The 1,153,433-nt window shown below is 43.3% G+C and overlaps 1 protein-coding gene across 1 annotated transcript; it reads left to right on the plus strand.

Moving 5' to 3' along the window:
- The first annotated feature begins 23,379 nt into the window (after nucleotides 1-23,379).
- On the plus strand, nucleotides 23,380-956,873 carry LOC143982287 (cyclic AMP receptor-like protein A). The gene is made up of 13 exons (XM_077480869.1): nucleotides 23,380-23,563; nucleotides 137,318-137,370; nucleotides 163,683-163,737; nucleotides 235,958-236,014; nucleotides 267,958-268,018; nucleotides 410,553-410,640; nucleotides 656,799-656,888; nucleotides 658,792-658,830; nucleotides 763,873-763,951; nucleotides 842,192-842,239; nucleotides 857,834-857,916; nucleotides 888,148-888,295; nucleotides 956,094-956,873. The coding sequence occupies exons 1-13, from the start codon at nucleotides 23,510-23,512 to the stop codon at nucleotides 956,256-956,258; spliced, it is 1,020 nt and encodes a 339-aa protein (XP_077336995.1). The 5' UTR covers nucleotides 23,380-23,509; the 3' UTR covers nucleotides 956,259-956,873.
- Nucleotides 956,874-1,153,433: the final 196,560 nt, after the last annotated feature.

The following is a 1,153,433-nucleotide window of genomic DNA, read 5'->3' on the forward strand; positions in this document are numbered from 1 at the left end:
CGAAGCATCTTGAATCCCACGCAGAGGATGCCGAAAATTGCAAGAGATGTAACAACCTGCACATCAAAGGCTTATCAAAGGGATCGGAGGGTGCAAGCTCAATTTCCCTCCCACTTTGCTGTAGAGCAAGCTCATTGCATCCCACCCAACAGGAGACCCCTGGGTCATCTCCTCATACTTTTATTTTTAAGTTGCTGAACTTTTGCGATCAAGATCTGGTACTTAGGGAAGCCTGGACCTCCGGGGAGCTGCGGTACGAGAATGCTAAACTTATGGCGTTTCCAGACTACTCTGTGAAGACCCAGCGCCCCAGGAAGACCTTTGATATTGTTCGCTCCCGGCTACAAGACAAAAACATTAAAGAGGAAGTAAACCCTGATGGGTTTACTTCCTCTTTTTTTCCCTGCAAAGGTAAAGCATAATGGACTACTATGCATCGCATAGTAGCTCATTATGTGTCACTTACCTGACACAGGAGCCAGCGAAGTCGCCGCTGATCCCTGTAGTCCGCCGCGTCCATCTTGCTGGTGGCGTCTCGCAGCTCCGACCAATGACAGCGGCGAAGCCGCGATGACGTCACTCCCGCGCATGCGCACGGGAGTCGCGCCTCGCAGCTCCACCGCTGTCATACGGCGAGGCCGCGATGACGTCACTCCCGCGCATGCGCACGGGAGTCGACAAATTTGGCAAATCCATTCTTGGACTTGCCGCATTTAGTGCGCATGCGCATGCGCGCCGCTGTCGTGCCCATTTTCGGGCAAATATCTCCTAAACCATATAGGTTTAGGAGATATTACTTGGACCTACAGGTAAGCCTTAATCTAGGCTTACCTGTAGGTCAAAGTTGTTTGGAAGGGTTTACTTCCATTTTAAGTACAGTATGCTATTTCCAGCAAGGCTCAGAGTCCAAGATGGCGGGCTTGACCAATTCCAGTCATTTTTCTGTAACTTTGTGTTGATCAACACCCGGATGTCTTCTGTCTGTCTCTCTGCCAGCCGAGGGATCTCTTTTTGACAATGGGTTAAAAACATTATGCCTTTTGTTATCAGAGGTTCTTGCATCTGAGAGCTGGACCCTCCCTTCCCTCCCCCACCCTTTCTTGACAGACCTTTGAGAGACCAGAAACACTTGGATACACTGATAACTTCTTTGTTTGTAACGTTACTTGTTCCTTCAAACTTTGTATCCCCAGTAATGCTGAGATACCTGCACCTTGTTTGGATTATTGGATGTGCCTTTTTGAAGACTCATTACTCTTTTTGTTTTGTTTTAACTTTGTCTTTTCTCATTTTGGCAACCAGCCCTTTGCCTATTGAGCACACTGCCTCGAGGGGTGAAGTTTCACCATCAACAGTTTGGGGATTTAGACCTCCCTCAGTTTTAAAGGGGTTGGCGGGGAGGGGGGAGTGGGGAAATGTTTCTGGGATTTTAGACTTTTGTTACTTGTTTTTCTTGAAAATGCACATTTCAGCTGACTCTTTGATGCACAATTTATTATTGGTTCTCCTGTTAAGTGGTCCTTGAAAGATCATAATCTTCATTTATGTATCCTTCAGGAATCCCATTCTCCCGCATAGACCTAGCCTATGTGGGGGGGTCCTCTCTAGGATTCAACAGGCTAAGATCTTGTCTAGAGGGATCTCTGATCATGCACCAGTATTGGTGCAGATCTCATTATCCCAAAATATGAATGACAAGCTGTGGAGACTTTCCAAATATTGGATTGCAGACCCGAAGGGTAGATAGTGCATTCTGGTTGCAGTTGCTCACATATTGGGGTCTTAACCCTGACACTGCTGCAGAGGCGGTTGTTTGGGATGCCTCTAAGGCTTTCAGTAGAGGACAGTACCACTTTTGATAAGTCAAATGCGAATAAGAGTAAGAGCAAAATTAGGTGAAGCTGAGGTGAGGGCTTCTAGCTTAGATCAGCAATATGTTCTGACTAAAGACCTGCAGTACTACAATAGACTACTGGAGACTGTCATGGTTATGCAGTGATCTTCCTGTTTGCTTACCTCCCCTCATGTGTTCAGACTAAGAGGCCAGCCACTTCCACCTGGTGGTTTTTATAACCTCTCCTCTAAGCATGGTTCCACCCCAGGCCCTATCAGGGAACCTTATATTAATCTGTGCACTGCAAGCCAACAGTGCTGATCTACCATTGTGTATTCCTTCGTGTGTTAGCTTCCTGTTACCTGCCGTGTGCTCTTCTGTTATTCCGTTACCGACTTTGGCGTGTCCTTGACTATCCCTGTTAGCCTGTGATCCTGACCTTTTGGCGTGTCCCTGACTATTCCTGTCTGCTTGTGGCCCCGACCTTGGCTTTGTCCCTCACTATCCCTATCCTCCTGTTGCCTACTGTGGGTGTGAGCTGGGGGATCCTGGGGGTCACGACCTGGAGCCAGTTGCAGCCAAGTCCATCCTCACCACTAGAGGTGCTGGTGAACACCTGCTGGCTCTTAGACTCCGCGCCCCAGGGAATCTTACGCTCTAACCCCAGTGGGATCTGTCTCCCGTCTATAGCAGTCAGCCGTAGGGTCCACAACCTTGCAGTGCACTCCTGATCCCTACGGTGTGCATCTGTCACCTCGCGTCAAGGTGACCTGACAGAGACAATGGCTCAAGTTCTCCTCTTGCATACCTCCGTGAACAGGGAAAAATTGCTCCAACAATTGCAGAGAATTTTTGAACAAGGTGAACGCACGGTCAAGCTTTTGGCATGGCTTGCTCGTGAGCAGTCCCCAGTCATGTGTGTTCCTCATATAAAGACCCTCGCCAGCAAGGTACTTACAGACTCTGGCCCATTATAGACTGCTTTGCGGCCTACTATGCAGGGCTGTATACCTCAAAGGTTAACTATACCAAGGATGACCTAGATACGTACTTAACCTCTGCTGACTTCCCGGTCTTGACTGACGAATATAGAGCCAAATTAGATTCCCCTATTACCTTCAAAGAAGTTTGAATGGCTATTTCTTCTCTTCAGTCTGGGAAAACTCTGGGCCGGACATTTTTCCAGTGAAATTGTAAAAGGCTTATATGTAGGAGTTAGCTCCTAGGTTCCACTCCATGTTTGCACATTTGTTGTGGGAGGAATGTCTACCTCTGACTATGTCAGAGGCGGTGAGTGGTAGTGCCTAAACCGGGGAAAGATTTGGAACATTGAGCCTCATATAGTCCTATTTCATTATTGAATGTGGATGCAAAATTACTTACAAAAATTCTGGCCTGACGTTTGAACTTGGTCACCACCGCCCTGGTACATTTCGATCAATCTGGCTTTATGCCTGGCAGAGGGACCGACATAAACATCAGATGGCTATTCGTTCATATTGATATGGTGACGGAGCATTCCCTGGGAGTGGTGGCCTCTCTCGATGCTGAAAAAGCATTTCACTGTCGAATGGGAATACCTCTAGAAAGGGTTGAAGTGTTTTGGGTTTGGGCCCAAGTTTATTGGTTGGGTAAAGCAGTTGTAATGCAGTCCAATTGCTAAAGTGATGGTTAATGGGGTGCTATTGTATCCCTTCTCCCTCTCTAGAGGAACAAGACAGGGGTGCCCACTTTCCCCGGGGTTATTTGCTCTCGCCATTGAACCCTTGCCGATGCTCCTGCAGTGTGACCCTGGGGTGAAGGGAATACCGGTAGGCCCCCTGCATGAAAAGCTATCATTTATGCAGATGATGCGCCATTCTATCTACAGGATGCAGATTCATCCCTATGAGCTGCACTGCATATTATAGACCGGTTGGGTCATTACTTGGGGGTCCATATCAATTGGGGAAGTCAGTCCTTTTTTCCCTTCATCCCTCGGTTTCGAGTGGAGGTACACATACGCCACTGCAGTGGGTAGAGGAATTCACACACTTGGGGATGGGATAAGAGTGGGAAATAAGTTGTATGCCTACCTAGAGGATAATTTAGTACCCCATATTTCACAATTTGCATGTAAGTGTCAGACCTGGTGCATTCTGCCGTTGTCACCTGTGGGTTGGGAGAATTTGGTTAAACTACTTTATGTACCGGAATTTCTATATTTTTTAGGAACACTCCGTGTCTAATGCCACATACACACGATCGGAATTTGGGTCGGAAAAAGCTCTGATGGTTTTCCCAACGGAATTCCGACGGGATTTCGCTCAAGCTGTCTTGCATACACACGGTCACACTAAATCCGACTGTCAAGAACGCGGTGACGTACAACACGTAAGGCGTGACTAGAAAAAGGAAGCTCAATAGCCAGTAGCCAATAGCTTCCGTGTTGTAGTTGAATCTGAGCATGTGTGAGTTTTTTGCGCGTCGGAATTGCATATACACGCATTTTCGGATAGGAACTTTTGAGAACATGCTCTAAACCGAAATTTGGCCAGCAAAAGTCAGATGGAGCATACACACAATCGCATTTTCGCCCTCCCAACCCTGCAATTATTCTACTGGGTGGCAGTGCTGGTTACAGTTCGCTGGTGGTTCAGTCAGTCTACTCAAAACCCAGCAGTCACACTTGAGGCGGCCTTGCTAGGCTCCTACACAGCATTGACTAATCTAGTCTACCGTGGACCAAAGGCACACCGGCGGGTTGCCGGACCTTTGCGCACTACACTTCGAGTGTGGGTCCAAGCTAGGGGAATTTATAGGTGAGAGGGCACTTTCTCACCTCACACCCCTCTATGGGGTAATCCTCATTTGCAACACCTCACTCAGATGCCGGAGCCTCAACTATAGATGGCTAAGGGCATTGTGACCTTAAAACATGTTATATAAGAGGGGAGAATCTCCTCCTTTCCTCAGCTAAAGGATACATTTGCTCTGCCTCTAGCTGTCCTTCCGATATTTTCAGTTACGTTACACTCTTCGGGCTCAGTTCCAGGAACCTATTACTCTGGAGCCTGACTGAATTGAGAGGCTGCTAATATCAAGATTGTTGGACAAACTTCTAGCCTTCTTATGTCTTAATTTGTCAGACTCATATGCTCACACCTCTAGTAGGACTTTTGATAGGTGGAAAACCGATATACCGGAGCTTACTACTGATGATATGTTGTAGCCTCTATATAGAAGAAATATCTATTCTTTTCTTTACACTCTACTATGCACGTAGGGGGATGGATGGATGGAAGCAGCCCAATCTGCCAACACTCACTAGCTGGGTGTCTGCAGATAATGCAGTTCTACCACTGTACAAATTAACGTATGAGAGCAGAAATTGTTCCAATGAGGAATTTGAGATGGCCTCTCCAAACAAAAAATAAGTAAATGAAAAACTAGAGGCTGGTCCGAGCTTTAAATAAGGCTCCAGGTCAGGAAGTGACTCCAAAGTATCCTTTGCCCTATGAGTGTATCTCCCCGTGTAGGTGTAAAAAAGTCCAAAAGTTGGCATCTCCTCGCTCTGACCAGCCTCCCATCCTATATAGATCTATGGACATTGTCCAGTCAAATTGCCATAATTGATCCTTTGCTGCTCATCAAGCAAACATTAATATCAGGAAAATTTTGTTCCCAGACCTCACCGCTTTTTGGTTGGCGCCCATCCACACCCAGGCACAGTTGCTTCACCCACTTTCCTTTTTATTAATCATTTTGCATGTAAAAACAAATTATGACCACAAATACTCCTATCCTATACCCCGACGAAGGTGTTTAACCAGAAATGCGTTGGGTACCGGGGATTACTATATACCGGAGAGTACAATTTTGTGGTCATATTTTTCATGTGAATTGTTCTTTTTTTCATGTGTGTACATTTTTTGTATAATATATGTGTGTTGCCTTAAAAGTCCTGAAGAAAAGGGGATTTCTCTTTTTCTCAGTTATATAACAGGGATGTGACAACTACACTTTTTTGATCTGATATGGTGAAACCCTCTTTTCCATTCTATTTATTATTGATATCCTGTCATGTATTGTGTATTAATAAACTTTTGTATATCTTTTTATATGATTGTCTTCATACTTTAGTTTACCTTTAGTGTACTGTACCAAGATAGTCCATTTGCCCCCTAGCCCCTTTGGTGGGCACCTGGTTGGGGACCACGCTCCCATCTCCCTTATCTTTAAGACATTTTTCCAAGAAGTTTGACAAGGACTGGTCCACCTGGATTGACGCTCATGGTCCAGCTGAATCTCTGAATGGATAAATGCTTTTCTCCTCCTTGAAACTGAACCTAAAGATGAGGTTGTGGTACTCTCCTCTCGCCCTTCCCCCGCCACGCCCCCTCTCCCTTGTCTTTGTCCACCACCGTAATCCCTCCCCCCCTCTCCCTCGCCTGTCCCCCCCCACCTTAATCCCTCCTTCCCATCCCCCTCCCCCTTGCCTGCCCTCCAACGTAATCCTTCCTTCCCGCCCCTCTCCCTCTTTTTCTTCCCTTGTGTTTTTTTTTATCAGAGAAGTTGGGGAGTGTACAAATAGTTTGTATTCTAATGCTGTGAAGAAGGACTTTTCTGATTAGGAAACTCGATTGTCTCATTTAAATGCCTTCTGGGATTGTTTCTATGATGTTTTGTATATCTTACTGTTAACCCTTATATATCAAATCTGAATTGTGCAGACTTTTGTCTACCTGTATTACGTATGTGTATTATCTCAATAAATATTAACTATTAAAAAAAAAAAAAAAAAAATCAGAGAAGTAGCCAAGAGGCCTATGGTAACTCTGGAGTAACTGCAGAGATCCACAGTTGGGAGAATCTGTCCATCTGTCCATTAGCCGTGCACTCCACAAATCTGGCCTTTACAGAAGAGTGGCAAGAAGAAAGCCATAAGAAGTTCCATTTGCAGTTTGTGAGAATCCATGTTGGGGACACAGCAAACATGTAGAAGAAGGTGCTCTAGTAAGACGAGACCAAAATGTAACTTTTTGGCCTAAAAGCAAAATGCCATGTATGGTGGAAAACTAACACTGCACATCACCCTGAACACACCATCCCACCGTGAAATATGGGGGTGGCAGCATCATGTTGTGGGGATGCTTTTCTGCAGCAGGGACAGTGAAGCTGCAGAAAAGAGTTGATGGGAAGATGGATGGAGCCAAATATAGGGCAATCTTAGAAGAAAACCTGTTAGAGTCTGCAAAAAGACTTGGAACTGGGACGGAGGTTCACATTCTAGCAGAACAACAACCCTAAACATACAGCCAAAGCTACAATGGAATAATTTAGATCAAAGCATATTTGTGTGTTAGAATGGCCCAGTCAGAGTCCAGACCTAAATCCATTTGAGAATCTGTGGCAAGACTTGAAAATTGCTGTTCACAGGCACTCTCCATCCAATCTGACAGAGCTTGAGCTATTTTGCAAAGAATGGGCACAAAAATGTCACTCTCTAGATGTGTAAAGCTGGTAGACACATCCCCAAAATGACTTGCAGCTGTAATTGCAGTGAAAGGCGGTTCTACAGAATATTGACACAAGGGGGCTGAATACAAATAGCGCTACACTTTTCAGATATTCATTTGTAAAAAATTTGAAAAGCATTTATCATTTTCCTTCCAATTCACAATTATGTGCCACTTTGTGTTGGTCTATCACATAAAATCCTAATAAAATACATTTCGCTCTTGATTTTAACAAAATGTGGAAAATTTCAAGGGGTATGAATACATTTTCAAAGCACTGTATATGACGTCTTGGGCTTTCAGTGGAGATATCTGAATGATGCCTCCAGCGGCAGGCATCATTCAGATATCATTCTTTTCTGCCACAGATTCCCTGCAGAGAAATCACAATCATAGCGGCTGTTCAGGCCAAACAAATTTGGGCTAATTTTACTGTATTATTACAGTAGAGTCAACAAGGGAATTTCCCTGATGTTCTCAAACGGCGGTTTCTGAAGCGCCGATAACACCAGGTTCAGATCCCACGGGGGTAAGGGTGGACGCACCGGAGGAACTACATGTCGGACCCCCTGAACAAAAGTGCTCACTAGAGAGTGAGATGCCAGGGGTCGCTGAAAAAATAAAGCCAAGGCTGATATTTGTCCTTTAATGGTGCTTAAGGCCAATTTCTAGTCTACTCCTCGCTGCAGAAACAGCAGGATCCTGGAAACGGAATAGGTGCGTGGACGCCATCCTTTCTCCTCACACATAGAGATGTATGCCTTCCAGGTACGATGATATATCTTCCAAGAAGAAGTTTTCCATGCTCTCAGTATAGTTGAAATCAGGGGCGGACTGACAACTCATGGGGCCCCCAGGCAATAGGAGATTATGGGGCCCCCAGGCAATCAAACATTATGAGGCCACACAGTATACACAAACACACTCACACAGTATACAATCACACAGTATACACACACGTTTCTATTGGCTGAGAAGGTACTGGAGAGGTGGGGCAGCTATAATCTCAGGATTTTTAGACCAAAAGGATGTCAGTAAGGGACATTTCAGAGACAGATGTAAAAAAAACACCCATTTTTCATACTGTCCCTGGTTTTACTGAGGCTGGCAACCCTCATGGGGCCCCCTAGTGGCATGGGGCCCTCGGGCAGTGCCCCTGGTTGAAATCACTGTGTCTGATAGGCCCCGGTTCCATAGCACCTGACTCTCAACAGCTATGCCGTTAAAACCAGCGATGGTAAAGCAGGATGGAGAATCGGACCTTGAAACAGAAGGTCTTCTCACATCGGTAGTCGCCAGGGAGCATCCGCAACCAGGCGTAACAGGTCCGTGTACCAGGGGCACCAAGGCAAATCTGGGGCGATCAGAATTACTGGAATCCCCTCGGTCTCCACTCTGCGGAGCAGACGTGGTAGTAGCTTTAACGGAGGAAGCGTGTAGATCAGCCGATACTGACCCCACGGAGCCACTAGCGCATCTGACCAAGGAACTCTTGCCCTGGATACAAATCTCGGCACCTTCCGATTGAGACGGGAGGCCAGGAGATCCACGTCTGGCGTGCCCCACCACAGGCACAGTAGCCTGAATACCTCCGGATGCAGCGCCCATTCTCCTGGGTCCATCATCTGGTGACTTAGGTAGTCCACCTGCCAGTTTTCCACTCCCGAGATGTAAATGGCTGATAGGGCCGGTACATGTCGCTCTGCCCACTGCAGTATGTGAGCGACGTCCCGTGCTGCAGCCAAGCTTCTTGTTCCTCCTTGGTGATTGACATATGCCACTGCCGTGGTGTTGTCTGACTGGATCCTGATCGGACGCCCATGTAGTCTCATTGACCATGTGGAGAGGCATAGCCTGATTGCTCGTAGCTCAAGCACATTGATCGGCAACTTGGATTCCTCCCCGACCAAAGGCCCTGGGTCTACTGTACTCCCAGTACTCCACCCCAGCCGGTCAGGTTGGTGTCCGTTGTGATCACCGTCCAATGTAGAGGTAGGAACGACTTCCCAGAGCGAAGTGACGGGGACCAGAGCAGGGAGTCCCTGACTGACTGGCTCACCCGAATCTGCCGATCCAGGGATAACGAAGATTTGTCCCATTTCATCAAGATCTCCTTCTGCAAGACTCTGGTATGAAACTGGGCGTATGGTACTGCCTCGAAGGAGGCCACCATGAGTCCCAGGACTTGCATGCAGAAATGTAGCGACAACCACCTGCCATTCATCAATAGTTTTACCGCGGCTCTGAGAGTCTGCAGTTTGTCTGAAGGGAGAAACACTCTCGCTTCCATGGAGTCCAGCAGTAAGCCCAAATACTCCAAATGCTGAGTCGGTATAAGCACCGACTTTTTTAGGTTCAACAGGCACCCAAAATCTTGCAGGGTTTGCACGGTGATCCCCACATCCTCCTTTAATTCTGAGGCGGAAGATGCTCTCAGGAGGAGATAGTCTAGGTAACCTACTAACGCGATCCCGTGTTGTCGCAACAATGCCAAAATTGGAGCCAGTACCTTGGTAAAGACTCGGGGTGCTGATGCCAAGCCAAAGGGGAGAGCCACAAACTGGTAGTGGGTGTCCCCAACTGCGAATCGCAGAAACCTTGCAGAAACCGGAGGCATATGGGTATGTGCAGGTATGCATCCTGGATGTCCAAAGACGCCGGGAAGTCCCCTTGATGGAGTGCAGCGACTACTGAGCGAACTGATTCCATTCTGAACCTCTGTACTTTTACAAAGCAGTTGAGGGCTTTTAGGTCCAAGACTGGACATACCCCTTCCTTTTTGGGGACCACAAACAGATTGGAGTAGAACCCCTGGAACCTTTCTGACTCTGGAACAGGTACTATCAGCCCGCGACTTAGCAGGTCCCTTACCGCCCACATGAGGGCCTCCCGGCGAGCCGGGAATAAGGGTATGTTGGAAGGAAAGAATATTTCCGGTGGCCAAGAGAGGAACTCTGTCTTGTAGCCAGAGGAAATCAGTTCACAGACCCATTGGTCGGACAGCCGAGAGGCCCACAGAGCTGCAAACTCCCGAAGGCGACCCCCCACCCGTCAAACCTTCATGCGGTAGCACTTTTGCTCGCAGGCTTGCGGTTCCAGGGATGCTTTTGTAACTCAGAGGACGTCCTTCCGGGCTGGGGACCTTTAGCCAAAGCGGACGAAAAAGCCGTTTATGAGTGGAAAATGAGGGCCCTTGCCTACGGCGTGGCTCCTTAGTCTTCCTGGTCTGTGGGAGTAAGGTACTCTTCCCACCTGTGGCATTCTTATTGACGTCATCCAACGAGGCTCCAAAGAGCCGCTCACCAAGGAAGGGTAGATCCGTCAGGGCTTTTTTAGATGCCTGGTCTGCAGACCAGCATTTTAGCCAAATCAGGCGCCTCAGCACCACTGCTGACACTGAAGCCCTGGATAACAGAGGGAGGGTATCCAGGGCCGCGTCACAAACGTACTTAATGCTTTGCACTAATTTGTCTGCTAGTTTCACGCAGACAGGAGAAGCCTATTGCTCCCCCAATTCACGTTGCAAAAGTTTTGCCCATTCAGTAAGTGTCTGCAACACAAGTGCAGAGGCCAGTACTGGTCGCACTGCTGACCCCACAACCGTAAACAAGGAACGGGCCATTGCCTCGGCCTTCCTGTCCATAGGGTCCTTAAATGCAGGAGTCCCCTCTACTGGGATCCTGGTTACTTTATTTAACCTGGGTACTGGGGGGTCCACGACCAGAGGAGCCGACCATTTTTTAAGAAGACTCTCCTCGAAGGGTTAATGTACGCCATACTTTTTGGGACCGAAAAGGTCCATTGCAGTCTTCCCCATTCCTTGTATATGAACTTATCTAAATAAGTCAGATACGGAAACACCTTAGGTGTACGGGCTGGCTTACGGGACCCAAAAGGGACCTCTACAACGGCAGAGGGATCTGCTGTATCCTGAATCTTTGGGGTATTACGCACCGCTGTGATAAATGCTCCAACTAGCGCTTTGTCGCGCACGGACCCAGACGGGTAGTCACCCTCACTGTCCGATCGGTCCTGGTCAGCGTCATCTGAAATGACAGAGCAGGGGCCAAAAGTCTCAGCGGGGCCCGAGTCTGCGTCAGAGCTCTCGCCTGGGGACGGGGGGGCAGGGGCCGCTTTTTACCACCTTTGCGCCCACACCGTCTCCATCCTGGCCAACGAACGTCTCAAGGACCGCCGACAAAGCATTCAAAGGCACTGCACTGTTTGCAGACGAGCTGGTTGCAATTGCTGGGAGTTCGGGGGAAGAAACACCAGTTTCTGAAGCCATGCCGACCCACCCTGTCTGCCACCTGTTGGGGTGAATAGTCCCACCCTTCTAGCTGCTGCAAGCTGAGTGGCCCCCACCGCAGGACTCAGCACCCTGACTGAGTTCTGCGCCGTTCAGCTAGTAGTGCCTGTGTCCTGTGTCAGCTCTCAGGTGTCTGAGTGAAAAAAAAAAAACGCGCTGTTCTGAGCCTCAGGGACCAGCGCTGGGTATAAAAAAACACGCTGGGCTACAATAAAATGGCTGTCGGGTGTCCAGTATAAAGGACATAATCACAGGGGAAATGGCCATCAAACTGCAGTAAAATGGTTCCTGACCATGCTTCTCACTGAGTCACACCAAACATGGCCGCCAAACAACTGTACACAGAGAGGGACAGTGAAAAAAGAAAGAGAAAATGGCAGCAGAACAGCGCTATGGCGATCAGCATGTACAGACCTCCAGACACCCAGGGACACAGCCACCCAGCGCAGCCCCCCAGCCAAGGTGAGAGCCCCCTAGGGGAGCCCTATCATATGGCACACACTGACTCCGCTCAACAGACCATGCAGCATCCCCCACGGGGGGGGGGATAGGGAGAGAAGAGAGGGACCCCCGAATCGACCTCCCAGGGAATGCCCAGCTGCTCAGCCCTGCTGAGGCAGGGCAAGCTGTATTTACCATCCAGACGAGCTGGGAACATTCCATCACAGACTCACTCCCGAAGAGTACGGGGTGGCTGCTGGCCACAGCATACTATGACTCAGACATCAGTAGCCTGGTCATATGTGTGTCCCGGAGTGTTGCGCTCACCAGCCACCCCTGGAGCCTGAAGGGCATGTCGTGGCCCAGCGCGTAGCTATTGTCTGCACACGCTCCTTTCCAGCCCAATTTTCAGCTTTCAGCGCTCTTGCACTTTCAATGACAATTGCGCGGTCATGCTACACTGTACCCAAATGAAATTTTTATCATTTTGTTTACAGAAATGGAGCTTCTGACTGGACGTTCCTGAACATCCAGTCAGAAGGAGAGAGCACCCACCCGGCCGTATATATACAATGGCCAGGTGGGAAGTAGTTAAATACCACCCAAAGACAGCTCTCTTTGTGTGAAGAAAATGATTAACAAAATTTGTTTGGGTACAGTGTAGCACGACCGCGCAATTGTGTGACAGTGCTGAAAGCTGAAAAATAGCTTGGGCAGGAAGGGGGTATAAGTGCCCGGTAGGCAAATGGTTAAAGTCCTCTCGTGATTGCACTTCCCACACCCCCCTTTAGTGTACTTCGGCAGAGATCTTTGATTGCTCTTTACCATGTGACCAGGTGTGTCGAGTTGCCAAGCGACAATCAAGAAACCTTAAAGTGATTGTAAAGCTTCATTTTTTTTTTAAATAACAAACATATCATACTTTCCTCCACTGTGCAGCTAGTTTTGCACAGAGTGGCCCCAATCCTCGACTTCTGAGGTCCCTTGACGGCTCCTCCTCTTATCAGATAACTCCCTAGGAGAAGTGCTCTCCCGGGGGATTACATTGCAGGCACGCCCCTAGTCCAGCATTTGCATAGACACGAATGCCGGACTAATTGGATTTGATTGAAAGCAGTGGGAGCCAATGGCTGTGCTGCTATCAGCCTATCCAATCCAGAGATGGGACCTCATGCAGAGAGGGAGATTGTGTCTCCGCCGAGTGAATGAAGGGGCTCAGGTAAGTAAAATGGGGGGGGGGGGGCGCTCACTGCCAGTAGTTTTTTCACCTTAATGCATAGGATGCATTAAGGTGTAAAAACATGAGGGTTTACAACCCCTTTAACCTCCTGAGATGTGTGCAAACCTGGTAACAAACTACAAGAAACGTCTTACCTCTGTGCTTTCCAACAAGGGTTTCTCCAAAAAGTATCAAGTCATATTCTTCTTAGGGATCAAATAGGATTTTTTGTACTCACCGTGAAATCCTTTTCTCTGTAATTCACCGACCGACACAGCTCCTCTCTTAGCCGTTGGGTTGTTATTCCCACCTTTAGGAGAATACTAGGCATTACTTGTTATGTAACACTCAGAACTTTCCAGTTCCATCCAGGGGGCGGTCCCTTGGGTAACAACCCTCCAGCCTGCCATGCAGTCATCAGTATGTCAACAGGCAGTATAACGTAAAGAGAAAAAGGAGGGGCGGGTGCTGTGTTTGTTGGTGAATTACAGAGAAAAGGATTTTACGGTGAGTACAAAAAATCCTATTTTCTCTTATATTCACAGACCGACACAGCTCCTCTCTTAGCCATTGGGACATCCCCAAGCAGTACCAAACGAGGGGTGGGAAAACCAGCATAAAACTTCAACCACCATGGCAAGTGGGAACTAGTGAAAACTTTACCCACAAAACAAAAGTGCGTGGAAAAAAAAACACCACAAAAACCAGGGTACACCTCAACAGGATGAACTACCCTCAACCGCCCAAAAACTGCGGTAACTAATGCAACAGTGCATTAACTTAAAGGAAAAAAATAAATATATTGCATATTGAATTGCAACTATACGGCCGCCTGCAAAAGTTTGCGGCCAAAACATGCATCAGCCGATGCACTGACCTTGTGGAACTTGGTAAACATGTGGACAGACGACCAGGTCGCCGCTTTACACACTTGGGGCGACAGACGCTTGGTGTCGGAAGGCCCAAGACGCTCCGATTGCCCTTGTGGAGTGGGCCGTGACCGGAAAAGGGGGCACCTGTCCCTCCTTGGGGCAGGCTTGTACTACAATCTGTCTGATCCACCTGGAAATGGTAGCCGACGATACAGCCATGCCTTTCTGGATCAGCCACCGAAACAAACAGTGAGTCTGACTTCCGAAAGGAAGCAGTGGCAGACCAATACACCTTTAGAGCCCAAACCACATCCAGAGTGTGAAGGGCCACTTCCTTAGGGTGTTTTGGCTTAGGACACAGAGATGGTAACACAATGTCCTCATTGATATGAAAAGCCGAGACCACTTTCGTCAGAAAAGACGGTTGCATACGCAACACCACTTTATCCTTGTGGATAACCAGATAAGGCGACTTGCATGACAAGGCTGCCAGTTCCGAAACCCTCCTGGCCGATGTGGTGGCCACTAGAAAGACCACTTTCTGGGAAAGAGTCAGCAGGGGAACCTCCCTGATATTTTCAAATGGCAGTTTTTGAAGCGCCGATAACAGAAGGTTCAGATCCCACGGGGGTAATGGTGGACGCACCAGAAGGACTACATGTCGTACCCCCTGAACAAAGGTACTCACTAATGAGTGAGACGCCAGGGGTCGGTGAAAAAAGACAGGCAAGGCCGATATTTGCCCTTTAATGGTGCTTAACGCCAATTTCTGGCCTACTCCTTGCTGAAGAAACAGCAGGATCATGGATATAGCAAAGAAGCGCGGATGCCATCCTTTCTCCTCACACATGGAGATGTAAGCTTTCAAGGTACGATGATAGATCTTCCTAGAAGATTTCTGTGCCCTCAGCATAGTTGGGATCACCGAGTCCGACAGACCCCCGGTTCCTCAACACCTGACTCTCAATAGCTATGCCGTTAAAGCCAGCGATGGTAAAGCAGAATGGAAATTCGGACCTTGAGACAGAAGGTCCTCTCGTAATGGCAGTCGCCAGGGGGTGTTGCCACCAGGCATACTAGGTCTGCGTACTGAGGTTGCTGAGGCCAATCTGGGGCAACCAGAATCACTGGGATCCCCTCGACTTTCACTCTGCGGAGCAGACGTGGTAACAGTTTCAGTGGAGGAAAGGCGTAGATCAGCTGGTACTGATCCCATAGAGCCGCGTCTGACACATCTGCCCAAGGATCTCTTGTCCTGGACATGAATCTTGCCACCTTCCGATTGAGACAGGAGGCCAGAAGATCCACGTCTGGTGTGCTCCACCGCAGGCACAGTAGCCTGAATACCTCCGGATGCAACGCCCATTCTTCTGGGTCCAGCATCTGATGACTCAGATAGTCCGCCTGCCAGTTCTCCACTCCCAGGATGTTAATGGCCGACAGGGCCGGTACGTGTCGCTCTGCCCACCGAAGTATGTGAGCGACCTCCTGTGCAGCAGCTGAGCTTCTTGTTCTTCCTTGGTGATTGACGTATGCCACAGCTGTGGCGTTGTCTGACTGGATCCTGATTGGACGCCCCTGTAGTCTCATCGACCATGTGGAGAGGCACAGCCCGATCGCTCTTAGCTCGAGCGGATTGATCAGCAACTTGGATTCTTCCGTTGACCAGAGGCCCTGAGCCGACTGAACCCCCATCCCTCCACCCCAGCCGGATAAGCTGGCGTCCGTTGTAATCATTGTCCACTTCAGAGGTAGGAATGACTTCCCAGACTGAATCACCGGGGACCTCAGCCACCAGGTCAGGGAATCTCTGACTGACTGGCTCACCTGGATCTGTCGATCAAGGGACAACTGAGATTTGTCCCACTTTGTCAAAATCTCCTTCTGCAGGACTCTGGTGTGGAATTGGGCATATGGTACTGCCTCGAAGGAGGCTATCATGAGTCCCAGGACTCACATGCAGAAGTGAAGCGACGACCACTTGTGGTTCATCAGCAGTTTTACTGTGGATCTGAGAGTCTGCAGCTTGTCTGAAGGGAGAAAAACTCTCGCTTCCCTGGAGTCCAGCAGCAAGCCCAGGTACTCCAGATGCTGGGTTGGTACAATCACCGATTTCTTTAGGTTCAACAGCCACCCAAATTCTTGCAGGGTTTGCATGGTGCTCGCCACATGCTCCTTTAATTCTGAGGCGGAAGACGCCCTCAGGAGGAGATCGTGTAGGTATCCCACGATCGTGATCCCATATTGCAGCAACAATGCCAAAACTGGAGCCAATACCTTGGTAAAGACTCGGGGGGCCGATGCCAGACCAAAAGGAAGAGCCACAAACTGATAGTGGGCTTCCCCAACTGCAAACCGCAGAAACTTTTGATGCCGAAGGCATATGGGTATGTGCTGGTACATATCTTGGATGTCCAAGGACGCCAGGGAGTCCCCTTAATGGAGTGCAGCGACTACTGAGCGAACTGATTCCATTCTGAACCTCTGCACTTTCACGAAGTGATTGAGGGCTTTTAGGTCCAAGATTGGACGTACCCCTTCCTTCTTGGGAACTACAAACAGATTTGAGTAGAATCCCTGGAAACGTTCCGATTCCAAAACCGGTACAACCACCCCGTGACTCAGCAGGTCCCTTACTGCCCCCAAGAGGGCCTCCCGGCGAGCCGGGGATACAGGTATGCTGGAGAGGAAAAATCTGTTTGGAGGCCAAGAGAAAAACTCTATCTTGTAGCCTGAGGAAATAAGATCGCAGACCCATTGGTCAGATAGTCGAGATGACCACCAGGCTGCAAACTCCCGAAGGCGACCCTTCATGCGGTAGCACTTTTGTTCGCTGGCTTGTTAGGCTTGTGGTTCCAGGGACGTTTCTGTCCTTCCGTGGTCGTCCTGACGAGCTGGGGACGTTTGGCTGAAGCTCCCGGCAGACGAAAAAGCCATTTGTGAGTGGAAAAAGAGGGCCCCTGCCTGCGGCGTGGCTCCTTAGCCTTCCTGGCTTGTGGGAGTAGGGTACTCTTACCACCGGTGGCATTTTTAATGTCATCCAGCGAGGCTCCGAAAAGCCGGTCGCCAAGGAAGGGAGGATCCGTCAGGGCTTTCTTAGATGCCTGGTCAGCAGACCAGCATTTTAACCAAATCAGGCTCCTCAGCACCACTGCTGACACTAAAGCCCTGGATAACAGAAGAAGAGTATCCAGGGCCCCGTCACAAACGTACTTAAGGCCTTGCACTAGTTGGTCTGTTAGTTCCACGCAGACAGGAGAAGCCTGTTGCTCTCCTAATTCGCGGTGCAACAGTTTTGCCCACTCAGTTAGTGTCTGCGACATAAGTGCGGATGGAAGTACTGGTCGCACGGCGGACCCCACCACCATAAACAAGGAACGAGCCACTGCCTCGGCCTTCCTGTCTGTGGGATCCTTAAATGCAGGAGTCCCCTCTACCGGGATCATAGTTACTTTATTTAACCTGGATACGGGGGGGTCCACGACCGGAGGGGCCGACCACTTCTTGAGAAGGCTCTCCTCAAAAGGTGTAACGCACCGCCATGTATTTGGGGACCGAAAAGGTCCGTTGCGGGCGACCCCATTCCTTGTAAATTAACTTGTCAAAATAAGTCAGATACGGGAACACCTTAGGTGAACGTGCTGGCTTATGGGACTGCTACCTCAGCAGAGGAATCTGCTGGCTCCTGAATCTTCAGGGTATCACGCACAGCTGTGATAAGTGCTCCAACAATCGCTTTGTTGGGCATGGACCCGGACTGGGACTCATCCTCACTGGTCCTAGTCAGCGTCGCCTGACAAGACAGAACAGGGGTCCCCAGCCTCAGCAGGGCCCGAGTCTGCGTCAGAGCTCTCCCCAGAGGACGGGAGGGCAGGGACCGCTTTTTTGCACCTTTTCGCCCCTGCACCGCCTCCATCTTGGCAACGAACGAATTGAGGACCACCGACAGGGTGTCCAAGGGCACTGCGCAGTCCGCAGGCGACCCGGATGCAATTGCCTGGATTTTGGGGGAAGAAACACCAGTTTCTGAAGCCATGCTGACCCTACCCTGTCTGCCACCCGAAGGGGACTTAGGACAGACACAGTCTCACCCTCCTTCAAGAAAATGGCCACCGGTGTCCTGTATAGGGACAATCACAAGGAAAATGGCCGCCGAAGCACAGGAGAGCAGCTTTCCCTTGCCCACACCTAAGAAGTCCACCGAATGCAAGAATTATGAGGGACAGGGGAAAACAATGGCGGTGAGTACAGCGCTGCACAGGACACCAGCACAGCCTCACAGACACCTTCCAGGGGCATAAAAAACAGGACCCAGGACTCAGCCAGACAGCGCCACCCCCCCCAGATGAGAGCCCCTGCACAGACACACACACACACCGCTCGCTCAGCAGCACCCCCCCAGGGAGAGGGGAAAAGGGACAGGGAGAGAAGAGAGGGAGGTGAGGGATCCCCGAATCGACCTCCCAGGGAATGCCCAGCTGCTCAGCCCCACAGAGGCAGGGAGAGCTGTACTTACCAGTCCTGCAGAGCTGGGAGACATTCCATTACAGACCCACTCACTGATCAGTACAGGGTGGCTGCTGGCCCGGCACACTGTGATGCAGACATCAGTAGCCCGGTCATATGTGTGCCCCGGAGCATAAAAGCTCACCGACCACCTCTGGAGCGGAGGTTTCATCGTGGCCGGCCTAGTGTGGAGCTACGGCCTGCACACGCTTGATGGCTAGACTCGGGAGAATACAAGGATAAGGGTATCCAGCCTGTCACCCAGTCGGCTGTTGATAGCAGATCACAGGATCAATCATCTTGCGCAAAAAGTCAAGCTTCTGCAGAAAAAAAACAAGGACCGATGGGCCCGCAGGGTTCCTAGGTCCTTCTCCTTCACTAGGCAAAATAAAACTGATGACTGCCTGGCAGGCTGGAGGGTTGTTACCCAAGGGACCACCCCCTGGGCAGAACTGGAAAGTTCTGAGTGTTAAATAACAAGTAATGCCTAGTATTCTCCTAAAGGTGGGCATAACAACCCAATGGCTAAGAGAGGAGCTGTGTCGGTCGGTGAACATAAGAGAAACTTATTTTACTCACTGAACTGCAAATTAATTTATAACATTTGTATAATTTATTTTTTTCTGATTTTTGATGGATATTCTGTCTCTATTATTTAAAATACACCTATAATAAAAATGATAGACCCTTCATTTTATTGTAAGTGGGCAAACTTACAAGAAGAAAGCTCTAAAAATTATATAAATTTCATTTGAGTACAGTGTTGCATGACCATGCAATTACCAGTAGCGCAGTGCCGAATAGGAAAAAATGGTCTAGGCATGAAGAGGATGAAATCTTCTGAAGTTCAAGCGGTTAAAGAGCTATTATATTAAACTCTCCAATGACCCATGTCTCTTATACCATTCAAGCTTCCCTGCCTAAAACAAACTCAGCACTCTAATGTGTTCAGTGTGAGGGGCCTGTAGTTTCTTCCTTTCAAACTCCCTATCAATAAAGGACACATTAGTGACATAAAGCTGAACATGTATTATACAATTTATACTAAACAGTGGCAGCTGGTGGGTTGTTTTTTTTTTGGGGGGGGGCGTCAAACAACCACCCTCCTGGGTCGACCGGCGGCACCCCCATTCACTATTGTCAAACAACAAGAAAAATTAAGAAGAAAGGATTGAAGAGAGGAGGATTTTTGTCAAACAACCTGGTGGGCTCCAAGCCCACCCTTTTTTGAAGTCGATTAGAGCCTCTTGCTCTAATCACATGCTTCAAACACCCCCCCCCCCCCCATTGCAATCCATGCATCCCACACCCTGCACGTACATTAGGAGGCTGGACGCATTGGTTGGGGGGTTCGGGCCCATGCACCCCTAATGGACAGGCCACCACTGATTCTATATATAACAATCTAATGTATGGGCTTGTGTGAGTGGATAGAAATGTATTGGAGTGTATGGGTTCAGCAGATGGAACCACAGCTTATAGAGGAACTTCACCCATGCCCCTTAAAAAGTCATTCCCAATTACCACTTACCTTTGATGCAGGAAAACATACCTCCTGAAACCTGACTGGAATACTCCCAGGGCGTTGTTAGGATGTTTCTAAGTGAGGTCTAGTCATAACTGATCACCTCCACCATTACAGAAGTGAAGAGCTCAAACACTGAGCTCAGAGATTCTACATCAGGGAAGAGAAAAAGCATGTGAGGGGGTTTGAATCAGAGAAAAAGCGCACTCCTGTGATGGTGGAGGTGAGCTGTAATGACTAGGCCTCACTCTGCAACGTACTGGGAATATTCCACTAGGGCTTCAGAAGGTATATAAATGGCCTATACTTACAGCAAGGGCATTATTCAACTTTAGTCAGAGCTGCACAGCTTGTTTTTATCTACAGGCACTCCTTACCTGCATAGGCAATTTTTTTGGAAAGGTGAACTATCCCTTTAAATCAGTAGTAAACTCTTTTTTTCAAAATTGTACCCAATAAGGCTTAACTGTAGGTACAGTAATTATCTCCTAAACTTCCGGTATTCACACTGTATGCAGCCGGTGATGTCACTGGCGCATATGATCTGAAGTCCCGGCATACCATGTCGGATCTTCAGGGCTCCGTACCAGCGTCTGTGGACATCCTCCCGTGAGAGCGTTTCCTTTCGCGTCCCCTTTGAGCTGATCACGGATATGGGTAAAGAGCCAATCACAGCAGCTCTTCATCATATGACCAGCTGTGTCCAATCACAGCTGATCACAGTATAAACAGTATTTTACGATTATCAGCAGTCCTCTCCTCATGCTGACAGCACGTGGGAAGAGGAAAGCCGATAAATAACAAATACACACAGGGGACATCTACACTGATAATCAGGGCACTGATCATCAGTTTCCTTAACATCAGTGTCCATAAGTCGTGCCAATCTGTGATGCCCATCAGTGATGCCTATCAGTGAAAGAGAAAAATTACTTATTTCCAAAATTTTATAACAGAAATTAACCTCTTGCCGACCGCCCCACGTACATGTACTGTGTGGGGCCGGCTCCTCTCCGCAAAATTACGTACAGGTACATAGTTTTGCGATTCCAGGTCTGCAATGCGCTGCTGGCAACCCATTCCTGCTGTAATTGGACACAACGGGAGCCAATCAGCGGGTCTGGTGAACCCGCTGACTGTTTACAACAGAGGCAGAACGTCAGTCTGCCTATGTAAACAAGGTAGATCGCTGTTCTGTGAAAAGGGAAGATAGAGATCTTGTGTTTCTGCTAAGCAGGAACACGGATCTCTGTCTTCCCACAGTGTAAAAGCACCCCCCCCCCCCACAGTTACAAAGCACCCCCTAGGGACACATTTAACCCTTCTGATCGCCGTCATTATTAGTAAAAAATAAAATAAAAGAAATCTGTAAAAATATCCTAGTTTGGTTTGAGCAAAAGTTATAGCGTCTACAATCAATATACACTTATTGGGATTTTTTAGACCAAAAAGATGTATCAGAATACATAATGCCCTTAGTTAACCACTTAAGCTCCAAGCCTCTTTCTGAGATTTGTTGTTTACAAGTTAAAAACAGGTTTTTATTGCTAGAAAATTACCTAGAACCCCCAAACATTATAAAAAAAAATTCTAACACCCTAGAAAATAAAATGGCGGTCGTTGCAATACTTTCTGTCACACTTTATTTGCGCAGAGGTCTTACAGGCGCCCTTTTTTGGGAAAAAAATACACTTTTTTGAATTAAATAAATAAGACAACGGTAAATTTAGGCCAATTTTTTTTATATTGTGAAAGATAATGTTATGCTGAGTAAATTGATACCCAACATGTCACACTTTAAAATTGCGCCCGCTCGTGGAATGGCGACAAATTTTTACCCTTAAAAATCTCCATAGGAGACATTTTAAAAATTCTACAGGTTGCATGTTTTGAGTTACAGAGGAGGTCTAGGGCTAGAATTATTGACTCGCTCTACCGATCGCGGCAATACTTCAAATGTGTGGTTTGAACACCGTTTTTATATGCGGGTGCTACTAACGTATGCTTTTGCTTCTGCAGGCGAGCTTGTCGGGATGGGGCGTGTTTAAAAATGTTTTTTTTTTCTTATTTATTTTACCAAGAACAGTGTAAAAATAAAAGTGTCAATAAAAAAATAAAAGTGAATGTAAACATCCCTTGTAATAGAAAAAAAGCATGACAGGACCACCTCTTAAATATGAGATCCGGGGGGTCAAAAAGACCTCAGACCTCATATTTATTATTATTATATTAAAAAATTTGGTCATTTAAAAAATAAAAAAATAAAAGTCCCTTTAAAGAGGAAGTAAACCCTGATGAGTTTACTTCCTCTTTGATTCCCTGCAAAGGTAAAGCATAATGGGCTACTATGCATCGCAGAGTAGTCCATTATGTGTCACTTACCTGGCACAGGAGCCAGCGAAGTCACCGCTGTCCCCTGTAGTCCGGAGCATCCATCTTCTCGGTGGGGTCTCGCTGCTCCGCCGCTGTCATTTGGCGAAGCCGCGATGATGTCACTCCCGCGCATGCACACAGGAGCCGCCACTCACGGCATATCGCCGTTGACAGCGGCGCGCTCGGTGCGCCTGCACGCTGCTGTCTACGGCGCATGCGTTTATTTATTGGATGCGTTTTATAGCAGAAAGTAAAAAATATTGTTTTGTTTTTTTCAAAAGTGTCAGTTTTTTGTTTGGTTACGGCACAAAAAATAAAAACCGCAGAGGTGATCAAATACCACCAATCTATTTGTTGGAAAAAAATATATATTTTATTTGGGTATCGCACGACCACGCAATTTTCAGTTAAAATAACGCAGTGCCGTACAACAAAATGGCCTGGTCAGGAGGGGGGGGGGGGGTCAATCTTCTGAAGCTTTTTGTTTTTGGCTTATTTTGTTTGTTTAGCATATATCATCAAACTAAAGCTCTGTCCCAAACAAACATACATTTGATATGGATAATGTGGCATGACTGTGCAATTGTAATTCAAAGCGCAACAGCTTTGAAAATTGGCCTGGGCAGGAAAGAGATGAAAGTCCCCAGTAGGCAAGTGGGTAATTGAATTCTTTGACTTTAGCAAATAAATGAGTTACACCTGATCACCAGGCCGCCTACAGCACCAATGCATACCAGTACACCGGATTTTATTTCGCACTTAGGAAAACACGCGTCACAGATCCTGCCACATGGGCTCATGCTGGTTCTGCGCGTGCGCACCGGGACTTCCTCGGTCACCCGCCTGTTAGTAAAAAGCCGTGTCGGTATCGTAAGAGAGTGGGAGTTATCTGATAGGAGGGCAGTGCCGTGTGATGACGAGACCGGAGCACTATGGCGGAAAACTGCACCTGGTTTAGCTCCCAACCCTCCAGCAGTTCGCAATGCGTGAGTACAGCGTGCGCGTTCCCGCCCAACACAGGGAGAGAGCTTCCTGCGTGTTTAACCTGCTGTGTGCTGGAGGCCTACAAGTCATGTGATCACCATGCCAATACTTCTCACCGTGACTAGATAATGACAGTATTGTGACTGACTGACATGACCTGTGCTCATACTCATTGAATGACACTTCAGTAGCTTCTATTGTATACAACTGAGTGCCTACCAGGCCATGGACCATTATGGACTCTTTTTCCCCTCACTGTGTGTGTATATATATATATATATATATATATGTGTGTGTGTGTGTATATATATATATATATATATATATATATATATATATATATACATTTTATTTTTTTTATGCCACATTTGGCGTTATTAAACCCCTCATGCTTAAGCCTATTTCTGATATTTTTTTGCTTACAAGTTAAAATCTGTTTTTTTTTTTTTTTGCTAGAAAATTACTTACAACCCCTAAACAGTGTGTGTGTAATATATATATATATATATATATATATATATATTTTTTTTTTTATTATTTAGCAGACACCCTAGAAAATTAAATGTTGATTATTGCAATATAATGTGAAAGATAATGTTACGCCGAGTAAATAGATACCTAACATGTCACGCTTTGAAATTGCGCCCACTGATGGAATGGCGACAAGCTATGGTACCATGTTAAAAAAAATTAATAGTTACCAGGTTAGAGTTATAGAGGAGCTCTTTTGCTAGAATTATTGCTCTCACTCTGACAATCGCATGGGGTTGCCACCTCAACCCTTTAAAACCAAACACATATTAATTACACAGGTTCCGTGGCTTATTAAGGTGGTAATTAAACCCACTTGCTGCCTTATGTGCATAAAATTTAGTCTCAGAACCTGTGTAATTCATATGTGTTCGGGTTTAAAGGAATGAGGTGGCAACCCTACGATCGCAGCGATACCTCACATGTGTGATTTGAACACCGTTTTCATTTGCAGGCATGACTTGTGTATGTGCTTTAAATTTTTTATTGTTTCTTATTTATTTTACTACATTGTCCCTTTTACAGGTACTAAGACCCCAAATCCCTCCTTTGCACTGAAAAGTATTCAGATCGCCAAAATTGACAATTCTGCATACTGTAATTTAAAAAAAAAAAATTGGCGCCATTGGCAGCCAAGTAAACCGGAAGTGACGTTGTGACGCGGCTTCTGGGATTTTACATCGGAGACCTGATCGAAGCCAAATCCGGCTTTGTACGGGATCGCCACCTAGGCAGGCGGACGCAATGGCTGGTGTTTCGTGCAATCTCCCGGTGGGAGGGAGGCCTTTGAAGAGCGACGGGGGGATGTCCCCTCCCACTCCTTTAGGATAACAGCCGAGTGGATTTTAGCCGCATTGGTTGTTATTACTAAAAAGTCAACTGCTGGCTCTAAAAAAAACAGCGGCAGCAGGCATCACCCCGGTATAACCCCTTCAATCTGAGAAGGCAAATTTGCATACAGTCTGCGCAAAGGGGCTAAAGGATAACTGTCTTTTCCTGCATGGTGCATTCAAACCACACATGATGTTTGGTAACGCATGATAATGCACTGCAAGGTTTATACCAGTAGCAGCATTATGGTGGATGTATGCACTTTAACCACTTAAAGGGGTTGTTAAGGTTCGTGTTTTTTTACCTTAATGCATCCTATGCATTAAGGTGAAAAAATACCTGGCAGTGACTGGCCCCCCAGCACCCCCTTTTATTTACCTAAATCCTGGAACTTGATCCGGCGGGGACCTGCTGTCTTTCTGCCCGGGTTTCACTCTTGATTGGATAGATTGGTAGCAGCGCAGCCACTGGCTCCCTCTGCTGTCAATCAATTCCAATGATGCGGGTGCCAGGGGGCAAGGCCGAGTCCTGCATTTGGCCTCTATGGATGCCGAATGCTGGACTCGGGAGCGCACCTGTAAGTTAATCCCCTGGGAGATCGCTTCTCCCAGGCGGTAATCTGATGCGGGGAAGAGCCGCAAGAGTTGCCGGGGGACCCCAGAAGAGCAGGTTCGAGGCCACTCTGTGCAAAACTAGCTGCACAGTGGAGGTAAGTATGATATGTTTGTTATTTAAAAAGAAAAAAAAAATTGCCCTTACAATCACTTTAAGACTTAGGCCGCGTACACACGGGTGGATTGTCTGGCCAACTAAGTTCGTCAGACAATCCGACAGACAGTCCGTCCTACTTTTGAATGAACAGACTTGACCACACACGACGAACAGACAGTCCGCTGAAAGCTTGCGCGATGACGTGTACGGCACGTGCGACGGGACTAGAAATTCGACGTCCAATACACTGCAATGCAACCTTCGGCGTGTAAATCCTTTCTGAGCATGCGCCATACTTAGTCCGTCGAACTAGCCTACTCACGAGCGGACTGTCCGCTGAAACCAAGTTTGGACGGACAATATTACGGAAATTCCGAAAGACTTAGTCCGCCAGACTGTCCGCTGAAAAAGTCCGCTGAAGCCCACACACGAGCGGATTGTCCGCTGAAACACGTTTCAGCGGACTAAGTTGGACGGACAATCCTCTCGTGTGTACGCGGCCTTAGCCTATTTCTGACATTTGTTGTTTACAAGGTAAAATACATATTTTTTTGCTAGAAAGTTACTTAGAACCCCCACCCATAAAAGTGATCTTGTGGCGAATCTTCTGCTGGGACCACTTTTATGTGAAAGAGGATCGCCCGCTATGGAAAAATATACTGGGGTTATGGCAGCAAGCTGCTGCGATAACAATAGTATATAACTTCACAGAAGTGACGTGTATGCACCATGGGTGGCCGTAAGGGGTTAAAGCCCAGTGCAGTCATGCAGTCAGGCTGTGCCTGCAGTGCACAGGTTAGCTGTTTTGTTCAGGGTACAGGAGAAAGCTGTATACTCGCCTAATCCTCTGGTTCAGCTGTAAACAGTACTCTCCCCTGATCCAGCGGTGGACTATTCCTGACAGTCTCATGTCCAGAGCAGGTCTATTGATGTGATGATGTCTGGAACAGTCCACTGCACAAGACCATGGGGAAGCAGGAGACACAGAGAACTTGCGCGGGGAGAATCAGCTATGTTCAGTATATCTACGTTCTCCAGTCCCCTAGACAAAAAACGAGCAGTTGACCCTACTACAATGGAAAACAAAAATGAGTACCCCCTCACATTTTTGTAAATATTTTATTATATCTTTTCATGTGACAACACTGAAGAAATTAGACTTTGCTACAATGTAAAGTAGTGAGTGTACAGCTTGTATAACAGTGTCAATTTGCTGCCCCCTCAAAATAACTCAACACACAGACATAATGTCTAAAGCACTGGCAACAAAAGTGAGTACACCCCTAAGTGAAAATGTCCAAATTGGGCCCAAAGTGTCAATATTTTGTGTGGTCACCATTATTTTCCAGCACTGCCTAAACCATCTTGAGCAAGGAGTTCACCAGAGCTTCACAAGTTACCACTGAAATCCTCTTCCTCTCGTCCATGATGACCTCACCGAGCTGGTGGATGTTAGAGACCTTGCCCTCCTCCACCTTCCTTTTGAGGATCCCCACAGATGCTCAATAGGTTTTAGTTCTGGAGACATGCTTGGCCAGTTCATCACATTTACCCTCAGCTTCTTTAGCAATGCAGTGGTCGCCTTGGAGGTGTGTTTGGGGTCGTTATCATGTTGGAATACTGCCCTGCAGTCCAGTCTCCGAAAAGAGGGGATCAAGCTCTGCTTGAGTATGTCACAGTACATGTTGGTATTCATGGTTCCCTCAATGAACTGTAATTCCCCAGTGCTGGCAGCACTAATGCAGCCCCAGACCATGCCACTCCCACCACCATGTTTGACTGTAGGCAAGACACACTTGTCTTTGTACTCCTCACCTGGTTGCCGCCACACACGCTTGACACCATCTGAACCAAATAAGTTTATGTTGGTCTTATATATCCAATAATGATATATAAAAAAAATAAATAAAAAATAAATAAATAAATATATATATATATATATATATATATATATAATATAATATAATATAATATATCTTGTATAAACTTTTCCAAGTGACTTGTCACATGGAATTTTATCCAAGTTTATATTTTTATATATATAATTATTTGCACAGTCAAATTTCCCCCCCTTTTTTAACATGGCACTATTAGGATATATGTATGCATGCATGCATGCATGCATGTATGTATTTATACAGCTTTGCATGAATACATTCCTTTCACATAGAATGCACACTTATGTAGGTATATATTTGGTTTGCTTCTTCACTATTGGCTTCTTTTTGTTTAATTTGACTGCTTGGTAACACATGCTGGGATCCAATTACAATTGTGTTCCAGCTGTCTGCAATTACCTTCATCAATTTTTCAATCATGTGATATGCACTTTTTTGAGCAATATATTTGATGTTTGTCTAAGAGGTAGCCAGCTATGAGTAAGCACTGATTCCAGTGTGAAACGCGTCAGTATTTTTGTCCCCTTTTCCCTTGCTGTGGACTATTTGATGTGATGTGACCTATGATTTTCAATAAAACACAGTATTTTAAGTCTTTTTTTTCCGGTGTGCGGCTATCCAGAGTTCTTGTCTTGCCTACCTACCTCTAAGCCCACATACACACGGTTGGAGATTTTGCCAACCAAATCCGTCGGATTTTGTCCGACGGATTGTGTCCGAAACTGTTGCATACACACGGTTGGGCCAAGTTGGCGAAAAATCGGATCCTTCAGAACATGATGACGTAATTTCGTTACGATGGGACTACATTCAGGCTAGTAGCCAATAGCTTTGATGTAGGAATTTGATCTGAGCATGCGTGGCACTTGGTCCGATCAAACTGCTCTACACATGATCGGATTAGGTCCGTCCGGCCCAGTTGGTCGGGAAATATTTCCAACATCTTGGAAAATTGGGTCGGATGGAGATTCGGACGGAATCAGTCCGATGAATACCACACACAGTCGGATTATCTGACGACACGGTCCGATAAGACTCATTCCGACAGATTCTCCAACCGTGTGTACAAGGGCTAAGATAGAATCATAGATACAATCATAATTTAGGGTGGTTTACACAGCCTCGTTTTAGCTAAACCGTAGCTTGACAGTGTGAACCTGCCCTAAGTTATCCATTGCAGTGTACCAGCAGTTTCCTACAGACATATATATTTGGTGCATTTTCTGAAAGTACACCAAAAGTTCCTACATCTTTGGTAATTGTGGTCAAACCGCAGCGAGGCAGTGTGAAACCACCGTTACTATCGGAAGTTATCATGCTACAATGTAATCCCATAATCTGATTGAAAGATTATTGTATTCATGAACAATCTATCAGTACTGTGGAATAATGCAAAATGATCAATACATTTTCCCCTTGGCTCATCGGCTCAGTTTGATCAAATCCAATCTAAATACTGTAGAGTCCAAATCAATTGGAACAAAAGTTATGGCTAATTGATTGATCACACGACAATGGAAATCGCATTGTTTTCAATGGTGCCTGTATACATCAACTCAGCATGGCAGGATTTTGGAAAAGGATCTTGTATTACTTTGGTGCGATTGCAGCATATTCTACACTTACAGTCATTGTCTAAATGGAGACACAGGGCATCAGTTCGGGAGCAAGCCTGCTCAGGTGCCCTCATAGAAAGAGGCGGAGCCCGGGTGGCAATGAAGCTGCTCCATTTCTATTGGCAGCTGCTTTCATTGCCACACAGGCTCCGCATCTTTTTGTCTTCCCTTAGGCTTCCACGAGAGCTGACCAAATATGTGAATAGGTAGTCTTGATGTGTAATGGGAGGCACACCTGAAATATAATGTGGACCCTAATGTATAATGGAAGGCTCTGATGTGTAAGGAGGTATTCCTGATGTGTAATGGAAGGCTTTTATGTCTAATAGGGGGCACTTCTGATGTGTAAGGGTGCGAGGAGGCACTGATTTGTAATGAGGCACTCCCGATGTGTAAGGGAGGGACAAGCTGTATCTGTGGTGACAAGTGTACTGCATCTGTGGTGACAAGTGACACAAACTGCATATAGTGACAAGTGAGCCAAGCTGCATCTGGAGGCAGGCAATGTGGCAAATTACATGCTGCATCTGGTGGCAAGCAACGGTGGTAATTGACACACTCCTGGCCCCCCACTGATTCTGCATTATGGTGAGTTGAACTATTTCATTTTAATAATGCACATCCTGACACCATAACAACATCCATGGTGCCATGATGATTGAAGTGTCAACACCAGGTGTTTGCAGTATCTTTATCTGCTGATTGTTAAACTTTCTGGAATACACATTTCTATTGTGGTGTAGGATCTGGGCCTGCTGTCCCTCCATCCCTTTCCTTCTTTCCTTCTTTCCTTCCTTCCTTCCTTCCTTCCCCCCCCCCCCCCCCCACCCCTCTTTGGGTACATCTTCTTCATGCTGCCATGATCCACTCTTGAACTGGCTATTAGCCAGCTGTCGGACAGGATGAACCATGAATTGGCTACTTCTCATATGCCAACTGGATCCCTGCCCAGTGACGGTCTGCCAACCTCAGTGCTGTTTTGGATCCATCTATAAGCCATTGATAGCTGATTTTAATGCACATACTGTATTATTCGGCTTTTATTTTGTACCATATGTTGCTTCTTCTACCTCTGAGGTGAAGGGAATTAACAATCTATGTTACACGCTGCTTCCGTAAGGGCATGAAGACTGTGAAACTCCTACATGTGTACTTGGCTGAGCCTTACTTTTGTACGTTCTGTAAGTACACCCCTTACATTTTTGTAAATATTTTATTATATCTTTTTATGTGACAACACTGAAGAAATTACACTTGGCTACAATGTAAAGTAGTGAATGTACAGCTTGTATAACAATGTAAATTTGCTGTCCCCTCAAAATAACTCCACACACATCCATTAATGTCTAAACTGTTGGCAAGAAAGGTGAGTACACCCCTAAGGCCTCATGTACACTGCTGCTGGTAAACAGATGTTTAGGAGCAGTTGAGCATTTTTTTTTCAACTGCTCCTGAACTCTCCTCTGTTATCTTATCAGTGCATGTACACAGGGTTGTTTATGGTCGTTTCTAGGCAGTTTCGTTTAGAGGCTTTTTTTGGAACCCCAAAAAAAAAAAAGCGTTCAAAAGCTGTGTTTAGAGGCATTTCAAACACAGCTAAACACAGTAACTCGCGTTTAGCCGCATTTTCCTTTTACAGGCATTTTTCATTTTGGCAATTTTGAAAAACGCTTCTAAACGCAAACGTGGCAAAACACTGCTAAACGTGCCAAAATGGACATTTTTCTTTTCAAATATTTTATTGAAGAGTCAGACAGGGTACAATAAAATAGAGAGAACAATTTACAACAGAAACAGCGACAAAAGATAATCAGATACGCTGTTACCTAAGCATTGTAAGAGTGAATAAATCGGTACATACTCAAGATTGTCCCCTGGTTCCTACACGCATAGGGTAAGAAAGAGTCAAAACAATGGATGGGGGGGGGGGGGGGGGGGGGCAGGCAAGAATAGGCCAACTAATGTCGATAGGGAAAAAACCCGTAGACATTCATTTTCATATCAACAATCCCTGCTCAGGGCAATAGCGAAGAGAAACAGTGTTGTTTGAGGTATTTTACCCAACATAGAAAAGAAAGTAAGGAAAAGAAGATATGGAGAGAGAAGGAGGGGATAGAGTCATAACAAAATGGACATTTTTAAACGTGGGTTACTATCTGTGATGTTAAATTGTTCAGAAGAGGTTGTAAAAATGTCCCGTATACATAAAGCCTAAGGCTGGATTCACACCTAGGCAGTTTTAGTGCTTTTTGCATTTTGCTGACTTGCCCTACAGAATGTGTTCCATAGGAAACCATGTTAAATGGACTGTAGTGCAAATTTGCAAAAAGCACTAAAACTGCATAGGTGTGAATCCAGCCAAGTGTCAATATTTTGTGTACCCACCATTATTTTCGAGCACTGCCTTAACCCTCTTGGGCATGGCGTTCACCAGAGCTTCACGGGTTGCCACTCGAGTCCTCTTCCACTCCTCCATGACAACATCACAGAGCTGGCGGATGTTAGAGACCTTGAGCTCCTCCACCTTCCATTTGAGGATGCCCCACAGATGCTCAGTAGGGTTTAGGTCTGGAGACATGCTTGGCCAGTCCATTACCTTTACCCTCAGCTGCTTTAGCAAGGCAGTGGTCATCTTGGAGGCATGTTTGGGGTTGTTATGTTGGAATACTGCCCTGCGGCCCAGTCTCTAAAGGGAGGGGATCATGCTCTGCTTCAGTATGTGACAGTACATGTTGACTTTCATGGTTCCCTCAATGAACTGCAGCTCCCCAGTGGTGGCAGCACTCATGCAGCCCCAGACCATGACTCTCCTACCACCATGCTTGACTGTAGGCCAGGCACACTTGTCTTTGTACTCCTCACCTGGTTGCCACTGCACACGCTTGACACCATCTGTACCAAATAAATATATCTTGGTCTCAGACCGCAGGACATGGTTCCAGTAGTCCATGTGCTTAGTCTGTTTGTCTTCAGCAAACTGTTTGCAGGCTTTCTTGTGCATTATCTTTAGAAGCGATTTCCTTCTGGGACGACAGCCATGCAGACCAATTTGATGCAGTGTGCAGCAAATGGTTTGAACACTGACAGGCTGTCCCCCCACCCCTTAAACCTCTGCAGCAATGCTGGCAACACTTATACGTCTATTTCCCAAAGACAACCTCCTGGATATGACGCTGAGCATGTGCACTGGACTTCTTTGGTCAACAATGGCGAGGCATGTTCTGAGTGGAACCTGTCCTGTCAAACTGCTGTATGGTCTTGGCCACTGTGCTGCAGCTGAGTTTCAGGGTCTTGGCAATCTTCTTATAGCCTAGGTCATCTTATGTAGAGCAAAAATTTCTTTTTTTTTTTTTTAAGATCCTCAGAAAGTTCTGTACCATGAGGTGCCATGTTGAACTTCCAGTGGCCAGTATGTGAGAGCAATAACCCCAAATTTAACACACCTGCTCCCCATTCACACCTGAGACCTTGTAACAAGACATATGACACCGGGGAGGGAAAATGACTTATTGGACCCAATTTGGACCTTTTCACTTAACTTCTGTAACTTGTGAAGCTCTGGTGAACTCCATGCTCAAGATGGTTAAGGCAGTGCTGGAAAATAATGGGGACCACACAAAATATTGACACTTTGGGCCCAATTTGGACATTTTCACTTAGGGGTGTACTCACTTTTGTTGCCAGCGGTTTAGACATTAATGGCTGTATGTTGAGTTAATTTGAAGGGGCAGCAAATTTACACTGTTATACAAGCTGTACTCTCACTACTTTAAATCAATATTTTTTTTTTTATTGAATATTTCACAGAACATAAGTGAAAAACGTGTAGAAAAATAGTCACTCAGACATGCACTTCTTCAGTTTATTACACAGTCTTGAGGATTATTCTAGAACAAAGTCTGTATACAATAGACAAGTAAACCAAGGTTAAAAAATGTGATATATAAAGTATATCTTGTTAGATCAAGAATGAGGAACACCACTCCCCCCCGCCAAGGCACCCCAACTGGGAACACACTGCACTCACACTCGCTACTTTACATTTTAGCAAAGTGTCACTTCTTCAATGAAAAGATATAATAAAATATTTACAAAAATGTGAGGGGCATACTCGCTTTTGTGAGTTATGGTGTGTGTGTGTGTGTGTGTGTGTGTGTGTGTGTGTGTGTATATATATATATATATATATATATATATATATATATATATATATATATATATATATATATATATATATATATATATATATATATATATATATATATATATATATATATATATATATATATATATATAATTATGGATGTTTATTAGTGGGTGTAGAAAAGAATCACCACCCTTTTTAAAATAATCACATATTTGTTGCTTTGCAGCCTGAAGTGAAGACAGACACAGTTTTTGTATTATCCAGCTGTTTTTACTCAGTGCAACTTATAACATCCAAATGGAAATATATAATATCAACTTTCAAAACAGAATCCCTGAGTTGGAAAAAGGATCACCACCTTGAGTCAGTATTTTGTTGAACCACCTTTTAATTACAGTCTTAAGGCTGGATTCACACCTAGGCATTTTTAGTGCTTTTTGCATTTTGCAGATTTGCTCTACAGAATGTGTTCCATAGGAAACCATGTTAAATGGACTGTAGTGCAAATCTGCAAAATGTAAAAAGCACTAAAAATGCATAGGTGTGAATCCAGCCTAAGTCTGTTGGGTTATGCCAACCCATGAGGCATGTCAAATAAAAAGACAATGCACATTTAAATGAGACCATGACCTACACTTGTTAGCATTCCTGAGAAGGATTGAAATGTTTCAAGACATAGTTGCTATTCTGATGTTTCAAAATATCTGTAAATACTTACACTAATTTGCGCACCTAAAGTGATTAAAGTAGCTTTGCACGTGTCTAATGCATGTTGCAATGCTCGGTCATGAGTAATGGACACAAGTGCTGTGCTTGTGTTTTGGGGATGCTCCCTCTTCATTTTTAATGTTCCCTCCCTATGCACATTTACACAGTAAACAGGTTACGTGACCCCTAAAGTGGTTGTAAACCTTTACCTATACCCAGTGAAGTGACTGGCCTCAGGTGATACTCCAAGATGAAATAAATCTCCCTACATCAGTTGTACCTGTGTCACTACAGCCATCTTTCCCCTACATCCATTCGAAGTGCAAAATTTACACACGATCTCTCAGCTCTGAAAAGCAGGGGAGGGAGAGCTGAATCAGTGAGCCATGCTTTGAGAGCTGATTGGAGGGAAGGAACACACTCCTCTTCACACAGAACACAGGTACAGAGTTGAGGCTGCCAATCACAGGTTGTGCCCTCCCACCATGTCAGGAAAACTTGTCAGAAGCAAATGCTGATAGCAGAGGAACAAAGCAGTGGACAGAAATGACAGAAGGGCTCAGGATTCAGACAGCAATACACAATACAGGGATATATTTTGTCCGTAATTCATGTCTAAGGTTTACAACCACTTTAACCACCACATTTGAAAGTACAAAAAATGGGTCAGGTAATTTTTTTTTATTTTTTTTTGGTGTATGGACTATTTTGTTAAATAACCATAGAAAATGATAAGACCTTTTAAAGGGACACACAATGTCTTTTAGGTATTGAGAATTGTACATTAATCTCCCAAATTCCTATTATTAAAATGTAATCTGTTTCCTTTGGGACACAATTGTGTATGTGACATTCAACACTGACTGTCGGATGATTCACACACAGTGTCACTTGGTTGGGCTTGCACTGATAAGTAATCCTTATCACAGGTTATCAGCACTAGTTTATAACTTGAAAATTGTATTTTTCCTGAACTTGCTTGCGTGTTGGGTGAGGCATAAGACAAAAAGATAGCCGTTATACAGCACTACTATACAGTCTGTATAGTATATATTCCCCTGTAGCTGACACTTTTTCTCATTCAATTTCATTTCTATTGCACATAAATATGATTGATTTTAAGGTGTTTCTAAAAGTTACAACTTTTTTACTTTAATGCATTCTTTGCTTTAAGGTAAAAAAAGGTTTTACCATTTGTTTCCCCCACCTCCCTAAACACTTGCCTCACTCCTGGATCGATCCAACACTATGTCCAGCTGAGCCATGCTGTGTATCAGTGGACACACACTACAGTATGTGGGTGCACCAAGAAGAGGCAGAGTGGCAAACACTGGCGGAGTACCCCACTAGAGGAAGTTTAACAAACCTTTCTTTGACTAAAAAGTAGGGATATCCCAAACACTCCATGCATCCCACAGTAATCTTTAAAGAGGGTGAGCATATACAGCTAATTATTTAAGAAGATCCTGTGGCCTACTGGATTTCCTCCCACCCTTTTAAGTGCAGAACTTTATTTCCTGTAAAGCTAGCCATACATACCGTATAAAGATTTGGGCTGAACAAGAGAAATTCATAGATTTCCCCATCCATGTAGACATGTGCGTGATGAAAAAAGGAGTTTTGTTTTGATTCGTTAACCGCTTTCCAACTAGCTGCCACAGTTTTGCTGTGGCAAATTGGCATGACTGGGCGAAACAACGGCATGTTACATCGCTTCGCCTTTGGCCACTAGGGGCGCGTGTGCAGCTGCAGCATGTGCCCAACCCGATGCGAGTGCCTGTTGAGCACAATGACTGCCGGACTCCCGCGATCGCTCGTGATAGGGAAAGAACCAGGATCTGTGTGTGTAAACACACAGATCCTGGTTCTTTCAGAGGAGAGAAGACAGATTGTGTGTTCATACTATGTATGACCACCGATATCTGTTTCCTCCTAGTCAATCCCACCCCACCCACCCCCCCCCCCTACAGTTAGAACACACCTAGTGAACACCATTAACCCCTTGATTGCCCCCTAGTGTTCACCCGTTCCCTGCCAGTGACATTTACACCATAATCGGCTAATTTTTATAGCACTGATCACTATATAATTGTCAATGGCATCAAAAATGTGTCAAAAGTGTCTGATGTGTCCTCCATAATGTCGCAGTCCCGATAAAAAATCGCAGATTGCCGCCATTACTGGTAAAAAAAATAATATTCAAAATGCCATAAATCTATCCCCTATTTTGTAGACGCTATAACTTTTGCGCAAACCAATCAAAATACACTTATTGCAATTTTTTTTTTTTGTTTACCCAAAGTATGTAGAATACGTATCGGCCTAAACTAAGGAAAAAAAATAGTTTATTTTGATAATAAATGTGGGATATTATAGCAAAAAGTAAAAGATATTGTGCTTTTTTTCAAAATTGCCATTCTTGTTTATAGTGCAAAAAATAAAAACTGCAGAGGCAATCAAATGCCACCAAAAGAAAGCTCTATTTGTGGGAAAAAAAAGGACGTCAATTTTGTTTGGGTAAAGCACAACCTCGCAATTGTCTGTTAAAGCGACACAGTGTCGTATAGCAAAAAATGGCCTGGTCATTAAAGTGGTTGTAAACCCTTACAAACCACTTTGACCTACAGGTAAACCTAGATTAAGGCTTACCTGTAGGTCCAAGAAATATCTCCCGAACCTATACGGTTTAGGAGATATTTGCCCGAAGACGGGCACCGCTATCTACGGCGCATGCGCCGTAGACAGCGGCGCGCAGGCGCACTGATCGGGGCATCGTCGATGACGGCAATGCCGCGAGTCTCGGCTCCCGTGCGCATGCGTGGGAGTGACATCATCGCTGCTCCGGCGAATCGCAGCGCCGGAGCAGCGAGACCCACGGAGACCCACCAAGAAGGACGCTCGGAACTACAGGGGACAGCGGTGACTTCGCTGGCTCCTGTGTCAGGTAAGTGACACATAATGGACTACTATGCGATGCATAGTAGTCCATTATGCTTTGCCTTTACAGGGAATGAAAGAGGAAGTAAACTCATCAGGGTTTACTTCCTCTTTAAGCAGCCAAATGTTCTGGGGCTGAAGTGGTTAATGAATGCCAATATTCTGTTTACTTTGTTAGCACCAGCTTGGCGTTGCATGCCATTGCCGAGCCTATCATCTACTAGGACCTCCAGGTCCTTTTTCATCCTAGATTCCCCCAGGAGGTCCCCCCCCGTGTATAGATTGCATTCATATTTTTGCCACCCAAATGCATTATTTTACATTTTTCTACTTTAACCCTCATTTGCCATGTAGTTGCCCACCCCATTTATTAGTTCAGATCTTCTTGCAAGGCTTCCACAACCTGTGGACAAGTTATTGCCCTGCTTAGCTTAATCTTGTCTGCAAATACAGCGATTGAACTGTTTACCCCATCCCCCAGGTCGTTTGTGAACAAATCAAATTAAGTAGGATTGGTCCCAGCACAGAACCCTGTGGGACCCCACTACCCACCCCTAACCATAGTATTCTGAGTATTCCCAATTTATCACCACCCTCTGAACTTGCTCTTGTAGCCAGTTTTCAATCCATGTACTCACCCTATGATCCATGCCAATGGACCTTATTTTGTACAGTACACATTGGTGGGAAACTGTGTCAAATGCTTTTGCAAAATCCCAGATACCCCAGGTCTACGGGCCTTCCTTTATCTACATGGCAACTCACCATGGTTAATAGATTGGTTTGGAAAGAACGATTCTTCATGAATTCATGCCGATTACTGCTAATGATACAGTTTTCATTACTAAAATCTTGTATATAGTCCCTTATTATCCCCTCCAAGAGCTTGCATACTGTCGATGTTAGGCTAACTGGTCTGTAATTCACAGGGATGTATTTTGGGCCCTTTTTAAATATTGGTGCTACATTGGCTTTTCTCCAATCCGCTGGTACAATTCCCGGCAGTAGACTGTCAGTAAAAATTAGGAACAATAGTCTGGCAATTACTTGACTGAGTTTCACAAGTACAAGTGCAAGCCATCTGGTCCCGGTGATTTATTAATGTTAAGTTTCCCAAGTCTAATTCTGATTCTGTCCTCTGTTAGCCAGAAGGGTGCTTCCTGTGATGTGTCACGAGGATAAACACTGCAGTTTTGGTTACTGAAGCCCCCAATTCCCTTGTGAAGACTGAGGAGAAGAATAAATTCAATACCTTGTCCATCTCCCCATCCTTTGTAACCAGATGTCCTTTCTCATTCTTTATGGGGCAAATATGGTCTGTCCTCCCTTTTTTACTGTTTACATACTTAAAGAATCTCTTGGGATTTTTTTGCTCTCCTCTGCTATGTGTCTTTCGTGTTCTATCCTAATTGCACCCTTACATTTCTTGTTGCATTTTTTATAACGTTTGAATGCTGATGATGATTCCATCAACCTTGCATTTTTTGAAGGCCTTCTCTTTTGCTTTTATATCCATTTTTACATTGGCGTTAAGCCATCCAGGACTTTTGTTTGCTCTTTTAAATGTATTACCCAATGGGATGCACTGGCTAATGCCTTATTTAATATGCTCTTAAAGATAACCCATCTCTCCTCGTGTTCTTTGTTCCTAAGATTTTATCCTAATTAATATCTTCTAGCAAGGTTCGTAGTTTAGGGAAGTTGGCTCTTTTGATATTGTCTTTGTATTTCCCTTATGTTTCCTATTTGTGTGATTTATACTGAAGCCAATTGATGCTGTTTCCTAAATTTCCCTGTGTTTCCACATCCGTGATCAGGTCTGTATTGTTGGTAATCAGTAGGTCTAGTAACGCTTTATTTCTAGTTGGCGTGTCTACCATCTGACCCATGAAATTGTCCTGCAACACATTTAGGAACTGGGGAGCCTTAGACGAATGCGTGGTTCCCTCCGCCAAAAAGTCCAGTCTATGTCTGGATAATTAAAATCCCCCATTATGATAACACTTCCCATCCTTGCTCCTAATCCAAATTGGGATAGGAGGTCTGCCTCCCCCTCCTTCCTCCGGTTTGGGGGCCTATAGTATACTCCCAGTATTATTTTCCCCTTAGCTTCATCCTTTTTGGAGCTCTACCCATAAGGATTCCACTTCCTCCCTAGCTCCCTTGGTAATGTAATCTCTCACATTCACTTGTACATTATTCTTGATATACAGGCATACCCCTCCCTTTTTTTTACCCTCTCTATCCCTGTGATAAAGGGTATACCCTTGAATGCTTGCCAGCCAATCAAGAGAGCTGTTGAACCAAGTCTCTGAAATTCCCACAAAATCCAAATCCTCCTTGTACAACAGTATCTCTAGTTCACCCATCTTATCCGCCAGGCTCCTGGCATTGGTGAACATGCCACGTAGTTTAGACCGGTTGCATACTATCCTCTTATTGGGTGTTCTGAGATTGTAACTATACTTGCCTTGCGTTTATGTGCTTTAGTCAACCTACCACCAATGCCCGGACCATGAGAAGAGAGGAAGAGGTGGGTGGATATCCATGGGGGAGGCAGAGCCAGCCCGTGGAGAGAACTAGACGCGAAGGAGGAGAAAGTTAACGCCTCCTCCGCTTTGAATGTTGGACAGGGAGTCGTGGCCGTGACATCACTGGTAGCTAGATGCCATGCGGCTCTAGCAACCAGTGGCCTGGTGTCAGAAACCATTAAATCAGACCGTGGCAGAAGTACAGTTAAATCACGCTTGTTTAATAATAAACAAAAAAAGTTAAAAGAACAAACATAGTCAAAACATAGCCAAAGTTCGGTAACCGGAATGGATAGTCAGCCAAGCAGAAGTCAGGGATCAAAGTAGTGGAACAGCAAAAAGGATTTGGAGCTAGAAGGGATGTCAGCAAAGCCAACCTTTAAACAGGAACGCAGGAGATGTTTCTTGTGATGTGACCAAGGCGAAGACAGAGCTCCTCTGGACTGGACGGCTTAAGTAGGCAGGACTGACGAGCAGGATCATCAACAGCTGGGTAACTGTGGAGAGAGATGTAAGCTGGCAATTAGCCGACAGCTGAGCGGCCAGCTCAGAGAAGGAAGGGCTGAGCCCAGCCCTGACATTACCGCCTCCTCAACAACCCCCCCCCGGAGGACCCCCCAGGCTTGAGGGGAAAAGTCTATAGAAATCACGGAGGAGGACAGGGGCATGTACATCCGAGGAACCCACGAGTGTTCCTCCAGACCATACCCTTTCCAAAGCACCAGGTACTGTATGGGCCCACGGAGCCTACTTGAATCAACAATGGACTGTATATATAACCAGCTATGTATAAATCTCAAGCAGGAAATTGATCACCTGAACCAAAAGAGGAGGTGGGAAGAGGATATGGGGGAAATATCAGATGAGCAATGGAGGAGAATAATGGAACTAGGGCCAATGACATCAGTTTCTCCTTCACAAAAAATCTTGCATCTGATGCTAGTACACAGGGCTTATTATACACCTAAGAGATTATACTTGTTTGGTAGGAGAAACGATGACAGATGCCCTAGATGCCGGAGACAGGGAGACCTCATGCATATGGTGTGGCAATGTCCGAAGCTGTTTCGTTATTGGAGGGGAGTGGTGGAAACTATAAATACAATTTTTGAGGTAGAATTGGAAATGGACCCGATATTCTGCGTGTTGGGTTATAGGAATGTGCCGGGAGAACAAAAATGTACTACGGTGGCAGTTGTACGCTGCCTATTCCAAGCGCGTAGAATAATTGCACAAAGATGGCAGGTGGAGAGCGCCCCACTGATGAGTGAATGGATTCAAGTCATCAGTGAATTAATATGGAAGGAGAAGACAGTATATGTAAAAGTAGTATATGTAGAGAGTTTCGAAAAAATATGGAGGCCATGGGCAGATGAGATGGGGTATCCTATAGATTAGAAATGAGTAGGAGAGAGATAAGATTAAAACTAAGAAAGGTAAGGTAGACTTTAATTTACGCCATGAGTAAATCTCCTAAAAATATATTAGAAAAATTAGGTAATAAAGGAGAAAGGAAAGGAGGAAAGGGTAAGGAGAAGGGAAGGAAAAGAAGGAAGAAAAAAAAGAGAGAGAGAAAAGAGAAAGCTGCAGTAGAATAGTAATGTTAGTGAGGGAGGGGGGTTTCTTGAGAAGGGAGGGGGAGGAGGGAGGGGATAACGATAAAAGGATGATAACTAAGGAAACACGGAATATAGAAGAAAAGAATTATTGTAAATAGTATGAGAAATGATTCTTGTAATAGTGATATATTATTGTTTTTTAAAATGTTGACGTGCATTATGATGTTTTGTAAATGTGGAGCAAAATGGAATAAAGAGTATTAAATGCGAACAATGGACTGTACTTTATACTCCTCATGGTTCTCAACCTGTACAGGGTGAGGATGTGGTACCAAGGTGGTAAAGCGGTTGCAGACTAAAGGTTTTAATAAGGAGACATGAAATACATTAGAAAAAAAAGCATATTAGAAAGAAGGTCTAATGCGTAAGCCACTGGGTTAATCCTGTTAAGAATACGGAAAGGCCCAATAAACCGAGGTGCGAACTTCAGTGAGGGAACATGAAGTCGGAGGTTGCGAGATGACAGCCAAACCCTATCCCTAACCTGGTAGGAAGGTGCAGACGGGTCTGCGGTCAGTATGGAGTCTGTACCTATCATTAGCATGACGCAAAGCCTCCTGGACTTGTGCCCAAGTGGAACAAAGACCACGGAGATGCTCCTCTAACGCAGGAATACTCTGTGGGACAAACAAGTTGGGCAACATGGAAGGTTGGAAACCATAAACCGAGACAATAGGGAAGCAGAATTCAAGGCACTTTTGTGAGCAAACTTTGCCCACGGTAATAGGTCTGACCAGTTGTTATGGTCAGAAATATAGCAACGTAGGAATTGTTTGGCTCGTTCTGCAGCCCCATTAGACTGCGGGTGATACGGAGAGGAGAAAGCGAGCTGAATTCCCAACTGTGCACAAAAGGCTTACCAGAACCGGGACAGAAACTGACTACCCATGTCCGATCACCTTGGGTAGCCCATGTAAATGAAAGATCTCTCGAGCAAAAATGGAAGCCGGTTCCTTAGAAGTGGGCAACTTCTTAAGCAGAATACAGTGACACATCTTTGAAAACCGGTCAACCACCATAAGGATAACAGTGTTGCCTTGGGAGATGGGTAACTCCACAATGAAATCCATAGATGGGTGGGTCCAGGGCCTCTCTCCATTGGGTATGGGTTGTAGGAGGCAGCTAGGAAGACAGTTACATCAGCACATAGACTAGGCCACCAGAATTGTTGGGAAATGGCCCAAATAAGTCGATTCTTCCCAGGGTGGCCAGCTGCCTTGGGAGAATGGTAAGTCTGGAGCACGGCAGTACAGAGACTCTGGGACAAAGCAGCAGTCACAAGGTTTCTCAGGAGGAGCATGGACCTGAGCAGCAAGAACTTTGTCACCTAAAGGAGAAGTGAGACTGGTGCGAACCGTAGCCACGATCAGGAAGAATCACAGGAACCGGAACAGTCTCCAATATGGAAGTGGAGGGAAATTGTTGTGACAATGCATCAGCCCTTACATTCTTAGTACCGGGTAGGAATGATACAATGTAATTGAAACTTGACAAAAAAAAGAGCCCATCATGCCCTTCTGGGAGAGAGGCTTTTAGCCTCAGACAAGAATGTGAGATTCTTATGGTCAGTAAGAAAGGGAACTGGCACAGTGGTACCTTCGAAGAGATGTCTCCATTCTTTCAGGGCTAAAATGATCGACAACAGCTTTGTCACCAATCTCGTAATTGCACACCACAGTTGACAATTTCTTGGAAAAGTAGCCACAAGGATGCATAGCTCTCAGAGGTAGGACGTTAAGACAGAAAGGTGCCAACACCAATCTCAGAAGCATCAACCTCAAGGATAAAAGGTAATGTAAGATCAGGATATGCCAACACAGGAGCAAAAACAAAGGCAGCCTTGAGACTTTCAAAGGCCTTAATGGACTCTGGTGACCAACTCTGTCTGGTCATATCAGTCAGGGGCTTGATCAGAGACGAGAAGTTACGAATAAACTTCCGATAATAGTTGACAAAGCCCAGGGAATGCTAAAGAGGACGTAAACCCAGGGGTCGGGGCCACTGTAGGACTGCTGAAAGCAGCAGTGGAAATGACATAGCCCAGGAATTTAACCTGTTCACGATGGAACTTACACTTCTCCAGTTTATAATAGAGATTGTTCTCTCTTAGTTTCAGAAGCACACAAGAGACATCTGTGTGGTGGCTCTCCAGGGCTTGGAAAATATGAGGATATCATTGAGATAAACCACCACACATAACTGCAACAAATCTCGGAGGACATCGTTAATAAATTCCTGGAAAACCGGTGGGGCGTTACAAAAGCTAAAAAGCATTATGAGGTACTCATAATGGCCTGTTCTGGTATTAAATGCAGTTTTGCACTCGTCGCCCCCCCCTTAATCCTCACAAGATTGTAATCCCCTCTCAAATCAAGCTTCCTTGAGGCGGTCAAATAATTCTATAATCAATGGAATCGGATAGGCACAAAGAAGAAACCAGCACCAGCAGGAGACGAGGATTTGTGAATGAAACCTTGAGAAAGTGCGTCTGCAACATCCTCCTCCCATGGCTTTAACCTCCAAGACCGACAAAAGATAAACCGGGCCATGAGGGGGTATGGCCCCAGGTTGAAGGTCAATTGAGCAATCATACGGCCGGTGTGGTCGCAAACTACTGGCTTGACCTTTGTCAAAGACATCACTAAAATTGCGGTACTCCTCCGGCAGGGAGGACCATGGCTACCTTCTGGAAGCATGTCTCGCTGCATTGTGGTGACCAGGAGAAAACCTCAGCACGGAGCCAATCAAGAGGGGTTGTGCCTCTGTAACCAAGAATAACCAATAACCAGTGGAAACTTAGGTGAGGAAATAACTTGGAACTGGATTATCTCATGGGGAAGAGCCCCTACAGCCATGGGCAATGGAACCGTCTCATGAGTCACATGGGCAGGCTGTAGAGGTCTCCTGTCAAGAGCCTCAATGGCAAGTGGGATGTCATGCAGCTGCAGCAGAATTGAGTGCTTCGATACAAAGGCAGCATCAATGAACAGGCCTGCAGCCCCAGAGTCGATTAGAGCCTGCATCTCAATGGATGACTCAGCCCAAGTAAGGGTGACCGAAACCAGGGGCATATCCTTCTGGATAACTGGGGACGAAACAATGCCACCTAAAGTCTGTCCGTGACAGGACCTCGAGGTTTGGGCGTTCCCTGGACGGATAGGACAAGACTTCAAAAAGTGACCTGCCTGGCCACAATAAAGGCACAGTCTCTCCCTCCTCCTAAAGGTTCTCTCATCTTCAGAGAAACGCATGAAGCCCAAGTACATGGGTTCATCTTCACTGACCGACTCGGTACCAGGAGGCATGGGAGGTGAGGGAGGCATGGGTGTGGGACTGCAAAGCTTGGAGGCAAATGTACAGGAGGCTTCCGCAAGTGCTCCTTAAGGGGCAGGTCTACCAAAAAAAAAAAAATATTAAAAGCCAGCAGCTACAAATACTGCAGCTGCTGACTTTTTTAATAAATGAACACTTACCTGTCTCAGGGTCCAGTGATGTCGGCAGCCGATCATGCTCTCGGCAGCTGCCACCGCCATCCTCAATGAGAGAATCAGGAAGTGAAACACCACATACATAACACCACCACATTTCTTTAAAAAACTGGCATGGGTTCCCCCTCCAAGAGCATACCAGGCCCCTTCGGTCTAGTATGGATTTTAAGGGGAACCCCCATGCTGAAAATGGCATGGGGGGTCCCCCCAAAATCCATACCAGACCCTTATCCAAGCACATAGCCTAGCAGGTCAGTAAAGGGGGTGGGGACGAGTGAGCAGCCCCCTCCTCAACTGTACCAAGCTGCATACCCTCCACATGGGGGGGGGGGTGGTTACTTTGGGGTGAGGGGGGCACCTTGTGCCACTTTGTATTGGTCTATCACATAAAATCCCAATGAAATACATACTATGTTTTTGGTTATAACATGACAAAATGTGGGAAAATTCAATGGGGTATAAATACTTTTTCAGGGCACTGTATGTGGTGTTTTAATGCCATTTCATACTTGGGTGTTGTCTCCTGTACTGTTCTAATGTAAAAATGATTTAAAACCGAAAATATGGAACTGCCGCTTTAAGTACTTGTGACCCCCTGACATGCCACATTTGGCATGTCATATTTTTTTTTTGGGGGGGGGGGGGGCAGCGGGTACCTCGTTTTCACAGTAAATAAAATAACATAATTTGTTAGGTAGTGAAGCCGTGTTCTCTTTTTTTGTCTTTGTCTTTTTATTAAAACATTCATTGGAAAAAGTATGTATTCTTGATAACCCATGACTTTAATAATTACAGTGATAGTTTGAGGAAATTATGTTTCAAGCTGGTCACGTATGAAATGATTTGTGCTTGTTAAACCACATACCAAATACACCATCAATTTATCTCTGTCATACATTACATTTATTAGTTTTATTGAAGGAAACGCCTAATCTGTCTAGATAAAAGTTGAGTTTATTGATTTATATTGTTTTACAGCATTGTTATTAGTATGGTAAAAATATTAAACCTTGGGTCCCAGATAAACATGGTTAACAAAGGTGATATTGATTGAATGCCATGTGCAGGGTAAAGTATATGGCTACTAAGGAGATTTGTTTAAACATCTTTTAACTCCCTTTTTACTTATATAAATCATTACTTATTATGACAGCCTATTCTATATTGCCAGAGAGATGTAAGAAACCGTTTCAATATTTAATTTCAAGACCGACTCCATACCCACATACCAATACCAGATTTTCTCAGCTTTCAACGTTACCTATGCTGCATCTAAATCCAGAGGGGTCTCAATTCTAATCTCAAAGCAAACGTCATTTGTTCTATCTGATCAGGTAGTGGACGCAGAGGGAAGTTTTATTTTCCTTAAGGCTACACTACGTTAGTGGTGTAACTAGAACCTTCAGGGCCCCAATGCCAGAAACCATGAAGGGCCCCCTGACCCCCGGACAGAGCCCTTTCCTCTGAATCCGGTGCCAGGGCCCAGTTACAAGTGGGTGTCTGCATATAAAGGAACAGATTTCTCAATTCCCCCCCCCCCCCCCCCCCGGAGGAACATGGTCGGGAGGCATCATATTACCTCTTTACCGGCTGTCAAATGCCCATGAAAAGCAATCTGTCCATGGATCTCTTTTCAAAGGAACAGCATCTTTCTACTAATTGTACACATATAGGGGGTCAGGATTAAAAGTGCATACATAAAATGTGCACACATACATGTAAACACACATGTACGTGTGTGTGTATGTATATGTATATGTGCATACAGGGGAACACTGGTGACTGGTTCTGGAATCGATAATTCGGTGAAGTACACGATTTTAACGCTGATGTTACTCTTTGTTAATGTACGCATATATTGAAGTGGGTGACTTTGCTGATATGTGTCAAACTTTTTAAAAAATAAAACAGTATTATGCTATGTATACATTCTGTTTCATTTCTATGATATACTTGGAGGACTACTTGTGACTGCAACGCTAAAGGGGGATATATATGAATATTACTATATCCATTGAAGTGATCACTCCTTAAGGCTTATCTTATCAGCAGTGTCTGGTGAGTTTAACCCCCGAGGGGGGCACGCATCGCATGTGGTGAAGCACTCCCGGTTTATGGTGGAAGAAAGTTTGGCAGCACCTTTGATCACCTTATAACATTGATTAAATCACTATAGGCACTTTATCTGCACATTTTGGAACTGTCTAGTGATTTTTTTTTGTTTATTACGACTTCTACAAAGGACTTTTTGTTATAAAAATAAGCGCTGTTTTTATACTGATATTCTCGTATATATTGATGAATTGTTCGTATAACTTTTTTTTATATATTTTTATTATAACATTTTTAATGGCTGCTACTATTGTCCGCTCTGTGTGTGTGTGTGTGTATATGTATATATATATATATATATATATATATATATATATATGTGTGTGTGTGTATATGTATGTATATATATATATATATATATATATATATATATATATATATATACTCTTTTATTTACGTGTGTGCGTTCACTGTTTAAGGGGGCTCATATACGTGAGTATATATATATATATATATATATATATATATATATATATATATATATATATATATATATATATATATATATATATATATATATATATATATATATATAAAATTTTGGGAGGTGTATGAAGGTCTTAGTTTGGCGCAGAGAGGTATATGATAGGCCGTTTTAAAGTATACCTGCTGTTGTTTGTTTATTCACATTGATTTTTCTTTGCTGCCATGGACGCACTGCACTTTCTGAAAAATAGGACCATAGACATTAACAATATTTTTGCAATTAACGAGCACACTTCTACCCAAACTAACTATAATGGGTTAATGTTGGCTCTAGGAAACACCCTAGAGAAGCAAGTTAGAACATGGTGGGATATTTGTACCCTGGAGCAGTACATGAAAGAAAAAATTATAGTTAGAAGTTTACGGTGGGAGGTAACTCCCCAAGATGGGTTAGATGATCCAGATTCCATGAAGGAATGGCTGGAATTTTTTAATGGGGCGGGTTTTAAACTACAGGATTTAGTTTTAAAAAGGAAACATAGGAAGATGATGAAATTAGAGGCAAGAATTAATGAGTTAAAAACACAATTGGACCCTATTAAAGGGGAGGGCCACCCTGAAAAACCAAAAAATGTTAAAAATTACAAAAAATCTAAAAAAAAAAAAATGAAGAAAATTTTTTTTTTTTTTACTTACCAGAAATGCCTGTTGCTAGGCACTTTATCCTAATCTTCCTCTTCCTCCTCCGCGGAGATCTTCTGTCTTCTCTCTTCGTCGCGGCGTCTTCTGGGTAATGAGTCGCGCTGTGTTCTGGGAACTGTGTGTTCCAGAACACAGCGCGTCCCATTCAGAAAGCGCCGCGGGACTCGCGCATGCGCAGTAGCTGCGGGACTCGCGCATGCGCAGTAGGAAACGGGCAGTGAAGCCATAAGGCTCCGCTGCCTGTTTCCCTTACAAGGGATGGCGGCGCCGGGACCCGAGAGCCGAGGGACGGGTCGGCCTCGGGCGGCCGACATCGCGGGCGCCCTGGACAGGTGAGTGTGTTTATTAAGTCAGCAGCTGCAGTGTTTGCAGCTGCTGACTTTTTTTTTTTTTTTTTTTATAACCGGCCCTCCGCTTTAAAGACTCACAACAATTGGTAGATTTTAATACACATATAAAAAAGAAATTGGAGAAAGTGGATAAGGATACACAAAGAAAGAAAAGAAAGAAATTTCATAGAGATTTGGGAGATTTCCACACCAATTCCATCTATGCTTGGCAGCAGACTAATGGATGCCCACTAGAGGAAAATAAAGAAATAATTAGACAGGATGAGGATCCACAGATGGAATTGCAACACGTGGATAGTTATAACTATACAATTAGGACTCGTCCTACCAATGATGGACCTGTGCACCAACCGGTATATCAATCTACACCAGTTAGGAAGGTGAATAACAATGGGAGAGGTCAGAATGTAAGAGGAAAATCCCTGAATTCTCAAAGACCATCAACACAGAATAATTATTATTATGTCCCTGTTCAGAATAGATATAATCCATTACAATATGAAAAAGATGAATATCAACAGTCACCACATCCTTTTTTAGGGAGAGGGAGGGGCTGGCAGAAGCGAGGACGGGGTCGTGGGCACCCCAGGAGGGGGAGACCCCCGATGCAAACCTATCCACTACAAGACCCCCATTGGAGGGAACAGGCACAATGGGAAAGGAATCAAACATATTCCCCAGACCACAGGAGAAACGAACGAGAGGCAGCAGAGCAGGACGAAGGGTCCAGGAAAAGAAGAAGAGAAAAAGATTAGGAGGGATTTTTAATCTAGCTGGAGCCTCTTTGACACATAAAGAAATTAATATACTGAATTTGGGATTAAAATGTGGCCTGAAGAAGCCATTAAATAAATTTAATGTATTTATAGATGTACATAAGTTTATGAGGAAAATTAATATGAAAAAATATTTTTTGAATAAAAATTCCCATCCCGCTACTGCGACCTCATCAGTGCAGACTGATAGTGGTCTACGGAATAAGTCACTATTTAACCCAGCTAATAGTGCCAATCAGCAAATAGATGTTTTTAAAAATTTGGTGCTACGTGATTTGGAAACTCTAATACCCCAAAAAAATGCTAATCCTCGATATATTCATGAAGGCATTAAGAGCTTGGAAAAGAGAAAGGAGCTGATCATAAGACCCGCGGATAAAGGGGGCGGTGTGGTTCTACTGACTAAAGAATTTTATCATAACCAACTATCAGAAATGTTGATGGAAGAGGATACGTACAAGAAATTGGACAAGGACCCTACTAAACAATATGAGGCAGAGCTGAAGGCATTAGTGGATTTTGGTGTTTCAACTGGGGTTTTAACTAATAAAGAGATGAAATATTTGACCCCTAGTAGTAGTAGGATTCCTACTATCTATACTCTGCCAAAAATCCACAAGAGTATACAATGTCCACCTGGCAGACCAATTGTTAATGGGATAGGGTCCATCACATCTAGAATGGGACAATATCTTGACTTATATCTGCAAAAAAGTGTGATACAAACAAAAGCATATTTGCAGGATACAAAAAACCTATTACTTAGTCACGGCTGATGTTGCGTCCCTATATACCATCATCCAGCACGATGATGCGATTTTGGCTCTGAATTGGGCACTCAGTCAGAGAGATGAAATCAAAAAGTCTTCTTAAGAAATGCTCTTGATTTTTGCCTAGGACACAACTATTTTTGGTATGGAGGAAAATTCTACTCCCAAAAACGTGGCGTCGCAATGGGAGCCAAGTTTGCACCTAGCATAGCGAACCTTTTTATGGGTGAGTGGGAAGACAAGAAGATCTTCTCTGTCAAAAGACAAGAATTACTGATATACAGACGGTATATAGATGACCTGATTTTCATCTGGGCTGGAACAAGATCTTCCCTCACAGATTTCCTTGCAGAATTGAACAACAATACTAGCCACATTAATCTGACGAGTGAAATAAGTGCTGAAAACATCAACTTTCTAGATGTTAATATCTACAGACATGGAGAGAGACTTGAGACCAAGGCTTATTTTAAACCTACAGATGCAAATAGTTATCTTCCAATGCAGAGTGGGCATCACCCGATTTGGCTAAAGAACATTCCAAAGGGCCAAGTGACCAGGATTAGAAGAAACTGCTCCAATGACAATGACTTCTATTCCCAGGCAAATATAATTAAAGAAAAATTCTTGGAAAAAGTTTATTGTGATAAACAATTGGATAAAGTGATTGAAGGAGTAGCATCTACATCAAGAGGTATCCTCTTGAATAACAATAAGGCTAATCGCACTTCCAATAGTCATGAATGGAATTTCATCTCAGGATATCATTCTCAATATAGGGAGGTGGAGAATATATTTCTTACACACTGGCATATCCTTTTGATGGATAAAACACTACAACCAGTGTTACCTATAAAACCTGGGTTTATCTATAGGAGGGCTCCCAACTATGCTGACAAGATAGTAAAAAAAGTGATAGACCCTCCCACCCACCCACCTTCTTTTTGGGAGAAAGAAGGGTTTTTTGCCTGTAGACGTTGTAGGGCGTGTAAAGAAGTTAATGCACCAATAAGAGCATTGGAACGGTTCACAACAATTGGTAACAATAAAGAATTCACAATCAAAGGGTTTATTACCTGCAATACATTGTATGTTGTGTACGCTTTACAATGCCCATGCGGTTTGATATATATAGGCCGCACTAAAAGACTCTTAAGGATAAGAATAGCGGAACATGTGGCTAACATTAAATTGGGTTTTAAGGACCATAATGTGTCCCTACATTTTAAGATTTACCATAATCAAGATCCATCGGGACTCAAATTTTGGGGAGTAGAGCATATGAAACCCTCCTGGAGAGGGTCTAACCTTGTACGAGAGTTATCCAAACGCGAAACAGAATGGATATATTTGGTTGACACTCTAACACCAAAGGGGTTAAATGTTGACCTAGATATTAATTGTTTTATCAGTGACTTAAATCTTTGATTGAGCCTGCTTTTTTAATGTTATAATATTTTAATGTAATTTTTTTAATATTATGTAGTGGGCTGGGAGGGTATTTGATACAACGAATTGAATAATAAAGACATCCATGATATGAAGGGTATTGCATGTACTGCGACATTACCTCCATAAAGTGTCTTGATTTACCCACACCCACTCTTATAGACTATTATGATATACATAGAGAGGTTTTCTGACATCGACTGGTGTCTTGCCACTGTATTTACCCCATGACTGACACATTATGCAACATTCAATTTTTGGATAAGGGCTGGTGATTATGGGGATTGGGAGTGGCATAGAACGATCACCTCTGTTAGAAGGAAATGTGTAATATTCATAGTAGTTTTTAATATATTTGGAATACTCTCAACAGTTTTAATATGTTGATGATTACTTTAAATATTTTCAGTTTTTATGTTTCCTTTTCCGTTTACGATTTTGTCTGCGATTTTTTTCTTTGGTGTTGAAAGGAGTTTAATTAGTATGAAGCCCCTTAAGATGGCACCCCATAGTGATAATAAAGACCCTGGGGATGACGGCTCCTTATAATGCAATTAGGATTCAATTTTTTACTGGGACGTTGGTCTCAGGATGATATGTGATGCAGTTTTGTTACATATGCAGTAATGGTTGTATATACATATACATATATTTTTGATGATACATAAAACATATATATTATTCTGGCTCTGAGAGAGCCGTTTTTTTAGAGAGATAATCTAGAAACCTTTATGTGTATAGAAAGTTCCTGTCTGTAAACTATATACACATATAGGGACTAATTGATGACTTTATGTCCTTTTTTATCCTCTTCCTATGTTATCCTTGTTTACTGTGAGTTTTATAGTTGTTTATAAATTGAGGATATTTTTTAATTGTAATTTTATATTTTCAGAGATATTTGTGTTATGTGCTGCTCAGGTTATAATGTTCGTATTGTTTGACTTGCCTCTGCAATTAACAGATCGCGACGTATGCGGCGATCGTTTTTGCTTATGGCTATAGTTCCTTCCCGCATTTCATTATCAGGCTGCTTACGTCCGGTCTCCATGACGATGTGCAGCGTCATGTGGGCTGGACATTGCGGGGTTGTCTGATTGGCTTGCGGAGAGAGGGAGGGCTGTACATATATTGGCCAGTTGCGTCGTGTAGCCACGCCCTCGGTTGTAGTCGGAAGTGACGAAACGCGTCAGGGCGTGGCCTACACGACGCTACCGGAAGTGAGGTGTGCGCTCCACCGCTAACCACGGACCAAGAAGTGATACCCAGTGCATACAGGGGAACACTGGTGAATGGTTCTGGAATCGATAATTCGGTGAAGTACACGATTTTAACGCTGATGTTACTCTTTGTTAATGTACGCATATATTGAAGTGGGTGACTTTGCTGATATGTGTCAAACTTTTTAAAAAATAAAACAGTATTATGCTATGTATACATTCTGTTTCATTTCTATGATATACTTGGAGGACTACTTGTGACTGCAACGCTAAAGGGGGATATATATGAATATTACTATATCCATTGAAGTGATCACTCCTTAAGGCTTATCTTATCAGCAGTGTCTGGTGAGTTTAACCCCCGAGGGGGGCACGCATCGCATGTGGTGAAGCACTCCCGGTTTATGGTGGAAGAAAGTTTGGCAGCACCTTTGATCACCTTATAACGTTGATTAAATCACTATAGGCACTTTATCTGCACATTTTTGAACTGTCTAGTGATTTTTTTTTTTGTTTATTACGACTTCTACAAAGGACTTTTTGTTATAAAAATAAGCGCTGTTTTTATACTGATATTCTCGTATATATTGATGAATTGTTCGTATAACTTTTTTTATATATTTTTATTATAAAATTTTTAATGGCTGCTACTATTGTCCGCTCTGCTGAGTTTAATATACTCAGCAGTTACTATCAAGTATAGTGTGGTTCTAGCATTTATTACATATGCAGGTATCCGCTTGAAAGGAAGTGTATATGTATGTATGTATGTATGTGTATGTGTGTATATATATATATATATATATATATATATATATATATATATATATATATATATATATATATATATATATATATATATATATATATATATATATATATATACTCTTTTATTTACGTGTGTGCGTTCACTGTTTAAGGGGGCTCATATACGTGAGTGTATATATATATATATATATATATATATATATATATATATATATATATATATAATTTTGGGAGGTGTATGAAGGTCTTAGTTTGGCGCAGAGAGGTATATGATAGGCCGTTTTAAAGTATACCTGCTGTTGTTTATAAATATATATTGTGAGGGGGTTCGCTCGGTAGCGGGTGTGTGTGACCCCCTGGATGGGTTCACAACACAAAGTCAGGCACAGTAGACAGCGGTGTAGGTGCAAAAAACAAAAGATCCGGTTTATTTAGGCTACATGCAGTGATACATATAACAGCCAAACAAAATAAAACAAGAAAATAAATCCCGGTCAGCTTGACCTCTAACTACACACGTAGACTCCCTGTCTAACAACTGGGTGCAGCCTTGTGCTGCCCCAGTCCCTGTCTCTATTGTAGGGGTTTGCCACACAGGCGTTAACTCACCGCACAGAACAGATCTCAGACTCCCCAGTCTATACACACAAAACTGGTTCCAGGATGGAGCATCTCCCTATGCATGCTGGGGTTTTTGTAGAGGCCTTAATGAGCCCACTTACTACAGCTGGGCTCATTAACTCTTCCCCTCTAATTGTAAAAGTCTGCATAAAGCCTGAATCTAGGACACACATATTTCCCATCCTGAATACAACCAGGTGATTTTACCTGCGTGCTGCCACATACCCCCCCCTCTTGTTTCAACCTTGGGGTTGTAACACAAGCAGCCAGACACGCATGTATCCGAGACAAAGCATCCACATTCCCCATTTTAACACCAGGGCGATGCTTAACTGTAAAGTTAAATTCCTGTAGGGCTAGGAACCACCTATTTACCCTTCTATTGGTCTCCTTGTTTTGAGCCATCCACTTTAAAGGAGCGTGATCAGTCACCAGGTCAAAGTGCCTACCTAGCAGATAGTACCGAAGGGAATCTAGAGCCCACTTCACTGCTAAACATTCCTTCTCAATCGTGGAGTAATTTACCTCATGGGACTTCAACTTCCTGCTGAGGTAAATGACTGGGTGCTCTTCCCCGTTCCAGACCTGGGATAACACTGCTCCTAACCCAACGTCTGATGCATCAGTTTGTACAACAAAGTCCTTAGAGAAGTCTGGTGAGTACAACACTGGCTGGCTACATAAGGCTGTTTTTAAGGACTGAAATGCTTCCTCAGCCTCTGGGGACCATTTAACCATAACCGACTCTTTCCCTTTTGTCAGGTTGGTGAGGGGCACAGCCTGAGAAGCAAAATGGGGAATGAATCGTCGATAATAGCCAGCGATTCCCAGAAAGGCTCGTACCTGTTTCTTGCTGTTGGGACGTGGCCAACTCTGTATGGCCTCGACTTTATTGACTTGGGGTTTTATCACCCCCCTCCCAATAGTGTACCCAAGATATTTGGCCTCCTCCTGTCCAATGGTACACTTCTTTGGATTGGCCGTAAACCCAGCTTCCCGGATAGAGTCTAGGACTGCTTGTACTTTTGGCAAATGTGAGACCCAGTCTGTGCTATGGATAATCACATCATCCAGGTAAGCTGCAGCATATTTATGATGGGGCCTCAGAATCTTATCCATTTTCCGCTGGAATGTTGCCGGTGCATTCTGTAACCCAAACGGCATTCTCTTATATTGGAATGCCCCATCTGGGGTTACAAACGCAGTTTTCTCCTTGGCCGACTCGGCCAGGGGAAATTGCCAATACCCTTTGGTGAGATCAAGAGTTGTCATATATCGGGCTGTTCCCAGCCGGTCAACCAACTCATCTAAACGTGGCATGGGGTAGGTGTCAAATTTTGTAACTTTATTTAATTGTCTAAAATCGTTACAAAACCGCCAGCTCCCATCAGGTTTGGGCACTAGTACAATAGGACTGGACCAGTCACTCTGGGACTCCTCTATCACACCCAATTCCAGCATCCTTTGAACCTCCCCACGTATTGCCTCCCGTCGGGCCTCTGGTATTCTATAAGGTTTTAGTTTTACCCTTTCTCCTGGCGGGGTGATAATGTCATGCTTTACGCCAGATGTTTGTCCCGGAAGCTCAGAGAAAATCTCTTTGTTACGAAGTACAAACTCTTTAACCTCCTGTTGTTGGGGTTTCGATAAGGTGTCTGCTATTCCAACCTCAGGAACTAAGCAATCAGGCTGTACTTGTGACAAAGTCTCTGCGACTAGGGATTCCCTATCCCTCCAGGCTTTCAGCAGATTGACGTGATAGATCTGCTCCGGCTTTCGCCTTCCTGGCTGTCTAACCCTGTAGTTCACCTCACTAATTTTTTCAATTACTTCATATGGACCTTGCCATTTGGCCAGAAATTTGCTTTCAACCGTAGGGACTAGCACCCTATCCCCCGGGGGAAAAGTACGTGTCTTGGCCCCACGGTTGTACACTCTCTGCTGTGCTAACTGCGCTTGGGTTAAATGTTCCTTTACAATTGGCATTACCTGTGCAATTCTATCTTGCATCAGGGCGACATGCTCAATCACACTCCTGTGAGGAGAACTCTCATTTTCCCAAGTTTCCTTGGCGATATCCAGCAGCCCTCTTGGGTGTCTCCCATAGAGCAACTCGAAGGGTGAGAAACCCGTAGAGGATTGGGGTACCTCCCTAATGGCAAACATCAGATAGGGTATTAGACAATCCCAATTCTTTCCATCTCTATCCACCACCTTCTTTAACATTTGTTTTAGGGTTTTGTTGAATCTTTCAACCAACCCATCTGTTTGGGGGTGATACACAGATGTACGCAATTGCTTCACTTTGTACAACTTGCATAATTCTTTCATAACCCGGGACATAAAGGGTGTACCTTGGTCCGTAAGCAGTTCCTTACAAATACCCACGTGGCTAAAAACAAGGGATAGCTCTTTGGCTATGGTTTTGGCCGAGGTATTTCGGAGAGGAATTGCTTCCGGATAACGGGTGGCATAGTCCAATATAACCAAAATGTACTGATGCCCCCTAGCAGACTTCATTATCGGACCTACCAAATCCATTGCGATCCTCTCAAAGGGGACCTCAATGATAGGAAGAGGTACCAGTGGGTTACGGAAATGTGGCATAGGTGCCGACTTCTGACACACAGGGCAGGAGGAACAATACTTTTCTATTTCCTTCATGACCCCAGGCCAATAGAATCTCTGCAATACCCTCTCTCTGGTTTTCTCTGTCCCCAGATGACCTCCCAGAATGTGTCCATGAGCCAATTCTAACACCAACTTCCTGTAAGGTTTGGGCACTACAAGTTGCTCAATGGTTTCTTCTGCCCTTTGAGCCACTCGATATAGCAGGTCCCTTTCCATAGTGAAGTAAGGATAAGGGCAAGTCTTATCTGGGTTCACTAACTCGCCATCTATTTTCACCACATTTTCCCGTGCCTTTATTAGGGTGGGGTCTTTTAACTGTTCCTCTGGCAAAATTTTCCCTGTGAACCTCAAGATCCGAAAACTTCACAGACGGCATGTTTTCATCTGAGGATGTTGGCTCCTCCCCAGTTTCTCGAGTTTCCCCCGCCAATACCGACAAGGGAAATTCAGGAGAGTCCTCACCACTCCCAGAGGAATTCTGGTCATCTTCCTGGTTTATAGGGGCACCAATGGGGGCCTCAGGACAATCCCAGAATTTTGGAAAATCCCTTCCCACAATAGCATCATGTGGTAACTGAGACACTAACCCCACCTGATGAGAGAGGTTACCTTTGGGGGTTTTAAAAAACACTGAAGTTACAGGATACTCTCGGGTGTCCCCATGCACACAAATAACAGCCACCCTGTTCTTCCCAGAGACCTCTGTAGTAACTAATTCAGCTTTTATCAATGTTACCAGGCTACCTGAATCTAGCAACACATCAACATGTCTACCATTAATACACATTTTACATAAATGTTTCTCAGGTCCCCGAATGGCAGTGCATGCAACTGTCGCAAACAGCGACTGACGTCTCTCCCTTATAAAGTCACATTGCATAGGCTCATCCACAACTGGGCAATTGGCTGCAATATGTCCCTCTTGCCGGCAGCGGTAGCAAATAATTTTTTTCGCTGCCTCTTGCAGCATGGGCTTCCTGGGCTGCTCCCGCCAGACCTTAGGTAGAACTCCCACCCTCTCACTCTCTCCGCCCTCACCCCTTGGAGTCATCTTACCCGCCACTGGGGATGATCTGGTCTTAGGGGGGAAAGTCCGTGAGTCCCTGGAAGAGGTGGTCAAGTTCTCTGTAGCCAAGTACCTCTCAACCAGATCCACAAGTTTATCTGCATTTTCTTGGTCTCCATGGCTTACCCATTTTTGGATGGCAGTAGGAAGAGCTCTCAGGAAACGATCCATAACAACACGTTCCACAATGTTTGGTGCGGTCAAAATCTCTGGCTGCAGCCACTTCCTGCTCAGGTGAATGAGATCATACATTTGAGACCTGGGAGGTTTTCCAACCTGAAAAGTCCAGTTATGCACACGCTGAGCCCGGACTGCCAGGGTGACACCCAGCCATGCCAATATTTCTGCTTTTAGCACCACATAGTCTTTTGCTTGGTCAGGCTCTAGGTCATAATAAGCTTTCTGCGATTCCCCAGTTAACAGAGGGGCCACCAGTCCAGCCCATTGCTCCTTAGGCCACTTTTCCCTTTCAGCAGTCCTTTCAAATGTGGTCAAAAACACCTCCGGATCATCCTCTCCAGTCATTTTTGTCAGTAAACGGCTCACACCAAAGGATGCGGTATTATTGTACCCACTTGCTTCATTGGTCTGCGGACGTTGCTGTATCAATGTCTCTATTTGCTGTTGAAAATTCTGCTCTTGCTTCTGCAACAGGTCTATGAAGCGGGCTTCAGATCGCTGCTGGGCTTGTTGCTGAGCTTCCAATCTCTGCTGCAAAGTTGCATTTGTCTGCTGCTGATTTGCATTTGCCTGCTGCTGGGCTTGTTGTTGAGCTGCAAGGCTCTTTTGTAAAGCTGCATTTGTTTGCTGCTGGTTTGCATTTGCTAGAGCCAGCTGACTCAGTATCTCCTCCATGCTGGCCTTAACAAAAAAAAAAAAAAAACTGCCCGCATTCTCCACCAACTGTGAGGGGGTTAGCTCGGTAGCGGGTGTGTGTGACCCCCTGGATGGGTTCACAACACAAAGTCAGGCACAGCAGACAGCGGTGTAGGTGCAAAAAACAAAAGATCCGGTTTATTTAGGCTACATGCAGTGATACATATAACAGCCAAACAAAATAAAACAAGAAAATAAATCCTGGTCAGCTTGACCTCTAACTACACACGTAGACTCCCTGTCTAACAACTGGGTGCAGCCTTGTGCTGCCCCAGTCCCTGTCTCTATTGTAGGGGTTTGCCACACAGGCGTTAACTCACCGCACAGAACAGATCTCAGACTCCCCAGTCTATACACACAAAACTGGTTCCAGGATGGAGCATCTCCCTATGCATGCTGGGGTTTTTGTAGAGGCCTTAATGAGCCCACTTACTACAGCTGGGCTCATTAACTCTTCCCCTCTAATTGTAAAAGTCTGCATAAAGCCTGAATCTAGGACACGCATATTTCCCATCCTGAATACAACCAGGTGATTTTACCTGCGTGCTGCCACAATATATATATGTTACACACACACACACACCCCTCACATTTTTTGTAAATATTTATTATATCTTTTCATGTGACGTCACTGAAGAAATGCCACTTTACTACAATGTAAAGTAGTGAGTATACAGCTAGTATAACAGTGTCAATTTGCTGTCCCCTCAAAATAACTCAACACACAGGCATGAAGTTCACCAGAGCATCACAGGTTGCCACTGGAGTCCTCTACCATTCCTCCATGACAACATCACGGAGCTGGTGGATGTTAGAAACTTTGCGCTCCTCCATTTTCCTTTTGAGGATGCCCCACAGATGCTCAATAGGGTTTAGGTCTGGAGACATGCTTGGCCGGTCGATCACCTTTACCTTCAGTTCTTTAGCAAGGCAGTCGTCGTCTTGGAGGTGTGTTTGGGGTCGTTATCATGTTGGAATACTGCCCTGTGGCCTAGTTTCCAAAGGGAGGAGCTCTGCTTCAGTATGTCACAGTGCATGTTGACATTCATGGTTCTTTCAATGAACTGTAGCTCCCCAGTGCTGGCAGCACTCATGCAGTCCTGGACCATGAAACTCCCACCACCATGCTTGACTGTAGGCAAGACACACTTATTTTTGTACTCTGTACCTGGTTGCCACAACACACGCTTGACACCATCTGAACCAAATAAGTTTATCTTGGTCTCATCAGACCACAGGACATGATTCCAGTAATCCATGTCCTTAGTCTGCTTGTATTCAGCAAACTGTTTGCGGGCTTTCTTGTGTATCATCTTTGGAAGATGGTATGACAACCATGCAGACCAGTTTGATGCAGTGTGCAGCGTATGGTCTGAGCACTGACAGGCTTAGCCCCCACCCCTTCAACCTCTGCAGCAATGCTGGCAGCACTCATATGTCTATTTTCCAAAGACAACCTCTGGATATGACACTGAGCACGTGTACTCAACTTCTTTGGCTGACCATGGTGAGGCCTGTTCTGAGTGGAACCTGTCCTGTTAAACCACTGTATGGTCTTGGCCACTGTGCTGCAGCTCCGTTTCAGGGTCTTGGCAATCTTTTTATAGCCTAGACCATCTTTATGTAGAGCAACAATTATTTTTTTCAGATCCTCAGAGTTCTTTGCCATGAAGTGCCATGTTGAGCTTACAGTGACCAGTATGAGAGGGATAACACCAACTTTAACACACCTGCTCCCCATTCACACCTGAGACCTTGTAACACTAACGAATCACATGACACCAGGGAGGCAGAATGGCTAATTGGGCCCAATTTGGACATTTTCACTTAGGGGTGTACTCACTTTTGTTGGCAGCGGTTTAGACATTAATGGCTGTGTGTTGAGTTATTTTGAAGGGACAACAAATTTACACTGTTATACAAGCTGTGCGCTCACTACTTTACATTGTAGCAAAATGTAATTTCTTCAGTGTTGACACATGAAAAGATATAATAAAATATTTACAAAGATGTGAGAGGTGTACTCACTTTTGTGAGATACTGTATGTGGTATCGCCATACTCGGGACGAGTAGCAGAATGTATTTTGGGGTGTAATTTTTGCTATGTACATTCTATGTGTTAGAAATATCTTATGAATTGACAACTTTGTGTAAAAAAATAAAGAAATAAATAAAAAGTTTATTTTTCTTTCCACATTTTCCAAAAATTTGTGGAAAAAAAAAAAGAAATGTTCAAAAGAGTCATTATGCCTCATAGAATATATGTCGGGGTGTTTGCTTTCCAAAATGGGGTGTACTCACTTTTGTGAAATAGTGTGTGAGAGTGTGTGAGACAGCCTTTTAAAAATCAGCAGTCCTTTACCTTAGCTCTTCCTGTTGGGTACTGCATTGTAGGGGGAGACAAAGAGTACAGCACACACTGTGCTTTCACTTTAGGTGTAATCAGTGTGACAAGCTCCCCGCAGTGTCGATTTACAGTTTGGCTGAGGAACGGTCTCAGCCGCTATTGGAACTTGTAGTGCAAGAAAAGCTCAAGAAAAATGCATCCCTTTTTAAATCCTCTGTATATCTTCACACTGGTCCATTGCACATCCATTGTGGAGTTAAAAGTCTTGCTTGCTGTATTTTTGGTCAGTTAAAAAAAACGCACACAAAAACACACCTCCCCGTTGAAATGCATTGAAAACGTAGCAAAAATGCATCAATAATGTACCCCTGTGTTTCATTTTTTGACGTTGTTTTTGAGCCACCTGACCTATGAAAAATACACCATAAGCACAGTAAAATTGTAGTAAAATGACTGCAAAGTCGCGTGCGTTTTTTAGCACCATTATCGCCACGTTTTTCTCTATTGGCAAACTGCAGAAAATAAAATTTTCGCCCGATATGTTTCGGCTGTCTAAATTTCAATACATCTATATTATTTTCAATTCTTTCTTTCCAAATATTGCGGCCCCTGACATTAAGATGCATGAAGGTAAAAAAAAAACTTTACGTCTTTAGAATCACTTTAACTCCCCAGTTTTCCAAAACTTAAAATGTTTGCTTTAGGTGGACTGTCTTTTTTTTATTTTTTTTATTTTTTTTTAACCGCACCTCGCCTAAGGGTAAAACAAATCTTAATGCCTAAGCCCAATTTTGCCACTTTGAAACATATTAGTAAAACTGTACATATCATCACAACTACTTTGTGCATCCAGGTGGACTATTCCTTGTTTGTTTGTTTTTTTTTGTTTTTTCAGTACAAATTAGGCTTTCATTTGGTGGTAAATGGTAATGTATATGTCCCTGATTTTTATTTTTTTTTTTAATATAAAAAAAAATATATATTTTTTTTAAATTTAGCTGTATTTCTTGCTACTTCCACAACCTACCACTAAAGAGCAACCCAAAACAAATTTCTCCCACTCATGATGATCGCAGTTATACCACATATGCATATGTTAGTTGCATGTACCCATAGTACAACCCAGAAACAATAGTGCACATTTTTATTTTTTTTATTTTACCTAAAACACACTAACGCAGACACTAAAAAAAAAAACTGTCCAAAAATAATGACCCTGACATTGACCTTTGACCCTGGCCTTGACCCAAACACAAACCCTGGCATTGACCTAGATCAAACCAATTTTTTTTTCAAATATATATATATATATATATATATATATATATATATATATATTATACATATATACATTTTTTTTATTTTTTTTACACACGCTTTCTTTTTCTCTCTCAGCAAGGACAGATACATTTTGTCTTTATCTGTTTCATCCATTCCCAGAGACAGAAAACACGGGGACAGGCTTCACAGTGACTGATCACTGTGCTAGCCAATCAGAGGCTATCATAGTGATCAGGTGACCCGGAATCAGACGTCCGGGTCTCGTTTGTTAGAATGTGGCCCGGGTCTCTCGTAAGACCCCCGATCACTGTGCTGGGAGCTCGCCAGGGGAGTTGTGCAAATATAATACAGCCCCATGGCAAAAAGCCCAAGAGGCTAAAGAAGCAAACTGAACAGTGGCTTTTCAGACATGTGAGATTTTTAAAGAGAATTGTAAAATCCGCACTTTAATATACATATTTTTTTATTTTAAATTGATTTGTGATTTTTTTTTAAAAATGTGCAGAACAGTTTCAGGCCTTGGTAAGAGTCCAAGCACACTGCTTCTAAAGAAGTTTTTTGTGTTTTTGCCTGTAGAAGCATTTTTTTTATTTTTATTTTTTTTAAGCTCAGTGTGCATGGAGCTTAACCACTTGCCGCCCGTCAACCGTCAAATGACACAGGGACGGTGAGGCGCTCGTTCTGGGTGGGTGTCATGACGGAGCACTCAAGCGGCCACTCCCATGCCGTGTTGGTAGGACACAGCCTGACCCCAGTCTCTGTAAAGAGCCGCTGACGTGGCTCTTTAACCATGTGATCGGCTGTGTCCAATCACAGCCGGTCACATGTAAATACAGGAAGGGCCACTAATCGTCTCTCATCGCCTCATACTGACCTAGCAAGGTGGCATCTCCTCGCAGGGGAGTACAGGACATGTAATCAGGGCACTGATCAACAGTGTCATGATTACGGTAAAGCCCCATGAGTGCCCATCAGTGACACAAATCATTGCCCATTACTGGTGCCAGTCAGTGCTGCTTTTTTTTTTTTTTTTTTTTTTATCATTAAAGAAAAAGTTTATTAGCAAAGTACAAAACACGTTAGAACAGAAAGTGCACAGTACCACATATACATTTCAGAATAGTGAAAATGCTTGAAGAGTATACAAGATGAGAACATTGACTATAAAAGGTAAAACATGTCAAATTGTGGTCATGACAGAAGTTGTACAGACCTAGCCGACACTTTGAAGCTACATCAAGCCATATACATTCACATACCGGCCTAACTGAATTTCCTATTCTTTGCGGTCCAAAGAGAAAGAAACAAGAGCAGTTCGAGGAAAAGTAAGGAATATAGAGAAAAAGGAAAGAGAAAGAAAGAGGAGCAACAGTGTAGGGGGAAGTACCACGGGGGCCTCCCCCAGCGGTAACAGAAGGGATCTAGGTGTGAGATCGGGTAGACCAGCATATATACCAACTAGCGTCCAAGGGCGGTCCGCCCCTTCATGCCTCGTAGTCCCCTCCGGTGACTCTGACAGTTCAAGTTTGTGACTGCAACACAGTATAAGCCTGAGAGAATCTAAATGCAAACCACGGAGACCAGGTGTTGTGATAGCGGGTCACCAATTCGTTGGACTGTGCATTTCACAAATGTAGGACACTTTATTCAGCCAGTCCCTCAAAGTGGGAATAGTTGTAGATTTCCAGAAAAGGGGAATGAGGGAATTGGCTGCGTTTATCATATGTCTTGAGAGCGAATTTTTATACTTCCGGAAAGAAAAGTTTGAAATGTGTAAAAGACAGCATGCAGCGTCCAATCTGAGCCTAGTCTCCGTGATCTGTGCGATCGTCTCGACCACCTTAGACCAAAATGGTACCAGCCTTTCGCACTGCCACCATATATGGAGCAAGGTGCCCTCTTCAGTGCCACACCTCCAGCATCTGTCTGATGTTTGCGGGTACCACTTATGAAGCTTCACTGGCATTGCGTACCAATGAGAAAGTATCTTAAAAGCTGTTTCTTGCATTCGTGTGCTTAGGGAGCATTTGTGAGCCAGGATACATGCCATCTCCCACTGTTTGTCAGTGATCGCAACACCCAGCTCCTCTGACCATCTCTCTCTGAGTCTATTGTCGCCCCGCGGTCTCAAGTTTTGTATCCAAGTGTAGGAGATCGAAGTCGATCTCGGAACAGGTTCACCCTTCCAGCAAACCGATTCTAATTCAGTGAGTTCTCTTGTGAAATGAACCCTGTGATCAGAGGAATTGACAAAGCTACGTATCTGGAAATATGACCAAAGGGGCATGCGTGGAGTCCCGTTGTCCGTTTTGAAGGGCATAAAATCTTTCATTTTCCCGTATGAAAAACAGTGCTTTGCCAGAAGAGGCTTCCCCAAACCCTGTGGGTTCAGGAATTGGTTACTAACCCCAGGCAGAAAGTCAGGATTGTCAAGTAGGGGTGTAAGAGGGCTTAAGGGGGTAGAAAATTTGGAATGTTTGGTAAGCTCGTGAAAAATTTTAAGTGTGGTGCCAATAAGCGGATGTGCCTTCACTGCCGTGGGATATTTAGAAATGGGTATCCAGGGAGAGAAACGAAGGGGGATCACGCTCGCCTCGCTTTCAATGTTGACCCAGTCTTTAAAGCGATGGTGACAGTGCCAGTCTATTATTCGCGCTATATGTGCGGCTTGATAGTAACCTTTGAAATCAGGGATACCCAGACCCCCCCTGGCCTTAGGTCCCATTAAAAGAGTGGATTTCAGCCGAGGGGGCCTGTGTGCCCAGATAAATCTCATCTGTGAAGCATGTAGGGCTTTAAAAAAGCTTTGGGGAATTTTAATGGGTAAAGTGCGGAGTAGGTGCAAAACTTGAGGTAAAACTGTCATCTTGCAGATGGCTGCCCTACCAAACCATGAAAAATATTTGGGGTGCCAGTCCCACAGCCTACCCTCTATAGTTTTAAGGAGAGGAGGGAAGTTACGCTCAAAGATTGAGGATAGGTGAGGTGTCAACCAGATTCCCAGGTATTTTAAGGCAGACTTAACCCACCTAAAGGGGCTGTTACTCTGAGTTTTAGTCAAGCAGTCCGGATTCAGTGTGACGTTCATGGCTTCAGACTTAGAGTAATTTATTTTGAGGTTGGAGAGGGAGCCATAAATGGAGAACTCCCTCACCAGAGACGGGATGGAGACATGCGGATCAGTTAAATAAAACAGCAGATCATCAGCGTATGCTGCTACTTTAAACACCCGTTGGTTGACCTGGAAACCGTGAATAGTGTCATTTGACATGATGTGTCTAATAAATGGCTCTAGCGATAGAATGAAAAGTAAGGGGGACAAGGGACACCCTTGTCTCGTCCCGTTTCTAATATGGACTGTGTCCGAGAGCATGCCATTAATCTTGAGTTTTGCGGAAGGGTTCTGATAGAGGGCCGATATCCAAGCCATCATATTGGGGCCTAGACCCGCATGTCTACACGTCTCCAACATGTAGTCCCATGCTACTCGATCGAAGGCCTTCTCCGCGTCCGTCGATAGGAGAAGACCCTCGATCTTTCGCTGATGAGCCAAGTGAAGTAGGTTCAGTGATTTCGTCACGTTGTCTTTGGCCTCCCTGCCAGCCATAAACCCTGCCTGGTCGGGACCTATCAGGTCAGAGAGCAGAGGCCTCAGCCTGTTAGCCAAGATTTTGGCCATGAGCTTCACGTCGATATTAAGTAGGGAAATCGGCCTATAGCTTGAACAAACCATGGGATCCTTTCCCTCTTTGGGTAGCACCGTAATATACGCCGCCAAGAAATCGTCTGGGACATGATCCCGTCTGGACAGGTCGCCCAAAGCGTTCTGGAGAGGGGAGATTAGCAGGTCCAAAAACATCTTGTAGTAAATGGCCGTAAGGCCGTCTGGGCCAGGGCTCTTACCAGGTTTCAGGTCTCTAATGGCCAGTCGAAGCTCTGCTATGTCTATAGGTCTTTCTAACAGGGCGGCATCGTCGGCACTAAGTGAAGGGAGATTGGCAGACTGCAGATATTCTTTTATAACTTGGCACCTGTCAGACTGCACTTCTGACGATTTATGTCGGGAAGGGAGGTTGTAGAGGTTCGTATAATATTCATGAAAATGTTGTGCTATGTTGGTTACGTCCCTATCAATTCTACCCTCTCTGTTCTTGATGCCCGCGATGTTATTCCGTGTCGGAAGGGTCCTCAAAGCTCTGGCCAGTATCTTGCCCGTCTTGTCACCGTGCTCGTAATTAATCTTTTTTTTTTAAAGAAGAGAAATCTCCTGGTATTGGTGTCAAAAATTTGTTTAAGGGATCGCCTAGCTTCTAATAGGGCAGTTGCGGTGTCTATTGCAAGGGACTGTTTATGAAGGGTTTCCAGAGAGAGAATTCTATCCGTCAGTCTTTTTATCTCTTTATTTCTTTCCTTCTTTTTGTGTGTGCCTATTCGGATCAGTTCACCCCTAATAAAGCACTTGTGAGCCTCCCAAATCACCATGGGGCTAGCATCCGGAGTTGTGTTGCGCCTAAAAAAATCTGATAAGGAAGAGGTGAGATGGGGGAGCACCTCTGGGTCCGTCAGCAGGGAAGAATTCAATCTCCACATATTTGATTTGGGTGGGGGCTTAAATAAGTTCAGCGTAATGGAAACGGGAGAATGGTCCGAAATGGTTTGTAACCCAATATTGGCCCCTGTCAACAGAGGAATATCCCTCTGCGTCACAAAAATGTAATCTAGTCTTGAGTGTCTGCCGTGGGGGATAGAGAAAAAGGAGTAGTCTCTACCTTCAGGATGCAAGTAACGCCAGGTGTCAATCAGGTCCAACGAGTGTAAGAGCTGCTTGAGTCTTTTAAGAACTCTATAGGTAACTATCGACTTCCCATTGGAAGTATCCTCCGTCGGGACCAAGGGAACAATAAAATCCCCCCCTAGAATCAAACAGCCCCTACAGAAACCCGTCAGCTCGTCGATCAATTTGTGGCAAAACGTAAGTTGGGCAGTGTTGGGGAAATAAACGTTCGCCAGCGTCAGGGGAACCCCTCTACAGGACCCCCTGAGGAAAATAAACCTCCCACCAGGGTCCACCAGTTTGTCCGAAATCTCAAAATAGGCCTCCCTGCTCACCAGGACCGAGACCCCCTTTGATTTGGAAGTCTCGTTCGTGGCATGATGTGCTTCCACAAAGAAGGAGTCAGTAAGCCTGGGTACCTTATTTGTCTGGAAGTGCATCTCTTGAAGAAAGACAAAACTTGGCCTACCTTTCCTGAGCTCTCGTAAAAGGGTGGATCGCTTCTCAGGAATGTTGAGACCTTTAACATTATGGGAAATGACCGTGGGCCTGCTGCCGAGATCGGAGTACGCCATTATAGAGACTCAGAGAGAGAGGGTCACCCGCACCTGTAATCAAGCCTTAGAAGAAAACAGTATCAGACAGACCGTAATACAAATTTAAATCTTAACACTCTATTGCCCCAAGTTGTATACAGAGAGAAAAGAGAGAAAATAGGTAAGAGTAGAAAGGCACGATAGAAAAAGAGTGGAGGGTATAAGTCACTCCCTCCGCGGGCGGATAGTTCGTCCTGGAGGGTCAAAGTTAGTGTATACGGGCGGGCCCAACTGGATCCGCCCGAGGCACTATTGTGGGGTCAATGTAGACACCCAACGAGAACAGCAGCAACTACTGTGCGCGACACACACAACAACCTACTTGTGTGTCCGCCCAGCCTGAGGAGGTTAAACAATCTTATGACTAAACAAGTAAAATTGTAACAATCTAAGAACGGAAAGTCGGGCCGTGGCCCAACCAAGCCCATGAATGCTCAAATGTCTAAGTTGCACTGCAGGGGGGGGGGGGGTAATAAAAAAAAAATAAAAAAAAGGGGGGGGGGGGGGACCTTCAGTTGACATGGGGAGAAAAGGTGTTCTGCCATGCAGTTCCGTGTAGCCGTCAGGGACTGTGAGAGAAGACCTTCCACTACCGGGTAATGGGTCCATTACTCTATCAGGTCCGTAAAGCAACCAGCAGTCACATATAATTCCTTATCAGCTGAAGACCCAGTATGAGGTGGTGCTGCGTATAATAACACTGGTGGAGTATGCAAGCTAAACACAGAACCCCCGAAATAAAAAGGGGGAAAAAAAAAATAATAATATAAAGGCTAGAAAATAATAAAATGAAATAAAATAAAATAAAGTAAAATAAAACATGAGGATCGAAAGCAGAGGCTGAAATCAGTCTCAAATTGTGCAGCTCCGGCCAGTCAAATGGGAATCAGAAGGAAAACCTTAAACCGATGAGAACCTGCCACGTTATGTGCTATGCAAGCTTGTCAATCTTCCAGCAGGTTCCTGGAGGAATGAGGACGGCCCCGAGGAGTGCCCGAACCCAGTATCTCATGGCGGCCTTGTCTCAGTTTCTTAGAGTGATGTTTCTCCGGGGAAGCCAGAGGCGAATGAGGCGGACTCCTATCTTTGGGCGGAGGGTAGAATTCCTGGTACCAGTCCGGTAAATCCAGTGGTTCAAGTTGAAGCGCTGTGCAGAACTCTGGGAGATCCTCAGGGGTACGCAGAATGTGTTGTTTGCCCCCATGCGTGACCGATAGGGCAAAGGGAAAGCGCCAAGCATAGTGTAGCTCCTTTTCTCGCAATTTTTCCAGGAGTGGGCGCAAAGCCCTGCGATTTTTCAGGGTGATTTGTGAGAGGTCTTGAAAGAGTTTGATATTTTCCCCGTTGAAAATGATCTGCTCATTTCTGCGTGCTCTGGACATGATATCCTCTTTGAGGGAGAAGCTCTGCAAGCAACATATAATGTCCCGAGGGGGTAGCGTGTCTGGACCCCGAGCTCTGAGGGCTCTGTGAGCCCTGATAAATTCAATACCCGTGTCCTCCGGCCTGTCCAGCACAGTGTTGAAAACTCTCTGCAATGCAGCGGGGATTTGCTTGGCCATGACTGATTCCGGTATGCCACGCACCCTAATGTTATTGCGCCTTCCCCTGTTGTCCAAGTCCTGTAAATGTCTGTTTATCTCAATAAAATGCACAGCATGAACGTTTGTCACCCTGTCCAGTCTAGAAATCTGTTTGTCTCTATGCTTCCCAGCCGTCTCTGAGGCAGCCATCTTTTCCTGAAGAACCAGGAAGCTGGTCTTCAGGTCTGTAATGGCGGCGGAGAACGAGGCTTTAATGTCCGCTGCAAAGCTGGACATGTCCTCATAGGTAAGGGGGTGATTAGTGCGGGTACCTCTCCTACTGGCCTCCTCCGTCGCCGACTGCGAATCCTCGCTGAGGTCATCCTCGGCGTGCATCGGCGCCATCTTGTCTTCCTCCGCGGCGGTCAGGGCGGCCGCTTGATGTTTAAAGAGATCTGAGATGTTTCTCTCCCTGCCTGCGATCCCGGAGCGGCGGGAGCGAGTGTGGTGTGAATTCCGGTGCTGTTTGTTCATCCTCGGATGAAAATCAGTGCAGTTAGACGTGCTAGGGCCACGGATCCGACGGAGCTCCTCAGTTATGCTGCCATCCCCGCCGCGCGCCAAGCCACGCCCCACCCAGTGCTGCTTTTTAGTGCCCATCAGTGCCTGCTCATCTGTACTGCCCATCAATTCCCATCAGTGCTGCCTATCTGTTCTGCCTATCAGTGCTTAGAGCCTCATATTAGTGTCGCCTATCGGTGCCCATCAATGCGGCATAATCGTGCCTCATCAGTACCACCTCATCAGTGCCCATAAGTGCCGCCTTATCAGTGCCTATAATTGCCACCCCATCAGTGCAGCCTATCAGTGCCACCTCCTCAGCGCACATCAATGAAGGAGAAAAATTACTTATTTACAAAAAAAAAGCTCTGTTTGTGTGAAGAAAATTATTAAAAATTCATTTGGGTACAGTGTTGCATGACCAAGCAATTGTCTTTCAAAGTGCGACAGCTCTGAAAGCTGAAAAATGGCCAGGCTAGGAAGGGGATGCCCTGTATTGAGGTGGTTAAAGTGTAGTATCACAGTGGATCTCGTGTCAAAAACTGACTTTAAATCTCCAGTTTCCTCCTGCTGACTCTTACTTCTGTCAATTCACATGTTTGAAGGTCCTTGAACACCAGCCCAGTGGAATCACCCACAAAAAGACCCCATTTTGGAAAGCAACCACCGCAACAGATATTCTATGAGGCATGGGCTGCAAATAGGTACTCTGGTACTCTGATGGCCTGCTGACAGGTACTCTGGTACTCTGATGGCCTGCTGACAGGTACTCTGGTACTCTGATGGGCTACAGATAGGTATTTGGGTACTCTGATGGGCTGATGACTGGTATCCTGAAGGGCGGTGACAGGTACTCAGGTTCCCGGTACTCGTATGGACTGTGACAGGTACTCGGCTACTCGTATGGACTGTGACAGGTACTCGGCTACTCGTATGGACTGTGACAGGTACTCGGCTACTCGTATGGACTGTGAAAGGTACTCGGCTACTCGTATGGACTGTGACAGGTACTCGGCTACTCGTATGGACTGTGACAGGTACTCGGCTACTCGTATGGACTGTGACAGGTACTCGGCTACTCGTATGGACTGTGACAGGTACTCGGCTACTCGTATGGACTGTGACAGGTACTCGGCTACTCGTATGGACTGTGACAGGTACTCGGCTACTCCTATGGACTGTGACAGGTACTCGGCTACTCGTATGGACTGTGACAGGTACTCGGCTACTCGTATGGACTGTGACAGGTACTCGGCTACTCGTATGGACTGTGACAGGTACTCGGCTACTCGTATGGACTGTGACAGGTACTCGGCTACTCGTATGGACTGTGACAGGTACTCGGCTACTCGTATGGACTGTGACAGGTACTCGGCTACTCCTATGGACTGTGACAGGTACTCGGCTACTCCTATGGACTGTGACAGGTACTCGGCTACTCAGATGAACTGTGACAGGTACTCAGATGAACCGTGACAGTTACTTTGATAAGTGATGACAGGTCCTCTTTATTCGGGGGGGGGGGGGGGGCGAAAATCAGTGTGTTTGGTGTGTAATGTAAGCGGTAACAAGATGGTACCGCAATCTCCTTCTCACACACGATTGGTGTGTGAGGAGGAGAACCCGGTTACATCTCGTTACTGCGGTTTGTTGACATTTAGTGATTGGCTGTGAAAGGATCACAGCCGATCACGTGGTAACCAGCCGCTGGCCAATGGCTGTTTGCCAGCATCGGTGACGAGCAGTGTTTCTGGGAACATGCCACCACTGACGTGCACGCGCAGAGCGCTTGAGATTGTGCGCGTGCAAAGTGGGGCAGTACCATCACGTGGTAAACAGCCATGCCCAATGGCTGTTCACCCCCCTCGGTGGCAAGCGGTGTGTCCGTGACGCGCCGCCACCAAAAGAACAGGGAACACGATTGCAAGCATTCCCTGTTTAAGTGGACGTACGTCAGAACGAGAGCCTCGCCGCCTGGCCGCCATATGACAGCCGGCGGGTGGCAAGCGGTTAATTTAGATTTTTCTGCTACACCACCGAGAAGGTTTTCTTTAACCACTTAAGGAACGCCGTATTGCCAATGTACGTCATTACAATGGCACAGGCAGGCACAAGCACGTTCCAAAAAAACGCATTGTTAGCGGGATCAGCCCAGATACCTGCTAGCACCTGCGTTTTGCCCCTCTGCCCAGCCCACCCAAGTGCAGTAACGATCGATCACTGTCACTTACAAAACACTAAACACATAACTGCAGCGATCGCAGAGTCAGGCCTGATCCCTGCGATCGCTAACAGTTTTTTTTGGTAGCATTTTATATTTAAATCCGGAAGGCAGTGCTTGGTTTTCGGGGTCCCGTACGTGGCTAGGCTCCCAAAAAGTCCCCCACATGTGGTATCCCCGTACTCGGGAGAAGCAGCAGAATTTATTTTGGGGTGTAATTTGACTTCTGCCCATAGCATGTGTGAGCAATATATCATTTAGTGACAACTTTGTGCAAAAAAAAAATGGGGTCATTTTGGGGGGTTTTGTGCTATTTTGGCATTTTATGGCCTTCGAAACTGTGATAGGTAGTGAGGAGTTAAATCAAAAATTTGCATCCTTAGAAATCCTGAAGGTGGTGATTGGTTTTCGGGGTGCCGTGCGCGACTAGACTCCCAAAAAGTCCCACACATGTGGTATCCCCATACTCGGGAGAAGTAGCGGAATATATTTTGGGGTGCAATTCCACATATTACCATGGCATGTGTGAGCAATATATCATTTAGTGACAACTTTTTGTAAAAAAATTTTTTTTTTTTTGTCATTATTCAATCCCTTAGGACAAAAAAAATAAATATTCAATGGGCTCAACATACCCGTCAGCAATTTCCTTGGGGTGTCTACTTTCCAAAATGGGGTCATTTGGGGGGGGGTTTGTACTGCCCTGCCATTTTAGCACCTCAAGAAATGAGATAGGCAGTCATAAATTAAAAGCTGTGTAAATTCCAGAAAATGTACTCTAGTTTGTAGACGCTATAACTTTTGCGCAAACCAAAAAATATACGCTTATTGACATTTTTTTTACTAAAGACATGTGGCTGAATAAATTTTGCCCTCAATGTATGACTAAAATTTAGTTTATTCGATTTTTCTTATAACAAAAAGAAGAAAATATATTTTTTTTTTCAAAATTTTCGCTCTTTTTCCATTTATATCGCAAAAAAAAAAAATCGTAGAGGCAATCAAATACCATCAAAAGAAAGCTCTATTTGTGGGAAGAAAAGGACGCAAATTTCGTTTGGGTGCAATATTGCATGACCGCGCAATTACCAGTTAAAGCAGCGCAGTGCGAAATTGGAAAAAGACCTCTGGTCCTTAAGGTGTTTATTGGTCCGGGGCTGAAGTGGTTAAGGCAGGAGTATCCAACTGTTTCACCTTTCTGGGCCACATTGGAATAGGAGAAATTGTCTTGGGCCATACATAAAATATGCTAACAATAAGGATAGATGATCAGCAGAAAATAGTCAGGCAGATCACTGGTCAGTGATCACTGATACAGATAAGATAATGTACCTATCAGAGTATTGAAACGTAAAAAAAAAATTGTAATATAGTTATTGTAAACAGGCAGTGTAAAACAAATGCGATATTGAAGGCTCTCACCGGATATTTTGTTTCTAATTTTGCCCTTTGCGTGCTTTAGGCTGGGTTCACACTAGTGCGAATTGGATGCGGTTTTCCTCTGCATCCAATTCGCATGACTGGAGATTGTTACCGGCTCTCAATGGAGCCAGATCACATATCTATGGGGCAGATGCGAACGGCTTGCACAGGAGTCCTGCGCGTCTTTGGCTCAGTTTCAGGGCCGAATTCAGGCAAAAATTTGGGCCGATTCGTCCCTGTAACAGAGACCCAGGAAGGAGCGGCCACCCTGCTGCAAGCCACATCCAGCAGCAGTGTGAACCCAGTAGGGCTGCAACGATTAATCAATATTATTGATAATGAAAATCGTCAGTGATTTTCATGATCGATTAGTTGGTCTGCACCTTCCTCCCTGTCCGTCTGTTAAATCCTTCTCCTGTCTGTGTACAAGGCGCCGTCATATGTTACGAGGCACGTCCATCCCGCTGCTGCTTCGAGGGAACAGAGAAGCAAGAAGCAGCCGTGAGGGGAGTTAAGCTGACTGACTGTGAAAGGTAGCGGCTAATATAACAGTAAGATAAAACATACACAGTACATTAATTTTTATGACAAGTGCTACATCCTAACACTTCTAAGTATTCCTGGGGGGAGGGGGGGGTGCTCCATCATTGGTGTTCTGAGGGGTGGGTGGAATAGTAGTGCCCCATCATTGGTTTTCCTGGGAGGGGGAGAATAGTGCCCCATTGGTGTTCCCGGGAGGGGAATAGCGCCCCATTGTTGGTGTTCCTGTGAGGAATAGTGCCCCATCATTGGTGTTCCCGGGAGGAAAAAAGGCATATTACGTTTTTTTTTTTTTTTTTAATTCGATTAATTGAAAAAATAATCGGCTGATTAATCGATTATGAAAATAATCGTTAGTTGCAGCCCTAGAACCCAGCCTTATCCTTGAAAATAGTTGCTCACAAATATAGGTGCTGCCAAAAACTGATGACATAAGGTGAGATATTTTTTGGGGAAAGGCAGTAAAAAGACAGTCAAGTTTTTTTCTTTGGCCACATGCGTTCCCGAAGTATAAACGCATTTTTACAAAAAATCTACATTTTTAAATACGCTTATGACTTTGTGTTGGGCTGCAATCTTAGCTGTCTTGAGCCACAGGTTGGACATCCCTGGTTTAAGGCAAAGGCATTGATTATAGTTGCATCTGCTCAAGGAGCTAATTAATGCCTCTACCTCTACCCCACGGAACAAGCTCTTATGCCCAGTTGAGGCATTGAGTCAGCTTCTGGTTGGAATTAAGGGAACCCTGTTCCAGGGGAGAGTGAGTATTTAGGTACTCACTAACTACTTTTTTTTTTTTCTTGCTTTCTTTTTTTTAATTGAACCAGCAATTCTTTTACTTAACCACTTCAGCCCGGAGCATTTGGCTGGCCAAAGACCAGAGCACTTTTTGCGATTTGGCACTGCAACATTTTAACTGACAATTGCGCGGTCATGCGACGTGGCTCCCAAACAAAATTGACAACCTTTTTTCCCCACAAATAGAGCTTTCTTTTGGTGGTATTTGATCACCTCTGTGGTTTTTATTTTTGCGCTATAAACAAAAAACGAGCGTCAATTTTTTGAAAAAAAAACACATTTTTTATTTACTTTTTGCTATACTAAATATCCCCCAAAAAATATATATAAAAACATTTTTTTCCTCAGTTTAGGCCGATATGTATTCTTCTACATATTTTTGGCAAAAAAAATCGCAATAAGCATTTATTCATTGGTTTGCACAAAAGTTATAGTGTCTACAAAATAGGGGATAGTTTTATGGCATTTTTATTTTTACTAGTAATGGCGGCAATCAGCGATTATTTTTTATTTATTTTTTTATTGTGACTGCGACATTATATTGGACACTTTTTTGGAGCTATTTTGGGACCATTCGCATTTATACAGCGATCAGTACTATTAAAAATGCACTGATTACTGTGCAAATATGATTGGCAGTGAAGGGGTTAACCAGGAGGGGTCGCTGCAGGGGTTAAGTATGTCCTAAGGAGTGATTCTTACTGTGGGGGGGGGGGGGTCCTGTGTGTGACACGACACTGATCACGGCTCCCGATTACAGGGAGCTGTGATCAGTGACAGTGTTACTAGGCAGAATGTGGAAATGCCTGTTTACATCAGCATTTCCCCATTCTTCCTCTCTGTGAGATGATCAGGGGTATCCCTGCAGACACAGAGTCCACGGGACCCGTGGTTGGACATGCCTGCCCCTGCTATCCAAGCCTCGCGAGATCTTGTACAATAACATGATTTCCCAAGTGTTCTTCCAGGACAGCCCTTGAGAGATGGAGCTCCTCCCATCGACACAGGAAACACATTGCCACAGTTCAAAAGGCGGTCCCTCAGGTCCCTGGTCAGTCATTTGTGTTTCCTCCGTCGGAGGAACATGTTGCCAGGAACCTGGAGGCCCCTCTCAGGGGCTGCCTGAGAATCTGCAAGCCTAAGGGACCGGGTCCTGGTTTATGGCTGCAGTTTGGGTCCATACCTTTTTTCTTTGGCTCGGGTACCGTCCAGCTGAACCGGAGCAGACCCGTTACCCTCCTCCTTCCAGTGCCGAGGTGGCCAGGGGCAGAATGACGCCGGTTTCCCCCAGGAGTGGTGAGTGGAACCTTCCATCTTCCCTCCTCGTTGCAGGGGGTCGGAGACGCCGAGCGTTCACTTCCGGCGGAACCGCGTCATCACTGCGTGCCGAGACTTCCGGTTCCGGGTCTCTAAGGGTACAAGGAGGAGAGGGAGAGCCAGCGCTGTGCCTGTGAAGCCCGACCAGCGTCCAGCTATACCGGATTAGCGGCGGGATTCGGAGCGTCAGAGGGGGACCATGGAGGCTATTCCCCCAGGATACTCCGGCGGAGACAGGCACCAGCCAAACCCAGGTAGGCTGCTGGGCATGCTATTACTCTGGTGGAGTGGTGGTGTTTGTAGGCTGGGCCCTGTAGTACCCCACGGTGGCGGTTTACTCACAGTGAGGTTGTTTGTTAGTGGTGATTCTAAGAGGGACATGGTGCTGACGCTAAGAAATCCTTTTGTCTTCTTATTTTCAGGCTAAAGAGATGCCAAGGGAAGACAAGACAGGCCGCAAAAAGTGCCCTAATTGTGGGAATAGGTTGTCCTCGGGCTCTAACAAAGCCCTATGCAAGCAATGCATTGCAAGCTTGCTTAAATCTGAGGCAGATTCCCCTTTAGCAAAGTTTTTGGGCTCCTTTAAAGAGGAAATGGCGTCGACCTTTAAGTCCCTCCGGGAGTTAATCACTGACGTGGGATCAGCTGCAGCTGCCTCCACGAGTAAAACAACTATAATCTCATCCTCACCATGCCTTACAACACCCAGCTCAGGGGAGCCCCGTATGGTCAGGGAGCCTAGCCCCACGTTGATTAGTCCCGAATCCTCTGACACTGACTCGGGTCAGGAAGAGGATCAAGCAGCATCTAAAGCCTCAAAATATAGATTATCTCTCGAGGAAGTAGATGAGCTAATGGGGGCTATCTATGATACGCTGGAAATTGAGGAGGAAGAAACTCAGTTATCCAGACATGATCAAATGTATGAGGCTCTGGGGAAAAAGAAAGCAAGGGTTTTCCCTATACATAAGGTGCTTTCTGACCTTGTCCTTAAGGAGTGGTCTGAACCAGACAAGAAGGTTTTCTTTCCTAAGTCCCTTAAGAGAAGGTTCCCTTTTGATGAGAGCCCAGAGGCGGTCTGGAATAAAAATCCAAAACTAGACGCCCCTCTGTCCAAAATCTCAAAGCAGGCTGATCTGGCCTTTGAGGATATGGGCCACCTGAAAGATCCCATGGACAGGAGAACAGACATTGTCTTAAAGAGGGCCTGGGATGCCTCTATGGCAGGCTTAAAACCAGCTCTAGCCACTTCCTGTGTAGCTAGAAACCTGGAGTTCTGGTTATCGCAACTACAAGAACACTTAAAGGCAGGCACTCCTAGGGGGGAGCTTTTGAAATCCTTACCTATGCTTTTTAAGGCCACCAGTTTCATCTCTGACGCCTCCACGGACTCCGTTAAATTTACGGCTAAATCTGCAGCACTTTCAGTGGCAGCAAGGAGGTCAGTATGGATGAAAACCTGGGGGGGAGACACGGCGTCTAAAACCCGCCTGTGCAGCGTCCCTTTTACAGGAGACTTAGTCTTCGGGCCTGAATTAGACTCCGCCTTAGAAAGGACGGCGGACAAAAAGAAAACCTTTCCCGCAAAAAAGAAAAATTTTCAAAGAAAAATTTTTCGTCCCTTTAAGGAACCCTCTAAATCAGAGAAGAGTTCAACCCCCAAAAAGCATTGGTCGGGACATAAAGGGAAAGGAAAAGGGGGCATACTGTTTAGCCGCCCCAATCAGGATCCCAAACCCCAGTGACGTCAGGGTTCCTGTGGGAGGAAGATTAAGCAAATTTCTTCCTCAATGGGAAGAGACAACCTCGAACGAGTTTGTCTTAAATATAATAAAAAGGGGTCATGCGCTGGAATTTCACAGCAACCCTCCTTCCAAGTTTCTGGTGACAAAGCTTCCAAGTCACTCAGAAAAGGCCAGGGCCTTACCTTTACTAATAGGGGAAATGGTAGATCAAGAAGTATTGACACCAGTCCCTATTCAGGAACAAGGGGACGGTTTTTACTCGCACATCTTTGTGGTAAGAAAACCGTCAGGGAGATTCAGACTAATTATGAACCTCCGTCCACTGAATCGCTCCATCCGTTACAAGAGATTTCGGATGGAGTCCATTTATTCCATAAAGAATCTCCTGCAGAAAGAGACATTTATGGCAACCCTGGACCTAAGGGATGCTTATCTGCACATTCCAATAAGGGAGGAATGCCAGAAATTTCTTCGAATGGCAGTGCAGATAGACACAAAGGTTTACCACTTTCAGTGCAGAGCACTTCCCTTCGGTCTATCATCCTCTCCGAGAATCTTTACCAAGGTTCTCGGAGAGGCTTTAGTTCCTCTGAGGCTTCAATCAGTCTCAATTATCCCCTACCTAGACGATCTGCTCCTAACAGCCCACTCAGAGAGTCGTCTTTCTCAGGACTTAGAATTGACTCAACTCAGTCTGAGTCGATTAGGGTGGATTGTCAGTCAGGAGAAATCCAAGACAACCCCAACACAGGAGATCCTGTATCTGGGGTACTGGATCAAGTCTGTAGATCAGAAAATTATACTGCCGGAAGAAAAGATTTTGAATCTGTGGCAGAGAATATCTTTTCTTCAATGCAGCCCCAAGTGTACGGTGAGGGAAGTAATGTCGGTCTTAGGTCTTATGACGGCAGCCATTCCAGCCGTACAATGGGCCAGGTTCCATCAAAGAGAACTTCAGGGTTTTCTGTTAGAACAATTAAAAGGCAGAGATCTGGAGGAGGAGGTATCGATCCCCTCAAGGGTAAAACGCTCCCTCTGGTGGTGGAAGGACAGGGAGAACCTAAACAAAGGGGTTCATTGGGTCCTTCCTATCACTTCAACACTAACAACGGATGCGAGCAGTTGGGGCTGGGGAGCCCACCTAGGCTCAAGCTGGGTCCAGGACAAGTGGACCCCGGAGGAGAAATGTTTCTCTTCCAATTGGAAAGAACTAACAGCAATCCTGAGAGCTGTTCTAGCTTTCCACCCCGCAATACAGGGTCACCATCTACAAGTCCGTTCAGACAATACGACGGCTGTAGCATACATAAACAAACAAGGAGGAACCAGAAGTCCTCGTTTGATGGTGGTAGCCAGACGCATTCTCCAGTGGGCAGAAGCCAATCTGGAATCCATTTCTGCAGTTCACCTGAAAGGGGAGCTGAACAACAAGGCGGACTTCTTGAGTCGACAAAAGATTTCGAACCAAGAATGGTCCTTACACCCAGAGGCATTCAATCTCATAACAGCTCACTGGGGAGAACCAGAGGTAGACCTTTTTGCGAGCAAGAAAAATGCAAAGGTTCCCAATTTTTTCTCGCTAAACCCAGGAGATCAACCCCTGGCGGTAGATGCCTTGCAAACTCCATGGACTTTCAGTCTGGCGTATGCATTTCCCCCTCTTCATCTCATTCCGAGGGTCCTAGCAAGATTCCTCAAGGAGAAAACCTGTTTGATTCTAGTAGCACCTTTTTGGCCCAGGAGACCGTGGTTCACAACGTTGCTACAATTGACAGACTGTCCGCCTCTAAGACTTCCCTACAGACAGGACCTCCTGTCGCAGGGACCTCTTTACCATCCGCAGGTCGCCACACTGAAGCTGTCAGCGTGGTTACTGAGGAGGAAATCTTAAGGAGTAAGGGCCTGTCAGACGAGGTAATTGCGACCTTACTACAGAGTCGCAAACCAGTCACGAGAGCTATTTACAAAAAAGTCTGGAAAAAATTCAATAGCTGGCTGAATAGCCGGGACATAAATACGGCTAATATTCTACAGTTTTTACAGGAAGGTGTAAACAAGGGTTTAACCCTAAGTACTATTAAAGTACAGATAGCTGCCTTAAGTGTATACCTAGATGAACGCTTACAGGAAAATCCTTTTGTCGCTAGATTCTGTAAGGCAGTCGCTAGACGCAAGCCAGTCAGAATCACAAAAGTCCCATCCTGGGATTTAGCAGTTGTGCTAAAGGCTTTCTTGGGGTCACCCTTTGAGCCTATCTCAGAGGCCTCCCTAAGGCTTATTACCTTTAAGACAGTTCTCCTGGTGGCAATCACTTCAGCCCGTAGGGTCAGTGAAATCCAAGCACTTTCCATCAGGGAACCATTCCTACAGATCCTAGAAGACAGAGTCATTCTAAAGACAGACCCTGGGTTCTTACCAAAGGTAGCATCTAGCTTCCATAGGTCCCAAGATATTGTCCTCCCTTCATTTTGTCAAAATGCAGCAAATGAGAAAGAGGAACGTTTTCATTTATTGGATGTGAGGAGGTGTATTCTAGAATATCTTAAAATAACAAATCCATTCAGAATCTCAGACTCCCTTTTTGTCCTTTTTTCCGGACAGCGTAGGGGACAGAAAGCTTCAAAAGTAACCATAGCTAGATGGATTAGGCTAGCTATAGCAGAGGGGTATAAGGCCTTGAATAGAGATCCTCCTGAGGGTGTTAAAGCTCACTCCACAAGAGCGTTGTCTGCATCCTGGGCAGAAAGAGCTGGTGCCACCCCGGAGCAGGTATGTAAAGCAGCCACATGGTCAAGCTTTTCCACCTTTACAAGGCATTACCGACTGGACTTAATGTCTAGTCAGGATCAGGCCTTTGGGAGGAAAGTCCTCCAGGCCGTGGTCCCCCCCTAATCTGGTAAGTACTTGGGGATCCTCTCAAGGGCTGTCCTGGAAGAACACTTGGGAAAACTGGAGTTAGTACTTACCGGTAACTCCTTTTCCGGTGGTCTTCCAGGACAGCACGATCCCACCCTTTATTTGATTATAGTGATGTACTAATGTTATTACCTGTTATGGTTTATATGTTTTTCAGTTCCATCCTTCGGTTCTTGGTGAATGACTGACCAGGGACCTGAGGGACCGCCTTTTGAACTGTGGCAATGTGTTTCCTGTGTCGATGGGAGGAGCTCCATCTCTCAAGGGCTGTCCTGGAAGACCACCGGAAAAGGAGTTACCGGTAAGTACTAACTCCAGTTTTTGTGCAGCGGAGCCAACCTGCCGCAGTAAAACTGCAGCGGCTGGTCCGCAAGCGGTTAAAGCGGATCTTCACTGCATCTGAGCACCACAAACTAAAAACTCTATTTAACACATTTTTAATATTCAAAGCAAACTCCCCTGTCCATCCATGACTCCTTGCTTTATTTTGTTGAAAAATCACTTTAAATGACAACCCCCTAGCATTTCTCTCCATGGCCATCTTGAGTAAGGGCAAATGGTTCATGTAGCATTTAGTTCCTGGAAAAAAAAAACCTTCCCATCTCCTCCCCTTCTGAAGATACCTGGCTTGTATGACATAATTTGCCTAGGCAACAAATGTAAAAGAAATTTAAAATATATATATATATTTTAATGTATATAAAGTAAGTAAATATTATATGCTTTCCTAACTGTTTACTAATGCAAGAAGCATGAGGATTACAAATAATCAACATCAAACTCCTCCAAAGGGTGTTTTTGACTCTAGCTAGACGAGATACTATTTATAGCCGTATAACACGCACCCCAAGTTTAGGGGGGAATTTAAAAGAAAAAAACTTTTAGGAGGGAAGTTTTTAAGGAAAAAAACTTACATTTAAATGCCCATTAATGCAGCCTTGTCAGTGTCATTTGCAGCCTTGTCAGTCATTTGCAGCCTTGCCATTAGTCTCGTCAGTCATTTGCAGTCTTTTCTGTGGCTTTGTAATTTAAAAATCGCGCTGCAGAGATACAGAACAGATGTCCTGTGTATATCGGAAGCGCTCGGTAGTTCTCGGCCTCTCTCGGCGGCTTTCGGCTATTTTCGGCCGTTCTCTACTATTTTCGGGCACAGTCGGCCGTTCTTGGCGGCTTTCAGCTTTCCGAAAGCCGCCGAGAGCGGCCGTAAATAGTCGAGAGCGCCCGAAGATAACTGGGACCAGCCGAGTGCGCCGAAAATACCCCCGAAGCCGCAGAGAGTGGCAGAAAATTTTAAAAATTGTGGGGGATCGGCGTATAACACGCACCCCCCACTTTCCCCCTGATTTTAGGGGGAAAAAAGTGTGTGTTATACACCGATAAATATGGTAAGTCTTTACCTTCTCAAACCTCTACCTGCTGGTGTTACACTTTTTTTGCACGCTGACTTTATACATATGTTTTTGGATTGTGCGGCCATCCAGCAATTTTGGCTGGAAGCCCTACAATGTATTGAGGTGGCCACAGCAATAAATATTCAACCTTCAATTGCAATTTGCCTACTAGGGCTAGTGGATTCCCTAGCTCCTAAGGTGACGCATATTCCTTTCCTTACTGTTATATTATGCCAGCAAAATTATTATTTTATCGTTGAAAAGCCAGTGGCTCTGTCTCTGCCTGGAAAGTGTTCATTAATAAAACTATACCTTTCATATAAAGCTACTTATGCCAGTAGAAGTGTGCCAGATAAATTTGATAAGGTGTGGGGCATTGGGTAAATGATATGCCCATAGTATCTGATTACCTGTTTGTTTTTAACATGCTTTTTGCTCCTGTGCATCTCCTGGTATTGTTGCGACTTGATGTACCTTGAAACCCCTGACATGTTCTCTTGGGGATAATGTCTTTTATGATCATATGCAGTTAAGGCTGTCTTTGTTTTGCAAATTTGAATCGCTCTTGTATGTGGACTGGTTACTACTATAAAAATACATGTCTGAGTTTGTAATGATGATACTCTTCATGATGAAAATGTATATTATAATCTTTGGAGTCATACTGGTTGCTAGTGCTAATGCATTGTACTGTATGATTGTCTTGTGGTTACCGTTGTAACTGTTTTATACTTTTGTTAAAAGCAATAAACAGCATTTTTAAAAATATATATCAGTGTTGTTTAGGAGAGTAAAGCGGCACTTTAAAGTGATTATAAAGTCTCCCTTTTTTATATATATATTAGAATAACAAACCTGTGACACTTACCTGTTCTGTGTAATGAATTTTCCTCGTCTTCTCCTCTTGGGTGCCTGGCTGGAGCTCCTGGCCCCTCCCTCCTGACAAGTGCCCCCACAGCAAGCAGCCTGCTATGTGGGCACCGAGGCGAGCTGCAGCTCCATGAATCCACCACTGTCTGCACCTTTTTGTCAATTGCACACAAATTCATTTGCACTTTAACTCTTTTTACCTATTTGCACAGGATATTATTGCATTTTTGCACAGTACTGTGTTCAACATATATCCCTATAGCAGCCTCATGATTGGTAGCCTCGTATTTCCTTTTTAGATTGTGTAATAGGAAGTTGACCAGAGCGCACCATTATATATAATTAATCTTTATAGTGACAGAACACTGACATGGTTGCAGCTTAGTCATTTAGGTGTTTCCTATACATAAGTGTTATCCCTACATATTTACTATTATCAGCGCTAAGGTTTCCCTTTTACTATATTCACTTCAGGGTGATAAAATACCACCAAAAGAAAGCTCTATTTGTGGGAAAAAAAGGACGTCAATTTTGTTTGGGCACCACATCGCACCACAGCGCAATTGTCATTTAAAGCAACACAGTGCCGAATAGCAAAAAGTGCTATAGTCAGGAAGGGGGTAAATTCTTATGGGGCTCAAGTGGTTAAAGGAAGGATGAACGGAAAAATGAGAAGACATTCTTAATAAAAATCTGCTGCCATCTACCAGGATGAGGGAGATGAAATGAGAGCGGACATTTCAGCAAGACAATGATCCCAAACACAAAACCAAGGAAACGCTCAATCCCTCCCCCCATTAAAAAAAAAAATTAAAATTAAAAAAAATAAATAAAAATATTGGAAAACAAAAAAATAAATTAACTCGCCTCGAAATGCCTGTTGCTAGGGGGTCCCTCATAGTCTGCCTCCTTCAGTGCCCGGGCACCTGACGTCACTTCCCCTCGGCACAATCAGTCATCTGGGACACGTGACAGGTCCCAGACGACTGCGCGGCGTATCACAGCGCGCAGCACCGCTCACGCATGTGCAGTGGGTGCCCGGCTGTGGCTTCACAGTAAGAGGGTGTCCATAGTAAGACTGCCGGTGCCGCCGAGCAGAGCGGGGGAATGAGCAGGGCTTCTTTCCCCCGCATCTCTGGACCCTGGGACAGGTAAGTGTCCGATTATTTAAAGGTCAGCAGCTGCAGTAAGGGGCACCCCACTTTAAGTTCACCCAACACAAACTCATTTATTGATAAAAACAATGGCTTTTTTTCAAGTGGGAAACTAATTAAAGCCTCTGTGTTAAAGTGGTTTAAATTTCAATAAACTGTGGTAGCATGGAAAAGAAGACAAGCTTTAAAAGCTCCCTGACCAGCAAGGTAGCTAATGTTCTGTACAACAAGTTCTGTAATGTAAAGTGACATTTTCATTTGGCCTGAAACACACTGCCACACACTATGTACTGTTTTGTCAGGTACTGATCTGGAGGTTCTCAGACGGTAAGGATTGCTGCCAGTAGGCTATTGACGCCTTTTATGTTAACATTATTTGTATGGTCATTTTGTTGAAACCACTTAGATTTTAAAGTAAAAAGTAAATGTAGAACTCTGCCAGACATCACTAAATCATAATTAACACCATCAAAAGGATAGTATTCTTGTGTTATCTGCTTTTAACACAGAATTATTTACCGCCTATAAATTATAAAAAAAATAAAAATATTTGGCAATCTGGCCAACTGACTGGTCCAATAAGACACAAGGGTGTTGCATCATTCAATCAATGCCTTTTGATGTTTACCAAAATGTGAGTGTTCTAGCCTATATATATATATATATATATATATATATATATATATATATATATATATATATATATATTATTATGGTTTTACACTATGTTGAGTCTTCTCCTTGGCTCTATGTCCTAATGGAGCACTATTGAGAGGATTTCAACTTTGACTCTGAAGTGCCTTACTATGCTGGCTTCAGTGGCTGTTGAGTAACCCTCCCAATTACCATAAGATCTATTGGAGAAGATTACAGCAAGCCATCTTCTACCTAGGCCAGTGATGGCGAACCTTGGCACCCCAGATGTTTTGGAACTACATTTCCCATGATGCTCGTGCACTCTGCAGTGTAGATGAGTATCCTGGGAATTGTAGTTCCAAAACATCTGGAGTGCCAAGGTTCGCCATCACTGATCTAGGCGTTGATACACCATTGCCTGTCTGGCCCATTTAGTATAAACTGAATAAGTTCCATATAGGGATGCACCGAAATTTCGGCCGCCGAAACATATTGGCCGAAAATTGCCTTTTCGGCAATTTGCCGAAAGGAAAAAACGGCCGATAACTGAGCCGAAAATGGGGCGGGGCCTGGGGGCGGAACTCCGCCCCCGCCCCGCCCCTGGTGCCGCCCATGATGGGGGTGAATAGCGCAGGACTGATGCAGCTAGCGATGCCCCTCTGCAGTGAAGAGAGCCGTCTGGTTGAATAGAGCGCCGGGAATATCACAGCTTTAATTTCAATAGCTGTGTGTTCCCCGTCGCGCGCTGTCACACACAGCCCCTCCCCCTTGTCCGGGGGAACTTTGATAGACAGATCACCTGTCTAGATTGGACGGGTGATCTGTCTATCAAAGTGCCTGGACAAGGGGGAGGGGCTGTGTGTGACGGCGCGCGACGGGGAACACACAGCTATTGAAATTAAAGCTGTGATGTTCCCGGCGCTCTATTCAACCAGACGGCTCTCTTCACTGCAGAGGGGCATCAGTGGGGGGCAACGCTGGCGGCATCAGTGGGGGGCAACGCTGGCGGCATCAGTGGGGGGCAACGCTGGCGGCATCAGTGGGGGGCAACGCTGGCGGCATCAGTGGGGGGCAACGCTGGCGGCATCAGTGGGGGCAACACTGGCTGCATCACTGGGGGCAACACTGGCTGCACTTATCTCTTTTATTATGTCGCCAGTCTCTGACCACCTCCTGTACCATGTCGCCAGTCTCTGGCCACCTCCTGTACCATGTCGCCAGTCTCTGGCCACCTCCTGTACCATGTCGCCAGTCTCTGGCCACCTCCTGTACCATGTCCCCAGTCTCTGACCATCTCCTGTATAAAAATATTTTTTAAAAACAGTCATTTTCGGTATCAGTGCTGTTTTGGTATCGGTTTCGGTTTTCGGCCTAGTGTATTTTTTCATTTTCGGTATCGGTTTCGGCACCAAAAAACCCATTCGGTGCATCCCTAGTTCCATATGTTCCGGTAAGCCTCCTTATATCCCATTTGGTGGCAGAAGTTTTTCAGAGGTGATCCTTTTCTCTTATTTTTTAGGTGATAAATCATAATTACTTGGAACCACAAAGTTTATGCACTTATATGAACTATATAGAAGTTCTCTTATTGTGTTTTTTACCTTTTTTTTGTTTTTTTTCACATTTAAAAAAAAAAATTCTATTAACTTTTGGATTTTCTACTATCAATAATCGTGTATGTTCATGTTTAGTGCTGCACTTTTTTATATTTATAGTTTTTGCACAAATTTGTCTCTTGCAGTGCTGGCTGCTTTTGTTATATAACTTGAACACCAAGAGCAGTTTCTTTACTATTAAAAACTCAACACACAGCCATTAATGTCTAAACCGTTGGCAACAAAAGTGAGTACATCCCTAAAGCCCCGTACACACGAGCGGACTTTTCGACATCCAAACTCCGACGGACTGAGTCCGTCAGACTATCCGATCGTGTGTGGGCTGCAACGGACTTTTGATTCGCCAAAGTCTGACGGACTTTAGAAATGAAGCATGCTTCAAATTTTCCAGACGGAACTCCGCCGGACCCGGTCCCCGTCGAAAAATCCGCTCGTGTGTGTGCTACTCCGACGGACTAAAACCGACGCTAGGGCAGCTATTGGCTACTGTCTATGAACTTCCTACGTCGAATCCAGTCGTACGTCATCACGTTCGACTCCGTCGGAGTTTGGTGTGATGGTGTGTGGTCAAGTCCGTTCGGTCGAAAAGTCCGCCAGAACTCCGTCGGAACTCCGTCTGAACTCCGGCGGAACTCCTTTGGAGGTCTGTCAGACTTAATCCCTCTCGTGTGTACGGGGCTTTAGTGAAAATGTCCAAATTGGCCCCAATTAGCCATTTTTTTCCTCCCCCGTGAATGGCACTCATTAGTGTTACAAGGTCTCAGGTGTGACTGGGGAGCAGGTGTGTTAAATTTGGTGTTATCGCTCTCGCATTCGCATACTGGTCACTGGAAATTTAACATGGCACCTCATGGCAAAGAACTCTCTGAGAATCTTAAAAAAAAAAGAATTGTTGCTCTAAATAAAGATGGCCTTGGCTATAAAAAAAATTGCCAGAAACTGAGCTGTAGCACAGTGGCCAAGACCATACAGCGGTTTAACAGGACCGGTTCCAGTCAGAAAAGGCCTCGCCATGGTTGATCAAAGAGGTTGAGTGCACATGCTCAGCGTCATATCAGATCTAGAGGTTGTCTTTGGGAAATAGATGTATGAGTGCTGCCAGCATTGCTGCAGAGGTTGGGGGGGGGGGGGGTCAGCCTGCCAGGGCTCAGCCCACTGCGTTAAAATGGTCTGCATGCTGTCCTCCCAGAAGGAAGCCTCTTCTAAAGATGATTCAGAAGAAAGCCTGCAAACAGTTTACGGAAGACAAGCAGACTAAGGACATGGATTACTGGAACCATGTCCTGTGGTCTGATGAGACCAAGAGAAACTTATTTAGTTCAGATGGTTCAAGTTCCACTTCACAATTGTGTCCCACTTGTTGGTGATTCTTCACAAAAATTTTAATTTTATATCTTTATGTTTGAAGCCTGAAATGTGGCAAAAGGTTGAACAGTTCAAGGGGGCCGAAATACTTTCGCAAGGCACTGTGTGTGTGTGTATATATAATGTATGTGTATCTATCTCTATCATTTTTACACAAAATTGGCAAACACCCGACATATTATGCCTCATAGAATATGAGTCTTTTGAACATTTTTTTTTTTTTATTCCACACATTTTTGGAAAATGTGGAAAGAAAATAAACTTTATTTTTTTACACAAAGTTGTCAATTCATAAGATATTTCTAACACATAGCATGTACATAGCAAAAATTACACCCCAAAATACATTCTGCTACTCGTCCTGAGTATGGCAATACTGTATGTGGTATCCCATAAAAGTGAATACACCCCTCACATTTTTGTAAATATTTTATTATATCTTTTCATGTGACAACAGTGAAGAAATGCCACTTTGCTACAATGTACAGTAGTGAGTGTACAGCTTGTATAACATTGTAAATTTGTTGTCCCCTCAAAATAACTCAACACAGAGCCATTAATGTCTAAACCGCTGGCAACAAAAGTGAGCACACCCCTAAGTAAAAATGTCCAAATTGGGCCCAATTAGCCATTTTCCCTCCCTGATGTCATGTGACTCGTTAATGTTACAAAGTCTCAGGTGTGAATGGGGAGCAGGTGTGTTAAATTTGGTGTTATCGCTCTCACTCTTTCATACTGGTCACTGGAAGTTCAACATGGCACCTAATAGCAAAGAACTCTCTGAGGATCTGAAAAAAGAATTGTTGCTCTACATAAAGATGGCCTATGCTATAAGAAGATTGCCAAGACCCTGAAACTGAGCTGCAGCATGGTGACCAAGACCATACAGTGGTTTAACAGGACAGGTTCCACTCAGAACAGGCCTTGCCATGGTCAACCAAAGAAGTTGAGTGCATGTTCTCAGTATCATATTGTCTGTGGGAAATAGACATATGATTGCTGCAGAGGTTGCAAGGGTGGGGGTCAGCCTGTCAGTGCTTAGACCATACACTGCATCAAATTGGTCTTCATGGCTGTCGTCCCAGAAGGAAGCCTCTTCTAAAGATGATGTATAAGAAAGCCCGCAAACAGTTTGCTGATGGCAAGCAGACTAAGGACATGGATTACTGGAACCATGTCCTGTGGTCTAAAGAGACCAAGATAAACATATTTGGTTCAGATGGTGTCAAGCGTGTGTGTGGTGGCAACCAGGTGAGGAGTACAAAGACAAGTGTGTCTTGCCTGCAGTCAAGCATGGTGAGAGTGTCATGGTCTGGGGCTGCATGACTGCTGGCACTGGGGAGCTACAGTTCATTGAGGGAACTATGAATGCCAACATGTACTGTGACATACTGAAGCAGAGCATGATCCCCTCCCTTTGGAGACTGGGCTGCAGGGCATTATTCCAACATGATAACGACCCCAAACACACCCCCAAGACGACCACTGCCTTGCTAAAGAAGCTGATGGTAAAGGTGATGGACTGGCCAAGCATGTCTGCAGACCTAAACCCTGTTGAGCATCTGTGGGGCATCCTCAAATGGAAGGTGGAGGAGCACAAGGTACAAAACATCCACCAGCTCTGTGGTGTCTTTATGGAGGAGTGGAGGAGGACTCCAGTGGCAACCTGTGAAGCTCTGGTGAACTCCATGCCCAAGAGGGTTAAGGCAGTGCTGGTAAAATTAGTCACACAAAATATTGACACACTGGCCCCAATCTGGACATTTTCACTTAGGGGTGTACTCACTTTTGTTGCCAGTGGTTTATACATTAATGTATATGCCACATGAAAAGATAGAATAACATATTTACAAAAATGTGAGGGGTGTACTCACTTTTGTGAGATGCTGTATGTGAGACTTTTACATAGCTTGGCCACACAGAGAGACCCAACATGCAGGGAGCACCATCGGGCATTCCAGGAGCATAAATTGCACATCTGATTTCATTCCCTGCGGGGCAAGGACACTAACAGTATTGCATGTGTTAGTCGGAGCTTGCAGTCTGTGATGTGACCAAAGGGGAACGACTATCTGAGCTGAGCGTGTTTTTCCCTAGTGCCGGGTAGGAACATGTGAGTGAAATGTTGATAATTTAATTGGCTGTTTTTTAGCAGAGACCCTAGAGAATAAAGTGGAGATCATTGAAATACTTTGTTACGCCGTAGTTGCGCAGCGGTCTTACAAACGCAAATTTTGGGGGAAAAAATACACTTTTTTTAAATTAAAAGACAAGAAAACAGTAATGTTAGCCCAATTAACATATCATGCTTTAAAATGTGTGCACGGTCGTGGAATGGCGACAAACCTCAGTACTTAAAAATCTCCATAGTCAATGCTTTTATTTTTTTACAGGTTACTGGTTTAGAATTACAGAGGAGATCTAGTGCTAGAATTATTGCTCTCACTCTAACAATCGTAGCGATACCTCACATTTGTGGTTTGAACATTGTTTACATATGTGGGCGCGACTTGCGTATGCGTTTGCTTCTGTGCACTAACTCGAAGGGACGGGGTGCATATAATTTTTTTATTTTTTCTTATTTTACTTTTTTTATACTGTCCCTTTAAAAAAAATGTTTTGATCACTTTCATTCCTATTACATGGAATGTAAACATCCTTTGTAATAGAAATAAGCAGGACAGAGCCTCTTTAATCTGAGTTCTTTTTGACCCTGGATCTCACATCTCACATTGACACTTAAAAGCAAGAAAAAAAAAAAAAGAAGAGGGGCCCTTTAAGGCTGGAGGGCAGAAGTGCCGTTTGATGTCGCTCCAGTCCTCCAAGGGCATAGATTTGAGTGGGGGCCATCTTGCCCTCACACAACTTCCTGCCCATCAGGCCACCAGACTGGATCGTTTCCGCCGCTGCTGACCTCTCTGGTAATTGGGAAGTAGGGGGAGGCACCTATAACACTGCCCATAAAAGTGGCAAATCTGCCACTGGGACCAATTTATGTGAGAGTATTGCTTGCCATCTATAATATATCGGGGTTATGGGAGCTATTATATATGTATATGTGTGTGTGTGTGTGTATGTATGTGTCATTATATATATATATATATATATATATATATATATATATATATATATATATATATATATATATAATATATAGAGAGAGAGAGAGAGAGATATATAGATATATATATATATATATATATATATATATATATATATATATATATATATATATATATATATCTCACTCTCTCTATCTACAGTGCCTTGTGAAAGTATTTGGCCCCCTTGAACTTTTCAACCTTTTGCCACATTTCAGGCTTCAAACATAAAGATATAAAATTTTAATTTTTTGTGAAGAATCATCAACAAGGGGGACACAATTGTGAAGTGGAATGAAATCTATTGGATATTTGAAACTTTTTTAACTAATAAAAAAATGAAAAGTGGGGTGTGCAAAATTATTTGGCCCCCTTGCTTTAATACTTTGTAGAGCCACCTTTTGCTGCGATTACAGCTGCAAGTCGCTTGGGGTATGTCTCTATCAGTTTTGCAAATCGAGAGACTGAAATTCTTGCCCATTCTTCTTTGCAAAACAGCTCGAGCTCAGTGAGGTTGGATGGAGAGCGTTTGTGAACAGCAGTTTTCAGCTCTTTCCACAGAATCTCGATTGGATTCAGGTCTGGACTTTGACTTGGCCATTCTTACACCTGGATACGTTTATTTGTGAACCATTCCTTTGTAGATTTTGCGGTATGTTTGGTATCATTGTCTTGTTGGAATATAAATCTCCGTCCCAGTTTCAAGTCTTTTGCAGACTCCAACAGGTTTTCATCCAGAATGGTCCTGTATTTGGCTGCATCCATCTTCCCCTCAATTTTAACCATCTTCCCTGTCCCTGCTGAAGAAAAGCAGGCCCAAACTATGATGCTGCCACCACCATGTTTGACAGTGGGGATGGTGTGTTGAGGGTGATGAGCTGTGTTGCTTTTAAGCCAAACATATCGTTCTGCATTGTGGGCAAAAAGTTTGATTTTGGTTTCATCTGACCAGAGCACTTTCTTCCACATGTTTGGTGTGTCTCCCAGGTGGCTTGTAGCAAACTTTAGACGAGACTTTTTATGGATATCTTTGAGAAATGGCTTTCTTCTTGCCACTCTTCCATAAAGGCCAGATTTGTGCAGTGTACGACTGATTGTTGTCCTATGGACAGACTCTCCCACCTCAGCTGTAGTTCTCTGCAGTTCATCCAGAGTGATCATGGGCCTCTTGGCTGCATCTCTGATCAGTCTTCTCCTTGTCTGAGCTGAAAGTTTAGAGGGACGGCCAGGTCTTGGTAGATTTGCAGTGGTCTGATACTCCTTCCATTTCAAAATGATTGCTTGCACAGTGCTCCTTGGGATGTTTAAAGCTTGGGAAATCTTTTTGTATCCAAATCCAGCTTTAAACTTCTCCACAACAGTATTACGGACCTGCCTGGTGTGTTCCTTGGTCTTCATGATGCTCTCTGCGCTTTCAACAGAACCATGAGACTATCACAGAGCAGGTGCATTTATACAGAGACTTGATTACACACAGGTGGATTCTATTTATCACCATCAGTCATTTAGGACAACATTGGATCATTCAGAGATCCTCGCTGAACTTCTGGAGTGAGTTTGCTGCACTGAAAGTAAAGGGGCCGAATAATTTTGCACGCACCACTTTTCAGTTTTTTTATTTGCTAAAAAAGTTTAAAATATCCAATAGATTTCGTTCCACTTCACAATTGTGTCCCACTTGTTGGTGATTCTTCACAAAAAATTAAAATTTTATATCTTTGTTTGAAGCCTGAAATGTGGCAAAAGGTTGAAAAGTTCAAGGGGGCCGAATACTTTCGCAAGGCACTGTATCGAGAGAGAGAGATACAGTGGGGATCGAAAGTTTGGGCACCCCAGGTAAAAATGTGTATAAATGTGCATAACGAAGCCAAGGAAAGATGGAAAAATCTCCAAATGGCATCAAATTACAGATTAGACATTCTTATAATATGTCAAAAAAGTTAGATTTTATTTCCATCATTTACACTTTCAAAATTACAGAAAACAAAAAATGGCGTCTGCAAAAGTTTGGGCACCCTGCAGAATTTATAGCATGCACTGCCCCCTTTGCAAAGCTGAGACCTGCCAGTGTCATGGATTGACATCACCTGGTCTTCCCAGACGATGATTGAGAACAATCTCAAAGGTTTTAAATGATCAGACTCATCTGACCTTGCCCCAATAATCAGCACCATGGGTTCTTCTAAGCAGTTGTCTAGAAAACTGAAACTGAAAATAGTTAAGCTGGAGAAGACTATAAGAAGATAGCAAAGAGTTTTCAGATGTCAATATCCTCTGTTCGGAATGTAATTAAGAAATGGCAGTCATCAGGAACAGTGGAAGTTAAAGCAATATCTGGAAGACCAAGAAAAATATCAGATAGAACAGCTCGCAGAATTGTGAGAAAAGCAATTCAAAACCCACGTTTGACTGCACGATCCCTCAAGAAAGATCGGCCAAACACTGGAGTTGTGGTACACTATTCCACTATAAAGAGATACTTGTACAAATATGGTCTTCACGGAAGAGTAATCAGAAGAAAACCTCTTCTACGTCTTCACCACAAAAATCAGCGTTTGAACTTTGCAAATGAACATATAGCCAAGCCTGAGGCATTTTGGAAACAAGTTCTGTGGACCGATGAGGTTAAAATAGAACTTTTTGGCCGGAATGAGCAAAGGTACGTTTGGAGAAGAAAGGGCACAGCATTTAATGAAAAGAACCTCTGTCCAACTGTTAGGGTCCGTTCACACGGGGGCAACACGACTTTGAGCGAGACTTTGGGAGGCAACTTGGACAAGACTTGAGTATGAATCACAGTACGACTTGAGGCAACTTACAAGGCAACTTGAAGTTGCTTCCAGGAGAGGAGACTTTACCAGTGGCCAATCACATAATAATCAGCTCTGTGGCAGGGAGGGGTTTGCCTAGAAAACTATTTTTACTTCCTGGAAAGTTGCTTCAGTTAAGACAGGGGATCAGACTTGGAGGCAACTTCTATTGAAATCAATGGGTACAAGTTGCCTAGAAGTCGGATTGAAGTAGTACAGGAACCTTTTCTGAAGTCGGAGCGACTTCAGTAGTGTGCATTAAGACGGCTCTCATTCACTTACATTGATTTTATCATGTTGCGCGACTTGAGGCAACTTGGGACGACTTCAAGTCGGATCCAAAGTTGATCCTGTGTGAATGGACTCTTAAGCATGGGGGTGGATCAATCATGCTTTGAGGTTGTATTGCAGCCAGTGGCACAGGGAACATAGAAGGAAAAATGGATTCAATACAATTTCAGCAAATTTTGGATGGTAACTTGATGCCATCTGTGAAAAAGCTGAAGTTAAAGAGAGGATGGCTTCTACAAATGGATAATGATCCTAAACACACCTCTAAATCCACGGGGGATTACATCAAGAGGTGTAAACTGAAAGTTTTGCCATGGCCTTCACAATCTGGTGACCTCAACATTATTGAAAATCTATGGATAGACCTTAAAAGAGCAGTGCGTGACAGACAGCCCAGAAATCTCAAAGAACTGGAACACTTTTGTAAGGAAGAATGGGCAAAGATACCTCAAACAAGAATTGAAAGACTCTTGGCTGGCTACAAAAAGTGTTTACAAGCTGTGATACTTGCCAAAGGGGGCAATACAGGATATTAACTCTGCAGGGTGCCCAAACTTTTGCAGACGCCATTTTTTTTGTTTTCTATAATTTTGAAAGTGTAAATGATGGAAATAAAATCTAACTTTTTTGACATATTATAAGAATGTCTAATCTGTAATTTGATGCCATTTGGAGCTTTTTCCATCTTTCCTTGGCTTCGTTATGCACATTAATACACATTTTTACCTGGGGTGCCCAAACTTTCGATCTCCACTGTGTGTGTGTGTGTGTGTGTGTGTGTGTGTAAATTTTTTTTTTTTTTTTAAATAACAAACATGTCATACTTGCCTCCTCTGTTCAAGGGTTTTGCACAGAGTGGCCCTGATCCTCCTCTTCTGGGGTCACTCCACGGCGCTCCTAGCCCCTCCTCTTCTCGAGTGCCCCGATGGAGAAGCACTTTCCACGGGGCCACTCGTGCGGGCGTGCGCCTGTGTTCAACTGCAGAATCCATTGACACAGACAGCATAACCTGGCCCCGCCCCGGCTCCTGCATCATTGGATTTGATTAACAGCAGCGGGGGCCAATGGCTCCTGCTGCTATCAATCTATTCAATGAGGACACGAGACACCCGCTGGAATGGGTGTGCTCGTCCCAGTTGCTGGAAAGATTGGGTTCAGGTAAGTAAAAGGGGGGGGGGGCTCTGGGGGGCAGCTGCAGCACAGGAGGTTTTTCACCTTAATGCATAGAGTGTATCAAGGTGAAAAACCCTGAGGGCCGGTTCACACAGGGGGCGACACGAGGCGACACGACTTGCCGTGCCGCGATCTGACAAGTCGCCCCCGTTCTGTACAATGGAACCGTTCTGAGAGGAGCGACTCGAGTCGCTCCGACTCAGAAAAAAGGTTCCTGTACTACTTTTGGGCGACCTCGGGGCGACTTGCATTGACTTCTATACAGAAGTCATTTGCAAGTCGCCGCTGAGGTCGCGGCAGGTCGCGGCGAGGCAAGTCGGTGTCGCCTCGCATCGCCCCCTGTGTGAACCGGCCCTGAGGGTTTACAACCCCTTTAAAGAAGTATACTAAAAAGTAAGATTGATTATTTATTTTTCCTATATTGATGTTTTCTTTCCCATATTGCAGCTATGTATAGTTCCAGAGTGTAGGAATGTTGCATTGTTATGGCTCTCAGACTGGCATAAACAAAGAAATTTAGAGTCGCTGCCAACTTTTTTGTTTTAGTGTTTATAATAGCCAGGCAACAAAATCTTCTATATACTGTACTTCTGAATCTCCTTAATAGAACATACTGTAAACATATAAAAAGTCACATTTATAAAGTAAACATAGGGGACATGGAACGCATCCAACTAGAGCAGCAGCCTTGGTTCAGCTCACGGGCAATGAAGGATAATGACTGGAGGAGGCAGTTTAAAGAACTTGTTATGCTGTATACTTTTATGTACCATCTGTTTTGCAGATTAGGAAGGTTTTTTTTTTTTTTTTTTTTTGTGAATTTTATTAAAGTGACTCTTCGCCCTGTATTTAAAAAAAAAAAAAAACCTGAAAGTGGACATTAAATATTGTAGCTGCTGACTTTTTATAAAGGGACTGACCAAGGGTCCAGGACCGTGCTCACCCAAACTGATCCTTTGCTGGTCCTTGGGTTCTAGTGCTTGCCTGTTTACTGTGGACAGCCAGCTGTGATTTCTTGCAGCTTCACAACTGACTGTGCTGTGCTTTTTGAATGGTCTTGCAGCCTTTTTGGACCTGTGATATGTCCCAGAAGGTTGTGGGGGTGGGGCGTTGGTATGAGAACTTCCAGTGGATTGTCATAGAAGTGGGAGCTGGGACCTGTCCAATCCATGTGCCTGTAAAGTCTTATTTAAAAAATACAACACATTTTTTTTTATACTTGCCTCCTCTGTGCAGTTGGTTTTGCACTGAGCAGCCTGGATCCTCCTCTTCTCGGGTCCCTCTTTGCTGCTCCTGGTTCCTTCCTCCTATTGATGGCCCCCACAGTAAGCAGCTTTCTATGGGGGCAATGGAGAGGAGTCACAGCTCTGTGTGTCTATTCAGACACAGAGCCCCGACCTGGCCCTGCCCCCTCTCTCCCCTGACTGACTGACTGACAGCCGTGGGAGCCAATGGAGCTGCTACTGTGTCTCAGACAATCTGGGGTTGCTGCTACACACAAGGGTTTTTTGTTTTGTTTTTTTAATCTTAATGCATAGAATCTATTAAAATAAAAAAAAACCTTCTGCCTTTACAACTCCTTTCAGACATATTGGCCATTCAACACAACAGTCCAAACACTCTTCAATCAATCAAGATACTCCTAAATGCCCAATGCGTATTGCTCAGTGGATGCAGCTCTCTTCAGATCAGGTCATCTTCAAAAACTACAAAAATACAAAAAATGAAGCATATGCCTGATGCATTACTACCATAAAAATGTACTCAAAAATTGTTAAATATTCACAAACATAAATAAAAGGCAGGCATAGGGAACAGCAACAACTCCGCGTTTCAGGGTACATAACCCCTTCCTCAGACATATCCTTAACTCCTGTGAATGGGGGTTTAAAAGGGATGTGAACATACACCCTGTGAAGTGAATAGCCGCAGGTGATACACTGAGATGAAACAAATCCTCATACATAGGCTTTATTTGTTTATCTGCAGTCTTCTCTTCCCTACATCCCTCTAAATGGGCAGATCATGTTAAAATATTTCTTCATCTGTCAGAAGCACATAGGAGGGGGGCAGAGAGGCTGTATTGCTTAAAAAAGACCCATGGTGGCAACACTGGGTCTAAAATAGGTATTAAAAAAATGATCATGTTGATGAGGGGAGAGGAACCAGGGAAGGCAAATTATAATCAAATTATAATTATAATCAATTTAAACTTAATTTATAATATAAATTTTATATTAATATATACAGCGTATTATATCATTTTGCTGAATGAGTGCAGGATAAACAGGATCAATTACATTTTTATGTGTTCTGTCCCACTTAACAGTAGTTTACACGGGTGACTTTAACAATCAGTATTTTTCTACCACTAGATGTCCCCAGTCTGATGGCCAGCAACATTCCATCTACTTCTTCATGAACCCAGGTCATCTAACGCCGCGTACACACGTAGCCGACTATCCGGCGGACTTAGTCTGGTGGTCTTTCCGAACGAGCTACTTGCCCACACACGGCACTTTTTCAGCGGACTAATACGGCGTACTAAGTCTGCCAGACTATCCGCCGTACTTTTGAAATGAACAGACTAGAGGTCGACCGATATGGGTTTTTCTCTGGCCGATGCCGATGCCGATATTTAGAAATCATGGCGGCCGATAGCCGATATATGATGCCGATTTTTTTTGGGCCGATATGTTAGGCCGATTTTATTTTATTTATTTATTTTTTTCCTTTTTTATTTTATTTTTTAATCCCCCTTGATCTAACACACCTTTCCCACTGGGGCGTTTTTCAGGCGCTTTTGGGCTAAAAATAGCGCCTGTAAAATGGCTCCCCTGCAGTCTGTGTGAAACTTTCACACTGAGGCGATGCGCTGGCAGGATCTTAAAAAAAAAGTCCTGCAAGCAGCACGTTTGGAGTGGTGTATACTGCTCCTCCACCACTCCTGCCCATTGATATGAATGGGCACCACTGCCGAAGCGCATGCAATGCGATTTGGCAGCGGTGCTTCATGGGCGCATTTAACCTCTTCCTTGGCCGCTAGCTGGGTTATATGTGCCCCACTAGCAGCCAAATAGCACCGCTAAAATGATGGTAAAGAGCCGCTAAAACTTGCGTTTTACCATCAACGCCTGCCCGCTCCAGTGTGAAAGCAGCCTTCATAAGTGATACAGAAAATTTCTTACATTTAAACATTTATTAAACAAAACAAACCTCCAATCAGTTTACTTGTATCTATGATTTAGATTAAAAAAAAAAAAAAAACATATATTAAATAAAAACAGGTAGTCAAAACTTTTGTACGAAAAAAAAAAATGGGCTAACTTTACTGTTTTTATTTTATTTTTATTTTTTAAATAGTGTATTTTTTTCCTAAAAAAATGCATTTGAAAGACCTCTGTGCAAATGCCGTGTGACATAAAATATTGCAACAACCGCTATTTTATTCCCTAGGATCTCTGCTAAAAAACTATATATAATTTTTGGGGGGGTCTAAGTGATTTTCTGGCAGAAAATACAGGATTTTTACTTGTAAGCAACAAGTGTAAGAAAAGATTTAGTCTTTAAATGGTTAAACTGAGAACTTCTACACACTGAGATGACTTCATTCATTGAAGTGTAAACATTGTATCATTCTGTTCTTTTCTTGGCAGTCTGCCCAGAGAGGAGGAAAGGGTTTCTATGACGACTCAGGCAACTCACACTGACTGAAATGACTTCTGTAATAGAAAAGTCCCGCTGTAGTTCTAAATCGGCTTTTTATCAGCTCAAATCGGCCGATGCCGATTATTTAAAAAACGGCAAATATCGGCCGATATATCGGCCGGCCGATATATCGGTCGACCTCTAGAACAGACTCATCCACACACGTGGAGGAAAGTCCGTTCATTTTGAGTGTGTCTCCAGGTAGCCGGGGCCAGCGAAGGAAGCGTCGCTGGCCCCGTCACCTGGTATGGACTTAAAGGGGAAACCCTACGCCGAAAAATCAGCGTGGGGATCCCCCCAGGTCCATATCAGACCCTTATCCGAGCACGCTACCCGACCGGCCAGGAAAGGGGGTGGGGACGAGCGAGCGCTCCCCCCTCCTGAGCCTTACCAGGCCGCGTGCCCTCAACATGGGGGTGCCTTGGGGAAAGGGGGGCTGCGCGGCCCCCCCCACCCCAAAGCAACTTGTCCCCATGTTGATGAGGGCAAGGGCCTCTTCCTGACAACCCTGGCTGTTGGTTGTCGGGGTCTGCGGGCGGGGGGCTTATCGGAATCTGGGAGCCCACTTTAATAAGGGGGCCCACAGATACCGGCCCCCCACCCTATGTGAGTAAGTATGGGGTACAATGTACCCCTACCCATTCACCTGTGGTAAAAATAAAACAAAACACGCAAGGGTTAAATTAGTTTATTGCACAGCTCCGAGGGTCTTCTGTCCGTCTTCGGGGGTCTTCTCGCCGGACTCCTCCGCTATCTTCTGCTAGCTCTTTTACTAGCGGAAGAGCCCGGCTTTCTTCTTCGCCGCCCCCCTCTTCTTCCGACTTCGGGGGTCTTGTCCCCCTCTTCGGTTCTTCTTGCCGGGCCACCGCGCCTTCTTCTAGCTCTTTTAGAGGCGGTGGCCCGGTCTTCTGTCGCCGCTGTCGCCATCTTCTCTTCTTCTTTTCAGATGTTGCCTCATCGCTGCCTCCGCTCACAATGTCAGGGACGCGGCACGCAGTGACTTTTATGTAGGGACATCACCGGATGATGTCCCCGCCCATTATAATGTCACAGTCCCAGCATCCTCTGGGAGGAGGATTCCGATAAGCCCCCCACCCGCAGACCCCGACAACCAACGGCCAGGTTTGTCAGGAAGAGGCCATGGTCCTCATCAACATGGGGACAAGCTGCTTTGTGGTGGGGGGGGTCGCGCGGCCCCCCTTCCCCAAGGCACCCCCCCATGTTGAGGGCACGCGGCCTTGCACGGCTCAGGAGGGAGGGCGCTAGCTCGTCCCCACCCCCTTTCCTGGCCGGCCGGGTAGCGTGCTCGGATAAGGGTCTGATGTGGACCTAGGGGGGGACCCCAAAGCCGATTTTTTTCGGGGTAGGGATTCCCCTTTAACTCCATACCAGGTGACGGGGCCAGCGAAGGAGGCTACCTGGAGACGCGCTCAAAAGGAGCGGACTTTTCTCCGCGCGGGAAAAGTCCGCTCATTTCAAAAGTATGGCGGACTAGCACACACACGGCCGCACTATCCGCCGGACTCTGGAGTGCAAAAATACTTTCTTAGTCCGTCTGACTTTTGGGTAAAAGTCCGCCGGAGGCTACACACGGGCGGATTGTCCGCGGATTATTCCACTTTTTCCATCTGACCATAGAAAATCTGCAGATAATCTGTAGGTGTATAGCCAGTCTTGGTATTAGAGATGGCGTTCCAGGGAGGCTTAGTGTTAGGAGGTCCATAGAATAGGGCATAGCTTTCAGTAAGAACTTTAAAAGTCTTGATGTTTAAGTGGTCATAACTTGATATATTAACCACTTGATATCCACGCTATGGCTGAATGACAGCCACAGCGAGGATGTGAATTCCCGGGAGGCTGACATCTGACGGCTTACCCTGTGCACACTCCCTGCGCGCGCTGTGATCAGAGTCACTGAGACTCGGATGATCACCGATCCGAGTAAGGGCCCGGTCCCGGCCCCTTACCATGTTATCAGCTGTCAGCCAATGACAGCTAATGACATGATAAAAACAAAAGCTCGGTGATCGTTTTTTTTTCTCCCCACGCTGACAGCGTAGGAGGGAAAAAAAAAAGCCGGGTACAGTGTTGTATGACCGCACAATTGTCATTCAAAATGCATCAGTGCTGAAAGCTGAAAATTGGTCTGGATAGGAAGGGGGTTTAAGTGCCCAGTAAGCAAGTGGTTAAACATATATATATATATATATATATATATATATATATATATATATATATATATATATATATATATATATATATATATATATATATATATATATATATATATATATATATATATATATATATATATTTAAGCTCTGTGTTAATAAATGTTTTAATGACTAAGCCAGATAACCATTTTTGCAGAATGTTTGCCTATTTAATTAACATCTTAAAATCTACCTGACCTCAGCGACGCCCTAATTACATAGAACGTCATCCACTTGTACTCTAATGCCTGCCAATAAATACTTCCTTAATGTAGAGCATTCATTTATTTCACAGCCTCAAATAAATGTAAAAGTTCACAACTTGTAGGATAAAGTCAGGTAGCTTATTACAGCCCCTGTGACTATGGGGGTTCATCTTAATGTATAAAATGAGCAAGAATCAATTGACCTTTTGTTAGAAAGCTCCACGTGGCCCAGACAGACACTTTGGGCATTATAGTGGTAATTTTCCAAATGTCAATTAGCTTTGAATAGTGTCTTGTCTTCCAGTGAGATTCATTCGCTACTCGAAGTGATAATGCCTGGTACAGCTGGGAACGAAGCTCACACTTAGCGGCATTAAATACATCTTTACTGTTTCCTAGTCTGAACCATTATGCGCTCCTTCTGCATGTTGTGGCATCTCGTTATCAGTGATCTGCATCAGGTAGAAGAAATGTTTCTGACGTCTTAGCTAAACATTACAGCTAAAAGATGTAGGGGAGATGTACTAAAAAATGTAGTAACATTTGCAACATCTGAGTGCAGCTGTTCATGGTAGCCAATCAACTTCTTTTTTTATTTTATTTTTTATTTTTTTTACCAATTCTTTATTTTTAGAAAAACAGTGTTAGTTACATAAGAAAACTGCTCACTGCTATGACATAACCTCAAATGTAGAACTTGCCAATCCCATGGCTAGTAAGGTTTACTATTATAGATACTGCTGGGCTATATTGTCTTTAATCGGTTCCGGACCAGCCGCTGCAGTGATACTGCAGCAGATTGGCTCTCCTGGGCGAGGCGTCGTAGCTGTGCATCGGGGAAAAAAGCCAGAAAAAAAGATTACAGCGCACACATACAAAAATTACATTTAACTCTTGCAAGGCTATTTAAAAACACCTGAGCACATTCAGAAAATATGGGGATTTTAGTTAGCTGTACGTTGGGTGTGCAGCAGCCTAGGGGACGCGCAACCGACGCACCAGTGACAATCGCATTTGCTTCAGTCCCCAGGCCCAGGCCAATGATTTCTGGCCTGGACCCGGTGATTGGTTCTAGCGAATGGGAAACTGTCCCCTGCCTGTAAGTGTAAACACAGGCAGGGGAAGTGATGTTCTCTCCCTCTCTGAAATTCTTTTCCGTTTCGGAGAGAACATCCAAATGTGAATTGCACCAACACTATGCTGACACGGTACACACTTTTCAGCCCCCGATTCCCCCCATTAACCCCTTCACTCCCTGTCACAGTGTCACCAAGTGCAGTTTTCAGATTTTTGTTTAACAAAAAAACACAAATGCTGGCGCTCAGGAATACTGGTGTAGTGATTCACAATTAATATAATTAAAAAGCAATATTAAAAATAAGAAGGCAATAATAAAGGAGAATTCAATGAAAAAGTCCACAAATAATTAAATAATTAAAATCGGAAGCGTCCAATCAATGGTGAAGGAAGCTAAGTAGTGAGTCTGGAGAGATGGATCAGGAATAACTATTAAAAAGGGCTGCTCTTCTCTGGAGTGAAGTCAACTCGAAATCTACATGGGAAAAGCAAAGACAGAAAAGCATCTCTGAGTAAAGTGTTTTAATCGGTAATGCAAAGAAGTTGTAAACACTTACATTACAGTAAGTACAAAGATACTCATCAAGATGGGCGATATCCTAGGGATTTGGCCGGTGTCAGAGGCATATTTCGAGGAGATACCAGGAGAGCGTGCAGGCCACGTGAGCCAGAAGGAGCCCGGGGAGGAAGCCGCTGTGTAATAAGGGAAAGTAGTAACGAACGGCTTGTGGAAACAGCATGTGATGTAAGCACTAGCAAAGGGAACACAATGCGCTTCAGAGCATGGGCATCCGTGAGATGCATGCACACTGCTTTCTCAAGTGTCTCACCATAGAGCTGATCAGAGACCAAAATGGCTCCAGTCATCTCTACGACCTAAGAAACCGGAAGCTACGAGCATTTCATGAGGTTTTCCTGGATATAAACAGTGTCATTGGGAAAGCATTTTAACACACCAATCTTGGTGTGGTCAGATGCTTTGAGGGTAGAGGATCTAGGGTCTAATAGACCCCAATTTTTTTTTTTTTTAAAGAATAACTGTCACTACCTATTGCTATCATAGGGGATATTTGCATTCCCTAAAAAAAACAATAAAAATGATAAAGAAAAAAAAAAAAAAAAAATTTAAAGGAACAGGTTAAAAAAAAAAAAAAAGCAAAATAAAAGGAAAAAAAAAAAAAAGCACCCCTGTGCTCACGTGCAAAGGCGAAAGCAAGCGTTGGTCTTGTGTTGTATGTTAACAGCAATTTTACCATGCATGTGGGCATCACCACGAGCGTTAGATCGAGGGCAGTCATTTTAGCAGTAGACCTCCTCTGTAAATCTAAAGTGGTAACCTGTAAAGGCTTTTAAAAATGTATGTAGTTTGTCGCCGCTGCATTTTTTTGTGCAATTTTAAAGCATGTCGTTTTTGGTATCTGTGTACTCGGCATAAGATAATCTTTTTTTATTTTATTAAACATTTGGGCAATATAGTGTTTTATTGCATTCAAATTAAAAAGTGTTTTTTTTCCCCACAAATACTGTGTGAAAAAAATAAATGTCAGAAACCACCATTTTAATCTGTAGGGCCTGTGCTTTAAAAAGCACAGTGGTCTAGTGGTTAGCACTTTCATTTAGAAGCAATAGGGTCACTGGTTCAAATCCCAACCACGACACCATCTGCCTGGAGTTTGCATGTTCTCCCTGTGCCTTCATGGGTTTCCTCTGGGTACTCCGGTTTCCTCCCACACTCCAAAGACATGCTGGTATGCTAATTAGATCCTGTCCAATATTGCCCCTTGTATGTGTATGTGTACAGTGGTGTGAAAAAGTGTTTGCCCCCTTCCTCATTTCCTGTTCCTTTGCATGTTTGTCACACTTAAGTGTTTCGGAACATCAAACCAATTTAAACAATAGTCAAGGACAACACAAGTAAACACAAAATGCAAATTGTAAATGAAGGTGTTTATTATTAAAGGTGAAAAAAAATCCAAACCATCATGGCCCTGTGTGAAAAAGTGATTGCCCCCTAAACCTAATAACTGGTTGGGCCACCCTTAGCAGCAACAACTGCAACCAAGCGTTTGCGATAACATGCAATGAGGCTTTTACAATGTCCTGGAGGAATTTTGGCCCACTCATCTTTGCAGAATTGTCCTAATTCGGTTACATTAGAGGGTTTTCGAGCATGAACGGCCTTTTTAAGGTCATACCACAACATCTCAATAGGATTCAGGTCAGGACTTTGGCTAGGCCACTCCAAAGTCTTCATTTTGTTTTTCTTCAGCCATTTGGTGGTGGACTTGCTGGTGTGTTTAGGATCATTGTCCTGCTGCAGAACCCAAGTTCGTTTCAGCTTGAGTACACGAACAGATGGTCGGACATTCTCCTTCAGGATCTCTTCGTAGACAGCAGAATTCATAGTTCCTTTTATCACGGCAAGTCTTCCAGGTCCTGAAGCAGCAAAACAGCCCCAGACCATCACACTACCACCACCATATTTTACTGTTGGTATAATGTTCTTTTTATGAAATGCAGTGTTCCTTCTACGCCAGATATACTTGGACACACACCTTCCAAAGAGTTCCACTTTTGTCTCATCGGTCCACAGAATGTTGTCCCAAAAGTCTTGGGGATCATCAAGATGTGTTGTGGAGAAATTGAGACGAGCTTTGATGTTCTTTTTGCTCAGCAGTGGTTTTCTCCTTGGAACTCTACCATGCAGGCCATTTTTGCCCAGTCTTTTCCTGATGGTGGAGGCATGAACGCTGACCTTAACTGAGGCAAGTGAGGCCTGCAGTTCCTTGGACGTTGTTGTGGGGTCTTTTGTGACCTCTTGGATGAGTCGTCGCTGCGCTCTTGGGGTAATTTTGGGCGGCCGGCCACTCCTGGGAAGGTTCACCACTGTTCCATGTCTTCGCCATTTGTGGATAATGGCTCTCACTGTGGTTCGCTGGATTCCCAAAGCTTTGGAAATGGCTTTATAACCCTTTCCAGACTGATAGATCTCAATTACTTTCTTTCTCAATTGTTCCTGAATTTCTTTGGGTCTCGGCATGATGTGTAGCTTTTAAGGATCTTCTGGTGGACCTTACTGTGTCAAGCAGCTCCTATTTAAGTGATGCCTTGATTGTGAACAGGTGTGGCAATAATCAGGCCTGGGTGTGGCTAGAGAAATTGAACTCAGGTGTGGACAACCACAGTTATAGTATGTTTTAACAAGGGGGGCAATCACGTTTTCACACAGGGCCATGATGGTTTGGATTTTTTTTCACCTTTAATAATAAACACCTTCATTTACAAATTGCATTTTGTGTTTACTTGTGTTGTCCTTGACTATTGTTTAAATTGGTTTGATGTTCCGAAACACTTAAGTGTGACAAACATGCAAAGGAACAGGAAATGAGGAAGGGGGCAAACACTTTTTCACACCACTGTATGTGTTTGTAAGCATGTTGGACCCTATGGGGTAAAGGACCTGCTACACCCAGAGGGACACCGGCAGCAAGCACCCTAAGGCGATTTGGTTCACATAGGCAGTGCTATACAAGTCAGTCATTCATTCATATAAAGTAATTTTCTAGGGAAAATTTTTTTTTTTCATGTAAACAAAAGGTTTCAGAAAGGGCTTTGTCTTCAAGTGGCTAGAAGAGTGGGTGATGTGTGACATAAGCTTCTAATGTTGTGCATAAAATGCTAGGACAGCTCAACCCCCCCCCCCCCAAAAAAATTACCCCTTTTTGGAAAGTGGACACCCAAAGCTATTTGCTGATAGGCATGTTGAGTCCATGGAATATTTTATATGTTGCCACAAGTTTTGAGAAAACTTACAAACTTTTTTTTTGCACAAAGTTGTCACTAAATGATATATTGCTCAAACATGCCATGGGCATATGTGAAATTACAACCCAAAATACATTATGCTGCTTCTCCTGAGTATGGGGATACCACACGTATGAGACTTTTTGGGAGCCTAGCCGCATACAGCACCCCAAAAACCAACCGCTGTCTTCAGGCTTTTTAAGGGTGTAAAATGGTGATTTTACTCCTCACTACCTATCACAGTTACAGAGGCCCTGCAATGTTCAGATAGCACAACCCCCCCCCCCCCCCAAATGAACCCATTTTGGAAAATAGACACCCCAGGGTATTTGTTAAGAGGCTTGGTGATTATTTTTCAACTCTTATTTGTTTTTGAAAATGAAGAAAGAAGGGGAATTTTTTTTTTTTTTTCAATTTTCAAAACTGTGACAAAAAGCGAGATCGGCAAAATACTCAACATGCATCTCAGAAAATAGCTTGGGGTGTATACTTTCCAAAATAGGGTAATTTGGGGGGAGGGGGGGTTGTGCTATTTTGGCATTTCATGACCTCTGTGATAGGTAGTGAAGAGTGAAATCAAAAATTTACGCCCTTAGAAAGTCTGAAGGCGGTGATTGGTTTTTGTCTAACTGTACGCAGTTAGACTGCCAAAACGTCCTGCACATGTGGTATCCCCGTACTCAGGAGAAGCAGCATAATGTATTTTGAGGTGCTATAATTCCACATATAACCATGCCATGTTTAACCAATATATTATTTAGTGACAACTTTGTGTAAAAAGAAATATATATAAAATTATTTTTTACTTTTTCCCAAAACTTGTGGCAGAATATAAAATGTTCCATGGACTCAGCATGCCTCTCAGCAAATAGCTTGAAGTGTCTTCTTTCCAAAATGGGGTCATTTGGGGGGGGGTTGTGCTATCTTGACATTTCAGGGCCTCCGAAACCGCGATAGGTAGTGAGGAAGTGAAATCACCATTTTACGCCCTTAGAAATCCTTAAGGTGGTGCTTGGTTTTCGGAGTCCTGTATGCAGCTAGGCTTCCAAAAAGTCTCACACATGTGGTATCCCCATACTTATGAGAAGCAACATAATGTATTTTGGGGTGTAATATATAAAGAAGTTCTTGGCAGAAAAATGTATATAGCTAAGTCCACACTGGTTACTCTTCTATTGTAAATAGGGGTATTCCTGCGCCAACTCAAATGGCTATAGAGCATGTACTGCTGCACACACTGAGGGAAATGTCTAAACCCAATGCGATAGAGATAAAAGAATAGTGGTGCACTATACACATAGAATAAGATAATGGAGGTGTAGGATATCCTAGTGGACCAGTATTGGAATAAAATCAATATCTAAAGGCAGGTGCTGGCAATTACCAGGCTAGTAAATATATGAAAAAAAAAAAAAAAACTACAACAATACTGGCGAATCATGAACAAATAGTATCATCAGAGTGATGTGCAAAGAATAGGTAAGTGTTAGCAGTAGCCAGACTTTCAATCCGTGAAATAGAATAAATATCTAAAGGCAGGTGCTGGCGATTACCTGGCTAGCAAATATATGGAAAAAAAAAACAATACTGGCTAATCATGAACAAATGATATCATCAGAGCGATGTGCAAAAAATACATAGATAAGTGCTAGCAGTAGCCAGACTTGCAATACGTGAAACAAGGTGCATATATCCCAAGTTAAAATATTAATGAAATAAATTATTTAAAAGTAACGGGCCGTGCAAAAAACACAGTTCATGCATACAAAATTAATAAGTCCATAAAAAACATGTATCACAGTGTCCATAGAAATACTTCTTCCTGTAAAAATATATGTAGTGCAAAAATATAGAGGTTCTTGTAAACCCAGTAATAAAGTGCAAGTGCTGGAAATCAAACTTCCGTAAGGTATTGCTAGTGATGGGTGATTTGTGAAATCCTCCGTGCTGATAAAATATATGGGTGTCCCCTTACCTTACTGCTGTAAGGTAACCGCATATAAATGTATAACATTAGGGTCCTTGGTGACCGTCTTAGCGTGGTAGCCCTGGCTCTTGTTGTTATAGGTGTCCTGCCAATAATCAGTGTTAGCGTCTCCCTTTAGTGATAACCTTTGAGCTATCCGGGATGAGAGGGTCTCGGCAATAAACCATATGCAGAGATTAAGCACAGGAGGGATGCCCCATAGTGTAGTATATTTAAAAGGTATTTATTTGTCTTAAAATAAAATAAGACAGGTACTCACATAACAATGAATGAACAACAGGCAATGTAAAAAGGAGCAGCAAGTTTGATAGCGTCACTTCCGGTATCACAGTTCACTCTTCTATTAACGCGGTGACTCCACACATATAGTAAAATGTGCCTGACCACCGAGATAAGAATGCACTTACCAGATGGCAAAGCATAAGGCGCGTTTGGCTATGACCCAGCCGTGGCCTTTAGCCTATACCAGGGACCCTTACGCCGTACAGGAACAAGATCTTTTGACAGGGAAGCCACCTTGATGTTTCACAAGATTGTACCATACTTAAATGGTAATGCACAGGCTCAAAGAAAAGAGAAACTGCCCATAGTTTAATAACGTTCATATGTGTAATATAAATAAAGTAATGCACTTACATATAAATTAGAATCAAATCGTCCCTGTATGGTGTAAGGGTCCCTGGTATAAGCTAAAGGCCATGGCTGGGTTGTAGCCAAACACTCCTTACGCTTTGCCATCTGGTAAGCGCATTCTTATCTCAGTGGTCGGGCACTTTTTACTATATGTGTGGAGTAACCACTGTGCTAATAGAAGAGTAACCAGTGTGGACTTAGCTATATACATTTTTCTGCCAAGGACTTCTTTATATATTATGCAAAATGTCTTTTAATATTGTTTATGTGATATTTGGCGCAGCTTCATGTAGGTTGTTCTTGCCATTGTGTGTGTATCCCACGTTTGAGCTGCAGCCTTGTTTTTTAACTTTTATTTCTATTTTTATTTTATTTATTTTTTGGTCTAGCGCAGTATTTTCCTTTTTGTATATATTTTGGGGTGTAATTCCACATATAATCATGGCATGTGTGAGCAATATATCATTTGGTGACAACTTTGTGTTCATTTTTTTTTTTTTTTCATTTTTTAATCACTTATGACAAAAAAAATATATATTCAATGGGGCTCAACATGCCTCTCAGCAATTTCCTTGGGGTGTCTACTTTCCAATATGGGGTCATTTGGGGTTTGTACTGCCCTGCCATTTTAGCACATCAAGAAATGAGATAGGCAGTCATAAACTAAAAGCTGCGTAAATTCCAGAAAATGTACCCTAGTTTGTAGACGCTATAGCTTTTGTGCAAAGAAATATACACTTATTGACTTTTTTTTTTTTTTTACCAAAGACCTGCGGCTGAATACATTTTGGCCTAAATGTATGACTAAAATTTGAGTTTATTGGATTTTTTTATAACCGAAAGTAGAAAATTATCACTTTCGTTCAAAATTTTTGTTCTTTTTCCATTTATATAGCAAAAAATAAAAATTGAAGGGCAATCAAATACCATAAAAAGAAAGTTCTATTTGTGGGAAAAAAAGGATGCACATTTTGTTTGGGTACAGCATTGCATGACCTCTCAATTATCAGCTTTAACGCTGACTCCCGGGGCGGCTTTGTGTGAAAGGGTTCTAATAGGTAAGGTCTGAAGTAAATACAAAAGTCTTGGCATCATGCCCATCTTTATAATATTGGTTCTACCAAACCATGTTAAAACCTCCCTATCCCACCGTTGAAAGTCAAATCGTGCCATCGGGGCAAAATGAAGTTCAAACACTCTTTAATTTATTCAGTATTTGTCCCTAGATAACATATATGGGAATCTGTCCATTTAAAATCAAATTGGGTTGTTATCTGATGTTGAAGGGGTGCACTCAACTCCACCCCCATTGCCTCAGATTTGCTATAGTTCACCTTAAAATTAGGCAAAAGGGATGGGAGGGATATAACTGGGGAGGTTATAAAAAAAAATATCAGATCATCCACATATGCAGCAATTTTATGTTCCTCTCCCTTCGTTGAGATGCCCCTGTTATCTGGGCTGGCATGAATGATTCTTAAAAAAGGTTCTAACATAAGGATAAAGATGATGGGTGTTAATGAACGGCCCTGGCACATCTCATTGCATATGGGGAAAGGATCTGACATTATGTCATTGATATTGACCCTAGCTGTCGTGGCAGAATTTAAACTTTTAAACCAGCTTTGCATCCCAGCCCCCAAGCCTATATGTTGTAGCATGGCTTTCATAAATGTCCAATCAGCCCTATCAAATGCTTTCTCCAAATCCGCGGATATAAGCACCAAGGGCAGTGGCAGAATTATAGGGGTCGCTGAGATCGCCAAGGCGACCGGGGCCCCATGTTGCAGGAGGCCCTTGAGGGGGCCCCCTGTATATCTCAAGGAGCGGGTGCCTGAGACCGAGCTCCCAGATCTTCAGCCAAACTGTAATTGGCACTGTGCGGGGAGTCGTCACACTGATTATAACTAAAGTGAAAGCACAGTATGTGCTCTCTGTCTCCCCCTACAGTACAGTGCAGTACCCGGCAGGAAGAGGTAAAATAAAGAAAGCATTTGATGGCACACTGGCAGCGTTTGGCACAGTGGCTGCAATTGATGGCACACTGGCAGCGTTTAATGACACAATGGCTGCAACTGATGGCACATTGGCTGCAATTGATGGCACAGTGGCAGTGTTTTGCACAGTAGCTGCATTTGATGGCACAGTGGCTGCAATTGATGATTTTATTTTTTTATTTTTTTGCGCCCCCAATAAATTTTGAGCACCAGCCGCTGCTGTTTAGATGTATGTAAGCACATTTTATGTATACACGTTTAATCCTGCCCCCCCCCCCCCATATTCACAATTCGAATCAAGGTTTTTTTTGTTTTGTTTTTTATGGTCACCGCGGCAGTCCTGAGGAGCTGCGGGCAGGAATTTTTAGGTGAGGCTGCGGCTTCGTCCTAGTCCGCGGGTCCGGCCTCAATTCAAATTGATTTTTTTTTCCCCAGTCCTACCCCATATGTGTACAATTAGAACTGATTTTTTTTCTTGCTTGTTCAAAGTACCAGCAAAAAAAACTGAGCACAGATCGCTTTCAGAGGCATTTAACAGCTGGTAAAGAGGCAATATGTTGCCTCCTGACCACCTGTTTTAACCCCTTAATGTGATTGTAAAGGTTTGCGTTTTTATTTTTTTATTTAATTTTAATAACAAACATGTTATACTTGCCTTCACTGTGCAGCTCGGTTTGCACAGAGTGTCTTCTGGGATCCCTCAGCGGCTCTCGCGGCTCCTCCTCTTATCGGATAACCCTCTAGGAGCGGGAGCCAATGGCTGAGCTACTATCAATCTACCCAATCAGGAGCCGAGAACCCCAGGCAAAGGAAGAGCGCATCTCCACCTGGTGAAGTTCCAGGGCTCAGGTAAGTAAAACGGGGGGGCTAGGGTTCCAGTGATTGCCAGGTGTTTTTTCACCTTAATGCATAGGATGCATTAAGGTGAAAAAACACGAGGGTTTACAACCCCTTTAAATGCATCATCACTATGCTGCAACTGCATGCAATGCACACAGTTGCAGGATGGTTGCAGTGCAGTCCCATTCACCTAGGGAGGTACTTAAAAGGTGCCCTGACTGGAAAAAAGATTGAGAAACACTGGCATAGAGGAACCGATCTTTCAATTTTCCTCTTGCAGCCACTGAATGCCTGCAGGAGGGAGAGGTGGAGAAGCTTGGGGAAATTAGGAAATTGGTTCCTTTACATGCAGCCACCCACTTGCAACCGGGCCCTGTTGTTCCACCACCGCGCTCAGAGTAAAGGGCCCTGTCAGGGGGGCCCTTCATGGTTTCTTGCATCGGGGCCCTGAAGGTTCTAGTTACGCCACTGACCAAGGGTTTATGATGAATTTGAAAAAAATGCATATCGCTCAGGATCTGTTGCTTATTATCTCTGCCTTCTCTATCAGGGTAAGCCCACTTGATCAGGATGTACTAAAGAGGAGATATGGCTCACTAGTCGGGTGGCGAGGATCTTTGTAAATTTTAAGGTTCACATTTAATGCCGCGTACACACGAGAGGACTTATGTCCGACAGACTTCCGAAGGAGTTCCGTCGGAGTTCTGACGGAGTTCCGACGGAGTTCTGACTGACTTTTCGGCGGAGCGGACTTGGCCACACACAATCACACTAAACTCCGACGGATTCGAACGTGATGACGTACGACTGGATTCGAATAAGGAAGTTCATAGCCAGTAGCCAATAGCTGCCCTAGCGTCGGTTTTAGTCCGTCGGAGTAGCATACACACGAGCGGAGTTTTCGAAGGGGACCGGGTCCGGCGGAGTTCCTTCGGGAAAATTTGAAGCATGTTCCATATTCTAAAGTCCGTCAGACTTTGGTGAATCAAAAGTCCGTTGCAGCCCACACATGATCGAATAGTCTGACGGACTCAGTCCGTCGGACTTTGGACGTTGAAAAGTCCGCTCGTGTGTACGCGGCATTATGGGGAGATTGGACGATAACTAGGGATGACTGTTATATGAGCTAATAGTGTCTCTGCTGGTATTGCCTGCCTGTCTCGTAAAGAGTTAAAAGCCACTATAAATCTTTGTGCCAGCTTATCAGAAAAAGTATTCTAATAAGACAGAGTATACCGTCAGGTCCAGGGGCCTTACCAGGTTTCAGTGATTTAAGGGCTCCTCGGAATTTGTCTACTGTAATTGGGGCATCTAAATCTTTGGCTATCTCGTCAGAGAACTTGGGCATTCCGGAAACTTAAAGGTATTCCCTGGCAGCCTCCCATCTACGGTGTGATGTCGGGGAGGGAAATTGACCCTCTAACTGATATATGCTGGCATAGTAGTCCCTAAAGATCTGTGCGATTGTCTGCAAATAACTAAAACATCATTGCCCATTTTAATACAGCGATGTGATTCCATGCCCTGGTCTCTCTAAGAGCGTTGGCTAACATCCTACTGGGCTTGTTTCCAAACTTATAGAATGTGTGCCTACAATGAGTTAATTTAGCTTTTGCTTTGTCCATGAGCAATGAATTTAACTCATCTCGTAAACGCGAGAGTTTCTCCTCTGTCTGTTGTGTTTGAGATTCCTTATGGGTACCTCTAATGACACACTTATGTGTTTCCCACAGGCACAATGGAGTGACCTCCTCTGTCTCATTGATTGCAAAAAAGGAATCTAATTCACAAATTACCTGTTTCTCATATTCTGGATCTTTCAGAAGTGTCTTGTTAATTTTCCAGTACCAATCACAAGCCATTGTTTCTCCCAGTTCTATTCACAATTGGTTGGTGCATGATCCGAAAGGGTAAACGAGCCTATAGAGGCCTTGAGTAAGCATGACAGGGTCTTCTGCGAGACAAAAATATAGTTTTTTTTTTACTTGGAAGTCTAAGAGGCACTATGATAAATGGTTGGAAACCTATGGTTCCCTAATCTTGAGACTCTATAATTTCTGAAATGTGTCTTCTGGAGAAAAATCACATGAGATTTAAGTCTCCCCAGCTCACTAAGGAGTCTAGTGAGTTTCTCCGGCCTATTTAGCCCCCCTAACATTGTAGGAGGTCCTCTTCTGTGCTCCTGGCCCCTCTCTCCTCTTGAGTGCCCCCACAGCAGCTTGCTATGGGGGCATCTGAGCCGAATCACAGCTACCTGTGTCCATTTAGATATGGAGCCACTGCCCAGCCCTGCCCCTTCTTTCTTTCAATTGGCTAGCCAACTTTGACAACAGTGGGGGCCAATAGTGGGGGGAGGGAGGATCTGTGGGGGCTGCTGCACACAGAAGGCTTTTCATCTTAAGGCTCCATGCACACTGAAGCTGATAAACTGCAGTTTATTGGAGTTTGGGCGTTTTTTGTAAAAGCCCATAAACTCCACTCTATGTTAGCCTATGTGTCCAAGCACACATGGACGTTTTTCAGCTTTAATGAGCAGTGGAGTTTATGGGCTTTTTTCTGAACGCCAGAAATTCGCGTTCAAAGTGCCGTTTTTCAGCGGCAAAAAACGACAAACGCTCATTAACGCTCATTAAAACTCATTAACGCTCATTAACGCTCGTTCATTAGTGTTCGGCATTCTATTTTTCAATGCATTGTGGGATTTTTGGAGTGTCCTCTGTGTATTTTTATAAAAAACGCCCATTAACGCTAACGCTGTAAAACGCTCATTAACGCTCATTAACGCTAGTATAAAACGCTGTTAAAAGCAGGTTTTTCAACCAGCGTTTTCTGCCAGCAATCTGGCGTCCAGAAATAGCTTTTTTGAGCTTCAGTGTGCATGGAGCCTAATGCAGATAATCAAATAATAAACCCCCTGACCTCACAACCGTTTTACCACTTGACCTCCAGGAAGTTTTTACCCCCTTCATGACTAGCGCATTGTTTGCTATTCAGCACAATGCTACTTTAGCTGGCAATTGCCCAGTCATGTAACACTGAACCTAAATAAAAGTTATATATTTTTTTTCAACACATATAGAGCTTTCTTTTGGTGGATTTTAATCACCACTGGGTTCTATATTTTTTGCTTTTTTTAGAAAAAACCCTACTTTTTTCTTAGTGTCTGTTATAAAATTTTGCAAACAAATGTGGTCTGCTACATTTCTTTGGTAAACGTAACCCAAATGAGTGTATGCTATTTAGTATCTAGTCTGTGTGGAACTTAAGCCCCAAACACACTATTAGATTTTCTGCAGATTTTTGTCCAGATTTACCAAAACCATATAATATGAGGTCAAACCTTAAAGCCCCATACACACTATTAGTGTACTTTTGATGTTCATCAAAAATGTACTAGTCTGCTCCTCCAGCTTTTGTCTGACGAAAAAGTAAAATCTAGCAGACAGCTCGTCATACGAATTTTCCCATCTGATTTTCGTATCGTGTGTACGGGCCTTAAGTGCAAGGGCCTGCCTGATTGCATACAAATTTAAACTCTTAAGGTTTGACCTCAGAATATATGGCTTTGGTAAATCTGAAGACAAAAATCATCAGAAAATCGAAATGTGTGTATGGTGCACACATTTAGATTTTCTTCAGATTTACCAAAACCATATATTATGAGGTGCCTGTGGGAAACACATAAGTGTGTCATTAGAGGTACCCTTATATCTTTAGGGGCTCATAAGAAATGGTTGTTAACTGCCCTGTTAGATTAGTTACTTAGAGACATACGCATATTGGAATTGACCCATAAGGAATCTCAAACACAACAGACAGAGGAGAAACTCTCGCGTTTACAAGATGAGTTAAACCTTAAGAGTTTAAATTTGTAAGCAATCAGGCAGGCCCTTGCACTACATGGTTTTGATAAATCTGAAGACAAAAATATGCAGCAAATCGAATAGTGTGTGTATGGTGTCTAAAGCCTCGTACACACGCTTTGATTTTCTGATGACAGAATGTCCATTTTTTGTGGCATGCTAGTCCCATGTCGAAAGTGAAGAGGTTACTAACAATACGAAAATTTTCGTTTGACAGAATACAAAGTCATAAGTGGCGTAACCTGTTGAATAGTTTTGTATATATTATTTTGTTTCTGAGCATGCATAGTCTTGCTCTTACATTTTTTTTTTTCGTACGAAAACCATGCTGATGAAACGAAAATCAGACGTTGAGTTCACATCCGACAACAATTTTATGGTCTGCACATCCAGCTTTTGTCTGCTGAAAAAGTGAAATTGGCTTTCGAAAGCTGCTTCCCATGGGTACACTCATGCGTGGGCTCTCCTGAGACCCGCTGCTGTGTCCATTGACACAAAAAACGGGATTCCGCCCCACTGGAGTTGATTGACAGGAGCGGGAGCCAATGGCTCCTACCTCTTTCAGTCTGCCTAATGAGAAGGGAAAGGAAACAGCTCCTGTGCACGTTGCTGGATTGGATTGGGCTCAGGTAAGAGTAAGGGTAGGTTGGGGGGATCATGCAGCAGAGAAGGTTTTTACCTTAAAAGAGAAGTATGGGTTTGTTTGTTTCTCTGAATTTTTACTTACCTAAGTGGATACAGCATCGGTGCAATCTGCATTTGTCCCCCGGCGCTTCTGCACTGAGAACCAAGTGATTGAAGACTGCAGAATGCTTGGTCCTGACAGCTTCCCAAGCAGAGAGCTGATGACTGTCAATCACAGCTCTCTGCTCTGCCCCCTCCTCGCTCACTGGAGCACTGTGTTGTGGAGGGGGCGGCTGGCTCAGGCTCTCAGCAGCTCGCTGAGAGGCTGAGCCGGGTGTCAGGCACCTGGCAGATCCAGACTTTACCTGTCGGGATGACATGGTACCTGGACTGACTTCTGGGACATCAGCAGAGAGCTGACTTTGGCCTGCTCTCTGGTGAAAACGGGTCACAGGAGTGCAAAACGAATTTCACTCCTATGATCCATGGGAGAAGAACAGCCAAGCGAGTTTTGTCTATACTTCTCCTTTAAAGTGATTGTAAAGACAGAAAGGTTTTTTATCTTTATGCATTCTATGCATAAAGATAAAAAGCCGCCTTTGTGCAGCAGCCCCTCCTAAGACTTACCTGAGCCTCATCTCGATCAAGCGATGTTGCACGAGACTCTCAGCTATCTGGGACTCTCCATCCTCATTGGCTCCCACTGCTTTCAATCAAGGTCAGTGAGCCAATGAGGAGAGAGAGGGGGGTGAGGCCAGGCCACAACTCCACGTCTAAATGGACACATGGAGCTTTGGCTAGGCTTGAGTGTCCCATAGCAAGGTTTTTAGCTAGCTCCTAGATTCAAAACAAATTTGTCAAGCCCTGATATCGAGAATTTTTTTAATTTAAATAATGGTGTGAGGGAAGGTAGGATAGGAATCTTGGAATTTGGTTATTTGGATCAGGTGGAAATGGTGATATTACCGCCCTTCCTTCAATTACAAAATGCTTTGCATTCATTTAGGGATGCAAGGCATTCTCTGAATGTTAGTCATGCCAAGTGGTTACAATGCAGAAGGGCAGCTGCTCGGCACAGCCCCTAGAAGATCACAGGCTTTTTCAATGATTTATAGCTTCCCCAGAGGCTAGCCAGGTATCGCATAAGCATTCTTACACTGTGTCAAGCTGGCCCAATGCAAGTATGCAAAATATGATTGCTGTAGCTCATCTTTATTAAAGAACTCAAACTTTTAATGTAGAAATAAAATGATTAAAATAATTCCCATCATTTGCTTTTGACTCTCTATGACCAAAATTGTCTCATTTAGATTTTTCCTCTTGTGGACTTCCACCTATGATTGTTTAGGTTTTTACAATATTTTTTATTTTATTTTTTTTGTCTCTTTGATTCTGAGACCGGGTGTGACATATAGTACAGATGGGACAAATTATTATTGGTACTAAATGGTAATTATGATATTGCTACAATGAACATGTGCTGATCATAAAGGAATAATATTTCTGCCCAGCAGCTAGTCTCGTAATAGCCAATAAACTGTCACACATAACTCTGGAGACATAGATAGACATAAATCACTGTGGTACCTTAATGGTTTATGGACATCTGTGTGTTCCTCCTATCTTTGCACGTCTTCTCACTTCTGTATCCATGGCATTATAACTGTCCCATTGCCTCACAGGTCTAGTACTATAAGCAACTATAGAGGCTTCTTTTACTGGGAATAAGCTGACTCTCTCCCCGCCATGTGCCATCAGGTACAGCCTTCTGTACATCAGGACAATTTCCTACTTGATCTACCCTATAAAATCATGCAGTATGGAATATAATCTTGTTTTTGCCAAGGAACTTTTTCCTTGAAGGGACATTTTTGAGTCATTACAGTCATTAGAGCGGTTGCCCTGGGCACGGTGGGTATTTGTGCTAGAAGTGGTGCTTTGGAGTTGGGATTTGAACTAGGAGGGTATGTTTGTGTTAGGAAGGGGTAGGGGTGATTGGTGTGATTTGTGCTAGTAGGAGAAATTTTTTTTGGGGGGGGGGAATAATGCTGGGGGTGGGATATTTGGTCCTTGGTAGAGGATTTGTGCTAGGAGGTGGGATTTGTGGAGGGAGAGGATTTGAGCTGGGAGGGGGGATTTGTACTGGAAGAGGGGAGATTTTTGTTTGGGGAGAATTTTGGCTTGCAAAGGGAATTTTATGCTTATCAGATAAGTGTAAAGAATAGTTCTCAAATTTTAGGGGGTAACTGAAGAGATTTTTGCTGATACATAATGCTCATACGTTTTGGGGGGTGGAGAGAGGCCCTGGCCTCTAGATGGCCTTGTCCTGGTACTGACTGTACCTGTTTTTGTTCTTGATTTAAAGTTGAACTTGAAGCTCGAATGAAAATGGGTGAACAGGCAGGATTTTTAATGCAAAAGAGACATGCTTTGTCTCCTTTATTAAAGCTACTTTTTCTGCCTGTCCCGTCCCTATACAGTAAGCTGCACAAGCACAGCTCACTGCAAGCATTCAGCAATGCTGAACCTGATGGAACTGCAGGCCACTGTCATTGTACGGCGGTGAGTTCCGAGGATGGTATTGCTAGATTTTAGATGAGTATATTTCCGCTTCAAGGCTTGTGTTTAGCTGAATATTTATGTTTACATTATATTTTACTTTATTAACCACTTCGCACCCGGCCACTGCACATATACAGCTGGGTGGGTGCTTCCTCCTTCTGAGTAGACGTTGGGAAACGTCTCTCGGATGGAGGGGGATTGTGCGCGCATGTGCCCCAGCAGCAAGATCCTGATGCACTCGTGTCACCCTAACACAGCGCATCTCCAATCTACAGGAGGGCTCTGTGATTGGCCCTTCTGATCACATGATGACTGTGTCCAATCAAAGCCGTCGTGATGTAACCAGAGAGCTGGTTGCTAGGCGATCCGCTCTCCTCTCCTCACACGGAAGTTGTCAGTGAGGAGAGGAGAGCAGATCGCTGCAGCCAGCCGGTGATCAGTGAGTATGAGCTGTGTTTACAGCTTTTTACACACATGATCACCGGCACAGTGTCCCCACAGAATGTAAACGCACACAGTGTCCACTAAATAGCATCCCCAAAACACTGTCCCCACACAGTGAGAACACCTGTCCCCACATATGTAACACTAAAATCATATGTCCAAATGATCATCTGCACACATATGTCCGTGATCATTGCGTACATATGTTCGTGATCACACAAACGAATTATTATACACTTAACAGGATTTTTTTTACCAAAGACATGTAGAAGAATACATTTTGGCTTACATTTATGACAAAATTCGATTTTATTGGATTTATTTTAAAACAGAAAGTAGAAAATATTATTTTTATACAACATTTCCGATTTGTGAATAAATACCCCCAAAAGAAAGCTCTATTTGTGTGAACAAAATGCTAAAAATTTAATTTGGGTACAGTGTTGCATGACCGCGCAATTCTTATAGAAAGTGCAAGAGCCCTGAAAGCTGAAAATTGGCCTGGGAAGGAAGGGGGTGAAACTACACAGCCCAGTATTGTAGTAGTTAAAGATGGTGAACTGCTTCTAATATATCTTAACCACTTGAGATCCGCGCTATAGTCAATTGACGGCTACAGCGCGGATCTCCTTTTCCGGGACTACGTCTATTGACGTAGTCCCGTGCACGAGCGGCCTGCGCGCCCCCTGAGGGGCGCGCGCGGCGCGCTCTGTGATCGGCGAGTCTACGAGACTCGCCTGATCACCGATCCGTGCAAGGGGTCGATCCCGACCCCTTATCACGTGATCAGCTGTCAGCCAATGACAGCTGATCATGTGATATAACGGAGCCGGTAATCGGCTATTATTCCTCCTCGCGCTGTCAGCGCGAGGAGAAAAAAAAAAAGCCGATCACCGGCGGCCGTGATCGGGACATCAGTCCCGATCATGGCCAGCACTGCTAGTGCCCACCTGCAACCCTGTCAGTGCCCACCTGCCCCCTGCCAGTGCAACAATAAAAAAAGTAAGTGCCCCCCGTCAGTGCCACCCAGCAGTGCCCACAGTGCCACCCAGCAGTGCCCACAGTGCCACCCAGCAGTGCCCACAATCTGCCTTAACAAAGGTGCTGCACCCGTGTCACATATCCGTGCCCATCAGTGTCATCTACCAGTGCCCAGCAGTGCCGCCCATCAGTGCCCAGCAGTGCCACCTATCAGAGCCACCTATCAGTGCCCATCAGTCCCATCTATCAGTGGTACCTATCAGTGCCCATCCGTGCCACCCATCTGTGCCACCCATCCGTGCCATCTTATGTGCCCATCTATGCCCATCAGTGCCTCCTTATCTGTGCCCATCGGTGCTGCCTTATCTGTGCCTATTTGTGCCGCCTTAACTATGCCTATCAGTGCCCACCAGTGCAGCCTATCAGTGCCCACCAATGCAGCCCATCAGTGCCCACCAGTGCAGCCTATCAGTGCCGCCTCATCAGCGCACTTCAATGAAGGAGAAAAATGACCCGTTTGCAAAATTTTATAACAAACTTTTAAACATGATTTTTTATTTTTTTTTGCATCTTTTTTTGTTTGTTTAGCAAAAAATAAAACTCTGAGCTGTAATTAAATACCACCAAAAGAAAGCTCTATTTGTGGGAAAAAAATGATAAAAATTTCATTTGGGTACAGTGTTGTATGACCGCGCAATTGTCATTCAAAGTGCATCAGCGCTGAAAGCTGAAAATTGCTCTGGGACTGAGGGGGGTTTAAGTGCCTAGTAAGCAAGTGGTTAATGGTAGAAACATATTAAAAACAACCAAACAAAAACATATTCCCTGGAATTCATAAAGACTGGCGAAGACAGATTTTGAGAAAGTGCTTCTCATGAGTTCAAAAAGTGGTTCAAAATGCACCTGTCTAGTACTTGTACATGAATTCTGCACATCCTGTGTCAGGTTTAGAATGCACCTGAAACAATTCCTTAAAATCTTTCTGCACTAAGGTCTCTCTCTGTAAGTAAAAAGAGAGTTGGTCAGATTATGGAGGTCAGAGGTGGACATGGAGGTGCATGCAACAAGAGGCAGTTAGCATGGTCTATAATAATAAAAGATAAATATGAGTAGTCCTCACAGGGTTAATAGGGGTGGGTAGTCAGCCTGTCAGTGCTCACACCATACGCCGCACACTGCATCAAGTTGGTCTGCATGGCTGTCGTCCCAGAAGGAAGCCTGTTCTAAATATGATGTGCAAGAAAGCCTGCAAACAATTTGCTGAAGACAAGCAGACTAAGGACATGGATTACTGGAACCATGTCCTGTGGTCTGATGAGACCAAGATCAACTTATTTGGTTCAGATGGTGTCAAGTGTGTGTGGTGGCAACCAGGTGAGGAGTACAAAGACAAGTATGTCTTGCCTACAGCCAAGCATGGTGGTGGGAGTGTCATGGTCTGGGTCTGCATGAGTGCTGCCACCACTGGGGAGAAACTACAGTTTATTGAGGGAACCATGACTGCCAACATGTACTGTGACATACTGAAGCCCAGCATGATCCCATCCCCTCGGGGACTGGGCTGCAGGGCAGTATTCCAACACGATGACGACTCCAAGATGACCACTGCCTTGCTAAAGAAGCTGATGATAAAGGTTATGGACTGGCCAAGCATGTCTCCAGACCTAAACCCTGTTGCGCATCTGTGGGGCATCCTCAAATGGAAGGTGGAGGAGCACAAGATCCAAAACATCCACCAGCTCTGTGGTGTCGTTATGGAGGAGTGGAAGAGGACTCCAGTGGCAACCTGTGAAGCTCCATGCCCAAGCGGATTAAGGCAGTGCTGGAAAATAATGGTGGCCACACAAAATATTGACACTTTGGGCCCAATTTGGACATTTTGACTTAGGGGTGTACTAACCTTTGTTGCCAGTGGTTTAGACATTAATGGCTGTGTTGAGTTATTTTGAGGGGACAGCAAATTTACACTGTTATACAAGCTGTACACGTACTACTTTACATTGTAGCAAAATGTAATTTCCTCAGTGTTGTCACATGAAAAGATAGAATAAAATATTTACATAAATGTGAGGAGTGTACTCACTTTTGTGAGATACTGTATATAAGAGTTTTGTGCTATAGGGGTGGTTGCACTGCTGGGAGGGTATTGCAGTGGATGCCAGTAGAACAGATAGGCCGATTCCTCATATAATGCAATGCAGCATATCCCTGGGTAAGGGTCCCCTCCTGTGTCTCCCCACCAGTGGATCCATCCAGGTGGTCTGACCTGGTGGTCCCCCCGTTTTGAGTCTCTGTTCTGTCTCTTATCCTACTTTACTGATATATAGCATTTATGATATCTTTACTTATTTAGCTCCAGAAGAAGTGATTCCTAAGCATGAAACTGGCAACTGGCCATCTTGTCAACTGGCCTTATGAACTACTATTGTGGGGTTGTACTCTCCCAGGTTATTGTATATGTGACCTTATTGGGGTATTTGTTTTTTAACCCGGTTTTATTTTGGTCTGTTGGGCCGTTGTGTGGCCACTGAGACACTTCTTAGTCACTTGCACTGATTTATGTTTCTTATAATTGTTTATGTCTTCAATATTGTTCATTACTAAAAAAATGATTAACCCTTTTTAACATATGCTTATAAAGTCCATTCTTTCTAATTTGTTAATAGTTCAGACTCTCTAATAGGAAGTGACATAGTATACTGTCCACAGTGCCACTCTGAGGTGACGTTTTTTTCTGTATATTACAAATGAGTAAAAGGTTTAGGCCCGGTTCACACTGGTGCGACATAATGGCTTATATAGCGTAGAGCCCCCCCTACCCCAAAGCAGCACCCCCCGTGATGAGGGTATGTGTGGACTGGTATGGGTCGAGTGGGCACTCGCTCGTCTTCCCCTTTTTCTGACCTGCCCGGCTGCATGCTCGTATAAAGGTCTGGTATGGATTTTAGGGGACCCCACGCCATTTTTATGTATTTAATTTTGGCATGGGGTTTCCCCCCCACGCCAGATATTTTAAATTTTATCATGGGGTTCCCCCTCAAGATCCATATCAGACTAAAGGGTCTGGTATGGATTTGGACAGGGGACTCCTTCTTTTATTTAGATTTTTTATTTTTTTTTTAATATCAAAAGCGTTTATTGAATAAAAAAAGAAAACATTAACATGAAATGCAATAGCTGAGACCAGCGGTACATGAAAACATATAGAAATTTACATCCTCTACACCACATTATTGCTCCGCACTCGTACTGTAATGAAGTACAGTTTACATCATAGAAGGTGTTAAGTTTGCCTAGGTTTTGGGTATTAGAGTACAGATCCCCCGTAAGCATGCCTTTACTTGACTCTATTAAAGCTTCCTCGACTTATTGAAGGAACACTATTGCACCCTCTTGGGTCCTATGCTTCTGGCTGTTTTTCCTTCATCTATTTGTATAGCCAAAACTTTGTGGTAAGGGATAACCATGGGTTCTTATAAACTACTTGTACCGTGCTGTTATCCTAATAATATTCTTAGGTGAAATCTGAGAATGAACACAGAAGAAAAAATAGGAAAGTTTGATGAGACCTGAAAAATGGTAGGATTGGATCGTCTGCTTGAGCTAATTATATTTCAATTGATTTTATGAATATCTGCATACTTTTTGGAGTATCGGAACACAATCCAGGGTGTCCAAGTAGCATGACATTTTTCCGCAGATTCATGGGCTTGAGCCACTGTTTCTTCTATTGCGTATGTATCTGTTACTTTATTCAACCATTCAATCACTGTAGGGACTCTGGAGGACCGCCAGTACACCGGCACCAGTGCTTTGGCTGCATTAAGGAGATGTTTAAGCAGTGAATGTTTGTATCTCTTCAGGGGTATGTTAGTAATGTGCAGAAGACAACAAGCCGCATCTCTATGTGGTTGAAGTATTTGTTATTTGTGTGATCAATGTTCTCACCTCGTCCCAAAAGTGAGTCAGCTTGGGACAGCTCCACCAAATATGCGTGAGTGTCCCCACATCATCTTGGCATCTCCAACAAATTTCTGGGACCTGCGGGAACCATCTATGTAATTTGTCTGGGGTGTGGTACCACTTTGTCAGCAGCTTGTAGCACATCTCTTGCGCTCTAGTGCTAATTGAGCACTTGTGGGCCAGTGCACAGGCGTCCCTCCGTTGTGAGTCCATAATATTCCTCTGAAGCTCAAGAGACCACTTTCTCTTAAAGCTGTCATCAGCGTGCCTGGTTAAATTTTGTAGCCAACTGTAGGCCACTGAGGTCACCCTGTATAGTCTCTCGCCAGACGCACAGACCAATTCCAAATCAGTTAATTGTCTATTGAAATCTTTTTTGTGTCTTGGGGAGGTAACAAAGCTTCTGATCTGGAAGTATGTCCATAGAGGGATTGTAGGTGCCTCCCAATCCCTCCTAAGAGCCTCCAAGTCTTTCATTTTGCCACGAGAGAAGCAATCTTTCACCAATCTCGTGGTAACAGAGGTTGTATTATGAAAGAGAGCGTTCCCCATCCCCGGGATGAAGTCAGGGTTGTCTTGGAGCGGTGTCAAAGGGCTAAGAGGGGTTGTCACAGCAAATCGCTTTATAGTTGCGTGTAGTACTGTCGGCGTATTCTCTGTCAGAGGATTCAAGCTGTTCATTTCCTTAAGTTTGCTCAAGGCAATCCATGGAGAAAAGCGTAATCTGTTTTCAATGAGTGTATCTTTCAGTCTTACCCAGTCCTTATCCTTCCCATGACAGTGCCAGTCAATTATCCTGGTAATTTGTGCTGCTAACTGATATTTCTCTAGTCGTCTGTCCAGGACAGCACTAGAGAGATAGGCTCCACCTCCAGAGGCAGGAAACACAAACCTGGGCGGTCTCCGTCCCTTCCCCTTCAGTCTTTGTGTTTCCTCCACCGGAGGAGGAGGCTGGATCAGGAGCTCTCCTTCCCCTGACGGTGGGATAGCCCATAAGAGACGGGGAAGGAGTTCTGGGTACCTGTTGGTAACAGACATCTGAAGTCCTCCGGTCGGGTTGACAGCAGCTACGAACTGGCGTTCTCCTTCTGAAGCCCGGGGAGGGCTGTCGTTTCCCCACCTGACAATAGGTTCAAAATTGGGCGCGAAGTCAGGTGGGGGGCGGGCACAGGCATCGAGTTCCGGCCTGTGGAACGCAGGAGGAGGATAGAGGACTTCCGGCAATCCACTACCGGTTCCGGGTCGCGCGGCGAGCGTGGATGTTCGGGACCTTGGCGGCTATTTTAAAAACCCGCAGCCACAAAGCGTTCGTGCTGCATCGCTTACGAAGGGAAAAGCCTCCAGGCGGTTAGGCGAGATTCCGATCGAATATGGATGCAGTGGAGAGTGGCAGTGGAGCTGAACCAGCTCAGGTAGGCAAACACAGAGGTGTCTTGTACCTACAGGGCTGGGAGAGAGGGGGGGGGGAGTAATGGACTAATCAATGCAAAGGCATTCTGAAATGGTCCAGGTGTGTTTTTCCTCCCTCCCTCTCTCAAACAGGATCCGGACTAAAGAGTCTTGCGAATCCTGTTAGCGGTTGGTGGGGTGCACATAGGTGTTTGGTGAAGGCGTCCTATTTTGCTAAGGTTTCGCTGACGTTAGCTTGTCTGTTTTTCCCTTCCTTCTTTTCTCCTTCTCTTGCCTTAGGCTCTGCCCAAAGAACCAGAGAGGTCAGGGGGGAAGAAGAGATGTCCTTCATGTATGAGTAAATTAAAAGAAGGATGGTCTAAGCCCCTTTGCAAACCATGCATAGACAAATTGGTCTATAAGGAAGCTACGGGAGCTTGTAAGGATTTGATTTCTGGAGTACAGAAAGAAATGGAGTCCATCAAAGCAATGTTAGTGAACCTTGAAACCCCAAAACCAGCCGCAGTTCCCTCTGCTTCCACCCCAGTGGAAGGTGACGAATCAGAGGTGGAGGAACTTGATTCTCTGGATGGCCTAAGAGAGGCGGCATCATCCAGAGATGTTCCTGTTCAAGGGTCAAGCTCTCCCAGATACAGGCTCTCACTCGAGGAGGTTGATGCCTTACTGGGGGTGATTTATGAGACGCTCGAAATTAGAGAGGAGCCAGTCTCCCTGTCCTTGCATGACCGGATGTATCAGACCCTAAAGACAGATTCAGTTAGGGTCTTTCCGGTTCATAGCACACTGATAGATTCAATCAAAAAAGAGTGGGAGGAACCAGAGAAAAAGCTATTTTTCCCCAAAAGTATGAAGCGGAGATTCCCCTTCAGCGAGGACCCCTCTTGTGTTTGGAATAAAGTGCCCAAGGTAGACGCAGCTTTTTCCCAGTGTGCAAAGTCAACAGACCTCGCCTTTGAGGACATGGGTGTTCTTAAGGAACCCATGGATAAAAGGATGGAGGTACTGTTGAAGAGGTCATGGGAAGTAACCATGAATAACTTAAAACCTGCAATGGCCACGACAATAGTGGCTCGCAACTTGGAGGTCTGGCTGGAACAATTACAAGGCCATTTGGAAGGGGGTACCTCCAGAAAGGAAATTCTGGATTCCCTTCCTATGCTACATAAAGCAGCAGGTTATATAGGAGATGCCTCTGCGGAGTCTGTTAAATTGTCAGCCAGGACCGCTGCCCTCGTAAATTCATCTCGCAGGGCACTTTGGCTGAAGTCTTGGTCAGGAGACTCGGCCTCAAAAGTGAGGTTATGTGGCATCCCCTTTGAGGGAGACTATTTGTTCGGGCAGGATCTTGAGAAAGTCCTGGACCGTACTGCGGACAAGAAGAAGGCCTTTCCTGTCAAATCTAAAAAGACTACAGGTAAACGCTTTTTTCGTCCTCAAAGGCAGGGACAGTCACAAGGACAGACCTCTAAGGAGTCAACCCCTAAGAAACAGTGGATGGGATGAAAACAGAAGGGCAATCTCTTTTCCTCTTCTAAAAAAAAAAACACTAAATCCCAGTGATGTAGTTCCTGTGGGGGGGAGACTGGGGCAGTTCCTCCCACAGTGGGAAAACGCTACCCCAAATTCTTTTATTCTGAGGATCATCAGGGAGGGTTACAAAATACAGTTCAAGCACATCCCACCTGCAAGGATGTGTCTGACTAAGCCTCCCAAAGATCCCCAGAAAGCGACAGCTTTGCTGTCGCAAATTGGCGATTTAATAGATCAGAGGGTTCTAGTGCCAGTCCCGCCACAGGAAATAAATCACGGTTTCTATTCGCACGTGTTTGTAGTGAGGAAACCGTCAGGCAAATTCCAGTTGATTTTGAATCTGAAGTTACTGAACAAGTGGGTAACTTACAAGAAATTCCGGATGGAAACAATTTTTACATAGATCAGTACTCCCTCCAAATTGTTTCATGGCCTCTCTCGATCTAAGGGACGCGTATCTACACATCCCGATTCGAGAAGACTCTCAAAAGTATTTGAGGATAGCGATTCTTTGGGGAAGTCAGATTCGATACCTCCAATTCAGGGCTCTGCCATTCGGTCTGTCTTCTTCCCCCAGGATATTCACCAAGGTCCTGGCATTGGCTCCCCTAAGGCTGAAAGGGATCGCTGTCATACCGTACTTGGACGACCTTTTATTCTTCGCCCCCTCAAAGCTCCAACTGCAGGGAGATCTGAGGGTAGCTATCTCTTGCCTAAAAAGGCTGGGGTGGTTGGTAAACGAAGAAAAGTCGCACCTGATACCAACACAGGCCATACAGTATCTAGGTTTTCTGGTGGATTCAGTGTCACAGAAAGTCTTCCTCACAGGGGAAAAAGTGGGAAAAGGTGAAAGATATGGTAACCTTCTTGCAGTCCAATCGGACAATTTCCATCCGGTCAGCTATGGCAGGGTTGGGCCTATTAGTGGCAACAATCCCTGCAGTTCCTTGGGCAAGAGCTCATTTCAGGTGTCTCCAGGCCAATATTCTGAGCAGCTGGGACGGGACACAAGAGTCCCTGGACGGGACTATCCATCTATCCTCAAAGACCAAAAGGTCTCTTGGGTGGTGGAAGAGAGAGGAGAACCTAGTACGGGGTCTATGGTGGTCTCCTCCAGTGTCTGTTCGCATCACCACGGATGCCAGTGCTTGGGGCTGGGGGGCCCACTTGGGGTCGAAAGTAGCCCAAGGATGCTGGGGGAAGACACAGTCCCAGAGGTCGGCCAATTGGAGGGAGTTGCAGGCAATCTGGGAAGACTTAAGGGCGTTTGCCAGGGATCTGAAGGACCACCATGTACAGGTCCTCTCGGACAGTATAGTCCTACCTAAACAAGCAGGGAGGAACAAGATGCCCGTCCTTGATCAAGCTAACAAGTACGATCATGCATTGGGCAGAAGAAAACCTAAAATCGGTTTCATCGGTCCATCTAAAGGGGGTGGACAACCACCTGGCAGACTTTCTGAGTCGACACCGGGTGTACGAATCAGAATGGTCACTAAACAGGGAGATTTTCCAGCTGTTAGTGCGCAAATGGGGTCTTCCGGAAGTGGACTTGTTCGCCAGGAAAGCGAACACCCAGGTCCCAGTATACTTCTCCCTAGAGAGGGAGGCAGGGGCAAAAGGGATAGACGCTTTGGCACAAAGCTGGGCATTTCACATTTGCTACGCCTTCCCCCCATTCAAGCTAATTCCTCTAGTCCTGAGGAAATTTTTGCAGGAACGGACCACATTGATACTAGTGGTTCCATATTGGCCGAAGAGACCATGGTTCTCGATGCTGCTGGGGCTGACAGACGAGCCTCCCCTCATACTGCCCGAGAGAGAGGATCTGCTGTCCCAGGGTCCAGTTCTGTTGCCAGAACTGCAGACCCTAAAGTTATCGGCCTGGATAGGGTAATTAAAACACTTCTTTCTAGTAGAAAGAAGGTAACCCAAGCAATTTATGTTAAGTACTGGAAGGTTTTTTGTTCATGGTTGGACACTAAAAAGGTGTCTATAAGTATCCCGACAGTCTTGGAGTTTTTACAAGACGGTGTGGATAAGGGACTGGCCATTAGTACCTTAAAGGTACAAATTGCGGCCCTGTCTGTTTTTTTGGATCAACCTCTGGCGGTAGACCCGCTAGTTAGCAGGTTCTTTAAGGGGTTGACCAGGATTAAACCTGTTCCTTTCAAAATTTTACCCAAATGGGACCTGTCAATTGTGTTACAGGGATGGGTAAAAAAGTCTCTGGAAGAAGAACCTTCCTTGAAATGGATCACGCTTAAAACTGTGTTCCTAGTGGCTATTTCCACAGCCAGACGCATTAGCGAGCTTCAGGCACTTTCGGTGAAAGAGCCGTTTTTACAAATTTTTGAAGATAGGCTGGTGTTGCGCATGGACCCTGGGTTTTTACCCAAAGTAGTGACAAAGTTCCATAGAACACAGGAAATTGTTTTACCTTCGTTCTGTGGGTCTCCCACTAATCCTAAGGAGGTAGAGTTTAACCAACTGGATGTGAGAGCCTGTGTCTTACAATATCTGGAGATGTCAAACATTAGAAAATCAGATGCATTATTTGTTTTACATGCGGGTAAAAAATTGGGGTCACAAGCTTCAAAAAATACAATTGCAAGGTGGATCAAACAAGCTATTGTAGAAGCCTACAAAGGAATGAAAATGGAATGTCCTTTTTCCCCCCATGGCTCACTCCACACGGGCACTATCGACCTCATGGGCAGAGCGAGCTGGAGCAACACCAGAACAAATTTGTCGAGCAGCAACTTGGTCAAGCTACTCAACGTTTATGAAGCATTACAGATTGGACCTTATCTCAGCGCAAGACCAGGCGTTTGGGAGAAAGGCCCTTCAAGCGGTAGTCCCCCCCTAATCTGGTAAGTTCTCGTTGATCCTCTCTAGTGCTGTCCTGGACAGACGACTAGAGAAAAGGAGAGTTAGACTTACCGGTAACTCTGTTTCTAGGAGTCGTCCAGGACAGCATGGATTCCCTCCCTATATGCTGTTATAATGCTGGACAAGTGTTTTTGTCGTTACAGAAGCCGTTTCCGGGGAAGTTCTCGTTTACAAGACTGAAGGGGAAGGGACGGAGACCGCCCTTTAAAGATCTGGTTTGTGTTTCCTGCCTCTGGAGGTGGAGCCTATCTCTCTAGTGCTGTCCTGGACGACTCCTAGAAACAGAGTTACCGGTAAGTCTAACTCTCGTTTTCTTGAAGTCTGGCAACCCCATCCCTCCCAATTCCTTGGGTTTCGTCAGTAAAGCAAATCTAATCCTCGCTCTCCTATTATGCCATAGGAAACGCAGGACCAAGGAGTTTAGTTTATGGAAGAAACTTCTTGGGATATGAACTGGTGACGCTCTAAACAGATAGATCAACCTTGGTAAAATGGACATTTTCAGGATTGCCGCCCGGCCGAACCAGGAGAACAACCCCGAGCCCCAAGACCGTAGATCTCCTTCGATTGTTTTCAACAGCGGGGGAAAGTTGTGTTCGAAAACCTTTTTGGTATCCAGGGCCACCCACACATCCAGGTACTTAAGTGCTACCGCCTCCCATTGGAAAGGACAATTTTCCTCGGTTCTGCTTAACTCCTCCGGAGTTAAATCCACATTTAAAGCCTCGGACTTGGAGTAATAAATTTTTAAATTTGAAATATAGCCAAATTTCGCAAATGCTTCAAGTAAATTGGGTAAATCGTGTGTGGTTCGGTCAAAAAAAAACATCAAGTCATCGGCATAGGCCGCAACTTTGAACTCCCTGTCCCGAATCCTGAATCCTCTAATCTAATCATCTTTATTGATTGCTCTAATGAATGGCTCGAGAGATAAAATAAACAAAAGGGGTGACAAAGGGCATCCTTGTCTAGTCCCGTTCGCAATAATCACTGGTTCCGACAAGGAGCCGTTAGTCCTCACTCTGGCTGTGGGGTTTTGGTATATTGCCGAGATCCGACATCATCCGAGCCTTCAATCCCACTTGTCTACACGTAGCCATCATATAGTCCCATGCCACCCGATCGAAGGCCTTCTCCGCATCCGTGGACAGGAGAAGGCCTCCGATCTTCCCCAAACGAGCCGTCTGCATCAGCAAAAGTGTTTTAATAATGTTATCTTTGGCCTCCCGCCCTGGCATAAAGCCAACCTGTTCTGGACCAATCAACTCCGACAAAAGTGGGCTCAATCTATTAGCCAGGATCTTTGTCAGGATTTTGAGATCCAGATTTAGGAGTGATATTGGCCTATAGTTTACACATGAAGATGGATCCTCATTAGGTTTGGGTAACACCGCTATATGAGCCGACAGAAAGTCGGGAGTGACCCTCTGGGGCGTGGACAGGGAGTTCAAGGCCTTTTTTAGGGGGTTGGAGAGAATATCCAAAAAAGTTTTATAATAGATGGCCGTATAGCCATCCAGCCCCGGGCTTTTCCCTGACTTCAAGTCGGTCATAGCTCGTTTAATTTCCTCGTCTGAGATCTGTACGTCAAGTGAAAGTGAGTCATGTTCCTCAAGGGTAGGGAGTCCATTCTCTTGTAGAAATTCTTTAATAATTTGGGATCTATTTCTGTCCAGGTTCGTGGGTCTATGTTGTGGGGGTAGATTATATAACCCTGTGTAATATTTATGAAAATGGGCCGCAATAGTATCATTATTTACATCAAGGGAACCCTCCGCATTCCGAATGCCGTTGATGACCTGGCTGGAGTTATGCTCTCTTAAGGCCTTAGCCAGCAATCTACCTGCTTTGTTTCCCCCTTCATAGTAGATCTTTTTTTTAAAGAAGAGCAAACGTTTGGATTTAATATGCATCAAGTCCTGTAATTGCTTCCTGGTGTTCAATAAGTCTGTGGCCGTTTGTTCGCACAATGTGCGCTTGTGCAGCGTTTCGAGTCTGGCTATTTTCTCAAGTAGGCCTGACATCTTTTCCTCCTGTTCGCGTTTACGTCTCGCCCCCAGCTTGATTAGTACCCCCCTGATAGTACACTTGTGTGCTTCCCAGAGCACTAAAGGGTCTGTGTCGGGCAGGTCATTAAGTGAGAAAAACTCTTTGAGTGCCGTCACAATCTGAGGTAAAATTATGGGGTCCGTCAGGAGAGAAGAATTTAGTTTCCAAGTGTTGCTTTTCTGTCTCTGCCTACTGAAGTCCATTGATACAGCAATGGGAGCATGATCGGAAATAGCCTGTGTGCCTATTTTGGCTCCTCTAATCGCCGGCAAGTAACGCTGTCACAAACCGATAGTCAATGCGAGAATATTTATTATATGGGATCGAATAGTATGTATAATCCCTGCTCTCTGGGTTTAGAAGGCGCCATGAGTCTACTAATTGCAGGGTCTGTAAAAGTTTTTTGATCCTTTTCAAAATCTGAAATGTGACACAGGACCTACCCGTGGAATTGTCCGCCAGTGGATCTAAGGGGATATTAAAATCCCCTCCTAGGATGATACAGCCCGATGCAAAGCCCTGTAACTCCCTCACCAGGCGTCTGCAAAATTGTAGACGACTTGTGTTGGGGAAATAAACATTGGCCAGGGTAAGAGGTCTACCGCCGTAAGAGCCTTTTAAGAAAATGTATCGTCCCTCTGGGTCTGATAATGTCTCGGACACCTCGAAAGGGGTGTCCTTGCCTAGGAGAATTGAAACTCCCTTCGTCTTAGACAGGCTATTCGTTGCATGGAAGGCTTTCGTAAAAAATTTATTTGTCAGTCTGTGCGCCTGGCGAGAGACAAAATGCGTCTCCTGAAGGAAGACCCATTTTGGCTTACCTCTTTGCAATTCTCTAAGTACCGTAGCTCTCTTTTCCCGGGATGTTCAGTCCCTTCACATTATGCAAGATCACCATAGGCATGTGCCCCAATGTTGCGTAAGCCATTTATTTAGCTATGCGGACCAGTATCACCTGAAAAATTTGTCAAGACAAATCCAACCTACAACGGTATGAAATATGGGATTAGTGGATATCAGAGTATAAACAACCCTCAAAAGGCTATCCCACTCCTTATCGATGTATTTCAATAAAACGTTAATAGTAGAATATAGGTAAGACAAAGAAAGAGAAAAAAAAAAAAGGGAGGCCGCAGGGAGATGAAGGAGGGGGAGAGAAATAAAGAAGGAAATAAAAAAAAAAATTGGGTGAATAGATGGGGGGAGGCGTAAGAGGGGATAGAAAAAAGATAGGAACAGCAGAAAGGAGATAGCTGTCCCCAGGTAGTGAGTATACTGTTTTATATAGATGAGCCCAGCCAACAGGGTGTCAAATTAGCCTCTTCCAAGATCGGAAAAATATTCCGGTCTAGAAAGGCTTGGTAGGAACGTGGGTCAGACCAGATAGCGTAACGTTCTATTCGAGGAGCTGACCAGGTTATGCGACTAATAACACAACTATAAAAAAGAAAAATAGACCCAGCAAACAACAAAACAATTCCAGTACAATAACACTAAAAACACTTGAAAATGTCAACAATAATTACGCTGGGTTAGGGGAGAGAATCAGCAATTATCAACCAATTAAATAGTGAAGAGTTTGTCATCAAATCTCAACCTCTCATAAGGAGAGGGCATGCGATTATATTTGTATAAGCCAACAACTATGAGTTACTGTCCATCTGGGTTTGCGTCCCATGTAACATAGAGTTAAATAACAAGGTATGTCACTCTACAGGCCTTTACTAAGGATTATGGCAACCTAATAGTGATCTCCTTCTTCCTTTGCCATGAGTCCAGCAGTATAGATGGCCTCTTCTCCTGTGCCTGCTGTGGCTTTTGTATTTGCCTGTCCAATACATTATAACCTGCACCCACTATAAGTGGGCAAATATAAAACAGTAAATGAGATGAAGGAACTACTGACATCAAGGAAACTGGAATGTACTAAGGAGGCCCTGTTCACTAGAAGGCTTGTGGCATAGCCTACGAAACTTTAGCATCTTGTGTGGACGTTAAAATAGCTACCCAGGGACAGCGTCCATCAGTGGATCTCTAAGTAAATTAGCCTTGGCCCTCCTCCCTGGCTCTGGATGGTGTAGGTCTGGGGTTTTGGGTCCCCGTGGTGGAATGGCTCCCTTTGTTGTTCCTCATGCGCTTCGTCAGGCGTTTTTCCGGCGTAGAAAGAGGTGAGCTGGGAGGGCTTTTGTTACCCAGCGGCAACGTGAACTCTTGGTACCAATCCGGTAGGGACACCAGGTCTATGTGCAGGGCCTCACAAAAATCCAGAAGTACTTGGGGGGGGGGGGGTACGAAGAGAGATCTGTTTACCTCCCTGCATGACTACCAGCGCAAAGGGAAAGCGCCACGTGTACCGGATCTCTTTTTCCCTGAGGACATTCAGCAGAGGGCGCAGAGCTCTCCTGTTATGCAATGTGATTTGCGATAAATCTTGAAAAAGCATAATGGATTCTCCATTGAAAATTATGCGATCATTCCTCCTGGCTCTTCTCATTATATCCTCCTTGAGGGGGAAGCTCTGGAGGCAACATATAATGTCCCTGGGGGGTGCCGAATCGGGGCCCTTCGCCCTTAGTGCTCTGTGCGCTCGTACAAATTCTATTGCAGTGTCCTCTTGTCTATCTAATAGACTGTTAAAAAGTCTCTGCAAAGCTGGAATAATTTGATCTGATTCCACAGACTCAGGTATCCCCCGTACCCTAATATTGTTCCTCCTCCCCCTGTTGTCCAAATCTTCTAAGTGGTGATTCATCTCAATAAAGTGAGATGAGTGCGCCACAGCTACTGACTCCAGAGCGTGTATATCTTTGTCCCTTCGTTTCCCTGCCGCCTCCACTGCCGTGATCTTTTCTGTGAGGACAAGCAAATTGGATTTTAAATCCGTGATGGCAGCCGAAAATGTGGACTTTGTCAGCTGCGAAGCCCGACATATGTGAGGGGTTTGGAGGGGGTGTGAGAGACTCCTACCTGCGTCTTCAGTTGCTGACTGGGATTCCTCACTGAAATCCTCCTCCTCGCCATGCGCCCGCACCATATTGTCCAGCCCGCTCTGTCTTTTCATGGACTGAGATCGGAAGATTTCGTTGATATTCCGGGCGGTATCGTTGTTCAGGGTCTTCCGGGCACTTGAGTGAGGGGTGAGCTGGGTTTTCCTACCCATAGCAGGCTGCTGTTACTAGACAATATAGGCTCTCTGCCGATTCTCTCCCCGGAGCTCTGTTAGTGCGCCGCCATCCTCGCCGCTGGCCAAGCCACGCCCCCTATTTTGATTTTTTATTATAAATTTGGTGTGAGGTTTCATCTATACCAGAAGCAATTGTTTTGATTGGTCAATTGACAAGTCTTATTCATCTAAAAGTCAGATCAAAATCTGATACCATTCATTAAAAACGCATGGAAGTTGAACCAAAGTTGCGGGGCAAAGTCGTAACACGAAAGCTGTGTGTGTCTCACCAGTGTGAACCAGGCCTTAGGAGTGCACAAAGCAAGCCTTGTCATAGTGTAAAAGGCTTCCCAGTAGAAAATAAATTTGTACAAAAAACTTCCATCTGAGTTGGAGTAGAAATGGAGAAAGGGAGAAGGCAAGAACATCTGGAAAGAAAGCAGGACACCAGAAAGGGGGAGGGAGGGAATGAAAAGTAGCTGCCTGTAGACCAAAATGGCCTGTAGTTGGAGAATAAAAAAGGTGGGGGGAGAGCACACTGCCAAAGGGGAGAAGAGGTGGGAAGGCTTCCTGTGTGATCCAGTCCACCGGACAACCCATCAGACTACCTGAGCAGTCAGATAGCAAGGAATGGTTCAGCCCTAATTGACCATTTAAGGTAATCCACGGGTCTCAAATCTTTAGGAATGTAGTGTGGGTATCTGTTAGGATAGAAGTGAATTTCTTGTTAACCATGGTCCCCATGAACCACTGCTTGACCTCACGAAGTTGAGAAAAAACTGGTGCCAGTCTCTCACCAGTGTCTGTGAAGCTGCTAGGAAGATTTAAATTTTGGTCTCATCTGACCAGACTATTCTCACGGTATTTCACAGGCTTGCTTAAATGTTGTACAGCAAATTTTAACAAGCTTCAACATGCTTTTTCTTCAACAATGGAGTCTTGTGTGGTGAGCGTGCATGCAGGCCATGGCGATTGAGTGCATTAGTTATTGTTTTCTTTGAAACAATTGTACCTGCTAATTCTAGGTCTTTTTGAAGCTCTCCACAAGTGGTCCTTGGCTCTTGGACAACTGTTTTCATAGTTCTGTTTACTCCTCTGTCTTGCAAGGAGCACCTGGTCGTGACTAATTTATGGTGAAATAATGTTCTTTCCACTTCTGTATTATGGCCCCAGCAGTGCTCACTGGAACATTCAGAAGTTTCAAAATCTTTTTCTTTAACCATTCCCAGTAGTATGTGTCATGGTTATGCAGTAATCTTTCTCTGTCAGCTTACCTCTCCTCCTGTGTTCAGACTAAGAGTACAGCCACTTTCACCTGGCTGTTTTTATAACCTCTCCTCTAAGCATGGCTCCACCCCAGGCCCTATCAGGGAACCCTATATTAACCTGTGCACTGCAAGCCAGCGGTGCTGATCAACCATTGTGTATTCACTGTGTGTTTTGCTTCCTGTTTCCTGCTTGCTGTGTGCTCTTCGTTTGTCTCTGTTAATGACCAATTCCTGTCTGCTCGTGACCCTGACCTTTTGGCATGTTCACGACTATCCCTGTTTGCCTGTGACCCTGAACCTTTGGTGTTCCTGTCTGCTAGTCGCCCTGACCTCTGCCTTATCCCTTTACCATCCTTGTTGTTCCAGCAGGCTGCTTCCTTCTCCTGTAGTCTACCGTGAGCATGAGCTGTGAGACCCTAGGGACCGCGACCCAGAGCCAGACTGCAGTGCAGTCCATCCTCACCACTAGAGGCTCTTAATCCCTGCTGGCTCTGATTCTGCACCCTGGGTAATCTATGCTCCGGCTCCCACTGAGATCTGTGTTGGTGATCCAGTAGACCTGCTTCTGGGTACTATCCGCAGCAGTCAGTCCTAGGGTCCACTATCTTAGCGGTGCACTTCCGACTCTTAAAGAGAGCATCTGTCACCTGGTCTCAGGTGACCTGACAGTATGTTTTGCAACAATACGTTTGCAAATGTCTTGAGAGAGCTCTTTGCTTTTACCCATCATGAGGTGTTTCTTGTGTGACACCTTAATAATGAGACACCTTTTTATAGGCCACCTGTTGAGAAAGAACCAGCTAATATTAAAATGCACTGACAAGGGACAGGGTTGCTTTATAATTACTGATAGATTTCAGCTGGTGTCTTGGCTTTCCATGCCTTTTTGCACTTCCCTTTCTTCATGTGTTCAATACTTTTTTCCTTTGTCATTCCATTTTATTACATGTGACTTAATTTCTGAACGTATTTGTTTTTGTTTCTGTATGTATGGATTGCATGGGTTGTTTCCGACATGTGGGGAAAATGTCATATCAATAGCACCTTTAGAAATATATTTAGTTAGAAAAATGGTGACGTGTTCAATACTTATTTTACCCACAGTATACTGTATGTAAATACATTATTTAACTGCTGTATTACTTGCTTATGACATTAATACACTCTGCGCATGTATGCTGCATACATACAGTATAGGAGACAGACTCTTTAATCTCTAATTTGTCATCCGTATTTGCATATTTTCTGTACATAATACATAATTCAGATGTTGAAAATATTGATAATTGCAAGGATTTTTGTTTTGCAGGTGACAATTAACACAGTGAAGAGGATAACAGCAGCATTCTCACTAATTGGATGGTAAGAAATGCTCCTTGTAACTGAGAACCGAGAGAGGGAAGCAGCAGTTTTTGTTTTAAATATTAGGTTTACTATCTTAATGGTACAGAAATTATTATAACTAGGTGACTGATAATGATAATGCTGTACATTATCAATGATGTACATATTGTGTGACCCCCAACTGCCAGCAAGAAGTTACATCGATCTCCCACAGAGATGGCGGGACAATGTTTATCTCAATCTTAGATCTGACACCAGGTCCTTGAATACAACTATCCTGGTCATTCTATTTTGCTTTATGCAGTAATAATTTATATTCATTGGATTGTATAAAAATAATTAAAGGAGAAATATTTTATTTTAATTTGGGGTTTAACATTTTACACTGTTGTTTGTTGTATGCAAGCATTGCTTTGCAAAGGAACATTTAATGACAACTCAAGTTTTGCGTGTCTGGGATTGTAATAACAAGTTGTATTCTTCGGCCCCCTCTGGATCCCCACTGGTGCAAATGGGAGACTTCTTATGGTTCCCTCCTGGGGAATGCATGGCCTTTTTTGGGCCCTGGGCCATGAATGGTAACTCTAGCTGCGGTAGATTCTTGGAGAATAGGCGGCTGCTTCCCCTGGAGACCCTCAGGGATGGGTTTGGTCTTTCCCCCATGGATCGGTGGCACCATAAGTAATTTCCCCATTTTTTTTTTCTACCCATGGATGTTCTATTAGGGAGTTGTCTACCCTTACCCTGTTTTGAGAGGTTGTTCATAGAAAAAAGGAGCTTACATCCCATCTGATTTCGGAGCTCTATAAGCTTCTGGGTTCTGTTCCCACTATGACAAAACCAGTCTTTATTCAGGAGTGGGAGTGGGACCTTGAGCTGGAGTTTTGTGATAAACAAATGGCACATCTGTACAAACTCACACACTCTAGCTCCATAGAATCTAAAACCCAAGAGACCAACTATAAGCTACTAACACACTGGTCCCGTGTACCTGCAGCTCTATCACATATCTACCCTTTAGTCACAGATTGCTGCTGGCCAGAATTTGGCCACAGGGGCACACTCCTGCACCTCTGATGGGAGTGCCCTGGGTTTAGCCCTTTTTGGTTAGATATTAAAACGAAGAGAAAGGATGCTCTTGGGGTGGATAACCCATTGTCCCCAGCCCACTTCCTTCTCCACGTTGCTACTCTTCTGCTTAAACATTATAAGAAAAGTGCCCTACCACACCTAAATGACTTATTCCGTTATATTGGAAACGGGCCCAGTTGCCCATCAAGGAGTAGTGGTACCAGAAAGTTGCTGAGATTAAGGAGACTGAGGTGTGGGTGGCAACATGTAGGGACAGACGTGAGCACTTTTCTAGTATCTGGGCAACTTGGCAGGAGCACACAGCTGATCCTGCTAAGGTTTCATCCAGCCTGGATGTCTACTTGTTGAAGCTAGCAGAGCCCTCGTTGAGAGTACCCGCCTGAATAGTGTTGCCATTACCTGAACCTAGTCCTTACATTTCAGTTTAATGTTTTCCATTCCCTTTCAGATGCACCAATCTGTATGGGCGATTATGGTCATGATAAACTCCATTGGAGTATCTTCTAAGTCTTATATCGTGTTGAAGGTTTTAGTGCTTTTTCATGTTTTACCCCCTGTACTGGATTGCAACTTTGACCTACTGTTCTGCTGTGCCAATGAGGTCTTCGCTCTGTGAAGGCCTGGGTCTGGACCCCGGCGCGACACCCTTTGGTGGAGGTTTTATGGAGGCTTTGAGGACTCCCTTCCCCTGATGGTGGTGCCGACGGGGCCACCCTGCAGCCCTCTTGATGTGAGGCTTCCAAGGACAGCTAATGCCATGTACACGCGACCGGACTTTCCGGCAGACTAGGTCCGACGGAATCAGTCCGTTGGACAATGCGATCGTGTGTGGGCTAATCCAATCGTTTTTCATAAAAAAATAATCAGACAGACCTAGAAATAGAACATGTTTCAAATCCCTATCGGGAAAACCGTTCGTCCGTATGCTGGTCCGACAGACCAAATATGACGCAAGGGAAGCTATTGGCTACTGGCTATTGAACTTCCTTTTTTAGTCCTGTCTTGCATCATCACATTCAAAAGGAATGGACTTTCAAATGGACTTTGTTTGTATGTGGTCAAGTCTGTTAGTTCAGAAGTCCGTCAGAACTCCGCTGAAAAGTCAGTCGGGAAGACCGTCAGACCTAGTCTGCTGGAAACTCCGGTCGTGTGTAGCAAAAGAATGCACTATGTATTATTTTAATAGAAAGAGTACCAGCCTGCCTTGTGGATTGTTTTGTCTGATTGAATCTTTAGACTGAGCCATCTGATAAGGAATGAGTCATTTAGTTCTGTATGTAAAAGCGTGAAAAAAGCAACCAAGGGCACATTCTCTCCACAGTGAGGTGCGCTTAAACTCGCTTGTTGCACTTGGGTAACTAATTAGGGCCCTTTCACATGGGCGGACTGATTGGGTCCACCTGTCAGTTTTTCAGATGGTTGTATCAATCTAGTGGGTCAGGTGTAAACGAACAGGCCGTTCATTTACATCCGACTGCCCATAGAGGAGAGTGGGCTGTGTCTGTGTCCGCTATCGCAGGGCTCAGCAGACAGATTCCCCAATAAGCAGGAGGACTACAATGGAGCCTGCTCCATGTGTAAGGGGCCTAAATTATATATAGTTACTTAGTAGGCAAGGTTGAATAAAGACAATAGCCCATCCAGTTCAACCAGTGTAGATGTAAGTGTGACAGTGTTGATAATTATTTCCCATATTCCTGTATGTTGTGTTCTTTAAGATGCACGTTCCAGGAGTCTTTTAAAAATATAAATACTCACCGCTGACACCACCAATTGTTGAAGAGAGTTCCACATCCTTATCGCCCTGACAGTGAAAAACACCTGCGCAGCTTAAGGTTAAACCGCTTCTCCTCCAGTCTCATTGTGTGGCCCCATGTCCTCTTACACTCCGAGACTAAATCATTTTTTTCCTATGCTTGGATCACCATTGGGATATTTGTAAATTGCTATAATTTTCCCTCTCAAGCGTCTCTTTTCCAGCTAGAATTAATTTAGTGCTTATAGCCGTTCCTTGTAATTGAGGTTCTCCAGTCCCCGTATTAATTTTGTTGGCCTTCTTTGGACTCTCTCCAGCACATCCCTTCTGAGGATTGGTGACCAGAACTGGACAGAATACTCCAGATGTGGCCTAACCAGAGTTTTATAAAGTGTTAGGATTATAGTTTTATATGAACAGCTGTTAACTAATGTATTACTTTATAACTTGAATTTCATAAGATTTTCCTTTTAAATAATATAGACCTGATGCAATGATGCTGATGTTTTACCTAGTGCTAAAGTTTCTAGGTGACAAGGCATTGTAGACATATTTGAGAATCCTTTCTGACATGTACAATGTAGAAAATGCTGCCAGGCTTGTGTAATCTTCAGCTAGTAGTGTTGAATGTCAGGTTATTCTAATTTGTACAACTATGGGCACACCTTCTTAAGCAGTCACTCCTTATGGCAGTTTTAGAATTCTTCCTGGCATGTAAAATATATGTGAACTATGTGTGCAGGTTAATCACCAGCAAGTAACAGTATTTTTTCAGTGTAACGTGGGTAGGTTTGCCAAGTTTATGAAAAAGAAAAAAAAGACTGGCTGAATAACATTTGAAAACAGGCATCTGGCAACAGACATTTCTAGAAGCATCTTGAGCTGCCTACTTTTATGGCTAAAAATGGCTATATTTATTGATTAGTTGTTGAAGTTCACACCTGTGCAGCCATGCAGGCCACGGTCTGTGTGGGCACGAGAGGCCATCCACGCAGGAAGGAAAGAACCTAAATGCCCAGTATTGGTACAATTTCCAGTGTGCGGGCATGCCATTAGGATTAATGGCAACTGCCCGCAGGTCCCACATTCTCTGTGCAGCTGCCATTATTTGTGTGGGTCCCGCAGCAGCACCACCCACATAGATGTGAACCTAGTCTAAATGTACTTCCTGCATACCTTCTGAGGGCATAGCAAAGCACTTCCTACTCAGTGCTTAAAGGAAAAGGTTGGGGTGTATATATAAATTTTTTTTTTTTTTTAATCTATCGTCACCTCTATGCTGATGCAGTAGCTGTCAGCTCTAAGCCTGAGAACTGTACAATCAGATAACTGCAGATTGCTCAGTTCTCGGTCAGCTTGGAGTGATGAGCAGTGTCTGTCAGTCACTGCTGACCACTCTGCTTCTCCAGCGCCGGAATAAAGAGGGGACAGGTGCAGCTGGCTTTGGCTTTCAGATGTGTATTGAGAGGCGGAGCCAGCTGTCAATAGGGCATCTGGGTGGATCCTAACAATATGGTCAGGATCCTTCTTAGAGCATGTATGCCACTCTAGCTGACAGCAGGCAGTAGCCCAGTCTCAGGCTGACTCTGGGTCACAGGAGAGCAAAAGAAAGTGCATTCCTGTGACCCTCAAGAGAAGAATGGCCAAAAAATAGGATTTTTAAAACAGCTTACCTGTAAAATCCTTTTCTTTGATGTACATCAGCCATAGTAATAATTATATGGGTTATATCGGACCATCAGGTGCTGGATACTGGCATGCCCCTTAAGTCGTGTACTTCCCCCATATAACCCCTCCCATTTCTGGGGGTCCTCAGTTTTTTTTAAAGTGTTGGGCACGAGTAAGGATGTGTTGTGCTGAGCTCCACAGGCAGTAATCCTTTGGTGAGAGCCAGCCATCCTGACCGTATCCCTTCTGATATCTTTGTAATGGGCTAAATGATTCGTACCCAGGCCTCGTAATGCGAAGAAACTAGGTTTTGCTTGCGAATGCTTCTCTTTGAGAGCTGGGCCCTGGGATCCAGTACTTTTTGGTAGTGAGGCCAATAAAAGTTTACTGGCAGGGTCCTGTCGCAGGTCCAGGATTTTGGGATAACCTGAGAGTTCCCCGGTTCCTGAAGGTTTTCTTTAAGGTCTCGGAGCCTACCGTGAAGGGCGAAGATTGGGTTTTTATCTCTGATAAAACCCTGCTGCAAGGATAAGGTAGGGGAGATTTTCTCAGGAATTTCTCCTTCTATGTATTGTGTTGTCATGTCTGTGTGTCACCACTGGGGGCTGTATTGAGCACTCGCCATCCTGATGCTGGAAACAGCAGAAGCTTTCACTCTCCTCTCCTTCAGCTGGCTCAGACCCTCTGGATCCCCAGATTGGCGGTTTTTCTTATTTGTATTTCAGACCAGCTGCCTTGTTCTTATGAAAAAAAAGAAAACATTTTTTGAGAAGACCGGGGCTGCTTGAAAGAGCGGAGGGTTTCCCCCCTCCCCCCGCCATGCTGCAGGACGCTCGTGCTGGAAAATCGGCTCCTTTTTGAAAAAGGAAGAGGGGGGGACCGTATTCCACATGTGGGCGTGGCTAATGGCATCAGATGCCGGCCACTCGTGCAGGAATTGTTTCAAGCACTGTGAGAGAAGCTGCTGCCTGGCGGTGGAGGGACAGAGCAGAGAGGTTGGCTGGTCAGGTTTGGTGACACAGGCATTTCCTCTGCTTTGTGTTCTAAGCTATGACTGGCAAAGGGATCAGGAACTCCTCTAAGGGTTCTAAGGGGTTAATGGTATAGAACAAGCTAAAAACTCTTTCAAAAGAATGTCATCCTCCCCTGAGAGGCTAGTCAGATGAGCCATCAAGGGTAGAACACTTCTGTCCCTGTGTATTCCATACAAATGTTTTTTTTCTTCTACCATGTAAAAGATTATTGCTATGATGTCTCTCCATAGTTGGACTAAACATGGCAGATTCCCATCCAGTCCATAGGGCCCTTTTGTTGAGGTGCAGGAGGCTGGGGATCAGGTAGATCTTTCCAAATATTGGAGGAAACTTATCTTTCCTCTTCTGAGGATCCTAACAGGGAGGGAGTAGCCTCACAAGTCAGGTGTTTACTCCCTTACTTAACCCTTTTTTTTGCCTGCAGCACAGGCTCTTGAGGTATTTACCTCTAATAAGATTAATTTGAACCTCCCCCACCTGGAGATGTTTTTTTTTCCTATTCATGCATAGCTTGTGCATTCTGAATGGGAACATTTCTATGAAGAAATGGGGGGTTACAGCAATTGATGCTGTAATCACCTCAGTGAGCAGAGTCTCACATGCCCAGTGGATAATGCACTGATGTTAAAGGATCCAGCATATTAAATTTTCTTTTAACCACCTCAATACAGTGCAGTTACACCCCCTTCCTGACCAGACCAATTTTCAGCTTTCAGCGCTCTCAGGCCGCGTACACACGCGGGGACTGTTCGGCCAACTTTGTCCGCTGAACAGTGTTTCGGCGGACAGTCCGCCCGTGTGTGGGCTTTCAGCGGACAGTTTCAGCGAACAGTCCGCTGAACAAGGTTTTTCGGAAATTCCGAAAAACTGTCCGCTGAAACTTTGTTTCAGCGAACAGTCCCCTCGTGTGTAGGCTTGTTCGTCAAACTAAGTTCCGCGCATGCTCAGAAAGGATTTACACGCCGAAAGTTATAATGCAGTGTATAGGACGTCGTATTTTTCGTCCCGTCGTACGTGCCGTTCACGTCATCGCGCACGGTTTCAGCAAACTGTTCGTTCGTCGTGTGTGGCCATGTCCGTCCATGCTAATTTTGAGCGGACTGTTTGCTGAAACTGTTTGACGGACAAAGTTGGGCGAACAGTCCCCGCGTGTGTACGTGGCCTCACAGTTTGAATGACAATTACTCAGTCATCCTACACTGTATCCATATGAAACTTGCGTCCTTTTTTCCACACAAATAGAGCTTTCTTTTAGTGGTATTTAATCACTAGTGGGTTTTTAATTTTTTGTGCTATAAATAAAATAAAACCTAAATTTTGTGAAAAAAATGCCCTTTTCTTCGTTTCTGTCATAAATTTTTGCTAATTAGTAATTTTTCTTCATAAATTTTGGCCAAAATTTATACTGCTACATATCTTTGGTAAAAATAACCCACATTAGTATATATTATTTGGTCTTTGTGAAAGTTATAGAGTCTACAAACTATGGTGCCAATCACTGAAAATTGATCACTTCTGATCAGGCCTTCAGTACATCAGGTGTACCTCATTTCTTGAGACACTAACAAGTCAGGAAAGTACAAATACCCCCCAAATGACCCCTTTTTACAAAGTAGACATCCCAAGGTATTAAGTAAGTAGCATGGTGAGTTTTTTTTAAGTTGTCATTTTTTCCCACAATTCTTTGCAAAATGAAGATTTTTTATTTTTTTTTATTTTTTTTTACGAAATTGTCATATTATCAGGTTATTTCTCACACACAGCACATGCATACAACAAATTACACCCCAAAATACATTCTGCTACTCTTCCCGAGTACGGCGATACCACATGTGTAGGACTTTTGCACAGCCTGGCCACATACAGAGCACTAACATTGATGTAGTACCTTCAGACGTTCTACGAGCAAAAATTACGCATCTCATTTCTCAACCACCTATTACATTTTTGAAGGCCCTGGAGTACCAGGACAATGGAATTTCCCATAAAATTACCCCATTTTGGAAAGCAAACACCCCAACGTATAATCTGTGAGGCATAATGAGTCTTTTGAACGGTTTATTTTTTTCCAGACGTTTTTGGAATATGTGGAAAAAAATTAAAACGCATTTTTTTTTTTACACAAAATTGTCAATTTATAAGATATTTCTAACACATAGCATGTATATAGCAAAAATTACACCCCAAAATACATTCTGCTACTCCTCCCGAGTATGGCGATACCACATGTGTAGGACTTTTACACAGCCTGGCCACATAGAGAGGCCGAACATTGAAGTAGTACGTTCAGGCGCATAAATGACACATCTCATTTCATTCCTACCCATCACACTTTTGAAGGTCCTGGACCACCAGGACAGTGAAATTACCCACAAAATGACCCCATTTTGGAAAGCAAACACCCCAACGTATATTCTATGAGACATGGGCTGGAGATAGGTACTCGGGTACTCTGATGGCCTAGTGACAGGTACTCGGGTACTCTGATGGTCTGGTGACAGGTACTCGGGTACTCTGATGGTCTGGTGACAGGTACTCGGGTACTCTGATGGCCTGGTGACAGGTACTCGGGTACTCTGATGGCCTGGTGACAGGTACTCGGGTACTCTGATGGCCTGGTGACAGGTACTCGGGTACTCTGATGGCCTGGTGACAGGTACTCGGGTACTTTGATGGCCTGGTGACAGGTACTCGGGTACTCTGATGGCCTGGTGACAGGTACTCGGGTACTCTGATGGCCTGGTGACAGGTACTCTGATGGTTTGGTGACTGGTATTTGGGTACTCTGAAGGGCGGTGACAGGTACTCATATGGACTGTGACAGGTACTCGGGTACTCAGATGGACTGTGACAGGTACTCTGGTACACAGATGGACTGGAACAGGTACTCGGGTACTCAGATGGGCTGTGACAGGTACTCGGGTACCCTGATGGACTGTGACAGGTACTCTGTACTCTAATGGACTGTGACAGGTACTCTGTACTCTAATGGACTGTGACAGGTACTCGGTACTCTAATGGACTGTGACAGGTACTCGGGTACTCTAATGGACTGTGACAGGTACTCGGGTACTCTAATGGACTGTGACAGGTACTCGGTACTCTAATGGACTGTGACAGGTACTCTGGTACCCTGATGGACTGTGACAGGTACTCGGTACTCTAATGGACTGTGACAGGTACTCGGGTACCCTGATGGGCCGCGACAGGTACTCGGGTACCCTGATGGGCCGCGACAGGTACTCGGGTACCCTGATGGGCCGCGACAGGTACTCGGGTACTCTGATGGGCTGTGACAGGTACTCGGGTACCCTGATGGGCCGTGACAGATACTCTGGTACTCTGAGGCCGCGTACACACGGGCGGACTGTCCGCCCAACTAGGTTCGTCAAACAGTTTGACAAACAGTCCATTCAAAATTAGCATGAACGGACTTGACCACACACGACGAACGAACAGTCCGCTGAAAACTTGCGCGATGACGTGAACGGCACGTACGACGGGACGAGAGATTCGAAGCCCTATACACTGCAATGCAACCTTCGGCGTGTAAATCCTTTCTGAGCATGTGCGGAACTTAGTTTGACGAACAAGCCTACACACGAGCGGACTGTCCGCTCAAACCAAGTTTCAGCGGACAGTCTTACGGAAATTCCGAAAAACTTTGTTCGTCAGACTGTCCGCTGAAACTGTCCGCTGAAGCCCACACACGAGCGGACTGTCCGCTGAAACACTGTTCAGCGGACAAAGTTGGGCGAACAGTCCGCCCGTGTGTACGTGGCCTGATGGGCCGTGACAGGTACTCGGGTACCCTGATGGGCCGTGACAGGTACTCGGGTACCCTGATGGGCCGTGACAGGTACTCGGGTACTCTGATGTGCTGTGACAGGTACTCAAATACTCTGATGGACTGTGACAGGTACTCTGATGGACTGTGATTGACAGGTACTATGAGGGGTGGTGACAGGTCCTCTTTATTGGGGGGGGCAATCAGTATGATTGGTGTACACTGTATGCGGTAACGAGATGTTACCGCAATCTCCTCCTCACACACGATCGGTGGGTGAGGAGGAGAACCCGGAAACATCCCGTTACCGCAGTTTGTTTACATTTTTGTGATCGGCTGTGAAAGGATCACAGCCGATCACGTGGGTAAACAGCCGGCCAATGGCTGTTTACCAGCGTCGGTGACGAGCAGTGTTCCCGGGGAACACGCCGCCACCGACGTGCACGCGCAGCGCGCTCGCGATCGCGCGCATGCGCCGTGCACGTTCGGGGTGTGACCATCTGTGATCGGCCATGACTTCATCACGGCCGATCACGTGGTAAACAGCCATAACGAATGGCTGTTCACCCCCTTCGGTGGCGAGCGGTGTCTCCGTGACACGCCGCCACCGAAGAAACAGGGATGCGCGCGCACGATCGCGCGCATCCCTGTTTAAACGGGAGGCCGTCATATGACGGCCTCCCGCCACAATAGGTGCGCCGCCTGGCCGTCATTTGACGGCCGGCGGTCAGCAACTAGTTAAAGAGAAGATGTCTTTTGCAGTTCTTGCTGCAATTGGTGTATCTCAGTCCATTAACCCTTTAACGTCTGCTCCACTATTTTGGTGGAACACATTTTAAGTCATGCTAATTTATTGAAAAATGTGGACTTCTAAGGGTTAAGGGACAGTTTGTGAGATACCTGAAATTCTGCCTGATCAGCAGGCCCAGCAATGGGCTGCTGTATCTAAAGCATTATGTCTCACAGATGCTATGAAAGACTCTATCGTTTAAGGCTTATGGCTTATACTTGGACTAGTACATTCTCGCAGAGTTCCATGGCTGAAATATTGATCAGCCAAAGCACCATGTGAAAACTCTTAGCCAGTTTGTGTCCTTCCTGGGTTACGGCTATTTAGAGTGGATAAGTACATCCAAAAGGGTAAAGCTCTCTTTACCAGTAAAAGGAGGTTCAAACATTTTTCCTTTAATTGTGCTGCCTCTCCTAGGCCTGGGGCATCGTTCTTTAGGCAGTCTCGATGGTCTCAGTCGTCAGGTTCAGGGGAAAGTCCCCAAGGGCAGCACTAGGATCTTGGGGGCAGAAAGCCCATAAAGCAGAATGCTAAAGCCTTCTCATGAAGGAGCACCCCCACTCGTGAGGGGGGAAGGTCCTCCGATTTTCAAAGTCTGGCAGGAACAATGTCAAGAGCAGAGGGATTTCTGCAATTTCTTCTCTAGGTTACGACTAGAGTTCCAGGATGGCTCAGTCAGCTTTGATCTGAGGGTCCGGGGTTCGGGTGCCTGTTTGGGTGCTACCTGTGGGATCTTTGGGCTGCTGATGTGGCAGTCTTTATGTAAGAGTTTCCATCTCCTCAGAGAATGTTCCTAAGGATCCAGAAAAAAATAATAAAAAGTCTCTCTTTCTGGCTCTGGATCAGCTGTTATCCCAGTCGGTGATGTCAAGGGTTCCATTAGTGGAACAGGGGGTTTTGGGCACAAACCTTTTAAGGTTCCAGAACCAGAGAGGTAAGACCCATTCTAGATCTCGAAGATCTGAATTGGCACTTAAACATCCGATCCTTTCATAATTCGATCAGCTGTGTCTATCCTGCAAGGAGGGGAGTTGCATATCTCCATGTGCCAAAGTTTCCTGCTCACCAGAAATTTCTGCGGTTTGAAATATAAAATTATTTTTTCAGTTGTGGCCCTGCCATTCGGCTTAGCCACAGCACCACAAGTGTTCTGAAAGATTCTGACACCTCCTTTAGCCAGGTTAGGGGCTCAAGGGATAGCGGTCCTAGCCTATTAGAAGATCTACTTTTAATAGATCATTCAGTCTCACTTCTGATCTGGCTGGTTATAGATATCATACAGAAGAAGGTTTTCTTACCCCAGATGAGAATCAGTTCCATTCTAGGATTAATTCAGCTTATCAGAACAAAGGAAAATTCCTTCATTTGACTCTGCAGGAGATTTTTAGGGGAAATGGTGGTCCCTTGCGTGCAGTTTTACTCAAAGACTGCTTCAAGACACCATCCTGTTGGTCTGGAATAAAGAAGATTCAAGTCTTGTTTGTTTTCAATACGCTTGGCTCCCGACATAGGTCAGAACCTAAATTGGTGGTTGCTATCCAGCAAAAGGGAAAATCTTTATTCTGGAAGGTGTTAACAACAGATGCCAGCCTTCTAGGCTGGGGAGCAGCCCTGGAAGAAGATTCTGTCCAGGGGAGATAGTCCAGGTTAGAGGACCTTGCCTAGCAACTTTTTGGGAAGTTTCAGGCAGTACATCTGGCCCTAGAATCTTGGCGGTCAGACTACGGGATTCTCCTGACAGGATTCAATCTGACAAGGCCACGGCGGTAGCTTACATGGCTCACCAGGGGGGCACGAGAGGTCATACAGACCAAAAATAGGTGAATAATGTTCTATTGTTCTTTGGCAGAACACAACATTCCTTGCCTATCGGCAATTCTAATTTTTCAGGCGTACTACTTGAGACGCCAACAATTATTTCTGGGAGAATTATCTCTTCACCCCGACATCTTCCTAGCAATATGTCAGAAGATGGGGTATTCCAGACATGGACCTATTCGCGTCCAGATTCGTTAACAAAGTCGACAACTTTATGTCGAGAACAAGGGGTCTGCTAGCAGGCAAACGCATTCATTTTCTCATGGGATCAGTTTTTCACTGATCTATGCATTTATTCCAGTTCTGCTACTTCCACGCCTTCTCCGCAGGATTAAGCAGGAACAAAAGGAGGTGATTCTGGTGGCCCCAGCGGGTTCCAGAAGATTTACTGAGATCATAAAGATGGCAGTAGGAGTCCTTCGGACTCTGCCATTATAGCCAGACCTTCTTGCACAAGGTTCCGGTATTTCATCCTACCTTACGGACGAAAATTTTAACAGGTCTGACTGTTGAATCCCACTCTATAAAAGATCGTGGGTGATCTCCTTTGGTAGTGTCTACTTTGATTAATGGCGGGAAGCCGTCTTCCAGAATCACTTACTATAGCGTCTGGAAGGGATGCGTTTCTTGGTGTAGATCCAGGGGTTGGCACCCCAGGAAGTTTGTCATAGGCAGGATTCCTAATGTCCTGCATATGGGATCTGAAATGAAGCTGGCCTTGACTTCTATCAAGAGCCAGATCCCGGCCTTGTTGTTGTTTTTTTTCCTATGGCCTTTTGCTTCCCACTCTTTTTTTTTTTTTTTTTTTTTTTTACTTAATACTTTTTTATTAAAGCTTTTTCAAATATGAAATAACAATGTTATATGAAATACAAAAAGAGCTTCATTTCATACAAAGTAATACAATGGTGAAGCTGCGCCCAACACACACGTTGCCGCAAACACGCCATGCGCCTTTTCCGCCCCCCCCTCCCCTCCCATCCCTCCTACCCGTCCCCCCTCCCCACTTCAAGCACACACCGCTGGCGCCGGTCACGCCGATCATAGCTGGATAGCAATGGGCACCACTCAATATGGAGGGGGAGAAAAGTAAGGACGAGAAACGGGCAAAGAGGCCCCCCACCCCCCCCTGCGGACTCCCCATATGAAAGTCCACCTGGGGGGGAGGGGGAAAAAAACCCTCGCCTCTCGCCCACCAAGCGGGTGCTAGTCCACCCTCTCGGTAGACTCACTCAGGGGGGTAACCCATTCTGATCAGCCAGGGGTTCCATAATATCCCAAATTTTCTTAAGTTGTTTAGTTTTATAAACATTGCTCTCTCGCACCATACTGTAGAGTTGATTGCGTTAACCCATTGTCCGAATACCGGGGGATTTTTGGCTTGCCAATTTATTGCTATCAGCCGTCTGGCCTGGTACAAACACCTCAGGACAGACGGCTTAATTGGAGGAGAAATTCTAGCCTCCTCAAATATCCCCAATAAGCAAATCCTGGCCTCGGGTTTCAGGGTGGTCTTAAAAACCCTATTTATTTTAAGAACTATTTCTAGCCAGTAATTATACAATTTTGGACATTTCCATACCATATGGAAGAGGTCTCCCGGTGCCCCACATCTGGGGGCATTCGTCTCTAGGTTTCCTACCCATTTTCCACAACTTATAGGGGGTATAATATGCCCTATATATAAGGAACAAATGGGACACTCGCTGAGATGGAGATATAGAGGCCAAGTACCCCTGCTCAAGCGTCTTATCCCATTGTTCTTGGGTTATCGGGCCTACATCCCCTATCCAGCCCTGCCTGCTCTTAGCTGGGCCCTCACCTTTCAAGATCCTTCCTCTGAGCTTTATGTATAACCGAGAAATCTGGCCTTTTGCTTGCCTTCGGTCCATAAGTCCCTGAAGCAGGGGGATTTCAGTTCGCTCAATAGCGAGTGACCCATATTGGGCTTGAATTCCATGTCTCAGCTGTAGATATTTATAAAACGTCCTGTTAGGAATATTGAATTCCTGTCTAATATCTTCGAAGGATTTCATTACATTCCCTTCATATAGGTGCACCAGTCTATTAATCCCCTGTCTGTCCCATTCCAGAGATCTATCTATCTTGTTTAATTCGCTCAAGTGACGGTTATGCCATAGGGGGGTGTAAACAGTTACTCCCACATATCCCATCTTTTGCTTTGCTTTCTGCCATACCTTCCTCATTAAAACATTGGTGGGGCATCTGTAGGCGAATGAATTAGCCTCTAAGACTTCAGGTAATAACTTATGGGGTACCCCTACCAACATCAGTTTATGGTTTGGGGCCCCTGCTAAATGCTGGAGTTGGGCAGCCAAGAAATATGCTCCCAGATGGGGTATGGCCAATCCTCCTTCCGTGACGGGGAGCTGCAACGTATGTAACCCTATCCGGGCATGTCCCTTTTTCCAAATTAAATCCCGGATAAGTGAGTCCATTCTTTGGAACCATTTCTGGTTAATCCAAATTGGGGAATTGTGTAGAATATATAGTATTTGTGGCTGCCAAAGCATTTTTATTAGGTTGCAGCGTCCCGCCACGGAGAGAGGGAGGCCGCACCAACTGTTAAGTTTCAGCTTCATTTTCGCCAATAATGGTGCTAGATTCTCGTTAACATATTGGTTTACTTCCCCAGAGATCCAGATGCCCAAGTACTTGAGCCTAGCCACCGTCTCCAGGCCTGCGATCGTTGGCAGCACCATTTGATCACCAGGTCTGGGCAGTGGCAGGAGGGCTGATTTTACTCCAGTTGATTTCTAGACCAGATTGTTGACCAAACTCCCCCATCAACTGCACAACTCTATTCAAGGTAGAGTCCTTATCTCCAATAAAAAACAGGACATCGTCCGCGAATAGGGCGATTTTATCTTCTACTATTCCACGCCGGAATCCCTGAATGTCCGGGCGGGATCTTGCCAGGACCGCCAGGGGCTCCATAGCTAATACAAATAAGAGGGGGGACAACGGGCACCCCTGTCTTGTTCCCCTCTCCAGCTGGAATGTTTCAGAAAATTCAGTTCCCATCTTGATTTTGGCCCTAGGTTTGTTGTACATCAATTTTGTCCATTGGATAAATAAGGGGCCAAAGCCAAACCTCTCTAACACTCCACAGGTAGCCCCATTCCAGGCTGTCAAAGGCCTTAGTAGCATCCAGGGCTAGAATAGCTCCCAGCCCATCGTTATCCCTGGGTATTTGAGTATTGAGAAACTCTTCTGATGTTAGTGCTGGTTGCCCTACCCGGGATAAAGCCCGACTGGTCTGGATGTATTAGTTTATGAATATATTTATTTAAACGGATTGCTAGGGCCTTGGCTAGTATTTTAATATCCGAACATAGCAGGGATATCGGCCGGTATGATGAGACTTCCTGTTGATCCTTCCCCTCCTTAAGAGTTAAGATAATATTGGCCTCTAGCATCGAGGCGGGAGTTCACCCACCTCTAATGCATGGTTCAATGTCTCCAAGAGTTCCGGCAGTAGCGCTTTCCCATAGCGTTTGTAAATTTCTGATGGTAACCCATCTGGACCTGGGGATTTATCGTTGGGCATTGCAGCTATTGCATTTTTTAACTCCTCCAGCGTGAGTGGTAATTCGAGGGACAGTTTGTCCTGTTCTAATAGTGTTGGAATTGCTGTTTGAAGTAAAAAGTCAGTGACAAGACTGCCTCGACCCTGCGTAACTGATTTATATAGGTTTTTATAATAATCATGAAGTACCCTCATGATCGCAGGGGGACTAGAAACAAGATCGCCTTTTGGCGACTTAATCACCTGAGCTACTGTTGGGGAGCCATTCGTTTGGACCAAAAGGGAGAGGGCTCTACCCACCCTCTCTCCTTCGCCAAAGTAATGCTGGCGTTGAAATATACGCCTGTTCTCTGCCTTTTTTAAAAGAGCCATTTTGTAAACTTGTTGGCTAGCCAGCCATACCTTCTGTCTTTCGAGCGATGGAGCTTCTATGTATGATTTCTCCGCCAGAGTAACTTTATTTCTTGTAGCTAGCTCCTGTTCTCGGGCTTTCCTCTTAATTATTGCAATTTGCTGTATTAATGTGCCTCTGATATAGGCTTTTAGGGAGTCCCAGACTATACCAGGTGGAGCTGTGCCCTTGTTTATTTGAAGAAATTCCCTTATCTTATCCTGAGAGGGGCTTGAGCTGCCCATTAATTCCAACCAGCCAGGGTTTATCCTCCACTCCCTTAAGCCTGTTCTAGCACCCAGAGACACTGTCATGGACAGGGGGGAGTGATCTGAGATCCCCCTTGCCCCATATTCTATATCCTGTACCACCTCCGCCGCCTCTTTAGTACCGAAAACCATATCGATTCTTGATAATGTGTAATAGGTACTGGAAAAACAAGAATACTGCCTTTCTTGAGGATGACGTATTCGCCACAGATCATTTAATCCTATTTCGGATAAAAAACCCTGCAGGCGCCCTATTCTAGCCCCATCTGGTTCAAGAAATCTGTCCAAGCACCTGTCCAGCGTTTCGTTGAAGTCACCTAATACTATCCACGGAACACCTGGTTTGTCCAAGCAAAACGCCAGTAATTTATACATAACCTCCAACTTGAAGGGAGGGGGTATATAAATGTTGGCTAAGATATATTGCTGCCCGCCCAACAGACCATATAAGAAAACAAATCTCCCCTCCTCGTCAATAGAGGACTCCTTACACAGGAAATGCGTGCCCCTCCTAACCAAGACGCTCACTCCCCTAGAATATGATGTATGAAAGGAATGGTAGTATGCCAGAAATTTCCGGTTATTTAACAGTGGGGCTGTGCTAGGGGTTAAATGCGTCTCTTGGAGAAAAAGCAAGCCGGGACCCCCCCTCGCTGTTTCCAACATGACTGCTGCTCTCTTTTTTGGTTCCCCCAACCCCCTCACATTCCATAAAATAATATGTACTCTATCCATAAGTGTTGATAATTGCTAGACCGGGCGGGGGAGGGGGGAGGGGGGAGGGGGGAGGGGACCCGTCCTCCCACGACGGGCCCCCACACCCCAGCCTCTCCACCCCCCCACCCGAACCTGCCATACCAGCAGTGCGCGCTCGAAGTGCCCCCCCAACCCTGCTACCCTCCCACTCACCCCCCGCCCTTCCTCCCACCCCCCCCAACCCTTCCCCCTACCCACCCGAGCCCATCAGGGCATCCCCTTGGGGTCACTATTGTGGCCCAATTTTCCATACACTCAGAACCCAGAGCGCCCAACCCCACTCCCCCTTCTCCCCCGATTTACCTGGAAACTCAAGAACTCCCTAGGCTTCCTCCCCTCATCCTCACTCTCCCCCTCCACTTTAGGTAATATTTAAATAGCATAGACTTAAGCTAGCCTGCCATTACGCCCAACTTTACCAAAAAAAAAAAAAAAGGAGGGAAACCCCAGATAGTGCCTTACCAATGAACTTATATATTGTATTTTGTGTGATTCACCTATTCGCATATTTCATAACCTCCCCCCCCCCCAAAAAAGTGTGCAAATCATGTGCCAATCACATAGAGAGGAAATCCATACGCCTCCCCTCTCAGTAAGTATATGAGCTACTTGACCACTTTCTCAAAAAAAAAAAAGAGAAAAACCCCCCTCCTCACATAGTGCCTTACCAATGAACTTACATATTATAATTTGTGCGATATAGGTACGCATATTTCATCTCCTCCCTCCCCCGATAAATATTCAAGTCTTGTGCCGGTCTCATAAAGAGGAAGTCTATATACCTCCCCTCCCATTAAATATGCTAGCTACTTTAACCATTTTCTCATCTATTTTAATTTCCTCCTTTCTTCTCCCCTTTTCCCCTCCCCCTTCTTCCCCCCTTCCCCTTACCCTCTTCTCTTCCTTCTTTAGAAAAAGGAGAGGAAAGAGAAAAAAAAAAAAAAAAAACCCGAGTGGGGGGGGATGCTCAATGCTACCCCCCTAATACGTACCTATTAAACATTTATAGTGATATTTATACTGTATAATTCTATTCATTCCATAGCCCTTCCACCCCCCTCCTCGCTAATAAGTGACCCTTTAGTGACATAACACTCCTTAAGACTAACTGCCATTTATACATTCAATGTTGCTGATTAATAAAATTTTCCTCATGCAAATATTGTGCAGTACTCATTCTAGAAGACAAAAAAAAATAAATAAATAAAAAATAAAAAACAAGGGGGGGGGGGACAAGGGAGGAGAGGAGAAAGCCTCTCAAAAAGCTAGTTTTCCAATCGTGGTAATTCTAAGGAGAGCTAGAGATCTTTTTTATGTTCCTCCAGCCACTTTTCCACCTCGTATGGAGCGCCAAAAAAAAAGGTTGAGCCCAGAGCAGTTATGCGTAACCGGGCAGGGTACAGCAGTGCATAGCTTATCTTGTATTTTTGGAGAGTTCGCTTGATGGGCATAAACTCTGCTCTCTGCTTCTGTGGGTCTGGTGAGAAATCTGGGTAAAACGATACCCTGGTCCCCTTGTAGAAGATGTCCCTCAGTTCCCTAGTCCTACGCATCAAAATAGTGCGATCATTAAAATTCATGAATTTCAATATCAATGGCCTAGTGCGTTCCTCTGATGGCCGAGATCTTGAGGGGACTCTATGAGCCCTTTCTATGGCAAAAAGTGGAGTAAAAGGGGTGTCACCCAGAAGTTCCCTAAACCAGTTTTCCAGAAAGTTTATAGGATTGGGGCCCTCACTCCCCTCTGGAAGACCAATCAGGCGAACATTATTCCTGCGATTTCTATTTTCCATTTCGTCTAATTTTAATGCCTGCGTAGCTATTTGTTTCTGTAGCCCAGTCATTTTTTGCTGTAATGGGAGGAGCTTGTCCTCAACCGTGCTTAATCTTCCTTCTAGTACCGTGGTTCTTTCCATTGTATTGCTCAGTAATTGGCCCATAGAGTGTAATTCGGTTTTAATACTACTCAGCTGATTATCGAGGCCACAAATAGAAACTTTGCATTCGTTAACTGCTTGCAGTATGTCGCGTAGTGTAGGTTCACCGCTCCCTAACATAGGGAGTTCCTGTAAAACTGTTGTGTTATGTGCTGTCTTGCTTGCTGCCAAAACCGAGTCGTTCACCTTACTTCCACTGGGTGAACGACCTGGGTTTGGTGCTAATTGACTAGTGCTTCTCCTATCCAGAGCGGCCCCCTGTGGCCTTGTTTGCCCTGCTGGCTGGTGGAGTCCCCTTCTGGTAGGAGAGGTTGCATGAGCAAAGCGTTCAAGTTTTGCAGCCACTACAGCAGATGCCTGGCTTGCTTTTTCTTTGGCGGCCCAGGTTTTTTGGTTCCCCTCGCTAAGCGATCCATCCTCGGTGGCCCGTTTACTAAGCATGGTGTAACGACCAGGGGTAATATATACTTAGCTAATAGTATTGCTGGGATATAGCGAAACACCCCTCCAAAAAAAAAAAGGAAGAAAATAAAAAATAAAAAAAAGGGGGGTGGGAGTATAGCCAATGGGGAAAGAAGGGGCCTAACTTGCTTCCAGAAGGAGGGGGGGGGCCCAATGGCAGCACTATTTCCTTGCAATTGACTTTTTAAGTAGTCCGTATAGTTAATTGCAAATCCGTGCAGTGCAGTGCAGTTAATGTAATACAATGTCCTCAGTCCAGGAGCACAACAAACCAGCCATGCAAAAGAAAAAAAGAATTTTCGCAAGAGCTACCCATGAAGGGGAAGGAGGGGATGTTATGTTAGCTGTTAAGGGCGGCCTTGACCATGGACATTTCCCAGCTCGCGCTCCCTGCTCACACTTATCTTCTCCACAGTTGTAATGTAGGACTATACAATTGCTTTGGCTCCCTGCTCACACTTATCTTCTCCACAGTTGTAATGTAGGACTATACAATTGCTTTGCCTCAATTCCTCATTCCAAGGACACAACAAGCTGGTCATATAGGGGGGAGAGAAAGGGAGAGAATTTCCACCAGCTCCACCATGGGGAACAGGACTGCTAATCTGCGCTATGAGCCCCAGCTGCACTTGAGCCTGATACTTCCTCCTGGCAAGTTGGTTTTAATAAATAGCACAGCTGGTACAGTTCATTTGACATTTATGTTTACATTCCCCGGCTCTTGCACCCTCCTCCTTGCTCCTCTCTCCCCCACGTCTCTCTCCCACGTTACTGTTAGCCTAGGCAGTTGCCTTAGGCTACTCCAAAGCTCCTCAGCCAGACCTCCGCTCGCTACGTCCTTCAGTTTTCAAACGGCCCGCCCTGCTGGGTTGCTATGGCAGAACTTGCGATATCCCGCGGCCGCTGTGTAGGTTCCCTCGGGTTCCTTCAGTTCCCTCCTTCTACCGCACCGCTGTCAAGCCGAGTCAGGAGCTCGCGATAGTTCGGGCGCCCGCGAGATCTCCCTCGGCTGTCTCCAACGTCACAAGCAACGCACACTCAGGTCTGGTAGTTTCCACGGGCTCAGTAGGAGGGAGGCTGGGACCGCTGTGTTGGGCTCAGCGCACGGCTAAACGCCGCTTCCGTTTCCAGGCTGATTTCTTCCCATCAGGGGGGAGTGAGGGGAGACAGGGACAGCGCGCCCAGCATTCACACTCACTCTCTCACTCCCACATCCGGCCACGCCCCGCTTCCCACTCTTGATGCATAACTTATTCAGGGGATAACACGGTTTATTCCCCCTATCAAGGCACCTCTAAATCCTTGAGATTTAAAATTGGTCTTATCGGCTTTGCTGAATCCGTTTGAACCTTTACGAGAAATTTCCTTTGGTTCTTTTGACGAGAGTTTTTCTGCTTGCCATTTCTTCTGCTAGAAGAGTATCGGAACCAACGGCTCTGTCTTGTAAGAGCCATATTTCATCATGTTTAAGGATGAGGTGGTCTTATGTCCTCATCCTGAATTCCCACCAAAAGTGGTAACAGGTTTTCCTTTAAACCAAGATATTATTCTTCCTTCTTTCTGCCCTGAGCCTTAATCTGGGGAAAAGAAAGCACTACATTCCCTTGATGTAGTAAGAGCAGTCAGAGTCTATTCAAGGGCGACTACTCAGGTTCGCAAAACAGAGGTTTTGTTTGTACTGCCAGAGGGTCCAAGATGTGGACAAACAGCGTCAAGATCCACTATTTTCCAAATGGATTTGTCAAGTGATTATTCAAGCTTCAGCTTAAAGAAGAAAATTCTTCCTTCTCATATTAATAGCACACTCATCCAGGGCAATTAGTGCCTCTTGGGTGGTGCATCATCAGGCCTCGATGGCTTGGATCTGTAAGGCCGTGACTTGGTCTTCGGTTCATAAGTTTATCCGATTTTATCAAATTGATATTAAAGGTCATGAGGATATTGGTTTTGGGCACAGCTTATACTGCAGGCTGCAGTATGAGTCCTCTGGCCTCCTGAGTTTTGTTCTGTCTCCCCCCCTTCAGTTTCCATTGCTATGGCACATCCCATATAGTTATTACTGTGGCTCTGTGTCCCCTGATGTAAGAAAAATAAAAAAGGATTTTTAAAACAGCTTACCTGTAAAATTATATTCTTTGATGTACATCAGGGGACACAGCGGTCCCTCCCTTCTTCTTATACACTTATATTGCTTGGCCACAAAACTGAGTACTTCCAGCAATGGGAGGGGTTATATGGGGGAAGTACACGCCTTAAGGGGCGTGCCAGTGTCCAGCACCTGATGGTCCAATATAACCTATATAGTTACTACTATGGCTCTGTGTCCCCTGATGAAAGAAAAGAAAAGCCTTTTTTTTACTCTGAGTCTTCAGGGATGCTGTGGCAAAATGTCTAAAAAACACCCCAAATTACCCAAAAATTGTAAACAAACAGGTGGGTGGTTCACACTTTTTTGTTTTTGTTACAAAATACCACAGTTTTGTATTGTGGAGCATTACAAACTTGGGCACCATGCAGGTTATCTGCTGGTATAATAACAACCAATGACATCATAGATTGATAAGGAGCACACCAAATGCCTGCACAGTGTCCTTGTTTGCTGTTCTCTGGCCACACTAGGGTCACATTAGCTGTGTGAGAGTGAGAACATGAGGGGGAAAAGAAATGCAGGAACACTAGTCAATACCAGTATGCAAAGGTATATTTACTTTGTAAAAATAAATCACTTCACGTGCACACGACCGTTTTTCCCATCAAAATAAACTCTGCTGGCTGAAACAGACTTGCCTACACACGATAACACCAAAGTCCGTTCGTTTAGAATGCGATGACGTACAACGGGACTAGAAAAGAAGTTCAATAGCCAGTAGCCAATAGCTGCCCTTGCGTTGTTTTTGGTCTGTCGGAATAGCATACAGGTGAACGGTTTTCCCGAAAGGAATTGATTCAGTCGGAAAGAATTAAAACATGTTCTATTTCTAGATCCATCAGAATTTTTGAAAAAAAAAAGTCAGATGAAGCCCACACACCATCGGAATATCCGATGAAATGATTCGGTCTGACGTTTTCTGCCGGAAAGTCCGACCGTGTGTACATGTATGGACGCTGCTGCAGTGTGTAAAGCTATTAGTTTAGGATTTTTTTCTTCACATTTTAGAGTGGTGTGCCTTTAGGTTGAGCATAATTGTCTGTTAATTGAAAAATAATGAGAAACACTGTTTTAGACCCAACAGAAAGTAAGAAGAAATCTCTCTAAAGTCCATAACAAATGCCCCTATTTGAGAATTTACCCTGGTGAAAGCCTACATTTTTTTTCTGCACTTTTATACCCTTTGATAATGACACAAGGATATAGACCTCATCGGGGGGGGGATTACAGTGCCTTGCGAAAGTATTCGGCCCCCTTGAACTTTTCAACCTTTTGCCACATTTCAGGCTTCAAACATAAAGATATAACATTTTTATTTTTTGTGAAGGATCACCAACAAGTGGGACACAATTGTGAAGTGGAACGATATCTATTGGATTTTTGAAACTTTTTTAACTAATAAAAAAATGAAAAGTGGGGCGTGCAAAATTATTCGGCCCCCTTGCGTTAATACTTTTTAGAGCCACCTTTTGCTGCGATTACAGCTGCAAGTTGCTTGGGGTATGTCTCTATCAGTTTTGCACATCGAGAGACTGAAATTCTTGCCCATTCTTCCTTGCAAAACAGCTCGAGCTCAGTGAGGTTGGATGGAGAGCGTTTGTGAACAGCAGTTTTCAGCTCTTTCCACAGATTCTCGATTGTATTCAGGTCTGGACTTTGACTTGGCCATTCTAACACCTGGATACGTTTATTTGTGAACCATTCCTTTGTAGATTTTGCTGTATGTTTGGGATCATTGTCTTGTTGGAAGATAAATCTCCGTCCCAGTTTCAGGTCTTTTGCAGACTCCAACAGGTTTTCATCCAGAATGGTCCTGTATTTGGCTGCATCCATCTTCCCCTCAATTTTAACCATCTTCCCTGTCCCTGCTGAAGAAAAGCAGGCCCAAACCACGATGCTGCCACCACCATGTTTGACAGTGGGGATGGTGTGTTGAGGGTGATGAGCTGTGTTGCTTTTATGCCAAACATATCGTTTTGCATTGTGGGCAAAAAGTTCGATTTTGGTTTCATCTGACCAGAGCACCTTCTTCCACATGTTTGGTGTGTCTCCCAGGTGGCTTGTGGCAAACTTTAGACAAGACTTTTTATGGATATCTTTGAGAAATGGCTTTCTTCTTGCCACTCTTCCATAAAGGCCAGATTTGTGCAGTGTACGACTGATTGTTGTCCTGTGGACAGACTCTCCCACCTCAGCTGTAGTTCTCTGCAGTTCATCCAGAGTGGTCATGGGCCTCTTGGCTGCATCTCTGATCAGTCTTCTCCTTGTCTGAGCTGAAAGTTTAGAGGGACGGCCAGGTCTTGGTAGATTTGCAGTGGTCTGATACTCCTTCCATTTCAAAATGATTGCGTGCACAGTGCTCCTTGGGATGTTTAAAGCTTGGGAAATCTTTTTATATCCAAATCCGGCTTTAAACTTCTCCACAACAGTATTACGGACCTGCCTGGTGTGTTCCTTGGTCTTCATGATGCTCTCTGCGCTTTCAACAGAACCCTGAGACTATCACAGAGCAGGTGCATTTATACAGAGACTTGATTACACACAGGTGGATTCTATTTATCACCATCAGTCATTTAGGACAACATTGGATCATTCAGAGATCCTCGCTGAACTTCTGGAGTGAGTTTGCTGCACTGAAAGTAAAGGGGCCGAATAATTTTGCACGCACCACTTTTCAGTTTTTTATTTGCTAAAAAAGTTTAAATTATCCAATAGATTTCGTTCCACTTCACAATTGTGTCCCACTTGTTGGTGATTCTTCACAAAAAATTAAAATTTTATATCTTTATGTTTTGAAGCCTGAAATGTGGCAAAAGGTTGAAAAGTTCAAGGGGGCCGAATACTTTTGCAAGGCACTGTATATTTGCTCTTTATATATGCAGGGTTTGCTTCCTGCTTTGTAGTGCTACTTTAAAAGTAATGCCCCGTACACACGATTAGAAAATCGTACGGAAAATACCGCTTTAGAAACAATCGTACGATAATCGGATCGTTAGTGCAGAGCTTTCGAGAGCCGATCATGACAGTTCATCCAATATTATTCTACCAGGCATATTTTTTGTACGATGCCAGATTTCGTACGATTTTCGTTTAATCTGTACATCTATAGTTTGGAATGCAATACAAATGCACTACAACACATGACATCACTTCCAAATTTTTTTTCTGTCGTACGGGAATTTTCGTGACTTTAGTAAACTCATCAGAGTCGATCTGAGATAAAGCATGCAAAAAATTAAAAAACTGACAATCATTCGTCCAATAATCTCATCGTGTGTACGGGGCTTAAATCTTTTATTGAGGAAAAAAAAAAAGCAATCACCTCTGGGAGTTTATAATTTGCAAGGATTTTAACAAACTTAGTTGCAGTTTTGTCTGTTTGTGCCCTGAGGGCCCGTTTACACCAAAATGCAGTGCAAGAAACCCATGTTCCATGCGAGATTCCTCCACCACGTTTATAAAGCACTGCACTTGCAATCTGCAGCTGGTGTCCGTGTTAACAACACCTCAAATTCAGGATGCAAATGCTGTGTGTTTGCCTGTAACTGCATTCCCCCCCCCCCCCTTCATGTTGAGGGCATATAGCCTGGTATTGTTCAGGGTATAGGGGAAGTGCTCATCCCCCACTTTCCTGATTAAGGGTGCCGGCTCTCTAACAAGCAGGAGAAAGCTATCAGATTCCGCTTCACTCTGTAGCTGGAAGTTAGTTCACACAAGATTCTTCTGGACAAATGTTCTTAGCCTATTAACTCTCATGATCAAATGTTCTCAAGCTAATTTTCTCTTAAGATTGAATGTTAGGGGTGGTAACATTTGCCCGGCAAAGGGCTACAAGGAAACTATTACACATATACTGTATTACAAACCATATGGTTGCATGAATTTGGAGACATTTGCCAAGCAACTATTTTTAGCCCCATAGACGCTTTATCTAAAACCAAAAAAATTATAATAAATTGAGTTTTAGGTATACTTTAAAGAGTAACACCTTTTTTTTTGTATAAAAACAATTCCCTCAAGGTGATCAATGTACATTTCAAGGATTTCAACAACCCTTGGTGCCTACCTGTGTCTGTTCTGAAGAAACAGCTGTTTGTTTCATCATGTCCTTTGGTTACTGATTTTGAATGGGGAGGTTTAAGTCATTATAATCACCTGGCTCATGCTCAGTGTTCTGATGAGATACGTTGTAGCACTTGCATTGATTTGGAAGTAATCAAAGGATATGTTCACCTTAAATAATAATAAATGCACATTCTTTTGCAGGTAAAAAAAAAAATGTGCATTTATTTTTTTTCTTACACTGGAGCCTGTAAAGCATTGCACCTGAGATCAGTTTACAGGTGCAGTGCCAGGATCCTGCAGACTCAGTAGACTATCTTCCCATACCTCTGATATGGGCAGGCAAGTAATGAATTGCAAGAAGGATTAATGTATTATGAGGACGCTCACCAGCGGGGCCGTGTTTCACCAGCAACGGTAATGCGTGCATCCCTGTACTGTCAGTCTTATTTATGACTATTGGGACACAGCAGCTGCACACTCAATATATAACATCTGTGGGTGCTGTTCCTGAATTCACCCTGGTTGTGTTTGGAGCCTTGTACCCACATAGATTTTGTCATTTTGGGGGCAGCAGCTGTGTTCATGCAGCCCCTGTGTCCCAATAGACATGAAAGGGACTGTTGGCACGTAATATGGCATTCCTGTGTCAGTAAACCATGCCCTGCTTGGAGCACAAATTTATACACACTGCGTGAACGAGGCCTAAGAATAGTTTACTTGCTCTTATCAAGATGTAGAATTATTTTTATGTGAAGTGTCAGAGTTGTAAAAATTGCATTTTAACTCTATGTAATTGTTTATTACAGTATCTGCATGCTTGTACTGATCTGGCTGTTTAGAAAATACAACTCTCTGGCGCAGGTAAGACTGTAAATACATCTTTTCTTTTAATAGTTATCAACTAAGTGGCCAAATAAAATGTGAGTTCCACACCATATTAACACTCTTTTAGTCTACTAAAATATGACTAAAACAATTCAGATGATTAACCACTTCAGCCCTGGAAGGTTTTACCCCCTTTCTGACCAGAGCACTTTTTTCCAATTTGGCACTGCGTTGTTTTAACTGGTAATTGCACAGTCATGCAATGCTGTACCCAAACAAAATTTGCATCCTTTTTTTCCCCACAAATAGAGCTTTCTTTTGGTGCTATTTGATCACCTTTTTGCGTTTTTTAATTTTTTGCACTATAAACAAAAAAAGAGCGACAATTTCGAAACAAAAACAATATTTTTTTACTTTTTGCTATAATAAATATCCCCCAAAAATGCTTTTAAAAAAACAAATTTATTCATCAGTTTAGATCAATATATATACTTCTAGATATTTTTGATAAAAAATTACAATCAGCGTATATTGATTGATTTGCACAAAAGTTATAGCATCTACAGACTATGGGAAAAATTTATGGCATTTTTATGCCATTTTATTTTATTTTATTTTTTTACTAGTAATGGCGGTGATCTGCAATTTTTAGCGGTATTGCGATGGACAGATCGCACACTTGACACATTTTTTGGGACCATTGACATGTATACAGCGATCAGTGCTATAAAAATGCACTGAATACTGTGTAAATGTCACTGATAGTGAAGGGGTTAACACAGGGGTTGACAAATTTGCTTGGAATCTAGGAGCCAGCTAAAAAAGTTAGGAGCCAGGTCCGTGACGGCGATCTGGACCTGTCCCTGGCCTGACATGGAGACGAGTGAGGGGAAGATAGTGCCCCTCCAGCCCCCCCACCTGTCTCCAAGTCATTGCCCATAGCTCTTAGAGGGACATTTTTAAATTGCATTTTAGTGTAAATATGAGATGTGAGGTCTCTCTGACCCCAGATCTCATATATAAAAGAGGACCTGTCATGCTTTTTTCTATTACAAGGGATTTTTACATTCCTTATAATAGGAATAAAAGTGACACACATTTTTTTTTTTTAAAAGAACAGTGAAAAAAATAAAAATAAAAGTTAAAATAAGAAAAAAAAATGTTTTAAATGCGCCCTGTCTTGCCAAGCTTGCGTGCAGAAGCGAACGCATATATGAAAGCGGTGTTCAAACCACACATGTGAGGTATCGCTGCGATCGGTAGAGTAAGAGCAATAATTCTAGCCCCAGACCTCCTCTGTAACTCAAAACGTGCAACCTGAAGAATTTTTTAAACGTCGCCTATGGAGATTTTAAAGGGTAAAAGTTTGTCGCCATTCCATGAGCGGGCGCAATTTTGAAGCGTGACATGTTGGGTATCGATTTACTCGGCGTAACATTATCTTTCACAATATAAAAAAAAAATAAAAATTGGGCTAACTTTACTGTTGTCTTTTTTTTTTTATTAAATAAAAATTTTTTCCCCAAAAAAAGTGCGCTTGTAAGTCCGCTGTGCAAATATGGTGTGACAGACAGTATTGCAACGACCACCATTTTACTCTCTAGGGTGTTAGAATAAATAATAAAAAAAAAATATATATATATATATATATTTTATATATTTTATATATATATATATATTATAATATAATATATATATATATAATATATATTTTTTGTTTGTTTTGTTTAGGGGTTCTAAGTAAAGGGATGGAGAAAGACTGGCAGGCAATCCCATTAGCATTGTTGGTTGTAATTCCAACGGCCACCACAAGAGGGCGCCAGATTCCAGAAGGAACCATAGGATCACAGAAGGCCTCAAAGCCGGGGGCGCGGGGGGGGTCCACGGAGACGGGATACCCCCAGCTATGCTGCCCCAGGCGCAAGGTCGCTGATTCTAGTCGCCAATGCGACCTGGTTTTGTCGAGCACTGGGTTAACACTAGGGGGGCAATCAAGAGATTAAATGTGTGTTCTAACTGTATGGGGATAGGACTGAGTAGGAGAGGAGACATATCGCTGTTCCTACTTACTAGGAACAAGCCATATGTCTCCTCTCCTCTGACAGCACAGGGATTTGTGTGTTTAAACACACAAATTCCTGTGTTGGCCGTTCAAACATATATGGTGGGATTGCCCAAAAATAAGACCCTTCTGGGATAAGATAATTGAAAATATATACTTGATAACCGGAAAGAGGATTAGGAAATGTCCATGGGCCTGCCTGTTCCACGATACAGACATGGGAGTAAGGCAGTACAAAGCCACCCTTATCCCTTATCTTTTGAATGCAGCCAAAGCCTTAATACCAAACCATTGGGGAGACCCCCAGGGGCTGACAATTCTTGAGTGGGTGAAGAGGGTGGAGCAGAGTAGACTGATTGAAGATTCAATCAATAAAACCCAGGAGCCAGAAAGTGAAATCCAAGGGAAATGGCAAAAATGGCTGACATTCATAGAGAGTGGGAACTGTCATGTCTGATTATTAGGAGCAGGGAACAGGGGAGGAGGACGAAGGACGCGGGCGGAGAATGGGGGGCACAGCTCCGCCTTGTTTTTTTTTTTTTTTTGTGCCCAATGGGGGGGGGGGGGAGGGAGGATTGGGGCTTTTAAATGTACTGTGTAAGATGAGAGGTGTAAGGAGTCTTTGTCTCTGTGATACACTGTATGACTCCACTCTCGAGACTTGTATAAACATGTTTGAATAATATAAGAAAAAGAAAGAATATATAAAAAAAATAATAATTCCTGTGCTGGCGCACGTGCACGCAATCGTGCGTGGTCGGCGGCGATTGCGGCCACGCGCATCGGGTCACCCACCATGCAGCGGCTCTTAAAGGAAACCCTGTTACGGGGTTTTGCGCAGGGGAGCCATTTTCCCCCGTAAATAGACGTGAGCTGGATGGGAACCGGTTAAAAAAAAAACGTAATGGTATTTTAGTAAAGACTATGACTAAAACTAAATTGAAATTTGACATCAAAATTAACACTGCACTACCACATAAGACTGTTTAAAGCTGTTGAAAGGAAAAAAAATAGAAATAGGCTTTTCTTATTTTTTTCTTAATGTTGGCAATATATTAGGGTATTATGTACAATGACATTACAGCCAATAGAGTTTACATTTTTTTTTTTTTTTTTTTTATATTAAAGTTGCACTACTGTTTGTAAAAAAGCAATATTTTTGTTTGTTAAAGAAACTTGGTTTTATTTATAAAGATGTACAGTATATATCACAACAGTTAAATCTGTGTCTGTAGCGCATGTTCAAACCTTAATACCATAAATAATAACAGTACTCCAGGATTATATAATGTGTTTGGCAATTCTAGAGAAATGCTTAAATAATGCATTACAATTTTAACTAAACTCATTTGATTTTAGTTGACTAAAATGAAAACAACTCAGATGCCAAAAATACGACTAAAACTAAAATGGCATTTTAATCAAAAGAATATAACAAACTAAACCAAAGTTTGACGTCAAAATATTATTCTTCCACACTTTAAAGTAGAACCCTACTCCAAAATCAATATTAGAATTTCAAATATGTGTCCCATATTAATATCCTACATACTATTTTTGCTGTAAGAATCATAACTACCGTATTTATTGGCGTATAACATGCACTTTTTTCCCCCTTAAAATCAGGGAAAAATCGCGGGTGTGTGTTATACGCCGATTCTCTGCGATTTTTGAGCCTCTGAGCGGCTTTTGGCTGCCTTCTGCCCTTCTCGGCGGCCGAGAGCAGCCGAAAGCCGCCGAGAAGGGCCGAAGGAGGCCGAGAACTACCGGGGACCGCCGACATACACAGGAAATCTCGGCGGCGCCATTTTTAAAAACAGAACCTGAAAATAACACTGAAAAGGGGACAACGATGGACAAGGCTGCAATGATAGACAGGCTGCAATGATGGACAAGCTGCATGACAAGGCTGCATATGACACTGACAAGGCTGCAGTGATGGACAGGCTGCATATGATACTGACAAGACTGCAATGATGGACAGGCTGCATATGACACTGATAAGGCTGCAATGATGGACAGGCTGCATGACAAGGCTGCAGATGGACACCGACAAGGCTGCAGATGGACACCGACAAGGCTGCAGATGGACACCGACAAGGCTGCAGATGGACACTGACAAGGCTGCCGATGGACACTGACAAGGCTGCATTGATGGGCATTTAAATGTAAGTTTTTTTGCTTAAACTTCCCTCCTAAAAGTTTTTTTCCTTTAAAATTCCCTCCTAAACTTGGTGCGTGTTATACGCCGATAAATACAGTAATATTCACTATTCAACAGACTGAAATTATTGTAATAATACTAACCCAGCAGAGGCACTGCCAGTGTTATTACTGTGTGCAACTAAGCAATTTTGACTAACCAAGTGCAAATGCTCTCCAATACTCAACCATGTTGGCAAAAGACAGCTGTGCCCGAGATTTCAAAGAACAAATATCTCTGTGTACATACATCTGAGAATATATGGAAAGACAGATCTGAGCATCAAGACACAGTGGCACACATTTTTTTCCCCTAATATAATGTACAGGAGCACTAACATTGAGATACATAGCTACATACTGAGACCAAGCTCACGTTGCATTTTGCTGCATCTATATAGAAAATAGTGGGTTAACCTCTAGTTAAGCTTGTTCTTAATTTATTTTGTGCTAAAGGCAGCATAGAATGAGTGCTATTATAAATTTAGAGTAATGACCGCACTAATTCTTGTATTTAATGACAATCTAATAAAGATGATTAAAGGGAGAAATGTAAGTGGGCCTTATGCCACGTACACAGGACCGGACTTTCTGGCAGACTAGGTCTGCCGGAATCAGTCTGTCGGACAAGCCGATCGTGTGTGGGCTAATCCGATCGTTTTTCATAATAAAATCCGAGAGACCTAGAAATAGAATATGTTTCAAATCTGTCCAACGGACTCAATTCCTATTGGGAAAACCGTTCGTCTGTATGCTGGTCCGATGGACCAAATACGACGCAAGGGAAGCTATTGGCTACTGTCTATTGAACTTCCTTTTTTAGTCCAGTCTTACGTCATCACATTCAAAGCGAACTGACTTTCGAACAGACTTAGTCTGTTCGTGTGTCGCCAAGTCTGTTCGTTCAGAAGTCCATCGGAAAGCAGCCGAAAGTCTGTCGGGAAGACCGTCGGACCTAGTCTGCCAGAAAGTCCAGTCGTGTGTATCTCATTAGAGATACTTGAGCTCAAAGTTTGTGGAAAGTACCAAGATTCCGTGAGGTTTCTGGATCAATGTTTCTCAGAACTAATTTTAAGGTTGTATGTGGACTGTACTGCACTATATGTGCGGAGATAGCCTGAAATGTGACCTTCATGCCCTGGCCTCTGCATTGTGGCTTTTCCCATACTTGAGTGTATTATGATAATTAGCTGCAAATCGTTTTCCATGTCCAGGGTCATGGCACATCCCCAGCTGTGGCTCTGTACTGGGATCTACCATTTACTACACATTGCTGAAGTTTAAATTTCCCACAAATGCTGGTTTAGCACAGAAAGAGTTAAGGCTGAAAGACCGATGGAATCTACTTGGTGTAATGATGTGCACACATTCCACCCTTTTTTTTCCCTACATTAAACCTAGAGGAAGCACCATCCCATTGCTGCACCTAAAGCATCAAATGTATGTCCGGTCTCCAGTCTGTTTCCACTGCCTGTCTACATTGATCTGGTCACCTCTATCTACCATTTGCCCTCACAAGCATTAGCTGCCTGGGTGAGTACCAGATCTCAAATTCAGCCTAGTTGCGTTACCTCTACAAACAACATGTCTTCACTAAGCCACAGAGGGGACAGTCACGCCACAGAAACCGATTCCTGTAGTTGTAGGGTTATCATTTGAATCTTCCTTAGGATATAATTTACCTCTTAAGCCCTTGAGTGCAGAGGATATTGTCTTTAGCCCACAGGCCAACTTTTGCTCCTGGCTTCTTTTTCGGTTGCTTCTTGATATTCCTCTGGTGCTCTTGCACAAAACTGTGTATCTCTACCCTTTTCTCTGGTTTCCTCATATTCTGGGGCCCCTTGTCCTTGCCTAAACGGTAGAGTTGTTCCATCTGTATTGGTAGGTTTTTGTTTCCAGCCTGCCACTTGTCAATGCTCAGTGTTCCTTTGGGTGGAATTATTCTCTTCTGGTGATCTCCCTGTTAATTTCTTGAGCATCAATCAATCAATCAATGTAAATGTTCTAATGTCCTGTAGGGCACTTCACTTTACCTAGTTTGGATTTGGGTGTTGGACCCATAAAGTGGCAGTAAACCCAAAAGCTAACATTTATATTGCAGCTTACCATTTCTTAGATGTGATGGCTGCATTAGTTTTCTTTTTAGGTTTTCTTTTTTCTATCTTGATTTGTCAATTCAGCCAGTAAGTCTCATTATTTTCAAAAGATGAAGCTTTTTTTGTCTTCTTTGCTACTTGTCTAGGAGTCAGGGTGACCCTGTGATTTCAATAAACGTTAAATCATCTACTTGGTATGAGATAGGGTGACCGCATTTCCAAACTGCTATTAGGGACACCCCTCCCCCCCCCACCCGCTTCCTCTTCCCAAAAAAAGATGGGGGGAGGGGGGATAGAGTCTCGGGGTCTATGGGGAATTTGCGGGGGTGATTTGTCAGGTGAATGGTTGGTGTTAGCACTTAGATCACCCCAACACCATGCTTGATCTGGTGTCAGGGTGATCAAATCACATTAATTATTTTACTACATTGTAATATATAGTGCCTTGATAAAGTAATCATACCCCTTGAAATTTTCCACATTTTGTCATGTTACAACCAAAAACATAAATGTATTTTATTGAGATTTTATTGATAGACCAACACAAAGTGCCACATAATTGACAAGTGGAAGGAAAATGATGATAAATAGTTTTCAATTTTTTTTTTACAAATAAATATGTGAAAAGTGTGCTGTACATTTGTATTCAGCCCCCTTTACTCTGATTCCCCTAACTAAAATCTAGTGGAAACAATTGCCTTCAGAAATCACCTAATTAGTAAATAGAGTACACCTCTGTGTAATTTAATCTCAGTATAAATACAGCTGTTCTGTGAATCCCTTAGAGGTTTGTTAGAGAACCTTCGTGAACAAACCGCATCATGAAGGCCAAGGAACTCACCAAACAGGTCAGGGATAAGGTTGTGGAGAAGTTTAAAGCAGGGTTAGGCTATGAAAAAACATCCCAAGCTTTGAACATCTCACAGAACACTGTTCAATCCATCATCCGTAAATGGAAAGAGTATGGCACAACTGAAAACCTACCAAGACATAGAATCCACCTAAACTGACAGGCCGAGCAAGGAGAGCATTAATCAGAGAAGCAGCCAAGAGGCCCATGGTAACTCTGGAGGAGCTGCAGAAATGCACAGCTCAGGTGGGAGAATCTGTCCTGATATTAGTCGTAAAATAAATGAGAGAGAGGCACCTCTAAGGCCGCGTACACACGGGCGGAATGTTCGCCCAACTTAGTCCGCTGAACAGTGTTTCAGCGGACAGTCCGCTCGTGTGTGGGCTTCAGCGGACTGTTTCAGCGGACAGTCTGACGAACAAAGTCTTACGGAATTTCCGTAAGACAGTCCGTTCAAACTTGGTTTTGTCCGTCCAAACTTGTTTTCAGCGGACAGCCCGCTCGTGTGTAGGCAAGTTGGACGGACTAAGTATCGCGCATGCTCAGAAAGGGTTTACATGGCCGAAGGTTGCATTGCAGTGTATAGGACGTAGTTTTTCTAGTCCCATCGTACGTGCTGTACACGTCATCACGCACGTTTTCAGCGGACTGTTCGTTCATCGTGTGTGGTCAAGTCCGTTCATGCTAATTTTGAATGGACTGTTTGTCGGATTGTTTGACGAACTTAGTTGGGCGAACAGTCCGCCCGTGTGTACGCGGCCTAAGTGTGGGATTAAAAGCAGTTTAATAAGAACATCCAGTTGACAACTCACATTTGTACTTAGTACAAAAGGCACATCTGTGTATATGGAGGGTCCCAAAGGGTTATCCTCAGTGGAAAATTCACTCCGCTCCTCCGATCCTTCCTTTCTGCAGCACTGTAATCTCTGCTGATCACCGATGTGATGGTAGATTGCCGTGCAGTGATAGGAACCAGAACGAGGCTTGGTGTGCAGATGGCTAGACAGCATGAAAGGATGATATCACCGGAATGCAGTGCTTTTCCTGAGCATGCGCATTACGTGTGTTATGGTAACTGCACTCCTTTTTCAAACATGAAAACAAGGGTAATTCAATGCTATATTTAGTGCTATGTATACATGCAATAAAATTCAAATTCATAAAAAATTCATAATAAATGCCCCATAAATCAATATCAATCTTGATAGTAGTGCTCCAGTGTTATTATCATATCACCATGCTTCTCAATAATTGTTATTGCTTGTGCACACCACCACCAGCTATTTAATCTGCTCACCACAAGGATGATTCAGGAAGACTCAAATGAACGCTTTATTTTCACTCCCCAAATGTCAAAATTTGCTTGTTACATGTATTGAGAGTATCCGCTCACTCACCAAACTGGGGATGCGCAACGTCACAGGCTCGGACCGTCTCCTCCTGCACATGTATCAACCTCTGAATGGTCTTCCTCAGCAGATCCACGGTGGTGAGCGAGTGGACGCTCTCAATACATGTAACAAGCATATTTTGTTTTTATATCTAGTAACTGTCCTTTTTTAGCTGGGTTTTTAATACAAGTTTTAGAGCAGAGAGCACTATGTCAGCTGTGTTTTTACATGATTACAGGTCATAATATAATATTGTGACAGGTATTAAGCAATGGGAATGTGTCTCATTCCGGTGATGTCATTCCTTCACACTGCCTAGCTATCTGCGCACCACGCTTCATTCTGGTTCTTATCACCGCATGGCCGTCTACCATCACAGCGGTGATCAGCGGAGATTACAGTGCTGCAGAGAGGAAGGGTCAGAGGAGTGGAGCTGACTTTCCACCGAGCATACCCTTTGGGATCCTCCATATACACAGATGTGCCTTTTGTATTATGTACACATGCAAGTTGCCAATTGGATGTTCTTATTAAACTGCTTTTAATCCTACACTTAGAGGCGCCTCTCCCTTGTTTATTTTTCAGCCTTGCTGGAATCTGACTTCTATTCCTAAGTAGTGGCAGCCCTTAGTGTTTCAACTTTTAATGGGCTTTAATTCATGTTTCATGAATTTTACATGGACCTTTTTTTACTTGTGGGGTTACAGTAGTACTTTAAGTGCTTGCGCCTTTTAATTGTCTGCCACTATTAGTTGTGCACTCCACAAATCTGGCCTTTATGGAAGAGTGGTAAGAAGAAAGCCATTGTTGAAAGAAAGCCATAAGAATTGCCATTTGCAGTTTACAAGAAGCCATTTGGGGGACACAGTAAACATGTGGAAGGTGCTCTTTTCAGATGAGACCAAAAGTGAACTTTTTGGCCTACAAGCAAAACTCTATGTGTGGCAGAAAACTGACACTGTACATCACCCTGATCACACCATCCCCACTGTGAAACATGATGGTGGAAGCATCATTTTGTAGGGATGCTTTTATGCAGCAGGGACAGGGAAGCTGGTCAGAGTTGATGGGAAGATAGATGGAGCCAAATACAGGGCATTCTTAGGAGAAAACCTGCTGGAGTCTGCAAAGGACTTGAGACTGGGGCGGAGGTTCATTCTCCAGCAGGACAATGACCCTAAACATACAGCCAGAGCTACAATGGAATGGTTTAGAGCAAAGCATATTCATATGTTAGAATGGCCCAGTCAAAATCCAGACCTAAATCCATTTGTGAATCTGTGGCAAGACTTGAAAATTGCTGTTCTTTTACGTTCTCCATCCAATCTAACAGAGCTTGAGCTATTTTGAAAAGAAGAATGGGCAAAAATGTCACTCTCTAGATGTGCAAAGCTGGTAGAGACATCCCCAAAAAGACTTGCAGCTGTAATTGCACCAAAAAGGAGTTCTAAAAAAGTATTGACTAATGCACACCACACCTTTCAGATATTTATTTGTAAATAAAAATTGAAAACCATTTATCATTTTCCTTGCATTTCAGAATTATGTGCCACTTTGTGTTTGGTCTATTATATAAAATCCCAATAAATACATTAACATTTTTGGTTGTATCATGACAAAATGTGGAAAATTTCAAGGGGTATGAATAATTTTGCAAGGCACTGTATAATGAAATAGTTCAACTCCAGCATAATGCAGAATAAGTGGGATCCCAGAGCTTGTCACCTGCTACCAGATGCAGCATGCCACCATCGCCTGCCGCCAGATGCAGGTTGCCACTTGCCACTGGCACCTGCCACTAGATGCAGCGTGGCACTGTCGCCAGCCACCAGATGAAGTGTGCGACTTGCCACCCATAGCCTGCCACCAGATGAAGTGCGCCACTTGCCACCCATAGCCTGCCACCAGATGAAGTGTGCCACTTGCCACCCATAGCCTGCCACCAGATGCAGTGTCATTTGCCAGCCATAGCTTGCCACCGGGTGTAGTGTCACTTGCCACCCATAGCTTGCCAGCGGGTGCAGTGTCACTTGCCACCCATAGCTTGCCACCGGGTGCAGTGTCACTTGCCACCCATAGCCTGTCACCAGATGCAGTGTGCCACTTGCCACCCATAGCCTGCCACCAAATGCAGTGTGCCACTTGCCACCCAGAGCCTACCACCAGATGCAGTGCCACATGCCACCCATAGCCTGCCAACAGATGCAGTGTGCCACATGCCACCCATAGCCTGCCAACAGATGCAGTGTGCCACTTGCCACCCATAGCCTGCCACCAGATGCAGTGTGCCACTTGCCAATCATAGCCTGCCACTAAATGCAGTGTGCCACATGCCACCCATAGCTTGCCATCAAATGCAGTGTGTCACTTGCCACCTATAGCCTGCCACCAGATGCAGTGCCACTTGCCACCCACAGCCTGACACCAGATGCAGTGTGCCACTTGTCACCCATAGCCTGCCACCAGATGCAGTGTGCCACTTGCCACCCATAGCCTGCCACCAAATGCAGTACCACTTGCCACCCAGAGCCTGCCACCAAATGCAGTGTGCCACTTACCATCTGCAGAGGTTCATGCTGGGACCTGTAGTCCTTCACTTTTGGGGGTCACATCCTACAAGTCCCAGCATGAACCCCTGATATCATTAAGGACGTGTCCTCCTCCCATGCCTCCGAGGGTGTCCTTTCATCTGTCACGGTTTAATGTCAGTGTCCTCTCCGCTGCTGTCGGCTTACACATCTGTGGCCCTCTGCACAGTGCACTGCAATCATTCATCTGATTAACATCGGAGACAATTGAAGAGGATGTGGGCACAGCAATGCACTAAGCAAGGAGGAAGTGAAATCCTCCTCCGCTCTGAATGCTGGGGCCTCACTCTGTGGTGACATCTCTGGTTGCTAGATGTTCTAGCAACCAGTTGGGGCAGTGAACTAGCAGCTGGTGGATTTGGATAAAGCAGTTCTCGTCTGGCCCAGGAGTCCACCAGAACAAGTAACAGCGGCGATGCAGCGGCCTATTTAGGGGGCGTCATATTGGTCCAGAGGGCAATTCCAGGACACTGCATGGTCCCGGAATGAAGGTGCCGGGGACCCAGGACAGGCCTGCCAAATCTGGGACACGTGGTCACCCTAGTATCAGAATGTAGCCAGTGAAGTCAGAACTTCTGATCTGCTCATTTGTCCAAAGTCATTGACTCAGAAAGAACTGAATTAGCCTGACAGCCAAAGAAATAGTATATACGGAAAGTGATATCAGCAATAACACCTTTCATATTTTTCTCAGTACACGTTTTCTCCTGCTGTCCACCCAGCTAATATAGCAGCTTTGTTGGGAAGTGACATCATACTTCAAAAAAATGTATGAAGCCATTACATGTATTTCTAATACCACATCTGCCTCTTATATTTTAAACCTAAATATAAATCTTTTTAAATCTGTTGTTTTTTTTAACTGATATATTAATATTTGCTATATGTCAGGCATGCTAAAAATAAAATGTGATAGTGTTTCTTCAAATGAATAAGTGATATGTGGAAAAACTGTCCAATGCTGGCAAATATGTGTAAGATAACTTTTCTAAAATAAGGAATCTTATTTATATTCTTTTTTTTTTTGGATTTGTGTAATCAGCATTTTGCCAGAAACTTTTGTAATGAAGGGTAGATGTCTCCAGTCAGCATTGTCTGAGTATGTCTCTTACATTTAGAAACTCAAGTGATGTGCCAAAGAACAAAGCTCTGTATTTTTATTATCTGTACTAAGGTTCACCGGGTCTGAACCAGACATTTGCACCTGACCTGTCTGTGAAACTGCTGTTTCTTCATCAAGGCTAAACGATAAGGGTCATCTAATCTGAATTACCATTTCATACAAGCACAATAATGACAGTGCAGTAAAAAAATCAAGATAGAAGAAATGAATGCTGACATGTCTGCAAGATTCTTAGGTGATTGAACATAAATTTCCATAATCCGAGCAGCTAGATAGCCAGTGCACCTTATAATCATACAACCAGCTCCTACCATAAAAATGTAATGTTAAGATGAGAGCTCCCATCACTGAGACCTAAGCCTCATACACATGATAAGAATATCGGATGAATGATCATCCATTTTTTTTTTTTTTTGCATGCTAGTCTCATGTTGAAAATTAAGACATTACTAAAGTTAAAGCGGGAGTCCGCCGGGAGTTGAGCCGTTTTTTTTTGTTTTGTTTTTATAAAAGCCAGCAGCTACAAATACTGCAGCTGCTGACTTTTTAAATAAGGACACTTACCCGCCCAGCGCGCCCGCGATGTCGGCACCCGAAGCCGATATCTCGATCGTCTCTCGGGTGCTGCCGCCGCCATCTTGGGTATGGGAATCAGGAAGTGGAGCCTTTCGGCTTCATTTCCCGGTTCCCTACTGCGCATGCGCGAGTCGCGCTGCGCAATAAGGATGGACCCGCTGCCTCTGGGATCTGTGTGTTTCCCAGCAGGCAGCGGGGGACTTTCGGAAAGGGGCGTAATCTACGCCCCTTTCCGCAGAGAGCTATCCCGGAAGTGGGTGCAGATACCTGTACTGTACAGGTACCTGCACCCCCCTCCCCCCTGAAAGGTGCCAATTGTGGCGCCGGAGGGGGGGAGGATTCCAATGAGCGGAAGGTCCACTTTAGGGTGGACCTCCGCTTTAAGAAAATTCTCGTACGACAGAATACAACTTTGGAAGTGATGTAATGTGTTGCATTGTAATGTATTCTTTCATTTCTGAGCATGCGTGGTCTTGGTCTTCTGATTTTTTTCGGACAAATGCTGTACTGATTAGATAAAAATAGTTTGTTCTGTTCTCATATGAGATAATTCCATGCTTGTCCCTTTGGATAATTTAGCATGAGCTGTTGTGATCAGCTCTTGAAAGCGGTGTGCTAATGATCAGATTATTGTACCATTGCTTCAAAAGTGGTATTTTTCATCCGATTTTCTCATCGTGTGTAGAAGGCATTAGTACTTGGTCTGGCATACGCTATTGTTCCTTTCATCGTTATGTTCTTGATATTCTTTATGCTATGATGTTTACAGCCTTTCGTAATTTTTTTCTTTAACATGGGGGTTACATCATGGACGTTCCATAGCTATATAAGCGGTTGTAAAAGTGGGCAATAGTGTGAGCTTCTGTCCCCTCTCTGTGTCTGCTTGTAAATCTATCTTCATAATAGCCACTTCCTGTTTGTTGACAAAAAAGTGTGGCACAATGTCATTTATTGAAACACACTACTAAATACCTAGCTGTAGTTCTAACCTTTTCCGACTGTAAAAAGTAAAGTTTATAATGGAGTTTTCCAGACAGATACAAAATAGAAACTAATGCAGCTCTGTTCTCAATAATAGATAATTAAATATATTTTATGAAAGCAGTGCCTTCTCACATTGACTTGATATCAGCCTCTTGCATTTCCAGTACAGCACCCAGCTGGGAGAGGGAGAAGCAAGAAAATAAATCAATCAGTGATAGCCGGAGGGAGCAGAGTTAAGCCTAGTACATACTAATAGTTTTTTTTTGTTCAACCCAGAGGGTTGAAAATGAAAAAAAAAACCCTGAAAGCTCTGGTTAGAGCCACTGTACTAACAGTCCGACGGTAGTACAGCGATCTCTCCCATTGAGCTGTTGTGTTCTGGCAGGGGGACGGCCCCCCACCAGAACACTCTGGTTAGTGCTCTCAGCCATTGGCTGACCGTTCGCTTGCTGGTTTTCCAGCATGCTCGTCCTACAGAAGCAGGCCAAACAGCTGGCTTTTGTCAGACTAGCTGGTATACACACGGCCTGAATGTCGGCTGGTTTTTATTGAACTGGCCGATGTCAGTTTGCTGCTTTTACTTTTACTTTCCAGGCACAAGCTGGTGTAATAGGTCAAAGAGAGCACCAAATGAAAAATTCTTAGGAGTCTAAAATCTTTATTGTTTAACTACTTACAATAAGCAGGGCACAGGACATCCAACACATTTTGGGAGCCTCACAATCTCCTTTCGTCAAGGCTGGGTGAAATGGCAGAAAGACTCATACACTGCTACTTCTTCTGTGAACATCAGCACTGACTGTTTAGAGCAGGGATATGCAATTAGCGGACTTCCAGCTGTTGCAGAACTACAAGTCCCATGAGGCAAAGCAAGACTCTAACAGTCACAAGCATGACACCCAGAGGCAGAGGCATGATGGGACTTGTAGTTTGGCAACAGCTGGAGGTCCGCTAATTGCATATCCCTGGTTTAGAACATCCTCTGCCTGCAGATGAGTTTTCTTAGGAGTGATTTTTAACATGCTTCCGTTTCACCCAGACCTGATAAAGGGGGATTGTACAGACCGCGAAAGGTGTTGAATGCCCCTTAGCCTGCTTGTAATGAGCTGAACAATAAAGAATTTGGACTTTTTAATTTGGTGTTCTCTTTGACCTATCACACTTAGATTGTTCAATTTGACTAAATGTCCTCTCTAGGGGTATCCCAGTCATTGTGGTCAGTTGCTGAATATAGGCCAAATGGGCTCAAGTAATGATCTTATCCATGGTTTGATAACTTGTGAAAATCCATGTCCATCACCCCTCTACCACAACCAGTAAGATTATAAGAGGACATAGCTGCAGGTACCCTGGAAATGATCATAAAACAGTGCTCTTTAGGAGACAGTGATGTTGGCTCTGGTTGAGGACATCACTTACATAGTTGCATAGTTATTCAGGTTGAAAAAAGACACACATCCATCTATTTCAACCAATGAAAGAGAAAAAAAAATATACAATCCCATATGCCCAATTCTATACCCACAGTTGATTCAGAAGAAGGCAAAAAACCCCAGCAAAGCATGATCTAATTTGCTACAGCAAGGGAAAAAAAATACCTTCCTGATCCCCTGAGAGGCCATCAAATATTCCCTGTATCAACCTTACCTATAAATGTTAGTACCCAGTTATATTATGTACATTTTGGAAAGAATGCCGATATTTTTTTTAAATCAATCTAATGAGCTGGCCAGAACCAGCTCTTGAGGGAGTCTATTCCACATTTTCACAGCTCATACAGTGAAGAAACCTTTCTGTACTTTTCCTCTAGATTTAAAGAGTGTCCCCTTGTCCTTTGTATTGACCTTTAAAGTGAATAACTTAACACCAGGTTCACTATATGGACTCCTTATTTATTTGTACATGATGATCATATCCCCCCTTAATCGCCTCTTCTCAAGAGAGAATAAATTCAGATCCTCTAATCTATCCTCATAGCTGAGGTCCTCCACGACTCTTATCAGTTTGGTTGCCCTTCACTGCACTTTCTCCAGTTCCCTGATATCCTTTTTGAGAACTGGTGCCCAAAACTGAACTGCATATTCAGATAAGATCTTACTAATGATTTGTACAGGGGCAAAATTAGATATCTCTCTCTGGAGTCCATACCTCTCAATACAAGAAAGGACTTTGCTTGCTTTGGAAACCGCAGCTTGGCATTGCATGCTATTATTAAGCTTATGATCTACCAAAACCCTGATCCTTCTCAACCATTGATTCCCCCAGTTGTACTCCCCCTAGTATGTATGATGAATGCATATTCTTAGCCCCCAAGTGCATAACTTTACATTTATCAACATTAAACCTCATTTAACACCTAGCCGTCCAATTAAACAGTGCATTGAGGTCAGTTTGTAAGTTGGATACATCCTGTAAGGATGAGGACATGAGCAGTTACCTCTGGATTTAGGGCACACTGCCTGAGCTGTGAATGCAGATAGCACCACAAGGCGATGGTAACTCCTGTGCGAATGCATGATAGTGATGTCGTCATGGACCAGCCATTCAATCAGGCAGAGAGCACGGACCTGGAGGGAAGAACGGACAAGGATAGAAGTGCCAACAAAGTTGACAGCTCAGCTCTGGAGGGCTTTGTTTGTCAGATCAATCTGTCACAATGAATGTGCTAATATGTGGTGCATTCTTGCACATGAGAGCATCAACCAAATGGGACCTGTTTTTAAAAATAAAAAATAAAGCATGGTTTACTATGGCTTTAAGACTGAATATTTAGATTCTTGCATAAGCCAGTCATACTTTTTTTTTTTTTTTTTTTAATCTGCATATATTAAATCAGTCATTCCCTGAAAAGGATCATGGCCCATTCATTCGGTTCTTTACGAATCTGTGCTTAGAATTAAAATGCACAAAAAAATTTACACATCTGGTAAGACACGATCTGTCGTGATCTAGTCCATACAAAGAAGAGCAAGTTGTTCCATATTCCATTATATCAGTTAAACTGATGGAAATTCAGTCTGTAAATTGATCTGTAGTCACTAACAAAAGCAATTGTGAATTTGAACAACTGAAGTCTATCTGTGCTTAAAATGTAAAATTATATATTAATTTCCAGATTGTACTTCAATTATTTCTGACTTACTCCTATTAATCTGAGCGATTTTAGGTCTCTAAACTTCTTAGTAAAGTTCCCCACACAATTACTTCCTTGTGTTCTGTGACCCATATTCACTGTGCCCTGTGAGTAGGCAGTACTGTGTCACACATTTCACATTTCATTGACTTCTGAACTACAGAGGAGCTAAGAGGAGGAGTTGTTTCAGGAGGCAGAGCAGGATTACAGGAATCAGAGTTTTCATGCAGTAACATACCATGGGATATGTAGTCCTTAAAAATGCCAATGTAAACAACAGAAGAGAAGCTGCAAAGCATGCAGGGAATCCAGAAAGTTGTGGTAAGAGATGGGCAGCCACAGGCAGCACTAATGACAGGAGCTTTTTCAAGTAAGCTTATATGGGATTGTCAAAAATACCTTTTCAATGTATTACTATTACAGTGCTGATGTTATTTAATTGAAAGTATATGCTGTGATTAAAGATCTCCTTTAAATTGTTATCTGCTGAATATTCTGTCAGTAATGTAGCCTGCCATTGGGAATGTGCCATATCATATATGCATAGAAGATGTGTTGCATATATAGCAATCAGCTAGATGTTTTTGGCTGCATTGAGTATGTTCAAGGGTAGTGCTGATCTGAGCTGGCTGTCTGATTTCTGTATTCGTTTTTTGGTCATTGTTCAAGTGTTACACAAGTTACATAATTCATCTTCAAATTTTGATTCTGAGCCAACCAGACAGCTTAATAATTAATTGAACTTTCGCTCTGTCACTGTTCCAGGGAATTAACAGGTCAACATAACCTTTTCCAGTATCACTGAAATGGATGCTTAGCCATCTATTATCCAATACTTTGTAATTATCTATATGATGAATTCACTTTATGATGATGTTATTAGCATGACATTTTGCTAAGATGGATTAAAGCTTCTGATGGTTCTTGATGGTTCAGTACATATAACATTAGCCTTGTAGCACTGGGGTATGGGTTTTGTCTCATGGGTTACTATATGCATGTGTCCTCTCTGTGTTTTGTATTTGTTTCCAGTTCACCACAATCTAAAAACATACCATCAAGTTATTTGGCTTTTACTTAGGCTAAGTTCACACCATTGCATGCCGGGAATGCATGCATTCCTGGCATGAGAGAAACGTACTGCTGTTAATTTTATACTGGCACCCCTTACGCATCAGCAAACCGTCTGCATTTTCACACACACACATGGTGCCGCAGAACCATTCGATTTCGTGAGGTGCAATTTTCAAAAAGGGTCTGAGACTTATTTCCTTGCGTTTCTGCAGGTAGAGCAGCCCATTGAAATTCATGGGCTACCCTACCCACAGCCCGTACAAGTGTGAACCAGGCCTTAGAGTCAAACCATTCATACATGATCCCCATTTCTTGTAAAGTCTGAATGCTTTTTGGTATCTATGGTCGTATTTAAAATAGACCCGGCCAATAGAAATGGGTGAACTGTTCGGGCTCAGCATTGGTTTGGTCCCAAACAGCACTCATTCGCAGCAGGATGTTTAGTGCATTCTAGGGCCCTGACTGGCCGAAGCAATGCAAATGGTCACAAACGCAAATTCTCATGCGCTTGGGAGTGGACTTACTTAATATGAATAAGCTATATCTCCATCTTGGCTTGTATGGATAAGTCTCCTCTTGCTGCCCTCATACTACCGGGGGAGTCTAAAACAACTGGAACCACAAAAAAAGAGGGAGCACTGACCTAGTGCATTATCCTAAAACCATAGCTTTGTTGATATAAAAGGTGGTGAGTATTATACTCACAAAATAACAATTCCATGAAAGCTCATCACATAGCACAGCATCATCCAGTCCACAATACAACATACCATGTGGCAGAAGGAGTTGAAGATCCAATTACTAATACATTTCAAGGACTAGCCTCTTCCTCAGAGCCAATAAGACTGTTACCTGCACTCCTCCCAAAGTTTAGTCTTGTTCCGGTCCCATAGACTTTATTAGGGTTCTTGACTCCGGCCACAATTTGAGAATTCTGGTGTTGAACCAAAGTGAGGGGTTATTTGGCCCATCCCTACTGGCCAACAGTCTCTAGTGAATTCTGTACAAGGATTTTGTTTAAGAAAAGGTCTTGTAGTCAGTAGTTAAAATTTGTATTGATGTTATAAGGTAGTTTAGATCACATTTTTCAGTAGCATTCACATGCCACTTTTCCATTATTTGTTAAGCTGTTGTCTGTACTATATACATTCTGTGTATTTTTTTCTTGTTTTGCTGTAAGTGGGAATGGATGGCTAGTGGAAAGCATGCATTTGCTATTAATTGTATCTGCTTCAACTAAAATGACCTTATATGAAATTCAAGCAGGGAAATTTTTCAGGGGCAACACAACTTTATCTCAGAAATATTTTTCTTAAATGTACAGCCATATTTTCAATCTTGCACACTTGTACGGGCTCATCACCTGTGCTGAAATTGCTTACTTTGCTGTGGGTTTCTCACAGTGCGCAATAGAAGCTGCACCAAGTCAGACTGCCTTTATCTTCTGGCTGGGGGATGTTTAGCATCATCTGGTCCTCTCCTCCTGAACCTGATTGTCCCTGGCCTGCCCCTTTCATTCATTGGATTTCAGCTCTTTTAATCCTAGAGGCTTAGTAAAACATGTGGGCATTAACTAGGGTAGTCTGCATGTAAATTCAGATTGCCTAGGAATGTCACTCATACAGACTCACGCCAGCCCCCCCCCCCCCCCCACATACATGAAGGCATTTTGTTATATGCCTACTTCTCCCAAGAGGCACCCCGCTGCTCCCATCATGGCTGAGGATTCCTGAGAAGAGTGCAGAGGCAGGGTGCTGTGATGTTTTAAGAAAGCTATATACAGAGCCCTGCCATCACCTTCCACCACCTACAATCTGCCTGCATTGGATGGAGAAACACAGAGACTCAGTGATAATAGAGTACATATTGAAAAAAAGGTTTTATTTAAAATATTTCATTAGTATGTCAATGAAGATGAAAAGTAAGGGAGCCAGGGCAGACAAAGTAGCTTAAACTAGCTTTTGAAGGATGCTTCCAGAAGGAGATATTTTCTCACTTCAGACACCCATTCACACGAGCCCTAAAATTGAAAAAAGTGGATCTGAAGTCCAGCAACAGTAAGCATGCAATTGCATGTATAATTTATGTGTAACTGCTGTAAAATGCCATGTAAACAATTAAACCAACCAAACACAGATTGAAACTTGTCTGGTTCAGCAGGAACCAGTGAAATTTTGATCCATGTATTGGCAGGCTGGTTGTACTAAAGTCAATCAATCGACTTCAGTACATCCAGCCTGTCTGTTTTTTTTACTCCTTCGCTGCTGGTACAATAAGTATGCAGATCTCATACCTGTTGGGCTACTGGGGAAGCTGAAAATAACTGTAGTTGTTAACACTACTATCTTCTGGGCCTTGCTCAGCTTCCCCAGCACAGGGGTCCACTTGCTTGGTACCACTTCCATTCATAGAACATCTTGTATTTATTTTTCAATTATTATAAGGCGTGGTCTGATTGGGCAAGGTGGAGACCATAATATCATTGTCCAGTTGGAGAACCTTTGTATTTTTTGAAAAAGATATAAGGCAGCAATGTAGTAAGAGTGAACTTCTGTGGTCAGTGTGCAGAGGGGAAGCTGCTTGCACAGAACCTGAGCAAGGCCCAGAAAATCACTGAAGAAGATTTTTAGCTTCCCCAGCAACCCATCAGGTATGAGATAAGCGTATTTACATTGTGTCAAGCTGAATTTTATTTAAATCTTTTTTATTAAATTTTAATTGACATACAAAAATTGCCCATGCAGGGGCTAAACATTACCCACACAGGGGCAAATCCTCTGATGCGGCAAACGACCACAACAGGGCACATCTTATAACCTAAACAGCCTGCCCCTGAAGCAGCAACAGTCCGCAACAGGGCAGAACACTAATAACACAACCTTACTTATCTATACCCCAATGTGGGGAGAGGTTTAGGTTAGGAGAGTCTGTGCTCAATACTATAATGACAGGATAACGTGAAATGAGAGTACCTGGGTCAATCCGCTATCATACTATAACCGTAAAGCTAATCTAGGGGTTAGTTACTGCATCAGTTGCCGTAGTATGATCATCTAACCAACAGGTCCACACCCTTTCAAATTTTGTGGGCAACCCCTGCCCGAATAGGTGGCTTTATACAGGTGCAGACTGGCATTCACTAGATTCTTCCAGAACCTGACAGAAGGGGGAGATGACTGCTTCCAGTTCATTGTGATGGCCTTGCGTGCATAGTACAACAAGAGGGATATGAGTGTTTTCCTAGCCCTGATGATTGACATTTGCTCCACCAGCCCCAGCAGACAATATTTAGGATCATAGGGAACACTAATCTTAGTAATCCTATCACATGGAGAACCTCCCTCCAATAATGTGCAATTTCTGGGCAAGCCCAGAAAATATGAAAGAAGTCCCCTGGTTGATAGGAGCACCGCCAGCACGTCGGGGAATGCACTGGCGACATCTGGTGTAGTCTGTGGGGTGTGTCGTGAGCTCTGTGTATAATTTTATATTGGACTAGTCTGTCCCTGGCTGATACCAGAGGGGAGAATGGAGAATCCCAGTGTCAAGCTGAATTTAATAATTGTAAGTCTTCCTGGTCTTCAGCTTTAGGCAGTTAAAACCATTTGCCAACTCCCAGGAAATAGTAGGTATGTATTTGAACTATGTGCTTGAATTATGTATGAAGCATGCACACAGACTAGGTTGACCGTGGAAAAACGCAGCTAAATTATGCCCCAATTTTACAGTGTTATTTGCGGTTGGTGGTCAAAACGTTCCTATCCTGAGCACGATTTTTCTGCATTCAGGAGAGGGAGGTTAAGAGAGGTTGAACCTCCCCTAACTAGAGCAGCTTCTAAACCCTTGTAAAAGCCTATGTGTGCATGTACACATTGGCTTTTATGGATTTGCGTTTAGGAGCTTTGACAAAAAACGGCAAAAGCTCCTAAACGCAAGTTTAGAAGCTGAAGTGTACATGAGCCCTAAGAATGTTGTTTGTAAATGTTCTTTTTAAGAATATTCTATTTTCTAATTGTTGCTGGGTGCAAATCATTGTCCATTTTTGACCGCAATGATAAGAAAATTCAAAGAAGCAGGATGGATCCAAATTTCTAACGGTGAATGGGGTTTTCATTTGCAAAATTACATTTATTCCAAAACCGAATGTTAAAAGCAGACAGATTTTTTAAGTACTTTCATATTACATTTGTCAAGTTATCAAAAGTACTTTGGTACAAATATTCTTTAAAAAATCTAGCAGTGTATGGCCAGCTTTAGTTATTATCTTAGTAACATCTGCTATTACTACACATACCCTAGAACTCTGGTGGCCCAGCAGATGGTGGCAACTATATGGCCTATTTAGAGAGCATAGATACCACAACTATAATATTGTGGGACATTATTGTGTGTTCTATGTAAATATGTTTTCAGCAAACCCTTTTGCATTAGAGTATCTTGGCTGTTTGCTCCAGTAGTTTTTGTGTTTTTTTTTTTTTTTTTTTTCATTGACAGAAGCTTTAATTAAATATCAGCACAAAGAGCGAAGACAAGAAAAACCTGTGTCAAGATATGTTGAATTTGTGTTGTGGTTTGTATTGTAAAGTGTTTGCTGTTAATGGATATGCTTTAGCATAAGGGAATATCCTTTTGTTGGGATTTTCCACAGTAATAATAAACAGCAGCAGGAAGTAAAGAAAAGCAGAAAAACAAGTAATCTCCAGAGCGCAGTTTTTTCCTATGCCTTCTCTGATCAGTAGGGTCTGGTAAAGTAATCAGGGCTAATAATCAGTCTCAGTGAATGCCATTATCTCGTAGTTGTGCTATCCACAGCTATGCCGAGGTGCTTAATGAGCATGGCAGGCTTAGGGAGATCCATCAACAGTTTTTTTTTTCTTCCTTATGATTTGCACGGTTTAGTAGGAGAAAATAATCTCTCTAAATGGTGCTGCACTTTACATCTTTAAATGTACAGCGGTTCAGCAGCCTCGAAATGGAACATAATTAAGCTGCCTAGTTCAGGCAACTTATTCCAAAGGGTTTTTTCCTCTTCGCTCAGATCATCTGTTTGCTTAAACATATTATGAGATTGGCGTTTTGCATACCCCTGCACTGCAATGTATGTTTTTTTGCATAATGAACAAGAACTGAAATCCCATGGAGAGACTTGTGCCAGAGATTCGTATTTCTAGAAGAAGAGTGACTGACGTGAATTTATGAATGTAGACTGTGGGACCACAATAATATAATACACAGGGGACAACTTGGATCTTCGATCTCTCTTAAAGCTGCAGTGCTATAATGAATATATCACTGCTACAAAAAAATAACTGTTTTTCAAAGTGTTTGTGATCTGTAGATAAGTAATGATACCATTATATCAAAGGAAAACGTAACCCAAGATCAAAGATATAATATAATGCAGCTTACCAGTCCTTTGGCGTGGTGGCTGCATTTGTTTTTATTTTGCAGGCTAAAAACTTTTATAGCAAGTGCAGAAAGGACCTGTTAATCTTGGCAGAAGTCCTAATGCAGAAATTCTAAATGACCAGTCTCCCCAACCTCCTTGTAATGGAGATGACCAATGGCAGCCATGTTTGATGTGTAGCCTACATGTCAGCCATGGCTCTTTCCATAGATACATTCGAAAATGAGTGTAGTCACTAATTTCTCCACTGAAAGGAAGTGCCATTTGCAGTAGACCAGGGAAAAATAAAGTAAAAAAAGCCTGGAAAATAATGGGCTTTAGGTAGTTTATGTACTTTTTCTTAATGAATTTTTCTACCTTTGATGTTACCCTTCGGGTATCTCATATGTTTGTGGTTATAGTCCTACCATACATCAGGTCTGCCTTATCTATAGGGCCAATATGGGTGGCTACAAACCCAGAAGGTCTAGTCAATGCCAGAAAAGGTGTTTTCTATATGATGACACACACACACACACACACACACACCAGGCCATGCCTGAGCCAATGTGTTATGCTTCCTATTAATGCTTGAAATTGTGTAATGCACTTTGCATTTGATGATCCATATTGAAGTGCTGTAAATTCAAATAGTTTCTAGTTTTGCAAAATGCCAGTAAGCTACACAGTTGTTCTTACCCTCAATGTGCTCCCAATCCCTGAGATTGCTTTTGGAGTAGTCATGTTATTAGATGGCATATTCAATAAATGGCTGAGTTCTTAACTTCTCAGTATAGATTTACTTTGAAGTAAACGTAAAAATGAGAATACTTCAAGGCTAAGTTCATATTTTTTTAAATCTAAATTCCCACTTGAGCGACTTGGTAATGGGTGGTTGACAGGTCCATGTCCACTATGCAGAGCGAACAGGGACACAGCCCACTCTACTCTATGGGCCCTGCGTTCCAATCCGCCCAGTTGGAAGGGGACAGATCCCCTTCTGTTATTTTAACGGATTGAATTGGAGGTAGGCGGTTGTAAACTGTTTGTTTACATCTGCCATTCCATAGAGGTGAATGGAGGGTCCAATTGGATTGGTCTAAGCGTGGGAAAGGGGCCTAAAGCTGCTTTCACACTGATGTGCTGCAGTTTACCCACACCGCGGGTGCAGCTCAGTGCACCTGTGGCTTTCCTGCGGGTTAGCTGCTCTTTGCCATAGACTTCTATTATATCCTGCAGGCGTGGTGCACTTTCTGAAAGTGCATCAAACCCACAGGTAATAACAGAAGTCTATGGCTCAGTGCTGATAACCCGCAGGTGCACTGCGCTGCACCTGTATATCAGTTTGAAAGCAGCCCAGTAACCACTGCAGAATAGATATGTCCATATATACCCTGTGATTTTAGTAGTAAACATGCCTTTAATACCAGTCTCTATTCAGGTATTGCCAGCTGTTGCTGTCCCAAGCAGAGTGCATTTGGTATCACTCTGTCTGTGACAGGAGCTGGCACTATACAGGAAGCAATGGCTCCGCTTCACAGCAGCTTGCTTTCTCTTTCGTCGGCTTCATTCACAACACTGATGCTCTGAGATGGAGGGCCTGCAACCCGCAGTCGGGGCTTGCCAACCCACCATCCCAGAGCAGGAGGTTGCAGGCCACATCGGATGGCTCTGCAGGCCACATGTAGCCCCCTGGGCCACTGGTTGGGCACTCCTGACCTAAAGTCTGTTCAGAAAGTAAGGCAGAAGTAATGGAGCAGGGTTTTTAAACATCCATGAAGAGAGTGAGGCGTTGGTAGAATAAATGGAAAGCTGTTTTATTTTTGCTAAATAAGTACATTAATGCTATATTGGTACGTAGGGGAGCTGGAATTTAGAAAAAAAAAGGTGAACTTAGCCTTTAAAGTGTTACTAAACCCAGAACCTGCATTCACTATGTCTTGTCTCCCACAGTACACAGAACATGGAAATGCAATTATTTTAGTGACTATAATCTGCTAAATACTTTCTTTTCATCAGCAGTATATAGCAGTCATGTGACTTCTATCAGTTCCTAGTAAAGCTTGTAGGAGGAATTTTCATTTCTCCCACAATTGTCATATCAGGATCCAGGAGACCCCTGACCCTGTGTCTGGACAGTGCTGATCACATGCATCCTCCCCCAAAAAAAAAAAAAAAAAAAAAAAAACCTCTTACAATACACACCAAACTGAGCATGTACAGCCTGACTTTATAGACTCTGTAAATATCAGGTTATTTTTTGGAGTCAGTGGAAGAAGAGGAGGATCTGTGTATACAGGATCAAACAGCCTTTTTACACAATGCAGAGGATTAACCCCTTAGGTTCCACACTAAGGAATATATCAAGCATGCTTTACTGCATATACAGACTGATTTTACTGTTGTTGGTTTAGTAACATTTTAATCAATCACCTGGGTTTGCATCATTTGTTAATGTAGTATTCCATATTTCAATAAGCCCCCATCCACAGACCACGTTACCCACCATGAGACATTTGTGGGAAAGATACCCTTGTCCTCTCAACATTGGAATAAGCTGCTTTTGTCAATACAGTTATTGGAAGCTGGCAGTGGGTTATAGGGGGATGAGGATGGCGGGATAGGGTGTTAGCAAGGCGGCAGTGGGGTGCCACATGTGATAAAGATGAGGATGACAGGAGGTAGGTTGTTAACAAGGTGGCAGTGAGGTACCAGGTGTGATGAGGATGACAGGGTAGGGTGTTAGCAAGGTGGCAGTGGGGTGCCAGGTTTGATGAGGATGACAGGAGGTAGGGTGTTTCCAAGGTGGCAGTGGGATGCCAGGTGTAATGAGGAAGACAGGGGGTAAGGTATTAACAAGGTGGCAGTGGGGTGCCAGGTGTGATGAGGATGACCGAAGGTAGGGTGTTGGCAAGATGGCAGAGGAGTTCCAGGTGTGATGAGGATGACAGGAGGCAGGGTGGTAGCAAAGCAGCGGTGAGGTGCCAGGTGTGATGAAGATGACAGGAGGTAGGGTGTTGGCAATGTGGCAGTGGTGTGGCAAGTGTGATGGACATCATAGCTGATTGCTGAATGTGTTATATGGAACAGTGGCAGTGGTATGTGCAGTGTTATCTCATTTATGGGAATTGCTGACTCTTGAAATCCATTATAGCCTGTGTCCTCTTGCTTTTATGGTAGGCAGAGCTTTCATCATTCAGGATGTAACATCCTACCCACTGTGTTCTTTTTTAGTTAATGGGCCTGGAGGAGGAGGGAGGGACTGGGCTGTCATTTAGGATCTGTATACACACCCAAATGTATAATCTCAAAACAATGTGACCTGACTAGCTACGATCAAACAGGAAATGTTCTCTCCAGCAATAGATACCAAAAAGCATGTGCAACCAGACACCACTCACTGTGTCTTATTCAGATTTGTCCAGGGGGACAGAGCAGGAGGGGAGGATCTGTGCATACAGGATAAAACAGCTTTTTTACACAATGCAGAGGATTAACCCCTTAGGTTCCACAGTGAGTATAACAAGCATGCTATTCTGCATATACAGACTGATTTTACTGTTGTGGGTTTAGCAACACTAACATTTCCCTCACCGTCTTTCAGGACAGCCACAATGAGAGACATGGGCTTCTCCTCTCTTTGAGAAATACAGCATCAGCCAATAAAAAGATAGCTCCCCCCTGCCGGTCCTCACTTATTGGTGTTTCCTACGGTAGGGAGACACTGCCAGGAACTATGGCCAGATATTCAGAGGGCTGAGGCCAAAGTTTGTCCTACAGGGGAGGCCGGGAGGCACTCCTAGGATGTCGGTGGGTCACCTACCTGCTTCAAGATCGCCCCCCCCCCATCTTCTCCATGTATGGGCGGAAGATCCGGATGTCCTCTATCGTATCCACAGGGATATAGCAGGGAGGCAGCTCCGTTCTCCTCGCGTGCTGGTGCGGCTGCAGTTGGAAGCCAGCCGGCAGAGTGGTGGGTGACTTCATTTCCGGTGGTGGGCAGATGCTTCCCTTTGACCTGCGGCTTCCAGTTTTGGGTCACGGACACTGATAGAGGCCAGGCACGGGCGAGGAGCTGGGAATGTCGCACAGGCAGCGTGAGGCTCCACGGGTGACCACCAATGTGGCAATGTCAGAAGCAGTGCCTGCCCAGGCAGCGCACAGTGACACCAGCTTCAGCCATCCGAAGGTAAGGGAATCCGGGGAAGTTTCCCCTTTACCATGGTTTCCCCCCTCCACTGTATGGTTCCTAGAGGTTGGGGGAGTCCCTCTGGATGGTTAGAAGTAAGGGAAGCTTAGGTCCTTATCTTAAAAGGCCTCAGCATTTCCCTGGGTGTGTTACCTATGTGCAGGCTGGGGAGGGGGAGGGGGGGGTGCGTGTATAGATTGTTAATGTACCCATGCCCCTTTGTGTATTGCAGAAAGCTATGGACAGGTCAAGATCTTCCCATAGCTCTAAAAAAAGTGCTCCTCTTGCAGGGACACGTTAGATTCCTGGACAAACGTTTTGTGCAAGGACTGTATTAATGCACTAGTCGGAGAAAGTACATCAGAGCAGGAGGCAGGTTTAGTGGCTTCAGTGTAGGAGCTTTCTTCCACGTTTCAGTCATTTAAGACCTCAAGTTCAAGTTCCCACAACAGGCCCATCTCTTGCACCTCAAAACACAACCCCTCCACAAACACAGCAGGTTTCAGCATCTATACTGCCAGCCACCCTTGCCAGTGGGGAAGGAACTCCTGGCGTCTCCAGGCAGGAGACTGTAGAAGAGCCAGACAGTGCAACCTCGGGTTCCCAGGAGGAATCAGAGGGGAAAGGCCGGGATGGGGGGGTTCAGCAGGCCTTCATGGTATAAACTTTCTTTGGAATAGATAGAGGATCCTCTTAGGGGCAATTTACACCACAACAGACAAGAAACCCCTGACACTCTACAATCAGATGTACAGGGGCATGGGAGAACAGAAAAAGAGAGTTTTCCTGGTCCAAGATGTTCTGGTGGAAACTGTCAAGAAAGAGTGGATCCCGAGCGGAAACCTTTTTTTCTCTAGAGCTTTGAAAAAAAGGTTTCCATTTTCAGAAGATCCCATGTCCGTCTGGCATAAAACCCCAAACTGGACACAGCTTTTTCCCTCCAGACATACAAATCTGGCCTTTGAAGATATGGGAGCTCTAGCAGATGCTATGGACAAGAGGATGTACTCCCTTTTTAAAGAAAACATGGGAATCACATCCATAGGAAATCTGAAACTAGAAATGGCTGTCACGGTAGTGGCCCATAATTTAGAGCATTGGCTTTCCCAGATTCAGGCGCATATTGAAGCTAGAACTGCTAAAGAGACAATTTTGTCATCTTTTCCTACAATACTGAGAGGAGTGGTATATATAGTCGATGGTTCGGCAGAGTCTGTCCGCATCCCACCAGATCCACTGTCCTAGCCAACTCGGCCAGAAGACCCTTGTGGCTGAAAACCGGGCATGGAGATAGTGCCTCTAAGGTCAAGTTATGCGGTATCCCTTTGACAGGAGATCTGGTTTTCAGGCCCGGACTGGAAGCAGTATTAGACCACACTGTGGATAAAAAGAAGCCCTTTCCGGTCAAGCGCAAGCCCCCTGTCCAAAGCAAAGAAGGGGTTTCGTGCTCAGAAATGCAAGGGAGCCCCCAAAACACAGGGGGAAGATACATTTTGGGGGCAGAGGGGGTGCAATTTTTCACCCTCAACAGCCCAGTAAAACCCAATGAGACTCTAGCCACGGTGGGGGGGGGGGGAGACTGGGGGTTTTCCTCCCACAGTGGGAGCAGGTCTTCTCCAGTCAATTTATCGGGGGGGGGGGCAGATACCTGTCTAATCCAGGTATTTGCTCCCACTTCCAGGCATAGATCAAGGCAGGTTCTGTGGTGATCTCTGTCCCCTCCCGCTGTCTTCTGGAAGACACACAGGTCCCAGAAGACAGCAGGGACCAGTGAAGACACATAGCGTGACTCTCTTATGCACATAGGGAACCAGGCTGTGAAACTGCAAGGCTTCACTTCCCTTCCCTTCAGCCAAGGGACAGATCGGTGTCAGGTCGGGACATCGTGGGCGCCCTGGACACGTAAGTGTGCATATTTTAAGTCAGCAGTTGCAGAATTTGTAGCTGCTGACTTTAAAAAAACTAATTGGTGGAACTCTGCTTTAAATGAAAAAAAATCCAATCTTTGCTTTTCCAAAATGGAATTAAAATGTTGATAAACCTAAAAGTAATGTCTTTTTTGTAAGCCCCCGTTTACACTGGTGCGATTTGTCATGCAATTTGACAGTTCCAAATCGCATGAAAAATCACTCCCTATTGTTGGCAATGGAACTGTTCAAATTACCGTGACTCATGTTGCAGTGTCTTTAAAAAAAGTTCCTGCACTATTCTTTGCTGATTTAATTGCGACTTGCACAGACTTTGGCATGTGCGGCGATGTGTGGCGATGTGCGGCTTTGAAATCGCACTGAAGTAGTGTGATTTCAAAGCTGCAACAGTGTTAATGGGGGCTAAATGCTTCCTATGAATGTAGCCATTTTATGTGTGCTGTTTTGCTTTATTTCAAATTGTTCCAGCCAAAAAAATAAAAATACCTGGTAATTCTGCCAGTTAGTTTCATTTTCTTATTCATGACGGTAACTAGGGATGGGCCGAACAGACCCCTATTCGGTTTGACCCAGAACTTCTGAATACCGAGAAAGTTCGGATCCAAATAACGAACCCCATTAACGTCAATGGGACCCGAACGTCAAAAATCAAAAGTGCCCATTTTGAAGGCTTACATGCAAGTAATTGGGCATACAATGGCTATAGGGGTCCGTGTCCTGCCCCGGGGGACATGTATCAATGTGAGAAAAAGTTTGTGAAAAACATAATTTTTAAATGAGCACTGAGTTTTTTTGATTTTTAAAGTGAAAGCCTAAAAATGAAAAATTCCTTCCAATATAGTGCCTGGGGGGTGCCCTTAGTCTACTTGTAAAGTGGCAGATCTGTACCATTTCTAGAATCTGCTGCAGAAATATTTGCATTTATAAAGTAAAAAAAAATACATTTTCCCTGCAAGCTGCCTTTATTTTGCTCAGCAGCAGCTGGGAAGCCAGTGTGTATGATGAGGCCACAATGTAGTGCATTGGGAACAAGATTAGAGATTTTTTGGATACATTCTGGTGTCACTTTAACTTTGGGTGCGTAAAAGTTGGTCTTTCGGTGTTGGTGGCGCCTTCACACCGTAACCCTATAGAGCAGGGGTGCCCAACCTTTTGAAGAGGGAGGGCCACTTAAGCGAATTTGGTAATGCCGCGTACACACGATCTAACAATCGGGTGGAAAAGTCCGCTGGACAATCCCCCCGTGTGTAGCCTCCGGCACACTTTTTTGACCCGAAAGTACAGCGGACTTAGAAAGTAGTTTTGCACTCCAATCTTCCCGCCGGACTCTCATTTCGGCGGACAATCCGGCCGTGTGTATGCCAGTCCGCCGTACTTTTGAAATGAACGGACTTTTCCTGCCCGGAGAAAAGTCTGCTCATTTCGAGCGGGTCTCCAGGTAGGCGGGGCCCGTGAAGGAGACGTCGCTGGCCCCGCCACCTGGTATGGACTTAAAGGGGAACCCCAACGCCGAAAAAAAATCGGCGTGGGGGTCCCCCCAGGTCCACATCAGACCCTTGTCCGAGCACGCTACCCGGCCATGTGACATCAACCGATGACCCCACCCCTTGTCCCTATATAAGTCGCCGCGCAGCGCATCCCTGGCATTGCAGCCGGAGAGAGCGTTGAGTCAACATCTCCAGGAGAAGAAGGAGAAGGAGAAGAAGAAGAAGAAGAACGGAAGGCGGCGGCGACAGAAGACCGGGCCACCGCCTGTAAAAGAGCTATAAGAAGGCGCGGTGGCCCGGCAGAAGAACCGAAGAGGGGGACAAGACCCCCGAAGTCGGAAGAAGAGGGCGGCGGCGAGGAAGAAAGCCGGGCTCCTCTGCTAGTAAAAGAGCTACAATAAGATAGCGGAGGAGTCCGGTGAGAAGACCCCTGAAGACGGAAGTCCCCCGGAGCTGTGCAATAAACTATTTTATTTTGTGTGTTGTGTTTTTTTTTGTACTTTATTTTACAGGTGAATGGGTAGGGGTACATTGTACCCCATACTCATTCACATAGGGTGGGGGGCCGGTATCCGGGGGCCCCCTTATTAAAGGGGGCTCCCGGATTCCGATAAGCCCCCCGCCTGCAGACCCCGACAACCAACGGCCAGGGTTGTTGGGAAGAGGCCCTTGTCCTCATCAACATAGGGACAAGGTGCTTTGTTGAGGGCACGTGGCCTGGTACGGCTCGGAGGGGGGCGCTCGCTCGCCCCCCCCCCTTTCCTGGCCGGCCGGGTAGCGTGCTCGGACAAGGGTCTGATGTGGACCTGGGAGGACCCCCACGACGATTTTTTTCGCCGTTGGGGTTCCCCTTTAAGTCCATACCAGGTGGCGGGGCCAGCGACGTCTCCTTCGCGGGCCCCGCCTACCTGGACGCGCTCGAAATGAGCAGACTTTTCTCCGCGTGTGTGGGCGAGTCCTTTCATTTCAAAAGTAGCGCGGATAGTACGGCGGACTTAGTCGCCGTTTTAGTCCGCTGAAAGAGTGCCATGTGTGGGCAAGTAGCCCGTTCGGAAAGTCCGACGGACAGTTTGGCGGGAAATCCGCCAGACTAAGTCCGTCGGATAGTCGACTACGTGTGTACGCGGCATACCTGATCGTGGGCCACAATGAGCAGAGCGGGAGGATGATTGGTCCGTGTCCACAGACACAGCCCACTCTACTGTATGGGCCCTCTGATCCAATCTGATTTGCTCAAACAGAAGGGGCAGATCCATTTCTAGGTTTTTTTTATTTTTTTTTATTTTTTTTTTAAGGTAGGCGGGTGTAAACAGACACAAGTCCGTTTACATCTGCTGCTTCATAGAGGTGAATAGTAAGTCTGATTGGGTCGGACCAATCATGTGAAAGGGGCCTAAGGCTGCTTTCACACTGATGTGCTGCGATTTACCCAAACTGCGGGTGCAGCGCAGTGAACCTGTGGATTTTCTAGCTGCACTTTGCTGTAAACTTCTATTATATACTGCAGGTTTGGTGCACTTTCTGAAGGCGCAACAAGCCCACAGGTAATAACAGAAGTCTATGGCTCAATGCAGGTAACCCGCAGCTGCACTGCACCTGCAGATCAGTTTGAAAGCAGCCCAGTAACCACTGCAAAACAAATATATCCATTTACACTGTGAATTTAGTAGTAAACTTACCTTTAATAACCATCTTCCATTCAGGTAAGCTGGCTGTTGCTGTCCCAGGCGGAGTGGATTTGGGATCACTCCGCCTGTGACAGGAGCGGGCACTATACAGGAAGCATTGGCATATGTGGCTCTGCTCCACAGCCACTTGCTTCCACTACCAGTGGCTTCATTCACAAAACTGCTGCTCTGGGATTGCGGGTTGGCATCCTGTGATCTGGGCTTGCCAACCTGCCATCTTAGAGCAAGGAGGATGAGGGCCACATCAGAGGGCTCCGCGGACCACATGTGGCCCCCGGGCCACTGGTTGGGCACCCCTGCTATAGAGGTACCCTTGGTGAAAGTAAGAATTGGCCTTGCTGTAAAAATTGCAATGATATGCACCTGTCAAACAAGTGCAGAAAAAATACTCTTTGGGTGTCGGGGGCGCCTTCCCACTGTAACCCTATAGAGGTGCTCTTGATGAAGGCAAACAAAAATTGCAATGATATGCATATGGTTGGTGTTTTTGCCACGTTTGATGTGCCTGAAACACAGTTTGCAGATAGCAACAGTGCGATCTGCTGCAGATGTGCTGCAAAAGGCCCAGATAGCTGAGCTTTGGGGAGTGGGCCTGGAGATAACAGCTGCAGAATGTGATGGAATAGGATGGCCGCTCTCTACTCTTTCTTGATGTCTGCCTCCTTGGGATTGTGCCACCTCACCTTCAGTTTCCTTCTCTGCTCTATCTGGCACCCAAGTCGCATCAGTGACCTCATCATCATCATCTCCATCTCCTCTATCTTCATCATTGCCACTGGAGACAACTTGGCAATGTGTTGGGGCTTGGGGAACATAAATGTCAATTTGTCTACCGGTGTTCCCCCCTCTCTCTAGGCCCATGTACCTGTCATCCTTAACCTCAGAAGCAACATCTGAATCCAGTAATGGCTGGGCATCATCAAGGCGCAAGTGGCTGACTCTGTGGTCAAATAACTCAGCTGACTCCTCAATGGCTGATGTTGGGGCTATGGCAGGAATAGATGTGGACAAGGGAGTAGGTTTATCCACTCTGGCAACTGCAGGGGATTGCACACTTGTCTCTGCTTGCATGACAGAGGATGAGGAAGGTTTAGTAAACCAGTCCACCACCTCCTCTGCATGCTGTTGCTGGATAGCATGGGAAAACTCAGAGAAAATGATGCCCTGCCTGAGGACTGACCACCACGTCCACCTTTGCCTGTGGACACATTTGTTGCTGGCCCCCTTACCGTGCCATGGGAACGTCTGCCTCTCCTTGTCCTCCCAGATATTATTGGGAGGGGGTGGTGCTTATAAGCAAATGTAAAGAATAAGTTGAAATCTGTACGTGGATGTGCTTTAATCAGTGTAAAAAGGTGTTTGGTGCACTTTAATTTGAGTACTCACACTACACAGACACACTCCACGGATACACTATAATATACTGCATTATAATGCGCCAAACATCCAGTGGCGCACAGAACTATATGGCGTTAAACTGGCAGTAACACACACAAAACCATCACTACAGTGACACTATCTAAACTGTCCCTACTCTAGATATACACTAATGTAAAGATTACTGACACAGTCTCACTACACTACACTGAAACTATCTGAGCTTTCCCTACTCTACACTAATGTATGTATGAATGACATGGTCTCACTACACTACAATGAAACTATCTGAGCTGTCCCTACTCTAGCTGCACGCTATGCAAATCTGAATGATGGTCCTCTTCACTACACTCAGTCTATACCTAGAAAGACACTAAACTAATATTCTACACTGACAATTGAAGCAAAATAGCACAGTATGACACACTAACTAATAGCACTGAATGGAGCCCTGTTCTATCTCTCTCCACACCAAAATCACACTGAAAATGGCTGCCATTGAAAGAATACTTTTATACTGTGGGGCGGGAATGAGCCATGATTGGATAAAGTCATGATGACAGTGCCCAATCATGACTCTGACAGTGCTCTGTGTCCTGATTGGCTGAAGCTTTCACTGCTTCAGCCAATCAGGGCTTGCTATGCACTGTTCAGTGCCGCAATGCATTGTGGTCGGTTCAGGGGGGCGAACAAACGGCCAAACGACCTGTTTGTTCGGCTGTTCGTTGAAAGTCCAAACAGCTTAAGTTCAGCCTGAACCGTTCGCCCATCCATAATGCTAACCTCCCACAGGCTGATCTAGCCTCTGCAGCACTGCCACCAGTACAATGCTTTCTCTCATTCTCTCCCAAAGAGTATGGTGCCTTGCAACTGAAATCACATCATAGGCAGGAACGCCTCCAGCTTGGTGATTGACTTTGGGTACTCCAAGGAGACTCTCTCTCATCATAGGGCAAAGCAAATCAGCAGTGTGCTTAATGGGACAGGTGATGTGCTGTAGATTAGCACCACCTACAGACCGGGTCTATACAGTCGGAAGAAGGACGCAAATGGGTAAAATGGATCAAGAGGTTTTACAAAAGGTATTTCTGCTGCAGAGATTTGTGCAATGTATGGTAGACACGTGCATTCTTTTTCGTCCGAATGCATTTTCATCCGAATTTCAGGTATTTTTGTTATCGTTTTAACAAACGATAACGAACGTGCAGAATCTGAAAACTGAAAAATCTGACATAAAACAAATGCTTTATTTTCATTTTCGTTGTGACAACAGTTCGATATAGATAGGCGATTTGACATGATGCTGACAATAGCGATCTGTGTCCATCGAACCTGTGGTCGGTTGTGCCTAACCTTAGCTCTATTAGTCCAAGATTATTCGACAGAGAGAAAAGATTCGACTTTATAGAGACAATAGCAAAAAAGGTTGAATGTGCCTAACCAACTCTAATTAGTCCAAGATTTTTTGACATGAAGATTCAACGAAGCAGTCACCACGAGTGGACATTTATGGTCAAATGCTCCGTCCATAGGCTATAGAAGAATTCCAATGTTGGTTGACTAGTAATAATAATTTAAATATAATTATTACTAGTGTCATACATTATAATTCTACTATAGCCTGTAGGTGGAACATTCGACTGGAAATGTATGATTGCGGTGTCATACAGTTTAACTGCTCCGTCAAATCTTCTTAGAACATTCGACAGACACCATAAGCCTTCAATGACAGATTCAACCTTAATTATTTTGGATTTTCGGAAGAATGCATTTTATAACTAAACAAAATAAAAACGAAATTTCGGGAGTAACTAAATAAATGTATTTTTCGGACGAAAACAAAATTCAGAAACAAAATATTTCAGTGGGCACATGTCTAATGTATGGATGGCTTATTTACCATTAGTGTCCCCAACCTACATACCAAGAGGCATATAGAAAAGTTTAGTAACACTTTAAACTCTTTTCTTTCATTGTTAGCATACTTGCTAAATGCATACCATAGATACTGGAGGAAGGTCAAATAATTAGGCATGTTCAAGTTGCTCATTTGCCATCTGTGCCAGTGCATGCCTAAACAATGTACAGTACATGAGTAGCCACTGTCCTTTAGCTTATCATACATAGAAGTGTGACCTGGATAATAATCATAGGCATGCGCAGCCTATTGCATTAGGATGTGCACCCCGAAGCTCAAACATACGTGTGTGTGTGTGTGTGTGTGTGTGTATATATATATATATATATGTATATATATATTATTTACACTAAATTACTAAAAGTATTGTGACATCTGCCTTTATACACACATGAACTTTAATGGCATCCCAATCTTAGTCCGTAGGGTTCAATATTGAGTTGGCCCACCCTTTGCAGCTATAACAGCCTTAACTCTTCTGGGAAGGCTGGCTACAAGTTTTAGGAGTGTGTCTATGGGAATGTTTGACCATTCTTCCACAAACGCATTTGTGAGGTCAGACACTGATTTTGGACGAGAAGGCCTGGCGAGCAGCCTCCACTCTAATATGAAGGCCAGTCAAGTTCCTCCACCCCGAACTCGCTCACCCATGTCTTTATGGCCCTTGCTTTGTGCACTAGTCCAAATCATTTGGTGGAGGGGGGATTATTGTGTGGGGTTGGTTTTCAGTGGTTGGGCTTGGACCCCTAGTTCCAGTGAAGGGAACTCTTAAGTCGTCAGCATACCAAGATATTTTGGACAATTTCATGCTTCCAACTTTGTGGGAACAGTTTGGGGATGGCCCCTGCCTGTTCTAACATGACTGCGCACCAGTGCACAAACAAGGTCCATAAGGACATGGACTTAGCAAAGCTGGTTGAAAATTATATATAACAATCTAATAAATAAAAATTCCAAAGTGCTATAATGGTGTGAACCTCCCATTAATAGGTAATTACCACACTATTATTTACAATAAAATAGCAGAGGTAAAATAAAAAAGTGTTAACTCTAGGTGATCTGGCGGTATCCTATATAATTTATGTTGAAGTGTCATGTTATGAATATTTGTCATATTGACAATTGTGGATCTTGACTGAACATTGTTTTTAGAGCATTCAATAAATGACTATTGTTTTGAACATTATCCTATCTACAGGTTTTCTTAGAGCGCTGCTTTTTTTCTTTTTGTACCACCTGCGCTGCACATGGTTGCAGTGCAATTTTTGGCAAAAAAAAAAGGGAGTTAGGCTCGATTCACACTAGCGCGTTTTTTGATGCATTTTGCAGAAATGCAAGGACATTTTTTAACATGGGTTCCTATGGAACATGCTCACATCAATGCATTTTTGTGCCTCTGCGTTTTTGGAAAGGGTCGGGGACTTTTTTTCATGCAAAATGCAGCGTTTTGCATGTAATAGAAGTCAATGGACCTGCATCAAAAACGCAAGTTTTTGCCGCGATTTGTATATTTTTTTTTCTTTTTTTTTTCACTGTATATATCTGGTTGCTAAGCAACCACAGTGTAAAAAATAAAAACGCGTAAAAACACGTGTCCAAAAACGCGGCAAGCACTGCAAAAACGCTCAAAAGCAACATGCATAGATGTGAATAGAGCCTTAAACCAGCAGCAAGGAGAAGTCACGTTGCCTCTTCACTGCCTGTCAATTGAGCGTTGGATTTAGACACACATCTACATCTACCCTAAAAAAAATCTGATTCAGTTATTTATTTGCATTTGTATTTTACATACACCTAACATAAATACCAGAACCTGTCTAAACATTCAATTATAATGTATCAAATTGTAATCCCCTTCTCAACAGCACTCAGACTAGAAAAAGGAGATCTCACAGTCCTAGCTAATCAGGGATGTATGCACAGAGGGCTGCAATGAAGTAATAAAAGTATTGCTGCTCTTCATTATTTAGTTCTAGGCTGGTGTAGGTCCTTAACCAACAGCCTAAAATACATGGAGCAAGGCTTGGCAATGTGACGTCAGGCACAGTGAATTGTCTCTGCTTTTAAATGAAGATTTAATTTTTTTGGTACTGTTGTTTTTATACTTTTTTTTTGTGTGTGTTTAATTAAATTCATTGAATGATCTGCACTATATTGCACTTTTTTTCTGCCAAAGAATCCTGCCTGGATTATGTGTTTTAACCCATGAGGGTAATTGGCATATAGATACAGTGGTGATGCATTGGTATTGATATATGTGATCGACGACTGTGGCAGAGGGTATCTCTGCCTGCTTAAGGCCTGATTCGCACCTATGCACTTTTAGTGCTTTTTGCATCTTGCAGATTTGCACTACAGTCCATTTAACACGGTTTCCTATGGAACACGTTCTGTAGTGCAAATATGCAAAGAGCAACTCTGCAAAAAGCAATAAAAATGCATATGTGTGAATCAGGCCTAAAACAAGTTCTTTACAACCTCTGAAAATCATGCGGTCTGAAGTTCCGGTGAGTTCATCTAGTTACCCTGGGTGGCAGTAACACATTATGCCTAAGGCCCCTTTCACACTGAGGCATTTTTCAGGTGGAGGGCTTTCACACTGGAGCTGTGCGCTGGCAGGACGGTAAAAATAGGCCTGCTAGCCGCATCTTTGGAGCGGTGTATTCAAATCAATGGGGAAGCGCGGCTATACCGCCGGCAAAGCAGCTCTTTGCGAGCGGTTTTAACCCTTTTTCAGCCACTAGCGGAGGTAAAACAGTTGCTAAAACGACGGTAAATCGCCCGCTAAAAAAAGCGGCGCTTTACCCCCCATGCCTGCACCGCCCCAGTGTGAAAGGGGCCTTAAGGCTCGATTCACATCTATGCATGTTGCTTTTGAGCGTTTCTGCAGTGCTTGCCACGTTTTTGGACACATGTTTTTGCGGCATTTTGCGTATTTTTTTTTTTTTACAGTGTAGTTGCTTAGCAAGCAACTATATACAGTGTAAAAAAAAAAAGCACATCGCAGTAAAAACACAGTACTTGTGTTTTGGATGCGGGTCCATTGATTTCTATTACATGCAAAACGCTGCATTTTGCATGAAAAAAAGTCCCAGACCCTTTCCAAAAAACGCAGAGGCACAAAAATGCATTGATGTGAACATGTTCCATAGGAACCCATGTTAAAAAATTTCCCTGCATTTATGCAAAATGCATCAAAAAACGCATTAGTGTGAATCAAGCCTAAGGCACAGTGTGCTTCATATTATAAAGCACATATTTAACTCCTTTTTAATTAAAATTAGGTCTGTTTTGGTGCATTTGTGCATAACCCTGAGAATAGATACAAGAAGGGGGAATATTACATGCATTTGGAAGATCAGCAGCGTGCGCAACCAATTGTGCATTTACTTTAGGCAGTACACACACATAAACATACAAAGTAGATTTTTGCCAAAAGTTTCTTACATCAAAACACTTCATCCCCGCCATTTTTTTCCTCTTCATTGGCTGTCCACTACAAATAAAGTTTCGTTGTGTTCAGACAGCCTTTATAAAAAAACGAATTCTTTGATAACACAAGAAAAAAATGGCTCCATTGACCCTTTCATTTTGTGATTTGAAGCCTCAAAATGTATCCTTTTTCTCTTTATAGCCCTTGTCATAATCCCTGAGCACAGTGAAGCCCTTCAGAATCATATAAAGGAGCCTGCTGGCAATGCCTAATTGCACGCAGCTGGTGAGAAACTCTGCATCTCTTTAATGGAATTATCACTTAAGAAATGTCTGCTAATGCCTTGTGCCAAATAGGCAGCATCAGTTGAAAGACACAAGCGGCAATTTGTCTTTTGTCATCTGATGTTCACTCTGTCTCACTTTAATGTTGTCTCCTTCCGCCCCTGAGGTCAGTAGAATGAAACATCAAAGTTTTATTACATTTTCTCCTACTGTTTGGCATCTTGTCTGTAGACACATCTATGTAGTTGAACTGCTGAAATTGCTAAATATAATCGGTTTAAACATTTGCCTGATTCAAGAGTGCAGTCAAAAAGAAAATTTGGAGTTATACCTGTACCTGTACCAAAATAAATACAAGGTCTGCCATTGCTTACCTTCTTAATGAAATAGTGGGTAGCTGGCATTTATACTGATCTTCTGAATTGGGAACTTTTTTAGTTACTAAAATGCAACATGCCTGCAGACATTGAAGTCAGAATTCATTACAATTATTTATTATTACAGAATTAATATTTGGTTACGTGCAAAATTAATTTAAACGAGGTGGAGTGCAGTATGCAAAGTGCAGTTGTAGAATCCAATCAAATATAATTTTCTTGATATTGTATGCGGCTTGTAGTATGGGATTGGTATGGAAGGTGATTTAATACTATGGGTTTAGTATATTTTTTATGTCATTATTGGCCTAGTTAACAATCAAGTAGATGTGCAAATTTCCTTCAGGCCTTATGCAATGGTACTCTATATTACCAAATGTATTGTGAAGCTTGCCTTTACACACACATGAATTTTAATGGCATCCCAGTTTTATTCCGTAGGGTTCAATATTGAGTTGGCCCACCGTTTGTAGCTATAACAGTGTCAACCCTTCCGGTAAGGCTGTCCACAAGGTTTAGGAGTGTGTCTATGGGAATTTTGACCATTCTTCCAGAAGTGCATCTGTGAGGTTAGGCACTGATGGGGACAAGAAGGTCTGGTTCACAGTCTCTGCTCTAATACATCCCAACAGTGTTCTGTCAGGTTGAGGTCTGGACTCTGTGCAGGCCAGACAAGTTCCTCCACCCCAAATCCACTCATCTATGTCTTTATGGATCTTGTCCAAAATGTCTTGGTATGCTGATGCCTTAAGAGTTCCCTTCACTGGAACAAAGAGGCTAAGCCAAACCCCTAACAAAACAACCCCAAGTAGGTCAGAGAAGGATTAGTACCTCTGTCAGGATTTTATTGCTGTTTGTTCCCATAAGAAAGGGAAAGGAAGAAAGATACAGCTGCAAACCACCATCAATCCAACAATGATTTATTGTGTCAACATGGACTGCCACCACGACATAGGACATGAAAAAGAGGTGACGTGTTTCACACTTAACTCGTGATTCTTCAAAATCTGAGGTAAAATAATGGATTGATGGTGGTGTGCAGCCCTATCTTTCTTCCTTTCCCTCATATCACGGTGGCAAGCTAGGGCCAGCACCCAGCCCATCTAATCCAGTTGGATTATCATCACCTGGAGCAGTATTTTCTTTTCTGGAATTGTTCCCATAAGAAAGGGGCTGATGAATTGAGCAGTAATAATAATATGTCTACTATGGTTGAAGTGTAAGCTAGCATGACGCGCAGCCACAGAAGTATCCAAACTGACATGGGAATATCCTCACCAGCTCACTAAGAAAACAGTTGGCAGTACTGCTTAATCCTTGCAAGCTCCGTGAAAGATTCAAAGCAATATTAATGCAAATTAAAACTTAAGAAAACAAAAATAGCAAAGGTGATGTTCTGTGAAATCTTGTGTACTTAGCCTGACATGGGAGTTCTGGCCAAGATGGCAACAGGGGCATTACAATATGTTAGCAAGATGGATAAACTACAAAGAAAACCTCCTATTCATTCCTATCATCTTCTTAACAACTCTACTTATGATATTCTCCCCTCTCCTTTCTCTCCTTCTGACACTGGTCTCCATCTCTATGCATGTATCTAGGTTTGCTGTTGATGAGTATGAATGATGCTTTAACCTAAGAGATAACCAGTTCCATTTTTGACACTCACTTCAAATAAGATCATAACAACTACCTACTCAGGCGGTATCTCCTTGCCATGTAGGTGAGTGTGGTAGATTTTGTTGGCTGAAGTCCCTGTCACTATATTTCATTGTTAGCATTATGATGTGCCCTGTGCCGAAGCAGAAAAACGTATCTCAAAGTTCAAAAAAAGGCTATCGGAATCACCCTACCTCTTTATGATGTACAAACAGTAATATGCTTTCTGTATATTCATCCAGTATCACTGCAAAGGAAACAATCATATCCTTTTGCCATCAACGCTCACCCAACATCTATTTGATTGTGTCCCTCATCTTCACATTCTACAATTATTTTTTTCTTTTTTTTCTACTATTAAGCAGAACATGTTCTTTCCATTTTCAGACATTCAGCAACAGTGTCTCTCATCTCCTCTGTAATTTAGCCACACTAAAAAACTCTGACTCTGTCCCCCCAGCTACCCAGTCTCCTCCATTCAGCAGCACTGTGGGCCTTCCTCTAACATTCACTGCCTCTCCCTTCCATCGTTTTCTATGGCCATATACTTGAACGAGTATATGCATACATAATACATAATAAAAACCTTCATGATTTTATTTTGGGGTAACAAAAATATTTTAATTTAAATTTATTTAAAAAAATTTATTTTTATTTAAAGAGAACCAGTCATGACTGCCATGAACAAATATGAATATTCAATCAAAAATTCTAACCATTCCGACTTTTTTTCTATAAGAATTATGTATGTCACTTTATTTAACTTGAATTATTTTGACCCTTGAGACATCGATAAGAGGACACACAAGATTAGGCATGTGATTGAGACTTAAATGTCAGCCTTTAGGTGAACTTTCAATTCTGACTCTCAGGCTGATCTCAGTTAGGGTAAATAAACCAAAAATTGCATAATATTTGATTATTTTAAAATAAATTTTTCATAAGTAAAAAAAAAAGTGGACTAATATTTTATATTTTACATTTGCCCAGGTAAGTATGTATGGCCTTATTTAAGATACAATGGTCACTATAGCTAAGGAAAGCTAATATCAGTAATTTGAACCATTTTCAGCCAAATAGCTGGAAAATATTGTCATTTTCCATCTGTTTAAACAGAATGAACAGTGGCACCATGATTTATCTGTGCAGCAGAAGGTAAAATTAGAGTTTGATTTTGCAATAATAAATAGAAAATACCTGACACAGCAGTCTCAGCAGGGTCCTGCACACATCTACAGTCTGCTGAGCTAGCAGAAACGTGAAAGTTCAACACAGATGTAAAAACAGCGCCTGGAGTTGCAGGTAAACAGAGTGATTAAACCGGAGCTGTGATAAGGCAAAGGGCAGATTACAGCATTGTGTCTCAGCTTATTTTATGCTGCATCATAGATAATTGTACTGTACTGTGAGTTCTTGGACTTGGTGATTGTAACGTGCTTGTCAAAAAGAGATTTCTGCAAGTCGTGCAATATTGATCAAGTGGTATTTATTATTTTCCTTCTTACCAGATTGTGTGCTTATGGGTATACATATAATCAGAGATGGACAAATCTCAAGAGCCAGTTTGCATGTACAAAATTGCAGTTAATATCTTCTGGAAATTTTACTTTTGAAATTCCAAGTCACTATGCTGTTTAAAAGGACCTGATGGTTCCATTACTAGGCTTACTCTCTCCAGTACTGTGCAAAACTGTTTCTGCCTCTGCATATAATTAATTTGTTTTTGTTGTCGTATTGTTTGAATAGTTTAATTTCACCAATTTGTTGTTTCAGCTGCTTTGGTATAAACCATTAAAGGCACACTCAATCAAGACATGTTTTTCCACTTACTGATATCCTCAACATTCATTTTTTGGCTGCCCCGCTCTATAAAAGCCTTTAGTCAAATGTGTCCTATGAGGTTACAGTTCAAGGGGACACGAGTTTTGAGAGTGGAGCTACAACATACATATTTTTGTGCATACCCATTCTAGTTATCCAGACCTGTGGTCTGACAGAAATGAATTATTCTTTACCTTTCTGACGCCAACTTCAGTGTGTTTCATACATTTTGCTTAGGCAGTCTGCTGTTCTAGGGTTGCATAGCATAGATAAGCCATAACTTTACAACCACCCACCTAATATTGAGTAGGTCCCTGTTTTGCTGCCAAACTGCCCTGACTCATTGAGGCATGGATGCAACTAGACCTCTGAAGGTATGTTGTGGTATCTGACACCAAGCCGTCTGTTGCAGATCCTTTAAGTCCTGTAAGCTGCAAGGTAAGGCCTCCATGGATTGGACTAATTTCTCCAGCATATTCCACAGATGCTCGATTTTGATTTAGATTTGGAGAATTTGAAGGCCACTGCCATCAGGGAATACTGTTTCCATGAAGGGGTGTACTTCAGCAGCAATATTTAGGTAGATGGTACATGCCAAAGTCACATCCACATGAATGGTAGAACCAAGGTTTACTAGTAGAACATTTCCCAAAGCATCACACTGCTTTTGTCTACTTGCTTTTTCTCATACTGCATCGTAATGCCATCTCTTACCCTAAGTACACGATACGCATACACACCCAGCTACCCACATGATGCAAAAGAAAATTAGATTCATCTGACTAAGCCACCTTCTGCTATTGCTCCATGGTGCAGTTCTGGTGCTCACATGCCCATTGTAGGCGTTTTTGGCTGTGGTCAGTATCACCCTGAGCAGTCTGCGGCTGTGCAGCCGCAATAAACTGCTGCTTTAAACACATCGACTTAACGGACAATATGTTTACTTGCTGCCTAATATATTGCACAGACTTGCCGTTGCCATTGTAACTAGATAACCAATGTTATTCACTTAAAGTAGTTCTAAAGGCTTTAGATTTTTTACATCAATGCATACTCTGCATTAACCACTTGCCGACTAGCCACCGTCGTTATACGGTGGCAGGACAGCTCTCCTGCGCGAATCACCGTAGCTTTACGTTGCAGAAGCGTGCCCATGGTTTGGGCGGACTCGATGTCTGCCGACGACCTGCAATCACCTAATACAGAGGCAGAACTGGGATCTGCCTATTTAAACAAACAGATCCCCGTTCTGACAGGGGACATGACAGAGATCTACTGTACCCAGTCATCAGGAACAGTGATCTCTGTCATGTCCCTGGCAGCCTATTCCCGCTACAGTTGGAACACACCTAGAGAACACACTTAACCCTTGATCACCCCCTAGCATTAACCCCTTCCCTGCCAGTGTTATTTTTATATTGATCAGTGCATTTTCTTTATCTTACATCACGGGACACAGAGCCATAGTAGTTACTATGTGGGTTATAGGCCACCTTCAGGTGATGGACACTGGCACACCCTAAGACAAAAAGTCCACTCCCTATATAACCCCTCCCACTACTGGGAGCACCTCAGTTTTTTCACCAGTGTCTTAGGTGTTGGTCACGAGTAAATATGTGCTGTGCTACCCTTAACTGAGTCGGTTGATAAGCCCACTTCTTGTTTGGGTTCACTAAAGCCTCCTCAAGCTGTGCATGCCTTTCCTGTCCATTAATTGATGGAAAAGCTTATGTATTCTGAGTGGGATCACCCAGATAAGCATTTTTTCCCTCCTATAACGTTTTCATCACTTTATCCTATGGAGGAGAAAATTCACTAAAAAGTGGGAGATGCCAGCAATTGATGCTGCTATATCCTCTGTAAATACACGTTTGACTTGTCTGGTAGACAATGCTCAAATACTTAGGAAACCAATGGACAAAAAGTTGGAATTCCTATTAAAAAACACCTTTTCTCTGGCAGGTTCAGTGACTCAGCCTGTGCTGGCAGCAATTGTTGTATCTCAATCCTTGAGAGACCAGCTTAATCGGGTGCTCAAGGTTATTCCTGATCAGCAGGCCCAGGATTTAGCCGAACTACCAGCCGCATTATGTTTTGAAATAGATGCCATGAGAGATTCTATTCTTCAGGAATTTCTGGTGGGAAAATTACCCTTTTACCAGTTAGGAAGAGGAGTAAACATGTTTCATTTAAACAAGCTCCTTCTCCAGTGCCAGGGGCATCAGCCTCCAGGCAGTCACAAAGGCCTTCGCCATCAGGTTCAAGAGATAAACCTCAGGGACAAAAGAAGTCCTGGGGGAGGAAACCTACAAAACAAAATACTAAAGCCTCCTTATGAAGGGTCTCTCCCGCTCGCTCGAGTGTGGGAAGATTTCTGCAGTTCTCAAGGGTCTGGCAGGAAGAGTGTCAAGACAAATGGGTGATTTCTTCAATAGCTCTAGGGTACAAGCTAGAGTTCCGAGAGTCCCCGTCTCCTCGTTTTTTTCAGATCAAATGTTCCCAAGGATCCAGAGAAAAAGAAGTCTCTCTTTCAAGCATTTTACCGTCTTTTGTCTCAAAAAGTGATCTCGGTGGTCCCCATGTAAGAGCAGGGATTTGCGTTTTATTCAAACATTTTCACGGTGCCAAAACCAAATGGAGGTGTCAGACCCATTCTGTATCTCAAAGATCTAAACCGGTTCCTAAATATCTGCTCTTTCTGCATGGAGTCAATCCGATTAGTAGTCTCCATCTTACAAGGAAGAGAACTTCTGGCGTCAATCGACATCAAGGATGTATACCTCCATGTGCTGATTTTCCCCCGCTCACCAGAAATATCTACGCTTTGAGGTAGAAAATCTTTATTTTCAGTTTGTAGCGCTGCCTTTCGATCTAACTACTGCACCTCAAGTGTTTACAAAGGTCCTGGTCCCTCCTCTAGCCAGATTAAGGGCCCAAGGTATAGCGATTATAGCGTACCTAGACAATCTACTCTTGATAGACCAGTCGGTAGCCTGCTTAGATGAAAGAATGATCACCACAGTCAACTACCTGGAATACCTAGGTTGGATACTCAACCTAGAGAAATCCTCCTTAAAACCATCAAGGAGATTAGAATACTTGGGTCTGATTAAAGATACAGCCCAGAAAGGGTATTCTTGCCCCAGGCAAAGATCAGTGCCATAAAGGACCTTATTCAGTTGGTCAAGGCAAAGAAGAACCCTTCCATTCGATTTTGCATGAGGTTGTTGGTTAAGCTGGTGGCTTTGTTCGAAGCCATTCCTTATGCTCAGTTTCATTCGAGGCTACTGCAAAATAGTATTCTATTGGCTTGGAACAAGAAGGTCCAAGCTCTAGATTTCCCAATGCGTCTGCCTCCAAAGGGTTACCTGGAAGGTGGTAACAACAGATGCCAGCCTTTCAGGTTGGAGAGCAGTCCTGGAAGAGGTGACTGTCCAAGGGAAATGGTCCAAATCAGAAATGACCTTGCCCATCAACATTCTAGAGATTCGAGCAGCACGTTTGGCCCCTGAGGGTTACGGAATTGTCCTGTCAGGATCCAATCCGACAATGCCACAGTAGTGGCCTATATCAATCACCAAGGGGGCACGAGAAGTCGTATGGCTCAGAGAGAGGTGAATCATATCTTAACTTGGGTAGAAAACAATGTACCTTGCCTATTGGCAGTCTTCATTCCAAGAATAGAAAATTGTCTGGTGGACTACTTGAGTCACCAGCAGTTGTTCCCGGGAGAATGGGCCCTTCACCTTGATATCATCTTGTCAATATGCCGGAGATGGGGGATGCTGGACTTAGATCATCCAGGTTAAACAAAAAGATCCACAACTTTGTGTCAAGAACAAGGGATCCACTAGCATGTGGAACAGATGCCTTGGTGTTCCCGTGAAATCAGTTCTCACTGATTTATGCATTCCCTCCTATTCTGCTGCTTCTACAATTTCTTCTCAGGGTCAAGCAAAAAGTGAAGTTGGCGATTCTTGTGGCCCCAGCGTGACCCAGAAGATCCTGGTATGCAGAGATCATAAGAATGGTGGTAGGGGAACCCTGGACCCTACCACCACGTCTAGACCTTCTCTTGCAAGGTCCGGTATTCCATCCTACCTTACAAACGCTAAATTTAACGGTTTGGCTATTGACCCACATTCTGAAGAAGCATGGGCTATCAGGTTCTATGGTATCAACCTTGATTAATGCAAGGAATCTGGCCTCCAGAATCATATATTATAGAGTTTGGAAGGCATATATCTCCTGGTGTGAATCCAGGGGTTAGCACCCCAGGAAATATGTCATAGGTAGAATGCTTGTCTTTCTGCAGATGGGGTTAGAGATGAAGCTGGCCTTGAGTACTATCAAAGGCCAGGTCTTGGCATTATCAGTATTGTTTCAATGACCACTTTTTTTGCATTCTTTTGGTTCGTAGTTTTATTCAGGGGGTAACAAGGCTTAATCATCCAGTTAGGTCACCCCTGAACCCTTAAATTTGGTTATGTTGGCGTTGCAGAATCAGCCTTTTGAGCCGATACGGCATATTCCCTTGGTCCTTTTGACAAGAAAACACATTTTCTGGTAGCCATATCTTCTGCAAGAAGGATATCGGGCTCGGGTTAACACACTGCTGCGCTGTGAATTTGTTCTGTTTTTTTTTCCTGTGTGTGTGAGAGGAGGGGGGGGGGGGGGATTGGGGGTATAACCCCCAGTCATTTTTTTTTTTTTTTTTGCCATCTGTGTACCATAGCCAAAACAGGAAGTGAGAGAAAAATCCCCATTGGAAGATTTCCACTCTATTACTGTTCCAATGTCAACCCACATTCTTTTTTTTTTTTTTTTTTACTTTCATTTTAAATAATAATGGTAAGTGGGACAAATATAGAAGGTGGACAGCAATAAAAACTGACAGGTGTTCTAATCCCTCTCCACTCAAAATGAAAAAAAAAAGTGTTCCCTTTAGTTACACACTAAACAATAGGACACATTTATCTAGACAATCTAATGCATTCTTTACAATGCAGATTTGATGTAATATGGTATTACATTACATGATCAATAAATGTATATATTCTTGTATTCTTTGCATTCTGTTGTAGCTTTTTTTTTTTTATTTCTGTAAAATGCAGTTTCATTTAGTAGACATTTCTAAATCTAAAAAAAAAAGATCATTCTCAAGGAGGGTTTTACAGCCATACTAAAAGCAAAGAGAGAGTCTTTTGTTGGTAGTCTACAGCAGTGGCGATCAACCCTGTCCTCAGGACCCACTCAAAGGCCAGGTTTGCAAGATAACTGAAATACATCACAGGTGATATAATTTGCTGCTCAGTGATATTCTAGTCTGCATCTCTCCAAGGTAATACATAAAACCTGGCCTGTTAGTAGGCACTGAGGACAGGGTTGATGACCACTGGTCTACAGCGCAGTCCCCCCAATGTGCCATGAGTCATGTGTGTATTCTGAATACAACCTCTGAACTTCAAAACTTGTGAGGTAGTTACATCCAACTGTGACTCCACACAGTCAACAATAACTAATTTCCGTGCAAATCGTGCCTTTTTTTTTTTTTTGCAATAATGTAACGGTTGCTTCTGCTGTTTTATACTATGTTAGAATTCCATATTATAAACAACCTTTTGAATATCATGGAAATGGCTGATAACATTCCCTTGCTATATAAATGCAAAAAATTAAAAGAAAACCAAATTTGACAAAAGCAATATTTTTTTATATTTTTTTTATATTTTGGGGGTTAGCTGTAAAGCTGTACTGGAAGTTGGTGCAATTAATAATTCCAGCTAGATATTCCTCTGGTCAGATCCCAGTCCATCAATTTATGAAAGGTAATACACAATTGTTTAGCAGGACACTGAAAGATGTGTAGCACTTTGTGTTACCTAGGGAAATCCTAATCCAAATGAGAACTCTTTTCATAGAATTCCCATTTTATTTGGAACTAGCATATGGAATATAAGGAAATAGCAGAAGGAAACACTTTTCAACAAAATAAACAATTTTCTTTGTGTTATTTCCCATTTCGATTTTGCAGCTCTCATGCTGGGCTGTGGTTAATATGTGGTGTAGCCCATTGGCTGTCCTACCGCTATCTTAAAGCAATAAGCTAACCTAAATACTAGAGTCTATACCTTAGTGCAAGAGTTTTCTTTTTTTAAGTACCATTGTAAACTAAGATATACCATTTAAGAAACAATGTGATTATATCTATATCTGCTTTGGTTTATTATATGCTTTAGCCCATTACAGAGCAACACAACAGACTCTCTTTAATTCCTCCCTGTCCCAGCAGGACATAGTCACCCTTTTCAATCTCCTGATGCTCTAGTCAGCTGCTAGAGGTGACGAAAATACACAATATGTTAGGGGCATGGAAGAGCATGTTACAGAGTTGGTGCTTGGTGATTGGGCAAGTGCTGTCACATAAGAGCAGATAGAGAGTACTCAGCCCTCTGTAAGGTTTAAATTGCAATAGTTTACAAAGGAATTCTCTGTCTTTTGCTGAATATAATGGTGAGGGAGAGAAGGAGAGAAGGAAAAGTGAGCATATGCCCTGTAAGACGGGGCGTGAGAAAAGGAATGCCGATAACTGGCAAGTGTGTTTACATTGTGATCAGCTGTGATTAGACACAGCTGATCACATGGTAAAAAATATAAAAAATATATAAAAGTGAAAAAAATGTCCACTTGTACCTCAAAGTCCTTGTGATGATCCCATTCTTCACTGAGAAATTAAATAAATCAGTGCATTCTCCACCAGTGTAATTTAACTGTAAAAAAATAAATAAAATGAATGTATGGAGGCTTACCAGAGTTCCATGACCTCCTAAATTAATGGAAAGGTCATAACTTGCATGGATAGAAGCTCCCTGGCTTACTGTAGGGTGCACAGCTTAAACATAGATCAGATGCAAAACCACCCAAAGATGTCGGATTGTGCTCACATTGATGGTAAAGAGGACCCCCGGGGCCAGTTGGCAGGACTTCTTCTAATGCCAAACTCCATGCACTTGTCACTCAAAGCATAAAAGGAGACCCATGCTCCACATAGTGTGAACCAGATACCACAATTTTATTAAAAACTAGAAACTGCACTTACACAGAAAAAAAGGCAGATACAGATACTGTATAATCACATTAAAATGAAGGATACATCCTGATTGTGATGTTACGTGAATGGCGCCGTCCTGACCGATTTTGTCAAATTTTATATTCTTAAAGACTGGTTGATTTGTATGACGCTACCTACCTGCCTGTCTGGCCCTGTACAGTAAGCTGCACAAGCGCAGCTCAGTGTACATATTTGGTCACGCTGATCCTGTTAGAACTCCTATGAATGCACAGGAGTGAGCTCATCTCGACCCGGACAATGACAGCAGCCGGTGATCGAGATCCAGAAGCCGACTGCCCGAAGACATTAGTGGTCGACAGTGATTTCCGGGGTTTGGCTCCTCGCTGGATTCAAGGTGAGTATAGTTCCGCTTTAAGACCCCTTTCACACCACGCCGCCCATAGCGTAGGCGGTAAAACACCGCTATTTTAGCGGCGTTTTACTGCCGTATTTGCGGCGCATTTCGGCTGCTAGCGGGTCGCTTTTACCCCCGCTAGCGGCCGAGAAAGGGTTAAAACTGCAGGTAATACCCCGCAATAGCGGCATTTTGCCGGCGGTATTACAGCGCTGCCCCATTGATTTCAATGGGGAGCAGCGGTGGAGGAGCGGTAAACACCCCGCTCCTTCACCGCTCCAAAGAAGCTGCTGGCAGGACTTTTCCCGACGTCCTGCCAGCACACCGCTGCAGTGTGAAAGCCCTCGGGGCTTTCACACTACAGACAATGGTGCAGCAGTTTTAGGGTGGATTGCAGGCGCTATTTCTAACGCTATAGCGCCTGCAAAACGCCCTTGGTGTGAAAGGGGTCTAACTGTGTGAAAAGTCAAGCCTCCTGCCTTATCAGACAGGGTTGTACTGTGTGACAGAGATGTGTCTTAGGAGTGGATAGGCAGAAATACAAATCTTTGGCAGATAAAACATCTCCTATATATGTATTTCATTTGTGCATTTAGCTGTTTGAGTGGAGTTCATTTTAATACCAATAGAAAATATTAATACATACAAATTTCATCAGTCTTTTGTTGTGTAATGTGGTATGATGACCTTGTGCATGTCGGGTAGGAGTATCAGAACAATGCTAAACTGTAATGTATGGTGCCCACTGCCCAACACATGAATTGCACCCAAAAGGCTTCTTTTGCTAACATTCACAGTGCTATTTTATCTATCTGAAAATGTGCCCCCAGATGTAAATTGGCAGGGAAACTGCCAGCCGTATTGCTTTATTAGCATTTATTTATTGTAAAAAAAACATTTTTTCCTAGGGTCTAATTCGTAACTGCCAGCCACCTGTCAGGTCAATTAGGTGGTTGCTAGCCATCTGGAAACAGTAACTTGGACAAAGGGAGTGGGACACTTTAACAGCAAACCATGAACCACCTGAGCATCTTAAGTAAATCAGATTGGCCCCAAGCTTGTTGCTAGGAAACAAATCTTCCAGTAGCAGTAGACTGAAGTATCTGCATTTTGACATATATTTGCAATATCTTTACTAAACTGGAAGCATGGTAAAAGATTGCAACTTTAATACTGCTGTTATTTTGAGTTATTGTCACATTTTATTATTTTTCTATTTTCTGTGTCTCGTAAAATACAAAGGTTCAAATTTAAGAAAAGGCCACCTAAGACGTGAATTGTATTGGCAGAATTATAGAGAAGGCTGTCTGCTAGCAGTTTATAACATTTTATTCTTTCTTATATATTTGTAGATGTTTTGCTATTCAGTTTTTACATTCTTGTACGAATTCTTGCGTAAAATCCATGAATTTTCCCAGCTCCACTCAAATCTATTGTCCTCTATAAAGAATAAGACAGCCCATTTTAAAGGAAGCCCTCCTTGGCTACCTAGAAACATTTATTTTAATTACCCTCCATTTTTGCCCTAAGCACAAATAATGTTTTCACCAAAAGTTCTATTTCAGCTTTGAACATCTTGGACTCTGAATTATGTACATTAGGTTTATCAGGTATTAAACTCACATTTGAATTTGAGTACAGGTTTGTTATATAATTTAGCTTTATAATGAGTAAAAAAAAAGAACTTTTTAAAATATTTTTATTTAAATTGTTATAGAGTATAGAGTTAAATGCCAACAATACAGATCATGTGGAAAAATGATGCAAACATGAGGAATGAAATGCGTAAAGGATAGGCATTGCCATATTACATGTTGGTCTGAGATTAAACAAAAACCTCAGTTAGCTCATGATGCAGTAGTGAGCAGTTATGGCTAGCCATGCCAGAGCCATGAGGTTCTCCACATTAATGGAGCTACTGGAGCTGAATGTCCTCTTAAAAAATGAAGAAGTGAAGGAAGAGTGAGAGTAGGGGATACGATTAGAGGGGAGTGCATAAGGGATGCTGAGGTGCCTGCTCTTTGTAGCCAAAAAGGCACAGCCAGGGGTCTCAGAAGAGTTAAATAGAGGTAATCCTGAAGATGTAGTTGGCCACCTGATGCCAATATGCAACAATCTTACTGCACATCCAAAAGCGATGGAACAATGTTGGGCGATGAAAACCACACCAGGGACAGGTTGAGTTAGAAGGATCTGGCGCATTAACCGAGAATGGAAGGTAAGCTCTATGGAGAATTTTAAACTGCTTTTCCCTCCATACTTCATTAACAATTAACTTGCGAGTCCTTCTATATCCCATAAGGAATTTATCTGTAACTTAAATGTCTGGAATGTATTTGGTCCAGGCTCTCAGCAACACCATGGAGTGGACCTTTAATAATTGAAGAATTAGTTGAGTATAGATGTCTGAGATGGAATAGGCACCTTGGTGTATCATCGAATTGATGGAGGGCTGCTTGTCCATAACAAGATTTTACATAGCTCACAACTTGATGATAAGTATGACGTGCTGTGAGAGTAGTGTAAAGGTTTTGGCTAGTTCGCTGTAGGGCTATACCATTCAAGGCCAAGAGGTAAAGACAGATGACACCATTGTTGGGCCTTGTAATTTCCAATAATCAAATGCTTTATGTTCACCCAGAGGTAGGAACATGGGGTTGCCCTATATGGGTGGTAGATAACAAGAAATTGCAGTCTTTGGGAGAGCCTGAAACTTGGACTGGAGAACAGTGTAAAGATCATAGGGTGACATTAAAGCCTAGTACACAGGGAATGAATGTCCGGTGGTATCGGCCGGTTCAACCAAAACGGACCGGTTTCTATCGAAGGGGCATGACCGAAAAAGTTCTGCTGACCGGCTCCCAGAAGAAGAACCAACATTGCATAGTTAAGATCAGCAGCTCCGACTTTTTTTTTTTTTCGCTCATCCTGCTGGTTTGAAGGAAAAAAAAGCTAGTAGCGTATATGAGGCTTAATGCAGATTCTAAAGCAGTGTTCATATGCAATGATTTACATACAATCCAGTCTATGCCTTGTCTAAGCAAACAAGATAAGTTGTACAGTCTGATATCTGGTAAACCAGCCCCCCCCCGCACTTAGGGAGTTTACGTTTTGTAAGTGCTATGCCAGGTCTTTTGGTACGCCACAGAGAAGCCACTAGAGCTTTAGTCTCACATTTTATATCAGAATGCTTCGTCAGAAGCAGTATGGTTTGTGAAGGGTACCATAATCGGGTAAATTACACCACTTTGAATAAGTGGCATGTCCCAAAGAGCGAGATGGGTATTCCACACTTCTGGTTCCAGAACAACACTAGAAATTAGTGGGGGATAATTAAGATGGTAAAGCGAGTAGTTTTCTCGGCCAATATGAATGCCTGCATAGGTTATCTGTCATTTAGCTACACTAAAAGGTGAGGAACCCACCCATTTTATCTAGAGCCAGATGGATTCAAAACGAATACCTCACTTTTATCAAAGTTGATATGCAGTCCAGAACATCCCTGGAATGAAGTAAAAAAATCTCCATTAGGAGAGGCATATCAGATGGAGGATTAGAAGAGAAAACCACAATATCTGCGGCAAAGTAGGCTACAGGGAGCGCTTGATTGCCAATTGTGATACCGCACAGTAAGGTATGGGAGTTAAGGAGCATAGAAAGGGGTTCTATGGCTAAGTTAAACAAAAGAGGCTATAAGGGACAACCCTACCCCTTAGCAAGGTGGATGGTATCAGTGATAAATCCGGACATTACTAACCAAGATGTAGGCGAAGGGTAAATTGGCTGCAGAAAAGCCAATACAGGTCTGGAAAATCACAACATACTCATCACTAAAAACAGCCAGTAGAAACTAATGTTATGAAAAGCATTTTCTGTACCTAGAGTGATGATGGTGGTATCTGCTTCTGGGTGTAACTTATACCTTTGTGCACATTTAAAATGGCAGATCTGCCTGTGACAAAACCATTATGTACAATAGGAGGCAGCAAGGTGACAATCCAAGAAGCTACAATCTTGGAAAGAATTTTAGCATCAAGATTAATCAAAAATATGGGTCTATACAAACCCGACAGGGTGGGGCCCTTGCCTTTTTAATCGATTTAGCTTACTATAAGCCCGTCAGGGCTAGGCTCAGCCCTTCCTTCTCTGAGCTGGCTGCTCAGCTGTCGGCTAATTGCCAGCTCCTATTTCTCCACAGTTACTCAGATGTTGATGATATCCTTCTGTCAGTCCTGCCTACTTAAGCCGTCCAGCCCAGAGGATCTCTGCCTTCACCTTAGTCAACATCACAGAGACTATCGCCTGCATTCCTGTTAAAAGACTTGCTTGGCTGACATCCCTCCTGGCTCCAGATCCTGCTTGCTGTTTTACTATGCTTGTCTCCGGCTTCCTGATGTTTGGCTTGTCTGACTATCCATTCTGGTTCCTGAACTCTGGCTATGTTTTGACTACGTTTAATTTATTTACATTTATTATTAAACAAGTGTGATTTCAGGGTCTCTGGCAGTAGGTGAAGGCCATGAATTCAGAAGATACAATCAATCCACTTGTTGGTAATATTTTTTCCAGATTGGATGAGCAAGATCACCGCAGGGATCAGTTTACCATGGCGTTACAAATATGCACCAGCCGTATGATTGCGCAATTGACCTTTGACCTGGTGCCATATCCCCTCGTGGCTGGGTTTACCCTTTGTCGGTCTTGGAGGATAAGGCCATGGAGGAGTATGTTGCAGATGCACTTTCTCGAGGTTTCATCCGCAAATCCTCGTCTCCTGCTGTTGCTGGTTTCTTCTTCGTGAAGAAGAGTGGTGAACTGAGACCTTGTGTTGATTTATAGGGGTCTCAATCATTTCACGATTAAGAATGCTTATCCGATTCTGTTGATTACGGAGTTATTTGACCACTGAGGGAGCAACAGTTTTCACATAGTTTGATTTGAGAGGGGCATACAATCGTGAGTAATAAGGAGGGCAACGAGTGGAAAATTGCGTTTAATTCCAGAACAGGCCATTATGGGTACCTTGTAATGCCTTTTGGCCTTTGTAACACCTCAACAGTTTTCCAGGAATTTATTAACAATGTCCTCCAAGATTTGTTGCAGTTATGTGTGGTGGTTTATCTCGATGATATCCTCATATTTTGCAAGTCTCTCGAGAGCCACCACCCCGATGTCTGTCATGTGCTTCAGAAACTAAGAGAGAACAATCTCTTGTAAATTGGAGAAGTGCAAGTTCCGTTGTGAACAGGTTAAAATCTTGGGTTATGTTATTTCCACTGCTGGTTTTTCGATGGACCCAGAGAAACTTTCAGCAGTCCCACAGTGGCCCTGACCCGTGGATTTACATCCTCTGCAGTGTTTCCTGGGCTTTGCCAACTATTATCGGATGTTTATTCGTAACTTCTCATCTCTGGTCAAGCCCCTGACTGATATGACCAGAAAGGATGGTAACCCACAGAGTTGGTCTCCGGAATCCGTTAAGGCCTTTGAGAGTCTCAAGGCTGCCTTTGTTTCTGCTCCTGTGTTGGCACATCCTGATCCTACGTTACCTTTTATCCTTGAGGTTGATGCTTCTGAGACTGGTGTTGTCGCCCTTCTGTCTCAACGTCCTTACTCTGAGAGCCCTTTGCATCCTTGTGGCTACTTTTCCACGAAATTGCCACCTGCGGAATGCAATTACGAGATTGGTGACAAAGCTGTTGGTGATCATTTTAGCCCTGAAAGAATGGAGATATCTCCTTGAAGGTACCACTGTGCCGCTTATTATTCTTACTGACCATAAGAATCTTACATTCTTGTCTGAGGCTAAACACCTCTCTCCCAGAAGGGTGCAATGGGCTCTTTTCGTGTCAAGTTTCAATTACATTGTCTCATTCTTACCCGGTATTAATAATGTAAGGGCTGGCGACTTGTCACAACAGTTTTCCTCCACTTCCAAGTTGGAGTCGGTTCCGTTTCCTGTGGCTCCCTTCTGATCGTATTCTGATTACGGTTCGCACCAGTCTCACTTCTCCTTTGGGTGATAAAATTCTTGCTGCTCAGGTCCATGCTCCTTCTGAGAAACCCTGTTACCGCTGCTTTGTCCCAGAGAGTCTCCGTATTGACGTGCTTCAGACTTACCATTCCCCCAAGGCTGCTGGCAACCCTGGGATGAATCGACTGTTTTGGGCCATTTCCCAACAATTTTGGTGGCCTAGTCTATGTGCTGATGTAACTGCCTTCGTAGCTGCCTGTTCCGTGTGTGGTCAGAGTAAGACTCCATGACACCTTCCAGTGGGCCTCTTACAACCCATACCCAGAGGAGAGAGGCCTTGGACCCACCTGTCTATGGATTTCTTTGTGGAGTTACCCGACTCCCAGGGCAACACAGTTATCCTTATGGAGGTTGACCGGTTCTCAAAGATGTGTCATTGTATTCCACTAAAGTTGCCCACTTCTAAGGAACTGGCTTCCATTTTTGCTCAGGAGATCTTTTGCTTACATTGCTACCCAAGGTGATTGTCTTTGACAGGGGTAGTCAGTTGGTGTTCCAGTTCTGGCAAGCCTTTTGTTCTCAGTTGGAAGTTCAGCTTGCTTTCTCCTCTGCATATCCCCTGCAGTCTAATGGGGCTGCAGAACGAGCCAATCAGTCCTTGGAGCAATTCCTATGTTGCTACATTTCTGACCATCATAACAACTGGTCAGAGTTTGCTCACAACAGTGCCTTTTAATTCTGTTTCCCTATTGTCCCCGTCTATGGGGAATTATGGTTTCCAACCTTCCATGTTGCCTGACTCGTTTGTTCCGCAGAGTATTCCTGTCTTAGAGTGGCATCTCTGTGGTCTTCGTTCCACATGGGGACAGGTCCAGGAGGCTTTGCGACATGCTAATGATATGTACAGACTCCATGCTGACCGCAGACGCCTGCCTGCACCTTCCTACCAGGTTGGGGACAGAGTCTGGCTGTCATGTTGCAACCTCCCACTTTGTGTTCCCTCACTGAAGTTCGCACCTTGGTTTATTGGGCCTTTCCATATTTTTCGCAGGATTAACCCAGTGACTTGCACATTAGACCTTCCTTCTAATATGCGTATTTCGAATGTATTTCATGTCTCCTTTATTAAAACCTTTGGTCTGCAACCGCTTTACTACCTCAGTGCCACGTCACCTTGTACAGGTTGTCCAGCCCAGAGGACCTCTGCCTTCACCTTAGTCAACATCACAGAGACTATTGCCTACATTCCTGTTAATAGACTTGCTTGGCTGACATCTTTTCTTGCTCCAGATCTTGCTTGCTGTTTTACTACACTCTTCTCCGGCTTCCTGAAGTTTGGCTTGTCTGACTATCCGTTCCGGTTCCTAAACTCTGGCTATGTTTTGGCAACGTTTGTTCTATTTACTTTTATTATTAAAAAAGTGTGATTTAACTGTACTTCTGTCTCAGTCTGATTTCATGGTTTCTGACAAAGCCTTATAACCAGTAGAGAGATAGGGACCACCCTCCCAGATAGCATTATATACCCATAAGAGAGTGTCTGGAAGGTATTCCTGGGTGGCTTTGAAAAATTCCGCTGTAAACTCGTTGGGTCCCGGAGCTATACGAGGGGAATCGCAAATCGCTAACATCCAAATTACTAATCATAGGGAGCAACAAAAAGGAACAGAAACAGTTGATTTGGGAAAAGGAAACATGGGGAGGAGAGTAGTAAGTATATGCTTCCTTTGTAGGGTGGGTTAAGTGCCACGCATTAAACAAGTGTGAAATTGTGGAAAACTTGGACAATGGGGTAGAAGTAGTTCTATCTGCAGATATGGTTTTAGGCCAGGGGGTTTGCTGAAGGGTTCTATCTTCTACAGGATCCATAATAGAGTTGAAGTCTCCACCCAGAAGGTGTAAGCTTATCTTATGGGAGCTCCCAGCACCCAGTTGGAAAGATCCTGAAAAAATGCTGTCCCCAGGGAGTTAATAACATAGACATTTGTAATAGCGATATCATTAAGGGGATTGGTAAGTGTAGTGTAATTTTTCAAACCATCCAAATACGCCTCTACATAATTAATGTTGTAGGAAAGCCTTTTATGGAGGAGAGTAATTACTCCAGCCCTATGGCCCACCGCTGGGGAACCATAAACTGTCCCTACCCAGAGTTTTTGAAGATGGTGGAAACCTGCAGTGGGAAGATGTGTCTCCTGGAGGAGAGCCATATCTGCCTGCAGGCATTTCAGGTGTTGTAGTACTTTGATGTGCTTATAGAGGGACCATAATCCTTTTACATTACAGGATATAACACACATATTAAAGCGGAACTATGCTGTATCTGAGCACCACAAACCAAAATTTTTATTCATTTTTAATATTAAAAGCAAACTCCTCTGTCCATCCATGCCTCCATGCTTTATTTTTCTGAGAGACCACTTTGAAAAACACCCCCTAGCATTTCTGGTCATAATCATCTTGAGTAGGGTCAGATGATTCATGTAGCATTTACTTGCTAGAATCAATCTGCCCTTAGCTCAGGCATGCAGGCAGGACGAGTATGACCTAGGCTGCAACTCAAAACCTAAATAAAACATTAAACTGAAGAACAAAAACTTAAAAATACTGTGAAGAAATATTATTTTCTTTTTTCCACATGAAAACTACTGGAGAATGCTCCCAACTTGTTCCAATCTCCTTATCACAAGTATTGGATTATGTGCCCCATGCTTGAAACAAAAACAAAAAAAAAGGAAGGGGGGGAAAACTGCCCCCGTTCCAAGGCAGGAGGGGTCAAAACTCATTCACGGATGAGGAGCTGAGAGACAGAGAAAAGCAAACCTTCCCATAGAGATACAGCCTTCTCGATAGATTGCTACATGTCCCGACTGGTTTGCATTGTGAAACCTTTTTAGAACGTGGCTTGTGTGGACCACTCTGGGATTTTGGAGAGCGTGAAGTAGGGGCAACAAGCACTTATGGGGAGGCCTCTGGAAGGTCTGAGGTCTGATCTGAAGTACAGTAGTAGGCAGATCTGACATGGATTGTAGAAATGACTCTACTTCCTGAGGGGTTTTAGGTGAAAGATAATCACCCGTGGAAGAGCGAAGGTGGAGAATTGCCGGATATGCTAGAGTGAACTTGATATGCTGTTGGTATAATGTAGAGCAGACTGGTGCAAAGGCTTTATGCTTCTTAGAAACTTCTGCAGAATAGTCTGCAAACAGTAATAGCTGGTTGCCAGCAGTGGATAGAGTACATGCATTTTTGTAACATTGCAAGATGGACTGTTTGTCAGCATAATTCAAAAAGTGGGCAATGACAGGCCTGGGTCTTGTGCAGGTGTCAGAAGGCAGACCCACACGGTGCACTCTTTCCACAGTGCAGCGCCTATGGAGTCCAAGTGCCTCTGGGACGTGTGAGCTGCAAATATCCATAAGGGAGTTAGCCCTTATAAGACTCTGCAAGGCCAATGATCCTAAGGTTATTTTGTCGAGAGTGGTTTTCCAGATCATCAATTTTATCTAAGGGGGCCTGTTGCACAGTAACATGCGCAGAATAAGCAGCTGAGGCATTATGAAACTCATCCTCTAAAGGGGAGATTCGCTGTTCAGGTCGATGGGTATGTTCCCTGAATTCCAAATTAAATTGCTCCGGTCCCTATTGCACTGCCCTGTCTACAGCCTCTGTGAATTTGAGTGTTAACATTGCAACCACAGATTGTGCAATACAATCATGGGCACTGAAGTCAGCAAAAGGGTCAGAAGCTGGAGGTGAGGGGACACTGGAGCTGTCTTCTATGCTTCGTGTGGGCACCATATTGGATTCAGTGTCAGCTGCAGTAACAGAGAGCTGACAGGGGAGAGAGCTAATATGAACGTGGGATTGGTCAACAGAGTGTTCCAAGAGGAGTTCCAGAGGGACGGGCAGCAGATTGCTCCAGTGGCGAGGTGGCAGCAAGACTTGAAATGCCGGATTTAGATAAGGAATTTGAGAACCAAGGAGGGTTATTGCCACATCATGTGGTGCTGGAACCAGAAGTTGTTTTCTTTTTAATAAGTATGGTATAGTAGAGTCTGGCTGGGTGGGGTAGCGCAACTGAGATCATGGTTGGGGGGTGCAGTTATAGATGTAGGCTCAGAGGTGTAAATACAGCATTGTATAATGAGGAGTAAAAATGGTGGAAGACCATGGCTATTTTTTCAGATGTATGAATGATACTCTGTTTGGGACAGTTTGTTTTAGGACTGCAGGTGCAGGAAAGTTTTTATTTTTGATTGAACATGCTAGTAACCGACTGCTTTTAGTGCCAAATTCATGGATAGCTCTCATAGCAAAGTCCCAATAATGGGTGTAGGATTGTTCTAGGAATGCATGGAGTTCCATGAGTTTAAGTGCTCCTGAGATATGAGATAATCAGGACAAGATTTATGACAACACTAGAATGTGGATGGATTGGAACAGGCCCTTTATCTGGATATCTAATTTTGCCTTCTTCAGTAGAGCACTGTGCTGTATTGGGCTTGGTTACCGCACCACAACAGAATCGCAGGCAGTTCACACTGTGCTCTGTGTACCTCTACGTGTGTCAAATGACATGCGATGCAGCCCACCGCATCAGTGTGAACCCAGCCTTAGAGTGGCATGAAGGACATATATGGTGGTTTCCATGTCAGTAGAGAAGTATGGTCCGGTTCATGGGTTGTGAAAAAGTCTTAAACGAGGGATGTCAGGCCTCCTGCATTGTTAGATTATGGAGAAGAGACCCATTGAGTCCAGTTGGAGGACCCTTTGGAGGTGTCTCGGAATGTCATTCTAAAATTATATGGAAAGGGATTGACCAGGTTTGTGAGCCAATACGTTTTATTGGACGCTAGCTGAGTTAACCACTTCAGCCCCAAAAGATTTGGCTGCTCAATGACCAGGCCATTTTTTGCGATACGGCACTGCATTGCTTTAACTAACAATTGCGGGGTCGTGCGAGACTGTACCCAAACAAAATTGGCATCCTTTTTTTCCAACAAATAGAGCTTTCTTTTGGTGGTATTTGATCACCTCTGCGTTTTATTTTTTTGTGATATAAACAAAGAGCAACAATTTTGAAAAAAAAAAAAATCAATATCTTTTACTTTTTTGCTATAATAAATATCCCAAATGTAAAAAAAATTATATATTTTTTCTCCTCAGTTTAGGCCCCCAGTTTTTCCTTGCATATTTAAAAAAAAAAATTGCAATAAGCGTATATTGATTGGTTTGCGCAAAAGTTATAGTGTTTACAAAATAGGGGATAGATTTATGGCATTTTTTTTTTTTTTTTACTAGTAATGCCGGTGATCTGCAATTTTTATCAGGGCTGTGATATTGCGGCGGACAAATTGGACACCTTTGACACATTTTTGAGACCATTGACAAATATACAGCTATCAGTGCTATAAAAAAATGCACTGATTACTGTACAAATGTCACTGGCAGAGAAGGGGTTAACACTAGGGGGGGATCAAGGGATTAACTGTGTTCCCTAGGTGTGTTCTAACTGTAAGGGGGATGGGACTGACTAGGGGAGGAGAGAGATCGGTGTTCATAGTATGAACACACAATCTTTCTCGTCTCCTCTGAGAGAACCTCACACACAGATTCCAGTTCTCGCTCTGTCATGAGTGATTGCGGTTGCCCGGCGGTCACCGCGCCCGCCGGGGCACTTGTATTGGCTCCTCAAACTTGTTGAGTGTGCATGCCTTCTAAAGCGTCTTAAAGGGCCAATGTAAAACTGTGGCGGCCAGTTGGGAACGAGAGTGAGACACAACAAAAATAGTCTATTCTACAGTAGGTGGAATGTTCTGCTGAATAAAACATAAACTCTGTAGTATACACCATACATCTACAAATTGTGGTTTGTTTACAAATAGGACCAGCTCTTCTATAATCCACTAGCAAGCTTCTGTTGTTCACAAAAATGCAGGACTCTTGTAGTAATTTGATTCTTACTGCAATATCTGAGCCAGCACTAGTAAGGTTCAAATATAGCTCATATGTTCCAAAGCAAATGTATGTGGTGATTTCTATCTTCTCAAGTGTTATCCCTTAACCACTTGCCTACTGGGCACTTAAACACCCTTCCTGCCCAGACCAATTTTCAGCTTTCGGTGCTCTCACACTTTGAATGACAATTACTCAGTCATGCAACACTGTACCCAAATGAATTTTTTGTCCTTTTTTCCCACAAATAGAGCTTTCTTTTGGTGGTATTTGATCACCTCTGGGGTTTTTATTTTTTGCGCTATAAATGAAAAAAGACCGAAAATTTGGAAAAAAACGCATATTTCTTTGTTTCTGTGACAAAATTATGCAAATTATTAATTTTTCTTCATAAATTATGGCCACAATTTATACTGCTACATATCTTTGGTAAAAATAACCCAAATTAGTGGATATTATTTGGTCTTTGTGAAAGTTAGAGAGTCTACAAGCTGTGGTGCGAATCATACAAAATTGATCACATCTGATGTACTGGTGGCCTATCTCATTTCTTGTGACCCGAACAAGCCAGGAAAGTACAAATACCCCCCAAATGACCCCTTTTTGGAAAGTAGACATTCCAAGGTATTTAGTAAGAGGAATGGTGAGCTTTTTAATGTTGTCATTTTTTTCCCACAATTCTTTGCAAAATTAAGATTTTTTTTTTTTCCCACAAAATTGTCATTGTAATAGGTTATGTTTCTCACATGGCATGTGTATACCACAAATGACACCCCCAAAAAAATTCTGCTACTCCTCCTGAGTATTACAATACCACATGTGTGGGACTTTTTCACAGCCTGGCCACATAGAGGCATACAGGTTATCATGACAGTACTTTGTACTTTTTCCACCATGACACCTGCCTATGGGAAAATACAACCCTCCAGGAAATTTATTAAATAGGAACATTTGTGTCTTTGACACGAATGGGGATTACTCATGTGCACTATTTTTCATAATAATTTTCAAAAATCATTTCAAAAATCAATTTTTATCATTACTTATAACGAGATGCCATTCAAGTACAACAGAATCTATGCTCTCAAACTCTCCAAAAGGCTCTACTACTCATGAACTAACTTCACACTAAGACTAAAAAAGTGTAATTTCCCATGTTTTTACCTCTCTGTCATTTGCAAGTGCTTACTGACCAAAATGACCAATATAGGCCAAATAACAGGAACAATGGGATACCATTTTACAAAACATTGCCTATGTTTCCCTCTCAAACACCAATAAAGCATGCATTCTGTATAATTGTAATTATATGTAAATCACCACTTATGGTGCACCCTGTTTTCATGGGGAGACTTCAAAATGATGCATTTTCAGTCCTATTTTACATATCATTAGCCAGAGACTGGTGAAAATAAATGAATATTATGTGTTTATAATTTATGCTTGATTTGTCAAACGATAGTCTGATTATTTTTTCTGCAGCCTCAGTATGGCTGTGTTAGTAGTATGCTGCATAAGAGGCACTGTAAGAAATGAATCTTTGTTTAATAAATCATATTGAAATATTCTAAAATGTTCTACATACTGAACACTGTGTATTTCTGTGTCCTACAAATTGTATTATAAATCTTTGAGGAAGAGTACTTGCTTTGGAAGCAGGAAGAAAGGGGATGATGGTCCTATAACCAAGTGATTTTTTTTGCTGAACTGAGATGTGATAATTACGGTATCTAGAGATCCCGATCACCCATATCTCTCCTGAAGCTCTCTACAAATGGTTCAACTGTAGCTTCAAGTTATCTTTATATAGGCTAGTTTAAATAAAGAACATTTTAGGTGAAAGTTTAGTGATTCACATAATACCTCCTGTTATTTTGTGCAGCCAAGGTTTTAAGTCAACATGTCAGTTCCTAAAATTGGCTAACTAATACTAATGCAAAACAAAAATTGTGGTGCTTTTTAATATTTCTATAAGCAATATGTATGTGTCTATGGCAGGGACGTGCGGTGGGGTCAGTGGCTGGTGTGGCACTGGCTAGTATCAGAGCCAGATACACACAGGTTACATATGCTGCGAACATTAGAGTTAGAGTAATAATTCTAGGACAAGACCTTCTTTTTAACTCTAAACATTTAATCTGTAAAAAAAAATGTTAACGAGTGTGCGCAATTTTAAAGCCTGACATGTTAGGTATCTATTTACTTGGCATAACATTATCTTTTGCATTATAAAAAAAAACTGGTTATCTTTAGGGTTTTTTTTTATATTCATATATTCATGAATGTTTTTTTCCCAAAAAAAACGCGTTTGAAAAATTGCTGCACAAATACTGTGTAACATAAAAAGTTGCAACGACCATCATTTTATTCCCTAGGGTGTCTGCTAAAACAATATATATAATGTTTGGGGTTCTGAGTAATTTTCTAGCAAAAAAATGATGATTAATACATGTAAGAGAGAAGTGCCAGAATTGGCCTGGGTAGCAAGGGGTTAATTACCATAAGTAATATACAAATAATTATTATATATGGTTTTTAAGGTAATTTACTATATTTTCAAAAACTGTACTCAAGCAGGGGGCTTAACGGACAAACTACTGAAATTTGAAGTTATAACTTCTTCAAACCAGTAATTTCACAGTAAATAGATAAATAATAAATTATTATCTTATAACATACCTTTTCAACAACAGCAGATTCTAATTTTCCCTCTTAACTGTGTGAGAAAAATATGGGATTGTGAGTAAATTTTATACCCATAAACCCATGTATTTCCTTGTAGTTAAGAGGGCTGGGCTGAAAGGGCATATTTTGTCTTTTAGACACATGCTCCTTCTATGACACTGCAGTGAGAGGCATGCCTCCACTAAAGCATTTTTATTGAACAGCTGGGCTAATGGTACTTTACCATTGGTCCAAGACTCAAAGCTGTCTATTGAGCTCCTGGCCTCTGACAGTAAGTGAGGAGAGGCACTGTGAGTTCATCCTCTCAGTCTGCTGCAAACAGTGTGCCAGCAATTTTACTGCGACAGGCTGGCTTCCCTACGCAAAATCACGTTACTGTACGTGATCTCGTGGGGTCCGGATAGCAGACCTGCCCGCTGCACAGTGGGGGTGCAGATGCTCGTGGCCGACGGTCTCGATGACCGCTGGTCACGAGCGATCGTGACCAGGAGACACAGAATAGGGACGAGTGTGTGTAAACACACACTTCCCTGTTCTGTTCTGACAGGAATGACAGATCCTATTAGCTAGGAACCACGATCTGCCACTTCCTGTAGTTAGTCCCTCCCCCTTCAGTTAGAATCACCTCCCAGGGAACATTGTTGACCCCTTCACTGTCAGTGGATTTTTTACAGTAATCAGTGCATTTTTAATTGCACTGATCGCTGTATTAATACCAGTGGTTCCAAAAATATGTCAAAATTGTCTGGTGGGTCCGCTATAATGTCGTAGTCGCTGCCATTCCTAGTAAAAAAAATAAAAATGCTATAAATCTATGCTATCTCCTTTTTTGTATATGCTATAACTTTTGCGCAAACCAATCAATATACGCTTATTGCAATTTTTTTTTTCCACCAAAAATATGTAAAAGAATACATATCAGCCTAAACTGAGGAAAAAAAACATTTTTATATATATTTTTGGGGGATATTTATTATGGCAAAAAGTAAAAAAATATGTTTTTTTTCAAAATTGTCGCAGTTTTTTTGTTTATAGCGCAAAAATAAAAACCGCAGAGGTGATGAAATACTACCAAAAGAAAGCTCTATTGTGGGAAAAAAAGGACGTCAATTTTGTTTGGGTGCAATGTCGCACGACCGCGCAATTGTCAGTTAAAACGATGCAGTGCCGAATCGCAAAAAAGTGCTCTGGTCAGGAAGGGGGTCAATTCTTCCGAGGCTGAAGTGGTTAAACTAGCCGCTCTGTATGTAGTTTCTGATAGGCTGTGCAAGGAGCCCCATATCTCTGGAACCATAGGTCGTAGGAGCCCCATTTTTACCATTGGTGGGTTAGGACTTAGGCTCCCTACGTCCCAAATTTGGGGTCTCTGTGACCTCAGGTTGCCGAGCTACGACCCTCAAAGTTCTGCCTCCCCTGACTGCACATCCCTGGTCTATGGCTGTACAACTCTTGCTAGACTAAAGTCGAACTAAAAGCAAAACTTTTTTTTCATTTTGGATAGAGAAAAGGAAGGTTATAACCCATGTCTGTTTATTTTTTGCCATATGTGTCCCATTGGGGAGAGTTCCCTCAACTTCCTAATCCATACCCAAATCAGGTAGCTATGGTCTGAGAGGTGGCTATCTCTGAGAGAAAATAAGTGAGGCAATCCCAGGTTGTCACCAGCGTCACCAGAACTATTGTCTCCATTAGAATTATTCCCCTGTTCTGGTGACTCAAAACGTGCTAACTTCTACTCTTGTTGATAATGGTAAAAAGGACCAACACAGAGGGTGGGACTCCCTAAAGGAGGTAAAGACAGCAGTAATGCCTGACAGGTGTTCAAATCCCAAATTATATGCAACTACGTTCAGGTGAATAGACACTGGCACAAAAAAGGAAGGCTACAAGGACTTCCCCCTATATATCCCTATCGAATGCTAGCTAGCCTCAGGTTTTGATAGTGTTGTTAGGTGATGGACATCTTCTTAGGGAAACCTATCGTCTTTTATGGAGGTTTTTTCTCTATGGCCCCTTTAACACTGGGGTGGTGCGGATGTCGGCGGTAAAGCGCCACTTTTTTTTGCGCCGCTTTACCATCGTCTTAGCGGCGGTGTTAAAACTTCCCCGCTAGCGGGCGAAAAAGGACTAAAACCCCCCTGCAAAGCGCCTCTGCGGCGGAGCTTTGCCGGCGGTATAGCCGCGCTGCCCCATTGATTTCAATGGTTAGGAGCGGTAAATACTACCCTCCTTCACCGCTCCAAAGATGCGACTAGCAGGACTTTTTTTTACCATCCTGCTAGCACACCGCTCCAGTGTGAAAGCCCTCCGTCTTTCACACTGGAGTGAAAGGGGCTGTTTTTTTAAGGCGCTATTTTTAGCGCTGTAGCGCCTGAAAACCGCCCCAGTGTGAAAGGGGCCTATATCTTTAGATGAGTCTATTTCAGAGATAATTCTTCTTTTAATTGGCTGCACCATAGCCACTTCAGATTTTCATACAGCTCCCAGTTCAGTTGACTGCTTGGAGCTTGGGGATAGTGTTCTGAGTCTGTTGTTTTGCAAAGGCTCCTGCTCTGGGGACTCCCCTTGGCACATAGTTCAGCATGTAGAGTTGGCCCCAGGGAGCCTAGTCTCTGAAGACCTCCTTGGGGACATGTCCATCATGGAGGGCTTTGCCAGTAAGGGGTTGACCATACATTACTCTTGTCCTGGGTAGTGAGTACAGGATGGAAGCCCTTTAAGTCTTCAGCGCAGGGTGCCCCTTCCAGTTTCCCCCATTGGGGTAAAGGAACTTGCTATCCACCCTTCTGGTGGTGTGGTGAAGAATCCATTATGACTGTTGTTAACATTTGGAAATTTGCACCATTTCGATACCTGGCACACACCTAGTGTGGTGCTGTTGCATGCACACCCCCTGAATGGCTCATTAGTGTTCCTGCACCTGTGTGGGCTGATGTGCCCTCTGTGCCTCCTCCACCCTGTTCCTGAAGAGGTTACTTTTCTTGCATGCCCTGCCTTTTTCTCTTTGGTCTTGGGACTCTGGACAGTCAACATCTCCTGGTTCCTTATCTGAAGGTATATTAATTGCAATTTACTCCTGGGTTACCTCTTGGGTTACAGTGGCCTACATGTGCTTTCAATAGGGAATCCCCCTTTTCTGTTACATACACCACTATACAGGTTGTGAGTACCTCATTGCGAACAATTTCAAAGGCATTGTTCATCACAAGTGCAAAGATAAAAGGGTCAGATAGGTTCACTAGCTCAGGCTCAGCCTTTAATTCTCTTGGTAGTGCATCTGTGCAGGCCCCCAGTATCCCCTCTTTGACAATTGCCCCATTCTAACTCCCTACCTTCTTCTGGTCATTCAGTCCACCCATCGACTACTCCAGCCTCCTCCTTCCTTTCTACAGAGGAATTTTCTGTCACAATGCCACAATGTGTTTGTGGCCAGAATTATTGGCCTGTGCGAGGCCCAAGATATTTGGGGTCACATGAGGCAAAAAATAAGTTCTGGACAGCTTCACTCCGGAATATAGCCTTTATTTGTAAAAAGTCCAACAGATACAGGCCACAGCAAAAAATGGGACAAACGAGCTCTGGGGTCACAGCCATGACCCTTCAACCTCCTCTACTGAAGCAGTCTTCGATTGTAACCTTAAGACCCCTTTCACACTGCGCCGCCCATAGCGCCAGTGGTAAAAACGCTGCTATTTTTAGCGGTATTTTACCATCAGATTTGTGGTGCATTTCGGCTGCTAGCAGGGCGCTTTTAACCCCGCTAGTGGCCGAGAAAGGGTTAAAACCACCTGCAATGCACTGCAATAGCTGCAGTTTGGCAGTATAGCCGCGCTGCCCCATTGCTTTCAATGGGGAGCAGCGGTGGAGGGAGCAGTAAACCCCCCCCCCCTCTCCAAAGAAGCTGCTGGCAGAACTTTTCCTGACGTCCTGCCAGCACAGCAGGTAGGACGTCAGGGGTTTCACACTGGAGACAATGGTGCAGCTGTTTGAGGACAGATTGCAGGCGCCTGCAAAACTCCCTTGGTGTGAAAGGGGTCTTCGCTTCATTTTCTGAGGTGTCTGATCAGAATGATACACCTGCTACTGACTTTTCAACTAAGCTAAAGGAGACTTAAAGGCATGGGAATCGTTGCCTCTTTCACTGTTGGGACGCATAAATTTGTTTAAAATGAAAAGCTAAAGGAGACTTTGGCTGCACTTAATGAAGCTGGATGTTTAGCATTGAAGTAGCCTGAGTCCACTTGCCAAAAAGTATCCAGTATGGGGTATCTAAATTTCCCTACACCATCTAAGACCTTCCGAACCACGTGCTAGTTAAAGTGTTACTAAACCCAGTAATATGAAAATAGTTCATTAGACCCCCCCCCCCCCCCGTCCCTGTCCCCCCGCAGTGCACACAGCTAATAAATCTTCTACATTACATTACATTAACATACTGCCACTATATATACCTTTTTGGCTTATCTGTATACCATGGTCACGAGATAAACTGCAGGGTCTGCCCTAGTGCTGAGTGTTAAGGTAGAAGGAGATTTACACTACAGCCTGTATCCTCATGCTGTTATGGAAGGCGGATTATCCATCAATCGAGATGTGACATCTCACCCACTGTGTTCTTTTTAAGTTACTGGGCATGGAGGAGGAGGGAGGACTGGCCAGCTGTACAGCTGCCCGATCACTTCCACCTTACAGCTGACAGTTGGCTTGTCAGATTTACAGGCAGCCAGGAGTGTGTTTAAAATGCCCTGCTGCTGCCAATGCTTGACACACATTTTTGGCAGTGAAATGAAGAAATCCATGTCATATAAAGTTTACAATTACATGTAAGGCTTACTTTTCATGGTGCAAGCCAAAGGGATTTCATCCCATAAAATACTCTGTGGGATGAATCCCGACCTTTGTACAATCCAGGCTGGACCAACATCGACATCTCATAATGCTAGATATGGTAGACATGTTTGCGTTAACTGCCTTATCTTTTGATAAAGGCTTATTGGTATCGTGCACCTGTCTCAGATTTTTAAGGCCATCACATGGTTTTCTGTTCTAAATTTTACCAGGTGAATGTTAAGGCATGTTCAGATTCAAGCCGTGATGCAAGGTCATGTAAGCAGCTGTTTAAGCTGCAGGCATGCCCAGTGTTTTGTTTCCCTGTTGTTTTTTTCTGGGTTGTTAATGTTGTGTTTCCCTCCCCTCAGAGCAGTGTTTCTCAAATCCAGTCCTCAGGCCCCCCCAACAGGTCATGTTTTCAGGTTTTCCATTATTTTTCACAGGTGATTTGATCAGTTTCACTGCCTTAGCAATTACCACAGCCGTTTCATCTGAGGGAAATCCTGAAAACATGACCTGTTGGGGGGGCCTGAGGACTGGATTTGAGAAACACTGCCTCAGAGGGACTGTGCTTTGGGACATCCCAATGTTCCTGAATTCTTCAGTTTCTATGTTACCATGTAGGCGATTGTGGAAATATAAGGACACAGGTCTCACCCCGGTGTGTGTATGATCATCCTAAAGCACCATACACATGGACAGAATGTCGGAAGACATTTCCTGATTCAAACCAAAAAGGCCAACATTCTGCCCATGTGTATGTCGGTCTGTAGGACGTGCATGCTGAAAAAAACAGCAGCTGACCGTCTTCTGATCAACCTTTACAACCACATTAAATGTAGTGTAAAACTGGTTGATTCACCAGTACCAGGATTTAATGTAGATTGGGCTGAATTTGATGAGGAAATGATTCCTGTGGGCTCCTAGTCAATAGAGCAAATTGATCTGCATAGCTCCGAATCTGTTGGGGGTGGGGGGCATAGTCTACACTCCACTTCAAAGGATTGCCTGCCGCTCCTCAGATATTCTGTGGTTGGTTTAAAAACTGCATAGTGCAAGACCAACACCATTTTATATTGAGCAAGATATAGTTTGCCTGTAATTACGATTCAGGAACTGTCATTTACTTAATTTTTCTCCTAGCTAAAGGAACTAGCAGAAGTTCCTCCTCTAAAGTCTAGGGATTTAAGATACATCATTTAAAGGAATGAATTTGATTACATGTAATCATTGTTGTAATTGCAGGATGAAATTGCATGTGTGTTCTCCCACCTTTCCATAAATTTGAATATATTGGATTTATAAAGTGAGTCTGCTTTATCCCTTGTTCCTCATTAATCACACATATTGCTGCTCTGATTTTTGACTATGAGCATATTAACTAATTGTCCAATCTCTAATTAGTGAGCTTTCCCTGGCTCTGAAGAGATCTGGAATTGAATGACTAAGGCAAAACCTTCTCTGTGTTGCCTGTGTGAAAAATAAAAAATCTAGTCATACATGTTTATTATAAGCAGCATTATTTAAAAAAAAAAAATGTAATTTTAAGTTCATAATAGGAAATATGGCTTGAAAAAGATAATTCTGTCTGATAACTAGCTTGCTCATGCCTTCTACATTATTTTGCTTTTGATGTCACTGTTGTCTGTGTGCATATTGAAACATCTATAATGTAATGACTGTGCTATATGTAACATTTACTTTTTTTTTTTTATAGAAAATGATACTCAGTCTGGCTGTTGCTGCTTTCTTCGACAGCATTGCTTATGTTATGGTAAGTTTTTTTTTTAATATTTTTTTTTTTTTGAGTGTATGTAAAGTGACACAAAAGATGGATTTTTTTTTTTTTTTTTTTTTTACATACCTGTAAAATCCATTTCTTGGAATACATCGCGGTACACAGTGTGGGCTCTAAATCATGACTACCTGGGTTATATAGCAATAATAATAGTGTGCTATCTCAAAAAAAAAACATTGAGTGAATGTAAAAAAATCACATGATATTCATTGTTATCCTACCATATCAAATATCCACTACCATATCAAAATACAAATTTTCAAAGTGCAAAATTATTATAACAATTTGCATATTAAAGTGCAAGTGATGTGCAAAAAATGTATATATAAATCATTTCTTGTAAAGTGCAGAATGCAAAGAACCACAAAATGAATAACCGTATTAAATGATCAATAATTCATACATCAAAATAAAAAATTAAAGTCCAAACAAAGTCCATCCAGGTGCAAGAAAAGAGCTCTTGTGCTGAAAACAACTTTAAAGTGCTTTTGTGTCAACACCTGTGCTTGTAAGGGCAAACAGGCTGCTTACCAGACCATAAGATCCCACAAAAAAAAAGATCATAAGCGCATAGGAAGAGTCCCCTTTAGAGAACCACAACTTGCTCCTGAACAGTTCCTAGATATCTTGGTTTATTTCACCTTCTGTCTCCCACAAATACATGCATATTACAAATAATGAAGAGAGCTCATAGTGCTATACTGCTTAAAACATTTATAAAAAAAATTAAAACTGATTTAGAGGCAAACACCATTCCGCAGTGGCCACAAATGCCAGACAGATGTAGCATCTCTGATGCACCTGTCACGTTTGGGCTATTGGGCAATGCAAACACAGCAAGACCATGATTAGACTCCTCCAGACCTGATGGCAACACACCTGCTCCCTTCCCAGCTCTGCTTCTCCCTCCCCATTTTCTGAAAGATACCCTTCCCAAGTGCACTGGTAAACCAGCTAAGAAACATGACCAAACATGGTGTACTCACGTGCCCTTCTTTGTTAGCCAGGGAGAGATGGAGAAGTCTGCTCTGTGCCCCATACCGAATCAGAAGCAGCTACAACTTCCAGAAGCTTCTGGAAAAGCAAACACCAGCTCCTTACATACACAGTATGACCACTGGCTCTGCCCGTGACACACCTCTGGTGTGCTGGCCCGCTATAGTATTTGGCGGAAAAGAAAACAAGAGCATGACGCAGAGAGGCACAGTCAGAGGAAGATGAAATGCCTTCTGCAGCCTAGCAATCCATCTCTCTTAACCTATCTGAACTATAGAAACACTTTTCATAATGCTAATACACAGGGAATACCTCACCACTACTCCTCACGGCCAAGAGTGAGAAAGACATTATCAAAGCTATAATCAGTGCTGTTTAAAGTGAACTATCACTTTGGACTTGTTTGGGACAGCCATAAGCAATGACAAGTTTCTGAAGCAATTGAAGCGTTGCAGCTTGATCTGCACATTTGCAAGAATGACCAAGAAAAAGTCCTGAATAACTGTCCACTGCAGTGCAACAATACTTTGGTCCATGGGCAGGGGACCCATGAAGTCAATCTGCCAAATCTCTGCTGGCCTCTCTCCCCTCTTAATACTTTTGCAATGGCCATTGTCGCACTTCTCCACACATTGTACAGTTTTCCATGGATATAGGTATTCCTCTCTGCTGTGCTCATTCATATGTTGCTTTCTGCCACAAATGTCCAGATTGCTTGTCGCCCAATTGTCCAAGTTCATCAAGATAGGATCATTTGCCACAACTGCATTCACCTTGGCAATTTTGTCTGCCACTCTGTTACAGTTCTCGAAGTCTAGGACCATGGGCATATGTTCGTCAACATGCCCCACTTTTATAGTGTAGGAATGAGCTTCCTTCCAGATGTAGTCCCAGGCTCCCCACACCATTTTTCTATGAGTTATCCATTTATTGGACTTCCATGTGGGCATCCAAGTTGTCAGTCGTTTAAAGACCACCCAGCTGTCAGTGTAGATAGTGACATGGGAAGAAGGATCCTCCTGAAGAGTCATCACTACAGCTTTTAACTCTGCATACTGACTGGACCCTCTAATTCCAGTCTCCTGCAGTACCTTGTGTATACTAGGGTTGTAAGCTGCTGCTGTCCATTGGCGCCCAGATGAGGTGACTATGGCTGAACCATCAGTGAACCACGCTGACTCTTTCATGTTTTTCTGGTAAAATTTAGAAGCCCTGCCAACTGTTTTGAAATGTCCCTGACATCCTCAGTTGCAATATCCCCTCTGTCTTGAATGTACTGCTTCCATTTCATCAGTGTGTGGTTCTGAGCTACAGGTGCCCTAGTGGTAAGTCCATTATTTCTCACCCATCCTGCTATTGGCAGTGCAGTATGGATGTTAACTGTGTCCTTTCCTTTAATGGTCTCCACATGTTGATGTGCTGTGTAGGCCCTAAACAGGTACTTCTCTAGGGGTGTGTATCTCTTCTGTGCCCCTGTCAGTTTCTTGGACCAAAATCCAATAGGTATTGCTTTTGTCTTTTCTTTTCATTTGGCTGCCACAGACTCCAAGATACGTTACTATCCTGCTCCACTACATCCATCTGAAATTGTACTTCTTTAGCAGCCAGGAATGTGGTCTGCTGGTCTGAACCCTCATGCAAATTCAGTCTTTTTTTTCCAGTGATATTGTATATAGGCCTCAGTCTAAGATGTGGGATGAACAATCTCCAGAATCCCACAACTCAAATGAACTTCTGTGCCTCCTTTTTTGTAGTAGAGGGCAGCAGTGCCTGGATAGTTTGGACAACTGTTTCTGAAATTTCCTCTGTGGCCCAGTCCTTGGACTTTGTTTCTGTTGATAGCCCACCCTCTGTTCTCCATGTGCTGTATGAGCAGATGTAGTACACCAGTTACATCTCCTTTGGCCCAGAGATCATGATGTTATTTATGTAGTGAAACACATTGACTTTCAAATTCAGGGTACTTAAATCTCGGGCAATCAGTCCATGAAAATTTGTTGGAGAATGAAGATAGCCTTTCGGAAGGGCAATGAAAGTGTACTGGCGGCCATCCCACACAAAGAAATAATAGTCCTGACTCTCTGGGTTTTTTTAAACTCTGAAAGAAAGCATTAACAGGTCTATCACAGTATGGTATTATTTTGCCTCTTTAGCAAATTTCTCAACAATTGAGGTCATATCCGGTACAGCTGACTTCAATAGAGGTGCCACTTTGTTTAGACTTCTGTAATCCACAATTCTATATGTCTCATCAGGTTTCTTTACTGGGAACACCGGAGATGAGAAAGGACTTACAGCAGGTCTAAGGATGCCTACTCTCAACAGTTCTTGAATCGTCTCCCCAATTTCTTTGTGGCTTCCAGAAATTCTGTACTGCTTGAGACAGTCTGGCTTCTCTGGTGGACGAATGAAGACAGGGTTCCATTTCCCATGACCTCTGACCACAGCGTTCACCACAATAACCAGATACGCTTTAGCAGCATACCCAAATGTGAATGTACCCTGTTCAGTCTGAACTGACTGACCTTGAAGTACATCCATTCAAAGAATATTTTTTGGATAACTCTGATACCAAAACATTTGCCCAAAATCCTGGTCACTTGCCAATAGCCAATTTCACCCATGTCCTAACTACTGCTATGGTTTGTTACAATCCCAATCCCCTTTTCTGATTCTAACTCCTCCCCAGGATAAAGGGATTTCGGTTTGGGAATTGTTTTGGGGCTAACAGGAGGGGCCTGTTCTGTTTTCTCTAAATCTAGGCTGATGTTATCTTCACTAGGCGTAGTGTTTCCAACCCTGACAATTTCCCACCTCTATAGCATTTCTGCAGTAGAAATCCCATCTATCTCCTCTTTAGGTACTCCTGCCTTTAAAAGTCCACCCACATTTCTTTCCTAGAAATAACTAACCTAGTTTTTTCTTTACCTCCTGTCTTCTCTCCCACATTCCCTTTTTTTTCTCTTTCTTATTCTGCTTGTTTTCTTCCTGTCTGGCTTTGACCTTATCTACTGCCTTGACCGGTTTTGTTTTAGTTTCCTCTAGCTCCCCCAACTGGTTTAAAGGGTAGTGGCTTCATGAATTTTACTGTTTTTAATCTCTTGGCTCCTGGCACGGACAATAACAGAGCCCTGAGATTAAGTGGTGCAGACTTCATCAGCTCAGCGACCGGACACACGGGGGCTCACGATGGCAGGGCGACATTTAAGATTGGACGTACCTGTACGCCAATATGCCTGCCCGTGCCATTCTGCCGACATACATCAGTGTGCGCTGTTTGGGAAGTGGTTAATCTGGTTATACAACCCATCACACATAACCAGGAAATACCCTCTCCTATTGTTCTCAGCTTCCTTGCCTGACAATACAATACTGTCCACCCCTTCATCCCACAAACGTAGGAGTCAACTCAATAGGGGTTCCCTGGACTTTTTCTTTCCCACTAGCAGATCATCATCTGAAATATTAAACTATATCGCCTCATCCTCACTTTCATTTGTAGAGACCACATCCTCACACCAGTTTTGGGTGTGACTATGGCACATACCCTGACTTTACTAACATGTTTACGGCCCTTCCTTTTCTTTAAACACTTCAACCCCGGAAGATTTTACCCTCTTAATGACCCGAGCATTATTTGTGATATGCCACTGCGTCACTTTAACTGACAATTGCATGGTTGTGCGACGTTGTACCCAAACAAAATCGTCCTTTTTTCCCACAAATAAAGCTTTCTTTTGATGGTATTTGATCACCTCTGCGGTTTTTATTTTTTTGTGCTATAAACAAAGAAAGACTGACAATTTTGAAAAAAAAAGCAATATTTTTAACTTTTTGCTATAATAAATATCCCCAAAATATATATATATAAAAACAAATTTCTTCCTTCGGTTTAGGCTGATATGTATTCTTCTATATATTTTTGGTTAAAAAAAATCGCAATAAGTGTATATTGATTTGTTTGCACAAAAGTTAAAGCATCTACAAAATGGGTGATAGATTTATGGCGGTACTGCGACATTGCGGCGGACAGATCAGACACTTTTGGCGCTATTTTGGGACCATTGACATTTATACAGTGATCAGTGCTAAAAATAGCCACTGATTACTGTGTGAATGTCACTGACAGGGAAGGGGTTAACCACTTCAATACCCGGCCATAGTAAAATGGTGTCCTTGACTTTGGGGGGGGGGGATATCTGAATGATGCCTGCAGCTAGAGGCATCATTCTTTGCAGCCGGCGATTCTGTGCACGATAAGAATGATCATAGCGGCAGTTCCGCCATTTGATCGTGCTTATCCAGGCTCTCCCGTGCCATTGGAGGCCCAGAGAAAGAATCGGCCGGAACTGGATGAGGATGGTCACCAGTCATCTCTATGACCATTGGAGGCCCGGGCGCGATGTTATGAAAAAAAAAAAAAGTGTAAAAATAAAATAAATTAAGTAAGATTAAAAAAAAGCCCCTGTCTCCGTAGCTCGCGCTCAGAAGCCAAAGCACACGTAAGTCCCGCCCACATATGTAAACGCCGCTCAAACCACACATGTGAGGTATTGCCGCGTGAGTTAGAGCATGTGCAACAATTCTAGCCCTAGACATCCTCTGTAACTCTAAACTGGTAACCTGTAAAAAAAATTTAAAGTGTCGCCTATGGAGATTTTTAATTAATAAAGTTTGGCACCATTCCATGATTGTGCGCAATTTTATTTTCATAAAAAGTTGCAATGACCACCATTTTATTCCCTAGGGTGTCTGCTAAAAAAAACATATATAATGTTTGGGAGTTCTGAGTAATTTTCTAGAAAAAAAATGATGATTTCTTACATGAAGGAGAGAAGTGTCAGAATAGGCCCAGTATTGAAGTGGTTAAACAGCAGCGGGCAATCAAGGGGTTAACTGTGTTCCCTCAGCATGTTCTGTCTGTGGGGGGGGGGGATGGACTACCTAGGACATGACAGAGATCACTGCTCCAGATGACAGGGAGCAGTAGACTAATACAATAATAATAATAATAGGGAGCTGCTAGACTAATACACCTCACTAATCATTCCGTGACTGCTGCCCCTCTCTGCCAATCCCTTCACTGGCTTCCCCTACCCCACCGTGTAAAATTCTAAATGCTAACCATAACATACAAAGCCATCCACAACATCACCCCCATCTACATCACCAACCTCATCTGCAGATATTGCCCAAATCGTCCCCTCCGCTCCTCCGAGGACCTCCTGCTTTCTAGCTCCCTTGTTACCTCCTCTCATGCTCGCCTTCAAGACTTCTCCAGAGCCTCTCCCATCCTCTGGAACTCCCTGCCCCAGTCTGTCCAATCAGCCCCTACCCTGTCCACCTTTAGGAGTTCCCTGAAAATTCATTTATTCAGGGAAACCTATCCCACAGCCACTTAACTGTCCCCGAGCCACCCCCATCAAATCATTCTCTGCAGCTATTACCTTATGTACCACCACCCCTTCCCTTTAGAATGTAAGCTCTACGAGCAGGGCCCTCCTGTACCTTTTGTATTGTACTGTAATTGTGTTGTCCCCCCTATACATTGTAAAGCGCTGCGTAAACTGTTGGCGCTATATAAATCGTGAATAATAATAAAATAATAATGTCACTGAGCAGAACAGGGAAAGGCCTTGTTTACATAGGCATTTCCCCATTTTGCCTCTCCTCATCACAATTTCGGGCTACCAGCTACTGAGGCGCATGGTGGGTGCATGCCCGCTAGCACGGGATTATGAAGCGACGGACGGGTACACCTTTTGCGCACCCGGGCAATTCTGCCAACATACAGCGGTCGGGAAGCTGTTAAAGTGGATGTAAATCCACACATATCCCAGTGAATTGAACAGCTTCAGAAGATATACAGAAACAAATCTCCCTACATGAGTTTAACATGTATATCTGCATGTTAAACTCATATACATGTATAACATGTATATCATGTATATCTGCTGTCTTCAGCTTGCTATATTCTTTAGAAAGTGCACATCACGTTAGAAATTCTCTTTTCCTGTTCAGCACTGGGTGTGGATTCTTGGCATACACTGTATGACAGCTGATTGGAGGAAAGGCAGACACCCTCCACTACATAGGCAAAGAAAGGAAGGAATGTGCACAGCTGTAGATAAGCTCTTTGCTAATCTATTTTTAGCACCCACCTCAACACAATTTTCAGGCTGATTTTACCTCGGTTTTCGGTGAACTTGTCAGAATTTATCATGCTGATAACAGAAGAACAGAGCAGCAGAAAGGCACAGGCTTTGGAGAGAGATAAGAAAACACTAACGATATATGTGCTTAGGTCAGGTTTCATTGATCAGGTTTACATCTACTTTAAGGCATTTATTGATTTGGTTGTGAAGGCTGCACACTGCTCTTGCAAATCAGCAGCCTCACTAGCAGTTGAACGTGCATACTCCGAAGCAACTGCTAGCTGGTATTTTAATACCTTAATTTCTGTCTCTCCCTTTTCTGTCATTCAGTATAGATAGCATGAAGAAAGTGCCAACCCACGGTGGATACTTTCCTCTTCTCTGCTTTAATTAAATCCAACCTCTTAAGGCTAAAATCTACAAAATGAACTGAGACTTTTTCACCCTGAGTCTTATTCAAGGGAGAAGCATACTTTGCAAATTATTTAGCAGAAGGCTCCCACTCATTGTTTCTGGCCCAAATAGGCAAGCTGCACACTCTCGTCTGGTCACCAGAAACCTCTGCAGCCTTGCTTTTCCTAAACCGCTTACACAGCATTTTTACCTAATGTAGCACAAGCTACAAAACACACCACAGCAAAACAGGTCTGCTTCAGTTGAACTTTGTACATAGAGCAGTTCGTACAACCAATGTGCACTGCTCCTTTTAAAAAAATTGAAGTATGGGAGAAAAGGAGAGGTTCAGGAGGTCACGGGGGACGTTATAGGAAGGCAGAAAAACACAGTAAGAATTGATTTTATGAAAAATTGATTACAGGGCCAATAAGTAGTGGATGTGTATGGATTTGTTTTGAAAAATAAGGATATCATTTAGTGTCATCTAATAGTTTCTGCACTCACGGGCAAATATATAGTATTATACACATACACAATTGCACCTTATCCTGTACATAACTGCATTTTGCCCTGCACCTGATTGTTTTAATTTTTGCCAGAATGCCATTACTATTTCTTGAACTGTACCTTACATACATTTTATATCATTTTTTTTAACACATAATGTTTTCATTTGGTGGAACAGAAGAGCAAAAATCCAGTGTTTTTTTTTTTATTTTTTTATCTGCCTTTACGAAATTACAGCAGCCTCAGAAATTTACCGCAAAGTAACCAGCTTGTTCTCGTAACTATATAGATAACACTTAATTGTACTTTTTTATGTGGCACAGTGGAGCTGTAGATCCCAGTGAAAAGGTCTCCCTTAAAGATTAATTGTTCTTAAAGTGGAGATTGTGGTGGATGCTAGCCACCTGGAAATAATGTGATAGTGTATTTTCTTGTTTTATTGAAACTTATCTCAATAGAGTTACTGCAGTCAGATTTATATTTAAAAAGGGCGTTATTGCTTTGTGAGAATTCGTTGGGGATCAATAAAAAATTACAGTATTTCTACAAAATATTAGATCTTTGGAACTTTTTTATGGATTGGTTCAGGGGCATCCATTTATCCAGTATACTTTCTGTGCAGCAGGATAACTCTAATAATAATATAGCTGTACTTCTATTGTGAGTAGCCAACTTTTGCACCGAAGCAGATTAGGGTACCCTCTCTATGTAAGCGGGCAATTAATAAATGACACACCTAGAGATTTATTGACTTTAATGGGCTAATTGCACCTGGAGACTACCATAGAATTGTACTGTATAAAGACAATGGTTAACTGCACATCCTATTTATGGGTAATCTTATTACTAACAAAATAAATGTATGCCTAAATTGCTTTCAGGGAAGTTAAACAGAGTCTAGTCAACGTTATTGTGAACTGGGTCTCTGCAATGGAAGAGGAGTGGGGGGTAAATGCAATGGAATGTGTGGCGGTCAAATAATAGCACATTTTATCAGAAGCTTCTGAGACAAATGCTCTTTTTGACAGATTCTCTGTAAAACACTTCTGATTGCTTTTCTCAGGACCAAAGACACCTCTGAAGGAGCATGTACATCTCTCTTAAAGCATAACTAAAACACGTAATATAATACGGCTTTTCAGTTCTTAGATGTGATGGCTGTGTTTTTTTTTTCAAGTGAAGTATATTTTAAGTGGAGAAATTACCTGTTGATATTTTCCTTAACACTTCCTGTGAGCTGACCCGTGACTGTTGTCTTCATTCTGTATCCCTTAAGCCTCCATATACAGCAATGGAGATGAACAAAGGCAAACATGCTTAAAGTTCAGCCATGGCTACCTCCATAGATACAGTGGAGGAGTGAGTGTAGTCACTAGGGATTAGTGTTTGAATCCTAGTCCGAACCCACCTGAGTATTCCGCCAGGAAGTTGTTCATTTACTTACAGTAGCTAATTATAAGCGGCTGTGCATTCGTTGCCCAGCAGCCACATGTATACATAGGTCTTGTACGGTACAATATATGTGCAGCTACTGGGCGAGGAATGTCTCATTTGTTTATGGTTGGAACAGTACAGATGACAGTTGATTGGTGGGATCACTCAGGTGGGTCTGAACATTACTGAGCTCATCCCTAGTTGCCACCCGGGGACAGGAAGTGCATTATTGACATGTAGCAATATGGACTACAATTGCAACAAACAGTTATTCCCTGCCCAGTCTGTGTATCGTGTTATTCCTCTAGTGCCCAGGATTATTAAACTGAAATCATATTTGTGAGCCCAATCAAAATGGATTGTGGGATTGTAGTTGCCACAGTTGGCTGTTCCCTTGCATGACTATACGCCTGGACTATATATCCCAGGGATCTTTTCTACCATCGGGAAGATTACTGAGAAGAGCTATAAAAAAAAACAGAGACCCCCTAGGCTCTCTTCTTCCCAGGCCTTGTGGTGATGGATCTCTCTGTGCAGGGAGAGTGAGGTTGCGGCCTACCACGTGGGTGTACATAATTCCTACCTGACCAAGAAGGGGTCCAGCGCTGCCTGCTGCTCATCGGACATCTGACCAGCATCAACTCGACCGTACAGCAACGCACTCTCTGTTTTGCAGTTGAGGGATCATCACAAGCGGGTCCCCAGCCAGGACATCCATACGGGGGTTGCTATCTGCAAGGCGTTAAATGGCCTGGTCCTTGGTGAGAGGGTAGTTGCCCACCTTTGCAAGTCTTTCCTTGGTTGTTTAACTGGGACACTGCGTACAGACAGATTTTACCTTGGGAACACTTCACTGCATTTCTATTTGAACACTGTTATATAACTATATAACTATAATATACAGGGCTTTTTTTTCTCAGAAAATAAGTGCAAGAGCTCACCATCCCAGCCCAAATCCAGACCCAAACCCTACCCCAAACCACTCCCAAACTCCACCCCCAGACACACCTTCCTTAAAGGAGAGAAGTACAGTGGCGTTAAATAACTGTAAAAAATTAGGCCTTAGAACTGTGTATCACACATGGTTCAGGAATGTGGAACACACAAATTACAGGACTCAGGACTTTATAACACACAGGGCTCAGGAGTGTGTATTGTGCAATTGTGAGCGGTGCATATCACAAAGTGAGCAGAAAAAAAAACAGCAAACAGGATAGTACTTACATTCAATGTGAAGCGTCCCTAATTCTCAGAAATATGGAGCATAAAGCCCTGTGTACAGAGTGCAGGGTTCAAGAATATGTAACATAGAGCCCAGCACACAGAGAACAGTGATAAAGCTATGTAATATGCAGTCCAGCATACAGAGTGCAAGGCTCAGGGGTATGTAATGCAAAACCCATTGTACGGCATTCAGGAGTACCATACTGAGGCCTTTAATTTGCAACATACAGCACGGCACACAGAGTATAGTGGTTCTGAGTATGCAATGTACAAGGTTTTACAAAATTCACACCACTGAACCCTGCATGCTGTGCCATACATTACGTACGCTTGGTCACTAACTGTATATGCTTTAGACTCCTTTCACAATGAGGCGCTTTACAGGCGTTTTTGCACTAAAAATAGTGCCTGTAAACTGCCTCTTCTGCAGCCTCAGTTTGAAAGCTTGAGTGCTTTCACACTGGAGCGGTGTGCTTGCAGGACGGGAAAGAAAAGTCCAGCAAGCAGAATCTTTGGGGCGGTGGGGGAAGCGATGCATACCCCTCTCCTCCACCGCCCCGTCCATTGAAATGAATGGGCACCGATTTCAAATCTCTGTAAAAGCGGTTTGAAAGCAGCGCTAAGTGGTCGCTTTTAACTCCTTTTTAACCCCTTCTTGGATGTTAAAAATGCCCCACTGGTGGTGCCAAAGCACTGCTATAACAGCAGTAAAGCACCGCTAGTTTTAGCACTTTAACACCCCCCCCCCCCCCCCCGATTTTTCATTCAGAACTCCCTCACCTCTTCCAATGTTGACCCAGTGCTCCTGTCCATGTGTAATGCATGAGGTTTTCAGACGATTGAGAACTGTACCTGTGGCAGAGTTTCAGAGCTCCTCTGCTCTCTACTCCCCGCTCTGTGCTACAATGTGAGAAGAGGCGGGAACAGAAGCTGCCACTTGAATCAACACAGGCAGCTGTATGTCGCCGTGCTGAGACCCAAAGATCTCAAAAAGCAGCAGCCCTGTGTGCACAGTGCTAGTGTGAGATACATGACAAGTCAGAGCAGAGAGGGCTGCCTGTCATAGTTCCGGCAGAAAAGTTCCGGCAGAAAAAAAGCTCTGTTTATATATATATATATATATATATATATTTATATATATATATATATATATAATTGATATATAAGGGCCCTCATACCATTGTTGTTTAGCGTTATCCCTCATTAGGATAAAAGGTTAAACAGGCTGGCCTGGGTTCTTATCTTTTTTTTTTTTTTTTTAAACTTCTTTTTTATTAGTAATAATTGGTACAGACAGGTATGGTAAAACAGATATTATACATCTTTGTGTAGTACAAACAAGACATCGTAAATAGTATCAAGTCTTACAGTAATAACTTCCCTGTGCTTCAGTTATACAGAAAGTGTGTACTGGTTTTGCTTTTATTCCCCCCCCCCCCCGCCCCCCAAGCAACAATAAACAACCCCTTAAATAAACAGTTGCACGCATAAGTAAGACAGTCGGGTGGCTGAGGTCAAAGCATCAACCCAATCCTCTGAGATCACAATAATCCCATGGCAACATTCTCATATTATGGTAGGTCACGATTCAGCAGATCCACACGTTTCTATCTTATCTACCCAGTCTCCCCATATTTTGAGAAATTTTCCTGGCCTGCCCCTTGTCTCGTATGTTATTTTATATATTGGTATGTCCTGATTAATCAAAGCTTTCCATCTGTTCAAGGAGATCATTGTGGTTTGCGTCCAATGTAATAGTACAGTCTTCCTAGCATAATATAGTAGAAAACGCAAAAATTGTTTCCGACAGTTACTAAGATCTACCTCCTCAAACACCGAGAGGAGACACCATTTAGGACTACATATATTGGGCAGGTCAAAAGTGATCGCAACAAAGTGGGTCACCTGAGACCAAAATAGTCTTATCTGTTCACAGTCCCATAGCATATGTAACAAGTCACCCTCTTCTTTACCACACTTATGACACATTGGGGTAGGTATTTTCCGCATACGAAACAGACGTAGAGGGGTGTAGTATATCTGAAATATGCGTATCTGGATCATTTTATCTCTAGCGGAGATAGCAGTGCTAAAATAAGTATCCAATAGTTCCTCCCAATTATCTTCCGACAGCCCAGGTATATCCCTCGTCCATTGTCATTTCAGGATTTGTAATCTAGTGGTTTTAGGTTCATTCAGTATCTTGTAATAAGTGGAAACAAGTTTAACATGTTCTGGTCGGGCAAGCGCCCCTTCCAAAGTAGAATTCTGAAAGAAAACATCCCTGAGTCCCAATTGAGACTCGGATGCATGTTTCAATTGTAAGTACCTAAACCTCCAGGACTCAGGTATACCCAGCTCCTGTTTAACGTTGGGAATGTTTTAAATCCCCCCTCCTCGTACAGTTGGTGGACATATTTCAAGCCCCTTTCAGCCCAGCTGCCAGCGGCAGGGAAATCTCTAAAGTGTGAAAATAAAGGATTATTCCATATGGGCTGATTGGGCGATATCGTGGGGTGGGCTTCAGGTACCAGTGTCTGACAAACTTTAAAGATTTTGAGAGAAACTTTGATCATGTCTGCTGGGTTCTTATCTAGTAGTATTGTGCGAGTTCTGCAAGGGGCTAGGACAAATCATTTGGTGGTATTAAAGTTGCTACTAAAGAGTACCAAAGTAGTGCCTACATACCCTGAATTGATAAGAGAAGTATTAGAAGAAGAGGCTCTATTAGAAGGGAAAAGCAAAAGGACAAGAGAAGTGGCCTCTATCGCTAGAAATAGGGAGAAAGTAGTGGCCCGTGCTGTTCATGCAGAGATAGGTTTCTCAGACGGAGACCGTGGAACTGTGTCTGAACCGGTGGGGCTGGCCATTCCTGACACTAATATGCCAGTAAATGAACTGGGGCCAACCAAACTAATGTCTCGGATCGCTCAAGCTCAAACTCAGATGTATCATGCCTTGATGCTGGTGATGGAGACCCGAACTAAGGTCCAAGAACAAGGGACTCGCTAAGGGGAGTCAAAATTCTCCCAAGGTCGAGAGAAGAGATGTTACGAATGTGGGGAGGCTGGACTCTTTCGGGTTCAATGTCCCAAGGCTGGCATCAGCTTCCAATTACTCCCGAACTTTCTGAAGGCCTTATAGAAATTACTCTTCCCAAAACCGGTGGGAAACTTCAGGGGACCGCAGTGAAGGAGCTAGTTGAGAGTCCCAAGGGAAGACTGAGCTCCAAGGCCAGGAAAAGATCTAAGAAAAAGGGATGCAAGCCATCTGCTGTTTTCCCCCTTCTCACCAAAGGAAAGACCTAAGAAGAAAAAAAGACACAAGATATCTGTTACCCTTCCGCTTTACTTGCCAAGGAAAACAACAGAAACTAAACCCTCAAGGAAGGAGAGTCGGAGGCAGGAAATCAATGCACACCCTATGAGCCTGTAGTTAGACCAACTCCATCACCTCCAAAGAGACTGATTAGAGCACAAACTATATAGTCACCCATTGGAAATCTGCCAAGAACTTAGTGGGGCCCTCCCCTATAGTCTTGATACAAGTAGAGGGAATCTATACCCAAGCCCTGTTGGATACTGGAGCCTAAGTGACGTTGCTATGCCGAGATTTCTATCACAAGTATTTGAAACATCCCTTTATGTAAACTTAAGAAATTAGAGATATGGGGCATAGGGGCCCAAAAATACCTATATGATGGATACATACCCATCAAGATAACCTTTGATACCTCCCTGGCTGGGAAACCAGAGACTTTAGACATATTGGCTGTAGTCTACCCCTGACCTCCTGGGGCAGGCCAAAATTATTTGTTTATAGGCACCAACACCAATCTTGTGAGGGGACTGCTCACTCCACTAGCCGTAGAGGGCACCCCAGTAGGGAAGATCCACCCTCAGCTGCAACAGGCTTTTCAGTAAGTGTTACAGGAGAAGAAAGCCCCCGTGGAAGGAGTAGGAAGACTGTGGCGATTGGACACTTACAAAAGGGTCTTGCAGCCAGGTGAGAGTGCATGCTTGAAAGCTATTGTTATGCTATCCTGGGACCAGCCGGACCCTTATGTGTTGGTGGAAGCTGAGTCAGCAGAGGAGGATGTTGGAATAGAATTGGTACTGGAGGTCATACCCACTAGGGCATTATTAAGAAGTGGGGGATGAATCCCTGTCAGTGTGAGGAACGTCACCGGTCACCCAATTTGTCTGAAGCTTCGGATGGTGATTGGGAAAGTGAGTGCTGCCACCCCGTGATGGGGAATGATCTAGAGGTCACTGTCCATTGCACAAATCTACCCTCAAGATGGGAGGAGATTAAAGCCCAATTAGCCTGATTGGAGAACATGTTCTCCATTAATGACTTTGTGTGGTGCTCCAGGAGTGCTCAACATCAAATACGGCTAACTGAAGATAAGCCTTTTTGCGAAAGGGCTAGGTGAATCCCTTTGTGTGATCTGGAAGATCTTAGAGAGCAGCTGGTTGAACTGAAAAAGTCAGGGATGATTAAGGAGTCTAGGAGTCCTTATGCTTCCCCAATTGTGGTAGTTAGAAAGAAGAATGGGTCCCTCCGGATGTGTATTGATTACCGAACCTTGAACTGGAGGACTAGCCCAGATCAATACACAACCCCCCACATAGAACAGGCCCTACAATGCCTGTCCGGGGCCAGGTGGTTTAGTGTGCTGGATCTGATGAGTGGATACTACCAAATACCCATACATCCGGATGACGAGAAAAGACGGCCTTCATCATGCCACAAGGTTTAGCCACATAATGCCACAAGGATTAGCTGGGGCCCCCGCCACTTTACAGTGACTGATGGAGAAAACGGTGGGGGATATGGATTTGGTAGAAGTAATAGTGTACCTTGATGACATCATGTTTGGCAGGATGTTGGAGGAGCATGAAGCTCGGTTGGAGAAAGTTTTCCAACGGCTGCACAGGGAGGGGTTGAAACTGTCGTTACAAAAATGCCAGTACTACCAGACCTTGGTTACGCATATATCAGGCATGTAGTCTCAGCCAAGGGGATAGCTACTGACCCCCAGAAGTTAGAAGCCATCCCTTCCTGGCCCTGCCTGATCATCATCACTGTATTTTTGGGATTCTGCTCCTATTATAGGAGGCTCATGAAGAATCTCTCACAGATTGCTCAACCATCGAATTAACTCTTACAGAAACGGATTGAAGGGGATCTGGAGAAAGCCCAGAAGGGAGGTCCCAGGAGGCCACATGAATCCATTCAGGAGCAATGGTCGGTGAAGTGTGAAAAGGCTTTTGGACGCCTGAAGGGGAGCCTTTGTAGAAGCACCAGTGCTGGCCTATGTGGACTCATCCAAGGCTTATGAGTTGCACGTGGATTCCAGCAGAGATGGCCTTGGAGGGGTGCTGTACCAAGAGTCGGAGGGAAGCCCATGTGAGCTGCAGCTTCATCCCTCCTGAGAAGAACTATCCTGTACACAAATTGGAGTTCTTGGCCCTCAAGTGGGCTGTGGTGGATAATCTGTGTGATTACCTGTACGTGGCCAACTTTGTGATGAAAACAGATAATAACCCTTTAACTTACTGTCGGGGCTGGACTCAGCCCTTCCTTCTCTGAGCTGGCCGCTCAGCTGTCGGCTAATTACCAGCTCCCATTTTTCCACAGTTACCCAGCTGTTAATGATCCTGCTCATCAGGCCTGCCTACTTAAGCCATCCAGTCCAGAGGAGCTTTGCCTTCGCTTTGGTCACATCACAAGAAACATCTCCTGCGTTCCTGTTTAAAGACTGGCTTTGTTGACATCCCTTCTGGCTACAGATCCTGCTTGCTGTTCCACAACTTTGATCCCTGACTCCTGGCTTGGCTGACTATCCGTTCCAGTTACTGAACTTTGGCTATGTTTTGACTAGGTTTGTTCTTTTTACTTTTATTATTAAACAAGTGTGATTTAACTGTACTTCTGTCTCAGCCTCATTCATGGTTTCTGACACTTACCACTGACCACTAGCAAACTGGATTCCACTGGACATTGGTGGTTGACCGCTCTGTCTGAATTTCGGTTCAGTCTGAAATACCACCCAGGAGTGGGAAATCGAGACACCGATGCCCTTTCCCGAAGACCTCATACCTCAAATGTTGGTCAGAAGAGTTGGGTCCATTTGCCCCTGGTAGGAGTTTTATTTTTATGTCAAGAAGTTGAGCAATAAGCACAGAGGGGAAATCAGAGCTGAAGCGGTAGGAGTCACTCCTGGTGTGCCAAAATATTACTGTGATTTGACACAACTGCGCAGCCAAGAATCGCCTTGGTTGACAAGAGAAGATATAAGGCGGGACCAACTGGAAGACATGTTGGGTAATCTTATGAGGAAGTCGCTATCCGTCTGGGATCCTCAGATGCTGCTGAATAGTTCCATTGAGGGAGCCCATCTGAAGAGACAGAGGGCATTAGTCAACTGTTCCTCCCTGAAAAGCACTGACTAAAAGTGTTGACCACCCTTCATGATGATCATGGTTACTTAGGCCCGGACAGAACCTTCAAGTTAGTCAGGGATCAATTATTTTGGCCATCCATGAGAGCTGAGGTGGAAAGCTACTGTCGCTCTTGCATCAGATGCATTCAGAGAAAGACTTTACCAGGCAGGGCAGCCCCAGTGGGCCATCTCCAAAGTCAAGGACCAATGCAGTTGGTGTGCATTGATTTCTTATGTCTGGAACCTGACTTGAGTGGATGGAGTAATGTCCTGGTTGTGACAGATCATTTCATCCACTATGCCCAAGCTTTCTCCACTCAGGACCAGCAAGCCAGTACTGTCGGAAAAACCCTAGTGGAGACTTTTTTCTTTCATTATGGGCTGCCTCACCGCCTACACTCAGACCAAGGTCGGGACTTTGAGAGCAAACTAATCAGAAGATTATGTGAACTTTTAAGTATAAAGAAATCCAGAAATACTCCTTACCACTCTCAAGGAGATTAGCAACCTGAACGTTTCAACCGTAACCTGCTGAATATGTTGGGAACACTTCCCTCTGAAAAAAACAGCATTGGGGAAACCATGTAGCTGCAGTAGTTCATGCTTATAATAGCACCACAAATTATTCTAATGGGTACTCCCCCTACAGACTAATGTTTGGGAGAGAAGCTCGTTTACCAGCGGATTTGGCTTTTGGAACATCGTTCGCTCAAAGAGAAAGGAAAAATAAAAATAAAGCTGGGAACCTGAAGGATAGATGGATGGTGCTGCCCAACATGGGGGCAGGGTGTGTAAGACAACAAATAACCATAGAAACTAAAAAGCTAAAAATTGTGTACACCTAAAAGGCTACCTCCCCACATTTATTAATCGTATGCAAAAATAGTACATATAAAAACTGCATAGACCATGTAGCAAACATTTCCCACTCCTATATAGTGATGGACGAACTTCCGACGGGACGTTTCGCGAAAGCGAAATGCGAACGGACCCAAACGTTCGCGAAACCGAACGTTCGCCGCGGGCCCCATTGACTTCAATGGGAGGCGAACTTTGCAAACCTTCATGTCGAATTTGCGGCCACGTGGTAATTATTAGGGGGTAAAACGTAGTCCCACCATCTGGACAATGACATAATACATGTATGAGGTGAATTTGGGATCGATAACTACAAGCATTTTTATTTTATTTGGGAAATTGTTCTAACAATTCAGGACTATGGAGCTAATGAAGGCAATGGAGGAGAGGGAAGGTCAGGGACCAGGGTAGGCAAAGAAGAGGGTGCAGGAGATGATCACCAGCAGCGTGACATACCGGAATGACACATGCACCGTGATAGAGGCATCTGACAGCAGCACCGTAATACAGAGCACTGACAGCAGCACCGTGACATACAGCGCTGACAGCAGCACCGTGACATACAGCGCTGACAGCAGCACCGTGACATACAGCGCTGACAGCAGCACCGTGACATACAGCGCTGACAGCAGCACCGTGACATACAGCGCTGACAGCAGCACCGTGACATACAGCGCTGACAGCAGCACCGTGACATACAGCGCTGACAGCAGCACCGTGACATACAGCGCTGACAGCAGCACCGTGACATACAGCGCTGACAGCAGCACCGTGACATACAGCGCTGACAGCAGCACCGTGACATACAGCGCTGACAGCAGCACCGTGACATACAGCGCTGACAGCAGCACCGTGACATACAGCACTGACAGCAGCACCGTAAGCAGCCCCAGGAGGAAGTCAGCACAGCACAGGGATGGTGTGATCCCCTCATAATAAGAACCCCCAGGAGGAAGTCAGCACAGCACAGGGATAGTGTGATCCCTTCATAATAAGAACCCCCAGGAGGAAGTCAGCACAGCACAGGGATATCATAAGCAGCCCCAGTAGAAATATGACACCGCTCAACCTCTTCAAAGAGGAGGGTAGGGGCATATAGTACGGTGTGCTTTTTTGGGTCAAGGAAGTGAGCCAAATGAATTAAGAAGGTCTGTGTGCTTGATTAAAAAAATAGTTTATAGACATATACATGGTCTACTGGTCACATGTGTTGAATTCCTCCGAGATCCATGCCTCATTCATTTTTAGAAATGTGAGGTAGTTAACACTGTCGTGAGCTAGGCGAGTACGCTTATCGGTCACAATCCCCCCTGCTGCGCTGAACGTCCTTTCGGACAGGACACTGGATGAGGGGCAAGCCAACAGTTCGATTGCAAATTGGGCAAGCTCTGGCCAGAGGTCAAGCCTGCCCACCCAGTAGTCTAGGGGTTCATCACTCCTCAGAGCGTCCACATCGGCCGTTAACCCAATGTAGTCGGACACCTGACGGTCTAGGCGTTCCCTGATGCTGGATCCGGATGACACCTGTCGATGGGTCGGCTGAAAGAATGACCTCATATCCGAAGTCACCAACACATCTTCAAACCGGCCTCTTCTTGCAGGCGCTGTTGGATTGGTACCCGCAAATCCTTCTCTGGGAGTGGGAATTGCTCCTCTGCCAGCGCACGCAAAAGCAGAATGCAGCATTTCTCGAAGCAAGGCCTGGAAGTGCTGCATTCTGACAGCCCTCTGCGACGGCGGTAACATTTCCGCCATTTTGTGTTTGTACCGGGGGTCTAAGTACGTTGCCACCCAGTACTGGTCCTTGACCCTCATGCTTTTTATACGGGGGTCCCTATTAAAACACTGGAGCATGAAGGCCCCCATTTGCACTAAAGTGGAAGCGGTGTGGTGGCCTGGCTCCTGCTCATCATCCAGGATAATGTCGTCCTCTTCATTCTCCTCTCCCCATCCTCGCACAACAGGGATCCCAGAAAGGTTTAAAGCATGCTCTTCTTGCTCCTGCTCATCCGCCCCGGCACCATCCTCCTCTGACTCCTCATCAGACTCCTGTTGTTGACTTGTCTCAGATAGAGTAGCCCCCCCTGGGAATTCATCCAGCATTGCGACTTCCTCATCTTCCCGCTCCTGCTCCTCCACAGCCTGATCAATGACACGACGCAATGCACGCTCCAGAAAGAAGGCATAAGGTACCATGTCACTGATGGCGCCATGGCTGCGACTGACCAGTTTGGTGATCTCCTCAAATGGCCGCAGAAGTCTGCATGTGTCGCGCATGAGCAGCCACTGGCGCGGTGAAAAAAAACCCAGCTCCCCAGAACCGTTTCTTTCGCAGAGTTCATACAGGTAGACGTTAACTGCACGTTTCTGCTGGAGCAGCCTATCAAGCATATAGAAGGTTGAGTTCCATCGCGTCGGGCAATCGCAAATAAGACGTCTGACCGGCAGATGGTGTCGCCGCTGAATGTCAGCAAGGCGAGCCATGGCCGTGTAAGATCTTCTGAAATGGGCCGAGATTTTCCTTGCCTGCCGCAAGATGTCCTGGACCCCAGGGTATTTGACAAGGAATCGCTGCACGACCAAGTTTAAGACGTGTGCCATGCACGGCACGTGCGTGATTTTGCCCTGTTTCAATGCGCTAAGCAGATTGGCACCGTTGTCACACACCACTTTACCAACTGTCAAATTGAGCGGTGTTAGCCACTCATCTGCCTGTGAACGCAAAGCTGAAAGGAGTGCCGGGCCAGTGTGGCTCTTTGCTTCCAGGCACAACAGACGCAGCACGGCATGGCAACGTCTCACCTGGCATGTGGAATAGGTTCTGGGGAGCTTGGGCGGTGCAGCGGAAGAGACGCTAGCAGCGGAAAAGGAGGAGGCAGCTGAGGAGGAGAGGGAGGAGGATGGAGTAGGAGGAGGAGAAGAAGAGTCAGGCCTGCATGCAATCCGTGGCGGTAAAACCAAATCTACACGGGTGCCACGGGTTACATGCTTGACGGCCGTCAGAAGGTTCACCCAGTGGGCAGTAAAACTGATATACCTTCCCTGCCCGTGTTTGCTAGACCACGTGTCTGTGGTCAGATGTATCTTGGCACCGACACTGTGTGCCAGAGATACATTCACTTGCCGCTGAACATGGCCATATAGCTCTGGGATGCCCTTCTCTGAGAAATACTTCCTTCCTGGGACCTTCCATTGTGGTGTTCCAATGGCCACAAATTTGCGAAAGGCCTCCGAGTCCACCAGTTTATATGGCAGTAGTTGGCGGGCTATGAGTTCTGACAAGCCAGCCGCCAACCGTTGGGCAAGAGGGTTATCCGGCGTCATCATTTTTTTACGCTCAAACATTAGGCCCACGGAAGCCTGCCTTTTTGCAGAAAAATGTGAGCTTGGCGTGATGGAAGGTGGAGTGGAGGACAATTGTGAGGAGAGAGGAGAAGGAGAAGTAGAAGACGAGGCTGGACGGTGAGAGCCTGCAGTGTGGCTTTGTGTGTTCCGTTGCTCCCACTGGGCTCGGTGATGGCTGCTCATGTGCCTTCTTAAGGCGGTCGTCCCTAGGTGAGTATTGGGCTTACCGCGACTAACGCGTTGACTGCAAAGATTGCAGATGGCAACGCTATTGTCAGCAGCGGACACGTTAAAAAAAGCCCACACTGCGGAGCCATGTGCCGGTGTCCTGGGAGCGCCAGATGTGACCGTACATGGTCGATGACTCGCTCCTGATACATTTGCAGTCTGCTTTGTCCCTGCTGTGCAATGTAAGTCATTGCTGCTTCTCCTCCCTATCTGCTGGTCCATATCTCCCTCTGAACTCCCCTCCTCTTCCTCTCTTGTGGGCACCCACGTGACATCACTAGACACGTCATCATCAACGTCACCTTCCCCACCGCTATAAGTAGAGATCTCGGAGTAGGCAGCAACACCGGGGACCAACCTCCTCCTTGGGCTGATCTGGGTACTGTCGTCAGACTGCTGAGTAGCGCTTGTTGCTACCTCCTCTTCCTGATCCAATACCAAGAGTGGCTGCGCATCAGAAATGTCCTCTTGATATGGATCGGAAAATAATTCCAGTGACTCAAGCGGAAGGTATGTGGTGGTGGTGGTGGTGGTCGTGTTGTTGGTGGTAGTGTCTTTGGGGGTGCACATAGCAGAGAGTGAAGAAGAGGGTGCAGATCGAGAGGATGAGGAGGGTGCAGAAGAGTAAGGCTGAGCGAGCCACTCAACCAAGTCTGGTGCATCCTTTAAAGTAATTGAACGCACCTTCTGCAACTTCCCACTTTGGCTCAAGCCTGTTGCTCCTGCCCTACCCCTACCACCCCTGCGGAAGGGCCTGCCTCTTCCTCTGCCTGTCATTTTTTAAATGACCCTGTGACAAAACTCTTAGTCCCTATACCGATGAAGGACTGCTGCAGTATAGGGCAGCAGTCAGCAGTGGTGCACGTCAACCCTATCTATTGTGGACCGATAGCGGTCCTTACAGAACAGCAGACTGTACCGCACTCAAGCCTATGTACCGTAGCACCCTATACCAAGTTACCAGTCCTTATAAGAACTTTTGTGGACCAAGCAGGTTGTGTATTAGTGTTTAGCAGACTGTACGTCAGTCCCTATACCGCTGAAGGACTGCTGCAGTATAGGGCAGCGGTCAGCAGTGGTGCACGTCAACCCTATCTATTGTGGACCGATAGCGGTCCTTACAGAACAGCAGACTGTACCGCACTCAAGCCTATGTACCGTAGCACCCTATACCAAGTTACCAGTCCTTATAAGAACTTTTGTGGAACAAGCAGGTTGTGTGTTAGTGATTAGCAGACTGTACGTCAGTCCCTATACCGCTGAAGGACTGCTGCAGTATAGGTGAGCGGTCAGCAGTGGTGCACGTCAACCCTATCTATTGTGGACCTATAGCGGTCCTTACAGAACAGCAGACTGTACCGCACTCAAGCCTATGTACCGTAGCACCCTATACCAAGTTACCAGTCCTTATAAGAACTTTTGTGGACCAAGCAGGTTGTGTATTAGTGTTTAGCAGACTGTACGTCAGTCCCTATACCGCTGAAGGACTGCTGCAGTATAGGGCAGCGGTCAGCAGTGGTGCACGTCAACCCTATCTATTGTGGACCTATAGCGGTCCTTACAGAACAGCAGACTGTACCGCACTCAAGCCTATGTACCGTAGCACCCTATACCAAGTTACCAGTCCTTATAAGAACTTTTGTGGACCAAGCAGGTTGTGTATTAGTGTTTAGCAGACTGTACGTCAGTCCCTATACCGCTGAAGGACTGCTGCAGTATAGGGCAGCGGTCAGCAGTGGTGCACGTCAACCCTATCTATTGTGGACCGATAGCGGTCCTTACAGAACAGCAGACTGTACCGCACTCAAGCCTATGTACCGTAGCACCCTATACCAAGTTACCAGTCCTTATAAGAACTTTTGTGGACCAAGCAGGTTGTGTATTAGTGTTTAGCAGACTGTACGTCAGTCCCTATACCGCTGAAGGACTGCTGCAGTATAGGGCAGCGGTCAGCAGTGGTGCACGTCAACCCTATCTATTGTGGACCGATAGCGGTCCTTACAGAACAGCAGACTGTACCGCACTCAAGCCTATGTACCGTAGCACCCTATACCAAGTTACCAGTCCTTATAAGAACTTTTGTGGAACAAGCAGGTTGTGTGTTAGTGATTAGCAGACTGTACGTCAGTCCCTATACCGCTGAAGGACTGCTGCAGTATAGGGCAGCGGTCAGCAGTGGTGCACGTCAACCCTATCTATTGTGGACCGATAGCGGTCCTTACAGAACAGCAGACTGTACCGCACTCAAGCCTATGTACCGTAGCACCCTATACCAAGTTACCAGTCCTTATAAGAACTTTTGTGGAACAAGTGAGTTGTGAATGTTTAGCAGACTGCAGCAGAAGGGCAGCAGTCAAGTATAATATCCTTTCTATATTTGGAAGAAAGAATATTATACATGTACAAGCCTATTACTGTACCACTGATACCAGTCCTGAAAAGAACCTTTGTGGAACTAATAATAACAGCAAGTCTTTAAAATTACCCTCACTGCCTGACAACACTGCTTCCTTCCTGTCCCTATACAAATTGGCAAAAAAAGAGAACGATTAGTGGTTACTGGAACAGCTCTTTTGTGGACCTTGATAGTAACAGCTAATGATGATGATGATGATGATGAAAGACTAATCTGGCTGTCCCTGTAGCATACACCGTCCTTTCCCTTTCTCTAAACTAACAAAAGACACTCAGGCTGCTGCAAGAATCAGCAGCACAGCAAACCTATCAACACCTAACACCTATACCAGTCCTGAAAAGAACTTTTGTGTACCAAATAGCTAGTGGTTTATCTCTCCCTACTCCACACAGGAACCTGTCCCTATCGTAACAGAAGAAAGAATGTAAAATGGCCACCGGATCGGGTGTATTTATAGGTTAGGGGGAATGTCCAAGTGTCCATGTGCTGTCATGTCTCAATTGGCTGTCCTGTATCACATGATAAACGTGTCACCAAAGGTTAAAGTTCTTGTATACATTAAACACGTAAGTCCGCCGCGGCGAACGACGGAAAAAGGCGTTCGAACGTGCGGACCGCGAATGTCGGAAATTCGCCGCGAAACGACCGCCGGGCGAAACGTTCGTCCATCACTACTCCTATACTTCCCCCACCTCCCTCCCAGAAAACCCTACAAACCCCACCAATTCCCTCACCCCCTAGACCAGGCATGTCCAAAGTCCGGCCCACGGGCCAATCGCGGCCCGCGGTCCGGTTTTGAACGGCCCGTCTGGTTATATAAACATATATATCTTTTGTGGTCCCCAACGATCTCCTAGCACCGGGGCCACAAAAGATATATAGTCCAGCTGCCTCGGAGATAGGAGGCTGTACGAGTGCCGTGCACACAGGAGTATTTCCCGTTTACACGGCAGCCTCTGTAATAGGAAGTCCCATCTCTGCCATTGGATGACTGTTCTGTCCATCAAAGGAGGCAGGACTTTCTATTAAAGAGGCCCCTGTGTAAACAGGAGATTCTCCTGTTCTTTGGCGCTTGTCCTGCCCCCTCCATGTCCCCTCCAAGGCTGCACTGATGGCAATGGTGAGTACATTCCTGGCAATGGTGGCTGCATTCCTGGCTAATGGTGGCTGCATTCCTGGCTAATGGTGGCTGCATTCCTGGTTAATGGTGGGTGCATTCCTGGCTAATGGTGGGTGCATTCCTGGCTAATGGTGGCTGCATTCCTGGCAATAGTGAGTGAAATCCTGGCAATGGTGGGTGCATTGCTGGCTAATGGTGGGTGCATTCCTGGCAATAGTGAGTGAAATCCTGGAAATGGTGGCTGCATTGCTGGCTAATGGTGGGTGCATTCCTGGCTAATGGTGGCTGCATTCCTGGCAATAGTGGGTGAAATCCTGGCTAATGGTGGCTGCATTCCTGGCTAATGGTGGCTGCATTCCTGGCTAATGGTGGCTGCATTACTGGCTAATGGTGGCTGCATTCCTGGTAATAGTGAGTGAAATCCTGGTAATGGTGGGTGCATTGTTGGCTAATGGTGGGTGCATTCCTGGCAATAGTGAGTGAAATCCTGGCAATGGTGGGTGCATTCCTGGCTAATGGTGGCTGCATTCCTGGCAATAGTGATTGAAATCCTGGCAATGGGGGCTGCATTCCTGGCTAATGGTGGCTGCATTCCTGGCAATGGTGGGTGCTGCATTACTAGCAATGGTGGGCGCGCAAATGGGCACTGACCCTTATTTTGCTTCACAGTTCTTTATTTAAAATTTTAAGTTTTTTTCCTGAAACTTCCCTCTTAAAGTGAAGGTGCGTGCTATTCGCCAATAAATACGGTATATCCAAATAACACACCCGAGTTCATCTCTTCAACACACACAGCCACAAAGGCAAGGGAATTCTTGTTGGGCCGTGTATTAGTGTTTGAACGAACACAATTAGACCGAATTTTAATGGTTCAAAGAATGTCAGGCAAAATGGTCGGCCCTCGCGTATGTTCACTTCATTAAATCTGGCCCTCTTTGAAAAATGTTTGGACACCCCTGCCCTAGACCTATGAACTGCCTCACCAGGATCTCCCCAAGGAACTGAGGATGTGTGGCTATGCTGCTAGCCCCTCAGAAAGATGAAACAAACCCCTGGTGACTACACCTGCAAAGATAGTTACTACAACAATGGGGATTCATACATCCACCCAAGCAGCTGAGAGGAGAGCACTGCACCTCAAAGCCACTATGGGCGAATGCAGTGCAATCTGACAGACAGATGCACCTGGGAGATGGATGTAAAGTCTGATTAATGAAATTGAGCCCCTCTGTTAGTCCTGTAACAATACAAAAAACCACAGTGAGTCCTCATCCAGTCCCAAATCTCAGGTAATAAGTGCCTGTAGGTTATAGACACACAGAGGCAGCAGGTGCTAAGATGATATCCAGCACCCGCAATGAATGTGTGAGCTACAAAGGCACAGGAAATTTGGTCAAAATTGATAGCAAGATGAATGCAGTATGTTATCAAATACTGGAGGAACATTTGCATTCATCAGCCAGGGAGCTGCGCATGGGACGTACTTGGACATTCCAACATGACAATGATCCAAAACACAAGGCGAACTCGACCTGTCATTGGCTACAGCAGAATAAAGTGAAGGTTCTGGTGTGGCCATCTCAGTCTCCTGACCTCAATATATTTGAGGTACTCTGGGGAGATCTCAAACATGCAGTTCATGCAAGACAGCCCAAGAATTTACAGGCACTCGAGGCTTATCTGAGATGATAAAGCACCTCATCCACAAATACCACAAAAGACTTCAAGCCGTCATTGATGTTAAAGGGTGTCAATACACTGTATTACGAACTGGGGTATGTAAACTTTTGATCAGGGTAATTTGGGTAGTTTCTGTTGTCATTATGATTTTAAAAGAGTAAACACAGATGACTGATAATAAATGGCTTCAGCCAAACACTAACCATGAGTGAAATAAATGTTTTTGTGTTATATATATTCTCTGAAAAATGGCCAAGAAATCAACAAAATCTGCCAGGGTATGTAAACTTATGGGAACAACTGTATGTCCTAGTAGTGACTATTTCTATGCCATTCACCTTTCAAATCAAGTGGAGCAAGCAGTGAATATCCCTTTTTTTCTTTATGAGGTGTCCAATAACGATATATACCGTAGCAGATTGCTGGATATCATCTTGGCACCCACTGCCTCTGTGTGTCTAGAACCTACAGGCACTTACCATTACCTGAGATTCGGGACTGGATGAGAACTTACTGTGTTTTTTTGTATTGTTACAGAACTAACAGCGGGGCTCAATTTCATTAATCAGATTTACATCCATCTCCCAGGTGCAGCTGTTTGTTAGATTGCACTGCATTCGCCCATATTGGCTTTAAGGTGCAGTGCTCTCTCAGCTGCTTGGGTGGATGTATGAATCCCCATTGTTGAAGTAACTATCTTTGCAGGTGTAGTCACCAGGGGTTTGTTTCATCTCTGTGAGAGGTTGGTGACACATTCTCAGCTCCTTGGGGAGGCAGCTCATAGATCTAGGGCAGTGATGGCGAACCTTGGCACCCCAGATGTTTTGGAACTACACTTCCCATGATGCTCAAGTGCACTGCAGAGTGCAAGAGCATCATGGGAAATGTAGTTCCAAAACATCTGGGGTGCCGAGGTTCGCCATCACTGATCCAGGGGGTAAGGGAATTGGTGGGGTTTGTAGGGTTTTTTGGGAGGGAGGAGGGGGAGGGATAGGACTTGGAAGTGTTACATGGTCTGTGCTGTTTTTATATGTACTATTTTTTCATATGATTAATAATTGTAAGCAGGTAGCCTTTTGGGTGTACACAATTTTTAGTTTTTTAGTTTCTAACATTGTTAGATCATACCTCTTAGGCCTTCTTCCTGGTGTATGTTGACAGGCTCCGTAAGAATCGGAAGATGGCCTATGAGAAAGCCAAGGAAGCATCCACCACCAGAGAACAGAGGAACAAGAAAAACTTTGATCTCAGAGTGAGGGTGCAGGATCTACAAACCGGAGATCAAGTGTTATGCAACCTAGGGGTGCCTGGGAAGCATATACTGGCTGATTTATAACGCTCTTAACCGCACATTGTAAATGATTATCTGGACTTCCTGTGTACCATATTTGGCCTAAGGGTAAGACTGGGCCCCTGAAGATTTGGCACCGAAACCATCAGCTGCCTATATCCGAGGCTGTCAGATTACCCCCATCTTCATGTCAAGAGACTTATCAGTCCCATACTCTGAGGCCTAGTGCCAGAAAAGCCTGTCAACCCATGCCATCTGAAGAAGAGAGCAATGAAGAGGAATTAGCTCTTGATTGGTTATGGTTTTCCCCTCTGGAAGACAATCCCACCACTCAAGGGATGCCTGCCATGAGGAAGACATGTCCTCCTCTACCAGAAGTTGAAGTGTTAGATTTACACCCATTAAGAGGAAATGAGGACATCAAGATGGAACCCAGTGAGATATCCAATGTGCCAGAGATCCCTGGTTTTCTCATCATTGAAGTAGAACGAGAGACTGTTCCTGAACCGGAGCTCGAACCGGAACATCCCTCTCGTGCCCAGGATTATTAAACTGGCATCATATTTGTGAGCCCAAACAAATGAATTGTGGGATTGTAGTTCCCCCCAGTTGGCTGTTCCCTTGCATGACTATACGCCTGGACTACATATCTCAGGGATCTTTGCTACCATCAGGGAGTTTGCTGGGAAGAGCTATAAAAGAAACCAGAGACCCACCAGGGCTCTCTTCTTCCCGGGCCTCATGGTGAGGGAACTCTTTGTGCAGGGAGAGTGAGGTCGCAGCCTACCACGCGGGTGTACATTATTCCTACTGGACCAAGAAGGGGTCCAGCGCTGCCTGCTGCTCATGGGACATCTAACCAGCACCAACTTGACCATACAGCAACCCATGCTCCATGTTTCGCAATCTGGGGGTTGCAATCTGCAAGTTGTTGATTCGGCCTGGTTGTTGGTGAGAGGGCAATTGCCCACCTTTGCAAGTCTTTCCTTGGTGGTTTTACTGGGACACTCTGTACAGACAGCTTTACCTTGGAAACACTTCACTGCATTTCTATTCAAACACTGTACATAGGCATCTTTAGCTACAGTCATCATAAGCTATACTACACCCTCTGTTACTAAACCTAATTGGACATAGTTAATGAGCTCCAACTGTTGGCGAAGACCATCAGACCTGCAACAGGGACATTCTGTCATTGCTGCATAAAGGGCTCTCATACCATTTTTGTTTAGCGTTATCTCTCATTAGGGTAAAAGATTGAACAGGCCAGCCTGGGTTCTTATCAGTATTGTCAGAATTGATGTTTAACTTGCTTACCCTTGCTTATCCTTTAAATAAGAGTGTTGTCTTATTACTTAACCACTTCACATCCTGCCCATTATCATATGACATCCACAGGAGGGATCTCCCATCTTGGGCGGGCATCATATGATGTCCTGGGCTTCCCGGCCATCTGGGGGGTGTGCCCCCGCCGCATCAAGAGGGAGCTGATGCATGTCCGCTGGGCACCCGCGATTGCCCGATAACAGAGCAGGACTGTGGATTTGTATGTGTAAACACACAGATCCACGTCCTGTCAGGTTAGAGGAGACCGATGTACAGAGGAACACCGATCTGTCTCCTCCCCTTGTGAGTCTCCTCCCCCTACAGTTAAAATCACTCCCTAGGTAAAAGACTTAATCCCTTGATTGCCCCCTAGTATTAACCCCTTCCCTGCCAGTGACATTTATACAGTAATCAGTGCATTTTTATAGCACTGATCACTGTATAAATGTGAATGGTCCCAAAATGGTGTCAAGTGTCTGGTATGTCTGCCGCAATGTCAGTCACAAAAAAAATCACAGATCGCTGCCATTACCAGTAAAAAAAAAAAGTACTAAAAATGCCATAAAACTATCCCCTATTTTGTAGACTCTATAATGCCCCTTTCACACGGGGCGGATCAGTAATGATCCGCTCGCTCAGCGGGGATCGCTCCGTTGTCCCCGCTGAGCCGGCGGCGGACACTGCGGTCTTCGCACACTGTGCAGGGACCGCCCTGTCAGCTCTCCGCTCTCCTCTATGGGGATCGGATATAATGTCCGCATGTGTGAAAGGGGCCTAACTTTTGCGCAAACCAATCAAATATATGCTTATTGCAATTTTTTTTACCAAAAATATGTAGAAGAATACATATGGGCCTAAACTGAGGAAAAAAATCGTGTTTTTTTTTTTAAATTGGGATATTTATTATAGTAAAAAGTAAAAAATATTGTTTTTTTTTTTTCAAACGTGTCGCTCTTCTTTTGTTTATAGCGCAAAAAATAAAAAACGCAGAGATGATCAAATTACACCAAATGAAAGCTCTATTTGTGGGGAAAAATTATAAAAATGTATTTGGCTACAGTGTTGCATGACCACAAAATTGTCATTCAAAGTGCAACAGCACTGAAAACTAAAAATTGGCCTGGGCAGGAAGGGGGTGAAAATGCCCTGTATTGAAGTGGTTAAAGGTGCTGCAATGATGTCTGAACCCACAGTGTCAAGTGAGTTGGAATGTTTGTTTACAGGGTTCTGGTGATGCAGATGGGCAGGTAAATAAAAGCAGTCCCCAAGGGGGCCTTGCTACACACAGGATTACCAAGCAAAAATAAAGGGGAGGAAAAGCCATAAAAAGGACACTAAATGGTTGATTTACTAAAGGCAAATCCACTTTGAAGATCTGACATGATTTTATAATCCAATCATGTACAAGCATAAATTCTGTTTTTTATTTTCCTTGCATGTTCCCCTAAGACAGTGATGGCAAACCTTTGCACCCCAGATGTTTTGGAACTACATTTCCCATGATGCTCATGCACTCTGCAGTGTAGTGGAGCATCATGGGAAATGTAGTTCCAAAACATCTGGAGTGCCAAGGTTCGCCATCACTGCCCTAAGATCTACAGCGACTGCACTTTCAAGTGCACTTGCAGTGCAAAGTGGATTTGCCTTTAGTAAATAAACCCATATGTATGTATGTGTGTGTGTGTGTGTGTATATATGTATATATATATATATATATATATATATATATATATAATATATATATATATATAATAAAGTCTTTTTAAATTATCCCCTACTAATAGTATTTACAAAGGCATTAGTGTCCACCATTTTTAATAAATGGATTATATACTGACAAATTAGTATCCCTTATATGAGGAGTTGTATACACATACTGACAAACTAGTATGCCTCATATGAGGAGTTGTATACAATTCCTTGATAAAAATGCTTTTAAGAGGATTTGAACTGTGAAAGATGTGTTTAATAACAGGCAATCAAAGAGAAATGGACCTCATTCAACACTGTGTCACTATGTGGAGGTGGTCATCTTGATAGTGTAGCTGATCCTCTTGTCAGAGCTACCACTCTGATGTCTGATGGAGGAATAATAAAGCAGCAGCAGCAAATGTGTAGGAATCATCAATCCACATGAAGGAAGATGCACACACTGCAGGTTCTCAGGTACAGCTCTCTCAGAAGAACAGTGAGCAGCACTGTCGTCACATCATCCAATCTTACACCAAATCTCATGAGGATAGCGTTTAGAAGTGCAGTGCCTGAGATCTCACACTGCAGATATACAGCTATGAGGCTGAAGACACAGGATGTGCACTGTTATTTTTCAGAAAGAGATCAAGACAAAAGTTAAAATTTCCAGGTTACTTGTTAGGCATAATTCACATTTTTAAATATTCCCTAAAAAAAAAAAAAGCTTTACTTTTTTGAGTTCAGGTCCACTTTAACTGCATTTAAAAATACAAAAATGATTGTCCATTTGTTTTCTCTTGTAGGATGAGGTTTTACTCGATGGTGCTCTATGCAATTTCCAAGCATGGTGGTTGACATACTTTGGTAAGTTGTTCTTTTTACCCAACTTTGGTATAACTAGCGAGACAACCTTGACAATCATTCAAAGCTAAAGTTTAGTTATATATTTTTTGCTCTACAGCATCAGAAACATAATGACGTGTCCTATATCCAGCTGGCTAATGGCATAATGTAGAAATGTTCTCCCTACTGCTGCCTGGCCCTCTCTACAAAGCTGTTCTTATGGTGCTCTGAGGTTTAACATCAGCCACTGTGAGTGTGAAAGAGTTGCTGGAAAAGGTAGTATGAGTTCTAAGAACACAGGAGGCAGAAGAAAGGGGCATGATCAGGGCAACTCTTTTACACTCACAATGGCTAATGTCAACCCCTGCAGTGCTGGAAGATCAATGCTATGGGCCTGGTGGCAGCTGGGTGATGGATAGCTGAATAGCATAAATTATGCATCTAATTTCTAAACTGTCCTGCCATTCCAGGGCCTCCTTTATGTGGTTATGTTGTGAAATAGTCTCACATATGTGGTATCCCCATACTTAGGAGAAGTAGTAGAATGTGTTTGGTTTTGGAACGCAATTCTAACTATGCCTATGCTGTATGTTATAAATATACTATTAATTGACAACTTAGTGGAAAATAAATACATTTTCATTTTCTTTCCACATTTTCCCCAAATTTGTGTCAAAAAATGATATTTTCAGAAGACTCATTATGCCTCTTAGAAAATACCTTGGGGTGTTTGCTTTCCAAAATGTGGTAATTTTTTCGTTCTTTCTACTGTCCTGATGCTGCAGGACCTCTAAAAATGTGATATGCAATCATGAAATGATATGCCTAATTTATGCCCCTGAAAAGCCCAGAGGTGCTTTTTTTGGATTTTGATCCCCGCTATAGGGTTACGATGTAAAAAAGTCTCACACATATATAGCGCTGGCTGCTGACGAGCAGGCGCTATTGTTTTTGAAAAGTTAAGTTGCCTCAAGCCACAGTTGAGCTTCGGGACTATGTCTCAAAATTTCTGGTTTCAGTACCAGTCCAGCTGGGCTGCACTGGGTTCTCCTTGACCGCAGGTGTTGCTGTCACCGCCAGCAAGAGTAGAAACGCAATCTAGCTAGGTGCATTGAATGCCACTTATCTCTCAGAACCAGCCCAGTGGGAGTGTTTTCCTGCTGTGCATTCTGGGGGGTAGTATTTAAGGTACCAACGCCACGTTGGCGGGGGTTTTAATCTTCTGTCTGTTTGGTTCTGGTGGTCCTCCTGACCCAGCCCCATGGCTCTCCTGGCCTGGGATGCGGAACTATGCATCCTGAGTCTCGGGGCCGGCTGGCCCGAGGCGACGCAACTGCAGGGACAGGCCCGAGCTTATTTTGGGGCCTACTGATTCAAGGATGGTCTGGTTGCGTCTCATCTGTTGGGAGAGGCCCAGCAACTGAAGAACCCCAGAGGAGGACTTTTTCAGGAGAAGACTGTGCGCAAGGCTGGTTTCTCTGAAGGAGCCTGGAGGCTTAGTTGAAGGACGCAAGCTGGATCGGCTGAGAGAAACTGGTACCGTATGTCAGTTCTTTAAATTTATCCACATCCCTCAGTAACGCTCAAGTGTATCTCACAAGCCTCTTGCAGAGACTTTGTCGAGCACCCCACCGGCTGCTAGGCCTAGTGAGAGAGGTCTATCCGGGGGTTGTTAAAGAGGAAGTAAACCCTAATGGGTTTACTTCCTCTTTCATTCCCTGCAAAGGCAAAGCATAATGCACTACTATGCATTGCATAGTAGTCCATTATGTGTCCCTTACCTGACACAGGAGCCAGCGAAGTCACCGCTGTCCCCTGTAGTCCGGCGCATCCATCTTCTCGGTGGGGTCTCGCAGCTCCGCCGCTGTCATTCGGCAAAGCCGCAATGACGTCACTCCCGCGCATGCGCACGGGAGCCGACACGCGCGGCATCTTTGTCGTTGACGATGCCACGCTCAGTGCACCTGCGCACCGCTGTCTACGTCGGCATGGACCGTAGACAGCGGTGCCTGTCTTCGAGCACATATCTCCTAAACCGTATAAGTTTAGGAGATATTTCTTGGACCTACAAGTAAGCCTTAATCTAGGCTTACCTGTAGGTCAAAGTGTTTTGTAAGGGTTTACAACCACTTTAAATCCAGTTGTGAAACAGTTTTTATTCTCTGGATTTTCTCTCAAGACTTTCATCTTGCAATCTAAGTGCCTGAACTCACTCCTAACCATCTACCCCAGCCTTTCTCAACCTTTTCAACACAGAGGAACCCTTGAAATAGTTCTCTGGTCTCGGGGGAACCCCTTCTAAAAATTAGAAATCTACAACTCATGATATATTAGTGTGATGGTCAGTGGGAAGAATGGTCCTTAAACTTGTGGTCATTGGGAAGAATTGCCTCCTTATAGGTAGCTAAAAAGATCAATGGTGTGAGTGGGAACTTATCTGAGAGGCAGAAATTGCCCAATGCTGAAGGAACCCCTAGCAACCTCTGGGGGAACCCTATGGTTCCATGGAACCCTGGTTGAGAATCACTGCTCTACCCTCTATTGAGAAACTTTGTTTTGTTCTAAATTAATTACCAGTTTTCACATTCTTTGGGCCATCTACCACGGGAAACCCAAGATGGAGAAGCAAACAAGTGAGGTAACGGTAAGCCCAAATAAAACCAGCAGCTCCTTCGGGGGTCAATGCTACACATGTATCATTCATATATATTATTTAACCCCTTCCCGACCAGCTGCCGCAGTTGTACTGCGGCAGGTTGGCTCCCCTGGGAAGCCGATGCAAATGCCTGGCGGGCGCAGTGACCACCGGGCACCCATGAACGCTTGTGACAGAGCGAGAACCGGGATCTGTGTGTGTGTTTACTCTCAGGGGAGAGGAGACAGAGATTGTGTGTTCATACTAAGTATGAACATCGATCTCTCTCTCCTTCTAGTCAGTCCCATCCTCCCCACAGTTAGAACACACACTAGGGAACACAGTTAATCCTTTGATCGCCCCCTAGTGTTAACCCCTTCCCTGCCAGTAACATTTATACAGTAATCAGTGCATTTTTATAGCACTGATCACTGTATGCCCCAGGGGACATGTATCAATGCAAAAAAAGTTTCAAAAATGGCAGTTTTTTTCGGGAGCAGTGATTTTAATAATGCTTAAAGTGAAACAATAAAAGTGTAATATTCCTTTACATTTTGTACCTGGGGGTGTCTATAGTATGCCTGTAAACAATTTGAGTGCAAAATTGCATTTCTAAAGGAAAAAAGTCATTTAAAAGTACTATCGCTAGTGCCGGCTATAATGAATTGTCGGTCCAGTCAATACACATAAAAGTTCATTGATAAAATGGCATGGAATTTCCCCACAGGGGAACCCCAAACCAAAATTTATAAAAAAATGTGTGGGGGTCCCCCTAAATTCCATGCCAGGCCCTTCAGGTCTGGTATGGATTTTAAGGGGAATCCCGTGCCAAAAAGTTTTTAAAAAAATGGCGTGGGGGTGCCCCTCAAAATCCATACCAGACCCTTCAGCTTTGGTATTGATTTTAAGGGGAACCCCGTGCCAAAATGTAAAAAAAAAAGTGTGGGATCCCCCCAAAAATCCACACCAGACCCTTATCTGAGCACGCACCCTGGCAGGCCGTTGGAAAAGAGAGGGGGACAAGAGAGCGCCCCCCCTTCTGAACCATACCAGGCCACATGCCCTCAACATTGGGAGGGTGCTTTGTGGTAGGGCCCCCCCCCAAAGCACCTTGTCCCCATGTTGATGGGGAGAAGGGCCTCATCCCCACATCCCTTGCCCAGTGGTTGTGGGCAGGGAAGTTAACGGAATCTGGAAGCCCCCTTTAACAAGGGGACCCCCAGATCCCGGCCCCCCTGTGTGAATTGGTAATGGGATACAAATGTACCCCTACCATTTCACAAAGTTTGAAGTTTTTTTTTGAAGTCCTTAATTTCTTCTTCTTTCCCCGCTTCTTCTTCCATCTTCTTTATTCAGGTCTTCCTTCTGTGTTCTTCATCTTCCTCCATCTTCTTCTTCCCCCACTTCGTCCTCCACTTCTTCCTTTGGTCTTCTCGCCCGGCATTTTTCTCTGGCTTCTTTTCCGCTTTGTCCTCCGCACGATCTGCCTCAGTGGGAGTCTTCCACTGTGTGACGCTTCTGTTGATGTGACAGTTCTTATATAATGGAGGGCGGGGCCACCCGGCGACCCCGCCCCCTCTGATGCATGGGACTTCCCTATGGCGCCCCCTTTTCCCTTGCACACAATTAATATTGGGTTGATAGTTATATAAAAAAACATATTATTTTGTTTCCCCTTTGATGCTTCTTTACTTGGTTTTAGCACCATATCCTGCTGAGCTCCATCTCCTCCTCCTGGCTGGGCGTTTTCTGAGGGTTCGCCCCGGCACACTAATATACACCCGTGGCGGCGTATTAGGAGTCTTTAGCCTATGTCTTTTGTAGTTCCAGATATATTGAAGCAGGTCGGATTGGAGCTTCCTCAAGTGGTTGTAGGGAACAGGTATGGGCAGTGTTTGGAAGAGGTATAAAAGTTTCAGGGAGGATCATCGTCATTGTAACTGAGGCGAGATATGGTGTTTCTTCCACTGCAGTAGCAGGGTTCTGATTAAGCGGAAAATGGGGGGTTCCTGGTATAGGGTGGTAAATTTCGGGTGATGTGTATCCCCAAGTACTTCAAGGCAGTAAGTTTCCAACTGTAGGAGAAGTTGGTCTTCAAGTGGGCAATCTCCACTTCAGGACATTAATTGGAAGGGCCTCTGATTTAGATGCTGTCACTACCGAGGTTAGGAGGCCGAGATGCTGAGAGGGCTCCCCTTGCGGCCGAGTGCAGTGCAACCCTGGAGATGGCACAGGGATGCAGTGCCCACAGTAGCACAGGTTGCCGGGTAGCAGCAGTAGATGGAAATGCTGAGCAGACCAGTCTCAGGAGGCAACTGTGCAAGAAGTCCAAGGCAGGGTCAGGGTCAAGCCGAAGGTCAAACACGGGAGGTCAATCCGGAGGTAAGAAGGATGGATACTGAACTGGAGACCAGGAACGGAGGTGAAGCCAAGCCGAGGTCGGGTGCCGGGAGCAGACAAGGAGTATCAGGGACAAGCCAGAAGTCGGAGCCAGGAGAGTAATCGGAAGCAGGTCAAACAAGCCGGGTCGGTAACAGGAGATCAGGTAGCAGAGATAACAGGCACGGGTACTCAGGAAGAGCTGACGATAAACCAGCAATGTGATGCTGTCAGGTGAACGTTTAAATAGACACGGCGCTTGGATTACGTCGTGAGCGCGCCACCGCGTCCGTACGCCTACGACGTGTAACGTAATGCGTTCGTACTACCCGGCGCACGCGTACTCGATCGGAGGCTCCATCAGGCGTTCGTCTGGGAATCATATTGCGTCTTCGTGGGCGCTGACGCGCGTTAACACGATCGCGTCCCACAAGGTAACTCCTATTTCCCTGACAGTGCCCCCCCCCCAAGGGGCAGCCTCCGGATGCCTAAACGAGCCCATTTTTCAGGATGAAGACATCGAAACCTGTGTATGAGTCTAGGTGCATGTACAAAACTTGCAGGTTCCCAAGAATTTTCCTCAGCCGAATACCCCTTCCATTTAATTAGAAATTGGATTGTCCTACCTCTCCGACGACAATCAAGGATAGATTCGACTTCAAATTCGGTTTCATCACCAACCTGAACCGGAGGCGGGGGCACTTCTTCTCTACCTGAAAAAGGACTGGAGATGACACGTTTGAGAAGGGAGACATGGAAAACAGGATGAATTCTAAGAGAATTAGGCAAAGCAAGTTCGAATGCTACAGGGTTAATTACACGTCTAATCTCAAAAGGGCCCAGGAACTTGGGTCCCAACTTCCGAGAAGGACATGACAGTTTTAAGTTCACAGCAGAGAGCCACACTTTGTCCCCTATCTTAAAGGCAGGGTTAATTCTCTTTTTCTTATCATAATGTCTTTTGTATTCCTCCTGAGCCTTCTTCATGGTATCCTGGAGCAACTGATAGTTCGTTTGGATGAGGTTTACTCTATCCTGAACGGCTGGGACCGTAGATTCAGGAATGGTATTGGGTAAGAACGAAGGGTGGAACCCGTAGTTTGCCCAAAAGGGTGATTGGTTGGTCGAGGCATGCACTGAATTGTTGTACGCGAATTCCGCGCAAGGGAGCAGGGAGGCCCAATCATCCTGGGAAAAAGAACAAAAGCATCGCAGATATTGTTCGAGCGTCTGGTTGGTTCTCTCTGTTTGTCCATTACTCTGTGGGTGGTAGGCTGAGGATAGACATATTCTAATCGATAACAACTTACAGAGCTCTTTCCAGAACCTGGAGGTAAATTGCACCCCTCTATCTGATACGATGCTGTCGGGTACACCATGTAGGCGGACAATTTCCTTAATGAAGATTTTTGCGGTATCCAAGGCGGAGGAGGTCCCTTTCATAGGCAGAAAGTGCGCCATCTTAGATAGGCGATCCACCACTACCAAGATGGTAGTGTGCTCTTCAGAAGGGGGCAACTCCACAATGAAGTCCAAAGAGATTTCCTTCCACGGTTTTTCTGGGACTGGTAGCGGCCTTAACAGGCCCCAGGGTCTAGCGTTAGACCCCTTGTTTCGTTGGCAGGTTGTACAGGAATCAACGTACTCTTTACAGTCGGATCTTAAGGTAGGCCACCATAAGGACCGCTGCACAAGATCAATCGTCTTCCGCACCCCAAAATGGCCGGCCAGTGGGTGGTCGTGGAAGGTCCTTAGTACGAGTAACCTGGCCTGCTGAGGCACAAAAATTTTGTTCTGGTGCCATAGAAGCCCGTCTTGACTTCTCAAGGAAGAAGCTTCTATGTCAGTACATTGGTTAGAGGCCTGTGCTATCGAAGCCCTTAGGTCCGGTTGCATTAGTAGGAAATTCTGGGGAGACAGAATTGTACTAGGTGTAGTCTTCTCTGAGGAGTCTGGGAACATCCGGGACAAGGCATCTGCCTTGCCATTTTTTGATCCTGGACGGTAGGTCACATGAAAATTAAACCTTGAGAAGAATAAAGCCCAGCGGGCTTGTCGGGGTCTCAGACGTTTAGCTGTGCGAAGATATTCTAAATTTTTATGGTCGGTGAAGACCAGGATGGGGTGAGCGGCCCCTTCCAAGAGATACCTCCACTCTTCAAGGGCGGTCTTGATTGCCAAAAGCTCCCGGTCACCTACATCGTAGTTCCTCTCTGGGGGGCTCATCTTCCGTGAAAAGAAGGCTACAGGGTGCAATAATGCCTTGGGACCTTGTCGCTGGGATAGAATTGCTCCTGTGGCCACCTCTGAGGCATCGACCTCCAGAACGTAGGGTAAGGCGGGATCTGGATGCTGCAGGATAGGTGCGGTAGTGAAGAGGGTTTTGAGTTGGTCAAAGGCAGATTGTGCTGCTGGAGTCCAGAGAAACTTGATATGTTGACGAGTGGTCTGCGTGATGGGTGCTACTATGGTGGAGAAGCTCCTTATGAACCTCCGGTAGAAATTAGCAAACCCAATGAACCTTTGAACAGCCTTCTTGTCAGAAGGAGCGGGCCAGTCTAGGATGGATTTCACTTTCTGGGGGTCCATGGCGATTCCACCTGTGGAAATGATGAGTCCCAGGAACTGAATAGATTATTTTTCGAAGTCGCATTTCTCGGCCTTAACGAATAGTCCGGGGGTCCTGAGAATACCTAACACTTTTTTAACATGTATTCTATGGAGTTCTAGAGTGGTCGAGAAGATCAGAATGTCGTCCAGGTAGGCGACGACAAAGTGGTCCAAGTACTCCCGGAGGACGTCATTAATAAAGTGCTGGAAAGTTGCTGGGGCATTGCACAATCCGAAGGGCATGACCAAGTATTCGAAATGCCCAAATCTTGTTCTGAATGCCGTCTTCCACTCGTCCCCCTTCCGGATACGGACGAGGTTGTAGGCTCCACGTAGGTCAAGCTTAGTAAAAATGCGGGAAGTGTGGAACCTTTGGAAAAGTTCTGGGATGAGCGGAAGTGGGTAGCGGTTCTTGAGGGTGATGTTATTTAGTTCCCTGTAGTCCACGCACGGTCTCAGAGTCTTGTCCTTTTTTTCTACGAAAAAGATGCCCGCACCAGCAGGGGATGAGGAAGGACGGATGAACCCCTTTGCCAGATTCTCATCTATATATTGTCTTAAGGCCTCAAGTTCAGTCTCGGAGAGAGGGAAAATCCGGCCGAAGGGAATGGGAGCTCCCGGCAATAATTCGATGGGGCAGTCATAGGGACGGTGCGGAGGTAAGATATCTGCCTTTCTCTTGTCGAATACGTCCCTGAACTCTTGGTACGCTGCTGGTATGTTAGGAGCGGGACTGAGTACGGGTTGGACGGTCAAACAGCTGGGCGAGTTTCTAGATTCGGGGTCCAGACAGTGTTGTTGGCAGTAAGCTGAAGTGAAGGCTATTTCTTTCTTGGACCAATCAATCCGAGGATTGTGTGCCTGAAGCCACGGGATTCCTAGGATGACAGGGAACATGGGAGAACACAGGACGTCAAACTTGATAAACTCCCGATGACCAGAATCTGTGGTCGTTAGGATGGGTCTTGTTTCCCTGGTGACATGGCCAGAGCTAGGTAGGGAGCCGTCGGCCAGACGGACAGTCAGCTTTTGTTTCTTCAAGAGAAGCGGGAGAGCAAGATTTTTAGCCAGGGTTGAGTCCAGAAAGCAGCTGCAGGCCCCAGAGTCCAGTATTGCCTGTAAGTGGATCTCCTGACCTGACATCGTCAATGTGACAGGAAGGGCGATGTGGGTTGAAGCGGGTTTCGTTACCTGGAGATGACATGGAGTGCAGAGGGTGGATTTACTTGGCCTGGTGGGACAGTGGTCAATACGATGTCCTGATTCCCCACAATAGAAGCAGAGATGTGCCTGACGGCGGCGAAGCCTCTCTTCAGTGGTCAAGGGAGAGCGGAACGGGCCATTCAGAACAGAGGATGCCGCTGGGCAGGCCGGAGGTGGAGCCTGGGTAGAGTTAAAGGTCCAAGTGGTTTCAGACCGGCGTTCACGTAGGCGCCTATCAAGCTGTGTGGTGAGTTGGATGAGTTCCTCAAGTGTTGGGGGAACCTCCAATCTGGCTAGCTCGTCCTTGAGGACCTCGGACAGCCCCATCCGGTACTGATATTTTAAAGCTGCCTCATTCCAGCCGATATCTGCAGACCAAGTACGGAACTCTACTGTATAATCTTCTGCAGGCCGCTCGCCCTGGCGGAGGGAGTACAAGGTTGCTTCGGCTGTAGTTGTCCGAAAGGGATCATCGTAAAGGCGGGCCATAGCTTGAAAAAACTGATCCAAGGTACTAATGGAAGAGCTGCGTTGCTCTAGTAAGCCGTGAGCCCAGGTCTGGGGATCGTCTCTTAGTAGTGAGATGGTAAAACCCACTTTGGTCATTTCAGAAGTAAATGTCTGAGGCTGCAGAGAGAAGTACAAATAGCATGAGTTCCTGAAGGTTCTAAATTTTCTTCGGTCCCCATGAAAATATTCTGGTGCAGGGACTCGTGGCTCGGGAGAGGTTGAGACTATAGCGCTAGGATCTTGGCCAAAGAGGACAGATGGCTCAGGAGGGTGCTGCAGACGTTCCTCCAATCGAAGGTACTTCTCTTGGAGACCCTTAATCGCTGGGGTCAGGGCCATGACTTCCCGTAAGATGGCCTCTATCGGGGAGTTGCCTCTGTCGGCCTCTGACATCTGGCTGGTTTATACTGTCACTACCGAGGTTAGGAGGCCGAGATGCTGAGAGGGCTCCCCTTGCGGCCGAGTGCAGTGCAACCCTGGAGATGGCACAGGGATGCAGTGCCCACAGTAGCACAGGTTGCCGGGTAGCAGCAGTAGATGGAAATGCTGAGCAGACCAGTCTCAGGAGGCAACTGTGCAAGAAGTCCAAGGCAGGGTCAGGGTCAAGCCGAAGGTCAAACACGGGAGGTCAATCCGGAGGTAAGAAGGATGGATACTGAACTGGAGACCAGGAACGGAGGTGAAGCCAAGCCGAGGTCGGGTGCCGGGAGCAGACAAGGAGTATCAGGGACAAGCCAGAAGTCGGAGCCAGGAGAGTAATCGGAAGCAGGTCAAACAAGCCGGGTCGGTAACAGGAGATCAGGTAGCAGAGATAACAGGCACGGGTACTCAGGAAGAGCTGACGATAAACCAGCAATGTGATGCTGTCAGGTGAACGTTTAAATAGACACGGCGCTTGGATTACGTCGTGAGCGCGCCACCGCGTCCGTACGCCTACGACGTGTAACGTAATGCGTTCGTACTACCCGGCGCACGCGTACTCGATCGGAGGCTCCATCAGGCGTTCGTCTGGGAATCATATTGCGTCTTCGTGGGCGCTGACGCGCGTTAACACGATCGCGTCCCACAAGGTAACTCCTATTTCCCTGACAGATGCATTCATTTTATACTCCGAGAGGGCTCCATAGTGGTCAAGTTCCGCATGCAGGTTCTGAAGGGAATTTCTAGGTTGAGTCAGCGTGAGGATAATGTTGCCGGCAAATAGAGAAATTTTGAACTTCCTACCCATGACCGATAAGCCCCGAACATCTTAGCGACTTTCCTAATGCCAAGTCACTAAGGGTTGCATGTAGGTTGGTTATCTTATTGAGGAGAGATAAGGTAGGGAAGAGTTGTAGCCGACGCTCTAGGACCTTAAGCTCCCTCTCGGTCTGCAATTTTGTGGCCTGCACGTCTCTTTTCTTGGCGCAGGATAATACCTTGCATCTACCTCGGAGGACTGCCTTATGGGTTTTCCCAAAGTGTGGGGAGGGATATGTCGGGAGTGTTATTTTCTGCAAAGTAAAATTTTAGGGCGTAGTCCAGTTCCAATCTAGAGGGGAGGAGTTGAAGAAGGAATGTGTTTAGCTTCTAGTTTTAGGGCCTATGGTTGGGGAATCTAGCTCTAATGTGAGCAAAATAGGGGCGAGGTCAGACCATGAGATCGGGAGTATCTGTGCTGTTATTCTAAGTGTGGGGTTATTAATAAAGAAATGGTCTATGCGGGAGTGTGTGCGATGGGGGGGGGGGGAACTGATAAAAGGCAAACTGACGGTCACCAGGGAGAAAGAGAGCATAACGTCTGTAAAGTTGTCGAAAGATCTTCGAGTCCCTCTGGTGATGCCCGGGGGTTCGCCACATGACGATCTGCAGTCGCAGATTGGGTCAAGTTGAAGTCGCCCCCCACCACCAAGAACCCGTGATCTGACCGAAAGAATATAACTTGGACAGGAATCCGTGTTTGATATTCGGGGCGTACAGAGCACAGAAAGTGCATGTGTTTGCCACAGGTTTTGGAGGCTAATGAAGTGGCCATGGGGGTTGCTATAGTGTTCAGAGCAGGTAAAAGGAGACAGATTTTTGATAAGTATGGCAACTCCGGCTAGCTTATGGGGTCCCGAGGAGATATAGACCTGGGATAGTGCTTGGAGGCAAATGCGAAGGAACTGAAAGGGGACATAGGTCTCCCCGACTTCAAGTACTACAGGGTGGTCCATCTATCGAGGGTTGTGGATTGGCATTGCAATGGGGACTCCAAACAGTGGGTGGGGATGGAGATTGAGGATGCTTCCATTCCTCTATTAAAGTCACCATGGCTCACTTCTCTGCCTCCAGAAGACATGAGAAGCCATCCCCTGATTGGTGCTACTCTTGCAGTAGTTAGGTCGACCTTTCACAATTCAGGTCTCTCACCGTTACCTTCCCCTATGAACCCTGTTATAGAAAATCATGACTTCATACCCGGACTTACCAGCCGACAGATGAGACAGCTGACTCGATCATGGAAATATTGTTTAGTTGAGGTATGGCCACAGGGGGAGCTCCCCTCGCTGGCAACCATTTCCAGGCTCTCAGACCTGCCACTGGATAGTCTATGTACCAGCAAACTCAGAAGGCGCCATATACCCCACATGATTTCACCCCCTTTGAATCATTATGCAATGCGGGTGAATCTTCCCGACACACGTCTCTGCTATATTACTACTTGACAGCCCAGACTGATGAACTGGCCCTGACATTTGTTCGCCATTGGGAAAAGTACTTAGGGATTTGGTTTACACCATGGCAGGTAGAAAACATCCTAATTCTGGCACAAAAGTCCTCCATTGCGAACTAATACCAGGAGACTGGTTATAAAATTTTATCCCGATGGTATAGAGTCCCTTACATACTTCACAAAATGGGTGAGGCTGCTCCTGTCAAGTGCTGGCGGTGTAACGCGGAAGGTGGTACAATTTCGCACATCTTTTGGTCCTGTCCCAGCCTAGGACCTTTTTGGGAGGAGGTAACAACAACCATTAAAAATTTGACCTCTGTAGAGTTGAAAGGTAACCCGACTGAGAGACCTATTCGGAAATATAAGAAGACACTCGCGATGCAGCTCCTCAAAGCAGCAAGGGCATGTATCCCTGCATTGTGGAGACAACCTTAACCACCAACCATGGTCCTGTGGTACTCAAAGTTCATTATATTCTCCGTATGGAGGAATTGACAGCTACTCTTCATAATACGGAAGAACAATTCCGAGATAAGTGGAGGACCTGGAGATATTTCACATGCTCAGATAGGTACCTACAGGAGTTGGCCCGTTCAAAAGCCCAATTTAACTAATTTACCAAAAGTGCAGAGCAATGTACTGGTGCGTCTGTTAACTTTGTGGGAGTATGATACCCCTTCCCTTTTTTCCCCCTCCCCCCTCTCTTTCTTTTCTTTCTTGTGTCAATGCTATGTCTCGGCACCTCAGCCGTTCTTACAGCTGTTATACAACTGTAGTGATTATAGAAGTTTGTGGTTTTTCAGCCTATGTATGTCACGTGATATTATCAGATTCACTCCCTCAATTGATGAATCTCTAATTAGGCTAGCATGGTGTATGTTCTTATCAGCCCTTCAGGCCTCCTGGTTTTAATGTTTATAAATGCTACCGCATAGGCAAACTCTTGTTTGTTTTCGACTTCTTGGTTTGTGCCGACTGAATGTATACTTGTTTACGAAAATGACGTGACTTGCTGTATTCGTGGAACTTTACCATAAATAATAAAGAAATTTTTAAAAAAATGTGAAGCAACCCCCCTTACCAAAGTGTGTTTTCTGAACCAAAATAACATCAGTGTCCGACTGCTTAAATTCCCTTAGTGCCAGATGCCTCTTTCTATTGGAGTTTAGGCCATTGACATTCAGAGTAGAGCTGAGCGACACCACAGCGGTCCTGAGGAGCTGCGGGCAGGAATTTTTAATACGAGGCCGCGCCTTCTGCCTAGTCCAAGGCGTCCGGCCTCGTGGACTAGGCCAAAGCCACGGCCTCGCCTAAAAACTCCTGCCCGCAGGTCCTGGTGCAAAAAAAAATCAAAAAAATTGATTTGCTAAAAATTTGAATCGATTTGACCTCTCAACTTGATTCCAGATTCAAATAGATTTTTTCCCCAGCCCTAATTCAGAGATAAGATCTTAGCCATGGTGTCGGGTAAAAGCAGGGGAGAGGGTGCTTACCAGATCTGGTTCAGGAGGAGGAGATCCAGGCAGACCTCGCCAGACCCCACAAGCAGCGCGGCGAACCAGACGATGAAGAAAGAGAAGATAGGAGAGGAGGAGGCTGAAAAAGAGAGAGAGGGTTAATACAAAAGAACATCGAGAACATTGAGCAAACATTTTCACAAGACCTTGAGAGGATAACAGGCCTAGGTCAGTATGGTTTCCCAGGAATCATCCTAAAGGGATGGGTCAGGGGGTTACATGGGAGCTCAAAATTTGTCATAAGAAACAAGAAAACTGCAGTCAACTCTAGTCAATTAACCGGGGGGGGGGGGGGGTGATGGGTGAGTAAGAGGAAAAGCCTCACTCTCAGGTCTCATCCGAGACATGCCCATGAAGTAAACTGGGGACTAAAACTGGGGCACAGGGGGGGGGGGGGGACTGAAAGCTGAATAGCGTTCAGGGCAGAGTCATCAGCTGCGATCGGATGGTAAGTCATTTAATGAGCAAGTACCACGAGAAAGTGGGTCAATGTGGTTCAGCCATTTCTGTGTTTGGTGGCTTTGCGGGATGTGTCCATGCTCTGAGGGCGATTAGGTGGGGGGACCTTCTGTCAGACTGCAGGTGGTGGAAGTGGCGTGGCCACAAGATCCCAATCTGGGAATTGGGGGGTAGGAATCCCCAGAACATCACAAAAGGCGACTAGATCTTCTGGATATTTCCGAGGTGGCAAATTTGCCCAGGTGTTTAGCTGTGAGGTTGAAGGGGAACCCCCAGCGGTAGGGAATGTTCTCGTCTTGCAGAGTGTGCAGTAGGGGTTGAAGAAGTCTGCGTTTTTTGTAGGGTGATCCATGAAAAATCTGGGTATAGCTGTCACTTTGCGTGCCAGATGAGCCTGCCGCATAATTTCCTCAGGAGGTAGGAGCTGATCCTATAGATGATATCTCTCGGCTTGGAGGTGGAGCCCTTATGGTGTAGGGCTTGGAGGGCTCTGTCCATTTCAATATGTTTAGCAGGGGGCTCGCCTAGCAGGTTATTGAACATGGTCTGCAATGTAGACTGTAGCCCTCGGACTCCAGAACTCCTCTCACTCAGATGTTGTTTCAGCACCCCCCGTTGTCCAGGTCCTCGACGTGTCGCTGCATGTCTGTAAGCAAGGAGTGGTGGTCTGCACCCTGAAGTTGGGTCCTGTGGACTGCCGGCTTTGTTTCCTGTACTACTTATTCGGCCATTTCCACTCTGTCTGCCAGGTGTTTGAGGCTTGATTGACGTACCTGAATCTCTGAGCGGCAGGTAGATTTCACATCTTCTATCAGCTGCCTTAGTTCGCATCGACTGCAAGTAGGAGTGCCACTGGGGGTCATGAATGGATGCATAAGGCCTGGGAGGGCCAGAAAGTCCTCCGAAAAGTCAGAGGATGCAGGGGGTCCGGGATCCTTCTTGCGGACACAGGGATCCGATGCCATCTTCAGCAATCTCTGGGAAGGTGTCTGTACACTGTGTGTACTTTTGAGGGAGGAGGCCAGACATGGCGGCCTGTGGTCCGTGCAGCGAGGCCTTGGGGAAGGTGGACTGATAGGGGGGACTCACCGCTTCCGAGTGTGAAGACGAATCCCTGGGGCCCATCGCTGCCAGCGGGAGGGACCTGCAGAGGCCCGGTTCCTCATTTGGGCTGAGGAGGAGAGCTGCATGGAGGCCCGGGAGTGGGACGAGAATGCCCACCAGTGGTGCCAATCAGTGCCTCATCGGAGCCACCTAGCAGTGCTGCCTATTGGTGTCACCTACCAGTGCCAGTCAGTGCCCATCACTGCCACCCATCGGTGCCAGCTATCAGTGCCACCTATTAGTGCCACCTATCAATGCCCATCAGTGCCACCTATCAATGCCCTTCAGTGCCACCCATTAGTGCCACCTGTCAATGCCCTTCAGTGCCACCTATCAGTGTCCATCAGTGTCGCCTTATCAATGCCCATCAGTGTAGCCTCATCAACATACATCAATGAAGGAGGCAAATTACCTTTTTGCAAAATGTATTAACAAAATATAAAACAGTTTTGTATTTTTTTTTTTTTTTTTAAATGTGGTATTTATTTATTTATTTTTCAACAAAAAATGAAAAACCCAGAGGTGCTCTATTTGTGGGAAAAAAATGATTGAATATTTAATTTAGGTACAGTGTTGTATGACCGCAAAGAGTGACAGTGCTAAAGCTGAAAATTGGTTTGGGCAGGAGGTGGGTTTAGCTTTTCAAGTGGTTAACCACTTGCCGACCGCCTCACGCCGATGTACGTCGGCAGAATGGCACGGGCAGGCATAAGCACGTACATGTACGTGATTTGCCTCCCGCGGGTCGGGGGCCCGATCGGGCCCCCGCCCGGTGCCTGCGGCGGTCGGTTTTCGTTCGGGAGCGATCCCGGACGAGGGGACGGCCATTCATTCATGGCCACCCCCTCGCGATCGCTCCCGACGAATGGAAATCCCCGGTGACATCACTTCCTCTCCTGTAATGTAAACACAGGAGAGGAAGTGATGTATTCTCTCCTCCGTGTCGGTATTTTTCGTTCCGACACGGAGGAGAGCGGATCAGTGAGTTGCACCAACACATCCCACACACAGTAGAACATGCCAGGCACACTCACACCCCCCCTTTACCCCCCGATCACCCCCCCAATTACCCCTGCCCCCCCAGTCACAGTGACACCAATGTCATTTTTTTTTTTTTTTTTTTTTTTTTTGCATTGGTGTCATTTGTGACTGTAATAACTGTTAGGGCAGTTAGGGTTAGCCCCCTTTAGTTCTAATGTACCCCCCTAACCCCCCCAATAAAGGTTTAACCCCGTGATCACCCCCCGTCGCCAGTGTCACTAAGGCTGGGTTCACATTGCAGCGGTTTATGAGAACGAATGTGATTCGCACCGCACTGCAGTGCAAATCACATCCGATCTCTGTGCGATTCGAGTTCAGCCATTCGCCGCACCCGCCGCACCCGCCACACCCGCCGCACCCGCCGCAAATTCGCACGGGACCCTTTTTTTGGCCCGCAGCAGAATCGGATCGCATGGGTGTTCACACCATGCGATCCGAGTTTGCAGATCGCACTGCGATATGCGAACTGATCTGGGGGTGTCAGTAACATTTCACTGACACTCCCAGCAGTTCGCATAGGGCAGTGTGAACTGCCGCCGGGAGGCATGCGATGCGGGAACCCGCCGCGGATTCGCGGCGTTTCCGCATCGCTCCAGTGTGAACCCAGCCTAATAAGCGATCATTTTTCTGATCGCCGTATTAGTGTCACAGGTGACGCTAGTTAGGCAGGTAGGTATTTAGGTTCGCCGCAGCTTTTTATAGCGCTAGGGACCCCCATATACTACCGCATAAAGCCCCCTGATTGCCCCCTAGTTAACCCTTTCACCAGTGATCACCATATAACTGTTACAGGTGACGCTGGTTGGTTAGTTATTTTTTTATAGTTTCAGGGCACCCGCCATTTATTACCTAATAAAGGTTTAACCCCCTGATCACCCGGCAGGTGTCATTTGTGACTAATAACTGTTAGGGCAGTTAGGGTTAGCCCCCTTTAGTTCTAAGGTACCCCCCTAACCCCCCCAATAAAGGTTTAACCCCGTGATCACCCCCCGTCGCCAGTGTCACTAAGGCTGGGTTCACATTGCAGCGGTTTATGAGAACGGATGTGATTCGCACCGCACTGCAGTGCAAATCGCATCCGATCTCTGTGCGATTCGAGTTCAGCTATACAGATAGTATGGCTGAATTCGTGTCGCACCCGCCGCACCCGCCGCAAACTCGCACGGGACCCTTTTTTTGGTCCGCAGCAGAATCGGATCGCATGGGTGTTCACACCATGCGATCCAAGTTTGCAGATCGCACTGCGATATGCGAACTGATCTGGGGGTGTCATTAACATTTCACTGACACTCCCAGCAGTTCGCATAGGGCAGTGTGAACTGCCGCCGGGAGGCATGCGATGCGGGAACCTGCCGCGCATTCGTGGCGTTCCCGCATCGCTCCAGTGTGAACCCAGCCTAATAAGCGATCGTTTTTCTGATCGCTGTATTAGTGTCACAGGTGACGCTAGTTAGGCAGGTAGGTATTTAGGTTCGCCGCAGCTTTTTATAGCGCCAGGGACCCCCATATACTACCGCATAAAGCCCCCTGATTGCCCCCTAGTTAACCCTTTCACCAGTGATCACCATATAACTGTTACAGGTGACGCTGGTTGGTTAGTTATTTTTTTATAGTTTCAGGGCACCCGCCATTTATTACCTAGTCTCACTAGTGTACCCCTAAATTTAGGGGTGTCTACTTTCTAAAATGGGGTCATTTGGGGGGGGGGGTTTGTGCCATCTTGGCATTTTATGGCCTTCAAAACTGTAACGCCCTTAGAAAGCCTGAAGGCGGTGCTTGGTTTTTGGGGCCCCGTACGCGGCTAGGCTCCCAAAAAGTCCCACATATGTGGTATCCCCGTACTCAGGAGAAGCAGCAGAATTTATTTTGGGGTGTCATTTCACATATGCCCATGGCATGCGTGAGCAATATATCATTTAGTGACAACTTTGTGAAAAAAAAAAAAAGTTTGTAATTTTCCCGCAACTTGTGGCAAAATATAAAATATTCCATGGACTCAACATGCCTCTCAGCAAATAGCTTGGGGTGTCTACTTTCTAAAATGGGGTCATTTGTGGGGGTTTTGTGCCATCTTGGCATTTTATGGCCTTCAAAACTGTAATAGGTAGTGAGAAGTGAACTCAAAAAATTACGCCCTTAGAAAGCCTGAAGGCGGTGCTTGGTTTTCGGGGCCCCGTACGCGGCTAGGCTCCCAAAAAGTCCCACATATGTGGTATCCCCGTACTCAGGAGAAGCAGCAGAATTTATTTTGGGGTGTCATTTCACATATGCCCATGGCATGCATGAGCAATATATCATTTAGTGACAACTTTGTGAAAAAAAAAAAAAAAAAAAAAAGTTTGTAATTTTCCCGCAACTTGTGGCAAAATATAAAATATTCCATGGACTCAACATGCCTCTCAGCAAATAGCTTGGGGTGTCTACTTTCTAAAATGGGGTCATTTGTGGGGGTTTTGTGCCATCTTGGCATTTTATGGCCTTCAAAACTGTAATAGGTAGTGAGGCGTGAAATCAAAAATTTACGCCCTTAGAAAGCCTGAAGGCGGTGCTTGGTTTTCGGGGCCCTGTACGCGGCTAGGCTCCCAAAAAGTCCCACATATGTGGTATCCCCGTACTCAGGAGAAGCAGCAGAATTTATTTTGGGGTGTCATTTCACATACGCCCATAGCATGTGTGAGCAATATATCATTTAGTGACAACTTTGTGTAAAAAAAAAAAAAAAATTTTTTTTTTGTCATTATTCAATCGCTTGAGGCAAAAAAATAAAATATTCAATGGGCTCAACATGCCTCTTATCAATTTCCTTAGGGGGTCTACTTTCCAAAATGGGGTCATTTGGGGGGGTTTTGTACTGCCCTGTCATTTTAGCACCTCAAGAAATGAGATAGGCAGTCGTAAACTAAAAGCTGCGTAAATTCCAGAAAACGTACCTTAGTTTGTAGATGTGACAACTTTTGCGCAAACCAATAAATATACAATTATTGACTTTTTTTTTACCAAAGACATGTGGCTGAATACATTTTGGCCTAAATGTATGACTAAAATTGAGTTTATTGGATTTTTCTAATAACAAAAAGTAGAAAATATCATTTTTTTTCAAAATTTGCGGTCTTTTTACGTTTATATCGCAAAAAATAAAAATCGCAGAGGCAATCAAATACCATCAAAAGAAAGCTCTATTTGTGGGAAGAAAAGGACGCAAATTTTGTTTGGGTACAACATTGCATGACCGCGCAATTACCAGTTAAAGCAGCGCAGTGCCAAAGTGTAAAAAGACCTCTGGTCATTTACCAGCAAAATGGTCCGGTCTGAAAGTGGTTAAAGCTTTTTTAAACTCTAGATACAATTTATTCCATCACAGTTTCTGAAGTCTGCAGGGGTGATAATAACCTGATTAGCTGGGTACATAAACCAGACACCAAAATGAATTTGATCTCTGTACCCTAACTGCTTTAAGACCATTGGTAGCCGACACCTGTATAAATCTTATGTCATTCTGCCTTAAATGTCTTAAGTAGTACTTAAATCTTTGTCCTGGTCATAAACAGTCTTTAGTGGTCAGCTTTAAATATGCAGTTATGCATGACTGAGACCAATCAAAGGTCACTTGTCTCAAGCCGTTTCTGGAGGAGCTAGAAATGTACATAAATTAGCATTCCTAATTTTAGCCCTGCTGCTGAAACAAATTCATAGCTGTGAAATATAGATGTGATGAAGATACAACTGCAAACAGTTTTGAAATACAACATTATTATAGAGGAATACAGCCAACCATCTGTAAATCAGTGGCATCTTTATAAATATAAAATATTTTCCCACATAGATATAAAAGTAAACTCTAGAGCATGATTTCTCAGCAGGGGTTCCACAGTACCCTAGAGTTCTGCAAAAGAGCCTGATGTTGTTTTCAATTCGTGCTGACATTTCGTACCTCCGGAGTACATCAATACTGTACTTGATGCTTCCTGTATAGCTCAAGCTCTTGACATCATTAAGAGCAGCGCAGGATGCATGGAGTAGCAATACTACAGTAGATCCTGAGCACTGCATTCACAAGGTTCTTCCTGTGTTAAAGAGGAAGTAAACTTTCTCTGCTGACATTTACCTACAGATAAACCTATAATAAGACTTACCTATAGGTAGTGGAAATATCTCCTAAACATGTACCGTTTTGGAGATATTTACATTACATGCAGCCAGCGACATCACTAGCGCATTCACTCTGATATACTAGCTTATTATGTCATTGTCTTACAGACCCCCTTCTTGCCTAGGCCAGTTTTTAGCTTTCAGTGCTGTGGCACTTTGAATGAGAATTATGCAGTCCTCCAACACTGTTTCCATATGACATTTTTATCTTTTCTTTTTTTGAGACAGAGCTTTCTTTTGTGGTATTTAGTTACCACTGGGTTTTTATTTTTTGCTAAATAAAAAGTCTGAATTTTTTGGAAAAAGAAACAGTTTTTCTTAGTTTCTGTTACATTTTTGGAAATAAGTAATTTTTCTTCTTCACTGATGTGCACTGATGGGCAGTGATGAGGCTGCACTGATGGGTGCTGTTGAAGCGGCACTAATACGCTGCATTGATTAGGTGGCACTAATGGACACTCATAGGGCATTGATGAGCACTGATAAGCTGCACTGATTGGTATTGTTGGGGCTGCACTGATCATCAGGATACTGATGATCAGTGCCCTCATTATCAATATAAGCAGTGTGCTGACAGGCTTGCCGGTTTTTGTCTCTCATTTCCTCACACAGACACAGCGCGTGAGAAAAGGATTGTTGATAACTGCTAAGTCTGTGTCTGTCTGTGACCGGACACAGCTGATCACATGGTAATGGGCTGCTTTACCCTGACCTGTGATCACAGAGCCCTCCCAATATGCACCACAGGGGGCAGGGTTCTGGGAGGATGTCTATGGATGCCCTCCAGAACTATAGTACCATGCTGTAGCTTTCTTTTAGCTATAGCACTGTACTAAAGTGGTTAATCTATATGTCCACGCACACATATGCATTTAGTGGCTAAGGCATTTAGAGACAAAAAACTAGAACGAGTGGCGGCATGTTCAGGAGCTACAGCATTTTGCCAGAATGCTTGATGCCTGTAAACACATCTAAACACACGTTAAAGTGGAGTTTCACCCAAAAGCAGAACTTCCGCTTGTTTGTCTGCTCCCCCTCTCCAGTGCCATATTTGGCACCTTTCAGGGGGCAAGGGGGAACGGGACCTGTTTTTGACAGATCTTTTATCCCACTTCCAGGAGACGGGGGCGCGGTGCCGTCTCTTGCAATTTTGGCCTCTCTCCTCCTTTCTCTGCCACCAGGCCAATTGGAAAGCACAGAGCGCTTCATGCATTCGCAGTAGGGAACCGGCTGCGAAGCCGAACGACCCCTCTTTGCCATGAGGTGCCATGTTGAACTTACAATGACCAGTATGAGAGAGTGAGAGCGATAACACCAAATTTAACACACTTTCTCCCCATTCACACCTGAGACCTTGTAACACTAACGAGTCACATGACACTGGGGAGGGAAAATGGCTAATTGGGCCCAATTTGGACATTTTAACTTAGGGGTGTACTCACTTTTGTTGCCAGCAGGTTAGACATTAATGGCTGTGTGTTGAGTTATTTTGAAGGGGCAGCAAATTTATACTGTTATACAAGCTATACACTACTACTTTATATTGTAGCAAAGTGTAATTTCTTCAGTGCTGTCACAAGAAAAGATATAATAAAATATTTACAAAAATGTGAGGGGCGTACTCACTTTTGTGAGATACTGTATATACAATAGTTTTTATTTTATTTTTTCAGTTTCAGTATTTTTTCATTAATAATTTCATTTGGGTACAATGCTGCATGACTGAGTAATTGTTATTGAAAGTGTGATAATGCTGAGAAATTAAAAATGGCCTGGACTGGAAGGGGGTGAAAGACTTGAAGTGGTTAATAGTCTGTTATCTTGCTGTAATAATATATTATATATTTTTTATATTATATTTCAAATACATTTTCATTTATCTGAATTCACATTTTAGTATGCACCTTTCTTAAATTCTTCCTTCAGCAACTTGGTGCTCTAAAAATGTATTTTACAGTAATGGTAATTATAAGGCATTCAAGTAGTGTACTCCAGTTTGACCCGTCATTACAAGCTACAGCAAGCACAAGAGAATGCATAATTGCTAAGAAAAACAAATCTAATAAAATGGGAAGTCGAGTCTAAACTAGGAGTAATTCTTTTAAAATTGGGTATTTTGTGGTTTAATTGCAGGACTCAATTCAATAGCTCCGGTAAGATTATTGCATTCCCCTGAAAGCCCCACTGCTCTCAGATGACATACGGAGCTTTTTGTGCAGTGAACGGCTCCAGCAAGAGGTTAGGAGCACAATAACAATGTGGGTGGCTTAGTGCTCATTTAATGCAGGGAAATCCACATTTTCTCCCAGCTGGGTTTAAATAGACAGTGAAAACAATGCATGCATTAGCAAGACAGGCTTTCTTTATTGCATGCTTTTTTGTGGTTTGACAAAAATGATTTTCTCTGTGTTTCATAATCCTTATTTTGATGCAGACTATGCCTACTTTTGTGACGAGCAGTCTCCAATCAATTGAGACCCCGTATGACCTATCACTAATAGCTCCTTAAACGCTTTTTATATGTGCCTGTACAAAATGTTTAGCTGCTAGAAGCATTCACGGACCAAATTTAAGATTTTTACTTTACTTTGTTGTTTTTTTATTTTTGTTTAAACTTAAATCTATTCCCAGCAGATTTTCAATGCTGGTTTCTCTCGGCATAGTAAAACAGCTTTGGAGATAATTATGTCAGTTGGACCTATTATCTGTGTGTCGTATTTGCTCCAAGAACTAACAGGCGGGAAATTGTCACAGGACTTGCACAAAGACATAATGTTCCCCCCAGCCATTGCAGAAAAAAGCCAATAGTACGCTGTACTGCTATCTTACATAATTCATCCTATTCACTTCCTTGTCTGCCCAAGGCTAGCGCAGTGTTTCCAGCTCCCTCACTGTGCAGCTCCATTAGCATCATGTGCATTTGCCAGATGGGGAAGAATGAGTCTGCTCTTAAAAAATAAAGGGTCAGTGTGCTTAGATCCTGTGTTCCGCATAGCACATGTCCACAATGTGGATGGAGCATGAAAGCTAATAAAGATTACATCAGGATTAAATAGCCTCTGGAAGCAAGATGATTATTGTAAAATTATTATTATATGCGATTATATAGCTCTATCAATTTACACAGCTCTTTACAATCAAATAAGTCCCTTCCCTCAAGAAGATCACAATCTAAGGTCCTTATCTTACATGCACACAAAGACTAGGACCAATTTAGACAGGGGCCAATTAATCTATCAATGTGTCATCAGAGTGTGGGAGGAGACCAGAGTACCCAGAAGAAACCCACACAAGCATCAAGAGAACATACAAACTCCATGCAGATCGTGTCCTGACTGATATTTGAACCAAGAACCCCAGTGTTGCAGTGCTGACCACTAATGCCACTGTGCTCCCCTAATGATGATGTTGTTGAAAGGAATCCACTCATAATGAAAATCTGGGAGCTGCCCTTTCATACTTTTTTAAACCATGCCTAGGGCATCTTTCCATGGCTACAGTGTTTCACAAGCCAGTTACGTATAACTAGTAAACAACTAGAGAAGATAGAGCATCAAAATTCATAGTTGTTCAGCAGCTTCTAAATTTTGGAGCAGAGGACAAACTTAGAAAAACCATTCAGCTTCTCAAAAACAATTAGCAGTGGCTGATCACATATATCTGTCAACAAAAAAAGTTCACCTTTAACCTTATCAATACCAGGCCTTGCGCTACACTTTTAAACTCATGTGGCCAGACCATTTTTGCAGTTTTGCTAGTTTTTTTTATTTTTCCCTTTACAGCTTTCAGAGTTTTTGAAAGACCCTCCAACTGCATATAATCATAGAGTGATGTAGCATCACCATATATAATCACTTATACAAAAAAGTCCATTCAAACCAATGTGTCCAATGTGATAGATTTGCATATCATCCAATACATCAAATGCCACTTTTGCTCTGCATGCTTCCACCTCAAGTAGATAGTAAATGCTTACCGTATAAAATTGACCCCAGTAATAAATCAAGGTCAAAATATGCTTTTGTCCCTTCTTGAGCTGTAATCCGTAGCTCCACTAACTTCTTTCCTGCGCTGGAACTGCACTCATGAACATATAACATGCAAAACAGAATGGGACTAATAATGTTCTCAGTATATAAAAATGTTTTATTAAAACTAAAGTATGAACACGCACTCACTGTCAGAAACCATGAATCAGACCGAGACATAAGCACAATTAAATCACACTTGTTTAATAATAAAAGTAAATGGAACAAACGTATTCAAAACATAGCCAAAGTTTGACAACCTGAACAGATAGTCAGACAAGCCAGAAAGTGAGGAAGCCAGGGATCAGTGTAGTGGAACAGCAAGTAGGATCTGGAGCCAGAAGGAATGTCAGCCAAGCAAGTCTTTAACAGGAACGCAGGAGGAGTCTCTGTGATGTTGACCAAGGTGAAGGCAGAGATCATCTGGGCCGGACAGCTTTAGTAGGCAGGACTGACCAGCAGGATATCATCACCAGGTAAGTCAGTGTGGAGAGATAGGAGCTGGCAATTAGCCGGCAGCTGAGTGGCCAGCTTAGAGAAGGAAGGGCTGAGCCCAGCCCTGACAACTCAAAAAGCATGCTAAGTGCTATGATATAGGCATTGATGCATCAAATTAAACCTTCTCCTCCTCACTACTCAGAATCTCCTGACCCAGAGATGTCTACAATAAACCATCATCGGCATGGCTCCGCTCCCCCATACATGTTATGCTTGTGTTCTGGGCTTCCTCAGTAGTCTACATGGCAAAACTTACAACATTCTAAATACTTGTAAATTGTAGTTTTACAAATACTTGTAAATTGTAGTTTTAGTTTTTGTGAAATAATGAAAACTGAAGGTGCACAAAACTTTAAATAAAAACAATTGAATCTAAAATTCTAAAGGTGATCATTTTTTACTTACAGCTTACAGAGTTTGTAAAAGACCCTCCAAATCATACATTTTCTGAAAGCACATGACCTGTAGCGTAAGAAAAAAAGTGCTACTGATTTTTCAAACCCCATAAAAGTTTGTCAATCACTAGTTTCACTAAAATCATTATTAGTGGACAAAAACATAACATAACTTACAAAAATTTCTGCTAAATTCCTACTAAGGTCTCGTTCACATGGGGCATACTAAAATGGTTTACCCACACATGGATGCTTTAGGTGTTCTGAGCGTCTCCCTGCAGGCTTCTAGTGGCTATAGCCACTGGCAGTAATTGTGTATAGAAAAATCTGACAGGCTGGTTGTACCCAAGTCGATTGATGGATTCAATCAGTCTGCCTATACATGGATCGAAATTTGACTGTTCCCTGCTGAACTGGCCGAATTTCGCTCTATGTAGGGCTAGCTTTTGACAATAAAAATGAGACGCATAGAATGAGCACATAGAATAGGGTACAGCATGGCATATAAAATGAGGCAGTGCAGATTAGTGATTGTACAGTATGACATACAGAATGAGCTGGTGCAAAATATGGAGTATAGAACATGGCATATGGAATGAGCTTGTGTGTAATAAATGGTGAATAGGGATGAGCTTCGGGTTCGAGTTGAACTCATGTTCTACTCGAACATTGCCTGTTCGCCTGTTCAGCGAACAGTGAACAATTTGGGCTGTTCGCAGCAAATTCGAAAAGCCGGAACACCCTATACAAGTCTATGGGAGAAATCTAAAGTGCTAATTTTAAAGGGTAATATGCAGGTTACTGTCCTAAAAAGTGTTTGGGGACCCGGGTCCTGCCCCAGGGGACATGGATCAATGCAAAAAAAAGTTTTAAAAACGGCAGTTTTTTCAGGAGCAGTGATTTTAATAATGATTAAAGTGAAACAATAAAAGTGTAATATTCCTTTAAATTTCGTAGCTGGGGGGTATCTATAGTATGCCTGTGAAGGGGCGCATGTTTCTGGTGCTTAGAACTGTCCCTGCACAAAGTGTCATTTGTGCAGGAAAAAAAGTCTTTTAAAATAACTTGCGGCTATTGTCGGGTCCCGTAATACAGAGAACACTCAATGAGTGTTCTCTGCATTAGCCGACAATTCATTCATTCATTGATAAAAAAAAAAAAGCGTGGGGGTTCCCCTAAATTCAATTACCAGGCCCTTCAGGTCTGACATGGATATTAAGGGGAACCCCGTGTCAAATTAAAAAAAAAAAATTGACGTGGGGGTCCCCCTAAATATCCATAACCAGACCCTTCAGGTCTGATATGGATATTAAGGGGAACCCCGCATCAAATTTAAAAAGAAATTGACGTGGGGGTCCCCCTAAAAATCCATATCAGACCCTTTATCCGAGCACGCAACCTGGCAGGCCGCAGGAAAAGAGGGGGGGACGAGAGAGCGGCCCCCCCTCCCTCCTGAACCATACCAGGCCACATACCCTCAACATTGGGAGGATGCTTTGGGGGTCTGTGACCCCTCAAAGCACCTTGTCCCCATGTTGATGAAGACAAGGGCCTCATCCTCACAACCCTGGCCGTTGGTTGTGAGGGTCTGCGGGCGGGGGGCTTATCAGAATCTGGAAGCGCCCTTTAACAAGGGGACCCACAGATCCCGGCCCCCCCTGTTTGAAATGGTAAGGGGGTACAAAAGTACCCCTACCATTTCACAAAAAATAATCAAAATGGTTAAATAAGACAAACACACTTTTGAAAAATTCCTTTATTAAAAATAAAAAAAATAAAAAAAAGATTCCAGCGGTGCTAATCCACTCTTGCTATCCAGCGACGGGTCTCCGGGGTCCAGCGATGGATGATCATATCCAGCGACGGGGATCTCTCAGTCCAGCGCTGTCCATACATCCTTCTTCTGTCTCCACTCCGGAGACACTGCAGAGAGCCCAGCGCTGACGTTTCTTATATTAGGAGGGCGAGGCCACCCGTCACCTGACCCCGCCCCTCTGACGCTGGAGAGGGAAGCCAGGGGTTCCCCAGTGACGTGTGGGTGACCCCGCCCCCTCTGATGTAACGCAGGTTTCCGTTACATCAGAAGGGGCGGGGTCACCCGCACGTCACTGGGGAACCCCTGGCTTCCCTCTCCAGCGTCAGAGGGGCGGGGTCAGGTGACGGGTGGCCCCGCCCTTCTAATATAAGAAACGTCAGCGCTGGGATCTCTGCAGTGTCTCCGGAGTGGAGACAGAAGAAGGATGTATGGACAGCGCTGGACTGAGAGATCCCACGTCGCTGGATATGATCATCCATCGCTGGACCCCGGAGACCCGTCGCTGGATAGCAAGAGTGGATTAGCACCGCTGGAATCTTTTTTTTAATTTTTTTTATTTTTAATAAAGGAATTTTTCAAAAGTGTGTTTGTCTTATTTAACCATTTTGACACTTTCTTTGTGAAATGGTAGGGGTACTTTTGTACCCCCTTACCATTTCAAACAGGGGGGGTCGGGATCTGGGGGTCCCCTTGTTAAAGGGGGCTTCCAGATTCTGATAAGCCCCCCGCCCGCAGACCCTCACAACCAACGGCCAGGGTTGTGAGGATGAGGCCCTTGTCTTCATCAACATGGGGACAAGGTGCTTTGAGGGGTCACAGACCCCCAAAGCATCCTCCCAATGTTGAGGGTATGTGGCCTGGTACGGTTCAGGAGGGAGGGGGGGCCGCTCTCTCGTCCCCCCCTCTTTTCCTGCGGCCTGCCAGGTTGCGTGCTCGGATAAAGGGTCTGATATGGATTTTTAGGGGGACCCCCACGTCAATTTCTTTTTAAATTTGATGCGGGGTTCCCCTTAATATCCATATCAGACCTGAAGGGTCTGGTTTTGGATATTTAGGGGGACCCCCACGTCAATTTTTTTTTTTAATTTGACACGGGGTTCCCCTTAATATCCATGTCAGACCTGAAGGGCCTGGTAATTGAATTTAGGGGAACCCCCACGCTTTTTTTTTTTTTTATCAATGAATGAATGAATTGTCGGCTAATGCAGAGAACACTCATTGAGTGTTCTCTGTATTACGGGACCCGACAATAGCCGCAAGTTATTTTAAAAGACTTTTTTTCCTGCACAAATGACACTTTGTGCAGGGACAGTTCTAAGCACCAGAAACATGCGCCCCTTCACAGGCATACTATAGATACCCCCCAGCTACGAAATTTAAAGGAATATTACACTTTTATTGTTTCACTTTAATCATTATTAAAATCACTGCTCCTGAAAAAACTGCCGTTTTTAAAACTTTTTTTTGCATTGATCCATGTCCCCTGGGGCAGGACCCGGGTCCCCAAACACTTTTTAGGACAGTAACCTGCATATTACCCTTTAAAATGAGCACTTTAGATTGTGAACGTTCGAGTCCCATAGACTTTAATAGGGTTCTAAAGTTCACACGAAGTTTAGGTCTGTTTGCAGGTTCTGATGCGAACCGAACAGGGGGGTGTTCGGCTCATCCCTAATGGTGAACATACAGCATGGCATATGGAGTGAACTGCTGTTGAATAGTGAACATATAGCATGGCATATGAAGTGTACTAGGTGATGTGGGTTTTTTAGCTCAGTATTAGTGCTTCCCGCTGAGTTCAGTCCACTCCAGAAATGCTGTTTAAGGGCTTGCTGGTCCACTTCTAGTAACAAAACCAAAAAGACAGAAAATAACTGGTCCACGCAGGGGTTTGCACCGTCAACACGAACACAAACGAGGTTTAGACACCTGGCTCTCTCTAGCAGTGTGGCTACTCCGTGCTTCTCTTTCAAAGACTGTATCTGCACTGTGTAGGCAAGGACCTTTTGTCTCTCAGGTGAAGCCTAGAACTATTGTCGATCTGTGAACACCTATCCACTCAGCCCACTGGTTTCTGGTAAAAGCCAGATACTATCATGGAGACTCTTTCCCTCCCAAAGCACGTCAAAATCTCTGAGCTCCAAACCGCGATTCGGAAATGGAAAACCACCTTTCTCCATTCAGAACTGACATTCTGTAGCCCCTCAAACTGTATTCTTGGGAACCCTATAGTTATTTGGGTACGTCAATTATCCCTTCATACCATTCCACTGTGATAACTTATGATGAGGGGCTATGTATTCTGAATGGCACACTAACACACATTGCCAACGAACATACTTTACAGCGCGCCACTATGCATGTTACCACAGTACTGTGCATCATAGTATACTGCAGCTTGCAGCTGCTTAAACTGGGGTTTACCCTACTCTGACCATCTCCCCAAATGAATGAGATGCTGCTGCATCCAGTGGGTACCTCTGCAGTTAAATTGCACCCTATTCAGGTCTTTGTTAGCCCAACCCTGCAGATGCAGTGACAGTTCAGCTGATCACTGCCTTCACTTGTAAACAAAGAGCTGAGGGAGGAAGGTTTCCACTACTCGCTTTCTCTGACATCATCTAATGCAGAGTCCAGCAGAGGAAGAGAGTAGTGGAAGCCTTCCACTGCAGGCTCTGTTGTTTACAGCAGGAATGGGCTGGGATGTCACTGCTTCTCTCGGTCCACACAGATGGATGTCTTAATGCGGAATTACTTAACCACTTGCCGACAACCCACAGTACATTCACTGTATATGGCTGGCACAGGCAGGCTTGAACACATACATTTACCGCATCTAACCTGTCCGGGTTAAGAGTGCGCAGAACACCGCTCCTGCAACCGCCGTGTCCTGTTGACACAGCGGATCCCGGTACTTGGCTACCTTTCATTCATAACAGTTGTGTTTTTCTGGAGAGTAATGCCTTGATTGGCTCACAGCTATCACATGGTACCTGGGCCAATCACAGCACCCTGTAGCTATGGTTGCCACCTCATCCCTTTAAACCCAAACACATATTAATTACACAGGTTCTGTGGCTGATTAATGTGGTAATTAAACTCACTTGGTGCCTCATCTGCATTTAATTAGCCTCAGAACCTGTGTAATTCAAAGGTGTTCGGGTTTAAAGGGATGAGGTGGCAACTCTACCTGTAGCCAATAGCAGATCACTAGTAATCCCAGCTGTGATGTAAACCATTCATGAGAGTTGAAAACATTGCCGTTACAATCATCATCGTAACAGCAATCAAAGTGTAAAAAATATCATAAAAAAACCCTGTTTAAACCCCCCCCCACTCCAGAGTAATACAGTGTTACCATGGTGACGCTAAATAACTCTGATGAGAATATGTAAAGCAAAAAAGTTTAAAAATGTTTTTTTTTTAAAGTAAAAAATAAAAAAATTGTTAAAAAGAAAGTTTAAAAAGTTAAATACATTTTTTTCTTTTTTTTTTTTTTCTTAACATACTGTCACCAGTCAGTATCCCTGATCACCACCACACCAGTCACATGAAGATGCTGTACTGCACTGGTTACAAAATGTAAAAAAAAATCATTACATTTTTTATTTTTCCAAAAAACTTGTCATGCCTCTTACTAAATGCTTCAGACTGCTTACTTCCCAAAAAGATGTCATTTGGGGGGAATTTGTACTTTCCTGCATTTTAAGGGCCTCAAGAAATTATATAGGCCGTCTGTACATCAGGATTGATCAGTTTTCAAATATATATACCACAGTTTGCTATAACTTTAATGCAAACCAATTAATATGCACATAGTGGGGGGTTTTTTTTGTTCAAAATTTTATGTCTTTTATTTTGTTTATTTAACAAAAAATGAAGAAACCCAGTGGTGATCAAATACAACCAAAAGAAAGCTCTATTTGTGTGAAAATATATAAATTTAATTTGGGTACAGTATTACAGGGTAAAGTAGCACAGTGCTGAAGAGCAAAAAAATTGCCTGGTCATAAAGTTGGTAAAACCTTCCAGAGCTGAAGTGATTAAACTACAGAGGTGCCCACCACACCTCATCTCTAGGGCCACACCCTCAACTCCCTAGGTCTGTAACCCATTGCATCTGCGTGGGCTGCTATGGCTGTAGTTCAGCCAGTGGTTGGTATTGGCATTTGAAGATATGAATAATGCAGCTCTTTTGTTCTCTAGCTCTGTGTTTTTCAACCTTTTTCTAGTCAAGGCGCTCTCAAAAAATATTTTCAGTCTTGAGGCACTCCAGTCTTGTTTCACATTGCTGCAGACAAATGCGCTGCTCATTACCAGACGCTGCACAGGAACCATCAATTCTTAGACCCCTTTCACACCAGGGCGTTTTGCAGGCGCTATAGCATTAGAAATAGCGCCTGCAATCCACCCTAAAGAAGCTACACGTCACAAAAAAGTCCTGCCAACAGCTTCTTTGGAGCGGTGAAGGAGCGGTGTGTTTACCGCTCCTCCACTGCTGCTCCCCATTGAAATCAATGGGGCAGCGCTGTAACACCGCCGGCAAAACGCCGGCGGTGTTGACCTTTTCGCGGCCGCGAGCGGGGGGTAAAAGCGCCCCGCTAGCGGACGAAATGCGCCGCAAATCTGGCGGTAAAACGCCGCTAAAAATAGTGGCGTTTTACCGCCGACGCAATGGGCGGTGTGGTGTGAAAGGGGTCTTAATGGTACCCCACACATTGGCAAACACAGCGAGTTTTTAGTGTGGCACAATTAAAAAAAAGGGCCTGGGACTTCTTTCCTTTCGTTTTTGAAGGTGAGGCAGCTAGTTGACAGGAATGGGCTGCCCTACACGCAACATGCAGCCTCACAGATGTGAATCAAGGGCTTGTTCACATGTTAGGTTGAGATGTTTTTACCACCCCCCAATTGCTCCCCCTTTTGTTGCAGAACCAGCAGCTGGGGAGGTACACATGCTGTTGGCATGGCAGGAACTATACACCCTAAGTGAATGGGGCTGCACTACAACCACCCCACAATTGTGTGAATTACACAGATGCAGCCTGGTGATTCTTCATTTAGGGGGTTAAACAAGTGGTGAGGGGGTGAAATATTGCCTCTTTACTGCCTATCAAATGCCTCTAAAAAGCAATATGAGCTTTTCAGAGAAGTGGCATACACAAATAAACAGACACACACACAAACACAGCGGCCGGGTACTGTACTGTAGGAGAGAGTCATAGAGCACAGCTCTCGAGAAGACACCTCCCCTGCTTTCACTTTGCTCTGTTATGCACTGTGTGACCGAACTCCCGCAGTGCAGAATTACAGTCAGGCTGAGAATCGGGAATTCAGTCTTATCTGACAGCCTTTCTTTACCAGGATACCGCAGCACCCCTGTTAACATGGGCTTCTTTAGCTAAACTAGTTTTTTATTTTTTGATAGTGTGGAGAATTGGTAGAGCCTCTGTCAGTATTTATTGCTGTGCTCCAGCTGAGTCCAAGGAGGCATATGCCACCTCATAGACTTTTGCTTGCTATTTTCATTTTTACTGAGCACGAGGAGTACAGCTATCTCTAAACTTTCAGTGATACAGCAGCTGCAGGAATGCTGGCAGCCGCTCTCCCTGCCCCTCTTCTACTCTTACCTAGTCACAGAAGGCATTGTATTATGTGAACCCTTTCTATAAATAGACAACTGTGGGGAGGGGTGGACAGAATGGTTGCAGTGTAGTCACAACATCAGGAGTATAGTGATAGCAGTACTCCTGGCATTCAACTTTACTTGGTAAAAATAGAGGTAAGTCCACAAGATGACGTAAACCTCATTTGTCTTCTTAAACCCTTATATACCAGCAAACGCTTTTCAGTTCTTGGAGCTCTACTTTAATTCATGTTTTAGTAAAAACACAGTGTTTTGTTTGTTTAAAAAATAACCAAATCCCTCCTCAATTCTAGAAGATATATTTTGTGGTTTAAAATGCCAGAACAGCTGGTAGTTTAAAGCTTGCAGCAGCAGTTAAGTAATTAATCTACCCCTTTGAAATGCTGAACCACCAACATAAAGCATCCATCACTGTGTGATTTTATGGGAAAAAATAGGCCTTCACATGCTTATTAATTCCTTTTTAGACTTACTATGTGTGTAAATGTAGAAGTTTTTGGAAGTAAAGGTAGAGTTGCAACACCATACACACTATGTTTGTATCTGTGATTCACTTTGCAGACTATGCTGGGTAGGGCAATCAAATGTGGTTCCTTTTTTCACCATTGAGTACTTGCAAAAAAATATATTGGACTAGTCACAAGTTTTAGCAATAATCAAAAAAAAGCTGTGACATATACACCAGCCCAGATACTGTATATGTAGCAGTACCCTCTGTAGGAGCTGCTGAATGTAGTGGTCCGTTTGTCACCCTGCCCCAGCCAGGCACACACTTTTCACTTGTTCAGAGACATGAAAGCAGTCCTTGCATTTGTTTTTTTGTGTTTTATTGAGGGGATTAAACTTGGATAGGGATGGGGACTTATGAGATGCCCAGGTAATCAAACAGTCAACGTTAGGCCGCGTACACACGGGTGGACTATCTGTCCAACTTAGTCCGCTGAAACACATTTCAGTGGACAGTCTGCTCGTGTGTGGGCTTCAGCTGACTTTTTCAGCGGACAGTCTGGCGGACTAAGGCCGCGTACACACGGGCGGACTGTCTGACGGACTTGGTCCGCTGAAACGTGTTTCAGCGGACAATCCGCTCGTGTGTGGGCTTCAGCGGACTTTTTCAGCGGACAGTCTGGCGGACTAAGTCTTTCGGAATTTCCGTAATATTGTCCGTCCAAACTTGGTTTCAGCGGACAGTCCGCTCGTGAGTAGGCAAGTTGGACGGACTAAGTATGGCGCATGCTCAGAAAGGATTTACACGGCCGAAGGTTGCATTGCAGTGTATTGGACGTCGTATTTCTAGTCCCGTCGTACGTGCTGTACACGTCATCGCGCAAGCTTTCAGCGGACTGTCTGTTCGTCGCGTGTGGTCAAGTCCGTTCATTCAAAAGTAGGACGGACTGTCTGTCGGATTGTCTGACGGACTTAGTTGGACGGATAGTCCGCCCGTGTGTACGCGGCCTAAGTATTTCGGAATGTTGGAAATACTGTCCGCTGGACTCGCATTTCGGCGGACAATCCGCCCGTGTGTGTGCCAGTCCGCCCTACTTTTGAAATGAGCGGACTTTTCCCGCCCGGAGAAAAGTCCGCTCATTTCGAGCGGGTATCCAGGTAGGCGGGGCCCGTGACGGAGACGTTGCTGGCCCCGCCGCCTGGTATGGACTTAAAGGGGAACCCCAACGCCGAAAAAAATCGGCGTGGGGGTCCCCCCAAGTCCACAACAGACCCTTGTCCGAGCACGCTACCCGGCCGGCCAGGAAAGGGGGGCGAGCGAGCGCCCCCCCCCCTCCTAAACCGTACCAGGCCACGTGCCCTCAACATGGTAGGGTGCCTTGGGGAAGGGGGGGCCGCGCGGCCCCCCACCCCAAAGCACCTTGTCCCCATGTTGATGAGGACAAGGGCCTCTTCCCGACAACCCTGGCCGTTGGTTGTCGGGGGCTGCGGGCGGGGGGCTTATCGGAATCCGGGAGCCCCCTTTAATAAGGGGACCCCCGGATACCGGCCCCCCACCCTATGTGAATGAGTATGGGGTACAATGTACCCCTACCCATTCACCTGTGAAAAAAAAGTACAAAAAAACACAACACAGGGTTAAAATATTTTATTGCACAGCTCCGGGGGTCTTCCGTCTTCGGGGGTCTTCTCGCCGGACTCCTCCGCTATCTTCTTGTAGCTCTTTTGCTAGCGGAGGAGTCCGGCTTTCTTCCTCGCCGCCGGCCTCTTCTCCCGACTTCGGGGGTCTTGTCCCCCTCTTCGGTTCTTCTGCCGCCGCCGTAGCCGCCGCCTTCCGTTCTTCTTCTTCTTCTTCTTCTTCCTCTTCTTCTTCTCCAGGAGATGTTGCCTCGACGCTCTCTCCGGCCACAATGCCAGGGAAGCGCTCCGCTGCCACTTATATAGGGACAATGGGGCGGTGTCACATGGCTTTATGTCACATGGGTTGGTCACATGGTGACCCCGCCCCCTTACGATGTCATAGTCCCCATGTGACATCAACCCGGAAGGCGGTGGCGACGGCGGCGACAGAAGACCGGACCACCGCCTGTAAAAGAGCTATAAGAAGGCGCGGTGGCCCGGCAGAAGAACCGAAGAGGGGGACAAGACCCCCGAAGTCGGGAGAAGAGGCCGGCGGCGAGGAAGAAAGCCGGACTCCTCCGCTAGCAAAAGAGCTACAAGAAGATAGCGGAGGAGTCCGGCGAGAAGACCCCCGAAGACGGAAGACCCCCGGAGCTGTGCAATAAAATATTTTAACCCTGTGTTGTGTTTTTTTTGTACTTTTTTTCACAGGTGAATGGGTAGGGGTACATTGTACCCCATACTCATTCACATAGGGTGGGGGGCCGGTATCAGGGGGCCCCCTTATTAAAGGGGGCTCCCGGATTCCGATAAACCCCCCGCCCGCAGACCCCGACAACCAACGGCTAGGGTTGTCGGGAAGAGGCCCTTGTCCTCATCAACATGGGGACAAGGTGCTTTGGGGTGGGGGGGCCGTGCGGCCCCCCCTTCCCCAAGGCACCCCCCCCATGTTGAGGGCACGCGGCCTGGTACGGCTCAGGAGGGGGGGGGCGCTCGCTCGCCCCCCTTTCCTGGCCGGCCGGGTAGCGTGCTCGGACAAGGGTCTGTTGTGGACTTTGGGGGGACCCCCACGCCGATTTTTTTCGGCGTTGGGGTTCCCCTTTAAGTCCATACCAGGCGGCGGGGCCAGCGACGTCTCCGTCGCGGGCCCCGCCTACCTGGATACGCACTCCAAATGAGCGGACTTTCCTCCGCGTGTGTGGGCGAGTCCGTTCATTTCAAAATTAGGGCGGATAGTATGGCGGACTTAGTCCGCCGTATTAGTCCGCTCAAAAAGTGCCGTGTGTGGGCAAGTCCGTTCATTCGAAAGTATGACGGACTGTCCGTCGGATTGTCTGACGGACTAAGTTGGCCAGACAGTCCGCCCGTGTGTACGCGGCTTTAGGACAACTATAAACATCACAGTATATACAAATCTCCTCTTCTCCTTACGCACTTCCTTTCTTGCAGAGTATCACTCCTGACTCCTCCAGAACATCACTTACCTTCGTGCACTTTCCAGACTAGCTAGCACTGTAGGCAGGGCTCGAGTCCTGCGGGAACGCGTGGGAACGGCGTCCCTGCACTTTTTTCACAGCAGGAACGCCATTCCCTTTTCAGGACTAGAGCCGCCCGAGGCTCTAGCATAGGCATCAACTTAATGGCGGACCGCAGGCCAAGTCCGGACCTCGTCAATGATCTGTGCGGCCCGGCGCGGTCACGCCATTTAAGCTTTTTTGTCTTCAGCTGCCGCTGCCTGCTAGCTATGTTGTCTTCACAGAGCTGACATCGGAAGAACAGCACAGCGATGCATGGAGGGCAGGAGCTGGCCCACTTAACTGATTGGAAAATAGAACCGCTCTGCATTCTATCAACCAATCAGTTAACTGGGACAGGTCCCGCCCTCTGTAAGGTAAGACAGGGAGGAGGGGCACTGTTATGAAGGATGGAGGGGGAAAGTATCAGAAACTGAAAGGAATGAGGAGGGGTGATATAAAAGGGAGGCAGGGCAGGAATGTGAAAGGGGGTTCTACAAAAGGGGTGAGGACAGGAATGTAAAGGGGGTGCCATAAAGGGGGTGAGGAAAGGAATGTGAAGGGGGTTCTATAAAGGGGTGGGGACAGGAATGTGAAGAAGGGTGCTATAAAGGGGCTGAGGTTTAAATTTTAAAACTGGCTACTTGGTCATCTTATGTCGCATTCACAGTCTGGTCATCTCCTGTAGTCGCATTCGCAGTCTGGTCATCTCCTGTACTATGTCACATTCGCAGTCTGGTCATCTCCTGTACTATGTCACATTCGCAGTCTGGTCATCTCCTGTACTATGTCACATTTGCAGTCTGGTCATCTCCTGTACTATGTAGCATTCGCAGTCTGGTCATCTCCTATAGTATGTCGCATTCGCAGTCTGGTTTCATAGTTTCATAGTTAGTAAGGTTGAATAAAGACACCAGTCCATCCAGTTCAACCTGAGTGAGTGTCTACAATTGTCCCTATCCCTGTACATTGCACACTTAAATCAGTCCCTACCCTCAAGGATCCCATAATCCAAGGTCCCCATTCATATACTAGGGCCAATTTTGGAAAAAACAAGCCAATTAACCTACCTGCATGTCTTTTGGAGTGGTCTTCTCCTGTAGTATGTCGCATTCACAGTCTGGTCATCTCCTGTAGTATGTCGCATTCACAGTCTGGTCATCTCCTGTAGTCAGGGGCGTAACTATAGGGGGTGCAGCAGTCGCGACCGCAACTGGGCCCTGTGCTGCAGGGGGCCCATGCAGCCCCCTCTACATATCGCCGGCAGCAGCATAGGCAGCTAGGGGTACCAGTGCACCATGCACACGGGTGGGTGGAGGGTGACTAGCAGTCCGGTCCACACTGCACTGCATACTTCTCCCGGGTAAGCAAACTTTAAGCACCCAGATGCAGTAAAGCCCTATGAAAGCCCCCCGGAGGACACTGCAGGGATGTCTGCCAGCCCTCCTCCTCCCCCGTCACACACAGATGATGAAAGGTCTTTCTGGGAGATATGCTGATCACCCGTCCAGCACACTGGATGGAGCCCAGGCCAACATGGATGAGTGCGCGGCCTACAGCTTGGTCATGGTGAGTGAGAGGACCCAATCCCCCAAACACCATTACTTACCCCCTCCATCTCCGCCTGGGGACAGGGGCCCCTTCTCACCTGGGGGCAGTAACTTCATCTGCCCTGGAGAAAAGGACTTCATCTCTTCTGGGGACGGGGACCCAATCCTGCTTAGGGACAGTCCCCCAATGGGGCACCTAAAAATAAAAATAAAAATAATAAAAAAAAACTACTGATGCCAGTGGTGGAACTACAGGGCTCACAAAGGTCATACCTGTGACCACGCCCTGGAGTTCCACCACCGGACTCGGAGGAAAGGGCCCTGGCTTGGGTTCAGGGGGGCCCTTCATGGTTTCTTGCATCGGGGCCCGGAAGGTTCTAGTTACGCCACTGCCTGTAGTATGTCGCATTCACAGTCTGGTCATCTCCTGTAGTTTGTCGCATTTGCAGTCTGGTCATCTCCTGTAGTCGCAATCGCAGTCTGGTCATCTCCTGTAGCATGTCGCATTTGCAGTCACTGTATTTTCTGTGAAATATATATATATATGCATATGGGCATATCATTTTTTTTTTTTTTTTTGGTGGAGGAGTGGATCTTGGGTGGGAGTTCCCACACTTTTTTTCCCAGGACTTGACCCCTGACTGTAGACCTTACACTGGCTCAGCCAGGCCCAAAGCAGATGCCCTTTACAGGCAGGGACCGTGGGCCACTATGGTGTAGCAAAAAGAACGTTTCAGTGCTAGCTGTCCCTGTGGCTACTGCTCCCAGTACAAACTCTTCAGGCACTGGCTGCAGCTGCCCCTTTCCACTGCCTCTGCCACCGCAGTCCTCCAGACTGGCTCTGCACCCATCCCAGACTGCTGCATCTCAGTCCTCTCAGGCATGCCTCCCAATCCTCCTGGCTGCGTGAACACTCACCAGCCCTCTTGGCTGCCTCTGTGGAACTCCTGGAGACTTGTCTGGCAGTGTCCTCCTGCTGTCCTCTCTTTCTCCTCCTGTGCCCCCTGATCAGGATACCTCTGTGGGTTGTAAGAGGGTCCCGTCCACACCCGAGCCCAGGCCCAAGGTCACCTGCCCCCCTGACTGGGGAGCTCCCTCAAAGGCCCCGACAGCCTAACACTCCATCTTCCACTCGATAAAACTCCCCAGCTGGGCTGATCCTGGTTATTTCAGGAGGCCTGCCCTCTGCCAATCCAGACTGGAGATTAGTTAGGGGATCCTCAGAACACCCCAGGTAGCTCCACCTCTCTTTCCAGAAAGTACCAGAAGATTCTGGAAAGAAATGGGAGGTCCTAGCGACACCACCTGTGAATCACCCAGCACTACTCTGGGCCACTCCCAACCCAGATCACCAGAACACACATAGGCTTGGCTACTAACTAAGCCTGGAAATGTACCTGTTCTACAAAAAACAACATTACTCTCCTAGCACATAGAGGGTGCTACATATACCTTGCCAGAGTTTGCAGAAAATGTATATTCATATTGTTACCAGAATCCAGTGCTTTGCGGTTGAGACCAGTCTTCTAGCCCCAACTGTTGTTATTTGGAGGGCATGCGTAAGCATATGCAAATATTGACATTCAGAAAGACAGTATTTGCTTGGACTTTTATAAGTGCTGCAAGGACAGTAATGGAGTGGTACCCTAAAGAGCATTCACATGGTGGCTGCTACCAAGCTGTACTGTTAGTTTATTAACTGTATTAACACACAGTTGCTTTAATAAAATACACAATACATGGCAGATTTAGCACATTTGTTTTGATTTATAACAACGTAGTATGACGTGATTTCAAAGTGAATCTTCTTATTTGAGCCAACTGTTTTAGTTACATTTCCAATTTTGTAATCTGATGAATAGACCAATATACATAACTTCAATAGAATGCACTTAGAAAATAGTATTTTGTTACTGCACTTAGTTTGCTGCAGTTTTATGCTATGTAGTATCTAAAGAGATGTGTTTTTTTTTTTTTTTTCATTATCTTGGTATGTTATATGAATTCTGTATAGTGTAGTTCTGGATTGCACCTCTGTTTTACACATCTTTGAGTTATTTTTTCAGTATAATATACTGTAAATAAGCTGCACACGTACATATGTGATTTCTTTGGGTGAGCAGGATGTGTTTTGCATTCTCAATGTTCCTTTCGTCACAGCCATGCAGGCATTGGATATCTCCTGCATGATATTACCTAAGCAATTTATTTTGCTATGTGCCTCGCTAAAATCATTCAATGTCATCCACAGCACCGCCTTATTCATCAAAGCTGTATTTCCAGGAAATGCAAATAATTATGCTCGTGCCTTGCAAATTTCTCACCTGCATCTGCCAGAGGAAAAGGCAAAATCATAAATGAGATACAGCCTTCATTTCCCATATATTTCTTCTAAATTTATTTTTTTATTACTATATTTCTATGTGTCTCAGTAAAATCATTCAATGCCATCCACAGCACCACCTTATTCATCGAAGCTGCATTTCCAGGAAATACAAATAAATATGCTCGTGCCTTGCACATTTCTCACCTGCATCTGCCAGAGGAAAAAGGCAAAACCATAAATGAGATACAGCCTTCATTTCCCATGTATGGCTTCTGAATTTATAAGAAGTGTACTAAAATAGGAATTTTATGGACAAGAGCGAGTGTGTGCATGGGTTTATTCTTTTTCTATTTTAAAATCAGTGATTTTTAGAAAAAATTCTGTACACGCAGTCAAGTGTTTGATTAGCTCATATGTTAGAAGCAAAGCCAGAACAAGCACGTTTCTGTTTATTATAAATGTAATCTAAACCATTGTTTCTATTAGTAAAATGCATTATGAACAAACATTAGTATGGATCCACTAGTACAGGGGTGTCCAAACTTTTTTCAAAGAGGGCCAGATTTGAAGAAGTGAACATGCACAAGGTCATTCTTTGAACCATTCTCTTGCCTTTGTGGCTGTGTGTGGTGAAGAGATGAACTCAGGTGTATTATTTGGATATACCATATTTATTGACATATAGCACGCACCTTCACTTTGAGAGAAGTTTCAGAAAAAAATAAAAATAAATTTTAAATAATGAACTGTAAAGCAAAATAAGCGTCAGTGCCCATCTGCAGACCCACAATTGCCAGGAATGCAGCACCCACCATTGCTAGGAATGCAGCGCCCACCATTGCCAGGAATGCAGTACCCACCATTGCCAGGAATTCACTCACCATTACCAGGAATGCACTCCCCATTACCAGGAATGCACTCACCATTGCCATGAATGCACCCACCATTGCCAGGAATGCACCCACCATTACCTGGAATGCACCCACCATTACCAGGAATGCACCCACCATTGCTAGGAATTCACTCACCATTGCTAGGAATTCACTCACCATTGCTAGGAATTCACTCACCATTGCTAGGAATTCACTTACCATTGCTAGGAATGCACTCACCATTGCCAGGAATGCACTCACCATTGCCAGGAATGCACTCACCATTGCCAGGAATGCAGCCACCATTGCTAGGAATTCACTAACCATTGCCAGGAATTCACTCACCATCGCCAGGAATGCAGTCAACATTGCCAGGAATGCAGCCACCATTGCTAGGAATTCACTCACCATTGCCAGGAATGCACCCACCATTGCCAGGAATGTAGCCCCACAATTGCCAGGGATGCACTCACCATTACTATCAGTGCAGCCTTGGAGGGGACATGGAGGGGACAGGACAAGCACCAAAGACACCCTACAGGAGAATCTCCTGTTAACTCAGTGGCCTCTATAAGAGAAAGTCCCGCCTCCTTTAATGGACAGAACAGTCACCCAATGGCAGCACCGGAGGCGGGACCTTCCTATTACAGAGGCTGCCGTGTAAACAGGAAATATTCCTCCTTTGTGCACGACACTCATCCCGCCTCCTCCCTCTGAGGCAGCCAACCTATATATCTTTTGTGGCCCCGGTGCTGGGAGATGCCTGCACTAGTATGTCCTTTGACATTTGGTCACTAGGAAATTACAATAACTATATACCGTATATACTCGAGTATAAGCCGAGATTTTCAGCCTCTTTTTTGAGGCTGAAAGTGCCCCCCTCGGCTTATACTCGAGTCATCGCTGTCTGCCTGCTCGATCAGCGTGTCGAGCAGACAGACAGCGGACATTCTACCCTTCAAACGCCGCGCCTCCGCCTTCGCCTGTGATAGGCGGAACACTGAATTTCCCAGCAGCCTGTGTTCCGCCTATCACGGACATCGTCTCATCCTCGTACTACGGACGAGGATGAGACGATGTCCGTGATAGGCGGAACACAGGCTGCTGGGAAATTCAGTGTTCCGCCTATCACAGGCGAAGGCGGAGGCGCGGCTTTTGAATTTTAGAATGGCCGCCGAGGCGCCGACGAAGAGCGGCGATCCTGGCAAGGCACGGGACGGAGGCAAGGCAAGGCACGGCACGGGACGGGACGGAGGCAAGGCACGACACGGGACGGAGGCAAGGCACGGCACGGGACGGAGGCAAGGAGGCAAGGCACGGCACGGGACGGAGGCAAGGAGGCAAGGCACGGGACGGAGGCTCGGGACACAGGCTCGGGACACAGGTAGGCTGGACACACACACACACACACACACACACACACACACACACACACACACACACACACACACGGACACACACACACACACAGGGATGGATGGATGGATGGAGACACACACACACAGGGATGGATGGATGGAGACACACACACACAGGGATGGATGGATGGATGGAGACACACACACACAGGGATGGATGGATGGATGGACACACACACACACAGGGATGGATGGATGGATGGACACACACACACACACAGGGATGGATGGATGGATGGACACACACACACACAGGGATGGATGGACGGACACACAGGGATGGACGGACACACAGGGATGGACGGACACACAGGGATGGACGGACACACACACAGGGATGGACAGGCATGTCTCACCCTCGGCTTATACACGAGTCAATAAGTTTGCCAGTTTTTTTGGGGGTAAATTGGGGGCCTCGGCTTATATTCGGGTCGGCCTATACTCGAGTATATACGGTAGTAAGTGTTAGTGTGTGTCAGGAGTATATGTAAAAACTAACTGAATGTGGGCTAAATTAGATTGCCATCCAACCACACAGTCTTCCATTCTGCAACCTTTTTGCATGCAATAGGGCATATCCTGTACATGTGTGTGGCAATAACAAATTTGAAAAGAATTGAAGGATAAAGATAGACAAGGTGAAATAATGAACAATGACAATGTGTGAGGTTACATAACCATCGTTAGCCCCCGTACACACAGTCGGACATTCCGAAGGAAAATGTCAGATCGGCCCGTGTTGTCGGATAATCCGACCATGTGTGGGCTCCATCGGACTTTTTCCATCGGAATGTCTGACCAACAAAGTTTGAGAGCTGGATATAAAATTTTCCGACAACATGATCCGATCGGACTTTGTCTGATCGTTTGTAGAGAATTCCGATCGGACAAAGTGTCACGCATGCTCAGATCAAATTATGAGACCAAAGCTATTGGCTACTAGCCTGAACGTAGTCCCGTCGTAACGAACAAACGTCATCACGTTCAGAACGATCGGATTTTCCGACAACTTTGTCCGACCGTGTATATGCAACACCAGTTTTGGACAAAATCCATTGGAAAAAATCAGACGGATTTTGTGCTCGGAATGTCCGACCGTGTGTACAAGGGCTTATAGAAACATGGTAGTCTTGTATGAGTCGCTGACTTAAAACAAGCAGGCAGATGGGCATTTGTGAGTTAACTGGCTGTATGCATTTCCAGAAATGTGAAGAAAGTCAGCTATGGCACTTTACCCTTCAGTATATTACATAAAAATTAAAAAGAAAAAAACGTAGAAAATATCTGACAGGCAAAAATGTGAGTAAATTAACAAAATGTAGATGGTCCTTTCTGGCAATTAGGTCACCTTTTTGATTCTGTCTTTGATTAATCAGCTGTAAATTTCTTGGCTTAATTGTTATTTGATGAGCCACTGCTAATTCTAATCAATTACCATATACCATAGATTAGTGTAGTCTAAGGTCGTACAATCTCCAATTAACTATTAGCTTTTCAGTGAACCTAGTTCTAATAATAACTGCATTGTTACAGAAAACCTAAATATACAACTCTTTCCCACCATCTTATTTATAATTTTATTTTGGGCTAAAGTATGTCTAAGGTTAAGTTCACATTTATCCATGTTCGGTTGATGGGTTTTTTTTCATGAATTTATCACGTATTTCAATTATGTGTTATTAGCGCTGCATCTATTTTGTCTTTATATTTGTGTAAGCCCCTGTACACACGGTCGGAGATTTCCACAACCAAATCCGTTGGATTTTGCCCGTCGGATTTTGTCCGTCGGATCTTGTCCGAAACTGTTGCATACATACGGTCGGACAAAGTTGGCGAAAAATCCGATCTTTCAGAACGTGATGACGTAATTTCGTTATGATGGGACTACATTCAGGCTAGTAGCCAATAGCTTTGATGTAGGAATTTGATCTGTGCATGCGTGGCACTTGATCCGATCAAAATTCTGTACACATGATCGGAGTATGTCCGATCGGCCCAGTTGGGTCCGACACATATTCCGACGGAATCAGTCCGATGCATACCACACACAGTCGGATTATCCGACGACGCGGTCCGATAGGACACATTCCGACGGATTCTCCGACCGTGTGTACAAGGGCTAAGAAGTACTAGGTACTGGACTTTTTTGGTGCTGGCTGCTTATATTATATATCTCACCTGGGTTATAGCGCAGCGTTTGCTGGAGGGCTTTTTGAAAATAAATAATACATGTCATGGTATTCAAACTATATCACATGAATACCTTACTGAAAGATTTCTGAGACTTTATGTAAAGTCTTACATTTTTGCAAGTTCTGCCAGCTGAATATAAGCAAATCCTGGAATACAGTTCAAGTAACACTGTACTTGTCAATGCAGTTTTCAAATACAATAAATATGCATTTCCGCCACTGGGGGGGGGGGGGTCCTTGGGGGGCGGGCACTGCAGAGGAAAGGCTCCTTTTTAGTTTGCTTGTGGGCTCCATCTTGTATCTCTTACAGTTGGGTGATTGTTCAGATACAGTAGATGATAATTAAAGCAGAGTTCCACCCAAACATGGAACTTCCGCTTTAAGTGCAGGTGACCCCCTGACATGCCACATTTGGCATGTAATTTTTTGAGGTATCCAGTGCCCACTTCCTCCCAGGGCTCCACGGCACCTGAAGGGAGAGCACCTCTCCCTCCTCCCTCCCTGCAATCTTCTGGGACACGTCACAGGTCCCAGAAGATTGCCCGACCATTCACAGCCTGCAGTGCGGCTCACGCATGCACAGTGCATGCCCGGCTGTGAAGCCACAGCGGGGCACCCACAGTAAGAATGCTGGTGCCGTGGAAAGGAGAGGGAGTGGAGCAGGGCTTCATACGCCCGCATGGCTGGACCGTTGGACAGGTGAGTGTCTGATTAACTAATTAATTAACTATTAATTTTTTTTTGGTGGAACTCTGCTTTAACGCCCGAGAGGACAGAAACTGACAGGTAGAGGGTAAATTTGTCTGACAAACTTGTTTATTTTTATAACCTTCAAAGTTATGGTAAATCTTGGATTAATTTTTTTTTTAGTTTTTTGTAACAAACTTACCTTTCCTGTACAATGGAATTGCACAGATTGACCCCGAACCTTCTCTTCTCAGATCCCCTGCTTTCTCTCCTGGCTCCTCATCCTCTTGATGTACCACTTTAGGAAGCCACTTCCTGTTGTGGCACACCCACATGATCGATCTATTGACACAGACAATGAGATTTGACTAACAGTAGCGGGAACCAATTGCTCCCGTTGCTCTCAGCAAAGCCTGTGAAATGGAAAGAGTCACTGCAGGTGGGCACAGCGCTGGATTGAGTGAGCTCTCAGGTAAGTAAACTTACATTTTTTTTTACCTTAATGCAAACAATGCATTAGGAAAAAAAAATGTTTAGGCTTTAGAACCATTTAAATGATTTCTATTATTGTTCTCCACCATCACAGCATAATATTTACCTATGTTTTTTTTTTTAATTATTCAGAATTTTTTTTCTATAGGAAAAAAAACAAAAAGTTTTTTTTTTTTTTCTCATGGCTTCAGAATTTTCAGAAATTTGACATCTCTAGTCAGGACACAGGCAGCTATAAAAAAAACCTACAAAGAAGTATCGCTGGACCCCTGGGTTGAAGTTGTGGTGGGGCTGCATTCTAGTATTCCTTAACCACTTAAGCCCTGGACCAATTTGCAGCCGAAGGACCAAGCCCCTTTTTGCGATTCGGCACTGCATCGCTTTAACTGACAATTGCACCGTTGTGCGACGTGACTCCCAAACAAAATTGGCGTCCTTTTTTCCCCACAAATAGAGCTTTCTTTTGGTGGTATTTGATCACCTCTGCGGTTTTTATTTTTTGGCTATAAACAAAAATAGAGTGACAATTTTGAACAAAATGCTATATTTTTTTACTTTTTGCTATAAAATTAATATCCCCAAAAAATATATAAAAAAACATTTTTATTCCTCAGTTTAGGCCGATACGTATTCTACATATTTTTGGTAAAAAAATTCTCAATTAGCGATTATTGATTGGTTTGCGCAGAAGTTATAGCTTTTACAAAATAGGAGATGGTTTTATAGCATTTTTATTAATATATATATATTTTTTTTACTAGTAATGGCGGCGATCAGCAATTTTTATTGTGACTGCGACATTATGGCGGACACATCGGACATTTTTGACACATTTTTGGGACCATTGTCATTTATACAGCAATCAGTTCTATTTAAATGCAATGACACTGGCAGTGAAGGAGTTGGGACAGTGTAGGAGTTATGTGTGACGTTATGCGTTTTTTTTATTGTAGGGGGTGTGGCCTGGCATGTGACATCACTGATCGTCCTTCCCTATAACAGGGAACAGAAGATCGGTGACAGCCACAGTAGGAAGCATGGGGAAAGGTTTGTTTACGCAGACCTCTCCTTGTTCTTCAGCTCTGTGACCCGATCGCGTGACACCAGACACGGAGCTCAGGACCGGGCGGCGCGCGCTCCTGACCCATGGCTGGGCAGTTAAAGACCCACCTACAGGAACGTGATTGTGCCCAGCCGTGCCATTCTACCAACGTATATCGGCGCGAGGCAGTCCTTTAGCAGTTAAGGGGTTTATGTGTCAGCTTCTCACCCATACAGGGGCCTTACAAAGGATTCTCTGAAGACAAGAAATGACAGAAACATCAACCCAGTGTCTAGAATAGCCTATATTAGACATAGCAGTCAAAGAAAAGCCAACAGGTTTTGAGGGGCTACAAAAGTATTCCTTCATCAAGGTTCTATTCTTCATAAAAGGAAGTAGTTGACTGCTATATCTAATAAAGACCATTGTAGAGACTGATTAGTGTGTGTCATCTGGGACCAGTCACCTCACTGGGTATATGTAAGGGTTTACAACCACTTTACCTTCCTTGGATCTGCCTACTGGAACATGTGACAGCAATTTCCCAGGATGCAGCTGTGAGGTTAAAGTGATTCTAAACACACTTTATTTAATTTATATTATCCCTTCTCTTTATGTATGTATGATGACACTGTATTTATTGTATTTAAAAACAAATATGTATTTCCCTGTGTTATGTCATGTGACCTAGTTCTTGCCCAGCCCATGTGCAGGGAAACATCAATGGGATAAGCTTCTAGTCCTCTGCTGCCGGTCACATGTTAAAAAAAAAAAAAAAAAAAATCCCCACTGGGCACTTTTCAGCTTTCAGTGCTGTCACACTTTGAATGACAATTGCTCAGTCATGCAACACTGTATCTGAATATATATATATATATATATATAATTTTTTTTTTTTTTTTACACAAATAGAGCTTTCTTTTGGTGGTATTTGATCATCACTAGGTTTTTTGTTTGTTGCTAAGACCAAAAAGTTCGAAAAATATATTTTTTTCATAATTTTCATAATTTGTTATAAAGTTTTGCAAACAGGTAATTTTTCTCCTTCACTGATTTGCACTGATGGGCACTGATAGGTTGCACTGATGAGATGGCATTGATGGGCACTGATTGGTGGCATTGATTGGCATTTATAGGTGGCACTGATGAGGTGGCACTGATAGGTGGCACTGATGGCACTAATAGGTGGCACTGATGGGCACTGATAGATAGTGCTGATAGGTGACACTGATGAGGAGGCGCCAATGGGCACTGATTGAGAGCACTGGTGGGCCCTGATTGGCAGGACTGATGGACACTGGCAGCACTGATGGACACTGGGGCTACACTGATAATCGGGACACTGGTAATCAACTTTCTGATTATCAGTGCTGATGTCCCTTTAACACAAGCTGGTAGCTTTCTTCTTCTTGCCTCATGCTGTCAGCCGATAACCAGCTTGTGTTTACATTGGACACAGCTGCTCACATGGTGAAGGGCCGCTGTGATTGACCCAATCTGTGATTAGCTGAGTCCTTCGGACTTGGCGATCACAGAGCGGGCCGCAGGGGGTACAAGGAAAGGTCAGGATGATATCGGGAGGATGTCAGTAGATGCCCTACGGGCAAAGTAAGCCCGCACTGTAGCCATCATTTGGCTATAACACGGACAGCAACAGAAAATGTTTCTCAAGGCAGAAGCTTTTTTTTTTTTTACCTTAATGCATTTTATGCATTAAGGTAAAACTTCAATCCAACGCTGTGCCTAAGAGTATCATTTCTCTCCCTCCTCACAGGGCAGATTGATTGATCACAGTCAAATCCTGTGATGAGGCTGTGGGGCCAAGGCTGGGACATGCTGCCTGTGTTATGGACACAGGCTGCATGACTCAGAGTCCAGCCTGCAGGTGTACCACAAAAGGAAACAGCATCTTATGTTGGCACACCAAGAAGAGGAGGAGCCAAGCGCACCAATGGGAGACCTTAGAAGAAGAGGATCAGAGCTGCTTAGTGCAAAACCATTCCACGGATCAGGTATAACATGTTTATTATTTTGAAAAAATACCCTTCACAATCACTTTAATATTAAATTAATGTTTTAAATCATCATCCAAATATGTATTTGAACTCAAATGTTTATTGTTTTTTGTGCAAAAACAAAATGTTGGCTATCTATGGGGAGGTCCTGTGTCTATTGTTTGTATGTTCTTAGAATTACAGGGAGGTGAAGCCTTCATCAATCAGCATGTAATATCCTGCCCCCTTATGTTTAGCTGTTTAGTGGGCATGGAGAAGGAGGGAGGGAGTGGGCTGTCATTTACCACTGTGTGTACGCCCACATGTGTGACTTATATAGTCACGTGGACTGCACAAATAAGAAAAAGGAGGAAATGAACAGCTTATAAGGAAACTGAAACTGACTACTGTACTATTGTATTGTAGATTTTTTGCACCCTTCTCTCTCTCTGAAGAAGGAACAAACCAATATTTCCAAAACGAGTTGGGTTGTGATCTGAACACCTCTAAGAATCTGGCCACTTACCCCACATTGGCCAGCTTGGTGCTCCAGCATATCTGAGTTTCTAGGTGCCTTTAGTTTATATAATGAGTGCCATCATGCTATGTGTTTTTATGATGTGATTTAACAATGACCCTTTTGGGCCAGGTTTTTTAGATTGTATACTAATAAAATTTTGGTATTTTTATATATTTCTTGTTATACCTCTTTACTACTCCCTCAGTCTGCCTCTAAAGTCCCAATTGGGTTAACTATGTTCTCTATCTGAGTTTTTCTGGCATGTTGGCAGAATTTCCTATTTGGGTAAAGACCAGTACTTAATCTGCCCTTTCTCTCCGCACAATATATACCCACTGTCACATTAGCTGAACACAGCTCATTCAAGTGAAGGGAGGCATGCTGCAGCCACACCACAACCACAAACAACGTGCGTGGTTGCAGTGCACCTGTCTGGTAATTGGGGGGTAAAACAGGTGGTGAGCAGGTAATACAATGCCCTGTCACCATCTATCTGAAGTGTGATCCGAAAGCAGATTGCATTTCATAAAGCAAAGTAAATCTAAATGAGGCTAAAACCAGAGCAACCAGTGAGCAGTTCGTCTCATTAGACTGGCAACTCTAAGCTGGTGGAAGGTGAACTATGAACTCAACTGATTGATTGGTATAGGTTACTATGCATCACATATCATCATTGCTCTTTGCACATTTTAATAAGCCTGACTGGCTTGCACGTAATGAAAGTATTCACATTTTCAAGTTCATTCATTGTGAAGCTGTCTAATTCCTTCCATGGCATGCAATTTCAAAATACTGCTGATCAATGGCTCCCTGAGGTGCTGTTTCTCCAGGCAGATGCTTTTTTCCCCCTTCCCTTTAGTTGAGAATGGCAGTTTTCCTAAAACGACTCTGCTTAAAATGATGCATTATTTAATATGTATGGCGTGTATCCCACACTGCAGTTCACGGAATCTTGTTACTTGTAAATATCTTGTGCTGTAAAACTGCACTGCACGCAAAAAGAAGAGTAAACTCCCCTTCTTTTATATTCTGACACAACAAAAGATTAGTGCACACTCCAGGCATAGACACAATTTTTAAAGTTGTGTGTATATTTACTGCAGATCCTTATTGAAGTGCTCTTTAAAGTGAAAGCACATTTGACGTTATTACAATGTCTACCCCAAGTGATTTTTTTAAGTGCTTTTCACATTTATACATGCTTGCTGTTCCATATTTTTGTTATTGTATTAATATAGAGATTTGTAAATTGACCACCAGAGGGAGCAGTCAGTATCCCAGTGTATTTACATAGACCCTCTCTTTTAACCCCTTGACATCAATGATGTTTCCCATACATCATTGTTTTTAAAGGGCTAAAACAATCTCACGTTGTGGCGTTGTTTTGGTTTATTTTGCAGTCTTTAGGTTTTTGGTAAAAGTGATCTGAGCAGCTGCGTCAACAGCTTTGTTTGGCTTGGGTTTAGAGCCCCCCCCCCCCCCCCCCAATGCCTCCATGAAATGTACCTGTCACTCCACACAGTATATGCTATCAAATAGGGAACTTGTTAGCCCTCTTGTAATAGCAATAAAGTTTGTAGAAAAAATAGAAAATGTTTGAAAAAAAAATAAAAATGCAGTGGTGTAAAGAAACATCCACAAACACACATGTAAATGCAAACTTGCATGTAAGGCATGCATAAGCAACACATACAATACATTCTCCTTACCGTAGCATAGGGAGAATAATTCTAGAGCCATTCGAATTTATTATGCAGTTAACTCTAAATTGATGAGCTTTAAAGGCCTTGAAAGCGATGCGTATCGCCAATTTTGGGTATCGTATTGTTCTACTAATTCATAGTCACATGTGATTTTATGTTTGACATGTTTGGTATCTATCCACTCAACACAATCTCATATTTTACACTTTACAAAAAGTTGCGTTTGTGTGCAGTAACATTGCTTATATAGATACACCCCTCACATTTTTTTAAATATTTTATTATATATTTTCATGTGACAACACTGAGGAAATTACACTTTTCTACAATGTAAAGTAGTGAGTATACAGCTAGTATAACAGTAGAAATTTGCTGTCCCCTCAAACTAACTCAATACACAGCAATTAATGTCTAAACCGCTGGCCCCCTCTTGGGCATGGAGTTCACCAGAGCTTCACAGTTTTCCACTAAAGTCCTCTTCCAGTGCTCCATGACGATATCACAGAGCTGGTGGATGTTAGAAACCTTGTACTCCTCCACCTTTTGGTTTGAGGTTGCCCCACAGATGCTCAATAGGGCTTAGGTCTGGAGACATGTTTGGCCAGTCCATCATCTTTACCCTCAGCTTCTTTAGCAAGGCAGTGGTCATTTTGGAGGTATGTTTGGGGTCGTTATCATGTTGGAATTCTGCCATGCAGCCCAGTCTCCGAAGAGGGGATCATGCTCTGCTTCGGTATCTCACAATACATGTTGGCAGTCATGGTTCCCTCAATGAACTGTAGCTCCTCAGTGCCGACAGCACTCATGCAACCCCAGACCATGACATTCCCACCACCATGCCTGACTGTTGGCAAAACACACTTGTCTTTGTACTCCTCACCTGGTTGCCACTACACATGCTTGGCACCATCTCAACCAAATAAGTTTATCTTGGTCTCATCAGACCACAGGACATGGTTCCATTAATCCATGTCCTTAGGCTGCTTGTCTTCAGCAAACTGTTTGCAGGCTTTCTTGTGCATCATCTTTAAAAGAGGCTTCCTTCTGGGACGACAGCCATGCAGACCAATTTGATGTGTGTCATGTATGGTCTGAGCACTGACAGGCTGACCCCCCACCCCTTCAACCTCTGCAGCAATGCTGGCAGCACTCATATGTCCATTTCCCAACCTTTGGATATGACGCTGAGTGAGTACGTGTACTCAAATTCTTTGGTTGACCATGACAAGGCTTGTTCTGAGTGGAACCTGTCCTGTTAAACGGCTGTATGGTCTTGGCCACCGTGCTGCAGCTCCGTTTCAGGGTCTTGGCAATCTTCTTATATCCTAGGCCATCTGTATGCAGAGTAACAATTCTTTTTTTTCAGATATTCAGAGAGTTCTTTGCCATGAGCTGCCATGTTGAACTTCCAGTGACCAGTATGAGAGAGTGAGAGCGTTAACGCCAAATTTAAACACATCTGCTCCCCATTCGCACCTGAGACCTTGTAACAGTCACGTGACACCGGGGAGGGAAAATGGCTAATTGGGCGCAGTTTGGACATGTTCACTTAGGGGTGTACTCACTTTTGGTGCCAGCGGTTTAGACATTAATGGCTGTGTGTTGCATTATTTTGAGGGGACAGCACATTTACACTTATACAAGCGGTACACACACTCACATTACATTGTAGCAAAATGTAATTTCTTAGGTGTTGTCACATGAAAAGATATATAATAAAATATTTACCAAAATGTGAGGGGTGTACTCACTTTTGTGAGATACTGTAAAAACTTGCAACTACCATATATTTATTCTACAAGTCCTCTGTTTTCAAAAAAGATAAACCCTGAAATTCATAAGGACTAACTCAGACAGATTTTGCGAAAAGTGTGTCTCATGCATTTTAAATGTGGTGCAACATGCGGCAAATGTATTTATCTGTCTAGAACTTGTTCTTATATTTAATACACGCTGTGCCACTATTAGAATGCACGCAAGACACTTCTGCAAAATCTGTCAGTGTCAGTTTCTCTCTGCACGCAAAAAGTTAGCTGGTCTTATTGACTTTACTTTCAAAGGATACAACTTGTCAGTTTTTATTTTGAATTTGGCACATTTAAAAATGACCTTAATTTGGTGCACAATTTACTCTCAGAACCAAAAGTGTCACAAATGCCTAATGAGTTTGGCACAATACATTAGCACAGCCACTGTGTAGCATTGTTAGGCAGCAAACAGCTCATATCAAGTACTCTTACATTGTAGTGTTTGGGTCCCAGGTTTCATTTTTAATATGATCGTTGTTCTATGTTTCTGTGTTTGGTTTGCCAAAGTAATAAGATATCCAGCTAATACATTTTTAGATTACCAAACCTTTCCATCTTAAAAAAATGTGGTGGGTACTCTATCTCCATAAGTAGACATATTTACCACTAAAATTGGGCCTGGTTCACACAGGTGGTATAGGGGCTGAAAAAATAGACTGTTTATCTGTACCTTCCTAACTACCTACAAGTGGACATGGCGGTCAATAAGGTCTGTGCATATTGCCACAATGCTTTGCCTTGCTGAAGCCAACAGGGCTGTTGTGCATCTGCATTCCAAACGATTGGCATATATTTTTGTTATGTTATCTCAATGTAAAATCCCCATTGGTATAGAAAAAATACATTCAGGAGGTTACAGCATTGCCTCCTGAACACCTGAAAACGGTCATTCAGCCGACTCTGAAAAGCGATCCAATACAGATTTCTCTTCATAAGGATAGAAGAGTGAAAGGGGCAATTTTATTTGTAAGTAATCTTATGTTTTCAACTAAAGTCTCAGGAAATATTTTTATTTTTTTGGATAAAGCGGGACATGAGATTTTGTGCCACTTACTTTCCCGGGTACACAACTGTAAATAAACCTCCAAGGGGACTGGGGGGTGGGAACGACAACTTTGTTTCGACTCTGTTAATGGTATTGTTGTCTATGTAACCATTAGAGTCCCTTAAAAGGAGAAGTATAGCTAAAGCTCTTGAAAGTTCCTGACCATTTGGCTGGGATCTACCCAGATCTTCCTGGACCAGCAGCCGCCTAGAGCCTGAGCAAGCAACCCTGCCCCCTCCACAGCCCAGCACTCCAGTGAGCAACCATAGGGAAAGCAGAGATCCACTGACTGACAGTCATGACTCTCTGCTCAGAGCGGAGGGGGAGAACTGAGCAATCAGTGGTGTTTGATTGCTCAGTGAGGGTCAGGTGCAGCATCGGATCGATGCTGCATCCATCTAGAATTGTATAAATGTTTGATTCTTTTTGAAAGTCATACTTTTCTTTGACTTTCCTGGTGTGTTTCCTGGGCCTGGTGTGTAAGGCCCGAGCAGCAGTGCTGCAAGTGAGAGCCAATTAGGCTGAATGTAGATTTGTTGATGAAAAAGAATACTGAAACCCCTGCAAGGGAAACCTATCTTTGTTTGTTGACCTTTCTTTTAATAAAAATGGGCAAAGTCCTTAAAAAGAAGAACCAGCGAGTGGCAGCATCCTTCAAGCTCTACATTTGATGCTAGTCCTCTACTATATATATATATATATATATATATATATATATATATATATATATACATAATGTATGTATGTGAAAAAACTGGACTCTTACTTTAAAGCCTTGGGGTATGGTAAAAGCAGGGCTGAGTCATAGTTTTTCCACTCACCTAAAGGAGAACATACAGCCACTCAGAACTATGCACATGTCGTGGCCATGATCATTTGCTTCACAGTCACAGCTCAGATTATAACCCTGTCACGTTCAGCAGGCATTATCCGGGGGCCCCCTTATTAAAGGGGGCTGCCGGATTCCGATAAGCCCCCCGCCCGCAGACCCCGACAACCAATGGCCAGGGTTGTCGGGAAGAGGCCCTTGTCCTCATCAACATGGGGACAAGGTGCTTTGGGGTGGGGGGGCCGCACGCCCCCCTCCCCCAAGGCACCCCCCCATGTTGAGGGCACGCGGCCTGGTACGGCTCAGGAGGAGGGGGGCCGCCCGCTCGTCCCCACCCCCTTTCCTGGCCGGCCGGGTAGGTGCTCGGATAAGGGTCTGGTGTGGATCTGAGGGGGACCCCCACGCCGTTTTTTCGGCATAGGGGGTTCCCCTTGGAATCCATACCAGACCTAAGGGCCTGGTATGCTCTCGGAGGGGGGAACCCACACCAAAAAATTTTCAGATTACATAAGGGGCGTGTTTTATGAGAAGTGGGAGGGGCCAAAATGATGGGTGGGGTCTGGCGCCCCCCATCCAAAAACTTCACCAGCCGCCACTGGTGTAATGTATGGAGTTGTAGCACAATGGGGATGGATTTTCAGGGTTAAACCAGGCAAAGAGCTGCTAACATAATGCCTCCCAGCCATCTGTCACCTACCCTCTGAAAAGTGATTCACTGTGGATCTCTTTTAGGAGGGACGGCAAGGGCTGCTGCCCGTGTGAGCGAGCCATTAATACAACAAATCAAATAATACGTTTTAGACTTTTTTTTTCTTTTTTACTAGCTTTATGGTAAGCTTCAATCAGCCAGCCTGCCAGACAGTCTGCACATTTCTGGATGGTTGGCAACCCTGAACCATCCAAATATTTGTGTTTGTAAAAGAGCCAGCTGTCATAGTTGTTTGAGGATTGTTCCTGCACAGTTGACATTTTTCCTTTGTCTGTAGGCACCTTTAGGATTATGATTTTATTTATTTTTTGTAGCATGTAATCCTTGTGAAAATTGTCATCATTTGTTTATATGGAAAGAAAATCTGCATATTTTGTGCATTTTTTAAACCATGGCACCCCGACCGTGTTGTACGGGTCTTTAATGTCCACCTGATTCTAATTGTTTAAGAAATTCAAATAAATCAGTTTAAGTACAGTGACAGCCTTTGTAAGGAGGTTAAGTGTTTGATTGATTCCCAGCATCACAAATTACATTGCGGCTAATTGAATCTTGTGTTTTGTACTCGCCTCTGTTCATTAAAGATGCGTGACTGCCTTGTCCTGGTGTTTGACCCATGCTCGTAAAGCTAAGACTTGCAGGGGCAAACTGATTGATTTGCTGTGTCTGCTGGTCCACTGTGTGCTGACATTGAACCGCTGGTGATAGCTTGTAGAAAAGATCTTTCTGTCTACCTTGGCTAATTTAGGATTTGGGTTGGAAACATCCCTACTGTTACTGCAGCTTTCTTTTCTCTACTTTCAATAAATTAGTCCTGATATGACCAAATCTTCATTGTTGCATGCTACCCAATTTAAAGTAGCTTGGTTCAGTTTTTTTTTCTGTGTCCTGTTGGGAAAATTCCTTTTTTACTTTCTTTTGTGTCGCTGGCAGTTGTGCATAGTAACCAATTGGCTTTCTGATTTAATTGTAAACCCTTGCATATACCCAGTGAAATGACTGGCCTCAGGTGATACATAGAGATGAAAATATCTTCTTACATAAGTTGTACCTGCTGCCCTTTCTTCTCTACATCCATTCAAAGTGCTGAATTTTAAAGCTTTTCTGAGAGTTCAGAGGGGTGGAGAGCAGAAATTTCCACACTGCAGAGCTCAGTGAGGAGAATTCTGACAGCTGATTGGAGGGAAGAGACACACGGCAAACAGGAATAGAGCTAATGCTGTCAATCAGGTGAAGGTCCCTCGCCGTCACTATTTTTCTGTTGGTGTCGAAAACTTGTCAAAAGTGATTCATGCTGATAGCAGAGAAATAAGGCAGCATACAAAAGTGATACTTTGTACTCTTAATTGAGACAAGTACACACTATAGGGGTATATGCTTTGTTCATATTTCATGTCTGGGGTTTGCAACCACTTTAATTGAACAAGTTGAACTTAGAAGCTGATTGGCTACTATGCCAGATTTTGCGAGCACCAGTTTTAGAAGAACTCACCCTTTTTAGTAGATTGTGGGTTAGAAGAACCTCTGCTGGTATCTAAGTTCAATTTAATTTACTATTTTAGGCAAAGATAACCATGTTAAGTTTTTTGTGGCTGTTTGTATCTCTGTTGATATCCCCACACTTCAGGTTGTATTACCAGAACAAGAAGTAATTGGAAATCTCCCCAGTGGTGATAGATTGTGTTTCAGTGCATCTCAGAGAATCTTAACTGAATCTGATGTGATCTTTAACCACTTCCATACCGGGCCTATTCTGACACTCCTCACCTACATGTAAAAATCATTATTTTTTTTGCAAGAAAACTACTCAGAACCCCCAAACATTATATATGTTTTTTTAGCAGACACCCTAGGGAATAAAATGGCAGTCATTGCATCTTTTTTATGCCAAACGGTATTTGCGCAAAACAATTATTCAAATGCTTTATTTTTTTTGTGAAAAAAAAATAACAAAATGGTAAAGCTAGCCCAATTTTTTGTATAATGTGAAAGATGTTACGCCGAGTAAATAGATACCCAACATGTCACGCTTTAAAATTGCGCACACTTATGGAATGGTGGCAATTTTGGTACTTAAATATTTCCATAGGCGACACTTTGCAATTTGTTACAGGTTACCAGTTTAGCGTTAAACAGGAGGTCTAGTGCTAAAACTGTTGCTCTCGCTCTAACATTTTTTTTTTATATTAAACAGGTAATGTTTATTGAACATTATTGCAGAGATTACAATCACAGTGGCATACACCGAACATTCAAAAAGGTGTTGCGTCATAACCATAACAATAGATAAGAAACATTTCTCCATTACAGTAGCCATCATGTGTCACTGCCAAGGAAAGTCCTAACATTGACATAGTATTTACTGTAATATTCCATCAAATTCCCTCATCACACGTGGCAGCCTCCTGCAGCCATTTATCCCATATTCTATGATATTTTGCTGGGCAACCTCTGTTTTTATATAAGAATTTTTTGTATGGGAGCGTAAAATTAACTTCCCGTTTCCAGTCCTCAACCCGGGGTGGCAGGGGCCTCATCCACTGTCTAGCTATCACTTTTCGAACAGAAAACAAAGTTTCCTGTAGAAAAGTGTTAGTAATTTTATCTAATACATCAGGAAATATCCCTAGTAGACAGGGTTTGGGGTCGAGAGCCAAGGGCGAGCCCATAACATCATGTAGGAATGACACTACTTGTTTCCAAAGTTCCTGTAGTTTGGGGCAAGACCATATAAGATGGAAGAACGTCCCAGTCTCTAGAGTACACATCGGGCAGAGCACAGATTGATTCGTATTATATTTGGCGGTCCTGAGGGGGGTGAGGTATGCTCTATGCACTATATAAATCTGAGAAAGCCTGTCTTGGAGCCTAGGGGACCTCGCTCTAACATTTAAACAACATTTACATATGTAGGTGTGACTTACGTGTGCGTGAGCAAACGGGACGGGACACTTTCTTTTTTTTTTTTTTTATTGTTTATTTTACTTCCATTTTTTTTTTTTTTACACTTTCTCTTTAAAAAAATAAAATTCTGTTCACTTTTATTCCTATTACACGGAATGTAAACATCCTGTGTAATAGTAATGGTACGTGACGGGTCCTCTTTATGGAGATATGTGGGATGGATAGATTGAGATAAAAAAAAGGGCAATCTCTTCCTTTCAAGCCAAGATCTCTGCTTTTACTTCCACCGGCCAGGTGTGATGTTGTGACAGTCATAGAGATGACGAGGGACCATCTGGTCTCTGGAAATCTCTATGCTCATCGTACGGCAGCGGTGGATTCTTTCTTCGGGTCGCTGATGGCGCGGGCGGGCCCGGAGAAGCATCGGAGGTCGGCGGGAGGGGGAAATGTCGCCTTCCTCCACCTGTAAGAATAAGAATGATCAAGCGGCTGAACTGCCGCTATGATTGTTCTTGAATCGCCAGAATTGCCAGCTCTAAAAGATGATATCTGAATGATGCCTGCAGGCATCATTCAGATATCCCTACTGAAAGTCAAAGACGCCATATGACAATCTTGGTTTGGAAGTGATTAAAGGCATTTTAAATTTTTATGATGAAAGAAAACCTTTGGCACTTCGGGCAAAAGTATAAATTGTTGATGAAAGAGTGCCATGCTCTTATTTATATCGGATGCTTTCTGCATTTCGATCTGTGAATGTTTGCTGGACACTTATCTGTCTGTATTTCATGAAATAAGGCCATAATTTCCAAGAAGTATTCTTCTATAACATTTAACAAGATTTTGCCCATTTGACCATCATATCTAAAAATGAAATTCAAAGAAGATTGGCCCTATGTGTAATGCATCTGTTGATTTCTTTGTTAAGTAGTGTGCAGCTGGATTAAGTAATTGTGATGGGTGAATACTCTTTGAAGTCAATGGGAGAAAAGGGTAAATCAGCTTTGAAAATGATGGGCGAATTCCATAAACCAAAACGTTTCAGGGGATAAAAGAAAAATTGAGCTCATGATAGACTGAGCAACGCATTGAAAGTTAGAAGTTTCACTATTCAATTCAGGAGACGTTATATGAAACGGCTTTGTCTCTCAAACTCCTATCTGCCATTGATGCAGCCAGTGTTACGACGAATCCAGCCAGACGGCTATTGACCATATTCCATCTATTACCATGCAATACATGGACTTACGGGTCCTTGTATTGCCCTCTATGCAGATGATGACTGATAAGTATATTCATTACTACCTGTGACAATTTGAGCATAATAGATGGCTAGATTAAGTTATGCATGTTATTCATTTGAAGCTGCAAAATACTGTTTCACATCTTATGATGGTCCTTACTCTACCTGGAACATTTTTTATTCATGGGTGGAATGTGAATTGCTGATAAGCTGGTTGAGCTATACATACAACAGAGTGACTGCCTTGGCAGAAATTGTGATGCATACAATGGCATGATAGTTCCTTTCTATGAGACCCTCTACAGCATAGCATCTGGTCATCACACCTATGGTTACTATATGGGAGCTTTACAAGACAGACACATTATATGTAGAAGAATAGTGGAATTTTCCATGTTTTGACCACTGGAATAGAGATGGATGCACATGACATACATTAATCTACTGCAGAAAGATGGTCATATGATCTGCATATATCGATCCACTGTATACTGAATATAGTAGTCCATTTTTGCCACTGATGTGGCTTACATGGGACTGGTATATGTCATACTGCCCGTCATCATATGCAACATATTGGAGTGCATATCATAGTATGTGCCTCTATTCTTAGGATCCACAGGGGAAATAATCCACCCTGATAAATGTGGAAAGGTTTATTTGTTATTTTGTGGTTATGAAAATAGGCATTAATTGTTTGAAGGAGGGTGCCGGTCGGTGCATTGTTTTTATTGTCCCTTTGCCAAGCTTTTTTAAATTTCACATATTATGTGCTTTTATAATATGGATATTAAATTAAAATATTTTTAATATTTGTGCTTGGGGGATACATTTCTGGTAGAGTTTATACGTTTTCTGCTTTTTTTTTTTTTAACTCGTTTTACATATTTAGTAAGGTTGAATAAAGACACCAGTCCATCCAGTTCAACCTGAGTGAGTGTCTACAATTGTCCCTATCCTTGTACATTGCACACTCACATCAGTCCCTACCCTCAAGGAGCCCACAATCCAAGGTCCCCAATCATATACTAGGGCCAATTTTGGACAGAAGCCAATTAGTGTGGGAGGAAACCAGGGTACCTGGAGGAAACCCACGCAGGCACAGGGAGAACATGCAAACTCCAGGCTGGTGGTGTCGTGGTTGGGATTTGAACCAGCGACCCTTTTTACTGCTAGGTGAGAGTGCTAACCACTACACCACTGTGCTGCCCAAAGTTTTATTGACGATGATGCAAAACAATGGTACATATAAAACATATCGCTTAACATAGCAGATTTGAAATACAAATTTTGGTTCACAGATATGGAAGCAAGAATATATGTTTACAATATATGCATAATATAGCATCACAATCACAATCAAGGTCAGTGACCAATTACTTTCCTGAAATCAAGTAGCAAACATTGTAAACAAGTAATGAACTATAAGCATGAAAATCAAGACTGCAAATTCCCAGGTCCAAGACCCAATGGTAAAGAATGTGATACTTAAAGCTATTGTTACCCCAAAACTTCATATTGTCCCTGCTATACCAGATACTATTATGAGAAAGTCTCATGTGCTCCTTGTATTGCTTCTTTTGTGGGAAATCCCTGGTGTTCCTGGTAACTCTCCTCCAATGATCAGACTTGTCCTGACATTGCCCTTGTTGTACAGCCTTTCACTGGGAAGCTCTTTGTGCTGCTTATGCATCTGAGAACAGAGGGAATGTGATCACTTAAAAAAGGGGGAAAAAAGGGTATTTATAATGTATTTTTATATTTATACAAACATGTTTTGCTTTTCATTTCTATTTTAAACTGAATGGGTTGTTTTACAAGGTGATCATTTATAAACACTTTAAGTACTGGTTATTGTAAGGAATGAGGAACACCAGGCATTCCATGCTTTATTGTATTTCTTGGGGCAACCCCTATGTTCAAAGGTAAGCTTTTTGTATGGTAATATTTGGTTAACCAGTTGCATCTATTTGCATACAGAAGGGGGAGTATTTACCTCAACATAATTCTGACATATCTCAGCCATTGTTCCTCTTTCAGGATACCCAATAAGCATACCTTTGGGGCACATGGCACAGGGACAGATAGTATAGAGGAAAGAATATTAACCAACTGTTGCCAATAAAAAACAGGACATAACCAGATGATGTGCAAAATCAGCTCACACGCAATCACATCTAGTACAGTTCATAGCAGCTATTCGGTGCATTTAGTGAAGTCTGATCAGGGTTAAGTAGGATTGATGTAACATATAAAGTTGTATACGTTTATTGTTAATAGACAGATACATACATGTGAGAGCACACTTCCTCCCAATCCTTATCTGAGAGATCAGAAATAAGTTGTTGCCATTTTGAATGTATTGCCAATGAGTTTTAAATAACCACTTCCCGACTGGCGCACGCCAATGTACGTCGGCAGATTGGCATGGGCAGGCATATTGGCGTACAGGTACGTCCAGTTTTAAATGCCGCCCTGCCACCGGCGGCATGCTCGTGTGCCAGTCGGAACCCCCATGAGTCTGGTCGCGGGGACTAGATCGCCACGGGCATATCCACAATCGTCTCACGGGGCGGCTGAACGAGGAGATGCCGTTGTAAACTGCATCTCCCCGTTCTGCCTAGCAACAAGTGACGCTGATCTCTGCTCCATGTGATTGGAGCAGAGATCAGTGTTTCACTAAAACAAAGCCCAGCCCCCCACACTTAGTAACACGCCCCTAGGAACACTTAACCCCTACACTGCCACCCACTGGTTAACCCCTTCACTGCCCGTGTCATTTACACAGAATTTACACAGAATCAATGCATTTGTATAGCAGTGATTGCTGTATAAATGACAATGGTCCAAAAATGTGTCAAAAATATCCGATGTGTCCGCCATAATGTCGCAGTCACAATAAAAATCGCTGATCGCCGCCTTTACTAGTAAAAAAAAAATTATTAATAAAAATGGCATAAAACTAACCCCTATTTTGTAAACGCTATAACTTTTGTGCAAACCAATCAATTATCGCTTATTGCGATTTTTTTTTTTACCAAAAATATGTAGAAGAATACATATAGGCCTAAACTGAGGGAAAAAATGTTTTTTTATATATTTTTGGGGGATATTTATTATAACAAAAAGGTAAAAAAGAATGCGTTTTTTTCAAAATTGTCGCTCTATTTTTGTTTATAGTGCAAAAAATAAAAAAACGCAGAGGTCATCAAATACCACCAAAAGAAAACACTATTTGTGGAGAAAAAAGGACATCAATTTTGTTTGGAAGCCACGTCGCACGACCGCACAATTGTCAGTTAAAGCGATGCTGTGCCGAATCACAAAAAGTGGTCTGGTCTTAAGCCAGCAAAATGGTCCGGTCTGAAAGTGGTTAAGCATAGCATTCAGCAAATGGGAGTATACAGACCCCTAGGTCCCTGAGAATGTAATATGCCTATCAGTGGGTAATTTGAAAATCTGGTAGTAATAGCAGCAACAAACTGATTGTACAAAGCATGTCTAAACTGTAAATACTTATAAAAGGCAGTGCGTGGAAGCTCATACTTTCTTTGTAATTCTTCGAAAGAGGACAATACATTATTAGTGTACATCATCTAAAGTAATGAGGCACTTATGTTCCCAGAAGGAACTGTCTGTGGTGGAAGTTCCAAATTGGTATCACTAAACTCATCTATTCTTTTGGTCTCCCTCCTTACCGTAATGGTACTATTAATAGGTGGTCTATCTTGAGAACATGAGCTAAATGTGACTACAGTACACGGCCGGCGTAACAGGTACCAACCAATCAGTCAAATGGCAATGTTGCCCAGTAAAATGATAAAAATACCCATTAGAAAGTGCCAAAGACAGGATATATATATATATATATATATATATATATATATATATATATATATATATATATATATATATATATATATATATATATATATATATATATATAAAATTATTATTATTATTTTTTTAAATCTAGTCATTTTACTATTGATGTTTGTATATCATTAAAGGCTATACATAGGAATGCTGCATGACGTATCTAATAGACTACACTTTCAACAGCAGTGGTAGCATGCTACCAGCTGAATCTATCTAAAGGTTTCAGTCTGTCTCCTGTGAATACGCACTTGCTTAAAATTCTTGCATACCTAATTGTCAAATTGCTGTAAGAAAGAAAATTAGGATACACAAGGGGCAATGTTGTATTTCAAAATAAAAAAAATACATGGAGACCATTCTGATTTATGGTTTATTAGGCCCATTCCTTTTTAGATTACTGACCAAATCCAAGCACACACCAGTCTATATGACTTATTAAAATATATAGCATTTATGCATTCACAAATCGAAATGGTCCAGCACTTGTTATGCACAGTTGTCTTGCGGAGAAATTTATAGAAGCTGGGTAGGTCACATCCCTTCTCCTGGTGCTTTCTACAGTTCCTAAATCACTGTGCGTCTTGTGGGATTATAAATTTTAAACAAATCTGAAATGAAACACTGGATCTATGATGTGAAGCCCAAAATAGAGAAGTGAAGATAAGGGACCCATAGAACAAATACAAAAAAAAATTGTTGAAGCAGTCCAATGTGTTTTTGACAGAAATTTACACAAGTCCTGCTACGATGCTGATGATGAGAATTTTTTTCGGTTCCTGTGAAATGTTGACTGTGCTATCTGATGAGGGATCCAATTTGCATATTCTCAATTTAGACCAAAGTAGGTGCTAATTGATTACTGTTGAATGACTGCACGCTCTGATTATCTGCTTAGGATGCTCAGGGGGAAGCGAGGGAAAAACCTGAGCGGCATGAGGATGTGCTTTTATTCATAGAGAGGAAATTAAAAATAAATGACTGGGGCTGAGGGGCGCTGGAGTGATTACTAGCATAAATCTGATCAGGGAGAATAAATGCAGGTTTCGTCTCATTTTTCTTCTGTACCAGTTAGATGTAAAAGAAAAAAAAAAAAAGCTTGCATAAAGGATGGTGCACGTTAAGCAATGGGAGAATGAAGCACATTTATAAAGGAAAATAACAAAAAGGTATATAAATGTTATGCCTTCTATTGTAAGCCATTCAAAAAAGGGCATTTTGTCTTTGTCTTTAAAGGGGCTTTGATCTCTAAAATGCCAGTAATTGTATTGTTTTTAATTAGGTAGAAATGGCATTCTTGGAGGATATTAATATTTTGTGTACTTTATTTTGTTGGCTATGTGTCATTCACAGAACTCTTATAATAAATCTAGACAATTATGTATAATTACAGGATGAAAAGCAACACAGATGAACTACGAGGAAAATGTATCTTTATCTTAGACAAATGACTGTGCTCTTTACCAGGTGGAAGGCATTTTTATGAGATAGGAAGCGTAAGCTTCTCATAAATAGTAAAGTAACTAACAATGTTGGAAACCAGCTTCAGTTATTTAGGTGAATTCTCAATTCAGCTTTCATACAAAGGCGAAAAAAAAATTAACTCATATATGGGAAACATTTTAATGAGGTTCACCAGCCTGATAACCAAATCATCCTCCGGCTTCTTATAACATTTGGGAACTTCAGTGGAAAGATCTTATCTCGTGATACTGGTTTTCCTGTCTCTTCCAGACAGAGCCTTCTCGTAACAGTCTCAATAATTTCCATTAGCATTCACTATTGCATATATTGCTTGCATGGACTCACTAAGCAATAGTAATGTAGATAATATGTGATCTGCATAACAGACTGCCCCAGGTTTTGGGTCTGTCTGGCACACATCTAACCCTTTAAGGAAAAGTTATCATTGATGTCTAAATGCCTAGACCAAATTTAGCAGTGTCAGTATACGCCCTTAAAAGTGCTCTTGCCATTTATGCAGTGTCCTTGTCACTAGAGCCTTGTACACACAATGAGAATATCAGACGAGTGATCGTCTGTTTTGTTTTGCATGCTAGTCTCATACCGAAAACAAATAGGTTACTAGAGACAGAATACAGCTTCCTGTGATGATGTATTGTATTGTAATGTATTCAAAAATCATATAGGATATCTGCGCTAAAACATAAATTACAAATGAGCAGCCGCTTAAGCAATCTGTGGCACTACATGCAAGAATTGTGATAAATATATGAAGCATCGCAAAAAAAAAATGTAACTCAATATTGTGAAAACACAAAAATAAATCAATATAATGACATCAAACTTATTAGGTGGAAAAAACTTGTATAAAGAAATCACACCAAATATGTAAATACGTGTCCATAAGAGCCCATTCCCAAGGTCTAAAAAGGAAAAATATATGTGAGACAAAGTCCAAAGGAATTCATGATTCACTTTCTCCACCAGTGTCCCTATAATCACAGCCCTGACTGGATCGCGTTTGGCGCTTTTCCTTACTTTCATAAGGAGATGTAACACATGCATTTGACCATGCTATATGATGGTCCACAGGATCTGGTAAGAGGCTTTAATACTTGGTGTCACCTGGTGGTGGAAGCACTACAAATAGTGATTGCAGGGACACTGGTGGAGCAAGTGAATTGTGGATGATTTGTTTTCTTTGGATTTTCTTGTTTCACATATATTTTTCCTTTTTAGCCCTTGTGAATGGGGTCTTATGGACACTCATTTACGTATTTGGTGTGATTTCTTTATACATATAATGCATATAATTCAATTGTAATGTATTCCTTTGTTTGCAAGCATACACGGTCTTGGTCGCTCGATTTTTCACTGATCAAATACTGTATTGATTAAACGGTAATCATATGTTCTGTTGTCATACTAAAAATATTTTTTGTGCTTGTCCTTTTTGGATAATTTCACATAAACTATCATGATCAACGCAGAAAGCTGCACACTAATGATCAGATTATTGGACGATTGCTCCAATAGCCGTATTTTTCATCTGATTTTCTCATCAGGTGTATTTAACCACTTGCCAACCAGCTCACACCGAAATATGTCAGCAGAATGGCTCTCCTGTGCAAACTGACGTACCTGTACATAAGTACAGGTACTCGATGTCCGCTGGCAGCCTGCGATCATGGCGAGCAGAGGCAGAACAGGAAAATGTATATGTAAACAAGGCATTTCCCCATTCTGCCTAGTGACATCACAGAGATCTACTGCTTCCAGTGATGAGTAAAAGTGATCTCTGTCATGTTTCAGAAAGGCCATCCCCCCTACAGTTAGAACACGCTGAGGGAACACGCTTCACCCCTTGATTGCCCCCATAGTGTTAACCCTTTCCCTGCCGGTGTCATTTTTACATTGATCAGTGCATTTTTATTGCACTGATCAATGTAATAATGTCACTGGTGCCCAAAAAGTGTAATTTGGAGTCAGATTTGTCCGCCGCCATGTCGCAGTCCTGCTAAAAATTGCAGATCCCCGCCATTACCAGTAAAAACAATAAAAAAATTCTGCCCTAATTCGGACCTGAAACGGTGAGTGTGAACCAAGCTTAATATTACTTTAAAGAAAGGCACAAAGAACCCTGTCTTTATTGTGTAAGCTACTAGTTCCATTATTACACCATGTATTAGAAAAGAAGAAAGGCAGGCAAATTTGAAACCCAGCCTATATAATGATGACTGCCCCCATAGATACAGTGGAGAAAAAAAAAATCATAGACCTGAAAGGTCAAGCAGTGTGTTAGTCGCAGGATTTCCTGGTTAAAAAAAAAAAAAGTAAATAGCAGCAATCAATCAATTCTGTAACGAGGGAGCAGGGGGCAGGGCCAAGCTGCCCTGTCTGTGTCAATGGATGCAGGCAGGGTGGCTCAGGAGGAAGCCTGCACAAGTGACCCCCATAGAAAGCAGTGAAGGAGAGGAGCCAGGAGTGCCAGTGGGGGACCTGAAAAATGGGGGATTGAGGTTGCTATGTGCAAAACAATTGCATAGACCAGGTAAGAATAACATATTTATTATTTTAAAAACAAAAAAAATCTAAGGTTATTACTTTAGATACTGGTAAGCTGCAGTATATAAAATATATGGTTTATGTTTAAATATGCAATAAAGTATTTACATTTCCTTAACAAGCAGGAAAAGAGTTTCAAAGTAGAACTGTGGGCTTCCAATAAAAATCATATATACTGCAACACTTACTGCAAGTACATACAGTATCTCACAAAAGTGAGTACACCCCTCTCATTTTTGTAAATATTTTATTATATATTTTCATGTGACAACACTAAAGAAATGACACTTTGCTACAATGTAAAGTAGTGAGTGCACAGCTTGTATAACAGTGTACATTTGCTGTCCCTTCAAAATAACTCAACACACAGCCATTAATGTCTAAACCGCTGGCAACAAAAGTGAGTACACCCTTAAGTGAAAATGTCTAAATTGGGCCCAATTAGCCATTTAACCTCCCCGGTGTTATGTGACACGTTAGTGTTACAAGGTCTCAGGTGTGAATGGGGAGCAGGTGTGTTAAATTTGGTGTTATCACTCTCATATTGGTCACTGGAAGTTCAACATGGCACCTAATGGCAAAAAACTCTCTGAGGATCTGAAAAAAGATCTGTGGCTCTACATAAAGATGGCCTAGGCTATAAGAAGATTGCCAAGACCTTGAAACTGAGCTACAGTACAGTGGCCAAGACTATACAGTGATTTAACAGGACAGGTTCCACTCAGAAAAGTCTTGCATTGGTCGACCAAAGAAGTTGAATGCACATGCTCAGCTTCATATCCAGAGGTTGTCTTTGGGAAATAGACGTATGAGTGCTGCCAGCATTGCTGCAGAGGTTGAAGGGGTGGGGGGGTCAGCCTGTCGGTGCTCAGGCTACACTCCGCACACTGAATCAAATTGGTCTGCATGGCTGTCATCCCAGAAGGAAGCCTCTTCCAAAGATGATGCACTGGGCGGCATGACAGCATTCCAACATAACTACCCCAAACACACCTCCAAGACGACCACTGCCTTGATAAAGAAGCTGAGAGTAAAGGTGATGGACTGGCCAAGCATGTCTCCAGACCTAAACCCTATTAAGCATCTGTGGGGCATCCTCAAATGGAAGGTGGAGGAGCACAAGGTCTGTAACATCCACCAGCTCCATGATGTCTTCATTGAGGAGTGGAAGAGGACTCCAGTGGCAACCTGTGAAGCTCTGGTGAACTCCATGCCCAAGAGGGTTAAGACAGTGCTGGAACATAATGGTGGCTACACAAAATATTGACACTTTTGGGCCCATTTTGGATATTTTCACTTAGGGGTGTACTCACTTTTGTTGCCAGCAGTTTAGACATTAATGGATGTGTGTTGAGTTATTTTGAGGGGACAGCAAATTTACACTGTTATACAAGCTGTACACTCACTACTTTACACTGTAGTAAAGTGTCATTACTTCTGTGTTTTCACATGAAAAGATATGATAGAATGTTTACAAAAATGTCCACCTCATGCAGATGTGTTTTATGTTATGGCAAATGTTTTTAAATTCAGAGCAAAAATTGCCACCTCATGTAGGTTGTGCTTGCTTGAATTACAGTGAGATGCAAAAATGCTGTAGGGAGTGAGGCTGTGATGGCTGTCAGTCAGCATCAGCCATACCTAGCCTTGCCCACTTCTTTCTGAATTGCTAGCACTGCCTCTGTTGCTGTAATCCTTTCACTGTGAGCTGCAGTGTGGGGGAGCAGAAGCATGTAAAACATAAATAAAGAAAGATTTGACTTATAGGGATAGGGAATATAGGGAATAGGGATAGGGAATTAAAGGAAGTTCTTGTTTACTTTATTATGCTTGTATATCACATGGTACCTGTTTGGACTGTCATACAAGAGCCCTTGTACTTTAAAATAAACCTTCCCTGACCTCGCTAGCTGCATTTACTGTGAAGTAATTAATCTATAAAGATCTTCAATTCTCAAAGCAAGGACTCTAAAGTGGATTGGTTATAAAGGCTTAGAAAGGCATATACATCCATTGCCCTACCCTAGAAGGCTGGAAGGCTGCCAAGTTTCTGCTTTTATATGAAGAAGTTGATATTTCAGTGCCTCATATGTGAATTTTGAAGATTAGTTTGTTCACAATGCCTATAGCTAATGTGATAACTGAGGGCTTGTTTTAAAGTGCCTTTACTGTATATTTCATATGATGAGAACACCATAATTTGCCTGCTTAAAGCATATACAAACCAGCAAAAATGGAATGCAGGTTACCAGTCAATGGATATAGTGGCTGCATTCATTTTCATTTTACCTTTATTTTCACCTGGTGATCCTGCCAGTAACTTGTTTCCTGTCCTAGAGTGACGCTCACCATACTGTATGGAGGAGCAGGGCTGTCACAGTATAACAGGAAGTTTGTTAGGAACACAAAAAAACCCACAACCTCTCATCTTCTCTATATTATAAGGGGGGCTTTCTGTAGGTCACAGAGAGGCCTGGGTGCAATATAACTGATTAGAATGTAGTACAGCCAAAAGGCACATGATATTATAAGCTCACAAGATTTCTGGCAGAATTAACAGCTTTACTGCTACAGGGAGACTCGACTATGTTGAATCACATAAATATATGTGATATGTATTTCCAGGGAGGGGTTGTATGTATCCCACCGTCCCCTGGCTGTACTGTCATTTGCTGCAGCAAAAGCCGATTAGCAGATCTTGGCGAAAAATTTATCGTCAGAACTCGCTGACTGGCTGAGTGAATGATAGAAGTGATCCCTGTGTTGGTACACACAAACAGTGATGTATGTTTTTTTTTTTTTTTTTGTTATCCCCACAAAGCAAGAAGTAAAAATGCACACACACTAATCATTGTTGGGCACACAGTTGACCCCTTTATTGCCACTAATTGTTAACACCTTCCCAGTCAGTGTCATTAGTACAGTGACAGTGTGTATTATTAGCACTGATCACTGTATTAGTGACACTACTGATACCAATGTCAGTTAGTCAGTTCCCCCTTAGATCCCAACTGTCCCTGATTTTGAGGGACTGTCCCTGATTTGGACCAAAGTCCCCCTTGAAATTTTCCACATTTTGTCATGTTACAATCATTTTTAGTTGTACCATGACAAAATGTGGAAAATTTCAAGAGGTATGAATACTTTTTCAAGGCACTTTACTTTTGCTAATAAGTGCCCCTCCTTTCTATCTCAAAAAGTTTTGATGTATGAGTCCCCCCCGAGCGTCATTCAGCGTCAGATTGCCCGTCACAGTCCCATTTTAAATCACTGATTACTAGTGTATATATATATATATATATATATATATAAGAAAAATAGTAATTCCAGTTTAGATTCCATGTAGACTCCTCTATAACTTTTACGCAAACCAATTAATGTACACTTATTGGGATTTTTTTTATCCAAAGACATGTAACTGAATAAATTTTGGCCTGAATTTATGAAGAAAGTTGAAAATTTTAAAATGGTTTATTGTGGAAAGAAATAATATAGTTTGTTTCAAAATTTTCAGTCTTTTTTTTGCTTATATAATTGTTTATATAATAATTAAAAATAAAAATAAAAAAAAGAAACAGTGGTGATCAAATGCCACCAAAAAAAAGCTCCATTTGTGGGGAAAAAAAAATATATAATTTATTTTTTGAGTACAGCGTTGCATGACCGCACAATTGCCAGGTAAAATAGAACAATGCAGAATAGCAAAAAATGGCGTGGGGTAAACTCTTCCGCAGCTGAAGTAAAGTTTATTTATTAGGCCAAAAGGGAGCAAGTAGGAAATGACTGCAGTGTGTATTAGATCTGAATTATATGAGCACATTAAAAGATGACTAGAAAATGAGAGGCAATTCACTTATATAGAATGAATATGATATGTTTATGTTGAGTGAACAGAAAATGCAACAGCCAGCATGTTGATGAAGTAACTAGCATTCAGCAGGGGCCATAAATGTTTTCATTGCAGAGTTAGGCTACTTTCACACTGAGGCATTTTTGCCGCTTGTGGGCGAAAGGCGCCGTTAAAAGGACGGTAGTGCGCCAGCAGCGCTTTACTGCTAACGCTGGATGTTTTCAGTGTGAAAATAGCCTTTTAGGTCTGAGTCAACAGAGAGCATGTCAGACCTCTGCAGAGAGGCTACCGCTTCCCCAGAGGGAGCAATGATATTTTTTTTTCTACTGAGGCTTTGGCTGCTTTCTAAAGAAAGTTAACTGTAGGATTTTGCGCACATTTGCTTTGATGCACATGCATATATTTAGCTATTCCAAATTGAACGTTTAATTAGGTATGACTGTAGAGCATTTAAAAAATAATAATGCTTTTCAGGCAAAAGCTTGTGACAGCAAAATTTAAAACATCTTCAGATAAATGTCATCAACATTTATGCCAAGCTGTTTTTGCTCAACGTTTTAAGCATATAATGGGTACTACAGTACATTACAGGAGCCACTTTTTTGTAAAACTTATTTTGAAAATTTAAATTGAGAATGGGAAATTAAAGTTGGTTTGGGACTCTTGAAAAAAATATGCAATGTATACAAGCACATTTTGACCTAAATTACCCAGCGCCCATTTTTATTTTTATTTTTTTTCTTGATGCAGTTTACTACCACTTTAACTTGTTTCTGATTATCTGATTTGTGCTTTTATGAAATCACTATAACGAATAGGTATTTTGGTTTATAAGGCTTTTTGCTTTATTGAAGAAACGTTTGCCAAAATCATGTCGTTAGGCTGCTGTCTGTTTAACACAGGGCACGTGGTGGATTGGAGTACACTTCACTTTGTGTTTATAAAAAAAGTAAACATTCTTTAAAATGTTTTATTCAATTTATATTAAATAAGAGGAAGTCCTACTGCCAGGCAGTGTTATCCTTTTTGGGGCTAATGTGTTTAAATGAGAGCCAGTTGGGATCTAAGCATTGTCATCTGTTACTGTATAGACTGGTATTTAAAATTAGCTGTACACTTTTGGTGGTGCTTGCACATACAGTACTTCAAGGTTTTGACTATTCTGCAGCCTGTTGTTAGTATGTAGATTACGACATGAACTAAGAAAGTCCATGCAAAACCTGCCTTGCTCCTTGTTCTGACTCTCTATGGATTAGAATTTAGCTTGTTATTCTTAGAGGACTAATTAGAAGAAAAAAATATAAGTTTTGCACACACAAAAGATTTATCTACAAATGTAAATGAAAATTAATTCGTATTAAACAACCATTTCCTTAGATGTTCTAACACTGACAAACTCTACTTTCTTACTATCAAAATTTTATTAAGAAAAACATCTTACAATTCAACATATTGATGTTGAAGTAAAGCCATACAATACATAGATAGGTGCTACTGATTGTGTCTCTACATGTTTCGTCATAGCGATGGCTTCTTCAGAAGTACTATATCAGGCATTGTATATATGGTCAATATAAAAAATAACATAGTATTGGACTCATAAACACTCATGATAAATCAAAACACATCATAAATATTTAATCAGTCCTGGTTGTGCATAAAAAAAGGCAAAGCATTCCTTATGCCTGCCATACACTCTTTTGAAAATTGTATCTAAGAATTTTCGTATGAATTTCGCACCATTAGTGGGCTGCAGCAACAGCCGATTTTCATGTGGAAATCAAATTTGAGGAATCAGACATGGAAATTTTTTGAAAAACAAGCAATTTTCTAATCAATGATGGGAGAATCGTGTGAGAAGTGTAATAAGAAAAGAAAATTTACGGAGAGAAAAGAAGATTCCCAGCCCCGAAAATTATTTTCTGTAGCAACATGAGGTGAAATTGAAGACTTGGTCGGCCGAATTTTGAAAATCAATGGTGGCATAATCGGATCACAAAATTTTTTTTTTTTCTGATTTTGAAAAGAAAATTTGTTCGAAATCCGAGCATGTATGGCCTGCATTAGTCTCAAATTACCCGTAGGTTGATAAAAGGGTATTAAATCTAAGGCTCCATTTTTCTAATAAAATTTTGATATTTTTATATATCCTTTGTTTGGTTGTGTTGTCAAGCATCTTAAAAATCTAATTTTTCTTGATTTGTGATATGATATTTGAACAAGGGATGCGAGGCTAATTTCCATTCAAATAATTGGTGAACTTTCTTTCCGTTTGCTATCTTACTACTTAAGTTTTTACATGTGGCATAGTTATTATAGTTATTACAGTTGATGATCAGACCAATTCAAATCCCTACTTACATAAATATAACACCAATATACTATGTAATGGATTATGGAATACACAATCATTTGCATGAGCCCATCTTATAGTACAATATCCTAGAGCACTTGTATAAGCAAACACACGTGTTGGAATTAATACTGCCAGCTTGCCTCTCAGTTTGCTCTTAAATTAAGCGATGAAACAAAAACTCATAAAAGAAGTTCAATGCCAACATGGAAAGAACGTACTCTTTCCCTTTCCATACAAATTTATTAGTGAAAAAGCCCTCAAATATTTGTTAGCTGGAGCAGGCCTCCTCCAAGTCTAACCAAACTGGCCCTGTTTTTGACATTTACAGTTCCTTGAAAGGGGGGGGGGGGGTTGTTCTGTGTAATCCACTGACAGATTGACTGCCATTTGATGTCTCTTCTTGAAAAAGAACTTGCCTTGGACATAGATTATAGCTGAATGTGTCAGAAAATCAGGTTGTTTGTACTTTGTGTAAAACTGTTCCAGGGAACAGATTGGTATTTAAGTATTAATAAAGTTATGCTTTTCTAGGAAGCAGTATGGTAGGGCATTTTTCAAGTTAATTTGCTAAAGCCCTGTGTATCATAAACTGCTCACATTTCTAAAGAAAAAAAATGTTTATAAAATACTAGCTTCACCCTTTGTCACCCTTTTTTGCATGCCTACATGCACTTGTTCCAGTGTTGGCTGCACGTCATTGCTTCCTGATATAGATAGCAGCGTACCATGTTCATGCAATGTGTTTCAACACAACCACTTGTATTTTCAACTAGGGACACATATGGCAAGGTGACAGCACAATTGGGATACAGTTGTCACCCCATTGCAGGAAGTGCCAGGACAATGGCTTTCATGGAAGGATCACCAGGTATTATTTTATAGAAAGCCGTAGATTTAAAAAGAGTAATGCCACGTACACACGATCTGAGTTTTCGTCGGAAAAATCTTGTATGGTTTTTCCCACGGAATTTTGCTCAAGCTTGGCTTGCATACACACGGTCACACAAAAGTTCTCTGAACTTTCGATCGTCAGGAGCACAGTGACGTACAACACTACAAGGAGCAGAGAAAATAAAGTTCAATGCTTCCGAGCATGTGTCAAATTGTTTCTGAGCATGCGTAGGAATTTTGCGTGTCGGATTTGCTACAGACGATCGGAATATCCGATCGGAACTTTTTTCGTCGGAAAAATAGAGAACCCATTCTCATTCTTTTGCTGGTGGAAATTCCGCCAGCAAAAGTATTAACATGTTTATGTGAGATTGTGGTGATTGGAATTAGATCTACTTTAAAGTGTAAATTCACTTTTTTTCAGAAAAAAATTAAAAGGTGATCCGACACCCTACACTCTCCGTCCCTGGTGTGTGCTTACCCGCATGGGTCATAAGCTGTCAGTGCCCATGCAGCATGTAAAATTCCTACTCTGCTACCTTATATAATTGCAGTGCTTTCGGTACGGATCAGAGTGAATTTGATTAGTCCAGTGTCAGCACAGCTTTAAGTCAGTATTTTAATCTTACGACTTTCAGTCCATCATATACATATAAACATCCTGGAAGAGAAGTGACTTTTAGGTAAAAGTGATCTGAACATCTCTACAGCCATCCAGTCCTTTTTACAGGACTCGGAAGGGCCCATCTGCTGCCATTGCCAGGTTCTCCCATTCCACCAAGGAGCCCCAGACAGCTGCAAGCAGTTGGTCCGGCTGCCCACATCCCTTTACTCATCTGTTCTGTGACAAATTAAGCCAGAAGCAATGAGGATTTTGCTACTTCCAGTTTTGGTCCGGTACCAGCCTGGGAAGCAGGCCATCAAGCCAATCTGTGTTTAATTGGCTGCCTTGGAGGGCAGAGGAGGGAACAGGGGTCTAATAGACTACAAATCTCTCCATAAAGAGGATTTGTCACTGCCCAATAGAGATGGCCTTGTGGTTCGCCCCGCAGGCGGTTCGCAGCGAACTTTGCGTGTTCGCTATTCGCCAAACCGGCGGACATATGGCGCTGTTCGCGGCTGCCATATTCTTTTACATTATGAAGAACTTTGACCCATGACACATCCATCATGTGGTACAGGACAGCCAATTGAGACATTTCAGCACATGGACATACCCCCTACCTTATAAATAGACCTGATCTGGCTGCTATTTTAAATTTTGTCTTTTGTCAGTGTAGGCAGAGGTTGCTGTGTGGAGCAGGGACAGTCTGTAATTACTAGCTGTCCACAAAAGTCCTTTTATATAGTATGTATGGTATAGGTGTACTATTGCTTGGTGTACAGTATATGGGGGTGTAATACACTTATAATATACTTTCAAATATAGAAAGCATATTATACTGCATTTCTACTGTGCAGCATTGTGACTGCTGAGTGGTTCTGCAGCTCTTTTGTCAGTGTAGGGAGAGGTTGCTGTGTCGCAGGGACAGACTGTAGCTACACAAATCGCTAACAGATATAAATCCACAAAAGTCCTTTTAAGGACTGGTATAGGTGTACTATTTGTGTATGTGTGTGTGTGTGTGTGTGTGTGTGTGTGTGTATATATATATATATATATATATATATATTTGTATATCTGTACTAAAAAAAAAATTATGGCAACTTTTCCAATAGCAGGATCATCTCCTGCACCCCCTTCATAGCCTGGCCTTGCCTCTCCTCCATGGCCTTCATGCGCTCCTGAATTGACAAAATTTCACAGATAAAAAAAAGAATACTTGAAGTGGTTGTAAACCCTTTTGCCATTTGCCCGAAGACAGGCACCGCTGTCTACGGCGCATGCACCATAGACAGCGGCGCGCAGGCCCACTGAGCGTGGCATCTTCAACGACGGAGATGCCGCGCGTGTCGGCTCCCGTGCGCATGCGCGGGAGTGACGTCATCGCGGCTTCGCCGAATGACAGCAGCGGAGCTGCGAGACCCCACCAAGAAGATGGATGCGCCGGACTACAGGGGACAGCGGTGACTTCGCTGGCTCCTGTGTCAGGTAAGTGACACATAATGGACTACTATGCGATGCATAGTAGTCCATTATGCTTTGCCTTTGCAGGGAATGAAAGAGGAAGTAAACCCATCAGAGTGGACCTGGAGGTTTTTAATGTTCGCCTGCCATTAAAATGAATGGCACCTGCCGCGAACTTGCGCATCATTTTTGCGTGTCAGCGCGATCGCAAACCGTCCCATTAGATGTTCGTCCATCACTACTGCCCAAGCACACCCATTCTCCTGTGCTTTCGCCCTAATGCAAAGGCGCATGTAGGTCCCACATGCATATGTAGATGGTGAATGCTCCACACATGTGAGGTATCACAGCGAATGTCAGAGTAAGAGCAACAATTCCAGAGCTTACATTTTTTACTCTAAATGGGTAACCTTTGAAGGCTTTTAAAGCACCGTCTAAGGATAATTTTAGGTGCCATAGTTTGTCATTTTACAGGCATGTTCAATTTTAAATCTTTACATGATTGGTATCTATTTATTTGGTGCAATGTAATTTTTTATGTTTTACGAAGAAAATGGATATTATATTATGCTTGGGTGCATTAAAATGCATTTTAGTGTATTTTTTCCAGACAAATTGTGTTTGATAAATGACTGCTCAAATATCATGCAATATAAAAAATGTCTGCAACCCTCATTTCATTCTTTAGGATCTCTGCTTTCAAAAAATATATAATGTTTTAGGGTTCTAAGAAATTTTAAAAAATTGCTGATTTTAATAGGGCATGCATGTGGAAAATCTAAAAATTTCCCGAATGACAACTGGTTAAAGTGATTCTAAAGCCTCAAAATGTTTGCCTAAATACATTCTATACATTAAGGTAAAAAAAACATCTGTGCTGCAGGATCCCCCCCCCCTTATTCTTACCTGAGCCCAAAGCAATCCAGTGATGTGCCCGAGAGCAGTGGCTTCCTCCACATTCAGCAGATTGATAGCCATTGGCTCCCACTGCTGTCAATCAAATGATGTGATGAGAGAGCAGGGGGCGGGGCCGAGTTGCTTGGTCTATGTCAATAGATGGACTTTGGCCAAAGAGGAGTGATCTGCAGCGCTGTCAGGGAACCCCATAAATGTAGTATTGAGGGTACTGTGTGCAAAACCATTGCACAGATGCACAGAGCAGGTAAGTATACCATGTTGGTTATTTTTTTTTTAACTGAAGGTTTAATGTTACTTTAAAGGCCTACAGTTGTTTTTTGATATTAGATTGTGTGTGTGATAAATGTGCGACAAAATAACACATGTACTATGTGCCCATCAAAATACATATTAATGATAAAAGATGTTCAAGTTATTGGTGATGAACTCTTTTACCAAAACTTGTCTGCTAGTTTTAGGCTGGGTTCACACATGTCAAAATAAAAAAAACAGTGTAGGGTTTCCCCCCAATTCCATACCAGGCTCTTTGAGACCCCACCCCAAAGCACCTTGTCCCCATGTTGATGGGGATAAGGGCTTTTTCCTGATAACCCTGGGCTGTGGTTGTTGGGGTCTGCGGACAGGGGGCTTATCAAAATCGGGAATCCACCTTTAACAAGGGGACTCCCAGATCCCAGTCCACCACTGTATGTGAATGAGTAACAGGTACATAGTACCCCCACCCAATCACCTCAAAAAAGTGTCAAAGAAATAAAATCAGCACACAGGTATTTGACAAAAGTCCTTTATTAAAGCAACTCCAGCATCTCTTTTCCCTCCGGTGATGCCTTCATCCTCCAGTTCTGCTTGCTGCGCTGATGTCTTCTTCCTCTGGGTTAGTGCAGCGAGAAGGATCGGAGGAAGAACCAAAGGAACCCCCCCACCCCAAAGCGCCCCCCATGTTGAGGGCATGTTGCCTGGTATGGTCCAGAAGGGGGAGTGCTCGCTCGTCCCCCCCTTCCTGACTTGCCAGCCTGCGTGATCGGATAAGGGTCTGGTATAGATTTTGGGGGGGACTCCAAGTAAATTTTTTGGGGCGGGAGAGAGGGTCTTGTATGATCTTGGGTGGCGGGGGGGGGGGGGGCCCTACACCATCTTTTTTTTTTTTTGCCAAGGGTTTCCTCTTCAAGATTCATACCAGACTCAGAGGGCCTGGTATTGTCGGGATCAAAGTTGAATCCCATTCATTAAAGTCAGAGATGAAGTCGCAGGGCAACGTCGGATCCACAGCTGCATGAATGTCGTGTTATATCAGTGTGAACCCACGCTTAGGAAGACAGAAACAAAATATCTGCTTTTAATTCCGTTTAGAAGTTCATATAACTAAGCAGTTTTGACAGTACAGTACATGCGATAAACAAGTTGCTTGTTTATTTATGTATTTATACAGTACCTCCTTGAGGCTGAGGCTGAACATTTGAGCCTTGCATACTTAGGATAATGTGTATAACAGAACTTAAAACAAAACAGCCAGGGCAAAAATGTAAAAATGTTGCTGTCTTATCCTGAGAGTATCTAGAACAAGCTACAGGAGAGCAGGCACCCAGCACAGTATTCAGACAGCCTGGGGTAGCACAAACTCGTTATTCAGTGATCAATCTCAGTCACCCAGGCAATAACAGTTTGTGTAAACATTGGGAATGCAGCGCCAGGAGCTTAGGATGTTGTTGACAGAGAAAAGGTGCTTTAGGTGATAACTCCGTTCTTTTCTAAGTGATAAGCTGAGGAAGAAGTGTTCATAAAAATAAAAGGCCTTTAGAGAATATAAATGATAATCATTACTCATTGTGTGCTCAAGACACTAAACACCACAATCTGTCAGCTTTTTTGTAATTCGGCTCCAATGCAAAAAAATCGGGATAGCGTTTTCTGGTGAGGAGCTACCGAAATCATTAAAAGAATCCAACACATTTTATATGCAGGAGCTGACACCTTGAAAACTTTAAGACCACCACACAATAGGACATTTTCTATTACTTCATTAGAGTTGAGGATTTTTACTGACTCAACTCAGTATTCATGCCCAGGCACAGTTTTTAACTTTTATACAAAATCCACACTTACAACCTTAAAACCTCAGATTGCAATAGGGACATATGGTGAGCATATTAAAAGCAAATAACACTGTTAAGTGTTTTAAAAATGTTTAAAAGACTGTTTAAAAAAAAAAAAAAGTATGTGCTGTTTTTCACATATAAGAGGAGCATTAATTTTTAACGATGTTTTGGATTCTGTGCAGTAATGCTCTGTACACACCATCGGACTTTCCGACGGAAAATGTGCGATCGGATCATGTTGTCAGAAAATCCGATCATTTGTCGGCTCCATCTGACTTTTTCCCTCTGAATTTCCGACACACAAAGTTTGAGAGCTGGATCTATAATTTTCCGACAATAAAATCCACTCGTTTAAATTCTGATCATGTGTAGACCATTCCAACGGACAAAGTGCCACACATGCCCAGAATAAATTACGAGACGAAAGCTATTAGCTACTGGCCCATTTATAGTCCCGTCGTACGTGTTCTACGTCACCGCGTTCAGAACGACCAGATTTTCAGACAACTTTGTGCAACCGTGTGTATGCAAGACAAGTTGGGGCCAAAATCCATAGAAAAAATCAGACAGATTTTGACGCCGGAATGTCCAACCATGTGTACAGGGCATTAGGCTTCATGCACAGGGCTCTGCAAGGCATGCAGAACTTGCGCAGTCACTTTCCTGGGACCCGTAGGCTGTTAATTACAGCCATACATTGAGATGAATTGGAGGAGATGCGACTGTATGCTATTATGCACCAGAGGTTGCGTAAAGCACCTGCACATGCATAGATGTGTGCTCCCAATGCAGATACGGTAGTTTTATGTTTGCACATATTTTCTGTATTTATTAATGTCATGACTAAATAAATACATACATTTAAAATTTATTTTTTTCCTTTTTTTAATATTAGAATATTATGGATGATTGCATATAAAAGCTGAACTAAGCAGATATTGTCTAATTACCAAAGGCAAATATATTCTTATCAAATCTTGATGTGTTTGTGTATTTCTTCCAGATCTGTGCAGTAATCAAACATAAACCTTTGCCTCTGTGCAGGAGCCTCCTGTAATAAAGACCAATTACTGTAGCGGTCTTTCCTCGTGCAGAGTGACTTCTGTAGTCCTCTGCAGGCAGTCTTCAGTGAATGGGCCTGTTAGGTCCCTTCTAAAGCTCTGCTCTCCATTTAGTCCATATGCAGTACAGTGATGATATCACTATTACAAGGTTTTTGGCCTTCGAAGACTGTATTTAATTTCCTTTTTTTATTCAGCCAGCAGTCTAAGCTCTAGTCTATTTTCATATATTCAATTTATTTTGCTTTTATCACTATTGAATGAAGATGGTTATTTGAAGAGCTTTGAATGGACAAATGGAACTGCACAGAAAACTTTCTTTGTTTTGAGTTCTAATTAGCTAGCTCATAGTGCTTTGGAAATCCATTTTATTGTATTAAATGCTTATTTGCTCAACACAGATTCATTGTAATCAAAAATATATAAATTATATGTTTTAAAACTTTAAAAATAAATAAATAAAAACTAAAATGAAGTTGACGTCAAAGAATTATAGATTACCCTTGAACAGTGGTGGGCATAAAAGCATTTTAAACATTTTTTTTTAAAGGCTTTTTTAATTTACCACCTATTACATAGTTTTAACATTTTATCAATATATAATTTTTATTGTGTAAAATTTGATATTCTTGTAGATTTAAATCTGTTACAGTGTAACTTCAGCCTGGTCTATTGAGACTGAAGGGCTTGTGTTTTTGTATTATTCAACATACCGAGCACTTAGGAAATATTTGGAATGTAGACTACTGAATTGAAACATTGTTCTCTTTTGTTTATTGCTACATTTGCTTTGCCTTGTTTTACATTTTGATAAATGCAATGTCTCCTATACTGCTGTGTTTGAGCTGCTTACTCCTGTACAAGGCAGTCTGAATGCAAAGGCAACTCAAGAGAAAGTCAAAGGCAACTCAGACACAAGCGTTGCGACCCCCCCCTCCGCAAAGCACCTAAAAAAATTCTGCAGTGACTGGTAAAATAGTCTGATGTCTGTGAACACAAGCCCTAGTTCTAACAGCTTTTTGGTAATGCCAGCACTTCTTAGCAAAGTTGACACTATTGGACTGGTTTATTAAGGAATAATTTTTATCCTAATCTACATTTACTCCAAATGCCCACTTCTGTGCCAGTTCATTTTTTATTGCCCTCAATATGATTGGGTTTTTGAAGTGAACACGGGTTAGGAAGCACATTACTAATTTAGTATACAAACTTTTTAAATGAGAAAATCATAAAGAATAGGAATCCAGCAGGATATATTGTATATTTGGATTTTAGGGTAAACCTTCCATCAACTACTATAACTTCTAACAGTGCTCTATCAAAGCCCTGTTCAGTGTTCACACATTTGTGTTTTATTGCATGCAGTGTAAAGCAAAACAACACATATACCATAAGAAGCACAGGTATTTAATGAAAATGTTCAGATCCCTGCTGTGAGTTGCGCTGCAATTTAGTAAATCAGGTATGTCTGCTTTTCTATGCATTTTTATGTTCTGTGATGCCTAATAGAATTATGAAAGTGCATGTAAATGCTCTACAATGCAGGTCAAAAATGCACTAAAACATAGACAAAAGCAGAAATGCATAGATGTGAACCTGGCCTTTTTTGTTGTGGTGAACAACAAGAGAGACAGCTTATTGATAATGACTGTTACTAAGACATCTGATTCTCTTCATCATCATCATCATCCTGATCATCATCTTGAACAAGCCATCAGTACTTGCATTGATCCTTTCTCCAGGTCAGCCAGATGCTGAATGCAATGCATGTGTGGTTAAATAGGCTTTTAGTTTTCTTTCAGATGGTAAAACATTTCTTTATAGGATGACATGTCTTGGAAAAACATGCTGTCACTTTTTAGGGAATGCCTACACATCTTGATCATTGCCAGATTGTTACAAGTCATGTCCAAATCAGGTACCTTGCTCAGAGAGACTTGGCCATGTATAACACGAGCAAGGACTGAGGAGAATAGGTTTAATTACCGGTAATTACTCCCAAAGTCAGAGGTCCTTGACATATGGCTAATGTCAGCCATCACTAAGCACTTAATTATCCTTGGGCAGGTTTATTAAATGATAATTTGTTAACAGTTTTAACCCAAAGAAATCTGTGTATTTTAATATCGCACTGCAGGTCAGTAATTTTGTCCTATAGATGGAATGTCATGGATAGCACTGGCTTTTTATTATTACTGCAGGGTTTTATCTCTTTTCATGAGCAGTAAAGATTATAACATGCTGTTGGTTTTTTTTTTTACGCAAGAGGTGGTGGAAATAATCAACTAAAACGTACAGTAAGCATTGAATAACTTTGAAAGCACAACTTTTTTAAGTATAGGTGAGTTACACTATGAAGTCATCAAGGGTTTACTATGAAACAAGGGCAGTGTTTTTCATTTCTGTTATGTTATGTACTCTTTTTATAATGGCATATATTTACTAGATATCTGCTGTGCATATCTGTTTTTCTTATATCCCCTTTAAAATGTATACATTTATTGCCAGAGACAAAACTGCTTGCAGAAGTGAGCTCATGGCAGTAATCAATATTGTAGGCCCACTGCGCTTTTTTTCATTTTAATTATTTTAATTTTTATATTGCAAACATATGTAGTGAGGTATTGTAACTTTTTCAGGAAGTGTCACAACTCTATGGGGACTCATAAAATAGCAACACTGGTTTAGGCTCATAAGCAAGACTAGATAGATAGTGTTGAACGCTATGTTAACCACTTCAGCCCCAGAAGGATTTACCCCCTTCCTGATCGGGCCATTGTTTGCGATTCAGCACTGCATCGCTTTAACTGACAATTGCGCAGGCGTTCGTTGTACCCAATGGTTGCCACCCGCAATGGTGCGCACGCGCCTGCTACAGCCCTTATAGGGGCTGCCATATGGGTATGGTGGTTTGCCCAGTGTTGCCATTCTGCCAACGTATAACGGTGTGAGACAGTCAGCAAGTGGTTAAATGTGTTGTTTTAATTCAACATATGATTCTCCAGATTTTAAAGTATACTGTATATTTCTAAAAAACTGGCAAAGCTCCTCTTTCTTGAGAAAACAGATTTTTGAGTCAATTTTATTTTAAATAGTCTGTTTTTTAAGTTCGTTTTTACACCGACAAGTTTATTTGGACAAAGGTTGCGGCAGAGTATGTGTATGCTTTCCTCTACAAGTATGCAAGGGTGAGTTCACTTACCTACAGTAAGTGAATGTGTAAATTAATTAAAGCGTAACTCCACTTTTGTGAACAAAAAGCTTTCCCCTCTGGGTGATCTATGTACATTGTAAGGATTATAACAACTTTGGTTGCAGATTCCTACCTTTTGTTTTTCTGAAGAAATCCATGTGTAATCTGTGCCCCTGTTCTGGGTGGGTCTTATGGGAGTGGTTTCATAATTAACTGTCAGGTGTGCACTAATGAGAAAATCTGCTGGGCCTGCATCACTTTAGACATGCGTCTATTGAAAGTATCTCTCCAAAAATGAAATTTTTGTTGCAGGGGATGCCTGAAATCTGAATTGTATCATAGGTAGACTTCTGACCAATCACACAAGCAGGAAATTATGTTTCTGGGGAGTGGTCAGTACACACTCTGTGTACAGAACAACTCTGTGTAGCCATATTGCATTGTATTCTCAGAAAATTACTGTGGCTGCAGATTGAAAAGGAAAGGTAATTTTTTAATAACGTTCAATTGCAATATGATTAGTGTCGCAATTATACGTGCTATATTATTTTTTCTTTGATATTTTTTTCCCCATGAAAGTGGAGTTACCCTTTAGAAAATGTTTACTCTCGCTTCTCTTCTATTGATTGGGAGAGGTGTTTGACTTGATAACGCGATCAAGAGATTTTTACCTTTACTGCTGAGCAGCTTTGAATCTATGAGGACTAGCAGTACACCTTATGCTCAAGCATTACACCATACTTTTTCTGAACCCAATGGCTTCCCATGCAAGCTGTGTCAGTGTGGTCTTGGAAATCCATTGAAAAGCAATGTATTTCTGAAGTTAGCTTGTTGATCACTAGCAGCTGACAAGTACGATGGTTTAATTTTTTTCTGTGTAAGTGGAAAACCCATCTAAAGCCACGTGCACGATCAGATTTTCCGATGGACGGTTGACGGAAAGCCCGACCTTTGGTACGCTCCATCCGACAATTGTTGTCGGATTGTCCACTAACAAATGTTGGATGGCAGGTTTTAAAATTTGCCGTGGACAAATGTCTGTTGTCGGATTTTCCGAGCATGTGTACACAAGTTCAAAGGACAAAAGTCCAAAGTACAAACACGCAGGCTCGGAAGCAAGGATGAGCCAGAAGCAGCCGGTCTTGTAAACTAGCACCGTAATGGAGAATTAACATTCGTGACGTGGCAGATTATGAAATCTCGAAATGCAGCGCACATTCTCTTCTTTAATGGGATAATAATGAAGCTGCTTTGCTGGTGATACTGATGGAGTTATTGCAAACACATTTTCAAAGGCTTTTTTTTTCTAGTGATATCAAGAATAATATTAATATGCTTTTTCTTAGGCAAGTTACCACAACATCATTATCCCTTAGTTGTCTCTTTGATCTAAAAAAGTATGTTGGTGTCCCTTGTCAATTTTACATTGTATTTTTTTAAATGTAACTGCCTACTCCCAAACTGTCATTTGAAGTAAAACACATAGCAAAGTATCATTCTCCACAATTTCTTTATTGTGCATTAAAAAAATAATACAAATAAAATTAGATATGCTATCTGCCAATAGAACTTAACCAAAAAGTGCATTCTGTGCATCCAAAAATATAACAAGTCAAATGATTATTATTCAACCAAAAAATAAAATAAAAGCCTTATGCATGTGTCCTGCTTCTTAATATAGGGGGTCAACAATGCCAAGAGTTGGTGAAAGCAGGGGTCCGTCATCCAGAGATAATTCTGAAAATCATCTGGATTATTCTCCTGGAGCTCATATGACATAATTCTTCACAGTTAATAAAGCAACCAATTTTTGGTCCAAGAACTCCTCCTCCTGTTCCTGGACTGGACTTGGGTCAAAGCTATAACTACAAGGCCAATAATAAATAACACGTTATCTCCTCTGATTCCACAACATGTCTGGTTGACGAACGGCCATTCAGAAATTAACTGATAAACACGAACTGAAAAGCACAAAATGAAAAGCGCGAGTCAACACTCACCAAACTCACTCTACTACTAACACGAAATTAGCAGAAGGAGCCCAAAGGGTGGCACTAAAGAGCTGAAAAACCACGTAGTACGTCACTACGTTTGTGTTTGTTGGATGACAATTCCTTGCTGTTTGTATGCAAGACAAAATCCAGGGACACGCCTTTAGACAAAAGTCTGAGGTTTTGTCTGCATAAAATTGGACAGTGTGTATGAGGCTTAAGTGTGTATGTGCAGATGTGACTCACTGGTCACATCTGCACATACACACTTCCAGGTCAGAAAAAGTAAAACCTTATCATTCTGATTTCTAAGATGCTGTGCACACCTTTGCAGAAAATCTCTCAAAGTGCATGATACTTTTTTTTTTTTTCGATTATCCCACACCAAAACGTGTGGTATTTTGTTACTATAAATTGTGGCATGTGTTAAAATGTGCATGTTAGCAAGATGCATTGGGGTGCCATTAAAAAAAAGGGCGCCACCTCATGCCTGCAAAAAGGGAGGCACATTGTTGTGCATTGCAAGAATTTGTGCGGTTTATTTTTCATGCGTTCCTGTAATGTACAAATGTGAACCTAGTCTAAAAGCTATACTTCATGTAAATTATTTACATTGGCTTCTACCTAGCTAAAATCTAAATAAAGCTAAATTCCCATATCAAACATGCATTTTATATGTAGCTCCTTACTAGGCTGGTTGATAAGGGTTCAAGCAACAAGGTAGGATGTGTTTATATCATTTTTATCAGTACTTAACTTACATTTTCTACTTTTTGCACTACTAAATCCATTCTTTGAACATCACAGATGTTTATTGAAATATCGTTATCAATAATAATAATAATAATATATTATTATTATTATTATTATTACTAAATACATTTTCAAAACTTTTACCAGTTTCCCTTTTTTAATTCCAAAGTGTTTTTTTCCCCCCTCCACCAATTTAGGCTAGTAACAATTTATTACCAATGGATGTACTAGTTCATTTATCAACACTGTTCATGCAACTTCCAAAAACAATTCTGCTTATAATATTTTTTCTCTATTTGGTAATTAAAAGTATAAGAGATAGTAGCCGAGCAATCCAGCTATATGATCTGAAATATCTGTAGTTGGCGATACATGGAAGATGTGAATATTCAATCCTTCCACCTTGATGATACTAGCGCATTTTCCCTATAGCATTGGGCCCATCAAAAATGTGCTTTTTTTCCGCAAAGCACCAGCCTGGCAAATGGGATCTTACCTCATAGGCCTGTGGAATGATTACCAATCAGAGATGTTTATATGCAACTCCACTCCCTCCCTTGGAGGCAGATGTCTTCCATGACACATGGGGTAAATCAATTAAGAGAAAAAACACTTTGGGGTGTGTTCATAAAAAATAAAAAAATGCATAGCCATTTGACCAGTTAAAGTGCAGGCACATTCGTTCTGTGCAAATTGAAAACAAACAACTGTTATTAACCAATTTCCTGAGCTGTCAGAATTTTGTTGCTATAAAATGTAAAAAAAGGCATCTGGCCACTAGATAGTTCTACTTATCACACACATTGGGTCTACCCCAGGAGAAAGAGAGAGTGGACTCAATATATTGGTGGGTACAGCAGTGTGGACTATCCATGGCAGCACTCCGTTTAGTCTAGGGAACTCACCTTGACACAAGGTCTGTGCAATAATATTTTAAATGGCTCAACAAGCATATGGGACAGATATATTTTGTAGAAGACATATTATATATGAGTGCACATGAACCCTTGAAAAGTGGAAGCTGTTCCAGGAATTACATTGGATATATGATCACATGTGCAGGGAAATAACATGCTTTAGAAGAAAGATCCATATCTCCTATAATTTGAACAAGGCACTGTTTATAACATGTGGGTCTTTCATCTATGATTTATTAATGTACAGTACATAGCAATTCAGGTTCAACCCCTTTTAACTTATTAGGTTAGAGACATTTTTGTTGATGTATTTACAATGCAATGGAGTAATAAAAGTATGTATTTTATTCATATATAGTTGATACTTCTTTTTTGTGTAGATTGCTTCCCTAAATATACAAAAATCTTTTTAATGTTTACATTTAAAATCTGGGCTATATTGTGACATACATTATATTACCAGAAGTATTGGGACACCTGCCTTTACACACGCATGAACTTTAATGGCATCCCAGTCTTAGTCTGTAGGGTTCAATATTGCATTGGTCTACCCTTTTCAGCTATAACAGCTTCAACTCGTCTGAGAAAGTTGTCCACGAGGTTTAGGAGTGTGTCTATGGGAATGTTTAACCATTATTATAAAAGTGCATTTGTGAGGTCAGGCAATGATGTTGTAGAGATAGACTGGCTCACAGTCTCAGCTCTAATTCATCCCAAAGGTGTTCTATTGGGTTGAGGTCAGGACTCTGTGTAGTCCAGTCAAGTTCCCCCACCCCAAACTGGCCCATCCATATCTTTATGGACTCTGTTTGTGTACTGTTGTGTAGTCATGCTGAACAGGAAGGGGCCAGCCCCAAACTGTTCCCACGAAGTTGGAAGCATAAAATTGTTCAAAATGTATTGGTATGCTGACTTTAAGAGTTTCCTTCACTGGAACTAAGGGGCCAAGCCCAACCCCTGAAAAATAACCCTACACCATAATCTCCCCTCCACCAAATGATTTGGGATGGTCATCAAACCCAGACCACGATCTACCAGTCACTTGGCCACGATCTATGGGTTGCTAGACCACCATGGATCTATGAGAAATGGTTTAAACATTTATTTAGGTGATCACATCATCTAGGTGAGGTGCAGAGTCTCAGGGCCATACAGGACCACATATACTGCGGCAGGGCGGCCCGGCTGCATGGCCCATGTATGTGATACAGCGGGTGCCCGTGGGTCTGATGGACTTGATGTCCGCCGGCCACCCGTGATCGCGGTAAAGAGAGGCTATGTAAACAAGGCGGATCCCCGTTCTGACAAGGGGGGAGAGAGAGAATAGCTGTTCCTAGTGATCAGGAACAGCGATCTCTCTCTGCTCCCAGTCAGTCTGTCCCCCTGACAGTTAGGACCTCCCTAGAGAACACTTAACCCTTTGATCACCCCTAGTGTTAATCTCTTTCTCTGCCAGCGCCATTTATACAGTGATCAGTGCATTTTTATAGCACTAATCACTGTATTGATGTCACTGGTCACCAAAATGTGTCACTTAGGCCTCATACACACGGACATTTTAAAAAAGACCTGTAAAGCTAGTACCATCTCCAGGAATAAAACGGCCTTAAAAATGCGATTTTAGCAGTGTTTTGCATTGACGTCAATGCACGTTTAGCCACACTAGCTTTCAGCTGCGTTTTTCTGCCTCTATTCAAATTCAATGGTTCCCTATGGGAGCCCATTGATTTGAATAGAAGTCACACCAGAAGTTTGATCAAGAGGAGGGGGACGAGCAAGCCCCCCCCCCCCCCTTCTGGACCATACAAGACCAAGGATGAGGACAAGGGCCTCTTCCCAACAACCCTTGCCCATTAGCAGAAGTTGGTGAGTATCGATTCACGTTTTTCATTTCGTGCTTTTCAGTTTGCGCTTTTCATTCCGTGATTTTCAGTTCAATTCTGAGCGGCTGTTCGTCAACCAGACATGTTGCGGAATCGGAGGAGATAATGGGGCTGATTTACTAAGATGAATGCGCTGCGCCGGTTCATATCTCCATTTGTGCGCCAGATAAATGATCAAGTAAGCGTATGAACCGGTGCACGCATAAGCGCAACACATAATATGCCGGCGCAATTCATAATAGCGTGTGTCGTATCATTAACAGTCCATTCACACATGGGCAACACAACTTCCAGCGCGACTTTGGGAGGCAACTTGGACAAGACTTGAGTGTGAACCACAGCGCAACTTGGGGCGACTTACAACACGACTTTAAGTCACCCCCAGGCCAGGCGACTTTAATAAAAAAAAAACGGCGTGGCTTCCCCTCCAAGAACATACCAGGCCTTTCAGGTCTGGTATGGATATTAAGGGGAACCCCGCGCCAAACAAAAATAATGGTGTGGGGTCCCCCTCAAAATCCATACCAAGCCCTTCAGGTCTGGCATAGATTTTAAGGGGAACCCCATGCCAAAAAAAAAATGGCGTGGGGGTCCCCCTCAAAATCCATACCGGACCCTTATCCGAGCACGCAACCTGGCAGGCCGCAGGAAAAGAGGGGGGAGAGCGCCCCCCTTCTGAACCGTACCAGGCCACATGCCCTCAACATTGGGAGGATGCTTTGGGGTCCCCCCAATGCACCTTGTCCCCATGTTGATGAGGACAAGGGCCTCATCCCCACAACCCTGGACGGTGGTTGTGGGGGTCTGCGGGCGGGGAGCTTATACCCCCAGACCCTGGCCACCCCCCGTGTGAAATGGTAAGGGGGTACAAAAGTACCCCTACCATTTCACCAAAAAAGTGACAAAAGCGTTAAAAATAACAAGAGCCAGTCTTTGACAAGTCCTTAAAGTCTTCTTTCACGGTTCTAAGCATCCTGCCATTGTTTAGGGCATGTGGCCTGGTACGGTTCAGGAGGGGGGAAAATCCGTGGAAAATCCAACAACAATTGTCCGATGGAGCGTACAAACGGTCGGATTTTCTGCCAACAGGCTGTCATCACACATTTCCTGTGGGAAAATCTGATCATGTGTACGCAGCTTAAAGCTCTATTTGTGGGAAAAAAAGGACATCAATTTTGTTTGGGTACAGCGTCGCACGACCGCGCAATTGGCAGTCAAATCGATGCAGTGCCGTAACACAAAAAATGGCCTGGTCATTAAGGGGGTAAATCCTTTCCGGGGCTGAAGTGGTTAAACTAGTCCCCTTTTATCTCATGCACAAACCCTTGTGAAAAACCTGTCCTCCAAAAGACAAAGATTTTTTGGTTAGCATAAAAATTGTATTTTATTCCTTAAGAACATTTTATTTCTTTATAGGGCTGGGAAACAGCATTGATTTCATTGTCGTGTTAAGACAAGGGCAACTTTGTGGATTTTTTTTCTTTTTTACATTGGTACAAGGGTTGGTTTGTTTGACAGAGGAAACATTTCTCTGTTACTATGGTGATGGTGATGGCAACATCAGTGAGCATAACATGTGTTTTGTTTTGTATAGATTTTGGAGATGTCAGTTTGGTTCATTTATTGAGATATTTTCCTCAAATGCAGGTTTTTGCCCAGCTATTTTTATCAGTTTGCTTAACACAGTACCAGTTGTGATTAAATTTTATTAGCCAATGGATGCTGAGCTATAATGGGCGAACAAAGTTCAATAAAGGCATATGATAAACTGTTTCCTTATTTTAACCATATCTGACTGCTCCTATAATGTGAATAGTGTTATGCTTAAAAGTGTGCAACTTTCCTGTCTAGACTAAGTGGGAAGAATACCTTCCTCTTGGAAGGAAAGGGGTGGTACTGTATACTGTGCTTATCTTGGTAAAACAGTTGTGTTTTCCACATTTAACTATCATATATTAAATTGTTCTTTAGAACTGTGCTTCTACATATTAAATAATAAATTATGTTCTTGATACTATAGTATGATTAGAGAATATTTAAAGATAACCAATCAGTATAGAAGAATGAAACCTGCTATTACTGACTTATTTTTGAAGGTGCAGTTACTGGGGCTGTAAACCTCATCCTACACAGTTTGTAAGTCACTTATCAACTAGTGAGGCAAAGAAAAAGTTGACAGCCCCAGAGCATGCATCTTTGAAACAAATCAGAAACAGCAGCTCCTTTATTTCTATTTTGACAGGTACCTAAGATAAAAAGGTCATTGCGTATTCTGGATCAGCTAAATGCATTGTTTTGCAAGAATGAGGCTTCCCATTCATTTTTGGCAGCCAAACAAATGGTCACTGAGATAGCCCATAGAGGGATCAGTTTTTCTCAACCCACTGGTTGGATGAAAAAAATCTGACCCAATTCCCCCAGCCACACATTGGAGATGGATGAGGGAATTTTCCCCGCTCACAAAAGTGAGTACTCCCCTCACATTTTTTGTAAATATTTTATTATATCTTTTTATGTGACAACACTGAAGAAATTACACTTTGCTACAATGTAAAGTAGTGAGTGTACAGCTTGTATAACAGTGTAAATTTGCTGTCCCCTCAAAGTAACTCAACACACAGCCATTAATGTCAAAACTGCTGGCAACAAAAGTCAGTGCACCCCTAGTTGAAAATGTCCAAATTGGGCCCAAAGTGTCAATTTGTGTGGACACCATTATTTTCAAGCACTCCCTTAACCCTCTTGGGCATGGAGTTCACCAGAGCTTCACAAATTGTCACTGGAGTCCTCTTCCACTCCTCCATGACGACATCATGGAGCTGCCAGATTTTAGAGACCTTGCGCTCCTCCACCTTCTGTTTTGAGGATGCCCCACAGATGCTCAGTAGGCTTTAAGTCTGGAGACATGCATGGCCAGTCCATCACCTTTACCATCAGCTTCGTTAGCAAGGCGGCGGTCATCTTGGAGGTGTGTTTGGGGTCGTTATCATGTTGGAATACTGCCCTTTGGCCCAGTCTCTGAAAGGAGGGGATCATGCTCTGCTTCAGTATGTGACAGTACATGTTGGCTTTCATGGTTCCCTCAATGAACTGTAGCTCCAAGTGACAGCAATACTCATGCAGCCCTAGACTATGACACTCACACGACCATGCTTGTCTGTGGGCAAGACACACTTGTCTTTGTATTCCTCACCTGGTTGCCATCACACACACTTGACACCATCTGAACCAAATATGTTTATCTTTGTCTCATCAGACCACAGGACATGGTTCCAGTAATCCATGTCCTTAGTCTGCTTGTCTTCAGCAAACTGCTTGTGGGCTTTCTTGTGCATCGTTTTTAGAAGACGCTTCCTTCTGGAATGACAGCCATGCAGACCAATTTGATGCAGTGTACAGCGTATAGTCTGAGCACTGACAGGCTGACCCCCCCCCCCCCCCCACCCAGTCAACCTCTGCAGCAATGCTGGCAGCACTCTTATGTCTATTTCCCAAAGACAACCTCTGGAATTGACGCTGAGCATGTGCACTCAACTTCTTTGGTCGCCCATGGTGAGGCCTGTTCTGAGTGGAAACTGTGCTGTTAAATCACTGTATGATCTTGGCTACCGTGCTGCAGCTCAGGTTCAGGATCTTGGCAATCTTCTTATTGCCTAATGCCGCATGCACACAACCAGACTTTCTGGCAGACTAGTTCCGACGGTCTTCCCGACGGACTTTCAGTGGAGTTCTGAAGGACTTTCCGAAAAAATGTGATGGCGTAAGATGGGACTGAAAAAGGTTCAATAGCCAGTAGCCAATAGCTTCCCCTGTGTCGTCTTTGGTCCGTTGGACCAGCATACAAATGAGCGACTTTCCCGATAGGAATTTTGACAGATTTGAAACATGTTCTATTTCTAGGTCAGTCTGATTTTTTAAGATGAAAAATTATCGGATTAGCCCACACACGATCGAATTGTCCGACAGACTGATTCTGTCTGGCCTAGTCTGCCGGAAAGTCTGGACATGTGTATGCGGCATAGGCCATCTTTATGTACAGCCCCGTCTGACATTTACCAAAGAACATCTAAATGATTCAGAGAAGGATTGAGAGAAAGTTCTGTGGTCAGAAAGACCAAAAGTTAGCTCTTTGGAATTACTTTGACTCGCTGTGTTTGGAGGAAGAAAAATGCTGACTATCAACCTAAGAACACCATCCCTATAGTCAAGTATGGAACTGGAAACATGCTTTGGGTCTGTTTCTCTGCTAAAGGTGCAAGCCGACTTTCCGTGCATTGAGGGACCAATGGATGGGGCCATGTATTGTAAAATCTTGGATGAGAACCTTTTACCCTCAGCCAGAACACTGAAGATGGGTTGTGAATGGGTCTTCCAGCATGACAATGACCCAAAACATACTGCAAAGGCAACAAAGGAGTGGTTCTACAAGAAGCACATTAAAGTCATGGAGTGGCCTAGCCAGTCTCGAGACCTTAATCCTATTGAAAATGTATGGAGGGAGCTTAAACTTTGAGTTGCTAAGTGACAGCCAAGAAACCTTTAAATATTGAGAGAAGATCTGTAAAGAAAAGTGGACCAAAATCCCTCCTGAATTGTGTGCAAACCTGGTAACCATCTACAATAAACATCTTACCTCTGTGCTTGCCAGCAAGGGTTTCTCTTCCAAGTTCTAAGTCATGTTTTGCTTGGGAATTGAATACGTAGTTTATTCACTTAACTGCAAATCAATTTATAACATTTGTATCATTTTTTTTTTTTCTGGATATTTGGTTGATATTTTGTCTCTATCAAATGATTGTTTTTGCCACTGTGTATGTGTGTGTGTGTGTGTGTGTGTATGTGTGTGTATATATATATATATATATATATATATATTGTAAGGTATCGGGGGGTGACAAGCCGGCTCAGACAGTTCAGTCAACTTAAAAGGCTTTATTCAGCAAAAACCAACAGAAAATTGACAAGCTTCGTCTTTATAGGCAGTTCAAACAACACAAAAACTCTTCTTAGCAGTATAAGACAGTCCTTTTAAAGAATGCTCAGCATCCCAGCCACAGCATATAACATATCAAAGTCCCAGTTCAGACAAGCTCACCCAGCACAATCAAGCTATAGGTAACAGGGGTCCTTCCAGCTTCAAGCTCCTCTCAACTTTGATAGCTCAACAGCCATCTCTCTCCAAACAAACGTCTCCTCCTTGACATTTTCAACTCAGCTGGCAATAAGCAGGTCTGAAGGGGAAGTACCTTCAATTAACCCCTTCTTAACCCTGCCCCTGCCACAAAATTTTTGTGAATGTCTAAACCACTGGCAACAAAAGTGAGTACAACCCTAAGTGAAAATGTTTGGGCCCAATTAGCCATTTTCCCTCCCGGTGTCATGTGACTTATTAGTGTTACAAGGTCTCAGCTGTGAATGGGGAGCAGGTGTGTTAAATTTGGTGCTATCCCTCTCACTCTCTCATACTGGTCACTGGAAGTTCAGCATGGCATCTCATGGCAAAGAACTCTCTGAGGATCTGACTAAAAGAATTGTCACTCTACATGAAGATAGCTTAGGCTATAAGAAGATTGCCAAGTCCCTGCAACTAAGCTGCAGCACGGTTGCCAAGACCATACAGTGGTTTACCAGGACAGGTTCCATTCAGAACAGGCCTCGCCATGGTCAACTAAACAAGTTGATTGTAAGTGCTCAGCATCGTATACAGAGGTCGTCTTTGGGAAATAGTCATAATTGTGCTGCCAGCATTGCTGCAGGGGTTGAAGGGGTGGGGGGATCAGCCTGTCAGTTCTCAGACCATACGCCACACGCTGCATCAAATTGGTCTGCATGGCTGTCTTCTCAGAAGGATTCCTCTCCTAAAGATGATGCACAAGAAAGCCCGCAAACAGTTTGCTGAAGACAAGCAGACTTAGGCCGCGTACACACGGGCGGATTGTCTGCCCAACTAAGTTCGTCAGACAATCCGACAGACAGTCCGTCCAACATTTGAATGAACGGACTTGACCACACACGATGAACAGACAGTCCGCTGAAAGCTTGCGCGATGACGTGTACAGCACGTACGACGGGACTAGAAAAACGACGTCCAATACACTGCAATGCAACCTTCGGCCGTGTAAATCCTTTCTGAGCATGCGCCATACTTAGTCCGTCCAACTTGCCTACACACGAGCGGACTGTCCGCTGAAACCAAGTTTGGACGGACAAAACCAAGTTTGGACGGACAAAATTACGGAAATTCCGAAAGACTTAGTCCGTCAGACTGTCCGCTGAAAAAGTCAGCTGAAGCCCACACACGAGCGGATTGTCCGCTGAAACACGGTTCAGCGGACTAAGTTGGGCAGACAATCCGCCCGTGTGTACGCGGCCTAAGGATATGGATTACTGGACCCATGTTCTGTGGTCTGATGAGACCAAGATAAACTTATTCAGTTGAGATGGTGTCAAGCGTGTGTGGCAGCAACCAGGTGAGGAGTACAAAGAAAAGTGTGTCTTGCCTACAGTCAAGCATGGTGGTGGGAGTGTCATGGTATGGGCTGCATGAGTGCTGCCAGCACTGGGGAGCTACAGTTCATTGAGGGAACCATGAATGCCAACATGTACTGTGACATACTGAAGCAGAGCATGATCGCCTCCTTCGGAGACTGGCTGGGCCGCAGGGCAGTATTCCAACACAACGACCCCAAACACACCTCCAAGATGACCACTGCCTTGCTAAAGAAGCTGAGGGTAAAGGTGATAGACTGGCCAAGCATGTCTCAGACCTAAACCCTATTGAGCATCTGTGGAGCATCCTCAAACGGAAGGTGGAGGAGTGCAAGGTCTCTAACATCCACCAGCTCGGTAAAGTCGTCATGGAGGAGTGGAAGAGGACTCCAGTGGCAACCTATTAAAGTGGTTGTTCACCCTGTACAACTACTTTTACATACAGGTAAGCCTATATTAAGGCTTACCTGTAGGTGCTGGAAATATCTCCTAAACCTCCACGGTTTAGGAGATATTTACAATAAAGCCATGCACCGATGTCTATGGTGCATGCGCACTTAAGACAGGGCAGATCGTGCCGTTTGTGAAGGGGGTTGTGCCTTGACTGGCAGCTCCTGTGTGCATGCGCGGGAGTGATGTCACACGACTCCGGCCAGTCACAGAGCCAGATTTTGCGGCCCCCAGAAGGAAGAGGGGTGAAGATGGATGCTCGCTGCTAGTGGGGGCAGTGGTGACATTGCAGGCTTCATTTTCATATAAGTGACATAATGGGCTACTATGCGGTGCATAGTAGCCCATTATGCTTTACCTTTGCAAGGAAATAAAGAGGAAGTAAAACCCATCAGGGTTTACTTCTTCTTTAACCGGTTCCCGACCAGCGCACGACGATGTACGTCGACAGAATGGCACGGGCAGGCATATTGGCGTACAGGTACGTCCAATCTTCAATGCCGCCCTGCCGAGCTGGTCGGGATCCCCGTGAGTCCGGTCGCGGGACCCGCAGACTCGATCGCCGCGGGCATCCCCGCGATCGTCTCACGGGGCGGCTGAATGGAGGAAATGCCGTGTAAACAGCATTTCTCCATTCTGCCTAGCAACTAGTGACGCTGATCTCTGCTCCATGTTATTGGAGCAGAGATCAGTGTTCACTAAATGAAAGCCCAACCCCCCCACAGTTAGTAACACACCCCTAGGAACACTTAACCCCTACACTGCCACCCACTGGTTAACCCCTTCACTGCCTGTGTCATTTACACAGGAATCACTGCATTTATATAGCAGTGATTACTGTATAAATGACAATGGTCCCAAAAATGTGTCAAAAATGTCCGATGGGTCCCCCACAATGTCGCAGTCATAGTAAAAATCGCTGATCGCCGCCATTACTAGTAAAAAAAAAAAATCAATCTGGACATTTTCACTTAGGGGTGTACTCACTTTTGCTGCCAACTGTTTTCACATTAATGGCTGTGTGTTGAGCTATTTTGAGGGGACAGCAAATTTGCACTGTTATACAAGTGGTAAACTCACTACTTTACATTGTAGCAAAGTGTCATTTCTTCTTTGTTGTCACATGAAAAAAAATAAAATATTTACAAAAATGTGAGGGGCGTACTCACTTTTGTGAGATAATGTATATCCTCATTTTTTCTCCATCCATCTTTGTTCTTCTGTTTTGTCGTATTGTTTATCCATTAGTATCACAGGGTTTACAGGCCATAATAATTTGCGGGGTCCACCTCTCCAGATACAATCTGGGATGCCTTCAAGGCCACTACATCTCTGCCATCAAAGCAGTGGAAACAAACCTACAGGCCTCTACTGTACATTTACAGTCTAATGTCAAGGATCAGTTTGATCGTTGGCCTAACCCATAGAATCCAACTTTGATATCTTACAGGCTTCTAAGCTGGAGATACATTTACACATGGGGAGATCAAGCGATTGGAACTCTACAATTCTAAGCAACGTTTTTTTGAACATGGGGATAAGAATGGCAGGCTAATTAAAGATCTAAAAGAATGGGATATCTGGCGCTACCTAATATTGAAAAAATAATAATAGTAAAATGATAAACCCCAGTGTTTCCAACAATCCCAGTGTCACATCAATTTAATACATTTGACCTTTCTGTGCCAAGTATAAATATTTAGGATACCGTATCCCTACAATATGAAGATATTAACTTGTGTCAAAAAAACGGGGTGTAGATATCTACAGAAAGTGCTTGATGCAAAATTCTGTGCAAAATAGTAGTATAATACTCTATGCGATTTATACTTAAAGTCGCATAGGTACTGTTGCGTCTTGATTTTCCCAACAACTAGTAAACTCCATAAGTTACTCATCAGGTTATAAAGAGCAAATATGTGACAAAATAGATCAAGTTATAAAGTGCAAATATGTGACAAATAGATCAAGTATAATATAACTGTGAAATCTGTAAACATATACTCCAAATTTCATGTATATAATAGTGCAAAAAACGCAAGATAAAAAGAGAGAAGCAAACCAACCCTATATAGGTGTATGTATGTGGGATATATATATATCAAGATTACTAAATACCATAGACAGGAGAAAGTATATCACAGGATATATATATATATATATCACAGAACTTGAGTATATATAAAAAGATAAATAAAAATAAAAATTCAAAAAAATACAGCCAAGTCAACCATCAAAAAATAAAAAAAGGAAAAAAGAAAAAAGCAACAAAAGAAGAAAAAAGAAAAAAGTCTTTAATGTCCACAGTTGAAAAAAATCCTTTATTGTGCAAATCCATAGATATAGATATTCATAAGGTGACTTTAGTGCTTGTTGTATATCCTTCAAGTGACTTGCATGCTCCCCCACAAGGTTCCCCACTCACCAGAAGAATACACCCTTACAGGGGTACTGTGCCTTTAAATCAGCCTTATGCAGTTCCAACTCTCTGGCCCATATGCATTGTAGTCCTTCGTATCGAAAAAGATTCCGTTTATCCCTCATAGGAAAAAAATAGCCTCCATAGTGTAGTATATATATATATAATTAAATGGGAGCTCTAGTAAATTACTTTAGCAGAAGAAGCGTTTATTTCCACAAAAGTATATATGACAAAATCCATGCATTTAAAACATCAAAAATATATGTATATGTAAAACTGTCCAATGCTCCCACTTATATTAGGATCCGTAGGGCAGCAGAAAAATTTCCATACACAGAAACCCAAAAAGATCCCCAAAAATATGAGAAATTATAAACCTAGATCAGCCAATAAACACACCACAACAAAGTACCAGAACAAATACAGTACAAGGAAATAGGCAGATGAGTAGACCAACCAACCGGAGGAATGTACAAATAGAGGATCGAAGAAGCAGCCATCAAGATCCATATATGCCTGACGGCCCGACCACACCAAGATATAACGTATCCACTAGCAATCGTTTTACACCATTGAGAGACTATCAGCATTACACATATACCCAATATGGGGGAGAATATAGAGATGATAGGAATACTTACCCCAGAAGAAATTTTAGAGAATACAGGGATTTTCCCAGGAATGGCCAGCGGGACAGGCCACCAGGGAGATGGACGGCCCGACCCCCCCTACAGAAATCCGAGATGGAGAGGAACAAATGGCAACAGGGGGGGCCCTCAAGGAGGTTTCTACAGGACAATGGACAACTACGACCAACATCAAGGTCATTTGTAACAACGCCCTCCAAGACCGGCATGGGAGGGCAACCCTGGAAGGGATACAGCACCTATGTGGAGACCCACGGAAGGAGGAAGCAGACCAGGGGAAATAGAGGAGGGAAGAAAAAACAAAAGAAGAGTGTAATAGGGAAGGGCATATATAATTTAAGTGATACCCAAGTTAGTAATGAGGAGATAAGAGTTCTAGATTTGGGATTAAAGTTTGCCCCTGAAAAATCAATTGACAAATTCGAAACCTACATTGATCTAAAAAAGTTTATGAGAAAACTGAACATAAAGAAGCATTTTGTCATGAATACAGATATTAGAAGGAAAGAAGATCCAGTATATGTCCAAACTGACCTGAGGAATAAATCCACGTTCAATCCAAATACACCAGGGAACCAATGCCTCGGGGAATTTGGTAAAATGGTGGAAGAAGATCTAAAAAGACTGGAAAAAAGTAATCATAAGAAAACGAAAAAAATTTGGAAAACGATAAAGAAATTAGGAGAAAAGAAGGACGTGGTTATAAGACCGGCCAACAAAGGAGGGGGCTGAATATTGAGAACATTTCTAATTTAAAATTCAACAAAAACTCTGGTCATTTATTACACGCCTAAAATACATAAAAGGCTTGTGAAGCCTCCAGGAAGGCCAATCATCAGCGGAATCAATTACATTTTCTCACGCCTAGGGGAATATCTAGATACATTTCTGAAACTCTTCAGTGCAACAAGGGAAATCCTATTTGAAGGATAGCACGCAACTTATAAGAGAACTACAAGATATAAAAAACGCTGATGGGTACTTACTGGCTACTATTGATGTAAACTCTCTATACACCAGTATTGCACAGGAAGATGGATTAAAAGGAGTTAAAATGGCACTGTATGAACATACTGACATGCGGCAGGAGCAAATAGAATATATAATTGAGGGACTCAAACTGGCAATGGAATGCAACTATTTCTGGTATGATAATAAATATTACGTCCAAACTAAGGGGGTAACCATGGGGGCTCAGTATGCCCCAAGTGTAGCTAACCTTATGATGAATATGTGGGAGGAGGAATATATCTACAGGAAAAAACATACCCCAGTTGAAGTTTTACCGTAGGTATATAGATGATCTCATTATATTATGGGAATCTAACTCCAGAAGATTTTGAGACATTCTTAAATAACATGGATAATAATGTCTATGGAATCACCTTCACTGGGAAATGGAGCGAACATAGTATTGAATATCTAGATCTAAATATCTTCAAAAAAGATGGTGAATTAAATACGAAGACCTTCTTCCAAACAACAGACAGGAACAGTTACATCCCGATAACAAGCTGCCACCATACCAAATGGAAAAACAATATCCCTAAAGGACAACTATTAAGATTAAGGACGAATTGCCATACAATAGAAGATTATAACCTTCAAGCAGATGTCCTTGTGGAACGATTTCAAGAAAAGGGATATGGGTTGGAATCACTACTCCAGCTAAAGAGAGAAATTAGCGGGATGGAGAGGAAAACTCTGTTTGAGAAACAGAATAAGAAAGAAAAAAAGATGGAAATGGCTTTTATCACAGGCTACAATACCCAATATAGAAATTTTGAAAAAATCATTAAGAAATATTGCCCTAGATTACAAGAGGATAGAGTACTATCTAAGGTACTCCCTAAGAAACCCTGCTTTATATATAGGAAAGCTCCCACTCTCCGCACCCATTTAGTACACAATGTGATTGATCCACCAAAAAATACTAAAATCTTCAAAGACATGAAAGGATTCTACAGGTGTCAAAGATGCCTCCCCTGTAAAGTCAGCAAAAAACAACCCCGTAAAAAAGAAACTTTAAGGCCCTGTACACACGGTCGGAGATTTCCACAACCAAATCCGTCGGATTTTGCCCTTCGGATTTTTTCCATCGGATCTTGTCCGAAACTGTTGCATACACACGGTCGGACAAAGTTGGCGAAAAAATCCGATCTTTCAGAACATGATGACGTAATTTCGTTACGATGGGACTACATTAAGGCTAGTAGCCAATAGCTTTGATGTAGGAATTTGATCTGAGCATGCGTGGCACTTGGTCCGATCAAAATTCTCTACACATGATCAGAATATGTCTGATCGGCCCAGTTGGTCGGGAAATATTTCCAACATGTTGGAAAATTGGGTCCGACGGAATCAGTCCGATGCATACCACACACAGTCGGATTATCCGACGACACGGTCTGATAGGACACATTCCGACGGATTCTCCGACCGTGTGTACAAGGGCTTAGGGCTAAAACAGATCACAAAGAATATAAAATAAGAGAACTAATTACCTGTCGGAGTACATATGTAACTTACGTCATAGAGTGTCTGTGCCACTTGCAATATGTGGGTAGGACCACACGTCCTCTTTTTGTAAGAATTAGGGAACACATCAAAAATATTAAAAAAGGTTTTCCAAACCATAATTTATCCCGCCATTTTGACGAGTTTCACCAGAGAGACCCGTCGGGACTAATATTTTATGGGATAGACTGTGATAAAGATAATTGGAGGGAAGGAAATAAAACCACTTTGATTTTGCAAAGCGAAACTGCATGGATATACAGGCTGGGGTCCCATGCTCCACGGGGCATCAACTTGGATATAGATTTCAATTGCTTTATAGCCAGCCCCTAAAGTATTAGATATAATGATCGCTCTCCCTCCTTTTTGTTTTCCCTTTTTTTTCCTTTTTTCAATTTTTTCGTTATATCACTAATTTATTATCATTATAAACATACAAGACCCTTTTCCAGTCTTTTGGGACATATAACTTCACCGGATAATATCTGCATTGCCATGGTACATATATAATATAATTTTATGTTTTTTTTCTCTTTTTGGCTCTTTTTATGCCCCCTTCTTCTTTACTGAGTAGAAAAAATCCCCTCTTTCCGTCCTCTCTCTCAGATATACAACTTTACCGGATAATATCCGGAATAATTAATTATATATATACTACGCTATGGAGGCTATTTTTTTCCTATGAGGGATAAACAGAATCTTTTTGGATACGAAGGACTACAACGCATATGGGCCAGAGAGTTGGAACTGCATAAGGCTGATTTAAAGGCACAGTACCCCTGTAAGGGTGTATTCTTCTGGTGAGTGGGGAACCTTGTGGGGGAGCACGTAAGTCACTTGAAGGATATACAACAAGCACTAAAGTCAGCTTATGAATATCTATTTGTTTTCTGGATTTGCACAATAGAGGATTTTTTTCAACTGTGGACATTAAAGACTTTTATCTTTTTTCTTTTTTCCTTTTTTTCTTTTTTCTTTTTTTGATGGTTGACTTGGCTGTATTTTTTGAGTTTCTATTTTTATTTATCTTTTTATATATACTCAAGTTCTGTGATATATATATCTATATATCCTTTGATATACTTTCTCCTGTCTATGGTATTTAGTAATCTTGATATATATCCCACACACATACACCTATATAGGGTTGGTTTGCTTCTCTTATTTTATCTTGTGTTTTTGCACTATTATATACATGAAATTTGGAGTATATGTTTATAGATTTCACAGTTATATTATACTTGATCTATTTGTCACATATTTTCACTTTATAACTTGATCTATTTTGTCACATATTTGCACTTTATAACCTGATGAGTGTAACATATGGAGTTTACTAGTTGTTGGGAAATTCAAGACGCAACAGTACCTATGCGACTTTAAGTATAAATCGCATAGAGTATTATACTACTATTTTGCACAGAATTTTGCAGCAAGCACTTTCTGTAGATATCTACACCCCGTTTTTTTGACACAAGTGAATATCTTCATATTGTAGGGATACGGTATCGTAAATATTTATACTTGGCACAGAAAGGTCAAATTTATTAAATTGATATGACACTGGGATTGTTGGAAACACTGGGGTTTATCATTTTATTATTATTATTTTTTCAATATTAGGTAGCGCCAGATATCCCATTCCTTTAGATCTTTAATTACTTGTGAAAACCCCTTGTGGGGATTTCTTTGCTGGGGGGCTGCAACCTATTTTATCATTTTTTCAAATTTTTTCTAATCTTTATTTATTCTTTTTACTCCTTGTATCATATTAGCGCGTTTTTTTCAATATTTATAACACTAAGAATGGCAGGCTGTTGCAACATTATACCCCCTCTCATGTTGATTTCCGAAATTACCTCTCCCACAGATGAGGCTATTACCAACCCCACGGGTATCATCCAACAATTTCAACACTATTAACATTTTTATAGCACCACATTACCATCAAATTTTAGTCTTGCTTCCTTGGCTTCCCTTCTGGACCAAATAGCCCTGGGCTGGCTCTCGAATGAAGAGCCCCCTCACTTGTTCAGACCGACCACTCCTGAAGAGATCCTATCTGTATTCCAGTCACTCTCGGTGGGTAGGTCACCGGGCTCTGATGGCCTCCCCACGGAGTTTTATATAGCTCATGGTGAAATGCTGGCCCCTCTTCTTGCCTCCCTATATACGCACTGTTTGGCTGAAGTAGCCCTTCCTCCCTCTATGTCTGAGGAGCATGTAATTTGTCATATATAAACCCCTGAAAGATCATACCTTTTGAGCCTCCAATGGGCCTATGGCCTATGGCTTAAGGGTGGGCTCAATAAATGAATCCCTTGCACTGTATGCAGATGATTTGCTTCTGTTTCTGAAGGACCCGGAGGCTTCCCTGCAGGCAGCAGTAAATATTATGGCCAATTTTGCTTCCTTCTCAGGGTTGAGGGTAAACTGGGTTAAGTCATCCATTCTTCCCATAGATGAGGGAGCTAGGGAGGGGGCAAGCCCAGACATCCTGCTGCAATGGGTGTCCTCGATTATTTATCTGGGGGTGAAAACTACTGCTAATTTGCTTTCACTAATAACCCTCCTTAAACAAAATGTACAGACCTGGGCAAAGCTACCATTATCATTAATAGGTAGAATTAAGCTACTTAAAATGAAGTTGCTCCCGACCATTCTGTATTTTCTGTGGTTTATGGTCCAAAAATCTACAGATCATAACCTCTGTAGAGATTTTTCGAACATCCATGCCAAACACCAGTGCACTAGAGCAATTGCCTCTCTAGACATCGAGAAGGAGTTTGATACAGTGGAGTGGCCTTTCCTCTGGGAGGGTTTCCCCTAGTCTTCATTAATTGGCTACGGACAATCTATCGCTCTCCAGTGGATGAGATTAGTTTGGGAGGACTCTTGTCCCCCTCATTTTAATTGTGTAGCGATAACCGCCATTGCCATGGAACCCATGGCTGAGGCTCGCAGAGTGTTCCCCCTCATTAAAGACTTTAATTTGACATGGCTGGAGGAGAGGATAGCCCTGTATGCAGATAACCTATTGTTATTCCTTAAAGGAGTTATAAAGGCAGAAGGTTTTTTTATCTTAATGCATTCTATGCATTAAGATAAAAAGCCTTCTGTGTGCAGAAGCCTCCATCAGCCCCCCCAAATACTTACCTGAGCCCCATCTCTGTCCAGCATTGTCCATGAGTTCCTCAGCCATATGGAACTGTCTTCCTGATTGGCTGAGACAAAGCAGCGGCGCCATTGGCTCCCACAGCTGTCAAAGTCACATAGCCAATCAGGAGAGAGAGTAGACACACGGGGCTTCAGCTCGGCTCGGGTGCCCCCATAGCAAGCTGCTTGCTGTGGGGGCACTCGACAGGTGGGAGGGGCCAGGAGCAGCGAAGAGGGACCCAAGAAGAGGAGGATCTGCGCTTCTCTGTGCAAAACTAACTGATCAGGTAAGTATAACATACATGTTATGTAAAAAAAAACAAAAAAACACAAGACTTTACAATTACTGCGGGGCCCAATGCAGGTCCCAAATTCGTTTTCAGGGGTGACAGGACTCAGAGTGAATTGGTCAAAGTCATTGCTATTTGCTGTTGATCTGACTGCCAGCAGTCACACGCTACCAGATCTTCAATTGTAGTGGGTAGCTGAATTTACTTACCTGGGGGGTGAGTCTCCTGCAAGAGTACAAGTTATATTCTTTTGAATCTGAATATTTTGTTTTTGTAAACTGGCACTTTACAATAAATGTTGTACTGTATTTTCTGTGAAGTATATATGCATATGAGCGTACCTTTTTTTTTTTTTTTTTTTTTTGGTGGGGGAATGGATCTTGGGTGGGAGTTCCCACACTTTTTTTCCCAGGACTTGACCCCTGCTCATATGCATATATACTTCACAGAAAATACAGTACAACATTTATTGTAAAGTGCCAGTTTACAAAAACAAAATAACGTGTCAAACAAAACAATCAACACAATGGGTGATGATCTTTCCCTCGCAGGGAATTTCTACCACAAATACACCCTGTTCCAAATTCTGTTACACAGCCCATTAGAAAATATCCCACAAACAGGAATAAGTATTGAAAGAGTATTAAAGAGTATTGGCAGGGTATTGCAGAGTATTGATAGGGTATTGCAGAGTATTGGCAGGGTATGTATTGGCAGAGTATTGGCAGAGTATTGGCAGGGTATTGCAGAGTATTGGCAGGGTATGTATCGGCAGGGTATTGCAGAGCATCGGCAGGGTATTGCAGAGTATTGGCACAGTATTGCAGAGTATTGATAGGTTATTGCAGAGTATTGGCAGGGTATGTATTGTAGAGTATTGGCAGAGTATTGTAGAGTATTGGCAGGGTATGTATTGGCAGGGTATTGCAGAGTATTGATAGGGTATTGCAGAGTATTGGCAGGGTATGTATTGCAGAGTATTGGCAGGGTATTGCAGAGTATTGATAGGGTATGTATTGCAGAGTATTGATAGGGTATTTCAGAGTATTGGCAGATTATTGCAGACTATTGGCAGGGTATTGCAGAGTATTGGCAGGGTATGTATTGGCAGGGTATTGCAGAGTATTGATAGGGTATTGCAGAGTATTGGCAGGGTATTGCAGAGTATTGGCAGGGTATGTATTGCAGAGTAATGGCAGGGTATTGCAGAGTATTGATAGGGTATTTATTGCAGAGTATTGGCAGGGTATTGCAGAGTATTGATAGGGTATGTATTGCAGAGTATTGGCAAGGTATTGCAGAGTATTGATAGGGTATTGCAGAGTATTGGCAGGGTATGTATTGGCAGAGTATTGGCAGAGTATTGGCAGAGTATTGGCAGGGTATTGCAGAGTATTGGCAGGGTATGTATCGGCAGGGTATTGCAGAGTATTGATAGGGTATTGCAGAGTATTGGCAGGGTATTGCAGAGTATTGGCAGGGTATGTATTGCAGAGTAATGGCAGGGTATTGCAGAGTATTGATAGGGTATTTATTGCAGAGTATTGGCAGGGTATTGCAGAGTATTGATAGGGTATGTATTGCAGAGTATTGGCAGGGTATTGCAGAGTATTGATAGGGTATTGCAGAGTATTGCAGAGTATTGGCAGGGTATGTATTGCAGAGTATTGGCAGGGTATTGCATAGTATTGATAGGGTATTTATTGCAGAGTATTGGCAGGGTATTGCAGAGTATTGATAGGGTATGTATTGCAGAGTATTGATAGGGTATTGCAGAGTATTGATAGGGTATTGCAGAGTATTGGCAGGGTATGTATTGCAGAGTAATGGCAGGGTATTGCAGAGTATTGATAGGGTATTTATTGCAGAGTATTGGCAGGGTATTGCAGAGTATTGATAGGGTATGTATTGCAGAGTATTGGCAGGGTATTGCATAGTATTGATAGGGTATTTATTGCAGAGTATTGGCAGGGTATTGCAGAGTATTGATAGGGTATGTATTGCAGAGTATTGGCAGGGTATTGCAGAGTATTGGCAGGGTATTGCAGAGTATTGGCAGGGTATGTATTGCAGAGCATTGGCGGGGTATTGCAGAGTATTGATAGGGTAGTGCAGAGTATTGGCAGGGTATTGCAGAGTATTGACAGGGTATTGCAGAGTATTGGCAGGGTATTGCAGAGTATTGACAGGGTATTGCAGAGTATTGGCAGGGTATGTATTGCAGAGCATTGGCGGGGTAGTGCAGAGTATTGATAGGGTATTGCAGAGTATTGGCAGGGTATTACAGAGTATTGACAGGGTATTGCAGAGTATTGACAGGGTATTGCAGAGTATTGGCAGGGTATTGCAGAGTATTGGCAGGGTATTGCAGAGTATTGATAGGGTATTGCAGAGTATTGGCAGGGTATTGCAGAGTATTGATACTGATAGGGTATTGATAGGGTATCGCAGAGTATTGATAGGGTATCGCAGAGTATTGATAGGGTATCGCAGAGTATTGATAGGGTATTGCAGAGTATTGGCAGGGTATCGCAGAGTATTGGCAGGGTATCGCAGAGTATTGATAGGGTATTGCAGAGTATTGATAGGGTATTGCAGAGTATTCGCAGAGTATTGCAGAGTATTGATACTGATAGGGTATTGCAGAGTATTGATGAGTATTGGCAGGGTATTGCAGAGTATTGATAGGGTATTGCAGAGTATTGCCAGAGTATTGCAGAGTATTGATAGGGTATTGCAGAGTATTGCAGAGTATTGATACTGATAGGGTATTGCAGAGTATTGATGAGTATTGGCAGGGTATTGCAGAGTATTGATAGGGTATTGAAGAGTATTGATAGGGTATTGCAGAGTATTCGCAAAGTATTGCAGAGTATTGATACTGATAGGGTATTGCAGAGTATTGATGAGTATTGGCAGGGTATTGCAGAGTGCAACTTACACACTAGTGACTAACCTGGTATTCTCTTCCCTTCTGTTCTCCGGGGAGAAGTAAACTGGAAAAGTGCAGCGTGTGGCCCCAGGAGGCCAGGACTGACTGGCACTGGGTAGAGGGGAGGAGGGGGGGGGCAGTCCGGAACTCCGTATCCAAGCAGGCGCGCAGCGTGTGTCAGCCTGCCCACTGACTCGTGCCAGTGCGTGCCCACGTGCACGGCCGAAGTCATGTGACCGGTTGCTACATGCGGAGCGGCCTCTGCCTAGAAACCAGTCACTCGGTGGCTGAGGAGCGGCGGCGAACTACGCGCTGCATAGCCTCAGCCCTCAGGCAGCTAATGGGAACGGCGTTCCCGCTGTGGGAATAGTACGGGAACGCGTTCCCATGCGTTCCCGCAGGACTCGAGCCCTGCATATGAGCGTACCTTTTTTTTTTTTTTTGGTGGGGGAATGAATCTTGGGTGGGAGTTCCCACACTTTTTTTCCCAGGACTTGACCCCTGGAAAAGGGGAATGATTATTTAGTGATTTCACAGTAATCCTTTAGTGACTTCAGAATAAATTATTGTTAAATTCAGGGCTACTATCTTCTTTCCTGTTTTGTTCTGTATTGTTAACAATTTATGCATGTTTCCTATATTCTTGATTGCTAACCTTTAGGAAATATGGTGTCATTATGTGCATAAATGATGATAGTAATAATAACATGCTGATCATTTTCTAGTAATGTTCACACGAGCCTGGATAACCAGTAATTATATTACTCTTGGGTATGTAAATATCAGTGTATTTATCATTGCTCTAAACTTCTGTGGTCCCAATTATGGATGCTGCCCCAGACACATAAGTGTCGTTGCAAGTTCTAAAATGTTATTAATGGACTTGTGCAGATATTGAGGGTAGCAATTCAACTGGTCTGATTTGTCCCCAATTCATTGTTTCATTTTATTTGGTACTGCGAAATAGAGCAGCTTGGGTGGTTGGAAGTAAAAATATTTGATTTTAAGCGATCAACTAGTTCTCTAGCCTTCAAGCACTTTTTGTTCAGCGTTCATCAAAATGAAAGCTCTCGTCCTTCTTATTGGCTTAACGTGGGATTTTGCTCAATCATTGTTAAAGCCTGAAATCCATCTCCCTTTGCGTACATTCACAGTTAAAGCACACAGTGTAATTACCATTTTATTTTGATGGATATTGTGGAAAGTGCTGTGCATGTACAGAGTTTACTACAATATTAAAATGACAAACGCATGCATAAACAACTTTTATACTTGATCTGTATTTAACAAAATAATTAACCATAAGTTAAGAATGCATAATCCATGTAAATGAAAAGGTGTACTTTTTTTTTTTTTTTTTGTTTTAATGCCTAAGTGCTAAATTGTGGCATGGTGTGTTAATTGTACTTTTTTTAAGAAAGATTTTCAACATTGTTATAAAGAGGAAGACTTAATAACAGTGTTTCTGTTGATGTTTTATATTAGTAAACCCTCAATGTGAATGTTTCTGTGCTTTGTTTACCTAGGCCACCGAAGAAGCAGGAGTTCCTAATTACATTTTTAAAATGTGTTCTTATGTTGGCTTGTAGAATACTTTGAAGAAAATAGAGTAAGGCCTCATGCACACGGACGTTTTTACAGCCGCGTTTTTGAGCTTTTTTTGCAGCTTAAAAAGGCCTGTCCATGTTAGTCTATGGCTTCATGCCCACCTAGGCGTTTTTGAGCTGCAAATGGCATAGGCGTTTTTAAGCTGTAAAAAAAACCCAGGACCAGTGCGTTCCCTGGCTGCAGAGCTAGAGCTGTAAAAACGCGAATCACGGGAAAACGCGCAAAAACGCGCACAAACGCGCAAAAACGCGCACAAACGCGCAACATATTTTCTTTGTTTTCTGAGTGCCTATAGCCAAGAGATGTGTTTCTTTAAAAACGCTACTTAACGCAATGCTAAAAAACGCGCAAAAACGCGCAAAAACGCGCAAAAACGCCAATGCAAAACGCGGTAAAAATCGCGTTTTTTAACGCCGATTTTTCCAGGCGTCGGAGCTAGCTTTGCAGCCAGTTTTTTAAAACGTCCGTGTGCATGAGGCCTTACTGTTACAGATACAGTTCTGGTTAGATGGTGAAGAAAGGAAACTTAAAGAGCTAGGTTGTACATTGCAGTAAAAAAAAAAAAAAAAAAAAATATATATATATATATAAAGGGAATGTGGGTCCATGTTGGGGTGTGGTTTTGACATTTGCTGTCAACAGGGGTTGATTTACTAAAACTGGAGAGTGCAAAATCTGTGCAGCTATGCATAGAAACCAATCAGCTTCCAGGTTTTATTGTCAGAGCTTAATTGAACAACCTAAATTTAGAAGCCGATTGGTTACAATGCACAGCTGTAAAAGATTCTGTGTGCACCAGTTCTAGTATATCAACCCCACAGTCTCTGCAGAGTCTCTCTTGCTGGCTCTCTGCATAGTCTTTCTCACTGCTCACCGTTTGTTTATGCTACATGTGCCTTTCCTAGGCTACAGAGCAGGACGCTCAGCAAAACTTGACATCGTCAGAATGAGAGCGAGGAGGTGGGTTTTGCCTTGTATGTCCTTCCTGTTGATTGCAGCTGCCCCTTCTTACAGCAGCAGCCTCAACAGAAGCAGGACAGGAATAGCAGCTGGACTTAAAATCATTGCTAAACCTGTACCAAAATTCTGGATGGAATCAATTAGAGCTGTCTTTTTTTCTCTCATGCCGCGTACAACCGATCAGACTATCCGGCGGACTTTGCAGCGGAGGTCCGCCGGACTTTCCGAATGAGCGGACTTGCCCACACAAGCACACACACAACCAGACTTTTCCGGCAGACTAGTTCTGGCAGACAATCCGCCGGCTTTTGGTGGAGGTCCGCTGGACTTTCCAAATGAAAGGACTTGCCCACACACGGAGTGAAGTCCGTTAATTTTGAACGTGACTCCAGTTAGACGGGACTAGCGTAGGAAGTCAATGTCGCTGCCTCCATCGGCGTGATTGACCCCTCGCTAGCCCTGTCGCCTGGTATGGATTTAAAGGGGAACCCCTACGCTGAATAAACGGCTTGGGGGTCCCCCCAAAGTCCATACCAGACCCTTATCTGAGCACGCAGCCCAGTCAGTCAGGAAAGGGGGTGGGGATGAGTGAGCGCCCCCCCGAGCCATACCAGGCTGCGTGCCCTCAACATGGGGGGTGCTTTGGGGAAGGGGGGCCCTGAGGCCCCCCACCCCAAAGCACCTTGTCCCCAGGTTGATGAGGACAAGGGCCTCTTCCTGAAAACCCTGGCCGTTGGTTGTCGGGGTCTGCGAGTGGGGGGCTTATCGGAATCCGGGAGCACCCTTTAATAAGGGGGCCCCCAGATCCCGCCCCCCACCCTATGTGAATGAATATGGGGTACGGGGTACCCCTACCCATTCACCTGAGGGAAAAAGTGTTAATATAAAAAGCAACACAGGTTTTTAAAGTAGTTTATTAGACAGCTCCGGGGGTCTTCTTTCGACTTCGGGGGTCTTGTCCCTCTCTTCGGTTTTTCTGCCGGGCCTCCGCTATCTTCTTACAGCTCTTTTACTAGCGTTGCCCCTTATGCCTATATAAGTCACCGTGCAACGCGTCCCTGTCATTACGGCCGTAGAGAGCATCCTGTCAACATCGGAAGAAGAGAAGAAGAAGCGTCAAGAAGAAGAAGACAGCGACAAGACTGGGGCAACACTAGTAATAGAGCTGTAAGAAGATAGCAGAGTCCTGGCAGAAGAACCGAAGAACGGGACAAGACCCCCAAAGTTGGAAGAAGACCCCCATAGTCAGAAGAAGACCCCCAGATGGTGGCAACGACGACGGAGAAGAAAGCCGGGCTCCTCCGCTAGTAAAAGAGCAGAAGATAGCGGAGGAGCCCGGCGAGAAGAACCGGAAAGCGCGGAGAAGTCGGAAGAAGACCCCCGGAGCTGACTAATAAGCTACTTTAAAAACCTGTGTTGTGTATTTTTTATGTACATTCTTTCCCCCCAGGTCAATGGTTAGGGGTACATCGTACACCATACTCATTCACATAGGGTGGGGGCCCCCTTATTAAAGGGGGCTCCCGGATTCCGATAAGCCCCCCGTCTGCAGACCCTGACAACCAACGGCCAGGGTTGTCAGGAAGAGGCTCTTGTCCTCACTTGGGGACAAGGTGCTTTGGAGTGGGGGGCAGGGCCCCCCTTCCCCAAAGCACCCCCCATGTTGAGGGCATGTGGCCTGGTAGGGTTCAGGAGGGGGGGCACTGGTATGGACTTTGGGGGGACCCCTACGCCTTTTTTTTGGTGTAGGGGTTCCTCTTTAAATCCATACCAGGCGATGGGGCTCGCGAGGTGTCAATGGAGTCACGTTCAAAATGAACGGACTTTAATTCATGTGTGGGCAAGTCCGTTCATTTGAAAAGGCCGGCGGACTAGCACACAGACAAAAAAACGTCTTTCTAAGTTCGCCAGACTTTTGGGAAGAGAAAGTCCGCCGGAGCCCACACACGTGTACGCGGAATCAGACCAGGAGAATTTCTGACATTCGTAGACATACAATTAGCCTAATAACACATCCCCTTCCCCACACCCACCAACATTTATAGCATATCAACACTTCTAATTTGTACCTATACCATTCTGCCTCTTTTCCGCACCCCCAGTATTTACAAAAGTGCTTCCACCACTTCTGGCTTTCCTACAAACTCGGGGCATTCTGCCACAGTTTACCTGCATGAACCTCTCCTGAAGGACTTCCCAGCCTTTTTCTTTCCCCAAGAGAAGGTAGCTTCCATAAATTTCTACAAGGACCCTCAGGTCAAAACGCTACCCCTTAGTTTGTTTCTGCATGAGACTTCTGGACTTGATAGTAGACTCCTACAAGGCAGTTCCTTTCACCCAGTTTCAGTCCAGACTTCATCATTACAACATACGACATAGAACAAGCAAATCTAATCCTTGGCTTACCCAATGCTTCTGTGTAGCCAGACGATGATTCCTCTGAGTTGGTGGATCTCCAGTCATGGCCTAGAATTGGGAAAGATTTTCACCCTCAAACCCTGGAAGGTTATGACCATAGATGCCAGTCTTACAGGCTGGTGGAATGGTTAACATTTCCCAACCCCACAAGAGTCTAAACTTCCCATCAACATCCTAGAAATTACAGCCATCAGTTTATTTCTGAAACACTGGATCTCCCTTCAGCAAGGTCATCCAGTGAGGGTACAGTAGGACAATGCCATACTAGTGGCCAACATAAACCATTAGGGGGCAGTGGCAGCTGGTGAAGTTTTAGGATGGGGGGACGCCAGACGACACCCTTCTTGACCCCTCCCACTTTGTGAAAATGGGAGCGGTTTCAGTGAAATAGTGGGTGTGGCTTGACTGGTGTGGCTCTAAGGGAGTGTGGTTAGTGTCTGAGATAAACGAGGGATGGAGAGAGAGAGAGGGACAGCAGGCCCAGATTCTACACAGCAATAGAAATGTGTATTCTAGAAAGTTTAACGATCAGCAGATAAAGATTCTCCAAACACCTGGTGTTAGCACTTCAATCATCCTGACACCGTGGTTGTTATGGTATCAGGATGATTGAAGCACATTATTTCTATTACTGCATTGTAATATAAAATGAAATCATTCAACTCACCATAATGCAAAATCAGTGGGAGCCCCGAGTGTATCACCTGCCACGGATTCTGCCACCAGATGCCATCAGGTGTCCCCAGCTGAGTCCATCCTTACATCAGGTGTCCCCAGCTGAGTCCATCCTTACATCAGGTGTCCCCAGGTGAGTCCGTCCTTACATCAGGTGTCCCCAGCTGAGTCCGTCCTTACATCAGGTGCCCCCAGCGGAATCTGTCCTTATGTCAGGTTCCCCCAGTGGAGTCCCTCCTTACATCAGGTGCCCCCAGCAGAGTCCCTCCTTACATCAGGTGCCCCCCAACAGAGTCCCTCCTTACATCAGGTGCCCCCAGCAGAGTCCCTCCTTACATCAGGTGCCCCCAGCAGAGTCCCTCCTTACATCAGGTGCCCCCAGCAGAGTCCCTGCTTACATCAGGTGCCCCCAGCAGACTCCCTGCTTACATCAGGTGCCCCCAGCAGACTCCCTGCTTACATCAGGTGCCCCCAGCAGACTCCCTGCTTACCTCAGGTACCCCCAGCGGAGTCCCTGCTTACCTCAGGTACCCCCAGCGGAGTCCCTGCTTACCTCAGGTGCCCCCAGCGGAGTCCCTGCTTACCTCAGGTGCCCCCAGTGGAGTCCCTGCTTACCTCAGGTGCCCCCAGTGGAGTCCCTCCTTACAACAGGTGCCCCCAGTGGAGTCCCTCCTTACAACAGGTGCCCCCAGTGGAGTCCTTCCTTACATCAGGTGCCCCCAGTGGAGTCCCTCCTTACATCAGGTGCCCCCAGTGGAGTCCCTCCTTACATCAGTGTCTCCAGTGGAGTCCCTCCTTACATCAGTGTCCCCATCAGCTGAGCCCCTCCTTACATCATTGTCCCCATCAGCAGACCCCCTCCTTACATCAGTGTCCCCTCTCCACTGAACACAAGGATTAGGCGCGGCCATCTTTTTATAGCCCGCCGGGCGGCGGAAGTGACTGTTCTCACACTGAGAACAAAGCACCCTACCGGACGACGAGCGGATGCTGCTCGGCACAATGTATAGCACCACAAAGCAGCTCCAAACCCCAGAGTGATCTCTGCACACACCCAGAGATCTTTCAAAACCTCTGTCAAAGGTGGGGGGAACCAAATGTGGACATCTTGACCTGCAGGTTCAACAACAAGCTGAATAAATTTGTAGCTAAGGCCAGCGATTCTTTAGCTTTTGCAGTTGATACTTTGCTGATTCCTTAGGCTCAATTCAAGCTGGTTTATGCCTTTCCTCTAATGAAGATCCTCCCTGCTACCTAATGCCGCGTACACACGAGCGGATTGTATGGCGTACTTAGTTCGTCATACAATCCGACGGACAGTCCGTCGTACTTTCCACTGAACGGACTTGACCACACACGGATGCACAAACAGTCCGTCGAAAGCTTGCGCGATAACGTGTACAGCACGTACGACGGAACTAGAAATAGGAAGTCCAAGACACAGCAAAGCACCCTTCCGCCGTGTAAATCCTTTCTGGGCATGCGCCATTCTTAGTCCGTCGAACTAGCATACTGACGACCGTATTGTCCACTGAAACCAAAGTACGACGGACAGAATTTCGAAAAAAACGAAATTCTTAGTACTCCGGACTGCACGCTGAAAAAGTCAGCTGAAGCCCACACACGAGCGGATTGTCCGCTGAAATGTGTTTCGACGGACTAAGTACGCCATACAATCCGCTTGTGTGTATGCGGCATTAGAGTGAAGAGGTAAGGGTTCCTGAGGATCCTTTACCACAAACTGACCCAGAAGTACATTGTACACAGACATATTCAGACTTTTGGCGCATGAGCCTTGGCATCTTCAAAACAAACCAGACCTACTGGCCCAAGGCCTAGTATTCCATCCTACTTCCCAGTTGTTTATATATCAGTTTTGATTCTAAAGTATGTTTTTTTCTCATTATATAATACAGTGTAGTTGATTATCTTATTTTCTCTGTGGCCCAGTTATCAAATTTGGTGACTGGAACCCATTTAAGCCTCTCCTATTTCCTTATTCAACCATGAACGCAAGTGGGTATATTTACAAGCAATACATAGAATTATTTAGTGTTTATTGTTGTGGAATGCTCATATACATACTGAAAATATGTAAGCTGCAATTAATGGCTTTCTTCTAAAGATGCTGGCTGGCTGATCTAATGCCTTCAATGTTTTCAGTGCCTGACCTGAGGCAAGTCAAGTCAGAAAGGTCAAAACTCTTGATATTCCTACTTGTTCCAAGTCAGTAACTCAGAAAGTAATACAGTATAAGCTAGTGGATCAGCAAGACATCCAGGTAGCTAGGCTTTTCAGAAAAAGGTCAGCAATGGCAGCCTTATATTTTCCACAGTACAGGGATATGTAGAATGGTCATCTTAAAGATTGGTGCATAGTTAATTGTTTCTGCTCACTTGTATATGCTTAGTGTACCTAATGATTCAGCTGTACTAATCTCTTTACTAATCTCTAGATTTGCTGACTGTAATAACCAAAGCATGAGACTGATGCTCAGTCACTGCAAGTTCGATTTTAACAAGGACAAGAGAGGTGCAATCAACCTCTAATGTTCTCAAATGAATCGGCTTCTTCAACTTAACACTAGATGATTAATAGCAGTGTAAAGCAAGTTGTATTTATATGATCTGAATCCATGATTACTAAGCAAAATATTCACTGGTGAGAGATGTGACGTTTAAAATGGCATGTTTAAATATTTTAGGGCTTGTTTACACAGCTTGCCCTAGCCTGTACTTTGCATTGCTTCATGCTTCAAATGGAGCACAATTTCACTTATACATTATAACCACTTGAAGACCAGGCCTTCTTCTGATACTTTTTGTTTAGAAGTAAAAATCAATATATGTTGCTTGAAAAAAATAAATAAAGTAAATAAAAATAAATTTCTCCAGAGCTTCTCCCATCCTTTGGAACTCCCTACCCCAATCTGTCCGACTGTCCTTTAATCTATCCATCTTTAGGCGATCCCTGAAAACCCTTCTCTTCAAAGAAGCCTATCCTGCTTCTAACACTGTTTTACTTCCTCCATAAGCTCATCCCCCCACAGCTATTACCTTTTGTATCAATTGACCCTTCCTTTTTAGATTGTAAGCTCTAACGAGCAGGGCCCTCTGATTCCTCTTGTACCAAATTGTAATGTAATGCCGCGTACACACGATCAAACTATCCGAATCCGTGTGTATGCTCTGGCGGACTTTTTTTCCCCAAAAGTCCGGCGGACTTAGTAGTTTTGACTCAAAAATTGTCCCCCGGACTGCCATGTGTGTGCTAGTCCGCCGGACTTTTGAAATGAACGGACTTTCCCGCACACAGAGGAAAGTCCGTTCATTTTGATCCTCTGGGACTGTGACATCATAAGGAGCGGGGACATCACCAGACGATGTCCCTATATAAGTCGCCGCACACCGTGTCCCTGTCATTGCGGCCAGAGAGCGTGTCAAGTCAACATCTCAAGGAAGAATAAGAAGAACAAGAAGAAGAGAAGGCGGCGGCGATACCGGGTGAAGACCGGGCCACCGCTTGTAAAAGAGCTGGAAGAAGGCGCGGAACCCCGGCAAGAAGAACCGAAGAGGGGGACAAGACCCCTGAAGTCGGAAGAAGACCCCGGGCGGCGACGAAGAAGAAAGCCAGGCTCCTCCTCTAGTAAAAGAGCTAGCAGAAGATAGCGAGAAGACCCCCCAAGACGGAAGAAGACCCCCGAAGCTGTGCAATAAATTATTTTAAACCCTTGTGTGTTGCGTTTTATTTACATTTTTTTTCACAGGTGAATGGGTAGGGCCCCCCTTCCCCAAAGCACCCCCCATGTTGAGGGCACGCGGCCTGGTATGGCTCAGGAGGGGGGGGCTCGCTCGTCCCCACCCCCTTTCCTGACCGGCCGGGTAGCGTGCTCGGATAAGGGTCTGATATGGACCTTGGGGGGGACCCCTACGCCGTTTTTTCTGCGTAGGGCTTCCCCTTTAATTCCATACCAGGTGACGGGACCAGCGGCGTGTCAATCTCGCCGCCGAAGGAGGCGACATTGACTTCCTTCGCTACCTGGAGACGTGTTCAAAATGAACGGACTTTCCTCCGTGTGTGGGCAAGTCCGTTCATTTCAAAAGTACGACAGGCTCCCGCCATAGTCCAGCGGACTCCCCTGGAAAAGTTTGGTCGTGTGTGGGCAGGTCCGCTCGTTCGGAAAGTCCGCCGGATAGTCTGATCGTGTGTACGCGGCATCACTGTAATGACAGTTGGCGCTATATAAAACCTGTATTGTAATAATAATAATATATACCCATATTTATCGGCGTATAACACGCACATTAATTTTAAGAGGGAAGTTTCAGGAAAAAACCTTATATTTTAAATAAGGAACTTTGAAACAAAATAAGGGTCAGTGCCCATCTGCAGCCTCGCCATTGCCATCAATGCAGCAGCCTCACCATTGCCATCAATGCAGCAGCCTCACCATTTCCATCAGTGCAGCAGCCTCACCATTGCCATCAGTGCAGCCTGCTCAATGTCCATCTGCAGCCATTTAGTGAGAATCTCCTATGATAGACATAACGCTGGTCCAATGGCGGCCCAGAAGATGGGACTTCCTATTACAGAGGCCGCCAAGTAATCAGGAAATTCTCACTGTATGTAATCTGATGGCTTTTGTCCTGCCCCCCTCCCTGTCCCTTCCGAGGCAGCTAAAATTTAAGTATAGGCGTATAACACGCACATGCTATTTGCACCCGATTTCCGTGGTGAAAAAGTGAGTGTTATAGGCCAATAAATACAGTGTGTGTGTGTGTGTGTGTGTGTATATATATATATAGATATATATATATATAATCACCCTAGAGAATAAAATGGTGGGTTTTGTAACTCTATATGTCTATGTATTTGCGCAGTGGTTTTTTTAATGCAACATTTTTGGAAAAAAAACACTTTAATGAATTTAAATATACACACAAACATAATATAATACCCAAATTTAACTATAAAGTATGGTATTACGCCAAGTAAACAGATACCTAAAATGTCACGCTTTAGAATTATACACACTCGTAGAATGGTATTTAAAACTCTCCATAGACGACAGTTTAAAAGCCTTTACAGGTTACCAGTTTAGAGTTACACAGGAGGTCTGGTGCATCCCTTTGTGACAACAATAAGCAGTGACATGTACTCTTTATGGAGAGATCTGGGGTCTATTAAACCCCAGATGTCTCCTCTTCCCTTAAAAGCATCCGATCACACCAAGATTGGGTGCGATCAGATACTTTTAATATTTAAAAATGGTCTGTTTACATCCAGGGAAACCGTATGTGATGAAAATGCTTGTCCCGTTTCCTATACCATAGAGCTCATCAGGGACCTTCCAGCTCTCAACGAGCTCTGTTGGATGGTTGGAAGAACTGCTGGCTTCATTCTAGGCTCGCCGGTGGGACAGTAGAGCCCGGAGAGGCACCAGCAGGGGGGAGGGGACCTCTCCCCCCACCTGTAAAAGCCATCCATTGGTCACCCCCTGAAAAAAAGAATACTGTGATGATGCCTGTAGCTGCAGGCATCATCCCATTATAACCACTTTAATTCAAATTATGTAAATGTATGTGATTTGGTGGTACTGTAAAAGGTCTAGTCATGCCTAGTCATGTCAGTGAATGTCAGAGTTTTACAATGCCTCATGGGATGTGTAGTTCCACACCAGCTGGAGGTCTGTAGTTTGGAGATATCTGATCTAAACCATTCCATTGCAGCTCTTGCTGTATATTTAGGGTTGTTGTCCTGCTGGAAGGTGAACCTGCATCCCAGTCTCAAGTCTTTTGCAGACTCAAACAGGTTACCTTCTAAGATTGCCCTGTATTTGACTCCATCCATTTTCCCATCAACTCTGACCAGTTTCCCTGTCCCCGCTGAAGAAAAGAAAAGCATCCCTACAACATTATGTTGCCACCACCATGTTTCACTGTGAGGATGGTGTGTTCAGGGTGATGTGCAGTGTTAGTTTTCCGCCACACATAGCGTTTTGTTTTTGGGCCAAAAAGTTCAATTTCAAAGTTCATCTGACCAGAGCACCTTCTTCCACATGTTTGCTGTGTCCCCCACATGGCTTCTCGCAAACTGCAAATGGGACTTTTTATACCTTTCTTTCAACAATGGCTTTCTTCTTGCCATTCTTCCATAAAGGCCACATTTTTGGATTACACAACTAATAGTTGTACTGTGGACAGATTCCCCCACTGGATCTGCGGATCTCTGCAGCTCCTCCAAAGTTACCATGGGCCTCTTGTCTGCTTCTCTTATTAATGCTCTCCTCTCCTGGCCTGTCAGTTTAGGTGGACAGCCATGTCTTGGTAGGTCTGCTGTTGTGCCATATTCTTTTCATTTTCAGATTTTTTTTTCTAACCTGACCCTGCTTTAAACTTCTCCACCACTTTATCCCTGACCTGTCTGGTGTGTGCCGTGGCCGTCATGATGCTCTTTGTTCACCGAAGTTCTGTAACAGACCTCTGAGGGCTTCACAGAACAGCTGTATTTATACTGTGATTAAATTACACACAGGTAGCTCTATTTACTAGATTTTAGTTTGCCGTATGAGGGTAAAGGGGGCCAAATACAAATGCAAACCACACTTTTCAGATATTTATTTGTAAAACATTTTGAAAACTATTTATCATTTTCCTTTCACTTCACAATTATCTGTCGCTTTGTGTTGGTCTATCACATAAAATCCCAATAAAATACATTTATGTTTTGGTTGTAACATGAAAAATGTGGAAAATTTCAAGGGGTATAAATACCTTTTCAATGCACAGTAAGTGGGTATTGAGACCTGTTGGAAAATAAATCTTAGGTGTGCTGCACTTTGAGTTCTATTCATGTTAGTTGAACGGGTTCCTAACAAACCCATCAGCACATTTTAAAATGCATGGTGCTCCATGTTGTGTGCATTATGGTGTGAATGAGTCCTTAATCAGCGTGGTCTTCTATAATGACAATACAAATGCTTTAGGTGGCAACCTCTATTGTACTTATTATTTTATGTTTTTGATGTGCGTGAATGATGAGGCTGAAAAATACATTTATTAACAGGAAATGGTTGCATAAATTCTCAATGCTTTAAGCTCCGTAGGGGTTTTTTCACTGTCAGGGAGGTAAGGATGTGGAACTCTCTTCCACAATCGATGGCGTCGGCAGGAAGTATGGATAGTTTTAAAAGACTCTTGGATGTGCATCTTAGGGAAAACAATATACAGGGATGTAGGAAATGAATTCCACACACACACCTAAACAGGTTGAACTGGATGGACTGTTGTCTTTATTCAACCTTACCAATTATGTAACTATATGTATCAATGTGTGGGAGAACCACATTTGGCTATGAAGACAGCTTAATAAAGTATATCTAAACCCAAACTTGTAATATTACTGCACAAGTTCCTGTCATGTAAACAGATGTAATCCTTTTTAGTTATATGCCCTGCTTTTATTTAAATCCTACAAATAAAGGTAGATCACAAATATTTATTTTTCTAGGGTAACCACTGCAATGTGGCCAGCCTTTACCGTTTGCTTCGGATTTACTGGCACATTCTGCTGTTGTCATTACTACAGTTCTTGCAGGAGTGAACACATGTTCACAGGAACTTCATACAAAGGGTTTAAAGATTATGTAATTGCAAGCCTAAAAATGTTCCAAATTCGAAAAATACTGTAATAAGAGAGTAACCAGTAACTAACAGGGAGAATAGAAATATACAGGTAATACAGAAAATATGACTTGCTGTATTTATTGGCGTATAACACTCACTTTTTCACCATGACAATCGGGTGCAAATAGTGTGTGCGTGTTATACACCAATACTTAAATATTAGCTGCCTTGGAGGGGACAGTGAGAATCTCCTGTTTACTTGGCGGCCTCTGTAATAGGAAGTCCCGTCTCCTGGGCCACCATTGGACCACTGTTCTGTCTATCATAGGAGATTCTCACTGTATGTAATCTGTCGGCACTCGTCCCGCCCCCCTCCCTGGTACCTTTTAGGCAATAATTTATCTGGAAAAAAAAACACGATTTTTTGTGTAGAGAATGGTTAAAATCCTTGTAATGTTTGTTATAATACAGAATATAATAAAAATGTATTGAACAATATGAAAAAAAAAGATTAACTATTGTCCTCTACGCCGCTTTTGTTGTTTTGGAGTGACTGGCAAGGTAATATCAGGCCAATATACAAGAATCACTCTTGTGTTGACTCGTGTGTGCCTAGAGACTAAGTATCATAATTCACAGCAGGGAAATAGGATTTCATATTATCTTATATTTCACAGTGTGGATGTGTGATTAATCATGATACATGTTTATTGCTAGAGATGAATGAATAATATAAAATCTGTTCACCTGGTACTTTGCCAGCTTGCTTATGTTATCCAGGTGGCCCCCCCTTAGAGATACCACATGTTTAGCAAGCCCTAACTTCACCCCCATCCGCACCGCTCCCCCCTCCCGCCGCAATCCCCAGCCTGACAACTTGCCGGGGGCACAGTGCAGGGAGAAGATACACGTGGCGGGAGGGGAAGGAGTGATGCACTTTGAGCAGGGATGAATCAGGGGTGCGGGGGCAGTTGGAAGGTGATCTGACTGGTGGGGGGGACACATCTGGACCCCCCCAAGTCCCGTGCAGCACCTACAGTCAGTGAAAGTGGAAGAGAAGGCATGACGGATAATTATGGTGGCCACGGAGGTCCGGTTTGTGGGGGGGTAGTCAGTGCTGGGGGGAAAGAAGGGGGTGAAGGAGATAGGAGAGGAGAGAGTAAGGGCAGTTTTAGGTGAAATTTAGCGGCAGGAGGTGGAGAGGCAGGGGACATGGAAGGGGTGGCAAGGGTGGGGGGGGTCATATGTGGGGGGGGGGCAGATGTAATTCGCTGATCAGAATTAAAGAATTGTTAAGTAGAGTCTGCTGAACAATTCTGCTATAAGTTTATGGTCTTTAAAGTGACCATGAGCTGATAGAAAAGGGGGAAATTAAGTCCGTACACCATACAGACTTTGCCACATGCAGGCACTTCTGTAGGTCCATATGGTGTACGGACCTGGCAGTGAAAGGGTTAAAGTGGAGCACTATCCAAATATTTTGTACTGAGTAGGAAAGAGTAAAATCTCTGTAATGTTCTTACTGCATCTGAGACTGAAACTGAATCTGACATTCACTGCATATGAATTTTTAAGATCCATGCATTTTAAATTGCAGTTATTGATTCACTACCAGTGAATGGTTGACTTCTTTATACACCCCTTTAATGCACCTTTTAACCACTTGAGTAACAGCCTATAATACCCCTTTTAACCACACATTTATCAGGACATGCAACACTATACCCAAATTATTTTATATACATTTTTTTCAGACAGAGGCTTCTTGTGGTGGTATTTTAAGAACTACAAGAGCGATGTATCATCTATGTGTGCAAGTTGGGGCCCCAAGGCCAGGAGGTATATGGCGGCAAGCATTTGTGCTGAGAGGGGGGTTGGGGGGAAGAAAATTTGTGTAAGAGAGAGGGGGGAAGAGTTTTACTGAAAGGGAGAATTTATGCTGGGGGGGTTTATGCTGGGCGGGGGAGATGGGGGTGGGGAGGACTTGTACTGAGAGGGAGGATTTGTACTGGGAAAGGGGAGGTGGAGGCAAGGTTTGTTTTGAGCGGGGATTTGTGCTTAAAGAGGGTATATGAGGGTAAGGATTTGTGCTGGAAGTGGGAATTTTTGCTGGTAGGGTGAGATGGAGGGTGGGTCTGTGCTAAGAGATGGGATTTTCACCAAAAAAGGGGACTGGGGGTAAGAGAATTTGTGAATGGAGGGGTTTTGGGGGGATTTGGGGAGTGAGCATTTGTGCTGAGAGGGTGTGTGTGTGCTAGAAGGGGGTATATGGGGGTGATAATGGGGGGGAGGGGATCCGTTTGCCCTGGGCACTGGATGACCTTGTCTCAGCATTGGTGCACTCTATAAATTGCAAGGGCAGAGCTGTGAAAAGAGAGAGCCGGGTACTGATGTGAGGACTGGATTAAAAGCTGCTCCAGCCTGTACTGATGCAGCAGCTACTGTGGCAGCCGTGGCTGGCGGACCTGGGAATACCTGGTGTCCCTGCTGAGTGGAGTGATGCACATGTTTCTTTGGCAAGGGAGACCCCCCCCTCCCCCCCAGGCACAGCCCAGGTGTATAGAGTGGCAGTGGGAGTACCCAGGTCCTGGTCCTGCTAAGTAGAGTCAAGCAGCAGTACACCACTTTTTTTTCCTTTTACACTGCATTGGAGGGCCTACTTTGGATCTTGCACATGGGCCCACTAGTTGCATGATATTCACCTGTACCACAAGGTCTTTTTTTAATTTATGAAGGAAAAAAGACCAACATTTTGGATAAATAAAACTTTTTTACCTACTTTCTGTTACACAAAACTACAACTAAAAACTATAGAACAGTGCAAACACCCACAAAATAACCCCTTTTTATAAACTGGACACTCCAAGGTGATCTCACAATTTTTTGGAAATGAAGAAACATGCTTGTATTGGAGAATGGTAATGGCGTACTAGATACAGTATATCTTTATAATGTACATGACAAAGAATGGGGGGGGGGGGGGGGGGTGGGATTAATCCACTGGTCACATACAGTGGGAGGATGAAGATGAATGGGTTAGTGTGCAGGTAAAAGCTGGTTCAGCTGATAAGACTGCAGTAATGCTGTCCGATGCCCTGGTTTACACTCCGTGTGATGTCACATGGTCACATGGGGTGTAGGAGGAAGCTCTGATTCTGCAGTCTCCTGGGATTTCAGTGTTGTGCCATAGGAAGTCCTGATAATAGATAGATAAGTACACAGAGTGTGCCGTAAATCAGTGGAGATCTGGGCATGCTCAGTGACGTCATTCTAAAGAACAAAAAGGATTACAACAATACTAAGCAAGTAAGGAGATATCTAAAAGCAGTGTTCATTAGGGTTTTTTTATGCTGATTTACATGGGACAAAGTTATGGGGGAGAGTTTACAACCACTTTAACCACTTCAATACCCGGCCATAGTCATATGACGTCCACAGATGGGATCTCCCATCCTGGGTGGACGTCATATGACAGCCTCTGTATTTCGCTGCTCCTGCGGGGCCCCCGGGGGCCTGCAGCGCGGCAATAGTGGATGATTTGTGTCCCTCGGACACAGCCCATCCCCGATCTGTGGGATTTTCACCCCCCCCCCCCCCCCGGTCGGAGTACTCGAGTACCTGTCACCAGCCCGTCGGAGTAACGGAGTACCTGTCACCGACCCGCTAGAGTACCTGTCACCAGCCTGTCAGAGTACCTATTTGCAGCCTATGCCTCATAGAATACACATTGGGGTGTTTTCTTTCCAAAATGGGGTAATTTTGTGGGTAATACCACTGTCCTGGTGCTCCTAGACCTTCAAAAGTGTGATAGGTAGGAACTAAATGAGATGTGTAATTTATGCTCCTAGAACGCCTGAAGGTACCACTTCCATGTTGAACCTCTGTATATGGCCAGGCTGTGTAAAAGTCTCACACATGTGGTATCGCAATACTCAGGAGGAGTAGCAGAATGTGTTTTGGGGTGTATTTTTTGCTATATACATGCTATGTGTTAGAAATATCTTATAAATGGACAACTTTGTGTAAAAAAAAAAAAAAATAATAAAAATTCTTTCCACGTTTTCTGAAGACTTGTGTAAAAAAATGAACCGTTCAAAAGACTCATAATGCTTCATAGAATATACTTTGGGGTGTTTGTTTTCCAAAATGGGGTCATTTTGTGGGTAATTCAATTGTCCTGGTGCTCCAACGCCTTCACAAATGTAATAGGTCGTTAGGAAATTAGAGGTGTCATTTATGCTCCTAGAACACCTGACGACGCTCCCTGCATGTTGGGCCTCTGTATGTGGACATGCTGTGTAAAAGTCACACACATCTGGTATTGTCATACTCAGGATGAGTAGCAGAATGTATTTTGGGGTGTAATTCTTGCTATGTATATGCTTTGAGTTAGAAATATCTTATAAACTGACCACTTTGTGTAAAAAAATAAAAAAATGTTTTCATTTTCTTTCCACGTTTTCCGAAGACTTGTGGAAAAAATTAACTGTTCAAAAGACTCACTATGCATCATAGAATATATGTTGGGGTGTCTGCTTTCCTAAATGCCAAAATGGGGTTATTTTGTGGGTAATTCTACTGTCCTGGTGCTCCAGGGCCTTCACAAATGCCGTCATTAGGAAATTAGAGGTGTCATTTATGCTCCTAGAACCCCTTACGGTGCTCCCTGCATGTTGGGCCTCTCTGTGTGGCCAGCCTGTGTAAAAGTGCCACACATGTGGTATCGCCATACTCGGGAAGAGTTGCAGAATGTGATTTGGGGTGTAATTGGAAGTATGCATATGCTGTGTATGAGAAATAACTTGTTATTATGACAATTTTGTAAAAAAATAAAAAATTCTTATTTTTCCCAAGAATTGTGGGAAAAAAACTACAACTTCAAAAAACTCATCATGCCTCTTACTAAATACCTTAGACTGTCTACTTTTCAAAAAGGGGTCATTTGGGGGGTATTTTACTTTCCTGACATTTCAGAGCCTCAAGAAATGAGATAGGCCGTCAGTACATCAGGTGTGATCAGATGTAATCAATTTTCAATGATTTACACCATAGCTTTTAGACTCTAGAACTTTCAAAGAGACTAAATAATATCCACTAATTTGGTTTATTTTTACCAAAGAGATGTAGCCGTATACATTTTGGCCCAAATTTATGAACAAAAATGACTTATTTGCAAAATTTTATCATAGAACCTAAAAAAAGTGTTTTTGTTTTTTTAATTTTTGCTCTTTTTTTCACTTATGTCGCAAAAAATAAAAAACACAGTGGTGATTAAATACCACCAAAAGAAAGCTCTATTTGTATGAAAAAAATGATAAAAATTTTGTTTGGGTACAGTGTTGCATGACTGAGTAACTGGCATTCAAAGTGTGAGAGCGCTGAAAGCTAAAAATTGGTCTAGTAAGGAAGGTGTATAAATGCCCTGTATTGAAGTGGTTAATATACAGGTCAGAGACAGGAACGGGATCGACTATACTCATCCCTTGAAGCTGTCTCTGTTCTGTTGACAATGAACAATTCATACCCTTCTACCCTCCGTTGTAAGAAGAGGTAACGTGTAATTGGTAACGGTGATCACATGTTACAAAGCTGTTCAGATCATGTGTGATCTGAGCCATCATACACTGTGCCTGTGATCTGAATCATCAAATGAGGACTCGGATCAGTCATTCATGGATCTGCTGGCCGTTTTCGTGTACTCTGATATTACATTTTTAAACAACACATCAGAAATACATATCAAGAAGTTCGCTGTTCAGAAACTTACAGTGGTAAGTGTGTATGTGCACAAGGGCAGGTTATAAGTGAATCTCCCGAAATGGCAATAAAAACCTGACTGATGTTCTAGCCTTTCCCTATTCAATCTAAAACTAGAAAATATTTTTGGATGGAGTTTTGTTTTAAAGTATAACTAAGGGTGAAAACATTTATTTATTTTTTGAGTTGAGAGGGATTAAACCACCTGACAGGTTTTTATTGCTGTCTGTGTCCCTATTAAGGAGACTCACTCTCTCTATTAGTCATGAAAGCAAAATAAAATCCGAAATTTTTGTGTTGTCCCCAGAACAGTAATGGAGGGGAAATCCTCCAATGGGGACCCAGTTTTGGTGACCCTGCTGACAACCAAGGATTCCCTCAATTTGGAGGGATTTATTCGAACTTCTTTTTTTTGCGATAGAACAGGAAGTGAAGAAACCAACAGGGGTTATAAGCCTTTCCTACTCTATCCAAAATGAAAAATAAAGAAAAAAAGATTTTGCCTTCAGCTCTACTTTAACAGAGAATTACTGCCAAAACTTGTTTGGTTGTACTTCTCCTGTGGCTCACAAGAGTGCACTTTGTTCTGCACTCCTTTAGCCCGTTTTCAGCCAGTAGGGAGCTAAAGCCCGCTGTTGGCAGATGTCACAAAGCCTGCCCAGGCTGATGAAAGATCGCAGCCATATGATTGGGACCCACCCAGGAGCCTGCACCAGCACCTGGCTCAGCTTCTCAGCGAGCCACTCTTGAGCCAGCTGCTCCCACCCACTCCACAGCCCAGTGCTCCAGTGAACATGGAGGTGGGCAGAGCAGAAAGCCAGAGACTGACAATCACAGCTCTCTGCTCAGAGTCAGAGATTAGAATGTTGCTCAGTTCTTGGCCTTAGGGGTGGCGGGGGGGACAGATGCAGCATCGCATTGATTCTGCATTCATCTAGGTAAGCCATACTTCTCTTTTAAGTACATAACAGTAGCAGAATATGGCAGTGTATGATTTGAAGTGTTGAAATCTCCAACACCATATTAATATTAAACGCTAATATACCGTACATTTATTATGAATAGCCCAGGAGAGCTCCATTAGCTTTATCCTTATTATTTAATGACCCAGTTGTTTAAGGAGGAGACCCGTACCAGAACTAGTTACCTTTCAGATTTATTTTAAATCTTTTTACAAATAATTGGTGAAGGTGGATTTTGTTTTCCCTAGATATGATTACAGTGAGATCCAGGCATGTTGCCCCTGGTCTTCATGTCTAGTTGATCCAGCCTTTTCAGTGGTATGAGGCCATTGGCATACTGATCAGAGTGATATTTCAATTTATCATTTAGCCATGGTCAGTAGGTCCACCATTTATGACAAAGGTTTAAATACGTGGGCTGCCATTTCTGGTTTCCTTCTGTAAAAGTTAGCTGCATTGGTGTCCTCCTGACCAATGACTTTAACACTTATGCCGCGTACACACGACTGGACTTTCTGGCAGAATAGGTCAGACGGAATCATTCCGTAGGATATTCCGACCATGTGTGGGATAATCCGATCGTTTTTCTTTAGAAAATTCAGACGGACCTAGAAATAGAACAATTAAAATCTATCCGACGGACTCAATTCCTCGGACTCAAAACCGTTCGTCTGTATGCTGGTCCAACGGACCAGATACGACGCAAGGGCAGCTATTGGCTACTGGCTACTGAACTTCCTTTTCTAGTCCCTTCGTACGTCATCACGTTCAAAACGAAGTGACTTTTGAACTGACTTTAGTCCGTTCGTGTGTGGGCAAGTCCGTTAGTACGGAAGTCAGTCATAACGTCAAAGGTCTGTCGGGAAGACCGTCTGACCTTTTCTGCCGGAAAGTCTGGTCTTGTGTACACGGCATTAATGTCACTGAATTAGAACAAATATATAGCAAGTTAAAAGAAGTTCAGCAATGACAGCCTTTTTTTTGTCACATTTCTTTTACTGCCAATCAGTATTTTTGTTGCTGGATTATTGCCGACACAATAGCTAACCCATAAGAGACACATAGGAATGTTTCTGCCATGTGCATTCTGTATAACCAGAGCTGTGATTAGACAATGAACAGGGTGGGAGAGGTGGTGGGACCCTTTTCTATAAAGAAGGATCATTGGGGGAGGTGTTTAAGCCTAATGGTGCCTGCTTTGGTTGTGAGGTAAATGCAGCTAATGACTATATCAATAAAATTGTTATATTATAAATACGTCAGAATGTAAAATACGTCCATGTAAAACCAGCCAAACCGAACTTACTGACTTAATTCTGTGCTTAGTAATTTAGCTAAAGCTTGACAAGTAAGTTTTAATGGGAGCTTTGAAATCATATACTGACAAGACCCTTTGTTTTCTTCTCAAGAGCACAATTAGTAAAATAATAGAGGATTGAATGTTTCCATTGACTGTTGCTAACTATTCTGCTCTAGTAGATGACAAGAAAAACAGATGGAATAAGGTGACAAACCGAGAACATTTGTGCACAGCAATCCATGGTGGTAACTGAACCTGTGGAGCTAAAAATATGCCGTAAACAAACATCAACAACCAAGGGAGATGGCTGAACTGATATGACCTATCACAGGTTTACCTTATACTCTTAAGTTGCCCATACAGCCAAGCTTCCGATCTTTTGTTCTGGAATGATCAGGCCCTAAGAAGGTGTTTTTGTAAGATGTACTTTACTTATTGATTTCCTCTGTGTTCACTGAGCTATGAACCGTGGTATCTGTTTCTAAAACCTTTACAATGACTCCAGAGGTGTACAAGTTATCTGACTTTGTCTGAGCTTAAAAATGAATAAAAGACACTACCTCAATCAAAACATACAAAAAAGAACTCTTTATTTCATTAGCATGATCAACATCTCTCTGTACTATCTTTCATATCAAAGGTTTTTTTTCAATATTTTTTAAATATGGTCATTGACTTTACTTAAAATTCGAAAAATAAAATTGAAAAAAACAATACTAAACATGATATGGATACATGGGTATTGGATTAGGTAAGTAGATCTGCACTTTTATAATTAAACTAACAAACTTCATCCCTTGGAATAGTACTAAGCCTTTGTAGGTAAACCGTATAATATTTTGTAGGCGGAAACCTACTAGTGGCAATTTGAATGTTATTAAACAGAATTAAGAAATTGTTTTGTAGGCAAACCCTTGGTACAAGCATTAGGAATCTATTTTCTTTTTTTTACAGAAATAAATAGTGAAAGTGTTTAAAAAGGGTCTTATAAGATCAGATCACATCAAATCTGTATGTTCTTATTCCCTTTTCAAAAGGGAATGTCGAAAAATGGGAACAGAATGATCTAGCTATTTGAATATTGTAGTCTATGTCATGTGCTATGTGTATAGGCCTATGATAACAGATATGATTTCAGGCATTACATATGTTCTTCTTTTTTTAAATCTGTGTCAATAAATATCTCATTGTTATTTTATGTATTTTTTGTATCATGTGCTTTTTCTATCTTGGTATCCTTAAAGTCCCATATCTCCAAGTTATTTTCATGTCCCTTTTCAAAAGGTTCAGCTTAAAGTGGTTCTAAAGGCTCGACATTTTCTACCCTAATGCATTCCCTGCATTAAGGTAAAAAATGTCCCAGTAGTAGCATTGCCCCCCCTCACACCCCTAAATAGTTACCTGAGCCCTAACTTAATCCAGCGCTGTGCACATCTGTAGCTGCTCTCTTCTGCTCTCACAGGCTTTTATGAAACAACTGGAGCCATTTGCGCCTGCTACTGTCAATCATATCCCATGAGAAGGAAGAAGGGGGCTGTGTGTATCAATGAATGCACACGGCTTGGCTCAGGAGTGAGCCCACAGGTTCCACCATAGGAAGTGGCTTCTTATGGGAGCTCCCAGAAAAAAAGGTTCAGACTGCTCTGCATAATGTGAAGAGCAGGTAAATATAACATGTTAGTAAAAAAATAAAAATAATAATAAAAAAAAAGCTTCAAACTGAACCTGTCCCAGACTATGCACACTAAAGTAATCCTTGATTTTCACAAGAGAGGACCTTATTTTGCAATGACAGCAAAATCCTGTCAGCCCTCAGTTAGGCTTTGTTAACATGTGGTGTTTACAACTGTGCCCTGTGTAAGGGCCTTCTTTACTGGTATTGCGTGCAGCCTTGTGCCAGCAGTCCCATTGTTGTCTATTGGGAGTCAGCAACTGCACAGACACAGCCGCTTCTCCAATACGTCATCTGTGCTGGTGTGAGTTCATGACCCCAAATGCACCTAGGGTGAAATCTGTGACAACCATCCACACCCACATGGATGTCATATGTCCTTGCAGCTGCTGTGTCCCAAGAGACATAAATGGGACTACCGGAGATGCAGGAAATACCTCTGCTTCCCAGTGCCAGTAAACACTGCCCTGCACGGGACACGGATGTAATTGACCTGTGTGAAGAAGGCCTTGCTCCACAATACCTGTAACTAGAGAGGTCATTGAGGGTTTGTTTTAAAGTACAACCGTACCTTTGTATAGTTTTATCTCTATTATGTCCCCCCACCCCCCTGAGTGCATCCTGCCTAACTCAAATGCTGACAGTCACCCACCTGGGCAGCCTTTTGTCCTGAAAATAGTAGCTGGGTACTATGTATGTACACCACTTCCTATGGGGAAAGATGTACTCTGAGGAGAGAGATTTCTACAGAGGCTGTAGCATGTGAATGTGATATAGGCACAGGGAAATTTGCTCTGCAAAAGCCTAGTAGGCCTAGTAAAGATACTATTCTATTTCGATTATATGGGCAGAGGATGAGATGGAGAGGTGCTAATATCACTGGAGGGTTCAATCTCCACTGTACATTTTTAGTTCTGACTATTTTTTTAATAAAATACCAATGCTACAGCTAACAGGAATTCATAACTCAGAAGTGGAATGTAGATTTACTTCCTGGTTTGTCAATAATCCTGCCCACAGAGCAATAATGTTAACCAATTGCCCTCCGTAAGAATCACCCCCCTTCATGACCAGGCTATTTTTTGCTATACGGCACTGCATTACTTTAACTGACAATTGCACAGTCATGCAACACTACATAAATTAAATGTATGTCCTTTTTTCCCACAAATAGAGATTTCTTTTGGTGGTATTTGCTCACCACTGGGTTTTTTATTTTTTTGCGCTATAATCAAACAATGACAGTAAATTCTGAATAAAAAAAATGTTTTTTACTTTCTTCTATAAAACATAACCAATAAAAAAATGTAATTTCTTTATACATTTAGGCCAATATGTATTCATTGTATATTGATTGGTTTGCACAAAAGTTATAGCATCTACAAGCTATGGTTTATATACTGCAATTTTTCTAATTTATACTAGTAATGGCGGTGAACAGCGACTTATAGCGGGACTGTGATATCGCGCTGGACAATCTGACACTAACTGACGCTATTGACACTTTGTGGAAACCAGTGACACTAATTCAGTGATCAGTGGCAAAAAAAAAAATGACACAGTCACTGTACTAATGACACTGGCTGGCAAGGGGTTAAACATCTGGAGTAATAAAAGTGTTAAATATGTGCCTAACTAGTGTTTTTGTGTTTACTAATGTGGTGTTTTTACTAAGGAATGTGCTAGTTTTTATTCCCTTTGCAGGGAAACAAATACAGCACATCCCCACTGATGGAACAGAGCTCTGCCTTATTTACATAGGCGGAGCTCTGTTCTGTCATTCTCCTCACTGATCAGCAGGTGCCGGCGGACATCCATTGGCTGGCACCTTAAGCACATGGATTTCTGGTAGGAATTTATACCGATTAAAAAAAAAACTTCCACTTTAAAGCTAAATATACATGTCACCTGCGCATGATGTAGGCAGTAATTTTGTGTTCTGAACTCCTATTTTAGAGAATGTAGCCTGTGAAATTGCTAGAATGAGTGACATCACAATGTCATATCACTAGTTCAAGTTGTCAGTTAGGGAGTGAGTGCATAATGCCTTGCTCTAGTATGTGTGGATGATAATTATACCTTTAGCTGGAAAAAGAGCAAATTGGTTTCCATTGTAGACATTCTGCTGTTTTCCTACTGCCATTTTCCCACCTCAGGCAGGCTTCACATGTTATAATAATTTATACTGATATGTTAATGAGCTGTGGGGTTATGTTAAGCTTTAATACCAATATTGCTTTGAAATTAAACAAACTGTAGACTTTTGATTCTATGAATGTATAGGTACAATTTAAAATAAATGTCTATTTTTATATAACTGTAATTAGAACATTTAGGAGTAAAACTGTGTGGCAGTTAACGGTGCTTGTTGAAACTTATGAAAAACATGGTATATTAGTTTAAAGTGGTTGTAAACCTCCAACATGAAAAATGTACAAAGCATATCCTTCTATAGTGTGTACTTGTCTCAATTAAGAGCACTAAGACCCCTTTCACACTGAAGGCGCTTTACAGGTGTTTTAACGCTAAAAATAGGTCCTGTAAAGCGCCTGTAAATTGCCACCCCTGTCTCCCCAGTGTGAAAGCCTGAGTGCTTTCACACTGGGGCGGTGTGCTTGCAGAATGAAAAAAAAAAAAGTCCTGCAAGCACACCGCCCCTGCCTTTTAAATGAATGGGCAGCGCTGCCGGAAGCTCTTCGGAAGTGTCACTTTTCGGGCGCTTTTAACCTCTTATTAGTTAAAAGCACCCCGCTCCCACCCGCAAAGCGCAGGTAAAGCGCCTCTAAAACTAGTGGCACTTTACCGCTAATCTGGCCTGCGCCCCAGTGTTAAAGGGCTCTAAGTTTCATTTCCGTCTGATGCTTCCTTCCTCTGCTATCATCATGAATCATTTCTGATAAGTTTTCCTGACACCAGTAGAAAAATGGTACAGGGCGGGAGCTCTAGCTGATTGACAACTTCAGCTCTGTTCCTCACCAGAGCTGTCCTCACAGAAACCCTGTAGAATGTAATTTCAGCTCTCCGCCCCCTTTTTTTCTGGCAATTTAGGCAAGCTGTATAAATTCTGAACCTAGAACGGATGTGGAGAAAAGAAGACCGCAGATAATCTGGTACAACTTAAGTAGGAGGATTTGTTTCATAACTGTGTTTTACCTGAGGCCAGTCACTTCACTGGTTATATGTAAGGGTTTACAACCACATTAACCACGTAAGGACCGGAAGATTTTTTGCAATATGGCACTGTGTCGATTTAACTGACAATTGAATGGTTGTGCCATGCTGTACCCAAACAAAATTTTACGTCCTTTTTTCCCCCACAAATAAAGCTTTGTTTTGGTGGAATTTGATCACCTCTGTGGTTTTTATTTTTTGTGCTATGAACAAAAAAAGACCTACAATTTCGAAGAATTTTTTTTTTCTTTTTGCTATAATAAATATCCCCAAATTAAAATAAAAAATGTCTTCATCAGTTTAGGCCAATATGTATTCTTCTGCATATTTTTTATAAAATAATCACAATAAGTTTATATTGATTGGTTTGCGCAAAAGTTATAGCATCTCCAAATAGGGGACAGAATTATGGCATTTTTATTATTATTATTTTTTTTTTACTAGTAATGGCGGTGATCAGGGATTTTTAGCAGGACTGTGACATTGCGACGGAAAGATCGGACACTTTTGACACTTTGTTGGGACCAGTGACATTTATACAGAGATTAGGGATATAAAAATGCAGTGATTACTGTATAAATGACACTGGTAGGGAAGGGGTTAACACTAGTGACCAAGAGGTTAAATGTGTTCCCTGGGAGGTGTTTCTAATTGTGGGGGGAGGGGACTGACTGGGAGTACAGAGAGATCGCTGTTCCTAATCATTAGAACACACAGATAATCACTCTGTACTTCCCGGTCAGAATGGGGATCTGTTTGTTTACAGATGCCGGTTCATGGCAGCCGCCATGCAGTGAACCAATGTACAGCTACGACGATTCACAGGAACGAGCATAGCTGCCGCAGTATATTGACGGTGGCTGATCGGCAAGTAGTTAAAGTGGATGTAAACCCTCTCCTATATCCAGTGAAGTGAACAGCCCCAGATGATACACAGGGATGAAACAAATCTACCTACATTCGTTTTAAATGCACATCTGTCTTCAGCTTGCTATATTCTTTAGAATTCTAACATTGTGTAGAATTTTTACTTCCTCATTCAGCAGTAGGAGTGGATTCTTGGCATACACTGTGTGAGAGCTGATTGGAGGAAAGGCACACCCCCCCACCCCCCCCTCCACATAGGCAGAGGAACGAAGATACTTTCAGAGTTGTGCGGTTTCAAGACAAGCTCTCTAAATTTATAGCACCCACCTCAACACAAATTTTCAGCTGCTTTTATCTCCCGTCTCGGAGAACTTGTCAGAAGTTATCATACTGATACCAGAGGAACGAAACCACAGAAAGACACAGGACATGAAAGTGACTGTAAGGGTTTTTTTAAAAAATAACAAACATATCATACTTGCCTCCACTGTGCAGGCCTCAAACCTGCTCTTCTGGGCTCCTCCTGCATCAGATAACCCCCTCTGGGAAGCACTTCCCCGAGGGGGTTACCTTGCGGGCGCACTCCCGAGTTCAGCATTCGGCATCCATAGCCGCCAAATGTATGACTCCCCCGCTCCCCCGGCGCCTGTGTCATTGGATCTGATTGACAGCAGCAGGAGCCAATGGCTGCGCTGCTATCAATCTATCCAATCAAGAGCTGAGAAACCCTGGGCAGAGAGACAATCCGTCCTTGGGGGGTCAAGTTCCAGGTCTCAGCTAAGGGGGCTGGGGGGACAGTCCCTGCCAGATGGTTTTTCACCTTAATGCATCCTATGAAAAAACACAAAGGTTTACAACCCCTTTAAGGCTTTCGAGAAATATAAGTAAACTCTACAGATATATGTGCCTAGGTCAAATTTACATTTTGAATGTTTTTTGTGCCCAAGGAGGTCTCTACATTAATTTTTTTTACATTTTGTTGCCATCCTATGGCACCTAAGAAGAGGAGGAGATTACTCTCCACTGTTTGGATGTGGCTAGAGCTGTGGAAGTCTACTTAACAGGCACATTTTCAATTCACCAACCTTATTCTCTGTTTGTGTTGCCTGATGGCTTCTGGAAGGGACAGGCTGCCACTCGATCAATGATTGGTTGATTTGACATCTTATTATTCCACCTGCAACATTGGTACTTTGTGGGCATTTCAGTGACAGATCTGTTTCCCAGGTCTGTAAGGCTGCCACCTAGTGTTCTGGACCCACATTTGCTGCCACTTGGTCTTCTTCACACACATTTGTGTGGATGATTAGGCCTTGGTGGACACTGGCTTTTGTAGGGCTTTTAGCCCTCTTTGTTCTTCCTGTTGATGGTTTTGTTGGTTTGACATATTCAGTGGCATCACTAGGGTTGGTGTCACCTGGTGCCATAAAATATGGTGTCACCCTCCCTCCGGTCACTGTGCAATCTGAGGCACTGTTTTGCTTGCGTCTATCTAGCAAGACCTCTGCAGTGGCTAAATGTGCTTTTACTATACAAAGATTGCATACAAAACTATTACAATATTAGGAATAACATACAATACTAACAAGCAAAATGCCTAGCAAATAAACAGCATATAGTCTGTAACAGTAGAAATACATTTAAAAGTTACTTCGCCCCAGTTACTGTGTTCATGATCTCCGTAGCTTCTGGAGATCAGGCACCTTCTTGTTCGCTGATTACAGATTCAAGTGTCCTTCTGTGATAATTCATGTTGAGTGACTTCGCTATCAGTTTCTACTGCTCCTTTTATTTGGGCTTTTGTTTACCAGTTTGTTGAGAATGGTTACAAAACAACCAAACTTCCAACTGTCAACAGTTCCCATTGTTACCAAGGCATTCATTTGAAAAACATCCTCAGACAAACCTGATCGCTAGTGCATTAGCATAGATCTCCCCCTGGTCTGCCGCAATGCTCTGTCCTGCCACTGCGGAGTGGCAGCGGGAACAGAACAGAGCAGTAGACACTGTGGCAGGCTGGTATATTGGGCTCTCTTCTGTCTAGCCTGCCACAGTGCTCTGCAGGGCGCTGGGCAGTCTAGTTTCGGGACAGCAGCGAACAAGCACGATGCGCACCCCAAACCAGCCCCTGTAAATATTGTGGTTTATGCCAGTGCGACAATCCATGCACTGTCACGGATGGGGGTGAAACCATCATGGTTGGATATCATTTCCTTCTTAATGGTGTCACCCAGGCCTGAACTGGGACATAAAATAGACCCAGGCACTTTAGACTGAGCAGCTCAGTGAAATCCCCTAAGTGTAAATCTACCCCAGTCTAATTCTCCCAGTTTAACAGTGTAATTCCCCCTCCCCCAGTAAATCCTCCCAGTTTAATCTCCCATAGTGTAAATTCCCCCAGTATAAATACCCCCCACCATTGTACTCCCCCACATAAATCCCCACACCATTGTACTCCCCAGTATAAATCCCCACAGTGTACCTCCTCCCTTGTGAACTCTCCCATGTAAATACCCTCCAATGCAATCCCCCAGTGTAATGCCCCCAATGTACCCTCCCATGTAATCCCCCTAATGTAACTCCCACCCCTGTGTAATCCCCCTAATGTAACCCCCCATGTAATCCCCCTTATGTAACTCCCACCCCGTGTAATCCCCCAAATGTAACCGCCCCCTGTGTAATCCTCCTAATGTACCCCCCGCTTGTAATCCCCCTAATGTACCCCCCGCTGTGTAATCCCCTTATATAACGTCCCCTGTGTAATCTCCCTAATGTAACCTCCTCTGTGTAATCCCCCCTAATGTAACCCCCCTTTGTAATCCCCCTAATTTAACCCCCCCTTGTATAATCCCCCTAATGTAACCCCCCCCCCGTGTATATCTGCCCATTGTGACTATATAGTGTATATCTCTCCCCTCCCCACATTTAAAGACCTCAGATCAGCGCAGCTCTGTTCACATGGATGTCCCTCCTCCTGTTGTGGATCTACTGTCAGTGTGAAGGAGGAGCCTAGACTCCATAAACTGTGAGGAGTGTAATTGTGATAGGCAGCTGGCACCTCTCCCCGTCTGCCTGTCACAATAATTTACAATTGCAGTGCCGGTTCCTGGAAGACATGCGGGCACTGGGCTAGCCGCTATGGAACTCCAGAGCTGTCTGCCTATGACTTCTTAATCCTCCTCCCTCCCCAAACATCGCGTGCTGCTAAGTAGACAGCAAAGGTACTGGAGTGTGCAGAGGAAGGAGAAAGAGGAGCGAGCCACTGCACCTCTGTTAATCCAGCACTGTGCTGGGTGTCGCCCCTCTGGTGGATGTCACCTGGGTACGGCCCGCTCCCCCCAAGCAACGCCACTGGACCTATTAATTTTTGTTTGCTGTGTTGCCTGCCCCTCATTAAATTGATTTTAAACATCCATTAAAGCCGAATTCCAGGTATGATTTTTACTATAAAACCATATATGTAAAGCGCTATCTGCAGTGTTTATAAAGACCAAACATAGGTAATGTCCCTTTAAATCTACAATACACCACATGCAATTTATGTTTGAAATAAAGTCCCAAAAATATCATTTTTTATATAAAAAATAAAGTGATAAAAAGTCAACAAAAGTACTTGTGAAAACAAAAGATCCAAATTTTCAAGTGCCAGGATGTGAGCAAACTAATAAAGCCACCACCACCAGAAAATATAGCCTAACCTTATAATATGACCCCTTTATCACAAAGGGGTCAAAAAAGTGCTGGTTTCTGTACCACCAGCCCCATTCAGATGTCTTTCCCAGGATCTTATAGACAACTCAGAGGACCCACATGGTTTCCATGGCATACATCCGACACCACAGGACTCTGCAATTGCAGATTTTCAGCCACTATACCTCTTCCCATATGGACCATATAATTAAAAATAGTGTTATACTGTTTAAAAGCTGCTATTTAATTTTAGTATACGCTTTAAAAAAAATGTTTGTGTGCAAAATCAGCAAACATGGAAATAATAATTGCGATATACAAAATGGTGCTATTGTCATCATTAACCAGCGAACATGCGTAAAAACATAATAATGTCATACACTGTGCCCGCCCGCCGGCCAAAGTGCCATCCAGAATGGAAGCACTGATTTTTACTGTATAGTTACATTTGTCCATCTTGGACCAACATATATATATAAATATTTATTACCTCTGGGACCACTATGGAAGTTGAGAATGGTGGAGGGGGGATTATGGTGTGGGGTTGTTTTTCAGGGGTTGGGCTTGGCCCCTTAGTTCCCGTGAAGGGAACACTTAAGGTGTCAGCATACCCAGAGAATTTGGACAATTTCATGCTCCCAACTTTATGAGAACAGTTTGGGGATGGTCCCTTCCTTTTCCAACATGACTGCACACCAGTGCACAAACAAGGACTATAAAGACATAGATGAGCAAGTCTGGGGTGGAGGAACTGATCTCAATCCGATAGAACACCTTTGGGATGAATTAGAGCAGAGACTGCGAGCCAGGCCTACTCGTCCTACATCAGTGCCTGCCCTTACAAATGCGCTTCTGAAATAATGGTCAAACATTCCCATAGACACACTCCTAAACCTTGTGGACAGCCTTCTCAGAAGAGTTGAAGCTGTGATAGCTGCAAATGGCTAAATCAATATTAAACCCTACGGACTAAGACTGGGATCCCATTAAAGTTCATGTGCATATAAAGGCAGGCTTCCCAATACTTTTGGTGATATAGTGTACATAAGCATTCACCACCTTTGCCACTGATGTTTCCACTGATCATCCTTGAGACGTACAACTTGATTGGAGTCCACCTGTGACCAATTCAGTTGATTGGACATGATTTTGAAAGACACACACCTGTTTATATAAGGTCCCAATGCATGTCAGAGGAAGGAATTGTCTGCCGACCCCTGAGACAGTATTGTATGGAGGCACAGATCTGGGGAAGGGTACATAAAAATTTCTGCAGAATTAAAGGACCCAATGAGCACAATGACCATCATCATCCGTAAATGGAAGAAGTTTGTAACCACGAGGACTCAGTCTAGAGCGGGCCGCCCGGCCAACCTGAGCAATTGGGGGAAAAAGGCCTGAGTCAGGGAGGTAACCAAGAACCCGATGGTCACTCTGACAGAGCTCCAGCATTTCTCTGTGGAAAGAAGAGAACCTCCTAGAAGAACAACCATCTATGCAGCGCTCCACCAATCAGGCCTGTATGGTAGAGTGGCCAGACGGAAAAGGCACACTCCAGCTCGCCTGGAGTTTGCCAAAAGGCACTGTAAGGACTCTCAGACCATGAGAAACAAAATTCTCTGGTCTGATGAAACAAAGATTGGACTCTTTGGCCTGTATGGCAAGTGGCAAGTCTGGGGAAAACCAGGCACTGCTCATAGCCTGGTCCATGCTGTGTGGATGTTTTTCAGCGGCAGGAACTGAGAAACTAGTCAGGATCAAGGGAAAGATGAATGCAGCAATGTACACAGACATCTTTGATTAAAACCAGCTTCAGAGCACTCTGAACCTCAGACTGGGGCTAAAGGTTCATCTTCCAACAGGACAATGACCATAAGCGCACAGCCAAGATAACAAAGGAGTGGCTATGGGGCAACTCTGTGAATCTCCTTGAGTGGCCCAGCCTTGAACTTGATTGAACATCTCTGGAGAGATCTGAAAAATGGCTGTCCGCTGACACTCCCCATCCAACCTGTTGGAGCTTGAGAGGTCCTGCAAAAAAGAATGGGAGAAACTGGCCAAAAATAGGTGTGCCAAGCTTGTAGCATCATACTCAAAAAGACTTAAGGTTGAAATAGGTGCCAAAGGTGCTTCAACAAATTATTGAGCAAAGGCTGTGAATACATATGTACATGTGATTTTTAGCGAACTTTTTTCATTTTGAATAAATTTGCAAAGATTTCAAACTTCTTTCACATTATCATCATGGGGTACTGTTTGTAGAATTTTGAGGAAAATAATCAATTTGAATACTTTCCAGATGCACTGAACGCACTGAAAAATACAATTATGCTTGGAAAAGGTGAAGGGAAAGAAGAAGACAACCAGCAAAAAGATGGCTGGAGACAGTAACAGAATTGCCCATGCATGAATTAAAATTCAGCCAATCCCCGCTGAACCAGCTGAATTTCGAACCAAGAATGACTTGCATTAGGAATGTATTTGTTTTTATTCTTGTGTGTTATGGCAAGGTGTTATTATTTGTATTATTTTTATTTGCCATCAAGTGGATGCTGACAACCACATGGATAGTGTTTCTCTGGAATATTCAGACTTGTTTTTTGGTTCTCAAGTGGTTGCAGGGACAAGTTCATAATTTCTGTTACTGTATCCAGCCATCTTTTTTGCTGGTTGTCCATGTGTTTCCCTTCAACTTTTCCAAGCATAATTGTCTTATTTTTCAGTGAGTTGGTTCGTCTCATAATATACCCAGAATAAGATAGCTACATTTAGTTATTTGAGCTTCAGTGAAAGGTTGGGCTTGATTTATTGAAGGATCCATTTGTTTTCCTTGCCGTTTCCTATATTTGTAAAATCCTGTGTTAACACCTAGTATCAATATTGTTTCCTTTTACCAAGATTTCCCATCAATACAGAGTGAAAGAAAATACCATAGCTTAGACAATTCTGATCTTTGTACCCATATACCCAATGAAGTTGCTTTTACTAAAACTGTAAAGTGCAAAATCTGGCACATATGTGCATAGAACCCAATTAGCTTCCATTTTTTTTTTGTTTTTATCCAAAGCCTATATAAACAAGCTGAACTTAGGCTGGGTTCACACTTATGCAAATTGGATGCAGGTTTTCCCTGCATCCAATTTGCAGGAGACTGTGACTGGCTCCCAATGGAGCCAGTTCACACATCTCTGGGACGCCCGAGGTTCTCACTTGAAAAGGGTCCTGTGCATCTTTGGCTCCATTTCAGGTCCAAATTCAGGCAAAAATTCAGACCTAATTCACCTCTAAATGGAGAACAGGGACCCCCTTCTGCAAGAGGTGGCCGCAGCTGGTGTGAACCCAGCCTAAGAAGCTGATTGGCTACCAAGCACAGCTGCACCAGACCATGATAGCTTGTACTCTATTTTACTTAAAGCATTGTGCATTATTTGTGCATAATAATTTAGATTTTCTTATTTTTGTTACAGACTGGTGTGCCCTGGCTTGGGTCTGCTGCATTACATTGAACCTGTACCTGAATGTAGTGAAGGAGATGAGGACAGATCGATATGGTCTGTAAGTACAATAGTTCTAATGTTTTATCATTATGGCAGGAATGATAACTGTTTATCATCATAAGTAGAAATACAGCATCATACTTAATCCAGCCCTCAAATATTCCACTCACCTATTCTCATTTTGCAAGTGGAAAATTATTTCTGGCGAGCGTGGGCTGCCTCGGAGTGGGGGGTGGGGGGGGGGGGGGGGGGGGGGGCGAGCGCCGCCAGCAGACATGGGTTGAATGGGAGCCAATTTCCCAGCTTGTAGGACTGGGCCCTGGGATCCAGTACTTTTGGCACGCATTAAAATAAAGATACTCTGGCAGAGTCTTCTACAGTTCCAGGGAAGAGGCCTCCTTTAAATAGGAATCCAGAGCCCTGAAGGTTGGCACAATGCTACCCGCCGTGATGGGTGAAGATTGGATCTGTCTGGTCTTCAGCAGTTCCTGGGCGGGGAAAAGGTAAGTGAGAAAATCCTAAGAAAAAAATCTTAAGGCCTTTCTCCTGTGAGTAGCTGCATGTCTTACCTCAATAGAAAAAGAGAATAATTCAAAAGACAATCGTCAATAGTCAAGGATTCATCCCAAATTGTGTTACCGCTCTTATACTATACTTGTAATATGCTTGGTAATAAAAAAACAAAATAGTTATTGAAAATATAACAGTATATAACGCAAAATCGCGGAACATCAAAAATAGGTTGAAAGATAATGCTATGCTCAACATGTTTCGCGTGTCTTCACGCTTCTTCCGGAGCTTATCATGACTGACTAACAAAATAGAAAAATATATATATAATGGTAAGGACAAACAAGATAACAAAAATATAATGTATATTATTAAACAGGCAAGGTACAAAATGTAATCTGTACAGTCTGGTTTAGAGTGCAGCACCGGTACATAAAAGGACAGCTAATGGGAGCACCATGGGGGTGTGTGTAACATAGTCGACAACAATGAAAAAAAAGGGGGGGGAGAGGGATATATAATATGTTATAATTAGTCTCTAGAATTCATACTCAAAATTCTTATAATAACTTACTTGATATGGAGTTGAATAAATAATAGTGACACTAAGTGCATGTCTTACCTGTTTCTGCCACTGGAGGGAGTAAAGAGGTATACCTGGTGTTCTACTTACCATGTTCTCCAGGAAACAAAAGCTCAGTGTCAGCCGGTCCGTTAAGTGGCTCACTTCCTCCGCTGCAGGCACTGACACAACTCTGTGGGGGGGGGGTCCCTTGTAGTCCAGGCTCCACGGCACTCGGAGGGGGGCCTTTCTTTCTGCCCCTTCACACCCCTGCCACTACTCTACGCATGTGCAGGCTCATAGGGGGCCTGCTTTTGAAGCCAGTTTGGCGGGGAAGTGGGGGGTGTGCTTGCTGCGTGCGTGTACGCCAGCCACAGCGCAGGCCGGGGGCAGAATTTTTTTAAATAAACCCCCAGACGCCAGAGCTCTGCATAAAAGAGGAACACAGCAGTTTGGGGCACGTAAGCAACTCTCAACTGTGTGTTGGATGCAGGCACACCAAGATGCCTACTCAGCATCAGGCTATGCAAATTAGCAGCATATTGTTTATATTGCTAGACTAGCTCAGCAGTTGATGCACCTGCGCTAGTACCTCTGCTTTTTTCTAGCTTAGGACCATGCCTTCCTGTAGAAGGAGTTCAGGGGTAGGGAAGAGGGGCACTATGGTGTCGCCATCCGGATCGGGGAGTCCTAGTCATGCCTGCCTGGTTCCATCCTCCCCTGCTGGACTTGATGCCACCGCACAGGATGAGCCATTGCCCCTGTCAGGCTTACAGCTTCTCCTAATATGGCAGCTCCTGCATATGTCACCGAGGACACTTTAGCAGCAGCATTAAATAGTTTAGAGGAAAAAATTGTTACTTTAATCGCAGCGTCCTCGCAGAAGAGCAGAAAAGGAGCAGAAGGGGTAGGTCCCCTTCTGCTGCTCTAAATCCCCCATCAGATGAGTCTGATGATGATGATACTACTCCATCAGGGGACAAGGATCAGGAGCAGTCGGATGAATCGGGGGAATCAGAGGAGACTTTTTCTACCTCTCTGTTTCTCAAAATGCAGGTGCAATGCTATGCAGAAGCTGCATGTGCTACGTAAAAATTGCCCTCTACTGAGTTAACTGAGTCCCCTGTTTCTTCCTTGGGATCATTAAAATCCCCGCAGTCTGCATATACTTTCCCGGTCCATCCTGTATTGGAAAAACGTATTCATGCTGACTGGGAACATCCAGACAAGCTGTTTTCTCCTCCTAAGAAATTTGTTTTCCTTTACCCAATGGAGGAAAAATTTACCAGGAAACGGAGCTTACCGGCAATATATGTGGCTATTTCTCGTGTGAACAAAAATCTGACTTGTTCTATAGACAATGCTCAGATGTTTAAGGATCCAACTAAGAAAAAGCTGGAATCTTTACTTAGGTCCTCCTTTAGTATGACTGGCACAGTAACCCAACCTGCTGTAGCAGCAATAGGCATATGTCAGGTACTAAAGGGGCAGGTGAAGCAAGGGCTTAAAGATCTTCCTGCTGATCAGGTTAAGCTATGGTTGGACCTGCCTAAGGCCTTATGTTTTGTGGTAGATGCCATTAAAGATTCTATCCAGCAGGCATCCCGCCTTACCCTCCTGCTGGTACACATGCGCAGGATTCTGTGGCTACAGCATTGGTCAGCTGAAGCTCCATGCAAAAATCTTTTAACCGGTTTCCCCTTTCATGGGGAACAGCTGTTTGGGGATGACCTGGATAAATACATCCAGAAGATTTTTAGTGGTAAGACTACCCTTTTAAGAAAAAGAGTAAACGTTCTTCTTTTAAACGCTCTCTCCCAGATTCCTGGGGCCATGGCCTCCAGGCTGTGGCGACAGCCTTCTCAGCTAGATGCAAGAGGCAGGCCCAATGGCCAAGCCCAAGGACAAAAGAAACCTTGGGGTCAGAAATCAGCTAAGCAGAACCCCAAAGCCTCCTTAGGGGGGCGCCCCCGCTCGGCCAAGTGTGGGGGGCGACTTCTGCAATTTTCAGGAGCTTGGCATGCGGAAATCCGGGACAGGTGGGTAATTTCTACAGTGTCCCTGGGTTACAAGCTGGAGCTCCAAGAATTCCCGCCTTACCATTTTCTAAGGTCAAACATCTCCAAAGATCCAGTAAAAAGAAAGCCCTTCTTCCAATGGGGGGATGTCAGACCTATTCTAGAACTAAAGGGCCTGAATCAATTCCTGAACATTCGCCCCTTTCACATGGAGTTAATGCGCTCTGTGGTCTCCCCACTATATTAGGGGGAGAATTCATGGCGTCACTAGAAATCAAAGATGCATATCTACATGTGCCTATCTGTCCCACTCACCACTCATTCCTAAGGTTCGCAGTAGAAGAGCGCCAATTCCAATTTGTGGCCCTACCCGTTGGTCTGGCTACTGCACCCCAGGTATTTGCAAAGATTCTAGCCCCACTTCTAGCAAATCTAAGGGCACAGGGCATAGCGGTGATGGCATATCTAGATGACCTGCTACTGGTAGAACAGTCAGTAGAATGCTTAAACCACAATGTGCTCAGCACAGTAAAATACCTAAAGCACTTAGGTTGGGTCCTCAACCTGGAAAAATCATCCTTGCAGCCCTTAAAGAGGGTGGAGTATTTGGGCACGATCATAGACACTGCGCAAAGCAGAGTATTCTTACCCAAGTCAAAGATCAAGACTATAAGAGAATTGATCCAGATGGTCAAGGCGAGGAAGGAACCATCTATTAGTCTTTGCATGAGATTGTTAGGAAAGATGGTGGCCGTTCCTTATGCCCAGTTTCATTCAAGACTGCTGAAAAACAGCATCCTATCTGCCTGGAACAGGAGAGTCCAACCCTTGGACTTACCAATGTGCCTGTCATCAGACTGGTGGTTAAAAACCAAAAATTTGAGAAGGGGAAGATCCTTTACCCCAGTCACCTGGTATCAACAGATGCCAGCCTTATGAGCTGGGGGCAGTTCTGGAAGAGGCTTCGGCCCAAGGGAAATGGTCCAAGGCTGAAAGGAGCCTGCCCATCAGTATTTTGGAGATCCAGGCAGTGCATTTAGCTCTCAGAGCCTGGACGTACAGGTTGCAGGGTTATCCTGTCTGGATACAGTCTGACAATGCTACTGCTGTGGCCTTTATCATTAATCAAGGGGGCACCTGGAGTCAGGATGCCCAGAGGGAGGTGAACCAAGTACTAGTTTGGGCAGAAAAGCATGTTCCCTGTCTTTCTGCAGTCTTCATTCCGGGGGTAGAGAATTGGCAAGCGGACTATCTGAGCCGCCAGCAGCTGTTACCAGGAGAATGGTCTTTCGGGCCATATGCCGAAAATGGGATACCCCAAATGTAGATTTACTAGCCTCCAGGTTCCACAGGAAGTTGGACAAATTTGTATCGAGGGCAAGGGATCCTCTAGCATACGGATCAGATGCGCTAGTGATACCTTAGGATCAGTTTTCTCTGATCTATGCATTCCCTCCGATTCCGCTCTTACTGAGACTGCTTTGTAGGGTCAGAAAAGAAGGGAAACCAGTAATCCTGGTGGCTCCAGCTTTGCCCAGGAGATCCTGGTACACAGAGATCGTAAGGATGGTGGTGGGAAAACCTTGGGTTCTTCCACTTCGCCCAGACCTGCTCTCGCAGTGACCAGTAGTAGCGAGATTGCAGTGTATTGACCTGCATGCTTTGGCCAATCACAGCACTATCTGGTTAAGGGGAACCCTATGACAGAATTAAGAAAAAAACTCCTCCCCAAAATCCATACCAGGCCCTTAGGATCTGGTATAGATTTTAAGGGCAACTTCACGCCATAATAAAAAAAAAAAAACAACGTGGGATCCCCCCAGAATTCCTACCAGGCCCTTTGATTCTGGCATAGATTTTAAGGGGAACCCAGACCAGACCCCCTATCCGATCAAGCAGGATAGAGGGGGGACGAGTGAACTACCCCCAGTGAACCCTACCAGGCTGCTTGCCCTCAACATGAGGAGGGTGCTTTGGGGATAAGAGCCTCTTCCCGACAACCCTGACCATAGGTTGTCGGGGCCTGCAGGCCAGGGGCTTATTAGAATCTGGAAGCCCCATTTAACAAGTAAATAGGGGGGGGCAAAAAAGGGGACCAAAAAAAGCATCAAAAAGTAAAAACCACAACAGACATTTTATGACAATTCCTTTATCATCCATCCCTTTTCTTTCTATTTTTCGGGTCCATCGGGCGGCATGATTGATGATGATTGACGATGGATGTACATCATGGGACACTTTATTTTTTTTATTTTTTAATAAAGGAATTGTAAATGCTGTCTATTGGGGTTTTTACTTTTTGACACTTTTTTTGGTGAATGGGTAGGGGTACAATTAACATAGGGGTGGTGGGATCTGGGGTCCCCTTGTTAAAGGGGGCTTCCAGATTCTGATAAGCCCCCACCCGCCAACCCTGACAACCGATAGCCAGGGTTGCCTGGAAGAGGCTCTTGTCCTTCATCAACATGGTCCCCCCAAAGCACCCTTCCCATGTTGTGGGCATGTGGCATGGTATGGTTCAGCTCACTCCCCCCATCCTGACCTCCAGCCTGCATGCTCGGATAAGGGTTTGGTATGAATTTTGGGGGGACCCCCACACCAATTTGTGTTTTTTTTTTTTTTTTGGCGTGGAGTTCCCCTTAAAATCCATACCAGACCTGAATGGCCTGGTATGGACTGGGGGGGGGGGGGGGGGTGCATGCCATTTTTTTACTTGATTTTTACTGAGAGCCAGCAATACATTACAACCAGGAGCAATTTTAAATGACATTTTTTTTTTTTGTTTAGAAATTTAATTTTGCTGCGGCACTGTTCTACACGTTGCACAGGTGGGCCACTTTTGAGTGATCCCTGTTCTGTCTCTCTGTGGAGCAATCGCGGGTGGCTGTCAGACATCGCCACGCCATGTCCATGCGCATCGGCTCCGGCGTCATGCACACACGCCCCCTAGAGCTCTTAAAGCAGCCAACGTACAATGATGGTGATTTGCCCAGGAGAGCCAACCTGCAGTACAACTGCAGTGGCTGGTCAGCGGTTAAAGGGCATCTCCACTTTTGTGGGGCAAAAAATATCAAATTCAAAAAAAATATATTGCATATACAATTTCGAAACAAGTCCTATTGTAATTGAATGCTAATAAAAATGACCTTTCCTTTTCAATCTGCAGATTAGTAATATTCTGTAAAATGCACCGTGTACAAAACGCCCCCCAGAAACCTAATTTCCTGCTTGTGTGTTTGGCCCACTGATTTGCCCAGAAGTCTGCACTAAGATATGTCAGATTTCAGGCATCCCCTGCAACAAAAATGTAATTTTTGGTCAGATACTCCCAATATGAAATCACGTATAAAGTGATGCAGACCCTGTCAGTTTCATCATTATAGCTCTGCAGGTGACTGATAATTATGAAACCACTCCCATACCGATTCACTCGGCACATGGACACAGTCAAACAGTGTTTTTTTCAGAATAACAAAAGGTAAGAATCTGCAACAAAGTTGAAATCTTGCAATGTACATAGATTACCAGAGGGGAATGTTTTTGTTTTTTTTCTCAACAAAATTGAAGTTACTCTGTTTTAGGAACAAGAGGTTTCCTAAAACATGTCCTCATATTCACATAAATAATACACATTGAACAGCTAACAACTGTTATGAAACACTGAAGCTGTATTGACATAGATTAATATTACATCCATCTGTTTTGTTTATAATCATGTGCAGGACAAACCCAATTAGAACTTTTAATATTCCTGATGGCCAAGTACAGCTATGCTCTGAATCTAAAATAATCTAAAATTGTTGCATATGGTATTTTTTTATTTTTTTTGCAAACCATAGTTCCAACACTAATCCCACTGTAATATAAGCTACTGCTAATATCCAAAGCAAAAAAAAAAAAAAATTGTCTCACCTTTGGATAGAGTATGGAATGGTGAAAATCCCTGGCAGTTTTTTTTTTTTCCAAAAGTTTTTATTGTTTTTCAAAATGCACCATACAGAAGAATAAGTCATATAACAGGCAATCCATATTGAACATTAACAATACAAACATCTTGTATATTGTTATACGGTTGATGTAGATGTTAACCTGAGGTCTAATTAAACATTTGACAACATGTAGAAATATATGGAAGAGATTTCAGATGCACGTGAAATCGGAGCGTTTCGTTGCGTATGTGTAGGGTTGTAATAATACCAACAAGTCTGAGGTTGGATTGCCATACTGTAACAATGAAGAACATATCGAAGTGAGGAAAGATCATGGAAGGAGGTAAGGGGAGATGCTACAAGTTTACACCTTCTATTCTGGATATGCATATCCTTTTCGGGAGAGGGGGGGGAACTATGTAAAGGAGGGATGGGATAAAGAATTAAGGGGAAAGGGCAGGGAGGGGGGAGATTGTTGCTTCAGGTAAGAGACTAAGATGAGGGTTCATGAGATCTGCTACTCGCCGTCCACGAACCACCACCTAGTTAGGGTGAACGATTGTAGTGTCGTATGCTAGAAACGGTCTCTCCGATAATAGTAGTATATTACAGATCTGAGGCAAAACCCAGGGGGTACATGGTGTTGGATACGTGTACCTAAATATCAGATGGTTAGTCAGGTGGGGTTTTGTATCATGTTGTGAAAGTCAGCAGTATTCCGAAAGTGGTGCCAGGGTGCCCATTTCGAGCCGAAACTCGTCGGAGTGTCATTATGAATATGGATCAGTTCTTCTATATTTGCTATCTTGTCTACTCTACAAAGCCATTCTGCAATGGAGGGGATGGTAGGAGACTTCCAGTAAGTCGGGATGCACTGCTTCGCCGCACTGATTAAGTGAAGTGTGAGAGATTTTCGGTAAGATGTGCTAGAGTGGGCATTGTGGTGTAGTAAGAAGAGGGCTGGAGAGAAGGGTATGATCGTGCTTGTAATTTGTTCAATCACCTTATGTATTTTCTGCCAGAAAGGACGTATGGCCGAGCAGAGCCACCACAAGTGTAGGAGGGTGCCGCATTGATTGTGGCATCTCCAGCAGGTATCCGGAATCTGTGCATCCAAGGAGTGAATCAGGGCAGGAGTATGGTACCAGCGGCATTGTAATTTGAATCCATTTTCCTGAGCCGAGACATTCAGCGTACCTTTATGAATATTCAGAAAGATATGTTCCCAATCTTCCTGTGAAAAGGAAGATTCCAGGTCTTTTTCCCAAGCCTTGCAAGCCAAAGAGGTGCCAGGGATGTTACTCTGAAATAGAAGGGAATGGGTCAAAGAGATGAGATGATTTAGGGGTGTCCGTGAGGAGCAGAGTTTCTCGAAGGGAGTCAGAGATCTAGTACAGTCATATTGTTTATTAGTGTATTGCAGGTAATGTCGAATTTGTTGGTAGGTCTATATGGGGATTGGGGGCATTCGCATGTTCTCTGCGATTTGTTGTGTCGTGAGCAGTCGCCCTTTGTTGTAAAAGGATTTAATGAGGATCGGTTCGTTTGTCCAATGTTTAGCAAGGAAAGATTCGTGCATGCCTGGCGGGAAGAGTGGGTTTTGTTTCAGTGGGGTCATTGGTCCAGGGTTGGATGAAATTTCCTTTTGAGTACATATAGTAGAGAAGCAATGTAAAGTTGGGGCTATTAGTGGATGGGATTTAGTCGGAGAGGACATGTGTGAGCGCTGTACCGATGGAAGATATTGAAGAGGGGAGTCTACGAATGAGGCTTCCAGAGCGACCCAATCTTTGTAGGGTGAATGAATGTTCCAATCAATTATTCTCGTCATATGAGTGGCTTTGTAGTAGTTATTGATATCAGGAAGACCTATGCCACCTTTGTCTTTGGGTAGAGAAAGTTGGGAATAGCTAATTCTGGGTCTGCGCATATTCCACAGGAAGTTTGTACACGCTCGTCTATACGATTTAAAAAAAGCTATGGGGAGTTTTATCGGTACGGCCTGTAAAAGATATAGGATGCGAGGGAGAATGTTCATTTTTAGAATGGAAGCCCTACCAAACCACGAAAAAATTGGTTTGTTCCATAGTTTTAAGTCCATCAATATCTTGTGTAGGATAGGTAAGTAGTTTTTAGCGTATAGGTCGTCTAGATTTTTTGGAAGTTGTATGCCCAGATAGGTAATAGTCTCATTGGTCCATTGGAATGGAAAGTTGAGTTTACATTGTTCGGCCAATTCATGAGGTAAAGAGATGTTGAGGGCATAGGATTTGCTAAAGTTAATTTTTAAGTTGGACAATGTATGAAATGAGCTAAATTCTTTTAAGAGGGATGGAATCGTGATAAGGGGATTGGTAAGAAACATCAAGATGTCGTCAGCGTACGCAGCGATTTTATATTCTCTTATTTTAGATTTAATTCCATTAATATCTGGGTTATGTCTTAAGCTATTTAAGAAAGGTTCCAGAGTGAGAATATATAGAATAGGGGATAGGGGACATCCCTGTCTGGTCCCGTTTTTTATGGAGAAGGCACTCTATAGGGTATTATTCACTCTTATCTTCACTTTTGGGTTGATGTATAGGGCATTAATGAAGCGGAGTAGTCGAGGTCCCAGTCCGATGGTTTGCAGAACACAATGCATGTAATCCCATGCTACCCTATCAAATGCCTTCTCCGCGTCGAGGGAAAGGAAGAAGCCTTTTTGTCCAGAAGTTTTGATCAAGTGATGTAAGTTAATGGCTTTAATCGTGTTGTCCCGTGCCTCACGGCCAGGGACGAATCCGACTTGATCGCAAGAGACCAATTTAGGGACAAGAGGAAGAAGTCTTTGTCACCTTTCGGTATTACCACTATATGGGCTTCTAGCATATCCTGATGAAGGGGGGTAGTGTCTGAAATGGAGTTGAAGGCTCTACAAAAAGGATCTTGGAGAACCTCCGAGAAGGTTTTGTAGTAAACCGCGGGTAGCCCATCTGGGCCTGGGCTCTTTCCAGTTTTAGTCTGTTTAAGGGCGGTCTTCCATTCTAAAGGGGTAATCGGGTCCTCTAGAGTAGATATGATGTCTGGATTTTGAATCTTGGGGCAGAATTGGCGTAAAAATCCCTCCATCATGCGTTGTCTGTGAAGATTAGCTAAGGGGGACAAGTCAGAATTCTCAAGATTGTATAAATGAGAGTAGAAACATTTGAATTCTTTAGCTATATCCTCGTTTGAGGTGAGTTTTTTACCAGAGGAAGTATGTAAGGAATGTACGATCGTTTTCGACCGTTTGGCTTTCAAGGCTTAGGCTAGAAGGTGACCACTTTTATTGCCGAACTGGTAAAATAGTTTCTGAGAAAGCATATATTTTTTTCCGGATAGTTTTCCCTAATTCCTCACGAATGGAGGAACGAGTGGCTTGTAAATCGTGGAGGGTCTGCTCAGCCAACGTACATTTGTGTGCCGCTTCTAACTTTCTGAGTCGTGTGAAGAGATCGGATAGGCGACGTTTTCGTTCTCTATTGAGCTCAGCGGAAATGGATATAAGTTTCCCTCAGATAACACTTTTGTGTGCGGCCCACTGGGTGATAGAAGAAGTGTCTGGTGTAGTGTTTTCGATGAAATAATCTGTGAGACATTGTCGGATTTGTGCAGTGCGAACAGTATCAGTCAGGATACCTGGGTCCAATTTCCAGATATATGTTCGGTCACGAGTCTCAGGGAATGTCAGTGTGATCGAGATAGGGTGATGGTCCGACAGGATCATAGGTTCTATAGACGCATGTTTGAGGTAGGATAGATCAGACTGGGTTAGGAAAATATAGTCAAGTCTAGAGTATTTGTCGTGAGGGTTAGAGTAGAAGGTGAAGTCTTTCTCCGTCGGATGAAGGGTTCTCCATGTATCGTGGAGAAGGAGGTCTTGTAGAGTCAGTTTAATCTGTTTTAGGGCCCTGTAAGGGAGAAGAGAGGATCCAGTTGAGGTATCTATCAGGGGATCTAGGGGGACGTTAAAGTCGCCCCCTAGGATCAACATGCCTGTTTGGAAAGCAGCCAATTGATTCGTAATCGTCCTAAAGAAGGGGACTTGCGCCGAATTGGGGCTATATATATTTGCTAATGTAATAGGTTTGTCGTGTATGGAGCCCTTAAGAAAAATGTATCTACCATTATCGTCAGCTATGGTATCAGTAATTTGTAAGGGGGTCTGTTTGGATATGAGAATGGAGACACCTTTTGTTTTAAAGTTCGGAGTGGTTGAGTGATAACCCTGAGGGTAGTATAAGTTGGAAAATTTAGGTGTGGCCTGTGAGCTAAAATGGGTTTCCTGAATGAAAATGATATCAGCTTTCAGAGATTTCATATGGGCCAGAAGCTGAGATCTTTTTTCGGGGTGTTAAGACCTTTAGCATTTAGAGATACTATCTTGAGAGATCTATATTGTGGTGTGCGGATTGAAGTCCGGGGAGGCATGATGAACGAAATCGTAATTAAGCTGTGGGGAAGTAGACGGCGAGTAGCGGAGAACCTAAGGGGTTGGGAAGGGGGGTACGAGGAGAAGGATAATAAGCTATAGGAAAAGAGGGAGGAGGTGAGGGGTCAAGGACGACAGGAGTAAATCTGTGAACAAAGGTGAGTATATTGTAGATAAGATGTGATGTAGAAGGTGGATTTAGGGTGTAAATACAACTGGGGTCCAGAAGTGTTAGTAGAAACTTCCCGACAGAAAATAATTTTTTTTTATATTCTCTGTGTTCATTAGTGGAGATTTTTCTTCTCTTTTGTCTCAAGACACAACTGGAAGAGATTTTTCTAAAAGAAGGAAGATTTAGGCCTCATGTAACCTTCTGTTGTTAAACAGATGTTTATGAGCAGTTGGGTATTTTCTCACCTGCCCCTGAACTCTCCTCTATGTTATCTTATCAGTACATGTACACAGGGTAGTTTATAGTCGTTTCTATGCAGTTGAGTTTAGAAGCATTTTTTGGAACGCAAAAAAATGCATTCAGGACAGATGTTTAGAGGCATTTGAAACTGCCTGTAACAGCCTGTAAACGCTGCTAAACGCGGTAACTCGCGTTTAGCAGCATTTCGTTTACAGACGTTTCTTATTTTAACAAAAAAAAAAACACTTCTAGATGCAAACTCAGCTAAATTCGGCTAAACGGACGTTTTTAGACATCAGTTTCTAGCTGTCAAGTTAAATCGTTCAGGAGAGGTTAAACAACGTCCCGTGTACATGAAGCCTTACCCTCTATCCCTGATTTAGCTAGTTCTGCTAATTTCCTAGTACAGATGAAAATGTTGGATTTCTCCTAAGCTGGTCATACAATGATTACAATTTGGCCGGTCCAGCAGGGAGAGCTGTCAAATCGAATGTTGAAAAAAAATGTATCATTCAATAACAATTATCAATGAGACAAATACAAGTGAATAAATCCTCCCAGCAATAAAAATCAGGGGATTTCAGTGAAGTAAGTCAGTTGTCCGTACACTAGGAAAAAATGTCATGCCCTTAAAATTGCAGCTTGTTTCCTGTGCATACTTAGAGATTGTACTGGAAGCACTGTGGGGGAATTTTTCAAAACTTGAGCAGACAGAATCTGGAGAAGCTGTTCAGTTAAGCATTCAAAATTAAAGAAAGAAGTTGGTTGGTTGTCGTGTACAACTGCTTTAGATTCTGTTTGCTTCAGTCTTAGTAAAGTCACTTCTGTGTCTTATGTGAATAGAATCTTGAGCAGGCCATAAAAATCAAAGGAGGGCTGGACATGTAGGCATGATTTGACCATCTTTATATATCTGTATGGCCAGCTTCCTACATATACATACTTGTTATACAGTACATTGTTGAGCAAATTAAATAAGCCTATTGACAGGTCCTGCTGATGTCATTACTGGCTTCTTAGAATGTATTACTTGGTGTCAGATATGACATGTTTACTAAAATGTCCCATATGCTTTGTGAGGCCCCTTTCATGCAGGCTTGGTCTGGTTTTGCTCAGTAGAGGATTTCTGTTGATCTCCTGCTGAGCTGAGCGGAGAGGCCGGATGACAGGTCTGTGTCCTCTCTACTTTTTATAAATGGGAAGGAATACCATGCTAGCTTGTACACCCTAAGAGCAACAGCTCAACAATGTGAGATATACACAAAAATACAGGAAAAAGCTGTGCAAATAAAACAAAAATTGAATAATAAATCTATTGCCAAAACCTCTCTACTTTTGCACAGCCCACTCTGCTCTATGGGAAGCTGAATGTAAATGGGCCCAGAGGTCTGTTTAATCCCGACTGCCCTTCAAAAATTACTTTCAATCATAATAGCTGTGCTTTACATTGTGATGCTGTGATACAGCACCCTGTACCATGTGATCGATGTGAGACAATCACAGCATAGCAATAGTAATCACAGCTGTTATTAATGAAACCATTCATGACAGTTTGAAAACATTGTTGTTACAGTAATCATCACTGTAACAGCAATCAAATTGTAAACAACGATTCAGTAGTAGTTCAGTTTCACTATTGTTACACTTTTTGTATTTTTTTTTGTATTTTTTTATATTTTGACATGCTGTCACCGGTCAGTATCCCTGATCACTGCCACAGAGTGTTGTGAAGAAAAAAACACATTTTATTTTGGGGTTTTTTCCAAAATATTGTGGGAAAAAAAAATTACAATTTCAAAAAATGTGCCATACTTCTTGGTCAGTTTTCAGATATATATACAATAGTTTGTAGACCCTATAACTTTCACACAAACCAATTAATATACACTTATTGGAATTTGTTTTTACCAAATACATGTAGCAGAGTACATTTTGGCTTAAATTTATGAAGAAATACAATTTTATTGGATATGTTTTATAACAGAAAGTTGAAAATATTGTTGTTGTTTTTTTCAAAATTTTGGGTCTTTTTGAGATTAAGAGATTTTAGTTTTAGGCTGAACTTCCACTTTAAAGTAGATGTAAACCCTCATACAGTGCCTTGCGAAAGTATTCGGCCCCCTTGAACTTTTCAACCTTTTGCCACGTTTCAGGCTTCAAACATAAAGATATTAAATTTTTATTTTTTGTGAAGAATCACCAACAAGTGGGACACAATTGTGAAGTGGAACGAAATCTATTGGATTTTTGAAACTTTTTTAACAAATAAAAAAAATGAAAAGTGGGGCGTGCAAAATTATTCGGCCCCCTTGCATTAATACTTTGTAGAGCCACCTTTTGCTGCGATTACAGCTGCAAGTCGCTTGGGGTATGTCTCTATCAGTTTTGCACATCGAGAGACTGAAATTCTTGCCCATTCTTCCTTGCAAAACAGCTCGAGCTCAGTGAGGTTGGATGGAGAGCGTTTGTGAACAGCAGTTTTCAGCTCTTTCCACAGATTCTCGATTGGATTCAGGTCTGGACTTTGACTTGGCCATTCTAACACCTGGATACGTTTATTTGTGAACCATTTCTTTGTAGATTTTGCTGTATGTTTGGGATCATTGTCTTGTTGGAAGATAAATCTCCGTCCCAGTTTCAGGTCTTTTGCAGACTCCAACAGGTTTTCATCCAGAATGGTCCTGTATTTGGCTGCATCCATCTTCCCCTCAATTTTAACCATCTTCTCTGTCCCTGCTGAAGAAAAGCAGGCCCAAACCATGATGCTGCCACCACCATGTTTGACAGTGGGGATGGTGTGTTGAGGGTGATGAGCTGTGTTGATTTTACGCCAAACATATCGTTTTGCATTGTGGGCAAAAAGTTCGATTTTGGTTTCATCTGACCAGAGCACCTTCTTCCACATGTTTGGTGTGTCTCCCAGGTGGCTTGTGGCAAAATTTGGACGAGACTTTTTATGGATATCTTTGAGAAATGGCTTTCTTCTTGCCACTCTTCCATAAAGGCCAGATTTGTGCAGTATACGACTGATTGTTGTCCTATGGACAGACTCTCCCACCTCAGCTGTAGTTCTCTGCAGTTCATCCAGAGTGATCATGGGCCTCTTGGCAGCATCTCTGATCAGTCTTCTCCTTGTCTGAGCTGAAAGTTTAGAGGGACGGCCAGGTCTTGGTAGATTTGCAGTGGTCTGATACTCCTTCCATTTCAAAATGATCGCTTGCACAGTGCTCCTTGGGATGTTTAAAGCTTGGGAAATCTTTTTGTAGCCAAATCCGGCTTTAAACTTCTCCACAATAGTATTACGGACCTGCCTGGTGTGTTCCTTGGTCTTCATGATGCTCTCTGCGCTTTCAACAGAACCCTGAGACTATCACAGAGCAGGTGCATTTATATAGAAACTTGATTACACACAGGTGGATTCTATTTATCACCATCAGTCATTTAGGACAACATTGGCTCATTCAGAGATCCTCGCTGAACTTCTGGAGTGAGTTTGCTGCACTGAAAGTAAAGGGGCCGAATAATTTTGCACGCACCACTTTTCAGTTTTTAATTTGCTAAAAAAGTTTAAAATATCCAATAGATTATGTTCCACTTCACAATTGTGTCCCACTTGTTGGTGATTCTTCACAAAAATTTAAAATTTTATATCTTTATGTTTGAAGCCTGAAATGTGGCAAAAGGTTGAAAAGTTCAAGGGGGCCGAATACTTTCGCAAGGCACTGTATATACCCAGTGAAGTGAACATCCTCAGATGATACACAGAGATGAAACAAATCTCCCTACATACGTTTTACATGTATATCAGCTGTCTTTTCCTTTCTACACTGTTTAGAAAGTGCACATCTTGTTACAAATCTTGTTTCCTCATTCAGCAGTGGGCGTGGAGTCTGGGCACTGTGTGAGAGCTGATTGGAGGAAAGGCACACACCCCCACTCTACATAGGCAGAAGAACAAAGAAACGTGCAGAGCTGTAGTCTGAATAGACAAGCTTTCTGCTTATCTATCTACAAGCACCCTACCCAGGACAAACATTTCCAGCTGCTTTTATCTTGTGTCAGAGAACTTGTCAGAAGTTATCATGCTGATAACAGAGGAACAATACAGCAGAAAGACATGGCGCTCAGAGCTTTGGAGAGATAAGTAAACACTACAGATATATGTGCATAGGTCAGATTTTATGAAACCACTTTTATTTTAACCACTTTAAAATAGCACAGTGAAGGGGGTTAAACCTTCCAGAGGTCAAGAATTTAAACAGGCCAGATGCACAGGAAGAGGGGAAAGTAGAATGCTGAGAACCTGCGTGAAAGACAATACTGCTTCGCTTGAGAACTTTGAAGATGATTTGCTCCACAGTGGATGTAACTACAGATGTTAATAAAGGATTATTTTACTGTTTAGTAAGAATATACAGTAGAACTATTTGAATGCCCATAGCCTGGAAACAGTACTACTTTAACACCTCTTAAAGCGGATCTGCACACACTTTTTCAAGTTAAAGGATCACTAAAGAAGATAATATATGCAGATCATTTTTTTTATAACAAACATGTTATACTTACCTCCATTGTGCAGCTCGTTTTGCACAGAGCGTCCCTAAACCTGGTCTTCTGGGGTCCCTCGGTGGCTGTCTCGGATCCCTCCCATAAGAACTCCACAACTTTACGCAAGCTCCCTCACATGATGTGGGCGTGCTCCCGTGATACAGCTGGCGGCTATAGCCACTCACTGCATCACTTGGCCCTGCCCCCGGCGCACCACGTCATTGGATGTGATTGACAGCGGCAAGAGCCAATGGCTGCGCTTCTTTCAGTCCATCCACTGTAACCAATTAGCGGCCAGGCTGATTGGCGCAGAAGATGTCGGGGACAAATGCGGGACTTTCGAGGGGTCAGGTAAGTATAACGGGGGAGCTGGGGGGGCCAGTATTGTCAGATGTTAGAATGCATTAAGGTGAAAAAACTTTTACCTTTACAACCCCTTTAAGGTCACTCGTTTAGAAATGTAGCCCAGAGTGCTCAATGGACATTTTTTTTTGTTGTTCGTACCTTTAGGTAGGTGGCCCGGTCTATGTTGCTTGTGTTATCTCCCTGCGGCTGTGGGCGGGGATTTTGCAGGTACCGCATCATTTCCTGTCCTCGCCGCACTGTCTCCTGGGATCTCATGTCATTCATCCCAGGAGTCAGTGCGGAGAGCTGCCGCAAAATCTTGCGGAATTTCAAAAGACGTGATCATTACCTTTCGTGTGAAGCTCTCTCCCCATTCTGAGAGAGCTTCACATCACAACGAGGGCGGGAACTTCCTAAGACGCCACCCGTTGTGATGGCAACAAAGTTGTTTAAGCCGCTAGGCGCAGCTACCACTGAGCATGTGCGGGAACCAGCAAGGGACGCTGGTAAATCCACTGTACTGGAACAAGTAAGTGATTGCTTGTGGGCTTCAAATGCCCACAAGCAAGATGAAAACTGCTGTACATTATTTTTATAACTTACGATTTTATAGAAAAACATACATGGAAACCGGAAAGGAAGTGTGACATTAGAAAGATAGGAGTGTTAAACTGTTAAAAAAAAATTTAAAATTGTGTGTGCAGATCCGTTTTAATGGTAAGTGGCAGAGGTGGGCTTCCACGTCATCACTGTGATTGACTTTCACACTGAGCACATGGCTGGGAGCCCATCCATGGTTCCGCATCATAAACAGTGACTGTATGCTAGGAGCACTGAAATGAACATGCTCCCATCACAGAACAGTCGCCCCAGCTCTACTCATATAGGTGGCAGTCCGGAAGTTAAAGCTCAATGTTACGCTGTCATATATATTCATATGGCTGAGCTTAGGAGGTTAAGAGGAGGTTTGACTGATATGTATAATCTAGTATATTTATGTGTTAAAATCACATAGTGTTGTAGTATCTTTTTTTTTTTTTAGATAATAAGGGAAACTGGCTGATTTAGTTATTATTATTTATTTTATTTTTTTTTAATTACAAGGAAGATATTGTGGTGACAGTAAGCTATTACTGCCCATCTCTTCAAATAAATGATTTTTGTGTTGATTTCCAGGTCTCGCTACTATGTCTATAGCATAGAATGCATCACTGTCTCCTTACAGCACAGACAAGCAACTAATCTGTGCTTCAGCAATTAGACTTCTAAAGACCTTGGGGAAACAGCACTTCTGCAGCCTTGTGACCAAGAGCAGCATAATGAGGAGTGGCAAGAAGTGTCACTTTGGATTGTGTCCTTCTAGACAGGAAGCTCTTCAGTAATGTCATTTATATGTCATGCACAATTGAAGCAGCTAATAGAGTGAATCTCTAAGGGGCAAACAAGTTGTAACAGTGTTAATTACAGCATTATTTATTTATTTGCTGATATGTGTGCCACTCAATCCCAGGGAGGAGGGACAACAAATACAGACAGGTTACTGTTTTTTTTTCCAGAACATTATTTACTCTCTGCCAAACATCCATTTAAAAGCAGGGCTGTGACCATTAGCAAACTGCCCCCCCCCCCCCATTCCTCTAGCCTAGTTAAAGGTAAACTGTAAACTGCTGGAATATATAAAAGCAACACTGCAGTTATGTGGGCATTATTGAACTAGTCCCATGGATGTCTGGCTTTATATCATCCTCTTCTAATTTAATGTAGGTGCACTGCAAACTAGCAGAGGAAGGGGCCAGCAATATGAGCCATTCAGGTTCCTCTGTATGCACATTTGGTGACAAAGAACATACTTACAAGAAGAGAAGACAAGACATGAACTCATCTAGAGATTTTGTGCCGGAGTTCTATTGAATAGTGCCCTCCGTCAAAAAGTGTCTGTGCATGTGCAGCATGGAAGGCCACTCTAGCTGATTTCCCGATCAGCTGGTCTGACATCACCATAGCGCACGTGCACACCATAGGAGGCATTTTTCGACGGGAGATACCATTTGACTGGCAAAATTGAAAGCTATGCAAACAGTGAAGGGAGACCATAGTTGTCAGATTGTGCCTTGCTGTTGCAGGGCGGGTTGTGGCTGTGTTGCAACCCATCCTTAGACACAGGCAAAACCCGCCCCCTGCAACACAACAAACCCGGACTGCAACACAGACAGATTGTTTTTTTTATTATTATTTATTTTATTTTATCAAATCACATTTCAGTATACAAAAAAATATAGAACAAACTGCACAACACGGTTTCCCTCTAAACAATACTTTTTACCTTATATTTAAAAGACATTAAGGGTGAGTTATAGTTCCATTTGCCTTGTTTATGGACCAAATCCCATATTTTAAGGGCATTTCATGTCATCTCGTGTGTATTTTCTCTTAATGCCCTGTGTTGTGATGGATTCCATATTATACTACTTAAGCGTGCTCCTCACATATTATTTTCTATTTTAACCCATAGTTTTTCGCTTTTCTCCCACTCCACCATTTGTGATAACGCCACTGTGTAGTAATATTTTTTAAGATCGGGAACCGCTAGGCCGCCTTGTTTTTCCCCTGTCTCAAAACAGCAAATTAAATTCTAGTTTTTTTATTTTGCCAAATAAATTTCATTATGATAGTTTTAATGCTTTAAAGTAATGGTGCGGTAAAGCAATGGTCAACATTTGAAACTTATATGTGATCTTCGGTAGTAAGAGTATTTGTTAATTACATTTTTTATTTCATTTAGTAAAGGGATATAATTTACTTTATATATTTTTTTAAGGGAAGCTGCCAACTTTACTACTAGGTATTTTAATCCCTCCTTCCTCCATGGGAACTGGAATTCCTTTTGCAAACTCTGTTCGTCCTGTGTACTTATATTTATATTCAGGATCTCGGATTTATTAAGGTTAATTTTAAAATTTTGATAGTTCTCCGTATTGTTTTAGTGTTTTAATTAAGTTTGGCATTGTTATCCTAGGGTTGGATATATAGAACAGCAGTGTCGGCAAAAGCTGCCAATTTGTGTTCTTCGTCCCTGATCTAATACCACCTATATCTGGGTTGGACCATATCGTTGCAAGGAAGGGTTCCAGGGACAATATGAAAAGTAGTGGGGAAAGGGGACCCCTGTCTCGTCCCATTTTTCATTTAGAAGGACGAGATCGACTCCCCGTTAATTTTTATAGCTGCGGTTGATGGTTTATATAATACTTTGATCCACTGGATCATTCTTGGGCCCAGTCCCATAACATCCAATGTTTTTATCATGAGTCCCCCGTCTACCCTGACGAAGGCTTTTTCAGCATCTATCGTCAGGAATAGACCTGGGGGCCCACCTTTTTAATTTTCTGGAGGAGGAGCAAAGTTCTCACTCCATTGTCCCTCCCCTCCCTCCCTGGGATAAACCCGACCATATCAGGGTGAACTAGATCTTTGATCAGGTCTTTCATCCTTGTTGCTAAAACTTTTGCATATAGTGTCAGCATTTAGCAGGGATATTGGTCTATAGCTTGAACAGAGTGTTCCATCTTTCCCCTCCTTCAAGATGACTGTTATTGACGCTGACAGGGCCTCTCTGCTCATTTCATATTCTACCCCCAATCCGTTCATGTATTGACATAGCCTTGGTAACAAAATCTCTTTGTACTTTTTTAGGTAAAAAGTCGTGAACCCATGGGGTCCAGGGCTTTTACCCAGAGCAGATTCTCGTAATGCTTTATTAATTTCCTCCTCAGTTATGGGTTTATCTAACATATCCCTATCACTCTCGGGTATTTGGGGAAGCCCCGCTCTTTCTAAGAACTTTTATTTTTCCTGTTTTGTCTTTATCCTGTTGCCCCTTGTGGTTTACTGAATACAGTGCACCATAGTAACACTTGAACACATTCACAGTCTCCTTTGTCTTATATACCATTTCTCCATGTTTATTTTGAATCTTTTCTATGTAGTTTATTGATTTTTTATTTTTAATGTCATAGCTAGATGTTTACTCAATTTATTTCCCCATTGATATCTATCTTTTAAAATTCTATTAAATGTTCTTGTGCCATGAGCTCCTTTAATTCATCCCTCTTTATTACTAATAAATGAAATGTCTCCTGGTGTTGCCCTTTATGTTTTTTTATGTGCTTGTTCTAGTCTATATATTTCATCTATTAACCACTTTCAGACCGGACCATTTTGCTGGTCAATGACCAGAGGTCTTTTTACAATTTGGCACTGCGCTGCTTTAACTGGTAATTGCGCGGTCATGCAATGTTGTACCCAAACAAAATTTGCGTCCTTTTCTTCCCACAAATAGAGCTTTCTTTTGATGGTATTTGATTGCCTCTGCGATTTTTATTTTTTGCGATATAAACGTAAAAAGACCGCAAATTTTGAAAAAAAATGATATTTTCTACTTTTTGTTATTAGAAAAATCCAATAAACTCAATTTTAGTCATACATTTAGGCCAAAATGTATTCAGCCACGTCTTTGGTAAAAAAAAAGTCAATAATTGTATATTTATTGGTTTGCGCAAAAGTTGTCACATCTACAAACTAAGGTACGTTTTCTGGAATTTACGCAGCTTTTAGTTTACGACTGCCTATCTCAATTCTTGAGGTGCTAAAATGGCAGGGCAGTACAAAACCCCCCCAAATGACCCCATTTTGGAAAGTAGACCCCCTAAGGAAATTGATAAGTGGCATGTTGAGCCCATTGAATATTTTATTTTTTTGCCTCAAGCGATTGAATAATGACAAAAAAAAATTTTTTTTTTTTTTTACACAAAGTTGTCACTAAATGATATATTGCTCACACATGCTATGGGCATATGTGAAATGACACCCCAAAATAAATTCTGCTGCTTCTCCTGAGTACGGGGATACCACATATGTGGGACTTTTTGGGAGCCTAGCCGCGTACGGGGCCCCGAAAACCAAGCACCGCCTTCAGGCTTTCTAAGGGCGTAAATTTTTGATTTCACTTCTCACTACCTATTACAGTTTTGAAGGCCATAAAATGCCAAGATGGCACAAAACCCCCACAAATGACCCCATTTTAGAAAGTAGACACCCCAAGCTATTTGCTGAGAGGCATGTTGAGTCCATGGAATATTTTATATTTTGCCACAAGTTGCGGAAAAATTACAAACTTTAATTTTTTTTTTTTTTTTTTTCACAAAGTTGTCACTAAATGATATATTGCTCACACATGCTATGGGCATATGTGAAATGACACCCCGAAATAAATTCTGCTGCTTCTCCTGAGTACGGGGATACCACATGTGTGGGATTTTTTGGGAGCCTAGCCGCGTACGGGGCCCCGAAAACCAAGAACCGCCTTCAGGTTTTCTAAGGGCGTAAATATTTGACTTCACTCCTCACTACCTATTACAGTTTTGAAGGCCATAAAATGCCAAGATGGCACAAAACCCCCACAAATGACCCCATTTTAGAAAGTAGACACCCCAAGCTATTTGCTGAGAGGCATGTTGAGTCCATGGAATATTTTATATTTTGCCACAAGTTGCGGGAAAATTACAAACTTTTTTTTTTTTTCACAAAGTTGTCACTAAATGATATATTGCTCACGCATGCCATGGGCATATGTGAAATGACACCCCAAAATAAATTCTGCTGCTTCTCCTGAGTACGGGGATACCACATATGTGGGACTTTTTGGGAGCCTAGCCGCGTACGGGGCCCCGAAAAACCAAGCACCGCCTTCAGGCTTTCTAAGGGCGTAAATTTTTGATTTCACTTCTCACTACCTATTACAGTTTTGAAGGCCATAAAATGCCAAGATGGCACAAAACCCCCACAAATGACCCCATTTTAGAAAGTAGACACCCCAAGCTATTTGCTGAGAGGCATGTTGAGTCCATGGAATATTTTATATTTTGCCACAAGTTGCGGAAAAATTACAAACTTTAATTTTTTTTTATTTTTTTTTCACAAAGTTGTCACTAAATGATATATTGCTCACACATGCTATGGGCATATGTGAAATGACACCCCAAAATAAATTCTGCTGCTTCTCCTGAGTACGGGGATACCACATGTGTGGGATTTTTTGGGAGCCTAGCCGCGTACGGGGCCCCGAAAACCAAGAACCGCCTTCAGGTTTTCTAAGGGCGTAAATATTTGACTTCACTCCTCACTACCTATTACAGTTTTGAAGGCCATAAAATGCCAAGATGGCACAAAACCCCCACAAATGACCCCATTTTAGAAAGTAGACACCCCAAGCTATTTGCTGAGAGGCATGTTGAGTCCATGGAATATTTTATATTTTGCCACAAGTTGCGGGAAAATTACAAACTTTTTTTTTTTTTTCACAAAGTTGTCACTAAATGATATATTGCTCACGCATGCCATGGGCATATGTGAAATGACACCCCAAAATAAATTCTGATGCTTCTCCTGAGTACGGGGATACCACATATGTGGGACTTTTTGGGAGCCTAGCTGCGTACGGGCCCCGAAAACCAAGCACCGCCTTCAGGCTTTCTAAGGGCGTTACAGTTTTGAAGGCCATAAAATGCCAAGATGGCACAAACCCCCCCCCCAAATGACCCCATTTTGGAAAGTAGACACCCCTAAATTTAGGGGTACACTAGTGAGACTAGGTAATAAATGGCGGGTGCCCTGAAACTATAAAAAAATAACTAACCAACCAGCGTCACCTGTAACAGTTATATGGTGATCACTGGTGAAAGGGTTAACTAGGGGGCAATCAGGGGGCTTTATGCGGTAGTATATGGGGGTCCCTGGCGCTATAAAAAGCTGCGGCGAACCTAAATACCTACCTGCCTAACTAGCGTCACCTGTGACACTAATACAGCGATCAGAAAAATGATCGCTTATTAGGCTGGGTTCACACTGGAGCGATGTGGGAACGCCACGAATGCGCGGCGGGTTCCCGCATCGCATGCCTCCCGGCGGCAGTTCACACTGCCCTATGCGAACTGCTGGGAGTGTCAGTGAAATGTTACTGACACCCCCAGATCAGTTCGCATATCGCAGTGCGATCTGCAAACTCGGATCGCATGGTGTGAACACCCATGCGATCCGATTCTGCTGCGGACCAAAAAAAGGGTCCCGTGCGAGTTTGCGGCGGGTGCGACACGAATTCAGCCATACTATCTGTATGGCTGAACTCGAATCGCACAGAGATCGGATGTGATTTGCACTGCAGTGCGGTGCGAATCACATCCGTTCTCAAACCGCTGCAATGTGAACCCAGCCTTAGTGACACTGGCGACGGGGGGTGATCACGGGGTTAAACCTTTATTGGGGGGGTTAGGGGGGTACCTTAGAACTAAAGGGGGCTAACCCTAACTGCCCTAACAGTTATTACAGTCACAAATGACACCCGCTGGGTGATCAGGGGGTTAAACCTTTATTAGGTAATAAATGGCGGGTGCCCTGAAACTATAAAAAAATAACTAACCAACCAGCGTCACCTGTAACAGTTATATGGTGATCACTGGTGAAAGGGTTAACTAGGGGGCAATCAGGGGGCTTTATGCGGTAGTATATGGGGGTCCCTGGCGCTATAAAAAGCTGCGGCGAACCTAAATACCTACCTGCCTAACTAGCGTCACCTGTGACACTAATACAGCGATCAGAAAAACAATCGCTTATTAGGCTGGGTTCACACTGGAGTGATGCGGGAACGCCACGAATCCGCGGCGGGTTCCTGCATCGCATGCCTCCCGGCGGCAGTTCACACTGCCCTATGCGAACTGCTGGGAGTGTCAGTGAAATGTTAATGACACCCCCAGATCAGTTCGCATATCGCAGTGCGATCTGCAAACTCGGATCGCATGGTGTGAACACCCATGCGATCCGATTCTGCTGCGGCCCAAGAAAAGGGTCCCGTGCGAATTTGCGGCGGGTGCGGCGGGTGTGGCGGGTGCGGCGAATGGCTGAACTCGAATCGCACAGAGATCGGATGTGATTTGCACTGCAGTGCGGTGCGAATCACATTCGTTCTCATAAACCGCTGCAATGTGAACCCAGCCTTAGTGACACTGGCGACGGGGGGTGATCACGGGGTTAAACCTTTATTGGGGGGGTTAGGGGGGTACATTAGAACTAAAGGGGGCTAACCCTAACTGCCCTAACAGTTATTACAGTCACAAATGACACCAATGCAAAAAAAAAAAAAAAATGACATTGGTGTCACTGTGACTGGGGGGCAGGGGTAATTGGGGGGGTGATCGGGGGGTGTGAGTGTGCCTGGCATGTTCTACTGTGTAGTGTCGTGTTGGTGCAACTCACCGATCCTCTCTCCTCGGTGTCGGAACGAAAAATACCGACACGGAGGAGAGATTACATCACTTCCTCTCCTGTGTTTACATTACAGGAGAGGAAGTGATGTCACGGAGCATTTTCATTCGTCGGGAGCGATCGCGAGGGGGTGGCCATGAATGAATGGCCGTCCCCTCGTCCGGGATCGCTCCCGAACGAATACCGACCGCCGCGGGCACCGGGCGGGGGCCTGATCGGGCCCCCGACCCGCGGGAAGGCAGGGACGTACATGTACGCCAATATGCCTGCCCGTGCCATTCTGTCGACGTACATCGTCGTGCGGCGGTCGGGAAGTGGTTAAAAATGTCATGTTTTTGTTCTCTTCCATCCCGCTCTATAGAGATAAGAATATCCCTGATATAGGCCTAATGGGCCTCCCAAAGGGTAGCATATGATGTTTCTTTTGTATCATTGGTCAGGAAATAGTATTCTATCTCCTTTTTGACTATTTCTGCATCTTTATTGTCTTGTATTAATGCTTCATTTAGTCGCCAAGTATAAGGTGGTCTTTGTATTCCTGTTACTCTAATGCATTATAGTCTACCATTATGTAGTCTATTCTAGTGTACGTCTCTTGTACAGGGGAGTAAAATGTGTAATTTTGTGTTTTAGGATGCATGATCCTCCATACATCTAACATTTGATGTTGATACATTTTCTGTTTAATCATTTTTAATGATACATTTCTAGTCCCCTTCACACGGGACATACTGTCCAATCCAGGTTCCATGCAAAAGTTCAGATCTCCAGTCATTATCATGTTACCTTTCTTAAAATCCATCAACTTCCCCATAACCTCTTTCAGGTATTTTATTGGATTCCTATTGGGGGCATAGATGTCTGCCAATGTGCATTCCATTTCACCTAGGCTGCCCCTCAAAAAGAGGTATCTACCATCAGGGTCAGTTATCCTTTCCTCCAGTTTGAACCGTACCCCAGCAGCGAATTCAATTGCCACCCCTTTAGCTCTCCTTGTTGTCGAGTCGGCATAATGGCATGTCAGGAATTCTTTAGAAAATAATTTAACATTTGTGTCCTGTGAGAGATGGGTCTCCTGTAGGAACACTACTTCTGCACCATAGCGTTTTAGTTCTTTCAAAATTTTATGTCTCTTAGTGGGTGTGTTCAATCCGCGAATGTATGTAAAAATTTTAATTATTATCTTCTACTAATAGTTACCATACTTATTTTGGTCAAAGCGTTTAATTGAACAAGCTGAAGTTAGAAGCTGATTGGTTTCTATGCAGAGCTTCTCCAGATTTTGCACTATCCAGTTTTAGTAAATCAACCCCACAGTCTCCCCCTAAACAATAAAAGCATAGATACAGCTCTGCATGCTCAACAATTTGCTTATATAAAACTCACATTTGTTCAGTAAACATAAGGTTTTTTTTCAACCTCACTGGTGACGTAGGCAGTACCTTACAGCTGTCCCCTGGGAAGGCTATGTGCCCAATTGCTTTGGGAGAGCTCTTGTAGGTTTTAGGTCTGTTCTGTCCACAGTTTTGGTTATGGGTTTGACAGATCAGGGGCCTGGTTGCTTCTATGATTTGCTCTAAGCACACTGACAATTATAACACATTGCATCCATCGTCAAGACAAAATGTTTGGATTGGTATTTATAGTGGAACATCAGACATCATGATTTGACAGTCGGGACTGCCAGAATTCTTGCTTTGGAAGCCAGATCAGGCTGGCAGAGTCTTGCTGCTGAGACACTACCCTAAATAACAGCAGCAGATTAATTTTATATGTGATGCTGAATATGCTGGATGCTATCAAATTGACAGCAACTGTTTGGAAAGTTTATAAGCGTTGTCATTGGTTGGCATTTGCTTGTGAAAATGGGGCTTCACACCTCTGCGATTTTCATGCAGTGTATCCTTGATACATCTTTTTTAATTATATTTTTATTTGCATTTGGGATTACTGAATTATGCAGGAAGCAAAAGACAGCAGTGATGTTGATACATTCTACATTATATTTACATGGTCTATCACAATGTAAAAAAAAAAAGGAGTCATTATTTATTCCTATAGAGGGTGTATTTTGCTGAAAACTGCATTAAAGATGCAGCAAACAAGAATCTTTTAGCGTAGTTTCACACTGTGTATCACCCCTTATTCCTGTGCTGAGCACATGCGATTTGAGCCCATTCATGCTTGATGGCTCAAATGAAACTGTATTTGCAACAGTGCAGGCAGCATTTTTTATTTGCCCAGATTCAGGCAAACACGCTGCGTTTGCAACCTGCTTTTGGGGTGTTGTTAACTTTCCATTGTCACCCGCAGAAGATCGCAGAATACAGTGTGATTGCTTTTCAGTGCAGGAAACTCACAGGAATCAGTGTGAACCAGGGCTAAATGATCCACACTAAAACACTGCTGTACAACTGTTAGGGCCATGCTTTACTTAATTGCCTAAATCTAATAGTCACTTACCCATGGGTGCCACTCCCTCACTTCCCTAGATGCAGGATACCGATTCCTGAGGGAATAGCTGAAGAATGACTCCTTGTTTGTTTGGCCTGCAAGGGATCAATGCCAAGGTAGCTAAATTGACATTAAATCCTCATACACACAGTCGGATTTTCGGACGAGAAATGTGTGATGACAGGCTGTTGGCGAAAAATCAGACCATATGTACGCTCCATCGGACAATTGTCAGATTTTCCGCAGACAAATGTTGGATAGCAGGTTTTAAAATTTTCCACGGACAAATGTCTGTAGTCGGATTTTCCGAGTGTGTGTACACAAGTCAGTCGGACAAAAGTCCAAAGTACAAACACGCATGCAAGGACGAGCCAGAAGCGGTCGGTCTTGTAAACTAGCATTCGTAATGGAGAATTAACATTCGTGACGTGACAAATTATGAAATCTCGAAATACAGCTACATTCTCTTCTTCTTTAATGGGATAATAATAAAGCTGCTTTGCTGGTGATACTGATGGAGTTTTTTTTCCTAGTGATATTAACCACTTCGCACCCGCCCTATAGCCGAAAGAGGGCTGCAGAGCGGACGCTAACTGCCGAGAGGGCATCCCTGGACGTCCTCCTGTATACTTCCCCTTTGCGCGCCGCCGCTGTCCCCCGGACACAGCCAGTCACAGATCGCTGTAAACGGCCAATCACAGCGGCCGTTTACAGCGTGATCGGTGTGCCCAATGAGAGATGATCTCATATGTAAACATATGAGATCATCTCTCATCGCCACTCTCCCTCCTCACACAGACAGCATGTGAGGAGAGAGAGATGAACCGCTGTGAGTTCTCACAGTGGTTAGTGTAAAAAAAAAGAAAAAAAGAAAAGGAAAATAAAGTGCCCATCTGTCCCCACTGCCACCTGTCGGTGCCATCTGCCCCCACTGCCACCTGTCATCAGTGCCACTTGTCATCAGTGCCACCTGTCCCCAGTGCCACTTGTCATCAGTGCCATCTGTCCCTAGTGCCATCTGTACCCAGTGCTATGTATAAGTGCCATCTGTCATCAGTGCCACCTGTCATCAGTGCCACATAGTTCCATCTGTCATCAGTGCCACGTGTCATCAGTGCCACATAGTGCCATCTGTCATCAGTGCCATATCAGTGTCATGTGTCATCAGTGCCACATATTAGTGCCATCTGTCATCAGTGCCATTTGTCATCAGTGCCACCTGTCAGTGTCACGTGCCATCTGTTATCAGTGTCACGTGTCATCAATACCAGGTAACAGTGCCATCTGTCATCAGTGTCCCGTGTCATCAGTTCCACGTATTAGTGCCATCTGTCATCAGTGCCACATATTAGTGCCACGTGTCAGTGCCACGTATGAGTGCCATCTGTCATCAGTGCCACATATTAGTGCCATCTATCAGTGTCACGTGTCATCAGTGCCACGTATCAGTGCCATCTGTCATCAGTGCCACGTAGGTGTCACGTTTCATTGTCCTGGTGCTCCAGGGCCTTCAAAAGTGTAATAGGTAGTCAACAAGTTAGATGTGCAATTTATGCTCCTAGAACACGTGATGGTGCTCCCTGCATGTTGGGCCTCTCTATGTGGTCTGGCTGTGGAAAAGTCCCACACATGTGGTATCATATTACTCAGGAGGAGTAGCAGAATTTATTTTAGGGCATTATTTGTGGTATACACATGCCATGTGAGAGAAATAACCTATTACAATGACAATTTTGTGGAAAAAATTAAAATAAAATAAAAAATCTTAATTTTGCAAAGAATTGTGGGAAAAAAATTACAACATCAAAAAGCTCACCATGCCTCTTACTAAATACCTTGGAATGTCTACTTTCAAAAAAGGGGTCATTTGGGGGGTATTTGTACTTTTCTGACTTGTTCGGGTCACAAGAAATGAGATAGACCACCAGTCCATCAGATGTGATCAATTTTGTGCGATTCGCACCACAGCTTGTGGAAGCTCTAACTTTCACAAAGACCAAATAATATCCACTCATTTGGGTTATTTTTACCAAAGATATGTAGCAGTATAAATTGTGGCCAAAATTTATGAAGAAAAATTAATAATTTGAAATTTTTTATCACAGAAACAAAGAAAAATGTGTTTTTTTTTTCAAAATTTTCGGTCTTTTTTCATTTATAGTGCAAAAAATAAACACAGAGGCGATCAAATACCACCTAAAGAAAGCTCTATTTGTGGGAAAAAAAGGACAAAAATTTCATTTGGGTACAGTGTTGCATGACTGAGTAATTGTCATTCAAAGTGTGAGAGCACCGAAAGCTGAAAATTGGTCTGGGCAGGAGGGGTGTTTAAGTGCCCAGTAGGCAAGTGGTTAAGAATATTATTATGCTTTTTATTTTTTTTTATTTTTATTTTACCACAACACCATTATCCTGTAGTTTTCAAGATCAAAGATACAACTATGTTGGTGTCCCTTGGCAATTTTACACTGTATTTTTTTTAAATTGAACTGCCTACTCCCAAACTGTCTTTGAAGTAATGCACATAGCCAAGTATTATTCTACAGAATTTTTTTATTATGCATTAAACAAAGAAAACAAATACAATTAGACATGCTATCTGCTAATAGAACCAAAAAGTGCATTCTATGCATCCAAAAATATAGAAAATATACCAAATCAAATGATTATTCAACCAAAAAATTGTCAAAGCAATAACTCCAAGGCCAATAATAAATAACACGTTATCGCCTCCGATTCCGTAACATGGCTGGTTGATGAACGGCCGTTCAGAAACTAACTGAAAAGCACAAAATGAAAAGCGCAAACTGAAAAGCAGGAAATGAAAAGCGCAAACTTAAAAGCGCAAAATGAAAAGAGCGAATCAACACTCAAACTTTTACTAACACAAAATTAGCAGAAGGAGCCCAAAGGGTAGCGCTAAAGAGCTGAAAAAACAACGTAGTACGTCACTATGTTCAAATTTGTTGGCCGACAATTCCTTGCTGTTTGTATGCAAGACAAGTTTGGGCCAACTCCCTTTGGACAAAAGTTCACGGTTTTGTTGGCCAACAATCCGATCGTGTGTATGAGGCTTAAGGCTAAATTCATACAGTTAAATTGCAGTAACACGCTGTGGTGTTTATATAGTGCCATTTAGAATTCCAACACACCTAAAACAACAAGGGCAGAGGATTTAATAGATGAAAAGTTGAAAAAATTACTGAAGTTCCGCTTTAAGGGATATAGTAACCAATATAAATACTGTACCCCTCTGGAATACGATGAGTAAGTGGTATGTGAAATATTGGGGGAACTTCAACGCCAATACTCTAGAACCTAGTCTAGTGTGTCTCTTGAAGAAATATACTTTTGAGACCCGGAATGTTAAATCTGTTCAAAGTTAGGGGAACTTTTAACATTAGAATTTAAGCCTCTGATATTCCAAGATAATATACTAAGGTTCATAGCATAATATGTATGAATAAGGATCTGGAAGGAGAGCTACACAAGTCGGAAAAATACATCACCATTACTACAAAACAATGGGATGGTATGCAGAGAATTTCAGATGCATAATAATACACATATAAATCGTAAAACCGTTCAAAATCCCAACCCCCCTCCCGATCCATCCCCTAAACATGCATCGCCTAAATGGGCTTTCTCCCAAAATAAAAACTGTGTAGGGGCGTGTTCATGTAAGCCCCTAAACCATCGCAAAAAGAGCAAAACAAGAACCATAAACAGTCTCAAACTATTGGGAATACTGTCTAGGGGCTTGTCCATGTAGGCCCCTAACTAGGGAACCCTCGTAAAAAGAGAGAAGAGGATGAGAACTTTAAACTGTCTCAAACTAGCGGAAATGTATTAAAAGGAGTGGGTCAGAGTTACATTTTTAGGCAGCAGCACCTCGCCGCCAAATTTTAAATGGTACAACAACAGTAAATGTTCTGTAGAAGGAGTTCCTAGTAAAGGAAGACCTTGGACTCATAGGATCCATGGTATGAACTTGGTATTTATAAAGGGTGTCCAGAATCATGAAGAGACGCAGACTATTGATATTTAAGTTTTGGATAGCCAATTAGCAGGGTTATAACAAATGAGAGGATCATCGGAGGGGGGTGAGAGCCCACCCAGGGAATTATTAGGATATTGAGTAATCTGCTAATCAGAAGGAGTCTCAGAAGACAACTTAGCCCAGACTATCCAGCCATGCTGCAGCCTCCACCGGAGATGTAAGAAATTGTGTCTTGCCATTACCGATGGCTGTGAGTTTTGCAGGGTACTGCATACCATAGGATAAGTTCTTGTCCCAGAGCCTGTGTTTAAATTTTGTTTAACTGTTTCTGGTTGGCTACAGAAAAATCAGGGAAGGCTGAAATATTGCAACCATTATAGTGGATTTCGCCCAGAGTGCGGGCAGTACAAAGAATTATTTCTTTATCCTTAAAGTGCAAAGGTTTCACCAGCAATAGACATTGGATGCCTCAGGAGGTAGTGGGCGCATAGGTACTCAGTGTACTGTCTCAGAAGCAAATAAATAGGAAAGTGTATCAGAATTCATGATAGATCTAATGCGGTAGTAAACCACAAAAAAATGTAAAAATAAAATCTTCTCCCTGCAAATGAATGAATGTGTACTAGCACATTATGAAAGACTTACCGGAAAACAAAGCTCTCCAGCGGCGCACTGTCGCCGCAGACAGAGCTTCCTTCCTCACCCAATCTTCCTCCCGGGTTCGCGGGCAGATGCCCTTTGACTGACTAAGCCGTGATTATGTCACTCCCACGCACATGGCTCTCTCTATGGACAGCACGCCATCCATTGAGGGTGCAGTGTGTATGCGCCGGTGACATCACCTGTGCTGCTAAAGTAAATGTCTCTTAAACGGTGCATGTTTAGGAGATATTTACTGTACCTACAGGTAAGCCTTATTGTAGGCTTACCTGTAGGGAAGGGATAAATTACAAAAAAGGCTTTACTACCACTTTAAAGAGTAACTCTATTTTTGTTAAGAAAAAAACATTTAGGGATTTTAACAAACTTATTTGCAGATTCCTACCTTTTGTTATTCTGAAGAAATAGCTGTCCTTATCCATGTGCAAAGTGAATCTGTATGGGAGTGGTTTTATAATTATCAATCTGCTGCTGCGCTTGCAGGGCTCTAATGAGGAAAGTGGCAGGGCCTGCATCCATTTAGACGTGATTTTCCTTTGGAAGTATCTCACCAAAAATGAAATTTTGTTGCAGGGGAGTCCAAAAATCTGACTGGGGAAATCAGTCAGCCAATCACTCAAGCAGGAAATGACATATCTGGGGAGCGTTGTGTACGCCACCTGTTTATAGAACGCCTCCAGGCTGCCATATTACATTGCATTTCACAGAAAATGACAGTGCTGCAGATTGAAAGGGAAAGGCTTTTTAATAACATTCAGTTACAATATTCCTTTTATAAATGTGTACGCTATATATTTTTTTGCTTGCTATTTCTTTCCCCACAAAAGTGAAGTTACCCATTAACTGCTTAGTGGCCGCCCCACGCAGATATACTGTGGCAGGAGGGCCGCGCTGGGCCAGATCATGTATGGTCTGACACTTCCGAGTCTGGGCGGCAACCTGCTCCCACTGTGATTGGATACAGCGGGAGCCAATCAGCTGGTCTGGCGGATGAGATGTCCGCCAAGAGCCGCTGATCATTTGGGAGAAAGGCAAGGTAAACAAGGCAGACCGCTGGTTTTGTGAGGGGGAATGTGCTGATCCTGTGTTCCTGCTAAGCAGGAACACAGATATTTACATTCCCCCAGTCAAAGCACCCCCTCACTGTTATTTATCATTTGTCTGCCACAATATTGCAGTCCCACTATAAGTCACTGATCGCCGCCATTACTAGTAAAAAAATAAAAATAAAGAAAAATATCCCATGGTTTGTAGACACTATAACCTTTGCGCAAACTACTCAATATACACCTATTGTTTTTTTTTATTTTTATTTTTTTGCTAAAAACATGTAGCAGAATACATTGGCCTAAATTGATAAAGACATTTTATTTTTTATTTTTATTTATTTTATTGGGACTGTTTTATTGCAGAAAGTAAAGTAGTCTTTTTTTGTATATAGCGCAAAAAATAAAAACCGCAGAGGTGATCAAATACCACAAACAGAAAGCTCTATTTATATGAAAGAAAGGACATCTATTTTATTTGGGTACTGCGTTGCATGACCTCGCAATTGTCAGTTACACAGTTCTGTATCGCAAAAACTGGCCTGGTCATGAAGAGGGATAAACCTTGTGGAGCTGAAGTGGTTAAGCCAGTTCTCAATAAACAGCCCAAGCTCACTCCCTTACACCCCTTTGTGGAAACCAATGAATCAGATTAATACGACAGAGGTGTTTCCCTGAGTAGCTCACTTTGGAGGAATGATCTTGTTGTAAAGTACAGTCCTTTGCATTTTAAGGGGTTAACTGTATCCTCCATGTCACCGATGCATTGTTCAACAGTAGACATTTATTCAGATTTTCTGCATATTATGTTTTATAAGACATACGTCCACTTTACCTGAGTATATCTGAGTGCAGCTTGAAAATTAGGTATAGACTCCATAACATGTTTAAGTGTCATCTCTGTCTCCTCCTGGGGCATCCCAGTCCCCTGGATGTTCTTACTGGGGTCAGCAGCATATATTTGTGTATTAGTAGTGGAATCATCAGTATCACCCCAGTCACCTACAGTATTACTCTCTCTCAGCAGGTCATTATTGTTATTATAAAGCTGGGTTACACAGAGAGAGGAAGAGAAACGTTGGGTATCTTGTGTGGCTTCTTGTGTTTCTCCTGTTGTGGCAGAGCACATATTGTAGAGGAGTCTCCACCATCTTTGGAGTGTCCCAGAGGATGTTCCAGCATGTTTGGGTGCATGTTGATGTCCTGATTTTGACCATGCCGATCCGTACAGAAGGATGACAGGGTGCAGGGGCCACAATAAAGGAAGAGATCTGCCATGCTGTGCCTCCAGGGCCTAGTGAAGGATCAAGTGGTGCTACTGAAGCTCAGATAAGGTGCTGCTCATGTTCCTGCTGGTTGCCATGCCCCTCCACACATCATTAGAGATATGTTATCGGTACCTAGCTAATGCCCCGATATTGGTTTTATCCAAAGTTCAGCTTTAAAGTGGAATTCCAGGAAACATTTAACTAATCTTAAAAACCGGGCATGTAAAGGCATTTTTTTAAGTTTTGGCTAGAATGGGGAAGAGGTATACTGGCCATGCACTAGAAGATTTTCAAATGAAAATATTTTTACGAACATTGGTATGAAAATTCTTTGTACAGTCACTGACTGGATGATTGTTTTTCGAAAACTTTCACTTGCTTTTAACATTTAATTTTAGAATGAATGTAATTTCTATTAGAAGCCACATACACTGTTCGAAAAAAAAAAAAATGTTCCGCTCTGTTCCTTTGAATTTTCTTGTCTCTGTGGACGAAAATGTACCACATGGATAGTTTCTAATTGTGGGTGGGTATTTGACTTCACTAACCATTAGGAAATCATATAAACGTTCTTAAAATGGAAATTTTTGAACAGAAATCGATATGTGTATGGCCAGCATTAGACTCTGACTATTTTGATTGCAGTTTTGTGTTCCTGCAGGGGGAAATTCACCCTTCTTTTTGTCTCTTCGGTTATTGTCATCACAACAGAAAGTGAGAGAAAAGCCTTAACTTTAGAGTTGCCTAGAACAAACTCTGAGACCCGTACACATGGTTGGAATTTCCGACAGAAAAAGTCAGACGAGAGCTTTTCATCGTATATTCCGACCATGTGTATGCCCCATCAGACTTTTTATGTAAAAAAATTCTGACGGACATAGAAAGAGAACATGTTCTATATTTTTCCAAAGGAACAAATTCCTATCGGGAAAACCGCTTGTCTGTATGCTGTTCCGACATACCAAAAACTACGCATGCTCTGAAGCAAGTACGAGATGGAAGCTATTGGCTACTGGATATTGAACTTCCTTTTTCTAGTCCGTGGTACGTGTTGTATGTCATCGCGTTCTTGACGGTCGGAATTTGGTTTGACAGCTTATATATACACACACACACACACACAGTGCCTTGCAAAAGTATTCACCCCCTTGGCTCTTTACCTATTTTGTTACATTACAGCCTTTAGTTCAATGTTTTTTTTTTATCTGAATTATATGTGCTGGATCAGAACACAATAGTCTAAGTTTGTGAAGTAAAATTAGAAAAATACATACATAAAACTATTTTTCAGAAATAAAAAAACAGATAATTTGCATGTGTGTATGTATTCACCCCTTTGTTATGAAGTCCATAAAAAGCTCTGGTTCAACCAATTACCTTCAAAAGTCACATAATTAGGGAAATTATGTCCACCTGTGTAAAATCTAAGTTTCACATGATCTGTCATTACATATACACACCTTTTTGAAGAACCCCAGAGGCTGCAACACCTAAGCAAAAAGCACCACTAACCAAACTGTCAGGTCACCTTGAGGCGAGGTGACAGATGCACACTGTAGGGATCAGGAGTGCACCGCAAGGTTGTGGACCCTACGGCTGACTGCTGCAGACAGGAGACAAATCCCACTGGGGTTAGAGCGTAAGATTCCCTGGGGCGCGGAGTCTAAGAGCCAGCAGGTGTTCACCAGTGCCTCTAGTGGTGAGGATGGACTTGGCTGCAACTGGCTCCAGGTCGCGACCCCCAGGGTCCCCCAGCTCACACCCACAGTAGGCAACAGGAGGATAGGATAGTGAGGGACAAAACCAAGGGCCACAAGCAGACAGGAATAGTCAGGGACACGCCAAAAGGTCAGGATCACAGGCAAACAGGGATAGTCAAGGACACGCCAAAGTCGGTAATGGAACAACAGAAGCGCACACGGCAGGTAACAGGAAGCTAACACACAAAGGTTAATCAGCCGGGTTGGCCTGCAGTGCACAGGTTAATATAGAGTTCTCTGATAGGAGCTAGGGTGGAGCCATGCCAGAGGATGGATTACAAAAGGCAGTCAGGTGAGGGTCGGCTGGTCTCTAGAGATGAACACATGGAGACAGGTAAGCAGACAAACTATTGCATAACCATGACACAGACACTGCTATGAAGACCAAGAAACTCTCCAAACAAGTAAGGGGACAATGTTGTTGAGAAGTACAAGTCAGGGTAAGGTTATAAAAAATATCCAAATCTTTGCTGATCCCTAGGCGCGCCATCAAATCTAACGTAACCAAATGGAAAGAACATGGCACAACAGCAAACCTGCCAAGAGATGGCCGCGCACCAAAACTCACGGATTGGGCAAGGAGGGCATTAATCGGAGAGGTAGCACAGAGACCTAAAACAACACCATCCCCACAGTGAAATATGGTGGTGGCAGCATCATGCTGTGGGGATGTTTTTCAGCAGTTGGGACTGGGAAACTGGTCACAGTTGAGGGAAAGATGGATGGTGCTAAATACAGGGATATTCTTGAGCAAAACCTGTACCACTCTGTGTGTTATTTGAGGCTAGGACGGAGGTTCACCTTCGAGCAGGACAATGACCCCAAACACACTGCTAAGGCAACAGTTAAAGCTCTTGAAGGAGCTGGAGCAGTTTTGCAAGGATGAATGGGCAAAAATCCCAGTGGTAAAATGTGGCAAGCTCATAGAGACTTATCCAAAGCAACTTGGAGCTGTGATAGCCGCAAAAGGTAGCTCTCCAAAGTATTGACTTTAGGGCGGTGAATAGTTATGCATTTACTTTTTCTGTTATTTTGTCCTATTTGTTGTTTGCTTCACAATAATCTTCATAGTTGTGGCCATGTTCTGTAAATTAAATAATGCAAATTCTCCATCAATCCATTCCAGGTTGTGAGGCAACAAGACGTGAATACTTTTGCAAGGCTATATATATATATGCTCCTGGAAGTTTTATAGTATCACGTGACAAGTAGGATGGACTTTTGCCATTACTAAATGTGAACTGAATGCATTTGTAGCCCAGATGTGATCTAAGCCCTCCTTACATCCCAGCTGTGGTAGCAAAGTATTGGGCAGGGTGCTTACAATCCATAGCTCTTGCTGCCTGCAGGGGCAGAAGGAAGAGAAGTGGCTGGTGTGTTTTGTAATAGTAATGAAAGAGAGGGGTCAAATGACATTTTCTTCACCAGTCATTAATTTTGGCTTAGGGAAGTAGACGGGATATGTCCTGACATATGCTATTATCTTCTGTGGAAATCATGCAGCTCTAGATTGGCGGAACACAATAACAGACGAATAACCTCATCTGACTGCCGGCTCCATTCAGCAGGAAAACAATGAACAATGTGCTGTGAAATCCGGCTTAACACTTACTGCGGGCTTGCTGATGTCCCTGTTATTATTTTCCTAGGCTGTTATTTCAGTATCCTGCAAAATGGTAACCTGTAATATGCGTGCTTTATTTTAATTCTGTTAATTCAGCATTGCAAAGCTTTTGGATGTCATTGGCTTACAGTGCATTAGTATAACTGTTACCCCCATCCAGACAGTGTAAGTCACCCCATAGCACATTCTGTACAGGGTATTTATTGCATGACATTGTCATGTAGCCAGATTTCTTATGTTCACATTGCTGTCTCTACATACTGGAAAGAAGAACATGTCTTTAACTGCTATTTTTCTAAATACATGGTAATATTATATGCATACACACATCAGTGTGTGCCCAATTATTAGGCAAGTTGTATTTTTCAGGAATAATTTTTTATTGCTGAACAATTACAGTGCTCTGTCAATCCAAAATGTTAATAAACCTCAAACCTGAATATTTAAGAAAGTAAAAGTGAGGTTTTGGCTTTCTTGGGAGAATATCTATGTGTGCACAATTGTTGGGCAAGTATTAGTGTGCACAATTATTTTTCCTGCGACTTTGGACATCAGAGTCGCATGACAAGTCGTACCCCATGATTCCCAATGATAACCATTCATATATGTTCGACATCAAGTCGCACCGACTTCAAAGTAGTCCCCGTACTACTTTGGTCCGACCTTAATGCAAGTTGAGGTCAATAGACATGAAGTTTACACAGGCATTCCCTGAAATCGCGGCAAAATTGCCAACTTTTAAATCGCAAAAGTGGCCTTAATGAAAAATTAAAATGTTCCCATCTTACTTGTTTTTTATCTGTTAAAGTGAGAATAATAAACGAACAACTCAAAATGTACAAATTTGACATTTCCAAAAAAAAAAAAAACAGTGACCAGTATAGCCACTCTTCTTTTCATAACAGTCATAAGCCTTCCATTCATGGAATCTTCATCTGTTGTCAATCAACTTTTTGTACCGCAGCAACCACAGCCTCCCAAACACTGTTTAGAGAGTTGTACTGTTTTCTTTCACCATAAATTTCACATTTAAGATGGGCCCACAAGTTCTCAATAGGGTTTAGGTCAGGTGAGGAGGGGGCTATGTCATTATTCTTTCATCTTTAAGTCCTTTAATGGCTAGCCACGTGAAGTACTTTGATGCATGTGATAAAGCATTGTCCTGCATAATTAAAATGGTCTTCTTGAAAGATGCAGATTTTTCCTGTACCACTGCTTGAAGAAAGTTTCTTCTAAAAACTGGCAGTAGGTTTGGGAGTAGATTTTGAGTCCATCTTCAACCCAAAAAGGTCCAACTATCTCATCTTTATTAATACCAGCCTATACCAGTACCCTCCACCTTGCTGGTGTCTGAGTCAAGTGGAGCTCTGTGGTTGTTACTGATCAAGCCACAGGCCCATCCATCTAGTCCATCAAGGGCTACTCTTATCTCATCAGTCCATAAAACCTTTGAAAAATCTTCCTTCAGATATTTCGTGGCCCAGTCTTGATGCTCCAACTATTGCGACTTGTTCAGTGGTAGTGGTAGGTTGTAGTTCTGGAGTATGACAGCACTGCAAAATGAATGGGTTCCTGGTAGCTTCACATTTTATTCTTCTAAATATTTGGCAGTTAATTGATGTCTTTGTTTTCCTCAACACAGTTCTTGCGACCAAAACGTTTGATATTTCTGTGATTACACCCCGATATCTTAGCATCACTCAAAGACTTTTTTTTACATTTCTGACTTTTCAGAGTCAGTTAAATCACTTTTTTGTCCCATTTTGCCTGAGAAAAAGCTGCCTAATAATTATGCACACCTTGATATAGGGTGTTGATCGCCTTTGGCCACACCCTCCTTCATTACACAATTACACGTACCCTGATATGCCTAAATCCAAAAGGCATTCATTTTTATACAGCTTGGAGTTGGACAATATGCATAAAAATTATGATTTGGTCAAAAATAGTCACTTAGTAACTGTGCACACAGTGTACAGTAAGTGGATAAAAAGTAGAGAGCATGTAAGGAAAGTATGAACCATTTTATTTATTTATTTTTGTTTGTCTTGGTTTGTAAAAGAAAAACTGTGCAGCACTGGACACCAACAGTATAAACCAGGACAGAAGAGGCAACACAATTGAAGGCATAACCTTCTGAGTTCTGTTCAATGCTTCTCGGCACATTCAGCGATGTCAGCAGCCGGGCACTGCCCCCCAGAGGTCCTGCAATACCTCCCTAGAACACAGCCAATGTTGGCTATGCAGAAATGCTTCTCTACTTGGCACTGGCTTTGGCAAAATAGAAAATTCAAACCAGTCGCTTAACCTACAGGTATGTTTTTGGGCTCCATCCACTCTATTGAAAAAACAAAGACCACAAAGAATGTCCTATCAATGAGAATCAGATCCTTCAACCCAAAAGTGATGATCACTCAGCCATTACACTGCCACCAACATAGCATAACCCCAGTGTAATTCCAAAAAAAGCAAAATAGGTCCTTAACCACTTGCCTATTGGGCACTTAAACACCCCTCCTGCCCAGACCAATTTTCAGCTTTCGGTGCTCTCACACTTTGAATGGCAATTACTCAGTCATGCAACACTGTACCCACATGAATTTTTTGTACTTTTTTCCCCACAAATAGAGCTTTCTTTTGGTGGTATTTGATCACCTCTGGGTTTATTATTTTTTGCGCTATAAATGAAAAAAGACCGAAAATTTTAAAAAATTCATTTTTCTGTGATAAAATTATGCAAATTATTAATTTCTCTTCATACATTTTGGTCACAATTTATACTGCTACATATCTTAGGCATGGTGAGCTTTTTGATGTTGTCAATTTTTCCCACAATTCTTTGCAAAATTGAGATTTTTTATTTTTTTTTATTTTTTTTTCACAAAATTGTCATTGTAATAGGTTATTTCTCTCGCATGATATATGTATACCACAAATGACACCCCAAAATATATTCTGCTACTCCTCCTGAGTATTACAATACCACATGTGTGGGACTTTTACAGCCTGGCCACTTAGAGAGGCCCAACATGCAGGGAGTACCATCACGTGTTCTAGGAGCATAAATTACACATCTAAATTGTTGACTACCTATTACACTTTTGAAGGCCCTGGAGCACCAGGACAATGACACGTGGCACTGATGTAGCACTGATGACAGATGGCACTGATACGTGGCACTGATGACACGTGACACTGATTTGGCACTGATGACAGATGCCACTAATACGGGGGAACTGATGGCACGTGACACTGATGACAGATGGCACTAATATGTGGCACTGATGACAGATGGCACTAATATGTGGCACTGATGACAGATGGCACTAATACGTGGCACGGATGACAGATGGCACTAATACGTGGCACTGATGACAGATGGCACTAATATGTGGCACCGATGACACGGGACACTGATGACAGATGGCACTGATAAGTGGCACTGATGACACGTGACACTGATAACAGATGGCACGTGACACTGACAGGTGGCACTGATACGTGGCACTGATGACAGATGGCACTAATATGTGGCACTGATGACGGATGGCACTATGTGGCACTGATAACACGTGGCACTGATGTGGCACTGATGACAGATGCCACTTATATGTGGCACTGGGGACAAAGGCACTGGGGACAGGTGGCGCTGGGGACAGATGGCACTGACAGGTGGCACTGGGGGCAGGTGGCACTGGGGGCAGATGGCACTTTATTTTACTTTTTTTTTAACTTACAGCCGCTGCAGCCGTTCATCTCTCCCTCCTCACACGCTGTCTGTGTGAGGAGGGAGAGCGGCGCTGAGAGATGATCTCATATGTTTACATATGAGATCATCTCTCATTGGACACTCCGATTGTGCTGTAACTGGCCGCTGTGATTGGCCGTTTACAGCGATCTGTGACTGGCTGTGTCTGAGGGACACGGCCAGGACAGAACTTCCCCGATGCGCGCCCGCGGCGGCGCGCAGAGGGGAAGTAAATAGGAGGACGTTCAGGGACGCCCTCCCGGCAGGAAACATCCGCGCTGTAGCTGTCTTTCGGCTATAGCGCGGGCAGGAAGTGGTTAAGTAAATTGTTTAAACATAGGGAAATTAATGCTTTTTTACCGCCTTCTCCCCTTTTTTGCTTATGAGATCATCTCTCATTGGACACTCCGATTGTGCTGTAACTGGCCGCTGTGATTGGCCGTTTACAGCGATCTGTGACTGGCTGTGTCTGAGGGACACGGCCAGGACAGAACTTCCCCGATGCGCGCCCGCGGCGGCGCGCAGAGGGGAAGTAAATAGGAGGACGTTCAGGGACGCCCTCCCGGCAGGAAACATCCGCGCTGTAGCTGTCTTTCGGCTATAGCGCGGGCAGGAAGTGGTTAAGTAAATTGTTTAAACATAGGGAAATTAATGCTTTTTTACCGCCTTCTCCCCTTTTTTGCTTATTTGAATATATATATATATATATATATATATATATATATATATATATATATATATACATTTATTTTATTTTTGGTTATGTATGCATTTATCTGTAACATTTGATAAAGATTAAATTGGACATTGGTATTATTTTTCAGGTATTATGAACAACAATGTAATATAAGAAAAAAAAAAGAAAAGACTTTAATATCACTTTAAAAGTATATAAACCCAACATTTCATATCCCCGATATGTACCTGCTGTACCATGTACTTGTACGAGAGTATCCTGTTCTCTTTGTAGTGCTTCCTTTGTGTGAAATCTCTGGTGTTCCTGCCAGTCCCCTTGCATTCCTCCTAAAAACTGACCACACTAAGCAGGAAACACACCATGGTAGTTCCCTAGCTGTGCTGGGAGCTCTGCCTGATCTCCAACAATGATCAGACTTGTCCTACCACTGTAAGCCACTGAGCCAAATCAAATATACAGATGAGAAAGCCAGTGTGAAGTCAGAACACCTGATCTGCGTACTTGGTGCAGGTCTGTGCCTTTGAAAGTGATAAAACTACAGGATCACCAAGACAGCCAGGCAAATAGGAATATTAGCAGCAGAGGAATATTCTTGCAGTACAGGCTTCCTTTAAACTGTATATAAGCACCACAAAGTGAACTTGCTATTTAATTTATTTGAAATATTCAAAACAAACTCCCCCATCCATACAAGTCTCCATGCTTCGTTTTGTTGAGAAATCCCTTTGAAAAACATCCCCTGGTATTTCTAACCATGGCCATCTTGAGTAAGAGCAGTGGCATCACTAGGGTTGGTGTCACCTGGTGCGGTAAAAAACGGTGTCCCATCCCCAGCCCCCCCCCCCCCCCTTATCAAACTAGCTCAGGGTGGTACTATGCTATATAAATAAGATAGCTGTGTCCAGCAGCATCACCCGGTTGTTAGACTGTTTAATAACGCGCGGGGGGGGGGGGTCTGCTGGACACCGCAATTTATATATATATAGGCATAGTAGCTGACTGAGCCGCTCCACCCTGAGCTGGTCTGATAAGGGAGGGGGGGCTGTTGGACACAGCTATATTATGTACACACAGGGGAGGAACTACCAGGGTTGCAGCAGTCGCACTTGTGACCAGGCCCTGCCATTCCACCACTGTTGCGGGGGGGGGGGGGGCCCAGTGGGTTTGCTAGTCCCAGGGCTCTGAACGGAGAGCGTCTCTCATACATCTCAGAGCCGACACTTCTCCCTCTTTCCTCTCTCACACTGGATGACACAGCTAATCTGCTCCTTCTCCCCCCTCCCCCTCTGCTGTGTGTGCTTTGGGGGAAGTCGACAAGCTCATACCTCCCGCGGTACACATACGGGAGGGCAGTGAAGGGAGAAGGAGCAGATCGGCTGTGTCATTCTGTGCGAGAGAGGAGGGAGGGAGGACGGAGGGAGCAGGGAGAACTATCGACTCTGAGCTGTATGAGAGACGCTCTCCACTCAGAGCCATGCTGAGGAGGCAGTGCTAATCGGAGGCATTGGCGGGCACTGATAGGCAGCAATGATAGGTAGCATTGAGGAGCAATAATATGTGGCACAGATAGACGGCATGGCACTGATGGGCATGAATAAACACTGATAGGCAGCACTGATGAGCACTGATAGGCAGCATTGATGAGGACTGATAGGCGGCACTGATAAGCAGCATTGGTGGGCACTAATAGGTGGCACTGGTAGGCATTGAGCACTGATAGGTGGCGCTGATAGGCAGCATTGATGAGCACTGATAGGCGGCACTGATTGGCACTGATAGGCGGCATTAATAAGCTCTGATAGGTGGCACTGATGGGCATCATTTTTGAGTACTGATAGGCGGAATTGATGGGCACTGATAGGCGGTACTGATGGGGATTGAGCATTGATAAGCATCACTGATAGGTGATGCTGATAGGCGGCACTAATGGACGCTGATAGGCGGCATTGATGTGCACTGGTAGGCACCATTGATGGGCACTGATAGGCAGTATTGATGAACAGCATTGAAGGGCACTGATAGGTGGTACTGACAGGCAGCATTGATGAGCAATGGTATGCGGCACTGAAATGCAGCACAGATCTGTGGCACCTATATGCAGCATTGATGGACACTAATAGATGACATTGATGAGCACTGATAGGTGGCACTGATTATGAGTGTAAACAAATGAATGACATTCTTGGCAATTAACGCCTCTCCTTTCTTTGCACAGACACAGCATGGGAGGAAAGGGTTGCTGATACCCAGCAAGTCTGTTTACATGTGATCAGCTAATCACATGGTAAATGGCCGCTGTGAATGCGTTGGATGCACGTCAGGGAAGATATCCATGGACACCCTCCCAAAATTGGAAGCCTGGGGATTGGATGGAAGGGGGGTTTAGGAGGCCCATCATGATTTTTTTCAACGGAGCCCTGAAGGTTCCAGTTATGCCGCGTACACACGATCAAACAATCCGGTGGAAAAGTCCGGCAAACTCAAGTCCGCCGGACAATCCGCCCGTGTGTAGCCTCCGGCGGACTTTTTTTTCCCAAAAGTACGGCGGGCTAAGAAAGTATTTTTGCACTCCAATCTGTCCGCCGGACTCGATTTTCGGCGGACAGTACGGCCGTGCGTGTGCTAGTACACCATACTTTTGAAATGAGCGGACTTTTCCCGAGCGGAGAAAAGTCCGCTCATTTTGAGCGCGTATCCAGGTAGCCAGGGCCAGCAAAGGAGGCGTCGCTGGCCCCGTCACCTGGTATGGACTTAAAGGGGAATCCCTACACCAGGTGACGGGGCCAGCGACGCCTCCTTCGCTGGCCCCGGCTACCTGGATACGCGCTCAAAATGACACACACACACACACACACACACACACACACACACACACACACACACACACACATCTATATACACCCCGGTTAGCACAGCTATGTTATATATAGGTATAGTACCTATTAGCTGGTCTGAGAGTACAGTAGCTGAGCTGGTCTGATTGATGGGGGGGGGGGGGTGCAGCCAGCTGGACACAGCTATATTAAGATAGCTGTGTAGAGCAGCAAAAACCAACCCTCCACCCCCCCCCCCCCTTATCAGATGAGCTGGACAAAACACTCCTCCCTCTTATTACACCAGCTCTCAGTGGCTCAGGTGTGACTGGGTGGAGACACCATGGCAATCCCCACCTATCACAACACCTCACCTTGGGCTTCAGCAGTGGTCACCCCCAAATGCAGGCCGACCCCCCTGCCCATTACCGCACCAGCTTGGGGCCAGGGCAGCTCAGGTACACGCGGTGTACCCAGCCCCCCCCGCTGGAGAGGACAGTGTGCAGTCATGCCACCCGGGCAGAGATGGTGACAGGCTCAGCAGCCAAGTAGTAAGAGAGGAGGAGGAAGATACAGGCCAGGCGCGGCCATGGCGCTGAAGGTGTTCCAGGCCAGCTGCAATAAAAAAACTGCCAAAGGGAGCCAGGGCTTTGGTAAACTTTGGGATGGTGTCACCCCTCTACCGGGTGCCATCAGGGTGCAGACCGCACCCCCCTAGTGACACCACTGAGTAAGAGCAGATGACTCATGTAGCATTTACTTCCTGGAATCCTGCCCCTAGCTCAGGCATGCAGGCAGGAAAGTGTGCTTAGCTGGAAACCCCTCCTCACTCCTGGGTTGTATGACATCATTTACCTTGGCCTGGAAACCAGGAAGTAACTGAATAAATGTTAAACAAAAAAAGAAAAAAAAGTTTAATGCAAGTAAATATGAGATACTTACCTATCTATTTACTAATGCTAACAGCAGACTGACTAAAAATAGTCAGTGTTAATTAAGAGAGTGAAGTTTCACGTTAAAGACTAGATTTGGAAAAAAAGTGACTTGTGATCTCAAGTGACCTTTCACATGTATATTTTGGCTGCAAGAAGAGACAGTCATTTGTTTCATTTACAGTCTTTTCATTTGTCCACATTGTGTAATCCTGGGGGCAAGGGAGTTGTCAGACAGATTCTGTTTGGCTATAGTGCACTGTCACCTATTGAACTTGGCCTTTTTTTCTTTTAGATTGTGAGATCTTACTCACATATGACATAATTTTTTATTATTTATTTTATATCCAAAAGATTGAGGTTTATATTAAAGTGATTGTAAAGCTTTTTTTTTTTTAAATAAAAAACATATTATACTTACCTGCTCTGTGCAAGGGTTTTGCACAGAGCGACCCCGATCCTCCTTTTCTGGGGTCTCCCTGTGGCGCTCCTGGCTCCTCCTCTTCTCGAGTGCCCCCACAGAGAGCCGCCTTTCATGGGGGCACTCATGCAGGTGTGCACCCGAGTCCTGCTGCTGCACCTATTGACACAGACTGCAGGATTCGGCCCCGTCCCCCGACTCCCATGTCCCTGGATTTGATTGACAGCAGCGGGACCCAATGCATTAAGGTGAAAAACCATGAGGGTTTACAACCCCTTTAACTGCTTTCAGTGTCTGTTGTGAGATAGCTGTTAGAACAAAGTCATTAGAGGACAGACAAGGACAGACTTGCAAAAAAGCGTAATTTCTACCTCTGAGAAGCATATAATCCCATTCCCTCTGAAGCCCCATACACACTATCAGATTATCTGCTGAGTTTTTCCTTCAGATTTACCAAAACCATATAATATGAGGACAAACCTTAGGAGTTTCAATGTGTATGCAATCAGGCAGGCCCTTCTACTACATGGTTTTGGTAAATCTGAAGGAAAAACTCAGCAGATAATCTGATAGTGTGTATGGGGCTTTAGAGTCATATAATCCCAAGAACAGAATGCTAGGTCAACAGTTTGCAGCCATATTGTTCTTCTAGTGGGTGCCTGTTTAGGATTGAGGTAGGAGATAAACAAATGGCTCATCACCCTGTACAGGCCAATTCACCCATGTGATTGAGCCATTCTTCATGCTTTATACATTTCTGAAAATGATTCTGAAACCCATATATTTAAACACACATTAAGACAGAGGAGCAATGACATTTTATGAAAAAGACACAACTGTTTTTTTCTTGACACATGTGAGTGGTAAGGGCCCTTGTAAAAGGTTAGGCTATACAGATGAGGATCGGTTCAGTAGTGTTATTGAAAGCTTTCATCTTTATTCATTTAGTGTGGATGTAAACCCTCTCTTTTACCCAGTGAAGTGAACAGCCTCAGATGATAAACAGAGATGAAACAAATACTCCTACATAAGTTTTACATGTATATCTGCTGTCTTCAGCTTGCTATATTCTTACATGTTCACAGCGCATGGACATGCACAGAACACGGGGTACAACTAACGTGTTTCGGGGCGCACCCCCTTCCTCAGAGTTAGGATGGTCTCGTACACCATGGGCAATCGCTTTTATAGGGAATGGTGGAATTAAAAATTGTGTGTCAAAAGAGCCATGCCCTTGAAGGGGTGGGAAAAAAAAAAGTTGATAAGAAATTATTAAGAAATTGAATTTATATATATATATATATATATATATATATATATATATATATATATATATATATATATATATTCGCACTAATGTAAAAACTTCAAAATCCATATCAAAAACCCATATCCAAAACAAAAAAATTTCATCATAAATAAACAAATAAATAATAATGATTTATTCAAATCCATGATATATTTGCACATTCATTTATATTTAGTCAGATAAATACAGATCTAGAAACACATAAGCAAAAAAGCAAAAAAAACATGCAGGATTGATAAGTGGGTCAATCCATGTCTCATCATTATTTATTTATTTGTGTATTTATGATTGGAGTTTTTTGTTTTGGATATAGGTTTTTGATATGGATTTTGTCATTTTTACATTAGTGCGACTATATATTTATTATTCAATTTCTTATTAATAATTAATCATTTCTTATCAATAAATTCTTATCAACTTTTTTTTTCCACCGCTTTGAGGGCATGGCTCTTTTTGACACACAATTTTTAATTCCACCATTCACTATAAAAGCGATTGCCCATGGTGTACGAGACTAGCCTAGCTCTGAGGAAGGGGGTGCACCCCCAAAATGCATTAGCTGTACCCCGAGTTCTGTGCATGTCCATGCACTGTGTCTATGGCCTTTTGTCAGTTGCATTTTGTGAGTACCTACTTTTATACAAACATTTCTTATTATTAAATTACCTCTGGTAATGCACTAGGTGTGCGTGCCTTTCATTTCTGTTTTTCTTAAAGTTTTTGTTGTATCCAGCTGTATTTACTGTCATGTCCTTGCATGGCCTAGTCAGAGCCCAGATTTAAACCCCACTGAAAATCTGTGGAATGACTTGAAGACAGCAGTCTACTGCCTGCCGGTCACCATTAAACTGAACTTAAGCAGTTCTGCAAAGAAGAGTGGGCAAATATTGCAAAGTCTAGACGTACAAAGTTAGTAGAGACATAACCCAACAGACTAAAGGCTGTAAATAAAGCAAAAGGTGGTTCAACAAATACTGACACAAGGGGGTGATCCTTTTTCCTACTCAATTATTCTGTATTTGAATAGATTTTTTTCGGACATGCTGTTATTTCTTTCACTTAGATGGATAAAAAGAAAAGCTATTTCTCTCCATTTCAAGCTGAAAAGCAACAGAATGTTATTATTTTAAGGGGGGGCGGGGGGGTGTTATGTTCTATAACCACTGTTTGTAGATGCTTTTACTTTCACATAAACCAATCCATATGCATCTACTGGGATTTTTCTTTGATATTACATATACATTTACTGGGATATTTCTTACAAAAGACATGCAGCTAAATACCTTCTGGACAAAATATATGAAAAAATTTGTTTTTTTTTGTTTTTTTTATTTGATATGTTTTAGTAGCATAGTGCTAAATAGCAAAAAATAGCCTGATCATCAAAAGAGTAAAACCTCCTAAAGCCAAAGTGGGTAAATTAATCAATGGCTAACATGATACTATACTCCACTACTTCTTTGGCTTTTTTACAGTGTAGAGTTATGCCCTGTACACACTGTTGGACTTTCTGATGGAAAATGTGTGATCGGATCGTGTTGTTGAAAAATCCAATCGTGTGTGGACTCCATCGAACTTTTTCAGACGGAATTTCCGACACATAAAAAATTTTCTGACAACAAAATCCAATCGTTTAAATTCCAATTGTGTGTAGACAATTCTGACAGACAAAGTGCCACGCATGTTCAGAATAAATTACGAGACGAAAGCTATTGGCTACTGCCCTCTTTTTAGTCATGTCATATGTGGTTTACGTCACCTCGTTCTGAACGATCAGATTTTCTGACAACTTTGTCCAACCGTGTGTATGCAAGACAAGTTTGGGCCAAAATCCGTCTGAAAAAATCCAGCGGATTTTGTCATCGGGATGTCCCACCGTGTGTACAGGGCAAAAGGCTGGAATCTAATCTGTGCTTTAGGGTTCATGCACATTGGCTTTGAAGGGATATTATATGTGTAGATTTCCCGGTTCTTTCCTGTACTATAGGTACAGCCTGTTATACAAGTCAATAGCTGTATGTGTCTGTACTCTATAAATGCTGATGCTTCCCTGCATCGGCGATTTACCCGCACATGTGCATTTGACATATTTCTTCAACGCGGAAATTCAGTGTGTGCAAAAACCATAGGCATTTCTTTATTTCCAACTACTTTGTAGAAAAACTCAGAAATGTTGGCATGGACCTGATGATGTCAGTATGTGATGTAATGATTAAAATGGCTTGTGATTCAGTGCTATTTTTTTGTGGATAGCATAACTGGTGTAACACAGGAATGTGTGTCATCTCGTATATGCTCCTTTCAATGATGCCTTATTGAAGGTTGTTTTACCAATAATACAGTGTGAGAAATCATCATCTGGATGTTCTCTAACCTAATTGCAAACATAACAGGCAGTCTGCAAATACTTCCATGTCTGCATTCCAGAGGCTATGAAGTGAGAGGTACAAATCAATTCCCTATGCAAACCATGTTAATGAAATTATTCTACTTTTACAATTTCAGCAGTGTCTGGAAACCTTTCCACATTTTTGTTTCGGGAACATTTTTATATGCCCTTCATGGATCCTTAAATTTTATATTATGGCTCTATGCCAGTAGCAAATCACAATTTTACACCATTTTCTTGTTTGTTGGCAGTGCAGCTAGATATTTGGCATGATCTCTGAAAGTATGCAGAAGGAGCATGACAAATAGACTTTCACAGGTACCATAACACCAGCAGGCCTACATGTGCCCTGCTGTGAAGCTGCAAAGGATGTAATTTCCTTCAGTATAACAGGCACGGAATTCAAACCAACTGTTCACAATATGAAAGCTACGCAGCATTCTAAACCAAGTGATTGGATGTACCTACACAATAGTGTAGCACTACCCCCGCAAAGGCTGCTGGTAACTGTTTTCCCTATTCCTGCACCATCCAGACAACAAGCATTTTTCACTTTTGTCATTTGTCACAGTTTCACAGCACAGCATAACGTCTCTTTCCTTCTTGACTCCTGTGACAACTTGGCAGCAAATTACAGTCTTTTGGCTCAATGGTTTCCAGTTACTAGGGGCAACAGCCATGCATTGCTATAGGGTAAGCATCTCCCCTATTCCTGGGGATTAACTGATCACTTCCCACTTTGACGTATATTGTCATATGCATTTGTCCCTTTAAGAGTGCTCAATGGATGCAATCTGGATGTTCTGGGATCTCCTCCAACTTTGTTGTTCATTATATACAGCAGTCCAATACACCACCATGTTCACTCAGAGGGAAAACATACAGGCCATCTGTCAGTGTTGGCCTCTGCTACTTATGGGCAGCTCTTTTCTTTCAGTGCTCAGCTGTTGGTAAATTTCCAGCCACTCGTTTCCACAGTGATTCAACTGGTTACCATTAGCCTGCCTCATTAGTCCAGCCTATAGCCAGCCCCTTTTGGCTATTTAAGCAGCTTAGCTCATTCCCTCCTTGCCCTTGCTTGGTCAATACCTCTTGTGTGTTCCTGTGTATGATTTGGCCTGGCTGACTTCTCGTCTGTTACCTGTTCCTGATTTTGCTCCTCATTTCTCTGACTCTTGGCTTCCTGATCCCAGCTCGTCCAAACCCTGGCTTCCATTTTTGACTACGTTCCTGAACTGTATTATTTTTGCTATTTCATTAAAGGTGTGAATTTAACACATTTTTTTTGTCTCTGCCTGGTTTATGGTTCCTGACACCATCATAGTGTAATTAATTTAAAAGAATAATCACATTTATTAAAATTCTACATACAAATTACTCACATTTCTGAATGCACTACCAGCTGGTGCACTACAGACATATAGAAAAACTGTTGAATCAGTAGGGAATCATTCTTGTAGGCTGCAGCTTGTGAGTGAGTACCTAAGTAACTGTCCCCTTAAACCACAAACTGTCATAGAATATATAAATAGCTCTCTCTCCGAATGAGCTTACGTCCTCTCCACACAGGTACTCTACGTCACCGCCTCTACCCCTTACGCCACGGGAGTAGATTCTCTCTGAAGAAGCCATGGCGAAATGTGAGTCATTTGTGTGTAGAATTTTAATAACAATGGTTATACTTTTAAAATGATTACACTATTATGGCCTGTATGCTTTGCTTCTGAGTAAAGGTGGTGATGTATTAGACTGGTGTATATGATGACAGCAAAGTTGGAGGAGAACTCAGAGCATCCAGATTGCATTTATTGAGCACCCTTAAAAGGGTTGTAAAGGTTAGTTTTTTATTTTCTAAATAGATTCCTTTAAGCTAGTGCATTGTTGGTTCACTTACCTTTTCCTTCGATTTCCCTTCTAAATGTTGTTTTTTTTTTTTTCTTTGTCTGAATTTCTCACTTCCTGTTCCTCCTCGGTAAGCTGTTCAGTAAGCTGTTCTGGCTGACTAAACACCGCTCGGATGATGGTGTGAAGTTTACTGAAGAGAAACAGGAAGTGAGAAATTCAGACAAAGAAAAAAAACATTTAGGAGGGAAATCAAAGGAAAGGGTAAGTGAACCAACAATGCACTAGCTTAAAGGAACATATTTAGAAAATAAAAAAAACTAAGCTTTACAACCTCTTTAAGACTGGGTTCACCTATATGCAAATTGGATGTGGGTTTCCCAATCTAATTTGGATGACAGGTGAGTGTGACCGTCTCTCAATGAAGCCAGTTCACACAGGCCCAGGATGGCCACGGTCCAGATTGCAGAAAGGTCCTGTTGCGTGTTTGTATCTAGTTCAGGTGAGAATTCAGGCAAAAATTCGGACCTGAATCGCACTTGAACAGGTGAACAGACACACACCAGTCCCCAGGCACGAACCCATGGCCACACATATGTGAACCCGGCCTAAAGGGACAAGCACATATGACCTTTTAATATAGGTCAAAGTGGGAGGTGAACGGTTAATGATGGTGGAATAGGATACACACAATGTGTGAAGCACAAGGGATTTAACACCTTTTGAGTGGAATGTAAATGGGGGCACTGCATATGGACCTTTTGACACTTTTGTAAAACATTGTATGGTTTAACACGTCAGTATTGTGGATGAAGGATATTTATATTGTACGTGGACTGTTTTTTGTTAGTTTTTATCTAATACTAGAGGAACATATAGGTTATAAAGATTTAGAATGTAACTCTGGATCAATTCAGATTGTAGTTTAATAGTAATTGTGACATTTCACTTTTTTTTCAGAAAATAAGCTATACAGTCACAGGGCTCCAATAGACATTAAAAAACTGTGCACCTTCGTAAAATGTTCAAATATATATTTTTTTAATACCAGTAGACCAATTGGGTGTCCCCAGAAGCCTTTTTGAAAAACTCCCCCGTTAACAATGCCCAAGTCCTGCCTTGTAGCTAGGCAGTGGTTCTCAACTCCACTCCTCAGCACCCACTAACAGGCCAGATTTTAAGTACTACCTTGGGGGGATGCAGACTGGAATACTGCAACCACTGGGCAGTAAATTATATCATCTGTGATGTATCTCAGCTATCTTGCAAACCTGGCCAACTCCTGAGGACAGGAGTTGAGAACCACTGTGCTAGGACATAAAAACCATTGGTATCAAAAATTATCAAACAACTTACAATAAGCAATGTCTAGTTTGCTAGCAGATCCAATATCTAATGTTCGGCAGATCCGATATCAAGACAGTGTGACCCTGAACTTTTTCAGGGACAGCTCTGGCTTTAGGACAGGTAGCAAAATAAAGAAGATGAGCTTATTTCAGCTGTATCAAGTGGCAAACCATATCAGCCACCATATTAGCAATTGGTGATTGAAATGGTAAAAACAAACAGGGGGCTGTAAAACAAAGTTTCCATTGCATATTAATCTACGGTATGCTGTAAAGTTATGATCCTTTATACATAGTTGGCCAAAGCATGTCACCTTAGGTAATTGTTTGCTACACTGTTCTCCAAACGTTAGGGTGGGTGATCCAATAAAAAAGTGCAGTATTATTGTATCATTAAAATGAAAAGATGTAAAATTCATAGGTTCAAAAAATGTATTCAGATCTCATGGACCAATGTTTCTGGACATATAGGTGCACACTTAAATAAAGTCAGCCATGCCTAAACAGAATTTTACAGCTGCTGTTGGGGGCAGCTGATGTTTTTTTTACTGCTTCTAAATACCCCTCCATGTTAGCCTATGTGTCCATGCACACGTAAATTGTCAGAGGTATTTGGAGGCACAAGCATTTAGGGGCAGTAGAAAAAAAAACAATAGCATGTGCTTCCAGGTGCAGTAAAGACGAGCTGTAAAATGTCTGACGACACTAAAAGCTGCTAAATATTTTTTTTTTACATGTCAAAATCAGTGGTGCCCTGAGAAAGTCCATTGATTTGAATAGAAGTCGCACCATAAAGATCCGGCTTGCGGTGCTGCTTGTGTGCTGAGGCTCTTGAAGAGAAACCCTGTGCCAAAATGAAAAAAAAAAAAAAAAGCCTGCGGGGGTCCCCCCAAAATCCATACCAGACCCTTATCCGAGCATGCAGCCTTGCAGGTCAGGAAAAGGGGGAGGATGAGTGAGCACCACCCTCCTGGACCATACCAGGCCACATGCCCTCAACATGGAGGGTGGGTGCTTAGGGGCAGGGGTCCCTGTGCCCCCACCTCAAAGCACCATGTCCCCATGTTGATGAGGGCAAGGGCCTCTTCCTGGCAACCCTGGCTGTTGGTTTTCGAGGTCGGGTCTGTGGGCAGGGGGCTTTTCAGAATCTGAAACCCCCTTTAACAAGGGGACCCCCAGATCCCAGCCCCCCACCCTATGTGAATGAGTATGTGGTACATCTTACCCCATTCACCCAAAAGGAAGTGTCAAAAATAAAAACAGTACACAGGTTTTTTAAAGTAATTTATTAAAGCAGCTCTGGCATCTCTTCTGCCGATTTCTTCTCCCTCCAGCAATGTCTTCATCCTCCAGTTCTTCCCCTCTCACCACTGATGACCTCTTTTGCCACTGTCTTCTCCCTCTGCCAGTTCTCCTCTCTCCGCTGTCTTCTCCCTCTGATGTTGTCTTAATGCTCTCTACTGCTGTAATGCTGGGTCTATATAAGTATTGGCACATGGCAGACCCAGCATTACAGCGGGAAAGAGCATTGGGATAACATTGGAGGAAGAAGAGTGGGAGAAGACTGCAGAGAGAAGAGAACCGGCAGAGGGAGAAAAGGGGTCTGGTATGGATCTTGACAGGGACCCCACGCCGTTTTTTTTTTTTTTTTTTTATTGTGGCGTGGGGTTCCTCTTCAGGATCCTCAGGACACATCTGACTTCTGGTGCGACTTTTATTGAAATCATTGGGCTCTCATAGGGAACCATTGATTTTGAATAGAGGCAACGAAAAGAAAAGAAACGAAAAACTACTAAAAGCACATTTTTACAGCTGCTTTTTTCTGGCATTGGTAGTGGCATTGCAGCTCTTTTTTTATAATGCCCTGTGTGCATGAGCTCAAAAGCTGTAAATAACATATGACACAAATTAAAAGTTATGGTGTTTCATGGATTCAATACAAGAACAGACACAAAAGAATCAGCAAATGCATGCATACTGGAGCATCCAGAATCTGGAGCTGCAAACCAACCAATCAGCTTCTGTCTTTCATTTTCAAAGCCTAACTAAACAAGCCGAAGATAGAAGCTGATTGGCGGCGATGCGCAGCTACTCCAGATTCTGTCTGCTCAAGGTTTCATAAATTGCCCACTTTGTGCAGTATTTTTTATTATGCTTTGCCAATCTAACAGATGTGTGGATTGCAGTAATGAGCTGGGTTTGGGAAGATAGAAAACAACAATAATATCATATGTACCTGACATCAGCAGTGCCATGGTGATACCAGAAAGCCAGATCCTTTTATGGAAGTTCTCAGTAAAAACTCCATCAGAACAACACTCTACTGGATGGTGCAGTGAAAAAAAAAAAAAAAAAACATTGTGCAAAGGGCAGTAACTCACAGCACTATATTATATGTTGTTTTTACTGATATGACTTAACCACTTCCTCCTGACCAGCGCTCGCCAATGTACGTTGGCAGAATGGCACGGGCAGGCATATTGGCGTGCAGGTACGTCCAATCTTTAATGCCACCCTGCCATCACGAGCGCGCAGCCGCCGGCGCACTCGCGTTCTGGTCGGGACCCCCGTGAGTCTGGTCGCAGGTTCCGCGCACTCGATCGCCGCGGGCATACCCGCGATCGTCTCACGGGGCGGCTGAACGGAGAGATGCCGTTGTAAACAGCATCTCCCCGTTCTGCCTAGCAACAAGTGACGCTGGTTTCTGCTCCATGTGATTGCAGCAGAGATCAGTGTTCACTAAAAGAAAGCCCAGCCCCCAACAGTTAGTAGCACACCCCTAGGAACACTTAACCCCTACACTTCCACCCACTGGTTAACCCCTTCACTGCCAGTGTCATTTACACAGGAATCAGTGCATTTGTATAGCAGTTGAAGTAACTGATCAATTCAATCTAGTACTACTATTATCAGTTATGTATTCCTTTGCTAGTCCCTATAGTTTAGCTAATCTATCAATCTATTACGCCAAGCACATGTTATTGTTAATACCACAATGCTACCACCCTTGGCTATGAAATCAATACACGGTCTAAGGTCAATTAAATCTCATTTATTTCCCAAGGAAATAAGAAAACGTGCATCAAGTATCAGTAGAAGTTACAATAATACATAGCATACAATCACAGTGCAATATAAGCCTTATACTTATCGATCCTCATGACTGGGTCTCCTGATGGAATAAAGAGGGACAGAGGGAGACCTCATGGTTGCAAACCTTTTTGTTAAACATACCTCAGCCATACCACACCCCATAGCCCATCCTACTCTCTCCCGTAGACCAATCAGCGTCTCTGGGGCGTCTCCTCCCCCAGGCTAACAGTCCTGCCATACTTGGCCTCTGGGGGGCAGTGTTTGCCCATGAATTGCAACTGCTCCGACTGGATTGCAAATCTTGTGGCTTGATCTCGGACGCCCCACCAGCTGTCCTTTGTTCTTGCAGACAAGCCGGCGCCATATTATCTTTGAAGTCAGTACATTCCAGGTGGGCTGAATAGAACTCATTCTGCTATTCAAATTGTGTCACATTCCTTGCTTTTAAACATGTGAAACTGCCTGGCATCGGTATGGCTGAGTTCGGCTGTACAAACAGCTGTGTAGATGTATAATAATAATTCCTGTCTGATTCCAACATTAACCGCTTTGCGCCTAAAAGGCGCATACCACCCTTCTTCAGACACTGCTCCTTTTGAACAGTCCATAACTGTCTTAGCGTGTGTGGTTCCCCAACATGTGCTTCCGAACCAGTACCTGGGGCACAATCCTTAGCTTGTGTAACGTGTGGTTGTTTCCAACGAGCGCTTCAGAGACATCTCTTATGCAACAGTACACAAGTGTCTTACCACGCTATGTTTTCAACGTGTGCAGAAACAGGTCCTATGGAGCAGTCCATAATTGTTTTACCATGTGATGTTTCCCAACACGTGCCGCTTTGCCACTGAGTGACACACCTCCACCATTCTTCAGCGACAGCTTCCATGTCACCATTCTGTATCTTGGGTATCTTCAGGACGGCAGTACAGGCAAGGGGTGTCCATTCATTCACCATTCACCAGCACCCATTCAGAGCAACATATCACCCAGCTTTCAGACCCAGAGTCTTGAGGAGGGCCTTTCTTGCCCATATTACTAGCCTACAATACCCATAGGTCACACTATACCACGAACATAAATCAACTTATTACCGTAATATATACATATATATGTATTACGCATCCCGCTCCCAACCTCCTATAACCTTTTACTGTAACTACGGGTCGGGATTAGGCAGGCTTGCTCGCAGCAGCGTTGCAGGGCTCTGACTTGGCAGCAACGTCTCCAATTTGTACACAGAGAGCTCACCGTCAAATCGTCCCTCAACTTGCATAGACAAATGGGAGACCCTTCTAGATAAATATCGCTTAACTACACATATAAGTTTACAACAATTACCAAACCCACACAATTCCACCCCTGTGCCTGGATTTCAGAGATCATGCCCATTGTATACCATGCACCTCTACCTACGGTTAGGTTCAAGGAACCCTCTAGTCCCTTGACTAACACTACACCGGTATTCTTTAGGACAAAGAAACAAAAACTCGCCTATGTCCTAAATAATACCTGGGTGCCTTCCTCCCAGAAATGACCTCTCCATCCAGAATACAGAGAGAAATAACTTCCCAACATTATTCGTTCCTCCCCATGTATTGACCTGGCCTACAAAGGACGTCATGGTCATGCTTCCGACAAAGGGAAATATCAACCTGCCTCCAGCGTTCATCTTCTCTGATCACATGTGTGATATAGCCTCAAATGCAACAAGATAGAGTCCCCAGTCAGTAAGCCCATTGATGCCACCAAATATACAGACCAAGTCTGCACTTCTGTATATGAGAACATACAGCATAACACCTTTCACAATCCAACTTAGCACCACCCATACAGGCATTCGACCACTACTTTAGATTAGTGTAAGCAACGTGTTTTGGCAAAATCTTACTGAGCGGTGATGCTAACTCATCAGGCCACTGCCCCTCATACAGAGACAGTACAATCAGCTTGATGTTGGCTGATATTTCCACCTGCCACAGAGTGCGCGCCAGAGCCAATGACAGGTTTCTGTCCTCCCTACCAACCTCTCAACATGGTTGACAAAATCCGGAGCCACTCTAACCTGAGTGTTTCTGTGACTTCATTGAATGTTATCAAGGATACCACCAATCTCCCGCGGTAACAAAGTCATGCTCCTTCTCTGAAGCTATGGCTGTGAGTTTGTTCCTCAGGAGGCTGATGTCCCCTCCATTAACAACACCCATCCCAGCTATTGTTCCCCCCCAATATAGTGCTGAATACATCCCTCCTCTTTCGGGTTACTCCTCAGAAATAAGCATCCTGCATGGACCTCATTCTCATCTCTGGGAGTAAGTCACTGGTACAATAACCGCACCTGATTCAGTGTATACTCAGCACATATAGGGTGATAGGTTTTTGTCAACCACCATGAGATGTTGCAGCACCATGTGGTGAAGTCCTACGGTACCCTGGTAGCCAGCGTTTGTTCCCTTTATTTTAACAGAGCATGCTCCTGTGTGTATTCACTGGCATTATCTGTGCAGGGTTTCAACCTCTCAGGTGAGACACCAACCGGGCGTATCTTCCTCATGTCTAGTTCTGGTGTCCCGCATGTCCTGTAACCGAAAGCTTCTCTCTAGGACCGCTAGGATTGAGACACCACCCCTACGAGGAAGTTTTCCCCCATTGATGTGTCACCTGGCACCCTTTAGTCTGATCCACAGCTACCTTATTATGCATAAGCGCCAATATGCCTCCTGGGTACCTGCACCATATTAACTCCGTTACACCAATACATGTAATACATTAAAACCTTTCTTCTTTCAATTCCTCCTTCCAACAAAAAACCACATATTTCACATTTTCATGTTTTGCGGATTGGATGTGTCATAACTCTTCCCCAACCTCCAACCCATTGCACATGTATAAATAACATGTTTGCATTCATCAGGAGAGACTTCAGCAAAAATATTTCACAAGTTCTCTTGCTAGGCACAGTCTTTCAGATTCAGCATTAGCACCAAATTGTCCATACGAAAAAAACAGGTATTAATCTGAATCTTTCAGTTTTCCTTCTCTCCTGATGTTTATCGGAACTAATTTGTGGTATGGTGTGGCACAGACAAACTGCCAACCAGATGATCATCTGTCATCCATGTTCCAGAAGCCTCTCCAATTCTCGCTCCACTTGGATTCTGGAAATGAAAAACAAGAGCAGTATCAAATTCTTATCCACAATATCTGATCGCTTACCATGCTTACTTATAGTTCCCTCCTTGGAGCCCAGGACCTCAGTATTCCTGGCTTCTGCAACTCTGACCAAACTATCCAAACAACCATGACCTCTTTAGGCTACACCCACTGTAAAATGGATCCCCATGGTATGATCAAAAAACGTTTAAAACTGAACGTCAGTGTTGCTTCTCAAAAACTTCAAATTTTACAAACTAAAAAAAACAATGCATCTATCTGTATCTTTACGATGTATGCACTACCCCTTTTCAGGTGACTGGTTCTAACTGAGGGCATTGTCAATTCCCCCCCTTTCAGGTGGATTAGACCTACTACTTTTCCACCTGAATAAAAATATAACTAAAATAGAGGACTAAACCAATATCAAAAACAAAAAATTTGAGAAAAAAAAAAAAATTAACTAAAAAAAAAATGTAAAAAACTTAAAAATCTGGCCATGATCACACAAATAACATGACAAGACAACCATCATACGACAAGACAACCATCATACAACAATGACAAACACTCAACTTTTAGTTGACAACATCCATGGACTTTTCTCCTGCAGAGAGTGCTTATTCCAATCTGAAATACAATTAGTTAATGGGGAAAACGAAAAACACAACAAAGCATATGTATCATCACAACATTTTAGCTTCATTTGTAACTCTTTTTAGTACTATTATTTTTCATTGTTTGCAAACAATTACTAACTAATGAGCTCATGGTACCATGTGATAATCGATTATGCATTTACAATAACCTAACCCATGTTCTGCTATATTTTACCACTGTTGTTACTTTGAGAGACCTGCAAACAAATGCAAATGTCCGTATACGAACCAGTTTAACTTCTTCCTGGTCTCTGGAAAAAGGAACACACAAGTGATTACACACAATTCTTATGTTAATCAGCAGTATTGGATATTACTCAGGAAAAGTTTACAAAGACTGACAATAAGAGAAGAGTAAAGAAACACAAGATTAAAAAAAACTCATAACAGAAACATCTTTTAACCACACAAAAGAAAAACCACAATACCAATTCAGGGGTTTATCCCTAAAAGTACAAAACAAAAAAAATGTATATCTATATCCAGGTCCTCTATCATATTCTGAACTTGAAACTTACATCAAACCTTTTTCATAGCCGGGAAACATTGACCAGAATATTCTTACCATGCTTGCAGCTCACTAAGTTCTGCTAACATTGTTTCCCCCAGTGCTATATTTGAGTAACCATGCATCTATCTCCATTTTGACTCTAAGCAACTGTCCTACATATTGCTTTTTAGTTTCTAGACCCCGCATTTGCGTTTTACACGGGAAATGGGTTTGATTACTATTGGTTCCGTGCTGTGGATGGCTACCCCACCTGGCTGAATAACACACATGATGCCTTGGGGTCGTTTTCGGGTATAATTTCCTTTCGATATCATTATTCGCCGCCCGACAATATTTTGAAATGTGACCCCTCCTTTTACACAAAAAACATTTTAGTTCTGGTTTCCCTGCATAGGCCATTTTTTTAGCATATGGCGCTGGAAACCCACATTGCTGGATAATATTACTGCGATTGGAATGCACAGACTTTACGCTTTCGTTGTCTGAGGAGTCATCCGAAGTGTCAACTCCTGAGTCAATTTCAAGTGCAGTTATCCCACCTTTATTTGCTTCTTCCACATCGATTCCCATCACATTACTATCATTTGCAGTGATAATAGCATACGGGTTTTCTTCATATTTCACTTCTAGCTTTTCTATACACTGAGCATGTGTGGAGGGTACCTCCACTATTGCACACTTGGAGGATAATTCCATTATGGCTGCTTGTGCCTTAAGCCTTGTGATAACCTGCAAATTCTCAGCCTCCCTTTGATTCAAAGAGGCAATGCAACTTTCTCTTAATTTACACGTTTGTTCTAATTCATCTAATCTCTGTTGCAATACACATTTCTCAGCCACTAATTGTTTAATCCGACTACAAGCATCCGCATCAGCCTTTTCAATCCTCATTGATATATCACTTACCTGTTCCATCACTTTTTCTCTATCAGCAAACCATTCTAATTCTTTTTGTTCCGCAATTTCTTTCATTCTCATTAACATGCATAAGGCATTGGCCATTCTCTGTTTCCTGCCTTTTTTTGATTTATTAAATATGCGACTGTTATGTGTATTACATTGTTTTAAAAGTTCATTAAACTGATATGTTAATTTACTTCCGTGAGTAAATTGAAATCTAATCCCACCATGCTTGCTAATGAAACCTTCAATGGCTTCCATTGATATGCTAATTAGCCTATCCACACCAGGTTGCTCCACCAGTTGCTTATACAATAGACAAACAACTATATAACCCCCACAAAGACAGATTCCTACCAACAAACGAACAAAAAAAAAAAAATAGATACGAACCGTTTAAATTTCCAGTGACTTGTGGTTCTGCAGCATACAAGACACAAGGCACACTCTTAATCAATGCCTTGGTTTTATTGGACCAGAGCTATTTCACTCTCACGTGTGTAGAAATAAAAACCTATACTTCCTCTACTTTTCCTTTTTCCTCAAAGATGTATGGTAATTCCTGCCGCTCTCTAACCAACACTGTGCATTAGCAATACACTAAACAAACAGATACCAAACACCCAAATACACAGATGAAGCTGTTTAGAAGCTAGCTTTGACCTCCCACTCCAAATACAGACAACAAAAAACAAAAAAAACAAATACAAATCCGTTTACCCACGAATTTCTTTAGGAGAACACACTCTTATTCAATGCCCTCCTATACGATAGCAGGTCATAGGGAATTTCTTTTTGGGACAGAAAGCTTTTTCACAATCACGTGGATATTTCCACTTTTCCCTCAAAATTGTATGATTTATCCTGTCAATCAGCGGTTATATCACATAACCAGGGATGATCAGTCCCTTATCTCGCCAGTGCGCCAATTTGCCCTCTGGTTACAAGTTTGCAAACACAACAATACGTACATATATATATATATCAGTCACAGTTCTCACCAGGTTTTACGCGTGCGTTTATACCAGTGAAATATCTCACAGAATTTTCCTGCTCATCCAAGCGTGGTTTCAGAATTCGCGAGCCAGCGCCAATCTTGTCCACACTAAAGATGACTTCCAGTTCTGGGTGGCTTTGAGCATCTGTGCTTACAGGGACTCAAACAAAAATACCTTAGATTTTTGTGGATTCTGTGTAAAAATACGTTTTACACGCCTTCTGGGGTGCCAAATGAAGTAACTGATCAATTCAATCTAGTACTACTATTATCAGTTATGTATTCCTTTGCTAGTCCCTATAGTTTAGCTAATCTATCAATCTATTACGCCAAGCACATGTTATTGTTAATACCACAATGCTACCACCCTTGGCTATGAAATCAATACACGGTCTAAGGTCAATTAAATCTCATTTATTTCCCAAGGAAATAAGAAAACGTGCATCAAGTATCAGTAGAAGTTACAATAATACATAGCATACAATCACAGTGCAATATAAGCCTTATACTTATCGATCCTCATGACTGGGTCTCCTGATGGAATAAAGAGGGACAGAGGGAGACCTCATGGTTGCAAACCTTTTTGTTAAACATACCTCAGCCATACCACACCCCATAGCCCATCCTACTCTCTCCCGTAGACCAATCAGCGTCTCTGGGGCGTCTCCTCCCCCAGGCTAACAGTCCTGCCATACTTGGCCTCTGGGGGGCAGTGTTTGCCCATGAATTGCAACTGCTCCGACTGGATTGCAAATCTTGTGGCTTGATCTCGGACGCCCCACCAGCTGTCCTTTGTTCTTGCAGACAAGCCGGCGCCATATTATCTTTGAAGTCAGTACATTCCAGGTGGGCTGAATAGAACTCATTCTGCTATTCAAATTGTGTCACATTCCTTGCTTTTAAACATGTGAAACTGCCTGGCATCGGTATGGCTGAGTTCGGCTGTACAAACAGCTGTGTAGATGTATAATAATAATTCCTGTCTGATTCCAACAGCAGTGATTGCTGTATAAATGACAATGGTCCCAAAAATGTGTCAAAAATGTCCGATGCATCCGCCATAATGTCGCAGTCACAATAAAAAATCGCTGATCGCCACCATTACTAGTAAAAAAAAAAATTAATAAAAATGCCTAAAAATATCCCCTATTTTGTAAACGCTATAATCAATAATCGCTTATTGTGATTTTTTTTTTACCAAAAATATGTAGAAAAATACATATCGGCCTAAACTGAGGGAATTTTTTTTATATATTTTTGGGGGATATTTATTATAACAAAAAGTAAAAAAAATGTGTTTTTTTCAAAATTGTCGCTCTATTTTTGTTTATAGCGCAAAAAATAAAAACCGCAGGGGTGATCAAATACTACCAAAAGAAAGCTCTATTTGTGGGAAAAAAAGGACGTCAATTTTGTTTGGGAGCCACGTCGCATGACCGTGCAATTGTCAGTTAAAACGACGCAGTGCCGAATCGCAAAAAGTGGTCTGGTCTTTGGCCAGCAAAATGGTCTGGGGCTGAAGTGGTTAAAGTGGATGTAAACACACCACTCACCCAGTATAAACGAATGGCACAGTATTAATGTATATATATACATGCAAGCCTCCTGCATGTATCCATACCTTGCAAATGTCACCCCTTTGAGCAGTAGGAGCCCTGAAAAACTCAGTGGGTGGATCTCTTTGCCAGAGCTTAGTGGGTGGAGTCGTGATGTCACAATAATCCCCGCCCATCTCATTCCGTTCATGAGATAAAGAAATGAGATGTCAGTCACAGCAGTGGGGGATGTGACGATACAAACTTATCTGTGTGTAGTTTTTTATTTTACTACAAAAACACAAGAGGATTGCTCCAAACTGGATTAAGTCTTTGTGGCAAGACTGGGCACAGGCGACTTGACATCCTCTACTGTACAAGGTAGAAGTCTTAATTAAAAAAACTATTTTTTTCAGGTTTACATCCACTTTAAGTAAACTGAAATATGGGTATTTCTTGGAATTTACTGCATATCACCCCACATACATCATGTGTGTTTGTAAGGGATACCAAAAGCAGGTATCCAGCAGGGATGACCAGATCAGTGGGATAAACCATAAGGAACCAGGGACCAGACCAAATATGATTAAATAAAGAGAAGGGAAGAGAAAGCAGATCCTGCTTTCTCAAAAAACTAGTGGACTTTGTAGGCACAACACGAGGCAGTCTATATGAAACATAGTAATCTTTATTACAAATATCTTGAAAACATCTTGGCATACAATTAATGCAACACCCTCTACCTTTAGTAGATCAAGCAAATACCCAAACCCAAGCATGGAGATTGTAACTTGGTTACTATATCTTTTCATGTGACAATACTGGAGAAATTACACTTTGCTACAATGTAAAGTAGTGAGTGTACAGCTTGTATAACATTGTAAATTAGCTGCCCCCTCAAAATAACTCAAAACACAGCCATTAATGTCTAAACCGCTGGCAACAAAAGTGAGTACACCCCTAAATGAAGATGTCCAAATTGGGCCCAAAGTGTCAATATTTTGTGTGACCACCATTATTTTCCAGCATTGCCTTAACCCTCTTGTGCATGGAGTTCACCAGCGCTTCACAGGTTGCCACTGGAGTCCTCTTCCACTCCTCCTCCATGATCACAGAGCTAGTGGATGTTAGAAACCTTGCGCTCCTCCACCTGCCATTTGAGGATGCCCCACAGATGCTCAATAGGGTTTAGGTCTGGAGACATGCTTTGCCAGTCCATCACCTTTACCCTCAGCTTCTTTAGAAAGGCAATGGTCATCTTAGAGGTGTGTTTGGGGTCGATATTATGTTGGAATACTGCCCTGCAGCCCAGTCTCCGAAAGGGAAGGGATCATGCTCTGCTTCAGTATGTCACAGTACATGTTGGCATTCATGGTTTCCACAATGAATTGTAGCTCCCCAGTGTTGGCAGCGCTCATGCAGCCCCAGACCATGACACTCCCACCACCACGCTTGACTGTAGGCAAGACACACTTGTCTTTGTACTCCTCACCTGGTTGCCACCACACACGCCTGGCACCATCTAAACAAAATAAGTTTATCTTGGCCTCATTAGACCACAGGACATGGTTCCAGTAATCCATGACTTTAGTCTGCTTGTCTTCAGCAAACTGTGTGCAGGCTTTCCTGTGCATCCTGTGCTTTAGAAGAGGCTTCCTTCTGGAACGACGGCCATGCAGACCAATGTGATGCAGTGTGCGACGTATGGTCTGAGCACTGACAGGCTGACCCCCCCCCCCCACCCCTTCAACCTCTGCAGTAACGCTGGCAGCACTCATATATCTATTTCCCAAAGACAACCTCTGGATACGACACTGAGCACGCGCACTCAACTTTGGTTGACCATGGTGAGGCCTGCTATGAGTGGAACCTGTCCTAATAAACCGCCTATGGTCTTGCTCACCATGCTGCAGCTCAGTTTCAGGGTCTTGGCAATCTTCTTATAGCCTAGGCTATCTTTATGTAACAATTCTTTTTTTCAGATCCTCAGAGATTTCTTTGCCATGAGGTGCCATGTTGAACTTCCAGTGACCAGTATGAGAGAGTGAGAATGATGACACCAAATTTAACACACCTGCTCTCCATTCACACCTGAGACCTTGTAGCACTAATGAGTCACATGGCACCGGGGAGGAAAAATGGCTAATTGGGTCCAATTTGGACATTTTCACTTAGGGGTGTACTCACTTTTGTTGCCAGTGGTTTAGACATTAATGGATGTGTGTTGAGTTATTTTGAAGGGACAGCAAATTTACACTGTTATACAAGCTGTGCACTAACTTCTTTACATTGTAGCAAAGTGTCATTTCTTCAGTGTCGTCACATGAAAAAATATAATAAAATATTTACAAAAATGTGAGGGGTGTACTCACTTTAGTGAGATGCTGTATATAATGTGTTGAAGTCCATCAAAGGAAAGTATAATATGGTATCAGCATGGATGTCCGGGATCAAATCCACAACTCCTCTATACTTGGTTGTCAATGCGTTTCACACAATTTACTTGCTCAAGACAGATTGGGTGGGTGCTATAATAAAATCCAAAATTACACAAAATGTTACATAAATATCATATCATATTCAAGGGTATATTTTTCTTATATTGTATCTTGGTACTTATACTTGCATATGTCATTTATAGACCATCAAAGAACAGTGAAATAAACAGAAAATTAATAATTAAAAGAATAAAATGGTAGTCAATTAGAAAAATGTGCTTGTCTGATCAGACTTGAAAGTAGAAGTATGGGCCTGATTTTGTAAGTTATGTTGTGTTTTTGTGTGCTAATAATTTTAGTGTATTTTTAGTGAAAATAACGATTTCATAAACATTTGGGCAACTATTGCGAGGACCAAAACAAAATCAACTATTGAGCGGTTTATACTGGCCCCCTGACTTTTTTTTTTTTTACTGCACCCCCACATCAGGCAGGCAAAATCTGGTGCAGCTCTGCAAAAAAATCCTATCGGCTTCCAGTTTTTTTGTCAAAGCTTAAAGTGGTTGTAAATGCTCAGTTTTTTACCGTCATGCATTCTGTGCATGAAGGTAAAATACCCTCTGTGTGCAGCAGCTTTCCCCGTCAGTTTCCAGTTTTTTTTTGTCAAAACTTAACTGAACAAGATGAAGTTAGAAGCTGATTAGTTATCATGCACAGCTGCACCATATTTTGCACTCTCCAGTTTTAAGCTGGCCGTACATGATCGGATTTCAAAATAATTTTCTCTTGGAAATCAGAAATTTTGTGCATTTTGTGATCCGATAGTTCCACCATTGATTTTGAAATTCGACCAACCAAGCCTTACAATTTCACCTTCAATTGCTACAGAAAATAATTTTTGTGGCTGGGAATCTTCTTTGTTTTCCGGGAATTTTTCTTTTCTTGCACATGCGCATTTCTTTTTCTATTCGATTTCTCGCATGATTCTCCCATCATTTATTAGAAAATCGGTCGTTTTCAAAAAATGTCCAACATGAAAGATTACTAAAAAAGAGCCACACGGAAATTGACTGTTGCTGTGGCCCACTAATGGTGCGCAATTTGAACGAAAATTCTTAGATGAGATTTTATAAAGAAAATTATTTCGAGATTTGACCCATGTATGGCCTTAGTAAATGAAACTCAATATTTGTTTATCCTAGGGTAAGGCCATAAGAAGTTTGCATTATGTAAGGCCATAAGAATGATTGCATTATGTACAGGTTATTGCCGATCGTCTGGGAAAATACATCATAATTTTGACGTTTATTACTGGAGTTTTGGCTGCCGCTAGATGCCATAACCCTAGTATTAATTTTTCCCTCAGGCGCTGGACTTTCAGTGTCACTTACCTCACCTCTTTCTCCTCTCCTCTACCTTTCTCTCTCGGGGTACCCCAAGGTTCTGTTCTCGGACCTCTCTTATTCTCCATCTACACCTCTTCCCTGGGTCAGATAATAAATTCCCATGGCTTCCAATACCGTCTCTATGCTGACGACACCCAAATCTAGCCCTCTACTCCTCAGCTAACTCCTTCAGTCTCCTCCCGCTTCACTAATTTACTAACAGACACATCAGCCTGGATGTCACACTACTTCCTCAAACTCAATCTATCCAAAAATCAGCTCATGATTTTTCCTCCCCCACTACTATCAGCCTGTCCCCGCATGCCAAAGTTATAGGTGTAGTCCTGGACTCTGAACTATCCTTTCGGCCCCACATCCAAATGCTTTCCAAATCTTGCTGTCTCAACCTGTGCAACATCTCCAAAATACGCCCCTTTCTAACCAATGACACCACAAATCTCCTAGTTTACTCCCTGGTCACCTCCCGCCTCCACTACTGTAACTCACTCCTCACGGGATTACCTTTACATAAGCTACCCCCCCTTCAGTCCATCATGAATGCTGCTGCCAGGTTCATCCACCTTACCAACTGCTCAATGTCTGCTACCCCTCTCTGTCAATCCCTCCACTGGCTTCCACTCATCTAACAAATTCAATTAAAAAATCTTACAACTTACAAAGCCATCCACAACTTGGTTCCCAGCTATATCACTAACCTAGTCTCAAAATACCACTCTACTCATTCCCTTCGTTCCCCCCATGACCTCCTGCTCTCTAGTTCCCTTGTCACCTCCTCCCTTGCTCGCCTCTTGGACTTTTCCAGAGCCTCTCCTATGGAACTCCCTACCCCAATCTGTCCGACTATCTCCTACTCTGCTCACTTTTAGATAATCCCTGAAAACACTTCTCTTCAGAGAAGCCTATCTGGCCCCCACCTAACAACTGTACATTTACTTTCTCCATCAGATCACCCCCCACAGCTATTACCTTTTGTATCACTTGAATCTCCCTCCTAGATTGTAAGCTCTAACAAGCAGGGCTCTCTGATTCCTCCTTTATTGAATTGCATTGTAACTGTACTCTTCTGAGAAGCCTATTTGGCCCCCACCTAACAACTGTACATTTACTTTCTCCATCAGATCATCCCCCACAGCTATTACCTTTTGTATCACTTGACTCTCCCTCCTAGATTGTAAGCTCTAACGAGCAGGGCTCTCTGATTCCTCCTGTATTGAATTGCATTGTAAGGCCGCGTACACACGGGCGGACTGTTCGCCCAACCTTGTCCGCTGAACAGTGTTTGGGCGGACAGTCCGCTCGTGTGTGGGCTTTCAGCGGACAGTTTCAGCGGACAGTTGGACGGACAAAGTCTTTCGGAAATTCCGAAAAACTGTCCGCTGAAACTGTGTTTGAGCGAACAGTCCGCCCGTGTGTGGGCCTGTCCGCTGTACTTTCGAAATGAGCGGACTGTTCCCGCTCGGAAAGTCCGCCCATTTCGAGCGCGTGTACAGGTAGGCGGGGCCCGCGAAGGAGACGTCGCGGGCTCCGCCGCCTGGAATGGGCTTAAAGGGGAACCCCAACGCCGAAAAAAAACGGCGTGGGGGTTCCCCCAAAGTCCACACCAGACCCTTGTCCGAGCACGCTACCCGGCCGGCCAGGAAAGGGGGGCGAGCGAGCGCGCCCCCCCTCCTGAGCCGTACCAGGCCGCGTGCCCTCAACATGGGGGGGTGCCTTGGGGAAGGGGGGGCCGCGCGGCCCCCCCACCCCAAAGCACCTTGTCCCCATGTTGATGAGGACAAGGGCCTCTTCCCGACAACCCTGGCCGTTGGTTGTCGGGGTCTGCGGGCGGGGGCTTATCGGAATCCGGGAGCCCCCTTTAAGAAGGGGGCCCCCGGATACCGGCCCCCCACCCTATGTGAATGAGTATGGGGTACAATGTACCCCTACCCATTCACCTGTGAAATAAAGTACAAAAAAAAACACAACACAGGGAAAAAATATTTTATTGCACAGCTCCGGGGGTCTTCCGTCTTCGGGGGTCTTCTCGCCGGACTCCTCCGCTATCTGTGTGTAGCTCTTTTACTAGCGGAGGAGTCCGGCTTTCTTCCTCCCCGCCGCCGGCCTCTTCTCCCGACTTCGGGGGTCTTGTCCCCCTCTTCGGTTCTTCTGCCGGGCCACCGCGCCTTCTTGTAGCTCTTTTACAGGCGGTGGCCCGGTCTTCTGTCGCCGCTGCCTTCCGTTCTTCTGTCGCCGCCTTCGGTTCTTCTGCCGGGCCACCGCGCCTTCTTGTAGCTCTTTTACAGGCGGTGGCCCGGTCTTCTGTCGCCGCTGTCGCCGCCTTCCGTTCTTGTTCTTCTTCTTGTTGTTCTTCTTCTTCTTCTCCAGGCGATGTTGACACGTCGCTCCCTCCGGCCGGAATGCCAGGGACACGCTCCGCTGCCACTTATATAGTGACAATGGGGCGGTGTCACATGGTATATGTCACATGGGTTGGTCACATGGTGACCCCGCCCCCTTACGATGTCATAGTCCCCATGTGACATCAACCCATGTGACCAACCCATGTGACATATACCATGTGACCCCGCCCCATTGTCACTATATAAGTGACCGCACAGCGCGGCTCTGGCATTCCGGCCGGAGGGAGCGACGTGTCAACATCGCCTGGAGAAGAAGAAGAAGAACAAGAACGGAAGGCGGCGACAGCGACAGCGGCGACAGAAGACCGGGGTGGCCCGGCAGAAGAACCGAAGGCGGCGACAGAAGAACGGAAGGCAGCGGCGACAGAAGACCGGGCCACCGCCTGTAAAAGAGCTACAAGAAGGCGCGGTGGCCCGGCAGAAGAACCGAAGAGGGGGACAAGACCCCCGAAGTCGGGAGAAGAGGCCGGCGGCGGGGAGGAAGAAAGCCGGACTCCTCCGCTAGTAAAAGAGCTACACACACATAGCGGAGGAGTCTGGCGAGAAGACCCCCGAAGACGGAAGACCCCCGGAGCTGTGCAATAAAATATTTTTTCCCCTGTGTTGTGTTTTTTTTTGTACTTTATTTCACAGGTGAATGGGTAGGGGTACATTGTACCCCATACTCATTCACATAGGGTGGGGGGCCGGTATCCGGGGGCCCCCTTCTTAAAGGGGGCTCCCGGATTCCGATAAGCCCCCCGCCCGCAGACCCCGACAACCAACGGCCAGGGTTGTCGGGAAGAGGCCCTTGTCCTCATCAACATGGGGACAAGGTGCTTTGGGGTGGGGGGGCCGCGCGGCCCCCCCTTCCCCAAGGCACCCCCCATGTTGAGGGCACGCGGCCTGGTACGGCTCAGGAGGGGGGGCGCGCTCGCTCGCCCCCCTTTCCTGGCCGGCCGGGTAGCGTGCTCGGACAAGGGTCTGGTGTGGACTTTGGGGGAACCCCCACGCCGATTTTTTTCGGCGTTGGGGTTCCCCTTTAAGCCCATTCCAGGCGGCGGAGCCCGCGACGTCTCCTTCGCGGCCCCCGCCTACCTGTACACGCGCTCGAAATGGGCGGATTTGCCTCCGCCTTACGTGGGCGAGTCCGTTCATTTCAAAAGTTGAGCGGACTGTTTGGCAAACAGTTCGTTGAAACAGTCCGCTCGTGTGTGGGCAAGTCCGCTCATGCAAATTTTGAGCGGACTGTTTGCCGAAACTGTTTGACGAACAAGGTTGGGCAAACAGTCCGCGCGTGTGTACGCGGCCTAACTGTACTGTCTGCCCTCATGTTTTAAAGTGCTGCGCAAACTGTTGCCGCTATATAAAGCCTGTATAATAATAATAAAAGAACAGCGAATTTGCCACTTTCTGGTGGTTTCCAGGCTTCACTAGACAATGGTAGCTCCAGGAACTAATCCGGCACTGGCAGCTGTTGGCTACAGAGATGAGTGAAGGAAAGATGGCCTCCGCTCATCTCTATGCCTTAGGATACTAGAGCAATGTTGTAATATCACTTCCAGTTCTGGCCCCATGAAAAGTGGTTAATGCATATGTAGGTCATGCCCACATATATAAGCAGTGTTCACACCACACGTGAGGTATTGCCATGAATGGCAGGGCGATAGCAATACTTCTAGCACTAAACCTTCTCTGTAACTCTAAACTGGTAAACTGTAGACATTTTTTAAAGCGTCGCCTATGAAAATTTTCAAGTACCGAGGTTTAGCACCATTCTAGAAGCATGCACAATTTCAAAGAATGACATGTTTGGTATCTATTTACTGGGCGTAACATCATCTTTTATATTTTACAAAAAAATTACATACTGTGTGTTTTTTTCTTAATTCTTTAACCGCTTGCCGACCAGCCACCACAGCTGTACTGTGGTAACATGGCTTGGCTGCGTGAATCACCATCATGTTATCTCGCTTCCTGATTTGGCCACTAGGGGCACGCATGCCCCCTGCTCGCCCACGGAGCCAATGCGAGTGCCCGGCAGTTGTGATCACCACTGGGCTCCCGCGATTGCTGAGGGCACACCAAGAACCGGGATCTGTATGTGTAAATACACAGTTTCAGGTTCTCTGAGGGGAGAACAGATTGTTCATACCGAGTATGAACAGCAACCTGTCATCTCCCCTACACAGTCCTCTCCCCTTTAGTTAAAACACAGAGAGGGAACGCAATTAACCCCTTGATCGCTCCCTAGTGTTAACCCCTTCCCTGCCAGTGACATTTTTACAGTAATCAATGCATTTTTATAGCACTAATCGCTGTATAAATCCCAAAATGTTTGCTATAATGTCGCAGAAAAATCGTGATTTTTCCCAAAAATATGTAGCAGAATACATAATGGCCTAAGCTGAGGAAAATAATTGTTTTTTATATATATTTTTCGGGGATATTTATTATAGCAAAAAGTAAAAAATATTGCATTTTTTTCAAAGGGGATAAAATCTTCCGGGGCTGAAGCGGTTCAAGTGTATTTCTTCAAAAAAAAATTCTGTGAGCAAAAAAACCACTGCGCAAAAACCGTGTGACATAAAAAATTGCAATGACTGCCATTTTATTCTCCAGTACCTCTGCTAAAAAATATGTATAATGTTATGGGGGTTCTAAGTAATTTTCTAGCAACAAAAGTACAGATTTTTACTTGTTTGCAAAGAGTGTCAGAAAAAGGCCTGGTCCTTAAATGGTTTATATATAAGCACTAAAGAAGGTACGTGTACCAAAAAATTCTACCATTAATAACCTCTAAGACACTTCCTTCACTGATGAATCGATATTCTGATGTGTGATAATAATGCTTTAAATGTCACTTTACACATGGAGTTTATGACGCAGCAGCTTGATGAATTGGGCCCCATGGATAAAGTCATCTTCTAGCCATCTAGTCATGGTATATTGATAATCCATTAGATTCAAACATTTAACTATGGCTCCAAATGCATAGATCTTTCAGAGGTGCCCAATATATATATATATATATATATATATATATATATATATATATATATATATATATATATATATGAAATCATTTATTTTTATTTTTAAACCTACAATTTATATTAGGAATCCTCCCAAGTCCAACCAGATGCAGTACATTAGACACACAAATAGTAACCTCATTGGAGAAATGATTTACTTCATTGAGTTATTTATTGGTAAGTGACTGTCAACAGTCTCGATCAAGGCTAAATGAGTTACACCCACTGACTGTAATTGAGTAAGCTACCTAATTGATGTTTATGAAAGCATTTGGAATATGCTTCTCTAAGCATTAATATATCAAGAAGCTCACCAGCATTGCCAAGACATACTTTACTACGTAATGCAAAATTCAATAAAAGGTTAAGGTGCCAAGGCAAAGGTTGTATTGTTGTAAATTAAAATGTGCAGGTTGGCCTAGAGCTGGGTTTGTAAGCTTAAGCACCTGAGTGTCACTAATTGTCCTAGCCATTAATGTAGCGTGAACAACTGTGGCATTGATCGGGTGGAGAGTTCTACCCAGATGAAATATGATTTGAAAAATAAAATTGATGCTTTCTATTACTGATTAACACATTTCCTTTTCTAAATACAGGAATATTTCAGCTTATTAAACGTAGGAATGAAAAACATTTTCCCAAACATATTACTATTTATTATTTCCAGTTCAATAAACCTTATTTAGCCCCGAAGACTCATGTTCTTGTTTCTATAAATCCTAGTATCTTTGAAACGTTACCCTAAACTTTCAGCTAGGGAATGTGCATTGCTCATATCACGCAACAGTCTGTTGTTCTGCATTTGGACTACATGTCCCTTGATTCCACGCACCACTGACACCTTTGGGCTTGTGTGCCTGTTACAACTCCCTTTCCGGTTGCTTCATGGTACGGTGTGTGTCAGTACACAGTTCCGACTGAAAGAGTTCATGTAAGGGTGGCTTCGGTGAGTTCCCTGCAAAGCAATAGAGCCACCCTAGGGGGAGCTCAATGCAGTCTCGATTTTGATGAGTTTTTCCTGCAAGAGGTGATCAAATGAAAAATGGAAAAGCAGCAATAAACAGCTTAAGGGTTGGCATTACATATATATTTTTTCAAGGAGGGTTTGGTAACTCTTTAAGCTTAGTCATGATTTTTCTGGTGTTTCTTTTATGCAGATTTGTCAGTGCTAAAAGGATACTTTATTGAACCCAGTAGGGAACACATCAAGCTGTGCATAGGGATGTTCATAGTGACTGCTGTTCCTAAATATCAGTTTACATTGCCCAAAGCATTCCCTTTAGAGCCCAGAAAAACTTCCTTTAGGCTGGGTTCACACTGCTGCGGGGGGAGATCCGGATGTGATTCGCACCGCAAATCACATCCGATCTCCGTAGCGATGCGAGTTCAGCCATACAGATAGTATGGCTGAATTTGCATCGCTCCCGCAGCAAACTCGCACGGGACCCTTTTTTTGGTCCGCAACAGAATCGGATCGCATGGGGGTTCACACCATGCGATCCGATTCCTGTGCGAGTCGGCAGATCGCACTGCGATATGCGGACGGATCTGGGGGTGTCATTAACATATCATTGACACTCCCAGCCGTCCGCATAGGGCAGTGTGAACTGCCGGCGGGAGTAATGCGATGCGGGAAAACGCCGCGGATTCGCGGCGTTCCCGCATCGCAGCGGTGTGAACCCGGCCTTAATCTGTACTAAAGTTCCATTCACCTGCTGTCAGTGTAACAACACAAACAGTAGTACAGAAGAGGCAACCTTGTACTAGAATCCTTGTATGACGATAATCATTTGAAATAATCTGCACTTATCTACAGTGCCTAAATGGTATCCATAGGGCCTACTGCATCTAAATCAGGGTTAACTGTAATGCCATGTACACACGATCGGAAATTCGGCCAGCAAAAGACAGATGAGCTTTTCGTCGGAAAATGCGACCGTGTGTATGCTCCATCTGAATTTTGCTGGCCGAATTTCTGCCAGGAAAAGATTGAGAGCATGTTCTTAATTTTTCCGACAGAAAAGGTTTCGATCAGAAATTCCGATCGTCTGTAGCAATTCCGACGCGCAAAATTCCTACGCATGCTCGGAAACAATTCGACACATGCTCAGAAACAATTGGACACATGCTCGGAAGCATTGAACTTAATTTTCTCGGCTCGTTGTAGTGTTGTATGTCACCGTGTTCTTGAATGTTGAAAGTTCAGCGACCTTTTGTGTGACTGTGTGTATGCAAGCCCAGTTTGGAGAGTGGAATTCCGTTGGAAAAACCATCATAGCTTTTTCTGACGAGAATTCCGATCGTGTGTATGCAGCATTTTTTTTTCCTCCATGATGAAGTGCTTTATTTATGTTTGTTTGGCAACTGTATATAATGAGGTTATTTCGTTTATAACAGTGGTCACCAACCTTTCGGACCTCTCGGACCACTAAACTCACAATTTTGAATCCCTATACGCACAATGCTCCAGGGCTTTTTGTCCCCCTCCACCTGCATCACACTGCTGCCTTACACAGTTTCATCATTGGATCTCACCTCTTTATCCAGTCATGTGCTCTCTCCCACATTCTGTGATCAGTGCTCCCCTCCTTCTCTTTCTGCTCTCTGCACTCCCCCCACACCTCCCTCTGAGTTCACAGGAGCCAGAACTACAGAGGAGGCATCAGTATCAATACGCACTGACATTATTGACTGTCAGCGCGCATTGAGAACAACACTGGAAATAACATTGGGTGGTATACATCCGTCAAAATGTTGATCTGCAGCAGAACCCCTGGGGACCACCAACATTGTCTCGTGGACCATCAGTGGTCCACGGACCACTGGTTGACGACCACTGATACAGTATATAGCAGTGATGGCGAACCTTGGCACCCCTGATGTTTTGGAACTACATTTCCCATGATGCTCATGCACTCCGCAGTGTAGTGGAGCATCATGGGAAATGTAGTTTCAAAACATCTGGAGTGCCAAGGTTCGCCATCACTGGTATATAGTATAGTGTAATCCAATTACAAACATAATACAAGTGCAATGTAAAGCGGGGATACATAAGGATAACCAACACCTAAATGACTATTTAGGAATGAATCATTCCTATTTTCTGTGCTTATTTGAGTATAGATGATGTGTTGCCCTGTATGGGCTCTTTTAGATGTGCTTTGAAAATTTAGATATTGTGAAAGTTCCGCTAATATGATCCCTCCCCCCCTCCGGTGCCACAATCAGCACCTTTCAGGGGGGAGGGGGGTGCAGTTACCTGGATAATTCAGGTATCTGCACCCACTTCCGGGACAGACCGCTGCAGACCCCCGCAGACGCCCCCCCCCGTTGTGTTCTGGGAAACACACAGTTCCCAGGACACAGCGGGGACTAGTACAGACGTGCAGCGCGACTCGCGCATGCGCAGTAGGGAACCTGGGCAGTGAAGCCGCAACGCTTCACTTCCCGATTCCCTGACAGAGAATGGCGGCTGGGGCAGCAGAGAGACGAGCTATCGCTCATCATCTGCCGCCGACATCGCTGGACCCTGGGACAGGTAAGTGTGATTTTTTTTATTAAAAGTCAGCAGCTGCAATATTAGTACCTGCTGGCTTTTAATGTTTTTTTTTAGGTGCAGAACCACTTTAACGCTTCTTATGGGTTAAAACAGAACAAACTTCCCAGAAATACTAATTTACTCATTACAGTGATGCAGCAGTTAAATCCTTCCCATGTCATCCTCTCCCTGGCTACTTCTGGGTTCTGAGATGTTGGCCTCTTGATTGGCCAGACAGGGAGTGGTGTCACCCCACGCTTGCGAATGGGAGTCAAGTACAGTTCAGTGTGCATTTAATAGAGGACTGCTAGCAGCCAGGTAAGTGTTTGGTATTGCATAAAGGACATGGCGATAAAGAGCTTCCGTGTGCAATTTTAATTAATTAAGTTGTGTTCTGCTTTAAATGTGTTAACATGTTTTATGTATGTTTTTGACATGTTTGAGTCATATTAAATAATGCTTGCAAGGTGCCTCCTCTGTGTTGGTTTTCTATTGAATAGATTCTTGTACTATCATCTTGGCTAGTAGTGCTTTGCACCTCTCAAACACTTTGTAAACGCTGTAGGCACGCTTGTGGCAGGTTTACATTGACATGAATAGAGGACTTTGTGGAGTGGTAAAGCCAACGGAATGCTAAATGCTGGATACATTTTGGCACATCGCAATGTGAAGCACCTCAAATGTATCCATGTGAACTACACTGTCAGCTGCAATGGACATAATTACTACAGAGCATCGACATGCGTTTGTGGGGCTTTTTTTTTAAGAAAAGCTGATTAAGGTGTTGTTGGCGCATATGTAAACTTAGCCAATGTGTGCAGCTTTGTGCCATAGTATAATGGCTGCAATAAAGTAAATAAAAAAAAAAGATATATATTTAAATACATGTACGTACACCAGTAAATGACAAAATTCCACCCATGTTACTGCTGTTTTTGTACCAAATACATTACTCTTAGGTGTTTTTTCTGGAACGTTCCCAAAAGGTCTTACCAATAATTTTACAGATGATCACTAGGTGGCGATATATATCCAGCAGCAGATTACTGTAGCGCATGAGCTTAATATTTGACTACTTTTAATATACCATATATATATATATATATATATATATATATATATATATATATATATATATATATATATATATACACACACACACACACACATTTTTCTTTTATTATTTAATCTATATTAAAAATTGCAAACATTACCTAGCACTCAGTTCTACTAGCCAGCTCAGAGATGCTAGCCATAAACAGTTTTTAAACAACTTAAAACCAGATGGTTCCAAGGACTCTGCAGGACCTAGGGGGTTATTTACTGAAGGCAAATCCACTTTGCACTGCAAGTGCAATCACTGTAGATCTGAGGGGGCATGCAAGGAAAATAAAAAACAGCATTTTAGCTTGGATGATAAAGTCAGCAGAGCTTCCCCTCATTTCATATCTACCCCTCAGATTTACAGAAACTGCACTTCCAAGTGCACTTTCAATGCAAAGTCGATTTGCCTTTCCTAAATAGCCCCCTAGTCCCTAATCGTGATCACGTCGGTACCCACACTGGGATGTATTTATAGTAATATAGTTATTTATAGTATAGTAGTACACTGGGATCTGGCTCACCTTGAAATGTATGCATTATCATATACAGTATTTGTTCAAGTTTGGGTTCTCACATAATTTAAGAGTAGGGACCACGCTTTGCAGGGGAATCTTAGTGTGGCGTTAAATACATTTGCAAATGTATGCAATCAACACCTCTGATTTGCATGTAAATGTTTGATATAGGTTATAATTCGATTTTCTGTTAGGGCTGGACTGAGTGCTGGGGACTTAACAATAGTGTAATTCTGTAGCCGTATGAATTTTCCTCCAGCTAGTTATAAACTATTTTGGGCATCTGCCACTTTTAGGTGATCAGGGGTGACATTCTCTCACCCTGAAATAGTATAATAAATAAAAAAAAAAAAGAAAATTTTGCTCCACCAGTAAAATATATGTCTTTGGTCATATAATATGATGGATATTTTATAAATAGTTACATTGGTCCAGCTTGGTTCTGATTCTGGTAGTTTTTTTTTTTTTCATCAGCCAATCTTGTCACCTCCTCACCGCCTTTGTTCAATTTCCAGAAGGGAAGCTCAGTCTAAAAATTGCCAGATTCCTGGTTTACACATGACTATGACTTTCTATGTAATAGTACAGCGTGGCCCTGCATTATCACATGGAGTGAGTCATATGCTTTACCATACCTGAAAGTGCTGGGTATTTATTTTGACATTTGGCAATGAACAGAGCAGGTGCAGCAAGCAGTATAGCAAAGGTTAGTATATGCTCGATGAGGGTGAGGAATCAAAAAAAAAAAAAAACCTTTGCTTTGACCTGAATGAGCAAAGCACAAGTTCCTTATTTAAAATATATTAATATATATACAGTGCCTTGCGAAAGTATTCGGCCCCCTTGAACTTTTCAACCTTTTGCCACATTTCAGGCTTCAAACCTAAAGATATAAAATTTTTATTTTTTGTGAAAAATCACCAACAAGTGGGACACAATTGTGAAGTGGAATGAAATCTATTGGATATTTTAAACTTTTTTAGCAAATAAAAAACTGAAAAGTGGTGCGTGCATAATTATTCGGCCCCTTTACTTTCAGTGCAGCAAACTCACTCCAGAAGTTCAGCGAGGATCTCTGAATGATCCAATGTTGTCCTAAATGACTGATGGTGATAAATAGAATCCACCTGTGTGTAATCAAGTCTCTGTATAAATGCACCTGCTCTGTGATAGTCTCAGGGTTCTGTTGAAAGCGCAGAGAGCATCATGAAGACCAAGGAACACACCAGGCAGGTCCGTAATACTGTTGTGGAGAAGTTTAAAGCCGAATTTGGATACAAAAAGATTTCCCAAGCTTTAAACATCCCAAGGAGCACTGTGCAAGTGATCATTTTGAAATGGAAGGAGTATCAGACCACTACAAATCTACCAAGACCTGGCCGTCCCTCTAAACTTTCAGCTCAGACAAGGATAAGACTGATCAGAGATGCAGCCAAGAGGCCCATGATCACTCTGGATGATTTGCAGAGAACTACAGCTGAGGTGGGAGAGTCTTTCCATAGGACAACAATCAGTCGTACACTGCACAAATCTGGCCTTTATGGAAGAGTGGCAAGAAAAAAACCATTTCTCAAAGATATCCATAAAACGTCCCATCTAAAGTTTGCCACAAGCCACCTGGGAGACACACCAAACATGTGGAAGAAGGTGCTCTGGTCAGATGAAACCAAAATCGAACTTTTTGCCCACAATGCAAAACGATATGTTTGGCGTAAAAGCAACACAGCTCATCACCCTCAACACACCATCCCCACTGTCAAACATGGTGGTGGCAGCATCATGGTTTGGGCCTGCTTTTCTTCAGCAGGGACAGGGAAGATGGTTAAAATTGAGGGGAAGATGGATGCAGCCAAATACCGGACCATTCTGGATGAAAACCTGTTGGAGTCTGAAAAAGACCTGAAACTGGGACAGAGATTTATCTTCCAACAAGACAATGATCCCAAACATACAGCAAAATCTACAAAGGAATGGTTCACAAATAAACGTATCAAGGTGTAAGAATGGCCAAGTCAAAGTCCAGACCTGAATCCAATCGAGAATCTGTGGAAAGAGCTGAAAACTGCTGCTCACAAACGCTCTCCATCCAACCTCACTGAGCTCGAGCTGTTTTGCAATAAAGAATGGGCAAGAATTTCAGTCTCTCGATGTGCAAAACTGATAGAGACATACCCCAAGCGACTTGCATTTGTAATAGCAGCAAAAGGTGGCTCTACAAAGTATTAACGCAAGGGGGCCGAATAATTTTGCACGCCCCACTTTTCATTTTTTTATTAGTTAAAAAAGTTTCAAAAATCCAATAGATTTCGTTCCACTTCACAATTGTGTCCCACTTGTTGGTGATTCTTCACAAAAAATAAAAATGTTATATCTTTATGTTTGAAGCCTGAAATGTGGCAAAAGGTTGAAAAGTTCAAGGGGCCAAATACTTTCGCAAGGCACTGTATATATATATATATATATATATATATATATATATATATGTATCTCTATCTATATAAATATATTAATATTATATAAATCTGGAAAACTAAAGCCAGCCATAGATGGTTTTGAATCTCAGCTGGTTCATCGATCGATCAACTTGGGTACAGCCACTCTGTCAGATTTTACATGCGATTATTGCTAATCACTGTGTTTCACCAGCTTCCCCCGCCCCACCTGCTTGGAGAACACAATGGAGGGAGGGATTCCCCTGTCAACACTGTGTTGATGGGGGAATCAAGCGATTCATAAAAAAAAAAAAAAAAAAAAAAAAAAGTAATTACAGAAGTTTTACATTTGGTAAAAATTTGGAAACTTTAATGATGTTTTAAGCAGTTGCTCTTGCAAAAAGATTAATTGCAATGAACCGCTGTCCTGGAACAAGTTTGTATGTCTCAGGACCCACTTTACTGGCTGCATTCATGTTCTGGGCCAGTACCTTGCTAGGTAGTAAAGTGAAGATGGGGCTGATAACTGTACATCTTGCACATTAAAACACAATTCTGTAAAGGCAACTGCTGTATTGTACTTCTAGTCATTTTTGATGGGGAATCCTTTGAGGCCGTATAGGAAGTGGGGAACACTGCCTGATCAGGTCAACAACATAAATGTGCCTTTTATTTCTATGGATTCTACTCATTGTGTGGTTTTGGAATAGTTACTATGAGTTAGACCCCTTTCACACTGCCGGCGTTTTTCAGGGGCTACATCTCTAAAAATAGTGCCTCTATAGAACCTGAAAAAACGTCTCCTCTCACTCCAGTGTGAAAGCCCGAGGGCTTTCACACTGGAGTGGTGCTACGGCAGGGCATCACAAAAAGTCCTGCCAGCAGCTTCTTTGGAGTGGTGAAGGAGCGGTGAACTCACCACTTCTCCGCCGCTGCTCCACCTCTGCTCCCCATTGAAATCAACGGGGCAGCACTGTGATACAGCCTGTCAGTGCTCAGACCATAAGCCGCACACTGCATCAAATTGGTCTGTATGGCTGTCATCCCAGAAGGAACCCTCTTCTAAAGATGATGCATGAGAAAGTCCACAAACAGTTTGCTGAAGACAAGCAGACTAAGGACATGGATTACTGAAACCATGTCCTGTGGTCTGATGAGATAAACTTATTTGGTTCAGATGGTGTCAAGTGTGTGTGGTGGCAACCAGGTGAGGAGTACAAAGACAAGTGTGTCTTGCCTACAGTCAAGCATGGTGGTGAGAGTGCCATGGTCTGGGGCTGCATGAGTGTTGCCGGCACTGGGGAGCTACAGGTCCTTGAGGGGGAACCATGAATGCCAACATGTACTGTGACATACTAAAGCAGAGCATGTAAAAGGAAAGAGGAGGAAGTAAGTTCGCGCTATGGAGCAGTTTAGTGTAATTTTGGTATGAGCGGCCTCTATTCAATTTCCACCCAGTGTGGGTGAAAACAGTAAAGTGAAATGAGAAGGGGAAATAGACTTGGCGCTATACCGTTTTGGTTTGAAAAATTAATATAGGTTTATATAGATTTTCCAGCTTGCTGGTAAATAATAAAATAAAATAGAATAAACCTAAATAAAAATAAAAACTATCTGTTCATACCCAACAGTACTCTCCAATGATTATTTATACATATATGTTCTTATGCTTCCTTATAAATGTTAATAAACCATAATTAAACATGCGATATCTCTATTTAAGTATTAAAGTGCAAGTGCCAGTGAAAAAAACATGTGCGAGTGTTGAAATACACAATTACAACTCCAAAATAAATGAGTAAGTAAATATATGATTAATTAACAATTTTGTATATTATATCTCAATTAGTGCTCACATAAAATACCATGTGACGAATGGCCCGTGAAAGGATAAAAAATAATAAATATTGAAATTAAAATTAAAAAGGTGAGCGGCCTAAAAAATTATAAAAATAGTAATGAATAGCCCATATAAAATTGAAAAATAAAAAGTTAGATATTGAAAAAACAGACAAAAATTGTTTTTTTATATAAGAATAATAATAATAATAAACAGTGAAAAAACTGTGAAAAAATAGTGAAAAAATGGTGAAAAAATCTGTTATGAGTGTCTTTAAAAGGAGAGGGAGGAGGGTGACTGCAATTGCTGCTCGCTGTGCTCGGTGACTGCTAATGTGATTGCTCTCACCAGAGGTAGAACCCCGTCCGGGGTGGATTAGCCTTCACAGTGTAAGCCACTGTGTTGCTCTCTGGCTTGTCTCTGCTGTGGTCCTGGGGGTCCCTCGTTGCAACAAGTAAGAGGCATATCCATTGTGCAGTACATTTGTAAAATGAATTTTATTAATATAAAGTTAAACTACTCACAAACATTCGATTTAAAAGATCGTTTTCTTGAAATGCTCTATTTGAAAGTCCCGCCCGGCTGTGCCGCCGTCTAAAGCCACGTACACACGGGCGGACTGTCTGTCCAACTTAGTCCGCTGAAACACATTTCAGCGGACAGTCCGCTCGTGTGTGGGCTTCAGCGGACTTTTTCAGCGGACAGTCTGGCGGACTAAGTCTTTCGGAATTTCCGTAATATTGTCCGTCCAACTTTGGTTTCAGCGGACAGTCCGCTCGTGAGTAGGCAAGTTGGACGGAGTAAGTATGGCGCATGCTCAGAAAGGATTTACACGGCGAAAGGTTGCATTGCTGTGTATTGGACGTCCTATTTCTAGTCCCGTCATACGTGCTGTACACGTCATCGCGCAAGCTTTCAACGGACTGTCTGTTCATCGTGTGTGGTCAAGTCCGTTCATTCAAAAGTAGGACGGACTGTCCGTCGGATTGTCTGACGGACTTAGTTGGCCAGACAGTCCGTCCGTGTGTACGCGGCTTAAGCAAGAGGTGTACGCTGCCTGACCACGCCCTACGCGTTTCGTCATTCAGACGTCATCTGGAGCGGCCATCTGCATACACCTTTTCCTTTATATAGGGTGTAGTGTGCCAACACGCATGCGCGGAACTTCGCCGCCATTTTTATTGAGGGAATGCCCTCTATTTTCATTAAATGTTAATCACGCAAGGCTGGATATTTAATGCGCCGAACGTGTTATCCATTACAAAAGAAGGGTTGGACACTACTCCCATATATATATTCTCTATGTCGGGGAATATGTTTCAAATCAATTTATAATACATGAAATCACAGCGAATCATAGATAAAAATAAATAATAAAATATGTATATATAAAAGAGGGGATTTAGAATTATAGTTTTAATTTAATTATAGTTAAATGTTCATGCCTATGTCTAAACTGAATTTGGGTACACAGGAAATCTTTTTTATAGAGGAGTACAGGAGATTTTAGAATATTAGGCTTTAGGATATGCAAGGATAAGGTCTGGCTTTGTCCTAGTATAATATTATAATTATTTTTTATATATTATATTTGGAAAGAGGTTTAAATTCATATAAAGATTGAGATAAACATGATATTAAAAAATAAAAATTAGAAAATGAATTAAAATAAAATGAAAATAAAAATAGAGATGAAAATAAAAGGCCCAATTTACAAGGTTTAAAGTAGGTGACCTATATGATGTAGGTTAAAATCAGTACATCTAAAGAGAAAATTAATATTTTTAGTGGTTTCATTTATAGTGTTTCTATTTTTGGAATAATTGTTGTTTTTTAGGGAATTTTTGGTGTTAAAGTGGCATATGCTTCTATCTGTCATATTGTTGTTAAAAGAAAATTATTTATTATTTATCTTTTAGGGACTATGAATAAATTACGTTTCACCCTTTTGTACTTTGCAAGAAAAGGGGGGGGGGGAGGGGAGAGTGGCTTAGGGTAAAGTTTAATTGACTCCCATAGTTCTACCCCAATAAATAGAGTAAAATAAAATGAATTTAATAAGTGACCTTATAAGTTGATAGTAAAAGGAAATATATATTGACTTATGAATATTCCTTTTCTAGTGAATGTATTACATTCGCCCTATGTATATTCCCAAAATATGTGTTTTGTTTCCAAGTGGAAATCTATATTAACTTGTGCATGTTCTTTTTGTGTTACATTCGACCTTTTTGTATACTCAAAATGTGTGTTTTATTCTTTTGTGGGTTTTGTTTTAAAATCTAAAAATTAAATATCAAAAATTTGTTAAAAAACAGTTGAGATCCAGGTCTATGTTCATTCCCACGGGATGTAAAGTTTCTAAGTAAAAAATCCATCTCGTCTCATTCTGTGAGACCTTTATGGTCTTGTCCTCTCCTCTCCAATGACCTTTGATTTTATCGATCGAATAGAATGTCATTTGTTTTGGGTCCTGGTTGTGGAAATCTCTGAAGTGTCGTGAGACACTATGTTTGTCATATCCATTTTTTATGTTTTTGATATGTTCCCTGATTCTTTCATGCAGTTCTCTTGTGGTCCTACCCACGTATTGTTTCTGACAGAGGCATTCTATGACATATGTGACATAGGTGCTTTTGCAGGAGATGAGTTCCCTAATAATAAATTTTCTTCCATTGGTGGTTGAGGTAAAAGTGGTAGTTTTTCTACTGTTTTTTTTGCTTTGGCGACAGGGAAGGCATTGTCCGCATTTATAGAATCCTTTTAAGTGTTTGGCAATCTTAATATCTCGTGGGGGATCGATTGTGTTCTTGACCAGCTTGTTCCTTAAGTTGGGGGCCTTCCTGTAGATAAAAGAGGGGTTGTTCGGTAGGAGTTGTTTTAGTATGTCGTCTGTTTTGAGAATGGGCCAATGTTTTTTTATAATTCTTTCTATATCTTTATGCTGTCTGTTAAAGCCCGTAAAAAAGGCAGTTTCTATGTTCTTTGTCTTCTTGGTGGTTTCTCTATTGTCAAGCAATTTTTTCCTTTCTATTTTTATTACATTTTCTTTAAGGACTCGTAGATGTGACTCTTTATATCCTTTCTTTATAAAACGTCCGATAATAACTTCTGCCTGTTTATTAAAGTCCTCTTTATTGGTACAGTTTCTGTGTACCCTCAGAAGTTGCCCTTTGGGTATGTTGCCTATCCATCGTGGGTGGTGGCAGCTTGAAGTGGGTATGTACCCATTACGGTCCCTGGCTTTGAAAAAGGTTCTTGTGCCTAAGGTCCCCTCAGTTTTAAATATCTGTAAGTCCAGGTAATCTATGCTCTGGTCATCCCAACTTCCTGTAAATGTGATTCCATATATATTATGGTTAATCTCATCTAAAAAGGACTGTAATTCTAGATGTGTGCCCCCCAGATTATTATAATATCATCTATGTACCGTTTGTACATCTTAAGGTTCTTCCTAGGCACTCCATAAATCTGTTCTTCTTCCCAATACACAATCTTCCCTTTTAAACATTCTCAATTGAAAAATAATTCTGTTTTTAACCCCAATCAACAACAGAATGAGGGAATCAAAGTTTTTAAGAAGATGGTAGAAAAAGACATAAGAGATCTGTCAATTAAACCCTCGAAGAAAAAGGGAATATGGAAGACTATCAAACAATTAGAAAAGAAAAAAGATATAGTCATCAGACCGGCAGATAAGGGTGGAGGATTGGTTATACTTATGAAGCTCTGTGAACTCCATGCCCAAGAGAGTTAAGGCAGCGCTGGAAAATAATGGTGGCCACACAAAATATTGACACTTTGGGCCCAATTTGAACATTTTCACATAGGGGTGTACTCACTTTTGTTGCCAGCGGTTTAGACATTAACCACTTTCAGACAGGACCATTTTACTGGCTTAAGACCAGACCACTTTTTGCGATCCGGCACTGTGTCGATTTAACTGACAATTGCGTGGTCATGCGACGTGGTTCCCAAACAAAATTTGACGTCCTTTTCTTCCCACTAATAGAGATTTCTTTTGGTGGTGTTTGATCACCCCTGCGGTTTTTATTTTTTGCGCTATAAACAAAAATAGAGCGACAATTTTGAAAAAAAAACACATTTTTTTTACTTTTTGTTATAATAAATATCCCCCAAAAATATATAAAAAAAACATTTTTTCCCTCAGTTTAGGCCGATATGTATTCTTCTACATATTTTTGGTAAAAAAAATCGCAATAAGCGATTATTGATTGGTTTGCACAAAAGTTATAGTGTTTACAAAATAGGGGATAGTTTTATGGCATTTTTATTAATTATTTTTTTTTACTAGTAATGGCGGCGATCAATGATTTTTATTGTGACTGCGACATTATGGCAGACACATCGGACATTTTGACACATTTTTTGGACCATTGCCATTTATACAGCAATCACTGCTATACAAATGCAGGGCTGGGCTTTGTTTTAGTGAACACTGATCTCTGCTCCAATCACATGGAGCAGAGATCAGCGTCACTTGTTGCTAGGCAGAAGGGGGAGATGCTGTTTACAACGGTATCTCCTCGTTCAGCCGCCCCGTGAAACGATCGCGGGTATGCCCGTGGCGATCGAGTTCGCGGGACCCGTGACCAGACTCATGGGGGTCCCGACCGGCACACGAGTGCGCCGCCGGCAGCGCGCTCGCGGTGGCAGGGTGGCATTAAAAACTGGACGTACCTGTACGCCAATATGCCTGCCTGTGCCATTCTGCCGACGTACATCGGCGTGCGCCGGTCGGGGAAGTGGTTAATGGCTGTGTGTTGAGTTATTTTGAGGGGACAGAAAATTTACACTGTTATGCAAGCTGTACATTCACTACTTTACATTGTAGCAAAGTGTCATTTCTTCAGTGTTGTCACACAAAAAGATATATTAAAACATTTACAAAAATATGAGGGGTGTACTCACTTTTGTGAGATACTGTATGCAGAAGGCGCACTGCCTTGCCAAGGCTCCTCTGTAAAGTATGGCCCTAACTTAGGTAACTTCCCCTTATTTTTTGTTATTGAAAATATCTTGACAAATATTTTTTGAATTAGAAGATAACTTTACATGGACATTTGTTCAGCATTATTGGGCATACAGAAAAAATACAAAGAAATGTAGCGTATTAAGCTAAATTCAGCAGGGGAATGCGAGTGGATGGTAACACTCTGGCACTCTCTCCATAGTCCTCTCTATCCTCCTCTCTCTCCACTCCAGACCCTTCTCATGTCTCCCCACTCTTAATTTCTTGCTCCTCTTCTCTTTCTTCTCAACATTCCTCGCTTCCCTCTCCTTTCTCCCCATTTCTTTACCCATTCTCCACACATCTCCTTCTCCTTACCCTCTCTTCTCTTAATTCCCCTTTCCTATGTCTGCACTTCCCTCCTAATTTCTCTCCCCATTCCCCACTCCTGTTTCCTCTATTCTTCTAATTTCTCTTTCTCTGCCCATTTCCCACTCCTCTCCCCTCTCCTCCCTCCTTCCTCTACCACATTTTATATATGGCTCACGTTTTTAGTCTTCTGGGTTACGTTCTGGAAGATTAATTAAAACCACATATCACCTGATATTCAAATACAAATACTACAGTGAAATATATATTGTATTAACGTTCAGGAGTATTGAACATGGTATGTTCTCTATGTGTAGCAATCTTTACACCTAATGTAACATACCTTAGCACATTCATTATTTTTGTGCAGTCAGCATGCATGATCTATTGGGCAGTAAATCTTGGTCCCGATCTCAGTATTTGTGCCTATAGACTGTGTTGATGGTGCTGTGATAAAATGGCAGTGATGCAGACAGTTGCAGCACTGCTGTGGCTCAGACAGTACATTGGAGATGGACCCTCCATGACATCAGTCCCTGTGCCCATAGAGGCCAACATACAGCAAGGGACCTCCATTGGTCATGTCTACTGAAAGGTCTGCAGAGGATAGATCCTCCAAGTAAACACATCACATAATACAGTTTGGAGCCTCTCCGATGCTTCATTACTTGAAGTAGAAAGTAGGGGAGCTAGATCATGTCACCTGATTTGAGTAGATAGATTCATTAAATTTATAAATGAATTGGATTTATCTCACAACTGGCTAAGATGAAGGGCTCAATCACATTTATGCATGTGTCATCATGTGCGTTGACAGCCGTATTTTATTGCATCCTTACATATGCATTGTCGTATCTGTGTCCATTCATAAAAAAACTTCCCTGACCAGCCACCTCCACTTCCGCCCTCTTACCTGAATGCACTACATTGTATTTCCACATGCACCTATTGTGGTGTTTATGTGTGTTTGAGTAAACAAGGGTGATAGCGCATTTGGTTAAAGCTGTCAATGAATAAAAGAGGATGAATTCGTAGGCAATTGGTGTCTAATAGGTGGATACTTAGGTCAACTGTATTCCTCATCGATGTCAGACAAAGGGATGGGGTTGGCAAAGCTTTTCCAATGGGCCTATTCTGCCTTAATTGATCTCTGGGGGGGGGGGGGGAGGCATTAGAAATGAACTGGACCAGCCCCAAAATGCATTCACGAGAGATCTGACGTGCCTGAATGTGTATGGTACTTGTGTGCATAGGTGAGAAGTTGCCTTGTTGTGGCATTACAGGAATCGCTCATTTCAATTGATTTCATTCAGAAGACTGAAATCAATTGCCTTTCCAGTGTGAAAGCCTGAGTGCTTTCACACTGTAGCGATGCACTTGTAGGAATTGAAAAAATCAGCATCTTTGGGAAGTTGCAAGAGCGGTGAATACACCGCTCCTAAAACGCCCCTGCCATTGAAAACAATGGCTAGCGCTGCTGAAGCACCCGCAAAGCGCCGCTACAGTGGCACTTTGCGGTCGCTATTAACCCTTTTTCAGGCACTAGCGGGAGATAAAACAACGGTAAAGCTCTGCCTGCCCCAATGTGAAAAGTGCCCTTATGAAGCCACATGCAGACAGAATTCTTACCCTTTCCTATTAAAAATATATGAACAAATATATTTCTTGAATTAGAACATAACTTCACATGAAAATTTGTTCAGCATTATTGTGTATACAGAAAAAAATACAATGAAATCAAATGCAGCATCCTTTGGTTCACGCATGAAGCTAAATTCAGCAGTGGTTATACATAGGAAGCTATGGATGGTAAACTCTAGTCCTCCCTCCATACCTCTCTCTTCTCTTTCCTCTTCCATGTTCACACAACTCTACTTCTCACTTCCCTCTCCTCTCACTCTACACCAGACCATCTCATGTCTCCCCACTCCTCTCCCTTCTCATTTCTCCCTCCTCTCCCTATTCCTCTGTCCCCACTCCTCCCCATTCCTCTCATGTTGTTCCTCTCCACACTCTTCTCCTCTCACTCCCTGCTCTCCACCCAACTCTCTATCCCTATCCCCACTCTCCTCTCACACCACTCCAGATCTTCTGTCTCCCCAATCCTCTCCCTTCTCCCCATTCCCCACATTTCTCCTCTCTCCCTTTTCCACCATATTTCGTACATAGCTCACGTTTTTACTGTTCTCCCCATTTCTTTCCCCATTCTCCACACATCTCCCTCTCATTGCCTTCTCTTCTCTCCATTCCCCTTTCCTATGTCTGCACTTTCAATTTCTCTTCCCATTCCCCACACCTGTCCCCTCTATTCTTCCCATTTGCTTACCCATTCCCCACTTTTCTCCACCACATTTCATACATGCCTCATGTTTTTTAGCGTTCTGTGTTATGCTCCAGAAGATCATTTAGGCTCGGTTCACACTGCATCGATGCAGGAACCCTGCAAATTCAGTGCAGGTTCCCGCATCACACACAACACGCAGGCAGTTCACACTGCCTTATGCAAATTTCTGGGAATGTCAATACAAAGTCAATGACACCCCCATTTCAGTTCGCATATCGCAGTGCGAACTGTTAATTTGGAAAGAAATCGGATCGCATGGGTGTGAACACCCATGGGACCCAATTCTAGTGCGGGCTAAAAAAAGGGTCCTGTGCAAGTTTGGTTCGAATGCGATGCAAATTCAGCCATACAAGCTGTATGGATGAATTTGCATCACACAGACATTGTATGTGACAGTGTCTGACATTTCTGAAGTGGGAACCGGCCCTTAAAGCAGCAGATCACACAGGTAAATGTCTAATATAAAAAGTGCAATGAAATATTTATTGTACGAACTTTCAGCAATAATAACCCCTTTGTGCCTAAGGGTAAAACAAATCTTAATGCCTAAGCCCAATTTTTCAACTTTGACATGTGTTAGTAAAACCATGCATATCATCACAACTACTTTGTGCATCCAGGTGGATTATACCTTGTTTCTTCAGGACAATCTGGGCTTTCGTTTGGTGTTAAATGGTAATGGATATCACTTGATTTTTTTTATTATCTAAAGAAAACTGCCACAAAATAGAAAATAAATATAACTGTATATTTCTTGCTACTAGAATAACCTACCACCAAAAAACAACCCAAAATAAATTCTCCTGCTCCTGACGATCGCAATGATACCACATGTGTATGTTAGTTGTTAGTGTGCATTTTTTTTTTAATCCTACCTAAAACACACTGACACTAACTGACACTGATACTAATTAAAAAAAAAATCCTTTGCAAAAAATAGTGACCATGACCTTTGGCCCTGACCTTGACCCAAACACGAACCCTGAGGCTGATCTAGACCTTTTATTATTTTTTTTAAATGATTATATATATTTTTTTTCTAAACACACTTTTTTTTTCTATCTCTGCAAGGACAGAGAAAGATGCAATGTATCTGACTCATCCATTCACAGAGACAGATAACATGGGGGCAGGCTTCACAGTGACTGATCACTGTGATAGCCACTTAGAGGCTATCACAGCGATCAGGTGACCTGAAATCAGATTTTCCGTGTCCTAATCGTTAAAACACGGTTCTCGGTGAGACTCTGGTCTCTGCACTGGGAGAGTGATGTACAGCGCGCTCCCAGCACAAAGGTAGATATGCAAATAAGCGCCCCCCACGGAAAAAAAGGCAAGTCGAGTGGGGGCTGCATATTTGCGTATGGTCGTTGTGAAGGGGTTAAGCATGACATTTCTTTATTTTTGCACCTAGTCAATGTGCTTTACTGCAGCCATTATTTTTCTGCCTTCAGCATTCATAATATAGTAGGCAGAAAATTGTGATCCCCAATCTCCGCATTTGTTCCTATTGACTGTGGTGATGATGCTACAATAAAATGGCAATGAGGCAGACTGTTGGAAATGTACCCTCCATGACATCAGTACCTGTGCCCATAGAGGTCAACATACAATAAAGGACCTTCATTGGTCATGTCTACTGAAAGGTCTGCAGAGGAGACACCCTCGCAGTGACTACATCACATATTACAGACTGGAGCCTCTCCAAGGCTTCATCTTTTGAAATAGAGAGTAGGGCAGCTAGATCATATGTACAGTATAAGTGAAGTAACTGGCGCACAGAGTTTAGGGTATATGGTTCAGCCAGCACTATATATATAAAAAATACCAGTGTTCAGGGTGATGATGGTGAATCCATAGAATGTCAACAGCCCATGGTAGTTGGGGGTACAAAAAGGAATGCACGGGACCACCTGTGGCTGCTATCCTCAAAGTTGTGGCCGACTCTGTGTAGACCAAAAGGAAGAAAGCAGAGATGGAAGGAAGCACCAGCTAAGTGTTGTGTTCCAGTAAAAGGTTTTTAATGGAGACAGATTAAAAACACTCACAACATTAAAATGTATAAAAAGCTCATCTGGTCACACTATGTAAGGATGTATATCCTCCTAATACCGTCCTGCAGGATCACAGTCATCTGTTCCGGCTGCTGGGCATGACGGGGGCTGGCTTGGGAGCCTAGAGAAGCCCCAGGAAGCCACGCTGACCAGAGTGGAACGTGTGGCAGAAGTGACATCACCAGAAGGAAAGGAGATACAAGAAGAGAAGGGAAATGAGGCAGGCTACGTGCTCGGAGCATTTGGCTCCTTCTACTTCTCCTTTTGTAGGCATGTAGAAGGAGCCGAATGCTCAGAGCACGTAGCCTGCCTTGTTTCCCTTCTCGTCTAGTACCTCCTTTCCTTCCAGCTGGAACAGATGACAGCGGTCCTGCAGGACGGTATTAGGAGGATCTACATCCACACATAGTGTGACCAGATGAGCTTTTTATACATTTTAACCTTGTGAGTGTTTTTAGTCTGTCTCCATTAAAAACGTTTTACTTGGATATTACACTTAGCTGGTGCTTCCTTCTCTCTCTGCTTTTGTGGGCCCCTATGGGTTTTGAATGGTCCACCAACACATCCTAACTCTATATAACACATGATACTTCTTGTCCAATAAAATATATTATGGTGCATTGTGGTCACTACAATGCAGATGTGCTACCATAGTGCACTTTGCGCCATTGGTTTTTGTAAGGCCGCGTACACACGGGCGGACTGTTCGCCCAACTTTGTCCGTCCAACAGTTTCGGCAAACAGTCCGCTCAAAATTAGCATGGACGGACATGGCCACACACGACGAACGAACAGTTTGCTGAAACCGTGCGCGATGACGTGAACGGCACGTACGACGGGACGAAAAATACGACGTCCTATACACTGCATTATAACTTTCGGCGTGTAAATCCTTTCTGAGCATGCGCGGAACTTAGTTTGACGAACAAGCCTACACACGGGCGGACTGTTCGCTGAAACAAGGTTTCAGCGGACAGTTTTACGGAATTTCCGAAAAACCTTGTTCGTCAAACTGTCCGCTGAAACTGTCCGCTGAAAGCCCACACACGAGCGGACTGTCCGCCCAAACACTGTTCAGCGGACAAAGTTGGGCGAACAGTCCGCGCGTGTGTACGCGGCCTAACACATTTCAATACTTAAACATGGAAGCTTGATTCTGGCATTGGAAGGCCATGAAAAGGTTCCAGTACTGGCAGTTCTATGACAAAAACTCTTTAATAAATGATCTCTGTGAATGATGTACATGCAATATTTTTGAGGTAAAGTATAATATATATTGAGCAGAACTGTCCTCTGCCATTTCAGTTATTGAAAAACAAATATATCTCCTACCATCAGTCAGACGTAGCAAAAAATAAATTTGTCCTTCCCGAAGGTTCCATCTGATGAGATTGAACATTGCATGCAGGTGAATCATCTTCATGTCTGGAAGAGGCGAAACACTAACAGAGGGAATACAAATTTCTAATGAACAGATCTGGGATTCTGATACATAATAACTCTGATTTCATCATTCCTTTTCTTTCAATAATGATCCTGATGCCATCGGATATACCAAATCCGATGGTTTATATGCTGGTTTCACCCATTGTGGAATAGACATTCAGCTTTTGTTTAACCACATGGCCATACATAGATAGAAACTTGACTGATCTCTACTGAACCAGGCACATTTTGATCCATGTATTGCCAGCCTAAGACTAAAGCTGACAGAATCTGAAGCAGTTGTGCCCAGCAACCAATCAACTTCTTTATTTTCAAGTCTTAACTGAACAAGCTGAAACCAAGAGCTGATTGGTTACTATACACAGCTACTCCAGATTCTGGCTGCTCCAGTTTTTTTTAAGTTCCTCTCACTGCGTTTTCAGTACAATCTAGGTTCACATCTTTGCAGGTGGTGTCACTGGGGAACCTGCACGAAATACCGGCAACCGCAACCACCCACACAGAGAAATTAATCCGAATGGCACACCGCCCACAATAGAAATCGCAGTTGTACTGGGAACCTCGGTTCCTGTGCGGGCTCCGATTTAAAAAAAAAAAAAAGTGCAGAAACCTCTTTCCCGCTTGTCATGGAGCGCAGCAGCCCATTCAAATGAACACGCTCTTGTGCCCGCACAGCTGCACAGGTGTTAACCTAGCCTAAGTGTGTACAGGAAACAAGCTACAATTTTAAGACTTGCCATTTGCCCACTGTAAGGATAGCTAACTGACTTAAGCTGGGTTTACATGTATTCAGAGTCTTCTGGTTCAGCAATCTGTTGGTTGAACAAACAAAAACTCAGTATGTATACCTTGCTTTACTTCACTAAAGTCCCCTTTGCTAGACTTTTATTGTGGTCTATATCCCAACTAGGTGGATTTGCCTACTTTCATATTCTTCTCAATGATCATTATTACAAGGACTGAAAATAAAGCTGGCCATACAATGTTAGTTCTTCCAGCAGAAGCATGCTAATCCTTAAAAGCAGTTTATTATCAAAAAGGCTCAAATTCAATCATGACAGACACTAACGCGTTTTGGCCAGTGAAGCCTTAATAATCACATTTGTCTGTCAGACCCTCTAAGTCACAAATACAAACACAACCCATCTGTGTTAAATTGCAATCAAAAAGCTTAAAACAACATAAAAAACTAACACTTTATCCACCCTGTTTCCATACTGCAACTATTAGAACATTAAATACATCCTTTGACCATTACAATAATAAGGCAGCAGCGTGATGTTGATATTATTTCAGGAAAAGGCTGATGTCCCAACAGTGATTCAAACCAAAAAGTCAACCTTGAGTGCAGTTTCAAGAGCCACCATATTTCTCGCACAAGGCTGTTTACATTGGAACGAGTTGTGGGAAAGGCTCTATCTGTGCATGTTTCGTGCACTAAATGTGAACATGCTGACCTTGCGAGACACACACAGGTGGCAATTAATTGTTAATGGAACTACAAATGCATCTCACAGTTACGTGGGTTGGTACAGTGAAATTTTGAAAAGTAGTGCTTGCACTATTTTTTTGCATACTCCAGTGCATTTTACAGCCCATTCAAATGAATGAGCTGTCAAAACCGGAACACCAGGGACCACACTGGAATGCGGGTGTTCCAGCATGAACCAGACCTTATTCAGTTCTTTACAGTACCTGCATGCATTAAAGCCACATTGATAGAAACCAGAGACATATAACCATGTTTTCTTAGCACCCCCTTTTGACCCAGGGAGGGTTCTCTTATGCTTGGAAAATGGCACCCATCTTTTAAGATGTTATAGATTTGTCTATATAATGCTATATATAGACACAGGTAAGATGGATAGTGGAAACCCTCTACTGAGACATTGTATTCTGACAGCAGCTGATGATTGATGAAACATTTTTCAGTATGTCCATTCGACAGAAGTTGATTAAACAATCAAATTCTTTGAGCAGGGGAGTCCATACACTGATTAAAATTTGGACCGGCCAAATTTTGATCCTTGCCTAATCAGCTTAAGAGAAATCCAACATTTTGATCTGCACTAGGAAATTAGCTGAACCGGCTGAATTGGAAATAGAGGATAAATCTTACTTCCTTTGGAAAGATCCTTTTTCAGTTCTAGTTTTATCTCCAAACAGAAAGAGAATAAAAACCTCCACTAAGAAACACAGAGAATAAATAAAAAAAAATGTTGACAGGGATTTTTACTGTTCCATACTCTATGCAAACGTGAGGAAAAAAAAAAAGTTTTGGCTTTAGATGTTAGCTTTAGTTGACATATAGTGAGCTTAGTAAATGGTGGAACTATGGTTTAAAAAAAAAAAAAAAAAACTTTATGCAGCAGTTTTTAATTATTTTTAGATTCTTTTCGATTCTTCAGAGTGTATACTGCATTTAGCTATTGGGATTGTTACAAATTCTGATTAATTTTGTCCTTCACATGAGGATGAACAGAACAGACGGATGTAATATTAATGTATGTCAATGCACCTTCAGTGTTCCATAACTGTTTTTAGCTGTTCAATGTGTATTATTCATTGGAATATAAAGACATGTTTTTAGATAAAACTGATTAAATTTGAAGGATGAGGAAGCAGCATTCTTATTTTACTAGGCACTAGGATCCACTCCACAATTTTCACTACTGTAAATGCCACATACACACTGTACCAGGTTATGCATCATCAATTTCAGCATTTAAGACTCTACAAGCTAAACTTTTCTTGGCCAGACCAAGTGATAATGTTCCCAAATACTCCTTCTCGTAGGTATGAGAGTTAACGCCTACATTTATTGTGAAGGCTCAGGTTTGTATGCCCCAGTTAAAGGCTGTTGGACCATGACAAAAAGCCACACTGAAACGTGTAATGTCACAAGTTACATTTAGGCCACTAATGTCCAATGCACTTGATAGATGATAGTATTTTAATTCATCCACTGGCATTATACTGTAGATTAGACCCCAGTGCTAAACCCTTCCCAAAGAAATACTCTTTTTTGTTTTCCTTACCCCCAGTCATTGAGTCTCACTTCTCTTGTTGCAAGTAAAAAATCCCCAATGCTGAGAACAGTATGTGTACTACAAGGTTGTAGATCACCTCCCACCTGTAGGATCCTTTAGAAATTATGTGTAATTGCTTTTATCAAATAAAAAATGCTTGCCCTTCTTCTTCTTTTTTTTTTTTTTTAAGAACTTCCTTCTCCTAATTGAGTCCTTTGGTATTTTTGCTGGAATTCAATTGCATGGCTGAGGTCTATTCTACATTTTTAAAACAAATTTCTTTAAGTTTTTCTCTGTGTGTGCATCTATTTTGTTGCTATTGTAATAAAAACCACAATTATGGTGCTTATAAAGCTCATATAAAAATATAGACTTTTTACCTATGAAGGTCTGTGGAATGCCATGATAGAAAACCAGTTGAATTGGTCTGATGGAACACAGTAGAGTTATGCCCTGTACACAACGGTCAGAAATTCAGATGGAAAAAGTCCAATCGGATTATGTTGTCGGAAAATACGATCGTGTGTGAGCTCTATCGGACTTTTTCTGTTGGAATTTTCGACTGAAAAAGTTTGAGAGCTGTATTTAAAATTTTCTGAGAACAAAATCCCATCAGACTTTTTCCGATCGTGTGTAGAGAATTCCGATGCACAAAGTGCCACGCGTGCTCAGAAAAAAATTGGAGACGAAAGCTATTGGCTACTGGCCTCTACGTAGTCCGATCGTACGTTATGAACGTCACCTTGTTCTGAACGATCGGATTTTCGGACAACTTTGTGCGACCGTGTGTATGCAAGGCTAGTTTCGGCCAAAATCTGTCTGAAAAAATCAGACGGATTTTGTGGTGGGAATGTCCGACCGTGTGTATGGGGCATTAGACTTTGAGTATCAGAAGGCAGTGTTTGTCAAACTGCTGAACCATATTTTGTAGACTCATTGTTGAGGGGAGCAGGTATAACAGCTGGTGATGGTGTGCACATTTTTGCATTATCTACAGAGAACGTGAAGAGCACAGTGGTGGATGATACATGAATTAGAGTTCACTCAACATTCAAGAATTTATAGACCTTTTTTTCACATATGAACTATATTTTAGGAAATTTATTTAATATATGTAATTTTATTTATGAATTATTTATTATGACTGGTTTATAATAATTTGTATTTTGATATTGGTATTCATTCACGTGAGAGATTAGCAACGCTGCAATTATTATGAATAATTATCACACTGTATGGTGAGGTGGGTTCACTAGAAGTGTACAGCAGCTGCAGAGAGTTGGTTGTATTTTGCACAGGTTTATACAGTTTGCACTTAGCATTTTAGTAGGGTGGCACTGGTTGCTTTTTATACATGTTATATTTTGTTGGATATCTTTTCCATAAACAGTAAAGATTTTCACTACTAAGAAAAAAAAAATGAGAAAAGTCCATACAATAGAGCCAGATGATGCCACCAGGTACAGGAAATGTGCATGCATATTGTGTACAGTTGTTTGAAAAAATGGCTTATCCAACAGTAAGGCTGGGTTCACGTTATTGCGATGTGGAAACCAGTGCATTTCCAGTGCCGGTTCCCGCTTCGCATCTCCTTAGCAGGCAGTTCACACTGCCCTCTGTGAATTAATGCCGATGTCCATACAAAAGCTAATGACACCCTCAGAACGGTTCACAGATCACATTAGCCTGGGTTCACACTATTGCGAACACAGACATCGCATGTGATTTGCATCGCATTTCTGTGCCGATCACATGTGATGTGTGTGCAATGCGAATTCAGCCATACACTTGAATGGCTGAACTCGTATGGGATTTGCAAAAAAGGTGCAGGAATCTTTTTTTCCCCTGCCCTGGAATCGGAGCGGATGGGTGTTTACACCCATCCACTCCGATTCCTGTCCGAATTCATCGATCGCACTGCAATCTGCGAACCGACCTGCGAACCGACCTGGAGGTATCAATAACTTTGTATTGACAATGTGAAAGAAATGTGAGTAAAATGGTGCCAACCTATAAATAAAAAATATGCAAATAAAAATATGTGAAGCAGCCCCTTTAAGGGAATAATCACCTCAGAAAAAAACTAAAAACCAACCAAAACAAAAAAATATAATAAATAATAGTCCTTATAAACTCCAGCCATCATGCTTTCTGAAAAAATGTGCTTAAACGATGACTCCAATTCATGCTCCACCACTAGTGTATACAGATTGGACCCTTACCAGCAAAATACCTAATGCGTTTGCCTTTGATAACTTGGGGTATCACCCATTTTCAAATAGCAGTTGAGAGGGTGACACACGTGTTGTATAATGGATAAGTCCAACCACTGGCCACACAGATTCCTTATTTACTCTCCCCAGCAACCAAGACCCAGGAAAGATATATAGTATCAAAAACAGTGTAATTCTGTTTTTATTTAAAAAATAATGAATACAATCAGTGATGCACTTACAAATTTGGTGCTCAGGTCAGCACCAACATAAACAGCCTGGCTGTTATTTAAGTCCTGCAGGCCGCTCAGTTACAAAGATCAGATATGCTGTCCAAATCCAACAGAAAGTGACGTCACACATGATGGTTGCACAGCCTCAATGTATTTGGCATACCAGCGTCACTTCCTGTCAGCTTTGGACAGCACTTTGTATTCAGGGCCAGATTAAGAACTTCATGGGCCTGGTGCTGAGGATTTTGTTAGGGCTTTTTATAATAAATAAATATGCAAACAATTTTTTGTTACATAAAATAGAGAAAGGGAGGATGAGAGAGGGGTGAGTGGTAAAGGAGGGGGGATGAGAGAGAGGATGTGCATGAGCATGTGTGGGAGTGACAGCAATGCAGCCTGGCCAAGGTAAGTGACCGAAGGCACAGAATCTGGAAGGAAGACCGGGTGAAGATGGGAGCGCCCGGTACCTGCCGGATTGATTAAAGCGCAGTGCTGGAGGGCTCAGTCTGACAGTAATGTGCTAATACGCTGTGCATACTAGTATATTATGACATAACCTACCTCAGTGCCTCTAAAATGTAGTAATGTTACTACCGCTTTAATATCATAGGGTCCCAGGAGCCTCTTATGGAGCCCCCTACTGACCCGGTGGCCCTTGGGCAGTGACCAGGTGCATAGTTGTCAACATTTCAAAAATATTTTCAGGGACACTTTTTACCAGTGGTATATTTAGAGTAGCTGACATCCCCTATGTTCCTTCATACGTCACAGTAGTAATTACAAAATTAATTGAGTGCTAATAATGGGCAGAACAAGTATGAGGACTGAGAAGATTTCCTTTAGTTGAACTAACAAGTTTGCCCATTCTAGAGCTGGTAACATTGAGGATTTCAATATACCGTATTTATCGGCGTATAACACACACTTTTTCCCCTTAAAAGCAGGGGAAAATCGTGGGTGCGTGTTATACGCCGATCCCCCGAAATTCTGAGCCTCTGGGCGGCTTTCAGCCGCCTTCGGCTCTTCAAGGCGACTTTCGGCCGCCTTCGGCCATTATCGCCGGCTTTTGGCCATCTTCGGCCATTATCGCCGCCTTTCGGCCATCTTAGGCCGTTCTCGGCAGCTTTCGGCCGCCTTCGGCTCTTCTCGGCAGCTTTCGGCCGTTCTCGGCAGCTTTCGGCCGTCTTCTCGGCGGACGAAAGCTGCCGAGAATGGCCGAAGGCGGGCGAAAGCTGGCGAGAAGAGCCGAAGGCGGCCAGAGGCCTGCCGAGAACTACTGCACGCTGCCGAGATACAGATCCGACTCTGTATCTCGGGGGCGGCATTTTTAAAAAATAAAATCGACACGGCTGCAATGGGGGACAAGACTGCATAAGGCTGCAATGGGGGACAAGACTGCAATGGTGGACAAGGCTGCATAAGGCTGCAATGGTGGACAAGACTGCATAAAGCTGCAATGGTGGACAAGGCTGCAATGGTGGACAAGGCTGCATAAGACTGCAATGGTGGACAAGGCTGCAATGGTGGACAAGGCTGCAGATGACACTGATGGGCATATAAAAGTTTTTTTCCTTAAAATTCCCTCCTAAACTTGGGGTGCGTGTTATACGCCGGTGCATGTTATACGCCGATAAATACGGTAATTTTAAAGAACTGTATTTGTGGGTAAGAGGCATAGGGGAGGAGTATGGATGGTATAACAGTGGGCACTATGTACATGAGAGGAGTGTTGAGGGTATGCCAGTTGGCAGTATGTACAGGAAGAGTGTGGAGGTTATGATGGGGGCAGTATGTACAGGAGAGGAGTGTGGAGGGTATTATGGGGGCAGTATGTACAGGAGAGGAGTGTGAAGGGTATAACAGTTGACAGTATGTACAGGAGAGGCATGTCGAAGGTCTTATGGGGACAGTATTACAGGAGGGAAATGTATGACAGTGGGCAGTATGTACAGGAGAGGATTATGGGGGGTATAACAGGGGGTACTATGTATAGAAGAGGAGTGTGGAGGGTATGACAGTGAGCAGTATGTACAGGAGAGGAGTGTGGAGTATAAGACAGTGGGCAGTATGTACAGGAGTAGAGTATGGAGGGTATGACAGCGGGCAGTATGTACAGGAGTAGACTATGGAGGGTATGACAGTGGGCAGTATGTACAGGAGAAGAGTGTGGAGGGTAAGACAGTTGGCAGTATGTACAGGAGAGGAGTGTGGAAGGTATTATGGGGGCAGTATGTACAGGAGGGAGGTGTAAGACAGTGGGCAGTATGTACAGGAAAGGATTGTGGGGGGTATAACAGGGGGCACTATGTATAGGAGAGGAGTGTGGAGGGTATGACCGTGAGCAGTATGTACAGGAGAGGATTATGGAGGGTAAGGCAGTGGGCAGTATGTACAGGAGTAGAGTATGGAGGGTATGACAGTGGGCAGTATGTACAGGAGAGGAGTGTGGAGGGTATGACAGTGAGCAATATATACAGGAGAGGAAAGTGGCAGGTATGACAATGGGCATTATGTACAGGAGAGGATTGTGGGGGGTATGACGAGGGGCACTATGTATAGGAGAGGAGTGTGGAGGGTATGACAGTGAGCAGTATGTACAGGAGAGAAGTGTATGACAGTGGGCACTATGTACCAGAGAGGATTGTAGGGGGTATGACAAGGGGCACTATGTATAGGAGAGGAGTGTGGAGGGCATGACAGTGGACAGTATGTACATGGGGAGGAGTGTGGAGGGTATGACAGTGGGTACTATGTACAGGTGAGGAGGATGAAGGAATCTGGGAAGGGATAATTTAAAAGGTTGTGTAAAGATGTTTAGGGACTGCGTAGTGGTTAAGCGGGCCATACATGTACTGAAATTAAGCCAATTAAGCAGAGACCAGCCATGTATGAGCTAGCTGGTTGTACACAAGTCAATCTATTAATCGACTTGAGTACAACCAGCCTGTCAGGTTTTTCCCAAAATAATCAGTGCTGTCAGCTATAGTTAGCAATACTGATCATTGTATTCTTTGGGCAGGGAAGGCTCCCCACTGGCTGAACACAATAATACTGCGAGAGTGATTCCCCCATCCTCAGGTCAGCAGGTGAGAGGATGTGTGGGGACAGGCTGGGGAGAGAGGTCTGTCAGCAGGGGGGTGTGAGCCGCGGTCATGGAAGGATATCAAGTTAGCGGGTGGGGGGAGTAACTGGGAGGTGGCTAACATGGGAAGTGGCTGGGGAGTTACCTGGTTGGTGGTGAATGTGAAATGGATGATGTGCTTCAAGTTTCTTTCCCCTTTTCGGTAACGCTTACTGCCCTCTGAAAAGTCATCTGTGGTGGATTGCTTTTCAATGAGTGGTATAGCAGCAGCTGACAGGCATTCATGAGGTGCTACTGCCACTCCTTGTTTTTTAAAAAATTTTTACATTGCTGAATGGTAGCTTTACAGTGTTGGACTATGTTGCTACTGCAAGCAAGTTTGGCCTGCAGTTGCAGAGTGCCTCCATTGAAATCAGTAGGTGATTTTTATAGGCGGTGCTGCCTGTCAAACTCTGCAGGCTTCAAGCTGTCCATTGAGCTCAGTGCCTCTGACAAGAAGTGAGGAGAGGCACTGTGAGCTCATCCTCTCAGTCTGCTGCAAACAGAGTGTGCCAGCTTGTATTTAATCTGGCCGCTCTGTATGTAGCTTCTGACAAGCTGTGCAAGGAGCCTCGTATCTCTGGAACCATAGATGATAGGAGCCCCAGATTTTGACCAGTGATGGGGTAGGTCTTCAGCTACCCATGTCACCGAGCTATGACCCTCGAAGTCGGTCATTTTTTCATTTTGTGATTTTTTTTTGGGGCAAATGGGCCTATATTAACCACTTACAGACCGGACCATTTTGCTGGTCAAAGACCAGACCACTTTTTGCGATTCGGCACTGCGTCGCTTTAACTGACAATTGCGCGGTCGTGCGACGTGGCTCCCAAACAAAATGGACGTCCTTTTTTTCCCACAAATAGAGCTTTCTTTTGGTGGTATTTGATCACCTCTGCAGTTTTTATTTTTTGCGCTATAAACAAAAATAGAGTGCCAATTTTGAAAAAAACACATTATTTTTTACTTTTTGTTATAATAAATATCCCCCAAAAATGTATAAAAAAAACTTTTTTTCCCTCAGTTTAGGCCGATACGTATTCTTCTACATATTTTTGGTAAAAAAAATTGCAATAAGCGATTATTGATTGGTTTGCGCAAAAGTTATAGCGTTTACAAAATAGGGATAGTTTTATGGCATTTTTATGAATAATTTTTTATTATTATATTTTTTTTACTAGTAATGGCGGCGATCAGCGATTTTTATTGTGACTGCGACATTATGGCGGACACATCAGACATTTTTGACACATTTTTGGGACCATTGTCATTGTAATCACTGCTATATAAATGCAGTGATTCCTGTGTAAATGACACTGGCAGTGAAGAGGTTAACCAGTGGGTGGCAGTGTAGGGGTTAAGTGTTCCTAGGGGTGTGTTACTAACTGTGGGGGGGTTGGGCTTTCATTTAGTGAACACTGATCTCTGCTCCGATTACATAGAGCAGAGATCAGCGTCACTAGTTGCTAGGCAGAATGGAGAAATGCTGTTTACACGGCATTTCCTCCATTCATCCGTCCCATGAGACGATCGCGGGTATGCCCGCGGCGATCGAGCCTGCGGGACCCGCGACCGGACTCACGGGGGTCCCGACCGGCACGCAGCGTGCCGCCGGCGGCGCGCTCGCGATGGCAGGGCAGCATTGAAGATTGGACGTACCTGTACGCCAATATGCCTGCCCGTGCCATTCTGCCGACGTACATCGGCGTGTGCTGGTCGGGAACCGGTTAAGGTAAGGGGCCTGGAGCTGCAGCTCCAATAGCCCCTATGTTAACCCGGCCCTGTTTGTATTGACACCCACAGCGATTCACACTGTGAACTGCCTGTGATGTGGGAACCGGCACTGGAATCATGCTGGTTCCCACATCGCAATAGTGCGAACCCAGCCTTAATATCCAGTTTTACTGAATGATTTTTTCTGGAAGTGTTTGAAAATATGAAAATTACATTTTTTTCAGCCTACTGTGATATGCCTTTAGATAGCTATATTCAAACAATTCTGCTAAGCCAGAGGTACATTATAGGGAGTAAAGTTTGCAGGGAGCTCCAGTAGAACCTGCGAGGCTGGAGTGTGGCTGCCTGCTCTTCCAACATTCTGCCCTTTTCTCTACATTAATGGAAGCCAGATCAGAAAGTGCAAGTGAAAGGCATTATGAGTGTGAAATAAAAAGGTTATGGCGCTAAACCCTTTTAGTGATGAGGTGAGTTAACTTATCAAATCCTTATATAAAAAGAGAAAGAAAAAGAAAAAAGCTATTGGTGATACCGTGAAAAAAATATCCTAAAGCAATTTTATCCAAAACAAATTGTGTGTGATTAATGTGGAGTCAGCATTCATGTTCCATTATAATAAAAACAAAAAATGAGTATTAAATTATCATATGCGTGTCAGCCTACTAAAAACATGTAAACCTTCATTAAATGTGCAAATTAGTGGAAATAATGTTAATATTCAACAGTATGTTAGTGTAAAACAGATTATGCAAACATGTGCAAAAAAATGTGCAAAAAAGCAACTAAAGGTCAGGACAACCAAGGATCAGAAATAATTTAACCATAAAATCGCATGAAGTCGCTAAATGTGCGAATAGACAATATTTTCAACCAATAATCGCATGAAGACGCATCTGTGTCCAATATAAGTCCAAAATTAATATTTGGCTTGATAGTGCTGCCTCTTCAGACTATTGTTGTAATTGTTACAAAAAGTCAATGGGGGGTATTTGATTTACTCGTGCAAATAGTGCGGGCTTTCAATTAGAGAACTTCATCCCCGGTGCGCCACTCTGTGCTATAGTATGTGAATGCTCTCACCAGAGTTAATGCCCCTGTGGGGCTGGATGGACCTTCACAATGTAAGCCACTGTGTCGCTCTCTGGCTGTTGCTGGTGCACTGGGTGAAGCTTCGTTGTTCCGTCCGTATGGTATCCAACGTTAATTATATAAGGGAAGACATATCCATAGTGTAATACGTTCTTAACCAAATCGTTCGTTTATTAATATTAAAATCTACTCACATTTTACATTAAAAGCATGTGCATATAGGAAAAACTCCGCCGTTCGTCTCAAACGAGTGCACACAACGTGGCCACGCCCTACGCGTTTCGTCACTACGACGTCCTCTGGAGCGGCCATATTGGTGCACCTTATTGCTTAAATAGGGTGCAGTGCTCCACTACGCCTGCGCTAAAATAACAGCGCCATTTTGGGTGTGGGATGCCCTTACTCTGCTGGGGATGAATGCCATTACTCCCCCTAGTGCCCTTAGGGAAGACTGATATACTTAGCCTTGGAGCACTGCAGCCTACCCATAAACCATACTCAGTTTAGATGACATTCTTTAGTTTTTCCCATTTAACCGGACGTTTATAATTAAGAGAATAAAAATAAAAATAAAAATGACACTAAAAATACAGTAAATAAATGTATGTATAGGAATACATACATAAAATTCATGTGTATAAAATTCATACATATATAAAAATTCTTACATAAAAATTCATGCATAAAAAAAGGGGGGTATACATTAATACTGAAAAAATGCATAAATTTGTAAAGGTTATAAAAATTATAAAAATTATTTAAGGGGTTTTTTAATATTATTGAATTATTTAAGGGGTTTTTTATGTTTAAAAAAGTTTTTTATGCATACTAATATGTGAATGTAAATGGAGAAATTATTCCAAAGGAAAGTTTTCCAAGAGGGAAGTTTTTTTGGGAAGGAATTAAATAAAATAAAATTCTTAAGAAATAGATATATATGGAGGTGCTAAGAAGGTCTGTTTAACATCGTCCTATAGGTGATTGTAATATTTGTGACTGTATGTTTGATTCCTACAGGGGAACTTTTAGATAATTTAGATCAGTCTTGTTGTAATTCCGACACATCTAATGTATTTTGAATGAATAACATTCGACCTGAACCCGAAGGTGTGGGCCATGAGATGTTAATATTGGGGTAGATAGGTTACTTATATATGTGGTTAGGTCTTATCGGGATCCTGTAATGTTATGTATGTGTATGGGTAACATTCGACTACGGAATGTTCGTCCAGCATTATCTAATACTGAGGCAAACAGTTGACTGTTAAAAGTTAGTTAAGAAGCAATTGTCTATTAAAAGTTAGTTAAGAAGCAATTGAGGTCTAATTCTATGTTCATTCCCCTTGGCTGGAGGGTATCTAAATTAAAAATCCATTTCGTTTCGTTCCTGGATATTTTGATCGTTTTGTCTTCCCCTCTCCAGTGGCCTCTTATTTTGTCTATTCCGTAGAAAATCATTTGTCCAGGGTCCCGATTGTGGAAATCCCTAAAGTGTTTGGAAACACTGTGTTTCTGGAAGCCTTTTTTGATATTTGCAATATGTTCCCTTATCCTGACTTTTAACTCCCTGGTGGTCCTTCCCACATATTGCTTATGGCAAGGACATTCAATGACGTAAGTGACGTGGGAGCTGTTACAAGTAATCAATTCTTTGATTTTATATTCTTTTCCATTAGAGGTGGAATTAAAAGTAGTTTTCTTTTTTTCTGTCTTTTTACTATTTCTGCATGGGAGGCAATTTCCGCACTTATAGAATCCTTTTAGGGTTTCGGAAATTTTTATTTGTTTTGGTGGGTCCACCACATTTTTTACTAGTTTGTTTCGGAGTGTTGGAGCCCTCCTGTAGATGAACCGTGGTTTGTTCGGCAACATGGCCTGGAGTGAGCTGTCTGCTTGTAAAATCGGCCAGTGTTTTTTGATGATACGCTCTACATCTTTATGTTGTCTGTTATACCCTGTGAGGAACGCGATGTCATGGAGGTTTTGTTTTGGTTTTACTTTCTTGCCTTCAATTAATTTTTTCCTATCCATATGTTTTACTTCATTTTTTAATTTACGGAGATTTTCTTCTTTATATCCTTTCTTCCTAAACCTTTCGATGACTATATCTGCCTGCTTATCAAAGTCGTCAATTTTGCTACAGTTCCTGTATAGCCGTAGAAGCTGGCCTTTGGGTATGTTCCCTAGCCACCTAGAATGGTGGCAGCTATTTGTGGGGATGTACCCATTGCGATCCGTGGTCTTGAAGAAGGTGCGGGTGCCAAGATTTCCTTCATGTTTGTAAATTTGGAGGTCCAGATAATCTACAGTCTGGGTGTTAAACTTTCCTGTGAATTTGATGTGATATATATTGTCATTGATTTCTCCAAAAAAGTCTTGCAGTTGTTCTACCGTGCCTCCCCATACCAATACAATATCGTCTATATATCGACGGTAAAATTTCAAATTTTGCCTATGCACTCCATAAATTTGTTCTTCCTCCCATCGGTTCAAAAACAAGTTCGCCACACTTGGAGCGTACTTTGCCCCCATTGCCACGCCTTTCGTCTGTGTATAGAAAGTTCCATTGTACCAGAAATAGTTCGAAGTCATTGCCATCCTTAGGCCTTCAATGATGTATCTTATTTGTTCCTGTTTTAAATCCGATAGTCGTTGTAATGCCCACTCGACACTACTGATGCCATCCTCTTGTTTTATATTTGTATATAGCGATTCCACATCTATCGTCACCAATATGTCACTTTCACTAATGGGGATTCCATTCAAGTCCTCTAGTAATTGCTTACTGTCCCTTAAGTATGACCTTCCTTTTGTCACCAGGGGCTGTAGGAAACCATCCACATATGCCCCCAACCTGGAAAACAAAGAATCGATTCCACTTATTATGGGTCTCCCAGGTGGGTGAGTTTGATTTTTGTGGATCTTAGGTACGTAATAAATAACTGGGGTCTTTGCCGCCTTTGGAAATAGGTATTTCACCTCTTTTTTATTCAAAATGCCTAGGTCTTTGCCTTTTTTGATATATTTCTTAAGTTTAGTTTCATATCAAATTTTTATAATTTTTATAACCTTTACAAATTTATGCATTTTTTCAGTATTAATGTATACCCCCCTTTTTTTATGCATGAATTTTTATGTAAGAATTTTTATATATGTATGAATTTTATACACATGAATTTTATGTATGTATTCCTATACATACATTTATTTACTGTATTTTTAGTGTCATTTTTATTTTTATTTTTATTCTCTTAATTATAAACGTCCGGTTAAATGGGAAAAACTAAAGAATGTCATCTAAACTGAGTATGGTTTATGGGTAGGCTGCAGTGCTCCAAGGCTAAGTATATCAGTCTTCCCTAAGGGCACTAGGGGGAGTAATGGCATTCATCCCCAGCAGAGTAAGGGCATCCCACACCCAAAATGGCGCTGTTATTTTAGCGCAGGCGTAGTGGAGCACTGCACCCTATTTAAGCAATAAGGTGCACCAATATGGCCGCTCCAGAGGACGTCGTAGTGACGAAACGCGTAGGGCGTGGCCACGTTGTGTGCACTCGTTTGAGACGAACGGCGGAGTTTTTCCTATATGCACATGCTTTTAATGTAAAATGTGAGTAGATTTTAATATTAATAAACGAACGATTTGGTTAAGAACGTATTACACTATGGATATGTCTTCCCTTATATAATTAACGTTGGATACCATACGGACGGAACAACGAAGCTTCACCCAGTGCACCAGCAACAGCCAGAGAGCGACACAGTGGCTTACATTGTGAAGGTCCATCCAGCCCCACAGGGGCATTAACTCTGGTGAGAGCATTCACATACTATAGCACAGAGTGGCGCACCGGGGATGAAGTTCTCTAATTGAAAGCCCGCACTATTTGCACGAGTAAATCAAATACCCCCCATTGACTTTTTGTAACAATTACAACAATAGTCTGAAGAGGCAGCACTATCAAGCCAAATATTAATTTTGGACTTATATTGGACACAGATGCGTCTTCATGCGATTATTGGTTGAAAATATTGTCTATTCGCACATTTAGCGACTTCATGCGATTTTATGGTTAAATTATTTCTGATCCTTGGTTGTCCTGACCTTTAGTTGCTTTTTTGCACATTTTTTTGCACATGTTTGCATAATCTGTTTTACACTAACATACTGTTGAATATTAACATTATTTCCACTAATTTGCACATTTAATGAAGGTTTACATGTTTTTAGTAGGCTGACACGCATATGATAATTTAATACTCATTTTTTGTTTTTATTATAATGGAACATGAATGCTGACTCCACATTAATCACACACAATTTGTTTTGGATAAAATTGCTTTAGGATATTTTTTTCACGGTATCACCAATAGCTTTTTTCTTTTTCTTTCTCTTTTTATATAAGGATTTGATAAGTTAACTCACCTCATCACTAAAAGGGTTTAGCGCCATAACCTTTTTATTTCACATTTTTATTTCCCTCTCCTCCCCAATAAGGAAGTGAGGGCTTCAGGCACAGGCAGCTCTAACCCAGTATATTTCCTTTCCTTTCTCCAATTTTTATTTTTATTTTTAATTTATTTCACATATTTCTATCACTTAGGAGATTTGATTTTTCCATAGCGCGACTTTATTTATTTATTCGAAAGGCATTATGAGTTGGCATGAATGTCTCTGATTATTGAAGTGATTGTAGTACTCTAAAGGTCTCTGATGGCAGTGTTACAAGAGATTCTGAGGTTAGAGAAACTCAGTCTGATGGTGCTCAGAACCTGAACATTAAAGAAAACTCCACTATTCATTTGCAGGTAATCTGACCACAACAAAAACCCACACCACCCTTACGAACAAACATTTTTTTAAGGCACTTGATGTTAACAAGATTTTTGCTCAGTTTAAGACAGATGTACTTTCATGTACCTGCCTCCTAAAGACCCTTGCCTGATTTTTGTATGGTGTTTGCAGAAACAGATAAGGGGCACCAGGCCCGCTAATTGTTAATAAGAATTTTACTATAAGGCTAAGAAGAAGGAGGGGATTTTTGTTGACCAATGTACCTGTCCTTTATAAGTATCAGGAATTGTCTGTTGTCTTTCCTCCTTTGAATGCCATAGATGTAATTAACTGTTGGGCACAAACACAGCACACCTTCCAAAGATACTAAAGCAAGTTGGACTATTCTGTATTGCTCTGGATATTTGGTTTTGTAAATGGGCATATTGCATATATATCACTCTAGTACATTATATAAAATGATATAATTGTTGTTTAACCACTTAAGGACCAGGCCTCTTTTTCAGACTTGGTGTTTACATTTGTTTTTTTTTGCTAGAAAATTACTTAGAACCCCCAAACATTGTTTTTTTTTCTAACACCCTAGAGAATAAAATGGCGGTCATTGAAATACTTTTTTTCACACTGTATTTGCGCAGCGGTCTTACAAGCGCACTTTTTTTGGAAAAAATTCACTTTTTTGAATAAAAAAATAAGAAAACAGTAAAATTAGCCCAATTATTTTTTATATTGTGAAAGATAATGGTACGCCGAGTAAATTGAGACCCAACATGTGACGCTTCAAAATTGCGCCCGCTCGTGGAATGGTGTCAAACTTTTAGCCTCAAAAATCTCCATAAGCGACATTTAAAAAATTTTACAGGTTGCATTTTTTGCGTTACAGAGGAGTTCTAGGGCTAGAATTATTGCTCTCGCTCTACCGATCACGGTGATACCTCACATGTGTGGTTTGACCACCGTTTTCATATGCGGGCGCTACTCATGTATCCGCTCGCTTCTGTGCGCAAGCTCGTCGCGACGGGGTGTTTTATTTATTTTTACACTGTTTTAAAAAAAAAATGGATCACTTTCATTCCTATTACAAGGAATGTAATAGAAAAAAGCCTGACAGGTCCTCTTAAATATGAGATCTGGGGTCAAAAAGTCCTCAGATCTCATATTTGGGCTAAAATGCAACAAAACAAAAAAAAAAAAAATCTGACATTTAAAAAAAATATACCTTTAAGAGGTATGGGCGGAAGTGGCGTTTTGACGTCACTTTCGCCCTCCTATGGTATAGAGACGAGTAGGGGCCATCTTAGCCTCACTTGTCTCTATGCCCAGCAGATGAAAGGACCCGATCGCCTCCGCCGCTACCGACGGCTCCGGTAAGCAGCGGAAGGTGCAGGAGGAAGGGTGGCACCTCTCCCGCCGCCGATAGCGGTGATCTCGCGGCGAATCCGCCGCGGAGACCACCGTTATCGTACAGCCGACCGCCGCCTGAAGAGAGATGGATATCTCGGTTGTGGCAGCAGCTGCTGCCGTTACCGAGATATCCCTCTTCAAAAATAGGACATACATCGTCGTGCGGCGGTCGGCAAGTGGTTAAAGCTTATGTGTGTGTGTGTGTGTGTGTGTGTCTATATATATATATATATATATATATATATATATATATATATATATATACAGTATCTCACAAAAGTGAGTACACCCCTCACATTTTTGTAAATATTTTATTATAACTTTTCATGTGACAATACTAAAGAAATAACACTTTGCTACAATGTAGTGAGTGTACAGCTTGTATAACAGTGTACATTTGCTGTTCCTTCAAAACAACTCGACACAGCCATTAATGTCTAAACTGCTGGCAACAAAAGTGAGTACACCCCTAAATGAAAATGTCCAAATTGGGCCCAAAATGTCAATATTTTGTGTGGCCACCATTATTTCCCAGCACTGCCTTAATCCTCTTGGGCATGGAGTTCAACAGAGCTTCACAGGTTGCCACTGGAGTCCTTCAACTCCTCCAGGATGACATTATGGAGCTGGTGGACAGGTACATTGGTTTACTCACTTTTGTGAGATACGGTTTATACACAGAGGTTGGACAAAAATATGGAAACACTACATGATTTTCAGGTGTGAAAATAATGACATGTCTTGGGTTGAAAGCGGAAGTGATGTAACATTCTTTTGCTTCTGCTGTGTGATGAGACATCTAGCTGACAGGTGGGAAGCCTCACATCGTCATTCATTCAAATTGTTGGTGCCAGCTTAGCTGGTGCTTCTGTGACTCAAGTTGTCAGTTTATATTCGGAGTCACTAGGTACAGTATCATAGGTTATGATGGCATATACAGGTCCTGGGAAAACATTGTCTGATAAGCATAAGTGTGCCTGGCATGGTCAACTGACTGAATTAGACAAAAGGACAATAGTTAGGATTGTGACCTGGATTTTTGTGTGAAGAGTGGTTTCAGATTCCATTATCCACCATCCAAGACTTATATTTGTCAATTTCCAGGAGAATTAAGGCTGTCTTGGATGCCAAAGGCAGTCCAACACCATATTGGGTAATTATATATACTGTATAATCGTTTTTATTTAAACTGTCTTTCTTCTGTCACCATTTTCATGCCTGGCGTCATTAAGCTTTTGTTTGCAGGGCAAGTATGTGTAGCTTAAAGCAGAGCTCCACCCAAAAGGGGAAGTTCCACTTTTAAGTATTCCCCCCATATGCCACATTTGAAATTAATTTTTTATAGGAGAGGGGAGCAGAGCAGGGCTGGTGCCTAGGCAATCCAATCGAAAGTTCTCTTCTCCCCTTCCTCCCTGCAATCTTCTAGGACACGTCACAGGTCCCAGAAGATTGCCCAACCATTCAGGAGGTGAAGTGTGACTCGTGCATGCGCAGTGCACACCTAGCTGTAAAGTCACAGCCGGATGCCCACAGTTGTAATGCAGGTACTGTGGAGAGGAGAGGAATAGAACCGAGAGTTCAGGCGGCCACATCGCTGGACCATGGGACAGGTGAGTGTGTGTTTATTAAGTCAGCCGCTAAATTTTTTGTAGCTGCTAACTTTTAATAAACACAAAAATGAGCTTTAACACCATAATAATTCTATGATTAACTTGCCTACTTAAGTGGTTTTAAATAGGTTTTTATATTTTTATAAGAATACGCATGTTATCACATGATTGGGGCCACTGTGATTGGGTCTCTATCATTAATTGGGACCAGAGCTGTCTTTGACTGCTAGGCAGTGTTAATTTTGGCAGCAAATTTCGATTTAGTTTTAGTCTTAGGACTAAAATGGCATTTTAGTTTTAGTCCCATTTTAGTCTTCTTTTCAATTGTTTTTAGTTTTAGTCGTATTTAGTTGACTAAATCTCCAGTACATTTTAGTCGACTAAAACTCATTTTAGTTGTCTGAAATCAAATGGGTGTAATTAAATTGTAATACATTAGTTAACATTTCCCTACAATTTCCAAACTCATTATATACTGCCGGAGTGAAAAATCTCATCTGTTATTATTTAAGGTATTGAGGTATGAACAGGCACTAAAGGCCAGTTTTAATTTTGAAGTCAAATTTCAATTTAGTTTTAATCTTAGTCTTTTGACTAAAATGCCATTTTAATTTTAGTCCCATTGTAGTCTTTTTTAGTCATATCTTAGTCATTTCAATTGTTTTAGTTTTAGTCATATTTTAGTCGTCTAAAATAGTATTCATTTAGTCGACTAAATTAAACGAAATTAACACTGCTGCTAGGTATGAGAGCTACTAGCCATGCACAGTGTTGGTTCCTATCTTTGAAAAAGGAGAACTTTAAAGTGCATGGTCAAATGTAAAGTCATATATGAATTCATTACATCTTACAATGAATATTACATATACGTAATTATTTCCAACCTACTCCCTATTCATAGGAATGATTTTGAAGTTTGTAAGCCTACTGGTTGGGGTTCAGGCTGGTTGCGGACGTAAAGCATCGCCTCCCTGAAATGAGTTTTTGCAGGTTGGGATGTCTGGGTCTGGGCTATGTATACTTACGTTGGCCCAAGGTGAACTATGTAACAAAAAAAATACTTTCAATTCAACGTTAAAGAAGAAGTCTAAATATTGAACAAAAAAATCAGATCCATATTTTACCAGCCAATATACCAGTATTATCTGTGACAGTAAAAGTAAGATTTAAACCCTTCAGGGGCAGAATTTTGATGGTCTCAGTTTTCTGTATTTAGATCCAGGCTGAAAGAAATGACAGAGACAGATGGAGACTTGGGAACTCATGTCTCAGATACTGTAACTATCACTGGAAATATACAGTTTTGCTTCAAAAGGCAACCTTTGTGGTTGAATGAGCTAATTAAATGTAGTGTACATAATCGGTCCCTTGATTGATACTAAATGATGAAAAAGAATTAGCAGACAACTGACACATTGGTAAAAGGTTTTTTTTTTTTTGATAAAAAAAGCAAGAACTCATACTAAAGTAAATAATTTATAAAAGTATAATTTCTACTGAATTCTAAAATTAACCACTTGACCCCCAGAAGATTTAACCTACTTTGTGACCAGGCTACTTTTTGTGATACGGCACTGCGTTACTTTTATTGACAATTGCGCAGTCATGCAACACTGTACACAAATAACATTTAGAAAAAAGAGGACCTAGTGCCTATGGCAGGGTCTAACCCCTCAGGACTTTAATAGACAGACCAAGTGAGTAGATAAAATCGGTACTTTTTATTACAAACATATCATAAAAAATATTTAACATCATAAAATGCATCAATACATTACATATATAGTACCCAAATACATGCATCTGTATGTAAAACAAGCTGCCCCTAGAGAGTAAGTGGGCTAGCAAAAATGCAGATTGGCGGTTGCTCCTAAAGCTGCGTACACACGACCGGACTTTTCGACAGACTAGGTCCGACGGTCTTCCCAACCGACTTTCGGCGGAGGTCCGACGGATTTTCTGAACGAGCGGACTTGGCCACAGACGACCAGACTAAGTACGTTCGAAAGTATGTTCGTTATGAATGTGATGATGTAATCGGGACTAAACAAGGGAGTTCAATAGCCAGTAGCCAATAGCTGCCCTTGCGTCCTATTTGGCCCATTGGACCAGCACACAGAAGAACAGTTTTCCCGATTTTTAGTCCGTCAGATAGATTTGAAACCTGTTTTATTTTTAGGTCCGTCTGACTTTTGGGAAAGAAAAGTCCGCTGGAGCCCACACACGATCGAATTGTCCGACGGATTCCGGTTCGCCGGACCAAGTCTGCCAGAAAGTCCGATCGTGTGTACGCGGCATTAGTCTTACTCCAAGGTGCAACTGCCAGTATGCATTTTTCCTAGCCCACCTACTCTCTAGGGGCAGCTCATTTTACATACAGACGCATGTATTTGGGTATTATGTATTTGATTTATTGATTAATTTTATGATGCAAAATATTTTTATGATATCTTTGTAATAAAACTTACCTATTTTATCTACTCACTTGGTCTGTTTATTAAAGTCCTGAGGGGTTAGACCGTGCCATAGGCACTAGGTCTTCTTTTTTTCTGCTGTTTCATATTTGAATTGGACAGATCGGGTCCAATTATATACCTACCTATTCATCATCTTTGTTACAAATAAAATGTGTGTAATTTTTTTCTCACAAATTGAGCTTTCTTTTGGTGGTATTTGCTCAGCACTGCGTTTTTTTTTTTTTGTTTTTGTTTTTTGCGCTATAAACTTAAAAGACTGACATTTCTGAAAAAAAAAATAATAATAATAATATTTTGTACTTTCTGCTATAAAATATATCCAATAATTTCTTTAAAAAAAATCGAATTTCTTGATAAATTTAGGCCAATATGTATTCTGCGACATATATTTGGTGAAAAAAAAAATCCCATTAAGCGTTTATTGATTGGTTTACATCAGGGATATGCAATTAGCGGACCTCCAGCTGTTGCAGAACTACAAGTCCCATGAGGCATAGCAAGACTCTGATAGCCACAAACATGACACCCGAAGGCAGATTATGGGAATTGTAGTTTTACAACAGCTGGAGGTCCGCTAATTGCATATCCTTGGTTTACATGAACGTTATTTTGTCTACAAATATGGGATATATACTGGAATTTTTATTTATTAATTGTTATACTAGTAATGGCAGAAATCAGTGACTTATAGCAGAACTGTGATATTGCGGCGGACAAATGGACACTAACTGACACTTTTTATACTTTGCGGGAACCAGTGACACTAATACAGTGATCAGTGCTAGAAATATGCACTGTCACTGTACTAATGACACTGGCTCGGAGTTAAACATCTAGGGCAATCAAAGGGTTAACTGTGTTCCTAGACACTGCTTGTGTTTACTATGTGTGCTGGTTTTACTAGGGAAAGAGATGGATTTTAGTTTCTGGTTTGCAAGAACACAAAATCCATCCCTTCCATTTGTCAGAACGGAACTCTGCCTTGGTTACTTAGGCAGAGCTCCATTCTGAGTCTCTGTCTGATTATTGGTGGGTGCCGGCGGACATCAGGTGCCCAGCACCCACATATCAGCTTCTGCTGTACATAATTATATTATATTATAATATATATAAATAAAATATATAGTTGACAAAATTCCTATTTTCTGAATGACCCTTTAATGTGTTCTTGCAAAAAAAAAAAAAAAGCGGTCTAGTGTATTAAACATCTGAAGCTGTATATATGCATTATTGCATGAGAAAGGACTTGCTTTTGTACCGATTCATGTAGCTGGAAGTTGCAGTATCACCTAAAAGCCACCCCTTCCCTTTGGGTCTGTTTTTAAACTGTTTTGTGTCTGTTTCTTTTTAATTATATACTCAATCACAGCAAAACCACTTGTGTCGAGGCACAAAAAAAGAGGATATACTCAGTACATCTATACACTATTTGCTCATTTGTGATATTTTGTCTTGCAATGTTGCAACTTCAGAAAAATACCTGTTGATCCAACCATAGATCTAGCATGCTCCTTTCTTTCCAAAGTGACCTGACAACACTGCCTCTCGCAATGCTGCAACTACAGAAAAATACCTGTTGATCCAACCATAGAGCCAGCATGCTTCTTTTTTTTCAAAGTGAGCTGACGACACTGCCTCTGTTGCACTGACATTCCAAGCAATGTTGTCAGCCCTGCCTTAGTTTGCCCCAATGTACTAGAGAACACCCGCACTTCTTATGTTATGTAGATGAGGAGAAGGTGTTCTTCAGGGGAGAACTCCGGTAGGGCTGATAAAACTACTTGCAGCAGAGGCAGTATTCAGTGCTGTCCTGATTGCTCATGTCTCTGGGGCAGGAATTGAGGGGGACATCTTACCAAAAGGAACCCCCCACAGTTTAAAAAAGTATGGAAATCTAGAGCTTTCCCACTCTATCCTAACTAAAAATGCTATCATTATTAAAACTGGAACAAAAGGTGCTGTTACCTGTAGCAACCAATTTAGACATCCCAACCTGCAAAAAACTATTTCAGGGAGGTGGCAAAGTCATTTCAACCCCGCTGACCCCCCCCCCCCCCCCAATTAAATGTAGCCTTAACAGTGCCAATTAAATGCAGCTATACCAGTGCCTGATAACACAGATCGATTTGAATATCCTGGCGGCAACTGTAACAAATTCCCCCAAATTCCTGTCACTCAGCTACAGACAGAAGACAGAGGAGCCTGAGCGGCCGCCGAAGTCGTACTCCATTTGGCTGTTCTGGTGGCTCTGTCTTCTGTCTGGGACATCGTCCGGCACTCGCCGGTGTCCGTGAGCCTGCAGCCAAATGTGGGAGACTCCTGAGACTTGCGGGAGACTTGGGATGTCTGCACTTTCTTTTTCCCCAGGCAAGGATAGATGTCTAACTCAGTGCTCTGGGCTACAATTTAATTTTTACTTGTTAGTTTAAAAAATCAACATACTGGGGTTAATTTACTAAAACTGGAGAGTGCAAAATCTGGGGCAGCTGTTCATTGTAGCCAATCTGTTCTAACTTCAGCTGGTTCAATAAAGCTTTGACAAAAAAAAAAAAAAAAACTGGAAGCTGATTGGTTTCTATGCAGAGCTGCTCCAGATTTTGTGCTCCAGTTTTAGTAAATCAATCTCATCGTGTTGTAGTGTGGAGTGTTGCTGCAGTAGGTGTGGCTGTAAAAAAAAAATGTATATCCATTACAAACGCGTCTAAAGACATACAAAAAAAGATGCATGTTTGAATTTTGATTTCCATAAATCGGTCATTACTGCATTGTGCACATGTTCATAAATCAATATGGAGGTTGAGTGAGTGATCCCACAGAGGCACATGCTTTCCTCAGGGCTCCAGTCTCCCCATCCTGGCAGAACCTATAGCAGCTGCATAGATTGCTCTAACTATATTTATGCTCTTACCTCAAAGGAAATCTCAAGCTGAAAATATATATTCACTGAGTATAAAAGTGTCATGATGACTGTGATGTAGCACACACATATTAGGATTACAGTGATTCGAGAAGATGTATCATCTTCTTAGATTGCTGAATACCTATAACTCCCAGATATTATGTTAATTAGCCTGTGAGCTAAAGAAAGTAGTTTAGCATGAAACATAGGGTAAAGGAATGCATTCTGAGAACGGACATGCTACAGTACTTGGGTTTCCTCATCAACATACTGATTGAATGAGTAAAAATGGCTGGAACAACGATGAAGTCAGTCAGGTTGATATGTCACCTAAGGTCTGAAAAGAGCCTTATGGTGAACCAGCTGAGGTGTGTGCTTAAAATAGAGACAAGGAAATAGACCTGAGTGTAACAAATGGCTGAATACAAAGTCATCATAAGCCCTTCACTGACTGATCTAATTTCCTTCACAATTGTAAACATGTATTGACATAACCCTGTGCACATTAAATATTATTTTTGCTGTGGAAATCCTACATGCCAAAACAACTTATTTTTAGGTTAAATGCTCCTTATAGGGCACAGAACACAAAGATATAAAGTATACTTTCATTGGGAATTGTATATATGGGTGAAGTCATTTTATAATCCAGGTTTCAGTGCCAATTTCACAATAGACATATTCAACTATGGTGAGGCTACATGGGCACAAAGCATCTAAACCTATGCCACTTTAGCAGAGCCTCTGTTGAGCCAAAAAGGGATCTTACAAGGCTGCTTTAAATCAAGTCTTTGCTTGATCGCCTCAATAAGTCCAGACATCACCAATCATTATTTAGTAGTAAATTCCCCAGTATAAATGTAAAGTCCAAATACCCCATTTTTTTGGGTACAATGGTCAATAATATACATAGTTAGGTGGTCAATTCAGAACCAGACCACCAATATATTGCAGTAGAAAAAAGAAAATGGTAATTCGAAGGTCAAATACAGACAATGCTGCACCCCCTTTAAGCTTCCATCCCATCCAAATGATAGCTGAATGAATATCTTTTAGGGGGAGGGTGCTCAGCAGACGCTCATATACCAGTTGTTGGCAAAAAAGATTGTCTGGCAACTGAGCCTTAGTTCAACCAAAGGTTCATGTGCAGCCTAGGCTATTTCTGACAGATACAACAGATATTAATGTTAAACTCAAACTATTAGATTTAAAGCAGAGATGTCTCTACTTTAATCTGTAAGGCAGAGCTGTGACACATTATTAGAAAAAAGAATCACCCTTTTCAGCTTTGAATAGAGCAGGGAAAGGCCTCTGTTAACTTTTTAGTGCTGTCTGTGTTCCATTTAACGAGATATGGTCCCTCTTACTGTTTGTCTGACAGAGGTCAGACCAAAACAGAAGAGAGGAAATTTGAAGCAGAATTTTCCCCACGCTGTGGGGTTGTGCCCATACTAAATGAGTTAACTCCTCTTTTTTGTCTAGAGGATTAGGAAGCCAAGATATACTCTTCTAATCCACTGATCCTCCCAGTGCAAGACCGTTCCCTGCCTGTTCCTGCTCCCCTGCGGTCTAGCGGTCTTGTGTGGTGGACTGTTCCTGATGTCATCACACCCATAGACTAGCTCTGGACATGAGGATGGCAGGAACAGTTCACCGCTGGATGTGGGGGGAGCACCGTGTATCAAAGGATTGGGTGAGTATAAGCTCTGTGTTCACTCCTAGACAAAACGAGCAGTTAACTCATGCAGTGTGACTACAGCCCTGCTGCATGGGGAAAAAACAGTGGTATTTGTTAATTTTTGTAGACATTTATCCTTCATACGGAATAATGTAAGTCAAAAAGCTTAGCTCCAGACATATATAATGAAATATCATAAAAGCCAAGTTATTGATTAATTAAAAAAAAATCATAATTAAATTGTAAGAAAGTACAGAAAATCTGTAAGGTGAACTTACACTGCACCCCCTTCCTCATCCCGATTGGGTTGCCACTTTACCAGACCGGGTATTTGAAATCCCCTGGCTTTCTCTCCTCTTCTCCAGCACTGACAGGATGGGCTAGATGGGTTATGATTGGTCAGTGTCATCCATGTAATGGCGCAGACCAGTTAGAATGCCTCCTAATCGTTTATGCAGAGAGGTACCGATAGGAGATTAAACCGTGGGATTTTAAATCCCTGGAGATGTAAAGCGGCGACCCGATGTCTCACAGTGGGTGATCACAGGACTCCAGGTCAGCGGGACCTGGGGGGATGAGAAAGTGGGTCCAGTGTAAGTTCACCTTACAGATTTTCTGTAAAAGTGAACTTACACTTTAAAGCTGAACTTGAAGAGGAAAAGAAAAATCCTTTCTTGCAGTGGAGCTTCCCCCACATTGCAGGGGTTAATTGCTTGTTTATGACTAGGGAACCAGTAGAAAGGACTAATACACATCTAATCCCTGGCTCATGTAGGCTACTTACATGCTATGTAAATAGCCTTTGCAGCTTGTTCTCTTAGGCACTCCAGCGGTTGCAAGCACTCTGATGTCATTGAGTGCAATGCCAACAACCCAGAGTGTCAGGGAGAAGTGGAGACCACCGACTGCTAGGGAAGCAAGAGATAAGGTAAGTTCAAGTAAAATTTTCTGGTACCCTAGGCATAAGTAGGCATTTAACTTAATAACTTAAGAACCATCTCCCTGCTCCCATTTGCCTCCAAGCCCATCGAAGGCCTTGTCCATGACCAAATGAGTCACTACCTCGTGGACAAAAACCTTCTCGACCCCCTACAGTCCGGCTTCAGTCCACAACATTCTACTGAAACTGCCCTACTAAAACTCACCAATGACCTACTAACTGCTAAAACCAATGGCCATTATTCCATACTCATACTCTTAGACCTCTCTGCTGCCTTCGACACAGTTGACCACCTGCTCCTCCACAGCAAACTACACTCCCTTGGCCTCTGTGATTCGGCTTTATCCTGGTTCTCTTCCTACCTATCTCAGCGCACTTTCAGTGTCACTTAAAACTCCATCTCCTCTACTCCTCTTCCTCTATCTGTTGGGGTACCCCAAGGCTCTGTCCTTGGGCCCCTCCTATTCTCGCTCTATACCTCTTCCCTGGGCCAGTTGATAACCTCCCATGGCTTCCAATACCACCTCTATGCCAATGACACCCAGATCTCTCTATTCCTCAACTTACCCCCTCGATCTCCTCACAGATCTCAAACTTACTGAATGACATCTTGGTATGGATGTCACACCACTTTCTCAAACTCAATCTGTCTAAAACTGAGCTTGTAATATTGGGTGGGTGTAATCCTTTACTCTGACCTCTCCTTCAGCCCCCACATCTAATCACTGGATAAATCTTGCCGCCTTAACCTCTGCAACATCTCCAGAATTCGACCCTTCCTGACTAATGACACCATAAAGCAACTTATTCGCGCCTTGATTATTTCCCACCTTGACTACTGCAACTCTCTCCTTAATGGCCTACCCTTACGCAGGCTATCCCCCCTTCAGTCTATTATGAATGCTGCTGCTAGACTAATGCACCTCACTAACCGATCCATGACTGCTGCTCCTCCCTGCCAATTCCTTCACTGACTTCTCCCTACCCCACCGTATAAAATACAAGATTCTAACCACAACATACAAGGCCATCCACAACATCGCCCCCAGCTATATAACCAAAATCATCTCCAGATATTGCCCAAATCATCCCCTCCACTCCTCCCAGGACCTCCTGCTCTCTAGCTCCCTTGTTACCGCCTCTCATGCTAGTCTTCAGGACTTCTCCAGAGCCTCTCCCATCCTCTGGAATTCCCTGCCCTGGTATATCCGATCAGCCCATAACCTGTCCACCTTTAGGAGAACCCTGAAAACTCCCTTATTCAGGGAAGCCTATCCCACACCCACCTAACAACCCCATCAAATCATTCCCTGCATCTATTACCTTTTGTAGGGATGGCCGAACGGTTCGCCCGGCGGTCGTTTTGCGGTGAATTTCGGATGTTCGCCTCCCGCCCGATCGGCGGACTATTGCCGCCATTCGCCCGGCGGACTTCCATGTTTACTGTGTAAAAGAACTTTGACCTATGATGACACATCCATCATGGGGTACAGGACAGCCAATTGAGACATTACAGCACATGGACACATGGACATTCCCCCTAACTTATAAATAGACCCGATCCGGCGGCCATTTTACATTCTTTCTACTGCCACTATAGGGAGAGGTTGCTGTGTGGAGCAGAGAGAGACTTCAGTGACCAAATCGCTAGCTATTAGGTCCACAAAAGTTCTTTTAAGGACTGGTATCATGGTATAGGTGTTAGGTGTAGTTCAGGATATAGGTTTGAGGCAGTGCTGTGCTAGTGATTGTTGCAGCAACCTGAGTGTCTTTTGTCAGTGTAGAGAAAGGGACAGGGCGCTGTGTGCTGCAGGGACAGTCAGTTTAATCATTAGCTGTTACTATTAGGTCCACAAAAGTGCTATTCAAGTTATTGTTCCAGCAGCCTCTGTTTTGTCAGTTTAAATAGGGACAGGCAGGAAGCTGTGTGTGAGGCAGTGAGGGTCAGTTTAATCAGTAGCTGTTACTATTAGGTCCACAAAGGTTCTTTTCAGGACTGGTATGGTAATAGGCTTGTACACGTATAATATTCTTTCTTCCAAATATAGAAAGAATATTATACTTGACTGCTGCCCTTCTGCTGCAGTCTGCTAATCATTCACAACCTACTTTTTCCACAAAGGTCCTTATAAGGACTTGTAAGGTCTAGGGTGCTACAGTACATAGGGTTGAGTGAGGTACAGTCTGCTATTCCTTAAGGACTGGTATAGGTCCACAATACATCGGGTTGAGGTGCACTACTGCTGACTGCTGCCCTATACTGCAACAGTCCTTCATCAGTATAGGGACTGACGTACAGTCTGCTAATCATTCACAACCTACTTGTTCCACAAAGGTCCTTATAAGGACTGGTAAGGTCTAGGGTGCTACAGTACATAGGGTTGAGTGAGGTACAGTCTGCTATTCGTTAAAGACTGGTATAGGTCCACACTACATAGGGTTGAGGTGCACTACTACTGCTGAGTCTGACTGCTGCCCTATACTGCAGCAGTCCTTTATCAGTATAGGGGCTGAGAGTTTTGTCACGGGGTCATTTAAAAAATGACAGGCAGAGGAAGAGGCAGGCCCTTCCACAGGGGTGGTAGGGGTAGGACAGGAGCGACAGGCGTGAGCCAAAGTGGGAAGTTGCAGAAGGTGCGTTCAATTACTTTAAAGGACGCACCAGACTTGGTTGAGTGGCTCACTCAGCCTTACTCTTCTGCACCCTCCTCATCCTCTCGATCTGCACCCTCTTCTTCACTCTCTGCTATGTGCACCCCCAAAGACACTACCACCTTTTGTAAAAAAAAAAAAAGACACTACCACCAACACCACCACCACCACATACCTTCCGCTTGAGTCACAGGAATTATTTTCCGATCCATATCAAGACATTTCTGATGCGCAGCCACTCTTGGTATTGGATCAGGAAGAGGAGGTAGCAACAACCGCTACTCAGCAGTCTGACGACAGTACCCAGATCAGCCCAAGGAGGAGGTTGGTCCCCGGGGTTGCTGCCTACTCCAAGATCTTTACTTATAGCGGTGGGGAAGGTGACATCGATGATGACATGTCTAGTGATGTCACGTGGGTGCCCACAAGAGAGGAAGAGGAGGGAAGTTCAGAGGGAGATATGGACCAGCAGATAGCCCAAGCTCCCCAGAACCTATTCGACATGCCAGGTGAGACGTTGCCATGTCGTGCTGCGTCTGTTGTGCCTGGAAGCCAAGAGCCACACTGGCCCGGCACTCCTTTCAGCTTTGCGTTCACAGGTAGATCAGTGGCTAACACCGCTCAATTTGACAGTTGGTAAAGTGGTGTGTGACAACGGTGCCAATCTGCTTAGCGCATTGAAACAGGGCAAAGTCACGCACATGCCATGCATGGCACACGTCTTAAACTTGGTCGTGCAGCGATTCGTTGTCAAATACCCTGGGGTCCAGGACATCTTACGGCAGGCAAGGAAAATCTCGGCCCATTTCAGAAGATCTTACACGCCCATGGCTCGCCTTGCTGACATTCAGCGGCGACACAATCTGCCAGTCAGACGTCTTATTTGCGATTGCCCGACGCGATGGAACTCAACCTTTTATATGCTTGATAGGCTGCTCCAGCAGAAACACGCAGTTAACGTCTACCTGTATGAACTCTGCAGCAGAACAGGTTCTGGGGAGCTGGGTTTTTTTTCACCACGCCAGTGGCTGCTCATGCGCGACGTATGCAGACTTCTGCGGCCATTTGAGGAGATCACCAAACTGGTCAGTCGCAGCCATGGCGCCATCAGTGACATGGTACCTTATGCCTTCTTTATGGAGCTTGCATTGCGTCGTGTCATTGATCAAGCTGTGGAGGAGCAGGAGCCGGAAGATGAGGAAGTTGCAATGCTGGATGAATTCCCAGGGGGGGCTACTCTATCTAAGACAAGTCAACAACAGGAGTCTGAAGAGGAGTCAGAGGAGGATGGTGCCAGGGCGGATGAGGAGGAGCAAGAAGAGCATGCTTTAAACCTTTCTGGGATCCCTGTTGTTGTGCGTGGATGGGGAGAGGAGAATGAAGAGGACAACATTATCCTGGATGATGAGCAGGAGCCAGGCCACTACACCACTTCCAGTTTAGTGCAAATGGGGGCCTTCATGCTCCAGTGTTTTAATAGGGACCCCCGTATAAAAAGCATAAGGGTCAAGGACCAGTACTGGGTGGCAACGTACTTAGACCCCCGTTACAAACACAAAATGGCGGAAATGTTACCGCCGTCACAGAGGGCTGTCAGAATGCAGCACTTCCAGGCCTTGCTTCGAGAAAAGCATTCTGCTTTTGCGTGCGCTGGCAGAGGAGCAATTCCCACTCGCAGAGAAGGAGTTGCGGGTACCAATCCAACAGCGCCTGCAAGAAGAGGCCGGTTTGAAGATGTGTTGGTGACTTTGAATATGAGGTCATTCTTTCAGCCGACCCATCGACAGGTGTCACCTGGATCCAGCATCAGGGAACGCCTAGACCGTCAGGTGTCCGACTACATCGGGTTAACAGCCGATGTGGACGCTCTGAGGAGTGATGAACCCCTGGACTACTGGGTGGGCAGGCTTGACCTCTGGCCAGAGCTTGCCCAATTTACAATCGAACTGTTGGCTTGCCCCTCATCCAGTGTCCTGTCCGAAAGGACGTTCAGTGCAGCAGGGGGGATTGTAACCGATAAGCGTACTCGCCTAGCTCACGACAGTGTTAACTACCTCACATTTCTAAAAATTAATGAGGCATGGATCTCGGAGGAATTCAACACATGTGACCAGTAGACCATGTATATGTCTATAAACTATTTTTTTAATCGAGCACACAGACCTTCTTTCTTCATTTGGCTCACTTCCTTGTCCAAAAAAAGCACACCGTACTATATGCCCGTACCTTCCTGTTTGAAGAGGTTATTTCTACTGGGGCTGCTTATTATGAGGGGCTCCCACCATCCCTGTGCTGTGCAGACTTCCTCCTGGGGCTGCTTATTATGAGGGACTCCCACCATCCCTGTGCTATGCTGACATCCTCCTGGGGCTGCTTATTATGAGGGGCTCCCACCATCCCTGTGCTGTGCTGACTTCCTCCTGGGGCTGTACCTCTGCTGTGCATATTATGAGGGGCTCCCACCATCCCTGTGCTATGCTGACATCCTCCTGGGGCTGCTTATTATGAGGGGCTCCCACCATCCCTGTGCTATGCTGACATCCTCCTGGGGCTGCTTATTATGAGGGGCTCCCACCATCCCTGTGCTGTGCTGACTTCCTCCTGGGGCTGCTTATTATGAGGGGCTCCCACCATCCCTGTGTTGGGCTGACTTCCTCCTGGGGCTGTACCTCTGCTGTGCATATTATGAGGGGCTCCCACCATCCCTGTGCTATGCTCATTATGAGGGGCTCCCACCATCCCTGTGCTATGCTCATTATGAGGGGCTCCCACCATCCCTGTGCTATGCTGACTTCCTCCTGGGGCTGCTTACGGTGCAGGTGTCAGTGCTGTATATCACGGTGCTGATGTCAGTACTCTTTATCACGGTGCTGCTGTCAGCTCTGTATATCACGGTGCTGGTGTTAGTGCTTTATGTCATGCTGCTGATGTCAGTGCTCTCTATCACGGTGCTGGTGTCAGATGACTCTATCACGGTGCAGGTGTCATTGCTGTATGTCACGCTGCTGATGTCAGTACTCTCTATCACGGTGCTGGTGTCAGATGACTCTATCACGGTGCTGGTGTTAGTGCTTTATGTCACGCTGCTGATGTCCGTGCTCTCTATCACGGTGCTGGTGTGAGATGACTCTATCACAGTGCAGGTGTCATTGCTGTATGTCACGCTGCTGGTGATCATCTCCTGCATCCTCTTCTTTGCCTACCCGGACCTTCCCTCTCCTCCATTGCCTTCATGCGCTCCACAGTCCTGAATTGTCACAACAATTTCACAAATAAAAAAAGAATGCTTGTAGTTGTCGATCCCAGATTCACCTCATACATGTGTTATGTCATTGGCCATGTGGTGGGACTATGTTTGCACAGCTATTATTTTGTGGCTGCAAATTTGACCTGTAGGTTTGCAAAGTTCGCCTCCCATTGAAGTCAATGGGGCCCACAGCGAATGTTACGGTTCGCGAACTATCGGCCGCGTTCGTGAGACGTCCTGTCGGAAGTTCGTCCATCACTAACCTTTTGTACTACCACCCCATCCCTTTAGAATGTAAGCTCCAAGAGCAGGGCCTTCCTGTCCCTTCTGTATTGAACTGTACTGTAATTTTGCTGCCCCCCCCCCACATTGTAAAGCGCTGTGTAAACTGTTGGTGCTATATAAATCAATATAAATAATAATAATAATAATAATTTAACGCTTGCCCTGCTGGTCGTTCATCTAATCTTTTACATAGCAGCACTCAGACTAAGAGCGAGTGACAGCACTGTACGCTACTCAAGCTGTAATGCAATGACTAGGTGCTTTTCTAATATGAAGAACTTCTTGAGGGAAAATAGCAGAGTAATGCTTTTGATTCATTTCCATCCAAACGCTAGGGCAGATCCTAGACCAGGCTGCATTACTCAGCTGTAGTGAAGTCTGCAGAGCGATACAGGACCCCTAGGAGTGCTGTTTGAAATAGGTGCCTACGACTGGTTAAGCAGAATTACAAATCTTTTGATAAACCAGTAAAAATTACAGACCTAGCTCTGAAAATACAGATCATTCTGTAGGTTCAATTATTTATGCATGCTTGTTTAGGTCAGTGAGTGATTGTACCTTACCTCCCTCTATCCAGCGATGCATCTCCTAAGCTCATAGCTATGCGTCATCCTTATAGAGCTGGTGCCTGTGCAAAAATTAGACATGTCATACCGAGCTTCCAACTGTTTTCCATGCCTGTTCTGCTGTGCCTCTTCTGTTACTGAACATCCCAGGGCCCCTGCCACCATTGCCAGCTCTATGCAATCCATATTGGATATGCATTAGGCATTATTCCTGCTATGCTGCCTCTGTTGCTCCTGGCCGCTGGATGTATTCCTGGTACATTCAATCTGTAGCTCTGGCTGCCGGCACTGTTCCAAGTATGCTTCATCTTCTACTCCTGGCCACTGGCACCATTCCTAGTATGCTCCACCTGTGTTTCCTGTCTGCTGGCATTATTTATGGTATGAGCCACCTGTCACTCCTTCATGCTGGCACTGTTTCTGGGATGCTCCATTTGCCAAATTCTGCTCCTATGAGCCCCTGCAGCCAGGCACTGGCACTCCTGGTATGCTCCGTTGCCAACTCTGCTCCTTTAAACCCTTGCTGCTGGGCTCTACTACTCCTGGTATGTTCCATCTGCCAAACTCTGCTCCTCCAATGCTCTTACAACTGGCCACAGCTACTTCTGATATGCTCAGTTTGCTAAACTTATAAACCCCTTTTTTCGCCCAGCAGCTCCCCTGTTTCCCTACTAGCCCCCTGGCCAGTTTGTCATTGTGGTACTAGTGCATTTTCCAATGCCCATAAGTTGGTACCTGGTGAATATCTCCCATCCCTCCAGACTCTGCCCCTTGGTGAATCCAGTCTTAGTGTAGGGTCCACTTTGCTCCATTTTGTGGCACTGAAGCTTCTGATTAGACATCCCTGCTTGCGTATGTTTTTTTTTTAATGAAAAATGTTACAGGTTTTCCCTGGAAGCCTTTAACCACTTCAGTACAGGGCACTTTTACCCCCTCCCTGCCCAGACCAATTTTTAGCTTTCAGTGCTCTCACACTTTCAATGACAATTACTCAGTTATGCTACTCAAACAGAATTGTTATAATAATCTTCACACAAATAGAGCATTCCTTTGGTGGTATTTAATCACCACTGAGTTTTTTTAATTTTATGCAATATAAGCTAAAAAACAGCAACATTTGTGAAAAAAAATAAAAAATGTTTGTTTCTATTATAAAATTTAGCAAATAAGTAATTTTTCTTTATAAATTTAGGCCAAAATGTATACTACTACATATCTTTGGTAAAATAACCCAAATTGGTGTATATTATTTAGTCTGTGTGAAAGTTATAGAGTCTAAAAGTGATGCTATGTATCATTGAAAATTGATCAATCCTTATATACTGATTGTCTATCTCATTTCTTGGGCCCTGAAATGTCAGGACAGTACAAATACCCCACAAATGACCCCTTGTTTTGGAATTTAGACATTCCAATGTATTTAGTAAGAGGCATAATAACAAGTTTTTTCTCACCCTCACTCTCATTTACACCCCAAAACGTACTCGCCCGGAGTATGACGATACCACATGTGTGGGACTTTTTTACAGCCTGGCCACATACAGAAGCTCAACATCCAAGTAGCACCTCCAGGCGTTCTAGGGTCATAAATTACACATCTAATTTCCTGACTACCTATCACACTTTTGAAGGCTCTACAGCACCAGGACAGTGGAATTACCCTCAGACACCCCATTGTATATTCTATGAGGCATAATGAGTCTTTTGAACATGTAATTTTTTCCACAAGTTTTGGGAAAAAGTGGAAAGAAAATGAAAATGTATTTGTTTTTTTTTACACAAAGTTGTCAATTTATAAGATATTTCTAAAACATAGCATGTAAATAGCAAGAATTACAGCCCAAAATACGTTCTGCTTCTCCTGAGTATGGTCATACCCCATGTGCAAGGCTTTTACACAGCCTGGCCACATGCAGAGGCCCAACATCCAAGTAGCACCTTCAGGCTTTCATGGGGCATAAATTATACATTTAATTTACTGACTACCTATCACATTTTTGAAGGCCCTGAACTACCAGGACAGTGGAATTATCCACAAAATTACCCAATTTTAGAAAGCAAACAACACCCCAATGTATATTCTATGAGGCTTTATGAGTCTTTTGAACATTTTGTTATTTGACACAAGTTTTTGGAAAATGTGTAAAGAAAAGGAACCCCCCCCCCTTTTTTTTGTTTTCTACACAAAGTTGTCTATTTAGAAGATATTTCAAACACATAGCATGTACATAGCAAGATTTATACCTCAACATACATTATACTGCTCCTCTTGAGTATGGCAATATCACATGTATGAGACTTATAAACACTCTAGCCACATACAGAGGTCCAACATCCAAGGAGCACCATCAGGTGTTCTAGCATCATAAATTACACATATCCTGTAATTTCCTGATAACCTATCACATTTTTGAAGGCCCTTCATATTTCTAACACATAGCATGTACATACCAAGTACACCCCAAAATACATTCTGATGAGCAAAGGGTAAACAAAAGATAACATGTGGTTTTAGTAGTGCAATGGTCCACAGAGGAGACCATTGGTCCAGGCAGCAGGCACGGACGTGGTCAGTGACAGTGAAATGAATCATCCAGGCAGCAGGCATGACTATTGTCCATAGTCAGTACAGGCATCAGGTAGAGATATTGTCAGGACAGCCAAAGCATTGTTCCAGGTAACAGGCAGGGATGTGGTTAGTGACAATGAAAAGGAATCGTCCAGGCAGTATGTAAGAATACTTTCCATAGTCAGTACAGGCAGCAGGCAGAGTAATGGTCAGCACAGCCAAAGTACTGGTCCAGGCAACAGGCAGGAACATGGCCCATTAAAAGTCCTGGGTCCATGCAGGCAGAGATATGGTCAACACAGCCAAAGTATTGGTCTAGGCAGCAGGCAGGAACATGGTCCATAAAAAAGTAAAGGGTCATTACAGGCAGTAGGAAGAAATATGGTCAGAACAGCCAAAGTATTGGCCCAGGCAACAGGCAGGGACATCAAGCTTAGGTCCTCCGTCAGGAAAGAATGGGGACGGGGTAGAGGCTTCTTCCCACCTAAATCTCTTCAAAGCCAGTGATTTCTAGACCCTGACCTGGGAATTACAAAACTCAGAGAAAACCAAAAACTGTTTTTCTCTACTCATAACACTATTCTGAAGCCCCTCACGTAGGTGAGGCCCCTGTGTTATCTTGAATCCCACTACTACAGTAGCAGGGCAAAAGATCAGTCCAAGCGGCAGGCAAAAAACATGGGCGATTAAGAGGCCAAGGTCAGTGCGGGTGTAAAGCAGAAACATGGTTGATAATGCAGACGGCAGGCAGAGGCATAGTCAATAAAAAGGCCAGGGTCAGTTCAGGTGAAGGGCAGAAACATGGTGGATAAACAATGCAGGCGGCAGGCAGAGGCATAGTTGATAAACAAGCCAGGGTCAGTTCAGGTGGAAGGCAGTGGCATGGTTGGTTGAGGCAGCAGGCAAATGAACAGCTTATATCTTTTCATGTGACAACACTCAAGAAATTACACTTTACTACGATGTAAAGTAGTGAGCATACAGCTTGTATAACAGTGTAAATTTGCTGTTCCCTCAAAATAACTCAACACACAGCCATTAATGTCTAAAACGCTGGCTACAAAAGCGAGTACATCCCTAAGTGAAAATGAGGGGCTGAGGGTAAAGATGATGGACTGGCCAAGCATGTCTCCAGACCTAATCCCTATTGAGCATCTGTGGGGCATCCTCAAATGGAAGGTGGAGGAGTGCAAGGTCTCTAACACCCACCAGCTTTGGGATGTCGTCATGTAGGAGTGGAAGATGACTCCAGTGGTAATCTGTGAAGCTCTGGTGAACTTCATGCCCAAGAGGATTAAGGCAGTGCTGGAAAATAATGGTGGCCACACAAAATATTGACACTGTGGGTCCAATTTGGACAGTTTCACTTAAGGGTGTACTCTTTTTTTGTTGCCAGTGGTTTAGACATTAATGGCTGTGTGTTGAGTTATTTTGAGGGGGCAGAAATTTATCACAGTTATACAAGCTGTGCACTCACTATGTTACATTATTATTATTAATATTATTATTATTATTATTATACAGGATTTATATAGCGCTTTACAACATGAGGGCAGACAGTACACTTACGATACAAATCAATACAGGAAGGACCAGAGGGCCCTGCTCGTTAGAGCTTACAATCTAGAAGGGAGGGTCAAGTTTAAACAAAAAGGTAATAACTGTGGGGGATGAGCTGATGGAGAAAATGAAAATACAGTTGTTAGGTGTGGGTAGGATAGGCTTCTCTGAAGAGAAGGGTTTTACAGGGATCACCTAAAAGCTAATAAAGTAGGAGATAGGCGGACAGATTGGGGTAGGGCATTCCATAGAATTGGAGAGGCTTTGGAAAAGTCCTGGAGGTGAGCATGGGAGGAGGTGATGAGGAAACTAGAGAGCAGGAGGTCTTGAGAGGAACGAAGAGAACGAGTAGGTTGGTATTTAGAGACTAAGCTAGTGATGTAGCTGGAGGCGAAATTGTGGATGGCTTTGTACGTAGTTGTTAGTATTTTGAATTTAATTCTTTGGCCGAGTGGAAGCCAGTGGAGGGATTGACAGAAAGGAGTACATTGTAGAAAAGTGTCATTTCTTCAGTCTTGTCACATGAAAAGATAAAATATTTACAAAAATGTGAGGGGTGTACTCACTTTTGCGAGATAATGTATATAGATAAAATCTGCATGGATACATATGTATACTGTTCTATATATTAGATAATATTGTGTGGATTAACAATAAGATCTTCACCCAGTATGTGGAAGAAGTGTTAATGACATTTTGTGCAGTTTCCCACCTGACTTTCTAGAAATCAGCTAATTTCATGTAGATTGATGTAGCAGCAATAAAAGCTAAAATATATTGCCATTGTATGTCCTGCCCATAACACATATGCTGTTACAGAAGGTCTTGCATTTTTTTATGGTGATTTGGCACATTTAGCCTTGATGTATATGCAAATATTGCTTTAAAAAGTAGCTAAGCATAAAATGTGACATTCCTCAGAAATCAGTTTGCTGTAAAAATGCCTTCCCTTTTTACATTACCCCACTTTTTGGATAAACCAGATAATCCACACTATTGTGTGTTGTGTTAAGCCCCATACACACTATCAGATTATCTGCTGAGTTTTTCCTTCAGATTTACCAAAGCCATGTAGTAGAAGGGCCTGCCTGATTGCATACACATTGAAACTCCTAAGGTTTGTCCTCATATTATATGGTTTTGGTAAATCTGAAGGAAAAACTCAGCAGATAATCTGATAGTGTGTATGGGGCTTTATACATAGTACACTGTCTGTAGCAATATGTGTGTTTTTTTTTTATTCGTTTATTGAGTTTTAGAGCCAGTTGTACAGAGTAAACAATACATTCCGAAAAACACAACAATTTGGCTCTGCCATACACTTCAGTGCAACGTACAAGCAGTAAAAGATATGAAATCGTATGTGGAAAATGTTTAGTCGCCTATACAATGTACACATCTGCTGATCTGCATGGACGTACCGTGCTAACTGTGGCAAAAGAGCTAGCTACCAGGGGGTCTCCAGCATCCTAGTGATGCCCCCCTAGAGAGTAACATTATAGATCGGCTGTTCCATAGCTAGTCGGTCCATGCAGGTCCGTACCAGCACCGCGGGCCCACATGGCCGTGGCCCGGCGGGCCAAGAAAGAAGAGATAGATACAGAGTAGCAGAGGAGGAAAGGGATAGAGAAAGAGAGAGGAGAAGAGGAGAAGAAAAAAAAAAGGGGGGGGTGGGAGAGGGGTAGGTGTAGGCAACAAAAGGGACCACACAGGGGGACTCCAGATCCATCCATGGAAGATGGCCAAGGGCCCGCTTCCAGCTTCCCAGATTAATGCGCCAACATAGGCATCAGGCGGGTGCCAGGTCGGTCGCAGTTGCAACCTCGCGCAGGTATGTGTGAGTGCCAGTGAAGTACCTCCAGGGTCTCCACTTCTCACAGAACTTTTCCTCAGTATTGTGAAGGGTGGCGGTCAGTTCAATATGTGTGTTTCACATGTACAGTAGACCTCTGTTACCTGTCTGGTAATTTAGTTAATTAGAGCTGCTGAAGTTCTGCTTCCTGGACCACCTTCTTACCATGAGTATTATTAGCACTGTGCAGTGTGTTACAATATGTCTAGAATATGAGTCTCAGTGCTAACTCTTTCTATCTCTTAGGGTTAATGTTACACTCTTGTTGGCCCTAGAAACTTTTCCTTCCATTATCTCCCCACACTCTACATACTATTTACTTTGTTCGCCCATTGACCACATGTGCAACCAATGGATATTGCTCTTCATCAGTAGAACCTTGGTGATCATTTTGGATAAGCCTATGCCTCATTACATCACCTTATCCTTAACAACTCTGTTTGGGAAGCAGTTCCAAAATTGACGGTGGTTTTTGTACTCATCACAGTCAAGTACATAAATCTGATGTTGATACTGCACACTCCTTCCTCAGTCCGCTCATTCACTCCCTCCACAGCCACTGCTCCTATCACACTAAAAGACGCATGGTCAAGGAGTTTTGTGTTGGGAGACGGGGCTCTAGTTCTCCATTGGGTCTGCTTTACTTTTGATTGACAGAGCATGGCAGTGGGTGGATCGGTAGCCACTATTCAGTTCAGTAGACACTTTTAAATCTGCCCACTTCCATGCAGTGTCACTCACAGACAAGGCTCCACCACAAACATACACAATGAGCAAAAATTTGAGTTGTCAGGCAGGTAGAGCCCGATGGGGAACTCTGTGACTACTTCCCCTGAGACTCTGGGGACCCCAAGGTAAGGAGAGGAGGACTGTGGGGACCCTAATGTATGAGGGGGCTCTGGGGATGCTAATATAAGGGGAAGAACTCTGGGGACCCCGCTGTAAGGAGGGGGAGGGACTCTGGAGATCCTAATGTAAGAGGAGAACTCTGGGGACCCTGATATAATTGTAGGGGGATTAAGAGGAGGCTCAGATGTAAGGGGAGGAGGGCTCTGGGAACCTTAATGTGAGGAGAGACCTCTGGGGACCCTCATGTAAGGGGGAGAGACTCTGGTGGACCCTGATGTAAAAGAAAATAAGTTCTGGTTATCTTTGTTAAAGGGGGAAACTCCAAAGACCCTGTTGTAAGGTATAAAGGAACTCTGGAGACCCTAATGTAAGGGAGGGGGGCTCTGATGTAAGGGGAAAACTCTGGGGACCCTGGTGTAAGAGTAGGGTAGCTAATTGGCTGTCAGGTAAAAACTATCCAGTGTTTACAGCCAGCATGATCTGTGTGTCTTGGAAGGCAGGGGAGACATCAGGGGTCATATAGACCCCTGTTGTCTTCCTAAGGCTGCATTCACACCTGACTAATGCTTCACTTTTTTTGCCATGTTTTTTGGAGCATTTGTTGCATAACAGGATGTGGCAGCCCATTTACTTGAATGGGCTTCCCAACATGTGACTGCGACCCACATTTGGGTATGCCATTAGGAAATAAAGGCAACACAAGCGTGATGCATGTTTTGTTGCGTTTCTGGAAATGTGGACAGAAACAAGCGTTTCTGCCTGTGTTTTGGAAGGGGGGAGGGCTTAATTGTGAATGCAGCCTTAAAGCGGAGTTCCAACTGGGTAAAAAATATTAAAAGTCATCAGCTACAAATACTGTAGCTGCTGAATTTTAATATAAGGACACTTACCTGTCCAGGGAGCCCGCGATGTCGGGAACCCGAAGCCGACCCGTGCCCTCGGCTCTAGGTGCAGGCGCTGGCATCCTTAGTAAGGAAAACAGGAAGTGAAGCCTTGCGGCTAGATAGCCTGTTTCCTACTGCGCATGCACGAGTCATGCTACACTTTCTGAATTATCCCTGCTGTCTTCTGGGACCTGTTTGACTTCCAGAGGGTAGCGGGGGGAAAAGGGGAGGGCCGGATATTACGAAGTTCACCGCACAAGATTGTGGCAATCTTTCCCCAGTGGGAGCAGATACCTGGATTTGACAGGTATCCACTCCCCCTTCCCCCCTGAAAGGTGCTAAATGTGGCACCGAAGGGGGGGGGGATCCGATCCACAGAAGTTACATTTCTGCGTAGAACTCTGCTTTAAGAGTTCCTGCCACATCACAATGGGGCTTGTTCAACCCCTAGTAATAAAGTTAAATAAAAAATACATTTAAAAAGGTGTAAAGCACTCCCTACTTCCCTGCACAGAGTGGGTCAGAGAGAGAGCAATAATTCTAGGGTCTGAATTCACAATTAAATCTAAACTGATAACCTTTAAAGGCTTTTAGAGAATCATTTATGGACAATTTTAGGTACTGTACAGGCCTGTGCAGTTTTAAATGTTGACATGTTTGGTATCTATTTATTTGATGCATCAACATCTTTTATATTGTACCTAAAAATGTGTATTATATTGTGTTTGTGTGCAATACGATTTATTTAAGTGTAGTTTTTCTAGAAAATGTGCATATGATAAATGACTGTGCGAAAATTGTGAGACATAAACATTTTAACAGACACCATTTTATTCTCCAGGGGCTCTGCTTTTAGAAAATATATAGGAGAGGGGTGTGGCTCTTTGTTGGACTGGGCAGACGTGTCTGTGAGTCACATCAGGGATTTTCTACTCCCCAGCAGCCCTGGCTTGCTCTCTTTACAGACCCCAGAGTTCAGTGGGATGTCGGTGCACCGCCTGGGGCTGTTATTGCGTCGTTTCAGCCGCCTGAAGGACTCTGGCCTGAGCACGGGAAGCGGCTGTCATCTTGCTCCACCTGGCTGCTGTGTCTCCACTGCTTCTCTGCCTTCCTGGCTCTCCTGTGCCGAGCGCCCTCCTAGATCAGACATTGAAGCTCACCAGCAGGACATCTGCTGCTGGTAGTCCAGCCACCTGAAGGACAATCCATGTCTCCGGCCTGTACACAAGAAGCGGAGGCCATCTTGCTCCACCCGGCTGCTGTGTCTCCATTGCTTCTCGGCCTTCCTGGCTCTCCTGCACACAGCTCGCTCCTCAAACGGGCATCGGAGCTCACCAGCAGGACATCCACTGCCTATAGTCCTTGTGGTACCACTCATGTATGCCAGCCTGAAGGAGCATTAAGGACTTAGCAAGAAATTGGCGACCATCTTGCTACACCTTGGCAAATGCCCATGGCCTCCTTGTCTCTTCTACACCTGATCCAGGCCCCTTCTCACCACCGGAGCACCCCAACCTAATAGCTCGCAGCCACAGACAGATATTGTAGGGGTTACCCAGCTCCATTAGTGGTGTGGAAAGCTACTGTCCCAGAGCCACCTATGGTGGCCATCTTGCTCCATCCAGCCGCAGTGCTTCTGGTGGGCTCCCTACCCCTCTGCACCTGAATTGCTCTCAGTACCACCATCAGAACTGCCAAGCCTATTAGACTACCACCTGCAGCCTTCATCAGGAGATCTCCTTTGCCTCTACAGCTGTCTGAGGCGCAGTTCTTAGCCCAAGTCCTGTGAGTAGTAGCCATCTTACTACACCCCAACAACTTTTTTGGCCTCCCTGATTCCTCTGTGCCTCATCCCTGATGGAGGGAGTTGCGGCACCCTCTATCAAGGTGCTGCAACTCCCTCACCAGGCAGTTGCCCAACAATAATATGGCAACACAACCACGTCTCAATCTGTTATGGAGGTGACGAGATGAGCCACGGCCATGTTCCTAGATAAGTATGCGTGGCATGATGCAGATCAGCAGCTCTATGTAGTAGCTCTATCGGATCAGCCGAGTTATAACACATGCCGAGGGAAAAAAAAACACCACACTTTGAACTTTTAGCTGAAAACTACTCAATTTACAATCACAGGTGGAAGATTTAGATAATCGAAACCGCAGGAACAACCTAAGCATTTGTGGCATCCCTGAATCAATCTCTGACCTGATGCCTGCAGTATCCAAACTGTTCCTTCGTGAGTCACCTCCCTCCTCATTTGCTTGTGACAGAATCCATAGGGCTTTGCGTCCTAATCCACCTCTAGACAAACCTCCACGTGACATTCTATGCATGAAGGATTTCATCACAAAAGACAGCATATTAAGAGCATCCAGAAACATGCACAGCTTTGAATTGATTTGATCAAGAGAAAAAATAAATAAAGAGATATATACACACCGTAAAGAGTTAACTACAGTACAATTTATTGCTTAAAAACAGCAAAATACAAAGTCACAGCAAGCAAAAATTCCAGTTAATTCCCTGTATATAGAACAGAGTGGAGCTGAAATAATTCCCCAATGTTCTATATTTCCCTATATTGATAGGAACAGGCAACCCATTATAATCCAATACCATCACAACCTGAGCTGATGGTGGTCCAACCCAGACAACCCATTATAATCCATAAACTTTCTCCCAAAAACTGAAGGGGAAAACTGGTGTAATGTCAGCAATACACAGGCAATGGAATGATGCACAGTCCACACTACTCTGATAAATCAATATAGTTATTAAATATGTTGGTCAGTCAGTGAGAAATAGGGCTAAATCACAGATCTTGATGGTAGGTAACGATAAAGGAAAATATATTAGTCCAATGAAACTTTTTGGTAAAATATCCCTTCACAAGCAGATGTATTCATTTCTTCAAAAAGCAATAATTCCCCATAAATCTTGTCCTGATATTAGAATGTAGTGATGAAGACAAATATATAAGTCCCTTGATGCTGCAATAACAGATGATATTTTATCTTTGTTGAAAAGCCACAGATATGTTCACAGATATATTCAATGTAACCACATTGCTAGGTTTCCTGCAGCGTGCAGGTAAAACATCCATAGGTAATTGATACAATGATATGATCTTTAATCAATGGTGGTTACTCACCAATTCTGCTGGTAGTGCAGAGATCTCCACTAATCCTGTGTGGAGATCAATCTGTCAGTGTATGTGTAGGTTACTCATGGATCCAGTTGTTAACGCAGAGATCTCCACTAGTCTTATGTGGAGATCAATCTGCCAATATATGTACAAAGCATACAATTCCTCAGTGCGAACATCCTCATCTCTGTTTTTTTCTGTTGTTTTTCACTTATTGTTGTGTTTCAATACCATCACAACCTGAGCTGATGGTGGTCCAATTGACAAAATATTCAGAGTGGTTGTTTCAGATGGTGCATCATATGCTTTCAAATAGGCTTCCACATATAACCAGAATATAGGTGGGGGTTGGTATAGGACAGGGGTGTTTGTCCCAGAGTAAAAGTTTATATGTTTCGTTCCCCTGATACTGGAACTTCGTCAGAACTACTACTACTCCCTTTATTTTTTATTTTTTTCTCTTGATTCAGTACTAACATTGATTACACTCCTGATAGAGAATCGGTGAGTACTACTATTTAATAATTTAGGTGGGAATCCTATTTCTTTTTTGTGCATATTGAATTGGATGGCACAAAATTTTTTCTGACATCTCCCAAGCTACCCTGGAAAGGAGACGCAAAATGAAGGAACTAACTGCTGTATTACAATCTGCTCACATAAGAAACCGGTGGGAGTTTCCTTTCAAATTAACAGTACCGCACAATGGCTCTATCTACACAGTCTTCAATTTCTCAGAGGGAAAGGATCTCCTGGTGAAGTTGGGACTTTTGGATTCGGTTGCAGAAGCAAGACCTCCTACTACTCCCCGTACTTCACCTATATGGGCTACCCCAGCCACATGTCAGGATCAAAGAAGATGGCAACAATCTTTTAGAAATATGGATGCCTGAAGAGGAGGTCTCATTCCTTCGGCTAACATGGTTTTCCCTCTTCAAAAATACAACCTCACAGAAAACATAGAAATGGATAGGGGACATTGAACAAAGATTTCCAACTAACTGTGGGGGGTGTGGCTACGTGTGACACGTCACTGATTTCTGCTCCAGGAAGGGGGTAAATTCTTCCGGGGCTGAAGTGGCTATTTTACTGCAGGAAACCCACTTCGCCACCAATAATCACCCGCAATATTTTGACAAGTCTTATAGCCAACATTATTTTATAGACTATATTTCCAAGATTTGTGGTACCTCTATCTTCATAAAGAGATTGTTAGTCATGGAAAAACTCAACATATACAGGGACCCAGAGAGTAGATTCCTGATTCTAAAAGGCACCCTTAAAGGTCGCCAAATCACTATTGCCTCAATTTATGCCCCCATTGAGGCACAATCTACATTTTTCAAAAAGCTCTTTGATATTGTTGACAGATATCATTCCCTCCACCTGATAGCAGGGGGAGACTTTAATTTGGCTGCAAATTCTGTACTTGATAGAAGCAGAGTTGTCCCTTTATCAAAGGCATTTCCCAAATCTCTTTCCCGATCCCCACACAACCTCAAATTAATAGATACCTGGAGAGCCCATAATGTTGGCATGAGGGCGTACTTTTTTATTCTCATCCACATGAAAGCTATTCAAGATTGGGCTATATTTTTGGGTCCCCAATCCTTTTAGCTAACTCATCTAATGCCGACATTCATACATGCCCTTGGTCAGACCATCACATCATGTTTGTTTGTGTCTTTCACTACCTCTCACATAGGCCTGGCCCCTACTCAATATAAATGGCCAATCAATGACTCTCTACTAACAAACTCCACTATTACTCAATAACTTACAACACAATTAGTAGATTACTTTACTCATCATATAACTCCAGACATACCCTCCACCACTCTGTGGACAGCACATAAGGCGATCATGAGAAAATGAATGGATAATTATATTCTAACTAAAGAACTAGACAAACTATATTACAAGAATTTCCAAATTCCAAAGCTAAAACATTCTACACCACCCCCCCCCCCCCCCCGGCCCACATGTCTATAAATTATGAAATCCTAATGGAAATTTAGTCTCTTGCCCTAATCAAGTTATGGAGATTTTCTCTGATTACTACAAGAATTTGTTATCTGCTCCTCACTCTTCACCAATATATAATTTTTTGTATTGAATTGAAGCCATTTTTCTTCCCACTATGTCTGTCCAGCAAACAGAAAAACTGAACGCCCCTTGTAACACTGTTATAAAAAATGGCCCATATTTTGGCCCCTCATCTATCCAAATTATACAATTCTATTTTACAAGGCAGTAAGTTCCCAGAGGAAATGCTTTTAGCCAATATGTGTCTATTATCTAAGCCCCATAAAGATCACACCTCACCACAGCCCAATATCAGTTATAAATAATGACCTCACATTTTTTGCCCGTTTGCTGGCGGACAGAATGGTGGCGGTTATCACCTCATTAATCCACCCAGACCAAACGGGTTTTATTCCAGGCAGACAGATTACTGACAATTTAAGGCTTGTCACAAATATAATACAGAACGTGGGCGTGTCATTAGAAATAATATTAACATTAAAGTCTGTACTAAAGGCCTCAAAGACTTTAACCTGAGCCTATACGGCGATGACGTTTTTTTGTTTGTTCCTTTCAGACCTCTTAATATCCCTTCCAAAACTTATCAAGGAACTAGAAACATCTTACCGGCCTAGGAGTTAACTTATCCAAATGTATGCAATGCCTATAAATATTCCACCTTTGTTAACAGCATCTTTACAGAAGAGATTTTCTTTCTCATGAACTTCACACATTTTTTAATGTTTGGGCATTATCACCACTATTCACAAATATTAAAACACTACTAAAATGATTGTCTAATTATCACATCTCCTTTTTGGGGAGAATAACGGCTACCAAAATGGTGATTTTACCTAAACTACTTTTTTATTTTATAGCTTTACCCATACTGATCACTAAAAGCACTATAGACTCCCTGCAAAGAGAAATTAACAAATTTATATGGCATAACAAAATGCAGAGGTTTGGTTACCCTCTCAAGCATAGATCCCAATCAAATGGAGGTTTAAGCCTTCCCAATGTATGGTGTTATTACCTAGCAGCAAGATTTACACAGTTAGCTCAATGGTTTGCTCCTTCAAATCAAGTTCCCTGGTTACATTTTGAAAAACAATCATTATACCATACCATCTTCAATGTATATTTTGGTCCGGGTCGATTCAACCCAGAGAGATTTGTCCCTTAAATATGGTGGTGGCACGCTCATTTCAATTATGGCACAGATACAAAGATAAATTTGACTTGATTCTCCCACCCCCCAGCTTCCTATATAGGAGACCCCCTGTTTCCCCCTGGCTTTTCGAAATAGCAACACTTTTATATATGGAAACTACACAATCTCACTACCTTGAAATTCCTGTCCCTAAATAATAAATGCCATCCTTTTACAGATCTATGCGAAATATACAATATCCCAGTATCAGAATTACCACATTATACTCTAATTGAAAAATTCTGCCAAAAATGCTTCTCTCTTACTATACAACCCCCTTATTCCCAATTTTAACAAAAAAGTATCTCCTCTCCAAGGGATAAGGGACTGATCTCTCGTATTTATAGCTGTTTAAATGAATTCTCCATCACAGAAAAGTCAAAACCAATGCTTCAATGGAAAATTGACTTAGGCCAATCTTTTGCACTACCAGAATGGAACACTATGATCCAAAACCTACTGAAATGTACTCGCTCAATTTCGGTGAGAGAAACAACCAAGTTACACATAAGATAGTACCTAACCTCGTATAAAATAAACCTGTTTTATCCATTGGTATCTCCCACATGCTTCAGGGGATGCCCAGATCAAGATACCGTTTTTCATACCTTCTGGAACTGCACATTTTTAAACCTATATGGCTACAAGCAGCTGCAAAGATTGAGCATATTATAGGCAAAAAAGTTCCCCTCACCCCTCAGATTTGTCTATTGTTTGCATCTATACCTAATGTACCCATACAATATTAGACTAATACACACACTGCTTTACTCAATTCATTGGATGATAGCTTTTAATTGGCATTCATCAACGGTTCCTTGGCCCCAGGTGTTGAATAGAATGGAACAAATAAGACTCTCAGAGCATATCCACCATACACTCTTTGAAACCGTGCATATTTTTCATAAAAAATTGTCCCCTTGTGACATACCACCATTCTAAATATCACTTTTTATATAACCTAATTACACATTATTTTAGAAAAATAATGTGTTTTGAACTATACAACCTTATAGGAAAAATTATTCTCATATCTTATTCTTATTGCTATGTTTTTCTAATTTAAAAAAAAAATAGTTTTGTTTTATATGTACAATACACGTTATATTAACCGGTTCCCGACCGGCATATGCCAATGTACGTTGGCAGAATGTCACAGACAGGCATAAGGGCGTACAGGTACGTCTCTTTAAATTTTCTGCCGGGACCTCCATGAGTAGGGTCACAGGTCCCACGGACTCGATCGCTGCGGGGATACCCGCGATCGTCTCACGGGGAAGATTTCACATTTGATATACTTGCTGTACCTTTGTTTCTTTTACACATTTGTAATAAACTATGACCTTCTCAAATAATAAAAATCATTTGTAAACAAAAAAGAAAATATATAGGAGCTTGAATTTAACACACACATTTTTTAAAAAAGCTTCTCCCACTGTTAGGCAAAATCTGGCTAAGCCCTCCGTTCAACATGGCGGTCTACACATGCTACAGAACTTTTTTTTTTTGTTAACATATTGTTTATATTGTTTAAATGTTGATTTCCTGAGTTTGTAATAGACGTTTCATATTTAAGGTTGTCAGTAAATATGTGTTTTGTCAGTAAATTTGTCATGTTTTGTCTGTAAAAAAAAGTCCAGGGCAGTTGGCAACCCTGGGATGCGCCCATGCACCAATCAGATTCATATTCCCCAATAGGGAAATTTCCCACTAGCCCCCGATTGGACTTCCTGTGTCTTCTAGCCATTTTCCTCATTGCTGTGATGCTGAAAAAAACTATAACCACAAGAGGTTTGAGCAAGCATCATCACTTATTGAATGCCATCTCCCATAAAAAAACATGCATCTATGGTTACAATGTAATTCCAACAGATGGCACTGTGGATTTTGTAGTTATTGCTCTCTTTTTTGGTGCAAAGTGCAAGACATAGTAAAAGACCAGATGTTGCTGTGTTTTTGCTTAAAAAAGTATAATATTGTCTAATTATTTCTTGGGCAATTTTTGCATTCATGTTTTTTTATAGTGCTGAAATTCAGGCAGATCTAAAATACACAAATGTTTGCAGCTCCTTATTTATTAGTACATAACTAATGGCATATTTATATAGCAGTGACTTTCACCAAAGATTCACTGGTGGTGAATACATTACTGTCATTTAAAACACATGCAGCAGGAAGATTCACTTGTAGTGAATATTTGGTGAATGTCAGATTAACTGCCTTATAAACATGCCACCATGTTTTTTTTTTTGTTTTTTTTTTGTGCTGGCAAGGTAAACCCATTTGGTGTTGGTATGAACTTATTTCACTTGTACAACAGAGCTCAGGCTGAGCTAGGGCAAATAAGCATAATAAGCCAAGTGGTTGGGCTGCAGGGCTCATGTGCTAATAGGGGACTTGCTCATAGGAAGAGAGCAGATTGACAGAGGGATTAGCTAATCAATCTGCTGATGGTCCATTCACTGTCTATTCCAGGCTTGGGAAAGGACAAATCCTGTAAGTGTCTGTAAGTGTAACTTAACCGCAGCAGAAAAAAAGCAGGCGTCCTGCCCTGGCAGACAGAATCGTGTTGTGTGACGGCTATGTAAATCGTAGCACTGAATAGCCATAAATAGCAATCGTTGCCTGGTAAAACAGGTCCCATATATGTATTTTTAGCTGTTTTCTTGGCGTCCAGCTTTAAACTTTCATATTTGAGTTTTTTCCGTGCTGTAGGATATAATGCAATCTAGTTAATGTCAGCTGTATTCAAATAATTTTGGCATTCAAGGGGTTGCTCGTGATATGATAAAAGTTGCAGGATTCATGATTTTCTCTTAGGAAAAGCTATTAAACTGACAACAGACAGCCCTCTGATATATTGTGGTGACAGTGTTCTCTGACAGCAAATCACATTTTCTGAGGGTCTATAGTTAAAGGTACAGTGCCTTCTTCTAGATTATTGTTCTTTTCTGACTTCAATCATATCTGATACCAGATTTTATTTTAAAAAAAAGTTCCCACAAATGTTTCAAATCAGCTAAAAATGTTAAATTTATAAGTCTGAGCTTTATGAAAGTGTGATTATTTTTAGACCTCTATACATTATAATCTAGGAAAAAAAACTATATTACTTATACATGAATGCAAAAGATCATTTAAAATAGAAATGTATTGCTAGTTCGGACAACAGGCTGCATTAGTACAAAGATTAAACTAGGTAGAAACGCTTTTATTCAGTATTTGACCAGGATAACATCTACTGTTTTGGTGACATCAGACATCATGGCGATATCATACAGTCTATGCATTTCTTTGTCCAATCAGCATTTAACAATTATTTTCCAAAATATTAGGATACTTCACAGTGAACCTTTACATCATGCTGATGATCTAAAGAGAAAAGTGCTGCCTAAGAGCTTGCATCACAATGTGTCTGTGAACCCAAAAGACCCAATGACGTTGATTTATTATAGACTGCGCACTTTGCAAGTGCAGTTGCTCAAGAGCTTAGTAAATGAAGTGAAGCTTCACTTTGCAAAGAATACCCAATCACATGCAAGGAAAATTAAACAACAGCATTGTTTCTTGCACATAATTGGATGATGGAAGTCAGCAGAGCTCCCCCTTATTTACTAATCCGCAAAGAAAATGCCCTTGCAGAATGCAACTGCACTTGCAAAGTGCACAGTCTGTTTCCTTTTAATAAATCAACCCCAATCGAAGGGGCACAAGTCCTTGACATCTACCACCAAGAAAGCTGGTCTGGGAGGAAGCTCATCCCGCTCATGTAAACTCTGAATGTGTAAGAAGGTCTCCCTTATACTGCACATCTATACAATGTCTTGGATCAATGGTTAGTGACAACCTCATCCTGAACTCTGGCTGGGCCATGCCTCTAACACATTTCGCTCTGCCCCTCAAAGCTTAATCATGGGGCAGGAGATCCCAAGCTTATGAGGGAATTTATATGCATCATCAGCTGTCACAATGAATGAAAAAAGGATTTCAGGTGTGTGCGGATCTATAATCTATAAAACACCCAGTAAGGATATATCAGAAAAGCCCTGTAAAAACTTGTTTATTATATTATTGGATAAAGCCACCTTAAAGTGGGTGTAAACCCTATTCATGAAAATTGAGCTGGACACATATATCTGCAGTGTTTTCTTATCTCTCTTCAAAGCCCTAAGTCATGTGGCTTTCTCCTGCTCCGTTCTTCTGTTACCAGCATGATGTCATCTGACAAGTTCTCTGTCAACTGTAATAAAACCAGCCTGAATTTTGTGTCAGGGTGGGTGCTATAAATAAATGAGTAGAGAGCTGGTCTATTCACAGCACAAAGTAACTACCTATGTGGAGGGAGGTGTGTGCCTTTCCTCCAATTGGCTGTCTCCCAGGTTAAGCAAAGAATCCACACCAACAGGTGAATCAGGAACAGAAAAATCTAACATGATGTGCACTTTCTAAACAATATATATATATTTTTTTTGTTTACAAACCTTTTTTATTGAGGCTTAATTGTGGTACAATAAGAGGTTTCAATTACAGTAAAATTAACATATAAAGGTTATTCAGTTATATAATTATTGAAAAATAGACAAGTAGAAAATATATTGATACAATCTATCAAGGGTTCTGTACAAATAAATGGCTGTACAATAGTGTAAAGAATATATATATATATATATATATATATATATATATATATATATATATATATATATATATATACTAACTATGAAACTATGAACCAATGAATTTCTACACATATGGTGTGAACCAGTCTCATTTGAGGTATAGACAGCCCTTTGATTTTAGTGAATAATAGACAGTTATGAAGTGTGAGATTTATTTGAGAACCTGATATTGATGTTGCAAAATTACTTAACTGCTTCCATATTTGTGAGACTTTATCACATTCCCAGAATATGTGGGAGAATGAACCAAGTAGGTTACAACCTCTAAAGCACATTTGGGGTACCGTAGGGAAAATTCTCTGTAGTTAGCTAGGTGTATAGTACCACCTAGTAAATAGTTTGGTGGCTGTCTCCCTAATTGGAATGGATCTGGTGCATTTGCGAAGATTTTCAATACATTAATCCCATTCTTCTGTAGAGAGGGATATATTACATTTGAACTCGCATTTCTGCATGTATGGTAATTTCTTTTGAGAGTTTGTTTACCATGTGATATTAGACCTCGTCTTCTAGGGGATTTCTGACAGATTTTTTCGTAAAATGAAGGAGGTCCTGTATTTGAGGTTTGGAAGTTTGAGTTAAAAAACTGCCTAATCTGTAGAAATTTACAGTGTTCATTCTGGGGGATTTGGTACTTCCTTTGTATAGAGGAGAAAGAAGTGAAGTTAGAATTTTCTATAAACTTAGATTGGGTAAATTATTACAATCACAAATTATCAGTCACACAATCAAGTCGTGAAACCGATCCAAGCGCACTACAAGGACAAATCTCTCTCTATGTATACAGCTGCTGTTATGATAATCATAAATAATAAAATAAAATATACGCAGGTACAATCTCAAAATTCCACTAAACACAGTACCTACACATTAACAGCGCTATAAAAATAAAATGAGTACCATACACACACTATAGGAAAAACAGAGTCCAAAGAATGGAAAAGTTAATTGAATGGAGTGTTGTGATCCCAAAGCCCTTAGGTTTGATAGGAGAGCCTTCTCAAAGAATCCACAGCACATCATGCATATAAACAACAGCCTCGTGCTCCGTGTGATCCCCCCTTTGCCAATGCACTTACCACTAAGGGTTTAATCTTAGGCGTTGTAAAAGGTTTTTACTGGGAAGTCCTCTTGCACTGCAATCATCAGCCCACCAAAGGCATCTCCACCCAGCAACTTTTGCTTATACTTCACCCAGGATTCCACTAGGCCCTCAGTCAGTTCATTACCATAATCAGAAAAAAAACAGACCGAGAGAAAATCCATAGTGTAAACCTGTTTATTTAACTAGTTGCTGACCGCCGGCCGTCAAATGACGGCCAGGCGGCGCACCTATTGTGGCGGCCTCCCGTTTAAACAGGGAATGCGCGCACACCCCTGTTTCTTCGGTGGCGGCGTGTCACGGAGACACCGCTCGCCACCGAAGGGGGTGAACAGCCATTGGTTATGGCTGTGTACCACGTGATTAGCCGTGATGAAGTCACAGTCGATCACAGATGGTCACACCCCGACTGTGCACGGCGCATGCGCGCGATCATGAGCTCGCTGCGTGTGCACGTCGGTGGCGGCGTGTTCCCCGGGAACACTGCTCATCACCGATGCTGGTAAACAGCCATTGGCCGGCTGTTTACCCACGTGATCGGCTGTGATCCTTTCACAGCCGATTACTAAAATGTAAACAAACCACAGTAACGAGATGTTACCGGGTTCTCCTCCTCACACACCGATCGTGTGTGAGGAGGAGATTGCGGTAACATCTCGTTACCGCCTACAGTACACATCAAGCACACTGATTCCCCCCCCCCCCCAATAAAGAGGACCTGTCACCACCCCTCATAGTACCTGTCAATCACAGTCCATCAGAGTACCTGTCACAGTCCATCAGAGTATTTGAGTACCTGTCACAGCCCATCAGACTACCCGAGTACCTGTCACAGCCCATCAGAGTACCTGTCAGCCCATCAGAGTACCCGAGTACCTGTCCCAGTCCATCTGAGTACCTGAGTACCTGTGACGGCCCATCAGAGTACCTGAGTACCTGTGACGGCCCATCAGAGTGCCCGAGTACCTGTCATGGCCCATCAGAGTACCCGAGTACCTGTCACGGCACATCAGAGTACCCGAGTACCTGTCACGGCACATCAGAGTACCCGAGTACCTGTCACGGCACATCAGAGTACCCGAGTACCTGTCACGGCACATCAGGGTACCCGAGTACCTGTCACGGTCCATCAGAGTACCCGAGTACCTGTCACAGTCCATCAGGGTACTCGAGTACCTGTCACAGTCCATCATGGTACCCGAGTATCTGTCACGGTCCATCAGAGTACCCAAGTACCTGTCACAGCCCATATAAGTACCCGAGTACCTGTCACGGTTCATCCGAGTACCCGAGTAGCTGTCACAGCCCATCAAAGTACCCGAGTACCTGTCACGGTTCATCCGAGTACCCGAGTACCTGTCACGGTTCATCCGAGTACCCGAGTACCTGTCACAGCCCATCTGAGTACCCGAGTACCTGTCCCAGTCCATCTGAGTACCCGAGTACCTGTCCCAGTCCATCTGAGTACCCAAGTACCTGTCACAGTTCATCTGAGTACCCAAGTACCTATCACAGTTCATCTGAGTACCCGAGTATCTTTCACAGTTCATCTGAGTACCTGTCACAGTTCATCTGAGTACCCGAGTACCTGTCACAGTCCATATGAGTACCTGTCACTGCCCTTCAGAGTACCTGTCACCAGGCCATCAGAGTACCCGAGTACCTGCCACCAGGCCATCAGAGTACCCGAGTACCTGCCACCAGGCCATCAGAGTACCCGAGTACCTGCCACCAGGCCATCAGAGTACCAGAGTACCTATCTCCAGCCCATCAGAGTACCCAAGTACCTGCCACCAGGCCATCAGAGTAACCGAGTACCTGTCACCAGGCCATCAGAGTACCAGAGTACCTATCTCCAGCCCATCAGAGTACCCGAGTACCTATTTGCAGCCTATGTCTCATAGAATATACGTTGGGGTGTTTGCTTTCCAAAATGGGGTCATTTTGTGGGCAATTTCACTGTCCTGGTGCTCCAGGACCTTCAAAAAATGTGATGGGTAGGAATGAAATGAGATGTGTCATTTATGCTCCTAGAACGCCTGAACGTACTTCTTCAATGTTCGGCCTCTCTATGTGACCACGCTGTGTAAAAGTCCTACACATGTCGTATCGCCATACTCGGGAAGAGTAGCAGAATGTATTTGGGGGTGTCATTTTTGCTATATACATGCTATGTGTTAGAAATATCTTATAAATTGACAATTTTGTGTAAAAAAAAAATGCGTTTTAATTTTTTTCCACATATTCCAAAAACTTCTGGAAAAAAATTAACCATTCAAAAGACTCATTATGCCTCACAGATTATACGTTGGGGTGTTTGCTTTCCAAAACGGGGTCATTTTATGGGAAATTCCATTGTCCTGGTACTCCAGGGCCTTCAAAAATGTAATAGGTGGTTGAGAAATGAGATGCGTCATTTTTGCTCGTAGAACGTCTGAAGGTACTACATCAATGTTGGTGCTCTGTATATGGCCAGGCTGTGTAAAAGTCTCACACATGTGGTATCACCATACTCGGGAAGAGTAGCAGAATGTATTTTGGGGATGTAATTTGTTGTATGCATATGCTGTGTGTGAGAAATAACCTGATAATATGACAATTTTGTAAAAAAAAATAATAATAAAAAAAATCTTCATTTTGCAAAGAATTGTGGGAAAAAATGACAACTTAAAAAAACTCACCATGCTACTTACTTAATACCTTGGAATGTCTACTTTGTAAAAAGGGTTATTTGTACTTTCCTGACTTGTTAGTGTCTCAAGAAATGAAATACACCTGATGTACTGAAGGCCTGATCAGATGTGATCAATTTTCAGCAATTGGCACCATAGTTTGTAGACTCTATAACTTTCACAAAGACCAAATAATATACACTAATGTGGGTTATTTTTACCAAAGATAGGTAACAGTATAAATTTTGGCCAAAATTTATGAAGAAAAATTACTAATTAGCAAAAATGTATGACAGAAACAAAGAAAAAGGCATTTTTTTCACAAAATTTATGTTTTATTTTATTTATAGCACAAAAAATAAACAACCCACTAGTGATTAAATACCACTAAAAGAAAGCTCTATTTGTGTGAAAAAAAGGACGCAAGTTTCATATGGGTACAGTGTTGGATGACTGAGTAATTGTCATTCAAACTGTGAGAGCGCTGAAAGCTGAAAATTGGTCTGGTCAGGAAGGGGGTGTAACTGCACTGTATTGATGTGGTTAAAAACCACACTCCACACGCTATAAAAACTGGTTACATTTAAACATTCTTGAGCCGTTGCATTAAAATCATCATTATCATCCAGCCTCGATCAGTTAATTTTCACCGCTCTCCTCCTAAAGTGTTCACGGACTAACAGGCAGAGGCCGATGAGACCCAGGATAACCACCGTTGACACTTAGACAATGGATAGCTGCATAGACAGACCCATACGTGTTTCGCAATCACGTCTTCTTCAGTGGGTCAAGACCTAGAAAGACCTAGACATAGAAATATGTGGATCTGTGCTCCTCCAATGGGAATTTAGGATCACCTATAAAGGAGGCTTGGGGGATGAGGACATGTTGAATTTTTTGGTTGTAAAGTTTACACATTTGGTATGATTGTTGTACCATCTGGTTTCTTGTTGCTATGGTAGGAATTTTTTACTCCACAGAATCCTGATAATGATAAGGGGAGGATTGAATCATTCTCAAAACTGACCCATGGAATTTTTGGTTTTGGTACATGCCATTGGGTCAATTGTGACCAACGGGCTGCCAGATAATACAATCATAGATCTGGTAATCCCAAACCCCCTCTGTTTTGTTGTGTCTATAGTACCAATTTGAAGAAACGAGGGTGAGAGTCTAAACAGTATTTCTAAACATTATATAAAGCTGAAGACAGCAGATATACATGTAAAACTTATGTAGGGAGATTTGTTTCATCTCTGTGTATCTTTTGAGGTTGTTCACTTCAGTGGGTATATGTGAGAGTTTACATCCACTTTAAAGCGGTTCTCCACCCTAAAGGGGAAGTTCCGCTCATCGGCACCTTTCAGGGGGGAGGGGGGTGCAGTTACCTGGATAATCCAGGTATCTTCACCCACTTCTGTGACAGACCGCAGCAGACCCCCGCAGACGCCCTGCCCCCCCCCCCCCCCGTTGTGTTCTGGGAAACACACAGTTCCCAGGACACAGCGGGGACCAGAAGAGACACGCAGCACGACTCGCGCATGTGCAGTAGGGAACCGAGCAGTGAAGCCGCAACACTTCACTTCCCGATTCCCTGACAGAGGATGGCAGCGGGGGCAGCAGAGAGATGAGCGATCGCTCGTCATCTGCCGCCGACATCGCTGGACCCTGTGACAGGTAAGTGTGATTTTATTAAAAGTCAGCAGCTGCAATATTAGTAGCTGCTGGCTTTTAATATTTTTTTTTTTAGGTGCAGAATCGCTTTAAGGTAAAAGTATGTAAGGAAAAAAGTTTTTTTGCTGGATATAAAAGAATCAAGAGTCAAAAAATTGAGAACAAACTAGTTCTCTGTAACAGAAGATTTATGCAAATTCCCTAAAAGGCAGTACACTCAAATGTGAATTGATGTAAGATAGAGCAGGTCAAACAATTAAGAATTTAATGCTGTATACAATTTTTTTTAGCAAAAATGAATGAATAAACTAATGAAGGACAAGAATAGAACATTACATTTAAGTGTGAGAGTGGCCTAAATGGTCGCAAGTTGAACACCTTGTGGTACCACACCTGTACATCCCAACAGTGTTTCTCCACGTGCATATGGGTTGATTGGAAGTGTACAGGCTAGGGGAGACCATGTTTCCTATTGTGCGTGCTTTCCTAGCAACATATCTGACCCCTTTTTCTGATACTGCCCTATAGCTATCATCACTGTACAAGATGGGGAGGTGTCTGGATATGAAGCCCTTTATGTCTTGAAATTGTAAACTGTAGTGTGTTGAAAACATGGGTTGGTCAGATGACCTAGTCTGTTTGGGCTTGTGGATTAATAGGCTGGTCCTATTTAAAGCGGAAGTAAACCCATCCATAAAACAGTTTCACTTCTGGCACGTGTCAGAAATGTAACACTCCCATTGGTTGTGCTCTCAACCAGACTGTCAAACCATCCATATGGCAGCTTCCTTGGCTGAAAATGATAGGAGGGTTTTTCTTACACTTTAAGTTCCTGACAGGCTTGTTTGACTTGCGATTTCTGGTTTAGCCATTCACAAAGTCTTTGTTCCAATGAAAGGGCCTTTTTATCATAATCCATCAAGCTGGAACTGTCCCCGTGAGATCTCTCTGATGGTATGAGGGGAATGGCAACTAGATGTGTGCAGGAGAGAATTTTTTGAAGTAGATTTCCTGTGCATACTGTGACCATTTTTTCTTGGATGGAACTAGATATGGTAAGATCAAGGTAATTCATCTCAACATGTTCTTCTGATTAGGTTTAACAAATTATTGTTTAAATAATTGAGAAATTGGCAGACAAGCTGTGATCAACAATGAAGGTCAAATCATCAATGTAGCGAAAATATGAAATGATGTAATATCTATTAGGAATCTGTGCATTGCAGATGTATTTTCCCTCCTACCATCCAATGTATAAATTGGCTTAGGTGTGGGAGAATCTTACTCCCATGGAGGCTCCTCGTCTTTGTATGTACCTCTTCTCACTGAAGAAAAAGTAGTTATGGTGTAAAAGATAGGATACTACTTCCAGAATGAACCATTTATGTTCTGGAGGGTATTCTGTGTAAAGGTCAATATGATGTTTAAGTGGTTGTAGTCCTAAGTCATGGGGTATGCAGGTGTAGAAAGATCTAACATTGCATATAATCTATTGTTTTGGTTCCAATGGAGGCTCTTCAAAGTTTGTATAGTGTGTGTCTTTTGTGTCTCGCAGGTGAGAAGGTATTCTGGAGTCTAAAGGTTGTAATAAAGTGTCCATCAGATTACCCAGGGGCTCCCCTAAAGAACCGATGCTTGCCAGGATGGGTCTGCCCATGAGTGGAATGTCATTTTTGTGTGTTTTAGGCAAGTGATGAAAAATTGGTATCACTGGATGGGTAGGTATCAAATTTTTGGCATTGAATTTGTTTAGGGCATTGGTTAAAATTCTGAGTGGGATCTGAAGGTATGCATGTGTATGTGTCCATGTCTGAAGTTGTCTTAGTGCCTCTTTGAGATAATCAGAGGAGTTAAGTATAAACACAGCCCCTCCCTTATCTGAGTTCTTGATGGCAAGGCTTGGATCATCCTGTAAGGATTTTAGGATGTCTTTCTCTCCTCAGGTGAGATTCTGATGATGTTTGGATGAAGTGTTGATGGACTTGGCCAGGGACACAAGATCATGTTCTATAGACTTTTGAAAAATATCTAATTGTTTGGCCCTAGTTTGTATGGGATAGTCTGATTTGGAATGGGAAGGTGTGGTAAAGTGATCTGGTTGTTTGACTTTGTCATTGATTTGGATGCCTGAATATCTAGAGGTGTCCAATGTGCTCATGTCATGAAGTAAGCAAAAATCTTGGAAATCAAATTCAGTAAGTGAAGGTGAACGACTGAGAAGAAAGTGAGTGGGAAAAAAGATGACTCTATGTGGGTGTTCAAAAAGTGTTTCTTGAGAGTGAGTCAGCAGGCAAAATTGTTAAAATCAACTAAGGTAGAAAGTAAGTTAGTGGGTGCAAAGTTGAGTCCTCGAGATAAGACATTTAGTGTTTCTGGGAGTCCAACTGGAAAAATTCAGAACATTTCAAGTGTCAAAATAGTTGGTAAGGCTAGATCAGTGGAGTTAATTACCCCTTCTTATTTTTTTCCTTTGTGCGGGGTTTGTGACCCCCCTTTACCTGTGGGGTCCCCGACTTTTTTGATAAATGAGGATCACTGTCATCAGAAAAGGTGTCTTTGAGTTTTTTTTCCTCTCATGGAGACTGGTCATTTAGGTTGAAGTTGATGGGGTGGAGGTATCCCCTTCAGTGTCAAAGAAACTAAGCCTTTTGGGTGTGATGGTGATAGCTGATGGTGTCTTGAGGGTAAAGTGTCTTGATCCTCCAGATGTCTTTTTCTTAAAAAGTTGATTGGAAGTTTTCCATCTGTACACTGTTCCCTCAGGATAATCCGACTTATCTCTTAGGAATTTGGATCTCTTTGAGTGGGATATTACTCTTTACTAAAAATAGTTTTTGTATCTTTTGACCCCAATTCCTCCCCCCTTTCTTCCCCACCCCATCCCCCAATTATTTTTGCATTTCAGTTTTTTTCCCATTTTCTTTCTTATTATCACTATTTTTGTTCAGTAGGTTTTGCTGTCTAACTGCAGCTATGGCCAAAAGTTGTGAGAATGACACAAATATTAATTTTCACAAAGTCTGCAGCTATTGCTATGATGGCAATTTGCATATACTCCTGAATGTTATGAAGAGTTATCTGATGAATTGAAATAAATTGCAAAGTCCCTCTTTTTTAACAATAAAGGTGCTTTATTCAATAAGGAAATTGCATTACAGGAGAATACTGATCATGAAGTGACAATGAATGTCATTAACATACAGTCCAGATGCAGCATGAATAAACAAAAATGAACAGTAAATGAGCCAATTGTAATTTCTATTTATTTTCCAACTTTAGCTTTACTTAACCGTATTTACCCTCACACCAGGGGAAACAATAGGTCAGTGTCCAGGGGGCCCATACCTTCTCGTATTTCCAGGCACATTGTTCAATTACGTTAATTTGTATAATGGAAGAGCCTCATCCACCATCCTTTCCCAAATGGAAAAAGCTGGTGGAGATGAGGAAGTCCATTTTAGTAGGATCGCCTTTTTAGCATAGTACAGAAGATATGCTATGAGTAACTTAGAATTATGCAAGCGTTGCTCATTATCTGTAATCCCTAGGAAGGCCAAAGCTGGTGTAGGTGTTAAATCAAGTTGCAGTTTAAGGTTAATTTCAGCAAATATAGTTTGCCAATATGACACTATGATGGGGCATTCCCAGAACATATGCATATAAGATCCTCTGTGGAGGTTACAATGGTGACAACTGGGGTCATGGTCCGGGAACATCCGCTGAAGTCTCACAGGGGTGTAGTACACCCTGTAAAGAAACTTGACTTGAGTTAGTTTGTCCCTAGATGAAATAACAAGTTTGGGGCCCTGTTCCAGACACTCCTCTCATGTCTCCCTATCCAAAGAAGGAATTTTTTTCCATTTTGGCTGAGTTGGTACAAAGAAGTGTGCTATAGAGGGTGGACAAGGGTTTGTCCAGTACACCTGAAGACAACATATTCTCAATAGGATCCATTAAGATAGTTGGAGGTTGGGGAAACTGAGCCCTGGCTGTGTGCCGCAATTGGTATCTAAACAACATCCAGCCAGGCAGCCGAATCTCTGAGAAGGCTGAGAGAAGGTCAGAAGGATGCTCACAGGCATGACAACCCCCACCGTTTTAACCTCCAAGTGAATGAAATAAGTACGTTTTCTTCTTCACTGACGGGCACTGATATGGCTGCATTGACGGGCTCTGATAAGGCAGCACTGATGGGCACTGATGAGGTGGCACCAATGAGGTGGTACTGATGAGGTGGCACTGACGGCCACTGATGAGCACTGATAGGTGGCACTGGTATGCAGCACTGATGTGCACTCATAGGTGGCACTACTGGGCACTCATAGGTGGCACTGATGGGCACTTATGGATGGCACTGATGGGTACTTATGGTTGGCACGGATAGGTGGCATGGATGGGCACTGATAGGTGGGCACTGATGGGTGGCACTGATGACACTGATGGGTGGTATTGCTGGGTGATGGGTGGCACTGATGACTCTGATTGGTACATGATGGTGCCAGTCAGTGCCCATTTGTGGGCACTGACTGGCACAGATTGGGCATCATTTGCACATGTGGATGGCCAGGGGGTACATACCTGGCCACCCACATGTTGCCCACTTCCCTGGTAGTCCTAGTGGAATCCCTGGGGGTCCAGTGTGGGCCTCTGAGGGGGGGGGCTGCACTGATAAACAATCAGCACAGACCCCCCCTGTCAGGAGAGCTGGCGATCAGCTCTCCTCTACTCGCGTCTGTCAGATGCAAGTGAGGAAAAGCCGATCACCGGCTTTTCCTGTTGACATCGTGATCAGCCGTGATTGGACAGTGTAGCGGTGTGACTGACACACCGCTCCACCGATTGGCACTATGCACGCCCCCAAGGGTGCGCAGCAGCATGTTATCCTGAAGGACGTCATATGACACCCAGTCAGGATAACGAAACCACCGCCCGGCCGTCATTCTGCTATAGGACGGGCGGGAAGTGGTTAATCACTCCTGTTTTTTTTTTTTTTTCCTAAAAAAAAAAAGACCAACAATTTTGAAAAAAAAAAGTTTTTCTTAGTTTCTGTCAGTAGATTTTGTAAATAAGTAATTTTTCTCCTGCTCTTATGGGCGCTGATGAGGCGGCACTGATGGGCGCTGATGAGGTGGCACTGATGGGCACTATAGGCTGCACTGATAGGCTGCACTGATGAGGTAGCACTTATGGGCACTGATGAGGAGGCACGAATATGCCACACTTATGGGCACTGATGGCATTGATATGTGGCACTGAGGAGCACTGGTAGGTGGCACTGGTGAGCACTGGGCACAGATAGGCAGCACTGGTGGGCACAGATAGGCAGCACTGGTGGGCATGGATCGGCGGCATTGATGGTAATTGATGAGTGGCATTGATGGGCAGCTGTGATGGGCATTGATGGGCAGCACTGATAGCCAGCACTGACTGGCATCACTAATGTCCACTGATTGTTGGCACTTGCGGGCACTGATTGCTGGCAGTGGTGGGCAATCATTGCTGGCACTGGTGGGCACTTAATTTTAATCAAGGCACTAATGATCAGTGCCTTGATTATATACTTAGCTGTCTCCTGTGAGGAGATGTCGCTGATTGGCTCTCCTTTCCTCACACTTTGTCAGTGTGAGGCGAGGAGCGCCAAATACCTGCATCTCCATCTTTACATGTGACCGGCTGTGATTGAACACAGCCGATCACAGGGTTAAAGAGCCATGGCTCTTTACACAGATCGGGGTCACGCAGTCATTCTGGGAAGTCTTGATATATGACATCCACCAAGAATGAGAGCCACACCGCCCAGCCGTCACACTTTTCCTCCTAGTAGTTGAAAAAAAGTAAATAAAATAAAAAACAATGAAATAGTCCAAATAATTTACCTGAATCCATGGTCACAAGATGTGGTGAGTCACAAGTCTTCTTTCTTTTTGGACTGCAGGGTGGGAGGGGCTTTTTTCTAATGTCCAGTCTGATGACATGGATACTTCCCATTGGGTCCATCAGTGGGATCCTCTCTGTCATCTGAATACTCCAGCAGTGATGCCTTGACATCACAACGAGGGACAGTAACAAGACCAGTCAGTAGCAGATCTGGACTGCAGTGGCGGATCACCACTCATAACGTCAGAAAAAGTTTTTTTTTTAATTTGTGAATTAGTTGAAGTGGGGTGGGTTACAGTAATGGAGAGGGTTACATTTTTTTCAAGAGATGAGCCTTAATCATTTCCAACACAAACACCAAAAAAGGGTTTCATTCCTCATTCTAGAATAATGGAGTTATGTAAATTATCCTTTTATGCCTTTGGGCCTGCTGTCCAGAACTTTGTATAGCACAGACACAGGTAAATTTGGTAAATTATTCTCACTTGCATACACATCAGGTAAGTGATGAAATGTAATTGCCTTCTGTTTTAAGACAGTAATGCTATACTTCTCAGTGCTTTTGAGAAAAGCTTTACGGTTCCTTTTGGCACACCTTACCATAAGTTTACTAGCTATCCTAAGGTTGTAGAATACAAAGCTTAGGTATAAAATTAGTTATATTCCTCTTTCCAATGTGATATTTTCTAAGCGCTTTAATAAGTGTTAAAAATCTAGGTTGCTATAAGTAATTGATAGGATCATTTTATATCGGAAGAAAAATTGCTATTTCAGCTGCTAATAGATAAAGGGGAAATGGGCACTCATAAAACACAACTTATCTGGCAACAATGCAGTCTGTAGAGACAAGAATGAGGTGACTTTCTCAATGATCAGGAAACACACTATGTATTAAAGGTTCATTTTCGACTCAACTGCCACCTGGGAAAACTTACTAGAAATCATAAGGCCCATTAAAATTAATTGAGGGTAGATTCACATAGATATTTTCACTGCTCCCATGTTTCATTTTCTGTTCAGTCTACTGTGACTTTATGAATAATCCGGGATTTTACAGGAACAGCTGAGTCAGTTGTTCAAATGGAAACAAGTTTTCCAACAAATAATGTTTTCTGTAAAGTCTAATGTTCACACCATGACAAAAGCACTTGAAAACTAATACCACATTTTGCTAATACTCATTATTATAATATTTAAAGATCTTCCTGTAAGTGCATTGTGTTAGACCAGTGTTTCTCAACCTTTTTCTAGATGGAACACCCTTGAAAAGTATTTTCAGTCTTAAAGTGGTTGTAAAGGGATTTATTATAATTTTTTTTTTAATAACAAACATGTTATACTTACCTCCACTGTGCAGCTCGTTTTGCACAGAGTGGCCCCGAACCTGGTCTTCTGGGGTCCCTCGGCGGGTGTCTGGGCTTCCCCCCTCAAGTACTTCTCACCATGTGAGGGAGTTCGCATGAACGTGACAAGTACTTGCGGGCGCGCTCCCGTGATACAGCCAGCGGCTATAGCTGGTCACTGTATCACTCGGCCCTGTCGCCTGGCGTGCTGCGTCATTGGATGTGATTGACAGCAGCGCGAGCCAATGGTTGCTCTCCTTTTAATCCATCCACTCTAGCCAATCAGCGGCCAGGCTGAGCGGCGAAGAGGATGCCGGAGGGGAGCGCGGGACATTCAAGGAGTCAGGTAAGTAAAACGGGGGAGCTGGGGGGGCCGGCACTGTCAGATGTTTTTTCATCTTAATGCATAGAATGCATTAAGGTGAAAAAATATTTACCTTTACAACCCCTTTAAGGTACCCCTATCTAAGGCTTGGTTCACATTACTGTGAGTCACGGAATACATGCAAAATCACCAAAACTACTTTCTAAGTCCGCCGGACTTTTGGGTAAAAAAAATAGTCCGTCGGAGCCCACACACGGGCGGATTGTCTGGCGGACTCGAGCCTGCCGACACTTTTCCACCCGATAGTTTGATCGTGTGTACGCGGCAACAGACATCTAAAATGCAGCCCATTGGCCCACAGGAATACTCAGACACCGGAAATGACATCCTGAGCATGAGTGCGCAGCTCGTTTTGTTTTACTTTGTTTATCATGTTTTATGCGAGTACCATTTATGCCTAGTAATTTATTAAATCAGAGTTTGGCATACTTCACTATTGGGGCTCCTTGTTCTTCTCCTTTGCACAGTTCATGTGATACACTGCCTGAGAAACTAGTGGAAACCACATGTGCAGCCCTGTAAGGTTACAGACCCAGCTATACCATCTGCAGGATACAGTGCTTTGGACACATTTGTTTATGCTGTTTGCCTTACAGCAGTAAGGTGAGGAGCCACTGCACTTGGTGTTTCCAGGCACTCTGAAGATACAAGACCACCCAGTAACTTATCTGAGTCACTCATTTAAAAACCATTCACAGACTTTATATTTATGTATATTGATTTGGTAGTGGCACTGTGTACATATGCACTTTATGTTTATGTCCAATATACTGGACAGCAGTGCTGATTCATTTATGTCACTCGTGTACTTTATGTTTATGATAAGAATAGTAGATTTTATTTACTTGTTTATTTTCAGCAAACGGGACAATCAGTGTTGATTCACATCCACGTCACTTAGGCACTTTAACTTATTTATGTTAGCACAGTAATCATTTTTTTTTTTTTTTGCAAATTATTGGATTCATCTGGTTATTTTAGCACTGCTATTTTTTATTTTTATTTATTGTGGAAATTGTAAATAATTAGTGTGGACATATATTGGCAGTCATATATTGGCACTGAGCACTTTGTATTTAGAGCGCAACACCATATATTGATTTTTCTTCAGCCCATTGTTTACAATGCACCTGTACACACAGGTGCATAAACAAGTGCTGTATATTCTTGTGTAAAAAAAAAAAATCAAACTGAAAAATCTGCTTTCCTGCTCAGTATTTTGCACTGGTATGTGCGAATAAGTGCATATGAGCATAAATATTTAGAATTTTCATAAATGTTGCCATAAGGAATGTTTTTGAATGCACAAATGTGCATATTTGCAAATATGCGTGAATACGAATAATGCGGCGTACACACGATCGGAATTCTCGTTGGAAAAATCTCTGATGGTTTTCCTGATGGAATTCCGATGGAATTCCACTCAAGCTGTCTTGCCTACACATGGGCACACCAAATTCCGATCGTTTAGAACGCAGTGACGCACAACATGTACGACGAGACTAGAAAAAGGAAGTTCAATAGCCAGTAGCCAATAGCTTCCATCTCATAGTTGAATCTGAGCATGCATGATTTTTGGCGTGTCGGAATTGCATACACATGATCTGAATTTCCGAAAAAGTTTTTCCGTCGGGAAAACTGAGAACATGCTATCAATTTTTGCCTGGCGGAAATTCGGACAGCTAAATTCTGATGGAGCATACACACGGACGCATTTTCCGATGAAAAGCTCTAATCTGTCTTTTTCTGTCAGGAATTCCGATCACGTGTACGCGGCATAACACAAACGCCTGAAATTATGTCCAGAAATGCTGATGCTCAAACATCAGTACTGTGTGTAAGAGGCCTAATAGGGACTTGGGAGTCTATTTAAAGGATAAATTCAAAAATTCAAAAATGTAAACCATTGCACCAGAGATCAGCAGATCGCAAATGCCATGCATGTCTCCTGCACACTGTCAGTTCTTGCCTGTACATCCCCTACAGGTAGGCCGGTACTCTGACAGGAAGATTCAATGAACTACCACAGCGCTCCAGAGCGCTGTGGTAGTTCATTGAGAACTACAAGCCAACAGCCACTAAGGATGTTGGGGTTTATAGTTCATTCAGTCACACACTGAGCTGTTGTATGAATGATGATGGACATAGCCACGCTGTTTTCAAACAGTGACAGCTAGTACAGGGAACTTCTTTCCATACTGCTGCCACAGGGAGGGGGGAAGTGGGCAGCGGCTGCAGCACTGGGAAAATGTTACATGTTCCACCCTAAAATCTGGTGGAACATGTAACATGCCCCCAAAGGTGAACTTTAAAGGCTAATTTCACCTTTTTTTCAAAATTGTAGCTTCCCTATGTACCAATATACATTAATGTACCTCTGTTGCAGAAAAGGAAAAGCTTTCTCTATATTCTAGAGCCGGCCTTAACTTAGCCTAGTGTCTATAGAAAACTCCACCATTAATTTCTAGTATTCGTTCTTAGAACATGAAAAATGTTAGAAGGAAGTACTTCAGCAGCTGACCTTATTAAAACACTCCTTGCACCTACCCTCCCTCCTCCAGGAAATTGCTCCCGCCCACCTCTGTAGTTTAACAATTTTCCAATTCAGGTAATGTCAGGAAGCATCCTTCTCCCTGAATAGTTAGAGAAAAGGCCAAGAATAAAACCAATAAAAACTCAAAGCTCACTTATTGACTGGCTTGCAGACAACCAAATTATTTTGTCTAACAGTATGCATTAAAAACTGGGCTTTAGTCTGCAAACATTTGCAAATACATGGGTAAGCTACAGAGCCCTGCCAAGGAACCCTGGTATCTGTAGTCCTATCACTAGCTCATGAATGACTCCACAATGGAAGCACATGCATTCTGATGGATAGATGGAGGGCAGGTGGACTGAAGGGAGCCCCTTCTTAAAGGTACAGGGGCACACTGAGCACATAGCACAATGACTGCAAAGGTGGCAGTGCGTTGCCTGACCAATATAACAGTAATACAAAAACAATGACTAGTTATCCTGTGTCTTCCTCTGCTGATCAATTGTTTTGTAACTTACCTTCTGCTTGCATAGATCATTCATTTAGCATAGTGTGCAAGAGCTGAGCGATCACATAACAGCTTATGTGGAGCAGAGCTGTAGTATTAAAAACATAAGTGTGTCCATTGAAGTCTTTAAAGCTCACCATACCCTATATAATCTGATTGTACAATCTCCTCTATATCTACCATCAACTATATAGTCCAAGAGCCTACTTAATTAAACAGAATGATTAGATAGATGGTTGTTGTGTCCTCCTATAATATAGTTTTGGTAAATCTAAGGAGATTGCACAGAGATTGATCGTATTGCTACCTTCATACACCTAAAAAGAACTGGTTGTGCTTTTGGTGCCATTGATTGTTAACTGCAACCCAAACACGATAGCAAATTTAAGGTCACATGATGTCATAGGGAAGTGATTGGCTCAGTTGCCATTTTTTTACATTTTGAACTTGGAGGTGCAGACCCAAAGCTGTAATGGATTAGGTAAGTGAGAGATAAGCACATTGGGATAGCTTGGACAGAAAAGACATAAGAAAAGGCTTGTATTTATTATGAAAAGTGAAATTCTGCCTGAAAAGGTGAACTTAGCCTTTAAGAACTATTTGATGGCCAATTTGTCAGACATTTACTCAAAAAACATAAAAAATATTTGGGCAACATTGACTCTTTATGATGCTAAATTGCTGAATATTCTCTAGAAGTTTGCCTAGCAAAAAATACATTCTGCGACATGCAGCAGTGTTTGTATTTCAATAGGAGAAGGTCTTTAACCACTTGCGGACCAGCCGCTGCAATTTTACTTTGGCAGGTTGGCTCCACTGCACAAAATCACATTATAGTATGTGATCTCGCGAGATCCGCATAGCAGCCCGCCGTGAGCTCTGTGAGTCCGACTGCGGATGCCTGAGATCGTCTCACTGAGAGGAAGACTGGGGAAATGCTGATGTAAACAAGCATTTCCCCATTCTGCCTAGTGACAGGACACTGATCACCGCTCCCTGTGATCGGGAGCGGTGATGAGTGTCGTGCCACACATAGCCCAGCCCCCCACAGTTAGAATCACTCCCTAGGACACAGTTAACCCCTGCAGCGTCCCCTCCTGATTAACCACTTCACTGCTAGTCACGGTTACACAATAATCACACTGATCACTGTATAAATGTGAATGGTCCCAAAATAGCACTAAAAGTGTCCGATGTGTCCACCATAATGTTCAGTCACGAAAAAAATTGCTGATTGTCGCCATTACTAGTAAAAAAAAAAAAATTATAAAAATGGCATAAAACTATGCCCTATTTTGTAGACGCTATAACTTTTGCGCAAACCAATCAATAAACATATTGGCCTAAACTGAGGAAAAAATTTTTTTTATATATTTTTTGGGGATAGTAAAAAGTAAAAAATATTGCTTTTTTTTTTAATTGTTGGTCTTTTTTGGTTTATAGCTCAAAAAATAAAACTGCAGAGGTGATCAAATACCACCAACACAAAGCTATATTTGTGGGGAAAAAGGGGCGTCGGTTTTGCTTGGGAGCCACATCGCATGACCGCACAATTGTCAGTTAAAGCGATGCAGTGCCGAATAGCAAAAAGTACTCTGGTTTTTGGCCAGCCAAATGGTCTGGGGCTGAAGTGGTTAATGTAACATCCAGCCTATTTAAGTATAATAAGGTGTTTGTCAAGCATATATGTATTTCTAGTTTTGGATAGAGTAGGAAAGGACTAGGTCCCTTCTGGTTTTTAACGTTACCCGCGGCTCCGTGAGAGAGATTTCCCCTCACGTCCTGTCCTGCTGACAATGGTTTTACCAGACAGAAAGTGAGTGAAAATGACCAACAAATACAAAAATAAAATTGTTGGCCAGCATAGTGCCAAAAGCAGAACAATGTGCACATTTGTTTCATAAATAACCAACACATTTTAGGGTTCAACCCTCATTGGGGTACAATCAACACATAAATATTTTGATTACTATATATAATTGACTGCTGTGTAAGGGGTATAGAATATAAATTGTAAACAGTATGGATATTCGGTACTATACAATATTAGACAAGTATTGATAGAAAATATAGAAAGATGATATACCTATAAAATAAAGCTACTTAAATATAGAAAATACTAAATAGAAAACAAACAAATAAAAATATTATAAAATATATAAGTAACATCTCGATTGAATTTAAAATGTAATGGTAGACTAAAAATCACGTAGATACATTAGTTATATGGAAAACACAGTTCTATTTATAACAGTGCAATATTTACAATGTAGCACCCAAAATTATGATATAATGTATGTGTATACACAGTTAGTGGAGTGCTGAAAAAAATCTGACTTTTGTGTGTATGTGAACCATATATAGTGAAATATACGGCTGAGGGGTCAATGTCAGCATTCCAACAACACAAAAAATGCAATAAGAAGTGTAAGAGCGCAATCAGGGCAGCTAAAATAGAGCACAAAAGGCACATAGCGAAGCACAGTAACAAAAAACCCAAGAAATTCTTTAAATATATAAATAGTAAGATAGTGAGGTCAGAACAGATTGGCCCCATAAAGGATGATGAAGGGAATGTGGTTACAAAAGACAAAGAGAAGGCAAAGGTTTTAAATGCACTAGTTCCACAAAGGAAAAAGGGGATATAGTAATCAAGACTGTAATGCTAGTAACACGTCACAGGATGTACCCACATAGCTAACAGAAGCCAGTATCAGTAATAGACTTGAAAAACTTAACATAAATAAGTTACCAGGTCCAGATGGCTTACACCTGAGGGTCCTTGAGGAACTCAATCAGGTGATAGCTAGATAATTTTTCCTAATTGTTATGGACAGTTTACTGACTGGAATGGTACCAGCTGATTGGAGAAAAGCAAATGTGGTACCAATATTTTAAAAAGGGCCGAGATATATCCCTGGAAACTACAGGCCAGTTAGCCTAACATCTATAGTCTACAAGCTATTGGAGGGGGTGATAAGTGACTATATCCAAGATTTTAGTAATAAAAACACTATCATTAACAGTAATCAGCACGGATTCATGAAGAATCATTCTTGCCAGACCAATCTATTAACATTCTATGAAGAAGTGAGCTGCTATCTAAATAAAGGAAGGCCTGTGGATGTGGTGTACCTGGATTGAAAACTGGCTACAGGGGCGGGTCCAAAGGGTGGTGATAAATAGCAGATACTCGGAATGGTCCAGTGTGGTAAGTGGGGTCCTCCAAGGATCTGTCCCGGGACCAAATCTGTTTAATTTATTCAGAGACGGTATAGAGAATAGGATAAACAGCTCAATCTCAATATTTGCAGATGATACAAGGTTAAGCAGGGCAATAACTTCTGAGCAGAATGTGAAAACCTTACAAGAAGACCTAAATAAAATAATGGGTTTGGCAACTACATGGCAAATGAGGTTTCATTTTGAAAAATGTAAAGTAATGCATTCATGTGCTAAAAATACCAATGCAAGTTACTCACTAGGCTATGAACCTCTGGGGGAATCTAGGATGGAAAAGGACCTGAGGGTCCTAGTAGATGACAGGCTCAGCAATGGTATGCCAAGCTGCTGCAATGAAAGCCAACAGAATATTGGCATACATTAAAAAGGGGATTCACTCCAGAAATGAAACGATAATTCTCCCACTCTACAAGTCTCTCTGGTCTGGCTGCATCTTAAGTATGCCGTCCAGTTCTGTGCATCAGTCCTCGGGAAGGATGTGTTGGAACTGGAGAGAGTCCAAAGAAGGGCAACAATGCTCTTAAAGGGACTAAAGGATCTCAGCTATGGAGAAAGACTACAAGCATTTAACTTATTCTCTCTGGGGAGGAGACGCTTGAGAGGGAATATGATAGTGATGTACAAATACCGTACTCGTGACCCTAGCATAGGAAAATAACTTTTCAGTGAAAAGAAAGTTTAAAAAGACACATGGCCATTCACTGAAATTGGAAGAGAAGCGGTTTAACCTTAAACTGTGTAGCAGGTTCTTTACTGTCATAGCGATAAGGATGTGGAATTCTCTTTCACAAGCAGTGGTATCAGCAAGGAGCCTGGTTAGTTTAAAAAGCCCACTCACACACCACAGGTTGAACTGGATGGACTGGTGTCACTATGTAGCTATGTTTAGTGGATACTTACCTTGGTACTGTTGAACAAAGTATATATACTGGATGTTTATATTGGAATTTTAAAATGTATTATTCATATTCAAGTGACTTATATAGTCTTTTTTTGTTTATAAATGTAAAGCTTTATTTTTTCATATCATATTCCTATGTTTACTATCTGTACTTGACTTCCTAATATTATTAAGCTATATCCTTATGTATTTAATCCTGCTACCCAATACCACTTGCACACCAGTCAACACTATATACTGATTATGCTGAATAAAACCTTGAATAAAATCAAATGTAAACTTTATATGTGCTGCTTTTGGCACTTTCCTTTTTTGCACACCCAGACTCTTCTCAAGCTAACCTTTGGCCACCACTCCTGGGAAAGCTACCTAAGGAGCATCATTCACTCTCTGCAGCCAAAGCTGACTGTAGGATTTCTTGTAACAGCTGCCCAATCACTTCCATGGATGTGGCAATGGGTTGCCCATCACCAATGTGTCCAGGGTCTCTGCTCTCAGAAAATATATCATCCTTGGGTGTTCTAAGCGAATGAGTTAGGCGATCAAACACCTCACACTTTTCTTCTACATGCAGTAAAAATCTGAAGTTCTGGCCTTCCCATACTCTAATAAAGAAAATAATCTTTATATTTATCTGTGCTACTGTTGCAGATTTTTTTACACATTTTTTCACGGTGGATTTTTTGTCATTTAGATATGCACATTTATTTGAAGAGTAGTTTGTTTTTAGCACTGCATTTTGTGTATTTGATATATATCCTCTCTATGACAAATGCAACATACTGATTTACAAATCATCCAATGACATTCATCATTAGCAGCGCTCCTGTCAAATAAAGATGACCAAACTAAAACTTATCAAATATAAAACAACCAACTAAATAATCATCCCTTGATAGGAGTATCAGATGGCGATTAAGAGAAAAAGGAAAGTTCAGACACAGATGGTGATATCAATATTTGTCTGTCGAATGTGCACCCTTCCACCAGATCACTCCACACGTGGGTCACACACCCCTCTGAGGTTCAAACTCACCACAATTCCAGATTACATAAACCTTGAATGATCCTGCCAGAGCTCTACTTCTTTATGCCTCTTTCCCATCAGAGTCCATAGACGAGTGCAGCCAGATCGACCATATCAGGAAAAGAAAAAATTCTCCACATAGTCTAGTTCCGCTTTAACACTTTTATTAGAGCTCCACAATTTAAACTTGTCCTCTTCAAAAATTGCGACAGTCCTTGTTTCAATTAGGCCAAACAACTGGATGTCATGCGTTATTTGTTAAAAGCCTAATGCTGAGGAGATAAGGGATCAGCTCCGGGAGACGCTGCAGCATAACACAGCGCAATTCTCATCATCTGATACCACTTCTCCTCAGCATTAGGCTTTTAAAAAATAACGGGTGACATCCAGTTGTTGTACCTTATACTGCAGAGTGATATAGAAGCCCAGGTTCTAAATAGGACAGTAAATTATATTGGGGTAACTGGGGGCATGTCCAAAGGGTGGTGATAAATAGCATATACTCAGAATGATCTAGAGTGATTAGTGGGGTACCCCAAGGCTCTGTCCTGGGACAAAATCGGTTTAATTTAATTATAAATGATATAGCGGATGGGATAAATAGCTCGATCTCAGTGTTTGGCGACAAAATAAAAATATTTAGGGCAATAACAACACACTAGGTTATGAAAACTTTACAAGAGGACCTAAATAAATTAATGGATTGGGCTACTTCATGGCAAATGATATCTAACATTGAAAAATGTAAGGTAATGTACTTGGGGGGTAAAAATATAAATGCAAGTTACTCATTAGAGGGAGAACCCCTAGGGGATTGCAAGATGGAGAAGGATCTAGGGGTCCTAATAAAAGACAGATTGAGCAATAGCATGCAGTGTTAAGCTGCGGCTAACAAAGCCAGCAGAATATTTGCATGCATTAAAAATGGAATTTACTCCAGAGATAAAACGATAATTCTCCCACATTATAAAACTCTTTTTCAGCCTCATCTGGAGTATTCCGTCCAGTTCTGTTTACCAATCCTCAGAAAGGATGTACTGGAGCTGGAGAGAGTCCAAAGAAGGGCAACTAAATTAATATGGGGATTGGAAGACCTCAATTATGAGGAATAACTACAAGCGCCAAATGTATTCTCCTTGGAGAAGAGATTCTTTAGAGAAGTTATTATAGCAATATACAAATATCTCAACAGTGATCCCAGCGTAAGTATGACACTTTTCAGTCCCAGGGAAGACACAGGGCCACACAATTAGACTGGAAAATATCCAGTTTAACCTTAAGCGTAGGGGCTTTTTCAATGTCAGGGTGGTATGGATGTGGAACTCTCTTCCACAATTGGCAGGAAGTATGGATAGTTTTAACTACTTCAGCCCGGAAAGGATTTTTCCCCTTAATGACCAGGCCATTTTTTGTGACACTGCGTTACTTTAACTGACAACTGCGTGGTCCTGCAATGTTGATGTCCCTTTTTCCCACAAATATAGCTTTTTTTTTGTGTTATTTGATCACCTCTGCATTTTTTTATTTTTTGTGCTAACAATTTTGAAAAAAACTATATTTTTTTAGTTTTTTCTATAATACATATAAAAAAGATGTAAAAAAAATAAATTTCTTCATCAATTTAGGCAATATGTATTCTGTGACATATTTTTGGTAAAAAAAATTCCCAATAAGCATATATTAATTGTTTTTCACAATTAAAACATTGAAAAACTATGGGATAGATGTGGGATAGATTTTTTTTATGTTTTTTACTGGTAATGGCATCAGTGATTTTTAGTGGAAGTGTGACATTATGGCGGACAAATCTGACCCTAAGTGACACTTTTTGGAGACCAGTGACACAATACAGTGATCAGTGCAAAAAAATTTTTTACTGACTACTGTATAAATGACACTGGCAGGAAAGGGCTTAACAGTAAGGGTGAGCAAAGGGTTAACTGTGTTCCCTCAGTGTGTTTTCCTACTGTGTGGGGGATGGACTGACAGGTACAACACAGAGATCACTGTTCCTGATTACTAGTAACAGGTGATCTCTCTCTCCTCCCCTGTTAGAACGGGGATCTGCCTTGTTTACATAGGCAGATCCCCGTTCTGCCTCTCTGTAGAGCGATTGCGGGTGGTACAGGCACATTGTTTCATGCAATAGAGCTGCCCTACCATAGTATATATTCAGTGGGTGTTCTCTAAGTGGTCAAAAGACTCATGCATCTTAGTGAAAACAATATATGGGGATGGGAAATTATTTTTCTACAGACACACATACACCTACACAGGTTGAACTGGATGGACTGTTATCTTTATTCAACCTTACCAACTATGTAATGGTATTTCCAAGCAGTTTTCACTGCTATGGGAGAAGGGAAGTCTATTTTATGGCATTATCCATGTAATACGTAGTAGAATCAGGTGTCAGTTGGGTGAGTTGTTTACAAATGTGCAACAACTTGAACAAAATTAACAGAGATAATGTTTGTTTATTATCTCCTATGATGAAATGTTACATAGTTTCTTGTGCCATTTGTGTTCCTGCTATGGAAATTCACCTCTCTTTGTCCTGGAGACCACTGTAGCCAAGACTGAAAGTTCCAAAAATTGTGTGGGGAAGTGCCAACCTTTGTCCTATGCAACAAAAGGCACTGAGCTGTATGTTAATTTTATTGTAACTGAGGATCTGTGATTCTAGACTGACTGTTTTTGCCACTGAAAATATACAGAATTTTGGGCATCTCATGTTATACTAGATTCGCACTACTATGGTAGAACAGAGCATTTCTGAAATTTTCACAACTGGTAAAGTTTTCAAGATGGGAGCGCTCAGGGATTGCTACCTTGATACAACTGTATGGATTCTTGAAAACCTCCCATTGGGTATCACTCAACCCTCCTACTCTTGGAGACTGGACTTTGAAATGGATAAATATGTAATGTTCGAAAAACACACTTATGCTCAATGCAACACCTTTCAGAAGTTTGAAAACATATGGAAAAAATGGATAGATACCTCATGTTCTTATTTTTATTTTTATTTAAATCTATAATTAAGATTGGGTATACTTTTAGTGGAGGGGGAAGGCCTGTCAAAGAAATTAAATGAAAAGAAAAGCTTTCTTACATACTATTTGCTCCGGAGCATTTCTTTATCTCTGACTATTTGTAAATACTCTGGGAAAATTAGATCAAGATGCATCAAATGTACTAATGCTGATATTCTTTAGAATGGTGATTTGACCTTGGTTTAAATGCTAGTTTTTTTGTTTTTTGTTTGTTTTTATTGGTCGTTTTTGGTGTTGTTTATTTGTTATAAAAAAAAAAATGAAAAACTAAAATCTGATTTAAAAATAAATAAAATATACAGAACTCTACTCATGAGTATGTTGTCTGGAGAAGTGTTTTGAATGTGGTATGAGGAGTACTACTGGTGGAAGCTAGGAGAAGGATCAGTTGTTAAGCGGCAGCTTTTTGAGAGCAATCCTCCGTTAAGTGGTCATAAGACTGGGTGAAAATGATGCAATCTCAGAGAAAGTATGATACTAATTTGTGAATATGGAGTTATGAGTTTTAAGCTTGTGGCACAATATGATGTATGTATATGCAAACGTTTTATATAGTTTGTGGACATTTATATTACAAGATTATAGTATATTACATTCTTATTATAGGTTGCAGATGATTGGTGCATCTCCAGATTTAAGATAAAAGAAACCATTTGTAAACAGGACTTTCAAGGTGTCAACCTATATGACCTAGTGTTTGGAACTTTTTCCTAGGCTAACGATATCTGTGACACAATGTTTGACATTTTCAAGATTTCATTAAAAAGAGGTGTTTGTAATGGGTGCAGTTGAAATAATTCAAGTACTCCATCCATCTGATAGATCAAGACAACATATCTATCACTTATTACTTACTGTTGTATGTCATAGTCTAGAATTGTCTATAGCTATTGTTTACCCTGAAGAAGGAAATCATCTTCTAAAACACGTTAGGATCTACCAGAAGTTTCAACCCAAACTGTAAATTATAACTTGACTCGACATTCTCATTTTTATGCATGAAAGAGTGCCAACCAGAATGGGGGAACCAGATCAATGGGATGAGTAGGAAAAATTACACATTTGACAAGGAAGGTGATGGAGAGTTCTAAACCTTTCTTATTTGTTGGAATTGTTTTACTAGTGGCATTAACTATAATGTTTTGACCTTTTCTGCTCCATTGTAGCACTGCCCAGTGCACATCAACCTTTGGTTCTTTAGAAGAAATAATGGAATCCCAGCCTCAAAGAGTTCCCAGCAAGTTGGAAAATATATGTTCTCAAAAACAAGTGCGTTTGATCTCCCTTAAACAACCATATCCTCATTTAAGCATTAAAGTAGAACTCTAAATTTTACCTTCAGTTTCACTTACCTGGTCTAACTCGAGCTTCCTGACCCCCATAATTAATTTTGTCTGCATAATGCCACATACGCACGACCAGACTTTCTGCCAGAAAAGGTCAGATGAAATCAATTATTTGGATATTCCGATCTGACTTTTTTCTTCAAAAATTCTGACGGACCTAGAAATAGAACATGTTTTAAATCATTCGGACGGAATCAATTCCTATCGGGAAAACCGTTCATCTGTATGCTAGTCCAGCAGACAAAATACGACACAAGGGTAGGTATTGGCTATTGGTTATTGAATTTCCTTTTCTAGTTCATCGTACGTCATCACGTTAGAAACGAACGGACTTTGGAGTGATTGTGTGTAGGCAAGTCCGTTCAGTCGGAACTCCGTCGGGAAAGACCGTCAGAGTTTATTCTAATGGAAAGTCTGGTCGTGTGTACGCGGCATAACAGTGCTATGTAGTGCCTACTAGCCCTCCCCGCTTTCTAGATATATTGTACCCCCTAAGGCTTGCTTATACAAAGCACAGGTGCAGGTAAAAATAAAAATAAAAAATAAAATATAAAAATAAAATAAAAAGTATATAAAATAATGTCCAGCACGCCTTAGCGCTGATTTGAGCAAAGTATCCGGCTATGTGAAAGACACAAACCCTGTGAGCGAGCGGTGTGCATTCCAGCTGCGCTTCAGACAAGCCGGAAGTGACGTAGTGTGTGCGGTGACGCTGTACTCGCTTCGTCAGAGACGTCTTCCACCTATATATGGTTCACATATAAATTGCATACAAACACATTTTTTCACGTGTCTATAAAAAAGGGGGTTAAAAATCCCCTTTTTTTCATATATATTTCTTTGCTAATGTCTGTATAAGAATCACTTATCTGTGGGTTGATGATTCATGCACTTATTGGTTTAATTTACACCAGTTGGCATTCACAGTGATATGTTCACATAGGGTCTGCACTGCACTACTATTTATTGAGAGCCATAAGGGGAATAAGTATAAGTATTATTAACATGGATAATTTATGCTGCCTATTGGAATCTTGTAAGGTGTAGCATTTTTGAGGGGTATATCTCTATATTGTAGCGGAACTAATCGCAATTATCCACGAGGCACCCCACACTGGGTTCTATTGTTTCCATTTTTTTTGTATAACCCTTGACCTAAGGCTCCTTTTATATATATTTTTATATCTATCTGTGGAGGCTATTGCATATATGTGGCAGGTGCACACTATTGGTGTCACCAGCACATATATATAGACAATAGGGAAAGTATTGCACTAACATTATAGATTTAGTTTTGTGAATTGGTAAGGGTCACTAATTTAAGTTTTAACAGCACAATTATTATTTGAGGTAGCGCCAATAGCCCATATTAACAACTTATATAAACCCCAAGGCACGGACTTCAACGAAAGCCCGTGTATTCAAGGGTGGCTGCAACCTGTTTGTATCCTTTTTTCTGTGCGACAGCACTTATTTCCTTCCTTATAAGTTTTCCTATTTATCCTGTTCACCTCCATAAGCGCGGCTATCTCCATATACCTATAAATACATGTCTGCCTGTATGGATGGCTGCTGTGTCTATTGTGTAGATTGCATTTAATAGTGGTGATAAAAAAAATTAAAAATAAAAACTCTGATAATTAGCAGCATTGCTTTTCATGCCATATTCTGCCACGCTAACTTTGCTCATCTTTTCTTTGGTAATAGGTGTAATATCAGTAATTAACAGATTTAATTGAAACTACCTTTCACAGACAAGGCAATCAATGGTCACAGATAACTGGGAATCTCAAGAATTATGCAAGTGTCATCACGATGCAACAATTCTGGATAAAAATGAATTGAATTGCACGTGAAAAAGAATTGAAGTGAGCCAGAGTAGGTGTAATGGTGTGCTACATTGCATCTAGGACAACTTAAGCTAAGTTTTTTCAATTATGTAATAGAAGGAGGATAGCTGATGTGTGAAATGCTTACTGTATTTTTTTTTTTAAAGATTATATTTTCTAGTGACTTAAAGTAAGTCATAGTTCCCACCTTGTTCCCAGACCCCAAATTACCATTCCTTGCTCCTGCCATTGTTGTGCAAAGATTGACAGGAATAGGCTAGGTGATGGGGCAGAAGTCAAGAGAATAACTTCACAGGGCACCTTTGCTCAATTTCTCCTCTAAAGACAAAATAACAGAGGAGAATTTTCCTTGTCCCTACAGCTACAAATGTACATTGAAAAACGGACCAGAATAACAAATGTATTATGTATTTCCATCTGTTCCCTGTTATCTGCATTTGCCTTTCAGATCTGGGGACACGGAGTGCACTGTCTGTGCAATTTGTATTATGTCCTCTGCCTCTCCATCATTTTTTTCTTACTAATCCATAAAAAATGCAGCAGAGTAGAGACAAAGCAAAATGACATGTACAGTACACAATGGATGGGAAAATGAATCTGCTTATTTAGGTGGTGCACAATTAGGTTCATAGATCCTTCTTCACACACTCTATTTTGCTCTGAAATAATTTTACTGCCTGCTCAGGCTCATAGTTGTTTTTACCAATGTTGAGTTACTGGAAGCCATCCATTCTTAACAAATCAGAGCTAAGCACTAGAGATCATTAGAGATCTGGATTTTGCATTAAAAATCATTTGTTACCTTAACACTTCATATTCCTGATATGTGCTTGCTATACCATGTACTTGTATGAGAATGTAGCCTATTCTCTCTGTATTGCTTCCTTTGTGTGACCTCTGACCACACTAAGCAGGAGAGCACATCAAGGTCAGATCGCTAACTATGCTTGGAACTCGTGTACTCTCGTCTAATGATCAGACTTGTCCTGACACGTTCCCCCCCAAAGTGATCGTTTACCATCACTTTAAAGAGGAAGTAAACCCATCAGGGTTTACTTCCTCTTTCATTCCCTGCAAAGGCAAAGCATAATGGACTACTATGCATCGCATAGTAGCCCATTATGTGTCACTTACCTGACACAGAAGCCAGCGCTGTCCCCTGTAGTCCGGCGCATCCATCTTTTCGGTGGGGTCTTGCAGCTCCGCCGCTGTCATTCGGCGGAGCCGCGATGATGTCACTCCCGCGCATGCGCACGGGAGCCGACACGCGCGGCAGCTCCGTTGTTGGAAATGCCGCGCTCAGTGCGCCTGCGCGCCGCTGTCTACGGCGCATGCGCCATAGACAGCGGTGCCTGTCTTCGGGCAAATATCTCCTAAACCGTATAGGTTTAGGAGATATTTCTTGGACCTACAGGTAAGCCTTAATCTAGGCTTACCTGTAGGTCAAAGTGGTTTGTAAGGGTTTACAACCACTTTAAGGCCTGGTTCACACCTATGCTTTTTTTTTGGTGTTTTTTTGCAGAAACGCACTACAGTTCATTTAACATGGTTTTCTATAGGACATGTTTACATCTATGCTTTTTTCAGCTGCTGCATTTTTTTAAAGGGTGAGGGACTTTTTTAAACATGAAAAAATGCTTCTTTTGCTTTTATGGTTCAATAGACTTCAATGGAGAAGCTGCAGACTAGCATCTAGTGCATTTTTGCCACAATTTTGCTGTAATTTGCATTTTTTTATCTGCCCAACAACAAATTGCCCATTAAAAAAAAGCATAAAAATGCAAAATGCAAATCACGGCAAAATCACAGTAAAATGGCATGTGCCAAAACGCACAGCAAAAAGCACTGCAGAAACGGATCAAGAGCAAGCTGCATTCAGCTTGAATGGCCGAGCCGTGATGAGGTCACTCAGGAATCACGGCCATGGCACAGTGATCTGAAGGAGTTTTTATTATTGTTATACAGGTTTTATATAGCACCAACAGTTTGCGCAGAGCTTAACAAAATTACAGTTACATTACAATTTGGTATAATGGGAATCAGAGGGCCTTGCTCATTAGAGCTTACAATCTAAAAGGGGAGGGCCAATTTATACAAAAAGTAATAGCTGTGGGGGATGAGCTGATGAAGGAAGTAAAACAATGTTAGCTAGAAGCAGAATAGGCTTCTTTAAGGGTTTTCAGGGATCGTCTGAAGATGGACAGATTAGGGGACAGTCAGACAGATTGGGGTAGGGAGTTCCAAAGGATGGGAGAAGCTCTGGAGAAATCTTGGAGGCAAGCATGGGAGGAGGTGACAAGGAAGCTAGAGACAGGAGGTCTTGGGAGGACCGAAGAGAGCAGCTTGGTTGGCATTTTGGGACTAGGTTAATGATGTAGCTGGGGGCAGAGTTATGGATGGCCTTGTTAATTATTGTTAGTACTTTGAATTGTATTTGTTAGGTGAGTGGAAGCCAGTGGAGGGATTGGCAGAGAGGAGTGGAGGTCACTGAATGATGGTTGGTAAGGTGGATGAGTCTTGTAGCAGCATTCATTATGGACTAAAGGGGGGCTAGTCTATGTAAAGGTAATCCAATGAGGAGGGATTTGCAGTAGTCGAAGCGAGAAATAACCAGGGAGTGAATTAGAAGCTTGGTGGTGTCATTATAAAAGGAGCGTATTCTGGAAATGTAGAGGCTAAGGCGGCATGATTTGGACAGGGATTGGATGTGGGCCTGAATGGACAGTTCAGAGTCTAAGGTTACCCCTAGCACCCTGGCATGTGGGGACAGACTGATAGATGTGCTATTGATCTTGATACAGAAGTCAGAGGAAGGGGCACGTGGAGGAGGAAATATTAAGAGCTCAGTTTTAGATTCAGTTTGAGGAAGGGGTTTGACATCCAGGCTGATATGTTAGTAAATCAGTAATGCGTGAGGACATTGATGGGGTGAGCTGAGGGGCAGAGAGATAGATTTGGGTGGCATCAGCATAAAATAGTAGTGAAAGCCAAGGGAGGCCATCAGCTGACCCAGGGAGGATGGGTAGATCGAGAATAGTAGAGGTCCAAGGATAGAACCTTGGAGGACCTCAACGGTAAGAGGAGCTGGAGAGGAGGAAGTGGAGTTGTATGTGACACTGAAGGTGCAATGAGATAAGTTGGATTCAAACCAACGGAGAGTGTAGCCATGGAGACCAAGCAAATTTTAGTTTTATGAGGTGGAGGGGGTGGTCAACTGCATCAAAGGCAGTGGAAAAGGTCCAAGAGTAAGAATACGGAATAATCACCGTTGGTTTTGGCTGTTAGTAAGTTGTTTGTGAGTTTTAGGAGGGCAGTTTTTGTGGAGTGCTGTGGGCGAAATCCAGACTGAAGAGGATCAAGAAGGTTTTTCTCAATGAGGTGATCACTCAGTCGGTTGTAGGCTAAACATTCAAGGAGTTTGGAGGCAAAAGGTAGTTTAGAGATGGGTCTTAGGTTGTTAAGATTTCAGGGGTCTAGTGAGGCCTTTTTTGATATGGGAGTGAATAGCTATGTTTTAGAGGGTTGCCAGTAGAGAGTGAGAGGTTGAAGATATGAGTTGAAGAGTGTAGGATAGAGTCAGATGGTGACCGTAGTATTTAAGAAGGAACACTAGGAATCTTATTTGGGGCAGGATGAGGATGAGATTTTGTTGTAGAGACAATCTTTTGCAGAAAAAAGAAGAGAAGGGTTAAGATGGTGAAGGTTTCTACGGGTAATAGTTTGGTAGTTGGAAGGCACGGAGGACGCAGACAAGGAGTATGAAACTAATAAGGTGGTGATCAGAGAGAGGAGAAGGAATATTGTAGAGGTTGTGCAGAGTGCATAGGTAGGAGAATATAAGGTCAAATCAGTTGCCAACAGAGTGAGTAGAAGCGTGTGTCCATTGTTTTAGGTCAAAAGAGGAGGTTAGGCTCAGCAAATTAGAAGTAGCGGGAAAGTTACGATTAACAGGAATGTTCAAGTCACCAAAAATGATTGTTAGAATTTCAGAAGAGAGAAAGTAGGTTAGCCAGGCAGAGAAGTCATCAAGGAAGCTTGATACCGGTCCAAGGAGCCGATAGATCACAGCAAATCACAGAAAATAGATGAATACAGTGAGCTTCAAATGAGGAGAAGGACAGAGAGGGGGGTGGATGAAGAACCTGAAAAGTGCTTTGAGGGGATAGGAGACTTCCAACACCACCTCCTTTCCTTCCACTAGGCCTGGGAGAGTGAGTCCACAGGAGGCCACCATAGGAGAGAGCAGCAGGAGAGAAGGTCAGATTCTTGAATCCAGATCTCAATAATTGCAAGTATATTAAGGGAGTTTGTGATAAAAAGGTCATGGACGGTGGTGAGTTTGTTACAAACAGAGTGGGCATTCCACAGGGCAAAGGAGAAGGGGAGACTGGTTCTAGGCTGAAGAGGAATAGAAATGAGATTGTGTGGATTGCGGCTACTATCAGAGGATGGGGGGTGCTAGGTATGTTGGCCGAAGGTAAATGATGGTGGACCAGGATTTGGGGAAATATCTCCAGAATTTAGGAGAAGCAGAAGGGTGAGGGATGTGATATGGGAGTGTGAGTATATGGGTTCAGAATTAGGTGAAGTCAGGAGTGAGGGTGATATATATAAGCTGTGGGTGGAAAAGATGGGTGAAGGAGAGAGAATTTAAGGAGAGAGGATGCAACTGCGAGAAGGAAAAGTAGGGAGTACATGATACAGAGTGGTGGGATTGAGAGAGAGCCTGGATGAGAGTTGAAAAAGTTTTATGGACAATCAGGTCACCTGTAGTCTGTGTAGTGTTCTGCCGAAGTCTATTGTGTATTTTCGCTTTGTGTATTCGCTGAAGTGCTGAGCTGAAGTGTAATTCTTGATAGTTGCCAATGCAATCCCTACCTGTGCAAACCCCTGGCTGTGCATCCCCTAGAAAAGGCTTAAATTTATACTGAGTTTGGGTGGGGGTATTGACAATTAGTCAGGATTGTATAGGAGGAACACATGGCTAACAGAATAAACTTCTCACACCAAAGGCTGACTACAAGATACAGCAAGAGAGCAGAAGGGCCATTGTCATAAAGATAAGAACATCTCATAATTTAGGTATAGCCAATAAGAAACAAAAATAAACATCACAGTAATATGAACAGAGGTAAAGAATTTGATGGCAGCATAGATAACCAAAACTACGTACACAGAAATAGCAAGCAGATCCCAGTTTCAATTAAAGCTAGAAGATGTGGTTGAGCTGACACATACACAGAAATAGCAAGCAGATCCCATTTTCAATTAAAAGTGGAAGATGTGGTTGAGCTGACACATCCCTGTGGAGGGGTAGACAATGACATGGGTATGCTGTTCCTTTAGAGCGCTTGCGCCAGTGAAGTCCCCGTCTGCCATCGGAATATCTCTTAAATGGTGCAGTTTAGGAGATGTTCATTTTACCTACAGGTAAGCTTTATTATAAGCTTACTTGTAGGTAAAAATCACAAAGTAAACTTTACTACCGCTTTAAGGTAAATTTTCATCAGACAAATGGAGATGTCTGAACCTTCTAAAAATACTACTGTAGTTGGTTTATTCTTATTCTGGCCCGACAAATCAAAATAATTTGAGAAAATCAGAAGTTTTTATCTGCATGCTTGTTTTGGATCAGTGTTTTAATGGATGAAGCATGACTATCAGACAACTGGCATGTGCAGAATGAATAGTCAGTAAATGCAGCCACCATGTTTTCTCTCAGGAAAGGTTTCCTTTAAATGGAATTCCCTCGACAATGTAGTTGAGTACAAATCTCAATCCTGCTGTACTGAGATCAGTAAATAAAAGTTTGCTGAACTTCTTTCTGAATTCTCCTGACCAGCATCCCTAGGCTTACAGAGGGTCCAGATAAGTCCCAAGGATTTGGAGTGTGGGTGCTGGAAAGAGAAAGGGTGATAAGGTGGCTTTATAGCCACCTGAATCACTTTCACATCTATGACAGAATATATTATTCATCTGACTCTTCCCCATGCAGAGATCATGTTACATTCATTTCTCATAAAGTAATGAGGAAGGGGGTTGATAAGTTAAAAAAAAAAAAAGACTAGTTTAATTTCATGCCTAAAAGAAAGACAATAAAAAAGACACATTTCTGAAAAGTTTGTACAAAACTAAACCAAAAGTTATAACTTAATTCACTGTTCATATTGCGTCTAAGCATTAATCGCCCATGTTGGAATAATTGCATATTTTAATTTGAAAAGGCTGACACCGGCGAGCCTCTTCTCTGCTTTTATACACACACAAGGGAGTTCATGTCAGGTTATCTCATGTAACACCAGGAAGTGTGCTGTCTCTTTTTCTCTTGCAACAACATTTGTAATATCTTGAGCTGATAAGCCAGATATGCACAATCACAGCAAATCCCTGTTATTAGAGAAGTGGAATGAGAAAAAAGGCTTGTGCATTGTCAGCCGGGTGATTGAAACGGTAAGACTGATGAAATAGAACTTGATTGGCTTCTCATCTGCCTGTGGCCCAGAGCAGCAGCCGCTGAGAGAATATGATTTTCTTCCAAGCTGACAAGTAGAAAGGAGCAGGACGGTCTGCTGGTGCCAGACACGAATCCAGCTGCTAATGCTAACCTCAACATCCGTCTCTAAGAACATGTTTTAACAAGCGTAGGCTCCTGTGCTTTATGTTAACTCCTTCCACCTACGCTGTTACAGTATTTTTTCAGGATGTCTTTTCAGGAAGCGCATAGCACTGCAGCGAACAGACTAATGAGAGTTGAGAAAATGGTGATAATTGTTCTAGCAACCTTACAAACGCTGCTAATATCAAGGATGCTCAGATCTGTCAAGACCATTTAAGGGCCTTTGTCTGCCTTCTCAGGCTTGTCTTAAGATTATTTGGTATATTCAACAAGGCAGGAAAAAAGAATAGTGATGTAGAATAGAATGTGTTGTCACCCATAGTAACCAATCAGCCTTTCTCATCTAACTACAGAAAAGGTTACATCTGATTGGCTTGTAGATTACGCTACATTATCATTGAACTCTGCACTTTTGTATTTTTGAGTTATGGACCAGAGCAGTTTTCACAATAATAGTATCAATTTTAAATTTGGTCATTACTTATGATACAGATATAATGTGTGTTTTTTGAGGAGGACAGACAAGGCTTTCTTTGACACATATTAAGTTGCATGACAAGTTACAGCCCATTGTTTTCAGTGGCACCCATTCAGATCAGTGCGGCTTAAAGTGCTTGCGCTACTTTGATGTAACTTTTGATGCGACTTACCAGAGCATGTAGTCAGACCAAAGTTGCACAAATGTTAATGGAGACTTAAGCTTTGTACACACGGTATGATTGTTGGCCAACCAAGCTTCTGATTTTTGTCAAAAGGGTGTGTGCCAGGATCTTGTCTTGCATACTAAGGGTACACAATTGTTGGCCAACAAACACGAACGTAGTGATTTACTTTGAGGAATTTCAGCTCTTGAGAACCACCTTTTGGGCTCATTCTGCTAATTTTATGTTTGGTGAGCACTGATTCTGAGCATGTGTGTTTGTACTTTCAACTTTTGTGTAACGGATTTGTGTCCTGACCATATGAAAATCTCAGGTTAAACCGCTGTCCGCCGAAAATTTACTAGCCTGTCATCCAACATTGTTGGCGTAAAATTGGACAATTGTCAAAAGGAGCTTGCTAACAGAAAGATTTTAGGACAACAGTCTGTTAACAGACAATCCCCTGCCAACAATCGTACTGTGTGTACAAGGCTTTAGGGTTAATGTGAGGTTCTGGACTTCACATTAAGACCCCTTTCACACTGGGGCGTTTTTCAGGCATTTTTCATGCGCTTTAGCGTTAAAATAAGCGCTTGAAAGAAGCCGCAACTGCAATCCCAATGTAAAATCCCTAGTGCCTTTACACCGAGATTCCTTTCACACTGGGGCGTTTTTCATGCGCTTTAGCATTAAAAAAGCGCCTGAAAGAAGCTGCAACTGCAATCCCAATGTAAAAGCCCGAGTGCTTTCACACTGAGGCATTGCGCTGGCAGGGCGTCAAAAAAAGGTCCTGCAAGCAGCTTCTTTGCAGCGCTTTTGGAGCTGTGAATACAACGCTCCTAAAGCGCCACCTTCCCATTGAAATCAATGGGAAGCGCCTGTAAAACGCCTGAAAACGCTATTGGCAGCAGCATTTTGTGGGCGCTTTTAACCCTTTATTTGGCCACTAGCAGGGGTTAAAAGCGCCCCAATAACCCTCGAAAAACGCTGGTAAAGCGCTGCTAGTTTAAGCGGCGCTTTACGAGTGTTTTTCGGGCGCTGACATTGTGAAAGGGCTCTTAAAGCACTTGGGTTTTCACATTGGGACTGTAGATGAGGCTTCTTTCAAGCGCTTTACAGGCGCTTTTTTAACGCTAAAGCGCTTGAAAAACGCCTGAAAAACGCCCCAGTGTGTCTAATTCATTAAGTCTCTGCTCATTCCTGAGCAGAAAAAAAGCTGTGTTTTTTGTTTTTCTCCAGATTCTGTAGTTCTGTACAAGCTTTACTAGGTACACGGGTATGCAGGGTCCTTATATACTCAGGCCTGAGGATAGCTCAGAGCTCCCAGTTTGGAGACGGCTCTCATTGTGGGAGACAGGAGGTATCCCCAGGGGTCAGTAGAGCCTCAGCCAGGAGCCAAAAGACAGAATTTCTCACACCAGGGGTCAGAGGTGCCCCAGGTGGAAGCCAGGTGATGAGATCTTGTTCTAGGAGTCAGATTGGATCCTATCCGGGTGTCAGGAGTACCATAATCCAGAGGCCAGGATTGGGCAGTGCAGCAGGGCGCAGCATTTAAAGGCTAATAGAGCCAAATGAACCAGTAGAGCTGGGCAACACAGTCAGGGACTTTGTAAGAAGAGCAACAGTGCTGCCAACAAGGGAGCCAGATGGCTGGGTATTTTAGTTTTTTTTACTGTTTATATTGATGTGGAAGAACCACTGCATGAGCAACTGATGTCTACGTGAACTTTAAGTTTTATTTAATAAAAGTGAACTGCCATACGCTAAAATAGAGTTTGATCTGACGCAACTCGTTGGAAAAGCACCTACCAAATAAGTATGATCTCCATATCTTTGAAAGCATACAGCGCTAAATGAGAGTACCACTCAGTACAGTTTTCAGCCCAGTATCCAGCAGCAGTATATTTTAGCCTGTCATAAACTTGGACAGGTTGTGAGCAATGGGGATGGATGTTGCACCTGTGCATCCTGGGCACATAAACATGCCAGGATTTGATGCACATGGGCTAAATGTTCAGTGTGAATTTGGCCTAACGTGCAGTCATAACCTGCAATGAAGGTTTGTGTATATTTATTTATTTGCCCTACTTCTGAATTAGGCTACCTAAACACCTGAGCTGAGTATTTTCAGGCATTTTTTTCAAGAGTTTTTTGCAGATGTTTTAAAGTGTTTTTTTAGGAGATTTGCAAATATTATAGACAATTTTTCAAGGAGTTTTTCATTTAGGCATTTTTTCTGTGGCCAATAGAAACCTGTGTACGGTGTAGAGTGATGCTGGAAAAGGCGAGGGGATCTGCTGTTTGAGCTGAAAATGCCTGAAAAACTTAAATTTCTCCCTGTTCAAGCATTTTCCATTGAAGTCTATGGGGATAAAAATGCAACAGGCGTTTTGTTACAGACAACAAAATGCTCACATGCAAACAGAGGCCATTGAAATGAATGGGATTTTTCTTGTTCTTGTTTGCTCCTGCAGTACTAAGATATTTTTAAAGCGGAGTTCCCCCCAAAAATGGAACTCCCACTTTACGTGGCATGCAATTTTTTTTTGGGGGGGTGCCCTCTTTTTTTTTCTTTTTTTTGTCCAACCACACACAAGATTTTTGTGAAATTGTAAAACAAAAATATATACACACAAAAACATGTTGCATAAGCTTATTCCTTAAAAACAAGTTAGCAGTGGCAAACCTCTTATTTGTGTTCAGACAGATTCTCTTTAAAGGACGGTTAAGTGTTCAGGGTAGGTATGATAACTCAGGGAATGTTTTGAAAAAGCCTTGTCTGACTACATACAGTTTTCCGTGTGTGCTTATATTCCGCTAGCACATTGTGAAAATTGCCTGCAACATGCCTCTGGCGGATGCTTTAGCTAACTACCTATTAGTCTAGTGATGGACAGTGTACTAATCCAAGCTAATAAATGCAGTGGGGGCGAATTCCCTACAGTAGAACAGCAATGTATCTTGAAGCTAGGATTTGCCTGGGCATTACTTTTAACACTCATATGTTTGCAACAGAATCCTCACTCCAAGAAGAATTTAGTTGTATTTGACCACTTCCCAAGATTGCAAAAATAATTTATAGAAAAATCTTGTGTAGTGCAACAGCAGTTTACCTTACAACAGCATATTTGCATTGTTTGCTCTAAAAGCAAGAACTTTATCTTCTGTATAGTGCTATATTAGTAAACCAAGGTTGGGTTTGCTTGATGTAATTTTGAGATACTGATACCTTAGCTTTGAGCCCCCAAGATCAATGCATGCAGTTTTTGTAATAGGGCTCCCAGCGCAGAGAGGGAAGATCCTTTGCACTAACCCTCTGTAACACTATCCCTTATACTAACATTACTGTAACCCAACACTTAAAGCAGAACTAAACCCATCAATTTAACAGTTTCAAAAAAACAGTTACATTTCTGGCATGACGGGAATGTTAACTGTCACATTTGCTTGTGCTGTCAACCAAACTGTCAAACTATCAAATAGCTGTTGTCATAATTGATCACATGTGCAGCACCATGGTAATTGCAGCTCAAACAGAGACTAAGATGGCAGCTTCCCTGAAAAGAATAGGAGGGTTTAGTTCCGCTTTAAACTTTCTTATTATTATACAGGATTTATATTGCGGCGACAGTTTGCCCAGCTCTTTACAAAATGAAGGCAGACATTACAGTTACAATACAATTTGGTACAAGAGGAATCCGAGGGCCCTGCTCACTTATTTAACCTCCCTGGCGGTACGATTATTTTGGATTTTAGGTGCTAAAAGCGGTACCATTATTTTGCATGAAAATTTGGCGTTTTATATTGTAGTCCTGCAATTCTTAGGAATAACTCTCTTAAATCTGTCCAAACCAGAGTCTAGCAGACATCCCGGGTATGATAAAGTTTGAAAAATGAAATCATAAATTATAATATAATAAATAATTATAAATAATTGTACCAAATAATAATATAACAATAATAAAAATTATTCAATAATGTAATCAAATCAAAAACACTGAAATTTGCTCAGTTGCAGAATTGTCACTGTCAATACTTTTCAGTATTTGATGATGGATCTCCCCACAAATTGCTATCTCTCAATTCTGCGAGTGATTCTAATTTATTATCGCTGTTTTCTAGCTGGTCTAAAATCATTTTTGATGTACAGTGACAGTTTTGGTTGCTATGGGCAATCTCCAGTTTCCAGGCATAAAGAACAGTTTTTATTATATAAAAGTGCATGCAGGACACTGGGCAGACCACTAGGGACAAAGGGGATGTGAAATATTTACATACAGCAATGTAATCTGTAAGATTACATTATACTGTATGTTTACTGTTTGTTTCACTTTTTGAATTTGGCGCCGATCTCCGTGCCCGTGCGTCGCAACGCTCGCAGGGCACGGAGATCGGCGATGTAATGCATCGAGCGAGACACGGCTCGCTCGTACAGCGGGGAGACAACGCTGGATCCGAGGGAGAAGGTAAGTAATCCTCCTCCTGGATCCAGCGACGCTGTCCCGAGTCTGACTCGGGGATACCGCTTTTGGTATGAAAAATCCACCCCGAGTCAGACTCGGGAATACCGTCACGGGGGTTAAATAAACCCCTTGTTGAACAAGGTCACAGCGACAAAATGTACCTATTTGTAAAAATACACATCCATCAGACATGAAAATTTTGTATTACTATTTAATAATTTTTAATCTTGACTGCAAAATTTTGTATGCAGACCTTTTTTTTTATTTTCTTCAGTTATCCTGGCAGTGATTCTGTTTATCAAACTGCTTTGTTCTGCAACTCTATTGTATCTGAAAACTGTCCTAGGCTCAGGCCTGTGGTAGTACAGTACAAGAAGTTCTAAGGGCCCGGCCCTACTCAACTAAAACATAGTGCGCAATATATTTAACTGCATTCACTAGTTCTGTAAATGCATGATGCAGAGTCAACCTGCTCCTAAGTTTCTTAAATCTCAGGACCAGCAGCAAGGCCCAGAATGGTAAAAGTTAAATATCTGGTGTTAGGTGACAGACAGACAGTCATATAAATCACATTTACTGCTTTATAAATATGCGCCTGAGTCTTAACGTGGTTGTAAATTCAGAAGGTTTTTCATCTTAATGCATTCTATGCATTAAGATGAAAAGCCTTCTGTTTGCAGCAGCCCCCCTCAGCTCCTCTAATACTTACCTGAGCCCATCTCTATCCAGCGATGTCCACGAGTGCCATGGCCATCTCCTTCCTGATTGGCTGAGACACAGCAGTGATGCCATAGGCTCCCGCTGCTGTCAATCAAATCAGGAGAGAGGGGGGTGGCCGAACTGCAGCTCCCTGTCTGAATGGACACACAGAGCTGCAGCTTGGCTCGGGTGCCCCCATAGCAAGCTGCTTGCTGAGGGGGCACTCAACAGGAGGGAGGAGCGAGAAGCTCCAGCCAGGGACCTGAGAAGAGGAGCATCCAGGCTTCCCTGTGCAAAACCCCTGCACAGAGCAGGTAAGTATGATATGTTTGTTTATTTTAATAGAAAAAAAAACAAGACTGCACAATCACTTTAAGGGCCGGTTCACACAGCGATGCGATGCGAGGCGACACGGCTCGCCTCGCCTCGCTCCCGCAAGTCGCCCCCGTTCAGTACTATGGAACCGTTCTGAGAGGAGCGACTCGAGTCGCTCCGACTCAGAAAAAAGGTTCCTGTACTACTTCTGGGCGACTTCGGGGGCGACTTGCATTGACTTCTATACAGAAGTCCTCTGCAAGTCGCCGCTGAAATCCCCGCAGGTCGCGGCGAGGCAAGTCGGAGACGCCTCACCGCGCCTCGCTGTGTGAACCGGCCCTTAGTATAAAAAATACAAACAACTAACATTGTTTTAAGGTTAGATCCAAGATTGGGCTTAAACAAGATCACTGGAATTGAAAGCAAAATGTGTGCAAATAAGAGTGATCAAGCTAAAAGCAAGCCTTTTACTACCAGAATCTGTGGAACCCCAGAATAGCCCTAAAGCAGGAGAAGACAAGACAAGATCACCAGGGTGCAGTGCACTTTTTTTTAAGGAGATAACCTAGCAAAGCCCCATCAAAAACGAAGATGTTCTAAAGAAAACGTAGAAAGTATAATAATACAAATCACTGAAAAAAAATGTAAAGGGTTGGAGGTTTTGCCTACTCTTATACAGACAGCAACGTAAGCCAAATTCTGAGTCACTGGACTGTGCTGAGTTAATCATTTTTGATGCAGGGTACAAGATGACAGCTTATATGGTCAGCTGCCGGCTCTTGCGGTTACATGTAGGCTAATTTAAAAGTTTGAATTTGATAGTGGGAAAATACATTTCTTAATACTGATAATTTGATGCTTGATGCTAAAAGACATCACAACGTAACAGTTTTTCTTTTTATACCTGTAAGCACTGTGTCTGATACTTGGCTGTTTTTAAAATTGACCTTGCATGAAAATTCAGAAGATGTTTTGTAGCCCCCAACCCCTTAAAAAAAATATGCTCGCTGAAAGAAAATAAAATAAGATCATCTTTGGAATGGTATTTATGCCCTTAATGGCAATTATTTAGCCAATCCGGTTGTTAGAGGAAACCGGAAGTGCATCATCATTTTACTCTTGTTGTTACCATGCCGGAAGTATATCATCCGCCATTTTAATTACTCATAATCCCAAACTACGATGTTATGTATATGATTGAGGGCCATTAATTATCATTCCCATTTGGATTTATTCTTTATATAATTTGGATACCCAAAACAGAAGGATGGGTTTTTTCTAAATATTATATTTAGAAAAAAACAATCTATTTTAATATTAAAAAATAAAAATTTTATCCTGGCTAATCAACTTATATACATACTATGGTTCTATCCACAGAACTGCTACTAAAAATCTATATAATTGCACCAAAGATTTATACTTTCCTTCTTGCTAATCATAGTCCTATGCAAATGTATCTGAATATGAATACATATAGAAAAAAAATATAAAATTAAATAAAATAAAAATAAAAAGAAGTTCCAGTGATGCCACCTTCCCTTAAAGGAAAGGGCTGGAAGCCAGGATGTAGAGGTGTAGTTCTTTCTTTTGGACTTTTTTTTGGAATTTTCATACATGGCCAGCTTTAATAATGCCTTTTTTTATATTTTTTAGCATTTACATTATTAGCTCCTGCAACCTACACAGTAAAGTGGTTCTAAAGTCAGAAAGTTTTCTACCTTAATACATTGTATGGGTGTTAATAGACACACAGAGTGTGGCTCAGGAGCAAGCTTGCATGAGTTTCCCCATAGGAAGCGGCTTGGTATGGGGCACTCAGCAGGGGGGAGGAGCAAGGATTGCCAGTGGGGGACCAGAGAAGAGGAGGATTGGGGCTGCTCTGTGTATATCTTTTAAATAAGAATTTTTCTACTGGATAGCTGTTATAACTGAATATGATGATCTGAATATTTAACCGTTTGCATTTTTGTATCAATACACTTGACAGTAATTTATTTTACTCAATGCATTCATCTATGGATTAAGATATGTAAAAAATGTTAATGCTATATCAATTTTTGTATAATAAATTTAGTACATTTTTATATTATATGATGTTTGGTGGATCTTGCAAGACCATACAAAAAAATACTCGCAGACCACCATTGAACACTAACTTTCCCCCTTTGTTTCTATAGGCACTTTCTGAAAGCTCACCAAAACTCCTGCATTGAGGAATTTTGGTGCGCTTTCAGAAAGCACACCAAACCCACCAGATATAATAGAAGTCTATGGCTCAGTGCAGCTAACCCCCAGGAAAGCCGCAGGTGCACTGTGCTGCACCTGTGGATCAGTGTGAAAGCAGCCTAATAGTTGGTTTATAGGTGCTTGTATGCCCATTGTAAAAGCTATTATGCCCAGTGTATGTGTTGTTTAAAACACTTATTTTGCTCTTGCAGCTATTGCTGCATCGCTCTCCAGTCTGGTAGAAATGCTTAGAGGTGGAGTGCACTTGCAGTCTTACAATACAACTACAAGGTAGTATACACTTAAAAATATTATGCACTATAGGCTATAATCTCAATTAACTACTTATAGAATAGTGGAATCATAGATGCTTCTTTTTTCTCGTAGGCCTAGCTAAGAAGACAAAGTCAATACTGCATCCATGTCCTCCCATTCTTATCTTAAAGGTTACTTTTTTTACTCCAACTTATTTATTTCTAAATTAATTATTTCCATTGAAACAGAAAAATTCTGAGTATTATTTGATGCTGGCAAGGCCCTAGAGTATTCCGGCTTTTATCTGCCTTATGTGTCGTGATAACACAAGGGAGTGTTGTTTCCCAGTAATATAATGACTGTTCGCTGAGAGTATCGCTAGAAGGAGAGAACAGTCTGTGATGGTAAATCCTGCTCTGAGTGAGAAGAGCTGCCCTTTGGCTGATCCTGCCGCATGGATAAAAGCCAGGATCCTGGGCTGTTTGAAACTGCTCTTCTTTCAGAACGCGCTGCCTTGTGTTAACCTTGACATGCTTGAAGTCAGCCCTCTTACACAGCAGGGCAGGAAGAGACCATGAAGAGATCATTCTCCAAGCACATGGCTGGAGGGCTTACAGTCTTCTATTACGCTTGCTTATAACAGTCTGTCTGTTTTACAGCAGTGAATTAAAGCTTAGCCATTTGCATAGGGTGCACCTGCGGTCTGGAACGACACTAATTCAGATGCTGAAACCTATATCATGGGGCATTTTGTCAGCTGCAAGCTTGTTAAAATGCACTATCTGCTTTAATACTGTTTCAAAAGGGAAAGCCCTGAATCCGAAATCTTTAGTTGTACAAAAGATTCACCAAACCTGTTGTTTTGTTTTTGAGCCACTTATATTTGTAACTGGCTGATTTTTTCTTTATCCTTTTTTTCTCAAACTCTGTTTCACTTACCGCAAACCCATGCTGGAACAGAAACCGTGCGAGTTCAATACAGCCATAAATAAATCTGCAATTTTCATTCATATGGCATCCTGTAATGCTTTCAGCACTAAGCTGCACTGAACATTGGATGTCTAAAAGACCTTGTCAGAGTTTAGCCACACATATTTATTAGGATCTCATCAGTACCTAGTTAGGGGACTTTCTGAGTTTTGACATAGTTGAAAGGATTAAAGAGCTTGATCCTGACCCATCACTCGTGCTATTAAACCACAATACCTTGAACTGCACTAGAGCCCAGTCCTGCCTTATTCTACAACTTATGACAGCAGCCAAACAAACAATAGTGTGTGCCTGTAAGTCCCCTACGCTTTGCACCATTGAAAATAGGGTAACCAGGCTATGATACACAGTAAAATTCAGGCAACTGGTCAAAATAAAATACCCAGACACCTCAGGATTTGGAAACCCTAGGTGGATCATTTTCATCCTTCAGACTTCAATGAGTCCCTCCTGGAACCTTGAGGCTTGTCCTCCTCATGCATGCTAAGTTATGGACTTAGGGCTAGCCCGGATTGATTGACCTCTTTTACTTCTTATTTTCTCTTTCCTTTCTGCCCTTCTCTCTCCTTTCTTCTCCCCCCTTTTTTTTTAATTTATCCTCATCTTATTCCACCTTAAAACATCGAAATGTGACTCTTTGAGGTTTCATTCTTGTAAACCTCCTATTCTATTCTGGATATTTTTGTCATTGGCCCAATGTTAGAATGTTGTAAACCTCCTATTCGATTCTGTATTTTTTTGTCATTGGCCCAATGTTAGAATGTTAGCTGCTCTCCTATTTGACTTGATATGCTATGAAGGCCTTGTGCCTCTTCTCCGTTATGTATGTTGTATAGTTAAGGTGTCCTTGATCTGGCATATTGTTAAGCCATATACACTCAGGTCCATAAATATTGGGACATCAACACAATTCTAATATTTTTGGCTCTATACACCACCACAATGGATTTGAAATGAAACAAACAAGATATGATTTAACTGCAGACTGTCAGCTTTAATTTGTGGGTATTTACATCCAAATCAGAACGGTGTAGAAATGACAACAGTTTGTATATGGGCCTCACACTTTTTAAGGGACCAAAAGTAATGGGACAATTGGCTGCTCAGCTGTTCCATGGCCAGGTGTGTGTTATTCCCTCATTATCCCACTTACAAGGAGCAGATAAAAGGTCCAGAGTTAATTTCAAGTGTGCTATTTGCATTTGGAATCTGTCGCTGTCAACTCTCCATATGAGATCCAAAGAGCTGTCACCATCAGTGAAGCAAGCCATTTTTAGGCTCAAAAAACTAAACAAACTCATCAGAGAGGTAGCAAAAACATTAGGTGTGGCCAGATCAACTGCTTGGAACATCATTAAAAAGAAAGAACGCTTCAGTGAGCTTAGCAACACCAAAAAACCTGGAAGACCACGGAAAACAACTGTGGTGGATGACCGAAGAATTCTTTCCCTGGTGAAGAAAACACCCTTCACAACAGTTGGCCAGATCAAGAACACTCTCCAGGAGGTAGATGTATGTGTATCAAAGTTAACAATCAAGAGAAGACTTCACCAGAGTGAATACAGAGGATTCACCACAAGATGTAAACCATTGGTGAGCCTCAAAAACAGGAAGACCAGATTAGAGTTTGCCAAACAATATCTAAAAAAGCCTTCACAGTTCTGGAACAACATCCTATGGCCAGATGAGACCAAGATCAACTTGTACCAGAGTGATGGTAAGAGAAGAGTATGGAGAAGAAAAGGAACTGCTCATGATCCATAGCATACCACCTCATCAGTGAAGCATGGTGGTGGTAGTTGCATGGCGTGGGCAATTATGGCTGCCAATGGAACTGGTTCTCTTGTATTTATTTATGATGTGACTGTTGACAAAAGCAGCAGGATGAATTCTGAAGTGTTTTTTGGGCAATATTATCTGCTCATATTCAGAAAAATGCTTCAGAACTCATTTGACGCGCCGTGCAGATGGACAGTGACCCGAAGCATACTGTGAAAGCAACCAAAGAGTTTTTTAAGGGAAAGAAGTGGAATGTTATGCAATGGCCAAGTCAATCACCTGACCTGAATCCGATTGAGCATGCATTTCACTTGCTGAAGACAAAACTGAAGGGAAAATGCCCCAAGAACAAGCAGCAACTGAAGACATTTGCAGTAGAGGCCTGGCAGAGCATCACCAGAGATGAAACCCAGCATCTGGTGATGTCTATGCATTCCAGACTTCAGGCTGTAACTGACTGCAAAGGATTTGCAACCAAGTATTAAAAAGTGAAAGTTTGATGGACGATTGTTAATCTGTCCCATTACTTTTGGTCCCTTAAAAAGTGGGAGGCACATATGCAAACTGTTGTAATTCCTACACCGTTCACCCGATTTGGATGTAAATACACACGAATTAAAGCTGAAAGTCTGCAGTTAAAGCACATCTTGTTTGTTTCATTTCAAATCCATTGTGGTGGTGTAGTATAGAGCCAAAAAGATTAGAATTGTGTTGATGTCCCAATATTTATGGACCTGACTGTACTTGTATGTATGCTTTAGGTTTTCTTAATATTGGAAACTGATATGCATTATTTTCTGTAACCATACAAAAATTGAAAATAAAGGATTAAAGAGCAAATTTATCAAACCGTGAAATCCTAAAATGTGCCCCTTATTTGCAGAAGTGTACATATTTGTTTGGTTCAGGAGTGTTAGACAGGTATTTCAGTATTAATAGTGCTGACTATAGGCAAAACTTTTTTGATATTTTGGATAGAGTAAGGGAGGGTAACCCCTGTCAGCTTTTCCCATTTGTGTCCCATTGGGAAGATTTCCCAAAATTAAGGGAATCCCTTGGGGACCCCCCATGTCATCAGAACCAGTGTCTTCATTGGAAGATTTCCCCTCTTCATTTTCTGCCCACAACCCAAAGTTTGGGGTATTTCTTCTTTAATATTCATTTAATATTGGCAAACAGGACAAATAGGGTGAATCTCCTTAACGGGGACACAGACCGCAATAGTAACTGACGTGTTCTAATCCATCTCCGCTCTACTCAACACTAAAAAGTTTTGCCTTTAGTATTACTTTAAGCTTTGATTCCATCTTTTGTTGTCACTTCCCAGCCCATTGTGAATAAAAAATGAGCTTAATCTATTGACATTTGAATCAAACTTGAATAATATCTTTTAAAATGTGACCTGCTGCCACAACAGAGATATCCATCTTTAGAGCCAGCGGTTCTGGTTATGTATATGATAATGGTGGTCTCTGCGGTGGATTCGCTGCGAGATCACCGTTACCACTCCCCCTCCTGCCGCTCTCCCGCGCCCTCCGCTGATTACCGGAACCATCGGCAGTGGCAGAGACGATCGGGTCCTATCCGTGGCTGTGTATGGAGACGAGTGAGGGGAAGATGGCACCCCACCCGTCTCCATACTATAGCAGGGCGGAAGCGATGTCAAAATGTCCCTTCCGCCCATACGTCTTAAATGCACATTTTTCTGTTGTCATTTATTCAAATGATAACATTTTTATTTTTTGCATTTTAGTGTAAATATGTGAGGCCTTTTTGACCCCATATCTCATATTTAAGAGGACCTGTCATGCTTATTTCTATTACAAGGGATGTTTACATTCATTGTAATAGGAACAAAAGTGACCCAATCCTTTTTTGTTTTTTTTTAAACAGTGAAAAAATAAATAAAATCAAGTAAAATAAATAAGAGAAATTTTTTTTTTTAAAGTGCCCTGCTCCGACGAGCTTGCGCGCAGAAGCGAACGCATATGAAAATGGTGGTCAAACCACACGTGTGAGATATTGCCATGATCATTAGAGTGAGAGCACTCATTCTAGCCCTGGACCTCCTCTGTAACGCAAAACATGCAACCTGTAGATTTTTTAAACATCAACGCCTATGGAGATGTTTAAGGGTAAAAGTTAGACGCCATTCCACGAGCAGGCGCAATTTTGAAGCGTGACATGTTGGGTATCAATTTACTTCACAATATTAAAAAAAAATTGGGCTAACTTTACTGTTGTCATAATTTTTCATTCAAAAAAGTGAATTTTTTCCAAAAAAAAGTGCACTTGTAAGACCGCTGCGCAAATGCAGTGTGGCAAAAAGTATTGCAATGACCACCATTTTATTCTCTTGTTAGGAAAAAAATGTATAATGTGTGGGGGTTCTACGTAATTTTCTAGCAAAAAAAAAAATAGTTTTTAACTTGTAAACACTGAATCTGAAAAAGAGGCCTGGTCTTTAAGTGTTTTTTTAAATATTACATCTGTTTAATTCCTTAATTGACCTAGTATAAGGCTTTACTATACAATCAATTTTATCAGATGTTGAGAAACAAAGCAAAAGTTGTTCTAAAAATAAAAAAAATTAGGAGACAGAGTTCTTTTTAGCAGGGGAGACAATGCCAATGTTCCTCTGCCAAATATCTTCTTTCTGTCCCCTAGCAATTTTTAATTTTGTATACACCCCCTGCGGCACATGTACAGTGAAATGTATGCCCAAGGAACACACTTGCAATCTGTAAGATGCTAAAGATGAAACTGTGTGCATGCCCAGTGGAGGGGAAGAGGGAAGCTTAACCTAGAAGCATGACTAAATAAAAGGCGGTAGCAGAGGATGGAGTGGCGACAGCAAGCAGAGACCTGTCAGTACTGAAGTGTGCCATTTAAAAATGGTGCATTTGTATTATGATGTATTATCTATGATATGTTTACTTGTAGAAAAAAAAATGCAGAACTGTAAATAGAGACACATTTAATAATGTGTCTCTACCTCTGTTGCAAACTGGAAATATTGACAAAACCCACCTATTGTCCAGATCAGTTCCACATTTCATTATTCACACCAATCCTCCAGTCAGCTTTTTGATCCACTATTTTCTCACCTTCCCTTATCAGAATCACGTTCAACCTTTCACAAACTCCCCTGATCAATAGAGTGAACAATGTTTTGGGGCCTTGCAGGCCTTCATCAGAGCTTGTGTGATGTTGAAGCAGTGTAAAATTTAAACAAGAAGTCATTATAGCATTCTGCTGACAATGCCAAACGATGGTTATCACAGCACCGACCACAAGGAGAAGTCCAGTATGATCTGCAATGACAATATAGTATACATTTATCAGCCCTCAAAATTTCCACTCACCAGTTCGCATTAGGCGAGTGGGAATAAGATGAAGGCGAGTATAGAGCTGCATCATAGGGGAGCGGTTGCTGACAGGTGTAGTTAAATGGCAGCTGATTCTTCTCCTAGCCTCTGCCCCTTGTCATCAGGGCCATCTTAACGGGCCCCTGCAGTTCAGCTCCCCTACCCCCACTTTTCCGTGCTCCTATGGCACTTTGCAGGGGTTAAGGAAAAAGCCCCAAGGTGAAGCATTTGCTGCTTGTGTGTGCGGGGTTTCATGGTCCCATGTGTCAGAAGGGGCGGAGTCACCAGGTGGCCCCACCCTCCGTTATAAAAGAACTGTCAGAAGAAGAGAAGCATCACACAGCGGGAACCTCCCATTGCGCAGAGCGGTCCGAGAACCAAGAAGAGACGCCGTGGAGGAAGATGCCGGATGAGAACACCGAACCAAGAAGAAGCGGATCGGAGGAAGAAACTGAAGTATGAAGAAAGGAAGAAAACCAGAAGAAAGAAGATGAAAGAAGACTTTAATAAAGGTATTGTTAAAGACCGTCTCCTGTCTTTTTTAACACTTTTTGTCACTTTTTTGGTGAGATGGTAGGGGTACTTTTGTATCCCCTTACCATTTCACACAGGTGCAAGGCTGGGATCTGGGGACCCCTTGTTAAAGGGGGCTTTCAGATTCCGATAAGCCCCCCGCCCGCAGACCCCCACAACCACCTGCCAGGGTTGTGGGTATGAGGCCCTTGTCCTCATCAACATGGGGACAAGGTGCTTTGAGGGGCTACCTCAAAGCACCCTCCCAATGTTAGGGCATGTGGCCTGGTACGGTTCAGGGGGGAGGCGCTCTCTCATCCCCCCTCTTTTCCTGTGGTCTGCCAGGTTGCGTGCTCGGATAAGGGTCTGGTATAGATTTTTAGGGGGACCCTCACACCATTTTATTTATTTTTTTGGCGCGCGGTTCCCCTTTAAAACCATGCCAGACCTGAAGGGCCTGGTATGGATTTTGAGGGGAACCCCCACGCCATTTTCTTTGGGCGCGGGGTTCCCCTTAAAAACCATGCCAGACCTGAAGGGCCTGTTATGGATTTTGAGGGGAACCCCCACGCCATTTTTTTTTTTGGCGCGGGGTTCCCCTTAAAAACCGCGCCAGACCTGAAGGGCCTGGTATGAATTTTGAGGGGGACCCCCACGCCATTTTTTTTTTTTTTTGCCGCAGGGTTCCCCTTAATAACCATATCAGACCCGAAGGGCCGTTTTTTTTTTTTTTACATTAAAGTAGTTTTGTAAGTCGCGCTGTGATTCACACTCAAGTCGTGTCCAAGTTGCCTTGCCTCCCAAAGTCATGCTGGAAGTCATGTTGCCTCTGTGTGAATGAATGGACTGTTATGATACACGTTCAATAGACACAGATTGTTATTGTTAGAGTCACGTCGAATCTCCTATCTGTATCGAACTGTGTCAAAACGAATATGAAAATGAAGCATTTATTTATGTTGGATCTTTAGTTTTTCGGACGATAATGAAAATACCTGAAATTTGGACTAAAAAACATTTGCATGAAAACGAATGCACATGTCTAATGAGAAGCGTTCCTTGAGGCATCCAAAACTGGGTGCATACGGAGGTTCATGTCCCGCCAGCTATCACTGCTCCCGCATGGTGAGAACTGCTTCCAGAAAGGTGATCTGATTTCAGTTGGGTAAATATAAGTTTACCAACGTGACTTTCTGCATAACACCACTGATTTTGGAAGTTTAACTGCAGAGCAGGATGCTAACCCCCTTGGATTTGGAATCAGATGAGCAACCATGCCAGACCATTGGAAAGAAACAATCATGGAGTCTAGGGATTCTGTCTCTTGCCCAGGGAATTTGATAACATTCCAGGGCTGGCAATGGCCTTGAATCCAGTACAGTGTGGAAGATTGCAGTAACGGTGTCAGTCAGGTTTTCTGAACCAGTCACTTCAGGCAGGCCTCTGACCCGCAAATTGTTTTGGTGGCTCCAATTCTCCAAGTCTTCCATATGTAGCTGAGCCTCAACCAGGTGATCCAGATGAGCCGCATGACCCCTTTCTAACTGAGACACCTACAACTCTAGGACAGAGACCAGGGTCTCCCCTTTGTCAGTCTGTCATCTAAAACATGTAACTCCAAGCGGAGCTGCTGGAAATCTCACCTATGCTGCTCCTTCTGCCGAATCATGATCGATTCTATGTCGGTCTTTGTGGGCAGAGCTCGGAATAAAGCTGTTATACATCGTCCTGCTGGGACTGTATGGAAGGCCCTGGGCTAAGAGAGTGCTGAGGAGAGGGATCTAGGAGCCCTGCCAGTGAGCTAGTTACTTGCATCTGAGAGGTGGCCATGGATGGAGTAGGTGATTGCTCACTAGGCCTCAGGGCCCGGAAGACTAGCCCCTCTAGTCTTCTTGATTCTCCGGCATTTGGAATAGCTCCTGGTGGACCTGGATCTGTCATATCCGTGGTAATAGGCCGGTCAGGATTCGGGAGCTCTATCTAGAGATGTCTTCACTCCGCCATGTTCACGCCACACCACCCACGATTCACTTTTTAACTACTTCCCGCCACCGCCTCCCAGCATTTAGGGCCCCTTACAGCCGTCATATGATTGGAAAGCTCCCGATCGCAAGTTTGCATCGGGATCTTTCAGTACCCACTGGTCTCTGTGCTGGGAGCACGCAGGACGTGGAGTGGCTCGCGCAAGGCTACACCGTTTCCCTTACTTACAATGCCGGCGCCTGCACCTGAAGCCCATTTACCAGTCGGCTTGGAGTGCCAACATCATGGGATTCCTGGAAAGGTAATATAAAAAGTTATATAAAAAGTATTGCAGCTACAATATTTGCAGCTGTTGACTTTTTTCTTTTGTCGAGACTGGAGCTCCTCTTTAACTATGCATCTAGACTTTATGTCATTGATTTAAAGCACTCCACATGTTTGTGTGTGGTTTTTTTATGGCTCTGTAGATGTATTTTTTTTTTACTTCTTTATCTTCTTTACTTCTAATTTTTTTTCACATATGATTTTTTTTTAATTAAGATTTTAAAGAGCTAGCAAAATGTATTGATGCGTTTTGCATTGTTGGTGTTTAAACAGTAGAGAGTGCTGCTGCCTTACATTTATATTTGTACTAAGCACTTTAGCACTTTTTTTTTTTTTTTACTTTGTATAACTAAGATTATTGGTCTGGGACAGCAGGTACTTGCTGCCAAGGCTGGTCTGTTTCCATTCCTGTGTGATTCCTAGAGTGAACCAGCACTAAGACAACAGGTTAAAATGTTGATTTAAAATCATTATAATGATAGCTTCATTTTGAATTTATACCCAAATATTTTATTCTAACCATCTTTGCCATGGTTCCTAGTAGGTATTTGTGTTTGTAACTCACCACACTCCGATTTTTATTTTTTGATCTGACAAATGAAAAATGCTGGGGTCAGAATGATGGTCTTTTCAATTTGGTAACATTCAGTTTGCATCAGTCATGAGCTCAAAATTGTGTGTGATTGATGACCAAAAAACTAAAACCACTATGTACCATTTTCATACACAGGAAAGTCTCAGCCAGGAAGAGGCTGTGGAAAGTCTCAGCCAGGAGGTGGCCATGGAAAGCAGCCTGACTGAATCCCAGGTTCCTCCCTTCCACCTTCCAACAAAAAGGACCAGGAAGGCAAGGAACCTGGAGGAGTCAGCGACTACTTTAATTTTCCAGGCTGCTGCGGTCGTCACAACAACCCATGGTGGCCCCCGAGTCGTATGGCTGCCTGACAGCCAGTAAAGTGGAACGAATGGAGGAGGGCTAACGCCTCATCTGTGAGGAGATAATACTTCAGGCCCTAAACAAGAGGATGAGGGGCCAACTCACAACTAAAAGCCACCTGTGTGAATTGGACCATACTACTCCTCCACCACCTCCAGCAACACTTCCAACACCACAGCCACCCAACCCACCACAGCAGCCTGGAAGGAAGGGTGGAAGTGTGTTGAGAGTGATGGCCTGGGTTTGATGTGGCCTGGCAAAAGACGCAGGTAAGACCACAGCCTCGGTACATATATGTCACCTGCTGCTGCTCCTTATCTCTATGAGTCCTGAACCGTACTGTGCATCCTATTAAATGGACTCCTCAGATTACCAATTTGGCCTGTCAAATAATTGATGTGTGCCCTGGAGTACAAAGGCTTCACCAATTCCAACTGTTTCTCCAGCGTTGCCTCCCTCTGTATTGTTTATGACCCCTAGTCAATTTAAATTTTTTGTTTTGACAAATACTTGGCTATGTGTTTTACTTCAAAAAGGACAGTTTGTGAGTAGGCAGGCACATTTCAAAAATACAATGTCAAATTAACAAGGGACAGCAACACCAGCCAACCTATTTGAGGTAAATAAAATACAAGATAATAATGGTGTAGTGGTAACTTGACACACAAAATGACAACAAATATTATGGGGATCACTATAAAAAAAAGATATATTTTTCTGGAGATCCTGATTAAAACAAAAAAACAAAAACAAAGATTATTCATGAGATCACGAAAAATAATAAAAAATCAGTTTGTCAGAACTCTGTATGAATATCAGCAGCAAAGCAACTTCATTATTCTAGCATTATAAAGAAGAGAATGCGCTGCATTGAAAGATTTCAAAATTTGCAGCGTGACAAATGTGCTATCTCCATTACGAACGCTAGTTTTACAAGACTGAGCACTTCCGTCTTGTGCTGGATTCTAAGCATTCGTGGACTTTTGTGTGCACACGATCAGACTTACTCTCAAACATTTGCGTGCGGAAATTGCGACAGCAAATGTTCGATAGAGCATACACACGGTCACTTTCCGACAACAAGCTCACATCGAACATTTCCCATTGGAAAGTCTGATCGTGTGTATGCGGCATTCGTTTCAAGAATAGAGATAAAACTGCACTCTAGCCAGAAGGAATCTATTGTTATTATAAAGGTGCCTAGAATAAAAGGGCATTCATTTGTTTATAATGTGCGTTTTTAGTCTCTATATTATCCTGTGAACATCCTGCTTATGCCTCATGTATTTTGTTTCCTTCATTCTTTGTGACCAGGTGCCATTTTCTCTATAAGCAGTAATGGCTCCTGATTGTGTATCCTCCCATGTGTACTGTACAGAAGGAACCGTGGTGACAATTAACTGTTGGCGGGTAGAACTGCACAGCTCCTGGTTGTGACCCTCCTACATCCATTAGATGTAAGGTACACGATCAGCCATAACTTTATAACTACCCATCTAATATTGAATAGGTCCCCAGTTTGCTGCCCTGATTGGTCAAGGCATGGACGCCTCTAGACCTCTGATGGCATGCTGTGGTATCTGGCACCAAGTTGTCAGTAGTAGATCCTTTAAGTCCTGTAAGTTGCGAGGTGGGGCCTCCAATGATCAGACTTTTTCCAGCACATCCCACAGATGAACGATTTTTTCAGTGGGCAGGGCATATTATCCCACTGAAAGAGGTCATGGCCATCAGGGAATATTGTTTCCATTAAGGGGTGTATTTGATCAGCAACAGTGTTTAGTTAGGTGGTATGTGTCAAGTAGCATCCACATAAATGGCAGGAGCCAAGGTTTGGCAGCAAAACATTACTTAAAGCATCACACTGCCTTCGTCGGCTTGCCTTCTTCTCATACTGCATTCTGGTGCCATCTTTTCCCCAGGTAAGTGACAAACCTGGCCATCCACGTGATGTGAAAGAAAACATGATTCATCAGACCAGATAACCTTCTTCTATTGTTGTGTGGTCCACTTTTGATGTCACATGCCTATTATAGGTGCATGGCACCCTGACCAGCCTTTGGCTATGCAGCCCCATACACAATAAACTGCAATGCCCATTTTCTTTCAACACATCAGCTTTAGGAACAACATGTTTACTTGCTGCCCAATATACCCCACCAACTTTTAGATGCCATTTTAACAAGATAATCAACATTATTCACTTTACTTGTCAGTAATCATAAAGTTATGGCTGATCAGTGTATAACTGGCTATAGTGGAACAATTAAAACTATCCTGTGGGAAAAGATGTGTTATCACAGTATAAACCTGTTTAGGTATTTGTGCCGGCAAGATAAGCAACAGATCCCTCTGCTTCTGATATAGAACAGCTGAGATTTTGTCCAAAAAAACAGGCACACAGGTGCAAGAACTAAAAACACAGAGCGGTCACTGCATCTGCTATTGTGACATCACCTTCTAAAATACAGCTCACAAAATTGTTGACTACGCTGAAGAAATGAATCCTTTCCCAGAGTCCACTCTCCCAGAATATATCTGTGCTGTTCACAGACAAGGCAACACGCTGTTAGCCAGATGATGAGGGGTGAGACAGGGACTTGTCAATACTTACACCACTAACCTCAGCTTCTCAGCTTCCAAGAACGAGGTTATGAATAGTCACAGTGATAAACAGTTCTGTTCACATTTACTGAGAAATCACGAACTACAACATGTTTACTGGTGTAGCTCACTACTCCCTGGGGAGCTGCTGGGTGTGTTCATACCTCTCTGTTAACTGCGTCCGTTCTTCCACCCCTGCGCGAATATCACAACACAGCAGACAGTCTATTAAGCTTTGAACAGAAACATTTATTCACTTGCTTGCAGAATGTTACATGTTTATCAGGGAAATATGAGCTGCCTCTTACTTTCTGGTTCCTGAGTGTAATTAAAGTCCTTTTTTATAGTGAACTGACCAAATGCCCCTCTGAAAAGCATTGTGGTAAATGGATGCTGGAAGCCCCATGCCTCATCTGCCTATCTTGACTCCTGCGATCCTCCCGTGTCAGTTCAGGAAAATCCTGGATGAATAAACACCACTGAGTTGCACTCCCATTGCACTCTCCCACCGACAGTCCATGATTGCCACAGAAAGCCAAACTCAGTCTAATGCATCTTGTTTGCAGCTACTTCCCGCTCCGCATGGCCAGAAACATTCCAGCTCGAGATGCCTGGTCCACTTCTCCCGGAGTTACATGGTGGCTTAGTTTTTGTTGAACCATCTAGCACTGAGGTCTCTGAACCCTCAGGTCTTTCAGGTCTAGTTCCTGCTATCCAGTGCTGGGGTCTCTGAACCCCCAGGCCTTCAAGCCTGCTCCTTGTGGGTTACATTTCTGCTGCTTCTCTGCTCCAGACTCTTCCCATTCCTCCCCAGAAGCATGTAACCCCCAGTTTATATGCAAGGCCTGCCCCTGTCATTATAATTTAATGATTGGTTCAGGGCTCTCCATACAAACTACTTGCACCCCAGTCCCCAGCCCACCTTCCTACCAGAACATTTCAATAGAAGGTAAGGGAGATCTTTCAGGGCAGAATGCAGGTGGCCACACCCTCCCCTCTCTACTCTGTCACTCCTCCTCTCCCAAACAGACAACCGGGCCCTAAAGTGGAAGGCCCTGGTTAAATTTACTTAACACTTACCTTATCTGAACTATTTATCACCCACCCAAAGGTGGTGGGCGCTACACTGGCAACATTGCATGGTGGTTTACAACCCTGTGCAGCCATTTTTTTTAAAAACAAAACTTAAGTTTCAGCAGTTCATTTGAAAATTTACATCATTATCTTTAAATATTGCAAACATATCCATAATAGAAGGACTTTTTTTATTTTAGGATTCTTGCTGTATGCAATATAAACTTTTTTTTTAAATGTATTTTTATTAAATTTTGCATTAAGAATATACCGATATCACACAATGACAGCCTGATGACCAGATGGCACCGAACAATAAATCATACAAAATATCAGCACCAGGTCACTTGCATGACTCCAAGTCTATAATAGGATATTTTAAACAGCAAACTATCTATACATGTGCATCAAAAAGCAAAAATATTCAATTTTCCAGTTACTGCCTCCAATATCTAATGATTGACATAAGCTGCATAAGAAAAAGCTCCTACTAATTGGGAATCATATGTATAACCCCCATATAAAATACTTCAATTACCAATCCCTGCTCATTTGCTCAAAGCTCTACACACCTTATATTTACATATTGCAGTTGCAGCTGGACCAGACAACTTAATCTGATGCCGTAAACAGACTATTCCCCCCACCCCAACACACACTTCCACAGATGATCTGATACCAATCGTGATTATTTCTTGAATGCATTGTGTAACTTCTTACCAGAACTGTTGCATGACTGTGCATTCCCAAAAAATGTGGATACAATCTGCCCTTGAGAAGGTACACCACCAGCAATTCTGTGATTGAGTGGGAAAGATCCTGGCCAGCCTGGCTAGAGTGAGGTATATTCTGTGTAGAAATGTAAAATGTATGAGATGGTCTCTAGACTATATCAATCTGGAAAAAGTAAAACCTCCCATAGATCATCCCAACCATCCCTGTCTAGCTGAGGAAGAACTGCCACCCAGGCATTTCTACAAGGAGTAAGGACTTTAGTCTTATCAATACACAATTATTTGATACATTAGATACATCTTCCCAGAGCAAGGCCTCCAAGTCTCACATACATACAGTGATTATAGCAGAATAGATTATAGCAATAGATTATTGGTCGTTATAGGCATGACAAAGTTGAAAATGGCAAAACAAGTGTAAATTGGGTAATCAATATAAACCTTTTATGACATCAAATTAAAGGAGTACTCCATTATGCACTATATCCACCACGTAATAGGGTCTCGGTAGTTGTAAAATGGAGGTAACAGAGTGGTGTACAGTGGATATAAAAAGTCTACACACCCTTGTTAAAATGTCAGGTTTCTGTGATATAAAAAAATGAGACAAAGATAAATCATTTCAGAACTTTTTCCACCTTTAGGCTGGGTTCACACCATTATGAATTGAATGTGGGTTCCCCGCATCAAATTCACAATAGCAGGACATTTTCACCGGCTCTCTTTGGAGCCGATTCACATGTCCCCGCTGCTGCTCCGGTGAAAATTTGCACACAAGCCCAGTGTATCTTTTGGTCTGTTTCAGGTCTGAATTCAGCCAAAAATTTGGGCTGAAATCAGACCAGAAACAGATAAACGGGAATGCACGGGACCCCTGCTGGGAGCAGCATCAGTATTAGGTGTGAACCCAGCCTTAATGTGACCTATAAACTGTATAACTCAATTGAAAAACAAACTGAAATCTTTTGGGGGGGGGGGTTAAAATAAAAACTAAAATAATGTGGTTGCATAAGTGTGCACACCCGCTTATAACTGGGGATGTAGTTGTGTTCCAAATTAAGCAATCACATTCAAACTCATGTTAAGGCCCCTTTCACACTGAGGCGTTTTTCAGGTGCTACAGCGCTAAAAATAGCGCCTGTATAGCGCTTGAAAAAAGCTGCTCCTTTCACTCCATTCTTTTTAGCATGACAACGACCCAAAACATACATCCAAATCAACAAAGGAATGGCTTCACCAGAAGCAGATTAAAGTTTTGGAATGGCCCAGCCAGAGCCCAGACCTGAATCTGTGGGGTGATCTGAAGAGGTCTGGGCACAGGAGATGCCCTCGCAATCTGAGTGATTTGGAGTGTTTCTGCAAAGAAGAGTGGGCAAATATTGCCAAGTCAAGATGTGCCATGCTAATAGACTCATACCCAAAAAGACCAAGTGCTGTAATAAAATCAAAAGGTGCTTCAACAAAGTATTAGTTTAAGGGTGTGCACACTTCAGTTGTTGTTCACCAAAATTCAAAAATTCAAAATTTCAGTTTGTTGTTCACCAGTTGTACAGTTTATACGTCACATTTACCACTTAAGCCCCGGACCATTTTGCAGGCCAAAGACCAGACCACTTTTTGTGAATCTGCACTGCGTCGCTTTAACTGACAATTGCGTGGTCAAAACGTCCTTTTTTCCCCACAAATAGAGCTTTCTTTTGGTGGTATTTGATCACCCCTGCGGTTTTTATTTTTTGCACTATAAAATTTTTACATTTTTTAAATTTTGCTATAATCAATATCCCCCAAAATATATAAAAAATACATTTTTCCTCAGTTTTGGCCGATACGCATTCTTCTACATATTTTTGGTAAAAAAAAATCGGAATAAGCGATTATTGATTGGTTTGCGCAAAAGTTATAGCATTTACAAAATAGAGGATAGTTTTATGGCATTTTTATTAATATTTTTTTTTACTAGTAATGGAGGAGATCAGCAATTTTCATTGTGACTGCGGCATTATGGCGGACACATCAGAAATTTTTGATACATATTTGGGACCGTTGTCATTTATACAGCAATCAGTGCTATACAAATGCACTGATTCCTGTGTAAATGACACTGGCAGTGAGAGGGTTAACCACTAGGTGGCAGTGAAAGGGTTAAGTGTGTCCTAGGGGCATGTTTCTAACTGTGGGGGGAACGTGGCTGTGTATGACAGGTCACTGATCTCTGCTCGGAGCAGAGATCAGTGACAATGTCAGTAGGCAGAACGGGGAGATGCTTGTTTACTTTAGCATCACCCTATTCTTACTCCCTGTGAGGCGATCACGGTTATCCCCGTGGCGATCTAGTCCGCGGGACCCACGATCGGACTCACGGAGGTCCCGACTGGCACCGGTGGCATGCACGCGATGGCACAGCGGCAAATAAAATGATGTACATGTCCGCCCATTTGCCTGTCCGTGCCATTCTGCCGACGTACAACGGCGTGCGCCGGTCGGCATGTGGTTAAAGGTGGAAAAAGTTCTAAAATGGTTTATCTTTATCTATTTTTTTTTACAGCACAGAAACCTGACATTTTAACAGAGGTGTGTAGACTTTTTATATCCACTGTAAAAGGGAAGATTTCCTGACTGTCTCCCATCTCTGCCTTGTTGGCCACCCCCACACCCTGACAGTGGCCCGCATAGATGTTGTATTATCTATACCTCCCCGAAACAATAGATGGTCAGTGCCTCATAGGAGCCAACAGTGGCTGCCTTCAATGCAATGGCCGCATCATCCTCTGGGAGGGTCAGCCATCTGTTACCAAAAAAAAGCTGGCCTGCCAAGAAGTAACAGGAGAAATTTGGGACCACTAGCCCTCCCTGCTTTCATGGTTGTTGAATTATCGAAAGCTTAAGCCTAGGATTCAGCCCGTTCCACAAGCAAGTTGAGACTAAACAATCAATACTTTGAAAAATATATTTCAGGATCCACACTGGTGAATTTTTGAATATATATATATATATACATATATATACACCCAAGTATTTAACCTTGTCCACCACTGTAATGGGCAATTTATTGGGACCCTCAAAGTAAGAGAGAGGGCATTTTTGTGATTTACCCAGTTCACTTTCAGTGTGGAATATCTGGCAGAATTATTCAATATGAAAAATGCTGCTGATAGGGAAGAATCAGAATCACGTAGATGAAAAGGACCAGATCGTATGCATAGAGCACCGTCTTCTCAATTAAACTACCCACCCGAATGCCCTTCACTTCTGAAGAAGCTCCTAGAGCTACAGCCAAAGGTTTGATTAATAATGCAAAAAAGCCAGGAGACGTGGGGCAACCCTGATGGGTATCCCTGCTAACTGGGCCATTGAGCTTAATAGTTGCCACCTGGTTCTGATATAAAATGAGGAGCCACTGCCTAAAAGTAGGACTAATATTGTAAGCTTCCAACACCACTGCCATAAATATAGCCAATTTACTGAGTTGAAAGACCTTCTCTAAATTAAGAAAAACGAATATACCCCCACTCAAAATTTTTGGACCGAGCTCAGTATGTGAAAAGACCCTTCTTAAATAATGTCAGTAGCTTTTTTAGGCATAAAACCAGTCTGGCCTGGGAAAATAAGATGCTGCAGAACAGGCATGAGCCTAGTAGCTAGCAATTTGGTAAGTATTGTGAAGTCCATATTCAGTAGGGAGATAGGCCTATATGAGGAGCATTGAAGGAGATCCTTGTCCAGTTTGGCCAACAATACTATATGTGCCTCATAAAAGGAGGGAGGAAGGGCATCCGTTTTCATACAGTCTTGATATAGCCAAAGTCATTTTGCCGCAAGAATTTCAACATAATGTTTATACCACTCCTCCGGCAGACCATCAGGATGAGGCACCTTTCCATTAGGAAAATAACTAATCACAGTTGCCACTTCCTCCTCCTTAAAGGGGGCATCAAGGTTATCTTTGAACTCAGCCAGTAATGTGGGGAGATGTAATGCATCTAGTACCGCTAGGAGGTCTTCCGTACCATATGGCTCTATGGTGAATGAGGATATCTATAAAATTATTATTATTTATTATACACGATTTATATAGCGACAACAGTTTATGCAGCACTTTACAATGTAGAGGGGGACAGCACAATTATAGTACAGTTCAAACTACTGGACAATGTCCTCCTTACATGTCTCTAGCTCACCAGATGAAGAGAAAATGCAAGGAACCACTGGTAGAGGTTTAGTCTTAGCCGAAAGTAACACCAACAGTTTCCCATTTTTATCCCCTTCCTCAAAAAGGTGTTCAGCCCTCTGTCGCATGGAGCAGTGGGCAATGTCTTGATAGTGGAGATTCAGGGACCTTCTAGCTAACTGTTAAGCCGCGTACACACGGGCGGACTGTCTGGCCAACTTAGTCCGCCGAAACACATTTCAGCAGACAGTCCGCTCGTGTGTGGGCTTCAGCGGACTTTTTCAGCGTGCAGTCTGGCGGACTAAGTATTTCGGAATTCCCGTAATACTGTCCGTCGGACTCGCATTTCGGCGGACAATCCGCCCGTGTTTATGCCAGTCCGCCGTACTTTTGAAATGAGCGGACTTTTCCCGCCTGGAGAAAAGTCCGCTCATTTCGAGCGGGTATCCAGGTAGGCGGGGCCCGCAAAGGAGACATCGCTGGCCCCGCCGCCTGGTATGGACTTAAAGGGGAACCCCAACGCCGAAAAAAAACGGCATGGGGGTCCCCCCCAAGTCCACAACAGACCCTTGTCCGAGCACGCTACCCGGCCGGCCAGGAAAGGGGGGCGAGCGAGCGATCTCCTCCGCTAGCAAAAGAGCTACAAGAAGATAGCGGAGGAGTCCGGCGAGAAGACCCTCGAAGACGGAAGGCCCCCGGAGCTGTGCAATAAAGTATTTTATCTCGTTTGTTGTGTTTTTTTTTGTACTTTTATTTTACAGGTGAATGGGTAGGGGTACATTGTACCCCATACTCATTCACATAGGGTGGGGGGCCAGTATCCGGGGGCCCCCTTATTAAAGGGGGCTCCCGGATTCCGATAAGCCCCCCGCCCGCAGACCCCGACAACCAACGGCCAGGGTTGTCGGGAAGAGGCCCTTGTCCTCATCAACATGGGGACAAGGTGCTTTGGGGTGGGGGGCCGCGAGGCCCCCCCTTCCCCAAGGCACCCCCCATGTTGAGGGCACGCGGCCTGGTACTGTTTAGGAGGGGGGGCGCTCGCTCGCCCCCCTTTCCTGGCCGGCCGGCTAGCGTGCTCGGACAAGGGTCTGTTGTGGACTTGGGGGGGACCCCCACGCCAATTTTTTTCGGCGTTGGGGTTCCCCTTTAAGTCCATACCAGGCGGCGGGGTCAGCGACGTCTCCTTCGCGGGCCACGCCTACCTGGAGACGCGCTCGAAATGAGCGGACTTTCCTCCGCGTGTGTGGGCGAGTCCGTTCATTTCAAAAGTAGGGCGGATAGTATGGCGGACTTAGTACGCCGTATTAGTCCGCTCAAAAAGTGGTGTGTGTGGTCAAGTCTGTTCATTCGAAAGTATGACGGACTGTCCGTCGGATTGTCTGACGGACTAAGTTGGCCAGACAGTCCGCCCGTGTGTACGCGGCTTAAATCTGCCAAAGTCTCTGGGCAAGGTGGGGTTGCATGGGAATGTGCAAATTCCTGTTCATTATCCTGGAAGATGGAGGGTTTATGGTTATGCTCCACCCTTGCCACCTTAATGGCCGAAATGTACATGCCTCGAGTAGTTGCCTTAAAGGCATCCCATTCAGTTTGATCTGGGGTAGACCCCTCATTAATTTGCCAAAAGGTATGGCTTTAGTACCTCCTCCCTTGATGACTCTCCCACCCAGCCAAATGACAGGACAATTTGGACCTATGTGTCACTAGTTGTAAAGTAAGCTGAAATGGAGTATGATCTGATATACCCCCAGGAAGATAGGAGGCATCCGACACCACTGGTAACAAGGCCACATTAGAAAAAGCCAGGTCTATTCTGGAGGAGGAGGCACATACGAGGACAAATAAGAAAAGCAGGTCATGTTAGGATGCTTTCACCTCCAGAGTTTGGTAAAACCAGCATGTTATAAATCATGGTTTGGTTAGAAGTTAGCAGGTTAGAAGACTCTATGCAATATTTTAAACATGACTGTCAGAAAGCAACTTGTCATTTACTAAATATGTACACACAACCAAGCTCATTCTTTCGCCTAGAATCCCAAAAAGGGCACAGGAGCTTATACGGAAATTATTTTCATTGATAATCATTTGGGGCCTACAGCAAAGGAGCCAGGCCCCAGTAAAAATGTTTACAGTGTATCTTCCATGGAGGAGTAAGCGGGACAGAATACAACTGGAGATCAAGAGTAGTCTTTAAGCCCCTTGGGTTGATGGGTTCAGCAAACAAGAGTCTTGGCAAAGAGGAGAGCCCATGGTGCAGCCATCCATGCCACAGCAAGAGCAGACAGGTAGCAAGGTAACAGCCTTCATTATAATAAAAGTAAAGGTCACTAAGGCCGCGTACACACGCGCGGACTGTTTGCCCAACCTTGTTCGACAAACAGTTTGTCAAACAGTCCGCTCAAAATTTGCATGAGCGGACTTGCCCACACACGAGCGGACTGTTTGACGAACAAGGTTGGGCAAACAGTTGGCTCAACTTTTGAAATGAACGGACTCGCCCACGTAAGGAGGAGGCAAATCCGCCCATTTCGAGCGCGTGTACAGGTAGGCGGGGCCCGCGAAGGATACGTCGCGGGCTCCGCCGCCTGGAATGGGCTTAAAGGGGAACCCCAACGCCGAAAAAAAATCGGCGTGGGGGTTCCCCCCAAGTCCACACCAGACCCTTGTCCGAGCACGCTACCCGGCCGGCCAGGAAAGGGGGGCGAGCGAGCGCGCCCCCCCTCCTGAGCCGTACCAGGCCGCGTGCCCTCAACATGGGGGGTGCCTTGGGGAAGGGGGGGCCGCGCGGCCCCCCCACCCCAAAGCACCTTGTCCCCATGTTGATGAGGACAAGGGCCTCTTCCCGACAACCCTGGCCGTTGGTTGTCGGGGTCTGCGGGCGGGGGGCTTATCGGAATCCGGGAGCCCCCTTTAATAAGGGGGCCCCCGGATACCGGCCCCCCACCCTATGTGAATGAGTATGGGGTACAATGTACCCCTACCCATTCACCTGTGAAATAAAGTACAAAAAAAAACAACACATAGAAAAAGTATTTTATTGCACAGCTCCGGGGGTCTTCCGTCTTCGGGGGTCTTCTCGCCGGACTCCTCCGCTATGTGTGTGTAGCTCTTTTGCTAGCGGAGGAGTCCGGCTTTCTTCCTCCCCGCCGCCGGCCTCTTCTCCCGACTTCGGGGGTCTTGTCCCCCTCTTCGGTTCTTCTGCCGGGCCACCGCGCCTGGTCCGGTGGCCCGGTCTTCTGTCGCCGTCTTCCGTTCTTCTGTCGCCGCCTTCGGTTCTTCTGCCGGGCCACCGCGCCTTCTTGTAGCTCTTTTACAGGCGGTGGCCCGGTCTTCTGTCGCCGATGTCGTCGTCGCCGCCGCCTTCCGTTCTTGTTCTTCTTCTTCTCCTGGAGATGTTGACTCGACGAGCTCTCCGGCCGGAATGCCGGGGACGCGCTGTGCGGTCACTTATATAGTGACAATGGGGCGGGGTCACATGGTATATGTCACATGGGTTGGTCACATGGTGACCCCGCCCCTTACGATGTCATAGTCCCCATGTGACATCAACCCATGTGACCAACCCATGTGACATATACCATGTGACCCCGCCCCATTGTCACTATATAAGTGGCAGCAGAGCGCGTCCCTGGCATTCCGGCCGGAGAGCTCGTCGAGTCAACATCTCCAGGAGAAGAAGAAGAACAAGAACGGAAGGCGGCGGCGGCGGCGACGATGACATCGGCGACAGAAGACCGGGCCACCGCCTGTAAAAGAGCTACAAGAAGGCGCGGTGGCCCGGCAGAAGAACCGAAGGCGGCGACAGAAGAACGGAAGACGGCGACAGAAGACCGGGCCACCGGACCAGGCGCGGTGGCCCGGCAGAAGAACCGAAGAGGGGGACAAGACCCCCGAAGTCGGGAGAAGAGGCCGGCGGCGGGGAGGAAGAAAGCCGGACTCCTCCGCTAGCAAAAGAGCTACACACACATAGCGGAGGAGTCCGGCGAGAAGACCCCCGAAGACGGAAGACCCCCGGAGCTGTGCAATAAAATACTTTTTCTATGTGTTGTGTTTTTTTTTGTACTTTATTTCACAGGTGAATGGGTAGGGGTACATTGTACCCCATACTCATTCACATAGGGTGGGGGGCCGGTATCCGGGGGCCCCCTTATTAAAGGGGGCTCCCGGATTCCGATAAGCCCCCCGCCCGCAGACCCCGACAACCAACGGCCAGGGTTGTCGGGAAGAGGCCCTTGTCCTCATCAACATGGGGACAAGGTGCTTTGGGGTGGGGGGGCCGCGCGGCCCCCCCTTCCCCAAGGCACCCCCCATGTTGAGGGCACGCGGCCTGGTACGGCTCAGGAGGGGGGGCGCGCTCGCTCGCCCCCCTTTCCTGGCCGGCCGGGTAGCGTGCTCGGACAAGGGTCTGGTGTGGACTTGGGGGGAACCCCCACGCCGATTTTTTTTCGGCGTTGGGGTTCCCCTTTAAGCCCATTCCAGGCGGCGGAGCCCGCGACGTATCCTTCGCGGGCCCCGCCTACCTGTACACGCGCTCGAAATGGGCGGACTTTCCGAGCGGGAACAGTCCGCTCATTTCGAAAGTACAGCGGACAGGCCCACACACGGGCGGACTGTTCGCTCAAACACAGTTTCAGCGGACAGTTTTTCGGAATTTCCGAAAGACTTTGTCCGTCCAACTGTCCGCTGAAACTGTCCGCTGAAAGCCCACACACGAGCGGACTGTCCGCCCAAACACTGTTCAGCGGACAAGGTTGGGCGGACAGTCCGCCCGTGTGTACGCGGCCTAAGACATGTTATGAATAACAGAGCATTAGTATACAAAGTTAGTACCATAGCCTTCTAGTATTATAACGTTAGAGATCACTATGAAAATGGCACATACATACACTGGTGCTACTGCTGATAAAGAAACAGAGCAGTACATTTCAAAGCACCATGTATATGAGAAACAGGTGAGAAAAGTAAATAAGTCCATAAAGGAGTAGAAAACAAAGTACAAGAAAAAGAAAGTGAAGAAAGGGAAAAAAAAATAAATGGGGGAGAAAAAGAAGAGGAATAGGGACAAGGAGGTAGCATGGAGCAGAGAAAAGTATTACCCATACCTGAGAGGCCCCAGAAGGCACAATTACAAAGGCCTCACAATTGGAAGAAAACTGTAAATGTAACAAAATGGTCCACGTAAGATTGTGAGAATCAGTCTTATTATTCTCCCAGGCTATAATGCATTCAAGGTGTTCAATCCTGTCTTTCTCACAAGCCCAATCAGCCAAGGAAGGAACAGATGGTTGGCGCCAATGTCTAGTGATAACAGAACGGGCTGCCGTAAGAAAATGTCGAATTAAGCTTTTCTTGATTTGTTTATAGAAGTCTGGCAACATAGAAAGTATAGTTATGCAAGGTAATGGCCTTTAATAGGGCACAACAGCATATAGATCCAGGGTTGAAAACACATGATTGCTAATAGGAATTCCAGGGGTACAAAGCAGCACTATGGAATAGCAAGGATAAGTTCCAGAGTCTCAGTGATAGCAGTCTGAGGTGCAGCTAGAGTTACTGTGATTGGTGATTTCACAGGCCAGAAATGCAAAACGGCAAGGAGATAAGTCTAGTGAGACACAGGGAACAGATTGGGGCACAGCAAGGGACAAACAGCAACAGGATACCGCAAAGATTGAGTCCCAGAGTCAAGGGGCAGAGATCCGGGCACAACAAGAGCTAAAAGCAGGCTTGGTCCAACTGCACACAGGTACAAGATTGCAGAATCCAAACTCTCACAAGCCACAAGGCTTTACACTGGATACATTGAAATACAACTTCAGGAAACTTGATTATCATCCACGTGACTTTTATATGCTGCTTCAAGCAGTTAGTGACTGCGTTCATTATTATATGACACTGATATTGGACACTAATTTGGAAAGTGGCAGGTTTTTATTAAATGTGCATTATAAGTGATCTGGTAACATCTATCTGTGATGACATACTTAATCCCTCAGTGGTCCCCATGGACATCAAAAAGATAGCACTGTTTACTACATTTGTCCCATTTAGGGGTTTAGTGTGTCATTCCTTTCCGATAAAGGTTTAGATTTATCCAATATGAGGGTACTGTGCTGAGACAAAATCGACCATGATCGCTGTATTTATATATTCTACCAGGGAGAATACAATTTGTGTATGAAGAATGATTGGGCAATTGAGGTTGATTTACCAAAAGCAAAGGGAATCACTTTATGTGTGTCTATGGACAAGCTGCTTGCTATGGGGACAGACAGAAGAGAAGTTGACAGCTCCGGTGTGGGACCTCAGAAGATGAGGTTCTGTGCAATTCCAGTACACAGAGCAGTTAAGTATAAACCTTTATGTAGGTTAAAAAAAAGTTTTTACAAAAAACTTTAACTCTATTGCCCTGTACACACGACCGGTTTTCCCATTGGAATAAACTCTGAAGGTTTTTTCTGATTGAGTTCAGACGGAATTCCTCTGAAACTGTCTTGCGTACATACGATCACACCAAAGTCTGACCGCCAAGAACGCGGTGACGTACAACACGTTTGATGAGAGTAGAAAAAGGAAATTCAACAGCCAGTAGCCAATAGCCTCCGTCTCGTACTTGCTTCAGAGCATGCGTCCTTTTTGGTACATCAGAACAGCATACAGACAAGCGGATTTCCACCATTAGGAATTGGTTCCGTCGGAAATATTTAGAACATGTTCTATTTCTAGGTCTGTCAGAGTTTTCGACATAAAAAGTCAGATGGGTCATACACACGAATATACGATGAAAAGCTCCCTTCTGACTTTTTCTGTCGGACAGTCCACTCGTGTGTACACGGTATATCTGTACTGTGTTCAAAATTCTTTATTATCACCTGTAAACACTATCTGTCCTAACAAAGGGTTAAAGATTTAGAAACAACCTTTTTGCATTGTATGTTAATGTGGAATATGGTGGGGACAAAGACATCTGAGACTGTCCAGAACTTCTTAACATCAGCCATGAAACCTTCTCCTTAGAAACATCAAAATGATCATATTAAAAAAAAATAGGTATACTATGTGAATGGGAACACATAACAAACATTTAAGAGATTTTCTCAAATTTGACTGTAAAAGTGGAAATACGCTTTAAGCTGAATTGTTTTTGACTTCTGGTTGGTTCATAACACACTGGTATGCATTGCTGCTTAATCAGACAACGTTGTAGCTGAACATGTATTATGTGGTCAAGTGTATCATTTCACTTGTATTGATTATGTGGGAAGACAAATTGTACCATGAACAGAAGGCTGGGAGGTATGTGAACAAAAGCAGAAGCTGATAATAGCCCACTGATGGCAGGAATTGACTGTAGAGCATGGGGAAGAAAGGGGAGGCGGAACGGCAGCTGATTTTAGACTGCGATGGGTGCATAGAACACAGAACATTAATGAGTATGCCTTTCTAGTTTTTTATATATTACCCAAGATCCATAAGAAAATAGTAGATCTAGTAGACCTAGTAGAACTTGCAAGCCACCCCATTGTTTTGGGGTTGGAGGGCCTATGGAGAGATAAGGTAAGCATTTGTATGTAAAGTTTAAACCAGTTTCCTTCCTATGTGCAAGATTCTAAAGATGAATTAAATAAATTACAGGAGGTGGAAAATGAAGGAAACTTTATCCTGGTGGAATTGGATGTTAAATCCTTGTACATGTCCGTCCCACACAGGATAGGGTTGGAAGCATGTAGGAGCATGTTGGAAAGATAGTACAAGAATCTGCAAGGACATAACCAGGTTGATTTTATAAAAACAGATACCTGTGCACTTTGCAAGTGCAGGTAAACTCTGCAAGGGCATTTGCTCCAGAGTGTAGTAAATGATGTGACACTTTACTTTTGCAAAGAATACCCAATCACATGCAAGGAACAAAAAAAAACAGCATTTTAACTTGCACGTGATTGGATGATAGAAGTAAGCAGAGCTTCCCCTCATTTACTAAGCTTTGGAGCGTATGCTCTGGTAGAGTACGCAGTCTATTTAGCAATGAAAATACAACAGAAAAGTCTTTAATGCGCTCATATGAACTTTCCTTTTCCCGGAGATGGTTTACTGTATAGGGAACAACTGTTTATTTATGTTGATGTCTTTAGGTCAGTATCAATATGCAGCTGTTGACCACTCAGGAAACGTAAAAAGACCGATAAAGGACAGCGCACTAGAGAGACCATTCAGTAATAAAACTTAAAAGTCATTTATTAAAAAATATGAAAAGACTTTTACAAAGACATCCGATCTCTCCTGAGATCTGAGTAACAAAAGTCAATCCGCTGTAAGAAGGGTCACAATTCTAATTGACAGACCTTTTACAGATAATCCTTGCATATGGTCTATATACAAAAAGCACTACCACCAAACCAACTAAGGTTCAAGTGGTTAATGGTCACATAGTATCCCTGCCCAGAGAGGGGTGATAGTGCTTGGTAAAAAGACTCCCAGAACACCAATAGTAGAGCGGTATTCCTATGTATGACTCGCTGTCAGGAGAAGGAGAGGGGATCGCAGCAGCTCTGTGACCCGTGGGGATGTCCTGTCCGTGAATGGATGCCAATCGAGATGTTCAGGCTCTCAAGTGAACAATGTTGTGCACGCTGGGAGATTAGGTCTGGCCGGGAAACACACGATGTTGAGTTAACCAGTGTGAAGGGAGACTGAGGACTCCAAACTCGGGCGCACCACGTGACACCACCAACCGCCGCAGCTGTTCCTTAGGCGGAGAGCTTCGTGCAGGAAGGCCTTTTGACCCCAGATCTCATATTTAAGAGGTCCCGTCAGACCTTTTTTCTATTACAAGGGATGTTTACTTTCCTTGTAATAGGAATAAAAGATCTTAAATCCAATCAAAAAAAAAAAAAAATTGTCATCTAAGAAAATAATTAAAAAAAATGGCCCTTTAAGAACTGTGGGTGGAAGTGACGTTTTGACGTTGCTTCCGCCATGCATTGTTATGGAGACGGGTGGGGGCCATCGTTCCCTCACTCATCTCCATGCCCAGTAGGGTGAAGATCTGATTGCCTCCGCCGCTGCCGATGGATCAGGTAAGTGGCGGAGGGCACCGGAGCGTGGTGGGAGGGGGGGCTCCCGCCGCAGATAAAAGTGACTTTGCGGCGAATCCACCAAACACAAGGATACCAGGATTATGACAGCTAGCTGCTGCCATAACAATGATATCCCCTGTTAAAGTTAGGACGTATATCGGTGTGTGCCGGTCTGGAAGTGGTGGTATATGTTCTTTACATTTACAGTATACATCATCCACAATCCTGCCAACCAGAGCCTCACAATATATACAGTATCTAGTAAGGTTAAAGTATATCTTTAACCAAAAATTTGTTTTCCATTTAAAATACAGTAGGAGACAACTCTTATTTGTTGTGTAAAATGTGTCAGTAGGGTGGATGTCTGGCCAATGACCTCCCTACTGACACCAGTGATTCAGTTGATTCGGCTATAATTTATACCCCTGTTTTTATGTCATCTTTGTCCCCCTGAGAATTTTATTCACTTTCTGTCCTGTAAACACAGTAAGAACTGTGAAGTAATCTCTCACAAATAAGTGAAATTCCCTCTTGGGCAGTGTACCCTTGAAAGATTTCCCCTCTATTCCTGTGTTGTGATAACTCCATCATGTGAATTTATCATTTACTTTTCAGTCCAGGTGACATTTTTACCAGGATAGAAAAAGTGAAACTCTCTAGTGAAGACGCCAACAGCAATAAAAACTTTACAACCTCACACCACCCTATACTGATTAAATAAAATGTTTGTGATTTAACTGAGTAGGGCTGTGAAATAAAGAATAATACAAAACATTTGTCTTAAAAAAAAAAACAGATGCTATTGCACTTCCTTCTAAAAATGCCAATTGGCCAATGATTAAAAATATGTAAGCCAGATGTTTAGCTAGACCTTTTAGAAAGAGACCTCAACAACAACAACAACTTTTAAGTTTTTCTTATAACAGGTTTATTTTAAGGTTTAATTCCAACATTTATTTGTAGAGAAGTGGGTAAACTTCTAACTTTTTTTATTGTTTTTTTTTTTATTATTGTTTCATTGTTAAAACATCAACTATTCATGTCAAGAGTCTGACTTGAGTATCAGATTTAGGTATTAAAATCATGTGTCGGAGTTAGATATGAAACATCAAATTCCTGACTCTGATTCTGACACATGACTCTGAGTCTGAATTGGAAACCGCAATGAAAAATCTGGGGGTTCCTGAAATTGTGCTAAAAACCCATTTATATTTCAAAAAAATTAAGTTGTGCTGATAAGAAATAATTAAAAATGTCATAGAAATGAAACACAGCACTAGAATGAACCATTGTGTGGACAAAATGTGATACAAAAATGGGGCATTTGCTTAAAAAAACACTGTTGAGTCTTTAATGGAAAATGTAAGAGTCAAGAAAGTTTATATGCTGGAAGCTGATGCATCAATATATTCCTCCCCAGTGGTACGCAAGCATAACACCGCTAGAAAAGTGCACAATAAGGAATAGGATAGTGCCTCCACCTCTATACACACTGCCGCTTACCGGATATAATTTATCTCCTATTACGGAAGATCAAATGCGCATATGGCTTATTCCCCCGTCTCTATGCAATACGCCAATGCTCCCAACGTCATCACAATATGAAAGGTCTCTAATATAGATTATTCTGTGGGTTCTCATGAAACAACAATGAAGGCTAACATAGTGTAAATCCTAATTTTATTAATTAAAAAGAAGGGCAAGTTTGCATTTACATTTCAGAAGTTAAAAACAGCTTATAAGAATCGAGCTGGCCAGCTCTCAAAGCAGCCCATTGCTTCCAGGATCCACGTACACGTGGTGATGTCAAGCACGTCGATCCTCCCTACGTATGTTTTGTCACACACCTGACAATGTCCTGGAGCCACTAGAGATTGCAGGCACAGGGTGGTGCCTGCTATCAGTCGATAGGGTTAGAGTTTTAAACTCCAGGACTTATCAGTTAAACTATACAGTACATTCTTTAAAATTAAAATAGCATATTGTAGTACAGTGGCTAACTTTGCTGTTAGCAAAGCTTTAGCTTGTATACGGTACCCTTGTTAATATCCTCTTGCTGTAGGCCCCACATTGCCCTCCTGCTCTTCCTGTATTTTTACAACAGTGTAGATACATTTGTCAGTCTCCACTACCTTAATTTCACACGCGGACCTACGGTATTAAGAATTCAGGAAAAAGATAATAGTTACCATGTTTTGGATAATCAAAACCCAATCACTGCAGAAAGAACATTGTAACGTTTACAGCTGGTGGTCCCTGATCCTGAAACTGTCAGTTTGAATAAAATTAAAGAGGAAGTAAAGGCACTTTAAAAAAAAAAATGCAACTTGCAAGGCAAAGGCATAATGACCTTGGATGCATAGCATACTAGCTCATTATGAATAACTTACCTGAGAATGAAGCCCCCGAAGCGGTACTCCTCATTTATCTTCACTGCTGCCATGTATCCCGGAGTGACTTCCGGGTCTTGCTGCTCCGGCGCCGGAGCCGCAATGACATCACTCCCACGCATGCGCACGGGAGCCGACACGAGCAGCATATCGCCGTGATCTGTGGCGTGCTCAGAGCGTGATCTGCACCTGCTCGCATGCGCCGTAGACAGCGATGCCTGTCTTTTTGTAAATATCTCCTAAACATGTAGGTTTAGGAGATATTTCTTGGACCTACAGGTACGCCTTAATCTAGGCTTACCTGTAGGTCAAAGTGGTTTGTAAGGGTTTACAACCACTTTAAGTGCGTAATAATATCTTCACTTTAATGGCAAAGCGAAATACAGACTGCTTAGATGCTATTCTGGAGACACAATTTGACATTATGCACACAACCATAATTGATCTTATTGTTACAGTTACTTTTTTTTTAATTTTGAAAATTAAAACAGTACAGTTTTTCAGACAGTTTTTCTATCATACTATCTGACCTTCAGTAAAAAAAAATATTCTCTACCATGTAGAGAATGCTTTTCCCTTGTTTGACAGCCACAATAGACATTCATTGTACTTGTGTTCTTTGTACGTTGGCTGTTGTGCATATTTATAAATACTTCACCTTGAACAGAGCAAAAGTAAATGATTGTTCATTTCCTCAGCTGCAAAGTTTACCACCTACTTCTCTGATTGCTTGAACTAAATTGTGTTTGGATTTTATTGTAGCATGCACATTCACCTTCTGATATTGTTGAGTATTAATGTTTTCAAGGGACAGTATACATTAAATTGCCTCCCATTACTTCAGGCAGTGATCGTTCAGGTGACATTCTTGTAAAAGAATTGAATCTAGCTTTTGTTTTTAAATTCAACACCATGCTTAATACTTAAAACCAAACTTCAAGCACATAGTATAAAAAAATGTTTTCTGAACAAAATATTGTAACATAGCCATGTTCAACCAAAAGATGAAAAAATATACATTATAAGGTAAAAAAACATCTTGGATACTAATAACCATAAGATCTCTCTGTTGATCAAGAGGAAGGCCACACCAAAATATTAATAATGCAGCAAACCCATATACGATATACTATAATTCAATTTATTCTCAAAAGAAAAAAAATCCTGAAGAAAATCAGATACTCCTGGGTACATATTCTACAGTAAACGTTTTTGCATTATTCATTCATTAAAGCAGTGTTCCTCAACCTTTTTTCCATCAAGGCACCCTTTAAAATTCCGCACCATCTTGCAGCACCCCATTCTAAAATTGTAATCTATACAAATAGTTTTACATAATGCAGCAACACCCACATGCGTAGGACACCCAACATTGGAGGTGATTTATTCTTCCAGAGCAAACACACCTTTGCACACTGCCACTGATTAATATTCTAATGTTTCTCTTCTCCCTCAGTTTCTTTCCCTCACTCAACTAATATGACCCTAGTTTTGATGGAAAGGGGATGAGGAGTGACAAACGAGATTGTTGTGCAAGTGCCTGATGTGTCCCCCCCCCCACTAGTCACCTGAAGGCACCCCAGGATGCCTGTGCACCCTGGTTGAAAAAGTCTGCATTAAAGCATGTAAAGCCACATTTTTTTAGTTTTTGATAAGTGAAGGGTTCGAATACCTGTTGTGTAATGTCTATGTTGCTGATGGATTCACTCCCTGCTAGCCCTAACAACCATTGTGACCTGGACTGAATTGATGGGAGAATCCAAAATGTTCAATTGTTACGATAGAAGTAAATCTTTTAATGGTCATGCTTGTTTCAATTACAACTGTCTTAGGGGGCATCTCTCTCAATTGTTTTTCTACAGGGCAGAAAGAGTAGGAGGAACATTTCTCCAGATGTAGTGGGATGAGTGGGGTAACTGCAACAATTTAGAAGACAGAGAGGGACTGAATATTCAGGACAACAGAGATTCATCCATTAGAATCAAGTCGTTTTTATCTGCCCCTTTTGGTGATTTAGGGATACTTTGAGGTCTTCCTTAATTTAAATGTATTTGACTTTAGGTATCTACATACCCAAGGAGGGAGGATTTGGTGATTTTCATTATAAAGGGATATATGTCCTTACATGAGAATATAAGAAGATGAGATCCTAACTCCATAGTTCGCTTTTTTTATACTGTTTTCTGTTAACGATAAAGTGGTTGTATACATATAGGGGATGATTTACTAAAGACAAATCCACTCTGCACTACAAGTGCACTGAAAGTGCACTTGGAGAATCCTCCCCTCATATACAAAGCTCTGCACTCTCCACAAAGAAGGGGAAACCACCCACTACTATAAGAGAACATTTCTCAGAGTCTCAACAGAGTCCGAGATTATCGGCTACTCCAGCTATCCCTGAGGGGGAAGAATCTGACTTGTGGGAGAATACAGGCAGGTGGGAAGAAGAAAGTGAGCTAGGAGGCCCCTCACAGCCGAATCTGCTAGTGGAGGAGGAGAGGACGGACACTGGAGGGGAAGAGGAGCTAACACTCAGGCATGTTATGGAGGCAATCCGACAGTGTCAGTCTTCCCTAACCACACAGATCGAAACGGTCAGGCGCAAAAAATGCGCTTCAAAATTACTGGAGCTGAACAACGTATCGGTGATATTGAGGATACTGTGCAACCTATGTCTGTGAGTCTGAGAATACAACAGCAGGATTTAAAAGCACAAACCGCAAAGTTCAGCGATTTGGAAGACCGCATGCGCAGAAATAACCTGCGCTTTGTTGGCTTTCAGGAGGGGGCGGAAGGAAGGGAACCAGAACTGTTCTTGAAAAAGTGGCTTAAGGCGACTGTAGGCCCTGAGAACTTATCATCTTTGTTTGCCATTGAGAGGGCGCACAGAGTACCCATGCGACCTCTCCCACAGGGAGCTCCACCACGACCTCTTCTGGCAAAAATTTAGAATTTCAGGCATAAGGAAGTTATTATGCGCACGGCCAGGAACCTCTCTCATTTAAAATTCAATGGAAATAAGATATCAATATTCCCAGATTTCTCCACTGTTACACAGAAACAAAGAGCAGCCTTTACGGCGGTCAAGAGACGTCTTTGGGACAAACAGCTCAGTTACAGTATGTTGTACCCTGCTAAATTGAGAGTCATTAACGATGGTAAAGCTCAATTTTTTCTGTCCCCTACGGAAGCCTCAGATTGGTTGGATGGTTTGGGCTAAGGCCGCGTACACACGGGCGGATTGTCTGTCCAACTTAGTCCGCTGAACCGTGTTTCAGCGGACAATCCGCTCGTGTGTGGGCTTCAGCGGACTTTTTCAGCGGACAATCTGACGAACAAAGTCTTACGGAATTTCCGTAAGACAGTCCGTTCAAACTTGGTTTTGTCCGTCCAAACTTGGTTTCAGCGGACAGTCCGCTCGTGTGTAGGCAAGTTGGACGGACTAAGTATGGCGCATGCTCAGAAAGGATTTACGTGGCCGAAGGTTGCATTGCAGTGTATAGGACGTCGTTTTTCTAGTCCCGTCGTACGTGCTGTACACGTCATCGCGCACGCTTTCAGCGGACTGTCTGCTCATCGTGTGTGGTCAAGTCCGTTCATGCAAATTTTGAACGGACTGTCTGTCGGATTGTCTGACGAACTTAGTTGGCCAGACAATCCGCCCGTGTGTACGCGGCCTAAGTCTCCTCAACTAGCTGCTGGATCTTGATTGGACTGCTTCCTATTACATTTGGCATCCCTCAGACATTTCTGGAATGGTTCTGTTGACCTATTTAAAGTATGCTTGGAGAGTACTCCACTCCCCACACTACTGCACCCCCACTCACGACCTTGTCTGCCACGTAGGCATTAAATGTTGCTGAACACCTCATACTGCTTGAGAGCAAGGTTGCAAAGTCCATAGATGACTGATATATCGATGAGATGGAATATACTGAGTGGAGACGTGTGTATATCATATATCTGATTGTCCCTTGGGTGGGAAGGGCTTGGCTACTGAGAATTTGATCTAAGGAGGCTTGTGGCCGGATACACCATTCTGACTCTAATGCTATGGTGGTGTCACTGTGGCTCCTGGCGGACCCTGGGACACAGGAAGAGGAAAGAGAGGAAAACTCCACTTCCTCCCCATTACAATTTTTTAATTTTTTTTTCCCTTTTATAGACATGCCGATAGTTTAATTGGGAGGCCCTTTTGGTCACCTCACAAGTTACTGTTATGGTTTTTGGGACAAGGCTCGTTGAAGTTTGGGACAATGAGCAGGGTGGGGGGAAAGGGGAACTGGAAGTCATTGATATGCTTCCTTTTGTCTGTTTTATGTGGGGTTTTTTTTTCATTTTTTTTTTTTACACTACACAGATCCATATTGTAGGAATAGTGAAATGGGATGTTCCCTGGAGGGATGGTACTGAAAAAGTGTTAACCTATACCAGAGTACCTAAGAGTATTATGACGTTATTTGTCGGATCAAGAATTTATACTTATATATCCTTTACACTATCTTTGCTTCTCCCTCTAGATGGGTCTTAGGTGTGTTTCTTGGAATATGCGAGGCTTAAACTTGAGGATCAAACGTTCTTTGGTACTTGATTACCTTAAACATGCAAAGGCGCACATTATGTTGCTCCAGGAGACCCATCTGGAGGGATCAAGGGTTATGGCTCTAAAACGACCCTACATTGCTCATGCATTTCATGCAACATACTCCTCTTACTCTAGAGGGGTGTCTATATTGATTCTTAGATCGTTACAGATTCAGGTACTGGAGGTAAAACTGATCCTCAGGGATGTTATGTGGCTGTGGTCTTTAGATATAAGGAAATGTTGTATACTATAGTGAATGTGTATATTCCTCCACCTTTTGAACTACAAAAACTGGAAACATGTATGGCTACGGTGCTCCCTGTGATGCAGGGCCATCTCATAATAGGTGGAGACTTCAACAGGGTTATGGATGTGGAGATGGATAGACTCAGATGCACCAGACCACAATCTCACGCATTGAAAGAGTGGGCAGCTACCTATGCTCTGGTAGATGTATGGAGATGGAAATACCCGGACAAGAAGGAATTTTCTTGTGCGTCTGAGTCTTATAAGTCTCTGTCTCGACTAGATATGTTTTTTACCTCCACGGATGTGCTTCAGAGGGTGGAGAAGGTGACGTATCTGTCAAGAGCACTCTCCGATCATTCTCCTCTGGAACTCATTCTATGTGACCCAGATCGTCCGACTGACCGGGTCTGGCGCATGGGCCCATATTGGTTGAAAGAACCATTGGTACTGAGTTCCTGTGTGAAAGCTATAAACATGTTTTGGCATGAGAATGGTCGGGAAGTGTCGGAATTGGTCGCATGGGATGCCTTTAAGGCAGTACTGAGGGGAGCGTATATGCAGGGGGTATCAACTTTAAAGAGAGCTACTGGGGAGTAATTACTCACCTTGGCAAAGGAAGTGAAAGAAGCAGAGGAAAGGTATGTCAGAGATTCAACCCCAGTTAGATATCAGGTGCTGCGAGATGTCCGCAGGACGTATGAGCTAGCACGAGTGTCCAAAACACAGAAACGGCTGTTGCATCAGAGGCAAAGAGTTTTTGACTCAGGAGACAAGAATGGAAAGATCTTGGCCTTTTTAGCCAAACTGATACCAGACCCAATTGTTATTTCTCAAATCTACGATGCCTCGGCTACCTTGCAGGAGTCTAGGGAGGGAGTTGTTAAGGCCTTTATTCAGTTTTACTCTGATCTGTATAGATCTCAGGCGCACTACACCCCCCCCCCCCCCCCCCGAGCTGTATGATTACATAGATTCTATTGCCTTTCCCACTCTTCTGGAGGAACAACAACTAACTCTGGAGGAACCCATTTCCACAGAGGCAATAGAACAAGCCATAAACTATTTCGCTAAGCATAAGACCCCAGGACCTGACGGTCTACCTATGGAATGGTATATGGAACAAAAAGAGGCCATGGCACCGCGACTGCGCAAACTTTACTCTACTATCTTTCTACAGAATAGCCTTACTTCCTCTATGAAAGAGGCCCTCATAGTTTTAATTCCTAAACCTAACAAAGACCCACTCTACTGTGAGTCTTATAGGCCAATTTCGCTCATAAATACAGATTTAAAAATATTGACTAAAGTCCTGGCCTCCCGTATAAACTCGGTCATAACAACATTGATCAGCCCAGATCAGACCGGTTTTATACCAGGCAGAGGTACATACAGTAATGTGCGTAGGCTGTTCACCAATCTCCAAGCTCCCAATGCTTTGTTAGTTCCCAGAGCAGTGGTGTCCCTCGACGCCCACAAAGTGTTCGACTCTGTTGAATGGCCCTATCTTTTTTATATTTTATAGAAATTCGGATTTGGAGAAAATTTTCTCAGATGGATCTCAATATTATATAACCAACCTTTTGCCCATATTAGAATTAATGGAAAGATTTCTAAACCATTTCCTATATGTAGAGGTACACGACAAGGATGCCCATTATCGCCACTTTTGTTTGCGCTTGCTATAGAGCCCTTGGCTCGATTGCTCAGATCATCTTCAAATATACAGGGCATGAAAATTGGCACCTTAGAAGAACGTATATCACTTTATGCAGATGATATGCTACTGTAACTGTCTAACCCCCAAGTTACGATCCCGGTGATGCTTAGGCTCATTAGTGAATTTGGCAAATTCTCAGGCCTTAAAATAAACTGGACCGAATCTCATGTTTTACCAGTAGATCAGGATTTTCTTATTTGTGCTGCCATTGGACTGCCCTTTACAGATGACTGATAGGTTTAAATATATCTCCACCTATATTGCGAATAACCTTTTACCATGTATAGAATCTTTCAAAAACAGGATAAAGAGTTGGGTAACCCTGCCATTGACACTGATGGGTAGGGTAAACCTATTTAAAATGTTGTTTTTGCCTAAGTTCTTATATGTTCTTGCAAATAGTCCAATATATGTCAATAAGAAGATCTTCCAGGAAATCGATTCTCTGCTACTGACCCTGTTGTGGTTGCCCAAACACCCTAGAATAGCCTTAAAAACATTGCAGCTGTCTACAGCTCAGGGAGGTTTAGCGCTGCCAAATTTGAGACTTTATTATTTTGCATCACAGCTTGTCTACATGCATTGGTGGTTGTTCCCACAGATTGAAAATGCTGCGGTAGCAGCGGAAGCCGCTATATTTTCATCCTGCGAGGCACTTACCAATTTGGTTTTTAGAAGGACAACTAGAAAAGTGGAGGGCGCTACTATAATTAGGACCTCTCTCGAAATATATAGGCGTTGTCTCCAGCTGAATCCGGAGGCCACGACATCTATATCTCCTAACCATCCTGTGTGGTGTAATCCCACTCTCCCCCACTTTCTGTCTCTCCCCACTGCTTCCTCGTGGGCCACAAAGGGACTGAAATATATACATCAGTTGTATAATCAAGGGAACTTTAAATCCTTTGAGGTACTGCGGGCTGAATTTGGGATCCCAGTTTCTTGGCACTTTAGTTATCTGCAATTAAGACACGCAGCCATGGCTCAACTGGGGTTGCAAAATATATCTTTTCAAAACTCTCCATTGAAGGAGGCACTACTACAACCTACACACGTAGGACTGATATCTAGGTATTAAAATGTTGGGACATCACGACTCTAACCAGCTTCACCCATTAAAAAATCGCTGGCGATTAGACATCTCGGACCTTACAGATGAGAATTGGTAGGAACTTCTTAACACATATTTTGTCACTACGCTCTCGGCTAAAGATACAATTATACAGTTGCGTATTTTTCATAGAGTCTACTACACTCCTTTACGGCTTTTCTATATGCAGAAATTAAACAGTCCTACATGCCATAAATGTAATAGACATATTGGAGATTTGCTTCACATGCTTTGGGATTGTGAAAGGATCCGACCATTTTGGTCTCAAGTAACGCAATTTATTGCAACTAATTTTGAGTTACCTAATATCTGCAGCCCAAAGTGGTGTATCCTAGCGATTTTTGAGGATATAGATTTGGGCACGTATCAAAAGCAATTTCTTCGTCTTTTGTTGTATTATGCTAGGAAAACAGTGGTTATGCAATGGATATATTCTACACCGGTTCCTCTGGACCAGTGGAAAACATTAATAAATCAGGTATTACCGGTTTATAAACTTACATATGAGGCCAGGGGGTGGGCGGGTAAATTTATGAAGATTTGGGGGAAATGGACCGAACTAATGGATACATGTGAATACTCTGATGGGGTGCTGAGTTCTGGGGGGAATGTAGGACAATAGGATAACACACAAGAATGGGTTTTATGGTACTCCAGGGAACAATTAACTAGATCGGCTTAGACTTTATGAATATTTCTCAGGAATGTGCAAAAATTTAATTAAGTGTTGAGGGGTATTTTTTGTTGTTGTTTTGTTTTGAGTGTTAGGCCGCGTACACACGGGCGGACTGTTCGCTCAACTTTGTCCGCTGAACAGTGTTTCAGCGGACAGTCCGCTCGTGTGTGGGGCTTCAGCGGACAGTTTCAGTGGACAGTTTGACGAACAAAGTTTTTCGGAAATTCCGAAAAACTGTCCGCTGAAACTTTGAGCGGACAGTCCGCCCGTGTGTAGGCCACTTTCGAAATGAGCAAACTGTTCACGCTCGGAGGAAAGTCTGCTCATTTCGAGCGCGTCTCCAGGTAGGCGGGGCCCGCGAAGGAGACGTCGCGGGCCCCGCCGCCTGGTATGGACTTAAAGGGGAACCCCAACGCCGAAAAAAATCGGCGTGGGGGTCCCCCCAAAGTCCACAACAGACCCTTGTCCGAGCACGCTACCCGGCCGGCCAGGAAAGGGGGCGAGCGAGCGCGCCCCCCTCCCGAGCCGTACCAGGCCGCGTGCCCTCAACATGGGGGGTGCCCAACCCATGTGACATATACCATGTGACACCGCCCCATTGTCACTATATAAGTGACCGCACAGCGCGGCTCTGGCATTCCGGCCGGAGAGAGCGACGTGTCAACATCTCCTGGAGAAGAAGAACAAGAACAAGAAGAAGAACGGAAGGCGACCGGAAGGCGACCGGAAGGCGACAGCGGCGACAGAAGACCGGGCCACCGCCTGCAAAAGAGCTATAAGAAGGCGCGGTGGCCCGGCAGAAGAACCGAAGAGGGGGACAAGACCCCCGAAGTCAGGAGAAGAGGCCGGCGGTGGGGAGGAAGAAAGCCGGACTCCTCCGCTAGCAAAAGAGCTACAAGAAGATAGCGGAGGAGTCCGGCGAGAAGACCCCCGAAGACGGAAGACCCCTGGAGCTGTGCAATAAAATATTTTATCTCGTGTGTTCTGTTTTTTTTTTTGGGTACTTTTATTTTACAGGTGAATGGGTAGGGGTACATTGTACCCCATACTCATTCACATAGGGTGGGGGGCCGGTATCCGGGGGCCCCCTTATTAAAGGGGGCTCCCGGATTCCGATAAGCCCCCCGCCCGCAGACCCCGACAACCAACGGCCAGGGTTGTCGGGAAGAGGCCCTTGTCCTCATCAACATGGGGACAAGGTGCTTTGGGGTGGGGGGGCCGCGCGGCCCCCCCTTCCCCAAGGCACCCCCCATGTTGAGGGCACGCGGCCTGGTACGGCTGGGGAGGGGGGCGCGCTCGCTCGCCCCCCTTTCCTGGCCGGCCGGGTAGCGTGCTCGGACAAGGGTCTGTTGTGGACTTTGGGGGGACCCCCACGCCGTTTTTTTTCGGCGTTGGGGTTCCCCTTTAAGTACATTCCAGGCGGCGGAGCCCCGCCTACCTGCACACGCGCTCGAAATGAGCGGACTGTTGCCTCGTGTGTGGGTGAGTCCGTTCATTTCAAAAGTTGCGCGGACTTTGTACGACGAACAAAGTTTGCCGTATTTGTCCGCTCAAAAAGTGCCATGTGTGGGCGTGTTCGTTCATTCAAAAGTTTGAGCGGACTGTTTGACGAACTTAGTTTCGGCAGACAGTCCCCGCGTGTGTACGCGGCCTTACAGTTGGTGATGTTGGTTTCACTTCTGTTGTATAGAAGGTGACACATTTACAAAATCTGAGAAAAGAAAACGTTGTCTTTTATAAATGTATCAGCAATGTATAAGCAATTGTACTTGTAATAAGATTAGCAAGTGTATTTTGTATGTGATGAAGACTAATAAAAAAAACAGTATTAAAAAAAAGAAAGTGCACTTGGAAGTGCAATCGCTGTAGATCTGAGGGGAAGCTCTGCTGATTTTATCATCCAATCATGTGCAAGCAAAAATACAGTTTTTTATTTTCCTTGCATGTCCCCCTCAGATCTACAGCAACTGCACTTCCAAGTGCACTTGTAGTGCAAAGTGTATTTGCCTTTAGTAAATAACTCCCATAGTCTCCACCTGAAAAAGCACAACACTCCCTAAACATGTTTTAGCCCAATGGACTTGTTCACAAATATAGAATAGGTAACAGAATGGGCTGATAAAGTTTGAAAAAAGGTGGTAACTACAAAGTTCAACTCTCCTTTTTGTTATGCTCTCATATTGGAGTGGAGACGGGAGATGATCTGTGAACACTAAGCTACAGGTTTGGAGCAGTGCCCATGGCTTTGGATACGTGCCCTTGTTGCAATATTCTGATGAATGAGCAAGGACTGTTTGTATCTGTGTTGTGGTTTTTAGGATCAGATGGAGGAGGACAGCTGCAAGATTATTATACAAATCAACATCCGCAACTTTAAATGTGATTGAGATGATTGCTCCGAGAATGGTTTGAGAACTGGGCATTCTCAGAATATGTGTAAGAGGGTTCCCACGTGTCAGTAGCATTGCCAGCAGAGAGGGGAGCTTTGCGGGTAAAATTTATGGAGTACAGATGGCACTCTGTACTCACAGGAAAGGAGTTTAAATCTTGTTCTCTGGTTTCTGCCGGATATGGAGTCACTGTGTGAGAAACATAGAATGTGTTTGTTTGTTTTTTGTTCACAGGAAAAATCAATGGCTATTTTTCCCACTTCTGCATGTATGGTGAAAAAGCCTTCCAGGTGAACAAAGAGTAGGTCATGCATAGTCAATGTCTCAAGCAGTGTTAATTTTGTTGACTAAAACAACTAAAACATTTTAGTCGACTAAAATACGACTAAAACTAAAACAATTGCGATGACTAAAATACGACTAAAACTAAAATGACATTTTAGTCAAAAGACCAAAAAGGGACTAAAACTAAAATGGCATTTTAGTCAAAAAACTAAGATTAAAACTAAATTTAAATTTGACTTCAAAATTAACACTGGACTGTAGTGTATGTTCATACCTCAATACCATAAATAATAGCATATTCGATTTTTCACTCCAGCGGTATATAATATGTTTGGAAATTGTAGAGAAGTGTTAACTAATGCATTACAATTTAATTACACCCATTTGATTTTAGAAGACTAAAATTAGTTTTAGTCGACTAAAATGTACTGGTGATTTAGTCGAATAAATACAACAAATGCAGAAGGCTAAAATAGGACTAAATCTAAAATTTCTGACAAAATTAACACTGGTCTCAAGGGATCTATATCAAGACACAAGGTCAATTTACTAAAACTGCAGAGTGTAAAGTCTGGCGCAGCTCTGCATAGAAACCAATCACCTTCCAGGTTTTTTGTTTGTTAGCAGCTACCATGCGCAGCTGCACCAGATTTTGCACTCTCCAGTTTTAGTAAATAAACCCCATACTTTTTCAGACAAATAGACCAAGTGATTAAGAATTGACCTCTTCACTTATGGGTAACACTCTTATCTTTGAAAAATATGTATACCAATACAGATGATGCCTGAGTAAATTTGAGAGAATATGGGTGCCATGTTCAGACACTCTGGATCTCAGTCCCCGCAAACTGGTGCAGATGTGGCTATTGCAGTGCTTTTTTTATGGGATTGCAGAAGTGGGCAAAAGTTACATCCTGTATACCGGAAGGGAAACTCAGGTTACCTATAACTGAGGTCATATTGCAGGGGTTGGAGTTATCACAACTCAAGTTCCTATCAGGTGGCTGACTCTAATAGTAGTTCCAATTAGTGGATATCATTTAATTGTTGAAGGGATATCTTCTTTCAGCCAGGTATATTACAAAAGGGTATATTGGTGCAGAACTGGTCAAGTTCAATCCAGTGCTTAGTGAAGTGGATCCTGCACCAGTCGAGTACTCTGGACACTTGTACAGTGCCTTGCGAAAGTATTCGGCCCCCTTGAACTTTTCAACCTTTTGCCACATTTCAGGCTTCAAACATAAAGATATAAAATTGTAATTTTTTGTGAAGAATCACCAACAAGTGGGACACAATTGTGAAGTGGAACGAAATCTATTGGATTTATGAAACTTTTTTAACTAATAAAAAAATGAAACGTGGGGCGTGCAAAATTATTCGGCCCTCTTGCGTTAATACTTTGTAGAGCCACCTTTTGCTGCGATTACAGCTGCAAGTCGCTTGGGGTATGTCTCTATCAGTTTTGCACATCGAGAGACTGAAATTCTTGCCCATTCTTCCTTGCAAAACAGCTCGAGCTCAGTGAGGTTGGATGGAGAGCGTTTGTGAACAGCAGTTTTCAGCTCTTTCCACGGATTCTCGATTGGATTCAGGTCTGGATTTTGACTTGGCCATTCTAACACCTGGATACGTTTATTTGTGAACCATTCCTTTGTAGATTTTGCTGTATGTTTGGGATCATTGTCTTGTTGGAAGATAAATCTCTGTCCCAGTTTCAGGTCTTTTGCAGACTCCAACAGGTTTTCATCCAGAATGGTCCTGTATTTGGCTGCATCCATCTTCCCCTCAATTTTAACCATCTTCCCTGTCCCTGCTGAAGAAAAGCAGGCCCAAACCATGATGCTGCCACCACCATATTTGACAGTGGGGATGGTGTGTTGAGGGTGATGAGCTGTGTTGCTTTTACGCCAAACATATCGTTTTGCATTGTGGGCAAAAAGTTTGATTTTGGTTTCATCTGACCAGAGCACCTTCTTCCACATGTTTGGTGTGTCTCCCAGGTGGCTTGTGGCAAACTTTAGACGAGACTTTTTATAGATATCTTTGAGAAATGGCTTTCTTATTGCCACTCTTCCATAAAGGCCAGATTTGTGCAGTGTACGACTGATTGTTGTCCTATGGACAGACTCTCCCACCTCAGCTGCAGTTCTCTGCAGTTCATCCAGAGTGATCATGGGCCACTTGGCTGCATCTCTGATCAGTCTTCTCCTTGTCTGAGCTGAAAGTTTAGAGGGACGGCCAGGTCTTGGTAGATTTGCAGTGGTCTGATACTCCTTCCATTTCAAAATAATTGCTTGCACAGTGCTCCTTGGGATGTTTAAAGCTTGGGAAATCTTTTTGTATCCAAATCCGGCTTTAAACTTCTCCACAACAGTATTACGGACCTGCCTGGTGTGTTCCTTGGTCTTCATGATGCTCTCTGCGCTTTCAACAGAACCCTGAGACTATCAAAGAGCAGGTGCATTTATACAGAGACTTGATTACACACAGGTGGATTCTATTTATCACCATCAGTCATTTAGGACAACATTGGATCATTCAGAGATCCTCGCTGAACTTCTGGAGTGAGTTTGCTGCACCGAAAGTAAAGGGGCCGAATAATTTTGCACGCACCACTTTTCAGTTTTTTATTTGTTAAAAAAGTTTAAATTATCCAATAGATTTCGTTCCACTTCACAATTGTGTCCCACTTGTTGGTGATTCTTCACAAAAAATTAAAATGTTATATCTATGTTTGAAGCCTGAAATGTGGCAAAAGGTTGAAAAGTTCAAGGGGGCCAAATACTTTTGCAAGGCACTGTATACTGTAGCTTTGTGGTATAAAATAGGGTCTAGGAAACCTATACCACGCATGGGTTTTGACTTTGAGAGGACATTGCAGTTGAATTTATGTGCTTTTTAAACCCATAGGAATTTACTAAATTTACCTTGAATTGTTTTAATCATTTGAAGACCGTCATGTTTAGTGCCCTTCCCCTCCATTGCTTTTTTCAGGTTTCAGCACTATGATACTTTTACTCAATCATGCAACACTGTACCCAAATTCATTTTATATATTTATACAGAAAGAGCTTTCTTTTGGTGGTATTTATTTACCAAAATTTTTTTTTTTATATATTATGGAAAAAAGACCATAAAAGTCCATAATTATAAAAAAAGATTCCCTTTGTTTCTGCTATAAAACTTTGAAAATAAAATTAGCATTCTTCTGTGGGGATTCTGCTGCCATGAGACTTTTTTTCTGCCAAGGTGCATAGATGGGCCCAAAATCCAATGAGCAATTTTAGGCGTTGAAAGGGCATATATAATGCATCTGATTTCCAGACTATTTTTCTCAATTCTTGAGGCACAATGAGTCTTTTGAATACTTTGTTTCTTGCCACATGTTTTTGGTAAATGAAGAAAGAAGAAAAATAATTTTTACACAAAGCTGTCAAGTAATAAGTTATTCCTAACGCACTGTGCACACATTCTGCTACTCCTTCTGAGTGTGAGGATGCCATATATCTGAAACTTTTCCAGTCTAGCCACATAGATGGGTCCGAAATTCAAGGAGCACCTTCAAGCTTTCAATGGGCATACATTAGGCATCTCATTTCCTGACTACCTATCACATTTTTGTAGCACCAGATCAGTAGAAACACCCACAAAATGACCACATTTTGGAGCGTAAACGCCAGGGTATTTATTAGGAGGTATTGTGAGTATTTTGAGGATTTCTTTTTTTTCCCAAAGGTTTTTTGGAAAACACATAAAGAAAATGAAAGTATTTTATAGCACAAAGTTGTCAATTTCGTAAAATATTTTTCACATACAGCATGAGCATACTTAAAATTTCACCCCAAAACATATTCTGCTACTCCTGCTGAGTATGGTGATACAACATTTATGAGATTTTTTCAAGGTTTGGACTGATTAAATACTGGACATTGTATACTATCTTGTGTTTCACAAAAATCAACCAACATGGTATCAAAATCAGTGTACTGTAATGTTTGTCCTTGTATGAGTGGTTAGGGAATGTAGCAGTCACCATTTCTATAAGCCAACCAAGCCTAGCCTACTAGTACATGGCTGCCCTCAAGAATGCCATGTTCACTAGCCAGGAACTACAAAAGGTGAAGTACATGAGGCTGAACAAACAGTGCACGAAAGAGTTTCTGTGGTTTACAGAAGTGCAGTTGTCTAGAGGGGAGGGCTGGGACTGGTTTCTAGCAGGAATGTATGAAGAAAGTGTAGCTAAGTCCCCAGCCTCTCCAGGCTTAATGGTGACCTCCAGAGTTAGGGACAGCCAACATCCTTCTATGATGTTCTATGACACTTCTTGAATGCAAAGAGATTTAATGTCTCTTAAACATGAATTGTGGGTGGGAGGGTTATGGCCAGGACACACTTTAGCAGTTACAGTGTTAATTGGCAGACTCCGAGATCTCTACAAGTAGACAGCTATGCAGGGAAAGACATCCAGCAAGAAGACACCACGCTGTCTCCTATGGCAAAAGTCTTGTAACAGTTTCTAACACAAGTTGTAACAAGCTCCTTTACTTCCTCTACAAACTCCTCTTGTAGATCTTCACTTAACTGAGCTCCCAGTCTCTCTCTAGACTGGCTGATCTACTGCCACTGCCCTGAGCTCTTCCAATCTTCTCATACAGTATCTTCCTCAAGTGCCGCTGTTATGCCCCTCACTACAAGTGACTGAGGTGTATTTGGGCACACTGATAACTCCTCTCATACCAATGCATTCCGGTACTTGCAGAATCCTTTTGAATTTTATTGATACAAGATAGAGTAAAACTGTAACAGATACAAACAAAATGCAATTAATAAAAGATCATACAATTAGTGCCTCTCTATCTATCTAGCTGAAGACACAAATGGTAAACATACTGAAGATGGATCTGGATGGCTAGCGTAGAACTTAGCAACCGATGTGCTTGCTTCCAGGGTGAAAGGAAAAAAGCTGAAGAAGCTGACGCAAGGCCCCATGGGATTGAAAGTACGGAGGCTTGCATGTACCAAATCTAACCAGCTATACTACATGACTACATTGAAATAGATATAACACAGTTATACAAAATAACCACTAGATGACAGCATAGATTAATGTAATTAAACCAAAAAGTCAATAGGAAGATTACAAGCCTTATTAACAAAGGCATAACAGTCCCTGTTGAGTCCCCAGCTTGGCACTTACAGATACTCCTCAAGCATTACCCTGTTCGGTCCCTGGCTTGACATACGATACTGCTCTTCAAGCATCACTTCCACTGGCTAGGTCCATAGCTTGGCACCTGCTGAAGTTTCCCAATTCTTCACCATCCCCGGTTGGTGAGAACACTACTCTGGTAGTTGCTTCAGCTAATCACAGTGGTCCTTGGTAACAAGGTGGATGGTCCCTTAGTGGCGACAGCTTCCCCTCTACCCCCAACCATGTCGGGTTCTCCGGCCAGCAGAACTGTCACTTCTGGTTGGACTGCAAGCTGCAGTCCCAACCCTACCCTGCTCTCTTGCTTATGGATAGGCCCCTCAAACAGCCTAGCAGCCAGATGCCCCAAGGATAGGCCTCAGGCTCTGTCCTAGCAGCTTAGGGCAGTACAACACACATCCACCCAGACAGCTGTTCAGGTGGCACAGAACCAAGATTACCTGACTCCACCCAAATAAATATACTCTCCTATCAAGCCAGACATCGGCATAGGATCATCAGGCCAGACAACGGGCACTGAAACATCAGGCCGGGCATCAGGAACTGAATCATCAAGCTGGTCATCAGGCATCGGGTCATCAGACTGGACAGCAGACACTGGAACATCAGGTCGGGCAGCAGGCACTTGAACAAAAGGCTAGGCAGCCCTAACCCTACGCTGCTCTCTTGCTTCTGGATAGGCCCCTCAGACAGCCTAGCAGCCAGATGCCCCAGGATAGTCCTCAGGCTCCACCTTAGCCGCTCTGGGCACCGGAACTTCAGGCTGGACTGTGGGCACTGAAACATCAGGCTGCACAGCAAATACTGGAGCATCAGACTGTATAGCAGGCAGAAGGTTGGCAGGGTTAGATGGGTCAGACTGGAGCAGATCGGCTGGCATGAAGGCAGACTGGAGCAGATCGGCTGGCATGAAGGCAGACTGGAGCAGATCGGCTGGCATGAAGGCAGACTGGAGCAGATCGGTTGGCATGAAGGCAGACTGGAGCAGTTTGGCTGGCATGGAGGCAGGCTGGAACAGATCGGCTGGCATGGAAGCAGGCTGGAGCAAATCTGCTGGTGTGGAAGCAGGCTGGAGCAGATCGGCTGGCGTGGAAGCAGACTGGAGGAGATCGGCTGGTGTGTAGACAGGATTGGATAATGGCAGGATTGTACGGGTTGGAAAAAACTTTTGTTTCTTTTTGGATTTGGCCACAGAAGCCTTGTAGGTGACTGCAGGGCTGTAAATAAGGGTGGAGCTGATGGAAGAGAAGAATTTGAGCATGGTAAGAAAGAGAAAGCAGTTACTAAGGGGGATCTTTGTGGAATTGCTGCAGGCAGTAGAGAGGAGGCAGATGGGTTAAATGCAGGATAGGTGCAGCAAGTGAAAACAGATTTTTTCCTTCAGATTTACCAAAGCCATATAATGTGAGGTCAAACCTTAGGAGTTTCAATTTGTATGCAATCAGGGAGGCCCTTGCACTACATGGTTTTGGTAAATCTTAAGACAAAAAAAATCATCAGAAAATCTGATAGTGTGTATGGGGCTTAGTCTGCAAAAGACTTGAGACTGAGGCGGAGGTTCACCTTTCAGCAGGACAATGACCCTAAACTTACAGCCAGAGCTAGAATGGAATAGTTTAGATCAAAACATATTCATGTGTTAGAATGGCCCAAAGTCCAGACCTAAATCTAATTGAGAATCTGCGGCAACAGAAAATTGCTGCTCACAGACAATCTCCATGCAATCTAACAGAGCTTGAGCTATTTTGCAAAAAAGAATGGGCAAAAATTTCACTCTCTAGATGTGCAAAGACTTTCAGCTGTAATTGCAGCGAAAGTTGGTTCTACAAGGTATTGACTAAGAGGGGGCTGAATACAAATGCACGCCACACTTTTCACATATCTATTTGTATAAAATTTTGAAAACCATTCATCATTTTCCTTCCACTTCACAATTATGTGCCACTTTGTGTTGGTCTATCACATAAAATCCCAATAAAATACATTTACCTGTTTGGTTGTGGAAAATTTCAAGGGGTATGAATACTTTTTAAAGTCACTGTATACCAGAACGTCATGGAGGAGTTTTCTATAGTGGAAAACCAAGGCTGGGGTTATTCTTGTTCTAGAATATAGGGGTAGCTAAGCCACATACACATTATCTGATTTTCTGCTGATTTTTTTCTTCAGATTTACCAAAACCATGCAGTAACAAGGGCCTGTCTGATTGCATATACATTGAAACTCCTAAGGTTTGACCTTATTGTATGGTTTTGGTAAATCTGAAGGAAAAAATCAGATAGTGTGTATGGGGCTTGAGGCCGCGTACACACGGGCGGATTGTCTGCCCAACTTAGTCCGCTGAACCGTGTTTCAGCGGACAATCCGCTCGTGTGTGGGCTTCAGCGGACTTTTTCAGGGGACAGTCTGGCGGACTAAGTCTTTCGGAATTTCCGTAATTTTGTCCGTCCAAACTTGGTTTTGTCCGTCCAAACTTGGTTTCAGCGGACAGTCCGCTCGTGTGTAGGCAAGTTGGACGGACTAAGTATGGCGCATGCTCAGAAAGGATTTACACGGCCGAAGGTTGCATTGCAGTGTATTGGATGTCGTATTTCTAGTCCCGTCGTACGTGCTCTATACGACATCGCGCAAGCTTTCAGCGGACTGTCTGTTCATCGTGTGTGGTCAAGTCCGTTCATTCAAAAGTTGAACGGACTGTCTGTCGGATTGTCTGACGAACTTAGTTGGGCAGACAATCCACCCGTGTGTACGCGGCCTAAGTCTTTAACCACTTCAATACCGGGCACTTAAACACCTTCCTGCCCAGACCAATTTTGAGCTTTTAGCGCTGTCACACTTTGAATGACAATTGCGCAGTCATGCTACACTGTACCCAAATGACAAATTCCCACAAATAGAGCTTTCTTTTGGTGGTATTTGATCACCTCTGCGGTTTTTATTTTTTGCTAAACAAATAAAAAGACCGAAAATTTTGAAAAACATTTTTTTTTTGTTTCAGTTTCAAAACTTTGTAAATAAGTAACTTTTCTCCTTCACTGATGGGCACTGATGGGGCTGCACTGACGGGCACTGATGAGGCGGCACTGATGGGCACCGATGAGGTGGCACCAATGAAGTGGCACTGATGAGGTGGCATTGATGGGCACTGATATTTGGCACTGATAGGCGGCACTGATGGGTACTGATAGGTGGCACTGATGGGCGACAAATTGGCACTGATATCTGGCACGGATTGTCATGGATGGGCATGGTTAGGTGGCACAGATGGGCATGGATAGGCGGCATGGATGAGCATGGATGGGCACTGATAGGTGGCATGGATGGGCACTAATAGGTGGCACAGATGAGCACTGATAGGCGGCATTGTATTGTATTATATTGTAGTGCTGGATGCCAATCAGTGCCAAACAATGCATGCCAATCAGTGATGCCCATTGTGGGCACTGATTGGCATCCATTGTGGGCACTGACCCACATCCCTGGTGGTCTAGGGTGGCATGCCTGGTGCTCTTGTGGCATCCTTGGTGGTCCAGTGTGGGCATCTTCGGGGGGGGGGGGGGGGGCTGCACTGATAATCGATCAGCACAGACCTCCCCTGGGCTCTTCCTATTTACACTGTGATCTGCCATGATTGGACATGGCTGATCACGTGGTAAAGAGTCAGGCTTTTGAAACCACTTTGTCGCCGTTGTACCATCACATAGTGTCCCCCATCGGATGGTGTCCGCTGTGTACTGTGCATGCGCAGTACACAGGACACACAGATTCCGAAAATAGCTGAAGATTAACGGCGCCTACGCCGTGAGTCCAGATTCTAGCCCCGCCATCCAAGTGAACATAGAGTTAGAATAAAAAGAGCCAAGCGCAGCAAGGCCGTGCCCCAAGTGTGGCGAGCGGCCCTCTAAAATGCGCAGCCCTATGTCCACTTGGATGGTGGGGCTTGCACCTCCACTCATGGCGCAGGCGCCGTTCATCTTCGGAGATTTTCCGAATCTCCTTCTGCTCCGTACTGTGCAAGCGCTGTGCCTGCGCAGTACGGGGCGGACACTTCTAGATGGCCGGCCGTTATATGGCAAAAAACAGTGATTCTGCTATAGGGCGGGTGGCAAGTGGTTAATCTATTTGTTTTTTTGGATCAAAAAATAGAAGAAAGTGACACAAAATTGCCTGTGTGGCCACCATTACAGCCAGACTGCATAAACACAAAGCCCAACTGAAGTTTCATACCTCTTTATAATCTTGTACCACTAAGTTATGATTTGTAACCGATTTTGTCTTGGTAATGGTTTGAAACTATTTTTTTTTTCTTGGTGGAAATGTGCATTCCAGGGTAGAAATTACATAAGTAAATAAATAAAGATGTTAAAAGTTCTGAAATGAAAGATGAAATTGAGTGTTTTATTTAATCAGAAATGCCCACAAAGCATTAGGCTCAGTACCACGAATAAGTTTTATTTTATTTTATTTTTTTATCTGCTTTTAGAGATTATTCTTTTATCCAGATGCAAGAACATACTGTACCTGTATGAGTTTCTCTACACATTATTGTTTGGAGAAGATTATTTGGTACTTGCTATCTTTGAAAGTTCACATTTGACTTGACTTGTTTTTCTCGGTTTCTATAGCAATGATACCAGTTATAGTAGTTCTTGAGCTTTTTGTAGATAGCAATTGATCACTTGTAATTATTTTAAATTGAAGACTTGGCTGAAACCAAACTTCTAATTCTAAACTGTAATACGGTATCTGATACTCCCAGCATAGATCTTATAGTTGTTCAGATACTTCCAACGTTTTTACAGTTTGTTTGGTTGTTTTTTTACTGTATACGTTAAGCCTTTAATGACTATACTATCTTAGGCCTTTATGACCAAATCAATATGGAGCAAGGTTTCTTTGGTTAAATGGCATAGTCACTTGGCATATTGATTGGACCATTCACTTCTAGGTTTTGTAACACAGTGTTCTATGTGGGACCAGTCTGGCTGAAATGCATTCAGCCAGTATCTTTTTTTTCTGCCACTAAACAAAGGGAGCAAACAGAACAGGATGGGTATGGTAAAAATACATAAGGAAGAGCAGAGGCAAGAGCAGAAAGAGGATATAATAGAAAGAAATTATGAGAAGAGTGGCACCTGTTTTTCCAAACAGTTTGTCGAACCTAATATCCTAAAAGGATAAGTCAATAGCAGCACATCATGGTTCATGATGTCAATGCCCTTGGTATACATGCTCCTATATGTCATATTTTGCCAAAAACTTTTATAGGTAAACCTATTTTTTTGTCATTTGTGTGTCTCAGCAGGCAAATCAGCTGATATCTTTAAACTGACCAAACAAAAAAAGATACTTTTTTCTAATATATTAAAAGTTAATAGGTTGAACACTTTAAATGGCAGTCTCTTGATTTAGCCATTTTTGACCTGGCTAAGAGACAATCTAAGATACCAGTAGACCCAGGCATCTGAGCTTTGTTGTGATAGACTGGTCTGGAGGCATACTGAAGGCATCTGCAGTGAGCTTCCACTGCCCTGCTCCATAGGGATAGACACAAACGGCCACACAATGCAATTGTTCATGTTTAGAGAGGCGCTGAACTTCTGAAGTGTCTGGTGCAGAAGTGTCTGAGCACCCACTAATGTCTGCGGTGAAAAAAAACTGGTCACACTTTACAATGTGACTTTACAATCTCCTCCTCTTCTCCTCTACTCTGCTGAATATTCCATTCATCTGTGTGCAGGCAGGCCATTCATATGAACTGGGATGCAGTAGCTGCATGGACAAAGTCGCTGCTTCTAACTTGACATCCATAGGGGCACACAGCAACGCAGATAAGGTGCATTCAGGGCTATGCACACACATGGCTGTCAAATTGGGAGCAGCTGCTGTGTCTGTGCAGCCACATCCCAATTGATATGAATGGAACTGCCTGCACGGGAATGTACAGTACACCTGAGCGTCCCCGTGCAGGGCAAACACAGTTCTTCCACTAGCGTACACCATAGCATGCCTGTGTGAATGAGGCCTAGCAGTCCAGAACCATTCCCATGGCATTATACATTTTTTTATTACAGTACAGTGTCTAATTAAACAGGGTCAACATACGAACATTCCTTATGGTATTTCACAATATTATTACATTGTAATTAATATTATAATACTGCTAACATTACTTTGCATATCTTTAGAATTGGATGATAAAATATAGAGAAAGGTATTTTATTATGGATACATCTATAGGGGAAGGGATATTTTGAATGCTTTATGAGGTGTTGAATGCTTCTAATCAGTTACAGTGCCTTGCGAAAGTATTCGGCCCCATGAACTTTTCAACCTTTTGCCACATTTCAGGCTTTAAACATAAAGATATAACATTTTTATTTTTTGTGAAGAATCACCAACAAGTGGGACACAATTGTGAAGTTGAACGAAATCTATTGGATTTTTGAAACTTTTTTAACGAATAAAAAAATGAAAAGTGGGGCGTGCAAAATTATTCGGCCCCCTTGCGTTAATACTTTGTAGAGCCACCTTTTGCTGCGATTACAGCTGCAAGTCGCTTGGGGTATGTCTCTATCAGTTTTGCACATCGAGAGACTGAAATTCTTTCCCATTCTTTCTTGCAAAACAGCTCGAGCTCAGTGAGGTTGGATGGAGAGCGTTTGTGAACAGTAGTTTTCAGCTCTTTCCACAGATTCTCCATTGGATTCAGGTCTGGACTTTGACTTGGCCATTTTAACACCTGGATACATTTATTTGTGAACCATTCCTTTGTAGATTTTGCTTTATGTTTGGGATCATTGTCTTGTTGGAAGATAAATCTCCGTCCCAGTTTCAGGTCTTTTGCAGACTCCAACAGGTTTTCATCCAGAATGGTCCTGTATTTGGCTGCATCCATCTTCCCCTCAATTTTAACCATCTTCCCTGTCCCTGCTGAAGAAAAGCAGGCCCAAACCATGATGCTGCCACCACCATGTTTGACAGTGGGGATGGTGTGTTGAGGGTGATGAGCTGTGTTGCTTTTACGCCAAACATATCGTTTTGCATTGTGGGCAAAAAGTTTGATTTTGGTTTCATCTGACCAGAGCACCTTCTTCCACATGTTTGGTGTGTCTCCCAGGTGGCTTGTGGCAAACTTTAGACAAGGCTTTTTATGGATATCTTTGAGAAATGGCTTTCTTCTTGCCACTCTTCCATAAAGGCCAGATTTGTGCAGTGTACGACTGATTGTTGTCCTATGGACAGACTCTCCCACCTCAGCTGTAGTTCTCTGCAGTTCATCCAGAGTGATCATGCGCCTCTTGGCTGCATCTCTGATCAGTCTTCTCCTTGTCTGAGCTGAAAGTTTAGAGGGACGGCCAGGTCTTGGTAGATTTGCAGTGGTCTGATACTCCTTCCATTTCAAAATGATCGCTTGCACAGTGCTCCTTGGGATGTTTAAAGCTTGGGAAATCTTTTTGTATCCAAATCCAGCTTTAAACTTCTCCACAACAGTATTACGGACCTGCCTGGTGTGTTCCTTGGTCTTCATGATGCTCTCTGCGCTTTCAACAGAACCCTGAGACTATCACAGAGCAGGTGCATTTATACAGAGACTTGATTACACACAGGTGGATTCTATTTATCACCATCAGTCATTTAGGACAACATTGGATCATTCAGAGATCCTTGCTGAACTTCTGGAGTGAGTTTGCTGCACTGAAAGTAAAGGGGCCGAATAATTTTGCACACACCACTTTTCAGTTTTTAATTTGCTAAAAAAGTTTAAAATATCCAATAGATTTCGTTCCACTTCACAATTGTGTCCCACTTGTTGGTGATTCTTCACAAAAAATAAAAATGTTATATCTTTATGTTTGAAGCCTGAAATGTGGCAAAAGGTTGAAAAGTTCAAGGGGGCCGAATACTTTCGCAAGGCACTGTAGATTAGTCACTAATGCAGAGTGACACCACAGTGTGGTACTGTGGACACCAATAAAGTACACTATGCCACATCGTAATATTTCATAGAAGGAAATTTGCAAGGAAAAGATGGACTTTTCAGGAACAGATGTTATGGGTAAAAACATATGCACTTTATTATTAACAAAATTCTACAAAAATAGAAAAAAACTGCAACTTTAAACTTGAGTATTATCCAAAGTGTATATCCAAATATTCATTGTACTATTGAATGCTTCTAACTTGTTGGTTAGTAATCACACAAGTTGTTTAAGGAATTTTGGGGAGGTAATATTTACATTGTATGTTAGTGAACATAGCAAATAACTTGGCAAAAGACAATCATAACTACAATAAAGCAACCAAACCATACAACAACCACTACAAGAAAAAAAAAAAAAAAAATATGCATGCAAGATAAAATCAGGGAATAGCTGAGTAATATAGTACCAAATAATGAGCAGGACAATACGATACTGAATATAAAAGGAGGAAAACTGGCAGAATGATAAAGCCCTGTACACACAAGCAGAATGTTGGGAGAAATTTGCCAGTACAAAAAATACCAGCCGACGCTCTGCCCATGTGTATGTCAGTCTGTCCGACAGAATATGGACTCAACTAACAAATTAAATCCAAATTCCAGCAAACACGTTTTAAGCAGTTACAGTAACATATTTTTTTTTCATTTTGGGATTAAAAGTTTGCAATAAAAGCTAATAATTGTAAACACCTTGTCAGTTTAAATGGTTTGTCTTAACCCCCTAACTACCAGTTTTGCTGGACAGCTTGCTCTGATGAAGGAAGTTCCTTCATCAAAGTAACAGTAACAGACCTACTGGCCAGATCACCAGGTGAAAATAAAATAATGCCTAAAAAAAATTAATGCAGCCAGCACATTTAAAGCGGTAGTAAACCCGCTGAAATATATATATTTTTTTGTCATACCTGCAAGGGAAAAGGCATAATGAGCTAGTATGCACCGCATACTAGCTCATTATGAAATACTTACCTTAGAACGAGGCCCTGACATCTCGCCCGATACACGCTGAGGGAGCTGACAAGTGCCCTTGGCGTGTCTTCCGGATATCGCGGCTCCGGAGATTTCTTTCCAGCAGGGTCCGGCGTCTGCCGGGCTTCCAGCTGAGAAACCCCTGTGCGCCAGGGGAATATCTCCTAAACCATACAGGTTTAGGAGATTTTTTTTTACCTACAGGTAAGCCTTATTATAGGCTTACCTGTAAGTAAAAGTGAAAAAAAGACCATACAACCGCTTTAAGGATTGGTAAGCTGCAATGTAATACATTTTTGCTTTTGGGGTTAGATATGCTTTAATGTTACCTGTGAGTTCCATTGAACCCTTACAAACTGAGCTAGTACTTTGCTTGGCCATTTGTCTTAATTTCCAAGTTAAATTTGGAGTTGAATAGAACTACATTGATCAGCCATAACATTATGATGACCCACCTAATATTGAGTAGGTCTCTCTTCTGCCACCAAAACAGCTCTGACTCATCACAGCATGAATGCCACTAGACCTCTGATGATATACTGTGCTATCTGGCACCAAGCCGTCAGTAGTAGATCATTTTGAGTCCTGTAAGTTGCAAGGTGTGGTTTCTGTGGATTGGACTTTTTTTTCCAGCACATCCCATAGATGCTCAATGAATTAAGATCAGAATTTGGAGCCCAAGTTAACACATCAAACTTGTGTTCCTTGAACTATTCTTGAACCATTTTTACACTGTGGCAGGGCATGTTATCCTACTGAAAGAAGCCACTGCCATCAGAGAATACCCCTTCCATGAAGTGGTGTACTTGATCAGCAACAATATTTAGAAAGGTGGTACTTGTCAAAGTAACATCCAAATGAAAGGCAGGACCCAAGGCTTCCCAGCAGAACATTGCCCAAAGCAACACACTGCCTCCACTGGTTTGCCTTCTTCCCATATTGCATCCTTGTTCCATCTCTTTCCCAGGTAAGCGATACACACACACCTGGCTATCAACATGATGTAAAAGATTCATCAGACCAGGCCACCTTCATTCATTACTCTGTGGTCCAATTCTAATGCCCATGTGCTCATTATAGGCACCTTTTGGCTGTGGTCACGGGTCACCATGGGCACACTGAATAGTCTGCAGCTATGCAGCACAACAAACTGCAATGCCCTTTTTTTTGTTTTGTCAGCACATCAAGTTAATGGACAACATGTTTACTTGCTACCTAATATGAATTATAGATACCACTGTAATGAGATAATCAATATTATTCACTTTACTTGTCAGTAATCTTAATCGTATGGCTGATTGGTGTAATTTTAAGTATTACATCATTTTTCACATGTACTTTATATTTAACAAAAAAAAAAATACATATTTGCTTACAATCATTCTCTTCTCATCTCTTCTCGGTTGTTTTATAATTTCCATACAAATATCATACATACTGCAAATTACTCATGATTGTGATATATATTATAACATAGTCTTTTTCTTTTTAGAGCATACCATGTTACAGCTTGGGGAATACCTTTTCTTCTCTCCTGTCTACCTCTCTTTGGTGATTACTATGGACCAGCTGGAGCATGGTGGTAAGTGTCCTATTCATGTAACATTTTTAGCTGTAAAACAGACACACTTTAAATGGTAATGTTGATGTTTAATGCATGATACTACATAGATCAAAAGTGAAATTGGCATATAGGAAAAGCCAATCTGATTAATCTCGCAGTTGGATACAGCCTGTATTAATAGTGTATGTTCCCTTCACCAGTTTAATTATATAATACAGTTTGTGAGACTGGAAAAAGTCAGCATTTAATATACTGCTAGGACAATCCTGAAGTCAAAGTTAAACACAGTAAGACAGGTTCCAGTTAATCTTTTTTCCTCTATTCTCAACTTTTCAGAGATTTTGCCCTCACTGGATCTTCCTAAGGTAGCCTTTAGAGACCTAATCCTTGCTTGAGTGTCAGATTGGGCCTTTAGTTTGAGGATATGATTAGACCATGACCAGCCTTAGTAAAGGTGGTATCTGCCTGATGAAGGTGGCAGACATCTTTTAGGTCTTATGTTCATTTCACATGTTTAGTCATAACCAAGTAGCTTAGGTGACTCCACATTATGTGACTTTCATTGTCCCTAGTGTTGTTAGAAGCTTCTTTTAGGGGTCTGTCAGGCCCTGTGGTGGTCGATTAGCCTGCTGCATTCTGAACACAGGACATCAGCCACCCGGTAGAGGCGCCATTCAGAGAATGTCTTGCGTTTTGTGAATTAAGACAGAGCATTCTCTTTGGACAAGGTAAAGAGCTGAAGCGGTGACATCATGCTCTACACCTCATCCAACCAGAGAACAATTTGCATTCATTCTGAAAATGTGGTGTTAAAGTGGGAGTAAACCCTGTTTCAAAAAACACTTATGTTCCCGGCATGCCGGAAATGCTAACTTTCACATTGGTTGTGCTCTCAACCAAACTTTCAAACCATCCAATGGCTGGTTTCATAACTGATCACATGTGCAGCATTATGGCAGTTGAAGAATCATTAGAGGCCAAGACGGCAGCTTCCTTGACTCAAAACGATAGATGGGTTTACTTCCACTTTAAACATGTTTTTATGAGCCAGTGATGTGTATTTAAATTATAACTCCAACCTGTCTGGTGACCATGAACTAGGGCAAATGGCATAAATAGATATGATTTTTTTTTGTTGGAAGGGGGGGGGGGGGGTTAGACCCTTACACTATATACATTCACCAACAAGTTATGTTATTGAGAAGACTAATACTCCTAACCTGAGGCAAATTATTTTCTGCCTTCATACAAGTGGTTCTTGTAGTTTGCTCTGTTTTAGCGTGAAATTAGTATAGTTACTGGAAAAGTGAAGAGGGTGAACAGAGATGCGACATTTTTGGGGCCTTTTCAAATTGTTAACTGTCTGTTTTGTAATTCCAGTTCACATTTAAAAAAAAAAAAAAATTCCTACTTTTAAATTTGATTGGGGTATACATTTAAATACTGGTTATGTTGCATTCTCTAGACAAGAAAAATGTTCCCACTCTGTCAGTAATTGTTTTCTATGGAATCTGTCTCTTTTTCAAAATGTCATGAAACAATAGCTTTTATTTAACGGGGATGCTTTTTGTTTAGTTCAGGCATTTCTTTTCAACTTTACAGATCTGTTCTGCTTTCATGATATTTTACACTGTATTTAAATGTTCTATTAACAAAAAAAAAACTGATTGTTGTAATGTACTTGAAAAAGGATTTACGATAGCATGAATACTGTTTATGATAAACTGTGACCCATGCGTCTGATAAAACAATAGCTCTCGGGGATTTGCAGCCTGTTATCAGATCAAGTGACCCAGCACAGTTACTACCTGCCCCATGGAATGTCTAAGATCACAGCTCACGGGGAGATACTACAAAGGGCCTATCACCTTTCTTGTATCGTCTTTCAACTCCACTAAGTGAATGCTGTTCTCTCTTCCAGCTGGATTACTGATGAGCATGTTGCCTGGAGATTTGTCATGTAAGTACTCTTCAGTTCCAGAAATGGATGACTTTCATTTACTGTTCATTATACAAGAGAAAAGCGGATAGTGAATTCATAATGCTTTCTTCTATGAAAAACGCCCCCCATCTACCTCCTGAGACCCCCCCCAGATCTCAAACGTGGAATGCAGTGTGCACAGCTCAGGTGACATTGTATTTAGTTGTAACTGGTTTAATAGACAGGCACACAGTAATTATTATTACGTTGCGACTAATCATTAAGTCAAGAAATAGTTTATTTTCCAAATTATGTGCTGAAGACTGCATAGCCACTGCAACTTGTTCACTGACCACAAACTGTAATCATGCAGTGTATGTTTAGGGTGGTCGTATGATTGGTTTGGAGGTGCATCGAAGCTTGTATAAAAGTCAACATTTGGCTACTCTAAAGCCGCATACACACGGGCGGACTGTCTGGCCAACTTAGTCCGTCGAAACACATTTCAGCGGACAGTCCGCTCGTGTGTGGGCTTCAGCTGACTTTTTCAGCGTGCAGTCTGGCGGACTAAGTATTTCGGAATTTCCGTAATACTGTCCGTCATACTTTGGTTTCAGCGGACAATCCGCTCGTGAGTAGGCTAGTTCGACGGACTAAGTATAGCGCATGCTCAGAAAGGATTTACACGGCGAAAGGTTGCATTGCTGTGTATTGGACTTCCTATTTCTAGTCCCGTCGTACGTGCTGTACACGTCAACGCGCAAGCTTTCGACGGACTGTTTGTGCATCCGTGTGTGGTCAAGTCCGTTCATTCGAAAGTAGGACGGACTGTCCGTCGGATTGTCTGACGGACTAAGTTGGCCATACAGTCCGCCCGTGTGTACGCGGCTTAACTTATTTAAATGATCGTTCCCTCTGAGCTTGTTTTTATTGTCACATCTAGAGGACATAAGGACATGAGCTTGTTACCGCAATCTGACTGTTTCTCTTTTATCAATATTTGCAGGCCAAAAAAATCAAGTTTATGAATCAATAAATGAAACATAATAATAAATAAGTTTATTTGGAGGTTTATTTTTTTATTTTTTTAAATCAGCGTTATTTGATTTGTTTTCAGTAAAACAGTAAATACATTTAAATTTTTTAAATAAAGGTATACCCATCAGCGTCCCCCCTTACATAAAAGCCTACCTTAATATCAGGATCCCCATCAAAGTCCCACCTTACATCAGGGTCCCCATCAGCGCCCTCATCTTACATCAGAGTTCACTCTCACGTGACCGTTCCCATCAGAGTCCGCTCTTAAATCAGAGGGCCTGATAAAATCTTGCAGAGGGTCAGATTTGGACCACACCTCTATATCCTTATTACCATTGAATGTTTTTTTTTTTTTCATGTACTGAAGGACAATATAGCGTTACCATGTGCAAATCCTATGTTGGAGATGAGTCTAGCACAACATTGGTGGAAAAATAAATGGCCAGACTTTTTTCACATGCCTCACTACTATTAACAAGCTTTTTTTTTTTTTTCTTTTACTATTCCTGTTTAAATTATCTGCACAAACACAGCTTTCTGATTAAAATACCTTCTTTTATTCAAGTGGACAAAAAAAAAAAGAGAAAAACTTCCAGCTTTTTCTGAGTGATATATCGTAAATGTATTTGCTCCAGATCCTTATAAATTTATGGGATAACCATTCTCTTCAGTGTGGATGAATAACTTCAAAGAGTAGTGGAAGGGACAGCGAGGGAAAAATCAAACGCTTAAGTGTTCCCCAGAGGCTTTGTATTTCCTTCTCAGTGAGCGAAAACAAATGTTTCAGGCCTAGGGGAGGTAGCTGTGAAAAGTGTACCTAATATAAAGAGGGCACTTTCCTTGTCCCGTTGGGATCCAGTGATATTTACATAAGACAGATTCTTGTTTGGAAGGCTCGCAGTTTAACTTTGAACCCCTCCTGACCTGCCATTTGTAATTTGCAGTAGAAAAGACAGTCATAGCAGACTGAGCCGAACTTCAAGGCAAAATTCTCCAGCAACATCGAAAAGAAACTTTCCTTTGTGTTCCTTGGCTCTTTTGATTTTCACTTGTGCTCTGGATCCCTGTTTTACATAAATTACATGTAGGTAATTCAGCTACATCTATTAACTTGGATTCAAATCCGAAGGGATTTTTACTCCAAATCTCTGCCATATTCATTGATGTGCACAGGCATTGAAGTAGACTTATTTTCCTGGAAAATGGGTATTGGTTTGTTAAAACCACCACCAGGTCCTTATATCTCTTAAAAAACACTGTTTCTTTATGTGTATCTTATGTTCAGAAGAATGCATTTGTCAGAGGGCCAAAACTTATTTTGCTAAGGCATTGAGTTACCAAGGCAGACCAATATATAGACCTATAGCATAGTTGTTTTTTTCCTTAATGCATTCTCTGCATTAAAGGGTAACTCTACTTTTGTGGGGAAAAATATAGCAAATAAAAAATAATAATATCGTTTATACCAGGGATATGTAATTAGCGGACCTCCAGCTGTTGCAGAAATACAGGTCCCATGAGGCATAGCAAGACTCTGACAGCCACAAGCATGACACCCAGAGGCATGATGGGATTTGTAGTTTTGCAACAGCTGGAGGTCCGCTAATTGCAAAACCCTGGTTTATACAATTGTGACTCCAGTCATATTATAATTGAATGTTATTAAAAATTACATTTCCTTTTCAATCTGAAGCGCTGTAATATTCTGTAACATGCAATGCAATATGGCTACCTATAGGCTTTCTGTACACAGATGGTGCACAGAATGCCCCCTAAAATGTAATTTCCTGCTTGTGTGATTGGCTTACTGGTTTTCCCAGAAGTCTACACTAACATACAAGTCAGATTTTTGGTATCCCCTGCAACAAAATTAAAATTTTAGGGAGATACTCCCAAAGGGAAATCATGTCTAAAGGGATGCAGATCTGTAGGAATCTGCAACAAAGTTTGCTAAAATCTTTGCAATGTACATAGACCGCCAAGAGGAAAATGTCCTTTACTCAACTAAATTTGAGTTACACTTTAAGGCAAAAGAAAAAAACTTCCAATATCAGCGTCCCCCAGCACACCCCTAAACACTTACCTGGCTCTTCTTTTGATCCAGTGCTGTGCTCATTTGAAACAGCTCTGCGCTCTCCTCCTCTTCTCACAGGACACAGAGGCAGCAGCAGGAACCATTGGCCATATCAGCAGAATTCGGCCAGAATCATTGGTTGGATTAAGCTTTCTGCAGGTGGTGTGTGTATGCATGTACCTGGAAGAAAGGCAGCGAAATACAACTACTGTGGACAAGCAGCAAATGGTTAAGGAACACATATTTGCATGAATTGGTGTTTTTTTTCTGCCTGGGGTTTAGCTTTAATTTGTGAAAGTTACCAAATGGCAAACCTATTTGAAAACCTGTTGGATTTTTATTCTGTCTAGGAATGTCATCAGCAAGGTTCTCAGGGAGAAATGAGGAAAAAACAATCATAGCATAGGAGTGCGCACGGGGTGTGCCGGCATGCCTTGGCACACCCTAATTACCTTGTGCTGCCTCCCGATATCTGCACTGAAATGTTGCATCCAAGGAATGTGTAGCCTACACTGCCTGTGAAACAGTTTCACATTGAGAAGATCATGAGGCTTGTAAGAGCCGCTCAGTGTGTGTGAAACGGTCATGTAATGTAACTGCGTTCAAGGAGAGAGACCAGCTTTCACAACTCAGTGGTGATGTAGAGGGTGGGCAGAACTGAACAGCTATCAAACACCAGCCAATGGGATAGGGTCTGAGCTGGCTGTTATATTTATGTGGCTCTGCCCCTTTCTTAAACAAAAAATGATTGGCTGGTGTTTGATAGCTGCTCTATCCCGCAGCTCCGCCCATCCCTGATATCGCGGCCGAGTTGTGACAGCTGGATCCTCTCCCTGCAAGCAGTTTAATTACATGACAGTTTTGCACATTCAGCAACTCTGGCAAGCCTCGTGATCTGCTCCATGTGAAACTCTCCCTCTACCCTGTCAGTGTCCATCAGTGCTGCCTGTCAATGCTAATAAGTGCCCATCAGTGCTGCCTATCAATGCCAATCAGTAGTGCCCATCAGTGCTCCCTATTAGTGACAATCAGTGCCCATCAGTGCAGCCTATCATTGCCAATCAGTGCACATCAGTGCAACCTATCAGTGCTGCCAATCAGTGATGCCTATTAGTGCCACTCAGTGCAACATAGCAGTGCTGCCTATGAATGCCAATCAGTGTTGCCAATCAACGCCCATAAGTGCTGCCTATCAGTGATGCCAATCAGTACCCGTCAGTGCTGCTTATTAGTGCCAATCAGTGCTGCCTATCAGTGCCAATCGGTGCCCATCAGTGTTGCCTATAAATGCCCATCAGTGCTGCCCATCAATGTCAATCAGTGCCCATCCGTGCTGACAATCAGTGCCTACAAGTGCTGCCTATCAGTGCCAATTAGTGCTGCCAGTCAGTGACAACCAGTGCCGTTTACAATGCCACCTATCAGTGCCCATCTGTGCGGCCAATTTCTTCCCATCAATGCTGCCAATCAGTGCAGCCTATCGATGCCAATCATTGCCCATCAGTGCTGCCAATCAGTGCATTGAGTGCAGGGATGGGGAGATGAACACTGCAGCCAGGCACATTGTCCATGGGGGGGGGGGGGGGGGGGCTAATGGCATACAACTGAAATGTTTGTTAATGCCACATGCCAATCTTTAGTATAATAGGTAATCACACCACTATTTACAATAAACTACTCGAGGTAAAATAAAAAAGTGTCAGTAAAAGGCTAAGCACTGTTAGGCCCCTTTCACACTATCCGCCCCGTGATGATCCGTTACTGATCCGCCCGTGATGATCCACTCGCTCAGCGGGGATCGCTCCGTTGTCCCCGCTGAGCCGGCGGCGGACAGGGCGGTCTCCGCACACTGTGCAGGGACTGCCTTGTCAGCTCTCCGCTCTCCTCTATGGGGATCGGACGAGCACGGACTGTCTGTCCGTGTTCATCCGATCCGCTCTGCAGACGGATAGAGAAATAGGATTTTCCTCCGTCTGCAGAATCGGACAGTAGCGGAGGCGGATGATATCGGGTGTCTGCGGATGTTCATCTGCAGACACCCGCTATCCCATAGGGATGAATGTAGGCCCGTATTTCATCCGCAAACGGATGGATGAAATACGGACATATCGTCCGCATGTGTGAAAGGGGCCTTACTTGTTCAGCCCTAATTTACTGATCAATAACCTAACAATAATAGTGGAGCCTCTAATGTATGGAGATCTCAATAAACTTACCACAATGCTGGTCTCTGTGATATGCAATGTCACATATAATACACATCAAACTGAAAACAAGACATAACAAATGAAACTTAGCAGGGATGGTGGAATCCCCTTTACAGATAACTGCAATACAAATTAACTTCAAGTACAACAACTTTTTAGTTGAGAGGTTCACACCATTATAGCACTTTGGCATTTTTATTTTTTAGATTGTTACACTTAATTTTATATGTTTTAGTCACTATTATAATGTGAATTATTGCACTTAACGTTCATTTTCCAACACCCCTGCTATGTCCATGTCTTTATGGACCTTGCTTTGTGCACTAGTGTGCAGTCATGTTGGAACAGGCAGGGCCATCCCCAAACTGGTCCCACAAAGTTGAGACCATGAAATTGTCTAAAATGTCTTGGTATGCTGACGCCCTAAGAGTTCCGTTCACTGAACTAAGGGGCCAAGCCTAACCCCTGGGAAACAACCCCACACCATAATGCCTCCTCCACCAAATGATTTGGACCAGTGCACAAAGCAAGGTCCATAAAGACATGGATGAGCGAGTTTGCAGTGGAAGAACCTGACTGGCCTGCACAGAGTCCTGACCCTAACCCAATAAAGCACCTTTGGGATGAATTAGAGCAGAGACTACAAGCCAGGTCTTCTCATCCAACATCAGTGCCCAACCTCACAAATGCGTTTCTGGAAGAATGGTCAAACATTCCCATAGACACACTCCTAAACGTTGTGGGCAGCTTTCACAGAAGAGTTAAAGTTGTTATAGCTGCAAAGGGTGGGCCAACACAATATTGAACCCTACGGACTAAGACTGGGATGCCATGAAAGTTCATGTGCATCAAAAGGCAGGGGTCCCAATGTGTTTGACAATATAATGTGTATATATGTACATGCATGTGTGTTTGAGCTTTGGGGTGCACATCCTAATACATTAGGCTGCGCATGCCTATGAGTCATAGTAAAGTAAAAGCAACACATATTATTAAAGAAGTGGTGATCAAATACCAAAGACATTATTCAAATGTAATTTTCATACAGTGCTGCATGACTGTACAATTTCTAGTTGCACAGTGCTGAATAGCAAAAAATTATCTGGCCATGAAGGGGGTAAAACCTTCCAGAACTCAAGTGTATTTTTAAAAGCAACTAGGTGTAGAAAGAAGGGGTTTGGGTTCCTGGAGAACTGGGGCAACTTCTCAGTCAGTTACCAGCTTTATAGAAGGGACAGACTGCATCTAAACGTGGAAGGTGAAGATCTGCTGGGAGAGAAGATATCCAAAAAGTTAGAGGGGTTTTTAAACTAGGCGACAGGGGGTCTAGAAGTAGAGATAATCAGTGTGAAACATATTCCAGAGGGTAGTATTGGGGGCATTAGTGGTAGGTTGACTATAGCACCTCAACCCGAGGGAAGTATAGTAACAAGTCCTATTTGCAACCCCAGAGCACCCAATAAGGAGATAGTATGCGACCGGTCTAAACTATGTGGCATGTTCACCAATGCCAGGAGTCTGGCGGACAAGATGGGAGAACTATAACTACTGTTGCACAAGGAGTATTTCAATTTTATAGTAATTACAGAGACTTGGTTCTACAGCTCTCATGATTGGCTGGCAAGCATTCAAGGGTATTCCCTATATCACAGGGATAGCATAATATCCAATGTAAAAAAGGGGAAGGGGTATGCCTGTATATCAAAAATGATGTACAAGTGAATGTGAGAGATGACATCACTAAGGCCGCGTACACACGGGCGGACTGTTCGGCCAACTTTGTCCGCTGAACAGTGTTTCAGCGGACAGTCTGCTCGTGTGTGGGCTTCAGCGGACAGTTTCAGCGGACAGTCTGACGAACAAAGTTTTTCGGAAATCCCGTAATACTGTCCACTGAAACTTGGTTTGAGCGGACAGTCCGCTCGTGTGTAGGCTTGTTCGTCAAACTAAGTTCCGCGCATGCTCAGAAAGGATTTACACGCCGAAGGTTGCATTGCAGTGTATAGGACGTTGTTTTTCTAGTCCCGTCGTACGTGCCGTTCACGTCATCGCGCACGGTTTCAGCGGACTGTTCGTTTATCGTGTGTGGTCAAGTCCGCTCATGCTAATTTTGAGCGGACTGTTTGTCAAACTGTTTGACGAACAAGGTTGGGCGAACAGTCCGCGCGTGTGTGTGCGGCCTAAGGGAGCAAGGGAGGAGGTGGAATCCTTATGGGTAGAGCTACAAAGGGTGGCAAGTAATACTGGGAGCATGCTATAGGCTCCCTAACTAGAGGGAGGATGCGGAGGCGGACCTCCTATCACAATTTGGATTAGGGGCAAGAAGGGAAAGTGTAATTATAATAGGGGATTTTAGTTATCCAGACATAGACTGGGTGGAAGGAACCGCAAATTCATCTAAGGTTTGCCAGTTCCTAAATGTCTTGCAGGACAATTTCATGAGTCAGATGGTAAATGCACAACCTAGAAATAAAGCGTTACTAGACCTACTGATTAGCAACAATACAGACCTCACAATGTGTGACAATTTAGGAAACAGCGATCACAGGTCAATTCTTGTTAGTATAAATGACACAAATAGAAATATAACGGGAATACAAAGACACTGAATTTCAAAAGAGCCAACTTCCCTAAACTATGATCCTTGCTAGAAGATAATAATTGGGATAAAATCTTAGGAACAAAGAACATGGAGGAAAAATGGGCATGCTTTAAGAGCATATTAAATAAGGGCATTAGCCAGTGCATCTCAATGGGAAATAAATTTAAAAGACCTAATAAAAGTCTTGGGTGGCTTAACTCCAATGTAAAAATGCATATAAAAGCAAAGGAGAAGGCCTTCAAAAAATACAAGGCTGAGGGATCATCAGCATTCCAACTATACAAAGAATGCAACAAGAAATGTAAGGGTGCAATCAGGGCGGCTAAGATAGAACAGGAAAGGCACATAGCAGAGGAGAGTAAAAAAAAAAAAAAAAAGAAATTCATAAATTAAGTACATAAATAGTAAGAAAGGGAGGTCAGATCATACTGGTCTCATAAAGAATGATGAAGGGAATATGGTTACTAAGAATGGAGAGATGGTGAAGGCATTGAATTTATTCTTCTCTTCAGTCTTCACAAGGGAATCGGGGAGCTTCAGTACCCAAAACTGCAATGTTTATCCTCATGACATGTCACAGGAAGCACCCTCATGGCTAACAGAGGACAGAATTAGAAATAGACTTGAAAAACATAATAAGTATCTGGGACCAGATGGCTTGCACCCGAGGGTCCTTAAGGAACTAAGTCAAGTAATTGCCAGACCATTGTTCCTATTTTTTACGAACAGTCTACTGACTGGAATGGTACCAGCTGATTGGAGAAAAGCCAATGTAGCACCAATATTTAAAAAAGCACCAAGATACATCCCTGGGAATTACAGACCAGTTAGCCTAACATCAATTGTATGCAAGCTCTTGGAGGATATGATAAGGAACTATAAACAAGATTTTAGTAATGACAAAGGTATCATTAGCAGTAAGCATGGATTCATGAAGAATCGTTCTTGCCAAACCAATCTGTTACCCTTCTATAAAGAATTGAGCTGCCATCTAGATAAAGGAAGGCCTGTAGACATGGTGTATCTGGATTTTGCAAAGCATTTCCCTATAAATGTTTACTGTACAAAGTAAGGTCCATAGGCATGGACCATAGGGTGAGTTCATGGAATGAGAACTGGCTACAGGGATGAGTTCAGAGGGTAGTGAAAAATGGGGAGCACTCAGAATGGTCCGGGGTGGAAAGTGGGGTGCGCCAGGGTTCTGTTGGTTCGTTGGACCAATCCTGTTTAATTTGGTCTGTTGGACCAATCCTGTTTAATTTATTCATAAACGACCTGGAGGATGGGATAAATGGCTCAATCTCTGTATTTGTGGATGATATTAAGCTAAGCAGGGCAATAATTTCTCTGCAGAATATGAAAACCTTGCAAGAAGATCTGAACAAATTAATGGGGTGGGCAACTACATGGACAATGAGGTTTATTGTAAAATAATGCATTTGGGTGGCAAAAATATGAATGCAATTTACTCACTAGGGGGGAGAACCTTTGGGAGAATCTAGGATGGAAAAGGACCTGGGGGTCTTAGTAGATGACAGGCTCAGCAATGGCATTCAATGCCAAGCTGCTGCATTAAAAAGAGAGATAAAACAATAATTCTCCCACTCTACAAGACTCTGATCCGGCCTCACCTGGAGTATGCTGTCCAATTCTGGGCACCAGTCCTCAGGAAGGATGTGCTGGAACTGGAGAGAGTCCAGAGAAGGTCGACAAAACTAATAAAGGGACTGGAGGACCTTAGTTATGAGGATAGGTTACGAGCACTGAACTTGTTCTCTCTGGAGAGGAGACGCTTGAGAGGGGATGTGATTTCAATGTACAAATACCATACTGGTGACCCTACAATAGGGATAAAACTTTTCCACAAAAGGCAATTTAATAAGACACGTGGCCGTTCACTAAAACTAGAAGAAAAGAGGCTTAACCTTAAACTGCGTAAAGGGTTTTTTTACTGTAAGAGGGGTTAGGATGTGGAATTCTCTATTAGATAAGCACCTGAACGACCACAACATACAGGGATATACAATGCAATACTGACATAAAATCACACACATAGGTTGGACTTGATAGACTTGTGTCTTTTTTTTAACATTTCCTACTGTGTAACTGTGTATGTATGTTAAATAGACTTGGTATCAGCCTCTTGCAATCCCCTATACACCGGAACTCAGTCTAGGAGAATGAGAAGCAGCAGAAGGAGCCAGTGCTTCAGTGCCTATATGCCAACAAGGAGCATGTTAACAGAAGGATACAGCAGTGTTACAAAGAGATGAGCTCATTAGTCTGCTGCTGCAATTTCACTGTCCAGTCTGGCTGAGGGAGGGACAAGACCTGCTTACACTACCTAACTGCAGTAGAGAAAAGTCAGGTGTCAAGGCTGGCCAAGTGGCAGAGCTGTATACATTTCAGAACTGGATAGACAGAAATACAAATCCTTAGGCAGGTGTTATAGTACTCATGTATGTATCTCCCTTGTGTATGTAGTTGTTTTGGGATATATATCAGTGAGTGTATACATGTGGGTGACCTTTGGAAATTTATATGTGCTGTTACCAATGTTTCCAAAAAAATTTATTAATGCAGAACTCCTGCAATTTGACAAAATCTACCCTTGCAATTGTGCCTGCAGTGCAAGGGTAAATGTTTGCAGGGATAAAGCGTATTACCCTATTCCTCAGTTCAGCAGGCTCCAGCACTGTTTTCTTCTACTCAAAGCTCTGGGCTGTGGGTGGTACCTTGGCATCATGATCTACAGGGCAGGGCTATTAACCCTGCATTGTACATGGAGAAGGCAAGCATGTGACAGCACTGGACTGGCCACATAGATAGTGGAAGCCTGCCAAAGACAGGAATAAGTAAAGTATTACACCTTATCCCTGCATGCCTAGACTAAGTGTACATTTAACCCTTGCAGTGGGAGGTTCACATTGCTGCAGTTCAGCTTTAATAAAATACTGTTTTAAAATTTTACAAACTTTTGTGTAATCTCATGTTACCTCAAAAGTCCCTATGAATTCTTAAGCTGTTTTCCTGGTTTAACTTTTATTTTTTATTTATTTTTTATGTATTTATTGGAAGGGAGTTATAAATGTTTTCTTTCCATTTTCTTGATATGAATGGGTAAGTCTTCCAGTACCTTCTATGTGCAGCCAGAACCTTCGCAATGGGAATATAGCTGGTTTGAGTAGCAGGAACAGATGAATTAAAAAGGCCACATGCACATTTGTATTGCATGGTTTTATTTAAACATTTTGACCAGATTTTCAAATAATTTCTTTCATTAATGCCATACACACATTTCTAATATATTTGTAATTAGCATAATTAGAGCAGAGGATTTCTACAGCTTTTCACTCATCCAATTAAGAGGAAGCCACTTTGATCCATGGAGAAAACCTATTTAACACTGTAAAACGTGTATATGTAACTACTATTGCTAGGGCAGTTTGAACTTCTACTCTTTGTTGTGGGAATTTGAAATAGTGTCTATAATGTCTATACTGATTTTGGTTTCCCATATGCCTTACGTTTCAGGAAATATTTGTTTTCTTTTTAGTACTCTGTATCATTATGTTCTTACTTGTAATGGGAAAGGCAGTCGATGAATGTATAGAATTTTTAGTAGATGGATCATGCTCCTTTTAGGGAATGTATAGTGGTTTTTAAAATATTTTTTTTAATCAGGTAAATTTATTACATATCAACAGGGCTCATGTTCTGAGTGAATAGGTGCAGGAACTCAACCTCCTGTGAGGGAAAAGCACACTACATCAAATGGTCGGTGTGTGGCCAAATAGATAAGTGGGAGGGTTTTAAAGTAACTCACAGATTAACGGACAACATAGAGACTGCAGGGGTCAGAAATGCACAGAGAATGCAGGTGTCAGGGGTAAGTAATGCACAGAGTGCAGGGGTCAGGAGTAATTGATGCCTAGGCTACTGTACAGAATACAGACAAAAATTACCTAGCAGCCCCAATCTCCCCTCCACCTCTGCCTAATGCTGGAGGATTATTCCTCTGTCATTATGAAACAATTCAGGGTCTAAATCGCCATTCCAGAGGAGGAGGACGTCATCTATTTACCTTTTCCACAGCACCAACTCTAGTCTGCGCCAAAAAGATTACCGCTCTAGGTGATAACCCCATATTCACACCATCCTTGTGCTTAAATGAAGGGTGGCGGCTCAGCAAAGGCAGTTAGCAGAAGAAATTAAATTGGACAGCCATACTCCAATATAATACCTTTATTGATATAAACTGATCCATACACCAACTAGAAGTGACGTCAGTGCGGGCGAGCGCGTAGCCTCAATGCATTTATGTTTCTATGTCAGGAAGCTTCCTGATGGCGTGGAAACATGAAATATATTGAGACTGCGCACTCGCCCACACTGACATCACTTCTGGTATGCCTAGTTCAAAGCTCTGGTGTGTGGGAACGCATGCAGAGAACGCCAGGAATTGCATGTGCCTCTGCTGTTTGGTTGTACATGTTAGTGCTAGCTTATTAGCACCTACGAATGTAAGTGCACAATATAGCAATTTAGTTTCCAGGCTATATTGCGCTGTGATGAATCTTGTTTTTACGAATTTCTGCCTTTACATGAGTCTAAGGATATATAAGCTGACGAGATTAAGCTAAAGGAATATCCCTGTGATTTTCCCCATCATTCCAAGGACTTGATTTCTACAAAAGTTTTTATATTTTAGTTATCTGGTGAGTTTGTTTTTCTCCTACATGAGTGGTGGTGAAGCACAAATAGCCAAGAATTATTTACTATTACACTATTTTTCCTTTTGGTGTGTGGACTTTTTTTCTAAGAATTGCTTTGATAGTATACGCATTTACCTAATAGGGTTTATACTTTTTGTTAATATGTTGGTTTTATATCTTTCACATGGATGTTATAATTTGCACAAGTAAATACAGCTGGATAAAACAAAAACTGTGTCTGACGCCATTTCAGGCTGCAAAGCAACAAAATAGGATCATTTGATTATTTGATCATTTGATTATTTTAAAGGGGGGTGATTATTTTCTGTACCCGCTGCATGTATGTGTATATATATATATATATATATATATATATATATACAGTATATCACAAAAGTGAGTATACGCCTCACATTTTTGTAAATATTTATTATATCTTTTCATGTGACAACACTGAAAAATTACACTTTGCTACAATGTAAAGTAGTGAGTGTACAGCTTGTATAACAGTGCAAATGTGCTGTCCCCTCAAAATAACTCAACACACAGCCATTAACCGGTTCCCGACCGGCGCACGCCGATGTACGTCAGCAGAATGGCACGGGCAGGCATATTGGCGTACAGGTAAGTCCAATCTTTAATTCTGCCCTGGCATCGCGAGCGCGCCGCCGGCGGCGCGCTCGCATGCCGGTCGGGACCCCTGTGAGTCCGGTTACGGGTCCCGCGGACTCGATCGCCGTGGGCATACTGTCTCATGGGGCGGCTGAACGGAGAAATGCCATTGTAAACAGCATTTCCCCGTTCTGCCTAGCAACTAGTGATGCTGATCTCTGCTCCATGTGATTGGAGCAGAGAGCAGTGTTCACTAAATGAAAGCCCAGCCCCCCACATTTAGTAACACACCCCTAGGAACACTTAACCCCTACACTGCCACCCACTGGTTAACCCCTTCGCTGCCAGTGTCATTTACACAGGAATCACTGCATTTATATAGCAGTGATTGCTGTATAAATGACAGTGGTCCCAAAAATGTGTCAAAAATGTCCGATGTGTCCGCCATAATGTCGCAGTCACAATAAAAATCGCTGATCGTCGCCATTACTAGTAAAAAAAATATATTAATAAAAATACCATAAAACTATCCCCTATTTTGTAAACGCTATAACTTTTGCGCAAACCAATCAATAATCGCTTATTGCGATATTTTTTTACCAAAAATATGTAGAAGAATACGTATCTGCCTAAACTGAGGGGAAAAATTGTTTTTATATGTTTTTGGGTTACATTTATTATAACAAAAAGTAAAAAATAATGAGTTTTTTTCAAAATTGTCGCTATATTTTTGTTTATAGTGCAAAAAATAAAAACCGCAGGGGTGATCAAATACCACCAAAAGAAAGCTCTATTTGTGGTAAAAAAAGGACGCCAATTTTGTTTGGGAGCCACGTCGCACGACCGCACAATTGTCAGCTAAAGCGACCCAGTGCCAAATCGCAAAAAGTGGTCTGGTCTTTGACCAGCAAAATGGTCCGGGGCTAAAGTGGTTAATGTCTAAACCGCTGGCAACAAAAGTGAATACACCCCTAAGTGAAAATGTCCAAATTGGGACAAATTAGCCATTTTCCCTCCCTGGTGTCATTTGACTGATTAGTGTTACAAGGTCTCAGGTGTAAATGGGGAGCAATTGTGTTAAATTTGGTGTTATTGCTCTCACTCGCATCGGTTACTGGAAGTTCAAAATGGCACCTCATGGCAAAGAACTCTCTGAGAGCCGGTTCACACAGGGGCGACTCAGATCCGACTTCAGGTCGCCCCTAGTCGCCTCAGGTTGGACAACATGTAAAAATCAATGTAAGCGAATGAGAGCCATCTTAATGCACACTACTGAAGTCGCTCCGACTTCAGAAAAGGTTCCTGTACTACTTCTATCTGACTTGTAGGCGACTGATACCCGTTGATTTCAATGGAGATCGCCTACAAGTCGGATCTCCGTCTATACGGAGGCGACTCTCATGGAATTATCAGCTCTGAAGGGGGAACTCCACGCCAAATTTATGAAAAAAATTTGGCGTGGGTTCCCCCTCCGAGAGCATACCAGGCCCTTAGGTCTGGTATGGATTCTAAAGGGGAACCCCCTACGGCAAAAAAACGGAGTGGGGTCCCCCCCAGATCCATACCAGACCTTTATCCGAGCACGTTACCTGGCCGGCCAGGAAAGGGGGTGGGGACGAGCGAACACACAAGGGTTAAAATAGTTTATTGCACAGCTCCGGGGGTCTTCTGTCCGTCTTCGGGGGTCTTCTCGCCGGACTCCTCCGCTATCTTCTGCTAGCTCTTTTGCGAAGAAGAAAGCCAGGCTCCTCCGCTAGCAAAAGAGCTAGCAGAAGATAGCGGAGGAGCCTGGCTTTCTTCTTCGCCGCCGCCCTCTTCTTCCGACTTCGGGGGTCTTGTCCCCCTCTTCAGTTCTTCTTTCCGGGCCACCGCGCCTTCTTCTAGCTCTTTTACAGGCGGTGACCCGGTCTTCTGTCGTGCTGTCGCCGTCTTCTGGTCTTCTCTTCTTCTCTTCAGATGTTGCCTCGTTGCTGCCTCCGCTCACAGTGGCAAGGACGCGGCGCGCGGCGACTTATATAGGGACATCACCGGATGATGTCCCTGCCCATTATGATGTCACAGTCCCAGCATCCTTTGGGACATTATTAAAGGGGGCTCCCGGATTCCGATAAGCCCCCCGCCCGCAGACCCCGACAACCAATGGCCAGGGTTGTCGGGAAGAGGGCCTTGTCCTCATCAACATGAGGACAAGGTGCTTTGGGGTGGGGGGCCGCACAAACCCCCCTTCCCCAAGGCACCCCCCCATGTTGAGGGCACGCGGCCTGGTACGGCTCAGGAGGGGGGCCGCTCACTCGTCCCCATCCCCTTTCTTAACCGGCCGGGTAGCGTGCTCGGATAAGGGTCTGGTATGGATCTGGGGGGACCCCCACGCCGTGTTTTCGGCGTAGGGGGTTCCCCTTTGAATCCATACCAGACCTAAGGGCCTGGTATGCTCTCAGAGGGGGAACCCACACCAAATTTATGAAAAAAGAAGTTCCCCCTTCAGAGCTCATTCTCTGATTGGCCACGGCAAAAGTCGCCTGGCCTGGGGCGACTTATGCCGCGTACACACGACCAGACTTATGTCCGACAGACTTCCGAAGGAGTTCTGCCGGAGTTCTGACAGAGTTCTGACGGACTTTCCGAATGAGCGGACTTGGCCACACACAATCACACCAAACTCCGACGCATTCGAACGTGATGACGTACGACTGGACTCGAATAAGGAAGTTCATAGCCAGTAGCCAATAGCTGCCCTAGCGTTGGTTTTAGTCCGTCGGAATAGCATACATACGAGCGAATTTTTCGGTAGGAACTGGGACCGGCAGAGTTCTGGCGGAAAAATTTGAAGCATGTTCCATTTCTAAAGTCTGTCAGACTTTTGCGAATCAAAAGTCCGTTGCAGCCCACACGCGATCGAATAGTCTGCCGGAATCATTCCGTCAGACTTTGGATGTTGAAAAGTCCGCTCGTGTGTACGGGGCTTTAAAGTCGTGTTGTAAGTCGCCCCAGGTCGTGTTTAAGTCATCTCCAAGTTGCCTCACAAAGTCGTCCTGGAAGTCGTGGCGCCCCTGTGTGAACCGGCTCTGAGGATCTGAAAAAAAAAGAATCGTTCTACAAAAAGATGGCCTAGGTTATAAGAAGACAATACAGCGGTTTAACAGGACAGGTTCCATTCAGAAAAGGCTTTGTCATGGTCAACAAAAGGAGTTGTGTGCATGTGCTCAGCGTCCTATCCAGAGGTTGTGTTTGGGAAATAGACATATGAGGGCTGTCAGCATTGCTGCAGAGTTTGAAGTGGCGGGGGGTCAGCCTGTCATGGCTCAGACCATACGCCGCACACTGGTCTGCATATCTGATAGAACAGTTTGCTGAAGACAAGCAGACTAAGGACATAGATTACTGGAACCATATCCTGTGGTCTGATGAAACCAAATAAACTTATTTGGTTCAGATGGTGTCAAGAGTGTGTGGTGGCAACCAGGTGAGGAGTACAAAGACAAGTGCGTCTTGCATACAGTCATGCTTGGTGATGGGAGTGTCATGGTCTGGGGCTGCATGAGAGCTGCCAGCACTGGGGAGATACAGTTCATTGAGGGAACCATGAATGCCATCATGTACTGTAACATACTGAAGCAGAGCATGGTCCACTCCCCTCGGAGACTGGGCTGCAGGGCAGTATTCCAACATAACAACTCAAAACACATCTCCCAGATGACCACTGCTTTGTTAAAGAAGCTGAGGGTAAAGGTGATGGACTGGCCAAGCATGTGTCCAGACCTAAACCCTATTTAGCATCTGTGGGGCATCCTCAAATGGAAGATGGAGGAGCTCAAGGTCTCTAACATCCACCAGCTCCGTGATGTCATTGTGGAGGAGTGTTAGAGGACTCCAGTGGCAACCTGCGAAGCTCTGGTGAACTCTATGATCAAGAGGATTAAGGCAGTGCTGGAAAATAATGGTGGCCACACAAAATATTGACACTCTGGGCCCAATTTGGACATTTTTACTTAGGGGTGTTCTCACTTTTGTTGCCAGCGGTTTAGACATTAATGGCTGTGTGTTGAGTTATTTTGAGGGGACAGCAAATTTACACGGTTATACAGGCTGTACACTCGCTACTTTACATTGCAGCAAAGTGTAATTTCTTCAGTGTTGTCACATAAAAAAAAGATATAATAACATATTTGCAAAAATGTGAGGGATGATATGGAAAGCCAATTTCTACAACTAGATACATTATCATATAAAATGAGTCTCTTCTTATGACAATTGGCTTCAAATTGTGTCCAAAAAATTTTGGAAACATTCATTTTTTTTAATGTATCATAAGGTGCCTGTGGAGTTTAAAAGATTTGTTGATTGTACAGTCCCCCTTTTGTGTAAGATTTTATTAGAGCGGATCTGTTTGGCAAAGCTTTACAAAAAAAGTCCAAAGGGGAAGAAAGTGGAGTGGGGAGCATAAAACTTACACAAATATATGGAAGGATAAATTGGCAATTGGAAAATGATTTTCCAATGGCAAACCTCGTCCCCTCACCACAGACATGGCACATTTAAGGAGAAGTATGGCCAATTTTTTTTTTGGCCATACTTCTCCTATGTATCACAGGAGTGCAGTTTGTTCTGCACTTCTGTCATCTGTTTTTATCTCACAGTCAGTCCAGGCTCTAAAAAGATCCCAACCATATGGTCGGTATCCGCCCAGAAGCCTGGATGTACACCTGGCTCAGCCTCTCAGTGGCCCTCTTCACAGCCATCCACTGCTCTGTAGAGAGCAGAGAACCAGTGACTGACATTCACGGCTCTCTGCTCAGAGCAGAGGGGGAGAACTTGAGTGTTTAGCGATGTTTGCTCAGTTCTCACAATTGACCAATGTTATCTCATGTCTGTGGGTACACTTTCTATTTAAGGACAAACATTATTTTACATAATGTACAAAATGAAAGTGAAGACCCTCAGAAACATAAAAAGCATAAAACATAAATAATGCAATTAAGTCCAAATATTGAAATTCCAATATGATGTCTAATGTAGTGAACAAATATCAATTAATAACATCAGGATTAACGTAAAAATTCTTCATAAAAGTGGGCCCCTTGATAACGCCCCATTGGACGAAACGCATTGGGGACGGAGATTTTGTCACTGACATCGCTCTGCTGCTCGGTGTCTAATGTAGTGAACAAATATCAATTAATAACATCAGGATTAACGTAACAATTCTTCATAAAAGTGGGCCCCTTGATAACGCCCCATTGGACGAAACGCATTGGGGACGGAGATTTTGTCTCTGACATCGCTCTGCTGCTCGGTTCTGGGTCAACAGATGTGAGTTCTTTTATTCAACGTCCTTTGTCTGCTGTATGCATTTTAACAATAAATAATACATTATTGGAACTGTCTCTCTTGCTCTTGGTGAGCTTTATTCATCTGCAGTTGGAGGCTTTTAAAAGGAGAGGTCCTTGAAGTCCCTATGCTGTTATGTCCCCTGCTGGACCACCATGTTGCTTTGGGCATTTTTGCTGTTGTGATGACAGCTACTCTCTTTGGTGAGTTTGAAATTTACTTGGCGGTGGGAGATCACTGAAGCACTTTTATGAATAATTGCTACATCAACACTGGTCTTATTGATTGATATTTGTTCACTACATTTGACATCACATTGGAATTTCAATATTTAGACTTTATTACATCTTTATTTTTTTTTTGCTTTTTATGTTTTTGGAGGTGATTCACTATCATCTTGTACATTTTCACTGAAGCACAATTATACAGCTTTCTGGTCTAAGCAGCCTTACTAGAAACTATTTTACACAGTGCGGATATTACTTTTTGTATATTATTTTGCATACTATAAGATGTTTGTGACTGTCCCTGAAAATTTTCATGAGATGAGTCATGGCTGTTCATTTAGGTAGCCTGACAGAATTAAAAAAGGAAAGCTGCCATTGCTGACTTATCTTTGAAGGTGAATGTTGTTGGGTTGTCATCATTATCCTTCACTCACACATGCTTGTTCTGTGTCATTGACTCGCTAAGTAGTGAATCAGTGATAAGCATGACAGCCCAGGAACTTGAATGTCAAAAGCAGGTCAGGAAAGGAAGCTCCCTCTCTTACTATGTCTTGGCAGGTTCCTTTTAAATCTTACAATCAAAAATGTTCACTGGCAATGCTTAAATCTTTTGCTTTGCTGTAGGAAATTGCCTGCTGCACAACCAGCATACCACTGGTTAATGCACAATATCCAGACAGATTATTTTCAGATTAGGCTATCAGTGGAACATTTTATTGCTTTCCCTTTTAAGTTCTTTCATTATTCTTACTTTGGAGGTATTGCACATGGCCTCAGGTTAAATAAACAGCTTCAGGCTGTGCTGATTTTCACACTGTGATGAAAGATTAAAATTCTTGTATGCGTTCAAGCTGTTCTAAGCCGTCCAACGTGTTAAAAGCAAAGCATCAGGCAACTTGTGTTCCTCAATCTTCCATCCTCTGTAAAACATTTACATTGCTGCCAGCTGATTCCACGTCCGGCCAACCTTTCAAGTCATTTCACTCGATTATCCCTAGCGTAAGGTAGAGTGGAGAAAAGGCTTGGCATTTTTACATATTGATACAAGAAATTTTTCTTTGCTGAGCCAGGGATCAATTAGCATCCTGTTTATGTGAAGAAAATATCAATTTATTATTCCCTTTTCATTTCATTTTTAAAGTAACTTTAAAGGAGAACTCCAGCTAAAAATTTATTTTATCGTTTTTACTAAAGGCTTTTTATGCTGTCTGTGTCCTTATTAATGATATCTACTCTCTCTGTTTTGTCTTTTTTGGCATTGCAAAGTGAAGAGAAATGCAAAATGGTTTAAGTTTCAACAAAAACAGGATCAGGGAGGAACTTTCCAAGTAGGGGCACTTGTTTTGTGGACAGATTTAAAAAGGTGGGATGTCCTCTCAATTTGGGAGATAACCACTTATTTCCTGTTGTGCTTTGTGACAGGAAGTACAGCAAAATCTGATGGTGCTACAGAGAGCAGTATAATCCTAACAGGGATACTAACCCTATCACATTTCAGTCTCATCTAGAAAAAAGTTTTAGCTGGAGTTAAACTTTTGAAGAGAAATTTGCCAAACTGAACTTTCGAGTTATGGCTTCTGTCTAAAAAGGTATGGTAGATATTTTTTCATTGAGTTTTTTTTTCCCCCAAACATGGGGTTTAATTTATTATTACTGATATTGCCTGCTAAAGTAAATCTGTCACTTATTAAAGTAAATCTGTAGTCCATTGCTCACCTCAGTACTAATTTCCCTTTCTGATGCCCCCCCCCCCCCCAAGCCATCTAGAATCCCTTCCCATCTTCAACATATTTTCAACTTACAATTTCCAACCTTTATTGGCTACCCTCTCTGCAGATTTAGGGAAATGGAAATCCCATGGCAGTCTCTTGGTTTGGCAGATGTAATGTCTGAAAATGAACATCGTGCCACATCTCCTGCAAGCTTTGCCGATCAAACTGTTGGTGTCGGACTCCCTGAACCCTGTCTTATACTGTACGGTGGTACATATGGCCAGAATGGTCAATTGGTGTAGACACGCCTCTCACAAACTTTCGGTATCTTTGGATCATGAATTGGTGGCTGCCTCCCTAGCTGACCCTCCATGGCCAAAAGTCCAACACTCTCGAGTAGCGCCTCCCCACTCCTTGATTGAATCTACCTTTCTAGAATTCTCTAGATATTACAAACTGGCAGCGACTTCCAGCTTCTCCTCACAACTGACTCTTATCATCGGCCACCCAGACTTTGTTCCGGGTCCAACTGATTGAGCCTTTCAATCCGACATGATTTGAACCTAGTCAGAGCTCCATCCTTACTTGGTCTGTCTGGATGGGTCCGCCTGTCAGAACTGTTTGGTTCTTTTAACTCTTCAACTCTGGGCCAATGGAAACTGTTGCACCTAACCTATTTCCTCCAATCCATTTCCGATCTATCCAGATTTCAAACACAACCTAGCTCATTTGAAGACATTTGTTTGGGAGAGGGGCCAATTCAGAAATCTCTCTCCTTCCTTTACTTAATTGCTGTCACGTCGCAGCATGACCCACCATATTTGCTCAAATGGGAAAGAGACCTAAACACCACATTTTTGGAAGATCAAAAGGACCAAATATTTTTTTCTCACAATTTCCTTTTTAGTAAATATCAGGAGACCGCTTACAAAATTTAATGCACTGGTACCGGACCCCTTCTGGCTCCGGTACCTTTTCCCTAGACACAGCCCAATATGGTGGAGCTTTGGCATCCAGACTGGCATGCTATTTCACATTTTCTGTGACTGTCCAAAGATCCGCTACTTTTGGCAACAGGTATTACAAATCATGCACAAACTCACAGACCACTTTTTTCAACAACCCTGTTGCAGTGCATCTTTATTTGACTCATATGTTGAGTAATGCCACGTACACACGACTAGACTTTGCGGCAGAAAGGGTCAGACAGAATCATTCCGTCAGATATTACAATCGTGTGTGGGCTTCATCTGACTTTTTTCTTCAAAAATTCAGACGGACCTAGAAATAGAACCTGTCAAATCTGTCCGACGGAATCAATTTCTATCGGGAAAACCGTTAGTCTGTATGCTGGTCCGACAGACCAAATACGACACAAGGGCAGCTATTGTCTACTGGTTATTGAGATTCCTTTTCTAGGCCCGTTGTACGTCATCACGTTCAAAACAAACAGACTTTAGTCCGTTCGTTTGGAGGAAAGTCAGTTTGGTCAGAAGTCCGTCGGAACTCTGTCAGAACTCCGGACCTTTTCTGCCAGAAAGTTCGGTTGTGTGTACGCTAAAGAGAGATATTATAAATCCTTACTAAAGCATCTCCTGAATGCCGCTAGGGCATGTATTCCCAGTATGTGAAAACAAGCCCAACCCCTTATATCACAAAGGTTTGCCAGGGTGAATGATACTCAGCAGATGGAACACCTCACTGCGGTCCTTAGGGACAAGACAGAGGAACACAATATGCGCTGACTTTATTAGGATATGTTTCATAACAAAAAAAAAAAAGAAGGAAAATGCCTTTTGGTATGCACCGACCATATGGTACAACTTTTTTTAACCTGAGCAGGGTACCCCCTTTTTGAAGAGGGTCATCGCTTGACTTTTCATTACAAATGATGCATACCTGTAGGTGATCTGATCCTCTCAGTATGTACATGCGAGCTACAGTTGTGCTCATAAGTTTACATACCCTGGGAGAATGTTATGATTTCTTGGCCATTTTTCTGAGAATATGAATGATAACACAAAAACATTTCTTTCACTCATGGTTAGTATTTGGCTGAAGCCATTTATTATCAATCAACTGTGTTTACTCTTTTTAAATCATAATGACAACAGAAACTATCCAAATGACCCTGATCAAAAGTATACATACCCCAATTCTTAATACCGTGTTTTGCCCCCTTTAGCATCAATGACAGATTAACATCTTTGCCGGTATTTGTGGATGAGGCTCTTTATCTTCTCAGATGGTAAAGCTGCCCATTCCTCTTGGCAAAAAGCCTCCAGTTCCTGTAACTTCTTGTGCTGTCTTGCATGAAATAAACATTTGAGATCTTCCCAGAGGGGCTTAATGATATTGAGGTCAGGAGACTGAGATGGCCACTCTAGAAACTTCACTTTATTCTGCTGTAGTCAATGACAGGTTGACTTGGCCTTGTGTTTTGGATCATTGTCATGTTGGAATGTCCCATGTGCAGCTTCCTGGCTGATGAATGCAAGTGTTCCTCCAGTATTTTTTATTTTTTTAACAGGTACGTTTTTATTTATCACCATTAAGGAAAAAAAATCATTGGTACAATACAACAGTGCATCGTACAATACAACATAACATAGTGTTCAGTGTACAATCGGTCTATCAGACATTACATATCAACCGGTGTAGGTCAAAAAGCAGAGGAGAGGAAATTGAGTAAAAGGAAAAAAGGAGGATGAGAGAGAGAGGGGGGGGGGGGGGAGGGGAGAGGGGGGGGGAGAACAGAAGCCAGGCTCCCGGAAGCAGCTCATAGGAAAAGGTAGACCACAGCAATACAACATTCGTCCCCCAGTAACCATAATTGCTCAGGTAAATGCAAGAGAATATCACAGACCCCGTAACCAACCACCCTCAGAGTGTACCGTCTATACTCCCACCCAGCATCCCCAGATCTTGTCGAATTTGGACGGGCATTTCCGACTCATATACGTCAGTTTGTATAGTGGAAGAGCAGAGTCAATCAACCCTTTCCACTGAGAGATCTCAGGGGGGTCAGCCTTCTTCCAATTAAGGAGAATGGTCTTCCTGGCATAAAACGCCGCATAAAATACAAACAGTTGTTTATGTGTACCCACCGCCACTCCGTCACACACCCCCAAAAGCAGGACCACAGGGTCCATCCCCACCGAGAGACCCCCTACCGAGTTCAGAACCCCCACCACCTCCCTCCAGAAGGTCTGAATAGCTGGGCATTCCCACACTACATGCATAAATGTCCCAACCGCTGTGTCACATTTCGGACATCTATCGGAGCACAATGGGTATATTCTCGAGAGTCTCTGTGGAGTGTAGTAGGCCCTATGAAGAAACTTCAGTTGAATGAACCTATCTCGTGCAGAGATCATCAGGGGGATATAAGTCTGGATCCCCTCCTGCCAGTCCTCCCCTCTCAGAGACGGGAGATCAGACCTCCACTTGCAAAAAAGCGCAGACTCCTCCACGGGTTCCGAAGTGGAGAGCCTGAGGTACAGGGAGGAGAGGATTCGATCCGCCTATTTGGAAATTAGGAACTTCTCAATCTGGTGTGAGCAGATAGAGATTGGGGTAGGAAATTGGGCCCGTGTCGCATGGCGCAGCTGCAGGTATCGAAAAAACATTTTATTCGGTAGCCCGAAATCTGCCTTGAGGGTGTCAAAATTGAGGAGAACCCCCCTAGGCATAACATGTTGTACGGTCGTAATGCCATATTTGGCCCACAGTGCAGGATCTGGGATAGAGTTGAAGTGTTGCAACTGCGGATTGCCCCACAACGGCATATGGGGTGAGACCTCAAGAGGGCCGTTAAGTTTCCTCGACACCTGCATCCACACACGCACCGTCGTTGCCATGGTTGACGTGACTGTTGGGTGGGCTTTAGGGCCCCTGAATACCAGATTACTAAGTGCAGCATAGGACCCCAGAATGGCCGCCTCTAGGTTAACCGACGGATTGGACCGCGATTGCACAAACCACCATCGCACCGTCACCAGCACCGCCGCCCAGTAGTACTGTTTCAGGCACGGCTAGGCCAGCCCCCCAGCAGAAAGGGGCAGCTGAAGGGCAGTCCTCGCCACCCTGGGCACCGTTCCGGCCCAAATAAACGAAGTGATCACCCGATCAGCCTTCAGGAAGAAGGAGTTTGGGATCGGAGTAGGGGTGTTCTGAAAGACATACAAGAACTTTGGCAAAAAGGTCATTTTTAAGAGGTTGATTCTACCCACCGGTGATAAGGGCAAAGACTTCCACATTTGGCATTTGGCAATCAGGTCATCTAAGATTGGGTATACATTATCATCTAGATATTGTTTGGGATCCCCTCGCACCACTATCCCCAGGTATCGGAATTTGTGAACAAATTTCAGGGGCGTCGGCGTGGTCACGTCTCGAGGGTTCTGGGAGAGTGGGAACAGCAAGGATTTATCCCAGTTGATCCTAATCCCCGAGAAGGAAGCAAACTCCTCCATGATACACAGAGCCCGTTGTAGGGAGACGGATGCGTCAGGGAGGTATAGGAGTGCGTCATCCGCATATAGCAAAATTTTTTCTCTAAGGGGGCCCACCCGCAGCCCTTCAAATTCCTCTGATGCCCTTAAAAGTATGGCCAGGGGTTCTACTGCCAGTGCGAAGAGGCCAGGGGACAAAGGGCACCCCTGTCTCGTGCCCCTGCCCAGTGTAAACTCCGCAGACACCGTACCATTGGTGCGAATTCTGGCAACGGGGTTGTTATAGAGCAGCCGAATCCAGGATATAAATTTAGGGCCAAAGTGAAAGCGTTCTAGAACTCCCCAGAGGAATTGCCATTCAACAGAGTCAAACGCTTTTTCCGCGTCGAGCGACGCAACGACTCCCTGCCCCTGCCCAGTCCTAGCCCTGGAGATGTGGGTATATAGGCGTCTTATGTTAATGTCAGTGCCTTTGCCCGGCATAAAGCCCGTTTGATCACCGTGGACTAGGGTCAAGATTACGGAATTAAGCCGATTTGCCAAAATCTTTGTCACGATTTTTGCGTCAACATTAAGCAGCGAAATCGGGCGGTAGGAGGAGCAACATTCAGGGTCCTTATTCGGTTTGGGGATAACGACAATCACCGCCTCGGACATAGTGGGCGGTAGATTCCCTTCTACTAACATAGTGCGAAGTAGGCCGTGGAACCGCGGTGCAAGTATTTCAGCGTGTGTTTTATAAAACTCTGCAGGTAGGCCATCCGGGCCCGGAGTTTTTGACACCTTGAGGGAGGCAATAGCCACCTGGACCTCCTCAAGAGAGATCGGAGCTTCCAGGCGGCTACGGTCAGCATCAGAGAGCAGCGGGAAGTCTACTCGGTCCAGAAAGTGGCCAAGTGCTTCCAGAGTAAAAACCTCCCTGGGGGCATATAGGGCCTTGTAATATTGTACAAAGCGAGCGTTAATTTGGAAGGGGTCCGATATCACCTCACCTCGTTCCCCTCTAATCCTGGCTATATGTGTCACTGAAGCCCTCTCTTTGGCCAACCAGGCCAGGAGTCTGCCCGTTTTCTCCCCCTGTTCGAAAATGCGCTGTGATTGGGCCAACAATATCTTCCTACTACCCTCCGTCCGGAGCAAGGCGATCTCCCTGTGCACTGATTGTAAGGCAGCATAGGTTGCTCCGTCACCCTCCAGCGTGTAAGCTCTCTCCAGCTCCTGCGCCTTCCTCTCCGCATCCTCCAGTGCCAGCCTAGAATGCTTCCTGGCCCTGGAAATGGAAATCTGGTATTGACCTCTGGCGTAAGCCTTGAAGGCATCCCAGAGCACCATGGACGTCGCGGTGCCTCCATTCAACCCCCAGTAAGCCCCCAACTCCACCTCCACCCCGGGGCAACCCGCTCATCCGCCACCCAGTATCCAGAAAGCCGCCACAAGGCGGGCCCCAGGTTGGGGCCCACCTCGAGCCGCAGCAGCATAGGAGCGTGATCGGATATGCCCCTGGGCAGGATCTCCACACCGACTGTGCGGGGCAGTAGCAAGGCATCTGCCAGCAGCAGGTCAATCCTCGAAAAGGAAGCATAAGAGGCGGAGTGGCACGTGTATTGTCTATCAGTAGGATGTTTCCACCGCCAGATATCAGTGAGCCCATAGAGTTCCATCCAGGCCATGAGTGAGGAGCTCTGGCCCACCCCCATCCGGAACCTGTCCAGAGAGGGGTTCGGGGTCATATTGAAGTCACCTGCCAGCAATATTCCAGCACCAGGGTAGAGTGCCATTATAGGGGTCAGCTTGTTCAAGAGCTCCATGGTAGCTGGCGGGGGCATATAAATACCGACCAATAGCATCTCTAGTCCATTACACACGGCATGTAGCACTACATATCTGCCACCCGGGTCTAAATGGAGATCCAGCAGGCTGAACTGGAGAGATCTATGTACCAGGACACTGACCCCCCTGGCATACACCGAGTAGGTAGAGTGGCAATATGCCCCAACCCAGGGCTTCTTAAGGGCTAGCGTCTTCCCACCTGTCAGATGAGTCTCCTGCAGTATGCAAATCTGTGGAGAGTACTGCTTGAGATACGTGAACACCAGGGAACGCTTGAGCTTCGAATTTAGGCCCCGCACGTTCCAGGACAAGATGGTCAATGGAGCCATGAACTCATCTCACATAAAAGCACACGGCCTCCCTGGGCCCACAACCCGCCACCCAGGGACCCGCCCGACAGTCTACATATCCCAACCCCCCCCTCCCCCCCCCCCGGAAACCACCACCCCCCACATCAGTAAATAGACATTCCCAATATTCCTCCGTTGACACTGAAAGCATGTATCAAGAACCTGACCCCAGCAATACACATATAAACTGAGAACAATGCATACAGAAGGAGTAACTGAACACATTAACAGTAATTCCCCCATCCCACCCCCCACCCCGACATCACCCCCCAAACTTCGGCGTGTCCTAACCCCAAACCAAACTTCCCTGGTATCCACCATGGGGGTGCATGGAAAGATGAGCACCATGAGTGCAACCGTCTGAGCACTGCAAGTCCGGCCCAGTCCATCTGTCGGATAAAAGGGCCCTGCAGCGGCATGTTTATCCAAGTTCACCCGGCAAGAACCGGGGGCACAATCTTGAAGGGAGAACTGTTACAAACCAATGGGGACAGAGCTCCATCAACAAGTGGAAGTCAGAGTTAGGGTATGCTTAGGCACATCAGAAACAGTAGGCAACCAAGCGGGAAAGAAAATAAAATAAAATAACACCCCCACAACAGTGAAGCGGGGTGTAAGCCAGCCCTTGCCAACGAGTCCGGAGGGGGCTCTCCTACAGTATTTTTTGATAACATACTGCATTCATCTTGCCAACAATTTTGACCAAATTTCCTGTGCCTTTGTAGCTCATACATCCTAAAAACATAAGTGATTCACCTCTGCACCTTTCATCATAGGCCTTGTTGACTCTTCTCCAAATGTAGCGTTTATGGTTGTGGCCAAAAAGCAAAATTTTGGTATCATCACGCCAAACTACTTTGCGCCAGACAGATTGAGGCTTGTCTCTGTGTTGTTTGGCCTATTGTAAGAGGAATACTTTGTGGCATTTGTGTAGTAATGGCTTTCTCCTGGCGACTCAACCATGCAGCCCATCTTTCTTCAAGTGCCTCCTCATTGTGCATCTTGAAACAGCCACACCACCTGTTTTCAGAGAGTCCTGTATTTCATCTGAAGTTATTTGTGGGTTTTTCTTTGCATTCCGAACAATTTTCCTAGCAGTTGTGGCTGAAATTTTAGATGGTCTACCTGACCGTGGTTTGGTTTCAAACAGAACACCTCATTTTCCACTTCTTGATTGGAGTTTGAAAACTGCTGATTGGCATTCTCAATACCTTGGATATCTTTTTTTTTATCCCTTTCCTGTTTTATACAGTTCAACTACCTTTTCCCACAGATTCTTTGACTATTCGTTTGCTTTCCCCATGAGGCTGGATTCACACCTATTCATTTTTAGTGCTTTTTGCATTTTGCAGATTTGCACTACAGAACGTGTTCCACAGGAAACCATGTTAAATTGACTGTAGTGCAAATCTGCAAAATGCAAAAAGCACTAAAAATGCATAGGTGTGAATCCAGCCTTACTCAGAATCCAGAAATGTCAGCACTGGATGAACTGGACATCACTGGATGAAAGATGTAACGGTCTGTCAGGAGTCCAGAAATACATTGGTCTTTTATACACACACACACACACACTAATTACAAGCAAACAAATCACAGGTGAGGATGGTTACCTTTAAAAGTCATTCAAACCCCTTTGTGTCAACTTGTGTGCATGTTATTAGGCCAAAATCACCAGGGTATGTAAACTTTTGATCAGGGTAATTTGGGTAGTTTCTGAAGCCATTATGATTTAAAAAGAGTAAACACATTTGAATGAAAATAAATGCCTTCAGACAAACGCTAACCATGAGTGAAAGAAATGTTTTTGTGTTATCATTCATATTCTCAGAAAAATGGCCAAGAAATCATCAATTCTGCCAGGGTATGTAAACTTATGAGCACAACTGTATGTTCCTAGTAATAATTTTTCTACACATGGTTATGTTTTTCCTTAAAGTTGAATATAACCCTGAGTTGTTAGGCATGGTTTATCATTGAATCGACATAGGGCAGGGGTAGGCAATGAGAGATGGAGATCTACTTGAACAACACTAATGAAGTCAAAGATCACCTCCCCGCCCCCAGCCAAAAAAAAGACAGTAAGTCCAACCTTTTTTTGAGTGTGTTATGCAGAGAATGCAGGGTTCACCAGTGCATTATGCTCAGAATGCAGTGATCATAAGTGCATTGTGCTCAGCATGAAGGGTTAAGGAGTGTATTATGCTCAGAATGCAGGGGTAAGGAGTGCAATATGCTCAGAATGCAAGGTTTTTTAGTGTGTTGCGCTCAGAATGTAGGGTTAAGAAGAGTGTTGCGCTCAGAATGCAGGGTTAAGGAGTGTGTTGCGCTCAGAATGTAGGGTTAAGGAGTGCTTTGTGCTCAGAAAGTAGGGTAAGAAGTGCTTTGTGCTCAGAAAGTAGGGTTATGTAGTGCTTTGTGCTTAGAATGCATTGATCAGGAGTGCATTTTATGCTCAGAATGCAGGGTTCAGGAGTGTGTTTTACGCTCAGAATACAGAAATTAGGAGTGTATTTTACACTCAGAATGCAGGATTCAGGAGTGCGTTTTATGCTCAGAATTCAGGGATCAAGAGTGTATTTTACACTCAGAATGCAGGGTTCAGGAGTGCGTTTTACACTCAGAATGCAGGGACCAGGAGTGTGCGTTGCGCTCAGAATGCAGGGATCAGGAGTGTGTTGCGCTCAGAATATATTAGGTTCAGAATGCAGGGTTTGGGGGGTGGTGGGTGATGTGAAGGGTGGTACAGGACACTGCTTTGGGGGTGACCCTGCCCATAACAGTGTCCTCTGCCCCCTTCACATCACCCCCCCCCCCCCCCCCCCACACACACAGTGGTGTCCTTTGCCCCCTACAATAGTAACATCTGGCCCCCCTTCCCTCCCATAGCAGTGTTTTACCTTTTTCCACAGCAGAGACCAGGAAGCAGAACAAATCTGGACTGGGGGCTGGAGCTGGCCGAGTCCAATTTCCTATTAGCAAGCTGGTGATTGGTTGCTTAGGACCACCCTGCGTCCTAGCAACCAATCACCAACGGTTTAACTTAAAAAGTTAATTTGACTGGCTCCTTACCCTGCCCTTAGTCCTGGGCTGTGCTTCCTCCCGGTCTCTGCTGTTCACTGATGACAGCCGCGGAGGAGGCTGGAGGGGGAGGGAAAGAGAGGGACAGAACATAGAAAGCATGGCAGAGCCGCAGAGGAGGTGGGCGGGAGAGAGACACTGGGATGGGATTGCACAACTGAGCCCGCTGGGAGGAAAGGCAAGGACCGGCACTTAGAAGGTGGGGGTGGCAGCGCAGGAACCTGCTCATTGTCCACCCGTCACCTGCAGGAGGTTGACAGGCTAATCATGGTTGACGGGTTGCCGGCCCCTGACATAGAATATATAGATTGGTGACAACCTATGTTATTTTCATTTCCATCATGTCATCCCTGGTAATCTTTGTCAGGACTGTGCTGTCATGGCATAATAATGTGCTATTTTGCATACCCTTAAATAAAGGATAAAAAAAAAAAAAATCTATCACATAGCTGAGCACCTGTGTCAGAAGCCTGTGATGGAAGTAGACACTCTGGCTCACAGGTTGCATGCTAGATCTAAAGCAGTGAGCTCCGCCCTCTTAACCACTTCAGCCCTGGAAGGATTTACCCCCATCCTGACCAGAGCATGTTTTGCGATTCGGCACTGTGTCGGTTTAGCTGACAATTGCGCGGTCGTGCAGCGTTGTACCCAAACAAAATTAATGTCCTTTTTTTCCCCACAAATAGAGCTTTCTTTTGGTGGTATTTGATCACCTTTGAGGTTTTTATTTTTTGTGCTATAAACAAAAAAAGAGTGACAATTTTGAAAAAAAAAGCTATATTTTTTACTTTTTGCTATAATAAATATCCCCAAAAAATATATAAAAAAAACAAATTTCTTCCACGGTTTAGGCCGATATGTATTCTTCTACATATTTTTGGTAAAAAAAAAATTACAATAAGTGTATATCGATTGGTTTGCACAAATGTTATAGCATCTACAAAATAAGGGATAGATTTATGGCATTTTTATTATAATTTATTTTTTTACTAGTAATGGCGGTGATCTGCAATTTTCATTGTGACTGTGACATTGCGGCGGACAGATTGAACACTTTTGACACTATTTTGGGACCATTGACATTTATACAGCGATTAGAGCTAAAAATAGCCACTGATTACTGTATAAATGTCACTGGCAGGGAAGGGGCTAAACATTACTGGACGATCAAGGGGTGAAATGTGTTCCCTCAGTGTGTTCTAATTCTCACCACAACATGACAGAGATCACTGCTCCCGATGAGTACATAGGCATCTCCCTGTTCTGCCTCTCCTCATCGCAGATTCCTACCTTTTGTTAAAAAAAAATCACTGTTTGTTTCTCTGTGTCCATGTGTGAAAGTTTATCTAATGGGAGTGGTATCATAATTATCGTGATTTTCTTTTGGGAGTATCTCTACAAAAATGACATTTTTGTTGCATGGGATGCCTTAAATTTGACTTGTATCTTAGTGCAGACTTTTGGGAAAATTGGTTAGCCAATCACACAAGCAGGAAATTATGTTTCTGGGGGCATTCTATACACATTCTGTAGCCATATTGCATTTCATTTTCAGAAAATTACAGAGCTGCACTTTAAAAAGGAAAGATAACCTTTAATAACATTCAATCACAATATGACTTGTGTCGCAATTGTATATGCTATATTATTTTTTCTTTATTTGCGATTTGTTTTTCCCATGAAAGTAGAGTTACCCTTTAAGTTTTGTAATGGATTCCTTTTAGGTTGAATCAAGATTTACTTCTTGTCTTTTTTAGTTTCTTGGGGGAAGACATCTTTGTTGCAGTTTGAAATATAAGTGAGATTCCAATAAAATTTGCTGTAGTAAGGTCTCACTTTCTGGAGATTGTGATTACTTGAGCTTTCTTTAGCCGTTATCTGTTTTAAAAGTACATTGAAGCAAACTATAAAACAGCGTGGAACTGTAGCCTACCTACACAGTGGTATTTTCTATCCATCAACTTCAAAGCTGTGGTAGGACAACCAGCAAGGAAAATTGCTAAGGTTGTGCTGTCTTCATAGTCTGGGACCCCTTTACCCCGTACATCTAGAGCATGTTGTGAGTGTCCTATACCCACTGTCTCCCTGCCTTGCATGATGCTTAGTATCTCTGTATGTAAGAAGAATAAAAGGAGGAGACTGCGCTAATTACAAAATAACAAAGGTTAGCTGTTAGTACAAAATTTGATTGCATAAACATTACACTTCAGTTGGACAATAAAATCAACTGCTGCAGCTCTACAGTAAATTCATTAAACACCAGTTCATCAGATAAAATCTGATGATCTCGAGATACACTGACAAACTGTCCAGTTTATCTGATAAATAAAAGCCACCACCCCCAGCACCAACATCCAAAGGACTTTTAGCCATTTTAGCTAGGGCTTGTATCCCTCGCAGTCAGAGAGCACTCCACCAACAAGCTATTCTAAAGTATCTAGTCTCTCTTTTCATACTTTCTGATGTTCAAATTATACCGTCATTAGCTAGTTGCTAGAAAATTTCATAGAAGAGTTCCAAATTCCACACCTTATACTTAAAGAAATGTACGCTATATTGGTGAAAAATTGTGTGCACTTGGCCATCACACCTACCTTTATGGTTAATTGTATCCACATAACTCTCCAAATGATGTGTTAATGTGTCCCCAGTGAAGTGTACTGTTAATGTTACAGCATACAAAGTCATTTTTCAACAATTGTGCACTTCCATGCTTATAGCATATTAGCTGAGGATGGCCCTTTTCTTTTTCAGCATGAATGTTTTCTTGTGTACAAAGCCGGATAACTAGAGACATAGTTTTGCAAATATGTCTTCTCAGGGAAGTGGAGGCTGTTATAGCAGGTGTAGGGGAGTTGTGAATACTCTATATTACTGCCCATGGTTTTAGAATGTGATGTTAAACAAGCTTAACTAGATGTAATAGTCAATTGGGCTTATAGCGTATAACGGGGATACTGACCTAAAATTCACGGAGGTCCGGTAAGTAAAAGCTTCTTCCAGCAGGGGTCTGAATCTCATGTTTGTGCTATGACTCAGACCCTTCCCATCACACAGTGACCCTTTTACATCAGTGTCCTTAGTCCCTCTTTCACATCATAGCCCCTCTTTTTACAACAGTATCCCCACCCCCCCATTACATCAGTGTCACTAGTTCCTCCATTTACATCATAGGCTCCTTAACAACAAAGTCTTCTGTTTGTTCTGTTCTGTGTGTCCTCAGTTCCCCTTCACTTCCCCTTCACTGCCCCTTTACATCATGTTCTCATTATCCCCCTTCAAATGACAGCCCCTCCCCCTCAATTACATTACAGCCTCCACCTTTACATCAATGTCCTTAGTCTCCCATATTCATATCACAGTCGCCCATTACATCGGTGTTCTCAGTCCCTATTTCACATCACACTACTCCCTTTTACATCACAAGCCCCCTTCCCATCACAGTCTTCCCCTTTACATCACAGCCCCCTTCATCGCAGTTCCTCCATAAAATCAGTATCTTCAGCAGCCATTACATCAAATTTCCTCTTCCCATCACAGCCCCCCTTCACAGTCCTCTGTCCACCTTCCAGACCTCCTGCACCCTGCCCTGCTGTGAGGATGACAATGGGGTGGGGGGTTGGACCCCGTGGAGGACACCCAGGGTTCTAAGTGCTACGGCTATGGTGGTTCAGATAGGACCACCGCTTGGTCTGCATCTGGACCACAGTCCATCATTTAGTGATGCCTGGTGTAAAAATAACCCCAAAACAGCGCATTTGACTTTAAATTAGCCTGATATTATGTATGTATCAAATTAAAGTGAATCTAAACCTAAGAGCAAAAATGTAAAATATTTATTGCAACATGCCAGTTTATGCTTTTTACCTTTAGTCTTACCTGGTGATCCTGGCAGTAGTGCACTTCTTGTGAAGACAATATTAGTTTACTGTATATTTGGAGATGCAGCATTGTCAGCCTCCTAATTCAGACTATAAGTACCTTCCCCTTTTCCCTTATTCATAAAAAAATTGAGGGAGGGGAGGAGGGGTTAGCTTCTGTAGTCCTTAGAAATAGCTGAGATAAATGTAACTGAGAACAGTGCAGCATAGGCAAATAGCTCACAAAATTATCAGCTGTCAAAGATCAATAATTTTTTTTTATCCAACAGATCAGAACCTGTAATATTTATTTACAACCCCCTATTACAAAAAAGTTTATCCAATCTATATAAATATATATATAAAATCTACATATCAGAATGCAACGATTTGCAAATCTCATAAATCAATATTTTATTCACAATAGAAAATCAAAAATAACAACTGCCTAAACGGTGGAAATATAGCATTTTAAGAAAAAGAAAGGTCATTTTGAAATTGACGGAAGTACATTTTGCAACTAATCAGGTTAATTGATAACAGGTCAATGACGTGATTGGGTATAAAAAGAGAACTTTAGAGAGTCAGAGGGGGTTATTTACAAAAGGCAAATCCACTTTGCACTGCAAGTGCACTTGAAAGTGCACTTAGAAGTGCAGTCCCTCTAAAGCTAAGGGGTAGATCTGAAATGAGTGGAAGCACTGCTGATTTTATAATCCAATCATGTGCAAGCTAAAATGCATTTTTTTATTTTCCTTGCATGTCACCCTCGGATCTACAGTGACTTTACTTCCAAGTGCACTTTCAATGCACTTGCAATGCAAAGTGGATTTTCCTTTAGTAAATAACCCCCAGAGTGTCTCAGATGTAAAGATGGGCAGAGGTTCACCAATCTGTGTGAAAAGCTGTGTCTACAAATTTTGAACAATATCAGAACAATGTTCCTCAACATAAAATTTCAAAGACTTTAAATATGTCCTCATCTACAATACATAATATCATCAAAATACTACAAGAATCTGGATAAATCTCTGTGTGCAAGGGACAAGGCCGAAATGCGATATTGGATACCTGTGAACGTCAGGCTCTTATCTGCATACACACGACCAGTTTTCCCCTCGAAACTCTGTCAGAAAAATCTTTGGAGTTTATTTCGATGGGAAAACCACTGCAACTGTTGTGTGTACACATGATCACACCACCGTCCGATCGTTAAGAATGTGGTGATATACAGCATGTACGATGGGACTAGAAAAGGGAAGTTCAATAGCCAATAGCTTCTGTCTTGTACTTACCAGAGCCTGCGTTGTTTTTGATCCTTCGGAACAGCATACAGACGAGCGGTTTTACTGATTGGTTGAGTCGGATATATTTAAAACAGGTTCTATTTCTAGGTCTGATAGAATTTTCATAAAAAAAGTCAGATGAGGCATACACACGATCGGAATATACAATGAAAAGCTTCCGTCTGACTTTCTTTTTCGCTCGTGTGTACGCAGAATTAGACAGCACTGCATTAAAATAGCCAAAAATGCAAGCTAAAGCTCTATCATGCAGAGAAAACGCCATATCTGACCACGATCCAGAAATGCCACCATCTGCTCTGGGCCAAAGCTTTTATAAAATGGTCTGTTGTAAAGTGGGAAACTGTTATGTGGTCAGACAAATTGAAATTTAAAATTCTTTTTGGCAACCATGGGCACTGCGCCATCTGGACTAAAGAGGAGAAGGACCTTCTAGCTTGTTGTCAGCCCTCAGTTCAAAAGTTTGTATCTCTGATGGTTTTGGGGTACATAGGTGCGTATGCAATGGGCAGCTTGCACATCTGGAAAGACATCATCAATGTTGAAGGAGATATCCAGGTTTTAGAGCAGCAAAAGACATATTTTCCAGGGAAGGCCTTATATATTTCAGCACGTTACCACATGTGTGGGACTTTTTCACAGCCTGGCCACTTAGAGAGACCCAACATGCAGGGAGCGCTGTCAAGTGTTCTAGGAGCATAAATTACACATCTAACTTGTTGACTACCTATTACACTTTTGAAGGCCCTGGAGCACCAGGACAATGACACGTGACACTGACGTGGCACTGATGGCAGATGGCACTAATACGTGGCACTGATGGCACGTGACACTGATGTGACACTGACGACAGATGGCACTAATACCTGGCACCGATGACACTTGACACCGATGACAGATGGAACTAATATGTGGCACTGATGACAGATGGCACTAATACGTGGCACTGACACCAATGACAGATGGCATCAATACGTGGCACTGATGACACTTGACACCGATGACAGATGGAACTAATATGTGGCACTAATACGTGGCACTGACACCTGACACCAATGACAGATGGCACCAATACGTGGCACTGTTGACATGTGACACTGAAATGTGGCACTGATACCAGCACTGATGACACGTGACACTGATAGGTGGCACTGGGGACACATGGCACTAGGGACAGGTGGCACTGGGAACATGTGGCACTAGGGACGGGTGGCATGGATAGGTGGCACTTGGGGCAGGTGGCACTGGGGACAGATGACACTGTTGGGTGGCACTGGGGACAGGTGGCATTGATAGGTGGCACTGGGGACACATGGCACTGACAGGTGGCACTGGGGACAGATGGCACTGATAGGTGGCACAGGGGACAGGTGGCACTGATAGGTGTCACTGGAGACAGGTGGGCATGTGTGTGTGTTTCACTGTGTGTGTGTTTCACTGTGTGTGTGTTTTATTGTGTGTGTGTGTTTTACTGTGTGTGTGTGTACTCACTGATGCTGCAGCACCGAAGCTCTCCCTCCTCACACGCTGTCTCTGTGTGAGGAGGGGAGCCGGCGATGAGAGATGATCTCATATGTTTACATATGAGATCACCTCTCATTGGACAGGCCGTTTGAGTGCTAAATGGCCGCTGTGATTGGCCATTTAGCACGATCTGTGATTGGCTGTGTCCGAGGGACACGGCCACCACAGAACTTCCCCGATGCATGCCCATGGCGGTGCGCATTGTCGAAGTAAACAGGAGGACGTCCAAGGATGGCCTCCCGGCAGATAGCGTCTGCTCTGTAGCCGTATTTTGGCTATAGAGCAGGCGCGAAGTGGTTAAGAAATATATATTGTTTTTGTTTACACAAAATTGTCATAATAACAAGTTATTTCTCGCACACAGTAAGCATACTTCCAATTACACCCAAAAATATATTCTGCTACTCCTCCTGAGTATGGCAATACCACATATGTGAGACTTTTTCACAGCCTGGCCACATAGAGAGGCCCGACATACAGGGAGCACCATCGGACATTCTAGGAGCGTAAATTACACATGCAATTTTAATCCTATCTATCACACTTTTCAAGGTCCTGGAGCACCAGGCCAGTGGAATTACCCACAAAATGACCCATTTTTGGAAAGCAAACACTCCAATGTATAATCTATGAGGCATTATGAGTCATTTGAACATATACGTGTTTTTCCACAAGTTTTTTGAAAATGTGTAAAGTGTGAAAATGTGTAAAGAAAACAAAAAATGATTTTTCCTTACACAAAGTTGGCAATTTATATGATTTTTCTAACACATAGCATGTACAGTGCCTTTCAAAAGTATTCACCTCCCTTGGCTTTTTACCTGTTTTGTTACATTACAGCCCTTAGTTCAATGTTCTTTTAATCTGAATTATATGTGATGGATCAGAACACAATAGTCTAATTTGGTGAAGTAAAATTAGAAAAAAAAAAAAAATATATATATATATATATATATATATATATATATATATATATATAAAACAATGTTATCTAATGGGCCAGTGACAGGTACTCTGTACTCAGATGGGCTGGTGACAGGTACTTGGGTACTCTGATGAGCAGGTGACCGGTATTTGGGTACTCTGATGGGCTGGGGACAAGTACTCGAGATGAGCTAGTGACAGGTACTCTGATGCTGGTGACAGGTACTCTGATGCTGGTGACAGGTACTTTGGGTTGGTGACAAGTACTCAGATGGGCTGGTGACGGGTTTTCTTTATTTGTGGGGCAATCGGGGCACATCACTGTACAGCAGCACACTTTTCTTCCAGGTCTCCTCGCAGACTGAGGAGGAGAACCCGGAAATGGCACTACAGCCAGTCATGTGGTAAAGAGCCAATTTCATTGGCTCTTTACTTACCCTGATTAGGGATGGGCTGTGTCAGAGGGACACGCCTCATCGCCCAATCGCCACGCTGCACGCCCTGGGGGCGCGTACAAGCCGCAAGAACCAGCACAACACATATGACCAGCTGTGATTGGACACAGCCAGTCATTTGGTAAAGAGGCATTTTTATCGGCTCTTTACCCTCATCGGAAATTGGCTGTGTCCCAAGGCACATGCCTCATCCCCGATTGCCATGCTTGGGGGCCCGCAGGAGTGGCGAGAACTGGAGGACATCATATGACGTCCACCCGGAGAGAGGAGATGTTCCTGGCGGCGTCATATTACTATGGCCCGGTATGGAAGTGATTCATTTCTTCATTTACCAAAAAATTATCACACAAAATTACCACTTTAAAAAAAATCGCTATGCCTCTTACTAAATCCCTCAGCCTGTCTGATTTCCAAAAAGGGGTAATTTGGGGCGGTTTTAGACTGTACTGGCATTTTAGGATCTTAAAAAAATGAGATGAGAGCTGTCATTACATAAGAATTCATCAATTTTCAAATATATATATATATATATATATATATATATATATATATATATATATATATATACCATAGTTTGTAGATGCTATAACTTTCACACAAAAAAAATTAAAATGCTCTTATGCCCCGTACACACGATTGGACTTTTCTGATGTAAAATGTGTGATTGGAGCTTGTTGGAAATTCCAACCATGTGTAGGCTCCATCGGACAGTTTCCATTGGAATTTCCGTCACACAAAATTTGAGATCTGGTTCTCAAATTTTCCGACAACAAAATCCGTTTGCGCAAATTCCAATTGTGTTTACACAATTCCGACATACAAAGTGCCACGCATGCTCGGAATAAAGCAGAAGAGCAGCACTGGCTATTGAACTTAATTTTTCTTGGCTCGTCATATGCATTGTACGTCACCACATTCTTGACGTTCGAAATTCCCAACCAGCTTTGTGTGACCGTGTGTATGCAAGACAAGTTTGAGCCAACATCCGTCAGAAAAAAAAACATAGGATTTTGTTCAATGATCAATGTCCGATCGTGTGTATGGGGCATTATTGGGATTTTTTTTTTACCAAAGACATATAGCAGAATTCATTTTGGCCTAAATTTATGAAGACAATTGATTTTATTGAATATGTTTTATAATAGAAAATAGAAAATATCGGGGTTGTTTTTCAAAATGTTCGGTCTTTTTTCACTCATGCAATAAAAATAAAAAAAACCCAGTGGTGATAAAATAACACCAAAAGAAAGCTCTATTTGTGTGAAAAAAATATATAAATTACATTTTTTTATAGTGTTGCATGACTGCAATTGCCAGTTAAAATAGTGCAGTGCTGAATAGCAAAACATGGCCTGGTCATGAAGGGGGTAAAACCTTCTGGAGCTCAAGTGGTTAATAAAAAGTGCAATAGAAATTGGTCTCTGTACTGTGAAAAAATGGTGCAACCTGCGACAGATTCATGTACTTTATGTGTCAGATGTGTATATGAATCTGTGGCAGAATTGTCACATTTTACAGAATTTACTCCATTATGGAAGAGGTCTTCTCTATTTCCACTTTCCTTATTACTGATATGGGTGTATTTCTTTAGGAAATTTTTGCAACGATAGCAACAGACAGTACAATGCCACAAATAAGAACTGCACTAATGATACTAACAATGAAAATGTTGCTTGGGTTTCATGAATTTACTACAAGGCCTCCAACCACATCCACCCCACCAGAAATGTGTTACAAATGCCCCTTTTATATTACCCCAAAAATGAGTTTGCGATTCAGTCTGACAACTGTTGTACAGAACTGTACTTCATATATGGATATGGTTGGCCTTTAAAACTGAAATATTCTGTTGGTTATAAATTAGACAGTATTAGCTGTGGAACTAATATGACCTTTACAGGTGATAAACAGGTAGCAAGGAAGTTATGACAGATAACAATTGGATTTTGGAGACTATAGCATCAGTTGCAAATATTTACCGAGTAATATAAATTATGAGACTATTTAAAGCGGACCTTTCCAACTTTCCATCTATTAAATCTTCCGCCCTTGGTGTTTTAACTTTGGATAGTAAACCATTTTTTTTATCTGCCAGTAAATACCTTATACAGCCCACTTTCTGTTTCTTGTCTGGTAAAAAAGCATACTAGCACATTGTGACTTTACCTTGCAGGGAGAAGATTGAGAAGATTTTTTATTTTTTAAGTTAAGTTTAATTCCGTTTTAAAAATGGCATGGCGACAACAACAGTGGGATCTTGACAGTTTTTAATCTGACACGCCAATATTTTTAAGAAAAAAATCAGCAATTTAGGTGTGTAACAAAGAGTGAAACTACCAGTTGAGTAAATCGAATGATATTTATGGAGACATAGCTGAAACAAGGGGGAGGCAGGAGAGGTAGCTGCCCCAGGCACTGGTATCATGTGAGGTGGGGGGGGGCCACTTGAAGAGTTCCTGCCAATACAAGCTGACAGGAGTAGTGACAGCAGCCAAATCTGTGTGGGAAGTGACAAGCCAAATCTGGAGAGCACGTTAAGCATTATTATTAACGTGAATTATTATTCACGTTAAGCATTATTAAAATCACTGCTCCTGGAAAAACTGCAGTTTTTAAACCTTTTTTTGCATAGATACATGTCCCATTGGGCAGGACCCAGGTCCCCAAACACTTTTTATGACAATAACTTTCATATAAGCCTTTAAAAAGAGCACTTTTGATTTTTCATGTTAGTGTCCCATAGACTTTAATGGTGTTCCATAGCTTTCAAATTTGCCACGAACACTGCATATTGTTCGATGTTCGCCAAACGTCAGAACAACCAAAGTTCGGCCCGAACTTATGCTCAGGCCGAACCGTTCTTCCTTCCCTAAGAAGCAGTGTGCCAATAGCAGGGGGAGGATATTCAAATTTGGAAAATTCTAATTATTGGACAAAGATTGTTGCAATGATTGCATGTAAAATAAATTTGATTTTTTTTTGGCAAAAATATAACATTATTGTCTGGCTGCAAATTGTAAAAAAAAAGTTCAATAATGTCAAACTACAAAATAGATTGTTTGGCGGTCATATTTTAAAAGCGGTGTTCCCATTAATTGGACATACAACTTTTGTTTCCAAATGATTGCAAAACCTTTCAAATAGTAAAATAAATGTAATATACAAATATATATGTACTGTACATACAGTATCTCATAAAAGTGAGTACACCCCTCACATTTTTGGAAATATTTTATTCTATCTTTGCATGTGACAACACTGAAGAAATTATACCTCTTGGGCATGGAGTTCACCAGAACTTCACAGATTGCCACTGGATTCCTCTTCCACTCCTCCATGATGACATCATGAAGCTGGTGGATGTTAGATAACTTGTGCTCCTCCACCTTCCATTTGAGGATGCCCCACAAATGCTCAATAGAGTTTAGGCCTGGAGACATGCTTGACCAGTCCATTTAGCAGTTGTCGTCTTGGAGATGTGTTTGGGGTTGTTATCATTTTGGAATACTGCCCTGTGGCCCAGTCTCCCAAGGGAAGGGATCATGCTCTGCTTCAGAATGTCACATTACATGTTGGCATTCATGGTTCCCTCAATGAACTGTAGCTCCCCAGTGCCGGAGGCACTCATGCAGCCCCAGGCCATGACACACTCACCACCATGCTTTACTGTAGGCAAGACACGATTGTCTTTGTACTCCTCACCTGGTTGCCACCACACACGCTTGATACCATCTGAACCAAATAAGTTTATCTTGGTCTCATCAGACCACAGGGCATGGTTCCAGTAATTCATTTTCTTAGTCTGTTTGTCTTCAGCAAACTGTTTGCAGGCTCTCTTGTGCATTATCGTTAGAAGAGGCTTCCTTCTAAGGCAGCCATGCAAACAGGCCCGGATTTACTCCCTTTGCTTCCCCAAGGGGCCTTTAATGACACCCCCCACCACCACACACACACCCACACACCACCATTCTCGTTCTTTATCGATGACTGCTACAATAAAAACATATCTCCACACACGAGAGCACTGAAAATAACTGGCTTGTACAGACTGAAAATACTCTGTAATGCAAAAAATGCCTTTTAAAGATTATAACAGTAAGAAACTCCCTAAAAAATTTTTAATTCTAACTTTATTCAAAATTGTTTTTGGGTACAGCATCACACAACTGTGCAATTGTCAGTTAAATCAATCCAGTGCCTTATCGCAAAAAAAATGATTGAAGTGCAATATTTATATTATTACATTGTTATATAAAATAAAATAGTTCAACTCACCATAAGCAGAATCAGTCGGAGCCTGAGCGTGTCACTTGTCAATGTCACCTGCCTTCAGATGCAGATTGTCACTTGCCACATGTTGCGGATTGTCACTTGCCACAATGCCACCTGCCACACATTGCAGATTGTAACTTGCCACATCATTTGTCAGCGAATGCAGGGTGTTACTTGCCATGTCATTTGTCAGCAGATGCAGGGTGTCGCTTGCCACATCACTTGTCAGCAGATGCAGAGTGTCAATTGCCACGTCACTTGTCAGTGGATGCAGGGTGTCACTTGCCATGTCGCCTGCCACCAGGTCGAAGGAGGCCCCATCAGGTAGAATGTACGGGGCCCCATGATTTCCAAAAGCAGCCCTGATGCCCACTTTAGTGGCTGTCATGTCTGGACCAAGAAGGGACTCTGTGGAAAGGGGACATTCAGGGGCACATTCAGGCGGCAAACTCCCACCCGCTAGCAAGCCCTTTTCACCGGCACCGCTGCTTATTTCACGAGGACCGATCAGGCTTGTGTACTCCCACTTCCTGGTAGTGGTGTAACGCGCGATAGGGCAGACGTGATGTTATCAGCCGGAAATGATGCAAGACATGGGAGGAAGCGGGGCCATCATTTCCGGCTGATGACAACATGTCCGCACTATCGTGCGTTCCAGTCCGCAGGAGGTGGGAGTGCACAAGCCTGATCAGTCCCCATGAAATAAGCAGGGGTGAAACGGGTTGGCTAGTGGGCGGGAGTTTCCCGTGAAAGCAAAGAAGTCACTGCAGAAGCGACACCACCCCTGCCCTACTGCCTTGTGGGTAATCCGGCCCTGCATGCAAACCAATTTGATGCAGTGCGCGGCATATGGTCTGAGCACTGACAGGCTGACTCGCCGCCCCTTTAACCTCTGCAGCAATTCTGGCAGCACTCATGCGTCTATTTCCCAAAGACAACCTCATGATATGATGCTGAGCAAGTGCATTCAAATTCTTTGGAGGACCATGACAAGGCCCGTTCGTTCTGAGTGGAATATGTCCTGTTAAACTTCTGTATGGTCTTAGCCACCATGCTGCAGCTCAGTTTCAGGGTCCTGGCAATCTACTTATAGCCTAGGCCATCTTTATGTAGAGCAAAAATTCTTTTTTTCAGATCCTTAGAGATTTCTTCGCCATGAGGTGCCATGTTGAACTTCCAGTGACCAGTATGAGAGAGTGAGAACGATAACACCAAATTTAACACACTTGCTCCCCATTTACACCTGAGACCTTGTAACAGTCACATGACACCGGGGAGGGAAAATGGCTAATTGGGACGAATTTGGACATTTTCACTTAGGGGTGTATTCACTTTTGTTGCCAGCAGTTTAGACATTAATGGCTGTGTGTTCAGTTATTTTGAGGGGACAGCAAATTTACTCTGTTATACAAGCTGTACACTTACTACTTTACATTGTAGCAAAGTGTAATTTCTTCAGTGTTGTCACATAAAAAGATATAGTAAAATATTTACAAAAATGTGAGGGGTGTACTCACTTTTGTGAGATACTGTACATATTTTAGGTGTCGTGTCTCTTTAACATACAGCGCAGGGAAATAGTTAATGGCTTTGCATTTTTCCAAGAGATTATCATGCGACACAAGCTGTACACGATGACTTCAAAATCACTTGGAAATACATGTGACAGTTGGAGACAGCCTGAAGATGGCAGCTTTGCTCTCTTTAAGTTTCTTAAAAGCTGATTTGAGTTTTCGCTTTAAACCAACGTTTGTGGCTCATTTTATATTTTTTTTCCCAGACAAATGGAGTAACGCTTCTGATTTTTATGCATGAGTAGAAAAATTGCAAACAGACATAAAGCGAGGCAAAAAAGTTATCTGACACTGCAAGATCCTTATGTTGTAGTTTTATTAAACTGCTGCAGCTTCAAGAAAGCTGTTTTCCCCCTCAAAGGAAACTATAATGTTCTTCTGCACAACTCACTAATAAACTTAAATAGCCATACTGTTCAAAGGATTATAGGAGCTGTACCAAGAACGTTAACCCTAAAAATTGAGTTGCCTCGAGTTTGGTTTTTAGAACATTATAGCTGAATCATAGCTAAATCATATTTATCTGAACTTCATAGAAATCTGGTTCTGTTTAGAACCTATGTGAGGTACATATATAAATATAACCCTTTCATCTTTGTTTTATCGTTACTTTTTCATGCATCAGCTTTATTTCTAATAATTTCCACCTTAGCATTAGAGAAGCTATAAACTGAGAAAAAAATGTGCAGAAAAATGTATAAATGGGAAATGGGCAGTCTTTTAGGCCTGGCCTTTCCATCTGACCTCTTTTAATGGCCCAGTCTATGAGCAGGTTTTAATATGGCTTGATATGGGGCTTGACTTGTAAATTCATGCTGGCAGATGACATGATACATTGAGAACATGGATTATAGCAGCCTTTTTCAACCAGGGTGCCTTGAGGTTTCTTTAGGAGTGCCTTGGCAAAATGGCAAAAAATGTATCAAACATTGTATAGCCAGCAGGTGGACCAAGTCTCCATTATAGTTACACAAAGCAAAAGGTTTTCATTATGCACCCAGGGGTGGACTGACAACTCATGGGGCCCCCGGGCAATAGGAGATTATGGGGCCACACAGTATACACACACACACAGTATACAATTACACAGTATACACATACATGTACACACAGTATACACAGACATGTTTCTATTGGCTGAGAAGGTATTGGAGAGGTGGGGCAGCTATAATCTTGGGATTTTTAGACCATAAGGATATCGGTAAGGGAAATTTCAGAGCCGGATGTAAAAAAAACATAGATTTTTACATACTGTCCCTGGTTTTACTGAGGCTGGCAACCCTAATGGGGCCCCCTAGTGGCTCGGGGCCCTCGGGCAGTGCCTGAGTGGCCCAATAGTCAGTCCGCCCCTGTATGCACCATTACAACTTTCTAAACATTGGCATCCTAACAACCAGTGATGTCATCAGTTGACAAGGATGATGTATGTCCCTCCAAGTTATCTTTGTTTGACCCGCCTGTGTCCCTCTCCCTCAGCACAGGGGTCACAATAGCTTACTGATGGAGAGAAATTGGGGGATAAGAGAAACATTGGAGTACTAGTTAATACCAGTGTGCAAAAGTATATTTGCTTTGGAAGAATAAATCACCTCGAACACGTGTATGTTGCTGAATTATGTAAAACTATTAGAATAGTTTTTTTACATTTTAGATTGGTGTGCCTTGAGACTGTCCATAATTTAAAAGGGTGCCTTGAGAGTGTCTAAATTTTTAAGGGTGCCTTGTCTAAAAAAGGTTGAGAAACACTGCACTATAGATTCAATTCTTGTTAAATTCTGCTCTAATCTGTTAGGCTAGGCTCACATTTAATGCGATTTGTAGTGTGCATTTTGCAGAATTGCACTGACGTGCATTTATAATGTTTTCCAATAGGTCTGGTTCACATCTATGCATTTTTGTGCAGGTGCATTTTTTGGAAAAGATCAAGGACATTTTTTGGCTGCAGCAGGTTGTGATTTTTGGTTCCATAGACTTCAATAAAATCACATCAAAAATGCAGATGCTGCATGTTTTACGCATTTCTGCTGCGCTTTGCATTTTCTTTTCACATGCATGATAGCAATCACCTAACCTTGACAACAGACTTCCTAGGCTGCCCTGAAAACCAGGACATTCATTCCTACAGAGCCAAGATGGTCAGAACAAAGATAACGATTCAGTTTCTGAGACGCAGGATCTATCTTTATAGTCCTGCCAACCCAGACCACAAGGACAGGTTGAAACAGCACCTTGGCTGGCAGGAGACTGCTGAAGAAATGTATCCTAGGTGTGATTCTTTCAGCCTAATCCCCAACAAATACATAAGGTAGGGCAGGGACCCTTGTTCTCATTAGTGGACTGTTCTGCGGCAGGCCCAGTTCATTGTTCTGCACCATCTGTCCAAATGATGAATGAGAAAAAATACTTGAGACTGAACAGCTGCTATAAGACCCTATATCGATATAAGTGAAACGATAATTGGCATCTGCCATGGCAAATAACACAAATTAAAAATATTTTTCTAATTATAAAAAACTGCTGCCACTAGAAAATGGTTTTACAGCATTCATAGAACACAGAAGCTATCTGGGACCACTCTGCCGCTGTAGGTTTCTTGAAGACAACATCCTTCAGTACTTCCCAAATAACAGAGCATGTGTCACACATGTAGTTGGCAGTTGATTTCCCAATCATAAACTGAATATGTAGACTTGTCAAAGAATGTCTAGCTGCAAGGTACCTGAAATTAAAACCAAAAAATGACATGCCTGTGCAGAAGACCCAGAGAAGGGTCCATCAACACCCATGGACACTCAGACTACAGGGTCTCCCATATCCAGGATGATGGAAGAGTTAATGGGGGCTACTGCATCGTTGGCACTGACTGCAACGTCACGGAGGGAAGGAACATTGAGAAGGATGCCTCCAAAACAGAGTGAAAAGATGGAGACACTAAAAGAACGTGTTGGTTTATTTAAAACCCAAATATCATTATCATAACAATATGTTAATATATGGTCCCGTTTCGCCGACCTGGTGCCCCTAGAAAGGCGGGGAATGTGTATGGTCATGATGCAGTGCCTAACATAATTTATCCCCCCTGCCAACCCACCCACAAGCTTGCCCCAGCAGGCCATGCTCCAATGCATTTCACTCCGCCCCCGGAGCTTAGACATGGGGATAGGGAACTCATGCATATGGGGAGTATTTTAGCATCATCAGTAGTCACTCGTTAAGTGCAAAAAGGTAGCAGGTGTGTGTAACTATTGTGAGTGCAAGAAAAAAATATATAACCATTTATACTTCCAATTGGGCCAATAAACGAAAAACAAAAAACTAACAAGTTTTATTAACCACTTCAGCCCCAGAAGGATCTACCCACTTCCTGACCAGGCAATTTTTTGCGATACGGCACTGCATCGCTTTAACTGACAATTGCGCAGTCATGCGACGTTGTACACAAACAAAATTTATGTCCTCTTTTTCCCAGAAAATAGAGCTTTCTTTTTGTGGTATTTGATCACCTCTGCGGTTTCTATTTTTTGCGCTATTAACAAAAAAAAGCGACAATTTTGGAAAAAAAAACAATATTTTTGACTTTTTGCTATAATAAATATAAAAAAAAATGAAAACAAACTAATTTCTTCACCAGTTTAGGCCAATATGTATTCTTCTACATATTTTTGGTTAAAAAATTGCAATAAGCATATATTGATTGGTTTGTGCAAAAGTTATAGCGTCTACAAAATAGGGGATTTATATATATGTGGTGGGTGTCGAGGTGTGAGCAGCGGCTCAGGTGTCCACTCCTCCAGCGGCTTCCACCGTGCATTGCCAATATCTTCCTCCTAAGTCCTAGGTGTCCACCAGGATCGCCTGACTTTTTGGCCAATCAGAAACAGGTCTCACAACCTGCCTCCTGATTGTTAGGGAGGAGATTTAGTGTGAAAATAGGGAATATTCAATCGCTATCTCACACAACTGGGTGAGCACTGCGCCTGGACTCCACCCTTTTTTGAAGCATATTAGAGCCTCTGGAGCTAATTACGTGCTTCAAAAATACACCCAGCTATTGGAACCCATGGATAGGGGGGCGGCGTCCGTGCTCCCCTAATGGATAGGCCACCACTGCATATTATATGAGATAGTATGGGAACTGCCTAAAAAATTGCAGGTGGAACACCTGGTAACATTGCATCTAAACAATCCAGTGGTGTTTAACCAAGTATTAGTGGTTGTGTTGGAAGTATACATACTAGGGGAGATCATGTTGCCTATTGTTCATGATTTTCTTGCAACATATCTGATCCCACCTTTTAAGATGGTTTTGTAGCTGTTGTCACTGTAACATGGAGAGATGTCCTGTAATGGTTTTTATTTCTGAGAATTGTAGACTGTAGTTGGTTAAAAAAAACATTGGTTGATTTGATGGTCTAATATCTTAAGGCGAACCATTGGCCAAAAGATTGGTTCTATCAAGGCTCCTGATTTGGCGCCAAACCTTTTGGACAATTGGTTTGCAATATCCTCATTCACAGAATCCCTCTTCAAGTAGAAATGCTTCTCTATCATAATCGGTTAGGTAAGAACAGTTTTGTCTTGTTCTGATAAACTGGCCTTGAGGTATTGCTTTCATAGTGTGGGGGAGCACGACAGCTGGTTGCATGCAGAAGAGAGTTATTGGAGGTGGTTTACCTAAATGAACGTACTTTGACAGTCTTGTCCTGAAAGGATCCAAATAGGGTGAGATCTAGAAAGTTGGTTTTCGTTTGGTGTTCCTCTATGGTGAACTTTAAGTTCAAATCATTTGCGTTAAGATCTAGTAACTGAGTGGCTGACAACTCTTGATTTTTGATAAAGATCAAATCATCTATATAGCCGAAGTATGAAATTATTTTTATCTCTGTGGGGATTGTCTGCATTGTAGATATGAAGCTCCTCCCACCAACCCATGTACAGATTTGCATAGGTTGGTGAGAATCTGGCTCCCATAGAGGCACCTTGTCTTTGTATGTACCATTTAGAGTTGAAAAGAAAATAGTTGTGATATAGAAGGTATGCGATAGCTTCCAGAATGAACCATTTTAGTTCTGATGAATATTCTGTATACAGGTCCATGTGGTGTTTGAGCGACTTCAATCCTAGATTGTGGGTATATACGAGTATTGGTACTTAACATCACATACTATCCATTTATAATTTTATTTATTTTCCTATGAATGTCCTTCTAAAGCCTGTATGGTTTGTTTTGTGTCCCAGAAATGAGACAGTATACTAATGACTAGGGGTTGTAACAAAATGTCCATGAAGTTGCCCAAAGGTTCCCAATGGGTGCCAGTGCTGGTCACAATCGGTCTCCCTTGAATGGGGACATTTTTATGAGTCTTGGGCAAATGATGGAATATAGGTGTAACAGGATGGGAGAGGATAAGGTTGGTAGTCTCTGAAGAGTTCAAAATGCCAAAGAAGATAGCTTCGTCCGATAAATGTTTTAGACATTGTTTGTAGATATGGGTGGGATTGAAAGATATACAGGTGTAGGTGGTTGTTTCTGAAAGTTGTCTAGTTGTCTATGATAATCCTGGGAATCCTGTATGACCACTGCTTCTCCCTTGTCAGAATTTTTTATGATAATGCTGGTGTCATCCTGTAATTTTTTCAAGAGTTTCCTTTCTTTCTGTGTAAGGTTTTGGCGATATTTTGACGTGTTGTTCATGGGTGTATTTGTCGACCTAGCCAGAGCCAAGAGGTCTTGTTCAATGGATCTTTGAAAAATATCTGTTTGCCCCTAGTTTGTATGGGGTAAAAGTCAGATTTACCATGGGAGGAGATATTGAGGCGGTCTAGTGTTGTGACTCTGTCATCTACCCGGATTTCCAAGTATCCAGAAATATCTAATGTACTCATGTCATGGATAAGACACAAATCTTGAAAGTCAGACTAGGTACCAACCAAAGGTCTCGTAATTTGATCTGAGCATGCATGGCACTTTGTCTGATCGGAATTCTCTACAAACGATCGGACAAAGTCCGATCAGATCATGTTGTCGGAAAATTTTATATCCAGCTCTCAAACTTTGTTGTCTGGACATTCCGACGGAAAAAGTCAGATGGAGCCCACACACGGTCCGATTATCCGACAACACGGTCCGATTGGACATTTTCCGTCGGAATTTCTGACTGTGTGTGCAAGGGCTTAGAGTTGTCATTGGAAATTGGATGGCGGCATTTTTTCTCCCTTATTTTTTTATTTTGTGTGAATTGTTGTGTCTCCCGCTCCCCTTCCCCTTCCTTTGTTCCTTTTTGTTTTTTGAATTTTTTGGGGGAGTTGGGATCGCTCCCATCTTAAAAAGTGTCCTTAAGTTTTATTTTCCTATTTTGAAGGCTGGTTGTTGAAATTGAGGTTGAGGGAATATAATTGTCACCCTCAGTATCAGAGCAGCTGACTCTCTTGGGTTTACTAGTGAAGGCCAAGGATGATCTAAGAATGGAGTGTTTTGATTAATTTTGTTTTCTTCTTTTGAAGTGTTGATTGTAAGTTGGCCATCTATACACCGTCCCTCATTCATAGTCCGACATAGCCCTCAAAAATGTGTATCTTTTGGTCCGAGTTATCTCATTGCCAGTGCATCCAGAGTGTTGATTAGTCTCTTGTCTTTTGATTCAAAGTCTGGTAGGTGGCGAAGCCTATCCAGGTCCTATTTTGTAGAGTTTCATGAGATCTTTGGAGGCATTGTCCAGTATGGTGGTCCATTTTATTCTAAAATCTTGGTCCTCCACTTCAAAAGAGGGGAATTTCTTGATTCTCAGACCTCTTGAGATCCTATTTTCCTTGAGGTATTCTAGGGAGACTAGGTCACACCATAATCAGGTTTCAGCGGACATGAGTTTCTCTAACTTATGGAATGAATGGTTCAGGGTTTCTTTTTTTATCATGTTGTTCAGTGCCAAAAACTGACTTGCTTCTGCTACTTCTGTCCATGAGTCTGTTTTTGTGTAAGCCTTGCGGGTGCAGGCTCGCTTGCATACAGTGCATCTGTAAAGTATTCACAGTGCTTCACTTTTTCACATTTTGTTATGTTACAGCCTTATTCCAAAATTGAATAATGACAACGTAAAACAAGTTTGTTTGAAATCTTTGCAAATTTATTTTAAAAAATCAAAAATGAAAAAAATCACATTTACATAAATATTCACAGCCTTTGTGCCTGATTACTTTGTTGATGCTACAAGATTGGCACACCAATTTTTGGGCAGTTTCTTCCATTTGCAGGACCTCTCAAGCTCCATCAGGTTGGATGAGGAATGTCAGTGCACAGCCATTTTCAGATATCTCCAGAGATGTTTAATCGGGTTCAAGTCTGGGCTTTCGCCGGGCCACTCAAGGACATTCACAAAGTTGTCCCGTAGCCACTCCTTTGTTATCTTGACTGTGTGCTTAGGATCGTTGTCCTGTTGGAAGATGAGCCTTCGCTCCAGTCTGAGGTCCAGAGCGCTCTGGAGCAGGTTTTCATCAATGATGTCTCTTTACATTGCTGCATTGATCTTTACCTTGTTCCTGACTAGTCTCCCAGTTCCTGCCACTGAAAAACATCCCCACAGCATGATGCTGCCACCACCAAGCTTCACTGTAGGGATGGTATTGGCCAGGTGATGAGCGGTGCCTGGCTTCCTCCAGACATGACACTTGCCATTCAGGCCAAAGAGTTCAATCTTTGTTTCATCAGACCAGACAATTTTGTTTCTCGTGGTCTGAGAGTCCTTCAGGTGCCTTTTGGTAAATTCCAGGAGGGCTGTCATGTGCATTGTACTGAGGAGTGGCTTCCGTCTAGCCACTCTACCATACAGGTCTGATTGGTGGAGAGGTGCAGAGATTGGGTTTCTTCTGGAAGGTTCTTTTCTCTACACCGAGAAATGCTGGATCCACTACAGAGTGAGCATCGGGTTCTTGATCACCTCCCTGACTGAGGCCCTTCTCCCCTGATTGCTCATTTTGGCTGTGCGACCCACTCTAAGAAGAGACCTGATGGTAACAAATGTCTTCCATTTACAGATGATGGAGGCCACTGTGCTCATTGGGACCTTCAATGCTGCATAAATGTTTCTGTACCCTTCCCCAGATCTGTGCCTCGATACAATCTTGGCTCAGAGGTATACAGTCAATTCCTTGGAGTTCATGGCTTCGTTTGTACTCTGACATCCACTGTTAACTGTGGGACCTTATATAGACAGGTGTGTGAATACTTATGTTCCTGTGATGTTTTGTTTTTTTATTTTAGATCAATTTGCAAAGAATTCAAACAAATTTCTTGCATTATGGGGTATTGTTTGTAGAATTTCAAGGACAATAATGAATGTATAATAATGAATCCATTTTAGAATAAGGCTGTAACGTAACAAAATGTGGAAAAAGTGAATACTTTCCGGATGCACTCTACTGTTGCTAGTGCAGCCTAGGGTGTCCTAACCACAATCACCCTTTAGCTTCCTGTTCTGCAGTTGGTCTGTGAGTATCTCTAGTGGGTATTGTTTCACTTACAGTATGTATTTGTGTGATGACCTGTGGTGTGCTGGTCATTTGCTCCTCCTACCCTACAGTCAGTGAATGAATTACCATGCTGGTACAGTCGTATTTCCATAGTCATGCATGGTCATTTACCTCTCCTGCTCTGCAGGAGATTCATAAGTAGCATGAGTAGGTCTGGGTGTTTGCCTAGGCTTATGACATCGTGCACAGCTCTCTCTCTCTCTCTCTCTCTCTCACTCTCGTAAATGTTTGCCAGGAAGGGAGGGGGGGGTGAGTCATAAGAGAGCCAATGAGAGCCGCAGAGCTGGAGGTGTGCCTCTGTGTGTCTGTTTAAATCCAGGAAGTGAACAGGCAGCAGCTTCATCTGCCTACAGTTAAAATGGTTGCAGCCAGACTGGGAGATTTCTGCAGCATATTTGGCAAGTACAGAATCACAGTACATTCCCTGCACCTTGAGAGCCCCGAAGGGACATGCATCCTCCAAATCCACCCAGTGAGAAAGTCTTCAAAGTCTGCAGCACCGCAACTGAATGAGATACCTGCCCTACCCTCAAATAAATAAAATATTTTTGTTTATTTAGAAAACTGTCTCCTAACATTTTTAGTTGTTTCCTAGATTCAAAGCAAATTTGTCAAGCCCTGCAGTATACAGTATCTCGCAAAAGTGAGTACACCCCTCACATTTGTGTAAATATTTTATTATATATTTTCATATGACAACACTGAAGAAATGACACTTTTCTACAATGTAAAGTAGTGAGTGTACAGCTTGTATAACAGTGTAAATTTGCTGTTCTTTCAAAATAACTCAAAACACCATTAATGTCTAAACCGCTGGCAACAAAAGTGAGTACATCCCTAAGTGAAAATGTCCAAATTAGGCCCAAAGTGTCAATATTTTGTGTGGCCACCATTATTTTGGCCACAATTATTTTGCATTGATAGGCAGCACTGATGGGCACTGATAGGTGGCATTGATGGGCACTGAAAGATGGCTATGATAGGCAGGCATTACTGATGGGCACTGATTGGCACCTCTAATGGGAACTGATTGACACCGCTAATGGGCACTGACTGGCAACCCTGGTGGTCATGGGCAGGCATACCTGGTGGTCCTGGGTGGGCATCCCTGGTAGGCATAGGGGGGCATCCTCGGGGGGGGGCTGCACTGATAATCAGCGCAGACCTCCCCGTTAGGAGAGCAGCCGATTGTCTCTCCTCTACTCGCATCTGTCAGACGTGATAGAGTAAAAAGCTGATACACAGCTCTTCCTTTTTGCGCTGTGATCAGCAGCAAAACAAACTTCAGTAAGTGCGACACAAAAGTATCCTCAACACAGAGAGAGAGATATAATTTTGCCCCTGTACAAATCATTAGTAAGACCTCATCTGGAATATGCAATTCAGTTTTGGGCACCAGTTCTCAAAAAGGATATTAGGGAACTGGAGAAAGTGCAGAGAAGGGCAACCAAACTGATAAGAGGCATGGAGGAGCTCAGCTGTGAGGAAAGTTTATAGGAACTGAATGTATTCACTCTTGAGAAAAGAGGAGATTAAGGGGGATGTGATCACCATGTAAATATACTGTATAAGGGGTCCATATAGTGAACTTGGTGTTGTTATTCACTTTACGGTCAACACTGAGGACAAGGAGGCACTCTTTACGTCTAGTGGAAAAGAGATTTCATCTCCAAATACGGAAAGGTTTCTTCACAGTAAGACCTGTGAAAATGTGGAATAGACTCCCTCCGGAGGTGGTTCTGGCCAGCTCAGTAGATTGCTTTTAGAAAGGCCTGGATTCTTTCCTACATGTACATAATATAAATGGGTACTAACATTTATAGGTAAAGTTGATCCAGGGAAAATCCTGAGATCAGGAAGGAATTTTTTCCCCTGCTGTAGCAAATTGGATCCTGCTTTTTTTTTTTTCACCTACCTCTTGATCAAATGTGGGTATGGGATTGGGTATATGGGATTGTATGATATTTGTTTTTTCATTTATTTATTTATTATGGTTAACCACTTCCCGACCAGCGCACGACGATGTACGTCGACAGAATGGCACGGGCAGGCATATTGGCGTACATGTACGTCCAATATTCGTTGCTGCCGTGCCATCGGGAGCGCGCCGCCGGCGGCGCGCTCCCGCGCTGGTCGGGACCCCCGTGAGTCCGGTCGCGGGACCCGCGGACTCGATCGCCGCGGGCATCCCCGCGATCGTCTCACGGAGCGGCCGAATGGAGAAAATGCTGTATAAACAACATTTTCCCATTCTGCCTAGCAACTAGTGACGCTGATCTCTGCTCCATGTGATTGGAGCAGAGATCAGTGTACACTAAATGAAAGCCCAACCCCCCCACAGTTAGTAACACACCCCTAGGAACACTTAACCCCTACACTGCCACTCACAGGTTAACCCTTTCACTGCCAGTGTCATTTACACAGGAATCACTGCATTTATATAGCAGTGATTACTGTATAAATGACAATGGTCCCAAAAATGTGTCAAAAATGTCCAATGGGTCCCCGACAATGTCGCAGTCACAATAAAAATCGCAGATCGCCGCCATTACTAGTAAAAAAAAAAATAATAAAAAATTATTAATAAAAATGCTATAAAACTATCCCTATTTTGTAAACGCTATAATTTTTGCGCAAACCAATCAATAATCGCTTATTGCGATTTTTTTTTACCAAAAATATGTAGAAGAATACGTATCGGCCTAAATTGAGGGAAAATAATGTTTTTTTATATATTTTTGGGGGATATTTATTATAACAAAAAGTAAAAAATAATGCGTTTTTTTCAAAATTGTCGCTCTATTTTTGTTTATAGCGCAAAAAATAAAAACCGCAGGGGTGATCAAATACCACCAAAAGAAAGCTCTATTTGTGGGAAAAAAAGGACGTCAATTTTGTTTGGGAGCCACGTCGCACGACCGCGCAATTGTCAGTTAAAGCGACGCAGTGCCGAATCGAAAAAAGTGGTCTGGTCTTTGACCAGCAAATTGGTCCGGTCTGAAAGTGGTTAAACTAGATGGACTTGTGTTTTTTTTTCAATCTGACTAACTATGACTATGACAAATCAAACTGTTAAATAAGCAAAAGTCCAGGAAGGTCCATTCAAAATGTGGCTATATTATACTGTAATTTCTTATTTACTCCCCTGCTTAGACTTATATGTATTTGGCTTACAACTGAACCCTGCCCTCACCCTTCATGCTGGATTTCACCACTATTTACATAAAGGGAGGCACTTCATACGCAAATAAAAAAAAATGCGCCACTCTGAGTGGATGTAATTATCATGGGGCCACATTTCATTGAGTGGAACACATACCTAATTCAGTGAAAATCAGTTCTTGGTATTTAAAATTATTTTAATAATTGCAACCTGAAAGAATTTCTGGATATATTAAGCAGAATTATGTAAGGAAGTCTAACTTTTTTCAACTGACGTACAGCTAGGACGTTTTTTTTTACTTTTTTTTTTAAATGATTGTAATTTTTATTAAAGATGTAGCATGTATAGTATGCATTAAGTGAATATCACCTTACACATGTCATGGTAAGATGATATTTAAAAAAGCATCAAAATAGAAATGTAAGTACATTGTGATACAAACAGTCAGATTCAAAAGTCTGGACTATCTACAACAAAGATAGGTGAGTTTAAACCAGAAATCATAAAATTATGGAACACAGGACTTTAACCTACTAAATAATATAAGACAAAACAAAATAGAAAATGAGTCTTAAAATGTGGAACCAAAAAATAACAATGATAAAGATTAAGCATACATGTATGTGCCCACCAGTGGCTGCCCACATGTATCTCACACAGCACGATAAAAAAAGACCTGATAAGTATATATATAATTAAGGTGTAATGAAGAGTTATGTTGAGGTAGGAGACAGAACCAAAAAAGGAGTTGTCCTACAAAATCCCACACTTTGTTGAATTGGTCAAGATATTCCTCAGTCAGGGCAGTTGAGTATTCCAAAGCTAGTATCTCAGATATAGATGTAATTTTGAGAGGGAATTTCCAATGCCTCAGGAGTAGACGTCTTGCAGCAGTCAGAATATGTACGCTGAACCTTTTTGGAACTTTTAGGAATATCTTTAAATGGAAGTTCTAGGAGATAATGTATAAGCTCAAGGGGGAAAGGAGTTTCCAGGACTTGTTCTAATACTTCCTGTACTATGACCCAGAACCTCTGTATCTGGGGACAGAACCAGAAAATGTAAGCCATGGATCCAGTATCGGACCCTTGTTTACTTTAAATGTTTAAATTGCCTGGGACATCAAAGGAATGAAAGTGCAAGATGTGGATGTGCTTGCTATTAGGGATGAGCCGAGCCACCCCCCCCCCCCCCCCGTGAAAAAACAAAAGTGCTAATTTTAAGGGTTAATATGCAAGTTATTGTCATAAAAAGTGTTTGGGGACATGGGTCCTGCCCCAGGGACCATGTATCAATGCAAAAAAAAGTTTTTAAAACTGCCTTTTTTTGGGAGCAGTGATTTTAATAATGCTTAAAGTGAAGCAATAAAAGTGAAATATTACTTAAAATTTCGTACCTGGGGGGTGTCTATAGTATGCCTGTAAAGTGGCGCATGTTTCCCATGTTTACAACAGTCCCTGCACAAAATTACAATTCTAAAGGAAAAAAGTAATTTAAAACTACTCGCGGCTATAATGAATTGTCGGGTACTGGCAATATAGTTAAGTCATTGAAAAAAATGGCATGGGATACCCCCCAGTACATTACCAGGCCCTTTGGGTCTGGTATGAATATTAAGGGGAACCCCAAACCAAAATTTAAAAAAAATTGCATGGGGGTCCCTCCAAATTCCATCCCAGGCCCTTCGGGTCTGGTATGGATATTAAGGGGAACTCCGTGCCCAATTTTTTTTTTTAAATGGCATGGGGGTCCCCCTCAAGTACCATACCAGACCCTTCAGGTCTGGTATAGATTTTAAGGAGAATCCCGGGCCATTAAAAAAAAAATGGTGTTTTGGTCCCCCCAAAAATCCATAACAGACCCTTATCCGAGCATGCAGGCCCTTCAGGTCTGGTATGGATATTAAGGGGAACCCTGCGCCAATGTTTTATTTTTTTTAATTATGTAGGGGTCCCCCTCCGAATCCTTACCAGACCCTTTAGACGCCAATATAAAAAAAATGGCGCGGGGTCCCCCCAAAAATTCATATCAGACCCTTATCCGAGCATGCAACCTGGCAGGCCACAGAAAAAAAGGGCAGAGCCATAGAAGAAGATTAATGGACTTCGTGGGACATTTTTATTTTTTCATTTTTTTAATGAAGGACTTGTCAAACGGTGTGTCTTGTTTTTTTTTATGTTTTTTTTTTTACATTTTGACACTTTTTTGTGCAATGGTACCCGTTACCATTTCAAACAGGGTTGGGGCCCGGGATCTGGGGGTCCCCTTGTTAAAGGGGGCTTCCAGATTCCAATAAGCCCCCTCCCACCCGCAGACCCCCACAACCACCGGGCAAGGGTTGTGTGGATGTGGCCCCTGTCCCTTTAGAAATGTCATTTTGTGCAGGGATTGTTCTAAACACTAGAAAAATGCCCCACTTTACAGGCATAATATAGACACCCCCCAGGTACAACATTTAAAGGAATATTTCATTTTTATTTTTTCACTTTAAGTATTATTAAATCACTGTTCCCGAAAAAACAGCAGTTTTTAAAACTTTTTTTTGCATTGATATATGTTCCCTGGGGCAGGACCCGGGTCCCCAAACACTTTTTATGACAATACCATGCATATAAGCCTTTAAAATTAGTACTTTTGATTTCTCCCATAGACTTTTAAAGGGCGCTCCGCAGGCTTTTCGAATTTGCCGCAAACACCGCAAATAGTTCCCTATTTGGCGAACAGATGAACACCTGATGTTCGGGTCAAACTTATGTTCGACTCCAACACCGGGCTCATCCCTACTTGCTATATATTGTTAGCACCAGTTTTTCCTATCCAGTGTTACTGAGCAACAGGATCCCACCCCATCATGTTAGCAGGACTTCTTGACTGCTTCAGTGGTATTGCACTTTCATTATTATTTGTGAATTACCAGCTTCCAAATTTCTGCAGCTTTACCTGCAGTCTAAAGTGCTTTGGGAGTTAGAAAACCAGGGGTAGTCCAATATGCAAATACTGATCTAACCTAAGAGGTCCCTCCTATCTCCTGCAACTTATCATTGGTTAGCAATGTTGTTCAACATATTAAAGGGCCAGTAGTTGGGTGCTTGGAGTTGGGTCAAGTGCTGTCTCTCTAGGTTTAAATGGAACTAAACTCGCTCAATCAACATTAAAGTAGAACTTCACTCTCTCAACCAACGTTGACTATCTTTAATTCTTATAGTGCTAGATAGCACCATAGGAATATGAAAGTATATCATATTTACTTGTTTTAAACTTTATAATTTGTTCAGTTACTTCCTGGCCTACGAAAATTATGTTATACATCCCAGGAGTCTTCAGAAAGGGAGGAGGGATTTTCTCAGTGTAGCACCCCGCTGACCACCAAAGGTGTTGTGGTACTCCCAAAGACAGGGTGGGCTGATATTTCACCTCATGGGTAGGTCTCATAGGCACAGTGGGACATGTGAACAAATGAGCACCAGTCACTTTTAGATACTCAGGACTACAGCAGGGCTCTGGTACTCCATACACCATATCAGAGGGAAAATAAGCTTTATGTCAGGACTGACACTCCTGTGATATAATTATTTGGCAATCATCACCAGTAGCAACAGCTTCCTTTGTCTGCTGGAGAGTTAACCAACCTCAATAGAAATCTGTCCTGTTTCTAATCTTCTGTAGGAGAGACAACCAGCCTCCATGGGACTCCATCCTGCCTTCAGTGAAAATCCGCAGTACCAGGCCTCAGCTGCATGCCTGGTCACTTTCCAAGCTCCCCAGGCATGCAGGCCTAAATCAGCAGCTCCATCACTGATACCCTCCCTAGACTGGAATTGGGGTGGAAGAGAGCTTCCATCAGCCAGCCCCAATTTTTATACCCTTTCCCATACTGCACACTGACACAGGAAACTCAGTGGTGGGCTGGGAAAAGACATGCGTATTCGTAAATTTATATCTGCTGTAAGATCTCTAATACCAGATGTGACCATGCCACCTACTGACATAAGAGAGAACTGACAACCAGGCTGAACTTAGGGAAACTGAACAAACCACAGACTACAAATTAGCATTGACTGACTGCAGCTATGCAAAACTTAATTTAGACACTCCTGTTTAATACTGGGTGGCTACATCAGCTAAGCAAAGCCTCATGCATGCATGCCTCAGCTAAGGGCAGATGGATTCCAGCAACTAAATGCTACAATAATCCCCTTCCCTTACTCAAGATGGTGGTGGCTAGAGATGATGTTTTTTTCAAAGATTTTGCAACAAAATAAAGCATGGAGACATGAATAGATGGGTGAGTTTGCTTTGCACATAAAAAATAAAAAAAATAGGGGTTTTGGTTTGTAGTGCTCAGATACCGTTTAATTGTTCTTTAAAGAGGAACTGCAGTCTGCTCACATAATTTGTAATAAAAACATATTTGTCCTTCTGAAGCTTCCCTCCAACCACTTTGCATATTATTTTATATATACTGTGATTCTGTATTTGCCAGATATGCTGCAGAAATCTCCCTCCACTAAGTCTGGCTGCATCCATTTTAACTGTGAGCAGCTGAAGCTGCTGCCCATTCACTTCCTGGATTTACACAGACACACAGAGGCACACCTCCAGCTCTGCAGCTCTCATTGGCCATCTTATAACTCACCCCCTCTCCTCCTGGCAAACTCTTAGGAGAGTTAGAGAGAGATCTCTGCATGATGTCATAAGCCTAGGCTTATTACCAGACAAGAAACAGGAAGTGGGCTGTATAAGGTATTTACTGGTAGATAAAAAATGCTTTACTATCCAAAGTTAAAACAACAAGGGCAGAAGATTTAATAGATGGAGAGATGAAAAAATGACTGATGGTCCGCTTTAAGTTGTGTGTTTGAGCATCCCAAGTTTTGGTGTTATTGAGCTTCCATTGAACATACTGCAAGTAGGAGCTGACGGTTCCTGCTATACCATCCCAGTGGCACTTTTTAGTACGTTTTGATTTCCAATTTGTGATGTATTACATGTAGCCTCTAACCATCCTAATGCAATTTTATCACTTATAGCTTTGAGGATCATAGTGCAACCTAAGTTAATTGATATTAATAAATGAAAATGTTTTTAAAGCAGATTGTAAGCAGTATAAAAACGATCCTCCTTCTTGGCTGCACTGACCCTGCATGTGAGTTACTTGATTATGTACCACTGTGAAATTATCATTGGCCATATCCCAGGTATCAAAGACTTGTGTAACTGTTAATACTCCTTTGTAAGGATGATCACCTAATTATATAATGAGTCTAAAAAGTCAGAATTTCCATCCTACATATTTCTTCCTTGCAAATAGCTCACTAAGGTGTGAAGCCAGGATCAGGATATGCAGACCTGAAGACGGCAGCTATGACAGCTGCCATATTTTTATCCCTACAAGTGTGCACTAAACTATATTTAAAGCCAATGACTAAATTCTGTGGCCGTAGCCTTCTACAATGTTTATATCCTTCTGTGAAAATCTTCTGTGTGTTGGTTGTGCCTTCACAGAAGATCCCATAGACATTGTTGGGTTCTTTTTCCAAGTGTCTGACCTTGATAGAAGGAAGTTAGCATTGTGGGTTTGAATAGAGGTAAGTGTGCATTGAGAAGGACAGTCTCTGCCAATGGAGCCTACAAAACAGCCTTGCTTCCACTGTTGTCACCTCCAGGAAACACATATTGAGAAATTATGTGCATAAGTTGCTGGAGAGCATGCAAATAGACGTGAACTGATTGCAGACTGGAGGAGTTTAGCAAATCTGAAATGAAACAAAGACTTATAAAAAGTAAAGACTATTTTATTTTATTTTTATTTTTTAAATCAGAAAACTGTTTTATTGTGCCATTCATAAGAAATCACAGGTTACATAACAAAAAGAAAAAGAAAAGGAAGGCAGTTTTGCATCCAAAGGTTATGTGGAATGCAAGTTAAGAAATTAAAACCATGGCACAACATGAAGTAAAATGACACATCTTTAAAAGAAAAGATAAGGCATCTGTGCCGAGTGGGCAAGGTCTAACCCGCAGACCCAACACAGCAGAACCGGAGGCCAACGGGCCAAAAAGTAAACAAATTCGCCCATATTCTACCTGCTCTTGGGGAAACCCCCCCCATATTCAAGGGGAGAGTGTTCAGAGGTTGAATTTACCTAGTGAAGTACAACAATAGCAGAGCCCATCCTAAAAGTCAAAGCTAGCTTTTTACTTAACCATTTATTCTTTTTATGCCTGTAGTAACCGATGTAGGACCACTGCCAGTCTTATTTTATTTTTAAATTGAGGGTTTATTATACACAGTGCTTTAGCAAACTCAGTGAAAGGGTTTAAATATCCTTTAATGTGGAAAAAAGTCTGTGTTAAACCTGATCGATTTTACACACCCCTGTGTACAATAACCTAAACTGCTAAAAAAATAAAACAGTATAATTGTTACTTATCATCACTTCCAAGCTACTTCCATCTACCAGCATCTAAGAAAAAACACAGGTGCAGATGAAATGGGCACTGGCAAAGGTTGATATTCAAGCAGAACCAACCAGTAGTGTCTCGAAGAGAGTTCCTGCCCTTTGACAGAGAACATGTGTGCCACATCTGGTGTGTGCAGGTGTTGGCAACTGGCGGAACTTACAGCTGCTGGTAGGTAAGGATAATACAGCCTATATGAGCAGATTAGTTTATAGGACAACAAGGGGTGTAAATTAGTTTAGGTTTAACATAAGCTTTAGTAAATTGATTACTGGTTGGTTGCTGTAGGTCACTCTGCTCTTTGTCATTGCTGTTTGTGTTACTGTTTTCAGCAATCTTTTTAAATATATATTGCTTATCATTTTAAAGTCAGTTATAAATGTTTGGTTTTGTATTTAAAGCGATTTTTAAATACATATCTCTTGTCTAACATAAGAATACGTTATGTTACAGTATATTGACTGCTAGGGTCCTGGATGAATCAGTTGATGTAGCAAACATTTTTATGCTTTTATTGCTCTTTTGTCCTATAATGGTCATATCGCAAATGAATACTTCTGACAAGACACTTTAATAATAGTTGTGTTTTGACATGTATTCCGGCTTGTTGTACTTTAACTGTCATTAGAAACACATACTCACTGACCCCTGCCATGGATGAATGACACAAAATACAGTTTATGTGAAGCTAAACTTGGTCTTTAACCTGTGTGAAGCTGGGTAATCCTTACTTTGCAAAAACAATATCTGCAGTTGTGCAAACTGTTAAAGTATAAATGTACAGCTCCAAAATGGGATATACAAGTTTCAGCATTTTGCTCAAACATTCTTTATATCTATCTTTCATTTTCAGTATAACCTAATTTTAAATATTGTTAAAAAGCACATGCTTAGCTGATACATATCTTTTTTTTTTTTACTATTGCACAAGTAGAATGTAAAAAACAAACCTGTATGTACTAAAACCTTCTTAAAGAGTTTGTGGGGAATTCTGCCTGGTAGGCTATAGATGACTTGCAATTGCAATTGGATTGGGGCAGGGGTCTCCAAACGTTCTAAACAAAGGGCCAGTTTACTGTCCTTTAAAATTTAGAGGGGCCTGACTAGGGCCAGTGGGAGTAGTAAATGTCCTATGTGTGGTGTCAATATGAGGACTAGTGTCTCATCGCTGCTGTCAGTGGAAGGAATAGTTCCCCGTTGTTGGTGTCAGTTGGAGAAATAATGCCCTATCGTTGGTGTCATTGGGATGAATTTCCATGGTGTCAGTGGAAGGGATTGTGACCCATTGTTTATATCAGTGGGAGAAATAGTGGTCAATTGCTATTATCAATCAAAGGAATTATACCCCATCACTTTTTGATGGGGTCAGTGGGAGGAATAGTGCCTCATTGTCAGTGTCAGCATCAATAAGTATGCAACATTGTTGGTATCAGTTGGTATCAGTGGATGGAATGGTTATTCCAACAACCATTTTATCTGTTAACATGGAGGCTTTGACTGCATGAGTGATTAGATGCATAGAGCAGATTCCTGCAGTAAGAATTTGAGGATTTTTTCAGCTGGGATCACCAGTGTATGCGAGCAGCTGCAGCTAGGAAATCTGTACAGAGCCTTGACATAACAGGAGCTGGGGCTGTTTACATGTATCTGCACATTCAGTGGTTAGGGTCAGATGTCAGACCCAGGACACAATCACAACTTTATGCGTCAATGGATCACCCATTGAAGTCAAAAAGTGGTAAAGGCCAGAAGGACAGTGAAGTAAAGAATTTTTTAACAGGAAAAAAATTATTTGAATATAATTAAAACAGGAAAACTACATGGTGATATTAGATGTACAAAATATTCTAAATGTAAACTGTAAACGAGCATTTACATAGATTCACTGTAAGATACAGTAAATACTCTTTCCATCTTAGCCTATGAGGACAAAACAAGTAAACAGAAGCCTATGCCATCTTAATAAAGAAAACTGAATTTCTACTGCCTGGCCTCAGATTATTTTCCAGAGCCCATTATAATCAGTGTTTGCACTAAACTGAAGATAGGACTGACCTAGATCCTGTCTTAAGGCAAGCTAGGCAGTGAAAATTAGCTTTTCTTCCTTTAGCAGATACCTACCTGTATGGGACACAATACTAATGTTTAGGCACTTACAGTGCCTTGCAAAAGTGTTCGGCCCCCTTGAACTTTTCAACCTTTTGCCACATTTCAGGCTTCAAACATAAAGATATCAAATTTTTATTTTTTGTGAAGAATCACCAACAAGTGGGACACAATTGTGAAGTGGAACGAAATCTATTGGATTTTTGAAACTTTTTTAACTAATAAAAAAATGAAAAGTGGGGCGTGCAAAATTATTCGGCCCCCTTGCGGTAATACTTTGTAGAGCCACCTTTTGCTGCGATTACAGCTGCAAGTCACTTGGGGTATGTCTCTATCAGTTTTGCACATCGAGAGACTGAAATTCTTGCCCATTCTTCCTTGCAAAATGGCTCGAGCTCAGTGAGGTTGGATTAAGAGCGTTTGTGAACAGCAGTTTTCAGCTCTTTCCACAGATTCTCGATTGGATTCAGGTCTGGACTTTGACTTGGCCATTCTAACACCTGGATACATTTATTTGTGAACCATTCCTTTGTAGATTTTCCTGTATGTTTGGGATCATTGTCTTGTTGGAAGATAAATCTTTGTCCCAGTTTCAGGTCTTTTGCAGACTCCAACAGGTTTTTATCCAGAATGGTCCTGTATTTGGCTGCATCCATCTTCCCCTCAATTTTAACCATCTTCCCTGTCCCTGTTGAAGAAAAGCAGGCCCAAACCATGATGCTTCCACCACCATGTTTGACAGTGGGGATGGTGTGTTGAGGGTGATGAGCTGTGTTGCTTTTACGCCAAACATATCGTTTTGCATTGTGGGCAAAAAGTTTGATTTTGGTTTCATCTGACCAGAGCACCTTCTTCCACATGTTTGGTGTGTCTCTCAGGTGGCTTATGGCAAACTTCAGACAAGTCTTTTTATGGATATCTTTGAGAAATGGCTTTCTTCTTGCCACTCTTCCATAAAGGCCAGATTTGTGCAGTGTATGACTGATTGTTGTCCTATGGACAGACTCTCCCACCTCAGCTGTAGTTCTCTGCAGTTCATCCAGAGTGATCATGGGCCTCTTGGCTGCATCTCTGATCAGTCTTCTCCTTGTCTGAGCTGAAAGTTTAGAGGGAAGGCCAGGTCTTGGTAGATTTGCAGTGGTCTGATACTCCTTCCATTTCAAAATGATCACTTGCACATTGCTCCTTGGGATGTTTAAAGCTTGGGAAATCTTTTTGTATCCAAATCCGGCTTTAAACTTCTCCACAACAGTATTACGGACCGGCCTGGTGTGTTCCTTGGTCTTCATGATGCTCTCTGCGCTTTCAACAGAGCCCTGAGACTATCACAGAGCAGGTGCATTTATACAGAGACTTGATTACACACAGATGGATTCTATTTATCACCATCAGTCATTTAGGACAACATTGGATCATTCAGAGATCCTCGCTGAACTTCTGGAGTGAGTTTGCTGCACTGAAAGTAAAGGGGCCGAATAATTTTGCACGCACCACTTTTCAGTTTTTTATTTGCTAAAAAAGTTTAAATTATCCAATAGATTTCGTTCCACTTCACAATTGTGTCCCACTTGTTGGTGATTCTCACCAAAAAATTAAAATTGTATATCTTTATGTTTCAAGCCTGAAATGTGGCAAAAGGTTGAAAAGTTCAAGGGGGCCGAATACTTTTGCAAGGCACTGTATCTTTTAGGGCAGATTTAGACCTTTGTTTCAATGTGATGCACCTATTTTAATATACTTTGCTTTTAGGCCACACTTATTCCATTGTGGTAATACATGCATTACCATAATGCACTGTGTTGCACAATGTACAAGTGTTGCAATGCCTTACATTATGAATAGGAATGTAACATATTAATGCAGTGCATCCAAAAGGGGAAGTTTTTCCTCCTCCTCCCCCCTCCTCTGCCTGCCATATTTAAAACATATTTTTTTAGGGCGGGTACCTAGTTTTGACAGGTACTTGCTCCCACTTACACTTAGATCGCCTAGGCAAACCGAGCGGAAGTTCTCCCCCCCCACTCCCTGCCCGCAGACTTCTGGGAGACATCACAAGATCCCAAAAGGCTGTGGGACCATTCACAAAATATGACTTGCGCATTCAGTGTGGGCAGCCAGCTGTGAGGCTAACGAGCCATTGTCAGGGACTTGAAGACCAGTGAAGAAACAGCTAAGGTGAGGATGGTGCTGGATCCTTGGACAGGTAAGTGTTTGTACAGTTTTTATAGCTGCCGACTTTGAAATTTTAGCAGAACTGAATGAAGGGCCGCTTTAGCTCACTACTGTATGTTGCCATGCATTACGTTCCAGTAAAATAATGTTTTATATGATAAATGGAACTCCAACCGGCTAATGAAGTGCACCTTCATTGCAGTCAGTTCACGGCAACACACTACCATACACTGCCATACATCTTCTGCGGGTGTCAATAGATTCCTAACAATACTTCAAACACTGATCGACTGCCCTTTGACAGATAACTGTCAAATGCTAGCCATGGGGCGGGTTTTTTTTTTCATTTTGGTGAGAACTCAAACAGTGTATGAAACATGGACTTAGTATCCAGGCACAAAGCATAGACACCTGCAGACAGGTTTGCTGCTGTAGGTAAGTGAGACTTTTTAACAACCCCCAAAAAATGATACACGCATTCTGGGATTAGGGGATGAATGGATAGTTCTATACCTGGGAATTTTTCCTGTGTGGTTTTCATACGCTGTGTTGAGAAGTGACTGTGCCCAGAAAGAAAAAAAAAAGAAGCTGAGAAACAACAAGAAAGCTCTGTGAATGCATAATCACTTAGCAATCTGTTGATTTTAGCACCAGCCACAATATTATGTTGACAATGTGAGTGTTTTTGCTGTTTCAATGCTTGGAGCATGTAAGCCAAGTAGAGCTTGGTTTAAGTAGAGCAGCCCTCTAATTTTGGTCCCTGAAATCTGCTGAAGGAGATTTGTTTTTATGAAGAAAATCACGTCAGTTGCTGCACAGCGTAGAAGTCAGGATTTACTGGCACAGGTAAGGCATTCTGTGAACTGCAAGAGTCAGGCAGCCAAGATTTTATTTTAAAATTCATCTTGCGGATTACTTGTGTAGGCCTCGTGTGGCAGGATATTTTTCATTTCCTAAAGATATATTGTAAAGGACCTTTTGGTAAAGTACCGCTAGTGTTTTGCTACTTTTAAGATTTCTGTTTCAGGTATGACTTATAAATGCCTTGTATTATGTTCTTGCTTTACATTTGGGCCATGAGAGACTCCAGGTGTCGGTTTGTTTTCCTTTGTGACTTAGCAGAGGACAGCTGAGGTGGTGTCAAGGGGTTATGTAGACAATCAATTAACCACTTGGGATCCGCGCTATTGCAAAATGACGGCAACAGCGCGGACCCACATTTCCGGGACTACGTCTATTGACGTAGTCCCGGTTACGAGCGGCCTGCGCGCCCCCTGAGGGGCGCGCGCGGCGCGCTCTGTGATCGGCGAGTCCGTGAGACTCGCCTGATCACCGATCCGTGTAAGGGGTCGATCCCGACCCCTTATCACGTGATCAGCTGTCAGCCAATGACAGCTGATCATGTGATAAAACGGAGCCGGTAATCGGCTAGTATTCCTCCTCGCGCTGACAGCGCGAGGAGAAAAAAAAAAAGCCGATCGCCGGCGGCCGTGTTCGGGACATCAGTCCCGATCACGGCCAGCAATTTAAACGGACACCTGCCCCCTGCCAGTGCCCACCTGCCACCCGCAGTGCCATCCTGAAATAAAGTAAGTGCCCCCCTGTCAGTGCCACCCAGCAGTGCCCATAGTGCCCACAGTGCCACCCAGCAGTGCCCACAGTGCCACCCAGCAGTGCCCACAGTGCCACCCACAGTGCCACCCAGCAGTGCCACCCACAGTGCCACCCAAAATCTGCCTCAAAGGTGCTGCACCCCAGTGCCGCCCATCAGTGCCCAGCAGTGCCGCCCATCAGTGCCCAGCAGTGCCGCCCATCAGTGCCCAGCAGTGCCACCTATCAGAGCCACCTATCAGTGCCACCTATCAGTGCCCATCAGTCCCATCTATCTGTGGTACCTATCAGTGCCCATCCGTGCCACCCATCCGTGCCACTTATCCGTGCCACCCATCCGTGCCATCTTATCTTTGCCCATCAGTGCCGCCTTATCTGTGCCCATCGGTGCCGCCTTATCTGTGCCTATTAGTGCCGCCTTAACTATGCCTATCAGTGCCCACCAGTGCAGCCTATCAGTGCCCACCAATGCAGCCCATCAGTGCCCACCAATGCAGCCCATCAGTGCCCACCAATGCAGCCTATCAGTGCCGCCTAATCAGCGCACTTCAATGAAGGAGAAAAATGACCCGTTTGCAAAATTTTATAACAAACTATTAAAACATGATTTTTTTTTTTTGCATCTTTTTTTGTTTGTTTAGCAAAAAATAAAACTCCGAGCTGTAACTAAATACCACCAAAAGAAAGCTCTATTTGTGGGAAAAAAATGATAAAAATTTCATTTGGGTACAGTGTTGTATGCCCGCGCAATTGTCACTCAAAGTGCATCAGCGCTGAAAGCTGAAAATTGGTCTGGGACTGAGGGGGGTTTAAGTGCCCAGTAAGCAAGTGGTTAAAGTAAGAAAATTTTCAATTAAAGTAAGAAAATTGTTAAAGGTTAACATTACAACCTAGCATGGGTATCACTGCCTATTCTAACACGTTTTACACAAAGATATAATATAACAATTAGTGACGCCAAAAGTAGGAGGCACATTGGAATGCCATACCTAGGACAGCATTGAGCTGCCCTAGGATCTGATTTTATTCAGCCTGTTCATTCCGAGCTTATGTTCAGTTTTCCTCCAACTAATTGCAGTTTATCCTTGCAGAGAACCAGGTAATTAATTGGTTCTCTCGTGACTCATATATACTGTAGAGCTTCTCCCATATAAAGAAACTAACCAGACTAAAGCTAATTTGGTGTAGGGGAACAAAACAGCCACTACCTGGGCAATAGAAAGGGCTCAGTTACATTTCCTTTAGGTCAACTATTTAAATCAATCAATGTCTGGCACTCATTACATACGTACAGTGGTGTGAAAAAAGTGTTTGCCCCCTTCCTCATTTCCTGTTCCTTTGCATGTTTGTCACACATAAGTGTTTCGGAACATCAAACCAATTTAAACAATAGTCAAGGACAACACAAGTAAACACAAAATGCAATTTGTAAATGAAGGTGTTTATTATTAAAGGTGAAAAAAAATCCAAACCATCATGGCCCTGTGTGAAAAAGTGATTGCCCCCTAAACCTAATAACTGGTTGGGCCACCCTTAGCAGCAACAACTGCAACCAAGCGTTTGCGATAACGTGCAATGAGGCTTTTACAGCATCCTGGAGGAATTTTGGCCCACTCATCTTTGCAGAATTGTCCTAATTCAGTTACATTAGAGGGTTTTCGAGCATGAACGGCCTTTTTAAGGTCATACCACAACATCTCAATAGGATTCAGGTCAGGACTTTGGCTAGGCCACGCCAAAGTCTTCATTTTGTTTTTCTTCAGCCATTCGGTGGTGGACTTGCTGGTGTGTTTAGGATCATTGTCCTGCTGCAGAACCCAAGTTCGTTACAGCTTGAGTACACGAACAGATGGTCGGACATTCTCCTTCAGGATCTCTTGGTAGACAGCAGAATTCATAGTTCCTTTTATTACGGCAAGTCTTCCAGGTCCTGAAGCAGCAAAACAGCCCCAGACCATCACACTACCACCACCATATTTTACGGTTGGTATAATGTTCTTTTTATGAAATGCAGTGTTCCTTCTACGCCAGATATACTTGGACACACACCTTCCAAAGAGTTCCACTTTTGTCTCATCGGTCCACAGAATGTTGTCCCAAAAGTCTTGGGGATCATCAAGATGTGTTGTGGAGAAAATGAGACGAGCTTTGATGTTCTTTTTGCTCAGCAGTGGTTTTCTCCTTGGAACTCTGCCATGCAGGCCATTTTTGCCCAGTCTTTTCCTGATGGTGGAGGCATGAACGCTGACCTTAACTGAGGCAAGTGAGGCCTGCAGTTCCTTGAACGTTGTTGTGGGGTCTTTTGTGACCTCTTGGATGAGTCGTCGCTGCGCTCTTGGGGTAATTTTGGGCGGCCGGCCACTCCTGGGAAGGTTCACCACTGTTCCATGTCTTCGCCATTTGTGGATAATGGCTCTCACTGTGGTTCGCTGGATTCCCAAAGCTTTGGAAATGGCTTTATAACCCTTTCCAGACTGATAGATCTCAATTACTTTCTTTCTCAATTGTTCCTGAATTTCTTTGGGTCTCGGCATGATGTGTAGCTTTTAAGGATCTTCTGGTGGACCTTACTGTGTCAAGCAGCTACTATTTAAGTGATGCCTTGATTGTGAACAGGTGTGGCAATAATCAGGCCTGGGTGTGGCTAGAGAAATTGAACTCAGGTGTGGACAACCACAGTTATAGTATGTTTTAACAAGGGGGGCAATCACTTTTTCACACAGGGCCATGATGGTTTGGATTTTTTTTCACCTTTAATAATAAACACCTTTATTTACAAATTGCATTTTGTGTTTACTTGTGTTGTCCTTGACTATTGTTTAAATTGGTTTGATGTTCCGAAACACTTAAGCCCCGTACACACGAGAGGACTTCCGAAGGGGTTCCGACGGAGTTCTGACAGACTTTTCAGCTGAGCGGACTTGGCCACACACAATCACACTAAACTCCGACGGATTCGAACGTGATGACGTACGACTGGATTCGAATAAGGAAGTTCATAGCCAGTAGCCAATAGCTGCCCTAGCGTCGGTTTTAGTCCGTCGGAATAGCATACACACGAGCAAATTTTTCGAAGGGACCGGGTCCGGCGGAGTTCCTTCGGAAAAATTTGAAGCATGTTCCATATTCTAAAGTCCTTCGGACTTTGGCGAGTCAAAAGTCCGTTGCAGCCCACACACGATCGAATAGTCTGACGGACTCAGTCCGTCGGACTTTGGATGTTGAAAAGTCCGCTCGTGTGTACGGGGCTTTAAGTGTGACAAACATGCAAAGGAACAGGAAATGAGGAAGGGGGCAAACACTTTTTCACACCACTGTATAAGGGATTTTCTGTTTTTACAGAGTTTTGAATCACAGTCCGGCTATACATGCTGATTCTAATAACATAAATGTCAGCTCCTTTAAGAATCCTTTTACATTTTCAGGACATCACTTCCCCTAACTGATCCACTTCTGCAGTTTAGAATATATATTCTAAATATATATTTAGAATCAGGGGCGTAACTAGAAATCACAGGGCCCCATAGCAAAATGTTGTATGGGCCCCCCCCCCACAAAAAAATAATTAACTATTGCCATTGAACAACAGACTACCACATCCATGTGGCACAGTACCCAGGCAATGGCTTATATTAATTTTTAACAACAAAGTATGCAGTATACTGTATGCAGCCCCTGAAGGGAACACATTGCAGACCTCCAGGCCTTCTAACCAATTTCTGATCAGTGGGATCCCTGAGCGTGTCACTTGCCATCATCGCCTGCCAACAGATGCAGATTTTAACTTGTCACACGTTGCAGAATGTCACCTGCCACATGTTGCGGATTGTCCTCTTGCCACATCCCAGATTGTCACTTGCCACGCATTATGGATTGTCACTTGCCACGTCCTGGATTGTCACTTGCCACACATTAAGGATTGTCACTTGTCACATCACCTGCCACACATTGCGGATTGTCCACTTGCCACGTCGCCTGCCACCAGGTGCAGATTGTCACTTGTCACACGTTGCAGAATGTCACCTGCCACATGTTGCGGATTATCCACTTGCCACGTCCCAGATTGCCACTTGCCACACATTACAGATTGTCACTTGCCACGTCCTAGATTGCCACTCGCCACACATTCTGGATTGTTACTTGCCACGTCCTAGATTGCCACTCGCCACACATTCTGGATTGTCACTTGCCATGTCCTAGATTGTCACTTGCCACACATTATGGATTGTCACTTGCCACGTCCTAGATTGTCACTTGCCACACATTATGGATTGTCACTTGCCACATCCCGGGTTGTCACTTGCCACGTCACCTGCCACACATTACGGATTGTCACTTGCCACGACACCTGCAACACATTACGGATTGTCACTTGCCATGTAACCTGCCACACATTACGGATTGTTACTTGCCATGTCACGGATTTTCACTTGCCACGTTACCTGCCGCATATTACGGATTGTCACTTGCCACATCCAGGTTGTCACTTACCACATCACCTGCCACACATTACGGATTGTCACTTGCCATGTCCCAGGTTGTCACTTGCCACGTCACCTGCCACACATTATGGATTGTCACTTGCCACGTCACCTGCCACACATTACGGATTGTCACTTGCCACGTCACGGATTTTCACTTGCCACGTCACGTGCCACACGTTACGGATTGTCACTTGCCACGTCACGGATTTTCACTTGCCACGTCACCTGCCACACGTTACGGATTGTCACTTGCCATGTCACAGATTTTCACTTGCCACGTCACCTGCCACACGTTACGGATTGTCACTTGCCACGTCACGGATTTTCACTTGCCACGTTACCTGCCACACATTACAGATTGTCACTTGCCATGTCCCGGTTGTCACTTACCACGTCGCCTGCCACACATTATGGATTGTCACTTGCTCTGTCACTTTCCTGCTGTGTCACAGAGTCAGGCAGCAGATAGTCAGGCAGCAGAGAGATAATGTCATCTCTCTGCTTCCTGGCTGCCTGCACAGTGAGGGGGAAACTGCACTGCAGGGATGCAGGGCGGGAGCGCCGGGCACTGAGAGATGATGTCATCTCTATGGTCCCCCGCCCGTCAGCTCCCTGATTGGCCAGCCCGCTCACGCCCACTCTCTCACCCGCAGAGCCGCCCGCTCTCGCCTGCGGACCACCCGCGGAGCCGCAGACCACCCGCTATCACCCACGGAGCCGCCCGCTCTCACCCGCGGACCACCCGCGGAGCCGCGAGCCGCCCGCTATCACCCACGGAGCCACGCCGCCTGTCCTCACCGGGCCCCACTTGACTGCGGGCCCCATAGCGCCCGCATGTGTTGCTATGGCGGTAGTTCCGCCACTGTTTAGAATATATATTTACAAGTAGTGACACGAAACAATATCCTTATTCCCCAAATATAATCCATACACATTCACTACTTAATGGCCCTGTAATCTAATTTACATTAAATAGGTTTTTAGTGTGTTTTTTGTACTTCTGTTTGTTTGGAATAAGCAGTGCACATTAGTTGTGGTCTTGTGCACTGCCCTTTGCAAAATACATATCCCATAGTCCACCTTGGGAGAGAGCAAGAGAGGGTGGCTACATCCTACATAGGGTGGGTCAATGGAGAACAAATGAGAAAAAGAAAAAGAAATTTAGTGATTTGGAGGAGGTTAAGATTCTTTATTTCAGTTTACAATACATATCAGTTTTTTTTTTTTTTTTTTTAACCAGGGTTTAATGTCACTTTAGGCCAGTGTTTCTCAAATCCAGTCCTCAGGCCCCCCCAACAGGTCATGTTTTCAGGTTTTCCATTATTTTTCACAGGTGATTTGATCAGTTTCACTGCCTTAGCAATTACCACAGCCGTTTCATCTGAGGGAAATCCTGAAAACATGACCTGTTGGGGGGGCCTGAGGACTGGATTTGAGAAACACTGCTTTAGGCAAAGGCAAGAGATGGATCAAAGCCACTAAGGAACATGTCTCCAATCATATATGAGTTTCTTTAGAAAAAGCCTTTAGAGCTACCAGAGAGCAGAAATTATTTCTTGCAGGGAGTTAGCCAGTAAACTGCCCTGGACTGACTTTATTGCCCGTAAAATTGTTACTGAAATTTTTTGTCTCTGAATGACAAAAAAGAAATAAGCAAACATACTGCAATTGTTGGTGTGGTTGAGTTAGAAGATCTTAGTTCTGTATAGAAAATCCTTGACTTATTCAAAAGAGCGGGCACAGAAAGAGGGAGTATTGTGAAGGCCTAACGCAGATTTTTCTAGTGTTAAGATGCATGAATCCACACCCTAAAATAATTGTTATAGGTTTAGAATATCCCAACTGTCACAAGTACAGCTTAACCACTTGCTTACTGGGCACTTAAACCCCCCTCAGTCCCAGACCAATTTTCAGCGCTGATGCACTTTGAATGACAATTGCGCGGGCATACAACACTGTACCCAAATGAAATTTTTATCATTTTTTTCCCACAAATAGAGCTTTCTTTTGGTGGTATTTAATTACAGCTGGGAGTTTTATTTTTTGCTAAACAAACAAAAAAAGATGCAAAAAAAAAATCATGTTTAATAGTTTGTTATAAAATTTTGCAAACAGGTCATTTTTCTCCTTCATTGAAGTGCGCTGATGAGGCGGCACTGATAGGCTGCACTGGTGGGCACTGATGGGCTGCATTGGTGGGCACTGATAGGCTGCATTGGTGGGCACTGATAGGCTACACTGGTGGGCACTGATAGGCATAGTTAAGGCGGCACTAATAGGCACAGATAAGGTGGCACTGATGGGCAAAGATGGGCACAGATAAGATAGCACGGATGGGTGGCACAGATGGGTGGCACTAAGGGGCACTGATAGGTACCACTGATAGATGGGACTGATGAACACTGATAGGTGGCACTGATAGGTGGCTCTGATAGGTGGCACTGCTGGGCACTGATGGGCGGCACTGATGGGCACTGATGGGCGGCACTGCTGGGCACGGATATGTGGCACTGGAGTGCAGCACCTTTGTTAAGGAAGATTGTGGGCACTGCTGGGTGGCACTGTGGGCACTGCTGGGTGGCACTGCTGGGTGGCACTATGGGCACTGCTGGGTGGCACTGACAGGGGGGACAAATTTTTTATTGATGTGGCAAAGCAGGGGGCAGGTGAGCACTGGCAGGGGGCAGGTGGGCACTGGCAGGGCTGGCCGTTATCAGGACTGATGTCCCGATCACGGCCGCCGGTGATCGGCTCTTTTTTTTCTCCTGATGTCTTGTCATGGACAGACCTTAGGTGGCGTTGTTTTGTCCCCAGTTTTTCTCCTCGCGCTGACAGCGTGAGGAGGAATAATAGCCGATTACCGGCTCCGTTATATCACATGATCAGCTGTCATTGGGGGCGCGCAGGCCGCTCATGCACGGGACGACGTCAATAGACATAGTCCCGGCAAAGGAGATCTGCGCTGTAGCCGTCATTCGGCTATAGCGCGGGTCTCAACTGGTTTAAGTTGATGTAAACACTCACATATACCTAGTGAAGTGAACAGCCTCAGATGATGCAAGGAGCGGAAACAAATCCCCCCCCAACATAATTTTTACATGTATATATGTATATATCTGCTGTCTGTCAAATATAGTAGCCTGCAGTAGGCTTTTTTTCCGTACACGATACCAATTCACATAGAGAGGGGGGTGATTAAAAGGGGCAGACCCCGACAGCCACAGCCCAGGGTTGTCGGGAAGAGGCCCTTATCCCCATCAACATGGGGACAAGGTGCTTTGGGGTGGGGGAGGTGACGCAGAGAAAAGCACCCACCCCCTCCCCCACGTTGGGGGCATGTGGCCTGGTATGGTTCAATATACATCCTTGCCCCACTCCTTTCTCAATTTTGAACCAGTTATTCCATGTCATGATCTAACTGTTGCTTCTTGACTTGCATATAGGTTCTTCAGAAGACAGGTGAGGTGGTTTGGCATTCCCATTTCTTTCAGTATTTTTCACATCTTGTTGTGATCCACACAATCAAAGGCTTTACTGTAGTCAGTAAAGCAGAAGTAAACATTTCAGCTTTCTCCATGATCCAGCAAATGTTGTTTTGATCTCTAGTTCCTCTGCCTCTTCGAAATCCAGCCTGAACTTATGGTAGCTCTTGGTTCACATGCTTCTGAAACCTAGTTTGTAAAATTTTCAGCATAACCTTGCTAGCGTGTGAGATGAGTGCGATGATATGGTAATTTGAACATTTTAGGCGCTGCCCTTCTTTGGTTTCTAAATGTAAACTGACTTCTTCCAGTCCTTTGGCCATTGTTGGGTTTTCCAAATTTATTGGCATATTGAGTGCAGCACTTTAACAGAATCATCTTTTAGGATTTTAAATATCTGAGCTAGGATACCATCACTCCCGCTAACGTTTTTTTTTATTAACAATGCTTTCTAAGGCCCGTTTAACTTGGCTCTCCAGGATATCAGGTTCAAAGTCAGTGACTGCATCATTATGGTTATATGGGACATTTAGATCTTTCTCGTATAGTTCTTCTGTGTATTCTTGCCATCTCTTCTTTATCTCTTCTGTCAGTTCTGATCACATACACATATGTCTGTTCTGATTACATACCATCAAACAAATGCTTTTCAATGCTGTAAGGAAATTTGGGCTTGCTGGCTGGATTCTAACCTATCTGGTGTTCCATTTAATATCATGTCATCATAACAAAGTTGTAATTTAAATTTTAATGTATATTCTATCTTGCTAATGGATGCTAACTAGAACATAATGTGGTACTTTGTTTACATGTCTGTTTTTTTCAATCAAGTTCCTGGACAATTTGACAGATCAGTTTTTATTTTCATGGCTATTTACGCCAAATATACATTATAATAGAACATACAGAAATAGGTAGGACTCTGCTACAAAGTTTGTTGAGGTTCCTTGCAATGTATATAAATCACCCAGAGGGCTTTGCTTCTTTCTCAGCAAAATTGTAGTTACTCTTTAAATTCTGCGAAGGGCAGAGGGGGGTCATGTCATGTACTTTGGCAGCAGTAAATCAATTTGAGATGTTGGTTACAACAGGCATACATTGAAAAAACAAGCGTTATGTCATAACAGATGCTTTCTGCAAATATTGTTATAGCATTGCTAATTGTTTATATGTAATAATAGCTATACATATCTGAAGTATAACCTACATTATTTACTTCCTTAATCATACCTGTGATACTAGAAGAGCAGGGTTACATGAGATGTGAAGATAGATAGTCATTGAAAGGATAATACGTCTGTTTTCTTCAAGTTTCATGTTTCTGTTAAAAAAAATATCCTTTGCTAATAAATCTATAGTTAAAGAGATTACTAATTTGTTTTGGCCTAGATGTACACTTAATATATTCAGTGTATTCCTTGTCCCAGCTCTCTCTGCTGCTGGCGCTGATCCCTTTTCCTTTTTAACTGCCACCACATCCAAACCCTGCTATCAGGGAAGAGATTTATTTATCTATCATATCAAGGCTGCAGAATTGCAGGTCCTACAAGGTCTCAGATATCACCATGAGTGAAAGGTACTCTCACTCTCTGTTATTGATTTGCAGGAAACCAGGCCCACCGTGGTAGAAACAAAGATTCCTAGATTAGTCTTTTGTCTGGCAGCTTCAAGAGGAAGTCTTGCATCTGCTGATCGTGAGCCAGTAAATCTATTTGAATGCAAGGTCACCCAGGGTGTGGATTGTTGTTATTATAGGAGGACCCAATATTTCCCAGCCGCTGCATAAAACACCAATGACAACATGACAGTGCCTAGCAATCTGCTATCGAGAACGCTGATTGACTTCTGCATTTCAGGCTGGCAGGATCTAAATTTAGTTCCTCTGCGCTGGCCTCCCCTCTCATTTTCGCTCGCATGGCACAGTAACATTTGATTAAATTGCTAGCTCTGACTTATGACTGGGAGGTCAGAAACAAGCCACTTTGCAACATGAGCTGTGTTGCTTATGGTGCTATCTTGGCATTATCATATGAAATATGACAAGTTGTTCTTCCCTGTCTTGTCCTTATTAAGCTCATCACAGTGTCCTGTGTTGTAAAATAGAATCCCTTCAAGATCACTTCTGTAAACTTGAAATGGGTGAAGGTCTGGCTGGACCTTTCTGGATACTTTTGTTGGCTGTGTTATTGCAGTAAGGAGACTCGCCTCCAGATACTTGCCCTTAGAAGACTATGGGTCAGTTTTAAGTATAAAAAAAAGTGTAACTGTAGCCAAGGATGAAATACAAAAATGAGAAAATGGTTGTTGGAATTTTTTAACGCATTATGGAAGTTACCAATTGTAAGGGCGCCACATCCCATCAAAGGTACATCGGAAAATTACAAGACGTGGGGACTTTATAGGTGGCAAATCACAACTCCACAAAAACATTTTTATGTAAAATAATTTTATTCAATTACAAAACTTTAAAAACAGCATCATTATAGTGTTGATTTAAAATCATCACACAGAATATCCAGCTCTACATGTTTCAAGATATGGCTTCTTTAGGAGTCTTTATGAGTACTCCGTAAGATATCACTATGAATAGAATATACAAAACATAAGTGGAAAAAGAAACAATAAATGTCGACATTGTAATAATCAAAATGGCAATAATGAGAACAATAATCATTCATATAAGTAGAGAATTGATCATGTTGGAGGAATGTCATAACAGGTTGCTTAAAAGCATCAAAACAACTGAAAGGCTTGTGCATGAGAGGAATCAACCCAGGAGGACATCAGTGACAATAGGAGGGCCCCATGTGTTAATACCTGTGAGGGGTGGTCATACTGCAATATAAATTCCTTTTCAAACTCCAGCTATAACTGGGAAGGGAGCATAGTCGATTACCACAACACCTTAGAAAGTAAGGGAATTTCAAGAACCCCACAGCCTCAGGATTGCCATTCAGACCTATTGTGAGGATAAGAGACCACCCCTTTAAAAGTGTCTTCACCACCCTGGTTAAAAAGAGGGGGTGGAAAACAGATCCCTACTTGATTGTAAGGCTACAAAAAATGCAAACATAGTGGGCTGTTATAATACTTTTACTGTGTAAAAAAGCCTCCCGTCCACCACAAGATGGCCAATGTAACCCCTTTCCCCAGATATATAGTGACCAAGATGCAAACCGTTCACATTACCAAAGATCCATAAGAGCATAACCCACCCCCAGGATGGCCCATAGTGTTAGGGAGAGGCTGTTTTACTGAACCAGCAAGTCAGCCGGTAGATAATTATTTTCGCTCCCATGTGAGGGCATTGACCTCATATATCCAGGACACAATGGATTTACTCAGAGCCTTGAATGGGATTTTTATCCCAAAAGCGGCAATGGATGGCAGTGGATGTTGGGGCTCTCTACAACTCAATCATCCCTCATGATATGGGTGTTCGGTTGTGGAGGGCTTCATCTCAGAGCACAATATTTTGGCTGGAGCTTCTAACCAGTTTATCCTTGATCTACTTTGGTTTATTTTGACCAACAACATTTTCATGTTTGTGCACTCCCATTACCTCCAGGTGCAGGGCGTTGTGATGGGGGACCAAATGTGCCCCATCATACACCAACCTGTACCTAGGAGGGTGGAAGCATGATTTGTTTTTAGGTAGGAACTGCAGGAAACTTTGAACAAGATTTTAGTCTGATGCAGATTTATAGATGATGTTTTTCATGATTTAAACATGCTCCTTTGAGGAGTTGCATGTCTTCTTGGAGGTACTTAAAGAGGAGGTCCGCCTTTTTTTTTGTTTTAAGTCAGCAACTACAAACACTGTAGCTGCTGACTTTTAATGAGGACACTTACCTGTGCAGTGAGCCCGCAATGTCGGCCCCCCCCCCAGGCTGATCCATCCATTGGATCGGGTGCCATGCAGCCATCCTAACAAAGGGAAACAGGCAGTGGAGCCTTACAGCTTCACTGCCCGTTTCCTACTGTGCATGCGCGAGTCGTGCAGTGCTTTGTGAATGAACCTTTTGTTTTCTGTGACAAACATGTCCCAGAAGACAACGGGGCCGTTCGCCGAAGAGGAGGAACTGAAGAAACAGCGCCGCGGAATAGGAAGAGGCAGATTCTGAAGACTGCCTAGCAACAGGCACAACCCCTGTTTACTTACCAGAAACAGGGGTTTCTGGTAAGTAAAAAAAATATTTTTTTCCCAAATGTTTTTTTTTTAAGAATATTAATGAAATTTCTTATTTTAGGGTGGCCCTCTGCTTTAAGTGCAACAGTTTGAAATTCACAATAAACATTACCATCAATTTATAAATATGGATATTAAAATTTTGGTCAACTCTTAAATTGGCTTTTCAGTCATTTTTTAAACGTTTCATCTATTAAATGTCCTGCCCTTGTTGTTTTCACTTTGGATAGTAAAATATTTTTTTTCTGCCAGTAAATACCTTATAAAGCCCACTTCCTCTTTCTTGTCTGGTCATTAGCCTAGGCTTATGACATCATGAACAGCTCTCACTCTCGTGAGAGTTTTCCAGGAAATGAGGGGAGATGAGTCATAAGAGGGCCAATGAGAGCTGCACCGCTGGAAGTGTGCCTCTGTGTGTCTTTATAAATCCAGGAAGTGAACAGGCAGCAGATTCAGCTGCTCACAGTTAAAATGGATGAAGCCTGACTTAGTGGAGGGAGATTTCTGCAGCATATTTGGCAAGTATAGAATCACATTATATATAAAATAATATGCAAAGTGGTTGGAGGAAAGCTTCAGGATGGCAAAGATATTTTTATTACAAATTATGTGAGCAGACTGCAGTTCCTCTTTAGCAAAGGCTTATTGAGCCAAACGACAGGACAGAGACACCCTGATCCATAGTAAGAAAATCAATCCCAATACACAAGATGTAAGCCTAATTACATGTTAATCTGGTCAACAAAAGCAGCTTTGTGAAATCATGGAGAAATACTGATACTTACTCCTGGTGAATGATATTGTATCTAAATATGTTAATAATTATCCACAAATTACATTTAGAAGATCAAATTCTCTAAAGGACTGGTTGGTCGACATTCCTTATTTGGCAAAAAAGGATGTCGGGGGACTGTATGTCAGTAAAAGAATACTGGTCCTGGGATCCGATCCGACCAACGCATGGCTTTTGCATGCATGATGATGTCACAAGCATAAACTTTGCTGTGCGCTTTTTGTCACAGTTGACGTCATCGGGAGCATGCATTATTTTTTACATACATGCTTGTTTTTATTACTTATCTTGTGAGTGATTAGCATTCCTCTTTTTTACAAAAAATCTGTCATACGATTTTACATTATGTGGGTTTTTTCCAATTTAATTCCCCTACATGTTATGATGGATAAATCTTTACCATTACTTGATACTTTATTGACATTTTAAAGGGGTGGTCTCTCATCCTCACAATAGGTCTGAGTGGCAATCCTGAGGCTGTGGGGTCCTTGAAATACCCTTCCTTTCTAAGGTATTGTGGTAATCAATAATTCTCCCTTCCCAGTTATAGCTTGAGTTTGAAAAGGGATTTATATTGTGGTATGTCCACCCCCTCACAGTTATTATTACCTGGGGCCTTTTAAGAAGTTGAAGTTGTGATTTGGCACCTATAAAATCCCTACTTCTTGTAACTTTCCTCTAATGAAAATCTGTAAGTTCTGTATAGAATTATATATACAGAATTTACACATTTCCATTACAGTCTCCTCTCTCCCCTCTCTATTACCTTTAACCTGGAACCTCCACACGCTTAGATGGAGGTAGTCCTGGCCAAAGAGGCAAAACTCCATTGTGGAGAAAATAATAGCTGAGCAGCTTTTTCATTGCAAAATGACTTTTCATTGTGAAAAACAAAATGTTTGATAAGGCATATTTACAGAGTACTGGCTGTACGCTCCTGTGGCCAGAATGGCCTTCTAGCTTAATTGTTGGCATGCTGACTTATCAGCATATGTAAACATAGACAATTCTACCTAAAATGGAAGATGTACAAAAGACAAATATGACTTCAACATGACTGAACTACTTTTCAAATCACAATATATATATATATATATATATATATATATATATATATATATATATATATATATATATCCCTCACAATTAAAGTAATTGAATCAAAAAGTACCCTAGACTGTGATCGCAAGAGGGGAACAAATCAACACATCTCTTTAATTTAGTCATTTTAGTCATTTTTACAGTGTCTGTTGTGGATCCAGGTGACTTTTCCTTCAAGTTTTGCACAACTGTACATGAAATAGATGCTGTATTGAGTCTCCAAACATTTCCTTATATATAAATGTCTCTTAACAATCTACAAGTCACCTGGCTTTAGTTTTAGATCCTTCGAAATTTTTAGGCTCTGGAATTGGGGAGAAAATGCATAAATGAGTTTGTCAAAAACCTTAAAAGATCAGCAACGTTCTCTGTGAGATCCGAATGGAGGGCTTCAGCTGCTGAGACAAAATATAAGCAAGCGAGTAACACACTCCCAAACCAAATCCCATAGGGAGACAGTCCAACATCCCCTTAGGGGCTTGATAAAATATAACCTCGAAACCTCTAGTAAGGACTCTCGTATAAAAATGATTTCCTCTGTTACTCTCTGTAGATACTGCACTCTGTACATACAAACTACTTCTGATAATACTGGACATCCAGAAAACATGTCCTTACAGACAAAATGCATACTCATAAGATCCTGACTTGGGCATCTGGATATATCTTTTTGTAATTTATGGAAGGGATGTTCAGCTTTTGGTAACACCCTTGGTAACAGGTAAAACAAGAAGTGGTATGTTATAAAAACAACTGTGGATAACCCTGGCTCTATCCCATGCTCATTTACTAAGGCAGCCATAACTGCTTGTGACTGATGACACGGTCCATGTGTCAAGCTGGAGGGAAAAGAGTGTCTGGCAGACATAAATGATCAGAAAGCCCTGTTTCATTATAAGTTGCCCCCTCTGGACCATGTGTTCTTCTTGTTCTGGGGTCCTTAAAGTTGAATTATTAATCCCAGCTATACTGGGCCAGAACTAGGGTGAAATCTGTGAGTTGCACAGACCAAGCAAGTGTCCGGGGCTGTAATGCAGCATCCTTAGTCACCTGGTCTGCTTCCATGTGTGACTTAGTATGGTTACCTCAGCAAGAACCTGGAAGGCTGAAAACAGCCAGTCAAATTAACTTAGCATGCTTGATTGGTTTACCTGCCAAGTAAAAACAAACTTCTGGCCCTATAAATGAAACCAAAAGCTCTCTATATCTCCACTATCTATATAAATATATACTCTTTTTATAGCTCACAGGCTTCGCTAAAACATGGAGCTCTGCTTCTTGAGCTGGGGAAAAAGGATCAAATGACTCTAAATACAGAGTATCCTTCTGGGTGATAAACTGCATACTCCGTATAAAACCGGAAATAACTCTACAAAAAATGTAATATCTGGGTGTTCAGGGAGTGTGTCCTTCACTGGGCTCACAGCAGCTGATTCCAATTAACAACCTCATCTTAATCTTGTTTTTTTTTCTCTCAATAAGGGCTTATTGTATAAATGTAAAATTACAAAATTGTTATCTAAACTAAGCCCATTTTACAAATGTCCCCAATAACCTGGATTTCATTTCCATCCAAAGGTTGCCTAAAACAGTTATAATATATCTATATTAGTAATAAAATTGTTAAACTCATATTAAAAATTAATACTCAAATGATAATCTCAATATCGCACCCTAATACTAATATATATCCACAGATACATTTTTTAATGAGGACATTTTCCACTATCAAAGGATATTCAATTTGTGTAATACACAGTTAGTGGTTGTAAACCCTTACAACACACTTTGACCTACAGGTAAGCCTAGATTAAGGCTTACCTGTAGGTCCAAGAAATATCTCCTAAACCTACACGGTTTAGGAGATATTTGCTGAAAGACAGGCACCGCTGTCCACTGAGCGTGCCACGGTCAACGGCGATATGCCGCAAGTGGCGGCTCCTGTGTGCATGCGCGGGAGTGACGTCATCGCGGCTTCGCCGAATGACAGCGGCGGAGCAGCGAGACCCACCGAGAAGATGGATGCGCAGGACTACAGGGGACAGCGGTGACATCGCTGGCTCCTGTGTCAGGTAAGTGACACATAATGGACTACTATGCGATGCATAGTAGTCCATTATGCTTTACCTTTGCAGGGAATGAAAGAGGAAGTAAACTCATCAGGGTTTACTTCCTCTTTAAATGTAACCTTCATTTTTACATGTTTGGAAAACAGATTCAAAAATAATTGTGATCACATTGTTTATCATTAGATCAATTAACCCGGCACATTTTGTTATAAATGTTTTGTCTAAAAAACTGAAATTAGCACGGTGTCCTTCCAGCTTATCACTGATCTCTCACCCCAGCTAAATTCTTTCATGAGAGCACAAAGGAGGTCGTCACATCTGCATACATGACACACGCAAGTGATAGAGCCATGGGTGTCCGCAGAACTTTTTTCAAGGGGGGCATTATTTTAGGGTCACCCATGCACCACCCCTTTTTGACAGTGTCATTATAACATTATAATGGTCAGAGACTGCAGATGTCGTACAGTCCGTAGGATAAGTAAAAGATAATGGCCAAAAGGCCCTCTTGCCAGACCCCGCAACACTACAGCAGTGATCCCTCCGACTGGATGATCGCTCACTCTGGGTTCCCCGGGGGCGACTCTGGTCAGTAGTGCATCATGTCTGTACCCTGGTAGTGGCTTGGTCTTTTTCTATCTGTGGGCACTGGGCAGCATGGCTCTCTTTGGTGATGCTGGGCAGCGTGGCTCTCTCTGGTGATTCTGGGCAGCGTGGCTCTCTGGTGGCGCTGGGTAGCATGGCTGTCTCTCTCTGGCTTCCACCCAGCACACTCCTCATTCTTTGTCCTGTAGAACTCTCTCCCTCAGCTTTTTTCCAGGCTGCAGTCTTTCAATCTCTCTCTTGATCAAGCTGTAGCCTCCTTCCTGTGGAAAATGGGGCCGCCAATCTTTGGGACTACATGTCCCATGATGCTTTCCTCTCACAGTCTCCTTTGACTGGCCCTCAATTATGGCCAATGGGGAGGGAACAGAGCAGGCAGGAAGCTGGGTGGGTAACCTGGTGAGAGCCGCTGTCTCTTCTCCCTGACAGGAGAAAGGGGATGGGGCAAGCGGGGGAAACCTCTGATAGCCTGCAGCTCGCCTTTCTCCTGTCACATCTCTGCCGAGCTCTCTGCTGGACTGAGCATGGAAAAGAGCCTGTAGTCACACACTACACTCAAAGGCGGCACAGTGGTGTTGAGGGTGGCACAGTGATGTAGTGAGGGCGGCACAGTGGTGTAGTGGTTAGCACTCTCGCCTAGCAGTAAAAAGGGTCGCTGGTTCAAATCCCAACCATGACACTACCTGCCTGGAGTTTGCATGTTCTCCCTGTGCCTGTGTGGGTTTCCGCCGGATACTCCGGTTCCTCCAACACTACAAAGACATGCAGGTAGGTTAATTGGCTTCTGTCCAAAATTGGCCCTATTATATGAATGGGGACCTTGGATTGTGGGCTCCTTGAGGGTAGGGACCAATGTGAGTGTGCAATGTAGAATGTACAGGGATAGGGACAATCGTAGGCACTCACTCAGGTTGAACTGGATGGACTGGTGTCTTTATTCAACCTTACTAACTATGTAACTATGTACACTGTCCGGTGCTGCGGGGGGGGTTGGCGTTTCCTGACTGCCAGAAATATTTTCTGGCAGCACAGTTGGTCACGGTAGTCTGGTGGATGACACCAGACATGTCCAACCCTGCGGTGGTTCTGGAGGCTGCGGTGGTCCGATCCGTGGAGGCCCTGACACACTTACCCCTGCGGGGTCCCAGAGCCCCCTATGACCTGACACCCTCTATGCACACAACTCTAAGGGCCTGGTGGGCGGGACTGGGACTGGAGGGGTTTCCGGGTGACTGCAATCTCCCCACACACCCCCCTATGGAATAATCCTACCTTACCTCACCTCTACTCACTACCAGACCCCAAAATTTGGGCCAGATGTGGCATAAAACTCTTATCTGACCTCACGTCCGGTACGACTATACACCCCTTTAATCACCTGGTATCTCGCAGTAATGTACCCCCCTCGCATCTATTCCGCTATATGCAGCTATCCCATGCTTTCAAGGCCCAAGTGGTACCCAATACCACGCAAATTGTGCAATCCGCCCTGGAAAAGGTTACAAGATCTGAATGTAATAGGAAGCCGACTTCGGTCCTATATGCGCACCTTATTAGGGTCTCTTTTCCAGATCTGTCAAAGCTCCGGCAGAGATGGACTCAAGACATATCGGATCTGGATTCCGAGGACTGGGAGGACATGTAGGACTTTCCCTTCACCATCCTGGTCTCCCTTCGTGACCGCCTCATACAATACAAAATTCTACACCGGGCATATATTACCCCGTATAGATTACATAAAATGAGAACCTCCCTGTCCTCGGAATGTTGGAGATGTACTGGGGATCCGGGTGACTTTATACACATCTTCTGGTCCTGCCCGGTAATTCAGCGTTACTGGTCACAGGTACTCTCCATAATTCATGAAGTGGTGGGAATAGATGTGGCCCAGACCCCGCGGATATGCCTTCTGGGATTGGTGGAGGGGGTGGCCCCCAGGATAGCAGACAGAACCCTGATAGGACTTCTACTCTTTTATGCCAGGAAAATGATCACCTTATGCTGGAAAAAGCAGGCCCCGCCGTCATTACAACTGTGGAAATCCCATGTCAATAAAGTCTTACCACATTATAAGGAAACATATCATAACAGGGGTTGCCCCAAAAAATACATGAAAGTGTGGTCTAAGTGGCTGGCTGATGCCTCCACAGTGACTACAGATTAACATGTCCGGGATGTCATCCTGAGGGAAGATGGGAGTGTGGTTGGGGTGGGTCCCTGGCATTGCTCCACTTCAATGTCTTATGTTTTTTAGTGTAACCAATCCTATGAGCCTAGTTCACTTATTCTGGTGCCCCTTGCGGCCCGACTGCAGAAGTTGGTCCTAAGTTGTTATATGGAGCGGGAGCCAACCTAGCACTAAGTTAGTGGTTGTTGTTGTGGATGTGCTACAGGTGTCGATTATTCTGTTGGAATCGCTTGACGGCCCCTGCGTGGGTCTAACCATAATACTGTGGCATGTCCCTGTTTTTTGTTGAATGTTCGTTTGTCTTTCTAAAACTCAATAAAAAATATTTTCAAAAAAAAAAAAAAACTATGTACACTGATGGGGGGGCTTGACAGCACCTTGATGGTTTCGCCCTACTGGCGGGTGGCACCCTGATGCGGGCTGCCCACACACCAATAGCGACGCAACTGTGCTAAATTTATGATCCGATCCCTGATTCCGGGGGGGGGGGGGGCGCTTGACCCCCCTTGCCCCTACCTGTGGACGCCCATAGATAGAACTAAAGGTTTCAGCATTCACACACATACATGAATATCTCTCTAAAATTGCTTACATTTTTCCCATTTGTACACAACACATGCATATCATTCTCTCACTTTCTGTTAACTCTTTTTATTTCCCTGCTTAACTTCTGCTTTCTTTATTTTGTTCTGATATCCTTTGCATCCCATGTATTGTTATCCCATACTTCACATACTATACTTGCTATGATTAGACGTGCAGTCATAGTGCTCCACTCCTTCAATCACCCCAAAGGCAAGCCCTCCATGAATCTTCAGTTGAATGCCAGTGTCTACCAGCACCAGCTCCTGCATGTCAGGTGACCACTGTGACGTGGGCATCAGTCGATTGCCCTCTGCCATCTTCAGCTGCCTCGTGGTGTCTGCAGCTAGCTGGAACATGTTAGCTTCCTCCAGGGCACGGCTCTGCCCTCAAACTCCCCATCTGCTCAGCGCCTGAGGAACTGATAAGTGGGCACCCTTCTGCATGAAGTGCGTTAACCCCTTGTGGAACAAGCTGGAGTTAGCAGGCATGCTGATGCTTGCAGGTTTGGCCCAGACATGTTGCTCGGTGCGAACTGCGCACAGTAACTAGAGACTGATAGCAGGTGTATTGTCCAGTGGTTGCCTATGGCAACAATAAAGTCAACTATCAATGCTCTCCCTATAAAAGACTGACTTAAAATAGTCCGCCCGCAGGCATCCCCAAGCTGCTTTCTATCACCCAGGGTAACAGTAGAGATTCTCACCCACTCTTTACTGTTGTCAAGCAGGAGTTTGGAGTAAAGTTCAAGTTTTCTGTAATCCAGTGGTAAATGTCCACGCCATGCAGAACGCTGGACATATTTGTAATCCATGGGTGCAATCGCCCGCCACAGTTGCCACTGGTCATGGCACATATTTTACAGTCACTGAATTGCAGATTAGGTACAAGTGTCCTTCCCAGCACTGATTTGGGGAACTGAGTATCAGGAACAACAATACTGACAATCCTGGATGGTTGCTATTGACAATGGCACTTGTAAAAGCTGAATTGCAGGCAAACACACAGTCCCTTTTCCCTGTTTGAATCCTCTATGCAATGGGACAAGCAAAGTCTCCCCTCTTCTGCGTTGCTAGGGGTGACGGCCAGCAGGTTAACTATGAAGGTGGACCTCTGTGGGACCTCCAAAATTTAGTGGTACCCTCATGGGGTCACTACGTGTTCTAGCATCCACACATTTCACCATGCTGGTCAGGCATCCATTTTGGCACACTTTCCCACACAATGAACAGTCTCTTGCTTGTTTTTGTTGTTTTTATTAGGGGATTAAACTTGGAGGGGGAAAAGGGGCATGGGATCATTATCCCAGATAATGAATACTTGTCAATGAAATCAATGTTGGTTGAGTCTAGATTTGACAGTCTCTTCCTCTGCACATCTCCAGCACACTACTTGAGATCACTTGCTTCACTTTACTGATCAAATCTAGGTTCCTGTCTCCATGAGCACATGGCTTGGCCTCACTCTGAACAAGTCCTAATGTTTTCCTAATAGCCCATTACAGGCAAGGGTCTGCAGTCCCCTTTGAGGTAGCAATAATTTTAGTAGAGAAGAATACATGTGCTAACTGACACTTGGTGGACTACTGTTACCAGCACGTCCGATGCAAATCCTGCCAGCCCTCGTGGCTACAATGACTTGACTCCAAAACAACACTATAGTCTCTCCCTCTGGCTCCACATCCAAATCCTGGCATGTCTCTCCCAGAGCTTCACACTGTGCTTCTCACTCACTGACCCTGGCATGGATCCCTCCTGAATGACTTTCCTGGCAGTGCTCCCAACTGTCCTCTTCCTGCTCCTTTTCCAGGACACCTCTGAATGACCATGTGGAGAAAGGCTCCCTCCCAGCTCCCGAGCTCCAGGCCTAAGTCCACCCCCACCAGAAAGGGGGTTCCCTCAGACCACGACAGTTTAACACTCCATCATTCAGTTCTTCCACCCAAAAACTCCTCCCACAGCAGGCCGACCATGAGTATACATAGGAGGCCTGCCCCCTGCCAATCCTAGTTGGGGATTGGTCAGGGCTCCCACATGCAACCCATGTCACTCCAGCTCTTTGCCCTGCCTCTTTTCCAAAACCTTATGAAAACCAGAGGAGCTGAAGCACATGTCAGTCACCTGCTGCTACACTAAACAACTCCCCTGCCTGAGATAAAAAAAAACAGGCCTGCCTAAATTTACCTGCGCTTACAGTACAAAACAAACCCACTGCTCTAGCACCTACCTACCAATGGTAGAGGGTGCTACACTTCCCATTGATATAATAAAAATATACTGTGTTCTTTATACATTAGTTAAAGTGTTTTTAAAAACCTCAGACATGAAATATGAACAAAGCATATCCCTCTATAGTGTGTACTTGTCTCAGTTAAGAGGACTAAGTGTAATTGCTGCCTGCTGCTTTGTTCCTCTGCTATCTGCATGAGTCAATTCTGACAAGTTTTCCTGACACCAAGAGAAAAAAAGTGATGGGGAGAAATCTCCAGCTGATTGACAGCCTCAGCTCTGTTCCTGTGAGCTGTGTGGTGGGGGTGTGACCCTTCCCTCCAATCATCTCCCAGAGCTCTCCTCACTGAGCTCTGCAGAGTGTAACTTCAGCTCTCTGTCCTCTTTACTCTGATAGACACGTTTTATAAATTGTGGACTTTTAATCGCAGAAAACAAGACTGCAGATAAACAGATATTACTTATGTAGGAGGATGTGTTTCATCTCTGTGTATCGCAGGAGGCCAGTCACTTCACTGGATATATGTAAGGGTTTACAATCATTTCTATAATGGCAGTTTTTGTTTTGTTTTTTTGCTTTATTTTTTATAAGAGTCAGTTGAATCAAAATTCATATTTCAGTTTAAATAGAAGCAGGCAAAGTTCAATCACTAACAGCGTTTATCTCCCAGGACCACCACGTGTTACATCCAGACACTTTTCAGCTAAGCAGCTATTAAAAAGGTGCTTGCTTTCTCTTTGCTGATTTTAAACTTATTTTAAATTATAAAGATTACTTCAGAAGAAATGAGACTCTTTATAGTAGTGAGTCTCCAAGGTGGGAGAGCAGTGTAGTAAACTGGGGAAAGGAGTCTTTACCACTGGAATCTCTTAACCCTTGTACACATGGTCGGACATTCCGACAACAAAATCCGTCGGATTTTTTCCAACGGATTTTGTCCAAAACTGGTGTTACATATACACGGTCGGACAAAGTTGTCGGAAAATCAGATTGTTCGGAACGTGATGACGTTTATTTAGTTGCGATGGGACTACGTTCAGGCTAGTAGCCAATAGCTTTGGTCTAGGAATTTGATTTAGCATGCGTGGCACTTTGTCCCATCGTTTGTAGAGAATTCCGATCGGACAAAGTCCAATCGGATCATGTTGTCAGAAAATTTTTATATCCAGCTCTCAAACTTTGTTGGTCGGACATTCCGACGGAAAAAGTCTGATGAAGCTCACACACGGTTGGATTATCCGACAACGCGGTCCGATCGGACATTTTCCGTCGGAATGTCCGACTGTGTGTACAAGGGCTAAGAGATGCAAAAAGTGTGTGTGTGACCGTGACCAATTGGCTGAATTGTTTTATCTGCTTACTCCATAGTTCTTGGGTTAAATGTGTATATTTCTGTAACCAAAAAACACTTGTTAAGTTCTCTCATAGTGAGAAAATATAAATATTTCCAAAGAGTGTCTTTTGATACTTAAACATTTTAAACCATGTATAAAACCCCCCTGACTGCCAGAGGCATTGGCAGTACCCCCAGTGACAGGGTGAGCTGATATTTCACCTCAAGGGTAAGACTCTTGGATGTGGTGGGACATGTGGACAGATGGGCACCAGTTACTTTCAGATAAAACAGGATTTTATTACTCACAGTTATATGGGAGAGAGGGTTAGGGTTGCAGATGCTCAGAACTAAAGCAGAATTTCGGTACATCATACTGCACATCACACGGAAAAAAAAAGCCTTTAAGTCAGCACAGATGCTCTTGCGATAGAATTCCTTAGCAATCATCACCCATAACAACAGCTTCCATCTTCTGCAGGAGAGCCAACTATCCTCCATGGGACATTATCCTGCCTCCAATGAGGATCAGCAGCACCAGGCCTCAGCTTCAGGTCTCATCACTTGCCAGGCCCCCTTCAGGCTAGGCAGGCCTAAATCAGCAGCTCCGTCACGTGCACCCTCCCCAGGCCAGAGCCAGGAAGTAAGAGAGCTTGCATCAACTAGCCCCAGATATTTACACCCTTTCCCATAATGCACCATTGCCAAAGGAAACTAGTGATGGGATGGGAAAGATATGAATATTCATATCATATCTACTGTAAGATCTCTCATTAATACTAGAGGCAACAGTGCCACCTATTGCTGAAGGGAGAACTGACAGCCAGGCTGAACTTGGTAGAAGCAGAGTAAACCACAGATTACAAATTAGCACTGGCTGACTACAGCCATGCAGAACTAAATTTAGACACTCCTGCTTAGTCGTTCTAAAGCCTAAAGGTTTTTTTATTTTTTTATCTAAATGCATTCTCTGTATTAGGCAAAAAAAAAAACTTGTGGCACAGAATCCTCCCAGCCCCTCCCTATACTTACCTGAGGCCAATCTCGATCCAGTGCTGTGCATGAGAGCAACAGCTCTCTCCCACCTCACAGGGCAGATTGAAAACAGAGAAAGCCACTGTCAAGAAAATTCTGTGATGAGGGAGCAGGGGTCGAGGTGACAATAGATGCAGACATGGTGGCTTGGGAGCGAGCTCACATGAGTGCCCCCATAAAAATTAGCTTTCTATTGGCACTCAGCAAGGGGGAAGAGCCAGGAGTGCTGGTGGAGTTCCCAGAAAAGGTTTGAGGCTGCTCTGTGCAAAACGTTTGCACAGAGCAGGGACAGTCATTTTGACATATTTGTTATTTTATAAAAAAAACAAAAAACAAAAGCTTTACAATCACTTTAGGGCAGGGTGGCTAAACATACATCAATTGCATGCAGTTGATGCATGTTTAGCCACCCTGCTTTTCGCTAACATTTGCGCAAAACTCGTCTACCTCTTTGTCCCCTGCTCTATCTGTCAACCACTTGTCATATGAAGCTTCAATAAAAGGATTTTTGGAAGTGCAGCTGTTTGGAATCATTTCCTTATGTTACACAGCATGCGAGCTGGGCTAGCACCTGATTAGTGTGTGTGGGGATTAACCAGAGGCTCACTCACCTGGAGCGGCGTTTCTTGTTTCATTGCATAAACTGCCCATTTCAAATCCAGCTTCAACATTTTAATGGAATTCAAGCCAGTATTTTGACACTCCATTCCTTTGGTGGCTTTGCTAGTGTTCCTATAATTATCATATTGAAATATGTACTTCACTCTTATTTTTAATTTTCAGACAGATGGCCTCACATTCTCATCAAGCAAATATGATGCAGACTTCATAGTTGACTGCAAGCTGCCCAGGCTCTGTAGCAGCAAAGCAACCCAAAACCATTCAATTTTCACCCCCATGTTTCACTGTTGGTATCGGGTTCTTCTCTTGAATTGATGCCTTCAGTTTGCACAAAAATATCTACCATTACAATGCAATTTGGGAGTTCTTGCAGATTTCTTTTAGCATTAAATTAACAACTATAGCTGAATTTGCTGGGCTGACCAATCCTGGACAAATTAGCAATTGTTTAAACTCTACACCACTTGTAGATTATTTTCCCTACAGTGAAGTGATTGATTTTTAGATCATTTGGGCATGTTTTTAAATCCTTCAACAGACCCATAGCTAGCCACAACAAAAAAAATATATTGTTTGGCCTTGGCATAATGATACCAATAGTAAAGAGAATGCCAGACCCTAGATATGAGGTTTAACTCTTTCTCTGCCACGAACGTACATCGGCAGCAGCTGGGGGTTTCATACATTATCCACGCACCCTCGATATGTTTGATTTCCCCACCCTGTGCAAGCCCACCACTATGTTTTCCAGGCTCCTATGTGATAAAAAATAAAATTTTGTGAAAAATTGTAAAAAAATAAAGTTATGCCCAAAAAGCTAAAAACTCGGCATCTAAACTCTCCCCTAAAAAATTGTGACACCCCTCCCCCACCCCCACATACATGCACATACAAATGTAAACACACATGTCTGGGGCAATACACATCTTACATATTGGTACACATGCCAGAGCAAGAGTAATAGTTATAGGACCATTCTTCTTGGTTAACGTCAAACTGATGACCTGTATGGGCTTTTAAAGCATCACCTGTGGAAAATTTAGGATGCCAGAGTTTGCTTGCATGGGCCATTTCACTGGCATGTGCAATTTTTTAAGGCTTTGAATGCTGGGTATTTATATACTCAGCGCAAACTCATCTCTTATATTTTACCCCAAAAAGTCTATCAACTGCATGGTATACAAAGGGTTAAAGCAACTTTAGCTTGGTGTTGGCTTTAACAGCTGGAGAAGGGCTTCCAGATAAAAATGATAACTTTTACAGGACTCTAAAGGTGTAGGGTCCTCTTCCTCTTCCTCCTCCGCCTCCGCCTCTTCCTCTTCCTCCTCCTCCTCTTCCTCCTCCTCTTCTTCTTCTTCCTCCTCTTCTTCTTCCTCCTCCTCCTCTTCCTCCTCTAGACCGGTGAGAAGAACCTGAAAGCATGGAGAAGTCGGAAGAAGACCCCCGGAGCTGCCTAATAAACTAGTTTAAAAACCTGTGTAGTGTGTTTTTTTTTATTGACACTTTTTCCCTCAGTTGAATGGGTAGGGGTATGATGTACCCCATACTCATGCACATAGGGTGAGGGGCTGGGATCTGGGGGCCCCCTTATTAAAGGGGGCTCCCGGATTCTGATCAGCTCCCTGCCCACAGACCCCGACAACCATCGGCCAGGGTTTTCGGGAAGAGGCCCTTGTCCTCATCAACATAGAGGCAAGGTGCTTTGGGGTGGAAGGGGGCTGCAGGGTGCCCCACTTCCCCAAATCACCCACCCCCCATGTTGAGGGCATGCGGCCTGGTACGGTTCAGGAGGGGGGCGCTCACTCATTCCCACCCCCTTTCCTGACCGGCCGGCCTGCGTGCTCGGATAAGGGTCTGGTATGGACCATTTTTCGGTGTAGGGGTTACCTTTAAAACCCATACCAGGCGACGGGGGGCTCGCAAGGTGTCAATCTCGCCGATGGAAGCAGCGAGATTGACTTCCTTCTTTAGTTCCGTCGTACCTGAAGTCACGTTCAAAATGAACGGAAGGGCAAGTCCATTCATTTGGAAAGTCCGGCAGACCTCCGCCAAAAGTCCGGCGGATTGTCTGCCAGACCTAGTCCGCCGGAAAGTCCATTAGTGTGTGGGCAAGTCCGCTCGTTCAGAAAGTCCGGCGGACCTCTGCTGCAAAGTCCGGCGGATTGTCCGCCGGACTAAGTACGCCGGATAGTCCGAACGTGTTTACGCGGCATTATAAGTAATCTCTGTCTTGATTAGCTGTAGTGAAGGCCAGGGGAGACATTGGGAGTCTAATAGATCCCCAGTGTCTCCATAAAGATATCACCTGCCCATACTATTTTATTATAAAATAAATAAAAGTAATATAAATAAATTAAAGTAACCATGTCACCCCACGCACACCTCAATTCAAATATACAGCAAAGGGCAAGCAAATGTATGTAAACATAAATTGCGCCTTATATATTAGGTGCACTGTGAACTTGGAGTGAGAGCAAAAAATCTAAGGCCATCATTTACAGTTAACTCTAAACTGATAACCTTTAAAGGCTTTTAAAGTGTAGCTTATGGACAATATTTGGAACCATAGTATTTTGAGATTTCACCAGCATGCATCATTTTAAGGCTTGACATGTTCAGTGTCTGTTTACTTGATGCAACACCATATTTTATATATATATATATATATATATATATATATATTTAATAATTCTAATATTGTTTTTGTTTGCATTAATATTCATTTGAGTGTATTTTTTCCTGAAAATATGATAAATACCTGCACAAATATAATGTGACAAAAAATTGCAACTACCGCCATTTTATTCTGCAAGGCCTTTGCTTAGAAAAAACAGTAAAAATATGCATGTGTGTAGATTACAATTCCAAATCTGTACTAAAGCAGTAAAAACATTTACGAAGGCATATGCTGTAGGTAACTTGTCCTATTTGCTGTTTGACCAATGACAATCATTAAACATTAATCAATGTCACCTATGTAGAAAGAACAAACATCTGAAAATAATCTTGTGTGTGCATGCATCATCAGGAAAAGCTCATGAATATCTTGCCATTTTCTCTTGAGTGTCTTTTCATAATTACCCAGTGAAAAGCAGTCGGTCACATCTGTAGCAAAGAGATCTCCACCTCACCCATAATAAATAGTATGAGGCTTGGCTCAGCTGTTGTTAAATGATTGCTTCTTGTATTATGCATAACCTGGTGAGAGCAGTATAGTTACACTTTGCTGGCATATACAACGAAATCTGTTTGTTTTACAGAATTAAAAGTTTCGACCTTGTCACCCACATACTGTAAAAAAGTGTTCGTTTTTACCAAAGCTCTTATTAAATAAGGCAAAGAGAAACATGGGAACTACAATCAGACTGAACAAGCAATCGCAAATCATGTTTCATTGTTCTAACTGGTTGCCATGGACTATTGTACATCACATTTCCTTGCACTAGTTTATGAAATAAGCCTGTTTGTTTCAAAGATTTTTCTTTGCCATTGAATAACTTTATTTTAAACATTTTAATTCATCTTAGTATTGTCATTGTATATGTAGTATTGTTAGAAAAGTTTGATTACATGTTATCCTTTGTTTCAAAAAGGTAAACAGATGTATGGTACTTAGCGGTTTTTGCATCAAATCCTTCGCTAGAAGCAAGTGCTCAGTGCTGGTAACCCTGAGATCAGCCATAGGATTAGAAATGAGCAAACATTTTATAATCTGATTCTCCAGTTTGTAGCCTGACAGTCTACTATGATTTGTAAATATTGCAGCTTTAGGCTTTTATAGAGTTGAACCTTTTCTTCATGTAGGTTTATGTGGGCACTGCATGCAACAGGAAGTATTAGGAAGGCAAAGTCAGGGTAAGATTGAAATATAGCACAGTGTAAACTGTTCAGCTAGTGGACATGGAAATGGCAAACATGTAGAACTACTTGTGTGCAGCTTCTCTATCGACGGCCTAGGTTCACACTTGTGTGGGTTGGGGATGCTTGCAAAATTGTACACATCCTGTTAGGGAGATTCAAACTATTAGTCTTGTTTACTATTTTCAATCAATGTGAAAGTAAAAGAAAATCCCAAATTTTAGGTTGCCTCCACAACAGAAATTAGGCATATTTTCCAATGAGAACGCTAGTACCGGTGTCCCTGGTGACAACAAGGGATTCCATATCTTAAAAGGGATTTAATCTCACTTTCTGTTTTGGCTATGGGACAGGAAGTGAAGGGAACTATGCCCAATAGAACAGAGATGGCAAAAATAAACCTTACAGGGCATATAACCCTCCCTTATTCTATTCAAAATGAAAAAGGTTTTGCCTTTAGTTTTACTATAAGTTTTTTACCTGTCAAGGATTAGTAAGTCTGTGTGATCAGTCTTGTTGTTTAAAGGCTACGTTCACCATTTGCAAAAAAGTGGCTATGGAAACAAGGGGCTACACTAGTTTAAAAAAAGGGAGCAGCTTTGCAAATTAGTGATTCCTGAAGGCCATGGATGGCATTCCCGAAGCCTGGCTGAAAAACTCCCATATAGTAATCATTTCACATCCTGCCTTGTTGCTGGGATGCTCGTTCTTAGCAGTGTAGGCTCTCCCTGGTTCCAAAGCTGTGCATGCTCAGAGAACTCTCTTTCCCCATGTTGGAGTAATGCTAAGCTGAGAGGGACGAACAAGGCTGTCTTTTTCTGCTCTGCAGTCCAAATGCAAAAAATTAAAAATAAAATGAAAAAATAGCTAAGGAGACAAAGGGTAGAAAGAAGTTATTTGGACTAAACCAGATTAACCAGTAGCTAATTAGTGTTAAGATGAGAGAATTCTGCTGACATTTTTTTTAAAGGCCAACATTGGGCAAAAATCTAATTTTAATTGGCATATTGTACTTGACTTACCGTATTGCTCTGTGCTTTTTGCAAGCACATCTTCCTGTGACTTTGAGCATTTACATCCTGCATGTTTCCTGTATGTGAAGCCTCAAAGTGCTATACATGTCTAGGGCCGTGGTCAATTTTTATGGTTCCCAGAACCCTGAAGTCCCCTTGGGGGATATACCTGCCATGATAGGTGTAGCCTGGACCCTTAGTAGGCACAACATTGTGGTTAAGATAAGACTTGGTTTCCCTATATGTCTACAGCAGTTCCTGTTTTTTGCTTTCTCTGTCACTCCCATTTTGACCTTTCTTCAGTCTGGTCTTGACCACCGTCTGGCTCTAAGTATACTCAAGGGACGTGTTTCTGCTTTATCCATCTTTTTTCCAAAAACCTTTTGTCTTACAATCCCTTAACAAGACTTTTCTTCGAAGAGATGCTCAAATAAATCTGCCAATTTCCTGTGTCACCTTGGGATCTCAACCAGATACTCTCTGTACTTCAGACAACTCCCTTTGAACCAGTTAGAGATATTCTTTTTAGAGATCTGACTTGTAAGATTGTTAGGCTTGTTTCTGAATTGACAGCTCTTTCCTGTAAAGAGCCCTTTCCTCGTATTGCTAAAATTTGTAGACCAAAACCTTCCTTTCTACACAATGTGATCTCTTCTTTTCACCAAAAGCACAAGTGCTCCCATAGCACACTGCTTGCTATGGGGGCACTCGGCGGGAGCGGGGAGCCAGGAGCGCCCGAGAAGAGGAGGATCGGGGCCGCTCTGTGCCAAGCCATTTCACAGAGTAGGTAAGTATAACATGTTTGTTATTTTAAGAAAATTTTTTTTGTAAAGTTCTTTTGTATTGACTTTTATGTATGGTTATATTTGATGATTTCAAAATCTACTTGTTTTATAACAATATTCTACATTTGCAGTACACCAAAATTCTTTAAATAGAATTGATCGCAATCATAGGGCTATGTAAAAATTATCTACACTAGTTTTGGCTAGCTTATTTACGTTGCAAGCAAATTTTCTCTGTTCTAGTAACTACCAAAACTACTGAGAGCGTCGGTAGATGTATTGTCATGTAAAAGCCAAACAGAAAGCTGCCTGTGACATTTGTAAGCAGCGCTTTTAAAGTCTTTTAGGAAAATTTATGTGCATAAGAGAGTAAGTGTGATTAAAAGAGCATTACGCCCTGGCAATCAGAGGGAGTTTTGGGGTGTGTCTTTAGCATATTAACAAGAATTAGGATATTAACTGCAAGCTTACGTGTGATTAATGAATATGTAATACTTTTGCTCACAGACTCACTGGAGATCCTCCGTCTGACTAGAATAAAACATTCATTACTTGGAAAAAAAATGTATTGCAAACAAAAGCACAGTCTAAACTAAGTATCTTATTTAATACTGTAGAATAAAGGAAAAGTGGCATGCCTCAAGCAGCCAATCAGATTTATATTTTGCAGTGTAGGGCTTATTTATAACTCAATGAAATATAAAGATTATTTTATTTTCCTGCAACTCTATTTCATTTTTTTACCTTTGATATCTATGTTTAAGGATTCTCTTGGAATTTCAGTGATGTATGGCTTCAAGATAAGATATTGGGGCCCATTTACATCTATAGGGTCTATTGTGAGGCTTTAATGTACATTGCATTAAGCATGTCACAGCATAGGGGATCCTCAACCTACCTGTTTCCCAGATGGCTGGGTAGGATGCACATTAAGTGTAAAATCTGGTAAAACCAAAATGTCTGACTTTACTACGTCTTCATAAATGGAGCCCTGTTATCATGAGCTGATGATTTGAAACCCTGTAAATGTTTGCATTTTCTATCTGAAGATAGTGATAGACTCCTATAGCTGTTTCTTCTTTCTACTAAGCTGAGATACTCTTTAAGAGATGGGTCATGATGAACTACTCATATGAGTTAATACGTGAAAAATACAACCATTTAAGCACTAAATGTTTCATAATAGATATCTTGCCTTCATGTCTGATAAACCTTGCTCAAATGTAATGCCTCGATGCCAATGGTTGAACATGCCTAGAACTTAACTCCAGAAGCACCCATGGATATGTAACTAGCAGCGCTGGGCCTACCCCCCCCCCCACCCCCCCAAAGATGGTTCACCCTTCACTTATCCAGATTGGGAACATAGAAAATGATTACCTTAATGTTGTATTGGTTGAGCAATCAGGCTAAACACGGAGGATAATAGATCCTAATGTGGCAAGAAGAGGGGGAGGTGGGGGGAGAAATAAAGCAAACTGTCAATGCAGGCTAGAAATAGAGATCTGAAACTGTGAAAGAATGTAAAATGACCACTGTATATGCCTGTAAACAATATTTTCTGCAAATGAAACTGTAATGCTGTTTTGTCTTTCAATAAAACATCTCTGTTAAAAAAAAAAATGTAATGCCTTGATAAAGTTGTGCAAGCTTAGTTACAATCTCCTCACTTAGGACATTTCTTTTAGTTTGCACCTCATAAGAAAATCCGTCTGAATAGGGGATGATCTGACAGGACATGCCATAGTATGAATAAGTCAAAGCTGCATGAATTACAGCTTCATGACAATACAATGCATATCTTAAGCACTGTCCATGGTGCTGACAGTGAGAATGAGCCATGCATTACCCATTTGATTATGTGACAAATCTTTTTCAAGAATTGAATAAAACCTAGCTAAACCTAGCTATAAAGTTCAGAGTTAAAGCGTAAGTAAACCCATCCATAAAACAGTTTCCTTTCCGGCACGTGCAGGAAATATAACAATCCCATTGGTTGTGCTCTCAACCAAACTGTCAAACCATCCAATGGCTGCTGTCATAACTGATCACATATGCAGTATCATGGCAATTGTAGATTAAACAGAGCCAAAGATGGCAGCTTTCTTGGCTGAAAATGATAGGGGGGTTTACTTACACTTTAAAGGGAGTGTATGGGAAGTGTTTTATACTCAGGCTTGCCTTTACCATATGCACCTGGCCATAGTTCTTTTCTACCGTATATACTCGAGTATAAGCCGAGATTTTCAGCCCCTTTTTTAGGGCTGAAAGTGCCCCCCTCGGCTTATACTCGAGTCACCGCCGTCTGCCTACACGATCAGCGTGTCGTGCAGACAGACGGCGGCCATTCCACTATTCAAAAGCCGCGCCTCCCTGTCTGTGATAGGCGGAACACTCAATTTCCCAGCAGTCAGTGGTCTGCCTATCACGGACATCCGCTCATCCTCATACTACGGACGAGGATGAGAGGATGTCCGTGATAGGCGGAACACTGACTGCTGGGAAATTGAGTGTTCCGCCTATCACAGACGGAGGCGCGGCTTTTGAACAGTGGAATGGCCGCCGTCTGTCACAGACGAGAAGAGGTGCGGCGATCCTGGCATGTTTTTACATGCAGATCGCTGCAGAAGGACAAAGGCACAGGACACAGGTAGGACGGACACACAGGGATGGACGGACACACAGGGATGGACGGAAACACAGGGATGGACGGACACACAGGGATGGACGGACACACAGGGATGGACGGACACACAGGGATGGACAGGCATGTCTCATCCTCGGCTTATACACGAGTCAATACATTTTCCCCTTTTTTTGTGGTAAATTAGGGGCCTCGACTTATATTCGGATCGACCTATACTCGAGTATATACGATATTTTTGGCTTTCTGCTTGGCAGCACCACACAATAGTCATGCTTTACTGCTTCTTCTCACAATACAAATCCATGAGTAGGGATGTGCCGAACGCATGTTCTGGTGCAAACCGAACACAGTTAAAGTGTATGGGACACGAACATGAAAAACTGCTAATTTTAAAGGCTTATATGCAAGTGTTTAGGGACCTGGGTCCTGCCCCAAGGGACATCTGTCAATACAAAAAAAGTTTTAAAAACTGACTTTTTCAGGAGCAGTTTTAATAATGCTAAAAGTGAAACTATAAAAATGAAATATTCCTTTAAATATTGTGCCTGGGGGTGTCCTTAGTTTGCCTTTAAAATGGCGCATCTTTCCCATGTTTAGAATAATACCACAGCAAAATAATATTTCTACAGGAAAAAAGGTAATTTAAAACTGCTTGCGGCTGTAATGAATTGTCGGATCTAGGCAATATAGATAAAAATCATTGAAAAAAATATTAAGGGATACCCTGCACCAAGATGTAAAAAAAATGGCATAGGGATCCCCCCAAAATCCATACCAGGACCTTCAGGTCTGGTATGGATTTTAAAGGGCACCCTGCGCCAAAATAAAAAAAATGGCAGAGGAGTCCCCTCAAAATCCATACCAGACCCTTATCCAAGAATACAACCTGGAAGGCCACAGGAAAAGGGGGGGTGAGAGCACCGTACCAGGCCACATGCCTTCAACATGGGGAGGGTGCTTTGGGGTCCCCCCCCAAAGCACCTTGTCCCCATGTTGATGGGGACAAGGGCCTCATCCCCTCAACCTTTGCCCTGTGGTTGTGTGGGTCTGCAGGCAGGGGGCTTATTGGAATATGGAAGTCCCCTTTAACAAGGGGATCCCCCAAAAAGTGTCAAAATGGTAAAAATGACAGTAGACAATTAAAAAATAAAACTGTCCCACGATGTGTATTTGTCTTCAATCACATCGTCCAATGACCCGAGAAGAAAAAAAAATGCAACCACCCTGCCTCCATAGGAGGCTGCAGCCAACTGAAGCCTCTTCTTGATGACAGCTGTTATATAGCTAAGGACGGGGCCACATAGTGACGTCAATAGATGACCCCGCCTTCATCTCACATTGGGCTAACTTTACTGTTGTCTTATTTTTTAATTCAAAAAGGTGCGATTGTAAGACCGCTACACAAATATGGTGTGACAAAAAGTATTGCAATGACCACCATTTTATTCTCTAGGGTGTTAGGAAACATAAATATATAATTTTTGGGGCTCTAAGTAATTTTCTACCAAAAAAATAAAAAATGATTCTAACTTGTAAACACTAAGTTTGAAAAATAGGCCTGGTCCTTAACCCCTTGCCGCCGAGCATACGCAGATGTGCGTACTCGGCTTCCGGGGGTTAAACCAGGATGATGCCCGCACCTGCAGGCATCATCCCGGTACTCATTTTTAGAGCGGGCGGTCGGATTTCCAGCCATAACAACCGATGTGGCTAAAAGCCACTCGGCTGTTATGCCGGAGGAGTGGGAGGGGACGTCCTCTCCCCCTCCCGCCGCCTCCCGCCGCTCTTACCGGGGCTCCCGTTCAATCGATGCACAATCTGCCACTTCTGGCGGCTAGGGAGGGACTGGAATGAAGCCGTAAGTGGCTTCATTCCAGTCTCCTAATTGTAAACACGGAAGCGACGTCATGACGTCACTTCCCGTTTACTCGGCTGCCAATGGCGCCGGATTTAAAAATATATACAGTATTCAGAATTGCCGAAAACAGTGATCTGAATACTTTGAAGTGTAACGGAGGGATCGGGGGTCTATTAAAAAATTAAAGCATCGCCTATTGAGATTTTTAGGTACTGTAGTTTGACGTCATTCCACGAGTGCGTGCAATTATAAAGTGTGACATGTTTGGTATCTATTTACTCGGTGTAACATTATCTTTCACATTATGCAAAAAAATTGGGCTAATTTTACTGTTTCGATTTTTTAAAATTCATGAAAGTGTCCCTTTTCCCAAAAAGTTGCATTTAAAACACCGCTGCGCAAATACCGTGTGACATAAAATATTGCAACAATCGCTGTTTTATTCTCTAGAGTCTCTGCTAAAAAAATATATATAATGTTTGGGGGTTCCAAGTAATTTTCTAGCAAAAATATGGATTTTAACTTGTAAACACCAAATGTCAAAAATAGGCTTAGTCATGAAAGGGTTAAGTGGTTAAAATGACTGCTCCTGAAAAAATAGACATTTTTAAAACTTCTTTTTTGTATTGATACATGTCCCCTGGGGCAGGACCCAGGTCCGCATGCTGTTTTTTTCAATGATTTTTATCCATATTGCAGGGATCCAACAGTTCATTACAGCCACGAGCAGTTTAAATTAGATTTTTTCCTTTAGAAATGTAATTTTGCTGTGGTATTGTTCTAAACACGGGAAAGATGTGCTATTTTACAAGCATACTAAGGACACCCCCAGGCACGATAGTTAAAGGAATATTAAATTTTTATTGTTTCACTTTAAGCATTATTAAAATCACTGCTCCTGAAAAAAATGGCAGTTTTAAAAACTTTTTTTTGCATTGATAAATGTCCCCTGGGGCAGGACCCAGGTCCCCATACACTTTTTATGGCAATAACTTACATATAAGCCTTTAAAATTAGCACTTTTGGTTTTTCATTTTAGTGTCCCATTGACTTTAACAGTGTTCCATGGCTTTTGAATTTCCACAAACAGCGCATACATGGGAACACCTGATGTTCGTGTCAAACTCACGTTCGACTTGAATATCGGGCTCATCCCTATCCATGATTTAGCTGAATCAATAAATTGTGAGCTCCCAAAGTGGCTGATATCTAATCTTAAAAGCTGAGATAGAGACAGACAGTATAATTGCATTGAGCTCATGAAAGCTCCCTGTAGTTGCTAAAAAAAAGTAATTTATTAAGTAACCAAAATATAGAAGAGCAAATCTTGTAAAGAATGAAAGTAGCTTCAAGCTGAACTCTGTGCAGGTTTAAAAAAATACCAATGAATGTAGTTATGTTATACCTCAGGATAGTGGGCAAAGCCATGGGAATCATTCTTTTATGTCCCTTGGCTAACTGTATATCCTCACACTGGTTTACAGCACTGATACAGATTAATATTATAGAGCTATTCATTCCAAACTGCACAGAGCTGTTTTATGATGGTTGGCCATGATCTGTGCAATATGTATAGAACAATGGCTACAATGAAGTTTGACTTGGGGTGCACCAAGAAAGTAGTAGTTGGCAGGTTATGGTGAGCTCTGTCAAAGAGATAGGAAAGTAGTCTCTGTGCACTAAACTATGCCAGTGTTAACGATGCATCAAGGTTCTCTCATCACCCAGTGCTTTGTTACGTCTATTGTGTGCACAGAGAATACTGTCTGTAAACAAGCAAGCACTGTACTGATCATTGGTGGAAATCAGACTCAGTGTATTGCTTTTGTTATCAGGTTCTGAAGGTTCGTCCATGCTTAAAGTGTTTCAAGTGTTCATGGATATGAATTTATGCAAGTATAATAAACAAACACATTTTCAGATTTTAATGGTACAGCATGACAAATTTTATTTGTACTTGAGGCTTTTATCATTATCAAAGTTATAAAAAGGTAAATAATGTAAATACCTTTTTTTCACTCATTTCAGATGGTACATTCCACTGTTCAGCCTGATATTCCTGATGATGCTGTGTTACCTCCGCATAATCTATGTGGCAAAGCAAAGGGTAAAGTTATACTTTTTATTTATTCATGTTTTAACATCATATTCTGATTTAGCTAATGTGCTTTTTCTAAATCCTGTATACCGCCAGTAATTCAAAAGCTTATTTTCATATAGCTGGGAATACCCAGAAGTTTCTGGCTTTCAAACATTAACATATATGAAGGCCTGTTTCACATGGGCTTCAGCTTGTATGCGAGAAGCATTTGCAAAGCTTTCAGCAAGCTTCTGTTAAAGCTTTTAACCACCTCAATACTGGACACTTTAACCCCATTCCGGTCCAGGCCAACTTTTAGCTTTCAGTGCTCTCACACTTTAAATGACAATTACTCAGTCATGCAACACTATACCCATATGAAAATTGTAGCAGAATTGGCTGGTAAGAAAGTGCCAGGGCAGTTGCTCATATTAACCCTCAAGCATTTACATCCAACAGGACTATAAATTGGACTATACCGGTACTCAGTAATCAGTGATACATTTTTTATATAATTTAATAAAGACACAAAAAGCACAAATTACAAACAATAATGCATTAAAATAAAATAGTGCGTACACCACAATTAGTTAACTCCTAGCAGGTTCCCCCCAGAAGGGTTTAAAAAAAGGGGGTGCACAAGATTTCCTCGACTAATTTCGCGGAGGGACCGCTTCATCAGGAGGATGATCTATAAAATAAATAGTATATTTAAATAGACCATAAAAAGAACAGAGCACAAAATCATCAAAATATAACTATCAAGTTACAGAATACAATTTTTTTTATTATTATAAGGAGATCAGCTCACCCCCACTATAGAGACAGGATGCAGACAAGAGGGCCCATTAATTCCCCCGGCAGCGGACACGGGGGATTGGTTAGACAGGCTCTAGTTAAAAATAATTATTTATTTAAAATATTAATGTAATTAAATGTATCGAAAAATGTTTACACGGTTCGGTGTAACCAGGTGGCCCGAACACCGATCAGTGAATGTGACAGAGGAGAAGGGAAAGACAGAAGAGAGGGGGAAAAGGGGGGGGGGAAGAAAAAAGGGGCAAAAAAAGAAAGGGGGGAAAGGGGGAGGGAAAGAGGAAGCGGGCCTTCCAGGGGGCCTCCCCCTCCCTTTTTCCCTCCCCCTCCCCATTTTTTCCCACATTCTTTCTCCCCCCTCCCCCTTTTTCCCTCTCTTCTGTCTTTCCCTTCTCCTCTGTCACATTCACTGATCATTGTTCGGGGCACTTTTCTTTGTAAACATTATGATTCTTTATACCAGTGAATTTCATTAGTATAAGCAACCATTTTTACTGGATTAAATTGATTCATTCAATGTGTATTGTTGTGATTGGTTGTTATTGGCTACAGCTGATCACATGGTGCAGATGGGCTGTGATTGGCCCTGTCTGTTTCATGTGATCATAGTGGTCTCAATTGTTTCACGATTAAGAATGCCTATCTGATTCTGTTAGTTACAGAGTTATTTGACCGCCTCAAAGGAGCAACGATTTTCACAAGCTTGATTTTAGAAAGGCATACAATCTTGTGTGGATTAGGGAGGGCGACGAGTGGAAAACTGCGTTTAATACCAGAACAGGCCATTATGAGTATCTCGTAATGCCTTTTGCCCTTTGTAATGCCCCAGCACTTTTCCAGGAATTCATAAACTATGTCCGTCGAGATTTGTTGCAGTTATGTGTGGTGGTTTATCTTGACGATATCCTCATATTTTCCAAATCCCTGGAGAGCCACCACACAGATGTCTGTCATGTGCTTCAGAAACTGAGAGAACAATCTCTATTGTGAATTGCAGAAGTGTGAATTCCATGTCATTTCCACTGCTGGTTTTTCGATGGACCCAGAGAAACTTTCAGCAGTCCTACAGTGGCCCTGACCCCTGGGTTTACATCCTCTGCAGCGTTTTCTTGGCTTTGTCAACTATTATCGGAAGTTTATTCGTAACTTCTCATCTCTGGTCAAGCCCATAACTGATATGACCAGAAAGGACAGTAACCCACAAAGTTTCAAGGCTGCCTTTGTTTTTGCTCCTGTGTTTGCACATCCTGATCCTACATTACCTTTTATCCTTGAGGTTGATGCTTCTGAGACTTAAGTTGGCGCCCTTCTGTCTCAACGTCCTACCTCTGAGAGCGCTATGCATCCTTGTGGCTACTTTTCCAAGACAAAAGTAAGGGGGTTTGTAGGTCGCGCTATGGATAGTGGTTTGGGTAAGAGCAGCCCCTATTTAAATTCCTACCCAGTAAGGGAAGGAATAAAATGAAATAGGGAGGGGGGGGGAAATAGGATTGGCGCTATACCCTTTAAAGGTTGGAGCTATACCCTTGCTAATTGTATACCTTAGTCTCCAACCTTTAAAGGGTATAGCGCCAATCCTATTTCCCCCCCCCCTCCCTACTTTTCCAAGACATTGTCACCTGCGGAGTGCAATTATGAGATTGGTGACAGAGAGCTGTTGGCGATCATTTTAGCCCTAAAAGAATGGAGACATCTCCTTGAAGGTACCACTGTGTCTGTTCTCATTCTTACTGACCATAAGAATCTCACATTCTTGTCTGAGGCTAAACGCCTCTCTCCCAGAAGGGCGGGATTGGCTCTTTTCTTGTCTAGTTTCAATTTCATTGTCTCATTCTTACCCGGTACTAAGAATGCAAGGGCTGACACTTTGTCAAGACAATTTTCCTCCACTGCCAAGATGGAGTTGGTTCCAGTTCCTGTGATTCCTCCTGATTGTATTCTGGCTATGGTCTCACTTCTCCTTTGGGTGACAAAATTCTTGCTGTTCAGGTCCATGCTCCTCCTGAGAAACCTTGTGACCACTGCTTTGTCCCAGAGAGTCTCCGTACTGCCGTGCTCCAGACTTACCATTCTCCCAAAGCAGCTGGCCACCCTGGAAAGAATCAACTCTTTTGGGCCATTTCCCAACAATTCTGGTGGCCTAGTCTATGTGCTGATGTAACCGCCTTCGTAGCTGCCTGTTCCATGTGTGCTCAGAGTAAGACTCCATGACACCTTCCAGTGGGCCTCCTACAACCCATACCCAATTGAGAGAAGCCCTGGACCCACCTGTTTATGGATTTCGTTGTGGGGTTACCCAACTCCCAGGGCAACACAGTTATCCTTATGGTGGTTGACCGGTTCTCGAAAATGTCCCATTGTATTCCACTTAAGAAGTTGCCTACTTCTAAGGAACTGGCTTTCATTTTTGCTCAGGGGATCTTTCGCTTACATAGGCTACCCAAGGTGATTGTCTTGGACAGGTAGTCCAAGACAGTAGTTTGTGTCCCGGTTCTGGCGAGCCTTTTGTACACAGTTGGGAATTCAGCTTGCTTTCTCCTCTGCGTATCATAAGCAGACTAATGGGGCCTCAGAACAAGCCAATCAGTCCTTGGATAAATTTCTACGTTGCTATACTTCTGACCATCATAACAACTGATCAGACGTCTTAAGGTGGGCGGAGTTTGCTCACAATAGTGCCTTAAATTCTGCTTCCCAATTGTCCCCATTTATGACGAACTAGGGTTTCCAACCTTCCATGTTTCCTGACTCGTTTGTTCTGCAGAGTATTCCTGCGTTAAAGGAGCATCTCTGTGGTCTTCGTTCCACTTGGGCACAAGTCCAGTAGGCTTTGCGACATACTAATTATATGTACAGACTCCATGCTGACCACGGACGCCTCCCTGCGCCTCCCTACCAAGTTGGAGGCAGGGTCTGGCTGTCATCTCGCAATCTCCAACTTCGTGTTCCCTCTCTGCAGTTCGCACCTCGGTTTATTAGGCCTTTCCGTATTCTTTGCAGGATTAACCCAGTGGCTTACGCATTAGACCTTCCTTCTAAAATGTGTATCAAATGTATTTCATGTCTCCTTAGTAAAACCTTTGGCCTGCAACCGCTTTACCACCTCGGTGCCTCATCCTCACCCTGTACAGGTTGAGAACCATGAAGAGTATGAAGTACAATCCATTGTTGTGACTCCCGTAGGTTTCCGTGGGCACATACACTACCTGGTGCATTGGAAAAGGTATGGTCCGGGGGTACGGAAAGCTCTTGGGTCTCATCCTTGGACATACATGTCCCTGTCCTCCTCCGTGATTTCCATAGATGTTTTCATCTCAAGCCTGGTGGTCCGCTGAGAGGAAAAGGTCATTGAGGAGGTGGTACTGTCAGGGCTGGGCTTAGCCCTTCCTTCTCAAAGCTGGCCACTCAGTCTCATTCATGGTTTCTGACAGTCATATGACATCTATCTGGAACAATGAAGGTCCTTACTGGCCATCATTTGACTATAGGCTGGGCAGGAACTGGTTAAACAAAATTGCTAACAGGCTTCATCAATCTTCAAGAAGTGCTGAAGCCTACTTGTAGCTTGTTTAAAGTGGCAGTCGGCACTCTCATTAGGGTCTGTTTTCAATATTTACAAAGTGGAGTTGAATGGTACTTTAACCACTACAATACAGGGCATTTTCACCCCCTTCCTTCCCAGCCCAGTTTTCAGATTTCAGTGTTCTAGCAATTTCAATGACAATTGCGCAGTCATGCTATGCTTACCCAGATTAAATTGTTATCATTTTGTTTGCACAAATAGAGCTTTATTTTGGTGTTATTTATTAACGACTCCGTTTTTTATTTTTTGTGATATAACCGAAAAAAGAGCAGAAATTTGGAAAAAAAACTATATTTTCTTCTTTCTATTTTAAAAGAAATCCAATAAAATCTAATTTTATCATAAATTTAAGCCAAACTTTATTCTGCTACATGTCTTTGGTAAAAAAAAATTTGGTTAAGTGTATAATAATTGGTTTGTGTGATCATGGACATATGTACGCAAATGATCATGTACATATGTGTGCAGGTGATCACGGACATATGTGTACAGATAATCATTGGGACATGTGATTTTAGTGGGACATATGTGGGGGTCATGTTTTTATTATTAGGGACATGTGTTTTTATGTTTTGGGGACATGTGTGTTTTGGGGACATATGTGGGGACATTGTGTTTATACTGTGTGGTTTGTTTTACACTAGACTGGTGATCAGTGAGTAAAAAGCTCATACTCACTGATCACCAGCCGGCTGCAGCGATCTGCTCTCCTCTCCTCAGCGATGACTTCCGTGTGAGGAGAGGAGGAGCCGATTGCCTAGCAACCGGCTGTTTGTTTACATCACATGACGGGCGTGATTGGACACGGCCGTCATGTGATCAGGAGGGCCAATCACAGAGCCCTCCTGCCGATCCGAGATACGCCAGGGCGCATCGGGATCGCGCTGCTGCGCGGGCAGGCGCGCGGGCAATCCCCCTACCTCTGATGGACGTTCAGGAACGTCCACTCAGAAGTAGAGAGCTCCCACCCGGCCAATGTACATAAGTAGTTAAGAACTTCAACAAAGCTTGCTGAAAGCTCTGCAAATGCTTTGTCAAAGATTGCTGTTCACACTGCTCTTATTCAAGCTGAAGCCTATGTGAAACGGGCCTTAGTGGCAGCTTCATCAGGGACAGGTATTCAACATGGCTTTAAACCAGATTGAATTCTTCACAGCAAGGTGCTATCAACATTCCCCAAAGATTTCACATCCTTTTTGGCTTGTATCTCATCCAGTTTTCATAATTACAGGACACGTTAACTGTATCCTCATCTTTCATCTTAACTGACAGGATTGGAAAGTAGCTTAATTTGCTGACATACGTCATCTTGTAAAAATCAACTCCACTCTGGGAAGACCCCTCCAGTGTTCCTTCCCCTTCTCCCCCACCAACACTTTTTGCTGAAATACATTTTTTTAGAATGCATACCTACTGTATATTCCAGGCTGGTTACATGACCAGCATTATCCTTCTTCACCTACAACAATTGGGGTAGGCAGAACTTAATACTTCCCAGTGAGAGCCTATCTATGTAGCAAAATTCTTTGAGCCCAGGCTTCATGGCGACACCCCCAGAGGTCTTTCTGTGACAGAGTCGTGAAATCTTTTCAAATAAAAAAAAATAAAAAACCCACTACTCCTGTTGCTGGTTTAAGTGATGAGTAGAAGTTGCCCATTTGATAGACTATTTTGCCATATTAGATGCTGCATATTTAGATATTTCAGATCCAGCCTTACTTGAATATTGCAAAGTCATATTTCTCTCCCTAACAATTGAATCAACTGTTCAGATATCCTAAAATATAGCCAGACTAGTAGAGGAGATGAAGTGTTTATTGCTTTAATATAAAACCATCTGTGAAGTATGGAGTTTTTTTAATTTTTTTAGCTGTTTTGGTTTCTGCCTTTCTTTAATAATATGTTAGTTTTAGGTCCTTAAAATCTCAGAATAAACATCATATGACCATTCTTTGACTTAGAGCTGGTTTTGGCCATGCTGAACACAGAAAATGAACCAAATCCAGTCAGCTGCAGGCAGACAAAGCAGTATCTGAAGTGCTATATCCCATAGTTACCATTCAGAATGAATCTTTTCTGATATGACTTTAGAACACTGAAATCCCTGGTGGTTACTGCACTTTACATGCCATTGTTCGGTATATAGTGCTTTGTTCAGGTAAACCTGTCACAAATTAGGGTAATTTAAATCTACTACGTATATGCTGAAGAAATGCATAAGTAGAGTATACAGTATATACACAGATATATTATAGAAACAGGTCTCTGCACAAGTTAAGGAGACAGTAGTTCGGGTGCAATCCATAAAGACAATGGGGTTTATTTACTGAAGGCAAATCCACTCTGCACTACAAGTGCACTGAAAGTGCACTTGGAAGTGCAGTCGCTGTAGATCTGAGGGGTAGATCTGAAATAAGGGGAGGCTCTGCTGATTTTATCATCCAATCATGTGCAAGCTAAAATGCTATTTTTTTTATTTTCCTTGCATGTTCCCCTCAGATCTACAGGAACTGCACTTCCAAGTGCACTTTCAGTCCACTTGTAGTGCAAAGTGGATTTGCTTTTAGTAAATAACCCCCAACATGTACTGTATAATTCCAAAAAGAAAGCAATTTCATATACACTATATTAAACAAAATAAACAAAATAATTATTTCGCAGATATACAGACTAGGTATAAAATTGCAAGCTGCTGGCAACAACACAACAGGACTAATCTTGATGAACATGAAACAAAAATATTTGTGTATCCATAAAGTGCGAACATCTGGTGTTCACACTTTATGGACACTAGTTTATTCATTAGTTTGTTTTGACGCGGCAGTCTCTGCTCTAATTCATCCCAAAGGTATTCTATCGGGTTGAGGTCAGGACTGTGCAGGCCAGTCAAATTCCTCCACCCCAAACTCGCTCATCCATGTCTTTATGGACTTTGCTTTATAACATTGGTCCAAATCATTTGGTGGAGGGGGATTATGGTGTGGGGTTGTTTTTCAGGCGTTGGGCTTGGCCACTTAGTTCCAGTAAAGGGAACTCTTAAGGTGTCAGCATACCAAGACATTTTGGAAAATTTTCATGCTCCCAACATTGTGGGAACAGTGTGGGATGGGCCCTTCCTGCTCACCAGTGCACAAAGCAAGGTCTATAAAGACATGGATGAGTGAGTTTGGGATGGAGGAACTTGACTAGCCTACACAGAGTCCTGACCTCAACCCGAAAGAACATCTTTGGGTTGAATTAGAGCGGAGACTACGAGCCAGGCCTTCCTGTCCACATCAGTACCTGACCTCACAAATTATCTTCTGGAAGAATGTTCAAACATTCCCATAGACACACTCCTAAACCTTGTGAACAGGCTTGCCAAAAGAGTTGAAGCTGTTATAGCTGCAAAGGGTGGGCCAACTCAATATTGAACCCTACTGACTAAGACTGGGATGCCATTAAAGTCCAAGTGCGTGTAAAGAAGGCAGGCGTCCCAATACTTTCGCTAATATAGTATATACAGTGCCTTACAAAAGTATTCACCCCACCCATTGGTATTTTTTTATGTATTGTTGCCTAACAACCTGGAATTAACATGGATTGTTTGATGATTTGCATCATTTAATTTACAGAACATGCCCACAACTTTAAAGATTTTTTTTTTATTGTGAAGCAAACAACAAATAGAACAAAATAACAGACAAAGTCAATGTGCATAACTAGTCACCCCCCTAAAGTCAATACTTTGTAGAGCCGCCTTTTGCTATCACAGCTCCAAGTCACCTTGGATACACGTCTCTATGAGCTTGCCACATCTTACCACTGGGATTTTTGCCCATTCCTCCTTCAAAAGAAGAAATGGCCGTACTCTGTCCTCAATCAAAATGATTTTATTCGGAACATCCCAAAGTGTTGACAGTAAGCTGGTAGATGCATTTCACACACGCCAAGTGTGCTTAATCATTACACAGAAAGAACAGCATAGATTTCCTTATAAAGCCCCACCTAGTTGCATAGCAGGTGACACTAATCATTGAATTGCATGCTTCCTATTATGTGATACACATAGAAACCAAGGAAACAGAAAAACCTACAGCAACCTATAGCAACACACACACATAAAAATATGTATCGCACATAGATTAATGTAAAGTAGAACAATTGTATATAGTGAAAATATATTTCTAAAAATGTGTACATATATTAGTAAATAGAGATAAACATACTCAAGAACATGCACCATAAAACCAATGTAATCACCATATTGGATTAAAACAAATCTGTGTAACCCATCATATACCATACCTTAAGACCCCATTCACACCTGAGCGTTTTGTAGCCCTACGCCTGAAGCTACAAAACGCTGGAGGGGAAAAAATACATTATTCTCAATGGAGATGGTTCACATCTCCACTCCAAGTCGCCTGAAGCCCTACGCCTGAAGCTCAAACAAGTTCCGGACCCTTTTTTGTCGCGCGAATCGGGCTGATTTGGGCGTTTTCATTCCCATAGAAACTAATGGAAACGCTTGATTCGAGCGTTTAGCGCGACAACGAGCGTTTCTATGGGCGTTTTGACGCTGTATCTGCAATGCTTAACATTGGTGACCTTTTGCCCTGCACAAATTTGCGACAAAACGCGGCAAAAAACGCGGCGAATCGCTGTAAAAAACGCCGCAAATCGCGGTAAAAAACGCCGCAAAAAACGCTTGAAAAAGCTACGCTCAGGTGTGAATGCAGCCTAACAGAAGTACACACACACACACACACACACACACACACACCCACACACACACACACACACACACACAAATATATATGTATATGTGTAAACACATAGACACCCACCCATAGAATATCTCTCTCCCTGATAAAAACATTACATGACATATATCACTATATATGGTATAGTACTCTAGGGAGATAGTTCAAGGAATCTTTCTCCATAGCCCCCAAAGGGAACAATGGAGAAAGCTCCATCAAGTTGGATGGTTTGCGCTTGTGAACAGCAATGTTTAAGTCTGATAACAAATTTTTTACTGGATTGAGGTCTTATCTTTGATAGGCCATTCCAAGGCATTTACATGTTTGCCCTTAAACCATTCAAGTGTTGCTTTAGCAGTGTGTTTGGGGTCATTGTACTGCTGGAAGGTGAACCTCCATCCTAGCCTCAAATCGCACACAGTGGTACAGGTTTTGTTTAAGAAAATCCCTGTATTTAGCACCAGTTTCCCAGTCCGACTGCTGAAAAACCATCCCCACTGCATGATGCTGCCACCACCATGTTTCACTGTGGAGATGGTATCCTTTGGGTGATGTGATGTGTTGGGTCTGCACCAGACATAGCATTTTCTTTGATGGCCAAAAAGTAAAATTTAGTCTTATCAGACCAGAGCAACTTCCTCTATACATTTTGGGAGTCTCCCACATGCCTTTTTGCAAACTCAAAACGTGCCATTTTGTGTTTTGCTGAAAGTAATGGCTTTCTTCTGGCCACTCTGCCATAAAGCCCAACTCTATGGAGAGTATGGCTTATTGTCATCCTATGTACAGCTCCTCCAGGGTTACCTTAGGTCTCTGTGCTGCCTCTCTGATTAATGCCCTCCTTGCCCGGTCCGTGAATTTTAGTGTGCGGACGTCTCCTGGCAGGTTTGCTGTTGTGTCATGTTCTTTCCCTTTAGTTATGATAGATTTGTTCAGGCTTGTTCAGGCTTTTAAGGACATTGGTGATATAAAAGGTATTCACTGTGACCCAAAAAGACAAAATGTAGGTGTCGCTCAGGTAGTGCGGTAAAGTCCAACTAGACTGCTATGAGTGCAGGCAGGGACTGGGAGCTCATCCTAGCTTCAAGCTGCAGCGGTGACAGGAAAAGATCCATAAGCTGCACATCATGTAGCAGTCCCATGTCCATGAAGTGAGATGAATGACAGCCTCAGCCCAGACTCAAGCCAGGCTACTCCCCCAGCAGGATCTCTTCCTTTGAGATGAAAGGTATACTACCTTGTCATAGTCACACAAGTAAAAGAAAATCTGTTCATTGATGTATACCATTTTTTCATTACAAATCAAGTGATATGTTTCTTACTTGAGTGTTAATAATGTAAAACAAATGGCAGGAGAGGCAGCGTACCAACCCTTAGACTATAATGTCTTTGGTATTAATATTAAGTAAGATACAAATAAAATATTGGTAATTGAACCTGGCCACCTATAAAATGGGTACTGGTCAAGCCAGCTTTCGCCTTGAATTGGATTGGTGTTTTCTCCTTATTCTTTGGCATATGTTCATAGGAATAATCTAAATTTATATTGTAGCAATGACCCCCAAAGGAGCTGCTGGTTTTATTGGGCTTACCGTTACCTTCTTGACCTTGTCTCTGTCTAGGATTTCCCATAGTAGATGGCCCAAAGAAATGCAGAAACTGACACTGGATCTTCTTTTGGGTTATTTATTTGAAATAGAAACAAGATCTCTCAGTTTAGGGTAGAGGGTTAGAAGGAAGTTCAGGTACTTTTGGACTGCAAAAATAGAAAGTCTCTTATAGAAGAAATCCAGAGAATAACCGTTTTACAGTTGGATTCTCACAACCTCCAGATAGACCTCCTCACACTAGGCCTAGCAGCCGGTAGGGTGTTAAGTAAAGTCTCTGCCACAGACTTGGATGTAGAATTCTTGAGAAAAGTCTCTGCCACAGACTTGGATGCAAAATACATGAGAAAAGTCTCTGCTACAGACTTGAATGTGAAATACTTGAGAAAAGTCTCTGCCACAGACTTTAGCATAACCGAGGGACATAGACAAATTTAGAGAACTATCATACGGTACCAGTGTCTCTCAGCCGGTCCAGCGATACCGTATGAGTGTAGATCCATGAAATGTCCTTCAACTGAGCCTCCAGCCTCCTTCAGAGAAGCCAGCCTTGTGCATGGCCTTCTCCTGAAGAGTCCCCCCTCGGATGCTTCTCCAGTTGCTGGGTCTCTCCTTAGATGAGACGGAACCGGACCACCTTAGAATCCTCAAGCCTTGATATCCATTCATGCCTGTCCCTGCAGTTACTTTGCCTCTGGCTATCCAGCCCAAGACTTGGAATTGCATGGATCCGCACCCCAGGCCAGGAGGGCCATGGGGGCTAGTCAGGAGGACCAGGACCAAACAGACAGAAAATATCTTTTGGACCGGAACCCCGAAGCAGGTGATCTCCGTACCTTAAATACCACCCGCAGAGTGCACAGCAGGAGAACTCTCCCACTGGGCTGGTTCCGAGAAAACATGGCACTCAATACACCCAGCTAAACTGCGTTCTACCACTTGCTGGTGGTGACAGCAACACCAGCGGCCAACTCAGTACAATCCAGTCAGACTGGTACTGAAACAACAATTTAGCAAAATTAGCCCTAAAACCCAACTGTGGTTTCAGGAATATTAATTTTCAAAAACATATAGGGCATGCTCTTCAGGAGCCAGTGCTACAATACTATTTATGAGCCAAAGGTGCACCTGAATAACAGGTTCTGTTAAACCCTGGTATATCTGCACCAGTCTGGATTTCTTCTTAGATGCTATGTGATTTGAACATGTTTTTCGTTCTTGCCTGGAACACTAAACTAAACCTTCATCTGCTCAGATCGCTGCTCTGCTCTGACTGCTCAAACAATCCAAGGTTACAATTCAGAGTCTCCACACATGGTGGCACAGAGGGTTCAGGAATCAACAATGTCCCTTCAAATCTTAAGGCGCCTTTTTTTAAATCTTAACCTTGATTGCAATACTTTTTTGGGAAAAATAATAGTGAATTATACTTACCTTTACTTTGCCCCTTTTGGTACCATTGATTTAGTGACCAGGGATTTTAAAAACTATGGATGCCCCCCTACCCCCCAAACATACACCTCATGTCACAGTGCTCAAGCCAAGGAAAAAGGATCCCAAAGGAAAGAAAAACTGCTTCTTCATTTTAAACCGAATAGAATATAATTTGAATGCACAGCTGGTAAATATAGGGAGCTGCAGTCACGGTTTTATACCCTGACCTCCTGAACATAGGAGCAGATGCATCCTCCGCAGTTATGTCCTAGCATGCTAACATTTTATTCCCTTTATCAGTAAAATTCTGAATTCTGTACACAGCTCTTAGCGCTACCACATCATTCAGTGGAAAATAATGCACTCTAATGCTCCCTCCGAGGATTTATTATAGCCTTCCCCCACAGTCTGTTTTGTCTGCTCGCATACTGCAAAAGTCTCTCTAAGGACATGTTTCGAGAAACGCATTTGTTCACGTAGTTCCTTTGGCAGAAATCACTTCAAACGGAGGTTACCAAGAAGCTCTGCAGATTACATGAACCTTTGGCCACTTATAGTGCTATTGTGGAAGCCAATCAGGGGAATTTATTTCACAATACCACAATGTTTTTAAAATAATGAGTGCGTTTCTGAGCAAGCCAGACCAGTAAGTTTCTCAAACAGGTATCAAATCAAATTTTTTAGCCCTGGTTCACACCAGTGCAATTTGTCATGCGATTTGACAGTTCAAAATTGCATGACATGGAACCATTCAAATGGTTGTGACCCAAGCTGCAGAAACTTTGGAAAAGGTCCCTGCACTACATCTTTGCAATTTCATTGCATTGACTTCTATTAAATGAAGTCTCAAGCCGCAATGAATTCGAGGGTCCAAATCGTACTGATCTGCGGCTTAGAAATCGCACTGAAGTAGCATGATTTCAAAGCTGCACTGGTATCAACCAAAGCTCACCTTCACAGTCATAAAAAAATAATAATAATATTTCTGGATGATAGTCCTTTGTATGTAGGCATGCACACACACATTGTTGCACACATGTAAATGACAAAAGTAACATTTTAATATTCACTGACACTACTAAAAGTTTAGCTGGTTCCGGGGCCTAAGTTTCTGCCAGATGTAAAACTGAAGGAGTCAGGCTGAACTGTACAGGACAGAAGATTCCACCTGACTTGTGCCAAAGCAGGCGCGTCTATACAGGGAACAGCTTGCTTTTGTGCCGAAGAGAAGCCTCCTATTTGCACACATTGGTTAGCTCCCTGCAGCTAAACACAGAGCCACAGTGACTGACAGGAAGAGCAGCCTGGTAGGTGATGGCAATTACCGTTATTAGCTCTGTTGTTAGTGAATCTTAGTTTCCTCAGCTTCACAGCTGCACTTATTTAAACAAACTCCTGGCATTTAAGGCTGGGTTCACATCATTGCAAATTGGATGCGAGTTAGCCGCATCCAATTCCCAATAGCAGGAGATTTTAACTGGCTCTTTATGGAGCCGTTTACATGTCTCCGCTGCGGCTCCTGTGCGAGTTTGCACAGGAGCCCTGTGCATATTTTGGTTAATTTCAGGCCGGAATTCACACAAAAATTTGGGCTGAAATCGGACCTGAAACGGTGAACGAGGACGCACAGGATCTAAACGTCCACTAGAAAAAGGAATGCAGAAGCTAGCTCCTCCCTGGTTCTACCTATGGGACCTGCTGTGACATATGTCACTTTGGAATATTCTGAGTAATGGTGAGACCCAGCGTGCGTGGCCTTCCATATTATAAAATAGAGAAAGTAATATATATATATATTTTTTTCAAAGGTTTTTATTGGTTTTCAAAATACATCATACAGAAGAATAATAACATATATATATATATATATATATATATATATATATATATATATATATATATATATATATATATATATATATATATATATATATAACATGCAATCCATGTTGAGCAGGAATAATACAAACAAGTTGGATATGGTTATACAGTAGATGTAGAATGGAACCTTAGGTCTAAGTAAACAGTTAACAACATGTAGAAATCTATGGAAGAGATTCCAAATGCAGATAAAATCAGAGCGTTTGATTGCGTAGGTGTAGAGTTGTACTATGATCAACAGGTCTAAAGTTGGATTGCCCGACCGCGACAACAAAGAACATGTCGAGGTAAGGAAAGATCGAGAAAGAGGTAAGGGAGGATGCTATAGGTTTACACCTTCTATTCTGGAGATGCGTATCCTTTTAGGGAGAAGGGTGGGGAGAGGGAACTATGTAAAAGAGAGACGGGATAAAGAACGAGTGGGAATGGGCAGAGAGAGGGGAGGTTGTGTCTTTAGGTAAAAGAATCAGACAGGGGTTCAGGAGATCTGCTACTCGCCGTCCACGAACTAACACCCTTTTAGGGTGGACGGTTGTGGTGTCGTATGGTAGGAAACCCAGGGGGTACTCGGTGTTAATTACGGGTACCTAAATATGCGATGGTTAGTCAGGAGGAATTTTGAATCAGGTCGTGAAAGTCAGCAGTAGTCCGAAAGTGGATCCAAGGCACCCATTTGGAGCTAAACTTCGTCGGAGTGTCAGCATGAATGTGGATCAGTTCTTCTATGTTTGCTATCTTGTCTACTCTACGAAGCCATTCCGCAATGGAAGGGACGGTAGGAGACTTCCAATAGATCGGGATGCATTGCTACGCTACGCTGATTAAAGCGGGAGTCCACCGGGACTCCGCGTTTTTTTTTTTTTTTTTAAAGCCAGCAGCTACAAATACTGCAGCTGCTGACTTTTAAATAGTGACACTTATCTGTCCAGCGCGCCCGCGATGTCGGCACCCGAAGCCGATCGCTCGCTCGTACCGCCGCCATCTTGGGTATGGGAATCAGGAAATGGAGCCTTTCGGCTTCATTTCCCGGTTCCCTACTGTGCATGCGCGAGCCGCGCGGCGCAATCCGGACGGTCCCCGCTGCCTCTGGGAGCTGTGTGTTTCCCAGCAGGCAGCGGGGCACTTGCTGAAGGGGGCGGGCGCTTGCGGAAAGGGGCGTAACGTACGCCCCTTTCCGCAGAGAGCTAGCCCGGAAGTGGGTGCAGTTACCTGGATTATCCAGGTAACTGCACCCCCCTCCCCCCTGAAAGGTGCCGATTGTGGCGCCGGAGGGGGGGGGGATTCCGATGAGCGGAGGTCCATTTTAGGGTGGACCTCCGCTTTAAGTGGAGTGTGAGAGATTTTCGGTAAGACGTGCTAGAGTGGGCATCATGATGTAGCAAGAAAAGCGTTGGAGAGAAGGGTATTGTCGAGCTCGTAATTTGTTCAATTTTCCTATGTATTATCTGCCAGAAAGGACGTATGGCTGAGCAAAGCCACCACAAGTGTAGGAGGGTGCCATCCGGATTGTGGCATCTCCAGCATGTATCCGGAGTCTTTGCATCCCAGGAGTGGATCAGAGCAGGAGTACGGTACCAGCGGCATTGTAGTTTATATCCATTTTCCTGCGTTGAGACGTTCAGCGAACCTTTATGAATATGTAGAAAGATACGTTCCCAATCTTCCTGTGAAAAGGAAGATTCCAGGTCTTTCTCCCAAGCCTTGCAAGCCAACGAAGTGCCAGGATTGTAATTCTGAAATAGAAGGGAATGAGTCGAAGAAACGAGGTGAGTCAGGGGGGTCTGTGAGGAGCAGAGTTTCTCGAAGGGAGTCAGGGATCTAGTGCAGTCACTTTGTTTATTCGTGAATTGCAGGTAATGTCTAATTTGTTGGTAGGTCCACGTGGGGATTGGGGGCATTTGTAAGTTCTCTGCGATTTGTTGTGCCGTGAGCAGTCTTCCTTTGTTGTAAAAGGAGTTAATGAGAATCGGATCGTTTGTCCAATGTTTAACAAGGAAGGATTCGTGCATGCCTGGCAGGAAGAGTGGGTTCTGTTTCAGTGGAGTCATTGGTCCAGGGTTAGATGAAATTTCCTTTTGAGTGCATATAGTAGAGAAGCATTGTAAAGTTGGGGCTATTAATGGATGGGATTTAGTCGAAGCGAACATGTGTGAACGCTGTACCCATGGAAGATGTCGAAGAGGGGAGTCTACGAACGAAGCTTCTAGAGCAATCCAATCTTTGTAAGGTGAGTGGATGTTCCAGTCAATTATCCTCATCATATGAGTGGCTTTGTAGTAGTTAGCGATGTCAGGGAGACCTATGCCACCTTTGGCTTTGGGTAGGGAGAGTTGGTGATAGCTAATTCTGGGTTTGTGCGTATTCCACAAGTAATTCGTACACGCTCGTTTGTACGATTTAAAAAAAGCTATGGGGAGTTTAATCGGGACGGCTTGTAAAAGATACAGGATGCGAGGGAGGATGTTCATTTTGAGAATAGAAGCCCTACCGAACCACGAAAAGATTGGTTTGTTCCATAGTTTTAAGTCCATCAATATCTTATGTAGGATGGGTAGGTAGTTTTTAGCGTATAGGTCGTCTAAATTTTTTGGGAGTTGTATGCCCAGATAGGTAATAGTCTCATTTGTCCATTGAAATGGGAAGTTAAGTTTACATTGTTCGGCCAATTCGTGGGGTAGAGAGATATTGAGGGCATAGGATTTACTGAAGTTAATTTTTAGGTTGGACAAGGTATTAAATGAGCCAAATGCTTTTAAGAGGGATGGAATCGTTATAAGGGGATTGGTGAGAAATAGTAAGATGTCGTCAGCGTACGCTGCGATTTTGTATTCTTTTATTTTAGATTTAATTCCATTGATATCTGGGTTACATCTTAAGCTATTTAAGAAAGGTTCCAAGGTGAGAATATATAGAATAGAGGACAGGGGACATCCCTGTCTGGTCCCGTTTCGTATGGAGAAGGCATTCGATAAGGTATTATTCACTCTGATTTTCGCTTTCGGGTTAATGTATAGGGCATCAATAAAGCAGAGAAAGCGAGGTCCTAATCCGATGGTTTTCAAAACACATTGCATGTAATCCCATGCTACCCTATCGAATGCCTTCTCCGCGTCAAGGGAAAGGAAAAAACCTTTTTGTCCAGAGGTTTTGATTAAGTGATGCAAGTTAATGGCTTTAATCGTATTGTCCCGGGCCTCACGGCCAGGGACGAATCCGACTTGGTCACAAGAGATCAATTTAGGGACAAGAGGAAGAATTCTGTTAGCAAGAATTTTAGAGAAAAGTTTCAAATCAACGTTAAGTAGTGAGATAGGTCTATAATTTTCAGCTTTGGTTGGATCTTTGTCACCCTTCGGAATTACCACTATATGGGCTTCTAGCATATCCTGATGAAGGGGGGTAGTGTCTGAAATGGAGTTGAAGGCTCTACAGAAGGGATCTAAGAGAACGTCCGAAAAGGTTTTGTAATAAACCGCGGGCAGTCCATCTGGGCCTGGGCTCTTTCCAGTTTTGGTCTGCTTAAGGGCGGTCTTCCATTCTACAGGGGTAATCGGGTCCTCTAGAGAGGATATGATGTCTGGGTTTTGAATTTTGGGACAGAATTGGTGTAAAAATCCCTCCATCGTTCGTTGTCTGTGAAGTTTAGCTAAGGGGGGTACATCAGAGTTCTTAAGATTGTATAAATTAGAGTAGAAGCATTCGAATTCTTTAGCTATCTCTTCGTTCGATGTGAGTTTTTTACCTGTGGGAGTATGTAAGGAATGTACAATCGTCTTCGACCGTTTGGCTTTCAAGGCTTGGGCTAGAAGATGACCACTTTTATTGCCGAACTGATAAAAGAGTTTCTGAGAGAGCATATATTTTTTCCGGATAGATTTCCCCAATTCCTCACGAATGGAGGAACGAATTGCTTGTAAATCGTGGAGGGTCTGCTCAGCCAGCGTACATTTGTGTGCTGTCTCTAACTTTCTAAGACGCATAAAAAGATCGGATAGGCAACGTTTTCGTTCTCTATTGATCTCAGCAGAAATGGATATGAGTTTCCCTCTGATAACACTTTTGTGAGCTGCCCATTGAGTGACAGAAGAGGTATCTGGGGTAGTGTTTTCAGTGAAATAATCTGTGAGACATTGTCGGAGTTGAGTAGTGTGAATAGTGTCAGTCAGGATACTTGGATCCAATTTCCAGATATATGTGCGGTCATGAGTCTCAGGGAATGTCAGAGTGATCGAAATAGGGTGATGATCCGACAGGACCATAGGTTCTATAGTCGCATGTTTGAGATAGGATAGATCAGACTGGGTTAAGAAAAGGTAGTCAAGTCTAGAGTATTTGTCGTGAGGGTTAGAATAGAAGGTGAAGTCTTTTTCGGTCGGATGAAGGGTTCTCCAAGTATCGTGGAGAAGGAGATCTTGTAGCGTCAGTTTAATTTGTTTTAGGGCCCTGTAAGGGAGAGTAGAGGAACCGGTCGAGGTGTCAATCAGAGGATCTAGGGGGACATTAAAGTCGCCCCCTAGAATCAACATACCTGATTGAAAAGTAGCTAGTTGATTCGAGATTAACCTAAAGAAGGGGACTTGTGCCGAATTAGGGCTATATATATTTGCTAATGTAATCGGTTTGTCGTGTACAGAGCCCTTAAGAAAAATGTACCTACCATGATCATCGACCTTGGTATCAGTAATTTGTAAGGGAGTCTGCTTGGATATGAGAATGGATACACCCTTCGTTTTAGAGTTCGGAGTGGTGGAGTGATAACCCTGAGGGTAGTGTAAGTTGGAGAATTTAGGCGTGGCCTGAGAGCTCAAATGGGTTTCCTGAATAAAAATGATATCAGCTTTCATAGATTTCATATGGGCCAGAAGTTGAGATCTTTTTCGGGCGTGTTGAGACCTTTCGCATTTAGAGATACTATCTTGAGAGATCTAAATTGTGGTGTGCGTATCGAGTTCTGGGAGGGCATGATGAACGAAATCGTAAGTAAACAGCAGAAAAATAGACGGCGAGTAGCAGAAAACCTAAGGGGTTGGGAAAGGGAATGCGAAGGGCAGGATAATAAACTATAGGAAAGAAAAAAGAAAGAAAAAAAGAAGAAGGGGGGAGGTGAGGGATCAGATACGACAGTAGGAAGACTGATCAAAGGTAAGTGTATTGACAGAAAAGGTGGGTTTTTGGGGTGTAAATACAACTGGGGTCCAGAAGTATTATTAGAAACTTCCCGACAGTAAATAATACCAGTAAAGGTCAGGTGGATCTCATAGAGATTCCTGTGATGGAGAGTGTTCGGTAACCCGACAAAGATGGGATATGCTCCATGTCCCTTGAGGTCGAGAAGGGAGAAGGAGGGATATCGGTTCGTTTGTGGCGACAAAGATATCATGAGAGGAAATACACAAACATGGAAGAAAATGGAGATATTGTTATGTAAAGGTATGGGGAGTGGGTAGATTCTACAAAGAGATCATGAAGAGAGTCACTTCTGATCAGGAAGATGCACAATACAACTATGAGGGAACGGATGGGAGTTCTTAATACCGTACTCTATATATCCAAACTAGAACATAAGCATTAAACCGAAGGCAATCTTTATAACAACTATTGGAGCGAGTAATCAGGGTCTGAGAGCATACATACTGAGGTGCAAGTTAACTGTATATTCAATGAATGAAGTGGGATCGACTCTCCTCGCGAGGGCTGCCTCAGAGAGAACAAGTGTTCGTAGCCAGATATTCAGTGAATATACAGTGTTATGCGGTATTCATTCAGAAATCGAACGAGGAGGTTATTAAGCAAACAACAGTAAACGAAAATCTATAAAGCATGTCAAACTGAACGGATACACTCATCATGCGGCTGGTTTATCAGGTATACAGAGATCCAAGAAAACTTGGGAAAAAACTGAAAAATAATATACCAATAATTAGAAAAGGAAAAGCAAGATAGCACTGCACCACAAAAAAGAAAAAAGAAAAAGGAAAAAATTAAGCATGAGATGATGTCAAAGTCCAAGTGTAAGTTCACCAACTATTAGGGATCGCATCGTGGGTATAGATATAGTCCAGCCAGACAGCTTACCTACAGGTTTGACGTACGAAATCCAATGCAGTGCAGTAGAGTCTGTAGGTGGTGCGTTGAGGATTCAGGAGAACATACGTGGTAAAAGACTCCAATCGAGTGTATCCGGGGTACATTCTAGGTCAGTAACCTGCAAAATTTCTCATACATCTATAGTGGTTGTCGAATGAAAAAAGAAGTAGAAATCCTCAGAGCAGCATTGGTTCTAGGTTTCATGTGGGACTGCACTTAACTCAGGTAACCGGGAAAACAGAGAACAAGGTTCGTTGGGTTGTGTGTCAACGAGACGGATTTCCAGGAAGAAGAGACTTTACGATCTCCTGGGCATTCGGTGGTCCGGTGAGGCTGTAGGGCTGAGATTGCGCACGTTGCCTCGTGCTCTCGGTGATGAGGCAGGGGGATGGCTCCTCCTGCGTCTGCCGATGTTAAAGTTGCCTGCCTCTGCAATGCCTTCCATAAAGTCAGCTCTCCGTAACACGGGGAGACGAAAATCACTGTACCAGTCAGGCACTTCAACGTGGGGCAAATTGAGAGTACTACAAAAATGATCAAGATCTTCAGGAACTCTGAGATTGACCGAGTGACCATTATAGTTGACTGAGAGACAAAGAGGGAATTTCCATCTGTATGGAATAGCGCGGGCTCTCAAGAGCTCTAGGACCGATTTTAGCTCTCTTCTTCTCTGTAGAGTAATGGCCGACAGGTCCTGGAAAAGTTTAATTTCAGCGCCTTGATGAAGCATCCACCCTCCATTCCTCGCCCTCCGCATAATTTCTTCCTTAAGGATATAATCGGCTATGCAGCATATGACATCCCTAGGGGGATCAGCATCCCTTCCCCTGGGTCGTAGGGCTCGATGAATGCGCTCTAGGACAATAGGCGTATCGGGAGGCCTCTCTAAGAGGCCATTGAAAATGGCCGTAACAGAGCGGGCAAGCTGTGTAGGTTCCACAGACTCTGGAAGACCTCATACTCGAACGTTGTGTCTTCTTCCACGGTTGTCAAGGTCTTCCAGGTGGCGATTAATGTCCCTGAAGTGGACCGCATGGGATTCCGAGACTTGTTGCAATCGGCAAAGAGTAGTGTCATGGCGGGCTTGTGTGTCTTCTATGTCTTCCACTCTCAGGATCATCGACTGAAAGTCCGCGCGTAGTTCGGAGACCGCAGCCGCGAGTGCTCCTTTGATATCCGCCGTCATAGCTTTCAAATCTGCAAGACTGAGCGATTAAGACGACGGTGGATCCGTGGGTTGAGATTGTGGGCTCCGGCTTCTGGATCTGTTAGGCCCTCTGCCATGAGGTGAATCGTCGCTTGGTGCTGCGTGCGAGTCAGACGCCGCTCCTCTAGGCCGCGCACGGAATATCTCCGGTATGTGTTGGTTTATAAGGGCGTCTTGGCTCCTGGACGAACGGGAGGGTAAACCAGAAGGGTTTTGCGGTGTGCTCCCCATGATTTTCGGTGAAATAGATGTCCAATGAATAGATAGCTGGACCTCTGGGAGAGAGAGCTTAGAAGCGAGCGTCCATCTTCCTCAGGCACCAAGCCACTCCCCCGTAATATTTTAGTCCATTTAATTTTTAATTTTCTTCAAAGGTTTCCACATTTGAACTATCGTTTTATTGCATTTTCTAATAACTTGTATAAAATCCTCTGCATCTATGATTCTCAGTGTAGCGCTGGCTCCTGACAAGCATGCGCTATTTGTTTTTGAAAATTAATATTCCTGAAACCACAGTTGGGTTTTAGGGCTGATTTTGCTAAATTATGGTTTGAGTACCAGTCTATCTGGATTGCACTGAGTTCTCCTTGGCCGCAGGTGTCGCTGTCACTACCGGCAGGTATGAGAACGCAGTGTAGCTGGGTGTATTAAATGCCAGCCCAGTGGGAGTGTTATCCTGCTGTGCATTATGGGAGGTGGTATTTAAGGTACTGACATCACGTGCTTCGGGGTTCCGGTCCAAAAGAGATCTTCTGTCTATTTGGTGCTGGTCCTTCTGACCAGCCCTCATGGGCCTCCTGGCCTCGGGTGTGGATCCATGCAATTCCAAGTCTTGGGGCTGGATAGCTCGGCGCGAAGCAACTGCAGGGATAGCCCGAATGGATATCGGGGCCTAATGATTCAAGGGTGGTACGGTGCCGTCTCATCTAAGAAGAGGCCCAGCAACTGGAGAAGCATCCAGGGGAGGACTATTTAGGAGAAGGCCATGCGCAAGGCTGGTTTCTCTGAAGGAGCCTGGAGGCTCAGTTGAAGGACACTTCATGGACCTACACTCATACGGTATCGCCGGACCAGCTGAGAGATACTGGTACCTTATGATAGCTCTCTAAATTTGTCTACGTCCCTCAGTTACGCTCAAGTCTGTGGCAGAGACTTTCCTCATATATTTTACACTCAAGTCTGTGGCAGAGACTTTTCTCAAGTATTCTACATCCAAGTCTGTGGCAGAGACTTTGCTTTTCCTTAACACCCTACCGGCTTCTAGGCCTAGTGAGAGGAGGTCTATCTGGGGCTTGTGAGAATCCAGCTGTGAAACATTTATTCTCTGGATTTCTTCTATAAGAGATTTTTTATTCTTGCAGTCCAAAAGTACCTGAACTTCCTCCTAACCCTCTACCCTAAATTGAGAGACTCTGTTTTATCTTCAAATAAATAACCCAAAAGAAGATTCAGTGTGTCAGTTTCTGCATTTCTTTGGGCCATCTACCACGGAAACCCTAGATGGAGATGAGGTCAAGAAGGTAACGGTAAGCCCAATAAAACCAGCAGCTCCTTTGGGGGTCAGTGCTACATCAGTATAAAGCAAGCTGGACTTTCTAGTCGGAATGCATAACATTTCGCAAAAAGAGAGCGAGATACAACATCATCTCATAGGATCGTAGTGCTGGGTAAATGTAGAACCCAGCATTGGGAGGGGGGATACTGACTCACCCCGATTGGGGTGGTGCCCTTTACCTTAGATCCCGAACTAAGAAAGCGTATGAGGAAAAAAAGAGTAATGGGAAAGAACCCAGATAGTTCTACAGGATAAAAGGATTGGGCAATCTGCGGTCTTCTCCCAACAGTTAAAAATATCTTTATTGGTATCAAAAGTACATATAGATGTAAGTGAGTAAACTACATACAACACAAAATAAAATAACATTAAAAAGACAATACAACAAGGCGTGCACAGACACACGCAGGGCAAGGGCACTAGGTGGATGGAAAGCCCACTCAAGTTATAGCTATGTCCAATGCATGTGAGCTGACAGATCTGGGATGGTGGGAAAGAGCCATTGACAGGATACCTACACCGGTGTCAGCTCAATGAAGGGCAATACACTCCACTCTATTTCCCAGAATCAACCAGGTGCGCTATATGCAAAAATATAATAGGGGGCACAGGGACACTTTCATTGGAAGTATATACAGATGAACTGTGGATTGAAAAAATGTATATAAAGTCACTAAATCTTGCTTAGGAAGGAAAAGGTGAGCTAAGTCAAAGATGATGGCTCAAGCAGTGATGGAACCTGTGGAGTCCTTAAGGCTGATATTCAAGTAAAATGTTCCATGAGATAAGCATACATTCTTGGCTTGGCGTGTGTTCTGCAGGTGGCGCATCTGAGGGGCCACATATCGCTGCTGCTTATTGAGATGTGCGATGCAGTAGATCGCTGCTTAGGGAAAGAGCAGCTTGGCACATCCGAGGAGGATAGTACCACACGCACAGCTGTTGTCAGATTCTCCCAGGATGGGACGGTAGCCTCTGACAATGCAAGGCTACCATTTGGCTCTTTTGAGATTCTTCAGCTCGGCCGGGCTTGGTGATAGATGTGGGTCCTTCACTGGTGGGAATAGACAGGCAGCCCGGGATCCCCTGAGTGGTAAGTGGCGCTGGAATATGCTAAGATTCTTCCACAGTAAGAACTATACTAGTTGGGTTCGGTTTCATCTGAAAAATTGTGGAAACTTGTTGGAGAGGGCGGGCTGGGGTGGTCTGTGGCTGGCATGAATAACATTACCTGGATTTTTTTTTTGTCTGTGCGTCAATGATTAAGCCAAACAATTTTGTTTTGATTAGGAGAAAGGGAATGCTTCTCTCCTCTAAGATATTGGTCCGTTTGTGTAATCTGATCTCCTCACTATTAAGATCTATTGGAGAGCTTATATTCTGCTTGGAGTGTGCTACCTACTGAATGTAAATGAAAAATATGTAAAATTAACATGCAATATTCCATATTTACCTGAACAAATATAAAAGCAACTGTATTAAATGCTATATTTTAGTGCTCAAAATAATTAAAGTGGTTGTAAATACTTTTTTTTTTTAATATAACAGGCTTGTACTTACCTACTCTGTGCAATGGAATTGCACTGAGTGGTCCTGAACTTATTCTTCTCAGGTACCCTGCCGATGCTCCTGGCTCCTTCTCTCTGGCGAGTGCCCCCGTACAAAGGTGCTTTCTATGGGAACACTTGTGTGGATTCGTTCCCAAGCTATGTTGCCTGCGTCTATACACACAGGCACAATGCGCCCAATCCCTCATCACTGGCCTTGATTGACAGAAGCAGGAGCCAATGGCCCCCACTGTCTCAGCAAAGCCAGTGAGACCAGGAAGTGAGGGGAGAGAAAAGCTTCAGACGGGCACAGCGCTGGATCGAATGAGGGCTCAGGTAAGTAAAAGAACAGATGAGGGGGCAATACGGATGCCTAATATTTTTAACTATATTGCATGAAATGTATTAAAGAATATGTAAACCCAACATTTCATATTTCTGATATGTGCTTGCTGTACCATGTATGAAAAAGTATCCTACCTGCTGATTCTGCCAGTCCTTCTGCTTCCATATCAAAAACTGTCCACACTAGGCAGGAGAGCACAGTGTGGTCAGGTTTCTAGCTGGACTGGGAACTCTGCCTGCTCTCCAGACTGATGTCCTGACTAGAACCCCCCCCCCACAGACATTCACTGGGAAGATCTGTGTGCTGCTGTTTCTCCTTCTCCAGCTCTCTAAACTCCTTATGCAGCTGAGAACAGAGGGTATGTGATCACTTATTAAAAAAAAGAGGGGAGAATTATATGTTTTAAATATTGTAAACTTTGGGGGTAATAGCTCCACGGGACTAAGTGCACAAACCGTTTAAACTTGAAACCAAAAGACTTTTATTTATAAGCAAATCAAAAATAAGGCTTTCTTCAGCACACAGGTCAAAATATAAAACAAAGTTCGCTTATCTTCGGCACAAAGCAAGAATTTAAGAAAAAACACATACAGTTTTGTAGCCGGGTCTTCGCACCAGAGTTTTGAGAGTCCTTATCGAATCTTTAGCAGCCTCCAAACAGCAACACAGCTCATCAGACAGGTGTAAATCACCCACTCCTCCTCACCACCACCGCTTCACTACTTCCTGTCTTTTATGAGCTGTTTCCTGGAGGCCTTTAACCCCCTGTATGCTGAATCCCTGTGGTCAGGGGTGGGGGCTCTTTGGCACCCGAATATCACTTCAGAGCCTCCCAAATTCCGGGTCCCAACTAACTCTCTATTAATATAGAGAGGACTGAGAGGAGTCAATCCTCTCCTGACTGACTACTCACGGAATTCCTCACCCATTCTGGGTGACCCCCAGAAGTCTACCGTTACTCCCTTAAAGGGACCACAATCCGAATACTGGTGCTATATAGCACCCATCCAGGACCCAACCATGGCGTCCTCTACAAAATAAATATATATATATATATATATATATATATATATATATATATATATATACATATAGCTAAAGCAATTTTTGACTTTCCTTTTAAGAGGTCAAATCATTCTGGTGAGCAGATTATATATCTAGAACACATTGGGTAAAATTTTAGTGCTTGGTGAAGGATCACTTACTACTCCTTTGGAAGATATTCTACACAGAAAATTTTCAATAAGAACTGTTGTTTGGAATTATTCACTTTTTCAAATATTTTTCACGGTTGGCTACTATGCCATTAGACTAATTAAGTTGATTAATTCATCTGTGTGTGTCTATACATACATATATATATATATATATATATATATATATATATGAACTTTACTAGTTTATTTATGTCATTGCTATATAGATTCATTCACTATTGCTAATGTTTTTAATGTTCTTCTAGTGATCTCTACACATTGCACAATATATCTTGAGTACCGTCTGTACCCAATTAGGGGAGCAGCTTTTATATATTTTTCTCTAGTGTTCACAAATATGCTTGGAGCACATATCACTTTTTTCGTTTTCCTTGTGTCAAGAGTCCCTAGTTCTCTTGACTTTAGCTAGAAGTCCCTATGTGTCATTACAGTATACCTCCATTATGATATTTTTTAGTGTCTAAGGTATAGAATAGTCAGTTCTGTGCTGCTACATATTAAATATCTAAAATACTATTATCATGTCCCTGTCCTCTAATTTGTGGCCGGTTGTTTTGTTCTTCTCAAGTAATTTAAAGTGGATGTAAACCCTTCCTTTTACCTAGTGAAGTGAACAGCCTCAGATGATACACAGAGATGAAACAAATTTCCCCACATAAGTTTTACATGTATGCCTACTGTCTTCAGTTTTATATACTGTTTAGAAAGTGTACATCGTTGTCAATTTTTTTCTTCCTGTTTCAGCCATGGGAGTGGAGTCCTTGCATACACTGTGTGACAGCTGATTGGAGGAAAGGCACACCCCCTCCCCCCCTCCACAAAGGGCAGAGGAACACAGATATTTGCAGAGCTGAGCTGTGCTGTGAATAGGCAAGCTCCCTGCTAATCTGTCTCCAAGTTCCATCCCCAACACAAATTTTCAGCTGCTTTTATCTCCCGTGTCTGAGAACTTGTCAGAAGTTATCATGCTGATAACAGCATGATAAGCAGCAGAAAGACAGGGGACTTAGGGTTTTGGAGACTTACGGTTTTGGAGAGAGGTAACACTACAGAGATATGTGCCCAGGTCAGATTTCATGAATCGAGTTTACATATACTTTAACTTTCTTTCTTAGGGAGAGTTCATAACCCCACCAAACATATACTTGCAAAATCAGGTATAATCCGCTGTACTCTGGCAGTATAAAATCATTTTAAAAGTGCAATATTTCCTTCTTAGGTCTCAGGCAAAGTGGACATCAAAAAGGGCACTTTTAAGGGCATTTAGTGTTTTTTCTGCCTTTAAAAACTCCTCTGTGTTAGCCTTTGTGTCCATGCACACATAGGCATTTACAGGCAAGAGTGTTTAGAGACAGAGAAAAAAATCACTTGCTCATTCAGGAGAAGAGCATTTTGGCAGAAAAAATTCCTGACGCACCTAGGCGCGTTAAGCACTGGAGCATTTGTTTATTTCATTGGCCCTAAAAGATAAAACATACATATAATTCTAAAGAAAACCTGTCAGCCATGTAACTTTTTCAAATGCAAGTCCTGCCTAAGAACAAGAGCAACAAATTGCCTGCCATTAACTTTATTAGCTAAAGAAGTTTCTCCTCTGTGCCCTTTTATCAATTGTTGAACGATCCTTAATTTGGGGATAAGCTTCACCCTGGACAAAGGCCTGTCCACCAACAATCCATCTTACTGTCCACTGAGGAATTATCATAGGACAGTAGTTGGGTGCTTAGTTCCAAATGCCTAGGCTTAGCCTTGTATTCAAGGAAATCAAGCCCTTGATTGAATAAAACCAGAGTCAGAGAAGCACACAAAAGAAGCTTTTCTAGCTAATAAAAGCTAACCGCATGTACCTGATGTTAGGCTGGACTTTTACGTTTAGAAGTTTAAAGCGGCCAATATGTTTATATAGTAAAATCTCTGAAGCTGATAGGTTAATGTCTGTCAAATACTTATACTCCAAAAGAACTGAAAAACTATATCTACACCAACAAGAAAGTATGTCTATTCTTGACATGTGCACAACAAAAAAAAATTGTTTTGTTTTGTTTCTTTACGTTTCCGTTGATCTGTAACGATTCGTAACTTCGTAAGATGCAAGTTTTTATATTCGGACTCGTTCGTATTTTTGTAATAGATATTTTCGTTGATACGAAATGATTCCTAATTCCATTCGTCTAATTATTCGTAATTTCTTAAGACACGTGGTTTCACATTCAGACTCGTTCTTATTTTCGTAACAGTTATATTTTCTTTGATATGAAATGATTCGTAATTAATTTTTTTTTTTTTATTCGAAATCAAAGAAAAAATGTTTCTTTGATTCAAAATTCGTAATTTTTTTTTTTGATAATCATTTTAGTTTATTTGGTACACTACTCGTAATTTAGTAATTGCTACTTTTGTGAGATTGCCTTTTTCGTTGATTTGTACTTTCATAGGAAATAAAGAATAATCCTATGCTTGCATTTCTAATAAGTCCTGTACTTACTCCAGTCCACTCCCTCAGTCACGAGACCTGACTCAATCACCTCTTCAACTGAATCTAAAAAGATTCAGGAATGCAGTGTGAAACAAAAGGGATAAGCTGATTGGCTAAAGATATTACCGTATATACTCGAGTATAGGCCGACCCGAATATAAGCCGAGGCCCCCAATTTACCCCCAAAAAAACTGGCAAACTTATTGACTCGTGTATAAGCCGAGGGTGAGACATGCCTGTCCATCCCTGTGTGTGTGTCCGTCCATCCCTGTGTGTCCGTCCATCCCTGTGTGTCCGTCCATCCCTGTGTGTCCGTCCATCCATCCCTGTGTGTGTGTGTGTCCATCCATCCATCCATCCCTGTGTGTGTGTGTGTCCATCCATCCATCCATCCCTGTGTGTGTGTGTGTCCATCCATCCATCCATCCCTGTGTGTGTGTGTCTCCATCCATCCATCCATCCCTGTGTGTGTGTGTCTCCATCCATCCATCCCTGTGTGTGTGTGTCTCCATCCATCCATCCATCCCTGTGTGTGTGTGTCTCCATCCATCCATCCCTGTGTGTGTGTGTCTCCATCCATCCATCCATCCCTGTGTGTGTGTGTATCCATCCATCCCTGTGTGTGTGTGTCTCCATCCATCCATCCCTGTGTGTGTGTGTCCGTGTGTGTGTGTGTGTGTGTGTGTGTGTGTGTGTGTGTGTGTGTGTGTGTCCAGCCTACCTGTGTCCCGAGCCTGTGTCCCGAGCCTCCGTCCCGTGCCTTGCCTCCTTGCCTCCGTCCCGTGCCGTGCCTTGCCTCCGTCCCGTGTCGTGCCTTGCCTCCGTCCCGTCCCATGCCGTGCCTTGCCTTGCCTCCGTCCCGTGCCTTGCCAGGATCGCCGCTCTTCGTCGGCGCCTCGGCGGCCATTGTAAAATTCAAAAGCCGCGCCTCCGCCTTCGCCTGTGATAGGCGGAACACTGAATTTCCCAGCAGCCTGTGTTCCGCCTATCACGGACATCGTCTTATCCTCGTCCGTAGTACGAGGATGAGACGATGTCCGTGATAGGCGGAACACAGGCTGCTGGGAAATTCAGTGTTCCGCCTATCACAGGCGAAGGCGGAGCCGGAGGCGCGGCTTTTGAATTATAGAATGGCCGCTGTCTGTCTGCTCGACACGCTGATCGAGCAGGCAGACAGCGATGACTCGAGTATAAGCCGAGGGGGGCACTTTCAGCCTCAAAAAAGAGGCTGAAAATCTCGGCTTATACTCGAGTATATATGGTAAGTAAGATCCATCACTCACTAATACACTGCCCATTCAAAAGAACGATTCGAGAACACGAAATTACGGACATACTTATTAAGATATACTTACACTGTCCATTCAAAAGAACGACTCGAGAACACGAACAAACAAAATTATGAACAGACGAAGAAACTAAATTACGAACACACAAATGAAAATACAAACTTACGAACTGAAATACAACAAAAACATTTCAATACTGCAACAAGGCTTCAGTTTATAATTCCAACACACAGAAAAAAAAAATACCTGAAAAAGTTTAAAAATGATATGGTAAGGCAAAGCGCGGAAGCACAAGAGTGATTTACATTGCTAATCACCCATAGAGGAGCTCTGATCAGCAGTACCAGACGTTCCAGCAACAAGAGCCTGGCGAATTGCTGTGACTGATGCAATAGCTCTATAATACCATGCTAGCTGAATTCTGAAATACCCAAATCTAATAAATCTCTTCTGTGCCGGCACAGCAATAGCACTCATAATAGTGACAAGGCAAACAGCGGGACCTGCACCTGTGTATTGACAGAGGAACGTTTGGAATGGTGGAAGTAGGGAAATGAACATTTGTAATGTGTTGTCCTTTCACGAGCGACAAAGGAAAAAAGAAAATAGGGTGGAAAGGGAATTATCAGCATGAAGCAGTTTAGCACATTTTAAATTTCATTACTAGCTGGTTTTCATATGCTCATTATCAGTAGTCACCTGCATCACACTAATTAAATCATGGTACAAAAAATATGACAGAATCATACAAATAATAATCATGGTTTAAGCAGGCAAGATTTTTTCACTTACTAGCACAACTAATCAAGATCATAGAGACAGACTGCCCATATAATTAATATGGCTTATTTCAAGTAGAACTATTATAAACGTGGGGAATTTAATCTGAGCTGTGCTGAGGGTATCTTTAGGGAAATTTGTGTCCAAACAATCAGGAGAGCTAACATACAGTAAAATTATATATAAATCTATCCTCTCCTGCCTTCCGCAGGCTGTCTGTCATCTTAAAGGTTCAATAATGAAACTGTAATTTTAAAGGTAATGTCAATATTTGGATATAACTTTATATTTAAATATATATATATTTATACCAATCAGCTATAACATTACGACAACCCACCTAATATTGATTATGGCCCCCTTTTGCTAAAACAGCCCTGACCCATTGAGGCATGGACACCAAAGTAAAATCCACATGAATGGCAGGAGCCAAGGTTTCCCAGCAGAACAGTGCCCAAAGCATCACATTGCCTCTGCCAACTTGCCTTCTTATACCGCATCCTGGTGCGATCTCTTCCCCAGGTAAGTGACGCACACACACCCAGCCATCCACATGATGTAAAAGAAAACATCATTCATCAGACCAGGCCACCTTTTTCCATTGCTCCATAGTCCAGTCCTGATATTCAAGTGACCATTGTAGAAGCGTTTGGCTGTGGACATGGGTCTACATGGGCTTCACAGGCCCATACACCAAAAACTGTGATGGCCATTTTTTTCTGCTTTCACCACATCAGCTTCATGGACAACATGCTCACTTACTGCCTAATATATCCCACCAATTTTCAGATGTCATTGTAACAAGATATTCCCTTTACCTGTCAGTGGTCATAATGTTATGGCTGATTGGTGTATATACAGTATATAGCAGGGATATGCAATTAGCGGACCTCCAGCTGTTGCAGAACTACAATTCCCATGAGGCATAGCAAGACTCTGAAAGCAACAAGCATGACAGCCAGAGGCAGAGGCATGATGGGACTTGTAGTTTAGCAACAGCTGGAGGTCCGCTAATTGCATATTCCTGGTATATAGTATACAATATGTATACAGTCTATATACAGGTGCATCTCAAAAAATGTGAATATCATCAAAAAGTTCATTTATTTCAGTAATTCAGATCACAAAGTGAAACTCATATATTATATAGATTCATTACACACAGAGTGATATATTTCAAGCATTTCTTTCTTTTAATTTTGATGATTATCGCTTACAGCTAGTGAAATTCAGTATCTTAGACAGTTTTAATATTTTCAAAAAGTTCAATATTGTAGACTCATGGTGTCACACTATAAGCAGCTAATTAACTCAAAACATCTGTACAGGTTTCCTAAGCATTTAAATGGTCTCTTGGTCTGGTTCAGTAAGTTACACAATCATAGGAAAGACTTCTGACTTGACAATTGTCCTGAAGACACCCTCCACAAGGAGGGTAAGTCGCAAAAGGTTGATGCTAAAGAAGCTGGCTGTTCACAGAGTGCTGTATCCAAGCATATTAATGGAAAGTTGAGTGAAAGAAAAAAGTGTAGAAAAAAGGTGCACAAGTAAAAGGGATAACCACAGCCTTGAGAGGATTTTGAAGCAAAGGCCATTCAAGAATTTGGGGGAGATTCACAATGAGTGAACTACAGCTGGTGTCAGTGCTTCAAGAGCCACCACCCATCCAGGACATGGGCTACAACTGTTGCATTTCATGTGTCAAGCTACTCCTGAACCAGAGACAACATTAGAAGTGTCTTACCTGGGCAAGGAGAAAAAGCACTGGTCCGTTGCTCAGTGGTCGAAACTCTTTTCTGATGAAAGTAAATTTTACATTTCGTTTCGAAATGAAGGTCCTGGAGTCTGGAGAAAGAGTGGAGAGGCACATAATCCAAGTTGCAAGAGGTCCCGTGTGAAGTTTCCACAGTCAGTAATTATTTGGGGAGCCATGTCACCTGCTGGTGTTGGTCCAATGTGTTTTATCAAATCAAATCAAGCCAGTGCAGCTCTTTACCAGAAAATTCTAGAGCACTTCATGCTTCCCTCTGCTGATAAGCTTTATGGAGATGATGAAAGGAACTTGGCACCTGCCCACGCTGCCAAAAGTACCAATACCTGGTTTAATGATCATGATATCACTTTGCTTGATTGGCCAGTAAACATGCTTGATCCAATCCCTGTAGAGTATTTGTGGGGTATTGTCAAGAGGAAGATTAGGAACACCAGGCCCAACAATGCTGTTGGAGTCTGGATCTCTCCCGAGTCTGGAAGCGATGTCAGCCAACAGTGGACTTTAGCACACCGTCTGCTGAATAATGCGTCATTACAGATGTGTCATGTGTCGTGTGTCGTAATGCATCAGAACAAAGTTGCACTCCTGTGACCTACAGGAGAAGTAGGGCCAAAAGAGCTTTGGTCCTACTTTTCCTTTAACTGCAGCATCAAATAAACAAAAACAGTTCATACTTCTGGTACAACAAACAAAGTCCTGGCTCACTGACCACATACGCTTGTCCTAAAATAGGGTTTAAAGTCGCTGCTTGCTCCAAGAGGTTCCCAAAATTCACAAGAGCCCAGCAACATTTCAGTAGCCTAAAAAGCTCACAGCATTCTCACAACTCTGATCTGCTCCACTAAACACCTCATGGACATCTGTTGCCTTCTTCCTGCCCTTTACAGCCCTCTCTCGCAGCAGGATTAAGGCTTTGAAGTCAAAGTACCCACAGTCAAGGTTGGAGTCTCTTTCCTACCCAAAATATCTCCAAACCTCCAAAATACAAGATCCCTGGGAAAACTGTAAATCAGTTTCCCTCTTCACTGTGTCATCTTCTGCTGCGTACACACGACCGGACATTCTGTCGGAATGAACTCTGACGGACTTTTCGACTGACTTTTTGATGGCGTTCCGATGAAAGTTCCGCTGAAACGGACTTGCCTACACACAGTCACACCAAAGTCCAATCGTTTAATGCAATGACGTATGACGGGACTAGAAAAAGGAAATTCAATAGCCAGTAGCCAATGGCTGCCCTTGTGTCGTTGTTGGTCTGTCGGACCTGCATACAGACAAGCGTTTTTTTTCTCGATAGGAACTGGTTTCCGACAGAAAAGGTCAGATGAAGCCCAGACACAATCTGATTGTCCAACGGATTCGTTCCATCGGAACTTTGCTGTCGAAAAGTCCTGTCGTGTGTACACGACATTAGAAATCCCTGACCCTGCAAGGGTGAGAATTCTTGTGAACTCCAACTGTTTCTTGTCATCCCCCCAAAACCCAAACATAGGAGACACATTTCTCCTATCTAGGACCCATCCCTGGTGTCCTGTACTATATATACACATTCATACTATGTATATGTATATACAGTATCTCATCTTTTAATATATCTTTCCTTGTGACAACACTGAAGAAATTACACTTTACTACAATGTAAAGTAGTAAGTGTACAGCTTGTATAACAGTGTAAATTTTCTGCCCCTCTAAATATCTCAACACACAGTCATTAATGTCTAAACTGCTGGCAACAAAAGTGAGTACACCCAATTGTGCAAATTAGACCCATAGTGTCATTATTTTTTGTAGCCACCATTATTTATCAGCACTGCCTTAACCCCCTTGGACATGGAGTTCACCAGAGCTTCACAGGCTACCACTTGAGTTTTCTTCCACTCCTCCATGATGACATGATAGAACTGGTGGATGTTAGAGACCTTGCGCTCCTCCACCTTCCGTTTGAGGATGCACCACAGATGCTCAATAGGGTTTAGATCTGGAGACATGCGTGGTCAGTCCATCACCTTTACCCTCAGCTTTTTTAGCAAGGCAGTGGTAATCTTGGAGGTGTGTTTGGGGTCGTTATCATGTTGGAATACTGCCCTGTGGCCCGGTCTACAAAGGGAGGGGATCATACTCTGCTTCAGTATGTCACAGTACATGTTGGCATTCATGGTTCCCTCAATGAACTGTAGCTCCCCAGTGCCAGCAGCACTCATGCAGCCCCAGACCATGACACTCCCACCACCATGCTTGCTTGTAGGGAAGATTTGTGTTTGTACTACTCCCCTGGTTGCTGCCACACAAATCTCAACCAAATACAATTTTTTTTGGTCTCATCAGACCACAGGACAGGGTTCCAGTAATCCATGTCCTTAGTCTGCTTGTATTCAGAAAACTGTTTGCGGACTTTCTTGTGCATCATCTTTCTTCTGGGACACCAGACATACAGTCCAATTTGATGCAATGTGCGGTGACAGGCTGACCCCCCACCCCTTCAACTTCTGCAGCAATACTGGCAGCACTCATATGTCTATTTCCTAAAGACAACCTCGTGATATGATGCTGAGCATGTGCAATCAACTTATTTGGTTGACCATGGCGAGGCCTGTTCTGAGTGGAACCTGTCCTGTTAAACCGCTGTATGTCTTAGCCACTGTGCTGCAGCTCAGTTTCAGGGTCTTGGCAATCTTCTTATAGCATAGGCCGTCTTTATGTAGAGCAACAATTCTTTTTTTTTTAATCCTCAGAGAGTTCTTTGCCATGAGGTGCCATGTTGAAGTTCCAGTGACCAGTATGAGAAAGGGAGAGAGTTAACACCAAATTTAACACACCTGCTCCCCATTCACACCTGAGACCTTGTAACACTAATGAGTCACATGACAACGGGAAGGGAAATGGCTAATTGGCCCAATTTAGAAATTTTCACTTAGGGGTGTACTCGCTTTTATTGCCAGCGGTTTAGACAATAATGACTGTGTTGGGTTATTTTGAGGGGATAGCAAATTTAGACTGTTATACAAGCTGTACACTCACTAATTTACTTTGTAGCAAAGTGTAATTTCTTCAGTGTTGTCACATGAAAAGATCTAATAAAATATTTACAAAAATGTGAGGCGTGTACGCACTTTTGTGAGTTACTGTATGTGTGTATATATAAATATACACTATGTTGCACTATATTGCCAAAAGTATTGTGACACCTGCCTTTACACACACATGAACTTCCGTGGCATTCCAGCCTTAATCCGTAGAGTTCAATATTGCGTTGGTCCACCTTTTGCAGGTATAACAGCTTTACCTTTTCTGGGAAGGCTGTCCACAAGATTTAGGAGTGTGTCTATGGTGATGTTTGACCATTCTTCCAAAAGCGCATTTGTGAGGTCAGGCACTGATGTTGTACGCAAGGGCCTGGCTCACAAGCCAGTCAAGTTCCTCCACCCCAAACTCACTCCATATCTTTATGGACCTTGCTGGTGTACAGTCATGTTGGAACAGGAAAGAACCATCCCCAAACTGTTCCCACAAAGTTGGAAGCATGAAATTGTCCAAAATGTCTTGGTTTGCTGATGCCTTAAGAGTTCCCTTCACCAAACTAAAAGGCCAAGCCCAACCCCTTATGCCGCGTACACACGAGCGGACTTTTCAACATCCAAAGTCCGACGGACTGAGTCCGTCAGACTATTCGATCGTGTGTGGGCTGCAACGGACTTTAGCTTCGCAAAAGTCTGACGGACTTTAGAAATGAAGCATGCTTCAAATTTTCCCGACGGAACTCCGCCGGACCCGGTCCCCTTCGAAAACTCCGCTCGTGTGTATGCTACTCCGACGGACTAAAACCGACGCTAGGGCAGCTATTGGTTACTGGCTATGAACTTCCTTATTCGAATCCAGTCGTACGTCATCACGTTCGACTCCGTCGGAGTTTGGTGTGATGGTGTGTGTCCAAGTCCGTTCGGTCGAAAAGTCCGCCAGAACTCCGTCGGAACTCCGGCGGAACTCCTTTGGAAGTCTGCCGGACATAAGTCCTCTCGTGTGTACGCGGCATTAGAAACTACCCCACACCATAATCCTCCCTCACCAAATGATTTGGACCAGTGCACAAAGCAAGGTCAATAAAGACATGGATGGGCGAGTTTGAAGTGGAGGAACTTGACTGGCCTTCACGGAGTCGTGACCTCAAACCGATAGAACACCTTGAGGATGAATTAGAGCGGAGACTGCAAACCAGGCCTTCTCATCCAACATCAGTGCCTGACACCTCACAAATGTGAACTCAATATTGAACCCTAAGCCCTAAGACTAAGACTAAGACTGGGATGCACGCATGCATGTGCCTTTTAAAGGCAGGCATCCCAATACTTTTGCCAATATAAGTGTGTATATATATATATATATATATATATATATATATATATATATATATATATACATTAGTCAATTAATCGTTAATTTTTTTGATTGTTTAAAATTCTTTTGATCGATACTTACCTCTCCGCCGGCTTCCGGGTCTTCAGGGAGTTCCGTGAGACGTCACCGGACTCCTCCCCCCTTCCCCAAGTGCCTCTGTCTGCTAATGAAGGGAGGAAGGGTGGAGGAGTCAGGTGAAGTTGAAGTTCTAATTGAACGTAACGCATAGGGGGGAGGAGCTACGCATGACATCACCCGCTGCTGCCCTACGGAACTAACACGATTGTCGGCTTTACATGCTGTGTTTTTATCATCTTTATGTGAGTAGTTTGTGTTTAAACACAAAAATTAAATGTTATACTTAAGTGGTGAGCACTTAGATCTTTTATTTCTACCCATGACCTGGTATCCTTGCTGAGATCTAAGGAGACGTGAGAGAAGTTTCTGGTCTATGTTAACCCTTTTGATACCCACTTGCATGACCACCTGTTTGCACAGGGGTCAATGCTATAAGGTGAGAGTGATTAGTTAGACCGGAGGTGGAGGGATTGTCACGCTACTGTGTAAAAAAAATTACGTCAGTGCTACAGTTTGAATTTAAAACTTATTTGTGTGAACTGTGAAGTTAAGTCATAGATTGTGGAAACTAACTAGTGTCGGGTGATTGTATATAGTGTATACCACATTTACCACTGACTAATGCAGAGTTGCAATGCAAGGAGATCAGCTAAAAGTAGTTGGATCTGTATGTGCGATTAATCGAACACGAACATTTTAAATAGTAACAGCCCTACAATTTATGTGTCCCACTCTTGCTTGTCACATATCTATGGAGGAACATAAGCACAGAAAAAATAATGCATTTAAAAATAATTTTCTTTAAATCGTCAGTAGAATAGGAAAAAAAAAATATATATAATTTTGCTTGCATGTGTGCGCCGCGGCTTTTTATCCCATGAGATTCGAACGCGGCCTGAGAGTGAGATGAAGATTCCGCTGCCTAGCAGATTGTGCGCTCTAATCTGTATGTAGAAGCTTCCCTAATAGCTGTCATTGGATTTCCTAAGAGGTGCCTGTCGTCGGGAGGAGGGGGGGAGATAAATTAAGTGTTTGCGCTTCATCGCTGCCTATAGGTCGTTGATAGCTGCTGAGTAATGGTTTTTCTCTTTCTAATTGGTGGAGAGCAGCATCCTTTAATGGACGGGGGCCTTGTTCTCCCTCCCTTCCCCCTTTGTCTATGCTTCTGCTGTCTCTTTAATCAATAACCTAGCTGTGCCCAGTACTCAGGAGTTTGTGAAAGCTCCTTTGTAATAATGGATTGCCGTGGATTACATAAACCACTACCTCCTGCTGAGTCAGCCCTCTGTCAGGGGCCATTCTTTCCAGCAGCGTTATAGCTTTCTAGAGCGGCTGTTAGAGAGCTGCCTGCGGTGACTGTTGCCTAGCTGCTGTTCTGCTGCCCCCAACCTGTGGTTAACATCATCCTACATACATCTGCCTTTCTGTCAGCTTTTTAATGCAAATAATTTTGAAATCGTTATTCCTCTAGCAGTTTTGCACTTTTTTTTTTTTCTATATGATAAGCATATAGTAATTGTCTTTCTTGAGAAACTTCATATGGACAGTACTTTTCAGGGTCTAGCATTTTAATTCAATTTATATGATGACTATTATCCAGAGAGTTGAGAGTTTACCAGAGGATATATCCCATCCGCTCTATTTCATTATTGCACGTGAAATCTAATAAGAAATAATTCCAAACTTTAGAATTCGGAGTTCACTAAGTACACCTTAAGACTTGTGTACCAACAAAAGGTGTAGAGAATAGTTAACATTGAAGTTTTGGGATAAAAGTACATGTTACTTATGCCGCGTACACATGAGCGGAATGTCTGACAGAAAAAGTCAGATGAAATCTTTTCATCGTATATTCCGATCATGTGTATGTCTCATCTGACTTTTTTTTACGAAAATTCTGACGGACCTAGAAATAGATCATGTTCTAAAAATTTCCGACAGAACCAATTCCTATCGGGAAAAACGCTCGTCTGTATGCTGTTCCGACGGACCAAAAACGATGCATGCTCTGAAGCAAGTATGAGAGGGAGGCTATTGGCTACTAGCTATTGAACTTCCTTTTTCTAGTCCAGCGTACATGCTGTACGTCACCACGTTCTTAACGATCGAACTTTGGTGTGATCATGTGTACGCAAGACAGTTTCAGCGTAACTCCGTCGGAAAAACCTTCAGAGTTTATTCCAATGGGAAAATAGATCGTGTGTACGCGACATTACGGTGTTAATCTCATGCTGTTGAGAAATCTTTTTGTTGATTCTATCCTTGCTGACAATATATCAACATTAAAGTGTTTGTTACCCTGCTCTGTCATTTGGCCCCCTCTATAACCTAAAGTACAGTACCTGGCTGATCCTGCCTGGTTCTGCCCTCCCCCTGTAAACTGACCACGGTTTATTATGGCTGCTGAGCCCTTACACTGTGGTCAGTTTACGTGCCTCTGTCATCCCGCTGCTCTTTTCTGTTCTCCTCCACCCCCCTCCTGCTGCTATAAAAAATATATTATTTTCATGCCATCCCCTCTGTTAAATAGCAATATGTCCCCCCCCCCCCCCCCCCCCGTAGCTGTCAGCCTGGGAGAGGAGAGAGACGAAGAGTCACATGAGCGCCGGGAGACGCCCTGATATAAGGTAGAAATTGGCAATTTTTTTTATATAGCTCAGACACTGGGACACATATTGTTATTTACCAGATGTGATGGGATGAAAATAATATAGTGACTTAAAGTGGAGTTCCACCCATTTTATGACCTTTCCCTGAATGGTATCCCCTTATCTGATTCTTTTTCCAATGCAAATTATTTTATTTTTTTTTCTAAATGGAAATACCTTTTATTTTCTTCTTTATCCTGCACTTCTGGCAGTCCCAGCCTAGATGATTACATCACTAGGTGATTCGCAAGGGTTCCTGGAATAGTAGCGTCATGTATCCCAGGAGTCCTTGGGAGTCACCTAATACTGAAATCTTGTGCTATTTCCCGTCAGGAAATTACGCGAATGGGAGGAGTTTGGTGCCATTTTCAAGGAAGAGCATCTACAGGTAGCAAGTGGAGCTTCTCAGTTCCAAATAACAGCTGTAATTTACAACAAGTGATGCGGGCACTGAATAGGGGGCGCAGGCACTGAATAGGTAATGCGGACGCCACAGTATTACCGTGTGGGCGCGAGATCGGGAGGTGTATTGTGGGTAGCCAGCTGAAGCGGCTAAAGTGAAGCTAATTAGGACCAACTTTCTTTTGACATGCAGAGATGGATTTTGCGAAAGTGTCTCTAGAAGTGGCACAGTGTGCGCCAAATTCAAATACCAGTTCTAGATAGTTACATGAATTTGGCGCATGCTGTGCCACTTTTAAAACACATGTGAAACCAGGGTCAGCGCTACACCACTAGGCAAATGAGACAGTCACCTAGGGAACACTGCCACCTAGGGTGCAGCCACAGCCCCTGCGAGGGACGAGGTGGGGAAGCATCTAGCAAAAGTGACAAGCCAGCAGGTGAAGGAATTGAGTTGTACATCATGCAGGAATTAGTTCCCACACCCGGATAAACCCATCCACCTGCTCCTCTCCTCCCCCTCCCTCTGAGATGGCCGCTCCTCTGCACTCTGTGTGTCACTCTGATGGCTCAGAAGTGCAACTGTCCTAGGTGGAGCGGATCCATTCCCCACACTGCTCCATCCACTCCACCTCCAGCATGTCTACAGCCTGCCCTGAACAGCTTCACACTTCTCCACCAATCCCGCCCCTCCTGTGTGCTCCATCCAATCCACCTCATGCATGCCTGCCCCGAGCAACTTCACACTTCTCCCGAGTCCCGCCTCTCCTGTGTGATTCATCTGTGAAGGGGAAGTGGGTGGGAAGATTAAAAAGAAGCAGCCGACAGCCACACTGAAAAACTGCTGAATGAGCCAGTGAGCCCTCCAGGGACCATTGCAAATGAGTGAGCACTTTCACTGACCAGAACCTGCTCCCCTCACGCTCTTCCTGAACCCCCTCCCCTCTCTCTGTCCCTGACTCCCTTCTTGCTATATGTGACCCCCCACTCTTTCTTCCTGACCCCCATTCTCTTTTCCTGACCCCCCGACCTCTCTCTCCCTGATCACCCCTCGCTCTCCCTGACCACCCCTTGCTCTCCCTAACCCCCTCTCTCTCCCCCTTCCTGACCCCCCTTTCTCTTTTTCTCTCTCTGCCCCCTCTCTCCCTGAATCCCTCTCTCTCTTTTTTTTTCTCTCTCTGCTGCCCTCTATCTCTCTCGCTGACCCCCTTCTCTCTCCCCGACCCCCCTCGCTCTTTTTATCTCTCTGCCTCCCTTCTCTCTCTCTCTCTCTGCTCCTTACCAGCACTGGAAATTGTTTTATTCCAGTCTGTTTATCTCCTGTTTTAACTCCTTCCTTCCCATCATCTAGCTACACATCAAACTATAACATAATTACATAATTTCGGCCACTAATGGGGCACTTTTACCCCCGCTAGCGGCCACGAAAGGGTTAAAACCGCCGGCAATACACCGCAATAGCGGCGTTTTGCCGGCGGCATTACAGCGCTGCCCCATTGATTTCAATGGGGAGCAGCGGTGGAGGAGCGGTAAACACACCACTCCTTCACCACTCCAAAGAAGCTGCTGGCAGGACTTTTTTCTGACGTCCTGCCAGCGCATCGCTGTAGTGTGAAGCCCTGGGGGCTTTCACACTACACACAATGGTGCAGCTTCTTTAGGGCGGATTGCAGGCGCTATTTCTAATGCTATAGCGCCTGCAAAACGCTCTGGTGTGAAAGGGGTGTTAGGTTTTCTCTTTTATTTTCACCTGGTGATGTTGGTAGTAAGTCTGTTGTTTTTCAAAAGAATGAGCTGTCTTGCAGATGTAGCAGTTAGAGGGTTGAATCAAACCATTTAACAATGGCAAAGGAATGCAGTCAGGGGTGGAGACAGGGGTGGCACAATGAGGTTTCGTCTTGGGTTTCAAGAATCCCTGCACCAGCCCTGTGTGGGACACTTTTGCAAAATCTGTCTGCACCCGTCATTATGAATTCTAAGGATAGTGTCACCCTTCTGGAAAGAAAAGCAGATAAAGACATCGTGAGGAGAGTGCTGTGATCTCTGAGAGAAAATAAATGCCTGTACATATTACAATACTCACTGTTAATGAAAACTATATCTGATGCATGTTTTTTTTTTAAAGCAGAACTAAACCCACTTATTTAATAGTTTACTAAAACAAAGCTCATGTTAGAAATGATCAGTACATGTTATTAAATCTTAAAGCAAACATTCCAGTGTTTTCTGCACTATTTTTGTTTATATTCATCCTTCTAGGATAGGGGTAGGCAACCTTTTGAGCACAGTGTGCCGAAAAATGTTTTCAAAGAAACTGAGCGTGCCGATTTTATAACAAAAAAATGTCAACTTCACATTCTCAATCTAAAATATAAAGTAAATGCTGTAAACTACTTGAGTAGTGAGAAATTAACATCCTGCACTCTCACACCTCAGATCACTGCCCCCCCTACAAATCTGTTTCACTACTGTAACCCCTGCTCATCTGTCCCACCAATGTACAGCCCCGCTCATCTGCCCCGCCACTATACCCCTGCTGATCATCTGCCCCACCACTGTAACCCCCTTATCTGGCCCACCACTGTACCCCTACTGCTCATCTGGCCCACCACTGTACCCCTCTTGCTCATCTGCCCCACCACTGTAACCCCCTACTCATCTGCCTCACCACTGTACCCCTACTGCTCATCTGGCCCACCACTGTACCCCTCTTGCTCATCTGCCCCACCACTGTAACCCCCTACTCATCTGCCCCACCACTGTACCCCTCCTGCTCATCTGCCCCACCATTGTAACCCCCTGCTCATCTGTGCCACCGCTGTACCCCCTGCTTATCTGTGCCACCATTGTACCCCCCTGCTCATCTGTCCCACCACTGTACCCCCTGCTCATCTGCCCCACCAATGTACCCCCTGCTCATCTGCCCCACCACTGTACCCCGATCATCTGCCTCACCACTGTAATCCCCTGCTTATCTGTGCCACCACTGTACCTCCCTGCTCATCTGCGCCACCTCTGTACCCCCCTACTCATCTGTTCCACCTCTGTACCCCCCTGCTCATCTGTCCCACCACTGCATCCCCCTGCTCATCTGCCCCACCACTGTACCCCTCCTGCTCATCTGTCCCACCACCGTACCCCCCTGCTCATCTGCCCCACCATCGTAACCCCCTGCTCATCTGCCCCACCACTGTAGCCCCCTGCTCATCTGCCCCACCCCTGTAACCCCCTGCTCATCTGCCCCACCACTGTACCCCCTTCTCATATGCCCCAGCACTGTACCCCCTCCTGCTCATCTGCCCCACCGCTGTACACCCCTGGTCATCTGCTCCACCGCTGTACCCATTTCTCATGTGTGATATGTGTGATTTTCAGAGTGGTGAAAGGAAGCAGAGATGAGACACATCTTCCTGTCCTGGCACACCCATCCTGCTGATCTGCCTCTCGCATCCAGCTCATGTGCTTGTATGTGATGTATGTGATGTTACATACAAGCATAAGGAATGGATGCTTAATGATGAGCTGAGGTCAAGGGCATTTTCTGAAAGCAGTGGGCCTGTATGCAGGATCATAAGTTGGGCCCCAGTAGCTGACAGGTGCTCTGCTCCACAGGAAAAATAGGGTGTGATTTTCATTGCTCTGAATATTGGCTGTGGCATAAAGGGACACAGAGTTCCGGGGTTCAGTAATAAGTGACGCAACGGTTCAGCAATAATTTCAATAAAGTTCTCAGAAGCTCAACAGTAATTCCATAAACTGTCACCTGATTGTGGTTTTCTCAATCACAGTGAAATCCCTTCTTTCTGAGATTTGTAGTGGCACCAGGTGGTGGACGGGGCTAGCAGGACTGTGATTGGCTTTAGCAGTGGCCAATGACAGTCCCCCTCCCATCACAAAAGCAGATGATCGCAGCTACAGCAAAGTTATAGAACCAAACAATGTTTCCCATCTTTTACAATGTCTCCCCCTCAGTGCAGGTGCGATGTGGGGAACTCTGAAACTGGAATGCATTAGTGTCTCACTGACACTTCCCTGTGCTGCTCTGCTGATGGGGAAGGAGTCAAGTGCTGGCAGAAAAGGCTTTGTGTGCCACTTGCGGCACCCGTGTCAGGGGTAGCCTACCCCTGTTCTAGTACATGTACTGTACAGTGTATGCTACATTCAAGGCATACTTGTCACTGTTGACAGTGAGATTATTGCAGCTTTCAACCAAAATGTATACCCCCAAATGGCCGGTGTCATAGCTGTTCATATGTGAAGTTGTCGAGGCTAAGATGGCCTAATTTTTGGTGGGCGAGGAGATTCGCGGAATGAATTTTTTTTTGAGATGAGCAAATACATTTTTCCTTTTTTTTTTAAACATCCAAGGCCATAAAAGAGGAATAGAATTGCAGATTTCTGTTTAAGTACTGCCAAGGATATGAGATTTTAGCTTTGCTTTAGGCATTTAAAAGAAATATTCCACTCGAGTTTAATAGCTTCATTAATAGACTATCTATTATTACTTTTGTGAATGTTGTTAACTACTAGGAGTATGACAGATGACTTAACGCGGTAGTAAACTTAGCCAACAAGGTCCCGAAAATTAATATAGGCACTACATAAAAGCCTTTTAAATCAATCCACTTTTATAAATAAACCCCCCTTCTTACTTTCTTTAGCTGATTATGCCCTCCCTGTCTCCCATCCAAAGCTGGCACCATTTTTACTGTTCCCTTCAGCATCTGTACACTAAATCTGTAAAACTTCCACCCTCTCTTCATGTAATGGTCGAAATCTTGCACATGCACATTGATTAATTTTTTGATCAGGGATCAGAAAGCTGTGCACACAGCTACACTCTTGTGGGATTGCAATGCAATATCGCAGAAAGTAGATGACAAAGGCACGGCATCTGCAGGGATGGAGAGACTGCACACAGAGCATGCCATAAATACCCAAAAATATGTGCATGTAGTAAACTACTGAGTTAACTACCACTTTAAAGTAAAACTAAGGCCTTTTTCACATGGATAGAAAAAGCAAAAGAGAGGTGCCCCAGTGATTTTATGGGCTAGGGTTATAGTCAGATACAAATAGTATAAAAGCGTAGATACAAAATTACAAAAATGTATTAATGGACAAAATTCTAATTTGCATACAGTAGTATTAAAACCAAAAGCAATGGTCATGTTATAACAATATACAGCTGAGTTACTGAATCAGATGGCTGGTCTCACAGTGGGAGGCCAAACAATCATATAAATGTAGCACTAACCCCCGAAGGAGCTGCTGGTTTTATTGGGCTTACCGTTACCTTCTTGACTGCTTCTCCGTCTACGGATTCCCATGGTAGATGGCCCAAAGAAATGTGGAAACTGACACTGACTCTTCTTTTGGGTTATTTATTTGAAACAGTAACAGAGTCTCTCAATGAAGGGTAGAGTGTTAGGAGTAAGTTCAGGTACTTTAGACTGCAAAAATGGAAAGTCTCTTAAAGAAAAATCCAGAGAATAGCTACCGTTTCACAACTGGATTTTACAACCCCCGGATAGACCTCCTCTCACTCGGCCTTGCAGCCGGTAGGGTGTTAGGTAAAGTCCCTGCCACAGACGTGTGATGTACACTTGAGCGTAGGATATTTAACAGTCTCTGCCACAGACTTGTGATGTACACTTGAACGTAGGTTATTTGACAGTCTCTGCCACAGACTTGTGCGTTACTGAGGGACATAGACAAATTTAAAGAGCTATCATATGGTACCAGTATCTCTCAGCTGATCCGGCGATACCGTACGAGTGTAGATCCAGGTTGTGTCCTTCAACTAAGCCTCCAGGCTCCTTCAGAGAAGCCAGCCTTGTGCATGGCCTTCTCCTGAAGAGTCCTCCCCTGGGGTTTTTCCAGTTGCTGGGCCTCTCCTTTCAGATGAGAAGGCACTGGACCACCTTTGGATCAATAGGCCCCAAAATCCATACAGGCCTGTTCCTGCAGTTGCATTGCCTCAAGCTAGCCAGCCTCAAAATGCATGGTTCCGCACCCCAGGCCAGGAGGGCCATGGGGCTGGGTCAGCAAGACCACTCGAGCCGAACAGGCAGAAAATAATCTCCGGACCCCCGAAGCACGTGGTCTGTACCTTAAATACCACCTCCCAGAATGCACAGCAAGAGAACACTCCCACTGGGCTGGTTCCGAAAGAACAGTGGCATTCAATACACCCAGCTAAACTGCATTCTTACTCTTGCCGGCGGTGGCAGCGACACCTGTGTTCAAGGAGAACCCAGTGAAACCCAGCTGGACTGGTACTAAAACCAGAAATTTAGAAAATTAGCCCCAAAACCCAACTGTGGTTCCAGGAAAATTAACTTTGAAACGAACATGGCGCCTGCTCGTCCAGAGCCAATGCTACATAAAGATTCAAAGATCCCAGCATGTTTTGGGAAAGATTTCTTCTTCAGAGGACCATTTAGTGCAGGCTGTATTGTCTAACAGCAAAAATAGAAATGTATTAGAACTGAAGTTCAATTATGTATAATTGTATTAAACATCCTGTATATATAGTAAAGAGTAGAAAAAAAGAATAAATAGAAGAGTGTTATGGGCAGCAATCTGAACAAACAGCATGGGGGATATAAGGGTGCCGGCAATCATAGATCCGAAAATACTTACAAAATGACCATCATAGACAACGTGCATTACACACACACTCCTCCCCAAAGCTGCAGCATGTGTAGGACCGAGAGTGGCTGCATGTTCCCTTTTAAATGGGTAGTGTTGGGGAAGGTAAAACCACGGTCCAGCTACCTGTTTTTACTCCCCAGCCTCCCATCGGAGAAATGCCCAAAAGCAAAATGTTTTTCTCTTACATTCATTAAGAGAGACAGCTTTGATTAAAGCTGCTCATTTCCAGGAGTGAGATGCTAGGTGCAAAGAAACTACAAAAGGCAGCTAGGACAGCTCCTTTGGGTATCTGAAATAAACCCTCTGATCCTTCACAGCCAAGGAGGCTGTCATCTAATGCCGTGTACACATGGCCGGACTTTTCGTCAGCAAAGATCCGACGGAATGAATCCATCTGACTATTTGACCGGGTGTGGGCTTCATCGGACCTTTGCTATCGAAAAATCAGACGGACTTTAGATTTAGAACAAGTTTTAAATCTTTCCGATGGAATCGAGTCCGGTCGAAAAATCAGTTCGTCTGTATGCTAGTCCGATGGACGAAAACTGATGCTAGGGCAGCTACTGGCTATGAACTTCCTTATTCTAGTCCGATCGTACGTCATCACGGTCAAATCCGTCAGACTTTGGTGTTATTGTGTGTAGACAAGTCTGATTCAAAGGAAGTCAGTCGAAAAGTCAGAAGGAATTCAGTCCGGTCATGTGTACACGGCATTAGCCTCTGTTGATCTGCAGTTGTTCATGCTCCACACATGATCAGTTATAATATCATAACTTCTGCATAGCTGTAATTGTCCAGTTTTTCTTCTCTCTGTTTTACTGGCTCCTCCTTTCACCTTTTTATGACTTTAATTTGTACTTCACTTTTTTGTATGCACCACTCTTTCCCTCCTGCTCTACATAGTCACCTCAGAGTTTAGCTTTTTTTTCTGCTGTGCAGATGAGGCCATTTCCCCTCTGTTGGCCAGATGCAGCTCATTATTTACTGCACAGGTGTAGCCAAGATTTTCTATTGCGCTACTGGAATCCTAAGCGCACTCTTGTTTCTGACAGCTTTAACCTTTACAGTAGAAGAAGTGACATAGCAGACATCACTCTGCTTTGAAGTCTTGTTGGCGCCATTTTGTCTGGGGCTTTATTTACTGTCTGAATAAGCATTTTTTTTTTGCATTGGACCACAGTCTCCTCTCCTGGTAAAGCTTCCTTACTTGATTAGTTGCCTGGGTGAGTGCCTCTCTCCTATCACGGGGTCTAATAATGGTGTGGGGCTTTTGGAGGGGACAGCAGGGGGGCCTCTTGCCTAGTGACTATGGGCCCTGGCTTTTGAGGGAGTTCTACTCTTTGGGAGGTGTGTGCCTGGGGGACATCTAGAGTAGTTTTACTTTGGATTCAAGTTTAAGTCTCCTCAAAACACACATACTCTGGGAACCTAGATACAGATTTTGGGCCTCTGGGTCCAAATCAGCAATGACTGCTTTACCCCCTTTCCCCCTTCTAGACTCAGAGCAGATGTTAATATAATCAGCTCAAACAACCTGATGCTGGGGTATCCTGTTTTAATCAGGTGTTATGTGTCTTTACCCCATTGAGTGCCTCCTAGGTGTGAATTACCATTGTTAATTGAGTCACATATTGTTTCTGTCTGTCTGTTGATCCTTTTAGAGATTTGCACAGCCCTAGATCTTACTGGGGAACTAGTGCTGAACAGTCGGGGTGGGCACTGGGTCACCTAGGCTTGTCTTGGTGAATAGTTAGCTTACTGTTTATTTGGATTGCTGTTTGTGTTTGTGTTGTGCTGTTCCTTAGCTGCAGTATGTTAATTATATGTTTGCATAATGTGATCAAGCTTTTATCTGATTTTGTGTGGTATATATATTCTGTTTGAATTTACAATAAACTGAGTTCCAGTTTGCACCTAACCTAGTGTCATCTAGTTCTTGAGTGCAATGCCAAGCTACAATTCCTGGTTCCAAAACGGATAAATCTGTATCTTGATGGAGGCACCCAAGCTGGGTGCTGGACAGTCACAAGTGGTATTTACATTTTGTGGTGATTTGAGGTAACATGGTTGATGATGCTAAAATTAGGTCTAAGTGTGTGCTGCCTTATCCAACCTTTCCTCACAGAACTCTTCTGTATGCACTAGTTGTTCCTATTGCAGACTAGTTCCTATTACAATCTTCATTCTGTGTTTCTAGTACTGTGGCTTCAGCTGTGTCTGCTTCTGCCACCATATCTGATACTCTGTTTGGTCTCCCCAACCCCCCCCCCCCCCCCTTCACTTACCCTGAACTCCCTAACTTTGGTTTGAATGCCTGGGTGGCACAACAACTCCATCCCCAGTCACCTGCCTTGTCTGATTGTGAGGTTGTGAATGTGTCAGATATTCTTCTGGATGACAATTCTCATATTGCTTTTGCAGAAGCCTGTCCAGGGCTCCAAAGTGTCAATCTCCTTCTCCAGCTCCTTCATTTCTTGCTGGACACTAATCCCGTCTTGATATGGATCCCAATATATTTGGCCTAGAAGACATGGACATAGAAGGTAATGAAGAGGACACAGAGGCAGTGTTAGAGGATTTCTCACCCACAGACTCCTATACAACTGAAATGGCAGCTTCATGCGATATGCATGCTAATGTGGCTATGCTTCTGCTGTGTACGAAAGCCTTAACATTTGCAGTTTGTTCTCCTCTGTCTCGCCATGCCCCTTTGGGCTGAAAAAGACTTGCTAAATATAAAAAGCCTTTCCTTATTTATGAACAAATAAAATGGGAAATATATGACAGATCAATCCAGAAAAGATTTTCACTCCTAACAAAATCATAGCTGTGTTGAGTGATGGGTTTTTTAATAAATGGTCTGTTCAGGTAGTTGATCCTGCCATCTCAGTCTTAAGCAGTTCACGCCCAGCCTATTGCAAGATGATTTACGGCACCATGTGATCGCTGTGACAAGTCACAACAGATCACATGACAATTGTAAATAATGGATGGCTTCCTTTAATGCCATCCATTGTATACAATTGTGTTGCTAGCTGTGATTGACCACTGTAATCGCATGGTACAGACAGGGCCAATCACAGCCCATATGTACCATGTAATCTATACCATATGATTAGCTTTGGCCAATCACAGCTAATCACAACAAAACACACTGAATGAATCCGTTTAATTCAGTAAAAATGGTTGCTTATACTAGTGAAATGAATTGGTATAAATAATCATAATGTGTAAAAAAAAAAAAAAAAAAATAATAATAATAATCCTGATCACTTCCCCAGAGTAGTACAGTAGTACAGAATCTATGAAAGTTGAGAGTTGATGGGAAAATGTGGCTGAACTAAGTTGCGCAGGTACAAATAGTTTGTCTTGGGAGGAACCTGGCACCGTATAGTCTAGAAAAGCAGACCCCAGCCATACTAGACTCTTGGCTTTTCCCCGCTTATTGGGGCAGCTGGCAACAAAGTGACCGTGGCCGCTACACTATAAGAAGAGTCCAATTTGCATGGGCTCCTCCACCTGGAGAGGTTGAGAGGACCCAGGAAAGTCTGATGAAGAAGTGGGCAGTGCACTAGGGGACAAAGGAACAAACCTCTCTGTACGTCTTTCCCATAAATGCCTGTGTATACGGATGGCGACTTGCATGACTTAATTCAATTACTTTGGTTCAGGATAGTGTACTAAGGAGTCCTTAATGCAGTCGATAAGCCTAACCTGAACTGGCTACTTAGAGCTAGGTCATTCCACCTTGAGTCAGGTGCCCAGCGGCAGAAACAGAAGAGTATTGTTCAGTGGTGCTTCTACCCTGATGTAATGACCTAAGGTTACTTTCTGCTGAGTGGTCACAGTCAGGATCATCATAGAGTAAACCCAGTGCTGTGACAAATACCTCAACCACACCTCAGACTTGAGAGTTAAAGTCCAAGACTGGAGGTCCACCTGTAACCACGTAATAATCAGGTTAACCTGCTGTGCTTTAGAACCAGAAGAGCATGGCTTAAGCTTAAAGTATAGTATACAACTGTTTTTAAAGTTGGAAAACATATGGGAGTCACCAGAAATATGATCAGGCTGGCTAACTTTGGGCTCTAATTCCCGCGTTACTGCTAGAGGTGCATTTCCAGACAGCGTCACACATAAAGACAGTTCACTGACTTGGCATGTCCATTTGCAAAGCTTGCAAGTAAATGAGCTTGTGTAAAGTCAATGTTCACAAAAAAATTCTTATTAAAGGCTTGTGATAATGTCACGCCTACCCATAGTGTAGGTTGTTCTGGTACTATAGCAGCCCCCTTTCCCATAAGACAAGTCGGTACTCGGTTGCCCCCAGGTCTTATACATAATGTTATAGTGCATGACTACCACGTTGAGGCAGGCATGAACTGAGCACAGCTAACAGGTACTTGAACTGGGCACAGCGAAGAGAAACATGCGGTTGGCAGAGTGATCAGTTACAGTCTGGGTTTAGAGCAGGCTGTGTTGTGAGCATAGTCCATATCCAATACAAGGTCATCAACAATGGAATCCAAACTAGCAGGCACAGGAACAGGGCAGACAAACAGGGAGCTTGAAGCATGTGCTACACACACTATAATCAGCATGAGACTGCAGGTTTGGCTGGCTTAAATCAGGTTTGGTCTCCACCCAGAGACTGGCTTCATCAATCACCCTACAGGTAGACAGGCAGACAAGGAGAATGCATCACAGCCAAAACCAGGAGTACTCCATCAGCAGGTACATGTTTTTATTTATGTAAAGAGTGGAGGGGGTGAAGATGCTGGCCAGCACAGAAGAGAAGAGAGCTATGACTTGAAAAGAGGGAGTGGGCTGTGCTAGGGAAATTACTTTAGTATTTTCAGATTTTAACAAAACATCCATGGGAGGAAAACTACTGGCATTTTAAATATTTTTTTTTCTGTTTCTTTTACCTGTATTCTTAGATTTGGTGACAGGGTCTCTTTAACACAAAAAATGCTCCAAAGAGATGTTTTACTATGTATGAGGTTGCACAGAAAGACCTTCATCTGAGGAAAAGTAATGCTCAACCATGTTTTTTCCAGAATTACATTATAATTATTAGTATCTATTATACCTTCACAATCAAGCATTTAGAGCTGGTAAGCCCGTTAGACAACTCTATTCTTATATTCTGCTTTTTATGTCCTCAGGCGTCCAAAAACAGATGCAGCCAGTCGCCCGTCAATGTCTGGGCTATGTAACCATGTAGTTCAGCTAACTGACACAAAGCAGACATTGCATAGAACACCTGCACAGTAATCTCCAGTCATTTGTTCATTTTCTTGCTATTCCCATTTGGGAAATGATTGGGTGTATGGCTCATTAAGAGTTGTATTAAGTTCTCTTGATAATGTCAGCCAATAACTCATGACTTTAAGGCCCATCTCTAAAGGCCCTTTCTGCTAGTTATGATCATACACACGTGGCTTAGCCTATTTTTATGAAGAAGTAGAAGAGTGTGTGTAGACACACATAATTACACCTTGATAAGCAGACCCTAGACTAAACGTAGACTAAAAAGGAATAAATTGGTTTATGCACATATGGTTGTGCAATGAAGCAGATGTGTTTTTTTTTTATGCAGCCATCTATTAGGGAACTCCTTGGTTTTCATAGTAAGGAGCTTTTCAGCACAGTATCTAACCTACAATTAAGGTTGAAGCACCTCGTCTTAGAAGTCAGAGAGTGGGTTTCCAGATACAGGTATGCCTACAGCTTTTGAAGAGTGATCACTTTAAACAAATTAAGAATTGCAGATTTGACCCTAAAATAAACTAACGATGCAGTTCAGATGCAGTTGTTAGGAAAAGTTTGGGAACACTGATCAATCCAGTGTGGGTTTAACCTGCTCAGCTGTATAAAAAAATAAAAATAAAACATTTTTGTTAGCTCCTTGTTGGCAGTGATTTTAATGATGCTTAAAGTGCAACAATAAAAATGAAAAATTCCTTTAAATATAGTGGATGGGGGGTCCCCTTAGTCTGCCTGTAAAGTGGCACATCTGTAGCATATACTGTATATAAATTAAAATTTTAACCACTTCCAATGCCGCTCCATTGTCACATGACGTCCGCAGGAACACTCTGTCCCTCTGGGCAGGCATCATATGACATCCTGGGCTTCTTGCCTCTTCTGCGGTCCCCCGGGGGGCCTGCAGTGTGGCGATCAGGGATGAGGCATATCCCTCGGGATGCAGCTCATCCCAGATCAGTATGCAGAGCCAATAAAAAGCGGCTCTTTACCACGTGACTGGCTGTGTCCAATCATAGCCGGTCACATGCATTGTCCTCGTGCACAGCGCCCTAGGGGCACGCACGAGCGGCAATCGGGGATGAGGCTTGTCACACTGACACAGCCCATCCTTGATCGTGGTAAAGAGCCACTGAAATTGGCTCTTTACCACGTGACCAGCTGTGTCCAATCACAGCCAGTCACAGAATGTCAGCAAACCGCGGTAACAAGCTGTTACTGGGCTCTCCTTCTCACACACTGAACAGCTTATTACAGCAGTTTGCCAGGTGGCTCCACCTCTTACCTGTATAACAACCGTCAAACAACAAGCCAGGCATTTGGCAGTTTGTCTTAGTTGACAGTGGAGCAATTTTTTTTTAGGTCTGGCAGTGGTGTCGTCATCGAGATTGACGATAGATCTACATCAGGGGACACTGTTTTTTATTTTTAAAAAAATGTCAAAAACTGTCTTTGTGTTTTTATTACTTTTTTACACTTTTTGTGAATGGGTAGGGGTACTATGTACACTGATCATGTGTGAGGAGGAGATTGCGGTACCATCTCATCACTGCCTACAGTATACACCAAACACACTGATTGCCCCCCCCCCCCCCCCCCAATAAAGATGACCTGTCACCACCCATCAAAGTACCTGTCACAGCCCATCTGAGTACCCAAGTACCTGTCACCAGCCCATCTGAATACCCGAGTACGTGTTACCAGCCCATCTAAATACCTGATTACCTGTCACCAACCCATCACATTACCCAAGTACCTGACACCAGCCCATCAGAGTACCCGAGTATCAGGCAAGTGATTTGGATCAAGCTCACCATCTCCCTGCGAACGGTGCCTTTGCGCGTGCAAATTCGCCATGGCTCGGTGCACGCACATTCTCGGCCCTACTGACCTGACCCCTGGCTTGGTTAATGGACTTCCTGCTCTAGCCTTGCTGGCTCCCGGACTGATACCTGTGTTTGACCCTCAGCCTGTTTCTGGACTTTCCTTACCTGTTTTACAGACTTGCTTGCTACTTACCTTCTGGTCCGGTCCATCCTGCACGAGCCCTCTTCCAGACCTTCACACAAGTCAGGTATCTTGCTGGAGGCTTGTGCCTCTTGGTGCAACCCACTCTATGTATCACCTCCAGGGGTGGTGTGCGCTGAGTCGCAACAGCCACCGCTCTCTGCATCTTGGCCTCGGTGAGTACCTCTTTGCTGATAGTACAAACCAGCCATGTCAGAGGCCAACAGAGCGGGTTCACCTTTGGAGATGTTGTGCCAGAAAGTTACAGCCCTCGCAGGAGCTGTGCAGAAATTGCAAGAAGGGTACACCCAAATCGACAGCCCTCTTCAGCAATTAGCTGAAACACCTGCAACAGTTAACACAGCACCAGCGCCCCCCAGCAGGGGCTCCCTACCACAGGCCCATTCACCGCCTGCCCTGATGATGGCGACTCCTGAACCGAGGGTACCTATGCCCGAGCGATTTTCGGGAGACCGAAAAAAGTTCAGGGCATTTAAAAAAACCTGCTCCTTATATCTGCCCTGCAACCAAGGACTTTCTCTTCTGAAATAGTGAAAGTCGGATTCATTATCTCCCTACTGTCTGAAGAACCTAGGCATGGGCACATAGCCTTATGGAACAAAGAAATCCTCTCCTGAACTCGGTGGAAACCTACTTTAACTCCATGGGTCAGTTATATGATGACCCACAACGTACTGCTACAGCTGAAGCCACTCTGCACGCCTTAACACAAGGAAAGAGACCAGTGGAGGACTATACCGTCGAGTTCCACAAGTGGTCAGCGGACACTGGCTGGAATGAGGCCGCCCTCAGGTACCAATACTGAAAAAGCCTTTCCGAAACTTTGAAGGATGAATTAGCTAGGGTGGAAACCCCCACCTCTTTGGAGGACCTGATTCAATTAGCCACCAAGCCCAGCTGGATGACCCCTCGGCCCAGCTGGATGCTCCCCAAGTCGACCACTCCTTACCCTCCAATTCTGGTCCCTGCCGGCCCCTTGGCCTCAGAAGGGGAACCCATGCACCTAGGACTTGTTCGCCCTCGTTTCACCCCTGATGAAAGGCAACGAAGACGACAGGCCAACCTATGTCTGTACTGCGGAGGGGTTGGCCATTACCTTCGCAACTGCCCAGTGAGACCCTGTAAGCCACCTCTGCAATTTATTATGAATTATCAAGCCACAAATCTCACCCAGTCTTATGTTACTCTTTCTGTTTCTCTGCAGCTGGTGGAAGAGAGCATTCAAGTACCAGCCGTAATTGACTCCGGAGCATGCAGTTGTTTCCTGGACATCTCTGTGGCTCAAAATATTCACATCCCTCTCCATGACAAAAAACTAAATTTTCTTGTCCACTTGGCTGATGGGTCTTTACCTCGCTCCGGATCAGTTACACAAGAGACCCAGCCAATTCTCACCATCACAGACTCGGGCCACCAGGAGTTCCCACGCTTTGATTTGATTTCTTCTGCCATGTTCCCTATTATTTTAGGACTCCCTTGGTTGCAGGCCCATGACCCTGAAGTTAACTGGGGCAAGAAGAAGGTCTCCTTTACGTCCTCCTACTGTTCTCAACACTGTTTCCCTCCAGTTCCAGCTCCTTATATGGCAGTCGTTCCTGCATCTGACAGTCTTCAGCATGTCCCTCCAGTATATCTTGAGTTTAAGGATGTTTTTGATAAGAAGAAGGCCGATTGTTTACCACCTCACCGGCCTTACGACTGCCTCATCGAATTGTTACCAGGATCCGAAATTCCTTTCGGGCGCACATTCCCTCTATCCGAAACTGAACTAAAGGCTCTCAAAGCCTACATCAATGAGAACCTGGAAAAAGGCTTCATTCGTCCCTCTTCATCTTCAGCTGGGGCGGGTATTTTCTTTGCTGAGAAAAAATATGGCTCCCTCAGACCCTGCATCGATTATAGAGAACTCAATAAAATAACTATCAAAAACCGATACCCGCTCCCGCTCATCCCAGAACTATTTCAGCGCTTCCCGACTGCCAAGATCTTCTCCAAACTTGACCTATGAGGTGCTTATAACCTTGTCTGGATTCATGCCAATGAATGGAAAACAGCCTTCAGTTCCAGGTTTGGGCACTTTGAGTATTTAGTGATGCCCTTCGGTCTGTGCAACGCCCGGCCACCTTTCAACACTTGGTGAATTATATTTTCAGAGACTACCTTGAAGACTTTGTAGTCGTATATTTAGACGACATTCTAATTTTTTCTGCCACCATCGAACTACATCGAGACCATGTAAGAAAGGTCCTTACCATTCTTAGGAAACATAAACTATACCTTAAGGCAGAAAAATGCAAATTCGAGAAGACCATTGTTCAATTTCTCGGATTCATCATTTCCACTGAGGGGATTGCCATGGACCCCCAAAAGGTCAAGGCGATTCTTGAATGGCCCGCTCGAGGGGACAAAAAAGCTGTGCAAAGATTCATAGGCTTTGCTAACTTCTATCGAAGATTCATTGCCGCTTCTCATCCATTGTTTCTCCGATTACACAGCTGACCCATCAATATGGGCACTTCCAGTGGTCCCAAGAAGCTCAAGAAGCCTTCATTAAACTAAAATCTTTGTTCACTTCAGCACCCATTCTACAGCATGCAGACCCGCTTTTGCCATTCGTGTTGGAAGTTGACGCTTCTGAAACCACCACTGGAGCCATTCTTTCCCAAAGAGGGAGCCCCAAGGCCCTTTTGCATCCAGTAGCTTTTACCTCCCGAAAGCTAAATCCTCCAGAAAAGATTTATGATGTCGGTGACTGAGAGCTATTGGCCATTAAGTTTGCCTTAGAAGAATGGAGGTATCTCTTAACCCCTGTACACACGGTCGGAGATTTCGACAACCAAATCCGTCGGATTTTGTCCGCCGGATCTTGTCCGAAACTGTTGCATACACACTGTCGGACTAAGTTGTTGAAAAATCCGATCTTTCAGAACGTGATGACGCAATTTAGTTACAATGGGACTACATTCAGGCTAGTAGCCAATAGCTTTGATGTAGGAATTTGATCATAGCATGCGTGGCATTTTGTCCGATCAAAATTCTCTACACATGATCGGAGTATGTCCGATCGAACCAATTGGTCGGGAAATATTTCCAACAAGTTGGAAAATTGGGTCCGACGGATATTCAGACGGAATCAGTCCGATGCATACCACACACAGTCGGATTATCCGACAACACGGTCCGATAGGACACATTCCTACGGATTCTCCGACCGTGTGTACAAGGCTTAAGAGGGCGCAACTCATCCTCTTACAATTTTTACGGACCAAAAGAACCTACAATATCTCAGAACAGCCAAGCGCTTAAGACCACGACAAGCCGGTTGGGCACTTTTTTTTCTAGGTTTAACTTCCACATTTCCTACCGTCCCGGGTCCAGAAATGGCAAAAGCGGATGCACTCTCCCGGATGTTCCCTGAATCCCCCCAGTTAACCGAGCCCAGCACCATTCTGTCACTGCAAAATTTCCTCCTCCTTACACAATTCGACCTGGAAACCACCATTAGAAAAGGCCTCAAGCTGCTGTACCGATCCCGTAGTATCTTCCTTGGAGAAAGGCACAGGATAAGATCTTTGTCCCTCATGACGTAAGGCCAGCAATCTTAAAGACTTTTCATGACAACAAGTTGGTCGGCCACTTCGCAATACGGAAGACGTCAGAATTTATTTCCTGTTCCTTCTGGTGGCCTGGTTGGAGGCGGGAATGTCAGAAATGTGTCTCCTCATGTGTTCCGTGCCAACGCAACAAAGGATTTAAATCCAAACCTTGGGGATTACTGAGACCCCTACCTATCCCTGAACAGCCATGGGCAGATGCCTCTATGGACTTTGTGGGCCTGCCACCCTCAGAAGGGTTCACCACCATCCTGGTCGTGGTTGACCATCTTTCAAAAATGGCCCATGATTGGTACTCCCTCTGCCTTGGACACTGCCAATACCTTTATTAAGGAAATAGTCAGACTCCACGGAGTAATTAACAGTATCGTCTCAGATAGGGGCGCTCAGTTTACCTCTAAATTCTTGAAAGAACTCTGTAAGGCCCTGGAAATCGAGGTCTGTCTCTCATCCGCATACCACCCTCAGAGCAACGGTCAGACAGAAAGGACAAATCAATCTCTAGAACAATATCTCTGCTGTTTCTGTTCCGGCTCCCAGGGTGACTGGTCTTTCCTCCTGTCTTATGCAGAATTTGCATACAACAATTCTGTACACACGGCTACTAACCAAACACCGTTTTGGTCGAATTTTGGATTCCATCCCTCCTTCCTCCCCAACTCCATCCCTGAAATGTCAGTCCCTGCTGTTCAGGATCGGATAGTCTCTATCCAATCAAATTTTCAAAAGATTCAAGAAACCACACAAAGAGCTCAAGACGACTACAGGAAGTACTATGACAAAAGGAGAAAGGAGAATCCATTTTTTGGAATTGGCGAGAAGGTCTGGCTAGCCTCTACAAACCTCAAACTACCCTGCCTTTCACGTACATTAGGTCCTAGGTTCATAGGCCCATTCACAATCAAGAGAATGGTGAATCCTGTGGCCTTCGTTAGACTTACCCAGATCATACAGAATACATCCGGTCTTTCACGTATCTCTCTTAAAACCAGTGGTCCCTAGTCCATTTCCCGGAAGAGAGGAGCCTCCCCCGCCTCCAGTTGCAATAGACGGGGAGGACAAATTTGAAGTGGAAGCCATACTTAGCTGCAGGAAGATGGGCAGACAACTTCAGTACCTAGTAAAATGGAAAGGGAACCCATCGGAAGACAACTCCTGGGAACCTTCCTTCATGCTCCAAGATTGATTAGATCTTTTCATCGGGAACATCCGGAGTTGATGGCCAGCTTGGGCTTCCAGAGGCTGCTCCTGGGGGGGGCACTATCAGGGAAGTAATTTGGATCAAGCTCACCATCTCTCTGCGCACAGGTGCAGCAGAAGGGCGCCTTTGCGCACACAAATTTGCCATGGATTGGCACTCCGGTGCACACACATTCGCGGCCCTACTGAGCGGCACAAGCACACGCATAACACAAATTCCCTGACCAGCCTATAAAAGGAGCCTTAGCAGACAGACAATTTGCTGGTTTGTCTCAACTCACCTGTGTTCCTCTGCTTCCTGTTCCTGTTTACCACTTCCTGTTGTGACCCGGATTGCCTGAATACTACGATGATTCTCTCCTGATCTGACCCCTGGCTTGGTTAACGGACTTCCTGCTCTTAGCCTTGTTTTCTGCTGGCTCCCGGACTGATACCTGTGTTTGACCCTCGGCCTGTTTCTGGACTTTCCTTACCTGTTTTACAGACTTGCTTGCTACTTACCTTCTGGTCCGGTCCATCCTGCACGAGCCCTCTTCCAGACCTTCACACAAGTCAGGTATCCCGCTGGAGGCTTGTGCCTCTTGGTGCAACCCAATCCCTGTATCACCTCCAGGGGTGGTGTGTGCTAAGTCGCAACAGCCACCGCTCTCTGCATCTTGGCCTTGGTGAGTACCTCTTTGCTGATACCGAGTACCTGTCACCTGCCCATTTGAGTACCCGAGTATCTGTAACTAGCCCATCAGAGTACCTGAGTACCTGTCACCAGTCCCTCAGAGTATAGGCTGAATCACAGAATATATGTTGGGGTGTTTGCTTTCCAAAATTGACTCATTTTGTGGTTAATTCCATTGACCTGGTATCCAGGACCTTCAAAAGTGTGATAGGTAGGAATGAAATTATATGTGTAATTTATGCCCCTAGAACGCCTGAAGGTAATGCTTCAATGGTGGATCTCTCTTTTGTGGCCAGGCTGTGTAAAAGTCTCACACGTGGTATCACCATACTTGGGACAAGTAGCAGAATGTATTTTGGTATGTATGCACTGGTCTGTGACATCACAAGGGGGTGGTGTCACCAGGTGGCTCCACCCCTTACCTGTATAAGAACTGTCTTATGGCACAAGCAAGAATATAATTAGGCTCTATACTACAGAGTATCCCACAAATCTGTTAAAGTGGCTCTTGAGGTGGGGGAGGAGGAGGGGTAGATAAGTCAGCAGAAGGAAAAACTCTCCCCCATGTCAGAAGAGATCAGTGCTCCCCCTATTTCTGTTCCCACCTGTTTTTTTTTTTTCCTATCCTTCTTCTTCCCTCTAGTCCTCCCCCCTTTTCGAGGATCACTTTACCTGTGTCTACCCCCCCCCCCCCAACTCTCCCTTGAATACTCATACCTAAGATTATTAAGACATATATCTCAACGTACAGAATACTGAAACCAGGTTCAACATAGCACAATCCACATGAAGACCACCCTATTAACAATGACTGAAGAACATCATTGGAATAGGTTGCCATGCGTTACATTGGAGATGTACAATATACCCTGCTATCTTCAATTACCCATTACGTGTCATCATAATTCCGGGCCCTTTTTGAAGTCTCCTGGGAAAAACAAAAAAAACAAAAGAATATGGAATCTAAATACCACATAGTATATCCCAACGGCGAAGAGAGATTAGATTCACCCTTATTTGGGCCCTAGTCATGATTAGGCTATGTCACACCTTCAGGGTAGATTGTGGTTCAGCTTTATCACCTTGATTGTAAATGTAAATTTACACATACTAGCTTCAATAACTGTTTGTGAAGTTAGCTGTCTTCAGCCATTGGATATTGGTTTCCGTAAGAAATGATGGATTGTTCTTTACTTTCCTCTGTGCTTGTATTATTATTTTTGTTTCTCCCAATAAAATGTTTATAACAAAAAAAAAAAAAAAAGAACTGTCACACGACAAGCCAGGCATTCGGCGGTTTGCCTTAGTTGTCAGTGGAGTGATTTTTTTTTTCAGGTCTGGTAGTGGTGTCATCATTGAGATTGACGATAGATCTACATCAGGGGACTCTGTTTTTTATTAAAAAAAAAAAAGGAATTGTCAAAAACTGTCTGTTTTTATTACTTTTTAACACATTTTTGTGAATGGGTAGGGGTACTGTGTGCCCCATACTCATTCACATGGGGGGGGGGGGGAGATCTGGGTGCCCTCATTGTTATTAGAATGACTGAAACATATTTATTGGTGTTTTAGGCTCTGTTCAGTGATGCTTACATATTCAAAATACTAGGTATTTGGTTGTCATTTTGAGTGAGAGGGGAGGATCAAAGTTCAGAATCACTGTTCTTCTCCATCCACAGAAATTGTTGATCAAAGGCTTTTGTTCATGTATTCAGCACAGAATATCTCTTGTGTTTTCTGCAGGAAAGATTAGTATTTTAGAACTTCTGTTGGTCAGTATTCATTCATCCAAGAAGGACTGTTAACAGAGGTATAAGTTTATGTTTAAACTCTATGTATAGACAGTTTCTTTTAGGTTGGGATATAGTAGGGACAAGTTAGGAACTCTGTCAGGTTTTTGCACTGTGTGCCATTGGCAGGATATCTCTTTCTTTACTATACTATACTTACTTTTCTATAGGGGATCTGGAGATGCAGCAGGATGTGAGAGAAAATCTCCCTGAAGCAGTAGAAATTCCGCTCTATATCAACTGTCACCAAAACAGGTGGTCCCATTGGAAAACTTAATTCTACCTTTTATTCTGGTGATAACTCTAAAATATGGGATTTCCCCTCATTTTCTATTTTGGTAACAGTGGTCACCAAGACGACAAGAAGTATGAATTTTCCCAGAGAGAACACAAACAGCAATGAAAACTTGAAAGAGGGTCCAATGCCTTATACACACGATCAGAAATTCTGCCAGGAAAAGTCGGATGTGAGCTTTTGGTCAGAAATTCTGAGCGTGCGTATTCTCCATTGGACTTTTGCTGGCAGAATTCCAGCCAGAAAAAGATTGAGAGCAGGTTCTCTATTTTTCGGTTGGAAAAAGTTCCGATCGGAAATTCAGTTCGCCTGTACAAATTCCAATGCGAAAAATTCCAACGCATGCTCGGAAACAAATTGAAGCATGCTCGGAAGCATTGAACTTCATTTTCTCGGCTTGTTGTAGTGTTGTGCGTTCGAAAGTTCTGAGAACTTTTGTGTGACCGTGTGTATGCAAGCCAAGCTTGAGTAGAATTCCTTCGGAAAAAACATCCATGTTTTTTCTGAAAATCTGCTCGTGTGTACAGGGCATAACTCTTCCCCACCCTGTTCAAAATTAAAAATACATTTTTAATAGATGGCTGCTTTAGGCTTTAAAAAACCGTAAGCCAGGAAATTAATATAATAACATTCTGAAATCTAGAAGATGGTTCTAGGCGCAAGGAGTATTTTTTATGTTGTTCCTCTTTAAGTGAAATATGTTTTTTAATATTTATGCCGAGTTGCACTACTTTATACAAACCTTCCATGGGCTGACTTGTAATTTCCTCTTAGAAACCTGAAGCAACTGCCAGTATTTAGACAGTAATGCTCATGAAGTATGATTGCTTAGGTAAATGCTGTGTATTAAAAATGTAGGAGAGATCCACAGCATCTCCTATTTTGAGCTCTCACTGTGCAGTAAACAACAACCTACACAAACAAAACTGTCTACAGGAAAAAGACTCTGAAGACCACGTTTAACCCACACTAATAATATGAAAGCACTATGTGTACATTTTCAGGTGCAGGGCAGCACATATGTTTACTCCTTCATAAACTAGAGCCTTTTGGATGTAAGGGTGTTTTTATTCTTTCATGTGACTTCTACAGGTTGCTCAGGTAAAATGTAGTAGGCTACAAAACAAACTGCGAAACGCACTGTATAACGCATGTAAAATAATTCAAAATAATAAAAACAGAATGGATCAGTGTATGCAAACTTGTTTCCCTCCCTTTGTAAAATCCAGCATTTAGGGAAGAGGAAAAGCCAACAATGACCAACATTGCAAGGATGGAACACCTGAATCAGCTGTATAGAGTTCTCTTTTTGACAGCCTTAACAGACACTGTAGCCAACATGTTTTTAGGCTCCGCCTCTTTCTAAGAGTAGGCTGTCGCAAGCACATATCCCAGGAAAAGAATGAGCATGTGAAGATAGCCATTTCTGTGGCCACCAAAACTATGTACTTGACCTGAGGGGTGTCCATAGTCCAACCGTTCCAGCATTGCTCCTGGGTGTGCATGCACTTTAAGTTATGATTTTATTCTGCTGCAGGTCTCGGTTTCATCTCAGCACTGAAAAGAGAGTGGAACATAAGTAAGGCATGTTTCTTAGTACTTTATTTAACCTTTACCTCTTATTTAACATTGAAAGTAGTTAATCTCGTTTTTCTAATCTTTATGGATGACTGATATTTAATTAGATCTGGAAAGACGATGTAGGCTAATAGCCTCTGCCATTTTTGTTTTATACTATTATGTTGTCTTCTACCCAGCCAGCAGGTGGAGCTCAGCTCCATTTCTTGCTTTCCTCTACCTTTTTAGAACCTGTTGTAAAAAAGGCTGTTGTTTACATAGCTCACTAGCTTAAGCTGAAATTTACACTCAGACTGATCAGAAGAATGCCTCTTCCCTTATTGGATGACATGGTCTGAGGTCACAGTCAGAGAAAGCAAACCTGGAATCCTCTTGATCCATGTATTTTGTTTTTATTTTGTAAAACAAATATTGTATATATGCAGTAGCAAAAAAATCAGATTAAAAACTAAAGAAATGAAAATAGAATTCACACAAAACCAATTATTCCCAATCTCAATGTAGTGTAGAACACAACAGGGTTGCCAGACATCTTAACACTTCAAATTGTTACTTAGGAAGTTTCGGATTCCCACAAAAAATGTAAGTGTACACTAATCTGGACGGCATTACTGTTTATTATATAGATTTTGTTTATAAAAATGTGAACAATTATACAACATCTATGTCCAAATAACCCCATGGAGTATTCATAGAAAACCTTTAGATCTGATCGTATACAAATGCATGAAACACTTTTAAAATCCCCTTAATGATCACTTGTAAAAAAATAGCTTGGAAACAGTGTAGGAACTGGATAGACATCTTTTATCAACTGCCATTTAACTAAAAACACATAGTTTCCACTTACGTTTAATCTTTAATGCTGGCTGCAAATGATTTACATATATTTTCTGCATTGAAAAATATTTATATAATTACTCACTAGTATGGAAGTAATTTTAGCTTATAACAAACAAAACCACAAATTACCTAAACCACACAGAGTAACCACAACACAAGCTACTCCATTACAATTACATAGAGAACTGTCAACAGCTGTTCTTAGATTTTCCTTGGTTAAAAAAAAAAAAAAACACCCTAATTATTAGTTTCATATCATAAAAACAATTTTTATTCAAGATTAAAGTCCAAAGCATGACAGGCTGAGATAATAGTAGGAGTTCTTTACAAACTGTGTACCAGTATATTGGGTTTCATAATCCTAATTGTGTTTGCAGGTACAGTGAGCTACAGTATCTCACAAAAGTGAGTACACCCCTCACATTTTTGTAAATATTTTCTTATATCTTTTCATGTGACAACACTGAAGGAAGAACACTTTGCTACAATGTAAAGTTGTGAGTGTACAGCTTGTATAACAGTGTAAATTTGCTGTCCCCTCAAAATAACTCAAAACACAGCCATTAATTGCTAAACCATTTGCAACAAAAGTGAGTACACCCTAAGTGAAAATGTCCTTATTGAGTACAATGTCAATATTTTGTGTAGCAACCATTATTTTTCAGCACTGCCTTAACCCTCTTGGGCATGGAGTTCACCAGAGCTTCACAGGTTTCCACTGGAATCCTCCTCCACTCCTAAATGATGACATCACGGAGTTGGTGGATGTTAGAGACCTTGCGCTCCTCCACCTTCCATTTGAGGATGCCCCATAGATGCTCAATAGGGTTTAGGTCTGGAGACATGCTTGGCCAGTCCATCACCTTTACCCTTAGCTTCTTTACCAATGCAGTGGTCCTCTTGGAGATGTGTTTGGGGCCGTTATGTTGGAATATTGCCCAAAGGGAGAGGATCATGCTCTGCTTCAGTATGTCACAGTAACTGTTGGCATTCATCGTTCCCTCAATGAACTGTAGCTCCCCAGTGCTGGCAGCACTCATGCAGCCCCAGACCATGACACTCCCACCACCATGCTTGGCTGTAGGCAAGACACACTTGTCTTCGTACTCCTCACCTGGTTGCCACCAGACACGCTTGACACCATTTGAACCAAATAATTTTATCTTGGTTCCATCAGACTACAGGGTATGGTTCCAGTAATCCATGTCCTTAGTCTGCTTCTCTTCAGCAAACTGTTTGTAGGCTTTCTTGTGCATCATCTTTAGAAGAGGCTTCCTTCTGGGATGACAGCTATGCAGACCAGTTTGATGCAGTGTGCTGTATATGGTCTGAGCACTGACAGGCTGACTCCCCACCCCTTCAACCCCTGCAGCAATGCTGGCAGCACTCATATGTCTAGTTCCCAAAGACAACCTCTGGATATGATGTTGAACACGTTCACTCAACTTCTTTGGTCAACCATGGCCAGGCCTGTTCTGAGTGGAGCCTGTCCTGTTAAACCGCTCTATGGTCTTGGCCACCATGCTGCAGCTCCATTTCAGGGTTTTGGGAATCTTTTTACAGCCTAAGACATCTTTATGTAGAGCAACAATTATTTTTTTCAGATCATCAGAGTGAACTTCCAGTGACCAGTATGAGAGAGTCATAACACCAAAATATAACACACCTGCTCCCCATTCACACCTGAGACCTTGTAAAACTAACAAGTTACATGACACCGGGGAAGGAAAATGGCCAATTGCACCCAATTTGGACATTTTCACTTAGGGGTGTAATCACTTTTGTTGCCAGTGGTTTAGACATTAATGGATGTGTGTTGAGTTCGTTTGAGGGGACAGCAAATTTACACTGTTTTACAAGCTGTACACTCACTACTTTACATTGTAGTAAAGTGTCCTTTCTTCAGTGTTGTCGCATGAAAAGATATAATAACATATTTACAAAAATGTGAGGGGTTTACTCACTTTTGGAGATACTGTAGTACAGACTTCCAACATGCCTTTCACCCATGTTGAAGACATAACACCACTGGTGTGATTGGGTCTATTTCAGGGACTCTTCTAAACTGAATCTTATGAAAACAGCTTCAGAAAGAGGTGGAGAATCTATATTATTTGCTAATGCATCCTCAAAATGGTCTTGCCATTACTCTTAGTTTCAGCTCACTCTTTTTTTAACCAGTTATAGACTAAAGGTGTGTGTTACACCATAAAAAACATCAACAATGTACGCAGTATATATATATGCTGTATGCTCTGTCTATATACCCCTCCTGGCATTCTCCTGCAGCTTCTTTCACTTGCAAATCCCAGCTATCAACATGATAGCCAAGTCTTGCTTTGTACAACAGCAGCAGCTGCAATACTGTTTAAAGCAGGGGTAGACAACCTTGGAGAAGTGGAGATCTACTTGAACAACAATTTTTTAACCAGTTGCTGACTGAAATTATTGCTATCAGCCATAACCCTGGTATTGTTTTCTCAGCCGACAGCTGGCTTTCTCTTAAAAGCGTATCGAGCAGCTCATGAGCCGCTGGGAAGCTTTTCGAAGTGGTGGGGGGGAACCCCTCCCACCACTCACCGGTGATTCTCTGGCTTACTGATTCCGCCGGCTCACTCCAGAAATTATCTGATGGTCCCGTCAGCTGGTCACACAGGTGATTAAAGAGTAGATCTGCTTGATCGTCTCTGTGGCCTTGGAGGACTGAAGCAACATCATGATGTCACCTCTGGCCCATGGTGGAAGTAAACAAGTTTTGTTTTTTTAAAGCAAAAGATTAAAAAAAAGTCTTGACCTTTTGCTTTTAAAGGTAAAAAGGAGATTTGGGGTCTTTTTGACCCAAGATCCCTTTATAAAGAGGATCTGTCATCCTTATTTCTATTACAAGGGATGATTTCATTCCTTGTAATAGGAATAAAAGTGATAAAAAGAATAAAAAGAATAAAAGGGATAGTGAAAAAATTAGAAAAAACGTGTCCCCATCCCTGCGTACTTACACGCAGCAGCAAACACATACGTAAGTTGTGCATGCATATGTAAACAGTGTTTGCACCACACATGTAAGGTATTGCCACAAATCTTAGAGTGAGAACAATAATTCTAGTTGTAGGCCTCTTCTGTAACTCTAAACAGGTAACCTGTAAAGGCGTTTAAAATGTTGCCTATGGAGATTAGAAGTTAGAAGTACCATAGTTTGTCGCCATTCCACGTGTGTGCACAACTTTAAGGCATGACATGTTAGGTATCTATTTACTCTGCATATTATCATCTTTCATATCATACAAAAAATTGGAGGATATATTGTTTTTTTTTTTTTTTAATTCATTTAAATTCGTTTTCTTCCAAAAAAATTGCCTTTGAAAAACCGCTGTGCAAACACAGCTAGACATAAAAAATTTGCAATGATCACCATTTTATTCCCTAGGGTCTCTGCTAAAATAAAAGACTTAATGTTTAGGGGTTATAAGTAATTTTCTAGCAACAAATATTGATTTAAATTTGTTAGCAAAAAGTGACAGAAAAGGCCTGGTCTTCAAGTGGAGGAGATAACCCAACAGGGCCCCAGTAAAAAGTGAGGAAAGGTTGAAGAGTTTAGGGGGTAAGTATCGGAGTACATTTCCTTCTCTCAAGTAGCTACCCCTATATTGCAAAATAAATTCTGATGTCGCTGGCAGGTTACACACACATTGGCATTGTAGGCAGCAGCCTGAAATTTCCTATTTAAGCCCTCATTAAACCTTAATTAAAACCTTTAAAGAGTAATTCCACTTTTGCTGAGAACAAAACAATCCCCTCTGGATGATCAATGTGTATTGCAAATTTTTTCAAGAAAATTTCTGCTCTGAAGAAAAAGCAGTTTGTTCCATTATGTCTTTTGGATATGAATTCTGAATCGGAGTGACTAATTCATTTTATTCAGCTGGTACACAGAAGTGATTAACCACTAGGGAGTATCTCACCAAAATAAATTTTTTGTTGTTGTAGAGGATGCCTAAAACCTGGCTAGTATCTGAGTGCAGAGTTCTTCATCCAAGCACAGAATCCCTCTAAGTTGCATTGCAGTGAATTTTACAGAAAATTATAGTACTGCAGTTTGAAAAGGAAAGATGGTTTTAATAACATTACATTTCTATATGGCTTGAGTAGCAATTGAATGTTCTATTTATTTTTTCACAAAAGTGGAATTACCCTTTAAGCAGTCCTATTTAGCTCCTTCCAGTTCTCATCATAGCTATAATTTCCCTGCTGATTTTTTCACTATTTCAGTTTTTTTGGTAATGTTAAAACTCGTGTTTTGTTTTCATTAGTTGTGTTAGTCTTTTTTTTTTTTTTGTGCGGTATTAAAAAAGCATAACATTGAAAAAAGTTAAGTCCACTAATAACTTTGCAATGCTTTGTACACAAATTACAATTTTTGTGTCCTTATAAATGGGACAATTTATAAATTAAAATGTTATGTTTTAACTACAAAAATGCAAGTTGTTTTAAAACCAAAATGGTACTGGTGATTTGCATGGGGTTTCCCTGAAGGGTCTAAGGGTCTGGTATGGAATTTACCTGGGGAGAACTCCACACAGTTTTTTATGTTTGTTTTTTTGCATGGGATGCCCCTTGACATCCATACCAGTTCCTAACCAAGGTGAGGGTCTAGCATGTATTTTTAGACGGAAGACCACGCTGTTTTTTTTTCATTGATTGTGTAGGTTGCCTTATTAACATCTATATTTGACCCTCATCTCAGATAAAGGTCAAAAGTAAGGAATCCCCGATTGTTTATTCCCCTAGGCATGTTATTTAGAGTACCTTTGCAGTTTTAACGCCTTCCTGGCCGGGCTATAGCAGATTGACAGACGGGCTGGCCTTTTGTCCTTCAGAATGGATGTCATATGACGTCCTCTCAGAAGGTGCCTCTCGCTGGGCCACGCAGCAGCACGATCTGTCACCGGCTATGTCCACCGGACACAGCCGATGACTGATCAGTGTACTGGTTCGTTGCCGGTACCATGTTACTGCTGTGACCAACCACAGCAGATCACATGACAGTTGTAAACAATGGATGGCTTCCTTTCATGCCATCCATTGTGTACAATTTTGTTGCTAGCATTAATTGGTCAGTGTGATCACATTGTACAGACAGGGCCAATCACAGCCCATCTGTACCATGTGATTAGGTCTGGTCAATCACAGCTAATCACAACAAAACAAACCCGAATTAATCCGTTTCATTTAGTAAAATGCTTGCTTATGCAATGAAATTCACTGGTATAAGAAATCATCTATAAAATAAAATAAATAAAAACCCTAGAGTAGAACAATGCTACTATGAAAACATAATATTGCTCTGGTCACAGTGTGTTAAAAAAAGAAAATCCTAAAAAAAAGGAAAAATTTAAAAAAATAAAGTATACTTTTTTTTTTCCCAGTGTCCCTAATCCCTGAAACACCAGTTATATGATGATGCTGTACTACTACACTGGTGACAGTATATATATAAAAAAAATTCACTTTAACTTCAAAAAACTTGCCATGCCTCTTATTATATACCTTGGACTGTCAACTTTCCGAGAAGGGGTCATTTAGGGGATTTTTGTACTATCCTGACATTTATGGGCCTCAAGAACCGCCCTGTACCATCAGTACATCAGGATTGAACAATTTTAAGATATGCTGTATACCATATATACTATAATTTGTGGACTATTTTCACCAAACAGAATTTTTTTCTTTGCTTTCGTACATGTTCTCCAGTGCAGTGTCCAGCATCCCCCTTTCTCCATGCAATTTTTTGACAGTCCCATGGCTATTAGCCTAGAAAATTACCATTACTGTTTTTTTACATTTGACTTCAATAGGGTTCAGATTCAGCACCCGAACATAACTCATATTCTGCAAACCTGCCTCCAACCAAACCCAGATATGTTGGCTCATCCATTACGTGTGTTATGCCACATGCTATTGTGCATCATTTTGGTTTTAAATAAAGTTTACACTTCAGTGATGAATTATGAGGGTGAACCTAAGATTTTAGGGACATGGTTTGATAGGGACAAGCCTCAATAATAATATGGTCCTCCAGACAAAAACCACTGTCTTGGCCTTAATAATAAGACACTAAACTGAGGAATACACATGCATGCATATTATCACAAAAACCCAGCAAAATAGTCTGGTATGCCCATCAATACTACATGTATAATTGAAGTGGAAGAGTGAGAAAAGGAAGGAAACAATATTTCAGTAATGTTCAAGAGTTGGCAAAAGCAAAACGATAGAAATAACTGAGATAAAGTGATAGAATGAGGGAGAGAAAAGGGGAAAAAATGCAGGGTTCAAGTGCAAGGAATGGTCTGGGATGACAGCAGTTAGGGTAGGGGAAAAAGGGGAGGAAAGAGGATGTGAATATGAAAGAAGCGGGGTCCACAGAGGCCACTCAAGAAAGCCCTGAAAGGTGGCTGAGAAAAGTTGTTGTTGGTGTTCAAACCTGCAAAAGATGTGGGATTTAACAGGAGGAAGTAAAGTATTCCAACCAGGGTTGCCAGATTTAGAGTGCTAAAGCAGTTTAACACTGCTTAGGGACATCCTTTATCTGCCTGTGGAGAAGGGCTTCTTGGTGGTCTTTATGAACAATAATTTGTAATACTGTGTTACTCATTGTGTATCCATGGGCAACGAACCATTGGGCATCCACCATATATGGATCATATTGCCTTTTCAGGGTACCCTCTGAAACAAAATGCTGGATAAGTAGGATGCGCTCTTCCTTGAACCTGAACTAAGCAGTATGCCTCCAGAGAGTTGTGAGGAGAATGACACTTCTAGCCACATATCCACTGGCACAACTTTAGATCCTCCTCCTGCTTACATTTTGGTCTCAGCAGGGATTGACTGCTTGAGTATTCCTGATACTGAAACGAGGGTGGCCGGTAACTAATTCCGGAGGATCTGGGAGAGCAGCAGACAATGAGTTGTATGTGCAGGTCCTTGATGACAACGAGGGCATTAGTGAATTGAGGTCTGAAGCTCAGCAGCCTGCTACGCAGCACTCCCCTTCGCCTCCCCAAATTTAACACTGCACCCAAGGCAGTTTCCTTTCCTCACAACCACTGCTAGCAGTGTAGCAATTTAACTGAAGCTTTGAAATTATAGTAAATGCTTGCAAATCTAATGAACATTCCCTGGTTATAGGATGAGCCTCAGAGAATTATTGTGCAGGAGGTCCCTTCAATGCCTAAAAGAATAAGTATAACCATGCAGTATCACTGTAAGTTTGACATGGTGTCAACAGTATTATTCAATATACAGAAATTGCATCTACAGTATGTCACCTATATCTGCATCTACAATATGTCACCTATATTATCTGCTTCTACAATATGTCACCTATAGGCCTACCCTTAATTTTCTTATATAAATCAGTTGAAAAGCAATCAGTTTATTCACAGTGATAGCACATTAACATGGGCTAAATGCGACTCTGAAGATAGTGGGTTTTATTCCCCGTCTGATACCTGTCATCTACTTTCTGATTATTTACTGCAGTATACTATAATTATGTGCTCTCCTTCTCAGTCATCCTATTATCTATTGTAGCATGTGTCGAGTAACACTATAATCTGTTTACCTTGTAGTGCCCCTTTAATGTGATAATTGATTATATGCCTCCTCACTTCTAGGTACGCTCTGCTGATGTCAGTCATTTCACAGGTTTTATATAGCAGCTAGAGATAACTGTTTTACTTGCAGGAAAAAGAAATAAGCACATGCAAATGCAGCAAATCTACTACTACATCATTCATAAAACAGTAAAATAAACACTAAAAGCTCACAGGTGATGTTTGTTATCACAAAAAATAACAAAAAAGCATCTGTGGAAAGGCTGAGCTTCTCAAAACTATGCTAAAAAGCTTAATAAACTGTAGTTTTAATGCTGCCCTATCAATAAGTTTACAGGTTTACATGAATAAATTCCTGTTATGTCGTAGTATACAACAACAATTTTATTTGTAATAAAAAGATATATCTTACAAAAAAAAATTGTCTTTTTAACTTTTATTGTGCCTAGGCATGAGAGGTGCGATTTACTAAAATGATGCCATTAGTTCGCTGTGGGAAATAGTAATCATTTCCCAAGTTTTAAGATTGTGCATAGACACGAGATGTGCGATTTAGTAAAATTAGGCCATTAGTTCGCTGCGGGAAATAGTAAGCATTTCCCAAGTTCTGCCCTATCCCAGCCATCAAAAGTTTGTTTTGTCCATTAAATAATTTTATCCACAAATTGGATTACAGTTTGGTGTAATTATTATGCTGTGTGTATAACAACATACAATATCTTGCTGTTCTCTATGTGGTAATGGCACAGAGGCTACTCCAGTGATGGTGAACCTTGGCACCCAAGATGTTTTGGAACTACTTTCCCCATGATGCTCATGCACTCTGCAGTGTAGTTGTGCATCATGGGAAATTATGTAGTTCCAAAACATCTGGGGTGCCAAGGTTTGCCATCACTGGACACTATAGCAACTGTCTACCATTTTGCAAGTTGCAACAGTTTACCTCCTGCAGGACTGTACAGACTGTACAGTGGAAGAACTGCATAGACTGTACCGTGGAAATTCTTGTCTAAGCAGTACATTTATTTCTAACAGCAATTGCACATGTTTCTTTGTGGGGAAATCTTAAGCTTTGCATGGAAACACATGAGTTTAGAAGCTGTTGCATGTTAAAGAGGAAGTAAACCCCGGCCGATTTTTTCTTATTTTTCAAATTTTAACATACAATAGCTCATTACAAGATATAATAGATAGAAATTGGCCTAAAGAGAGGTCTGCAAATACCTTTTTTAGGGTCTTTAGATTATCTTAATTACTGGGTATTGGCCGCTCCATTGTATGTGCTGTTTGCTGAATCCTTTCTGGACATCACTTACGCTTTTACTCTGTATCCCTTAAGAAATCCTGTGCATGCGCCGTAGCGCCCTATCAGGAATGAGATAAACACTGCAGCATCGCGAGACTTCTCCTCTGTGCCGTTCAGAGGGGAAGCTCAGCCACAGAAATTTCCCGACATGCAGCTAATACAGAAATGGCACACTTTAGGTGCCGTTAATGAATGGTCCAACTGCGCAGTCGCGCATTACGTCATCTAAGAGTAAAATACTATTTCCTTGGAAAAGACAGCAGTAAGTACACTTTCACAGGCAACGATCAGCTGCCTCTGTTATCTACTTTATGAACAGATAAACTTGTCGAGGAGGGTTTACAGCCACTTTAAACATTTATAAGGTTCATGGAGTGTATTTTTTTAAAAATTGCAGAGCTATTCCTCCTGTGAAACTGCATATACATACGTTCTGAGCAAATAGGGGCACAATCAAATGTTATTAGAATAGTTCCCCTCCAGGTCAAATGTTATTCATGCAGGCTAAAGTGAATAAGGAAAACATCACATTATGGCCACTAGATAGAGCTGATGATCATATAAAATGACTACTTCTTCGCAGTGCTAACCATAATACTAAAATTGTTTTGATGATAAACTGCTACAACCATATATGTACAGAAAAGTAATATAAGCAGCCTTTCAAGAGGTAATTTACAAGGAAAATTATCTAGCTAAAAACTTCTTGTATTATGTAGAAAAATGTCTCTCAAGAGGAAAGTGTGCAAATTACAATTGTCTATACTGTTGATATGATATTTTCAATGCTCAGAGGTAAATGGAGACCAGATCTGAAATTTGTGTTAACCAGTTGCTGACCGCCTTCTGCAGATTTACTGCTACAGGATGGCCGCTGTGTGCAAAATTTACATATATATATATATATATATATATATATATATATAATATTATATATATATATGTGATTCTGCATTTCCTAGTAGGGGGCGCATGCCTGCCTGCCTGTGCTGTGACCGCTGGCACCCAGTGATTGGCTCTGAGCTTCCTTGAACAACAGCTCTGTGAGTGTTAACAACACTTATAAGTCGCTAATCACCACTATTAGTAGTATGAAAAAAAAAAAAATACACATAGGCACATATTCAACCCCTTGATCGCCCAAGATATTAACCCCTAACTGCCCAGTGTCATTAGTACAGTGGCAGTGCATATTCGCATTGATCACTGTAATAATTCCACTGGTGATATTTATGGCAGCTAGTTCCCCCCAGCGTCAGTTAGTGTCAGATTGTCTGCCGCACTATCACAGTCCCATTATAAGTAGCTGATTGCCACCATTAGTAGTAAAAAAGTTAAATAAAAACAACAGTATAGAGGTCATATTTTTACCAAAGACACCTAGGAGAATACATTTTGGCCAAAATTTATTAAGAGATTAGAATTTTATTTATTTATTTTTTAAATAAAAAGAACGCTCTATTTGTGTAAAAAAAAAATTATATAAATTTAATTTGGGTACGTCATTGCATGACTGCACAGTTTCAGTTAAATGAGTGCAGTGCCTCATAGCTAAAAATGGCCTGGTCATGAAGGGGATAAAACCTTCCGGAGCTGAAGTGGCTAAAAATAAAAATCTTCATCGGAAAAAATGACATCTGCAACTAAGTAGCACTTCCCAGCCATTTGGAGGACTGGCAGATTGTCATAATTGAACAAAACAATGTTCTTTTAGCATGGGGTGCCATGGCATTGAGGTTGAACAAGCTGAGCATTTCAGGTTTCTTTAACTATAAATAAAAAACACAGACCTCTTAAAGAAAATTATAAAGGACCCCCCTCTTATATTTCATTCTAAAAACTTTGAATTATGCAGTTTAGTTCTTGAGGAGCTATGTTTCAAAATACATGTGGGTAAAATGTCACAGTTTACCATCTTTATAAACTGATTACTGGCTCTGATGGTAAAAAAAAAGAAGAAAAAAAAAAAAGACGCAAACAAAGATTTTTTGTCTATTCTGTATAGAGTATCATGAAAACCCACAGCTAAATAAGGAGGAGTGGTCATAGTTAGGTTTCCTGAACTATTGGGTCCAAGAATAGCTTTTACCTATACCCTCCTGTAGTTAGTTTTATAGGTATAACATGCTGGGCTGTCGCCTAGTACTTCAGGAGAACACTGTGAGTAATAATACGTTCTTTACAACTACCACTGACATATCCAACAGCCACTCAACCATTTGAACCTACTGGAAATGCAGTACAAGCAGTGCACATTCAAAGCCTCTTCCCTTGCTGAATCCAACAACAGAAAATATGCCTACACACTGCTAATCCATAAAAGTCGTTTTATAAGGATAAAAGTAACACTTCTGAAAATCACACTACGCTTATCAGCTTCCAAAGGCCTCAGTCGTTGCTATACTACCACATTGTTCTTTACCATTACTATATGAGGAAATGGCAGACATTACAACTAAGTTTGTGTGTCTTTAGTAGTATTGAAGGAAAACCCTAAATAGGAGGTGAAACCTAATATCTAACTTTTAAAATACTCTAAAGCCTTCAAGGGAGTCCTGGAGGAAGGAGAGGAAGTGATGGACAGAGGGACGGCATGACAATGTGGACAGCCACATTCATGCATGGGGATAGGAAAAGTCGTTCCCTTTAAGAAAAGGGAGGTGGCCAGAGAAGGGAGGCTCGCGGGGTTGGGAATGAACAGGAGAGGGGGAAGTGACCTCAGTCTGTGAGTGGGGGAGAGAGAGATTCCCACCCTCCCCTGTTTTGGTTATAAAAGAGTGGGGCTGTCAAGACAGCCCAGCAGTGTTGGGTCTTTGGAGGAGGAGAAGATGGCTGTTATATACATATAACATGGTTGGTTCTCAGGTACTTTCCAGTTATGAGGGATTAACCAGGAAGGGATAAAAGGTAGGTCACTGCGAAGGTTGAGCACCGTCTCAGAGTCGGAGACTGGAGGCCTAATGTTTAAAAGTGTTGGTCCAAGTGTTGACCATGGTGTGTGTCTTTGCCCTCGAAGACCCCAAAAAAGTATATGTATATATATATATATATATATATATATATATATATATATATATATATATATATATATATATATATATATATATATATATATATATAGTTAGTTAGTTAACGGTTATTTAAATTTTTTTTTAAAAAGCTATTCATTTTATTTATGGTAATTAGTAATAAAAGGCTGTCAGGCCATTTACTCCAAAAAATTGTCACGTCATTTGTGGGGGACTTGTAGGGGTTTAGAGTATGTATCACAGGTTGGTAAGAGAATGTGAATGTCCTGCATATGTCATGTTTTAAAAAAAAAAGAAAAACAGTGTCTGTGTTTTTTTACATGTCTTTACATGGCCACTTTATTAGGTACACCTTGCTAGTACCCGGTTGGACTCCCTTTTGCATTCAGAACTGCCTTAATTTTTCATGCCATAAGTTCAACAATGTTTTGGAAATATTCCTCAGAGATTTTGGTCCATATTGACATGATAGCATCATGCAGTTGCTACAGATTTTTCAGCTGCAAATCTGTGATGTGAATCTCCCATTCCACCACATTCCAAAGGTTTAGGCTATTGGATTGAGATCTGGTGACTGTGGAGGCCATTGGAGCACGGCAAACTCATTGTCATGTTCAAGAAAACAGTTTGCCTTAATCTGAGCTTTGTGACATAGTGCATTATCCTGCTGGAAGGAGCCATCAGAAGATGGGTACACTGTAGTCATAAAGGGATGGACATGGTCAGCAACAATACGCAGGCAGGCTGTGGCGTTTAAACGACGCTGAATTGATACTAAGGGGTCCAAAGTGTGGCAAGAATATATATCCCCCACACCATTACACCACCACCAGCAGCCTGAACCATTGATACAAGGCAGGATGGATCCATGCTTTTATGTTGTTTATGCCAAATTCTGATCTTACCATCTGAATGTTGCAGCTGAAATCGAGACTCCTCAGACCAGGCAACAATTTTCCAATCTTCTATTGTCTAATTTTGGTGAGCTTATGAGAATTGTAGCCTCAGTTTCCTGTTCACAGTTGACAAGAGTGGTACCCAGTGTGGTCTTCTGCTGCTGTAGCCCATCTGCTTCAAGGTTTGATGTGTAGTGCATTCAGAGAGGGTATTCTGCATGGCTTGGTTGTAACGAGTGCTTATTTGAGTTACTGTTACCTTTCTATCATCTCAAACCCATTCTTCTCTGAACATCAAGGCATTTTTGTCCGCACTCACTGGATATTTTCTCTTTTTTGGACCATTATCTGTAAACCCTAGAGATGGCTGCGCATGAAAATCCAAGTAGATCAGCAGTTTTTGAAATACTCAGACCAACCCATCTGACACCAACAACTATGCCACGTTCAAAGTCACTTAAATCCCCTTTCTTCCCCATTGGGATGCTCGGTTTGAACTTTGGCAAGCCATCCTCATCACATATAGATGCCTAAATGCATTGATTTGATGCCATGTGATTGGCTAATTAGAAAATTGTGTTACCAAGCAATTGAACATGTGTACCTTATAAAGGGGCCGGTAAGTGTATATGCAGTAAAAAGTCTCATATAAAGTTGTTTTTATAAGGAAGCCCAAATTTAGCTACAAGCGACAACCTATTTCCTGGACTTTTTTTATTGACATTCCTCTGGTTGGCTGGATCTCTGTTATTTTCTACAGCCCACGCATTAAATCATCTGGGATGTTATATCATCTGGAATGAGAATAAGAGTAGGAAGGGACCAGCAAAGCCCTGGAACAGGTACCTACTCCTGGTCACTGGGATAGACGACCATTGAACACAAGGAGTAGATGACACTACAGCACTACAGGGATTGACAGTTTCCCGAACCAAGGACTAAAAAACATTTTTATGAAATATATTTCCTTACTCACTTACTTAACTTTATTTATTTTGTCTGAAAACTACTATTGTAGCTAAGGCAGAGCTTAGAATCCCTCCAAAGAGTTACATGTTACTGCCCTGGTTCTTTTTAAAAGCAAGTTCCCTTTGGGTTCACACTACTGCGGGGGGAGATCCGGATGTGATTCGCACCGCAAATCACATCCGATCTCCGTAGCGATGCGAGTTCAGCCATACAGATGGTATGGCTGAATTCGCATCGCTCCCGCAGCAAACTCGCACGGGACCCTTTTTTTGGTCCGCAACAGAATCGGATCGCATGGGGGTTCACACCATGCGATCCGATTCCTGTGCGAGTCGGCAGATCGCACTGCGATATGCGGACGGATCTGGGGGTGTCATTAACATAACATTGACACTCCCAGCCGTCCGCATAGGGCAGTGTGAACTGCCGGCGGGAGGTGTGCGATGCGGGAAAACGCAGCGGATTCGCGGCGTTCCCGTATCGCAGCGGTGTGAACCCGGCCTTAGGTGAGTAAAGATAACAATCAGATTAGTAAGAGAAAGCATTAAGAATTTTTTTCTATATAAACCAAATAGATTTTCTGGATATTGGCATTGGCTTCTTCTTGTTCACATGTATTAAATTTCCTGCAACTTGCCTTCTAGGTCATCACGTGGTCCGGAACCTATGACCCAGGAAGGGAAAGGACCAAGGTAATCTGTTTTTTTTTTTATTCAAAAAGATAATTATACAATCATTTCTCTGTTTTTAATTGCATTCCAGACAAGACAGCTTGACAGTAAAAACAATACTGTCTGAGTGATTTAGGGCCGGTTCACACTGCGGGCGATGCGAGGCGACACGACTTGCCTCGTCGCGATCTGACAAGTCACCCCCGTTCTGTACAATGGAACCGTTCTGAGAGGAGCGACTCGAGTCGCTCCGACTCAGAAAAAAGGTTCCTGTACTACTTTTGGGCAACCTCGGGGCGACTTGCATTGACTTCTATACAGAAGTAATTTGCAAGTCGCCGCTGAGGTCGCGGCAGGTCGCGGCGAGGCAAGTCGGTGTCGCCTCGCATCGCACGCAGTGTGAACCGGCCCTTACTGTATGTACATTGCAAGGATTTCAACAAACTTTGTTGCAGATTCCTACCTTTTGTTATTCTGAAGGATTAGCTGTTTGTTTCTCTGTGTCCATGTGCACAGTGAATGTGAATGGGAGTGGTTTTATATTTATCAATCAGCTGCTGCACCTGCAGGGTTCTAATGAGGAAAGTGGTCGGGTCTGAATCCCTTTAGACATGATTCCCTTTAAGAGTATTTCACCAGAAATTACATTTTTGTTGCAGGGGATGCCAAAAATCGGACTTGTATCTTAGTGCAGACTTCTTGGAAAATCAGGGAGCCAGTCACACAAGTGGCCAAGACCATACAGCAGTTTAACAGGACAGGTTCCACTCAGAACAGGCCTTGCCATGGTCGACCAAAGACGTTGAGTGCGCGTGCTCAGCGTCATATCCAAAGGTTGCCTTTGGGAAATAGACACATGAGTGCTGCCAGCACTGCTGCAGAGGTTGAAGGGGAGGGGAGTCAGCCTGTCAGTGCTCAGACCATATGCAGCACGCTGCATCAAATTGGTCTGCATGGCTGTCATCCCAGAAGGCAACCTCTTCGCCTCTTCTAAAGATGATGCACAAGAAAGCCTGCAAACAGTTTGCTGAAAAGAAGCAGACTAAGGACATGGATTACTGGAACCATGCCCTGTGGTCTGATTAGACCAAGATAAACTTATTTGGTTCAGATGGTGTCAAGCGTGTGTGGGGGCAACCAGATGAGGAGTACAAAGACAAGTGTATCTTGCCTACAGTCAATCATGGTGGTGGGAGTGTCATGGTCTAGGGCTGCACAAGTGCTGCCGCTACTGGGGAGCTACAGTTCATTGAGGGAACCATGAATGCAAACATGTACTGTGACATACTAAAGCAGAGCATGATCCCGTCCCTTCTGAGACTGGGCCACAGGGCAGTAATCCAACATGATAATTACCCCAAACACATCTCCAAGAAGACCACTGCCTTCCTAAAGAAGCTGAGGATAAAGGTGATGGACTGGCCAAGCATGTCTCCAGACCTAAACCCTATTGAGCATCTGTGGGGCATCCTCAAACAGAAAGTGTAGGAGCGCAAGGTCTCTAACATCCACCAGCTCTGTGATGTCGTCATGGAGGAGTGGAAGAGGACTCCACTGGCAACCTGTGAAGCTCTGGTGAACTCCATGCCCAAGAAGGTTAAGGCAGTGCTGGAAAATAATGGGGGCCACACAGAATATTGAGACTTTGGGCCCAATTTGGACATTTTCACTTAGGGGTGTACTCACTTTTGTTGCCAGCGTTTTAGGCATGGCTGTGTTGCCCCTATTTATCATTAGCTGAACTTAAAGATCTACAACTTTTTCTATGTACCCAAAAGGCCTATTTCTCTCAAATATTGTTCACAAATATTGTTCACAAATCTGTGTTAAGCCTCATAGCCCACACGGTCGGAGATCCCGACAACCAAATCTGTCGGATTTTGTCCGATGGATCTTGTCCGAAACTGTTGCATACACATGGTCGGACAAAGTTGTCGGAAAATCCGATCTTTCAGAACATGATGGCGTAATTTCGTTACGAGTGGGACTATGTTCAGGCTAGTAGCCAATAGCTTTGATGTAGGAATTTGATCTGAGCATGCGTGGCACTTTGTCCGATCGGAATTCTCTACACATGATCGGAGTATGTCCGATTGGACCAGTTTGTCGGAAAATATTTCCAGCAAGTTGGAAAATTTGGTCCGACGGATATTCCGACGGAAACAGTCTGATGCATACCACACACAGTCGGATTATCTGACAAAACGGTCAGATAGGACACATTCCGACGGATTCTCCGACCGTGTGTCCAAGGGCAAACACACAATGGGATTTTCCGATGGGAAATGTGTGATGACAGGCTGTTGGCAGAAAATCTGACCATGTGTATGCTACGTTGGCCGATTTTTGTCAGATTTTCTGCGGACAAATGTTGGCTAGCAGGTTTTAAAAATTTTCGTGGACAAATGTCTGTTGTCGGATTTTCTGAGCGTGTGTAAATAAGTCTGTCGGACAAAAGTCCAAAGTACAAACACGCATGCTCGGAAGCAAGGACAAGCCTGAAGTGGTCGGTCTTGTAAACTAGCGTTCGTAATAGAGAATTAACATTCATGACGTGGCAAATTATGAAATCTCGAAAAATTCAGCGCGCATTCTCTTTTTATTTAATGGGATAATAATGAAGCTGCTTTGCTGGTGATACTGATGGAGTTATTGCAAACTAATTTTCAAAGGCTTTTTTTTCTAGTAATATCAAGAATAATAATATTATTTTTTTTTTTTTGGGGGGGGGCAAGTTACCACAACACCATTATCCCGTAGTTTTTAAGATCAAAGATACAACTATGTTGGTGTCCCTTGTCAATTTTACATTGTATTTTTTTAAATGTAACTGCTTACTCCCAAACTGCCATTTGAAGTAAAACACATAGCCAAGTATTATTCTACACAGTTTTTTTATTGTGCATTAAAAAAAGAGAACAAATAAAATTAGACATGCTATCTGCCAGTAGAACTTAACCAAAAAGTACATTCTATGCATCTAAAAATATAGAAAATATAACAAATCAAATCATTATTCAACCAAAAAAATTATGTCAAAGCAATAACTCCAAGGCCAATTATAAATAACACTTTATCTCCTCCGATTCTGCAACATGTCTGGTTGATGAACGGCCGTTCAAAAAAGAACTGAAAAGCGCAAAATGAAAAGCGCGAATCAACACTCACCAAACTTCTATTAACACGAAATTAGCAGGAGGAGCCCAAAGGGTGGCGCTAAAGAGCTGAAAAAACATGTAGTATGTCGCTATGTTCATGATTGTTGGCCAACAATTGTGTGCCGTGTGTATGCTAGACAAGTTTGGGCCAACGCCCTTCAGCGATGCATAGTAGTCCATTATGCTTTGCCTTTGCAGGGAATGAAAGAGGAAGTAAACTCATCAGGGTTTTCTTTCATCTTTAAAGGTTTTTTAGAGGAGGGTCAGAGGATGATAGCATTTGTAGGCATTACTGGGGATGCTGGTATGTGGACACCTAAGTATTTTAACACATTGGGTTGCCAAGAGAAGGACAATTGACCTTGTAGGATTGTTTCAGCCCTGTTGGTGGAGAGATATCAAGTGCTTCTGACTACAGTTTTAAACTTTGAACCCACTACCAAGCCCAAAGCCTTGAAATTCAGATAGTGAAGAAATTAAAGCTTCCAATGGGCTGGGCACAGAATAGAAAGTTATCAACTTATAGTAGCATTTTGATTGTTGGGAGTGTAAGATAATGCCCTGATTAGCAGGTTGTTGCATATTATGTTGGCTAAGTGCTTGATAGCCAGAATATATAGATATGTAAAATGGGGTCAGCCTTGTCTTGTACCATTGCCAATTGAAATCTTGAGATAGGCACAGGCCAGTTACTCAAACAAAACTGTTCCAAAATGTTATGGAGGGGTTGAGGGAGGCCTATTTGGTCAAGAATGGCCTGCAGGAAGTCCCAATTAAGCACCTTTTCCGTATGTATTGATAATAGGCATAATGGGGAATTGCGAGATATAGTATATAGGATAAGAGGTAAATGTATTCCTCTGCTTCATGGCCAGAAACAAAGGCAATTTGTGCTCAATGAATGAGAGAGGGGGTATGTTTTTTAAGTCTGTCAGTCAGGAGTTTAACATACATTTTAAGTTCCACATTTATTAAGGAAATCGACCTATAGCTGGCACAGCATGAGGTGTCTTTGTTTTCCTTGGGGATTATGGTAAAATGGCCCTCTTGGGGGAATAGGCAGTTAGGGGATATTGCATTAAAGGTTGTTTCTAAAATGGATAAGAGTGCCACTGCTTATAAGAAGGCTGTCTGTGTCAGGACCAGGGCTGGGTTTAAATAGTAACAGTTATTTCAGCAGCTGTGACTAGAGAAGACAGGTCTTCTTTCACGTCTGTGTCAATGTGGGAAGGGGGATTTTTTGAACATATTCGGCTGAAGACCAAATGTTATAAAGGTTTAAGCAATTGGAGTGGACTGCGTACTTTGCGAAATATAGTTGCACTCTGCAAGTGCAGTTGCTCCAGAGCTTAGTAAATGAGCTAAAGCTTTACTTTGCAAAAAATACCCAATCACATGCACATCACGCTTCCTTGCACATGATTGGATTATGGAGGTCCGCAGAGCTTCTGCTCAATTACTAAGCTCTGGAGCAACTGCACTTGCAAAGTGCACAGTCTATTTGCATTTAGTAAATCAACCCAAAGTCTTTGAGAGGTGCAAGATGTGCCAGACATGGACTAGTTGGAGATAGTGTAAGCATTAACCTAGTGTGTTGAAGGACCAAAAATAATCCTGAGGTTTCTTAACAGTAGTGTCTAGATATGGGTCCATAACAAAATTAAATTCCCTTTATATCGCTAGCAACCCCTCAGGTATATTCTCTAGTTTTTCCAATATGGCATATTGTGACCTTACATGCCATACCGATTAGGGAGATAAACATTGGATAAAGTAAAGATCTTGGAGTAGCGCATACCTTTAAGAAAGATAAAAAACTCTTGGGCTTAATGTACATGGGACGTTTTAAAACCTCTCCTGAAGGATTTAACTTGACAGATAGTAACCGACGTTTAAAAAATGTCTTTGCCGCGTTTACATACCGTGTTTAGCCACGTTTGCATTTAGAAGTGTTTTTGTTTCTTTCCAAATAGTCAAAAATGTATCTCCATTAAAAACATTTGTAAACGAAACACTGCTAAATGCGATATACTGCATTTACAAGTTGTTGCAGGCATTTGGCGTTTCCATTGCCTCTGAATATCCCTCCTGAACACATTTTTTTGCTTTCCAAAAAATGCTTCTAAACTCAGCTGCCTAGAAACCACTATAAACGACCCTGTGCAAACGTACTGATAAGATAACATGGAGGAGAGTTCAGGGGCAGCTGAAAAAAATGCCCAACTGCTCCTAAACATCTGTTTACCAGCAGCAGTGTACATGAAGCCTTAAACATCTTTGAGTACATCGGTAAGGACAAAGGGGATGTATGGTGGATAGCAATTTATCCTTGCTTTGACTTTTAGATTTTTAATGCTTAATACAATTCTCTTCCAAATAAATATATTATTATTATTATTAACCCATCCACTGCTAACACTGCTGAATTTCCCAGGGTTAAAATGATAATCTTGCGGAAAGATGATCTATATTCAACACTTCTGGGAGGGTTAGATGCCGATGTTACCCCTGTATCACTACAGCATACAATAGTACTATAGGGTCCCAGCAGAAGAAATCACTGAGTACAGGCATACTGCACTTCTAAGTAAACAATGGGGTTTATTTACTAAAGCTTGAAAGTGCAAAATCAGGCTCATTGCTGCATAGAAACCAATGAGCTTCTAACCCCAGATTGTTCAATTAAGCTTTGGCAATAAAACCTGGAAGCTCATTGGTTTCTAGGCAGCAGTGAGCTTGATTTTGCACGTTCCAGCTTTAGTAAATAAACATCATTGTGTACTTAAAAGTGGGGTATGCCTGCACATCGGTGGAAGAGTGAAAGATAATGAAGGGCAACAGGATAGGTAAGTATTGGATGTTTGTTTTATATTCATAATGTTGTCAATAGTCCACTGATAATCTCACTGATGACTGTTAGGCAGCTTTTGCACACTGAAAAGTAACTATAGTCACCTTGGGTCTGGACTTGAAGCTCCACACCAAAATGTTTGGATCCAAAATGAAGCTCATTTCTAACACACAATGAGTAAAAAAGCCAATGCATTTCTTTTGAGAGCTATGTAACAGCACTTCTTGGTCCATTCACGTTGTATGCTTACGCTTTCTATCAAACCCAGTCACACATACCTCTAAGCCCCCAGCTTAGACCCCACCCTCCAGCTTCCTGTTGTATATGCTTCATTACTTTGCCCGCTGTCATTCACATACATTATTTGAATGTTCTGCCTATACCCACATCCTCCTTCACAATCCACTCCTCTCCAGCTCCCTCCTGGTGAGACTGGCACCCTTTTTGGCAATTTAAACACAAAACATCAGTACAATTGGTTGCTGTTTAAACCAGTTTCTGAACTTTGCTGTCTTAATGTGTTATCACACTATCAAACTTTTTGTCCTTTCACGATCTACACTGAACCCTCATCGCTATGAATTCTCCAGGCACCAGGTCCCTAACTGGATTTTACCAACCACAGAGGAAACTGATAAAACAGTTTCCTCCAAATTAAATAATCCTCCTGGAGCCTATCAACCTGTCTATTTGAGAATCCTGGGTGACAATCACTAGGACAGGGGTCCGTACTGTCACAATAAAAAAAAAAAAAATATATATATATATATATATATATATATATATATATATATATATATATATATATATATATATATATATACACACAGTATCTCACAAAAAATGAGTACACCCCTCACATTTTTGTAAATGTTTTATTATATCTTTTCATGTGAGAACACTGAAGAAATGACACTTTGCTACAATATAAAGTAGTGAGTGCACAGCCTGTATAACAGTGCAAATTTGCTGTCCCCTCAAAATAACTCAACACACATCCATTAATGTCTAAACCGCTGACAACAAAAGTGAAACTGTGTAAACACACAGTTTCCGGTTCTCTGAGCGGAGAACTGACTGATCGTCTGTTCACACAGAGTATAAACAGCGATCTGTTAGTTTCCCTGCACAGTCCCCTCCCCCCTTCAGTTAGAACCTCAAACTAGGACACACATTAACCCCTTCACTGCCAGTGACATTTTTACAGTAATAAATGCATTTTTAATTGCCTTGATCGCTGTAATAATGCCAATAGTCCCAAAAATGTGTCAAAATTGTCCGACGTGTTCGCCATAATGTCGCAGTCATGATAAAAATTGCTGATCACCGCCATTACTAGTTAAAAAAAATTTATAAAAATGCCATAACACTATCCCCTATTTTGTAGACGCTATAACTTTTGCGCAAACCAATCAATATACGCTTATTGCGATTTTTTTTTTTTACCAAAAATATATAGAAGAATGCGTATTGGCCTAAACTGAGGAAAAAAGTTTTTTTTATATATTTTTGGGGGATATTTATTGTAGCAAAAAGGAAAAAACAATGTTTTTTTTTCAAAATTGTCGTTCTTTTTTTGTTTATAGCACAAAAAATAAAAACAGAGAGGTGATGAAATACCACCAAAAGAAAGCTCTATTTGTGAGGAAAAATAGGACATCAATTTTGTTTGGGAGCCACGTCGCACGATCGCGCAATTGTCAGCTAAAGCGACGCAGTGCCAAATCTCAAAAAGTTCTCCGGTCTTTGGCCAACCAAATGGTCCGGGTCTGAAGCGTTTAAATTAATCCTCAAAAATACAATTTGCCTAATAATTGCAACTTGCCTAATTGTGCACAAAATGTATATTCCTTCACAAGTCTCATGCCTCACATGTATACAGGCATACCCAACTTTTAAGTACACAATGGGGTTTATTTACTAAAGCTGGAAAGTGCTAAATCAGGTTCATTTCTGCATAGAAACCAATGAGCTTCTAACCACAGCTTGGTCAATTAAGCTTTGCTAATAAAACCTGGAAGCTCATTGGTTTCTATGCAGAAGCGAGCCTGATTTTGCACTTTCTAGCTTTAGTAAATGAACCCCATTGTGTACTTAAAAATGGGGTATGCCTGTATTCCTTCACAACTCTAATGCTTCACAGTTCTTTTTCAACTGCTCGTCTTTTCCAGTTAACTATATCATATCCTGAGTCTCTATATAGTACATCTACATACAATATATACATAAACATCTGGTTTTATTTAAAAATAGTAATGCTTTAAAAAAAAAGGAAAGTTATGAAAATCGTTCAAACTTGCTTTTTGGTTTGGCAGTATGAATCTTGGATATCTAGGCTCCACCTGATTTGATGGTTGGATCAGAATTGGATATGATCTTTTTGTTCTTCCCTATTTCTGAGGCAACAGCAATGTCACACTATTAAAGTAAGGAAAAAACCTACAGACAGGATCAACAGGTCATAGATCCGGTGGTCAGGCTATGGACATTCAAATAGATTCTTACCATCAATAAATTAGCTTTAAAACAAGCCTTTAATGTTATAAACAGATGCTGAAAATGCATCTCATCTCCCATTGCTTCTTTTGCATGCACTACTTTTGGAAAAGTATTGCAAATGTATTGCATGGTAGTTTTGCAAAAAACCATACTGCATTTGTGACCTGCATTTGGGGTGTACTTAACATTGCACTGACACCCGCTTCAGATCACATGGGCAGTGCACTTTGAATGCGTTGTGGTAAGCGTGCACAGAATGGGGGTTTCCTGAACCACGTTCTAGTGTGAGCAGGTCCTTAAAGGTCTTTTACTGCTTGTTAACATTATATTAGTACTTTATTTCCATAGTAAGGCACTGACCCACAAGAAGCATGGAGATTCGGACTGGGCAGAATCCGCACCTGGCATTTTTAAAGGGAGGTTAGCAGGGACAGACCCCATATTCTCTGTGGGTTTTCTTTGAATTGACATATCCAAATATTCCAACATGCACATTATTACACCTCAGTAAAAACAGATACATGTCCACAAACTGGCTAGTTCAAAGTAGGTAAATTAATGGAAGGGCATAACTTTATATATGGATCAAGATACAATATTTGTTCCAAATGCTTTAGTTAGTAAATGACCCCTTTGTTATTTGGATTCTATTGATGAAAAGTGGAACTCTTAGTTTTGTTAAATAGTTAATAAAACATTTCTTCTGCTGATTTTATAAAGCATCTGGTAATCAAGCTTACCTAAATTGAACTCACAAATAATTTTTTTTTTCATGGTGATTATATGGAAAACATGTTATTTTTCCATGAGTGAACATGCTGGCAGACAAGTAAGATCAGTTCGCTGTGTACTTTACACACAGGATTTGCTGCAAGTGCCAGCAGCAGACCTCCTCTGGAGTCTTTCTAGCTTTCCCTTTGGTACATTGAGGGGAATTTATCAAAACTAGAGCAGCCAGAATCTGAAGCAGATGTGCATTACAATTATAAACTGAATTTCTATCAGCACAAATAAACTTAAACTTGGTGACAATAAACATTAAAAAACCTGTGCAAAATGACAACAAAAGTGCAAATTTGCAAAATACCCCGCCCCCACCTGGCTGCTGCTAACACAGAAAATGTGTCGAATTCACATTAGTTGAATATATACCAAAACAGTGCTGCGCTGGCTATCATATAAATGTGCGGATAATACGATTAATACTAAATCAATTTTACCTGCAAAAAAAAATGTGCAAAATACAATGTGTAAAACGTACAGTTGCAGTGCAAAATAGGGTGTAAAACTACACCTCCACCAAATTGCTGCTAGTGCCTGATCAAATGAACTGTGCAGCTCTGCTCTCTCTCTCTCTCTCGCCTTACAGGCACAGAGACAACAACAGGGGCCAATGGCTCCTGCTGCTGTCACTCAAATCCTGTAAGGAGGGAGCCAAGTTATGCTCTGTGTGTCAATGGACCCACATAGCCCAGCTCAGAAGCCAGCCTGCATGTCTGCCCCCGTTTCAAGAGCTTGCTATGTTGGCAGACACAGAAGAGGGGGGGCCAGAGCACCAGCAGGAGACCTCAGAAGAGGAGGTTGGGGGCTGTTCTGTGCTTTACATTGCACAGAGCAGGTAAGTATAACATTTTATTATTTTTATTAAAAAAAAAGTAACCTTTACAATCACTTTGATTGCAGCCCCTATGTGACTTTGCTGGGGCCTGGTGGCTGTCTGATCAGGCTTCATGAACTGCATTGTAGGTGCCCCTTCATACCCACAAATGCAGTACATAATGGTAATTTGGCATTAGAGCAATGCACATTTTTTATCAACAGGTTTTTCTTTTTCCTTTTGTAGTAGATGAAATTACATAAAACCATGATTTGAAGGTTAATATGAAATAATAATATACAATATAAACAATGTATACAATAAATGCACTAAAGCTCAGAAAGTTTATTCTATGCACTGCATTAAAATAAAAACAAACCAAAGCATCTGGCTACATTTGACACTCTGGCCCAAGTCATTGCTATTGCTCCCCTTGGAGTGAGACAATACCATGGGTTTAACAGACGTGCTGAATGCAGAAAGCCCTTAGACCTCTGTAATTTTCTGGGCCAGCATGTAAAGCGTCTCTGGATGAAAATAAACTTTAGATTAGGGCAGTTGTCACTGCACATATTTTCCTTTCTGCAACCCATTTCCAGACCTCTGTTATTTCCATCCTCCAGTAATCAGGGACTTTAAATCTTGTGGCTTTTGTTTGATGGAGCTACATCCGTGGTTAATGTTCTTTGGCTTTGCCAGCATATAGCTATTACAAGTACCTTGGCCTGACAATTAAACAGGAATGAATAGCAGGCAGAAAATGAAATGAAATGTGTTGGTGAGGACACGAGAAAGAGAGTGGCATTCTGCATGTAGTCTGTTATATGAGCTGTTAAATGCGTACAATATACAGCTGCAGGGGAGCAGACAGGAGCCAGAAAATGAAGCATCTGCTTAGCTGCAGAACGTTTTTTCCTCCCTTTTTAAACTCGTTTATTGCTAATCACTACTTTTAGCTTCATGAACAATAATTTGTCTGTTGTGATGCTTGTTTGGTGAAATGATGCTATGATTCACAAAGGAATGCTTGCGGTGGTTTTTAATGACAAATCTGTATATTGTAATGTGCACTTATACATTTTATTACAACCTGTCCCTGTTCAAATATACAATGATATATTTTGGTGAAAGGTTGCCATTTTCAGACTGGGAATTTCATTAAAAAATTTTGATTTGTTGTAAGGCTATTAGTAAAGCCTGCTTGCGATTCTATGCAAATAGATGTCCCAAATACATCCAAATGAAATAGTGACAGCAGGTTGGATCACAGTAGGTCAAGAAACTGGTCAACTTTCTTTAATGCCGTGTACACACAATCGGAATTTCAGCCAGCAAAAGACCGATGAGAGCTTTTCATCAGAAAATGCGACCGTGTGTGTATGCTCCATCGGAATTTAGCTGGCCGAATTCCTGCCAGCAAAAATTTGATAGCATGTTCTCAATTTTCCCGATGGAAAAACGTTCTATCGGAAATTCCGATCGTGTCCATGCAATTCCGACGCGCAAAAACACACGCATACTCAGATTCAACTACGAGATGGAAGCTATTGGCTACTAGATATTGAACTTCCTTTTTCTAGTCCCGTCGTACATGTTGTACATCGCCGCGTTCTTGGCGGTCGGAATTTGGTGTGACCGTGTGTAGGCAAGACAGTTTGAGCGGAATTCCGTCTGAATTTCCGACGGGAAAACCATCAGAGCTTTTTCCAACAAGAATTCCAATCATGTGTACACGGCATTAAGGATAGCTATACATTTAGCCTGTTCTGTCACTCCTGAAAAAAAAAAAATTTCTGTAATTCTAGATCTATTCTTATTTCTGTGGGTGACTCACAACGTAGTGAAACTAAAGCATAACAGCCAAAGTTTCCAAAATAAGGAGCCAAGATTGGCTTCTTATGTATCATGGCAGGCATACTTGAAAGGGACATGAGATCTCCCAAACCCATCATGCAAATAGCAACTTTAATCTCTTAATTGCGTGAGCGCTGTCAGGCTTTTGTAAATACAGAATAAAATATGTTTTTGTTTTTCATTGCAGTTACATAAAACTTGTATACATATACAGTATACCACATATAGTCAGATGTTTAATCAATTTTATTGCCTTTGATTTTGCTTGTCGGCGTTTTTTTTTTTTTTTATCCAAATGAACCACGATTCTGTCCTACCTTCTTAGTAGATTTTTCTTAACCAACATGGACGCTTTTAACGAAGGCTGACAGATTGTACAGTGACAGCCCAAATGACAGCTTGTGCAGAATGACTGGTCTCCCTGCCATTTAGAGATCATGATCTAAGTAATAAACGCTTCCCTCTACTATCTGTGTTTTGGCCTTGCTCACTCCGCCTCTATATAAGTGCCAGAGCAGCATCAGGTAATCAATGAAGAGAGAAGCAGCGAACAGAAGGCAAGGTTAGCTTCAACTGGAAACTTAAATATTGAAATCTGATACTGCTATATCAAATTTAGAGTTGTGTTTTTAATTGCTAGATTGTATACGCAAAATTTGCTATCTTGTAGAATATTTGTACATGTATTAAAATTCAAATATTTATATTTTCCTTGGTCATATCCAGTAATAGCGCTGCATATTTTCTCAGACAGTCGCAAGGTCAGTCATCCATCTACCTCTTACTGTGCACTGCAGCATACATACAATCTATTTTTATGAATTCAGCAGGCACAAATTTTTTATTTCACAACATTTCAGGTAGCTCAGATGACATAATACAATGGGGTAATCTGACAGCTTGATTGCATAGTGATCAGAGCCTAATGCAAATATTTTACTAATTGCCAAAACTAACATGTTATTGGGCAGTTGGGCAATATCATAATAAAAAAAATCCTAAATAGTAAAAATCGATAATTATTAAACCTCTGAAAAGTACTCCTAGTATGCATTTGATTCAAATTTTTAAATGGATGATCATGGGTACGACCTTTATTGTATAATCTATTTAAAACAGGTTGGCCTATGTACAGGACATTCTGCTTTCCACCATGGTGGTGACACCTAAAGGGATTTTACATTTGCAGAGAAAAACTGAGATCTGCTACACCAAAATGTTTCCAATCTCCACCAAGCTGATTATTTCTAATTGTCTGGTAGCTGGTTGTTAAAATTCTTTGTTTCATGGATTTTGCAGCAAGAACCACCTCTTTTCCCTATGCCGCGTACACACAATCGGAATTCCCATCGGAAAAAGCTCTGATGGTTTTCCCGACGGAATTCCGACGGAATTCGGCTCAAGCTGTCTTGCCTACACGCGGTCACATCAAATTCCGATCATTTATAACGTGGTGATGTACAACACGTATGACGTGACTAGAAAAAGGAAGTTCAATAGCCAGTAGCCAATAGCTTCTGTCACGTAATTGAATCTGAGCATGCATGATTTTTGGCGTGTCGGAATTGCATACACGCGATCGGAATTAACGATAGAAAGTTTTTCCATCGGGAAAATTGAGAACATGTTATCAATTTTTGCCTGGCGGAAATTCGGGCAGCTAAATTCCGATGGAGCATACAAACGATCGCATTTTCCGATGAAAAGCTCTCATCGGTCTTTTTCTGTCCGGAATTCCGATCGTGTGTGCGCGGCATTACAGCTTTGACCTGAAAAGAAACCTAAAGCTGAGTAACCCAGAATACTCATGAGACATGAGGGCTTACTACTGGCCTTGGTTATATGATGGGAAAGTCCTTCCTGTTCCTGCAGTTTTAAACATAAAAATAGTGCAGGGCTAAAAAAGTGACAAACATATAATATTGATTGCTGTAACAAAGATATAACTCTCATTGGATTGGTATCACCCGTGAGGTAATGGAATATCAGTGTGTAGTCTGCCACCAATATGTAAAGCCAGCACGCTTACCAGGCGGTGTAGACTCATATATTACAAGTATTGAGTCAAACACGCAGTTGTAGAAAACTAGTCCAACCGTATCCGGCACTTCAAGATGGTTGTTGGGGGTATCCAAGTAACCTAAGATTAAATAGATCAACCCTCAAAAGCCAGGCTCCCTGGAGTGACCAAAACTGAACCAGATAGTATAAGATGGATTCAGCTGTTCTCTCCACACACAATCATTGAAGCAGTATGTGGATAAACCCAATTGTTTTGATATTAGCCTCTAGTAATCTTCTGATTGGAGAGAAGAGACCCCCCTCCCCTTCACACAGCTCACAGGAGCAGAGCTGAGACTATAAATCTACTAGAGCTCCCCCTTCTGCCACCATTTTCTCTTGGTTTCAGGAAAACTTGTCATTAGTGATTAATTTTGATAGCAGAGGAAACAAGCAGCAGACAGAAATTACACTTAGTGATTGTAATTAAGACAAGTTCACACTACATAAGGATATGCTCTGTTCATATTTTTTATGTCTCAGGTTTACAACCAGTGTACAAGCTGTGCTCTGTGAGCCCCCCCCCCCCCACACACACACACACACACACACCACCACCACCACCACCACCACTACCACTACCACCTACTAGAGGTATAGGTATAGGAATTGTAATCTCAATGCTCCAAATTCATAGCTAAACCCACTCCCTTGCTGAATAATGTAAGGGTCATTCTTCAGGTGTCCATGTCGTTAATGAACACATTTTTTTTGTCTGTCCATTGAGGGAGGTCCTCGCAGGTCTTAAAAACTTCACCAGTGCCCTGATGATGTTACAAAGATGGGTGGTGACATGATCCATCAGTGACAGGCTCAGACTGCGGCACTGGATCACTGGCTCCCATAATGAAAAAGGCGCCAGTAAGGGACATGTGATCCCAGAGACATGTAAGAGAAAAGAGCTTTGGGGGCTTTTGGAGCAATTTTGTGATTAGTGATTTTTTTTAACATCTGGGGCTGCGTGTTAAAGTGAACTTTTCCATTCTTCGAGAATATAAATATGGTACTTTCACAATTGACTTAATCAGCTATTTGAACACATTCTTCCTTTCCCAAGAACATTGTATCCAGTCTAAGCAAACTAAACATTGCTGCCACTGATGTACAGATAATCACTTTTTTTTTTTGTGAAGTCATTAGCTAAGACCTTATCTTCAAGTCCAACCACTTCCCTTGGTCACTGATGTCTTTGATGTACATACTGTAATTGACAGCCTGCTTTCACCTTCTCTATCCTGTACCAGAGGCTGCATGCAGTAGGGAAATACCCCGGTTTTAGGGGACAAAATAAAGCAGCATTCTTTGCTCTCTGATTGTACCAGATAGTTGTTAATAATCTATATTTTGGCAGTATTTTTTGTAAACCTTGGCAAAGAAAAGGAGGAATTTCAACCCTCCAGGGTCAGAATTTTCATACTGTTTTTGGATTTCTCTTAGTAACGTGTGGTGCAAAATAAACTTTGTCCCAAATCATCCCCTGTATGTGGCCTTTGAGGAGTTTTGCAACATTAATTTTATTTTATTATTTGTGTATGATGCTTGTCAGGTTGTCAATATACTGGCTGTGTCTGACAAATGTAACTTCTGTTTTCCAGATTTTAATGGCGGAAGAAATTAAACCTCTGAAATGGTATCCATGTGTGTATCTTGCTGTGTCTTTATTTCCTCTTCTTAACAGGTTAGTTTATAACTTTTTTATTTTTTTACTTTTCAAACAGTTGTTTACTAATTAATATGTATTCTTTATAGTATAACAATATAATGTGCTTGTTTTTTTAATTAGGATTAATCGTTTTCTTTTAATTCTAAACTCCAGGCACAAAATAATTTTTATATATACTTGAATAGCCAGAAGAATGTAAATCTACTTTGTGTGCACCCAGTGGCTTTACAAACCCAGATGATAGTTTACAAAAGTTGCAGTAATGTCATCATTGTGACCTGAAAAAGACTTTGAGCACCACTCCAAGTGAGAGGACACTTTCCTCGCCATACTCAGGTGTGGGGGTGCCAGCTTCCAAACGAACTTATCCAGTGGTGACAATATGCAGTATCTAGGAGACCGCTCTTCTGACCTGACCAGTGTAAAGTGTTAGGAGGCCTCAACCAGCACCACTCCACTAACCAAGCCCCCTCCCCCATTCGTTTTCCTCCCAACCGGGGATTAGTCCTACAGGTGCAGAGAGCAGAGCTCTGGGAGGGACCCAGCAGGCTTACCCACCACAGGCTGCCTGCAGAAAACTAGAGGATACAAAAAAGGGTTACCCTTCACACGTAGAGGGAGCAGCAGTAACTGGTATGTAATACAGAAAGCTTCTGCACAAATGTAAAATTTCATGTGGGATTACTGCAAGGATCTGGAAAAAATTGTCAAAACACACCAAGACTCATGTAAGAATACATAAGTGTCTTGTATTTAGACAGTATTTGCCTATCCCACAGTTCAACTTTAAGCATGAGCATCATATAGTAGACCCTTAGAAAAGTTTTTTTTTAAATACCTCTTAAAATACTTTCACCTTCTATATCTTCTATTGGTGTATATTTGTCATTACTACAAAACCTTTCCTTGTGTGTATCACTTTTATCTCAGTTAAGTCACAGAGGCTAATGTATTACAGCTAGAACAAAGAAAAGAGTATTTGCTCATAGGAACCCAATTCTGTGTTTTATTTTCCTAATATGGGTAAAAGACAAAAAATTTAAAGCCTGATTAGTTGTTGTCAGAGGAGGAAGTTGTATACTGTATTCTTTCATTACAGGTTTCATAATTCAGGCTAACTAGATGTTTGTAAGTTTTCATTTTTTCCAAAACTGGTTCAAAGCAGCCAACAAGATGACCTTAATTACTGTGCTGGCATTTAGCTCCTCAAATACTGTTAACTCAATATTATAAAAATTATAGCAAAAAAATAAGGTTTTACTACAAGCTTTGGATGTAACCTTGGCCTTACACTGAAATGTATTTACAGCAAATGACCTAAACATTTAATGCAATTAATGTCTACCTATGTTGCACGTATGTCACAAACTGACACACATTATTTTCAGAGAATTATATTTTAAACGCTATTTCAACAACTATTTATTTTATTTTAAATATTTGCCCTTAATTCAAATTGACAGCCTGCTTAATTAAGCCAGCTTCCTCAAAGACCAGTAAGAAAGATTTTGCTGGAAGTTCCAGGCTATTGTCTTCTGTAAAGACTTCGAGGTTTGACATTATTGCAGGGAAAAGGCCTCAGTAGAAGAGTGCCTTATCTTCAGAATGCGTGGCGGTCTTGATAACAGAATGGAAAAGTAATCTCTGAACACACTTGTTTGCCTATCATTGAGAATGCAATGGTGCTGTTGCCGAGCTACTATTGAACGCCTGACTAGGAACTCACTGCCTTTGCCATCTCATGCGATTATTGTTCAGACTGTTTTGACAGTTCGCACAAAAGTGTATTTATCATTGAATGACTGCAATGAGAACTTAAAGATCGAAAGACTGTTGCTTCTGGATTGCATGTGCATGTATAATTTGCATTTAGCTAGTCTGTGTCATTCTGCCAATTCATATATATATATATATATATATATATATATATATATATATATATATATATATATATATATATATATATATATATATTTTTTTTTTATAGTAGGGAAAATCAAATCATTATTTGATCCCCTGCAGAATTTGTAAGTTTAGAAGGGTTGTAAGAAGGGTTTAAAATTGTTATCATAGTTATATTTTAAATGATAGAGACAGAATATCAACCAAAAATCCAGAAAAAAACACATCACACAAATGTTATAAATTGAGTTGCAGTTCAGTTAGTATAATAAGTATTTGATCCCCTACCAACCGACAATAATTCTGGCTCCCACAAACTGGCTACACTATATGCTCATGTGGTACACAGATTAGTCCTGCCAGTTTAAAAAGGTGCTTGTAACTCATCATGTTATAAAAAGACACATGTCCACAGAATCTTGTTCTTCCATTCAAACCTCTCCATCATGGGCAAGACCAAAGAGCTGTTAAAGGACATCAGGGACAAGATTGTAGACGTGCATAAGGCTGGAATGAGCTACAAGACCATCAGCAAGAAGCTCGGTGAGAAGGAGACAACTATTGGAATGAGCATTTGCAAATCGAGAAAAATACAAAATAATCACCAATCGCCCTCGGTCTGGATCTCCATGCAAGATTTTGCCTCATGGGGTAAGGGGGATCATGAGAAAAGTGAGGGATCAACCCAGAACTACAGGGGAGGAGCTTGTGGATGATCTCAAGGCAGTTGAGACCACAGTCACCAAGCAAACCATTGGTAACACAATACGCCACCATGGATTGAAATCCTGCAGCACCAAGTTTGCCAATGAATATTTAAATGAAGGATTGGGAGAAAGTGCTGTGGTCAGATGAGACCAAAATTGTGCTCTTTGGCATTAACTTGACTTGCCGTGTTTGAAAGAAGAAAAATGCTGACTATGACCCTAATAACACCATCTCTACAGTCAAGCATAGAGGTGGAAACATGCCTTGGGGCTGTTCCTCTGCTAAAGGTACTGGCTGCTTTTGGGTGGCTCTTCCAGCATGACAATGACCCAAAACATACTGCCAAGACAACAAAGGGGTGGCTCAAGAAGAAGCACATTAAGGTCACAGAGTGGCCTAATCAGTCTCCAGACCTTAATCCTATAGAAAATGTATCAAAGGAGCTGAAACTTCAAGCTGCCAAGCGACAGCCAAGAAACCTTAAGGATTTAGAAAAGATCTGTAAAGAAGAGTGGGCCAAAATCCCTCTTGAGATGTGTGCAAATCTGTTAACCAACTACAAGAATTGTCTTACTTCTGTGCTTGCCAACAAGGGTTCTCCACCAAGTACTAAGTCATGTTTTGCTTGGGGATCAAATACTTATTTTACTCACTGAACTGCAACTCAATTTATAACATTTATATCATGTGTTTTTCTGGATTTTTGGTTGATATTTTGTCTCCATAATTTAAAATTCACCTACAAGTATGATAGAAATTATAGACCCTTAATTTCTTTGTAAATGGGAAAACTTACAAAATCTGCAGGGGAACAAATAATTTCCACACTGTATATGTAAAGAAATGGATATTCACATAGATAAAGAGAAACATTTGGGGTCTGGATAGTCAGGCTTTATGTTGTAGCAGGATTTTTTTAATTATGAAGTACATTTATTATAGTTGCAAGTATTGATTAAAGTGGACATAAAATCTTAAAGTATAACAATGACGTAGCCAAAAATGTAGCAGATTGTGCAAAAAAAGTCTTACATTTTAAAGATTAATAAGTCTCTAGCACTTTTGTAGAAGTCTGGTGATATCACTATGCATCTGCAAGGTCTAAGCAAATGCTGACCAGGAAGTTCTGGTGAACCAACTATTTTTGTATTTTTCCGTATCTGTTGCATTTGTAAATGCTTCATGGGGCCATGCATGAAATGCTACATGTTTGTTTAGATGGGAGGGCCCGTTCACCCCACTTGCAATGTGGGAAACATGCATTTCCATGCACATTTCCCACATTGCACGGGAATGCACTGCCCTTGTTAGACACATGGATGCCATTGATTGTTATTGGCACCCCAACACACATCTAGGAAACAAGCACTTGATGTGGCCACCAAACCACATGGTACCACAGTACCATGTGGTTTGCTGCAGTGCAATTTTGCTTTCAATCATTTTTATTATCATTGTTTTGAGAAGATTAAGACCCCTTTCATGCGGACGGATAGAATTCAGCTTTTAGCTGTGGATAGATGAAGTTATCTACCTAAACTCACATAATGCTTTGTTATGGCCCCATTTACACACTGCGTTTAGCAACAGTTTCATTACATGAGGGTTTGAGCGGTTAGAAAAAATACATTTGACTGTGTCCAGGGTCGATTTAGCGCAGCTATCTGTACATAACCACAGGTAATTGCAGTGTACTATTTCACCGGAGTCTTGAAATTTCAAAATAACAAAACCTGCTTTTAACAGCGGCAGAACAGCCCCCCGTGTGAAAGAGACCTAACAATCAGGTCAAGAGAAATCACACAAAGCATCAAGACAAACAGAACCCTGGCACAAGTTTACAAAAATAGTGCATGGAAAACACAGCCACACATAAAGCATTGCCATATAGCCCAATAAAAGATTAGCAAAAGACATGGCAATCTTTTCACTGTATTATCATAAAACTCAAAAGAGTAACAGGGACTCCAGCTGTATAATGGCATGGGAGAAAATCCTGTATACTTTTCTCAGAAATAACATAAAAGAAAGAAACCAGAAAAAACAAAAAGAGTGGAAAATAAGGAGAGAGGGAAAGGCAAACTTCGAAAGAAGGCGAGGAAGTGGTGTTCCCCAGGAATAGGCCTGACGAAATTAAGTCTCCTAGAGTTTCACATGTACATAGTCCACTCAAGGACTCCAGATGATCTCAAAACGTTCAGCAGTATAATTAATAACACTAGCAATTTGCTCATTAAGCATGATCCATGACACCTTTTGTGTTCAATAGGCTCATTTAACAATACATGGATGCTGAGGGACCAAAACCTCTGAAACTTTCCGTATCAGTGCAAAAACCATGTTCCAGAAAGCTAGCAACATTGGTCACACCAACCAGATGTGATACATAGTTCCAAGCACTTGGCATTCTCAGAAACACAGGGGCGATGAATACAGATAAACCCTCAACAACTGAAAAGGAACCGTGTACCATCAAGTCATAACCTTGACATTAGCCTCCACAAGGGAGATTTTTTAGCACACCTTTGTAAGCAAAGTAGAAGGATGAATGCCAGTGGTCAAAAGCATTGTCAGAGGCCAGATCCGTGTCTTATGCCTGCATGTAGGAAAATGTATTGGTAGAGTCAAGCAGCAGCTGTGTACACCATGTCTTGTAGGGAGTAAATTTAGGATCTTGAGTCACTAATGGGCCTAAAAAGTGAGAGATTTAGTGGAAGCAAACATTTTTAAACATAGGCATTTTGGACCGTTGTCAACAGACCCCTAGGGTTCAGAAAGTGTCCAAGTCTATATGGGCCTTTATTCAACCACCAGTGAAAGGCCTCAGGATCCTATCCAGTGGGGAATGCAGGGTTGGTAAAGAGATGATTTAGTGGGTGAGACTAGTTTTGGATTGCTACACACTCCCCGATAGACATCCCAGACAGCCAAAGAGTTAGATAGGGTCAGGGCTAAAATTGGCACCCTACGCCTTGTTGGTTGCCATTTAACAAAATCCAATGACAGAAAACCCTGGATTGGATATTGTCTTTGTCTCAATCAATATCCAATCCAGGGTTTTCTGATCAGACATATACTGCGGACAGCTGAGCAACCTGAGCAGCCTGATAGTAATGGGCCAGAGGAGGAAGGCCCAGGCCCCCTGCCGTTTTTGGGCATGTAACACCTGTTTGGAGAGCCTATGACCCTTCCCACCCCACACATAGCAGACACATTTAGATAAATCTGATTGTACAATTGCTATGGGCAGGGACAAAAATAATACAAAATACGGGGAAGAAGTATCATTTTTATAGAATCGATCTTACCCAGCCAGGAAAGATCATGTCCTGCCCAACTCTGAATGTGCTCCTCTAGTTTCCTGTATAAGGGCAGATAGCTTTAGCTTTATAAGGGGATGCCAGAGAGGAAGTCAATTGAATCCCTAGATATGGAATAATGGCAAATAACGCACACTTTCGATTTTGATGGTCACATTCTACTCCTTTAATATTTGGGTCCAACCTGATTGCAATCACCAGAGTTTTGATTGCAATAGGAAAAATCAGGAGAGAAAGGGGGCACCCCTACTTAGTACCTCTGGCGATTGAAATAGATTCAGAATGAAAGCCCTGAAGCCTCACCTTCACCAACAGGTTTGCATAGAGCGTTCGTGGGAGAGTAAGAAAGTTATTTCCAAAACCCTAAGCCTCCAGCAGCCTCTTTGGGCTACTGGAGGCTTAGAGTTTTGTAAATAACTTTCTTACACTCCTGCAAGCGCTCTATGCCAAGAAACCGAGTCAAAGGCTTTTTTGGAGATAAATGGATAGAAGCATACCAGATTGAAATTGATCCCCTGCCCACCTGACTGCAGTATAGAAATAAGAACAACCGCCTGGCTTATTTGGTCAGGCTCTTTGTGATTATAGGTATTTATGAAGGATGCCAGTGTATTAGCCAAAATTTTAGTAAAGTAGCTTGAGGTCATTATTGATTAAAGAAATTGGCCTATAGTTTTCAATTTCACCAGAGTCTTTCCCAGGTTTAGGAATCAAGGAGATGAATGCCATATTCATATTCAAGTCAAGGGAGTGTTAAAGAACCTCCCCAGATGAGGGGCCAGCGTGTTAGCAAATTTATGATAATTGGCTGCCGAAAACCCATCTGGACCAGGTGCCAAGGTATTCTTTATGTATACAGAGAACAGAGCACTGATTTGACTTTGGTAGAGTAAGTTCTGATTGGTGGCTTTGGATTGCTACACTTAAAGTGTTACTAAACCCAGTAAAATAAAATAAAAAGTCCCCCCCCCCGTCTCCACAGCTCATTTAGGATCTGTATACACACCCACATGTGTGATGTCAATATCACGTGACCTGAAAAGCTCAGCTCAAAAAGGAAATGTTCTCTGCAGCAATAGAGACCAAACTGAGCACCCTCACTGGGTCTTATCTGGACTTGCCAAGAGAGACCGTGCAGGAGGGAGAGGATCTGTCCATACAGGATCAAAGAGCCTTTTTACACAATACAGAGGATTAACCCCTTAAGTTCCACAGAGAGTATCACAAGCATGCCATTTTTCATATACAGACAGATTTGACTCTTGTGGGTTTAGTAACCCTTTAAGGATTAGCACTTAACAATAAGAACACTTCATTAGATAAGGCTGAGACTTATTTAAATAGTCTCTTTTCTGAGCCAAAGTAAAAGATGGTCTAATATTCAGGAATTCTTTATTTTTATGTGGTGTTTTCTAGCTATTTTTTTTTTTTTTTTGGCTGGTCTTTTATTTATGTTTCACTCTTCATTGCTTTGTACAACTTGGTACACCATTTCTTTTCACTAGAGGGACTCTTGGCAAAGATACTTGAGTGGACTTTACTTCATCAGTGGATAATATTTACCTTGATTTTGCTAGTATTAATATACATAAAAGGGTGATGTATAGAGTAAAATAATGTTGCATAGAAAAAACAGCTTGGGTGCTATAACAGTCAAATATGCAACTTCATTTTCTAGAAATAATCCTTTGTTCTAAGTGGTTAATACACGCTATACCTATATTTTTCTTTGTTTAGTCATTAATTCTTTTATTTTTTTTTATTTTTTTTAACAAAGTCATCCTACATATTTGGTCACTTCTATTTGTCTCTTGAAGGAATATGGTTAAGATTTATAGATACAATCAAGTGTAATTTTGTAGGACATGAAAGACAACTGATTCCAATGAGGGTTCCCTTATACCTGACTGGCCTAGAACACCCTATCCCACTAGCTTTTTTTTTCTGACAATAATGCCAAGAAATTCTCTGTAGTATTGCTTAAAAAACATCAAGTCAGACTGTTTTTTTTTTTTTTTCTTTTCTGGCTATATTGAGACAGTCTAGCTAGAACATTAGCTTTCCCCATACTTGCAAGGAACTCATTAACAGTGAGAAATAATACCCAGTATCCAGTGTCCTATTAGAGACACTAATAGGAACTGTGCATGTACGACGAAAGAGAACAAGTACATTGTTAGCGGTGAAAAGCCTTGCCGATAAAACATTTCTGAACAAAATTGCCCCTTTCCTCAAGGAAGAAAGATTAATTCAAAACCTTGGTGGTCTTGTTTGACTGGTTTCATCTATGCCAGTTTTGAACTCAAACGACCCCATTGACCCAACAGTGACCCAGACTTTTGCCAAACAAAAGGATTAGGCTACAGACTTGGGTCTCAGCCGAGGGCAGTGTTGTCTTTTAATAGAGGATCTCTTGATGTACAGAGATTTTGAAGCTTGTGTATTCAACTGTAGTATCACCTGCTGCAATGTAAGGTGTCATTCCAAGCAGTGTCAACAACTTTTTCACTGTGGACTATGCTACTTAATTAGTCAACAAGTCTGAGAGGTTAATAACTTGTAAAAATGTTTGTCTGTACATCATTGGCACCTAAAAATGTTTCCCTGTAAGCACTAATGCCCTGTACACACGGTCGGACATTCCGACCACAAAATCCGTTGGGTTTTTTTTTTTATGGATTTTGGCCGAAACTTCTGTTGCATACACATGGTTGGACAAAGTTGTCGGAAAATCCAATCGTTCAGAACGTGGTGACGTTAGTTGTGTACGACGGGACTACGTAGAGGCTAGTAGCCAATAGCGTTGGTCTCGTAATTTAATCCGAGCACGCGTGGCACTTTGTCCGTCTGTATTCTCTACAAATGATCAGGTTTTTTGTAGGAAAATTTTAGATCTTGCTCTCAAAGACCGATAGAGCCCACACACGATCGGATTTTCCGACAATATAATCCGATTGGACCTTTTCCGTTTGGAATTTCTGACCGTGTGTACAGGGCATTAGTTAACATTCATTCTTCACTGACTAATAATGAAAAAGTTAACCACTTCAGCCCGGACCATTTTGCTGGTCAAAGACCAGACCACTTTTTGCGATTTGGCATTGCGTTGCTTTAACTGACAATTGCACAGTCATGCAACGTGGCTCCCAAACAAAATTGACGTCCTTTTTTTCCCACAAATAGAGCTTTCTTTTGGTGGTATTTGATCACCCATGCGGTTTTTATTTCTTGCACTATAAACCAAAATAGAGTGACAACTTTGAAAAAAAAACGCATTCTTTTTTACTTTTTGTTATAATAAATATCCCCCAAAAATATATAAAAAAATATTTTTTTCCCTCAGTTTAGGCCGATAGGTATTCTTCTACATATGTTTGGTAAAAAAAATCACAATAAGCGATTATTGATTGGTTTGCGCAAAAGTTATAGCGTTTACAAAATAGGGGATAGTTTTATGGCATTTTTATTAATAATTTTTTTTTTTTACTAGTAATGGCGGCGATCTGCGATTTTTATTGTGACTGCGACATTATGGCGGGCACTTCGGACATTTTTGACACATTTTTGCGACCATTGTCATTTTTACAGCAATCACTGCTATATAAATGCAGTGATTCCTGTGTAAATGACACTGGCAGTGAAGGGGTTAACCAGTAGGTGGCAGTGTAGGGGGTTAAGTGTTCCTAGGGGTGTGTTACTAACTGTTGGTGGCTGGGCTTTCATTTAGTGAACACTGATCTCTGCTCCAATCACATGGAGCAGAGATCAGCGTCACTAGCTGCTAGGCAGAACAGGGAGATGCTGTTTACAACGGCATTTCCTCGTTCAGCCGCCCTGTGAGACGATCGCGGGTATGCCCGTGGCGATCGAGTCTGCGGGACCCGCGACCGGACTCACGGGGGTCCCGACCAGCACGCGAGGCAGGGAGGCAAATTTAAAGGGACGTAGAGGTACGCCCATTTGCCTGCCCATGCCATTCTGCCGACGTACATCGGCGTGCGCTGGTCGGGAACCGGTTAAAGTGAAATTATAGTCAAAATAAAAAAGGACATATATGCAACAGTTTGTGTTTTCCCAATTCCCCATTGTAACCTAGATTTATCACCTGTTGATCCTGCCAGTGGATGTGTTATTTTTCCACTTCCTTTAGCAGAGTCACAATGCAGGTCATTCAGCAGTGAAATTGTGCAGCTGTATTGTCACACAGTGGGCAGGGTGGTCTCAGATGGACATGTAGTTTTAAGTGGACTTCAACAAAAACAAATAGCCTAACTGCAGCTAACATTTTTAAGCAGTTAAAGCAACAGGTGGTTGAAAAGAAAATCAGGGTTATCCCTTTCACTATCAGAGCAATTTTTGCATTTTTTTGCACATGTTTAACCACTTGCTGACCGCACCATAGCAGATTTACTACTACAGGGCGGCCCCGCTGCACAGTATCACGTACATATACGTGACCCTTCACTTCCGAGTATCAGCACGATTGGGCGCCGTCGCTGGCTCACTCCCGATGTGATTTTCCACAGAGGGCATTTCAGACCCGATGTCCCCCGGCGCCCATTGTTCATTCTACACACTGGCAAAATGGCTGTGTGCAAGGCAGATTGCCATTCTGTCAGAAGGCATGGATCTAGGGTTGCCACCTGTCCAGGATTCACTCGGACAGTTCGTTCAGGTTTGGAATCATGCATCCGGGTTTCAGATTGCCTGAAACCTGGACACATTATTTAGACTGGACTATGGCTTACCAGGAAGGTTGCTGGCTGCAGTTGTGCAGTTGTCTAAGCTGAGCATGTCTGTTACACTCAGACTGCCCAAAGCCAGCACTAACTACCCCCCCAAACACACACACAGACAGGAGAGGAGGAGGGCATGATTTGTGCCTCTTCCCCCCCCACCTCTACCCCTCTGTCTGCCCACACTTCAATCCCCGGAGCTGTGCCTCAGAATCGGAAAGTAAGTTGGGGCTGGAAATTTGAAGTCCAGCAGACTCAGATACATCTGGAGGAGAGGTGCTGACTGCCAAGGGGTGAGTGAGTTCACCATCCATCCCTGTCTGTGACTGAAGTATCCCCCCTTCTCTCTCCTGCCTCAGATTTCCCCTTTACACCAGAGGCCACAGTGTTTCCCCTTACATCAGAGTCTTCTCTGTACATCAGAGTTCTCAGTGTTCCCCCTATATCAGGGTTCCCAGAGCATCCCTTATGTTAGAGTCCCCAGAGTTCTCCCTTACATCAGAGTCTGCAGAGTCCCCTCTTACAGTGAAAGGGAGCTCTGTGAGTTCAGATGTAAAAGGGGAATTCTGTGGACTCTGATGTAAATGGGGACTATTGTTCTTAACTTCATACGATTAGAAATGTTATTTAATAGCAAAATATATGTATAGTTTATACAATAAAAAAAAACTGCAGTGCGCCGGGTTTAACTTGAAGAAAAGGTGGCAACCCAACATGGATCCTGTATTTTTGTAAAGCAGAAACACTGATCCATGCTTTCCAAATCTGTGATCAAATGCCACCAGAAGAAAGCTCTATTTGTGTGACTGCGCAATTTTCAGTTAACGTAACGCAGTGCCATATTGCAAAAAATGGCCTGGTCAGAAAGTGGGGTACATCTTTTGGGGGTCAAGTGGTTAAAAGATCACTTTGGGCCTAAAGATTACATAAAACCCACAAACATTGAAAGCAGATACCCTAGAAAGAAATTTAAGTAAAACACACACTAAAGTTAATGTTAGGGCATAGAATACAATAAATATAAAAGATGAGGATGCGCCTTTACTGCGCCAATGCCACAAAAAAGTTCAATGAGGCATGTCAAGGTGTTGTTGGGCATATTGTAACCAGGTTTTTTTGTGGAACTTGTGCAGTAAAGGCTTATTTCTGGCAACTTGACCATGCAGCTCTTTTTTGTTCAAGTATCATCGTGTTGCGCTCCTTAACCCCTTGCTGACCAGCGCACGATGATATACGTCGGCACAATGGCATGGCTGGGCAAATGGGCGTAGAGGTACGTCCCCTTAAAATGTCCCCTTTATGTAAACAAGGCATTTCCCTGTTCTGCCTAGCAACATGACAGAGATTCACTGCTCCCTGTTATTGGGAGCAGTGATCTCTGTCATGTTCTAGTGAGACAACCCCCCCTACAATTAGAATCACTCTCTAGGACACACTTAACCCCTTGATCACCCCCTAATGTTTAACCCCTTCCCTGCCAGTGTAATTTACACAGTAATCAGTGCATTTTTATAACACTGATTGCTGTATAAATGACAATGGTCCCAAAATAGTGTCAAAAGTGTTTGATGTGTCCACCATAATGTTGCAGTCATGATAAAAATAGCAGATCGCCGCCATTACTAATAAAAAAATGAATAATAAAAATGCCATAAATCTATCCCCTATTTTGTAGACGCTATAACTTTTGCGCAACTTTACCAAAAATATGTAGAAGAATACATATCAGACTAAACCGAGAAAGAAATTTGTTTTTTATATATATATATTTTTTGGGGATATTTAATATAGCAAAATGTAAAAAAATATTGCTTTTTTTTCAAAATGATCTCTCTTTTTTTGTTTATAGCACAAAAAATAAATACTGCAGAGGTGATCAAATACCACAAGAAGAAAGCTCTATTTGTGGAAAAAAAAAGGACTTCAATTTTGTTTGGGTGCAACGTCGCACAACCGCGCAATTGTCACGATGCTTAAAACGATGCAGTGCTGTATCGCAAAAAGTGCTCTGGTCAGGAAGGCGGTAACTCTTGGGGCTGAAGTGGTTAAAAACAACCACACCATCTTTTTCCAGAGCAGCCCGTATTTCTCCTGAGGTTACCTGTGGGGTTTTCTTTGTATTCCGAACAATTCCTGTGGCAGTTGTGGCTGAAATCTTTCTTGATCTACCTGACCATGGCTTGGTATCAGGAGATCCCCCAATTTCCCACTTCTTATTAAATGATTGAAGCATATTTAAGGCTATGGATATCTTTTTATATCCTTATCCATCTTTGTAAAGTTTCATTACCCTGTTACACAGGTCTTTGGACTGTTCTTTTCTGCTCCCCATGGCTTAGTATCTAGCCTGCATAGTGCATCCATGTGAGAGCTAACAAACTCATTGACTATTTATACACAGACACTAATTGCAATTTAAAAAGCCACAAATGTGGGAAATTAACCTTTAATAGCCATTTAACCTGTGTGCCACCTTCTGTGTCTGTACCAAGCACAACCCACATGCCAGAGTATGTAAACTTTTGATCAGGGCCATTTGGGTGAATTCTGTTATTATGATTTTAAAAGCCAAAAAATTATGTGATAGTAAATGGCTTCATGTGATCACTATCCTTAAATAAAAGACAATTTTTTGGCATGATTAGTCATATTTTCAATATAAATGCCAAAATTTAACAATTTCTGCCAGGGTATGCAAAGTTTTGAGCAAAACTGTAAATAGATACCCAGCATGTCAAACCTTAAAATTGCGTGTGCCTTTGAAATGGCAACAAACTTCAGTACTCTATATTTTCCATATGCAACAGTTTAAAAGCCCCTACAGGTTATCAGTTGAGAGTTAACCATAAATAAGGGCTAGGATTATTATCACTTTGACATGTATGTAACATAGCGCAATTGACTTTTTCATGTGCAGGTGAGAAAGGGGCGCAAAACTATTTTTGGAAGGGATTTTAACTTTTTCTTAATCACATAGGAGACAAAGAGTCTCCTATGTGATGATTTTTTGATGACAGGCTTTCTTTATTGTGATCTATGTGATCTATCCTACAATGAAGCTGATGGATTGTAGATTGCGTTCCATCAGCTTCCTTTACAGCCCATTCAGTTTAAAATAGGAATGAAAGGCAAAATATTTGTGTGCGTATATATACTGTGTAATATATATATATATATATATATATATATATATATATATATATATATATATATAAATATATACATATATATATATATATACACATATATATATATATATATATATATATATAGAGAGAGAGAGAGAGAGAGAGAGAGAGAGAGAGATAGATAGATAGATAGATAGATAGATAGATAGATAGATAGATAGATAGATAGATAGATAGATAGATATGTCCTTTTGACCCCAGATCTCACAATGAAGAGGACCTGTCATGCTTATTTCTATTACAAAGGATGTTTACCGTATTTATCGGTGTATAACATGCACCCGAAGTTTAGGAGGGAATTTAAAAGAAAAAAACTTTTAGGAGGGAAGTTTAAGGGAAAAAAAACATTTAAATGCCCATCAATGCAGCCTGGTCAGTGTCAATTGCAGCCTTCCTTTGCAGCCTTGTCAGTCATTTGCAGCCTTGCATTGCAGCCTTCCATTGCAGCCTTGTCAGTCATTTGCAGCCTTGCATTGCAGCCTTCCATTGCAGCCTTGTCAGTCATTTGCAGCCTGGTCAGTCATTTTCAGCCTTCTATTGCAGCCTTGCCAGTCATTTGCAGCCTCGTTAGTGTGTTTGCCATTTAAAAATGGCGCCGCTGAGATACAGAGCGGATGTCCTGTGTATCTCGGCAGCACTCGGTAGTTCTCGGCCGTTCTCATCGGCCTTCGGGTATTTTCGGCCGTTCTCGCCTATTTTCAGCCGACCTCGGCTATTTTCGGCCACACTCGGCCGTTCTCGGTGGCTTTCCGAAAGCCACCAATAACGACCGAAAATAGCATTGAATGACCAAAGATAGCTGAAAATACCCGGAAGCCGCAGAGAGCGGCAGAAGGGGATAGAAACAGTGGGGGATCGGTGTATAACACGCGCCCCTGATTTCCCCCTGATTTTAGGGGGAAAAAGGTGCGTGTTATACGCCGATAAATACGGTACATTCCATATAATAGGAATAAAAGTGATCAAAAAAAATTTTTTTTTACATTTTTAAAGGGACAGTGTAAAAATAAAAAGTAGAATAAGTAAGAGAAAAGAAAAAAGTTTAAGCTCCCCGGCCCTCTGAGCTAGTGCACAGAAGCAAACACATATGTAAGTTGCGCCCACATATGTAAATGGTGTTCAAATAATACATGTGAGGTATCACCGCGATAGTTAGAGCTAGAGCAATAGTTCTAGCACTGGACCTCCTCTGTAACTCTAAACAGGTAACCTGTAAAAAAATTTCCTATAGAGATTTTTTAATACCATAGTTTGTCGCCATTCCATGAGTGTATGCAATTTTGAAGCATGACATTTTAGGTATCTACTCGGGAAAACATAATTTTTCAGAGTAGATCTAAAGCTTAACTGGATGCTAATCTGCTAAAGCACAGTGTATCATAAATAATGACTATGTATTTTAAATACAGTATCTCCGAAAAGTGAGCACACCCTTCACATTTTTGTAAATATTTTATTATATCTTTTAATGCGACAACACTGAAGACATTACACTTTGCTACAATGTAAAGTAGTGAGTGTACAGCTTGTATTACAGTAGTGTAAATTTTCTGTCCCCGAAAATAGCTCAACACATAGCCATTAATGTTTAAAATGCTGGCAACAAAAGTGAGTACACCCCTAAGTGAAAATGTCCAAATTGGACCCAAATTGTCAATATTTTGTGTGGCCACCATTATTTTCCAGCACTACCTTAACCCTCTTGGGCATGGAGTTCACCAGAGCTTCACAGGTTGCCACTGTAGTCCTCTTCCACTCCTCCATGATGACATCACGGAGCTGGTGGATGTTAGCGAACCTTGTGCTCCCCCACCTTCCGTTTAAGCATGCCCCGCATATGTTCAATAGAGTTTAGGTCTGGGGACATGCTTGGTCAGTCTATAACCTTTTCCCTCAGCTTCTTTAGCAAGGCGGTGGTCGTCTTGGAGGTGTGTTTGGGGTTGTTATCATGTTGGAATACTGCCCTGCGGCCCCATCAAGGGAGGGGATCATGCTCTGCTTCAGTTGGCATTCATGGCCAACAGTATATGTCAGCATTCATGGTTTCCTCAATGAATTGTAGCACACCAGTGCCAGCAGCACTCATGCAGCCCCCGACCATGACACTCTCACCACCATGACTCTAGGCAAGACACACTTGTCTTTGTACTCCTCACCTGGTTTCTGCTACACATGCTTGACACCATCTGAACCAAATAACCTTATCTTGGTCTCTTAAGACCACGGGACATGGTTCCAGTAATCCATGTCCTTAGTCTGCTTGTCTTCAGCAAACTGTTTGGGGGCTTTCTTGTGTATCATCTTTAGAAGAGGCTTCCTTCTGGGATGACAGAAATGCTGACCGATTTGATGCAGCGTATGGTCTGAGAACTGACAGGCTGACCCCCCACCCCTTCAACCTCTGTAGCAATGCTGGCAGCACTTCCACGTCTATTTCCTAAAGACAACCTCTGAATATGACGCTGAGTACTTGCACTCAACTTCTTTCGTTGACCATGAGGAGGCCTGTTCTAAGTGGAACCTGTCCTGTTAAACCGCTGTATGGTCTTGGCCACCGTGCTGTAGCTCAGTTTCAGGGTCTTGGCAATCTTCTTATAGGCTAGGCCATCTTTATGTATAGCAACAATTCTTTGTTTTCAGATCCTCAGAGAGTTCTTTGCCATGAGGTGCCATGTTGAACTCCCAGTGACCATTATGAGAGAGCGAGAGCAATAACACCAAATTTAACACATCTGAGACCTTGTAACACTATTGAATCACATGACACTGCGATGGGAAAATTGCTAATTGGTCCAATTTGGATATTTTCACTTAGGGGTGTACTCGCTTTTGTTGGCAGTGGTTTAGACATTATATATATATATATATATATATATATATATATATATATATATATACAATATATTACTGTTTTCACCAGTTTTTAACCACTTCCCGACCAGCGCACGACAATGTACGTCGACAGAATGGCACGGGCAGGCATATTGGCGTACAGGTACGTCCAATATTCAATGCCGCCCTGCCATCGGGAGCGCGCCGCCAGCGGCGCGCTCCCGCGCTGGTCGGGACCCCCGTGAGTCCGGTCGCGGGACCCGGGGACTCGATCGCCGCGGGCATCCCCGCGATCGTCTCACGGAGCGGCCGAATGGAGGAAATGCTGTGTAAACAACATTTCTCCATTCTGCCTAGAAACTAGTGACGCTGATCTCTGCTCCATGTGAGTGGAGCAGAGATCAGTGTTCACTAAATGAAAGCCCAACCCCCCCACAGTTAGTAACACACCCCTAGGAACACTTAACCCCTACACTGCCACCCACTGGTTAAACCTTTCACTGCCAGTGTCATTTACACAGGAATCACTGCATTTATATAGCAGTGATTACTGTATAAATGACAATGGTCCCAAAAATGTGTCAAAAATGTCCGATGGGTCCCCCACAATGTCGCAGTCACAATAAAAATCGCTGATCGCCGCCATTACTAGTAAAAAAAAAAAATGCTATAAAACTATCCCTATTTTGTAAACACTATAACTTTTGCGCAAACCAATCAATAATCGCTTATTGCGATTTTTTTTACCAAAAATATGTAGAAGAATACGTATCGGCCTAAACTGAGGGAAAAAAATGTTTTTTTATATATTTTTGGGGGATATTTATTATAACAAAAAGTAAAAAATAATGTGTTTTTTTCAAAATTGTCGCTCTATTTTTGGTTATAGCGCAAAAAATAAAAACCGCAGGGGTGATCAAATACCACCAAAAAAAAGCTCTATTTGTGGGAAAAAAAGGACGTCAATTTTGTTTGGGAGCCACGTCGCACGACCGCGCAATTGTCAGTTAAAGCGACGCAGTGCCGAATCGCAAAAAGGGGTCTGGTCTTTGACCAGCAAATTGGTCCGGTCTGCAAGTGGTTAAATCCTTTTCTGCACGTTAACGCTGCTGATCTCCTCCAGCCCTTTTCAGGCTCTTCCTGTCTACATGCACTTTCCCCAATGTTGGTTGTGCATCATCATTATGTGTCAGTAATTCATATGTATTGTGAAAACCTATTTACCAACGTCTCCTTATTGTTTTGGGATGTACCCTTCAAAAGAAAACAAATTACATTTTATTACATTTTGGCCAATGGTAGGAAATGACAGACAGTGTCCTGTTTCTGCATGGCAACATGCCACCATTTTATTTGATATGCTCAGATCCAACACTGAATCCTCCCAATCCATGTCCTTTAATTAGAGGAAGATGCTCTTGGCTGCTATGAATGAGTTAATGATATTACATTAAGTAAATGGTGTTAAACTGGAAGTAATGCACACAGAACTATATGGCGTTAACTGGCAGTAACACATAAAACTATATGGAGTTTAACTGGCAGTAATGCACACAGAAATATATGGCGCTAAACTGGCAGTAATGCACACAAAACTATATGGCGTTTAAACTGCCAGTAACACATGCAGAACACATGCAGAAGTAAATGGCACTATCTGAACTGTCCCTACTTTAGCTATACACTAATGTAAAGATTACTGACACGGTCTCAATACACTACACTGAAACTATGTGAGCTGTCCCTACTCTATACTAATGTATGTATGAATGACATGGCCTCACTACACTACAGTGAAACTATCTGAGCTGTCCCTACTCTAACTGCATACTATGCAAAGCTGAATGATGGTCCTCCTCACTACACTCACACTATTCCTAGACTGACACTAAACTAATATTCTACACTGATAATTGAAGCAAACTAGCACAGTATAGCACACTAACTAATAACACTGAACAGAGCCCTGTTCTATCTCTCTCCATGCCGAAATCACACTGAAAATCCCTGCCATTGAAAGAATACTTTTATATTGTGGGGCGGGAATGAGCCATGATTGGATAAAGTCATGATAACAGTGTCCAATCATGACTCTGACAGTGCTCTGTGCCCTGATTAGCTGAAGCTTTCACTACTTCAGCCAATCAGGGCTTGCAATGCACTGTTGAGCGCTGCAATGCATTGTGTTCAGTTTGGGAGGCCGTACAAATGCTCAAACGACCCGTTTGTTCAGCTGTTTGTCGAACGTCCAAACAGCAAAAGTTCAGCCCGAACTTATGCTCGGGCCAAACCGTTAGCCCATCCCTAGCGCAGGATATACCAAATGTAAATCACATCAGGGTATGGTAACAACCTCCTGTGTCCACTGGGTCATCTGCTGGCTGTCTAGAAAGTTCCATTCTCCACAGTAAGATTCAGGAGAAAATACAATGGAATATCTTGTAATATTACTAAAACAACAATTTACAGTGCCTTGAAAAGTATTCATACCCCTTCAAATTTTAACATTTTGTCATGTTACGACCAAAAACGTAAATGTATTTTATTGGGATTTTATGCGATGGACAACACAGTGGCACATAATTGTGAAATGGAAGGAACATGATAAATGGTTTTCAACATTTTTTTACAAATAAATATATGAAAAGTGTATTAAACCCCCTGAGTATGTCTCTACCAGCTTTACACATCTAGAAAGTGACATTTTTGCCCATTCTTCTTTACAAAATAGCTCAAGCTCTGTCAGCTTGGATGGAGAGCATCTGTAAACAGCAATTTTCAAGTCTTTGCCACAAATTCTCAATTGAATATAGGTATGGACTTTGACTGGGCCATTCTATCACATGAATATATTTTGATCTATATAGCTCCATTGTAGCTCTGGTTGTATGTTTAGAGTCGTTATCTTGCTGGAAGGTGAACCTCCACCCCAGTCTCAAGTATTTTGCAGACTCTAAGCCCTTGTACACACGGTCGGACATTCTGACAACCAAATCCGTTGGATTTTGTCCGACGGATTTTGTCCGAAAATTGTTGCATACACACGGTCGGACAAAGTTGTCGGAAAATCCGATTGTACATAACGTGATGACGTTATTTCGTTACGACGGGACTACGTTCAGGCTAGTAGCCAATAGCTTTGGTCTAGGAATTTGATCTGAGCATGCGTGGCACTTTGTCCGTCGGAGTAGGCTACACATAATTGGAGTATGTCCGATCGGAGCATTTTGTCGGAAAATTTTACCTGCAAGTTGGAAAAGTTGGTCTGTCGGATATAACGGTCCGATGGAGACCACACACAGTCGGAATATCCGACAAAACGTTCCGATAGGATACATTCCGTCAGAATCTCCGGCCGTGTGTACAAGGGCTAACAGTTTTTTTTCTAAGATTGCCCTGTATTTGGCTCCATCCATCTTCTCATCAACTCTGACCAGCTTTCCTTTCCCTGCTGAAGAAAAAGCATCCCCACAGCATGATGCTGCCACCACCATGTTTCACGGTGGGGATGGTGTGTTCAGGGTGATGTGCAGTGTTAGTTTTCTGCCACACATAGCGTTTTGCTTTTAGGCCAAAAACTTACATTTTGGTCTCATCTGACCAGAGCGCCTTCTTGCATATGTTTGTTGTGTCCTCCACATGGCTTCTATCAAACAACTTCTTATGGCTTTCTTTCAACAATGTCTTTCTTCTTGCCACTCTCCCATAAAGGCCAGATTTGTGGAGTACATGACTAATAGTTTTCCTGTGGACAGATTCTCCCACCTGATTTGTGGATCTCTTTAGCTCCTCCAGAGTTTTATAAATTGGAAAATACTGCGCTGTGACCATAAATAAGCAACCTAGCTGCCAACACTGCTATAGACAAACAGCAACTAAAATAATTACAACCAAAAAGTGTAGCACTTAGGTTGCAAACACCTCAATCACATAGGTACCTTAGAACCCGTGAACATAGATCTCAACAGATCAATATAATAACAATACGAGTGTTGGAAAAAAAAGGGAAAAATTAAATCAACTGAGATCCAATAGGATCACATGAATATCTTAAGTGCCAATGAAACGTGGATCTCAGCGGATCACTAAAGTGACAGTGCGAACACAAATTTTTGTATACAACAGATACAATTACAATAAAGTCTATATGGTGAATATTCTGCACACTCTCCCAGGTGTGCAGTATAAATCAAAAAGTCCAAACGTGAAAAGCAAAAGAATGAGATAGTGAGATGCAGCCTCTGATGTGAGGTTAAAGCTTGAAAGGATGACACCACCACCGTAGTACAAAAGGGAGGCTTACCAGATGATGTTGACTTACAGGGGCTTACGCCTCTCAAGTCAAACAGGCCTGATGGTTATCAAAAACCAATGATACGGGGTCCTGTGTATCATGTCCCAGAAGACTTCAAGCCATACATTCGTCAATATTGGTCATCAGGGAATATTCAATCATCAGGCGAGAATGAGGAGCTCAGGTATCATCAGTCATGCAAACAAAGAACTAGCATAGCGTGATACCGTTTAAAAATGTTTATTAAAATAAATTAAAAATGAACACTCACGTTTTGGTCGGTCAAAATTAGCATTCTCCCTGTACAGTTCCAAGAATAGACCCATAAAATTGGGGTTTTTGAATGGATCCATCTTCTCTGCAAGACACAACACAAGACAAACCCTAAAATACTAATAATACCATGAAAAACCCTCCTAATCTTGTCCTAACATCGGCCTAGATAGAAGCAGTCTAGTGATGTACCAAGTTCAAAATTTTACCTTCGTTTGCACGATTGTCGCGTCAGCTCCTCACTCTGTTCCCAGATCGTACGGACGACACACGCGTGTTACGTTTTATATACAGTGCGCATGCGTGAAACTCCGCCCGCCCCTGACGTTCTTTCTAGACTATTCCCCGCCCCTTCGCTTTTGGTGCAGTGGGGAGAGCACATGGCGGAGAGAACGCAGGTGCGCAATCACAGTTCCACTAATGAGGAGGAGGGTGAGGAAAGCCCGGAGCCTGAAACGTCCCGATCCAGGAAAAGAAGATTTAAGGCCTCAAATATGTCTTTTAGAGAGATGTTGGAGATGGTGGACATATTGAACAGGACCGACTATGATGGGAAGTATGGACCTTACCCAAACCCAAATATCAGAAAGGCCAAGATCATGACTAAAGTTGTGAAGAGTCTTCAGAAGAATTTTGGGGTACGCCGATCCAAGGATCAACTGAGAAAACGCTGGTCAGACCTGAAACTGAGGGAGCACGATCAGCACATAAGGATCAAGCGTGTTCTTCAAAAAAGTAAGTAGTTGGCGTTTGTTCATATCATTATTCTTGCTTGCATACTGGTCCATGTGCTTTGATTTCATGTTGTGTATTTTAAAATGGCCACTTTCAAGTTCATGGTTTCATTCGTTCGTAAGAAACATCGTTCTGCAGGTAAGTATTCCAGCTTAACAAAGTGTCCACAATAATGTTCTCACCTTGGAACTCGGCCAAAAAACACAATTGTACAACACTTCCAAGCAATGTTTCATAGTCCTAATTCTGCCCTCTGTGTGCTAATTATTCTTTTTTTACATTCTCATAGGGGAGAGACGACTCGGCAAGTATGAGGACACCAGGGACCACACCCCTCCCAAAGAAGGCGAAATTCAAAAACCAGAAGCAGAGGAGCAGGAGGAGGAGGAAGGAGAGATTGTTGAAGTTGGACGAATTGTCACCACAACAGGTGAGTGTCGGAGAACACAGCTTCCGGTAAGCTCATCAATGTATGTCACCATATTTTTAATACATAGTGTGTTTTTTTGCTTTGTTTTGTAGGTGATGTGGAAGAAGAATCCCATTTTACCAGTGAAAGTGCCCAGATCCTGATTGGGGAGATAATGGGGTGCAATCGGGATTTAGAAAATATACAGCAAAACATCAAAGATGTTAAAAATAAAATTGATGTTTTGGGGAGAGTGTTAAACAGCCCAAACTAGCTAGGGTTTTATTTTTTGGCTTTTAATCAACAACTTTTGTATTTTTTGAAAATCCAAATTTGGAGGTTGCACAGAGTGTGTCAACATGCGCTATCTCCCATCATGGGGGATCAATGTACGTGTTTTGTGGAAAGTGGCTGAGATGAAGGGGTTGCAGCCCCAAAACATGTACATTGATCCCCATGATGGGAGATAGCACATGTTGACACAGTGTGTGCATCTTCCAAATTTGGATTTTCCAGGGGTGACACCCCATGTGATGAAGGCAATATCAGCCCACTTTGTACATACTCATGTCTGATATTGTCTTCACTTTTCAAAGTTGAACTTTGTAAGTTCCTGAGTTCTGTATGTTACGCTTTGATACATGCCTGTTTACACAAAAACACCAAGTAAACAAAAATTACCTGAAAGAATGTTTTTGATACACCCAATTTGTTGGTTTGTTGTAAAACCCTTTTCTAAATGCACATGTGAGTGTGCTTTGATTAAAAATTAAAATTATGAACAATGTGTGGCTTCCTTTTTCATTGCGCAAATGATGTATTTGGAGTAAAATTGTTGTTTTCGGTGAGAATGGGTGTTATTTACTAAAGGTAACTCCACTTTGCACTCCAAGTGCAGTTTCAGGTGCACTTTTGCAGTGCACTTGTAGTGCATAGTGGATGTGCCTTTAGTAAAAAGACACCCACAGTGATGTGTTCATTTTGACAATTATGCCATTTTCCTGCCATGGTGCTGAAAATGAGGACGATTTTGGTCAGTAATGCACTACATACATTATTTACCAAAAACAAGGTGTGTGTGTAGCAGACCCACAACATAATAAGCTTATCTGAAGAACAGACTGTCCCCTCATCTCACTCAGAACTTTTGTTTGCACTGTTGTTGAAAAAGGCATAGCAAGAAAAAACATAAATTCACATAGGAGACACCTAAAAGCAAGCCAAGCAGTAAATGAAGGAGTTTCAAAGAAAGATTTATTCTGAAAATGCCGCTCAGACATTGTCTGGCATATCAATGGCCCCCCTACCCACAAAGTAGTCCATGTATTGGGTTCTAACCTCACGGGCGCTTTGGGGGGGGCAGCCAGGATGAGCAGGTTCAAGGCCCGTAAGGTTATCATTTTCCAGCAAGTCTGCTTCTTGTTGGACAACTGAGACCGCATAGTTTGCAGAATGTCTTTTTAGAAAATTGTGAAGAACAAAGCAGGCCAGCACAATGTGATTTAGTTTGTATTCCGCCATGTGGATAGGTGTTAAAAAAAGGCGGAACTGGCTGGCCAGTATTCCAAAGGTGTTCTCCACCACTCTTCGGGTTCTGGACAGGTGGAAATTAAAAATCCTCTGGTCTGGGGTGAGTGTCCTCATCGGGAAAGGCCGCATCAGATGGTTCGCCAGGGCAAACGCCTCATCCCTGACGAAGACGAACGGGAGTCCTTCCTGATTCTCCTCTGGGGGTGGCAAGCCCAGACTGCCACTCTGGAGACGCCAGTAGAACTCCGTCCGGGAGAACACTCCACCATCCGACATCCGTCCATTTTGCCCCACGTCCACATACAAAAACTCATAGGTTGCAGACACCACCGCCAACATCACAATACTATGAAACCCCTTGTAGTTAAAATAGTACTACCCCGAGTTGGGTGGTGGGACGATGCGGACGTGCTTCCCATCAATTGCTCCTCCACAATTGGGAAAGTCCCAATGACTGGCAAAGTGGAAGGCCACAGTCTGCCATTCCTGTGGAGTTGAAGGACACTGTGGAGTGAAACAAGACCAAAAATTAGTAATTTTAAAAATCAACGTTGCAAGCAGGTTAGACACCAACATTTTTGGCCAAGATTAGTATAACATTTTGGGAACTGAGTATTTAAAGCCTAAAGTATAAGGTCCCCTTATCAGAATCATCACCCCCCCATCCCCCCCCATCTGATGGGCCCTTGCTAAAAAATGAGGGGGGGGTGTTTTGGACAGGTAACCCTCTCCACTTGATTGAGAGCTGAATGCCAAAATAATGGGTGATACTTTGGGAAGCCCCTCCTTACTTACACTATTGGCAGCCCACCGGACAGGTAATAAGTGTCATAATACAAAAAAGAAAACAAAATGGAAGCACATTTTGACATTCTGCTATTACATATCAAGATAATAATAGGGGGGAAAAAAATATAGCATTTGAAAGTATTGAATTCATCCATAAATGTGAGCATCAAAAAGGTAGATATAGTATGTATTGGGTTTGGTAAAGTCAGCAGATAGAGGATTGCTATCAGCTGAGCTAGCAGTTGGGGGGAGGGGGGTTCCTAATGAGTTTGGCACAACCAAAAAAAAAATGTCACTCTGCATGAATTGAAGCACACACATAACATTTGTAGACATTTTAGGGGGTGTTTAGGGGAAATCAACACTATGGAGCTGACAAAAGACATTGGTAAGTGACTAGACTATAGTTTTATGGGCCAAGAAGAGCATGGTGGGGTAGTTAATGAGGCAAATATGCCTGAGGACAAAGGGGCAGAGCATATGAATTAGAGCCTATTGCAATGATGGTAATTAGGGAATGAGGAAAGAAATGCAAGACATTAGCATTCATGAAATACATAGAATGTGATGTTAAAGGATAAAACGTACCTTCATATAGTCCTTCTGCAGGACCTGAATGATGGCAGAACAGGTCTCTGGAATAATGATCCCCAGAGCCTGGGGGGAGATGCCTGTAGAGAACTTGAGGTCCTGAAGGCTTCTCCCAGTCGCCAAGTAGCGCAACGTAGCGATGAGCCTCTGCTCCGGAGTGATGGCTTGCCGCATGCAGGTATCCTGCCTGCTGATATAAGGGGTCAGCAAAGCCAGCAGACGGTGAAAAACGGGGTCCGTTATCTGGAGATAATTCCTGAAATCATTAGGATTATTCTCCCAGATCTCACGGAGCAAAGGCATGTGGGAGAACTGGTCACGCTGGCGCAACCAATTCTTGGTCCACAAACGCCTCCCCTCCCTGTTCATGGACAGGGCTTGTGTCAAAGTATGAACCCCAACACGAAGCCCCTGCACAGCACAAACTCTACGACGAGTACGTAGACGAAACATGGTTTGAAAACGGTCGGCTGGTCAGAACGGACAACAGAAAGCACCGATAAACAGCAATGCTGAAAGAACGAACTGAATAGCAGAAGCAAGCAGACAATAAGAAATGCAAATCAAAGCGTACTATACCAAGATATAGTCCACAATGAGAAACAAATACTTACTGACTGCACGCACTGATTATCAGATACGCAAAGACAAGCAGAAACTGAAGAGCAGTAGCGATCTGAATCACTAATCTGAAAAGCGCGAATCGTCTCTCACCAAACTTCTACTAACACGCGATAAACACTAGATCAGCAGAAGGAGCCCAAAGGGTGCCGGACGTGGTGCTGAGCTTCCCTTTTCTAGTCCCGCTGTACGCGGCTTACATCACCGCGTTCTTGAGAACCAGAAATTCCGACAACTTGGTCCGACCGTGTGTATGCAACATCACTTCCCGACCTCGTCCAGAATTAATCAGTCGGAATAACTCCGACGGATTTGGTCGTCGGAATCTCCGACCGTGTGTACAAGGGCTAACAAACCTCTGGGGGCTTCACAGAACAGCTGTATTTATACTGAGATTAAATTACACACAGGTGGATTCTATTTACTAATTGGGTGACTTCTGAAGGCAATTGGTCCAACTATATTTTAGTTAGGGGTATCAGAGAAAAGGGGGCTGAATACACATTTCACACTTTTCAGATATTTATTTGTGAAAAAAAAATTGAAAACCATTTATCACTTTCCTTCCACTTCACAATTATGTGCCACTTTACGTTACTCTGTCACATAAAATAAAATACTATTTAAAAGGGTATGAATGCTTTTTCAAGGCACTGAATTTATATGCAAATATACTCACAATCATCTCAGGGTAATAAAAGCTCAAAAACGCCATGCTGCGGTACAGCGGCGAGTGTGATGACCTCATAGGCTGCTAGCCCCACCCCACGCATTTCATTGATGCAAGGGACATCCTCAAGGGACATAAAAAAGGAGCCACTGACATCTGGGCATCATTTATATAACTTTACAGATGAAGAATTCCAGCTGAAATTGATGAGGGCAAGAAAAGGGACAAAACAGGAACTGGCCCAGACATACTCAGATTCCTGAGTCCTTGCCTGTTCTAATACAGAGAACACTTGTCTATCATTCTTTAGTTAGGATCTTTGTTCAGATTGTTGCATACATTTCTTCCCCTGCACGGCCTCCTGTGATTGCAATTGTAATTAATTTGGTTCTTGCTGCCCTTCTAACCTATTAGGAGATATTTCTTTATCTGACCTCACTTGCAAGGTGGCCTTTCTTGTTGCTATCACCTTTGCACAGAGGAGTCTCTAAGTTAGTTACTTTATGCTGTAAATAGCTTTTCCTAGTATTACAGAAGGATAAAGTTGTCCTGAGTAAGGATGAGCTGAACACCAGAACTTGCGAACAGGCAAAAAATTTGGATGAACACCGTTAAAGTCTATGGGACACGAACATGAAAAATCAGTTGTTATATAGCTGAGGGCTGGTGACTTAAACGGGTGACCCCGCCGCCCCCTGATGCCACGTGGCATGTCCAGTGATGATTCTGTCACTGGATGTTATGTTTTTCTTTTCTTTTTTTCACAGAAATAATAAAACGGTGTGGTCCTCTGCTCTCCAATGATACTAGCAGTGTACTTTAGACTTAATTGTTGTGTAGCACTACCTCTAAAGGAGCCGTTTGGTAATTTGGGTCCTCTGTTCTGCACCTCGATTCCAAGAATAAGCTCAGATTAAAAAACATAATGCAACTCTTTGCCCTCCTCCTGGCAATCTCCCTCTGGGAAATGCAGTTCAAAAGCTCTTAATTACAGTAGAGTCTCTCTCCTCTGAACTGCAGTCCCCTCAGTGCAGTCCTGCCTGACTAAGTATTTTGAACTCTTCCAGGTCAGCAGCTCCGTCCTCTTGTCAATATAACCGTTAACCTGTTTGGCATTGCAGGGCTGAAGCTACAAAGAGCAACTGCATCCAGGGTTTTTCTCACTCTCCATTCTTAGCCAAGTACCTGGCTACAGTTGCTATCCACATAGCTACACAGCTGTAAACATGCTGGTTCCCTGCTATATTAATACCAGCAATACCCAAATACAATTATACTTGTCTTCAATAGAGGGGCCCCCCGGGCAATAGAAGATTATGGCGCCACACAGTATACACAAACACACACACACACACACGCAGTATACAATCACACGGTATACACAGACATGTTTCTCTTGGCTGAGAAGGTACTGGAGAGGTGGGGCAGCTATAATCTCAGGATTTTTAGGCAAAAAGGATGTCGGTAAGGGACATTTCAGAGACAGATGTAAAAAAACACACTGATTTTTACATACTGTCCCTGGTTTTACTGAGGCTGGCAACCCTGATGGGGCCCCCTAGTGGCCCGGGGCCCTCGGGCAGTGCCCGAGTGGCCGAATGGTCAGTCCGTCCCTGCTTCAATATTAAGCAAGTAAAGTCACTAAATGGTGGTTATTTGGGTGATAGTTGACAGGTAAGTTCTGCCCCAGTGAACTGGTAAAGTGGTACAATGGAACCCTCACTCAATTACACCAGCACAAATAAAAAAAATACTGTTATACATAAAAACATTAGATTAAAAATAAAAGTCACTTTCATTCACTTCTTCAGTGGGAAACATTGCAGTAGGCTCTGTTACTGCTGGTTCAAGTTCATATATTTTTTCGATGTTTCCTCCGCTGGAGAAATAATTTTTGTGAATTTTTGTGGCTTGTTAATCCCTTTTTCTGGGTTATCACTGGATGTGTACATTTCGTGTTTATTGTGCATATTCCTGTTATTCTTCTTATTTGGCTTCCCCTTTCTGTTTTGGCACATTGTGCACTATTTAATGCCATTAGGCTTCAATAATTTGTCCTCTAGAGCATTCCATCAATGAGCTAATTAAAAAACAGGCACAGCGCTCCAAAAACAATATCTGGACCAGAGCTTTCCAAGAATATAGACACTGCTGTAATAGTCAAAATGGTCTTTAAAAAAAACTCCAGACACAAAGGAAATGATATATTTTTAACCCCATGCCTATACATCAGATCACAAGAATAGAGAGAGATTAGAAGACTTGTCAGATTTGAACTACTCTGTGCCAAATGAAGGAAATCAACAAAAACAGCAATAAAACAAAAAATAAGGGAGTGGAGGAGGTTTAAAATCTAAAAGTGCAATTGCATCCAAAATGTATGCTTTATTTCAAAATAGAGTGGGGAAGGATTAGAGCCATGCTTAGGTTTTACTGACTCACTGTATTCCTTTTGGTGTGTTTTCACCTCCCATGTCACTGGGACAGGAACTAAGCAGTCAAGATCGAATAGAATTGGCAACACTGTAATCCAAAATTAAATAAAGACTTTGGCTGGAATTATGGCATTAAGCATTGGAGGCAATTAATTACACAAACATTTAAAATCGTAAAATAAAGAAAATCTTTAAGAATAAGATATCTGCGACTCTTGGTTTGATTGTAAATGTACAGTAGATGTCATTCTGGCTTTGCTACTTAGGAAGTCACTGACTTGAGAAAAGTATTGCACATGAGAGTTGTCATACTTTGCTATATACCTGTTCCAGGATGGTGGCTTATCACATAGTAAATAGGGATCAGAATTACAGCCCTGGTGCCTCCAGTTTTAAGATGTAAAAAATGGGGTTAATTTGCTAAAACTGGAGAGTGCAAAATTTGGTGCAGCTCTGCATAGAAACCAATCAGCTTCCAGGTTCTTTTGTCAAAGCTTACTTGAACCAACCAAAGTTAGAAACTGATTTTCTAACATGCACAGCTTAACCAGACTTTGCACTCCCCAGTTTTAGTAAATCGACTCCAGTGGCAGCTTTCATATTTCTGCATGAATGTTTTGTCTCTAATGCCGTGTACGCATGATCGTAATTCTGGTCAGAAAAAGCTCTGATGGTTTTCCCGACGGAATTCCGACGTGATTTCACTCAAGCTGTCTTGCATACACACGGTCACACCAAATTCCAACCATCAAGAACGCGGTGACATACAACGCGTGCGATGGGACTAGAAAAAAGAAGTTCAATACCCAGTAGCCAATAGCTTCCATCTCAAAGTTGAATCTGAGCATGCGTGAGTTTTTGCATGTCGGAATTGCATACACACAATTGGAATTTACAATAGAAAGTTTTTCCGTTGGAAAAATTGAGAACGTTATCAAATTTTTGCTGGCGGGAATTCGGCCAGCTAAATTCTGATGGAGCATGCACACGGTCGCATTTTCCGATGAAAAGCTCTCATCTGTCATTTGCTGGCCGAAATTCCGATCGTGTGTAGGCTGCATAAGACGGTGCTATCAGGTAGAGTAGAAAATGTTTAAACCTATTGCCTGACTTCACTTGATTTAATCAGCTATAAATGGCCATTTTTAAACTTTGAGCCTTTTTTTTGGGTCTGTTGTCTGATGCAGATTTTTTTTTTTGTTTGTTTTTTTAGAATCCACAATGCCTTCTACCCAAGCCAGCCAATGTTTGCTCTCACATTACTACATGTGATGAGTGCTCCTCTTCATGGACTAGCCAATGCAATTGTCTTTGGATTGGACAAGGAAATGTGGAGCCAGCTGACAATTACATCCTTGAGAGTAAGTATTTGCTAAATTTCACATATACTCAAACATTTATTCAATGTTCAGAATCACATAATACAGTCCATTGCAATTATGTTGTGCTTCATTGATTAACAATGAGCCTTTGTAAGCTGTCATGAACATCTGCATCATGGAAACAGGTTAGGTGGTAACTTCTTATAGCCAGTTTCCAATAAACATCAATTTGATTTGCTATGGCAATAAAACTGAAATAAGTAAAATAATAATTAACATAACTAAGTTCCATCCCAAAAGGAGGATCATTTCATGCGCCATACTTTGCTTTGTAGGCTATTTACCAGCAACATGCCATCATTTTTATACCCTTTGTCATTGAATCTTTTTCTCTGCTGTGGATGCCAGTCCAATAATGATGTACTAGTAGAGACCTTGTCTCTTTACATACAGAGTTTCTCAGTCTTGAGGTTTTCACAAATAAGCTGGTGATGGGGTGAGAAAAAGTAGATGACATGCAGAAGACATGCTATGCAGTGATGAAGGTCCTTGTGACCATGGCATAAATAACATAACAATAACATAACATATAACATAACACACCAGGAGCGGATTGCTGAATGAAGAATACATTGAATTTTATTATTTTTATTTTAATCTATGTAACTTTTTATTAAAGCTTTTTAAGATACATAAAACAGGGGAGGGAAAAGTCAGGATCATATTAAGCATACACATTGAGTATATTGTTCAACAATTGTCATAATGACTAGGAATATCTAAATTGTGATTAATACCAATGTCGTGGGGTCATACATGCCCCACTGAATTTTGTCAGTAGGTTATTTAGTGGTTTTATAGTTAGCAAGGCTTAACATATGAGTCTTTGAAAATCATCTAGAAACATATGAAGAGAAAAGTTTCAAGCAGAGCTCCAGTCCCTTTTGTGTTTATTAAAAGTCAGCAGGTACGAAAAGTGTAGCTGCTGACTTTTAATAAACACACACTCACCTGTCCCAGAATTCAGCAATGTGGCTGTCCGAACCCTCGATTCTCTCCCTCTCATTTGATGACTAAGCGCTAACATTTGCGTGAAACACGTCCACCTCTTTGTCCCCTGCTCTGTCAACCACTTGTCATATGCAGCTTCAATAAAAGGATTTTTGGAAGTGCAGCCTTCCAGGATCATTTCCTTATATCTTCCCCTCTCGCCAGCACTGCTGTTACAACTGTGGGCACCCGGCTGTGACATCCAACTGCACGTGCGCAAGTCATGCTGTGCTTCCTGAATGGTCGGGCAATCTTCTGGGACCCATAAGATTGCAGGGAGAGAGGGGGGAAGAAAATTTCCACTTGGATTGCCTTGGCAGTCCGAGTGGAAGTGGGAGTGGGTACCTGTCAAAATTAGGTACCTGCTCCACCCCAAAAAAAAGGACATGCCAAATGGGGCATAGGAGGGGGGTAGGAGTACTTAAAGCAGAACTTCCCCTTTTGGGTGGAGCTCCACTTTAAAGAGGAGTCATTGGTCAAAAATTAGAACATTAAATGGTAACAGAGGGCAAGGTAAAGGGAGGACAGCCCAGATGGGGAAGTCTAGCATCCCAACTAGGAGTAGATTTTACTCAGTCAGCTAATAGTTCTTAATTATGTGGAAGACTCAAGAAAACAAACCAGACACTCAATGTAATCAGAATAGATGAGCACATGAAGTGGGTTCTTCTATGTGCTGTAGATTTGTAAATTACTGAAGCCACACTAAGACGGGCCATACATGAATCTAATTTCCTGTTCCTGCTGAACCAGACAAATTTCAATCTGTGTCTAGCCCTATCTGTTCAACAAAAACTGGTCTTCAAGACCAGCTTGTGTCACAATCTATCTGGAAAACTAGCATTTGATCAGCACATACAGCCAATCAGCTGCAGCACTGATCAGAGTATTCTGCAAACCTCAGTCCATATAAAAAGAACAGCAGGAGGATGTCCCCATCCACACAGCTGGCTGACTGAACAAAAGAAAAAAAACTGAGCCATGTATGGCCAGCTTAACCATTTGCCTACTGGGCACTTATATACCCCCTTCCTAACCAGGCCAATTTTCAGCTTTCAGCTCTCATACTTTGAATGACAATTACTCAGTCATGCAACACTGTACTCATATGAAATGTTTGTCCTTTTTCACATAAATAGAGCTTTCTATAGATTTTTTGCACTATATATAAGAAAAGACTGAAAATGTGGTAAAACAATGCATTTTTCTTCGTTTCTGTTATAACACTTTGCAAAGTAATTTTTGGTCATAAATTGTGACCAAAATTTATACTGCTACATTTCTTTGGTAAAAATAACCCAAAATCAGTGTATATTATTTGGTGTTTGTGAAGGTTATAGAGTCTACATGGTATGGTACCAATCACTGAAAATTGATCACACCTGATATACTGATGGCTTATCTAATTTCTTGAGACACTAACAAACCGGGACAGTACAAATACCCCCAAATTAGCCAATTTTGGAACATAGACATTCCAATGTATTTAGTAAGAGGCATTGGGAGTTTTTGAGTTTTTTTACGTTGCCAATTTTTCCCCACAATTCTTTGCAAAATTAAGATTTTTTTTCCCACAAAATTGTCATATTAACAGGTTATTTCTCTCACATAGCAATACCACGCGTATGGGTGACCCCGCCTGCGTTACATCAAACCTGCGTTACATCAGAGGGGGGCGGGGTCACCCACACGTCATTGGGGTAGCCAGGCTTCCGCACTACCATCAGGGGGCGGTGGGGTCAGGTGACGGATGGCCCCGCCCTCCTCATATAAGAAATGTCAGGCTGCCAGGATCCCGCAGTGTCTCCGCCAGTGGAGACAGAGGAAGGATGGATGGACTGCGCTGGATGGAGAGATCAGCCATCGCTGGACCCCGGAGAGATCATCATCTGCCGCTGGATACCAAGAGTGGATTACCACCGCTGGAATCTTTTTTATTTTATTTTTATTTTTAATAAAGGACTTTTTCAAAAGTGTTTTTGTCTTTTTTAACATTCTTTGACGCTTTCTTTGTGAAATGGTAGGGGTACTTTTGTACCCCCTTACCATTTCAAACGGGGGGGGGGGCGGGATCTGGGGTCCCCTTGTTAAAGAGGGCTTTCAGATTCTGATAAGCCCCCCGCCCGCAGACCCCCACAAACTCTGGCCAGGGTTGTGGGGATGAGGCTCTTGGCCTCGTCAACATGGGGACATGGTGCTTTGGGGGGACCCCAAAGCATCCTAACCAATGTTAAGGGCATGTGGCCTGGTACGGTTCAGGAGGGGGGGCGCTCTCTCGTCCCCCCTCTTTTCCTGCAGCCTGCCAGGTTGCGTGCTCGGATAAAAGGGTCTGGTGTGGATTGTTAGGGGGACACCCACGTCATTTTTTTTTTATTTGACACGGGGTTCCCCTTAATATCCATACCAGACCTGAAGGGCCTGGTAATTGAATTTGAGGTAACCCCATGCTTTTTTTTCTTTTTTTTTTATCAATGACTTTCAATGAGTGTTCTCTGTATTACGGGAGCCGACAATTCATTATAGCCGCGAGTGATTTTAAATGACTTTTTTTCCTGCAGAAATGACACTTTGTGCAGGGACAGTTCTAAGCAAGGGAAACATGTGCCCCTTCACAGGCATACTATACACACCCCCAGGTACGAAATTTAAAGGAATATTACACTTTTATTGTTTCACTTTAATCATTATTAAAAACACGCCCATTTTTAAAGGTCTTTTTTTCATTGATACAAGTCTCCTGGGGCAGGACCCAGGACCCAGGTCCCCAAACACTTTTTAGGACAGTAACTTGCATATTAGCCTTTAAAATTAGCACTTTAGATTTTGAACGTTCGAGTCCCATAGACTTTAATAGGGTTCTAAAGTTCACACAAAGTTTAGGTCTGTTCGCAGGTTCTGGTGCGAACCGAACCAGGGGGTGTTCGGCTCATCCTTACTACCTATTACACTTTTGAAGGCCCCAGAGCACCAGGACAATGTAAATACCCACAAAATGACCTGATTTTGGAAAGCAAACACCCCAGTGTAAATTCTATGAGGCAAAATTTGTTTTTTTGAACATGTCATTTTTTTCCACAAGTTTTTGGAAAATGTGGAAAGAAAATGAAAGCGCCTTTTTTTTTTTTACACATTTTTTAAACCTTTTTGCAGGCACTGATGGGCGCTGATGAGGATCAACTGATAGGGTGTAATTGATGATCATTCACCAATCAGTGCTGATGAGCACTAATAAGGCACTGTAGTGGCACTGATGATCACTTTAGTGGAACTGATGATCACTCACTGATGGCACTTATATGCACTGTAGGGCACTGATGTGCACTGATGGCACTGATAAGCACTCACTGATGTGCACTGTAGTGACACTGATGAGCACTGTAGTGGCACCGTAGGGCACTGATGAGCACTGTAGTGGCACTGATGGCATAAACAGACCCCTGACATCTTCTCTTTAAGATAGGAAAAGGGACTGAGGATACAGATTCCCCGGTCCCTTTCTCAGCATTGAAGATGAATGGACAGAAGACAGAGGCTCCTGTCCTTTCATAAACTGAGCAGAGTAAATACAGAGGTTACTCAGTTTTCACAGGACACAGGAGCGATCTCTCTCACTGTGTCTAATTCAGAAAAGGCAGGGGTCGGTAAATGACCGGTCCCTTCCTCCGCTCGCCATCCTGACAGATCCCCACAACTGGCGGGAGAGGAGAGGAGGAAAGCTGGCCGTGGGTGACAAGGCGGGCGGAGGAGGAGGACAGGGAGCTGGAGAAAAAGGGGGGGTGAAGGACACAGAGGGGAGCCGTAGAAGAACAGGGACAAGGACACGGAGAGGGGCTGGAGGAGGAGTATACAGGGAATAGCTTGGGATGATCGGTGCAGCAGGAGGGACAGCTGTGATCACCGATCTCTGTATCCTGGATTTGACAAAAAAACATTTTTTTATGCAGAGCTGCACCAGATTTTGCACTCTCCAGTTTTAGTAAATCAACCCCATTACAGTCCTGAAGTTGCGGCCAAAACTATGCAGAACAAAGCTAGGCACCTAGATAGTATTTGGATAATTAAATGAGTAAAAGTGATAGCATGAATCTTGGCAGGGGAGCCTTCTGAAAGAGTGTCTGGCACCCTGTGCTCAGTGACATACAACCTGCACTGTTAAGATGTACCACATCACTGAAAAGGTTCAGCTGCTGATCCTGCCTGAATGACAGGCACAGTGGCCAGACAAGGAGCTCAGTAATGCTGAGGACAGTAACGCTGTCCATTCTGGACACACTCGCTCCCCTATCATGCCTCTGTGTCCTGCCTGAGATTCCTGTCTCAGTTGGCTTAATTGGTGGCACAGCCCTAATCAGAGGGACAGAATGATGGACAGGCAACTAGCATTATGCAAAGGAGAAATCAGCAGCATCAGCTTTAATGTTTCTTTCAAGGCGGGTTCCTTTAGAAAGTGAAAGTTTATGCCTGATTGGTCTCTGGGAGCAGTAGCCTTGTATTTCCTTCATGCCAGTTTTATTTTTTATTGATCAGCCCTGCTCACTTTATCTCCCAGTACAGGCAGGTTAAATTTTTATGAGGCCACTGGCACGAGGCAACGTATTTTATTTCTTGTGTGTGCATCGTGGTATAATTTCATGCTTGTGACATTTAGCATTAAACAATCCAGCCTCAAAGCTACATTCCACTGCATAAGGTTTAATTAATCAGAGCGGCTCAGTGCTCTGGGTGCCCACTGTCTGAGTGTGAACCGATGGCCCTAAATCTGCTGCAGATTTTCTGTGCTGGCGGAGAAGAATACTGCAAATTGCTCAGCCCCATTTTTTCTTTCAATCCCGGCAAGAAGATAACCATTAAACGAAATTCCATTCTGTGAGCATGCTAGTGAGTCTTTCATCTTGGCTCTTTGTTTTTATTCTCTACATGTGGCTGGAAACAGACTGAGCAGGACCACACAGCTCGGCTGACTTTCTCTCTTTTGCCTTGGCTGTAATCAAAGGAAAAAGATTAACTCATTGATGGCTGACCAGCTTCCTCTAGACAGAGGTTGAAGTTGCGCACTATGCAAGGTCAAAGCCATTTAATACCTTTATTGACTTTCAACAACAACTTGTTTTATCTCAGTGTGGTAAATGTAAAGTAATCAAGTCTAATTAAAGAAGAAAAGTAACTACAAGAAAAACAGAAATGGAAGGCGCGCACACCTAGTGCATTACCAAACATCATTTAATAATAAGAATTTTTTATAGTCGGTACTCACAAAATGCAACTGACAAAAGGCCATAAACACAGTGCATGGACATGCACAGAACACAGGGTACAGCTAATGCGTTTTGGGGGCACACCCCCCGAAACTCGTTAGCTGTACCCCATGTTCTGTGCATGTCCATGCACTGTGTTTATGGCCTTTTGTCAGTTGCATTTTGTGAGTACCCACCTTTATATATAAATTTCTTATTATTAAATTATCTTTGGTAATGCACTAGGTGTGCGCGCCTTCCATTTCTGTTTTTCTTGTAGTTCCTTTCTGATTACCCCATCTGAGGAATGCAGCATCCACCTAGTTTTGGATACCATATATACCTTTCACACCACCATTTTATCTGACATCTGTTACTCCACACGTTGGAAGACCTATTAGCGCTGGAAGTGACTTTGTTTAACCACTTAAGGACCGCTTCACGCCGATATACATCGGCAGAATGGCACGGCTGGGCACAATCACGTATCGGTGCCCAGCCGTGGGTCGGGAGCGTGCCGCCGGCGGCGCGCTCTCGACCTGGTCCTGTGCTCCGTGGCCGCGGGTCTAGCGGACCCGATTGCCACTGGTGTGCCGTGATCGGGTCACAAAGCTGAGGAACGAGGAGAGGTCTGTGTAAACAAACCTCTCCCTGTGCTTCCCTGTGTGGCTGTCACCGATCGCCTCTTCCCTTTTATAGGGAAGGACGATCAGTGACGTCACATGCCAGGCCACGCCCCCTTACAATAAAAAAAAACATAACGTCATACATAACGCTACACTGCCCCCTAGTGGTTAACTCCTTCACTGCCAGTGTCATTTACACAGGAATCAATGCATTTAAATAGCACTGATTGCTGTATAAATGACAGTGGTCCCAAGAATGTCCGATGTGTCCGTCATAATGTCGCAGTCACAATAAAAATCGCTGATCGCTGCCATTACTAGTAAAAAAAAAAAAAATTATTAAAAATGCTATAAAACTATCCCCTAGTTTGTAAACGCTATAACTTTTGCGCAAACCAATCAATAATCACTAATTTCGATTTTTTTTTTTTTTAAACAAAAATATGTAGAAGAATACGTATCGGCCTAAACTGAGGAAAAAAAATGATTTTTTTATATATTTTTTGGGGATATTTATTATAGCAAAAAGTAAAAAATATTGAATTTTTTTTCAAAATTGTCGCTCTATTTCTGTTTATAGTACAAAAAATAAAAACCGCAGAAGTGATCAAATACCACCAAAAGAAAGCTCTATTTGTGGGGAAAAAAGGACGCCAATTTTGTTTGGGAGCCATGTCGCACGACAGCGCAATTGTCAGTTAAAGCGACGCAGTGCCGAATCGCAAAAAGGGGCCTGGTCCCTTGGCTGCAAATTGGTCTGGGGCTTAAGTGGTTAAAGAAGAAAAGTGGTCATAGCAACTTATAAAGTGAGAAAAGTAGGTATTAGAGTAGAGGATCAATGAAAAAAATATAAGTATTTGTAAGATTGATGCAGAAGTTAATTTATTAAGCAATCAAAATGTGTTTGCAAAGATTTTTGCCCTGTACATTTACAAGATACTTTAATATATGGACTGGATATTGTATGCAAACTGTAGTAACTAGTGAGAACCAGGGGAATTGCTAGACACCTGCTGCACCACTTGCACAACCTATCTCTGTGTTGGCATCCATTTTTGCTGTAAACAAGCCATTTCTGTCCACGGAAGCCCTGGCCTGCATTGAGCTGAATCAACAACCTTCCCCTGGGAGCAGCTTGTTTATAGCAAAATAGGGTGTACTCAAGAGTCAGCAGTCTGTCTGCAGGACTCCTCTTAAGTAAAGATAACCTGGCACATTGAAATATTCTAATATATTTTCTGGTGGTGATGGGACAAACACACATGTGAAAGTGTGTATATACAGTATACAGTATATCCTCCATTTAGACCTCAAGGTGCTGGATGACTCTGCCTCAACTAGAAGAAAAACACTTTTGCAATCCCTGTCAAGTGATTGTAAAAGATACAATTTAATTTTTTTTAAATAACAAACATGTTATACTTGCATGCTCTTTGCAATGGTTTTGCACAGAGCGGTCCCGATCCTCCCCTTCTCGGGTCCCCCTCCGGTGCTCCTTGCTCCTTTCCCCACCGAGTGCCTTCATAGCAAGCCGCTCACTATGGGGGCACTCATGCTTGCTCACTCCCAAGCTGGCTGTGTGTATCCAAAAGACACATACAGTGAAGAAAAATCATCAACACACCAAAAAGGAAGGGAGCTTTATTTTTACTGTCACATAGCACACACATGACAACGTTTCGGAGCCATGCAGGACCCCTTCATCAGACAAGACACACAGAGTGTGGCTTAGAACCTAAACCCCCCCCCCCCTCGCTCCCACCTCATTGGCTCACCCCCCCTTCCCCTGTTCTCTCCTCATTGGCTGTGATTCACAGCAGCAGGAGCCAATGCTTCTGTGTCTGAGCCAGTGAGGAGAGAAAAAGCCGACAGAGTCTCTGCTCTCGCACACATTGTTGAATCACAATCCTGCTTAGGTAAGTATTTAGGTAATTAGCGGGGCTGGGGGGGAACCACTTGCAGAAAGTTTTTTATCTTAAGGCTGGGTTCACACTGCTGCGGTGATGAGATCGGATGTGATTCGCACAGCACTGCAGTGCAAATCACACCTGATCTCTGTGCGATGCGAGTTCAGCCATACAGATAGTATGGCTGAATTTGCATCGCATCCGGCCCAAACTCGCACAGGACCCTTTTTTTGGTCCGTAGCAGAATCGGATCGCATGGGTGTTCACACCATGCGATCCGATTCCTGTCCGAGTTTGCAGATCGCACTGCGATATGTGAACTGATCTGGGGGTGTCATTAACGTTTCACTGACTAAGGCCTTTGATACTCTAGAATGGAGCTATTTGTGGAGAGTCTTGAAGGAATTTCATGTAGGTTCAGTATTTATAAAATGGGTAAAAATGCTGTATAGATCTCCGGAAGCAAGGATAAGAATTAATAATGATAGTTCGACTGTGATTCGATTGAAGAGAGGTACGAGGCAGGGATGTCCTCTGTCTCCCCTCTTGTTTGCTTTGGCGATCGAACCCTTGGCAGTGTCCCTGATGCCGCGTACACACGGGCGGACTGTATGGCGTGCTTAGTTCGTCATACAATCCGACGGACAGTCCGTCGTACTTTCGACTGAACGGACTTGACCACACACGGATACCCAAACAGTCCGTCATAAGCTTGCGCGATCGATGACGTGTACAGCACGTACGACGGGACTAGAAATAGGAAGTCCAATACACAGCAAAGCACCCTTCCGCCGTGTAAATCCTTTCTGGGCATGCGCCATTCTTAGTCCGTCGACCTAGCCTACTGACGAGCGGATTGTCCGCTGAAACCAAAGTACGACGGACAGAATTTCGAAAAATCCAAAATACTTAGTACGCCAGACTGCACGTTGAAAAAGTCCGCTGAAGCCCACACAAGAGCGGACTGTCTGCTGAAATGTGTTTCGACGGACTAAGTACGCCATACAGTCCGCCCGTGTGTACGCGGCATTAGATTAAACATGGGGATAAAAGGTTTTAGGAGAGGGGAGGAGGAAGAAAAAGTAGTATTATTTGCAGACAACCTTCTTCTGCTCCTTGGAGATGTACAGCATTCAATAGGGGAAGTAATGTATAGAATCAAAGACTTTGGACATCTCGCGGAATTAAAGATAAACTGGGATAAATCCTGTATATTGCCTATTAAACCTCTGGACTGCCCCCTACCCTGTGAAGCTGCACATATTCAGATAGTGAGCCAAATGAAATATTTGGGGATTTGTATCACTAAAGACCCCAAACAATACATTGTGAACAATTTGGGTCCATTGTTACTTAAATTTAACCATAAAATTAATATTTGGAAGAAATTATCCTTATCGACAGCGGGCCGATGTAACTTAATTAAAATGATATTCCTGCCGCAACTTTTGTATGTGTTACATAATTCCCCAGTATGGCTTTACAAGAACTGGTTCCACAAGGTGGATTCCTTATTCAGGGAATTGATTTGGAAAGGGGGCCAACCACGTATTAGTTTAAAGACTTTACAACTTCCAAGTAATGAGGGAGGAGTTGCACTCCCACACCCATTTAACTATTTTCTAGCGGCTCAATTACAACATTTGGAGGGAGTGGACATAGCCCTTGTACACACGGTCTGAGAATCTGTTGGAATGAGTCTTATCGGACCGCGTCGTCAGATAATCCGACTGTGTGTGGTATGCATCGGACTGATTCCGTCCGAATCTCCGTCCGACCCAATTTTCCAACATGTTGGAAATATTTCCCGACCAACTGGGCCGGACGGACCTAATCCGATCATGTGTAGAGCATTTTCATCGGACCAAGTGCCACGCATGCTCAGATCAAATTCCTACATCAAAGCTATTGGCTACTAGCCTGAATGTAGTCCCATCGTAACGAAATTACAACATCACGTTCTGAAAGATTGGATTTTTCGCCAACTTGGCCCGACCGTGTGTATGCAACAGTTTCGGACACAATCCGTCGGACTAAATCCGACGGGCAAAATCCGACGGATTTGGTTGGCAAAATCTCCGACCATGTGTACGTGGGCTTAGAGGGAGATAGATGGAAAAAGGGTTCCCCCTTTAAACAATTTCTTGGTAGATCGTTGGTAGTGGCACTAGATTCGGGGATCCCTATGCGAGGTATTCCTACTCTGGGGTTGATGATAAAAGTGTGGGATACAACTAAAAGAATACTGGGTTACAGAGGATTTACGGAGTACTCCCCTCTTTGGGCTAATAATAAGCTGGATGAGGTACTAAAAATAGGACAAATAAGGGAATGGGAAAGAAGTGGTATAATGTTTATCCATCAGATTTACCAGAATGGCCAGTTGAAACAATTTCAAGAGTTAAGAGACCAATTTGCAATCCCGAGAAAGTCCTTTTTTAGATATCTGCAGGTTAGGCATGCTCTGGAAAAACAGTTTGGTGAGGTAGCAATAGAATGGTGCGAGATGCCAGTAATCAAGGATATACTCCGAGCAGAATCGGGGAAAGGGTTAATATCGAAAGCCTACGTAAATTTGTGTAGGAAGTCCCAGGTAAGAACACAGGTGCGAATAAACAAGGAGAAATGGGAAAGGGATGTGGGAAGCATTTCGGATGAGCAGTGGGAGAGAATTCTTGAGCTGGCACCATGGGTATCCCTCTCTCCATCCCAAAGGCTATCCCATTTATTTTTGCTGTATAGAGTATATTATACCCCTAAGAGACTTTTTCAGTTTGGTAGAAGGAGTGATGCTACTTGCCCCAGGTGTGGACGGACAGAAGGAGATATGATACATATGTTCTGGAGATGTCCTAAGCCAGTGATGGCGAACCTTGGCACCCCAGATGTTTTGGAACTACATTTCCCATGATGCTCATGCACTCTGCAGTGTAGTTGAGCATCATGGGAAATGTAGTTCCAATACATCTGGGGTGCCAAGGTTCGCCATCACTGTCCTAAGCTATACCGGTATTAGAGAGAGGTATTGACGATAATCACTCAAGTATTTGAGATGGTAGTAGAAATGGAACCTCTGGGGTGTGTATTGGGTTGGATTGAGGGAGGTAGTGACCCCAGAGACAGTAAACTAGCAAAACTAAGGTGTCTCTTCCAAGCTAGGAAACTTATTGCCCAGAAATGGCAGTCCTCTATACCCCCTACTAGTGGAGAGTGGGTACAAAATATGAACAGGGTTATTCTTAAAGAAAGTGTAGCATATATAAGACAGGGAGGTATTAACCACTTCAATACCAGGCACTTAAACACCTTCCTGCCCAGACCAATTTTGAGCTTTCAGCGCTGTCGCACTTTGAATGACAATTGCGCGGTCATGCTACACTGTACCCAAATGAAATTTGTATCATTTTTTTCCCACAAATAGAGCTTTCTTTTGGTGGTATTTGATCACCTCTACGTTTTTTATTTTTAGCTAAACAAATAAAAAAATACCGAAAATTTTGAAAAAAAAAATGTTTTTTTTTTGTTTCAGTTTCAAAACTTTGCAAATAAGTAAGTTTTCTCCTTCACTGATGGGCACTGATGGGGTTACACTGATGGACAATGATAAGGCGGCACTGATGGGCACCGATGAGGTGGCACCAATGAAGTGGCACTGATGAGGTGGCATTGATGGACACCGATATGTGGCACTGATAGGCGGCACTGATGGGTGGCACTGATGGGCGACACGGATGGGCACTGATAGGTGGCACAAATTGGCACGGATTGGCATGGATGGGCATGGATAAGTGGCACAGGTGGGCATGGGTAGGCGGCACAGGTGGGCATGGGTAGGCGGCACAGGTGGGCATGGGTAGGCACTGATAGGCGGCACAGATGGGAACTGATAGGTGGCATTGTATTATAATATATTGCACTAATGGATGCCAATCAGTGCCAATCAATAATGCATGCCAATCAGTGATGCCCATTGTGGGCACTGATTGGCATCCATTATGGGCACTGATTGGCATCCATTGTGGCACTGACTAGAATCCCTGGTGGTCTAGGGTGGCATACCTTGTCCTTGGCATCCCTGGTGGTCTGGTGGCGTCCCTGGTGGTCCAGTGTGGGCATCCTCGGGGGGGCTGTGCTGATAATCGATCAGAGTCTCCGTCGGAGACTCTTTACCGAGATCGTAGTTGCCGGGTGTCAGACTGACACCCCGCAACAACGATCGCCGCGATGCTCGCCCCCGGGGGCGCGCAGCGGCTCATAATCCTGATCACGTCATATGACTTCCGGTCAGGATTATGAAACCACTTTGCCGCCGTCCATTTGCTATAGGGCGGGCGGCAAGTGGTTAAAAAATTCGATAAGATATGGAAGTTGTGGTGTGAGAAAATGAATGAGGTTGCTTATATCTAAAAGTAGAAGGAATGCTGGTTAAGAAACAATGTGAGGAGTGGGTTTGTTTGAATGGAAGAAAGGAGGTGAATGTGGGGAATGAAAGGGTGTAAAAGGGTCGTTTAACCACTTTCAGACCGGACCATTTTGCTGGTAAATGACCAGAGGTCTTTTTACACTTTGGCACTGCGCTGCTTTAACTGGTAATTGCGCGGTCATGCAATATTGTACCCAAACAAAATTTGCGTCCTTTTCTTCCCACAAATAGAGCTTTCTTTTGATGGTATTTGATTGCCTCTGCGATTTTTATTTTTTGCGATATAAACGTAAAAAGACCGCAAATTTTGAAAAAAAATGATATTTTCTACTTTTTGTTATTAGAAAAATCCAATAAACTCAATTTTAGTCATACATTTAGGCCAAAATGTATTCAGCCACATGTCTTTGGTAAAAAAAAAGTCAATAATTGTATATTTATTGGTTTGCGCAAAAGTTGTCACATCTACAAACTAAGGTACGTTTTCTGGAATTTACGCAGCTTTTAGTTTACGACTGCCTATCTCATTTCTTGAGGTGCTAAAATGGCAGGGCAGTACAAAACCCCCCCAAATGACCCCATTTTGGAAAGTAGACCCCCTAAGGAAATTGATAAGAGGCATGTTGAGCCCATTGAATATTTTATTTTTTTGCCTCAAGCGATTGAATAATGACAAAAAAAAAATTTTTTTTTTTTTTTTACACAAAGTTGTCACTAAATGATATATTGCTCACACATGCTATGGGCGTATGTGAAATGACACCCCAAAATAAATTCTGCTGCTTCTCCTGAGTACGGGGATACCACATATGTGGGACTTTTTGGGAGCCTAGCCGCGTACGGGGCCCCGAAAACCAAGCACCGCCTTCAGGCTTTCTAAGGGCGTAAATTTTTGAGTTCACTTCTCACTACCTATTACAGTTTTGAAGGCCATAAAATGCCAAGATGGCACAAAACCCCCACAAATGACCCCATTTTAGAAAGTAGACACCCCAAGCTATTTGCTGAGAGGCATGTTGAGTTCATGGAATATTTTATATTTTGCCACAAGTTGCGGGAAAATTACAAACTTTTTTTTTTTTTTTTTTTTTTTCACAAAGTTGTCACTAAATGATATATTGCTCACACATGCCATGGGCATATGTGAAATGACACCCCAAAATAAATTCTGCTGCTTCTCCTGAGTACGGGGATACCACATATGTGGGACTTTTTGGGAGCCTAGCCGCGTACGGGGCCCCGAAAACCAAGCACCGCCTTCAGGCTTTCTAAGGGCGTAAATATTTGACTTCACTCCTCACTACCTATTACAGTTTTGAAGGCCATAAAATGCCAAGATGGCACAAAACCCCCACAAATGACCCCATTTTAGAAAGTAGACACCCCAAGCTATTTGCTGAGAGGCATGTTGAGTCCATGGAATATTTTATATTTTGCCACAAGTTGCGGGAAAATTACAAACTTTTTTTTTTTTTTTTTTTTTTTCACAAAGTTGTCACTAAATGATATATTGCTCACGCATGCCATGGGCATATGTGAAATGACACCCCAAAATAAATTCTGCTGCTTCTCCTGAGTACGGGGATACCACATATGTGGGACTTTTTGGGAGCCTAGCCGCGTACGGGGCCCCGAAAACCAAGCACCGCCTTCAGGCTTTCTAAGGGCGTTACAGTTTTGAAGGCCATAAAATGCCAAGATGGCACAAACCCCCCCCAAATGACCCCATTTTGGAAAGTAGACACCCCTAAATTTAGGGGTACACTAGTGAGACTAGGTAATAAATGGCGGGTGCCCTGAAACTATAAAAAAATAACTAACCAACCAGCGTCACCTGTAACAGTTATATGGTGATCACTGGTGAAAGGGTTAACTAGGGGGCAATCAGGGGGCTTTATGCGGTAGTATATGGGGGTCCCTGGCGCTATAAAAAGCTGCGGCGAACCTAAATACCTACTTGCCTAACTAGCGTCACCTGTGACACTAATACAGCGATCAGAAAAACGATCGCTTATTAGGCTGGGTTCACACTGGAGCGATGCGGGAACGCCACGAATGCGCGGCGGGTTCCCGCATCGCATGCCTCCCGGCGGCAGTTCACACTGCCCTATGCGAACTGCTGGGAGTGTCAGTGAAATGTTACTGACACCCCCAGATCAGTTCGCATATCGCAGTGCGATCTGCAAACTCGGATCGCATGGTGTGAACACCCATGCGATCCGATTCTGCTGCGGGCCAAAAAAAGGGTCCCGTGCGAATTTGCGGCGGGTGCGGCGGGTGTGGCGGGTGCGGCGAATGGCTGAACTCGAATCGCACAGAGATCGGATGTGATTTGCACTGCAGTGCGAATCACATCCGTTCTCAAACCGCTGCAATCTGAACCCAGCCTTAGTGACACTGGCGACGGGGGGTGATCACGGGGTTAAACCTTTATTGGGGGGGTTAGGGGGGTACCTTAGAACTAAAGGGGGCTAACCCTAACTGCCCTAACAGTTATTAGTCACAAATGACACCCGCCGGGTGATCAGGGGGTTAAACCTTTATTAGGTAATAAATGGCGGGTGCCCTGAAACTATAAAAAAATAACTAACCAACCAGCGTCACCTGTAACAGTTATATGGTGATCACTGGTGAAAGGGTTAACTAGGGGGCAATCAGGGGGCTTTATGCGGTAGTATATGGGGGTCCCTGGCGCTATAAAAAGCTGCGGCGAACCTAAATACCTACCTGCCTAACTAGCGTCACCTGGGACACTAATACGGCGATCAGAAAAATGATCGCTTATTAGGCTGGGTTCACACTGGAGCGATGCGGAAACGCCGCGAATCCGCGGCGGGTTCCCGCATCGCATGCCTCCCGGCGGCAGTTCACACTGCCCTATGCGAACTGCTGGGAGTGTCAGTGAAATGTTACTGACACCCCCAGATCAGTTCGCATATCGCAGTGCGATCTGCAAACTCGGATCGCATGGTGTGAACACCCATGCGATCCGATTCTGCTGCGGGCCAAAAAAAGGGTCCCGTGCGAATTTGCGGCGGGTGCGGCGGGTGTGGCGGGTGCGGCGGGTGCGGCGAATGGCTGAACTCGAATCGCACAGAGATCGGATGTGATTTGCACTGCAGTGCGGTGCGAATCACATTCGTTCTCATAAACCGCTGCAATGTGAACCCAGCCTTAGTGACACTGGCGACGGGGGGTGATCACGGGGTTAAACCTTTATTGGGGGGGTTAGGGGGGTACATTAGAACTAAAGGGGGCTAACTCTAACTGCCCTAACAGTTATTACAGTCACAAATGACACCAATGCAAAAAAAAAAAAAAAAAAAAAAAAAATGACATTGGTGTCACTGTGACTGGGGGGCAGGGGTAATTGGGGGGGTGATCGGGGGGTAAAGGGGGGGTGTGAGTGTGCCTGGCATGTTCTACTGTGTGTGGGATGTGTTGGTGCAACTCACTGATCCGCTCTCCTCCGTGTCGGAACGAAAAATACCGACACGGAGGAGAGAATACATCACTTCCTCTCCTGTGTTTACATTACAGGAGAGGAAGTGATGTCACCGGGGATTTCTATTCGTCGGGAGCGATCGCGAGGGGGTGGCCATGAATGAATGGCCGTCCCCTCGTCCGGGATCGCTCCCGAACGAAAACCGACCGCCGCAGGCACCGGGCGGGGGCCCGATCGGGCCCCCGACCCGCGGGAGGCAAATCACGTACATGTACGTGCTTATGCCTGCCCGTGCCATTCTGCCGACGTACATCGGCGTTAGGCGGTCGGCAAGTGGTTAATACCTGTATTGTGTCTTTGCTTATTTTATATGGGATTGTTGTATGTAATGTTAAAATTGAAAATAAATTAATAAAGATATAAAGTAAAAAAAAAAAAGAACGTTTCACTGACACTCCCAGCAGTTCGCATTGGGCAGTGTGAACTGCCGCCGGAAGGCATGCGATGCGAGAACCCGCAGCGGATTCGCAGCGTTCCCGCATCGCAGCAGTGTGAACCCAGCCTAATACAGAGAATCCATTAAAGTAAAAAGCCTAATGTCTTTAGAACCACCTTAACCACTTCCCACCTGGCCAATGCACATATACGGCCGGGTGGGAGCCGTCTACTTCTGATAGGACGTTCAGGAACGTCCTTCAGAAGGAGCGGGATCGCGCGTGCGCGTGCCCGCGCAGCGGCGCAATCCCGATGTGCTCGTGTCACCCGGACACTGCGCATCTCAGATCGCAGGAGGGCTCTGTGATTGGCCCTCCTGATCACATGATGGCCGTGTCCAATCACGGCCGTCATGTGATGTAAACAAACAGCCAGTTGCTAGGCAATCGGCTCCTCCTCTCCTCACACAGAAGTCATCGCTCAGGAGAGGAGAGCAGATCGCTGCAGCCGGCTGATGATCAGTGAGTATGAGCTGTTTTTTACAGCTTTTTACTCACTGATCACCAGTCTAGTGTAAACACACAACACACCACACAGTATAAACACAATGCCCCCACATATGTCCCCAAAACACACATGTCCCCAAAACATACATGTCCCCAAATAATAAAAACACATGTCCCTAATAATAAAAACATGTCCCCCACATATGTCCCACTAAAATCACATGTCCCAATGATTATCTGCACACATACAGTGCCTTGCGAAAGTATTCGGCCCCTTTGAACTTTTCAACCTTTTGCCACATTTCAGGCTTTAAACATAAAGATATACAATTTTTATTTTTTGTGAAGAATCACCAACAAGTGGGACACAATTCTGAAGTGGAACAAAATCTATTGGATTTTTGAAACTTTTTTAACTATAAAAAAATGAAAAGTGGGGAGTGCAAAATTATTCGGCCCCCTTGCGTTAATACTTTGTAGAGCCCCGTTTTGCTGCGATTACAGCTGCAAGTCGCTTGGGGTATGTCTATCAGTTTTGCACGTCGAGAGACTGAAATTCTTGCCCATTCTTCCTTGCAAAACAGCTCGAGCTCAGTGAGGTTGGATAGAGAGCGTTTGTGAACAGCAGTTTTCAGCTCTTTCCACAGATTCTCGATTGGATTCAGGTCTGGACTTTGACTTGGCCATTCTAACACCTGGATATGTTTATTTGTGAACCATTCCTTTGTAGATTTTGCTGTATGTTTGGGATCATTGTCTTTTTGGAAGATAAATCTCCGTCCCAGTTTCAGGTCTTTTGCAGACTCCAACAGGTTTTCATCCAGAATGGTCCTGTATTTGGCTGCATCCATCTTCCCCTCAATTTTAACCATCTTCCCTGTCCCTGCTGAAGAAAAGCAGGCCCAAACCATGATGCTGCCACCACCATGTTTGACAGTGGGGATGGTGTGTTGAGGGTGATGAGCTGTGTTGCTTTTACGCCAAACATATCGTTTTGCATTGTGGGCAAAAAGTTGGATTTTGGTTTCATCTGACCAGAGCACCTTCTTCTACATGTTTGGTGTGTCTCCCAGGTGGCTTGTGGCAAACTTTAGACGAGACTTTTTATGGATATCTTTGAGAAATGGCTTTCTTCTTGCCACTCTTCCATAAAGGCCAGATTTGTGCAGTGTACGACTGATTGTTGTCCTATGGACAGACTCTTCCCACCTCAGCTGTAGTTCTCTGCAGTTCATCCAGAGTGATCATGGGCCTCTTGGCTGCATCTCTGATCAGTCTTCTCCTTGTCTGAGCTGAAAGTTTAGAGGGACGGCTAGGTCTTGGTAGATTTGCAGTGGTCTGATACTCCTTCCATTTCAAAATGATCGCTTGCACAGTGCTCCTTGGGATGTTTAAAACTTGGGAAATCTTTTTGTATCCAAATCCGGCTTTAAACTTCTCCACAACAGTATTACGGACCTGCCTGGTGTGTTCCTTGGTCTTCATGATGCTCTCTGCGCTTTCAACAGAACCCTGAGACTATCACAGAGCAGGTGCATTTATACAGAGACTTGATTACACACAGGTGGATTCTATTTATCACCATCAGTCATTTAGGACAACATTGGATCATTCAGAGACCCTCGCTGAACTTCTGGAGTGAGTTTGCTGCACTGAAAGTAAAGGGGCCGAATAATTTTGCACGCACCACTTTTCAGTTTTTTATTTGCTAAAAAAGTTTAAAATATCCAATAGATTTCATTCCACTTCACAATTGTGTCCCACTTGTTGGTGATTCTTCACAAAAAATTAAAATTTTATATCTTTATGTTTGAAGCCTGAAATGTGGCAAAAGGTTGAAAAGTTCAAGGTGGCCGAATACTTTCACAAGGCACTGTATGTACGTGATCACCTGCACACATATGTACATGATCATTTGCGTACATATGTCCGTGATCACACAAACCAATTATTATACACTTAACAGAATTTTTTTTAACAAAAACATGTAGCAGAATACATTTTGGCTTAAATTTATGACAAAATTAGATTTTATTGGATTTCTTTTAAAATAGAAAAAAGAAAATATTGTTTTTTTTCCAAATTTCCGCTTTTTTTGCGCTTAAATTTCGCAAAAAATTAAAAACGGATTCGTGAATAAATACCACCAAAATAAAGCTCTATTTGTGCGAACAAAATGATAAAAATTTCATTTGGGTACAGTGTAGCATGACCGCGCAATTGTCACTGAAAGCGCTAGAGCGATGAAAGCTGAAAATTGGGCTGGGAAGGAAGGGGGCGAAAGTGCCCTGTATTGAAGTGGTTAAAGGCCTGTTCATTTTGTGGTATATTGTGTGGGGAGCTGCCGAGCTGTGTGGTAGGGGGCAGTGTGTGTGATGTGTGTCCTGAGTGAGGAAAGCACACCTGGCCCTACATCATATATTTTATTTGTGTTATCTGACACAAGAGTACTTGTCTTCCTCATATTAAAAGCACCATCACAATGACTCTATTATGGTCACAACGTTATTTAATCCCTACATATACAGTATCCCACAAAAGTGAGTACATGCCTCACATTTTTGTAAATATTTTATTATATCTTTTCATGTGACAACACTGAAGAAATGACACTTTGCTACAATGTAAAGTAGTGAGTGTACAGCTTGTATAACAGTGTAAATTTGCTGTCCCCTCAAAATAACTCAACATACAGCCATTAATGTCTAAACCGCTGGCAACAAAAAGTGAGTGCATTGTTCAATCAAATTGGGCCCAATTAGCCATTTCCCCTCCCCGGTGCCATGTGACTCATTAGTGTTACAAGGTCTCGGGTGTGAATGGGGAGCAGATGTGTTAAATTTGGTGTTATCATGCTTACTCTCTCATACTGGTCACTGGAAGTTCAATATTGCGCCTCATGGCAAAAAACTTTCTGAGGATCTGAAAAAAAGAATTGTTGCTGTACATAAAGATGGCTTAAGCTATAAGAAGATCGCCAAGACCCTGAAATTGAGCTCTGATGTAGGAATTTGATCTGAGCATGCGTGGCACTTTGTCCGATCGGAATTCTCTACACATGATCGGAGTATGTCCAATCGGACCAGTTTGTCGGAAAATATTTCCAGCAAGTTGGAAAATTTGGTCCGACGGTTATTCCGACAGAAACAGTCCGATGCATACCACACACAGTCGGATTATCCGACAACACGGTCCGATAGGACACATTCTGACGGATTCTCCGACCGTGTGTACAAGGGCTTACTCTGTTATGTTAGTAGTATTATATTAAAGTGGTTGTGAAAAGGCAGAAGATTGTTTACCTTAATGGATTCTCTACACTAGTGTACAAATCCTTCTGTGTTCAGCTCCTCCCCCTCTCCCGGGCCTCTCTTAATACTCCCCCTAAATACTTACCTGAGCCCGTTCTCGATCCAGCACTGTGGCTGAGATTAGCGGCTCTTTTCCCTCTCTGTCCTCACTGGACATGGAGGCAGCAGTGGAAGCCCTTGGCTCCTGCTGCTTTCAATAAAATCCTGCGATGATGGGGAGGTGGAGCTAAGCCGCGCTGTGTGTGTCAATGAACACACAGAGCTCGGCTTGGGAATCAAGCCTGCACAAGTGCCCACATAGCAAGTGGCTTGCTATGGGGGCATTCCGAAGGGGGAAGAGCTAGGAGCTGCCGGTGGGGGCTCTGTGCAAACCCAAACCTCAAACCAAGTGAAAAATGTTTTTTTTTTAAATACCTTTACAATAACTTTAACTATTTTATTGTGTGTTTATATATGGTCCATAAAATATGTAATTATGTAGTTAGCACACATAAATAGTCAAGTCTAGATTAGGTTTTGAAAAAACTGTAAATGGCCGATTATATCCTATTTGAAATATTCTGCTACTATAGCTGGATGTTTGATTTTATAGGCAAATCAAAGAGCGCCCCCTCCTCCTCACAAGTGTATTTAAACTGGACGTGGCTCTCTAATGAGACATAAAAGCTAAGTGAATAATGATTTATGGGTAGTGCTGTAACATAGGGTTAACAGGCTTAATTCTCCAGATGGAGAAGCAGGCAGAGTATAATTATTTATCAGTCAGTGCAGATGGAAATAAGACGCATTCTTACACAGCGAGAATTAACCCGTTCAGTGACTCTGTCACACAAGTGTTATTCATTTTGTGCCTAGTGTCAGCAAAACAAGTAAATGGTCTGGGGGATTGTTCGTGCATTTAAGTACAAATTATGGCGTTCTTGAAATACTACTGGCCTTGTATCTTCAACGTTTCCCATTTTTTCATAAACAAATGATCAAATGGAGGGGTGATTAATAAACTGGGGTAAAGAAAAAAAAAAGTCAATACACATTTCAACTATTCAGGAAAAGGTAATCAAAGTAAAGATCACAATTTTAACTAGGCATCAAAGGGTGATACACCTCCATCATTGGCAACTGCATATGACTAAACCTCACCTCGTTCTCCCTTTCCACATGGCTGTGCTGAGGCTGCAATAAAGGAGTCATGGGGGAAAATACCATGTACCTGGAAGTAGCAGGCTTTTTACCAGGACATAGAATGGGGCAATGGGGGAACATTGAAAAGTAAGAGCAGCCATCTTTTGCTTTATAAATGTTCACTTTTGTCCTCTAGATCAGTGGTCATCAACCCTGTCCTAAGGGCCCACTAACAGGTCAGGTTTTATGTATTACCTTGGGGAGATGCAGACTAGAATACTGCAATCACTGAGCAGCAAATGATATCACCTGTGATGTATTTCAGTTATCTTGCAAACCTGGCCTGTTAGTGGGTCCTGAGGACAGGGTTGATGACCACTGCTCTAGATGATTTTTAGCGGTGGCAGTTTGATCGACAAAGCTTGCAGAAGGTAAAGTTGCCACCTAATCCCTTTAAACCCAAACACCTTTGAATTACACAGGTTCTGAGGCTAATTAAATGCAGATAAGGCACCAAGTGAGTTTAATTACCACCTTTACCACTTCAATACAGGGCATTTATACACCCTTCCTTCCCAGACCAATTTTTAGCTTTCAGTGCTCTCACAATTTGAATGCCAATTACTCAGTCATGCAACACTGTACCCAAACAACATTTTTATAATTTTTTTCATACAAATAGAGCTTTCATTTGGGGGTATTTAATCACCACTGGGTTTTTAATTTTTTGCAACATAAGTCAAAAAAGAGCGAACGTTTTGAAAAAAAAAAACACTTTTTTTTAGTTTCTATGATAACATTTTGCAAATAAGTCTTTTTTGTTAATTTTTTGGGCCAAAATGTATACGGCTACATCTCTTTGGTAAAAATAACACAAATTAGTGGATAGTATTTAGTCTCTGTGAAAGTTATAGAGTCTAGAAGCTATGGTGCACCTGATCACACCTGATGCACTGACGGCCTATCTCATCTCTTGAGGCCCTGAAATGTCAGAAAAGTACAAATACCCCCCAAATGACCCCTTTCTGAAAAGGAGACAGTCCAAGGTATTTAGCAAGAGGCATGGTGAGTTTTTTGAAGTTCTACTTTTTTCCCACAATTCTTGGGAAAATTAAGATTTTTTTTATTTTATTTTTATTTTATTTTTTTCACAAAATTTTCATAATAACAAGTTATTTCTCACACACAGCATATGCATACTTCAAATTACACCACAAAATACATTCTGCGACTGCTCCTGAGTATGGCGATACCAAATGTGTGTGACTTTTACACAGCCTGGCCACATAGAGAGGCCCAGCATGCAGGGAGCACCATCAGGTGTTCTAGAAGCATACAGTAAATAACACCTCTAATTTCCTAATGACCTATTATACTTTTGAAGGCCCTGAAGACTCTGGATGGCCGCATTCCAAAACAAAATAGCTATGTGCTATGAATAAGCACTCTCTGTAGTGTGAAATGCGTTAGCTGTTGTTGCTTCTTGCTGTGATGTCACTTGAAGTGCTCCTGTGATTTTTTGAATAAAGGCACTGATTTTGTTTTGGAGTGCAGCCGTCCAGAGTCTTCTAATTACCCACATTGTCTGCATGCTGTGGCTCGCACCCGGATCTCTCTGCCTGGAGAAGCTATGTTTGTGCTTTCTGGATCTGCCTAGAGTAGTGGTACTTCTCTAATCTGACTTACAGGTACTCGGGTACTTGGATGAACTGTGACCAGTACTCGGGTACTCGGATGGACTGTGACAGGTACCCGGGTACTCAGATGGACTGTGACAGGTACTCAGATACCTGGGTACTCAGATAAACTATGACAGGTACTCGGGTACTCAGATATACTGTGACAGGTACTCAGATGGGCTGTGACAGGTACTCGGATATACTGTGACAGGTACTCAGGTACATAGATGGGCTGTGACAGGTACTCAGATATACTGTGACAGGTACTCAGGTAATCAGATGGGCTGTGACAGGTACTCAGGTACTCAGATGGGCTGAGACAGGTACTCGGGTACTCAGATGGGCTGTGACAGGTACTTGGATACTCAGATGGGCTGTGACAGGTATTCAGGTACTTGGGTACTCAGATGGGCTATGACAGGTATTCAGGTACTTGGGTACTCAGGTGGGCTGTGACAGGTATTCAGATACCTGGGTACTCAGATGAACTGTGACAGGTATACAGGTACTCTGTAACTCAGATATACTGTGACAGGTACTCAGGTATTCAGATGGGCTGTGACAGGTACTCAGGTACTCAGATATACTGTGACAGGTACTCAGGTACTCAGATATACTGTGACAGGTACTCAGATGGGCTGTGACGGGTACTCAGATATACTGTGACAGGTAGTCTGGTACTCAGATGGGCTGTGACAGGTACTCAGGTAATCAGATGGGCTGTGTCATGTACTCAGGTACTCGGGTACTCAGATGGGCTGTGACAGGTACTCGGGTACTCAGATGGGCTGTGACAGGTACTCAGGTACTTGGGTACTCAGATGGGCTGTGACAGGTACTCAGGTACTCAGATGGACTGTGACAGGTACTCAGGTACTTGGGTACTCAGATGGCCTGTGACAGGTACTCGGGTACTCAGATGGACTGTGACAGGTACTCAGGTACTTTGATGGGTGGTGACAACTACTCAGATTGGCTGCGACAGCTACTCAGGTACTCAGATGGGCTGGGACAGGTACTCAAGTACTCAGATATACTGTGACAGGTACTCAGGTACACAGATGGGCTGTGACAGGTACTCAGATATACTGTGACAGGTACTCAGGTAATCAGATGGGCTGTGACAGGTACTCAGATGGGCTGAGACAGGTACTCGGGTACTCAGATGGGCTGTGACAGGTACTTGGGTACTCAGATGGGCTATGACAGGTATTCAGGTACTTGGGTACTCAGATGGGCTGTGACAGGTACTCGGGTACTCAGATGGGCTGTGACAGGTACTTGGGTACTCAGATGGGTTGTGACAGTTATTCAGGTACCTGGGTACTCAGATGAACTGTGACAGGTATTCAGGTACTCAGTAACTCCGATATACTGTGACAGGTACTCAGGTATTCTGATGGGCTGTGACAGGTACTCAGATATACTGTGACAGGTACTCAGATGGGCTGTGACAGGTACTCAGATATACTTTGACAGGTACTCTGGTACTCGGATGGGCTGTGACAGGTACTCAGGTAATCAGATGGGCTGTGACAGGTACTCAGGTACTCGGGTACTCAGATGGGCTGTGACAGGTACTCGGGTACTCAGATGGGCTGTGACAGGTACTCAGATACTTTGATGGGTGGTGACAGCTATTCGGATTGGCTGTGACAGCTACTCAGGTACTCAGATGGGCTGGGACAGGTACTCAGGTACTTTGATGGGTGGTGACAGGTACTCAGATGGGCTATGACAGGTACTCAAGTACTTTGATGGGTGGTGACAGCTACTCGGATGGGCTGTGACAGGTACTCAGGTACTCAGATGGGCGAGGACAGGTACTCGGGTACTTTGATGGGTGGGGACAGGTACTCCGATGGGCTACGACAGGTACTCGGGTAATTGGATGGGCTGTGACAGGTACTCGGGTACTCAAATGGACTGTGACAGGTACTCAGGTACTTTGATGGGTGGTGAAAGGTACTCAGATGGGCTGTGACAGGTACTCGGGTACTCTGACGGGTGGTGACAGGTACTTTGATGGGTGATGACAGTTACTCTTTACTGGGGGGGCAATCAGTGTGTTTTGGTGTGTACTGTAAGCGGTAACGAGATGTTACCACAATCTCCTTCTCACACACGATCGATGTGTGTGAGGAGGAGAACCCGGTAACATCTCGTTACCGCGGTTTGTTTACATTCTGTGACCGGCTGTGATTGGACACAGCCAGTCACGTGGTAAAGAGCCAATTTCATTGGCTCTTTACTGTGATCGGGGTTGGGCTGTGTCAGGGTGAAAAGTCGCATCCCAGATCGCCGATCTGTGAGCACCCTAGGGGTGTGCACGAGCGGCGTGCACGAGGGCAATGCATGTGACCGGCTGTAATTGAACACAGCCGGTCACATGGTAAAAAGCCATTTGTTATTGGCTCTTTACCCGGATCAGGGATGGGCTGTGTCCGAGGGACACACCTCATCCACGATCGCCGCTCTGAGGGCCCCGGGGGCCCGTAGGAGCGGCGAGATACCGAGGACATCATATGACACCCACCCAGGATGGGAGATCCCATCTGCGGACGTCATATGACTATGGCCTGGTATTGAAGTCGTTAATCAGCCACAGAACCTGTGTAATTAATATGTTTTCGGGTTTAAAGGGATGAGGTGGCAGCCATATATAGAAGACGTGGCATAACGTTCATTTTTAGGACATTACATCTAAATCGGCAGAGAGGGTAGCCAACAAAGGTTGGAAATTGTATTGAAAAATAAGTTGAAGATTGGAAGGAATTCTAGTCCCCAAGTAATGGATGGCTTGGGGGGGGGGGGGGAGGCCATCGGAATAGGGAAAATTAAGCTGGCCATATTATGCTTAAATTATGGACATGCACTGTTCAGGTATTAAGCAGCTGGATACAATTTGTGGCAGCTGGCATTCCCCTATTCATAGGGGAGTCATTGGAAATTCGAAGAGTGTATGGCCAGCTTTACTTTAAATGCAGTGCTTAGACAAGAGAAATGCCTGTTAAGAGACAGAGATAAAGAGATTTTTTTTTTTTCTGCAAGTAGAACTCTCTGTGGTGATTTATCAAGTTGACTGTGAACAAGATCAAACAGCCAACTAGTGCAAATTCAGCTGCCTCTAATGTAGGAAAGGATTTGTAGTAGGTTTTGTATATATTCGGGACCCCTGTTGACTGTAAAACTGAACACTTTGCAATAGATTTACTATTGTACTTGCGACAGTTCACCTAAAAGACACGCATTCTTAGGGGATACGGAGGATGTCTTATTATTATACAGGATTTATATAGCACCAACAGTTTACGAATCGCTTTACAATATAAAAAAGGAGACAATACAGTTATAATACAATAAAATACAAGAGGATTAAGAGGGCCCTGCTCAGAAGAGCTTACAATCTAATATACTGGTGCAGTGATATTTATGAGCAGCAGAAAGGGGATCGTATAAATGTATTCTGGGCACAATCTGTATACATTTTACAGTCTGTGTGCAGAGTGTTTTACCAGTGGGGCAGCTGAAGTTTTATGGGCACTACTGCAAAATCTTGATCAGGGAACCCCTTTTAGGGGCCCCAATCAGATTCCCCTTTTACATGTTACTGTCCCCATTACTAGTGCAAGTATGCTGATTATGCCAGCTGGCAGGCATTCTTAAAATATTCAAAACACTGGCATAGTGATATGACTCATGCATCAACTGCTTGATTTGTGATGTGTAATGTCCCATGACCAAAACCAGGAGATGCATAAGGCAGCAACAATGTGGCAGTCAACAGAAGCTCCCCTGTTGCACTAGAAATGCATCAAAGCAAAGTAAGGTAGCGGGAGTGTGGGCACAGGCCAGCTCAACTTTCCAGAGCAAGATTGTAGAGCAGGAATTTGGTCACCTAAGTTCCCTGTGATATGGATCAGTACTGACATGTTCAAAGTGTTTGCACACTTGTAGTGTTATGCCCTGTAAACACGGTCGGAAATTCAGACGGAAAAGGTCAGATCGGATTATATTGTCGGAAAATCCGATCGTGTGTGGGCTCTATCTAACTTTTTCTGTTGGAAATTCAGACGGAAAAAATTTGAGAACAGGATCTAAAATTTTCCGACAAAAAAATCAGATTGGACTTTTTCTGATCGTTTGTAGAGTGCCACGCATGCTCAGATCAAATTATGAGACCAAAGCTATTGGCTACTAGCCTCTATGTAGTCCCGTCGTACGCAACCAACATCGCCTCATTCCAAACGATTGGATTTTCCAACAACTTTGTCCGACCGTGTGTATGTAACACAAGTTTCTGACAAAATCCGTCAGAAAAAATCAGATGGATTTTGTGGTCGGAATGTCCGACCGTGTGTACAAGGCATAAGAGTGTGTATATAGCATGTATGCAAGTCCCTAGAGATAGTTTGTTCTGTTTAGATCTTTCTTTAGCATGCAATCATCATCATCCAATGTATGGATACTTTTAGAAATGGTTATTGTTAATAGTATAATCAATGATTCTGTATATACAGTGCCTTGAAATATTATTAATACCCCTTGACATTTTCCAAATTTTGTCATGTTACAACCAAAAACGTAAATGTATTTTATTGGGATTTTATGTGATAGACCAACACATAAGTGGAACATAATTGTGCATTGGAAGGAAAGTGATAAATGTTTTTCAAATAAAAAAACAAAATCTGAAAAGTGTGGTGTGCATTTGTATTTAGCCCCCCTGAGTCAATACTTTGTAGAACCACCTTTAGCTGCAATTACAGCTGCAAGCCTTTTTTGGGGATGTCTCTACCAGCTTTGCACATCTAGAAAGTGTAATTTTTGCCCCTTCTTTTTTGCAAAATAGCTCTAACTTTCTCAGATTGGATGGAGAGCGTCTGGGAAAAGCAATTTTCAAGTCTTGCCATAGATTCTCAAATGTATTTAGGTCTGGACTTTGACTGGGCCATTCTAACTCATGAATATGCTTTTGATCTAAACCATTTCATTGTAGCTCTGGCTGTATGTTTAGGGTCATTGGCCTGCTGGAAGGTGAAACTCCACCCCAGTCTCAAGTCTTTTGCAGACTAACAGGTTTTCATCTAAGATTGCGTTGTAGTTGGCTAAATCCATCTTCCCATCAACTATGACCAGCTTCCCTGTCCCTGCTGAAGAAAAGCATCCCAACAACATTATGCTGCCACCATTATGTTTCACGGTGGGCATGGTGTGTTCAGGTTGATCTACAGTGTTAGTTTTCCACTGCAAATCGTGGTCTCCTTGCCCAGCCTGTCAGTTTAGGTGGACGGCCATGTCTTGGTAGGTTTGCAGTTGTGCCATACTCTTTCCAATTTTAAATGATGGATTGAACAGTGCTCTGTGAGATGTTCAAAGCTTGGGATATTTCTCTTATATTCACCGACCGTCTTAGCCATTGGGTTGTTATGCCCTATTACTAGGAGATACTAGGCATTAGTTGTAATACAACACTCAGAACTGTTAGTTCCGCCCAGGGGGCTGTCCCCTGGGCAACAACCCTCCAGCTTGCCGTGCAGCCATCAGTTTTATTTTGCCTAGTGAAGGAGAAGGACCTAGGAACCCTGCGGCCCATCGGTCCATGCTTTTTTTTCTGCAGAAGCGTGACTTTTTGTGCAAGATGATTGATCCTGTGATCTACTATCAACAGCCAGCTGGGCGACAGGCTGGATACTCTTATCCTTGTAGTCTCCCCAGTCCGGCCATCGTGCTAGTCAGGCCACGAGGAAACCTCAGCTCGAGAGGTGGTCGGTGAGCTTTTATGCTCCGTGGCATACATATGTCAGAAACCATGAATCAGACTGAGACAGAAGTACAATTAAATCACACTTGTTTATTAATAAAAATAAAAAGGTAAATAGAAAAAGAGTAGTCAAACATAGCCAGAGTCCAGTAGCCAGATCGGGTAGTTAGCCAGTCCAGAGTTCAGTAAACCAGATCAGGTAATCAGCCAGTCCAAAGTCAGGGATCCAAGGACCAAGGAAAGCAACTGAAAGCTGGATAAGAAGCCAGGAGGGATGTCAGCAAGCCAGTCTTAAAACAAACAGCAGGAGATGGTTCCTTGTGATGTGACCAACGCGTAGGCAAAGGAGAAGTGAGCTGGAAGGCTTTAAATAGGCAGGTCAGACGAGCATCATCGGGAACAGCTGGTAACTGTGGAAAGAGAAGAGAGCTGGCAATTAGCCGACAGCTGCGCGGCCAGCCCAGAGGAGGAAGGGCTAAGCTAGTCCTGACAACCTATGACCAGGCTACTGATGTCTGCATCACAGTATGCCGGGCCAGCAGCCACCCTGTACTGATCAGTGAGTGGATCTGTGATGGAATGTCTCCCAGCTTCAGGACTGCTCTCCCTGCCTCGGCCATTCCCTGGGAGGTCGATTCGGTGGTCCCTCACCTCCCTCTCTTCTCTCCCTGTCCCTATCTTTCCTCCCCCTCCCTGTGTGGGCTGCTACATGTGGCTGCTGAGCAGTGTGTGTGCTATGCAGGGGCTCTCTGGGGGGGCTCTCACTTGGGGGGGTTGCGCTGGCTAGCTGTGTCCTGGGTCCTGTTTTTCATGCCCCTGGAAGGTGTCTGTGAGGCTATGCTGATGTCCTGCTCAGCGATGTGCTTGCCGCCATTGATTTCTCCCTTTACCCCATGGAGCTGTTTTCGGTGGCCATTTTAGGTGTGGGTAAGGCAGCATGCTCTCCTGGGCCTCAACGGCCATTTTCCTGGTGATTTCTATGATGTGATATATCTGTGATATATCTACATTTCCATTTAAATCATTTCTCTGGTGTATAGTGAGCCCTGTGTAAAATGAATAACTGTGTCAAATTTTGTGTTGAGGATATGGAGGCCAGGGGTATTGCCGACAATGCCAGTGCCCACTGTTCATCTGAGATTAGTCCTATATCGCAAGACCAGGCTGACCTTGCTGGTATGTCCACAGTTCCTTTAAATTTATCAAATAATACATCATATAATTGTGATATCAAACCTTTTTTTCTTTCTGTCTTATCCAACAAGGCTATTACCACTTATTTATTAAATTTCAATTCATGCAATCGACCTTGTGCTTTTAATACGTGCCTAAGCTGTAAAAATTGAAAAAAATCTTTGATTTGGGTTATTGTATTTGTTCTTAATTCAATAAAGGTTTTCATCACATCTTCCTGGAATAGCTGTGCGATATACCTTAGTCCAGGGGTGCCCAAAATTTTTAAGAGCGAAGGCCACTTAAGCAACTTGGTAACCAGTCGCGGGCCACAATGAGTGGAGCGGGCTGATGACAGGTCATGGCTACACTATTGGCCCTCCGATTCGATCCACCCAGATGGAAGGGGGCGAACTCCCTTCTATTTTTTTTTATCAGATTTTTAGGACTGGATTGGAGGCAGGCGGGAGTGAACGGACACAATCTGTTTACATCTGCCGCTCTGTAGAGGTGAATTGAGGGTCCGATTGGATAGGGCCGATCACGTGAAAAGGGCCTAAACTACTTTCACACTGACGATTACCTACACCGCGGGTGCAGGGTAATGCTGTGGGTTAATTGAACTTTGCCATAGACTCTGCCTGTGACAAAAGCCGGCGCTGTACAGGAAGCATCGGCTTATGGGCTCTGTTCTGCAGCCATTTTCTTTCTCTACCACCTGCTTCATTCACAACACAGATGCTGTGGTATGACGGGTTGGCAACCTGCGATCTGGGCTTGCTAATCCGCCATTCCAGAGCAGGAGATCGCGGGCCACATCAAAGGGCTCTGCGGGCCACATGTTGGCCACCCCTGCCTTAGTCCCTTGAGCCTCCATATCTCAAACCCTTCCAGTTTCATCAGTTCCCTATAACTACTATTGTTCCATATTAGGGTATATAGCGTATAAACCCTTATTTCAGTATTTTTTTTTTCATTTTCTGCCATACCTTGTCAAATAATTCACCCGAAGAAAATCTTTTATTGGACAACCGATTTCTCATCTCCAACAAAGAAATCAATGGGTAGTTGTCATTTGCTGATAGTAGCAAACTCTGTATAGGATCAGAGTTTGATACTACTGTCCATCTACAAAAATGTTGTATTTGTGAGGCTAAAAAGTCGTTTTTTGGATGGGGAATCGCCAATCCACCTCCTTCTTTGGTTAGCATTCATGTTAATGCGGATGTTTAATATCCAGGTTTTGCTTGTCATGACATAATGAAATCTGCAGTAAGTAGCTCTTAGCACAAGTATGGAAAATTGCTAAGGCCCTGGTTGGGTATCATGAGGCTGTCCTGAGTGTTACAGAATTATGATGTAATGTGTGACATCATTGATCAGTAGGTACTTTATTTTATCACATTGAATTCATCAACTGTGAGGAAGCATATCATTTCAAAAGCCTGTGGAAAACGAAATCATTTATTTAAAGGAACCTGTCGGGAAAGAAATATGGCCTTTCTGGTGTGTCATTGATCCAGAACAAACATATGCATATCAGGCGTCAGGAAACCTGATAGACACATGGTTGTTCTTGGGCAATGATCCCATACATATTGCAGGTATTTACCATTATTTTACCTTGTACTTACATTGCATATACAATGATGCATATAATAGAATAAAAGCAAAGTACAAGTTAACTTTAGAGCCAAATTAATGTAGCTATAAAGCATAAATGAATGACACGTAATTTGCTAAAGCACTGTGTATCAGGGACAATTGCAGGGTGAGTTTACTGATGTTGATAACAGTGAACCATGCTTACATAATGTATGCTGAAACAACCATTTCTATTTCCCACCAAAAGCTCATGTGACAGAGTGACAATGTATATAAAAATAAAATCCCAGCTTCAATGTAGGAACACAGATGGGAGACAGGGACAGAATGTTGTCCCTCTATAAAAGGAAGTGAGCGGACCTGGAACTTCATGGCAGGATCACCAAGTATTATTTTAATGAAGGCAGCAAAAATATTGAAAATATCATTTGAAATGACATTAACGCCTTTAAGCTTTTAGTGACTGGGTTTGCATGTACTTATACAGTTATATGCATATGGCTGAAATTATCTTTCAGAAAGAGGTCAGCCATTACAGTCTCTATTTAGCTGGTTTCCATAAAATTGAAACAAACCATATTTACTGAAAAAGTCCCATAAGGAGCTCCAAATTCAGTCATTAGTGAAGTATAAATAGAGATTGCAGCTTTACTAAAGTTTCCCTAAATGGCTTGGCTGCTAATCAGTTCTCACTCTGCAGTGTATGATGGCTGTGTAGCAGCTCTTCGTAGTAGTTACACATTTGTCAGTTATAATTTAACATTTTCATTAGTGAAGCTTTTGTATCGGTTCAGTGTAGTCAGACTAATGAAGACTATAATCAGGTTGGTAGCTATAGGTTACAGAGCACGAGTTCTAATTACACTGTTTTATTTAATAAACTCTTAATTATACCTGTCAGTGTGATGTTTGACCTGGTACAGGATGTTTTGCTCACATTTCCTCCTCACAGCTTCTCATTAAATTAACCTTAGAGGAATGAAGAAAATACTGATAAAATCCCTTGCAGAATGTGACCAGAGGAATGCACTGAGATTTTTCAAACAAAGGGTTATACTGATTTACAAACTAAATGGTAAAATTGAAAAGAAGGCATACATATATATTTGTAAGCCACTTTAGCATTAGGCCTCATTCGTGGGAGCGTACACCCATGGGAAGGGCATCTTTAGGCATAGGTGTTCTGTGCAGAAGCATGTAGTCTGTTAAATTCAATGGCAGTCTGTAAGGACCTGTATGGAAGGTTCCCAAAATGCACATCCCAGTGGATCCGATGTATGGGTGAGAATGCAGTCTGTCTGCGTCCTGGTCCATGCATTGGACCTGCATGGATGTACACTTCAAGATGTGTGTGGAGATTCATGCAGTTGGCCAACTGTCAATGATTTGAACATGCCTCCTGCACACCCCTGCATGAAACACCTGTGTATCCCTGGGGCCTGAAAATGCCCCTTCACACGGGCATACAGATTGGCCTTAAAGTGTTACTAAGCCCACAACAGTAAAATCAGTCTGTATATGCAGTAAAGCATCCTTTTTATAATCATTGTGGAACGTAAGTGGTTAATCCGCTGCATTGTGTAAAAATGCTGTTTGATCCTGTCTTCTCTGATCCTGTGATCAGCGCAGGGCCAATCAGCACTGTCCAGACAGAAAGTTAGGGGTCATGCAGCCTCATAGGACAATCAGAGGATAATGAAAACGCCTCCTACAAGCTCTAACGAGTACTTGGCCAGGCACAGATTGAAGTCACAAGACTGCTATAACTGCTGATGAGAAAAGATATTTAGCAGTTTATATTTACTAAAATAAATGTATTTCCATGTTCTGTGTACTGTGGGAGACCAGATATAGTGAATGCATTGCAAGGTCCTGGGTTTAGTAACACTTTAAACTATAACTATGGCTTCTCATTAAAAATATATACTGCAGCTTTTAATTATAAGTACACTTAGCCCTTGTACACACGGTCGGACATTCCGACGGAAAATGTCCGATCGGACCGTGTTGTCGGATAATCCGACTGTGTGTGGGCTCCATCGAACTGTTTCCGTCGGAATATCCAACGGACAAACTTTTAGAGCTGGACTATAAAACTTTCCGACAACATGATTCGATCGGACTTTGTCCGATTATGTGTAGAGAATTCCGATCGGACAAAGTGCCAGTACAGAGGTAACTGGAGCAAAGGCTTTGCGTGCTTGAGGTGTTCTGGTAACGAGCTCAAGGACCTCGTTGCACGCATTATATCTTCCTTGGAACATGGAAGAAGTACACCCTTGCTAAGATATCCCTGGGGACAGTGGCTGGGAGGTGCTGTGGTTTGTGGATCCTGTGTGCGTGGTCAATGAGCATGTTTTCTGTTGTTAATGTCGGGACAAGTTTACGGAACAGCTGGTGTAGGGATGCTATTATTTCAGGGGTGGCTAGGGATTCAGAGAACCCCCTAATCATAGTTTCATAGTTAGTAAGGTTGAATAAAGACACCAGTCCATCCAGTTCAACCTGAGTGTCTACAATTGTCCCTATCCCTGTACATTGCACACTCACATCAGTCCCTACCCTTAAGGAGCCCACAATCCAAGATCCCCATTCATATACTAGGGTCAATTTTTGGACAGAAGCCAATTAACCTACCTGCATGTCTTTGGATTGTAATCTTAATATTGTTTCTCTGCAATCTATCTTCGAGATCTGTGACTTTTAAGTGGAGTATATGGATGGTAGTGGCTTGGTCATCTTGTATATCCACAATGGCGTTGTGGACTTTAGTGGCATCATAGAGATGCTGCTCAATATGCTCTGTGCGTTGCTCTAATGAGTTAACTTTGTCCTGCATCTGGTTAATGGATAATTTAAATTCCTTATGAAGATCAGCCTGTAGAGATAGTAGCATGGCTTTAAGTGAGTGCTCAGAGGCTGGTTTGTCAGAGGATTTTGCATGGGAGTCTGCCAGTCTCTTACCTCTGTCTCCCAGGTGGTTGTTCTACTCAGAGGATTGATCCATGTCGTCCCCTATAAGGAAAGTGATGGTCAGCACTCAGGATGACATCCAAAATAGTATTCCTTTATTAAATACATGTACAGGGCTGTAAAGTACCCTAGAATCCTTAGTCATGGCTAATAGAGAATCTTCAATCGAATAGAAATGGTACAGACAATATAAAACTGTCTGTGAAGCTGTAAATATGAAGAAATCCTCTGTCAAAGAAGTATAGATGGGTATTCTTACCAGATACGGTGGACCCACTTACTGGCGGTCACTCCAAACAGGATGAATCTGCTCCTCAGCGGTGATGGTTCAAGCGAGGTTCCTGAATCCTTATGGTTCTCCAATGTATTGAAATAATGTCCACCCCATAGAGGAGCCGTCTGGAGGTCGGAATATGTGTAAAAAAGCTCAGTCGAACCGAGGTGAAGATAAGAAAAAGGTGATGCTCCGCGTGGTGCAGGTTAAAAACGGAGAGGTGTTTATTTTAAATTACAGTACATCATGATAAATGAGTACAGAAAAACTGGTGATCACAAGTATAAAAAGCAATGTGAGGAGCAAGCGTAGCGATCCCAACGCATTTTGTCCAAAAGGACTTCAACTGGGGCATAGCATTGCTCCCCCACATTGCTCATATATATAGGATATCATACTAACCGTGTGACATGCAAAATAAATGGCTCCATCCGCCGTAGATCAACCAGAAGTGATAGTCACTCACCTAAGCTCTCCTAACCTCTGTGGGTAATCCAAAACCTATGGCCCCACAGGAAGGGGAGCGTGATGGCGATTGCACCCATGGCAACCACCTGGACGTAAACAGCATGAAAAGCGCGCCCAAACAGTGGTTCTGCCAGTAGCACACCTCTCAAAGCTAACAACGTCACAGAGAAAGGGCGCAAAACACCGTCGCATGAGAGCAAGCCAGCGGCAACGTCAACACGATCCACCAATGGAGACACCGAAAGCAGGTCACATGATGCAAACCTATGGTCACGTGACTCACGTGATTACACTGCGGGTCATGTGACCATAACAAGACATTGTCCGCCCATAGCAGTCACGTGACTAAGCGAGTGACCTGCCAGTAACAAGGCACTCGACATAACCTATCACATGACCTACTGCAAGTCACGTGGTCTGTTGGGTGGTCACAGCACAGGAATGTCTGAACAAAGCACTCCACAAGGACTAGGGATGGTCCAAGCCTCACTATGAAGGGGAAGCCCGTGACCGCTCCCAAAATACTAGGTCATTCACATGATATGGAGCATAATCACATCCGGACGCTCAGAGTGTCCCAAACGGCATGGCGCAAGGTATACAGACATAAAGGGAGTGCGCTCTAGGTGGCCACCTGAAGGTCCAAACGGATCTCTCTATAGACGGCAACGTGACTACGGAAGTAGATCCAATGTCATGGATGGCTATTGGGAAATGTATATGAAAAACATATAATGAAATATAAAAGTGTGAATACAAATGTACATGTGTGTTCAGATATAAAATCAATAGATCTAGAACACAAACGTGTATCTAAATAATGTACCAAAAATATATAAAATAAATATATATAATAAAAATAGTTCTAGCAGGCTGAACACAAAAATAAACCCTATTAGTCCTTAGGATTGATAAAACAATGAATGTCCCAATCTAAGTTCAAACCGACCGGCGAATAGGACCGTAATTCATGGATCCAGTAAGTTTCAAGACGGGATACCCCCCTTAGGCAAGAATTACCCCTCCAATGTGGGACACATTTGTCTATTATTTGAAAACGGTTGCCCATAGGGTTTTTATTATGGTGTTCCAAATAATGACGAGGCATGCTATGATTAATACGACCCTTCCGGATAATGGCCAGATGTTTGTTGACCCTCACTGAGAATTTTTGCCCAAATTGATGCCAACTAGGGGGATTAAAGGAAAGGGGGGCAAGGGAGAGGTTGGGACTTTGTATGAAGCATGTAGTCTCCAGGGGCAACCAACTATCAATAATAAGATTTTTAAAAATTAATATACATTGAGACCATATTCCATTTAATCACGTAAATAAATGGTAGTGGTACTGTAACCTCTGGAAAGAGTCTAAAAATGTCAAGGCATATATATATGGTACATCATCCCAGGGAGGACCTACTATCAATCATAATGATATAATTCTAATTGTTGGAATACAGTAAACATGATTGGTATAATAAAAAACAATTTTTAATAGTGGTAGCATAGCCCCATAAGTTCATCCATGTACACATACACATCAATCATTTACATGTCAAGCAGTATTTACAGTAGTAAAAAAAAAAAAAATCTATTAACTCGCTAATCCGCCATATATTTCTAAAAAAAGGGCTCTAGGTATGGTATCTCCATCTTACATCAAGATTAAATATAAAAAGAATTATATATAATATATAAATCCAGACATAGCTTTGAGTAACCCATATAAGTCCAAGCACAGCTTCAAATAGCTCGACGCGTTTCGTGGTTTGATGGGACCACTCATCAGGAGCAAGCATGCGATGACATCTGGAATGAGATACGTGTTTTACAAATATTGACATGTAGTAAAAACAACAAAAAAAAAAAAATGATAAACAACTTTAAGGGGGAGGGCTGATCCCATAATCATACTTACAAACTGGTCTGCTGTGTGTACAAGGCATGGCTTTAAAAGCTGGACAATCGTAAACCCACCGGCACTTGTCCGGCACGGGAACTGAGGGGGCGTGTATAGAAAAAGAGACCCGAACACAAAACCCTGCCAAGGAGGGACATACTCCCTGGGGTATCAATGCTGTGTAAGAGAATAGGAATAAGTGAAACCGGTGTCTAATTGTCAAATTAGAAAAATTATATAGCTTGTGGGAACAGTAAGAGTGATAATATAAAGATACCACAATAAAATATGTCTCACGGTAGTGACAAAAAGTAAAAATTAAATATTTAAGTATGCAAGTATAAAATGGCTTAGTGACCAAGCATATAAAATAGAAACATAAGAGGGAGTAATAGTATATCATCAAAGAATATAAAAGGGAGTGAATTGTATGATAGAGCCAGCCATAATGGTAATACCTTAAATAGGGAATGAACATCTTCAGTTCCATGGAGCACAATGTGTGTACAGGGCTGTGACCAGGGCGAAAGGCAGACAAAGACAGGGCTATATATGCAGGTACAGCCATACCACGCCCCCAACGTCACGCAGCGTGCAGAGAGAGGAGGAATGCGCCATCACCCAGGCAACAAACAACGCTCTGTGTTTGGCGTTTAACCTCCTCACAGCACGCAGATGGATTCAGACAGCCACATGCACTAGTGCTCTAACTAGAACACATACACACGAGCAAGTCTGCGTGACGTCAACGTAGACCTCCAGCAGCAAAAACAGATCCTCTGCAGCAAGTATCAATAGATCCTCCAGCAACCAGCATCAATCGATTCTGTAGCACACCCCAGCACCTCTTGCCATTACATACATTCAGTGCTGGAGGTGTCCGGAATGCATTCCCCTCCACGTTCCCACTGAAAAAAAGCCCTGAACAAAACCAAAGTGCTTTCATACCAAGTCAGCATCCCAACAAGGCCTTTATATGAGCTAACAATTTTGCAGTACCCTGTTATTTGGTGGAATACTTTACTAAGAAGTGTATTTCATGGACAAATAAGGCAACAGTTATCACTTTGAAGGGAGATCCATCTTTCAAAGATCTGATGAATTACAAGATGGAATCATTTGCCCGTTTTTATATAAAATTTCTGAAATTCTAATGAGACCTCTCATAGCTTCTGCTCTGGTATCTCAGATGGTTACTGAGTGGGCAAGTCTTTTTTGGGATAGAACCTTACCAAAGATGGTATGCAGGATCTTGTGGCTCAAATGTTGTTGATCTGCAGATCAAAGAAAGCTTTGAATGATCTACACTTATAAGTGATAGCCTTTTTTCGTGCATAGCTGGGCAATTATAAAATATTGGCAAGGATAAGTGCATTCTTCTATCTCAACGCTGCAAGTCTTGTGAGGAAAAACTCAAGCCTGGACCCTCTTTCATGGCTCATGGCATTCCTTTTGTCTCCATGGGAACTTTGAAAAGGGCTTCAAGCATATGAAATCCTCCACTCCTGCGGCATCCAAAAGACCTTGTCAGAAAATGTCCTCCAAGGTCATTGACAAGCCTGCCTCATGATGAAGGTCTAACCCACCCGCTCTGGAAAGATTTTTCACCAACCTTTGGGTGTCACATTTCAGACACATGGGTCCAAGAGGTAGTTTCCCCAGGTCAGACAACAGAATTCCATGCTCATTCTTCAAAGTACTTTGTGTCAAATATTCCACTGATTTCCCAGAAGCTGGTAGATTACATCCAGCCATCAAAGGCCCTTTAGCTCAAGGTGTGACTTTTTTCTGGCTTCTTCCCATGGAAAGATTTAGAGACTTCTATTCCAACGTCTTTACTGTTCCCAAGAATGAGAGTATTCCTCAAATTTTAGATAGGTGTTAAAGTGATTGTAAAGCCTCAAGGTTTTTCACCTTAATGCATTCTTTACATTAAGTTGAAATACCTTCTATGCTGCAGCTCCCCCCAGACCTTCCCTTTTTCTTACTTGAGCCTGATCTGATTCAGCGATGCGCACAAGCGCAGTGGCTCCAGTCACTGTGTCTCTCCTCATTGGATAGATTGAAAACAACAGGAGCCATTGGATCGCGCTGCTGTCAATCAAATCCAATGACATGGGAGGGGGGGCTGAATCTCGCTGTCTGTGTCAATAGACACAGCACTGGAACTCAGGAGAAAGCCCCCACGAGTGCCCCCAGAGAAAACGGGTTTCCGTAGGGCACCGATTAAGAGGATGAAGAATAGGACCTGGAGTGCCGGTGGGGCACCCCAGAAGAAGAGGATCGGGGCTGCCCTGTGCAAAACGATTGCACAGAGCAGGTAGGTATAGGTATGTTTGTTATTTTTATAAATAAAGCGGATTTACAACCCCTTTAAAGCCAAAAAAAATCTGTTAAACAGCTTTGCAAAAGTTGCAGAATATCATCCATTTGTTCAGTTCTAGCTTTTCTCCACCAAGGGGATTTATTGGCATCAATCAACATTCACAATACACATTTACGTGTCTGAATTTGTCAGAGCCACCAAAATATTCTTTGAGTCACCATTGAGAACGACCTTTACTAAGTTGTGGCTCTTTTCTTTGGCCTTGCCTCAGCTCCATGAGTGGTCACAAAAGTTGTGGCCCCAGTTCATGCTCTTCTCCACCTCCAGACAATGATGTTCAGGTAACATTACTTTCTTAAAGCGAAGTTTCACCCAAAAATGGCATGTCATTCTTTTTAGAGGGTTCCAGCTCCCACTTCCTCCCGGGGCACCGTGGCGCCATAAGTAAGTTCACCTCTCCCCCTCCCTCTCTGCAATCATATGGGACACGTCACAAGTCCCAGATGATTGCCCGGCCAGTCCCAGCACGCAGAGTTGCTTGCACATGCGCAGTGCATGACGGGCTATGAAGCCACAGCCGGGCACACACAGTGACAATGGTGTTGCCGCAGAGAGGAGGGGAAGACGAGTGGGGCTTTGTTCCGCCGCATCTCTGGACCCTGGGACAGGTAAGTGTCCAGTTATTAAAAGTCAGCAGCTGCAGTATTTGTAGCTGCTGACTTTTCTTTTTTTTTTTGTCGGAACTCCGCTTTAAAGAGCTCCAGGTTCCCCCCAAAAAAATTTAAGTCAGCAGCTACAAAGGTATCCACTGATGTCCTAATCTGAAAGTTGTTCCCTTTGGCCAATTTCTTCATTTGGCTTTGGTTAAAGATGCCGGCATCTCAAGCAAGGGAAACAGGAATTGAAGCCTTGCGTCTTCACAGCATTCACAAGGCACAGTGAGGCATGTGTTATGCCCCGTACACACGAGCGGACTGTATGACGTACTTAGTCTGGCGTACTTTCCGCCAGACTGTCCGTCGGACTTTCCGAACGGGCTACTTGCCCACACACGGCACTTTTTCAGCGGACTAATACGGCGTACTAAGTCTGCCGTACTATCCACCCTACTTTTGAAATGAACGGACTCGCCCACACACGCGGAGGAAAGTCCGCTCATTTCGAGCGCGTCTCCAGGTAGGCGGGGCCCGCGAGGGGACGTCGCTGGCCCCGCCGCCTGGTATGGACTTAAAGGGGAACCCCAACACCGAAAAAAATCGGCGTGGGAGTCCCCCCCAAGTCCACAACAGACCCTTGTCTGAGCACGCTACCCGGCCGGCCAGGAAAGGGGGGCGAGCGAGCGAGCGAGCGCCCCCCCTCCTGAGCCGTACCAGGCCGCGTGCCCTCAACATGGGGGGGTGCCTTGGGAAAGGGGGGGCCACGTGGCCCCCCCACCCCAAAGCACCTTGTCCCCATGTTGATGAGGACAAGGGCCTCTTCCCGACAACCCTGGCCGTTGGTTGTCGGGGTCTGCGGGCGGGGGGCTTATCGGAATCCGGGAGCCCCCTTTAATAAGGGGGCCCCCGGATACCGGCCCCCCACCCTATGTGAATGAGTATGGGGTACAATATACCCCTACCCATTCACCTGTAAAATAAAAGTACAAAAAAAACACAACACACGAGATAAAATAGTTTATTGCACAGCTCCGGGGGTCTTCCGTCTTCGGGGGTCTTCTCGCCGGACTCCTCCGCTATCTTCTTGTAGCTCTTTTGCTAGCGGAGGAGTCCGACTTTCTTCCGCGCCGCCGGCCTCTTCTCCCGACTTCGGGGGTCTTGTCCCCCTCTTCGGTTCTTCTGCCGGGCCACCGCGCCTTCTTATAGCTCTTTTACAGGCGGTGGCCCGGTCTTCTGTCGCCGCCGCCGCCGCCTTCCGTTCTTCTTCTTCTTCTCCAGGAGATGTTGACTCGACGCTCTCTCCGGCCACAATGCCAGGGACGCGCTGCGCGGCCACTTATATAGGGACAAGGGGCGGTGTCACATGGCTTTATGTCACATGGGTTGGTGTCACATGGTGACCCCGCCCCCTTACGATGTCACAGTCCCCATGTGACATCAACCCATGTGACCAACCCATGTGACATAAAGCCATGTGACACCGCCCCTTGTCCCTATATAAGTGGCCGCGCAGCACGGCCCTGGCATTGTGGCCGGAGAGAGCGTTGAGTCAACATCTCCTGGAGAAGAAGGAGAAGAAGAAGAAGAAGAACGGAAGGCAGCGGCGGCGGCGACAAAAGACCGGGCCACCGCCTGTAAAAGAGCTATAAGAAGGCGCGGTGGCCCGGCAGAAGAACCGAAGAGGGGGACAAGACCCCCGAAGTCGGGAGAAGAGGCCGGCGGCGAGGAATAAAGCCGGACTCCTCCGCTAGCAAAAGAGCTACAAGAAGATAGCGGAGGAGTCCGGCGAGAAGACCCCCGAAGACGGAAGTCCCCCGGAGCTGTGCAATAAAGTATTTTATCTCGTGTGTTGTGTTTTTTTTTGTACTTTTATTTTACAGGTGAATGGGTAGGGGTACATTGTACCCCATACTCATTCACATAGGGTGGGGGGCCAGTATCCGGTGGCCCCCTTATTAAAGGGGGCTCCCGGATTCCGATAAGCCCCCCGCCCGCAGACCCCGACAACCAACGGCCAGGGTTGTCGGGAAGAGGCCCTTGTCCTCATCAACATGGGGACAAGGTGCTTTGAGGTGGGGGGGGCCGCGCGGCCCCCCTTCCCCAAGGCACCCCCCATGTTGAGGGCACGCGGCCTGGTACGGCTCAGGAGGGGGGGCGCTCGCTCACCCCCCTTTCCTGGCCGGCCGGGTAGCGTGCTCGGGCAAGGGTCTGTTGTGGACTTAGGGGGGACCCCCACGCCGATTTTTTTCGGCGTTGGGGTTGCCCTTTAAGTCCATACCAGGCGGCGGGGCCAGCGACGTCTCCTTCGCGGGCCCCGCCTACCTGGATACCCGCTCGAAATGAGCGGACTTTTCTCCGGGCGGGAAAAGTCCGCTCATTTCAAATGTACGGCGGACTAGCATACACACGGCCGGATTGTCCGCCGAAATGCGAGTACGACGGACAGAATTTAGAAAAAAACGAAATTCTTAGTACGCCGGACTGCACGCTGAAAAAGTCCGCTGAAGCCCACACACGAGCGAACTGTCCGCTGAAATGTGTTTCGGCGGACTAAGTACGCCATACAGTCCGCCCGAGTGTACGCGGCATTAGTCTTGCTGTGCCTTGTGAATGGTCCTGTCGTTTTTTGGGACCTGTGATGTGTCCCTGAAGACTGCGGGGGAAGTAGAAGGGCCAAACTTATGGCTCAGGTTGATTTGAGCCAGAAGTGGGTGTCAAAACCAGGTACGTGCTCCCCTCTCCACCCCAAAGAGTGCCAATCGTGGCAATGGAGGCGGGGGGGGGGGGTTGCAAAAATGTGAAACTTCCCCTTTTTGGTGGAACACCACTTTAAGGCATTATTTGAACCCTAAAGATTGAACTTGCAAAAGTTTTTCTACCACTGGAGAAGCTGCACAAGCTTCAGGATTGTGTCTTTGTTCATGTATTTAATTGTTGGGCCTGATGGGCTCCTTTTTCAAAGTGGTTCCCTCTGCCCAATTCCATATTTGGATCCTTCAGCAGCAATTCCTGCACAAGTGGAACAAATTCTTCCTGGACAGGGAAATCTGTCTCATCCCCCTCCCACTCCTGTGGTAGTTTATGTTGCTCAGGTATGCCTTTACTTACCCTTTAATGGCTGATAGTGTACACAGAAATAAGCCTTTTTGACTGGGGTGGGGTTTCCAGACTCTGTGCAGGCACAGGCAAAGATGAGGGCTCACTGGCGACCCAAAGGAGGAGCTGTGCTTGAAACTGGTCATTTAAGAGCGAGGAAGGCGTCTCCTCCCCGCCTCCACTCACACGACCGAGTAAAGGGAAGACCTCCTTTACTCTGAACTGCCTTGGCCTGGTAAGTGTGTTTTATGGGGGGATTAGAGCAATACTGAAGGAGCATAGCTGTACTGGGGTGAGAGCTGTACTAAGGGGCTGTACTGGGGGGAGGTGTGCTGTGGGTGTGAGAAAGATGTGATCTGTACTGGGGGGATTTTGGCTTGAGGAGGGAGGCCATTTTTTGTTGTTCAATGTCTACTGACCTGTGTATTGCACTCTCCTGACCTCTGCACTTTGTGTTAGTCACTCCTGATCTGTACGTTATGCACTCCTGTCCCCCATGCTCTGTGGCTTAAGCCCTCTTGACCCCTGCCCTTTGTGGAATGTACACTTTTGACACCTGTGCTCTGTGTTTCTTACTTTTGACCCCCTGAATCTGTGTGTTATGCCATTAGAGTCTGGACCCAGAGGAATGGTCTGTTCACCTGGGGGTTTTCCAGCAACTTGGATGTTTGCTTCAACACCAAACTAGACAAGTTAATCACGAGAACAAGAGATCCACTGACTATAGGGACAGAAGTCTGTAGGATGGATTTAATATGGTCTAGGCAAACCCTCCTGTACTTCTTCTATACAGACTAAAGTTTAGAATTGCATTAGAAAGAACTCCACTAATACTCGTGGCCCTAGATTGGCCATGAAGGACTTGGTACAAATTGGTTTATCTTCTCACAGACGATCCTTGGTGCCTGCTGGATCATCCAGATCTTCTTATAGATTAGTATTCCATCCTGCCTCTCATCTGCGGCTTTAACAGAATGGTTTTTGAAGCCCAGCTGCTGAGAGAGACAGGGGTTTGTCTGGGGCAGCTCATACATGCTTAATCTTTTTTTTGTTCAAATGGTGGGTTGAACAAAAAAAATGGTCTGATTCCCCAATTCACACATACGATGTGGATAGAGGAATCACTCCACTGAATTATTGCTTTCTGACAGTGGGGAGACTTCCCTACTGCCAGAATACACTGACCAGTTCTGCCAGCTATAACCGGTGGCACTAATCGATTGTGAAAAAAACAGGCTGGTTGTACAAAAGTCAGTAGATTGATTTCTATACAACCAGCCTGCCAATACATAGATCAAAATTCGACATGTCCCTGCTGAACTGGCCAAATTAAAATCCATGTGTGGGTGGCTTGAGTCTGTAAATCTACCATGTCACTTGGTACTTAATCTTCATATTTGGTGGGCTTGCCCTATTGCTCAAACCTTCTGGAAGGAAATATTTCACATTGCGTCTAAATTATTCGAAATAAAATTTCCTCTAGATCCTACATTAGCTCTGCTTAACCTTAAACCAGAATTTTTATCATACACACACTTTAAATTGCTGGTAGAACTCCTTACAGCAGAAAAACAAACTTTAGTGAAAGCTTGGAGATCCCCGACATTGGCAGTTAATGAAGCCGTGAATAGAATGTATAATACTATGCTACAAGCAAAAATGGTAGCTCTTGAAACAGACAAGATCTCTAGATTTGAAAAAAATATGGCAACCTTGGATAGAAAATTACATCCCATCAACATTTGATAAAAAAAAGTACTACTGCCATGGTAGTTGATTTAATAGGTTTCTTTTTGATAATCATTACGCCAGATATTGTGGTGGCTCTCGACTTGACCTTGCGGACCTAATTTTTTTTTTCTTTCCTTACTCCTCCTTTTCTTTCCTTCTTTCCCTCATATCTTTTTCTCTGTCTGTATTCAATCTGAGATTTTGAAGCTCTTATACATGTTACTTACACGCATACAGTGTTATCATAGATACAAATATTTATATTTTGACCGTAATCTAGACAATTTTGATGATCAATTTACTTCTTGTTCAGTAATTATTTAAAGATTTATCACTTTTTCTTTATTGTGTTTAATGATATTCTAAACAGTTCTTGGATTTATGTAATTGAGCTTCATTAATTTGATTGTACATTGACTATAATATACACTTGTATAACTTACATTTGTATACACAGTAAAATACTTTGACAAGGAAATGGTACTTCTGATTCCTCAGGGCTTTTCAGAGAGTAGGATCCTTTTTTCTTTACAGAAGGGAGTAGATCAGCATTTGAGAATCATTAAAGGTCAAGTTTCGGCCTTGGCTGTTTTGTTTCAGAGTCATTTGGTAAATTATTTTCTTGTCTGTACCTTTATACAGTGGGTGACTCATGCCCCCCCCCCCCCCCTTTCCAGTCAGACCTGCCATCAGGGCACATTAATATCATTTTTTCAGTCCTTCAGAGATGTTTAAAAAACTTTAGCAACATTCCATTACTGATATTATCTCAAAAGGTGGCCATTTATGGTGACCATAACTTCAACCCAGAGTTGGAGGCCTTGTCCTGTGAGTTACCCTTTTTAATTCTATACAAGGACAAAGTGTTTTTGAGACCCCACCTTTCCTTTTTGCATAAGGTGGTTTCTGCTTCTCAGTTTATTAAGAAAATTTTCCTCTCTCTTTGTTCAGCTCCTTCACACCCAAGTGAAATTGCTTTGCACACTTTGGAACATTGCTGGGCCTTTTAGGCACTACCTTCAGGCTACTTCATCCATTCAAAGATGGATTCTTTGCTTATTGTAGTTGACGGTCCATGTAAGGGACTAACATGGACCATCCTTTGCTATAAAGACAAATTATAACTCAGGATTTTGCCATTAAGCATCAGGGACCAACATTTTCCATTAATCTCTCATTCTTTTACACAACTTTTATTAATTTTTTTAATTGTAGGGTTTACCCAACAGGGCAATGCAAGTTAAGATAAAGCACAGGGTACAATCATTTTTAGTATGTGCAAAAGAGGTGTGAACACAAAAAATACAGTGACTGAATGAGATTCAAAATTCTAGCTGGAGTAAGGTGCTTCATTTTACAGGAGTTTTCCAAAAAAGGCTTCTGCCCACTGTTCCTTTGCGATAACCATGTGTTCTGCTTGGCACTTCCTGGGCTTTCTGTCACAATACCTTGGTTTTACAGGTCTGTAAGACCACAACCTGGTCCTCAGTTCTTACTTAAAACAACTTTAAGGGGGAGGGCTGATCCCATAATCATACTTACAAACTGGTCTGCTGTGTGTACAAGGCATGGCTTTAAAAGCTGGACAATCGTAAACCCACCGGCACTTGTCCGGCACGGGAACTGAGGGGGCGTGTATAGAAAAAGAGACCCGAACACAAAACCCTGCCAAGGAGGGACATACTCCCTGGGGTATCAATGCTGTGTAAGAGAATAGGAATAAGTGAAACCGGTGTCTAATTGTCAAATTAGAAAAATTATATAGCTTGTGGGAACAGTAAGAGTGATAATATAAAGATACCACAATAAAATATGTCTCACGGTAGTGACAAAAAGTAAAAATTAAATATTTAAGTATGCAAGTATAAAATGGCTTAGTGACCAAGCATATAAAATAGAAACATAAGAGGGAGTAATAGTATATCATCAAAGAATATAAAAGGGAGTGAATTGTATGATAGAGCCAGCCATAATGGTAATACCTTAAATAGGGAATGAACATCTTCAGTTCCATGGAGCACAATGTGTGTACAGGGCTGTGACCAGGGCGAAAGGCAGACAAAGACAGGGCTATATATGCAGGTACAGCCATACCACGCCCCCAACGTCACGCATCGTGCAGAGAGAGGAGGAATGCGCCATCACCCAGGCAACAAACAACGCTCTGTGTTTGGCGTTTAACCTCCTCACAGCACGCAGATGGATTCAGACAGCCACATGCACTAGTGCTCTAACTAGAACACATACACACGAGCAAGTCTGCGTGACGTCAACGTAGACCTCCAGCAGCAAAAACAGATCCTCTGCAGCAAGTATCAATAGATCCTCCAGCAACCAGCATCAATCGATTCTGTAGCACACCCCAGCACCTCTTGCCATTACATACATTCAGTGCTGGAGGTGTCCGGAATGCATTCCCCTCCACGTTCCCACTGAAAAAAAGCCCTGAACAAAACCAAAGTGCTTTCATACCAAGTCAGCATCCCAACAAGGCCTTTATATGAGCTAACAATTTTGCAGTACCCTGTTATTTGGTGGAATACTTTACTAAGAAGTGTATTTCATGGACAAATAAGGCAACAGTTATCACTTTGAAGGGAGATCCATCTTTCAAAGATCTGATGAATTACAAGATGGAATCATTTGCCCGTTTTTATATAAAATTTCTGAAATTCTAATGAGACCTCTCATAGCTTCTGCTCTGGTATCTCAGATGGTTACTGAGTGGGCAAGTCTTTTTTGGGATAGAACCTTACCAAAGATGGTATGCAGGATCTTGTGGCTCAAATGTTGTTGATCTGCAGATCAAAGAAAGCTTTGAATGATCTACACTTATAAGTGATAGCCTTTTTTCGTGCATAGCTGGGCAATTATAAAATATTGGCAAGGATAAGTGCATTCTTCTATCTCAACGCTGCAAGTCTTGTGAGGAAAAACTCAAGCCTGGACCCTCTTTCATGGCTCATGGCATTCCTTTTGTCTCCATGGGAACTTTGAAAAGGGCTTCAAGCATATGAAATCCTCCACTCCTGCGGCATCCAAAAGACCTTGTCAGAAAATGTCCTCCAAGGTCATTGACAAGCCTGCCTCATGATGAAGGTCTAACCCACCCGCTCTGGAAAGATTTTTCACCAACCTTTGGGTGTCACATTTCAGACACATGGGTCCAAGAGGTAGTTTCCCCAGGTCAGACAACAGAATTCCATGCTCATTCTTCAAAGTACTTTGTGTCAAATATTCCACTGATTTCCCAGAAGCTGGTAGATTACATCCAGCCATCAAAGGCCCTTTAGCTCAAGGTGTGACTTTTTTCTGGCTTCTTCCCATGGAAAGATTTAGAGACTTCTATTCCAACGTCTTTACTGTTCCCAAGAATGAGAGTATTCCTCAAATTTTAGATAGGTGTTAAAGTGATTGTAAAGCCTCAAGGTTTTTCACCTTAATGCATTCTTTACATTAAGTTGAAATACCTTCTATGCTGCAGCTCCCCCCAGACCTTCCCTTTTTCTTACTTGAGCCTGATCTGATTCAGCGATGCGCACAAGCGCAGTGGCTCCAGTCACTGTGTCTCTCCTCATTGGATAGATTGAAAACAACAGGAGCCATTGGATCGCGCTGCTGTCAATCAAATCCAATGACATGGGAGGGGGGGCTGAATCTCGCTGTCTGTGTCAATAGACACAGCACTGGAACTCAGGAGAAAGCCCCCACGAGTGCCCCCAGAGAAAACGGGTTTCCGTAGGGCACCGATTAAGAGGATGAAGAATAGGACCTGGAGTGCCGGTGGGGCACCCCAGAAGAAGAGGATCGGGGCTGCCCTGTGCAAAACGATTGCACAGAGCAGGTAGGTATAGGTATGTTTGTTATTTTTATAAATAAAGCGGATTTACAACCCCTTTAAAGCCAAAAAAATCTGTTAAACAGCTTTGCAAAAGTTGCAGAATATCATCCATTTGTTCAGTTCTAGCTTTTCTCCACCAAGGGGATTTATTGGCATCAATCAACATTCACAATACACATTTACGTGTCTGAATTTGTCAGAGCCACCAAAATATTCTTTGAGTCACCATTGAGAACGACCTTTACTAAGTTGTGGCTCTTTTCTTTGGCCTTGCCTCAGCTCCATGAGTGGTCACAAAAGTTGTGGCCCCAGTTCATGCTCTTCTCCACCTCCAGACAATGATGTTCAGGTAACATTACTTTCTTAAAGCGAAGTTTCACCCAAAAATGGCATGTCATTCTTTTTAGAGGGTTCCAGCTCCCACTTCCTCCCGGGGCACCGTGGCGCCATAAGTAAGTTCACCTCTCCCCCTCCCTCTCTGCAATCATATGGGACACGTCACAAGTCCCAGATGATTGCCCGGCCAGTCCCAGCACGCAGAGTTGCTTGCACATGCGCAGTGCATGACGGGCTATGAAGCCACAGCCGGGCACACACAGTGACAATGGTGTTGCCGCAGAGAGGAGGGGAAGACGAGTGGGGCTTTGTTCCGCCGCATCTCTGGACCCTGGGACAGGTAAGTGTCCAGTTATTAAAAGTCAGCAGCTGCAGTATTTGTAGCTGCTGACTTTTCTTTTTTTTTTTGTCGGAACTCCGCTTTAAAGAGCTCCAGGTTCCCCCCAAAAAAATTTAAGTCAGCAGCTACAAAGGTATCCACTGATGTCCTAATCTGAAAGTTGTTCCCTTTGGCCAATTTCTTCATTTGGCTTTGGTTAAAGATGCCGGCATCTCAAGCAAGGGAAACAGGAATTGAAGCCTTGCGTCTTCACAGCATTCACAAGGCACAGTGAGGCATGTGTTATGCCCCGTACACACGAGCGGACTGTATGACGTACTTAGTCTGGCGTACTTTCCGCCAGACTGTCCGTCGGACTTTCCGAACGGGCTACTTGCCCACACACGGCACTTTTTCAGCGGACTAATACGGCGTACTAAGTCTGCCGTACTATCCACCCTACTTTTGAAATGAACGGACTCGCCCACACACGCGGAGGAAAGTCCGCTCATTTCGAGCGCGTCTCCAGGTAGGCGGGGCCCGCGAGGGGACGTCGCTGGCCCCGCCGCCTGGTATGGACTTAAAGGGGAACCCCAACACCGAAAAAAATCGGCGTGGGAGTCCCCCCCAAGTCCACAACAGACCCTTGTCTGAGCACGCTACCCGGCCGGCCAGGAAAGGGGGGCGAGCGAGCGAGCGAGCGCCCCCCCTCCTGAGCCGTACCAGGCCGCGTGCCCTCAACATGGGGGGGTGCCTTGGGAAAGGGGGGGCCACGTGGCCCCCCCACCCCAAAGCACCTTGTCCCCATGTTGATGAGGACAAGGGCCTCTTCCCGACAACCCTGGCCGTTGGTTGTCGGGGTCTGCGGGCGGGGGGCTTATCGGAATCCGGGAGCCCCCTTTAATAAGGGGGCCCCCGGATACCGGCCCCCCACCCTATGTGAATGAGTATGGGGTACAATATACCCCTACCCATTCACCTGTAAAATAAAAGTACAAAAAAAACACAACACACGAGATAAAATAGTTTATTGCACAGCTCCGGGGGTCTTCCGTCTTCGGGGGTCTTCTCGCCGGACTCCTCCGCTATCTTCTTGTAGCTCTTTTGCTAGCGGAGGAGTCCGACTTTCTTCCGCGCCGCCGGCCTCTTCTCCCGACTTCGGGGGTCTTGTCCCCCTCTTCGGTTCTTCTGCCGGGCCACCGCGCCTTCTTATAGCTCTTTTACAGGCGGTGGCCCGGTCTTCTGTCGCCGCCGCCTTCCGTTCTTCTTCTTCTTCTTCTCCAGGAGATGTTGACTCGACGCTCTCTCCGGCCACAATGCCAGGGACGCGCTGCGCGGCCACTTATATAGGGACAAGGGGCGGTGTCACATGGCTTTATGTCACATGGGTTGGTGTCACATGGTGACCCCGCCCCCTTACGATGTCACAGTCCCCATGTGACATCAACCCATGTGACCAACCCATGTGACATAAAGCCATGTGACACCGCCCCTTGTCCCTATATAAGTGGCCGCGCAGCACGGCCCTGGCATTGTGGCCGGAGAGAGCGTCGAGTCAACATCTCCTGGAGAAGAAGGAGAAGAAGAAGAAGAAGAACGGAAGGCAGCGGCGGCGGCGACAAAAGACCGGGCCACCGCCTGTAAAAGAGCTATAAGAAGGCGCGGTGGCCCGGCAGAAGAACCGAAGAGGGGGACAAGACCCCCGAAGTCGGGAGAAGAGGCCGGCGGCGAGGAATAAAGCCGGACTCCTCCGCTAGCAAAAGAGCTACAAGAAGATAGCGGAGGAGTCCGGCGAGAAGACCCCCGAAGACGGAAGTCCCCCGGAGCTGTGCAATAAAGTATTTTATCTCGTGTGTTGTGTTTTTTTTTGTACTTTTATTTTACAGGTGAATGGGTAGGGGTACATTGTACCCCATACTCATTCACATAGGGTGGGGGGCCAGTATCCGGTGGCCCCCTTATTAAAGGGGGCTCCCGGATTCCGATAAGCCCCCCGCCCGCAGACCCCGACAACCAACGGCCAGGGTTGTCGGGAAGAGGCCCTTGTCCTCATCAACATGGGGACAAGGTGCTTTGAGGTGGGGGGGGCCGCGCGGCCCCCCTTCCCCAAGGCACCCCCCATGTTGAGGGCACGCGGCCTGGTACGGCTCAGGAGGGGGGGCGCTCGCTCACCCCCCTTTCCTGGCCGGCCGGGTAGCGTGCTCGGGCAAGGGTCTGTTGTGGACTTAGGGGGGACCCCCACGCCGATTTTTTTCGGCGTTGGGGTTGCCCTTTAAGTCCATACCAGGCGGCGGGGCCAGCGACGTCTCCTTCGCGGGCCCCGCCTACCTGGATACCCGCTCGAAATGAGCGGACTTTTCTCCGGGCGGGAAAAGTCCGCTCATTTCAAATGTACGGCGGACTAGCATACACACGGCCGGATTGTCCGCCGAAATGCGAGTACGACGGACAGAATTTAGAAAAAAACGAAATTCTTAGTACGCCGGACTGCACGCTGAAAAAGTCCGCTGAAGCCCACACACGAGCGAACTGTCCGCTGAAATGTGTTTCGGCGGACTAAGTACGCCATACAGTCCACCCGAGTGTACGCGGCATTAGTCTTGCTGTGCCTTGTGAATGGTCCTGTCGTTTTTTGGGACCTGTGATGTGTCCCTGAAGACTGCGGGGGAAGTAGAAGGGCCAAACTTATGGCTCAGGTTGATTTGAGCCAGAAGTGGGTGTCAAAACCAGGTACGTGCTCCCCTCTCCACCCCAAAGAGTGCCAATCGTGGCAATGGAGGCGGGGGGGGGGGGGTTGCAAAAATGTGAAACTTCCCCTTTTTGGTGGAACACCACTTTAAGGCATTATTTGAACCCTAAAGATTGAACTTGCAAAAGTTTTTCTACCACTGGAGAAGCTGCACAAGCTTCAGGATTGTGTCTTTGTTCATGTATTTAATTGTTGGGCCTGATGGGCTCCTTTTTCAAAGTGGTTCCCTCTGCCCAATTCCATATTTGGATCCTTCAGCAGCAATTCCTGCACAAGTGGAACAAATTCTTCCTGGACAGGGAAATCTGTCTCATCCCCCTCCCACTCCTGTGGTAGTTTATGTTGCTCAGGTATGCCTTTACTTACCCTTTAATGGCTGATAGTGTACACAGAAATAAGCCTTTTTGACTGGGGTGGGGTTTCCAGACTCTGTGCAGGCACAGGCAAAGATGAGGGCTCACTGGCGACCCAAAGGAGGAGCTGTGCTTGAAACTGGTCATTTAAGAGCGAGGAAGGCGTCTCCTCCCCGCCTCCACTCACACGACCGAGTAAAGGGAAGACCTCCTTTACTCTGAACTGCCTTGGCCTGGTAAGTGTGTTTTATGGGGGGATTAGAGCAATACTGAAGGAGCATAGCTGTACTGGGGTGAGAGCTGTACTAAGGGGCTGTACTGGGGGGAGGTGTGCTGTGGGTGTGAGAAAGATGTGATCTGTACTGGGGGGATTTTGGCTTGAGGAGGGAGGCCATTTTTTGTTGTTCAATGTCTACTGACCTGTGTATTGCACTCTCCTGACCTCTGCACTTTGTGTTAGTCACTCCTGATCTGTACGTTATGCACTCCTGTCCCCCATGCTCTGTGGCTTAAGCCCTCTTGACCCCTGCCCTTTGTGGAATGTACACTTTTGACACCTGTGCTCTGTGTTTCTTACTTTTGACCCCCTGAATCTGTGTGTTATGCCATTAGAGTCTGGACCCAGAGGAATGGTCTGTTCACCTGGGGGTTTTCCAGCAACTTGGATGTTTGCTTCAACACCAAACTAGACAAGTTAATCACGAGAACAAGAGATCCACTGACTATAGGGACAGAAGTCTGTAGGATGGATTTAATATGGTCTAGGCAAACCCTCCTGTACTTCTTCTATACAGACTAAAGTTTAGAATTGCATTAGAAAGAACTCCACTAATACTCGTGGCCCTAGATTGGCCATGAAGGACTTGGTACAAATTGGTTTATCTTCTCACAGACGATCCTTGGTGCCTGCTGGATCATCCAGATCTTCTTATAGATTAGTATTCCATCCTGCCTCTCATCTGCGGCTTTAACAGAATGGTTTTTGAAGCCCAGCTGCTGAGAGAGACAGGGGTTTGTCTGGGGCAGCTCATACATGCTTAATCTTTTTTTTGTTCAAATGGTGGGTTGAACAAAAAAAATGGTCTGATTCCCCAATTCACACATACGATGTGGATAGAGGAATCACTCCACTGAATTATTGCTTTCTGACAGTGGGGAGACTTCCCTACTGCCAGAATACACTGACCAGTTCTGCCAGCTATAACCGGTGGCACTAATCGATTGTGAAAAAAACAGGCTGGTTGTACAAAAGTCAGTAGATTGATTTCTATACAACCAGCCTGCCAATACATAGATCAAAATTCGACATGTCCCTGCTGAACTGGCCAAATTAAAATCCATGTGTGGGTGGCTTGAGTCTGTAAATCTACCATGTCACTTGGTACTTAATCTTCATATTTGGTGGGCTTGCCCTATTGCTCAAACCTTCTGGAAGGAAATATTTCACATTGCGTCTAAATTATTCGAAATAAAATTTCCTCTAGATCCTACATTAGCTCTGCTTAACCTTAAACCAGAATTTTTATCATACACACACTTTAAATTGCTGGTAGAACTCCTTACAGCAGAAAAACAAACTTTAGTGAAAGCTTGGAGATCCCCGACATTGGCAGTTAATGAAGCCGTGAATAGAATGTATAATACTATGCTACAAGCAAAAATGGTAGCTCTTGAAACAGACAAGATCTCTAGATTTGAAAAAAATATGGCAACCTTGGATAGAAAATTACATCCCATCAACATTTGATAAAAAAAAGTACTACTGCCATGGTAGTTGATTTAATAGGTTTCTTTTTGATAATCATTACGCCAGATATTGTGGTGGCTCTCGACTTGACCTTGCGGACCTAATTTTTTTTTTCTTTCCTTACTCCTCCTTTTCTTTCCTTCTTTCCCTCATATCTTTTTCTCTGTCTGTATTCAATCTGAGATTTTGAAGCTCTTATACATGTTACTTACACGCATACAGTGTTATCATAGATACAAATATTTATATTTTGACCGTAATCTAGACAATTTTGATGATCAATTTACTTCTTGTTCAGTAATTATTTAAAGATTTATCACTTTTTCTTTATTGTGTTTAATGATATTCTAAACAGTTCTTGGATTTATGTAATTGAGCTTCATTAATTTGATTGTACATTGACTATAATATACACTTGTATAACTTACATTTGTATACACAGTAAAATACTTTGACAAGGAAATGGTACTTCTGATTCCTCAGGGCTTTTCAGAGAGTAGGATCCTTTTTTCTTTACAGAAGGGAGTAGATCAGCATTTGAGAATCATTAAAGGTCAAGTTTCGGCCTTGGCTGTTTTGTTTCAGAGTCATTTGGTAAATTATTTTCTTGTCTGTACCTTTATACAGTGGGTGACTCATGCCCCCCCCCCCCCTTTCCAGTCAGACCTGCCATCAGGGCACATTAATATCATTTTTTCAGTCCTTCAGAGATGTTTAAAAAACTTTAGCAACATTCCATTACTGATATTATCTCAAAAGGTGGCCATTTATGGTGACCATAACTTCAACCCAGAGTTGGAGGCCTTGTCCTGTGAGTTTCCCTTTTTAATTCTATACAAGGACAAAGTGTTTTTGAGACCCCACCTTTCCTTTTTGCATAAGGTGGTTTCTGCTTCTCAGTTTATTAAGAAAATTTTCCTCTCTCTTTGTTCAGCTCCTTCACACCCAAGTGAAATTGCTTTGCACACTTTGGAACATTGCTGGGCCTTTTAGGCACTACCTTCAGGCTACTTCATCCATTCAAAGATGGATTCTTTGCTTATTGTAGTTGACGGTCCATGTAAGGGACTAACATGGACCATCCTTTGCTATAAAGACAAATTATAACTCAGGATTTTGCCATTAAGCATCAGGGACCAACATTTTCCATTAATCTCTCATTCTTTTACACAACTTTTATTAATTTTTTTAATTGTAGGGTTTACCCAACAGGGCAATGCAAGTTAAGATAAAGCACAGGGTACAATCATTTTTAGTATGTGCAAAAGAGGTGTGAACACAAAAAATACAGTGACTGAATGAGATTCAAAATTCTAGCTGGAGTAAGGTGCTTCATTTTACAGGAGTTTTCCAAAAAAGGCTTCTGCCCACTGTTCCTTTGCGATAACCATGTGTTCTGCTTGGCACTTCCTGGGCTTTCTGTCACAATACCTTGGTTTTACAGGTCTGTAAGACCACAACCTGGTCCTCAGTTCTTACTTTCACCAAGCTTTAAGGCTGAGTTCATATATACTTCGGGCACAGTTCACAGCAGGGGTCCAGTGCGTCCCTGTTCACTGTTAAATTTTTGCCTGAATTTGCACCTGAATCAGAACCAAAGACACACAGGACCCTTTTTAAATGTGGACTGCGGATACCCCACCGCTTTGTGAACTGGCTCTATTGATAGCCGGTCACACTCTCCTGTAATGCGAATTGGATGCAGAGAAATCCTCATCCAATTTGCAAATGTGGGAACCCAGCCTCAAAAATGGTTTTGCCCATGTTTAACCACTTACAAACCGGAACATTTGCCCCTTAATAGCCAGGCAATTTTTTGCGATATCGCACTGCGTCGCTCTAACTGAAATTGTACAGTCGGGCGACACTGTACCCAAACAAAATTTATGTCCGACAATTTTGAAAAAATAAAAATAATTTTTCGATATTCAAATTTTTTTTTAAAAAAAAGCAAAGTTCTTCATCAGTTTAGGCCAATATGTATTCTTTTACATATTTTTGTTAAAAAAAAATCTGCAATAAGTGTATATTGATTGGTTTGGGCAAAAGTTATAGCGTCTACAAAATAGGGGATAGATTAATGGCATTTGCTTTTTTTGTTTACTAGTAATGGTGGCAATCTGTGATTTTTAGGGGGACTGCGACATTGCAGCGAACAGATTTTTTTTACACTTTTTTGGGATCATTGACATTTATACAGCGATCAGTGCTATAAAAATGCACTGATTACTTTGTAAATGTCACTGACAGAGAAGGGGTTAACACTAGGGGGTGATCAAGGGTTTACATGTGTTCCCTGGGAGGTGTTTCTAACTTTGGGGGATGGGAATGACTGGTGGAGGAGAGAGATCTCTGTTCCTAATCACTAGGAACAGCATATCTCTCTCTCCTCCCCTGTCCCCCCTGAATGGGTATCTGTCTGTGTTCATTGACAGATGCCCATTCTGTCTCTCTTTCCCATGATCGCAGGTGGCTGGCAGACATTGCGGCCCACCGGCCACGCACATCGGGTCCCCCTGCTGTGAAGCAGGTATGCACGCGCCTGCTATGGCTCTTAAAGGAGCCGCTGTACACCTATGGAGATTTGCAGGAACGAGCAGACCTGCCACAGTATAATGGCAGCAGCTGGTCGGCAAGTGGTTAAAATGTGGATCTTCATTGTATTTCAAGTGTATTTCTAACTTCTTGCTTGGGCTGACAACACAGTGCCTTTTGCTGCTTTGAGATCTCAAGCAAAATTGTCAGCCCTACCTGCTAGATGAAAAAAAAATCCACTCCTCCCCTACCGTCTAACTCCACATGCATACACTGACTGACTTCTCTTTCTCAGCTAAGCAGTGCTGCTGCCTTGACTCCCAAGAGACAGCCCACACACTGCACAAAGGCCCCTTTCACATGGGGGTGTCGGCGCCATTGTTTTTGTGGGGGTTTTCGGCCACTAGCGGGCCCCCCTGCTAGCGACCAAAAAAGGGTTAAAAGACCCTCAAAGCGCTGCTTTGCCGTCGGTTCGGCTGCGGTGCCCAGGCATTCATTTCAATGGGCAGGAGCGGTTTAGGAGCAGTGTATACACTAGTCCTTTGGCACTCCAAAGATGCTGCTTGTAGGAGTTTTTCATCGCCTCATTGTGAAATACCTCCGGTTTTCACACCGAGACTGCAAGGGAGCTGTTTATCAGGTGCTTTACAGGCGCTATTTTTAGCCCAAAAGCATCTGAAAAATGCCTCCGTGTGAAAGGGGTCTTAGGAAAAGGGCTCTTGGGAAATGTTGTTTTGGGCCATGCCTACATCACTAGGAATAGAACTCTTAGCAGCTGCCTGGCAAGACATTTATAAGTCTAGTAGTAATGTCACAGGGAGTAATAAAAGCTGTTTCATGCTATAAGTATAAGGTAAAAGGAAAATAATGCTATGACATGATCTAGAAGGGAAGAAGTACATTTTGAGGTAAATTATGGTAATCTTTGGACACGCACTTTAGCAAGTCTAATTTAGTGAAAAAGCCGAAATATCTTTTAAAATGACAACTTTCACAGACCTATAGAGACAATGGCCAGTTTCTGCTGATAGACCCCAGCAAGTTGTACTCTCCGGTTCTCATTTCTTCCCCCCCCCCCCCCCCATGTGACAATATTTGAGTCAGGGTGACCAGTTTCTGGACCCAAACACTATAACAATGACATAGCTCCCAACTGTCCCTGATTTGGAGGGACTATCCCTGATTTGGAGCAATGTCCCTCTTTCCTCCTCATTTGTCCCTCATTTTGGTCTGATCTATATAGTTGTATATAAAATGCACTTTTTATCTTTCAAAAAGTGTTTCCCAGTGCTAAACCTTTCATCCAAAATCTAAATTTCTGCATTTGTAAATTTCAAAAGCCAATATAAAGGAATAGTAGTGGTAAAAAAAAGCTGCTGTGGGTTTAACTAATCTTTTTTTTTAAGTTAATTCTCCTTTAAGGGGGCATGGCAGGGGGTGTGCCCTATACCTACTTGCTTTTGCTAGTAGGTGTCCCTCATTGCCATCTCAAAAAGTTGGGAGGTATGCAATGAGATAGGCAGTAACATTATGGAACTGGGTAAGCTCTGACACCGTCCAATACTAAAGCATACCCAGAAAAGAGACTGCAAGGTAGCTGGTAGTGGTTGGTTCATTATAACTTGCTGGGCAGTAAGCAGCAAGCTGACGCTATCATTTTGCCCTTAATGTGCAAAGTGGCAATGGGGTTTATTTACTAAGGGCTGGAGAGTGAAAAATCAGGCTCACTTCTGGATAGAAACCAATCAGCTTTCAGATTGTATTACCAAAGCTTTGAATTGAACAAACTGCGGTTAGAAGCTGATTGGTTTCTATGCAGAAGTAAGCTTGATTTTGCACTCTCCAGCTTTAGTAAATGTCTCTTTAACTAATCTCAGTCTCTTGAATGCGTCCTTACTGTAAATGTGTTAAAATGTCTAAATAAAAACAAATGAAACATCCTAAACTGCCCTGAATAAATGATGACCTTGAAATCTTCTTTAGTGATCAGGATGAAATACTGTTAATTGCTGTGCGTTACAACAAAGAGCTCAGATCCATTCAACACTAAAGGGGTTTGTGAGAATTTCCATAGAGAGCATCTGTTTCAGGCTCGCTACAGAAGGAAGCTCGAGCGAAGAAGAGTGCTTGAAATAATTACAGAGCAATTCAAGGAGCAGACACCCCAAGTTAATTTTAAGTCAGCAGATAAAGACAGGCTTGGGGAAGGCGGCCTCGTATTTAGCAGGGAAGGTGAATGCTGTCAGAAGATGAATGCTATCGTATGACAGACGCTGATGCCCGTGACTCAGAGTGTAAAGAAATAACATATTGAAAACACATACACTACCGCAGATATTTGTGTGCTTCAGACTGGCAAGTGGTAATTCAAGCAGCAGGCTATCAGCATGTGGCAGAATCTTCTAGCTTGAAGTGCTAAGTGCAAAGCATCACAGCCTCCTCGTCGGCTGGGACCCATGTGTCTTGGAGCGCATCCAAAGCATTTTCATGTTCCTTTTAAAGCTATAGATGCTGTTAAACTCTGTTTGCAGCTCAGGAAAGGCGATCCTCGATGTGTGAAATAGACGTCTATAATGATGACGAGTGCACACTTGTAGCCCAGGTGAATAGCAAATCATCTTGTGGAAGATTTCAAGATTGTGAAAACTGGCAAAACATAAAAACAAGCTTTTATGTTTTTTTGTCCTGAGTGTTAAAAGAGAAGGAAAAGCGTATGTGAAGACAGGAGGAAGATCAATTGTGGATTAAAAAAAAAAAAAAACACATATTGCTTTTAAATGCTCATTCCAAGTATATGTGTGTATAAAAGAAAAAAACTAAAGATCAACTTGAGGAAACTGGTCATTCTGTAAATGTGTGCTGCTATCCAGGAAACATTGCAATGTTTAAAAGCCTTTCAATATACCCTAATTTGAGTGTAAAGTAATGACACATTGCTGATTAAGTGGTGCTAATCTAAATGCCCCTAAGAGGGACTGCAGACTCTTATGCCGCGTACACACGACCGGACTTTTCGGCAGACTAGGTCTGACGGTCTTCCTGACAGACTTTTGGCGGAGTTCTGACGGACTTTCTGAACGAACGGCTTGGCCACACACGTACGGACTAAGTCTGTTCGTAAGTCTATTCGTTTTGAACTTGGTGATGTAAACGGGACTAATCAAGGAAGTTCTATAGCCAGTAGCCAATAGCTTCTCTTGCGTCATATTTGGTCCTTCGGGCCAGCACACAGACAAATGGTTTTCCCGATTTTAGTCCGTCGGAATTGAGTCCGTCGGATAGATTTGAAACATGTTCTATTTCTAGGTCCATCGGATTTATTTTTCGAAAAACTATCGGACTAGCCCGCAAACGATCGGATTGTCCGACGGACTAATCCCTTCGGACCTAGTCTGCCGGAAAGTCCAGTTGTGTGTACGCGGCATTACCAATAATTCTATTGCCTGCAGCCAGATTCAGCAGGCTTTTCTGTGACTTAGGACTAGAGAAACTTAGCTTACAGTATGTACCGTCACGGGGTTCAAACTGGACTGTCCAAAAATGAGCAAAGAAAAGGATCTTTGGAGGCACAGGCTTCTTGTATACTTCAAGTAGCAAGCTCAGTAGGAAATGTAGAGGTCTACAATAAGTACCTCTTATGTGGTAATGAGATTGAATATGGAATCATGAGTGACCCACTCTATAAAGTGGAACAAAGCTCATAGCTAGGGATGAGCCCGATGTTTGAGTTGAACGCAAGTTCAACTTGAACATTGGGTGTTAGCTTGTTTACTGAATAGCGAACAATTGTCGGTTTCGGCAATACACATAAAAGTCATTGAAAAAAACAGCATGGGATTCTCCCACAGTCTATTACCAGGCATACGGGGTCTGGTATGAATATTAAGGGGAACTCCGAACCAAAATGTAAAAAAAAAAATTGTGTAGGGGTCCCCCCAAATTCCATACCAGGCCCTTCAGGTCTGGTATGGATAGTAAGGGGAACCCTGCGCTAAAATAAAAAAATGGCATGGGGGTCCCCCTCTGACGCTATGGGGAAGCCATAGGGATGTCCCCATGCAGCAGAGGGGGGCAGGGTCACCCGGGTACATCACCGCTTGGCCCCGCCCTCAGTTATAAAAGAAATGTCACCTGAGAGGACGGTCATTACAGCGAGTGCCTCCCATGGAGGCGGATCGGTGGCAGCATTTTTTTTTTGGTCCGTCAGCGGAGCAAGAGAAGAAGAAGAAGACTTCGTGGGACAGTTTTATTTTTTTATTTTTTAATAAAGGACTTGTCCCCAAGCCGTGTCATATAATTTTTACAATTTTCACACTTTTTTTGAAATGGTAGGGGTGCATTTGTACCCTGTTAGCATTTCACACGGGGGAGACCGGGATCTGGGGTCGCCTTGTTAAAGGGGGCTTCCAGATTCCGATAAACCCCAAAGCACCCTCCCCATGTTGAAGGCATGTGGGGTCCAGGAGGGGGCGCTCATTCGTCCCACCCTCTTTTCTTGCAACCTGCCAGGTTGCATGCTCGGATAAGGGTCTGGTATGGATCTTGAGGGGGACCCCCACTCCATTTTTTTTTTAAATGGGCATGGAGTTCCCCTTAATATCCATACCAGACCCGAAGGGCCTGGGATGGAATTTGGAGGGACCCCCACGCAATTTTTTTTAAAATTTTGGTTCGGGGTTCCAACTGTGGGGGAATTCCATGCCATTTTTTTCAATGACATTTATGTGTATTGCCGGGACCAACAATTCATTATAGCTGCGAGTACTTTTAAATGACTTTTTTTCTTTTAGAAATGTCATTTTGCGCTGTTGTAAACCCAGGAAAATATCCGCCACTTTACAGGCATAATATAGATACCCCCCAGGTATGAAATTTATAGGAATATTTCACTTTTATTGTTTCACTTAAAGCATTATTAAAATCACTGCTCCCAAAAAAACAGCAGTTTTTAAAACTTTTTTTTGATATATGATATATGTCCCCTGGGACAGGATCCTGGTCCCCAAACACTTTTTATTACAATAACTTGCATATAAGCCTTTAAAATGAGCACTTTTGATATTTCATGTTCATGTCCCATAGACTTTAACGGTGTTCGAGTGTTCAAACTAAATTTTTGCCTGTTCTAATTTTCTGCTGCCAACCAAACCGGGGGGGGGGGGGGGGGGTGTTTGGCTCATCCCTACTTATAGCAAAGGCAAATGAAAAGACTGAAATAACTTCTGATCTGTTTAATCAAATATAAAGGTGTGTTTAAATGCAAGAACAAAATGCAGTATATTACAGCTTACCAGTCTTTAGATGCATGGGCTCCATTGATCTTCTTTCTTTAACCTAAGTACATTTTTTGCTAGTCAAAAGAATACCTATCAATACCCTGCCAAAATCCAGTGATTGTAATTGTCTGTGCACTGAACTGAATCCCCAAATATTGTTATCAGGTCACGACAGTTCTTTTCTGTGAACTACAGAACACCTCCTCCCTATATCATGGAGATGATGAGAAGGGGAAGTAGTAGTCCCAACACACCTCATGTCCAAGGGTGACAACTCTGTTTCTACATATATATAGTGAGCATTCTTACCCTAGGACAGGAAGTGTATTACTGGCAGGAGCAACCGGTGAAAATAAATAATTTTTAAAAGCCCACAAATAAATTGAATGCAGCCACCACATCTGTGTCCTGGTAAGGTTTAATCATTAAATTTTTTTCCTTGTTTTAATTATACATCAAAGCCAGTCTCTTTATTGTCTTGACCATAGGCTTTGCCCTATTATATAAAGTTATAAAGTGCTTGTGATTCCACATTCTTTATAGGGCAGTGCTTGGAGCAAGGCAGAATTTGGCATTGCATTTACTCAGATTCAGTTAACTGAGATCACAACTTCTGAGTAATCCTGTCCTGGACCACATCATTCCCATAGCTACATGTATTGCTTTTTATATCCTGCAGTGGAGATGGACCAGGGGTATAAAGAGTGAAGAGCACAGACAGACTTAGCAGGACGAGAACCCTTGTTTTCTGAACTTTAGTCTTGATGTTAGGCGTTTAAGAATATTTGGTTATTGGGTGCCAGATTGCTTTAAACGTTGTTCAACCTGGTATAATGAAGCATCATCAGGGTTAAAAACAAAAAGGCCTGGCAGATAGGCTATACACACTTTATAGTTATATATACTATCTGTAATACATTTAAAGTTTGACTTAATGGTAACTCAAAACTATTCAGCCTCCAAAGTGGACTTGTGTTAAAGGGAACCATACACAAGGGCTTCTGTTTCTGATGGAGTAGTGGAAATCCCTTTGTACACCAGACAGGCTTCATCCACTGTTCAATGCAGGTCGGTTTATTTCCCCCTTGGCTTAGTGATGGCTATTACAAATGTTGTAGTTCAGGAATGGTTACTGTTACTGGCTGCTAAACGATTGTTTCATGAAAAAAGAGAGAAACACAGAATTCTGAAGCAAAGTAGTATTCTGTAACTTTAAAATAATATACCTTTCAGCTAATGAAAGAACTGACTTGCCATAACGAATGCTGCACAAAAACTGATGCAAAGAAGAATAAATGTGTTGACCACAACATCAAATTTATCAATTGTCGTTTTTTTTTACTACAAGACATGAAATTAAACCTAAGTGTCTGCTGGTTGTCTGCTATGAGTGACACAGCTATTCTTCAGCCTTTTTTTTTTTTTTGTGACCGCTGAATATTAGTGCTCATCTGAGATTCAGATCTCTATGGAGACAGTTTATCTTGCAAAGGTGAATAGGAAACCAAACCACATTTATCATAGGATGTGTTGCAATGTAGATAATGTTTACCAGATGTTATCATTTTTTCCATATGTGAAGGCATGATCTTTCAACTTAATCATGTGATATTGCACTTCCAGATCGCTGTACCAAAGGGGCCACTTGGTTATACTGTAAGTGCTTGCAGGTCTGAAAGATCCCGGCGCGGATGTCCTGCCCTCATCTGCTTCTGACCATTCATAAAAGGAAGCCTAAGGCTGTGTTTTTTGTGAATGGCCAAAAGGAAAGGGATACACAACCACAGGACTGGGGTCTATTAAACCTGAAGCACTTACCAAGTGGCTCAAAAGTACATTGAGAACTTTACTAATCTGGGCATGTAAACAAGTGTATTTGCAGGATGTAGATGAATGCATACATGGCAGAAGGTAGCTTTTGAGGCAAAAGAGTGTTTAACAACTTTAACCTGGGTAAGCTTATTGTGCCCCGAGTTTTACATTTACGCATTTAAATTTTATGACACATAAGGGTTAATTTACTAAAACTGGAGAGTACAGAAATCTGCTGCATCTGTGCATAGTATCCAATCAGCTTTAACTTCAGCTTGTTCAGTTAAGCTTTGACAAAAAAAAAAACCTGGAAGCTGATTGGTTTCTATGCAGGCCTGCACCATGTTTTTCACTCTCCGGCTTTAGTAAATCAACCCCATAGTCTCTATGCCATGTGAGTAGGCACTGCTGTGTCACACATTTCACAGAGCCTGCCTTCTGAACTATAGAGGTGCTGAGAGGAGGAGTGTCAGGAGGCGGGTCAGTACAGGGATCACTTCTTGCAGGTAACATGGTACCATGGGGTATGTAGTCCTTAAAAATTGAAAGCAAACAGCAGATGAGAAGCTGCAAAGCATGCTGGGAGTCCAGGAAGTTGTGCAAAGAGATGGCCAGGAGACAGGCAGCACTCAAAACATGAAAGGAGATTTTTCAAGTAAGCTTATATTGGATTGTCAAATATAACTAATATATATAGGTACCCGCGCTATGGTAAATAGAATATAAAGGATGATAATAATTAATAAATAAATGAATTGTATTAATGGGCTGCTGCTATAGTGTAAGGTAAAAAACCCTAGTAGTGATACAAAAAACTATACTCAGCAGCACTTTTGTATCATGTCAAATATAGCTGTTGATTGTATTATTACAATTGTGATGTTATAAAATTAAAGTGCATGGTGTAAATATAGAGCTCTTTTAGCTCTTTTAGTTTTCAAAGTTCTTTGAAATCCTAGTTCTTTCCTTATTACTTTCTATTGTTGTCAAACAAACCTGATTTCTTTTTATGAGGAGGTAAGTAAAACCTTGGACAGAGGGTTAGCGATGGACATGGTGTACTTGGATTTTGCAAAAGCGTTTGACACAGTTACCCACACACGGCTCATGTGCAAGGTAAAGTCTACAGGCAAGGGGAATATCAGTTTGTAAATGGATAGAAAACTGGCTAAAAGACAAAATTCAGAGAGAAGTGGTTAATGACTCGTACTATCAATGGTCTAAGGTTATCAGTGTTGTACCCCAAGGTTCACTGCTGGAACCCTTACTTTTTAACCTTTATAAATGATATTGGGTCTGGGATTAAAAGTAACATTTCTGTCTTTGCAGATGACACCAAGTTATGCAGTGGAATAACGTCCTTACAGGATGTCTCCAATTTGCAAGCCAACCTCAATGCACTGTATAATTGAATGAATATGTGGAAGATGAGGTTTAATGTTGATAAATGTAAAGTTATGCACTTGGGGGCTAAGAATATGCATGCATCATACATACTAGGTACAACTGGGGAAATCAATGGTGGAGAAGGATCTGAGGGTTTTGGTAGATCATAAGCTCAATAATAGCATGCAATGCCAATCTGCTGTTTCCAAAGTGAGCAAAGTCCTTTCTTGTATTAAGAGAGGTATGGACTCCAGAGAGAGAGATATAATTTTGCCCATGTACAAATCATTAGTAACACCTTATCTGGAATATGCAGTTCCGTTTTGGGCACCAGTTCTCAAAAAGGATATTGAGGAACTGGAGAAAGTGCAGAGCAGGGTAAGACAGCGTCTTATCTGTGAAAGGGGCTAGCAGAAAGTGATTTATCAGGACTTAATTTTCTGACTAAAGTTCCTCTTCAACTGCTTGAATGTAACTTTCATTTATTACACTTTTTTTAACTAAACTTTTTTTTATCACATAGGGGATCAAAGTTACTTATGTGATAGCATTTTGTTGCGACATTGGACCCTGGATATTTATCCTGCCTTCTACTAAAGCTAGTGATGTGCAGATCGTGTTTTAGCTTCTTCCCTGGCCACAGCAGACGTGACAGCTGAACCCAGAAGTGATGTAATGCACATTGCTTCTGTGATCCCTCTAGCTAGAGAAAATCAGCGAATGGACATGCAATTATCTCCCTCCCCTCTACATGTCATGATCTGCTATGGGGGTCTTAGGCCCGCATGTTGGATAGCAGAGTCTGGAAAACAAGGGAGAGAACGCATACCGGGGGGACTTTGGAAGCAATCCCGTGGCTGTACAGCCCCCATATCACTTGCAACTTACAGCCAACAGTCAGCTTGTCAGATTTACACAGATTTTATATGGCACATGAGCCAGAAATGTGTGTAAAACCCCTGCTGCTGCCAACGTATGACATTTCGGTGGCAGCGAAAGGGTTCCAGACAAATATTTAAATGAATCATCACAAATTAATCCACTTTTGTATACAATAAAAATGAATGCATTATTACACACAGCTTGCAAATTGTGTACCAAAATATGTCTTGATATTAGCCTCCTGTTACCATCTTCAGAGTTACCTTCAAAAATTAAAAGTCAAAGGAAAGCTTGGCAAATCAGTACTCTGTTGTAGCACATTGACCATGAAAGAGTAGGGATCATGTGATTAGAGTGCTGCTGCTCCTTTATTGCCTGATCAATTATTGGTTGTGCAACTTTGACCGGGCTGTATTGCTTAGCTGCAGTGTAGTCTGCAAGGTGGTCACAGACCTGACTGTGCTGTTTACTAGGCTACGCATGGAGCCCAGCTCACAGAACAGTATTATACACTGTTTAGCAGGTACCAAGTCATAACCTGCACATGCTTTTTTAGCTCTGTATTTAGCTGTTTACCTGAAGTTAAGCTTTATTTCTGACGGTTGCACAGCAAAAATGGAGAATACCTTTAACAGTTCTCCCTGTGCTGGCTTTTACAGATAACTCTGGGGCACTCAATGGTAGAGAAAGACCCTGCCTATAAGGATGCTTATATACAAACAAGTTAATATGTAATTTTTTTTTATGTTAACATGCTTTTGAATTGATAGTGTTTTACAGAAATAAGTTTCCTTTGTATAATATGAGCCACAAATGATGACAAGGGCACATCAGTGTAAATACTGTACATACAGCAGTTCTTAACAGGCTGAAACATTTATTTTTCTGGTTTTGCAGGTGGCTTTCCAGTCTAGACTCTGTGACAGCACAAAGATCAAGGAATATCATCCCGCCAATGTGCGTTATATGAATCGCATAGATGAAGAAGATTCAGATTCTGGCGATGATACCACAGTATTATTCTCCATGCCATCCATGACATTAAGGGACAAAGGACCCTGACCATCTCTGTCTGAATGAAACCAAAGGTTAAAAGAATGCACCAGTCCCCACTGAATATGCACTGCTTGAAAAAAAAAAAAAAAAAAAAGCAGAAGGCAAAAGACAACCTTGGAATGCCTGATTAAGGAGCTGTCATCCTCCATTATTAATACTAACTTGTAAATATTTAATGCCGTAGAACCGGAGCTTCTGACTGCAACACAGCCACAAGACTCACTGGGGTCATACCAACTGCAAATCTTAGGACAGAACATTTGGTGGCCTTACCTACCTGGAAATGCTGTGAGATGCATGCCCAGCATTTTGTTATCTACCAGTCCTAAGGATATATATGTCTCTCAAAGTTAATGAACAAAAACAATACTATGCTTTACACACAAATCTTATAAACATTCTCCTGTGTGATCTACGTAAGCAGGGCTGACTTTAAGCCCCTCGGTAGCTGAAAATATTTATTTTTGTGTCTTTGCTGTTAAGTTACATTATTTTTTTATTATATCGAGTACAATACAACTGATGATAAAAATGACCCATTAAAAGTGTACAGGACCTAAATACCGAGTATACTTGAACAGGCATGAATAAATACAACAGTTACAGTTGTAACTTATTGCAGTTTTTTTTCTGTTTTAGTATTTTGTTTAAAGGAGCGAAGAACTCAAAACAAATGTGCGCTTTGCACATTTATGTCAAAACTATAGGTTTTCTGTACAACAGTCTTGGTAAGTCTTTACTCTCTTTCCTCACACATAAGTATTGTTCTATTTACCTACGCGAGCTCTGGGGAGATCTCCGTAACATCCAAGTATGGGAACTCTCTCCTCCACCTCCAATAGCACTCAGTGCCTAAACAGTCAATTGCCAGGCCCAGGCATTGTCACGTGTGAGCAGGGGAAGGTTCTTAGATCTGTTAGCAAAAAATATTGCTTTTTTTTTTCAAAATTGTCGCTCTTTTTTGGTTTATAGCGCAAAAAATAAAAACTGCAGAGGTGATCAAATACCACCAAAAGAAAGCTCTATTTGTGAGAAAAAAGGACATAAACTTTGGGTGCAACGTCGCACGACCATGCAATTTTTAGTTAAAAGGAAGCAGTGCCGAATCACAAAAAGTGCTCTGGTCAGGAAGGGGGTAAAATCTTTTGGGGCTGAAGTGGTTAAAGAGTGAGCCTCCCTTATTTACCTATTTATGGTCTGTTAAATATACTGTATATTTTATATAACTATATAGTGTAATTCCAGTCAAAACCTCACTAAGCTTAAATCTACTTCCCCAACCCCATTCTAAGGCAATTCTATCTATCTTGTAAAAGGAAAGATGCCTATACTTGCCTATTCTGAAGTCGCTTCATTATGATCACATGAAGGTCCAGTCACATGATCTCTCCAACAGCAGCTTCAGTGTAGAGGAAAGATCACTGACCACGGATGCAGAGCCTGGGCTAGGACGCCACCTATAGGCTTACTATGTTGCAGCCATTGTCGGCTATCGCTCCTCTACACTGAAGCCAGCTCTGGAACCCGATAATGTGACCTGACTGGAGCGACTTCAGAATAGGTAAGTATAGACATCTTTTCTTTTACAGGGTAGACAGAATATGCGTATAATGGGGGTGGTGGGAGGTTTAGGCTTAGTTAGGGTTTTGACTGGAATTACACTCGAAAGTTGTTTTGTTATATCTGTTTAATAAGTCCAAAAAATACATGTTGATTCTGCTTCCAGTACTCTTTGTACTTCACTGAAATCTCCTGGAATGTAATCAGCAATGCCCAGTTAACCACTGTGGTCTACAGAATACCTCTCCTCCCTATGTTACAGGGATGAGTGAGATATACTTTAGTCCTAACACAGTTTGTGTCCTAGGGAGATAACTGTTCTCCCGTCGTGCAGTACAATGAGTGAGTGAGCCAGACAGGACAGGAAGTGTGTTACTGACATTATCACCAATTGATCATTAGAGTATGAAGTCCGGAAAAAAAACGAATGCACCTCATCTAAGGACCAGTATGCTGAAATTTATTTATTTTTATTCTTAAGTTTGAATAACAGACAGAGACGGGTAGAGAGTGTCTCTTTTTCATACATCATGGGACACAGAGTCAGGCTAATATTTATTACCTGCTGGGTTATACACCATCTCCAGGTGGATGAACACTGGTAGACCAAAGGTCTTTAGAGAGGAAGTGATCCCCTATATAACCTCTCCCACACTGGAAGCACTTAATTTTTTTTACCAGTGTCTGCAAGGTGGATGACACAGTTTGTTTGAGCTCTCTGGGCCCCAGGTCTCTAGTCCCACAAACTGTTCTTAAAATGAATCAAGGGCTTGTCTGATCGGATCCATTTGACACAGGCTTTATATGCTTAGATAAATGGTACCCGAGCCTCGCAAAGAAGACTCAAGATCATGCGAGGGTTTGCCTGTAATGCGGCCTCTGGTGCTGGACCCTGCAAAGTGGAATCCTGGACACTACAGCACTAAGGCATTCCTACAGGGTGCTGTACAGTTTCAACGGAGTGGACCCTAAACATAAGGGTACCCAGTCCTTGAAGGTCTTCAAGTGACATGAACCCGCTGTGAAGGATGAAGATTGGGATCTTAGTTTCTAAGTGGCCCTGCACCTGGACAGGTAAGTGAAACCGCTTCATTTATTATTGTACTTTTTTTGCTTGTGTCTGGCTGTTTTTTACCTGTATTGTGGCGCACAACAGTGCACCATTTCCCCTTGGTTCACCATGGCGGAAGTGCATTTGCAAGAGTGCCGCTGTGCTCAGCAGTTGTTTGGTGGCCATGGCGCACATGCATTTGCAAAAGCGCCGCTGTGCTCAGCAGTTGTTGTTTGGTGGACATGGCGCACGTGCATTTGCTAAAGTGCTGCTGGACTTAGCAGTTGTTTGTTTGGCGGCCATGGCGCACGCGCCTTCACACCACATGCGCAGTAACCTTTATCTGGGCGCACAAATATTTGCATTGTGTGCGAATACAGCCACGCCAGTTCTCTAGGACCCTGCGCGTGCGTGCACATGCACGCGCAGAACATTCCGGCTCACACCCAGCTTATTTAAGCTGTGTAGGCCAAGCATGCAGTGCTTCCAAAAGTCAGATGTGGGACTAGGGTTGCCACCTGTCCAGGGTTCCCCCGGACAATTTGGGTTTGGAATCATGTGTCTGGGTTTCAGACTACCTGAAACCCTGACACTTTAGACTGGACTATGGCTTCCCAGCAGGTTTGCTGGCTGGAGTGGTCTAAGCTTAGGGTGTGTGTTACACTCTTTCATACTGCCCAAAGCCAGCACTGACAACCCCCCCCCCCCACCCCCAAACACACACATAGATGGGAGAGGAGAGATATCTTGATTTGCACCTCTTCCCCTCACCCCTACCCATCTATGTCTGCCCACACTCCAATTTATGGTGCTGTACCTCAGAATTAAGTTGGGGCTGAAAATTTGAAGTCCAGCAGGCTCAGATACATCTGGATAAGAAGTGCCAAGGGGTGAGTGAGCTCAACATCCATCCCTGTCTGTGACTGAAGTCTCCCCCTTCTCTCTCCTACATCTGAGTACGTACACTAAGGCAAATCAGGGCTCTCAGAGCAACCCTTACATCAGAGTTCCCCTTTACACCAGAGGCCACAGTGTTTCCCCTTACATCAGAGTTCTCAGTGTCCCCCTTAAATCAGGGTTCCCAGAGCATCGCTCATGTTAGAGGCCCCAGAGTTCTCCCTTACATCAAAGTCTGCAGAGTCCCCCATTACAGTGAAAGGGAACTCTGCAAGTTCAGATGTAAAAGGGGAATTCTGTGGACTCTGATATAAAGGGTGACTCTTGTTATTAACTTCATATTATTAGAAATGTTATTTAATAGAAAAATATATGTATAGTTTATACTATTAAAAAAAATTGCTGTGTGCCGCTAAAGTGTTCAGGTTTGACTTGAAGAAATGGTGGCAATCTGAACCACTGCTCCTATCTGGTATTGTGCCTACAGTGAACTGTCCTAGGCCCTAGCCGGGTTAGAGCACAGGATTGCTGGCATGATTGCCTCCATCCCGCAGGGTAGCAAGAAGCATGAGAGATCCCCCTCCCCAGAGCCTCCTAGTCTGGAGCAGGAATGGGTTGAGGAAGGGGAAGAGCTAAAAGCTCAGGATTCAGTGGAGTGCCCGGCAGATGAGTCTGCTTCCGAGCAATCTGGACAAGAAGATATCCAGTTGATGTTTGCCTCTCAGTCGCAGAGGCTTTTAATCCTGATCGAAATGGTTCATTCTGCCTTTGAGTTGCCTTTTGCAGAGGTGACTGAGCCCCCCTGGTCCTCTTTGGGATCCCTGAGGCCTATTCAGGCCACACAGGCTTTCCCCCTACACCCCCTTTTGGAACAGGCAGTGTATGCTGATTGGGAACATCCTGACTTGATTTTTGTTCCTCCTAAAAGGTTTTCCCTTTTATATCCCATGGATGAAATGTTTGTTAAAAAATGGAGCATGCCAGCTGTAGATGCAGCAGCCTCTTCCTTAAACAAGAACTTAGCTTCTCCGATAGATAACGCACAGGGCTTGAAAGACCCTGTTGACAAGAAATTTGAGTTATTATCAAAGGCTTCCTTTTCTTTGGCCAGTTCAGCTATTCAGCCAGCTGTTGCAGCAATTTGTATTTGTCAGTCCATAAAGGATCAGGTCAAAGGGCCTGATAGACCTAACCAGGAGTATGATCTGCCTGAAAGTAAGACAGGTATTCCTTGAGTGCTGTGTTTTGCTGTTGACGCCTTAAAGGAGTCAATACAGCAGGTTTCTCGTTTTGCTCTCTTGTCTGTACATATGCACAGACTTTTATGGCTTAAAAACTGGTCAGCTGGGGAACGTTTATTTGGTGATCATTTGGACAAATATATTAAAAAAATGTCCGGAAGGAAGAGTTCTCTAATTCCTGTGAAGAAAAGCACCAGACGTCTCTCGTTTAAAACCTCAGGGAATGCTTCCTCCAATGTCTTATGCTGCGTACACATGACCAGACTTTCCGGCAGAATAGGTCGAACGGAACGATCCCATCAAAAAATTCCGATCATGTGTGGGCTTCATCTGACTTTTTTTTTTTTAATTAGATGGACCTAGAAATAGAACATGTTTTAAATCTTTCTGCCGGAACGCTGCCGGACCTATCAGGAAACCTGTTCATCTGTATGCTGGTCCGACGGACCAAATACGTCGCAAGTGCAGCTACAGCACCTGCCAGAGAGAATGTTTCCAGCACGATCCTATCGTGCTGATTCTCGGCTACAGGGTACTGTACATCTCGCGCTTGCTGCAATAGGAAAAACACATTTTCCTATTGCAGCGAGTGTGAGAGAGAAGCGACAATGTCCCTTAGGTCTAGTGTGGATGTTAAGGGGAACCCCCTACACCCAAAAAAATGGCATGGGGTCCCCCCAAAGTCCATACCAGACCCTTATGCGAGCATGCAGCCCGGCCGGTCAGGAAAGGCGGTGGGTACGAGTAAGCACCTCCCCCTCCTGAAACGTACCAGGCCACATGCCCTCAACATGGGGGGGTGGGTGCTTTGGGGAAGGGGGCACCCTGCGGCCCCCCCACCCCAAAGCACCTTGTTCCCATGTTGATGAGGACAATGGCTTCTTCCCGACAACCATGGCCATTGGTTGTCGGGGTCATCGGGCAGGGGCTTATTGGAGTCTGGGAGCCCTCTTTATTAAGGGGGCCCCCAGATCCCGGCCCCCAACACTATGTGAATAAGTATGGGGTACATCGTACCCATACCCATTCACCTGGGGGAAAAAAGTGTCAATAAAAACACACTAGACAGGTTTTTAAAGTAATTTATTAGGCAGCTCCGGGGTCTCTTCCCTCTTCGGGGGTCTCCTCTGGCTCCTCCGCGCTCTCCAGCCTCTTCTCCCGCTCTCCAATTCTTCTCCTGGGCACCTCTGCTATCTCCTGCTTATTTGCCGATCTTTTGCTAGCGGTGGCCCGATCTTTTCTGTGGTCTTCTTCCCTCCGGTCTTCTTCCGATGTTGACACGATGCTCTCTCTCGCTGTAATGCTGTGTGCACGGTGCACTATGACTTATATAGGCATGGGGTGGGGTCACCGGATGATGTCACCCATGACCCCGCCCCTTATGACGGCACAGTCACAGAATGCCCGGTGACCCCGCCCCTTATGACAGCACAGTCCCGGAGCATTGCCGATCAAAGCGGCGAGATTGGCTTCCTTTTCTATTCCCGTCATACCTCATCACGTTCCAAATGAACAGACTTTAGTCCATGTGGGGCAAGTCCTTTCATTCAGAAGTCCATCGTAACACCATCGAAAGTCTGTCAGGGAGACCGTTGGACCTAGTCTGCTGGAAAGTCTGGTCATGTGTATGCGGCATAAGCGTCAAGGCGGTTCCACCACCAACAGGGTGCTAGGGCCAGGAGGCCAGGGCCAGAAAAAGCCCTGGGTCCAGAATTCTTCTAAACCCAGCACCAAGCCCTCCTTTTGAGGGGACGCCCCCACTCCTTCAGGTGGGAGGAAGGCTGCTACAATTTGCAGACGTTTGGAGAACAACAATTCAGGACGAGTGGGTCACCTCAATTATATCTCGTGGTTACAAGCTGGAGTTGCAGGGTTTTTAAGATCCAGCGTTCCCTCGGATACTCCAAAAATAAACGTATTGCTTCAGCCACTACACCGTCTAGTACATCAAGGAGGCTGATTGAAGAGGTTTCTGTATTTGAAAGGGGCACAGGGTTTTACTTAAACCTGTATACGGTTCAGAAACCAAGCGGGGACACAAGGCCCATTTTGGACCTAAGATCCCTGAACAAGTATCTATTGATACAGTCCTTTTGAATGGAGTCTATCCGCTCAGTAGGGGAGACTTTCTAGCCTCCATCGATATAAAAGACATGTATTTACACGTACCTATCTTCCAGCCTCATCAGAGGTTCCAACTTTTGCAGTAGAGGAACGTCATTTTCAGTTTGTGGCTCTACCCTTTGGGCCTGCTACAGCTCCCCAGGTGTTCACAACGGTCCTAGCACCAGTAATGGGTCTTTTAAGCGCCCAAGGGATCCTGGTGCTCGGGTATCTGGACAACCTCTTGCTCAGAGATCACTCATTATAGGCTCTAGAACAGAGCATAATATACACAGTGCGCTATTTGAAAAGCTTAGGCTGGATCATAAATACCAAAGAGTCAGCCTTGAAACCAGCTCAAGTCTTTAGGTCTGATCCTTGACACGGTCCAAGCATAAGTATTTTTGCCACCTGTAAGGATCTGTGCCCTGAAGGTTCAGGTGTGTCAGATAAAGGGAACCAGACAACCCTTTATTCGGCTCTGTATGAGTCTTCTAGGGAGGATGGTATCCTCCTTCAAAGCAGTGCCCTATGCCCAGTTCCATTCCAGGCCTTTACAGCATGACATCTTGTTGGCTTGGAACAGAATAGGAAAAGCCCTGGATTATCCAATGTGCTTATCTCTTCAGGCACGCATAAGCCTGAACTGGTGGTTGCAGGATCAGAACCTGCGAAAGGGAAAATCCTTTCTCCCGGTAACTTGGAGAGAATACAGATGCCAGTCTCTCAGGCTGTGTAGCAACCCTAGAAGGGCCCACAGCTCAGGGTTAATAGTCAGGGACAGAACAGATCATGCCCATCAATGTCCTGGAATTATGGGCAGTACGTCTGGCCCTGGATGGTGGAGTTTCAGAACTGCCCTATCAGGGTTCAGTTCGACAATGCCACTGCAGTGGCCTATATAAACCACCAAGGCAGTACCAGGAGTCGTTCAGCTCTGAAGAAGGTGAACCACATACTAGCCAGGGCAGAGGAACATGTGGCAATTATATCAGCCGTCCATATCCTGGGAGTAGAGAACTGAAAGGCAGATTATCTCAGCCACCAGCAGATCTGCCTGAGGGAATGGTCCCTACACCCAGAGGTGTTCCAGGAAATTTGCCAACGTTGGGGATGGCCAGAGGTTGACATACTGGCATCCAGGTTAAACAACAAAATACAGCAGTTTGTGGCCTGAACAAGAGATCCTCTGGCAATTGGAGCAGATTCTCTGATAGTTCCATGGAGCCAGTACTCCCTGGTTTATGCTTTCCAATCCCTCTCCTTCCTTTGTTGTGCAGGATTTGGAGAGAGGGGGTTCCAGTCATTCTGATGGCACCAGCCTGGCCCAGAAGGCCCTGGTCCCCGGAGATTGTGAAACTGACAATAGACAGGCCGTGGACGCTTCCATGTCGCCCCGATCTACTGTATCAAGGTCCTATATTCCACCCCAATTGAGGCTGGGTTCACACTAAAGCGATGCGGGAACGCCGCGAATCCGCGGCGGGTTCCCGCATCGCATGCCTCCCGCCGGCAGTTCACACTGCCCTATGCAGACTGCTGGGAGTGTCAGTGAAATGTTAATGACACCCCCAGATCAGTTCGCATATCGCAGTGCGATCTGCAAACTCGGACAGGAATCGGATCGCATGGTGTGAACACCCATGCGATCCGATTCTGCTGCAGACCAAAAAAAGGGTCCTGTGCGAGTTTGTGGCAGGTGCAATGCGAATTCAGCCATACTATCTGTATGGCTGAACTCGCATCGCACAGAGATCGGATGTGATTTGCACTGCAAATGGCTGGGTTCTCCTAGCCACACCAGTGTGAACCCAGCCTTACAGTCTCTAAATTTGATGGCATGGCTATTGAAGCCAGGGTGCTTAAGGACTGTGGCATCTCAAGATCAGTAGTGTACCCTTGTGAATGCTAGAAAAGCGGTCACTATGAAGATTTCTACAGTCAGCTGTGGAAATCAAATTGGCTTTGAGTACAATCAGATGTCTATTTTTGGCCCTATCAGTATTCTTCCAAAGGCCTTTAGCCTCCCATTCACTGATCCAAACCTTTATGCAGGGAGCAACTCGCTTGCATCCACCCAATAGGTTACCTATGTGTCCTTGGGACTTGAATTTGGTGCTGTCTGTGTTACAGAAGCAACCATTTGAACCTATTAACCTCCCTGGCGGTATGATTCTGTCAGGAATTCCCTTCCAAAAGCGGTACAATTCTTTTGCATGAAAATTTGGTGTTATGTATCATAGGCCTGTAATTCTTAGTAATTACTTACTAAAACCTGACCAAACAAGACTCTAGTAGACATCCCAGATGTGATAAAGTTAGAAACACAAAATCATGAATTATAATCTTATAAATAATATAATTTTATTCAATAAAGTAATGTGAAATAATGAAATTTGTCAAACAAAGAAAATTCAATAAACATCCTGAGTGTGATACACTTTGAAGCAGGGTACAGCACACAGTCCAACATCACAATCCGGACAATAGAACCGGGTTTCTTTTCGGACTTTTTTCCCACTGCCATCTCTATTTGAGCAGCAAACCACGCACATCCTGGTAGGTGCTGCCTTTTTTGCGGTTGGTGGTATGTAGTCCACAAAGTGACGACCTGTTAGGCGTTCTGGGTTGACAACGTCAACAGCATGTCGTCCAGGTCTGATCCCAGATCCTGATGGTGTCTGGTGTTGGAGGAAAATCTGCTCCGCCACCTTCCAGGTAAAATCCGCATGAATAAGAGGCTTGCGACTCTGTGCTCTATATAGGACATATGCGTTCCAAAGGCATTGCTCCAGAAGATGCCGGAAAATCTTTTTATAATTTTTTTTTTGCTGCTTGCGCATAGCCGGATAAAATGTCATTGCCTGATCGGCTCTGTCCACGCCTCCCATAGTGCAATTGTAGTCTATGACGACTTGCGGCTTCAGCACATCTTTCCCACGTTTGGTGTGGACCATGGCAGTGGCGGTATTGTGCACGGTACTCATCAGACAAACGTCCTTCTTATCTCGCCATTGCATTGCCATCATTTTACCCTTCTGCCAGGCAACCATTTCTCCGGTTTTTAGATTTTTCCGGGAGAACAGAGATGGCATGTCACGCCGATTGGGCCTAACCGTACCATATGCATCGGTCTTGTTTCTTAGCAAAACATCAAAAAGTTCCGGAGACGTATAAAAATTGTCCATGGTGACACAATATCCCTGGTTCAGCAATGGCTCCAGCAGTGTGAGGACTGATGATGTGGCCATCCCATAGCCGCTGTACCTGGGGTTGAACTTTGTGCCTTTACCGGTGTAAATGACCGCATTCCATATGTACCCGGTGGATGACTCGCAGAGCATGTAGGACTTTATTCCAAATCTCGCTCTTTTGGACGCAATAAATTGTATCCAGCTCAGGCGTCCCTTGTAGGCCATCAAGCTTTCGTCCACGCAGACGTCCCTTTCTGGCACGTAGGTCCGCTGGAAGTTTCTCACAATAATTTGCGATACCTCCCAGATTTTTTTGAGTTTGGGTGCAGGATGCGTGGCCTCATCAAACTCCTCATTGTTCGTGAAATGAAAATATTTCATGATGAGGGAAAAACGGTATTCCAACATCACGGTGCCAAAAAACGGAGTGGCCAATAATTTATTGGTGGTCCAGTACCATTTTTGGAGCGGTTTCCCCACCACTCCCTGAAGAATGATGAGTCCCAGGAACTGCCATATGTCCTCTTTGGTCACAGGTTCCCACTTTCTGCTTCGGGAAAACCTGGCATGCAGCGTAGCGGATTGCTGTACCTGGTAGCGATTTGTCTCTGTGACAATTTTTTCAATTACATCCTCAGTGAGAAATAATTGCAGGTATGCCAGGGGATTGTCACGTTCGACATCTACCTTCATCCCAGGTGATCCAGTGAAAGGGAATCTTGGCGGCGCTACCTGGTCTGTATCGCAGTTGATAGGGCACCAATTGCGCACATCGCTGAGGTCAGGTGCAGGATCATCACCGCTGTCACTTGTCAGATCCGTGTCAGTGTCAGACGACAAATCTCCCACCGACTCGCTATCGCTAATTTCTGCGAGCAACTCCATGTCGCTATCGCTGTCACTCAGCTGGTCCAATGGCGATTTTGTAGCGAATTGGCACTTTTTTGATGCCATGTTAGATGTTATTTTATTGGAGGCAAGGGGCACTGTATGGTTTATCTGTCAGATAGAGATGATACAGTGTAATCCTCTCAGATTACAATGTATCACCTCTATTTATGTGTTTGTGTTGTGTAACTTTTTGAATTTCCCGCCCAGTTCCGCTCCCGTGCGCCGCTGCTGCTCGCAGAGAACGGAACCAGGAAGTGAGGATGGCGTGACCTCGCCGGCGATCGATCCTTCACCACGACAGGGTCATGCTACAATCTGTTTCATCCTTTTTGCCAAAAGTGGTGTCGGCCTTTCATTTAAATCAGCAGCCGAGGATTCAGCTGCAGTGTACTGCGGGCTGCCGTATAAGTTCTGATGGCTATTGTTTGGCAGGGTGTCTGCCTCCCCTCAAGGCTATTATTCTGGGACGTCCCAGCAGGTAATGAATATTAGCCTGACTCTGTGTCCCATGATGTATGAAAAATCATTTTTGTTCATCCTACTTACCTATAAAATCATTTTCTTTGAGTACATCATGGGACGCAGAGATCCATCCCCTCTTTTTTGAGGATTCAGTGATTGCTACAAAACTGAAGTGCTTCCTGTGTGGGAGGAGTTATATAGGGGATCACTTCCTGTCTAAAGACCTTTGGTCTACCAGTGTCCAATCACCTGGAGATGGAGTATAACCCAGCAGGTAATGAATGAATCTGTGTCCCATGATGTACTCAAAGAAAAGGATTTTACAGGTAATTATGATGCAAAATACTATTTTCTGATTCATTGACTTGTATGGGTATATTTCTGTTTGAGCTATTAGGCCTTGTAAACAGTTTTTTTCCCTCATTTATTAATGGAGACAGGTTTCTGAATCATTTAGGTTATATTGCCCCCTTGTATAATACCTCAGACTCTATTTTTTGTTTGTGTACTAGGGGGATAAATGTATTTTCTCTCCTGAGAAAAGTTAATTTGTACTAGCATTTATTATTTTTCTCAAGATTTATGTTGGAGGCCATACCCAGACCCCACTGGACCAGACAACTGGGGCACTGGTCTCATCTCTGGAGTTGTGTGTACTGTGTTAATTAGCCACAGAGTGCTTTCCAGGTCCAGAACCATGGCACAGCCTCTGGCATGTCCCTGCCTCTGAAGCACTCATTTATGAATAGACTGTGTGAGCTAAGCTTAGCAAACCACTTATACCATTGGGCACCATTACTATCCAATCTTTTCTGTTGATTTCCAAGGACAGGATTAAAATGTTAAGTACTGGGTGGACTCTCATGCACTCTGCACACTGTTCCTGTCACATACTATGAGCATAGCACCTTCCTGATAGGAATTCTGGCTCTGGGCGCACATCCTTGGTTAATTTCAGCAGAACCAACATGACCCCTGGTACCGCAAGAAACCCCAAGAAACACGTGAAACAAGATGTGAATTCAAAGGATATCTCTCTTTTAATGGGAAGGAAGGTAGCTTATATGGGATACAGATCAAAGGAAGGGAGGGGGTAGTTGGAGGAGTGCATAGTGACAAGAAGGAGAAACCAGTTTGTAGCTTTGTAGTATCTGAAAACAGTTGGATGGACACCTGGTCATTTAGTCATAAATCAAAGCTGATTGCCTAAGGATAAACAGGACATAAATACAGTACTTGAAAGAGCTTGACCATAATTACACACAATATGGGGTATGCTGTTATTCAAACATCCCCACACAATCATACACAAACAGAAATCTACAGCAATGAGAGACTATACTGAGATAGCAGGGGCTCACAAAATGGCAGGTTTTCACAAAATGGAGTCCTGATGACTGATGATTCATTCATATTATTACACTTCCCACCACTGCTTCTAATTGCAAAAGACGTGTTCCATTTGGATTCGTTTTTGCTGCCACCCTGAGTGACCTAGTCACCTCTAGCCATTTGAACCCCTTCTGCCCTTTTGAGGGGTCTCTGTCAAGCAGTGGAACATGTTAGACCCCAAACACAAGAGGAAGCAGTTATGCTGTATTTGGTCCCTCCAACTTACAATCTACTAACAATTCCAGGGTGGTCTCACCTGCTCTTTTGGTTCCCCCCAACTCATGATCCATCAACAGTTTTTGGTTGGCCTGCAGTGCTACCTTTCGAAGGGCCTGACACCAACAGCATGAAATGTTGTCCTCTGCTTGAGTGCCTAAATTCCTCTGAGTCTTTTTTAGCTCCCTTTGGTGTTGCCCATTCCTCAACCTTATCCCGGGAGAATTTCAGTGCAGTTATACAGATTTCATGAGCCAAATTTAAACTTGGATTGCTGATAATTCATTCATATTATTACAATCCCCTCTTAAGTCATGGACATAACTTATCCTGTAACATACTCATCTTGGTTTTTGTAATATAAGCTGAGGTAAGCTCTATTAGCAGTGGCTGGGTCAGGGGTTCAAGTAGCCTGGGAAATTAGGCACATGACAAATTTGAAACAAGCGTAAACAAATAAGACAAAAAGCAAGATCATTATAATAACCATAGAAATGTCTTTTATCTATGAGAATATCCCACTAAGTTGTTAAAAGGGTTCCATGTCTTAGCTAGATCCTTGTCTCTAGGTTTAGTTTTGAAATGTCATCAGAATTCTTGTCTAATATCTTGTCTAATATTTTAGAGTAGTTGTTCGGCCTTTTCATTATATCAATTCACCATCCTGTCCCTGAGGGGAACCATGCCCAGGCCTTGCCTTTCTCTAAGAACAAATCTCTCTTGTGGCAGTGCTTGAGGGGGTATCTGGGTGTATGCTAGACTTCAGCAGGTGTCCTCCCTTATTGTCCCCCAATATACCCGTTATAGGGATCAGTGATGCAAGGTAACATCATCAAAGTCATCAAGAACAAGAGGCCCAAGGCCCTCCCAAAAGTCTGTAGTGAAATAAGCGAGGTCATCTTTTTCAGAGTCTCGACCACCTGCTTCACTCACTGTTCGAGGATTTGTATCACCTGTACCTTCACCTCTCTGCGCTTTTTTTCATCTGTTGAAAGTTCCCCCTGTGGTTTTCCTGATTTTATCTTTAAGTGTCCATGGATGCCCTCCCAGAATCTTGCTCCCACGCACCCCCTTGGGGCACGCACTCTGGAACATCCGTGACCCGGCACATCATGGATCATGGTAAACAGCCGCTGATAGCGCCCGTTTATCATGTGATCACTCCCTCAAATGAAGGAGCGATCACTTGTAAACAAACTAGTGTCACGTCATGACGCTGGTTCCTCCATCCCCTCTCTGTACCGATAAGTACAGTGAGAGGGGAGAGGGGGAGAGATGGTGGCAGCACTGTGGGCTAGATGTGAAGTGCCCACAGCGTTGCTCAGTGCCAATAATATGTAACACTGTGCCAATACTCTGCAATAATATGCTAATACTCGCCAATACTCTGCAAATACTCTGCAATCAATTTTAACAAAGATTTTTTCTTTTTTTACCAAACTTTCTGTATTTTTTGATTAATAGCACAAAAAATAAAAAACCCAGCGGTGATTAAATACCACCAAAAGAAAGCTCTATTTGTGTGAAAAAAAAAGGAAAAAAATTCATTTGGGTACAGTGTTGCATGACTAATGAGTAATTGTCATTCAAAGTGTGAGAGCACCGAAAGCTGAAAATTGGTCTGGTTAGGAAGGGTGTTTAAGTGCCCCGTGGTCAAGTGGTTAAAGAAAGACTGCCTTACCTTGCAATTTCAGTTCACACAACAAATTATCTTATACTCTTATGCGATAGATAAGTAAAGCAGAGATGTGGGCCCCAGTGGTAGTTGCCTTATTAACACCAACACTTTTTCCTCCTTCCCAAAAGGAGTGTAGTAATACTTATTTAAACATATAAAGTCCACCAAAGACTGCATGTCTACCAAAGACCTCTTTAATTTGCAAAATCCTTCCAAAAGGACAGGTCTACCAAAGACCTCTTTAACACTTATAAGGCATGATCCGCCTCCCTTCTAATAAATTTAAGGGACTTTAAATTTAATTTAAAGATTTATCAAAGCCAAAGCAAGAAAACAATTAATCAAAATAAGAAAAAATGTACTTACCCCGGGTGATTACTTTATCCCGGCACAAGCCCCCATTTGAAAGGTATTCTGGTTCTGGACGACCATCCTTAGTTAATTTTAGCAGGACCACCGTGACCCCCGGTACCGTGAGAAACCCAAAGAAACACGTGAAACAAGATGTGAATTCCAAGGGTATATGTCTTTTAATGGAAAGGAAGGTAAAGGTAACTTATATGGGATACAGATCAAAGGAGGAGGTGGGGGGGGGGGGGGGGTTGGTTAGAGTAGTACATAGTGACAAGAAGGAGAAACCAGTTTGTAGCTTTGATGTGTAGTATCTGAACACAGGTGGACACCTAATCATTTAGTCATAAATCAAAGCTGTTTGCCTAAGGATAAACCAGACATACATACTTGAAAGGGCTTGACCATAATTACACACAATAGGGGGTATGCTGTTATACAAACATTCCCTCACAATCATACACAAACAGAAATCTACAGCAATGAGAGACTATACTGAAATAGCAGGGGCACACAAAATGGCAGGTTTTCACAAAATGGAGTCCTGATGACTGATGATTCATTCATATTATTACACTTCCCACCACTGCTTCTAATTGCAAAAGACGTGTTCCATTTGGATTAGTTTTTGCTGCCACCCTGAGTGACCTAGTCACCTCTAGCCATTTGAAGCCCTTCTGCCCTTTTGAGGGGTCTCTGTCAAGCAGTGGAACATGTTAGACCCCAAACACAAGAGGAAGCACTCATGCTGTATTTGGTCCCTCCAACTTACAATCTACTAACAATTCCAGGGTGGTCTCACCTGCTCTTTTGGTTCCCCCCAACTCATATCCATCAACAGTTTTTGGTTGGCCTGCAGTGCTACCGTTCGAAGGGCCTGACACCAACAGCATGAAATGTTGTCCTCTGCTTGAGTGCCTAAATTCCTCTGAGTCTTTTTTAGCTCCCTTTGGTGTTGCCCATTCCTCAACCTTATCCCGGGAGAATTTCAGTGCAGTTATACAGATTTCATGAGCCAAATTTAAACTTGGATTGCTGACTCTAACCACAGAGGCTTACAGCAACATCTCCCCCTCCAGAGCCATTATCTGATCTGCCTACAGCTATAGCATTATGATGCAGAACCTGTATCTGATGAGGAGTCATAAAAATCTTTTCCTGATGAACTCCCTGAAGAGTTGAAGGAATCTTTCATAGCTCTAAGCCCTTGTACACACGGTCGGACATTCCGATGGAAAATAATAAAAGAATATATAGAAGAGCGCCAAATCAGTAAAAAGTGCATTTATTTTATACAATCAATAAAAGGCTCACTTACATCCATAATTATTATTGTCCTCGGTTTGATAGTCAAATCACTGTTCCCTTTCGCTGGTGCTGTTACTGGATCAATCCTCCTCCACAGCATGCTAGGGGAAGCTCCGCTGTGTTCTGTGATGCACAGAGACACAGACTGGCTCGTAGACAGCGTGTGACGTCAGCTGGGGGGTACCCAAGAGCACAACGGGTTTCTGAGCTTGCAAAAGCCTCGTTTGGGCATGCACGCTCCTTTCTCAAGTGCAGGTATAGGCAATGCTGCGGTGGACGGCTCTTAAATAGGAGAGTGAATAGATAATGACAGACAAAATAGCAATTAACCCTGTAATCAATGCAAGCAGGTTTTGACTATCAAACGGAGGACAATAATAATTATGGATGTAAGCGAGACTTTTATTGATTGTATAAAATAAATGCACTTTTTACTGATTTGGCGCTCTTCTATATATTCTTTTATTGGTATCGTATTCATGAGATGACTTCACTCTAAAGAAGCAGCTGCCGCAGGTGATTGTGCACATACATCCCTTATCCTCTAAGGACAGGAAGCAACCTTTCTGGATTTTCAGCAAATTCCAAGTACTGTTTTCTCAGATAACTTTAAAAAAAACATCATGCTTTGATAAAAACTGTTTTTGAATTTATTTTAATCAACGATACAGACTGAACTGAAAAGGACACACTAGTATCTTTTAAAGCGCTAGTATCTTGTGTTGTTTTTTATCATTCCAAGGGAAAATGTCCGATCGGACCGTGTTGTCAGATAATCCGACTGTGTGTGGGCTCCATCGGACTGTTTCCGTTGGAATATCCGACGGACAAAGTTTTAGAGCTGGGCTATAAAACTTTCCGACAACATGATCCGATCGGACTTTGTCCGATTGTGTGTAGAGAATTCCGATCGGACAAAGTGCCACGCATGCTCAGATCAAATTCCTAGACCAAAGCTATTGGCTACTAGCCTAAACGTAGTCCCGTCGTAATGAAATAACGTCGTCATGTTACATATGATCGGATTTTCCAACAACTTTGTCCGACCATGTGTATGCAACACAAGTTTCGGACAAAATCCGTCAGACAAAATCCGACGGATTTTGTTGTCAGAATGTCCGACCGTGTGTACAAGGGCTTAGACTTGGAGAGACCACTTCAACTATAACTGATGTTGAGCTTGCCACCTTTAAATTGAATAACAGCCTGTAGTTTCTACTAGCACTTTTGCAAGTCAGGAAACCCTTAGAATGCCTGAGAATTTCCACTGCACATCTTACTACGGGATGTCTTGTATGGAGACTGGGAAAGTCCTGAAAAACTAGTATCACCTTCCAAATGTTTCACAGACCAATATATATTTGAGGAGACCTTTTTTTTCATAGTGTCATGGATGTGCCAGTGTTTATGAATCCTATAGATAAACATTTGAGAATTCTTTCCACATACTTGTTTCTCTGGCAGGCCTTGCATTGCAGCCAATGAGGAGATGCATTAAACTACAGTACTGTGTAAATGGGTCAGAGGATGTCACCTGTCTTATTTCCTGAATGAGTCTCCTATCAGTTAATAGAGAGAACTCTTTGATTGAAATGTTGGTCTGCAGAGCAAGCATGTGTGCATGCCATCAGGGCTGTTTTTTCGCATGGGCGCGCTGGGCAGTTGCCCAGGGGCCCCACTTGCCTGAGGGGCCCCACCTGCCCAGCGACCCCAGCCAGGGCCGGATTGGCCTACCATGATACTGGGAAATTTCCCTGGGGCCGCATAGAGTTGTGGCTGCAGCGCTCCGCTCTTTCCCTCTCCCCCCCTCTTCCTGTGTATCACGGAGCTGTCTGGGTCTGTGTTTGGCGGCCATGCTGTAACAAGGTCCCGCCCCACTAGACCTTGTTACAGTGTGGCCACCGAACACAGACCCAGACAGCTCTGTGATACAAAGGAGGAGATGCGTGCTGTGTGTGTGTTTTACCAGGCGATGATGAGTCTGATTTACTTGTCACAGTGATGCTGCATTCATGGGCACAGTGAGGGTGCATTTACGGGCACAGTGAGACTGCATTCATGGGCACAGTGAGGGTGCAATGGTGGGCACAGTGAAGCTGCAATGGTGGACACAATGAGGCTGCATTCATGGGCACAGTGAGGCGGCAATGGTGGGCACAGTGAGGCTGCAATGGTGGGCATCGTAAGGCTGCATTCATGGACAGTGAGGTTGCATTCATGGACAAAGTAAAGCTGCATTTGATGGACAATCGTGCGTGATTGTGTAGACAGGGCCCTAGTGCACTGTATTGCCGGGGGGCCTATATTGCTCTTAAGATGGCCCTGCATGCCATTTCAGGGTCAGCATCTCTTCAGAGCTGCATTGAGCATCCTAATCAAGTCACTGTCACTGGGGGTAATAGTATTCATATACCCCAGCAAAAGAAAGCATAAGCCTAAAGCTGGGAGGACCCACCTTCCCTCTTGCTTCCAGTCCTCAAACTAGAAGATAAAACCTAAGCCAGAAACCAAATTCAACTGCACACCCTGGACTTCTGCATTGCCCAAACCTTCAGAAAACTGGACTATATCTGGCCTTGCAGCTCACAAATTCATCTCTGGAGTTGGGGAAATCTTTCCTTCTGACCTCCTGGAGGATCTTCAAAACAGATGCCAGCCTGACAGGCTTGAGAGGAATTCTAGACACCTTGTTGGTGCAGGAGACTTGATTTCCAGAGGCATCCCATCTTCCAATCAACATTCTGAAGCTTCAAGTGATTTGGTTGTCCCTAAAATGCTGGACATCTCATCTAATGGGTAGTCAAAAAAAGATTCAGTTGAATGATGCCACACAGTGGCATACATCAACAATCAGGAGAAGTCCAAGAGTCTTGTCACAAGGTCAATGTAGAACAAATTCTGCTCCAGGTAGAACTTCTTATTCCATCCTTGTCTACCGTTTACATTCCAGATGTGGACAGTTGGCAGACAGACTTCCTCAGCCAGAAGTTCCTGGATCTGGGGGAAAGAGCCCTACACCCAGAGGAGTTCCAGGATCTGTCACAGTAGGGTAAAGCAGAGGAATACTGGATATGCATATACTGGCCTCCAGGTTCAACAAAAAAAAATGGATAGGTTTGCCTCCAGGTGCAGAAATCCTCTGGCAGAAGCAGTGGATGCCCTGGTGTCTCAGTGAGATCAGTACAGTCTTATCTATGCTTTTCCTCACTGAAACAGACTTGTGACAGATGCTCTGTGGGCCCTTCTAGATTGCCAGGATCTTCTCTCCCATAGATTAGTTTACAATTCAGCTTCATAGCCTCTGGCTTTAACAGGATGGCTGGTCTTGAGAGACAGAGGCATCTCTGAATCTGTGATTCGTACAATGATAAAAGACAGAAAGTCCACTTCCTGGAAGGTCTACATTCGCATATGTAGGACTTTTTTTTTTTGTTTTATAAAATTTTTATTACGTTTTCAGAGACACATTATAAAACAGGATGTACACTTAGGTTCAAGATTATGCTGCAATGAAAAACCGCATGGTAAACAGCAATGAGATACAAACATAAGATTTGAAGACTATTACCTGTCCTAAAAGGAGAGCATTTGTTCCATCCTATATGGTAGACAATTTTTAGATGATAGTACATACAAAATGCTTGAATAAAGCATGGAAGACTCATTTTGGTTGGTACAAAACAATACACTTTCACCCCAGAAAATATTCTGTGAGGCATATCCTGACCTTTTTACAGTTGAGTCTAAACAAGCAAACAATTATCATCAAGGGTCAAATTTCGGCACTTGGAATCTTGTTCAAAAGACTGCTACCCTACCATTCTTTGATTAAAACTTTTAAACAAGATGTCTCTCGTGCCCCCCTCCCCCCGTATGTTCACCTGTCTCTCTGTGGGATCTGAACTTACCCCTTAAAAACTGCCCTTTTGACCTATTAGGAATAATTCCCTTCCCACTTTTATTCACAAGGTTTTTTCCTTTTCGCCATCACCTCTGAAAGGTATGTATCTAAACTGGTGACCTTGACTTGGAAATAACCTAGAGACTAGGTAGTGTTGAGGCCCAGAGCATCTTTCCTTTCTAAGGTGGTTTCAGCTTTTCACTTCAACCAGGACATTGGTCTTCCATATTTCTATATGGCCACCGCCTAGTCTTCTGTTCAAATGTTCTCTAGGTTCTGCAAGATGTATAATCAGGCCTCAGCTGATGTCAGCATTGAACATAAGGCTTCTCAGATAGTTCTTTGAGATTTTTGAATACAGTTTTTTTTTGCTTCTGAATTCTGGGTGACTCATTCAATGCCAAGAAAAGGATATTATGGTAAGTTATAAAATCCTATTTTGTTATGGTAAGTAAGATAAGAAGAACTGGAAAGTGAATAATAGCCTAGAGCTTCACCTGCTTGATCCAGTACAAAGAGTAAATATGTGGTATTTCATATTTAGCTAAATAAAGACAATATTTTTTAAAATTATTTTCTTGGAGTTGTCTATAATAAATAAAGAACATATGCCCAAAACTATTATTCATTCCCTTTAAGTACAGTGCTTGCAAGCAGGAAAACTTTGGCTGCATTTTCTCATAATCATATGCAAGGCCATTCAAACATTAAGGACATCAAAAACTGAGAATTTGACAAGTGAAAGTGCCAGCTGCTTGAAATGTTGGATTGAAAATTAGATCACTTAGCATGTAGACTGTGTCCCCTTAGGATATTTTAAAATCAGAATTTTTAGTTGGCCAGGTAAATACATAGATAATTGTAATAACCCTGGCTCCATACAGGATTTCTGCAGTCCACTTGAATACAAGCATAGGCTTTATCTATATATGCCTGCTTCCATATCTAGTGAGCAGAAAAATGGAAATCATGCTGATAATTAGAAATTAGTGAACTAATTTATGTGAGCTGAGATAGTGATAAGCGTGAACCATTCTGTATCTGACAGACTTAGAGGAGTTGCACAAATATGAGGGGCTCATGTACATCTTACCTCACCAGCTGCTCCAAAGAAGTTGTCTATTTACTATAAGCGAGATGTCAAAAAGATAGGATCATTGTTTTTAAATATTCTAAATAAAATAACCCACTACTATTATTCAACTTTTTTTTAGAAAACAAATCCAAAAGGACTCTTTATTTTGTCTATCTCTGTCCAGGTCTGCCTCTCCATCACATGTGGTGAAAGTAATAATTCATAGGAAAAACTGCAACATATTGCAATAGGCACAATTTACAAAATCATAAAGCATGCCATATTTTCATTGCCATGCATTATTTACTTATTTCACATTTCAAAATTGATTTTGCAGTTCAATAAAGAAATGACTTCATGGCGCAGATATATTTAAAAGTGCCGTTATATTTGCTGCATGTACATTATTTTATTTTTGAGGTGTTAAAAATATATCAAAGGCAAAAAATACAAAAAATACAATACATCTCTGGCTCTGCAACACATGCACATTTCCCTGTGCCTTATCCCTTTAAAGACTCTGTAAGTATAGAAAAATACCAGTTGACCTGCCAAAAATGCACTCTACTGTTAAACCCTGTTATTAGCTGGCTTCACAGAGCTTTTTTTATGGACAAAGTGGTGTCAGGTCTCTCGGTGTCTGTCGGACCTAGTGATGGGCAAAATCTGCCCAGTTCCTTTCACTCAAGGTTGGCTTTGAAATTTAGCAAGCCCAAACTTAGAAGTGAATCCCCCTGAAATGTATTGGGGGTGAATCTTGTTAAATTCCAGCCATTTTTAGGATTAGAAGAAAAGCTACTGCCAAAAAGGCCATGGGAAGTTATGCACTGCCATGAGGGACATGTATCAATGAAAAACATTTTTAAATATCATACAGCAGAAAGGGGGTCTTTTAACTTGTCTTCCTGGGCAGATCGTTTAAATAACATGCATGGGTCTCTGTACATTGCTGATACACTGATTTTTTTTGTCTTTTACAATTTGTTTGACTTATATACAGAAGCAGCCCAATCTGCTTCATTTCAAATTCAAAATAAATCTTTTTTTCCAGGTAGCTTAAAGCGAAGTTCCATCCAAAAGTGGGGCTTCCACTTTAAGCACTCCTCTCCCCCCTACATGTCACGTTTGGAATGTAGTTTTTTTTTGGGGGGTGGGTACCTGGTTTTGACAGGTACTTCCTGTCCCACTTCCTCCTTCCATCGCCTAGCTGCCTAGTAGGTGACTCCTCCTTTCCCCCTCCCTCTCTGAAATCCTCTGGGACCTCACAAGATTGCCTGGCCAATAGAAGAGCATGGCGTGACTCCCACATGCGCAGTTTGCACCCGGCTGTGAAGCCGTAAGCTGTTACAGCTGGGTGCTCACACTTGCAATGACAGCGCTGGAGTGAGGAAGGGGGGAGGAGCAGGGTTTCGGCACTCGCATCGTTGGACCGTGGGAAAGGTGAGTGTCTGATTATTAAAAGTCAGCAGCTACACTTCTGTAGCTGCTAGCCTTTAATAAACTGAAAAACGACTGATAGACCGACACTGACCAATAGATAAAAATGGCCCAATAGTTCACTGTGTCTGCTCTTTTTCTCACTGATAATGAACTGTCCTTCTGTTTTCATTTCTATTGAGTACTCATGAAGAATTAACCACTTAAGAACTGCCTCGCGCCGATATACGTCAGCAGAATGGCATGGCTGGGTACAAGCACGTACCTGTACGTGGCTCTTTAAGTGCCCAGCCATGGGTCATCAGCGTGCCGCCGGCGGCACGCTCCTGACCCGATTCTGAGCTACGTGACTGTAGCCGTGGGACCAGTGGACCTGATCGCCGCTGGTGTCCCACGATCGGGTCACAGAGCTGAAGAACGAGGAGAGGTCTGTGTAAACAAAGCTCTCCCCGTGCTTCCTAGTGTGGCTGTCACTGAACGTCTGTTCCCTTTTATAGGGAAAGATGATCAGAAACATCACATGGTAGGCCACGCCCCCCTACAATAAACAAAACACATAACGTCACACATAACCCCTACACTGTCCCCTAGTGGTTAACTCCTTCACTGCCAGTGTAATTTACTCAGTAATCAGTGCATTTAAATAATAATGATAAAGATTGCCTTCGCGCTACTATATAAATGTAAAACCTACGTCTATGATAAATATTCAATAGTGAATATCACATATGTGGTACAAAATGAAATTATAAATAAAATACATAAAAGTGCTCATATAAAGTGCTATAGAAAATGATTAAAATAAGTGTGCACTATCAACAATAATAAATAAATATATATACACATGCAATTTGCAATTAAAGTGCTAAAAGATGCAGCAGGGTCTATTAGTATTCACATAATACTAGATCAAAATAAAGTCCATGATGATCCTGCGCAAACCAACTAGTGTATAAAACAATGTAACAATCATAAAGTGACAAGTGCTGATAAATAAAACGGAATGAAAATACTAATAATAGTCCAAAATATTGAGGAAAGTATGCACCATTTCATAAATCCATATAGTGAGTCTCTTAATAACATAAACCACACAAAGGGCACTGAAACTTGTTCCCATAAGCAAAGAAGAACAATGAATGGAATCAAAGTTGGGGCTCTCAGAACTCTCACCTCCACTCCTTAGTTATAGCCACATCAAGTATAAGTAAATCTTCTGCTCGTCCTATTATCCACCACCAGGGGGTCTTCCACGGTTGTACTTTACAGCTCGATAATGTGGGCACATGTGTTAGACCACCAGGGGGCCATCCATCCCTGCAGCAGATGCACTACACACCAGGCAGCTACCTCCGCAAAAATATGTCACTCAATAGAAAACAAAGGGAGGGGGAAAAAGGCTCCAATAGTGTAGTATTTAAAACAGGAACTTTTGATTTATTAATGATAACAATCGGACTCTCACATTGATTAAAAACGGTAACAGCTCAAAAGAAAAATGACTGCCTGGCGTCTTCCGCCAGTCTTATGTCACTTCCGGTATTGCGTTCAGTTCACAGCCACTCACTACGTGTTACGCCAATCACGTGACTTCATCAGGCGATCCCCTAATGAAGTAACGTGATTGACGTAACGTGCAGGGAGTGGCCGTGAACCAATACCGGAAGTGACGTAAGATAGATACACTGTTATATAGTTACACTGATAGGCAGCACTTCTAGGTGGCACTGATTGACACCACTGGTGGGCATTGATATGTGGCACTTGTGGGCATTGATAGGAGGCACTTGTGGGCATTGATAGGTGGCATAAATGAGGCATAATTGCCTCTTCCTTTTCGGGACCGATGTCCCTTTAAGATGAGCCGGTGTTCGGCTTTTTTTTTCTCCACCGCTGTCAGCGTGAGCAGAAAATAAAACCGATCACTGAGCTTTTGTTTTGATCATGTGATCAGCTGTCATTGGCTGACAGCTGATCACATGGTAATGGGCCGGGACCGGCCCCTTACTCGGGTCAGTGATCACCTGAGTCTCAGTGACTCGGTGATCACAGCGCGTTCCGTGCGCACCCTGTAGGGTGTGCGCAGGGAGCGTGCACGGGAAGGCCGTCATACAACGGTCCACTGGGAATTTCGCCCATAGCGCGGATGTCAAGTGGTTAAATATATTTAAGCTATATCAAAAGAATTAAGTGAAAAAACCTAATTGATGTAACTTTACAGTGATGCTTTCAACATGATGATAAAAATAATTTGTCAAAATATACAAAGTTAATCAATAATTAAAGTGATAAGTGCTCCAAATAAAGTGCTCCAAATAAAGGACAGATGTGCTCCAAATAAGATGACTGGTGCTGCATGCCATATTCCCCTTTGTGACCCCACTCGGCAAATCATAGACCACCAGCTTCGCAGTCTGGGGTCAAATAGGCAGTGATCAGTCAGATCTAGTATAAGCCGGTAGATGTCCACAGTCTGACTGTCTCCTATATAACGTCTGCAGTCTCCGACCATCTTCTGTATCATGTCTGTAGTCTCTGACAGTCTCCTGTATAATGTCTGCAGTCTCTGACTGTCTCCTGTATAATGTCTGCAGTCTCTGACCATCTTCTGTATCATGTCTGTAGTCTCTGACTGTCTCCTGTATAATGCCTGTAGTCTCTGACCGTCTCCTGTATGATGTCTTCAGTCTCTGACTGTCTCATGTATAATGTATCCAGTCTCCAACTGTCTCCTGTACAATGTCTGTAGTCTCTGACCATCTCCTGTAGCTTGTCTGCAGTCTCTGACCATCTTCTGTAGCTTGCCTGCAGTCTCTGTGGCAGGAGAGAGCCTGGAGGGGTTGTAACACATACAGGTGACACCAAGTCTACTGCTCCCGCTCGGCCGCTCCTACTAGCGGGGGTGTAATTGCTATTTTCTGGGCCCCTCCCTGATCTCTGTGCTGGTGGGAGCGGACTCCTTCGCAATCTTATAGCTCTTTTGCTAGCGGAGGAGCCTGGCTTTCTTCTTCGCCGCCGCCCTCTTCTTCCGACTTCGGGGGTCTTGTCCCCCTCTTCGGTTCTTCTTGCCGGGCCACCGTGCCTTCTTCTAGCTCTTTTACAGGCGGTGGCCCGGTCTTCTGTCGCCGCTGTCGCCGTCTTCTGTTCTTCTCTTCTTCTCTTCAGATGTTGCCTCATCGCTCTCTCTGCTCACAATGATGGGGATACGGCGCGCGGCGACTTATATAGGGACATCACCGGATGATGTCCCCGCCCAGTATGATGTCACAGTCCCAGCAGATAGCGGAGGAGTGCGGCGAGAAGACCCCCGAAGACGGAAGACCCCCGGAGCTGTGCAATAAACTATTTTAACCTTTGTGTGTTTTTTTTTACTTTTTTTACACACGTAGCGGACTAAATCTGCCGGATAGTCCGCTACGTGTGTACGCGGCATTAGAAAATTCTGTTTGTAAATGGATAGAAAACTGTCTAAAAGACTGTATTCAGAGTGTAGTGATTATTGATTCATACTCTGAATGGTCTAAGGTCATTAGTGGTGTACCCCAAGGTTCTGTGTTGGAAGCCATACTTTTTAACATATTTTTAAATGATATAGGGTCATTAAGAGTATCATTTAAGGCTGGGTTCACACCTCTGATGAATGCGGCTTGCATTAGGGGGTCCAGTGCGTCCCTGTTCTCCGTTTCAGTGATGAATCGGGGTCAAATTTTTGCCTAAATTCAGCCCTGAAACTGAGCCAAAGACGCACAAGCTGATCCCCAGCTGCAACAGAGATATGTGAACCAGCTCCATAGAGAGCAAGTCACAATCTCCTGTCATGCGAATTGAATGCGGGGGATAAGTGTGAACCCAGCCTTAGTGTTTGCAGATGACACCAAGCTATGCAGTGGAAATACATCCTTACAGGAAGTCTCCAACTTACAAGCTGAACTCAATGTACTGTTTAATTGGGCAACTAGGTGGCAAATGAGGTTTAATGTTGATAAATGTAAAGTTATGCGCTGGGGGGGGGGCTAAAAACACACATGTATCAAGACTTTCTGCTTTCTTTGGGTTTAGCACATGATTGTGTTGAAGTCCTTTCTTCACTCCCTCCCCATTTCCTGCCAACATCACTTCCTGTTTTACTAGGCTCCATGAAACCAGTCAAACAATGTATTAGCATATGAATAGAGAAGGGATAGCTTCTAAAAACAATAGTACATGGTAACTAAAATGTATTATTCCATATATTTATGCTATAAAAAAATCACTAAAATAGCCATAGCAACACAATGCTACACTTCAAAGTTCCAAACCATCAGCCTTTTAGGAGCCCAGCTGCGGTAGGTGGAAGGGCTTGACTGTGATGATGTTGATGTGTTTTTTCCTAGGGTGGGGACTTTAACTACTTGACCACTGGGCACTTAAACCAGTGTTGCCAACTGCCCATATTTTTACGGGCAGCCTGTAAAAACAGGCCACTGTTTCCCCGCCCGTAAATGTCCATAGCATGGGAAAAGTGCCAGTAAAAATGGCTGTGACCAGCTCAGCTTGGAACTGCGCATGCGCATTTCCCAGAGATGCCAGAGAGCCGGGTCTGAGACGATCTGATCTGCACCTCTCATAATTGCTCCGCCCACCACCGCCTCTCAGCCAATTAATGTGTGTGTCGCTCGTGTTGGTCTGATGAGGTCACAGTGAACCGCACTCGGGTGTCATCATCATCTGTACAGCTGCACATGTTGTCAGAGTCAATTTTCTTGCTCTCTTGTCTGTCTCTGAGCTGGGGGTCGGGTTTTTTTTGGCACCTGCCTGAAAACTGTCACTGACACTGAGGGGTCCAACATCCAGGCAGGCAGGCAGTCAATTTCATATTGTGTCCAGGGGGCCCCAGGCAACACAGCATGCCCTTCCTGAGCCAGGAAAGGGTTGGGGGATCAGCGGTCTGTTTGGTGGGCACTGCAGACTGGCTGAGGGGCTCTCTTGGCCCTTACTGTGGGGCAAATGCAAATCGGTTTCTCTCTGTGGGCATAGGTGACAAAAACTGATGGGTTATAATAACCCGCCCTTACTATTTCAAAAAACATGAGAATTTATTTATATGATATATTGTACCTGTTTGTAGCTTAAATACTGAAATTTGCACTTAAAATGGTCATTTTGTTGCTTTTGGAAATGCCAGTAAAAACGTGGATGTGCCTGTAAATTTAGGTTGTCGTGCCAGTAAATTTCACATTTTGATTGACAATTATTCAGTCATGTAACACTGTACCTATATGAAATTTTGGTCCTTTTTTTCACACAAATAGAGCTTTCTTTCGGTGGTATTTAACCACTTAGGTACCGCGCTATTGCCGAATGACGGCATTAGCGCGGACCTAGATTTCCGGGACTACGTCTATTGACGTCGTCCCTGTTACGAGCGGCCTGCGCGCCCCCTGAGGGGCGCGCGCGGGGCGCTCTGTGATGGGCGAGTCCGTGAGACTCGCCTGATCACCGATCCGTGTAAGGGGTCGATCCCGACCCCTTATCACGTGATCAGCTGTCAGCCAATGACAGCTGATCATGTGATAGAACGGAGCCGGTAATCGGCTATTATTCCTCCTCGCGCTGACAGCGCGAGGAGAAAAAAAAAAAGCCGATCGCCGGCGGCCGTGATCGGGACATCAGTCCCGATCACGGCCAGCAATGAAAGTCACCACATGCCACCTGCCAGTGCCCACCTGCCTCCCGCAGTGCCATCCTGAAGTTTAACAAAGTAAAAGTAAGTGCCCCCCGTCTGTGCCCATAATGCCCACAGTGCCACCCACAGTGCCACCCACAGTGCCACCCCACAGTGCCACCCCACAGTGCCACCCACAGTGCCACCCACAGTGCCACCCACAGTGCCACCCAATCTGCCTCAAAGGTGCTGCACCCCAGTGCCGCCCATCAGTGCCCAGCAGTGCCGCCCATCAGTGCCCAGCAGTGCCGCCCATCAGTGCCCAGCAGTGCCACCTATCAGAGCCACCTATCAGTGCCACCTATCAGTGCCCATCAGTCCCATCTATCTGTGGTACCTATCAGTGCCCATCCGTGCCACCCATCCGTGCCACTTATCCGTGCCACCCATCCGTGCCATCTTATCTGTGCCCATCTTTGCCCATCAGTGCCGCCTTATCTGTGCCCATCGGTGCCGCCTTATCTGTGCCTATTAGTGCCGCCTTAACTATGCCTATCAGTGCCCACCAGTGCAGCCTATCAGTGCCCACCAATGCAGCCTATCAGTGCCCACCAATGCAGCCCATCAGTGCCCACCAATGCAGCCTATCAGTGCCGCCTTATCAGCGCACTTCAATGAAGGAGAAAAATGACCCGTTTGCAAAATTTTATAACAAACTATTAAAACATGATTTATTTATTTTTTTTTTGCATCTTTTTTTGTTTGTTTAGCAAAAAATAAAACTCCGAGCTGTAACTAAATACCACCAAAAGAAAGCTCTATTTGTGGGAAAAAAATGATAAAAATTTCATTTGGGTACAGTGTTGTATGCCCGCGCAATTGTCATTCAAAGTGCATCAGCGCTGAAAGCTGAAAATTGGTCTGGGACTGAGGGGGGTTTAAGTGCCCAGTAAGCAAGTGGTTAATCACCACTGAAAATTGATCACACCTGATGCACTGACGGCCTAATTTCTTGAGAGCCTAACAAGCCAAGAAAGTACAAATACCCCACAAATGACCCCTTTTTGGAAAGTAGACATTCCAAGGTATTTAGTAAGAGGCATGGTGAGTTTTTTGAAGTTGTAATTTTTTCCCACAATTCTTTGCAAAATCAAGTTTTTTTTCCTTCTTTTTTTTTCTCACAAAAATATTATATTAGCAGGTTATTTGTCACACACAGCATATGCATAGAAATGCACAAATTACACCCCAAAACACATTCTACTACTCCTCCTGAGTATAGCGATACCACATGTGTGAGACTTTTACACAGCATGGCCACATACAGAGGCTCAACATGCAGGGAGTGCCATCAGGCGTTCTTGAAGCATAAATAACACATATCATTTCTTGACTACCTATTACACTTTTGAAGGCCCTGGAGCACCAGGACAATGGAAACGCCCCAACAATGGCCCCTTTTGGAAAGAAAACAACCCAACGTATAATCTATGAGGCATAATGAGTCTTTTGAACATGTCATTTTTTTTCCACAAGTTTTTGGAAAATGTGTAAAGAAAATGAAAACGCATTTTTTTTTTTTACACAAAGTTGTAATGTTATACAATATTTCTAGCACATAGCATGGACATACCAAAAATTACACCCCGAAATAGATTCTCCTACTCCTTCTGAGTACAGTGATATCACATGTGGGAGACTTTTACACAGCCTAACCACATAAACCACATAAAGAGGCCCAACGTGCAGGGAGCACCATTAGGTGTTTAAGGGGCATACATGTCAAATTTGACAAAATATGACCACCTATTACACTTTTGTGAGGCACTGTAGTGGCATGGATGAGCATGAATGGGGATGGATGAGCCGTGGATGGGGATGGCTGAGTATGGATGGGAAGACTGAGTATGGCTGGGTAGTAATGGGATGGCTGGGTACAGTTGGGTACAGCTGAGTACGGCTGAGTATGGCTAAGGTTGGCTGGGTATGTGTCAGAAACCGTGAATCAGACTGAGACAGAAGTACAATCAAATCACACATTTTTTTAATAAAAATAAAAAGGGAAATAGAAAAAGCGTAGTCAAGCATAGCCAGAGTTCAGTAACCAGATCGGGTAGTCAGCCAGTCCAAAGTTCATTAACCAGATTGGGTAATCAGCCAGGCCTGAAGTCAGGGATCCAAGGAGAGCAACTGCAAGCAGGATAAGGAGCCAGGAAGGATGTCAGCAAGCCAGTCTTGAAACAAACTGCAGGAGATGGTTCCTTGTGATGTGACCAATGCGAAGGCAGAGGAGAAGTGAGCTGGAAGGCTTTAAATAGGCAGGTCAGACAAGCATCATTGGGAACAGCTGGTAACTGTGGAGAGAGAAGAGAGCTGGCAATTAGCCGACAGCTGAGAGGCCAGCCCAGAGGAGGAAGGGCTAAGCCAGCCCTGACAGTACCCCCTCCTCAATGACCCCTCTCCACCGGGCTTGAGGGGAAACCGTCTATGGAACTCGCGGAGGAGGACAGGGGCATGTACGTCAGAGGATGAAACCCAGGAGCGTTCCTCCGGACCGTACCCCTTCCAATGCACCAGGTACTTATGTGCCCACGGAGCCTATGGAAGTCAACAATGGATTGTATCTCATACTCCTCATGGTTCTCAACCTGAATAGGGTGAGGACGTGGCACCGGAGTGGTAAATCGGTTACAGACCAACAGTTTCAATAAGGAGACATGAAACACATTTGATGCGCATACTAGGAGGAAGGTCCAACGTGTAAGCTACTGGTTAATCCTGGGAAGGATACGGAAAGGCCCAATAAACCGAGGTGCAAACTTCAGTGAGGGAACACGAAGCTGAAGGTTGCGAGATGACAGTCAGATACTGTCCCCAACCTGGTAGGAAGGCGCAGGCAGGCGTCTGCGGTCAGCATGGAGTCTGTACCTATCATTAGCATGACGCAAAGCCTCCTGGACTTGTATCCAAGTGGAACGAAGACCACGGAGATGCTCCTCTAATGCAGGAATACTCTGCAGAACAAATGAGTCAGGCAACATGAAAGGTTGGAAACCATAATTCGCCATAAATGGAGACAATCGGGAGGCAGAATTCAAGGCACTGTTGGGAGCAAACTCTGCCCAAGGTAATAGGTCAGACCAGTTGTTATGATGGTCAGAAATATAGCAACGTAGGAATTGCTCCAAGGACTGATTGGCTCGTTCTGCGGCCCCATTAGACTGCGGGTGATACGCAGAAGAGAACACAAGCTGGATTCCCAACTGTGCACAAAAGGCTCGCCAGAACCGGGAGACAAACTGACTGCCCCTGTCTGAGACAATCACCTTGGGTAGCCCATGTAAGCAAAAGATGTGAAGCAAAAATGGAAGCCAGTTCCTTAGAGGTGGGCAACTTCTTAAGTGGAATACAATGACACATCTTTGAGAACCGGTCAACCACCATAAGGATAACAGTGTTGCCTTGGGAGTTGGGCAATTCCACAATGAAATCCATAGACAGGTGAGTCCAGGGCCTCTCTCCATTGGGTATGGGTTGTAGGAGGCCCACTGGAAGGTGTTGTGGAGTCTTACTCTGAGCACACACAGGACAGGCAGCTACGAAGGCAGTAACATCAGCCCGTAGACTAGGCCACCAGAATTGTTGGGAGATGGCCCAAATGAGTTGATTCTTCCCAGGATGGCCAGCTGCCTTGGGAGAATGGTAAGTCTGGAGCACTGCAGTACGGAGATTCTCTGGGACAAAGCAGCAGTCACAAGGTTTATCAGGAGGAGCATGGACCTGAGCCACAAGAATTTTGTCACCCAAAGGAGAAGTAAGACTGGTGCGAACCATAGCCAAGATACGATCAGGAGGAATCATAGGAACCGGAACCGACTCCGACTTGGAAGTGGAGGAAAATAGTCATGACAAGGCATCAGCCCTTACATTCTTAGTACCGGGTAAGAATGAGACAATGTAATTAAAGCTTGACAAGAAAAGAGCCCATCACACCCTTCTTGGAGAGAGTCGCTTAGCCTCAGACAAAAATGTAAGATTCTTATGGTCAGTAAGAATAAGAATGGGTACAGTGGTACCTTCAAAGAGATGTGTCCATTCTTTCAGGGCTAAAATGATCGCCGAACGGCTCTCTGTCACTAATCTCATAATTGCACTCAGCAGTGACAATTTCTTGGAAAAGTAGCCACTCGGATGCATATCGCTCTCAGAGTTAGGACGTTGAGACAGAAGGGCGCCAACTCCAGTCTCAGAAGCTTCAACTTCTAGGATAAAAGGCAACGTAGGATTAGGATGTGCCAACACAGGAGCAGAAACAAAGGCAAATGGACTCCGGAGACCAACTCTGTGGGTTACCGTCCTTTCTGGTCATATCAGTCAGAGGCTTGACCAGAGACGAGAAGTTACAAATAAACTTCTAATAGTAGTTGGCAAAGTCCAGGAAACGCTGCAGAGGACGCAAACCCACGGGTCGAGGCCACTGTAGGACTGCCGAAAGTTTGTCTGTGTCCATCGAAAAAACAGCAGTGGAAATGACATAGCCCAGGAATGCAACCTGTTCACGATGGAACTCGCACTTCTCCAGTTTACAATAGAGATTGTTCTCTCTTAGTTTCTGAAGCACACGACAGACATCTGTGTGGTGGTTCTCCAAGGACTTGGAAAATATGAGGATATCATCGAGATAAACCACCACACACAATTGCAACAAATCTCGGAGGACATTGTTAATAAATTCCTGGAAAACTGCCAGGGCGTTACAAAGGCCAAAAGGCATTACCAGGTATTCATAATGGCCCGTTCTGGTATTAAACACAGTTTTCCACTCATCGCCCTCCTTAATGAGCACGGGATTGTATGCTCCTCTCAAGTCAAGCTTTGTTAAAACCTTTGCTCCCTTGAAGCGGTCAAATAACTCTAATCAATGGAATCGGGTAGGCATTCTTAATCGAGACACGATTGAGACCTCTATAATCTATACAAGTTCTCAGTTCACCGCTTTTCTTTTTCACAAAGAAGAAACCAGCACCAGCAGGAGACGAGGATTTGCGGATGAAAGTTTGAGAAAGTGCGTCAGCAACATACTCCTCCATGGCCTTATCCTCCCAAGACCGACAAAGGGTAAACCTGGCCACGAGGAGGTATGGCTCCAGCTTGAAGGTCAATTGCGCAATCATAAGACCGGTGTGGAGGCAAACTACAGGCTTGACCTTTATCAAAGACATTGCCAAAATCATGGTACTCCTCCGGCAGGGAGGGGAGTGAAGTGGTGCACAGGACCTTGGATACCTTCAGGAAGCATGTCTCACTGCATTGTGGTGACCAGGAGAGAACCTCAGCACGGAGCCAATCAAAAGAGGGGTTGTGCCTCTGTAACCAAGGATAACCAATAACCAGCGGAAACCAGGGTGAGGAAATAACCAGGAGGCATGGGTGGTGAGGGAGGCATGGGTGGGACTACAAAGCTCAGAGTCAAACGTACAGCGCTCCTTAACAGAAAGTCTTTCTCTGAGTCTGGAGTCAATGAGGATGGCAAACAAGATCAAGCTCTCCAGCTCAGTGGGTATATCTCAGGCTGCTATCTCATCCTTGATGGAATTTGAGAGACCATGAGAAAAAGCAGCCACGATGGCCTCATTGTTCCAAGCAACCTCTGCTGCCAGAGTACGGAATTCAATGGCGTAGTCGGCAACAGTTCTCGTACTCTGTTTGATGGACATGAGGCACTTGGCAGCAGAAGCGGAGCACGCAGGAAAACGTCAAAAACCCTTTTAAAGGAGGCCACAAACTGAAGGTAACACAAGACAACAGGTTTTTGCGTCTCCCATAGAGGGTTAGCCCAGGCCAAGGCTCTCTCAGAAAGCAAAGATATCACGAAATCTACTTTGCTTCTGTCCGTGGGAAACGCCTGGGGCAGCATTTCGAAGTATATCTCAACCTGATTGAGAAAACCTCTGCATTGAACTGGATTGCCTCCAAATCGCTGGGGAAGTGGAGCAGAACCAGACATACCTCTTATAGAGGTAATACTCGAGGCGGGTGCCTGCACAGAGGCTGGCACAGCAGCAGGGATGGCCTGCAACTCAGGTTGTACCGGACCAGCCACCGTGGGGGACTCCAGGTGAGCCGTACGATTCAGGAGCGTTTGTAACGCCAAGGCAAACTGATCCATGCGGTGATCTTGCTCATACAATCTGGAAAAAATATTACCAACAAGTGGATTGACTGTATCTTCTGAATTCATGGCCTTCGCGTACTGTCAGAAACCATGAATCAGACTGAGACAGAAGTACAATCAAACACTTGTTTATTAATAAAAATAAAAAGGTAAATAGAAAAAGCGTAGTCAAGCATAGCCAGAGTCCAGTAACCAGATTGGGTAGTCAGCCAGTCCAAAGTTCATTAACCAGATTGGGTAATCAGCCAGGCCTGAAGTCAGGGATCCAAGGAGAGCAACTACAAACAGGATAAGGAGCCCGGAGTGATGTCAGCAAGCCAGTCTTGAAACAAACTGCAGGGGATGGTTCCTTGTGATGTGACCAATGCGAAGGCAGAGGAGAAATGAGCTGGAAGGCTTTAAATAGGCAGGTCAGACGAGCATCATTGGGAACAGCTGGTAATTGTGGAGAGAGAAGAGAGCTGGCCGACAGCTGAGCGGCCAGCCCAGAGAAGGAAGGGCTAAGCCAGCCCTGACAGTATGGCTGAATAAGGCTGGGTATGGCTGATTACAGCTGGATATGGGTGATTACGGCTGAGTATGGCTGAGTATAGTTAGGATGACTGGGTACGGCTGGGTTTGGCTGGGTACGGCTGAGTATTGCTGGGTATGGTTGAGTATGGATGGGATGGCTAAGCGTGGATGGATGAGTATTGCTGAGTATGGATGGATGGCTGAGCATGGATGAGTATTGCTGGTTAGAGATGGATGGCTGAACATGGATGGATGAGTATTGCTGAGGATGGATGGATGAGTATTGCTGAGGATGGATGGATGGCTGAGCATGGATGGATGAGTATTGCTGAGGACGGATGGATGAACATGGATAGATTGTTGGATGAGTATGACATTATGGATGGCTGAGCATGGATGGATGGATGACCAGATGAGGCTGCAATGGGAACAGATCAGCACTGTGGGCAGTACAAATCCAGCCCACAGCGCTGTTTCGCCCAAGAGAGGAACCAGACACGACGCTGGTTTGTTTACAAATGATCGCTCCGTCATTTGTCGGTAAGTAGTGAAAGCTGCAATTTGAGTACTACAAACTTCGCTCTTTGAAACCCAGTAAGCTCTGACATGGCTCCATATTAGTAGCAGTGCATGCAGTGAATGAAAAAAGTGGGGCTTTCCACCTGTTAGCTAGATGTCTCATCACAAAGTGGAAGTAAAAGGATGTTACATCACTTCCGCTTTCAGTGCTAAATACGTCACTTTCACATGTGCTAATCGGCACATAAACAGGGTAGCAGGGCTAGCTTATCAATTAAAGGTTAACTGGGTGTTTTTAGTTGGTCAGTGTAGAGGGGGTGGCCAGAATAGTATGCAGCATAGTTAGGGAGGGGCCAGTGTCTGGTGGTCAGTCAGATGTCACCGGATGAAGAAACAGCTCCCACCCTCCGACCCTGTTGTTTGTATTACATTTGGAACGTTTGCATTGATTGTTGTAAGTTATAGTGTTGAGATCTTTGGAGGCCTTCTAAATTAAGACCAGTATGGCACAGTTGGGGAACCATCTTGGTATGGGATCCTCTGGAAGATGGCAGTTAACCGAGGTTTAACTGGGTATTTTGATTTTGGTGTCGGCGTTGGAAGTTGAAGAGTTGGTATTGTCCCCGTGTCGGCGTGCTGTGACTGGGGACCTGGTGTGTCATGCTGATACTATATAAATTTGGGGTCTTTCCAGTGCCTTCAAAGATCTACAACATTGGTCTGAAAAAGTATTGTTTGTAAATAATATGTTTATGGTTTATTGTAAAAATAAAATGGCCGGTACGGTCACGATTACTCCAAAAAGGTGGTGTCTGGTTATTTAAGGTAAACATAATAGTAGGGTTTGTGCAAAGGTATGAGGCCAGCTTGCATCTGTCTTACCATAGTCATGATCCCTATGGTCATAATATTTTATACTCTCTACATGCATGCCCCATTTTATTATGTTTCTCATGCATTGCATTTAAAAAAAATCTTTTACATATGAATTTCAACCTTGATGATGAAATCCAGTGTATTGTGTGTGTGTTATCTACATTGAAAGAACAAACAAGAAATTAAGGTATGCACTGCGGATCGTCTTCTGTTTCCCTGGTATACAGTATCAGGTCTGCGTTACATTTGACATTTTGAGAGAATTCATTGCAGAACACATATAGAATCTTGAGGAATGTTTAAAGAAGGGTTGTCAGCAGGCTTTAACTGATCTCCTACTACCTGATAACCGCTGGTATCTCTCCATATGTAGCAAAATTCATCTTATCTGTTCGATGACATGTCTCTGTACTAGCATATTTCTACTTCTTATATACAGTACACTTCCATTCAATTGCATAATCATGTTGTATTAAGATACTAGGTGGCTATTTACTTTCATTGTCATGATAAGGCCAACTTGGTCCACTCTACAATTGTTTATTAAAGCTGAACATCAGACATATATTCAATCTCAATGTAACTATAATAAGTACTTGCATTTTACTTGATTCCAGGCTTTTGTTAAACTCTACAGCAATATTTGGACTGGGAGAAGGAGAAATCGCACTTACAATGTGGTGTTCTATGTGCACTTGTGCTGGCAAAGAGCATGCTGATGGGGGGAAAGCATAGAGAAATCACCTCATCAGCCTGTTGCTGCCTCTTCACTGTCCAATCACAGCCTGGGGCAGGGAAGATGCCTAGTTTCATTGCTTTTTAGTAGAAGAAAAAGTCAGTTCAGCAACCTGTATGTGATGTATGGCAGAGCTGTGTAAATATCAAGATTCAATGTACAGAAGTAAAATAGCTTTCATATATGTATTTTATCTGTGTATCTAGCTGTTTGCCTAGAATTCACTTTTAGCCCTCATTCACATTGAGCATGGCCTTTGAAATCGTGCGACTTTATGCACAGATGTCTATTGAAGTCGCACCCAAAATCTGTCTGTTTCTTCTCCCCACAAAGCAAGGAGAAGAAACAGCCAGATAGTAAATTAAAAGCAACACACATTACACATTCTGTGTTATTTACCAAAGGAAAATCCACTTTGCACTGAAAGTGCACTTTTAAGTGCAGTCCCTGTAGATCCGAGGGAGACATGCATGGAAAATAAAAAAACTGCATTTTATCTTGCACATGATTGGATGATAAAATAAGCAGAGCTTCCATTCATTTCAGATCTACCCCTTAGATTTAGAGCGACTGCACTTACAAGTGCACTTGCAGTGCAAAGTGGATTTGCCTTTCGTAAATAACCCCCATTGCTAGGCACACAGTTAACCGCTTGATTGCCTCTAGATGTTAACCCCTTCCCAGCCAATGTCATTAGTACAGTGTCAGTGTACAGTAATATTACTGTATTAGTGTCACTAGCAACATCAATGTCAGTTAGTGACCCTCCCAGATAGTGTTTGATGCCACGCCACCCTATCACAGTCCCTCCATTACCAGTATAGCATCATAGCTGCGTAATTCCATTATATAATAACTAAAACTTTCGCACAAACCAATTAATATGCACTCATTGGGATTTTGTTTTACCCAACACATGTAGCAGAATACATTTTGGCCTAAATTTATAAAGAAATTCATTTTTTTAAATATTTTTATTGGATATGTTTTATAACAGAAAGTAGAAAATATTGTTTTTTTTTTGTTTAACATTTTAACCCCTTCCCGCCGAGCGTATGCAGATGTGCGTACTTGGCTTCCGGGGGTTATACCGGGATGATGCCCGCACCTGCAGGCATCATCCCAGTACCGTTTTTTCCAGCGGGCGATTGGCTATCCAGCCATAACAACCGAAGCGGCTAAAAGCCGCTCGGCTGTTATGCCGGAGGAGCGGGAGGGGACGTCCCCCCTCCCGCCGCCTCCCGCCGCTGTTACCGGTGCTCCCGCTCGATCGGGAGCACCGATTCCACATCCGATGCCTCCAGCTGCAGGGGAGGAACTGAAACGAAGCCGTAATCGGCTTCGTTCCAGTATCCTAATGGTAAACACGGAAGCGACGTCATGACGTCACTTCCCGTTTACTCGGCTGCCAATGGCGCCGGTTTAAAAAAAATATACGGTACTCAGAATCGCCGTTTTCAGCGATCTGAATACATTGAAGTGTAAAGGAGGGATCGGGGGTCTAAAAGACCCCCGATCCCTCCATAAAGAGTACCTGTCACCACCTATTACTGTCACAAGGGATGTTTACATTAAAAGTGATCACATTTTTATTTATTTTTTTAAACAATTTAGTCATTTCAAAATAAAAAAAAATAATAATAAAAAAAAATGTTAAAGCGCCCGCGAGCTCGCGAAGCAAAGAAAACGCATACGGAAGTCACGCCCGCATATGTAAACGGTGTTAAAATCACACATGTGAGGTATCACCGCGATCATCAGAGTGAGAGCAATAATTCTAGCACTAGACCTCCTCTGTAATGCTAACCTGCTAACCGTAAAAAAAATGTAAAGCATCGCCTATTGAGATTTTTAGGTACCGTACTTTGTCGTCAATCCACAAGTGCGTGCAATTATAAAGTGTGACATGTTTGGTATCTATTTGCTCGGCATAACATTATCTTTCACATTATGCAAAAAAATTGGGCTAATTTTACTGTTTCGTCTTTTTTAATTCATGAAAGTGTCCCTTTTCCCAAAAAGTTGCGTTTAAAACACTGCTGCGCAAATACCGTGTGACATAAAATATTGCAAAAATCGCCGTTTTATTCTCTAGAGTCTCTGCTAAAATATATATATATATATATATATAAAATGTTTGGGGGTTCCAAGTCATTTTCTAGCAAAAAATATGGATTTTAACTTGTAAACACCAAATGCCAAAAATAGGCGTAGTCATGAAAGGGTTAAATCTTTTTGTTTATATATTAAAAAATAAAAAACCCAGTGGTGATCAAATACCACCAAAAAAAAGCTCTACTTGTGTGGAAAAAAAATGATATAAAGCTCATTTGCCAATTAAAGCTTTTTTTTATCTCTCTCTATCATTTACCCTGCCCTTACATTTTGCTATCATCACTATGTATATATATATATGACCAATGTATATTTTTTTATTTTCTCCTTTTATTTTGGGAGAATAAGGTTCAACATCTTATGCAGCATTTTCCATCATTTTCTTCCACACTTTTTTCTATTTTTGGTTAAACATTTTAAATCCCCTTTTCTCTTTTGGCATAGGTCTAGTCACCATCCACTTTAATGATTTGTGGTATCAATTAAATATGCTAATTGTTTAAAGGTGGAGTCTGTTTAGGTACATATATATATAGCTACATCTGTTTTAAACTAGCTAGTATAACTAAGGATTCTGACGAAATGCGCCAGGACTATTGTTTTATTGTCACTCTGATGTACCAATAAACTACACTTCAGTGTCGCTGGCTCTTTCTACTGTTTATAAAGTAGTGCAGTGCTGAATAGCAAAAAATGCCCTGGTCATGAATGGGGTAAAACCTTTCTGGAGGTCAAGTGGTTAACAGTTGGGCACAACTGATCACTAATCAACTGCTACTGAAGACTCTGGGTGATGTGAAAAGGCAGCATGTAATTCAGCTATCCAACTACCACCCACGCATTAAAATATTTTAGGTAGAGCTTACCTTTAGGGCAGGTTTAAACTTGTGCAGAGAGATGTGTTTTTCTGTATAGGAAAAACACAACTCTCTGCAAAGTCACACAGAAAACAGTTGTTTTCAGTGTGCCCCATTCGCACTTCCACACTGCAAGGCAGAGAAGTGAAGAAAAATACGACATTTCTGCATCTTTCTGCACTGCTGCACAGCTGTCTGTATGACTTTTGTTTCTATGCATGGTGGATGAGTCACTTTGTGACATTTCATTTATGTTTAGGAAAAAAAAAGGGGAAACAGGTGACTTGTGTTGAAAAAACGCAAGGCACTGTTCCCCAGCTGCGAAAACAACACACACAGAAAAAAAAAAATTCTTTGTAAAAGGAATATCCAGACACTGGGTAAAGACCTGGGTGTGAAAAAATAGTAGCCACCTTTAAAATTAAGAAATCATAGAATTCTATCATCACACAAAATGCGCCCGAACAATAAATGGTTTATGAATCTTCGTAAAACGCAAATTACTTTGACATAAACAGCGGTTCAAGTGTCTAGTCAAGCTGAGTTTGACCCTGTATTATAATGTAATGAAGGGTTTCTGTGATGGGGTTTAGATTACATATTGCTACGCTCAGAGCAATCTTCACAATAGACAAAGTTCAGCATTGTCTTAAGGGCACAGAGTATGTAAAGTGCATCTGTCACCACCAATTATTATTCACTTATAACATGTACGTTATTTTTATTTTATTTTACTATACCTTAAATAACAGCCTTTTCAGAAGAACTCATATCGTTGTATCTCTTTTTCCTATGGTGGCTTGACTCAATTTACAACATACAGTGTAATAGGGAGGGAAGTTTGTAATCTTTGCTGTTTATTTTTCCATATATGTATTTGCAACTGAGAATAATGTTTTCTAAGGTTTCTTGGTAAAGTGGTTGTAAACCTTTTAATACTTACCTGAACCCCCTCTCGATCCAGCAATGTGCACGAGAGCCTCGGCTGTCTCAGGACTCTCTCTCTCCTCACTGGCTGCCACTGCTGTCAATCATAGCCAGTGAGCCAATGAGGAAGAGAGCAGGAAGCGGGACCAAGCCACAGCTCTATGTGTCTTAGGATGTATAGGGCGGGGCTCGGGAGCGAGCACGCACCAGTGCCCCCATAGCAAGCGGCATGCTATTGGGAGCACTGGTCAAGGGTCCGGAAAACAAGCTGGGACCTGAGAAGAGGAGGATATGGGCTGCTTTGTGCAAAACCACTGCAGAGGATAGATAAGTATAACATGTTTGTTTTGTTTTGTTTTTGTTTGGTTTTTTTTTGGTTTTTTTAAGCCGAACCTTTAATAACACCTTAAGGCTGCATTTAGAGCTAAGCATTCCTGGAAGGCAGGCAGAAATGTGCGTTTCAGCCAGCATTTCCGAAAGCACGCTCAAAATGTGACAAAACTTGCATCACGCTGGCAGTGCCATCGTTTCTTAATGGTACCCAAAATGCAGGTAGGAGTACTGCATTTTATTGAGCATTTTGGCACAACAAAAGTGCAAAAAACACAGCGAAACGCACTTGGCTCATTGCCAGAAAAAGGTACTTCAGCTATTTTGATGCATTTGTCGCACGTAGGGCCGCCCCTTCAAGTGTATAGGCTGCCCTATGTTGTCGCTAAACAAATGAGCACACAAAAATGCAGAAAAAAAAATGCATTGTGCCGCTCAAGTGTCAATGCAACCTAAAGGGTCAAAATTCTAAAAAAGCACTGAAATAGTAGTAACAGTGCTCAGCTTAAATGAGTACACCCCTTTTGAAAAGTAAGATTTTAGTCAATATGTCAATGAACACAAAAACTATTTTAAAAATGTTGTTAAAACTGAGTTTTATAGAACATTTGTTTAGCTCATTATTTGAAAGTAAGGTTAATAATATAACTTAAGCCGCGTACACACGGGCGGACTGTCTGGCCAACTTAGTCCGTCAAAACACATTTCAGCGGACAGTCCGCTCGTGTGTGGGCTTCAGCGGACTTTTTCAGCGTGCAGTCTGGCGGACTAAGTATTTCGGAATTTCCGTAATACTGTCCGTCATACTTTGGTTTCAGCGGACAATCCGCTCGTGAGTAGGCTAGTTCGACGGACTAAGAATGGCGCATGCCCAGAAAGGATTTACACGGCGGAAGGTTGCATTGCTGTGTATTGGACTTCCTATTTCTAGTCCCGTCGTACGTGCTGTACACGTCATCGCGCAAGCTTTCGACGGACTGTTTGTGCATCCGTGTGTGGTCAAGTCCGTTCATTCGAAAGTATGACGGACTGTCCGTCAGATTGTATGACGGACTAAGTAGGCCATACAATCCGCCCGTGTGTACGCGGCTTTAGATTACAAAATCTTCAGTTTTGCTCAAATTAGTTGATGCAAAAATGAATACACCCCACAACAAAAACTACTACATCTAGTATTTTGTATGACAGCTATGATTTGTAAGGGCAGCACCGAGTCTTCTAGGCATGGAATGAACACATTGGCCACATATTGCAACATCTATCTTTTTCCATTCTTCAAGAACGACCTCTTTTAGATCCTAGATGTTTGATGGAAAGTGATACTCAACTTATCTCTTCAGAATTCCCCATAGTTGTTCGATTGGGTTCAGATCAAGAGACATGCTTGGCCACTGAATCACTTTCACCCTGTTCTTCTTCAGAAATGCAACAATGGCCTTAAATGTGTGTTTTGGATCATTGTCCTGTTGGAAAAGTGCACGATAACCAAGGGCACAGAGTGATAGTAGCACTCTTTCAATATAGAGCAGTAGATCTGTGAGTTCTTGATACCATCAATGAAATGCAGCTCCCCACATCAGCAGCACTCATGCAGCCCTGCAGAAGAACACTGCCACCATGCAATCTACTTTGTACTCCTTACCTTTGCGATGCCATACAGTTTTGAAGCCATCAGTTCCAAAAACATTTATATTGGTCTCATCATTGCAGAGTAGAGAGTCCCAGTAGTCTTCTTTTTCAGCATGGGCCCTTGCAAATTTTAGGTGGGCTTTTTTGTGCATGGGCTTGAGGAGAGGCTTCCTTTGTGGACAACACCCATGCATGCCATTCCTCTGCAGTGTACGCCGTATTGTGTCACGGGAAATAATCACCCCAGTTTGGCTTTTTCTGCTGTGAACTTTCATGGTGATTTTCTTCAACCCTTGTTATCAGAAGACGTTCCTGTCGAGGTATTAACTCCCGTGGACAGCCTGGACATCTCTGTAAGATGGTGGCAGTTCTATCTTTGTTACATTTTTGTATCACTTTTGCTACAGTATTTTTGAGTAAAGCTTTGCTGATCTTCTTGTAGCATTCACCATTCTTGTGTAAAGAAATTATTTATTTTGGCCTTGCGACATTTCTCTTCCATGTGGTGCCATTGCTGGCAGCATGAAATGGGTAGGGGTTTTCTTTGTTAGGTAACACCCTTTTATAATCAACTTTCTGCTGGACACCTGTATAATTAATAATTAGACTCACCTGTACATGAATTCTTGTTAATTGTGATTTTTGTTGTCTAAAATGTAGCTTTGTTCCTAAGACTTTAATTTCATTTACAGATGATGGAGGCCACTGTGCTCATCGGGATCCTCAATGCTGCAGAAAACATTCTGTACCCTTCCCCAGATCTGTGCCTCGATACAATCCTGTCTCGGAGGTCTACAGACAAATCCTTGGACTTCATGGCTTGGTTTGTGCTCTGACATGCACTGTTAACTGTGGGACCTTATATAGACATGTGTGCATCTTTCCAAATCATGTCCAATCAACTGAATTTACCACAGGTGGGCTCCAATAAAGTTGTAGAAACATCTCAAGCTACAAGATGCACCTGAACTCATTTTTTAGTGTCATAGCAAAGGCGGTGAATACTTATGCACATGTGATTTTTTCAGTTTTAATTTTTTTTATAAATTTGCAAAGATTTCAAACAAACTTCTTTCATGTTGTCATTATGGGGTATTGTTTGTAGAATTTTGAGAGGAAAATAATACATTTAATCAATTTTGGATCAAGGCTGTAACATCACAAAATGTGGAAAAAGTGAAGTGCTGTGAATACTTTCTGGATTCATTGTAAAAGAGCTACTAATAATTATGATCATTTTGTATAAAAGCATGTATGTCTATCAAACAAATAAGAAATGACTATGTTAGTGGCCATATAATAAAAAAGGGGCATCAAAATGAGAGCTGGTAGTTTTTAAAATTAAACTACTAGACAGGAGACTGGTAGGTAGTTTGCAAATATGCTCACTGTACCATCTTTTTTTTTCCAGACAAAAATCTAATTTTAGTAGTGCATTGTGCATGACTAACCTTGCTTCTTAGTGCTGCTTGCAAACGCATCTTCCTAGCCAGTCCTGCAGTGTAATCACTCAAGGTCAGTTCCCTGTATGTGCATAGCTTATCTCCTGCCCTGAGGACTGGGCACTTGTCCCTGCTCATTATCTCTTCGGGGACCGGTCCCCTCGCTATCACCATGTAGATCTTCTGCCTCTGAAGGACCAGTGAAAAGTGTTGCTACCACCTGTAAGATGTGTCCATGTCATGCAGGCCTTGACATAGACACCCAAAGAAGGACCCTGCTGGATGTAAATGTGGGTTCAGGACAGCTTGTCACATGACTGCAGCTTTAGGACGTTAAAATTGAAGTTAGAATTTTGGCATTTAGATTTTTTTTCAGCAATCACACACATGGGATGGGTACTAAACCCTGGTAAAAAACAAATAGATCTATATCAATATATCCAAAAGCAAAAATGTAATATATTGCAGCTGACCAATCATTAGATGTGGTGGCTGCATCAGTTTTCTTAACCTCCCTGGCGGTATGATTATTTCAGATTTTAGGTGCTGAAAGCGGTACAATTATTTTGCATGAAAATTTGGCTTTTTATATTGTAGTCCTGTAATTCTTAGGAATAACTCACTTAAATCTGTCCAAACCAGAGTCTAGCACACATCCCGGGTATGATAAAGTTTAAAAAATGAAATCATAAATTATAATATAATAAATAACTATAAATAATCATATCAAATAATAATATAACAATAATAAAAAATTATTCAATAATGTAATCAAATCAAAAACACTGAAATTTGCTCAGTTGCAGAATTGTCACTGTCATTACTTTTCAATATTTGATGACAGATCTCCCCACAAATCGCTGTCCCTCAATTCTGCGAGTGATTCTTATTTATTATCGCTGATTTCCAGCTGGTCTAAAATAATTTTTGATGTAAAGGGACAGTTTTGTTTGCTATAGACAATCTCCAGTTTCCAGGCATAAAGAACAGTTTTTATATTATAAAACTGCATGCAGGACACTGGACAGAACACTAGGGACAAAGGGGATGTGAAATGATTACATACAGCAATGTAATATGTAAGATTACATTATACTGTATGTATAGTGTGTGTTTTACTTTTTGAATTTGGCGCCGTTCTCCATCCCCATGCGTCGCAACACTCGCAGGCAATGAAGATCGGCTCCGTGATAGATCGAGCGGAGCATGGCTCACTCGTACAGCGGGGGGGACATCGCTGGATCCAGGGGACAAGGTAAGTAAACTCTCCCTGGATTCAGCGATGTGGTCCCGAGTCTGGCTCGGGGTTACCGCTTTTGGTATAAAATCTCCACCCCGAGCCAGACTCGGGAATACCGCCAGGGAGGTTAAAAAGGCTTATTTTACCTCTGTTTTCTTGGTGATCTGGCCAGTAACACATCCCCTGTATTAGGGAGCCTATGGTTTGAATGAAGGAGCTACAGAGACGCTTTTGTACAGCAACATTCTCAGTCTGAAGGGAGGGGAGTGTTGAATGTACCAGCAGATTTAAGCTTGTACACACGATCGGAATTTCCGCAGACAAAACCTCGGACTTTTGTCCAAAGGCATGTGCCTGGATTTTGCCTTGCATACAAACGGAAAGGAATTGTCGGCCAATGAACGTACTGACGTACTACGTGTTTTTTTCAGCTCTTTAGAGCCACCCTATGGGCACCTTCTGCTAATTTCATGTTAGCAGAAGTTTGGGGAGTGTTGATTCGCGCTTTTCATTTTGCGCTTTTCATTTCAGGCTTTTCAGTTTGCGCTTGTCACTTCGTGCTTTTCGTTTTTAGTTTTTGAACGGCCGTTCGTCAACCAGACATGTTGCGGAATCGGAGGAGATAATGTGTTATTTATTATTGGCCTTGGAGTTATTGCATTGACCCAAGTCCTTTCCAGGAACAGGAGGAGAAGGAGTTCTTGGACCAAAAATTGGTTGCTTTATTAATCGTTACCAATTATGTCAAATGCTGCGGGAGCTCCAGGAGAATAATCCAGATGATTTTCGGAATTATCTCCGGATGACGGACCCCTGCTTTTACCAACTCTTGGCATTGTTGACCCCCTATATTAAAGCGGAGGTCCACCCTAAAATGGACCTTCCGCTCATCGGAATCCTCCCCCCCTCCGGCGCCACAATTGGCACCTTTCAGGGGGGAGGGGGGTGCAGTTACCTGGATAATCCAGGTAACTGCACCCACTTCCGGGATAGCTCTCTGCGGAAAGGGGCGTAGATTACGCCCCTTTCTGCAAGTGCCCGCCCCCTTCCGCAAGTGCCCCGCTGCCTGCTGGGAAACACACAGATCCCAGAGGCAGCGGGGACCGTCCTCATTGCGCAGCGCAACTCGCGCATGCGCAGTAGGGAACCGGGAAATGAAGCCGAAAGGCTCCATTTCCTGATTCCCATACCCAAGATGGCGGCGGCAGCACCCGAGTGACGATCTACAGATCGGCTTCGGGTGCCGACATCGCGGGCGCGCTGGACAGATAAGTGTCACTATTTTAAAAGTCAGCAGCTGCAGTATTTGTAGCTGCTGGCTTTAAAAAAAAAAAAAAAAACGCGGAGTCCCGGTGGACTCCCGCTTTAAGAAACAAGACACATGCATGAGGCTTTTATTTTATTTTTTGGTTGAAAAATAATGATTTGATTTGGCATATTTTCTATATTTTTGGATGCATAGAATGCACTTTTTGGTTAAGTTATATTGGCAGATAGCATGTCAAGTTTTATTTGTTTTCTTTTATTAATGCACAATTAAAAAATAGTGTAGAATAATACTTGGCTATGGGTTTTACTTCAAATGACAGTTTGGGAGTAGGCAGTTACATTTAAAAAAGTACAATGTAAAATTAGCACCAACATAGTTGTATCTTTGATCTTAAAAACTATGGGATAATGATGTTTGGTAACTTGCCCAAATAAAAAACTAAAAAAGCATAACAATATTATTCTTTATATAACTAGAAAAAAAAGCCTTTGAAAATGTGTTTGCAATAACTCCATCAGTATCACCAGCAAACCAGCAAAGCAGCTTCATAATTATCCCATTAAAGAAGAAGAGAATGTGCGCTGCATTTCGGTGCCCGTGCCCGCGTGGCGCTTGGCGCCAGACGGCCTACTTAGGTGACCCCCGTGGTGTGCTTGGTGCTGTCCGATCTGCAGCTCCCAGTGCCTTAGTACCTGTGACCTTGCTTGAAGTCCTGACCTCCTGTTTTCCCAGCTTGCCCTTGGATCTTCCTGTCTGCTGCCTGCCCTTGACCTCGGCCTGTCTGTGACCCCCGGATCTGCCTGCTCCTCTGTACTGCGCTGCCCGCCTGTTGCCGACCCTGCTTGTGACCCGGACTTTGAACTTGCCTCACCCTCTGTACTGTACCTTCTGCCAGCTGCCGTCCATGCCTGTGACCGGACCTGCCTCACCAGCTCCTGCTTTGCATCAGCTGTCAGCATCCTGCTGTCTGGAGACTATCTACCTGTCTGCACCCAGCCGTTGGACCTCTTCTCCAGCATCCAAGCCGCCAGGCTCTCATACCCGTCTGCGCTCCTGTGCCTCCTGTCCATCCTACCAGGGGCCGCGAACCAGACCCATAAGGGAGACCTTCCCCTGCTATCTCGGGCTCACCTGTCAGGTACATAAGTCTGACAGTATCGGACAGCCATGTCTGAGCCCGAGCAGGGAGCCTCCCCCATGGAGGAATTGTGCAGACACCTGGCGGGTCTCACACAAGCCGTGAAGAGCCTGCAAGAAGGCTACACCAGACTGGGAGGCCAAATCCAGGTTCTGTCTTCTCCCACACATCAACCAGGTGTTTCCGCTGCCGGACCTGCATCAGCACCCTCTGTAGTGATGCTACCTCCTGAGCCCAGGGTACCTACCCCCGAGAGATTCTCTGGGGACCGCAGTAAGTTACGGTCCTTCCACAATGCTTGCGAACTGTACTTTGCTTTACAACCCCGCACCTTCTCCTTGGAAGTGACTAAAGTGGGCTTTGTAATTTCGCTTTTGTCCGGAGAATCTCAGACCCGGGCCCACCGTCTCTTAGAGCAGAAGTCGTCCGCCCTTGATAACCTGGATACCTTTTTTGCCGCTATGTCCCAGCTCTATGAGGATCCCCAGTTAAGAGCAACTGCGGAGGCTGCCTTGCACGCCTTGCAGCAGGGGCGCAGGGCGGTGGAAGACTATGTGGTGGACTTCAGACGTTGAAGTACTGACACTGAATAGAATGATGCCGCCCTGCGCTACCAGTTCCGTATGGGATTATCTGATTCGCTCAAGGACGAGCTGGCACGGGTTGGTGTTCCTCAGTCCCTGGAGGAGCTCATTAATCTCTCCATCCAAATTGATCGACGCCTCAGGGAACATCATTCTGAGAAGTCTTCCAGCCAGTTTCGGCCCACTTGGGTCCTCCCCAAGGTCCCTAGTGCTACCAGCTCTTTTCGGCCGACCGCTCTTGCTCCTCCGGCCCCGGGACTTGACTCCCTTGAACCAATGCAGCTGGGTCTCATCCGTCCATCCCTCACTCTGGAAGAACGTCAACACCGAAGAGTCAGTAACCTTTGTATGTACTGTGATGAACCTGGTCACTACGTGAGATCTTGTCCCAACAAGACACGTAAGTCCTTTCCGATTCCTTCCAAGCATGCATCTACCTTGCCTAAGTCCACTTCTCACCTTGCCCTTTCTGTTGTCCTACAGCTTCCCGACAAGGATATCCCAGTTCCAGTCATAATTGACTCCGGAGCCTGTAGTTGTTTTATTGATCTGACTTTTGCTGCCAACCACCGCATTCTCCTCCAACCGAAGGCTCAAAGCCTGGCGGTGCACCTTGCTAACGTCTCCATCCTCAGTTCTGGTCCTGTCACCCAGGAAACCATCCCCTTACTGGCCACCATGGGTCCTAACCACCGTGAACTCTTACGTCTGGACGCCATCTCTTCTCCTCTCTTTCCCATTATCCTGGGAATGCCCTGGTTATAGGCCCACAACCCTAACATCGACTGGGCCACAGGGAGAATTGAGTTCCTTTCCGGATATTGTCAGCAGCACTGTCTGCATGAAGTCCCTTCCACATCTTCTCAGCTCCTTTGCCTGGACACCGACCCTGAGTTACTACAAGCGATTCCTGCACCTTATCGAGATTTTATGGATGTATTTAGCAAGAAAGGGGCAGAAACTTTATCCTCGCATAGGTCCTACGACTGCCCGATAGAGCTTCTACCTGGAACCGAGGTTCCCTTCAGGAGAATCCTCCCATTGACTGAGCAAGAGCTGGAAACCCTAAAGGGTTATATTGACGAAAAACCTCAAGAAAGGCTTTATTCGCCTGTCTACTTCTCCGGCTGGAGCTGGCATCTTTTTCGTCGAAAAGAAGGACCACTCTTTATGGCCCTGTATCGACTATCGGGAGCTAAATAAAATCACCATCAAGAATCGCTATCCGTTGTCCCTAGTGCCCGAACTCTTCCAAAGATTGGGATCCGCTGTCGTGTTCACCAAGTTAGACCTCCGTTGTGCCTACAACTTGATCCACATTCGTGAGGGGGATGAATGGAAAACTGCCTTCCGTACGCGATTCAGGCACTTTCAATATCTTGTCATGCCCTTCTGGCTGTGCAATGCACCCGCCACTTTCAAACATTTCATAAATTATGTCTTCCGTGATCTCCTGGACTTGTACGTTATAGTATATCTGGATGACATCCTGATCTTTTCCTCTTCAGTCACTGACCATCGCAGGCACGTCCGAAATATGCTGACCCGCCTTAGGCAGCATAGACTCTACGCTAAGTTGGAAAAGTGTGAATTTGAGCTCCAGTGTATACAGTTTCTTGGCCTGATTATCTCTGTTGACGGTATCAAAATGGATCCCCGGAAGGTGTCCGCTATCCTGGACTGGCCCGCTCCTACCGATAAAAAAGGAGTCCATCGTTTTATTGGCTTCGCCAATTTTTACCGGAAATTCATAAGGGGCTTCTCTGCAATAATTGCCCCCATCACTGAACTCACCAAGCAGGGGAACCGTTTCTGTTGGTCCCCTAAGGCCCAAGCCGCTTTCGAGAAACTGAAGGAGCTTTTTACTTCCGCTACCATTCTGAAGCACCTGGATCCTGCTTTACCCCTTGTCCTTGAGGTGGACGCTTCGGAAATTGCGGTGGGAGCAGTGCTCTCCCAGCGGCAAGGTGCCAAGGCCCTTCTCTACCCAGTTGCCTTTTACTCACACAAGCTCTCGGCAGTGGAGAGGAATTACAATGTGGGGGACCGGGAGCTACTGGCTATAAAGGCAGCCTTGGAGGAGTGGCGTTATTTACTAGAGGGTGCTGCACATCCAATCCTGGTGTATACCAACCACAAGAATCTGGAGTATCCGAGAACGGCGAAGAGATTGAAACCACGGCAGGCGAGATGGGCCCTGTTCTTCTTTAGATTTCACTTTTACATTACGTACAGACCTGGTTCCAAAAATATCAAACCGGATGCTCTCCCCCGTATGTTTCATAATTCCGAAGATACTTTGCTCCCGGATACCATTCTCCCTGCTGGAAATTTCTTGTTACTCCAGGGGGACCTCCTGTCCCGGATTAAACAAGCCTCTGTGGGTGGGACCCCATCGGTTGAAAATGATTTAAGGTCGCAAGATGGCATGTTCTGGTACAAGGACGAAATTCTGGTTCCGGAGGATGCGAGGGTGGCTATTTTGGAGCTCTGCCACGACCACAAGCTTGCCGATCACTTTGGCACTTTGAAAACGGCGGAGTTGGTGCAGCATGCTTTCTGGTGGCCGCAGCTGACTAATGACTGTAAGAAGTGCGTGGAATCTTGCACCACCTGTGCCCGGAACAAGACTAGCCGGGCAAGATCCTGGGGTTTACTAAGACCCTTGCTGGTTCCAGAGAGACCTTGGAAGATGATTTCAATGGACTTCGTCGTGGAGTTGCCCCTGGCGGAAGAGTTCTCTACCATCTTCGTGGTGGTCGACAGGCTGTCTAAAATGGCCCACTTTCTGCCTATGAAGGGCACACCTTCAGCCTTGGAAACTGCAAAGGTGTTTATCAAGGAAGTAGTGAGGTTGCATGGGGTCCCATCAAGCATTGTATCCGACCGAGGTGTTCAATTCACCTCCAGATTTTGGAAGGCTCTTTGCAGTTCCCTCGAGATTGAGTTGGCATTTTCGTCTGCCTGTCACCCCCAGACGAATGGGCAGATGGAGAGAACTAATCAGACTTTGGAGCAATACCTCCGCTGTTTCTTGGCCTTTTCACAAGATGACTGGGTCTCTCTCCTGCCTCTTTCCGAGTTTGCCTACAACAACTCGCTGCATTCTGCTATCAAACAGACGCCCTTCTTCGCAAATTGCGTTTACCATCCATCCTTCCTGCCTGGTTCGGTACCTGAGTGTGCCATTCCTGCAGTGCCTGAAACAATGAACTTTTTCCTGACCAACAACAAATTGCTACAAGAGACTATGGCCAAGACCCAGGAATACAACAAGAGGATGTTTGATAGGAACAAGCGTGGAGAACTCGTCCTTGTACCGGGCAATCAGGTTTGGCTCTCTACGGCTAATCTGAAGATGACTTGCCCTTCAAGGAAACTGGGTACTAAGTTTTTGGGCCCGTTTGCAGTCAGGAGGAAAATGAATGACGTAACTTATGAGCTGGACTTACCTGGTTCGCTGAAGATTCATCCAGTCTTTCATATATCACTGTTGAAACCTGTTACCCCTAATCCTTTCACTGGCCGGAATACGGGCCCACCTAAACCTGTAATCATCAACAATGAAGAGGAATTTGAAGTGGAAGCGATACTGGACTGTAGAAAGAGGGGTAACCAAGTCCAATACCTTTATCAAGTGCAGGGGGTACGGTCCGGAAGATAACTCCTGGGAAGCAGAAAGCAATCTACATGCGTAAGAACTTCTCAGTGACTTTAAGAGTGCCCAAATAGATAGATTGGCCTGGATGGCCATCCGGGGGCTGCCCTTGAGGAGGGGGCACTGTCCTAGAAATGCCCGTAATGGACATGTCGCTGGGTGCTCTGCGGGGCACCAGTGTGCGCTGGTGCGCACTGGCGCTCGCGGGCATGCGCCTGTGCATGCTGGTGTGCGGGCGTGCGCTTGTGCGGTGCGCGCGTGTGCGTGGGCGTGCGCGGGTGCTCGCGTGTGTGCACCGGTGCGACCTACGGCCAAGCGGCCTACTTAGGTGACCCCCGCGGTGTGCTCGTGCTGTCCGATCTGCAGCTCCCAGTGCCTTAGTACCCGTGACCTTGCTTGAATTCCTGACCTCCTGTTTTCCCGGCTTGCCCTTGGATCTTCCTGTCTGCTGCCTGCCCTTGACCTTGGCCTGTCTGTGACCCCGGATATGCCTGCTCCTCTGTACTGCGCTGCCCGCCTGTTGCCGTCCCTGCTTGTGACCCGGACTTTGAACTTGCCTCACCCTCTGTACTGCACCTTCTGCCAGCTGCCATCCATGCCTGTGACCGGACCTGCCTCACCAGCTCCTGCGTTGCATCAGCTGTCAGCATCCTGCTGTCTGGAGACTATCTACCTGTCTGCACCCAGCCGTTGGACCTCTTCTCCAGCATCCAAGCCGCCAGGCTCTCATACCCGTCTGCGCTCCCGTGCCTCCTGTCCATCCTACCAGGGGCCGCGAACCAGACCCATAAGGGAGACCTTCCCCTGCTATCTTGGGCTCACCTGTCAGGTACGTAAGTCTGACAGCGTGTTTGTACTTTGGACTTGTGTACACAAGCTCAGAAAATCCGACAACAGACATTTGTCCATGGACAAATGTTAAAACCAATTTGTCCATGGAAAATCCGACAACAATTGTCTGATGGAGCATACAAACGGTTGGATTTTCCACCAACAGCCTGTCGTCACACATTTCCCACTGGAAAATCCGATCATGTGTACGAGGCTTTAGACACACTAATAAATTGAAGTCAACCTCCAGCTAACAATTTATAAGCAATTACAGCAAACAGTGCTTTTGTTTTGGGATACATAAATAAATAAAAGCTGACCATTGTAAGAACCCCTCCTGCCTATGATATATATATATATATATATATATATATATATATATATATATATATATATATATATATATATATATATATATATATATATCTATATATATATATATATATATATATATCTATATATATATATATATATATATATATATATATTCATGGTTTGTTTCAAATTGCTAACTGCATCACATCTAATGCCGCGTACACACGGGTGGACTGTATGGCGTACTTAGTTCGCCATACAATCCGACGGACAGTCCGTCGTACTTTCGACTGAACGGACTTGACCACAACACACGGATACCCAAACAGTCCGTTGAAAGCTTGCGCGATGACGTGTACAGCACGTACGACGGGACTAGAAATAGGAAGTCCAATACACAGCAAAGCACCCGCCGTGTAAATCCTTTCTGGGCATGCGCCATTCTTAGTCCGTCGAACTAGCCTACTGACGAGTGGATTGTCCGCTGAAACCAAAGTACGACGGACAGAATTTCGAAAAATCCGAAATACTTAGTACGCCAGACTGCACGCTGAAAAAGTCAGCTGAAGCCCACACACGAGTGGACTGTCCGCTGAAATGTGTTTCGACGGACTAAGTACGCCATACAGTCCGCCCGTGTGTACGCGGCATAAGAATTGGCAAGCTGCAATATTATACATGTTTGCTTTTTGGGTCGCTTTAACTATAGAAATTTACTTTCTGTACTTTTTTGCTGTCAACCTTCTCCAAATTTATTTTTTGCTACGTGATCTGTCTTCCTGTTACAGGGTGGCTATGTTCATTCTGCATGGTCCCACTGTATGCAGGAATGTAGCCACTCTCTCTTGCTCACTCCCAGGATGGACTAGAAACTATGGTCTATGGCAGTGGTCTCCAAACTGCAGCCCGGGGGCTGAATGCGGCCCTTTGCTTGCCTTTATCCAGTCCTCGGGGAACTATTCCTTCCACTGATACCAACAATAGGGCACAATTTCCTCAACTGATACCAATGATGGTGCATTTTTCTTTCCACTGACACTAACGATGGGGCACTATTCCTCCCACTGGCACCAATGATGGAGCACTATTCCTCCACTGACACCAAAGATGGGTCACTATTTCTCCCACTGACACCAATGATGGGTGACTATTCTTCCCACTGACACCAATGATGGGGCATTATTCATCCCACTGATACCAATGATGTAGCAAAATTCCTACACTGACACCAATGATGGGTCACTATTTCTCCCACTGACACCAATGATGGGGCACTATTCCTTCCACTGACGCACACGATGGGGCACTATTGCTCCCACTGACACACATGAATGGGCACTATTCCTACCAATGACACCAAGGACAGGCGCTATTCCTCTCCCTAATACTAAAGATGTGTTGTTTACTCCCACTAATGCCTGGAATTTTTTTTACTGTCAATGGTCACAGTCCGGCCCCCCTAAAGTCTGAAGGACAGTAAACTGGCCCTTTGTTTAAAAAGTTTGGTGACCCCTGGTCTATGGGATCTGTAGTGTGCATAGAGAAATGCACCTTACTGCAACTAATGTGCACTGCTCGTTCCAAGCACACTGAAGTGAGGTTTGGGATGCTCATGGAGGACATTAGGAGAGGCACAGTAGGCAACATAAATGATTAGAACCTAGTTCCAACTATTCAGTAACCCTCTTTGATCCTCACCAAGGCCCTCTCAAAAGTTCCTACCTCAGTAGTCATGCCCCTACCACCCACGATAGCCAATTGTCAGGCCCAAACAGTGTCACATGGGGATAGTGGCGTGACAAATCCTTTACTTTTCTGAAAGTCATGATTTTCAAAGGATGATGTGGAGTCTCCTGCAGTGCTTGAAAGAGAATCATAGTAATGATGTTGGTAAGTTACAATACTTTCTATGCAGATTTAAATCCATTTATGTAGCATTTACAGTAGAATAGGAAGGAGAATCAATATACAGAACTTGACATGCATGATAATGTATACACAGAATATAATTCAGTGTTTTCATTGCAAACGGCCGTTGATATAATAAATATATATTTAATACAAAATGAATATTTACAATAAATATATACTGTATTTGCAGTTATTGGCTAATAAAGCTATCACTCCCTAATTATTAAACAGTAGAAGTGTAATGTCTTGCCATATGTTTGATATGACATGAACAGAAATATTTAATAATTGGATTAGTGTTTTTTCCATTACGGAGTTCTAAACTACAAGCAGCACACTTCACGTAGTTGAATACTGATGTAAACAACATAGGACACCTGCCTGTTAAGCATGATCATTAATTACATCATTCCTGGTCTCCACATCCTGATGTATTTTCACAGCAAAAAAGACGTAACCTATAAGCGTCTTGTTTTATTAGTCAAACCACAAGGGAACAAGGCATACATGTTTGTGGAAATTAGAGATCTCATACTTGCTGAGGCATTAACGCTACTTGTCTTTCTTAGGTAATATACATAGACATTGTAAATGACACTTAGGCTGCTTTCACACTGGGGCGGTATTCAGGCGTTACAGCGCTAAAAATAGCGCCTGTGTAACGCCTGAAAAAAACCGGCCCCTTTAACTCCAGTGTGAAAGCCGGAGGGCTTTCACACTGGAGCGATGCGCTGGCAGGACGGTGAAAAAAGTCCTGCTAGCCGCATCTTTGCAGCGGTGAAGGAGCGGTGTATTCACCGCTCCTATACCGCTCCTACCCATTGAAATCAATGGGACACCGCGGCAATACCGCCGGCAATGCGCCGCTGCAGCGGCGCTTTGCGGGCGGGTTTAACCCCTTTTCAGCCGCTAGCGGGGGTTAAAACCACCCCGCTAGCGCCCGCACACCGCCGCTAAAACGACGGTAAAGCGCCGCTAAAAATAGCAGCACTTTACCGCCGACACTGCTCCCGCCCCAGTGTGAAAGCAGCCTTACTTTTAAGTCACACTGCCAGATTCATTAAAACAAATATATCCCTTGGGTGGTGTAACTCGTTCACTTTTTTTTTTTTTGCTCCCCTTATTAATATTATAGCACTACTTTATTACATGGATTGTATAAGTTAGCTGTGGTTTTATTTTACTGTATTATTGAGAGGACATTTTTTTTTCGTTTCAATATTTTTTATTTTGCATCAAGAACAGTAAACAAAGTCAACGTGAAAATGACTAAAACATAGTGAAAGACAATATAGAGATATGGACAGTCTTAAGTTTGAATATGTCAAGCCAGTTGCAAGCATACAGAGCGTTATAATACTGACCCGAATCCAACACGAAATACATATGATGGGAAGTACACATTCATGTAACTGAGGTAAACATTTGCCTCTAATAGGCCTGAGCTAACGTAGGCATTAGAACAAAATCCCAGTCAAATAATATAATGGTCATGGAAGGAGGGAGGGAGCTCCGCCACCCCATAAGGGCTCTTTGCTGTGGCCGAGGGCCCCTATCCCCCTGCCAAAAATAAAGACAGATAGGACCAGGAGTAAATCAACAAGGGTTATTAAATTATATACGTGAGCCATCATATGTAACCAAAACATGTAGCATGGCTATAATGTAACAATAATCCTGAGATGAATGGAACAACAACCCTAACGGGCACAGAAGCCCAGTGCAACTGGATGTAAGTATGTAAATCAGGTTTCTGTGAACCGAGTGTAAAATACTGAGATCCACATTGCGATGCAGGAACTGGCCCTAAAATCAGCTGGCCCGGCCCAACTCCGCAATGAAGTGTCCACTAAAGACCGTCTCTCACTAGGCTCCTTAGAAGAAGGTGAAGAATAAAAAATAGTAGAAAAGGAGAAGAAGAGGAAGGGAGAAAGATATAAAAAAGGTAAAGGGAAGTGGCATTTTCCTACAGGAGTCGCCTGGGGGTAACAGAACCGTAATCAGGGTCTAAATCCGGGCGCATTTATGTGGATAAAGAAACTCCCACGAAGTGCGCCCATGGTTCCCAAGTGGCCCTGAATTTATCTGAGCGGTCCAGGAGTATGCTTGCCGTCTTTTCTTGTAACATAATCCAGGAAATTTTCCTTTTGGCCTGTATAGTGGAAACATAGGGCTGCTTCCAGGCTTTGGCAAGAGTGAGCTTAGCACCCAATAAAATGAAAGTGATGAGGCGTTGCGTACTCCTGGAGGCTCCCTCTGTAGGGAAATTAAGAAGTGCCACCAGAGGAGACATCTGAACCGGTGTTGCAGAGACTCTGGATATCCAGGTAAAGATCCTATACCAGAACTGCCGTATTCTAGGGCATGTCCACCACGTGTGTATCATGTCACCTCGAAGGCCGCATCCCCTGAAGCGAGAGGACATTTTTTTTATACTGTACTGTTATGCTATGTACACACGAACGTAACGACGAGCCAAGAAAAATTAAGTTCAATAGCCAGTGCGGCTCTTCCGCTTGATTCCAAGCATGCGTGGACTTTCCGACAACAAGTCTTCTTGTCGGAAAATTTGAGAACCTGCTCTCAAAGAGTTGTTGTCGGAGAGTCCAACAGCAAATGTCCAATGGAGCATACACATGGTTGGAATTTCCGACAACAAGCTCACATCGAACATTTGTTGTCGGAAAATCCTATCGTGTGTACGGCCCATTAGGGTTTGCATTTTTTTTTTGCCCAGAGTTTAACCACTTCAGAACCGGAAGAATTGGCTGCTCAATGACCAGGCCATTTTTTCAACCTTGGCGGCTGGTCTGGAAGTGGTTAAAGAAGAATGTGTAAAAATGCAAATGTTTTCTCAAGTATTTCTTAGTCTAGATTCACACCTATGCGGCTGCGCTTGATGCATGTTTCAGCAATTTTTTAACAGTGTTTTATATGCGTTTTTTGCTTGCAGTTTTCATGCCTTTTGCGTTTTACGTTTTTTTCTCTTTAACCACTTCAATACCAGGCACTTAAACACCTTCCTGCCCAGACCAATTTTGAGCTTTCAGCGCTGTTGCAATTTGAATGACAATTGCGTGGTCATGCTACACTGTACCCAAATGAAATTTTTATCATTTTTTTCCCACAAATAGAGCTTTCTTTTGGTGGTATTTGATCACCTCTGCGGTTTTTATTTTTTGCTAAACAAATAAAAAAATACCGAAAATGTTGAAAAATAAATGTTTTTTTTTTTGTTTTAGTTTCAAAACTTTGCAAATAAGTACGTTTTCTCCTTCACTGATGGGCACTGATGGGGTTACACTGATGGGAAATGATAAGGCGGCACTGATGGGCACCGATGAGGTGGCACCAATGAAGTGGCACTGATGAGGTGGCATTGATGGACACCGATATGTGGCACTGATAGGCGGCACTGATGGGTGGCACTAATGGGCGACACGGATGGGCACTGATAGGTGGCACAAATTGGCACTGATAGCTGGCATGGATTGGCATGGATGGGCATGGATAGGTGGCACAGGTGGGCATGGGTTAGTCGGCATAGGTGGGCATGGGTAGGCGGCACAGGTGGGCATGGGTAGGCGGCACAGGTGGGCATGGGTAGGCAGCACAGGTGGGCATGGGTAGGCACTGATAGGCGGCACAGATGGGAACTGATAGGCGGCATTGTATTATAATATCATGTACTAATGGATGCCAATCAGTGCCAATCAATAATGCATGCCAATCAGTGATGCCCATTGTGGGCACTGATTGGCATCCATTATGGGCACTGATTGGCATCCATTGTGGCACTGACTGGAATCCCTGGTGGTCTAGGGTGGCATACCTTGTCCTTGGCATCCCTGGTGGTCTGGTGGCGTCCCTGGTGGTCCAGTGTGGGCATCCTCGGGGGGGGGCTGTGCTGATAATCGATCAGCACAGACCCCCCCCCTGTCAGAGGAGCAGCCGATCGGCTCTCCTCTACTCGCGTCTGACAGACGCGAGTGAGGAAAAGCCGATCACCGGCTTTTCCTATTTACACTGTGATCAGCCGTGATTGGACACGGCTGATCACGTGGTAAAGAGTCTCCGTCAGAGACTCTTTACCGAGATCGTAGTTGCCGGGTGTCCGACTGACACCCCGCAACAACGACCGCCGCGATGCGCGCCCCCGGGGGCGCGCAGCGGCTCATAATCCTGATCACTTCATATGATGTCCGGTCAGGATTATGCAACCACTTTGCCACCGTCTATTTGTTATAGGGTGGGCGGCAAGTGGTTAAGACGCAAAACACACTGTATGTAGCGTGTTGCTAAGGAAGCCGTCCCCCATGTCCTTAGCAGCCAATGAGTCATCAGCTGTCAGTGGGGTTCCCTGCTGAAAGCTGAATGTAAAAAAAAAAAGTGCAAAAAAAAAAGTTCCCCCCCAGGTCCATACCAGGCCCTTCAAGGATTCCAATAAGCCACCCCCCCCCCCCCCCGCCCACAGACCCCGACAATCACGACTAGGGAAGTTGGGAAGAAGCCCCAAACCCTTTTTAGGACAATAACATGCATATTGGCCATTATAATCAGCACTTTAGATTTCGAACATTCGTGTCCATTGTAATTAATAGGGTTCTAACGTTCGTGCAAACTTTCAGTCCGTTTGCAGGTTCTGGTGCAAACCGAACCGGAGGGTGTTCGGCTCATCCCTATTCAGAACATACAAAGGGAGCTGTTTTAAGATAAGGATAAGAGGAGGCAATATTCCATCTGGAAGCAGGCTGACTATTATTAACAATCACCAAATAGCAAAACAAAGGCTATCCAGGGTCCACACAACAGAGGGTCAAACACACACACACACACACACACACACACACACACACACACACAAATAACCACAAAAAACACAACACAAAGGGTCAAACGCAAAAAAAAAACACTTGGAACAAGACCGGCCTGGTACCTAAAACACCAAGCCGGAGTGATAGTTGTGCTCTCACCAGGTCCCCCTACCCAGCCTGTGGGAAGGCATATAAAATCACACAGGAGGCAGCCACCAAAGAAATGTAGGAACCACTGTCATGTATCTGGGTGGTTTTGAACCCAGATCCTTCTGGTTCTGTTCCTGTTCCTTCCTTTTCATTCTGTATTGTGAAGAGCTGAGTCTGTGCAGCATATAATCTGCTTAGTGCTTCTGCTCCTTAGATTTTTTTGCTCTTTTTAGTGTATATATGAATAGTGAATATGTCAGTGGGTCATATATTACCCTGGCTCTGAGGAAAAGGGTTCGCCCTTGAAATACTTTTTGATGCCTCCTGGTCTTCCAGCAGTACCGATTGACCTTCAGTCAGTCGACTTCACTTGCTATGACATACATTTACTTACTTTACGTTTGTGAGTATATTTATTGCTTTTTTCATCTTGGAATAAATTTTATTGCAGTAATGCACTCGGTTGGTGCGCCCTTTTCTTTTTATTGTTGTTTTTCAGTCTGAAGATACCCATTGTCCTGAGAGGGCCACATGACCTGCCTTACAGCTGCAGTCAGCTCAGCCTTTAAATAACAGCATTTTGTGTGCTCTGTGCCTGTTTGTGTGGATTTGTTCCCTGGGTGTCTGCCTTCCTATATGAACTACTGAACTACTAGTTTTGGACTTCTGCCTGATTTCTTGACTAAGCTTCCACCTGACGATTCCTCTGCCAGACTGTGTATGACCTCTGGCAGCCCTTGACTATTCTTCTGGAACCTGTTTTTGTGCCTTTATGGCATATTTGTTGTTGACCCAGCTTGTCTGACTACGCTTATGCCTTAACCCTTAGCCTAAGCTCCACTTCGGACTCTACCTTACAACAGGTATCTTACAACCACAACCTATTTATAGCAAAATAAAAACAAAGAGACAAATGAGAGGAGATTTGTATGGAATTGCAATAGTCCAAATCTATACAGAACACAACACACCCCTCACTGTCATATAGGCAGGATGAGGGCTGACTGAAATTAAATAATAAATAAAATAAATATAAAAACATAAACATAAATACAAAAAAAAGGAGGGCTACCTTTTGCAACATATCCAGGCGAAGTTCTCTTTGAGTCCCGCATCTTTCAGAGAGAGGACAAGAAGCTCAAAGAAATATTGGAGAAACATAATAAACAAATTGTCCAGACTAAAGACAAAAGACAAAAACTTGCAAGGGACCTCCTTGCTTTTGAGACAGGATGGGCCTATAGATGGGATTTTAACAGGAATTTTGGGCCCGTAAGCAAAATAATGGCTATTCATCCACAAATCCCAAACACTAATGGAACTGGAACTGTTCCTAAATCAAGAACACATTTTGTACCGAAAAATCCTTCTCCCCCCACAAAATGAGGAGGTAGACTTGGGTGTGAGTCAGTGGCGGCTGCAGCTCTGTTCCCTCGAGCCCACCCTTTTTTGAAGCCAATTATAGCCTCAGGCTGTAATCATGTGCTTTAGAAAAAAACAAAACATTGAAATCCATGTGTCCGGCGCCCTGCATGTAGATTAGCGACTGGGCACATTGATTAGGGGGCATCGCCCCTTTGCCCCTAATGGACAGGCTACCACTGGTGTCATTAATTTGACTGCACAGCCTTTTTTCCAAGATGTACTTAATCTTCTGTGTCTAGGCTGCGACTAGGCTTAAACTTTTGCCCATCCAGAGATCTTGATCTTTTTGACTTTGTTAAGGAGATCAAGGGATGGTCTGGATGTTCACAGAACAAACAAACATATGGGGCATTCACAACAAATTTGATTGCCACGGAGCGCCCCATAATACACTGCAAGATTACAGAGCATTGACGGCTGCTGATTTGGCAAAGCATGCACCTGACCTGCATGCTTTGGCCAATCCCAGCGCAATCTGCTGCGAGAGCCGCGATTGGCCAAAAGTAGGGTGCCTTTGGCCAATCATGGCTCAGGGAGCTAAGTCCAGGACCACACTACATAATGCTGCTTACACAGCAGCCGTATGTAGTGTGATAACGTACAGATTGAGAGAACTTGAGCTAGATTAGGCAGGCTAGTTAAAGTTTTATAGTTATACAGTGCAGTCAGTGTACAGTATATAATGCAATGTATTGAAGTGGTTAAGGGGAACCCTATGACAGAAGTTAAAAAAAGCATGAAGTCCCCCCAAAAATCCATAATGGGCCCTGTGGGTCTGATATAGATTTTAAGGGGAACTCCACACCAAAATATTAAAAAAAATAGGTGTGGGGTCCCCCCTAAAACCCATACCAGACCCTTATCCTAGCAAGCAGCTTGGCAGGTCTGTAAAGTGAGGGGAGTGAGCGCCCCCCACCTCCTGAATCATAACAGACTGCTTGCCCTCAACATGAGGAGGGTGCTTTGGGGTGCCCCCCAAAGCACCTTGTCCCCATGTTGAGGGGGGCAAGAGCCTCTTCCCGACAACCCTGGCCAGTGGTTGTCGAGGGCCTGCGAGCAGGAGGCTTATTGGAATCTGGAAGCCCCCTTTAACAAGGGGACCCCCAGATCCCAGCCCCCTCCTATGTGAATGGGTATCAGGTACATTGTACCTCTACCTATTCACCAAAAAAGTGTCAAAAAGTAAAAACCACAACAGACAGTTTTTGATAATTCAGCTGTTATATAAGCAAGGGCGGAGCCACTTGGTGACGTAACTGAGTAACTCCACCCCCTTCTGACATCAGACAGGGGTGGGGTCATCTGGTTATGTTAGCGGGTGGCCCAGCCCTTGCCTATATAAGAGCTGTCAAAGGGAAAAGACAGCAGTGGACAGGAGCCTTCCCATGGAGGTGGACTTTTATGTTTTTTTTTCTATTTCTCAGGTATATTGGATGCCATGATTACATAGTTACATAGTTAGTAAGGTTGAATAAAGACACCCGTCCATCCAGACCGAGTGTCTACAATTGCCCCTATCCCTCTACATTGCACACTCATATTGGTCCCTACCCTCAAGGAACCCACAATCTAAGGTCCCCATTCATACACTAGGGTCAATTTTGGACAGAAGCCAATTAACCTACCCGCATGTCTTTGGAGTGTGGGAGGAAACCAGAGTACCCGGAGGAAACCCATGCAAGCACAGGGAGAACGTGCAAACTCCAGGCAGGTAGTGTTGTGGTTCGGTTTCGAACCAGCGACCCTTTTTACTGCTAGGTGAGAGTGCTAACCACTACACCACTGTGCTGTCCTAAATAGATGATTGATGATACATCGCGGGACACTTATCACGGGACACAGCAATGTGTCCCACGATAAGCATCGCGGGACACATCAATGGTACATCGCAGGACACTTATTTTTTTTTATTTTTTAATAAAGGAATTGTCAAAAACTTTCTATTGTGGTTTTTACTTTTTGACACTTTTTTTGGTGAATTGGTAGGGGTATAATGTACCTGATACCCATTCACATAGGGGAGTGGGCCGGGTTCTGGGGGTCCCCTTGCTAAAAGGGACTTCTAGATTCCAATAAGCCCCCCCGCCCGCAGACCCCAACAACCAATGGCCAGGGTTGTCCGAAAAAGAGGCTCTTATCCCCATCAAAATGGGGTCAAGTGGGGTCAAGTGAGGGGAGTTTCGAGCACTCTGATGGAGCATTCTGATGCATTCTGATGGCATGCTCGGTTAAGGGTCTGGTACGGATTTTGGGGGGACTCCCACAGTAATTTCTTTTTTACATTTTGGCATGGAGTTTCCCTTAAAATCCATACCAGACCCGGGGGGGGGGGGGGCGCACACCGTTTTTTTTTCCTTGATTTTTCTATCTATATTGCCGGCATCTGCCAGGATTATTTTCCTTTGGAAATGTAATTTTGCTGCAACACTTTTCTACACATCAAACAGATGCGCCACTTTACAGGCAGACTAAGGGGATGCCCCAGGCATGAAATTTAAAGGAATTTTCCATTTTTATTATTTCACTTTAAGCATTATTAAAATCACTGCTCCAAAAAAAACTTTTGTTTTAAAAACTTTTGGTCCCCACTTTGGTCCCCATACACTTTTTATGGCAATAACTTGCATATAAGCCTTTAAAATTAGTACTTTTGATTTTTCATGTTCGTGACCCATAGACCTAATAGGGTTTGCATGTTTGCTAGAACTTTTTGCCTGTTCGCATGTTCTGGTGCGAACCAAATCGGGGGGGGGGGATCTGTGGTGTTCGGCCCATCCCTATTAAGGACATCAATTTGTTTGCTCTTTGCTATCTCATTGCCATGTTCCTTCACGTACTGATTGTAAGATGCTTAAAATCCTTACAGAATTAGAGAATGTAAACTCAATAAATTGTGAGGAAAAAGATAATCCAATCACCAAAGGTAACGAGCTATCATTTCCAGATGAAAGACCTGCATCTGAGTCAGCAGTCCAGGGATATAGAAATAAATCTAAAAAGTCCCTTCCCAAAAAAACAATCAAATTGAAGTTTTTGTAGTTTTGGTCATTAAGGAAATAGAGGCTTCCACCTTTAAGAGGACTAGCTCCAATTTGCTCGCTCACCAAACCCAAGAGTTACAATCTTTAATTAAACTAGGGAATTTGGTGGTTAAACCGTCTGGTAAAGGTGGAAATGTGGTGGTGATGTGAAACCAAATTTTTAAGAATTCTTCTTGGCATCGTAACGTCCCAAAAGTATTGTCCTAAATCTTTTTAGCTTGATTAACCAGGCTTATGACGAACAACTCATCAATAAAGAAACAAGGGACTTTTTAAAGTTAAGTTCCCAGTTACTCCTACTTTTTACGCCCTTCCGAAAATGCATAAAAATATAACAAAACCACCTGGTAGACCCATTTTTTCAGGTATTCAAAGTCTGACTCATAAAGCAAGCATGTTAGTGGATGATTATCTACACCCCATATGGAGGGGCTTCCTTTATACTTGAAGGATACAATCCACCTTTTGACTATCCTATCTCTGGTCTCTTGCCTCAACTGATGTGGAAGCCTTGTGAGAGATACCAGGTATCCATCAAAGATGACCAGATCAGTGGGCTGTACCTTAAGAAATCAGGAATCAGATTGAATGAAGTTAAATGAAATGTATTGAGGTAAATAACACACTTCCAACCCCAATCCCAACACCAGTAAGCCATAAACAATCTGAAGTACCAAAATGAATATAACATTGCAGAAACCCAAATGATAATTGAACTATGTATAAAATGGAGGGAGCGCACATAAGTGGGGCAAGGTCAGAGACAAAAAATAAGGGAAGCAGGGAGCAAGGTACTGAGAGTTGGAAGCAGGGAGCGGGGTATAGGAAGAAGGTACAGGAACTAGGAACAAGGATCGGGATCAGGCACTGGAGCAGGTACTGGGACCAGAATCAGGATTACAGGGCTAGGATCAGACAGGGACACAGCTTACAGGAAGAACACTGAAGCACTGATTCTGAGCAGGCTTAAATACCTCCCAGCATCCCATGTAAGGTGCAGCCTATTTACTTGGAAAGCCTGGCTGCTGGGAGACACCCAATGGTGGCAACCGGAACTGCGCCCTTTGATTCTGGGAACAACGGTGGCACCAGCAGGTGACCCAGGTAATGACAAGCCCTCTATTCTAGCATCCCTCACTCCAAAGTAATTCATGTGGTGTAAACCTTCCTCCAGGAAAGAACCATTAACTACTCTAGCTATAACAACTTTGTCTTGGACATTCTATGGTTTATTCTGTGGTTTATTTTGACAAATAATATATTCATGTTCCATGGGTCCCACTACCTCCAGGTGCAGGGGTTGGTGATGGGGACTACTTGTGCCCCATTGTATGCCAACCTGTTCCTGGGGGGGTGGGAACAACACATTTTTCCTCAGAAGAATCGGCATAACTCTTTAGAGGAGAGTGACAATATTTAGATTTTCTGGACGTATTCAATACCAACAATTTCAATTTAAGTTTTACGTTAAAATTTGACCAGTCCTCCTTACCATTTCTTGACATAATAATCTCTAAGGATGCCAATTGCATAAATGTAACAAACTTGTATCTTAAACCAATGGCTGGGACTACTGTACCACATAGTCATAGTGCACACCATCGACATCTGTGGGATTCCAGTGGACCAATATTTATGAATAGGGCAGAATTGTTTGAATGATGCACAGTTTTAAAATCAAGCCCAACAGTTGAGAGACCAGTTCCTCAGTTGGGGATACAGCAAAAAAAAAAAAACAATCCCTGAAGAAAGCTCATTTGAGGCTGAAAAATAGCCCTCAAGATTTACTTTTGTTTCAAGGGGAAAAAAATCTGTAAAAAAATAAAATCTGTCTTATCATTAAGTTCCATCAATGGGTTTTCTTAGGCCTTTCTTCTGTTGAGTCCTGGCTGCATTGCACACATCCTCCTCATTATTCTTCAGTAGCTCAGTTAAAGGGGTAGCCATCTTCTTGAACCCTTCAACAAATTTGTGATGGTACGAACAGAATGCCAAGAATGATCTTAGCTCTGTAATGTTTTTGGGCCTGGGCCACATGGTTACAGCCAAGTGAACTAAGAAAAGCAGTCTTCCACCTGTCATCAGGATGCATTGGGATTTGTTAGTATCCACTCTTTAGATCCAACATGATAAACTACTTGGCCTCTGGCAAACACTGCAGAGCATCATCGATTCTGGGGGCAGTGTATTGGTTGGGGATTGTTCTCCTGTTGAGAGTCCATTTATCAATACACATCAGCAGGGACCCATTCTTCTTCCTCAACCACAACAATGCTGGATGCATAGGGGCTTCTGGGCTCTCTTAGAATGTCTACCTTCTTCAGCTCTGCCAGCTGTTCCCTGAGATCCTCAAGGTCCTCAAATGGGATCCACCGAGCTTCTCTGAATGGTTTATCCTCACTGAGTCAGATTCAATGTTGTGTACTTTTAGCGCATCCAACATTATAATTGTTCTTTGAAAGATCTGCCAGTTCAGTAGTTGTTTGTGAAGGCTTTGCCTCGATTCATCTGTCAGAGGGGAATCCTAGAGGTGAAGGCCCCCCTTTGGAAAGTCTTTTGTTAGGCTGGTAGCGTTCATGGGTGTGGCTGTATTTACTTGCCCCAGAAGCAGGTGGCGTTGCTAGCCCTGCAAAAGATGTGGGGCTAGAGTTCATAGCAGTGGTCACCAACCAATTTGCAGACAGGGGGGGGGGGGGTGTGGGGGGTGTCGGGGTGTTTGCTGATGGTAAGAAATTTTTTGCGGGCAAAGGCTGGTGTTGGCATTTTAATCATCGTGGTACCATGGTTGATATGGTGTCAGGGTGATCAAAGCGCATTGTTTCTATTGTTACATTCTAATATATTAAATATATTATATTGTAAAGCGCTGTGTAAACTGTTGGCGCTATATAAATTCTGTATTATAATAATAATAATATATAATGAAGTGGTTCAACTCACCATAATACAGAATCAGTGGGAGCCCTGGACGTGTCACTTGTCTCCTCTCCTGCCACCAGATGCAGCCTGTCACTTGCCACCATCACCTGCCACCAGATGCAGATCTTTAATTTGCCACTGTCATCTGCCACTAGATGTGGATTGTCACTTTCCATATCGCCTGCCACCAGATGTGGATTGTCACTTGCCACATCACCTGCCACCATTTGCAGATTGCCATGTCAGCTGCCACCATTTGCAGATTGTCGCTTGTCATGTCACCTGCCACCTGATGTGGTTTGTCACTTGCCACATCACTTGCCACCATTTGCGGATTGTCACTTGCCACGTCACCTGCCACCATTTGCAGATTGTCACTTGTCATGTCACTTGTTGTGTCACCTGCCACCATTTGCAGATTGTCACTTGCCACGTAATCTTCCATCATTTGCAGATTGCCATTTGCCACGTCACCTGCCACCTGATGCAGACTGTCACTTGCCATGTCACCTGCCACCCTTAGCAGATTGTCACTTGCCATGCCACCTGCCACTAGAAGTGGGTTGTCACTTGCCACGCCAGCTAGTGCCACCAAATGTGCATTGTCGCGGCATTGGTGGCAGGCTGGCAGCACTGGTCCATTTAGTGAGGGAAGGAGAGCGGAGATGCGGGGTGGGCAGTGAGAGATGATGTAATCTCTCTGTTCCCCGCCGCACCTCCGACACTGAAGAAACCTGTGTTCTGACAAAATGAGCATGCGCGCTGTGAGGGCGGAAGAGAGCTGATGTGTGGCGGGCAGTGAGAAATGATGTCATCTCTCTGCTCCCTGCCACACATCACTCCCACATTGATGTGGTCAGGCTGTGAGGGCGGAAGAGTGGTGACGTGGAGTGGGCAGAGAGAGATGACCACCACAGCTGCGACCCGCTGGTTAGGCAGGGACCCTGCGGCAAAAGACTAGGAGCTATAGGCTCCAGATTGGGGGTACAGCTGCAATGGCCGCCCTACTGGCGACACCTATGCCAGAAGCATCCAAGGCTTTAGCTTGATGATTCTGTATTGTTGCCGAATTTAACAAGCAGTTTGCAATCATAGCGCTGCAGGGCCTTATTAGAAATTAGGGGTGAGCGATACGCTAAACGTCACCTCGTGTTTGTAACGGTTCCAGGAGAACGGGTCTGTCTGTATGCGTCCGGCCGGCGCAACGGACTCAAGGCTTTTTGATCTTTTATACACTGTAAGTGCAATTTTACATTTTTATCTTCAGTAATAAAGGGTTTTACACTATTTGGAGTTCTATTTTTCCTTTATGGCTTTGATGTTCCTGCCCTGAGTCCCTCTGGATCCATGAGAAAGACGTCTGGGAGTGTTTTCTATTTAACTCTTATTGGAGCGGTGACACTAGGAGAATACTGAGGACCCCTTTTGGCTGGAAGTCGAATCTATACCTACAGGTCTTTTGTGAACCTCTGTAGCGGGGGGTCATGTTTTTCTGGTAAGCGGCAAATTTAACCGTGTGTTGGTGGTGGATCAAGCACTATTTAATTGGACCCAGCAGTGGATCTTCTATGATTATTGTGGTTCATCTGTGGAGGACTTTATTCACAGTTTTGAAAGTAGTTTCTTGTGGTTCATATATACGGACTTATTGTTTATACACTGGGTGGTTCTTTTTTATATCGTTATAGGCACATATAACGTGATCTTATATTGCAAGGAATGAGTGATTTGCACGGCTTGAGCTTATAATGCATACATGTTTTTCACTATTCACGATATAAGTGTATATCAATTTATATATAGAAGCTATTATTAGCTCACGATTCGTTTTGTATTTTTGCACAAATAGATGTTTGTGTGAGTTAAGCGCGGCTTATTATTTTTCACTTAGTAGAAATTACCTGAGGTACTACGTCCCCCCCCATTCTCTCCCTTACAAGGATCTGATTTAAGAACGACAAATGGGCGAGGTTGGTCCCAGGTCAGTCTAACTCTGGGTTTCATGCAGACAACTTCACCTGGCTGAAGTACTTTCTCTTTAGGTTAACTCTACCAGAATCTCCCTACTTCCTCCTCTGGAGCCCTCTGCTCTTTGAAGACTGGTTAGCTTGACATAACTGAGGAGGGTATGTCAGGGCTGGGCTCAAGTTATTTACTAGCAGCTCTTTCAGTGCACAGAGGATGCTCAGCTGTCTGTTAACTACCAGCCACTCATTGTTTCCACAGTGACTCACCTGGTTAACATTACCTGTCTCATTAGTCCAGCCTATAGCCAGCCCCTTTTGGCTATTTAAACAGCTTTGCTCAATATCTCTGTGCCCCCGCATGATCAACATCTCCTGTATGTGCCTACTGTGTTCCTGTGTATGACTTGGCCTGGCTGACTTCTCTTCTGATTCCTGCTCCTGACAATGCTGACTCCTGGGTTCCCTGATCCTGGCTTATCTGATTACCCACTCTCCAAAGCAATACTCCCAACGCACACGTTCCTGCACAAACGGCTGAATCTTAAATTGGGTGCTGAAATGACCAAAGACTGGTACCGACTGCAATCAAGAGAAGGAAGTGTCACCAGCACACCAGGATCTCTACAATTGGGTCCAAAATTGTAATCACATAGTATCAAAAAAATAAATAGAAGCAACGTTTCGGAGCCATGCAGGAACAGTCCACCATTTAAAGAACCATTCACCAATCAGTGCCAAGAGGAAATAACCCCAACCCGCCCTCTGACATCCAATGACATCATATCCCATCCATAAACCTATGTGTTTGCTTCCAATTTACATAATACAGCCATCAGGCTGTCATAACCACTTTGGCCAAAGTGGATCAGTGGACTAGTATTCTGTTCTTACTAAAATGAATCCTATTTGCACAGAGAACTAACCTGCAATTGCAGCCTCATCAAACATGTCTTTTCCTTTTCTTAATTGTGTACTTCCGTGTCTGTTCCTTTTCTTAATTGTGTACTGGCCGTTTACTACTGTTGCTAGGTAACCATTGGGGGCTTGCCTTTCTACTCCAATCTGGTGACACGCTATGCACATGCGCCCTAGGTGATCAATACATCAATGCAGATTGCGGCGGTCTGCAATTAGACAGGGAGCACTCTGGGGCTATGTGCAAAGAGGAAGAAGAGAAAAAAAGGAAAACCAAGTGTGAAAGTGAGTCATGGCCGCTGCACCTCAAAAATATGGAAAGTGAAAAAAAGGCAAAAATTAAAATAAAATATAAAAATAAAGGACTAAAGAAAGAAATAAGAATAGGAATAAAAAACAAAAAACAAAAACAAAAATATACAAGTTATAAAAAGGAAACAAAAAAAATTGAACTAATTAACATTTTAGAATTTTTTTTTTTAAAAGGAAACACTTTAGAAAAAAAAGAAAAAAACAAAAACAAATAAAAAATGAAAAAAGAAATAAATAAATAATTCCCTGTGCCAGCTGCCACAATAGAAAAAGAAACACTGTGATCCATTCCAGCCAGCTGCTCAATCCTTTCCAGCTATCCGGAACAGCGGTTGGACCCACAGAGCCATGTGGAATGCCAGGACTGCACTTTACTTTGACAGGCATGGATCTTCTATCATCTTGTAAGTGTTTTTAATCTTATCCTATTAAAGTCATCATTTTAATACTACACTCAGGTCGGCCCCTCCCCTCCCTCTTTTTTCCTTTGAGTCCCTCAAGGCCGCTTTTGCTACAGCTCTTATGCTGGCAAAACCTGATCCTATGTTACCCTTTATTCTTAAGGTTGATGCATCTGAGACTGGAATAGGCACCCTCTGGACTCAACATCCTACCTCTGAGAGCGCTTTGCATCCCTGTGGCTTTTTTTCTAAGAAATTGTCTCCTGCAGAATTGCCTTTTTTTTGTGAAGTTTCAATTACATAGTCTCATTCTTACCCAGTATGAACAATATAAGGGCTGATGTATTCTCGTGTCAGATTTCCTCTTCTTCCAAGATAGAGTCTGTTCCTACTCCTGTGATACCTCAGACCGCATTTTTGGTTACTATTCGCACTAGTCTCACTTCACCTTTAATTGAGAGCAATCTGGCCTCTCAGATCCACTCTCCTCCTGAAAAACCTCATGACCGTTGCTTTGTTCCCAAGAATTTCTGCATTGCTTTGCTCAAGCCCTATCACTCTCCTAAAGCAGTTGGGCACCCAGGGAAGACTCATATGGTCTATGTCTCAACAATTCTGGTGGCATAGTCTGTGCTGATGCAACCGCTTTTGTAGCCGTTTGTCCCGTGTGTGCTCAAAATAAAACACCCCAAAACCTTCCAGTGGGCCTCCTACAACCCATACCCAGTAGAGAGAGGCCTTAGACCCACTTGTCTATCATTTTTATTTTGGATTTACTAAATTTCCAGGGCAACACAGTTATTCTTATGGCGGTCGACCGTTTTTCTCATTGTATTCCGCTAAAGAAGTTGCCTACGTCCAAAGAACTGTCATCAGTTTTCACTCGGGAGGTCTTTCAGTTTCCAAGTTATCATCTTGGACAGGGGTAGCCAGTTTGTGTCCAGGTGTTGGCGAGCCTTTTTTGCACAGTTGGGAATTCAGCTTTCCATGTCCTCAGCATATCATTTGCAGTCCAATGGGGCAGCAGAACGGGCTAATCAAGCCTTGGAGCAGTTTCTACATTGCTATATTTCTGACCACTATAACAACAAGTTGGACCTGTTTTCCTGGGCAGAGTTTGCTCACAAAAGCGCCATCAATGTCGCTCTCTGATTATCTCAGTTTATGGCATACTATGGGTTCTAGGAATCCATGTTGTCCCCATTTGTTCCAGAAGGCATTCCTGCGTTAGAGGATCATCATCGGGAACTCTGTTCCACTTGGGTGCAGGTCCAAGAATCCTTGCAACGTGCCAGCGAGAGGTACAGACTTCATGCTGACTGCTGATGCCTACTTGCACCCTCCTACCAAATTAGGTTTGAGGGTCTGACTATCTTCTCGTAACCTCCAACTCTGTGTTCCCCCACAAAAACTGACACCTCTGTATATTGGGCCTCTCCTCATAATCTATAAGATTAACCCATTGGCCTACACGCTAGATCTACTTCCAACATGCATATTTCCAATGTATTCCATGTTTCCTTATTAAAACCTTTGGTGTGCAACCGCTATACCGCATCTGTACCATGCCCTCGCCTGGTTAAGGTTGACATCCATGAGGAATATGAGATACAATCTATCACTGACTCCCATAGGTTTCGCGGACGCATACATTACCTTGTTCATTGGAAAAGTTATGGTCCTGAAGAATGCTCTTTGGTCTCATCCTCATCCTCCTGCCCTCCTCTATGCTTTCCATAGACATTTTCCCCTCAAGCCTGGTGTCCCCTGGTAGGGAAGGGTCGTTATGGAGGGCTCATGCTATGTACTAGTAGCTCTTTCTTTCAGTGCACAGAGGCTGCTCAACTGTCTGCTAATTACCAGACACTCATTGTTTCCACAGTGACTCACCTGGTTACCATTACCTGCCTCATTAGTCCAGCCTACAGCTAGCCCCTTTGGCTATTTAAATAGCTTTGCTCTTTCCCTCCATGCCCTCACGTGGTCAACATCTTCTGTATGTTCCTGCTGTGTTTCTGTGTATGACTTGGTCTGGCTGACTTCTCTGACTTCTTCTGGTTTCTGCTCCTGATTTTTGGCTCCTGACAATGCTGACTTCTGGTTCCCTGATTGTGGCTTGTCTGATTACCCGCTCTGGCTTCTAGTGTGTATGCACGTGATAGTGTTATACACTGCCTCCACTAGATGGCGCCCAACATTAGCACATATAAGGCTTGTAGTAGCCTGGGTTCTCTATGCTTGAGGAAGGCACGCGCCTGTGGTTTAAAGTGCGCATGTGCGGAAACGTTGTTGCATCATTGTGACCTCACTGCGCTGGGCTTCTGCTATTCACAGCTGACTGAGAGCCAAGCCTCACTCTCAGCTCTATTGATCTGCATTACAACTTCCTGCTGGACGGGACTCTGTTTTGTTTGCCTATGGACAGATGCCATACTGAGCTAGCACCATGCTGTGAAATGTCACTAAGAGAGGATCTGTAGTGCTGAACTCATTTTAACCACTATGTAAGAGAACAAATACCTTTGTGTATTACTTAAACTTGATCTATCCTGACCTGGTAGCGCTTTTTTCTGTTTATTTGTACATGTTTTTGGAGCTGGCTTCTGGCTTCCCCTGAAAAGCTTGCCCTGGAGTATGGACTGTCGGTTCGTTTACACAAAAGGTTTTTTCTCACTTTTACCCCATAAATATTGTTCCTAAATAATATAGCTCATAAACTGAATTTAAGTGAACATTCTGAGTTTTTATTTCATTCAGCATCAGCGCTACAAACTCCTGTTTTTTGTGGATTCCAAACCTTGGCTTCTTTTTTTGACCAGGTTCCTGAACTGTTGTTATTTTTGCTATTACATTAAAGGTGTGATTTTAACTGTCTCTGCCTGGTTCATGGTTCCTGCTTTTGATGGGTACTGTTGGTGAATGCTTTTGATGAGTACTGTGCAGTTAATGGGGTGAGTAGTCTTTATACCAGGTAAGTGTTTCTTCTAATTAACAGGGAATTTTGCTTCGCCCAAGGAGGCTGAAGACAAACCATTGTGCATGTGTGTCAAATGTCTGCATAAAATAAATGGGGGTCCATGGCTTATTCCATGTAAGTGTCTTAGCAGCAATTGGCCTGGGATTCCTGCGGGAAAATAACCTCAGCTTGCGGTAACTATGGCTGCTGGTAGAGATAGAGTTCTTAAATAGATTCTCTACGAGCTTCCCAAGCTCAGCTAGGGTGGTGGCCGATGTGAGTATATTTGAGCCGTGAGTGGCCCGTCTTGAACGAGCTCTACATTTCCTTCTTACAGGCTTGTTGAACAGAGGAATCCCGGATAAACCTCCAGATGTAGAGCTCGTACTGACAACACAAAATTACTTTGGCTGGGGAGTCTCCCAGCAGTCACAAAATAAAAATACACACGCACACTGTGATAAACTAAATAATCAAATTGTATAAATAGCAATAAAGAAAATGGTAGACAATTCAGCAGTTAAAAAAGGTTAAACAGTAGGCTGAATGAGTTGACACAAGTGCAATACAGTAAGCAAAAAAATACTCTTTCAAATGAGGTTACCTATCCTGCAGGCCTGAGGACATAAACAACAGATGTGATATCCCTTAAATACCTTAAACCCTAACCCTTTAACCATTTCCTATTAACGTGGGACCACACCAAGGCTGGATTAACAAAAGGCCATAGCAGCCAACTTTATTTTAAGTAATAAATTAACATAAAACTATAAACATATTGAATATATAAACTCTGACCATAAATATCTCCATGGGGTTGGTCTGTGCAGGTAACTCGTACCCATAAATATCAAATAACCATGTTGCACTGTGGTCCCTTTAACGCGCATCAATAGGCCTCAAGCCGACAAGCTGGCTCAAAGACAACCCATGACCGCAGTGCCCCATTAACACTTTCCGTCTAACCTCCGTTATCCAGGAACCACCATCGGGACCCCTATCAACTATAGTTCCCGAAATCTGTCTTCTGACATATATTCCCTTCTCCTGCACAGACCAACACCCGCCACAGCATACGGGAATAACCCCCTTATTACCGGATGCCCCTCCACACCCGAAGCGCTGTCTGTATTCCGTCCTGTAGACCCAACACCCACAAATCAATGTCCACATCTTTCAAATGCACTCCATCGGGTCTCAGATACCTCCATGTCTCAAACTCCAGCTCCAAATGGCGGACTGCCAAACTTTCATTCTGTACCATGAAGTTTCCTCCTCACTCTGTTAATTCTATCGACCGACCTGGCAAAACTCCATATCGTGCGAGCTACCATATCTGACCAGACTATCACCATTTTGGGAAAATCTGACATCAAACATAGCACATCCCATTTTATGTCCCTTGTAAGATCAATCATAGATCGAACTCCTAGGTCGTTGCCCTGATATGCAGCACAAGCACGTCCGGAGGCCTGTCCCATTGCGCATACCGATGCACTTCTGGGACTAACCTGCCCCATAACATCCCAGGAAAACCCAGCGTCTTGATGCAGGCCTCCCTTCTAGAAAAACCCAACTGTCTGCCCTTAGGTCTGGCATCCCCCTCCGTGCCCCCCAACACACGTAGGAATGGCCCATCATCCAGACCAATACGAATCTGAAATTAGAAGAAGATAAAAACACCAACCATGATAACCCAGCCCATAATTAGCAATGACCATAACGGCTGCAACTTTCAGCATAAAACCTCCTACAAACCCACTACCAAATGGGGCCGGACGTACAACTGGAACCTATGTGATTCCCACCTGCCGATCCTTTTTACCGACTCCGCATCCATACCATTCCTGGCTGCCGCTGTTGCCACCCCAATCCTGAAGGAATTCCCCCAAAAACACTTTTTCCGCTAAACCTAGCATGCCTAAACATTTCCTAAACACCATCCCAAATTGAAAACGCGACAAAGGGGTCCCATCCAAATGTACCAGAAAAGGGCCATTCCCCATTGGCCTTACCTCAAGAAATCTTCTAACAGCCCCTACTGGGCACAGCCGCGACCCCGGAATGGGAAAAAATCTCCCTTTTCCAACTTGATCTGTCTTTGAGCTGCCCAACATGACCGAAAGTCCTTCTTCCCCGCACTGGACATCAAAGCACCCTAAACCCCCGTAAAAAATTTTTGATGGACTAACCAGTTCCTCTATCCTGAATGCCCCAAAAAAAAAAAAAACGCCAATAAAAGGCAGTTTTGAACAGAATAGCCTCATAAGGTGATGAGCACACTTCCCCTAAACGCAAAACAATACCCAACATGATCTCGAACATGACCGGCCTTCTGGTATCCTTCCGAACTGCCACCTTCCGGTAACCCTTCATTGCCTGCCAAACCCAGAAATCTTTGGAGAAATCGGGCTGACCCTGTAACTTAAACCAAAAGGCCAAAGCCTCTAACTTTTTGTTTAGGGCCAAAACCGAAACACCCTCCTCCATTTTGCTCGCATATAATAAACTACCAGCAACTGGAGATCCTGACTCCTCTCCTCCACACCGCCCCCTTGGACAAACTCCTTCCATACCTTCTGGGAGGTTGACCATGGACCCCCACTCACCGACTGTTTTATCCAACCGGCGATGTATCCAATGTTATCTCCCACGGCCACTCGAGACAGGGTACCCCACTTCCGGCTCCAGCTCTCGGAACCTGTCCCACTGGAAGCGAGACAAGGCATCAGCTACTACATTCTTGACACTCGTACAGCATGAATGAAAACATTCAATTGCAAACATCTCAGAACCAAATGTCGCAGCAACCTAATTGCCAGCAGAGACGAGGCTGTGTTCCTGTTGATGACCTGTACCACACCCAGATTGTCACAGTGAAAACGCACCTTCAGATCCCTGAATGATGCGCCCCACAACTCCAATGCCAGCACTACTGGAAACAACTCCAGTAACACCAGTTTTTTTGTGAAACCCGCGGCCACCCAGGACTTCGGCCATGGACCAGCACTCCAATGCCCCTGAAAATAGGCCCCAAATCCTGTGGAGCCCGCCGCATCAGTGAAGAGCTTGATGTCAAAATTACTGACCGGTCCTGACATCCACATTGCTCTGCCGTTAAAAGACTCCAAGAAGGTATGCCAAACCCTCAAGTCATCCCTATGCGTCTTAACCAAACGCACATAATGGGTCGGGGATTTCACACCCGCGGTACTGGCAGACAACCTGCGACTAAAAACTCTTCCCATTGGGAGAATGCGACACGCAAAATTGAGCTTGCCCAATACTGATTGTAGCACTCTCAATTGAACCTTGCGCACTCCCAACAAACCAGCCACCTCCTTCCTCAAATCCTCCAGCTTAGCCTCCGGCAACCGGCATTCCATGGCATCCAAATCTATTACAGTACCCAAAAATGTGATGACCGTACGAGGTCCCTCCTTTTTTTCTGGTGCCAACGGAATGCTGAATCTATCCACAACATGCTGCAATGTACCCAACAGTACCGCGCATATCTTGGAAGCCGGCGGCCCTATGCTTAGAAAATCATCCAGGTAGTGAATTATTGAACTCACCCCGACACGTCTCGCACCACCCATTCCACAAAGGAGCTGAACTCCTCAAAGAACGCGCAGGATATCTAACAGCCCATAGGTAAACATTGGTCAAAGTAAAAGCCGCCATCCCAATGACACCCTAACAGGCGTAAACTTTCCGGGTGAACTGGCAACAGGAGGAAGGCTGATTCCACATCCGCCTTGGCCAACAATGCCCCCTTACCATACTGGCGCACCCAGCGAACAGCCGCATCAAACGATGTGTATGACACTGAGCACGCCTCTGCATCAATGGCATCGCTAACAGACCCCCCTTTGAGAAAGGATAGGTGGTGAATAAGCCTAAACTTATTGGGCTCTTTCTTTGGCACTACCCCCAATGGGGATGCGACAAAATCATCCAAAGGAGGGGCCAGGAATGGCCCGCACCTCCTGCCCAACGCGACCTCCTTCCGAAACCACATCCGGATGCTGGGAAGCTGATTTCAAGTTGGGCGACACTGGGGGAATAACTTCTAAGGAACAGGGAATCTTAAAACCTACTGTGAACCCCTCTTCCAGTAGCCAAGCTGCCTGCCTGTCGGGGATACCTACAGAGAAACGGCAGCATCCTTCCCACCATCACCGGGGTCCTCCCTCTTGTTGCCAACATCACCGGCATGTACTTTTGCTTGTTTGAAGCAGCTGGATGTCGGATGGGATCCCCCGCATCCTGAACACTCGTGCCTGTATCTGCACGTACCTCCGAACTTGCAGGTCCCTGAATTGTACTGCCAACAAACCCCTTTCTTGATTCCAGCTGGTTGTCTCTGGGCCGAAGGTCCACCGCCCCCCCTTGAAAAAACTGCCCAGGTTCCCTCGCCGTCATCATCAAACGCATCCACAAGCTGATGTCCTTGTGGTCCCATCACAATGTCGGTCGAACAGCTCTCCTCTGCCGAAACTGCTCATCATAGCGCAGCCACGCCGTTCCACCATAAACTCGATACGCCTCACCTATGGAATCCTGGTAACAGAATAACGCTAAACAATGTTCGGGGTTCTTCTCCCCTATGTCACTAGCCATAATGGCAAATGCCTGAAGCCATTTGGTAAATGTTCTGGGGATCAGTCTGTACCTACGCTTCTCCTCATCCTCCTTTTTTGAATCCTCTGGCTTTACCCTGTCCAGATTGAACTTCTCCAATGGCAGCAGTGAAAACATTTCCACGTACTCACCTTTCCACAGCTTCTCCCTCACTTCTTGTTTCAAGTGCGCCCCAAACGGATCCTCATAACAGACATAGACCTCGCATTTCGCGGTATCCGCCAGCCTGGTAATGTCCTGCCTGTTCGAATTGTCCCCCGTTGCACCACTCTTGACGGCCTCCTGCGACCCAGAGCTCGTTGCGACCACTGCGTCCGGCGCTTCACTCACTGCGTCCGGAGCCTTACCCACTGCGTCTGGCGCCTTACTCACCGTGAAAGTTGTAGTGGCCTGCGGAACCCCCGCTACTACCGCCTCACCCGGTACCCCTGCTGGAGGGACCCAAGCCGCTGTCGGCCCCGCTGACACCCTTTCCGCCTGCTCAAACCTAGACACCAAATCCTTTATACCCGCCAAGAAACCCGCGACTCCCGTGTTGGCTCCGCCACACCAGCAGCATGCCCCGTGCATCCTGCCTGGCCCCTAGACCCCCCGCTAGCTAACACACCCAACACAGGCAAAAGTAAGGGTGACTTACCGGGCTTTACAGGAAACACCCCATCAGCCGATGGTCTGTTCTCCACCACAGATGGCACCATCGGGACAGGAACTGCCTCTTCAGCCGACCCTGCCACATCGTCCAAGAACCCGGGTTCGACGGCATCCTCCTCTAAAGATGATGGCCCGCCTGACACAACCGCCAGGGCTGCCGCTGCCACAGGTGCCACGCGACTCCTCCTCCGAGCGGCATGGCCTCCGACCGACTTCCGGACCAGTGCATGGAACCTCAGTCCTGGCGGCCTCCACCCCCACCGTTGCTGTACCACACAGCACCGACCTGTCCCGGTTTGTTCCCCTGCCGCACCAGAGGATGGCCCAGGGATGATGTCTCTGCCTTTCCTGCCGACCCCCTCTGCAGACCAAATACCTGTCCTGGGGGCGGGACCTGCGCTCGCTGACTCTCCTCTCCTAGTGTGCCCGGCCGCCATCTTGAAATCCCTGGGCCTCCCCTGCGTACTTGTCCCCCAGTGTGTGGGCACCCGCACAGGGCTGCCCCTGCCTGTTGCAACCATCCTCTTCACTGGGGGGCGCCGATCGACCTGCTGTGCTGCCACCCCCCCGCTGAGCCGTCGCCATGTGCTCAGGGGAGAACCTCTCTGGGGGCCTGGATCTCCTGGTCCTTCCTCCCCTTCTCCCCCCATCCTCCTGATCATGATCCTCTGCAGGCATAACTGTCCCCAATGTCTCCTGTAGCCGCTCTGCTCCTCTCACCTCTGCCTCCACTCTTAGCTGTGATAACATTGCTTCAATGCCTGCCATGCTGCCTGCTCTGTGAACTTCTTCCTACGTTGTGTTGATTCACAGCGTGCAGAGGAGACACAGGTCACTTTCCCCAGCCCCTCCTCTTGAGCACAATACCACCCCTCACTCAATTCCTATCTCCTGTTAACCCCGTAATGTCCGCCCCGATTACACTGCATGTAAATGCTGCTGGCTTTCTGCCCTCCAACTGGGAGATTACTCCCCAAGTGAGACATGTATAATTGACAAAGAACTAGGAGTAGCTCACTTGTAGGTCCTCAGTCGGTAGAGTCTAGGTTTAAGCTCCAAAAAAGATGGTCCCTTAGCACAAACAATTTGGAAGGTTAATTCTTCTGCCGGCTTAGTTGAAGGCCCTATGTTGGCACGCAGTGAAGGGTGCAGTCCCTTTAAGATGTGGAGAAACGGGGGCATGGCCTGGGAGGACATATGAGCGGACATTTTACCAAGCAGCTCCGACATCTCCTGCATTAATCCTGCTTCATTCTGGGTTGATCTCGCCTGAAGCGCCGCAATAAAGATACCGCTGGAACCGGGGCACAGCCCTGCATCACCAGATGGTGGAATTGGTGGATGGGCAAACTGAGAAAAAATGAGTATCAACATGTGCTCAGGCCAAGATGGTCGCCGCACTGCCAATGCAGCACACTGTGTATCGTCTGCATCCACGCCAGATCTCTTTGGGGATGCCTCAGGCGCTTCTCCGCCATCCTCCCTGGGACTGTCTGACCCCCCCCCATCCTGGTTTCGCAAATGGCAGTGGGAGAGGAAGCGGTGGAGGATGAGAAGGGGCCTACGCTGGCGGAGGTGTTGCAGACCATTAAGGTAAACCATGCTGCTTTAATGGGGACAGTGGCAGAAATAAGCAATTACTTTACATTGCTTAGACATGATGTTCAAAAACTGCGTGGACGGGTTACAGAAACTGAACAGAGCATTAGCGACATTGAGGACACAGTTAACCCTTTACTACCCAAGATCAAAACTGGGGGGGAAGATAGCCACCCTAGAGGACAAGGTAGACAACCTCGAGAACCGCCTCAGAAGAAACAACCTGAGGCTGGTTGGTCTCCCTGAGCGGGTTGAGGGGTCTGACCCGGTTGCCTTCATGGAGAGCTGGCTGGAACAGGAGTTTGGCCGCAATCTCCTGTCCCCATACTTTGTGATAGAGCAGGTGCATCGGGTCCCAGGCAGACCTCTCCTCGCAGGAAATCCCCCACGCATGATGGTCATACATTTGCTAAATTACAGAGACAGGGACTCTATTTTACGCGCAGCCAGAATGAAAGGAAGTCTGAAGATTAACAACGCTGAAGTGTCACTATACCCAGACAACTCAGTGGCTGTCTGTAATCAAAGAGCACAATTCCAGTCTGTTAAGCAAAAATTGCAGGAACATGCTGTTCAGTACTCTATGTTATTCCCGACTACCCTACGTGTTCTCCACCAGGAGAAAGTTAATTTCTTTCAGTCACCAAAGAATGTCATGGCATGGTGGGAATCGCTGCCACAACCTCCCCGTAAACCTGTTTGATGGATGCCTGTCCCGATTGATACTGGCTTTGTCTTTTCTTACTCCCCCCTATGTTTTGTGCGATTAACTTTACACCATCTTAACCAACCGCATCTTGATCAACCACAGTTACCTCTCTTGCAGGAGCATCCCCACTCCTCTTCGGATGAGTATGCAGGTGTTGCTCTGGGAGAACGATGTTAATCCACTCAGTAGTGGAACTGACTTGTTGAAGTTTAATCCATGGGTAACAGACCATGCGCCCCATGCATGGCCCTAGTTCTGGGTACAAGCCCGCTCCGATTCCTTGGGAGTTGGGCAGGGATGTTGCTGCCTGTTGTTCTATGTATATAGTTTAGCAATGGTATGCATGGTGTGTGGATGGATGAATGTTTATGTGTCCCTTTGTTCCACTGGTAGTGATGTGGCTCTGGCTGGTCCAAAGGGGAATGCTCAGGGGCACTTGGGCAGGCTGCACCCACCCTCTACCAGCCCTGTGATGAACTTACCCCCGAAATGGCTGAGGTAACCATTTGCTCGTGGAATGTACGCGGGCTGAATTCAAAATTCAATTCATTGCATTGGTGTTCAAGCAACTTAAAAAGCTACACCCACATATTCTTTGCCTACAGGAGACCCACCTTATGGATTAAAAAATTCCGGCACTTAAAAAGCACTGGGTAGCACAAAATTCTCATTCCACATATTCCAACTATGCCCGTGGGGTGGCTATTTTGATTCGTAAGGGACTCCTCTTTGAATGTCCCAAGGTGATTTCGGATCCTAGGGGCCAATATCTTGTGTTACATAGACAGAAAACGCCTATTATTCTGGTCACGATATATATTACCCCACCAGTCACAGCCACAGTATTTACAGACTTGAGCGCTAAACTATCACTCTTGCCTGTTTGTCCTACGTTTATTACTGGTGATTTTAACTCGGTGTTGCAACCAACAACGGACAGACTAAAGCCTCCAGTAACTGAATAAAAACTGTTTAGTAAATGGTGTGAAGCATATGGATATGTGCATATATGGCGTTGGAAATTTCCTAATGAAAAAGTATTCTCATCAATCAAAGACATATGGTTCTCTCTCTAGGTTAGATTATGCACTTGCCACCAAAGACCTACTACCGGTTATCAGGTCGATTAAGTATGTTCCACAGACCATGTCGGACCACTCACTTATACAGGTAACCCTCACCTTGGGACACAGACCTTCGTTTCGGGTTTGGAGACTTAACCCCTTATGGATATCCACACCCGAGATACAAGAGTCTATCCCGGCGGACATGAAAAACTACTGGTCTTCCAACTCTGACAGGACAAGACCGGGCTCAATATGGGATGCCTTTAAGGCAGTACTACGGGGCTCATTCATATCCCGCATTAAGCACATTAGGTTAACCGGGAGTGCTCAGCAGGCTGCACTCGAGCAGAATATTTAGACAGTTCGATTTCTGCTATACAATTAACTGACGGCTCTGCTACTACAGACCTTTTGACTATCAATCAGGAATTCGCATCATATTACAGTAAACTGTATGTTGACCCAACGCCTCCCCCGGAGACTACCTTTGTTTTTTTTTTCTCCTCACTAGTCTTCCCTGCACTGAATAACACCCAGAGGGACCTCTTAGAACAAGAGATAACCATAGAGGAGGTGGAAACAGCCATAGGTTCCCTGCCATCCTCGAAAACTCCACGCTTGGACGGTATTCCTTCAGCATGTTATCAGTAATATACTAAATGAATAGCTACCAAACGTCTGCTCACTTATTGTGCATCCTTGGACCAGAGAATTCTCCCTGATTCAATGAACAAAGCCTTAATTGGGGTCTTACCTAAACCGGACAAAAATAAGCTGCTATGTGGGTCCTACCGACCTATTTTGACTCTTGAATAATGAAGCAAAAATCTTGGCCAAAATACTGGCACTTCGGCTACAGAAAGTCATATTAGCTCTCATACCACCCGATCAGGCAGGCTTTATGCCTGGGCGAAGCAGATTTGATAATATCCGAAGACTGTATCTACATATCCATAGGGCATGCAAGGACAAAAGCAGTGGATTGGTTTTGTCATTAGATGTGTTGAAGGCATTTGACATGGTTCATTGGGCATTCCTGTGGGAAGCCATGTCAAACATGAGGTTCGGTCCGCAATATAGCTATGACTAAGCACCGTGTTCGGTATAATAAACAGCTGTACTGGTGATGAGGATCAGGGTACCCCGACATAAGCAGTGGGACGGTGATGTGTACGAATTTGGTGTGTGTTTTGGTATGTTTGTTAAGATTTTGTTATTTCTCAGCTACTTTATCTCTGGGGTACCCTTTTGGCGGAGTTGAGATGCATCCTTGCCCCGGCTGCCATGAATCTGGTAGAGGGGAGCCGAATGGTATTGCCCATGTCTTAAGAATCCAGCTACTCATGCCAGCTTATAAATCATTATGTATGTAAACATAAAGGGTATACAATACAATCTGCATATAATGAAAAGTACTGTTATACTGCTTAATACTTAAGTTGTAATGTTGAAAATTAAAATAAACACCTTTAAAAAAAGATATGGAGAAGCAGGATGATTACCTTGAAGAGGCAAAGTGGTTAGCACAGTTATCCTTAAAGTGTTACTAAACCCACAACAGTAAAAATCAGTCTGTATTAGACATGGGTGCCGTCAATAAATTTGTTTCGTTCTGTTCCGTTTCGATTCGTAATAAAATTAATTCGTACTTCGTATTTCGTGTCCGAAATTCCGTTCTGTTTCGTACGAAATACAAATTGTCGCTAGGTTCGTTAACGTGTACGAACGTTCTTTACGATGAATTTAAAGGCAAAAACATTGCTCATTATGCTTATTATGACTTGCAAAAGACTTCTGTGATAGAAGTCAATGTAAGTTGCCTGAAGACATCAGTGAAGGACTTTCCTCCTCTCTGGGCAGGCTGCCAAGAAAAGAACAAAGTGATACAATGTTTCTTCTTCAATGGGCTGAACTCCTTGTGTAGAAGTTCTCAGTTTAACCATTTAAAGACTAAATCTTTTCTGACACTTGTTGCTTACAAGTAAAAATCCAGTATTTTCTGCTAGAAAATCACTCAGAAGCCCCAAAAATTATATATATATTTTTTAGCAGAGACCCTAGGGAATAAAATAGCGGTTGTTGCAATATTTTATGTGATGCGATATTTGCGCAGAGGTCTTTCAAACGCAAGTTAGCCCTTTTTTTTCGGTCGACCTCTAGAGAGCACTGACATTAGCAGTGTGACATACAGTAATGACACCTGACCCGTGATAGAGTGATCTGACACCAGCACCATGATAGAGAGCACTAACACCAGCAGCATGACATAAAGCAATGACACCTGCACCGTGATATACAGCACTGACACCTGCACCATGATAGAGTGATCTGACACCAGCACCATGATAGAGAGCACTAACACCAGCAGCATGACATAAAGCAATGACACCTGCACCTTGATATACAGCACTGACACCTGCACCGTGATAGAGTGATCTGACACCAGCACCGTGATAGAGAGCACTGACATCAGCAGCGTGACATAAAGCACTGACACCAGCACCGTGATATACAGCACTGACACCAGCACCGTGATATACAGCACTGACACCTGCACCGTAAGCAGCCCCAAGAGGAAGTCAGCACAGCACAGGGATGGTGAACTTTACAAACCTACAGGTCATATTTGCAGCCACAAAATAATTACTAGCTGTGCACACATACAGTGCCTTGCGAAAGTATTCGGCCCCCTTGAACTTTTCAACCTTTTGCCACATTTCAGGCTTCAAACATAAAGATATAACATTTTTATTTTTTGTGAAGAATCACCAACAAGTGGGACACAATTGTGAAGTGGAACGAAATCTATTGGATATTTGAAACTTTTTTAACGAATAAAAAAATGAAAAGTGGGGCGTGCAAAATTATTCGGCCCACTTGCCTTAATACTTTGTAGAGACACCTTTTGCTGCGATTACAGCTGCAAGTCGCTTGGGGTATGTCTCTATCAGTTTTGCACATCGAGAGACTGAAATTCTTGCCCATTCTTCCTTGCAAAACAGCTCAAGCTCAGTGAGGTTGGATGGAGAGCGTTTGTGAACAGCAGTTTTCAGCTCTTTCCACAGATTCTCGATTGGATTCAGGTCTGGACTTTGACTTGGCCATTCTAACACCTGGATACGTTTATTTGTGAACCATTCCTTTGTAGATTTTGCTGTATGTTTGGGATCATTGTCTTGTTGGAAGATAAATCTCCGTCCCAGTTTCAGGTCTTTTGCAGACTCCAACAGGTTTTCATCCAGAATGGTCCTGTATTTGGCTGCATCCATCTTCCCCTCAATTTTAACCATCTTCCCTGTCCCTGCTGAAGAAAAGCAGGCCCAAACCATGATGCTGCCACCACCATGTTTGACAGTGGGGATGGTGTGTTGAGGGTGATGAGCTGTGTTGCTTTTACGCCAAACATATCGTTTTGCATTGTGGGCAAAAAGTTCAAATTTTGGTTTCATCTGACCAGAGCACCTTCTTCCACATGTTTGGTGTGTCTCCCAGGTGGCTTGTGGCAAACTTTAGACAAGACTTTTTATGGATATCTTTGAGAAATGGCTTTCTTCTTGCCACTCTTCCATAAAGGCCAGATTTGTGCAGTGTAGGACTGATTGTTGTCCTATGGACGGACTCTCCCACCTCAGCTGTAGTTCTCTGCAGTTCATCCAGAGTGATCATGGGCCTCTTGGCTGCATCTCTGATCAGTCTTCTCCTTGTCTGAGCTGAAAGTTTAAAGGGACGGCCAGGTCTTGGTAGATTTGCAGTGGTCTGATACTCCTTCCATTTCAAAATGATCACTTGCACAGTGCTCCTTGGGATGTTTAAAGCTTGGGAAATCTTTTTGTATCCAAATCTGGCTTTAAACTTCTCCACAACAGTATTACAAACCTGCCTAGTGTGTTCCTTGGTATTCATGGTGCTCTCTGCGCTTTCAACAGAACCCTGAGACTATCACAGAGCAGGTGCATTTATACAGAGAATTGATTACACACAGGTGGATTCTATTTATCACCATCAGTCATTTAGGACAACATTGGATCATTCAGAGATCCTCGCTGAACTTCTGGAGTGAGTTTGCTGCACTGAAAGTAAAGGGGCTGAATAATTTTGCACATACCACTTTTCAGTTTTTTATTTGCTAAAAAAGATTAAATTATCCAATAGATTTCGTTCCACTTCACAATTGTGTCCCACTTGTTGGTGATTCTTCACAAAAAATTAAAATTATATATCTTCATGTTTGAAGCCTGAAATGTGGCAAAAGTTTGAAAAGTTCAAGGGGGCCGAATACTTTCGCAAGGCACTGTAGTCCCACCACATGGCCAATGACATAACACATGTATGAGGTGAATCTGGGATCGACAACTACAAGCATTCTTTTTTTATATGTGAAATTCTGAAAATTCTGAAATCTTGAGACAATGGAGGTGAGGGAAGGTGAGGGTAGGCAAAGAAGAGGGTGCAGAAGATGATCACCAGCACCAGCACCATGATATAGAGCACTGACACCTGCACCGTGATAGAGTGATCTGACACCAGCACTGTGACATAACACATGTATGAGGTGAATCTGGGATCCACAACTACAAGCATTCTTTTTTTATATGTGAAATTCTGAAAATTCAGGAATCTTGAGACAATGGAGGCGAGGGAAGGTGAGGGTAGGCAAAGAAGAGGGTGCATGAGATTATCACCAGCACCAGCACCGTGATATAGAGCACTGACACCTTCACTGTGATAGAGTGATCTGACACCAGCACCGTGATAGAGAGCACTGACATCAGCAGCGTGACATAAAGCACTGACACCAGCACTGTGATATACAGCACTGACACCTGCACCGTAAGCAGCCCCAGGAGGAAGTCAGCACAGCACAGGGATGGTGGGAGCCCCTCATAATGAGCATAGCACAGGGATGGTGGGAGCCCCTCATAATATGCACAGCAGAGGACAGTACAGCCCCAGGAGTAAGTCAGCATAGCACAGGGATGGTGGGAGCCCCTCATAATAAGCAGCCCCAGGAGGAAGTCAGCACAGCACAGGGATGGTGGGAGCCCCTCATAATGAGCATGATCAAGGTGCAGGTGTCAGTGCTCTATATCACGGTGCTGGTGCTGGTGATCATCTCCTTCACCCTCTTCTTTGCCTACCCTCACCTTCCCTCGCCTCCATTGTCTCAAGATTCCTAAATTTTCAGAATTTCACATATAAAAAAAGAATGCTTGTAGTTGTCGATCCCAGATTCACCTCATACATGTGTTATGTCACAGTGCTGGTGTCAGATCACTCTATCACGGTGCAGGTGTCAGTGCTCTATATCACGGTGCTGGTGCTGGTGATCATCTCATGCACCCTCTTCTTTGCCTACCCTCACCTCCATTGTCTCAAGATTCCTGAATTTTCAGAATTTCACATATAAAAAAAGAATGCTTGTAGTTGTCGATCCCAGATTCACCTCATACATGTGTTATGTCACGGTGCTGGTGTCAGATCACTCTATCACGGTGTAGGTGTCAGTGCTCTATATCACGTTGCTGGTGCTGGTAATCATCTCCTGCACCCTCTTTTTTGCCTACCCTCACCTTCCCTCGCCTCCATTGTCTCAAGATTCCAGAATTTTCTGAATTTCACATATAAAAAAAGAATGCTTGTAGTTGTCGATCCCAGATTCACCTCATACATACATTATGTCCTTGGCCATGTGGTGGGACTATGTGTGCACAGCTAGTAATTATTTTGTGGCTGCAAATATGACCTGTAGGTTTGTAAAGTTCACCATCCCTGTGCTGTGCTGACTTCCTCCTGGGGCTGCTTATTATGAGGAGCTCCCACCATCCATGTGCTATGCTGACTTCCTCCTGGGGCTGCTTATGGTGCAGGTGTCAGTGCTGTATATCACGGTGCTGGTGTCAGTGCTGTATATCACGGTGCTGGTGTCAGTGCTTTATGTCACGCTGCTGATGTCAGTGCTCTCTATCACGGTGCTGGTGTCAGATCACTCTATCATGGTGCAGGTGCCATTGCTGTATGTCACACTGCTAATGTCAGTGCTCTCTAGAGGTCGACCGAAAAAAAAGGGCTAACTTGCGTTTGAAAGACCTCTGCGCAAATATCGCATCACATAAAATATTGCAACAACCGCTATTTTATTCCCTAGGGTCTCTGCTAAAAATATATATATAATTTTTGGGGCTTCTGAGTGATTTTCTAGCAGAAAATACTGGATTTTTACTTGTAAGCAACAAGTGTCAGAAAAGATTTAGTCTTTAAATGGTTAAACTGAGAACTTCTACACATGGAGTTCAGCCCATTGAAGAAGAAACATTGTATCACTTTGTTCTTTTCTTGGCAGCCTGCCCAAAGAGGATGAAAGTCCTTCACTGATGTCTTCAGGCAACTTACATTGACTTCTATCACAGAAGTCTTTTGCAAGTCATAATAAGCATAATGACTGGGTCGTTGTCCGAAATCCAGAATTTGTAAACAAAAGTTCGTATTCCGTACAGAATTCGGACGCATGGCAATTCGTATTTCGGATCCTCCCGAACGTACGAATTTTTAGAAATTTGTACGAATTTGAGATTCGTACGAAACAAATCGCACATGTCTAGTCAGTATATGCAGAACAGCATGCTTGTTATACTCACTGTGGAAATGTAGGGTTAATCCTCTGCATTGTGTAAAAAGGCTGTTTTATCCTGTATTGCAAGGTTAAACAGTAGGCTGAATGAGTTGACACACGTGCAATACAGTAAGCAAAAAAATACTCTTTCAAATGAGGTTACCTATCCTGCAGGACTGAGGACATAAACAACAACCCTCCGACTGGGAGATTAGTCCCAAAGTGAGACATGTATAATTGACAAATAACTAGGAGTAGCTCACTTGTATGTCCTCAGTCAGTAAAGTCTAGGTTTAAGCTCTAGAAAAGCTGTCAAATCTCCTACACATCAGTTATTCCAAAAAAAGATGGTCCCCAAGCACAAACAATTTGGAAGGTTAATTTTTCTGCCAGCTTAGTTGGAGTCCCTATGTTGGCACGCAGTGAAGGGTGCAGTCACTTTAAGATGCGGAGAAACAAGATTAATTCAATTTTAAATTTCCTTTGCATAGATTCTCCCCCTTTTGCAATGTCTACCTTGGAAAGAAAAGGCAAGATAGCCAACCTCAACCTGCACATGCTCAGCTGTGTCTTTTATGCTGGAGAAAACAGTTACTTGTTCTTACTTGTTCTCAGAGATAGCCAGCACTGAAGAAACTGTGCAGTTTATGATATAACCATGGTATACATGTAATCCAAAAAGGTATATAGTGACAATATTTTAATGTAAAAATATTTATAAACTATGGACACTGTGGGGGGGGGGGGGGGTAACTATTTTCATATTACTGGGTTTAGTAACACTTTAATATGTGAAGTTGGTGTGAAAGGTCACTTTAAGATTCTGAATTGTAAGCAAGAGTCTCTTTAGTAGTTGAATATGTGGATATGTGGTGGAAGAAGAAGGGGGATTGGGAAGCGTGTTTCCCTTTAAAGGATGAAGCGGAACCTAAGTGGCAAAATTTACACCTTAGATGGCTTGAACATAAATGGATGCAGCTACAGGGTTCTACCTAGGGTAAACTTAGTTCAGTAACCTGCAGGCAGTGACCATGATAGCAGTTGAAGGATGTCAGTCTGTAGTAATAAAAGGCACTGGCACATGTGTCACTAGTAAAGGTCGATGCTTAAAGGTGTCTTTGAACTTGAATATCAGCAATGTAACTGAATATGACGTTAGGTGGCTCAGGGACCTTCTCACCCAGTTCTTATGTAACAATAAGTGAAGCAATGAGAATCTGATGATGAGGGACCCCCTTTCTTTTGAAGATGCGGCTGTGATGGTGGCAACTCTCGCACTTCTTCAGCAGGCAGTTCTCCACAGGCTGGCTTTTTACACTTGATGCTTGGCTTAACAGTGATGACTGTGACTTCCCCAACAGCTCTGCACTCCTCGGCCTAACTCCTTGGCCTAACGCACGCGGCTCAACACAGCTCTCACACGCACTCCTTTCACAAGCAAAGTCTCTCTCTAACTCTCCTCCATGTTCCATGGTTTTTGTTTTTATATTCTCCCGCCCCCTACAAATTGCTCATGGGCTGTGTAGTTTTGTTGCAGCTTTACTGTGAAGAAAGTTCTGTGATTTTGCTATTGCTAAACACTGCCATCTTGTGGTTAAATATAAATCTGCATTAACAGTAACAATGCACAGTGTTACGTCTTCTAATAGGAGAAGAAAAGAGATAAAACTGGGAAAAGGGCATGGTCTTGTATTGGTAGGTGCAATAGCCTAATGCTTCCGTATAACACTAGCCATAGAAGCCTTTATTTCTTTCTATACAATTGCTCTGCTATTGAGTACTTTATTGTGGTTTGTGAATATGCAAACATGTTTGTAATATATTTTATGGATGGTTTAATGTATTTAGATTAATAGTTTTAACTAGTTTCATAACTATTACAGAGATTACAGTCTGTAGCAATGTTTTCATGCATGCAGTAACATAAAAAGATTCAAACACGTATGTCAGATACAGCAGCAATAGTGCCACTATACATAGTGTTAAATGCAACACATTATTTTTGTGATTGTAACAAAGTCACCATTGGTTTGACCATGAATCCATGATTGTGTGAGATCAATCACTCTGGGTTGATCAATGAAGATTCATTCAGTTGGGCTGAAAATTTGTGGACAACGTCACATTCATCTTACTTACCAAGGTTAAAAGTAATTCCAATGGGAAGCTTGTCCAAACTGTACTGCACAGTTGATATTCATGTTGTGTGAAAATGCAATGTTCAAAGGGGTTGACCTTTTCTAATAAAATCACCAGATGCTCTTGTAGAAATTAAAATGTAGCAAGTTTCTGAAAAGGGCTTTTTTGGCCATTGCGAGACATAAGTAAGTTACTGGCTAATAGACAGATTATGTAAACCTGGATAAAATGTAAAAACAAGTACAATGTAGGTAATGTATAATGTTGCTGCAAAAACAGCTTTAATATATGTTGAGACCTATGTTACTTTAGCTCGTGACCCTTTAAAGGTCTGTTTTGTAACTCAGAAATATCACAATGACCTTTTCTTCCATCAAAGTAAATAAAAATGACAATATTACAGTGTGACAAATAACAGCATTCAAATGTTACAGCACAAATCCCAAGCATAAGATAACTTGTCTCACACCATTTCCACCTTATGTACATACCTACTTACAACCAACTGCACTTTTCATTTTGCTGTGTAGGGCACAAATCTGGAGATCATATAAATTGTGTTAAAAATGTTTTGGTATAAAAACAATTTACTTTGCCTTTTGTTGTTTGGGCTATTACATCCTCGTCCTTACAATTATAGAATAAAGACACAGACTGTGTGACGTCGGTTTTATACGGCCACAGCAGCCAACAAAATTATTCTTAAAAGAATAAAATAACATCACATTAAAACATAACAATAAGTGCAAATTCCACAATGTAATGGCCAACAACAAGAGGTCTTTGGATGTCCTTAAAGCACAATTTTACTTGTAATCATCCATGTCCTCAGCCGCACCCCAACCGACTCGAGGACGTTCTGACATCACACATACTTCCATATTCCCCTCCCCCAGGGGACCAAGCTCCTGGGAAAAAACACCGTTAACCAAGTGAAAGCGTCATACCTTCGATGGGCCCCAGAATTATGTAACATGTAATTACTCACTGATCCCCCAAAAGATCCCTTTGACCCACCACATGAGCTTGGGCGACAACTCATTCAAGCGAATCCCTCCTGCTGCATTCAGGTGAACACCATTGTCTCTTCAACAAGGATGAGCTTTATGCTCGAGTCAAATGCATATTCGACTCGACCATTGGCTGTTCGCCAGTTTGCCGAACAGCGAACAATTTTGGGTGCTTGCGGCAAATTCGAAAGCCGTGGAACACCCTTTAAAAGTCTATGGGAGTAATCAGAAGTGCATGGTATTATCATAAAAAGTGTTTGGGGACCTGGGTCCTGCCCGAGGGGACATGTATCAATGCAAAAAAAAAGTTTTAAAAATGGCCGTTTTTTTCGGGAGCAGTGATTTTAATAATGCATCTTTTTAACATTTTGGTGCGGGGTTCCCCTTAATATCCATACCAGACTTGAAGGGCCTGGTGTGGAATTTAGGGGTACCCCCACGCATCCTCATGCCCTTTTTATCAATGAACTTTTATATGCGACAATTCATTATAGCCCAAGTCGTTTTAAATGACTTTTTCTGCTGTCAGACTGTTCTAAACACTGGAAACATGTGCCCCTTTACAGGCATACTATAGGCAACCCCCTGGTATGAAATTTAAAGGAATATTACACTTTTATTGTTTCACTTTAAGCATTATAAAAAGCACTGCTCCCGAAGAAACAGCCATTTTTAAAACTTTTTTTTTGCATTGATACATGTCCTCTGGGGCAGGACCCAGGTCCCCAAACACTTTTTATGACAATACCATGCATATAAGCCTTTAAAATTAGCACTTTTGATTATTCATGTTCGTTTCCCATGGACTTTTTAACAGCGTTCGCGTGTTCAAACTAATTTTTTGCCTGTTCGCATGTTCTGGTGCGAACCGAAACAGGGGGGTCTTCGGATCATCCCTACTCTTCAATAGCAGACAAACTGATCCTCCAGCTCCCAGTGGCGAACCACTATGCCCCGAGATTGGCCACAAACCTGCCTACTTCCCTGCTCAACTTAATTCTCAACCTTGTTTAGATGACCAATGGAGCAGGCAAAGCGCCAAACCTTTCTAGCCACGATATCCGACCATACAATGATGCATCCTGGAAAATGATGAAGCAAGCGCAAAATGCTAAATTTGACATTCCTAACTAGATCCCTGGTGGCCCAGACCCCCAAATCATTGCCCCCAACACTACAACATCCAGGGGCATGTTGCCTCTAGAGTAGTAATGAAATTCAGGGAGAACCCAGCCCCACATCATACCCTAAATTCCCAGTCATTTCAGAATAGCTTCAGTCCATGGAATGCCAAGTTGCCTCACCTCGGGCCGAGCGTCAGCTCTCACAACTCCCCAAAAAAACATAGGTGTTCCCCAATATCCAGACAAGACCGGGAGGAAGATCTGAAAGAAAACAAAAGAAAAACATAGAGCTACACAAAAAACACCCCATGTAAAGAACAGCTGACAAATTCAAAGAAAATAAGGGCAAAAAAAATCTTGAAATGATCCGACTCCCACCTCCCTATACATCTCACTACTTAAGGATCTGAACCCCATCTGACCGCCTCCATAGCCGCCCCCACACAAAAGTAATGAGTATTGAACTGGGAAACTTCCCTACCTGACCCAGCCAAGCAACATCTGAAAACAGCCAAAAACTGAAAGCGTGACAAGGATGATCCATCCTTGTGCAGCAAAAAGGCACCAAGTGCCAACCCCCTAACTTCGACAAACAGGTGAACAGAAGAAACTGGGCAAACCGAGTCCGGCCGCACCCAAAACAATGATAGAGAGTAACCCTCCTTCACAACTGATCAGTTTTAGATTTCCCAATCAGTCCGTCATGTGATGCCTTCTTCCCTTCGCATCCCAGAAGCAAGCCCTCGGTGGGCACAAGAGACTGAGAGAACTTGATTGTAGTTAACCCAGCAGTTGTTCCGCTGATCGTCAGAATGAGTAACTGTGCACCCTCTCGAGACTGAGCAATACACAATACAAGGAATCTTTGTGGATGGATGGACGGTCGGTAGTCAGCAAGTGCCTTACACTCGGGCTCTTCTTTTTTTTTTAAACATAAAGTTTATTTATCTTTTAAACAAGCAAACAAACAAAGTATACATGCAATTGTAATGCATTCAGACAGATGATATATATGGATATGTCATACAGTATATAAACAATTACTTGCAATAATAGCGAATTTCAACATATTCTTGTCCTCTGAGAGTAGTGGGTGTTGAGTTAAGCCTATATAAAACCCAGGAACTATTGAAGGGGGGGGGGGGGGGGGGTGGTCCAGGCCTACATTACCTTTTTAACTTATCTACTCAAGGGATGGATCTGTCTACTTGGGGGGGGAGGGGATCCATGGGTTAAGGGGCCGAAGGGATTTTATTACAAGCCTAGTAATCTCCCATGTGATTCTCATAGTTGCTACGCCAGGGTCAGATGTCTAGCTGCATCCCAGTCTACCCATATTTTATCAAATTTCTTTGGGCAGTTCCTCCCCAGGTATGTTAATTTATAAAGCGGTAACTCTGCATTTACAAGTGAAAGCCATATTTGCCTAGTAGGGGGTTGACCTTGGTTCAAGTGGAGGAGGATTGCCTTCCTAGCATACAGTACCGAGTAAAACACAAATAATTTCTTCCTTTGGGTGGCCTCCAGATTATCACAGATGCCCAGAAGGAGGGGGATGGGACTATTTGGGACGTCCAACTTCCCTATAGAATTGATATAGTTCAGGACCTCCATCCAGAAGTCCCTTATTTTTGGACAGGACCACACCTTGTGGAAAAAGTCTGCACCCTCTGAGCCACATTTGGGACAGTTAGTCGTCTTATCTGTATATATTTTCGCTAGATGTACCGGGGAATAGTAGGCCCGATGTAGAAATTTCAGTTGGGTGAATCTATCCTGGGATGAGATAGTCAGGGTAAGGTACTGTTGCATCCCTTCCTCCCAGTCATCGTCAGTAAATTTGGGGATGTCCCTCCGCCAGCATGTAAACAGGTTAGAAACCTTAGACGTGTCCAGCAGGGCTAGTCTATTATATATGTTAGAGAGCGTTTTGCTACTGCCTGAGGATCAAAGTTAGTTTTTCCAAGTCTGACATCTGAAGGGTAATCTCGTTGGGGAATTGGGAGCGGAAAGCGTGCCATACCTGGAGGTACCTGAAGAACATCTGGTTTGGGAGACTTTTGTCACTCTCCAGGGTGTCAAATGATATCAGCTGTCCCTGGAATATTATATCCCCCAGGGTCGTTACCCCATATCTAGCCCACACTATGGGGTCTGGAATGGATTAGAAGTGTGGGAGTTTCAGATTACCCCAGAGTGGCGTTGTAGGAGAGCATTCATTGGAATATCCAATTTTCCCATTTACTATGTCCCCCACTTTAAGAGTCATCTTCATAGGGGGGGTTATCTTGTGGTTAGACCGGGGGCCTCTGTGTATGAGGTTTCTCAGCTCAGAGTAGGAGCCCAGCAGCGCAGCCTCGACAGTGAATGCCAGATTTGCAGGTTCCTCCGCCAGCCACTACTTAAGTGTCACTAAAACTGCCGCCCAGTAATATTTCAATAGACATGGAAGCGCCAAACCCCCTAGTGTAACCAGGAGCTGTAGAGTGTTTTTTTCGCTATTCTAAGGACTTTTCTGTTCCAGATAAAGGAAATAATGATGCTGTCTAGCTTCCAAAAGAAAGAGGTAGGTATGGGAACAGGTGTCTGTCTAAACAGATAATTGAATCTAGGGAGGATGGACATCTTGACCAGATTCACTCGGCCTACAGGGGTCAGAGGAAGAGACCTCCATGCTTTACAACGTTGTGTTACCTGAGAAACTACGGGGGCTAAATTAAGATCAATAAACCTGCTGAGGTCTCTATGTATCTCCACTCCCAGGTATCTGAACTGGGACACCCGTCTGAGCTGCCCATCTGTGGTCAGAGGGGCACTTCCAGAGAAGAGTGGAAAAAGGACAGACTTTCCCCAATTTATGCGTACTCCTGAGTAACGCCCATACCTGTCTATCATCTCAAGTGCCTGCTGTAGGGAGTTGCCATCATCTCTAAGGTAAAGCAAGGTGTCATCTACATATAATGACACCTTTTCTTGGAGGGGACCTATTGCTATACCTTTTATTTGGGGAGTAGACCTGATAAGAATAGCCATGGGTTCTATCGCAAGCGCAAAGAGCCCCGGTGACAGAGGGCAGCCCTGTCTCGTTCCCCTTTTCAGAGGGAAAGGTGGGGAGAGGATATTACCCGTGCGCACCCTGGCTTTTGGAGATCTGTACACAACCTCAACCCAGGAGATGAAGACAGGGGCCGAAGCCAAATCTCCGGAGGACCTCCCATAGATAATTCCACTCAATCGAATCAAAAGCTTTCTCTGCATTCAGGGAGGCCACAACCGCATTATCTACGTCTCCAACCCCCGAGGTCAAGATCGCATACAGTCTCCAAAGATTAATATCTGTGCCCTTTCCGGGCATAAAGCCTGATCGGTCCTCGTGAATTAGGGTAAGTATAACATCATTAAGACATCTAGCAAGGATTTTGGTCAATATTTTGTTGTTCGAATTAAGGAGTGAAATAGGTCTGTAACATGAGCATAGTTGGGGGTCTTTCCCAGGCTTGGGTATCGCCACAATTATGGCTTGTGCAAAAGATGGGGGAAAGGCACCCTCTCTTAACGTCTTAGCAAACATGTTATGTAGTCTAGGTATTACCTCCTCCATGTACTGCTTGTAAAAGCAAAGCATCTATTAATGTCAACTGGGTTCGTCATTATTGTTCCGTTTTCTGACTGGATACGGGCTATAGTGCAGGTCGGGGCTTGTTCTTTTGCAATCCAAGCCAGGAACCTACCTGTTTTTTCCCCCTGCTCAAATATCTGACCAGACGGAGGTTGTTCCTTCGGTTCCTGTTCTCCTGGTCTTCTGCGCGGGATTCCATAGCTTTTATCTTAACTTGCAGGGTGCGGAGGGAATCACTGTGCGTCCTCAGTGTGTCCTCCGTGTCCCCTTACCCTCCACTCCACCTCGCTGAGTCTGTCACGATACTTATCCATATCCCTCCTAATCAGACCCATCTCCATTTGCATTTGTTCTATCTTTGCTGTTAACGTGGTCTGTCAGCCCGTTATAGCTTGCATAAGAGCCTCAAACTGACCATTGCCCATGTGGGATGGCTCTGGAGCTTCAGTCTGTGATGCCATTTTGGAAAGGTGTGACACACGTGAGTCTCGTGGCGACGGCGGGGTGTTCTGAGCCGACTGCCACTTGCAGTGCAATCCCAAGTTTCCCCTTCTCATGCCTGAAGGTAAGCGTCACCACACGGTCCCTCAGTAGCAAAGTAGATCCTATTTATACTGATAATTTGGCCATCCAGGAGCGGAACTCCAAACACGCACGTCCGTCTAGGTCGCCATGTTGACCACGTCCCCCACTCAGGCTCTTCTGAGGAGGGTATCGTTTAAAACTAACTCTCAATGCTAATGAGGTGACTGTCAATAGCGGATACCCTATACCCCTACATGCCATCATACATCCAATGCAGGACATACACCAAAATTACAATATACAGTGGCAATACATGAAGAAGTGATTCTTTATACAGCATTTCTCTCAATCCACAGAAACTAGGTGTATTACGGTCTGGCTTTGAAGTTATATCTTGTCCCTGATTAGAGTACTACTTCCTTGACATCTGAAACGATTATGGATATACCACTTTTTCTGCAGCTCGGCATTTAATTCCTTGTGGTGCAACAGCTTTGCTCTTTATCATACATATTTTTTCACAATCATATTGACTTCACCGTGGTTCTATTCAATTGCCATCAGTCTCTTTTTGAAGCCCACTAGGTTTCCTTTCCCTTTTTCCTTCCCCTTTGCCCTTTTTTTTCCCCCTTCTCTCTTTTCCCTTAATTTTGGGCTCAAGCTTCCCAGGGACCTCTACATGGATGTTCATGCCTTATTACACTAATTATTAGGACATATTATACAGCATTTTTGCCGTGGCATGACCACCTATCTATAGATTTGGGGTATCTGGACGAATGTTTATGTGTACCCCATTGTTGTGTGTCCTGTCCTGTGCTGTGTGTTGTTAATGGTTACAACCAGAGACATTGTGTCTATACCTAGAATGTTGTCTCCTATTGTGGAGTTTTATGATAGTTTTTTACTAATAAACGAATACATTTTTCAATTTCTCCTACATTGCATTCTGTGTCGCCCATTTGGTCCTCTGCTTCCTTCCCGTCTTGAAAGGACAATTCCAGGTTTTTTGTTTATAAGTTAGATTTCCCAAGATGAATCTTGATGTAATTGCCAGCCACTGTCACATCCGAGAATCGCAGCCCACCCACACTATGCCTATTCTTGCTCACCAACTCCCCAATCTGGAATTCCCCAAAAAAGTCAGCTCAAAAGCCACCATGAACAGCCACACCTCAAAAGGTGTGGCACAAACCTTGGGCAACTCCTCCACTGATTCCTGAAGGCCAAGAGTCTTCGGGTTATTTTAGACACACAAATGTCAATGGATGCACAAATAGGAGCAGTAGTCAGTGGATCTCACCATCTGCTACGCATGCTTCGCAGACTCATCCCTTTTATCCCAAAGAATGACAAAGCAGTGGTAGTTGGAACAGTCATTAATTCACGACTGCAAACTCGCTTTACATAGGATTACCACAATATCAACTTGCGCGATTACAACTGATCCAAAACACGGCGGCAAGGCTGATAACAGAAAAAAAAAAAAACCTGGGAATCCATCTCTCCTTCCCTGAGGAGCCTACATTGGCTAACCGTAAAAAATCGGATCACATTCAAGACCCTCTGCCTCACCCACAAATGCGTGCATAGAGAAGCTCCGCAATACCTAATTGAGAAAATAAATCATTACACACCAAACCGCAGTCTTCGATCAGCCAACAAAAACCTCCTCCTCCTGCCCAAAGCCTGGTATAAATCCAAGGGGGATCGGAGGTTCGCTGTCCAAGGACCACGGCTATAGAATGCTCTACCAATCGACATCCACCTGGAAGAAAATCACCTGGCTTTTAGGAAAAAACTCAAGACCTTCCTCTTCTAGCCGATGATCAAAGCTCGTCATAGCGCCTTGAGGCGATTCAGTTAGCATTGTGCGCTATACAAGTATTTCATCAATTCATTCATTCAGCCCTCCAACCAGAGCACTCATGACGGAAACGACAGGCCGCACCAAATCGGCTTGACCCCTCGCTGAACTGCCGCCCCCCCTGAAAGGGCTGCCCCGGACCCTTTACCTAAGCCATCAGCTTCATCCAAAGCCCAATGTGCTTATGATCCCAGCTCAAGCCAGGACGCAAGGCCTTGCGCTGGCAGAACCGCTCGTTATATCGCAGCCAAGTAGTACCCCCGTAAACTCTATACACTTCCTCAATGGCGTCAAGATAGCAGAACAGTGGAGAACAATTCTCTGGTGCTTTTCTGCCAATGATACTGGCCAAGATAATCTGCCAGCGGCATTTCTCCTCCTCTTCTTTCTTGCTCTCGTCCGCTTTACCTTTTTCTATATTAAACTTCTCCAAAAGCAAGAGGGGTAATATCTCAACATATTCCCCTTCCATATTTTTCCCTGACATCCTATTTAAGATGGACACCCAACAGGACCTCAAACCACACACAAACTTTGTTGCATCAGCCAAACATAGTTACATAGTTACATAGTTAGTCAGGTTGAAAAAAGACACAAGTCCATCCAGTTCAACCAAAAAAATAAATAAATAAAATAAAATATACTATACATATATATATATACACATATACACACATACATACATATATATATACATATATATATATATATATATATATACATATATATATATATATATATATATATATATATACACACACATACACATAGCAGCCCATATACCCAATTCTATACCCACAGTTGATCCAGAGGAAGGCAAAAAACCCCAGCAAAGCATGATCCAATTTGCTAAAGCAGGGGAAAAAATTCCTTCCTGATCCCCCGAGAGGCAATCGGATTTTCCCCGGATCAACTTTACCTATAAATTTTAGTACCCAGTTATATTACGTACACTTAGGAAATAATCCAGGCCTTTCTTAAAGCAATCCACTGAGCTGGCCATAACCACCTCTGCAGGGAGTCTATTCCACATTTTCACAGCTCTTACTGTGAAGAAACCTTTCCGTATTTGGAGATGAAATCTCCTCTCCTCTAGACGTAAAGAGTGACCCCTTGTCCTCTTTGTTGACTTTAAAGTGAATAACTCGACACCAAGTTCCCTATATGGACCCCTTATATATTTGTACATGTTGATCAAATCCCCCCTTAATCTCCTCTTATCAAGAGTGAATAAATTCAGTTCCTCTAATCTTTCCTCATAGCTGAGTTGCTCCGTGCCTCTTATAAGTTTGGTTGCCCTTCTCTGCACTTTCTCCAGTTCCCCGATATCCTTTTTGAGAACTGGTGCCCAAAACTGAACGGCATATTCCAGATGAGGTCTTACTAATGATTTGAACAGGGGCAAAATGATATCTCTCTCTCTGGAGTACATACCTCTCTTAATACAAGAAAGGACTTTGCTCGCTTTGGAAACCGCAGCTTGGCATTGCATGCTATTATTGAGCTTATGATCTACCAAAACCCCCAGATCCTTCTCCACTATGGATTCCCCCAGTTGTACTCCCCCTAGCGTGTATGATGCATGCATATTCTTAGCCCCCAAGTGCATAACCTTACATTTCTCAACATTAAACCTCATCTGCCACATAGTCGCCCAATTAGACAGAGCATTGAGGTCTGCTTGTAAATTGGTGACATCCTGTAAGGACGTTATTGCACCACATAGCTTGGTGTCATCTGCAAAGACGGAAATGTTACTCTTGATCCCAGACCCAATATCATTTATAAAGATATTAAAAAGTAAGGGTCCCAGCACTGAACCTTGGGGTACACCACTCATAACCTTAGACCATTCAGAGTAAGAATCATTAACCACTACTCTCTGAATTCTGTCTTTTAGCCAGTTTTCTATCAATCTACAAACTGATGTTTCCAAACCTGTAGACTTTACCTTACACATGAGCCGTGTGTGCGGAACAGTATCGAATGCTTTTGCAAAATCCAAATATATCACGTCCACCGCCACCCCTCTGTCCAAGGTTTTACTTACCACCTCATAAAAAGAAATCAGGTTTGTCTGACAACTCCTGTCTTTCATGAATCCATGCTGTCTGTTGCTCAAAATATTTTTTTCCTGCAAGAACTCATCTATGTGGTCTTTTATTAATCCCTCCAGTATCTTCCCAACTATAGAAGTTAAACTAACGGGTCTATAATTACTTGGTAAAGACTTTGTTCCCTTTTTAAATATAGGCACCACATTGGCCCTGCGCCAATCCAGTGGTACTATTCCTGTCATTAATGAGTCCCTAAAAATTAGATACAATGGCTTTGAAATTACAGAGCTCAATTCTTTTAGGATCCGTGGGTGGATGCCATCAGGTCCAGGTGCTTTCTCCACCTTCATTCTGTCCAAATATTTCTGGACCATATCACTTATGAGCCATTGTGGATTAGGGGCTGCGTCAGTACCACCCCCATTGTGGACATGAGCTCCCCCATGCTCCTTTGTATACACAGAGCTGAAGAAAGTATTTAATAAGTTAGCCTTCTCTTTGTCCCCAGTCACCCACTCCAGATTATTTTGCAAAGGGCCTACATGCTCAGACTTAACCTTTTTACTATTAATATATTTGAAGAATTTTTTGGGGTTTGTCCTACTGTCTTTTGCAATTTGTCTTTCATTTTGAATTTTTGCATCCTTGATTTCCTTTTTACATATTCTGTTAAATTCCTTGTAACATTTAAATGACACTAGTGTTCCTTCATTTTTATATTTTTTGAAAGCTCTTTTTTTATAGTTTATAGCTTTTTTAACTTTGGCCGTGAGCCACATCGGCTTTATTTTTAACCTTTTAAACTTATTGCCCATGGGAATATACTTTGCCGTGAGATCACAAACAAGCTTTTTGAAGAATTCCCATTTCTGTTCTGTGCCCATTGGTGCCAATATTCTCTCCCAGTCTAAGTCCTGGAGAGCAGCCCTCATCCTTGGAAAATTTGCTCTCTTGAAATTAAGTGTTTTTATCTTTCCCGTATGTGATTTTTGCTTACAGCTAACATCAAATGAAATCATGTTATGGTCACTGCTACCCAGATGTTCCTTTATCTGAACATTAGTAATATGTTCTGCATGGTTTGAGATTACCAGGTCCAACAGAGCATCATTCCTAGTTGGGGCCTCAATAAACTGTACCATAAAATTGTCCTGTAATAGGTTTACAAATTTTTGCCCTTTAACTGTCCCAGCAGTGCCATTACCCCAGTCAATTTCTGGGTAGTTAAAATCCCCCATTATTATCACTGTCCCAGCCCTTGCAGCCCTTTCTATCTGTGCAAGGAGCTGAGTCTCCACCTCCTCATTAACATTGGGTGGTCTATAACAAACTCCAATGATTAACTTTGAACTACGCGCATCTGTATGCAGTTCTACCCATAATGCCTCAGACTCATCACACTCTCCGCCCACCAGGTCCTCTTTCTCACTTGCTTTGAGATTATTTCTCACATACAGACATGCCCTATCCTCCATTGACTCCTTCGTCTTGATGGGTTCCGACCCCCCAGCCATCTCTGTTTGTGATGCAGATGTTACACTGGAAACAGAAGACATGACTACCTCAGTCCCAACGACTTCCTCCCTGTGGCCCTGCGACTCAGGGTCCATCCTTGGGCGTCCCCCCGTAGCAATCAGCCTGGCTGAGGGAGGCGGAGAAGGAACCACCAAGCTCACACCGCACGATGCACAAGCTACAGAGGCCCATGCACCCGTGGCCCCCTGGGACAGAGAAGATGACCCAGCCAGGTCAGATTGTGCCAATAACTCCCAAAAACCGGCAAAAAATGCAGCCAAAACCAGCGCTGCACCCAGGGCCCCGACAGTAGATTCTGAAGCAAGTTGCAATGCTGGAGGCTCATGGACCTCCCGCTGTCCTGATACCCCTGAAAGAATCCCTTTTTTAACCCCTAAACTAACTGTCCCACCCTGAGGATCAGACACAGACAAAGAAAGCTATTTACTGGGCTGCTGCCTCACTGAACCACAACCACAGCTGTTCGTCCGAATTCCAGCTGGCTCCGCAAGGCAAGGCGCCTCTTCACAGACTGCCCATCATCATCGTCACTGGTGATCTCACCGGGTTCTGAAGAAGATTCTTGCTGTGTTGCATCCCTTGCGTCCTGCGTTCTGGTGACTCTGACTCAGGGCTCCTGGAATCATCCACATACACCCTAGCCATGGCTTGCATGCATAATGAGCTGCGGGGTACCATAAAACCCCCAGCCACAACAGGGACCTGCTGTCTCTTTAAGGGGGTGGCACTAGAGAACCAGCAGAGGGTGCCCAAACCCTCCTGCTGTTTATACCTGATCCGTGTTCCAGCTGAGCTCCTCTCTGAACCAAAGCTCCAGAGAGAGCCAACGGCTCTGGATCCCTCCGGTGGCGGCGGACAGGAAAGGAAAGCAGACCTCCCACCCTGTGGTCTGCAGTATACAGGGCAGATCTCCCACTGGCAGCAGCTGAGAGACCGTGACACACTCCACTGCATGTACCAGATTGTCTTCCAAGCTGTGCCACCCCCCGCTTGACACCTCAGCATGGGGGGGGAAGCTGCATGTTCCGGTACCTGAAGAGAGGGGGAGGAGGAAGAGTAAGAGCAGGATGCCTCCTTCCCCCTCGGGTCCCGCCAGCGATGAGGATTACTCCCAGGGCCACCGCTGGGACTTTAATCAGGAAGCCCCGCAGCAGGCCCTGGAGGTTCCCTATGACAGGGGCTCCTACCTTGATGCTGGATCCGGGGGACGGGTGATGGACTGAGGCGCTCAGGAGGGCGAACCCTCCTACCCTGTTTCTATTCCAACAGTGAAGTAGCAGGTGAGGGAGCCGCTCCCAATCCCCCAGTGTGTCCGATAGCTGCTGCAGCCACTGCGGCCCTGATCCTCCACTGCAGCCCTAACCTGGCCTAACAAGGCCTCCAAGTCATTCATCGTGTCTCTCTTTTCCTGCAGGGGTGGACGACCGAAGCTGCCACTTCTCCTGACCCTTTTGGAATGCAAAGGACTACTTATATGCAGAAGACCCACTAATCTGAACCCCGCCCCTTCAATCACTGCCTCCAATCAGGTAGGGCTACACCCCTACCCAAACACTGACCTAGCTGACCATTGCCTGACCCTTCAGGTCTCACTTTTTTCTTCTTCCTCCCCTTTTCCCTACTTCTGTTATTTGTTCCCATAATTGCCCCTTTCTCATCCCCGTGCCCCCATTGCCACCATGGATCTCTACAATCTATATTTAGGTTTGCATGTGGGACATGGAATAAGGGTTGTCATTTCAAAGAGTTTGCATTTTATTCTAACTACCCATGCTATTTTCTCATAGCCCTGAATACTGTACTATTCCTTATAATGCTCTGTATTGTCTTTGAAGTTTTGTATACCTTCTGCTTGAGTGAAAATGTTAATTTATAATTACTTGAAATGTGTTTCCTTACCTATAATAGTTTCATGTATATCTTGAGTGAGAGATCTAATGCCGCGTACACACGAGCAGACTGTATGGCATACTTAGTCCGTCATACAATCCGACGGACAGTCCGTCATACTTTCGACTGAACAGACTTGACCACACACGGATGCACAAATAGTCCGTCGAAAGCTTGCGCGATGACGTGTACAGCACGTACGACGGGACTAGAAATAGGAAGTCCAATACACAGCAAAGCACCCTTCCGCCGTGTAAATCCTTTCTGGGCATGCGCCATTCTTAGTCCGTCGAACTAGCCTACTGACGAGCGGATTGTCCGCTGAAACCAAAGTATGACGGATAGAATTTTCAAAAAATCCGAAATACTTAGTCCGCCAGACTGCACGCTGAAAAAGTCAGCTGAAGCCCACACACAAGCAGACTGTCCGCTGAAATGTGTTTCGACGGACTAAGTATGCCATACAGTCCGCCCGTGTGTACGCGGCATTAGGCATTGCTGTTCTCAGAAGATTTGAAATTTGATTCTCCGATGGCACTGTTGTGTTGCTCACTTTTCTTTCTTTCTTTCTTTTTTTTTTTTTTGCTTGACTGCAACAATAAACAGGGACAACTTCCTCCCTATGTACAAGAACCTGAACTGTCCTCCTTCCTAAACACTGACAGTCTTTGGTGATTAAAAAGAAAAAACCCCTTAAGGACTAAGACATCTTAGTCCCTTTAGAAAGTAGCAGTGTGCTACCAGCTGCATACAGGAGCATCTCCAACTCCACTGTAGAAATTTCTCACAGTTCTACTGCCTGGTGTAACTACCAGCCCACCTGGTTGCTTGTGCACCAGCCCACCTGAATGCTCCAAAGATCTCCCAGGGCAAGGGATAAGAAAGGTTAAGCACACTGCTGTCCTCCTGAAAGGCTTACTACGTGTGGCAGACTCTCCCCTTGGGAATCCCTGGGTGTGCTGATGTACTCATACTGTCTTCTTTGCTCCCTGCTGCTCTTTAGGAAAGATTCCTTTCAAACCGCACTGCTGTCAGGATCTGCCCAAGCCCAGCCTGGAGACAGAGCCCCTACCCCAGACACAAGGGTCCCCTCCTTGGCCTTGGCCACAGACAATCTCCTTAGCACTCCATCTTCCACCCGACTACCGCACTGACATTGCTCTCCCTTATTTAAGGGCTGACTCAACCACCCTGCCAGCGCCTTTGCCTAGGGATTGGCTAAGTTCCCTCAAGTTTGCAGATCAGCTGTCCTGGCCTCCACCCCATATGTTTTTGAAGTTTCTCCAAATTTCCAGATCCGGTGGGAGGCACTAAAGACCTGCATCTGTGAGTCATCCAACCTGACCTGCAGTGAAATCTGACCCAATTTTAGACTCACAAGTTATCATGTGTCATTACATAGATTTGCCTGCAGTAACGCTCGTAGCACACTGCAGGGTGTGTGCTACATGAAGAAGCTAAGCCCTGCTTCAACCAAGTTGGCAACCTCCACACAGACACCATGCAGTGCAAGATTTTGTAAGTCAGTGATGGGGTAAAGATCAGCTGCATGGAGAGCACAGACAAAACCGGTCCTTTGCCCTCTGCCTGTATTTTTTGGGGATATCTTCCAGAGTTTGGTTCATCTTTAGCATACTGTAACAAAAAATGAAAACAAAAAAGATCTTACACTAAATGTATTCCTCTTTTGCTTTGTCAGTGTATTGGACATCATCAGAAACTGTCCAACCAAGGACTGTAATGTAATCTTCATTTGTCTGAAGCGCATTCACATAATGATACATAGCAGTTCACCGTAGCAATGCCGAGAGGTGGCTTAATGATTCATGTAACTTCATCATTACGAAGTGGGCAGCAGAGGCTTAATGATGCAACTCAAGTCTGATGAGCCAAACTGCATCATGTTTTTGAGTTCCTTTAGTTCCTGCTAATTACAAAGGCATATGATTACTACAACCTATCTTCTAAATATATAGGCATCTCAATTGTGTGCTGCCTGAATGTGCTGCTCTGAGAATTAGACATCCGCTTTCCTTACCGTGACTCAGTGTATACAGAAGTATGCCTCTGGAATTAACACATTGGAGCTTGGAATTCTGAACATGAACATTAAGGCACCAGTAAGCCAATATAAAAAGATGAAATAATGTAAAACCACAGCTCTGAATTAGCCAATGTCTTACACACATACAGTATACACACACACACACACACACACATAAATAAATACAGTGCATTCCTATTAAGATCCCCTTCACTTTTTACAAATGTGTTATGTTACAGCCTGATACTACAGGTTTTTAAATTTGTGTTTTTCTGCACTCAGTACCTCAAAATAAAAAAGTGAAAACAGAATTTTAGAAATGTTTGCAAATGTAAGAAAAAAGAAAAACGAAAATATCACGTAGGTGTAAGTATTCAGACCCTTTGCAACAACACTTGAAATTTAGCTCAGGCACCTCCCATTTCTCTTGATTGTTGCAGAGATGTTTCTACAACCTGATTGGAGTTGACTTGTGTTAATTTAAATTGATTGGACATGATTTAGAAAGACACAACAAACCTTTCCATAAAAGGCCTCACAGCTGACAATGCATACTGTATCAGAGCAAAATTCATGAGTTCAAAGGAACAGCCTGCAGAGCTCAGAGACATTATTATTGCAAGGCACAGTTCTGCGGAAGGCTACAAAAAATGTCTGCTGCGCTGAAGGTTTCCAAGAGCACAGTGGCCTCCATAAATCTCAAATGGAAGCAGTTTTGCACACCCAGGACTCTTCCAAGAAATGGTGGCCTGGCCAAACTGAGCAATCAGGAGAGAAGGGCCTTAGTAAGAGAGGTGACCAAGAACCTGATGGATCCTGTGTGGAGATGGGACAAAGTTCCAGAAGGACAACCATCACTGCAGCCCTCCATCGATCTGGGCTTTATGGCAGAGTGGTGAGACAGAAGGCTCTCCTCATGTATGCAAAACACATGAAAGCCCACTTGTAGTTTGCAAAAAAGCATAAAGGGACTCAGACTGTAAGGAGCAAGATTCTCTGGTCTGAAAAAACCAAGATTAAACAGTTTGGTCTCAATTCTAAATGTTTTGTCTGGAGGAAACCAGGCACCACTCATTACCTTCCCAACACCATCCCAACAGTAAACATGGTGGTGACATGGTGACATCTTCATGCTGTGGGGGTGTTTTTCAGCAGCAGGGACGGGAAGACTGGTCATGGAAAGATGAATGGAGCAAAGTGAAGAGATAACCTCAATAAAAACCTGTTTCACAGTGACCATGACCTCAGACTAGGCTAAAGGTTCATCTTCCAACATGACAAAGATCCTAAGCACACAGCCAGGACAATACAGGAGGGGCTTAGGGACAACCCTGTGAATGTCCTAGAGTGGCCCAGCCAGAGCTCTGACTTGAACCCTATTGAACATCTCTGGAGAGACCTGAAAATGGCTCCCCCAATAGTCCCCATCTAACCTGACTGAGCTTAAGCGGATTTGCAAATAAGTCATACCCAAAAAGACTTGAGGCCGTAATTGCTGCCAAAGGTGCTTCAACAAAGTACAGAGTAAAGGGTCTGAGTACATGTGATATTTCAGTTTTGTTTTTTATGAATTCATAGACATTTCTAAAATTCTGTTTTAACTTTGTCATTATGAGGTACTGAGTGTAGATTAATAAAAAAAATAATAATAATTTAAACAACTGTTATATCAGGCTGCTATATAAGAAAATTGACAAAAAGTGAAGGGGGTCTAAATACTTTATGAATGCATGTATATATAACTGGACTGGTTTCTTCCCATTGGAAGCTATTTCTAAATGTTTAAAGCTCTAGGCAAAAAGCTCCAAAACACTTGGAACCTGCCAAATGATTTGTATTTCTGTTTTTCCAGTCCTGCGATTTACACAGCTCTGCCACACAGTCCTGCCTGCCAGGGAAGGGAAATTTAATCTTCTCTGCTGGAGTTTCATTTTCACTTACAGGTATCTCCCCAACCACTCTCTGTGACTAGACAGTGAAATAAGAAGCAGCACATTGATGAGCTCATCTGTCGCCCTGCTCTCTCCCCTCATATTAGCATGATCCATGCACTGCAGCACACTAGATTGGCTCTGTGTCCAGGTACTCCTTCCCCCTCTCTGAGCTCTGGTGTACAGGAACTGCAAGAGGCCGATACCAAGGCATATTAAGGTACTTACATTGTCTGAATTAAATTTTTTTTTTTAATGATTACAGAGCATCTTGTTGTAATTGTAGATTATAACACACGGATTGACAGAGTGCTTGAGGCTTATGCATTAAGACAGAGCAAGATGTAATGACAATGTACTACATGCAGAACCTGTAGAAGCCGATCAAGTATTGGTATACGATAGTCACACCAGTGACGTGATTCTGACTGCTGCTATTAGTTACAGATCTTTACACGTCATTAATGTACTTTGCATTGACTTGTTCAATAAGCTCTACTGAGTATTATGCTGCATAGACACGATCAAATTGTCCGGCGGACTAGGTCCGCCAGACCACAGTACGCCGGACAATTCGATCGTGTGTGGGCTCCAGCGGACTTTTTCATTGTAAAGTCCGGTGGACTTAGAAAGTAGTTTTGACTCAAAATTTGTCTGCCGGACTTGGCTTTCAGCGGACAATCTGTTTGTCAGTGTGCTAGTCCGGCGGACTAAGAATGACGCATGCTCTGAAGCAAGTACGAGAAGGAAGCTATTGGCTACTGGCTATTGAACTTCCTTTTTCTAGTCCCGTCGTACATGCTGTACGTCATCGCATTAGAAATCGCTGGACTTTCGGAACGTCCGTGTGTGGCCAAGTCCGTTCGTTATAAAGTCCGGCGGATTGTTTGCTGGATTGTTTGCCGGACCAATTCAGCCGGACAATTCGATCGTGGGTACGTGGCATTAGACTTTATGGAACAAGCTGAGCTTGTTCTCTCTACCTTAGGTAAAAGGAACATTTTTGCTGGGCATAGATCAAAGTGCAATATGCAGGGTGCCTTGTAGTAACTTTAGATAACCAAAAACCAGATAAGTAAAATGAAGCAAAATATAATTTTAGCAATGATATTGATAGCTTGCCCCACAAACCTAAAATGTAGTATTATAAAGGCCATCATGCTTGTTTTAATAGTTGATTACATAAGTGTATGCTGCAAAAACCTCTTGTGACCAATTCGATTTCACTTTTCACAGTTAAGCAGAACTTTGGCCTCCCACGAAAAAATACGAGCTGCAGCATTTAATTCTAACTGCATATGAACCTATGGTTTTCTATTAGGCCCTCTGCAAAGTCCCACAGATACATGTTGCTTCCACCAGCGAAGTCCACAAAATGCAACTTCCCAAGAAGGTGTGGCGCGGATGCTGCACTGCTCCTGAATAGAAAGCAGAGTTGCCACTCTTATGTAGGATGCACTTGCACTACAGTGGGAGATAAAAACATGCTGAGAGTGGGGCTATCAGCATTGTCACTTCTGATTCACAAGCCTGTAGCTTTTCTGTCAATACCTGGTGACACCTTGTCTTGTCAACTGTGGGGAAGGGTCTGTACTGAAGGATTATAATGGGAGGGGGGTCTGTACTGAATGGTTAGACTGAGAGGAGGGTTATGTAATGAGCGGTTAAGATGGGTGGGGGGATCTATATTGAAGGGTTAGATGGGGGAGTCTGTTGGAGAATGGGAGATTAGGTTATAGATTAGGTTATAGACTGGAACGGGGGTCTGTATTGAGGGGAAAGTCTGGGTGGGGAGACTGTACTGGGGGGTCTAAACTGAAGGATTAGAATGGGAGGGGGTCTGTACTGCAGGGTTATGCTAAGATGAGGGCTCTGTGCTTAGGGGTTAAGATGGGAGGGGGGATTTGTACTGGGGGGAGTTTGTACTAAAGAGGTAGGCTGTGGGAAGTGTCTGTATTGGGGAATGTCTGTATGAAGGGAGTCTATACTGAGGTGGTGTACTGAGTGAACATTGGGGATGTTGAATGAGATCTTTACTATAGGGGATATGGGCTTGGGAAGGGGGAGATTTGTACTGGCAGGAGAGGGTCATTTTGGGGTTTATTCTGTGCAGAGCCCGGCACTCTCTGAAATATGCACTCCTCAGTGTGTAGGTGCAATTACTGTGGCATATGTGCACTTGTATACAGTGAATAGGCTCAGAATTTATTTAACCATGGCCCTATAAACTCCTGCCATTGTTAGCGCAGTTAGGCCACACCCGCAATTTGACATGCTGGTGCCATTTCATTCCTCCAGCAATTTTGTTTTTGTGCGTGTGGGTAAGTGGGGTTGATTACTAGCAAAATGACTTAGTGTGCGAAATAAGGTTTTTAAAGTCCCTTCTCAGAAGTCCCTTCTGTGGGATGGATTAGCCTGCAGGGCTGTCATGTACAGCTGATTAGAAACATTGAGGTGGAAGGGCCCAGTAAAACAGGCTGTATGGGGCCTTACGATTTCTAATGGTGCCCCTGACCACAGAAAAGCGATTGTGGACAGGGGGGCATATATTCATGTAAAAAACACCTAACATTAAGTACCAATTTAAAGTGTAATGAAACCGGCTGATTTAACTATTACTGAAAACAGCTACATTTAAGGCAAGCTGTCAATAATAACCATAACAGTGGTGTGTGGTCATAATTGAGGTGTCAAACCATTAAATGCCCATATCAGCACTTTGGCAACTTGGCAAATGCAGATCAAACAGAGGCTAAGAGGACAGCTTCCCTGGCTGTAAAGAATCAGAGGGTCTAGTTAATCTTTAAGCATTTTAATAAATACATGCGTGGATTAAAGTGAGGTCTTTCATGTCTATCTGCATGGCTGCTCTGGGTACCACAATTTGTACCTAATCATTGCACTTTACACTAATTTATTATAGAAAAATATTAGATTGATGCTGTCATCATCTGATGTTGACAATGTATTGTAGTTGATAAACATTGGCAGGAAATCAGATGTAGAGTGAAATTGGGAATCATTTGGGCTAATTAGATCTAAACAGCCTAATCACTCATGATAATCATCCTGTGTATGAGTACTTTCCTTGTATTTTACATGTACTGGTCTTTTTAGTGCTGTGTCATTCGCCTTTAAAGCTTTTCATTCATAAGATTCTAACTGACAAAGGTTAATTCTTTATATGAAATCTCTCATTTATTCTCCAGTTTAAAGGGTAAAAGGGAAGAATGTGATTTCCAGAATAGCAGCAGTATCGACTAAAGAGCTAGATAGCAGACACAAGTATGATCCAGCAGAGCCTACTGCATTATTTCTGGGTCCGTTTAATGATAGATGGAATTATAACATTTCTGAAGACAGATTCCCCTTCAGAATGCCAAACCACCTGTAATTGCTAATGGCTTTGCATAAAACAAAAAGAGCACAATAGCAGAATTTCTCTGAATACTGCTTTTCATAGCAACCTGTTATTAATTCATATCAATCTTTTAGAAGGCTGGAAGAGCAATTTCAAAGTTGTAGAGATGAAAGTTATGCTGGAAAACCACAAGACTGGTCATTTTTTAATAAACCAAACTTCTGTATCATTTTGTCTCCAGCTACACAAGTTACTGATGGATTAAAAGTTTATTATATACTTGAGATACCAGGCCAAAAAGAGGAAAGATGTCAATTTTTCAAATAAAAATTAAAAGTATAAAAAGTGTGTAGCCCTCTTTTTGGAGAAGGGGTTTATGACAAATGGCCCTCTAGAAACAGGACATTGCACCAAACCTTTAGGTAAATAAGAGAACCAGAACCTTCACTAAGTGGAAGAGTGGGTTTGATAAGGTTGGCAGTGCCTACACCCAGGGCTGCTGATAGAAACCATGGGGCCCACGTACAGCCTACCTGATGGGGCCCCCCTCTGCCCCAACCCCAACCCCAACCTCAACCCCATCTAACCATCCAGCAAAAGGGCTGATATAGGTGGGAAGGGGTTAATGATGCCAAGAGGTGCCCATGTCTTACTTTGTAAACTTACAATCTTTTTTTATTTATGTGCATTATATTAAAATATGCAGCAAAGTCAGTATAACTGGCAGAAGATGCGGGGGGTAGGTTAGTAGAACAACGGACAGAGTCCCCCATTTCACATCAGAGCCCCCTCCATCACAGCAGAGTCCCCTCCATCACAGCAGAGCCCCCTCCATCATAGCAGAGCCCCCTCCATCACAGCAGAGCCCCCTCCATCACAGCAGAGCCCCCTCCATCACAGTAGAGTCCCCTCCATCACAGCAGAGCCCCTTCCATCACAACAGAGCCCCCTCCATCACAGCAGAGTCCCCTCCATCATAGCAGACCCTATATCACATCAGAGCACCTCTCAACATCAGTCCCCATTTCAGGTTGGTGGGGGAGGGGGCCTCTCAGGAGGTGTTAGGATCGTTTACATTACAAAACATTTCTGACTGTTCATGTTGTGTCTGTGCTGGCAGGCCAGATGCAGTGTCAGTGGGTCTGTTTTAATCTGTGCCCACATGAGAGAACTCTCCTGCACAGCAGCGGGTCTCTTACCTAAGAAGCTCCTGTCCCGGGCTGCTAATCCTTAGACTTTTCTCCTCCAACCAATGAGAGCAGCGGAGGGGTGTGGTCTTGGGTCTGTGGAGAAGGCAATCTAGAAGCTCTGGACTGGATTACAGAGCTCAGCTGAGGTCCTGGAAGACACAGATTCCTGGATTCTGTTTCCAGGATTTTGTAATGGAAAGATCCAGTGTGTAGTGTACAATGAGCGCAGGGAGCCACGGGCCCCCTGGGGGTGTAAATTAGAAAAGCGTTTTTTGGGTTTTCTCCACTGAACTGTCTTTGAAGCTGCACAGGCCCCCCCTGCTGGCCAGGCCCGGTACAACAGGGCTGGCTGTACTGGCTTATCAGCGGCCCTGCCTACACCCAGGACAGGGCCTCATTAACCATAAATATTTATATGCACACCAGTATGGCAATAATACATGCTTTATTAAGAAACAATTAATAATAGTACATACATCCAATGTAGAAACATATATTATCAGCAAGCAGGGCCCAACAGGAGTCCTGGGGGATTTGTGCACATATACATGGGTATATATACACAGTGGTTATTAATAAAGATACCTTCAGATGAATGTTGCAGCAAAGTTCAATGGCAGAAGCCCTTAAGGATTATCGCGATGCAGTCACTGTGACTGTGCTAAAGTTTTTTTTTAAATAACAAACATGTCATACTTACCTCCACTTTTGCGGGCGTGCTCCCGAGTCCTGCATCTGTGTACATTCACACAGATGTCAGGACTTGGCGCCCCCCCCCACACCCACGTCATTGGATTTGATTGATAGCAGTGAGAGCCAATGGCTGCACTGCTAGCCATCTATCCAATCAAGAACCGAGACCATGGGCAGAGAGGAAGAGCGCGTCTCCGCAGAGGGAACTAATGGGTTCAGGTAAGGGGGCTAGGAGGCCAGTCAGTGGCAGAAGTTTTCTCACCTTAATGCATAGGATGTATTAAGGTGAAAAAACATGAGAGTTTACAACCCCTTTAAGATCAGCGCTGATGGTTAAATTCTGCAACCATTGTCCACCCAGCCTGGAAAGCAGCTTCTTACCAGCAGAAACTATGGTGTGGCATTAGAACTCTTAGTCCCTAGTAGATTCTAATCTAACATGCAACCAAACCCCTAACTACCAAGTGGGCACAGAATGCCTAACTTGGCTTTAATCTATGCTGATTATTGAGCCTTGAGATGAGCTAAAACTAGCTATAGAATCCCAGACTAGAAGGAGCAGTGTTGAATAAAATAACAGGAGCTGCATATAAACTCTATTGCAATAAACAGGTCCACCTACTAATATACTGGAAGGTGGCCACTACACACATACAAACCTAGCTATCTGGCACTGTGCATATGAGAAAATAACAATAGGACAGAGATAAGTTTGACACAAAGATTCAGATACACACTTGAAGCTATGGGCAGCTGCAAGTAAACTATTAGAACACAGGAATACTTGTCTAATAGTCTATGTTTCTGGTCTGGGTGAAATACAGCAGCAAGCAGCAGCTCTTTTGTGTTCCAACTGGGGTTTCTGACCTAGGGAACAGAAGTACCAGTCTATAACCCCCAAAAAAACGAAGAAAAAAACAATACTAGTGCACTGCCAATATTGTGCTGTCTTACCATGATGCTGCAATCGCCATATATGTGTTTTCATCACATTAAATCAAACTACATCAATAGTGTGCATGTGTTGAGCTGCTGAATGATCATATATAAAGATAGAAATGTGTAACACTATGAGCCCCTAAATATGAAGCATAAAGTGAATACACGTTTTTTAAATAATGCAGAAAGTTCTCCAGCAAAATAATGTGCATTCTATAATGTTAGGCCGCGTACACACGGGCGGACTGTTCGCCCAACTTTGTTCGTCAAACAGTTTGAGCGGACAGTCCGCTCAAAATTAGCATGGACGGACTTGACCACACACGACGAACGAACAGTCCGCTGAAACTTGCGCGATGACGTGAACGGCACGTACGACGGGACGAAAAATACGACGTCCAATACACTGCAATGCAACCTTCGCCGTGTAAATCCTTTCTGAGCATGCGCGGAACTTAGTTTGACGAACAAGCCTACACACGGGCGGACTGTCTGCTCAAACCAAGTTTCAGCGGACAGTTTTACGGAAATTCTGAAAAACGTTGTTCGTCAGACTGTCCGTTGAAACTGTCCGCTGAAGCCCACACACTAGCGGACTGTCCGCCGAAACACTGTTCAGCGGACAAAGTTGGGCGAACAGTCCGCCCGTGTGTACGCGGCCTAAGATTCCTTACTCAAAATGCTTCCTACTGGAAAGTGAACCAACACTCCCAGTGCTGCAGTAATAACCATATTTGCAAGCGATTCTACTTCATGAAATCATGGAATAGTTAAATCCTTCATTCTTATGTTCATCCTTCTGGTAAATGAGCCCAAAAGTACCAGTGCTGTAAAACAATGTGCACCACCTCCAAGTGATTTAGGGTGGACTTGTACCTTAAAGAGTTTACCTATAAATTATAATAGGTCTACCAGCACTTCCCCCACTCACTGGTGTTAATCACCCTTCCTAACCAGACCAATTTTCAGCTTTCAGTGCTCTCACACTTTGAATGACAATTACTCAGTCATGCAACACTGTACCTATATGAAATTTTTGTCCTTTTTTTCAAACAAATAGAGCTTTCTTTTGGTGGTATTTAATCACCGCTGGGTTTTTTATTTTTTGCGCTATAAATCAAAAAAGACTGAAAATTCCGTAAATAAAAAATTCTTTGTTTCTGTTAATATTTATTGCAGAGTATGGCAGAGTGTTGGTGAGTATTGGCAGAGTATTGGTGAGTACTGGCGAGTATTGGCAGAGTATTGGTGAGCATTGGCGAGTATTTTCAGAGTAGTGACAGAGTATTGCAGTGTTGCAGAGTATTGGCAGAATATTGCAGAGTATTGCACAGTGTTGCAGAGTATTGGCAGAGCAATCGGTACAGAGAGGGGAGGGAGGAACCGGTATCATGACATGACGCCGGTTTTTATACAAGTCATCACTCAGTCATTTGTAGCGATCATGTGCTGCCTGCAGCCGTTTACCACGATCTTTGATGCGCCAGACCCGGCGGTCATGGATGTTTGCGGGAGCGCGCCCCAGGGGGCACATGAGAGCAAGATTGTGGGAGGATGTCCATGGACGTCCACCCAGAAAAACTCGACTGTGCTGTAGCCGTCTTTCGGCTATGGCTGAACTGACGCTGTTTAAATTCTGTGTTATAATTTCAGAAACAAAATTAATCTCCCATAGTGCAGTGCATAAGACTGAACCTTCAAATTTATTAGTAGAAATGCACTCACATATAAATATACGCTTAGCACATTAAATCAAAATCCCAAGGTACTGTATATAGTTACATAGTTAGTCAGGTTGAAAAAAAAGACACAAGTCCATCTAGTTCAACTTTAAAAGGGGAAAAAGAAAGAAAAATTATACAATCCTATACCCACAGTTGATCCAGAGGAAGGTTCTGCAGAAAATTGAGCTTTAGGTGTTGGTGGTAACAGAACACTGTAAGCCCTCAGTTATCACAGCATCACAGTTATTCTTGCTGGGCGCTGGAACAGGCCCTGCTGTGAAATATTATATCAAAAATTTTAATTACATGCCCCTATTAAACAGGAGCAGAAAAATCAGGCTTTAGGCACTGGTGCTGGTGCCACAACACTGTAACCCCTCACAGATTCTGTTGTTGAGCGCAGGAACTAGCCCTTCTGTGAAATATTAGATAAAAAAATTGTAATTATGTGCCCCTGTTAAACAGGGGCAGAAAAATTGGGCTTTAGGCACTGGTGCTGGTGCCACAACACTGTAATCCTTCACAGATTCTGTTGTTGAGTACAGAAACAAGCCCTTCTGCAAAATATTAGATTAAAAAATCGTAAATACGTTCCCCTGTTAAACAGGGGCAGAAAAATTGGGCTTTAGGCACTGGTGCTGGTGCCACAATACTGCAACACCTCAAAAATACTCTAGTTGAGTGCAGGAACGAGCCCTACTGCAAAATATTACAGCAAAAATTGTAATTACATGCCCCTGTTAAACAGAAGCTGAAAAATAGGGCTTTAGGCACTGGTGCTGGTGCCCAGAACCAAAAATTTTCTTAGAAGCTATCAACATGAACGTTGAGGAGGAGTAGGATAGTCACTCGGTATAACAGTCAGCATCAGCATAGGCAGTCTTCAAGGGATCTCACATTCATAAAAAAATTATTCGGCTACATCAGCATCAATTGCTTGGTAGCTGGTGATCCAAGACTGATCCATTTTTATGAAGGTGAGCCGATCAACCGAGTCAGTGGACAGGTGCACTCTGTGATCGGTTACAAAGCCTCCAGTGGCACTGAATATGCATTCCGGAAGAATGCTGGATGCAGGACAGGCCAGTAGCTCAATTACAAACCGTGTAAGCTGTGGCCAGTGATCCATCCTCAAGACTCAGTAACCCAGTGGATTTTCGGTTGGAAAGGTCTCCAAGTCTGATCTTGCCCCTAGGTATTCCTGCACCATGTACAACAGACGTTGGCGATGGTTGCTGGAACCGATCATACCTTGCGCCTGCGGACCAAAAAATTGTCTAAATGCATCGGTCAGATGGCCACCTTCTCCACCGCTCCTTCTGTGACTGACCAAAGCCTCAGCAACACGTTGTCCAGGACCAGGAATTTGTACGATCCCAGATTCTGGAAACACGTTGCACAAAACTTTCTGCAAGGTCTTCCGAAGATGTTTCATCCTCTGCTCCCTGTGGGATGGCTGGATACGTTCCGCAACCTTACCCTTGTAACGTGAATCAAGAAGGGTTGCCAGCTAGTAGTGATCGTTCTCCTTGATCACACGGGTCCTTACGCAGGCTTTGCAGGATCAGGGAGGCCATGCAGTGTAGGTTTGCTGAGGCATTCCATCTTCTGGGAGTCTTCTGGGTCACTAAGGATGACCTGATCCGCAGCCACCTCCTCCCAGCCACCTACAAGTCCATGGGTTTCTGGGGACTGTAAATGATCCCTTGAAGACTACTGCTGATGCTGAGTGCTAGGCTCCACCTCCATGCTGACACAATCCTCATCCTCCTCAACCTTCTCCTCCTCCTCTTCCTGTGAGATCGGCAGGCCCGCAAGAATACTGTCTGGACAAAGGGAGCCTGTTCTGCCTCCAGTGCCCTGTCCATTATTCCACACAGCTTGTGCTCCAACAGGTAGACAAGAGGGACAGTATAACTGATGCATGCACTGTCACTGCTCGCCATCCTTGTGGCCTCCTCAAATGGTGACAGGACAGTGCATGCATCCTTGATCATGGGCCACTGGCCTGGCGAAAAAAAAACCAAGCTCCCATGACCCTGTCCTGGTGCCATACTTGCACAGGTACTTGTTGATGGCCCTCTGCTGCGTGTGCAGCCGCTGCAGCATTGCCAACGTTGAGTTTCACCTGGTGGGCATGTCACAGATGAGGTAGTTCTTGGGCAGGTTGCATTCCTTTTGAAGGTCAGCCAGCTTAGCACTGGCATTATATGACCAGCGGAAATGCCCACAGACTTTCCTGGCCTGCCTCAGGATATCCCGTAAGCTCGGGTACCTGCACAAGAACCGCTGCACCACCAAATTAAGGACATGAGCCAAACAGGGCACATGGGTGAAGTGTCCCTGTTGGAGGGCGGAGAGGAGATTGTGCCAATGTCACAAACCACCATCCCTGGCTGAAGCTGGCGTGGCGTCAAACACCTCTGAGTCTGCTCCTGCAGAGCTGACATAATCTCTGACCCAGTATGGCTCCTGTCTAAGCAGACCAACTCAAGAACCGCATGGCATCTTTTTGCCTGAGTGCTTGCATAGCCTCTAGAACGCCTATGGAGCACCGCTTGTTCTGAGGACAAATCTTCACAGGAAGAGGCCATAGAGGAAGAAGAAGAGGAGGGGGTGGAGGAGAGAGGTGTGGCAGAATCATCACTACCAGCATTTTGGCGGCGTGATGGCGGAACAAGCTCCAACAATACTGCAACCTGTCCTGCACCCTTCCCAGCTGCCAGCAGGGTTACCCAGTGCGCCATGAAAGAAAGGTAACATCCCTGTCCATGCCTGCTGGACCATGAGTCAGTGATAATATGCACCTTACCGCTGACCGCCCTGTCCAATGAGGCCAAGATTGCCTTCCACATGTTGGTAGAGAACATTGCCTTCCACATGTTGGTAGAGAGCATTGCCTTACGAGAAAAAAATGGTGTTTGGGAACCTGCCGCTAAGGTACTGCACATTCCACAAATTCTCAAAAGGGGGCAGAGTCCACCAGCTGAAAATTCATCAGTTGGAGTTCTAGCAATTTAGCCAAACTAGCATTCAGCCGCTGAGCATGTGGATGGCTGGGACCAAATTTCTTTCACCGGTTTAGCAACTGGGGTAGGGAAATTTGCCGGCTTCAATTAGATATTGGTGTAGTGATAGCAGATTGCCCGCAAGTACTTGGCACACCTAATTCTACACATTTATTCCTGTCAGTGCTGGTTTCTGTTCCGGTCCCTTCAGGGGGTGATGATGAAGACACGTGACGTGTCGCAATGCATAGGAAGTGACCAGAACCAGAAGTGCTGTAAGAGGCGCCTGTAACGCAGTGATTATTACAGATTTGTCATTCATTTCATTTATTGGTGTAAGCGTCCATTTGGCTTTTGTTTTTATTAATAAATATACTTGTTCATACATACTATGCAATGGGAGATTCTTTTTTATCCCCTATTCACATGTGCTGTGTGTGAACATCCATATTGAAAGCTAATACTGGGAATATAGGATTTGAAAGAGACACCAACCACCAGCATTTGAACTTGGGGAGATCCCACCACCGCAATACCTCTAAAGCTTAATACCATTTGTATTGAGGTAAGAGCATAATGATCACAACGTGGCACGCACGAAGATCTCACATTGGAGGCTATTAATTGAGGATAGCGTTTGAAGCACTTTTTGCACAAGTTCACCATTTTGTCCTTTCTTCACGTTTTTATGAACTATGAACATTCCATCACAACGTTTGTGATTATCTGGGACTGTATTTAATATTTTTGTGTGATTTATTCACTTGCATTTTTATTGAGCACTAGTCACTTTATTTTTGCCATTTACAACAGTGTTTTTTTTGCACAGGATAATTTTTTACCCTAAAGTGGAACTTCCACTCATCGGAACCCCCCCCCCCCCCTCCTGTGCCACAATTGGCAGGGGGGAGGGGAGTACAGATACCTGTATAATACAGGTATCTGCACCCACTTCCGGGCATAGATAGCCGCAGAATCTGTGGGTATTTATGCCACTTCCTACGGGGCCCCCGCTGTCTGTTGGGAAACACACGGATCCCAGAGACAGCAGGGACCGTCCTTATTTCGCAGCGCAACTCGCGCATGCACAATAGAGAACTGGGAAGTGAAGTCACAAGGCTTCACTTCCTGATTCCCACACCAAAGATGGCAAGGCAGCACCCGAGAGCCGATCGAGAGATCGGCTTCGGGTGCCGACATCGCGGGCGCGCTGGAGGGGTAAGTGTCCATATTTTAAAAGCCAGCAGCTACAGTAATTGTAGCTGCTGACTTAAAAAAAAACTCCCGCTTTAAGTTAGCACTGCAACAATACAGAGCAATATATATGCATATGTAGTCATTCACGTTTATGACATGCAGTGTGAACTGCCGCCAGGAGACATGCGATGCGGGAACCCGCAGTGGATTCTCAGGGTTCCCGCATTGCTGCAGTGTGAACTGAACCTTAGTCATATGTTAGTTGACTAAAATATCATACGTTTTAGTCAACTAAAATCTAATGTGTAATTATATACTCCTGGAGTAAAAATCTAAGAACATGTTATTATTGATGGTATTAAGGTTTGAACATGCTTTACAGGCACAGATTTAGCTGTTGTGATATATTACGTCTTTATAAGTAAACCAAGTTTCATAAACCAACAAAAAATCTTGCTTTTTGACAAACAGAAGTGCAACTTTAAAATACAAAAAAAAACTAAAAAACTGTGAAATATTGGCTGTAATGCCATTGCACATATTACCTGAATATATTACCAACATTAAATATTAAAAAAATATATATAAAAGCCTCATAAAAGCCTTTTTCTCAATTCTTTTCTCTTTCAGCAGCTTAGTAGATGCCCCCTACTTATCCTTATGTGGTAGTGCAATACATGTTTAAACTTTAACCACTTAAGCCCCGGACCATTTTTTTTCCCTTCCTCCTCCTTGCATAGGCTTTGTGGGTAAGCAACACCTTCACATATAATATGAACAAGCATGTTTGAGTAATGCAGCTTGGTTGCCTGATCATCTAACCTCGAGCGAGCAACGCTAATCATACATCTGCATGAAATTCTTCTGCAGGTAGGACCCTTCCGCCTTTTGGCTGCTGACGCTTGCACTGCCTCCTTTGGAGTACATTGGAGGGGAGTGAAAAGTGTGATCTCTCATAAGCCACACCATTGGACTTCGCTTTTGTTCTTCTTCCCGGTGTGCGGGGACATTTGGGAGCGTCGGGGACCCTTGTGGGGGGAGAGACAAGCGGTCCATTTCTGAGAAGGATTTCCACTGTGAATGTTCTTTCCATCTTTTTGGATGTACAATACCGGGTAACTATGCTAAAGTATTAGTTACATACATTATATTGAAGTAATTTTCAATGTACACACTTATGGTATTCTTTTTCCATAGCAGACCATCCCTCTGAAGAAGACCCATATAGTGGGTTGAAACGCGTCAGGGTCATATTCCCACTTTCTGTAATTTTGTACAGTGCTTGTATGAAAAAAAATTGTGTCTGTATATGTATATCTGTTTCTCATTATTGTTGTTCTTTATTATTTTTTATTATTTGTCCAGTGGAGTTCATTTTTTAGCCAATGTGCCATACGTTTTTATGTATTAATAGAAATTGAAAAAACATTTTTTTTTACTCAATATTCTCTTATATTCATTTTTTGCTGCCTAAAAACCCCACTTTAGGGGAATTTCTTCCTTTTCTTTTTTGTCGATCTTAGGGGTGAGCAGCACTCTCCAACCTTTTTGGTAGTGTGTTTTTTTCTGTTGCTACTGGACCATTTGTCTGCCTAAAGACCAGAGGACTTTTTACAATTTGGCACTGCGCTGCTTTAACTCCTAATTGCGCGGTCATGCAATGTTGTACCCAAATTAAATTTGCGTCCTTTTTTTTCCCACTAATAGGGCTTTCTTTTGATGGTATTTGATTGCCTCTGTGATTTTTTTATTTTTTGTGATATAAACAGAAGACAAAACGAAAATTTTGAAATAAAAATGATATTTTTTTATAAGAAAAATCCAATAAACTCAATTTAAAAAAAAAAATGGCAACAAGCATATATTTATTGGTTTGTACAAAAGTTATAGCATCTACAAACTAGGGTACATTTCTGGAATTTACACAGCTTTTAGTTTATGACTGCCTATCTCATTTCATGAGGTGCTAGAATGGCAGGGCAGTACAACCTCCCCCCCCCCCCCCCAAATGACCTAAATTTGGAAAGTAGACACCCCATTTCCCATTTGGAAATTGCTGAGAGGCCATGTTGAGCCCATTGAATATTACATTTTTTTATCCCAAGTGATTGAATAATGACAAAAAAAAGCTATTTGCTGAGAGGCATGTTGAGTCCATGGAATATTTTATATTTTGCCTCAAGTTGCAGGAAAATTACAAACTTTTTTTTTGTGCACAAAGCTAAAATTACTGCCCTCGATCTGACCTTTGCGGTGATATCTCACATGCATGCTACAATTGCTGTTTACATATGGTGTCAGACCGACGCTTGCGTTCGTCCTTTGCACGAGAACAAGGGGGGGGGGTGCTTTTTTTATTATTTATTTTGCTTTTTTATTTTATTTTTAAACTGTTCCTTTCATTTTTTTTTATAATTTTTATTGTTATCTAAGGGAATGTAAATATCCCCTATGATAGCAATAGGTAGTAACAGGTACTCTTTTTAGAAAAAATGGGGGTCTATTAGACCCTAGATCTCTCCTCTGCCTCCTCTGCTTAAGGCTTCTGGCCACACCAAGGTCGGTGTGATAAAATGCATCCGGTGAAATGCTCATAATTTCTGGTCTCTTAGGCCATACACATGATTGGAGCCATTCTGGTCTCTGATCATCTCTATGGTCAGCTGGCAGAACCACCGGCTGCATTCTCAGGTTCCCTGTTGGGACAGGAGAGCCAGAGAAAACCATGAAAGATGGGGGAGGAGGGATGACATTCCCTCCCACTGCTTGTAAAAGCAGTCTAGAGGCTAATTAGCCACTAGGATTGCTTTTACATGAAAGCTGACTGCTGGCTGAAAAGAATGATACCAAGATGATACCTAAACCCGCAGGCATCATTCTGGTATAACCACTCAAAGCCCAGCAACATCAGTACGTTGCTGGTCCTTGTTGGGCATATATTGTAATCTTTTATTTTCATGCAGCCTGTGGGCTGAACAAAAAAAAGAGATTGATCGGTGGGTATGCCCACCATTAGAATACCTCCCTTCATCCACCCACTTCTAATGATGGGCATACATGCACCATTTTATTTTTAACTGTGGTGGTGAAATCAACTTCTACAGCGCTGGAGTCACATCTTTATGTATCATGGGAGCAAACGCTGTTGCTGTCAAGATAAATAAATCTGTGCTGCAACTGAATGGCGTACCTGCTAAGCAAATGATGGTTAACAATAAAACAAAGTAACATCACAGTATAACAATAAGACATACCATACCTGCAAAGCAAATACAAAAAAAAAGGGTCCTTTCACACGGGGCGGATCAGTTCTGATCCGCCCCGTGGATGTCCGTTTGCTCAGCGGGGATCACTCCGCCGATCCCCGCTGAGCAGGGAGATGACAGCTCCGTCTCTGCACACTGCGCAGGGACGGACCTGTCACAGCGCCGCTCTCCCCTATGGGAGATCGGATGACGACGGACCGCAGTGCCCGTCGTCATCCGATCCGATCCGCAGACGGATGGAAAAATAGCTTTTTCCTCCGTTACACTTTTTCGGATCGGAGCGGGTCGGATGTCAGCGGACATGTCACCGCTGACATCCGACGCTCCATAGACCTCTATGGAGCACCCGTTCAGGTCCGCCTAAAAAACTGACAGGCGGGCCTGAACGGGACGTCGGTGTGAAAGAGGCCAAACTGTGAAAAATAAAACATTATTTAACGCAATCTGTGCCTAAAATATATATATATATATATATATATATATATATATATATATATATAGGCTGAAGCATGCGGGCATACACCCCAAAAGTTAGGAGCAAATCGCCCCTCCACCCCTGCTGCCCCATGCTTTGGCACATATGCTCTTTTTTCACTGTGGTGGTGAAATCACCTCCTACAGCGCTGGAGTCACGGCTTTATGAATTGTGGGAGCAAATGCTGTTGCTTTCAAGATAAATAAATCCACACTGCAGCTGAATGGCGTACCTGAAAACAAAAAAATGGTTAACAATAAAACACAGTGAACAGTAAAGTATAAAAAAGAGCAGAACAATAGAGAGAGAATAGAGAGAGAGAGAGATATTTTTGTTTTGTTTTTATTTTATATATTTTTTTGTGTTTTATTTTTATTTTTTTTACACTTTTATTTGTAACTGTAACTGTAACGGTTCAGGTCTCTGAAAATAAGTTGGCATCTTGGGAGACGCTGTGAAAGTGTTTCCTAGTCTGTGCAGTGCTGTACCCTATACTAAAACTCCACTAGTGTATGGTAGCATTCTAAACATTCACCAATGCAAAGACCAGGATTGTCAGGACAGGAGGGACAATAATAGCGGGTGTCACACCTATATCCACGTTTGCTACATATACAACATCTTCCTTGGGGGGGCTCGTTGGGTCGGGATACTTGGGAGGACATATGGAACATGCCTCTCATGCAGCCACCTTACTACATTTGGATTGGGAAGGTGAGGTGGAGCACCATCTGGAAACAGAAGGGCTCAGACGATCTCTTCCTGGAATTTAAGGAAGGATCCATCCTGAAACTCTGTATAGCACATGAGCGTCCAGCTAAGCCAATTGAAATAAGCATACAGACACTTTTTTGTACCAGCGTCTGGCCTTATGGGCAACTAGGTATGGTGCCACCAACTGGTCGTTGAGGTCCATCCCTCCCATATTTTGGTTATATTCGTGGACACAGAGGGGTTTCTCCACAACACCAGTCGCTGTAGGAATTTGGACCTTCGTGTCTGCATGAAGGGAGGTAAGAACAAAAACTTTCTTATTATCCCTCCACTTCACAGCGAGCAAGTTATTACACTTCAAGCAGGTTATCTCCCCCGGCCTAAGACGGGGATCTACAAGCCTGTGGGCTAAGCCCCGGCAATTAGATCGCATGGTGCCACATGCGTCAATCTGATCAAACAGACTAAAAAGTGGCACGCTCGTGTAATAATTGTCCACATACAAATGGTACCCCTTTCCGAAACAAGGGTGACGCCAATTCCCACAGAATCTTGCCAGCGCTCCCTATGTAATCTGGGCAGTTCGGCAGCTCTACGTGGCTATCTCTTCCCTCGTAAACCATAAAACTATATGTATAGTCATAGAGCTTATACATCTGGACCCTGTATCTGGCACGCCTGCTGGTAAGATACTGTTTAAAAGACAAGAGGCCAGAAAACTTAATCAGGGACTCATTAACACAGACAACTTGATGGGGAGTAAACAAGGCTGCAAAACGTTTGTTGAAGTGGTTTACGAGGAGCCAAATTTTATAGAGCCGATTGTATCCAGGGTCTCCACAAGGACGACAGAGTTCATTGTTGAAGTGCATGAACCGCAAGATCTGCTCGTATCATGCCCTGGTCGTGGAGGCAGACTGCAACATACTCATTTTAACTATGCCCATGTCGAGGGATAGGACCAGAAAGGTCTTAAATTTGGAAACCTTAATTGGTTTCCAATCTCTGGCAAGTGAGGACTGGGGATTAGCGGCAATGAATTGACCAGCATACAAATTACTTTGGTCCACAATAGATCTATAGAGATCTTCCATGAAAAACAGTGAATAAAAATCAATTGATGAAAAATCAAATGTTTCCACCTGAGTTCTGGGTTGGCCAGGGAATGGAATGGATGAAGGTTCTGCAGAAATGGTGGGCTCCCAATTAGGATTGGCAAATTCTGCAGGAAGGACACTATGGGTACAACGGGCCTGTCTTTGTCTTCTTGGTGGCAGCAGGACACTACTTGTGCTTGCCACCTTGCCAGCTTGAACTGCACTTATGGGACTCGCCATGTCACCACGTGATACTGCAGTGCTGGATGTACCACCAGGGTGTACTAGGCCGCTAGTGCTTGCCAGTTCACCAGAAGGATGAGCGGCACTAGTACTTTTCTGCTCCATACGAGAGCCCTGTGGTTCTTGCACCTCAACAACAGCAGAAGAAGATCGGGGTCTGGTATGCCTGACCTTGGCAGGGACCAGAACTCCGTAGTCAGAGCTATCTGTCATGGAGCCACTGTGGTCTACAGGTTCGTATTCTGAGCCTGAATCTGACAGATGAGTGACTTCCTCTTCTCTATCTGTCATGCTCAGAAACGTGTAGGCCTCTTCACTAGTGTACCTTCGATTTGCCATTTTGGGCTCTAAATTTACTGGTACACTAGTGAGACTCACAGGTAAAAAAGCTCCTAGGCTGTCAGTAACTGTCTCAAATGCTACCAAAAAAACTGTTAGCGATTGCAGGGATCAGGCCTGAATCTGCAAATGCTGCAGTTATTTGTGTTTTGTTTTGTAAGTGACAGCGATTGATCAATACTGCACTTGGATGGGCTGGGTTGGGCGGAGGGGCAAAACGCTGGTGCTAGCAGATATGTGGGCAGATGCTGCTAACACTGCATTTTTGGGAATCCTAAACTGCTGGGGGCGCTAATATAGATCTGATCAGATCAGATATTGATCCTTTCAGACACTATACCACTAAGGGAGGTGTATGCTGCACGTGTGGGTGTTAGCGGTACTGGTACTAATCTGTTGCTGCCTGGGGCGACGCAGACCCTAACTGACCCTAAAACTGATATCTCCCGCCAGGCGATCAGGGGGTTAAACCTTTATTGGGTAATAAACGGCGGGTATAAAAAAAAAACTAACTACCAGTGTCACTGGCGACACTTATACGGCGATCGCTGGTGAAAGGGTTAACTAGGGGGCAATCAGGGGGTTGAAACCTTTATTAGGTTGTATATGGGGGTACCTGAAGCTATAAAAAGCTGATGCTAAACCTAAATAACTAACTGGCTACCTAGCATCACCCATGACACCAATACGGCGATCAGAAAAATGATTGATTAGTGACACTGGGGACAGGGGGTGAAAGGGTTAACTGGGGGTGATCAAGGGGTTAAAACTTTATTAGGGGGTAGGGGGGTACATTAGACCTAAAGAGGCCCACCACTAATTGCCCTAACACATATAACAGTCACAAAATGACACAAATGCAGTGATCAGTAAAAAAAATTAAAACTGCTATTGGTGTCACTGTGACAGGGGGTGCAGGGGGAGGGGTGATCAGGGGAAGATTTACATGCCTATGTTTACTGGTGTTAGTGTGCTGTTGGTGCAAACTCACATGGATGTCTTCTCTCCTCTGGAGGTGGAACGAAAAGGCTCCACGAGGAGAGATGACATCACTTCCTCTGATTCTGTTTACAGTTTCAGAAGCATAGGAAGCTTCTCATTCGTCAGGAGTGATTGTGAGGGCGAGGCCATGAATCAGTGCCCCCCCCCCCCCCCCCAGGATGGATTGCTCCTGCAACAATGCCAACCGCCTCGGGCACTGCAGGAGGGCAGTAACGTACCAATACGTTACTCTGCCTGCCCGTGCCAAGTTACATAGTTAGTAAGGTTGAATAAAGAACTTCCTCCTGTCAACCGATGCGGAGAAGGCCTTCGATCGAGTAGCTTGGGACTTTATGCTACAGGCGTGCAAACATACAGGACTGGGTCCGAATATGATGGCCTGGATTTCAGCGATGTACCAGAACCCCTCGGCCAGGCTCAGGGTGAATGGGACGTTGTCAGACACAGTGCATATTAAAAATGGTACCAGACAGGGGTGCCCTTTGTCGCCCCTACTCTTTATTATTTCCCTTGAACCCTTTATACGACACGTACTCGCTAACCCATCCATTAAAGGATTTCACCTCAATGGCCGAGATTACAAAATTGCGGCTTTTGCCGATGATTTGTTGTTTTTCCTGACAGACCCTCATGTCTCCATCCCCACTCTTTTGAAAGAATATGCTAGCTATGGATATCTATCTAATCTCAAAATAAATTACTCTAAATCTGAAGCGATGAATATCTCACTTCCCCAAAATTAATTGACCAGGGTTCAGGTTAATAGCCCCTTCCATTGGGTCGAGTCGGCCATTAAATACTTAGGAATCTGGCTAACACCAAGACTATCAACGACGTTTGTGCAGAATTTTTCCCCCCTCCTTAAGAATCTAACACAGGACCTACAGAGGTGGGTATCGGGGTTTTTTTCATGGTTTGGCAGGGCTGCCATATGTAAGATGGTCGTCCTGCCAAAGGTATTGTATCTGCTGCGAACTTTACCAATTAAGATACCCATGAGTTTCTTTAAAGCGCTTCACTCGCTCCAGATGAAATTTATATGGGGCCATAAACCGCCCCGACTGAAGATGACGCTACTGACCAGACCCAAAGACAGGGGGGGCCTGGGCGTCCCCGACTACAAAAATTACTACTACGCCACACACATTGCACGCATCATCGACTGGCATTGTCATTCTCACCTTAAGGACTGGGTCCTCTTGGAGGAAGACTCTGGCACAAGCCCCCTCAGGTTCTTGCCCTGGATCCCACGTGCGAAATGCCCCACGGCTATGCTGACGCACCCTACCATTGGAACTACCCTCAACATATTTCATAAACTAGCAAGAGATTCCAGGTTCTCCTCACCCTTGAGCCCACTTACCCCGGTGCGAGACAACCCGGACTTTCCCCCGGGCTTGGGTAACCCTTTGCTCACACTGTCCAATCCGAGTAGGCCACTTTTAGCGACTGATTGTTTCCTCAATAACAAGATGAAAGACTTTGCTCAACTCAAATTGGACTGTAGCGTCCCACATCTGCCTATGTGGACGTACTTTCAACTGCGCAGCTACGTCAATGCCACCAGTCGTAGGCCCCACTTTTTGAGAGACCTAAACAAACTAGGTGCTGGAGATGTGGCACTGAGAGGGGCTCTCTGTTTCACATATGGTGGAACTGTGAGTTGTTGAAGCCATTCTGGACAGGGGTTAAGAAACTGATAGTCCAAATCACGGAGACCAGACTTGGGTTGGATGCTGCTTGCTGTATGCTACATGTGTCCACTATGTCTTTTAGACAGTACAAACACTCTCTTACGAGGCACATGTTGAATGCAGCCAACTCCCTTATTCCACTTTTCTGGAAATCTACAGCCATCCCCACCTTGAAGGATTGGTTGAGCAGAGTCTCCTTCATCTGTGAGATGGAGGACACGGCTGCTCAGTCCAATGAGAGAGTGGAGCGCTACCATAAGACTTGGACTCCGTGGTTTGTCTTTAGATACTCCCAGACTTATCGGGACATGATGACCTAGGTGGGACTGCCTGGGTGACGGTCGGTCGCTTAGGTTAGTCCTGTGTCTCGGCTGAATCCTCCAGATATCTCTGTACTGACTTAGGGATTACAGGTTGTGCATTTCATGCACTAATTAATCAGTGATGTGCTACCTTACGCTACTTCTTGGTATAGGCACCCCCCCCCCCTCTTTCTCCTACTTCCTCTATTTCTTTCTTCTAGCCTTTTAGTATTTCCTGCCGCTTCTTTAGTCTATTACTCTTTCTTCCTTCGTTCCCTTTTCATTTTTTAGATATATGTGGGAATAGTTTGAATTGAGGTTTTTTTGATGACCCAACCTCCAAGGGCTATTTAGGCCTATTTTGGAGGAATCTGATTCTCCGAAGGCAATACCTCTGTTGTTGTTTATGTAAACAATGTTGACATGTCTACGCTTTATCCTGGCTTGTACTAATTCATTTGTGTCAATTATGTACCCATGTTTTTTTCTTGTGTTTTATTCATGCAAATAAACTTTCTCTTTAATGATAAAAAAAAAAAGGTTGAATAAAGAAACCAGTCCATCCAGTTCAAGCTGAGTGAGTGTGGGTGCGTGTCCAAAATTGTCCCCGTACATTGTGTCTCATTAAGAAATATAATTTATTTAAGGTACCTATATAATGCTATCAATTTACGCAGCTCTCCACACATACATCGCACACTCTTATTGGTCCCTACCCTCAAGGAGCCCGCAATCCAAGGTCCCCAACTCAAATTCATATACTAGGGCCAATTTTGGACAGAAGCCAATTAACCTACCAGTATGTCTTTGGAGTGTGGGAAGAAACCGGGGTACCCGGAGGAAACCCACGCAGGCACAGGGAGAACATGCAAACTTCAGGCAGGTAGGGTGGTTGGGATTCAAACCAGGGACCCTTTTTACTGCTAGGCGAGAGTGATACCCACTACACCAGTGTGCCGCCAAAGTGGTTAATGTGCTATTATTACAGGCTCTGAGTTGTGATAATTATGATGTCAATTTTTTATTTCGTTTTAGTCATAGTTTTTTGACTGAAATGCCATTTTAGTTTTAGTCATATTTTAGTCATCTGAATTGTTTTAGATTTAATCGTATTTTAGTAGACTAAAATAGTGTTAATTTAGTTGACGAAAATATTTTAGTCAACAAAATTAACACTGATTTGCAGTATCTTTATCTGCTGATTGTTAAACTTTCTGGCATACACATATTACTATTGTGGTTTATGATCTGGGCCTGCTGTCCTTTTTTCCTTTTCCTGTTCCTTTTTTACCTTCCTTCCCTTTCTCTCCCGCCGTCCCTCTTTCTCTCTCCCTCCCTCCCTTTCTCTATCTTTCTTTCTTTCCTTCTTCCTTTTCTTTCTTTCCTCCTTTCTTTCCCTCGTACTTTTCTTTCCTCCTTTCTTTCTCCTCAGACTCTATTTAACCATACCCCTTTAAGCCATGCCCCAATATTTAGCATTGTTTAAACCACACCTATTTTTCATGTGCCACATGTTTCCTATCTATACCATGCCCACAAATGAATGTCACGCCCCTTAATTAAAACAATACTCCGCCTACAGACTATAAAAGTGTCCCTAGTTTTTTTTTTTTTGAATGTTGGCATCTATGTAATTATGTTTATGTGTCAACAATGAAAACACTATTAGCTTCTTGGGACCACACAGTAAGTCCTAGAAAGAAACATGTGCAGATTGGGAACCAGGATACTAGACTTTAAATGTTCTTTGAAATAATGTCAAAGCAAGTAAACAGGTAAAACATATGTTTTATAAATAAAAGGTTACTATGGAAATACTTTGTCTTCCCATGGGTGTTTCTATTGTTTGGGAGGACCCTTTGATGAGCAGACAGCTGGATTCTAGAACATCCATATAGCCAGAGGACACAGGATTGCCAATTTTCACACATTATTTTACCAGTAGAAATAACCTGGATGAGACTTTATAAGACATCAATAAAAGAGCATAGAGCAGCCAACATCCCAGAGCGCTTTTATGGGCATAACTGCTGTGTTTCTTTTTAATGATCCATGCGACAATAAAAAAAAAAATGTGCACGACTGTAATGGGATTCATCAAAAGAATACAGTAGCTTCAGTAAATATGCGGCTTGCTTCTCGAGATTTGCGGATCAAATTTCTCTCTTTGTCAGTCACTGATTCTTTTATAGCAATTCTGCTTTGAACACAAGATGGCAGCCTTAAATAAACACAGCTCCAGCTCTGTCCTGGATCTTTACACATCATTAATTTTCTAATTTACACGTTCTGTTTTTCAGGGGCAAACTGTAGCTCATTACTCACAAAGTTATAAGGGCCCAAATATACATGCCACTTCTAGCTGTGTTTTTACCTGATTCGGCCCACCATTAAATGGACACATCTCATAGGGGGTAAAATATAAAAGTCATCGACATACTGTCAAGGATTTAACCAAAGTTGAAATTTATAATGTACACGTGTATAAGCCAAGACATTTCACAACTGTAACTCCAGCCCTTTATCAATCGCTGTCAGACAGGCATAAAAACTTTAAAGGTTTTTCAAGTTTAACTTGAAAGGTTTGAAGGCAAAAAAAGAAGTCCCCTTGTTCAGTTGTAACAAGTTTTCTAGCCACCCCCCACCACACACACACACCTCAAGCAACCTGCTTCTAACATACTACTTTTGGTCTTCTTCCATCTGCATATACTGAATCATCACAGAATACACCTTTCAAGATAGATGTTAGTAATCCTGGCTGTTTCCATCCTCACTTGCTTTGATATTGGCATAAATGTTCAATTGGCATAAATGTTCAATATTCCTACCAACAGATAACCTTCTTCAAATCGCAGAGGTCTTAAAATATGGATAATTATACATCATCTCTCCTTAACTATATCTTTTTGGGCATAAAAATGATCTTATCGTCTGCAGAACTGTCAACAATTGTTACCACTGGACAACATTGTACGTTCTATCTGTATTGTTAGAAAATTAAATAAAGGCTCACCAAGTCAGCTGATTACTTAAAGCCCAACTCTGGACTAAACATAAAATAGTTCACAGCAAGGGTTTAAAACAAACAAAAAAAGCAGCTCTGGCTGCAAAACCTCTGGAGGTCAGCTCTGGCACACCTCCTCTCCAACACAGTCCTCCTGAGTAATTTACTTCTGCCACTAGATGTCCTCAGACTTTTTGGGTTCAATGAAGCCCCACATCCATAAACCCATAGGACTAAGGACGTCCTCTGAGGGGGTGCCACCACAATTCTCTGCACTTACATACAATGATGCAGAGTCAGCACTGCTCTCCACATTGTTGAATACCAACTATTGCCTGAGAAGATTTAAAGAGGACCCTTAGTGTCATGTGACCACTCTGAAGGTATCTTGAAAAGATAAGTAAGGTAAAAAGGTAAGTACAAAAAAAATATTGATGGACATAAACTTCCCTTTAAGAACGGCTTGATAAAACAGAAAAGTGGCAACTGGACTCCTTGGGGACAATAATGGGCAATTTCCATCATCAGAAATGAGTATTACAGTGGTCTAAGCTTCCTTCCATAAGTGAGCTATTAACCCCACATGTGAGTTACAAGATACAAAGTGGTGAATTCAGGGCTGGGCCAGGGGCAGAAGAGGTAGTCACCTTGGCCAATTAAGCAGGAGTGGGGCACAATAAGTCAGGACCTGCAACCTATTCTACACGGTTGGGTAACAACTCATGAACAGAGTACACTTTGGTCTATTTGCCTGGAGTGCTAAGGGACCTTGTCCCAGCACTGGGTGGCATGTTCAAGGATGGATAAATGTTGGATTGTGGCTCTTGGGCAGACGTCTGCCTATTTTAGACTTAACACTCTGCTTTCCTGGCCTTTGCATAGTACAGGTCCTCTTTAGAATTACAGTCCAAGCTGAACTTACCATATGAGAACTTCTTCTTATGTACTGTATTTAAGGGTATACATTATTATACTTATTGACAATGATGATGGCCACACGCAAGCAGATCTCTAATCAGCTGTAACAAGAGATGAGAGACCTGTTTTTATTGCACTTACTATGTCAATTTCTTATTTCAGTTTGGCCATACAATGCCATGGGTAGGCACAATCAGAGATAAAGCCTTTTTCCACAGAAAAAATAGCAATCATGCAATCACAGGTATTTCCAAGCTGGTAATAAAATGACACAGAATAATGGGTGCTTTTGATGCTTGTGCTACCTTATTTTTTTTTCCAAGGAAACCCATACAAAGCACTATTGTATCACAAGCAATGCTTGCACTGAGCACATGACATGCATAATATTCCCTGTATGGCTGCCCTTCGAGGCTTTGTCAAGAAAAAAAAACTCTTTCAGACCTTTCAGTGGAAATTAGGGTCTTTTGGCAAGTACAATGTTCTCAGGACAAAAGCACGCACATCCTCTTCTTTCTATCCCCTGAGACTCTAGAGATTGCATGTCTCTCCCTGGCCACAGATTGTAGTGAGAACAGCTCGGCAACAGGGGAAGGAAACCGCTCCAGACTTATGAAGCTTAGCAGTCATTGCTCCACATGGGAGAATTTCAAATGAGCCGTGAAGGAGAGAAACCGCCAGGGTAGAAAAACTTCACTCCTGATTCAGTGCTTGCACTGGATTAGAAATATCTGCTACAGCTGGAGAACAGAGCACTGTAAAATTAAATAATTATTTGTGGATTCTGCTGAATTTTGTTTAATGTCTAAATTCCTCATTTTCATAAATGCTGATTGACAATTATCTTCTCAATAATTATCAATTATATAATATTATAAAATTACAGTAATATGATATTTCGGTGCCTAATCAGAAAGCTGCAATGTCTAATGCACTAAGTAGTGAAATGGATGATTTTTGGGCATGTCAGATATTTAGTTTAAGCCATGTTGAAGAGCGAGACTTATTCAAAATGGGTTTATTTATGTTGACAACGTGGACATGTGGGTGGGGTCTAGTGGGGGGTACCCCAGTGGAAAAAACGGCACACAATGTTCAGCGATGGGTTGTAAATGTATTATTTGATTAGAGGAGTGTAACAGATAACAACTAGAGCAATCCTTTGCACACGCCAGCCCTTCATATCAACAGCTTCTACCTGCTCGGGAGAGCTCCAGACAGCATGGAAACAGCGGCATCTGTACCAGGCAACCCAAGCGAGGAAGGTTATACAAGATTTACACATGAGGCAAGTTTTCAACCTAAATGTAGTCGCATCTATAAATCTTGCGTTACCAGAACAGCTTCTCAGATGGGGTTTGCTGATAGGCAAGGTGCAGTGCAAAAAGCAGCAATAGAACGGTGCGAGTCTTGATCACACCACCATTGTCTGTAGATCCAATAAAGTGGGCTTGGTGTCACTAATCTGTCCTTCCTCACCAGGAACTTTTCCCTAGAGCTAAATATGCTATCCTGTCACTACTCTATCAACTAAGCAACTGTGCCCCAACCACAGCAGAGCACTGCTATTTATAGGCATTGCCCACACTAGAGATGTTTGCTGAGGTCATCCAGGGTTTCAGTGTCCAGTCAGATTACTGCTTCCCTGGTGGAACCTATGTAGGCTACAGAGAAACAAGGCTCCTCTTCTTTTCCATCTCCAGTTCACAACACATTGCCACCTACAGGAACAAAAATAAACCATACCCGCCTACAGGCAGGGCTCATAAGGCACTTGCACCAAACCTGTGGCCTAATTCAGTAAAAGAATACTTTAAGGCAGTGGGAGGGGAGCACAGAAATGGTTACGAGTAGTCAAAAGGCTCACTACAGTTCAAGAAATATGAAGCCCTTGTATGATATGGCCCTTTCACATATCCTTTCCGATCAGGTCCACCTGTCAGTTTTTCAGGCAGACGTGAGTGGAAGCTCCGTGCAGGTCTATGTGACTTGTGTCTGTTTTACAAATAAAATAAAAAAAAGAAGAAGAAGAGAACTGAGTCCTTTTCCATTTTTCCGTACCTAAACAAGATGGATCCGAGTTAGCCTGATCTAAAAATACACAATATGCACATTTACATCCAACAACCCATACATCCAACAAGGGCCCGCCATAGTCCGTTGTCAAAATGTGGATAAAAAGCTCAACGGCACAGATGCAAAAAAAAACAAATCCATCCTCTTCAGATCTGATTCAGCAGGAGATTTACTCTTGGATCCTCTGCTGAACAGAGAGGAGCAGCCCTGTGTAAAAGGACCCTTATTAGACAAAGTAGCTGTTAAAATGAAACAGACCAGGTGATTTCACTAATAATGCATTCTATGGTTAGCTTGTATTAACAAAATTGTGAGATACATTGGGCAGACGTAGAAAAGTAATTTATTGTACAGCACCTAGGATAGCATGCTGCCAACATATGGCCCAGGCATTGGAAAATGTCAGATATTGCTGGATAATGTTGCTTTATTTTTAAAGTTGAACTCGAGGCAAACAGCTAAATACACAAATTAAATACATGCCTAAATGATTTGTATTTCTCCCCATCTAGTCCTGAATTGTTCACAGCCCTATCCCACAGCACAGCGCAGCCCCTAACTTTCTTTGCTACAGTTTCAATTTAACTTATAGATAAGGGACCAGAACATGCCGAACAGGCAAAAAATTCAGCAGAACACACGACCACCATTAAAGTCTATGGGATACGAATATGAATAATCAAAAGTGCTAATTTTAAAGGCTTATATGCAAGTTATTGTCATAAAAAGTGTTTGGGAACCCGGGTCCTGCCCCAGGGGACATGTATCGATGCAAAAAGTTTTTTTTTAAACGCCTGTTTTTTTCGGGAGCAGTGATTTTTTTTTAATGTTTAAAGTGAAACAATAAAAATGAAATATTCCTTTAAATATCGTGCCTGGGGGTGTCTATAGTAAGCCTGTACAGTGGCGCATTTTCCCCGTGTTTAGAACAGTACCGCAGCAAAATGAATTTCTAAAGTAAAAATTGTCATTTAAAACTGATTGCAGCTGTAATGAATTGTCGTGTCTAGGCAATATGGATAAAACTCATTGAAAAAGAGAGCATGGGATCCACCCCCCAGTCTACTACCAGGCCCTTTGGGTCTGGTATGAATAATAAGGTGAACCCTGAACCAATTTTTTTTTTTTTTAATTGCGTGGGGGTCCCACTAAAATCCATACCAGGCTCTTTGGGTCTGATATGGAAATTAAGGGGAACCCTGCGCCAAATTAAAAAAAAATGGGAGTAGGGGTCCCACCCAAAATCCATACCAGACCCTCATCCAAGCATGCAACCTAGCAGGAAGCAGGAAAAGGGGGGGCACAATAGAGCGCCCCCCGAAGGGTCTAGTATGGATTTTGAGGGGACCCCTACGCCATTTAAAAAAAAAATGGCGCAGGGTTCCCTTTCTCCCGTGGACTGGGGAGATCCCATGCTCTTTTTTTCAAATGAGTGTTATCTATATTGCCGAGACCCGACAATTCATTACAGCCGCAATCTGTTTTAAATGACAATTTTTCCTTTATAAATGTCATTTTGCTTCGGTACTTTGGTGTTCTAAACAAGGGGAAAAATGTGCCACTTTACAGGCATACTATAGACACCCCCTAGGCACAATATTTACAGGAATATTTCATTTTTATTGTTTCACTTTAAGCATTAACCACTTCAGCCCCGGAAGGTTTTACTCCCTTCCTGACCAGAGCACTTTCTACAATTTGGCACTGTGTCGCTTTAACTGCTAATTGCGTGGTCATGCAATGCTATACCTAAACAAAATTTGCTTCCTTTTTTCCCCACAAATAGAGCTTTCCAATAATCCAATAAACTCAATTTTATTAGACTTTTTGGGAGCCTAGCCATGTATGGGGCCCTGAAATCCAAGCACCGCCTTCAGGATTTCTAAGGGCGTAAATTTTTGATTTCACTTCTCACTACCTATCATAGTTTTGAAGGCCATAAAATGCTAAGATGGCACAAAGCCCCCCCCCCCCCCATGACTCAATTTTGGAAAGTAGACACCCCAAGCTATTTGCTGAGAGTCATGGTGAGTATTTTGCAGCTTTCGTTTGTTTTTGAAAATGAAGAAAGAAAAGAAAATGTTTTTTTTTCTTTTTTCAATTTTCAAAACTTTGTGACAAAAAACGAGGTCTGCAAAATACTCACCATACCTCTCAGCAAATATCTTGGTGTGTATACTTTCAAAAATGGGGTAATTTGAGGCAGTGAGGAGTGAAATCAAAAATTTACATCCTTAGAAAGCCTGAAGGCGATGCTTGGTTTTCGTGGGCCCGTACGTGGCTAGGCTCCCAAAAAGTCTCACATGTGGTATCCCCATACTCAGGAGAAGCAACAGAATGTATTTTGGGATGTCATTTCAGATATCCCCATGGCCTGTTTGAGCAATATATCATTTAGTGACAACTTTGTGCAAAAAAATAAAAATTTGTCTTTTTCCCGCAACTTGTGTCACAATATATATATTTTATATATATTTTGTTTACATGAAAAAAACTTTTTTTTTGCAAGAAAATTACTTTGAACCCCCAAACAGGCCAGGCAAAGGCCTACAGATTAAAATGGTGGGTCTTTCATTTTTTTTTTCACACAGTATTTGCGCAGCGATTTATCAAATCTTGGAAAAAACACACTTTTTAATTTTAATGCACTAAAACACACTATATTGCCCAAATGTTTGATGAAATATAAAAGATGATCTTAGGCCGAGTATATGGATACCAAACACGACAGGCTTTAAAATTGCGCACAAACGTGCAGTGGTGACAATTTTTAAAAGCCTTTAAAAGCCTTTACAGATTACTACTTTAGATTTACGAGGAGATCTACCTCTAAAATTACTGCCTTCGATCTACCCTTCACGGTGATACCTCACATGCATGGTGCAATTGCTGTTTACATTTGACACCAGACCGACGCTTGCGTTCGCCTTTGCGCGAGAGCAGGGGGGGACAGGGGTGCTTTTTTTTGTTTTTTTTTTGTTTTTTATCTTATTTTTAAACTGTTCCTTCTTTTTATCATTTTTATTGTTATCTGAGGGAATGTAAATATCCCCTATGATAGCAATAGGTAGTGACAGGTACTCTTTTTTTTTTTTTTTTTAAATTGGGGTCTCCTCTGGCCTCAAAGCATCTGACTACACCAAGATCGGTGTAATAAAATGCTTTCCCAATTTCCCAATGGTGCTGTTTACATCTGGCGAAATCTAAGTCATGAAATGCTCATAGCTTCCGGGTTCTTAGGCCATAGAGATGATTGGAGATATTCTGGTCTCTGATCAGCTCTATGGTCAGCTGGCCGAATCAGGGGCTGCATTCTCAGGTTCCCTGTTAGGACAGGAGAGCCAGAGAAACACATGGAAGATGGTGGCTGGGGTCATTCCCTACCACTGCTTGTAAAAGCAGTCTGGAGGCTAATTAGCTGCTTGGATTGCTTTTATAGAAAAGCTACCCGCTGGCTGAAAAGAATGATACCAAGATGATACCTAAAGCTGTAGGCATCATTCTGGTATAACCACTCAAAGTCCAGCAACATACCAGTACGTTGCTGGTCCTTGTTGGGCATATATTGTAATCTTTTTTTTTATGTAGCCTGTGGGCTGAACAAAAAAAAGAGATTGATCGGTGGGTATGCCACCATTAGAATACCTCCCTTCATCCACCCACTTCTAATGATGGGCATACATGCACGAAGCATGGGGGCATCCGCCCCAAAAGTTAGGAGCGAATCACTCCTCCGCCCCTGCTGCCCCCATGCTTCAGCATATATGCTCATTTTTTTAACTGTGGTGGTGAAATCACCTCCTACAGAGCTGGAGTCACAGCTTTATGTATCATGGGAGCAAACGCTGTTGCCCTCAAGATAAATAACTCCGCGTTGCAACTGAATGGCGTACCTGCTAAGCAAATGATGGTTAACAATAAAACAAAGTAACATTACAATATAATAGTAAAGCCGCGTACACACGGGGCGGACTGTCTGGCCAACTTAGTCCGTCAGACAATCCGACGGACAGTCCGTCATACTTTCGAATGAACGGACTTGACCACACACACCACTTTTTGAGCGGACTAATACGGCGTACTAAGTCCGCCATACTATCCGCCCTACTTTTGAAATGAACGGACTCGCCCACACACGCGGAGGAAAGTCTGCTCATTTCGAGCGCGTCTCCAGGTAGGCGGGGCCTGCGAAGGAGACGTCACTGACCCCGCTGCCTGGAATGGACTTAAAGGGGAACCCCAATGCCGAAAAAAATCGGCGTGGGGGTCCCCCCCAAGTCCACAACAGACCCTTGTCCGAGCACAACAGACCCTTGTCCGAGCACGCTACACGGCCGGTGAGCGAGCGCCCCCCCTCCTGAGCCGTACCAGGCCGCGTGCCCTCAACATGGGGGGTGCCTTGGGGAAGGGGGGGCCGCGCGGTCTTCTGTCGCCGCCATCGCCGCCGCCTTCCGTTCTTCTTCTTCTTCTTCTTCTCCAGGAGATGTTGCCTCGACGATCTCTCCGGCCGGAATGCCAGGGACGCACTGCGCGGCCACTTATATAGGGACAAGGGGCGGTGTCACATGGCTTTATGTCACATGGGTTGGTCACATGGGTTGATGTCACATGGGGACTATGACATCGTAAGGGGGCGGGGTCACCATGTGACACCAACCCATGTGACATAAAGCCATGTGACACCGCCCCATTGTCCCTATATAAGTGGCCGCGCAGCGCGTCCCTGGCATTCCGGCCGGAGAGATCGTCGAGGCAACATCTCCTGGAGAAGAAGAAGAAGAAGAAGAAGAAGAACGGAAGGCGGTGGCGACGGCGGCGACAGAAGACCGGGCCACCGCCTGTAAAAGAGCTATAAGAAGGCGCGGTGGCCCGGCAGAAGAACCGAAGAGGGGGACAAGACCCCCGAAGTCGGGAGAAGAGGCCGGCGGCGAGGAAGAAAGCCGGACTCCTCCGCTAGCAAAAGAGCTGCAAGAAGATAGCGGAGGAGTCCGGCGAGAAGACCCCCGAAGACGGAAGACCCCCGGAGCTGTGCAATAAAGTATTTTATCTCGTGTGTTGTGTTTTTTTTTGTACTTTTATTTTACAGGTGAATGGGTAGGGGTACATTGTACCCCATACTCATTCACATAGGGTGGGGGGCCGGTATCTGGGGGCCCCCTTATTAAAGGGGGCTCCCAGATTCCGATAAGCCCCCCGCCCGCAGACCCTGACAACCAACGGCCAGGGTTGTCGGGAAGAGGCCCTTGTCCTCATCAACATGGTGACAAGGTGCTTTGGGGTGGGGGGGCCGCGCGGCCCCCCCTTCCCCAAGGCACCCCCCCATCTTGAGGGCACGCGGCCTGGTACGGCTCAGGAGGGGGGGCGCTCGCTCGCCCCCCTTTCCTGGCCGGCCGGGTAGCGTGCTCGGACAAAGGTCTGTTGTGGACTTGGGGGGGACCCCCACGCCGATTTTTTTCGGCGTTGGGGTTCCCCTTTAAGTCCATACCAGGCGGCGGGGCCAGCGACGTCTCCTTCGCGGGCCCCGCCTACCTGGATACCCGCTCGAAATGAGCGGACTTTTCTCCGGGCGGGAAAAGTCCGCTCATTTCAAAAGTACGGCGGACTGGCACACACACGGGCGGATTGTCCGCCGAAATGCGAATCCGACGGACAGTATTATGGAAATTCCGAAATACTTAGTCCGCCAGACTGCACGCTGAAAAAGTCAGCTGAAGCCCACACACGAGCGGACTGTCCGCTGAAATGTGTTTCGGCAGACTAAGTAGGCCAGACAGTCCGCCCGTGTGTACGCGGCTTAAGACATACCATACCTGCAAAGCAAATAGAAAAAAAACAGTAACAAATAACACATTTTTTAATGCAATCTGTGCCTAAAATATATATACAGTAGGTGACCGCGATATTGTGTCAATTTCGCCGCTTTTATCGGCGAGATTGACACCCTGCGAGCCCCGTCGCGGGAGCCAGCGCCGAGCCGGCTTGCATCGGGAAAGGAAAAATGTTTCTTTTCCTTTCCCGATAAGCGACAAGCATCGCTGGCTGGGTTGACACTGGTGCGGGGATCCGAATTGGAGTCCCGCCAATACCACGCACTGTATTTGGTATGAATCCTAAGGGAGAACTCCACGCCAAAAAAAAAACGGCATGGGTTCCCCCTTCGGAGGCATACCAGGCCCTTAGGTCCGGTAGGGATTTTAAGGGGAATCCCCTACGCTGAAAAAAACAACGTGGGGTCCCCCCCAAAATCCATACCAGACCCCTATCCGAGCACGCAGCCTGACCGGTCAGGAAAGGAGGTGGGGACAAGCGAGCATTTTTTTTCACAGGTGAATGGGTAGGTGTACAATGTACCCCTACCCATTCACCTGTGAAAAAAAAATGTAAAAAAAAACACAACACACAAGGTATAAAAATAATTTATTGCACTGCTCCGGGGGTCTTCCGTCTTGGGGGGTCTTCTCGCCAGACTCCTCTGCTATCTTCTGCTCTTTTACTAGCTCTTTTACTAGTGGAGGGGCCCGGCTTTCTTCTTCGTCGCCCGGGGGTCTTCTTCCGACTTCAGGGGTCTTGTCCCCCTCTTCAGTTCTTCTTGCCGGGCCTCCGCTTTCTTCCTTTAGCTCTTTTACTAGCGGAGGCCCGGTCTTCTGTCGCCGCCACCCCTTCTTCCGACTTTGGGGGTCTTGTCACCCTCTTCGGTTCTTCTTGCCAGGCCACTGCTTCTTCTTCCAGCTCTATTACTAGCAGTGGCCCGATCTTCTGCTGCTGCTGCTGCTGCCGCCACCGCCGCCTTCCGTTCTTCTTCTTCTGCTTCTTCATTCTTGAGATGTTGACTCAACGTCCCTCTCCGGCTGCAATGCCAGGGACGTGGTGTGCGGCGACTTATATAGGGGCAAGGGGCGGGGTCACCGGTTGATGTCACATGGTGACCCCGTCCCTTATGATGTCACAGTCCCATCATCCTCCAGGAATGTGACATCATAAGGGGGCAGGGTCACCATGTGACATCAACCAGTGACCCCGCCCCTTGTCCTTCCCCCAAAGCACCCACCCCCCCCCATGTTGAGGGCACGTAGCCTGGTATGGCTCAGGAGGGGGGGCGCTCGCTCATCCCCACCCCCTTTCCTGACCGGACAGGCTGCGTGCTCGGATAGGGGTCTGGTATGGATTTTGGGGGGACCCCACGCCGTTTTTTTTTTAGCGTAGGGGATTCCCCTTAAAATCCCTACCGGACCTAAGGGCCTGGTATGCCCCCTAAGGCATGCAGGCTTCATTGGTGAGGCGACACTATCGCCGCTCTCTCACTTGCTACTATAGGAAAATGACTTTTTGCTATTGCAGCCAGCGCAAGAACCAGCGCGACGGGATCGTGCTGGTTAGAGAACCCTGTCGTCGGGCACCAGCGCGACCGTATTGCACTGGAAACACAATATCAGCGGCACCTACTGTATGCCGAAGCATGGGGCATCCCCCCCAAAAGTTAGGAGTTAATCACTCCTCTACCCATGCTGCCCTCATGCTTTGACATATATGCTCTTTTTTTTTAACTGTGGTGGTGAAATCACCTCAGACAGCTCTTCATAGTTTCATAGTTTGAATAAAGACACCAGTCCATCCAGTTCAACCTGAGTGAGTGTCTACAATGGTCCCTTTCCCTGTACATTGCTACACCCACATCGGTCCCTATCCTCAAGGAGCCCACAATCCAAGGTCCCCATTCATATACTAGGGCCAATTTTGGACAGAAGCCAATTAACCTACCTGCATGTCTTTGGATTGTGGGAGGAAACTGGAGTACCTGGAGGAAACCCACGCAGGCACAGGGAGAACATGCAAACTCCAGGCAGGTAGTGTCATGGTTGGGATTTGAACCAGTGACCTTCTTACTGCTAGGTGAGAGTGCTAACCACTACACCACTGTGCCGCCCGGAGCTCTGGAGTCACAAATTTATGTATCATGGGAGCAAACGCTGTTGCTGTCAAGATAAATAATCCGTGCTGCAGCTGAATGACGTACCTGAAAATAAAAAAATGGTTAACAATAAAACACAGTAAACAAGTAATACTATAAAAATTGCATACCTGAAAAGCAAACATGATAAAACATAATAACAATAATAGAATACAGTAAAAAAGAGCAGAACAATAGAGAGAGAATAGAGAGAGAGAGAACAATAAAATGACAATTGTTTTTGTTTTTTTTATTTTATATATATATTTGTGTTTTGTTTTTTGTTTTGTTTTTTACACTTTTTTTTGTAACTGTAACTGTTGCAATGGTTCCAGGTTTGGATCTCTCAAAATGGGAGACCCTGTGAAAGTGTGCCTCTTGGGAGACCCTGGGAAAGTGTGCCTAGTCTTTGCAGTGCTGTACCCTACCCTAATACTCAACTAGTGTATGGTAGTGTTCAACATTCACCAATGCAAAGACCAGGATTGTCAGGACAAGAGGGACAATAATAGCGGGTGTCACACCAATATCCGCGCTTGCTGCAGACACGACATGTTCTTTGGGGGGCTTGGAGCGTAGGAGTATTTGGGAGGACATAAGGAAAATGGCTCTTTTGTCTGCATGAAGGGAGGAAAGAACGAAAACATTCTTATTATCCCTCCACCTCATAACGAGCAAGTTATTACACTTCAAGCAGGCTCTCTCCCCCCCAAGACGGGAATCTACAAGTCACTGGGGAAAGCCCCGACGATTAGGTCGCATGGTGCCACATGCTCCAATCTGATGATTAAACAAGTGACTAAAAAGTGGCACGCTCATGTAATAATTGTTAACGTACAAGTGGTACCCCTTTTCCGAATAAGGGTGACACCAAGGCCCACACAATCTTACCAGCGCTTCCTATGTAGTCAGGGCAGTTTGTCGGTTCTACATGCCTCTCTTTGCCCTCATAAACCATAAAACTACATGTATAGCCTGTGGCCCTGTCACAGAGCTTATACATCTTGACCCCGTATCTGGCACGCTTGCTGGGAAAGTACTGTTTGAATGACAAGTGGCCAGAAAACGTAATCAGGGACTCATCAACGCAGACAACTTGATGGGGAGTAAACAAGTCTGCAAAACGTTGGTTGAAGTGGTTTAAGAGGAGCCAAATTTTGTAAAGCCGATCATATCCAAGGTCTCCACAAGGACGACAGAGTTCATTGTTGTTGAAATGCATGAACCACAAAATCTGCTCGTATCGTGATCGTGCCCTGGTCATGGAGGCAGAGAACACGGGCATATGGTGAATTGGATCAGTGGACCAATATGACCGCAACTCACTCTTTTTAGTTATGCCCATGAGGGGGGATAGGCCCAGAAAGATCTAAAATTCAGAAACCGATTGGTTTCCAATCTCCGGCAAGGGAGGACTGGGGAATAGTGGCAATGTGTTGACCAGCGTACAAATTGCTTTGGTCCATAATAATTCTATAGAGATCTTTGGTGAAAAACAGTGAATAAAAGTCAAGTGACGTAAAATCAACTGTTTCCACTTGAATGCCAGGTTGGCCAGTGAATGGGGGAAGTACAGGTGCTGCAGAAGTGGTGGGTTCCAAATTAGGATTGGTGAATGCAGCAGGAAGGACACTATGGGCATGACGGGCCTGTGTTTGTCTTATTCTTGGTGGCAGCGGGACACTACTTGTACTTGCCACCTCACCAGCTTGAACTGCATTTATGGGACTCACCACGTCACCACTGATACTACAGTGCTGGTTTGACTACGACTAGGGTTTACTAGGCCGCTCGTGCTTGCCAGTTCAGTTGCTGAGCGGCACTAGTACTTCTCTTAGTGAAAAAGGCCTTCGCGCTACTATTTTACAGGTAAAACTAATCTATAGGGTGAATATACCTCTTCAAAGAAATCAGTATAAAGAAGATGCATACAATAAATCATATACAAAAGTGCACGTGCAAATATTATAATAAGGTGCTAGAAACTGCAGCTGAACCTGATAGCATTACACAAACTATCAAACGAAAAATAAAAGTGAACAGTAGGTCCTGCGCAAATCTATTAGAAATCCTATATAAAGTGCTAAGTGCAAATAAAGAATAAAATATAAAATGAACCCAGAACTTAAATAATATAGAAAGCAAGTAAAATACAAAAGTCCATATGGTGGATGTCACCGTCTAATTCACTGGCACCAATTGGGAAAACGCAGATAAAAACAGTACTTAAAAAATCCAGGGGCTGAAGGCTCCCAGAACTCTTACCTCCAAGTGTAGAAAGATAGGCACATCAAACAAAGCAGACCATCTCCATTCTCGTTCCCAGCCACCAGGGGGTCCTCAGTTATAGCCAACTAGGAAACAATGATCTGGGCCACAAGGGGGCCATATAATACACTGTAGACTGTACTGTTGCTACGAGGCAGGTTTCCACAGGAGTGTGCAGCTCAAAAAAATATAATAGACATGGAGAGAAAGGGAAGGCTCTGATAGTGTAGTAATTATCTCAAAAAATTGTAAAGTTTAATAAAAACGTGTAAAAATTGGACTCTCACATTTAAACAGAAGAACAACACATAAAGCAAAATGGTGTTTTGGCATTTTCCGCCAGTCCTACTTCACTTCCGGTACGACATACGGCCACTCCCTACGCGTTGCGTCAATCTCGTGTCTTCTTCAGGGCCTGGCTCGCAGTCTCCACTCTAATTCAGGGCCGTTTTTAAGGCAGGGCAAAAGGGGCAGCTGCTTTGGGCCCTGCCATTGTTGTGGGGCCCACAGCAGCTGCCTCCCACTTGCCAAATATCCTGGTTTAAATTCCCTTGTCCCTTGAGGTTTTGTTTTCGTCCCGTGCTGTGTCCTGATATCTCAGTGTGAAGTGCTACTACTAATGCTGCCCAGCTCTTCCCTATTGTGGTGTACAGATGATTTACATGTAAATTACCAGAATTCATATGTAAATAGCGTTGGAAGAAAATTTCTGCTCAGGGTCCAATCAATATTAAAGACGGCCCTGCTCTAATTCATCCCAAAAGTGTTCTATCTGGTCGAGGTCAGGACTGTGCAGGCCAGTCAAGTACCTACACCATAAACTCGCTCATCCATGTCCTTATGGACCTTGGTTTTGCACTGGTACGCAGCCATGTTGCACTGAGCAGGTAAGTATAGGCATGTTTGTTATTCAAAAAAAAATAACTTGTTTAATACCACTTTCATTTGTGCATTTTAGGTCTGCCCAGAGTTCAAAATCTGTTAATGTGGTCAGGGATTAAAAAAAAAAACAATTTAAACAGTAATGTATGACAATTTTTTAACTATTTATTGTCAGGTAATAGGAATGCCAGTAAATTGGGGTGATCTTTGCCAGGTTTCCTGTGTGTGGCAATTTAAAGTGGGGTACACACTATAAGAGACTGAATTGTCTGATTGTCTGAATCTCCTCTATGTTTCACAGCAAGTAGGAACTGAGGAAAGAAATAATGTATGAAAATTCTCGCATGACCAAGGCTTTTTTATGTTGTTTATTGTTTCTGATCATGCGCAGTCTTTCTTTTCTGATTTTTCTCATACAAAAACGGTACACATTAAACACAAATTGTTTGTTCTGTTCCCATACAAGAAACATTTTGAAGTTAGTCCTTTTGGAAATTTTTGGTCGGAAAGTCAGAATCAGCTGTCACTATCAGAAAATCTTACGATTGTTCCATGGACGAAAATGTTCCCCCCTAATTTTCTTATAGTGTGTAAAATAAATGTACTTAAATGTAAAATAAATGTCTTAAATGTACCTACTCAAATCAAACAAACACTCTGGTTGGGGTCTGTCAGGGCATTCTTTGTCATACCTACTTTAAATAGAATTGCTAATTGTAACTGACTTTAGGTATGTTATTTATGTAAGAGAGGATCATGGAATTATTATACCATGTATACACGACTGGACTTTCAGGCAGAAAAGGTCAGACGGTCTTTCCGACGGAGTTGCAATGGACTTTCGACAGAGTTACGACGGACTTCCGAACGTACGGACTTGCTCAAACATGAATGGACTAAAGTCCGTTCGTTTTGAACGTGATGGCGTACGATGGGACTAGAAAAGGAAGTTCAATAGCCAGTAGCCAATAGCTGCCGATAGCTGCCCTTGCGCCGTATTTGGTCATTCGGACCAGCATACAGACGAACAGTTTTCCCGATAGAAATTGATTCAGTCAGACAGATTTGAAACATGTTCTATTTCTAGGTCTGTCTGAATTTTTGAAGAAAAAAGTCAGGTGAAGCCCACACACGATCGTAATATCTGATGGAATGATTCCGTCAGACCTTTTCTGGCAGAAAGTTCGGTTGTGTGTACGTGGCATTAGTGGTTATTCCAAGCCAAAAGTGACCCAGCCTTTATTCAATTATCTGGTTTCTATCAGTCAGTAATATTCCATAGATACCTTATTTTTTGGGTAAAGTTGTCAGCAACTACTTTTCTGTAGTAACATTGCCTCAATTGCTTCAAAAAGTTGTCTTATGTCCCATGTTTATTTAAAAAAAATATATAAATACGGTTGTCTTCCTTCAGTTGATTGGTTTGACCACAATTCCTTTTTTTAATTAATTTGTGTGAAACATATGCAGCTCATGCTGGAGAGTAAACAAAGAAAGGACACATTCTGAAGCAGGAGGATGCAATGTGAAAGCGAAAGATTAATCTACAGAAGACACGAATGCAAATAACATGAGACAGACTAAATTTTGGACATCTCCCAATCTCCGCACTGAAGCGGGACACAGATGTCACATTAGAACAAGTGTCATGTAGCTCGTCTACTCTGGAGCTGGTGATTAAATGGTGTGAGTTGAGCTCCTGAGAAGAACCACATAGGTCACATGTCAGTATTAATGATCTCTCAGGGTAAATCAGATCATGCCTTTGCTGCTGAGAGAAAAGCATTGAAAAGGGAAAGCTGAGAAACCCTGGGATTCACGGAAAGGAGGGGTTACTTGGGCAACAGAAAATGTTTTCATGATGATTAGAAGATCAAGTATACTTAACAAGCATTGCCCTTCTACCGTAATAACAGTTTTCTTTTTTTTTTACAGGGTTTCCACACCAATGATTGGAAAGAGTATGTTTTCTTTCTTTACATACTTACATTTTCATCATGTTTACATTTATAAAGGGAATAATATCGGTATTATATGTAGGTAGACCCCTACTACACTGATTCATTTAACTAGACAGCTTGGTGTGAGAGATTTCCCACTGCTCAAACTAATAAAATAAAGAATGAAATATTCTAGTCTCGACCATATTAGAGAAGGCAGAGCAGATGACTGTAGCCCCAAGGTAAAAAGAATAGTTCCTTTTCTGGCCCAATATTTACATCCGCGGTGTACCATTTTGCATCAGCTGCAACATAATGCTTAAAAGAGTTGGACCTAGCAGTAGGGGTGGAGTTAAGAATCATATGACACCCTCATTCATGTCTGTATCTCAGGAGAGCCCTTAACAGTATAGGTAAATGACCAAATGATCAGACAGTACTGTAATTTGCAATTTAACTCCAAGGCCGAGACTACCTCCACCTAAGCGTGTGGAGGTTGCAGGTTAAGGGTGATAACAGATATGGTTAGTAATCAAAATATTGATCCACAGAGGGGAGATTGTTAAGGAAATTGTACATTCTTTATATAATTTGTATGCTTTGTCTATGTATTGCACACTGCACTCACTGTGCACATGGCGCTAATAATGTTTTGATTAAATGTTGCATTCTTTTGAGTCCTGATTCGAATTTAGCCTGCCTATGCTATGGCCCTTGTTACCATAAAAGTACCATTGTAATATTAATGTAATATCTACAAAATGATATGTATAAAAAAACGTCAATTGCATCGACTAAACAGAACAGGTATTTGGAAAGATGCTGAGTGTATCGTTTGTGTCTGTTCCCTACTGCAGTAGTTATTAGTACATTAGTGCAGTGCTTTGAAAAAGTATTCATACCACTTGAAAATTTCCACATTTTGTCATGTTTCAACCAAAAACGTAAATATATTTTATTGGGATTTTATGTGATATACCAACACAAAGTGACACATAATTGTAAAGTGGAAGGAAAAAGATAAATGTTTTTTCAACATTTCTTACAAATAAATAAGTGAAAAGTGTGGCCTCCTTTCACTGAAATGACACCTGCAAGTCTTTTTGGGGATGTCTCTACCAGCTTTGCACATCTAGAGAGTGACATTTTTGCCCATTCTTCCCTGCAAAATAGCTCAAGCTCTGTCAGATTGGATGAAGAGCGTCTGTGAACAGCAATTTTCAAGTCTTGCCACAGATTCTCAATTGGATTTAGGTCTGGACTTTGGCTGGGGCATTCTAACACATGGATATGCTTAGATCTAAACCATTCTATTGTATCTCTGGCTGTATGTTTAGGATCTTTTTCCTGCTGGAAGGAGGATCTCCGCCCCACCCTCAAGTCTTTTGCAGACTCTTAGCCCTTGTACACACGGTCGGACATTCCGACAACCAAATCCGTCTGATTTTTTCCGACGGATTGTGTCCGAAACTGTTGCATACACACGGTCGGACAAATTTGTTGGAAAATCCGATCGTTCAGAATGTGATGACGTTATTTTGTTATGACGGGACGACGTTCACGCTAGTAGCCAATAGCTTTGGTGTAGGAATTTGATCTGAGCATGCGTGGCACTTTGTCCGATCGGAATTCTCTACACATGATCTGACAAAGTCCGATCGGATCATGTTGTCGGAAAATTTTATAGCCAAGCTGGAAAACTTGGTCCGTCAGATATTCAGACGGAAACAGTCCGATGGAGCCCACACACTGTCGGATTATCCGACAACATGGTCCGATCGGACATTTTCCGTCGGAATGTCTGACCGTGTGTACAAGGGCTAACAGGTTTTCTTCTAAGATTTCCCTGTATTTGGCTCCATCCATGTTTCCATCAACTCTGACCAGCTTCCCTGTCCCTGCTGAAGAAAAGCATCCTCACAACATGATGCTGCCACCACCATGTTTCACTGTTGATGCGGTGTGTTTAGGGTTATGTGCAGTGTTCGTTTTCTGCCACACATAGCTTTTTACTTTTAGGCCAAAAAGTAAAAATACGGTCTCATCTGACCAGAGCACCTTCTTCCACGTGTTTGTGTGTCCCCCACATGGCTTCTCCCAAATTGCAAACAGGACTTCTTATGGCTTTCTTCTTGTGCACAACTAATCAGGGCAGGACTTAGGGTGGTGGGGGCCCCTGAGCTTGAGTCACTTTCGGGCCCTACCTTCTATATGTTACCGTATTTATCAGCGTATAACACGTGCCTTTGTATAACACTCATCGGAGTATAACATGCACCGCAAGTTTAAGAGGGAATTTTAAGGGAAAAAACTTGTATTTAAATGCCCATCAATGCAGCCTTATCAGTGTCCATCTGCAGCCTTGCCCATCCATCTGCATTCTTGTCCTGTGTCATTGCAGCCTTTTCAGTGTCATTTGAAGCCTTGTCAATGTAGCCTTGTCATTTGCAGCCTTGCCCCAGTGTAATTTGCAGCCTTGTCATTGCAGTCTTGAAATTTAAAAATGGAGCTGCCGAGATACAGAGTCCCGTGTATCTCGGCAGTTCTCGGCAGCTCTCGGGTCCTCTCAGCGGCTCTCGGGTCCTCTAACACTCCTGAGCGGAGCCGAGAGTAGCCGAGTGTACTCAGCTCGGCTCAGTCACGCCCAGTCCCTGTGTTATGGCCATCATAGGGTGGGACTGGGCGTGACAGTGAGTGGAGCCGAACCAAGTACACTTGGCTATGTATCTCGGCGGGGGCCCCCTATTGGGCGGGGCCCATGGGCTTGAGCCCAGTCAAGCCCAATGGTAAGTCCAGCCCTGCAACTAATAGTTATACTAAATTACACACAGGTGAACTCCATTTACCAATTAGGTGACTTCTAAAGGCAATTGGTTCCACTAGATTTTAGATAGGGATTTTAGTAAAGGGGACTGAATACAAACGCATGACACATTTTTTAGATATTTATTTGCAAAAAAATATTGAAAACCATTTATCATTTTCCTTCTGCTTCACCTTTATGTGCCACTTTGCGTTGGTCTATCACATAAAGTCCCAATAAAATACATTAATGCTTTTGGTTGTAACATGACAAAATGTGGAAGTTTTCAAGGGGTGTGAATACTTTTTCAAGGCACTGTATCTATAAGTTTCCCGAACACTAAACACAATGTTCACAGAAATAATACAAAACAGCTTCAGGATGATAAAAAAACATACATATTCAAACATATGAAGGCTGCACAAACAGACTGTTTACGGCAATGTCTCTTTGACTCAGGCCGCGTACACACGCGGGGACTGTTCGCCCAACTTTGTCCGTCAAACAGTTTCGGCAAACAGTCCGCTCAAAATTAGCATGGACGGACATGGCCACACACGACGGACGAACAGTTTGCTGAAACCGTGCGCGATGACGTGAACGGCACGTACGACGGGACGAAAAATACGACGTCCTATACACTGCATTATAACTTTCGGCGTGTAAATCCTTTCTGAGCATGCGCGGAACTTAGTTTGACGAACAAGCCTACACACGAGGGGACTGTTCGCTGAAACAAGGTTTCAGCGGACAGTTTTTCGGAATTTCCGAAAAACCTTGTTCAGCGGACTGTTCGCTGAAACTGTCCGCTGAAAGCCCACACACGAGCGGACTGTTTGCCGAAACACTGTTCAGCGGACAAAGTTGGGCGAACAGTCCCCGCGTGTGTACGCGGCCTCAGAGTAACAAATGCTTGAATGGCATAGTCTCTGATTCTCTATAGGATCTTATAACAACAAAGACTCAGGCTGGGATCACTACTTCAGTAAAGGAGTTGAGAGCACAGCTAGTTACAGTTATCTTCAAGAAAGTACAGGGTAGCTCTTGTAAGACAGGTGAACAGTAGACATATGTGCCATCAATAAATTTGTTTTGTTTTGTTCCGTTCCGTTTCATATTAGCCGTTAATTTGTATTTAGAATTTTCGTTAGGTTCGTTAACTTTTCATAACAATTACAAACGGAATTTGAATTGAATACCTTTCTCAATACCTTTCGCAGTCGTCGAATCATTATGCTCATTATGAGGGGTCCCCACCATCCCTGTGCTGTGCTGACTTCTTGGGTTTTTAACTTCATCATAACTAATAATCGTAATTATTATGTCAATAATAAAACAATATTAATGAACATTCTTATTTTGTTGTGTCTCCCTCCCTTCAGTTGCCATTGCTATGGGACATCCCACGTAGTAACTACTATGGCTCTGTGTCCCCTAAAGTATGAAAAGAAAACAGAATTTTTAAAAACAGCTTACCTGTAAAATCCTTTTCTTTGAAGTACATCAGGGGACACAGAAGTCCCTCCCTTCTTTGGTATACACGTATATTGCTTGTCTACAAAACTGAGGTACTCCCAGTAGTGGGAGGGGTTATATAGGGAGTGCACTTCTTGTCTTAGGGCGTGCCAGTGTCCATTGCCTGAAGGTGGCCTATAACCACATAGTAACTACTATGGCTCTGTGTTCCTTGATGTACTTCAAAGAAAGGGATTTTAAGGTAAAAATCCTGTTGTTTTTTTCATGTGGGTCTGCAGCTATCCTTCATCTTGGCTGATGTGGATCTGCATTACTGGATGATGTGATTGACCTTCGATGTACAACGTGGGACATTTTTACCATTTTTTTCAAATAAATGACTTGTAATAAATTGTGTTTGTATTTTTATTTACCACTGACTTTTTTGTGTGAATAAGTACCCATTCACATAATATGGCAGTTCCAGGGCTCCCTTTTTGTTAAAGGTGGCTTCCAGATTGCAGACCTCCAGAGCCACCAAGTCAGGGTTGTGGGGAAGAGGCACTTGTCCTTATCAACATGGTGATAAGTATCCCTGCATGTTCAGGGCATGTGCCCTGGTATGGTTTAAGAGGGGGGAGGCATGCCCATCCCTGCTTTCCTGGCCTGCCATTCTGCATGCTCAGATAGGTCTAGTATACATTCTGGGGGGGCATGCCATTTTTTTGGTGTTGGGTCCCCCCCCCAAATCCATACCAGACCTGAGGGATGAAAGGCTCCCTGTTCACACTGGTTGGCATGTTGAACTGGGCAGGGTTAAGTTCTAATTTTGATCCATTCAATCCTGCCCATCAGAAGCACAGCTATCTTTCAGAGCAGGCTGTGTATGTGTGTGTATGAAGGTGCTTTCTTCTTGAATAATGCTGTGATCTGTGAGGCGGCGGTTTACGCAGTTTACGCGGGTGACCCCACCCCCTCTGACAACAAGAGGAAAGCCATAGGGAAGTCCCCATGCGTCAGAAGGGGCGGGGTCACTCGGTGGCCCCACCCACCATTATATAAGAGCGGTCACCTGAACAGAAGCGTCACACAGCGGGAGACTCCCATTGAGGCGGATCGTCCAGAGGATGAAGCAGGAAAGAAGAAACCGGAGGAAGATGCCGGTCGAGAAGACCGGAAGAAGAAGCAGAGGAAGATAGAGCAAGAAGCGGGGGAAGAACAAGATGGAGAAAGAAGAAGAACACCGAAGGAAGAACAGAAGAAGATGGAAGAAGAAGCGGGAAAAGAAGAAGACATTAATAAAGGAATTGTCAGAAACCCTCTATTGTCTTTTTAACATTTTTGACACGTTTTTTTGTGAAATTGTAGGGGTACATTTGTACCCCATTACCAATTCACATGGGATCGGGATCTGGGGGTCCCCTTGTTAAAGGGGGCTTCCAGATTCTGATAAGCCCCCGTCCGCAGACCCCCACAACCACCGGGCAAGGGTTGTGGGGGTGAGGCCTTTCTCCCCATCAATATGGGGACAAGGTACTTTGAGGGGCTACCCCAAAGCACCCTCCCCATGTTTAGGGCATGTGGCCTAGTACTGTTCAGGGGGGGCGCTCTCTTGTCCCCCCCTCTTTTCCTGCAGCCTGCCAGGTTGTGTGGTCGGATAAGGGTCTGGTATGGATTTTTGGGGGGACACCATGCCATTTTAAAAAAAAAACTTGGTGCGATGTTCCCCTTAACATCCATACCAGACCAGAAGGGTCTGGTATGGATTTTGATGGGGACCCACACACCTTTTTTTTTTTTTACATTTTGGTGCAGGGTTCCCCCTAATATCCATTGTAGACCTGAAGGGACTGTTGTGGAATTTAGGGGGACCCCCACACATTTTTTTTTGTTCGGGGTTCCTCTGTGAGGGAATCCCTTGCTGTTTTTTTCAATGACTTTTATGTGTATTGCCGGGACTGACAATTCATTATAGTCACGAGCAGTTTTAAATGACTTTTTTTTCCTTTAGAAATGTCATTTTGCTCTCAGACTGTTCTAAACACGGGAAACATGCGCCACTTTACAGGCATACTATAGACATCCCCCAGGTATGAAGTTTAAAGGAATATTACACTTTTATTGTTTCACTTTAAGCATTATTAAAATCACTGCTCCCGAAAAAACGGCTGTTTTTAAAACTTTTTTTTTGCATTGATACATGTCCTCTGGGGCAGGACCCAGGTCCCCAAACACTTTTTGGACAATAACTTGCACATTAACCTTTGAAATTAGCACTTTTGATTTCTCCCATAGACTTTTAAAGGGTGTTCTGCGGCTTTCGAATTTGCCCTGAACACCCCAAGTTCGGTGAACAGGTGAATAGCCAATGTTCGAGCCAAACTCATGTTTGACCCAAACATAAACCCCATCCCTAATCAGGGGATCTGCAGAAAACAAAGCAACCTGGTACAGAGGTATGATCTATGCTTGTATTGATCATTCCATTCAGTTCTTGTGAAAAGAAATTTGGAGTTCAGCTTTAAATCTGAAAATACACTAAAGTTGGAAAAATCACTGAATTAAATCTCTATCAGAGCCTCTAAATTCTCTATGAATCTTTTTGCATAAAGGTGACTAATAATTTGAATTTTGGTGAAGGCATTTTGGAGTACTTATAAAAAAGATCTTCCCTTCATGGTGGATTATTTTATTAGGTGCAATAACATTAATTAACCACTTCAGCCCTGGAAGATTGGGCTGCTCAATGACCAGACCATTTTTTTGCGGTTCGGCACTGCGTCTCTTTAACTGACAATTGCGCTGTCGTGAACCGCTGTACCCAGACAAAATTGATGTCCTTTTTTTCACACAAATAGTGCTTTCTTTTGGTGGTATTTGATCGCCTCTGCGTGTTTTTATTTTTTGCGCTATAAACAAAAGAAGAGCAATAATTTTGAAAAAAAACACAATGGGGGTTATTTACTAAAGGCAAATCCACTTTGCACTACAAGTGCACTGCTAGTTTAGGCTGATATGTATTCTTCCACAATCGCAAAAAAGGGAAAATTGATTGGTTTGCACAAAAGTTTGTGCGTCTACAAAATAGGGGATAGATTTATGTCATTTTTATTATTATTATTTTTTTTTTACTAGTAATGGTGGCGATCTGTAATTTTTATCAGGACTGCGACATTATGGCGGGCACATCGGACACTTTTGACCAATTTTTTAAACCATTGACAATTATAAAGTGATCAGTGCTATAAAAATGCACTGATTACTGTGTAAAAGTCACTGACAGTGAATGGGTTAACACTAGAGGGCAATCAAGGTGTTAACTGTGTTCCCTATGCGTGTTTCTAACTGTGGGAACTGTCTAGGAGGAGAGAGATCGGTGTTCATACATAATATGAACACACGATCTGTCTCCTCTCCCCTGAAAGAACTGGGATCTGTGTGTTTACACCTACAGATCCTGGGTCTCGCTGTGGCCCAAGCTTTTTCGGGAGCCCAGCAGTCATCGTGACCGCCGGGCACTCACATGGGTTCTGGGCATGCGATGCGCGCGTGCGTGCGCCCTAGTAGCCAAAAGAAGGGGCGCCATAAGGTAAGGTTGATTTGGCCAGGCGAGCCAACCTGCCGCAGTAATGCCCTGTAGACACAGTTGGAAATTCCGATGGAAAAAGTCAGATCGGATTATGTTGTCGGAAAATCCGATCGTGTGTGGGCTCTATCTAACTTTTTCTGTCGGATTTTCCGAAGCACAAAGTTTGAGAACACGATCTAAAATTTTGCGACAACAAAATCCGATTGCATAAATTCCGATCGTGTGTAGACAATTCCGACGGTCAAAGTGCCACGCGTGCTCACAATAAACTAAGAGACGAAAGCTATTGGCTACTGGCCCGTTTATAGTCCCGAAGTACGTGTTTGACGTCATCTCGCTCAGAACGATCGGATTTTACGACAACTTTGTGCAACGCAAGTTTCAGACAAAATCCATCGGAAAAAATCAGACAGATTTTGTGTTCGGAATGTCCGACCGTGTGTACAGGGCTTAAAACTGCAGCAGCTGGTTGGCAAGCGGTTAAAACATCATCAACCCCCTAAACCTCCAGATGTTGGAATGATATGCGGCTTAAAAATCATTTAACACTGCAATTATTACCAATGTGGTAGATGGGAGATTAAAGTATTATCGGTATACTTTACAACAAAGATACTTAAAGAAATGCCAGTAACATGCTCTTTCGAGTGATTAAAGGGACAAATGAAATAATAGCTTTTATTATATTGAATAATGTAGTTAGCAGAGATAAGAGTCTGAGAAGAGAAGAAAAGTGGCAGTGAAGAGTAATAATTACTGACACACATGACATACAAATAATAACAAAGATTGATGCAGCCTGTTACAAAAGGTGTCGAGGGTATGACACACAAGAATGTACAATCTGATTTATGTAACGTATACAGCAATTAATATCTTTTCCTACAAGTTTTGTTCTCTCACTGTGCTCCAAGTCATTCACATAGAAAAGGATCCACATGGGGGAACACTGATTTGATAGTACAGTGGAAGAATCCCCAATGTGTTTTCCAACTGTTTAGAGATAAAATGTCTCAGCATGCACAAGGCAAGAGATTATTGATAGTTGATTGCTGTGAATGTTATTACTGTTTGTAGGTAGTTACCACACTCTTTCTTTACTGAAAAAAGCTGTATTTTTAGATTTTATTTTCTTGCAGACTTAAAGAGTAGGGATGAACAAACCTGCCCAGGTTCCATTTTTTGGGGGCTTGTTGAATTCAGCTTGAAATGTGTGAAAAGCAGACTTAAGAGAAGTCTATGAGGGCCTCTGGCTAATAAGCGAACCATCATCAAAAAAGAGCTTGGGGAGCTGGGCACTTCCATGGGGAACATTTATGTAAGCATAAAAAAAGTTTAAACTGCTTTACCATGGGGAGAGGGTCCTACTTCCTTTTAATGTGGCATTGAGGGTGACATGGAAAGACCACTAATTCTTTAACCTCTTGAGATCCGTGCTATAGCCAAATGCTTTGCCGCACGCGGCGCCCTCTGTGACTCGCCTGATCACAGATCCGAGCAAGGGGTCGCTCCCGACCCCTTACCACGTGATCAGCTGTCAGCCAATGACAGCTGATCATGTGACAAAACAGAGCCGGTAATCTGCAATTTTTCCTCCTCGCGCTGAAAGCGCGAGCAGAGAAAAAAAAAAGGTGATCACCGGCGGCCGTGATCGGGACATCAGTCCCGATCACGGTCAGCTTATCAGTGCCCACCTGCCCCCTGCCAGTAACCCCCAGATATTAAAAAAGTGCCACCCAGCAGTGCCACCCATCAGTGCCCATAGTGCCACCCAGCAGTGCCATACATCAGTGCCCACAGTGCCATACATCAGTGCCCACAGTGCCATACATCAGTACCCACAGTGCCACCTATCAGTGCCCACAGTGCCACCTATTAGTGCCCACAATCTGCCTCAACAACATTGCTGCACCTCAGTGCCACATATCCGTGCCCATCAGTGTCATCTACCAGTGCCCATCAGTGCCCATCAGTGCCGCCCATCAGTGCCCAGCAGTGCCACCTATCAGAGCCACCTATCAGTGCCACCTATCAGTGCCCATCAGTCCCATCTATCAGTGGTACCTATCAGTGCCACCCATCCGTGCCACCCATCAGTACCACCTATCAGTGCCATCTTATCTGTGCCCATCTTTGCCCATCAGTGCCGCCTTATCTGTGCCCATCAGTACTGCCTATCTGTGCCTATCGGTGCCACCTTATCTGTGCCTATTAGTGTCACCTTAACTGTGCCTATCAGTGCCCACCAGTGCCGCCTATCAGTGCCCACCAGTTCTGCCTATCAGTGCCCACCAGTGCCGCCTCATCAGCGCATTTCAATGAAGGAGAAAAATGACCTGCTTGCAAAATTTTATAACAAACTATTAAACATGATTTTTTTTTTTTTGCATCTTTTTTTGTTTGTTTAGAAAAAAATAAAACTCCCAGCTGTAATTAAATGCCACCAAAAGAAAGCTCTATTTGTGGGAAAAAAAATGATAAAAATTTCATTTGGGTACAGTGTTGTATGACCACGTAATTGTCATTCAAAGTGCATCAGCGCTGAAAGCTGAAAATTGGTCTGGGCAGGAGGGGGGTTTAAGTGCCCAGTAAGCAAGTGGTTAAATTAAAAGCTCATAAGATGTATTTAAGCTGTGTATGGTGTTACGGAACAGTACAATTTTCATAGACTGTGTTAGTGACACCATTTTCTGGTATCACATATTTTGGATATGTAATTGATGTTTTAACTTTCACATTTAGCCTGGCTTAAATACAAGAGCGCCCAATCTGATTAATTTGAACTTTATAAAAAGACGTTGTCTTTTATGTGCTAACAGGTCTGAATTTAATAGTGGAAGTGGAAGCAGGAACCAAAACAGTTGGCTAGTGTGTAAACAGCTTGGATTGGGCTCAAGATAAGAGGGAGAAAATGCAGATTTATCTTAAAATTTTAATTGAAGTGTACTATTTCAGACAATAGCCACACATACTCTATTATACAGTGGCTGGACAGTAGAAGCTTGTCTAGGCTGCCATATAAGAGGGAGAGATGATTCAGGTTTTATATTGCAATAAAATTGGTGTTTTATTTGAGACATTAGCCATAGCTATTGTACAGTGACTGAATAGTATGTAAGGAGCTTGGTTAGGTCACAAAATATGTTCCTAACTATCGCAACCTCCTTGTTTGCATACCTTTACACAGCTTGTCCCTTTACTCATGTAGCCAGGTGCTGGACTACAGCAATATGGAGAAGCAATATGGAGAAGGCAACAGCGGGGGTTATTTACTAAAGGAAAATCCACTTTGCACTGCAAGTGCGCTTGAAAGTACACTGAAAGTGTAAAGTGGCTGTAGATCTGTGGGGAACATTCAAGGGGGAAAAAAAAACAGCATTTTAGCGTGCACATGATTGGATGATAAAATCAGCAGAGCTTCCCCTCATTTCAGATTTACCCCTTAGATTTAGAGCGACTGCACTTTCAAATGCACTTGCAGTGCAAAGTGGATTTGCCTTTCGTAAATATTGTCTTTTCATTCTTCTCTTCCTTTACTTATATACTGATGTTATGCTGCACCATCCTCGGCAAGTAGAGGGAGAGTTAAAGCCAAGAAAGCCCTTAGGCTTCTGTGCAGAGAATCCTGGGAGTTGTAGTTTGAGATGGCAGCCATATAATGGGATGAATGGACTCTTTACAATACAAATTCCAATAGGAACTGTGCAGTAGGAGGAGTGAAGATATGATTTTTATGAAACTCCCCGGGAAAGCTCTTCCTTGACACTGAGGGAGTTAGAGAGAGGACACTTCTGTCTGGAAATTTGTTTGCCAGTAGAGATCCTAGACAAAAAAAATTGGTAGTGGTGCTGCTAAATAGTAGGAGATTTAATACATTAGTCCATCAATAGGTCCTTGAAGGATACTCAGTGTATGTGGAGGGGGAGAGATGAAGAAGGGAGACCTGTATAGATTACTTTAGCAGTCCAAAACAACCTTGGCAGCCTTTGAGGAGGGGGGGGGGGGTTGAAAGCAGACCCCAGATATTCAATTGAGAAGAGAAACACAGGCGCCTCTAGGTTAGAACTGTAAACATTTTAATGAGATACAGGTACATTATCCACTTACATGGAGGTTAAGGAAGTAAGGCACGAGTCCATCCACTCTGCCATGGCGTTCACTGCAGAGCGGCATTCTGAACAGCTGATTTTTCTGCCTGTTGGGGAGAAATCCTAGGAAACAGAATCTCTGGGCCACGGCAATGAAACTGAGGCTTGGATCAGGCCGATGATGAGGGCTGGAATGTGGCACCGGGCATGATGACGTCACTGGTGGGTTGCAATGGTGTTTCAGAGCATGTGCACTGGCAGATGGGACTCAGGGTATGCTCCTTTGTCAATCTAGAGAGACTTGGGCTGATAACAGCCTTATATGTGCCTTGGAACAATGCCATCACTGTCATCACAGACCCTGCACCGCTGCAGCAGGGAGACTGGAGTGTCCACTCACCCTCTGCTTTCCACCACTGATCACAGGGTCATTGCAGCATCTCGAGGACTGGTGAGAGATTCCATTGCTGATGCTGCTAACTGGGACTGAGCCACTGAGAGCCGGACACCAAGTGTACCCATTGCATACTGCACCAACACTGCACTTATTTCAAACCTAGGCTGCATCTATACCAACCCTATACCACATTATACTTAACTACCTGAACCACATCTACCTTGCACCTGAGACTATACCATACCTATACTGTACCTATGCTGCGTGCAAGTGAACAGGGACTGTCGTTGAGTTCAAAGATGCTCCTAAAGGGCCCCAGTGATAGCTGGCAGAAGAACATCTCAAAGGACCGTTGCTCCCATAATAATTATTCTGCAAGCCCCCTTTGTTTCCCTACCTCCTAAGCTAACATCCTCCTTTTATTTTGCAAAATACATACCCGGCACTTGAGGTGGCCTTGCTAGAGTTAATGCTGATGTGGACACCAAATATCATCTTATGCCAAGTCCTTACTGTTAATTATTTGCGTGCTAAATTGTGTTATTACCATTGTTAATGCATTTTATGCTTGCCTAGTTACCAACCATATTGGGTGACAATAGTTTTACTTCCTGGTAGGGATGAGCCGAACACCCCCGGTTCGGTTCGCACCAGAACTTTCGAACGGACCCCAAATTCGTACGAACGTTAGAACCCCATTGAAGTCTATGGGACTCGAACGTTCGAAATTAAAAGTGCTAATTTTAACTGCTAATATGCAAGATACTGTCCTAAAAAGGGTTTGGGAACCTGGCTCCTGCCCCAGGGGACATTGGTCAATGCAAAAAAAAAGTTTTAAAAACGGCGGTTTTGGCCGGAGCACTGATTTTAATGATGATTAAAGTGGAAAAAAAGTGAAATATTCCTTTAAATATCGTGCCTGGGGGGTGTCTATAGTATGCCTGTGAAGTGCCACGTGTTCCCGTGTTTAGAACAGTCCCTCCACAAATGACATTTGACGGAAATAACGTCATTTAAAACTGCTTGCGGTTTTAATGTTATATCTGGTTCCTGAAATATGTTTGAAAATCATTGAGAAAAATGGCATGGGTAGCCCTCCCTGCCCATTACCAGCCCCTTTGGGTCTTGTACGGATATAAGGAAATACGTGTGGCCCCAAGGCCCTATATACTCAGAACAGCAGTATACAGGTGGTGCAAACAAGACAGGGACTGTGTAGATTTGTTGTGTTAAGTTGAATCTGTTTGTAATTTTCAACTGGTACATTTTTAAAGTGTAGCTCCAGTCAAAAAAACAATTTTTGAAGCTTTTTGGAAAACATAGGGAAGGGTTATCACCCCTGTATAATTTGTTTTGCTGTCTGTCTTTTTTCATCTCACTTGCTGTTGTCTATTTCCGTTTGCAAGTAGGAGATGTTTGTAAGTTGGATGTTTGAAAGTAGGGGCCTGCCCTATATGCTCTGCAGAAATGGCGGAACAAGGTGTTGGTTTTGCCACAACATTGTAAGCCCTCAAAGTGACTCTTGGTGGGCGCTGCTGTGAACGATTATATCAAGAATTGTAATTACATGCCATTGTTGAACAGTGGTAGAAAAATTGACCTTTGGTGGTTGTGGTGCTGGTGCCACAACACTATAAGTCCTCACAGTTACTCTGGGTGGGCACAGGAACGGGCCCTCCTGTGAAATATTATATCAAGAATTGTAATTACATGTCCCTGTTAAACAGGGGCTGAAAAATTGGGCTGCTGGCACTGGTGCTGGTGCCACGACACTGCAACCCTTTCCCATATACTCTAGTTGTAGTGCAGGAATGAGCCCTGCTGCAAAGCATTGCATCAAAAATTGTAATTAAACGCCCCTGTTAAACAGGGGCAGAAAAATTGGGCCTTAGGCACTAGTGCTGGTGCCACGACACTGCAACCTCTCCCATATACTCTAGTTGTAGTGCAGGAATGAGCCCTGCTGCAAAGCATTGCATCAAAATTTTTAATTAAACGCCCCTGTTAAACAGGGGCAGAAAAATTGGGCCTTAGGCACTGGTGCTGGTGCCACGACACTGCAACCTCTCCCATAAACTCTAGTTTTAGTGCAGGAATTAGCCCTGCTGCAAAGCATTGCATCAAAAATTGTAATTAAACGCCCCCGTTAAACAGGGGCAGAAAAATTGGGCCTTAGGCACTGGTGCTGGTGCCACGACACTGCAACCTCTCCCATATACTCTAGTTGTAGTGCAGGAATGAGCCCTGCTGCAAAGCATTGCATCAAAAATTGTAATCAAACGCCCCTGTTAAACAGGGGCAAAAAAATTGGGCTGATGGCATCACCCAAAACCAAAAATGTTCTTCCAACATATCAGCGGAGGAGGAAGAGGATAGACAATCAACATAACAGGACAGTCACTCAGCATCAGCATAGGCAGTCTTGAAGGGATGTGATATTTCAAAAAAAATTATTCAGTTAAATTAGCTTCAGGTGCTTGGTAGCTGTGGGTGATCCAAGACTGATTCATCTTGATGAAGGTCAGTCGATCAACTGATTCGGTGGACAGGCGCAACCTGTGATCGGTAACAAAGCCACCAGCAGCACTGAAGGTGTGTTCTGAAAGAACGCTGGATGCAGGACAGGCCAGTAGCTCAATTGCATACTGTGCAAGCTCTGGCCAGTGATCCATCCTCAAGACCCAGTAAGACAGAGGATTTTCGGTGGGAAAGGTCTCCAAGTCTGACCTTGCCCCTAGGTATTCCTGCACCATGTAAATCAGACGCTGGCGATGGTTGCTGGAACCGATCATACCTTGGGGCTGCAGACTAAAAAATTGTCTGAAAGCATCGGCCAGACGGCCACCTTCTCCGCCGCTCCTTCTGACCGATGCCTCAGCAACACGTTGTCCAGGACCAGGAGTTTGTAACTTCCCAGTCTCTGGGAACGTGTTGCACAGACCTTTCTGCAAGGCCTCCCGGAGATGTCTCATCCTCTGCTCCCTCTGCGACGGCAAGATAAGGTCGGCAACCTTACCCTTGTACCGTGGATCAAGGAGAGTGGCCAGCCACTAATGGTTCCTCTCCTTGATCCGACGAATACGAGGATCCTTCCGCAGGCTTTGCAGGATCAGGGAGGCTATGCAGTGTAGGTTAGCTGAGGCATTTGGTCCAGAGTCCTCTGGGTCACTAAGGACAACATGATCCGCAGCTACCTCCTCCCAGCCACGTACAAGTCCAAGGGTTTCTTGGGACTGTAAATCATCCCTACAAGACTGCTGCTGCTGATGCTGAGTGCCAGCATCCACCTCCATGCTGACACAATCCTCCTCCTCCTCCTCCTCCTCCTCATCCTCTTCCTGTGTGATGGGTGGCACAGCAGGAACACTGTCTGGATAAAGGGGGCCTTGAGAGGCAAGGAAGTCCTCCTTCCTGCCTCTGTTCTGCCTCAAGTACCCTGTCCATTATTCCATGCAGCGTATGCTCCAAGAGGTGGACAAGAGGTACAGTGTCACTGATGCATGCACTGTCACTGCTCACCATCCTTGTGGCCTCCTCAAACGGTGACAGGACAGTGCATGCATCCCTGATCATGCCCCACTGGCGTGGTGAGAAAAAACCGAGCTCCCCTGACCCTGTCCTGGTGCCGTAGTCGCACAGGTACTCATTGATGGCCCTCTGCTGCGTGTGCAGCCGCTGCAGCATGGCCAACGTTGAGTTTCACCTAGTGGGCATGTCACATATAAGGCGGTTCTTGGGCAGGTTCAACTCCTTTTGGAGCTCAGCCAGCTGAGCACAGGCATTAAATGATCGGCGGAAATGCACACAGACTTTCCTGGCCTGCTTCAGGACATCCTGTAAGCCCGGGTACCTGCCCAAGAACCGCTGCACCACCAGGTTAAGGACGTGAGCCACACAGGGCACATGGGTCAGTTGTCCCTGTCGGAGGGTGGAGAGGAGGTTGGTGCCATTGTCGCAAACCACCATTCCTGGCTTAAGCTGGCGTGGCGTCAATTACCTCTCGGCCTGCCCCTGCAGAGCTGAGAAAACATCCGCCCCAGTGTGGCTCCTGTCCCCCAAACAAACCAGCGCAAGCACGGCATGACATAATTTTGCCTGCGTACTTGCGTAGCCCCTGGAACGCCTATGGAGCACCGCTGGTTCTGAGGACAGAGCACTGGAAGAGCACTTTAGATTTCTCCCATAGACTTGTATAGGGTGTTCCGGCTTTTCGAATTTGCTGCTAACAGCCCAAATTGTTCACTGTTCGCTGAACAGGCGAACAGGCAATGTTCCAGTCGAACATGAGTTCAACTCGAAGCTCATCCCTATTCTTGAGCATCCCCTCTCTCTGCATTCATGCTACTGCCTTCCTCTAGCTGAGTATCATCATCAGAGCCTACAAAACACTGGGCATCCTCCTGGAGCATGTACCCAACACTGTGCTCAAAGAGTTCAGGAGACTCCTCAGGAGGACGTGGTGGGTCTAGGGAAGGAGTCACTGATGATGACATTGAGAGGAGGGAAGACGATGTGTTGGCAGCTGCTTTGCTAGTACCCTGAGCCTGGGTGAGAGACGATGAGGAGGATGAAGTGGGCTTGGTCATCCACTCTACCAAGTCGTTGGCATGTTGCGGCTCAACATGTCCAGCTGCCGAAAAGAAGGACAAGCGTGTCCCATGGCCACGTGCTGATGATGACGATGCACCGCGTCCACGACCAGCACTGTTGTCTCTAGTCACAGAGCCTGCTTGCCCTCTTTTATCGGCTCGCGCCTGTCTGCCTCTCCTTGCTGGCCTTCCAGACATGGTAATGACCTGAAGGGAGTTGGGAAAACCAGAAATTGGGTAGTGTATATTGTGCTGGAGGCACACACAACTTCCACTAACTCCTGCAGATGGCAGATGGTTCAAATAGAGAAGAGCTATGTAGGTGGATATAGCGGTGTATACTGGGTTCAGAGCACGCAGACAGCACGCACAATCTCCTACCACTGACTGCAGGCTCTATTTAAAACGAGCAAGATAGTTAGCTATATAGATGGATATAGCAGTGTATACTGGGTTCAGAGCACGCAGACCGCACACACAATCTCCTACCAATGACTGCAAGCTCTATTTAAAACGAGCAAGATAGTTAGCTATATAGGTGGATATAGCGGTGTATACTGGGTTCAGAGCACGCAGACAGCACGCACAATCTCCTACCACTGACTGCAAGCTCTATTTAAAACGAGCAAGATAGTTTGCTATATAGGTGGATATAGCGGTGTATACTGGGTTCAGAGCACGCAGACAGCACGCACAATCTCCTACCACTGACTGCAAGCTCTATTTAAAACAAGCAAGATAGTTAGCTATATAGGGGGATATAGCGGTGTATACTGGGTTCAGAGCACGCAGACAGCACGCACAATCTCCTACCACTGACTACAAGCTCTATTTAAAACGAGCAAGATAGTTTGCTATATAGGTGGATATAGCGGTGTATACTGGGTTCAGAGCACGCAGACAGCACGCACAATCTCCTACCACTGACTGCAAGCTTTATTTAAAACAAGCAAGATAGCTAGCTATATAGATGGATATAGCAGTGTATACTGGGTTCAGAGCACGCAGACAGCACGCACAATCTCCTACCACTGACTGCAAGCTCTATTTAAAACGAGCAAGATAGTTAGCTATATAGGTGGATATAGCGGTGTATACTGGGTTCAGAGCACGCAGACAGCACGCACAATCTCCTACCACTGACTGCAAGCTCTATTTAAAACGAGCAAGATAGCTAGCTATATAGACGGATATAGCGGTGTATACTGGGTTCAGAGCACGCAGACAGCACGCACAATCTCCTACCACTGACTGCAAGCTCTATTTAAAATGAGCAAGATAGCTAGCTATATAGGTGGATATAGCGGTGTATACTGGGTCCAGAGCACGGAGACAGCATGCACAATTTCCTACCACTGACTGCAAGCTCTATTTAAAATGAGCAAGATAGCTAGCTATATAGATGGATATAGCGGTGTATACTGGGTTCAGAGCACGCAGACAGCACGCACAATCTCCTACCGCTGACTGCAAGCTCTATTAAAAAAGAGAAATATAGCTAGCTATATAGGTGAATATAGCGGTTTATACTGCGGTCAGGGCACGCAGACAACAACCACTACAGAAGAGCAAGAATGAAAAATCGGCCAATAACGATCGGTGTATACTGTGTTGAAGGTACACAGAACACCCACTAACTCCTACAGACGCCAACACACTACACAAGGGCGCTGCGCTGGCGGCCTTATATAGTGTGGGGCATGTACTACACAGCCTGAGCTATGATTGGCCACAGGCATCCTGCCTGTAGCCAATCATGGCTCTCCTCGCTGCCGGCTCTGTGATTGGCCAAGCATGCGGGGTCACAGTGCATGCTTGGCCAATCATGAGCCAGCAATGCACTGCGATGGCGCAGTGCATTGTGGGCCGTGAGCGCCACACGAATTTGGCGCGAACGGCCCATAATGTTCAGAATTCGCTGAACGGGCGAACAGCCGATGTTCGAGTCAAACGTTTGTTCGACTCAAACACGAAGCTCATCCCTACTTCCTGGTTTGGTTCCTGTTTTCTTTGATATAGCACTACTGTTGGGTACTAAGTATTACTTATTTATTGTGATATTGTAGGTTTGTTCAGTCAACCTGGTAGAGGATTGTTATTGCTTAACAGTCCTGGGTCTTTTTGTCATATTTTTTGTTTCAAAATACCCCAAGTATTTTCAATTGGTGAAAGGTCTGGACTGCACCTGGATTCTTCTAATAAGAAGCATACTGTTGTCATGCAGGCAGTAAGCAGTTTAGCATTGTTATGCTAAAATATGCAAGGCCTACCCTGAAAATGATATAGTCTGGTTAGGAGCATATGCTGCTCTAGAGCCTGGATATAACTTTCAGCATTGATGGTGCCTTTCCAGGTGTGCAAACTGGGCCTTCCATAAGCAATAATTCACCCCAATAACATCAGAGAAACTGATAACAAGACAGAAGGTCCTTCTCTTTAGTTCGGAGGATGCGTCACACATGGTTGCCAAAACAGAATATAAAATGTTGATTCATCTGACCACAGAACAGTTTACCACTTTGCAACAGACCATTTTAAATTAGCTTTAGCACAGAGAGTGGGAATGTTTCTGAATATTGTTCAGATATGACTTCTTCTTTGCCTGATGAAGCATTACTTTTTTTGGGTGACAGTGAACTGCGTTCACAGAACGTGAAGACTTGAAGCTTCATACTTCTCTTTCTCTCTTGCTCTGTCTTCCTCCCCAATGGCAACGCTCCCAACACAGGAATCTCCTTCAGACAACTGGAACCCAGACTTTTCTCCCAGACTAACAAGCTTCTGAGTAATTATGGATTGCTTCAAAACCTTCTGGACCCTGTCTCCTCAGAATGTGGTAGAAACTTTCCAAATATTCAGCACCAAACTCTGTCCCTACACCCAATAAGTTCTAGAATAATCTAGAGAGTTCCAGAATACAGGGGGAGGTAACAGAGCCACAGTCTTTGAAGCACTGCACAGCCTCCTATACAAAATTAACCCATGCTCCTCTGCCTACATGGGAGCCAAACTAAATTTATCTATACTAGCAATAGCGAGGGTGCTACTTGTCTTTATGTTGAGGTAGAGTAACAATTTTATGTTGAGGATTCGAGGAACAGTATTCTGAAATTGTTCAACAGTTTTTAGACACAGCCTTTACAGAGAACCTCTACCCATCTTTAATTCTGAGACACTCTAACTCTCTAATGCCACATACACATGATCGGATTTCTCGCCGGATTCCGCTCAAGTTTGCCTTGCATACACGCGGTCACGCAAAAGTTTGCTGAAATTACGACAGTCAAGAACACGGTGACGTACAAAACTACGATGACCCAAGAATATGAAGTTTAATGCTTCTGAGCATGTGTTGAATTGTTTCCAAGCATGCGTAGGAATTTTGCACGTCGGAATGGCCACAGACGATCGCATTTTCAGATAGGAACTTTTCCCGACCGAAAATTTGAGAGCATACTCTCAATCTTTTGCTGGCTGGAATTCCGCCAGCAAAAGACTAATATAGCATACACGTGGTCGCATCTTCCAACGAAAAACTCTTATCTTTCTTTTGCAGGCCTAAATTCCGATTGTGTGTTCACGGCATTAGATGCTCGCTTTGTACCCAATCATATTACTAACCTGTTGCCAGTTAACCTAATTACTTGCAAAGTGTCCTTTCAGCTCTTCCTTGCTAGTTCCACTTACTGCCCCTTTTTGAGTCATGTTGCTGCCCTTAATTTCAAAATTACCATATTTTTTTCTTAAAATGGTAAATTTTATCAGTTTAAAACATTTGATATTTTTTCTATCGTGAATACAATAGAGATTTGAACACCATTGCATTCTGTTTTTATGTAGATTTTACACCTCGTCCCAACTTTTTTGGAATTGGGGCTGTATAATAAAATAACAGGGGGAGAGGAGGAAGGTTTTATATTGAAATAAAGAGTGTATTACCTGAGAGACTACAGCCACAAATATTTTGAGATCTACTCTGCACCAAACAGTAAAAATGTGGTAGCTGAGGTGCAGCTAAGAAACATTGTGGGGTACCTTTATAGTACCAAGCATAGAAATAGGCTGCAAACTCTGAGGCATAATACAGGCAACTGAGGTCCAGCTGTGGATTTTTTTTTTTTGAAGGGGTGGTGGTGGGGGGGGGGGGGGGGGCTGTCAAATAATAGGTATCAGCATCAGCAGCAGAGGTTTTGTAGTCATTATTATTCATTTTAATGAAAGTGAGCCAATCCACACTGTCAGGAGACAGGCAGAAGTGCCTGTCTGTAACAAAAGACTCATAATGTGCTGAAGGTCCTCTCAGACAGCACCCAATGCCTACTTTGCAGTCTTCAGCACATGTGGTGGCTGTATAACAAGGCCATTCTGAAATAGAAAATGTATATGTGCCCTGCTTTCAGATGGTGCAGCTCCACCACTGCTGTCATTCTGCAGAATCTGCGCGCCCCCTATTTCTGCATGCAGAATCCTTGTCTCTCTTTAGGCCTGCCTGCATTTTAAAGTGGTTTTAAACCCACTTTTGAGAAAAAAAAAACTAACACCTGCAAGACAAAGGCATAATGAGCTAGTATGCATAGCATACTGTACTAGCTCATTATGTAATACTCACCTGAGATCAAAGCACTCGCTGCAGTGCCTGACAAAATCACTCCCGGGGGCTACTTACGAGTATCGCAGCTCGGGAGCCACCGGTAATGGCACAGTGTAACTGAAGCAATGGCACATATGTGCTGTTGCTTCAGTTTACTTCAGTGCGCATGTGCCCATGATGTTGGCACTTGCAAATACAGGGGATATCTCCTAAACCGTGCAGGTTTAGAAGATATCCCGGATAGCTACAGGTAAGCCTTATTATAGGCTTACCTGTAGCAAAAAGTGGTCTGAAAGGGTTTACAACCACTTTAATAAAGGGGATTTCCTACATTTAATGCCAGCTATTGAAATGGAAATAAGTGTGTGGTACTTTAGTGCATGCTAATTTATGGTACAAGTTTGAGTTTGCAGTGATGTGCTGCAAAGAAAGGGAAGCTTATCCAGTGTCTGCAACAAGTGTATGTTGTGGACTCCAAAATAAAAAGGCCCCATTAAGCAAACATAATTTGCTTAGGTGGCCTCTTAAGGAGAGGGTACCAGACTGAGGTCCAAAAGTGTCACAGAACGTTGAATTGGGGGAATTATTTAAGCCATTCCCTACATAAAAATATTGATTAGGGATTGCATGGCAAGATGTTTCTAGAATAAAATAGATAAAGCAGAACCCTGTTACTCAAAACTACAATTGACAGAGGTTGGTTTGCCAAGAGATCTGGAATGCAAATTTCCACGCAGGAGAGTAGCAGACTTGTTTTTCTTAGGGCAGCTTGACATCTGGTGCTCCATCGATTGTTTATATAGGCCACTGCTGTGGCATCATCTGACTGCATCCTGCCTAGGTCATCTTGCAGAGGGGAAGTCCAGTGTTGTAGAAATAATCTGATGGCTCTCTGTTTCAGAATGTTGATGGGAAGTTTTGACTCCTCTGGGGATTCCCATGGACATTAGGGGAGTTGTAAACGCCACCCAAACCTGTAAGGCTGGAATTCACTGGCACTACCTTCCAAGGCATGTGAATAAATGACTTCCCCAATTCCAGGGCAGGATTGAAGACCCGCCATGCCAGGGAGTGCTTTGCCTGGCTAGATAGAAACATATGGCAATACAAGGATTAAATGTGCTTTTTCCACATGAGCATGCTGGATTGAAGAGGTCTGTAGTGAAACTGGGCAAAAAGAATTGCTTTAAAGGAGGCTATCATTAAGCCCATAATCCTCATGCAGAAGCCGCTCTGGCCTGAGGGTCCACATGTGGGACTTTAGGGATGCTATGTTCCCTTCAGGAAGCAAGATTCTGGCTTGGGCTGTGTTCAAGATTAAACCCAGGTAGCCCAGACAGTGTAATGGTTGGAGACTTTTGAAAGTTGATTATCCAACCCAAGATTTACAAAATCATTCTTTCAACGGTGGCATACGGTGACTTTAAATTATTTTAGTAGAAAGCCGTCCAGGTAACCTGTGATATGAATGCCTTGGGTTTGCAGAAGAGCCAGAAACATACATTTCTTGATCATACATCACGGGACACAGGAGCTTCATTACATAGTGGGTTATATAGGCACCTCTGGTGATTGTACACTGGTTAACCCCAATTAAGGAGAATTCCTCCCCTATATAACCCCTCCCATATGGGAGGCACCTCAGTTTTTTCGCCAGTGTCTATGGTGGTTGGTCTCGTAAAACTTTAGCTCTGTGCAGGTCCCTGCGGGGGCCTAAGGGCTACAACAAACCGGATCCATACCTCGGGCCGATATTTGACTCCTAAGATGGTATGGTACCCGGGCCTTGTCAGCCGAAGAAACGAGGTTTGGCCTGTAAGTCCTCTTCTATTGGAAGACTGGGCTCTTGAAAAACCAGACTTGGTGTACTGTTTATACAGAGCGCACGAAAGTTTCTGGCAGAGTCTTTTACATGGTCCAGGTAGGAGGCTCTTCAGAGAAAGAGCCCCAGATAAACCTGAAAGTTGGCTAACACTGCCCGCCATGATGGGTGAAGGCTGGAATTTGTCTGTTTCAGCAATTCCTGCGGCGAGGACAGGTAAGGGAAGTTAATCCTATATATGTAATTATATGATGGATTTCTTCATTTTGAGTAGTTGTATGTCTTACCTGGTTTCCACCACTAGAGGGAGTAAGAGCAGCCTGATGCATACTTACATGCCTTTCAGTACACACGCTCAGTGAAGCCTGGTTCTCCAGCTGTTTCACGTCTCCACTGCAGTCCCTGCCACAACAAGGTAACACAGGGGTCCCACGTAGTCTGGGGGTCCCACGCAGCTCTGGTGGAGTTCTCCTTTCCCCCCCTGGATCCCGCGGTCCTTGCGCACGTGCATGCTCAGTGTTCACGGCTTTGTACTGCGCAGGCGCCAGGCGGCAGATTTAAAAAGCCCAGAGCATCAGGGGGCTGTAAGTGGAGACACAGGAGCTGTGGGCAGTAAGCATCCGAGGGGATTGGATCCAGGCAAACCTTAGACACCTACTCAGCATCAGGTTGTGCAGTTTAAGCGTATATATTTATTGTGGGACTTTGAGCACAACAGTGATTGCACTTGTACTAGTGCCTCTACTTTGTAGCTTAGGACTATGTCTCCTCGTAAGAGGGTCTCAGGGGGAGGTAGCAAAGGCACTGGTAAATCACCGCCTAGGTCCAGGGGTTCTAAAAGTCCTGTAAGTTACCATCCCCCCTGTAAGACTGGAGCCAGCCTCTCAAGACGAGTCAGTGTCCCTGTCAGGTTTTGCAGCCTCTCCTAATGTCCCAGCCCCGGTTTATGTCACTGAGGACTCCCTTAGGGCTACATTGGAGGGTTTTGAAGGGAGAATAATGAATTTTATTTCTGCTTCCCTGAAAGATAGCAGGAAAAGGGGTAGATCCCCTCCCTCTGCTGAAATTCCTCTCTCAGATGATTCTTCTGAAAATGAGGAGAGATCCCTGTCTTGGGACAGGGATCTTGAGCAGTCGGATGAATCAGAGGAAGAGGAGAGAGTCCCCTCCTCCCAGGCACTCAGAAAACAGGTGCAGTATTATACTGAATTGGTGCGTACCACATTCAGAATGCCTGCTGCTGAAGTCGCTACGTCCTCTGTTTCTTCCCTGGGAGTCAGGAAAGCCCCACAGACTGCCTATTCCTTTGCAATTCATCCCTTAATGGATGAATTGTTGTATGAGGATTGGGGACATCCCGATAAACTGTTTGCTCCTCCTAAAAGGTTTTCTATGCATTATCCTCTGGAGGAGAGTTTCACCAAGAAGTGGGGCTGGTCCCATCTGTTGATGCGGCTGTTTCTTGCGTGAATAAAAACCTGACTTGTCCCTTGGATAATGCGCAGGTATTTAAAGATCCAACTGATAAGAAGCTGGAAACCTTATTAAAAGCCTCCTTTTCCATGACTAGCGCTGTAGTGCAACCTACAGTCGCAGCCGTGGGGTTGTGCCAGTTCCTCAAGGAACAGGTTAAGCAGCTGCTTGGACTCCTTCCCAGCGAGGAAGTAGAGAAGTATGCAGAAATGCCTCATATTCTGTGCTTCATGATTGATGCGATTTTGGATTCTGTCCAACAAGCATCACGTTTGTCCCTCATGTTGGTACACATGCAAAGGGCCCTATGGCTAAAGAATTGAGCAGCTGAGCTGTCATGCAAGAAGCATTTGATTGGGTTCCCGTTTAAAGGGGAACGTTTGTTTGGAGAAGAATTAGACAAATTAGTCCAAAAAATTTCAGGGGGTAAATCTACTCTCCTTCCAGTCAAAAGGAGCAAGCGTCCTTCATTCAGGCGTGCTCTCTCTCCCGGAGCATCAAGCTCTAAGCAGTGGCGACGGCCTTCTCAACCCTCCTCTACAGGAAAGGCTCAGGGCCGGGCCCAGGGGCAGAAAAAGAATTGGGGGTGAAAGCCTGTCAAGCAGAGCCCAAAAGCTTCCTTGTGAAGGGGCGCCCCCGCTCGGCCGAGTGGGGAGAAGGCTCCTGCAGTTTGCAGGAGCCTGGCGGGAAGAGATCCGGGACAAGTGGGTGATCTCGTCGGTATCTCTGGGCTACAGGCTAGAGTTTCAGGAGATTCCACCTTCTCGCTTTCTAAGGTCAAGGATCCCCAGGGATCCAGTAAAGCAAAAAACGCTATTTCTGGCCTTAGATCACTTACTATCCCAGGGGGTGATAGTAGAAGTGGACCCAAAAGAACAGGGTTCAGGGTTTTACTCACATCTTTTCACCGCTCCGAAGCCAAATGGAAGTGTCAGACCTATCCTAGATCTGAAGGATCTGAACCGGTTTTTGCGCATCCGGTCCTTCCGAATACAGTCAATCCACACTGTGGTCTCCTCCCTGCAAGGGGGAGAATTTATGGCATCAATAGATACCAAGGATGCATATCTCCATGTGCCAATTTTTCCCACACACCAAAAATTTCTAAGGTTCGCGGTAGAGCGGCGCCATTTTCAATTTGTGGCCTTGCCGTTCGGGCTTGCTACGGCCCCTTGAGTCTTCACAAAGATTCTGGACCCTTTCTTGGAAAACCTAAGAGCTCAGGATATAGCCGTCATGGCTTATCTAGACGATTTGCTTCTCATGGAGAAAACAGTAGCGTTCCTGAACCACAGCGTCACCAGAACGCTAGAACACCTGGAACGCCTAGGTTGGATCATAAACCTAGAAAAGTCGTCCCTACAACCTGCCACCAGGTTGGAATACCTGGGTATGATCATCGACACCGCTCAGGGCAAGGTGTTTCTTCCAAGGCCAAAGGATCTGGGGATCTGGTGCGCCTAATTCTGGGCAGGAGATCTTCCCCCATTCGATTGTGTATGAGACTGTTAGGGAAAATGGTCGCCTCCTTCGAGGCCGTCCCATTAGCCCAGTTCCTCTGCAAAGATGCATCCTTGCGGCTTGGAACAGGAAGCCCCAATCCTTGGATCTTCCTATGCGTCTATCCCCAGGGACACGCAGGAATCTCATCTGGTGGTTACAAAGCAAAACTTTTCTTCCTCTTCCATGGAAGATTATCACAACAGATGCCAGCCTGACAGGCTGGGGAGCAGTGTTGGTGGAGACGTGCTCTCAGGGGAAATGGTCTGCGATCGAGAAGCTATTGCCCATAAATGTCCTGGAGATCCGGGCAATTTATATGGCTCTCATAAAGTGGTCTTTCAGACTACGAGGTCTCCCTGTTCGGGTTCAGTCCGACAATGCCACAGCAGCGGCTTATATCAATCACCAGGGCGGTACCAGAAGTCTGGTGGCCCAAAAGGAGGTGAATCGCATACTTGTCTGGGCAGAAAAGCATATGTCGCAGGTGGGGTACTCCAGACGTAGATCTGTTTGCATCCAGGTTCAATAGGAAACTGGACAATTTTGTGTCAAGGACAAGAGATACACTTGCTCAGGGCTCAGATGCTCTGACAGTTCCCTGGGATCAGTACAATCTGATCTATGCCTTCCCCCTGAGCCCGCTTCTGTCACGGTTCCTGGGAAGAGTCAAGAGGGAGACAAAATCGGTCCTTTTGGTGGCCCCGGCTTGGCCCAGGTGACAGTGGTACGCAGAGATCATGAAGTTGGCTGTAGGCAGGCCATGGATCCTCCCCCTCCGGCCAGTTCTGTTCTCACAGGGTCCAATTTACCATCCTGCTTTACACAGTCTGAATTTGACAGTTTGGCTGCTGAGACCCACATTCTGAGAGACCGTGGCCTTTCGGGGTCAGTCCTTTCTACTCTGGTCAATGCCAGAAAGCTGGCATCCAGGCTTATTTATTACAAAATCTGGAGGGCATATGTTTCCTGGTGTGAACTCAGGAAATGGCATCCTAGAAAGTATGTCATTAGCAGGATCTTGGCCTTTCTCCAGTCAGGCCTAGAAATGAATTTGGCCATAAGCACTATCAAGGTACAGATTTCGGCCCTGTCAGTGTTTTTTCAGAAGCCACTTGCATCGCATTCCCTGGTGCAGGCTTTCATCCAGGGGGCCATGCGGATAAGACCGCCAGTCAAACCTCCGGTATGCCCATGGGATCTGAATTTGGTTCTCTCGGCTTTGCAGGGGCAACCATTTGAACCTTTGCATCTGGCTTCATTAGTTCTCCTGACTAAAAAATTGGTCTTCTTGGTAGCCATATCTACGGCTAGAAGAGTATCAGAGCTAGCAGCTCTTTCCAGCAAGGAGCCGTATCGAATTATTCATAAGGACCGGGTGGTCATGCGTCCCAACAGGTCCTTTCTACCTAAGGTGGTTTCGGGATTCCATTTGAATCAAGACGTAATCCTACCATCCTTTTTTTCCATACCCACAGTCCGCAGAAGAAGAATCTTTGCACACTTTGGATGTGGTTAGAGCAATCAGTATATATCTGCAAGCAACTGCTCAGATGAGGAAAACTGATTGCTTGTTTATTTTGCCGGAAGGCCCTAGGAAGGGCCAGGCGGTGTCAAAATCCACTTTTTCAAGGTGGATTAGACAAGTTATTTCTCAGGCCTATAGTGTAAATGGGAATATTCCTCCTTTTCAAGTGAAAGCGCACTCTACTAGGACTGTAAGTGCTTCTTGGGCAGTGCATCACCAGGCCTCCCTGGCTCAGATCTGTAAGGCTGCAACTTGGTCATCAATCCACACATTCACCAGATTCTATCAGGTGGATGTCAGAGGGCAAGAGGATATCGCCTTCAGGCGCAGTGTACTGCAGGCTGAAGTTTAGGTCCTCCGGTCCCTGGCAGTCTATAATTATTATCTGTGTCTCCCTCCCCTCAATCTGAGCATTGCTTTGGGACATCTCACTATGTAATGAAGCTCCTGTGTCCCGTGATGTATAATCAAGAACATGGGATTTTTATATACAGCTTACCTGTAAAATCCTTTTCTTGAGAGTACATCACGGGACACAGAGCTCCCGCCCCTCTTGTGTTTTACGTGGTTTCTTATTGCTTTGCTAAAAAACTGAGGTGCCTCCCATATGGGAGGGGTTATATAGGGGAGGAATTCTCCTTAATTGGGGTTAACCAGTGTCCAATCACCAGAGGTGCCTATATAACCCACTATGTAATGAAGCTCCTGTGTCCCGTGATGTACTCTCAAGAAAAGGATTTTACAGGTAAGCTGTATATAAAAATTCCATTTTTTTGTGAGCACTCAGGGTGCAGAGGAGAGCCTGAATCATAGTGCTACAAACTAGTATCTAACAGTAAAATGCAGGAAGCATGGAGGGGAGGATGGGAGAGTTGTATATCTACTGATGCCAGGAATTCTCCTTGTTCAGAGAAGAAGCAATAACAGATCTTGTTGATTCCATTGTTGATTCCCATGTGTATTTTAGTACATAAGTTTCTCTTTAGAGATTTTTAAGTCAAGTATTGGGTGGGTGCCCCAATTTGGTTTTGGAACTGTGAGTAGGTTTGAATGGAAACCTTGAAAATGTTCTTCTGCGGGAACCTATACAATCAGTCCTTGTGTCTGACGTTGGTGCAAGGCAGTTATTAAATTTGTTTTCCTTTGCTCTGAAGCTGGCAGATTAAAAGGTAAAAAGTGTGGTTGCGGCAGAGATAGAAACTCTATTTTGTACCCCTTTGAAATGACAGATTGGATTGTCACTTACAGACATAACCCCCCCACCAAGAAATTGGGGCACCCATTCCTTGTAAGTGGGACTTCTGGGTAAACTTGGTGGGCCTAGGAGTCCATGGATTGCAATGAAAACAACTGTTAAGCCATGGTTTTAAGGTTGATGCCTGGGGAGAGCAAAAAGAATAATTTTACTGAGCAAAGTAGTAGACGCAAGAGTATGAGACTTAGCCCCCGCACACACGGTCGGACATTCCAGCAACCAAATCTGTTGGATAAATTCCAATGGATTTACTCCGGAAGTGGTCCGGAAGGGGTGTTGCATACACACGGTCGGACTCAGATAAATCTGATAAGGGGACCTTATACTTTAGGCTTTAAATACTCATTTCCCAAAATGTTATACTGATATTGCCCAAAAATGTTTGTGTCTAATCTGCTTGCAATGTTGATGTGCCAAATTACTAATTTTTTTTCTTGTTTCACTCCACAGTTTCCTTCAACGCCACAGGAATGGCAGACTGTGGCCTCCCACTTTGCCAGCCGTTGGGACTTTCCCAATTGTGGAGGTGCAATTGATGGGAAACACGTCCGCATCTTCCCACCCCCCAACTCGGGGTCATTCTATTATAATTAGAAGGGGTTTAATAGTATCGTGATGTTGGTGGTGGTGTCAGCGACCTATGACTTCCTTTATGTGGACGTGGGGCAAAATGGCCGGATTTTGGATGGTGGAGTGTTCACACGGATGGAATTCTACTGGTGTCTCCAGAGTGGCAGTCTGGGCCTGCCACCTCCAGAGGAGAATCTGGAAGGACTCCCGTTCATTTTCGTCGCAGATGAGGCGTTTGCTCTGGCAAACCATCTGATGCGGCCTTTCCCGATGAGGACCCTCACCCCGGATCAGAGGATCTTTAATTTCCGGCTGGCCAGAGCCAGAAGAGTAGTGGAGAACACTTTCGGAATAATGGCCAGCCGGTTCCGCCTATTTTTGACGCCAATACACATGGCAGAATATAAACTAAATCACATTGTGCTTGCCTGCTGTGTTCTGCACAATTTTTTGAAAAACAGTCAGCTAACTATGTGGTCTCAGTTGGCCCAGATGCAGACTTGCCGGAAAATGACAACCTCACGGGCCTTGAAGCTGCTCGTCCTGGCTTACCCCCCCAAAGTGCCCGGGAGGTCAGATACCAATACATGAAGTACTTTGTGGGTAGGGGGGCCATTGATATGCCAGACAATGTCTGAGAGGCATTATTTTAATGCATTTTTCTTTGAAACTCCAATATTCTTTGTTTTCATTTACTGCTTGGCTTTGTTTTAGGTGTTTCATAGGTATTTTTGCTGTTTTTTTTGGGCCTTTTTTAACAACGGTGCAAACCCAAGTTCTAAGCAAGATGAGGTTACAGTCTCTTCTTTGGATAATCTTATTATGTTGTGGGTCTGCTACACACACACCTTGTTTTTGTTGATAATGTATGTAGTGCATTACTGACAAAAATATTGCTCATTTTCAGCACCATGGCAGAAATATGTGGGGTCATGAAAATGGCGTGATTGGGGAAATTTAAACATCACTGTGGGTGTTATTTACTAAAGGCACATCCACTATGCACTACAAGTGCACTGCAAAAGTGCACCTGAAACTGCACTTGGAGTGCAAAGTGGATTTGCCTTTAGTAAATAACACCCATTGCCACAGAAACCAACAACTTTACTACAAATACTGCTTTTGCGCATTGAAAAACGAAGCCACACATTGTTGATAATTTCACTTTTTACTCAAAGCACATTCACATGTGCGTTTAGAAAAGGGTTTTACAACAAACCAACATATTTGGTATATAGAAAACATTATTTTGGGTAACATTTTTATAACTTGGTGTTTTTGTGTAAACAGGCATGTATCAAAGCATAACATACAGTACACAGGAACTTACAAAGTTCAACTTTGAAAAGTGAAGACAATATCAGACATGATTATGTACAAACTGTGCTGATATTGCCTTCATCAGATGGGGTGTCACCCCTGGAAAAGCCAACTTTGGAAGATGCACACACATTGAGAATCCAAAAGTGGCCAGTTTCCTCCTGATCCCATGCCTAATGTCAACATGTGCTATCTACCATCATGGTGTATCAATGTACATGTTTTGGGGTTGCAACCCCTTCATCTCGGCCACTTTTAGTAGCAAGGAAGGGGTTGCACCCACAAAACACGTACATTGATCCCCTATGATGGGAGACAGTACATGTTGACACACTGTGTGCATCTTCAAAATATGGCTTTTTGAAAAATATAAAAGTTTTTCGGAAAAATAAAAAACTATGCTAGCTAGTTTGGTGTGTTTCAGACTCTCCCCAAAACATCAATGATGTTCTTCATTTTCTGTTTAACATCATTTTATATTCTCTAAATCGCGACTGCACCCCATTACCTCCCCAATGAGGATCTGTACACTTTCACTGGTAAAATGTGATTCTTCTTCCACATCACCTAAAAAATAAATAAACACACCATGTATTATAAATATGCAGACATACATTGATTAGCTTACCAGAAGCTGTGGTCTCCGACACTCACCTGTTGTGGTGACAATTTGGCCAACTTCAACAATCTCTCCTTTCTCCTCTTCCTCTGTTTCTGGTGTTGGTATTTCCCCTTCTTTGGGAGGTGTGGGGTCCCTGGTGTCCTCAGACATCCGAGTCTTCTCTCCCCTATGAGAATGTAAAAAAGGAATACTTAGCATACAGAGGGCAGAAATAGGAATATGAAACATTGCTTGGAAGTGTCTTACAATTGTGTTTTTTGGCCGAGTTCAAAGGTGAGAACATTATTTTTGACACTTTCTAAAGCTGGAATACTTACCTGTAGTGTGAACAAATGTAGTGAAGTGTAAGTTGGCAAAACATCATTTTGGGACTGGGCTAACGATTGATGACCTTTAAAATGTACAACATTAAATCAAAGCACATGGAGCAGTATGCAAGCAATAATAATAATATGAACACACGACAACTACTTACTTTTTTGAAGAACTCACTTGATCCTTCTGTACTGATCGTGCTCCCTCAGTTTCAGGTCTGACCAGCGTTTTCTCAGTTGATCGTCGTACCCCAAAATTCTTCTGAAGACTCTTCACAACTTTAGTCATGATCTTGGCCTTTCTGATATTTGGGTTTGGGTAAGGTCCATACTTCCCATCATAGTCGTTCCTCTTCAATATGTCCACCATCTCCAACATCTCTCCAAAAGACATATTTGAGGCCTTAAATCTTCTCCCCCGGGATCGGAACGTTTCAGGCTCCGGGCCTTCCTCGCCCTCCTCCTCGTTAGTGGAACTATTATTAGTGCACACCTGCTGTGTCTCCTCCATGTGCTCTCCCCACTGTGCTGAAAGAGAAGGGGCGGGGAATAGTCTAGAAAGAATGCCAGGGGCGGGCGGAGTTTCACGCATGCGCACTGTAGATAAAACGCAACACGCGTGTGTCGTACGTACGATCTGTGAGTAGAGGAAGGAGGAACTGAAGCACCGATTGTTCAAATGAAGGTACAATTTTAACTTGGTACATCATTAGCCTATACTGCTTCTAGATTGAGGCCTATATTGGCACAAGATTAGAGAGAGTTTAGCCTGACATTATTAGGTTTTGTCTTGTGTTGTGTCTTACAGAGAAGATTGATCCCTTCAAGGAACCACATTTTCTGGAGCTAATCATTGATATGCTCAGGGAGCTGCCCTGCCTGTGGCAGAGGAACTACCCCCTTTCTAAGGACCTAAGAAAGAGGAAGGCAGCGCTGGAGAAAGTGCTTGGTTTCTTGAAGATCATGCTCCCCACGACAGACATGACCTATGTGATAGCCAAAATTGGTGCCCTGAGGAGTACATATCTCAGGGAGCACAAGAAATTTCATGATTCCCTGAGATCAGGAGATCCAGATGACATTTACGGTATGTCCCCAGGATGTTGTACTACGAGAGGCTGCATTTTCTGGCAGACCAGGGGGAATCCATGCCATCACTCTCCAGTCTTCCTTCAAGGCTTCCTTCACCCCCAGCTGAGGCTTCCGATGTCCAACCTGGGCCTTCCAGGCAGCAACATGTGGAGGGGCCCAATTTGAGACAATTATAGCATTGTTGAACATATTTCTTGTCGTACATTTAATGATGTTAACTAGATGTTATTATTGATCAGTAAGTTATGATTTAACAAAGTGGTTTACATATCAATAGACAGTAGTGACCAAAAATGATTGGGACAAGAATGAAAAATGCTGGGCTCAGAATGATAGTCTGTTCTATTTGTTAACATTCAATTTGCAACAGTCATGAGCACAAAATTGTGTGATTGATGACCAAAAAACTAAAACTATGTCCCATTTTCATACACAGGAAGACCTCAGCCGGGAGGAGGCTGTGGCAAGTGAGAGCCGAGCCACAGCCTGGAAGGAAGCCTGGAGGGAAGTGCCCAAGGAATACCAGAGAGTGATGGCCTGGGTTCAGTCTGGTCTGACAGAAGATGCAATTTCTTGTAGGACCACAGCCTGGGGACATAGATGTCATCTGCTCTTCCTGATCTCTTGGACTTCTGGACCAGACTGCTCTTCCTGAGATATGTACTCCTCAGGCCACCAATTTTGCATTTTTAAATTAGTTCATGTCTGCCCTGGGGGCCAAAGGCTTCGCCAAGTTGACCAGTTTCTCCAACGTTGCCTTCCTGTTTATTTGTTTGACACATAAATAACGTTTTTTTTTGGTTGAAGAAATACTTGTCAATGTGTTTTACTTCAAAAATGACAATTTATTTGTGAGTAGGCAGGTATATTTCAAAAATACAAAGTCAAATGAATAACAAGGGGCACCAACACCAAACTACCTCCTTTAGATTAAAAAAGAAAACAATAAATTAAAAAGATAATGATGGTGTTGTGTCAAGTTGACACACAAAACACACCAAAAAAATGCAAAGATGAGCAAACTGTCAAAAAAGGAGATGTTGATTAAAAAAACCAACCACAAAATTATTAAAAAAAGAAAAAAAAAAGATTGGGGAGATGTGATGAATTAAAATATTGTATTAATGAAATGAGGAAAAAGAATAAAGAAATAAGTTTGGGAGAAGTGTGTGTGAATATGAGCAGCAAAACAACTTCATTCTTGTAGCATTGTAAAGAAAAAAAGAATACGCTGCATGAAAGAATTCTTAACATTGCAGTGTGACGAATGTGCTATATCGATTAGGAGCGGTAGTTTTACCTGAGCGAGCGCTTCCGTCTCAGAATTTTATTGTGAGCATGCGTGGCACCTTGTCTGTCGGACTAGGCTACACACGATCGGAAATGACGTGATCGGATCATGTTGTCGGAAAATTATATAGCCCAGCTCTCAAACTTGGTCCATCAGATATTCCGATGGAAACAGTCCGATGGCGCCCACACACAGTCGGATTATCCGACAACGCGGTCCTATCGGACATTGTCCATCGGAATGTCCGTCCATGTGTACAAGGGCTAAGGCTTTTTCTTTTGGGGTAGGAGCACCTTTTCCCTGATGATTTCCTTGATTAATTTATCAAGGGAATCCCGATCAAGGCGCTTACCATCAAAAGGCATGTGTAAAAGACAGTATTCTTAAAATACTTTTCCATATGATAAATCTCTGCAAAAAAGCTTAGGAGGAGTGAGACTCATCTCAGGGTTGAACTAATCCACATAAACTGTACAATCAGTCTGTTTACTCATAAAAAAAGTCTTATTTGACTTAATCAGTCTCTTAGTGCCCATAGGGGCTTGTGTTGACAGTGGAGAGTCAGTGCTGTTGGGGAAAGATAGCATGCATCCATGAATCTAGGCCCACTAGAGGTCCAGGCTTCATCCATCATGATTGACTACTCTGAAGGGTCTAGGAATCATAGGAATGAAACATGACACTGGACTGATATAGCACCTTGCGGCTAGCTATACACATTGTACTTGGTGCCAAGGTGAGATCCTAATGCATAATCCAGTGCGAAAAGAAAGCACAGAGTGGAGTCCAGGTACACACCCCAAGGTACACACTGAAGGTGACTGATCTGGAAACTGCTAGATAGCTCAGGGCAATCATTCTCATACATACACACCTCAACGCATACGTTTTTGTGTAATGCCGGGTTCACACTAGCAGCAGCTCGCAGCAGGGGGGCTGGTGTGTCCCTGTTCTTTGTTTCAGGTGCAAACCAAGTCTGAATTTTTGGCTGAATTTGGACCTCAAATGGAGCCAAAGACACACAGGACCCTTTTCCAGTGTGGACTGTGGCTGCCCCGGAGTTGTGTGAACCAGCTCCATTGAGAGCCGGTCACAGTCTCCTGTCATGCAAATTGGATGCAGGGATACCTGCATCCAATTCGCATAAGTGTGAACCTAGCCTAAATGTGTAAGTGGGGGTGGGGGGGATTAAAAAATTGTTTACTTTTTTAATTTGTCTCTTTAAATGTTTAACATTTTTTTAATGTACGGTAACTTTATTGCTATTTACAGCTTTGATTCATAGCCACCTGAAAGCCGAAAATTGGCTTAACAGGAGTACATACACTCCTGGCCGCTATAGTAGCCAGTAGTGTATTTAAAAGCCCTTTAAACACACTTAAGTGGTTAAGATAATGCCCTGAAATGCCATGCTACAACATGATTTTTTAAACCTTGCAGAAAATAAAGAATATGGTTAAACATGAAAAAAAACAAAAATAAACAATATTAAGAAAAAGACTGTGGTGGGGGGTTGTACGTCTGGATACAGGAGTCAGTATAAACCAGTTGCTAACTGATGGTGCTTGGTGAATATTTGAACTTAGTTAAAAGAAATGAGAGCTATTTTTACTTGGTAAGTAGGTCTTTGGTCTGGAGAGTAGACAAATCCTGGTTTAGCAATTTGGCTTCCTATGTCACCTCTCTGCTTCCAGCCTTCACAGTGAATCAGCATAATCACCTCTGTCCAGAGAGCTGAGAGGTGTTCAAGGAAGTGGTACAACTGAAGCAGTAGAGTGAAATTCATGGTTGTGCAGTGCCATAATGCCTCAAAGGAGTGTCTAGACTGCAAATCCTCTAGAAGTTAAAACAGCCAACTTATGGTATATGTATCCTAACAGTTTATTTTACGGTTTGACTGGAGTTCTAGTAAGGTGAAGAAGAAGACCAAGTCCAGAGTCTGACTCACGCCCCCTTTGATGACACTTCCAGTCTAGCTACAGTCCACTATCCCTCTGCTTCCTGGTTGCCTTTTGGCCACCTAAATTCACTATACTCTAATTGAGCACTCCAACAGGAGAACCAGGGCCCAAGTGCTAGTAGACTATAAAGATAGCTCCACTGGGCATATGCAGGGCCTTCTATAGATTGGTAACATTGCTAGGACTCTTTTTCACAGCTGTGTTAAATTTTACAACTGCTATTATCTTTGTGGTTGTACTATTGTTTTTTTTGTTTTTTTGTTAACTCCTCTTCCCACAGGGCATTCACTTGTTAATATAGTGTGCTGGTGAGTTGGTGGGTTCAGCCAAAGTGGGACACCGCTGGGGGAAGAGAGGAGGAGCCATCTATCATGGGGCTCCTCTGAAGGAAGAGCTACATAAATTAAGAAAGCCAAGTTTCAGGAGACAAATACCTAATCTTTTGAAATTACACAGCTAAATATCAAGGGAAATGCATTCTGTCACAATGTGAAGAATGTTTGAAAAGTTTTCATTATGACTTCCAATAAAACATGCAGAAACGTGTTACCTCATTTCAATTTGCTCCGGAACTAGTGTGCAAACAGGTCCACTGGCAAAACAAGATATTATGCAAAGGAAATATTTGCTGTTTCCTGTAAATTTGGCTCTAAAAATAAAACATTTGCATGTTATGTGTTACCTTTCTGCTCATACTGAGATGTGTTTTGAGGCTGTCTTTTTCATAGCTGGAGTTTGCAGATCTTCATCTAAACTGATTCCTGTGGTGAGCATTGCATATACAGTACATTTAAACCAAATCAATAACATTTCATATAATCTTTTAAAGAAAAAATCCACAGAATTCTAAAAAAGCCTGTTAAATCCCTCAGGGGACCCAGTTCACATCACACTTAAAGGGGAAGGCCACCCTGAAAAACAAAATACATTAAAAATTAGAAAAAAATCAGAAAAAAAAAATGAAAACATATTTTTTTTTTTATAACTTACCAGAAATGCCTGTTGCTAGGCACATCGTCCTAATCTGCCTCTTCCTCCTCCACGGAGATCTTCTTTCTTCTCTCCTCCGTGTGGTGTCTTCTGGGTAATGGGTCGCGCTGTGTTCTGGGAACTGTGTGTCCCAGAACACAGCGCGCCCCATTCACAAAGCACTGCGCGACTCGCGCATGCGCAGTAGGAAGCGGACAGTGAAGCCGCAAGGCTCCACTGCCTGTTTCCCTTAGCCAAAATGGCGGCGCCGGGAAACGAGAGCCGAGGGACGGGTCAGCCTCAGGCGGCTGACATCGCGGGCGCCCTGGACAGGTAAGTGTGCTTATTAAACGTCAGCAGCTACAGTGTTTGCAGCTGCTGACTTTTACATTTTTTTTTTTAAACCGACCCTCCTCTTTAAACTTGTCTAAATCTATGCAGTAGGGTTAAAAAAAAAAAAATGTATTTGTGTCAGTGCTGGCTGTAGTTCCACCCCAGACTGAAGCCCAATTAATGGGCATTCCTATAGGAGGAGCTACAACACAGCACTGCTCTCTTTTTATTTTGCAGACCTGTGCATCCACTGCAATTGAGATTTTTGCTATTTTAGCCAGGTCCCGGGTAACAGCAATATGGAGATGGAGACATTGTCCTTTTTTCTTCTCTACCTCTACTTAGATACTGTTTTTTTTTAAAGCATAATTCTTTCAGTTTTCAATTTTTAAACAAGTCGTATAAACCATAATAGGAAACAAAATAAACATAAAATTATTATGAAAATCAAATTTAATTGATAGTCCAGATCAATTAGTTCTGCAGCAACACATATAAATTAATTAACTAGCAAATGCCACCTCCTTGTTTACTTGAATTCTAGCCTTGTTGACCCTGTCTACTGACCTAGCCAGACGCCAGGGAGTCTTGGCAACTATGTCCGACCAAATCACAATAGTTTCTTACTTTCGGGAAAAAGGATCTCAAGCGAAGAACATCAAACTTGATATCTCTTACCAGCTTGCTCAAGCAGCGGAGCCTAAGGTCGTTACCCCCAATGTGTAGCAGGAGCACATCAGGGGGTCTATCCAACCTGGAATAGTGATGTACCTCTGGTAACACCCTGGACCACAAAATTCCTGGTACCCCTAGCCATCTTACACCAACTTCACCTCTGGGAAAATAAAAGTGCCGACCCTCTGGCCTAACAGCTGTCCTTTTGCCCCCCAAAAAACATACGAGTGGCCCAAGATCCACACCAAGCATTCTGAATCTAAAAAACAAGAAAAAGAAACATAAAAAGCAACAGGAAACCACTGAAGCAACCCCACAAATAACAGAGGTAAACCACAACACAAAAAGGAAAGTGTTAAGAATATACCATTGAACACGGGAACAATAAATAAAAACACTAAGAACAAATAACCGCAGAAACCATCATTACACCCCACCCCTAAGGATGGGCGGTTATGCACAAAAGACTACCCCCAGCACTCCTATAACAGATGAGACTGCACATATAGTCAAAAATGCTTAGACTCCCAGAGACCAATCCTCTGGACCACCCTGTCTTCTAGGCCCCAGCGGGCCGCCTCTGTGGCCACCTCTATCTGGAATGAATGTGAGGAGTAATTGTGTCATGTGTAACCAGCCACCAATGTGCATTTCTTAACCACTTTAGCCACGGAAGATTTGGCTACTCAATGACCAGGCCATTTTATGCGACATGGCACTGCGTCGCTTTAACTGACAATGGTCGTGCGACATTGCACCCAAGCAAAATTGTCATTTTTTTTCCCCACAAATAGAGCTTTCTTTTGGAGGTATTTGATCACCCCCCTGTTATTTATTTTTTGCGCTATAAGCAAAAGCTCAATGCACATATAAATGACAAAACATATACATGTAACAAATATCCTCAAAAGCCATGAACCAGCAAGCAGATTATTGACTAGAGAAAGGTAGCAAGGGACGACGGATGTTAAACAAAAGACGTAAAGGCAAATCCACTCTGCACTACAAGTGCACTGCAAGTGCACTTGAAAGTGCACTTGGAAGTGCAGTCTCTGTAGATCTGAGGGGAAGATCTGAAATGAGGGGAAGCTCTGCTGATTTTAACATCCTTGCATGTCCCCCTTAAGCCCCTGTACACACGGTCGGAGATTCTGCCAACCAAATCTGTCGGATTTTGTCCGTCGGATTTAGTCCGACGGATTGTGTCCGAAACTGTTGCATACACGCGGTCGGACTAAGTTGTCGAAAAATCCGATCTTTCAGAACGTGATGACGTAATTTCGTTACGATGGGACTACATTCAGGCTAGTAGCCAATAGCTTTGATGTAGAAATTTGATCTGAGCATGTGTGGCACTTGGTCCGATCAAAATTCGCTACACATGATCGGAGTATGTCCGATCAAACCAGTTGGTCGGGAAATATTTCCAACATGTTGGAAAATTGGGTCCGATGGATATTCGGACGGAATCAGTCCGATGCATACCACACACAGTCGGATTATCCGATAACACGGTCCGATAGGACACATTCCGACGGATTCTCAGACCGTGTGTACAAGGGCTAAGATCTACAGTGACTGCACTTGAAAGTGAACTGAGGGTAGCAAGAGGTAAAGTTGTCTCCTCTCACCACTCTTGGAAGGTGACAGTTCCAGTTCCACACGATTGGCAGTTAGGGGATCCAGCAATCAGATCTAAGAGGATACGTCTCTCAATGCTGGATCACACACATGCAGTCTCTGGCAGCGTCAGCGGCAGGTCTGTTTTCCCCCTGATGTAGGCAGTTAGGCACCAGCAGCAAGATCTCTTTATGCAACACTCTTTCTCTTATGCAGCAGTGGCATGTCCCACAGCAAGTCCTCTGAGTTGTCTTCCTCTGACAAAAGATCCCCAGTGTCTTTCAGACATGAGGCATAGACCATAACAGCAGTTCTGTCCTAGTTGCTCTTTTCCCGGGACTGGCACTGACTCTGCTCTCAGTTTTCCAGGAAAAATGGTGAAACTCCCCTCCTCTAACAGCAAGGATTTGTGGGGACTGAAGTCCAGTAGCTTAAAGCGGAGTTCCACCCAAAAATGTAACTTCTGCTTATCCGGTTCCACCCCCTCTGGTGTCACATTTGTCACCTTTCGGGGGGGGGGGGGGGCAGATACCTGTCTAATAAAAATCAAATGTGCCAACCACATACTAGAGGGGGGATTATGACCGCATGCTATCTCCAAAATCGACTACCAGGAAAATCAGCAGAAAAAATGTCTTATGAGTAGGGATGGGCCGAACACCCTCCTGTTTGGTTCACACCAGAACATACCCAACAGGCAAAAAATTTGGCAGAACACACAAACACCGTTAAAGTCTATGGGACTTATGTGCAAAGGCTTATATGCAAGTTATTGTCATAAAAAGTGTTTGGGGACCTGGGTCCTGCCCTAGGGGACATGTATCAATGCAAAAAAAAGTTTTAAAAACTGTCACTTTTTTTTGGGAGCAGTGATTTTAAAAATGCTTAAAGAGAAACAATAAAAGTGAAATAGTCCTTTAAATTTCGTACCTGGGGGGTGTCTATAGTATGCCTGTAATGTGGCACATGTTTCCCTTGTTTAGAACAGTCCCTGTACAAAATGAATTTTTTAAAGGAAAAAAAGTAATTTAAAAGTACTTGCGGCTATAATGAATTATCGGTCCTGACAATACAGATAAAAGTCATTGAAAAAAACGGCATAGGATTCCCCCAGTCCATTACCAGGCCCTTTGGGTCTGGTATGAATATTAAGGGGAACCTCGTGCCAAAATTTTAAAAAAATTGCGTGGTGGCCCCCCTCAAAATCCATACCAGGCCCTTCAGGACACGTCATACGGGGGGTGCCTCCCATGAAGGCAGGTCGGTTGCGGCTTTGTTTTTTTTTAGTTTTTTCCGTTGGCGGAGCGAGAGAATGAGATGAATGGACTTCGTGGGACGTTTTTATTTTTTTATTTTATAATGTTTTTTGTACCATTTTGACACTGTTTTGTGAAATGGTAGGGGTACATTACCATTTCATACAAGGGGGAGGCCGAGATCTGGGGGTCCCCTTGTTAAAGGGGCTTCCATATTCCGATAAGCAGACCACCTGCAGACCCCCACAACCATTGGGCAAGGGTTGTGAGGATGAGGCCCTTGACCCCATCAACATGGTGGACAAGATGCTTTGGGGGGCTACCCCAAAGCACCCTACCCATGTTGAGGGCATGTGGCCTTGTACGTACCTTGTAGGGGGGGCACTCTCTTGTCTCCCCTCTTTTCTGCAGCCTGCCAGGTTGCGTGCTCGGATAAGGATCTGGTATGGATTTTTGGGGGACCCCACACCATTTTTTTTTACATTTTGTCCCGGGGTTCCCCTTAATATCCATACCAGACCTGAAGGGCCTGTTATGGAATCTGGGGGGACCCCCATGCAATTCTTTTTTAAATTTTGGTTCGGGGTTCCCTTTAATATTCATGCCAGACCCAAAGGGCCTGGTAATGAACTGGGGGAATCCCATGCCTGTTTTTTCAATGACTTTTATCTGTATTGCCAGGACCGACAGTTCATTATAGCTGTGAGTATTTTTAAATTACTTTTTTTTCCTTTAGAAATGTCATTTTGTACAGGGACTGTTCTAAACTTGGGAAAAATGCACCACTTTACAGGCATACTATAGACACCCCCCAGGTACGAAATTTAAAGGAATATTTCATTGTTTGTTGTTTCACTTTAAGCATTATTAAAATCACTGCTCCTGAAAAAAACTTCTGTTTTTAAAACTTTTTTTTGCATTGATACATGTCTCTTGGGGCAGGACCCGGGTTCCCAAACACTTTATATGACAATAACTTGCATATAAGCCTTTAAAATGAACACTTTTAATTTTTCATGTTAATGTCTCATAGACTTTAACGGTGTTCCGGCGGTTTTCGAATTTGCCTCGAACACCGCATATTGTTCTGTGTTCTGCAGAACACCCGAACAACCAAAGTTATGAACTGCGTAATGGAAAAAACTCAGCTTTTGGACAATATACCAACAGTATAGTACCACATCCCTTAGTTAATTGGTAGATAGGCGGTTTATGGGATTTTTAAGGTACATATTAAATCAACTAGAAAATAATTATTTAAAAAATGTAAATTTTATTAATACAGAAAAGCAATGCAATTGCTGGAAACCACAAGGAAAGGCACACACTCCATATGGAACCTCAGACTTTGTGCTGAGCATCCCCAATAAGAGTTTTCTCATCCTCGTGGCCACTTTATCCACAAATTAGACTCTTCTCCTTTCATGCTTCCTATGATTGCCTGCAGCCCGATGCTCTCATGGTGACTACTTAACCCCAAAACCATTATCTATTGCAATACACTCTGGGCAGGCTCTGATATTTACTGCTGGACAGCATCCCCTGAGAAAGCCCAATTATAGGGCGAAACAGGTTGGGAACCACACCATCGTACTGTACCCTAAAGGACTGTACTGTATGAGTCTTCCTTAATGCAATTGTGCTGTTTTTATATATTGTTAAAATTTTAATTTTTTAAATATTTTTTTTCTAGTTGATTTAATATGCACCTTAAAAATCCCATAAACCTCCTATTTGCCTGTGTAATGGAAAAGCCCCAAATTTGAAACATCTAAAAAAACATAGAAGCAGAGCCTATATGCACATCCCAAAAGAAAAATGAACTAATGTGATGCTTGTGCAAAGGAAGGTGTACTTATGGGATACAGTGAATCTCAAAAGGGATACAGAATTTCTAACCTGAGAATGATTTTTAGCATGATGCTACTCGCATACCTTGTTTTGCATGGCTCTGGGTAGCACTGGGGGAGCAGAAGTTGGAATAAGAGGTACTCACTGGTGGCATTTCGTGATATAAAGCCCTCAAAGTCACTTGTAAAGGGGTTGGAAAATCACTTTATTAGCTTGTATTTCAATTTTTTAAAACAAAAATGTGTTCTTTTCTTCAAGGGTCTAAGCTTCTTAGTTTAACTGCTCAAAACCTAATGAGGCATCCAGCCAAGCGACAATTCAGATCACTAAAGATTAAACTAAAGGTTAATAAAGGAAAACATGTCCATTCCATCATATAAAACAAGCTGAACTGGTATATAAAGGAAGCATTAAAGACAGTGACATAATCTGTTAGCTGAGATATTTCACAAAATCACTAAGGTGTAGTGAGATTAGATATCGTTTTGCTTTAATTATTCATCCTTCAGTGAGTGCAGAGGTTGTGGTACTAATTCAAATGATCTTTAGCTCATTAAACACCTACTTAAAAACTATTAATCAGCTGGGTTAAGTAGGCCTCCCATTTTCGATGTTAATGTAGATAAAAACTTCTACTCAGGTGTCCCTGTACAGATTTGGCAAACTGTCATTCTCTTCCACTTTTTTTTTTAAATACTCTAATAAGTGCTATTAACCTAAACACCAGGGTATTTATTGAAGTGCTGCTACTTCTATTTGCACATGCATATTTCACATAGGTAAGCTTTAATCCCTGCTCTTATCATCCTTGGCTAGCCAGCTGCCAGTATGGCACTGCGAGAAAGCAATCAATGCAGTATTTGACACTTAAGGGGCCATTTATAACACAGATGATGAAATCTGGAATTTTATTAATTCAGATTTTGTTGGCTTTACAAAATTTTGTGTTTTATTTTTTTCTCACCAGTTTACAAATTAAAACTATTGGGCTTTAGGAACGTTAATCATCCATTCTAATGCATTATGCACAGCCAGTGCTCGCTAATAAGTAGGATACTTTGAATACCCAAACAAGTGATGATAAAGTTGTTCTTTTTTTAGTTAGCCAACTTTCTTCTTTATATCCATCTAATCACTTCCACACACACTAGAATGTGGCAACTTCCCAGACCCCCCCCCCCCCTTCCCCACTTGCCCTTGCCATGTATCCTGGGCAAACATCCATTTACTGATCTCCCCTGCCTGAACCCAGAAGCAATGAGAATTTCCTCACCTCTGGTTTCAGTGCCATCATTCCTCAACCTCTGTTGCCAAGGAAGAAGCTAACCAAGCACAACCCATGCCTAACAAGACTCAGTGGAATGCAGAGGAGATAATGAGATTCTAATTGACCCCTGATGCAGGGGCATAACTACAGGGATGGCAGGGGTTGCAATTGCAACCTGGCCCCATGCTCCAGGGGGCCTGTGGGGCTCCCCTGTACACCTGGATAGGAGGTGCGGCGGGGGAGGCATATAGAGGAACAATTCCCCTTTTCCACTTGTAGCTGCTGAAAGCCTGCTTCTCCTCCTCTCACTCTTGCAGGCATTCAGCATCTTCAGGAGGAAAATGGAGGGGATTGGTTCCTCTATATGCCACCCCCCCCCCAGTCCTCCTACCCAGGTTGCTTGTCTCCTGCTGCCCCGGGGCCCCTGTGTGCTCCCCTGGTCCCCCCTCAGGATGGAAGGGGTTGGTAAATATGTCATTTAGCGGCCCCTTTCTTTTCCGAATGGACACAGTGAGTGATCAATACCAATCTTTCCTGTGTCTGTTCATAAAGGAAGCATAGTAAAACTAAAAATGTAAAAAAATAAACAAAATAAAATGATACAAAAATAAATAAATAACAAAAATAATAAACTACTGACACCAATGGAGTAACTACCAGGGTCACAAAGGTTGCACGGGGTTCAGAGAGAAAGGCACTGAGCTCGGAGAGAAGGGCCCCAACCAGGGATCAGGGGGCTCTTCATGGTTTATTTCCCCCAGGGCCCAGAAGGTTCTAGTTATGACTCTGCCCTGATGTCTCATTAATGGGAACTTGCCACTTCCACTGTGCTCTCACATTGATTTTGACTGCTGGTGATTGATTGTGTTTGCAGTTGTTTTCTTCTTTGGGGTCTTTTCTAGCCACTTTTTAGCCCAGGTTGACACTGAGCTGCGGGAATGAAGCCATGCAAGTCCAGATGTCAGTCCCGATTTTGGCCGCTATTTCAGAGACATCTGTGCACGTTTCTGCACAGATGTCAATGTAAATCACAGCCCGTAATCACAAAAAGCATCGCACTGATTAGGACGGTGCCATTTCCGGCAATTGCCGCCAAATTGACATGCGATTTGACATGTCAAATCGTACCAATGTGAACCAGGGCTTAAACACCTTTTTCTGTCACTTTTTAAATAGCACTTTTTTTCTTTATTTCCTTCAGTCTGGATACAAGAGACCTACTCGTCTAAGTTCAAAATGAAACTCCAGGTTTATTATATGCAGGGAAAGATACAAGTGAAATCATCACTTCAGTTCAAAAGTAATCCCATAATTATTTGCCATAGGTTTGTCATCAGGCCATCGCCCAAACACTGATGGGAAAAAATTAAGAAAAAGAGATAAAAAGATGAAAACTCCATGGTCAAAATAAATTAGTTCGATCATCGTTCACACAGGTCAGTTTTCTCTCATTTAAGAAGCATGTAAATGATAGGCTGGCGTTAAGTCCTCCAGGATGGACCGTGCCCAGGGTATGGATCCAGTAGGCTTCCAACAAGATTAATGGAGACGTGATCACAAGTGCCCGGTAATACTGACGGGCACTTGTGTTCAGAAATGCCCGCTAACTACGTTCTCTATTTCAGATGGCTCACTTTAGAAAGTTTGCTTTAGTTAAAAATTCAACTAGTTCTCAAAGGAGCTTTGACATACAAGAAAAGTTTTACTACAGTGTGAGACACCATCTTTAACGTGGGCACTATCCCCTCACCTGCTGCGTGGGTTTCAGGCTTGGTCAGCTTGCCTACCTCTCGCTTCGCTTGAGGACCGCTCTTGGCTCACGACAGCTGTGCTGACTTTTTATTATTATAAACTCTATGTCTACGTGAATAATAAGGAATTAAATAATCAATGTAAAGTTTAATAGTTTATTGTATGAAACATTTGATCAGTAAAGTATTTTTCATTCTGCTTATCACTCCCCTTAGCTTCTTCCCATTGAGCATGGGGAGACCACTTTGCCGACCTCGCCTCAGATTATAGCGCAGCTGCAATCAATCACTAGGTGGATAAGCTTGTCTTTTTCATCTTCTGTATAGTTGTTAAGCATAAGACACCACTTTTTGTATAAGCTTCCTCTCTTCAAACCTGCCGAGTCTTTGATAGTACAAGAGTGTGTTTCTGTCAGTGGGTTTTGTAAAGAGAGATGTGACCAGAGAGCCTTTTGAGTTAGTAATCATTACTTCCAAAAAGGAAATGTTACATAGTGAAATTTCAAGCATAAACACAACCCCTGTAAAGATACTGAAAGTCAATGAAATCAAAGAATCGAGTGTCCTCGTCCACCATCCAGATAAGAAAAAATTTCATCAATGTACCTAAACCAACATTTGATATAGTTGGTAAAGGCATCAGATGGATAAATATAGCGTTTCTCAAGCATGTCTACAAAGAGATTGGCAAAAGATGGGGCCGTAGAGCTCCCCATGGCTGTACCTCGAATCTGTGCATACTTGGTACCCTTGAATATAAAATTGTTGTTTGTAAGTACAAAGTCAAGACATTCGGTAAGAAACTCTTTTGGTATTGCTGTTGATTTTATGTCAGTCAAAAAATGTCTAATGCCGCGTACACACGACCGGACTTAGGTCCGACAAACTTTCGACGGAGTTCTGATGGAGTTCTGATGGAGTTCTGACAGAGTTCTGACGGACTTTCCGAATGAACGGACTTGGACACACACAATCACACCAAAGTCCGATGGATTTGAACATGATGACGTACGACTGGACTAGAATAAGGAAGTTCATAGCTAGTAGCCAATAGCTGCCCTCGGTTTTTGTCGGTCGGACTAGCATACACACAAGCGGATTTCTCGGTAGGAACTGGGTCCGGCGGAGTTCTGGCGGAAAAATTTGAAACATGTTCCATTTCTAAAGTCTGTCAGACTTTTGCAAATCAAAAGTCCGTTGCAGCCCACACACGATCGAATGGTCTGCCGGAATTGTTCCGTCGGACTTTTGATGTTGAAAAGTCTGGTCGTGTGTACGCGGCATAACAGCCTGCAATCCAGCATCATTTTTGTATGCATGTGTACAGGGATCCTATATCCATAGTTGCAAGTTTCCACCCTTCACCAAAGTATGTGAGTGCACTAAGTTTCTCCAAAAAGTAATTTGTGTCCCTAATGTAGGCTGGTAACTTTTTTTAGCAAAGGTGGTAGGAGATAGTCAAGGAGCTGAGCCAAAGGCTGGGTGATCGACCCTGTGCCAGACACAATGGGTCTGAATTTCAAAGGG

This window comes from Lithobates pipiens, unplaced genomic scaffold (assembly GCF_037356315.1).
Source record: "Lithobates pipiens isolate NorthernLeopardFrog02 unplaced genomic scaffold, aLitPip1_a1.2 Scaffold_16, whole genome shotgun sequence".
Lineage (NCBI taxonomy): Eukaryota > Metazoa > Chordata > Amphibia > Anura > Ranidae > Lithobates > Lithobates pipiens.

What these genes read in the sequence shown, in the direction of transcription:
- LOC143982287 (XM_077480869.1), top strand. Translation starts at nt 23,510, where the DNA reads ATGGCGGAAAACTGCACCTGGTTTAGCTCCCAACCCTCCAGCAGTTCG. An exon ending in CCTCCAGCAGTTCGCAATGC is followed by an intron (nt 23,564 to 137,317) that starts GTGAGTACAGCG and finishes TTTGTTTTGCAG; the next exon opens with GTGACAATTAACACAGTGAA. An exon ending in GTTGCCTGGAGATTTGTCAT is followed by an intron (nt 658,831 to 763,872) that starts GTAAGTACTCTT and finishes CACTCATTTCAG; the next exon opens with ATGGTACATTCCACTGTTCA.